General features: G+C 45.1%; 1 protein-coding gene across 2 annotated transcripts; it reads right to left on the bottom strand.

Annotated features, from left to right (window-relative positions):
• Positions 1 to 224479: 224479 nt before the first annotated feature.
• OLFM3 (olfactomedin 3) lies at positions 224480 to 1111121 on the bottom strand. Of its 2 annotated transcripts, none has more exons than XM_069641559.1 (6): positions 1110625 to 1111121; positions 643656 to 643802; positions 502296 to 502451; positions 320618 to 320837; positions 229893 to 229999; positions 224480 to 225823 (listed from the first exon to the last, which is right to left on the bottom strand). In XM_069641559.1, the coding sequence occupies exons 1-6, from the start codon at positions 1110685 to 1110687 to the stop codon at positions 225146 to 225148; spliced, it is 1371 nt and encodes a 456-aa protein (XP_069497660.1). In that variant the 5' UTR covers positions 1110688 to 1111121; the 3' UTR covers positions 224480 to 225145. The 2 variants fall into 2 exon arrangements, with proteins under 2 accessions (XP_069497660.1, XP_069497659.1); XM_069641558.1 differs by lacking the exon at positions 1110625 to 1111121 and adding an exon at positions 715889 to 716066.
• Between the last annotated feature and the right edge of the window lie 42312 nt (positions 1111122 to 1153433).

The raw sequence follows: 1153433 nt of genomic DNA, 5'->3' as shown, positions 1-1153433 counted from the left end.
GCTCCCATGGCTAGGCTGGATGCGTCAGTCTCGACGACATAAGGGAGATCTTGACGCGGGTGTTTCAATATAGGTGCGGAGGTGAACTTAGCTTTTAAATCCTGAAAGGCCTGCTCGGCTTCTTCAGACCATTCAAAACGTTTATTTTTCCTCAAGAGTGCAGTAATGGGTTGTACCACGCGTGAAAATTCCGGGATAAACCTGCGATAGAAATTGGCAAAGCGGAGCATACTTTGAACCCCTTTTACAGAGTTAGGTGATGGCCATTTGAGGATGGCATCCACTTTTCTTGAGTCCATTCGGACTCCTTTGGGTGTCAGGATGAAACCTAGAAACTCGACTTCTGTGGTATGGAAAACACATTTCTCCAATTTAGCAAATAGTTTGTGTTGGCGCAGTTTTTCAAGTACTGCCCTGACGTGTTTTCTGTGATCAGATTCCGAAGAGGAGTACACCAGAATGTCATCGATATATACGACAACACAAACATCGATGAGTTCCCGAAGGACATCATTCATGAAGTATTGGAAGGCAGCCGGCGCGTTACACAATCCGAAAGGCATCATCTGGTACTCGAATATTCCGTATTTAGTACGCAAGGCAGTTTTCCATTCGTCGCCTTCTTTAACTCATACCAGATGATAAGCCCCCCGGAGATCTAACTTGGTGTATATGCAAGCGTCCTTCACCTGGTCAAGGAGTTCAAGGATCAGAGGCAGAGGATAACGGTTTTTAACCGTTATCTGGTTCAATGCGCGTTAATCAATACAAGTTCTAAGGTCGCCTTCTTTTTTGGGCACGAAGAACAAAGCCGAGGATGCCGGGGACTTTGATGGGCGAATAAAACCATTAGCTAGGTATTTATCCAAATATTGTCTCAAATGCAGGTTCTCAGGTTCGGTAAGGGCATAAATCCTGCTACAAGGGGGTTGTGCACCGGGCACCAGATCGATTTGGCAATCGTACGATCTGTGAGGAGGTAACGTGTTGGCCTGTTCCTTTTGGAAGACGTCCTGAAAGTCTTGGTATTCCGGAGGTAGTTGCATGGAGGCAGAGGCTACAGATGCTAGATTAATCTTCAGGTTTTCTGGGTAGCAGGTTTGTGTACAATCCGGGAAGGTTATTCTCTTAGCTCGCCAATCAATTCGAGGATTATGTGTCCCTAACCAAGGGATTCCAAGGATAACCTGAAACTGTGGAGCCTTGATTACATCAAACACAACACCCTCCCGATGGCCGTCGGGACCAACAAGAGTCACCTCAGTAGTGGAATGTGTTACCGGTCCAGAGGCAATTTCAGTTCCATCGACTGTGGTGATGACATCTTTGCTGGTTTTAGGACGGAGAGGGAGGTTAATCCTAGAGACCAATTCACGATCCACATAGTTTCCAATAGCCCCACTATCGATGTATGCCTTTATTGCATGCAACCGCTTAGGCTGTTCTGGATCTACGAGAACCATTGGCACAATGAAATGCAAGGTCTGAGAGTTAGTTTTCAAGCTCGGCAAGCGGACCCCTACGCTTGTCGGGCAGAGTCGTTTCCCGAAACAGAGTCTTCATGGTTTTTATCAGCGGCTCCTATCGCCTTTCGGGGCGGTTTTGCCGGGCAATCTCGTAGAAAGTGTCCAGAATTCCCACAATAAAGACATAATTTTAACTGCCGCCTCCTTTCTCGTTCCTTTTGAGTTAAGGGTCCTTTAACCCCTCCAATTTGCATAGGCTCAGAGACATCAACTCCCTTGGGATTAGCATGGGTCTTGACCAACACCCGGGTCTCAAACCTGGACCGATCTGCTTTTCTGTTTTGAAGTCTGTGATCCAATTGGACCACTAAGTCTATATACTCTGTGCATTCTTGGGGCGGATTTACAACTTGGGCCAAGACATCTTTAAGTTCTCCGCGTAGGCCTCGATAAAACAACATGACTCTTTTATCCTCTGGCCATCCCGTTTCCACAACTAGTCTATTAAAGGTTGCAATATAGGATAGGAGGTCCCGATTGCCCTGTCGCAGGGATAGAAGTTCGTCATCCAGAGCCTGCCCCTGAGAGTGTCGAGCAAATAACCTTTCCATGCTTGCTTGAAACCCTTGAAAATCACGGAGAATCGGGTCATCTTGAGTAACCAGTGGAACTGACCAATCGGCGGCGCAGCTGCTAAAATATGACAATACAAAGGCTACCTTGGTCTGATCATTAGGGGAGGCCCCAGGTCTGCATGGTAAGTGCAAACAACACTGATTCATGAATACGGCGAATCGTTTGGGGTCCCCAGCAAAGCGTTTGGGTGGGGCCAGCGGCATGTTTCCAGGTAGATTAATCTGTACAGGGTTACTGGAAACCACAGGAACGGGGTTCCCTCCGGAACCGGGTAGAGGAGTTTGCCCAGCTTGACCTTGCAAAAGCTGTCTGGCCAGGTCATCAGTTCTTTCCTTTGATGATATTATTAATTCCCTCCTGAGGGCATTAGTCTCTTGACAAGCGGCATGTACTTCGGCCCGTAATTCCCCCAGTAATTGGGCCAACTGATCAGTCTCATAACTTTCCATAGCGCCTGGGTGGGAATTTGTAGGAAGGCTTCGCGTTCTGTTACGCTCACCTGACTCCCACGGAGGGGCTGGCCGGGTTCGCGCTGCTGTGACCTCTTCTAAGGTGATGCGCAGGGTTCGGAAGACGGACTGGACCGGGCCCCCAAATCTGGCTTGTCTGGCTCGCAGAAGTATCCTTCTGCAGGCAAAAATAGGGGATTAACTGTCTGCGGGGTAATGCAATCGGCCTCCCGCTTTTCCCTCTCACCCTCCTCGAAACCCTTCTGTGATTCCCCATAGCGTCTCACCTTAGGGTCTGGAAGGACGAGCTCTCCATCCTGCTTCTGATGCAGGGGCGCGTTGGTATCCAGTTACTTCACTGGATTTTCTGATTGGTGAGAACCAAACTTGCTTGGCTTCCAGGTAAGTTTTTTGATAAGAGGTTCCCCTTGTGTCCATGCATTAATGTACTAATGCTAGTGTCTTTTTCCCCATAGGGGCCGGGGTACGGAATGCCGGGGAACAGGCACCGACCCGAGATGAGAGGTGAAATCCTTGTAGAAATCAGGTAAGTCTTTAATGAGCGTTTTTTGGTAATGTCTTTTCATTCGCTCATTAACGCTGATGTCTTTTTTCCCCTTAGGGGCCGGGGTCCGGAAATGCCAGGATGCGGCACGGACCCGAAATGAAGAGGAAATGAATCAACAGGTACGTCTTTAACATGGAGATTTAGCTTCCCTTATTCCCTTCTCTCTCTCACCTTTTGTTCTTGTCTTTTTCTCCCTAGGTGCTAGGGCGTGACTGTGAATCCGGATGATCGCTGCTGAACATGGAGGCGCCCTGTAAAGGTGAGCGGAATGCGGCGCTGCAGCGATCGACGCGATGAGCTTTTAAATAAAAGTCTTCCTTTTCAGGATTGTCGGCGAGATGTCTCCGGGATGCGGATTTAGCAGGTAAGGACTTTTCCTTCTTCTGTTCTCTTCTTCTCTTCCTTTGCAGGTGATCCAGGATGATGGCAGGCATGGCAGAAGTCAGGATGCAGGAGCAGACACGGTGAGCGTCCAGCTGCTAGATGCAGATCAACGCGAAGCACGTGTGGCTGTTCGGGTGGGGTTTAAATAGCCTTGGAAGAAGTTCCAGGTATGTATCCTTCCTCCAATCAGGTATGTAGCCTTCCCCGACCACGCCTGGATGGTAAATTAGTCCCACAGGTAAAGTAGTTCCTTTCAGGCCTTAAGGAGGCCGGGATCCTGCAGCATGGTCTGCATCAGGTAAGTGCACCCAAGCACTCCCATAATGAGCCTGGCGCCTATGGCGCCAGGACTGATGTCTTTTATGAGCCTTGCGCCATAGGCGCCAGGACACTGTCCAAAGGGCCCCTATATGGGGTTGCTGGGTCCATCCTTGGGGACTGGATGTCCGCTTTAGGGCACGCAGGGCTTGAACCGGCTCTCCGGGAGCGGGCATCATGACAGGTCCCACCCAACCCTCTTTTTTTTTCTAAAAACCCCCTTTTTTTAAAAAACGAAAACCCGAAATATATATATATATAAATAAATAAATAAATTCGACCATTTGGTTTTCGACCAAATTGCGTTGACCAAATGTCTTTCGAGCAGTTTTCAGTCGACCAAATGTCTAGACACCATGATGGACATCTTCGACAACTATGACACCTTCAAACATCTATTCTAGTAACAATTTGCAATTTGTGAGTGCGGAGGTATCTCTCAGTTGTTGAATAGAACATAGCGCTTCTGTTCTTGGAAGTGAGCTACATACTGGGGGAAGAGTTGCATTCCAGACCTTGCTATCTATTAGGTGCTTTTTGTGTCCTGGGAGCCGACACGCTCTAGCGGGGCTCAGCAAAGGGGGGCCATAAGAAAAGCATAATTCAAGCCTTTAGCTGTATTATTCTAATATATTCTACCATATAACGAGACTGGCTGGCAGCTGTGAAATGATTAAATGCCCTGCAGCTCTGCTTCAAGGCTACATTTGGGAGGGAGCCAGGCATTCTTCCTGGCGCTGCCTATGTTATGTTTCTACAAACTCTTGTTATCCTCACGTCCCTGCGGCCTTGTCCTTTTTATGTGCAGACAACAATGTTTTACAGTCGAGCAGTGTAAGCAGAAAATATACTGCGAAGCAATAGGAACAGAAAGCAATGAGCAATGGTTAGAAAACAAAATGGCGATTCTTGTTACATCAAAATGGCCGTTCATTGGCAAACTCGAAAACCTATATTCTGTCATATTGTGCATGAGACGGTTGGCCCACGGCCACCAAAATACGTTTGTGGTCACAAAGTAGAGGTATCCATTTTTCTAGACTGACAAGCTAGTGCCTTCCCACTGATTGGTGCCTATTACTGCCATTATCTGCCTCACTTAGCCAATGTTTACCTATGCACTGATTGATTGCCTACCTCTTGCCCGTACTGATTGTCTGCCTACTCTGCCAAGTTTGCTCTGAAGAAGCACGGCTAGTGCCTTCCCACTGATTGGTGCCTATTACTGCCATTATTTGCCTTACTAAGCCTATGACTGACTGTCAGTCCCTGCCCTCGCTTGGTGGCTTGACTTTAACTATCACTATCACAATCTGCAAATGTACTATATTGACACCTTAACTACAGCCACTTACCATCACTTACTCCCTAGTAAGTGTTCCGTCACTATATTCTAGCATGCTCCCTCTAGCTGCCAGCCAGACTGCCTTCATCACAGCCATTATACAAAGCATTACGCTCTACACTATCCTACTACACCTACCGACCTTGACACATACTTCTAACCCACATAATACTACAACTACTAGACCACTACTAGACATGAATGACTCCAAATCCCCACTACCTAGTAATCCTTGCCCAACTATAGCTAGGAACCTACGTCTTAGAGCTAGACTAGCCAACATTTATAAGCCTCCCATCAGCTCTAGTCCTACCACAACAGGACAAAGGACCACATCAACTCAGCCTTGCCAAACTAACATAAATCTGAACCTAGCTTGCATCTCTGACCCCATGCCTATAAATAGTCTAGCCAAGCATAGCAAACCTAAAACGTCACAAGTTTACCATTCGACTACCACAACTACTTTGAATCCTCAGATCAAGGGAGCTCTAATTAACTCCAGGTCTCTAGGAGCACATGCTACAGAAATTGATGACCTGATCTTAAGAGAGTACTTACATTTCCTCGCCATCACTGAGACTTGGCTACACCCTGCAGCAGGCCCCATGCTCATGCTAGCAGTCCAGGGCGGCTATTCCATATTGAGACAAGTCAGATTAAATTCTAGAGGAGATGGTCTCGCTATAATCTACAAGTGTAGCCTCTCTATGAGATTAGCCACTCCTATTGATGTCTTCTCATGTGAACTTCTATCTGTTAAAGTTCCACTCACCAATGCCCAAACCTTTAATATCCACCTTATCTACCGCCACCCGGGCCCTCCCAGAACATTCTAGGATGCCATTAACACCATTTTGTCCAGTAACCTCAAAAGCTCTACACAAGTACTTGTACTTGGGGACCTCAATATGGGCTTTAATGACTCATCAGACCAGCCCGCCCTTACTACATTCAACACCCTTTCAGAAATAGGCTTCACCCAAAGAAGTAACGCACCTACCCACAATAAAGGTAGAATACTTGACTGGGTGGCAGATTACAACTGTCAAGCCAACATTCTCTCTATCTCACACTAGCTTGGACTGACCACCATCTTGTGTCATTAATGCTTTCTACCAATAGACCCCCAGCTTCAACAGCCATCAGGGCTCCACCTTTGCTAACCAGAAATAAAAAGAGTATTACCGTGGATAGGCGTATTCCGTCCCTACTGCCTACCCTCAACATGCTCCCAGACAACTTGGATCCTGAGATCCTGGTCGAAGAATATAATAAAATTATGACCACCCCCTTGGACTTGATTGCCCCGCTCAAACTTAGACCAAGTAAGTCCAAATCCCATCTGAATAAATGGTTTACGCCTTTCCTAAAAACTTAAAACAACAAAAAAGAAACTGCGAGGCTGCCTGGAAAAAACTACCCTCAGCAGCCAACAAACGCAAACTATCTAATCTTTCATCCCTCTATAAAAAATAAATATTTCTAGCAAAACGAACCTCCTTCGACACGCGCATATTCCAAGCTAAATCCAATATGAAGGAACTATTCTCCATCCTCAAAGAAATAGAGACCCCCATGCACCACCTGACATATGCATTAAAGATAAAAAATGGTGCTCAGAGACCCAAAACGCACTAGCCAATAAAATATCCACCTTACAAAAAAAAGAGATTCCAGTAAAAGAGCTTCCTTAAATGACTCTCCCCCGTCTAAAATAACTGAGAGTATTATTGCTAATGAATCCACCCGATTCAACTTTACCAAAGTTTCTATTCTCGAAGTGGAAAGAATCATCTTGTCCTTGAAACCGTCTAACTGTCAGGGCGATCTCTGCCCCGCACAGCTTATCAAGGATGCAGCTCGAGACCTCTCTCCCTTCTTTACAAAGCTTATCAACACGTCCTTTTCCACTGGTACCATCACTACCAATCTTAAACAATCTTGGGTACGTCCACTTTTAAAAAAACCTACTCTCGACCCTGCCATGCCAACCAACTATAGGCCAATTATGATAGTACCTTTCCTTCTAAAAATTATGGATAAGGTTGCGTATGTACAAATCCAAAAACACCTGGAACTAAAACACCTACTAGGAGCCAGACAATCAGTCTTCCGTCCTCAGCACGGAACGGAGACAGCACTCATCGATCTTAAGACCCAAGTTGATGAGCTTAGAGACAATGACAAAGCTGCCCTACTCCTCCTCCTAGACCTCTCGGCTGCATTCCACTTGGTCGATCATACTGTTCTATGCAACCACCTTAACACAGCTGCACACTTTTATGATAAAGGAATTACCTGGATTAGATCCTTCATAAATGGAGAACCATGAGGGTTTGTTCGCCTACAGCAGTGACCGACCCTATACCAATCACCTGTGGCATTCCCCAGGGCTCTTGTGTCTTGCCTACACTCTACAATATTTTTACCAAGCCCCTTTTTGATGATCTGGATCATCTCGGTATCACCTACACTAATTATGCAGATGATACCCAGATCCTCCTCCCACTTTCTGGGGATTATGAAATGTATTTGGCTTTGGTGAATAGAGTGTACACCATGGACTGTGCCTGAATGATGATAAAACCGAACGCATCAGCCTAAAAAAACTAGGACCTGTCAACTCCTCATTTATAATTGATGGTAACAGCATCAAAGTAGGACATGAGGTAAAAACGCTAGGCATTTACCTCTCATTCGCCAAACAGTTTAATTCTCTAGCGTCCTCCACGGCCTATACGTGTAAACTTATCTGCAGAGCTAAGCCATTTCTCTCTGACACTAGCTGCACCACTCTGGCTAGAGCCCTCATCATGTCTCGCCTGGACTACTGCAACGCCCTCTATCTAGGGTCATCCAAAGCCACTATTAGAAAAATCCAAACCCTACAAAATAATGCCCTTAGAGCGGCAATAGGCATCCCCAGAAGAGACCACATCTCTGAAATTAGCAGGCAGAATAACTGTCTCCCAACCAATGAAAAAATCCTCCTAAAAACCTTGTCTCACTTACAAATCCCTTAATAACGCAGCACCCATTTACCTGGTCGACAGATTCCATAGACAGATCTCCCCGAGACCTTCTAGAACAGCTTATAAAGATTGCCTCTCTATCCTCATTTCAATCGTTCCACAATCGGTGGCAACAGCTTCCCGGAGAAAGCAGCAAAATTGTGGAACTCCCTACCTCCCTCATTGAGAACTGACCTTCCCTACCAAAAATTCAGGACCAACACTATCCTGTGGCTGAAAGCGAAAGATCATTAAATGCAGCAATGCAGCCAGGATTCATTGTGTGGAACCATAACTACAGCTCCACCCAATTGTATACCTGTACACACTCACCCCACTTTCACCCATACCTGTATATATTGCTGATGTAAGCAAGATGTATGTATCACTTGTATTTTTGTTCCTCCACCATCCACCTGTAAATAGGCTCTATCTGCATATACCTTGAATTTAATATCTGTATGTAAATATTGACGCTGTTGTAAATAAGCTTCACATATTCATGTAACTGCTGCGCCCTGTTACCTTAGGGTATGTTGCACATTATAAATAATAAACCAAACAAACAAACAAACAAACAACCAACCTGCAAATCTAACTTCGACACAAAACTCACTGATGCCATAGCCAACCTAGCCACAAACCATGCCAACTTCATTGTTCTGCGATACTTCAACATTTGGGTTGAAAGGGAAAACAAAAGCACAACTAACTCCTTCAGCACCTTTCTGGAAACTCTCCATCTCAAAGAAATAGTGAACGGACTCACAGACCTGGATACAACCTCGATGCAATCTTCTACATGGACGTACTCTAGACTACAGTCCCACTGATACAAATAATCTGCAGCGACCATCATATAATGACATTCACTGTCAAAACCCCAAGATGCATAAAGCATCCGATAACAAACAAAAGAAACTGGAAAAAACTTGATCTAGAAACACAAACACAACTATTAGAAACAACCAATACCAATACCTCCCAACTAAATTAAATGATACCAAACACTGTTGATGAGAACCTTCACACCTGGATCACACATGCATTAGACAAACTGTCACCCTTAAAGATGTAGAAAGATAATCCACATAGGAGCAGAGAGGATTCAAGAAAACAAACCATAAACTATAAAAGACATGGAGGATAAACTACAACCAAAAGGACAAAAATAACTACCAACAACGAATTCTGATATACAAATCAAAAGTTTTGAAAGCCAAGAAAACTCACTTCGCCGCAAGAATCCAATCGGCAACAAGCCCAACAAAAAACTATGCACCGAATCAGCAAGGAATTAAAAACCCAATATCATGCAGCAACAACACCCTACCCTCGTAAATACTGTGTGACAGCATGGCAGACTAGCTTAGATCAAAATACACTAAATCCAACAGACCATATATGCATCCAGTCTGACCATAAATAATACTCTCCCAGAGACCATAACCACAATAGCCAGCACAACATTTAACCAATTTGAACCAAAAAGTGAAGAAACTTTCAACAACCTACTAAAAGAAACCAGCACGTACGAATCCCCAGCAACCAATGCCCACCAGATATCTACAAACAGGTACTTGCCCATAAAACACAAGCCCTCTACACACGACTACTAATGAACCTGTCCATTCAAACAGTAATAATACCAAAAACAAACCAGCCTATATTAAACCATTCTTAAAAACCGAGAGAGGAAAAACAGATGACAGTGCAAACTACAGACCTATATCAAACCTACCCTACCCAGCACACATCTTGGAGAACCATGTGTACAAAGAACTGTTTAACCATGTGGAAGCCAACAGACTACTTGACCAATCCCAGGTTGGTTTAAGACCCATGGGAGGAAATGAATCAGCACTCCTCTGAATATGTGGTGTCCTAAAGATGAACGCAGACAACATCCAATCTGCCCTCATACTACTGGACATATCATATCCCTTTAATACGATCAAACACACAACATTAATCGAGAAACTGGAAGAATCCGGTATCCAAAACTCTGCACAACAATGGCTGAAATCTTTCCTCACCAACAGAACTGAAAGGACCTACCTACCATCCTTCACAACAAATACAAATATCATAAGCTGCAGCGTACCACATGGATCTGTCCTCTCCCTCTTCTCTTCATGATTTAAATGGTCCCCCTAATGAAGCTCATACATACATATGAACTGGTATCGTACAGCTACACATACAAAACCCATTTTATTTTCAAGATTACTAACAACACCCCTGACAATGTCCTCAATAAATGCCTCACTGATATAAACACCTGGATTGCAAATAACCACAAACTAAATCCAACCGAAATAGATGTAATGATAACCCCACAAGATGACAACTTAACAAAGACATCTCTCACCTAGCCCTGAGTATGGGAACACAACTTGAATCCTCAACAGTGATTACAAACCTTCCAATACTCATGGACAGTGGCCTCAACCTGGAACCAGAGGTCAATGCAATAGCAAAATAACATTTCTACCATCTTCGGATGATATGAGTAATCCTGCATTAACTCAACTTTGGGATGGGGCCAAGCCCGATTTGCATATGGTCTTTCCCACTTCTATAATGACTTGGCAGGCAAGGAACAATGCTCTGGAGGGTTGCCCAGAGTGATTGCAGAGGCTAAGATGAATTATAAACCTTCCAGCCATCACCTGTTTTGAGTTAGTCACACTGAGTGGGACGGATGTGCCCAGACGTAGGCTGGGCCTAGAGACCCAAGCTACTCCTCACTGATGAGGATCTATGAGGCCAACACATGTCTGGGATGTTTGTGGTCTCGTATAGAATGGAGGTGACCTAGCAGTTCAGGCTGGACACCCTCTTTTGGGGTGGTGCCAAGCCTGATGTTTATATGGTCTTTCCCCCTTCTGTAATGGCTTGGCAGGTGAAGAATAATGTTCTTGAGGGAAGAACAGAGAGATGCCAGAGGTTAAGATTAATTCTAAACTTTCTAGCAATCACCTCTTTTGTTTTGCCAACCTCACTGAACCCTCATTATCATGTCCTTGGTATTATCACAAATAGACTACGCCTCTACCTAGGATGCCCAAATGCCTCACTGAAAAAACTACAATACACCCAAAACATAGCAGCAAGACTACTCCTGAAACCAAATAGAAGGGACCACATCACCCCAGACCTAAAAATTCTCCATTGGCTATCAGTCAAGAAACTAATCAAATTCAAAGCCAGCTGCATTGCCCATAGATCAATACACAGACAAGGAGCCACATTTCTCCATGCAAAATTCACCCAACACGTACCGAGGAGAACCTTAAGATCTAGCACCAACCTCCAAATAGAAACAAGACACTATGAGAGAAACACCCTGAGAGGAAATTCCTTCTCCATTCTCAATAACCAAAGTATGGAACTCGATTACAAAGGAAATCAGGATGACAGAAGACCATCTAACCGTGCGGAAATGGCTAAAACCTGGTTATTCAACTTGCCAGGATAAAAACAGATCAATAACTACTACACAACAATCTACCTTATGGGCAGGCCACTTCAGTTTCAACCCCATCCATTACCCAAACTGCACCCAGGATCCAGAAGCATAGGTGCACATCTGAGAAAAAGAAGCCAATAGCACAGTTGCACAATATCCAGAAGCTGACCCAAAAATCGACTAACAATTTCTATTTTGCTACCACCCTCCCCCACCACACACCTACCACACACAGAGATGACTACTGAACCAACCCATTAAAACACCCAAACCACACATCACTTTCTAACCAGCTCACAAACACAAGTAGCCACCAATATCCAACAAACACTACCTGGACGCAGTCCATCCAGAAACAATCATACAGTGTACAAAACAACGAATACCCAGAAAGCACACACCACAGATGCCAGTTACTCCTGGTTCTACACACATCAATAGATGAGCACCAAACCGGTCTGATCCCTCTTTTCCTCCATAACCAACCCACCTCAATTTACCATACACAGAAACAATAGCACCTGGAGAGCATGGAAATGAAACAGGTGAACGGTATGAATCATTTTTACATAGTACAATATAACTTAACTTATAAGGTTTATTTCCATAGAGCTGTGCAACAATGAACTGTAGAAATATGTCTTTTACCAAATAAATAAATATATTAATGAATGTCGGGCAAACTTATGAAAAGAGGCAGCGGGTTTCTTTTAAGGAGGGATCGGTTTAAACCCCATATGTATTGCATCAACATACACCCCACCTCAACAAAAACGTGCCACCATTATGACCCTAGTTTCTTTCTCTACAGACATGTATTAGGCTACATTCCTACATTTTTAGTAGTTCCCCATCAGACTGAAGAACACATGCATAAAGGATGAGGACTACATGCTCCAGGCCCTCCACAGTTACTGGAGTAAGGCCGCAGGCCTGAACCTAGTGGAAAAATCTGTCAAGAACTGAACTAAACAATGAGCTGTTTTAAGTAAGCAAATGTTGTCAGGGGGTGGAGGACCTATTTCCCTTGGCTGAGGAGGTGAGACCGGAAGCACTCTTATGGGAAGAAGTATTCACCCCCTGCCAGGCCATGCTTGATTGTAGGAAGAATCAAACTCTGAATGAAAGGGGTGATTATATGGCAGAATGCAGGACAAACATGCTGAAAGGGTTAGCAAGCAGTTTCACAAACATTTATGGTCAGGTGACAGGTGATCTATAAAGGAAATGGATCTGGAGGGCAGGTCAAGGCACTTAGGTGGGTCTCAGCTAGAGCCAGGCTGCAGTGCTCCTTGACTTGCAAGCCAATTAATAAATCACCTTTGTTTACCAACAACCTAAATTGAAGTGTGAGCCTGGTTTGTCTGACAGTTGGTGATCGCGCGTCAGACCTGTCACGCAACAAAGGTGCACTGCCCAGTTTTTGAACGGCCTCCTGCTTTAAAAATCTCCCACGGGTAGTTGGGACGAGCTGGTGCGCTTGCATGGGCCACTCATGGGTTTCAAGGATTTTGTATCATGTTTAAAAGGGATAATGATTTGTTTCAGGGTTATTTGAATTTGTGGTGGAAGATTTGGGTTGGGTAATTCATGCTACACTTGGCTTATTTTAATGATTTTGGGAATTATTTATTTGCTATGTCTATACATCTGGCAAAATACTTGACGTTTTAGGATAGATAGGCCTGGTGTGGTGAGGGCTGAAAAGCTCGCTGGTGTATTTTGGTCTGGTAAATGCTTGTGGATCCCAAATAAATTCTGATATCCTGGTATATTTATTTTGTAATGGGAATGGAAAATGTACAAAATGGGATAATGAATTGGAGTACTTTAAGAATGGAGAAACAATATTGCTCAAATTAAATGGAGCCAGTTGGGGTGAGCACTGGGAGAGTGTCCCAGACAGATTTTCCAGACCACTTTGCAGTCTTATTACATGCACATCACTTCTCAGCAGAGCACAAGAGTGGAGTAAAAGTGTGAGTCACAAAGCAGCAAGTGGTACTAAAATGAGGGACAGATATGCACAAAGAACAATCTAAGCGGGCTGAAGTCCTACCTAAGGGTACACCTTCCCATTGTATGTAGGCCAATTGCAGTAGTGCTGCATGCACATTTCTGGCATATCTTAACACAAGACAATAGACATACTGACTTTCTGATATAGGTACTTTTAATCTGGGCAAGTCAGTGGGTTTGAGATGCTCATTGGTGGTGTAGAAAGGCAAGGCAAGCCAAAGACCATGGTGTGTGTTTGCTATACGGCTAGAAGAGGCAACAGTGAGACAGAAATCCTCAAAGAAAAGAGGCCTGAAGAAAGCAAATGAGTAACCTAAGGGGCAGATTCAATTTCTGGAATGAAAAGGAGCTGCCAGCAGGGACGTCATTTCACCAAATTTCCAGGGGTAGCGGAAGTGACACCACACGACATGATCACAAGACATGCTGACCCACCCCAAAGTGACATCACGGAAGCGATGGAACACAACCTTTCATCCCTTGACAAAACTAGAATGGCATAACGTAGCATTGTTTCTAAGTACACTATGAAAAATATGGTTACGGTATCACTGTAATGTGATATACATGGCATACAAGAATGGATCACCATATGTATCGTTAATATCAGTGTGTATCGGCCCATATTGCCAAATTACTGTGAATGCAACCAGATGTCCAAGGCCAAATGATAATGATGTGTTATTATATAGAATTTATGGTTAAGCGCTTCATATATAACCAATATACATACAATATCACCCAACTGTGTTGGTACTCGTTTATCAACCTCAGCAGGAAGAAAGGCTAAATTGACCTGGCTGGGAGTCAAACCTGATCCTGCAGATCACACGTACATTGCAGTAGTGAGAGTTCTACCCACTGAGCTATCTTTCCGGCTATAGCTACCAGAAAACCAGCCACTCCAGAATCAAAGAGGTGCATGCTGCTGGCCACAGCCGAGGAGCCTCAATAATAAAAAAAGAATTAAACATTTCTTTTAAAAAAAAATATTTTTCTTAGGGGTAGCATGGAAGACCACAGCGGTAACAAGGGAGATGTCAGGGGTCACAGTTGTGACCCCTGGCAGCCCCTAAATGACATCCCTGGCTGCCAGATCATGAACTTTGATATGTCCTCAGAAAATAGACAAAAGGGCAGAAGATGAGCAAGATGAGGAGTCTGTTAAAGACATTATTGATTTTTTCACTAGTGTCTGCCTGAGGCCACCAGGGGTGGGGGACAGGCGGACAGTCTGAATGCCCCAGCACTGTGTGTCACACAGGCACCTTCTTCAGGGCCACAACAAATGCTGGCATCAATTAATCATGTCCAGCCAGGACCTAGAACCTCAGATGCCTCTGGATTCTTGTTCATGTCAAGTGCACCTCCCTCTTACACCCTGTCGCTGATGAGGGGAGGTACACCATATGAGATGGATTATATTCTCCTACAAGCACCACTAAGCCAGATGCCGGGAGCTCCAGCGGTGGACAGGGAGAAACCTAATTTTCTTACTGTCCATGTTCCGTGCTCTTGCGTAACTTAGCTTAGGAGTCTCCCAACATTAGCGAACACCCTCAGCATTTTGTCGAGGAGCTACTTACTGTCATACAGTGTTACGACCCAGCCCGGCCTGACAGGAATACGCTCATTAGGGTGATAATGTCTCCGGACATTAGGCATAGATTGATTCAGCATGCTAATTGACAAGTGGCAGATCTAGAACAAGCCAGGAACAGGTGGATCACTGCTAATCTGGAGATCTGCAGCTGAAAAAACGATTGGGGAACAATTGGCAACTGTAAATAGATGAAGGGTGAATCACCTGCAGATTATTGAGGCTGGTTGAAAATCGTGTTCACACATCATTCAGGTATTACCAAAGCTGATAAGACAGTTTAGGAAGCAATAGCTAATTTGTTTGTCTCTCATTTGCTACCCAAAATACAAGCCCAATTGAAGTAATCTGTAGGGATGGCAAAATAGACCATTGTCAGAACTGGTTTTGGTTAGGAATTATTGTGCAGCATGTCAATACAAAAAGAAAGAAAAACTATTAAGAATAAGTTAATGGGCCTCATTACAACCCTGGCGTTGGACCATGTGCTATTAGCACCATGGTCCATGCCGGATTCCCTCATGGCGGATGGTGGATTTACCGCCCCATTCCAAGGTTGGCGGGGCGGTAAACCCCCATTCACCATGGCCCCTTCCCCATTCCCATTTTTGGCCCATAGGGCTCAATGGGAATGGGGAAGGCGCTAATTACGGTGCCGTAATTAGCACCAAGGTCCCTTAGCGGGTTGGACTTTAATGCCTGCAAAAAGCAGGCGTTAAAGTGTGAATCTGGCGTTAAGGGTTTAACGGCGCCGCAGCCTTTTACGGCGCCATTAACCCCTTAACACCAGGGTTGTAATGCGGCCCAATGACCTTGCGATTACAACATCTACAGAGGCCTGTACTGGCAACCTCTTCCAAGGAGGGCTTAGGGGGCTGGACCAGAGGCAGAGGAGCCCCACATCCATCACATGCGGGATATCAGGGAGAGCATAGATATCAAGGTCTGCATAAATATTAGGGGTAACAGGGACACTCTTGATCTATCAGTGTATAATTTCTGCAAGCAGCCTGGTCACTGTAAAAATGAATGACCATATAGGCCCCAGTGAGTTTCAGAGCTCCCAAGAACAGAGTTCCACTCCAAACCCTGCAATGGGTACCTCTAGCACTTTTCCCAATCACAATGTAAATTAACTTGGTCCCTTTCTGAACCTTAATGCATCAAACGTTACCCCAAGCTAGCCTTTTCTACTGCCAATAGATCTGTTCTGACTCAGATCAGAAGATAACTTCACAGTTAGTCCTTTGATATATGTAGATCAAGAAGGGACAAATGTGCAATGTAAGGTAGAAGGAATATCTATAACCTGCTTAGTTGACACTGGTGACAGCATACCTGCCCTATGCTCTTAATATTTCCTGATGTACCAGTATCCACAGATATAGTGAAGGCAGTAGGAATTTCTAATATTCCCATAGTACACAGGCCATAGAGCGCCTCACAGTCTCCCCAGGTCCAACATCATATACACACACACATTTCGTCTTAGACCCTCAGCCCCCATTAATCTATTAGGTAGAGATGTGCTATGTAAGCTCAGATGCACTATCTACTGTACCCCAGAAGGGGTGCTTCTGGGTGTTCTTTCTCAGAATACTGAAGCAGTTCTAGCATCACTCCAAGTCTCACCAGACAAGACCACAGTCAGAGGTAGGAGATTAACCAGCTCACTTGCAGGATTGTATAGATTCTATATCGCAGCTGCTGTGGCCAGTTCACGACTATGAAGGGGTTTACATCCATAATGTTGAACCTGTTAAGATTAGGAAGGGCATCCCTAAGAGGTTTCCCCACATTTCCCAGTATCCATTGAAACCAGAGGCAGAATAAGGTAATACTCCAGTTATTGAATCACTTCTGAAACAGGGTAGAATTATCCCCACCACTAGTCTTTGTAACACTCCTATACTGCTGGTAAAGAAGCTGGGTAGGAATACTTATAGATGTGTGCAAGACACGAGGGCAGCTAATTCAATGGTCATTCCAAATGTTCCTGTTGTCCCCAAACCTACTACTTTTTTGTTTATATACCCCTGACAGCAACCCATTTTACAGTAGTGGTTTGTGTTCTCATTTCTTCTATGTTTCTCCCCATAAAGATAGTCAACATGTATTTGCTTTGTCCCAAAGGAGAATCTAGTACCCCAGGTATCGACTGCCTAGGCACATACTGAATCCCCTATTTTGTTTTTTGTATGACATCAGGTTGCCAGGAAATTCAGGGGTTACATGTATAATTTATTGCAAGCACCCGTTTCATATAAGGCTTGTAAAATGGGCACTTAAGTGCTGTTGACTCTGCTGACTGGTAAAAGGCACAGGGCCCCTAAACAGAAATTAAACTTTGTAGGGAAAATATACACTATTTACGACATGCTATTGTGATGGATAATCAAGTCATAACCTCCTCCAAAAAGAGGCTGTGCACAAAATTCCAAAGCCACTAACCATTACACAGATGAGAGCCTTTCTAGGTATTGCAGGCTGCTGTATATAATGGATTTGGATTATACAGAAATGGTAAAGCCCTTACAACACTATACAAAGTTTAATACTGTAGAGCCTTTTCAATGGTCATCTCAAGCCTAAGAGGCAGTCACAAATATAGAAAGGAAACCTGTTGAATCACCTGCCTTGGGTCTACCTGATTAGAAGGAGACACTTGGGGCCTGATTCACAGAAGCATTTTATAATGGCACAAGCCCATTGGAAAGCGCTCTATGAATCAGGCCCTTCGTTTTCATTGTCATGAAAGGAATGGGTTTGTTCCCACCGTACTGACACAGAAGCATGGTTTCCATCAAAGGTCTATTACATATTATAGAAAGGAATTAGGTACAGTAGCCGCTGTTATGCTGCCTTGCTTGTGCAACAACAATAGCGTCCCAACGTGGGAGCACTCCCATGCCCTCCACGCTGTCAAAGCCTAAACTCCAAGAAGTTTAATGTAGTTCACTATTGTTTTTCAGATGTCAGCAAATATACTTTAACAATAAGTGAAAGATTGTAAAGTCCAGTCTCTAATGTCTTCATTCAGAAATGTCATTCTTAAGAAACAGTACGATCCAGCTCAATGCGTTTTGGGACTGAACTGTCCCTTCTTTAGGATACTAATACAAATTAGATCTGCAAGTTAACAAAAGAGAAAGAGATGGAATACCATCAGTAATCATTCCTCAATGATATTTATACAACAAAATAAGGAGTAGGTGAAGGACATTTACCTTGTACTTCTTATGGAACTCCTGTACTATTCGCACTAAAGATTTTAGAAAAAGTAGAAAAATGTTTCCCACTGTAGTCCTCCAAATTTGAAACTTACTGCCTGTGTCCATGGGAAGTTTGAGGGTGCTACCGAGTTCTTTAATCGGTTCAAACAGGTGTTCTCAGATTTCAGTGGACAAGATTTAGGCACAGAATCTGGGAAAGGATTATTCGTGGACAAATTTGTGCGTGGATTGCTGCCTGAAATCCAGTCGCAAATGATGTCCTCCGAGAGCGCTTGGCAAGCGAAGTCTCAGTCAGAAGTATTGCACATGGCTCAGTACTATGAGAATCGTGTCAATAACGAAAAAGAAAAGAGAGACTTAAGGACGAAAGTTCTATTGCAGCGAATTGTTAGAGCCCCTAGAGGGGGTAATTCGCAATTTAGAGGTCAGTACGTTACGCAGGGAAATGTGCCCTTGGGTCCTGTAAACATTAACCAGTGTGCATATTGTAGACAAGAGGGTCATTGGCGTGCACATTGCCCAATCCTCCAGCAGAGGTCAAATAACACATTTGGAAATATGGGTAGACAATCCAGAGGTCGCCCAGGTGTAGGGGGTCCTGGTAGAGGTCAGTTTTTGCAGGATTCACAGCAACTTTTTTCGCAGGACAATCAGGCATCGAGTGTGGATAATAGAAACATTTTTGATCAACCTTCTGCTGCTTACCTCTCTGAAGAACTTCCTTTTGACAACATTCTGTTTCGCTAGGATTGCCCGAAACAGGGTTTGGAACCAACGCCTATTCCCATTAATCAGAAAGGTCCCTATGTTGAGATGTTAATGGGAAATAGGAAACATCTATTCTTGATAGATACAGGGGCACAGAAATGTTCCATTGATCGTTCACGGGTTCCAAACATTTCACTGTCAGGGCAAACCAATGTTTCTGTAGGGTTTTCTGGCACACCAGTTGTCTGTCCAGTTTCTTCGCTGGTATCAATTACCTTGGGTCAATTTTAGGACCACTGTCCATTTCTTTTGACTACGAATTGTGGAGAGAATTTGTTGGGGTTGAATCTGTTGAAGGAATTAAATGCTGTAATTCATTGTTCTTCTGATGGAGTGCATTTGACGATTTCACCACAGCAACTTTGTGTCTCTCAATTCTTGACCAGACCTTTGCCGCCGGAATTCAGTGATGTTCCGGAGTGTTTGTGGGCTACTGATGATAATGATGTCGGTGTCTTGCAAATTGAACCTGTTAAGATTATCTTGAAACATGGAGTAAAGCTGCCACGTATTCCACAGTATAAGATTTCGGTCGATGTTGAGCAAGCTTTGAAATGCATCGTCTCCAATTTTGTGCATCGAGAGGTGATTGAGGAAATTGCAGGTAGTTTGTGCAATAGTCCGATTTTCCAAGGCGATAATGCAATTCCTTTTCGTTTCATAATTGATCTACGTGCCATCAATAAGATCGTTGCTCCACAATTTCCAATTGTGCCTGATGTGACGACAATATTAACCATGATCCTGGCTTCAGCTACTCATTTTAGTGTTGTGGATCTAAAGAATGCTTTCTTTAGTATTCCTATACACAAAGACAGTAGATACCTGTTTGCATTCACCTTAGGGGGACGTTCGTTTACCTTCACTCGTGCACCACAAGGTTACACGGAAAGTCCTAGTATCTATAGTAGGGCTTTGAAAGAGCAGCTCGATACCCTTGAGTTGCCCTCTACTTGTACACTGCTTCAATATGTTGATGACTTGCTTTTAGCTGCTGACTCAGAGAGCGCTTGTAAGGAGGGCACTCTGTTGTTGCTTATTCATTTGGCTAAATATGGACATAAAGCTTTGCTTTAAAAAATTTCAATACTGTTGTCAGGAGGTCGCCTATTTAGTCTATCTCCTGTCAAAGGAGGGAAGAAGGTTGATGCCTGAACGGATAAGACTCATTTCTGGCATGTCTGTCCCAAATACGCAGAAGGAAGTTAGAGCCTGATAGGTATGGCTTCTTACTGTAGGCAGTGGATCCCCAATTTCTCACTAGTGATTAAACCAATGTTGGCTTTGACGAAGAAGGGCATTTCTTCGCCATTACCGTGGAACATGGAACACCAGCAAGCATTTGATTTGCTCAAGACTGCATTGTGCTCGGCACCAGTTTTGGGCACACCAAACTATGAAAAGGCCTTTGTGTTGTATATGTGCATGAATGTGATGGATGTGCTTTAGCTGTATTAACGCAAGAACATGGAGGGAGGAATAGGCCGTGCGGCTACTTTTCTTCCGCCCTTGATCCTGTAGCATGCGCTTTGCCAAGATGTTTGTGAGCTGTTGCTGCTGCGTCCGTAAAACAGAGCGAGGAAATGGTCCTAGCCCATGCTTTAACCCTGATGGTACCTCACTCTGTAGATGTTCTATTAAACAGAACACAAACGCAACACCTCACCTCCGCACGACTAATGAGATATGAATGGATCTTGTTTGCACCGCAAATACAAATTAAGAGGTGTTGCGTTCTTAATCCGGCTGAACTTTTACCTTTCCAGCAAGGTACTGCTTGCAGTGACGAAGAGTCACATGACTACCTTTACACTACCAAACAAGAGACAAAGGGTAGAATCGATTTGAAAGATACTCCTTTGAACAATCCACAAGGGGAGCTATTTTGTGATGGCTCCTGTTTCAAACTTCCGGATGGTACATCCACAGCTGCTTATGCAATCACTACATTGAGCACGATCGTGGAAACCAAGAGAATCACGCATAATGCCGCGCAGGCCGCAGAGATTATAGCATTGATCCGGGCTTGTGACCTTTCCAAAGGGCTTACAGTAAACATATATACTGACAGTCAGTACGCCTTTGGGATGGTTCACAACTTCGGTAGACTTTGGGCAGAAAAAAGTTTCTTGACTTCACATGCTACAAAAATCCACCAGGGCTTCTTGATATTACGGTTACTCTCAGCACTTGCACTCCATACTCAGCTAGCTATCATAAAATGCGCAGCACATCAGAAGATTGTAGATCATGTAGGAAAAGGGAACGCTTTTGCTGACCAGATAGTCAAACAGACTGCCACTGATCTCTCTTCAGAAATTTATACTTCAAGGAAAGCCACAAATGCCTGTACTTTGGATGAGGGTATTGATTCCGTAAGGGATATCCAAGCCGATGCCACGTTAGAAGAATCTAAGAAATGGGCTGAGGTTTTGGGGAAACTGGATGATGATGCGTGTTGGGTGGACAAAGTTGAAGGGAAGTGGTTACTGCCTGATATTTATATATATATATATTATGATGATGGTTGTTATGACACATGGTCCCACTCATATATGTGCTCGTAAAATCACTAAAATGTTGCAAAATGTGTGGGGTAAATGACAAAATCCCTAAAGTAGCTGAACGCTTCGTTCAGGGGTGCATGATTTGTTTCAGCATAATTGGGAAAGGGCACATTAACTCAACTCCTAGGGGTAGCTTTGGTCCACCTTTGAGGTTATTCATTTTGATTGTATTGAGATGGAGCTTTGCAGCAATTTCAAGTATGTATTAGTTGTCATCTGTGCCTTTAGCAAATGGGTTGAAGCCTATCCTGTCAAATATGCCACAGCTCTGACCACGGCAAAGACTATGTTAAAGGAATATTTTCCAAGATTTGGGTTGCCAAGAGTCATCTGGTCGGACAATGGTCCACACTTTTTCACTGCTGTAAATCTGCAGATATGCGCGGGGTTACAGATCGATAAACGGTTCCATTCAGCTAGACATGCTCAGAGTGCTGGACTAGTAGAAAGACACAACGGCATCATCAAGAACAAGCTCGCTAAAACGTGTGCCGGCACCAAACTAAAATGGCCAGACGCCTTACCGATCGTGTTGTTATCTATGAGAACAACCCCGCAAACTAAGACTGGGCTCTCTCCCTTTGTGGTGGTTATGGGTAGGCCAGCTAATATTTGGAATGTTCCGAAGTCTCGTTCTTTACGAGATGTCAAAAATGTACTTCTCTCTGACTATTGTGGCCAGTTAACTAAAAATCAGTATTTGATTTATCATCAGGTGCGAGAGGCTTTACATGTACGGTACGAGGGCCCCGGTCACAGCATACGACCGGGAGAGTGGATCTTCACCAAATCATTTGAGCGATCTTCTTGCCTCGCACTTCGTTTGCGGGGCCCCTTCTAAGTTTTGCTGGTCACCCAGACTGCGGTGCGGGTAGCAGGACGGAAGAATTGGATACATGCGTCGCACACCAAGAGGATTCCACACCCAGTGCCATACTATACAGAAGATACAGAACCCCTCACCAATGCAGTAACCAACAATCACGAAGCAGCAACCAGCATCAAGAGTGCATCGGAGACTCTCCCTGAGCCCATGAGGCCTGGGGAAATAGCCATTTCCTCTCCACACTCTCCAACAGTTTTGCTTCCATAAGTTGCTCTTGTATCTGATCTTGCTTCCGTTCATTTGTCGCTTCCAACGGGAAGTGACGACACGTTGTTCGCAGATCACTCAGTACCAGGAATCGCAAGGTACGATCTGCGTCCGAGGGAATAGACTTACTGCACGGTTCGGCTGTGCCATCAAGAAAAAAATCATCAAAGGGCTTGCCTCTTCGGCCCGATCATTTGTATATAAGGGGATTCTGTTGGCTAGGGTTTGTGGAAGGACTAAGAAACGCTCAGCCTGAAGGTCGCCAGCAAATAACATTGGTGTATTCGTTTGAAGAATACAATGCCTGCAATTGCTTCCGCTTGTACAGAACTGATAAGTGAACGTGTGACCAGCTGTGAGAATGGACAATCCACTGTGTGGGCCCCAAAAACGTATTGCTGTCTTGTGATAATGTTAATTGGTTTCTCAATAGTTATTGTTTTAGGTTTCTGGTATTTAGAAGAAGTACATCAGTTTGAGAATTTGTTGCCTTCTGAACATGTTCCTACCTTTTCTACTCTTTTTGTGCATCTGCATACTCTATCTCCTAGAGACTCTCAGCACAGACAGAATTGTCACAATAATACACTATTACTTATCATGAATGCTACACATGACATTTTTAACAAATCTAATTGTTGGGTCTGTTCACATTTACCTCAACACAGAGATAAGGGGTTAGTTTGGTATATTCATCCTTTACCTTTGACAACTGCTTGCTATGCTTCTCTTAGGGCACTATTCTTTGTTCGATGGGGAATTTCGATGGGACTAACTTGAACAAGTTTGAAAAAAGTGTTCTGACGCCCCTGGGATGCTTGCTTTTTGCAAATAGGAGTAAGCTTAATGTTGCTTCCATTAGGCCTTCTGATAGACTGTCCAGTCCTTTTCAATCTTTGATCTCTTTCAATATGGCTCCTATAGGCAATAAGGATGCCACGCCTCCTTCCTACACTGTTAACCATAGCCTCGATTCAGTTTCTTTCTGCATATAATGGAATGGTACTCAGTCAATGGGTGATTTTAAAGGTTGCGCCAACGTTTTGAATTTGACTAGCAAGGACAGACCCTTGTATGTAGGCAAACCTGTCTATTTCGTTTGTGTTAATGTAGCATTTCCGTGGTTACCCAGGGATTGGCAGGGAACTTGTTATTTAGGGATCCTATTACCCGGGGTATTCATTGCAAGTACTGTAGAGATTTCAAAGGCTTGTCCGCGGCGAGACGAGAATGGTGACACTTCAGCGCAAATTCTAGGAGATGTAGCTAAATCCTTTGTGCCATTTTGGGGGCAAATAATGAACTCTGAAGCTATCAGGAGACTAGTGAAAGTACTGGAGAGGACCATCAACCGGACCACCGACATACTCTATAATATGACTCTAGAACAGAAAGCAATAAGGTTAGTAGCACTTCGGAACCGGATGGCATTAGATGTCATCCTGGCTGAGCGTGGTGGGGTATGTAAATTAGTGGGGTCCGCTTGCTGTGTTTTCGTACCAGATTCCTCCCCAGCTATCTTCACGGCAATACAGAATCTGCATGTCCTAAGTTCAGAAGTGCACGTTCCCGAGGGAAACTGGGATATTAGCGCTTGGTTCTGGGACGTCTTGCGATCTTGGGGATGGAAACTACTTTCGGTCTTGCTGATTATTTTAGGTATTCTGTTGTTTCTTTGTTGTTGTGTACAATGCCTTCCTGGTATGTGTTCGATGTTTGGAGGATGTTGCGCGCAAGCGATGGGTACATTAGGGCATAAAGTATACGCCCCAGACAAGAACTCCAATGAATATCTGCTGAAAGAAATCTTAGTAACTGATCTTATGGCAATTGATATCTCCGATAGTGATTTAGGATGTATGGACAATGAGACGTGGAGTTACTCGTAAAGTGACTAGAAGTAGTTTAGCGCTTGGCTTATGCCAAAAGGAGTGTTTGTTGAATGGGATATTACATTGTGGCTCCTTTATTGTATATATTGGCCTAAGCCCAGTCGCTCTACGAAGAAATCTGCGTTGCAAAGTTCTGACCTGAGACCGATTTAGCCACCATTTTAGGTTCATCCGCCATTTTGATTCTTACTCCAAAGTCACCCTGTGTTCTAAAATGGTGGACAGTGTTCTTCTGTTTGTAACTTGGCCATCTTGACCTCTACATGAAGTTAATGCCTAAACTGCCCGCAGGCCAAATGTTAGGGTCATGTAAGGAGACCTTGTCCTTCATTGACCTGTAGATCGAGGATTACCTGTGCCAACGAAACTGATCCGCATGCATATATTAAGCACAATGTTGTTCAAATACAGAATGGGAACACTTGTTGAACTACATTGTATAAAACATGTACGAAGTCTTAATGTTAAATCCGAAGATACACTGTTGCCATTGTGACTTATTTGTATATAAACTGTGAATAATCCATATGCATATAGATGAATAAATTAGAAGTGAACGCGGCACAAACCCCTAGCCCTAGGAATGATTAACCTGTAGATGGGCTGGACATCATGTTACAATTTGTATAAAAGAGTGAATGTTCTGATGTACAGTCCCACTCACTTCTCACACCGACAGGGCTGGTATTCGCTGTGATGTACTGAGGGCCAGATAGCTATCTGATACTTTGTTCCTTTGAAAACTGTTCAGTTGTAGAATAAAGATCTGTGTATCTTTATAAGCCTGTGTTTGGTGTCTTCCTTTTGTGGTACTCAGCCTCGATATTCTCTTTTTGCTTTTACAAGTGGTGCCAGAATTGAAAAATAAAAAATGGAGGGTGCCTTCGGAATTCTTTTTCCACCCCATCGCAGACCCAGAAATAGTGCCAGGCTCAATAGTATCCTTAGATATACATGCAGTATAGGTGTCGTCACAAAGAATAGCAATAATTGCAATGGACATGCAGGGATGCCAGTGGAGAACAGTGCTGTGCATTGACGCCAATATGGCCCTGCAGGAGTTAACAGACGAAGAACTCTTTAGTGACACAGAAGATGACAGGGAGATTGTGATGGAAATAGCAATCCCTTGTGATGTAATGATTCAAAGAAGGGAGGTACCACTACCTCTCGTAGCAGTCATCAAAGCACCATCAGAATACCTTGAGGCAGACATATTCCAAGTAATGCAGCAGTTGTGGACCACAGGCCCACATGATGTAGGGTTGCTGCGTGAAGTTACACCTGTAAAGATAAAACTCAAGCCCAGAGCTATTCTACCGTGAGTGAAACAATACCTCATATCTAGAGAAGCCGAAGAGGGTATAAAAGACACGATATGTGCATTGATAAAACAGGGAATAATAGTGCCATCCAAGTCGCCCTATAACACGTGCATTTACCCGATCAAGAAAGAGAAGGGAGGGGCGTGGAGGATGATCCAGGACCTATGCCTCCTCAATGACGTAGTACAGAAAGAGTTCCCGCTTGTTCCAAATCCTGCTTCAATATTATGCAGCATCCCAACAGAAGCTACCCATTTTACAGTAGTGAATCTGAAGAATGCCTTCTTTTCAATTCCTCTCGACCCAGGTTCCTACTACTTGACAGCATTCACGCTAGGGGGGAAAGATATGAGCACTGCAGATTTCCCCAAGGGTACTGCGAATGTCCCAGTATTTTTAATAGGATATTGCATGAAGATCTTGGAAAAATACATATAAAGAGTCCAATAATACAGTACATGGATGATTTGTTGGTGTGCGGAAAAGATGAAAAAGAGTACAGAGAGGATTATATTACCCTGTTAACACATCTGGAACAGAAAGGATACAAGGTAGACAGACAACAAATACTGCTTGACAGAAGTGCTGTACTTAGGCCAGCTGATATCTAAAGATGGTAAGAGAATAATACCTGACAGAGCAGCTGCAATAAAAGTGGTAAAACAGCCTAACACAATAGAAGAGATGCAGAAATTCCTTGGCATGTGTAATATTGCAGAGCGTGGATACTAGATTATGCAGCATACACAAAACCCCTGCTGCAAGCACTCAAAGAGGTGCAGCAAGAGAACACCAAGAGAACAGTAATATATCAGATATTACAATAAACTATCGTCTTTTGGGTCGTTGTAGTAAGACGAACAATAGGTCAGATTACCGTCCTCTACTTATCCCTTATAGAACGGAAACGGGTCGACAACAGACAAACAAGGAACCAGGCCTTCACAAATACGACAAGATCTTGGTAGCCGAAAGAAGAACAGTGATACAAGCTAAAAGAGCTTTAGTTCGTGACAACAACCCACTGACTAGAAAGGCCTTCTTACTAGCATCTAAAATTTACAAATCATGGCTAAAGAGCTACCGACTGACTCTCTACCAAAATGACTCTGAAGAGATGCTAAAGCAGATTTGTGGGAATAACACCCGAAAATTTTGGTCCTTGATTCGAACAACTGACCGCCACCAAAACAATGCATTAACCACCACCATAACAGAAGACGTTTGTATAACTCACTTCAAGCACCTATTCCAAGGAGTCCCTCAAGATCTTGCCTCCCAGAGAGAAGAAGAGGAACCCGTACTTGCAGAAAAGAGATACCATGGATAGAGCTCCATGACAGGGGGGACATTCCTGAGAAAATCCAAAAACTTAAAAATTCTAGAGCACCAGGACCAGACGGCCTATCAAATACGGAATTGAAAAAACATCCTGAGGAATGGTCGTCCTTTGTCAGCCTGGTATACAAACGATGTGCCGAAACAAAATGCCTTCCGGTTTCCTGGACGTCCTCGGTAGTCGTCCCGATATACAAAAAGGGAAACCGTGAAGACCCCTCAAACTTCCGTCCAATCGCTTTATTGGACGTGATTGGTAAAGTGTACGGCTCTCTGTTACTAAACCGATTTCAAAATTGGGCAGGAAAATCTGAATGTAACGACCCTCTGCAGTCTGGTTTTAAAAAGAACATGGGCACAACCATAAACACACTGACCCTCAGCATCTTAAAGGGAAAGGCAATGGCGCAAGGAAACCGACTCTACATGGCCTTTATTGATTTGAGCCAGGCTTTCGACCAAGTGGATCGATCAACTTTGTGGAAAAAACTACGTGCCTATAAATGCCCGGAGGCGATCCTGCAACCAATTATCCAACTGCACAAAAATACCACGATCCAAATACGACTCAATAACCAAGGGCTACTATCAGTAGCGATACCCACAAATCGGGGAGTGAAACAGGGCTGCCCACTGGCGCCAGCTCTTTTCCTGTCATATCTGGGCGACTACAAAGACTTCGAGTATGAAGTACGTTCGTTCCCTCCACAGTTAGGAGAGAGCAAAATCCCTAGACTGCTTTATGCAGATGACGTCATTTTACTGGACCAGACACCCATCGGTCTTCAGAGGAAATTAACGAACTTTGGGAATTACATCAAAACCAACCACCTGGCGATCAACAAATCCAAAACCAAAATTCTGATCTTGGGAAAAAACTGTAAATCGCTGGAAAACTTTAAATGGTATGTGGAAAATGAGCAGATCGAAAATGTGTCGGAATTCAAGTACCTGGGGGTTACGCTAGACAATTCAAAACAGGAAAAGGCAATGCAAGTAGCCTTACGATCAAAAATAAGAAGTCTAAGTGTGCAGGCGAAAGCTGTCGACAGAAAATTTGGTCGCTTTTCCCTTATTCCAGTCTTAAATTTCTACAAAGCAAATGTTGTCCCTGCCATCTCCTACGGAGCAGAAGCCATTCTATTCCTGCCACACTCAATATGGATCGAACTGGAAAGCTACTTTTGGCGAAGGGTTCTCAACCTCCCGATCTCCACTCCGATGCCACTTATAAGACGCAAACTAAGTTTGCTGTCACTGATGGGAGTACTAGAGCGAAACACCTTAATGCTCTACAGAAAGACTCTTCTAGAAACCCGCCCCAAACTTCTAAATGCTATACACGAAGAACTAACAAGAGCAAAATGTCCCCGCCTAACCGGCTGGATTAAATCACAGGAAGGAAAGCTGACAGAGATTCAAAGCACATCAAAGGAACTAATAGAAAATCCTCTAAAAACACAAAAAAGACTATACGAACAAGACTGGATCCAAACCCTGGACGCGGCAGCTTCATATAAACTGCAGGCCCACTTACCACCACAGGCATGGAAGTTGAACGATCGACAGCCTTTTCTGGCAAAATATCCAAACAAGAAACTTTGTAACCTATTTTTGAGGGCCCGATTAAATTTGCTCCCCACCAATGAAATCTTAAGGATTAGAACCCAGTCGGAATCAAATCTTTGTAGATTTTGTAACAACCAATCGTCGGTGGAAACCATTCGCCACCTTTTACTAACATGTCAAGCCACTGCCCATATCAGAAGACCATATCTGGAAACTATTTTAGCTTCGTCATATATACACGACGAAGAGCTCTGGTGGTTTCGTCTGATAGGAGGAACGAAAACCAGCTGGGTAACGGCAACAGCAAAAATCTTGGAGAGTATTTTGCAATCCCTCAAATGACAGATGGACCTTAGAGACTTACGCTGTCTTTTCTGAAAAAAACCTTTTAGGTTAAAAATCAGTAAATAAAAAAAAATAAAAAATAAAAAAAATTACAGTGGACACAAGAAATACACACAACTTTTGACACACTCAAAACATTGATATGCACTGCCCCAGTTCTTGCAATGCCTAATTATGAGCAGGAATTTCATTTGTTCTCACATTGCAACGGCACACTCATGACAGCTGTACTGGCAAAAAAGACATTCCTGGGTCACAAGCCCCTTGCATTGTACAGCGGGACACTATATGCCATAATGCAAGGACATTTCGCTTGCGAACAGGCTCTCACAGCCGCTGCATTCGCAATCGTGAATAGTTCTACAATCGTGATGGGATGCTCCGTCACGCAATATGTGGAATATTCTTTTTTGCCATCCTAGAAAGATCAAAAAGGACATTAACTACGCAAAGGGCCACACCATATGAGTTGATCATATCCAGCGCGAACGTTCATATTGTACGGTGCAAAAGCGTAAACCCTGCGACGTTTAACACAGAAGCATGCACAGTAGAAGACATGCAGCTGCAGGACTGCGCCACATACACAGGAGATGATGACGACACTCCCAAAGCACATGGAAACGCATTGTCAGAAGGAGAATTTTATTATGTCGATGGGTCCACCTCTATAGATTGTGACACAGGTGAAAAACACACAGGAGCTGCGCTAGTACGGGTGGAAGATGGGGAATTTGAAGTGATTGAACAGAAAAGATTACATCACACTTCTCGCCCAAGCAGCAGAACTAGTGGCGCTCATAGAAGCATTGCATACAGCAAAGGGGTGCGCGGTCACCATCTACACAGACTCTGACTACATGGCAACAACAGTGCATGGAGGATTAGCAAGATGGGGGAAGAAAGGATTCCGGAGGGCTGACGGATCCCCAGTACAACATGCAACGTTACTAGGGGAATTAATTGACGTGCTAAAAGAACCTACACCTGTAGCAGTCGTGAAATGTCAAGCCCACAATCAAGGTGATGATGTCATCTCATTGGGAAACACGGCAGCGGATGCTGCCGCCAAGGAAGCCTCCTATTTATTAAGACCTGCAACAGGTGAGTACATATTACAAAAGGTGGTAGAGGAGATACAGCCAGAAGGATTTAACTCATTACCAGGCTCCCAAATCATTAAGCTTCAGCAAGATGCACCCACGGAGGAAAAGGAGACATTGGTGAAAAGTGGTTGTAGCCAGTCATCCACTGATCTATTATGGAGACAGAATAACACTGGTAAGGTAGTAATGCCTGCAAAATTACTAGAGGTGGCATTCAAGCAGTTGCATTTCCCAGCCCACAATGCAAAGCAGCATATTATTGCAGACATACAAGTAGATTGGTTCGCCCCAGGACTACAGGAACACGTGACAAAGTTGATAATAGAATGTATCACATGCCAGATGTGCAACTCCGGCATGACACTACGAACACTCAGAGGAACATTACCGAAGCATGAAGGGCCATTCAGGAAACTGCACATAGATTATAAAGACATGGGAAAGAGGTGTAATGGGGCCAGATATTTGATTTTTGTGGTATGCCCCTTTCCCGATGGGTGGAAGCAGGCCCCTGTGCTCATCCAGATGCATGGTTTGCCATCAAGTTCTTGGTCAGGGAAGTGTTCCCCCGTTGGGGTATCTGTGATGTCATACATTCCGACAACTCGTCCCACTTTGTGAATGACATGTTCAAGCACATCACTGCGATGCTAGGGATAACTCATAAGCTCTGCACAATTTATCACCTGCAATCATACAGAATTGTTGAGAAAATGAACGCATTGCTCAAGAGTAGATTGTCAAAATTGTGTCATGCACTCAAGAAAAACTGGTTATATTGGTTACCCTTAGCACTTTTGGAAATGAGGAATCAGCCCAGCAAGGACCACCACCTGTCACCCCATGAGATTGTGACAGGTAGGAGGATGCACACAGCCCACTCACTCCTGCGCAGACAATCAGATGCACACCAGAGTGCCACAGTCCTAGGAGAGGAATTTCATGAGTATTTTAGAAACTTGACAAGAGCAGCAGGAGCCATAGCCAAACAAATAGCGCCACCCTTTACACAGGAACATGCCACAGATACAACTACCATAGCCCAGACTGCCAGTTGATGACAGGTGACATGGTATACGTGAGGAGTTTTGTGCGACAGTGGAACGGGCCAAGGTTCCATGGTCCATATAAAGTAATATACTGCACGCCAACAGCAGTATAAGTGCAGGGCCTAAGGTATTGGGTGCACTTGACAGATGTTCCCAAAGCTCATGGGAGTACAGATTGTGCAGATTATGAAGATAACAGAAATGAGCAAAGCGCACAAACATAGAAAGGGCAGAAGCAGAAGTACAAGAATAAATAGTAGGTGCATAACAGGGACAAAAAAAGAGTAAACTGGAATATTTAAAAGGATGCGTAATATTGATGAATAATGATAAAAAGTGTGACAGGATGACACAAAACCAACTGTTAAAGTGTAAATAAATGAGAATAGATGTACCTCCATGCTCTTTCTTCTCTTCTTTCTTTCTCTCTCTATCTTTTCCTTTTTTTTGGTATGTACATATGTACCCATATGAGCAGGTTTTCTTTATTGCTGATCCTGCACTGACAGCGAATCGCCTCACTTGGTTCCTCATTCCCAGATGCAAGGTGTGGGGAAGGGGAAGGAAGTGATGTGAAAATATTTACTCATATTATGAAACGAGAAGCAAATGCAAAAAAAAATACAATTGAGATAATTTACGAGTGAGTGGTGTACATATTGAAAGCTTAATATGCATGATTAACAAAAGCTTGTATCTCGTTTATTAGGAGCTACAATGGGCATGGAAGAGGCCCCAGTGGCAGCAAATGAAAACAATCAAAAAAGGAACCAATTTAATTTGGGATGGTGTAAAATTAATTTGGGCCCACGGGAGTGATGGGAATTACTACAAAGGTACTTCAAATGCCACACCTGAACAGGCCACTCAAAAGCCCCAATATGTAAATGAATCTGACTTTAGCATTTATACAATGAATGACAAACCACCTCTGAGCTCACATGCGTAAGAAATCACTCCTACCCAACCACAATGCCAGTGCCAGGGAATGTAACCACCAGTGAAGAGAACAGTCATAAGAAACATATGACCATCAGCTACTGTAATGTGTACACAGAGTGGGAGGGAAAAGAGGATGGCAAAACTGCCCAGGGGAATGAGGGAGGCGGACTTAGGAGGAAAAAGAGAGAAACACAACAGGAAAAGTGGGAAGAGCATTATAAATTCAGCCTAGACACAGTCGATGATCCTCATTACCCACACCATACAAACAATTGGTATGCTGACATGAGCAACACAGCAAAGCAAACAACTAACAAGAGTTGCTACATTTGCTCACTTATACCCCATGCTTCAGGCACCCCAAAGATTCTATTGCCACAAGAAATCCCATTTGCAGAGGCTCAGTGTCTCCTACATCTTGCACTATGTCAAATCAAAAATAATTTTCAAGCACACAAACTCTCATTTCAATTGTTGCAAAGCTAACAGACATGTTACTCTCGGCCGCAAGGAGTAATGTGTATAATGGAGGCTTTTTTGGTGATAAAAGGAACATTGCACTCGGACAGTAAGTGGCAGACTGAAGAAATACTATGCAAAGCAGAAGCACTGCGAGGGTTGTCAGAAGAAAAACTTTCATGGGTACAAAGAACATGCGCTCCCATATGGAATGAACATATAGTGAAACTCACTTGGGTTACTGCCATCGAGAAACCCTTCAATCTGCAAAAAGACATTTCTTACAAACTCTGCTTCCGTGGGGAAGGTATAAAGAACATGGGGGAACACAAAAATTGCAGCAAAACTCTCATAATACCTGACATGAAGAAAGGCACAGCCGCAATGATGAACACATATTGGGTTTGCGGCAACATGGCATATCTGCACCTCCCGTAATCATGGAGGGGCACATGCTCATTGGCAACGCTGCACTCCACGTTGATGGTAATTCCAAAAAGCCACATCCAAGGTGGAAGCACGCTAACAGCGGCGTCAACCAAACTCTCCCCAACGCCGCCTGAATGAGTTCCTGTGTATACAATGGACGAAGAAGGATTGCAGAGCACAATGCGGAGGAAGAAAGGAGCATCAAACTATATCTCCGCCAAATCTTCAGAGCTTTTGGCACAGATCATCAATTGATTCCGGTTGTTCATCTCTGTTGAAACGTTCTTCGCGTCCCTCATTCCCAGTATCCAAGCAAGAGCGAATGCAAAGTGGCTTCAGATCACCAGGTGGGAGCTCATCCAACTGGCCAATGACACTGAAGAGGGGTTCAACGTTATCAAAGTGGAACCTAGATCCCTGCGACTAATGACCATGCAGAACAGGTATGTGCTAGACCTGTTAACAGCAATCGATGGAGTTGATTGCTGAAAAAAAATCGGGAGCGCATGTTGCACTTTCGTACCCTATGCAGACGCGGAGAATGGCTCCCTCTCACATGTGATAGCAGCAGTACATGACCTTGGGGAATTTATGAAGGACGAAGGAGGAGCCCAGTCTAGCACCTGGTTTGACAATCTTTTTTCTTGGGTACCATCATGGCTTGGGATGACAGTGAAGCTCTTCATACCGCTCATTGTCTTTTTGCTTCTCATTTTTTGTGTGTGCCAATTAGGACTCAGGTGCTACGCCAATGCAGTTCCTAATGGTGCGCTGATGATGGTAGCAATGGGCCGTGCAAATGGAATGGCGCAAATCAAACACGAGGCAGAAGTGCAAACAGGAATTACCCCAAATACAGGACGACTGCTGTATACAATACGGGGCATAGGGTGGATAATGTATATCACACAACCATTAAGGAGCGCAGGGAGTTACAGTGGTACAAGGAGGTATGGGTGGATCTGGAGGGAGATGGAGGGTGTATTTATATGATCTGTACTCCGGATGAGTATGCCAGAAAGGGGGGGGGGGTCTTAGAGCCATATGCAGAGCATGGATACCAATAAAAGGGAACACCAGCATGGGATGAAGCAGTAGCTGAGGAGGAAGAGCATAAGAGGTTTGCACAGTTACAATATTTGTTACTTAAGTAAAGAAAGGGGGGAATGTGAGGAAGGAGAGGGTCTCAGAACCCCACCTTCCATTGTACACACTTCCTGGGTAGGCTCAGCAGCAGCTGCTGTGGGTCTAGGGCCCCGGCCCCAGAGCACTCGTGCGGGAACACCCCTAGGAACTGTGACCCCCCTCAAGACAGCATGAAACCAGAGTTGAACGAGACTCCATTTTGTAAGTTACTGACTCCATTTTGTAATGGCGAGACAGTCGTGAAATTGAAATGCAGGCCCGAAGTTCTTCCAGGCAGACACGCACAATGAGCATGCTACTTCCCCCACCTCCTCCCCTCTGCCGTCTCTGCAGTTGTTCGTTCTCATGAGAGACGCCACGAGAATGCAACAAACTTTACACTGTATCTTCTGCCTTCCGTCTTACTTCATTGACCCTGACATGGACGTGCACAAGGGCCAGCACAAAAGTCATTAATCTCTATGAACCTGCCCCCCACCTAGCAGACCCTAGTCATAAAGAATACTGTCCCCGCATTCCTTAAAACAAAGATCAAACAGTTGAAGCAACACCCAAGTATATTTGATTGTTTGCGCCTTAGTGAAAAGAGAGCCAAAGTGTCTTTCTCCATGAAGTCAGGAAATGTTACTCATGGGCCGGTTTTTATTGCATGCAAAATGGTATAAGGATTGTAGTATAATTATAGGTATGGTAACACACTATATAATATGTGTGTGGTAGAAAGCCCTAATGTTAGAATTCAACTATAAAAGTGTGATGTATAGTAACGCATCGTATGATGCTGCAAATGGAAATGGATTGCCGTAACGACATGCATAGCCAACATAACCCTGTACATGCCAGGATAAAGCTACCTCATTTTTTTTGTTTAACTGTGAATTCGTGAATGATATTGTGTGAAATAAATACCGCAACCAATTGCCCTAACTAGAATGTTTGTATTATGACGATATGTGTTAAGGCCACATGTGCAGAACCTGAACCATGAACTGTTTAGTGCAAGAATGGACACTAACCCTGGCATACGTCTACTTTCTTAGTGAGATTTGTAACAATGAGGATATTAAGCTCAATAGAATTATAGTATGCTTTAAACAAATGTAACCAGAATGTAGAGTAATAGGCCATATGCAAAGAGCCCATATGTTAAACTTGTTTCTGAAGGCCCTGTCTCTTTATGCAACATGGAATTGTACCCCAAAGGTGTTTTGATTCCCCTCGTGGTGTCAAAGGAGATTAGCAGAGATTTAATGATGTTTGAACAACCGGCCACTAACCCCCCACAATTAGATTTATGCCCATAGTGGTATGTGCCTCTTGTGACCTGTCTCAAAGTGTAATTCCAGTCTCAGATGTAAAGCCCCCTTTTTTGTTTATCTGATGGGCATTCCAGACCATGCAGTGATCTCAAAGGCCTCACCTTTTTAGCCAATACATCTTGCATTGTATCAACATACGGTTAAGATGACTACTAACAGATCAAGTGCTGCATTTAATGATTATACTCTGACCTGTGCCCACAGATAAATGAACCTGTACTTGCAAGTCTTTGAGTTCACTGGACAAGCAGATCATGGTAGTGAATGAATGGGAATGTGCAGCCACAGGGCAAATGTCAAATTGTTATTGAATGCATACCTAGCACAACATGTTGCCGATTCTACCTGCTAACTCGATGAGCCTAGATGACCGATCGACCCGAGAAGTGTCATCAACACACCATGTGTCCTAAAGCCAACCAAGCGTCTCCAACCCTATGGCACCTATAGGTGTTCGCCCCTAGTGACCAATCCCAATCGATTCTGTGCCCCTTAGGTGTTCCCCCTTGTTCAATGATGATATTGTCGTACAAAAACAATTTGTAACATGTTTTCTGCAGAGCTCTCTCGGCATGAGCAGAGTAGATTCTGCTTGCCCTATTTAGATAAAAGCCTTTTCTTAACACCAGCACTTGGTCTTGGTCTCATTCCCTCCAGGGATATGTCCTGATTGACTCTAATCAGTGGATTGACTGTATTCTTGGGGGCTTCTCACTTTCAATTTCCAAGAAGTCGGTATTTCCTTTGAGATGGATATGAGGAAAAAAAGCTCCACAATAAATTCAGCCCATAATTCTTTTTTTGCCTTTAGCATTATGTTGGTCAGCCCATCTGGACCAGCAGCACAGGAGTTTTTTAGTTGTTGAATCATTCCTACAATGTTCACTTGGATTTCACAGACGTCCCAGGGCTCTGAACTGACTGTAATCACTGACTCTGCACGATCATGGCTGTCGTTAAAGATACCTTTAAAATGATCTTCCCAAACTGACATAATGATCCCGTTTACCAATCTTACCACTTGGCTACAATTTCTGTTCAAAATTTTCCAGATTTCTCTAGAATTTTGTTGGACAATCACATTCAAGACCAGTTCTGCACGTTCTTGATCTCTTTTTATTTTAAAATATTTAAGCCAATTATGATATTTCATTTTGCACTTTTTTATGGCTAAGTAAATATCGCTTCCACGCCTTGTCTTTTTAAAATTTCTGATATTTGTTAGGGAGAATTCTCTGTTTAGGCTGAATTTCCTAACCTAGTGAGTCCCCCAGCAGCTTTGCTGGATTTCTGGAGTTTGTTTTTTCCATCCTGCCAAGAGTGAGACTCTTTTTCTCCCACTCTTGGACGTGAATGTGTGTAATTCCTTTGAATGTCAATGTGTTCTATGGGCTATGGGGTCTTTTACTCCATAGGGTCTCATATGTTTTTCTATGTGTGTTACACCGCACCCTACATGCCGTTACACTGGGGTCGTCCTAGCGGATCTCCGTCATAGACTCCATACCCGGGGACCGACTACTGTCTCCCCGGGCATGTAAAGTCACCATTGGCTTTACTAGACCTAAATTTACTAACATAACTAGTACAAACCATCCTATTGTGGATGTACTAGTAGGGGTAATTCGATTACTCCTGGGTCTGTTATTCGAGGGGGCACTGTCCCGTCCCCCCTCGTCGAGTTTTGGCTGGTGGCAGTGGAAACTACTTGTTATATTCGACCCTGAATATAACCCTATGGGATTCTTCGGAATTGTTGGAGATTGATACTTTTTCTCGTTAGTCTCTAACATACCACCGGTCTACTTATCTTAAATAAGTCTATCAGATGGTATTTTCTGCCAGAACTCAGTTTTTAAAATGGCGTCTGTGTTCGTCTCTGGGACTCCTAAACCAAAGGTTGAGCCCTTTGTTCCACTTTTGGCGGGCCTCTGTACAGAGACCCTCCAAAGTGGTGCCATTCTGTCTGGGTTACCACAGGGGTGTGGGAGGGGGTTTAGGCACCCTGGACCGAGTTGCCTTGCCAACTCCGGTCGCACTCTGGTGTGATTGGCCCAAGTGGTGAGCCTCCCCGCTCACCGCTTAGCGTGTGTTGATTGACAGCTAGGCTGAATGAAGGGGGTTTTCTGCATAAAAGCAGGGCTTTTGGGACTGCATCTTCAGAAGTCGCCACAGGACCTAAGAATCCGACGAGGGTAAAGCTGAGCCGACCTGCAACGACGACACCTCTGGTGGAGCCCTGCTGAACCGACTCACCACTTCCCAACGACAGAGGAGATCTCCCTGCCGGAGAGTCTCTTCCCCTGACTGGTGGGAACAACCAGTCCCCTTTGCTTTTTCGCCTCAGGACGCAGTGGTCGAATTGCCTGTTCAGAGCACCTCAGCAACCGGATAGCCACTACCCCTGTACCCTGACCAAAAGGTGGTGCCTTGTGACGGAGCACTCAGCGGCTGATCTCTTCCCTGGTGGTGCACCGGACTTCACTTTTCTTCGACGACGAGATCATCTCTACTCTTGGCAAAGACCCGACGTGCATCCACCACCAGGAACAACTGCCCCCGCCGGAGCTGTCTCTCCACAATCAAGGTACTGTGTCCGCCTGGCTTCCCTTGTTGCCGGATAGAGTGAGGTGTCTTAATCCTCGCCTCTCCATAGGGTCGCCTACAAGCTTTCTCTAGCGTATTGTTCTGAACTGGTTCAATCTTCCAATAACAATTTGCTACACAGACTTGAACGCATTTCCACAAAGAGACTTTGGGACATATCGCCTTGCCTCTCTCCGAGTGGGCCTGGCCTCTGAACTTTATGATCTATTGTGGTTCTTGTCTTCTTGCCTTGCATTTTTTACCGTGAAGTATTGAACTGTGTTGATTTCGTAACCTACTTATTTTTCTCTCCCGTCCTAACGAATACTAGAGTGCTATCTAGGTGGCAGCATACACCTCTGTCTGCAAATAAGTGATGCTGGTAAAACCTAGACTTGTCAAACTATTGTTAGGGGGATTGATCTTTTGCTTCGTAGAGTAATTGTAATTGAATTATTTGCCGTGATAGTGCCAGAGTGTTTTCCATAGATGTTCTGTTATAAATAAATACCTTTATATCTTTACACTGAAGCCTTGTACGTGTTTACTTGTCTTACTGTGAAGAATTGCCCTATATTGTATACTCCACATACTGCTTAACTTTTCTTGAGAGAAGTCTGACTGCTCAGCCACAGCTACCAAGTGAATCTGTGTGGTACAGACTGCTACCAAGTGGGTTTACTGCCAAACATCTGTAGTCCTAAATCTTTTGCAGTGGTCCCAGAGGGAACTGCACAGGTTTCCGCCTAACAATATTGTATTTCATTTTTTTCTTCTCAAGATTTACTTGAGCGCTGAAGACAAATTTCTTTGGTTGTGAATGAAACTTTGTGGTGGGCATTTTTGAGCAAAATTGAATGAGAAAGGGTGAATAATTTATTCTAGAGGATGATGAACTCGAGTCGTCATTTAACCTTTTTCTCAATGAGATTATATGGGACTCATTAATTCTTAGTCTGTTGCCCCTTTATTTATTTCCACCGGCCAAATGTACTCCTTCGGGTTGACTACCCGATGCAAAGTGCAGGTTAATTCTAGTAGATGATGATCACTATTAGATGTCTCGTGGATTTTCAGGCTGTCAATTTTTGACCAAGAAGATGAAGACAGCCAAATATAGTCCAACGTTTTCTGGCTTGGATTTCTTTGCCAGGTAAAACCTGCAGGCATATCGCCTTTCACAGAGCCATTTAGCATCTCACAAATGTTATAGCTTTCAGGGCTTGCATCCACATTGCGCCTCTTGAGGTGACGGTAAAGGCATTGGATGACCTTATTGGCTGTGATTCACACCAAGAGAAATTTAGATCTCCACAAATTATAATTACAAGTTCTAGACAAGATGTCAAACAAGGGTCAATTATGGAAATCACTGCTTTAATGAAAGCAGCTGTCGAGATCATAGCTGGATTCCAGTATGTGTTGATCAATAGTAGATGTTTCAATTGATCATTGTGAGAGGTTGTCAGATTCAATAGGGTCCCTTGAACTAAAATATTTGGGTCAACGATTTGCTTTACTGTCCACCCATATGCGTTGTTCACCATTGTTAGGCGACCGGAGAAAGGACGACCCTGGAAATTGTTCCCTGCCTTATTTAGCAGAATAGTGTAGCCATCCTTAACTGGAGTATCCCACAACCAGGTTTCTTGAAGACAGATTGCAAAGTTATTAGACAAAGGAAGTGGGAAGTCTTGGAACAAGTGAAGAAAACCTCTAGTGTTCCAGGATATTATCCCACATAGTTCTTCTCCAATTGCTGGTACTAGTTATGCTCAATTATCATTCAAATGACCTGGCCTCTTGGCATTTATGACAATATCCCTTCGATGAAATTCAGTTGGAGACGTTGGCGATATCAAATTGAATTGATGCATTAATGCCTCACGTCACAATTCATTGGATGATTTTGATCCATTTACCTGCAATAAAGTATCAACCAATGGTTTAGCCTGATCCCTCTCAACCTGAATGTCAAAGCCATATGATAAGATCTCATCCTTTGCAGCTAACAATGTTTTTTCCACTGCTGTTGATCTTATATGTAAGAACACTTTGTCTGCTGAATCTTCTGAGATGTATTTGACAATCACTATGTTGTCTGAAGTGATTGTACGTAATGATGGTATGTTATGTAAAAAGCCACATCACATTTCTTCTGTTAAGATTAACTTCTTTGTCTTCAGAAAACAGATTCCCTACCCGGATCTTCCAGGCCAAGCTGCTTTGTTTTTCTGGAAGCCTTCCAAAGGTTCTTGATTTTGATGTCTTGTGATTGTTCAATTGAGCAGACGTCATTTTGAGGTTGAAATTTGTTGTTGATTTTCTAGTCACCTGCGGAGCAGCAACTTGAGAAGTTGATGCAACTACCCTAAGGGGCAAATTAGCATCTTTAGTAGACACTACTTCCGGAACATTGGGCTTCTGCTTGTTAGCAATTGCTGCCTTAATCAAGTGATCATTGTTGCCTTGGCCATGATTTTGTCTTACATCATGTTTATTGGTGGCTCTTTGTTCGATTGTTAGAGTCTTCTGTGCTCTTTGAATCATTTGAATCAAAAGAGTAAGTAGAGAATTCACATATCTCCAAAGAGCCATCATGTGCCTCACTTGTTTGTGCCTCGTACTCTAGCCGAGCCCGCTTGTTTGGATTTTGTTTTTTGGCTTTTATCTGATGTTCTCCAATATATGGATCTTCGGTTGGTTTTGAGTTTACAACTACATGATCGCCAGATTTTTTCTTCTCTTGTTTTCGTTCAAAGAGGCCACATTTTTGTGGTGTTGACACATTTCTGACAAATTGCTTCACATTTGCGGAGGTCTTTCTTCATACATTTTTTACATTTTTGGTATGATCAACCTTTGGATTTTTTAAATTCACACATGTTTTCAATGATTTTGTCAAAGATTGTGTTTTTGCAGAGCTGGAAAAAATTTCAAAAGTCGCTTTTCATTGCTTAAAACTTCATTTAAAGCAATGTCCATATTTGACTGTGCGGGAGAATGGGAGTCTTTATACACCTCAGGGATATTAGACCTGTTGCTGTCAGCGATTGTTTCTTTTGGAATCAATTTCAGACCAGTCGCTCCAAGAATGCAAGCAGCTCTACCAACCAGTTATGTAGCTTTTGAGATATCTGGAATCAACTCCTGAGCATTTTGTTGCTGAAACTCAGACATCTTTGTAATTGGTGGAATGAGTGATCCCTGTGGGACTTTCAACATGTCGATTTTCTGGGAGCCAACATCAGCCATTGTAGGATGCAGAGAATGAGGATCGGACTTCCTATGCTCATTGTGCCTTAGCCATTTCATACACTCAAGTATCCCATTCATTAAGGAAGACTTGTCCTCATGTTGCCTAGCTGCCAAATCACGCAAATAATATTGCCATTGAGCAGATATTTCAGCTTCTCTTTCTAGTCTTTTTTGTAGGGCAACATTTATGAGCTACATATTTCCCAATTTTGAGATTAAGTTGTTTAGTTGTGTGCCCTGATCTTTCAATGGATCATTTAGGGAATCGTACAACATTACAAAAGGAGTAAGTGCTAGTGATGTGGCTGCTAGCATGTTGTTATGAATTTGTATCCCCGCTGCCACTGACAAGTTCTTTTTAATATATGAATCTTGGGCCAGCTACAAAGGAGATGTATGTTGCGGCGGTTCTTGCATTTGTGCCGCTACAGGCAGCTGAGATTTGTTGTTTAGTGTTGTGTACTCAGTGGTATCCACCATTGTCTTTCTGGAGTGACCAGACATTTTTACCTCGGGAGGATATGATGACTTATCGGTTAAAGTCAGTCGTTTGCTGTTAAGAGTTCTGCAATGCTCCAGGCTCCTAGGAGTAGTCAAAGTAGAATTAGACGGCAAGTGGCAATCACACTCCTTTGATGTGCGATTGCATGGCGTTGAAGACTTTTCCGCAGTGGTGTTAGTAAAGCTGTTAATCAGTTTTTCTTTAATTACATGGAAATCAGCAGTCAGTCTCTCGGTCAGACGTGCCTCACGCCCAACATGGTCTATTTCATAAGATCTGTATGGCGAAGGCACGTACGTTGGCCGTTTTGTCAGCTGAACAGACATTGCCGTTGACGTTGAAACTTGCATTCTCTGTGAATTTTCAATCGTTTGGTCCAGAGTCACAACTGCATGCTTCCAGTGCTGATTCAAACTACCTACATTGATTTCTGCCTGCGGGCATTGCACCATGTCAATACACAAATTTCCATTTATTGCTTCAGGTGCATCAACAAAAGCTGGCGAAATGACTTGCATGTGTGAGCTAGAGCTTTTAGCTTCAGATACACCTGGTCTTGATTGGTTGCCAATGGTGTAGAAAGGCCTTTAGTTGTTGAGAGTTCATTGTTGGTGTGATGTACATCATACAAATGTTTCAGTTCTGTGTTACTCTCAGCCTGCTCAATCGCAGGAACAAAAACAAAATTGGTTTGACTGGCAGCTTCTGATATTTGCATTTGCAACAGTTCAGTGTCCGTAACTTCAAACGGCGACTGAAACAAAGCTGTGTTCACCTCAATAACGTTAATGTCAGGAACCTCTCTAATCGAAGCCCTGTATTTTCGTACTTGGGCAAGTGAGCGTTCCCCATTTGTCTCGTTGCCAACCACAGGACCTCGAGCGTCAGCTGTTGGGAGATTTACGAAGTCAAGCAGTTGCTTTGCTGCTGCAACAACAACAGGCATTTTTATGAGATTACTTTCCACCTCACTCACGGTCCCATGTGATAATACCGAGGCTTTTGACAATGATGCCAATGATAGTAGCTCGAGAGGACAAGGCGACACACTTCGAGAATGTTTTTGTAAAGTGTGGCACTGAGAGACAGAGGCATTCGTATCATTGCTTACCTCACCAAGGACTGCAGAGATTTTAATCATTTCCAAGAACAGAGAACACAAGTCGCTGCAGCTCCTCTCTTGCATCCACCTCTTGGGTAGACTGGGACTCTCCTCAGGACTCCATCCCCCTATAACTCCAACCCTGGCTTCCAGCAAAGCTCCATAGAGGCGTGAGATGAGGCCTTTCATGTCTGCGTACCCATCAAGAACTCTCTTGACTGGGGTGAGATCCCTCTGGATGCACTCCTTCCATTTTCCTGACATAAATATCTGTTTTAACCTGAGGTATAACAACACTGATATTGATCCTATGCCCAGCGCCTCCTCCAGCTTCTGTATACATATGAACTCCCCTTTTTGTACTAGTTGACCCACCCTGGGCAATCACCCCTCGAACCAGGCCTGGTAGCGCTCAACCTCTGGAATTTCATTTCTAACCGGCGATGCCCAAATATATCTCCTGGGGGAGGGCCAGGTAGTAATTCTCTCCCCTTTTCCCCCAGTTCCCAGGACTTCCAAGTGAATCCCCAGGATAGGATAGTCTCTAATCCATCTCGGGAGATTATTCATTGGGACCCAGAGCCACTACCCTACAGTAGCTGGAGTTATATGTTGGTTTTTGAGGAACACACATTGTTTGTCTGGGTCTTCCCTTAGGTGCAGAACCAATGCCCTGACTTGTGCTGCCCTATAATACATTGTCAGGTCTGGCAGACCTACCCCTCCCCTCTCCTTTGGCAGAATGAGTGTCCCATATCCTACCCTGGGCTTCCGACCCTGCCAAATGAACCTCATAATATGTTGCTTGGCTTCTTTCAGGTGTGCGTCTGGCGTCTGGATTGTGAGAATTTGAAACAGGTACAGCACCCTCAGGAGGAGGTTCATTTTTACCGCATTAAGCCTCCCCATCCAAGACAGGTGCCCTTTCCCCCATGTTTCCTTCTCAGAAAATAACCTTTCAAACAGAAGAGGGTAATTAGCTTAGCCCAGGTCATGACAAAGTTGAACAATATTGATCCGTAGGTACTTCACCCCTTCCAGCTGTGTCTGCAACCCCAGGGGTTCCAGTTCTTCTACCTTCCTTGCGGCATCGCAAGCAAATGGGAAGACAACAGATTTCCTAACGTTTACCTTAAACCCCAAGAACCTTCCATATTCTTTGATTACCTTCATGGCTGCAGGGATGGAGTGGGCCAGATTTTTCAGGTGCAGCATGACGTTGTATCCATACAACCCGAGTTTAAATTCTCTGTTACCAACTCTTATGCACTCTACCTGTGGGGTTCTTCTCAGATGCTCTGCTAGTATTTCCATCGTCAAACCAAAGAGCAAGGGTGACAGAGAGCACCCCTGCCTCATCCCCCTTTGTAGCGGGAAGGTCTGGGACAGCCACCCTTTGAGTGTAACCCTGGCCATCGGGGTTGTGTATAATGCCTGAATGCCCTGTTGAATCCCCTTACCCAATCCAAATTTCTGGATCACCCCATAAAGAAATCCCCAGTTCACCCGATCAAAGGCCTCCTCAGCATCTATGGCCACCAGTACTGGGTTCCCCTCCTCCCCGCGGCAGCTCGCATGAGGTGGAGTGTCTTGTGCAGGGTGTCGGCCACCTGTTTACCCTGAATAAATCCCACTTGATCTGAGTGGATGAGTCTCGGCATGAGGGACTTCATCTGCATGGCCAGTATTCTCGTGAAGAGTTTAGCATCCACATCAAGTAGAGAGATGGGCCGATAGGATTTTCAATTCTCGGGGGACTTTGTACGTCTTTGGTATGACTGTGATCAGTGCCTTGCCAAAAGACGGCAGGCCCTCCCAGTGGCCATGATGTTGGAACATAGTCGTGCCAGGTGTCTCGTCAGGGATCTCGCAATGGTCTTATTGAACCCTGCGTATAGCCATTTTCCCCCGGTGCCTTCCCCAACTTTAAACCCTCCATAGCTTTCAAAACCTCTTCCTCTGTAATGGGATTGTCTCGTTCAAGGCTTTCCCCTGTACATACACTCAGGAGGGGCACTCCCTGAGATATGCACCCAGTGTTTCCTCATCAGAGACCTCCTCTTTTCCCGTACAGGTTTTAGTAGAATGTGGCTAACTAGCCGGCCACTCCCCCTGCTTCTGAGCACCTCTTCCCCGCCTTCTCCCTTCATCATAGACACCCATCTCTCTGCTCCCTGGCCTCAGAATCTCGTCGCCAAAAATGTGTCCACCTTGTCCCCCTTCTCATAGTATTTTGTTTTAAGTATTGTAAGCTAGAGAGCACCTTTCCCATCTCTTCGCCCCTTAGCTCCTGAAGTTTTCCGCTCACCAACTTACGATCCTCCTTGCTCGTCCTTTCCCCCTTGCCTTCCACCCTTTCCAAAAGGCGGATCTCACCCCTGAGGTTTCATTACAGTAAAGTCCTGAACCTCTTTATGGAGGCACCCTCCCTGATGAGGAGACCCTTCCACTTTGCCTCCGCTGCATCCCAAACCATGCCCCTTTCAACTTCCCCCGTATTATTTAGTCGGAAGAATTCTTATATAGCCTCTTTAATTTCTTCCACAAAAACGGTGTCCCTAAGGTGGAGGTCATTACATCGCTAAAGGGATTCCTGGGATTTCAAACCTGACAGGGGCACGTCCATCTATACCATATCGCGATCCTACCAATTGATTGAGAAATATTCACAGCTACCTTATTAATGTGCTGTTGTTGCATGAACAAGTAGTTTTTCCTTTGTCTAGAACCATGGACTGGTGAGAAGAAGGTGTAGACCCTCACCATTGGGTGGGTGTCCCTCCAGACATTGATTAGTCCCGGGTCCCACATGTAGTCCAACAGACCCTTGTTTGTGTCTCCCCCCTACTCCCTGAGGGGATTTGCCCACCACTATGATCCAGCTCTCTGTCTGCCCACATATTAAAATCTCTCCCCATAATGAGAAGGCCCTCCACCCTGTCTAGGATCTCCCCTGAGGCTTCTCTCAAAAACTGCATCTGGTCAACATTTGGCCAGTAAACGGAGTCTAGGTTACTCTGGAATTTTCTATTGTCCCTGAAATCACTAGTGCCCTCCCATCAGTTTGACCCCAAACCACCAGGTCTACTAGTCTAATCCTCCAATTCAGTATGATCCCCACTCATCCCTTTTTAAGGGGCCCGATGCCCAGAAAACGTGCTTGATGTGCACCCGGGGGGGGGGTGGAGCCTTTCTTCCCCTTGTACCGTATGGGTTTATTGTACCAGAAGCAAATCTAGGTCATAATTCTGTATTTCTTTTTCCAGCAAAGAGTGTTTCGTGGAGGAATTAAGCCCTTTCACATTAAGAGAGCCTATCTTGAGGACTTAGACCCGGCCTCCAATCTCAGGGAGCGCCATCTGGTCCTCTCCATGCATAGATCACTTTATTCACCCAGCCTCCTCTCCCCTTCTCCTCCTTGAACATTGTGGTGCCCAAGACACGCACCCTAATGTGTGCCATTAAGGATGAAGACTCAACTCCTCTGTTTTCCCCATTACCACCTCAAGTCCCCCCAGTGGGGATTCTGCACCTTTAGGTGCTCCCCCTGTGCTTAATCGTGGTCCCATGACCTTCATTTCTTTTCCCCCCTTCCCTCTGAAGGAGGAGTGTTTAACTTTTTGAATTTTCTGCCGCCCTGCATCTTCTTCTTTGTGTCCTGTGGGCCCCTGGGCTCCCGCTGTTCCAACGGAGTTGCTACGGCCCCTCCTTATCGCCAACCTCTTCCTCGCTCTTGATGACCTGGAGTTCCTGAAGTGCTTCTTGTCTGCTGGTTACTCGATACTCTACTGCTCTACGTCTGAAAGTCAAGGCAAAGGGAAAGGACCACCGATATCTGATGTCCTTGTCAGCGAGCCATTGCGTGAGTGAACGGCAGACTCTGCGGTGGGCCAGGGTCAGGGTCGACAAGTCCTAGAACACCTTAATCATGACACCCTCATAGAGGAAGCACCCAAGGCGCTTTGCTTTCTCCAACACTTCCATCTTTTCCCTTTATCTAAGGAAGCGGAACACTATGGACCTGGGTCCTCTCCCGCCACCGCCTCCGCCTCCGCCTCTGTGGGCTCTTTCCAGCTGTACATCCTTGCCCCCTTCCAGGGTGAACAATTGGTTTATCAGCCCTTGAACCTTCCATCCTACTTCAGCTGGAGACTCCCCTTTCTGTTCTTTCACTTCCAGAATTCGCAGGTTGTTGCGCCTCTCTCTGTTTTCTAGGTCATCCAACAATGTCTCTTTCTCCCTCATTTCAAGGTCTGCTAAGCAAGCTTCATATTTCATGTCGAGGACATCCATTTGCAGATGATTGTTCTCCATCCCCTCCATTTTGCCCTCTAATTTATCCACTCTGCCCACTAGGTCACAAATGGATACCTGAATGTCCGTTCTAATAGCTTTAATCTCATGGAATATGTCCTTCAGATCTTCTCTGGTGAGAACGGGGGCGGGGGTGTCCTCTCCGTTTGCCATCTGGTGAGAGTTAGGAGGGCTCTCTCTCTGGTTCTTCCCTGATTGTCTCTGAAAGCGTTGCAGTGATCATATCCCTGTGGGGAATCTCCGCGTGGTTACCGACTGCTCTCGTGACTCCTCCAAGGCAACTCCCTGGTCTCTTAGCGGGGCACGAGGCCCCATTGTTCTGTGTCAATAAGCTGTATAGGATCAAGTGCTCGGTATGCTATTCTCGCCTTACGAGCGGTATCTGGGCTTCTGTACCCGGCCCTGTGCGTCTGTCTCCAAAACCCAGCTGTGGTCCTGGGTCAGTCTATGGGTTCTTGCACAAGCTATTCTGAATATTTTACATTTATTAGTTTAATATGGATTTCATTCATGTTTTGTTAGGATTTCACTTTTTACTTGTTTTAATCTAAATTTTGAAGGATGTGCTTCTTTTCAATTATCGATTCAAATTCGACTTTGTTAACTGCATAATACATTTACAAATATATGTATATTACACAGCCACATTAGTGGCTGTTTAGCTATGGTTAAGTTGCTGTTTCCATAGGAAGAGCACTTTTTGGGTGGCCTATAACTTCGCTCCCCCTGGACAAATCCTCACCAAACTTTGGAAAGAAAGTATATGGCCTACTCTGGATTTTTGTTTGCAAAGTTTGGTGAGGTTTGGTCCAGGGGGGGCAAAGTTATAGTGGGGGTCCCAAAATGTCTTTTTTCCCATAGATTGAATGGGGAAAAAACTTTGCTCACGCCTACAGCCTAAACCGCTGGACAGATTTTCACCAAATGTGTGGCAGGAACAGCGGCTTGGTCTCGAAAGTGTGCTTTTGTAAATTTGGTGAAAATCCGTCCATTAGTTTGTTTAAAAATGACCAAAAAGTAGGTTAAGAAAAAATAGTGGTATCTATGTTCGGTCTGCGGACACACTTCCCTGTTCGCTCCGCCGACAGTGTCTTGATTGGCCAATCGACTTGCTTCATGTCCGCGGACATGCAGCGTGTTCGCCCATTGGATGGTGGAGAGTGTGGCGTGCGTTAGATTTTTGGAAACGCCCACCATCTTGTATCCGCAGACGTCCACGGACAGCGCGGTGACAAATGGTGGGGAAATACAATGTTGGCAAGTTTGTTGGTCTGTAAGACTGTTTGGGGATGGTGGGGGGGTAAGAGATGGTTCAAATATTGTATCTATTTAGGTGGTAGGCACTGCTGTTGTGTTTGTTGTGTCTGCAGACAGTCACGTTGTCCTTGATGTCCGCAATCGATCCATATGGGGATGTCCCAAGGACACTACACCTGTCCGTGCTGTTCGCAAGTTGAAACTGTTCTAAGAACACATGCGGTGTCCGGGATGTCTGCAAATAAATGAAAATTGAGGTGTCCTGAGGACATTATACCTGTCCGTATTGTTCGCTGGCAAGTAGAAACTATTCTAAGAAAAACATGCAGTGTCCGGGACTTAAAAAATGCCATGAGGCCTGGTTAAAAATGTTTGATTTTATGGGTGTGATCATAGTTAAACATGTTTGATTCTATGGGTGTGATCTATGCGTGTGATATGCTGTGGTGGTTGCGGCCAGGGCCTAGAGTCTTGGGTGCATGGCCACCACAGCATATCACACCCATAGATCACACCCATAGAATCAACCATGAGTGTGATGTATGGGTGTGATATGTTTCGGAGTTGTGGCCAGAGTCTACCCAAGACTGAAGTTATAAGTACTGAAGTTATAAGCTACTATGGGTGTGATATGTTGTAGTGGTTGTGGCAGGGCCTACCCAAGACCGAAGTTATAAGTACTGAAGTTATAAGCCTCAATGGGTGTGATATGTTGCGTTGGTTGGGGCCAGGACCTAGTGTCTTGGGTGCATGGCCAAAGGCCATTCACCCAAGACCAAAGTTATAAGCACTGAAGTTATAAGCCACCATGGGTTTCATATAGTGTGCTGGTTGTGGGCAGGACGTAGAGTGTTGAGTGCATGGTTGAAGGCTGTAGGCTGTAAACTATATACCCAAGACTTTAGGCCCTGACCACAAGCACTGCACCATATCACAGCCATAGATCACACCTATAGATTTGAATATCTGTCAAATGTGCACCCAAGAACAAAGTTATAAGCACTGAAGTTATAAGCCACCATGGGTTTCATATAGTGTGATGGTTGTGAGCAGGACATAGAGTGTTGAGTGCATGGGTGAAGGCTGTAGGCTGTAGGCTATACACCCAAGACTTTAGGCCCTGACCACAAGCACTGCACCATATCACAGCAATAGATCACACCTATACATTTGAATATCTGTCAAATGGTTGCAATTATACTTACTGTCTGATTTGTTGAAATTCGATATATTTTTTACATGAGTTTGGTACCTGGAGGAAATATTCTTTTTCAATTTCTGTGATAAAAAAAGAGCAGATTAGTGTATGTATTCTATAAAGACTTATTACATTGCATAATAGATATTTCAGCTTTTTTTTACCCTCCTATTTGGTTTACAAACCAGTGTACTGTGTATTTTGTTCAGTTTCTGTGTTTGTTTTTCAAATCATTGGGTCTGGGGGAAAAAAATCCTTGTCAGATTAAAAAAAAACTTTTTTTGTTATGCTACAGTCTATTTGTTTGTTTCCTTTCAGTGTTCACTTTTTGTTTCTGGTTAATGTTCTATCTGTTGGATTGTTGCAGATTTCTGAAGCAGATAGATACCTGTTGGCATATTCTAACTGTCTATTTTTTGTTACAGTTTAGTGGTATTCATTTATCTGTTTTGGTTGTTCTAGTTACATACCTGTTGGCGTATTCTAACTATTTATATTTTTTTCATTGAATTTTTGTTAATGCTGAAGTACAGATTAGTTATAAAATTTTGGTTTTAAGAAGATTAAAGAAGCGTTTGTAAGATTTGCTGGTAATCCTGTTGCATATTTTTGAAGCAGTTAGATACAAGTTGGCATATTCTAACTATCTATTTGTGGTTACAATTTAGTGGTATTCATTTATTTGTTTGGTTGTTATAGAATCTTGGACAGTTAGATACCTGTTGGCGTATTCTAACTGTTTATAGTTTTTTATTTGAATTTTTGTTAATGTTGAAGTACAGATTAGTTATTAAAATTTTGGTTTTAAGAAGATTAAATAAGCGTTTGTAAGATTTGCTAATAATCTCTGCTTTACAGTAATGGTACTATCATTACATTCGAACCATCCACATTTCTTTTTAACATATGCAGTGTAGTCACCTGCATTGGTTGTGGCTCCTGCGTGGTAGAATATACCTATTGTTGTGAAGGTATTCTTACCAAGTGATACTTGACCATGTGTGAATCCAGTCAGCTTGCAGTTGTTTTTGGTACCATCTGCATTGTAACATAGAAGCATTAGTATTACATATTTACTATGTGTTTGTATTAGTAAGGTGGAGCGATTATCTGAATTGCAGGTAGTACATAATCTGCCATGGTTTGCATGTTGTACAAGTTGCTGAAATGAAATGGATTCACAATTTGGTATGGATACATACACGAAGCGCTAGTTAGGGATTTCTTCTTGTGTAACATTGTTGCAGAGAGTGCAGGTATGTTTCCACATGTATGAAATCTGGAAGATTTCATTTATAGGTATGTTTTTGTTTTCCAATACTTGTAGTAAGTACATTAGAAATTCTTGTGGATCTTCTTGTGAGTTTATAGTGAATTTCACCATTCCAGCACAGTATTCCAATTCTTGTCTTGTTCTGTGAAAACTATGCGTGTTGTCAGGATTGTTTGTTGCATTTCTATGAAGGACTAACATTTGCAAACACAATTGGTCTGTACTGTGTAAGTAAATGTTGTCAATTGGTGGCAATTGAAATAGAATATTCATTGCTACATTTGCGTAACAACTTACACCAGTTAAATTTTAAAATTTGAATGGACCAGATAGTTCTGTGTCCAACTTATTTTTTCGGAGTGTGTGTTGCTTCTCTGAAGAAGTACCTGAGTTACTTTGACTAATAGGTTCTTCTTTACTTATGATAAATGATGAAGTATTAGCTTCTTTTACTCTCTTTGGAGGATTTGCAGTCAGATTCTGTTGCATTTCAGTTTGAATTAGTTTTCTTTTACAACCTTTTCCTTTTTGTGGAACAGGATATGCTTTTAGATGGGGATGTATAGTGTACGTAGTCTATTGTATTCTAGAATGCAAGGAATATCAGTGTTGACTTTACCTGCATCAAAGTTGATTAGAAATAGACCGTCAAGTGTACGTAAGCGTGATAGTGCTATGTAGCTCATGCCTTCTTTAAAGACTGTGATACCAATATCTATCAATGCTTTGTCTAGGGTAAGACCTTGGGATTTATGAATGGTGACTGCATAGGCAAGAGTTAGAGAAAATTATTCTCTGCGTACATACATGTCTTTGAAGAGAAGGAATCAAGCTGTTGAGCGCGCAATGCTTTTTACTTCTGAAAGTTTGTTAAAGAGAATATTGACAAACTGAATGTTGTTGTCACGTGGGTATGTTTGAAAGCCAACATCTGTACCCAGTGCTCCATTTACTATTCCTTGCTCCACGTCAAGGTTACGTTTAAGCATTACTCTACAGTTTAAGGATAATTTTAATATTTTCTCCAAGCCAGCTGTGTTGGAGATATAATTTTCTAAGGTATTTAGTCTTGTTGTGGCCTGTTGACACATTGGTAGTGTAATACCATGTACGTCCAGTTTGTCTGTGGAGCAAATTTCAATTATTGGTTGCATTTCTTTTTTTAACATTGTTTCATTGAATTTGGAACAGCTTGCAAGAGTTGGCATTAAGGCCATACAATTGACATTTTTCTGTGCTAATTGTTCCATAACATCAGTAGCACATGAGCTATCGCCATAAAGTGCATGGATGTGCCGGGTTTTTAATATTGTTTGTGCTTCTTGAGATAGTACACCAACTCTAATACTTTTTAAATTGTTGGCGTAGGTGAGGTCTGCAGATTGGCGCATGTTTTCTGTTAATTCTCTGTATTGGAAATGTTGCCAAAGGTTGACATTTCCTATGCTGCCAATAATTATACGGCAGAGTTTGTGTCCTAAGGTTTTAAAAATAGGTTCATGTTTCACTTGTGTCAATTGAAGAAGATCTCCGAAAACAATAATGTGTTTTCCTCCAAAGAGTTCTTTGTAGTTTGTTTTAAGTACTTCTTGCAATCTGAGATGAATCAAAGCCAACATTAGGTTGGAGACCATGCTCACTTCATCTATTAGTAGCATTTTCATTTGTTTCAAAACTCTGCGTAGTTCCATTGCAGATTCTGTAGAAAGTTTGTAATAATCTAATTTGTTTTGGTGTTCTACTGTAAGGAGTAGTAATCGGTGTAAAGTGACACCGCCTATGTGTAGGCAGCTAAACCTGTGGGGGCAGTTGCAACAGCTGACAGTTTGTTGTTTGTCAATTGTTGAAGGAACTTGCTGATGATTTTGATTAAGAATGTTTTGCCTGAACCAGCTTCACAACTGACGTATAGTAGTATAGGTTTGTAATTTTGGCAGGTGCATTCTTTATTTTCATGTTGTACACATGTGCAATTTCTTTTGTTACTTCGTTAAAAATGGTGTGCTGCTCTTTGTTTAGTTTTGATTGTAGTGCAGTTAAGTCTTCTGTATCTTCTTTATAGTGACACATGGTGTTTTCTACTTCTGTCATAGCTAATTCTGCCTCATTTGCTATTAGTGGCTGTCCCAGTGGTTCTTGGCTTCCTGTTACAGAAAGTTGACTACTGTCGGGAGTGTCATTATCTAGTTGGTTCTGGAGTTCTTCTTCATGTTGCTGTTCATTTTGCCACATTGTTTTGTACTGCATAATGTTCACATCGGTGATAGTGCTTTCATTTGCTTTAAAAGCGTCTTCATAGCAGTCATAGTATTCTAGTATCTCTTCTTCTTTTCTCCATGCTTTAAAAAGTTGTAGCAGGGACATGTAATATAGTTCTTTCTGTTGAGGAGTTTTTAATGACAATTTTCTATGATTAATTAAGCTTCGTTTGGTAATTTTCACTAAGCTGCCTTCACAATCTGTCACTCTATATTTACCTTTGTTTTCATCGGGTTTTATATTATTTTTGTATTCAATGTTTTGCACTATATGGTATAGACACATGTTTTTCAAAGTGGTACTCCTGTTCGGGTAGTATGTGTCTAGTAAATTGTTTTTCAAAATGTCTTGGCTGTTGGGATAATGTTTGGCTATTTTTTCTATGTCATCATATGATTTGAGAACTCTTTTTCTAGATTTAGCAGGACCAAGATTTAGCCATACTATATTTTCAGATTTTCCATACAAAGCAGTACCGGTTAAACGATCTGCAGCTTCGTAGGCAACACATTTTCTATGAGAGAGCATTTTTATGCCTAAGCTGTACAATTTCTGAGATAGTGTTTTGTCTGATGATAGGTTGTTCCAGAGGTCTTAAAGCTCTGTTTTTTCTGCTTTTGTAAAGTAGGCTGTCACATATCGTGCAACTGCTGTGGAATTGTCTGCAATGTACTGCACATCTATGTTTGCATTCCATAAGTGGGAAATGATTTAATTGTAATCATTGATATATTTTGATTCTTCTGTTCTTTTTATGTAATACGTGTTCTTATCTGATTTACCTTTAACACTATGTCGAACTGAAGACATGAAGTTGTTTACCTCACCTGTTTCTGTAACTGGTCTAGGGAAACCAAAGTGGCATTTGGTGTAGTATTTCCCTTTCTTTTTGTATTTGCGATGACAATATTGGCCAAATTTGTGTCTTTGAAATTGTAGAATGTGTGCATGAAGGTCACTATGTGTCATCGGGGAAGGGATTTCACAAGTGACATATTTTTGGATGAACTGCAAAACAGTGGCATCACTGTCCTGACCAAATTTAGGAGCATCTTTAATTCATAAAAGCATGTGCATATGTGGTGCTCCTCTGGCTTGGTATTCTTTTCTCCAAAAGAAGTGTTGCACTTCGCCGAGTGGAGGAATAGTTTTATTACAAATAAAGTGTAGCATAGCAATGAAACGATGGTGGAAATATCTTGAAACATGAACAGGATCTAGAGAGCAAAGTTCTCCAGGTGTCTGTATATCTATGTTTGTTTTATTTTTGTTTGATATGCATAGGAAATCATGTAAATCTTCCCATGCATATTTTGGACAACTTAATGTAACAAAACAAGTGGGTGGTTCAAGTTTTCTGATCATACAACGTACATCTCTGTGACGTCGGAACCAGTATTCTTTTGCACCACGCATGTTTGCAAACAGATTTGTAATACTTGGTTGTAAAACCTCATCTTTTTCTTGCACTTTTTGTATTAATTGCGTAGCTGACATATTTTGAAAGTGGGTTCCCGATTTCAATATGTGTGCAACTCCATAACATAGTGTTGCTAGTTCACTTTCAAAGAGTAGGTGGAATATGAATTCCACATTTTGTCTAAATCTGGGATCTTTAGAATACATTCGTAATGAGTGGTATTCTGATGCTGTTATCTGAGTGGGTCTATCATTGTATCTTCCTCCTTTGCCAGTAGGAAATAGTAGAAGAAAAGCACGTGCTTCTATACTTTTTCCCCATATGCTCATTGGTGATCCTTTGGTTTGTCGCATTTGGAACGTTTCTAGTGCATCATCTATGCTGTCTTTAGAGTGCAATGGATGAATTGTATAATGGTCTAAAATATTGGATACTGCAGCTGGATCCAGGAGTTCAAATTTACCAGTTTCTCGAGACTCTTGCATTATTTCAGTTGTTCCCCTTAAGTTTTCATCAATATTTATTTCTTTGTAGTACTCATTATTGTCTTTTAGATATTACAAGGCTTGTCTAACTTTATGTAAGTCGACAAGTTGTTGCCAAATTATTTTGTCTTTTGTTGGTACACCATTTACTTAGATAATTAAAGATTGTTCTATTGGACGTTGCACTCCTAGAGTGTGCACATTTTCTGTCAGATCTAATGGTAAATAAACCCCCTTGCCATGAATGCCTTTCACCAATTCAGAGGGAGGTAATTTTGCTGTTTTTGGTTTAAGGAGTATTATTGCTTGAAATGGGTGCACTGTTTGAATTATGGTGCTCTCACATAAATTGTGTTGTTGTAGGGGTTTTGGTAGTCGGAATAATTCCAAGTTATTTGTGATAGCACGTGAAGGAGTTTGGTTGTTGTCAAGTTTTGTAGTGCAGTAACTGCAAAGTATTAAGGGGTCAGTTATTTCGTATTTGTTTTCTGCAATAAGGTAGAGAGCTAATTCAGACCATTTAGAATCTTCATTGTCCTCTATTTTGTATGTTATATCTATAGTTTTTGTGTTAGTTTTATACAAAGTTCTGCGGCAACACACACACACATGGTTTGTTACTTCAGCGGATGTACTTTTAAATTTTAGTATTTCTTTTTTGTATGTGTGTAGTAGAAGGTTGCCATGTGTACAATTGTTGCGAGTCTGTTGTAAAGGTATTGCATTTTGTAAGTGGCTTTCACTTCCAAAATATTTTTTCTGGATATGGTCAATTTCTTCAAGTAGTTCTTTGGCTGTACCATATAGAAGATTGTTATTTAAATTGGCTAGTGCAAAAGCAGGACTTTTAGCATATTACAGTTTATAGACTAGATTTCTTATAGTTGGATGATGTGTTGATATCATTTTGATATGATGGAAGGTGCTTTTGCAAATAGGTCCTGAAATGCAGGCTAATTAATGTCCTTGTTGTCCTGTGTATTTACGCACTGGACAGGTATCCATATTTTGCAGCAGTTTCATTTTGATTTTGTCTTTGCCTTTCACATGCTGATTGAGGAATTGGCATAAAGATTTGAAAGATATTTTGGGAATGTTACACATTGACGTGCATGGCCATTTGTATACTGGATGTTTTGGTCCAGTCAAATGGAGAGGTAATTCTGAGTTTCCTAGGGATATTTTTGTAAGCAGTATTTCTTGTTCCATTATGGTATTATTAAGTTTTTCATAACCTTGTCCACTGCTATGTATAGCAATTGTATTTGTTTGCTTTTGTTTGTATGCTTCCTCATTAAAATATGGTTCTGTGTTTGTGGTGTGACTCCATTCACCTCCACAGATATTTAAGAAGTTATTTTTGTTGATAGTTTGTTTATTGAGAAGTCTTTTTTGTAATTTAGTAATTTGTTTTGTTAGTGGTTTCATTCTATTTAACACTAAAATAAATAACTTTCTTTTGAGAAGGATTGCACTGTCTATCAAAGCTTCTAAAATTAATTTTCTATGGTAGGTTTTAAGGGTTGTGTATGATTTATCTCCTGTTTTTATAAGATTCTGAAGGACTCTGTGTCAGAACATTTTTGCTAAAATACTTTTTTTGGTATGCTTACTTGCCATTTTATCAAGATTTATAGGAGCAATTTTAGCAGTAGTGGTAGCTGAATTCTTGATAATCGTTTTCTGTTTCGTTATACAATTTGATAGAGGAGGCAAAGTTTCTGTACTTGAAGCATGTTTTGTTTTGCTGAATGACTGTATTAGCTCTTTTGTTTGAACTTTTTGTACAAATTCTGCCAGAGATGGATGCTTATTTTGGACACTTCTTTTTTCATTTGCTCTACTTCTACATTGTTTTCTACGGACATGCTTTTTGATAGGCATTCTTTGGGGTCTGTTGAAAAGAATAAAGAAGGTATGGGTTGGGGTGTTCTGCAATGCATGTGTGCTGTGTGCATGAGTGTCTGAGTATGATGGTAGAGATGTATGCGATGGTGTGTGATTGTGCATTGGGCAGCTACAACTAGTTGGGAAGGCTATTCTTGTATTTGTGTGTTACTATAATGGGGTTCAGATGACAGTAGAAAGTAGGCTAGTGGTGAGGAGAAGCACAAATACTAAATCTAATGGTATAGAATTAAAACAGTTCTTTGTTCTGCAATACTAACATTCTAGAGGCTGAGACTGAGTTATGTCATTTGTGTGCCGAAAAACAGGGATTTGTGCGGCATTCTGCCTGCAAATCCCTGTTTAACAAATGGGGATTTGTGGGCGGAATGGTGCACCAATCTTTTTTTTTTTTGGTGCACAAATACCATGAATCAACCGCACAGTGTGTTTGAGTAACAGTAAGAATATGCCTGTCACTGTCTGCTCACTGGCCACTGGCCAGGAACTCTGCCCGTGAGCCTTCCCACCGGCAACCAAAGGTACTGTACAAACTGTCTCCTGATCGCCTGATCTGTCTACCCCCACCTCTTTGGCTTACACACCTCCTTATATAGCTACAACTATGAGTATATGCAAATGCTGCCCTGATTACATGCAGCCTGCTAAATATCTCGCACTATATACTCACTCAGACGCTCAAGCACAGAGCAATCTGCCCTCTAAGCGCGGTGCTAGCGCCTACGTATCTGCATTCCTTGCTTTAGCCATCCCCCGTCATAACCAACTCTGCCCACTCTGCAACATGGCATCACTGTATTGTGCCTTATGGTCGCCCAGAGACCACTGCATTGTTGTGTAGTGCCTTATGGTCGCCCAGAGACCACTGCATTGTTGTGTAGTGCCTTATGGTCGCCCAGAGACCACTGCATTATTGTGTAGTGCCTTATGGTCGCCCAGAGACCACTGTATTATTGTGTTGTGCCTTATGGTCGCCCAGAGACCACTGTAGTATTGTGTTGTGCCTTATGGTCGCCCAGAGACCACTGCATTGTTGTGTAGTGCCTTATGGTCGCCCAGAGAGCACTGCATTATTGTGTAGCGCCTTATGGTCGCCCAGAGACCACTGTATTATTGTGTAGTGCCTTATGGTCGCCCAGAGACCACTGCATTATTGTGTAGCACCTTATGGTCGCCCAGAGACCACTGTATTATTGTGTAGTGCCTTATGGTCGCCCAGAGACCACTGTAGTATTGTGTAGTGCCTTATGGTCGCCCAGAGACCACTGTAGTATTGTGTAGTGCCTTATGGTCACCCAGAGACCACTGTAGAATTGTGTAGTGCCTTATGGTCGCCCAGAGACCACTGTACTATCACTCTCAGCCCAGTATTTGACCTCGGTTTTTAGACTTACATCTGACTGTCGCACTTAGCCCAGTATCTGACTGCTACTCTTAGACTAGTACGTCACTGCTGCATTAATCTCGCCAAATATTTGAGAACTGTACTCTGCCTACTCTGCCCCGTATCCACCCACGGCAACTAATTCCAGCCCACCTAGCTCAGCTGGTAGTAACAGTATGTACTTCCACATGCCTAACCCAGTTCACCTTGCACAGTTCACCAAACTGACAATTATCCTTACCATCATCTACATGACCATGCCTACAGTTCTGCCTACAGAGGGCCTTGGTGCCCACATACAACTCATCTCTAAACCTTGCCACTTAGAACAAAGGAAGCTTAGACTCCGGGCTCGACTACCTAAAATATTCGAACCTTTTACTAAATATAACATTAACCTAGAACACCTTCGACCCAAAATATCCCGACCACTGGTAACCACCGCCCCTTTCAGACGCCAACCATACCTTAAAATCAATAAACTTATAGCCAACCCCCCGCTCACAGCGCAGCTAGAACCTGAACTAAAAGCTGCTCTAATCAATGCCAGATCATTAGTCGCCCATGCCACTGACATAGCAGATATCATACAGGATAATAGCCTTGACTTCATTGCCATTACTGAATCTTGGCTCCACGATGCAGCAGGTCCGGCTCTCACTCTGGCAGTCCCAGAGAATTATACCATTCTCAGAGCTGACAGACCAGACTTGCGTGGTGGAGGAATTGCAATTATCGCCAAATCTGATCTCTCTATGAGAATCACACCCACACCCTCCCTCAAATCCTGTGAGCTTCTCTCTATCAAACTACCGACTGCGAACTCCCAAACACTAAACATCCACCTTATCTATAGACCCCCTGGCCCCGTCAGCACCTTCACTGAAGATATCACCACTGTTATCTCTGAGTCCTCCCAAACACTAGTACTAGGAGATTTCAATCTAGGGCTCAACGATAGCAACGACCATCATGCTACTGCCACAGGCAATACTCTGTCAGTGCTAGGCTTCACGCAGCTCGTGAATACTCGCACACATATCAAGGGAAGAACACTAGACTGGATTGCCAGTCACAACTGCTACCCTTCTATAACAGCCATCACCCCCCAAATATGGTCTGACCATTACCTTATCTCTTTTACCCTCAACACCAAAAGACCCATAGTCTTAACACCCACGCCAGCCACACCCACCTTAACGAGAAACAAGAAAAATATTACAGCCGACAATATTCTGCCCCACATCCTACCCAAACTAAATTCCCTACCTGACCACTCTGACCCAGGCATCCTAGTGGATGCATTCAACGCAGCCATGTGCTCTGCTCTTGACAGTATTGCTCCATTTAAACTTCGGATTAGTAAACCTAAAAAGCATTTGAACTCATGGTTTACACCCCACCTAAAAAACCTAAGACTGCAGAAGAGAAAATGCGAAACAGCTTGGAACCGGCATCCGACCGCTGAAAATAAAACTAACCTAATTAACATCTCATCGCAATACAAAAAAGATATCATCCTGGCCAAACAAGAAACCTATAATAATAGGATCACCCAATCCAACTCCAGCATGAAGGAGCTATTCTCTATCCTAAACTCCTATCACAGTACAGGATGACTCCATTAAAGACAAAACTTGGTGCACAGACATACAACTGGCACTAACCAACAAAGTATCCAACCTCCAAACAAAAATTGCCCTAAAGAAAGCCTCACTGCCTACTCAACCTCTGCTAGTCAAAATTCCCACATCCAAACCTAAAGAATCCACCCAATTCCGTTTCTCCAAGGTCTCAGTAATTGAGGTGGAGAAGACCATTTTGACTCTCAAACCTTCTAATTGCAAAGGCGACCAATGCCCCGCACAACTGATCAAGGATGCGGCTAGGGACTTAGCCCCCTTTATTACAAAACTTATCAATGCCTCCTTCACTACGGGCACCATCCCCCGCAATCTAAAGGAATCTTGGGTACTCCCCCTACTAAAAAAGCAAACATTGGACCCCAACATTCCCACTAACTACAGGCCTATCACCACGGTTCCCTTCCTACTAAAAATATTAGACAAGGTAGCATACACCCAAATCCAGAACTTCCTTGAGATGAACCATCTCCTTGGCACCCGCCAATCCGGTTTCCGTCCGCAACACGGCACAGAGACTGCCCTTATCGACCTAAAAGCCCAAATAGACTCACTCAGAGACGAGGGAAAACTAGCTCTCCTCCTCCTTCTAGACCTCTCAGCCGCCTTTGATCTGGTGGACCACAAAGTCCTATGTAATCACTTGGACTCGGCTGCCCACTTCTCAGAGGAGGCTATAGTCTGGATTCAATCATTTCTTAGTGACAGGACTATGAGGGTGTTCTTCCCCGTAGCGGCAGCAGACCCTATCCCAATCACTTGCGGTGTGCCCCAGGGATCCTGCGTCTCGCCGACACTCTATAACATCTTCACCAAGCCACTCTTTGACGATCTTGATAATCTGGGTATCACCTACACTAACTATGCAGATGATACTCAGATTCTCTTACCACTTACTGGGGATTACATCGAAGATCTGGCTCTGGTGAATAGAGTCTATAGCATCGTTCAAGCATGGATGGCCAACCATGGCCTATGCTTGAACGATGACAAAACAGAGATCATCATCCTGGGCACGGCAGCCCGCATCTCCAAACTTAACCAAAACTACTCCGCCTTCATCATCGATGGTAACACTATCAAGGTCGCCAAAGAAGTAAAAACCCTAGGTTTTTACCTTGATGCGACACTATCTTTCACCAAACAGGTGAACTCACTGTCATCATCCACTGCCTATACATGCAAGTTAATACGAGCTGGGAAACCATTCCTTTCAGAGGACAGCTGTCTTATTCTAGCTAGAGCCCTCATTCTATCGAAATTAGATTATTGTAACGCCCTCTACATAGGGACTACCAAACAAATCATCTACAGAATCCAAGTGCTCCAAAACAATGCACTTAGAGTGGCCCTAAGTATCCCCAGAAGTGCACACATTTCAGAAATAAGTCAAAAACACAAATGGCTTTCCACCCAAGAAAAAATCAACCTTAAATCTGCTTCCGTTATCCACAAATGCCTAAACAACAAAGCTCCCCGATACCTCTCAGAACGCTTCAACAGGAAAAATCCAACGAGACTCACAAGGACAGCCAGCCCCAACTGCCTCCTAGTGCCCAGATTCAAACTAGCCACCATTGGAGGTTCCAGCTTCCCAGTTAAGGCAGCACAGTTATGGAACTCCCTACCCCTTGCACTCAGATCTGACCAAACCTTCAATAACTTCAGAAAGAACACCATAAAATGGCTTATTGAGAATGCGACATAGCGTATGTCACTTTATACGTAACGTCTTTTATAATGCTTGTGCTGACCTGCTTTTACTGTTCGATCGCCATAGATTTGACTGTTTAGCTACGCCTTATCTGCACGTGCACTTGCCCTACCCTGCAGATTCGAAATTTCCACTATGCCTGTAACCTGTAACTTGTAACGTTAACTTATCTGTAACCTGTAAACGTTAACTAAGCTGTAAACCTCCTTGTTCTCTTGCGCCCTGCTACCCAAGGGTCTGGTGCGCACAATAAATAAACAAAACAAACAAACAAACAAACATTATGGTAGTATTGTACTTACTTTTTTTGTGTGGAATGATTAGGTTTCTTCTGAGTTGTTGTTTGTACTTCAGATTCTGCTGCTTTTCAGGAGAGTGGTCTTCACTGTAATTGTAAAGGAAAGAAGTTAGTAATTTTGTGTGTATATAGCATGAAGTTTCCTTTGACTATGTGCAGTCTTTATATTTTATTTTAAATATGTTAGTTTAACATGATTTGCAAATGAGTGGAATAAGAAGTGTATGAAACGCGCTTGGTTTTTAAAGGCTGTGTTATTGAATGTTAGGAGAAAGAAGAAATAATGATATACTTATTTTGCAATCTTTATGAGGTAAATGGCAGATACTGTATAGAAATGCATGGAATGTATGCATTTGTGAAGGTGTGGGTAATAAATCAGAAGGATGTGATTTACAGGCAGTGGTGTTATTGCAGTTGGGAGTTTTTAATGATAGTGCCTATCTGTGTGAGTGTATGAAGGTGCATGACCTTATCCTGGCTGTGTGTAATTTTATAATACACTACTTAGTGTTTTTCTACAATTATACTGTTGTGTGTAAAAACATGTTTAGATAGTAGATAGGTTTGGAAGTGACAGTTGATTATAGTAGATGGAAAAAATGACAATACGTTCATTTATAGGCATTTATAGGCTATACAGGTTAAGTGGCACTTACTTTGTTTATATTCTTTTGTACATGTACTGTGCAGAAAATATGCATACCTGTAGTTTGTATTCATGCATGTGGATATGCATGCAGCTGCACGTAGAAATCTTGGAGACTTGTACAGTAGTTTTTGTAGTATGATATGAGACTTGTACTCAGAGTAATCTACAGTACATTTCAAGTGCTGAACTCTGATGATGCAGTTAGATGTGGAGGTCTTGGATGTGATTGGTGGATGGTTGTGTGACTGTTTAGCTGTATACAATGAGGGAATGGCACAGAGAGTGAAGTGGAAATGGTAGAAGGGCTGTCCATGTTACGATATGTCCGCGGACATGGCGGTAATCTGCGGACACTGCGTAATATAAAAAGGGATTTTGGGGTGGAGAGGCATGCAAATGAGAATGAGCAGAGCAATTGATTGGTCAGTAAAGTTTGGTGGGTGTGTTTTGTAAAGAGAGAGTTTGTCAGAAGGTATTTTTCCTGAGAGAGGAACAGTTAGCTATAGCTTTGTGTTTCAGAAAACAGATTGTGTGGATTTTGGGTGACTCATGGATACATTGGTTGGAGGTGCATGCACAAGGCTGTGGAGCAGCTGCAGATCTTGGATTCCCTCATGTGGAAGTGCACTGGCATGGAGTGCGTGGAATGAAGTGGCTAGACTTGGTACCTCTCTGTGCTAGTTTGGAGACAGAACTTCATCCAGACATAATTATAATTCATTGCAGAGGGAACAGTTTAGGACATGTATCAGGAATTTCTTTGCAATTTGCGATGAAAGAAGGACTTGGGATTGTCATGGAAATGTTTCCACATTCTCAAGTAATATTTTCTCGTATTGCGCAGAGACAAATGTGGCTGCGTTCCTCTTCATTTGGTCCACAAATGGAGAAAGAAAGGCGGAATGTTAATAAGGTTGTTTGTGCCTTTCTAGGAGATGTTGGCATGTCCTCTTTTCACAATGAAAATATAATTTTTCTTAGTACATACATTTTTCGCAGAGATGGAGTCCATCTTACTTATGCTGGTAATCAAATTATTTTGAGAAATGTACAAAATGCATTGTGTCCTTTTGTGGAATTACAGCTATCCATTTTTTCAGTAGGTGTTCACTATTTCAATTTTTTAAATACAACAAAAATCACCAAAAGGCTCTTTTCAGAGCCACCTCTTCCTCCCAGATAAAAGTGCAATGATTTTGATAGGGCAGCACCCCAACATTTTATATGTTCGTGAACTGTCCGCGGACTTCTAAAAAAAATCACAGGGCTCTGCACCATTTATTTGCCACTTCTATTTTTAGACTGTGAAAGGCAGCTCTGAAAAGAGCCTTTTTTTGGGATTTTTGTTGTTTTATATTTTTTGTTTTTTTTTTACACATGACACACTAGGAGAGGAGGGGAAAGGAAGGTAAGGGGGGACACCAACCACGGGGATAAGAAAGGGCGGATGGAGAGAGGAAGATGTAGGGTGGGCCTTACTTAGGAAGTGGGCAGGTCTTCTCATGCTCTGAGATCAGAGTCTCAAGAGCACTTCGAAGTCTCTCCCCCCTGCAGAGTACTGCGTCGCAGTACATACACAAAACTGTGACCCAGAAAGGTAAGGGTCATCAGCATTGTGATTGGACTGTGAGGCAGCTGGAGGGATGCGCTCTCCCACAGGAGTGCCTCTTCTGGTGAGAGGAGTGGAAACAGAGGATGAAGTAGAGGAACTCAACCTACTACGCTCCTTGCAAGGTACAACCTTGCGAACAGCCACACTGTGGAACGACCTTAGGTGTCGCTTCATATTAGTGGTGCCAAAGCTGTTGAACCAAGCTTCCCACGACTCAGCACCATTTTGCACTCGTTGCAGGTAACTTTGTTCGCACGTGCCTTGGATACATTACCATGAATGGTAAATAACCGCCACACCCAAGATTCACAGTGAGTGCTGGTAGTTGGGACTTCCACTACCTCATCCTCGTCATCCTCTTCATCCTCCTCTACATCCTCACGCATGTTCCCCTCTTCAGGCCCTTGGGGAGGTGATGGTGGTGGAGGGGGTGAGGGTGGTGCTGAGTCAGATCTAGCACCAGGTGGCAGTAGAGGAGCCATGGATGCCATCAGGTTTCAGAATAAAACCTGGAAAATTGGCAGCAAAATACACTGTGTTCTGTAAGGTAGCCAGAAACACAATGAGGATGAGCTCTGGGGTGTGGCCTTTTATAGGGGTGCTAGGGCGAAGTTCGCAGACAGCCGCGCTGTCCGCGGACTGAATGAACACCGCAAAAGGGCTCAAAAAGTTCTAAAAAGTATATAGAAAGTCAGGGTTATTGTCTAGGAGATGTGCTATGGTGCATTTTTAGCATAAAATACTGTGGATTGACAAAAAGGTACATTTAAAATGTTTGGGGACCCGGACAGTGTCCGCAATTCAGGACACACGATCAGCGTGGGTGCGGTTACATGATGGCGTCGCGAACATGTCTGCGAAGGGAACGGATGTCCGCAGGACATCAAATGCACGGGAACGGTTGTGCACATGCGCGCAGGTGTTCTACGGACAGTGTTCGGGTCCTGAAATCAATTAAAAGTGCGACACAAGCGACGCAAACAGTAACGGACAGACGCGATGTTCGGAGAACTTACGGGTGTGGTGTGCATTCTCGTAGATGTTCTTTAGGCAGTACGGACAGGTATAGTGTCCCTAGAACACCTACATTTTGGTTAATTGGACATCCCGGACACCGAGTGTGTTCTTAGAACAGTTTCAACTTGCCTGCGAACAATAGGTACAGGTATAGTGTCCTTAGGACACCTCCATTCTGGTTAATTGCGGACATCCCGGACACCAAGTGTGTTCTTAGAACAGTTTCAACTTGCCTGCGAACAATACGGACAGGTATAGTGTCCTTAGGACACCTCCATTTTGGTTAATTGCGGCCATCCCGGACACCGAGTGTGTTCTTAGAACAGTTTCAACTTGCCTGCGAACAATACAGACAGGTATAGTGTCCTTAGGACACCTCTATTTTGGTTAATTGCGGACATCCCGGACACCTCATGTGTCCTTAGAACAGTTTCAACTTGCCTGCAAACATTACAGACAGGTATAGTGTCCTTAGGACACCTCCATTTTGGTTAATTGCGGCCATCCCGGACACCGAGTGTGTTCTTAGAACAGTTTCAACTTGCCTGCGAACAATACAGACAGGTATAGTGTCCTTAGGACACCTCTATTTTGGTTAATTGCGGACATCCCGGACACCTCATGTGTCCTTAGAACAGTTTCAACTTGCCTGCAAACATTACAGACAGGTATAGTGTCCTTAGTACACCTCCATTTTGGTTAATTGCGGACATCCCGGACACCTCTTGTGTTCTTAGAACAGTTTCAACTTGCCTGCGAACAGTACCGACAGGTATAGTGTTCTTAGGACACCTCCATTTTGGTTAATTGTGAACATCCCGGACACGTCTTGTGTTCTTAGAACAGTTTCAACTTGCCTGCGAACAGTACGGACAGGGATAGTGTCCTTAGGGCGTCCCCATTTTCGTTTCATTACCGACATTCAGGTCACCCGCGCTGTCCACAGACACCTCAACTGCTTTTTTTTTTAAAAAACACAAAAAAGAACTGAATTAGGACACATATAATATTTTTGCTTTATTATATATAGATGTAAAATTCATGAAAGAGAAGGGGAAGCAGAAACTGAGACAAACACAGGCAATTGGGGCTTTCAAGAGGATTGATAGGAGGACATGAAGGGATGTAAGTCTCATCAAAATGTTTTTCTTTGTGGAGAGGGTTTGGGGATAATTGACTGGGATATGGAGAGGGGGGACAGGTACATGTGGGACAATGGTATCTATTTTTTTCTTTTATGTGGCCCTCCACAAAGTTTTTCAAATTCTTGAAATTTGCCATGAGCATGTCCATTTTTTCTTCCATGTGCTGGAGAGTCTTATCCAATATATCTTTTGGTGTACTATTTTCAATGTTGTATGGTCTGTAAAAAAATAGATATATATGTTAAGTGTACATAAAGTAATGCTTATTAATTGGCTTATATAGAGAAGTGTCTACCATTAGGCTCACTATCTTCAGACATGTCCTCACGTGGAAAATTCTCCTCAAGCCACTCCAAAGTACTGGATATTTCTGTGAGAAAAGAAAAATATATCACTTTTATTGTATCTAATACAGAAATTTTAGAACTATATAAGAAAAATGAAGTACACTTACTAGCTTCTGGTAAATTGCGTTCTTACTGGTTTGTAGCTCTGCTGTTGCTCCTAGTTGTGCAGTTTGTATTTAAATGGATGGTTGATGTGTTACATATATAGGTTACACTTCTTATTTATTACTACATATAATGTGTTTGTGTGCTGGTTTTTAAACTTGTGCAGTGTACATGTGGCAGGATATAACAATTTAAAATACCCCTGAGTTTTTGGGTAATGTTGCTGTTGTCCGCGACTGTCCGCGGACATAAACAGAGTACACGGACATCAAAATCACTAGCTGGGGGTTCAGTATGTTCTATGTTACATGTATATAAATTCAGGGATATTATGGTTAAGTTGTGCTACTAAAAACCTATGAAATTCAGTAAAAAACGTTATTTATGGGATGTTATGGTTAAGTTGCGCTAATAAAAACCTATGAAATTCAATGAAAAAACTTTGTTAACGGGACGTTATGGTTAAGTTGAGCTACTAAAAACCTATGAAATTCAGTAAAAAAACTTTGTTAAAGGGATGTTATGGTTCCAAGTAAAACCGAAAAACCCCTGAAATTCACTAGTTATGGTAAGCTAAGCAACCATAACTCGCGCCACCACCGTGCACTGCTAAGACTAACACCTAGGACATCAAAGATGACATCATCTTGCAAAATACAGTTTCCTTGAGCAAGGTATGGAATTGGAGGCAGGCTCTGTGTATCTGACATGTGAACCCCTACAAGCGTGCAGGTAGCTTGCAGCTATGGCTAAAAGGCCATGGTTGACTCCCTTTCATTGTCTGGATGGTCTTGAGAGTTCTATCTGCTTATTGGGATGTGGTTAGGATTCTGACTTTGCCACAATAGTAAATATAGTAGCATGATTCCACTTAACTCCATGTCTAGGTCTGCCTCACAGAATCATGTAGTATTTTCTTAAGCTGCTTCTTCAGCTGAATGAATTAGAAGGGAATTATGCCTTTTGTCAGTGTTTACATTTTCAATTTAAGGTAGCAAGCATTTAATCTCAGAATAGATCCTGCTCATTTTGTGGAAAGGTTGCATTCAGCCCTACCCGAGGCACATTACATATATCCCGCTGCTAAGACATTTTGTGGCTGAACAGGAGATGTTCTGAAACATAGGCCCCAGTCACTGTGAATATGGTCAAAAGCACCATATTGGAAAAGGTGTGAGTGTTATGGATTGACATGTGTACTTATATGATCCACATCAGTCCTGCCTGTCAAATGCTGACAATGGGCCTCATTACGAGTTTGGCGGCAGCCATGGGGCTATTGGCTCCATGGCTGCCGCCAAACAGCGCTCCTTTACCGGGTTCCCAGAATGGGGAATTACCGGGCCATTCCGAGCTCGGAGGGTCTGGTAATTCCTCCCTCTGGGAACCCGGACCTGGACTTTCCCCATTCCAATCTGAGCCCCCATAGGGCTCAATGGGAATGGGAGAGGGAGCTAATAACGGGCCGATTACGACCGGACCGTTGTTAGCTCCCTATTCCCCCTGTGGGACACGGTAACGACGCCTGGTTATACCAGGCGTCCTTACCGGGTCCCGCGAGTGGACCTCGTAATTTCGCGGAACGAGTTTGACGGGTCCGCCTCCATTAGAGGAGCCCGTTAACCCATTCCACAAAGTTCGTAATGAGGCCCCATGACTTGAACATAGGTCACATTTCGGTGAAAGTTTAATTGATGTGATATTGTTTTATGACCCTACTCTGAAAACATTACCTAAATAAGTGCAGGAAGTCGTGATGTGCAGTTTTAAACTTGAAATACTTACTAAGAAAGTCATGCAGTAGGGTACAGAATTAGTCAAATTGTTAAGAGGATTGACATTTAATAATTGGGGTGGGTGTTACAGCAACCCAGACTTAGAAATGTCACATTTTTGTATCCCCCAAATTTTAAAGAATGGGCAAAGTGATGTTGGGTCAGTAACTCTTTAAATATAACCAAACTAACCAATGCTGCTTATACGAGGTACTGAGACAAAGCACTAATAAGAACAATTTCACATAAGAGAGGAATTCAATCTAGAATGTAAACATGTGTGGCATATATTCCATAGTTACAGTCAACTGGTGGTAGCCTGGCAAGGTGGACGGGATGTGAGAAGGCGCGTATGTTGGATCATGTGAGTGTGTATGTACATTCAAAGTATTGTCCTCAATATTTAGGATCTCATTATGACTTCATAAGAAGGTAAATGATCAATGTTTCATCAATATATTGTGTCATTGTGCAACTAAATTGGTGCATGTTGATGGATATAATGTAGGTTTGGTGGACATCGCTTGTACAGACTTCGATTACATTTAGTCTAATGATAGAATATACAATATTTGTGATTGTGATTTGTAATATTGACTGATGTCTGTTGCACCCTATGCCCGGATGCTATACCCCATGTCTTGTTGGAGAAACTCTGGTTGATTTTTTTCTTTTTCTCACAAAAGGTGATTGGCCTAAACAGAAGCTAATGGCTGTCCCTCAAGGTGTGGCCCTAGATCGAATCTGCAGTGCCCATGTACACAATTTTCACAGAGCTGTGTGTGGTGTAATGTATGAAGATGTCCCAGCGTGTTAAAACACTGCCACGTACTTTGAAGTTACATGTTGGTACTGAAGTGTTTGAATGCTCACCTCCAAAAAGTGAGCGGCAATGGGAGTTGAGTTGGGAGCTCATGTGATAATTGAAATTGCTCTTTTTTTATTTTATTTTGTTGTATTTGTTTAGCCAGTTCCACTTTGGGGTCCAAATTTACGTGCATGTGGGGCAACAATTATCCTCATTACTTGGTGGTTGAGGGGATGTGGCACGCCCTTTGCAATGATGGCGATTCAGATTATTTAAAACGTTCCATCCATCACTTCTTTTGTTTGCAGAGAAGAGGTTAATATAGATCACCCAGCAAGCAAACCCCCCAACATCCAATGCCATTTTTCAGCATCCCTACAGTCACACTTTTAATTGCTTTAATAGGTAAGAATAATTCTGAACCTTCCAGCCATCTCCCCTTTTGTTTTACTATAGTAGCCCCAAGTGGGACAGGTATGCCCTTACATGTGTCCTGTGCCTGCTGGGCCTAGAGACCCAAACTACTCCTTGCTGATGAGGCCCAAAGAGGGTGAAAGATGTTTGGGGATGCTTGTGGTCTTGTGCAGAAGGGATGTGACCAAGCAGTTTGGGCTGGACTGCCCCTTTTTGGGTTGGTCCAAGCCTGATTTGCATGTTGTCCTTCCCCTTTTGTAATGGCTTGGAATGCGAAGAACAATGGTCTGGATGGTTGCCCAGAGCAATGCCAGGGGTTAAGATTAATTCCAAACCTTCCAGCCATTAGCTCTTTTGTTGTGTTACGGTCAATATTGTCATCCTCATATTAAGAGACTGGCGGTCTTGTTATATGATCCATCCAAGTTGAATTTCTATACCATTTCCAATGCTGTTTAAAGGTGATAAGGTGTTTGCAAACCACTCACCCAGGGAATGTTTTCAGATGCTAATGATGAGATTCTTATGCTTAACAGTATATTGCAAATCTATCATAGACAGTGCTCCCTGTATCAGCTACAGCTGAGAAGATAGCATCTGCATGCTCTTTCTTCATCGCCCTCTTTAGCAAGCACACATTGTTTACAAACAGGCACATGTGTGCTTTCAAAGGGCACAGTTCTGAGCAAATCGTCTGCATCCCAGAGGGCAGGAGCAGACAGCCTTGGAGGTGGGTGGCTTTTTTGAAGTCCCCCAAAAGTCCATATTCATATGACTGACCTTCCTAAAGTTGCTAAACAGCATCCTGATTGTCAAGATCGGCTCCTCACATCTTCATTGCTGAAATGACCGTCAGGTTGGTATGGCCCCTTATCTGTCTCCCACTCTATGGAGCTTTTCCTTGGTAAATTGTCTGCATATTAACAACAAAGGGCCTTCACAAATGGGAAGAGCATAACAGACAGTCCCCCAGTACAGTAGCAACCCCTTCAATTCAAATAAAGAATAAATGAGGCACTTGAAATGGAAAGGACTGTAATGGGGTGTGATGGAAAAAGACAACAGGCACTGTGCCACCACACAATATTGAAGCCTTCTGCTGCAAATACTGAAATGGAAAATATAACGTTTGGCAAGACGGGGAAAAGACACAACATACAGAAGAGTGATGTGGAGAAACTACCACGTGCTGTGAAAAGGACCCTGCTCTCCACTGGAGTTAATCATATTTTCTGGTCTCAGACAACTTCTGCAGGCTCTTCCATTTAATGGTAGGCTGCTGATCTACTGATGAAGGTGAGCCTTGTCTGCTGGCTTGACAGCTTCATGTGTAGAACCTGTGGACACCATTTAGAGATTGATTGCATCAGATCAGAGTGGATTTTAGCAAATACTGGGTTCAGAACTGAACCAGCAACACAGGTGTACTTTGCAACCTCTCCCACACGCTCGCTTAAGCAGTGCAGAGGTCATTGCGACATCATTAGAAATTCTACAATGCAAATGTCTTATTTTGTTCTATCTGTAGTGCTGGCATGCTATGTGAGGCGGTCAATTCAAAAACATCAATCCGACTCCCCAGGGAGGTCATTCCATTGGCACTATGCCAGGAACTCTTCATGGTCCTGATGGGCTGAACACTGTAGGCCTTCACACACAGCAAGGGGTTGGGGCAGGAGTGGGGGTGTAAAGAGGAGTGAGGTGAGCTCAGCTTAGTAACTTTGAAGAAGTCTCTGTGGAGAAGGGGAGTTCATCAAGAAATTCAGATTCTTTCCTTGTATTGTATGGTATGGCATGCCTTTCCATTGCCTTGAAAACACTAAATACGGCACTAAGAGTCACATTCTAAAATGCAAATACAAATGGCTCACAAACATTTCTTTGTACTTGGCCCAGAAGGAAATTTCAATATGCACTATGCACTCTAACTTGTTATGTTAGTTGGATGACTCTTACAATGCAGGGGTTGGTGTGGTTTCTGTTTTCATAGAAATCTACAATATGTGTGTCTTGTATGTAGTATATGCCAATATACCCTATGCATTCGGACACCCTCATTGTCCTGTACGTCCCACTGGCAGAATGATTTTCAAACAAGCATGTACAGTAACTCCTATGTGGATAAGGTGGATCTCTATCTTACTTTTACGTTTACTTTACAGACGGTAGCTACTGTGCAGTGCATATAATGAACATTTACAATATTAACCAACACATGATGCACACTCGGTCACGAAATGAGACGTCTTGATGGGCAGCCTATATGAATATAGTATAGTCGATATGCAAGTGCCGGAAGGTCCCCTTTGGGCAACGTTCCCCGCATCACTCTTAAAGTGTGACCTGGCAGGAAATTCCAGCATATCATGCCGCTATGTACAAATTCAGAAACATTCTCATATTAATATGGTACTACCCAGTCTTCACTTATCCCCGCAGCCACATGCTCTTTCAATATGTGGACAGGGTAGTGGAGCTGTTCTAGTGCCACTTTGAACAACATTTTCGGCATCACCACCTTTCCTGTGCTATCATGGTGCCAAATTAACAGGGTAATTCATAGAATTTCGCACAAAAGTGGCGGCAGCCACGTGCGCTAAAATTGATTTCCGCGCACAGCGTATTCATGGATTTTAGCATCCAAAACCAGCCGTGGAACAGAGTGGTGTAGCCACCCTGCAACAGCGCCAGTTAGGCCCCAAGAACGCCCTCGCGCAAGGAAAAGCCATCAAAATTCCTAATTCAGCACAAAGGGCTGCGCTAAACCTGGACCAGTTTACAGGGCTGCCAAACAGCAAATGCCAAGCGGGGAACGTGTATTACTGGTGTGCATGTGAAGTTTAACACGCGAAAGGGCCTGTGCGAGTGGGGTACGTGTATTACGGGGGTGCGCGGGAAGTTTCACACGCGATTGGGCTGGGTACGTGTATTTCAGGGGTGCGCGGGAAGTTTCACATGCGAATGGCCTGGTTACGTGTATTTCAGGGATGTGCGGGAAGTTTCACACGTGATTGGCCTGTGTACGTGTATTTCAGGGGTGCGCGGGAAGTTTCACACGCGATTGGCCTGGGTACGTGTATTTCGGGGGTGCGCGGGAAGTTTCACATGCGATTGGGCCTGGGTACGTGTATTTCAGGGGTGCGCAGGAAGTTTCACACGCGATTGGAGTAGGGTACGTGTATTACCGGGCTGCGCATGAAGTTTCACACGTGATTTTGCTGTCAGAGCGGGGAACGCATATTTCGTGGGTGCGCGGGGAGTCCTACACGTGAATTGGCAGTGTGGGTCCTCCCAGGTGTCCCCTCTACCCCCTCCACGGCCCCTGCAGGCAGCCCACACCACAGGGGACTACCCTGCACCCCTGGTCATGTCCCGCAGGCAGCACATCCACCATGGGCATGCCCCCGAGCCAAGCCACATGTCACGTTGCAATATGATCACTAACTCATGTCTCCCAGCACCCCCACCCCCAGCAGTGCAGGGCACCTGCCAGCAGGCCCCCACTCATGTCCCACTCATCTCCCCTTGCACCCCCACCCCCCAGCAGTGCAGGGCACCTGCCAGCAGGCCGCCACTCATGTCCCCTTGCACCCCCACCCCCCAGAAGTGCAGGGCACCTGCCAGCAGGCCCCCACACATGTCCCCCAGCACCCCCACCCCACAGCAGTTTAGGGCACCTGCCAGCAGGCCCCCACTCATGTCCAACTCATGTCCTCTTGCACCCCACCCCCCAGCAGTGCAGGGCACCTGCCAGAAGGCCACCACTCATGTCCCACTCATGTCCCCTTGCACCCCCACCCCCTAGCAGTGCAGGGCACCTGCCAGCAGGCCCCCACTCATGTCCCCTTGCACCCCCAACCCCCAGCAGTGCAGGGCACCTGCCAGCAGGCCCCCACTCATTTCCCCTTGCACCCCCACCCCCCAGCAGTGCAGGGCACCTGCCGGCAGGCCCCCACTCATGTCCTCTTGCACCCCCACCCCTCAGCACTGAGGGGCACCTGCCAGCAGGCCCCCACTCATGTCCCACTCATGTCCCCTTGCACCCCCACCCCCCAGCAGTGCAGTGCACCTGCCAGCAGGCCCCCACTCATGTCCCCTTGAACCCCAACCCCCCAGCAGTGCAGGGCACCTGCCAGCAGGCCCCCACTCATGTCCCACTCATGTCCCCTTGCATCCCCACCCCCAGCAGTGCAGGGCACCTGCCAGCAGGCCCCCACTCATGTCCCACTCATGTCCCCTTGCACCCCCACCCTCCAGCAGTGCAGGGCACCTGCCAGCAGGCCCCCACTCATGCCCCCTTGCACCCCCACCCCCCAGCAGTGCAGGGCACCTGCCAGCAGGCCCCCATGCATGTCCCCCTGCCCCCAGGTCATGATGATCCTCAATCATGGCCCTTATGGCCAGCCTCCCCAGCCCAAAGACCCAACCAAGTATTGCATCCACCCACATAGAAGAGGCAATTACATGATACAACCCCAATGGCAAGTATCTAAATGAACACATGTCCGTCACACACACACAATGGTTGCAAGTGAATGTGAAAACCCATATCATGACATGCATGAAACCAATGAGATAATACCACACATCGAAGTATGAAGAAAAAAATGTACTAAAAGCAACATGAATGGAATTAAAATCAAACAAACAACAATGGGAATAAAAAAAGAAAAGCTGCATGTCCGTAAAATAATGAAAATCGAGAAATCATAATCCAAAGGAAAGGTGTCCAAAGTCACAGTCCAACAAAGCAAATCCAAGGGAAAAACCAATGCTCCATGGGGAAATCCAAAAAAAGAGATGAATCCAATAGTGAACTATATACAGATGAACAATCCAGGGTCCATGATCCCAGCTGAAGAAATGAAACCTATCAAAAATACTACCTAATGAAAAACTATATACAGAAATGTGGTGCATTGTCCAAGCGCAACCAAAATAAAGAAAAAACCAAAGCAAACCTAACACTAACTATTTACAAGGGCAGCGGGCTAGTCCGACGGCTCACTTTTGGATGTCCCGGGCCAGGGCATCATCGAACTCCTGTTCAATGTCCCTGAGGCGGTCCTCTTCCATGGCCCCGAGGGTTCGCAGGGCCGACGACATGTTCTCCTCCAGCTCCCTGCGAATTGCCTCGAGGCACTCGGCCCGCCTCAGGGCCCTCCGCATGGAGTTCTCCGCCCTGACCATCGTGAGCTGTGCCTCTTCTGCCCGCTGCCGCTCCGCATCTATGGCATGGCCTAACCGCTGCCACATGGAAGACACTTCCCGTCCTGGGTCCTCCTGCCCTCTGGCCGATGCCTGCCCCTCCGATGACGAAGGCCCCGAGCCATCATGGCTCCCACCTTGTTGCTGCTGCTGCTGTGGCTCTGCCCGTGCCCTGGCTCTTGCTGCCTGCACATCCCCCTCCGGCTGGGGTGCAGTTGTTGAGATGGCCACCCCTGCTGGACGTCCGACTCCCGACTGGGGCAGGGATGTGTCCTCCACCAGCCTGGCCGCAGGGTCAGAGGCAGCTCCACAGGGCACCCAGGTGACACATGGGTGGGAAGATGGCAAGGAGTACGACTGGCGCATAGGGGGTTCAGTTGAGGAGGGGGTCGGAACAAGGCCCAGCAAACGGAGGAATCCGGCCCTGGTGACCTGTCCCAGAAGGTCGACGTGCTCAACGAGCCATTCGAGACGAATTGCAGTCTCCCCATGAAAAGACTGCATTTCGCCTCGCATGGCCCATTGACCACCCATGACAAGCTCAACCCGGTCCCGGATAGCCACGTCCACAGGCAGAGGAAGGCCAGTTGTTGTAAGCTCATCCCCTGCCAGAAAAGGGTCTGGACGTAGGTATCCCTGCTGGTGCAAGATGATGCAGTCACAGGATCGGGGACAGGATTACACACAGGCACCTCCGCGGTGGCCTGTGCTGCCTCCTGTCCCTGCCCCTGCACTGCACCACTAGCACCAGTGGAATCCCCACCTCCAGACCCCGTCTCTGTCCCTTGCACGGCCTCCTCCTCCACCAAAACCCCCCACCAACCTGGATGACTCCGTGCCATCTTCCTCCGTTGGGCCCTGTGGGGTCTCAGCTGCCCCTTCTGCTGCCGAGGAGTCCAACTCCGACCTCCGCCTCTTGGACCTCCCCTCGGCAGCTATGACCTGGGACACAGCACCAGACTCCTCACTCCCCGACGAGATGACAACCTGAGAGGGGAGCCAGGCCTTGCGTCTCCGGCTGGCGGTGCGATCCCTGCCGCTGTTCTCCACAGCACCGTATCCGCCCTCTTCATCAGTCGACACTGCAGACAGGGAGAGATAGGACACAGGCATCAGGGCACTGTACAATGGACTCATACACACATGACAGTTGCACACGAGTGTCATTGTCAAATTTCAGACATGGCATCACAATCCCCAACACACATGTCATTTCAAATCACACACATGAGCTATTCCACAGCCATATTGCAACAGCCAGCACCATCCATACACATACAACAGCATGAGCAGGCAAAGGTGAGCCAGACATCACATGAGACACGGAGTGCACTAGACATGCACACACGCCACCACACTTACATGCATGTGTACACCTCCACCAAGTGTTGCAGTGATGAGATCGGCATCCATGTCACATCTGGCAATCAGTCTTCTACATATCAGTCTCACATGCATCCATGTTGCATGACAGTTGCACACCTGTCAGATACACATACATGCACATGTACACAGTGCAGATACATGCAGCTGGAACCAACATCCATGTATGACACCACAACCTTGACAACTGATATACACAGTCATTCAAACATGTGTGCTCACACATCTGCATTTGGCCTGCATGCTTACCCACAAATACAACATCCATGTGTCTCACACATGAAAGGACTTTCATGTGTCAGCCTCACGGCCCTGTACATACACATCCATACATAGCCCTACAAAACCACATGTGCAACCTGCACACTACTGGCACACGCACAGCTTCCAATCAGTATGCATGTACACTTACTGCTCGACTCCAGACGGGTGTGCCTCTCAAGGACCTGGACGTGGAGCGCTGGGCATACGCGTTCCAGGACCCTCATTTGGTCTTCCGACAGGTGGCGCCGGCGCCCCTAAGCAACTGCTTCCTTCAAGAGGCGCCGGGCCTTCAAGAGGGTCCTGGACCTGAAGTCCTCCCAGAGCTTCTTGACATGATGGAATTTGCGGACTGCCACCCCCTCCGCATTGATGGCAGTCACGATGTCCGTCCAGATCCTGGTCTGTCCTTCCTTTTCGGCGCGCGACCTTCCGAAGAGGGCATCATACTGCCCCAGGACTTGCTCCACCAGGACACAAACTTCGGTGGCAGTGAAGCTGGTGGCCCTCTGCCTCTCTGGCTGGGGGTTGACAGTGCTGCCAGATGGTGTAGTGCTGGACATGGCAACCCCAGAGGCAGGAGTGGGTGGGCAACTGGGTCCTGGGGCTGGGCTGTGGAGCGATGGAATCCCAGTCGGGAGTCTTCGGTTCCAGCAGGGGTGGTCACAGCAACAGCACCCCTGGCTGACGTGCAGGCAGCAAATGGCAGGGCACGTGGGCAGCTGGCAATCAGGCAGCAGCAGATGGCAGGTGGGAGCGTGCTCGGGGCTCTGGGGGGCAGTCATTCGGCCTTCTGTGCAGGAGCGTGGTCTTCCGTGTGTTAATGCGTGGCCAGCTTGATACGGAGTGATTTGGCACGTGGAAATCTTGCACGTAAGCGTGTAATTTGAGGAAAGGCCCTTAGCGCGTAAGCGCGTCAGCGCACGTACGCGATTTCATTGGACCAAAGGCCCTTAGCGCGTAAGCGCGTCTGTAATGTGACGCGCGCGGGTCTTTCCCTCATAGCACGTGATGACAGAGCACACGTGGAAAAGCTGCACGTCCGAGTGTCAGCGCGTGTAATTGGAGGAAAGGGCGCGTACATGCGTAAGTGACGTGTACGTGTGGGCCGGTTTAAAAGGTACGTGTAGGACGCCATTTCCTTGTACGTGATTTTTGTGGAGAGCGAGTGGGTGGATTCTGTACTTCTTGTCGGTTCACACGCGATTACTTCACAGCGTTTCAATTTCGTGCTCCCTGTTACCTCTGACAGCTTTCATTTTTCTACTTTTTTTGGGCCTGTTTCCAGAAAACAGTGTTCACTTCTCCTTTTGTCCTGTCTCCTCAGTCAGGGTACAATTCTTCTTTTGGCAGGGGTGTTGTCAACGCGCACACGCGCGTATTTTTCACGTTCTTTTTCCAGGCAGACGGTGAGTTCCGCACGTACTTAGCAACTGTGATTGCCCCGTGTGTTGCATACCCCTTCAGAGGTCATTGTAGGCTGCATGTATCACGCGTACTATTATTTTTGTGTTTCTGGGTGCCACAGCGTAGTGCGGGTTCATTTTTCCACGCAACTGGTCTACGAGGGGTTGCGTGTACGTTTATTTTTGTTTTTGGGCTGCCTGTGCGTTGCGTGACCCGTCATCTTCCCCCAGGGGTCACAGACAGCCTTGTTAGAGCACTAGGGTATGAATTCCATCTAGTACCCTACACCTTTGACCCCCAATTGCCCAGGACAGTAGTTTAATGGTCCTCCCATACGCACAACAACATCAGTGCCATGGTTGGGAGGCGACCAAGCGGTAAGGGAGGCAAAGGTGCCCTACCTTCAAAAGGTGGACGTGGTGGGCGCGGTAGGGGACGTGGCCAAGATTTGCAGGGTGCCCCTATACCCCCATGTGTGGAGGACCAATCAGGGACACCCCTTGACCTCCCTTCCCCATGGTTGAGGGAAACATGGCTGAGACCATCCCAGCTCAGCCCTTGTTGGACCAGCCCATTGTGGCACATGACCTGGCACAGGATGACTCCCTGGCTGACTTCCAGGTCAGCAAGTCTAAGCCACGTGTGGCGGTGAAAGTTGTCACCAAGCCACGTGGACCTGGGGCAGCTATGTCATCTGCTGCCCCAAGTATGCAGGGTGGTGAGGCTGCAGGGGCAGCTGCAGCTCCATCCGCCCCTGCTCTGACTCTCCCAGCCAGGACAGTGTCGGTCCTGGTCCATCATACTGATGTTCCCCCTGCCAACATTACACTTCAGACAATGCCTGCACCAAGTCCTATGGTCAATGTGCATTTGCACACTCCAACAACCCAGTCCACCGGTGATTCTGCCCCTACTGACCAGAGCGGCGTTAGCCACTCTGGCTCCGCTCCACCTTCTAAAAAGAGGGAGAAGGGTGCTCTGCCACGACATGCTGAGACCCCAGGCACGGCTACACACTCCGGTACCTCAAGGAAGCCTTGCTTCAATGATTCGGAACTTAATGCACTTGTGAGCTATGTGTTGCAACATAGCCATGAAATGGTGGTGACTGCAGGGTCCAAGACCACACCTGGTCAACGTAAGGCACACTGGCAGACCATCGCCAACCACATAAGTGCCCTTGGATTTGTGAGGCGCTGAGCTGATGATTGCTACAAGCGGTGGAACGACCTGAAACGCAGAGCAAAGAACAAGCTGACCTCAAGTCATGCCGCTACTCTGGTGACTGGCGGTGGGTCTCCACAAGAGGACAACAAACTCACTGAACATGAGTCTGTTGCTGGGACCTTCGTCACAGAGGAACAGATCCGAGGTGTGAGAGAACTACCCGATTATGACACATTGGGCCTCATTACAGGGTAGGCGGTAACCATGGTGCTATTAGCGGCATGGTTGCCGCCGGTATTTTACCATGTCCGCCTTGGTGGATGGTGGAATTACCGCCCTACTCCAAGGTGAGCGGGGGCGGTAAATCCCCATTCACCAAGGCCCTTCCCCATTCCCATTTTTGCCCCCATAGGGCATAATGGGAATGGGTAAGGTGCTAATTACGGTACCGCAAATTGCGGTACCGTAATTAGCTCCGAGGTCCCTTTGCGGGACCCAACTTTAACGGCTGGTAAAACCAGCCGTTAAAGTCGGGTCCCACAAAGGGAACACGTAGTAAGGCGGTAGGGGTTTACCGGTACCGGTGCCCTTACCGGTACTGGTAAACCCCCACCGCCTACCATGTAATGAGGCCCATTGTCCGGTGAGTGCCCATGCGTGAGTGTGTAATGCATGTGTATGTTGTTTGGGTGACGGGTTTTGATTGAGTGCCAGGTGAGGGTGTGTGTGACTGAGTAGTATGGGTCACCCATGTGCTTCATCCAAAACATTCTGCGGCCTTGAATTTGGGTGTGACACTATCCCTTCTGCCCACAGTAGTAATTTAGCGCAACATTACGGCAGTTGCCCTTGAGGTGGCATCATGCAACAACATTGTTTGTATTTTTCAGTGTTCTTTCAGGCTGATTGTTTCAATTCTCCCACTTTTGCAACACATTCCTCAGCCCTATTGTGACATATGTGACATGCTTCTGTCATTGAAGAACCCCACATTGGCCCACATGTGTCACCTTGGTAGTTGAATGATTTGACCATTCAGGCTGAATGAGTATTGTCCTGATCACATGATGTTTTTGGGCCTGTTTGAATGTGTAACATGCTAGTTGTTTCCTGTCATGTTGAAGTGCACAACCATTGATGTGTACATGGCCCTGCAATCACTGTATTTTTGTACACTGGATGCGTTGCAGTGTGTGGCACATGGCGTATCTTTTCACACTATGTGGCATTTTTCATCTCTTCATGTCCATCTCACATGGATGGGTGACAGTACTCATTCACTGACATATGGATGTACTTGTGGAATGTACCATGGCTATGGTACATGCCATCTGTGTGATGGCATGTGTCATGTATGTGTATAGGACATGCCACTCACAGGCAAATGCGTGATGGCAGTGCTACCCAGCATGCAGCAAATGTGTTGCTCTTCCATCTTGGTATCATCAGTGTCAGACTTTTGCCTCCCCTTCCAACTCTGTGCCAGTGCATGCATAGGAGGGTTATAGTCATGTGGGACATGTGTAAATGATGTACTGGTTCTGTAGCTTGTCAGGCCTATTTGTGTGCTATGGGGCTAATGCCTGTTTCCATTTTTTGTCTTTCATGTTTTTGCAGGGGATGACGCACTTGATGCTGTTGAGGTTGAGGAGATGGTGCAGACCCAGGAGGAACCTGAGGCACAACCGGCCACCAGTGGGGAACATGGTGTGGTGGTGGGTGAGAACCCACTCTTGCTGCAGACGATTCTGTCCCGGGGTGTCGCTGGGTGCACCTCCCCAGACCTCTATTCAGGTGTTGATTCGGATGATGAGACCTATGTGGCATCGCAAGTAAGTGTTTCTGGAAGGGGTTCTGTTCTGTCCAACCCACCTGCACCATTGGTAGAACCATCTATGGGGATGTCAGTGTTGGTTAGTCAGACTTTGGCGGTTACGGGTGCAGGGTAACACTCCACAACATTTGATCCTGTTCGTGGGCCAGCAGATCAGAGGGGGAATGCAGTCCTGCAGCCTCAGGCAGTGCCGGCACAGCAAGGCGCTGATCGCCTTGCCCCAAACAGGTGTGGTTCCCCCCCGACGCGGTGGCCGTACGCCACCAGGCACTACCACATGGGAACAATCCATTTACGGTATGACAACCCAACAGGCAGCATCAGTTGAGATGATGGCTCAAGAAATGGAGAGGGTGGCCACTTCCATTGTCCCCCCTGAAAGGCAGATGGAGCTACTACAGCAGGCAACAGACTCTATTTGCCAATCACACAGGGAGGACATGTTGGCGTCCAACAGGGACAGACGGGCTGCACTGGAGACTCTACGCCAATCGATATCAATAGAGTCCCAGGGCCACAGGGAAGCCCTGAGGGTAGAACTCCATCACCTCAGGGAGACTCTTGTTGACCTTGAGACTTCCACTAACTTGAGGACAGAACAGTAGCTGGAGCAGCTCACACGTTCGCTCTCAGCTGAGATGCAGGCAACTCGGGAGGAGATCTGGGCATCACATCAGGTGCTGCATGGGGATATCCGCACTATAATCCTCCAGAACGAGACCTTCCATACCCGCATGCTTGCTGCCATGGAGGACCATACCAGGGCTTTGCGTGGGCTGCCTCCCATAGCACCACCACCTCCTGTGGCAGCAGCAGAGGGTAATGAGAGCGACAGCAGCAGTTCTCCCACATTGGCATAGCCGTGCAGGCCATGAGCCCATGGAGGTGTTTTTTTTCCCAACATCCACACAGGCGGCTGTTGGTGCGCACCCTGTCCTTGGACCTCCTGGGTGGCCTCCCCCACCCCCGGCCCCCACATGGCCATTTTTTATTTTTTATTTTTTATTTTTTATTATTTTTCAACAGTGTGTTGCCTTGTGTGGCTCCCGTGGGCATCCACTGTATTCCGGCTGGGCACATGCAGGCTTGTCCTGAGTTTGGGTTCGATGCTTGGGTACGTGAGACACACACCCTTTCTGCTTCCCGTTTCCATGGGCTTGCAAAGGATGTGACCAAGTGACAGTGATGTACACAGTGATGTTGGGCTCCCATGAGCTGTGTGGGCAGTCTGTAGTCAATACTGTGTAGACATTCCTTGTGTATATTGTTGTTGTATTGTACACTGCATGTTGGAATTATGTATGCTTCTGCTTCCATGTCTCCCTCTGAATTTGCAGGTTCATTCCTCATGTCTTCACAAGGCCATCTACTTTGGAGATGGAGTTCATGTTATATGCAGTAAACAGACAGGTTTTGAAGCCTGCAAGACTACAGTTGGAAGGGGGTGATGTGGTGGCATATTCAGGTTGTAAGACTACGACTACTTTAACTTAGTACTGTCATGTTTTAGTTATGTTTGAGCTTCTGTAGCTGCATTGTATTGTTGGTAAGTATTTGGTCATGTGTGTTGTTAGTTTAACATTACTCGGAGCATATTGTGTGTGGCCAGTTTCCATTAGGGACACTGTACTTTGTGACACTTGTGTCAGGTTTTCGGGATTGCTTGTTTGCTCTCATATATTATGACATGCCATGGTGTGTTGGGTGGTGGTGCTGGGGAGGGGTTGGGTGACATGGCACTGTTCTCATGTTGTATTTTGCAAGGGTGTAATGCATTTAGCAGCATATGTGTCTGTTGATGACACAGCATTGGTGGTGTTTCTGTAGGTAGGGATGCACACATTTTGACACTTCCAGGTGACCAATCTCAGGCTGGTATGGTTGTGACAGTTCACTGTCCCTTGTGTCATCTTCGATTGTCAGCTGGTAAGTGGCAGGGCTGTGTGCACTCCACAGGGGTGTGATTCTAAGTGAAGTAATTTGCCACCAGATGCGTTCGGGCTGCCTCACCCCGTGCCCTTTCCCCTCCCATGCGCAGCGGGCGTGCATGTGGTTGGGGATGTGGGGGCACCACCATGTCCACCGGCAGGCCCCGGCGTGTTGCAACGTTGTGCAGGACACATGCTGCCACTATGATCCTGCACACTACTGGGGGAGCGTATAACATCTGCCCGCCAGAACGGTCAAGGGAGCGAAAGCGTGACTTGAGCACTCCGAATGTGCGCTCTACTATGCCCCGGGTTGCAATATGGGCTGTGTTGGTGGGGTTCCGAATTGGCGTCATCATGTGGGTGCTCAGAGGGTAGGCACTGTCCCCTGGGGAGGTGGTGATGAGTATCATTAGTATTGTTGTGACATTACTCAGTATCTGGCATGCATGCATGTGCTGTGGCATTTATACTCACCGAGCAGCCATGTATCGCCATGCCGCCCAGCTTCTAGGTCACGATTTAGGGTTGACATTCTGTAAATGAAACTGTCGTGGGTGGACCCTGGATAGTTGGCATATACTAAGGTGATGATTCCATTGGCATCACATACTACCTGGACATTGATGGAATGCCAGTGCTTGCGGTTTCTATAGATGTTCTCTGATGCCCTGGGGGGACGTAGAGCCACATGGGTGCAATCAATGGCACCCAGGACTTTGGGGAATTGTGCCACCCCATAGAAATCCTGGACGGCAGCCTGCCTTTCTGCAGGTGTTCTGGGCAGGTATATGTGCCTGCAGACTGATGGGCATGTAGTCATGATGGCCAAGACCTGGTGTAGGCAGCGTGACTGCGTGGCCTGTGACACCCCCCCCCCCACTATGGCACTTGTCCGCTGAAATGATCCGGTGGCCAAAAAGTGCAGTACATTGAGGACCTTCTCCAGGGGGCTGAGTGTTTGGGAGCAGAGGGTGGGTGATGTGAGGTCATCCTCCCACTCACTGACCAGGTCGAGAAACCTGTAACTCCCATGTACCTGGTCATCAGGCATGCCAAAAAGGCTACTTCTGGGTGTGATAATTCTGGACCTGACTATCCTCCTCCTCCTCCTGCGATATCCCACGACCACTGCTGCCAGGAACGGTATGTTTATCCTGGCGCCTGAGCTTGCTTGTTGTTTGCGCGCTCTTTTATGCTGCGCGGGTCCACGTACGCCTGCTTCCTGCTGGCGTACTTGTTTCCGGATTAGCACATCTTTTTTGGCGCGTGTGTGTGGGCGTTCCGCGCATTTGCCTCCTGTACTTCCCCGCCCACCCTAGTAATACACGTACCCCGCTCGCCCAGGCCCAATCGCATGTAAAACTTCCCACGAGCCCCTGAAGTACACGTACCCCGCTCGCCCAGGCACAATCGCGTGTAAAACTTCCCACGAGCCCCTGAAGTACACGTACCCCGCTCACCCAGGCACAATCACGTGTAAAACTTCCCGCAAGCCGCTGAAGTACACGTAACCCGCTCGCCGAGGCACAATCGCGTGTGAACCTTCCTGCGCACCCCCGAAATACACGCTATTTTTGACACAGGTGTTGTCCGTGTTTGTCGCGTACCCCTTTGCACGTCATTTGTCCTAGAGGGCCACAGTATGGGACATTCATCAGAGCTGTATATACGGGCTTTTTGTTAGCGCACATTTTTTTAATGCGCGGGGACGCTACCGCCTGCCTTCGTGTGGCGGACATGTGTTGATGTACATAGTTGACTTTTGGTTTGTGTCATGAGATCGCCATTTCACTGCTGGGGGGTGGGGGTGCAAGGGGACATGAGTGGGGGCCTGCTGACAGGTGCCCTGCACTGCTGGGGGTTGGGGGTGCAAGGGGACATGAGTGGGACATGAGTGGGGGCCTGCTGGCAGGTGCCCTGCACTGCTGGTGGGTGGGGGTGCAAGGGGACATGAGTGGGGGCCTGCTGGCAGGTGCCCTGCACTGCTGGGGGGTGGGGGTGCAAGGGGACATGAGTGGGACATGAGCGGGGGCCTGCTGGCAGGTGCCCTGCACTGCTGGGGGGTGGGGGTGCAAGGGGACATCAGTGGGACATGAGTGGGGGCCTGCTGACAGGTGCGCCTCAGTGCTGGGGTTGGGTGTGCAAGGGGACATGAGTGCGGGCCTGCTGACAGGTGCCCTGCACTGCTGGGGGTTGGGGGTGCAAGGGGACATGAGTGGGACATGAGTGGGGGCCTGCTGGCAGGTGCCCTGCACTGCTGGTGGGTGGGGGTGCAAGGGGACATGAGTGGGGGCCTGCTGGCAGGTGCCCTGCACTGCTGGGGTGGGGGTGCATGGGGACATGAGTGGGACATGAGCAGGGGCCTGCTGGCAGGTGCCCTGCACTGCTGGGGTTGGGTGTGCAAGGGGACATGAGTGGGGGCCTGCTGGTAGGTGCCCCTCAGTGCTGGGGGGTGGGTGTGCAAGGGGACATGAATGGGGGCCTGCTGGCAGGTGCCCCTCAGTGCTGGGGGGTGGGTGTGCAAGGGGACATGAGTGGGGGCCTGCTGGCAGGTGCCCTGCACTGCTGGGGGGTGGGGTTGCAAGGGGACATGAGTGGGGGCCTGCTGGCAGGTGTCCTGCACTGCTGGGGGGTCGGGTGCAAGGGGACATGAGTGGGGGCCTGCTGGCAGGTGCCCCTCAGTGCTGGGGGGTGGGTGTGCAAGGGGACATGAGTGGGGGCCTGCTGGCAGGTGCCCTGCACTGATGGGGGGTGGGGGTGCAAGGGGACATGAGTGAGACATGAGTGGGGGCCTGCTGGCAGGTGCCCCTCAGTGCCGGGGGATGGGGGTACAAGGGGACATGAGTGGGGGCCTGCTGTCAGGTGCCCTGTACTGCTGGGGGGTGGGGGTGCAAGGGGACATGAGTGGGACATGAGTGGGGGCCTGCTGGCAGGTGCCCTGCACTGCTAGGGGGTGGGGGTACAAGGGGACATGAGTGGTGGCCTGCTGGCAGGTGCCCCTCAGTGCTGGGGGGTGGGTGTGCAAGGGGACATGAGTGGGGGCCTGCTGGCAGGTGCCCCTCTGTGCTGGGGGGTGGGTGTGCAAGGGGACATGAGTGGGGGCCTGCTGGCAGGTGCCCTGCACTGCTGGGGGGTGGGGGTGAAAGGGGACATGAGTGGGACATGAGTGGGGGCCTGCTGGCAGGTGCCCTGCACTGCCGGAGGGCGGGGGTGGAGGGGGTCATGCATTGGTGATCAGTAGTGCAAGCTGACATGTGGCTTGGCTGGGGGGCATGCCCATGGTGGATGGGCTGCCTGTGGGACATGACCAGGGGTGCAGGGTAGTCCCCTATGGTGGGGGCTGCCTGCAGGGGCCGTGGAGGGTGTAGAGGGAACACCTGGGAGGACCCACACTGCCAATTCACGTGTAGGACTCCCCTGCACCCCAGACATACACGTACCCCACTCGCACACGGCCTGTCTCGTGCGAAACTTCCCGCGCACACCCGAAATACACGTACCCTACTCGCTCAAGGCCAATCGCGTGTGAAACTTCCTGCGCACCCCCGAAATACACACACATGCTATTTTTGACACAGCGGGTGTCTGTGTTTGTCGCGTACCCCTCTGCACGTCTTTTGTCCTAGAGAGCCACAGTATGGGACAATCATCAGAGCAGTATATACGTGCTTTTTGTTAGTGCACATTTTGGCGCACATTTTTTTCATGCGCAGGGACGCTACCGGCTGCCTTCGTGTGGCGGACGTGTTTAGGCCTGTGCGCGTCTTCGCCCGTGCGCTGGTATGCCCTATTCGATTTCATGAATACGTGTTGTAGGCGAGCGTGTGGGCGTTCCGTGCACTTGCCTCCTGTACTTCCCCCGTGACGCCCACATTTTCACGCTTCGTTCCCCATTCCGCGTGTCACGCCCCGTGTTACGCCCACTTTTGTTATGTGCGCCGCGTTTCGCTGTGGCCGTAGCGCGCGCTGTTAGATGACCTGTGCTCCAGCGTGCGCCACGCAGGTTTTCAGCGCATATCCCAGATTTTACTCGCGCACGGACTTCCATGAATCAATGTGCGTGGGTTTTGCTGCGATTTTCGCACTTGCACTGCGATTTTCGCACTTGCACTGCGATTTGCACGGTTTTGCACGCTTGCGCTGGAATTTTCAGCGCACATTAATTCCATGAATCGGCCTCTAAATCTGTAGGGGACAAAGGACATCGGGCCTCATTCCGAGGCTGGAGGTAAGGGTTAACGGTCACCGTTAATGGCAACGGTGACCGTTAACACTTACCACCATATTCTGAGTTCCCTTTTGCGGGTTGGCATTTAACGCCTGCTTTTAGCAGGCGTTAAAAATCCAACCCGCAAAGGGACCTTGGAGTAAATTACGGCACCGTAATTTACGGTGCCGTAATTTACTCCTTCCCCATTCCCATTGAGCCCTATGGGGGCAGGAATGGGGATGGGGAACCGGTATGGTGAATGGGGAATTACCGGTCCCTCCAACCTTGGAATGGACCGGTAATTACTCCATTCACCATGCCGGATTTCCATGGAGTAAATAGCTCCATGGTTGCTTACCATGGTGCTATTTACTCCATTGTTAGCGCCAGCCTCGGAATGAGGCCCATCCTCTTCTATTCCACAACTCTTTTTCATTATATGGTGCTTCTCCCTCAAATTCTTTGTACTATTGGGGTTGCATTGAAATGATCTGGCAATGCATCTTTTTCCAAGCTGGTTTTCATCAATTCCTTAAAGGGTATTTTTTCTTCTTTACCAGGGTACAGCACGTGTTGCTTCTGGCAGATATTCTGTATGTATCTATATATATATGTATTTATGTGTTAAGCGCTATAGCCCGCAGGCATCATAGCGTAGTTGAGAGACAGCCTAAAAACAGAAGGATAATTGCGGCCTAGCCAGGGAAAATTTCCTTAGTAAAATAGTATGGCCTTTAATTTTCATTTAAAAAATAGATATATTCTCCTCAAGGCGCAAGTTTATCAGAAGTTTATTCCACGCCGAGGCTGTCTTTATTGGAAAAGAGTGATCTTTGCCCTTTATTCATTTACTTTTTGGACGTATCAGCCACCTGAAGTCTTTTAATCTAGTGACCCTTGCAGAATACTGTATGGTTATATGTTCTTTCAGATACCAAGAAGCATTTCCAAACAGGCACTTATGGGTCATAATGTTCATTTTTAAATGTATTCTAGCATCTATCGGGAGCCAGTGCAACTCCTCCTATGTGGTGGAAATATGATCGCATCTTGCAATAGTGTTTATAACTCTTGCAGCGTCATTTTGTAGAGTCTGTAGTTTCTTAATGCAAGCCCTACTGGCTCCACATAACAAGGCATTACAGTAATCCACCTTTGGCATAACCCAAGCTCTAACCAGTGTAACACAATTCGTGTTAGAGATGTAAGGGTTCACAAGATGTAGAAGCCTCAGGTAGTACTGAGTGTTCTTGAGTACACTCGCCACCTGTGCATCCGTATATCCATAGTTAGTAAAGCGTCAAGAGTAACGCCAAGTGTTTTACCTTTTGTTACTGATTTTATAGGATGTTGATCTTTGCTAAAGCTTAAGTAGGACATCCCTGGTTTTTCTCGTGCTTGGGCTGACCCAAACACCAGGAGTTCTGTCTTTACACTATTAAGACACAAACTGTTTTCTGCCATCCAGATTTGTATACATTTGCATATGGATGAAATAAATTCTGCATCCTTAGCGTAATCGCCACTTAGCTCAAAAATTAGCTGAGTGTCGTCTGCGAAGTTGGTGAAATACAGCCCAAGGAATCTAAGAGGTCACATAGCAGGCGGCAGAAAATGTTAAAGAGAGTTGATAAGAGTGAGAGATAAACAAGCCCCTTGGGGAACTCCAAGTTTGGTAACCACTTGCTTAGAGAAGACATTTCCGCAGACAATCTTTGCCATTCTGTTACTAAGGAATGCCCTAAACCACTCAACTATACCTGTGGAAAATAAAGCATTTTCAACCAGCCTTTGTACCAGTTTCTCATAATCAACAAGGTCAAAGGCTGCTGAGAGGTCTAAAAGCATCAGCAGCCCTGCCTTACTTTCTTCCATAATGTTTAACATTTCTATTTGCAAATCGAGTAGCGCACTCTCTGTGTTATGTTGTGTCCTAAAACCTGATTGTCGGGAATGTAGAAAAGGAACAGTTGTAATAGGTCTAGGCTTAGAGTAGATTCCAGGATCTAAGTTTGTTTTTTTAATTAGCGGAGCAACAGTAATTTATTTTATGAGGTCTGGTACATTAGTGTCAGAGAACGAGGCATTAATAAAACAAGTCAGAAAAGGAGCAAACATTTCTGAGTGTTCCAAAACTATTTTAGATGGAATAACATCTGTTTGACAAGATGTAGGATGCATCTATTTAAGGATTTTTAAGAGAGAGTCTACGGATATGGCTTTAAAAGAAAAAAAAAGTGCCTCTTGATAGGCCATGGTTCTGATAATGAGGTCTGAATGTCAGGTTTAATGTTGTCATCTGTATTATCGACAATACTAGACGGTGCTTTACAACCTTTATTGGCGAAAGCTTTTTGTACACCCGCACAATCTTCATTAGTTGGTGTAAATTGTTTTGTTTGTGCTTTAGGTTTTTCTAATGTACTAATAATTTCAAACAATTTCCTGGTGTTATACTTGGAACTTGAAATTTGAGTATGCTGCTTCTTTTGCTGCTTTGTCTACTTTTTTGTTACCTAATTAAATAAAGTCTTACCCTCCTTCTTGGTCCTTGCACTTTATGAAAACCAATTCTACTGGTAACTCCTCTAATAGCTTACTCATTAATACTGTACTGGTGCGCCAGGCCTTCATTTGACCCCTCTTCTTTCTCACCTTGTCAGCCCTGAATGCACAGTGGATGCTACGTATGCAGAGTCAGAAACAATGCTAGCTGCCTGACCCTCTGACATATTTAGCACCTCAATTAGCACCACTAATTCTGCTGCTGTGCAGAGTAGTGAGCTGGCAATTGTGTCTGTTAGCACGCTGTCAACTTCTCTTCCCTTGTGTATTCCGTGTTTGCATCCCGCCACTGCGGAACCAGAATGCCTTTGTCCCGTACCTTGGTCAATACTTGACCTTCCATCAATGAAAATCATATCACCCCCTTCAATCACTTGCTCTTTTACCAGGGGGTTACCTTAAGTCCTGTCTATGCATGCAATGCAATCATGTACATACTCCCCCTCCTCAATCAGTAGCACCTAATATGATCATGTATTTTCTTACTACTACTTCCTCTAGGTACAGCAGTGTCTATGTGCCTGAAGTAACAGTGGAGGGGCACTGTGGTCTGAAGTGAAATTCGTTGGACAATCATAACACCTTTCCTTCAATTCCTGGTATCCTTCCCAGCAGTACATGTACCCCATAATGAAACACCTGTGTGTGTGTGGTTATGCTTCTCATTGGGCTGTGGGGAACGTATGCCTGTATCAACACTGCCACCATGCTGGGTACATCCCAGGTGTGGTGCACACCGCACCCTTCTCTAAAAATGATATTGTAGCGTTCAGTTTGCTGAGCAAGTCTCTTCCTAGAATTTTGCTGGGTGTGTCTATTGAATGCCGTCTCATTCTGTATGTTTTTACGTGACCACTGTAACTAAGATATGAACTTCTACTGTAACCAGCACCACAATGCCCACGGGCTGCTGTGCGCTTAACAAATGTGAATAAATAAATAAATAAATAAATACAATAATGGCACAAAAATATGTTGCCTCCCTATTGTTAAGGGTACATCTTTAGTCAGAGGAACCTTCAAAATAATCCCTGAAAAGCCTTGTGTGTCCACTATTGTTGGATAATGGGAATCCCTCTCCTTTTATTCATGATCTGGTTGCTGCAATATCTATGAGAAAGGAAAATCTCCTCTGTCCTATTTGAAATGCTACCTCAGGCTCCTACAAGGGGTCTTCAGTTACTGCTAGGACAGGACACATTCATACTTCCTGTGGACACCCCTATTGGGCAAAAGTGGTTCGCTGAAGATGTGAATGTATTGCCGCCCACCACTATCACTACTGTGTATTGAGGCACAGTATTTTGTCCCAGCATCGTTACCTTTTCTTGTACTTGTGTCTGTGCTGGTGCCTGAAGTATTCTCACTGCACCTTGCTTTCCCAACATTTCCCCACCTTGCTCTTGTACTTGGCCATGGACTGGTATACCCTGTGACTGTGTGGGCAGCAATTATAGTTGCTGCTGTGGTATCACTTGCATCTGTTGAGGTGTCTGTATATATGCCTGCTGTTGCAGAACTCCCTGCTACCCTGTGTGTGCTATTAGTGGGTATGTTCAGGCAAAGTGACCAAAGTTGCTGCACACAAAACACTCTAATCCAAATTGTGGTCCCATACCCCTGTACGCTGCTCCCCTTCCTATTGTATAATAACCGCTCATTGTCTGAAACTGTGCTGTGCAATTGTTTACTCTGCCCGCATATGAAAACCCTGATGTGTTTGTAAATCCTGGTTATTGTTGCATCTTCTCCGCCCCCCACTAATGATTGTATGATGTGTGCGTGTATCCTTCTTGCTGTGTTACCCACTGCTACTGGGAGTTCCCCTTGTTGTGTGGGTGGGATGACAACCAGTCCAGTGAGCACTGCTCTGTCTGCTGCTTCCTTTTACAATAGTGCACAATAGTTGCCTGTATCTTGGCCCACCCTTTTGCTTCTATCCAATCTATTTTCTGTAGGGAAACCTGAAGATCCACGGGGAGCCCCCTCACTAAGATGTGATAAAACAGGAGTATTTTGTCATCCCAGGACTGTTTATTTTCCTGTGTCCTATCTCTTGTATGGATCATATATTTTCTGCAAGGCCCTCATCTGGCTTCATTTTATGTGCTAATATTGATCTCATATCTAATGTATCTGAATACAGTTCTCTCAGCGCTTTCCACACATATGCTCAATAATTATTAAAGGGTTCTCTATCATGTATGTTAGAACTTAATTTTACCCCTGCATATTGAAAGTAAGCGTCCCCAAAAATACAATACTAAACTCCCCAATGCGAGTCAATAACGGGCACACACCAGGAGGGAATGAGACCAGGACCAAGTGTGGGTGAAGATAAATGTAAAGTTTATCCAAAACCAAAATAGGGCAAGCAGTGGACTCTGCAAACTCTGAGAGCGTTCTGCCAAACATCAGAAAACATCTATGTTTTGTTACAAAACCATGTCACCTATGATGTGGGAACTAGGGGTTACATGAATCGATGAGATTTGGCAATGGGGAGTAGACAGTATGGAATATGTAGGGTCGAAGCTTAAGGATTGGTGAGGCTCCACATGGTGTCACAGTGATGCTTGTAGGTCAGCTGGACTCGTCGGGGTGGAGAGCAGGGTCAGGCGATGTCCAATTGATACATCTCGGCTGTACTAACATTTTCCCTTGTGGCCACGCATGCTCATTCAGTGTTGACTATAACTCATAATGCCCTGTAAATCCTACAAGTCGTTATTCTAACATCGCAAGAAAAATAACACAGAACTCTAGGTGTTCGTATTTCATCATCATAAAAATACTATACAATAAATGCACTGCTTCACGGGTTCAGGTGGCTTATCAGGGGGCACATTTCCGGGATACCTCTATCACTCTGCTACGTTAGATCTAGTGGGGGACATCTTTATAGTATCTTAGTACAAGAGTAAATATATTGCCACCATGGTCAGTCGGGGTTGGGGTGAGCTGGGATAATACCTGGTCAGAGGGCACATAGCTGGTACATCAAAAAGGCGGTGGGATGAGAGGCTTGTCGCCCATATTTCTTTAACCAGAGTCTGGTGGTGTGGCGCAAGTTTATGGTGTCATCCTGGGTCAGGGGGATTGGGGGAAGGTGGATACTTGGTGCTGGATCAGTGGAAGGGTGAGGGGGTACATTTGTAGCATTACATTGTTAGTGAAACAAGGGCCTTTAGCTGTCAGCCCGGTCTGAGGGTGAGGAAGGTGGGGTCTGAGTGCGCGGCACTGCAGGAGAAGGGAGAGAGGGCCCTGTGGCCTGTAGCCAGTCTACTTTGTGGGGTTGCATATGAATCATTATAATGTGAGGTAGAAATAGGCCGGTGTGGTTATGGCTACATTGGATAATATGTGAACTCTGATCTTAATCTAAGTTACATGTTTACATTTATCATGAGTATCGGGTTACAAAATTAATTCTATGTACAACAGCCTTGTGGCTTTACCGTTTTGCATTATATACATTCAGCACTGTATGCAAATTGAGCATGTTTGTGAACATACATATATTTGAAAAGCCAGTGAGTATCTAGATTGTGCACCTTGCATCATATCAAACAAGTAAATTAACATATCATACATTGGTGTGAGTGTTTTGTAAAGGACAAGATTCGTTCAACAATATGGGGCCTAGACATACAACTAATAGCTCTATATGCAGAAAGCTAGGCAAATATATTCTTGTTTTGTTTTCCTAGAATCAGCCCCTTCATACACACCTACAGGAGGGAATGTATAACCTTTACAAAGGGATTAGCAGTGTGGGTGAAACAGAGTGGAATACAGGCATAGGTTCGGTATCTGTTACTTCAAACGGAGGGCAAGGATGGGGGGTTATCCACAGTGTATGTCATAAATTTGGGGTCTGCAAAGGGATGGGTGATCATGTTTGTGGGGATGAATTGTTTTCCTCAAACCCAAGCCTTTGCCCGGTCATTCAAAGGTCAGCGATGAACTGCGGAAGGTAAAAGATACAGTGTTTGTCATGTAGCTTGTTTGCGCCTATTCTCCCGCGGGAACGAGACTGTTGGAACACATGCAGAGGGGAGGAGGGTAAGGGAGGTGACTGGCTCGATGTGTGTGATCTCGAGGGGAGAGCTGCAGCTCTGCAGGGGGCCTTTTTCCATGGGGCCTGTGTTACCATGTACAAAATTGAGTCTGGTTGTGGTACAAAATGGAGTCCGGGATCAGCCTTCTAGTCTAGGTATTCATCCGTATGGGTCGTCCCGCAACCATCTCGCATCCCTGTCCACAGGTGCAAGGGTGGCTGGTGGACGAATCATAATCTGCAAGTGGGTTGAAATGGAGGGGAGGGGGTCCTGAAGGCTTTTCCTCCCATACAATATGCTGCTTGTTTCAAAATGTTGTCACTTCGCTCCTCCGCCAATATCGCCAATAAAATCTTAATGTCTCCCATGGCCAGCGGAATCCCTACTGTCTTCTTCTCAAAAACATAAATCCACTTACTCGCTATGCATTGTCTGCCAAGGTACGTAATGCACCTCACCTTTTGCTTTCTGAAAAAGGGGCATCTGTGTTCGTGCTCTGGGTTTATTCCCTTGCTGTGGTCTTTAGACTACTGCTGTTCTAGTCTTCCTACTCTGAAGCCTATTTACCCAGTCCCCCAATGATTCCTCTCTTTCCTCTTCTTCCCTTTAATTTCTTCTCCTTCCACTGCTCATATTTGTTAGATCGCATGTGTTGGATTCGTCACCCCCATGGTCGCTGTTGCTACTGTCCTCCCGATCTGATACAGTGGGATCACCCTCTGTCGTATCTAGTTCGCCGTAGTCCAAGTCCATTCCCCAGTTATCAATTTTATATTCTATGCGCCCTGCTGTCCATCCCTGCGCTTCAGCTGTCTTTCCTTGTTCCTTTCCTTTTTTCTCTATCTCCCTTCCATGGATTTTTCTGCTTCTCTGAACATGGAGTCAAGTTGCTGTTGGGTGCTCCTTTTAATGTCCACTAAATATTTATTCCTCCCATTCTCATCCTTACTAACAGAGTTAGCTCCGCACTCATCTTCCCTTTTGTTTGCTCTCGTCATATCTTGAGATACTCGCCTAGGGTTTGGATATCCTGCAGCTGATTTTAAGAGTGGGTACATTCAATGAGGCAGGGGCGACGCACACTCCCCTTTTCCTCCTCCCCTTCTCCCTTCTCTCTCTCTTTTTTCTTTTCTTCATAGAGCTTCCAGAGCCCTACAATCTACTGCGTCTTTATGGGCTTGTCTCCTTTATAGGTAGCCGACAGGTATGAGTACATACTGTCTAAAATGTTTTTATAAAAGGTTCCCTCCCTGAGCCATTCCTGATAACACTTCCCTACTGTGTCGCCTGCCCACTGGAAGTGGTATTTTAGTATTTTATCATGATATTGAGCAACTATTCTTCCCTTTAATTTCTTCTCCTTCCACTGCTCATATTTGTTAGATCCCATGTGTTGGATTCGTCACCCCCATGGTCGCTGTTGCTACTGTCCTCCCGATCTGATATCGGATATTATCACAGGGTGCGTCCATCCAGTGGGACGACATTATCATACCTTCTTTCTAATTGTTAGAGTATTCTTCTCTACCCTTTTTCTTCTTATCCCTTTTTATTTAAACCTTAAACTCTTATCCGTGTTAACACACTTCCACTCACTCAATCGTATACTTACCGATTGACCCGCTCACCCTATTTCATTCGCACTGGCCCTCTCCACAGGCCCTGCCCTCTCACACCTCTCCTTCCACGTTTACACACAATGGCCTTCTCTACAGACTTATCTCATTCATTTTTATAAGTGCATGAATGGCCCTCTCCACAGGCCTACCACTTTAACAGCAATGCCCTATGTTAGTACACTGAGTGTGTGGTTGCTCCTCCCTTTGTTCGACCACACTACCTGCACATGCTACATAGATCTTCTGATATGTACATCTTCCGTAACCTCCATAGCCACAAAAACAAAAACTGTGACAACTTCCATGTGTTTTGCTACTACCTACGAAACACTAGCACATATGCTTCTTCCCCTTTTTCTTCTCTCGTTCAAACTCTTTAACTCAGAAAGAATACAAAAAAAATGATGCAACTATACCAATTGTCTGTACTACGCGCAACTCTCATCTGACAATGTCCACCACTTACTATGCAACCCTCTGCTCTAATGCAGATCTGCCACCACTCACTTATTTCCTATCAGATAAATGGACCTAAAATCTAAGACTCCTATGGCCAATCGCCCTCCACCTCTTGAGGGTGCATCCTACGCTCCATAAAAATACTCCCTCCCGCTCCCTGCGCGTTCATTTACAGGTACACTCACGTATCCTTTTAGGAGATTATCCACTCTTCTCAACCTCGCAGTCTCTCTTTAAAGGCCAGTACCCCGTCAGAGTGAATGCAGTGCCCTGAACAGATGAACCTTGGGGAATTTGGAATCCGTGGGCCTCCTCAATATTTGAGCTCTTAGGACTTGTCAGCAAGTGCTATCATGCACCCCTCTGGGAGTACGGCTGGAATCCCTATGCCTGGTCAAAAACTGGTGTATCTCCCTGGGGCCTCGAAAAATGTACAGGGGGTCGCCTTGGAACTCACCAGTAAAAAATTACAAAAGTAGACAAAAAAGGAGTGTATGTCAGCCAAGAAGTAACAGGTTTTATTTAGGGCCCCAGACACAGATGGGACAGCAATATTCAAACAGAACGCGGAACAGACCTGCATGAAAAGGTGCATTGCAACATAAAATGTCTCCCCACAAGATGCTGATTGGAGATTTCATATCAAACCCCTATAGAAGGGCATATATTACTTTCTATGATTGGGTCCCACAGAACTCACAACACCACCCCACCCCTAGTTCATCCTTGTGACTTCAAAATCCAATCCCCTATTCCCACATCATAGTGCCAAATCATTGAAACCTTTGAAATGACCAGCACAACTTTATGCATCTTTCTTGGTCATCTCATCTTCGATCTCATGCAAAAGCCTTCTACCATGACACTGTCAGAGTCTTGACCCAATAACAAGTTACTGTGTAAATGTGGCACATTAAGACTTTTTTTACCTTCTTCCGAAGCAGAAATGTATTCAGAGGCAATTTCAAAACTGCTATGGGCCCAGTAGATCAGCCTTCGTGAATTAAATATGCTGAAATATGCCAAATTATGAAATGGTTGTGCATTCATTACAATTGGTTGGGACCCGTAAACTCTGGTTACAAACGTTATTTGCTTCCTACCATGCGGTGCTGGGATTGTGGAATTTGCAATGTGCTACCAGCCACTGCGGCTTCCAAGCAAACCTATTTACTGCCCCTCAGCCTAATGCTAAATGCTGCTATACTTACCTGTGGCCCATCTTTATTATCTATGTTTCTTTAAATTTGAAACACTGTTACTTTAGGGCATTCTACAGCCTGGTTTAAATTACAGTGTGGCTATCAAGGAAGCCCCCTCTCTGTTCAGAGTGCTACTCCCGCAGTTGGTAAGTTTGTGCCTTTTTACAGTGATGAACTTGCATTTTACCATAGGGGAAATGCCCTCTTTACTGGGTTTCCATACACACACCTGTGCCGCCCAAAGCAGCACACCACACTTCAGCCTGCTTCATTACAGGTGCACCCAAATTCAATTAAATGATCGATATGCGAAAAATGTCACTCCAATGCGCCAACTCCTTAAACGATCAAATGAAACATTGCTGTTCGAAGAGTCAAATCAAATTTATTGACTTAGTGTTATCTTCACATTGATCAAATTATTTTCCAGAGTCAAATTATATTGATTTTCTCAATTTATTGACTTTGTGTTATTTTCACACTGAACACATTATAGCTTAAACCTCTTTTTCCAGAGTCAAATTGTGTTTATTTTCTCAACACGTGTTTCCCCATTGCCAGTTGCAATGGTTCATCAGGAGAAAAAGAAATTATATTGGTCTGTAGAAAAAAGGAAGACAAAAAGAAAAAGAAGGAAACAGATATGAGGTTCACGTTTCCCTCTCTTTTTTTGCTAAAGATGGTAAGAACACAATACTTAATACTTATGATTACCCAAATCTCTTAGAAGTTTGCTGACTCACCCTATTTGTGTGACTGTTTTCATTTGATTTCCTTGACCAGTATCCTTATCCAGGAAAGTGTAGTATAATCAAGTCACTTCTGATAAACAAAACTTGTATGAATAACCAATTTCTTATGACTGTAGGGAAGAGGAAAAATCAGATGAAAAAGAGAAAATTAAAAATTAAAAAAATGTTCCATCAGTTTCAATTGTGGTTCTAGGGAAAAAAGCCACCCACTTTGGTTTTGGAGAAAGATTAGTAAAGTTAACTAAAGTTAGAGGTTTATTATTTAAACATTATTGTATTATTGTCCTGTTTAACCATACCTTTGTGAAAATATGCTCTCTCTTCAAAAATGAGGTAGGTTGGCCTTGATAAACTGCTCCTATGTCCTCGGCTGCTTTCGCATTGTTAAGTTGCCGAAATGGGCTATTTGTAGCGTTCAAGCCAGCGCGATGATGTCACTATGCCACGAGCAACGTTTATATTTGCGTGATACGAAGACATAATCACGCTGGCACTTTTTTGACACTCCCAGTGGCCATTTTGGAGCACATAGAAACCCGCAACTTAAGCCTAAATGCTGTGGTGCTAATTGCTACACTAACTAATTTGCAAATCCTGTTTTAGAGCTCCATCCAGTATAATCTGTTGTTTAATTTAGACTACAGGTTGTTCTTACTAGCTGATTTGTAAGGAGAAGTCATTGATATGATTATTGACCTTTTAGTTAAATTAAAGATTAACAATTAAACTTAAGCTATGGTTATGAAATAACACTTGCAAATGATCTCATTGGTATAATGTGAGTCCAAAAATATATTTCCAAAAGATGATAGAAAGTGTTTGAAACAAGAAATGCCAGAAATAAATAATTTGTAAAGTGTAGAGAGAGCAACAGAAATGAAAGCAAAGAGTTACCTTGTTGATATTAAATAATATATCCTGACATGCATAATTTTCTGCATATTATTAAACAAACAAACAGTATGTATAACCAGTTATACATTTCTGAATCACAATTCAACCCAGAGGCGCATACGTCCATGATGCAAATCCATTTACTCTGTTGTTTTTGTAGTAGTCCCTCTTTGTTGCCTCCCCTCGGGGGGAGGGAATTTTCCCCAAACCAAAAATCTTTAATGTTGATACTTCAAAATATGGATGCTCATTAATAATATGTACCGATAACGGTGATCTAAGGTCCTTGTGTTTGATGGCTCTAATATATTCAAAGATTCTCACCTTCAATTTTCTTATTGGGCTCCCAATGTAAAGTTTTTTGCAAATACATTCGATTCCATATATCACGAAGGTCGAGTTGCAATTGATCAATTGGTTAATTTGTTTTGTTTTGCCATTCGGTAGATTCATTTCTTTCTTTCCTTGGTACATAAGTGAGCATAATTTACAGTGTCCACATTTATGAGTACCCCTAATTGAGGTTTGAAAAATAAATGTTGATTTTGGGAATCGTGCTCAGAAAGCTAGGACTAATCAAATTCCTAATTGTTGGTGCCCTCCGAAAGCAAATGCTTGGTGAAATATCTAAATGTTTTTGAAGGCTTGGGTCTGTGGGTAGAATGTTCCAATTCTCTGATAGTATATGCTTTATATTCTTTGCTTCGGTGCTATGTGTTGTAATGAACTGACAGGGTAATTCATAGAATTTCGCAGAAAAGTGTCGCAAGCGGCTGGCGCAGAGTGTCCGCGTGCGATTGACTGCGCCAGGCACGTGCGCTAAAACCGATTTCCGCGCACAGCGTATTCATGGATTTTAGGCTTCCAAACCAGCCGTGGTGCAGAGAATCGCAGCGACCCTGCAGCAGCGCCAGTAACGCCCCCAAGAACGCCCTCGCGCAAGGAAAAGCCATCAAAATCGCTAAATCATCGCAAAGGGCTGCGCTAACCCTGGACCAGTTCACCGGGCTGGCAAACAGCAAACGCCAAGCGGGGAACGTGTATTGCAGGGGTGCGCGGGAAGTTCCACACGCGATTGGCCCCGTGCAAGCAGGGTACGTGTATTTCAGGGGTGCGCGGGAAGTTCCACGCGCGATTTCAGCAGGGTACGTGTATTTCAGGGGTGCGCGGGAAGTTCCACACGCGATTTCAGCAGGGTACGTGCATTTCAGGGGTGCGCGGGAAGTTCCACACGCGAATGGGCCAGTGCGAGCAGGGTACGTGTATTCCATGGGTGCGCGGGAAGTTCCACACGCAATTTCAGCAGGGTACGTGTATTTCAGGGGTGCGCGGGAAGTTCCACACGCGAATGGGCCAGTGCGAGCAGGATATGTGTATTCCATGGGTGCGCGGGAAGTTCCACACGCGATTTCATCAGGGTAGGTGTATTTCAGGGGTGCGCGGGAAGTTCCACACGCGATTGTCCCAGTGCGAGCAGGGTACGTGTATTTCAGGGGTGCGCGGGAAGTTCCACACGCGATTGTCCCAGTGCGAGCAGGGTACGTGTATTTCAGGGGTGCGCGGGAAGTTCCACACGCGATTGTCCCAGTGCGAGCAGGGTACGTGTATTTCAGGGGTGCGCGGGAAGTTGCACACGCGATTTCAGCAGGGAATGTGTATTTCAGGGGTTCTGGGGAGTACTACACGTGAATTGGCCGTGTGGGTCCTCCCAGGTGTACGCTCCACAGCCTCCACGGCCCCTGCAGGCAGCCCACACCACGGGGGACTACCCTGCACCCCTGCTCATGTCCCGCAGGCAGCCCATCCACCATGGGCATGCCCCCCAGCCAACCCACATGTCACCTTGCACTACTGATCAACAATGCATGTCTCCCACCACCCCCACCCCCCAGCACTGTGGGGCACCTGCCAGCAGGCCCCCACTCATGTCCAACTCATGTTTCCCACCACCCCCACCCCCCTGCACTGTGGGGCACCTGCCAGCAGGCCCCCACCCATGTCCAACTCATGTACCCCTGCACCCCCACCCCCCAGCATTGTGGGGACCCTCCACCAGGCCCCCACTCATGTCTCCCACCACCCCCACCCCCCTGCCACCATGGGAAGCCCCCACCAGGCCCCCACACATGTCTCCCACCACCCCCACCCCCCAGCAGTGCAGGGGCAGCCTCCACCAGGCCCCCACTCATGTCTACCACCACCCCCACCCCCCAGCAGTGCAGGGGCAGCCTCCAACAGGCCCCCACTCATGTCTCTCACCACCCCCACCCCCCAGCCACCATGGCCACCCTCCACCAGGCCCCCACTCATGTCCCCCTGCACCCCCACCCCCCAGCATCCAGGGGCACCCTCCACCAGGCCCCCACTCATGTCTCCCACCACCCCCACCCCCCTGCCACCATGGGCAGCCTCCACCAGGCCCCCACCCATGTCTCCCACCACCTCCACCCCCCAGCAGTGCAGGGGCAGCCTCCACCAGGCCCCCACCCATGTCTCCCACCACCCCCACCCCCCAGCCACCAGGGGCACCTTCCACCAGGCCCCCACTCATGTCTCCCACTACCCCCACCCCCCAGCAGTGCAGGGGCAGCCTCCACCAGGCCCCCACTCATGTCTCCCACCACCCCCACCCCCCAGCCACCAGGGGCACCCTCCACCAGGCCCCCACTCATGTCTCCCACCACCCCCACCCCCCTGCCACCATGGGCAGCCCCCACCAGGCCCCCACTCATGTCTCCCACCACCCCCACCCCCCAGCAGTGCAGGGGCACCCTCCACCAGGCCCCCACTCATGTCTCCCACCACCCCCACCCCCCAGCAGTGCAGGGGCACCCTCCACCAGGCCCCCACCCATGTCTCCCACCACCCCAACCCCCCAGCCACCAGGGGCAGCCTCCACCAGGCCCCCACCCATGTCTCCCACCACCCCCACCCCCCAGCCACCAGGGGCACCCTCCACCAGGCCCCCACTCATGTCTCCCACCACCCCCACCCCCCTGCCACCATGGGCAGCCCCCACCAGGCCCCCACTCATGTCTCCCACCACCCCCACCCCCGAGCAGTGCAGGGGCAGCCTCCACCAGGCCCCCACCCATGTCTCGAACCACCCCACCCCCCAGCCACCAGGGGCACCCTCCACCAGGCCCCCACTCATGTCTCCCACCACCCCCACCCCCAAGCAGTGCAGGGGCAGCCTCCACCAGGCCCCCACCGATGTCTCCCACCACCCCCACCCACCAGCCAGAATGGGCACCCTCCACCAGGCCCCCACTCATGTCTCCCACCACCCCCACCCCCCAGCCACCAGGGGCACCCTCCACAAGGCCCCCACTCATGTCTCCCACCACCCCCACCCCCCAGCAGTGCAGGGGCACCCTCCACCAGGCCCCCACCCATGAATCTCCCTCCGCCCCACCACCAAGCCACCAGGGGCACCCTCCACCAGGCCCCCACTCATGTCTCCCACCACCCCCACCCCCCAGCCACCAGGGGCACCCTCCACCAGGCCCCCACTCATGTCTCCCACCACCCCCACACCCCTGCCACCATGGGCAGCCTCCACCAGGCTCCCACCCATGTCTCCCACCACCCCCACCCCCCAGCAGTGCAGGGGCACCCTCCACCAGGCCCCCACTCATGTCTCCCACCACCCCCACCCCCCTGCCACCATGGGCAGCCTCCACCAGGCCCCCACCCATGTCTCCCACCACCCCCACCCCCCAGCAGTGCAGGAGCACCCTCCACCAGGCCCCCACTCATGTCTCCCACCACCCCCACCCCCCAGCAGTGCAGGGGCACCCTCCACCAGGCCCCCACTCATGTCTCCCACCACCCCACCCCCCAGCAGTGCAGGGGCAGCCTCCACCAGGCCCCCACTCATGTCTCCCACCACCACCACCCCCCAGCCACCAGGGGCACCCTCCACCAGGCCCCCACTCATGTCTCCCACCACCCCCACCCCCCTGCCACCATGGGCAGCCCCCACCAGGCCCCCACTCATGTCTCCCACCACCCACACCCCCCAGCAGTGCAGGGGCACCCTCCACCAGGCCCCCACTCATGTCTCCCACCACCCCCACCCCCCAGCAGTGCAGGGGCACCCTCCACCAGGCCCCCACTCATGTCTCCCACCACCCCCACCCCCCTGCCACCATGGGCAGCCCCCACCAGGCCCCCACTCATGTCTCCCACCAACCCCACTCCCCAGCAGTGCAGGGGCAGCCTCCACCAGGCCCCCACCCATGTCTCCCACCACCCCCACCCCCCAGCAGTGCAGGGGCACCCTCCACCAGGCCCCCACTCATGTCTCCCACCACCCCCACCCCCCAGCAGTGCAGGGGCAGCCTCCACCAGGCCCCCACTCATGTCTACCACCACCCCCACCCCCCAGCAGTGCAGGGGCACCCTCCACCAGGCCCCCACTCATGTCTCCCACCACCCCACCCCCCTGCCACCATGGGCAACCCCCACCAGGCCCCCACTCATGTCTCCCACCACCCCCACCCCCCAGCAGTGCAGGGGCACCCTCCACCAGGCCCCCACTCATGTCTCCCACCACCCCCACCCCCCAGCAGTGCAGGGGCAGCCTCCACCAGGCCCCCATTAATGTCTCCCACCACCCCCACCACCCAGCCACCAGGGGCACCCTCCACCAGGCCCCCACTCATGTCTCCCACCACCCCCACCACCCTGCCACCATGGGCAGCCCCCACCAGGCCCCCACTCATGTCTCCCACCACACCCACCCCCCAGCAGTGCAGGGGCACCCTCCACCAGGCCCCCACTCATGTCTCCCACCACCCCCACCCCCCAGTAGTGCAGGGGCACACTCCACCAGGCCCCCACCAATGTCTCCCACCACCCCAACCCCCCAGCCACCAGGGGCAGCCTCCACCAGGCCCCCACTCATGTCTCCCACCACCCCACCCCCCTGCCACCATGGGCAGCCCCCACCAGGCCCCCACTCATGTCTCCCACCACCCCCACCCCCCAGCAGTGCAGGGGCAGCCTCCGCCAGGCCCCAACCCATGTCTCCCACCACCCCCACCCCCCAGCAGTGCAGGGGCACCCTCCACCAGGCCCCCACTCATGTCTCCCACCACCCCAAACCCCCAGCAGTGCAGGGGCAGCCTCCACCAGGCCCCCACCCATGTCTCCCACCACCCCCACCCCCCAGCCACCAGGGGCACCCTCCACCAGGCCCCCACTCATGTCTCCCATCCCCCCCACCCCCCTGCCACCATGGGCAGCCCCCACCAGGCCCCCACTCATGTCTCCCACCACCCCCACCCCCCAGCAGTGCAGGGGCAGCCTCCAGGGGCACCCTCCACCAGGCCCCCACTCATGTCTCCCACCACCCCCACCCCCCAGCAGTGCAGGGGCAGCCTCCACCAGGCCCCCACCCATGTCTCCCACCACCCCCACCCCCCAGCCACCAGGGGCACCCTCCACAAGGCCCCCACTCATGTCTCCCACCACCCCCACCCCCCAGCCACCAGGGGCACCCTCCACCAGGCCCCCACTCATGTCTCCCACCACCCCCACCCCCCAGCAGTGCAGGGGCACCCTCCACCAGGCCCCCACCCATGTCTCCCACCACCCCCAGCCACCAGGGGCACCCTCCACCAGGCCCCCACTCATGTCTCCCACCACCCCCATCCCCCAGCCACCAGGGGCACCCTCAACCAGGCCCCCACTCATGTCTCCCACCTCCCCCACCCCCCTGCCACCATGGGCAGCCTCCACCAGGCCCCCACCCATGTCTCCCAACACCCCCAGCAGTGCAGGGGCACCCTCCACCAGGCCCCCACTCATGTCTACCACCACCCCCACCCCTCAGCAGTGCAGGGGCACCCTCCACCAGGCCCCCACTCAAGTCTCCCACCACCCCCACCCCCCAGCAGTGCAGGGGTAGCCTCCACCAGGCCCCCACTCATGTCTCCCACCACCCCCACCCCCCAGCCACCAGGGGCACCCTCCACCAGGCCCCCACTCATGTCTCCCACCACCCCCACCCCCCAGCAGTGCAGGGGCACCCTCCACTAGGCCCCCACCCATGTCTCCCACCACCCCCACCCCCCAGCCACCAGGGGCACCTTCCACCAGGCCCCAGCCACCAGGGGCACCCTCAACCAGGCCCCCACTCATGTCTCCCACCACCCCCACCCCCCTGCCACCATGGGCAGCCTCCACCAGGCCCCCACCCATGTCTCCCACCACCCCCACCCCCCAGCAGTGCAGGGGCACCCTCCACCAGGCCCCCACTCATGTCTCCCACCCCCCCACCCCCCAGCAGTGCAGGGGCACCCTCCACCAGGCCCCTACTCATGTCTCCCACCACCCCCACCCCCCAGCCACCAGGGGCACCCTCCACCAGGCCCCCACTCATGTCTCCCACCACCCCCACCCCCCTGCCACCATGGGCAGACCCACCAGGCCCCCACTCATGTCTCTCACCACCCCCACCCCCCAGCAGTGCAGGGGCACCCTCCACCAGGCCCCCACTCATGTCTCCTACCACCCCCACCCCCCAGCAGTGCAGGGGCACCCTCCACCAGGCCCCCACTCATGTCTCCCACCACCCCCACCCCCCTGCCACCATGGGCAGCCCCCACCAGGCCCCCACTCATGTCTCCCACCACCCCCACCCCCCTGCCACCATGGGCAGCCCCCACCAGGCCCCCACTCATGTCTCCCACCACCCCCACCCCCCAGCCACCAGGGGCACCCTCCACCAGGCCCCCACTCATGTCCGCCACCACCCCCACCCCCCTGCCACCAGGGGCACCCTCCACCAGGCCCCCACTCATGTCCTCACAATCCCCAATCATGTGCGTAATGGTCAGCCTCCACAGCCAAAAAGCCCTACCAAGTAACCCATTCACCCACATGGAAATGGAAATTACATGTTACACCCCCAATGTTCATGAAGCTAATGAACCCATGTCCGTCACACACAATGGTTGCAATTGAATGTGAAAACTCCCAACATGACATGCATGAAACCAATGAGATGATACCACACAGTGAAGTATGAAAACAAAATTGTATTGAAAAAAATAAAGAATGCTAAAGAAAGGAAACAAACTACAATGGGAATGAAAAAAAATAAGCTGCATGTCCGTATAAAAAAAAAAAAAACTGCAAATCAGAATCCAAAAAAATGTCGTCCAAAGTCAAATGTAAAAAAATCTCTATGCAATAAAGAACTATGTAAAAAACTACCAAGGGTCCATGAGCCCAACTGAACAAAGGAAACCTACTAAAAAACCTAACTAAAAATCAACTATATACAAAAAGTGGAGCAGTGTCCGTCGACTCCAAATCATAATAAGAAACAAAGGAAACCTAAAACTAAAGAACTATATACAAAGGCGGCGGGCAAGTCCAGCGGCTCACTCCGTGGTGTTCCGGGCCAGGGCATCATCGAACTCCTGTTCGATGTCCCGGAGGCAGTCCAGTTCCATGGCTCCTAGGGTCCGCAGGGACGACGCCGTGTCCTCCTCCAACCCCCTGCGGATTGCCTCGAGGCACTCGGCCCGCCTCAGGGCCCTACGCATGGAGTTATCCGCCCTGATCATTGTGAGCCGCGCCTCTTCTGCCCGCCGCCGCTCCGCACCTATGGCGTGGCCCAACCGCTGCCACACGGAAGACACTCTCTGTCCTGGGTCCCCCTGCCCTCCGGCCGATGCCTGCCCCTCCGATGTCGAAAGCCCCGAGCCTTCATGTCTCCCACCATGTTGCTGCTGCTGCTCTGCCTCTGCCCGTGCACTGCCTCCTGCTGCCTGCACATCCTCCGCCGGCTGGGGTGCAGTTGTTGATGTGGCCACCCCTGCTGGACCTCCGACTCCTGACTGTGGCAGGGATGCCTCCTCCACCAGCCTGGCCGCACTGTCAGAGGCAGCTCCACAGGGCCCCCAGGTGACTGATGGGTGGGAAGATGGCACAGAGGACGACTGGCGCGTAGGGGGTCCAGTTGAGGAGGGGGTCGGAGCAAGCCCCATCAGACGGAGGAATCCGGCCTGGGTGACCTGTCCCAGCAGGCTGACGTGGTCAACGAGCCATTCGAGATGACGTGCAGTCTCTCCATGAAAAGACAGCAGGTCACCTCGCATGGCCCGTTGACGCAACGCCACACCAGCCAGGACAGGCTCAACCCGGACCTGGATGGCCACGTCCGCAGGCAGAGGAAGGCCAGTTGACGTTAGCTCATCCCCTGCCTGAAAACGGGTCTGGACGTAGGCATCCCTGCTGGTGCAAGATGATGCAGGGTCAGGATCGGGGACAGGATTGCACACAGGCACCTCCGCGGCGGCCTGTGCTGCCTCCTGTCCCTGGTCCTGCACTGCACCACTAGCACCAGTGGGATCCCCACCTCCAGACCCCGTCTCTGGCGCTTGCACGGCCTCCTCCTCCACCAAACCCCCCACCAACCTGGATGACTCCGTGCCATCTTCCCCTGTTGGGCCCTGTGGGGTCCCAGCTGCCCCTTCTGCTGCCGAGGAGTCCAACTGCAACCTCCGCCTCTTGGACCTCCCCCCGGCAGCTGCGGCCTGGGACGCGGCACCGGACTCCTCACTCCCCGACGAGATGACAACACGGGAGGGGAGCCGGGCCTTGCGTCTCCAGCTGGCGGTCGGATCCCCGCCGCTGTGCTCCACAGCACCTTCTCCGCCCTCTTCATCAGTTGACGCTGCAGACAGGGAGAAACAAAACACAGGCATCAGGGCACTGTACAATGGACACATACACACATGACAGTTGCACATGAGTGGCATTGGCAAACCTCAGACATGTCATCACAATCCCCAACACACATGTCATTGCAACTCGCACACATGAACCATACCACAGCCATATCGCAACTGCCAGCACCATCCCTACACATACAACAGCATCAGCAGCCAAAGGGGAGCCAGACATCACATGCAACACAGGAAGTGCACCACACATGTACACACACCACCACACTTGCATGCATGTGTACACCTCTGCCAAGTGTCGCACTGTTCAGACGGACATCCATGTCACATCTGCCAATCAGGCTTCCACATACCGCTGTCACATGCATCCATGTTGCATCACTGTTGCACCCTTGTCAAATACACACACATGCACATGTACACAGTGCTCATACATGCAGCCGAAAACAACATACATGCGTGACATCACGGACATGTCTACTTACATACACATTCATCCAAACATGTGTGCACGCACAACTGCATTTGCCATGCAAGCCTACACACACAAGCACCATACATGTCTCACACATTACAGCCCTCGCATGTGTCAGCCCCACGGCCCTGTACACCCCCACCCATACTCGACCCCATACAAACAGATGTGCAACCTGCACAATACCGAATAATCACCACACGCACTGCTCACAATCAGGATGCATGTACACTCACCGCTCGACTCCAGACGGGTCTGCTTGTCCAGGACCTGGACGTGGAGCGCTGGGGATATGCGTTCCAGGACCCCCATCTGTTCTTCCGACAAGTGGCCCCGGCGCCCCTTGGCATCCGCTGCCTTCAAGAGGCCACGGGCCTTGTTCAGGGTCCTGGACCTGAAGTCCTCCCAGCGCTTCCTGACATGTTGTAAGTCCCGGACTGCCACCCCCTCCGCGTTGATGGCAGTCACGATGTCAGTCCAGATCCGAGTCCGTCCTTCCTTGTCGGCGCGGGAACTTCCGAAGAGGGCATCATACTGCCCCAGGACTTGCTCCACCAGGACACCAACTTCGGTGGCACTGAAGCTGGTGCCCCTCTGCCTCTCTGGCCGGGGGTTGTCAGTGGTCACAGATGGTGTTTGCCCCGACATGACAACCCCAGAGGCAGGAGTGGGTGGGCAAGTGGGTCCTGGGGCTGGGCTGTGGAGCGATGGAATTCCAGTCGGGAGTCTTCGGTTCCAGCAGGGGTGGTCACAGCAACAGCACCCCTGGCTGATGTGCAGGCAGCAAATGGCAGTGCACGTGGGCAGCAGGCAATCAGGCAGCAGCAGATGGCAGGCGGGAGCATGCTCGGGGCTCTGGGGGGCAGTAGTTCGGCCTTCTGGGCAGGAGCGTGGTCTTCCGTGTGCTTACGCGTGGCCAGCTTGGTACGGAGTGATTTGACACGTGAAAATCCTGCACGTCAGCGTGAAAATCGAGGAAAGGCCCTTAGCGCGTAAGCGCGTCAGCACGCATACGCGATTCTATTGGACCAAAGGCCCTCAGCGCGTAAACGCGTCAGCACGCATACGCGATTCTATTGGACCAAAGGCCCTCAGCGCGTAAACGCGTCAGCACGCATACGCGATTCTATTGGACCAAAGGCCCTCAGCGCGTAATCGCGTCTGTGACGTGACCCGCACGGGTGTTTCCCACACAGCACGTGATGACAGAGCACACGTGGAAAGACTGCACGTCAGAGTGTCATCGCGTGTAATTGGACAGCACGTCAGAGTGTCATTGCGTGTAATTGGACAAAAGTGCGCGTACACGCGATTGGCCTATGTACGTGTATATCAGGGGTGCGCGGCCACTTACACACGCAAGTACGTCAGCGCACCTGTATCCCGGGGTGCGCGGGAATTTCCACACGCTATTGGACTGGGTACTGGATTTCAGGGGTGCGCGGGTCACACGCTCGCCTACAACACGCGCAACGCATTAATTTGCGCGCTAACAAAATAACAAGCTCAGACCCAGGATGAACATACCGTTCCTAGCAGCAGTGGGCGTGGCCTACCAAAGGAGGAGGAGGAGGATAGTCAGGGCCAGAATATTCACACCCAGAACCAGCCTTTTCGGGATGCCTGATGACCAGGTGCATGGGAGGTACATGTTTCCACCACACACTATACTGGACCTGGTGAGTGAGTGGGAGGATGACCTCACATCACCCACCCTGTGCTCCCAAGCACTCAGCCCCCTGGAGAAGGTCCTCAATGTACTGCACTTCTTAGCCACTGGATCATTTCAGCAGACAAGTGCCATTGTGGGTGGTGTATCACAGGCCACCCAGTCACGCTGCCTACACCAGGTCTTGAACATCATCACTGCACGCCCATCAGTCCGCAGGCACATATACCTGCCCAGAACACCTGCAGAAAGGCATGCTGCCGCCCTGGATTTTTACGCTGTGGCACGATTCCCCAAAGTGCTAGGTGCCATCGACTGCACCCATGTGGCTCTACGTCCACCAGGGCACCTGAGCACATCTATAGGAACCGCAAGCACTGGCATTCCATCAACGTGCAGGTAGTATGTAATGCCAAGGGAATCATCACCTCAGTATATGCCAACTATCCCGGGTCAACCCACGACAGCTTCATTTACCGAATGTCCACCCTAAGCCGGGACCTAGAAGCTGGGCGGCATGGCGATACATGGCTGCTTGGTGAGTATGAATGCCACTGCACATGCATGCATGTCAGATACTGAGCAAGGTCACAACCCCACCAATGATACCAATCACCACCTCCACAGGGGACAGTGCCTACCCTCTCAGCCCCCACATGATGATGCCAATTCGGAACCCCACCACGCCACCCCAGGTAAGATATAACACAGCCCACATTACAACCCGGGGCATAGTGGAGCGCACATTCGGAGTGCTAAAGTCACGCTTTCGCTCCCTTGACCGTTCTGGCGGGCAGCTGTTGTATACTCCCCCAGTAGTGTGCAGGATCATAGTGGCAGCATGTGTCCTGCACAACGTTGCAACAGGCCGGGGCCTGGCCGTGGACATGGTGGTGGCCCCACATCCCCAACCACATGCACAGCCGCTGCGCAATGGAGGGGAAAGGGCACGGGGGGAGGCAGCCCGTACACAGCTAGTGGCTAATTACTTCACATAGAAATCACACCCCTGTGGAGTGCACACTGCCCTGGCACATTCCATCTGACAATCAATGATGACTCAACCTGACACTGATCCTGAATGTCTGGAGAATGAACCGTGAAAACCATATCAGCCTGAGATTGTTCCTCCTGGAAGTGTCACAATGTGTGCATCCCTACCCACACAGACACCACCAATGCAGTTTTGTGAAGTAACACATTCAAGCAGCTAAAATGAATACCCACTTGCAAAATGCAACAAGAGGACAGTGCCATGTCAGCCAACCCATCCCCAGCACCGCCACACGACACACCGTGCCATGTCATGCTATTTGCAGGTAAACAAAGTAATCCCCACAACATGACACTAGTGTCACAATGTAGAGTGTCCCTAATTGAAACTTGCAACACCTGAAATGCTCACAGTAATGCAGGACCAACAACAAACTTGAGCAGGTACTACCATTAACATGACATCACAAATGTTATATATTAGTAGTCTCACCACCTGGAAATGCCTGCACTCCCACCACTACCAACTATGCAGTGTTGGCGCCATGTAGAGTTGTAGGTGCACTGCTGCCAACATGGACCCCATCTCCAGACTAGAGGGCCTTGTGTAGACATGAGGAAGGGACCTGCAAATTGGGAGGTAGACACAGATGATGAGTTACACATCAATGCAACATGCAGTGTACAACACAACAGCAATATGCACTAGGAATGTATACACAGTATTGACTAGACTACCCATACATGTAGTGGGAGTCCAATGTCACCATGTACGTCAATGTCACTTGGGCAAACCCTATGCAAGCCCATGGAAACGGGAAGCAGGAGGGGTGTGTGTGACTCAAACCCAAGCATCTGAACCAAATACATGACAAGCCTGCATGTGCCCAGCCACAATGCTGCGTATGCCCACAGGAACCACGGAAGGCAACAAATTGTCCCAAAAAAATTGGGAAAAATTATTTAGAAATTAAAAATAAAAATAAAAATAAAAATAAAAATAAAAATAAAAATCAAAAATAAAAATAAAAATCAAAAATAAAAATTAAAAATAAAAATAAAAATCAAAAATAAAAATCAAAAATAAAAATTAAAAATGGCCATTGATGGGCCCGGGGGGGTTTGGGAGGCCACCCAGGAGGTCCGAGGACAGGGTGCACACCAAAACCCACCTGTGTGGGTCCTGGGAAAAAAAAACACCTCCATGGGCTCATGGCCCACACGGCTACCCTATTGTGGGAGTATCACTGCTGTCGCTATTATCACCCTGTGCAGCTGCATCCGGAGGTGGTTGCACTATGGGAGGCAGCCCACGCAAGGCCCTAGTCTGCTCCTCCATGGCTGCAAGCATGCGGGTGTGGTAGGTCTGGTTCTGGAGGATGAGTGTGCGGAGGTCCCCATGCAACAACTCACGGGATGCCCGGACCTCCGCCCTCATTGCCTGCATCTCAGCTGAGAGCGTACGGGTGAGACGCTCCAGCTGCTGTTCTGTCCTTTGGTGTGTTGAAGCCTCAAGCTCAACAAGAGTCGTCCTGAGGTGAAGGAGCTCCTGCCTCAGGGCTTCCCTGTGGGCCTGGGACTCAATGGAGATGGCCTCCTGCAGAGTCGCCAGTGCCGCCCGCCTGTCCCTGTTGGACACCAACATGTCCTCCCTGTGTGACTGGCAGATGGAGTTGGTTGCCTGCTCTAGTCGCTCCAACAGCCTTTCAGGGGGGACAATGGAAGTGGCCACCCTATCCATGGCCTGAGCCATCATCTCGGATGATGCTGCCTGTTGTGTTGCCATACCGTAAATGGATTGCTCCCATGCGGTATTGCCAGGTGGCGTACGGCCACCACGTCGGCGGGCACCACACCTGTCTGGGGCAAGGCGAACTGCGCCTTGCTGTGCCGGCACTGCCTGAGGCTGCAGGACTGCATTCCCCCTCTGATCTGCTGGCCCAGGAACAGGATCAGATGTCGCGAAGTGTGACCCTGCATCCGCAACCACCAAAGGCGTAGCTGCCAACACTGACATCCCCATTGAGGGTTCTGACCCTGGTGCAGGTGGGTGGGACAGAACAGAATCCCTCCCTGGAACACTCACCTGCGACGGCACGTAGGTCTCATCCAAATCAACACCTGAGTACAGCTCGGGGGAGGTGCAGCCAGAGACACCCCTTGAGAGCATGACCTGCAGCACTTGTGGGTTCTCACCCACCACCACACCACGTCCCTCACTGGTGGTTGGTCGGCCCTCGGACCCCTCCTGGGTCTGCACCATCTCCACAACCCCAGCAGTATCAGGTGCGTCTTCCCCTGCAAAGACATAAAAACAAAGAAATGGAAACAGGCATTAGCACCATGGCACACAATGAGGGCTGAGAAGCAAGACAACCAGTACTTGATTGACACATGTCTCACATGACTAAAACCCTCCCATGCATGCACCCTCACTGCATATGAAGGGCAGGCAAATGGCACACACTGATGACACCAAGATGGAAGATGAACACATTTTCTGCATGCTGCCTGGCAGTGGCATCACACATTGGCCTGTGATTGCCAGGTGAAACACACATGCCATCACACAGATGGCATGTACCATTGCTATTGAGTGAAGATGGAGAGGAGGGCAGCACCTATTCATTCAGTCCAGTTCCCGCATGTAATAGCTTTTCTAATTCTAACAGGTCAGATTTTTCACCTGGAGCTGCCAGTCCGAAATGGTCCAATTGCACAGGGACATGTGTGAACAAATGATATCCAGGTAACAAAGTCACTCCACTTTACCATAGCCATGTCAGACATGTGACTAGTGGACTGCAACATGCCTAGTAAAAGTGGTGGAATGCAAACAATCTGACTGAATGAACAGTGAAAAATAAGCAACAATGTTGTGGCAAGGTGACACTTCAAGGGCAACTGGCGTGCAGTTGGGCTAGATGTCTACTGTTGGCAGAAGGGATACTGCTATGGCCAAATGCAGCTGCGCAGGATGTATTGCATGAAGCACATGGCTGACCCATACGACTCAGGCGCACACACTCTCACCTGGCACACAAACAGAAGCCCTCACACACACACCATGCACATGGATGACACACACATGCATGTGCACTCACCGGACAATGCCTCGTAATCAGCCAGATCTCCCACGCCTTGGATCTGTTCCTCCGTGACGTAGGTCCCAGCGACTGACTCATGTGGAGTGAGTTCCATGTCTACTACTGGAGACCCACCTCCAGTCACTAGAGTTGCGGCATGACTTGAGGCCAGCTTACTCTTTGCCCTGCGCTTTAGGTAATTCCAGCGCTTATAGCAATCATTGGCTGTGCGCCTCACGATTCCAAGGGCACTTACGATGTCCGCAACGGTCTGCCAGTGTGCCTGGCGTTGTGCAGGTGTGGTCTTGGATCCTGCAACAATGACCATCTCGTTGTCATGTGCGGACACATACTCGACAAGTGCATTCAGTTCGTCATCCGTGAAGCTGGGCTTCCTGGACGGGCCGGACTGTGTAGCCGTGTCTGGGGCATCAGCCTGTGCCGGACGAGCACTCTTCCTCTTCCGATTGGAAGGTGGTGGTGATCCTGAGTGTCCTGCGCCGCTCTGGACACTAGGGGCAGGAGCCCTGGTGGACTCTGTATGAGGAGTGTGGGATTGCACACTCAGCATGGGAGTTGGTGCAGGCATTGGCTCTAGTGTGATGGTGCCTGGGGAATGTCAGCAGCATGGACTAGGACCGACACTGTCCTGGCTGGGTGTGTGAGGGCTGGGGTGGATGGAGCCGCAGCTGCCCCTGCAGCCTCTCCGCCCTGCCTACTTGGTGCAGCAGATGACCTTGCTGCCCCAGATGCACGTGGCATGGTGACATCAACTTGCACCAGCGCACGTGTCATAGGCCTGCTGACCTGGAAGTCAGCCATGGAGTCAGCCAGGTCTGGTGCCACAATGGGCTGGTCCAACAAGGGCTGAGCATGGATGGTGTCAGCCACATCAGCCTCAACGGGAGGGGGGGGGATTATGGGTGCCCTTGACTGGTCCTCTACACATGGGGGGACAGTACAAAAAAGGTTCACCCTGCAAGTAACGACCACGTCCCCTACCGGATCCACCACGGCCACCACTTGTGGCTCTTCCACCTTTGCCACCCTTACGGAATCCTCGCCTCCCAGCCAAGGCACTGATGTAAATGTGCGTATGGGAGTGGCTGTAAACTATTGTCCTGGGCAATTGGGGGTCAAAGGGGTTGGGTACCAGATGGTAATTGTACCCTAGTGCTCTTGCAAGGCTGATTGTAACCCCTGGGGAAAGATGACGGGTCACGCTACGCAGAGGAGCCCCAAAAAAGGGAGATGACGTGCACGCAACCCCTCCTAGACCACGTGTGCAGAAAGAAAAACCTGCACTACGCTGTGGCACCCAGTAACACAAGAATGAACGTATGCGTGTCACACGCAGCCTAGAATGACCTCTGAAGGGGTAGGCTACACACGGGGCAAGCACAGATGTTAGATACGTGCGTGACTCACCGTCTGCCAAGTAAAAGAGCGTGAAAAAGGAGCGCGTTTGGTTGGCAACACCCCCGCCAAAAGAAGATTTGTACGCTGTCTGAGGAGACAGGACAACAGTAGAAGGGAACACTGTTTGAGGGAACAGGCCCAGGTAAACCAGTAAAAGAGAAAAAAGAGAAAAAGCTGTCAGAGGTAACAGGGAATACGAACTTGAAACGCCGTGAAGTAAATCGCGTGTGAAACGACAAGAAGTACAGAATTCACCCACTCGCTCTCCACGAAAAGCACGTACAAGGAAATGGTGTTCTACACGTACCTTTTATACAGGCCCACACGTCCAGCGTCACTTACGCGGCGTGTACGCGCTAGGGCCATTTCCACCAATTACACGCTTTGTCACTTATGCGTGTAGGGCCATTTCCACCAATTACACGCTTTGTCACTTCTGCGTGTAGGGCCATTTCCACCAATCACACGCGATGAGACTCTGACGTGCTGTCCAATTACACGCGATGACACTCTGACGTGCAGTCTTTCCACGTGTGCTCTGTCATCACGTGCTGTGTGGGAAACACCCGTGCGGGTCACGTCACAGACGCGCTTACGCGCTGAGGGCCTTTGGTCCACTGGAATCGCGTATGCGTGCTGACGCGCTTACGCGCTAAGGGCCTTTCCTCGATTTTCACGCTGACGTGCAGGATTTTCACGTGCCAAATCACTCCGTACCAAGCTGGCCACGCGTAAGCACACGGAAGACCACGCTCCTGCCCAGAAGGCCGAACTACTGCCCCCCAGAGCCCCGAGCACGCTCCCACCTGCCATCTGCTGCTGCCTGACTGCCTGCTGCCCACGTGCACTGCCATTTGCTGCCTGCACATCAGCCAGGGGTGCTGTTGCTGTGACCACCCCTGCTGGAACCGAAGACTCCCGACTGGGATTTCATCGCTCCACAGCCCAGCCCCAGGACCCAGTTGCCCACCCATTCCTGCCTCTGGGGTTGTCATGTCGGGGCAAACACCATCTGTGACCACTGACAACCCCCGGCCAGAGAGGCAGAGGGGCACCAGCTTCAGTGTTACCGAAGTTGGTGTCCTGGTGGAGCAAGTCCTGGGGCAGTATGATGCCCTCTCCGGAAGTTCCCGCGCCGACAAGGAAGGACGGACTCGGATCTGGACTGACATCGTGACTGCCATCGACGCGGAGGGGGTGGCAGTCTGGGACTTACAACATGTCAGGAAGCGCTGGGAGGACTTCAGGTCCAGGACCCTGAACAAGGCCCGGCGCCTCTTGAAGGCAGCGGATGCCAAGGGGCGCCGGGGCCACTTGTCGGAAGAACATATGAGGGTCCTGGAACGCATATCCCCAGCGCTCCACGTCCAGGTCCTGGAGAAGCAGACCCGTCTGGAGTCGAGCGGTGAGTGTACATGCATCCTGATTGTGAGCAGTGCGTGTGGTGATTATTCAGTATTGTGCAGGTTGCACATCTGTTTGTATGGGGTCGAGTATGGGTGGGGGTGTGCAGGGCCGTGGGGCTGACACATGCGAGGGCTGTAATGTGTGAGACATGGATGGTGCTTGTGTGTGTAGGCTTGCATGGCAAATGCAGTTGTGCGTGCACACATGTTTGGATGAATGTGTATGTAAGTAGACATGTCCGTGATGTCACGCATGTATGTTGTTTTCGGCTGCATGTATGAGCACTGTGTACATGTGCATGTGTGTGTATTTGACAAGGGTGCAACAGTGATGCAACATGGATGCATGTGACAGCGGTATGTGGAAGCCTGATTGGCAGATGTGACATGGATGCCCGTCTGAACAGTGCGACACTTGGCAGAGGTGTACACATGCATGCAAGTGTGGTGGTGTGTGTACATGTGTGGTGCACTTCCTGTGTTGCATGTGATGTCTGGCTCCCCTTTGGCTGCTGATGCTGTTGTATGTGTAGGGATGGTGCTGGCAGTTGCGATATGGCTGTGGTATGGCTCATGTGTGCGAGTTGCAATGACATGTGTGTTGGGGATTGTGATGACATGTCTGAGGTTTGCCAATGCCACTCATGTGCAACTGTCATGTGTGTATGTGTCCATTGTACAGTGCCCTGATGCCTGTGTTTTGTTTCTCCCTGTCTGCAGCGTCAACTGATGAAGAGGGCGGAGAAGGTGCTGTGGAGCACAGCGGCGGGGATCCGACCGCCAGCCGGAGACGCAAGGCCCGGCTCCCCTCCCGTGTTGTCATCTCGTCGGGGAGTGAGGAGTCCGGTGCCGCGTCCCTGGCCACAGCTGCCGGGGGGAGGTCCAAGAGGCGGAGGTTGCAGTTGGACTCCTCGGCAGCATAAGGGGCAGCTGGGACCCCACAGGGCCCAACAGGGGAAGATGGCATGGAGTCATGGTGGGGGGTTTGGTGGAGGAGGAGGCCGTGCAAGCACCAGAGACGGGGTCTGGAGGTAGGGATCCCACTGGTGCTAGTGGTGCAGTGCAGGACCAGGGACAGGAGGCAGCACAGGCCGCCGCGGAGGTGCCTGTGTGCAATCCTGTCCCTGATCCTGTCCCTGCATCATCTTGCACCAGCAGGGATGCCTACGTCCAGACCCGTTTTCAGGCAGGGGATGAGCTGACGTCAACTGTCCTTCCTCTGCCTGCGGACGTGGCCATCCAGGTCCGGGTTGAGCCTGTCCTGGCTGGTGTGGCGTTGCGTCAACGGGCCATGCGAGGTGACCTGCAGTCTTTTCATGGAGAGACTGCCGTCATCTCGAATGGCTCATTGACCACGTCAGCCTGCTGGGACAGGTCACCCAGGCCGGATTCGTCCGTATGATGGGGCTTGCTCCGACCCCCTCCTCAACTGGACCCCCTACGCGCCAGTCGTCCTCTGTGCCATCTTCCCACCCATCAGTCACCTGGGTGCCCTGTGGAGCTGCCTCTGACGGTGCGGCCAGGCTGGTGGAGGAGGCATCCCTGCCACAGTCGGGAGTCGAAGGTCCAGCAGGGGTGGCCACATCAACAACTGCACCCCAGCCAGCGGAGGATGTGCAGGCAGCAGGAGGCAGTGCACGGGCAGAGGCAGAGCAGCAGCAGCAACATGGTGGGAGACATGAAGGCTTGGGGCCTTCGACATCGGAGGGGCAGGCATCGGCCGGAGGGCAGGAGGACCCAGGACAAAGAGTGTCTTCCGTGTGGCAGCGGTTGGGCCACGCCATAGGTGCGGAGCGGCGGCGGGCGGAAGAGGCGCGGCTCACAATGGTCAGGGCGGAGAACTCCATGCGGAGGGCCCTGAGGCGGGCCGAGTGTCTCGAGGCAATCCGCAGGGGGTTGGAGGAGGACACAGCGTTGTCCCTGCGGACCCTCGGGGCCATGGAACTGGACCGCCTCCGGGACATCGAACAGGAGTTCGATGATGCCCTGGCCCGGAACACCACGGAGTGAGCCGCTGGACTTGCCCGCCGCCTTTGTATATAGTTCTTTAGTTTTAGGTTTCCTTTGTTTCTTATTATGATTTGGAGTCGACGGACACTGCTCCACTTTTTGTATATAGTTGATTTTTAGTAGTTTTTTAGTAGGTTTCCTTTGTTCAGTTGGGCTCATGGACCCTTGGTAGTTTTTTACATAGTTCTTTATTGCATAGAGATTTTTTTACATTTGAATTTGGATGACATTTTTTTGGATTCTGATTTGCAGTTTTTTTTTTTATACGGACATGCAGCTTATTTTTTCTCATTCCCATTGTAGTTTGTTTCGTTTCTTTAGCATTCTTTATTTTTTTCAATACATTTTTGTTTTCATACTTCACTGTGTGGTATCATCTCATTGGTTTCATGCATGTTATGTTGGGTGTTTTCCCATTCAATTGCAACCATTGTGTGTGACGGACATGGGTTCATTAGCTTCATGAACATTGGGGGTGTAACATGTAATTTCCATTTCCATGTAGGTGAATGGGTTACTTGGTAGGGCTTTTTGGCTGTGGAGGCTGACCATAACGCACATGATTGGGGATTGTGAGGATCTGGTGGAGGGTGCCCCTGGTGGCTGGGGGGTGGGGGTGGTGGGAGACATGAGTGGGGGCCTGGTGGAGGCTGCCCCTGCACTGCTGGGGGGTGGGGGTGGTGGTAGACATGAGTGGGGGCCTGGTGGAGGGTGCCCCTGCACTGCTGGGGGGTGGGGGTGGTGGTAGACATGAGTGGGGGCCTGGTGGAGGGTGCCCCTGCACTGTTGGGGGGTGGGGGTGGTGGTAGACATGAGTGGGGCCTGGTGGAGGCTGCCCCTGCACTGCTGGGGGGTGGGGGTGGTGGGAGACATGTGTGGGGGCCTGGTGGAGGGTGCCCCTGGTGGCTGGGGGTGGTGGTAGACATGAGTGGGGGCCTGGTGGAGGGTGCCCCTGCACTGCTGGGGTGTGGGGGTGGTTTTAGACATGAGTGGGGGCCTGGTGGAAGCTGCCCCTGCACTGCTGGGGGGGGTGGTGGGAGACATGAGTGGGGGCCTGGTGGAGGGTGCCCCTGGTGGCTGGGGGTGGTGGTAGACATGAGTGGGGGCCTGGTGGAGGGTGCCCCTGCACTGCTGGGGGGTGGGGGTGGTGGTAGACATGAGTGGGGGCCTGGTGGAGGCTTCCCCTGCACTGCTGGGGGGTGGGGGTGGTGGGAGACATGAGTGGGGGCCTGGTGGAGGGTGCCCCTGGTGGCTGGGGGGTGGGGGTGGTGGTAGACATGAGTGGGGGCCTGGTGGAGGGTGTCCCTGGTGGCTGGGGGGTGGGGGTGGTGGTAGACATGAGTGGGGGCCTGGTGGAGGCTGCCCCTGCACTGCTGGGGGGTGGGGGTGGTGGGAGACATGAGTGGGGGCCTGGTGGAGGGCGCCCCTGCACTGCTGGGTAGTGGGGGTGGTGGGAGACATGGGTGGGGGCCTGGTGGAGGCTGCACATGGTGGCAGGGGGGTGGGGGTGGTGGTAGACATGAGTGGGGGCCTGGTGGAGGCTGCCCCTGCACTGCTGGGGGGTGGGGGTGGTGGGAGACATGGGTGGGGGCCTGGTGGAGGGTGCCCATGGTGGCAGGGGGGTGGGGGTGGTGGGAGACATGAGTGGGGGCCTGGTGGAGGCTGCCCATGGTGGCAGGGGGATGGGGGTGGTGGGAGACATGAGTGCGGGCCTGGTGGAGGCTGCCCCTGCACTGCTGGGGTGGGGGTGTTGGGAGACATGAGTGGGGGCCTGGTGGAGGGTGCCCCTGGTGGCTGGGGGGTGGGGGTGGTGGGAGACATGGGTGGGGGCCTGGTGGAGGCTGCCCCTGCACTGCTGGGGGGTGGGGGTGGTGGGAGACATGAGTGGGGGCCTGGTGGAGGGTGCCCCTGGTGGCTGGGGGGTTGGGGTGGTGGTAGACATGAGTGGGGGCCTGGTGGAGGGTGCCCCTGCACTGCTGGGGGGTGGGGGTGGTGGTAGACATGAGTGGGGGCCTGGTGGAGGCTGCCCCTGCACTGCTGGGGGGTGGGGGTGGTGGGAGACATGAGTGGGGGCCTGGTGGAGGGTGCCCCTGCACTGCTGGGGGGTGGGGGTGGTGGGAGACATGGGTGGGGGCCTGGTGGAGGCTGCCCATGGTGACAGGGGGGTGGGGGTGGTGGGAGACATGAGTGGGGGCCTGGTGGAGGCTGCCCCTGCACTGCTGGGGGGTGGGGGTGGTGGGAGACATGAGTGGGGGCCTGGTGGGGGCTGCCCATGGTGGCAGGGGGGTGGGGGTGGTGGGAGACATGAGTGGGGGCCTGGTGGAGGGTGCCCCTGCACTGCTGGGGGGTGGGGGTGGTGGGAGACATGAGTGGGGGACTGGTGGGGGCTGCCCATGGTGGCAGGGGGGTGGGGGTGGTGGGAGACATGAGTGGGGGCCTGGTGGAGGGTGCCCCTGGTGGCTGGGGGGTGGGGGTGGTGGGAGACATGGGTGGGGGCCTGGTGGAGGCTGCCCCTGCACTGCTGGGGGGTGGGGGTGGTGGGAGACATGAGTGGGGGCCTGGTGGAGGGTGCCCCTGGTGGCTGGGGGGTGGGGGGGTGGGAGACATGGGTGGGGGCCTGGTGGAGGCTGCCCCTGGTGGCTGGGGGGTGGGGGTGGTGGGAGACATGAGTGGGGGCCTTGTGGAGGCTGCCCCTGCACTGCTGGGGGGTGAGGGTGGTGGTAGACATGAGTGGGGGCCTGGTGGAGGGTGCCCCTGCACTGCTGGGGGGTGGGGGTGGTGGTAGACATGAGTGGGGGCCTGGTGGAGGCTGCCCCTGCACTGCTGGGGGGTGGGGGTGGTGGGACACATTAGTGGGGGCCTGGTGGAGGGTGCCCCTGCACTGCTGGGGGGTGGGGGTGGTGGGAGACATGGGTGGGGGCCTGGTGGAGGCTGCCCATGGTGGCAGGGGGGTGGGGGTGGTGGGAGACATGAGTGGGGGCCTGGTGGAGGCTGCCCCTGCACTGCTGGGGGGTGGGGGTGGTGGGAGACATGAGTGGGGGCCTGGTGGGGGCTGCCCATGGTGGCAGGGGGTGGGGGTGGTGGGATCACATGAGTGGGGGCCTGGTGGAGGGTGCCCCTGCACTGCTGGGGGGTGGGGGTGGTGGGAGACATGAGTGGGGGCCTGGTGGAGGCTGCCCCTGCACTGCTGGGGGGTGGGGGTGGTGGGAGACATGAGTGGGGGCCTGGTGGAGGCTGCCCCTGCACTGCTGGGGGGTGGGGGTGGTGGGAGACATGAGTGGGGGCCTGGTGGAGGGTGCCCCTGCACTGCTGGGGGGTGGGGGTGGTGGGAGACATGAGTGGGGGCCTGGTGGAGGGTGCCCCTGGTGGCTGGGGGGTAGGGGTGGTGGGAGACATGAGTGGGGGCCTGGTGGAGGGTGCCCCTGTTGGCTGGGGGGTGGGGGTGGTGGGAGACATGAGTGGGGGCCTGGTGGAGGCTGCCCCTGCACTGCTGGGGGTGGGGCTGGTGGGAGACATGAGTGGGGGCCTGGTGGAGGGTGCCCCTGGTGGCTGGGGGGTGGGGGTGGTGGGAGACATGGGTGGAGGCCTGGTGGAGGCTGCCCCTGCAATGCTGGGGGGTGGGGGTGGTGGGAGACATGAGTGGGGGCCTGGTGGGGGCTGCCCATGTTGGCAGGTGGGTGGGGGTGGTGGGACACATGAGTGGGGGCCTGGTGGAGGGTGCCCCTGGTGGCTGGGGGGTGGGGGTGGTGGGAGACATGAGTGGGGGCCTGGTGGAGGCTGCCCCTGCACTGCTGGGGGGTGGGGGTGGTGGTAGACATGAGTGGGGGCCTGGTGGAGGGTGCCCCTGCACTGCTGGGGGGTGGGGGTGGTGGTAGACATGAGTGGGGGCCTGGTGGAGGGTGCCCCTGCACTGCTGGGGGGTGGGGGTGGTGGTAGACATGAGTGGGGGCCTGGTGGAGGGTGCCCCTGGTGGCTGGGGGGTGGGGGCGGTGGGAGACATGAGTGGGGGCCTGGTGGAGGGTGCCCCTGGATGCTGGGGGGTGGGGGTGGTGGGAGACATGAGTGGGGGCCTGGTGGAGGGTGCCCCTGGTGGCTTGGGGGTGGGGGTGGTGGGAGACATGAGTGGGGGCCTGGTGGAGGGAGCCCCTGGATGCTGGGGGGTGGGGGTGGTGGGAGACATGAGTGGGGCCCTGGTGGAGGCTGCCCCTGCACTGCTGGGGGGTGGGGGTGGTGGGAGACATGGGTGGGGGCCTGGTGGAGGCTGCCCATGGTGGCATTCGGGTGGGGGTGGTGGGAGACATGAGTGGGGGCCTGGTGGAGGCTGCCCCTGCACTGCTGGGGGGTGGGGGTGGTGGGAGACATGAGTGGGGGCCTGGTGGGGGCTGCCCATGGTGGCAGGGGGGTGGGGGTGGTGGGAGACATGAGTGGGGGCCTGGTGGAGGGTGCCCCTGCACTGCTGTGGGGTGGGGGTGGTGGGAGACATGAGTGGGGGCCTGGTGGAGGCTGCCCCTGCACTGCTGGGGGGTGGGGGTGGTGGGAGACATGAGTGGGGGCCTGGTGGAGGCTGCCCCTGCACTGCTAGGGGGTGGGGGGGTGGTGGGAGACATGAGTGGGGGCCTGGTGGAGGCTGCCCCTGCACTGCTGGGAGGTGGGGGTGGTGGGAGACATGAGTGGGGGCCTGGTGGAGGGTGCCCCTGGTGGCTGGGGGGTGGGGGTGGTGGGAGACATGAGTGGGGACCTGGTGGAGGGTGCCCCTGGTGGCTGGGGGGTGGGGGTGGTGGGAGACATGGGTGGGGGCCTGGTGGAGGCTGCCCCTGCACTGCTGGGGGGTGGGGGTGGTGGGAGACATGAGTGGGGGCCTGGTGGAGGGTGCCCCTGGTGGCTGGGGGGTGGGGTGGTGGGAGACATGGGTGGGGGCCTGGTGGAGGCTGCCCCTGCACTGCCGGGGGTGGGGGTGGTGGGAGATATGAGTGGGGGCCTGGTGGGGGCTGCCCATGGTGGCAGGGGGGTGGGGGTGGTGGGAGACATGAGTGGGGGCCTGGTGGAGGATGCCCCTGGTGGCTGGGGGGTGGGGGTGGTGGGAGACATGAGTGGGGGCCTGGTGGAGGCTGCCCCTGCACTGCTGGGGGGTGGGGGTGGTGGTAGACATGAGTGGGGGCCTGGTGGAGGGTGCCCCTGCACTGCTGGGGGGTGGTGGTAGACATGAGTGGGGGCCTGGTGGATGGTGCCCCTGCACTGCTGGGGGGTGGGGGTGGTGGTAGACATGAGTGGGGGCCTGGTGGAGGCTGCCCCTGCACTGCTGGGGGGTGGGGGTGGTGGGAGACATGAGTGGGGGCCTGGTGGAGGGTGCCCCTGGTGGCTGGGGGGTGGGGGTGGTGGGAGACATGGGTGGGGGCCTGGTGGAGGCTGCCCCTGCACTGCTGGGGGGTGGGGGTGGTGGGAGACATGAGTGGGGGCCTGGTGGGGGCTGCCCATGGTGGCAGGGTGGTGGGGGTGGTGGGAGACATGAGTGGGGGCCTGGTGGAGGGTGCCCCTGGTGGCTGGGGGGTGGGGGTGGTGGGAGACATGCATTGTTGATCAGTAGTGCAAGGTGACATGTGGGTTGGCTGGGGGGCATGCCCATGGTGGATGGGCTGCCTGCGGGACATGAGCAGGGGTGCAGGGTAGTCCCCCGTGGTGTGGGCTGCCTGCAGGGGCCGTGGAGGTTGTGGAGCGTACACCTGGGAGGACCCACACGGCCAATTCACGTGTGGTACTCCCCAGAACCCCTGAAATACACATACCCTGCTGAAATCGCGTGTGGAACTTCCCGCACACCCCTGAAATACACGTACCCTGATGAAATCGCGTGTGGAACTTCCCGCGCACCCCTGAAATACACATACCCTGCTGAAATCGCGTGTGGACATTCCCGCGCACCCCTGAAATACACGTACCCTGATGAAATCGCGTGTGGAACTTCCCGCGCACCCCTGAAATACACATACCCTGCTGAAATCGCGTGTGGACATACCCGCGCACCCCTGAAATACACGTACCCTGCTCGCACTGGGCCAATCGCGTGTGGAACTTCCCACGCACCCCTGCAATACACGTACCCTGATGAAATCGCGTGTGGAACTTCCCGCGCACCCCTGAAATACACATACCCTGCTGAAATCGTGTGTGGACATTCCCGCGCACCCCTGAAATACACGTACCCTGCTCGCACTGGGCCAATCGCGTGTGGAACTTCCCGCGCACCCCGGAAATACACGTACCCTGCTGAAATCGCGTGTGGAACTTCCCGTGCACCCCTGAAATACACATACCCTGCTGAAATCGCGTGTGGAACTTCCCGCGCACCCCTGAAATACACGTACCCTGCTTGCACGGGGCCAATCGCGTGTGGAACTTCCCGCGCACCCCTGAAATACACGTACCCTGCTTGCACGGGACCAATCGCGTGTGGAACTTCCCGCGCACCCCTGAAATACACGTACCCTGCTCGCACTGGGCCAATCGCGTGTGGAACTTCCCGCACACCCCTGAAATACACGTACCCTGATGAAATCGCGTGTGGAACTTCCCGCGCACCCATGAAATACACATACCCTGCTGAAATCGCGTGTGGAACTTCCCGCGCACACCTGAAATCCACGTACACGGCCACATCGCGTCTGGAACTTCCCGCGCACCCCTGAAATCCACGTACCCGGCCAAATCGTGTGTGAGACTTCCCGCGCACCCCGGTATACACACACACGTATTTTTTGTCAGTGGGTGTCCGTGTTTGTGGGTACCCCTTTGCATGTCATTTGTCCTGGAGGGCCACAGTATAGGACATTCATCATGGCAGTATATAGGTGCTATTTGTTGGCGCACCTTTTGGCACACATTTCTTACAGCCGCAGAGACGCTACCGCCTGCTTTCTTGTGGCGGTCGTGTTTGTGCCTGTGCGCTGGTTTGAGCGTGCGCTTTTTTGCCCTATTCTATTCCATGAATACGTGTTGTAGGCGAGCGTGTGGGCGTTCCGCGCACTTGTGCCCTGCACTTCCCCCGTGATGCCCACGTTTTGGCAAGTTGTTCCCCATTCCGAGTGTTACGCCCGTGTTCCGCCTACTTTTGTTGCGTGCGCCGCGCTATGTGCGATTTTCGCTGTGGCCTGTGCGATTTTCGCTGTGACCTGGCGCACGCAGTTAGATGGCCTGTGCGCCAATGTGCGCCGCACTTTTTTATCGCACATCCGCTGGTTTTCTCGCGCACGGCCTTCCATGAATCGATGTGCGCTGCTTTTCGTGCGATTTTCGCACTTGCACTGCAATTTTCGCTATTCCACTGCGATTCGCACGTTTTTGCCCACTTGCGCCGCGCTAATTATTCCATGAATCGGCCTCTGAATCTTTAGTTCCGGTGATCCAATCTTGGGTTTGTCAGTTAGTAGGGATTCTCTTGAGATTGCTTTAGCTTTATTGTAGCAGTTTTAATGTTGTTGGATCCATAACCTCTCTGTTTAAATTTTGAAACAGTTTTTTTTCACGTTTTCTTGGAAGGTGAGTTGTGTGCTGCAATTTCTTTTAATCCTTAAGATCTCCCCATAAGGAATATTGTAAATAGTGTGTCTTGAGTGATGAGATGAAGCAAAAGGGAGACTATTTCCAGCTGATGGTTTTGTAAATAGTTTAGATTGGATCTGGTCATCCTCCACAAATAATTCAAAATCCAAAAATTCAGTATTGGTTGAACAGGTTGTTTTTGTAAATGATAGGTTGAATATATTATTGTTCAAATGAGTAACATAAATCTCAAGTTGCTGAAGATCTCCTTCCCAGATCATTAGAATATCATCAATGAAACAACCCCAGAATCGTATGTAATTGGCAAAACTGGGGCATTTCCAAGCATGTTGTATCTCAAATAGTCCCATAAACAAGTGTGCATAAGATGGGGCAAACCTTCATGCAACCTTATCTCTCCAGCACTGCGTATGTCTCACTGGCTCCCCCTCCCCACCAGGATCATATTAAAAACTGCATGTATCACCTACAAATCAGTCTCAAATGAAAAACCAACATACTTGCTGATCAAACTCCACACCTCCGGAGGCTCTCAGACCTCACATAGCAAAAATGTCAAATGATTGGCGTCCAAGCTATCCAGCAAAGAGAGTACTCACAAGCAGTCCTTCTCCTGCCACGCCTTGACCATCTTGAACTCAATCCCGATAGAGGCTCACAATTCCCCTACCATTCTCCAGTTCTGTAAAACACTAAAAACGTGGCTCTTTCAACAATACCTGCAGGAGGAATAAAAATCCCTCTTTCCCTCCACCAACAGTACTGCATTACTGTATACAATGGTCCTTGTGTGTGCCCACTTGTTGCACATAAGACTGTATTGACTTCTGTAGGCTTGCAATGAATTCAAACATTTAGATTGATGCTCCTCATGTATAATTACAGATCAACAATGGAATTGGAGTGGAAATGAGTGTTAGTGTGATGCTTTACTCATTCATATTGAGCATGTTCACCAATTTATTTTGGCTGATTGACCCATTCTATATGACTAAAATGTCGTCCATGTATTATGGTTTTAAACACTACATGTTCCATATAAAACTCCAGTTTCCAACCATGAATGTTCAATTTCTTAGTAAGCTGGGAAGACCAGAGAAGGGCATATTTTTCTCCCATTGTTAGTCATCATATTTATCTTGAGAAACATTTGTTCAAAGTAAAAATGTTGTGTTTCATATTTAGTTCTAACATTGGTAAGGCTTGAATTTCTTTTGACAACATGCTTCTTTAGTGTTGGATTGCCACCCTATCATCCATGTTTATGGGATGTTGTTGTCATAGTGTACATGAGTGCATAATTGTGATTTTAAACTGAAACTAAATGTTACATTCTACTTATTTTGTATTTATTGTGCATTTGGTTTACAAAAAACCTTAAACACAGCAATCAACAAACATTAATCATATAATTCATCAAATATATAAATATATATCAGTGAAAAAAACTTTGTTAAAGGGATGTTATGTTTAAGTTGCGCTACTAAAAACCTTTGAATTTCAGTGAAAAAAACTTTGTTAAAGGGACGTTATGGTTCCAAGTAATACCGAAAAACCCCTGAAATTCACCAGTTATGGTAAGCTAAGCTACCATAACTCGCACCACCACCGTGCACTGCTAAGACTAACACCCAGGACATCAAAGATGACATCACAAATGTCACTTCATAGCAGCCGCATTCTCTGTGAGAGAGCATTTTTATGCCTAAAATGTACATTTGGGGTACAATTTCTGTGATAGTGTTTTGTCAGATGATATGTCATCCCAGAGGTCCTGAATTTCCGTTTTCTCTGCTTTGGTTAAGTAGGCTGTAACATATCGTGCAACTGCAGTAGAATTGTCTACAATGTACTGCACATCTATGTTTGCATTCCATAGGAGGGCAATGATTTAGCTTACCATAACTGGCGAATTTCTGGGGTTTTTCGATTTTACTTGAAACCATAATGTCCCTTTAACAAAGTTTATTCATTGAATATATATATATGTATATGTAAAAGAACACATACAAACATTTAAAGAAAAACACTTAAAAAGATACATGTAAATTCCAATATAATATCTAAAACAAATTCAACTCAATTAAAAGAAGATATATTTCATTTTGAAACTTTAAAAAGTACAATTATGTAACCTTCATGGCTTTTTCCCAAACATAAAGCGGTCGTCAAAATGGATTCTGCACAATATATTGTAGTTCACAATTGATTGGTGTATATAAAATCCATATTTGCTACCAGGGAACCATAGCCTTTCTAATATATATTAATTAGGTCCCCACAGGCAGCAAGAATATGTCTTGATGTTTCAATATCAATTTTGCAGAATCTGCAAAGTTGCTCCTTATTGTGAATGTCCGTCCAGCCACCAATATATTAATTTATGGGTAGAATATTAAATCTTAAATATACCATGAAACGTTTTAATTGTAGACTGCTTTAATTAGGTAGCTCCGAGGAGAGTTAAAATGGAAACCCTGTGTTGCAAATGTGGCATCATTTTTCTTTTGGTGCAGGTAGGAAAGGCTGGAATTATATCCCATGTAATGGTTTTTGGTTTCATGTCTTTAGCACTAGTGGGGGAGGTAACCAGATCTTGCAGGAAAGGTCCTATTGCCGAAAGGTAGTTAGCCATTGTTGTCTGAATATCTAGGAAAAGAGAACCCAGAGAATGTTTAAAATATTGATGAGCAATATGGCCTAACAATCTATTATGGTGACAATTGATCAGGTGGAAGGAAAGTACAAATCTGCCTTGCTGTAATAGCCATAACGATCTAAGAGATGACAGTCCAAACTCCATCCACAGCACCTGCACCTGCACCGGCACAGGCAAGGGTACGCTAATAATTGATCATAATAATTTACCCTCCAAGCACTCCAACCATTTCATTTGGGATACTTTTAAGGAATTGGTGCCTTATAATATACTAGGGACAATACTGGTTTTATATATGGTGATCAGCCCCTCAGTAGTTTGTCCTCCTTTATTATTAATGTATTGCTTGAGAACTTACTTCCTGAGGGCCTTCCCCATAACATAGGTACCATGATCAGATTGGTTCAAGCATGTCCTCATCCGGACCCCAAGATACATCTAGGAGTTTACAATTTCCAGTGGGACTTTGTTGAGTTTCCAGACAAATGTGTTCTTGTTACTAATAGTATGAGCAACAATTAAAACCTTGGTCTTGGCCACATTTTTAGATTGTTTTCTTTAGCATAGTTCCACAGCGCGCCAATGGAGCGCTGGAGGCTTATAGGGGTATGGTCATGTAACATGGTGTCGTCTGCGTATCCAAGCCAGGGCACACGTTTGCCCCCCAATTTAGGGGACCCCAAAGGAACCCTAACACTAAAGAACTATGTACAAAGGTGGCGGGCAAGTCCAACGGCTCACTTGTTGATGTTCCGGGCCAGGGCACCATCAAACTCCACGTCGATGTCCCGGAAGCGGGCCTCTTCCCTGGAATCGAGGTCTTGCAGGTATGCAGTCATGGCCTCTTCCAACTCCCTGCGAGTTGCCTCGAGGCACGCAGCCTGCCTCAATGCCCTGCGCATGGAGTTCTCCGCCCTGACCATAGTGAGCCGTGCCTCCCCCGCCCGCCGCCACTCTGCATCTATCCGCTGGCCCAACCGCTGCCACACGGAAGACACTCCCAATCCAGGGTCCTCCTGCCCTCCGGCTGATTCCTGCCCCTGTGATGTTGAAGGCCCCAAACCATCATCGATCCAAACCCTGATCCTGCTGCTGCCGTGCATGTGCCCTGATTGTCGATGCCTGCACGTCCTCCTCTTGCTGAGGTCCAGTTGTTGGAGTGCCCACCCCTGCAGAACCTCTGACTCCCGACTGTGGCAGGGATGTGTCCTCCACCAGCCAGGCCGCTGGGTCAGGGACAGCTCCACAGGGTGCCCAGGTGATACTTGGGCAGGAAGATGGCACGGAGGATGACTGGCTCATATGGGGTTCAGTTGAGGAGGGGGTCACTAGAAGATCCAGCACACGGAGGAACCCAGCGCCGGTGACCTGCCCTAGTAGGCTGACGCAGTCAATGAGGTATTCGAAATGACGTGCATTGTCCACACGAGAACTCTGCACTTCATCCTGAATACCACATTGACGCATCACCACCCCAGCTAGGACAGTCTCAATCCGGTCACGGATTGCCACGTCTGCAGGGAGAGGAAGGCCAGTTGTTCTTTGCGCATCCCCTCCCTGAAAACGGGTCTGGACGAAGGCATCCCTGCTGGTGCGGGATGATGCAGTCACACGATCAGGGACATGATTACACACAGGCACCTCGGCGGTGACCTGTGCTGCCACCTGTCCCTGCCCCTGGACTCCACCACTAGCACCAGTTGAATGCCCGCCTCAAGGCCCAGTGCGTGGGCCTTCCATGGCCTCCTCCTCAACCAAACCCTCCACCAACCTGGATGACTCTGTGCCATCTTCCTCCATAGGCCCCTGTGGGGGCTCAGCTACCCCTACTGCTGCCGAGGAGTCCACCTCCAACCTCTGCCTCTTGGACCTTCCCTCTGCAGCTGCGGCCATGGACGCGGAACCAGACTCCTCACTCCCAGAAGAGATGACAACGTGGGAGGAGAGCTGGGCCTTGCGTCTCCGGCTGGTGGTGGGATCACTGCCTCTGTGCTCCACAGCACCGTCTCCGCCCTCTTCATCAGTCAATGCTGCAGTCAGGGAGAGACAGAACACAGGCATCAGGGCACTGTACAATGTCGGATACACACGTGACAGTTGCACATGAGTGGCAGTGTCAAACTTCACAGATGGCATAACATTCCCCAACACTCATATCATTTGAACCCACACACATGCACAAATTGACAGGAATCGTGCAGCAGGCAGCAGCATCCATACACACACACCAGCATGAACATCCGAAGCTTGGCATGACGTCACAAGCAACATGGGGAGTGCTGAACACATGCACAGGCCAACAGACAGACATGCATCTGAACATCTCCACTACCTGTCACAGTGCAATCATTGGCAACTATGTCACATCTGCCAATCGGGTTCATGTATGTCCGTGTCACAGGCATCCATGCTGTATCACTTTTGCACACGTGCAACCCACACATGCACATGTATGCCATGCACATACATGAAGGTGGAACCAGCATCCATGTGTCACACCCCAACCATGCCATAGTACATACACAGAAATACCAACATGTGTGCATCTCCACATGCAGTTGTGCATCATGCTTTGGAACACAAACACCATTGATGTCCATCACTCATGACAGGACTCACATGCAGCACGGTCATATCCCTGCACATACACATCCATACCTGGAACTTTTCAGACATATGTCCAAGCTGCACACTCCTGGCACACCTCAACATGCACTGTGTCCAACAAGTACTCATGAACACTTACCGCTCGATTCCGGACCGGTCTCCCTCTCGAGGACCTGGCGGTGAAGCGCTGGGTTAATGCATTCCAGGACCCTCATGTCGTTGGTGGTAAGGTGAACCCGGCACCTCACTGCATCCGCTGCTTCCAAGAGACGCCGGGCCTTCCTGAGGGCCCTGGACCTGAAGTCCTCCTGGCGCTTACAGATGTGTTGTATGTCGCGGGTTGCCACCCCCTCTGCGTTGATGGCAACCACGATGTCCAGCCAGATCCTCTCCCGTCGATCCTTGTTGGCACATCTTATTCTGCAGAAGGCATCATAATGCACAGGGACTTGCTCCACCATGATGCCAACTTCTCCTGCTGTGAAGCTGGCAGCCCTCTGCCTCTCCGGCTGGGGGTTGCCAGTGGTGTCTGATGGTGTTCCCCCTGACATGGCAACCCCCGAGGCAGGTGTGGTTGGGCAACTGGGTCCTGGTTCTGGGCTGTGGAGTGATGGAACTTCAGTCGGGAATCTTCTGTTCCAGCAGAAGTGGTCACAGCAACTGGACCCCTGCAGGTGGCTGACGTGCAGGCACCAAATGGCAGGGCATGTGCCCAGCAGGCAGGCAGGCAGCAGCAGATGGCAGGTGGGAGCCTGCTTGGGGCTCTCAGGGCAGGGAAATGGCCTTTTAGGCAGGAGCGTGGTCTTCTGTGTGTTGTCGTGTGGCCAGCTTGATACGGAGTGATTTGGCATGTGAGAAAACAGCACAACAGCGTGTAATTGGAGGAAAGGCCATTAGCGTGTAAGAGCATCTGTGACGTAACACACGCAGGCATTTCCCTCAGCATGGGTGCATCCACATGTGAAAAAAATTCACGTGCGTGTGTGAATGCGTGTAAAGGCCTTAGCGTGTAATCGCGTATGTGACATAACATGCACGGGTGTTTCCCTCAGCACGGGTGCATCCGCATGTGCAAAAAAATCACATCCGTGTGTGAATGCGTGTAATTCGAGGAAAGGGCCTTAGCGCATAAGTGATGTTACGCATGCGGGTGTTGCCTTCAGCATTCCAGCAGACCCTCTATGTGCTGTTCATGGAGACCGACGCATGTGTTTACTCTGCTGGAATCACACGCGATTACTTCACAGTGTCTGAAGTCCGTACCTCTTCGTTTGGTGAGGTGTTGTCTACGCGCACAAGCGCGTGTGATTTCTTTTTCCACACAAGGCAGGCATTGAGTCGCTCATGCTATTTTTCTCACTGTGGTTCCCCATGTGCATCACGTACCATTTTCGAGGTCATAGTAGCCAGCGTGTTCCACGCGTATGTGTTTTTTGTGTTCCTGGGTGCCACACCGTACTGCTGGAGGTAAAATCCATGCACGTGGGTTACCGGGGTCGCATGCACAATTTTTTCTTTTTCTTTTTTTTTAAATATTTCTTTTTGGGGGTGCCTGAGCATTGCGTCCCCATGGGTCACAGACAGCCTTGCAGGGGCACTGGGATACCTATTCCATCAAGTACCCTGCCCCCTTCTAGCCAATTGCCCAGGACAATGGTTGAGTGAACCTCCCATAGCCTATTTTCTATCAGTGCCATGGTTGGGAGGCCACCAAAGGCTAAGGGCGGCAAAGCTGAGTGTCCACCGAGGGCTGGGTGTGGTCAGGCACGTGGGCACGGAGACCATGGAGGACGGGGAGTCCAGGGTGGCCAGGGTGGCTACAGTGGGGGGAAGAGGCAGGGGTGCCCCTCTGGGACAGAATGCCCAGCCATGTGCTGGTGCAGACATGCCACCACCCCCTGTGGCTCCTGGTGATGCAGCTGTTGCATCACCACCTGGCACCCATATCACCCAACAGCAATTTACATCTGCTGTCACAGGCCCACCTGTGGTGGTAGCTGCAGGTGCAGCTGTGGGCACCTCCACCCAGGCTCTGGGTCAGGCAGCGCATGTTGCGTTGTGTGACAAGGACTCCCAGGACAATTTCCATCTTGTCCGGAGGTTGGGGTCATGTGTGTCCACTGTAGCTGTGACTGTGGCGCACGTATCTGGGGCAGTTATGACATCTGCTGCCCCAAGCAGTTGGGTGGTGGTAACTACATGTGCAGATGCAGCCAACACCACCCTGGCAGTGAGTCAGACCCAAGCCAGACCTTCTGTCCACATACCAACACCAACTGCCTTGGACCAGTCCACCAGTGCCACTGCCCCCACTGATCAGGGCCACATTGCCCACTCAGGGTCAGTACCACCGCCCAAAAGGAGGAAGCGTGCTCTTGCACAAGAGGCTGGGACCCCAGACACGGCTCTGGCCTCTGGCACGTCAAGGAAGAAGCCTTTCTGCAAGCAGGAACTGGACTTCCTTGTGGACTACATCACGGACCACCAACGTGATATGCTTGTGGGCCCACAGTGCCATACAACGCATCACCAGCATTGGGTCCACTGGCAACATGTTGCAGATGGTGTGACAGCTTTGGGATTCCAGGTGCGCACGGCTCAGGACTGCTACAAGCGTTGGAATGACCTCTGACGCAGTGCAAAACAAAAGCGTGCCTCCAATTATTCCATGTCTCTGGTTACTGGTGGTGGGCCACCACCAGAGGAGGATGAACTCACTCAGCATGAGGAGATCGCTTCAGAGTTCATCCCGGAAGAACAAATCCATGGAGTGGGAGAGAGGATGGATTATGATGCATCATCTGGTGAAAATTGATGCGTGTGACTCAATGACACCAATGGGCCGCCACAAAGAGGGCACTTTTTTCAGTGGAGAGGGAACATAGGGAAGACCAGATAGTGGGGCAACCACGCGATGCATACACGTCAGTGGATGCCACCACCTCAGAATTGGTAAAGCCCATCTTCTACCTAAGATCATACAATCTCACAACAGCAGAACAAGCCGTCCTTGAGAAGGGACTATCTTTCGTCCCAGCAAATAAAGCTGATCTGTTCCAAACAGAGATTGAGATGCAGAACTTTTTCAGACTGATCAGACTCAAATATTTCTTCCATGATAAAGAGGAATCTTCCAGAAAAGATGATAATAAATCAGGAAACAAACAACATCCACCTTTGTACCTACTCAGACTATGGTATCTCCCGAGATTTTGGCTTTTGAAAATAAAATCATGAGAGGCTAGAAATGTATGCAAGAACAAAAACATGTATAAAAATAATCTCAGTAAGAAAGAAAAACAAGCCCTAAAAGCACTTGAGGACAATCCTCTTTTTATTATAAAACCAGCTGATAAAGGTGGAGGGATAGTCCTTTGGGACTCCACCCTCTATAAAACAGAAGTCAAAAAACAAGTCTTCGACATTCTAGTTTACAAACCTATCACACTGGATCCTACCTCTATGATCTTGGAAGAAATCACCAGTCTGATGACACATACTCTCCACGAGACCTGGATAAATGAAGACGAATTAGCTTTTCTTATCAATAAACATCCTGTCACCCCGGCCTTCTACTGCTTAACAGAAATACATAAAAATGCGAAGATGCCCCCTGGAAGACCTATTGTGTCAGCTATCGTCTCCCTCCTTGAACCACTTTCCATCTATGCGGATGTCTTTCTCAGACCCTTTGTTAATAAAATGAAGTCCTTTGTCCAGGACTCCACATCTATGGTAAACATACTTGACACCCTGGTTTTGGGGCAAGAAGACATCCTTGTCACTCTAGATATGGAGTCCCTATATACCAACATTCCCCAATCTGAATGTACCACTGTTAAGTTTCATGTCTTAGAAAAAAGACAGGAGAAACATCCTCCCTCGGAGTTTATAGTTGAATGTATTCATCTTGCATTAACAAAAAACGTTTTAATGTATAATGGAATGTTTTTTCAGCAACTGCATGGCACCAGTATGAGGGCGACTTTTGCCCCCGACTTGGCCAATCTATACATGGACCATTTTGAGAACAAATCTGTCCATGCGGAAAATAACCCCTACAGGGTAAACATAATTGCATGGTATCGTTATATTGATGATGTATTCATGATTTGGCGAGGGAATATGGAAAACCATCAATCTCTTCAACATATGGTTAAATAACCAAGAAAAAACAATAAACTTTACTTTAGAGACCAACACAGACAGAATTGCATTTCTGGACTTAGAGATCTTTCGCTTGGCAAACAACAAAATTGGTACCTGCCTGTATAAAAAAACAACAAAACAAAAAAAAATACTTTTTTAAAGTTTGAAAGTTTCCATCCCCTGAGCCTTAGGGAAAATCTTCCTGTGGGGCAACTTTTACGTATAAGACGAAATAGCTCGACAAAAGAGGACTTCAGAAACATAGTTTGGTCTTAAAAAATAACTTGAAAGCGAGAGGATACCCGTCACATACTATCCATCAAGCATACAAAAGAGCAGCCAATACTCAGAGAAGTGAGTGCTTGAGTAAACGCCCAAAAACTATTCTTGATAAAATTACTTGTGTCTCTACGTTCTCGCCGATCAGTAATGATCTCAGAAGAACTATTTTAAAGAATTGGACCATGATTAACACTGAAACCTTTAAAATTGCTACTCCACGGTTCGCGTTTAAACGGATGTCAAATTTACACGACAGACTTGTCCACACCTATCCGCTATCCAAGAATAATGTTCAAACTCAACGTACACTGTGGAACCTACCCCCAGTGACGGGTCACTATAAATGTGGCACCGGTTCGTTTTGTGAACTAACACAGAATTTAAAAACGATTGATCTACATGGGAATAAATGTCATCTAAATTCTTTTACGAGCTGTGGGACAAAATGGGCCATTTACTGTATAAAATGTCCATGTAACCTCGTGTACATTGGAAAAACAAAAAGACCCATAAGACAAAGAATTGGAGAACATAGATCATGTGTTAAAAATGAAATCCAAGACAAACTTTTGGTTGAACATTTAAAATAAGCTAAGCATACACACAAAGATATTTTCTGGAGTATCTTGCAAACTATAAATGCACACCCAAGAGGTGGAGACCGAGATCTGAAACTCTGTGAACTGGAACAAAAGTGGATTTACAAATTGGACTATGTTAATCATGGTCTAAATCTATACGTTGAGTGGAATCTGTTTATGCATAGATAGTTATTTATCCAAATGTGGCCCAACTTTTTTGTTTCCATAAAGCTCAATCATGGATAAGAATTTTTCCTCTGCTAAATTATTTGACAAACATACATTTAGCATATACAAAATCATCCCGATTCAAGATGGTGACTGATGACTCACAATTGTCGCTAATTTCTTCCAAAAAAGAAATAAAAATGTCTTTAAAAATGTTTTTCAAATATTTTCTTTAAAAAACTCACAATGTGCTTTAAAAGAAAATACCAACATTAAGTGCCCAATAATATTGGTTGAACACGGGTTCCCCGTGTTTGATACATACACTCTGTCACAACCGATATCAAACACACACTAGATGGTCCCAATTCAAGATGGCAACCTTGATGCATGACACCATCAATGACACCCATAGCATAAATAGATTACATGACCAGCAGTACGTTGTAATGATTACAACGCTACAGACTCCTTTTGAAACAACCGCAGAACACCAGCTATCTCACAAGTAAGTGAATGTATGCAAGCCGTTCTATATGCCACCGATTGCACGTGAAAAGACAGTTATAACAGAAGGCATCCTTGCTTTCGTTTTTCGTGTCCCTATTGTAGTCAAACTGACAGACGCGAACAGTGCCAGGGGTCTCCATTCACGCTATCCGCTCGCCGCGGTATGTGTTGCATGAGCTAGAAGATGGAAAAAGCAAATAAGAACAGAAGTACGACCAATTCTGAAATATCCCTCCTCACTATAAACAATAGAGGCATGATGGGAATACTAAACGAATACGTCTTTCACATATAGACGCTGTATGACGATTACGACTACAAAAAATAAAACGAGACTGGGTTTTCAGAGTAGAATTTCAAACCTCCCTTGAAAAACCAACGTTTCTGACGGTAATTGGATCTTGCATTGAGTAAATTTTTGGTACACATGTGTTTTCTCTCTCGTGTGTGTCTTTCATATATGGCAAAACAAAATAAGTAAATTCCTGTGTAATAATGAACCATATCGAATCAAATAACTAGCAAATAATAAAAAGATATGCTAGAAACAATGTTCTCTGGAAAACAATGATGAGACTAAAAAAGTAATAAGGATGCACAATCAAATGACATGTTGGGTGAATTTGTAAACTCCTAATGTGAATAGATATTTTTTATTTTTTTAAATAAGTATTTGAATGGAAATATAGTGGGTTTTAATTGTTTTTATTTATGTACTTTGTTGTAGAGAAATGTATGCGGTCTGATGAAAATCAAGATTGAATATTGCCCTGATATCGGGGCTCATGTGGCCTTGCACCACGTTCTATCTAGTGATTTGATAACTTGAAGGCTTTTCAACAACTAAGTAGCAAGGCTGTAAACAGTCTAAAACCTGTCGACACTTTTGTAGATGTAGGATTTGACAAAAATTGGACTGTGTCAACCACTGACTATGAATAGTACTGCATGATATGATCAACTGTGAAAAAATGAAAATAATGGATGTGTCCCTTGTATATTTGATTACACATGAAATATTTGTTTGATTTTCTTCGATTGATTCTTTTTTGAAGACCACCATTTGGTGGCTTTTTAGACTGTTTCTTAATAAATTGTATTTTTCTATATTTCTGCTTTCTACCATCCTTTGATATATGTTTAGAAAGATGGTTCTCCCCACAATACTGGTTTGATCACAAGTCCCCAACTATTGCTACATCTAAGGGTAGCCAACTGGGCCTCTGTTTTGTACTTACTTTTTTGTCCTCTCCCAGGTTGGCCCCCTACAAAAAAGAGGACCCCCTTATATATGCTTGTTTAAGCTATCTACCACCTTTGTAATGAGGCCCAAAGTATTTGTTTTGGCTTTCAAAAATTACGATAATACAGTTTTACACAGAGTGTACTTACAAAGTACAGAAATCACTTAAAACAAATTCCCATTTTGTAAAACCTTATAAAAATGTATTTAGGCAAATTAATTTTCAACCTCCGGAATGCAAACTTACTTTCATGTTAGACTAGTGGACCTCATGGGTTTAAACTGTTTTAACGAGTAGATTTATTTTATGACTACTTGCTTCTTTTGCCAGACACCTGAGGACTGCTGTGAATATGAGTTTTCCCCTGTCTACGCTTACTCTTCCAAGCACTTCTCTGATATGCAAGTATTGACATTCTGATTACTTAACTATGATTTGACTTCTTGGCATGGTTGTATATCTTTCAAACCTAAAATATTGGCACTTTGTTTAAAAATAAACCACCTCAAACTCACGTTGATTCTCTGGCAAAGAGGCACAGTTGTTTAGATAATTGCAGTTGTGTGGGGGATATCAGTTGGAAATGTTCCATCACGGTTTCAATTGACTTAAATATTTATGCATACCAAAAGCTGCTGCTAACAATGGCATATAGTGCAGAAGTAATTGTAAGGCCCTTGTTAACAGGTAGCCCCAAAGACACAGTTTATCATCTGCATCCTGACCTGCATAGAACAGCCCAGTAGGTGAGATAGGTACAGCCAGCAACTGTCCGAAATTGTGTGTGGAGGAGTGGGGGGTAAAACCCCAGTAGCCCAATGGTCGTTGCAAGACGTCCTGTGTGTGCTGTGCACACAGCACACTTATGTATGCTCTATTTCATTTAATCAAGTTGTTCCATTGTAGTGCTGTTTATCAATCAAGCACCTGCCCTGCGGGAAGCATGGCGGAGGGATAACACCAGGAACAGAGGAGAGGTCCAAAGGGAGTGAACATCCCTCTTGCCCCCCTGGATCGACCAGTGCACCTGTTTGGGGTTTGGAATTTGGAATGGCAGTCCTTAAAATTAGACGTATTCTGTTATGTGATACATTCTGCTTCCCTGCCGGCGGCAGTGCCACATTTGTCTAAAATGTAACTTCTGTAAGGGTTCTGTGGTCGATTGCCGGTATTACTAGTTCAGCGTTTTTCATCTTCCCCTTAGGCCCAGAGTGTAGGTCTCAGCTCAATGGTTAGGTTCCTCTGGTGCTTGTCAAGCAGCTGGTCTTAAATTCCTCCTCCTTACACTTGCTTTGAGAAGTGAGGTTGCCCTGGTTGCCCTGCATGATGCTGTACAAAGTCTAGTGGGTTCTGATGTGTTCATTTGTTCTGTCCCAATCGCAAGTCATTCAATCGCTTTTTCGGTTTTCATGTACACATGGGTTGCATGTTCAAAATGACATTGGCACACATTTGTAATTGCTTGGTGTAGGTTTGTCCCACATCGGTTAGAAAGTTCCGAAATTCAATTTTCCTAGAAATTGTGAACATTGTATGTGCAGAACTCTAAAGGCTCCTTTAAGATATGTATGCTGCATGGGCTTTTTCCATAACCTTTTATTTTGTATAGCATTTTTCCAATATCATACATGTATCTCAACGTTTATGGGTGCAAGCTGTTTGTGCTCCTTGCATTTAGATGCATCCTTTTGTGGAAAGAGAGCCTCCTTTTGATTAGTTATTTTGTTCCAGAAAGTATCAATTCATAGAAATTCAAGCGGGTGCTAGCAGACCGTGAAATAAATGTGATATAAAGGTTAGGATATGCCAGGCCGCTGATTCCATGCCATCAATCACATTTGCCGCGCACAACTGCAACCGGAAAAAGGTTGCCTGCTTTAGCCTAGGGCAGATCAGTACAAGTGGAGTGGACACAGTGTGAAGGGTGTTGCAGCACACACTTCTGGTTCTGATGGCTTGAGCCAATAAAGGGACTTTAGTACTTCAGTTAGGGTCACAACGATTTAGGCAAAACTACGGTTAGCATTCCCTCCTTGATAACGCTGGTGGGTAACAGGACAATTCGAAATCTCATGATCAACTCAAACTCTATAAATTATGAACCTGCCAAGCACAAATTCTGAATTGATCTTCCAAAATGATCTTGAATGTGCACTTACTGCAGCCACATGTGGTACCATGATTGGAGGTGTAGAAGTTTTTTGGGATGAGGATTTTGATTGTGCCAGTATTCTTAAGTGATGCAGTAATAAAGAGGGACAAAGCATTTTTTAGTTTGTGTCCATGTTTGGCACTATAGTTTTTTGGACATTGTATAATTTAGCTGGAGTGCACTATGCCACAGGAACCCAGGCTGATTTTCTAAACATTTGATGGAAGGCTTGACACGATGATGTGTGGTGCATTTCAAATTAAAAAAATGCTTATTTATGATGAAATGGTAAATTCTGGGCCATCATCTGCATAGAACAGACTAGTGGGTAGGGGCGGCAAATATGTAGGACATACGAATGCATATGAGCGAATGAGTGCATATGAAAAAGGGAACGTAGAAGGGACGTGTGCGTAGAGGGGACGAGTGCGTAGAGGGTATTACTAGTTCAGCGTTTTTCATCTTCCCCTTAGGCCCAGAGTGTAGGTCTCAGCTCAATGGTTAGGTTCCTCTGGTGCTTGTCAAGCAGCTGGTGCTTGTCAAGCAGCTGGTCTTAAATTCCTCCTCCTTACACTTGCTTTGAGAAGTGAGGTAGAACAGACTAGTGGGTAGGGCCGGCAAATATGTAGGACATACGAATGCATATGAGCGAATGAGTGCATATGAAAAAGGGAACATAGAAGGGACGAGTGCGTAGAGGGGACGAGTGCGTAGAGGGGACGATTGCGTAGAGAAGATGGGTGCGGAAATATAACCCTTCATATCACACCACCACGCTTACTCTCTCCTTTACACCATCACTCAGCTAGAACACAGAGATACTATGACACCATTCGGTATAACTGTTCCCATACCAACATCCACCGCACACTCCACATCATTCTAAGTAAACACTGCTGGTTACACACCCCCCTGCCAGGCGTTCTCCGCAGCCACATCCGGTCTGTATAAATCCTGCCAGAACTAACACATACTCCAGATCTCTCAACCACCACACCTACCGCTAAGAAGCAGCTATTACACAAATACCGCACCAGCTGCACACATACTGGTGCTCACACGCACATTAACTCTCTCTACTCTCTCTACTGACCTGAACTTCGGTTCCCAAGGGCGTTCAACCTACCAGCGCCTTCAGACCATACCAATGTTATATAAGGTGCTATATAAATGCAAAATAACATAACATAACATCATCTATACAATAGGAATAACCTTTTATTGTCTTATGATGCTGAATTAGGCTCTTGCAACTATGATGAAACCTATGTGTATTTAAATTTGTATATAATCGACTGGCTGCATGGTTTTGTCTATAATCGACTGGCTGCATGGTTTTGTGGTCCCCTGAGGTTATGAGGCCTACAATATCAAAATACGTGGATCGTTGTAGTAACATTTGTGAACTAGTTGCCGCTGAGTGCAGGAAGCTGTGCTGTTTTTCTTTATAAGTTAAATGAATAATTTCATATCCCGAGGCTGCACTTAAAAACTAACTTTCACTCCGGAGGACAGTCTCAGCACGAAAAACTAAGTTCAAGTCCTGAGTGAAACAAGGGCATTTAATGAGGGTTCCAGTCCATTTTGACATATGAAAGCATGACTGAAAGGGGTTCATAGTGAAAGTGCACACTTCCTGACACAATATCCCAAGATCAGAATCATGGACACACCCCAGTAGGGAGTGTGACCAAGATAGAGAGATTGCAAGTAGAACAAAGTTTTTATATGAGATAAATTGTGCACGCAGAGAACTCTGCTACCCGGAGAGCGCTCTGTCAACAGATACACGGGCAGCACATTAAAAAGGCATCCAGCGTCATAAATGACATCACATTACATTATACAATCCTGCAACTCCATTGGGTCAAATCATTGGCGCAGTATGGATGCATACGTTTTGAACTCATGGGATTGGTGGATGCTAAGAAGTCACTCCTGCAGGACGTGGGTCAGCAGGGCTCATTTTTGCGAGGTGAAGGTCAGGCTGGCAAAATGACACTTTCCCTGACTAACTGATCTTGCCAAACAGTATTTGAGAGCATGAGACAAATGACACTCGTAAAGTCAGGTAGTAATATGGGTGCTTCCCAGAGTTCATACACAAGTTATAGGCAGGCATTGTATCCTCTGTACCCTGTTACCTATAAACCTGGAATCCCCGTCCCAGGTCCTTGGAGGTTTTGATCTACCTAATGCCTCATGATACAAATAGACAAGTGTTATGGTTAGAAAGAAATATATGTTGGTCTGGGTTCGGGGCTCTCGAGAGAGTCTTCATGCGGTCACTAGAAGGGGCAAGATATGTATTTGTATCAAAGAACTGGTAGTTTACAGTTTAGTAGGGTGGGGGTCGAGAGGGATAAAAGCAGGTTAGTGGAGACGGGTGGGCTCTCAGGCGGGGGCCTGTTTTGGTCTCACACAGTGCTGTGAGCTCATCTGTTCAGGGACGGCACTAAAGGTTGCAACAATGAATAGCTGAACTTCCGTGAGAACAGGGTTTGTGCTAAGCTGGCAGGAGGCAGTGGAGTGGGGGCCTGGGCTTGTGGTGTGCGGTGTGGGACCAGGGGAGAGACAGGCTTTTAGAGATCATTTTCAGGCCTAGTAAAAGATGGCATCTGGTGAGTTACCTAAAATGAGGTCTTCGTGCTTTACCATGGCCTAATTGCATGATTTCCTTGTTAGTAATTAAGAATTAATTAACACAGTTGGGCGGAAGGGGGGACATCTCCCACCTTCAGCACAAGTGAGATCCGTGCATGTGGGAGTGGTGAGGGGGGTGGAATAAGCCATATCCCTCCCAACAATAGCCATTAGCACCTTGGCATGTAGTCCAGATAGCTGATGAAGTTCTTTGTATGTTGATCGGTCAAAAATAGAGAAAGAATGCGTTTGAGGAAATGGTGAATGACATCTGTCTGGGAGGTGAATCAGGTGGGCAGCAGAACAGTTGTGAGGGGAAAAAAATGTCTGCTGTCCTTTGTAGTGATGTTAGGTGGTGAAGAGGATGTAGTTAATTATTAGGGAGAAAGGAAAGTTGGGGAGGAAGTGTAGGGAAGACTTTGTGGAGCTATGTTGGGAAGCAGATGCTGTGATGTTCAAGAAGTTGTGGGTTATAGGTCAAATGTTAGAAAACAAAAGCCTTTTTTTCGACAGTAAAAGGATCGAAAAAAAGGATCACATTATGAGGGGTTACCCCCTAGCTCCCCGTTTTTCTTTTATAAAAAAGTTTTTTATACATGCTAAACTAAAAAAAATATATAAATAAATACATTTAAAACAAATCGATCCTTTTTTTCGGCCCTTTTACTGTCGATCAAAAGGTCATTCGATCCTTTTGATTCGAACATTTGACCCGACACCGAAGTTGTGTCAAGCCCATTAAAGTGTTGTGTTTGCACGGCCATACTAGGTGGGAAGACTTGTGCTTTGAGCTATCTGATTGACGTTGGGCTAATATGACGTCATAACCATGTTGCTAATTTGTATTCTTTGGCACACACATTCTACTCTTTAATTGATATAATACTACTAGGCAAAGCAATGACACGTGTGACTGAAATGTGATGCTTTTTTATGTCAAACAATGCCTTGAAGAGAAGAGGCTTCCAATATGTCTTTGGATTGTGAAAGCCCATAACGACTGAATTTAAAACCTTTGATCTTTTAGGGAACTTTGTGCCACTCCATGGCCTAATGGGAATTCATCTGTTAAGATGCCCTCACTGAATATGGCCTCCTTTTTAAGGGGATGATCGGTCACAATTTATGTGCATGGGTTTCTCTTTGTAGGAAGGATTTCCCTTCCTATGTGTCAAATCGCCACACTGAAAATAACCCTGGGTAGTTGAGTGTTAGGGTGCCTCATTGCAAGAGGTGCCTGCACTCTGCTTTCTGGTGGGAGCTGACCTGACATGGGTTTGGGACTTTTGGGGATCTTTCTTGGAAGAAATGTTGGAACCTTTGTTTTTACCTCTCATGCATGCATTTATCATAATCAGTTGTCATTGATGGGCTTATGCATGTTCCCTAGCCTTTTTGTGGACTTGGGGGTTCACTTACCTACCTGTACCCTTCTCAGGGTCAACAGGCTTGGCATCATTCATGTCTCATAAACACTGGTGTAATCCATCTCACACTTTTCAAGGATATTCTCACATGCATCCAAATTGGATATGCCCTGCATTTAAATCCTGGAAGGTGGCCTATACAGTAATCACACATCCGAGAAAAATATGGGCAAGCATTTTATTTGAGGGAATGATGGTTGTGGAAGAGGCACACATCTTAGGTCACCAATGGCTTTGAAGATGGAGGACATGGACCTGATTTACAAAAGCCTTTTCCTATGGGAAAACCATATTGGAAAACAATGTTAAAATCAGGCCTCATATATTCATTTGGGTTCTTTTGTTTGTAAATATTTTCTCACTATATCTAAAACAAGTGATTAATCAAAATGTAATTAAATCAATAGTAGAGGTATGTAAAAAAAACAACTGTGTTCCGATGGTTTAAGCAAGACACCATTCACCACTACACAGTTATGTCTCTGGAACCAATGGATCTGAACCCAAAGTAATGAGACATTTTCAACAAGTGGTACAATTTTCTGCATTGCTTAGACAAATCACTTCAATGGAGGCAAAGTGGTTTACTCATTTTATATGTGACCTAATGTTACTGATCTCCCAGTGAAACAAGGAAAATTATGAATGCAGTGCAGTGGTACGTACAATATACAACAGGAATTGGCATAACCAAGCATTTTGGCTTTTGTGTTTGCATGGCATCGACATTTGCCTATGACTGTGATAACTGTACAACCTGACCATAAGATGGCACCAGCTGGAAAATATTTGTGTACCTGGACACATCATGGTAGTGCCAGGAATAAAAGGCAAAACTGTTAGATTTGTACATTTCTGTTTTTAACAGGCCTTCAGGGCAAGCAACAGATGCAATTACAAACATACTATGCTTAAAAAACAAGTGGATGGAGGCACACTGGTTAAGATATGCGTATTGGTAGTGGCAGGAATAAAAGTCAAAACGATTAGATTTGTACATTTCTGTTTTTAACAGGACTTCAGGGCAAGCAACAGATGCAATTGCAAACATACTATGCTTATAAAACAAGTGGATGGAGGCACACTGGTTAAGATATACTTATTACACCAGGGGCACATTTACAGCAGGAATTAAGCTGCATGCTGATGGAAGACGGTTTAGTAATACAACTGGCATTCCTTGTATATCACAAAGTTTCATGTTACTTACATGATAGAGCAATGTCAAAGAGATCCAAGGGGGGAATGTTTTGGGTGAGTAGTAGATGGTGGGTGGGAATGGCCATATGGATAAACATTTCCCTGGGTATTACATGAGTGGCAAACAACGGCATAAGCTGTGTGAGCCTCCTCCATCTAACTCCTTTATGTACCGCAATATAATAGTTTAGAGCAATGCATGAGTTGCATTGTTCCATCAACTTAAAATGTTTCTAATGTGAAAAAACCAAGGGCCCCCTTAGTATCCTCTTCTAGGGTAGGTGGGGAAGGGTTGTTGTTGTTGAGTCCGGACCTGGGAAGTGGACCATAGAGGAAGGAGGAGTCCCAAGGCGAGACATGGTTCCCTCTTTCCTTAACACCTCCCTACCCAACATTCCCTCCACGGTCATACAGCATTATAAAATCCTGACCCGTCACCCCCTCCTCAATTCCAACATATACCAAGACAAAGGGAGGTGGAGGAGAACCATGAAAAGGAGAGCACATATATCACACCATGTTTTACAGCAGCAAGACTGGTCCCCTTCTCTTTGTTTATAATGTTTCGATAAACACTAAGAAACACTACAACTCCCATAATTCCTCCCTACTGTTTTTTCCCAAAACCAGTGAGGCGAAGAAGAGGCTAATTGGAGCCATGAAGATTACCCATAGGAAACAATATACCATATATTACTATGGGCAGTCTCCATCTTGTCCCATTAACAAGGTCAGGCAGAGTCAGGCAGGGCTGGGCAACCACTCACACCTGACTGCTGTTAATTCTCCCAGCAATTATAAAAGGTGGAGCACACAGGAACACTCTGCTTGAGCTGAAGGAAGCACAGAGTCCAGAAGGAGAAAACACCAACTAGAGGAACCCTGGAGAGCCTTCGAAGGACTACAAGGACATCGGGTCTGTGAGTACAGGTGGGGCTGCACTGTGGCGAGGGAGCTGTATCTCCAGGGACCCAATCAGGGGCAGCTGAGGTTACCTGGCAGTGCCCAAACCAGAGCTCCTCCCTGGGTAAAATACTGAAAACCAGGCCTCTAAGGCGCAGGTGGTGAGACACTGACCACAGATAAATTTCCTTGAGAAAGCCTACTGCTCCCGAAACTGCCTGGATGCTGTTTAGGGGAGCTGGCAACGTAGGAGCAAAATAAAAATGAGGCATTGTATGATTTGGAGTCCAGGATTATAGAATCAGACACATTTATGTGAGCACGAGAGCAAGGCGAGGTATGAGAAGGAGCAGCTCGGCCAGGGCTGTAGGGAACCAGGCTACTGAGAATGGAAGGCCAAGGGGCTGTTTGACTGCAAGAGAGAGCAAGAGAAAGCCAGGCGAGAGATCCGTGTTTCTTAAGGGCCTGAGAGGTTTGCTGTAAGAAGCTGAAGAGGATATTCCATTGATGTGCTTGAAAGTTGCCAGCTTCCATCCTATGACAACAGAAGTGTTGGTGAGGAACCGAAAGGCCGATGGTGGAGGCCCGACCTTGAAAAGACGAGAAGGAAAAGACACTAAAGCCGAACACAGCTGGTGTGTTCTTGAATATAGGGAGAACCCGGTTTGTGAAAGACGCGTGTCATAACAGTAACAAGCAAGGTTACGCATCTGAAGTAAAAGCGAGAAGAGAAAGAGAAGATTGTTCTGAAGTGATACAAGTTAGTAGAGTGGTCATGCAAAATGAAGCGCAATGCAGGAAGTCTCTGTGATTCATGAAATGTATCGCCCGTTGATGGGAAGTGTTTATGATCTTTAAAGTGAACGTGATAAATGTAAATCAAGCGGGAGGTTGCAAGAAAGTGAACCATGATCCCGAAAAGCTTGTTAAGTGTTTCTGAACTTTAATTTGCTTGTGAGAAAAGCAAAGCCAATCGGAAGGTTGAATACCCGAAAGGCATTTCACGAGACAGGCTTGAGTCCTGCAGAGGGAAGCCTACAGTGGAACTGGGTTGGTCGATGTGGTCATGCAGATGTCTAGGAAAATCCTCTGTAGTTTCAAAGTCTTCAACTGATGTGTTTAACTGAACAGACTTGGCCCCGACTGAGGGAAGTCTGATGGTGAACAGAATCGAGCCTGACGGAGGGAAGTATGATGATGTGTTTTGTGTAAAAGCTTGGGGAAGGGAACCCCAAGAGAAAGGACAGGTTCGAACATGGCAGAGGAACGCCTGTAATTGAACTGTGATATTTGAGACAGGTTCGAACCCAGCAGAGGGAAGCCTGGAATTGAACTGTATACCTGATTTGTGGAAAAACTTTGGGAAGAGAACCCCATGAAAGAGGATGCTCGAGCCCGATAGAGGGAAGCCTTCATTGTAAACTGTGATAGATGGGAACGACCTACAGACTGTGATATTTAAAAAAAGGACAGACTCAAGCCTGACTGAGGGAAGTCTGATTGTGAAAGAAGGAGGAGACCCGGACTTGGGTGAGGGGAAACCAGAGGGATCTAATTGAACTGTACGCTATTGAAATACCTGACACACGTTCCAAGGATGTACCTGCAAGCCAAAGTGTGGCACCCTGAACAAACTGGGTTGCTCACCTATCCTTAACACAAATCCCAAGACCCCGTGCTTTGAACGTGGGGAAGGGAGATGTAGCCAGTTCATAGAAAGCAGTCTGACATTTATTTTTGAAACACGATTTTCGTTTGCAAACATCCCTTTTCATATTTGTATATGATGATGACATGGTTAGGTTTCTTTGTATATGCCCCTTTTTGTTTTGACAAGACTGACTATGATTGTTTTCTTTTAGTTGATTGTCGAGATTACTCCCATTTTAGCTAGAGGGCCATGCAGGAAGTCTCCAACCCTTTCGGAAGATAAAGGTTTTTGAAATGTATATCACTTGTGTCTGTCTAACTGTTGATACCATACTCATCTCACACTAATCTCTTCAATTTGCTTTACTGTGCAATTGTAGAATCATTTGGTATTACAATGAAGCTATACAATTAGTTTCAGCATCTAAGACACACCAAAGCTGCAGGGAAGTTTGGTAAAGAATCTACCAGGACATCACATCTGCATTAATGCCCAATTACTGGAACAGAAAACATAAATGGGAAAGGTCTGGGTAAAATAATTATGAAGGACTTCATTTGCTTGGACATGTGCTGGGAAACCTACCCATCTTCAGATACAGAACATGTTTCATTATTCATATGCGATAGTTATAATGTCACTTCTGAGAAAAATCCAATTCAGTTTGCATCAATAATTGAAAACAATGCAGATACAATTATGAGTCAACGTGAACTCCAACTGACCCACAATTGTTTTTTGCATATGCCAATTGAAAATGGCCCACGGGTTGATCAGCACTGATTGGCAGACACTCTGTTACCACTCAGTGCATATGATTGGATTGATAAAGAAGAAAACCATTCACTGAAAAGTGCACATATTTTTGAGCCTATAATCATTTCACCTGCTTCATATCAAAACAAATGTTTTAAAGCTATTAATCAAGTATAAACACATGCATAACAACATAGTATGTGAAAATCTCAGCAAACATCATGTAATGTGTCTTTAATATGATATAATGAAAATCAGGGTGGCATGGAAAGAAAAGCACCGTTAATATACCATTAATATATCGAATTATGAATGAGTAGCTTTTAACTACATCCCAAAGGGATTCCGAGAAACATCTGATAGACAAAGAGATTAAAGGTTCAGAAACGCATCCCCTCATTAAAGTTGACCCCTGTATAATGTTATGTTGTCTATGACCCCAGAGCATCCTTTTTGTAACCCAGTGCTGGCCACAAGTGAATTTTAATGTTGATAGGTTTGGACCAGGAAGTTAGATCATGATGAACAAGTATACATACATAAGGGGGAAGTATGCAGGTGTGGGGTAGGCAGTAGAGAAGCGTGTATGGGCTGTGATGGAACCCTCATAAAATAAAAAACATAAATGGTAAAATAAGTCACGATCCAACTTATTCACCCAAATGCACTCTTTTAAAATGTATTTGTTGTATTTGTGTAGAGGGGTGGTAGGAGGGAACTTAATAAAACTCCTCTCCCCTCTGCTTAGATCAATAGCTGCCTAATGTAAGAATAATTTTGATATATGTTATCTTTTCACTAAGCGCCATCATTTAACAGCTCCTAGTATACAATCCAAAACTATAATGCTGGGACAATAAATAGGCTATTTGTGATCAAAACAGAAATGTATTTAAATTAAATAAAGCCAAAGGTTGTCACCTTATTTTGTGCTGGGGAAGTCACCACAAGATATCAAATGTACATTAAATTGACTTATTTACCCAGTTGAACGTGGCCTGGCTGTGACATATTGCTTAATGTAATGCATTAATTTGTTCACACAACAGAACTATTAAAAATATTCCTAACAATTCTTATCCAAACTAATACAAAGTAACCTCTAAACAACACTTAATTCCATGACCATAATGCCGCTTATCGGTTAATGTATTAAGGGCTCTTCAAATAACATTTACATAAACGCAACTTTCAACTAGAAATAGCAAATCTACCACATTTTATTTTCTCCAGTATCAAAAACAAGTATTCTACCAAAGAAACATTGCATAGAAAAAGGACATTTATATAGATGCATTTGCATCACAATGCCCACTGTGTGAATGCAGGATTATGAATTTCTGATCTATGCGTGTGCAATTTAAATGCGAGCTCAAACTATTTGCACCAGAATTCTGCAGGTTTAGGTCAGAAAACCAGTTCCATCAACTTAGAATGCACAGGATGTCAGTCCACGCACCCAAGATAGGAACATGGCTTTGAGATTTTCTAATGCAAGGATGAGTACCCCTCCCCCTTCACTTGGTCAATCAGGTCCCACTGGAACTGATCCCTTTCTCTATGGTGCATCCTCAAAAGAGAGAAGAGGGTGTCTTTTAGGGGTGTCACGGGATTAGTTTTATGACGGTACGATAACCTTCTTGCCAAATGACGGTAATTGACTTGTTCTTGGGTGGATGGCCCCTGGGAGAGCCTCAACCAAGTCTTTATCTTGGTTGAGGTTGCTCACTGCTCTTAGAGAGGCACAGCTTCACCCACTGATGATGCCCAACTAGGCTGAAACACGTGTATGGGGTTGCTGTGGAACTCTTGTTCAGAGGAGAATTGCCTAGCATTTCGGTGCTCGACTGCCCCTGGGCAGGAAAAAGACTGACATGCGGGGACATTTCTTCTCTGTGAAAAGAACAGTGAGCTAAGGACTTGGCTGAGACTCGCCCAGGGGCCATCCACCCAAGAACAAGTCAATGGGCTGTCTTCGTGCTGGTAGAGAGTTTCCCAGACCCCCCTCTGTTTTGCAAACCAAGTAACTTTGGGTCTCACCCTAAGTTACCAGGGAAATCTAGACGTGGACCCCTTGCTCACTGCTCTTAGAGAGGCACAGCTTCACCTCACTGATGATGCCCAACTAGGCTGAAACACGTGTATGGGGTTGCTGTTGAACTCTTGTTCAGAGGAGAATTGCCTAGCATTTTGGTTCTGGACTGCCCCTGGGCAGGACAAAGACTGATATGTGGAGAAATGCCTTCTCTGTGAAAAGAACAGTGAGCTAAATACTTGGTTGAGACTCTCCCAGGGGCCATCCACCCAAGAACAAGTCAATGGGCTGTGTTCGTGCTGGTAGAGAGTTTCCCAAACCCCCCTCTGTTTTGCATATCTGTTCTGTTAACTGGAATATCCTTAATAAGGCAAACTTGCCAAAGCTACATTGAAACCCTTATTGAGCTATGCAGATTTAAGACAATAATGGATTTCTCTATTTAAGGTATCATATGGCTATAATACAAAATCTGGTTGTTTTTGGAAAGGAATATACTGTTTTCATTTACCAGTTTCACTTGCTTTATAGAAAACCCTATATAAAGTAATGAATTTGCTTGAGGTGAAGGTGGAGGTTATCTTAATCTGGATTCTCCTGAGATACAGCAGGGAAACAGCATAAGCGCACTATTCAAAATGGATCTATGCTATTTGACTGAATTTATTTGTTTCAATATCAATTGGTTGCATTTATTCTACTGAATTCTTTACACAAATGCAGGAGAAGACCCTCCACACACCCCTCATCTAACATCTACAGCCCCTTTCTGTACACCTAACCCCAGCCACCATCTACCTATTTGTGCTAAATAAAATGGTGTGAAAAAAACAATCAATTTGTATTTGAGCAAAGCGGTGAATGCCTTTCAAAACATGGCAATAACATCTAAAATTGCACGATAATTCTCTCTACTTTTATATCGTTACAATAATTTTTTCAGCAGCACAGACCATGTCCTCTTGCTTGCTTAGTCACATTTCTGATTCTATTGGATTTTGTGGTTTTGGATGTGCAGTTCCGTAGTAGGGAATGAAGCAGCATCTTTTCAAATATAATTCTGCTCTGTATCTGACCACTATTGTGGGTGTGTATATTGCCATCATATGCACTGTTCCAGTGCAGCAGGAACAGTTCTCCATAAATACAGAGTCTTTTTACACTGGAACTTTCAACATTTCCTGCTGTCAATTAAAAATTGTTCTAGGCCCAATTCACACGTTCCTGGTAAGTGTGGGACTCTATGCCATTTGTGTGGTGATGTCTCTCATGGGAGTAGGTAACTACTTCTATCCCATAAGTGCACCCTTCTTGTGGTAGCCAGTGAGATGCGCAATCATAACTGAAGCAATACATTATTCTTGCGCCTCTCCACTTTAAAATTTAGGCAGTCTCAATTTGTCTTTGGTTTTCCCCTACACTAAAAAGAAAAACAAATAATAAGCAAGGAAAATGTAGTTTTACTCTGCTGTGATATCATAGTAGTTGATTATGAATTTCTCTCGCAAGTTCACAGAAGCGGATAGAGCATTCAGAAAGAGACTTCATTGCTAATGGCGAGAAGACATAGACACCTGTACCCTTGCATTCCTATTCTAACATAGAAAGCATGCCAGTGAGCCAGCATTGGGCCTCTGCAAATGCTCCTACATGATGAAAGTGAAGAGACATTGGCCCTCATTACGACCCTGGCGGATTTTTTCCGCCATCGGCGGACTTTTCCGCCATGGCGTAAAGTCCGTTTACGCCATGGCGGATGGTGGACTTACCGCCCCATTCCGAGGTCGGCGGGGCGGTAAGTCCCCATTGACCCATTTACCCTTCCCCATTCCCATTTCGGCCCCATAGGGTATAATGGGAGTGGGGAAGGAGTTAATTACGCCACCGTAAATTACGGTGGCGTAATTAACACCAAGGTCCCATAGCGCCATGGATTTTTACGCCCGCAAAAAGCGGGCGGAAAAATGACCATGGCGCTCTGGGAACTCGGGATTGGCGGTAAGGGGTCGGCGCAGCTAACGCTAGCGTAAACCCCTTACCGCCAGGGTCCTAATGAGGGCCATTGCATTTAACAGAGAAATAAGAAAAGCAATGAAGTTTGAAAGGAAGAGTGTAATGGTTGAACATGACAAAAGGATGAGAAGGAAAGGAATGAAAGGAGAGGCAGCACTAAGACAATCGAATTCATGTTTCACTATTACATGTAGTGCAGCATGCCCAAATGTTGTCTGCGTGCCTCACAGATGATTTCACATGTATACCATTGGTCGAGGTGCTTTGCTTTAGTTTCCTGTGCCCTTATGAAACAAGGCTATTGTAATGTTTTCTTTTCAGAGCAGTCACCATACTCCCTTTTTTGTAGAGGCTCACCCTCCACCGCCGAAAATCCTAGGGGGCCAGCACCACAGTAGACCACTGCCATCGATGTTTTGGGCAGGCAAACTGAACCAAAGCAATCGCCCAATAGCAGAGCAAGCCACCTTTGGGTGAATGCGTGTCCCCTATCAATTGAAGTACACTCTACAATTCACTGTCCTTCAGGCACTAGAGAAAATAACCCATCAGACTACACGCCAATCGGGACAGCCACCCAGCATGAGGACAGACTTCCAGGATGACGCCATCCACAAGGTGGACAAGTGCTTTGAAGTGGCCCCAAGGCACCATCTAAAGCACTACACAGATGCAAATAAATAAATCCATATTGAAAAGGCACACTTCTGATCACCATATGTAGACCTTTTTTCAAAATATCAAGGATTGCACTCAGGTTCCAAAGGATTGCGTGTTATTTTCCTCATTTCCATTTTTGGTCATGTATGAATGGCCATGCAAATAAGAGACTGAGGGTACTAAGAAGAGCTAAACACGATGCGTGCCGCTCCAAGGACGCCAGGGCTGTGTGAAATTGTAATAAGCTTAAAGTTGCTTTGCCAGTAGCTTTGTGAATATAATGAGGCTCATGAATACATTCATGAGTGTTTCCCTTTATGTTTTGCATAATACTTGACGATGTTCCTCTGGGCTTTCAGCAGCCCTTGCTCAGCAAGCATGCGGACAAGTCTGCTCATGTAACGTCGTCGCTATATATGTATCATTTCATACTCCCAACCGCACATGACATTTTAGATTTGATTGCAAGTCAACAGCTTTTGCGTTTACGTCCCTTGCAGCTTAAAATGGCTCGTATATTATACAGATTATTTCTCTGCCTCACAAGAAAACTAATCAGTAGAAATCACATGTTTCCGTGTCTCTTATTTGATTCTCTTTTCCTTCAAATATCAGTGTCTGGACAACTATTGATAAAAGCATTGAAATTAATCCAACCGCTTAATGCGCATTTTCAAAAAGCAACGAAAGGCCTCCACGAATTATAGATTTATGGTTGTGGGTTGGGGAATCAGGGTTTCTCTTGTTTGCGCGTATATGATGACTGAAAATACAATTAAAATGCATGTAATAAAAGGCACACAACCAGATGCATATTTCAGATGCAAACAATGCGCAAAGCGCAGTCGCCATGAAAGAAAGTATCTTTAAGCATTAGCCTTGGCACGTTCCCCTTCTAAACAAATATTCAATATATGAATGTGGAAGTGGACTATTTCGGATCTGGTCAGTGGTGCGATTTTTTGATAGTTGCATGTACAATATTTCAGTGTATGCACCCTGGGCCACATTAACCAAATCTGGGACTATGACTGCAACAGCGCAACCTGATGGCACCTGGAGTAGGAAAAGACTGACATGCGGGGACATTTCTTCTCTGTGAAAAGAACAGTGAGCTAAGGACTTGGTTGAGACTCACCCAGGGGCCATCCACCTATTCCCATTTTACAACCTATTCCCATTCCCAAGAGCATATTCAGTGATATGCTGCAGTACAGTAATGATCAATCTGCCAGAGGGGTCTACTTGACTCTGCTTTCCTGGGGTCACATTGAGAACATGTGCAGCTCCTATCTGTAACAGCCGAGGGACTAACCAGTGTCTCAAAATCATATTTATTTTTCACTTTAAGATTTATTTTGAACCGACAAAACTGGAACTTGGTTTTGACCGTGCCCCCGTGATGGGTTTAGATTTAAAAAATCAGTCTGCCCTCTTTAAGGACCATGGTCTTCAGTCCTTTCCTCTTCCCCTAGTTCACAGTGTCCATCTCAGTTGTAAACTAGTCTCTGACAGTTCCTGGGATTTATAGTACTGTGCAACTATGTTTTGGGCTTCTTTGTGTGTGTCTTTTTCATTGCTGAAGTCATCAGGCGTTGGTCTCTCTGGACGCTTCTACCAGCTACTTTCACCTCGTACCCTTAGGTCTTCCAATGCGGTCGCAGGTCCGGCAAATGAACAAATGGTAAGACTCTTCGGGTTATCTGGCAACATACCTTTTTGGTGGCAATTAACAACCTCACATTGCCGGTCGCCAAGTCTTTGACCTAGGAGGATGGGATGGTTGAGGGTGTCAAAAGGCATAGCCAGAAAACCAGGGTACCAAAACTGTCATCATCCACCATCATCCTGATATCATCCAACATTGCTGACACACATTTCCTGGTCTAGAATTGGAGAATGAATGGTCATTGAATGGCTGAAGTTAAGTTACTGCAGCATATTCAACACGTTTGTCAATAAATGAGAGACACACGATTGTTCTTTATTTTGCAGGATCAAAACAATCCAGATTTACTTTATTTAGCAGTGCCGCTGTGTCTCAGGCCTTTCGAGCAGAACGCTGTTAAATAGTCCTGCAGTGCTGATGTAGGGCTTTCTATTTGGGTACACAAGTGCAGGAGTCAAAGTGTTGGAGTGCATCCATGATAAGGTCCATGCCTATGAGCTCTACCAATTGTTCTTGGGTTTTATTTCAACAAACACACAGCCCTATGGTTTAATTTCTCGAGATCGGCTTCCATTTTGCCACCCGCCCAAACTCCAGCAGCCCTCCCCAAAGGCTGCATTGTCCTCTCTGCGCTTCAACATTTGTAGCTTCTTCCACATTAAAGCAGGACCTTTTCGAAGGAGAAGAGTTTGGGATGGACTCTATGAGCAGTGATTGCAAAATCCCAAGCTGTACCTCTCATGTCATTCTTTTACCACCATGGAACTGACAAAAGGTGGTAGTTTTAGTGCTACTTTTCCCTTGACCAGGATGACCATGTTTGTTAGGACACCAGTGTTATTTATGAAAACACGCATGCTCTAGCCCATATTGCCCATAGCGTCAGGCCCTCCCCCGCCTCAAATTTGTAGAGATAAAAGCGGTGCACCCTTTATGGAACCTGTCCCTTCTACACCACTGTATTGCAAGCACGGGAGACGGTACTCGCTGAGTCAACCCTACTGACCTTACTCCGGAACGACTGAAGCAGAGATGAATGTGCAAGCCCTAGTAGAAACAGACATCTTGTAACCAAAAAATGACAAGAGCAAAATGAATCTATCACCGAAACTGGCACACCTAGGCACATTAGACTTGAAGCAGATCGACACTCACCATGAAGCTACAAAAACATTAGGTCAAACTACATTTAGACATGAAGAACATTACCCACATAAGAATGTACATCATGCTTGCTCAACTCAGAAACATAATTACAAGTGGTGTGGGATGTTTTTACCCACGCATCCAAGTCCTACAACAGAACTGTGCATTACTGGCATTGAAAACATCATGATGGCCTGAAATCACCAGAAAATGCACAAGGAAAACATGAAAAATAGGTTGCCATCCACTTTTGCCTCTGCCAATGTTAATATAGGAGACCATTGCCAGACCCTATCCTTTGGATGCACACAGAGCAAAACCAGTGCAAAGGAATATGGTGCTGTTCAAAATCCGTTTTAATTGATGTCAAAAATTGCTAAAATCATGGGCACAAAACCACCAAACAAAAAATCCAACTTCTGGTGGGGTGTTCTATATTACTCTACTGCAGAATTCACATCAATACAATGTTAGCAAGGATCATATGCTATCAAGTAAAATCCCTTTTTTTTAAATGCATTAATTCAAGACAGCTGCCAAAAAATGGGTGCTGTACCGGTGCTTGACACTGACCGGTGCTAGCGATCTAAACACTGACAGGAGACCTGTATTTCAAGAGCTGAAAAGGAACCTGAGTCAGCTGGGACTTCAAAGCCTTGCTGGTCAATGAGAATTCTTCACACCTACTGTTCCCAGGCCCTATACCAGAAGGCAGTCTGATTTAATTAAAAGTTCAAGAGGCCTCTGTCCATGGGAAACCTTCTGCTGCCCCCACCAAAAGGAGATCACACCTCTCTGATTGAATCAGGGGAGGGGCACCTGGGACTGCAGGGAAACAGAACAATGAACTTCCCTTGGCTCAAAGCAATTGCTGAATCAGGGGGTCGTAAATGGCTTCCTCTGGGAAGGGGCACTACCTCCATGAGCCAGCTGAGCTTGGAGGCGGGGACGAACAAGGAATTCCCCCATGTGCTTTGCGACCTAAACACGCCCATCTGGGCCAGAGCATAATTGTAAGAAGATGGATAATTCACAGTACGAAATTGTCAAAAGTATATAAATAATATCATTATTCCTGTGATTTTTCTGTGCATATTTTAAGAGGTGTTAGGACTTTGTACAATGTTCTGAGACCGAACCCCACGATTTATTAATACTACAGACACTGGGCTTACACTAGAGAATTGAAAACTTATTTTAATGTGCTCAGGGAGGGGTTGCAGGTCTGTGTAAAATTTGATGCCGAACTGACCATGGCAAAACACACTAAAAGTGCAAAATGTTGTTGTTTCTAAACCCAAGCTCGCAGGAACATGGGGCTTGAACAGAGAACTGTCTTAAATTCATCTGTGATGTGTACATGTATTATGAACCACTTGTGTATCTGGGAAACATGTTTCATTATGAAAAATTGGGTTCTAAGTAAAAGCAAAGGGGCGTTTCTTCAATAGATTGTAAAAGGGTAGCATCACTTTGACTCACAACTCAGTTATCCAGTTAAAGGACAGAAAATCCTCTAACCTATCAGGATCCTTAGAGGGTTGGGCATAGAAAGTTAGCCTTCCCACCCACTTTCAAAAGACATAAAAAGAGCCACTGAGACGCAGGTAGACATTCACTTCCCACTTAAAACTGATTTCTTGCAAAGCACTTTGACGGACGACTCCAGATTCCAGAACTTTGAAGCAGAGGGCCTACTGCAAGCTGAACTTTTCTCACTTGGCCTTCCAATCTTGCAAACTGATTTTTCCCCAGACTTCCAAGGGGCACATCAGAATAAAACAGCCGGGCTGTGCTGTTTCTGCTTCTTTGCCAAGAACATTTGCCGGAAACAGAAACCCAGACCAGACCGCAGTGCCAGAACCAGACCCAGAAAGCAGAGCTGTATCCAGAACCGCAGACCAGACCAGAACGCCATGCAGTGCCAAGAACTTTGCCAGAACCAGAGATCCAGACCAGCAGAGCAGAGCTGACCCAGATAGTTGTGACTTCAGAACCACCCGCCAGAAGTCCAGTCTAAACCTGTTGACCAGATCTTGACGGCCTATTTCAAATCTATAGTGTGAGTATACAGCCAGAACTGTGCAGAACCAATCTCTTAGTCTAAAATAATCTCATCCCATTCATTTCAACCTATTTAGACTGCATAGAAATCATGTGTCCATTCTGTGATTTCAAACCTGTGAAAGTGTCATTTGTCATTTGAATCTTGCTTTATTTCTGAGAATCTACCTCCACTAAATCGTCCGTATCTTTTGAACCGCATGTCCTAGAAGATTTTCATTTTAAAGCTAAGAAACTAAGCTTTCCAACGAACCTAACACGACATCCCACCTCCTTATAGTCTTTGTGTAATCGCGATCGACGCACTCGGAAAAAGTGCCGCAAATTGCAAACTGGCTCAATTTCACCACTTGTAAAAATAGCTGCGTCTTGCTTTCCACTGCTGAACTCCGTTTTCAAGCTGATAATCATTCATGAATCACTGATAGTGTTTACCTGAACCAATCTTAAGTAGCTATTACCTACCCTGAATCTCCTATAGGGAATTAAAATCATTTTTAGCATATTTTTCACTTCATTGCAAATCACATTTAAAAGTATTTTTGACTGTTTAAAAGCATACCGGTTGCTCTAAGCTTGCTAGGGGGGAACCGGAATTTGTATTGCATTTGATTGTATTCCGGAAAACTGTGTGCTCTCCTTCCATCTCCTTATATTGCATAGGGGGCGAGTGAATTGTCAAAAGAAAAAGTGATCATCTTATCTCTTGTTGAAACCATATCAGTTTATTTCTGGGCTGCATTCTTTCCATCATTGCTTTTCCTTGAAACCATAAAAGTATTCTCTGCTACCTTATCCTTCCTATACCAACTCCTAAGTAATTAAAAAAAGTCTGCTAGTGTAATATTATCCATTGTTGATCACTGTCATATTCATAAGTGTGCTATCAAATATTAATTTATTTATAAAAGTGTGATATATATCTTGTTTAATTTTTCAATAAATCTTTTAATGTGCAAAACAAACCTACTTCTTGGAGGTCAGGGGGATTCAAAGAGGGGGCGTTATATAAGGGTTTATCATCCAGGTTTATGAACTTGTCATAGAAATATATAAATAAGGGCTTCCCTTGGGAATCCCAGACAAGGCATTGACTTAGTTGGAGTGCTGAATTGAAGTCACTTACAGAGGCCATTTTGGAGAAAAGGGACAGCGCAGCCACGTTAGAGTGAATAAAGTGCCTTTAAGTTGTTTACTACTATTTTTCCTCCCAGTTCAGTGCTTTGGTCGGATCACTTTATGGTACCTTTCTCTGTTTCCCAATCCGAACCTTCTTCTGCTGTAGCTAAACTCCCTATTCCTAAACGCAGATGGCATCGGGTTTCAAATCACAAGCTAGTGGTCTCTCTACAGTCTGCTCAGGATGCACCGTGCTCCATGCTAACATTAGATACATCTTTTACTGAAGTTGCTAACCAGTTAGCTCCACTTAGGCTCTGTAAGGTAACGAGCCGCCCCTCTGAGCCTTGGTTTCTGGAGAACTAAGGGCCTGTAAGCTTCACTGCAGACAAGCTGAGAGGAATTGGTTTGCTACTTACTCCTCTGATGACAAAATCTCCTTCCGCCTATTATTTGTATTTTTTCATTTGTATTTGTATTTATTGATTTATAAAGCTCCTTACACCAAAGCGCTGTACAATGGAACAACATAATACATAAAACAAAAACAATATAACGGTTGAAGCAATTACAATATGAATCAATCAACAAAACAGTGAGAAGAGCAATTAACTGAAGGGAATAGGGAGACATGGGGAGTGGGACTGGATAGGGGGGGAGTGGTGAAGAAGAGTAGGAGGAGGGAAAGGGAATGGTGAGAGAGGGGAGGCAGGTGAGAGAGGGGAGGCAGGAGAGGGGAGAGATAGTCGGGGGAAAGAATAAGGAGGGGGGAGCAGAAGGGGGAAGGGGTTTCAAGGAGGAGAACGGAGGAGGAGAGATTTAAGGGAAGTGTGGAATGAGGTGAAGGTGGGGGTAGAACGGATAGCAAGAGGAAGGAAGTTCCAGTGTAGAGGTGCTAGGAGTTGGAAGGAGCGGAAACGGGAGGAGGCACAAGGGGACGGAAGTACAGTGGGAAGGAAATGGTCAGCGGACCGAAGGAAACGGGAGGGGGAGTAGAAGGAGAGAAGGGAGGAGAGATAAGGGGGAGCGAGACCATGGAGAGATTTGAAGACAAGGCAGATCAATTGAAATTTAAGTTGGGAGTGAAATGGCAGCCAGCCAAGGTAAGAGAGTGAGGTAGAGATGGAGTCACAGGAGGTAAGGAGACAGAGGGTACGAACAGCAGAGTGGTAGATGGATTTAAGAGGGGCAAGATGAGAAGTAGGAAGTCCAAAGAGTAGGGAAGAGCAGTAGAAGAGGCGGGAGAAGATGAGGGAGGAGATTAAGAGTTTGGTAGTGTGGAAAGTGAGAGAGGGACGGATTTTGCGAATATTGAAGAGGTGTAGCAACAGGTGCGAGAAGTGAGGGAAATATGTTGGGAGAAGGAGAGAGAGGAGTCGAAGAGAACGCCTAAATTATGAGGAGAGAGATAGGGAGATTAGAGGGAGGAAAGTGAATGAATGGGGGAGGAAAAGAAGGGGGAAGAGAGTTAGAGGGAAAGAATACGACTTCGGTCTTGTCTGTGTTAACAGAGAGAAAGCGGAATGACATCCAGTTCTTAATGGCAGTAAGGCAGGAAGAGAGTTTTTGGTGAAGGTCAGTTGAGAAGGAGGAGAAAGAGACAAAGAGTTGAGTGTCGTCGGCCTAGAAGTGGTGGGAGATGCCAAACGAGGAGATAACAAGGGCAATGAGGGAGGTATAAAGAGAGAAGAGGAAAGGACCAAGTACCGAACCTTGGGGTACACCGTATACAAGAGGATAGGTAGGAGAGGACTGGCCACCCCAGGAGATAGTAAAGGAGTGGGAAGAGAGATAAGAGGATGACCAGTTGAGAACAGAGCCTTTGAAGCCAAAGGAGGAAAGAGTGTGAAGGAGGAGGGGATGATCAACAGTGGCAAAGGCTGCAGAGAGATCGAGGAGAATAAGGATAGAGGATTGCTTGGCATGGTGAGCAGAGAGAAGGGAGTTAAGGAGAGAGGTGAGAGGAGTTTCAGTGGAATGTTTGGGAAGGAAGCCTGATTGGGAGGGTGGTAGGAGAGAGAAATTAGTGACAAAGAATGAGAGCTGAGAGTAGGCAAGGTGCTCGAGAAGCTTGGAGAGGAATGGGAGAAGAGAGATAGGTCTGAAGTTAGAGGTGAGAAGTGGATCAGCAGAAGGTTTCATCAGAATAGGGATGATCGTAGCATGCTTGAAAGCAGAGGGAAAGGTAGCTGAGGAGAGACAGATGTTGAAGAAGGAGGTGAGGTAGGGGATAAGAAGAGGGTAAATCTTAGGGATGAGAAGGGAAGGGAGAGGGTCAGTTGGGGCAGACGTGGGGTGGGCTTTGGATAGGGGGGTGGAGACTTCGGGAGGGGAGACGGGAGAGAAGATGGTCATGCAGGATGAGGGAGGGGGAGAAGAAGAGAAATCTGAGGGGGTGTGGATTTTTTGCCGAAGGGTAAGAATCTTAGAGGAGAAGAAGTTAGCGAAATCAGAAGGAGAGATTGTAGAATTGGAGGAGGGATCAGGAGTGGGGGGAGAGAGAAGTTGAGAGAGAGTTTGGAAGATACAGCGAGGGTGAGTGGCTTGAGATTGGAGTAGGTTAGAGTAGTAAGAGTATTTAGCTGAGGCAAGACAAGAGTCGTAGATTGCGTGGTAAGAGAAGTAAGAGGTGTGGTTAGAAAGTAAGGGAGTTTTGAGGCAGAGTCTCTCGAGACATTGGAGAAGGCGCCGCATAGAGAGGAGATGAGGAGTAAGCCAAGGTTGAGAGGGTTTCCGGGTTGGGCGGAAGGGAGAAAGGGGGTAAAGTTGATCAAGGGAGGAGGAAATAGAAGAGGAAAGGGAGGATAGAGCATAATTTGCAGATAATAAGGAGAAGTCTTGGAGAGTTGGAAGAAAAGAAGAGCAAGTGTCAATAAAGAGGGAGGGGTCAAAGTTGCGGAAGTCAAGATGTGAGTAGATTGGAGGGGAGGGGTTAGGAGCGTAGGAGTGTGGGAGAGGAGAAAGGGAGAAAGAAAGTAAGGCATGATCAGAGAGATAGACAGGAAGAGTAGAGACTGGGGAAAAGGGGTAGGAAGATGAGGTCAAGGGTGGAGCCAGAGGAGTGAGTGGGAGAGGAAGGAAGAGGGGAAAGGAGGTAGGAGTTAAGGATAGAGAAGAGGGGAGAGGATTGTGGGGGAGAAGGGAGATGGAGATTAAAATCGCCAAGCACTGATAGAGGAGAGGGGGAGGGACAGATAAGCGAGAGGAGGTGATCCAGATCTTCATAGAAGGAAGAAAGAGGGCCAGGGGGGCGATAGATGATCAGGAAAGAAATAGAGTGGGGAGAGGAGAACGATTTGTAAAGGAATTCAAGGGAAGGAAAAGAAGGGAGAGATGGTGAGGAGGAAGAGGAGATGTACTTGGGGTGGTAGAGGAGGCCAACGGCTCCGCCACGGCCAGTGGCGTGAGGGGTATGAGAAAAGGAGGAGGAAAGGTTAAGGAAGCAGGGACAGAAGTGTTATGGGGGGGATCCAGGTTTCCGTTAGGCATAGGAAATGGAGGTTGAGACAAAAGAATAGGTCAAGAAATGCTGCGGTTTTGTTGCAGATGGATCTTGCGTTCCAGAGTGCCATGTTCATGTGGTGGGCGGTAGGGGGGTAAAGAAGTTAGGGCGGTGAGAGAGGGTAGGAGTGTGACAGGAGGAGTGTGGAGAGGAATAGAAGAGAGGGCTGGGCATTAGGAGGGTAATGGAGAATAGGAGGGAGAGGAGAAGGTAGGAGTAGCGAATGAGGGGGGAAGAAAGGGTGGTGAAAAGGAGATTTGGAAGATTGCATAACAGAGGGCTCAGAGATAGGACGAGGAAGGTAAGACCGTTGCTGTAGAGTCTTTTGATGGTGAGGACAGAGACCAGTGTAGCAGTTTCAAGTAGGGACGGTAATCAAATGACCGAATTAGGAGAGGGATGGGGAGAGGATAGCAGCAGACCAGGAGCAGAATGGAGCGGTGCCTGCCACTGTCAGATGAGGGTCAACGGGGGAGGCGCCAGGTCGGAGTGGAAGCGCCAGGCAGCAGGCACCAGCTGACGCCAATGGAAATCCAAGGCCCAGCGATGGCAGAAGGAGAACCAGAGCCAGAGTAGGGTCGTAGACAGCAGGCACCCGATACTGCAGGCAGTCCAGGGCTAGAAGGTGACCGCAGGCAGTTGAAGGCAGGCTGGTCAAGAATGGGGTCATAGACAGCAGGCACCCGATACTGCAGGTAGTCAAGGGCCAGGAGGTGATCACAGGCGGTCGAAGACAGGCTGGTCAAGGGGAACCAGAGTGACCACACCTAGACCTAAGCAGGTGTCAGTTCATCAAAAGGGGCATTGGTGGAGGGCCCAGGCGATTGGTGTAGGCAGATAGTGGTCACAAAGCTGGGCCGCAGCACCTAGTCTAGAATAGGGAGAGCAGGGGGTACCAGTTTTTAGAAAGGGTCACTAGTGGAAGGGGCCCAGGAGGTTGAGGCAGGCAGACTGATGTCAGGATGATGGGGTGCTGCCCTTGTTCTTGGGCGGGGAGGGCCGAAGGCACCTGGACTAGAGTGAGGGTGGGGGTCAGTGAGGGGTGGGGCTGTTGGGGCGGGCCGACTGATTCCGCAATGTGAGGCAGCTACAACTGGTCTAGAGCAGGGAAGGCCTCAGGCAGAGGTGCCAGGAGCAGTGTGGAGGCTCCAACAAAAGAACAGGGGCAATCAAGGAGGATGGGCAGGTACGGCAACCCTGTAAAGCTGCACCCGTTCCTGAGTGGGGAGGGCCTCAGGCGGCGGAGGCAGGAGCGGTATGGAGGCACCAGTAGAACTGAGTTGATGAGGTGGTTGAGTAGATACCGCGAACCTATTCAACTGCGCCCACACGTGAGAAGGGAGGGCCGCAGGTGGATGGATAGGGGTAGTAGGAGGTACTGGTGGGAGATCTCAGGCAGCCGTGGTGGTCAGGCTGATGCAGCGATTCTCCGAGACTACTCCCGCTCTTGTGTGGGGGGGTGCAGATGGCACCAAGCACGTTAGGAAGGCACCAGTGGGGGAATTCAAATAGTCAAAGTGGTGGTGCAAAGCAGAATCCTCCGTAACTGCACCCACACTTGAGCGGGGAGGGCCGCAGGAGGTGGGTCCAGGTATGGTGTGGGCGGGTTTATAGTCAAAAAAGTTGATTTTTTTATAACGTTTTTTATTCAAAATGGGGGGGTTCCCCCCAAACCACCTTGTTGTATATTTTTTTTTGTTTTTACCTTTTTTTTTACATACGAGAGCCAAAAAATAAATATAAAGAAAAAAATGTATTATTTGACTTTTTTTCAACTTTTTTTTTTCAACTTTTTTGTCTTTCGACATTTTTTTTCTCGATATTTTGACTGCACACCATGTGGGTTGGGGCACCAGAAGAAGAACAGAGTCAGTTAAGGTGGGTGGGCTGAAGCAGCGATGTTCCGTGGGTGAGCCCTCACTAGAGCAGGGAAGGTTGCTGGCGGCGGACTGGGGCTGGGATCCTGAGTAGCCAAACCGGGAGGACTTCAGACAGCAGAGGCGTTAGGACTGGGGCTGGGATCCTGAGCAGCCAGCCAGGAGGAGCCAGGCTGGTGAAGGCGATCCCACGCAGCCGCAATCGATCTCAGGTAGGGCGGGCCGGTGGCGGCGGTTCAAAGACAGCAAGGAGGCACCCCGAGCAGCCACGGCCCTGCCGGGACTCTGAGAGCCAGTGTGGAGGGTGGATGGCCCAGAAACAGAGCAGAGGCAGTCCGAGCAGCCACGACCCCGCTGAGACCCTGAGCAGCCACACTCGTCTCCGGGCGATTGAGGACCGCAAGCGAGGCACCAGGGCTGAATTCAGGTGCCGGGTGACCCGTAAGTGGCTGAGCCCGCTTTAGAGTGAGGAGGGCCGCTGGTGGCGGGACAGAGTCAAGATGGTGGCTCCCCGAGCAGGCATGACCCTGCGGCAAGGCAGGCACCAGGGTTGAGCTCAGGTGTCAGGTGACACGAGGAGTCGGAAATAACTCACCGCTGACTCACAGAGCACTGGAGGAGCCGGACTGGTGTCGACGACTGTAAGTGGCTGAGTCCTCTCTTGAACAAGGAGGGCCGCTGGCGGCAGGATGGAATCAAGATGGTGGCACCCTGAACAGCCATAACCCTGCCGGGACCTTGAGAGCTGGAATGGAGGCGGTATGGCACAGAAAGAATAAGGAGGTGTCCAAAGCAGCCACGACCCAGCCGAGACTCTGGGCGGTTGAATGCCGCAAGCGAGGCACCAGGAAGGTGCTGTCATTTCTGTCATAAGGTTGTCATTTCTGTTTTTCAGTCTGAAGGTGGAGATGGTGGTAAGTGAACCTAAGGCCTTGTTTTACCTGGTTCATTCTCTCTCGTCTCCAGCTAAAGCAAATTCTCAGGCAATGCCGTCTCAAGACCTTTGTGAGTCTCTCTCCTGCTTTTTTCAAAGCAAGATTGAGACCATTCATCAAAATATTGGTGATATGGCCAGACAGAAGGCTGTTCCTTCCCAGCTTTAGGAGGCCCCTGAATCTAACTTCACTTGGGTGGCTTTTCCCATCTTCTCCGACCAAGATGTTTTCACGGCTATCCACTGGCTCAAATCCGCTTCGCCCGCAGACTTGATTCCTCTTCCTCTTCTTAAAGAAATCTCTGCCTATATCATCTCTTTGATTACCACGGCAGTTAATTCCTCTTTTTGTGATGGCTGCATCCTGACTGCCCTAAAACATGCTCTTGTGATTCCCTTCCTTAAGAAACCTTCCTTATATCCAACTGTGCTTACTAATTTCTGTCCCATCTTTCCCCTTGTTAGAATCCCTGGTGTCACCCTTGCTTTCCTCTTTTCTGGAGTCTACTGGCTATTTTGATCCTGCCCTGTCGGGTTTTCGGCCAGAGATAGGCACTGAATCAGTTTTGACATCTGTTCTGGATGATCTCACTCGCCTGGTGGATCAGGGTGGTGTCGGAGCAGAGATACTGTTAGATCTGTCCGCTGCATTCAACATAGTTGATCAGCCCATCCTTAACTCCTGGTTATCGGCGGCGGGCCTTTCCGGACTAGTTCTTGCATGGTTCTCTGCTTTTCTGGCTGGTCGTTCTCAGTATGTGTCTCTCCCCCCTTTTTGCTCTAAATCGGTCTCACTATCTTGCAGCGTACCCTAGGGCTCTGCACTATCGCCAACATTGTTTAATATATATATCAGGCCACTTCTCCTTCTTATTCTGTCGCATGGGTTCAGGTTTTACTCCTATGCTGATGATACGCAGATTCTGATTCGTCTTGACCTTACCCGTGCTGACACTGCGGCTCGGCTTAAGTGTTGCCTGCAGGACCCGGGTACCTGGATGGCAGCAAATTGGCTGAAACTCACCTGTGACAAAAGAGAGGTGCTGGTTATTGGCACCACCAATCCTCTTCTCTTTTGGATGCCTGAATTTTGGCTTAGCTCCCTGGGTCATTTTCCTATGCCCGCTCCATCAGTAAAAAACCTGGGCGTAGAAATTGTTCCATCACTCTCCATGGAGGATCAGGTTGAATTGATCTGTAAGACTGGTCATTTTATGTTAAAAATCCTGCGGAAGGCCCCTAATTTACTCGCGGTTTATTCCCGGTTCAGCTTCAAGCTCTGGTTGTAGCAGCTCTTGTGCTTACTACAGTGTACTACTGTAACTCGCTCTACCATTGCCAATCTTGCTATCTCATGCACCGGCTCCAGATTCTTCAGAATATGTCTCCTTTACTTCGACATCTCCATTGGCTTCCTGTTGAAAAGCATGTGCCTTTATGTATTGTTCACTGTATCTTTTATAAGATGGGGGCTAAGTATCTTCAGGCAAAGTTTCTGATGTATGTTCCTTCTCGCCCCTTCTGTTCTCAGTCTGCTCTTCTGGTCTATGCCCCTCGGTTTAGGCTGTCCCGGGTGGGCGGACGTGCCTTTTCGGTTGTGGGAACTAAGGCATGGAATGTTCTTCCTTACCCCTTGCGAGCCAATTCCGACCATCTGGCTTTCCGTCGGTCTCTTCAAACTCATCTATTTTAGATTCTCATCTGTTGCTTTTTTCTTTCTCTGCCGGTTTTAGTGTCATGATTCTCTTGGGCGTAAGTGCTCTTTATAAATGTTTTTAACATAACATAAACGGTTCAAGGGGGTCTATGGCATTGCAGAGAAAGTCAGTGTGTTGAATCAGCTACAACAAAGACTTGCATGAACAAGACAAGAGCTACATAGTCCCCCTGCCCAAGAATATGCAGGAAAGGGACACTTGGCTAGCTATAAAGTAGAACAAATGACAACAAACCCAAGAGCCAGACATAATTCCCTTAGATTAGGTGAAAGAAAAAACAACCTTTGGGTGCCGGTGCCAGTTAATCAAAAGCTTGAAAACACATGAAGAGTAACTTGATCAAGTCTACAGGCCAGAGAAAGCAATAGAACCCATGGTAACAAGAGCTAAATTCATGGTAAAAGCTGAACAGGACAATTCAAAACGTGGTCTCCACATGTGATTCATATATAATGAACAGTGTCTATTAAATAGTGCAAGCTATGGAAACACACATGCTCGACTTTTTAGTTTTTTTTTCCTAAAGTCCACCTGAAGGTAAGACTCTATAAAATGATCCATTGGTATAAAGGTCCCCAACTCGTAGTGTAAGTCTGTACTACCCAAACGATTGGTAGAATGGCACAGCAGCCAGGCTTATCTTATGAGGAGGATGTGAGCTCTAGGTAAGTACAATTAACCCAGTCAATGCAATACAAAGAAATTCTTACACAGAATGTCATAATAAAATATACATGTATTTTATAGACAAGAAGGCAAGGTAGATAAATACTGATTTAGACTAAGCAACACACATAGGAAATGTCAACAATACTTTCATAGGCGACAGCTTCAATAGTAGTTGCTCACGCTTACAATTGTTACAGAAAATGACAGTAATGACATTTCCACTGTTTAAACAGTAATGTTGCACACCCCCATTTGTTATAGTGAAATTACAGATTCAGTAATTTACAAAGTCAATCAGACAAATTCTGTAGGAAGGAAAAAGGGGGTCATTCAATACTAGTACACGTGATTTACTTCTTAGCAAAACTCTTCAAGGCTCCTAATGCAAGAGTTCAGCAAAGTCAGTGTAGGATAGAAGCAAAAGTCTTCTGCAGCAGCAGAAAAGGCAAAGTTCCTCATGACACATTAGATACTTTAAATGATGCATTAGTAGAATAACACACTTAATGAGGAGCCTGCAACGGACTCTCTAGAAGCACACAAGCTGTTAAGCCTGGACAAGAGGTATGCGTGGGGTCCCAAACACCTGGTGTCACACTCCAGTCACACTGGAGCAACCATTCAGCTTGGGGTAAGTACTACCTTGAGCCTCACAGTACCTTAGAGTGATTGAAGAAAATGCAGCTGGCTCTTTTCCTGTGCACCAGCGATGGACCCGGTCTCCTGATTCCTTGGTCTGGTGACAAGTGGAAGGACTCTGAATGGGATGTCACAGCAGCAGTCGCAAGAAAGGGCCCACGGCAAGGATATCTTTGTTCTGTGTCAGTCTGCAGTTTTGGCAACTTTTGATCAGCTCCAACAGGGAACAATTACCGCCCGGTCGATCCTCCTTGATTCTGCAGTCCTGCACTCTAGTGAGGGGACTTGAATGAGTTGGACTGCTCCTCTGGAGGTCCAACTGGAGTTCAAGTTCTGGAATTATTTTTCCACACAAAGAAGACGGAACCAACCAAATATTGCTCTTGGATAAGTGCTATCTTACAACTGTTGCAGGAGCCTATTACTTACTGCTATGATTTATTCTCCTACCTTACCACCTTAAAGGATTGTCTGAGGTGGGGCTACCAGACTTATGTAACCAATGAAAACACTGACCATTATAGGTTATATATGTAGCCAAGTTTCCTTCACCAATCCCACTTTCATGGAGGTTTTAGCAAATGCAACGTCACTTTGACGTATCTTTTCATTATAAGCTATGTCGTGCATGAAATTTGATTATAAGAAAGTCATGCATGACATTCTATGAGAGCGCTGAGACAAATTGTGTTTGTTGCTCTCCCTGTTTTATGGTGATTGTTATTAAAACAGGCTTTTGTTATAGTCCTTGACTTCCATTTATTGGGCCCGGGATTTCCCAGCCTATCTGGCATGGTCAGGGCTGGGATTAGCCGCCCAACCATTACACATACAAAATGTGCTTGTTATTGACTTTCTGCCACCTCCGGTGGGTTTCAAGGGAAACAATAACCAGCATGGCAGACTGTAATGTCAGGAAATTGCTTTGCCAGTCATTAAAGGCTTCTACTTTTCACAGGAATACTGAAATAAATGCAGTGCTGATACTGCCAAGTTAGCCCATGATGGTCTAAATATCGTGAAAAAAGAGCAACTAGTATCATGGTGCTATCAGATACACACAACTACGTGAAGGGGATAACACCCATCATAGTGTTAGTTTAGTGGTATGTATGTATTATTGTCACCAATGTAATTGTGTTAGGTGTTGGTTTGAAGAGGAGGATCTTTACTTTGTTGGTGAATTTCCCAGTCCCAGTCTCAGTTCTTTAATTTTCTTATACTTTTCACCTTCACACAAAGAGGTTGGTTTAGGCATTCAATTTATTGAAAATCAAACTATTTCATGATTATGAAAGCCTTCAAAAATAAAATAAAGCTGTTATGTTGGTCTTTGGGGACATCTTACATTTGGGGTTGTCTTTTCCTACCTTGGGTAGTTATTTAGAGGACCTGTAAGAGGTTCATCATTCTTAAAGAGAAATGGTAGGGAAGGTCCACTTGTATGTCCTACTGGAAACATAGTGGACTATGCACTGGGTTTAAGAAAGAAAGAAACTTGCTAATTACATGAAAATTACATAAAGCCGGTATGAAGTCTTCAGCACACTTCTAGGACCATTAAAAAAAAAGTTGATGGCGTTGGGATGAATGGCCAATGTCCCACAAGTGCGAGGAAATATAAACTAAGAAAACCTACAAAACACTAGTCTGATGCCACACCGAAAGCCAGACGCCTAGACAGCAAGTCTGATACTCTGACATTTCCACCATATCCCTTTAATGAGAAATAAACAGTAGACAGCAAGACACATACATATGCACTTAGAATGCAGCTGTGTAGAAAGATGGCAGAAACATCCAGCCAATAATCACATATTAAGTATCAATGCAACATGGATACATACACATGCAAAAGCGTAGGCCCCAAGAGGTGGGGAGCATTTTAGGCAACAGAATGAGCACTTATTAGATGCAGCAAGTGGTAGCAGAGATAGAACACAACATAACACATAACTAATATCCCTCAACTGTGAACATATACAGCCTCATTACGTGTTGGCTGGTCTGGAAATAAAGTGCTGGTAACGATGTATACGGGCACCTTCCCGGACCGGCCAACTACAATTCTGCTGGTAAGGGGCTTTGATCTACCGGCAGGCACTGTTACTAAAGGTGTCAGTGATTCAGGCAACCCCATCCCGTGGAGTCCTCTGTGACTCCATGAAATGGGGAGTTACCGACGCCTCCACTGCCTGTAATATCCTGGTAATAACGGGATATCAGAGAACTCATAATGATCGCCATGGAGTAGGCCGCAAAATAGAGGCAGTTCATAGACCATTTAGACTTTAGTAGGCCTCAGAACCTCATGAATTATTCCTCACAGTAAAATGCATTCCTTTTCAGCTCATACATGAGAAATGCTCTGACAGGGTTAGCAGCCTTGAACATGGTGTAAAGTCGTGCTGTGATTGGTCAGGTTTAGTAGAAGAAATTCTCTCTCAGGCACAGAACAAGGAAGCATGACTTAATCAGATGTTGCAACTGTGAGCAGACCCCACGAGGGGAAGCTGTAAAATGCAACGCAAGGATTGGTTATGGTTGAAACGGTGAAGAAAGGTCACACACATCTAACAAATGAGGTTTCTGTCCATAGTGAGAAACCTGAAGGTGGCTCACCCGCTAGTACCCGGGGATCTGTCATCAAGGTGGCCAGGACACAGCCATTGCTATTGGATCCAGATCCAGTTCATGCGGTTGGACCAGCGCGGGAAGATCACCTGGATGGGGGGTCTTCAGGGAGTGGAAGTGGGACACTGAAGGGTGAGATATGCTATCCCTTTCCTTATAACACCTGTTCCCCATTCTACCAGGTACAATACCTAGAAACTCAACCCCCCCTTTCCCGACATGAACACTTTCTCACTGACAGTTCATTGTGGGTGACAAAAGACTAACACCAGAGCCGTATACCTGACATGTACAAATGCAAGGGTCTGATAATTACGCACACCTGCAGCTTTCTAACATGCCCCAGGTGTATAAAGGTAGGGGACTGCGAAAGAGGATAGAGAAGGCATCGAACGAGCAAGGAAAACCCACAAGGAAGCAGCAATTCCAAGATGGCAGTTTAAACTGAGGAGAAAGGCGGCAATACCAGAGAGGACGACAAGAAGGCAATTACCCTTGCCCTTTTCCACAGAGAAGTCTCAAGGAAAAGAATAAAAGACCGGGAATTGCAACTGCCGAACAGTGTAGTGTAGTGTGACTCAAAGTTACACAGGGCCCTCTCACATTGATATCCAATGCGGGGAGAAGCGATTGCCACTGTGTTACTGTCCTTGACTCCGAACGCCAGTGAGGTCAGCACAGCCAGTGAGTTGGAGAAACTGATAGCAGACAAGACTGTGTTATGCTCAAGGTTGCAAGCGGCAACATTGTATGAAGAAAGAGAACTTGTATAGGATTCAACTTTATGACACCAAGGTAGCAGATACAGCGGGGTCCGGCGCCACGTGGGTGCTCACTCAAAGGCCTCTGTTTGGTACCACCCTGAGCGTGTAAAAATTATTGAACTGTGAAATCAAAGTGATCCTGCAGCGGACTAAGTTGAATCCCTTGAACATTTAAAAGTCTTCGATTGTCTGCAAACTGAAATTGGTCTGAGCCCGGCTGAGGGGGACTCATTTTCGAAAAGGGGTCTGAGCCTGGAACAGGGGGAACCTGGGTAAACAGTAACTCACCTGAGAAGATATTGCTGTGGCAAGTGTGAACCTGACTGAGGGGTGCCTACGAATGAAATTGGTCTGAGCCCGGCTGAGGGGGAATAAATGTAGAAAAGAGGTCTGACCCTGGGTGAAGAGTAACACACCCGAGAAGATATTGCTGTCGCAACTCTGAACCTGACTGGATGATGCCTGCAAATGAAGTTGTCAGGAACCCAATTTAGAGAAGCTAATTGTGAAAATAGAATCTGAGACCAGCTGTTGGGGATCCGGGGTGAAGAGTGAATCACCCGACTTGAATATTTGGAAAGGAACTTTTTCTTTGTTGTTTCTGGTACATCAGGCCCTCTGAGGCAAGAGACTTTGAATAAAAGAGACTTGGGCACAGAAGGCCCTGATGTTGGTGAAAGGAACTGTGATCTTGTGCCAAAGAATCGCAATAGTGTGCTGTGCTCGAGTGACCCGCCTTGTCCTGTGCTAAAAACATGGGGAAGGGAGGCCAACGGCTTAAACATCCTGATTATATTTTGTGAACATTATCCCACACTATTTGTAGCATAGCAGTAAGGAATGGCAATCGTTTTCTTTTTGTATAGGCCCTTTTTATTTGACTAGACTTCACTAGGACTGTATTTTTATTATTTGATGGTCGTAGCTTGCTCCCATCTTAGATTTAGGTTTAGATGGGCAATTTTCACACCCCTGATAAAGTTCAGTAAACACCCTTTAACTGTGATCACTTGTGTCTGTCTTACTTTAATGCCATGCCTTCCTTAGACCATGTTCTTACAAATTAACACATACAAGGCCACAGTTTGATGGGAATGAGGCGATGTGCAGAGGCATGCACAGACCAAAATCAATCAGACAGAAGATGCACACTGCCACCTGTAGGAAGCTATTCACCAAGGAGTTAAGAAAAAGCATTAGGAAAAATACATATTTCTTAACAAGAACATTCGAAGGTAGGCAATTAAGATTGTTGAAACCAAGAAATATATTGAGTAAGGAAGGAGCAAAACACAGTAAGGTCTTGGCACTTATTAAAGTACTACTGCATGTATGTGTTCAGATCACACACACCTACCCATTCATTAAATACACAATTCAGTTGTGCACATGGTGTCTGAGCAAGAGGTCAAGAAACCTGCCCTATGAACTCATGTAATCACATCATATAAAAATAAATAGAAGGGATTTGTGTTTCGAATAAGAAGTCACAACAGTAACTGCCTGTTGAGCAGTCACAAGGGTGAGAATGGTAGGGTAGTGCCAACCTTTCTGCTCTCATGGGAAAGGATGTGAAGTATTCATTATTGTTGCCACACTGTTCACACCTCAGAATTCTTTTGGTCACCAATGACTGAAGCAGCCCTCCACTGGATAACCAGGGGGGCTGCACCAATCAGAAGACAAGCTGTATATGAAACATTTTAACATGTATACTGTCCAATTAAAAAAGATGTGAAACTAAATGGTCCCACCATAAAGTAATTACCCTGAGGCAGTCATTAGAATGATCACGAGGATAGGATATGCGTCTTGTTTTATCCAATTGTGGAATTGGATAAAATGAGGAGCCTTGTATTGTTATCATTATGATGAAATCATAGACTCTCTGTAGAGAATCATAACACCCATTTTTAAGACTCACTGTTAGAATCACCATTACCCATTCAGCCTTATCCAATCATTACTCTTTGGTATGGAATCATTCCATTATTGCATTCTGTTTAGCTATCCATAGTACATTGCTGTAGTAGACACCATTACCCAATCACATATTAGACTGATGCATTTGCAGTATGCTTTTAGAATGATTTTGTATGCATATAGTGCTTGCCATTTAGAATGATAAAGAAACATGCTGCCACTTTGCACTTTTGCCATTTGCAATAGAATGACACTTGCCATATATTTGAAGTGCCATGTAGTGTTTTAGAGACATGATATATACTCACCATGATATGCTATGTATTCATGCTTGCATTAGAAATAGCGCTTAGGCTGAGAGAAACATTAGGCCTGGAATGACGCACACAGTGGCATATTTGAAATGCCATGGAAAGCCATTTAGAATGCAACACATGTTATGCTTTGTAGAGACACATTAGAGATATGTTTAACACACTGTTGCACATGTATGTATGTATGTATGTTGAGGCACTTAGAATTAGCTTGCTTTATAGTACGAGAGATTTGTGGTAAACACTAGGAAGCATTTTAACACGAGGCCTGAGCCATTTGCTGATGGAGAAAGACAGAAGTTGCTCAGCACGAAATGTTATGGAACACTATTCGTAAACATTTGCTTTGCAGACACACAGATAGAGCGAAAGGAAGCTTATCAGCTTGGCTGGTGTGCTTCATGGAGAGAACTGCAAGGGTTGGGACCAATGGAGTGGGTAGACAGGAGAGAGGGAAGCTTTTTCACACAGAAGAGGTGCTTTAAGAACGGGGCCTAAAAGTGTTTTTGTAATGCAGAGTGATGCCTACAGTGGAGAGAATGGTATGAACAGTGAATAGATGATGTATTTCGCAACATACTCGAAAGGCAAAGGCAAAGAGATATGAGGTCACGCTGATAGCACACCACAGGACATGCCGTGCAAGTAACACACACGCAAACAGCAGACTGACAGGCATTTTGCTAAACGCTGAGGAAGAGACATTCTTAGACATTCTGTGCGTCATAGAACACTATAACCAGGAGGCTAGAATGGGCTGGAGTTGTTGGTTGCTGGAGGCTGCACGAGAGTGGGACTGCACTAGATTTGGGGAGAGCCACAGAGATCGAGAGTTGGCTGGAGATGGTGCTTGGTGCAGCAGACTGATGGGCCTTGATGAGATCGATGAGGCAGAGAGAGAGCTTGGGAGTTCGAGTGACCAGATCTTGAGAGGCAGATACTGACTGACCTGGCACATGCAGAATGGGAAGTAATGTTTGGCCTAGGCTTAAATTGATTGATAAGAACAGACACACACACACTCACACACACAGATCTAAGGGGAGAAGGGGAAACCAGACAGGGATTGTTTAGAGTGATGGTGTGGATTTGGGGTGGATTTGCCCATGGAGGAGATGGATGCTAGCGCTTGCATTAGATTGCATTAGAACCACACACTTGCAGCACAGGCTGACATTAGAAGCCTGAGAGGCTTACATAGTTAATGCATGGTAGTTTTGCACCAGAAGTATAAAAGGTGCAAATTAGACATAGCATTAGAACTGCCTGCATTGTTATGCAATATGCTTAGGTGTGTGATATAAATAAATGTATCCTAGTGTTATAAATTGAATCGATTCTTTGTGTTTTCTTTGTGTCTTAATGTTATTTGTTATTGCCCACGGTAGTAAGATAGGTGTATGTTATTAGAACACATTGCACATAGGGCCTGATATGAATGCAGTCAAAAGGGGGTGTATAGTGATCCACACCCCCAATATGAGGTTGTCAGATTGTCAAAGTTTGTCTGAAGACCGGAGCGTGCTTGCCCAAAGGGGGGGCAACACGACGGTGAGCTGGTTTGGTTTTTCAGACTGACAGGGTGAGGCATTGTATAGAATCACCTATAGAGCAACCAGAAACTGATCCATTAGCGAAGATGAACTCGGAAATATTCTGAAACAACGTTTGAAATGTCACTCCACTCTTCACTATACAATTTTTATGATGCATTTTGAATGATTTTGTGGTTGCATATAATAAACATTTTTTCTTGCTCCTATGAACTTTTTATTGGCTCATTCAATTACTTTTTATTATATTGATTTTGGGCCTTACCCTACATTTGATGGCCCAACCACTGTGATTGCAGGATTTTTCTAGGGACCTGGAAGCTACTCTGCCACATTCCATGGGTACGTGGCACCTGCCTGCAGGGAGCAGAAACTGTGCAGTGTATGAGGATGCCAGCAGGCACCAGAGTTATCCAATGGCTTGTCTGATGCTGAAGGCTGTGGTGCTGCCCCAAATGTGCTAGCCTTCTTGAGAGGAGAGACAGCATCAGAAGACCTCGGAAGAATGTAAAGAGCGAAGTGCACCTGACACAAGAACAAAATACGGGAGAGTGAGTATTGGAATGAGAGTGGAGTGCGTGACGAACAATTCACATGGTGTAAACCTTTGTATTAAGTTTTGATTTCTGTAGACGTAGAAGAGGGCCTCCATGGCCTCTGCGGGCAAGGTGGTTACATCATGTTAGTAGAAAATTGTGGATATTGAAGTGTAACGTCCATCAGAGAGGAGGGAGGGGAGTGCTGCTTAAATATGAGTGGGAAGTCCTGCACTAGCGAGGACTGTATCCCTCTGTTCCACAGGTAAGGGACAATTGCAGGAGATCTTATTTGTTGACTATTGGTGTTTTGTTTTATTGTGATAGTTAAGTTGTTGGCTAGTACATCAATGTGACATCATCATTATTCAAAATGTGTACACCAGTTGAACACATGTGCAAGGAGCTCCTGACATACAGGGATAAGATAATGAAATTCAATTTAGAATGATCAGAAGGGAACAAAGGGAAAATGTTCACTTCATGGCCAGATGAAGGCAAACACGATAAGGGCATTATCGAGCACATTTATACGCATTTGTTATCAACATACAAGGGGAAAAAGCTGAAAAGGAGACTAGAGGTCTGGAAGCTCTATGACTAGATAGACGGGGAGTCAGAAGGAGGGGAGGGAACAGAAGGGAAAACCCCTGTTGTAGGGTCCACCCCTCCATTACCCAGAGGCAGCATAAGCACAAGACGGGCTGTGACGCCTGAGCAGTTATCATACCTGCCCCCATTCAGAGCAAACACCAGTTTGGCACATGCTTCAGTACCTGCGCAGCCGACAAGGTCACCCACAGTTGGAACGTATCCCATGAAACCTGCCGTGGGATATACCAATACCCAGATAAACACAGAGCAGAACTAGAACCAACAGCCTCACGGGGAGCAGCTGTAAATACTAGAGACAGAGACCCTATTATACCAAAGCTAGAAATTAAAGTGTACAGGGTCCTAGAAGCAGCTATTGAGAAAACAGAGGAGGAGCTTCAGAGGGTATTGGAGAGACAAGAATGAGATGTACCATGTCCTGCCCTTAATGCTGATTAAGGATGTTAAACTAGAAACAGAGGATGAATTGCAGTCAGAAGGTAAAAGTGAGGAAAGCCCATCACGTAGAGGCCAGGATGGACAAAGCTTTGATTATGATCCAGCATAAACAGAAAGTGATGAGAATCAGGAGGAAGATGAGGAAGACTGGGAAAACAGAGGGTGTGCAGAGAGCAAGAACTCCATGTGGGGGCAGCGTAGACCCCGCCCTTCAGCCATAGCGGTGAAAAGAGGGAGGAAAAGGTCGAAAATATACAGCAAAGGGAAAAGGGGGACCCAATTCCCATTAATACAGAAGGGGATAGGAATGCCACAATAGGTGCCCTGGCCACATATGGACAAAAACAATTTAATACAAATGCTTCCCACTCTTACAGTGGGAGTGGTGAAATGATATATGCACTTGAAAAGCAAACAGGAGTCACATTAGCAGTAGGAGACATGAAAAGTGTACTTGCCAGCATGCTAGTTGAACAGACAAACACAATTCAGGGAAAAGCAGGGTACCCAGGAGTTTGATTGGAAAACAATGCACATGATGGCACTTCATTTAATGAATGTTGAGCCCATGCATGCGATGCTCTGAGAAGAGCGTACCCCGACAAACCTGACATAGGATCAATCATGACATGCACCATGTGAGCTGATGAAGACCCAGCATTATATGTTAATTTGATTCAGGAAATGTGGAGAGAAGAAACAGGTGAAGCATGGGATAACATCATACTAATATGTTACGCGGGGTTCAGCAGATATACAAATGGAGCAAAATAAAATAGTGGTATTTAAAGCGAAAACATGGGGCAAAACACAGGTACAAATAGTACATTATTGCAAGCACGAGAAAGCGAGAGAAAAGTAAGAACAGGCGCAGCGAGTGAAAGCAAAGTTAGTGCAGAAAAGCGAAACCAAAAGTTGATGTCTGGAGGTTTTACATAAAAATCATAACCATGGGCACAGCTCTGGGCAGCCCCCCAGACCATTGTTTTTCAGCCTGTCAAACCATTACAGAAGGTGAAAAACCATATGCAAAAAAGGCTTGGTCCAACCCAAAAAGGGGCCGTCCAGGCTGAATTGCTAGGTTGCATCCCTTCTGCACGAGACCACAAGCATCCCCAGAGATGTTTCAGCCTGGTTGGGTATCATCAGGGAGAAGTTGCTTGGGTCTCTAGTCCCAACAGGCTCGGGACCCACATCTGGGCACACCTGTCCCACTTGGGATGACTAAAGAAAAACCAAAAGTTGATGTATGGAATCTTTTTAATAAATCATAACCAAGGGCACAGCTCTGAGCAACCCCCCAGACCATTGTTTTTCAACCTGCCAAACCATTACAGAAAGCAAAAAAATATATGCAAATTAGCCTTTGTCCCACCCCAAAAGAGGCAGTCTAGCCCAAATTGCTAGGTCGCATCCCTTCTGCACGAGACCAAAAGCATCCCCAGACATGTTTCAGCCTTGTTGGTAATCATCAGGGAGGAGTAGCTTGGGTCTCTAGGCCCAGCAGGCTAAGGACCCATGTCAGGGCATACCCGTCCCACTCGGGGTGACTAAAGCAAAACCGAAAGTTGATGTCTGAAAGGTTTTGAATAAATCATAACCAAGGGCACAGCTCTGGGCGACCGTCCAGACCATCGTTTTTCAGCCTGGCAAGCCATTACAGAAGGGGAAAACAACATATGGAAATCAGGCTTGGCCTCACCTCAAAAGCTCCCTTCCAGCCAGGATTGCTAGGTCACATCCCTTCTGCACATCCCTTCGTGCAGAACAATCTAGCAACAGTAAGAATGGAAGGTGCAGCAGTCACAAATACCACAGATGAGCAACAAGGTCAGGAAACCCAACAAGGGACAACAGGTGATATGGCAAAGTATAGAAGGAACACGAAAGGGGTGCAGGGAGCAAGAGGTAACTCCCAGAGACGGTGAGGGGGAGTATTTTGAGGTTTGAGACCAAGATTTAGGGGGGCATGTTGCAGAAAAGTGGGAGATATATTGTGAGATTGCAGAAGAAGACAACCCATGAAACATCATCCTGGCACTCCCCCAAACCAGTATCCAGCCTATGAATTATCTTATAGAGCACCAGCATACAGAGAGTACGCCTCAAGGTCCACGCAGCCACAATATCCTGGCCTATAGCAGATAGAAGCCCCCACACAGGGACAGCCCTTATAGTACCCAACCAAGAATACTGCACAGCAGGGACCTTCCCAAGCAATCACACTGCCACTCGAGCAGAACATCCTGCCTCCGGGGACTGTAACACATTTTGCATGAACAACCAAGGGCACAGCTCTGGGCGACCGTCCAGACCATCGTTTTTCAGCCTGGCAAGCCATTACAGAAGGGGAAAACACATATAGAAATCAGTCTTGGCCTCACCTCAAAAGCACCCTTACAGCCAGGATTGCTAGGTCACATCCCTTCTGCACATCCCTTCGTGCAGAACAATCTAGCAACAGTAAGTATGGAAGGTGCAGCAGTCACACATACCACAGATGAGCAACAAGGTCAGGAAACCCAACAAGGGACAACAGGTGATATGGCAAAGTATAGAAGGAACACAAAAGGGGTGCAGGGAGCAACAGGTAACTCCCAGAGACGGTGAGGGGTAGTATTTGGAGGTTTGAGACCAAGATTTAGGGGGGGCATGTTGCAGAAAAGTGGGAGATATAACGTGAGATTGCAGAAGAAGACAACCCATGAAACATCATCCTGGCACTCCCCCAAACCAGTATCCAGCCTATGAATTACCTTATAGAGCAGCAGCATACAGAGGGTACGCCTCAAGGTCCACCCAGCTACAATATCCTGGCCTATAGCAGATAGTAGCCCCCACACAGGGACAGCCCTTATACTACCCAACCAAGAATACTGCACAGCAGTGACCTTCCCAAGCAATCACACTGCCACTCGAGCAGAACATCCTGCCTCCGGGGACTGTAACACATTTTGCATGAACAAGTGTCATGGGAGATAACACACAGGACAGCCCATAGCAAGCCCTGACATGTCCAGTCCTATTTGTCACCCCAAATGCAGAAAAGGAACATAAAGTGGTAGTAAAGATAGATATGATGCACACCTTCATGGTAGTTACAGGGGCTACCATGTCTTGTATAAAGGAAGGAAAGTTTTGTTTGACCAATAAATGCATGGACATGCAGGAAGTCTCTGGGGCTATAACAAAGGTTCCTTTCACAGAAGATGTACCCATTACTATAGGGACACACAGGATGTTAGCACCATTATTGTACCATACTGTTACGCTCACCTGGCTCCCACAGAGGCGTCAATCTGGACTGGACTGCTGCGGTCTCCACCAATGTGACACGTAGGGCCGAGATGACGGACTGGATTGGCCCACCTAGCTTCGTTTGCTTGGCCCGTAGGAATATTCTTCTGCAAATGGAGAAAGGGGATTAACCACCCGTGGAGTTGAGCGTAAATCCCCCCACCCTGCTGTTCTCCCCACTGATCACCTTGGATGTCCCCTCTTATAGTCTCACCTGATGATTTGAAAAGATGAGCTCTCCATCCTGCATTGAGCGCAGGGGCGCGTAGATAACCAGTTGCTTCACTGGCTCAAAGGAATTGGTGAGTTCCAGGACAATATTGACTCCGATATTCCCAGCAAGACTCCGTAAGTATGTAGTTCGTAAGAGTTCAAAGGCCTGACTTTCACTCTTGTCCGATTCCTTGCAGGTTGCAGCTTGACCCTACTGAAGAGTTCCTCGTGGCAACCGGTAATGTTCCGGAAGGATTTGTATTATCCAACACAGTTCGATAAAATAATGTCCATATGTAACCTGTTGCTTTCTCCCTTATTCAGGCGCTGAGAGAAAGTATGAAGTCTATAAGAATAATGCCTCCGGGGGAAAAATCAGGTAAGTCTTTTGTGGTGAGGAGGGTTCCCCTTGTTAGTCCCTTGTTTCACCTTGCTGCCCTTTTGTTTCCCCTTAGGGGCCGGGGTTCGGCTAGGATGCAGTGGAAGCTGCGCCGACCCGTGAAGAAGAATAGTACCGACGGTGGTAAAATTAGGTAGTCTATGGGGGGTATTCATCTGTGTATTCCCTTGGCTCACCTTGCTGTTCTTGTCTTCTCCTTAGGTGCCAGAGTGCGGCGGGAACATGCAGGAGGATGCAGTGAAATGTAAAGATATTGCGAAGGTGCTGCAGCAGGTGAGGCGACGCGCATAAAATAACTTCTTTCTTCCAGCTCAAAGGCACGATGGATCGGGAATTCAGGTAAGGATCAAAGGTATTGCTCTTGTTCTAACCTTTTCTCCTTCTTTCTCCCTTTTTCTAGGAGCTCCAAACTCGAGGCGGGCATGGCAGACAACTGGATGCAGACTTGCAGGCACGGTGAGCGTTACGCTGCTGGATGCAGAATAACGCGAAGCGTGTGCTGCTCTTCGGGCATGGTTTAAATAGCCTCCAAAGTAGTCCCAGGTAAGTATTCCTCCCCAGCCCCACCCGAGTAAAAAATAGTCCCTAGGTAAAATAGTCCCTTCCAAGCCTCGTTTGGCTTGGAGCTCTTGCAGCATGGTCTGCATCAGGTAAGTTTGCAGCATGGTCTGCATCAGGTAAGATTTAATCTATGAGCCTGGCACCTATGGCACCAGGACTGACTCTCCATATGAGCCGTGCACCATAGGCGCCAGGACTGCACCCAAATAGCCCCTAACAGGGGTTGTTGGGCTTGCTTGGGGTAACTTGATGCCTGCTTCCGGGGTTGCTGGACTTGGTCTGGGTCCCCGGGGGTAGGCATCGTGACAGCACTCCCCCCCAAGGCCCCTCCTAAAGTCGTTCTTACCTGTGGTTTCGGTTTGTCTGGGAAATTTCGGTGGAATTTCTTCTCCAATCGGGGTGCATGAACATAGTCACTAGGTTCCCATGACCTTTCCTGTGGTCCGTAACCTTTCCAGTCGATTAAATAAAAAAGTTGGGCCTTTATCAGCTTGGACTCCAGGATGTTCTTAACTTCAAATTCGGGTTCTCCGTCTACAAGGATGGGGTCTGGTGGCTTTGTTAGTCTTGTCCCTGGTTGTACTGGCTTCAAAAGTGACACATGAAAGACGGGATGAATTTGCATATTAGCAGGTAAGTCCAACTTGACAGCCACCGGGTTGATAATGGCCTTAATAGAGTAAGGTCCCAAATATCTGGGGTTAAAGGTCCGTGTCCCCTTTAGAGATATATGTTTTGTGGCTAACCATACTTGGTCCCCTATTTGGTATTGTGGAGAATCACTTCTATGCCGATCAGCATCTTTCTTGTATTTTTCTTTCGCCTGTTTTAAATGTGTAGTTGCTTCCTTAAAGGCTTGTGTAATCGTAGCGTGCAGATGGTCCACTGCGGGCATTTCTAAGTGTTGGGGTGAGTCAAGGTCTGAGGTTCGAGGATGGTGCCCATATAAGGTATAAAAGGGGCTTTGTCCAGTTCCAGAGTGTAATGAATTATTGTATGCATATTCGGCGATCCAAAGAATGTCTTTCCAATTACTCTCCATCTGATGTAACATACAACGCAGGCATTGTTTGAGAGTCTGTTTGGTCCTCTCCGTTTGACCATCGGTCTGGGGGTGGTGACTGGTCGATAACCTCACATCGATTTGTGCCAATTGACAGCATTTTTTCCAAAAATGTGAAATGAATTGACTGCCCCGGTCAGAGACCAATACGGACGGAAATCCGTGTATGCGAACAATGATTTCGAGGAACTCCTTGGCCAGGATTGAAGCAGAAGGTAATCCCTTTAAAGGAATAAAGTGGGCCATCTTGGAAAAAAGATCCACAATAACTAGAATGGTGTTAAATCCATTGCATGGGGGTAGATCAGTAATAAAGTCTAACAATAAGGTGTGCCATGGTGTAGGCGGAATGTCTAAAGGTTGTAAGAGTCCAGCTGGTTTTTTCTTTTGACTTTTGTTTTGGGCGCAAATGCCACAAGACATCACAAATGATTTAATATCCTTTTGCCAGGTGGGCCACCAGAATTGTCTTTAACATTAGCTTCAGTTTTTGCAATACCTGGGTGCCCTTTCATTAGGGTATTATGATAACGGGAAATTACTAGCTCTTGTAGTTCCTTGTGTGGCAGAAATAGCCGTCCTTGGTAATAAGGCAGATCATTGGTGACAGAGTAGTCCAGGCCTTTCTTTACCCAGTCCTGCAAGGCTGTAGAATCAAAGAGTTGCTGGATCTTTACCTGAATGTCCTCTAGAGTCTGTAGAGTAGTCATGCCAAGAATCCTTTGTTCGGGAATTATAGGTACTGGTTCAGGGTTCACTTCTGCCTCTCCCATCCCTATTCGGGATAAGGCGTCTGCTTTACCATTCTTACTACCTGGTCGATAGGTTATCGCGAAATCGAACTCAGCAAAGAACAATGCCCATCGGAGTTGACGTGACGATTGGGCCTTGGCTGTCTTTAAATACTGTAAGTTCCGGTGATCAGTGATCACAGTAATGGTATGCCTCCTGGCACCGAGAAGATAGTGCCGCCAAGCCTTGAAGGCGGATTTAATGGCTAATAACTCCTTATCGGTAACCGGATAGTTTAACTCAGGTGCCGAGAACTTTCTGGACCAAAACGCTACTGGGTGAAGCTGTCCAGTTTCAGGGTCCTTTTGAGACAGGACAGCTCCAATGGCTAGACTGGATGCATCAGTTTCCACTATGTATGGAAGTTCAGGGCACGGGTGCTTTAATACAGGTGCAGACGTGAATTTCGCTTTCAGCTCTTGGAAGGCATTTTCAGCTTCTTCAGTCCACATAAAGCGTTTATTTTTTCGTAAGAGTGCTGTGATGGGATGTACAACATGTGAAAAATCCGGGATGAATCTGCGGTAGAAATTGGCAAAGCCGAGCATATTTTGTACTCCTTTAACTGAACTTGGTGATGGCCACTTAAGGATTGCGTCCACCTTTCATGAGTCCATTCGGACTCCCTTTGGGGTCAGGATAAACCCAAGGAATTCAACTTCTGTGGCATGAAAAACGCATTTTTCCAGTTTTGCATAGAGTTTGTGCTGGCGCAATTTCTCAAGGACTGCTCGGATGTGCTTCACATGGTCAGATTCTGAAGAGGAGTATACTAGAATATCATCGATATATACGACAACACAAATGTCAATGAGTTCACGAAGGACATCGTTCATGAAGTATTGGAAGGCTGCAGGTGCATTGCACAACCCGAAAGGCATCACCTGGTATTCGAATAACCCATACTTAGTGCGGAAAGCAGTCTTTCATTCGTCGCCCTCTTTTACACGTACCAGATGATATGCCCCCCGGAGATCTAATTTAGTGTATATGCAAGCGTCCTTCACTTGGTCTAGTAGTTGAGGGATCAGAGGCTATGGGTATCGGTTCTTAACAGTTATCTGGTTCAATGCGCGGTAGTCTATGCATGTTCTGAGGTCACCTTCCTTTTTGGGCACGAAGAACAAAGCTGAAGATGCAGGGGACTTAGATGGGAGAATAAAGCCATTGGCAAGGTACTGGTGTAAGTATTGTCGTAGGTGAAGGTTCTCAGGTTCCGTAAGGGCATAGATCCTGCTACAAGGGGGTTGTGCACCGGGTATGAGATCGATTTGGCAATTGTACGATCTGTGAGGAGGTAAGGTGTTTGCCTGTTCTTTTTGGAAGACATCCTGGAATTCTTGGTATTCAGGAGGTAGTTGCATGACTGCTGTGGTTACTGTGGCCAGGCCTGCGCTCAGATTTTTCTTTGGGTAACAGGTTTGCGCACAATCCGGGAAGGTTATTCTCTTCTCTCGCCAATCAATACAAGGATTATGTGTTTCCAACCAAGGTATCCCCCGTATTATTTGGAACTGTGGGGCCTTGATTAGATCAAACACAATAGCCTCTTGATGCCCATCTGGACCCAATAATGTCATCTCTGCGGAGGAATGAGTTACAGGCCCAGAGACAATTTCAGTTCCATCAACTGTGGTGATGACATCTGAGGTGGTTTTTCGGCAGAGAGGCAGATTCATCCTGGAAGCCAATTCGTAGTGCACATAGTTTCCTATGGCCCCGCTATCAATGTATGCCCTTACTGCGTGCATACTCGATGGCTGCCCTGTATCTATGAGGACCATTGGTATGATGAAATGCGAGGTCTGAGTATCCTTCTGCAAGCTCAGCAAGCAGACCTCTACGCTTGTCGGGCGTGGTCGTTTCCCGAGTCTGACTCCATATGGCTTTTATCAGCAGCTCCTACCACTTTCTTGGGTGGTTTTACAGGGCAATCCCATAGAAAGTGCCCAGAAGTTCCACAATATAGACACAATTGCATTTGCCGTCTCCTTTCTGTTTCCTTCTGGGTTAAGGGTCCTTTAACCCCTCCGATTTGCATGGGTTCTGAAACCTCTGCTCCTTTGGGGTTCTCGTGGGTTTTGACCAACACCCTGTTCTCAAACTTGGCTCGATCAGCCTTTCTGTTCTGAAGTCTGTGATCTAACTGGACCACTAAGTCTATATATTCAGCACAGTCTTGAGATGGGTTCACGACTTGAGCCAAGACATCCTTGAGTTCTCCTCGAAGCCCTCGATGAAATAACGTGAGTCGTTTTACCTCAGGCCATCCAGTTTCCACTATCAACCTATTAAAGGTTGTGATGTACGATAGAAGGTCCTGGTTACCCTGTCGTAGTGACAAAAGTTTGTTATCCAGGGCCTGTCCTTGGGAGTGCCGGGCAAATAGTCTTTCCATGCTCGCTTGAAAGCACTGAAAATCGAGAAGAATTGGGTCATCCTTATTACCTAGTGGAATTGACCAATCAGCTGCCACTGAGATATGACAATACAAAGGCTATCTTGGCTTGATCATTTGGGAAGGCTCCATGTCTGCATAAAAAGTGCAAGCGGCATTGGTTCATAATCACGGCAAACCTTTTGGGATCTCCAGCAAAGCTTTCGGGGGGAGCTAATGGAATATTTCCAGGTAGGTTTAATTGCACAGGGTTACTCGATAACACAGGAGCTGGATTTCCCCCGGAACCAGGTAGGAGTGCTTGTCCAGCCTGGCTTTGCAATAGTTGCCTAGCAAGGTCGTCAGTTCGCTCCTTTGACAAAATCAGTTCCCTCCTAAGGGCATTGGTTTGTTGACGGGTGGAATGCACTTCGGCCCTCAGTTCCCCTAGATATTGGGCCAATTGGTCAGTCTCTGAGGAATCCATAACGCCCGGGTGGGAAATTGTAGGAAGGCTTTGCGTTCTGTTACGCTCACCTGGCTCCCACAGAGGCGTCGATCTGGACTGACTGCTGCGGTCTCCACCAATGTGATGCATAGGGCTGAGATGACGGACTGGACTGGCCCACCTAGCTTTGTTTGCTTGGCCCGTAGGAATATTCTTCTACAAATGGAGAAAGGGGATTAACCACCCGTGGAGTTGAGCGTAAATCCCCCCACACCGCTGTTCTCCCCACTGATCACCTTGGATGTCCCCTCTTATAGTCTCACCTGATGATCTGAAAAGATGAGCTCTCCATCCTGCATTGAGCACAGGGGCGCGTAGATAACCAGTTGCTTCACTGGCTCGAAGGAATTGGTGAGTTCCAGGACAATATTGACTCCGATATTCCCGGCAAGACGCCGTAGGTATGTAGTTCGTAAGAGTTCAAATGCCTGACTTTCACTCTTGTCCGATTCCTTGCAGGTTGCAGCTTGACCCTACTGAAGAGTTCCTCGTGGCAACCGGTAATGTTCTGGTAAGGATTTGTATTATCCAACACAGTTCGATAAAATAATGTCCATATGTAACCTGTTGCTTTCTCCCTTATTCAGGCGCTGAGAGGAAGTATGAAGTCTCGGGGAATAATGCCTCCGGGGGTAAAATCAGGTAAGTCTTTTGTGGTGAGGAGGGTTCCCCTTGTTAGTCCCTTGTTTCACCTTGCTGTCCTTTTGTTTCCCCTTAGGGGCTGGGGTTCGGCTAGGATGCAGTGGAAGCTGCGCCGACCTGTGAAGAAGAATAGTACCACCGGTGGTAAAATTAGGTAGTCTATGGGGGGTATTCCTCTGTGTATTCCCTTGGCTCACCTTGCTGTTCTTGTCTGCTCCTTAGGTGCCGGAGTGCGGTGGTGAAATGTGAAGGTACTGCGAAGGCCGGTGAGTTCAGTGCAGCGCTGCAGCAGGCGAGGCGACGCGCATAACATAACTTCTTTCTTCCAGCTCGAAGGCACGATGGATCGGGAATTCAGGTAAGGATCAAAGGTATTGCTCTTGTTCTAACCTTTTCTCCTTCTTTCTCCCTTTTTCTAGGAGCTCCAAACTCGAGGCGGGCGTGGCAGACGACTGGATGCAGACTTACAAACTACTGAGAAGGATTCATTGAACCACTTTTGGGAGAGTGGCACTTTCCAAATCTCTTAACCAATGAGCTGCAGGAGGAGCAGTCCAAGGCAGAGGAGAGCTCTGTCCCCTAACCCCTCCCAGGGAACATTGAGCATCACTACTGCTGTGGAACAGGACCTGCAACTCTGTACCAGAATCTCCTGAAACTGGGAAAGCAGACCCTGAACAGACTCATACTGTTCTCCAGCCCCGGAAGTGGGTCTAAAAGCATCTGGAGTACCAGATTAGTTGAGGCTTCCAGTTCTGCCAACACAACACCAGTTGAACTGACACTGAGCTGCATTAAATGAAGAAGGATCCCACCAGTGCTGCTTTTTGGCGCTCCTCTGAACCTTCAAACAAGTGCTTGCATCACCAGCCCACTCAATGCTGCATCGTGCCCTCCCTGAGATCGTCACCTGCTAGGCTGGAATCAACCACTCGACACCAGGAAACAACTCGAACATCTTTAGAGTCAATTTCTGACACAAACCAGTGGTTATGCCACGACTTGATCCTATTTGCCTTCAAACTGCTGCTATGCCGAACAACTCATTAAAGCAACTGGATCACCGTTTTGATCAAACTGCTGGAGCATCACTCATCGACCCCTCCCAGCAGTCACAACACATTTCGACCATGCTCAACAACAATGGGTATCTGATGAGTGCCCCAAGCTGCTTCACCAAACACGGCTTACAACCTACAAAGGGCTACAGCATTCCAATCTGCTTGACACCCGCTTGCTGCTTGGGCCCCCATGATCTACCGTACCGAAACTGAGCTTGATCAGCTCGCAACACTGCTCGAAGCTGGGTTCCACACCATTGAACGGCCAAGAACCCCATGAAGGTATGATTGACTAATAACTGTCCCCTGGGTCCAGATTTGGGCCCTATAGACTGTTTAGGTCACTAAATCCCTTTTAGCATCCAACAAACATATCCAAATTAAGAACATTGTGGTTTTTACTTGCCTTACATTCCTGTTTCATTATCCCAAGTGCTGCATTGTGCAATCTTGGCTAATTCTTGGTTCTTTCATCAGGGGTAGGTTTTATGTAGTGTTTTTCAATTTAGTCATTTCTGCAGATGGTTTGTTTGATTAAAGTATATTTATTTTCATAAAACCATTATTGGACATTCCCTTTATTTTGGACTGTTATGATTTGCTGGTTGGGTCAATACTGAACCACTCTTAAGGGCATAGCCTTCCCTCTGCCCACATTACCACAAATGGCAAAGGAGGTATATCACTTAACTGGTCTTGTTCTACCTGTATGATTGTGTTGGCTCTTGGCTTGTAGATGTGTGTGGGATGAGTGGGCATTTTCGTCCCTACTCACCCTTGTACTCGTGCAGAGCAGAATCCAATTTGTCACAGACACATACATACATACATGCCATATAAATATGCAGAAATACAATGCTTTATCAAAATAGAGGTTGTCTTTGTTTGATTTAAAGACCTGAGGGATCACATATTTGGTCACTGGGTGCCTGTATCTGAGGACTGGGGCAGTAGCCAGCTTCAATCTTGTTCTGACGTACATAGCAAATGCCTCTCTAGGATAATGTGGAATGCCCTTTGTTTGCATGTATCAGCCCTTCCTTAGTGCATAGGTGTGCTTGGAGGGATGGTCAACCATTGACCAATCACATTACTGTGTGGATGGTGCATGGCATGCAATGCAATTGGATGCTGTGTTCAGTCACTGACTCCAGGAGGGGATAAAAGCACCTCCCATTACCCACTCACCTTGTCTACTGCTGGAACTATGTACCTGCACAGTTGAAAGCCTTGCTGTCTTGAAGAGATAACATCTATTGCATAATCTACTTTTATTTAGTGCTAAAAAAACATGTGCAGAAGTAGAACTAGAAAGACACATGAGCAATGAACAAATATATAAGAAGGGCCTTGTGTGTGTGACCTTCCTGCCTACAAAGTGTCCCTACATGAACCAGTAATATTGATCAGTGACTTAAGAACCTCCCTTAGATCTTTGTTCAGCCTGCAGGTTCAAATCACAACAGGGACAATTCACCTCTTCCTTGGTCAATAAATTAAGCATTGTACAAACTGATCATAAATAACGCCTATTATCATAGTGCTCAGAAGCTTGACAAATATGGCACTAAGTGCTTTATAAACATAAAAATACTCATGCACATGTGGAGTTTACCTTCATCCCAGTGCCCACCCCATCGCCTATGTCTTGGGATACACCACTGCATTCCTGCTCCGCAAGGCATTTTGACCCATATGTCCATTGGTCACCTCTCCTTAACTTCCATACTGGCCACCAAACAGTGAACCCACAAAACAGAAAGGACGTTAAGCACATAGCTGGAATATGTGATTGTAAGTCATGGAATCTACAAAAGCAGATGAAGTGTTCAATGTTGAAGGGGTATCTGGTAATATTACCCCCGCACAAATGGTCGTCATACATCTAGTCACTGGGAAAATGCAGGGGCGACATTACGCATGGTGACCATTTGTAAGGGGAGCAGGGCTGTCCCCTGATCCCCTTGGAAGGGGAAAAATCATTTTAAAAACAGGAGTTGCGGGGGTGTCCCCCGGAGGTTAACAGTGATAATGTCTCCACAAACCACAGCCTTTATGCAGTGACTTTTTGCCACAGAGCCTTTCTGCGGGAGCATTATCGCATTGGAAGCGTTGAGGGGAGGATGCGAATGGGGAATCCTGATTCTAAAAAGGGATTGCAGTTCATTGTGGAGGCAAAGGCAGTGCAGTACATCTCACTAAGCTATTCAGGAATAATGTACTTGGTCTTTTTTACATTCTGCTACAGTTTGTGCTTGGTTCATAGCCATATCCAGACTATCCCAAATGGCTCATAGCCCACTCGTCCAAAATTCCACCCCGGCTAGACACCGAACGAAGAAATACAGTTAGAGGGGGTCAATGGCGAGAAGATGAGCCATAATACTGACACGTTCATTTTCGTGGCTGCATTGCATTTCAAGAGTAACACTTTTGTGGGTTAAACCAACTTTTCATCTGTTTTAAAAGCTGATGGAAATGGCATCACTGCTCAAGAAGCATCAGAGAGCCTTGTCCCCAGCAACCTGCCATACGTGGGAAATAAATTCAAGGGTTTATCATAGGCCGCCAAATGTGAGTAATGGGGAGGATTGGTTCACAAGGGAGGGAAATAGCAGATCCTACATGCCCAAAGGAGTCTGTTGGAATTGTGATAACTTCTACGACCACAAGAGGGGGTTGAGACCTGCTCTGGTAATCCCTAGACAGTGGATTACCTAGTTTGGAAATGTACTTAGCTAGTGGTCAAGTGAAAAGCGGAACTGTGGTTTCACTGTTTCTATGGAATGCTGGGAGGCAGATCTGGAATTCTAGGCTTGGACCCGATTATTATCAAAAATAAAAAGAGATTAATAGCAGATGGGATGCCTGAAATTGTGTTTAGGACTATGTAAAAGGTCAAACCTTTTGCATTGTGCCCTATGGTCGCCATATTTGACTTACACTGTACACTATGGTCACTAATATACCACATTTAATCTGCATTGTGCACCTTGGTCGCTAATAGACCACATTTGTCTTGCATTGTGCCCTATGGTCGCCATATTTGACTTACACTGTACCCTATGGTTACTAATAGACCACATTTAATCTGCATTGTGCACCTTGGTCGCTAATAGACCACATTTGTCTTGCATTGTGCCTTGTGGTCGCCATATTTGACTTACACTGTACCCTATGGTCACTAATAGACCACATTTGATCTGCATTGTGCCCCATGGTCGGTAATAGACCACACCTGCACTGCCTATGGTCGCTAATAGACCACACCTGACTTGCATTGTGCCATTGCGCTGATAGTTGCATTTAGCCTACCTAGTCTTAGCCACCTCAATTGCCATTTGAAACTTCACCTATCGGTCTATTATCCAGTCACTTAGCATGCACTCCCGGGGTCTTGCCTACAGGTCACCCTGGCTACTATTGCATATCGCCTTCCTTATCACATTAGGAATACAACCACCTAAAATAAGCACCAATGTTAACACTCTGAGTCTTCGCACCACGTCCTATTCCACCCATTGCACCTGCCATATCATGCTCAACACACAACATCCCAATACTGGACTTAAAATGACCCACTATCCAGATAGCACCACCCTACAAAGGCCATGCAACACTGTAGACAGAAACCTTAGACTACGTGCTCGCCTGTCCAAACTGCATGAGCTACCAGCCAAGAAGGCTGAACTATAAAAATCCCGAAACAAAATACAGTTACCCTTGAAGGGTATTGCGGAACCTACTAGGAAACAGGCTAAGCCCAACAGACCCAAACTAAACAACTCCAAACAGATAACTAAAGGTAGTCATAACACCACCAGCCCTAACTTAGCTGACCATAAACCATATCTCAAAGGTGCACTTATAAACGCCAGGTCGCTAGTCGCACACGCCACAGAGATCTCGGACATCATTGCCACAGACAACTTAGACTTTTTGGCCATCTCAGAATCCTGGCTACATGATGCGGCTGGCCCAGCCTTATCGCTAGCAGTCCCAGACAACTATACAATCCTACGTGCGGACAGACTTACCTCCCGAGGTGGAGGTCTAGCAATCATAGCTAAAACTAGCCTGGACATGAGGATCATCACTACTACCAATAATATGCAATCCTGTGAATGCCTCACGGCTAAAATAGCCATCGCCAACTCCCAAACCCTAAACATTATCCTCATCTACAGACCACCAGGTCCTATCGGAACCTTCTCTGAGGACATCTCGACATCCCTGTCCAATAACCTAAAAAATACATCCCAAACAATAGTGCTAGGAGACTTTAATCTAGGCTATAATGACAATAAGGACACCCAATCTTCAGTGATTGCTCTGACCTTGAAAGAGCTGGGATTCTCCCAAAAAGTTGAACTACCCACCCACAACAAAGGTCGCATCCTTGATTGGATAGCAGAACATAATTGCAAAGTAAATATTACGGATTCTGTACCGCAGTTCTGGACTGACCACCACCTGCTATTATTCTCAGTGACAACCCACCGGGTCACTGCCCCGTCCTCACTTGCCCCACCTCTGCAAACGAGAAATAAAAAACTAATGACAGTGGAAAATCTGATGCCCATTATAATACCTAAATTAAACTCACTACCTGACTACATGGACCCTAATCTGTTAGTCGAACATTATAATGCAGTCATGTCCTCAGCCCTGGATCACATAGCCCCGCTCAAACTAAGAAATAGCAAACCTAAAAAACACCTCAATTCTTGGTTCACGCCCCACCTAAAAAATCTTAGGCTGGCCAAAAGAAAACTTGAAACTATTTGGAGACTTTCCCCATCTGTCAAAAATAAACTCAACCTCTCCAAAGCCTCCTCCCAATACAAGAAAGAAATACTATTAGCCAAACAAGAAACCTACAATACTAGAATATCCAACTCAAAATCTAGTGTCAAAGAACTGTTCAGCATTCTGAAAGAACTGGAAACACCTGTTGTACCCCAAGAAAACTGTACCAAGGATAAAAAATGGTGCTCTAGCATACAACTTGCTTTAACAAACAAAGTAGCAAGCCTACAAACCAAAATTGCCATCAAGAAGGCATCACTTACACCACACATCCCTCAGAGCTCAGCGCCACCGCCAATGCCCAAGTTAGGAGCCCGATTCTGCTTCTCTAAGGTATCGACAATAGAGGTAGAAAAGGTCATCCTGGGACTCAAACCGTCCAACTGCAAAGGCGACCAATGCCCAGCACAACTCATCAAGGATGCTGCGAGAGAACTGTTGCCATTTATAACCAAACTAATCAACTCTTCCTTTACCTCAGGTTCAGTACCGATCAACCTAAAAGAGTCCTGGGTACTGCCACTACTAAAGAAGCAAACCCTTGACCCTGCCATCCCGACTAACTTCAGGCCCATCACGATTGTGCCCTTTCTTCTAAAAATTTTAGATAAAGTGGCTTACTTGCAAATGCAAAGCTTCCTAGAGTCTAACCACCTACTTGGAACCCGTCAATCAGGATTCCGCACCCAACATGGGACCGAAACAGCGTTAATAGACCTTAAGGCCCAAATAGACGATTGTAGAGACAATGGCCAAGCGGCCCTACTTCTCCTCCTGGACCTATCAGCGGCATTCGACTTAGTGGACCACACAGTCCTCTGTAGTCACCTCGACTCGGCAGCCCACTTTTCAAAAGAGGCCATAATTTGGATCCAGTCATTCCTGAGTAATCGGACCATGAGAGTCTTCGCTCCATCAGCCTCAGCAGACCCAATCCCTATAACATGCGGTGTTCCACAAGGATCTTGTGTGTCACCCACCCTCTATAATGTCTTCACGAAGCCTCTCTTTGATGAAATGGATCACCTGGGCATCGCTTATACTAACTACGCAGACGATACCCAGATCCTCCTCCCGCTCTCAGGAGACTACGCCAAGGACCTGGCCCTAGTGAACAGGATCTATAGCATCGTCCAGGCATGGATGGCCACACACGGCCTATGCCTGAACGATGATAAAACTGAGCTTATCATCCTGGGCACCACTACCTATATATCCAAACTCAGCCCTGATTACGACAACTTCATTATTGATGGGAACAACATAAAAGTAGCTCATGAAGTAAAAACCTTAGGATTTTACCTAGACGCCACCATGAACTTTACTAAACAAGTTAACTCCCTAGCTTCTGCCACAGCATATACATGCAAACTTATCAGAGCGAGCAAACAATTCCTCTCCACAGATAGTCGCATTACACTAGCCAGAGCCTTGATACTATCCAAATTATATTATTGTAATGGACTTTACATTGGAGCTAATAAACAGACCATCCACAAAATTCAAGTGCTCCAGAACAATGCTCTGAGAGCAGCACTCAAGATTAATAGAAACAAGCATATTTCCTCCACAAGAAGAGAACACAAATGGCTCGCCACCGCAGACAAAATTCATCTCAAAATCGCCTCCCTCACCCACAAATGTATCAACAACAAAGCTCCACCTTACCTCATGGATAGACTACGTAAAAGGACTTCTTCCAGACCTACCAGAACAGCCAACGCAAACTGCCTCCAAGTCCCGCGTTTCAAACTTGCCACTATAGGAGGAAATAGCTTCCCGGTCAAGGCTGCGCAGTTATGGAATTCCCTCCCCCATGACGTTAGAGAACCTCAGCCTTTCGCAAAATTTAGACAAAAACTCACCAGGTGGCTGAGAGCCAACGACAGCTAACTACTCCACCTGTCACATTGTACATTACTGTATATAATTATATATTACGCAAACAGGAGCAAACTCCTTGTTCCCCTGTCCTTGATCTCCCCTTGTTCATATCTGCTTGCTGTAATATTGCTGATGTCTGTCTACTCTTCCTGCCTCTTCCTGTACGTGCAATTAGCCGAGCATATCTGTAACCAAGCTCGGCGCATCTCTGTACCTTCATCTGATTTCTATGTACCTGTAACTAAGTTGAGCATATCCTTATCTGTTTGCGCCCTGATACTCCAGGGTTTGGCGCGCTATACAAATAAATAAACTAAACTAAACTAAACTAAACCTTAGCAGAATGAAGCAGGGGATCCCAAGGGGTTACTGAGATTTCCCCTGTCTGGTGTTACTTTACATTAATTATGGGTGTTTTCCCAGAAGACAGCTGCTTTGGCCAAAAATAACGTTCTGAAGAACCAAAGAATTTAAAAGGCTGCCACTTGGCTCGCCATCAGATAGCCTAATCGTGCTCAAATCACTTATGTAAGAAAAGAGCTCCATTTATTCTGAATTAAAGGGTGGCTACAGTGTAGCATTTTGTCCCTTATTTTCCAATCCTGCTTTATCATAAATTATAAACTGCGTGGTATCTTTGGTTGGCATCTGGATCTCTCTGCATAGTACCTGGGACATACTGGTTCTGGAGCAAGCTAGATGAGGAATCTGACAATTGAAATTAGGTTGTGCAATAATTGGACTACTTCCGAAAGGAAGATATACCATCAACTAGAACATTGCAGAAGCATGATAGAGTCCTACATTATTGTTTGCAAGGCATTGATTTTGTAGAGGTGCAAGATACATGTTCTCACTCTTTCCCTCACTTATTATGATCACTCTGAATGCATACATTCTCGTTCAAGCATGTGTCACGCTTCAAAAGATTTAAGGTCATCGGCAGCCCTTTAAATAAATAATTGACTACCATGGAAACACAGTCATTTAAAATATCACCAGCAAAGAAATCCACTGGCAAATATATATGCCCTCTTGAGGTGATATGGTGCTACACCAGCAGGTCAGTTTTACAGACTTTGAAACATACAAAACAACTACATTATTTTTCTTGAGAAGCTGCCATGAGTATATTGCTGGACACCACTCCTTCTCTAGTGACATTTGCATTCAATCAAGCAATGAAGGAGAATTCACTACGTTTCATGCATGTATCTTTGAGAATTTGCCATCAGGAAGGATGTAAAACCCGTGGCTTTGTTGATGTTTACTACTTAATAAAATGATGCAAATAATTGCATTTTTTAATAAAAGGTAATCTGCTGATGAGATTTCCCCTTTCAAGCTCCATGCCAAACGCATAGTGTGTATCTGTGCCCTTCTGAATCAGTCTCCTAATCTGCAGTGTATGCTCTACCAGTAGCAGAGAGCAGGTTCAGAGGTCGCAGTTGCCCATCTGACACGTGCAGTGACAGCCAAGTTTGTGCAGTGCAGAGGATGCATTTGAGATATGCACCCCTGTACCAAAACTATGATGATTATAGGTAGTCCATGATGGTGGCAGGTTAAACGCTAAGTATAAGCTATACCTGAGTTAAGGGATGGTGCATGGCACTACCCAGGATCATTGCAGCCACATCCAATTTAATATCACACATGTGTCAACTCTTGTGGCCCAGCTCGACTGTGGAAGGTGATATGCATTCTGGCCAGACATGCTACCCCTGACAGGATAGGAACCTGAATGACCAGGCTTCTTCTTTGATCTCTTTGTGAGGGTGGAGAACACCCTCATCCGGTGAAAGCCAGTCTACAGGAAGCTGGCCTGTGCCCAGGCATGAAAGAAGCATACTCATTCAAAGGGAGTAGCCTCACACATGGGTCCTGCATTTCTAAATGCCTTTAATCCAAACTTAGATCTTGATTCCTGAGAAGGGAAGAGGTGAGGTTAGTGTAGACATGGGAGCTCTGTGCATCTGTGCAGTGGGGGAAGACTTCGACCATGTTGTTTCTCTCTGACTACCTCTCTTTTTGCTGTCTCCTCCATATCCTTTTGAGCAAAGCACTTTGGGTGGTATGTCAAAAGGGCAAAGTGTACTTCTTTCAAGCGCAGGGATTGGACCCGTAAAGCAGAAAGACTAGTTTTAATCCAATCACAGACAGGCTTTTGCCTTTAAATGAAGGGGGCATCCCACCACTTCTTCAGTTCATCCTTTGGACTGCAATCCTGAAAGAAGATTTCATTGGACCTCTGTTGGGAGAGTTGATTTTCCAGAGCCCTCCACCAGAGTGGTGAAGACTTAGCTATTGGGGGTTGTGAGGAGGGCTTTGTATCCAAAGTAGAGAATGACATAATATGAACAGTTTCGAAAACCTTTATTTTTGGTAAAAGGGATGGAGAAACTCCTATCTGGCCCTAAACCTAAAATGGGAGCTCGCTCTACAATCTTAAGAAAAAAGAAAACAGTCCTAGTCAGTCATGTCACAAAATCATAATCAGTTAAACTAATAAACCTAATGCCTGCCCTCTCTCTAATACAAAAATGTGTGTAGGAAAATGTGCTTTTCAAAGGAAAATCAATGTGGAACAAAAATGTCAGAACGGAAAGTGTATGTATGGCTATGTCTCTCCTTCCCCACATTATGTAGCACATAGGTTTAAGGTGGAGCACCGACACTTGGACACACTCTGTCTGGTAAACACTTTGGCAGCTGGATCTATCTTTCAAAGTCTCTTGGTAATGCAGACAATGGGCCTCATTACACGGTAGGCGGTAGCGCCATGGCTACCTCCTTACCGCATTCCGGGTCCGTGTTCCCGAAATAGGGACTTACCGGGTCATTCCGACCTAGGAAGACCCAGTAAGTGCCCATTCTGGGAACCATTCCCCATTCTCATTTGAGCCCCCATAGGGTTTGCGGTACCGTTATTAACTCTGAAGTCCCTTAACAGGTCCCATCCTTAACACCAGGTCAGACCTGGTGTTAAGGAAGGGACCCGCTAAGGGACCTCGTAGTAGGGCGGTAAGGGATTACCGGCACCGGTGCCCTTACCGGTGCCGGTAATCCCTTACCGCCTACCGTGTAATGAGGCCCAATGTCTCTCAATAGTTCAGCAATGGCTCCCCTCACTCGGGTTCAAGCCTCTCCTCAAAACCAATAGTTCAACACAGTCTCTTTTTATTGTTCACTTTCTCAGGGTTTTCTTCCCCTATGGTTTTGCTAGCACTTGGTCAAGACCTCCCTCAGTCGGGCTGGAGCCTTTCTTTTTGCACATCAAAGTTCATAGAACATTTCACAGAGACCTTCGACTGGGATTTCATCCTTCGCCTGACCACGCGGTTACTCTGTATCCATATAATTCCTTTCAAATATGTTGTTTAATCTTCACTTGTGTTTCATTTATATCACGCGTAGCCTTCAGCTTCTGACACAATTGTTGCCAGCACTCCATGGCCCAAACAGGGCTTTCGTCCTCTCACTTGACTCATCGGTTGCGAAGGGAGGCTTGCTACTTTCGCAGCTTTTCAACTGAAGTCAAGGATGTGGCTCTCACAATTGGCTGGTACCTCTCTAACTCCACCGTTAAGGAGGGTAGCTGTTGCAGTCTTGTGGCACAAGATACAATAGTCTTTTTCCAACTGAGCTGGCTCTCCTAACCTTCTTGGCCTCTTGGAGTTCTCGCTTTCTGGCAAATAAGGAGCTTTCGCTTGCAGCCTCTCTCCCCTGCTTCTCTGATCTCTCGCTCTCATTCGCCCGGTCAGCCACCTCTCTGGACGAGCCGCTCCTTCGTGCATTTTCCCTTGCTCAATAGGTACAATTCACACTTCCACAGGTCTCCCTCGACCGGGTCTCGGACCTGTCTTTCATTTTAGTTTAGTAACCACAGTAGACCTAACGCAGCCGGGCACGAGCCTCTTGCTCAAAAGTTCACATATCGCCCTTAACTGGGCTCAGACCTGTTTAGGCATCCATCAGCCAGGTTCAGGCCTTTAGCTTACAGTTTCTCAAAAGAAATAGTTTTAGACTTCCAGTCCCAGAATTCATCCGTCTCTATTTTGCTCCTACTTCGCTCGCTCCACAAAATTCCATTCTCGCGGTTTAGGAGCAGCAGGAGCACAAGAGGATGTTTACCTGGGGTCAGGATCTTACCACCTGCCCCCCAAAGGCCTAGGATTCCCAATTTCACCCAGGGGAGGAGCTTTGATGTGGGTGCCGCAATGCAACCCCAGTTGCCCCTGTGTATAGTTTCCTGGAGGCACAGCTTCGACTCCACACCAAAGCCTCCCCTGCACACTCAGGCTCAGTGTCTGGGTAGTTCTCCTTCCTCCAGGCCTTCCAGGTTCCTTCCAGCCCCTCTCTCTATGGCATCTCTGCACCCTTCCGCATCCCCGCTCACTCAATGTGTCTCCCAGTGCTCCACCATTTATACTGGTGGGGAGGAGTAATAAGAGTCAGGTGTGAGCAATTGTCCAGCACTGCCTGACTCTACCTGACCTTGTTAATGGGACAAGATGGAGACCGCCCATAGGATCTCATGGTGTATAGGTCCCTATGGGTTATCTCCATCACTCTCGTCTGTCTCTTCCTCATCCCAGTGGTTTTGCAAAACAGCAGTGGGGAGGAATTATGGGAATTGTAGTTGTCGGGAAGGAATTTATCAATATCATGGGGGTTCTAATCAGGATGAAGGGGTGAATATACAAATTTGGTTTTATTTTCCTTTCATGTTGTTAAATAAGTATACTGGGGTTTGGTGGGATTTGATTGACAGTATCCCATAATGACTGAGGGGGTGTTGGGTAGGGGAGTGTTGGAAAGGGGGGAATACTGCATCTCTCCCAGGGGCATTCCTCCCATTATCTCCAAGGGGCCCCTTCCCAGGAGATCCTCCCTCGCTTGTCCACCCCCAGGGTTGGGATCCCAAAGCGAGGGCCCTTCCCTGGCCCCCTTAGTCAGGTGAACCCAAAAATAGCCTGGGAGAAATGCTCAGGTTTCTCACAGGATGTACCTGCTGCTGGAACAAGACTTGCCTCTTTGACAGCCATACTGCTGCCAGGACCTCAACTCAGTGAAGGGCACCAGAAGGTGTGCACAAGCTACCCTTGCTGAGGTCCAGAAAACAAGGACTGGACTTGACTCTGAGATCCCTGAGTGGGACTAACAGCATCCAGAGAGTGAAGACATCCCAGAGCCCTCTGCTTTCTCACATAAAACTGGTCAAACTATTGTTGGGCTAGTTTCACTACATTTCAGACCAGCAGGACCCTCCAGAGCTGCCATTGGCACTCACCAAGCTTTTCAAACTCTTACTGCTCATTCAAACATGTTTGCTGCTGCAACATACTAGCTCAGCACATCATTGCCTCAGCTCCAACTACAAGTATCTGCAACCACTGAACCGCTGCTTTGTCCACCAGTATCTTTGCTGCTCATAGTCATCACTAGTCAAACCAACCCTTGTGGATCTTCGAGCCCCAATCATCAGACGCTGCTTCAAACCCTTCGGACCGTACCTGCACATCCTGTTGCCAGTATCTTTACCGTCTATTTGACCATTGAACAGTGGCCCTCGTGATCTGTATCACCTTGAGCACTTCATTGAACCCGTCTGATTAACCAGCATATCCAGTAGCCAGCTTCTTTGAAGTGACCATCAAGCTGACTCTGGTAGCTCTTTACCCTCTACGCATCCTTGTCCTCCTGACCAACAGAAGTAAATTCATCACAGTATCTGTACTCCTGTGTTCAATTGCAACCATAAGGCAAACAAGCAACAGTACTGGGTTTGGCCGATATATGTAGACTAGCTTGGCCTGATGCAGAATCTCACAGCAAAGACCAAAAGCATTGCCAGAGCATCTTGCGTGTATTAATGTTGAGCACCTTTAAAATATTTTTGAACTGCCTGACGAGGAGGGACGGCCTTGACTGGGCTCTCAACCTGCTTGGAAAATAATTAAGGAAATTGCCTAAGCAGCCCGCGGTCCGTTTCACCTCTGCAAGATGGCCATAATCGTTGCTGAAGTTCTGATGAACATTTATTACAAGCAGTGCCGAAGCAGAGATAAATCCATGAAGCACTATTTCTGCAGACAATTTAAAATAAATATTTAAGAGCACTTGAAAAACTAATGTGTGGCCCGTGCAAGGGAAATAAAGTCCTGTAGTTCAATAGGCAGCATTTTAGTTTTCTTTAAAGTAACTTCTAAGGTCCCTTACACAGCTCACCTTCCAGAGATTCTGGCCTTCAACTCCCATACACCCCCACCACTGATTATGCTGGCTGGGTCTGATTGTCTGTAGTCCAAAATATCTGATTGGCGACAGGTTGGTTCCCCCTCGTGTAATGTAATGGACAAGGGTTATGGCATGAGCTATGCATGTAGATTGGTCTCTAGGGGAATGTAGTGGGAACGGAATGAGAGGAGTGGTCGTTGGAGAGGTCGATGAAGTGGGCTAGCATGGAGCACAGGATAGAAGTGAAGGTTCTCTGTTAATCTTAATGTAACTTAAATTTAATTAAAATAATTGAACACAAACCACTTCACTTAGGGCCTCATTACACGGTAGGCGGAGGACCCAGGTGCCATTAGCACCTTGGTCCATGCCGGTAAAATACCGCCACCTCCTTGGTGGAAAGGGGAACTACCGCCCTATTCCAAGTTTTGGCGGGGTGGTAATTCCCCCTTCCCCCATTGCCCTTCCCCATTTCCATTTTTGCCCAATAGAGCATAATGGGAATGGGTAAGGTGCTAATTACGGTACCGCAATTAGCACCCTGGTCCCTTTGCGGGTTGGTTTTTAACGCCTGCTAAACAGCAGGCATTAAAGTACCTACCCGCAAAGGGACCTCGTAGTAAGGCGGTAAGGGTTAACGGTCACCGGTACCATTACCGGTGACCGTTAACCCTTACCGCCTTCCGTGTAATGAGGCCCTTAGTCTTTAAAGGGATATTTTAAAAATGAAATGAGTGTACATAAATACAATTCACTTCTCAAATTATTTAGTGAGTCATTTAGGTGAAGGTAAACACCTGCAAGGCTCTGGGCCTTTTCCTTTGGCAGTTTATACTGACAGCTGCAGCCTTAACTCTTTAATTGAAAGATTGACAGCAGTAACTTTCAATAGAAAATGGGCAACTGAGTGCTCACAACGAATCAGCACTTTCAAGTGTGAGTAGGAGGTATCGGCAAAGGACAAGTGGATGTGTAGACATTCAAAAAGGCCCTCCTCCTCGGGGCGCTGTTGCGCTCGATGAAGATGGCCGCCTGATTCACTGCTCCGACCCGTGTGGCACTCTCTATCTGTAAAATCTCCTGTTTGCCCCGATACAGCGTATAGCCGACCCCCGGCGTGGGTCACTGACCGGACTGGGAGTCTACCAGGCGAGTTTCGCCCGCCGAGCCGCCTCTGCTGCGGAGTTACAGCCCGCCGCGGGAAGGGCGGAGGCGGTTGCCCTCCGGCCTCCGTGCTTGGCTCCCAGAGTTCCCGCCCGTGCTCCGCGGCCTGCGGCCTACTGTGTGGGGGAGGGGCGCCCCACTCGCCTTGCGCGGCTCGCTCTGGCTTGGCCCGTACTGCACAGCGGCCTCTTCCTCCTCACCACACTGGATTCCAGAGCGACCCGCTCCGCTGCCCCGTCCTGGGCGGTGTGCTGTCCGAGACCAGAGTGTGCATCGATCCTACCCCGGATGGTGAGTGGCCCTGGCCCGATATCCTCCGCGCCTACTACACAGCAGCGGACCATGCCCCCTTCCTCCCTGATTTTGGAAGCTTGCTTCCCCTTCCCTCCTTCAGCCATCTGGGGTTGGCAGTCGGTCTGACCACCTCCGTTACGGTCACGGACACAACCGATCCACCCGGCTGTTGGGCCTACTACTGCGACTGGTCCAGGGCCCTGGCCCCCTCCACTTGCTTCCAACGACCCGCACCGAGCGCCACCCGTCCTACTGCCTCAGACAGGGTTGTTTCCCTACACTACTTCAACACCGGCTTCTTGTATCTCTCTGGCTGCTCATTGTTTCTTGGGTCCGGACCCCCTGCGGAACTTCTTGAAAACTTCCTGGGCCCTCCTCCGGTTAACTTGCTCCTGCATGGTTTGACTACCCCGGCGTGCCTCCGACGGAGACGCCATATTTCTTCCGTCCTGGCGCTTGGCTCTACCTCCGCTCATACGCTGCCTGCTTGGTCCTGGAACCTGCTCTTGCCACCATATCCACTCTCCTGGTTGGTCTCCGGGGCTTAAGTTTATCCCCCCTCTGGCGACATGTCGACACGAACCGGCAAGAAGCAATCCTCCATCAATATTTTCACTAAACCCTCGGTGGGCCCCGGGGCGGAGGCATCTACACAGGACTCTTCCCCCTCACCTGCGCCGGAACCATCCGATTCCCAGAAGATGATGGAGTTTAACCGTGAGGGGTTCACCCCAATTCATAGCAAGCTGGATGATATGAATGGCACGATATCCTCCATTAAAGCGCATATGGAGAGAACTGATGGTCGTGTGACCGAGATTGAGGAGCGTGTGAGCACCGCCGAAGACGGCCTAGGTTCCCTCCGTGCGGAGGTCTCCATACTATCCACCCGTGTCACCGAGGTGGAGAAGAAGAACGAGGACCTTGAATCTCGCTCGAGGCGCAACAACCTTTGCATTGTCGGGGTGCCAGAAGACGGTATACAGGAACCCATGGAAGACTATTTGGAGGGTATGTTGCTCCAGCTCCTTGATTCCCCAAAACTCTCCCCGCAGTTTGCGATCGAGAGTGCCCACCGTTCACTCACGGCGAAACCCAAACCTGGTGCACCCCCACGCCCGATCATAGCCAGGGTCTTAAACTTTCGGGACCGTGATGCCCTCCTCAGGGCGGCGAGGGCCAAGGGGGACCTTCTCTTAGGCGCGGCCAGGATCCATCTATATCCGGACTTTTCGGTGGCTGTTCAGCGGGAACGTAAGACCTTCCTGGCGGTGAAGAGGTGACTACGCGATCTCCAGGTGAAATATTCCATGTTATACCCCGCTAAACTGCGCATCGAACATGCAAACCGCGTTTACTTCTTCACGCTGCCCGAGGAGGCCTCCAGGTTCATAGATGAACGCTTTCCCGGCTGAACTACTCTTGCAGCAGACGCCACTACTGGCTCACCACAGCTTAAGACATTTGTTCAACGGATGCCCTTACATCCTGCCCCAGTACTTACCTGTTCCTCTGGCATTCTGACATTACCTAATGTGGTTCCCAAGAGACCACCTGTTCGCACCTGTAACAAATAATGTTGTTATCTTTGATGTTTTTCACTACTGTTATTGCTCCCTGCTCATTGTCCTAACGCTACGTGACCGGGTTAACCCCGTTAAATTGGTTCATCATATGTTTACCATGCCTGCCCCTTCCCCCACGGGACCTCCCTTGGACGGGAATTGATATTAGCATTGGGCATTATGGTTATCCTAATATTGCCTCATGGTTCGGAGCATCGCCGCCAGGCCACCTTGCAGGCCCCCCAGGCGTTGATGCCACTGTTCTGGTTTTGGTTGTTGGACTATAGGGTGATCATCCCTCTGTTTGGGGGAGGGATGTGGGAGGGGGAGGGGGGAATGGGGTTATATGTTAAAAAAAGCTTAGTATTCGCAGAGAAGGTTGAGTCAGAAGCAATACAATCCCGTCGGCGATACAGATCTGCCCGCACTGGGCGCCGACCATGGTGGGCACATTTCCATCCACCCGTATTCCTTGATGGCTGCCCTTGGAGGGTTGAGTGAGGAAACTTTGACATTTATGAGCTGGAACGTACGGGGGCTGGGTAATTACAAGAAAATTAGGCTATTACAACTTCAGGCCGAGCGTCACGGGGCTAAAATCCTGTTCCTTCAGGAGACGCATGCATGCACAGAGTATTGTGACAAATTCGCTAAAACATGGGGCCCACAAAGGTACTTCACCACCTACTCTACCCAGAGCCGCGGGGTCATGACCCTTATCCACAGGAGCCTTAAATTTGTCCCCACTGCTACGATAATTGATCCCCTGGGCAGGTACGTGCTTCTCCATGGCAACCTACAAAATAGGAAAGTTATCCTGCTAAATATATATGGTCCCAATATTGACAACCCCGATTTTTACACACATCTTATAACTCTCCTGGATGGCTTCCCTCTGATACCGATTCTCTGGGGAGGCGATTTCAATACGATATTCGACGTGGATCTTGATAGATCTGGCTCCAGACCCCGTCAACTCTCCAGAGCTGCATACACCACACTTTCCTCCCTTCCTCGCTTGGTCCTGTTTGACGCTTGGAGGTTCCTCTACCCCAACTCCCGCTCTTATTCCTTTTATTCCTCGGTTCACAACTCCTTTTCCCGGATTGATAGATGGTTGTTATCCGACGATCTGATGAAAACCGTGTCTGGTATGGCAATCCTTCCTAGGACTTTATCGGATCACTCCCCAAGTGACTGTCACCCTATGTTGGGGTCTAGACCGAGACCAAACCAGATACTGGAGAATGAAACCACTTTCTCTCCTTGATCCGGTCTTTAGCTCGGAGATGGGGTCGGCGATCGAGGAGTTCTTCGAGATCAACACCAACTCCGTGTCTTCAAAGGCCATCCTATGGGAGTCCTTTAAGGTCTATATCAGAGGCATTGCCCTTTCCAAGGAAAACGGTATCCTCAAAACTATCCGTAGGGAAATCGCTGGAAGCGAGGCCACATTATCTGCGCTGGAGGCCCAGTACGCTCTAAACCCAACCCCGGAAATCCTTGCGTTAATTGGCACGGAATTGGACACCTTTCGCTCGCTTGCAGACCGCGAGCTGAGGTTTCTTGATAACCCCGGTCGGGCAAGGAGATATGGCGAGGGTGAACGTCCTAGCCATCTCCTAGCTAGACTTCTCCGCCGTGAGTTCGGTGCCCCACCTATTCCCGGAATTGAGAGACCTGACGGGTCCCTGGCCACCTCCCCTGGTGATGTCAATACCGAATTCCTTTCCTTCTATCAATCCCTATATGCACACTCAGACAACGCCACTACGGCGGAAATAGATGCTTACCTCGATAAACTCCCCCTCTCGGCCCTCTCTCCCGACACCATCGCGTCCTGTCAAAGCCACTTCCCAAAGTTCCTTCCCCTAGAGTCTCCTCACCTTGGTCTTCACTCTGACAGGTAGCCTTCTGTCTTCTCCTCCGGTCTTTCGGGGTCTTCTCCTCTTCAATATCTTTCTTAAGGAGTCCTTTACCCTTCTTGCGTTCGAAGAGATAGGGACGGTCTCCTCTGGAGGCCACCTTGACCGTTAACCGAATAAACCTTCAGGTGAACCCTGGGGAGTCCGCCCCTCCCAAATCAGGGAAAAAGCCCGTAAGGCAGAAAAAACCCTGTGAGGCTGCTGGCGAGGATGGATAGGAAGAATAGCGGATCCAGATGCTTTAAGAGTCTTGAGACTAATGTCCAGTTGAGAGCTCCAAAGTATAACAGATGGAGGACAGTGATTTCTTGGCAGGGATGAGAGAGTCTCGGAGGAGGCAATGGAGTGTGGGGCCACGAAGGATGACTTGTAGACTTCCGAGGGATCAAGCAAGGGCTCCGAAGACTGCTGACGGAGGTATGTTGGTTTGGAGAGAGAGAGAGAAACGCGTGAGAGAAGGAGAGCAATACAGAGTCAGTGAGAGTGAGAGAGAATGAATGCGAGAGAGACAGAAAAGAGAGCGAGTGAAAGGCTAGGGAGTCTGAATGAGAGAGATCGAGTGAATGCTAGTGAGCCTGAATGAGATAGAGCGAATGAATGGCAGGGGTGCGCGAATGAAGGAGAAGTGAATCTAAGAGAGCATGAATGAGAGAGCGATTGATTGTGAGAGTGCGCGAATGCGAAGTAGAGTGGATGCAAAAGTATGCGGAGAAAAGAGGGGAAAGGCGAGGGAAGGTAAGACCGAAGGAATGAGGGAAGGCAAAAAGGAACGGCCGTCGCCTGGCGAGAAGGCGATGGGCCGCGGAGTGTATCCAAGAAGGCAGAAAAGAACGGCCGTCGCCTGGCGAGAAGGCGAAGGACCGCGGAGTGTATCCGAGAAGGCAGAGATGAGCTTGAAAGGTCAGGAGCTATCGTAGGCACAGGTTCGAAAGTCAGCAGAGCGAGTTGCAACGCAACTCGCAGGGGGGGCGTGGCTTCTTTAAATGCAGCGGCGAAAAAAGACTAGACCGTTCACCGACAGATCATTGGGACCTAATAGCGCCTCCATCTTGCCCATAGCTTCCACGGTTTCCGTGGTGTGACAGTATGCCCTCTCCTTATCCCTTCTCCCCCAGGCTTCCCTGGGTGAAGGCGATGGAACGATCTGAGAAGGCGTGGGGCATGGATGTTGTGTCTGGGCTCCCAAGATCTTTCTGCAGCGGAGTATCCTTTCCAATGGACCAGGTATTGTACGGTGCCATGTCTGTAACGGGAATCTACCAGCCTCTCCACCTCATACTCGTCAGGGTCCGGTTCCTCGGTCCTTAAAGAAGAGGGTCTCCGATGACTCGCAGGATCGGGAATATAAGCCTTTAGGAGAGACATATGGAAAACAGGATGAATCTTCTTCATCTTGGGTGGTAATTGTAACCGAAAGGCCACAGGATTTACTTGGGACAGAATGGTGAATGGACCTATGAAGCGAGCCGAGAATTTTCCTGGGTGAACCCAACGTGGGAGATATTTGGTTGATAACCACACCTTGGTTCCTACAACCCAGTTAGGGTTAGGGGATCGCTTCTTATCCGCATACTTCTTGTAACGTATCCGGCTTGCCTCCAACTTATGTACAGCTTCCTTTTGGATGATACGGAGATCATAAAGATGTTGATCCACTGAGGGCACAGTAGTAGTAGGAATCCCGAAAAGAGGTATATGTCTCGGATGATACCCATAGGTAAAAAAAAAGGGACTGATGCCTGTAGAAGAATGTTGGGTATTGTTATATGTAAACTCTGCCAGTGTTAGATAGGACTGCCACTTATCCTGCTCCTGATTGCAGAAACAACGTAGATATTGTTCGATGGTGGCATTGAGGCGTTCGGTCTGGCCGTTACTCTGGGGATGGTAACCAGACGACAGTGCCCTCTGAATCCCCAGAGAGTTGCATAACGCTGACCAAAAACGGGAGGTAAATTGGGTACCCCTATCCGACACTATGGTCCGAGGCAAGCCATGTAGTCTCACTACGTCTCTCAGGAACACCTCGGCAGTTACAGGAGCGGAAGGCAAGCCATGTAAGGGAGAGAAGTGTGCCATCTTGCTCAGGGAGTCAATCGTCACCATAATTGCTGTATAACCCCCTGAAGGGGGAAGATCTACGATAAAATCAGTAGATACATGTATCCACGGCTGGGATGGTAGAGGCTCTTGTTGGAGCAGACCCAAAGTTCTGTGAGTGGTATTCTTATTGGCAGCACATACTGGACAAGTCATCACGTATGTCTTAATGTCCTTTATCATTGTCGGCCACCAGAAATATCTAGACGCCAGGCATAGGGTTGCCTTCTGCCCCTTGTGACCCGCAGACGGTAGGTCGTGACACCAATATAGGGCTTGGGTTTGCGACTCCTTAGACGGTAGAAATAGGGCGCCTTGATGAAAGTACAATCCACCCTTCTTCACCAGAAGCGGTTGGTACTCTGAAGACACCTCGATATGGTTAGTGGCAAGCTCTACTTCTTGTAGGAAAGAGCTGACCAACCCCAAGATTCTCTTGCCAGCAAGTATCCCATCCTGGCCCTGTTTCTCTTCCTCTTGGTACTCCAGGCTCGGAGAGAGAGCGTCCGCTAAGGCGTTCTCCTTTCCAGGAAGATATGTGATTTCAAAGTCATATTGGGAGAAGAAATAGGCCCATCGAGCGTGTCGGGAATTGCGACACTCCATTTGCTGCAATATCTTCAGATTCCGGTGGTCAGTGCGAACCAGAAAGGGATGGGCCGCTCCCTGTAACAAATGTCTCCATTCGATACAGGCCTGTCGGATCGCCAGTAACTCTCGTTCCAAAACCGAGTAATTCCTCTCACTAGGTGTAATTGTTCTAGAGTAATAAGCCACCGGATGTTCCACTCCATCTTTGCCGGCTTGTAGAAGAGCAGCTCCAATAGCCCCTCCAGAGGCATCTGTTTCTACCACAAAGGGGAGAGATTGGTTGGGTTGCACCAGAATGGGGGCAGTAGTAAAGGCTTTCTTGAGTACCAAGAAGGCTTGGTCGGCATCTTTATCCCATTCAAACCTCTGGCCCTTTTTTAGAAGACGAGTGATGGGTAAGACTATGTCAGAGAAGTTTGGGATGAATCTTCTGTAGAAGTTGGAAAGACCCAAAAATCTCTGTATGTCCTTAGGACTCTTCGGAACAGACCACCTAAGGACTGCCCTTACCTTCTCCGGATCCATCTGTACCCCTTCCTTTGAGACGATAAAACCTAAGTATGACACTGAGATAGCCTCAAATATGCACTTTTCTGGCTTGACCAGAAGCTGATTTTCCCTTAATCTTTGGAGGACCAGGGAGACATGTCTTCGGTGTTCCGAGAGGGAGGAGGAAAAGACCAAAATATCGTCTAAATAGACCACCACTGAGGCATACAGCAAGTCAGAAAAAATCTTGTCAACAAAGCGCTGGAACACTGCCGGGGCGTTCACCAGACCAAAAGGCATGACTCTGTATTCGAAGTGTCCCAGAGGGGTTCTAAAGGCCGTCTTCCACTCATCCCCTTTCCTTATTCTTAGCAGATGGTAGGCTCCCCGAAGGTCTAATTTGGTGAATATAGAAGCTCCTTCTACTGCTTCGAGTACCTCTTTTATGAGAGGCATAGGGTATCTGTCCCGAATAGTCAAGCTGTTCAATCCCCGGTAATCTATGCACGGTCTGAGTTCAGTAGAGCCCTTCTTTGGGATGAAGAACATTGAAGCCCCTGCGGGGGAGTGAGACTCCTGGATCAGGCCATTCTGTAGATTTGCATCCAGATACTCCTTCAAAGCCCTTCTTGCTGGTAGGGACATCGGATACATGCGTCCAAACGGTACCGATGCTTCAGGTTTCAAATTGATAGCACAATCCTCAGCTCGATGAGGAGGTAAAGTACGGGGTAGTTTGTCCTCAAACAACTCGGCATACTGCTGGTAACAAGGAGGGATCGTTTGAACCACTGCCGAGGAGGTTGAAATAGCGGCACCCTTCCCCCTGAAAGGAGATACCTGGGGAAGACACGAAGTGGAACAATATGAGGACTGAAAACTTACAGTATTCGTAGCCCAGTCTATCCTGGGGTTATGCTTGCGCAACCAGGGTATGCCCAGGATGACGGGAAAATGGGCAGCTCTGATGACATCAAAGGTAATTTGTTCCTGGTGTTGGAACAAAGCCATAGTAGCTGGAGAAGTCTCTTGAATGATAGGTCCAGAAGAGAGAGGAGCCCCGTCTACACCCTCTACCGGTAAAGGACAGTCCTTCTGAATTAGGGGAATGGCTTGTTCTTGAACCCACTGAATATCAATAAAATTTCCAGCCGCTCCGCAATCCAGCATAGCCAAGGTTTCTAGTGAAGCAAGAGAACCGAAAGTTAGATGGACGGTAAATACCATGAGTCTATGGTCCTCCTTCGGCTTATCCTGCTGCCTGGAATTGCAGGGATTAATCGATTCCGCCCGGTTCCTTTCCCTGCTTAAGACCGGGGAGACGCGTTTCCCGACCGTCTCGGGGGAACTTCGGGACAACTCCTAAGCAGATGCTTAGAGGATCCACAGTACATGCAAAGACCTTGTTCTCTGCGTCTCTTTCGTTCCTCGGGAGTCAACGGGCCCCTAGTTGATCCTATTTGCATAGGTTCCTCAGATGGCGATCGAGTAGAGGGAGTTGAGGCGGGTACTCCGGTGGTCTGGTGAGGTCTGAACCTCCTCCTTTCTACTTTTCGCTCTTGCAATCTATACTCCAATTGCAGGGACAGCGTAACCAACTCTGGGAAGGAAGCAGGACGTGTCATCCGGGCAAGTTCGTCCTTAAGTTCATCGTGTAATCCTCGTCGGAAGAGGGTCTGCTGGGCTGAATCTGGCCATCCTGCCTCCGTCGCCAACTTCATAAATGCGGAGGCGTATGTCTGTACCCCCTGATTCCCCTGACGGAGATCCAGAAGGGCTTCATACGAAGAATAATGGACCTCTGGTCGTTTAAATCTGTTCCGCATCAATTGAATGAACTGTGCGTAATCATTAACCGCAGGATTTGTTTGCGCTATCAATGGAGTAGCCCACGCCAAAGCATTACCCACTAGGTTGGAAACCAAAAACCCAACCTTGGCCCTATCGAGTTGGTAGGCCTTAGGTCGAAAGGTATAGTAAATCATACAGGCATCCAAAAATTCTTTCAGGAGTTGTGGACTGCCATCATACTTCCCGAAGGAAAACGTCAGGGGAGGCAGGTCGCCTCTGAAATCGTCTCGAGCTGCCACCTGCTGGCGTAAGTTGACGTTCTCTGTTCGAAGGCTCTGAACCTCCGCCTGGAGACCCTGAATCGCTGTTACCATCTCCTGGTATTGTTCCAAGGAGGCCATCGTACTTGTTGGGCGTTGCAAACTGTCAAAGCCACTTCCCAAAGTTCCTTCCCCTAGAGTCTCCTCACCTTGGTCTTCACTCTGACAGGTAGCCTTCTGTCTTCTCCTCCGGTCTTTCGGGGTCTTCTCCTCTTCAATATCCTTCTTAAGGAGTCCTTTACCCTTCTTGCGTTCGAAGAGATAGGGACGGTCTCCTCCGGAGGCCACCTTGACCGTTAACCGAATAAACCGTCAGGTGAACCCTGGGGAGTCCGCCCCTCCCAAATCAGGGAAAAAGCCCGTAAGGCAGAAAAAACCCTGTGAGGCTGCTGGCGAGGATGGATAGGAAGAATAGCGGATCCAGATGCTTTAAGAGTCTTGAGACTAATGTCCAGTTGAGAGCTCCAAAGTATAACAGATGGAGGACAGTGATTTCTTGGCAGGGATGAGAGAGTCTCGGAGGAGGCAATGGAGTGTGGGGCCACGAAGGATGACTTGTAGACTTCCGAGGGATCAAGCAAGGGCTCCGAAGACTGCTGACGGAGGTATGTTGGTTTGGAGAGAGAGAGAGAATCGCGTGAGAGAAGGAGAGCAATACAGAGTCAGTGAGAGTGAGAGAGAATGAATGCGAGAGAGACAGAAAAGAGAGCGAGTGAAAGGCTAGGGAGTCTGAATGAGAGAGATCGAGTGAATGCTAGTGAGCCTGAATGAGATAGAGCGAATGAATGGCAGGGGTGCGCGAATGAAGGAGAAGTGAATCTAAGAGAGCATGAATGAGAGAGCGATTGATTGTGAGAGTGCGCGAATGCGAAGTAGAGTGGATGCAAAAGTATGCGGAGGAAAGAGGGGAAAGGCGAGGGAAGGTAAGACCGAAGGAATGAGGGAAGGCAAAAAGGAACGGCCGTCGCCTGGCGAGAAGGCGATGGGCCGCGGAGTGTATCCAAGAAGGCAGAAAAGAACGGCCGTCGCCTGGCGAGAAGGCGAAGGACCGCGGAGTGTATCCGAGAAGGCAGAGATGAGCTCGAAAGGTCAGGAGCTATCGTAGGCACAGGTTCGAAAGTCAGCAGAGCGAGTTGCAACGCAACTCGCAGGGGGGGGGCGTGGCTTCTTTAAATGCAGCGGCGAAAAAAGACTAGACCGTTCACCGACAGATCATTGGGACCTAATAGCACCTCCATCTTGCCCATAGCTTCCACGGTTTCCGCGGTGTGACACGTCCCTTGAGAACCCACTCACCCCTGAGGAGTTCTCGGAGGCCATAGACTCCCTATCTTCGGGCAAATCCCCAGGCTCGGATGGTATACCAATCGAGTTTTATAAGCACTTCAAATCACTCCTACTCCCTCGTCTGGCAGCACTCTGGGAGGAGTCGGTGGAGGCGGGTCAGTTCCCCCCCTCACTCCGCGAAGCCACTATTACAGTCCTGCTAAAACCTAATAAATCCTCCACTCAATGCGGCTCTTACCGTCCGCTTTCATTGATCAACTGTGATGTCAAGATTTATGCCAAGTCACTCGCTCTACGGCTTATCCCCTTCATGCCACATATCATTCATCCGGACCAGTCGGGATTCATCCCGAGCCGCTCCACCTCCTTGAATTTGAGATGCCTTTTCAACATCATAAGTAGAGTAAGCCCAGGTGTACACGCGGTGGCCGCGACTCTTGATATGCAAAAGGCCTTTGATTCGGTCTCGTGGAGCTATATCTGGCGGGTACTTGACAAATGCAAATTTGGCCCCACCTTTGTCTCCTGGGCCAGGCTACTGTACTCCAACCCCGTGGCCAGGGTCCGTACCGAGGGCCGTTGTTCCCCCCTTTTTCACATTGCCAGGGGCACTAGACAGGGTTGCCCCTTCTCACCCCTAATCTTCGCGGTGGCAATGGAGCCGTTTGCTGACATGCTTCGCCAAAACCATTCGCATAGGGGTCTGCGTACAGCTGGCTCCTCAGATATATGCCCTCATTACAACTCAGGCGTTAAGGGTTTAATGGCGCCGTCGGCACCGTTAACCCTTAACGCCTGATTACCATTTTAATGCCTGCTTTTAACAGGCGTTAAAATGCAAGGCGCTAACCCGCCTTGGTGCTAATTACGGCACCGTAATTTACGGTGCCGTAATTAGCGCCTTCCCCACTCCCATTATGCCCTATGGGGCAAAAATGGGAATGGGGAAGGGTAAATGGGGAATGGCGATTTACCGCCCCACTCACCTTGGAATGGGGCGGTAAATCCGCCATCCACCATGGTGTAAACAGAGTTTACACCATGGTGGTAAAGTAGGGAACTTACCGCCTGGGTTATAATGAGGCCCATAGTCTCTCTATATGCTGACGATGCTCTCCTCTATATTCGTTCCCCTGAAGTTAACCTGGCCCCAATACTGGAAGATATTGCTCTATTTGGACGTATCTCTGGTCTCACGGTGAACTGTTCCAAATCAACCCTCTTTCCGCTCACTCCCAGTACACTCCCACCTCCCGATACCATGGGATTCGCATGGGCCCAATCTAAATTTACTTATTTAGGCGTAGTGGTGTCCAGGCACACCGAACGGGTCCTGGAGGAAAACTATCAGTCATACCTTGCAAATCTTGCAATAAAAATACAGGGCTGGAACAAACTTCCGATCTCACTGGCGGGCAGGATAGGGGTACTGAAGATGGTGGTACTTCCCCAACTACTGTATAGATTTGCCAATATTCCGCAATGGCCGGGAGCTGATTTTTTTCAGGCACTGACACGCACCCTAAACACCTTCCTCTGGCACTCGGGCACAGTCCGCCTTAAACTCAAGACCCTCTCCGCCCCCATGGTAGCTGGCGGCTTTGGGGCACCAGACTTCCTTAGGTACTGGCTGGCGGCACAACTCCAACATACTGCACACTGGTTCAATACTCTGGACCCCCCTCCCCACGTCAGGCTAGAGAGACTATCAGTCAGTGACCGTGACATTCGATCTCTCGTGATCACACCTATGCCAGTGATATCAGTCTCACTGGACCCAGCGGCATGCACATACCTGGCCTTATCCAAATCTTGGCAAATACTGGGCACCACCCATCCCTTCCACGGTAACCTCCCAATTTGGAATTTCCTCCCGGAAGTCCCATGAGTCCCACCCTCTGTAGTTCGTTCTTGGGCCGAGGCGGGTTATGAATTGCTGCGTGACATATTCGAACAGGGTAACTTCAATGAGTGGCCTGACCTCCTGGCTTCCCTCAGACGGAGACCCTCCATTTGGCTCCAATATTCGTCCCTCCGTAGAGTATTCAAGCACAAGTACACATGCTTCCCAGCACTGCCTCCCGATGAACCTGCAATCACCGAACTAACCTCACCCATCCCCTTGAGGGGAAAAATCTCGAGACTATACACTCTGCTTCAAACCAGATCGCCCCCTACATTCCCCAAACTGCGGCGCTCCTGGGAGACTGATCTCGGCCTCGAGGTGACCGATGAGCGCTGGGCCCATATGTGTTCACGTATCCAGGGTGGCTCCTTCAACTCCCGATTCAAATTAATTCAATTTAAGGTGCTTCACAGGTACCACTATACCCCGACCAGGCTACATCGCATCTCAGGCGTCTCCTCCCCTAGGTGCCCTAGGTGTGGATGTGATGATGCTGATTATATCCACATGATATGGTCTTGTCCCCGACTTGTTCAATTCTGGACCTCAGTATGCTCTACTATGTCGTCTATCCTTGAATCCCCCATTCCCCTATCCCTGATGAAATGCCTGTTTCATGATTTCCCCGAGCTCCACCGTGACTCCAGAAAACTTGCTGGCCTCTGTATGTTACTTGCTGTGCGCACAATCCTGCTTTGCTGGCTTAGACCTACCACCCCTACTCATGCACAGTGGCTCAGGGCAGTGACGTGGGCCTCCGACACAGAAGAGTCCTGGGCGATACAGCGGCCCGCCCACTCCAGACCTAGAGATATCTGGCTGAAGTTTCGCTCATTTAAGTCTCCCACTGACTCCGACTCGGATCCTGTATCCCCAGCCCCCTCACCTAGTTCATCCCCAGGCAGTCCTTGAAATTTTTTTTTTTTTTTCCCATCTGTTTATGTTCCGACTTCCCATGTGTCCCCCCATGTGCATATGTTGATTCTTTTTTCCTTTATGTGCTTCGTTTATACGAACTATGTGTATTTGTACCGATTGAACTGCTTTGATTTCATATGCCTTATTGTTACTCATCTGTACCTGTGTTACCAAGCTGAATAAATAAAAGTTAAAAAAAAAAAAAAAAAACAGCCCTCCTTCTGTCTCTTAACGCACATAGAAGTTGTTTTTCACTAGATGGTGCAGAACCAAAACCTAAAAAAGGACATGCTGTGCTTCTCAGTGGTAAATATACATACCTTTTCTAACCTCATGCATGCTTTCCAATTCATGCGATTCTCTTTTCAAAATGTAGATTTCATGTTATGAGAATTGGTTGTCAATGTTATAATATGTAATTCAATAATATAATCATCAGCAATGCCACTAATTTAGTACAAATCGCCATGTCATTTTATAATTTGTAGGTCAGGTGCCTGAATTGTACATGTGTGCAAGCTAGTAGTTGCTTTTTGAGTCATTTCTGAACCTGATCTCTTATGCTGGTAAACCTTTGCTATTCAGTAATAAACAAAAGGCAGAGCAGTAAAGGTGAGATTTCACAGTGTCCCACTTCTACATCTATGTGCAAGATTATGGTCATAAGAATACCTATTTTGACGCAAGCATTGGACAGGATCAGTAGTGGCTCATCCATAATGAGTGGGGGAACACCGAGCCACAAGTACCATTGTTGATTCTGGAGGAGCTGAGCCAGCCCGGGGTAAACAGTCAGCGCTTTCCCAGCTTCTTACTGAAGCTGAGGGAGTGCTCCTGGGCTGGCTTAAACTGTCAAAGGGAAATGTGGATTCCTTTTGCCAGCTTTGGTTCCCGAGCATGCATGTCAAATGGACCATGGAAGGCCAGGTGTGTTAGCTTTCCCAGTCTTGAATGGCCCATTGGGGATGCAGGCTACAGAACTTCACCTCTGAATGTGAGAGGGGGTGCTCTCACACCTCCCTACACATTCAGATAGTCTGGGCGGTCCAGCTCCTATGCGCATGTGCAGGAACCAGAAAGCGCTGTTTGACCTCTTGTTCCTGTGGCGTGGGAGCTTATGTTTTCATTGATAGGAGGCTGACACATGAAAGGAGCAGATTCTGGATCATGGCTGAAGGTAAGGATCTGTATAATTTGTGTATGCCATGAAATGGATGTCACGGTCTGTTTTAGATACAGAGTGAGCTGAGTTGCGATTATGCAATTGCAGATCTGAAGTACAGAAGACAAAATTATGCAATTTAATTCATGTATGTGAGTAGAATCTAGGGATCTTAGAAATACGAGAGAAAATGGTGGCGGTTAATTAAATACACGCATTGAAAAACAATATTTTCCCTATAAGGATGCACGGGTTGTCTGCGTGAATCAATTTTTGGCTGGAAAGAAATCTAGTGTCCTGATGAAAGCCTGTTTGAAATTGGAGAGAACACTGCTGGATGGATGAATGTCTACACAAGGGCCTAATCGCATAGTGTCGACCAGTATTTGAGCAATACATCCTGAGTTAAAATGGAGTTTGTGATGTAAACCATTCACAGGGTGAATTTATGTAATACTGAGACATGGGCTCAAGGGTAGGATTGATGAAATAGGAGATGATATACATAACCCATTAGGTATTGACACACCTGTACAAATAGGCACTCTAGGAGGGATGGCATTGTCCTGCTCTGTCATACTACGAGAAATATGAAATCTCAGACTGTTCTGTATTGCACAATTGGCACTTTGAACTAACCCCACAGACACTCTGTTGTATTCATGTGTATATTTTAAATGTTATCACTTTGTGTAATGTCTACAGTCAAGTTGCATAGGAATATTTGCTATATGTATCTTAGATTTTTGTATAATAAATTGTATTTGTAACTATGACAAGTGGGTGAAGAATATCTTGTAGTGAAGTTGTATACCTGCATTGTTTCCTCAGGTGCTGAATACCACTTTATGCGCGAGGAGTTGTCTGCCATCCGTTCTTGTTGTATATTTTGTATGCATACAAGTGTGAATGAATTAGTGTATCATGTATGGATTGGTCCTGGATGCATGCATGAATGAACACGTTTATGGTGTATGAGCACAACTGAATGCTGTGTGAATGAGCGAATGAATGTTACGGGTGGATGTGTGTGGTGGTGTCGACTTATGTGTTTATGCCAGGCTGGGCCACTGACTTTGCGGTGGGCAATTGGGGATGGAAAAATCAAGGATGCCCAGTACAGAATGATGCAGTGGTGGCATAATTTTCTACGGGGCATCTTTGATAAAGCTAGCATGATATATTATTATGTTTCCCAGGGCCTCATTTTGGTTCAGTCAGTGTAGCCATTGATTACTGTGGCATGAATGTTCTACTGTGTATCTTTGATAAAAACAAGCATGATATGTGTTATTATGTGGCTATATTGGCATTTTGGTACAGCCAGTTTAGCTATTTCTTTGGCATGGTATTTTCTTTCTCAAGCATCTATCGCAAAACAGGCATGCTAAGTGTTATTATGTTGCTAGACTTGCACTTTGGTGCAGTCAGTCTAGCCATTTCTCAGTGTGGCATGACATTCTTTACTGGGCATCTTTGATAAAAACAGGTATGATAAGTGCTATTGTGTGGCTAGACTGGCATTCTGGTGCTGCCAGTCTGGCCATTAATTATTTTGGCATGACATTTTTACTGCACATCTTTAATAAAGCAAGCATGATATTTGTCATTACCTGGCAAGACAAGCATTTTGATGCAGCCAGTTTAGCAATTTCTTTGGCATGGCATTTTTCTCTGGGCATCTTTCACAAATCAGGTGTTATTATGTGGCTACACTGGCATGTTGGTCCAGCCAGTGTAGCCATTTTTTGACTGTGGCATGACAATTTTTTGGTAGGTAACTTTGATACATGATAAGTGTTATTACCTGACAGACTTGCATTTTGGTGCAGCCAGTTTAGCTATTTCTTTGACTTGGCATTTGTTCTTGAGCATCTATGGTAAAGCAAGCAAGATGTGTTATTATGTGGCCTGACCACCATTTTGGTGGGTCAACCCTAGCAATTGCTTACCTTGGGATGGCACTTTATACTGGGCATCTATGATAAAAGAGTGTGTCTAGACTGGCGTTTTGTTATAGCCAGTCTAGCCATTTTTTATTTTTTATTTATTACAAACAAATCAAATCCTCTCAATTCATTTCATTTTTTCCAATATCTCTGAATACCATCAGTCACCTGCACGACTAGTTATTTCTTACTTATTACTAGTTGTGATTTCTTTTTAGTTTAGCCCATAATTGTAACTAAAAAGTTTATCACGGAACATGCTAGATGCACAGAGCTCCCACTTAATATGCGGCACCACCAATCATCCATATTTCTATTTATAGGTGCAAATATGCCGAGATGCAGAGTTCTCGAGTCTCTAAGTTTGGGACATTCAGCTATTAGGTGTCTTATTGTTTCTGTTTCAATCGTGCAGTATCTACATATGTTATCCTTTGTTTCATGATCATGTCTCATCAGCAGCATTTCCTTGGTTTTGATGGCGTTCAGTCGTAGGCGCAGAAAGCTGTCACGATGATAACGTGAGGGAAATTGTGACAGATATCTCAGCATTTTGTTCAATTTGTTCTTTGTTGGCCCGAGTTTGGGAGCTGTTGGTAGTCCTTCAAGCCTAGCCAAGTTTTGAATCCACGCCCATTCTTTCAGTTTTCTTTTTGCTATTTGGGGTTGCTCCGTCAGCATATTATTGTTTATGTCGGCAGCTTTCTATTGCGAATATTTCATACGCCAGTTCTGGATTCGGAATTATCATCTTTCTAAGGAGAGACAGCGACTTCCAGATCACATTTACGTACAGTTCGTCTAGTGCGAGTTCATGTCTGATGACAGTAATGGATATATATTTTGGTAGTTTTAACACTCGCTTCCAAAATAGCACTTCCAATTTCACCCAAATTCTATAATCCAAATGTCATCCTGCTTCAGAGCCAAAAGTAATCGTGAGTATTACTTTTTGCAGATAGAATTTTCATATTGGTATTAGGGAGAATTTTCCATATAGGTTATGGATTTGTGCGCCTTGTAAGGCCAAAGTTTTAGTATGTCGCACAATGTCTTGCACCCAGCTCCATTCCCGTATTGATTTGCTGACCATAACACCCAGATATCTAATTTCAGCAATCTCTTCAATGGTCGAATTTTCAATTTTCCAAAGATAATTTTAATTTTGTGATCCTTTTTGTAATCCAATTTTCATGATTTTTGTTTAGGTAACATTTATTTGTAGCTCATTGTGATTCATGTAGTGTTGGAGCTTCGTCAACAATCGTTGTATCGTTGTAACCCTATTTGTGTAGTGTCTGCCAAAACTATATCGTCAGTATAAGTTATGCAGTTGATCTGGTGGCCATTTATCTTTGGGGGAAAACATTTTACATCACTCAAGGCCTCGGGCACGTCGGCAATAAACAGTTTAAAGAGACATGCGGCGATCGAGCAGCCCTGTTTCACTCCTTTTTGCATCCTCATCTCTTCTGATAACTGACCCTTTTTGTTTATTCTTATTCGAATTGTAGTTGTTGTGTGTAGGGCTTTTATTGGTTGTAACAGACTTTCCGGACAGTCGCAATTTTTTTATTTTTGCCACAACTTTTCCCGGTTGATTGTATCGAATGCTTGGTGCATATCAACGAACGCTAGGAAGAGATTTGACCTTTTTTCCAACGCGTCCATTTTTAGCATATTTATCAGTGTCAGGTTAATTTCAGTCCTGACACTCTTAGTAAACCCAGTTTGGCGATTCCCTTCTTAGTTGCCCAGGTTGTTAGTTTCTGCTGAAGAAAATTTGCAAATATCAAGTATCAAGTAGGGCAATCGGGCGATAGTTGGCAGGATCAGCCCAATTGTCCTTTTTGAAAATTGGGACTATTATGGCCGTTGTCCATGAGAGTGGTATTTTTCTCTGCTCTGCAATTTTTGCGAATAGTTTTTCAATGAAATTTGACAATTTATGTTTATTTTTTTTCAACATCACTTTAGTGATGCCGTCTGGCCCATCCGCGTGCACATTTTTCAGTTTTGCAATTATGATGCTAATGTCTTCGGCTGTTTCAGTGCAGTCCCATCCAGCCACCACTTCCTCATGTGCTAGAGGTGCTGTTACAGTATTCTGTGAGAACACTTTGCTATAATATTTCTTCCACTTGCTTTCAGCTACTCCACTAGCCATTCTATCTGCTTGATTGTTAGTGCAGTTATTCAGGGTGCGCCAGATCTCTCTGCAATTGTTCGATTTTATTAGTCCCAACATTCACTCGCCTTGATCTTGATCGCACAGAAATGCAAAGGCTTTGACCCAATTACGGTATTTTTGCTTCCATTTTTTAATCATTGCAAGGGCACCAGTCCCTCCTTGCAATTTTAGATTACGTATTTCCTTATAGGCCTTCTTTGTTTCTTCCTTTACTTTCCTGCTCCATTCATGAGTATGTGCTTTAGTTGTTTGTTTTTGCCATAACGATCTCTCTTTTTGGCGAGGAAGCAATTGCAGATAATTTACTGTCATTCTGTCAGCCTTGTCCACATTTTGCAATTTGCTGGTCATCGTGGTTATTTGATTGTTGGTTATTCTGAGCCCGTTTTGCCCATTATTTACATTCAAATTTTGGGTCATTCTTACAATTTTAGTTTTACTAGGTAAGATCATCTCCATTGCCAATGCATCATGGTCACTGTTTTTTATCTGGATTGTTCTCATTCTCACAATTTTGTGCCAAGAATGTTTTGATAGCCAGATGTAATCCAAGGTTTTCTCGTAAGCCATATTGTGCCAGGGGTTTTTGGCGGTATATCGCCCGCTACCTGACCATTGACCATGTCACAGTCACGTGCCTCCATTTCGATATCCCATTTGGCTCTTCTTACATGGTGCAGGGGGCCTTTCATCCTGGTCTCTTTGATGCGTTCTCCATTCGCGTTGAACCAGGTTAAGTTCATATCGCCACATATAATTATAAGAAGGTCACAGTGGGATTGTTGGGGTTTGTCTATAATTGCTGTTACCGATGATACAAATTTTTCTGGGGTTATCTGAGCCGGGTTCCAGTACACATTGATTAGTAAAAGATGTTGCAATGTGGAGGTTGTTTCAGGGAGATGTTGCAGCAACATGCTTTGCACGAAGATGTTCGGAGTTTCGGATTCAAGCACTTCCCAGTTAACTCCAAGTTTTATCATTGTTATTAGGCCTGAAAACGGCCGACCTTGGACATTTTTCCCTGCAGGATTTAGCAGTCACATAAGTATCTTTCACCAGAGCAATCCTCAACCATGTTTCCTGGAGACATATTGCAAGGTTATTACTCAGATCCACATGAAACTCGTTATACAAGTGTCGAAAACCTCAAGTATTCCAGGATATCAAGGTCAACGATGTTTCTTCGGGGATTTGGACTAGCTAATGATTATTCTCGCCATGCTTCCCTTTACCGGATGACTGTTGTGTTTTTGGCACTGTAAACAGACTTTGCCTTAAATCGTCTCTGAGCTACTCCGGGTGGTCCCCTTCAGTTGATTATGGCTATTTGGGGAGTGACTTATTTCTGTTTCAGTTATCACTAGCCATTTTGTACTGTGCCATGAATTTTTCACTGGAATCTTTGATAGCGCAAGCATGTAAAGCAGTATTACATGGCTACACTGTCAATTTACTGCAGCTATTCTAGCCAGTTCTTTGGCATGACATTTTTCACTAGGCATCTTTGATAATGTAAGCATGACATGTGTTATTCCCTTGCTAGACAGGCATTTTGGTGCAGTCTTTCTAGCTAATTCTTTGACATGGCATTTTCTGCTGAGCAACAATGATGAATCTATCTTGATTGGTTTGGGATCCCTTGTTACACTCGGGGGCTCTGGCATATTTGTGGTAAATATTTACCCCCTACCAATGCTCACACCATGCACTCCTGTATTTGCTTTTTTCAAAAGGTTGTAGGTATTTTTTTAGCTAATATTGGTTAAATGAACTTCAGGTGCAGAGGAGATAAAGCTCAACCCTGGCATATGGGCTGTGAATCAAACAAAAACAGAAAAAGTTCCCAGTTAGGGATCTCCCGCACACTTTCAATGGCCCTATATATGAGCCAAAAAGTTAAGAGTAGGTCTTGATATCATGTATTAAAACATACAATTATTGGAATCAAATGAGCTGTACACAGATTATGACATAAAATACCAATAATTGTATGTTTTGAATTGTTTCTAGATATAATTTGAAAGTATAACTTGCCCATGAAGAAGAGAACTGCCTCGAAAAAAGTTGGGCTACATGAATATTAAACTTGTATGTTACACTTATAAGGAATAGTGATGTTTATTTATGATAACAAATTTGTCATTAAAATTTGAATTCTGAAAGATTTATATGAATGATGTGATACATAATATAAAGACCTACTCTTAACTGTTTGGCTCATATATAGGGCCATTGAAAGTGTGCAGGGGACTGGAGCCCCCTAACTGGGAACTTTTTCTGTTTTTAAATATTTACCCCCTGCAAGAATAAAAATCACCAGACCCACTGGACAGGATACACTGCGTTGTACACATCACATATCACAACCAAACACAAAACATGCTATATCTGTAAACATATTTTCTCAGTGGACATTGAATTTACGGCATGGTTTTCTTTTATCTTTTTCCAGCTCTACCCCAATCCTCTCCCTATATATTTTAAAAACATAAAATAATAAAAAATACTTTTGTATCAAACATTACAACTGTAATGTGTAATGTATTTCTCTACCCCATTAGAGCCTATGATGTGTATGCCTGAAGACCCTGCAAAGAACAGTAACACAATATCATCGCTACTCTGATTGAAAACACGTTGAAAGCCACTCACATAGATGAGTGAGATTTAATCTGTGATATATTTTATAAAAAATAGTAGTTGGTGTACTTCCATAGAAGTGAAGAGATACAATTGCACACTGGTGATTACAATGGTAGAAATACATATTTTTGATAACATATGGGCTCGAGATTTAAAAACATACAGTAATGTGCCCCTTTACAGAAGAGTGCATAGAATGATATTGACATATCTCACAGATATCAGAATGTTAACTGTTTCTTCTAAAAACAGAAAACATATGAAGCACAAAATGTGAAACTACCACAATTCATGTTTTCTCCCAAAAACTGACAAAAGGTAAAAAAGACATTCATGCATTTGGACTTTGTGAATCAGATTATTATATAAGGCAGTACATTGATCTTTATTTGCTATTGATTAGCCACTCAAGCCCTCAATAGTTTGTTTCTTGATCAGATTACGGCAGTCCTTGGAGATTAAAGAATGGTGAATGTGGGTGTAATCCCAACAGGCCCTAGCAGACATATATCCATCTCTATCAGGAAAACACTGGACAATGATTTTTTGACAAACAGACCTGAAAATAATGCAAATTTACAGAAACAAATCAAGGGATGCATCTCAGTTTTTTTTATCAACTCACTTTCTAGAATTAGAAAAGAGAGACCTATGAGTCGTCGTCAGTCTTAATAATGTGAAATAATGTTATGTTGAAGAGGACCTGATGCCCGTTGTTCCAGGCATAAAGGGCACGGTCTCTTGCGTTGTAGTCAAGCATTGATATATGGAAGTACTGGTTATGAAAGGGTATGTCTGTGTACTCATACGTTGACGATTTGGTAGAGTACGAGTAATAAACCTTTGCTCCAGTTAGATGCGAGTTGGTGACATACAAGGTGCCACAGATCATGAAGGATTCTCCCGCACTTCTTTTTGGGTATCCTGTGCTCCAGCTCTTAGTAACTTCAAGAGTATCTGGTTTCAGCTGGCTGATGACAATATTGCCAGCATTTTGGTTGGTAGCGTATACAGCCCAAAGCCCAATTTCATCAGCCATTAGATCAATATCTGAGAACCCACCCCAGGTATAAGGGTATACATTGTGAAATCCAGCATTCTCCAGACTACGCTGGGCAAGGACCCGTCCAGTGTCAAAGTTGTACTTGATAATGATGTTGCTCTGATACTTGTTGAAGTAGAGAGATCCATTGTAGACCACATGATTGGTTCCAGCCCACTTGAAAGGTAGATTGTATGTCCTGGACTCAGCCCCACTTACAAAATCTGCCATTGATTTGTATTCACGAACAATTTTATTGTTAGTATAGCTGTCCATGTACCATACCTGGAAAAAAGAACAAAATTACTCATAAGAATAAAGCATAATAAGAAACTTTGCACAATTCATTTAAACATGTATCATAATACAAATTCCCAAAAGCAATGTATTAGTAAAGAAAATTACAGTTAATTTGATGTACTGGGAGAAGTTGTAGGTAGACAGCATGTTTGCGCACCTTTAGCCACAAAGTAGTTAGTGCAGATATTCTGGCTCTGGAGCAGGTACTGCCCTCTCTGTATTACTCAAGTCTTTTTTTCATTTATTTGATATGTTTCCTACCTTTCTTTATGATGGACTGATCAAAATATTATTTTAACTCCAGTAAGCAAAAGCACCATGGGAGGGACGCCCATCTGATTAATAAAATATCATGATTCCCCATTGCACTATAGAAAGGTCAATGGGCCTCATTACGACCCCGGCGCTAAACCATGGAGCTATTAGCACCATGGTCCATGCCGGGGTCCGCCATGGTGAATGGCGGAATTACCGCCCCATTCCAAGGTTGGCGGGCCGGTAATTCCCCATTCACCATGGGCCCTTCCCCATTCCCATTTTTGCCCCATAGGGCTCAATGGAAATGGGGAAGGCGCTAAGTACGGTGCCGCAAATTGCGGCACCGTACTTAGCACCAAGGTCCCTTTGCGGCACCCTACTTTAACGCCTGCTTTTAGCAGGCGTTAAGGTCGGGTCCCGCAAAGGGACCTCCTAATCAGGCGTTAAGGATTTAACAGCGCCGACACCTTTTACGGCGCCGTTAAACCCTTAACGCCAGGGTCGTAATGAGGCCTAATGCGTTTACTACCCTATGCATGAATGCACATTTTTCATTTTAGCGCCTCGCCTCCAGTTTCATCAAGGACCTCTACTGAAGCAAAGTCTTCTCCTCTTACTTACACTGAGCTAACTAATCATTCTCTTTAGTAATCCTGCCATCTCGTCACACACTTCTTTTCATACATTCTATAGTTATTTAAATCTTTACCTTTTTTCTTTTGTAGCATGAAGTATTTTGGCTGCCTGTATTGCTATGGAATCTTGACCTCCTAAAGGTCTGTGTGACGTGTAGGGATGGCATGGTATGACAGACTCAAGTGATCACAGTTCAAGGGTGTTTATTGAACTTTTATCGAAAAACACCTATCTAACCCTAAATCGATGATGGGAGCAAGATACAACCACCAAATAATGATAATACAGTTGTTGTGGAGTCTAGTCAAAATAAAAAAGGGCCTATGTTAAGATAAAACTATTGCCAAACTGTACCGCTATGCTACAAAATATTGTGGGACAATGTTCTCAAAAAGAAAGAAGTGTTGACAAAATGATAAGTTAGGACGTGTAGACTGGGGCTTCACTTCCCCGGGTTTTTAGCACACGACAAGGCAGGTCACTTAAACACAGCACACTTCTGGGCTTCTCCGGTATGAGGTCACAGTTACTTTCTCCCATATAAGGGCCTTTCTGTGCCCTAGTCTCTTGGCTCAGAGGGCCTGATGTTCCATAAACAATACAGAAAAAAGCACGCCTCCTTGATATTCACGTCAGGCAATTTACTCTTCACCCTGGATCCCCCTCTTTCGGGTTCAGATTCTTAACCTTCACAATTAGTCCCCCTCTGCCGGGCTCAGAACAATTTATTCACCATTAGTCCTCCTCTTCTGGGCTCAGACCAATTCATTCACAATATCTTCCTGGGTGATTGTATTTATTCACCTCTGGATCCCCCCTCAGCTGGGCTCAGACCTCTTTATTCACCTCTGGATCCCCCCTCAGCTGGACTCAGACCAACTTCAACACTTAGACAAAGGCATTTGAAAGTACACAGCATTCCAGTTTCCAATATCTTCTTGTGTGATTTAGCTATTCACCCCAGACGGATCACCCTCTGCCAGGCTCAAATCCCCTTTTCCCACAATTAGTCCCCCTCAGCTGGGCTCAGACCAATGTTAACACATAGGCAATCAAAGTCTTTCGATTGTGCACGGGATTCAAGTCAAATTGTAGCAGGAATACTTCAATTCATGTTTCATTAATCTTCCATACTCTTTGGGGTACCAAACAGAGACCTTTGAGTGAGCACCCCTGTGGGCCGAGCCACTCTGGTTCTGGTAACTATCTTGGTTTCTTTAAAGTTCAATCGTACACAAGTTCTTCGTTCATACAATGCTGCTGCTTGCAATTGTGAGCATCACACAGCCCGGCTTCCTATCAGCTTCTCCCAACTCACCGGCTATGCTGCACTTGTTGTCTTCGCTTTGTTGTCAGGGTCAAGGATGGTACCACAGTGGCAATTTCTCCTCTCCTCCTTGGCTATCAACGCGGGAGGGCCCTGTGTACCTTTTACAAATGCTGCAATGGTCGTCAGCTGTTATTCCTGATCTTATGTTTCTTTTCTTTGAGATTTGTTGAAAGTCACAATACTTTCTTGAAAAGGGCAAAGGCAATTCCCTTCTTGTAGTCCTCTCTGGTTTCGCCACCTTTCACCTCGATGTATACTTCCATCCCAGAATAACTGCTTCCTTGTACGTTTGTCCTCACTCAGAGTGTGCTTTCATACTCCGCCTTTTATCTGTGAGGGGAAGTGCGATGAAGTCAGGTGTTCCTAATTAGCAGTAATGGCCTGACTCTGCCTGACATGAGTGTTGTGACATGTCAGGTATACGGCTCTAGTGTTAGTCCGTTGTTGCTCATGATGAGCTGCCCATGAGAAAGTGTTTGTGTTGCAAAAGGGGGAGGGGTTGAGTTTCTAGATATCCTACCTGGTAGGATGGGGAAAGGGTATTCTAAGAAAGAGGATACCAGGTCTTGCCCTTCGGTGTCCCACTTCCACTCCCCGAAGACCCCCCATCCAGGTGATCCTTAACAATCCTTAGCTTTCCCACTGCCTTGTAACACTGTTCATAATAACTGAGTTCATGAAATATCAAAACAATGGGCCTCATTACGAGGTTTCCACCAACCACGTAACATTGTTTCTGCCTCCTTATATCCCGCTGCCACCAGGACATTACAAGTCTCGGCGACCCAGGATCTCATGTGACGGAATTCGTAATTCCCATTCCCATAGAGTCCCATAGAAACTATACACCTGTTTTTGTTGGTGGATAAAGCCGATGGACTCCACAGAGATCCACAGCATTTGCGCCTGCCTGAAAGTCCATGGCAGTGCAAATGCTGCCTGATATGTATGGCAAATAGGACGGGAGGTTGCAGAAATGCAAGTTAAGTTCCACCACTCTAATCCACCATACAAATAATTGAAAAAGAACCCCCTATTGGCCTGATTTACAACAGCATTTCACAATGGCACAATCCCATTGGAAGACACTTTAAAAATCAGGCTGTTAGTGGTAGATAGTTAAAGATTGCTTAGATAGTAAACCACCATTTTAGACTATCAGTAGCAGAGCATGCCTAGCCTCTTGACCTAAGGAGGCATGCTCCATTAGCACCATATCTGGTGCTTTTAAAGACATGCTTTTGGTTTAAAGTGGATGATGTAATAACGTTTGAAAGTTTGGCTCCAATTGCAAAAATGAAAATGCTAGAACTATTTTCATATATATTAGTAGTGTAACATGTTCACTAAGCTTGAAGACTTGATGGACGCCATATTGTCATGTCTATCAATGTCGCTGGGTTGTAATGCACTGTTCAGAAGGAAGAAAACATGATACTCTTGTATTGTGGTATTCATCTACCTTTTTCATCCACTTCGTAAGAAAGCAGTGTGTGCCATCCCTTCTGCAGCAGGAAACTGCCAGGAAGTTTCACACAAACATGTCATGTGGAAACACCCTTGGAAAAAAATCTTCAAAAGCTCTACTGAGTCTTAACATTGAATTCAGATTTTGACAAGCAATGGACATTTTTAAAAACTTTGGATGGAAACTCATTAACGTATTGTTTATGAGAATAATTCCAGACAGGATGTTCCAAAATGAAGTGGCTACATCAAGGTTAGGGGCAAATAAAAAATAAAAAATAAAAACTCTTCTGATAAAATGGCCAATCTAGTATTCACTTAAAGTTAAAGCATCAGACAAAGACATTCAGTGCGTTAACATACTCGATTATTTTTTTCAGATGCTGCAGGATCCGTCATCCAAGCTCCGAAGCGGGTTCCAGATGTCTTGACGGTAATAGGACCTGTTATTTTCATTAATTTGCCACATGCTGAAATTACAAAAAAAAAAAGTTGTTGCATGACACCTACCATTGAGTTGACAACCTCCACTATTTTAATCATGTCAATTGATCAATATTTCCATACAGGGAATATGTCCTGGTTCCTTTATTAGCAAGGTTTTAAATTGATGATCCAAGTACATGTGAATGCCAGAAGCCAATTTAATAAGAAGTTACCTTTGAAGAGGGCTATTAGATTCACATTGTTCTTGACTTGATCCTAGTAAATCAGGAGAAAATCAGAATTACTTAAATTTACTCATAGGAGCTTCTTTGTGAATCAAGCAACCCACTCTAGCAATTGGTCAATGGTAGGTTAAAGTTAATAATAGTATCTTGTCTGTGAAACTAATAGCTCTCTCCAGGAGTAACTTTTTATTAACTTGGCTTCTGGCATTCACATGTACTTGTAACATAACTGGAAGTCGTAAAATCCTTGTGTAAGGCTTTTATGTTGCATTCTTCACATCGTGCACATTTTTTATTATTTGTATGGTGGAGAGGAGATGCTGAAGAGAACTTGCGTTTCCACCGCCTGCATTCTTCTCCACGATGCAAATGCCCCATCATTTGCGCCGGCATGCATTTCATTTTCAAAACCTTGAATGGACTTTGTATATGCATTTGAAGGATAACTAATTACAAACAGCATTTTACATTATTGGACTATTTGGCTGAGCACGTATTGCATCACACCAACTTCTAATTCTACAATTAAAAGCGGTGTACCATGCTTGCATGCAGCATTTAATTGTAAACGCTGCCTGCCGTGTGAGGTAGCATTTACTCATGTGCACAGCTGAATTCAAATGTGCAGGGCTCCACCATGCAAATGACCAACATTTGGCAGCAGGGAGCCACTTAGGTGTATGTCTTCAGGTAACGGCTCCTTGCACCAACTTACTCTTTGGAGTAAAGGGAGCTGCTTTGTGAGTTGTAATGTGGACAGATACAATTAATTTAGGTAAGAACAAGGTTTAATTGTCGCAAAATGCCCAACTCAAACTCTTGCCCCAACTGTCCATCTCTATCAGCAATCTCCATTCTGTCACGCTCCCCCAATTCTAAAATCACTAGCAGATAATCTCTAGTTCCATAGAATGCCCCACATCTCCCTACCTCACATTGCACAGTAAAACAAAAACTGGGCACTGTTAAAAGACTAAGATGTTTTTCAGAGGGGAAAGGTGATAACAGCTTCAGTGGTGTATTTTGTGTGGTGTAGGTAGTGGACAGAGCGTAGGGGGAGATGGCAGGGTAGATATTAGCGGTAAAGAATTAAATATGAGATATATTCGTGTTTTTTTAATATGTTTTGAATCTACTAAACTGAGGTTCCTCGATGCTTCCATTAACATGATCAATACGTGTGTGTTTTAAGCTCACATTGTAAGAGGATTCAATTCAACACTACAGCTAAGTCAACGCCTAGTCTAGAATACTGAATGAAAACCCTTATTGATATATCTTTATGTCCAGTTCATGCGTTCTGGATGACTACCCCTATATAACACCCCTCTCTTGGAATCCCCCTGACCCCACTGAGCCAAGACGTAGTTCTGTTTTGCAAGTTTAAAAGGTTTATTTGATAATTTAAACAATAGATATATATATCACACTTTATAATAATTAATAATTGGATATCACACTTAATCTGAGCAGTAATCAATAATGGATAGTCAGGCACTAGCACACTTGTGAATAGGAACAGAAGAATGAGGTAGTAGAGAATGCTTTATATAAGTTCAGATGGATGTAATGTTGAATGAAAATGCAATACAGAAAATACTCAATATGATTTCAACAAAACAATGTAATCACTTTTCTCTGGCAATCCCCTCCCCCCTTTATGCAATGCAAGGAAATGGAAGGAAAGCACACAGTTCTCAGAAATGCAATCAAATGTAATTCAGTTCACCCCAGCAAGCTTAGACTACAGAAGTTTGAAACACAGGCCCAAAATGCTTTTACATGTGCTGGCAATGAAGTGAAAAATATGCTAAAATGCTTTTAATTCCCTCTAGAGGTTCAGGGTGAGTGGTATCTAGTTAATATTAGTCCAGGCTCACTCTAGCAATGATCTAGGATGGTTCTTAAGAGGCAAACGAATTTTTAGCAAGGAAAGCAAAGAAGCTGCTGTTTTCACACGTGGAGAAATTTGCAAATCGCGGTAAAATTCGCGAGTGCGTTTTTCACGATTGCAAAAGTATAAAGAATAGGAATGTGGTTCTAGGTTCGTTGAAAAGCCAAGATTCCCAGCTTTCAGAGGAAAGTTACTGCAAGTCTCTAAGACAAACGGTCACGGAGATATGAGCGATATGGTAAAGGTCGTTTTTCAGATTTGAAATTTTAAAGTTCAAAAAGACAAGTGACAGCTAGCAACTAGAAAATGACAGGTGACAGCTTTGCAAATGACAGGTGACAGTTAGGAGACAGTTCTGGTTAGATTAAAATAGATTGAATTATATTATTTTAACTAAGAGATTGGTTCTGCACAGTTCTGCTAGGTACTCACAATATATTTTTGAAATAAATGGGCCTCGCCACGGATCTGGTAAGGTTTTCTTCACTCGCCACGGACGGTCTCTGCGCACAGCGTCTGGGTCAGCTCTACTCTGCTGGTCTGGGTCTCTGGTTCTGATCAGGTCTGTGGGTCCGGATACAGCGGTCTCCAGTTCAGCTGGTCTCTCTCTGGATACAACACTGCTCTCTGGCAAATGGCAAGGGTTCTTGCAAAGAATTCAAACAACTCGCCTGGCTGTGAATAGTGGCAATGATTTGAGGCCTGCTAAAGAGGGATTTAGCTTGTAGTTGACCTCTCTGCTACAAATTCTGAAGTAAAGTCTTGGTCTCTGAAGGTGGATAGATTGAAGTCTCTATGTTGGCTCTCTGGAGGTTGATGGAGGTAAAGTATGGATTTTCCCGGCAGAGCATCCCGCAGCAGATGGAATTGAATGTCTCTATCTGTCCTGACTGTCTGCTTTTATGTGTTTTGAAAATGGGTGGAGAGGCTAGCTTCCTAGGCCCTACCCCTCTCCACTTGTCATTGGCCACTTCATCCTCTTCCCCTTGATTGGGGGAATGAAATGAAGTGTCATCATGATGAGGTCTGTTTATGGTACAGAGAACCCACCCCTGTCAAATTACACACAATCTATATTTTGACCCAAAAGACATATTTGCACAGGTACACATTTGTTTAAAATTACATGCACCCATCACATATCACAGGAGGTATACCCTGTCCAAATCTGCTCTTCCTGGGAGCTTGCATTCAGAAATGGCAACATTTGCACTTTTTAACTGGTTTCGTAATATCGGACATTACCCCAAATTTATACACATGTGCGCAAGGAGTATGGACATTACTTGATGAAGTGTCATATTTTTAACATGCATACATTTTCAGTAATACCCTCTTAACTGCTAGCTTGCGCCCAGATCATACCACCGGTTCTAAAAACCTCTTAAAAAGTGGGCAGAAAAATCACAAGAATTATGGTATCATTTAAATAATTTTCACAAGTCCGCTCTATGAATGATCCATCTTTTTAGAGTTATGTTCTGGCCCCAAAGGGGTGTGGTTTCCCCCCAGCACAAGGTTGAATTTCTGGTTTTTCCAGTTCTGCCAAGCCAGCTTGCTCTCACAGGCAGTGCTCCTCCCCTTTCCTTCCAGGAGGAAGCCACTTTTACGGCCCCCATAATAAAACATGTGCCTGAGTCAGGACAGGGCTTTGTTCAATTTCCTGCAAAGCCCAGGTAATTCAATCAGAGAAGTGTCATATCCCTTTTGGTGGGAGCAGCAAAAGGCAGCTAGGCCTGGGAACACAGCTGTTGTGCAAGTCTCATCTCCTGTCGGGGTAGCTGGTGGGCAGAATTCAGTTCCTTAAGCCAGGCCCCAGCTAATGTCACTTTTAGTTACCCAGTTTTCTGCATTCAAATAAAACTAACCATTTTTACATTGTCATGATGCCTACCTCTAAGGAGCCAGGCCGGGCCCAGCAACCCCAGAGGCAGACATCATTTTCCCCAGGGAAGTCTCAGCGGGCCCAAGTCGGGGCCCTTTGGACTCAGTCCTGGCGCCTTAGGCGCCAGGCTCATAGCGGACCCCAGTCCTGGCGCCTTAGGCGCCAGGCTCATAGAAGAGGATATGTGTTTAAGTGCTTGGGTGCACACCTACCTGATGCAGCCAGGGAAGCCAGAATAGAGGGGCCCTTCCTGTCCATCTTCAGAGTTCTGCGCCTTCGACGCTGCGCCTCCGTGGGAACCAGGTGAGCGTTACAGAACGCGAAGCCTTACCACAATTTCCCACCTGGGCGCTATGGAGACTTCCGAGACAGATCAGCTAGCCCATCTTTTAGGGGAATTACGGGCAGAAGTGCACTCAGCCCGCCAGGAGACTAATGCTCTCAGAAGGGAACTAATCCTATCCAAGGAAAGAACTGATGATCTGGCCAAAAGGTTATTGCAGGGCCAGGCAGAGCACACTCCTTTACCTGTTTCCGGAGATATTTCTACAACAATGGGTTCGAATAACCCGGTACAAATCAATCTACCTGGACACATGCCTTTGGCCCCGCCGGAACGTTTTGCAGGGGATCCCAAGAAATATGCCGTTTTTATGAACCAATGCCGTTTACACTTTTTATGCAGGCCCGGGGCCTTCCCCAACAACCAGACCAAAGTAGCCTTTGTACTATCTTACCTCAGTGGCTGTGCTGCCGATTGGTCTATTCCATTGGTAAATCAGGATGATCCCATTCTCCGGGATTTCCAGGGCTTCCAGGCCAGCATGGAAAGATTGTTCGCTCGACACTCGCAGGGACAGGCCCTTGACAACGAACTGCTATCCTTACGACAAGGTAATCAGGATCTTTTGTCCTATATTGCCACCTTTAATAGACTAGTTGTGGAAACCGGATGGCCTGAAAACAAAAGGATCACATTGTTTCATCGAGGCCTGCGCGGAGAGCTTAAAGATGTTATAGTTCAGATAGTAGATCCACCCCAGGCCTGCGCAGACTACATAGACTTAGTGGTTCAACTTGATCACAGACTTCAAAATAGAAAAGCAGATCGGCTCAAGTATGAAACCAGAGTACCTATCAAGACCCACGTTAACTCCAAGAGTACTGACGTTTCCGAACCTATGCAAATTGGCAGTGTTAAAGGACCATTAACGCAGAAGGAACGAGAGAGAAGGCGACAAATGCAACTTTGTCTGTATTGCGGAACTTCCGGTCACTTTCTTCAAAGTTGTCCAGTTAAACCACCCAAGAAGGTGGTTGGAGCCACTGATAACGAGTTATTGACACCTGGTTCGGGAAACGACCTAGCCCGACAAGCGTAGGGGTCCGCTTGCCGAGCTTGAAAACAAACTCTTTGACCTCGCATTTTGTCATGCCAATGGTGCTTGTGAACCCAAAACAGCCTCAGCAGTTGCATGCTATAAAAGCATACATAGACAGTGGAGCTATTGGAAATTACATAGACCGTGAATTGGCTTCCAGGATTAAGCTTCCTCTCCGCCCGAAAGTAACCCAAGATGTAATTACTACAGTTGATGGAACCGAAATAGCCTCAGGGCCTGTAACGCATTCCACAGTTGAAATCACTCTGGTGGGTCAGGACGGACATCGGGAAGCAATCGTGTTTGATGTGATCAAGGCCCCACAATTTCAAGTACTTCTTGGAATCCCTTGGTTAGAAACACATAATCCGAGAATAGACTGGCGAGCAAAGAAGATAACTTTTCCTGATTGTGAACCAACCTGTTACCCAAGGAATCCAGCTATGGGTCTAGCCTCTGTAACTTCCACCCCTGTACAGCTACCATCTGAATACCAAGAATTCAAGACGTTTTTCAGAAAGAGCAGGCTAACACCTTACCTCCCCATCGATCTTACGATTGCCAAATCGACTTGGTACCCAATGCACAACTACCTTGTAGTAGGATTTATGCTCTTACTGAACCTGAGAACCTGCATTTGCGCCAGTATTTGGATCAATACCTGGCCAATGGTTTCATTCGCCCATCAAAGTCACCAGTCTCTTCCGCTTTGTTCTTCGTACCTAAAAAGGAAGGAGATCTTAGGGCCTGTATTGACTACCGCGCCCTAAATCAGATAACGATTAAGAATCGTTACCCTTTGCCCCTGATACCTGAGCTTATCGACCAAGTAAAAGATGCTCGTGTGTACACCAAGCTAGATCTCCGAGGAGCTTACCACCTGGTACGTATAAAAGAGGGCGACGAGTGGAAGACTGCATTCCGCACCAAATTTGGGATTTTCGAATATCAAGTAATGCCCTTCGGTTTGTGCAACGCACCTGCCGCCTTTCAGTACTTCATGAATGATGTTCTTCGGGAACTTATCGATGTTTGGGTCATCGTTTATATTGACGACATCCTGGTGTATTCCTCCTCAGAATCTGATCACAGAAACCATGTTAGGGCAGTTCTTGAGAAATTGCGCCAGCACAAATTATTTGCCAAGCTCGAAAAATGCGTTTTTCATACCACAGAAGTGGAGTTTCTCGGATTCATCCTGACACCTCAAGGAATCCGAATGGACTCGCGGAAAGTGGACGCCATTCTCAAATGGCCATCTCCTAGCTCTGTGAAGGGAGTGCAAAGCATGCTTGGCTTTGCCAATTTCTATCGAAGGTTCATCCCGGAATTTTCTCGAACTGTTCAACCCATCACAGCTCTCCTAAAGAAAAACAAACGCTTTGAATGGACTCTTGAGGCTGAACAAGCCTTTCAGGACCTGAAAACCAAATTCACCTCTGCACCTGTATTGAAGCACCCGCGCCCAGATCTCCCTTACATCGTGGAAACCGATGCATCCAGTTCGGCCATGGGAGCTGTCCTGTCGCAAAGAGACCCAGAAACTAACCAACTACACCCTGTAGCCTTTTGGTCCAGAAAATTCTCTCCACCTGAACTCAATTACGCAATTACAGACAAAGAACTACTGGCTATTAAATCAGCTTTCAAGGCTTGGCGTCACTATCTTCTCGGTGCAAGACACACCATCACCGTAATTACGGACCACAGAAATTTGCAGTATTTAAAGACGGCCAAAGCTCAATCTTCGCGACAACGATGGGCTTTATTCTTTGCGGAATTTGATTTTGTAATTACCTATCGCCCTGGCTGCAAGAATGGTAAGGAAGATGCCTTATCCCGGATAGGCATGGAAGAACCCAATTCGAGTTTAGAACCTGTGCCAATCATACCGGAACAAAGAATTCTGGGCTTGACACTGCAAACCATTGAGGACATCCAAGCTCAAGTAAAACAGCCTTTTGACTCTTCTGCCTTACTGGAATGGAGTCAAAAGGGTCCTCACTACACCGTTAAGGATGATTTACCCTACTTCCAAGAGCGGTTATTTCTGCCAAGTAAAGAATTGCAGGAACTTGTCATTACCCGTCATCATGAATCATTAATGGAAGGACCCCCCGGTATCGCGAAAACAGAAGAAAAGATCAAACGCCACTTCTGGTGGCCTTCTTGGAGAAAAGACATAAAGTCATTTGTGTTGTCTTGCGGAATCTGTTCCCAAAATAAGAGTCAAAAGAAAAGGCCAGCCGGCCTACTTCAACCTTTGGACATTCCACCAGCACCTTGGCACACCTTGTCAATGGACTTTATAACTGACCTGCCTCCTTGTGGTGGTTACAACACGATTCTCGTAATAGTGGATCTATTCTCCAAAATGGCCCATTTTATCCCTTTAAAAGGATTGCCGTCAGCTTCCACCTTGGCCAAGGAATTTATGGAAAATATAGTGCGGTTACATGGTTTCCCTTCCATATTAGTCTCAGACCGTGGAAGTCAATTTATCTCCCACTTTTGGAAGAAATGTTGCCAACTAGCACAAATAGACGTGCGGTTATCCACCAGCCACCACCCCCAGACCGACGGACAAACCGAGAGAACCAATCAGACTCTCGAGCAATATCTGCGGTGCATGTTACACCAATCCGAGTTGAATTGGAAGCACATCCTTTGGATTGCAGAATATGCATACAACAATTCAGTGCATTCTGGAACCGGACAGACTCCTTTTTATACCCTGTATGGTCACCATCCTCGGACCTCTGACCTAGATCCACCTCTGACCCTGGAGATGCCTGCAGTAAATCACCTACATTCCACAATAACCCAAGCCTTCAAAGAAGCTACAACCCACTTACAGCAAGCCAAGAAAAAGTATAAAGAAAACGCTGATTTGCACCGAAGTAAAACTCCTCCTTACCAAGTAGGAGATCAGGTATGGCTAGCAACTAAACATCTACCCCTCAAGGGTCAGCGAACTTTTAATCCCAGATTCATTGGGCCTTACCCCATCAAAGCTATTATCAACCCAGTGGCCTTTAAACTCGATTTACCATCCAACATGCGGATTCATCCCGTTTTTCACGCATCTCTTCTAAAACCAGTACAACCTGGAACCAGACTGTCTGAGCCCCCAGGCCCTGTCCAAATTGATGGAGAATTAGAATTCAAAGTGAAAGACATTTTAGATTCCAAGATAGTTAAGTCGAAATTCTTCTATCTTGTTGATTGGAAAGGATATGCCTACCTCTAAGGAGCCAGGCCGGGCCCAGCAACCCCAGAGGCAGACATCATTTTCCCCAGGGAAGTCTCAGCGGGCCCAAGTCGGGGCCCTTTGGACTCAGTCCTGGCGCCTCAGGCGCCAGGCTCATAGCGGACCCCAGTCCTGGCGCCTTAGGCGCCAGGCTCATAGAAGAGGATATGTGTTTAAGTGCTTGGGTGCACACCTACCTGATGCAGACCTTGCTGCTTCATCCAGGCCCTCTTGAGGCCTGAATGGGACTATTTAACCTGTAGGACTACTTCACCACCCGGGTGTGGTCGGGGAAGGATACATACCTGATTGGTGGAAGGATAAATACCAGGAACTTCTTCCAAGGCTATTTAAACCCCACCCGAACAGCCACACATGCTTCGCGTTGTTCTGCACCTAGCAGCTGGATGCTCACTGTGTCAGCTCCTGCATCCTGACTTCAGCCACGCCTGCCAGCACCCTGGAACACCTGCAAGGGGAGAAAGGAAGAGAATAGGAGAAGAAAAGCCCTTACCTGCTAAATCTGCATCCCAGAGTCATTTCTCCAACGGCCCTGAAAAGGAAGACATCATTTTAAAGGCATTTCGTTTCGATCGCTGCAGCGCTGCATTTTACTCACCTTTGCAAGGCGCTTCCATCTTCAGCAGCGATCTTCCGGATTCAGCTACGCCCCGGCGCCTAGAGGAAAAAAGACAAGAACAAAGGTGAGAGGGAGAAAAGGAATAAGGAAAGCTCAGTTTCCTTTTAAGTCTTACCTGTTGGATTATTCCCACTGCATTTCGGGTCCTGCCGCTTCCTGGCATCTCCGGACCCCGGCCCCTATGGGGAAAAAAGACAAAGACATTGAATGAGCGAATGCAAAGACATTACCTGAGCGCTCATCCAGAACTGTTTCACTTCGGGTCGGCGCCATATCTCCGGCACTCCGAACCCCAGCCCCTAAGGGGAAAAAGACATAAGCATTAGCGCTTGCTGCAATTAGACAACGAACATTATTATTAAGCTTGAACTTTTGAACAGAACTTTTACAGCGCCTTACCTGAACAGTCAAGCTTACCTGAACTCCCATCAATCCTCAATCCAGTGAAGTAACTGGGTTTCAACGCGCCCCTGCATCAGAAGCAGGATGGAGAGCTCATCCTTCCAAACCCTAAGGTGAGGCTTCACGGGGAATCGTGGAGGAGGTATCGTGGAGGGTTGGAAGGGAGTGGGAGGCTTGAGCATTGTTCCACAGTTGGTAATACTCCCTTTTCACGTACAGGAGGGTATCCAACGAGCCAGGGAAGCCAGAATAGAGGGGCCCTTCCTGTCCATCTTCAGAGTTCTGCGCCTTCGACGCCGCGCCTCCGTGGGAACCAGGTGAGCGTTACATACATATGCAGCTAGAATGCTGATTCTAAGTTTAAAACTATGACATTTAAACAATTGCAACCTATGTGACCCTCCAAAGTAGGTCACTCATTTCTTTTAAACATTTAGATTTTTAGTGTCTTTCAGTCCAAATTTACTTAAACTGCTGAAATCCACAGCTCAGCCAGTCTTGTTATAAACCTTCAAGTCACTTCAGAATATAACTTTACATTGTATCCACCCCTCAGTAAGTCTTTCTTTGGCATGCTTTGGGTTCATTTATTCAGTTTTACACAAAAAAGTCTGGTGTTGTTTTAAAACGCCAGCTTTCTGATAGTGGTGAGTACTGGTAATGCAACCATTTTGGGGATTTTTCTTGGATTAATGCATTCCAACAGGAATGGTTCTTACATGGTAGTAAATCCTTGCTTAACATTGTTTTGATGGGGCTCCTTACAGTAAAATGGTTATGTGGAACCCCACAAAAGGGTTGAATCTTTAAAGTGGTCCGGTGAGCCACGATTTCAGCAACTTTTTGACACCAGTAACAGTGGATTTTGTTAACAAAGATCTTTCTTTACACTGGTGGGTGGCAAGTTAGGTAACCATTTTGGTGTGCGCACAAACTGCGTGGTTCTCCTGGATTCTGGCGCACTTGTGGGCTTTTTGGCCATCTTGGATTTTCTAAGCCCACAGCACCAAATGTTGCAGCATGGTAGCTCAAACGTGGGTCAGGACACCCAACAACATCCAAATAGTCTCTCAAAAACCTCAGTCTACTTACACTCTAAGCCTTTTTTGTTCTAGGTTTGATGATCCAAGCCCCATTGTGGTTTTCCCTAAGCCTCTCTGGGCCTCCTTGTTTGCTTTCACATCTGCTCTCCATAAGGCTCTGTGCTGTAAATATCTTTCTATTAACCTCTGTGTTATGTTTTCCTTTGTTATTTCTCTCTGAGCCTCTTGCACTCTCCCTGAACCATGTTTCGCCCACCCTCACAGGACAAGACCAAATCTTGCCCTGTTTCTGTAATCCCAGTGGAAGCTTTATACAAATCCAATCCCCCGCTTTGCATTCACAATTTCTAATAGCTTTCCATTTATCAAATAGTTTTATTTTGCACTCCTCTTCCTCTTTGATTCTGTTGGGAACATCTTCTAAATGAACTTTTGTCTTCCCTTCCTATCTATGAGGGATATACTCTGGTGTTAGGTTTTCTTCCTCTTAATTTTTCAAAAAGCAATACCCCAGTGGTTAAATGAGGAGTACATCTGTGTGCTACTGCTGAGTCATTAAATGCCTTTCTCCAATCTTCTCTCATAGATATGGCTCCTTGTATGCTTCCCTTTGTGTCACGTTTGAACCTTTCAAACATGCCATTGGTTTCAGGGTGATACATAGGACTAGCATGGTGTTCTATACCATTCTTCCTGAGGAAGATTTCCATTTCACTGGAAATCAGTTGAACCTCATTATCTGTCACAGGGCCTGGAGGGTAAACCGCTCTTTTGAACATTCTCTAGAAATTCTATCACATTGCGTTGTGAAAAATGTTCTGCACCAATGTATTTCTACCCACCTGGATAGAAGGTATATTAAAACATACAATATGACTGTGTGCCAGAACTTCTAATCAGTCTACAATATTAAATCCCACACTTTCCCATGGAATGCTTAAGAATGCTCATTATTGTCATGGGGCCAATCCTACTAGAACATATCTTCTCATGACTTTCACATGTGGGACAATCTCTAACAACTCTGTCAATCTACAAGTCCATCTTGGACCATAAATAGTCTTGCCTGATTATATGCTTTGCTTTGTACATGCCCTCGTGACCATCATGCAAAAAATGTATTATCTTGGCATTAACACTTTCCGGTAGAATAATGTGGTAAACCCTAAACACAAAGCTCTGTTCCGTATGAAACCCATCTTGGACCATCCATAAGGCTTCACAATTGAGTTCTTGGGATAATCGTTTACTGATGTTATTTTACAAAGCTATTTTCAATTCACTTAAACTCTTCTCTTTTTAAATTGCAGTGCCCCATTCTTCCTTGGATATCACTTCCTGATCAATTATCGGCACCTGGTCATCATCTTCACTATCGTCACTTACTTTCTTGTTGTTAGTTCATCTGGACTGATAATCCACTGCTCTATTCTATTCTATGCTAATTTCAGGAATATAATTGATGTCCCACATATATTCTTATATGAATTGAGACTTTGCCCAAACCCTTTGTGTTTAATATCTCCTTCAAGTGTATGTGGTCAGAGAAAAGTCTGAAATGATTACCCCACAAGAATGGTCTAAACTTCTCTTCAGCCCCTTTGCCAGAAGCTCATTTTCAATTGTTAAATAATTACATTTTTACTTTCTTAATACCATAATGCAATTGTGTACTTATTTCTCCCATCTTTCTGTATTAGAACTGCACCCTGTCCTTCATAGCTGGTATCTGTTGTTACAATGCTTCTTCTAGATGACTCATATTTCCTTAGCAAAGGAGCCTGATCAGGAGCTTCCCTGACCTCCTGAAATTCCACCTTGCAAATTTCATCCCATGTGCACAACTCTCCGTTCTTAGCTAACTTCCTCATGTTGTACATTGAACTAGAAAACCTAGGTATGAATTGAGCATAGTATTTTGCCAGGGCCAAAATGATAGCTGTTCCTTTGTCACAGGCTTGGTGTGTTCCTGATTCTGTAAATGATATCCTCGATGGGATTCCTTTTCTTGAAATCTTGTGCCCCAGGTGCTGTATTTTATCTTTATAGAGCTGACATTTCAATGCTATGACGGTTTAACTTAATACATCCATTGCACACTGTAACCATTTCTCATGTTCTTCAGCATTACACCAATAAATCAGTACATAGTCCTGAAAACACACTTTGTCTTACTCTTTGTGGGACAAATAATAAATAACTCTTCAAAAGACTGCACCTGCCGATATCAGTACGAACAGCATTCTCACACATTGAAATAACCTTTCTCCTGTTATGAAGACTGAAGTGCCACAATGAGGGGTGTAATCTCAATATTGATGGAAAGCTGATGTAAGATCCAATGTGGAAAACACTTCTGCTTCTCCTTCGCACTTTGGAGTGCTGTGATATTGCGCAAAGGTTGTCTGTCTTCGCTTAGTGCCCACAAATCAATACACAACCTAAGATTTCTATTTGGTTTTCACACCACCACCAAAGGTGATACCTATTCACTGATTAAATTCTCTCTATCACTCCTCGATTTTATATCGAAAGCATTTCTCATTTAAGCTCACTTCGTAAGGCAAAGGGCATGGCCCTAATTCTACATACCAATGGAATGGATCCAGCATGTATTCTTATTTATTGTTTGTTTGTTTTATTACTTGTATTTCGCACCAGACCCGTGGGTATCAGGGCGCATTGCATAAGACAACTTGCAGCTTGGTTTCAGTTAAGTACATATACATAATACAAAATACAAAATACAGAGTAGAGTGATGGGCACGTATGCAAAATACAAAATAAAATACAAAATACAGTTTTAGTTACAAATGGAGAGCAAAATCAACCCTAAATAGGGGTTGTTCAAAGTGAAGGTGGTATATAACCTAGAGATGCAGATAATACGCAATAATATGTACAAAGGTGTAGCAGGAATGGAGCCAAAGGTGGTCTAACGAGAACTGACAAGATTACTTGTCAGAATCTTTGAACCATCTTATGAGGTTCTGCCGGAATTGTGGGTAGGATTGATCTGCTCGCTAAGGAGCGGGTAAGGAGTTCCAGAGTTAAGCTGCCTTAACCAGGAAGCTGCGTCCCCCAACTCTGGAGAGTTTAAATCTTGGAACCGAGAGGCAGTAATACTCGATAATCTGGTAGGTTTTATAGGGGTTTTTCTGGTGAGATAATCTCAGTGAGATAACAGGGTGCCGCGTTATTTAGGCATTTGTACATGAGAGAGGCCACTTTCAACTGGATTTTATCATGTGTTGAGAGCCAGTTGTTTGATCTTCTCGTTTGAGAAATATGATCTCTCCTAGCAATTCTGAGTGCAGCTCTAAGAGCATTGTTCTGGAGAAGTTGGATTTTCTTGATAGTTTCCTTGTTGGCCCCAATGTAAAGAGATTGCAGTAGTCCAACTTCGATAGAACAAGTGCTCTGGCCAAGGTAATGCAACTGTTATTAGACAGGAAAGGTTTACCTGCTCTGATCAATTTGCAGGTGTATGCTGTGGCGGATGCCATTGAATTAACCTGTTTACTGAATGAGAGGTTTGAGTCCAGGTAGAAACCCAAGGTTTTGACCTCACTAGAGACCGTGATAAGGTTATTATCAATGTTGAAAGTTGAATATTTGGTTCCCAATTTTTTGAGGGTTGAAGAGGTGCCCAGGATGATGATCTTGGTCTTGTCATCATTCAGGCATAGTCCATGGGTAGCCATCCATGCCTAAATGAGGAGATATACCTTGTTCACCAAGGCCAAATCCATGTCATAATCCCCAGTAAATGGTAAGAGAATCTGAGTATCATCTGCATAATGTAGGTGATACCAAGATGGCCCAGATCATCGAAAAGGGGCTTTGTGAAAATGTTGTACAATGTAGGAGAGGTGCATGAGCCCTGGGGCACTCCGCAAGTGATGGTGATGGGGTCTGCGGCCGCAGTGGGGAAGACTCTCATAGTCCTATTGTTAAGAAAGGATTCTATCCATACTATAGCTACTTTAGAAAAGTGAGCCGCCGAGTCCAGATGGCTGCAAAGGACCCAATGGTCCACAAGGTTGAATACAGCAGATAGGTTCAAGAGAAGGAGGAAGGCTGATTTGCCTTTATGCCTGAGCTTGTCAATCTGGGATTTTAAGTCTATTAAAGCTGTTTCAGTCCTATGCTGGGGCCGAAAGCCTGACTGGCGTACACCCAGCAATAGGTTGGATTCCAGATTTGTCTTTATTTGTAAATAGGCCATTTTACCATTTTATCTATAATTTTCAGAAGGAAGGGCACTGTTGTGATCGGTCAGTAGTTGGTAGGGATGGCAGGGTCTAACGTCTGTTTTTTAAGGTTACTTGGTATGGTACCAGATGAGAATGAAGCATTAATACGTTTTGAGATAAAGGGGAACACATCTCTGGCAGCGTCCTTTATCAATTGGGCAGGGCATTGCTCTCCCTGACAATTGGAGGTTTTGAGCGATAGAATAATTTTTCAGTCTCGATGATATAGACTTTGGAGAACTTAAAGCGGGGGGCAAACAGTATCTATAGATGGTGTGGTAGACATTTTGGGGGTAGTAGCTGGGATTAGTGACACTTTTTTTCTTAGCAATTTTGGCTGTAATGTTGTAACTTTGTTGGATAATGCTTGCTGTATGTTAGAGCACCAAGGTTTATCTTTTACGCAATTGTCAGGTACTGGGATAGGGGCTTCTAATTCCTTCAAGATAACAAAAAGATCCTTCATATTTGAGTTGGCTTGTGAAATTCTGGTGTTGTAGGTTTCGCGTTTGGCTGCGATTATTTTACTTTTGTAAAGAGCAGATATCGTACGGAGGTTCATTTTGTTTTCCGCGGAAGGTAGTAGTCTCCAAGATACCTTGCATTGTCTTCTTTTTGAGCATAGTGTTTTCAGGTGTGGTGTGTACCATGAGTTAAGGTGGGCTTTAGGCTTACTTAGTCTAATTTTGAGTAGCGCGACTGAGTCTAGTGAAGTGCACATGATTTTATTATACTCGTTCACCAAGGCCTCGGGCCAAAGTTTTCCGCAGAGAATTGATAGTAGGTAGAATCAAAGGGTGTAAATTGTCAGGGGTAATTTTCTTTTTGTTCCTTGTTGGTATAGGTGGGGCCAGCTGGGTGGGGGTAGAGGTTTGTCATTTAGTTGCTAGAGAGAATGTCACAAGGTGATGATCTGTCCAAATTTGAGGGGAGACCGACGAGAAGCATTGCAGTTATAGTCTGCCACCCAATTGAGTGCTCTCCCTTTATTATGGGTAGGCTGGTGCACTCTCTGGGTAAGGCCAAGGTCAGTCAGAATGTTGGCCACTCTCAAAGCATGTAGGTCTTTAGGGTCATTGAAGCCCAGGTTAATGTCCCCTAGTAAGATGACTTGGGAGGAGTTTTTTAGATTGTTGGAGATAGTAGAAATATCCTCCTCAAACGTTCCAATCGGAGCTGGGGGTCTGTAAATCAAGTGGATAGTGAGAGTCTGGGAGTTATTAATAGATAGTTTGGCTGTGAAACTTTCACATGATTTAATATCAAGGGGAGGGGCTAGTCTTATCAAAAGATTGGATTTGACAATGAGGGCTATACCTCCTCCGCGTGCTTCGTTTCTATCAGCTCTTAAGATGGTGTATCCATTGGGAATGGCCATCATGAGGGCAGGGTCTGCAGCAGCATGTAGCCAGGATTCAGTGATTGCCAGGAAATCATAATTTTCAGACTGGTTAAGGTTGGATATCTCAGTGGCGTGAGCAACCAAGGATCTGGCATTTATTAAGGCACCTGTAAGGTTGGGGGTAGTGGTGGTAACTGTACAGGGTATTCCTGTAGGTTGGGTCTTGGAGGTAGCGTGAGTATGTGGCCTATTGGAATGGAGTTGGTAATTGTGATTTTTTTTGGTTGATGTGGCAATCGGTTTTCTGATTGACTGGGGGCAGAGATCTAGTAGTGGGTTCATAAAGTTTTGTTAATCTAGAACATAGTCTAGAGTTCCTAATAACTATAATACATGGGTGATTTGGGATTGGGCCCGATGTAAGGGTGCTTGATTGTACCATAGTGGATACATTTCCTCCCTTTGTGTAGGTTGGATTTGGTAGGCCTCAGGGGTGAGGAGGGCAAAGCCAGGTGCAACATGCTAGGCTAATAAGTGAGAGTAGGAGGCCAAGGGCACTAAGGTAATGACTAGATGTCAGCATGCTGCAGTAGGGAGGACAGGTGCAGTCAATGAGCAAGGCAGAGCTAATGTGGTAGCACTTCTAGGTTAGCGAAGTAGGCTAGTCTGACAATAGCATGGCTAGGATAAATCAGTTGACTAAAGTGGCTTAGGCGAAGCAATACAAAACCATTGGGGTGCTAGTACATGTAACAGATAGGCTAGTCTGATAATAGCATGGCTAGGATAAATCAATAGACTAGGGTGGCTTGAGCAGAGCAAAGGGTGCTACTGTATATCAAGAGATGGGGTAGTCTGACATTAGCGAAACAAGTCATAAGGATAGATTGGCAAAAGGCAGTAAGGTACAAACTAGGCTAGTTTAATATTTGCATGTCTAGGGTGTACCAGTGGACCGAAAAAATAGTTGGCATGACCAGGCACTAGGGTCACAGCAGTGGTACAAATTCGATCGATAGTAAAGTTCTACAAAGAGTAACCTAATGGCCTAGTTTTATCTTGGCAGTCTAAAGTAGGATTATCTGTATTATAGGTAAATGATCTAACTTTCACCCTGATCAAACAGAACCTGAAACATTAGCAGTACATGAAGGCAGACATGCAGCTGAGCACAGTTAGGCAATCAACATATATAATCTCCAGATACGACAGCTGGAGGCCTGCAGGTGATATGATCTGAATTGTTATTAGATACTCACTAAGTGAAATAGATGCAATGTGGCGTTGCAGGGCTGGGCTGGAACGTATGGAGCAGTAAGGCAGTTTGCGGAGATCAGACGGTAGCAGAGTATGTTTGTAGAGGCTGCAACTGTTTGAATGTGAGGGAGTTTGCCTTCCGCTCACACAAGCGAATGCGTTGCAAAAGCGAGGATTAGCTTGAGGTAACTTTCCTGGTGGGGGTGAAAAGGGGTAGGCCACGCCACGCTACATGTGCGTAACAGGCGCAGGACAGGCATTTTCTTTGATGGCCGGCTACTGCCTGCCGGCGGTGGTCTTGTGGGTTGGTTAGGTAGAGAGGTTGCTTAGCAACAACTAATTCAGCCTCCTTTTCATGCAGAAGAAGTTGTCGGCCATTTTGTAATCAGGCATTCGTAATTCGTAACAAAAGGCTGCACAGCGGATCTATTGCTACAGGCATCGACTACGTTGTAGCTTTCCTTGATTCAGGAGAAAAACAATTGGCCGGCTCTGCATGCACTGCAAAGGCAGCCTGGCCTTCTGGTAATGGCAGCGGTGGACTCCTGACCTCCAGGTTATCGGGATGGGCAGGTGCGGAGACGCTAATGTGCACTGATGTGGCAGCTCCTAATGGTTTGGGCTGGGGAGGGGTTCCTGCCCGCTCCAAGGGTCCGATCGAAGTTTAGTGTTCAAAACCCTTAAGGCATCCAGAGCACCACACACCATGGGTAATAATAAGCAGCGTTCAGCTGCCTGAGGGTTTGTACGCTATATAAATGCTACAAAATAAATTTTAAAAAAGCTATTAGCTGAGAACATCATGTTTCTTTTCTGAGTCCTGCTGCACTACTGGAGACGTTCCCAACGTGTTTCCTTCTTCTCAAGCAAAAACAGATTATTCTGCATTAGGTTCTAGCTCATTACTTAATCATTTCTGGTGTAACCAGCTTAGCAGAGGAGAACTGCCTTTCTGGAATTCATATATATTCCCTTTAGCCATGCAATCCTTAAATTTCATAACAGCCCAGAACCAGCCTATCAATTAATTCAATGTGTTTTCCACAATATGCTATTGGTTTAATATCTGAATCCATGTGTAATCCTCTCTGAACATTGAGTAGAATATTCTTTTCAGCAGAAATGTATATTTCACAACTGAGCCGGCAGCATTTAGCAAAATGACTTCTCTGGTTGCATCTCCTGCACATTACTTTACTAGCGGGACAGTTTGTCCCGTTGGAAATGTGAAATGGGCTATAACAGTGGGACTAGCTTCTTATGTCCTCTTTGTCGACTCTTTCTGTATAAAAAGGGTTTCTTTCTAAATCCCTGTTTCCTTTTGTCGTGTTTTCTTGTTTGCACAGTGAGTATGTCCGAGTAGACCTGGACTTTGTGAGTATGTCACTCTTTTCCGCTCAAATTCCTGGATACACTTTTTATGTTTGTTCCACTTCCTTTGCTACCATGGCATGTATGTAGCAACCCTGAATTCTTGATTTTTATTAAATACAAAATATGATGCATGTAATTCTATCTTTGATAGGCAAATCTATTAATCAGATTGCCCTTTCATAAAGTCCATGCTAAAAGCATAGTGTGTACCTGTGCCCTGCTGCATCATTATGCTGACCTGTAGCACTTCTCTACCAGTGGCACAGAGCTGGTTCATAGGTGCCCATTTGGAAAGATGCAGTGACAGCCATGTCTGTGCAGTGCATGGACTGCTTTTATGACATGCACCGATGTACCCTCATATATGAACTATGTGTCTACCCTCCAAATGGTAGATACATCTGAGTTATGGTATAGTGGATGGTATTCTCATAATTATTACAACTACAACAATTTAATATCACATGTGCCAGCCCTCTGAGCCCAGTTCAGCTGTGGAAGGTGTATGTGTATTTGCCCCAGACATGCTGGATCTTGCCACCGCTGGCAAGAAGGTAGCCTTCAGGGATTGCCTCTCCTTATTACTTTGTGAGGGCAGGTAACATCCTCCCCAGAGAGACAGCTGTTTCACAGGAAGCTGCACTGGGAACAGGAACAAAGGGCACACTCAAAATGAGTAGCCTCATACTAGGGTGTTCCATATCTAACGGCCTTTGATTCTATTGAGAAGGGGAAAGGGTGGACAGAGGGTGCTCTTTACAGCTGGAGGAAGGCTCAACCATCTTGTTTCTCTCTGCCTCTATCTTTCCTGTTCCCTCCAATTCCTCTAGCACAAAGCACTTTGGCTGTGATGTCAGTATGCAACATCCCGTTGCTCCAAAAACAGGGATTGGACTCTTAAAGCAGGCTAGCTTTATTGAAATCACCTGGGGGATTTTGCCTTTAAACAGTGTTTCTCACCTCTTCTTCAAATCTTCTTTTGAACTTCAACCATTGAAAAACATTTAATTGGATCCTGTTGGGGCAGCACTTCTTTCAAAAGTCCTCCAGTTGTGATGTGAAAGCAGGTGTTTAAAGCTGTATCCCCTAACCATCCCCAGGGACCCTTGGGGGTGAACCTGCTGCTGGAATAAGACCTGCAACTCTGCCAGCCTCGCTGTTGCCCAGGAACTCATCATGGTCAAGGACCACTGGAAGGTGTGTGCTAGCCTCTCCCCTGTTGGCAGCCAAGAAAAGGACTAATCTTGTCCCCGAGACACTGGAGTGTGACTCAGAGCTCCTGAGAGCCAGGACACCCAGGATTCCTACAATTTCACTGTCGAATCACCATGACCCTCTGGAGTTCTCTTTGATATTTTCAACTCTAGTCAGCCCGTTCAAACAAAGTTTGCTGCAGCACCGTGCCAGCTAAAGGGTGTTGTTGCCTCGGCTCTAACAGGTAGGTGCCACTGCATCTGCATTTCTCATACTGCGATTCGTCCCACCAGCCTGTTCATCGCTGATCGAGTCAATGACCATACTGCTGCTGGTATTCTTCCCAAACCACATCCTTTGAGCTGCAATGAACTGCCTTGTTTGAGCATCCTGTCATCAGCTCATCCGCTGTTGAACCTTGAACGTCGCACCAAACAGGGTGACCTCCACGATCGTCACCGCACATGCTGCTGGGAACTGCAGCCTTCTTCCAGTTTGACCCCGATTCAACACCCGCTCACTGCTGGACAACCGCAACTGCCGCACCTCATACTGACTAAACTACCGAACATCGCTGAGAATCCTGGTTCATTATTGTCGAACTGCCAAGACATTTTATTGCCTTTGCTCCCTATCTCTTATTACTCAGAGTGCTTCATCTGCTAACTTTGCATATTCTGTGTTCATTGTACAAGTGTGAATTTTGTGCAGTGTCTTTGTTTCAGTTATTATTGTACATGGTGCATTTGATTCGAGCAGTTAGTGGGCTGAAAACGTGACCCAATGTCGACATTCCAGTCTGGGGTGTACTGGCGATAGTGACATTTAAAAATAGGAAGTAAGGACACAAGGTCAGCATACCAGTCTTGGATGTACTGGCGATGGTGAAATTTGACCATCCCCACCCATTCACCTTGCACAGGGGCAGAGCTGTGTCTGGCCCTGTGCTGTTAGTATAGGCAATTTCAGGAGATTGATGATTTTGCAATTTTTCATAAATACAAAGTTAGGACACAGTATACACAAGAAGACCCCCATGTGAATTTCAGCTACAGACCCAGGCAATGCCGGAGGGAACGTCCAGTTATATTATGAATACTACAGGAAATTGTGGGCTTGTTCATGCCTCCAGAGAAATGCTCTGGAATAAACTGTATACTAATGTGGCTTTGAAAATGGAGTGCTCTATCTCAGATTGTCCTGAATTAAGGGTTTACAATTGCTGTTTTGGGGGAAATAGCTACTACATTTCACATGCCAACAGTGAAGCTGCTGAGCCTTATGTTGTGATCCACACTCCCGTGGATGTGGAACACCTTCCAGCCATCGGATTCAATATGAAAATCGTAGCTCCCACTACATTCTGTTGATTCCATTGTGAGCAGGAAGTGTACTGGTAGAGGAGATGCAGGAAGAAGCTGATGTATGCCCATGACACACTTGTTCTGGGAATACAAGCAATTGCCCGCTCAGGTAGGCACAAGGATGGCGGTCTGTAGACCTAAAATCACTTGGAACAGTAAAGCACCAGGACTGTTACCACCAGAATGGCCACTACCCTTTGCAGCCCTAAACACTCAACAATGCAAAGCACAGAGTAGATGGTAGCCTGGTACAGCAGGCCTGGGAAATGGCCAAACCAAACATTGATTCTATTGTTAAGCAAGAGAGAGGTACAGCCATGCTTGGAGAAACAGAATTGAGCCCATACTAGACCGAGAGGTTCTTGGAGAACCAAAGCACCAAACCTCTATAATAGGGAACAAAAGTTAATTTGGCAGCCACAGGAAGGTAATCAGGAACAGGCAACCTATTCGAATTGTATGGATGTACGCACATACGTACAAATATGTTGACTCTCTCCTCCTACACACCAGCATGCACACCTCAACAATCTTTAGACCGCAGCTATCCCCAACGAAAGAATCGGCCTAGCTGCACACATGATCTCATATACAAACACCACCTCTGCTAGAATGCAGCTACCCAAGCCAATTCGGCCTGGTGAAAGGCGCTATACAAATGCCCAATAACATAACATAACATGTAGAGGTATGTAAAGTTCAGGGTGGTTGAGGGGACATAGGTGTCACATAATATGTATATATGCTGTTACATCAAAAATGCATACTGAAAAGTCTTCCATTCATCTCAGTGAACAGAAGTCTTGTTTATAATGTTTTTGCCGTAATGTAATCATTCTTTGCTTAATGTAATACTATGCAAATTACTTTGCCGTAATGTAATCATTCTTTGCTTAATGTAATACTATGCAAATCTTAAGTTGACCACATTTGTAAGCATTTGCTAGTATTTACTTTGTATATCAGCAGTCAAATAACAGTGTGTTTTGATATGTTTATGTTTATGGATTTGTAATGCGCTCCCGGTACAATAAGGCTTAAGAGAGCAAACAGAAAGACTGACAGGACAGGACACAAGACATATCATAAGACTAAAGGAGCTGATGAGAGAATAATGGAATAATAGAGCCTTCAGTTTTTTCTTAAAAACTTCTGTGGATTCGATAGTTCTAATATCTGGCGGCAAGGCATTCCAGGCTGCCGGGGCTGCAAAATTAAACGCTCCATTGCGAGTTTTATCTAACTTGCATCAGGGAATATTTAGGATGTTCGTGCTATTAGATCTTAATGATCTGATGTTTTGTTTCTTTCAATTGCTTCCATTAGATATAATGGCATTTGGCCTTTGAGGCACTTATGGTTGATGAGAATCATCCAAAAGTGCACTCCTGCCTGCACAGGCAACCAATGTAGGCTCCGTCTTGCATCTGAAATCTGGTCTCTGTGAGGTGTCACCATCTCAGAACATGCCGTCATTTGACAGAATCAATAAATAATGTTCATATACATAGTAAATACTTGTAAATGCTTACAAATGTGATCAATTTAGGATTTGCATGTACCCATTAAATACCTTTGAACACTAAGAAATGTGGGCAAAGTTAGGTTTTGTACATTATAACAATAGGCATAGACATAGGTAAAGGACTGCTGCCCACCATTACCAATGGATATCTTTCTACTTTGTCTTTGTTTAATGAACATTTCATAGCCATACATGGACTAATGCTGGAATGTTAGGTCATAGTCATCACAGGTACATGTTTAGTGGCAATGCTTGGATGCTGGGGAAAATATATCAAAGGTGAATCCTTAAAGAGACAACTAGGTGCTCAACTAGAGATGGCTTATGAGTTGAATCGAGCTGAGTCTGTAAATGTATGATTGGGCTTGAATTTGTTTGACCCAGTACAAGCCACATGTTAAAAAAAAGCTGTTCAAATATGTGAAGATTTTAAGGCAGGATGCAGCAGATTAACAGACTTTCTTTTGGCATAAATGTTGAGATGCACTTATGCATCTTACACTTGCATCAAGAAATGGTGCCCCCTATTCTCAAAGGGCTTCTAAATGTGTGCATCGCAGATGTATACATTCAGATGCACTATCTCATCCCCTTTGTGTATTTGCAAACATATGGGTGAGTTTCTGTGCATTTGAAAGTGCATCCAGAATTCACAAATGGAATGGTCTTTGAAATACACAAAAAATTGTCACATTCTCCTTTGCCTATTGGAAATAGATGCCAGGGGATGTGCAATGCACAGCAGGGTCTGTTACCTGTGCCTGTTTCACCTTCATGATTTTGACCCCTCCTGTTGTGTAGAAGTGTGAGGGGTGAGTAAGCGGTTCAGCCACTACACCTCCTTGTACTCCTGTGCAGTAGAAGTAATTTCATCACTGACAGCTTTTAATGAAAGGGATAATTAATAATCAGTGTCATTTTTGGGGCCAAGGTATGGACATATCTTTCCATGACATGAGAAAGAGTTGGGGCAAAGCGGGGAGGAAAAACTGCCCACCTTTAATTGTCTTACATACTACATTGATACTGGCCCAACAGCTTAAATCTGTTATTGAGGTCTATCTAATGGAGAACATGTTCTGGATCTAGAATATTGGTAATGTGTGCCCTCATTTCAACTATTTCCCCCAGAAATAAGTTACTAATATATTCACCAGGTCTTCGGCAGGCTGACTGAATTATGCGTGGTTGTAGAAAGTTATGAAAATAGCAGAGCTAGTTCTGTCAAGAGATTAAAATATCAGCGAGAAAGAGACCCTATAACACAGAACGAGATCTTTATAGCTCCCTTTGATGCACTCTACAGGCTTGCTTATCATCTTGTGTCCTGGAAGTCTTTCCCTCACCTGACCTCTAGTTTTCTGCAGAACCTGCTACTTTTCTAAATTGATGTCAAGGAAAAGGAGAGTCAATCGGTGGGGCACAAACAACATTTCAATTCGAGGATCCAACAATAAATAAAAAAGTGGTCTGCAGAGAGTAAATACATGGAGCAGTTCTGATGCTGGGAGTCTTTTTTTTATGTGGCAACTAAATGGAATGATCAATTTATTTTGAGAACAACATGGCCAATTCCTTGTATCATTAACTTAAGAACCAGAGGCAAGCATCATTAGTGTTTGCTTTGTTCTGCACTTTTAGAGATTGTGAAAATGCTCCCTACCATGTATCTTACTTCTACACATTCCTTCTCCTTTTCTAATATTGCACCTAATGGAATGATGTATGCACTGCCATCAAATTTAGTATTTGAGACTGACAAATGTAAGCATTCATTAGCAAATCCCCACAATATCAGGCCAATTCTTGCTTCAAGAACTTGTATGGGGGATATTCTGTCCATATCTACCTCCAGCACTATGTGCTTGTGCCACAAGTGCTTGTTCGTAATCACACGTGCCAGCTCTATAAGACTTCATTGTTCCAGGCTTGATTTTAGATAAGAAGCAAGCTCCTGCAACCATTTTTGGAGATCAGCGATGAAGCCAAGAATCCTGTGTAGAACGCTGACTGAATTTCTGAAGACTACGCCGGAAGAGCCCCATCACCCCTACCAACGTCTGGCCCGGTGAGGCCTTGTTGGACTACCTGATCGGCTAAGAACTTCTGAGGTGCTTCAAACCCTGGACTAGTGTGACCAACTAGTTCCAACATGTTCTCGAGGATCCAGCAATCTAGAGCCTTCAGAAGTGTCCTTGGACCACCCAGTGGACTGACCAGCTCTCCAGTGGGCTACCTCACTAGTCACCATTCTGCATTTTCAGCCGGAATTTCGGTTGTCGCCAGCTTGTGGTGTAAGTCGCCTTCCTGATGAATTTCAGCCTGCCAGCTTCAAGGAGTCCTTCTTTGGAAAGTAGTTTTTAACAGTGACTGGATGGACGCCTGCCGCCTGTCTGCTGGAACTCTCCTTACCCCATCTTGTGAAGTGTCTTTAAGAGGCCTGCAGCAGTGCTTCCTGCATTTCTCCATTGCAAATCTTGTGCACTCTGCTCCTGGACCCGACCTGAAGAATCCTTGCACCCACAGCTCCTGGGCACATCTCACCAGAACCAATGGTGGGAAATCTAACCACCGGCGATCCCCAGTCAACGCCTCAAGTCTTCTGGGAAAATCGGAGTTGGGAGGGAAGGTGTGTTTAAATGCAAAGCATTTGCCTCCCCCTGTACCCCACAGAGTAACATTGAGAACAAGTCTCTTTGTATCTTTCCATTCCACTGCTTTTTGGTCATTGCACCAGAGCAGTGACACCTTAAAGACTAGAACACATTTTTACTTACCAGTAACTTTGTTGCATCTCTTCTCTTGAACAATCACAAACACGAGTACTTTACCTGCATCAGATACATTCTGGGGAGACGCATTGTGACTTTTGGGTACAAGACCCCACTCTTGGGCATATTTCTTGTGACTTGGTTCTATCATACTTCATCACTTGGATACTTTGGAAGGTGTTTCTGCTGAAGAGCACATGATGACGGTAGAGACAGTGCACTGCAATTTGAATTGCAATGTTGAACGCTGATACAAAACGTTTAACCAGTTCATCTTGAACAGATTTCCTTTTTATGTGTGCATTTCCCCTTTGTCATAAATAAACACTTTGTTGCAGTCAATTCAGTTGTTTCCTGGCACAGCTCTACAAAATCTCCAGAACGTGTAATTTGTAAGTGCATTGAATATGGCTTGTCTGATGGTGCATTGTTCAATATGACGTGAGGCAAAAGTGGTTATGCTGGGATTAAAAATCATGTATTCTAGCCTGGTTATGTATGGCTACAACATGATCCTGGATTAAACCTGGATGGAACAGCAAGAACCATTCACTTTTTAAACACTTGTTTTTCAGTAACTTTGCCGAAGCATGCTTTTGGTCCATACAATACTCCTTTCAAATAAGGAATAGTGAATGACGGTTGGCCCGTTAAATGTCTGTTATACTGCAAACTTGCTGAGCTGTATGCATAATAAAGCAAGTCTATATATAATAGCAAGGAAAAACATTGGCTGTGAGAATCCAGCCTCTAAGCGCAGGACCCGATATCAAACTCACACTGCTCAGCATTGCCTTGCTTCCAAGACAAGAGCATTTCCCTTGAGCTATCCTGCCAGCCCAAACCCCTTTAGTTTGTTGAGTATGGTTTTAAAGGGGCAATTTAAGATCCAGTTCTGTTGTAATCTTGATGATCTAGAATTGCAAATATTAGCTACAGGGCATTCATGTATTCCTGTCTAGTAGAAATGACAAGTAAGGCCCACCTGGATGCAGTACTATAGTTTGACCAAAGCCTTAAATTTATCAATTTTAGGAGCCTGAAAGAAAAAAACGGTTAACTAGTTACCTCTCCCTGTTGATTTCCTTTGAATCTTCAGTTCAGTCCTTACATTCAGTCTATGAAACACATTGGCACTACTATATGCTATATGCATGGCACGTGGAGCCACCCCCTTTGGTGCCCTCAAAACCTGGTTATTCCCTCCAGCAACATGATGATCTTTCCCCATTGCATACTTACCTTCACAACACCTAGGCCTTGACACTATCAGTGGACAGAACATAAATCATGTATCAGGACTAAAAATTCAAGTTCACCAGTCTTCAGACACTTCCGAGACATGAGACATAACGTCTCCCAAATGAGATTAGTAATACTGGAAGTCATACATCCATTCAGTAGAGGGGGTAATTGACCTAAATTGTTGGAACAAAGGTAACTTTTTTGGATCAATAAACTAGATGCTATGACTCCCCTAGGACTAAATGAAGAATACTACTTAGGGCCATTCCTGTAGGCACACATTCAGATTTCACGCAAAAAGTAAACTTCATGTTTTCCCTGATTTTATTACTATGTGTTTGTAACTCTAATATAAATGTTCCAATTAGAGCAAGCAAACTTTGGAATGTTTAAAATATCTATTGAGGTCCATAAAAGATTGTACACCCATCTGTTTTGGGGTTAGACTACTTTGGAAAAAGACTTTTATAACTCTGCTCTAATGTTAATGGATCGAAAAGCTTGACTTAATTCTATTTTTCTATTTTTCTCTAAAGACCAGTCTACACAGGTTTTCATAAACTTCCTTCCTTTATACATATAAGATTTTCATAACATTACTGAACAGACTGGTAAGCCACCAATCACTTTCCCTATATGGGACACATTACATTTTCAACTGCCAATTTTTCCTTCTGTGAACATACTTAGACTTTGCGCTATATACCTTCACTCCACTTATATAACTGTTTAACAGGCTGACCTGATCACACAACACATTTTTATTTACTCTACTTTTTAATTTAACACATTTCCGCTATTTCTTTTCTAGCTTCATTCCAGCATAGGCACAACACTAACGTCGCTCGCGCGCGAGCGAGTGATATCATGACCTCTGATGCCGCTCGCGCATGCGCGAGTGGCGTCACCATCTCTGACGTCATAAGACTTAATTAACATATCTAAACAGAGCCCCGGAGCAAGCGGTCGGAAAGCTGTGCTTCCTGACTGCTTCTCCGCTACAGACCTCTGTACAAGTAAGTAATTTTTTTAAACAAAACCCCATTTTTTTTCCTGCACATCTCCATTTTCCTTTTTTAACATTATGTACTCCCTTCTCTGTTTTAATCCATTAGGAGATAGAAATTGGCTTTCATTTCATGAGACCTGGTTGTCTCTATTGAACAGAACCCTCCAGGGACCTTACTAGCTCCCAGCACTGGCACCAAGCTTACCTTTCAAGACTGTTGAAGAAGGGTGAGTTTCTCTCATTCTATCCTCCACCTCTTTTTTTAAAAAAAGGTCATCACAAGTTAGCCTTCCCATTTACAAACTCTAAGTGTGTTACTTCAGTTGAAACAAAGCCCAAAACACCATGCTTTTTTGCATATTTTGCGAATTTTAATAAGATGGGTTCTTGTACCCATATTACAATAACTTACATAAAAACGTATCTCTTACAAATGTTTGATCACTAGATGATTGAGATTTAGGCTTTTCCAGACAGCCAATGACATAAAGGACATGGTATCCATCCTAGACCATTTCTTGGTTTGAATACAGAATCAGTGTTGAAAATTAAGTTCTGCTTGAATAAGAAAAGCTATTTTATATAAAAAAGCTCTTTGATTATTAAGGTGTGATTTTCTTGAAAAATAGTATTGAATTTGATTTATTTTGTATATATGTTTCTTATATATGCTTGTGAAATCTAATTTTGAAACCTAAGCCCCTGATGAAGAGAGAAAAGAATCTCGAAACGCGTTGGGCAACTAGAAAAAATCAATAAAAAAAAGAGAACACCATCTTTCTCTAAAGAAAATGACCCTTGGAATTTCTCCTTTTTTTTTAATTCTTACACATTTGAACTTTGAACTTTGAGAGACACTAAATTACATTGTTGAAAACCTTTTGATCAACTCCCTTAGGCCTTTGGCCGTTTTGAAAGTGTGCAGGGGACGCAGTTATCCATAATTTGGATTTCTTCTTGTTCTCTTCACTATCAGTGCCTCCCCAATATATTCTCCAGAGCAAGGTAAAGTATAATCTAAGAGCAGACCGGACAATCTGATGACACAGCTCCATTAAAAGCAAAGCTCTTATGAGGCTCAAGGTACACATTTATGCACAACTTCAGTGGACACCAGCCACAGGCATGGTTGCCAGCATATCCGTACACCAGACTAAAAACACAAAGCACAACATTTCTGCCATAAACATGCAGCTACATCCTATGACAAGAAAATGTGGACTAGCTGGACACATAACGAGGCTCTCGTACTCGCGCATTCTCTCAACCACCTTTCAGCACCCATCCACATGCCTGACCATCATGGGTAGCTTACTGGGGCTTGGCTATCCCAGCCAAATCCCTAATTTGGACAAATGCACACACACATTCCAATCCTTCTAACAAACGTTCCCATACCTTGGAATCCGGTCCACACAAGGACGTTCCCCCTACAAGCGTGCTGAGGCCATACTAATGGAATAAAGGCACTATATAAATGACAAAAGAGTACTACTACTTGTGACTAAGGTCAATCTTAGTCATAGGTGAAAAAAAATAAGTATGTGCTTTATTCTCCCTCCCTTGAGAGTGTGGTAGGCAACTGAATTTCTCTCACAACATTTTTCTTCCCGATTTGCATCCTCTTGATTGCTAATGGAGTGTCATCCATGGGTTCATTCATTTCAGTGAAATATCAATCTAATGTTAGGTTGCCCAGAGGGAGAGTGCAGGTGAGAATGGTGACAAGTCAATACAATTGTGTTCTCTTGTATTACAATCATGTGGAAATGTAAGTTAGCCATTAAGACCCATAGCTCTCTGTGTAGTAACACACGTTCTCCTCATGGAATCCTGCAGAGGTGCTATTAAGAGTAGAGAGTGAAGATGATGGTGAGGAAGATGAAAGTGAATTTAATTACTCTGAAGATGTTGGTATAGTTGGTTACACCAGTGGTCTCCACTGCCCATTAATGCAACTACTGCCCCATTAAGACTTTCCTTAACACACCCCCACCACCTTCTCTCAATATTGAAACGATAACTGCCAGTGTTAAAGGAATAGTGTGCTTAGGAATATTATTGTCCCAAGGGTTCGGGCATGTGTTTTTAAGCATACATCGATCGATCATACAAACATTTCCTGTGCACCTTACCGTAGTTTTTCACTTTTGTACACATGCAAAATCAGGCAGCAGGGCGCAGCCAATTTGTGAAAATCTGATCCGTTGCCGCATCGCCCAAGTAGGACTGCCCTGGCGGCACTAAATCATATCCCCCGCCCCTGAGCCTGACATCACTAGATGCGTACCGCCCATTTCACAACGCCAAAGCACGTCTTGTGTCAACGTTCTCTGCGCTTCAGCTAATGACGTGTCACCATGGAAATGGCAGGACGCCTCTTTCCTCAATAAGTATAAACAGACTGCTTCACAACAGACAACATCAGATTTTCTTTTCCATTCCTCTCACTGTGTTTTTTTGAGTATTCTGTGCCTCGTTTCTGTGCTCTGGTCAGCTACCTTCTTTGCTTGTAGCCCGTGCAAACAGATACCAGTACCATTACTATAAATTATTTTCGTTTCCCCCACAATGGCAACAATACAGCCCTACCAGTACGAGCCGGAGTATTCTGAGGTGGAATTACTCGAAAGAGAAAGATGCAGAAACGATGGGGCTTTGGACGACAGTTGTGAGGACAATCAAACAGATCAAGAGCCTGAGCATAGTCGCTTGGACAGCGTTTCCACCTGGTGCACCTGCAATCGGTGCACGCTAATGCCAACCGAGGATGAGAACTGCTGCTGAATGCTTGTCCTACATATCGGAAGGCGAGACACGGCCGCAATGCATTACTGAAATGCCAGACTTCAGGGCAGCCTGCCTCACACGGTCCGTGTTGAGGATTATGATGGTGCTTATGCACGAACTTCGCACACCAGTTCACCCTTGGAATGCAAGTAACGAGTAAGTGTACTTTAGTTGTGATGTCACTTAGGCCACTACTATTTCATGGTTGTCTGGTTGTCTCCTATACTGTCGTTACTTTAATATATCAATGGTAAACGAATTTAGTCTTGCAATTCTCTAATAATAGTCGTATAATAGTCGTTCAATATCGTACAGTGTCTAGGTAGCATTTGTACTGGCAACAATGCCATTGGATACAAGAATTGTCATTGGCAACTAAGGTTTAATACACTTATCTTGGTCATTTAAAAAAAAGTTTGTATCTTTCTCTTTCACAGGTGGTACAGGCTGGTGGCCTATCGTTCGTACACATGGTGGCTTCATGGGAGGCTTGAACACCGTGTTCGACGAGTAATAACCGCCTGTGTTGTTGGTGCCATTAGAGATACTTTGCCCAGTGACAGCGGTCAGTACAGGGGATTTTCCCTCACTTTGCTGCAACCAGACCTTTACAATGTGTAGTACATTTGTGCCATCAAAATAAGAAACAAATTAAAGCACAACAGAACTCAATGGGTGATTCAGTTTTTCAGTGAATCAAGTGTGTCTCCATTCAGCAGTGTTCCGGGCCATTATCAAAGGCAGTTGGCACCAGTGGATGTGTGCTGCCAAAGGGGGCTGGCAGGGGTTGGAGCGGCCAATGTGCCAAACACCATGTACACTTCAAAGGTATCTTACGTGTAGGGGTCATTGTTCACATGCCCTCCCCAGACCCTGTGTCTCCAGGCAGGATCCCCTGAAGCAGGACGCGCCCCTGCAAGCTGCATAAATGTGTCTCCATTCAGCAGTGTTCCGGGTCTTGTCTGCACGCCTCATGCCCATCCATCCCCCCTCCATTATCAAAGGCAGTTTGCACCAGTGGATGTGCGCTGCCAAGGGGTGCTATCAGGGGTGGGAATGACTAAGGTGCCAAACACCATGTACACTTCAAAGGCATCTTCCGCACAGGGGCCATTGTACACATGGCCTCCTCAGACCAAGTGTCTCCAGGCATGCTCCTCTGAAGCAGGCCGCGCCCCTACAATCCACACAAGACCACGACATATACATGTCATTCATTCACATACATATCCTCTTTTCTAATTCTTTATAAACCACTTGATATTTATCATAAGAATATCTTTGAGCACTGCAAGTCAACTCGTGAACGTGCTACCGGAGAACTTTGGTGACCACTGTGAAAATGCTCATCGTCGTGCTACCTGGGAACCTCTGTGACCACTGCAAGTCTGCTCGTCGTTGTGCTACCTGTGAACATCTCCCTGTTCTCCTGCCACTAACTACCCTGCTTGCAGAATCTAACTATTTGTTGGTCAAGGTAAGGACAGGTCACCTAATCATATCTTCTTGATCTCTAAATTTCTATCTATTTCGAACGAAAGTGCCCAGTAGAGTTATGTTCATTCATCTCATTGCCATTGGCTTGATTTTAATTTGTTTTGTTATCAATGTATATCAACTGTCATCAGTATCAATTGGGATCGAATTGCATTCTTCGTGGACCGTGTCTATACACATGTTTCCTTTTGATGCACAATAGTACATTCAAGGGACGAGTAATATGGTCTGATTTTCATCACATCAATGAATTGTTTATGAAAGTTATCGTATAATACAGCTGGCCACGCTACAATGGTTTTGATGGGGTTACCAAACCATAGCTTGCATTGTAGAATGTACGGTATAATTCCTTCTTTCTCACGTTTTTATGCAAAGTAATTTTTGAATATTTTTGACCTTTTTTAGAGAGAATTTCCAACAATGGCTGCATGTACTGTTTTGTGTGCCCTTCTAAGACCCATGACAAATCTGAAGTTACTACAATGCATGTATTCCCGAGGAATATAGGATGAATAAGAGAATGGGTCAGATATTGCGGATTTGCGCCAGAAGAGCTTGAAAGTAGAACCCATAAAGTCTTGGAGAACGGAAGCAGTGATCGATACCACATCTGAAGCCTGCACTTTGCCACGAATATGTACGACCAATCCAAGTACACAAAGAAGAATCGACTCAGAATGACTCGTAAATTGCTCCCAAATGCAATTCCGACTCTATTGATGCACAGGCCACCTCAGGTGAGTCACGGTTCCGGAATTAGCTGTAGCTCTTGGGGTAGAGAACCGGTAACTAAATGGACGGATTGTTTTTTTAGGTGGAAATATCCCTTATAATACTTATTCATAAGATTGTATTGCTTTATAACTAAACCCCATTTTGCTAAACATCTGTCCTTGGTTTTAGGAGCATTATAGAAAACGATTTATGAGCACAGATAACTATGCTATATTGTCCTTTGAAATAAGCATAATGTTTTTGTAATCTGTCTCCTTAAATATCAATTTTTAAGATGAGCATTTCTAAATCAAATCAAATTTTCCCTTTACAACTCCATGACTATGCACTGAATATGAAGGAGCAAGATTCAGCATCCATATCTTGCCTGGAGTCAACAACCACTTCGAGTGCGATCAGGTAGTCTTACTTAGCTATTCAGTTCTGGAATTGTTTTATGCATGAAATTTGAGATAATCTGATCATATTTACGTATCGTGTCATTCTTTTACACAATGTTTCATTTGTGGTTTGCTATTGATATGTACCAATGTCTGCGTCACATTGTGTGTGTTCAATTTCATTTTTTTTCATCCATACTAATAGAAGTACTGTGTTACAGAGCGATGCTGAAGCTTCGACTACAATTACATCATCCCTCGTAGTTGATCCACAGACAAATGAATGCATACTGACAGTTCCCACGAATGAGATAATCTGATCATATTTACATACTGTGTCATTCGTTTACACAATGTTTAATTCGTGCTTTTTTATAGATATGTTTCATTGTCTCTGTCACATTGTGTGTGTTACATTTCAAATGTGTTCATCCATACTAAAACAAGTACTGTGTTACAGGGAGGTGTTGCAGCTTCAACAACATTTACATCATCCCTCGTAGTTGATCCAGAGCCAGAGGTATTTGTACTGATAGTTCCCTTGAATGAAAGAAAGTCGGTCCTAGATCAGATACTATTAGACAGTGACAATATTAGAAACAAGCAGTTTTTGCAAATTGCTTGAATGCAACATTTCGAACAGTGTGCTTCGCACGGTCAACTATGATCGAGTAAACTAGCCATCAATCAGGTGAAATTCGAAATGTATATTCTGACTCTGTGTAAACCATGTGTGCGAAGGAATAATTTGATTTCTAATACAAATTACGTATTTTTAATGGATACCCTTTTCTAGGGATGTATACAAGATCGGGATATAGAAGAGGAGGCACGTGGATCTGAGTTGGTGGACCACCTTGCTGTTGCTGACGTTACAGTAAAGAAGGTTTCAAAGAAAAGCAAGAAAGATCAGGTAATTTACAAACAATTTCATTTTTAAACAGTGCTTTGTGCTGGCGCCTTCATAACATGTTTTTTTTAATGTAAATTGTCCAATACTGTATGTTGGATATACATTGAACATCTTTTTTATAACCTGTCTTCTAGTTGCCTAATGGTGTACAAACTATGCAGACACAGACAGCGACAGAAATGAGAGATGCTGCTTGCCAAACTGATTTCACCATGGAGCAACTTTTATTTGAGACGCAGTGTGTTCAAATCAATAAGCAGACTCGAGATGGCCAGAAAATGAATTTAATGTGACCGGCGAAACCGGCAAAGTGTTTTTGGACCATTGGTACAATGCGTCTGCTCCACCAGATGAAGATGAAGCTGAATGTATTGAAGATGCTTTTGAATTAGTCGCAGACCACTTGACACAATCGACACCCGCCAAAAAAGGCCCACCAAAAAATCAATCGACATTGATGATTTCTCTGATTCATGTTCAAGTAACAGACGCTGAAATGACAGAGACTGAAGCATCAATACAATTAACCACGGAACTAGACAAAGATCTCGACTACAGTATGTCCAGTTTGGCTGATATGTTAACCACAGTTCAGTCAGAAACAACATTAATGCAGGATGACAGTCTAATAAAGAAGGCAAAATACATATTATTCAACAGAAGCTTGATGGAGATTATAATGATGCTGAAATGTGTGCATTCAGTGAGAGGGGAAATATGTGGGAAGCCATTGGTGAATGTGACTCGTGTATCACAAGGCAGTAATCTCAAAATACATGCCACCTGTGAAATGTTCCATGAAAAATGTTCATGGTCTGCTCCACCGATGCTGGGGAAACTTTCAGCTAGCAATCTACTGTGTGCAGCAGCTTTACTTTTCACTGGCTCTAGTTTAATTAAGTTGTCCAGTTTCTGTCAGTTTGTGGGACTCCATTTCATTTCTAAAACACAGTACTACAAACAGCTACGTCAATATCTATTCCCTGTCATTAGTGAAGCTTGGAAAATTGAACAATTGTCTATTCAAAGTACATTCTCCTTAAAACGGTTCAGGCTAGCTGGCGATGGACAGTGTGACAGCCCAGGATATTCAGCAAAGTACTGCACATACCACTTTCAGGACATGGAAAGTAAAAAAATCGTGAGATTGGTGGTCATGCAGATGTCCGAATGTAAATCCTCAGTGGCCATGGAGAAACTTGGTTTTATAAAATCAATGGAAGATCTACAATCGAGGGGAATGCAAATTGACCTAATAGCCACGGACAGACACGTTTCAATAGCCAAGACAATGAGAGAGCAGTTTCCAAATATTTGCCATCAATTTGATGTATGGCACATTGCCAAATCCATCAATAAAAAAATCTCAGCTGCAGGGAAAAAAAAGGTGCTGAAATCCAAGTATTTCACAGTGGTCCCCGTCTTTCAGCAACCATCTTTGGTGGAGCTCCAAAACTTGTAATGGGTCTATGTAAATTCTACTAGAAAAATGGCGGTCACTAATGCACCACTCTTGGACAGAAAACCAACATTTCCACCAATGTGAACATGGGCCTTTGTCGCCGGAGCAGGTACGGAAGAAGAAGTGGTTGATTCCATTTTCACCTCCACACAAAGCCCTTGAGATGATTGTGTTTGATAAAACTCTATCAAGAGATCTGAAAGGACTCAAAGAATTCTGTCACACAGGAGATTTGGAGGTGTTCCACAATATGTGCCTAAAGTACAGGCCAAAGAGATTGCATTTTGGCATAGAAGGGATGAAATATAGGACATTACTAGCGGTATTAGCGCATAACGAGAATGTAGGCCGTGAACAATAGAGGACTGCAGGAAACTTTGGGATGTTTCGCTACACTATGGCCTTTACGAAAAGAAGCAAAAAATGGGTGGTCAAGCCAGTATATGAGGAAATGGAATTCGATTTTGTGAAAGATCTTATTATTAATGTTTTGGAGACGCATAATCACGAAAATGCGCGTGATTTTGTTCCGAGTACACATACATTGCCACAAAACATTGCCAACATGCCCTGTCCACCTAAAGCAGAGCTCGTGGATCAGTTCACTTCTCGGTTCAAATGATTACCATCTGTTTTTTTTTATCAACAATGTTTTTATGAAGTGTCCAAATAAAGCATCCAATTTGTCTTTTAAAATGTATCCTCTTTGTCAATTTTTTTTTTCAACTAGTACCATTTTTACGATTGCCATACAATGTAACGCTGTGCTTTCACAGTTCACAGTTTCGTCGAGCTACTGTGGAACCTTCACTGATTGTGGGAGAGCCAGATGGAAATCAGTGTGAAAGAAATTTTGGGGTTCGTCAGTTGCCTTACCATACAGTTCCCCAAATAGCTGAATAACAACTCGTCACACAAAAAGGATGAGACCTAGGCTACATAAGGTTCTCGGCACGCAAGAGGTACTGACTGTGAACAAAACATTGCATCAAAGTGCGTTGTTGGTGAGAAATAGAAGCACTCTCATCAATATTACATGGGGGCATGTGTTGGGGGCTCATTTCTAATGTAGGGAAGGGGCGGGTCGGTTGAGCCTGTGGCCAACATACATTATATGTGAAAGTGGCATCCTGATCTTGCACTTGTGGTGGCCAATTTACTGCCATGGGGAAGGAGGCCCTGACATAAGCAGAGGTGAGGCTATTGCTAGACACACTTTGACTCCATTTTGTGTACCCTTGATTCCAATTTTGGAGTAGGGCGCATTCTGTCTTTGCAAAGTTTCCCCTACCCCTCAGCAGCGCCACGAACAGCGAGCAATGACAGCCCCCACATTTTTCCTCCTGTGCCTGTGCTTCACAATTCCAGTTTTCATAGATGCGGTGATGACAAGATGTTGCAAACTAAGAATGTATGAAGAACAACAAAGATGTTCCCAGTCTCACTGTGCCAAGAAATTATAATTAGTTGTTTGTGCAAAGAAAAGCCTTTATTGTTTGTGCGAAGAGAAGCCTGACACGTGTTTCAAGCTGTGTACAGCTTTTCATCAGAGGCTTAGGTTGCAGCAATTAGAACTCCACATTTAGAGTAGGACAATGCCAGATACAGTTCTCAAAATGCCTCGCAGTTGCGGAAAGCTCAATGACCGTTTGTTTCAGTCTACTCATGTTACCAATGTATCTTCATTCTGAGTGAAGGTCACCAGCTTTGAATTTTTGCTTGTGAACTGAAGAAGCCCAAGCATCGCACACAGTATAAGTTTCAATTGTTTTTTGACCTTGAGTGAAAGGGACCATTCCGAAAGGAATTGAATTAAAGGAGTGGTGTAATAAAGTAAAATATGATAAGGTTCTCCATTCCAAAACTGGACTAAGGAACATGTAAGCTCAGTTTGTGAAAAATTGTTGATCCGAACGGAGTCTGCGTTACCGTCTGCATTATGCCAAGAGAATGGAAATGCCAAATATAATGTAAGTTTGACTTTCGACGATTTTATACTCGAACGAGTCAACTTATGATTGGCTGACCGTGATCGCTGGGTTGCATTGTATTCGTTTGTTCTGTGTGGCATATTGCAATGAAACACAAGTACAACCTTTGTGTGTACTAGTCTTTCTACCGGGCACATGGGCAGTTCAGCATCAAGATGCATGTAGACCACCACTCGGTTCCCCCAGGTTCAACGCTAATATTTCATTAAAATGCCATCTATCCGCACCTCGAATTGTAGTGTCAGCTTCCGCATCCCGTTTAGAGCTGAACATACTCCATAGCACTATCCACCGAAGCAAATTGTGGAGTACTTTCCACTGTGTTTTCTCTCTGTTCACATTGTTTCACGTCTGTGCTAATCGTTAGTTTTAACACAATGCCAAAATGATAATTGTTAATAAAGATTGCCTACTGAGACACATTTCTGTTATGTTTTCCAAACAGGTACATCCTGCCATTCTGCGATTGTCATTGATTACAGATATCAACTGATGGCTTTTTCAACCGGCAGCTGCAGATACACGTCAATGGCTGGATATCTTTGAATTTTTTTGGGACAATCGTCAAGGGCTGATATGCCCTTATGCAGTACCAGCGATTAGGAGCAACATAACATCTTTTATGGTGGTCTAGCGCTAAATTGATGCACAAGCCTTGCAATTCACTGTGCGACCAAAGCGCTTCTTTTACCCAAAACGAACACCTCGTGTACCCAAAAGGAACACCACGTGACTCACGATAAACATTTGTGGACCGAGAAAAAAGAAGAAAATTACCCATTTGATTGAATATTGTAATCGCCGGATATTCTCGGAGCGTTTATTGTGAAATAAAAGTACTTTACAAATTTTACAGTCTTGCTATTTCATTTCAAAGTACAGTTTTATATTCCGAATTGTGACGCGCTGTGTTGTGAGAATATGTGTGTTGATTTCCAGGTTCTGTGTCACATCATGTAGGTGATGACTGGGCGCGTTTGGCTACGCTGCTCAGTAACGTCATGGAGAAAGGTGGAGAATATCACTAGGTTTGGTGATGTCAGGCTCAGGGGCGGGGGATATGATTTAGTGCCGCCAGGGCAGTGCTGCTTGGGCGATGCAGCAACAGATCAGATTATCACAAAATGGCCATGCCCTGCTGCCTGATTTTGCATCTGTACAAAAGTTAAAAACTACGGTAAGGTGCATAGGAAATGTTTGTACGATCGATCGACGTATACTTAAAAACACATGCCCGAACCCTCGGGACAATAATATTTCTGAGCGCACTATTCCTTTAACATTACTGAGGAAATGGCCACTGCAACTAATGATGGATTCTGTTGCTGCCCACCACTGTTAAAGGCACTTCTTGCGGCCAGCAGAACAGTTTCAGTGTGTGTGATAGGGCAAGAACCAAGGGCAATATACATTGATGTATCGCCAGAAGATTCCCACATGCTCTATGTGGACAACCAGGAGAAAGAAGAGGATGATGCCAATGAATGATCGCTGCACTGACACCTTTCTTTTGCACTGTCGTTCCCTGCTATCCTGCTCCCCTCCCAATCCAAGCTCATCTGCTACTCCAGCACTCTGCTTGTAACCCCTGGGTGCATCCGCTTTGTACAGTGCGTTATTGTTTTCCAGCTAGATCTTCACTATATAAATATCATACAGATACATACTTACATACAATGCTGTTCATGGTCATGCATGCACTACAAGAGAGGCAGGCTTGCCATTGGACCTGCCAGAGGATGATTGCAAGGATTGGATATGAGGAAGAAACATCTACCTCCGCTGTTACTCATCAAGTCATCCCTATACAGAGGTCCACCAGGTCGTACAGGAAGATCTTTATAGGGAGAAGTGCAAGTCATGGAGAGAGAAACTGACTTGACTGCGAGAAGCGTTGGTGGCTAAGATGGGGAGCTTGAGCTAGCACCTACCAGATGACTTCAGCCATCAAACTCAAAGCTGCCTTAAAATTGGTTCTGAGCCGTCAAATGCAGGAGACCGTGGAGGAGATCATATGAGCATTGCTGCCCTGGATGCACCCTGGAGAACATGGAATATTCCAATGTGTAGGTTATAATGGCTTTACCAGTGAGGCAAACACCTACTCCACCACCGGATCTGCACTATTCTGTGTAGAATATTCAGGGAAGGGCTGTCTGTGATGGAATTCATCCAGGGCGGCTTGAATCCATCCTCATGCCTGCAGATGGTGTGGCAAATAGGCCTGTAAAAATCATATTACGATATTTTGGGCCCTGTTGGGTTAGGATGCTTTAGGAAAGATTGATAATGGAGCAATTTCATGCTTCTTACTGCATACATACACAGTTGGAATGCATAGTGTCAGTCTGCATTTTTTATGTTCATTTATTTTGTACGATTATTTTGTAGGTGGTGCATTCTCATACAGCAAGTGTGAGTGTGAAAAAATGTGCTAGATGCATATTGCGTGTTTTTATTGTTGCCCTGCAACAATGGCAGCCACAGTGTGTTTTTCCACATAAATCTGTTTTGACGAATAAAAAATGTGCCCATCAAAGGCTGATATTAAATTCAAAAGCATAATGCACAAAAGAAGATAATGGTGTTACAGACCCCACCCTCAGGGTATATTTTCAATACCAGAGAAGTGTAGGTCCCTTTTTCGCTATCTCATACACCGGTTGGGCTGAAGGCATGCTATAGCAAACCTAGAACCGCAAGAGAATGACTATCTGAATTTGTGAAAAATGATCTTAAGGTTGGATATTTACTTGATTAATTCAGCCAATTTACTTCTAAAACAGCTTACACGGTAATTCATAGAATTTCGCAGAAAAGTGTCGCAAGCGGCTGGCGCAGAGTGTCCGCGTGCGATTGTCTGCGCCAGGCACGTGCGCTAAAACCGATTTCCGCGCACAGCGTATTCATGGATTTCAGGCTCCCAAACCAGCCGTGGCGCAGAGTATCGCAGCGACCCTGCAGCAGCGCCAGTAACGCCCCCAAGAACGCCCTCGCGCAAGGAAAAGCCATCAAAATCGCTAAATCATCGCAAAGGGCTGCGCTAACCCTGGACCAGTCTACAGGGCTGCCAAACAAGGAACGCAAAGCGGGTAACGTGCATATCAGGGGTACGCGTGAAGTTATACACGCAATTAGCCAGGGTACGTGTATTACAGGGGTACGGGAAGTTCTACACGCGATTGGCCAGGGTACGTGTATTACAGGGGTACGCGTGAAGTTTTACACGCGATTAGCCAGGGCACGTGTATCACAGGGGTACGCAGGAATTATCACACGCGATTTGGCTTGGTACGTGTATTACAGGGGTGCGCGGGAATTATCACACGCGATTTGGCTTGGTACGTGTATTACAGGGGTGCGTGGGAAGTTCTACACGCGATTCGGCTGGGTACGTGTATTACAGGGGTGCGCGGGAATTCTCACATGCGATTTGGCCAGGTACGTGAATTACAGGGGTGTGCGGGAATTATCACACGCGATTAGGCTGGGTGGGTCCTCACAGGTGTTCCCTGTACACCCTCCACGGCCCCTGCAGGCAGCCCACAAAACAGGGGACAACCCTGCACACCTGCTCATGTCCCCCTGCACCCCCACCCCCCAGCAGTGCAGGGGCAGCCTCCACCAGGCCCCCACCCATGTCTCCCAACACCCCCACCCCCCAGCAGTGCAGGGTCAGTCTCCACCAGGCCCCCACTCATGTCTCCAACCACCCCCAGCATCCAGGGGCACCCTCCACCAGGCCCCCACCAATGTCCCCTATCACCCCCACCCCCCAGCAGTGCAGGGGCACCCTCCATCAGGCCCCCACCCATGTCCCCTATCACCCCCACCCCCCTGCCACCAGGGGCACCCTCCACCAGGCCCCCATCCATTTCTCCCACCACCCCCACCCCCCAGCAGTGCAGGGGCACCCTCCACCAGGCCCCCACTCATGTCCCCTATCACCCCCACCCCCCAGCATCCAGGGGCACCCTCCACCAGGCCCCCACCCATGTCTCTCACCACCCCCACCCCCCAGCCACCAGGGGCAACCTCCACCAGGCCCCCATCCATGTCTCCCACCACCCCCACCCCCCAGCAGTGCAGGGGCACCCTCCACCAGGCCCCCACTCATGTCCCCCATCACCCCCACCCCCCTGCCACCAGGGGCACCCTCCACCAGGCCCCCACCCATGTCTCCCACCACCCCCACCCCCCAGCAGTGCAGGGGCACCCTCCACCAGGCCCCCACTCATGTCTCCCAGCGTGCTACGTGTATTTCAGGGGTGCGCGGGAAGTCCCACTCGCGAATAGCCTGTGCGCGTGTATTTCAGGGGTGCGCGGGAAGTTCCACACGCGAATAGCCTGGTCGCATGCATTTCAGGGGTGCGCGGGAAGTTTTACACGCGACTTCAGCAGGGTACGTGTATTTCAGGTATGCGCGGGAATTCTCACACGCGATTTGGCTTGGTACGTGTATTACAGGGGTGCGTGGGAAGTTACACACGCGATTAGGCTGGGTGGGTCCTCACAGGTGTTCCCTGTACACCCTCCATGGCCCCTGCAGGCAGCCCACAAAACAGGGGACTACCCTGCACACCTGCTCATGTCCCCCTGCACCCCCACCCCCCAGCCACCAGGGGCAGCCTCCACCAGGCCCCCACTCATGTCACCCTGCACCCCCATACCCCAGCCACCAGGGGCAGCCTCCACCAGGCCCCCACTCATGTCTCCCACCACCCCCACCCCCCAGCCACCAGGGGCAGCCTCCACCAGGCCCCCACTCATGTCACCCTGCACCCCCATACCCCAGCCACCAGGGGCAGCCTCCACCAGGCCCCCACTCATGTCTCCCACCACCCCCACACCCCAGCCACCAGGGGCACCCTCCACCAGGCCCCCACTCATGTCACCCTGCACCCCCATACCCCAGCCACCAGGGGCAGCCTCCACCAGGCCCCCACTCATGTCTCCCACCACCCCCACACCCCAGCCACCAGGGGCACCCTCCACCAGGCCCCCACTCATGTCTCCCACCACCCCCACCCCCCAGCAGTGCAGGGGCAGCAGGCAGTCGGGCAGCAGCAGGTGGGAGCGTGCTCGGGCTCTGGGGGGCAGTAGTTCGGCCTTCCGGGCAGGAGCGTGGTATTCCGTGTGCGTACGCGTGGCCAGCTTGGTACGGAGTGATTTTGCACGTGAAAATCCTGCACGTCAGCGTGAAAACTGAGGAAAGGCCCTCAGCGCGTAAGCGCGTCTGTGACGTGACCCGCACAGGTGTTTCCCACACAGCACGTGATGACAGAGCACACGTGGAAAGACTGCACGTCAGAGTGTAATCGCGTGTGATTGGTGGAAATGGCCCTACACGCAGAAGTGACAAAGCGTGTAATTGGTGGAAATGGCCCTAGCGCGTACACGCCGCGTAAGTGACGCTGGACGTGTGGGCCTGTATAAAAGGTACGTGTAGAACAGGTTTTCCTTGTACGTGCTTTTCGTGGAGAGCGAGTGGGTGAATTCTGTACTTCTTGTCGTTTCACACGCGATTTACTTCACGGCGTTTCTAGTTCGTATTCCCTGTTACCTCTGACAGCTTTTTCTCTGTTTTCTCCTTTACTGGTTTACCTGGGCCTGTTCCCTCAAACAGTGTTCCCTTCTACTGTGGTCCTGTCTCCTCAGACAGCGGACAAATCTTCTTTTGGCGGGGGTGTTGCCAACCAAACGTGCTCCTTTTACACGCTCGTGTACCTGGCAGGCGGTGAGTCACGCACGTATCTAACATCTGTGATAGCCCCGTGTGTAGCCTACCCCTTCAGAGGTCATTCTAGGCTGCGTGTGACACGCATACGTTCATTCTTGTGTTTCTGGGTGCCACAGCGTAGTGCAGGTTTTTCTTTCTGCACACGTGGTCTAGGAGGGGTTGCGTGCACGTCATCTCCCTTTTTTGGGCCTCCTGTGCGTTGCGTGACCCGTCATCTTTCCCCAGGGGTTACATTCAGCCTTGCTAGAGCACTAGGGTACAATTACCATCTGGTACCCAACCCCTTTGACCCCCAATTGCCCAGGACAATAGTCTACATCCACTCCCATACGCACATTAACATCAGTGCCATGGCTGGGAGGCGAGGATTCCGTAAGGGTGGCAAAGGTGGAAGAGCCACAAGTGGTGGCCGTGGTGGATCCGGTAGGGGACGTGGTCGTAACTTGCAGGGTGAGCCTGTCCCCCCATGTGTGGAGGACCAGTCACGGGCACCCATAATCCCCCCCCCCTCCCATTGAGGCTGATGTGGCTGACACCATCCATGCTCAGCCCTTGTTGGACCAGCCCATTGTGGCACCAGACCTGGCTGACTCCATGGCTGACTTCCAGGTCAGCAGGGCTACGACACGTGCGCTGGTGCACGTTGATGCCATCCTGCCACGTGGATCTGGGGCAGCAAGGTCATCTGCTGTACCAAGTAGGCAGGGCGGAGAGGCTGCAGGGGCAGCTGCGGCTCCATCCACCCCAGCCCCCACACACCCATCCAGGACAGTGTCGGTCCTAGTCCATGCTGCTGACATTCCCCCTGACACCATCACACTAGAGCTAATGCCTGCACCAACTCCCATGCTGAGTGTGCAATCCCACACTCCTGATACAGAGTCCACCAGGGCTCCTGCCCCTAGTGTCCAGAGCGGCGCAGGACACTCAGGATCACCACCACCTTCCAAGCGGAAGAGGAAGAGTGCTCGTCCGGCACAGGCTGATGCCCCAGACACGGCTACACAGTCCGGCCCGTCCAGGAAGCCCAGCTTCACGGATGACGAACTGAATGCACTTGTCGAGTATGTGTCCGGACATGACAACGAGATGGTCATTGTTGCAGGATCCAAGACCACACCTGCACAACGCCAGGCACACTGGCAGACCGTTGCGGACATCGTAAGTGCCCTTGGAATTGTGAGGCGCACAGCCAATGATTGCTATAAGCGCTGGAATGACCTAAAGCGCAGGGCAAAGAGTAAGCTGGCCTCAAGTCATGCCGCAACTCTAGTGACTGGAGGTGGGTCTCCAGTAGTAGACATGGAACTCACTCCACATGAGTCAGTCGCTGGGACCTACGTCACGGAGGAACAGATCCAAGGCGTGGGAGATCTGGCTGATTACGAGGCATTGTCCGGTGAGTGCACATGCATGTGTGTGTCATCCATGTGCATGGTGTGTGTGTGAGGGCTTCTGTTCGGGTGCCAGGTGAGAGTGTGTGCGCCTGAGTCGTATGGGTCAGCCATGTGCTTCATGCAATCCTTCCTGCGCAGCTGCAATCCTTCCTGCGCAGCTGCATTTGGCCATAGCAGTATCCCTTCTGCCAACAGTAGACATCTAGCCCAACTGCACGCCAGTTGCCCTTGAAGTGTCACCTTGCCACAACATATTTGCTTCTTCTTCACTGTTCATTCAGTCAGTTTGTTTGCATTCCACCACTTTCACTAGGCATGTCGCTGTCCACTAGTCACATGTCTGACATGGGTATGGTAAAGTGGAGTGACTTTGTTACCTGGATATCATTTGTACACACATGTCCCTGTGCAATTGGACCATTTCAGACTGGCAGCTCCAGGTGAAAAATCTGACCTGTTAGAAATAGAAAAGCTATTACATGCGGGAACTGGACTGAATGAATAGGTGCTGCCCTCCTCTCCATCTTCACTCAATAGCAATGGTACATGCCATCTGTGTGATGGCATGTGTGTTTCACCTGCCAATCACAGGCCAATGTGTGATGCCACTGCCAGGCAGCATGCAGAAAATGTGTTCATCTTCCATCTTGGTGTCATCAGTGTGTGCCATTTGCCTGCACTTCATACGCAGTGAGGGTGCATGCATGGGAGGGTTTTAGTCATGTGGGACATGTGCCAATCAAGTACTGGTTCTCTTGCTTCTCAGCCCTCAATGTGTGCCATGGTGCTAATGCCTGTTTCCATTTCTTTGTTTTCATGTCTTTGCAGGGGAAGACGCACCTGATACTGCTGGGGTTGTGGAGATGGTGCAGACCCAGGAGGTGTCCCAGGGCCGACCAACCACCAGTGAGGGACGTGGTGTGGTGGTGGGGGAGAACCCACAAGTGCTGCAGGTCGTGCTCTCAAGGGGTGTCTCTGGCTGCACCTCCCCCGAGCTGTACTCAGGTGTTGATTCGGATGAGACCTACGTGCCGTCGCAGGTGAGTGTTCCAGGGAGGGATTCTGTTCTGTCTCACCCACCTGCACCAGGGTCAGTACCCTCCATGGGGATGTCAGTGTTGGCAGCTACGCCTTCGGTGGTTACGGATGCAGGATCACACTCCGCGACATCTGATCCTGTTCCTGGGCCAGCAGATCAGAGGGGGAATGCAGTCCTGCAGCCTCAGGCAGTGCCGGCACAGCAAGGCGAAGTTCGCCTTGCCCCAGACAGGTGTGGTGCCCGCCGACGTGGTGGCCGTACGCCACCCGGCAATACCGCATGGGAGCAATCCATTTACGGTATGGCAACCCAACAGGCTGCATCATCCGAGATGATGGCTCAGGCCATGGATAGGGTGGCCACTTCCATTGTCCCCCCAGAAAGGCTGATGGAGCGACTAGAGCAGGCAACCGACTCCATCTGCCAGTCACACAGGGAGGACATGTTGGGGTCCAACAGGGACAGGCGGGCAGCACTGGCGACTCTGCAGGAGGCCATCTCCATTGAGTCCCAGGGCCACAGGGAAGCCCTGAGGCAGGAGCTCCTTCACCTCAGGACGACTCTTGTTGAGCTTGAGGCTTCAACACACCAAAGGACAGAACAGCAGCTGGAGCGTCTCACCCGTACGCTCTCAGCTGAGATGCAGGCAACGAGGGCGGAGGTCCGGGCATCCCGTGAGTTGTTGCATGGGGACCTCCGCACACTCATCCTCCAGAACCAGACCTACCACACCTGCATGCTTGCAGCCATGGAGGAGCAGACTAGGGCCTTGCGTGGGCTGCCTCCCATAGTGCAACCACCTCCGGATGCAGCTGCACAGGGTGATAATAGCGACAGCAGTGATACTCCCACAATAGGGTAGCCGTGTGGGCCATGAGCCCATGGAGGTGTTTTATCTTCCCAGGATCCACGCAGGTGGGTTCTGGTGTGCATCCTGTCCTCGGACCTCCTGGGTGGCCTCCCCAAACCCCCCGGGCCCATCAATGGCCATTTTTGATTGTTTCTAATTTTTATTTTTATTTTGATTTCTTTTATTCCCAATTTTTTTGGGACGATCTGTTGGCTTCGATCTGTTGGCTTCGATCTGTTGGCTTCCGTGGTTCCTGTGGGCATACGCTGCATTGTGGCTGGGCACATGCAGGCTTGTAATGTATTTGGTTCAGATGCTTGGGTTTGAGTCACACACACCCCTCCTGCTTCCCGTTTCCATGGGCTTGCAAAGGGTGTGCCCAAGTGACAGTGAATTACACAGTGACGTTGGACTCCCATGAGCTGTGTGGCCAGTCTGTAGTCAATACTGTGTATACATTCATAGTGCATATTGCTGTTGTGTTGTACACTGCATGTTGCATTGATGTGTAACTCTTCTTCTGTGTCTACCTCCCAATTTGCAGGTCCCTTCCTCATGTCCACACAAGGACCTCTAGTCTGGAGATGGGGACCATGTTGGCAGCAGTGCACCTACAACTCTACATGGCGACAACACTGCACAGTTGGTAGTGGTGGGAGTGCAGGCATTTCCAGGTGGTGAGACTACTAATATGTAACATTTGTGATGTCATGTTAATGGTACTACGTGCTCAAGTATGTTGTTGGTCCGGCATTGCTGTGAGCATTTCAGGTGTTGCAGGTTTCTAATAGTGCCACTGTACATAGTGAGACTGATGTCATGTTGTGGGGATTACTTTGTTTACCTGCAATTAGCATGACATGGCACAGTGTGTCGTGTGGCGGTGCTGGGGTTGGGTTGGCTGACATGGCACTGGCCTCTTGTTGCATTTTGCAAGTGGGTATTCATTTTAGCTGCTTCAATGTGTAACTTCACAAAACTGCATTGGTGGTGTCTGTGTGGGTAGGGATGCACACATTGTGACACTTCCAGGTGAACAATCTCAGGCTGACATGGTATTCCCGGTTCATTCTCCAGACATTCAGGATCAGTGTCAGGTTGAGTCATCATTGATTGTCAGATGGAATGTGCCAGGGCAGTGTGCACTCCACAGGGGTGTGATTTCTATGTGAAGTGGCGTGGTGGGGTTCCGAATTGGCGTCATCATGTGGGGGCTGAGAGGGTAGGCACTGTCCCCTGTGGAGGTGGTGATTGGTATCATTGGTGGGGTTGTGACCTTGCTCAGTATCCAACATGCATGCATGTGCAGTGGCATACATACTCACCAAGCAGCCATGTATCGCCATGCCGCCCAGCTTCTAGGTCCCGGCTTAGGGTGGACATTCGGTAAATGAAGCTGTCGTGGGTGGAGCCGGGATAGTTGGCATATACTGAGGTGATGATTCCCTTGGCATTACATGCTACCTGCACGTTGATGGAATGACAGTGCTTGCGGTTCCTATAGATGTGCTCAGATGCCCTGGGGGGACGTAGAGCCACATGGGTGCAGTCGATGGCACCTAGCACTTTGGGGAATCGTGCCACAGCGTAAAAATCCAGGGCGGCAGCATGCCTTTCTGCAGGTGTTCTGGGCAGGTATATGTGCCTGCGGACTGATGGCCGTGCAGTGATGATGTTCAAGACCTGGTGTAGGCAGCGTGACTGGGTGGCCTGTGACACCCCACCCACTATGGCACTTGTCCGCTGAAATGATCCAGTGGCTAAGAAGTGCAGTACATTGAGGACCTTCTCCAGGGGGCTGAGTGCTTGGGAGCACAGGGTGGGTGATGTGAGGTCATCCTCCCACTCACTCACCAGGTCCAGTATGATGTGTGGTGGAAACCTGTACCTCCCATACACCTGGTCATCAGGCATCCCGAAAAGGCTGGTTCTGGGTGTGAATATTCTGGCCCTGACTATCCTCCTCCTCCTCCTTTGGTAGCCCACTGCCACTGCTGCTAGGAACGGTATGTTCATCCTGGCGTCTGAGCTTGTTATTGTTAAAGTCCGCAATTTTATGCTTTGCGCGCGTTCTAGGCGACCGTGTGACCCGCGCACCCCTGGAATCCAGTTCCCAGTCCAATAGCGTGTGGAAATTCACACGCACCACGGGATACAGCGTGTGACCCGCGCACCCCTGGAATCCAGTTCCCAGTCTAATAGCGTGTGGAAATTCACACGCACCACGGGATACAGCGTGTGACCCGCGCACCCCTGGAATCCAGTTCCCAGTCCAATAGCGTGTGGAAATTCACACGCACCACGGGATACAGGTTCGCTGACGTACTTGCGTGTGTAAGTGGCCGCGCACCCATTAAATACACGTACATAGGCAAATCGCGTGTACGCGCACTTTTGTCCAATTACATGCAATGAAATACACGTACATAGGCCAATCACGCGATGACACTCTGACGTGCAGTATTTCCACGTGTGTTCCGTCATCACGTGCTGAGTGGGGAACGCCCGTGCGGGTCACGTCAGACGCGCTTACGCACTGAGGGACTCTGGTCCAATAGAATCGCGTATGCGTGCTGACGCGCTTACGCGCTAAGGGCCTTTCCTCGGATTTCACGCTGACGTGCAGGATTTTCACGTGCCAAATCACTCCGTATCAAGCTGGCCACCCGAAAACACACGGAACACCACGCTCCTGCCCAGAAGGCCGAGTTACTGCCCCCCAGTGCCCCGAGCAGCCTCCCACGTGCTATCTGCTGCTGCCTGCCTGCCTGCCTGCCTGCTGCCACCGTGCCCTGCCATTTGGTGCCTGCACATCAGCCATCTCCAGGGGTCCAGTTGCTGTGTCCACCCCTGCCGGAACTGAAGACTCCCAACTGGGATTACATCGCTCCACAGCCCAGCCCCAGGACCCAGTTGCCCACCCACACCTGCCTCTGGGGTTGCCATGTCGGGCACTTCCACATCTGGCACCAGTGGCAACCCCAGGCCAGAGGGGCAGAGGGGCACCAGCTTCACTGCCACCGAAGTTGGTGTCCTGGTGGAGCATGTCCTGGGGCAGTATGATGCCCTCTTTGGATCGTCCCGCGCCAGCAAGGAAGGACGGGAGAGGATCTGGGCCGACTGTGTGGTTGCCATCAACGCGGAGGGGGTGGCAACCCGCAACGTCCAGAAGATCAAGAAGCGCTGGGAGGACTTGAGGTCCAGGACCCTTGTGAAGGCCCGGCGCCTCGTGGAGGGGGGCCGGGGCCGCATGAGTTCCATCCAGAAGAGGGTCCTGGAACGCGTACGCCCAGCGCTCCACGCCCAGGTCCTTGAGAGGGAGGCCCGTCTGGAGTTGAGCGGTAAGTGTCCAAGCATTACTGTGTGAGACAGGGCATGTTGCGGTGTGCTGGTTCTATGATACTTGCCTGTATGTGTGCCATGGGCCATGTATGCATGTATGTGTGCAGGGACATCATGGTAATGCATGTGCGACCAGTGATGTGTGACCCACATGGTTGTTGCATGTGTTGAAATGCGGCATGGGGAGCCCTATGCAGATTTTGGACATGAGAGCATGCCAGTCTCTGTACCTGGACATGGATGGGGGTGAAGGATGGGTGCTGATGCCAGGTACATATATGGTAGCCATGTCTGTGTGCCTGACCTGCGTGTCTGTGACTTGTGCATGCCATGGATGCATGACACATGTGTGTGACAATGCACAGATTCAGTGACGCACCCAACTTACCCTTGTTTCGCCTGTGTTCGGTGTGTTTGGGGCCAGATGGATGTGACTGAGGTGAAGTGTGTGCATGTGATATGCATGAGCCATGATGCATGTGAGTTACATATCATTGAATGTTTCTAGAGTCCATTGGACATGCATGGAAATGTCCATGGCATGCACCATGCCTGTTACTGTGTGTGTTTTGCCTGGACTGACCCATGTGTTGTGGAGGGACATGATGGAAGTGTACTTTGACAGTGGTGCTCATCTGCTATTGCTTCCTGTCTAGGGGACCATTGTACAGTAGCCTGATGCTTGTGTCCTTTGTCTCCCTCTACGCAGCGGCTAGTGAAGAAGAGGGCGGAGACGGCGCTGTGGAGCAAGGCGGCGGGGATGCCCCCACGGCTGCAGCGGAAGGGGTGGGTGAGCCCCCACAGGGGCCTGCTACGGCGGGAGACGGTGAGGAGCCATCCAGGTTGGTGGTTTGCACAGAGGAGGAGGAGGCCGACACTGGTGCACACATGGGGCCTGGTGGGAGCATCCCTGCTGGTGCAAGTGGTGCAGTCCAGGGCCAGGGGCAGGAGGCAGCACAGGTCACCGTGGAGGGGCCTGTGCATGTCACTGTCCCTGACCCTGTGAGTGCACCACCATGCACCAGCAGGGATGCCCCGTCCCAGGCCCATCCGCAGTTAGAGGGGATGTCCATGTCACCTGACTCCCCTCCACCTGCGGACGTGGTAACCCCTGGCCGCGTGGAGAAGGTCCTGATTGGGGTCGCAATGCGCACGGCTGTGATTCGTGATGACGTGCGTGCTTCCCGGGAGGAGCACGCACGTCATCACGAAGTGCACCGTGCCGACGTGGCCCAATTGGGATCGGCCATGTTCGGGGGTTTCCTGCATGTGTTGGCCAATCTGACGGCCCTCTCCTCCTCTGTGCAGGCTATCCACCGGTCGTTCTCCTTGCCGTCTTCCAGCCCAGATGCCACCAGGGCCCCCTGTGGACCTGCCCCGACCAATGCATCCAGCTCGGTGGGGATCCCATCCCTGCCACAGTTGGGAGTCGGAGGTCCAGCAGGGGTGGACAACCCAGCAAGTGGACCCCAGCAGATGGAAGATGTGACGGCATCATCGGGCAGGGCACGTGCACGACGGCGTCGGTGGTTTCCATCAGCCTGGATGCCGTCGTGCTGGCAGAGGCAGTGGCGTCGGAGGCAGCAGCGGGCTCGACGTGGGAGGCATCATGGCTCGGGGCCATCAAGATCAGAGGGGCAGGCATCGGCCGGAGGGCAGGGCAACCCTGGGATGGTGGTGTGTTCCGTGTGGGAGGAGTTTGGCCAGCGGATAGGTGCGGAGCGGCAGCGGGCGGAAGAGGAGCGGCTCGCCATGGTCAGGGCGGAGTTCTCCATGCGTCGGGCATTGAGGCGGGCTGAGTGCCTCGAGGAAGCTCGCAGGGAGTTTGAGGTGGACATGGGGTTGTCCCTGCGAGACCTCGGGGCCAGGACAGAGTCCCGCCTCCAGGACATCGACATGGAGTTCGATGATGCCCTGGCCAGCAACATCACCAAGTGAGCCGCAGGACTTGCCCGCTGCCTTTGTATATAGTTATTTAGTTAGTTAGTGCTAGGTTTCCTTTATTTATTTTTATTATTTTGGACCGCTCGGACAATGGCCACTTTTTTGTACATATGTTTTACATTAGTTAGTGGTAGGTTTCATTTTTGGTGTTGGGCTCATGGACCCTGGAACATTCCTGTATATAGTTTGTTTTTTTGGGAGATACATTTTTTTAATTTCTTATTGTTTTCACCATGACGTAATGGTTTTTCATTAATTTCCTATGACATGATATTGCTTTGGACGAATTCATTTTAATTTTTTATTCCTTTGTTTTTTTGTTTATCACTTTTGTTCTCGGACATGGACCATTTATTTACTTAGCCACATCGTTGTATGTTAGAAAAGTTCACTTATTTTTGGTATTTAATACATTTTTTATATTTTCTTACACTTGTGTTATTTACTCATTGGTTTGTTACATGTCATGATATGGGTTTTGACATTCACTTGCACCCATTGTGTATGTGTGTGTGACGGACATGTGTTATTTTGCATACTTGGCATTGGGGTTGTGTCATGTGATTGCATTCACTATGTGGGTGGATGCAATCCTTGCCTGGGTGTTTGTGCTGGGTATGCTGGCCCTTACTGCCATGATTGTGTATCGTCAGGACCTGGGGCCAGGGGGACATGTGTGGGTGCCTGCTGGCAGGTTCCCCACAGTGCTGGGGGGTGGGGGTGATAGGGGACATGAGTGGGGGCCTGGTGGAGGGTGCCCCTGGTGACTGGGGGGGTGGGGGTGGTGGGAGACATGAGTGGGGGCCTGGTGGAGGGTGCCCCTGGTGACTGGGGGGGTGGGGGTGGTGGGTGACATGAGTGGGGGCCTGGTGGAGGGTGCCCCTGCACTGCTGGGGGGTGGGGGTGATAGGGGACATGAGTGGGGGCCTGGTGGAGGGTGCCCCTGCACTGCTGGGGGGTGGGGGTGATAGGGGACATGAGTGGGGGCCTGGTGGAGGGTGCCCCTGGTGACTGGGGGGGTGGGGGTGGTGGGTGACATGAGTGGGGGCCTGGTGGAGGGTGCCCCTGGTGGCGGGGGGGTGGGGGTGGTGGGTGACATGAGTGGGGGCCTGGTGGAGGGTGCCCCTGGTGGCGGGGGGGTGGGGGTGGTGGGAGGCATGGGTGGGGGCCTGGTGGAGGCTGCCCCTGGTGGCGGGAGGGTGGGGGTGGTGGGAGACATGGGTGGGGGCCTGGTGGAGGCTGCCCCTGGTGACTGGGGGGGTGGGGGTGGTGGGAGACATGAGTGGGGGCCTGGTGGAGGGTGCCCCTGGTGACTGGGGGGGTGGGGGTGGTGGGTGACATGAGTGGGGGCCTGGTGGAGGGTGCCCCTGGTGACTGGGGGGGTGGGGGTGGTGGGTGACATGAGTGGGGGCCTGGTGGAGGGTGCCCCTGGTGGCGGGGGGGTGGGGGTGGTGGGTGACATGAGTGGGGGCCTGGTGGAGGGTGCCCCTGGTGGCGGGGGGGTGGGGGTGGTGGGAGGCATGGGTGGGGGCCTGGTGGAGGCTGCCCCTGGTGGCGGGAGGGTGGGGGTGGTGGGAGACATGGGTGGGGGCCTGGTGGAGGGTGCCCCTGGTGGCGGGGGGGTGGGGGTGGTGGGTGACATGAGTGGGGGCCTGGTGGAGGGTGCCCCTGGTGGCGGGGGGGTGGGGGTGGTGGGAGGCATGGGTGGGGGACTGGTGGAGACTGCCCCTGGTGGCGGGAGGGTGGGGGTGGTGGGAGACATGGGTGGGGGCCTGGTGGAGGCTGCCCCTGCACTGCTGGGGGGTGGGGGTGATAGGGGACATGAGTGGGGGCCTGGTGGAGGGTGCCCCTGGTGACTGGGGGGGTGGGGGTGGTGGGTGACATGAGTGGGGGCCTGGTGGAGGGTGCCCCTGGTGGCGGGGGGGTGGGGGTGGTGGGAGGCATGGGTGGGGGCCTGGTGGAGGCTGCCCCTGGTGGCGGGAGGGTGGGGGTGGTGGGAGACATGGGTGGGGGCCTGGTGGAGGCTGCCCCTGCACTGCTGGGGGGTGGGGGTGGTGGGTGACATGAGTGGGGGCCTGGTGGAGGGTGCCCCTGGTGGTGGGGGGGTGGGGGTGGTGGGTGACATGAGTGGGGGCCTGGTGGAGGGTGCCCCTGGTGGCGGGGGGTGGGGGTGGTGGGAGGCATGGGTGGGGGCCTGGTGGAGGCTGCCCCTGGTGGCGGGAGGGTGGGGGTGGTGGGAGACATGGGTGGGGGCCTGGTGGAGGCTGCCCCTGGTGACTGGGGGGGTGGGGGTGGTGGGAGACATGAGTGGGGGCCTGGTGGAGGGTGCCCCTGGTGACTGGGGGGGTGGGGATGGTGGGTGACATGAGTGGGGGCCTGGTGGAAGGTGCCCCTGGTGACTGGTGGGGTGGGGGTGGTGGGTGACATGAGTGGGGGCCTGGTGGAGGGTGCCCCTGGTGGCGGGGGGGTGGGGGTGGTGGGTGACATGAGTGGGGGCCTGGTGGAGGGTGCCCCTGGTGGCGGGGGGGTGGGGGTGGTGGGAGGCATGGGTGGGGGCCTGGTGGAGGCTGCCCCTGGTGGCGGGAGGGTGGGGGTGGTGGGAGACATGGGTGGGGGCCTGGTGGAGGGTGCCCCTGGTGACTGGGGGGGTGGGGGTGGTGGGTGACATGAGTGGGGGCCTGGTGGAGGGTGCCCCTGGTGGCGGGGGGGTGGGGGTGGTGGGTGACATGAGTGGGGGCCTGGTGGAGGTGCCCCTGGTGGCGGGGGGGTGGGGGTGGTGGGAGGCATGGGTGGGGGCCTGGTGGAGGCTGCCCCTGGTGGCGGGAGGGTGGGGGTGGTGGGAGACATGGGTGGGGGCCTGGTGGAGGCTGCCCCTGGTGGCGGGAGGGTGGGGGTGGTGGGAGACATGGGTGGGGGCCTGGTGGAGGCTGCCCCTGCACTGCTGGGGGGTGGGGGTGATAGGGGACATGAGTGGGGGCCTGGTGGAGGGTGCCCCTGGTGACTGGGGGGGTGGGGGTGGTGGGTGACATGAGTGGGGGCCTGGTGGAGGGTGCCCCTGGTGGCGGGGGGGTGGGGGTGGTGGGTGACATGAGTGGGGGCCTGGTGGAGGGTGCCCCTGGTGGCGGGGGGGTGGGGGTGGTGGGAGGCATGGGTGGGGGCCTGGTGGAGGCTGCCCCTGGTGGCGGGAGGGTGGGGGTGGTGGGAGACATGGGTGGGGGCCTGGTGGAGGCTGCCCCTGCACTGCTGGGGGGTGGGGGTGATAGGGGACATGAGTGGGGGCCTGGTGGAGGGTGCCCCTGGTGACTGGGGGGGTGGGGGTGGTGGGTGACATGAGTGGGGGCCTGGTGGAGGGTGCCCCTGGTGACTGGGGGGGTGGGGGTGGTGGGTGACATGAGTGGGGGCCTGGTGGAGGGTGCCCCTGGTGACTGGGGGGGTGGGGGTGGTTGGTGACATGAGTGGGGGCCTGGTGGAGGGTGCCCCTGGTGACTGGGGGGTGGGGGTGGTGGGTGACATGAATGGGGGCCTGGTGGAGGGTGCCCCTGGTGACTGGGGGGGTGGGGGTGGTGGGTGACATGAGTGGGGGCCTGGTGGAGGGTGCCCCTGGTGACTGGGGGGGTGGTGGGTGACATGAGTGGGGGCCTGGTGGAGGGTGCCCCTGGTGACTGGGGGGGTGGGGGTGGTGGGTGACATGAGTGGGGGCCTGGTGGAGGGTGCCCCTGGTGACTGGGGGGGTGGGGGTGGTGGGTGACATGAGTGGGGGCCTGGTGGAGGGTGCCCCTGGTGACTGGGGGGGTGGGGGTGGTGGGTGACATGAGTGGGGGCCTGGTGGAGGGTGCCCCTGGTGGTGGGGGGGGTGGGGGTGGTGGGTGACATGAGTGGGGGCCTGGTGGAGGGTGCCCCTGGTGGCGGGGGGGTGGGGGTGGTGGGTGACATGAGTGGGGGCCTGGTGGAGGGTGCCCCTGGTGGTGGGGGGTGGGGGTGGTGGGAGGCATGGGTGGGGGCCTGGTGGAGGCTGCCCCTGGTGGCGGGAGGGTGGGGGTGGTGGGAGACATGGGTGGGGGCCTGGTGGAGGCTGCCCCTGCACTGCTGGGGGGTGGGGGTGATAGGGGACATGAGTGGGGGCCTGGTGGAGGGTGCCCCTGGTGACTGGGGGGGTGGGGGTGGTGGGTGACATGAGTGGGGGCCTGGTGGAGGGTGCCCCTGGTGACTGGGGGGGTGGGGGCGGTGGGTGACATGAGTGGGGGCCTGGTGGATGGTGCCCCTGGTGACTGGGGGGGTGGGGGTGGTGGGAGACATGGTTGGGGGCCTGGTGGAGGGTGCCCCTGGTGACTGGGGGGGTGGGGGTGGTGGGTGACATGAGTGGGGGCCTGGTGGAGGGTGCCCCTGGTGACTGGGGGGGTGGGGGTGGTGGGTGACATGAGTGGGGGCCTGGTGGAGGGTGCCCCTGGTGACTGGGGGGGTGGGGGTGGTGGGTGACATGAGTGGGGGCCTGGTGGAGGGTGCCCCTGGTGACTGGGGGGGTGGGGGTGGTGGGTGACATGAGTGGGGGCCTGGTGGAGGGTGCCCCTGGTGACTGGGGGGGTGGGGGTGGTGGGTGACATGAGTGGGGGCCTGGTGGAGGGTGCCCCTGGTGACTGGGGGGGTGGGGGTGGTGGGTGACATGAGTGGGGGCCTGGTGGAGGGTGCCCCTGGTGGTGGGGGGGTGGGGGTGGTGGGTGACATGAGTGGGGGCCTGGTGGAGGGTGCCCCTGGTGGCGGGGGGGTGGGGGTGGTGGGTGACATGAGTGGGGGCCTGGTGGAGGGTGCCCCTGGTGGCGGGGGGGTGGGGGTGGTGGGAGGCATGGGTGGGGGCCTGGTGGAGGCTGCCCCTGGTGGCGGGAGGGTGGGGGTGGTGGGAGACATGGGTGGGGGCCTGGTGGAGGCTGCCCCTGCACTGCTGGGGGGTGGGGGTGATAGGGGACATGAGTGGGGGCCTGGTGGAGGGTGCCCCTGGTGACTGGGGGGGTGGGGGTGGTGGGTGACATGAGTGGGGGCCTGGTGGAGGGTGCCCCTGGTGGCGGGGGGGTGGGGGTGGTGGGTGACATGAGTGGGGGCCTGGTGGAGGGTGCCCCTGGTGACTGGGGGGGTGGGGGTGGTGGGTGACATGAGTGGGGGCCTGGTGGAGGGTGCCCCTGGTGACTGGGGGGTGGGGGTGGTGGGAGACATGGTTGGGGGCCTGGTGGAGGGTGCCCCTGGTGACTGGGGGGGTGGGGGTGGTGGGAGACATGAGTGGGGGCCTGGTGGAGGGTACCCCTGGTGACTGGGGGGGTGGGGGTGGTGGGAGACATGAGCAGGTGTGCAGGGTAGTCCCCTGTTTTGTGGGCTGCCTGCAGGGGCCGTCGAGGGTGACAGGACCCACCCAGCCTAATCGCGTGTGTAACTTCGCACGCACCCCTGTAATACACGTACCAAGCCAAATCGCGTGTGGAAATTCCCGCGCACCCCTGAAATACACGTACCCTGCTGTAATCGCGTGTGGAACTTCCCGCGCACCCCTGAAATACACGCGGCCAGGCTATTCGCGTGTGGAAATTACCGCGCACCCCTGAAATGCACGTACCCTGCTGTAATCGCGTGTGGACCTTCCCGCGCACCCCTGAAATACACGCGGCCAGGCTATTCGCGTGTGGACCTTCCCGCGCACCCCTGAAATCCACGTACCCGGCCAAATCGCGTGTGAGACTTCCCGCGCACACGTATTTTTTGTCAGCGTGTCCGTGTTTGTGGGTACCCCTTTGCACCTCATTTGTCCTGGAGGGCCACAGTATAGGACATTCATCATGGCAGTATATGGGTGCTATTTGTTGGCGCACCTTTTGGCGCACATTTCTTACAGCCGCTGAGACGCTACCGCCTGCTTTCTTGTGGCGGTCGTGTTTGTGCCTGTGCGCTGGTTTGAGCGTGCGCTTTTTTGACCTATTCTATTCCATGAATACGTGTTGTAGGCGAGCGTGTGGGCGTTCTGCGCACTTTTACCCTGTGCTTCCCCCGTGACGCCCACATTTTGGCAAGTTGTTCCCCATTCCGAGTGTTACGCCCCGTGTTCCGCCTACTTTTGTTGCGTGCGCCGCGCTATGTGCGATTTTCGCTGTGGACTGTGCGATTTTCGCTGTGACCTGGCGCATGCCGTTAGATGGCCTGTGCGCCAACGTGCGCTGCGCACTTTCTTATCGCACGTCCGATGGTTTTCTCGCGCACGGCCTTCCATGAATCGATGTGCGCTGCTTTTCGTGCGATTTTCGCAATTCCACTGCGATTTTCGCTATTCCACTGCGAATCGCACGTTTTTTGCCACTTGCGCCGCGCTAATTATTCCATGAATCGGCCTATTAGTTTCTAAAAAGGGTTGAGTGCTCAGTGACAAGGGTCTTGAGCTAGAGTACTTGTGCCTCTCGGATCTGCCTTATTCCATGTTGTAAAACAATGGGCCACTACTCTGACGACTAAACTGCCAGCAATGCTTGGTTGTCCTCTGTGGCCACATGTGATGGCTGCATCTGCAATTTGACAGCCATACTAGGAAATATCACATCTCAACTTGCACATATGATGGTACAACGTTTGGTGCATGTCCGACACTACAAGTAGGCATGCTCAATACCCCCAAGTAACCCCACATATGTGTGAATCACCTCGTCAAAAATATGGTAAGCAATGAGAAGTGGGCGTACAAAAACTCCGAACCGTGTCTACCACTCCAATGGCCCAATAAAGCCCACACTTGTATTTAGCCAGAGCTAAGGCAGGCAGGTTTATATAGAAAATATGTTCTTCTTGGCAAGCCAGTCTATGTTCTTTATTCCATGTTTTTTGCAAACAGACTTGTTTTCTAGCTTTACTTGCAGCGGGCCCAATCCCACTAGGACTAGAACACATATTTTGCATACGTCCAGTGCAATTGTGCCATACGTCCTGGAATTTGACAAACAATAGACCATGCTTTTTCTAATTGCTGAGCAAGTACACTGGACTTAGAAAAAAGTTCAACATACACCTTTTCCCATGCAGCTGAGTAGGTTATAGGGCTCTGCAGGGGACGGCAAGCTGTCCTTTTTTTGTTGTCTTTTTGTGGGGTGTATCTGCTTGTTTTCCTCCTCTAGTTACTGCACAACTAAGCTAAAATAATCTCTAACTCCTGCAGTGCTTGTGAAATGTGTGTTGTGTATCATGTGTATTGATGGATTTCTTAAGATACACAATTTGCACCCGGTACAGGTGGCGCAGTCAATGAGGTTGCTTGGATCGCGGGCTGAATCTCATAATCCAAGTCCGTGTTCCGAGTAACCTGACGGTTGCTTCCCCCACCCCGCCATCGTCCCCTCTTTCCTTGATATAATTGTCCCTGTCCCTCACATCCCCACTTACCTGATTGCTGTGGCAGCAGCAGCCTACTCCCACTTCTCTGGCTTCATTCTTTCTGCCACCATGAAAATGAAAGAGGGGCATCGTTTGCAGCCCAGTCTTCCAGCTCTGTGGCAGCCATCTCTACACAGTCCATTCTATGAATAAACAGGATGCCGCGAGGTGTCCCGTTCATTCATAGAAAATACACCCCTATCAGCAGCCCGGAGTACCGGATTGGCAACCCCGGGGTGCTAATGGCGTTGGTAATCCGTTCCATGGGCTGTACCGGGGGCAAATGTCCTGATGCCCTCGTTAAAAGCCCTTGCTTTGCTCGGGCCTTTAACTCAGGCTGCTGTCTCATTACACCCCAGAATAGTCTGTGGAATGAGTTACTAACGCCATATTGTCACAGTGCCCCTCACTACATTCATTTTAGGTGCGATGCAGTAAATACACACACCCACACCACATACAACATGTTCCCAAAAACAATCCGACTTCTTGTTTTTAAAAGCAATTTTGCACATTTTACTAACAAAACCAGCGACCCTGGCTTGCTGCAATTCATGGTGTAATTGTGGAAGCCAATATCCATCTTTTTTATATGTTCTGGAAGGGCAGTTTCACAACCAATCAGCTTGATTACTTATATAAGTGGTCGGTCTATTGAATCAGCGCTGCTTTCTTGCCTTAGATAATATGCTGTTAAATTGAAGCTCATTTCAATTTCTGCAAATCTCATGCCAGCAAGAAATTATTTCTTTACAATCATTTAATACATGCGACGCTTTTTGTTTGGAGAAGACACCAGAAATAGAAATTACACCACTGCAGTATGTGTTATTAAGCAGAGAGCAAAATGGTTTTCCATGTGTAGTTCACCTCATATTTTTCGGCATATAATATATGTTTAGGCTGCCTGCTTTGATCGTTGGCTTTTGGCTAAGCAGAATTATTTTTCGAAAAGTAACAGTTGTGTCCCAAGTGCTGCTGTTATTTTTCCCGTGCAACATGACAGTATTCAAATTTGAACAAAAATACCTGCTAAAATTAAGAGCGTTGTGCTGTGGGGGAAAGGTTGTTTCCCTGTGGTTCGGCTGCAATTCGAATTCTGGAAATAAAATCTCCCTTCATACTTACAATCTGTAACTTCACAGGAATGGTCTCTTTGAATAGTCACTGATGACGAATCAGATCCACTTCAATACCCATTTGAAAAACATAAGCATTAGCAAGGACAAGCGTTTTGGCTTTTGCGGAGGCATGGGAAATGCATTTGCTAGGCATGGCTGTAATGGTATTAACGGGCCATCAATGGTAGCAGCTGCAAAATGTTGCAAGTACCTGGGGACACAATACCAGTGCCTGGCAAATGCCCAATACTTTATAGATAAACCAAAACTGTTGTCTCTGCCATGGTTTGTTTTTACCAGGACTTCAGGAACAACACGCATATAAAACGGGTGGCTGAAAAAAAAAAAAACACTGCCAGGCGATTCAAGCTCAAAGTTTGATGGTAAAGCTTGATACAGATAACTTAAAGTGATCCAAGGAGGATGTGTTTTGGATGGGGACGGGCAGGAAGTGGGTGGAAATGGTTATTTGTGATTTTAGCGAAAACGTTTTAGTAAAAGCATTTTTTACCAAAACATGTTTAACGAAAACATATCGAATTTTGTATTTATTTTTTATTGGGGAGCTGACCCCCCAAACCCCTTGTTTGCCCATGTTTTTAACCCTTCCCACCCCCTACCCACCCGTTTTAACCCCTTACCCCCCAAAATGTTTTGGTAAAAAATGTTTTCGCTAAAATCACTGGGTAGCGGTGGGAATGGCCATAGGGATTAGATTGGGCATGGGCAGTCAATGGTTTCGTAAATAGCCAAACACCTACAAGTTTTGAGCCTCTCTTAATATGCCATTTTTCCTTAGCTGCACTATAATGCAATAGTTTCGCTTCTAAGTGGTGTTTTAACATCTCCTAATGGCCAAAACTAAAAAGTTGTAATGTAGCCTAAACCACAAAGTAGTAATGACGTTTTTCAACTACAGGGACCAACAAACCATTCAGATCCCATTCTACATGGGCATTTAGAATGCACGTTAAAAGGAAACACCATAACATACTGAATGTGTCACAAGGTGGACAGCTCATTGAGTTTAGTGCCTACCTCAGACCTAGGGGAATCCTGCACTTGGCAAGGTTGAATTCCAACAGGTTGCCTCTGCCCTTCATCTTTCGGAGGATAAGCTGATTACCATTACATTGGGTAATAATAATTAACCCCTATTGTTGCCACGTGTAGAACTGTGTGGAATCCAACATGGAGCACTATATATAAAACAGATGATAAACTTGCGCAGCCACACATTTCTCATGCTTGTGATCAGTCCCAGGATAGAAGTGATCATTTTCCAGGAACTTGCCAGAGTATGGGATTCAGGAATGCAACAACATATAATCTTGGGGCGGTGAACCGTGAATTATGTTTTGTTTTCACAACTTCGATTTACTTATTGAACTCAGCAGCCACCTGATTCCTTCCACTCAATTCCTTTTGATTAAGATCACACATGGCAACCATGAAAGGGTTATGCGGAAATGAACAAAGAAATCAGATCCCTTTCATAAATGTCACACCTGACCATGATCAAAGGGAAGGCAGATCTAAGAAAAGTGACACTTCACCTGCAGTTTTTATAACCCGATTACCTAAAACCTTGTCTAGTCATTCCAATGCAGGGCAGGTACAGTAGGACGCAAGGACGTCCGCTTTGTCAGGGCTCGAGTCGAGGGTACACGCGGGTGTACAGCATCCATCCAAGAGTGTGTCTGCTGTCCCCCCAGGTATTTTATAGGCCTGTGTGCAAAATGAGAAACATAGACCGCGATTGTATCCTTTTTCCACCAACGTCAGGATTCGAACTGCAGTTGCCAGATTTGCAGACCGGGTACTTCACCTCTGCACCATATAACCTGAGGAATTCACGTTTTGGGACTGCATGTTTGAGGGAAATCATTGGTATTGCTTCTTGGAGTTTAACACTTGCACACCTTTTAGGAAGCTATTCTAATAGCTCTTTCCCTTTAGCATTGGTATAGCGTTTCTTATGGGTGTAATTAAACAGCAATGTAAGCCCGGTCTGTCGGTTCTGAAAGTAGATCACTGGAGTTGTTCCAATGTCAGTATCTACATGCAGTATTTGCATTTCCTGTGTCTTTCTGGGAGTTATGCTTCAGTTACGTATACAGTGCTGCGTTGATGATTGCGTTTTATTCGAGAACGCAGTAATCCTCCGAGGTGTCCCCCTCGATGTGTGGGATTTGGCTTTTGAATTTAAGCAAGACTGAGCTGGTTATCATGTTGGAAACAAGGACTGTGGTGGGTGGGGTACTAAGATCTGTATACATGGAAAGTTATTTGTTTAGAGGGTTGCCAGCATTCACGTGCTGTGTAAAATGAGAAACATTGGGCCTCATTCCAAGTATGTCGGTCCGTACACAAAGGTGCAGGTAAGCTTACCGGCACCCTTGTTTCTGGACCGCCACATTACGAGCCTGTCTGCAGGGGCCGTTGCGCTCGGCAGGGTCAGACCTTATGGGCGCAATGGCGCCTGCAGGCAGACATTTCACAGAAGCACCGGCACCGTTAGTAACAGCGCAGGTGCTTCCGTCTCCCCACTCCCATGGAGTCCTCGGGAATTGGGATTCACCAAATCTGTCGCCTGACTTCCCACGCCGCTGGGACTTGTAATGTCCCTTTGGCACTGGGACGTCAGACGATGGAATCTGGTGGCACCGGCAGGTTACAGCTGACCTCGGAATGAGGCCCATTGTCTTTTTTACACCAACCTCAGGACTCGAACCATAGTCGTCAGGTTTGCAGGCCGGGCACTTCACCAATGAACCATATATACTGATAAAATATAACACACCACTAAAGATGAAACGTCACATTCAGGACTGCATGTCCCTAGGAAACCATTAGTATTGTTTCTTGGAGTTTAAAACATGCACATCTTTTAACATTTTCAAAAGACTATTAGAAGAAAATATCGTTTCTTGTTTTTTTGTGTGTGCTCATTTTATGAAGGCATATGCCATTTGCCTTGTGCAATTTGCATACATAGGCAAAGCCAATTGAATTACATTTGCATATTTCACCTTGATATGCTAATTTCTAGTGACGTCACATCCAATTGTGTATGTTAATGAGTCCCCGCTGTTTTCTTTTTTGTCTAGCATAAAGCTTCATGGTTTGCTTAGCTAGCTGTGCACCCATTTCGTGTTCTGAATGGCAACCTTCCTGCTGACACAATTGAAAGTGAACTTATTGCAAAGTAGGTGCTTATTATGTTAACATAAGTAATTTTGAGCAAAGCGGAATAACATGTGCCTGAAACCTGCCAAGCTGTGTACTCCTTCTTTATATTTACAATCTATATTTCCTGTCTGTGTTTTTCTCTGTTTTTCTCAAAGCTCGAACTGTCCCCAGAGATCCGAAAAGATAAGGTACATGGAAGAAAAAACGAATGTAACGCGCACAAAGACAACTGGTGTGCCTTTTGTTTAACTCGAAAAGCAGATATTGCATTGTGAAGCACTAACATAAAGGAAGGACAGCTGCTGGCTGAGGAAAGCATCGGCCATTTCGGAACAGAAAAGCCCCCTTTCATGCCGGTATAAAATACGTTGTAAGCCTGCTGAGAGTAACGAATTGAAGTGCTCGTTTGAAATATCAAGCAACTCAGCATGGGGAAGAGGCACTGTAAACACATGGCTAGGCTATTTACAATTGACAATATAAATGAACAGCATCATTGTAACAATGATGTCCTTTTCAACATAAAAGTGTAAACAAAGGTTTGGCATCGCTGCCATTTCATTAACATATCCTGATATCTGCTTAAAGCGAGCTGGCAGTACAAATGGTGCAAAGGGCAATTGCAAAGAATTAAGTTAAGGAGAGCCGTGTGGGCATGGTGTTGGGCAGAAATGGGAGAGAATGGGTGGAAATAAAGGTTTCACCAATGGATGGACGTTAAATGGGTGAATACAAATAATCCCAAACGACAATGGCAGGCTGTGTATCCATCCTCATATATCATCTACATTAGAAAGCACACATTTTCATCTCCTGACGCTCTCATTCGCATCTATCTCTCATTACCATGACAACAGTTTCAACTTAAAAGGTAGTGCTTTCAGTTCCACCTAATAGCCAAGACTAAAAATGGTCCCCGGGGAAGGAAGTTATAGGTCTAAGGAATTGGGAGAGCTTCTATGGGAAAAAAAACAAGCTGTGAATTGTGGCTTTTAGTGATTCGAGGAGAGACAGGTACAACCTTTTCTCCAAGCTAAGGCAAGAGCAAGACAGAAACATTTCACTTACTGTTGGAAGAGGGTCAAGTGCATGACTTTGCTGGCTCCCTTAATGCTGAGTCCTCCCAGACAACAGTAGACGGACAGCAAATGGAGCAACAAGCGTCAACTACAGCATGACAGGAGAGGACAATATGTCAATACTGTCTTGTGGACCTTTCAGTCTTTGAGAGGTCTTATGGCCCTATTTTGTGTTGCATATGGGATTAGATTTTGATGTGTATACTTAAAAAAAATGTTTAATTTGTTTAATCAACAAGGGATTTTTTACAAAAGGAAGTGCGAAGTGCGTGACATAAGTTGCAAGTAAAGTTTGTTTGTTTTCAACATTTTCAACATTTATCACTCAGTCGTTAGTGTGTCAAAATACGACTTTATTTGTTGTTGGGGTTCATATCAATTGTTGATTTGGGTAAGGGATCTGTGCAATGTGCCTGTGCATGGGGGGTGACTGGGATGGGTACAAGGTTTATATAAAAGAGGCAGCATAATTGCTCTCTTTTCCTTTTGCCAAATTTATCCTGGGGACTCGGCAATGCTGGTCCTGTGGCTATGGCACCTCACTTTACAATCAACAGTTAACGAATATGGAGGATCTTGCATCTCAGAGATTTGCTTACCTTAGCGAGAGCTTGGTCCAACATGAAGATGAGGATATGTGGTATTGATGAGGAAGACAGAGTATTTGGCCTGTCTTCCTGAGGGAGTCCGGCAAGTGGCAACACATTTGGCAGCACTTCCAAAGTCTGCTGAAAGGTGGCTGGATAGATCAGGAATGATGGAGGTGTGACGGAGGATATCCAGGGCTGTACCTAAACCCTGCACTCTGTTCCCCTGGCTGGCAAATAGCCTGCAGATACGCTGGGGTGCAGACATAGATATACACTCTTGTGTCCAGGACACTGTGCTTTCTGAATTATGTTCACAACTGCACAGCAGCAAAGGTCAGTTAGACAGCAGAGGAGCCCACAAAGAGGAATCCTGTGCTTTGTAGACGGAGTACATGTGTTTTCCTTGCTGGCACCCAATGAGAGTTTCTGCAGCAGGATATTAATATGTTAAAAACGGGGGACACAGGCAAAGCGTGCTGGCTCAGGTGATTGTGGCATTTCACAACAATACAAATATTGTTACTGTTCCTGGTGCTGCCCCTTCTTCTTAAGCCCTGTGCTATGGAGCCCAATATCCTTTAAAGGTGTAGGGCATTTAATAAAGATGGAAGAAACAAAACACAATAGAGATCATTATCAATGAGCTGTAAAGTAAATCACAAGCGTACAAGTACTGCATACACATTTTACGTGTGTGATTTACTTCATGGTTCATGTTCAACCATTTGTATGGCAGAGAGGCAGGAGGAACGCAACTTAGTTTCCACCGACTTCCTTCCTCTCCACCATACAAATGATCCAGCATTTGTGCCGGCATGCATTTTCATGCTAGTAAAAAGGCTGGGGGTACTTCTGTGGTCTGCCAGCTTTATGCACCAGGAAAAAACAGGCATGTTGCATAGGGATCCACTGTAAATGCCACCTGCCATGCATACATGCCAGTCAGCATTTACTTCATTTGCATGTTGGAGTGAAAAAGTGCATAGCAAAAGGTGCCATACATGCCTGTACGCCACCTTTTGCCCTGCACTTACGCATTCTGTCATGCATATGACCAATATTTCGTGGAGGGGTCCCCTTACCCTGAAGTGTTAATGAAATGGTTCCCTGCCGTCAAATACACAGGGACTCAAAAATGAACCCCAATGTGTTTGCCTTCCACCTTTCTATTGTGAAAATGGGGAGGGACGTCTTTAAAAGCACATCTCCTTGCATCACAATGAAGAAAATTGAATCCCAACCTATCAGAAGTTTACCCCTGTTCTAATACGTTTAAATAAACTGTACATTTACAGGTTTTTCACTTCTGTAATGTGCACCTCATTCACAGTGGACCTCATTACTATGTGGGCAGTGCTGTAAAAATGTGGTACTAATATCGTGACCGCTGCATTACCGCACCACCCAACTATAAATTGGGTGGAAAGTTAGAGGATTCACCTCCAGCTCTGAGCTGGAGGTAAATCTTCTGATTTGCCACCCATTTATGGCAGAATTACCACGGTGGTTTTACCACTGCAGTAATTCTGCCAAAAATGCCCCATTGAGTCCTATGGACTCCAAAATATGGGGATTTACACTGCCACTTGTAATCCGGCGGTAATACCGCCAGACCAAGTGGCGGTTACATTGATTGCGTTGAGCGTTATTCCAGTGGATATACTGCCGGAATATCACCCAACTCATAATGACCCCAATATGTGGCAATCTATAGTCGATATGGATTGATGCTTCCTTGTATAACATCAAAATATTTACCAACTGCACTGTCAATTCCCAAGATAAATAGGGCTTTAAATGCACGTTGTTTGCATATAGTGATACAGTTAAACTGTGGAACCTTTAAAATTGGGCACTGAAACCAATTTATTTCTTCTCGATGCAGTAAATAGTTTTATGTTTAATAGACTTACATTTTACATTACAGTCGGCAGTAGGAGAAAATATTCACATTTGCAATTAAAGCAGATCTATTCTTGGAATACATCTTTTCGAAGCTTGGGAGTCCACTGGATTTGAATGTCATGAGTAACCCATCTGGCAGTTTAGGCCCTGTAATAACTGGGCTGCACCCACACAGACATGTGCTGATCTCAAGAAAAATACCAAAGAAATGTATCTAATACATTCTGAGAGAAAAGTAGGGGTAATCTACTTTTCTCAATACTGAGCTTCATTAATTGAATTTGACTCTACTTAGATTCAGGCCTTTGAAATTAGCTCCACCATAAAATAACATCTACCAGTTAATCAATGGTTTGGAAAACAACCCATCTTTGAATTAATGATTTAACTCAAATGAAATCTCCATGTGCAAAATAAACCGGAAATGAAACCACATCATTTTATATCTGCGCTATACTTTTCTTCTTATATTTGTGTAATGACTTGGTCTGTTACGAAGGCACAGACAGTTCCGGACTCAACAGAGCATGCCCCTCACACCATGACACTAATTCATATGTTTAAATAATTAATACATTTAATAACTTTATCATCTTTTATAATACAGGGATATATTGTATATGCCTGAATCCAGATGTTTGGCCATTCTGAAAATCCATATACCAATAATTGAATCTGTTCCTATCAAAAAAGAAACATTGATGTGGGTCCACAATTGTACAGAACCACCCCTGACACAGGTCTAAAATATTTTTGACATATCAAATAATGTTTTTATTTTCCTCTGGGACTAATTGGGATGACTCAGCCAATCAACTATGATTACGTCAGATAACACAGTGCAGGAACATATGGACTCTATTTAAGCCTAAACCCACAGAAGGTAGGGAAAGCTCTGGAATTCTGAGAAGAACTGAATTAGACATTGCTTACATAGGACCTGATTCCCTGAGAAGAATTGGTAAGCAGAGACTGGTGGGTATAGTTGAATGGACAAAAGTTGGTTGGAGCTGCGACATGCCACGCCAGTTCTGCACCTTAAAGGAAAACCCCCAGAAATGAGTATTTGTATTTGTTTATTTATAACGTGCAAGCCATCAGGCCCGGAGGCATCAGGGTGCAATATAAAAGTATAAAAGTGTCAGTGCAATTAGATATATTTCTTTAAGGGGGAAGGAATTTAAGGGAAGTCACCGGGGGCTGATGGAAAATGGAGTGCTATAGCATTTTTATGTGTGGCATGGCGCTTGCTCTCTGATAACAGCCACATCAAATGGAGAACCAGCACGATAATGTTTTCTGTGCGAAATGTACATCGACTTTGACAGTGGCCAAGCATTTTGAAACTGGTATTGTGAACTGCTATGCAATGCTTTATAGCTTTACAGTGGATTATTACATTTTTGACCCGTGGAAGCCATAATTATATAAACATGTGAAATTCCAAGTACAGCAATGCCATTCTAGTGGGATGAGAAGGAGTTCAGTGTGTCCATTTCCATCTCATACAATGCTGCTATTTAAAATTAGTATAGAAATCATACTAATGACATTGTGCAGAGGGGAGAGGGATATATCTTTGATAGCCTAGAGTTGTCAATAGAATTGGGGAATAGTTCCTGCCGTTGCAGAAAATCATAAATTATGTTCCTATGCTGTGTGCTACAGCTAATATTCTGTGTGTTCTGAAAACCCAAGCCTATAGCTTCTTAATGCAACACTCCATAGATTGTATTTTACATACATACACAAGAAGCCAATAGCATAATAGACATATATGATACTGTATACATGTTTTGAAGGCATATGTGTATGTTGGATGATGACTGTCATTTGAAATCTTTCTCTGATTCCAACACTTGTCATTGACATTGGAGAAAACATAATCTGTCATTCATCGGACAAGCAATTTGAAATGCATATGGTTTCTGGACATTTTTAGTGCACACTGGTCGACAAGGGGCGTTTATTTATTGGTGACTTGTCCTGTACAAAGTGAGGAGACAACCTTTGGTTCACTATTTTATTAAAATGTGAATACTAATCCCAAATACAGCTGGTCTCCTGTCCTAGAATGTTGGGGTGGGGCTGCATAGTAGGGGGTATTAGATTAGAACTGTTGACTCCATAAAATGCATGAATTTGGTAAGATATATTGTATAAACCAATTAAATTCCAGTTGTCAGACAAAGTAAGACTAATAACAAGATGTATCATTTGTTCTCACTAGTACCATGCTGATACAGCATTGGAAGGCACACCAATCCAATCCTGTGTTGTTATCCCGTCCCACACATCCTCAGTCAGCTGCAGGCAAAAGCTGTTGTCAGTCAGCTATTTTCTCATGTATTTATGTACAGCATATATAAAGTGAAAACCTATCTGGGAAGCAACAGAGCACTGCACATAGGGATGCATCCAAAGAATTATTGGAAGGCTGTGTGGCTAGGATAGGTAGCTGGAATTGGTTGGAGGAGTGGGGTAAATGGGGCTCTCTGGAGGTGGAAAAGTAAGATTGAGTGGAATGATCAGTGATTGAAGATATTGTGTTTGAAGAGTAGGGGTTTCAGCTCTTTCCTGGAACAAAGGCTGCTTTCGTAACTTGTTCCAGCGACATGGTGTGCAGCACAAAAAGGCTTGTTTTCTATTTGTTTCTGTCTTGCAGTTCTTTGCTTCTGCTGACAATCCCCAAAAGGTGCCGCTCCTTGGTGTTGGGGGTGATGTTCTTCGTCCAGTAGGTTTTCATTTATTTTAGCAGTTTTTTGAGGTTTAGTAAAGTATCACAATTACGGTCCCAAAGTGCTTTGGTGTACAGCATGGATACATATTAAAGAAGTAAGGGGTACAAACACATAATCTGTCAAAATGCAAGCACACCAGTATATTTATAATTCATTTGAGGTATTTATGATATAAAAGAACAGGAAGATAATGAACATGATATACAAAGTAGTAGAAGTCCACAGAAACGTTTCAAAGCTTGTTTGAAAGACCACTACTTTGTAAACCTTTTTAGCCTTTTGTTATTGGGGAACACCCTAAAATCCATCAGCAGGCTGATCCAGTTTCAGTTCAGCACCCACATACTGCAAAGGTATGGCTCATATGAAAGTTATTTCTCAACTTCAGGCTGGAGTTAAGGTAGAGGTTGGCATACATTACATTTCCTCCCAGTTGGTAGATGCATGCACTGGGTTCCAAGTAAGCCAACATTTAAATAGGCTTTGTCGACAGTGCATAGTGCCCTGAGAAGTATTTTCTTTTTCCATCTGGAGCCATTGTAGTGCCCTTAAAAGCCTGGGTCATAGGGCCTCATTTTTTCAAGGCAAAACTCAATTTAGCTGCCTTATTTATAATAGTTTCAGTTGATGAATGAGGTGTTTGAGGTACAATAATCAATCATGTTAAGTAGCAAGACTTGGATGTTCTCAATTGTTTGTTACATAATAAGGTTAGCAAAGATTTTCTTCATGCCATGTAATTGAACACCGTTCTGTACCATCATATTTTTTTGGTTGATGCACCTGAGTTGGCTGTCAAAGAAGATACCATAAAACTTAGCTTGCTGCTTGATGGTTTTCAAAGAGGCCAAGGAGGCATCTGGGACTTCTGCGAGTAGGGAGTTACATCCATTCTGGTGGGAGATGACCAGAAGATGAATAACTGTTTTGAGTGTTAAAAGGCATGTCTTTGCAGCAGAGTGCAATCTGGTACCATGATGTTTGGGTCATCCTGGCATTTTGTGTTTTGAATGAGATAACACAGTCAATGGTAAATCTTGAGAAGTTTTGCACTAGGTGAGAGTTGAGCTATGAATCATTTGAGCTTTATATCACTTAGCCAATTATGGACTTGGGCATGCTTGATGGGGCTTCTGAGGAGAATTAATTTGGGCTTTGTCAGGTTTTCATCCAGGGTTCAATATGACATTATTAAGCCATTCCATGTGCTATACCGGAGGTAACGGCTGAGTTAAAGGCCTGAGCAAAGCGAGGGCTTTTAATGAGGGCATCTGGACGTTATCCCCAGTATAGCAAGAGGAATGGGTAGATAATGCCATTAGCACCCTGTGTTACCAAAGTGGTAACCCAGGTGTTAAAAAAGAAAGCATGTAAGTTCAAAGAACCGAACGTCGTGCGCGGGACTCCCTCGGATGCAGGCCTTGGGTGCAGGCCATTAGAAGAAGATGGACGTGGAGTAGGAGTAGCATCATTAGAAGGTCTTTTTGTTACTAAATCTGAAGTGCAGAGGTGGCACGGCAGATAGAATGAAGGAAGACTGCTTTTACCCATGCAATCCTGATTGCCGAGATTGCGCAGCAGGAAGCATGCCGCAGACCGTCGCTGGAAGTTGGTGTGCAGCAGAGGATGACCAGGAGCGAGATGAGCTCCATGACTGCATTGCAGGAACATAATCACCTTCACCGTGGAAGAGTGTATGTTCAATGAAGCCAGCTGCAGTCATGCAGAACGCCAAGGGAGCGAAGACAGATGTTTTGCGTGTTACAGAGCATTCTGATTCCTTGCACGAACAAAGGCAGGCAACTGTAGCCAAGGAGAAGCACTTGCAGGTAAGTGAAAGCCTTGGGAACTCAACTGTTAATTGCCGGACAATTCAATGAAACAAGAGCAGCACTCACGTATGAGTAAAAGCAAGGCAAGCTCGATTGTTGATTGTTGAACAGTGAAGAAAACTGAAGTAGCACTCGCGTAGAAGTCAAATTGCTGGAATGCTTTTTTCATTGAATATAAAACTACTGAAAGACGTTTAAATACTAATTGAGTGTCCTAAAAGTGAAGGCTAACAAGAAGGATAATTTATAAGCACTGTACCAAAGTGACTGAACTTTAAATTGTGAGTTGCAGAGAACAAGCATTGCCCAGAGTCAAGACTGGCACATGCATTATCCCAAGCCAAAAGCCGTGCAAACCTTATCCCAAGCCAAGAGTGGTGCAATCATTATCTCAAGCCAAGAGTGGTGCAAGCATCATCCACTGACAAAGGAGACCAACAACAAGGCATACAATTAAGCTTCCCTGGTTGGCAGGAAGAGAAGGGGTGGATGCAAGATTCTAAAAGGGTGAAGCTTGTTGATTATAATTGTTCCCTAAGAGCTGCCATCCAAATTCAAATTGCCAAAGCCAAAAGGAGGAAAGGTAGACACACATCCTTAAAAACATTTTGGTTGTTGGTGTGGCAGAAAGTCAAGAGTAGCAACGAGACTGCCCTTCTGGAAGGTGAATGTCCAGAAGAAGAGTGCCTTTCTTACTTGGAAGTGTTGAGGGGTACTAAAGTTATTTTTTTTTAAAAGTTGATGAAAGTCACAAAGCTGTGGTAAAAATTGATGTGGCGGAAAGAGAAAAGTGGCAACGAGGATGTGCTTCTGGAAGGTGAATGTTCGTAAGAAGAGTGCCTTGCCTACATGAAGGTGTTGAGGAATGCTAAAAGGGAATAATGTCTTTTTCTGCTGCTGAGACTGCTGAAGCTGTGGTCAGACTTGTGGTTGTCAGTAGATTTAAGACTTCAAAAGCACTGTTGAGTGCCGAACAATATCGGGCAAGCGAGTAGACCCGCATGGTGACTCTGTGTATAAGTGAAACTGGGATAAGAGTCAACCAGTTGGAAGCTGAAGTGCTAAGAAGTCATCCTGACAAAGTCATAGACTATGATTTTAAGGTACTATAAAGGAGGCTGTGCTTCTTTATTTCCTGACAAGAAGCTGTGTTTCTTTAACCCCTGCCAGAAGCCGTGGTCCTTTGTATCTGACAAGAAGTTATGTTTTCTTTGACATTTGTAAAGTGTGGCAAAACACCTTGTCTAAGAATATCATTGGTGCTATTTGATGAAGTGGAAATGGTTATTCTAAGAGGAAGACGAAGAGTTGCTATTTTTGTTGAACACTAAACAGAACTTTCTTTTGACAAACTGAAGGAGCCAGGAACTGTTTTGGAACTTTGTTGCAAACCCGGATTTTCTTGTTTCTTTTTGTTGCCCACTGGAACTGAATCTAACCTAAAACTTGGGGAGTGGGAATTCACACAAGTTATAAAGAAAGACTGTGAATACATTATAAATGCAGTCGCTGATGTTTTTGTGAATTGACATCTATTTTCTTGTGTATTTTATGTATAAGTGTGGGGACCAGATCTCCTTTGTTAGACTGTTTCCTTTAGTATATGATAGGCAGGGCAATCCTCATTAGGGTAGGTATATTGACTCATTTATTGGAATGAATACTTTAATAAAATGGCATATTTTGAAAAATCATACAAAAGTTGTCCCCCTCACATTTCTGACCCCTCACATAAGCCTCAGAGAATATACTTGATAAACTGAAACTAGTCATCTTATAGCTTTGGCATACTATTATAGACTTCCTTTGTGATTTATAGCTGCTCAAGTACTTGTTATTGTACATCACCACTCGCAGCACTATGTCTTTAGATTTTTGTACTAAACTTGTAGTCATACTTGTAGGCAAACATGATGTATGTCAAGCATGATAGCAATGAAATGGTGCTATGCCAATTCATCTATGTGAAATACTTTCCTAACTTCTGACACTTTTTATTGGACAAACTTAAAAAATGATGCTGACATGGTAAAATGAATAAGCTTTTCAAGTCAAATAGACTTTTTCATCAATGAGTTCAGTAAGTGTTAAAACACATATGATACTATTGAGAAATCCCAAAATGCAACATTTAAAGAAATTCGAAAAAAAGACACACAGTCTAAAGTTGCACACGGGTACAGGAAGATTACTATTCCATTATTGTATCCATCCTCCAGTGTTTCCAAATACAATGTTTGTCTGCATCTATTTCGAATCCACACCCACGTCATTATCTGCAGTGAGTACAATGCCCAAACTGACACACAGCACAAGTGTGTTGAAACTAAAACATTGTCAGAGGCCAGAACATGTTTTTGCAGCCTCCATGCGGTGCCATGAATGTATAATATGTCATCCGGAGTTTCTTATGCCCAATGGCCTGCATATGAGGGAACCAATACAGAAACGTTCCCAAACTTTAAATGGTGCAATGCACACTTGTATCCTAGCGTACCTCACACATGAACGTGCTTTATGGCAGGGGAGTAACCACTGTTGAAATGTTGGGGAGACCAATCCAGCAAGATGTACATTTAGGATTCCAGCGTTTGAGTGGTTTAGCAGTAGTGGTTCACCAAATTATTACATAGTCACTGTTGCAAAGCAAATTAGCTGCATACAGGGACAATAAGGATGCAGCATGCAGGAAGGAACATATGACCTGTGGTCTATCAGAAGGATGATTTCAATGATCAATGAGCACTGCCTTTTACTTAGGAATCACGAGTTTTTAAGATCAGCTTTTACCTGTGAAAAGCATCTATAAACGGATACGTCATAGACTGTCAACTGAAAGCGTGGACTCCAAGAGTTTGCCTTTGGACAGAGAATTTCAACTGGCACAATGAACAAAACACATCATTCCAAATGTTAGATTCTGGGAATTATCTCACTCGTTAAAAGGAAGGGCAACACACATTTACCGATTGGAATAATGGGTTTAAGTGAATTGCCATGCCTATAGAACCATCCGTGGAGGATGGTTGGCCCTTCAGATTCATAAAGGAAAGACACTCTGTCCCCTGTAAGAAGGGTGGATTCTGGGACTTTGCTCAGGGCAGAAACAACATTTTCTGTGTGAAAGGTAGGGATTCTGGGAATTCACTCAAGGACAAAGGGCCTATCAGCTATGTGAAGGAAGAGTTTGGGGAATCCCCCAGGAAAAAAAACCCTGCTGAATGCAGAAAGAGTTACAATGTGAAACTGTGCCTGCAAGACCTATACAAACTCATTTGTGTTTGTTCTGCTGGATGGATGGGTTCTGATGTTTAGCAAAGAGATGGAAAGCCAGTTCTTGACATGAAGGATTAGTTCCAGGGACTTCCCAGGTTAATCATCAAATTACTTGTACGAGGGCTGGGTTTTGATTGCTTGCAGGAAGGATGGGTTCTGGGAATTTAGTCAGAAATCAAGAACCACTGAAGAACAAAGTGAAAGAGTGACAGTAAGCTTGATGCCTTACCTCTACAACATGTGCCTGGGATGAAGGGCGCACAATTGCATTGTAGTTAAGAATTATAAAATCACAGGGATCAAGAATGGATTAATAAGAAGAACAGAGAGAATACATTCAGCCACCCATAGGAAGTCAAGATTATTGGATTAACCCACCTAGTAATATAACACATCATTCAAGAGGAACAACATGTTCTCTTTCTTAAACTCCTGACAGACAGTATGTAACCTGTAGTAAGCAGTGCTTTAAGTGGGGTAAGAAATTGAGGGGGGGCCCTCGTTTGGGGGCGTGGCTTTCATTGTGGGCGTGGCCTAAAAGTCCACAAATCATAGTAAGGTGCGCAAACAAATATATAAATGTATGTGAGCATTTATATGTTTGTATGCGTACTACTATGGTGTGTGTACTTTTCAAGCCATATTTTATAAACATAGCAATGTTACATATTTGTATGTTTATAAAAGGTGGCTTGAAAAGTGCACAAACCATAGTAAATTACGCACACTTGTGTGCTTACCTTACTATGGTTTGTGTACTTTTCAAGCCACCTTTTATAAACATAGATATTTGTAACATGTTTCTATGTTTCTAAAAGATGGCTTGACACGTAAACAATTCAAGGCATCTTTTATAAAGCGTTGTTGACGGACAAAAACCGCAAGGTGGCTTTGTCCGTCGACAAAGCTTTATAAAAGATGCCTTGAATTGTGCACGTTTCAAGCCGTCTTTTATAAACATAGAAATATTTCTACCTTTATAAAAGATGGCTTGAAACGTACACATTTCAAGGCATCTTTTATAAAGCTTTGCCGACGGAGAAAGGCACCTCGGGCTCTGTGATCTATCTGCTATGAACAGATAGATCACTGAGCCCGAGGCACCTTTCACCCTCTGCGAACCGGCGGGCTCCGTGATTGAATCTGCATATTAGATCACGGAGCCCGTGGGGGTCAGTGACCTGGGGAGGGAAAACAAAGGGACAGTAACTTCCTCTGATGACCCTGATGAGGGGTCATCAGAGGGAGTTACACTAACTGACAGAAGTGCCGCCAGCCTCTGAGTCGCTGTGGCTGGCACTTCTGTCAGCTTGGCCGACATAATGACGGGCGCATCTCCCGTCGCGGCTGCAGCCGCGGCGGGATAATGCATCCCGCCAATGTTGTGTGGGACGGGGGGCCCCGGCTGGGCCCCGGCTCAGCCCCACTTTCTGGAGACTGCCGGGGCCCGGCCCCGGTAGGCCCCAGCCCACTTAAAGCACTGGTAGTAAGGTCAGGTTCCAGTGAGTTGCCCAGGGATAGAAAACAAGTAATCTGTACCAAAGGTGGGTTGACATGGTTGGGGCACTGTGGACCCTAGAATGTATGTGTTCATGCAAGGAAGGGGAGTCTTCTATATGCAGAATTAATGGGTCTGGACATTCTCTCCAGAGGCCGGGGGAAATGTCTATAGGAAATGAGGGACTTTGAGAATTCACCCAGGAGAAATAGGACTGTCACATGCAAAAAGCATTGTTTCTGCAGATTAAGTCCAGCTCTGTTCTTCACCTGTGTGGGATATTTAAATTGAGTACCATTTCAATGGTTACTAACAGCTACTATTACAGGGTTTAGAAGCATGAGGAGACCATCAGGAAGTATGGCACAAAAAATCATTATTTTTAATCAAGTGGCAGATAACCTGTCAAAACAGTTCAGACCTCTGAAATTATGAAATAAACCCATGGGTACAGAGCCTCCCATCTCTCAGGATGGAGTACTGTCACGTGGATAGAAAGGGTTCCCCTCCAAGGCACCAAACCAGGAAGGACTGAGAAGGTGAGCCTCAGGATACAAAGTCTTTAATCTGCAGTGCAGAATGAGCTCAGTGGATCAGAGTGGGTATACAAAATCAATCACCTCTAATATGGAATAGCCCCAAAACAGCTTGAAAGGGACAAGGGATTTAACGAAGAAACAGAACGTCCGCCCTCTAAAGGCTTGATTGATTCAAAGCTGTTCCTAGGAACATGTGGTTAAGGAACTGGCACAGGGATCAAGATGTTTATCAGCACCACCCTTTATTTGAGACTGGGTGCATTTATGAGAATTGCATGGGGATGCCTAATTCATGACACCATTCTTTGCAAGGTTCAAGTCAGGGAGTGATCAGTCATGTGCCCTTGGCCTCTTTCTGTGGTCTTGCATTGAGGTTGTTGAGATTACCTTTACATACGTTATTTGAATTCTCTCTAAGGGTGTGCACTCTCTGAGCGACCCTGGGTGTGTACTTGGACTATTACAGCAAACACTCCTTTAGAGTAGAGGTATTCTGCAGTCATGCCTATTCAGCCCTTCCTCTCTCTAGAGAGATCTCACCCAAAGGCTAGGCACACATTATACTTTTTCATGCATATCCCCTTGTATCAAAAGAAATTAAATAGTCATCTTAATTCGAATATAGGCAACAGCATACTGAAAGGAAGATGAGTGTATTTGGACAATTCCATCATCATGCATGTTGTATTGCCAGGGCAGCACAGGTACTTAATTAGTGTTAAAGTCTGGATAACAGTAACATAACACAAAATGAGGGACTGCTAGTCTATGCCATACCACAGACTCCTTGGCTCGCCTAGTGTGGCGAGTTCCCAGACCACAAGTCCTGGGAAGGGCACATGGTGCCACCCAAGAACCCCTTAGGGAGTCTCCGTGCCACCTAACACCAACAACAGACATGTTTACATGCTTTCAGCATTTGTGGACTTAGAATATGGGTGTCCATTAATTTTCATGTCCATGGACCCACTGAAAAGTCACTAAGTTTGCGGGTGAACTTAAAAACTACCAATATTTTATATATAGCTGACAAGTAGTGCTGGCGACCAGACAGCAGCTCATTTCACTATAGAAGCCAAAGAAGAAAACAAAATGGCCACCAGCTTCTGAATGGCCTTAGGCCAGCCTGCTGACACACCACATGACCCTGGGCACATGGGTCAATCAGGCAACAAACCAGCCCCTGTGACCATGTGCAACCAATACTGCCATAAAACAACAAATGGAATTATGGACTGACCTTTAAAAAAAAAAAGAACCCTAGCAGTGATTGAGAGTTCATGGAAGAGCTACCAGCAAGAAGACTGCCAACCTTAGGAGACCCTAAGATTTAAGACTTGGCACAAAAAAAGGCCAAAGAAAGAGACTTTTCAACAGTTACTGGTGTCTGGGAGAAGTATGGGGAATAGGGAACGTTTCAAGGGAAGTGTATTGCGTTTAAGGGGAAAGGAATGGGTTTTGTTCGAAATATGTTTTTGATGTGGGAAAATAAAGAACATTGCAATTGGGGATAGAAGGAGAAAGTCTTTCAGAAGCAGATTATGCTGAAAGGAAAACCCAGAGTTTGAATCGCAACATAAAGGTTTTCAGTGCTTTGAGGGAGAAAGGAAGTGTATACCTGGTTTGGTAGGGAGACATTGACTTTAGAGTTAAGGATACAGAGAGAAGTTTGTTTAATGCAGTGACAGACGATTACGATTATCTGTAAGAAATAGATTATGGGTGTCACATGGAAAAAGGGAGCAAGAACAGGGGTACAGAAGGGAAAGATTTTTTATGAGGGAGTCAGATCACAGCTCTAATGAGGGGGAAGGTAACAGCTTGGAGAGGGAGCAGAGCAACATTGTCTCGAGGAGGTGGAGGTATATGCTAGAGGGGGAGTCATAAGGGAGAGATTAGACGAGAGGCTAGAGACAAGGATACCATCTGGGACAAGAAAAGGCATGATATTCACAGATAATAGGGTTGTTGTGAGGTGAACAAAGAGGATGACAGGAAGATGGGATAGACAGATATCATCAATAGAGGAAATTACTGGTTGAAAGCCTAGAAAGGAGAAGAGGCTCAAGACATAAGAAGGATAAAGGGAAGAAGAGGGCAAGTACCAATACAGAGAAGATAGCAAGGTCCAAGGGATCCATGGTGAAACAAAGGAGAATGAACAGGGGAATGAAGGAACGAAGCAGCCTGTTTATGATGAGGGACAGGTAGAACAGACCAAGAGTAGACAGGGAAGGAAAGGCATTCATGGTGAACCCTTGGAGTAGCAGTGGAAGGCACAGGAGACTAGTGACACGCTTCTCCACTGAAACCCACCAGGGCCCAATAACACTCTGCTGAGGTTGCCAACCTGACAACCAGCCTGGCTGGAGGTCTTTGACAGTCTGTCGGAGGACTGCCCACCTAAACTGCTGAAAAGGCAGCTAGCAGGAGGGCCCACAGCATCTGGATGCCCAAGAGCCATTGGTCAACAAGGAGAAGAGTGTTTACAACCCCATCTAAGAGATGGAGGACTGGAAGAGCCCCAACCCTTCGACTATGGAAGAAGCAACACCACCCTCTGTGAATAATACATCTTGTGCTTAAACGTTTCTGTTTGTTAAGACTTCAAGGAACTTCAGTGCATTTTGTTTTGGTTTGCCTTTTCCATTTGTTTAGATTTTAAGGAATTTTGGAGTGTTATGTTTTGCAACCATCACTTGAGGGTGAACCATGCTTTGTTGTTAGGCTGGTCCCTCTTTTCTCCTGTTATTCTGGCATCTGGAGCATTTTATGCGGCCACTTGTACACCATACCATCCTGACATTTATAAATGCTGTTATCCTAAAACTCATACTAAGGCCGGTTTACCACACTGTGCCATCAGGCACGTGCAATCTGCTTGATGATTAGGGTGCCAGAGGTTGCCCCACATGTCATTCTTGTCACTAACTTCCAATTGCAAGTAGCACTGCAGGCCCTGCATTGACTGACATGTGACATTTGCTATTTGATAGTCCGGAAAGTTATTTAAATGTATGTGCACAGTGTGATTACATTTGAGAATATAACTCAATCCAACCGCACCATTTAGAATTCAGTGGAAATTCCTTCTGACTAAAATGAACATTCTCATTAAATAATCTACTGGAACTCCACTTAATAATGCCATATATTCATAGTAAACCCCTGACTGGACTTCAGCCCTACCTGAAACCCAAGATGGCTTCCTCTTCCGGCTGGTTGCTGAACTCGACACACACATATATATATTTAAGCACTAGAAAACAATGTGTCCAATCGTGCCCTTATTTTCTTCTCTTATGCTCACCATTCTCTAATCAGATAACTAATTCTGGCGTAATTATAGAACACATTGAGCCTGATTTACAGAAGCGTTGCTGTTGTATAATGTCACAAACCCATTGAAAAATGCTCTGTGAATCAGGCCCATAGTAAGTATTGAATTGATGGTTTATTTAGACTGTGGGCCTCATCACGAGTTGGGCGGTATCCTGACTGTAATACCGCCCAACTTTATTTGCGTTAGCACCCACCCGCCTGGCGTAATTTCCAGTATTACACAGAAACTGTGAAAATATGTGGAAATCACTGGTTCCCACTGCATCATCATTCCCTGAAATATCTAATTAGATTTCTGTCTTCCAAGAGTAAAAGATCGCTCTGTCAGTTCTCAACTGGATTACTATTGCTTATTTAACTGTAACCGTCCCTAATATAGTAGTTTCCAAAACATCAAGAGTTCTGCAGCCAGAATAGGTAGTGTCTGATCGCACAGACTGTGGGTGACTTATGCACATGAAGTAAATGGCTCCCAGCATCCACATAAGAGAGGGGCTGGAGCCTACTGATGTCAGTTGCCCTGGCCCTTTCATGCTCGTGCACAATTCAGCAGAATTGGCGTTCATGACTTTGCCAGGTTTAATTGATAAAAACGATATACGCTCATTAATGACAAAGGTTAGAAATGTATTAAGGCGTGAAGTAGCTCATGACATCTTTATACCCCTGTCGGCACTTTTTAGAAGGGTCGAGTTTGACACTTCGTTGCACTCTACATTAATGTGTGCTTGGCAGGGCATTTGCTAACATTTGTGAATATCGTGCCCTACTCAGTGCCCTCATTGCACACACACGGATCCCGATTTGTGAATTTTCATTTCGCCATCTTGGATATTTTTCTGTTTGTACACGTGGAAGTACATACGAACACTTTTGTGAATAACCAACTCGGTATGTTTTTTTAAGAGTTTCCTTCATTGTTCCTAGGGCAGTGTATATCGCTTCTTCTCAATATAAGGAACACATTCCTCGTACTTAGCGATTCTCATTTACTGCATTCGACATAAAAGACAGAAGCACTTTCGCAAGAGTACATTTCCATGGCAGATACAATATCTCTGATGTCTTATTCTGTAAAAGGCTTTTTAGAAATCAATATTTTCTTGATATAAGCATCAGTCACTGAATTCTGTTCAACACCTGTCTAGGGATAACGGATCAAGGCACCTGGGCAATTCCGATAAGGGTATTCTGTTGTTATGTACACTAAGAAAGGCTGCAGTCTCAATCAAATTAAGTGAAATGAAAAATGTGTAAATGCAATTTTGGATGGAAGCAAGGTACCTGAAGGAAGGAGAGCAGGAGAGAAAGGCATAAAGGCAAGTGCGTTTGTGACTGTGGGCCTCATCATGATTTGGGCAGTATCCCGACTGGGATACCGCCCAACTTTATTTGCGTTAGCACCAACCCGTCGGATCACGGGTTGGCACTAACCGTTACTCCCTTTTCCCCATTGGGTCCATTGGCCCCAATGGGGAATATTCAGTGCAATTACCAGGTGGTAATAGCGCCTACAGTAATTGTGCCTAAAATTGTGATTTTCCTGGCGTGTTTACCCCAGCTCTGAGCCGGGGATAAAAAAAAACAGACTTGTGATCGGGCGGCCCCTAAATCCAGAGGTAACACCATTACCACCGCATTTAAGGGCTACCGCCCAACTCGTGATGAGGCTCTTTGGTGTGTGCATTTGTGCATAAGAATATGTATAATATAGAAATAAACGAAAATTAATAAGCATTTGAAAAATGTGAAGGGGAATTAGAATACGAAACAAGAATAAAGTAAGAGAGGGAGCACTGGAGAGATCAGGGTTCATTTTGAGGCAATTCATAAAGAGCATCTGTAAAGAGCCTCATGCATAAAACCTTAACACCTGTTTTTGATGAACCGTTGAATTTCCCTGGCAGAGCGAAGTCACAAATAACACATTTTTGAAACTGCCACCCCAGTCTGCTAGGCTGTACACACCCGTAACTATCAGATTTTGAAGTGGGTATCCATGCTATCGACCAGATGTATGCAAAGGTTGGCAGCGTCCATACATACGATCCCTATACGTGATGGGGACACAATGACGTGTAAGCATGCATGGAAATCATGTACACTCAAATCTCTGCCCATTGTTTGAATTTTGTAGTGTATTGATTCCCATAACAACCTTTACAAAAGTTAATCAAATATGAATTCATCATTTACAATGTAAAAAGTTCATAAGCTTTAAACTTTTAGATACATTTAAAACACATATAAAACATTGAACATTTAACATTTAAAAACACATTTAAAACGTAAAAAATGTTTAAACATTCAAGACATATGGGATTATTAATACATCCAAAACACATCCCAGACATATCCACCATTTCCGAATAACAGTAACTTGGCTATCATCAATCAAGAATCAAATGGAATCTGCAATGTTGGGGGTACAACATATGCTTAACTGCAGTGAAATCAAATCCTCAGTGTATTCCACAGCGCATTCCAGATTTTGAATAGTGCCATATGAACCCCCTCGGAGTCTGTGTTCAGACATTAAGTCAAAAATTCATCGGACTTGAATGCGTCATAATGCCCTACAAACTGCCCAAGTGAAGTCCTGTAAAGGGACGCCCACCTTGGGCATGCTGTCAGAACATGCCTGGGGGTTTCCTTACACATCCGACATGTTCTCTTATTTACTGGAGTTTCTAAGGACACCCTGCAGTGCCAACAGAAAGAGCTGGTTAGTCCGTAGAAGTAATATGAAGCTTCGTAAGGCAGGGCTGGGGCATCATGATAGGTAATACTAAGTCTTGAGATATCGATGTGTAATATTCTTAAGGTGCTTGAAATTATACAATGATGATAAGTTTGTATTTTGGTTTATCCAATCCCATTGTTGTAGCTTATTTTTGAACAAACCTTTCAGTATTTCAAACCTTGTGCCACGGGAAAAGTCAGGGTACCAATTGATCATAGTAAAACATGGCTCAATAAGTTTGTTAAGATCATCCCCCTTACTAATACATATATGATTGGCCCCAGTTCTACTGCCCAAGATTTTCAAAAATGGGCATTTGGGGTTTGTTCTCATCTTAATAAAGAGTATCCCTCTTCTGATCAATACCTGGCTAGACAAGGACACCGGGCCCAGCTTCAGACGTAGAAAGGCCATTGGTGTCTATGGGAGTAGCCTCAAGAGCATCTTCCACAAGAAACTCTCAATAGTGTCCAGCCAAGTTAAATTATGCAGTGTCAGGGCTTCTAGTCCGTATAATATTGTGGGGGGGAAACTTTGTTTATAAAGCCTCAAGATGCCTTCCATAGAGTATCCTGCAGTGTGGTGTGCACATGTATTAATAGCGAGGGTGAGTTGCCTGGCTTTGCTCTGTTTACCAGCAATTAGAGGTTTATAATCGCCATCTGCCTGCAGGGTCATACCCAAGTACAAATAAGTTGGAACATATTGAATGGTTTTGATGTCTGTGGTGATGCTTACTTTACCAAATGTCCTACTGTTCACGACCATCATTTTTGTTTTTGTGGTATTGATAACTAGCCCGTTTTCTTTAGCATATTCTAAAAGGACTGTTTTTTACTCCACATATAGTACAATCCAACAGGATGAGGTCGTCAGCATAGAGTAAACTAGTAATGGCAGTGTCAACCATTTTTACAGAGCAACCTGGTATGCCAGGCAGAAATGCCAGGAGATCTGCCAGATATAAATTGAGCAACAGGGGGGCCAGGACACACCCTTGCCTGACGCCCTTGATGATTTCCACCACCACTGACAATACACCCCCACTTGTTACCTTTATTTGCATGAAGCTATTCTTATGGAGAGGTCTTAAGATAGAGACCAGCCATTCCGGGCATCCATATTTACAAATTTTCTGCCATAATTGTGAGTGGCATACAGTGTCAAATGCAGCGCTGAAGCCCATATATAGAATAAACAGACCCGGATTACCGTTAGTAGATGCTTCTCTAATAAGCAAATCCATGCCTCTGATATTAAGTGCTGTTGCCAAGCCTGGTCAGAAGCCTGCCTGGGTGCAATGTAATATACCATTTACGTCTATCCAGCGCTGCAGTGCATTTAATGCAAAGCTACAGAATAATTTCCCGGGGACATCAAGGAGAGAAAGGAGCCTATAATTCCCTGGGCACAGCCTATCACCCTTTATATATACAGGTCTGAGGATCACCTGCTGCCATAAGGCAGGAACTCTCCTCTCCACACACACTTTTCAAACAATAGATTAAGCACCGTAGCCCAAGCATCTGGGTCTTATTTTAACACTACATTCGACACACCACTACATGCTGGCATCCAGGATAACTTTAGACCCACTATTGCCTCACGTATGTCCACCAAACTAGGGTGAAGGGGCCATGGTGCAGATACTACTTCTCCTGTTTCTGATTCACCTGCAGAATCATATCTGGCCCATATAAAGGAGACCCATTCAGGCTCTGTTTTGGGGCTAACCACAGCATGTCTGTTATTGCCTCTTGCCTGCCACAGTATTTGCCAGATGGGTCCGATTTGCCCTGTGCAGAGAGCAGAAAATATTTGCTGCCATCTTGCATTTGTCTCTGAATGCCTCCTTCTCCAAAGTCATTTCTTACAATCCCTTTTAATAGCCTGACTTGTGCCTCACAAATTCCACACTCTTCCGGCCCTGCCTTGGCATATCTAAGCTGGCATCTAATATGTCAATTGGCATCTCTAATTTCTACATCAAAAGGTTTGCTTTTCGCAGCTCCATGAATGGCCACACAGTACGCCATGCCAGTACCAGGTTTTCTGATAGAACAGGATATAAAATTCTGATAAACAACTAAGCGAACGCATGGGATCTAGTAAATGTGTAAAGCCTCTGGTATACTAACTAATCGCCAGCAGGGGTCCTCTGGTCTCTGTCATTTGCCTGGTCAGAAATTTGTTGAACCAATCCCAGCCCTTGGCATCCTCTGTGGTCATGGCGCTGGTTGGCGTGCTAGCTTTCATAATGAGCATTGGGATGTGCTCAGCCTGCCCTTCTTCCTTACTAGCAACGTGAATAGTATCATCAACTATAAATTCAGCCTTTTTGATGGACCCCAAAGTGACATTGTGTTAATGCTGGCACATCAGTAGTGGAGCAGTGGACCCATACAAAATTGCCACCCGGGAGGTCCACAGCCTCAACAAAACTGAAGTCAACGGTAGACAATATGCGTAGTGCAGGAATGTTTTTACATACATTTAGAATATCTGATCTATTGGTCCATTTATTAGAAAAGTTAATAGGGCCGCGTTCAAAGGTAAATGACTTGGAATCATTTTCAATTTCGTTAGGACATCCAGACATGGCTTTGAGGTACTCTGCAGACATGACCACGTTCATTGTTCTGCATTTAGATAACTACATCCTATCTACATTAAAATTCTTTTGTATATATCATTCCTTACACCATGTCCACTTCCTTCTAGCCCCAATCTTCTTTCCTCATACCCCTTTCCCCTTTTTTTCTAATAAATTATCTCTTTCCTCTTTCCTTCATGTTCACAATATAGGGTCCTGCTACCTACTGCCCTGATGAAGGCGGAGCACTCAGATGTGAAGAGTAATTTTCCACTCATTTGGTACCGCTGAAACGCATTACTGCTAAGAAGGGATTGGAGGTCCACTATAGAATATTTCATCCAGCATGGACCTCTTTTTTTCTTGTATTTCTGTCCACTAGTTGGCAAGGATACTTCCTTCAGAAGCTCCTCTGACTTTCTGTTCTCTTTTTCCCCCTCATGCTTTGGCAGACCCAATCTCAATGTACAATAACTTTCACCTTGGGATTTCATTTCTATTGAATATGACCGTACATTATTGAATAAAAGTATTTGTTATTTTTTCATGTTTTCAATTTGATGTAACAACACTGTGAGAAATATTGAATTGATTTCCTATTTTGATTGTTTAAATAGGACAAATTGAGTACTTTAATGGTAAATAACCCTTTGTTGCGGTTTAGACTTGCTTTGTTTCTTTCATGCAGGTTTCTCTTCCTGCATCATTGTTTTCACACATGTTTTGAAGGATTTCACATTTATTTTTAAGAAGGTATACATTGCGTTATTGAATGTATATGCCCCCACATGTTGGGTTTTTACTTTATGCACAACTCTCTGATATAAAGCTGTGTTTCAATTTCAACAAGCTCTAATGTTTTCTTTGATGTATTGTTTTGAGATGTATACAATTATATGTAGAAGCATTAACCTTTATGATTATACAGGTTTGGACCATGAGTAGGGTCTTAATTAATTTACACCTCACATAGGCCAATCTGCAGACCTACCAGTACCTCTTTTCGTTAATATCATTTTTGTTACTACATCATGCGTCACAATGATGTCACAACCTGGACCCAGCTCCAGAAAACCTACCACCAACTGAGATTGGGTGTTGAGTGATAGTCCCCCTATAGCAGACCCTATACATGTTAGTCTACTGGCTCCCATATGTCATTTGGTTGGCCTGGTCCTTCCCTAAATTACTGCCGCATTTACCACTATGCACAATCTCGAGCCCAGCAAATTTACCCCCATTTCAGAGCTGGGGATAAACTCACTGGGAAAATGTCAATTTTTGGCGTATTTACCACCAACAGTACTACTGAGCAGCAATTGTGCCAAAAATTCCCCATTGTGTCAAATGGACCCAATGGGGAATGGGGAATAACGGATAGTGCCCCACCTGTGATCCAGCAGTAATACTGCAGGATGGGTGAGCGCTATCGCAAATAAAGTTTGGCGGTATCCCAGTCAGGATACCACCCAACTCATGATGAGCCCCATAATCTAAGTCATCTTTTCATAAAACAACCTTTACCTTTTGATCCCATGTTTTGGTCATGAATCTATATTTCCTGGAAGCAATACTTTAACAAAAGGACTGAATGAAAACATATGAAACACAAGAGTGATGTTTTCATTGTCAGTGACTTCCTATATTTTAGAGCAAACAAAATCATGTTTGTAACAAAACCCACTTCATATTAAGGGATCATTCACATTAGGTGTGTTTGTGCACATTATTCGTGCCAAGAAAGGTTCTGCACTGTTAGTCTAGTTTGAAAATACCTTTCATTGAACTAACTGGTACTATCATGCAGTTATGAAACAATGCATTAGCGTTCAAAGTCCCATAGGTATCTTCATTGGAGGTGCAGTTCTTTGTTTCATATCTGCATAATATTCCTAGTCCAAAAAAAGGCCTCAGAACCTGCATTGTTGCGTTATCTGAGAGCTGTCCTTCACATACCATATGTATGTTTGTATATACAATAATACAAGAATTTGCTATAATATTAAACATTAAATTGTAAAAAAAAATTGATAACATATCTGCACTCATTTCTCAATCTTCCTAACTATTTCTGTGTAAGATTAATTTACAATATCTATTTGAAATCTAAGAATAAATAGTACATTCTTCACAACACACACAAATCATCCAAGGAACCTAAAAAATGTTCTGTGCACACATATGATAATATTGCAAGACATAAGTAGATTTTATTTTTTGTTTTGTGAAAAAAAATTCTAATGTTGGAATATCTCTTCAAAAATGTCTGCAGATATATAAAATGCCTAAGAGACTAATAACTAGGATAGTTTTTGCTAAATTGGAAATTAAAACAACAGTAAAGTACATTGGAAAATGTATGTTTTTGGCAGAGGTTGAACAAATTAGAATTAATTAAATAGATCTTAGAGTTCAAATGCACACCAGCAAAGAAACACCATACCAGGCCTGTAACATTTAGCAGGTTTGTCACTTCCCACAGGCAGCCTCGACCTCTTCTATAATATTTACCTCCTCCACATATCTCTTTAAACTGGTATCCCAGTCACCTCGCCAACATCACCAAAACCTACAAACTCTAGACAGACTCCAATCTCTCTGACCATTGTCTGGTACACCTCCATAACCTGCCATCCCACAGTTGTGTCAATCTTCCTTTACTCTTGGCTCACCTCATCTGCCCTCCCAATGACCCATCTCCCCCTGAATGCTGCATTTTACTCCCTCCTCCATGTTCCCGTTCCACTTCTATTAAAATCACAAAACAAATATTGAAACCAGACTCTATGGCCCCCTATTGAGACTTTCATTCAAGTCGTTCATCCTTTCTTGCCAACACAAATAAAGTGGCTCCCATTTCACAACTCCTCTGTACTTAGCCATGCCCAACCATTACACTAACCTCATTCCTTCTCTTTACTTTCTTTCTCATAATCTGTCCATGCCTTTCCAGTCAATGCTTGACACACTTGACTCTGCTCTTTCCCTTCCCCACTTTGATGAGTTTGCTTTCTACTTCTCCAGAATCGTAAAGATACAGGAACCACTGTCTGCCAATGCCTCTACCCGTTCTCCTTCCTTCCCTCCACCACCCATACTCTCACACACTCTTTACCTTTCACCTTCCCACCAACAACCTGACTACGCTGGCAACTATTTTTAAGCCTTGTAACAAATCTGGTGTTCCAGCTGACCCGTTCACAGCACAAACGGTCAAAGAGCTGCCAGCATTATCTGCCCCAACTCTCTTCTACCTTTCGCTTCCCTCTGTTATCTTTCAAGGCTGCTTCAAGGTGGCTAGCATCATGCCGGCATTGAAGAAACTCAGAGCTGACGCTAACACCTAGACAACTATCAACCCATCTCTTTTTTCACACTATTTAATATTGTCTCAAATGAATGGTGTTTAACCACATCACTGACTACCTTTAGGCCAACACTCATTGAGCCCTTCCAATCATGATTCCAGAGCAGACTCTCTGCAAACACCAAACTTACCTAATTTTCTAAATTCATCAATGCCACGCTGCATTTAATACAGTTGACAAGCCTTTTCTTCTTCAAACTGTGACATCTAGGATTTAGGTAAACTACCATCACTTGGGCAGTCTCATAACTGACAATTTCTCCACTACCACCTCTGAGGGGGGTTCTTGCAAGGGTTCATCCTTTGCTTGCTCGTCTTTCAACTGAACAAATCATCTTTCTGCAAAATCAACTCCTCCTCTGGATTCTGATATCTATTTGCCATGTTTATCAAAGGTCTTAGTCCTTCCCGGCCTTCAACACAGAGCTTTTTCAGTCACATCACTAACTGCCTTACCACCATCTGTCACTTGATGACGCAACATTGCTTGATAAACAACACCTCTAAATCGTCAGTAACATTTACCCAGCCTTTATTGGCAAACACCTCACATCCTCTATTGTATGTGTTGCCCCTGATCTCTTATCCCATTTCCCAAGCCTTACAATATGGGTGGTCTCTTTGACAGCAACCTGAAATGTCAAAACAGCAACACAAACAATGCTACAGCTGCCAGGGCTACCATCTTAAAAAATCCATATAACCTGTCACCTTTTAACCTTTACCTTTACCAAATAATTCCCACCTTTGCCCTCTACAAATTGGATTACTGGACTACTGCGCAAGCCTTCTCATGAGACCACCCTCTACTTCTTGTCTCCTCTAAACAATGGATTAAACTTTGCTACCTTTACCTTCTACATGTTGTCCCTTCTCCCATTCCATGATGGCCATCTTGTTGTTTATAAAAAAATTTCAGTTTGGAAACGCTGAAGAAATTTCCCAACTTACCCAAAGACACTGTTAGTACCTCAGTCCAAATGGGGTATATTGCTATTAGTATCCCTTGAAAACATACTTTTTCATCAAACCTGTTCTTTGGAAGAAAACACAATACTCCAGAAAGCAAACTAGTAAAAGTTTTGTATCACAAATAAAAATCCATCCAAAAATGTATGTCTATATGATTTTCTTTTCAATTGGATGCCACTGTAAAGCATCTGGATAGTTATTTATTGCACTCTATTAATCCATCAAACACGCTGCAGACAAGTGCTTTTTCATTGCATTCAGATAGGATGTATTAATACACTGCTATAAATGAAGCATTAGGAAATTGGTTTCTTACTTAGCTTTTTCATGCAGTCCCTCAATCGGGTTTCTAAACCTAGAACCCTTTGATGAAGTTCCTCATAGTCATAAGCTCCAATTTCTTCCTGAATTGCAGTGAGAACAGCCGATAGATTTCGTATTTCCTCTTTGAACTGGGTGATTATTTTGGCATCGGTTTTGTACTGCTCAAGAACAGGGATGAGTGGCAGGAGTTCATCCATCTTGTCCTTTAGGTCCTATCAAGAAAAAACAAACATTACTCATAAAACTATGCATAGTTAGATTTCAGTCTTCATTCTACCAAGGCATCTGACTTTCAAACTTACTTCCTAATTTGTGTATGCATAAAATAATTGGGTTTAATAAACAAAATCAAATGCTACAATGTTTTATTTTAGGTTCCATGAATACAATGGGAAATAGAAGAAAATGAACACTTTGCACATAAACTGTAACACACCAATCAGATTCTCTGCTGTAGAAAGACAGGCATTCATTATGTTAGTAATGTTTTTTGTGAAACAAGATGGATACTTTTGCAGGTGTTAGCCCTGAGATTTCTAATTCATTTGAAAATGGTAACATTTCCATTAGCTCTCAAAAATAAGGGTGTTAACCAAGAGTGAAATCTCTCACCAGTGAGTATCCCTTGAGCACCCAGACATTGAAAGAGAAGAAAAGAGTGTCCAAGGAGTAATGATGGCTTCTTGCAAATGTACATCCAAAAAGCTGGTGGTGAACCTGGTAGCCAAATACATACATCTTGCCTAGTTGAGCAGAGATGGCCTGGTTAATGCCCTTAGTAAAACCATAGAACAAGTCAAGATGCTTGTGTAGTTAATGAACTAACCTACATAACTGCAATTAATATTGTACTTGTTCTCCTTTGCACAGAGAACTCGTGTATTGTTATTTTCTGTGTGATCTGTTTTCTAAAGAGGTTTTAGGCTATTTTGTTCTTGCTATCATATTATTTTTATTTATGATGAATTCCAATTGTATATCTGTAAACTTCTTTTTATTTAATGCATGGTTGTATGGCTTACGCCGAATAAAACATTTGATGATTATTATTATTTGTATGTATAAGATAGCAACTATTTTATAATGTGGGACTTGGCAATGCTGATTAGCATTTCAATGAAATCTCTGACAAACTAATTTCTTCTATTTTAGCACTGAATACATGATCACATTAAGGGGAAGCTTGATTCTCACAGAGATTGCCATGACCATTTGGAGTGGATATATTAATTTGGCTTTTAAAATGAAAACGCATTACATTTACAGAACAAAGGCCATAAACCCTACGTAAATGGAACATATTTAAGAGGATACTCTAGTAAATGTGTCTTTAAATTCCACCAAGGCTGAATCCACAGTGTCTTGTGCTAGTAACAATTAGAAATGTTCACATGACAACCTAACTTTTGAGAAGCCAGGTCCAAATTCAAAGGCTATATTCGAGGCTATAAAGGACTACGGATAGCCGAGGGTATGTGTAGTTCAGTACCTGTGGTTACAGTTTTCTTTTTTTAAAGATATTTTTACAGTTATAGTGATGTCGGGGGTGAAAACCAATTGCCATCCAGGTCTCCCATCCATGCAGTAACCAGGACAGACACTGCTTATTTTCAAAGTGAGGAAGTGGCCAGCCTCCTCAGGCCATGTTGCCCGATAAATGAGCCAAAGTTACAAGATTAGTTATAGAAACAGGCCGGACCTTTCTTTGCTTTGAAGCTAAGTAGGGTCAGTTTCGGTTACTGCATGGATGGGTGACTGAATGGGCATCAAATTATTATTCTATTAAACTGTGCATGTCCTTCAAAGATTTGCACTCAGAGACCATTTTTTGCCTTTTGCTGAATCGAATTCTGGTATTTGCAGTCTCCCAGTCAATAATAAAAAAATATATATTATTACAGCAACAGTGCTGTGTGTTTTCTTTGTTCCAAATATGTCATAATAGTGTCATGTTCCAAGAGCAGATGCTTACCCACAAGACCACAAGCACTTTATTTGTATTGGGCTTTTGTTTTCCAAAGATTATTTCACTACAGATTGCTGGGTTTAAAAGTTGAGCACCTTTTATACTTTGCTAGCATATTTATTGGAAAATTTCCTCTCTCAGGTTATTGTTCTGGTGTGTATTACTTTTTTTAAAAGTTCAATGCTATTTTTTCTTACGCACTTGCTTCTAAGGAGAAGGTCAATTGAACTACATTTGTATATTTCACTTTAAAATATAGGGTCACTTACTGTGCATATATTCATGGGTGCCATATTTTGATTTTTTCTATGGGTGCTGAAAGTACCTGGGCATATGTTATTCTTTCAGCTGGTCATAAACAAGGGGCCATAAACAAGGGGCTTGAAGCATGCTGCTTAACCATAGTGTGTGGTCCATAGCAAATAATTTAATCTCACTGCGTGTTGACTAAAAACACTGTGAGTTATCAAAGCCTGCAATCTTTTATACATACCAATACCTCTGTCAAAAAAGGACAAAATCATTTTTTGCAAATGATGAACGTCTTTGAGCGATAGGTTGAAAGTGTTTTAAAATATAGAGTGGTATGAAAGAGATCTAAAAATCTATGGAATAACAAAACCCTTAAAATTCAAGGAAACTGTAGTTACAGGAACGAACCATAGGTGTTGGTCTTTACCAGTGGATACAGCTTTCAACCATGTCCACTGTATATTATATACACTGATCAGGCACTAGCCATGGACTTTAGCACAATACTGGCCAGTGGCCACAATCTTTTTCCGTCCCCACTATATATCCTAACATATAAATGCATTGGGCCCCATTACGAGGTGGGCAGTAAGGGATTACCAGCCCCGGGAAGGGCACCGGTGCCGGTAATCCCTTACCACCCTACTATGAGTTCCCTTTGCGGGTCCTTCCTTAATGCCTGTTTTAAGGGTTTTGCCTGAATAACAAAACCCTTAAAATTCAAGGAAAATGTAGTTACAGGAACGAACCATAGGTGTTGGTCTTTACCAGTGGATACAGCTTTCAACCATGTCCACTGTATATTATATACACTGATCAGGCACTAGCCATGGACTTTAGCACAATACTGGCCAGTGGCCACAATCTTTTTCCGTGCCCACTATATATCCAAACATATAAATGCATTGGGCCTCATTACGAGGTGGGCAGTAAGGGATTACCAGCCCCGGTAAGGGCACCGGTGCTGGTAATCCCTTACCACCCTACTATGAGTTCCCTTTGCGGGTCCTTCCTTAATGCCTGTTTTTTCAGGCGTTAAGGACGGGACCCGCAAAGAGACTCTAGAGCTAATAACGGTACTGCAATTTGCGGTACTGTTATTAGCGCCATCCCCATTCCCATTGAGCCCTATGGGGGCTCAAATGGGAATGGCCCTGGTGAATGGGGAATTACCGGCCCCGCCAACCTTTGAATGGACCGGTAATTGCTCCATTCACCAGGGCGGAGACGGAATGAGTTTTAGTAATTAATAATTGGTGCCGGTATCCCTTACTGCCCACCTCGTAATGAGGCCCATTGTCTTTTACTCAGAAGCTCCTTTTCCTCGCACCCTCAAACCTTCTGTCCTTCCTCCTTCTCTCCCAATGTTATCTTCCCTCCTTTTCTGTGTTCCACCACCATCTTTCCTCACTTTTCACATCCCTGTCTGTATTTCAGGCAATATTCTCTTCTCTTTGCCATTCGGTACATTTGGAGACGTTCAACATACAATTTATTGCCCTTAATTAATAACTTCTCTCACTTCCCTGGCTGATGGTACATGTGGGGGCCTCTCTCTCACCTTTGGGGAATCCCTTCATCTTCATCCACTGGATGCTCTTCCTATTAGAGCCTCCTAATATAATTATTTCTTCATACTAACAGTGATTTTTTTAATCTTGGTAGACTCCTTTCACCTTTCCCTGTTTTCCAGACCTCAACACTGTTTTATCTTAAACTTCAAACAAAGGCTTCTGCTTTGTGCATGGAATTACTAAACCTTATTATTTACACTTTTCACTTGCTTCATTGCGAAGATTTGTGTATTATGCTGTTTGTATAGCCGTATCATCATTTTAACGGATGGTTCTGCAACTAGCTAAGTGTCTCATATGTGTCACATCTTAATTGGCACAGCAAACCTCAAACAATGTATTGCATGTTGGCTATGAAATTTAGCATGTCATCACTATCAGTTATGTATATCTTCACAACATGTTATAACTATGAACTTTGATTCAACTTCTGATTTCTGTATATCTGGGGTAATACATCACCTGGGATATAAGGATTGAGACCTATTTAGGCTGTATTTAGCACAGGAGATGAGTCTCTTAAAGGCACCAGTGCCCCAGGCAATCAGGACAGGAACGTACATGATTACGTGGGGTTCCTTAGAAACCTCTTAGAGTGGGCTATTATATGTGTATTTTATTAGTGCCACACTAATTCTGAAGAGAAATATAAAGCCATATATAGGCGCCAAATGTTGTTCTACATTCTCTTTTGATATTGGGAACTATCTAGTCATGTGAACAAAAATCGAGTTTAGCATGAAACTCAGAGAAAGCTCCCAATAGTAAGCACTTTAGATCAAAAAGACAGGCTTTTATCGTTATATTATTAGTTTGGCCATCTCATTCCTATATCTTCTGATAACAATAAAATTCATCTTTATACAGGACACATTCTTAGACTAGGGTATTCTTGACACACACTTTGCAGCACAGAATCAGCATTTGGGTATTTTATATGTGGTACTATGTTCTGAATATGCCTGGGCAAATAAACCACCAAACTCCCAGAAGCAAATTCTCGACCCCTCTCAAACATCCAACAGTACATATTCTATAAAATCCTCAAACTTGACTTTGAAAACACAATCCAGCTATGAGAGTAACTTAAGTACTACGATTAAAGCCTACCTCCAAGTGCAACACTTGGTATGTTTCTGACCTTGCCGTCCAGAAACACAAAAGCAGGGTGGCTGAGAGGAAGTGGAAAGCTTCAGGCACATCCTCTGACAAACAACCCTGCTGCCTGCTCCAAAGGCAATACAGACTCACTGTCCTGTCCATGAAGAAAGCACACATTCAAGCCTGCGTCTCTGTGGCTCCTAACAACAGGTGCCGAAATCTGCAAGGAACTGGCCAATCCTGTTGCATTCTCTACCTCTCCTGTTCCCTCCCAGAAGCTTTGTACAGCTCTGACCTCTCACTTCTCCACTAAAACACAGACCAGCCTGTCCTCTACCCCCTCTTCCTCTACCTCTTCCTCTCTCTCTGCCCCCCTTTAGCCATCTCTCCCTCTCCTCCTCCTCCTTTCTCCTCTTTGTCTCTGACAACACCTGATGAGGTTTCTAGACAAGTCTGATTTATGAAAGTGTTGTCCAAACAGGTGTTCCCTGCTCCTCCAGGACCATCAAGGACCTTATTGAACCCTCACTCCAGCCTTGGAGGATTTCTGTAAACAATCTTTCACCACTGGAACTTCCCCTCTCCACTTAAGCACTCCCTCGTGCACCCCCTCCTCATGAAGCTGCCTGCCAATCCTACCTGCCCATTCTCCATCACCCCTTTCTTGGGAAAACTCTAGGAAATAATTGCCATCTCCCAGCTTACTCTGCACACTGAATCTGTTGGTTGTCTCCATGACCATTAGTCTGGCTTCAGAGCTGCCAGAGACACGTTAACTGCTCTCCTGAACAACCGTGAATATCTGCTCTCTAACCTTGAGTCCAGCATTCCTTCTGCCTTCATCCTCCTTGATCTTTCCCGCTGTTTTCGACACAGTCAACCACACCACCCTGATCAATCGACTCTGTGAAAAATTGGGCATCATGGATCAGACCTTGGAGTGGTTGATCCCCTTCTTCTTGGACTGGCCCTCCCCAGTCCAACTTGGACTCTTTCTCTCTGCCAACTCTCTCTCTACCTATGGTGTTCCCCAGGGCTCTATCCTCTCTTCTGGGGTTTTCAACCTCTACTTGGCTCCTTTAGCCCACCTGATCCCTCCCTTCTCCTCTAACTTTCAGTGTTATGCAGATGACACGCAGGAATGAGTGAGAGAGGAGTGGAGCCTGAGGGGAACCTGAAGGAAAGCTGACTGTCTATCTGTGATGCAGGATTGGTGCACCTCCAACAATCTGTGCCTTAATGCCAGTAAGACGGGGATCCTTCACTTTGGGACCCCGGCTACTGCTTTCCATTTCCAACTCTGGCCACACGCCTTGGGCTCTCTTCCTTCGCCTTGCTATGAGGCAAAAAACCTTGGTGTCATCTTCGACTCCACTCTTTTTCTCTCCTCACATCTCGGACGCTGCCTAGAAATCCCGCTACCAGCTGTACCTCTTCAAAGGGACTCTTCCCTCTCTCACTTTCCACCAGAAGCTCACTGACTCCAGAGCCCTGTTTCTCTCTAGGCTGGACTACCCTCATAGCCTCACTGGGTACCAGGCTCTTTTTGATCAGACACCCTTGCACTGCCTCTGGGCCTACCATGTACTTAGGGGCTGTATCTGTAACCCTACAGTCCCTTGTCTCCTTGCACTACCCAGAGCTGAGCTGCCCTGGCTACACATACTCAGAGCATTGCTGCCCTGTGTCCTCTCTCCCTTGTACTTCCCCCCTCCCTTTCCCCTTGCACTTCTCATTCTTGCATTTGCACGTTGTCAATGAGACACGGCCTAGTAAGATTGTTTGCCTTTTCCACCCTCTGTCTTCCCTCCCTTGTCTTGCCGTGCCCAGAAACACTTGTGTACAGGCGCATTATAAATGACACATCATATCATATCATTACCCTCCTTTCTCACTTCAGAAGAACTATGGGCAACTTAATTGTACTGGTACACAAGGCTACCACAGAACATTCCCAACCTTCTGCATCCACCTGTTCTTTGGGACATTTGAATCCCACTTTCCTATCATCTTATCTTTCCCTGGTTTACTCCCTTTCCTCCAGTACACTGAGGTTTGGATTTGCTTTCTCAGGTCACAGTACGCCACTCTACAGACAAGCCTAGCCATTCTATAACTACTACAATAGTGATGTGAAAATATGAAAGCATAATAACATAACATAACTTACAAGAGTGTTGATTTCCAAAATTCAACATCTTGGTGTCTTCATAGCACACTCTTTACAGCAAAATATATGCATCAGAGTCCAGGCACAACAACCATCTTAAAAGCCTTCATAGATTAACACAAGGATCCATTCTCACATCACTTTATGTACATCAGCACAGATGACATTACAAAAATACCTGTACAATGCCAGTATAAGGACAATACTATTGTGTCTATTAAAGTTCAAAACCATGAAAGTAGGTCAAATGTTCATCAGCTTGATGCCAGCATATTGTATATGGAATAGTTTGGTGTTAGCACATGCTTTGGTAGCACACTAGAACGTTTTGCTTTTCTATCTACTGCAAAGAAAAGAGGAACATTTCGAGACAATAGCTCAGGGACAACATGCTCGCCTTGGAAGCAAGATGACGCAGAGCAACACAGGTTTGATTACCGGGTCTGCACGTATAAACCTCTTGGTATTAAGCACGTTATGAATAACCAAATAAAATCAAAATCATGTGCTTTGGACAACCCTTTAATTATAGCCTCCAACTACTACAAATTGAGTACAGGTTCCTGCTCTGCTTTAGGTGCAAGTGCCCCACTTATCGGAAAGACTGCCACAACTCCCATTTACAATGGCTCGCAGCATGATTATTAATATTATACCGTTGCTCCCTTGGAGGGACTAGGTACACTTTCACTATAGCCAAATCATGTTATTTAATCCGTGTTTCAATTTCAATTATGTTATATTAATCAAGACATTAGATGGCTTCTGCATTGGTGATCCAATTAGACACCTATCTGTAACTATGTGTCAGGATCAGGCAGTACAACTAAATCAGATGGATGGATGGGAGATTATACCAGCCACCTCCATAACATGTCAGGTACCTTAGACATTGTCAATTGGTGTGCGCTTATAATGGAACACATTGTTGCTATCTATAGTCAATTCCATTGTTTTGAGCGTTACTATAAACAGTAACAACTTCCTGGACAAGGATTCCCATTCTGAATACTTTTTCTTACAAAGACTTTCCAGAAATGATGTACATAAGATGTATAAATGGTAAGATGGTAAAGGACATCCCAAAGCAGGGCACCTTTAGAAAATGACACTGATTATGTGAATGAGAGAGTGCAAGTTGGTGAGGATGTTACCTAGCAGTACAAAAAGGGACACTTTGTGACTGGAGAACATAAAACATCTGGCAAGCATCTAGGCCATGCACTATTATTTACAAGTGCAATGTATATAGGCACATTTAAATCACAATTAGGTGGATGCAGCAAGGAGTTTAAAGATACCAATTTGGATTGACAACTAATATAGCTTGATCCTTCTCTTCAATAGATCTAAAGAATGCATATATTTGATGAATGGATTGGGGATTCCACAGATAGGGCTCCAGTAGTGTGAAGGAGCAGAAGCAGGAGGAGGCAGGTAGACAGGAAGGAGTGATGAAGAGTCATGATATGATATGGCATTTATAACGTGCCTATACACAAGTATTTCAAGGCGCGACAAGGCAAGGGAGAGTGAGGACGGAGACAACGATCTTATAGGCCTAGTGACATTGAGATTGCGCAAGTGCTGGGGAGAGGGGATGGGAAAAGTGCAGGGGGGAGTGGAGCAGGTCAAGTGCCGGACATGGGATCAAAAACAATAAGTACAGCGGCCAACAGGTGGCAAGTGCTAAAAGTGCAGACAACAGGTGTCTAATAAGTTCAAAAGGTAACCAGTGCATTATCAGACAGGAGATGAGCAGGGGAGAGGAAGAGAGAGGCTGAAGCAAAGAGGAAGGTCTTGAGGTGCTTCCAGAACCGGAGATGGTTCTGCTCAGGATTAAGAGAGACAGGGAGGATGTTCCAGAGGGAGCCGCCAGCCGAAGAAAGACCTGCCCCCAACTTCTTGCTTGGAGAAGCGACTGACCCTCAAGGAGCTGGAGGAGTGAAGAGCTCGAGCAGGAATATATTTCTGAAGAGAGAGTTGGAGATATTTTGGCCCCAGCCAAATTAAGACGCCACTTGGAAACAAAACATGGGGAGCTCATTGGCAAGAGCAGAGACTTCTTTGCTCGCAAGTTACAAGTCATCAGTCAGCAGAAAAGTACAGTGCAAAATATTGCTTCTACTCCAGCCAGTGCACTGAAGGCATCTTATGATGTTGCCTACCTCCTTGCCAAAAATAAAAAACCGTTCACCGATGCTGAGAAAGTCGTTCTACCAGCAGCCATCGCAATGTGCAGGAGAATGGGTGCTGAAAGTGTAGCGGACAAGCTAAAAATGATTCCTCTGTCAGACACCACCATCAGCCAACGTGTGTCTGAGATGGCAGACAATATCACTGCTCAGTTAATCACACAGCTGCAAACGAGTCTCTTTGCATTACAGTTGGATGAGGCAACAGATATATCCAGAGAGGCTCATTTAATAGCCTATGTAAGGTACTGTGGGGCAACTACAATATTGGAAGACTTTTTGTTTTGTAAGGCCATTAAAACCAGGGCAACAGCATCAGAACTGTTTGACATTTTAAATGATTTTATGAGCAGCCACTGTTTGAGATGGGAAGCCTGCGTAGGAATCTGCACAGATGGTGCCCCTTCAATGTGTGGAGATAGATCGGGATTGAAGGCCAAAGTGTTGGCAGTCGCTCCACATGTTGTATGGACACACTGCATAATTCACCGTGAAGCGCTTGCTGCTCGGAATATGGACAATGAACTTTCTGATGTACTCAGTTCAGCTGTAAAAATAGTTAATGCCATCAAAGCACAGCCAACAAGAGCACGTCTCTTTGCAATTCTGTGTGCAGAAATGGGGTCAGAACATGATGGTTTGCTCTTTCACACAGAAGTCAGATGGCTGTCCAGGGGAAGAGTGCTGCAACGTGTGTTTGAACTCCGAAATGAAGTGCGGCAATTCCTTTTGGATGTGGACACTGGCAAAGCAAACCATCTGTGTGATCCCCGCTGGCTTGTGCTCTTGGCATACCTTGCTGATATTTTCGATAAGCTAAATACCCTCAATATGTCTTTGCAAGGAGCAAATGCCAACTCATTTACAATGAATAAAAAAGTATTTGCCTTCAAGAGGAAGCTAGACCTCTGGAAACGAACAATTGGAGCTGGGGTAGCAGTTCAGTTCCCATTGCTTGCAGAAGCAATTGAGGAAACAGAGTAGAACCTGCTGCATGTCCTAGAACCAATCACAAGTCACCTAACAACATTAAGGTCCAGCTTTGATAAATACTTCCCTGAAGAAAATGCTGGCATTAATGACTGGGTGATGCAGCCTTTTCTGGCAGAGGAGGTGGTGCATCTTCCATTTGATGCCCTGGAGGAGCTGATTGAGGTTCAGTCGGACACTATTCTGCAATCTGAATTTAGGAACATTGCAGTGGGTGACTTTTGGCTGAAGGTAATCCTGGAGTATCCTACACTGGCAAGGTCTGCTATACAGTCTCTCTTACCCTTTGGGTCTTCCTACTTGTGCGAAATAGGCTTTTCAGCATTGGCTGTACTGAAAACTAAATACCGCACAAGGCTGGAAGTGGAGGACAACCTCAGAGTGGCGGTCTCAAAAATAAAGCCACACATTGACTCACTTTCTGCAGAGAGACAGGCCCACCCTTCCCATTAGTGCTTGCTCTGTAAAATCAAATTGCCTTCTGCTGAATATACTAATAGGAATGTATTTTGAGAAAATAAAAGCCCTACTGGAGAATTTTGTGTTTACTTGCACGGTTTCTATGTTTGGATTGGATGTGATTGTCCTAGTGTCTTGAAATGTCTCCCCAACAGCATATCCCTTCATAATTATGGCACCACGCATTCTGCAGCCCTCTATATAAAAAAAAAAAAAATAACACCAACACAGAGGGGCGGGGCAGGGGGGTCCCGAACAATTTATTTTCTGCTCAGGGGGGCCATGGCATAAAAAGTTTGAAGACCACTGCCCTAGAAGGACCTGTGGATAATGCAGAGGGTCTTGAACTTGATCCTTGCAGCCAATGGGAGCCAATGGAGAGATTTCAGGGCTGGAGAGATACAATCCCTGGGCTTGATCCAAAAGACAAGTCTCAGAGTCCTATTATGGATAGGTTGTAGAGGAAGAAGAGTAGAGGAAGGAAGATTTAGGAGGAGGTTGTTGCAGTAGTCCAGCCTAGAGAGAACCAGAGCTCTGGAGACAATGAGCTTCTGGGGGAAGGTGAGGAAAGGAAGAATACCTCGTAGCTGGTAGTTTGACTTCTTAGAGATGTCAGAGTTGTGAGAAGAGAAGGAAACCCCGAGGTTCTTAACCTCCCCGAGGTGGTAGCAGGAAGAGGACCAAGAGTGGCCAGCCAGAAAGTGAGAGGAAAGGAACGGGCAGGTGTGCCGATGAGAAGGATCTCTGTCTTACTGGCATTAAGGCAGAGCTCATTGGCAGCACACCACTCCTGGATGTTAAACAGACAGTCCGGGATGAGAGAGGGAGAAGAAGCGATAGAGGGGAGCCTAAAATCGAGCCAGATGTTATCCGCATAGCACTTTAAGTCAGCACAGAGAGCGGCATGTGGTGGGCTAGAGGTGCCAGGTATTGGTTGAACAGCGAGGGAAAAATGTTAGACCGCTGGGGAACACCACAGGTAGAGAGGGAGATAGAGGAGAGGAAGGACCCAATTTGGAACTGGGAAGGTTGGTCTGAGAGGAAAGATGTCAACCAGGCCAGGGCCTGATCAGTGATACCCAGGTTATCACGGAGCTGGTTGATCAGAATGGCATGGTTGACTGTGTCGAAGCAGAAGAGAGATCGCATTAGATGAGGACAGATGGGTGATTGCCATCAGGGGTAGAGAGAGGTCTTAATGGATGTTCAGGAGAGCAGTTTCTGTGCTTCCGGAAGGTCTGAAGCCAGACTGATGGTCATGGAGACAACCAACAGATTCAGTGTGAAGATTAAGCTGGAAGATGGCCAGCATTTCCAAGAGTTTGTACAGGAAAGGAGTAATGGAGATCGGGCGATAGTTAGCCAGACAGGAGGGGTCGTTTTGAGGGTTTCTTGAAAAGAGGGTGCACAAGAGAGTGCTTCAGGGGGGAATAGAAAGTTTGAGTGGCGAAAGAGTGATTGCAGAAGTCGGCCAAAACTGGAACAAGGATGTCAATATGGTCCTTGATGGTTTTGGATGAATAGGTAAGAACCTATTTTGACAAGACTTTCATAGATCGGACTAGTCTAAGAACCTTGTGAGGGGTGAAAAGAGGAAAGGCAGAGATGGTCAGAGGAGAGGTGGCCGCAGAGAGGCCGAAGGTAAAGGGAAAGTACAGGCAGAAGGAGGAGAGGATGAGTGGGTGGACAGGATATCCTGGGTTTTAGAGATGAAATGAGAAGCCAGGGCCATGCAGAGGGCCTGGGAGGGGACAGCAGAGGTAGAGACTGCAGCAGGATTGGCCAGCTACTTGTAGATTTTAAAGAGTTTGGCTAAGGCAGTGGTCTTCAAACTTTTTTGGCCAGGGCCCCCCTGAGCAAAATTTGGGCAGGTCGGGACCCCCCAGAAATGCCAAATGGACAGTATATATTGCGCGCCGTCACCTGCTCCCATCAAAGTCGCTGGGCTCCCTCATCCCACTCCTACCCAGTCGCTGGTCTCTCCCCACCCCATCACACACCCAGGGCTCTCCCCACTCTGCTCCCATCACTATCCCATGGTTCCCGCCCATTGTGCTCCCACCATAGTCCCTCGGTTCCCCCATCCCGTTCCCAACACAGTCTGAGGGCCAGTGGCGGCTGGTGAATCTTTTTTAAGTGGAGGGGCATTAAGGGGAGGTTCGGGGGGGTTTCCCCCTGTGAATTTTTTTTTAAATAATAGGTTAAAATGTTGCATTGTAGAGCATACTTTTAACAAAAAATGGGTAAATAGCCAAACAGTTTGCAATTGTTGCTGGGAGTCCAGGGGGCAGGCATTGATATTTTATTTCTATCGCGCTCGTACACAAGTGTTTCAGAGCGTGACAAGGCAAGGGAGGGGAACAGAGGAGAATAAAACAGCGATCTTACTAGGCCCAGTGACATTGAGAACGCGCAAGTGTGAGGGGAAAAGTGCATGGAAGGGGGGAGAAGTGGAAAGTGCGAAGCAGAGGAGAAACAGATAAATAACAATAAATAAATAATAAAGGCAACAAACAGTGGTAGTGCAGCCAGCAATTTGCAAGTGCTACGTTTAAGGCAGCAGACAGGGTAGGTCTAATAAGTGCAGGAAGAAAGATGGTTCTCCTCAAGTTTTAGAGTGGCAGGGCGCTGTTCCAGAGGGAGGCCCCAGCCGAAGACGGAGATCTACCCCCAGCTCGTTTCTTTGATAAACGACTGACCCTGAGGGAGTTGGAGGTAGAGGAGTGAAGAGCTCGAGAGGGGAGGTATTTGCGGAGGAATAGCTGAAGGTATTTTGGACCGAGGCCCCAGAAAGCCTTGTGGACAAGGCAGAGGGTTTTGAATGATAGATGTCCGGTAAAAAGATACCATCCCTGTCCCCTGGGCCCCACTGGTCCTAACACAATGAACATGATTATGTGTATATGCAAGGCGCTGCACATTCATACAGCAATCACTCTATCATTCACATGAGCATCCATCACCATACACTCACTCATAACGCATCCATACACATGTTTAAATAAAAACAATGAACATAAACGTACCTTCTGCATTGGCCTGTGTGTGGGTGCTGCTCCAGCTGCTCTGTCCGTATGTGCGAGGAGGCGCAGGAGCTCCCCCTCGGACATACAGACATGCAGTGCCCCAGCCAGCATTTCCAATGAGCTATGCAATGCTGGCGAAGCAAAACGCCCCAGCACTTGCATGGCTCAGTGAGCATGTGCGGCTGGGGAACTAAACTGAACTGTCAAAGGGAAACAGTGTTTCCCTTTGACAGTTCAGCCAGCCCAGGAGCACTCCATTAGCTGGATAAAGCAGCTGAGGGAGTGCTCACTGTTTCACTGGACTGGCTCCTTAGCTCCTCCATAATGGGTGAGGGGCCACTATGCAGTTAGTAATGTTGACCATTGTTGCTGAATATATCACAATTTACTTACATTTTAACACAAAGCACCCCTTTGGGTACTATTGAAACAGTGGGCTTCATAACTACTCTGGCGGTAGCTGTGCCGGTAAAACCGGCACGGCTGCCACTGGAGTTGCATCCGGGTCTGGCACCCGCGAATGGGCAATTACTAGGTCATGCCGAGTTAGGCGGACATGATAATTGCCCTTTCGAAGGTGCCGGTAGATCCCCATTCCCATTTGAGCCCCATATGGCTCAAATGGGAAGGGGGAGCTCGGATGCACCGGCACCGTTAATAACGGTGCCGGTGCATCCGACGAGCTGAGGTCAGACCTGGCGGGGGCTGTCAAGCACCCACGAGCACAACTCTTACTATGGCGGAACGGTAGCAACGGTGCCGGTAGCTTACCAGCACCGTTGTTACTGGTCCGCCATAGTAGTAATGAGGCCCAGTCTGTGACTAAAGGAATGAATATCCATTTACAACTGTGGGCCACTTTTTCATTGTTGCCTGAGACAGTTTCATGCTTCAGCCCGCCCATGTGGGCCACCCCTGCCCATTTCTTCCAATCTAAAAAAAAAAAAAAAAAAAAAAAAAAAAAATCTTTTTTCATGCTGAGCTCTCAGGGCCCCCCTGGGATGCACCCGCGGACCCCTAGGGGGTCGCGACCCACAGTTTGAATACCACTGGGCTAAGGTGTTAAATGCTGCAGAGATGCAGGCTTGGATGTGAGCTCTCTTCTTACTGAGGAGAGAGAGTCAGTATTGCCTTTGGAGCAGGCGGCAGGCCAGTTTGTCTTAGCCTTCCAGAGGTGGTAGCAGGAAGAGGACCAAGAGTGGCCAACCAGAAAGTGACAGGAAAGGAACGGGCAGGTGTGCCGATGAGGAGGATCTCTGTCTTACTGGCATTAAGGCAGAGCTCATTGGCATCACACCACTCCTGGATGTTAAACAGACAGTCCGGGATGAGAGAGGGGGAAGAGACGATAGAGGGGAGCCTAAAACCGAGCTAAATGTTATCCGCATAGCACTTTAAATCAGCGCAGAGAGCGGCATGTGGTGGGCTAGAGGTGCCAGGTATTGGTTGAACAGCGAGGGAAAAATGTTAGACCGCTGGGGAACACCACAGGTAGAGAGGGAGATAGAGGAGAGGAAGGATCCAATTTGGAACTGGGAAGGTCGGTCCAAGAGGAAAGAGGTCAGCCAGGCCACGACCTGATCAGTGATACCCAGGTTATCACGGAGCCGGTTGAGCAGAATGGCATGGTTGACTGTGTCGAAAGCAGAAGAGAGATCACATTAGATGAGGACAGAGGGGTGATTGCCATCAAGGGAATAGAGAAGGGCTTGACGGATGTTCAAGAGAGCAGTTTCCGTGCTTCTGGCAGCTCTGAAGGCAGACTGATGGTCATGGAGACAACCAACAGATTCAGTGTGAAGATTAAGCTGGAAGATGGGCAGCTTTTCCAAGAGTTTGCACAGGAAAGGAGTAATGGAGATCGGGTGATAGTTAGCCAGACAGAAGGGGTCATCTTGAGGGTTTCTTGAAAAGAGGGTGCACAAGATAGTGATTCAGGGGGAATAGAAGGTTTGAGTGGCGAAAGAGTGATTGCAGAAGTCGGCCAAAACTGGAACAAGGATGGCCATATGGTCCTTGATGGTTTTGGAAGAATAGGTAAGAAACTATTTTGAGAAGACTTTCATAGATCAGACTTGTCTAGAAACCTTGTGAGGGGTGAAAAGAGGAAAGGCAGAGATGGTCAGAGGAGAGGTGGCCGCAGAGAGGCCAAAGGTAGAGGAGAAAGCATAGGCAGAAGGAGGAGAGGATGGGTGGGTGGGCAGGATATCCTGGGTTTTAGAGATGAAATTAGAAGCCAGGGAGGGGACAGAAGAGGTAGAGACTGCAGCAGGATTGGCCAGCTCCTTGCAGATTTTAAAGAGTTCAGCTAAGTTGTTAAATGCTGCAGAGATGCAGGCTAGGATGTGAAATCTCTTCTTACTGAGGACAGAGAGTCAGTATTGCCTTTGGAGCAGGCGGCAGGCCAGTTTGTCAGAGGATGCACAAGGTGCCAGCCATTTTCTCTCAGCCACGCTACACTTGCGTTTAAGGATGACGAGGACTGAGTCGTACCAGGAGTTGCACTTGGCTTTGGGCTTCAAGTGGATCTTCATGACAGGGGCAAGTACATCAAGAGTATCAGAGATAGAAGAGCTGAGCTTGGAGAGGGCTTTGTCAGGATGTGAGTCAACCAGAGGTGCAGAAGGTGGAGAGAAAGTGGAAGTGAAAGCCTCAACTGACACAAGCTTCAAGGGTCAGATGACTGAGAAGGTGGGTGGCAGTGTGGGGGTTGGCTCAGCCTGAGTGGCAGAGAGAAATGAGAGCAGAGGCGAAAGTGGTCACTCCAGGAGAGAGGAGTGGTGAGAGGGTTGGAGGGGGGAGGTCTGAGAAGATCAGAACATCCAGAGTGCACCCTGAAGAGTGAGTCGGGCCAGAGGGAAGAATAGAGAGAGAGAGAGTCGCAGTGGTCGCGAAAGAGTCCAGAGGAGGGACAGGAAGCATCCATGTGGATGTTGAGGTCTCCAAGGAGCAGGAGTTGTGTGGTTGAGGCCAGGAGGGGGTAGAAGGAGCGGTCCGCCCACTCAGAGAGGAAGGAGGTTATCTGACCAGGTGGCTAGTAGATAGTAGCCACAGTGTTAGAGCGGCCATGAGAGAGAGAAAGCCTGCAGACAAGTCATTCAATGGAGGAGTAGGCCTGCATATGAATGATAGAAGTAGGAATGGTTGGATCTGGGCGCAGAGAGGATCTTGTAGCCATCAGGGAGGAGAGAGTAAAAAAATGTGACAGAACTGGCCGTGAACTATGTCTCTGTGAGACAGAGAACATCAAGGTCGAGTTCTTTCAGAAGACGGCACATATCAGAGGAGTGTTTGACAGCAGAGCGAGAATTGAGAGTGGCAAGTGCAGAAGGTTGTGTAGAGGAGGAGCCAAGTACCTCCATAGGAAGTTGCGCACCCGTTTTGCCTATATGTTGGCAGCCAGAGATTGCGACATGTGCAAGACCAGTGACAATGCAACAAAGAAATGATGATCTTCTAAAGGAAGTTCCAGAAGAAGTGTGACAATGAATGAAAGAAAGTACTGGTGACATCACATGAAGTAGAGGTGACGCACAGAGAGGAGATATAAATGAAGCAATGATATAGACCCTATAGACTTGATGTCAAAGTAATGAAGTAGGTAACATTTCGCCCCTGAAATGAAGAATGCATGTGCGGAGAGGCACCGAAGAAAATGCAAAACCAGTTTACAATTGTACAGATGCAGTAACGCAAGTAGACAGAGTAATCATATGGCTGGCAACGTAGTGAATAGATTGTGGCAATGCACCACATTGTATATATGTATATACATAGAAAGAATTTGGATGTTCCACAACACACTTTAGCAAACTTGCACCCCATGAATGGAAGAATTGGAAGTGTGGTGCAGCAGAATAATAGCTGATGGCAAAGGAAGATTAAAGAAAGGCTTGCCTGGCCCAGTGTCAACAGTTGGGGCCACCCAGAGCCTAGCCATGTACTCAAGAAGATATAAAAATGTGAGACGTGAGCTCTGCTTCCATTTGGGGTGTAATGCAAAACATTGAGGGTGCAAAGATTTCTTCATTTAATGGTATTCAAATACAACAAAGAGCTTGAAAATGTGGTCTGCAGTCACGTGATCAAATGAGAATAGAATTTGGTTCGAGCTACACCGAGACCAGAAGATAAGACCATGCTTCACTCCCTTTTATTCCCAATTGCAGTGAGCCTCTACAAGGCCGAGTTCAAAGGTATTAATTGAATGGCAGACCGTAGGAACGATGATGGATGTTTGGCTAATTGGGTGGAGAGGCATGACCAAGCCAAACCCCTCAGCACCTGGAGTCCCTGTTGCGTGCTACTAGCATGTGGAATCTTCCAGAAGCTTACAAGCGTGCCAACCAATTGTAGAGGGCCTTGTATTGAGGAACCCTATAGCTTTAGAAGCCAATAATATGTTGTATATTTTCAAGACACGGAAGATGACTTGCACTTGGGATTGGCTTAGTTGCCCACCTAACCTTAGAGATCCAATCACGTTCCTGTAGCCCATAGAAAGTATATGTAGATGTTCCCCATTGACCAACCACAATCCCTAGTAGGTTTTCTTATTTTGCCACGTATCCTGACATCACTCATGATGAATATTTAGAATAAAGGCAATGTTTTGTTATGATTATGTTGAGATAAGTCTGTGCGGTGTCCGTTGATGTCCGTTGTGCTCCCTGTTTTAAAGACTTGTTATTAAAACAGCTTCAACCTTTGCCTTGAGTTGGTCTGATTATTGATGTTGGCATAAGATCTGCATCCCCATCCATCTCAGATGCTGTTACCACATCTTAAAGGACCTGCACTCCGGGTACAGTTGCCACCCTTGAAAGACTTCTCGTGAGGGGTACAAATCAGAGGTACTCCCTGCGGAATTGTAGAAGGAGCCCAAGGGAGGGCAGAAGAGGAAGGAGGAGAAGGCAAGGTAGCCAAGAAGGAGGATAAGGGTGCCAGAGAGGTGGCAGAGGAAGGAGGCAAGGAAGCCGATGAAGGGACAGCAGGAGACGAAAGGAAATTGATAAGGTGCGGGAAGTGTCTATCAAAGAGGAGGAGGTTGGCCTGATGGCCTTGGACCAAGACAGTGCCATTCAGGTAAAAAATAATCATGACCTTGGAGGAGTGGAAGGGAGCCAGGAGGGCCTTCGAATGGGTGCCACCCAGGGGTGTTGTTGGGCCTGGAAAAGTTCAGGGGGTAAGTTAATGTCAGAATTGGCGGGACTACGGGCTAGCTACAGCCTTTTGGTTGTAGCCCCTGAGCTTCTATCCAGAGCTACACCCAAAAAACCTGGGGCTATAACTCTTCACCCCCCCCCCCCACTGCCAGCAATGCCTCTGGTACCACCATTAATGGGAGAGGAAGAGAAAGGAGAGGGCACACAGACCATATGAGGAGTCCATAGGTCTGGTGAAGGACCGATAAAGAGGATGTCCATGAGGGTATGTCTGGATTAACGCTGGTATAGGTGTCAGCGATATGGAGGCCTAGGTTGGAGACCAGAATATCCTTTTTGAACTCCGTCCTACCAGACTTAGTGAGAAGGGCAGGATAGTCAATAGAGAAGCAGTCAGAGAAGATAGAAGAAACAGAGAGCACCATAGAGGAAGAGTGGGGAGGTGAGAAGTGGGAGAATGCTAAGGGGGTACACTAGGGGAGATACAAGGGGGGGCGCAAGCAGATGAGACCGAACGAGACAAGAACAAGTTAGTAAATAAATAAACTAATTTAAACAAAGTGTTCGAAGGGACAAGATAAGAGTAATGAAGTAGAAGTGAACAAACCCAGTTAACAGAGTAAGAACAAGGGGACCTGAAAGGAAAAGGACACAGCAGTGGAGCACCCAGGCAGAGCAGGGGCTGGAAAAGAATGAAGATCAAGGGAACCTAAGGGGAAGCGCGAAGAAAAAAATACAGACGTAGGCAGTACTGTATATGGCAAGAACAAGGGAACCTGAAAGAAAAGGACATGACAGGGTACAACCAGGGAGAGCTAGGACTAGATAAATTATCAGTGATCAGGGAATCTACGGAGAAGAGTGAGAACACAAATGGAGGTAGGCCGTTCACATAACAGTAGTGAAGAAAGCAAAAACAACAGGAACAGTGAAATGAGCCAAGGGGTCCAGAAGAGGAAACACAGAAGAACACAGCGTAGCAACAGGGACTGGGAGGGAAAGTGTGCGGGGGTGTGAACCTGCTGGAGGGCAGGGATGCGCAGAGAGTGCGTGGGTGCTAGAAAGCCGAGATTAGAAGGGCACAAAGCACACACAATCAAGGATTAGACTGTCTAGTGTCAAATAGTATAGAGCTCCTGTGGGAGAGGTAAGAGAGATGCAGATAGCCAGGTAATTGAGAGCAAGGCTGTGAATTGATTTGAAGATAAGGAGTAAAAACCTTAGGAGAACGTGCTTTTGAATTTAGAGCCAAATGGAAGGGTGGTAGGACAGTGAGGTGTTAAGAGGATCAGGATAGATTGTAGAGGGTGCATGCAACAAAGTTCAGTTCTTAGTTTAGGACACCACTGCAGGGTCCATTGCACATAGATTCAGAACAAATTGGATTGGGGTTTGAGATGGCTCTCAGCCTGCCAGCCAGCATAGCAAGGATGGGGAAATGAGCACTTGTGGTATTCCTATCCTGGGCATATCTTTCTCTGCAACGAAAAGGGCATGCCTCAAAAAACCTTGAACACTTCACTGAGGCAAATAAGTGGAGTCTCCAGTCAGCCCCGTTTCCATTGCTGCTATGTCCCAATCCTTGTTGCACACAGCATACCATGCATTTATTTAAAAGGGAGAGGGAGTGGAGCTGAAGAGCAAGAATGAGATACAAGGAGACAGAGAGACAGCGAAGCATATTGAGAGAAAGGGAAATAGAGGGGTTTTGACTGTTCAAAGTAGGAACATTAAAATTAGACCATGTCTGCAGGAGCTAGTGGGGGTGGGGAGCTGGTTATCGTGTGCTTTGTGATGCCTTGTTTGTTATTTAATTCTCAGGTATGCCTGCTTTTTCTTTTTATGAAATTCCGGCACTCGTATGGCATGTTGCGCCTTGCGATACAAGTCTTGTTAATTGTTTGTGCCCCTCGCATACAAGCGCACCATTCTACTTTCCACCTCATACAACAACATGGACTAACTAACACACTACAGTTGATTGTCAGCTAGTACCCCCATTCAGACACTAATAGCATCCATATACGTTATAAACCTCCCCAACCAGGTTTTCACACACCACTCTCCAGCAACACCGAGCACATCTTACCTATCAGGGCACACCTCGTTAGTAAACAAATGAGCAGGATACCTACACATGGGGCTCCATCTTAGATACACACATCCCATGTGCCTTGATCACAACTCCTAAACTGACCAGCACGCAGAACACAGGTCCTTACACTCTGCACTAATCAACACTTTCGGAAGTGAATGGAACGGATAAAGTGAATGGAAAGGACAAAGTAAATAAAATAGATGGAATGGATGAAGCAGATGGAATGGACGAAGCAGATGGAACGGACGAAGCAGATGGAACGGACGAAGTAGATGGAACCCATGAAGTGGGTAGAACGCATGAAGTGGATGGAACGCATGAAGTGGGCGAAGCGGATGAAGTGGACGGAACAGATGAAGTGGGTAAAAGGATGAAGCGGATAGTACGGATGAAGCAAATAGTATGGATGAAGCAGAGGGAGCCCAATAAGTGATTGGAACGGATAAAATAAATGGAATGGACAAAGTAAATGGAACGGACAAAGTTGATAGAACAGATTGAACAGGTGAAGTGGATGAACGCATGAAGTGGATGGAACGCATGAAGTGGACGGAACGCATGAAGTGGACGGAATGCATGAAGTGGATGGAACGGATGAAGTGGATGGAGTGAATGAAGCGCATAGGACGGATAGAAAAGACGGAGTAGATAGATGGATAGATTTGATAGATGGATGGAGTAGATAGAGTGATGGACCGGTTAGATTGATGGAGCGGATAGATTGATGGAGCGGATAGACTGATGGAGCAGATAGACTGATGGAGCGGATAGATTGATGGAGTGGACAGATTGATGGAGTGGACAGATTGATGGAGTGGATAGATTGATGGAGTGAATAGATTGATGGAGTGGATAGATTGTTGGAGTGCCTGGTCACAGGCGCTTTTCTGACAACTACCATATCACACTACTACGCTTAATCTCTCCTATACACCATCACTCAACTAGAACACAGCTATACTATGACACATTCGGTACAGCAGTTCCCATACTAGCATGACCCCATGAACCGCCCATCACCCTAATATAACACAGCTAGTTGAGCACATACCGCTAGTTTAAGCGTCTCCTCAGGCCTAACTCAGACAGAACGCAGTCTGGGTGTCCACCCTCCAGAATGAACACATACAGATGATTTCCTCAGCACCACACCTACCGCTAAGAAGCAGCTATCATGCAACAACGCGCACCAGCTGCACACATATCCGGTGCGCCATGCACTATACCTCTCTATGACTGACTACTGACTTGAACTACGGTTCCAGAGGGTGTTCAACCTACCAGCGCTTTGAGGTCATACCAATGATACATAAGGCACTACATAAATGCCAAGTAACATAACATAAAAGAACATAACATAACATTTGCACTTTGATTCTCTCTTGTCTCCCAATATATTCCCCAGTCTCTTACAGAATCTAGTGCCAAGATGCCACCAAAATAACAGATGGAGTTCTGCTATACACGATCCATTTACATTAGATAACTCCCAGCCAGGGAACATCTCAGTGGCTCGTTGTGGTCCAGGCATCTGGTGTGTGAGCGCTTCTCCCTTTAAAACCTCTGATTTTCTCTCCTGGTTTCCATCTGCCGCCCTAGCTCCAGCTCACGGGCACTTAAACACTTACAACTCTGCAACTTGTCTGGTCTCATGGTCTCCTGAAATGCGTGTTTCATTGGTCCGATAGTCTTTGTTTACACTGCTAAGAGCCGCTCTATCTGAGAAGACAGGAGTGGACCTGTGTGTGCGTGTGTCTTTCTGTATGTGTGTGTATTGTTCTAGAAGAGTTAAGGATAGCATCACTGATCTTGGCTTTTCTCTTAACTTTGGGTATGTCTTCCAGACTCAAACTTCTATGTGAACCCTGTGGTGCCTGTTTCCAGGTTGCAAACATGTCAATCCAACCCTGAGCTGCTGTTATTTATTTATTTTTATTTATTTATTTGCATTTGTATAGCGCACTTGCAGCCCACAAGGCATCGAGGCGCTGTTACAAGAAGATGATGGACTTATGATTTGTATACAGGTGACCAGAGGTCTCATGGTTACACAGATACAGGCATAGATGCACGAAATGACTTATACAGATAGATAGTGATGCGAGATGCAGTGTATACAAAGAGCCTGTTAAACCTGGTACGTGAAGAAGAGATATAAACAATAGGTAACCCAGAGTTCATTTTTAGACTCACCACGGGGATACTTGATTACAATGAGAAACCCCTCCTTGACACGCTATATAGTATATCTAAGATGTGATATCCTGCCTATTATGGAGTATGTTGGGGCCTGGAAGGGCATACCATCGCCGTATGTGTGGGTCCACTGTTAAAACTGTTAAGAGACACTTTGATGGAATGCTCTGCTCTGGTAGAAGAATATTGGAGAGCATAGGAAAGGCTCTCAGATTCTGGCTCAGATCAGTTCTGGTCAGCAATATCCGGCGCAGGGTCGCTAGTCATTACAGAAGCGGCATATCATATATGGGAAAAGTTTCTGAAACAGATTAATGGATAGATTCCGTACCAATACGACTGTATTGGTGTTTATAATGTGTTATATGATCCTTAAACGTTTTTCTTTGTATTATTGTACATGGTTTTAGTGCATATTTGTGTGTTTAATGGTGTAAAAGGTGTGTAAGACAGGCAAGACACACTTAAATAAAAAAATTTAAAATATACCTGGTATGTTCTTCACCAGTCTCTGGATAGTTGACATCCAGAACCAGTACATGACTCGATCTATTTTTTTTTTGTTTACCAAAGAAAGTGTACTCTGAACATAGAGAGAGGCTATGCTACCTTTTTATCTTTAGTTCTCATATCTGTCCTTGAGTGCACCGAGCAACAAATATAAGATCTACATTTCTGGTATCTGCTGCATTGCCAGTCCTTCATCTATTATGTTCAGAGATGGCATCTGTATCTGCACTATTTCTATCAAAAGTGCTCTTGTCTTCTGATGGACCGTTTTTTCCATTTTAACAGTAAGGGTTCTCATAGCTGCTAAAGAATTTCTATGATCAAGTCTGGGACATAGTAGCACTATTTCCTCACGCTCTGTAGCAGCTCAGCTCCCACGCTGGATGGATGCAAGAAATACCTCTCAGCGCCAACCCCAAAGCGCAAAGTGAACTTCCCGCTACTAGGCTTGGCAACTGCCGCAGACAGAAAGAGGTCAGGCGGCGAGCGGCGTTCACCTGAACATCGCTTTTGGGGCCCTACCTAATGAGCCAGCATGACAGCTGCTTTCAAATCAAAAATATAAGTCAGGATGCTAAGAACATTTCTTGTATCAATTTGCAGGTGTTTCAAAAAGAAGAGTATCACTCACAAAATTCACAAATTCATGAAAATGAATAATAGGCATACAGTGCAACATTCATTTAAAGCCAAATGACAGAACTATCTTTTTGGATATGCATCAAGGTGTACCACAACATACATATGAGATGGACCCATGTATTGACTCATAAGGTACTTGAGCATATGACTCATAAGGTACTTGAGCATATGACTCATAAGGTATTAGAGCATATGACTCATAAGGTACTTGAGCATATGACTCATAAGGTACTTGAGAATATGACTCATGAGGTATTAGAGCATATGACTCACAAGGTACTTGAGCTTTTATAGGCATAACCACACGAATGTGGCCCTAGATATTTTAGCAGCATTGGCACACCAAGACCCCACTGTAATTACCCAGAAAAAGAAACAGTCCAACACCAAACCTAGCATATTCCTGAAAAAGGAACCGCTGGGTTCTAGTAAAAGGATGCAAGTGTGAGGGGGTAAAGCTAAACTACGTGGAAAGATACATGTGCTCGGGTCTGCCACTAGCGAAGAATGGCGATTCCTCGGTCCCATTTGCAATGAAACGCCTGCCACTTCATGATACCTTTGGCAGTCAAACAATACTTTGCAAAGTTTGACCAGTTGTTGGGCAAACAGCTACAGGGACAGACAGAGCGCAGCACTTTCTGAATTAGGGATGGTTTCAAGGATGTTTCTGGCAATGCCTGAAGCAACACATGTTGCACTAAATGTGCAAAAACAACGTACGAAGGCGATTATCCCTGATTTCTGCAATGTGTCATGGAAATGCGAACATAGGTGGTCCCCGCCATGCAATTTACAGGGGGTTTGAAAATTGACTCCAATGTGTTGTTCATTGCTAAGTGTGCATTTATGAAATTGCGATGCACCTGCCTCTGTCTTACTTGACCAGTTGTGGGCAATCTGTGTGTTGGCCTATGACTCCCATGATCCCTTACTCGTGACTCAGTTGGCTAGGACTGATGTGAGTTGTAGGCCAACACATCTGCAGGGCCTCCAGTTGACCACCACTGCCCACAGTGGAAGCAAATGACTCTGTGCTGCTTGTCAGGCTGTTGCTCAAGTCAGAATGTTTGGAATGAGGTCTGCACCAGAGAGCATATTCTGCAGTCTGTGCCTTCTGAATGTCTGAGAGTGGGCCTATAATGGATTGCATGTGCTACCTTACAGACCCAAGGAGGGTTCATCATCACGGGCACTGACGCCACCTGGATAATGCCTGAGTAGAAGCTGGGGAAAGGTAATTATAGCATGTAATCATGAATCCTTTCCCTGGTGTCTACAGTATTATGAACACAAAAGTGAATGATTTTAGGCTGCTGTTCAAATCTGATTGTATGGAATCAAGTCTACATTAGTGACTAAAGACTGCATTATGACTGGCTGAAAGACATTCTATATTTGAGCTTTATTGACCCCTTCCAAGGGCTGTAGAACAGGTTATAGGACCTGTCCTAAACACAGTTTTGAATACCAAGTGAATCTAACAAGGTTACGTTCTTGGGTGGGGTCTATAAAGCTATGATGATCTGGTATGGTGGACAGTGCACTTTTAGATTAATCAGAATGGGGGGTGTGGGCAATCTGCGGCAGCCTACCCTTCTATTTGCAAATCTGCCAGGGGGATCCATGGAATTGGCTGTAGCTCTCTCAGATGTCGCCAATGTCCACTGTCCAACTAGGCCTGTATGGAGGTGGCACAGAGAGGGAGTTGTAAGCCGGCGGACCTGGAGGAGGTCAAGAGCAGTAGATGGCAGTGGAAGAACAGGTAAGTCGTCCTGGGAGAGAGAGCTACATTGAAGTAGTGTGGGGGAGGTGGCAGCATGGAGAGTGAGGTGTGTGAGAGCATTGAACAATCTGTGGGCTATATGAGAATTTCCAGACTATACCAGCTTGCATAGATTGTCCAATGGGCAAGCCACCTCAATGTTCCAAGATTTTAAAGGAATCATTGTGCAAATATTAATCAATTTCTATATGCTTTCTGCCTTATATTTTTGGATTTTGAAATAGCTTTGTTGTAATATGGCCCGAATATAACACTTATCTCTGTCGTATATGTGACTGGAATTTATCGATTATCTATTTCACCTCAGCACAATTACTGGGGGAAAGAACACACGTTTCTATTTGCATTTGAATATGTTTTTTGTAGAAACATCACTATGTTACAACTTAATGAATTGAAAAGTATACATCTATGGTATTGAAGCATAGATGTTAAGGTGAGTACTAAATACAACAAAACCCCTCAAATTCAGCTAAAGGCATCTTAATTTTGCGCCCCCTCTTATGCAGCCTATGACCACAATGATGACATTACAGATCACATCACTGATGACGTCACAAATTACATTACAACAGTAACCAGCATTAAGCATGGCCTTCAGCAATGGTCAGTGTGCATGGCCAAATCTATTTTAACACATTAATGGGTAATAGTAATGTCCTTCAGTTATGGACAGTGGTCGCAACCTTCACCCATGTGCACTGAATATTTGAAAACACTAACAGGCTCCCAAGCATAGATTTTGGCCTTTACAAGTGGATGCAGCTTTCAACAGTGTCCACTGGATATTATTTACACTGAACAGGCACTAGCCATTGACTTTAGCACAATGCTGGCCAGTGTCCACAATCTTTGGCTGTGTCCACTATATATTCTAACATATAAACTGGCCACTAGCCATGGCCTTTGACCTTGAGCAGTGTGAACATATTTTGTTCATGTCCACTGTATATTTTAAAATAATAAAATGCAATAAGTAGATGGCCTTTGGCCGTGCCCAATGTATAATATATCCACTAACCAGCCACTGCCACAGTCTTCAACACAATACTAGCCAGTGGACACAGACTTTGGCTGTGCCATCTGAATATTCTAACATATTAATTGGCAGTAGCTATGGCCTTAAGCCTTTATCCAAGTTGAATTTCCTTTCCCCAATGACCCAATGATTAGTATTGCAAAGAGAACAACAGTGTTCTAGGCTTAAATGTTGTCTCTTATATAGTGCATGGGATGCACTGCATACAAGATATGAGGGTCATACAAACAGGTAGACGTATCACACAACATATATGTATCAAACTAAATACATATATACATTCACTTTGTTGTAGGGCATAATACACATCAAAAACCCCTGCAAAGGAAAGGTTAGACAAGTATTATGCATAAAAAAGATCCTTGAAGACGATCCCTGACTAAAATTGTCCAGCCCTATGTTGCCTGAGGCCTTGTGCCCAATAGTTCAGGTTATAGTTGCACAGAACTTAGGATTCAGGAAAAAAATGCAAGTAGGGTCTCTGGGGTCCAGTGAAGGGTTCCTAGGGTTAGGGTTCAATTTAGACTAATGTCTAAATGTAGCTGCAACAGTCAGATGCCTTGCAGAAGCAAGCAATAACAAAGCCAATAGTGTTATAATTAAGCTATATTATAAGCCCATTGATTTATAAAGGGGGTATAGGTGTAGGTTAGAAACTCAGTAATTTACCCCCATGCTATGATTCTTTATCAGACTTGGCAGGATAAAGGAAGAGGGTCAAACATTGTTTTTCCCATCAAAAGTCGCAGTCCTCGATTCCCTGAGGTTGCAGGTTCGAGCTGATCTCCTGTTGGTGTCTTTTTACTGTTGCAGTCCTCTCAGGACTGGACTCCTGTCAGGTAAGCAATTTTCAGACGGTGGTCACTGCGCACGGTGACGCAAAAGGACTTAGCAACCGTGGTCAGACTTTCCCTCCTATCTCGGGTCTCCTCGATGTAAGGATGCCGCAATTTCGCAGAAGGTAGCTTTGTAGGGCCATCTGAGGGTTCCCCAAGTTTCTAGCCGAAACTTGGTACGGTGACGCTGGCAGCATGGTAGCTCAAAAAAGAAGCTGGTCAGCCACAGGACGGTTCCAGGGCACTTCCAAAGGCTTCCTTTGGCAGGGCACGAGCAGACATCGGGAATGGATGGTCCCTCCACTCCAAGGGTTGTAGCTCCTTCGCAGGACTACTAAAGATCAAGAGCAAGACAGGGTTCCAACAGAGGCATAAGTTGGTTGCCAGGCCTACTTCAGTTGGGTCTCAGGTTTCTTCGTGGGTCTCACAGTTGGACAGGATACTTGGCTCCTTCAGGTTTCTCCAGGATCTCTGAAGAATGGGTGCAGGGGTCGTCTTGTTATCCTAAAAGCCAGGTAAGAGCTGAAACTCCAACTAGCCAATAGTAGCACTAGCCCACACACACACTCAAGTAGTGGTCCAATAAGGACCACTGGCGGAAACATTGATCCATACCACCCAGGCACACTGAAACCATATTGTGGATTGGAGTCAGACAGACCCAGCCCGCATCCTGCCAGCAAACACACACAGCCTTCCAGTAGCCTGCCAAAAGCTTCTGCTTTCCCAGGCACTGGTAGTGCTTATAAGGATTTTCCTGCCCTCTCTGGCCAGGAAGAAGGCTAAAAGACAAGACGGCAAGAGAACAGACGAAGAATCTCATGGCACGGCCATGTTTGACCAGAAGCCAGAGTTAGTAGCCAAATGCAGTAAACGCCTCAAAGCTAAAGCGAAAAACCCCAAAAAGTGGGGAAAAGTCAGTGCTGCCACCAGCCTATCCTTTTAGCACACCTTGAGTAACCAAAAACCCTCTGAGTGTTAGTTTAGGGATAAAACAAAAATTCACCCCTTTAAACTGCGGTGTAAGCTGCTGTGCACAATGATATAAAGTTACCACAAGTGATACAAAAGTAACCGAAGTAGTAACACACTAACATGACTATGGCAAACAAGGTTTGCCAGTACTGACAGCCTGAAGGACATATCAGTTTCCCCATAACATATGAGCAAGGGCCAGAGCAGTGAAGCTTATGGCTTAGGTGTACTGCAAAAAGTACAGGTCAGATTAAAAAAAAAAAGCAACATGTTTGGGGGTTCCATGAAGATGGAAGGAAAGTTGCAGTAAAGAGAAATCTTTCCTTACATGTTTCATCAAAGCATCTTTGAATAAAATATTCAGAATTTGATGGAGATGATTGCTGGGGAAAAGGGGTACAGGTGCAAGAAGGAAATGAATAGGGAACATTTTTAATTATATGATTTTTCACATACTTTAAAAGTTCCTTAAAAGCATTTCTCAGTTCATCCAATTTTTTAGAAAAGATCATGATTTGATTATTTACAGTTGGAGATGTGACTTCTGTTTGTGATTCTTGGGATTGTGTATAATTAAAATGGGGCATGGTTTCTTCATGAAAACTATGTATTGTAAGAAAAATAGAAATTAATATTTTAGTAATGCATGTAAAAAATACATTATTTGTTTACATTAAAATATGTATTGTATACTATTTGAGATGTCATCGTCGCTCACTTCTTCTTTTGGGAAGTTCTCCTCCAACCACTCAAGCGTGCTTGCCATTTCCGTGAGAAAAAAAGTGCTTCTTTCTTATAACACATGTTTATATAATGAAAGCTAATAACAGAGAAATTAATACAATGCTCTAACAGTTTATTAAGAATTTATTGTTCAATAAGCACCTGGTGTTTCTCAATCTGCATGCAAAGTTGTAGTGAAGAGATTATATGAAGTGTATTCCATTGTAATGTGTGCTAAATAAAATAAATCATATTTTTTTAATGTAAATGTTTGCACAAAAAGGTATATTTGCATGTTGTAAACATTAGCTGTGATTTTATGTACGTTTGTTGGTTGAGGGGTACATCCTTTTGGAGTCTCCCCTATGATTCTGAGCCTTGTAAATGCTGCCCGACGTCCGTGGACGACCGCGCTGTCCGCAGACTCCAAAGCTGCCACATTGGGGGGGGGTATAATATAAGGAACTTGTAGCAGATTAAAGGTGCACTAGTAAAAACCCATGAAATTCACTGAAAACACTGTGTTAAAGGGACGTTATGGTTACATTAAAACCAAAAACCCTTGAAACTCCCCAGTTATGGTATGTTAAGCACGATGTTGATGCCATCAATGACATTTGTGATGTAATCTTTGATGTCCTAGGTGTTAGTCTTAGCAGTGCAGTGCAGTCTCGAGTTATGGTTGCTTAGCATACCATAACTGGTGAAATTTCAAGGGTTTGTCGGTTTTGCTTGTAACCATAATGTCTCTCTAATAAAGTTTTTTCAGTGAATATATATATGTATATATGCATATATGCAGTAATTTTATTGGTAAAAAGCAAGACAGGTATATTGCAACATGCTCATTTACCAATGACGCTCTTTATTTTTTTTTATACTTAAACATAAAATTTAAATTCTTGTTTTCCCTGGGTTATTAGCTTATGAACACAAGGTTATCCCAGGTTACTCAGATGAGTGAAATGATTGCAATTATTGCTTGATACATGCATTATGTTCAAGGTACGTTGTCAGTGATTACACATGAATGAAAAACTGATTGCTGCAGCATCGGCTGGACCTCCATCTCTTGCACTGCAAAGTATTTCGGCTATTCCCAAGGCTCGTGTTATCTTAAAGCTGGCATTGTAGGGACCTGCTCGAGCTTTTTCTCAATAACAAACCATGTATTTTCATTTCAAAAGCCCCGATTTTAAATGACTGTTTTAATTGTATTATCAGTGTATGAGAATCCAATGCAGGGAACAGTTATATTTGCGTCTGATCTGAGAGTGTGCATCAAGGGTTTCTTTTGTCTTTGACTCGGTTAAGCGTTCTAATGGTTGCGATGCATATTTGTACATACAGCTTTCACATTGCACGGTGTATAAGCAATTCATTTTGAAACCATCTGTCTTCTTTTCTAGTATTAAAGCAATAAGGCCATTATTTCACGGTTAGTATTACACTGGCCAACTTTGTAAAAAACATTTGTCCCCCAATGAATAAAGACACTGATTGAACAATTCTTTCCTGGGGCGGTTTGTTAAATTCCCTTGTTGAACATTGCCCCATTAATAATGTTTGTATGTCATATGTTTCATTCACTTTCTATAGTCCATGTTTCCTTCGTCTCAAGCATAATGTGCAGTTGTTTATGGGTCTTGGCATTTGTAACTGGCTTTCCTATTGTCAGTTAAAGGGATGCTCTAGTAAAAATTTTGATTTAAAAAATAGATAGGCAACATAAAAAAAAAAATACTAGCATTCTCCGTTTTAAAACTTCCTATGTAAAATTTTGAGCTATTCAAGCTCAAAATTTGCAAAAGCAAGCACAGGGGCGCAGCCATTTTGTGAAATGGAGGCCCTCCTGTGCTGGCGTTTGTTTTTGCGGCACTAATGAAGGAAAAGCCAGCCAGTTGTAGTAAACAAAGGCTACCGCTGGGTGGCTTTCCCTTCATTAGTGCTGTAGGCGGAGGACGGGGACCGGAGACCAGAGCAGGAAAGCTGCAGCTCAATCTCGGTAAGTGCTATTTATTTTTTTTACAAAAAATAAGCACTAGCTGGAGGAGCCCGGAAAACTTAGAAATAAAACCGCAGCTTTAAAGACGTTGTATTTATGTTTGCGGTCGCTTTTGAAGCGACCGCAAACATAAATACAACGTTATTGTGTTGGAAAACGCTGCGGTTTTTCTTTCCAAGTTTCTCAGGCTCCTCGGAGGAGCCTGAGAAACTTGGAAAGAAAACCCGCAGCGTTTTCCAACACAACTGCGTTGTTTCTGCCTGAATCTGCTTTACCATTTGGGGCTTTCAGGCTCCACGGGGAGCCCGAGAGCCCCAAATGGAAAAGCAGATTCAGGCAGAAACAACGCAGCATTGCGGAAAACAACCACGTTGTTTCTGCCTGAATCTGCTTTTCCATTTGGGGCTCTCGGGCTCCCCACAGGGAGCCCGAGAGCCCTAAATGGAAAAGCAGATTCAGGCAGAAACAACGCGGCATTGCGGAAAACACCCGTGTTGTTTCTGCCTGAATCTGCTTTTCCATTTGGGGCTCTCGGGCTCCCCGTGGGGAGCCCGAGAGCCCCAAATGGAAAAGCAGATTCAGGCAGAAACAACGCGGCATTGCGGAAAACAACCGCGTTGTTTCTACCTGAATCTGCTTTCCCATTTGGGGCTCTCGGGGCTCCCGCAAAAACAAAATCCAGCACAGGAGAGCCTCCATTTCACAAACTGGCTGCGCCCATGTGCTTGCTTTTGCGAATTTTGTCCTTGAATAGCTCAAAATTTTACATAGGAAGTTTTAAAACGGAGAATGCTAGTATTTTTTTTTATGTTGCCTATCTTTTTTTTACATAACATTTTTTACTAGACCATCCCTTTAATTTATTCCAGAGTAGCAGTGAGGGGCGGAACACTGGATGCCAGGTGTGGGACATGATTTCAATCTTCCAACAGTTGGAAGATGCTTACATGTGTCTCTAGTTCTTGAGTCCAGGTTCCCTTGCTTGATAACCTGTGCTCCAAACTTGCAAACACATCAATGTTAAGATAGGTCACTATCAGGTGAACGGCATAGATCTTACACACATAGCTAGGGAGCAAGCTATTTGAATAGGTGGTTTAATCTTTCCTGTTATAATGTTCTAGTTTCTAACTGCCATTGATATGCAGAAGTCATCTCTAAAAGGCCAAGTCTGTCACCTCTCAGACAATTAAAGGTTAATGGATTGAGCCCAATGATTTTAACATGTAAATCATCCTTTTCCTTATTGCCTTTGGTATTGTTTTGTCTAGAGAAACAGATACAGTTGTATCCACACACCTCTCTGAATTTCCTTGAAGTCTTTTAGCAGCTATGTATTCACTACTGTGTTCTTGGCCAGTGCGTTGAAGTGGACCTTATTTGTTTTGCCTAACATGTTTCTATAAGGGAATCTTACATATTGTTAGCTTAATTTATCATGTGATTTGTTATGTTGCAAGCCAGCTCTATTAAATCTAGAGTACTGATTTAGAACGTAAAAGACAAATACAGACAAAACATGCTATGCTGGTGTAAAACCCAAAAGGTGAACCGTAGGCTTTACATTTGACCTGACTGCAGCTTGTTCAATTAACTGACAAGAATGGTGCTATGTGATTTGGTTTAATGTACACATATATACTTATGCAGGATGTATTAGACTATATATTTGCGGTATAGATGGTAGTAAAAATGACCATTTACACAGAGCACATCACAAACTTCACAGGTCCCTTAGTTCAATGCATCTTTGCATCTTTTAGCCATGGTTCATAAGTTCATAAATCACAGAAAAAAACGAAATACATTTTTTTAATAATCATTAATTCAGGGTGTATGCTAAACGTATGAAACGTACATATATACACATAAAATAGTTTTTGAACCGAAAAAAAGTGCCCCCAAAGACATTGGTTGCAGGAAACAGCAATACTATGCGCATCGTTACGAGTATGGTGGTAAGTGGTAAAACTGGCAGTAACTCAGTTACCACCCATTTTACCACCACACCAAATTATAAGGTCGGGTCTGGAGTGGAGGATTTACCTCCAGGAAAATCATGGAGATACATTCTACCACTTAGTGCTGAAAAATCTGCAGAATCAGCTGAAATGCTGCGGGGGAAATTCCGCTGTGGTAATTCTTCTAAAAAAGCCCCATTGAGTCCAATGGTCTCAAAAATAATAGGGAATTACACCGCCATTGCCACTTGTACTCTGGCGATAATTCCACCAGATCAAATGGTTGTAACGGTAATTCAGTTGGGCGGTATTCTGGCGGATTTACCACCGGGATACTGCCCAACACGTATTAAGGCCCATTTTTAGGTTATACTGCAATGCCGCATCCAACTTCTAAAATATAAGTCACAAATTTAGTGTGAACGTAAAACGAGATTTTCTTTGAATAATAATGAAACTGAGCATTAGTGTCATCTCTGCCCCTCGCAATCTGAAACTCTGGACATATTAATATTGGCATGGAAAAAAATGACATATTAGTTCTGAAAAGTGGTGGCCTATTCTAAGACCCCAATGTAATTGATTAAGTGGGACATTAAAATGAGAAAACATATTTTCACATCAGCAATCCTGTCAGCCACATTTTTAATCATGTGCCGTATCTATGACATGTAAAGTTAATCAATACAGCTTTTTTGAGTATTTATAACTCCTGTGGGTAATGGCCAGAGACTGATTTAACCAGCACATAAAGTATTCATTGAAAAACACTATGCATGGGAGATATAAAGCTCAAAAACACCACAGCACTGTACAGCCAGGGAGTGTTGTACTTTATTGCCATCATCACTTTTAGTCGTACCTCAGCTGGACTTGGTGAGGAGACTATGCTGCTGCGGAAAACATTTCAGATCATCAAAAACACAAACCCACATGTAGAAAATAAAAAAAACATAACAATATAAATGACACCATTGTTAAAACTAAGACAAACCTTATCTCTGCTCACACTTGGTAGCGTACCAATTAGGGGTGGCAAAATTGTGAAATTCTGTTCCACCATCTGCGGTAGCAAAATCTGTACGATTCGCCACTTTGCCACCGCCGCATATCGAAAAAAGTAGCACAAAGTTTCTCGTACTGTCTCGCAAACTGAAATGCCCCATGCAAAGTTTCTCATGCTGCTGTGCAAACCTAGCACGGATCCAAAAGAGCAGCATGAAGTTTCTGGTGCTGCTGTGCAAACCTAGTACGAATCGAAAAGAGCGGCACAAAGTTTCTTGTGGCACTATGTATATCTAGCACAAAGCAAGAAGAGCGGCACAAAGTTTCTTGTGCAACTGCGTGAACCAAGCACACATCAAAAAGAGCAGCAAGAAGTTGCTCATGCCGCCGCAAGAACCTAACACGAATCAAACAAAAAGTTGCGTGAAGTATCTTGTGCTGCTGCGCAAACCTTGTACATTTAAAAAAAACATGCAAAGTTTCTTGTGCCACAATGTGAAACTAGGACGGATCTAAAATAAGCCCATGCAAAATATCTCAAATCCCTGTGCAAAACTAGCACATATTGTGGAAAACCATGCAACATTTCTTGTGGCACTGTGCAAAACTTGCACAGTTACGAAAATCCTGCACAAAGGTTCTCGTGTTGCTGCACAAAACTAGCATGGATACAAAAAAAAGATCTGTGCAAATTTCTCATTGCACTACATGAAACTAACATCGGAACAATATACCACAGTCTACATGAAACTGCAAAAACCTGGGCAAAATTTCAGTTGCGGACGAGCCATAATGCTGATTTCACTGAACAGGCGAAAGAGGAGTCCAGTGTGTATTCCACACTTTTCTCTTTGTGGGTGAAAACTTTGCTCACCCCTGGTCCCAATCAAATGCCCCATATTGATACCCTTTCCTTCACTGACATACTGTTTGTCATTCTAGACTACACACACATTTTGACTTAATTCAGAAAATGCTGAAACATTACTGTGACAAATTGACTTGTGCCCTGCAGGAGTACAAGGATAAGTAGATGCTAACCTCCTACACCCAAATGCGTACTTAGCCCTCATACTTCTACACACCAAGAGTGAACCCAATCATAACGGTAAAACAGGCACAGTTAAGAGATATACCTCCTTTGCCTTTTTGTGGTAATGTGGGCGAGGAACGGCTATACTCTCAAGGAGGTGTGAATGTGATTCAGTAGCATCCCAATCAATGAAGTATGATAGTCCAAAATAAAGGAATGTCCAATCAAGGTTCTATAAAAATATATACTTTAATTAAACATACCATTTATGAAAGAACACAGAATATGCAAGTTAGTAAGAAGCAGCACTATGGGTAATGAGACGGGGAGAAAAGACAATAAAAACCGCAATGTCAAAAAGGAAATGGGCTTCAGTTGCAAAAAGGAATTAACGTGACCTAGCCAGTATCTAGGGCCAAGAAATTGACCAGATGAGCCATTATGAAGCAATAATACCTTTTTGGTCCTTGGAACACCTTCCTTAACCTCACAACTGGATGACTTTGGAAAGGACTGCTCTCTAAACAGGGCCCAATGAAATATTCTTGAAGGTTTGAAGTCCAGAGATGATTCAAAGAATAAGTGAGAGACCACTTCGTTTAAAGGCAACAGTTTATAGGAGATTGAACAAAAGCAAACCTGCGTTAAGTGTCAGTCCTAGGAACAAGTGGACTGTGCCTTCTTACAACACACCCAAAATGATTAGTGCTACACGACATCGAGGGGACAGGAAAGAAAGGTATTGACATAAAGAAACAAAATGGTGGCCGTTTCTACCAGCTGTAAGGAGCTCCCTTTGTTTACACTAAGCCCAACCCCTTCTCTTCTCACTAGAATCAAAGGCCCTTTTTGGTATGCAGCATCCTATTGTGGGGCTACTTTTGTGCATGGGAGTGCTCTTTGATTCCTGTTCACAGGACAGCTACCTTTGCACTGGCTGTCTCTCTGGGGAGAGTGTTAACTCCCCTCACAAAGGAACTAAGGGAGGCAACACCCAGGGCTGCAGTCTTGCTGGCAGTAGCAAGACAGTCTGACTGGGGAATACACATAACCTTTTCATGGCTGAACTGGGCTCACAGGGCTGGCACATGTTTGATGTCAATTAGCTGTGGCTTGGATAACTCAGAGATGCTGGCCACCATACCTCACACATCAAGTATGGCTTATATTTACAGTTTAACATGCCCTCTGGGACGCATACTCATAGTTATTTTGTTTTGGGACAGGGCTGCATATCTTAAAGACAGCCCTTGTGCTGTAGAGGCTTGGCTGTCACTGCTGCTGTCAAGAGGGCACCTGTAACCCCTGAACCCGCTTTGTGCCGTTGGAGAGCAAGCACTACAGATCAGGTTACTGATTCAGCATGGCACAGGCGCACACTATGTTTTTGGTATAGATCTTATGGAAGGAATATCTGAACAGTAGATTTCCTGTCCTGAAATGGAATTACCTGTATCATTTGATTAACTAAAGAAAATTAAAAAGGCAGGGCTTCTACACCCTATTCACAATTACAGGAGCTATTTTATAGATTTAAGCAATATTCCCTCTAAGCTGTGCGCATGTGCGCTTGCCCAGCTTCCTTCTGGGTGCCAATCAGAAGAATTTCAGCAGCGCACACAGACAATTCCCACCTATTCAAAAAGATCTAATAAGAGACAAGCCGCAGCAACTACCTAACATTTGCTTTCTCTCAAAATTAAGATAAATTATACTAACTATTCTTGATATTCTGGTCTAACCTTTTTACATTGCCCTACTATACAAGCTGGACCTTAAAAACCTTAAAACCCTAAAAACAGAATACACTGACAAGAGGTTAAAAACGAATATGAAAAAGTGGTTCCATGAAAGTGGTTCCATGAACAGAACATATAACTAAGATATGCCTGCACACATTAACCAAAATATCGTCCCTCCCCAATGATGAATCATATACTTGATTCTACCACATGACTCAAGCTCCGCCCATGGCCACATTCAGATATTACCAGACAACCTTAACTGTGCCTACCTTAACTCTGCAAAAGGTTACCAGACTTAGATACTAGTCTTGTTTTATGTTTCTTATAATCTGAATGACGTTTGAGCACAGAATTCCTGTTACTCATGGTGCCTTAGCAAAAGCATTACCCACACTATGTAAACCAGGTTTCAGCTTAAATATTGGATACTGACTGTAAGCAAGCAGGCTTCTAGGATGTGTAACCTCATCCCGTGCTTCCTATTTGTTGCACATATTGTTAGGGAGAATTCTCATAAATGGCTAATTTGCCTTACCTAATGAGTCCCTCAGCAGCTTTGCTGGATTTCTAGGGTTTATTTTTTTCACCTGGTAAGAGGAGTGTGAGCCTTTTTCCCACTCTTACATGTGTTTTGCTGTGTGTGTTTTTATCATTTGTGTGATCTTGGGCTCTGGAGCCTCACCTACTCCATGAGCATCATGTTTATGTGTGTTACACAGCACCTTCAGTGCAGTGACACAGGGTTGTCTTTTAGACTTCCCACTGACTCAATTTTTCTGGGACTGACTACTGTCAGAGACTACATAAAGTTGCCATTAACTTTATGTAGTCTCTTTAAATCACAGACCCAGTACAGCCCATCTTACATGGAGTATTGGAAAGGGTTCATTCTTATCCTCTTTTGTCTGTCTCTCTTGGAGCACTGTTTTGCTCCCTTTTCATCAAGACTTGGCTGGTGGAAGTGGTAACTACCCTATTTTTTCTACCGAGGTTACCTTACATAACCATGTAATGTTTTAGGCTATGTTGGTAGCCTCAAACATAAACCCACTTGACCAAATATATTTTATTTCGGCTTCGGCTGGGTTTATTCACCATTTCTTTTTGTTAAAGTCTTTTTTGTGTTTTACTCTGCGTGCCAAACCAGGTTTGGTCCCTTTGTTCGGCATCTTTCGCGGGGTTCTGCACAGAAGCCCTCCTTAAAGCGCCTGAAAGTTTGGGAGGTAGGATGTTAGGGAGGGGTTTTAGGACCCCTGCCATGGGTTCCCTTGGTAACCCAAGTGACACTCCTGTTTGATTGGCTGGGTGACTGTCTTTGCCAGGACAGCAACCCTGCTGTGTGATTGACAGCCAGGCTGTGTGAATGGGGGAAACTGCACAAAAAGCAGGCCTATGGGACTGGAAAGACAGAGTCGCCACTGGAACAAAAGAACCAATGAGGAGCTGACAGAAGAGAACCCCGACCATGACTGAACTGCCCGATGAAGCCCTGCTGCCGGTCCGAGTCTTCAGAATCCGACGACAGAGAAGATCCTCCCGGAATCTTCTTCCCATGAGCTGGTGGGACCAACCAGTTCACCCAAACTGCAAGACAGGACCCATCCTCTGGTCGAATTCACTGTATAGAGCTACAGTGGGCCAGATAGCCAGGAAGGTCAGACCCTGCTTGGGTTTTAAGGAGCGCACCTTTTATTCGTTGTTTCACTCTGCTGCTGGTTTCTTCCCTGGGTAGTGCAGGACCCTCCAGTCTTCCTACTTCGTGTCAGTCTGACAGTTGCTTCAGGAACTGTGAGCCTGCAGGAACTACCAGGAAGGTCCGCCTCAGCTACAGCTTCTTCTCCGTTTTAACTGTGCAAATCCGGTTGTTCGTTTCGTTTAGCTGTGGTGAAAGTGTTTGAAATCTTTCTGCAATCTGAGGGCTTGTCCTTCTCTTCTCTTTGAACTAACTTTTGTGCCAACCAACCTCGTCCGGAATCTGTGGCACAAACTTTCCCGCAAACTACCCTGAACTGTGTGATCTTGAACAAAAGACTTTTGACCCATTGACTTTGGCCCTAAGCCTTTTCTCCCTGATTCTATCACTGTAGTACCTCTTGCTCAATTGTCCTGAGTACTTACCTGTTGGTGTGGTTCAATTTCTATTAACTTTGTCTTTCCCTCCCTTTTAAATTGCTGGAGTGCCATTTTGCTCCCACTTCATTTTTTGAGCTTAACTTGTCTGGAACTTTTTGGGAGTGGTGTGGTGTATTAAGATTGTGATTTTTAAACTGCTTTATGATAGTGAAATGTTATATAACTAAAGAGTAAATACATGTATATCCTTTTACTTGGAAACCTTGAGTCAGTGTTTGCTTGAATCATAGTAATTGCTGTCCTTTGTGTAACTATTTGATACTGCTCACTTGCTCTTGAGATAAGTATGGCTGCTCGGCCATCACTACCACTTTACTGCGTAGTACAGGCTTGTACCAAAGGTGAATTTGTACTGTCACTTGTAGTCTTAATTGTGTGTGGTGTTCCCAAAGGGTACTGCATATAATTCTGCCCAACACTGGTGCACAACGGTGAGGAGTATAGTAATTACACTTAGAGTGCTGCTATTACCTTGGATCAACTAACCACAAGGCTAACATCACTAAAAATCAATATTAATCATGTTTGATATGGAAAGCCACAGTCAGGAGACCCTCCTGAGTTACACTGCAGATTATCTAAGAAATCTAAGTAAAGAAAGGAAACTCTCTGCCAAACGCAAAAAAACTGAATTGATTGAAAAGTTGTTAAAGAACCAAAGTCTGAGGAGTGGGTCTGAAATACCAGACTCCCTAGCAAATGTGGAAAGTATTGAGGATGATAATATGTCTGTTATTGATGAGTTCGAAGAGGCAGATATGTCTTCGAATGTAGGTCTCTCTGCTCCCTTGTCTGCTCAGCAACCTCAACCCTTGTCCTCTGGGACCCCCACAGGTTCTACACTCAGTCCTAAATTCATTGCTATAGCGAAAATGAGGCTTGAACTGGAATTCAAACGTTCAAATGCTCAAACTGAACAAAGACACCAAGAACTTAAACTCAGAAAAATTGAGTTGAATCATGAACTAGAAATGAAAACGTTATCTCTTGAAAATGCTTCTCTCCCAGAGTCTTCTAGGTCTTCCCGTCCTAAGTGACCCTGTATGCCTAAAGAAATTGTGGGTATGTATGAGGTTAAGCTTGATATTTTGGATTGGTAGTCAATGTTTGAATACAACCATGGTATTCAAGGTCTTACAGGGAATCAATTGCTTCCCTGGCTCTTCACTAGGCTACCCCTTGTTGCATCTGATGTTGTAATGGAGTTGGGGGAGATGATAGGATGGATTATGAGTGTGTGAAGCTAGCTTTAATTGCTAGATTTGGGAAGACCCCTTCCCAGTACCTTAAGAGGTTTAGGACCCTCAAAAAGCATGATGGTACCCCTTGAGATACCTGGGTATGTGAATGTTTGAAAAACTTAGATGGTTGGATTAAGGGTTACAGAGTAAACACTTATGAAGGGATGAGAAATCTTGTTATGGTGGAGTCTATTTTTGATGTCTGCTTTCCTGAGCTCAGCCAGCACTTGGCTTATTCTAAGACGAAAGATCCAAAGAAACTAGCTAAGGCTGCTGACTTGTGGGTTGCCAACAGGGGTACTCACAATGATTCTGGGGTGACTCAGAAAAAGGATGAGGGAAAACAGCCAAAGAAAGATAACAAAGAGAATTCTAATACCTCCAATCCAAAAGAGGGCCACAAATAACAACATAAGGGTAAACCACAGGAGAAACCGAATCAGGATAGTGCACCATCTGGACCCAAACCAGATGGAGGTCAGAACAAACCCCCATTCATCAAGACATTTGGGAAATGTTATGTTTGTGGGTCAGCTGACCATGTGAAAGCGGATCACAGATGCAAGGGTAAACCTTCAGGGGTCCACACTGTCTCCTTAGCCTTCTCCCCAGAGGAAGTACCAGCTATGGCCAGTGGAAACTTTCACCTACTAGCTGATGAACACATGAGAGTCTCAGCTAGTGTTTCTTTAGTGTCCCTGGGCTTGTGGAACCAACATAATTTAGATGTCTATAATTCCATCCCAGATAATACTAAAGAGTATTATAAAGATAGTGTTCTTGTGACTGGTCAGGAAACCCCTGCCATCAGAGACACTGGAGGCAGCATAACTGAGGTGGATGAATCATTTTCCAAGGTGGAGGATGTTGCTAAGGCACCCAAACACCTCACCAAGTTAGCTGGAGGCCCTGTGCAAATGCTTCCCTAGTTACCAGCTCTCATCCAGTGTAATGATATGACTATCAAAATACCTGTTAGTGTGCAGAGTGAAGTGTCTGGGAGAGTCATGTTGGGTAATGACCTTAAAACTCTTGGAGTTGTGTCAAGCACCCCCAGGCCTCCCAGTAAAAGGAAACAGGAGCTCACTTGGTCTGCAAGGGAGAGAACCTTGAGAGGCTCTCCAGAGGAGTTGATAGAGAAAACTATCACTCGCACTCCACAGGAGTTGCTCACTGCTATTTCTAAGAAGAATGAGGCAAAGGGGAAACCCAAGACCTCCAGGAAAAAGTCAGACAGCACCCCTGTGCTACCAACAAGGACATCCCCGAGATTGTCCAAAGTCACACCTGTGACTACTCCACCTGCTGAGGCAGAGTGTGAGGTGCAACCTTGTGTGGTTGAGCCAGTTTCTGAAGAATCATATCTGGAAAAAGACACTGTCTTAGTTGGAGATCTTGACCCTCTTGACCATCCTGAGCTGCAGTCTCTACTAGCAGAAGGTGGACCCAACAGGGCAGACTTCAGCAAGGGACAGAGAGAGTGTCCTACTCTTGAAGATCTTCGACAACAGGCTGCTAACCAACTTGATGGGCAAGAAGTTGGAAAGCACAGGTTAAGCTGGGAAGATGGCCTCTTCTACAGTGAACTAACTGAGTCTATCCCTGGGGACTGCAAAAGAATTGTAGTGCCGCTTGCCAACAGACTCCAGTTCCTACAGTTTGCACACGAGATACCTTTGGCTAGTCACTTGAGCTTCAAGAAGACCAAGGAAAGGCTCTCTCTCTACTTCTACCGGCCGAAGATGGATGCAAAAGTTGACAAATTCTGTAGGAGCTGTCACACTTGCCAAAACTCTGGCAAGAGTGGAGCCAAGAATGTGGCACCCTTGGTGCCTCTCCCAGTGGTGGGAGTTCCTTTTGAGAGGGTGGGCATTGACATTGTTGCTCCACTTGACCCTCCCACATCCATACCTATGAGACCTGTTACTGCACAGGCTGTGGCTAAAGCTCTACTTGGTATTATTACCAGGGTAGGGTTTCCCAAGGAAGTGATATCTGACAGGGGATCCAATTTTATGTCCCACCACATGCAAGCCATGTGGAAAAACTGTGGTGTCACTTACAAGTTCTCTACAGCCTATCTTCCACAAACAAATGGACTGGTAGAAAGGTTTAATCGTACTATGAAGAACATGATAGGTGCTTTAGAAGAAGCCCTTAAGAAAAAGTGGGAACTTCTACTGCCATGCCTTCTCTTTGCATATAGAGAAGTCCCTCGGGAGGGAGTTGGTTACAGTCCCTTTGAACTTCTCTATGGCCATCCAGTCAGAGGTCCAATGGCCCTGATCAAGGAGGGGTTGGAGAGTGCTCCTTCCCCCAAGCCAGTCAGAGTGACTGGCTATGTGATAGGTCTCCGGAGGAGAATGTCACACATGATGGCAGAAGCAAGTGATAACTTGAAAGCAGGTCAGGCTCTGGTCCAACATTGGCATGACCAGAAGGCCAGCATGGTTGAGTTTACTCAAGACCAGCTTGTATTAGTTATGGTGCCAACAAGGCAGAGGGCCTTGCAAGACAAATGGATAGGACCCTTTAAGGTTGTGGGGAAACTTGGAGAGGTGAACTATTTGGTGGATTTAGGCAGACCTAAGGAGGCTCCCAGAGTCTTTCACACCAACTGTTTAAAGGCTTATGTCTCGAGACCAGAAGTAGGAGCTTTGCTTCTAGCTTCAGCTCAAGAGGAAGAGGAGAGCGAACCTCTACCTGACCTCCTCAGAGGCCAACCTTTAGATGAAAAAATAGAAGAAGTTAATCTCTCTTCTCAGCTGACTTCTGAACAACAGGAGGAGTGCAAAGTTCTGTTGAATTTGTTTGCCTCCTTGTTGTTTTCACTATCACCAGGCTTGACCCCTTGGGGTCAACATGATATTCTCACTGGTGACTGTTTACCTGTGAAAAGCAGAGGTTACAGAATGTCAGAACATGTGAGATAACACATCAAAGGAGAGGTCAACAAGATGCTTGATCTCGGGGTTATAGAGCCATCTGCAAGTCCATGGTCTAGTCCAGTTGTTCTAGTACCAAAGGAAGGATCCAAGGAGTTGAGATTCTGTGTGGACTATATACCTCTAAATGCAGTCACTAAGATTGATGCCCATCCTTTGCCAGGGACAGATGAACTGGTGGATAGACTTGGTTCAGCCAAGTACCTCAGTACATTTGACCTAACCGCAGGCTATTGGCAAATAGCACTAACAGACCATGCCAAGGAGAAAACTGCATTTTCCACCCCAGCAGGCCTCTATCTACCAGTTTAAGGCTATGCCCTTTGGACCAAAAAAAATGCACCTGCTACATTTCAAAGGATGGTTAATCAAGTTCTGAATGGGATGGAGGACTTCTGCATGGCATACTTGGATGAAATTGCAGTGTTCAGCCCTACATGGAAATAACATATTGATCACCTGGGATATGTTTTGCAGGCTTTTGAGCAGGCCCATCTGACCATAAAGGCAAACAAATGTCAAATTGGTCAGAGTAAAGTAGTCTACCTTGCTCATGAGGTAGGAGGAGGTGAAATAAGGCCATTGCCCAGCAAAGTACAAGCTGTGCAAAACTGGGCCACCCCTACTCCTCAAACTCAAGTGAGAGCTTTCCTAGGTCTCACTGGGTACTAGAGGAATTTCATAGAGAACTATGGGTCCATAGCTTCTCCCTTGAATGGGATCTCCTCTCCAATATTCCCTAAAAAAGTTTAGCTGGAATGAGGAGTGCACTCAAGCCTTTAAAATCCAGAAGAAAGCCCTTTGTCAAGCTCCAGTCCTAAGAGCTCCTGATTATCACCAACCCTTCAGTGTGCAGACAGATGCCTCCAATATAGGTATAGGTGCTGTCCTTAGTCAACTGAATGAGAAAGGTAGGGAGCACCCCATGTGCTTCATCAGTAGGAAACTGACGGAACCAGAAACAAAGTGGGCAACCATAGAGCGTGAATGTTTTGCCATTGTTTGGGCTCTGAAGAGGTTTAGACCATACTTGTATGGGTCTACCTTTGTTATTCAGACAGACCACCAACCCTTCAGATGGTTAATGCAGATGAAAGGGGAGAACCCAAAACTTCTAAAATGGTCAAGCGGAGAGCTTCGAGGAGGTGCAGTCTGGCAGAGAGTCCTGAACTTTTCCTACCTGCTACCGGAAGTCTTTATTTGCCTTTCATTGAGGCACAGGGCTTAAAAAACCATTTTGGCCATGGAGCGGCCGCGCAGAGCTGCAAGGAGGTGCTGTCTGGCAGTCTGGATGCTGGCGTGCTGTGTGACTGCGCCCGGCAAAGTTCATCAAGCTCAAGTTGTGTGTTGAACTACGTATAAACAACTGCGGGTACAACACACAAACATTTCAATATTGACTGCTAATCCGGTGCTTATGGAGGGCCCCCCCCCGGGCTGAAAGGCCTTGGTCAACTGATTCTGAGGAAACTGGCTGTGTGCTAAGAAGTGGCCTCCAAACAACGAAAATGCCAGCTGAAACCCACACACGCATAAAACAAGACAATACGCAGCAACCAGGAAACCTCAAATTCTCACCCCCAATCCCCTCCTCAGATTCCTCCACCAGCACGGCCTGCCTTGGAGGGAAGCCGCGCCGTCGGATTTTGAGTCCGCCGGCGACAACGCACCACGGTTCTCTGGCGAGAGCGGCCCCTTCGGGGATGGCGTTTCGCTGCGGGCTCCTCGTCGGGAAATCGACTGTGGGGGAGGACACGAGACTCCGGAGGGGACAGGGATGATCTTGCCGCCATCAGAGCGGGATTTCATCGGGGTGGTTGGCGGCTTCCGAGCCGAGGACCCGCGTGAGGAGGTGATTGGGATGTGGGCTGGCCACGCCCAAATGCATCTGGGGCAGAGCTCGGAGTTCCAGGAAGGGAGAGAGGGAGAGGGAGAGACAGAATGCAGCGGTGGTTCGCCCCCTGGTGGCGCGATAGAGACGCCACGTGAAATGATTAACACAGCAAAAGTCAACGAGCAAAACTTAACTACTAAAAAAGGATTAAAAGAGTTTTTAGATAAAACTCTTCTAAATAAAGATAATGGGGAGAAACAAACGTATCACTACAAAAATTGAAATTTGTAAGTGAGTCCCATCCAGTGACAATAAGAGTTGATTTACCAAGCCCTGATTTGAACTTAACAGACATCAGAGACAACAACTGCTCTAACAGAACTCTATCATATTTGGAAGAACCTGACGAAGAAAAAATAGATGAACTAAATATTCTGAGAGAACACAACTGGGTTAAAACACAAACCTATTCAACAACAGAAACTCAAGGTGAGGATCAGCACAAAACAGAATTAAACCATTTTGAATTCAAACTAAACAAAACTTCACCTAATCAAAATATAAAAAGACAAGGAGTCAAAAAATCTAATCCAACTGGCTCATCGACACCTAACAATAGATTATCACCAAAGCTACAGACAAAAAAAACAGGCAAACTGACAGTTCCGACCAATAACCCGATTGGAAGGTTCTTTGAAAAATTAGGAAAGTTCCCCACGGCGAACCGATTTGAACTTTCTGATTTGGAAATCTTGGAAGGGATTCCACCGTCTCCCCAAAGAAACCTATCCAAACAACCAGTCCTAGCACATCCAACTGAAAGTGGCGGTCCTTCACCTCAAATACGCTGGCACTTCAACCAATCTATCCCTCAACAGAAAACGGAAATAACTAAACTTGGTACAGATTTCAGAACCATAGAGCAAAGATTGGAGAGCTACGATGAAGAGAGAAAAAACATACTGAATAAAACAGTTACACCTATAGTGGGGGAAGGAAAAAAACAAGAAATCGTACCAAAGTCTGATTTCACTGATGAGAGAAACCACAAAGAAGCAAAAATGGCAGAACCTATTTCAAACCAAAAACTACTGCCCATACAACCAGATGTGTCAGACGAAAAGAACAAAGACGAATCATCCAACGAAATTAAAATTGTGAAGGAGAAAAAAAGGGAAGACAGCTCAACGAAGCACCAACCAAATTATCTGAGGAATCAGGAAGGAATTAAATTGGCTGAGGCAATATTGAACTACAAAAATATGTTAAAACACAGAGAGACAATTCCAGGTTGGAAATCTACTCCTCAGCAAAAGAAGTCTGATGCTTCAGTGGATGCACTACGATCACTTCTCTCTACTCCACATAAAGTAAAGATGGAAAACAAAACTCAAAAGAAAAAAGAAAAAAACTCACCTGTTAAAAACATTGATATACTACCTGTCATGTCAGCCGTGACCATTGCTCTCGCACCATTTGGGAAGCTATACGAAACCATCAACGAAACACTGAGGGACCACACTTCATTATTAGCGGCATGTAACTCGAAGCTAACCCATCTGGAAGGATATATAACGCCCTTAGAAGCATGGAAGGCAAACACAAAAGATCAAGGCACCATGATTGATAAACCCGTGGTGTTTCAGTTAAAAAAAAAAAGCAGTGACCATCAGCTCTCAGACCGACCAGACTGAGAACAACGAAAAACAAGTACGAAGAAGATCAACCGGTGACACCAGCTAAAATTAGCGCGCAATTGATACTTACTTCCAACAAAGAAGAACTTGAGGAGTATTCACGGCAACTACGCATTACAATAAGCCAAAAGAGCTCAATTGCAAACTCATGCGAAACTGAAAAGAACTCAAAAGGCGAAAATGAAGAAGTTCAGTCTAAACTGCATAACAACAAGAGGAACCAACAACAACTGAGAAAAAAGACCACAAATTGTTCAACATTGAAAGAAAAACAAAGCACAAAAGTAAAACAGATGCAGAAGAAACAGACTACTGAAAGAAACACAAACAAGCTCATAACAAAGTGGATAACTGTGATTGATCAAAAATCAAAACCTATGAAGAACGATTCTCAACAGAATAACGAAACAAGAGAGTCGTGTCAATTCTTGGAGGACATTTCGCTTGACATATCTAACTTAAGTGTCTATTCGATCGAAAACTCAGAGTCAGAAATACCTCGACCGACGGAAAAAAAAAGAAAGGTGTCCTTTGTGGATAACAAATCTCCACAGCGAGACCCAAAGGACAAACAACACCAGAACCAAACAAAAACTTCAAAAAAAGAGAAAGGCAAAGTAGAAGATGTAAGTGATAGAAGATTTCAGATTGGAAAACGTTGTTCCGACTGGCCAACACAAGGATAAATAAAACAGAATTTAAACATGGAGGCAACGAAGATCGTCGTTCAAAGAGCTTTAAGGAAAAATCTGAGGTCGAAAGGCTCGAACATACGCCAAATAGCGAAACTCGTTACAGACAAAACCACCTGTTTAGCCAAAGAGCAAACCAAAAAAAGTCAGATACATCAGTGTACAGAAAGACCAGCCATTGGACAGAAGATAACAGACGAAGAGATAAATCTTCGGAAAAGACAATCAGATCAAACCGAAGACTTTCTGACTCGTCTTCACAGCAAAACCCTACTCGAACATCTGCAATCTTTACCCACAAGAGTAACTCGTCACGTACGTTGAAACTAGAAAGACGTGATAGTGCGGGAGAAAGAATTGTGCTAAACAGAAAAGCAACTATGAGGCTTTTAGAAAAAATCCACAAAGGAGATCAAATCAGAAGTGTGGACATAAACATAGTGGAGTTTGCACATAAAGCTCGGACGGACAGCATCTTTCTGCACATTACATCCCAAACAGTGAAAAAACTTCTGCTCTTGGTGGCAGGAGAACTGTCAAAAAGAGGATACCTCTTAAGAGAAACAACATCAGAAGAAAGAGGTCACAGGAGAGATAATTTAAACATAACAAAACAAGAACGTAACAACGAGATCAACGAAAAAGAAATACGGAAATTGACACAGAAAATGCCAAACACGAAAGACTCATTTAGAGTGAAGAGAAAATATAACCAAATATCAGAGAAAGATGAGCGAAAAGAAGAAGACGTAGACGAGCACCTCGGGAAACCATAGGCTCAAACTCGTCATATACAAGAAGAGATAAAGAAAGAGTAAAGACAAGAGAAAACTTTTCCACTAAAGGTCAGTGGAAAATAAACGAGGAGGATACAGAAAGAATGTCTACTAGAAAGCCAAAAGGTGTGATCCTTACGCAGTCCGCTAGAGGAAAAGAAACACACACTGAGCGAGAAAAGCCTTCGACTCAGAAACACGCAGATAAGGCTGACAAAGATTCCAAAAAATGGGCATGGATCCCCTCGGTATTGACACGCTATGTCAGAAAATAGCAACTAAATCGTCCCTTTGCCATTTTTGGAAGGGAGATATTAAAGGAGAAACATTGTGCACAAAAGCCGTAGCAAACCATCATCATCGGCTCATGGAACACCAGAGGCCACACTCACCTGACACAACCACGCGAGATAAACTTTGGCCTATTCGACTTAATAAGTTTGCAAGAGACTTGGCTGCTTCTTCCGCCTTGTCTGGATGGCTTTGAGGTTCTACTTTCTCCCGCTCAAAAAGGGGAAAGAGGTTGTCCTACATTAGGCCTTTTAACAGCTATTCGGACAGGTGGAACCATGCGCATAGCTCATAACCTGATATCATCTCTGGCAATCCAGGCAATATTGTTAGAATGGGATAAAGAAGAAACATCACAGAAAAAACTTAGCCACAATCTCATCCTCTTATTGAACATTTACCGGAACCCAACAGCAACCAAAACAAACGAATTTCTGAACAACGTAGAAAAAATACTAACAGACGTCTCTGAAACTTACGATGTGGACCACATTTTAATATGTGGCGACCTGAATGCTACTTGTCCTGCTTTCGATGCGAAAAAGAAATCTCGAAATAATGCCAGCTCGCAATCAATAGCAAGAGACCTAGCATGGTCTGAGCTGATGAAATCCCGTGATCTGCACAATCTAAATTCTTTAGAAACTGCCAAACCCAGGATCCCAACATGGGAAAGTGTAGGAAGCAAAAGTACAATTGATTACATTTTCGCTTCAAAAGACCTATACTTAATAATCAAGAGTTTTAAGGTAGTAAAAACCACCCACAGCGATCACAACTTATTAACCGCAATATGGTCTGCAACAAAACACTTGCCGGTGACAATGTCGCAAAAGATAGAAACAAACCCACAAGGGAATCGGCTGAAAATGACAACAGAAGCCCTAATTTCCATTACAGCAATGTACAATAGACAAACCAGTATGAATGATTCCATAGAAAAATTGGATTACCGCCCTCTTCTCATTCCTTACCTATGTCCAAGACACAAACGAAGACAGGAAAAAACTCACCTGCACGAACACAACGAAGAACTGAGGATAAAGAAATCCAACTTACGAAAAGTTACACGGCGGGCACAAATAAATCCAACACAAAAAAACCTTGAGTTGGCAATCACACAGAAAAAAGGTTATAAAGCATGGCTCCAAACAATTCGATGGAAATTCTATCAATATGATGCAGAGACGATGCTGAGAGCGGTGTGCAAAAAGAACTCGCAAGATTTCTAGACGATAATAAAGAACAAACTATCAGTCACAGATACGACAATCACCAATAGTGTTTCAGAAGAGAAATGGGGGGAACACTTCACCGACCTATTTAAAGAACCAATGCCAATAGAAGACACAATGGCCAAACGAGACATATCCAAATGGATAGTATGTTCTGAGCAGGCCATCCTGGAAAAGATCAAGAAATTAAACAATTCTCGTGCCCCAGGTCCAGATGGAATTTCCAACGCCCACCTGAAACAGGATGCAGAAACCTGGGCACCGTTAATAACGGAAATCTTCAGACGATGTAGGATCTCAAGATCTATTCCAGACACGTGGAAATCAGCGAATATCGTCCCAATTTATAAGAAGGTCCTGAGGGACGATCCGAAAAACTATAGGCGATCGCATTATTGGATGTGCTGGGCAAACTTTTCGGCTCTTTGGTGTTGGACGAATTTCAGGTATGTCAGAAGGAGGCAAAAATAGCAGATCCACTAAAATCAGGGTTCAAAAAGAACTTAGGTACCTCTGTCAATATTATGATGATTAGCATTTTAAAATTGAAAGTCTTTGAGGGTCAACCAACAATATTCATTGCCACGATTGATCTGGTCCAAGCTTTCGACTGCGTAAATAGAGGAAAACTATGGAGAAAACTGGAAAAACAAAAATGCCCATCATTTCTCCTAGAACCTGTGAAAGCCCTGTTTAGCGACACCTCAATCAGAGTCCGGCTTAACGAAGCTGGCTTGATGTCAAAAATCATAAAGACGGCCAGAGGGGTCAAACAAGGCTGTCACCTGGCCCCGGCGCTGTACAAGGCATACATGGCAGATATAGTGGACACAGAAAACGACACCGGTGCATTTCCTCCCCAAATAGGAGAGTCGAAAGTGACATGACTGCTCTACGTGGATGACATTCTACTGCTGGACCAAACGGCCATTGGACTTCAGAGACAATTAGATAGTCTCACAACCTCGATCTGGAATTGAACACTTCAAAGATCAAAATTATGATCTTGGAAAAATCATCAAGACCAAGCAAAAGACCCCAGTGGTTTGCAAACTCAGAAAAACTGGACACAGTAAAAACTTTTACATACTTAGGGGTTAAACTATCATTCAGTAAAATTGAAATGACGATGCAAGAGCATCTTTTTTCCAAGGCAAAAACACTGGCAGCCCAAGCATTGTCCTTGGAAAGAAAATTCGGAAAATTCTCAATTCTACCGATAATACATTTCTTCAGAGCAAAAGCAACTCCAGCTTTGACCTATGGGGCAGAGGCAATGCTATATTTGCTGAAGACGTTGTGGGCAAAACTGGAAGGTACATTTTGGTGTAGAGTGCTACGACTGCCGAACTCCACTCCCATAGCAACCATCCGACGTGAATTGAGCCTGCAATCACTAAAATCAGTGGTAGAGAGAAACAGTCTACCATTCTTAGGGAAAATCCTAAGGCACCCTCGACCGAAAATTTTGGACATCATCTTCAAAGAAATGAAGAGCGAAAAAAACCTTATGATAACAACTTGATACAACAGCCTTCTGGAACAAGCAGAAAAAATTGGATGTTTCGAATGGGACATAAAACGCATTCCTGGACTGGACTGGATCGAATCGCTAGGAAAAGCAGAAGAATATACAGCCTCGACTCATCACACAACTAATACACAAAAGATAGACGAAGAAAGAAATTTCTTAAAAAAGTTCCCAGATAAACGACTGCGAACAATTTTCCTGAGAGCACGTCTAAAAATATTGAAGACGAATGAGATCATTTCCTCAGAAAGCAGTCGAAGAACAAAAACTTTCGTTATTGCAAGACTTTGGAAACTGAAACATTACGACACCTACTTCTTCACTGCTCAGGAACAGGCAAACTCAGAAAAACATATCTCCGTCCACACAGACTAAAGCACTTGACCACAAGTGAAGAAGCTTGGTGGAATAATTTAATGTGCAGAGACTCCGCAACCTTAATGGTAGCAACAGCAAAATTCCTGGAAAGCTTGGAGTTGGAAGAAAAGAAAACCGAGAATAAATAGGAACGTTGTCAACTTCTAAGAAGAAAAGGTACACAATAGAAGGTTATTGGAGGACATAAACAAATAAATCAATCAAAGGAAACATGTCTGGAAGTAACGGAAAGACCTTGTAAAAACCGTAACCAATTAAATACAAATCTCTAGGATGTTTTTAACCGACTAGAGGTAGAGATTCATCCAGGAGTGGATTAAATCCTCCTGTCACTTAGTATGGGGGTGGGGGGACGAGTGTTAGGGAGAATTCTCATAAATGGATAAATGGCTAATTTCCCTTACCTAATGAGTCCCTCAGCAGCTTTGCTGGATTTCTAGGGTTTATTTTTTTTTCATCTGGTAAGAGTGTGAGCCTTTTTCCCACTCTTACATGTGTTTTGCTGTGTGTGATCTTGGGCTCTGGAGCCTCACCTACTCCATGAGCATCATTTTTTTGTGTGTTACACAGCACCTTCAGTGCAGTGACACAGGGTTGTCTTTTAGACTTCCCACTGACTCAATTTTTCTGGGATTGACTACTGTCTCCGAGAAACATGTAAAGTTGCCATTAACTTTATGTTATCTCTTTAAATCACAGACCCAGTACAACCCATTTTACATGGAGTATTGGAAAGGGTTAATTCTTATCCCTTTTTGTCTGTTTCTCTTGGAGCACTGTTTCACTCCCTTTTCATCAAGACTTGGCTGGTGGCAGTGGTAACTACCCTATGTTCTCTACCGCGTTTATCTTAAATAACCATGGTATTGTTTTAGGCTATGTTAGTAGCCTCGAACTTAAACCCGCCTGACCAAATATATTTTATTTAGGCTCCGGCTGGGTTTATTCGCCATTTCTTTTTGTTAAAGTCTCATGTTATACTCTGCGCGCCAAACCAGGTTTGGTCCCTTTGTTCGCCGTCTTTCACGGGCTACTGCACAGAAGCCCTCCTTAAGGTGCCTGAAAGTCTGGGTAGGCAGGATGTGAGGGAGGGGTCTTAGGACCCCTGCCATGGGTTCCATTGGTATCCCAAGTTGCACTCCTGTTTGAATGGCTGGGTGACTGTCCTTGTCAGGACAGCCACCCTGGTGTGTGATTGACAGCCAGGCTGTGTGAATGGGGGAAAACTGCATAAAATGCAGGTCTCTGGTACTGGAAAGGCAGAGTCACCAATGGAACGAAAGAGGCAATGAGGAGCAGACAGAAGAGGACCCCGACCACGACTGAAGAGCCCGGTGAAGCCCTGCGGCAGGCCGAAATCTTCAGAATCCGACGACAGAGAAGATCCTCCCAGAATCTGCTTCCCTTGAGCTGGTGGGACCAACCAGTTCGCCCAAACTGCAAGCCAGGACCCCTCCTCTGGTCGAATTTGCTGTACAGAGCTACAGTGGGCCAGATAGCCAGGAAGGTCGGACCCTGCTTGGGTTTTAAGGAGTGCACCTTTTATTTGTTGTTTCTCTCTGTGGCTGGTTTCCTGCCTGGGTAGTGCAGGACCCTCCATTCTTCCTACTTCGTGTCAGTCCGACAGTCGCTTCAAGAACTGTGAGCCTGCAGGAACTACCAGGAACGTCCGCCTCAGCCACAGCTTCTTCTCCGTTTTACGGTACTGTGCAAATCCAGTTGTTCATTTCGTTCAGCCGCAGTGAAAGTGTTTGCAATCTTTCTCCAATCCGAGGGCTTGTCCTTCTCTTCTCTTTGAACTAACTTTTCGGCCAACTAACCTCGTCCGGAATCCGTGGCACAAACTTTACCGCGAGCTACCCTGAACCGTGTGATCTTGAGCAAAAGACTTTTGACCCATTGACTTTGGCCCTAAGCCTTTTCTCCCTGATTCTATCACTGTAGTTCCTCTTGCTCAATAGCCCTGAGTACTTACCTGTTGATGTGGTTCAATTTCTATTAACTTGGTCTTTCCCTCCTTTTTAAAATGCTGGAGTGCCATTTTGCTCCCACTTCATTTTGTGAGCTTAACTTGTCTGGAACTTATAGGGAGTGGTGTGGTGTATTAAGATTGTGATTTTTAAACTGCTTTATGATAGTGAAATGCTATATAACTAAAGTGTAAATAAATGTATATTCTTTTACTTGGAAACCTTGAGTCAGTGTTTGCTTGAATCATAGTAATTGCTGTCCTTTGTGTAACTATTTGATACTGCTCACTTGCTCTTGAGATAAGTATGGCTGCTCAGCCATCGCTACCACTTTACTGTGTAGTACAGGCTTGTACCAAAGGTGAATTTGTACTGTCACTTGTAGTCTTAATTGTGTGTGGTGTTCCCAAAGGGTACTGCATATAATTTGGCCTAACACATATGTCACACAAACCCTTTAAAAAGCCCCCCTTGCAAGTTAACGGATTATAAAACTCAAATATTAATTTGCCCTGTAAGTATTTTGAGTACGCAAATGTCATGCTCAAAGTCTCCCACTTTAGCATTGCTGACATTACCTTGTAAGTGGAGAGCAACATTTCAATATCATTTACTTAGCCTGCAAGGGATAATTGGTATGGACTAGGCCCGGCATTATTCGTATAGAAAATTAGTGTAACAATATTCAGATAAATAGAATTTTTTTCACACAATCAGCAACCTTTCAAAATGTTCAGAGTTACATGGAGCATAGACCTTAACAAATGATATGTTTACTTGCTGCTATACAAGAATGGTTTCACCGAGCACTTTTATAATCCTACCCAACAATTGAAAGGTGGTGTATGTTGCAAACAATCTTTATGTACTTCATAGGAATTGTGCACATGCAGACTTATGACATTTTCCTAAACTCCACATAATATTATTGTGAGGCTTTCCATTGGATTTACAAATATCCCTGTTAGTGTTTTACTGCTACAATTCCTCACTTTTTAGAGTACTGTCAACTAATATTGGAGGCTAGTACAGGAGCCGGGGAGGGGAATGGGTGGAAGGGAACAGGAGACCACTCCCTTGGGGTGAAGAACAAATCAGCAACTTTCAACAACAAAATCAGATGTTGTGGCAGTACAGTACAGTGAAGGAAATGTTTGTTTGCTAAATAATAGGAAACTATAATAATAGTCTAGGAAACTGCACCTTCTCTTTCTGTCTATGCTCAGCTGCTGAAGGATTTTCAATATAATCATGGGTTTGCATTTATTGCCTCTAGCATCCTCATGCATCTTGTTCAACTGATAACAGTGCATTTAAGAGGAGTCCCTAGTTAAAGAAGAAGGTACTCAATATGTTGTACCTGTGAGCATTGCTACTGTTGACTTAAAGGGCAAATATATGTAATGTTCTTCAACGGGGCACCAGAAGAAACCTCAGTAAGGCTCTTGTTGATTTTTGCCTAGGCTGTGGTAAGCAAGGGTGGGCAAAACTATAAGCTGTATTATGTGCCCTGTAACTGCACTTCCTAAATCAGGGTTAGAAGCAGGGTTCGTATATGATTTTACTCCATACTTGGAGACAAAAGATTTTTCAGGGAGTAAGAAAGTAGTTGGCTTTTCCAGTAGGGATATTTCATGCTTATTAAAATATGTTCTTTCCCCTTAAAATTCCTCTTGAGATTGAGCAGTAATATTATTCGAGTTTCTACCTATGCCACTGCTCTGCTGGTCATTGATTCAGTGGAACTTTGCGGGTAGAAGCAGTGGTAGATTCCTATACGTTCATGACTTCCCGTTTTTTTTGGGCATATTGCACTGTTTTAGGGAGTAAAATAGAAGGTGTATATGCCTCCTAGCTGTAAGGCCACTTTTTAAGTAAATGTCACAACTCACATGCCAACATAATGTGGATAGTGAGAAGAGGCCCAGGAATTCTGATCATCATATTCTGTGGTGCAGTTATTCTGATGCAATTATTGTCCTTACAAAAATTATGAAAGGCATTTTCTCCTGGTGCTTGAATTATTCCATTAAAGTGGCACATGAACTCTTATTGGCATGTTTTCTGACACATTCCTTTCAGTTACAATTATTCAACTTGCAGAAATTGCATAATGTCTGATTTTTTAACAGCTCAGTTTTTAGCGGTACTTGTTTTTGTCATAAACCTCAGTTGTTTCCCAATGGCATTAAGCACTTTCTGTATTGTCTCTGAGCAGTGTTGACAATTTAATAGCCACGACTAAACCTATTCTATATCCTAAGCATGAAAAGCTTTTTTTGGCATACACGTATTTCTCTCTGTGCAGGAGTACTTTTGATATGTATTATGGCATATCTTGAAGTTTTGCACCGGTTGATAAGCTTTCCTTATAATCACATTTAAACATTTTTTTATTTAGCCTACATTTTCAGAAAAAGAGTTTTAAGATGCTCCCTTTACACTGATATGTAAAGAATTGTGGTGGTTGGGAAGGGGAAATTGTCTTCCAAACTCTTCAGATATGGTATCTCACTAACTATGCATGCTCAAAAAGTGGCTTACATCGTTATTCAGTTGCGCACAGGGAAAATAATGTGCGCTCAAAGAAAAATAATTTCCGCACTTAATTAGAGGTTACATTGGATGTAAGCCTAACGTTTGCCTGGATAAAGGTGTAATTTATTGAGGCACAGGTTACACTGATTCATGAACTGGCCTACACCTCATTCACAATTAATCATAGCAGTGCTCTGCAAGTGTATGACTTTGCAGTAATTCCACTAAGCCATAAAAACTCACGGCTGACAGTCTAGCAAACATGTCACGTACATCACCTGTAATGGAAGAGTTAAAAGGTGTGTCCTTGATTTTGTGGGCGTGTCAAAGCGTGTGTGAATTTAATTTAAAAAAGGTTTAAATTACATGCTATTTTTTTATGAAAACCAGCTGCCTAAATCTTTTAGGTCTTAAATTATTCCTAATAGTGAATGATGTAGGCATGGATTGGGGAGTTTAGACATGGAAAGGATTGGGTAGGAACAAAATAATTGACATATCATGTGATTGGGAACATTGTGCTCATAAAAGTATGTTGCCACTTTATATGAAAATAAAATTCTCACACATGTGAATATGCCAGCAGAATATACGCTGCGGATATCCCACTGGAGTTCTAAAATGTAAGTTTGCTTATTGGTGAATCAGTTATCACTCTGTCATTTATGGAATCTCATTTTAAGGTGCCAGGCAGAACTTCCACTAGAAAAAAAAAGGTTCATTAGTGAAACAGCCCCTCTGTCTTTCCTTGTGAGTGCTGTTGCCTGGCAATGAAAACATCCAAAAGTAATGTATGCTTAAAAATAGGCTTTTGCATTCCTTCCATTATGTTGTTATACTCGTATCATCAATAGTTATGTGAGTGGAGCTGCGAGCCTGAGGTGTGAGCCAGTCTGCAGCAGTCTGCATCGTTGTGTGAGACAAGCAGGAAATGTCTTTAAACTCCTCGTGATACCGCGGAGCGGTGAGCGGAGCTGCGAGCCTGAGGTGCGAGCCAGTCTGCAGCAGTCCGCTGCAGACGCGATGCCGAACCCAAATGGAGCCGGAGGTTCGACCGTTGAAAGTTACGAACAACTGTAACAGCGTCCCGAAGGACTTACAGCCGTTAAAAATGGCAAAGTCGGGGGGGAAAATGAGCCCTGGAAAAAGGAGGAGGAGGAGCAAACCAGACTCGGCATCAAGACCGTCGAAAACCCGTTAGATACGTGACCTCCTATCTGCCACCCCGGGGCCGGCCCGTTTACAAGTTCCAACACATGGCCTGGCAAATAATTTGAGAGCAGAAAACACTGCCAAACCTGAACTTCGAGGCCAACCGCGCGATGCCGTGTCCATGTCGGCAAAGGTGCCTCATTTCTTGGCCGCGCTCCCTACATCGATGGAGGAAGAAGCAGACGAGCAGCTGGAGCGTAGTGATCTGGAGGACCGAAGGACAGGAAGCCGCTGGAAGGTTCGCTCGCCTTCCTCCGTGCCTTCCTCCGCGCCCCAGGGCGGAAAAGCCAGTGTGGCCCCTCGAGATGGAGCTGTGACATGCGCGATCGCAGGACGGGACTCGCCCGACCCATACCACACGGCTGGCAGCGGGATCGCAAGGGCTCTTGATCCTGAGCGGGAGTGCGGCGAGGATAGGGTGGAAGTTTCTGACCTGCAGCACTCAGACCTGAATGTGGAAGTGAAGCTTAGCGAGGTCCAAAACAGTAACCCGGACAATGGGGGTGTTCGGGTGCCTAAAGAGACAGGTGAGGGCTATACGACAAATGTAATAACTGAAATAATTGATTTGTCGCCCCACCGACCATTCTGTGAGGGCGACAGAGGACCTTTTTCCATAGAAGGGGATTTGATGAAGAGACCTCTACCCTCAATTGAAAAGGGGGACCCTGACCCTAAGGTTTTTTGCGTGCAAGCAATGTTGCATGAATCAGACTACGAGCGTACCAATAACAGGAAAGGGCTGGGCAAGTGCGGTACAAGGCCCCCCCACCCTCGTAGAGAGTCTACCGACAGAGCAATTGTCGCAGATCCCGATAAAGACACGGAATCAGACGAAGACGGCTTGGAGAGTGAAAATCAAACAGAAGAAGAGCCGGAGGACTCGAATAAGGAAACGGATGGCGAGCAACTTAGAAATGGATCCGGTGCAAAAAGAAAAAAGAGAAATAAAATGAACACCCCGGCTAAAGCCAGGCTACAGGGCCCAAACAAAAGGGTGAACTCGAGACCGCTAAAATAAGCTATCCCGGAAGAACAAATAATAATAAAAAGTACCAGAAGAGGTGGAGCAAGGGCAAAAGGGCTCCCCAACCCACTGATGTCATGCTCACTAAAGACTTTTTTTACACAGCAGCATAAAAGAAAACAAAGCATAGAGACAGAAATATCAGACGCAGAAATGCTGGAAATAGCAGTGGATACACAGCCCGCCCAAAAACGAAGGAAAACTGATTCAGTTATAGCCGCAGGACCCAATCAAGGGCCGCTTCAAGACACCTCTCAGGAAAAAGTCTTTATACCCATAAAGGAACCAGTGACGCTCACGGATAAATCAAAGGCGGTGGGGACTCCAGCTTTTGGGCCACCGCACTTAAAGGGCCACCCCAGGGCCCAACTATTCCAAAAGGGGTGCCAGCTACCATAGAGGAGATACTCGTGCTGGAAGATGAGCAAGAAGAGGGAGGGGGAAGGGCCCAAGGATCTGAGGACCCTAATCGAATGGCACAGCCTCACCTGGACAAAGAAGATCGTCTGGCCTGGACAAAGCCGCACCTGTCCATGGGTCTTTCCACCTCTACCTCCACGACAAAAGGGGACTCTTCTAAATCAGACAAGGAAAACCCGTCCACGAATTTCGGCTCACCAAGAATGGTGGCTAATCCTGATAGGATTCGAAGACTATCAGGGGATTGCCCGATCTTGGATGCATCAGCTTCACTGAGGAGAGCAGAAAAGAACCAAGCATCATCAGTGACATTGCAGTGGCATTACAGAATGAGTCACCAAACTAGAAACCCAAAATGATTGCAATTATATCAGCTATGACCATCGTCTTAGCTCCATTCTGTAAACTGTATGAAGCGATTAAAGAAAACGTCCAAGATAATACTGCACTTCTATCGAACTTGATGGAGAAACTGGCCCAGATGGAAAGCCGTATACCAGCGACCATAGATAAAGCTTCAAATCAGAAAAGCCAGTGGGAATTTGCAATCCAAGCTTTGGAGAAAAAGATCAAGATGATCGAATCCTGGTCAGGAACTCCAACATTAAGAACAACATGCCCTGAGGTGGGACATAAAGCGTCCAACCAGAATACACAGTGGGAAAGAAAACTGGAAGTGTTGGAAAAAAAGATTGAATCCATTGAAACCCTGAACAGAGTTATGCCCACTAAAACGTTAGTGCCAGGAGGTGCGGTGGAAGAGGCACCAGCAAGGGCAAAGGGTAAAGAACAAACACTGTTGCAACTCGCACAAGAGAATACAGAAGGAGAGCACCCGACCAATGTCCAAAAGACGCAGCCACAAAAAATCGACCATATTGAAAGGAAATCAAACTTCAAGGTGGACCTCACCACGTCGGCAAAAGTGGCCGCGTGGGGGCCAAACCAGCATGGAGGTCAATCTAATGATAAAAGTTTAGACCCAAGGTCTCGACCAAAGGAGACCGGTTCACTGAGATCACCAAGAACAATAGATGAATTCCTAGACTGCACAGATTTAATGAACATCTCTACACACTCAGAAAAGGGTCTTAAGGAGACAAGGATCCCACTCATACAAGCAGATGAAACAGAAAAGTTTCTCACAGAAGGAGACAAAAGGCCTACTGTCAGGCCCAAAATGGATAAGGGGGGGTCGGTCCGGAGTGAGAAGATTGAAACAAACCGGACTGTCTCACTCAGAGTCTCTTCCCAGTCGAGTGTAGAGGACGAGAAGATCGGGAGTCAAGATTCCAGGACAAGAAGAAGTCTATCCATTTCCCGACGTCCAACTGATAAGGCCATCAATCAAAGAAACCAACGGAAATATGGTGTGGAAAAAGGCGATCATGCAAACAAAAAGAAAGCCATAGAAGAAACATGTGTTTTTAAGCTTGAACAAATGGAAGCAGACAAAAACTTCCTAATTTTAAAAAGACCGACAGTGCTCCAGATAACAAAGAAAATGAAAACTTTGAAAACATAACATTAAACATTAAACATATGGATGACTCTGCCTACGAAGAATTTGACCAACTGGGTTTCCACTTGTCGGAACAAAAAAAGAGGATGATCAGACATGAGCGGGAAGAGGAAGACGGGGCTAAGTCGAAACGCCACTACCACTATCGATCAAAAACGGAGGATTTATATCACCAAAGCCGAGGGGATAAGCGACAGGAGTGGCAGGAAAGACAAAGACGACCACATTGGCAAGGTGGGGTAGTGAAATGGCCCATGGAATCATGGGTGAACAGCAGCGCCAAACAGGCGCCCGTAGCCACTCAAGGTGAGAAAAGGCAGAGGACACGACAACCAAACAAGCTAAGCCCCGACCAATAACAGGAAATGAAAGACAACCAAGAGGCCCCTGGAAGTGGCTAACGGCAAGTTGGACCAACAACAAGGGCAAATAGCAACGAAAAGGGTCAGCTTGCCCCGAAGATCTCATCAGTGAAAAAAGATGCAAGCGACCCGTAAACGAAACATATATCTTGGGCTCATGGAACACGAGGGGCCACATCCACCTGACGACTCCTGGCGACGTCGACTTGGGCGCTATGATATCTTGTGCCTTCAAGAAACCTGGCTGGTGAAACAACCAGCTCTGGACGGTTTCTCAGTGATGATCTCTCCTGCAGTGAAAGGCCTCCTTGGCAGACCGTCGTCTGGTTTGCTAACCGCAATAAAAACTGGAACGGGGCTGAGCAAACCAAGAATGCGGAAGCAGTCGTATGAAATGTTGGTCATCCTGACTTCTCAAATCCACTCTAAGGAAAAGACGGAAAAAAGGTGCCTAATTTCTCTGGCCATAATGAATTGTTACTGGAACCCTCAGCAAATGTCGATAAAATCATTCTGCACCAATATGTGTGCTACAATTGACCAGCTGTACACGGAATTCGAGAAAATCGAGCTCATCATCTGTGGCGACTTTAATGCCAAATGTATGACAGGCCTGAGCAACCAACAACAATGCATCCAGAAATGGGGAGGGCCGGACCCCACTGTTGAAAGAGGAAAAGCCTTGAACGAATCCATCAGCTCACGGAATATCCAAAATGTTGCCGCCCTGTTCCCCAACCAAACGAACATTCCTACGTGGGAGCGCAATGTTTCCAAAGCGACGCTTGATTACATCTTTGTGTCAAATGGTCTCACCCATGATCTCATCGGCTTCAAGGTCCTAAAAACCGCAAACAGTGACCACAACCTACTGGCCTGCACGTGGCAAACAAAAAATCGGAAAGTCAAAATGTACGATTGGGTGATTGAAACAAATGTACAACAGACTCGTCTACGTCTAACTGAACATGACTTGGTAAAAATTAAACAGTCCTGGGCCAACAGAGTCAGTGAAAAGGTCCGGGAAGAAAAGAAAGAAAGACCAAATTACTTACCGCTATTATTAGATTTCCACGTAAAAGGCCCAAAGAAAAGAAACTCTCGTCCTCTTACCAACCACACGTATGATAAGGACTTGGTAGAAAAAAGAAAAATTGGCCGAAGATTACTAAGAATAGCAAAGAAATCTGATACAGTGGACGATTGGTTGGCCTGGCGCCATGAAGTGAAAATCTAAAACAATTGGCGCAGGCAGCACAGAGCTATTCAATATCAAAATGACGCTGAAGTCATGATGCTCAAACTCCACTCCAAAAAATCGAGCGAATTTAGGTATTTGATAAAAGAAGCAAATTGCCCGCAGAGCTCTTCCCCGTCCAATGCAGTGGCCAAAGAAAGTTGGTGTCGATATTTCACAACAGAATTCGAAGGTCCATTAACAGATACACAAACGGCAATCCAGTGCCCAGAAACACCTTGGGTTGATCTATCGAACGTAGAAGACATCGAAGCATCCATACGGAAACTGAAGACATCTCGAGCCCCGGGTCTGGATGGACTAACCGATATGGACCTAAAAATGTTTCCTAAGGAATGGGCTGAAATGATCAGCAAGGTCTATGCAGAATGTGGTAGAATGAAAATGGTGCCGGAATCATGGCAGAAAGCGGTAATAGTATCCATAAACAAAAAAGGGCCGAGAAATGAACCAGCGAGCTACAGGCCAATTGCCCTTTTGGACGTAATAGGCAAATTATTTGCCACCGGTCTGTTAGAACATCTACGAGCATGGGGAAAAGATAGCCAGTCCAAAGACGTACTCCAAACGGGATTTAAAAAAAAATGGCTCTACCGCAATCAACCTAATGTTACTAAACATCTTGAAGGCAAAGGTCAAAGAAGGGGCTCCTAAGGTTTACCTGGCCTTTGTGGACCTATCCAAGGCTTTTGATAAGATCGACCGGCAAATACTTTGGTCTAAACTCCAAGATTGGAATTGTCCATCCAAGTTATTGGAGCATTTAAAAGCCCTCCATTCACATACAAAAATTCGAGTCAACCTTAACCATCAAGGAGCGCTCTCGCAGGAAATCAGAGTGAATCGAGGTGTGAAGCAAGGCTGCCCTTTGGCGCCGGCTCTGTTTATAGCTTTCCTAGGCGACTATCAAACATCGGAAAGCAAAATTCGTTTGTTCCCTCCTAAAATCGGGAAAACTGAGATCCCTCGCCTCTTATATGCGGATGACGTCATCATAATCGATCAGACGAAAATGGGCCTACAAAGAAAACTACGGAATTTGGAGAACTACATTGCGGACAACCACCTGGAGATCAATAAATCAAAGACAAAAACTCTGATGATTCAGAAAGGCCAAAGTAAAACAACGAAATACCCAAATGTGTTCCTGGATAATACCAAAATCGAAGTAGTGAACACCTTCAAACACCTGGGGATACAAATGGACAGTTCCAGAACGGAGAAAAGCCTTCAAAACCAAGTATGGGAAAAAGCGAAACACCTGACAGCCCAAATGAGAGCAGTCGACCGCAAGTTCGGTAAATTTTCCCTGATACGGGCAATAACCTTTTACAAAGCCAAAGTGGTACCGGCACTGATCTATGAAATAGAGGCTTTGTTACACTTCCCACCTGGGGCTCGTGTCTTTGGCATCAACGATAGACCAAAGTGCCATGCGTCTATATAGAAGAATCGTCATGTCGGACACGCTACCCATCTATGATATCATACGGGACGAAATGGAAACAGGCAAATGTGTGGCTTTGAAAAATTGGGTACAAGCTAGAAAGGACGATTTGGCAAAAATGTAATGTTCTGAAAATGACCTGAAAGAACATCCCGATCGCATCAAAAGAAAAATGGAAGAAATGGATTGGATTTGGACCACTGAGAAAGCGGCGGGGTATAAACTCTTAAGCCATCTGCCCCCTACATTTAACAAGGCGAAACAACCCTTGAAGTACTGTGCTAAATTTCCGGATAAGAAACTGAGAAATTCTATCATGAGAGCAAGATTGAACTTGATACCAACAAGAGAGATCTTAACGATTAGAGGAGATTTACCTGGCAAGCGATGTCGCTCATGTAAAAATGACTCATCTATCGAAACGTTGAAGCACCTTGTGACAGAGTGTGAAATCACAAAGAAAAACAGAAACATCTACCTCGCCCTGCTGACGGAAAACCTCTGGATTTTTGAAACAGACGAGTTGTGGAAGAGACTGATATCTGGTGAGAACATGAGATGGACCCAAGCTCTGGCCAAATTTATTGAACTTGCATTTGAGCTGATAACCCGCACTCGGCCCGACGGTGAGAACGCTTTAAGATCTGAAGTACGTTAAAGCATAGAAGACGCAAGAAATTTGTTTTGGCCAGGTCAGCAGGGGTGAGGTCTTTGAACTTTGATGATTATTGTCTGTCGTTTCACGGCAGGACAAACTGGATGATGTAAATCTTTGACAAAACTCAGTCGTAACTGAGTAAAGTTCAAAATAAAAGAAATAAAAAAATAATAGTTATGGCCTTTGTGTAACTGAGATGTATTGCATTTTTTTGCTTCTTACTGATGTTAAAGTAATGGTCTCCTGTGGGCCTTAGGTTTTATGTGTGAAACTTTAAAAAGCATCCTTCTGTTCCTAGCTTCAAGCAGGAGTCATTAGAAGAAGCAAGTGGCAATTGGCATGTTGAATGCAAGACATTACTAACAGGTGAATCTCATGAACACAAATCAAGACTGTCAAAGCGGTTTACATCTGGTTTGGTAATGGGAAGACACACTGCTCTATGAAAGGTACCGCAAAAGGTAATCAGGCGTTGGATGATATTGGAAATGGTAAATCCTTAGGCAACTGAGGAGGAAGGTGTTAGAGAGAAATCTGGAATTAAAACGGTTAAATAAAGATATGTTGCTATTGTTTCCTTTTATTCTCAGTACTGTCAGTGGGGAGCCCTTTCTGCAAACCGGTAACAGTGTAGTGTAGGAGGCTACAAGGATGCTGTCAAGGATGTGTATCCAGCTCTAGCTATAAAGTGTTGCACCAGTTCTCTAAAGTTAGAGCTTCAATCTATTATAGGAAAGTGCACAATGAAAACGGCACCTGCTTTTGCCTGCCACGAGTATGCAGGCTGCTTAAAGGGATGCTTGTTTTATAGCTTATTGTGATCACTCCACTGATAACATCATGAACTAGTACAACTCATTCCTGTCTGGCTTGACCATGGTGTTTGTCCTTACCTTTCTCAGAGAGATTATGCACGCCAGGTCCATCTGGCATTGAAGACAATGGTGCCACTATGTGCTTCAAACTGGTATTGACACAGATACACGGCACTCCAACTAACTACCCAGAACACCCTCAGCAGGGTGTAACTGGTCCTTAGAAAAGTACATTTCACACTGTGAACTTAAACAGAAGTGAAATATATTTCGGCTTGCGACAAATTTGCGTGAGCCCCCCCCCCCCCCCCGCCAACCCCCCACTGTTCATAGGACGACAGGGTCATTCTGGTTGGCATGAATTTGATTGTAGCATTTAAGGTATGTATTATTGTATGTTATAGAGCAGCACAACAGTTACCCAATAGTTGTTTTACTTCCTCTGCAACCATCCATCCCTTCAAATCTGGGCCTATGCCTTTTAAAAGGATATGTTGTCTAAATATATAACATGCCTGCATATTTGCATATTAGCTTGGATTTATCTGGCTAACATCCCTATGAAAAAACATATATGTGTTCATTATTTCTCCTTACTTAAAAATCATAACCTCTATATCTTTAAAGCCATTCACTGCACCTATTCACTTGGTTACCTTAATTCAAGCGCAAACATGTGGACGTACTATCCCTAGTAGCACTGAAAGCAATATCAGCACCTCCCTTTGGGAAGGTTGGGGGGGTCATGCCTCTGGAGAGGGAGTTAAAAAAAATATTTCTAAGCAACAATAACGAAAATAAATCACATGCAATAATCCGGAGAATCTGAAGACCCCACTATTCCCTTGTCACATGAGGGAGGAGCCCGTTTATTGCAGCTTTAAAGGAGGTATTTTACTCTGTTAGTTAGCAATGTGTGTCTATAGGTGGGTCTGACTCAGAGACATTTAAATGGTTCTTTGATATTCTTGTCTCAACCCAAACCACATGTCATCACCCTACGTGTAGATGGCAGAATTAAGTGATTGTTTGAAAGAACCCCGCTGAAATGTTCAAGAAGGATTGATGCTTTTTCAGTAAACTGAATATCTGTCAAATCCTAACCTGTGTCAATCCAGGGTTATGCGTGTGACACAAGCTTCCCATTATTCCCACTGCAGATCATAAGAGATTAACTAGGACACCCGAACAACAATAACACACCCATAATGCAATGTATGTGAGCACTGTACTTAAGGAATAAACACAGAGACGGTATTTTCCCAAGCTCATGATGCAGTCCTCCAACCCCATATGGTAGCAATCAGTGAAACATAATATGTATTTTGTCATGATTCAGTACCCTTCTTCACAATAAACAGACTTCATACAGTATTTTAATTCTTTTTCAATATATTTGTGAATGAGCTAAAGACATGAATAAAACAACCTACTGCCTATTTCCATCCAGCATAATGTTTTAAGCATCATAACACTTACTTTTTCCAAACGAGAACTCGACAAGCATTGTATATTAATCAATGTGTGCCTTCAATAACATACATTGATGAAAGGAAAGATTTAAGTTGTGACAGAGATCTTTTATCATTTTATTGAAGGAGGGATGTGAAAGTACAGTATAGGTAAGTGAAGTGACTATTAGTGAAGAGAACTACACAATGCTTTGTGTTACTCATATTCAATACAGTACACCCCCCCCCAACCTCCTTCCCTCATAGTACATCATACAGCACCTACTCGCATATTCATCTTGATACTTAATTATCATCTTCTGTGGGTACACTTCACTGCAGTGGGGTAAGTGATTGAAGATAGTGAGGGAAATGTATAAAAGTATAACGAGCACCAACATCTATTTCACATTGACACTAATCTCTGGCCCTATCATTTTATTTATTGTGTAGTACTAGAACAAAAACTGAACTGTACAACAGGGTTAAGTAGCTCAAGTGTTGCAATGCACAACAAAATACAGTGGTTCTCAAAAGGCCCTTTAAAAGACCAATGGGGTAGGTCAGGGATCTGCAAACTGTGGCTCTTCAGTTGTTTTGGAATGCAAATCTGATGATCCTTCACCATTGACTATGATAGCTACGGCTGATGGGAGTTGTACAGAAAACATCTGGTGAGTAAAAATTTGCAGACGCCTGGTCTAGGTGGAGGAGGATCAAACGGTGCTCTAAATTCTGCAGTTAGTTTAATTGAGCACAGCATTATTCAAGGTTTAGTAACTCAATAATCAGGGGCAGTTGCCTAGTAACTCAATAATCAGGGGCAGTTGGCACGTGCATGCTGCATAGAGAAAGGTGTTTATGCATACCTGGCAAGAGGCTCATAGCCAGGGGTCAAACAACCTCAATGCTATAACATGCATGTAGGACACTAAGGAAGGTAACTCATAATTTCATATCAATGGTGCGGCCCAGTGAAGTCAAGTACTATATTTCTTTCAGTAACACACAAATTCAGTATGGGTTCTAAAGCACTACAGTAAACAACATATTTATTGATTATTTGAAGGAGTATCTGGAGAGCAAAACATGAGAAGGGGCCTGTAGTATGGGCATTGGTTTGCATATTCCTTTCAGTTAGTCAAGAAAATGACTCCAAGAAATGCCCCACAGAGACTCAGATTTGAGCTTCTCACAGGAATTGTAATAGGACAAATCAAAGGCCGAGAAAAAGAGTGGCTCCTGGGGTTTGGGGGGCAGTGCACAGACTCAAAAGAGGCAGCACGCATGGCCAAAATAAGCAGCAAACAGGCTCAAGGTGTACAGCACGCAGGTTCGTAGGCTCAGAGGGACAGCACACAGGCTTAGAGGGTGCCAGTCAGTATTACAACAGCATGAAAGAAAGACATAATTCCAAGGTTACCTAGTCCAGAGGCAACACATGACACAACCGATCATGTACAACACGGTATAAACAAAGGGGCCCTGGTCAAGTGATCTGGACCAAGCGATACAATAACAATGGCCTCACAATTAATATCTGATTAATGAAATCATTCACACTACTTAAGTTGCATGCTTCCAAAATAGTGAGAACAATTAAATGTACAATTAAAAAGGTATATTACAGAGAAGTACGGGACCTGATTCTAGATTTATCCCTTTTTCAAAGTCCGACCCATTTTTTTTGTACATTTTGGCCAATTTTATAGGCCAAATCGGCCATTTCACCAATGCATTTTACCACTATTTTGACCCAATTTAAAAAAAAAATTAAAAGTCGGACACAGCCTTCTGAGACACTTTTCATTATTTCACCGCTAGCTGGCACTTTTTAATTCAACTGGGGTCAAAACAGGTCCTGAGCACAAATGCATTGCAACGGGCTGGACAATGTGGTGTTAATTTCTTGAAGCACAGAAGCATGCAGGTACTTCTGGTGTATTGTATTGTAAATATGAGTCAGGATGCAAGTCTTGTGAACCCACTGGATCCGCTTGGCACCAGGTAACTATTGTTATTTGTCAGATACAGTGCACACCCAGACATTTGTTATTATTTAACTATTATATTGTTTGTATTTGTTATTTGCGTTTGTGGGTGTTTGTATTTATATGTAATACCATGCATTACATTTGCACAGGAACCACGTGAATGTGTTCTGCATTTTGTTCTTTATTCATTGCCTTTATTTTGGGTCAATGTACTGTACCGGTCATAGATGTGTAACGCCATGTCAAACATTATTCCACTCTGTGTGCTTTTCAAAACAGTGTTTTTTTAGTCAACTTGTGCAACCTAATGGAATATAACAGGGGATTTTAGTGAACGCCTTTAACACACTGTATACATTTAACACCTGAGCCATGTGAAATATACTCACTTTAAAGACCCGTGTTCGCATAGCACGTGTATATTTGTGGATAGGTCACACATTTGGGAAACCTTAAACACTGTGCTGCAACAATTTCTGTAGATACTAATATATGTTTTTTTTTAAATTTAGGCTTGGACATGACATGATATGATATGGCATTTATAACACGCCTATACACAAGTGATTCAAGGCGCGGCGAGGCAAGGGAGCGGAACAGAGGGAAGACCGAAAACAACAATCTTACTATGCCAGATAACATTGAGATCCCACAAGTGCGGGGGAGGGGAAGTGAGAAGGGGAAGTGCGGTACATAGGCTAAACAGTAAATAAATAAAAACAATAAATAAGAACAATAAATAAGAAGTGCGGCCAGCTGGTGGCAAGTGCAAGGGTAAGTGCAGACATCAGGTGTCAAGTGCTGGTAGGGGGCTGTAGGGATACAGAGTGCAAGGGTTGCCAGGGGGAAGTGCAGGGGTGCAACAGGCAGGGAGGGTACCTGGGCCCGAGCACACAAGGCAAACAGATGTTTTAAAGTTTTGTCCAGACAGATACAGATAAAGCTCTGCTTCATTCCTTTGAATATGTATTAACTCACCTCCTTGCCCGCTCCCTACGCCCCCCCTGGATTTTACAGTACATTAATAGTGGAAGTCAACTTCATGAATCCTATAAAAAAATAGCCACGGCCCCTGTACTAAAGTGTGTGCTAAGAATGAAAATGCATGGTAAGCTACAGCAGCACCTGCCTAAGGAAAGTGCTACAAGTTACAATGGAAAGCCATTTCGTCTATGGGCCTCATTACACGGAAGGCGGTAAGGGTTAATGGTCACTCGGTAAGGGTACCGGTGACCGTTAACCCTTACCGCCTTACTCCGAGGTCCCTTTGTGGGACCCGACCTTAACGGCTGGTGTAGACCAGCCATTAAAGTTGGGACCCGCAAAGGGACCTTGGTGCTAATTACGGTACCGCAATTTGCGGTACCGTAGTTAGCTCCTTCCCCCTTCCCATTATGCCCTATGGGGCAAAAATGGGAATGGGGAAGGGCCATGGAGAAAGGGGGAATTACCGCCCCGCCAACCTTGGAATGGGGTGGTGATTCCCCTTTCCTCCATGGTGGTACCGGTATGGTACCGGCGGCAACCATGGTGCTAATAGCACCATGGTTTACTGCATACCGTGTAATGAGGCCCTATGTATCACTGTCACAGTAAAAACTAAGGTTTGGACACAGATAACAAGACACAGGAAAGGTGATGATCTATCCCCTCTCCCTCCCTTGGAGGTGGCCCTTCTCCCACAGCCAGAACACACCTTCAGCTCTTTAAACCTTCTCCACCCACTCATTTGCAACAGGCTGCTGACATTTATACAGAAGGGTCCAGGCCACCCACAAAGGGTATATGTTGTGATGCCCATTCACCATGCTCATTTTCAATAGCCTTTTCAGCCAGAAACAATGTGCAACTTATAAGTCAAACTATTTCTTTATGTGTTTCTATGTTGACGTGTAGAGCAACTCCCACCAAATCCCGTTATTCAATCAATATTGCGGATTTAAAAACATATACCCAAGTCTCTCTCTCTTTCCATATTATAATATATTAGCTAGTATACGTCCCATCCCTTTTCTACAATATGGATCCTGCAAGAATGATATATGGGTTTGGAGTACTGTGTGTTGTGTCCTTGTTGCCTCTCATTTGTGAGGGTTCATGACATTAAAATAAACTATGATTATTTTATTTAGCACAAAGACCTTATAGAAACATGCAAATGAGTCTGACACATGCAGGCTGCTCTTCCGCTCCTCAGGCTGGAGCCGTCATTTTCAGTTGACTGTCCAGCCCAAACCATCATGAGCTCCTGCCAAGAACAAATGTCTGCCATTTAACAATGACACTCTCTCTCGCTCTCTCCATTTCTACACAGACTTATTTTAAGGGGAACTCAACTAATGAACCTTTTACAGCTAACCATCACCTTTCATACTCTTATGTCTTCCTTTCTCACCAGGACAGTTATAAAAAACTATGCATTGCCAAAAGCCCCAGTGCGGCTCCCTTCACTATATCCTGGACCATGCCCTTCCCCCCAAAATAGATCCATGAGAGAATGACACAGGATGCGCTGATAGAAGATCACATGTTTGTTTTAGGTAATAAATGTTGCAGACCAAGAGACATAATAAAATGCATAGAATGTATTGATGAACACACAACATATACACAGAACATATTTGTCACTGCAGCACTCCTTTTAATTACCCGATGTAGGACCTCTACTTTATTGCTTGTTGTCCACTGACAAAGATTTGTGAAAGTACTTCAAACCCAAAATTGCTGTCTTCATCAATTGGCCTAACTTTGTTCATGGGTTGATGAACCTGCTTCAAATATCCCACAGGGTGCAAACCACTGTTTCGACCAGATGTAAATAAGAAGACGGAGGCAAAGTCCAGACCTAAAAAGGCCCTAACTCTTTACACATACTGATACAGTGGGAATGTTTTGGTTTCGTTTTCTGTATTGTTCTTAGTTTGTGGTTGTCCTGGAGATAAAACCTTTGCACATAAGGTGATCAGCGCCCCATAGACACCAAGTTCTGTGACGAAGTCTGCATTCATTGTGCCTTTCCAGGGGACGATCACACCTGAGCCATTCTTGAAAATGTCGCTAGACATGACAATTCACTTGATTTTCTGGCTCTGGTTTACTAGAATGGTGCTCGGTCTCCCAATAACGCCATCTTTTTGAAGCAATAATGCGCATCAAATGTCTCTTCCTTAAACAGCATATTGTACGTTTTTTATTCTTTTTCTAATTTTTTGCATGCAGTACGTTCATCTCATTGCACAGCAGTGAGCCTAGAACATAACATAAAATAAGCTTTTCCTAAGTGTACAAACACAAACAATGCATAACAGCACTGCACGAAATGAAATGCTATTGTTTTACTGCTTCAAGCTACATCTCTATTGTCCCTTTTTGAGTCACAGCACCCCCAGTGCACCATGATCCGATTACTTACTTCCACTTAAACACACCATTTCTCTAGAAGAGTGTTTTTCTAGCCCTTCACACGCAATTATTTGGTGGTTTACACAATAAAGTCAGATCGGGTCATGTTCTTTTCTTTGCATTTTAGGACGTAAAGCTTTGTTTTCCCCATTTGGCATAAACACAGCAAAAACCGCCCCCACCAACCGCCTCTGCCCAGATCAACTGTAAAGTCTTACTCACAACACAGTCCGCCATTTTCAACCCACAGCTTGCTTAGCATGGCATATTACTTTCTTGCAACTTTAATCCAGTGACAAAAAGACAGGGAAGATTAGAGAGCTGAGTCACAGTTGGCTTGTCAAGGTTCTCAGACACGTGCCTTAAAGTATAACCACAGAGTCATGTACAGAAATCTAAGAGGCCGATTCATGGAATTAATGTGCGCTGAAATTTTCGGCACAAGCGTGCGAAAGCGTGCGAATCGCAGCGCAAGTGCGAAAATCGCAGCGAAACCTGTGCACAGCGATTCATGGAAGTCTGTGCGCGTGTAAATCCCTCGATGTGCGCTAAAAATCTGCGTCGCGCACGCTGGCGTACACATCTCCAAACAGCGTGCGCTAAGCGTACATAGCGCAGCAAACACAACAAAAGTAGGCGGAACAGGGGGCGTAACACGCGGAATGGGGAACAACGCGTGAAAATGTGGCCGTCACGGGGGAAGTACAGGAGGCAAATGCGCGGAACGCCCACACGCGCGTCTACAACACATATTCATGGAATCAAACGGGGCTAATGCGTGCGCCAAAAAAGACGTGCTAATCCGGAAACACGTATGCCAGCAGAAAGCAGGCGTACGTGGACCCGCGCAGCATAAAAGTGCGCGCAAACAACAAACAAGCTCAGACGCCAAGATGAATGTCGTGGGATACCGCAGGAGGAGGAGGAGGATAGTCAGGCCCAGAATTTTTACACCCAGAACCAGCCTTTTTGGGATGCCTGATGACCAGGTGTATGGGAGGTACAGGTTTCCACCTCACATAATACTCGACCTGGTGAGTGAATGGGAGGGTGACCTCACATCAACCACCCTGTGCTCCCAAGCACTCAGCCCCCTGGAGAAGGCCCTCAATGTAGTGCACTTCTTGGCCACTGGATCATTTCAGCGGACAAGTGCTATCGTGGGGGGGTGTCACAGGCCATGCAGTCACACTGCCTATACCAGGTGTTGGCCATCATTACTGTACGCTCATCAGTCCGCAGGCACATATACCTGCCCAGAACACCTGCAGAAAGGCAGGCTGCCCTCCAGGATTTCTATGGGGTGGCACAATTCCCCAAAGTGCTAGGTGTCATTGGTTGCACCCACATGGCTCTACGTCCCCCCAGGTCATCTGAGCACATCTATAGAAACCGCAAGCACTGGCTCACCTCAGTATATGCCAACTATCCAGGGTCCACCCACGACAGTTTCATTTACAGAATGTCAACCCTAAACCGGGACCTAGAAGCTGGGCGGCATGGTGATACATGGCTGCTTGGTGAGTATAAATGCCACTGCACATGCATGCATGTCAGATACTGAGTAATGTCACAAACCCACTAATGATACCCATCACCACCTCCCCAAGGGACAATGCCTACCCTCTGAGCACCCACATGATGACATCAATTCGGAACCCCACCAGGCCACCCGAGGTAAGATACAACACAGCCCATATTGCAACCCGGGGCATAGTGGAGCGCACATTCGGAGTGCTCAAGTAACGCTTTCGCTCCCTTGACCGCTCTGGTGGGCAGCTATTATATGCTCCCCCAGTAGTGTGCAGGATCATAGTGGCAGCATGTGTCCTGCACAACGTTGCAACACACCGGGGCCTGCCGGTGGACATGGTGGTGCCCTCACATCCCCAACCACATATGCCCGCTGCGAATGGGAGGGGAAAGGGCACGTGGTGAGGCAGCCCGTACGCAGCTGGTGGCTAATTACTTCACATAAAATCACACCCCTGTGGAGTGCACACAGCCCTGGCACATTCCAGCTGACAATCAATGATGATGACATAAGGGACACTCAACTGTCACAACCATACCATCCTTAGATTGGTCACCTGGAAGTGTTACATTGTGTGCATCCCTACCTACCCAAACACTGTTGTGTCATCAAAAGACATACATCTATGCTGCTAAATTCATTACCCCCTTGCTAAAAACAACATGAGAACAGCGCCATGTCACCCAACTCCTCCCCAGCTCCACCACCAAACACACCATGGCATGTCATGCAATGTGAAAGCAAACAAAGCAATGCACAAGACCTGATACAAGTGTCACAAAGTACACTGTCCCTAATGGAAACTGCCCACACACAATTTGCTCCCAGTAATGTATAACTAACAGCACACATTACCAAATACTTACCACCAACACAATGCTGCAACACACCATGAAAAAATGCAAAAACATGACAGTACTAAGTTCAAGTAGTGGTAGTCTTACAACCTGAATACGCCAGCACATCGACCCCTTACAACTGTAGAGTGTTGCTGCCACGCAAATGTCTCAGTGTACTGCATACAACATGAACTGCATCTGCAAAGTAGACGGCCTTGTGAAGACATGAGGAAGGAACCTGCAGATTAGGAGGAAGACATGGATGCACAAGCACATATCAATACACCATGCAGTGTACAATACAACAACAATATCCACTAGAGATGTCTACACAGTATTGACTACAGACTGCCCACACAGCTCATGGGAGCCCAACGTCCCTGTGTAATTCACTGTCACTTGGTCACACCCTTTGCAAGCCCATGGAAACGGGAAGCAGGAGCGGTGTGTGTCTCACAAACCCAAGCATCTAACCCAAACTCAGGACAAGCCTGCATGTGCCCAGCCGGAATACAGTGGATGCCCACGGGAGCCACACAAGGCAAAACACAGTAAAAAATCCTGCGTGGATGTTGCGAAAAAAAAAAATACCTCCTTGGGCTCATGGCCTGCACGGCTATGCCATTGTGGGAGAACTGCTGTCGCTCTGCTCATCCTCTGCTGCTACATCAGGAGGCGGTGGCACTATGGGAGGCAGCCCACGCAAAGCCCTGGTATGGTCCTCCATGGCAGCAAGCATGCGGGTCTGGAAGGTATGATTCTGGAGGATTAAAGTGCGGAGATCCCCATGCAGCACATCATGGGTTGCCTGCATTTCTGCACGCATGGCCTTGCGTGATGCCCGGATCTCCTGACGTGCTGCATGCAGCTCAGCTGAGAGCGAACGTGTGAGCTGCTCCAGCTGCTGTTCTGCCCTAACATTTCGGGAAGCCTCAAGTTCAAGCAGACTCTGCCTGAGGTTATGGAGTTCCACCCTCAGGGCTTCCCTGTGGCCCTGTGACTCTATTGATATGGATTTGCGCAGAGTCTCCAGTGCCGCCCATCTGTCCCTGTTGGACGCCAACACATCTTCCCTGTGTGATTGGCAAATGGAGTCTGTTGCCTGCTGTTGTTGCTCCATCTGCCTTTCAGGGGGGATAATGGAAGTGGTCACCCTCTCCATTGCCTGAGCCATCATTTCTGCTGATGCTGCCTGTTGGGTTGCCATACCGTACATGGAGTTTTCCCATACAGTATTGCCTTGGGTCGCACGGCGACCGCGTCGACGGGCACCACACCTGTTTGGGGCAAGGCGATCTGCACCATGCTGTGCTGGCACTGCCTGAGGCTGCAGGACTGCATTCCCCCTCTGATCTGCTGGCCCAGGAACAGGATCAGATGCTGTGGAGTATGACCCTGCATCTGTAACCGCCAAAGGTGGACCTACCAACACTGACATCCCCATAGAGGGTTCTACCCCTGGTCCAGGTGGGTTGGAACGAACATAATCCCTGGCAGAAACACTTACCTGCGATGGCACATAAGTCTCATCATCCGACTCAGCACCTGAATAGAGGTCTGGGGAGGTGCACTCAGAGACACCCCGGGACAGTATGGTCTGCAGTAACATTGGATTTTCACCCACCAACACACCACGTCCCCCACTGGTGCCCGGTCGTGCATGAGATTCCTCCTGGGTGTGCACCATCTCCTCAACCTCAACAGCACCAAGTGCATCATCACCTGCAAAAACATGAAAGACAACAAATGGAAACAGGCATGAGCACCATAGCACACACATAGGCCGTGACAAGACAGAGATCCAGTACATGATTTACACATGTCCCACATGACTATAACCCTGCCACGCATGCACTGTCAAAGAGTTGGAAGTGGAGTCAAAAAGGCAGACACTGGGGAGAGCAAGATGGAAAAGCAACACATTTGCAGCATGTTGGGTAGCACTGGCATCACACATCAGGCTGTGAGTGGCATGTCCAATACACATACATGACACATGCCACCACACAGATGTCATGTAGCATAGCCACGGTAAATTACAAAACTACAGCAATATGTCAGTGAATGAGTACTGTCACACATCCATGTCACATCGACATGATGCGAAGATTGATGCTGAATAGTGTTGCAGAATATGCATGTGCCACACACTGAAACACATCCAGTGTCCAATAACACAGTCATTGTGGGCTGATCAATGGTTGGTCACTTTAACATCACAGGAAACATCTGTCATCTTCCACATGCAAACAGGCCCTAACAAAAAATGTCTGCAGGCCAATGCTCCATCGGCCTGAATGGTGTAATCATTATCATAACCAGGTAAAAATAGTGGCCCAGTGTGGGCTGCAAACAATGACCGAAGCATATCACATATGTTGCAATAGGGCAGAAAAATGCGTAGCAAAAATGGGAGAGTGGAAACAATCAGCCTGAATGAACACTTACAAAATCAGAACAATGTAGGTGCAAGATGACAGTTCAAGGTAAAGTGCACTAATGTGGGCCTAATTGGCAACTGTGGGCAGAAGGGACATAGTCATACCCAAATCCAAGGCACGTGAATGTATGGGAGGAAGCAAATGGATGACCCATAACACTCAGGAGTACACACCCTCACCTGGCACTCAATCAGAACCCGTCACCCAAACAACATACACATGGATTACACACACACTCGCATGGGCACTCACCGGACAATGCCTCGTAATCAGGTAGATCTCCCACACCTTGGATCTGTTCCTCTGTGACGAAGGTCCCAGCAACAGACTCATGTTCAGTGAGTTCATTGTCCTCTTGTGGAGTCCCACCGCCAGTCACCGGAGTAGCGGCATGATTTGAGGCCAGCTTGTTCTTTGCTCTGCGTTTCAGATCATTCCACCGCTTGAAGCAATCATCAGCTGTGCGCCTCACAAATCCAAGGGCACTTATGCGGACCGCGATGGTCTGCCAGTGTGCCCTACGTTGACCAGGTGTGGTCTTGCACCTTGCGGTCACCAACATTTTGCAGCTTTGTGCCGACACATAGCTCACAAGTGCATCAAGTTCGGGGTCATTAAAGCTAGGCTTCCTTGACGTGCCAGACTGTGTAGCCGTGTCTCGGGTCTCAGCCTGTAGTTCCAGAGCAACCTTCTTCCTCTTCTTCCAAGGTGCTGCTCTGGTCAGTAGGGGCAGAAGCGCAGGTGGACTGGGTACTGGGAGTGTGCGAAGGCACAATAACCATAGGTCTTGGTGCAGGCATTGGCTGAAGTGTGATGTTGGCAGGGGCAACATCAGTTTGATGGACCAGGAACGACACTGTCCCGGCTGGGAGACTCAGAGCTGGGATGGATAGAGCTGCAGCTGCCCCTGCAGCCTTCCCACCCTGCCTACTTGGGGCAGCAGATGACATCGCTGCCCCAGATCCACGTGGCCTGGTGACACCAACTTGCACCGACACACGTGGCTTAGACTTGCTGACCTGGAAGTCAGCCTGGGAGTCATCCTGTGCCGGCTCAGGTGCCACAATCGGCTGGTCCAACAAGGGCTGAGCTGAGATGGTGTCAGCCACGTTTCCCTCAACCATGGGCGGGGGGCATTGGTGTCCCTGATTGGTCCTCCACACATGGGGGTCTAGGGGCACCCTGCAAATCCTGGCCATGTCCCCTACCGCGTCCACCACGCCCACCTTTTAGAGGTCAGCCACCTTTGCCTCCCTTACCGCTAGGTCGCCTCCCAACCATGGCACTGATGTTGTTGTGCTTATGGGAGTTGCAGTAAACAATTGTCCTGGGCAATTGGGGGTGAAAGGGGTAGGGTACTAGATGGAATTCGTACCCTAGTGCTCTAGCAAGGCTGTCTGTGACCCCTGGGGGAAGATGACGGGTCACGCAACGCACAGGCACACCAAAAACAAAAAGTGACGTGCATGCAACCCCTTGTAGACCACGTGCGTGGAAAAATGAACCCGCACTACGCTGTGGCACCCAGAAACACAAAAACAAGCGTACACGTGTTACACTCTGAAGGGGTACGAGACACACGGGGCAAGCACAGTTGGTAAATGCGTGCACGACACTCGGTCTACCTGGAAAAAGAACGTGAAAAAAAACCACGTGTGCACGTAAGCAACACCCCCGCCAAAAGAAGAACTGTACGCTGTCTGAGGAGACAGGACAAAAGAAGAAGTGAACGCTGATGGAGGAAACAGGCCCCAAAAAAATAAAGAACGCTGTCAGAGGTAACAGGGAGTATGAACTTGAAACGCTGTGAAGTAATCGCGTGTGAACCGACAAGAAGTACAGAATTCACCCACTTGCTCTCCACAAAAAGCACGTACAAGGGAATGGGGTCCTACACGTACCTTTTAAAGCAGCCCAAACGTACAGCGTCACTTACGCGTGTACGCGCTAAGGCCCTTTCCTCCAATTACACGAGCTGACACTTGGACGTGCAGTTTTTGGATGTGTACAATGAACATGCACCGGTGTTGATGGAAATACCCGGGCGCACCACGTCACTTACGCGCGTAGGCCCTTTCCTTAGATTACACGCATCCACATGAGGATGTGCAGTTTTTTCACACGGGCTGTACCACTATGCCCACATCACAAGGGAAATGCCTGCGCGAGTCACGTCACAGAAGCGCTTACGCGCTAAGGACCTTTGGTCCAATGAAACCGCGTACGTGTGCATATGCGCTTACGCGCGAAGGGCCTTTTCTCGAATTACATGCTGACGTGCAAGATTTTCACGTGCCAAATCACTCTGTATCAAGCTGGCCAGGCAACAACACACGGAAGACCACGCTCCTGCCCAGAAGGCCAAATTACTGCCCTCCAGAGCCCTGAGCATGCTACCAGCTGCCATCTGCTGCTGCCTGACTGCCTGCTGGCCACGTGCCCTGCTATTTGCTGCCTGCACGTCAGCCAGGGGTGCAGTTGCTGTGACCACCCCTGCTGGAACCGAAGACTCCCGACTGGGAGACCATCGCTCCACAGCCCAGCCCCAGGACCCAGTTGCCCACCCACTCCTGCCTCTGGGGTTGCCATGTCGGGCACAACACCATCTGGCACCACTGGCAACCCCCAGCCAGAGAGGCAGAGGGCCCCCAGCTTCAGTGCCAGGGAAGTTGGCGTCCTGGTTGAGCAAGTCCTGGGGCAGTATAATGCCCTCTTTGGAAATTTACAGGCCGACAATGAAGGACAGACTAGAATCTGGATGGACATCGTAGCTGCCATCAACGCAGAGGGGGTGGCAGTCCGCGACTTACACCATGTCAAGAAGTGCTGGGAGGACTTCAGGTCCAGGACCCTCAACAAGGCCCGGCGCCTCTTGAAGGCAGCGGATGCCAAGGGGTGCCAGGGCCACCTGTCCGACCACCAGATGAGGGTCCTGGAACACATATTCCCAGCGCTGCACGTCCAGGTCCTTGAGAGGCAGACTGGTAAGTGTACATGCATACTGATTGGACGCTGTCCGTGTGGTGGTGTGCCAGTAGTGTGCAGGTTGCACATGTGTTTTCATAGGGCCATGTAGGGATGTGTATGAACAGGGGCGTGAGGCTGCCACATGTGAGTCCTCTTAGGTGTGAGACACATGGATGGTGTATGTGTTGGTAAGCATGCTGTGCAAATGCAGGTGTGGTAGCACACATGTTGGAATTTCTGTGTATGTACGTTGAATTGGTTGTGGTGTCACACATGGATGGTGGTTCCTGCTGCATGTATCAGCACTGTGTACATGTGCATGTGTGTGTATTTGACAAGTGTGCAACTGTGATGCAAAATGGATGCACGTGACACTAATATGTAGAAGGCTGAATGCCAGATGTGACATGTATGGCGATCGCATCACTGTGACAGTTGGAGGAGATGTAGACATGCATGTAAGTGTGGTGGCGTGTGTGCATGTTTAGTGCACTCCCTGTGTTTCATGTGATGTCAGGCTCACCTTCAGCTGCTCATGCTGTTGTACATGTATGGATGTTGCTGCCTGGTGCAATATTGCTGTGGAAATGCTCATGTGTGTGAGTTGAAATGACATGTGTGTCGTGGAGTGTGATGCCATGTCTGAAGTTTGACACTGCCACTCATGTGCAACTGTCATGTGTGTATCAGTCCATTGTACAGTGCCCTGATGTCTGTGTTTTATCTCTCTCTGTCTGCAGCGTCAACTGATGAAGAGGGCGGAGAGGGTGCTGTGGAGCACAGCGGCAGGGATCGCACCACCAGCCGGAGACGCAAGGCCCGGCTCCCCTCCCAGATCTTGTCGGGGAATGAGGAGACTGGTGCCGCGTCCCAGGCCGCAGCTGCCGAGGGTAGGTCCAAGAGGCAGAGGTCGGAGGTGGACTCCTCTGCAGCAGAAGGGGCAGCTGAGACCCCACAGGGTCCAATGGAGGAAGATGGCACAGAGTCGTCCAGGTTGGTGGGGGGTTTGGTGGAGGAGGAGGCCGCGGAAGGGACACACACGGGGTCTGGAGGTGGAGATTCTACTGGTGCTAGTGGTGCAGTGCAGGGGCAGGGACAGGAGGCAGCACAGGCAGCCGCAGAGGTGCCTGTGTGTAATCCTGTCCCTGATCTTGTCACTGCATCATCTGGCACCAGCAGGGATGCCTACGTCCAGACCCGTTTTCAGGGAGGGGATGAGCGCACAACAACTGGCCTTCCTCTCCCTGCGGACGTGGCTATCCGGGACCGTGTTGCTGGGGGACATGAGTGGGGGCCTGCTGGCAGGTGCCCCTGACTTCTGGGGGGCGGGGGTGCTGGGGGACATAAGTGGGGGCCTGCTGGCAGGTGCCCCAGACTGCTTGGGGGTGGGGGTGGTGGGAGACATGAGTGGGACATGAGTGGGGGCCTGCTGGCAGGTGACCCTGATTGCTGGTGGGTGCGGGTGCTGGGGGACATGAGTGGGCGACTGCTGGCAGGTGCCCCTGATTGCTGGGGGGTGGGGGTGCTGGGGGACATGGGTGGGACATGAGTGGGGGCCTGCTGGCAGGTGCCCCTGACTGCTGGGGGGTGGGGGTGCTGGGGGACATGAGTGGGGGTCTGCTGGCAGGTGCCCCTGACTGCTGGGGGGTGCTGGGGGACATGAGTGGGGGCCTGCTGGCAGGTGCCCCAGATTGCTGGGAGGTGGGGGTGCTGGGGGACATGAGTGGGGGCCTGCTGGCAGGTGCCCCTGACTGCTGGGGGGTGGGGGTGCTGGGGGACATGAGTGGGGGCCTGCTGGCAGGTGCCCCGGACTGCTGGGGGGTGGGGGTGCTGGGGGACATGAGTGGGGGCCTGCTGGCAGGTGCCCCTGACTGCTGGGGGGTGGGGGTGCTGGGGGACATGAGTTGGTGATCACCAGTGCAAGGTGACATGTGGCTTGGCTGGGTGGCATGTCCATGGTGGATGGGCTGCCTGAGGGACATGACCAGGGGTGCAGGGTAGTCCCCTGTGGTGTGGGCTGCCTGCAGGGGCTGTGGAGGGTGTAGAGGGAACACCTGGGAGGACCCACACTGGCAATTCACATGTAGGACTCCCCGCACACCCCCGTAAAGCATGTACCCCGTTCTAATCGCGTGTGAAACTTCCCGCGCACCACAGGGATACACGTACCCCACTCGCACAGGGCATTTCGCGTGTGAAACTTCCCGCGCACCCCAGGAATACACGTACCTCACTCGCACAGGGCATTTCGCATGTGAAACTTCCCGCACACTCTCGAAATACACGTACCCCGCTCCAATCGCATGTGAAACTTCCCGTGCACCCCAGGAATACACGTACCCCATGCGAACAGGGCCTATCGCATGTGAAACTTCCCGCGCACCCCCGAAATTCACATACCCCACTCGCACAGGGCATTTCGCGTGTGAAACTTCCCTCAAACCCCTGTTATACACGTACCCCGCTCCAATCGCGTGTGACACTCCCCATGCAGCGGGGTACGTGTATTCAGAAGGGTGCGTGGGGAGTTTTACAGGCGTTTTCATGGTTGAAGGCCTGTGCGCCATGTACGGGATTTGTGCGCTGTGCATGGAGCCCGGGGAGTGGTTGGGGCGTAACTGGCGCTGCTGCAGAGTCGCTGCGCCACTCTGCACCACGGCTGGTTTTGGAAGCTAAAATCCATGAATACGCTGTGCGTGGAAATGGATTTTAGCGCACGCAGCTGGCGCAGAAATTTGCAAGCACACACTGTGCGCCAGCCGCGTGCGCCACTTGTGCGCTGAATTCTATGAATTGCCCTCTAAGTGTTCAGAACCACATAAACATTGTCAGATATTTTATTAAGGTAATTGTAGGTTCACTTGCATTGGAATTAGATTTTATCTTAAAAAATGATGATTGACATGTATGAATACCCCCTACCTCCTACAGTACACTAGTCCACACCACTAAGACTTGCTACAGTATGCAGTACAAAACATACCCATCTCCATGCTTAATGCTTTAAGTCTGGGTGCCCAACTATCACCGGATTTCTGTAAGGCGGAACCCAGCTCTGAAAGGCTCCTTCAGGTTTGCACTCATTTCTTGGCCAATGATTATAAGCTTTGTGCATAACAAGAAAAGTCCAAAGTGCGAGGGTATATCAGGTAGCCCGGATGTTGAAATGAACAATAAATAACCATACAATCATTTTCAAATCTGGGCCCTCTAAATGGGGTGGGACTGCTTGTGAAAGGGTCTCATATTAGAGCAAATGGGGCATGGCATGTCCAATGAGATTACAAGAGGCAATGACAAGTACTGCATCGGTTTAAAAACACTGTTGCAGATTTAAACAAAACAGTGTGTTTTAACTCAACATGTCCATTCCTATACTGTGGCAATGGCCTGGTTATGAAGCTTCTACAAGTGTGTATAGGTTTAAACATAGCACGCAACATAACTAGTTGATGGGGGACATCTTGAGGGTGGCAGTCAGGGCTTAAACTTCAATGCAGAAGATAATGTGGCATGTTGGGAATGACAAAGCTTTGCATATAGTGAAATGGTGTATATCTAGTGCCACGTTGCGGGGAGATGAATTTAGATATCATTTAGACAGATCTCTGATGGGGACAAACAAATCTGTGACAGGTAACTCAGTGAGATGCAGGATATTGTATTGCAACAAAGTGACATAGCGCTGTGCCGTGATTATAATTGGTTATGTTTATTACAAGTATTGCTTAAATCAATGTGAAAATCACATACAAAGAGTGGTGGCAGGTACATTAAAGCAGCAATCACAGAACAATCAAAGCCTCTTGCAGATGTATTTGGTGTTTGATTGTGGGATATTTTTACCCATGCCGATGTGCCCCACTGCACCCCTTTACCAATGAGGAAAGAAACAGCCAAAAATTGATGCGCTAACCCCTGTGTGCGCAAAAATCAGCAAAACTACACATGGGTCACAATCACAAAAGGCTGCACACCCCTGCCACACACAGTCAAAGTGGGGGGGAAACAGAACTAACTGCAGGAGCATGGCAGTGGGTGCTGTTACATTTAACATGAAGCAAGGCCACAGAATTGAGCTAAAAACCAAAAATGCCTTTTAAAATGCATATTTGCAACCTTTGAAGTGCTGTTCTGGTGCTAGATCCATTCCATTTTTCAGTGAATCATTGAGAGTAAAAGAATTACATATCATCCAGTGTGGCCAGAGAAACCAGGCCTCATTGACTGACAGCAGCTAAGAAATGTATCTCATGAAAAAGGAAGCCCAGCAACATTTCTTTCAGTTCCACAGGAAAAACGCGGCTAAAAATTGTAAAACATGTAACAATTTCACCTGTGCAGAGAGAACTCCAAGCAAAGGCTGGATACATACATCCATAATGCAGACAAATCCCAGCACTTAAATGAAGAACTGGTGCTGAATAAAATGTGTGTGCTGCAGAGGAAACTCTGATGTAAAGGATTCAGTTTAAATGTGCTTTTTCCATGAAGAAGGGCAAAATCGCCTGTTTAAAAGCATGTTTGTGAAAGGCCTAATTCTTTAAATGTCAAAATCCCCTTTAAACTGTGTTCATTTTTGAATGTTTTAAATGAAATATTTAGGTGAATCTTAAAGTCAAAACACAGTTTTGAATTAAATATTTAATTCTGACTTGACAGTGCCCAGCCTGGGAAAGATTGACACTTCAGGTTGAAATTCCACTGCTAGCAGGAAGGCTTAATTGCTGCTGGAGGTTTCCACATATTTAGTACAAAGAACTCATTAGACATTCTTCTGGGGACCAGCCAAGGGCAATGGCAGGCTGAACACTGATCCATTCAGGGGAGGGGCAGAAAACTTTCCTCTGAACCCCCACCCCGATCAAAGGAATTTGACAGCTGTTGTCAGTTGAAAGAAAAGAAAAAAACTGCTAAAAGACATTTGTTGTTTAAAATGCCTATTTGTGATTAAGTTTTGAAAACCTTTAACTTTGCCCCATGAAGGAGGACAAATCTAAAAATTGGTAGTTGTAAATCTAATTTTATGCTTTTTCTGTGAAGACGTGAGTGAACCCTGTGCTACATAATGAACCAAAGTTACACAAAAAGAATAATTGTGGCAAGACTATTGATGCTGCAGATATAATATTGTATACCCGTGTGCTAGGGGTAATGGCACAGATATGTACTGAATTATGAATTGTTAGGCCAAACCATTATGATTAAAATTGACAAAATTCCACAGAACAACGAAGCTAGCTCTCACTGAGATGAGAGTTAGATATAAGCATAACCCATAAAATATGTAATGTATGTGTCCAATTTTATTAGAGGTCATACCTATAGAAATGTGTATTTATGGGAAAGTTAAATTGTGGTTCAAATCACTGTGGGAGTTCCCAAATCACATCATAAAATATTACAGCTCTTTCTGACTTCCACTCAGAAAAAGGCAAGTGCCTTGGACCTATCACAACCGTGGGGGTGTGGATTGAAATCTGCCCCTACCTTAAACTTAGTGATGTCAATTGGCATGATAAATATAGGAACTTCACCACACACAGACACACACTGATTCCTGACTACATCCTGATTTCTGTGTGACGCTCTGGTCCTGACTTCTTCATCCTGTTACAGAATTCTTCATGTTGTCCTGTTCCAAATTTCTTTACCAAGCCAAGGCCTCAGCAATTGCTGAACTCTTTTCCGCTAGGTCCAAATCCTGAAACCATCCCAAAAGAACTTCAGGAAAATAATTCTGATCCAGTCTGGCTTGCTACCTTTCATGCTTGCCTGCTGAAACTCGCCATCCCGCTAATCTACAGTGTTCAGTGACCAGAAGGGCCATTCCAATCCAATCCACCCTGAGGTGCAGTCCAATTGACTAGAACCGCCCAGCTGATGCATTTCCACCGGAGGTGCCCTGCTGCCTGTAGAGCTGATCCGTGATGACCAGAACCTGATTGTCCAATCTTAATTTACAGTGGACTGTGAGTATCAATAGGAATCCTAGTGACCCATAGTATATTTGCCTTGTCCTATCCCAATCTCAACCTATCCCCTCTTTAACTTAAGAACCTCTAATATTGTCAGATCCATTTTTGCAACCATGTTGTAATCCCTAGTGTTAGCCATTAGTGATTTGCTTTAAATAAAGTAATTCCCATAACAAAAAACAGAGTATCTGCCACGTGAAGGGTTACAATCAGCCGTGTATAACTGTGGTGATTCACAGGTGGCATTATCTTTTTCTTAGTCATTAATATAGTTTAAATAAAACCAATCTGTCATTTTAAAACCATATTTTTGCTTTCTCTGTTCTGTTTTTTCCAAAAACGCCTCTCTTTAAACCGTGCATAACTTCTTCAATTTTATAACTAGATACTTAATTTCAACTCTCACTTAAACCTATGACCTTTAGCTACATCCACAACTGCATTGTGAAACAGTGTATTTCACCTGTTTTTATAAAAAATTGCATAGGGAAATGTAGGTGCAAATTTGCATTTTGCAAAAGCTTTACACATGTCTTTTACCATTCAAAGTGTTTCTTAACTTCCATTCTGATTCAAAATGCTTGCTGTTGCTCATATTGTAGCTCATGTTTGTTAGAACCTGTTCAGTATTCCTCCCATAGGAATTCATATAAATTTAAGCATTTATGCACACTTTTCATTGTTTCACAAAGCCATTTTCAACTGTCATTTTAAAAAGTGTAAATTTCCCAAAAACACTTTTCTCTCTTGTTTGGGGAGGGAAGATTGCATTCAAACCCTATACATTGTTCTTTTATTCATGAATACCTGCTGCTAACTTACATCTGTATAGAATTGCTCATGTGTGAATTAAGAACTCTGCAGGGGGGAATCTTAACTTAAACACCATTTTTCACCAACCAAAACTGTTCTTTTTCCTGTGTTTTATCTTCTGTAATTATTTTGTCACCACATTGGTGATTGCTGCCCCATATATATTAATTTGGGTTTGATTTGAATTTAAATAAATAAATAAATATATACCTTTACCAACCATAATAAGTAAATATTTACCTTTACCAACCAGCCTGATTCCTGGTCCTGTGTGGTCCAGTGTGACCTGGGGGGTATTTTGAGAAGGGTGTGATATGAGTGGTATATCACTCAGAATATTGAACCTATATACGCAATAAATAAGTATTTCATTTGCGCACTACATACTACGCTGAGAACAGGGTGTATTGCCGGATTGAAATACTTAACAGATTCTACAAACTGGAGGAATATTCAGTACATATGAAACAATTTGAATATAGTAAAGCCACATCTCCTTACAAGGTTATTCTATTCCTACAAAGTGGGTAGGCAGTGTACCATTATGTATAGGAGGACAATCTAGAATAGGCCTTGTTTGTTATCTTCATCAATTGAAACTATTCATCATTCATACATACAATATTCACTGGCTGAAATAGAATTCTTAGTAGTGTGGATGATGGCACATATATCACTGGTTTAGTGGAATTCAATATTCTGTATACAAAATAGCTTGTGGTCCCCTGGTAAAAAAGAAATCTGAGAGAAGAGAACAACAAACTTAAAACAGATATCTTTGGAACAGGATACCGAATCTGGATGCCCTGGAGTCGCACGATAAACATGTTAGGGAAACTTAGATTCATAAAGTGTGGATGCGGGATTCAGAATGAATCCATATTTTTAGATGATGAGATCCTTTAGGCAACACCAATGCCTCAGACTTCACAATGCAAACTGATACTAGACTAGCCCATCTTTTTGCCTCAGTGTTCTAATGGTTAATATAGGTGTCAATATGAATGCCCAAACAAATATGCCCGGGTCACAGACTGAAAACCTAAAGACTGCTCCTTGATCAATGGTGTTAATAAGGGTTTGCATATTTGTGGTATAAAAGGTGTGGGGGACGGTGGGTGCATGAAATTATATCAAAATAATTTACAATTAAACAATGCTCTAGTCAGCTAACCCACAGCCTCTATATGATCTACTAAACATTGTGCCCATGGTGTTCCAGTGTTGTTGCTCATTGTTGGGGGATGCCAAAGTCTAATCAATCCCTGCCTGTATCTGGGTATCTGCATAGCTCCCCTGCTTTGAGTTAGTGCCCCAAAATAATCTTCCACTTTCCTACTGATACTTCAGGGTAGCCCATTGGGATTCCAATGTGGTCTGACTATTCAGAAATTGCCTATCATAACCCTCCTGGAGCCTGACATATTCCTTTTGAATTTCCCAGCTGCAACTGTTACTATGTTGGATTCCTAATTTTCATGGATCAATCATTGCTTCAGCACTCTGTTCTCCTTTCTTTTCATTTGATTGGCTCTTCCTTGCAGGTGCCTTGATCTAGTCCCTTCTGATTGTGCTCATCCATGAACACAAGAAAATGGAAAGAAAAGCCAACAGGCATCAAATGCACACAGTTCCAGGCATACAGGCTTGACTTGGCAGCTTGAGGATGCCCTTTAACAAAGAGACCATGGTGCATGCTGATGATTTCTCCATGCCAGGGCTGAGACATCTCATCCATCAGGCGCACATACTCACAGCATGCTGTCCGGACATACCTTGTAAAGAATCACCATCGGAGGAGAACACATGGGCTCCTGGTCTGAGGCAGCCTTTCACCCAAAAAGACCCAGATCTCTAGAGGTCCACATGCACAGGGCGTTGTCTATATCTAGACACCCATCCAGTTTGAGACCATGTGCAGAGACTTGCTTGCTAACAACTATTGGAATCATCTCAACCACAAACACCCACAGTACCATGCTTTGTCAAAGGACCTGATTATTTCTACTTTGATTTGTGTGTAAGCCAATCATTTCTTAAGGGACTTTAATATCTGAGATGCAGGCCGTCTCTATCACAATACGCTCTGTGTGTTTGTTTCTTTATTTATATAGCGCACGAAACCCGAGGTAACCCACGTGGTTTGAATAGTTTGGATTGTGTGCCTATAAGTGTTTCAAATTAATTAACTTTTCTTATCTTTGAACGGCTTACATCAGAAGAATTGAGCAGAAAGTGGCATGATGAATGCAATACATTACCAAATGGTTACACATCACACTCCTAAGGGAACTCTGCTGCTCTTTGAAAGCTGAAGAGGAATACAATCCTGAAGTGGATGATTGTGTTGGTGATCATAGTAGAAATATGTAATTCTACAAAAATGCAGGCTGTTTTGGCCCTAACAGACAGCCTGAATTAATAGCCCCAAGAAAGGTGAGGACCTATGTCCAGGGTAGCATCAGCCATTTTGAACCATTATATCATTCCATGCTCTCAGCAGCCATGTGCTAAGGTTATTCTTTTTGGAGAAGGGGGTAGAGCATGGTGTGCCACTCATTGCAGCAAACGAGGTACGTGTATCATTTACTTGGTCATTGGGAGAATGTGCCCAGTAACAGGGAGAGGCCAACAGCTCTTCTCAATGCTAGTTGTTTATATAGGTTAGGGCTGGTTTCTGAAATTCAAAGCTATTGTCCTAAAGGTGCATTATAAGAATTCCAGGTATTAATGTATGGTAGTCACAGAAACTTAAAATAAGCAGATTACATTACAGACCTTTTGGAGACACTCCATTTGGTAATCACAGAATGTTATAGAAATGTGAGTTCTGAAGAGTAGGCTCTGATTCGTCATATCTTACCTTTTCACTTGCTTCCATGTATTTTGTCAAGGCAGTGCTCTCGTCCTTTATCTCAAGCTCTCTAGATCAATATTTCAGAGAGATGTTTCCACGCATACCAAGCATTCTCTTCACTTGTGTCTGAAAATGAAGCATGTTAGTTTAGCCATGGAACCATGTGTACACTGTTTGGCTAGTGAATGTGCCCAGCAATGATCTTTTAGTTCATACTCTCAAGGTATTTCCAGATATAGAAATGCATCTGACTTGGGAACATGAGATGGACTTCCATAAATTATCCGAAGCACTGCAGCGGTGGTGTCGAGAAGTCGAGGCATAGTGATTCATCATGGAAGCAGAAGCGGGAACACACTAGCTCACCCATTCAAGTCTGGAAATGATGTTGGGATCCATTTCATGAAACATAATGCATGTAATTCTGTAACGGCCCTGTGAAGTCAACTGAAGTCAATGTTTTTAAGGCTTTAGAACAGTTAAGCTACAAACAAAATTTCTGGTAGTCTGTTCGTCGAATTTGAAAAGAGGTCAATGCTTCCTGTTGCATACACAATGATTTCCATGGCGTGTTTGTCAAGCCATCTTTTTCTTTTTTTAATGGCAGCTGTAATTAGCGTAAACTCTACATTGTCAAAAGGAACATGATTTACTTGCATTTAAAATGAGTATTATGATAATCATGATGTATTAATTGATGTGACACAATGTAAGTTTAAAGATGTGTCTACAAATTGTTCCTCCTCTTTATTTTCCACAACAAATCTTCAGAAATTGAGCCATATATTGAAATATTTTGAAATGTAAACAAAGTGTTTTTTAACACAGTGCTGCACTTGTCAATGATTTGAAAACAGGTGGGATTCCTTAACTACTTGGTAGGTTTACATATTGAGCTTTTTAAATGGATATTGTTATAATTGACCTCCTGTACACCTGTGTGACCTTTTGTTTTTAATACCAGATTTGATATGCAAATGTGAGATATGTTATCAATTTAGGGAAAGTCAGACAGTACATTTGGATTATGGGACTATTAAAAGACTTTATTGCATAGCCTTTGGGATCTATCAGTGATGAAATATGGAGTCCAGACTTCGTGCAATTCTCGGATATCAACTGAACTATAGGCAGAGTCTTTAAATGTTGATATGTTTAGTATGCTGTAGGTCCACTAAGGGACTGACTGTACTTGTTTCATCTTTTTGAGGCCATCATGATATACACTTCCATTTTCAGTAAGTTGTTACTGATAACTTGTTAACTATATGGGCGGGAAACTATGAAAGAAAATCTAATTTCAAACAGTTTTGGGGAAATTGCATTGTTGGAATTGAAATGATATTATGCCTCCTATCGCAGTATTTGAATGTGTGTTGGCCTACGCCAAGTTGTCTAAAATATCATGTAAATAGACTCCGCGGTAAGGTCTTGACCTTAACGAAAAATTGTGTAAGTCGCCATCTTGGATTTAGCTGCCATTTTAGGTTCTCTTATAATGTAGAAGTCACCCTGAACATCAAAATGGAGGCCGAATGACATTCTGAGTGAGATTCTGGCCGTTGTGACCTCCGCACACATGAATAAGTAATATGCGTGCAGGCCACTTGTCGGGGTCGCGAACTGAGACCTTGTCCTATCCCTGACCTATGTGTAAATGAACAACTGTATCAGCGGAACTGATCAAAATGCATACATTATGGGATTGACCTGGCAAGGAACCCTAGGCCTGGTCCCAAGAATGGTTAACCCGCGAGGGGGGTTGGCCAGGGCTGGATAAAGAATATAAAAGCCCAAGTATTCCAATGTACGGTCTCTCTACTAATGCATCGAACCTTCGTTGAAGTTCGTTACGTTACTCTGAGAGCCGAATAGCTATCCGTTTGTCAATTGACTTTTTGGTAACTGTTGTAGCTTTAAAATAAAGCACTTGTATATCCTTTGTAACCTGTGTTGGTGTGTGTCCTTTGGGCTTCCCAGCCTCATATCAATTTCTTTGTTTCCACAGCATCAGTTTTCTGTTTCCTCTTTTCAGTTTTTATCTGTCATGTCCATGTTTATGTCATTTAGATACTGTTATATTTCATGGGATTCTGGTCTTGATGAGGCGCCTGAACATAATGATTTTACTGAAAAAATGCATGCCATTATATTGAGCTCAGTTGGTATAGATCATACCATCAATATACAAGTGAATGAGACACAGTTTGTATTGACAACCCACGTTTTGGGGTATTATTTAACATATTCTAAATTTAACATTCTTTGTTGACATTTCTATTAAAACAAAACATATTTTTGTCAGTTATGTTTTCACACACAGTGCAATGGATTCACTGTGACTTTTATTGTCAGGATTGGCTTTCTTATATGATGTATTGTACTCATTTTTTTCTGTTACATCATAACCTGATAAACAAAAAAAGTGCATTGTTCTTAGTTGTTGCTTTTTGAAGTTGTCGAATTACATTTGGGCACTGATGTATGACATTTAACAACATGTATTTAATGCTATTATTCAATTTAGATTTGTTCTGGCTGTACACCATAAAAGCAAACAAATCAATACATAAAAAATAAAAATACAATCTCAAAATAAACTAATTGGTCAGTTTCAGCAGCATTACACCCAATCTTGACTTATTGCACACATTGTCAATGACAATTATCACAGACTAGACGGACATAACAGTACATGGAGTTCTGGGCAAAGTAACAAATGCATAATCCAGTCAAATGGCTGGAGACGGACAAGCAAATATAATCTATCATTATTTGATACCAAATCCTTCCAGCACAAAACATTTGTCTACCACTGTTTAAGAAAGCTTTCCCTCTTTCTGAAAGCAGTCAATAGAAACATTAAGACCACATTAAAAAGCATGGCTAAACGGCATCATTCCAATATTGTAAGAGCCTCTCTCCTGGATTCATCACATACTGGCTTAGCAAAGGTTAAAGCTACGTGCGTCTCAAAGCTTCATATTGTGGATAAGACACCATAAAATGCATATCAACTTCCACTAATGTCACACAAAAAGGGCGAAAAGCAGACATTCCAGGCCCCAGTGTCTGGTAAATTTAGCAAGTGGAAGAATGCCCAATCAGAATAATAAACAGGGATTTCCTCTTCATTCCTACCTGGTAGCCTAAATAGGGCTCCATGGCCAAGGTAGATGTATTATTTAAATAACTTGCTGAAAGTTGGCCTGTATAGCTGATGTCTAATCTAGTTCCTAAACCGCAGTCATAGAATTTCCCCTTAAGACGTGTTTTGGACTGCAGGCCGATACTGGATGGGTCAGACCTGTGGTGAATCTGATGATGTCATCACTCCTTTCCTGGCAGTAGCCTCTCCCCATGTGGCCATGAGATGGCAGCCGCTACCTGATCCTGACCCTTGGGGCAGCTATATGAGGGAGGACCACCTACGGGGAGGGAACCTCAACGGAGTGACATGACATCATTGGATGAGACATGGTATCCCCCTTGTCCTTTTAGGGATACCCCCTCTATTCCTTAAGTCTTGATGGCATATTGTGATGGCTCCCTTCAACAATCCATGAAACCTACTGCTGACATTTTCCTATATTCTGTACGGAAAATACCAAGAAATGTCTGCTGTTCCCAGACATGTGAAAGTACTGGGACGAGGAGGCTGGGATGAGGAGGCTGAATGGAACAATGAGGATCAGTCAGAACGAGACACACAAAATGCGCTCTAGTGGTTGCGGACATATGATACATGCCGGGACATTTAAAAATCCCAAACATGCATGAAGGAGAGATATGCTGCCTGAGGAGGTTTCGCCCGCTCAATGCTGACCGAGGGACTGACAAGCAGCAGGGAGGACCGTGGAACCAGCTGGATCCAGGAGAAGGCCATAGAAGCAGAGCAGCATCCGTGCTGCCCGAACACAGAGAAGCATTTGGCAGGCAAGCAGGAACCGCAGAAGATGTGGAAGTCAGTCAGTGAAGCCGGCTGGGCTGTAAAGTGGAAGTGGGACACCGAAGCATTGCTTTCAGCTTACCACGAGGGAGCTGAAGAATACCACAGAAAGCCGGCGAGTCCTCAGCAGGGGTACTGGGATACTGGGGTGCTTTGGCAACACTACCAATCACAGATAAAAGCAAGTGAGTGAATGAAAAGGAATATGAGACCTGATTTTCTCAAAGGAAGAACAATAGAGTGAACAAAGCAAAGTAAAATCTGAAAGTGTGTAAAGTGAATCACATGACAAAGCCCTTGCAGGGGAGTTTACCAGGAAAAATCAAGTTTGCAAGTGTGTAAAGTGAACCACACGAGAAAGCCCTGACAGGAGATTATACCAGGCAAAGTCATGTTTGCAACTGTACAAAGTGAACGGCACAAAGAAGTCCTGGCATAAGTGAATACCAGGCAAAGTCAAGTTGGCAATTGTATAAAGTGAATCATATGAGAAAGCCCTGGCAGAAGAGTACACCAGTTAAAGCAAAGCTTGTGAGTGAAATTACGTTAAAGTGGAGAAAAACCTAGGAGGGGAGTATACTAGGTGTCCTAAAATGTTTTTTGTTGTTTTTGACCAGAAAAATCCAAGGAAGACTCATATCCTCTAGAGATTAAAGTATATTGAAGAGAAAACCACAGAAGGGAGTCATTCTCTGGAACTGTGAACTTTATCTATTGTGAACTTTTGTATTGGAGTTACATCTTTCTTTTGAAATTAAACATTTGTTCACTTTCAAGCCCAAAGTCATTACCCTTCACACCTTAGGGCTACTTTTAAAATTTGAAGACTATGCTAGGATTTCAGACACAGGATTTTTTTGTTTCGGACATCTTGTCCCAGGACAGACCCGCAGATTTGGTTGAGGTAGGGAAACACCCCTTAGAAAAGGGACAGCAAGGCAATTTCAATGTTATAGCCCAAACTATGAGCTCTCTGTGTCTGTGTCTCATTCCTGGCTCGTCACAGACCACAAGGACTCAAGGTCTAAAGTCAGAAGCAATTGTTTGACAGGTTTCAGCCAGGGTAAATATTTTGCACCATCCACCGATATAACATGAACAAGTCCACTTCTATAAGGGGAAAATTCATCCAAGGTCCAGCTCTTAAGCCAATATAACAGGCACTTGATCAAATTCGTATTTGATTTTGATGTGCCCCAGTTCGATGGCTACTGGTGCAGAAGGGGCACTACAAGGGAGCAGACACATAAAACACTTCAGGAATTTGTTTTCAGTCATCTGCAGAGGAATACATGGCACATGGCCCCACAATTCTGCCCCATAAACTATTGTCGGAATGGCCTAGGTTCTATATACCATCAAAGCTGAGGAAATTGATCTGCCTCTTAAGCAGGCTGAGAAACCAGCTACCCCACCTGTTTGTCTAGCGGCTGTTAGATTGCTCTTTTTAACCTGCTTTGCCCTGCTCAAATCTTTGGCACACATTATTCCCAGTTATTTAAAACCATCCACATTCAGCAGAAGATTGCTCATGTAGAATTTGGGCTGGAGATAACAAGGGCAGCATGTAGTATGACACATCATAACTTTGTCTTTGGATGTGTTTATAACCAGGCTTTTAGTCACAGATAGGGTGCCGAAGGTCATAAGTTGTAGGTGAAGAACCAACAGACTTTTGGACAACAGCACTGCATCATCTGCAAAAAGTAAACGTGTCTCTAATGATTCTGCTGTTCATGTATAACAGGAACAACAAGGGAGTCAAAATACAGCCCTGTTTTTCACCTATGTTAACAGGGAAAGAATGTGTTAGCTCGCCTGCTTAGTCCCATATGACGCGAGCATAGTTAGAGTCCACAGCCATAATTGGGTTATTGAGAGACGAGGGCACCTGTAAGTCAGACCAAACCCTCCATAGTTTCTCTCTTGGAACAGTGTCAAAAGTAATCTGCAGGTCAATGAAGGCCAGGTGAAAGGTTGGAATTGGGGAATAACACAATGTTGTAAAATTGATTCAGCCTAAATGCCTAGTCAATAGTTAACACTCCCTTCCTAAAGTCTGCCTGTGAGTAGGGCAGAGCCAAAGACCGCAATAAGATTTTCACATAAATGTTTCCTAGTGAGTCGATTAGGGATATGTGTCTATAGTTTAAAGCAAGATCCAAATCTCCTTTCTTGTGGATTGGAATTATACTTGCTCCCCTCCAAATGGCGGGAAGTGTAAGGGAACGTTTGATTTCATTGAACAAATTAATGAAGAAAGGTACCTGCATAAGTGGATCACTCTTAAAAATGTCAGCTTGAAAGGAGTCATAATGTTGGGAAAGGACAGATTGATTTTGGGGAGGGTCAAAACAGCAACCTCAGATGGATACTCAACAGGGTCTACCCCTTTAATCCTACTAACGTCAAAATACTCTACCTTTGTTGAAATGAAACTGCCTGTTAAGGAATACAGAGTCAAAACATGATTGACCCATGCATCAGGTGAAATATCACCTGGGCTTGATTTCTCAGCAAAGGTCGGTCCAGATCTCACTAGACACGAATAATCTTTGCTACTCCATGTCGGTATTGCCAATCACAATGCTGTCCATTGGGCGTCTTCATACCCTGCCTTTTATGTGCTTAGTACAGCTCTGTAATCATATCTCAAAAGACTCACTTCACCTTTGTTTCTTCCATCTTTTTTTCTTGTTTTTTAAGAGCATGCGCCAGGACAGTTTCAGCTCTTCTACAGTCGTGATCATGCCAACCCCGAACCTCATTAATTCTAGTCTGGTGCGCTATACACTAGGTAGGGCACAAACCTTTAAACCAATCAAAAGTGTGGATAAGATTTGCAATTAAATGGTCATGATTGCTTTCAAAACACTACAAAACATTGAATGAATCTATCATACCCCAAGAATTCACAGATAACAAGATGGAATTAAAACACTAGATTTATTCAGGCTGTAAAAAGTAGGATGGGCTGAGGAGTCTTCAGCCATTCGCCCATTGCAGGATTTCAGACCATAGGTGCCCCTGCAAAAGGGTAAGGGCATAATAGAGGTGGAGATTGCAGAGCCAAGATACCTCAAGCTTCGTCTTCAAGGGCCATATAAGCTAGGATCAGTCTAATGTCTTCAAACCGGCAATTTCTTTCACCCAGCATTAATAAAACACTATTTGGGGACTCTACAACATTTTGTAATTTTAAGAAGGGTTTCCTCAAATTGAAACAATGTTTGGTGGTTTTGCCTCAACTATGTATTCAAAATGTAGACTTTGAGACCCCCTTGAGACCAAGAACCATACATAGCAGGACCTCGGACTCTATATTAATCTGTTTACATGAGCTACCAAAACATCCATGGACCCACATCAGGAGACCACCTTTGCTTCTGCCCCTAATGGACTTAGTGGCTGGGCAGAAAAAAGTATGATAGTGAGTTTTATGATTAGGCTCGAGGGACCACATTACCTGAAGGCATATTAGCATGTTTTTAACGTTTAATCATAGCAATCAGGGTCTAAATATTTGGTGGATAGTCTGTTGACATTCCATGAAAGTATTCCCACAGGATCAATACTAGCTACCACAGAAGACAACACCCTTTCTGGAATAGTGTGGTAGTCATAATAAGGTCAAATCCTTATTTTTGTCAAGGAGTCAGGGTTCCATATGTGACTTATTTTGTGGTTTAAATTTCTATTTGTTGCTTTTTACAGGTTCAGTGGTTAAGTCAATAAGATACCCTGCGATTTCCCGTTAGGCTGTAGACATTCTTGCAATAGTTGGCAAAGGAGGATTTGGCCTTAAAGTAATAACAACATTAGCTTGTGGAAGTGTTCGATATTCTATGGACAGTAATCAATGTGTCAGATATTTAGAAGTTAAGTAACTCTAATATAATCATATTTATAATTAGTTGGGTCAATATGACTAGTAGCAGAGGTAATATTGGGGCGAATCACTGATTCCTATTTTTAAAAGGTTTAGTTAAGTTTGCTAGTGAATTATATAACTATAAACATAACAAACACTTTATTATTGATATTACATCTAGAATATTTTACGTTAAAGCAATTAAGGATTTCTAGATATTTTAGTTATAACAATTCTTTAATTATCACTAATCTATATTTCTTCATCCACAAAGGAAGCACTATGGTATACAGTGAGGCAACACAAAGCAACATTGTTTTAGTTTTGTTCTCAAGTGATGGTAGTTCTTTTCATTTAGTCAGAGTAATTTACATCCACAGACTCTGCTTTGGCTAGCTGGATATTCTGCAAAACAATCTGACTTATTACCGCCCACTCAATTCAGGAGCTACAAAAAGCAATATACACCTTTTTCTGGCAAAATAAAAAACCAAGGATTCAAAGACGAATCTTGGTACGTCCACCTCTCCTTGGGGCTTGGGAGTCCCAGATTTAAGGAGATACATTCTGGCAGCCCAGCCGGCTCTGATGCTCAAAAGGGGGGGACAGAACACCCTGAAAGGGTTGTGTGGGACAGAACAAATATCTACCACAATCCTGCTGCAGGTGTTACAGACCTTTAACATCGGAGCCCGTGGAAGCGGGGGTAACTTGTTGCAAGCCACTAGAGTGTTGTTACGCAGCTTGGACAAAGCACTGGGTATGAAGAACACTTAGCTGGAGTGAGGTCCATTCTCTCCTCTGGCGCATTAACGCAAACTTCACATCAGGCCTACAACAGCAGTTCTGTGAGGGGTGGATGAGGGAGGGGGGAAACACTGACCCTAAAAGATCTGTATCAAAAGGGATCCTCCTTGTCCTTTGCAGAATGTAAACAAACATTTGGACTTTTGGTGGGGGGGGAGAAAGATACAAGTACACACAAGTTAGACATTGGATCTCTCACCCAACAGTGAAAAGGACAGGAACTAGGCCCATGACTGGGCTGGAATTGACCATGCAAGAGGGCTCAAGTATGAAGCGGATAGCTAGGGTATACAGATTGATGAATAATGCTCAAACAGAAGACAAACTTCCGTACAAGAATAATTGGGAAAATGATTTAGGGGAATCAATCATGGAAGAACAATGGGACCAGATAAGGTTGAGAGCGCACAAATCATCCAAATGCACGGCAATCAAGGAGTCTGCGTACAAGTTATGCTATAGGTGGTAGATGTCCAACCATCTCCTACACAAAATTAACGCATGTTACGAGAAACATTATTTTTTAGCCAAACTATGAATGTATTTCTATATTGAATTGTAAATTGGTTCCTGAAATATGTTTTTCTGTTCTCTATTTCACATAGTTATATACACCTGCTGTGTGCATGTCATGGGTTCAATCTACTGGCCGACAATTTGTCAACAGTGTTTGGACAATAATTATCAACAACAGATTTGTCATAAACATTGTGTGGGATGATCGCCAGACAACAATTCATCCTTTTGCCATTGCAGTAGCAAGAAGCAACATGGTCGCATATAGGTTCTAAAAAAGTGCAGATGTGAAAGTATTGCATTTATTTCAATTTGAAATTGAAAGCATTAATTTGTCCTGCGTAATGGAGTGGCATGTGCACATATTATTCGTCGCTTCTGGAAAATAGGTTTTGGTGGAGAATGCAAAAACTTGGATTAATGTATCGATGGTTGCATTTGGCAGTAGAAGATTACAGTTGTTAATTTCAGTGAAAATGTAAATGCTGCAACGTTCGGTAACTATGAACTGTGTTAGAAAAATTTAACATTTTGTGGACTTAAGTGAATGTTCTCGTTGTGTCAAAATGAAAAGTATTTTTTATGGTACCCACTTTTGCTGTTTTCTTCAAAATAAAATGTTTCTATCATTCCTTAAGAAAAAAATGGTTTGCGTTTGTTGTGGATGTTGATGTTTAACTTCCTTGTTCTGCGTAACATAACTTTATGACGTTGGTGATGACTGTGTACGTTTGGCTACTCTAGCCATTAACGTCACTGAAGTAGGTGGAGCTCATTTTGAGCGTATAGTGATGTTAGCGTTATGGGTGGGCGAATGTAAGTTAGGCTGTTAGAATCGTATTGAATTTATATACTTTATTGAACATGCAGAGTAGATGAATTGTATAAGATTACTATTTTAGTTCTATTTTCTAACTGTATTTCTACCGGAACATTTCTTTTCTTTTTTTTCTTTTTTCACAAAAGGTCACAATGTAAGATGGGGCAGGAAATGCGAGAATAGGCACTAAGCACTCATATGGAGGGGTAGGTGGACAGGGGAAGATGTTGCATGTGTGTTACATCTAAGGTAGGGGGGCAGTATTTTTCATGCTCTTTGATTACAGCTTCAAAAGCACATCTAAATTGCCCCGCCCCCCTGCAGAGTGGTGCGTTGCAGTACATACAGAGGACTGTTGTCTTCGAAAGATATGTATTGACAGCCTCTTTGATAGCTTGCAAGGTAACTGATGGAATTTTGTGTCCTACAGAGCTAGGCTGTGTGGTTATAGTACTGGTTGACGAAGATGTGGTGGAGAAAGACAGGCTACTACTTGCTAAGAAAGGAACAGTCTTTCTGAGAGCATTGTGGTGGTTGGCTTGGGTATGGCGGAGCATGGATGTGGTCCTGTAGGAGAATTGTCTAGGTAAACCACGACTGAGAACAGCGCTGCGCTCAGTGCATTTCATTTTGGTAGCTTTAGCCTTTGGTACATTCCCAACTGTGGTAAAGAATTGCCACACCCATGATTGCCTCTTGGTGGTAAAGGTAGGCACTTCCTCTACCTCATTTTGTTGGTGCTCTTCTTTATCTTTGTTAGTGCAGGGTTATTTTTGTGCTCATCCTGCCGCTTGTAATGGTGATGGTGGCTCTTGGGGAGGAGGGATGGCAGTAAATGATGCCATTTATAAGATAAATAGCAGTTTTGCTATTATTCCTTCCAAGGATGTGCTGTGTGCTAGATTGTAAGTGGATAATAAGTAAACATAGGTGTAGGATCTGTGCGAGGGTACATTTTGAGGTTCAAAGTTGCCAGATCAGTAGAAAGTGCAGTTCCGAACTTTCTACAAAGCACAGACCTGTATGCGGACGCATCCGCGGACACATCATCATGCCATGCGAGCCTGTGGTCCGCGATGACGTTCGACATTCTCAAACATTTACGGATGCAGAAACAGTGGGAAAAGTTGCAAAAAGTGTGTAGAAGTGTTAAAAATGATGCTATAAGCTGGGAAATGTCATCATTGACATTTGTGATGTCATCTTTCATGTCCTGGGTGTTAGTCATAGAAGAACATGGTGGTGGGGCAAGTTACTGTTGCTTAGTTTACTATAACTGGCACATTTCTGAGGTTTTTTGTTTTGACTTTTAACCATAACGTCCCTTTAACCAGTTTTTCGGTGATTATTGTATATATTTCCAAATGGTCTGCGGGGTATATATTTAAGTCTCACAAATAGGATGTAACTCACAATTATTATCTATTTTAGTATTACTATAAATCAATGTCCGTCTGTAAAGAGAACTGAAAAGTAAGGAATTTTCAGATTTGCTCTTCTTAATGGAAAAGTGATTTTAGAAATAGAATCTCCTGCAGGCTTTCTTAGCTATTTAACATGTTCTGACATTTCCATATTGTGTTCCCACTAATGGTATGCATTGGTGGCAGGATACTTTCAATAGTGGTTTTGGAAGACATTAAGCTGTGCCAAAATGAGACCGGATTTCTCAGGGAAGTTATGGCTGTGACTTGCCAGGTGATGGTAAATATTTCGATAGTCAAAGTGCTGATGCTCTGGAGAGTTCTCTCAAACGTACTGTGATGATTTCAGGTCCCAGTGTCTCTGCTGTCAATTAGCCAAACATATGCTCTAGGAGGTGTTGTCCCTTGAAGTGGCTGTTGCACTTCTTTACAATACTTTTGACATGTTAATACCAATGCATTTTAAGGACTATTTTCCAGCAGGTCATGTCCTTACTGTTCTCTGAATGCCACCATAAAAAGCCATTTGCATTTGTCTATCACCTACTATTGATGCATAGGCATTTTTTCTATATGATGTCAAATGAAATCAATGTTTTGTAAATGAGAATAGACCAAGAAGTCCCGCTGGGATTTTGGACAGCTCTTTCCAGATGGCACAAAATTCATCTTATCACCATCTTATCTTGATGTTATCTAACTTTGCCTGCCATTGATCACTTCCGTCAGTTTCATTAGCAAAGGTATCATAGCTTCACAGCTATTTCAGAATCCATCAATATTCGTAGACATCAATACACGTAATGTCAATGGAAGGCTTAAAAGCCTTGTATAAAGCTTGTACTCCTTATATTGACACCAAAGCTCATTTCCGAGCATTTGTATGGAAGAGAGGAGGGGAGGGAACACAACTTGCATTTCCGCTGCCTCTCTTCCTATCCACCATGCAAATGCTCCAGTTTGTATTCTGGCATCAAAATCCATGCTGGAGATCCCTAGGGTCTCGGCCAGCTTTATTTACCAGCAGAAAGCAGGCAGGCCCACATAGGAATCCATTGTCTAGTAGGACATACAAGTAAAATACATAAAAGGTTCCAATTACATGTTACAAACCATGTCAAAACCCCAGTATAATATAAACAGCCCTTGCTTCCAAAATTCATTAAATTCATTAATGAATGCTGATTTAATCGGGTCCACACTACTAGCTAAGATAACATTTTTCTTCGACACAAATAGTGAAAGGTAAGCAACATTTTTTTGTTTCATGTGCCAAAATTTCATCAACGCTCTAATGTTTCTCTTCATGCATCTTTATTGCAAATTCAAAGATTTATAAGCTGAATAATTTTGAATAGGGTCTGCATAATGTATACATTTTACATGATGTAATTGATAAATGGAACAGTTGTAATCTGTTTTAATAGTAGTACTTTCTGATACATGCAGCCAACACTGCAGCACTGATGAGGAACGAGTTGGTGGAATCTAACAGAAAATCCATCGCATAATGACTGATTAATTGCTAATGCTACCAATGCCCTTCCCAAATGCAAAAAGCCAGTATGTATAATGTGGATCATGGTTGACGACCTAAGTGTGCTTTGTATGTCTAAACTGTCTCCACTCCCTGTGGCCCGTTTCTTTTCTTATCTGCAGGAGTGACAGGCTGGCAATGTTTTGTCAGTGCCTTCAAGGGCATTGTGGCCAATTCAGGAATTCCTGGAATGGTTGTGTTGTGAAATAGATGAGGCTTTCTGTTTTGTACAGGTCAGAGCAGGCAGGTGGCTGATGTCTCTCTGATTGATGTATAGACCTATTCACATGTATGTGCCTGTGCAATATCGAGATGTGACAATTGTGTCTTTTCCTCTTGAGCGGGTCATTACTTGTCTGCTGTAGGAGAGAGAGGGACCAGTGTTTGGTAAGTGCCCTCAAATACATGTATGCCCACTACACTTGTGTACTGGAATAGCCAAGGATTTCCTTTTTTTTGGCACCTGTGGCTAATATCTTTCAAGCTAACATATCTGCCCATTCCAATTTATGTTTCTGTGCAAGGTCAACTGACAACTGTGCCTTTGCCTCTTGGCCTATTAATTCTTGTCCATAGGAGGACACAGGGGTATCGAGTGTACTTTCTGTGCTCTCGAACATCACAGCCAATGCATGTATGCATTTCATGCTTGTGTCGTCCAATAGCACACATTTTCTTTTTGTATATCAGGGCAGGCAGGTTGCTTATACCTATCCAATTAATGTCTAGTCCTATTCCCATGAACCTGTCTGTACAATATGGAGATGTGACAACTATGTCCTTTCTTCTTGACCTATTCAATTTCTTATCCACAGAAGGAGATAGGAAAAGGCAGCATTCTGCCATTCTCTATTCTGAGACTGGCAATGGCAGAAGGTTTGTTGCACAGACCTCATGTCGCGAAAATCACGAGTGAGTGCCTAGGTACTGCATTGGTGCTATTGCTATGATACTTGAGTTGCCATGTTTATACCATTGCCTATTTTGCTCCACATGTTCTTCAAGTAGTGAATCCTCTATGTGCTTTAAGACTGCGTATAGTAAAAACAAAACTTTCAATAGGCATCAGACCTACATTTCACATTTTATACTTTTTCATAGAGACATAGGAAAATGACTGCAAAACACAAACCACACAAAAAACACGGGATGCAGTTGTCAAACAACATTTACTTGGTCGATTTGATCTTCCAACATCAACAACCATCAGCAATCATACCGATTAAAAATGCTTATGTCCAGTGGCCACAATTTGAACTAAACATCAGTGCAGAATCATGGAAGAATTTTAAAAATCATTGCTCCTCTCAAAAGTTTCTAAACCAGCAGACAGACATTTCAGAAAAAGTTGTTAAATTCAACATCTGTTCTGAAATCTACAACGTAAATGCCCACTATCATGGTGACATTGCTTTTTTTTCTCCAAACATCACTAATTCCATCACAAGCACACAAAATATCTCTTGTACAAGTGATTGAAAGTTGTTCTTACAAATAAATTGACCCTCGACTACAGTCTGCCTACTGTAGAGGAAACAACTACAATGTTTGAAGCAGACAATTTCCAAATGAGCACCTAGTGTGGAAGTCGAAATATATCGTTTTGAGAGCTACATGCTTGATATTTTTATTCTGTTGAAATGTAAATAATGGTACCTCTTTGGGGAAACCATTGGTTCATTTAAAAAAAAATGTAATTGGAACCAATTTAAAAATACATGGAATATAAGAAGACAGCCACTGCAGCCTTTTTTGGTCCGCTCATCCCATACTTAGCGAGTTTGCAACCGGCAGTTTGCCTCATTTGTATGTACCTTTGTTTAGTGGTTCAACCTTCTTCAAAATATCAACCTTTTTATGAATTATTTGAACTACAGTTCATGCCCAAGAAAGCCATCTACAAACACCAGAGGAAATAACTCTTCCCTGCAATAGATGAAGTATGGTGACAAGAACAGATAGCACTGGAGGATGGACTAGTTGGTAAAACACATTTGGTTGACTGGCGATGGTCAATGCAACAGTACACATTATATAAATTCATGCGATTGTCCAGATTACAAAATGGAATTCCTCTGTGAGAAGCATGCTTTTACAAAATCCAACAGCCTCAATTTAAAGGTTTAGAACTTCAACTGGCAGCAATCGATAGACATGCAAGCCTAACCAAAGGCATGTTTGGGAAGAATACTGCTGGGAAAGAAAAGGTTGCAAATAACTAATAAATTGTTCACAGTCAGTAAGCAATCATCTCTGGTGGGGTTCTTAAAATTGTGATCAATCTGAAAAAATACTTGTTGATGAACAGTCAATTACTTCGGCATCATACAGCTAACAAACATTTGTGGGAGGCAGACCGACAATAGCATGCTTGTACACACCCTCCACTGAGTGAGGAATAGAAGAGGAGGAACAAATGGCTGGAACTTCGGTCACCACCTTACGCAGCAATTGTGAAGAATGTATGGAACAAGGGATTGCCTAGAGATTTGGACAGCCATACTGAATTTTGCGACACTGGGGATTTATAGGTATTGCATGGTAGTTAATGGGATGGAAGTATGACCGGGTTGGCAGTCTTGGCTCACAATGGAAATGTGGGTAGGGGGACAGGTTGGAACTGGTGGAGGTGCAAAAGGAAAGCATGGTAGTGGTGAAATACAGTGCGGGTTAGCCTTCACAGAAAGAACAAAGAGCAGGATAACATGCAAATTTAAAAACAAATCACTTTAAATGCAATGGTTCTCCATTACCGTGGACATTTAAATAGAAAATTATATGTGTGCTGAAAATTTGCCAAATACAATTGTACACAAAAATATCCTCATAAATCTGACATTGTTGCCACACTTAGTAGCCAGTTTCGGTGAACATGTATGTGCTCTTCTTAAGATTATGCTTTTGCAAATGGTCAAAATTAAATTGCTATATGATCAGTCATGTCGTGCATTCTGCCTCCACTGCTAAAAGCCACATCTATGCAAGCTCTAAACCCATCTTGTGTTAGAGTTTTCACAAAGCCAATATAGACTATATCAATCACATGCTATAACCAAAAGTTGAAATGCATATTACTGATAAGTGAATAACAAGATGTTTCAGGAAGGTAGCTTGGATGGTCAACCACATTCTGAGGTGATGTGAGTTCATGTGCAATGCTAGTGGTGTAGATGGATTCTTAACAGGGCATGCCAGAAATATACTGGTGGGGTCCTAAGGATGTCCCCTTGCAAATTGATCTAGAAGAAGTATTTTATAGAAACCTTTTCTTTTGGCACACTCACATGAACCAGGCCAAAGTTGCGTAATCTACTTGATGGCTCTTACTCAAATTAAAAAATAAAATATTCAAAATGCCCCCTTAAACTGTTCCTAAAGACAATTTTCAATAAACATAACAAACGAAAATATGTGATAAAGGATCCAGTTTGCATCCACTATCTGTCTCGGGCATGTAAATTGTGTGATATGATATACAACTGATGGAAAAACAACAGTTATTGAATCTTATTGCATACATGTAGATATTAGGGAAATAAAATAAGCAGTTCAAAAAGAAAGTGTAATTAACAAGAAATTAGTGTGTTGTTTTGAAGGATAAGATTGCTAAGTGGTGCAGTGTGACATCTATGTGGGCATCACAACTTATTGAACACATAAGAATGACAAAGAAAATGTATGTATACTTAAATAGTTCACAAATCCTGCTCTTGCCTTACGAATGCACAATGTTCTGGATTTTAGAACACATTATAAATGTGTGACTTCATTTCCAATAATGCTATGTGTTACCCTAAAAGAGCACTGATTTTAGTTATGGACGCTTAACTATTGTTTTAACTAAATTGCGTGTTGTGCATTGAGGATAATGTACAAATAGCATAAACATTTACAAATATGTGAATGCTTGTTTTAAAAGACATTTCAAAGCATTCCCAGTCAGTGCAGCCTGCTTGTGTATGAGTTGGGAATATCTGCATCAGGCTGGCTGCTCCAGCGCTCCATGTGCGCACCTTATTCGGGATCAGCTGTGCCCTGCCATCCTCGCGCCAGTATGCACACGCACGTACTTCTGGAACTACCATCAGCTATTTCCAAGCGCCACGGCCCCTCGCCATCGGGCGCACCTTCTATCGGAAATCAGCAATTGTTTGCCATACCTCCTGCCTCGCGCCCACTGCGCGCTCCTGCCTTTGTGAAACCAGCTGTTTGTGATTCTCACGGACCTCGTCTCCTGCAACAACACCGCATTTTATGTTGGTAAGCCTCGTGGGCTCCCTCTCTTTCTGCCATTGGACCCCCTCTGCTTTCTTAGTCAAATAAATGGGCACAATTCAAACGAAATAATTTAAAGAAGATATGAAAGCCTGAAGGAACAATAAAAAGAAAAAAAGAATGAAAAGACATTGTTTTAAAAATCTAATCTGAAAGTGCATCTCATTAGCGCATGTTATTGCAACACATGTGCACAGAATCCACATGTTTTTCGTGCAGTTGATTACTGTAGTGCGCTCCTTTTTTTCTCTGTTGAAGGCCTTTTGGCTTCCATTTCTTCAGTAATACAGACACCCATTTTAAAATGGGTGCTTGATTTCTGCATTCTGCTCTGCCTGCTTCTTGGCCCTGATGATTGGCTGCTTCCACTTTATCTTCGGATTGGTGGCACTGGGAGGCGTGGAGCCGGCCTGTTGTTCCAAGGCCCTCTTTTAAGGACTCTGCCAGTTTCCCTGTCCGCTTTACTGGGACGCTTCATGACACCATTACAACACCCTGACCCTCTGGACCTGCCCTAGGGCTGCCAGCTCACTCAGCCATGTAACTGGACTACCAAGACTCCCTTACTTTCTTTTCCTTGGGTTTAAATCCCTCCTTCTTTTTACCCTTTCTCTTCCCTTCTTGATCCTTCACTTTCCCACCTCCCTATTCCAACTGTTTCTCTCTGACATGCTCTTTTTTCGCTCTCACTTCAACACTCACCTCTACTCTTACTTCATTATATTTACCTATGGTTCCCTATCATTTACCACCAAATGTCAAATTTGGTTGTGTTTTGGAAAGTCATATTTGGGTGGATTTTGGAAAGTCAAATTTGGGTGTGTTTTGGGAAAGTCAAATTTGGCCGAATTTTTAATTGCACTTGGCCCTCAATTGTAACCTACTAGCCCAGTGACTGTACCATACCGCTGCATTTGCTTAGTTCTCCCACTGCCCCCTCTCTCTACCTGCCCACGGCGCTATATGTTTCTCCAATCTACTCAAACTGCTTTACTATCAACTATCTTTCCCTTCTCACTAAGTCTGGTAAGAAGAAATTTAAAAAGGATATCTTGGCCTCCAACCCAGGTCTCCACGTTGCTGATACGTATTCCAGCGCTTCTGCCAGACAAACCTTCACTGACATCCTCTTTGTCGTTCCTTTGCCAGATCTCTGGACCCCCATATGATCTTTGTGCTCTGTCCTGTCTCTTCCTCTCCCATTAATGGTGGCACCCGCTGGGAAGTTTGTATGGATTCCTTTAACTCCTCCCGAGTCATCATTAATGTCTACCTAAATGGCACTGTCAGGGTGCAAGGTCCTCAAGCCAATCTTCTTCTCTTTGATAGGCGGTTCCCTCGCCTCATCAACTTCCTCTCATCTCCAGCTGTACCCTAATCCCCTCCCTTGGCTACCTTGCCTATTTCTCCTTCTTCATCTTCCCCATCTCATGCTCCCTCCACTCCTCCGCATGGTGTACCTCTGATTTGTACCCCTTCCCGCAAGGTCTTTAAGGCTGGCAACCTTCTTCATCTTGCCACCCTCAACTCCTGCTCTGCTGTCAAACATTCCTCTGACATCTGCCACCTCCTAAAACAACTTGACCTTGATGTCCTTGGTCTTACCGAGACATGGTTCACTGACAGCTCTGTCACAAGCTTTGACACTCTCCTCCCTGACAGCTACAAGATCCTCTGTCCCCTCAGATCCACCCGGCCCAGTGGGGGTGTAGCTTTGATCTTCCCTGAGTGGATTCCTGCCTCTATCATCCCCACTCAGACTTACTCCTCTTTCGAATGCCTTGTCTGTAGGCTCTGTCTCTCTACTAGTCACTCTATTACTGTTGCTACTCTCTACTGGCCCCCTGGTCAAATCACCTCTTTTGTTGGTGGAGTGCTGGGGAGATGTGGGCACCATAAGGGGTGCCCGTAGCAAGCCTAGCCACCAGATTTTGCATGTGCTGTAGCCGCTGTATTAAGCCAGAACGCTGTGACAAATACAGGGAGTTACAATAGTCTAAGCATGAGAGCACAAGCGCAGCCACCACAGAGGGGCAGAAGGCTTCCGGTATCATAGGTAGTGCCCTCTTAAGGAGCCTGATCTGGTGATGGGCGGATTGACAGACAGCCGTCACTTGATTAGACATGGAGAGGGTGGCAGAAAGTATGACGGCCAAATTTCTCACTTTATCAACTGTGCTCGGAAGCGGGCCCAGCGAGGTGGGCCAAAAAGTTGCGGTCCACAGTAAGGAGTCCGGAGGGCAGCCCACCACCATTACCTCTGTTTTGTCGCCATTCAGTTTAAGCCAATTCTGGTCCATCCAGTCCCCTACGGCTCTCAAGCAATCATGAAGGCACGACGATGCCCTATCCTGCTCTTGATCTAAGCGGATCAGGATTTGGGTATCGTCAGCATAAGAATAGCACTTGAGGCCATAGGAGCGGATAAGACAGACCAGTGCCCAGATGTATTTGTTAAACAGAATTGGCGAGAGTAAAGAACCCCACGGGACACCACAAGTAAGAGAGCAGGGAGAAGAAAGAAAAGGGGGCATGGCCAAAGTTTGGGTGCGATCTGAGAGAAAAGAAGCAAACCAAGCGAGAACTTGGCCAGATATACCAATCTGAGCCAAACGTGAAAGCAGAATTGGATGGACACCCGTATCGAAAGCGGCTGACAAGTCCAACAAAATCAGAGCACCTACTCCACCTGCGTCAACAAGTTTGGACCTATCTACTCCCCTTACCACTCCTCTCTCCTGGAGTGATCACTGCCTCCTCTCATCTCACCTTTCCATCTACTCCCTGCAAGCCAAGCGCACCGCAAGATTGCCACCCACCTTCTTGGACATCAGGCCCATGAAGCATGTGTCAATCGAGGTTTTCGCTGCCACCTTCTCACCCCCTCCTTCACCCCAGGCTGACTCACACCCTGACACAGCACTGGCTCTGCTCTACTCCTCTATCTCTGCCACTCTTGATGCTCTTGCCCCTGTCATGAGGATCCATTTGAAGCCCAAAGTCAAGTGCAATTCTTGGTATGACTCTGACTTAGATACACTTAAACGTAAGTGTAGGGCGGCTGGGAGGAAATGGAGGGCTTCTTGCTCATCCTCTGACAAACTGGCATGCCGCATGCTCCAAAGGCAATACCGACTCTATGTACGCACCAAGAAGTGAGTCCACATTCAAGCCTGTGTCTCTGCGGCATCTAACAACTCGGCTGAACTCTTTAAAATCTGCGAGGAATTGGCCAACTCTGCTGCAGTATTTGCAATGCCCTTGCCGCACATTTTTTCTTGAAAATCCAGGACATCTTGTCCACTCTCTCCTCCTCTCCCACTCCCCACCCCTCTCCTCTGCTTGCTGACCCACCCTCAGCTAACCCCCCTCCCTCTTTCTCGTCCTTTCCTCTCTTCTCCCCTGATGAGGTCACTAGTCAAGTCCGTTCTATGAAAGCTTCATCAAAACCGGTCCATGCCTGTTCCTCTAAAACCATTAAGGACCACATTGATAACCTTGCTCCAGCCCGTGCTGATTTCTGCAACCTCTCCTTTGCCTCTGTGTCTTCCCCTCCCCTCTGAAGCACACTTGTGCATCCTCTTCTCAAGAAGCCCACAGCTGATCCTTCTTGCCCGGCTAACTATCACCCAATTTCCATAACTCTATTTTTGGGTAAGCTCCTGGAAAAGCTTGCCATATCTCAGCTTAACCTTCATTCTGACTCTGTTGGCTCTCTCCACGACCACCAATCTGGCTTCAGATCTGCCAGAAGCATGGAAACTGCTCTCCTGAACATCCTTGAAGACCTGCTCTCCAATCTTCCCTCTAACATTCCCTCTGTCCTCATCCTACTTGATCTCTCCTCTGCTTTTGATACAGTCCACCATACCACCCTGCTCAATCGTCTCTGTGACAACCTGGGTATCACCGATCGGCTCTGGTCTGGCTGACCTCTTTTTGCTCTGATCGACCCTCACAGGTACAACTTGGGTCCTTCCTATCTTCTATCTCCCTTTCTACCTCTGGTGTTCCCCAGGGGTCTAACCTCTCGCCCTGACTTTTCAACCAATACCTGGCAACTCTCGCATACTGCATTTCCATTTTCTGCTCAAATTTCCAGTGCTATTCTGATGACACCCAACTCATTTTCAGGCTTCCTTCAGCCACCTCCTCTCCTTCCATCATCTCTGACTGTCTCATTGCCATTCAAAATTGGTGTGCCACCAACGATCTCTGTTTAAATGCCAACAAGACCGAGATCCTCCTCATTGGTACACCCTCCCCATTCTTTCACCTCACTCTCTGGCGGCCTCCTTTGGCCCTCCTCCTGCCCTACCTTCAAAGCTAAGAACCTCAGGGTCATCTTTGACTCCACACTTTCCTTCTCCCCACACATCTCTGATGTCTCTAAAAAGTCAAACTTCTTACTGCACCTCCTTAGAGGTACTCTTCATTTCCTCACCTTCCCTCAGAAGCTAACTTTCTCCCAAGCTTTGATTCTCTCTAGGTTGGACTACTGTAAGTACCTCTTTCTAAATCGACCTGCCTCCACTCTCTGCCCTTTACAACTAATCCAGAACAGGACTGCGATACTTGTCCTTGGCCTCAAGCCCTGGGATTGTATCTCTCCAGCTTTGAAATCCCTTCATTGGCTCCCAGAGGATGCAAGGATTAAATTTAAAACACTTTGCATTGTCCACAAGGCTTTCTGGGGCCTGGGTCCAAAATACCTTCAACTATCCCTCCATGAATACCTCACCTCTCAAGCCCTTCACTCCTCTACCTCTAACTCCCTCAGGGTCAGTCGTTTTTCAAAGAAATAAGCTGGAGGTAGATCTCTGTGTTCGGCTGGGGCCTTCCTTTGGAACTGCCTCCTTGGCACCTTGATACTTGAGGAGAACCATCTACGGTTCCGGAAGCTCCTCAAGACCTTCCTCTTCACTTCTGCCTTTGCCCCACTTCTCCCCTGCTGATCTGCCCTCTCCCTCAGCACTGTGCACCTGGCCATCCTCTGTCCTTTGGGCCCAGGTACCTGCTCACCCTGCCATCCTCCTACACTGCCTCCGGGCCACCCCTTGCACTGGGGCTTGTATCTGTACTCATACAGTTCCCCACCCACTTTTCTTCTGCACTTATCTGATACACCCTATCTGACTAACCTAGCACCTTTGCCTATTTCAGGCTACACTACCACCGCTAACACCCTATTTAATTATTTATTTACTTCTATTTATTTTGTTCTCTCCTATGCTCTGCACTTTCCCCCTTTTTCCCTTCCCCATGCACATTCCCCCTTTTCCCTTCCCCATGCACTTGCGTGTTCTCAATGTCATTGGGCCTAGTAAGATCGTTGTTTTTGTTCTCCTCTGTTCCCCTCCCTTCGCCAGGTCGTGCTCTGAAACACCTGTGAACGAGCACGATATAAATAAAATATCATATCATATCTAAGTATCAATTCACTGTTTTTGTATTTTCATCAGATGTAACTATTGATAGCCTTTACTGAAGAGTGATCTGTGTGGAAATGTGTAGGGTTTGCAGCTACTTCTGCAGGGTAGAAGTGTGTGGTTAAAAAAGGGATCTACTTCCCAATAACATGCATGTCTCTTTACTCCTGTGGGTGGCTTCATGTAACATCCATTGAAGACTCAGAAATAGACTATCATTTATTTTATGTAATGGAGCACCACATCTTGTGGACGATTTTGAGTATTATGTGTCTACTCTTGTGCGTTATTATGACTGAACATGTTTAAACTACCATGAACAGCAGCAAAATACCCCTCTTCTCTACAGTATATAAAGGTGATGGTTTGGCCACTGGTAAAAGGGGTAGCGCCTTGCTCCTCATGACTCACCCCATCTACTCCTGTGGTTCCAGATCACAGTTTTGAATCCTGGCAAGTCACACTCAGCATTTCATAACCCTGCAACATATACAGTTGTGCATATGAAAGAATGAAAGTATTCACCACTGGTATTTGAAAAGACACATATGTACATGACTGTGGAATTACCATATGACAAGGGTCTAGAAGCCCTGACATTTATTTTAGTAATGAATAGAACTATGTGGGTACTGTCACTTCAGAAAGGGTGACTTGCTAATCAGGTCCATCTTTCATAAGCCCCATGTCTAAAGGATAATGTACACCTATGACCTGTTGAATCAGCACCCTGATTTGCAGCACCTGCTCTCCAGTGGCACAGAGTATGTTCAGGTCACAGCTGCCCTCTTGATAGCTGCAGCAATCCTTTGAGAAGGCAGGTAACACCACCCCCAGTGAGACAGCCAATCCACATGAAGATGTTCTGTGATTATTCATTAGAAAATGGCTAGCCTCTCCGCAGGGGGCTGCATAGCAAAATAGTCCTTGATGCCATTAACAAGGGAAGTGGGTGGGACAATTGTAGACAGAATGAGCTCAGATCCACTGCAGGACATTTCCACCATCTTGTTTTCCCTCTTTCTGCTGTTCCTTAATATCTCATCAGTTTGGGTGTGATGTCAGAAGACAAAGTCTATTGGTTCAGGATCAGGCATTGGAACCTTAAAGCCAGGTTGCTTTTAGTCCAATAACCTGTTGATGATTGCCTTTAAAAGAATGGTCCTCCCACTCCTTCTGTGAATCATCTTTGTACTTCAACCTGTGACAAAGATTTTGTTTGGACCATGTTGGAAGAGCAGTCTTTTCCAAAGTCTTCCAGTTGTGAGGTGAAGGCAGGCAATACAAGGGTGAGGTACGCCCTGTCTCCTATCGGCAGTGCATGGGAGAGGTACGCCATGTCTCCTATCCATCCCCAGGCCACATTAGGAGTGACCTACTGCTGTAGAAAGTCTGCCTCTCTTCCAGCTATACTTTTACCATGGACCACACTGTGCTGAACAACTCTTGCAGGTGTGTGCCAGTTTGCACCCTATTTGGGAGACTGACCTATTTGGGAGACTGATAAAAGGACTACTCTTGCCCCTGAAACTCTCAAGTGGGACTTGCAGCACCGGATATCCAAAACAGCAAGGATTCCTGCAGTTTCCTCATTGAAACTCAGTGATTTGAGTGCAGGAGTGCTATCAAACCAATAGTACTCTGCAGGAGTTGCATTTGGCCATCACTGATTTTCAAACCACTGACCTGCATGTTCAAACCAGTTTGCCACTGCACATCGCCATCTGATACCACATTCTTGCATTGGCTCGAACAAAGAAACGTATCTGTACCTGCAACGCTCAAACCACCAGTCTTTTCAAGGCTGATTCAGTCAACAGTCGAACTGACCCTGGTGTTCTTGATGAAGCGTGACCTTCATGCACAGCATTAAACTGGCTCTCCTTAGCCATCTTGACATCAGCCTGCCCGCCGTCAAACGTTGACCATTGAACTGAACTTAGTTATCTCCATGACCTGCATTGCTCGAGTAACGCTCCAAACTGCAGCAAATTTCAGTTTAACTCAACTTGACATCTCCTTCACGCTGGAGTATGGCAACTGCCAGAAATTGAATGGAACCACCGACCATCACTGAGAATTCTGGTTCATCGTTGTCCGACAGCAACGACACTGCAGGTATTATTGCCTGAAAAAAGCCCCCTTTTTTTACAATAACATTTTTTTAAGAATATTGTGGGTTTGGTGACTTTTCTCCCACTATTTTAATACCCAGAGTGGTGCATCTTGTTTTTTCACACATTCTGTGTTCTTTCTACAGGGGTGGCTTTTTGTAGTGCTTTCTATGTATTACTGCATATGGTGCATTTAATTAAAGTATATATGTATATATATATATTGTTATATAACCTTGATTGGATATCCTGTTACTTTGGACTGCTGTACATTGCCGTTTGGATTGCTACTGCTTCACCTTCAAACCCCTCTTGAGAGTATAGCTTTCCCTCTGCCCACAATACAACAAAAGGCGAAAGAGATATATCTCTTAACCTTGTCTGTTTTAACTTTATGATTGGATTGGCTTTCAGTTTCTAAAAGGGTGAGGGCTGAAAAGGTGCTTTAGCCTCTACTCATCCGTGTACAACTGCAGGTCAGAAGTCAATTTGTCACAACATTGTGCTTCAAGAACATGTATGTTTGCGTTCTTGCCAGTGGGGTGCTGTGGCGAGAGTGACACTTAAAAGTCTAATAAAGACTTTTTTTTAAAAGCGCTAAGCTGTCTCTAGTGGTGGTGGATAGCAACAATCATGCCCGACATGGTTCACTCAGAATACATTGTTTTAGGGTTTGATCGTGGGGTTCACCCCATCAGAAAAGAATGCAAATAAATGTTTTAAAAGAATCCAATTATATATTCTGTTTTATGCTTTCCATTGGTTAAAAGTACTCTTTCTGCTGCTTTTCAATGTGAGGTCTTCACAAGTGTTCCTTTGTTTCAAAATATGACACTAAAGGGAGTAGAGTATTGCAGACCTTAAGGTTCCATCTGCCTCGCTGTCGGAAATCCAACGTTCTTCTGATGCATACAACTTGTAATATTCATCCGCTTCTGCTAAAATACTTAACTGATGGGTTTAATTTCTTCTCAAGAATATCTATAATGTGCTCAATATTTCAAATCCATTCAGAGCTGGACAAGAGGCCAGTAGGAAATACAGACAGAGTTAATTGTGTAAGTAAGCCAAATATTGCATTACAGTCAAATTGATGGCTGCAGTACAGGGCTTTTGTATTCACAAATGAGTATACCTTATGGTGATGCTCATGAAGTGAGTCAAGGGTAGTGGATAGCATGCACACTATGTATGAAATTGGTGGAAAACATCTGATTAAATGCAGCTTTTGATGTGTAAGCGAGGTGTTCCATTTTTGTAAGGTTTGGGGCAAGGTGAATGTCCTTTTTTTGAGGGCAATATATATGATGATTTATTCGTTTATCTATTTATCTATGAAGGTATTTCTGATCTGTGCAGCACCCACTGCAAAACTGTTACATCATGGCATGCGCTTATTGGTGTGGGGTGGATACGTGGTCTCTGATGCCAGTGGTGTCATAGACTTGTGAAGCTCTCTTTGGTGTTATTGAAAAGCTTTCATTACTGTCTATTTTCAATAGCTTCATCATTAAAAAGATTCTATTACCTTTGAGAAGTAAAGTCTGTGACTTTAACATAGGATAGGTTCTTTTGAAACCCACTTGTAACAGATCTCCAGAATGGCTAAATATTGAACATGATCACATAAACGCAGGTGTGAGAATCCTTAGAGAGAAAGAGTGCAGACATAGGATTGATGCTTCCAAGTTTCCCTTTTTCTAAATGGGAGTATTCTCAACCATTAAACCAAACAATACTTAAGTCATTGTCAGGAGGTCACAATAACCAAGTGTCTACCGTCCTGCATCAAAATAAAAACAACAATCTAATCTGGCCCTCACACTTAATATAAATGCCTCATCAGGATAGAATACGCAATAATTGGCTGCCTCTTTGCAACCTCCCGGGGCTATTTTGATGAAAGTAAATGTTCCTTGCCAGGAGGACACTTCACTTCCCTGGTCTTCTCCACATGTTCCAGGGGGACACTCCCCTTCCCTGGTCTTTTCCAGTTAGTCCTGTTATGTGGGTTTAACCACCACACCGTTGTGTAATACTTTAGTACTCAGTTCACCTTTTTCTTTAGTGCCCATCAAGTCTCCTTGGAAAGGTCGTTTCACTTCCCAAAATCTATTATCCCCATAGGTTCAAGCTGTCCCTTGGGCAGCTCCTAGTTTAGTCACGCATAAAGCAAAGTATACTTAACAATACTTTATGTTTTTGTAGTATTGGGTTACTTAAGGGGCAGGGGCACGGGGTTCTAACTACGCTCTTCAGACAAGCACTATCTTGCAGGCCACCCCTGTCCTCTGTCTCTGTACCTTTTGTTTGCACTGTAGCCTGCTCAGGTATGCTTGCAGCTACGTTTTCTCTGTGTTCTGTGTTCCGTGGTGTCTGCTTCTATCAGTGTGTCGCATTCCAAACTAGGCTTCAAAGCCTGCCTGCCACGCTGCAGGTGTGTCACAGCTTGTTATCTGTGAATGCTGGGGCCCTTGTCATGGCTGCGGTCCTGCTCCCTGTGGTCTGGTTTCCTGTGGGATGTTCACCGCAGGCTGGGGAACATTGCCCCTCCTTTTTTATGGTCCCAAGGTTCCCTACTCGCTTAATGCTAGCAATACTCAGAAGCTTGTGCTCCCCCTGCCACAGGGAGTAAGGTGCCCTACAATTCTCGCAGGTCCCCGAGCTGGTGCTAGAGGCAGTGTGAGTTCCTCCAGTCCACATATGGGTGCTTCCCAATGGCTCCTCCTCACTTCTTCCGTTTACTTGGTACTACTACTGCTGTTCCACACCTTCTTCTTAACACTTTGATCGACTCTGTTGCTAAAACTACTATTACTGCCTTATCTCTCTAGCATTTGGGAGGATAGCTCAGGGGCAATGCGCTCGCCTTGGAAGCAAGACGATACAGAGCAACCCAGGTGTAATCCCCAGTTCCATGCTTAGAAGCCTCTAGTTATTAAGTGTGTTATAAATAACCAATCATATCACCCACAGGTTTAGTCCTTTTTTACCTCTGTTTTTGGCATTGGTCAGTAAAACAAACAAAGGACTACGATGTTGGTTGGTAATCCTCACTCCTTTTCCCTCCATATGTGTCCTCCTCGTCCCAGTAGTCTTCTGTGGGCGTTTTGCTTGACAATAGTACATATGTCTCAGGAGGATAGCTCAGTGGCATCGTGCTCGCCTTGGAAGCAAAACGACACAGAGCAATACAGATTCAATCCCCAGGTCCACGCTTAGAAACTTCTGGGTATTAAGCGTGTTATAAATAACCTATCATATCATATACCCACAGGGTATATTAGATTCCTCTTGACCGGCTGGCCTCATATTTCTTGGTTTTGGAGTGGTTTATCCATTTCTGCATGGGATGAAATGTCCTGTTTCATCAACGCAGGTTTGACTGTTTGTTGTGCCAGTGGTTTTCAGCAGTAATGTATGACTCCAACTGTGGCATGATGATAATGAAGATGAATTGCTCAACATTCAAAGAGGAAACTGTGAAATACATCAGTTTCTGGTGTCACAGATCTCAGAGTAAGGATTACAATGATTCTGTATTGCTGCGTTTTAGAAACCACACATTATGTCCAGATTAAGAGGAGGCATCCCTCGAAGATTACCCTAATTTGAACCACCTTGAGCTCATTCACCCCATCACATAAAGGACAATTGTTTCCCTACATTTCAATACATTAGTCAGAAAAGTCACCAAAGGATTTATCACCATTTTAAGGTGGTCACTCACTAGAAATTAACAGATCTAACCTCCCATAGAAAACTGAAGAAGTTGATATTGTATCTCCTGTGATAATTTGTTATCGAATACCGGCTATTTAATAACAGTCTCAGATTTGCACACTGAAATGTTAGTATAGATACTTATATTACTGTGCTGACTACCTTTGATATTTCTTTAAGAAATTATTTGTTTGAGAACAAAAATATCTAAGGAAGTGGACAGGACGGTGTTCATATGCACTGCAGGCTAGAACGGTTAAATGTGATTTTAACGAATCACAAAACAACAGATCAATTTTTAGCAAACCAAAAATATCTGTACAAAAAATACCTTTGATTTTGGGAGGGTTTGTCCTCCAAGCCCCCTTTTTCATACTTGTCCCTCGCCCAAAAAAATACTTTTCCCATTCCCAACTACATATAGCCGGTCAAGTGGCACAGTGAGTAGAGCGCTCGCTTTAGCATCTGTGCAGAGCCTGCTAACGCAGGTTCGAATCCCGGCGGGGCCAAACTCAGCTTTTCATCCTTACGAGGTCGATAAATGAGCACCACACACCGTGGGCAGCGCTCATATACCTGAGGGTTCGTAGCACTATATACGTGCCTAATTATTATTTATATGTATAGTTTCAGGTTTTTTGGGTACGTTAAAATTTCCATTTGTTGTTTTGTATTCGTTAAAATCACTGCATACCGGCTGGAGATCTGCTGCATTTCCCTGGCAAATATGTGATTGCATAATGGTGATGAGATATTTTTTTTCTTCTCTGGTGCCCACACATCAACAGCAGGGGTGTTTTCTATGGTTAGTGCTGCAAGATCAGTCACACTTAACACCCCCTGGTGTGACTTTCAGTTACAACACGATGGCTGTGGTGAACAGGACTTGTACACAGTTATGAGGACATCCAAAACTAAGTAGTTTCTTCCTTTGGTACTATGTGCACTACTAGTCCAAACATCTACGAAGCTGTGTGGAGGGAAAGCGGGAGCTCAAGGTCTTGAGTGTCTGTTTCCTATTATTGTTCGGAGTATTTTTACTCCCTTTTTTATTTTATGGGAATATTTGCCTATTTTTAGCTTGTAAACGTGGCAGATACATCACTTATCTGTAGGGCTGGATGTGACCATTTATTTTCTGCCTGTAGAATAGTATAATAAACAGGGATATGAGGGGTGTACCACATGTTCACATTAATAATATTGTCCATATTACAAAAATGTGCACAGGTGCAAGTGCAATTAGAACATACATTGTCTCAATGTAAAAAACATATTTTAAATCCATTTTCGCACTGGAGCATAGGACTAAGATTTGCACAAACATTTCCCTTGAGCAACAATGCATTGAAATAATAGGCTTTACTGTGTCAAACTGTGGCTGCAGTGCTCAGTGTATGGGCACTGGTGCAAACTTTCTCTAAGGTGACAATATGCCCACACATGACAAACCATAGGTGAGAACATTTAGTAATACTGAATCAAGAAAAATGTAAGTTAAATGACGTTTTTCATTATGGAAGTCAGAACATATTGGGCAATACCTAGAATGTTTAATGCATGCTAGAAAATCACCTGAAAAAATGAATGCAAAATTATTAGTGGAATATTTTTAAAATAAGCATGGACAAATTTAAGAAGTGTCCAGGTAAAGAGATCATTCCGAATCAACACCTTAATGAGCATTAGACACACACAAGTTGAAAGCCATAGCGCTAACCACAACCCAAATAAGGAAAACAAGCGCTCAAAACATCTGAGATATCTCATCTGACCCTACTTTATTGTTAGGCAGAAACCTGTGCAGTTCCCTCTGGGACCACTGCAAAAGATTTAGGACTACAGGTGTTTGGCAGTAAACCCACTTGGTAGCAGTCTGTACCACACAGATTCACTTGGTAGCTGTGGCTGAGCAGTCAGACTTCCCTCAAGAAGAGTTAGGCAGTATACAGAGTATTCACAATAGGTCAAGAGCACACAATAGAACAAGTAAACACTGACCAGGGCTTGGTGTAAAAGAGATATAATTATTTATTTAAAAACACATCTAGAAAAACACACAGGCACTAATAATAAGCAATTCAAAAACACGGTCACTAAAAGATATACACTCCCTTAAAAGAATATTAGACAAGTCTTAAGTAAAGCCCCACTTATTTTCAGACAGCGGTGAGCGCTTAACGTAGATGGCACTCTAGTAGTTTGTTTTAAAAATGGAGAGAAAAGCAGAGAACAAATTGAAACAGATCCCAACACTTTTTCAAGAACACAACAAGGGAGGAAGGCAAAGTAAAACCGTGAAGTTAGAGTTCAAGAGGCCGGATCCACCTTCGGAGGATCCAAACAAAATGTGTCCAAGGTCACACGGTTGCAGTGCACAAAGGTCTTGTAAAGGTTCAAAAAAGGAGTTGGACCAAAGAAAGGGACCAGTTAGAGGGTCAAGGCAGCCAGCCCAGTCCAGAAGGTTAAGGAGTTATTATTACCTTGTAGCAATCTTTAGAAAGGGAGGCCTGGCGGACACGGTACCTTAAAGGGGTGAGAACGCTCCAGCGAGGGCAGTTGTCCCTGGCAGCGGTTGCAAGTCGGTGCTTCGTCCGGGGGAAAAGAGGATCTCGTTGTGGAGGAAGACAGGAGTCCGTTGCACTGCCAGGGAAGAAACCAGCCGTGGAGTTTCTCAGGTACAAGGAGCGGTCGGGTGATTCACGGTTCAGTGGTGAGTGGCTATCCGGCTGCCGGGGTGCTTGGCACGGGCAGTTCGACCACAAACCGGGCTGGGGTTTGAAGAAAGAAAGGAAAACTGGTTGTGCCCACCAGTCAGGGGAAGAAGCCTCTCCAGTCGGGAGATCTTCTCTGTCGTCGGGATTCTGCAGAGCTCCACCGGTGGTGTCGTCGTCGGATTCTCAGGTCCTGTGGCGACTTCTGAAGTTCCTGTCCCCAAAGCCCTGCTTTTATGCAGAAAACCCCCATTCACTCAGCCTGGCTGTCATTCAAACATGCTAAGTGGTGAGCCGGCCGGCTCACCACTTAGCATTTGAATTAATATTAAATAAATAAACCGGCGGTATGTTCGAGGCTATGAGAATTAAATAATTAAAGTTGGTAGCCTCGAACAATGGGAAAATCCCATAGGGATATATTCGCTGTCGAATATAAAAAGTAGTATCCACTGCCACCAGCCAAAACTCGATCAGGGGGGATGGAGACGTACTCCCTCGACTAACAGACTTCGGGTAATCGAATTTCCCTGACCAGTCCGTCCACAATATGATGGTTTGTACTGGTTTCTGTTCATAATTTGGGACTAGTAAAGCCAATGGTGACTTTACATGCCCTGGGAGACAGTACAGTCCCAGGGTATGGAGTCTATGGTGGGGTGTCACTGCACGGAGGGTGCTATGTAACACACATAGTAAAAAACACATGAGACCCTATGGAGTAAAGGACCCCATAGCCCATAAAACACATTAACAGTCAAAGGAACACCATGAATCATGTCCAAGAGTGGGAAAAAGAGTCTCACTCTTGGCAGGAGAGAAAAAAACAAACTCCAGAAATCTAGCAAAGCTGCTGGGGGACTCACTAGGTTAGGTTAGGAAATTCAGCCTAAACAGAGAATTCTCCCTAACATTTATCACCTGCCTGGGTTGCTTATGATTCCAAAAAGATTTGCTAATACATGAGTGTTCACTCTTAAAAATGTTTTCAATGCATATCTAAGCACTATGCGAAACAAATGAACAAATGTTGGCAAGACAATCAGAGTAATTTCATTAGAACAGACCATTATAGATAAATGCAATGCTCTCCATCGTTTCAGTATTTGAATAGGTTCAGGAATCACTAATATGTAAGATTATCCAAATAGATGAACTCCTAAATATGCAGCTGTATCTTTGATACATAATACATTTGTATGTCCTCAAGCTAAGAATGAACACGATTATCAACTTTAATTTTAAAAATGATCGGTTGTGATGACCAGTTATTTTTTGACTGCAACAAGAGTAGATAATGGCTACCATGTGTCATGTTTCTATTCACACAAACAAAGGGGACTGTTATATAGGGCATTGCTCCACTATTAAAATCTAAACACTTCATTCAGTATATTTCTACATTCATATCATAAACATAAGTTATTTTACTTAGTTTTTGTTCTGTTTCGTTACACATTCATTGATATTACATAAGTTATTTCACTTTGTGTATTCCTTTGTGACATTAGTAGTGACTTTAGTGCGAGATACGTTACTTCTTGTATACTGCATTCATGCTAGTGTAAATTGAGTAATTTAACAGTCCATGTGGTACCTTTGAAATCAGACATAATTCCAGCATAAACTAAAGAGATTTGGCCTACTGTATTCCTGAATGGAATTTAGATGTGTTTCCTTTGCTTTTAATTAAGAGACATCATAACACTGGCTTTATTGTATTCCTTCAGATGCCTGCAGGCACTGAGGCTTGAGATCCTTCATTGTATGCATGGGCATACTTCTGTGTTGCCTGCATGGTGTCTCTGGGGGCATGCTTCGTTTGGCCACTGTGAGACTACCTCCAATTTGCAACTTGCTCACTGGCTCACCCATGTGGGGATAGGAGGACACCAGAACCACCTAAGCAGTTTCTGGAGCAGTGTTAGTGGAGCAAAGCTGGAGCGCAAGCAGTGTGGCTGGTGGAGTTGGTGGCAAGTTTTTACTCAGACGAGCTTAAATCCATTTTGCAAATACATTGTTTCAACTTATTGCAGCATCTAGCATTCTACGGTGTTAGAAGGATTTACTTAAGTCCTTTTTTGCTGCTTACTGCTGGTTGGAGGCGGACTGTAAAGATGAGGAACCATAAATACCTTACACTGGCGAGGAGCGCGTCGCAGTGTGCGAAGCAGTTTATCTGGTGTCCGGTGCCCTCTGCACGCTTCGCTTAGTCCTGCTACTAAACTATTTTCCATGCTGCCAAAGTGGAACACTATATGTAATTCTTAGGAATTTGAGAAAGTGAATCTTTAAAATTGTTTTGACTATTCAGTGTCTCTGTTGGAAAGCTTGGTGGGCTCAGTGCTCGCCTGGTGTCTTGGCAATCATAAACCTACGTGAGCCTGCTTGTGCCTGCGGTAAAGGGGAAGCAGCAATTTGGTGGTGGGGAGTGACTGCGGGCAATGGCCTTGGAGCTCCCCCGCAAGCGCTCTAGTTACCCCAATCAGGGATACTGTGCCGTAGGGAAAAGACTTTCTGCACGTTCAATGGCATTAGTGTGGAGGTGATCCGACGGAGCTACATGACTGTGGATTAAGACCTCAAGTTACCGTTAGGTGGGTGCTTTGGTATTCAGGCCCCTGCGTAGTAGCTCTCTCACAGGATTGTTAATCTCAGACGCTGTAGTGATCTCTGTTGAATTTTTTGTTCTTTTGTTTATTCTTGATTACCTAAATTGATTTTGTCACCACAAACATACTTGCACGCCACAGGCCACATACTACAGTGAACTTAAACCAATTGGTTTAAAGCCCTGTTGTCTTGCTTCAGCAATTTTGTGTTGCAATACATTTTAGTAAATTGCTCCAAAAGAAGGGCCCAGTATATACAAAGAGAGTCTGGGAGCAGATTAAATGGAGGTAGCGCTAAGAAGTAGGGATTGTACTATTGAATCTGTGTGACCCCACCAAGGAAATGATGGTACTATGGGCCCACATAATCAAGGAATGGGCGCAAATTCAGAAAAAATAACCACTTCCCTTCTTACTCTGGGTATGGCAATTTTTCCACCAGTAGAGGGTATGGAAACTCATGATTTGCGACCGAAAATCCCTGTCGGACAAGGACGTCCTGGAACATGGGTCCCCTGAGTTTAACAAACAAGTGGATACAGTGGCAGGTGTGCTGAGTAAAATAAACCAGGTTTTGGCCAACATAGAAGGTAATTTAGGTTCAATGGTCAGTGATGGGTGATTTGGTCTTGGACTTCTCGATTTTGGCACTATCTATCTCTCAAGTGTTGGCCAAGTGAGTGCATTTGTTGTTGGACTTTAAAACCAAAGAATGGACTATCCCCGAATCCCTTGATCAGGAGGTTGCCATTACTGAAATAATGTTACATCAGCGTAAGGATAAACTATCAATTTTGGGTGAACCACGTCCCATACTACAGTCACCCATCATGTCTGACCTAAATGGTTATAATTGGGCAGCAGAATCTACCTAAGGTGATGTAAATAGGCGCAAAGGATCCAAGGAACATACAGTCGGGGTGGGGTTAATCCAGGAGGACGCAGCATCAGTTGTGGATGAGTTGTCCTTCCCTATCCTGGCCTGAATTCTTGATTCAATGGACAGAGGTTATGATTGCCTTAACTTGGGGATTCAGGATCTAAGACACTCTATTAAGGAACTGCTGGGTAAGGTACACTTCCTGGAGGGATATATAATTGTAGTAACAAATCAGAATGCTATCCTTAATAAAAGGGAAACACGTTAGCTGAAGCTAATGCTGAGGTGACTCAGGAAACATAAGTAGGGGTGGCATCGACCCCAGTGACCCAGGTAGTGGTGGAAGTAGATAAGCCTTGGCAAAGCATAGCGATAGCTGAGGAACCACTATTATCAGTCTCATTGCTAGGGACTGCCCGGAGCAGAGGGGCACTATATTAAGCAGTAGTCCAATGGTGAATCCCCAGGTAGTTAGTGGCCTGAGTGGTTTTGTAAATAAGAACAAAGTTCACCAGTTAGGGAAAAAACAAATAAACTGCAAATTGCCCACTAAACAAAATAATAGGGTCTTAAGAAAATTCCTTAGAACGTTAAGATCAGAGGTGGATAAGCAAATGCTAGTAGATAGGGGTAATTTGGAACAAAAGGAAAGAGATTTCTTTAAATTAAATAATGTACCAAAGACCCACCTACGGAGCGAGATTTATCTACCCCTGGTAATTGAGACAGTGGAGGTTAGTCCTTCTTTTGACTTAAGAAATATTTCAGTCTACCCAGTAGACGAGGAAGGCCAGGTAGCCTCAGGGAGGGAGGATTCTGTGGGGTGGAGAAATATAGAGAAAACAATTGGGCAAGGGGGAAGTGTTGCATATTGAGGGACTTTGGATCGGTTCCACTGGTGGGGCCTATTAACTCAAAACCAATAGTCAGGGATCCACTGACCCCATGCCCACAAGGAAATTAAGTAAAGGGAAAGTTGTATGACATTTTCTCAAAACAGCTGGAAGTGAAGGATCCTGCTGGGGGTCAGGCCAATGGCGTGGCCTATATGGAAATTCTGGCACCCTCATTGTGAATACTAGAAGAAACGTGCTTGGGTCTGCCTAAATATCAACGATTAAGGGTAGATGCTTTATCTGGCCCTGGCATAGCACAGGTGGGGGTGAGATTTAACGCCAGGGAGACATTACAACATAAATCACCCCAAAAAATGATAGTGCTGAAAGAGCAGATTTGTATCTACTTGAGGTGTTTATTTGAGAGCACTAATAGATATCATCTTAATAGGCAGTATACACTTTATCTCATGCACTAAATTAAGGTTAATAACTACAGGTAATATTACTGTTCAGTGTGTGCACGAGGATTGCCTGGACATATTAAAACTCCATTTGAGGTCCTACATTATTAAAGAGATCATTTTGGCAGAAAAAGAGCGCTTCCTAGCCCTGTTTTGAAGTGGCTGATGCAGGCCCATCAATAACCTCAAGACTTGCCCCAATCTATCCAGATAAGGGTAGGACGGAGCAAGGTTTATCCTATACGCAACACCCTGATATGTATGGTGCATGGGGTTATATGCAAAAGCTTGAAAATGCTGGATGGGCTCAAGGTTATAACAAGAGGTGGGAGGAAGAACCAAGGGACAGGCAGTATTCATGATTGTCCAATTGGACATTGGCCTCTTGGAATGCCAGAGGATTTAGAAACATACTAAACAATCAGGATTTGTTTGTTTTCTATGATATAGTGTGTTTGCAAGAAACTCTTTTCCTTGACTCACTAATTATCAAGGGCTTTGGCTTAGTATATATTAAGGCCTTGAGGGGTGAGAAAGGAAGGCCCTACGGTGGGCTTTTGACAGCAATTAAATGGTCCCATGGTATGTCCATCCACAGAATTGAATTGGATAGGAGTGATATGGTGGTGGCTATGTTGGTATGGCAGCATGGGGAGGGAGGAGCGTATAACACATGCCTCCCGGTAACTATTTATTTAAATCCAGATAAAAGTCAAATGGAGGAGGCTTTGGTGGCCCTATCCTTTAACTTCCATGGCAAATTATCCAAGGAGGGTGCCTCGGAGATTGCCGTAGGTGATTTTAATGTGGAATGTCTGGACAATCCCTGGTATTTGGTACGTAATAGAAGGGGTACCATCAAGGTATCATGGGCTAGGGCCAAGAGAATCCGCCAAGAACTGGAAGTATGGAACCTGTCTATTGTAAATGGAAATGTCCATGGTGACATCCCTCCTAATTTCACATGGCAGAATGGGCTATGGAAAACAATGCTAGATTATGTTTTTTTCTCCTCAGACTTGCTATTGAAGGGGGGAAGCATTGGCCATAAGTTTGGATTTAAGTGATTACTCCATAATGGTATACAAAATCATGCTCTTGGCAAAGAAGCAGGAGAACAATATGTACTTGGTGCTAGAAATAAATCCAAGAAATCACAAGGTCAGTCGGTCCCCAAAACTGGCAAGGGTATTTCATGACGAGATTGCCAGTCTGAGTGTAGAGAGGTTGGCTTTTTTATGCTCCCCTGAAGGATTTTCCTCTACCATCTTGGATGTCCTGGAAAGCCTCACCACAAAAAAACAATTTGAAGAGAGGGGTGCAAAAAGTGGGTGTCAGTCATGTATTTGATCTGGAAACAAAGGTTCGTAAAAAAACAAATGTGTAAGGCGGTAACGAGGTTAAAGAAGGATCTCCCAATAGGATGCAGCAAAGAGCTGCAGAGGGTAAAACAGGAGTATAGAAACTGGATTAAGGGTAAGCAATTTGTGATGTACATCAATGACGCTGAAAACATTTTGGCCTGTTTGTCGGAGAATAATTCAGGCAGATTTTGGCAATTAATGAAGCCCAAAGGCAGAGATCGATTCTTGCAAACCCATTAGATCTTGGAGGAAGTATGGGTCAAACATTTTAGCGACCTTTAAATGAAATTGGGGCTAAACGTGACTCCAGAGTGGTCGAGGCCAGGTAGAAGGGGGTTATTGAGTGGGATCTGGATGACATCGAAATATTGATAAAAAGGAGCAAGAAATCGAATGCTTTTAGGCGTGATGCTCTTTCAAATTTGACATTTAAAGCAAATCCTCTTGTTTGGTACAAATTACTGTCAGCCTTATTTGCAAGTATAATGACTAACAAAGAGTTGCCTGAAAGCTGGTCTGCCGCCACCATAATTCTTATTTTTAAAGGAGGTGATAGATCTTTCCCCCGTTTTATAGACCTATATCATTGTTGGATGCCTCAAATAAAATGTTTGCTAAATGCTGCTCAAGGAACTTCTAAACTGGGCATGCGAGCCTAAGTGCCTGGACCCCTTTCAGACAGGGTTCCAGCAGGGCATGGGTACAGCTTTAAACAGTTTTGTGCTGGACTTGCTTTCAGACCAGGCAAAAGCTAAAGGTAGACCTGTGTTTGTGGCATTTTTGGACATTAGCAAAGCCTTTGATCATGTAAATAGGGCCTTGCAATGGAAAAACCTGCAGGAAAAGGGCTGTCCATTTGCTTTGGTGAGGATTCTGGAGGCCATGAATGTGGGCACAAGGATTAGAGTTAGATCTGATGCCCACGGATCCTATACACCATGGATTGAGACACACAGAGGTCTATGTCAAGGGTGTGCATTGGCGCCTTTCCTTTTCTGTTTTTATATTTTAGGAATATTAAATTACCTATGCTATGTGACAACAAATCCTCCGAGGTTGGGAGAGTTCAAAATTCAACATTTATTGTATGCTGATGACATTGTGATTCGTGGTCTGATAGCTATTGGTCGCCAAAGAGCTTTAAGTGTAGTGGAAGAATTTTTGGGCAGCTTGGATTTGTTGGTAAACACAATGAAATCTAAAGTACTAGTGTTAAAGGGAGGACATAAATATGAAGAGTTGTACCTTGGAAGCTAAATAGCTGTAGCCTTGAGGTGGTGAATAAGTTTAAATAATTAGGGTCCCGTATTTATAACAAAATGGGAGGGCCCAACCTGCTGATTGACCTAAAGGCTTTGTTTTTGGAAGTACTACTGAAGCTCCAGCAGTTCAACTCTAAATAAATTTGGTTGATTTTCTGCCCTCCCCGTGCTAAAATTTTACAAGCAACAAATTGTCCATAAATTAATATATGGAGCACAGACAAGGAATGGACAAATTGAGTGGCCAAAACTTGAGGGAATCATTTGGCAAGGGCTCCTACATCTGCCATCAGTCCCATTAGTGGGGATACTTTATTAATTGGCACAGCTCCCCATCCAGACTATGATTGATTGGGGGAAGCTGAAGATATTTGCAAGTATACTGGTCCCACCGGTTGCCTACATCTATGAGAGTAATGTACTGTGGAAAAATTGATCATGCAAGGTGTTGTTGGAGTGGGGGTCTGAGTGTCTAAAGACATTACACATAATAGGGGCTACATTAGACGAATTGGGAGCAACAGTTTATTTGGTAAAGAAAAAACTATCCAGATACTTGTGGGTTGGTCTCAGAGAAAATCTAATGCAACATCAATGCTTCGGAGACCACTTTAACTGGTCAATTAAGAACTATAATAATGTTGCCTCCTATTTGAAAAAGCACCCGTCAAGGCACTTCAGGTCTTAAATTTTAAGATTGAAATAAAATGTACTCCTAACTCAAGAAGTTTTAGGAAGACGAAAGAAAGTTCAGAGGGACCAGAGACTTTGCCGGCATTGTCACAAGGAGACAGAGACATTAAAACATGTGTGTGTTCACTGTCCTAACCTGTGTATATTGAGGGGTCATATTTTCTCCATGAATTTTATACCCACAGACCAGGATCTGTGGAGGAGGATCTTAAATACAAATGAACGTTCCTTATCAATGTGTATTTTAAAGTGTTTAAAGGCATGTGCAGTGGACTTTTAATGTTGGTATTGTATATTAAGAGAGTATCTGAACATCTGAATAACGTTTTTGATGATAACCATTTGTAGATGGTGGATGGCATACATTTTAATTAATGAAATGTATTGAAATGGTAACTGTTAGCTGATGTGGAGGCTAGATGATGGGGGGTAAGGAGAAGGACTGAATAAATGAATGTAAGCAATTGTGCAGTCTGGTATCAACACTCAGTCCTCTTTGCTCCTTTACATTATTTCCTCAGCTCTAACCATCATCCTGGGGCAGGGATACATCAATATGTTTCCCTGCAGGTGGGCGCATTTCTGTCTTGTTACACCACATGATCCGTACTGAATGCATATGGCTTGGTGTTTCAGGCATTTTATGGAGTACTGAGGGTTCAATAGTTTTTATGTTAGTGAAGCCTTTGGGGCATTTGTTTACTTAAGAGGATATTTTCGAGTTGCAATTTTACTTCATCACAGTTGTAAGCCAGAAATAATTGGTTAACAAGATTTGGCAATGCCAATTATTTTGGCGTTTACTGCTGTCATTTGCATTTATGGGTACCAGGGTGCAAGGAGGATGTGATAAGGGGCTTGGGTGTGTGGGAAAATGAGAAGGAAAAAGAATAGGTCAAAGGAGGAAATGATTAAATGAGTGTGCCATTGATGAGCAAGAGGAAATATGAGTGAGAAAGGTTGATAGTGAGGGTAAGAAATAAAGCTAGTGTGTGAGTGGAAGGATGAGAGGGGGTAATGTGGGTGAGTGGTTTGCAGAGAGAGGCATGTGGTGGTAGAGAGAGTGGGGGGAAGGGAGGGTGGGTGATGGTAGAGAGTGTAGGAGGTTGGGTGGGGTAGAAATGTGAGGGCTTCCCTCCACGGTCTGCTACTGGAACTTTGGTCCCATCAATGCCCCAGGCAACCAAGACCATAGGTCTTTTACTGATGTGTCTAACTTTATTTTCTTAGGTATCACAACGTTTCTCTTGTTTTCAGGGTCTCCAATTATCAGGAACATCACCTGCAAATCCTGCCTGGTGTATTGGACATTTTCTTTTTCATCAGTAGACCCATTTGACCATAGGGGCCTCCTTAATTGAGCTGCACTACCATTTTGGACACCTTCAGAACCCTTGGGTTTTAGTTCTTCAAAACACATGTGTGGCTTAACCCAGGGCTGGGGTTGATCACACACTATTTCACAGCCACTTTCTATCAATAGTGTCAATAGACAAGGGGCTTGTAGCATGATGTTTAACCAAAGTGAGAGATTCTCGGGAGATCATTTAATCTCACTGCGCATTGTGAGTTCTCAAAGTTGGCAATATTTTATATATAACAATACCACTGTCAAAACAGGTCAAAATGAGTTTGTGATTGATGAGCGTCTGTGTGTGATTAGTTGCAAGTTTTTAAAAATATTGAGTGGCCATGCCCATCGGAAATGCAGGGACGTTTAAGGTGAGCAATACAGTGTATAACAACCTTTGAAATTCAAGGAAAAAACCTTAGTTGCAGGGATGTTAAGGTAGGAACCTAATGCAACAAAATCCCTGAAATTCAACTAAAGCCACCTTAACTTTGTGCCCCCTGTTGCACAGCCTATGGCCACAATGATGACATCACAGATCACATCACTAATTACGTGTTGTATGAGAACACTGATGACGTTACACATCACAACACTGATTCCATCACTAGGGACAAAACTAATTATATTGTATATAACTGATTATGATAATAATGGAATTAGACATAACATTATTCATAAGTTAGCTCATGAAAACATTGATATTCTTAATAACAATTTAGGCCATGGACTTGGTGATGATGAAGGCTGTGGTCACTGGCCATTACCAAACACAATAGCTAGTGTTCAATTGGTGGCAAAATACTAATGTACATGGTTAAAAGCCATGCCTAGTGTCCCGTCACTGTTTTAAAATATATATTGTGCAACATTGAAAGCTGCAGTCAGTGGCCATAGCTAAAGTCCATAGCAAGTGCCCATTAAAATGTTAGAATATACAGTCGGCATGGCCAAAGACTGTAGCCACTGGCTAGTATTGTGTTGAAGATCATGGCTAGAGGCTGGTTAGTGTATATAATACACAGTGGGCAAAGCCGAAAGCCATAGACAGGGGCTGATTAGTGTTCTATAATACACATTGGGCACATCCGAAGTCCATCGCTTATGGCATGTTAGTATTTTAAAATATACAATGGACATGGCCAAAAGATGTACAAACTGCTTATGGTCAAAAGCCATGTCTAGTGAGGCCCATTTATATATTAGAATATATAGTTGCCACAGCCAAAGATTGTGGCCACTGGCCAAGATTGTGCTAAAGCCCATGACCAGTGGCTGATTAGTGAATATAATATACAGTGGACACAACCGAAAGCTGTAGCCACTAGTGGAGGCCAAAGTCTATGGTTGGTGGCCTGTTAGTGTTTAAAATTATACAGTGAACATGGGTGAAGACTGTGGCAGTGTCCATAAGTGAAGGCCATGATTAGTACCAATTCATGCGTTATAATATATTTGGTCATGCACAGTGAGCATGGCTGAAGGCTGTTCTTAATGCTAGTTACTGTTGTAATGTGATTAGTGATATTAGCAGTGATGTGATCTGTGATGTCATCATTGTGATCATAGGCTGTGAAACAGGGAGCCCAAAGTTAAGGTGGCTTTTGCTGAATATATCGTCAAATATACCACTCTGCAGTGTTTACAAATCTTTGGAGAAGTGTGAAACCAAAATCTAGATATGTTCTAAAGTGTTTTTTTGCAAAAGAAAAAAGTATAAGTAATAATTCAAAAAGCTTTTCATATGAAAAGAAAATTGTTCATTTTTGTATTGAATAAACTTAATAAATTACTTAATGTAACTACACCATTCCATAGAAATATAGAAACAGTTCATGTACTTACACGTGACAACTTTTGTGACGTGTTTGGCGGAGAGCGGAAACACTTCTCATACAGAAATATGTTTTAATGAGAAGAGTTACATTAAAGGAAAGAATGTGCCTCTTTCTATTGTTGAGAGTGGGCGTAGCTATGACGTCCAATATGGAGTGATTTCTAAAAAAGAAGAAATGCTGAGGTCTGATAATACAGAAATCAAAAGTTTAGGTCAGTATAAAACCTAAAACGCAAAGTGAGATATGGACGTGCAAAGTTTTCTTGTAAAGTTTTAAAGAGACTTTTGCAAATTTTGCACTAAAATAATAACATTTAAAGACAGATCAAAATGCTACAGAGAATAGATGACTGTGACGTTCATGGAAAAACAGGACTTCTGGGTCACTCTCTAGCTTGTTTTGATCAAACTAGATGTAACAGTTTCATCATATACGGATACTTGCTGATCATGAGATAACTTCTAGTTAACTATATGAGTGCAAACCACCAAGTATGTCTCTTGCACTTTTAAATCAAACACTTTTCACTGGAACTGTAGAAGGTTTAGTTTCTACACTGTAAATGATAAATATAATGCAGTTAAAAGATTATGTGTAACCGATTATCCTATGCTTTCAAAATATCTGATTTTTCAACAGGATAAAGAAAGTATTGCAATGTTTAAGTTGTCTTCCACTGAAAGACCTTGCATTGTTTGCATATCTCGTCGACACACTTTTCATAAGTCTCAAGTGCAACTTGTGTACATTGAGGAGAACATTAATAAACAGAGTCTAGAAGATGCTTGGACAAAACGGTATCTGTATTTGTTTGTAGAAGAACAATTTGACACAAGTGAGGCACTTTATCTTTGTCTTTGTAGACAATGGGCCTCATTACACGGATGGCGCTAAGGGATTCCCTTAGCGCCATACTACGAGGTCCCTCAGTGGGTCCCGTCCTTAACGTGTGGCCAGACCACACGTTAAGGAAGGGACCCGCTGAGGGACTTCAGGGCAAAAAACAGTACCGCTAATAGCAGTACCGTTATTTGCTCCTTCCCCATTCCCATTGAGCCCTATGGGGGCTCAAATGGGAATGGGGAAGGGCCTTGGTGAATGGGGAATTACCCCCCCGCCAACCTTGGAATGGGGCAGTAAGTCCCCATTCACCAAGGCGGAATCGGTAAAATACCGTCCGTGTAATGAGACCCAATGTGTCGGGTTTTATAACCAAACATTTATTCCTGAACGACATGGTAGTGCCTGATATCCCTGTTGTGCGTCAAAAATTGAACAAGTTTGAAGGGATTGCATTGCAATCTGTTCATCCTTTTCAGCTTATTGTTAGATTGCAAACAAAGATGTCAAACTTGGCTAATAAATCATTAGTGCAATGTGTGAAAGGCAAAGATGCAAATTTACCTCTCAATTTGGAAGAAAATGTCAACACTATAGGGCTCAAATGGGAACGAAGAATGGTTCTCAGAATGGGGACTTACTGAGTCCTCCAAGGTTGGAAAGACCCTGTAAGTCCCTATTTTGAGAACCCGGACCCGAAATGTGGTAATGGGTTAGCCATGGTGCTACTAGCACCATGGCTACCTCCTACCTCGTAATGAGGCACAATAACATTTAAAGAAAGCAAATAATTGCGCATTCTGCCAGGATCAAAAGATGAGTCAAAAACATATGAATTTGAAAGGAGAAGCACATAAATCATATGGAGTTTGCAAATAAGTGAAGAAGGAGGGTTTCCCTCTATTTTGGTACATGGATGTACTGGTTGTCTAGTGAGACATGAGAAGGCAAGTCTCATAAACCACATTAAACTGTCTAGCCAAACTGCAGAGAAAAAGGAATGATTTCATATTTGTCTTTTGCATTGTTCTTCCCATGACGTGCAGAGACTGATTTGCTTGTATGTTGGGAACATTTCGAAGAATCATTTTTTGCTAAAAAAAAAAAGCCTAATGACATATCCAATATGTGAGCAGTACTTGGAGATACTGGAGAAAGAACTACGTCAAGAAGAACTTTTGGCAGCTGAATTGGCAAAAGAGACTTCTGGGGGAAGTTAAGATTCTGCAGCAGAAACTCAAAATGTGTTTGGTGAGCCAATTATTCAAACTGATATTATACTTGCCATGGAAGCAGTAGAAAGTGCAATGCAACAAACTAAAGTTGCAGATGCAAATTATGATGAAATAGTTGGCAAGCATATTATAGAGCAAAAAGAAGTTTATCATAAAATAAAAGATAGGTTCCTACATGGTTTACAGCATGACAAGCATGAATGTTCTTGTGTCCAATACAAAACTGTATTGTTGTATATTGGTGGACGAGCAGGAACAGGCAACTCTTTTTTAATTTCTGCAATAAAAGCTATGATCCAAAATGTAACTGATTGTATTGTAACCTCTCCAACAGGTTTAGCAGCATTCAATGTAGGAGGTGTTACTTTACATCAACTGTTGATGCAATCAGTGGAGCATGACAACAAATTAGAAAATCAAAAACGTGTATCAAGTACAGCACAAAAAGTAGGAAAAGTTAATAGAAAATTAAATACCTTGATTGTAGATGAAGTAAGCATGGTGTCTAACTTGATGTTTGTTTTCACTCACTTGCGAATACAAAATGTTTTGATAACTGACTAAAACGCTTTGTTTGGAGGCACACATGTACTTGTTTTTGGAGACCTGTTACAATTAACTGCTGTGAAAGAACAACTACTTTTTAAAAGCTGCAATCTAGGGGTAGTTAGAAAATGACAAAACAAGGGAAGAAACAGTATAAAAGTGGGTGAAAAAAGAAGGAAGAGTTAAAGGGTCACTAACAAGCACTACTAGCAATGATCAATATAAACTTTTTTTTCTGGATGTGTGATTATTCGCGTCTACGCATTGCTGCATGCTCCGAATGGTCACTTTCGCACGCACAGATTTCATCATACACCGCAATGTATGATTGGAACATTCGTTGATGCAGATAGGAATACAGTGTAGACGTGCAGCCGCAGCGTGTGATATTTTTGGCTGGTGTATGAGGCACGAAGAGGAGTAGGTGCGTTGAAGAAACTTGCTGTCCCATTGGGTGATTTCACACGTGAATTTTGTCACATGGCATGGGTGTAGCTGTGTTAATACTACGCAATGTGCATTTAGTCTGTTTTTTGACATGGCCAGGCGTCATGTGTAGATGCACAGCTGCAGCGTGTGATGTGATTAGGTGGCACTACAGGCAAGAAGAGAGGTAGCTGCATCAATAAAGTTCAATGTCCCATTGGTTGACGTCGAATGCAGGGATTTCATGGTATGGTGTGGCCATCTCAATATAGTGCAGTGTGTGAATGAACAGTTTGTAGATGCGGCTAAATGGGAGAGCGCAGCCTGTGATCCGACTGTCAGTTGAAAACAGGCGCAATGCCACGTAGCCACGTGAACATAGATTTCAAAGTGATTGGGCCTTCCCTCGACACGGCTACGGCCATGTGCAGGCACGTCTTCTCGTTGAGTTAGGCAATTGGTCAATGATGTAGGCTCGAACACGTGATTCTGCTTGGTCACATCCATGGTTAAACTTCTCTCCCAAGCATCTCTTTTTTGTTTTTAATCATTGCTTTTTGTCTCTTGGTGGGTGAACTTCTTTGTAAGCCTTCAGAAACTTTTAAAGTACCTTGATGTATCCATTCCTTTTTTACCTTACTTCTTCCTATACCTTTGCCCTTTGTCTTGTGCTTTGTAATTTTTCATTTTTTGTTATTTTAGATTGTTATTTTTAAGTTGTTTTGTATTAAGTAGCAGAGTCCTTTTTGTGTATTTTTACAGTTTTAAATTTTCCTCCATGGTCCTGCATTTCAAAATGACTACGACCAGCCCAGCAGTGATGATGAGGTGGTGTTGGTGGCTCCAGCTTTAACACCATGAAAGAAGCAATGTGCACAAAAAAACATTAATGATAGTTGGCAATATTTCTGTGTAAAGGACCAACACAGCAAAACGGAGATCGAGGAGGTCACGTGCAATTTCTGTGGTAAGGATTTGTGGAGGGGACCGTCACACAAGCCGTCGCAAAGCTTGGGGACATCCACGTTAATTCAAGAGTTTGTCCGTGTTCATTAGGAAGAAGTGGATAAATCATATAGGACTACAAATGCAATTACCAGCTATTTCCTACCAAATAACAACCAACCTCAGTCCATACTGCCTGCACCTGTTCTTTCTAATTTTATCATGATGTGCAAAACCCGTCATATCAGGATTGAGGTAGGAGGTGGTACCCTAGATGCTTGGGGCATGGCTTTCAGAACATACGGCCAATTGTCAATGCTAGGTATATTTTTAAGTGGCAATTTCTTGTTACCCCTTTCTTTAGAAAAAAAATCCAGAAAATAATGTCCAAAATATGTATTCTATATTTTTACCTTTTGTTATATGTATCTGTGATATCATCATTTTGGTCATAGGCTGCACAACATGGGGCATGAAGTTGAGGTGGCTTTAGCAGAATTTTAGGGGTTTTGTTGCATTAAATTCTTACCTTAACATCCCTGCAACTAAAAATGTTTCCTTGAATAAATATATATATATATATATATATATATATATATATATATATATATATATATATTCAATGAAACAACTTTGTTAAAGGGACATTATGGTCGGTCAAGTTGCACTAATAAAAACCCATGAAATTCAATGAAAAAACTTTGTTAAAGGGATGGTGTGGTTAAGTTGCAATAATAGAAACCTAACAAATTCAAAGAAAAAACTTTGTTAAAGGGACATTGTGGTTAAGTTGCACTAATAAAAACCTAAGACATTCAACTTTGTTAAAGGGACTATATGGTTACAAGTGAAACTGTAAAACCCCAGACATTTGCCAGTTATGTTAAGCTAAGGTAAGCTAAGCAACTTTAATAATGTTTTTTCATTGAATTTCATGGATTTCTATTAGTGCAACTTAACAATAAAATCCCTTAAACAAGGTTTTTTCAGTGAATTTTATAGGTTTTTACCAGTTTACCCTAATTTCCTACAACTTACTATTATGATACTTACCCCAATATACAATATTTTTCTCCAATTTAGAAAGTGTCACCTTTAAACCATCATTTCTAACACATCTATACATTTTTTGCAACTTTTTTCACTGTTTTTGAGTTCTCCGATGTTTGCGAACATCTGATGTCATTATGGACTTTTTGAACAGTGTCATGTGACGTGGCCCACGGCATGATGAATTGATCGCCAACGTGTCTGTGCTTTGCGAACAGTTTGGAACTGCATTTTCAGCTGATCTAGGAAATGTGAAGCTCAACATTTACCCTTGCTTAGGTCCTATACATATTCTTACACATTATCCATCAACAATCTAGCACACAGCACATACTAGATATTAGGAAACCTGCTATTTATCTTACAAATGGCAGCATCTATTCCCATCCCTCCTCCCCGAGAGCCACCATCACCACCAGCTGCAGGACCTACACAACGAAAGACGTGCAATACTTCAAAAGACAATAAAGAAGACCAGGATGATGAGGTAGAAAAGTGCCTACTTCTAGCACCCAGAGAGAATCATGGGTGTGGCAGTTCTTTACCACTGTTCGAAAATGTACCAAAGGCTAAAGCTACCAAAATGATATGCACTGAGTGTGTTGTACTCAGTCACAGACAACCAGGGCAGTACTCCTGTGGGACCACCTCTATGCGCCGCCACATCAAATCCAACTACCGCAATGCTCTCAGAAAGGCTGTTCCTTTCTTAGGAAGTAGTAGACTGTCTTTCTCTACCTCATCTTCACAACCAATGCTGTAACCACACAGCCTACTTCTGTGGGACACAAAATCCCATCAGCCTCCTTGCAGTCGATAAAAGTGGCTGTTGATCCATATCTTCTGAAAGCAACAGTACTCTGTATATACTGCAACACACCATTCTGCAGGTGAGAGCAGTTTCCAAGTGCTTTAGAAGCTGTAATCAAGGAACATGAGTAACACTGCCCTCTAACTTAGATTTAACACACGCGCACCATTTCCCCCTGTCCACCAGCACCTCCATATCTGTGGTTGGTGCCCCTTCCCTCATTTCCTTCCCCACCTTACTTTCTGGCCTCGCCGGACAAAAAATAAAAAATTAAAATAAAAAACCATAAAAAGGTTCCTTTAGGAACCACCTTTCAGAGTAAAAAAATAGTACTAAAAATAAGCTTATAGACTCCATCTACCTTGCATGTTTCAAAAAAGTGGTAAGATTCAAAAATATTCTCCAACATTCCCATTAGCATTTTCTACTATGCTGATGGAAATAATGATATGATATGATATGATATGGCATTTGTAACGTGCCTATAGACAAGTGTTTCAAGGCGTGACGAGGCAGGGAGGGCGGAACAAGGGGAAGACAGACAACAATCCTACTAGGCCAGGTCTCATTCAGATTGCGCAAGTTCAGGGGTAAGGGGAAGGGAAAAAGTGCAAGGGGAAGGGGAGGGGGGGAAGTGCAGTACAAGGTAAATAGTATAAAATAAATAAAATAGGGCCAGCTGGTGGCAAGTGCAAGGTAAGTGCAGAAAAGTGCTGGGAGGGGGGGCTGTAGGGATACAGAGACAGTCCCGCAGTGCAGGGGTTTCCAGGGAGGCAATGCAAGTGGAGAGTGGCTGGGCCCAGTACCGAGGTCCGTGAGAGTGGCCCAGTTGCAGATTCAGTGCAGTTTAGTGAAGAATTCAGCAGGGGAGAGGGAGAGAGAAAGCAGAAGCAAAGAGGAAGGTTTTGAGGTGCTTCCGGAACCGGAGATGGTTCTCCTCAAGTTTCAGGGAGGCAGGAAGGCTGTTCCAGAGGCAGGCCCCTGCCGCAGAGAGAGATCTACCCCCAGCTCGTTGCTTTGAGAAGCTGCTGACCCTGAGGGAGTTGGAGACGGATGAGCGAAGGGCTCGGGAAGGAAGATATTTAGGAAGAGAGAGTTGAAGGTATTCAGGCCCCAGGGCCCAGCAGGTCTTGTGGACAATGCAGAGGGTTTTGAACTTAATCCTCGCAGCCACTGGGAGCCAGTGTAGAGATTTCAGTCCTGGAGAGATACGGTCCCTGGGCTTGAGGCCAAGGACAGGTCTCGCAGTCCTGTTCTGGATGAGTTGCAGAGGGCGTAGAGTGGATGCAGGCAGATTAAGATAGATTGATGGTCATGAAGACTACCAACAGATTCAGCATGGTGGTTAAGCTGGGAGATGGCCAGTTTCTCCAGGAGCTTGCCCAGGAAGGGAGTGATGGAGATTGGGCGATAGTTAGCCGGGCAGGAGGGGTCGGAAGAGGGTTTCTTAAGAAGAGGGTGCACAAGGAGTGCTTAAGGGGGGATGGGAAGACTCCAGAGGCGAAGGAGTGGTTGCAAAAGTCAGCTAGGGCAGGTTCCAGGAAGTCAATGTGGTCCTTGATAGTTTTGGAGGAACAGGGGTGAACCTGTTTAGACGAGACTTTCATAGATCGGACTTGTCTGGAAACCTTGTCAGCAGAGAAAAGGGTAAAGGCAGAGCAGGAGGGAGGGGGGTGGCTGCAGAAGGGCCAGAGGAAGAGCAGGGAAGAGAGGGAGGGAGGTGATAGGAGGAGAGTGAGGACAGGATGTCCTGAGTTTTAGAGATGAAGTGAGAGGCCAGTGCAGTGCAGAGGGCCTGGGAGGGGACAGGAGAGGTAGATACTGCTGCAGGGTTGGCAAGCTCCTTGCAGATTTTAAAGAGTTTGGCCGAGTTGTTAGATGCCGCAGAGATGCGGGCTTAAATAAGGGCTCTCTTCTTGGTGAGAACTGAGAGACGGTATTGCCTTTGGAGCATGCGGCAGGCCAGTTTGTCAGAGGATGAACATGAAGCACGCCATTTCCTCTCTGCCACCCTGCACTTGCGTTTTAGGGTGACGAGATCCGAGTCATACCAGGAGTTGCATTTGGCTTTAGGCTTCAGGCGGATTCTCATGACGGGGGCAAGGATATCAAGAGTATCAGATATAGCAGAGTGGAGCATGGAGAGGGCTGTGTCAGGGTGGGAGTCAGCCGAAGGTGGAGGGGGGGCGAGAAGGTGGCAGCGAAAGCCTCAACTGACGCGCGTTTCATGGGTCGGATGACCGAGAAGGTGGGTGGCAGTGATGAGGGAGGCTTTGCCTGTGGGGTAGGGAGGGTGAGGTGGGGGGATAGGAGAAAGTGATCACTCCAGGAGAGAGGAGTGGAGAGAGGGACAGAGAGGGGAAGGTCAGAAGAGATCAGAGCATCAAGAGTGTGCCTTGCAGAATGAGTAGGCCCAGACGGGAGAATAGAGAGTGAGAGAGAGTCGCAGAGGTCACGAAAGAGTCCGGAGGGGGGACAGGAGACATCCAGGTGGATGTTGAAGTCACCAAGAAAGAGGAGTTGAGTGGTAGAGGACAGGAGCGAGGAGGAGAGGTCAGCCCACTCAGAGAGGAAGGAGGAAATTTGACCAGGTGGCCGATAGATAGTAGCCACGGTAAGGGAATGGCTAGGAGAGAGAGGGAGAGTCGGCAGACAAGACATTTAAAAGAGGAGTAGGTCTGCGTAGGAGTGACAGTGGCAGGAATCCACTCAGGGAAGATAAGGGCTACACCTCCCCCTGCACGGTTGGGCCTGGGCACGGCAAGGATCTTGTAACCGTCAAGTAGGAGTGTGTCAAAGCTGGTGGCAGAAATGGCCGTGAACCATGTCTCCGTAAAACAGAGGACGTCAAGGTCCAGTTCCTCAAGAAGGCGACAGATATTAGAGGAATGTTTGATGGCAGAGCGAGAGTTAAGAGTGGCAATGTGGAGAAGGTTGCCATCCTTGAAGGACTTCTGGGGAGGGGTACAGATCAGAGGTACGCCCTGCGGAGGTGAAGAAGAAGGAGGTGTAGAAGGAGCACAAGAGGGGGCAGGGTGGGAGGGTAGAGGCAAGGTAGCCGAGGACAGAGGAGGAGGGGGGACAGCAGGAGAGGAAAGGAAGTTGATAAGGCGTGGGAAGCGTCGATCAAAGAGGTGAAGGTTGGCCTGAGGGCCTTGGACCAAGATGGTCCCATTAGCGTAGACATTAATGATGGCCTTAGAGGAGTGGAAGGGGGCCAAGAGGACATCCCAACGGGTGCCACCATTAATGGGAGAAGAGGAGAAAGGAGAGAGCACAGAGACCATATGACGGGTCCATAGGTCAGGCGAAGGGACAAAAAAGAGGATAATGGACAATTGTGTACTAGAGAAAATGAAAAAAGCACAGAAAAAAAATTCTGTCTGAAATTCTTCTCTCTAGTATACAATAAACACCATAATTCATTGCTGTGTATAACTATCCACAGTCTCCCCATTCCCCTGTCTAGCCCATGCCTTACTAGAAAGCCCGGATTGCACATGCACACCATCACACAAAACAGCCCTTCTACTCGGTTTACTGTTATGTTTTTAACACTCCCACTCCCTCATTGCCTGCTTTAAACCATTCACACATATATCCACCAATCACTCTACATATACCATATCAACATATTAAACTTCAACCCACCAACTGCCACTTAACAATGTTCTACAAATATTTTGTATCTGCATTTCCTATTCTTATACCATAAAATTGTACATAGTGCTCCTATAAATGCACATATGCATTGTGCAATGACAGAAGTGCATAAATAAAAAGGGCTGTACCGATGGGCAAGTGCTCTTGATAGCCCAGGAGGGAAGTGCCAAGGGATGCCAAGGTGGGAGGCCACTAGCTCAAGGCTGGAGCAGAAGAGTCCCAAGGGTGGGGTACATCTTAACCATAACGGCCCGTTAACAAAGATGTTTCGGTCAATGGAATAGGGTTTCATAAGTGAAAATGTTTCATAATGTTACATCACTGTATATAAGTTATTAAGTTATTAATAATTCCTCTTTGAACATGTATGAAAGAACTATAAACCTCCTTTAACAAACTGTTTTTGCAACGCATATTTATGTGAGCAGTGCATACCCCAATTGACAAATCAGAGTAGACATATGTCACTGCCAAAGGCCAGCGCCTATGCCCATGGCAGAAAAGTGATATCAAATTTTTTTGAACTTATGTTTCGACAATTTCAAAAAAGTAAAACACACGACATATTTCCAAAAGCATCCTTACATGTTCTTGTGCAACTTTGTTGCAATCTCGTCCAGAACTCCGGCTGCAGCCACAAGCATTTTTTTCCTTTCCATTTAAACCTAGCTCTTCGCCCATGTCGCATGCCCTAATAAGTAAATCAGAGTAACATTCGTCCTTGCCGAGGGACAGGCCCATTGTCCATGCACCAAGCTTATATCACTATTTTTTGTGCCACTGCCCACAGAAGAAAAGTTTCATCACTATAGTTTGTACTTACGTTTTGACACTTTCAAAAAAATAAAAAGCAGGACAGATTTGCAAAAGCATCCTTTCAGGTCCTTGCTAATGCTCCTTGCGCCAAGTTTGCAGCAATCCCATCCAGCACTCTGGGCTGCATCCGCTAGCAGAAGTTATTTTCCTACGTCGAGGGCCAGGCCCATTGTCCATGCACCAAACTTATATCACTATTTTTGTGCTTACATTTGGACACTTTGGAAAGATAAAACAAAAAACATGCACAAAACCATGATTTCAAGACCTTGCTGATGCTCTTCGTACAGGTTTGTTGCAATTCAGTACAGCACTACAGGCTGTAGACACAAGCAGAATATTTCTTCCTATTCAAACCATTCTGCATAGCCCAGTAACCAAATTAGAGTATACGATTATCAAGTAATTGCAGGGTGGTAGAATGGGTCGATCACTGCACTTCATCTAGTACTTTAAAGAGATTACCCTGCTGCTGGAGTTATTTTCTGAAGGTGCCCTTCCTTCTTCAAGTGTCTGGTTTCGAACCAGAGGGTGTGCACTTTTCACCTCAGCGGTGGGCTATTCAATAAGCAACTGTTGTCGTAATGAAGCAGTCTTCAAAACCATTCTTCATGCTATATTTATTGTTAGCAGTCAGCTGACATGCGATTCGACTTTCTAGGGTTTTTCTCAAGGCATGTGCATTGTGGAACAGTCATTCCTATGAGGTTCTGGAAATGAGTCGAGCATCCAATCCCAATATCTTGTCCCACTATGGTCGCAAATAAGGGTGGTTAATGATTTCAAGGGTTGGCCTGCTGACCACGTGGGAACCTGCTTCGGTGTCCCAGAGTGTATACAGTGATAGTCACAGCTATCGGTTGATGCAATCCTGTGCAGCACTTCGGATGTAGCCACAGACAGAATTTTAGCCACAGGAAGAATTTTTTACCCCATTAAAACCAATCCCGATTTTCAAAAAAACTTCACCACATAGTCAGTCCCTGGTGGCCATGCCCACTTGAGCCCCATTGCCAGTCCTTCGTGGTCATGGCCAGTAGCCAGATGATCTGACCACTGCCTATGGCCACCGGCTATACCTCAGTCACCAAAGGTATATCACTATTTTGTGTAGCTAAATTATGATACTTTACAAAAAATAACACAATTTTCATCCATGGGAAAAACCATACATTTTGGGATCCCCCTATATCTTTGACCCCCCCCGGACGAAAAACCTCACCAAAATTCTCAAAATCAATCCGAGGGGTCCATATACGTTTTGTAAAGTTTGGTGAAGATTCATAATAAGCCGCCCAAAAGGGCTCTTCCTATGGGTTGAGGAACAGCATGCTGTGTAAAATATATATATATATATATATATGGTTCACTGAAAAAACGTTGTTAAAGGGACGTTATGGTTAAGTTGGACTAATAAAAACCTATGAAATTCAAAGAAAAAACTTTGTTAAATGGACATTATGGTTCCAAGTAAAACTGAAAAACCCCTGAAATTCGCACTGCTAAGACTAACACCCAGGACATCAAAGATGACATCACAAATGTCATTGATGACATCACTAATGACATGACACGTGAAATAACTTTACCACAAAGCCAGACGGCGGTGGACATGGCCACTTTAATCCTATGTTTTGTCCCTTGTGGTCATGGCCAGTAGCCAGATTGTCTGGATCATGACCTTATTCCATGACCCGGACAATCTGGCCACTGCCCATGGACACAGGCTACCCCTCAGTCACTAAAGGTATACTGCTATTTTTTGTAGCTATATTATGACACTTGTCAAATAATAAAACACTGGCACATTTGCAAAACCATGCTTGTAGGTCCTTGCCAATGCTCCTTACACAAGTTTGCTGGAAATCCCCCCATGTTTTATTTTTTCAAAAGTGTCAAATGTATGCACATACAATCATCATATAACCTAGTCTCCACTTGACAAAATCCATTCAGACTTTACGAAAACATCTAAATCTAGATCTATAATCTTTTTGCAAACCTTTGTGTAGATTTGTCAAATGGCACCACATTTACAAGCCTTTACAATATTTTGGGACCCCCAATTTTGCTCCCTCTCTACAGAATCCCACCAAACTTTGCAAAAACATGTATATCTTGATCTATTATCAGTTTGCCAAATGAAGTGTAGATTCATCAAATGGTACCTCATTTATAAGCCTTTACATTATTTTGGGACTCCCCCATCTAATTTTGCCCCCTCTTCACAAAATCCTACCAACCTTTGGAAAAACATTCATATCTAATTGTTTTATCAGTTTCCCAAATTAAGTGAGGATTCGTCAAATGGTACCTCATTTATAAGCATTTACATTATTTTGGGACCCCCCCTCTAATGTTGCCCCCTCAAGATAGGATCCCACCACACTTTGCACACTCACTCAGAGTCAGCCCAGGAATATACATAAACAATTTCATGCAGTTCCATTAAGTGGCACCGAAGTTATAAGCCATCCAAGAACTACATTTCACCAACCCTGTAATGCTGAGGTGTCCGCAAACTTTTCAGGAATATTCGCGAACATCCGACCTGTTCGTGGACTTTCACGGCAAAAAAACACCTGTTTTTTGCTTCTTGCAGCCATATCCCATCCTCATCACCCCTCACCTCCCCAGGGATTATTTGATAAGTGGAATTGTTTTTTCATATGTGTTTTTTCACATGTTTTTTCATATGTTTTTACTGCGATGTCCGTGGACATCGGCCGCTGTCTGCAAAACAAGGAGGGTTCTGGGAATCTCTCTACCAGCACGAACAAAGCCCAATGACCTGTTCTTGGGTGAGTAACCCCTGGGAGAGACTCTACCAAGTCTTTAGCTCACTGTCCCTTTCACAGAGAAGAGATTTCCCTGCATATCAGTCTTTGTCCTGCCCAGGGGCAGTCCAGCACCAAAATACTAGGCAATTCTCCTCTGAACAAGAGTACCAACAGCAACCCCATACACGTGTTTCAGCCTTGTTGGGCATCATCAGTGAGGTGAAGCTGCGCCTCTCTAAGAACAGTGAGCAAGGTGTCCACGTCTGGATTGCCCTTTTAACTTAGGGTGAGACCCAAAGTTAATTTATGCAAAACAAGGAGGAGTCTGGGAATCTCTCTACCAGCACGAACACAGCCCAATGGCCTGTTCTTGGGTGAGTAACCCCTGGGAGAGACTCTACCAAGTCTTTAGCTCACTGTCCCTTTCACAGAGAAGGCATTTTGCTGCATATCAGTCTTTATCCTGCCCAGGGACAGTCCAGCATCGAAATACTAGGCAATTCTCCTCTGAACAAGAGTACCAACAGCAACCCCATACACGTATTTCAGCCTTGTTGGGCATCATCAGTGAACAATGCGCCTCTCTAAGAACAAGATGGCGGGCGTTTCCAAAAATCAGACGCACTTTACGCTCCTCACCATCCAATCAGCGAACACATTGCATGTCCGCGGACATGACGCAAGCCGATTAGTCAATCAGAACACTGTCCGCAGAGCCAACAGGGAAGTGTGTCCGCGGAACGGACATAGATATCGCAAATTTTTTTGTGACCTACTTTTTGGTCATTTTAAAAAAAGAACTACTGGATGGATTTTCACCAAATTTACAAAAGCACGCTTTTGGGATGAAGCCGCTGCTCCTGCCGCAAATTTGGTGAAAATCCATCCAGCGGTTTGGGCTGTAGGCGTGAGCAAAGATTTTTCCCCATTCAGTCTATGGGAAAAAAAGAAGTGTGGGATCCCCCTATAACTTTTCCCCCCCTGGACCAAACCTCACCAAACTTTGCAAAAGAAAAATCAGAGTGGGCCATATACTTTTTTTTGCAAATTTTGGTGAACATTCGTCCAGGGAGAGCGAAGTTATAAGCCGCCCAAAAAAGTGCTCTTCCTATGGTATTAGCAACTTAACCATAACTACACGGCCCTCTGTAAAAATTGCAGAAGCTGATAATTTGTGTTAACAATCACCCACTCCCCCTGAATAATGGCAGAAATGTTGTAATTCCCAGACAGTGGTCAATAGTGCCTTTTCACATTCACTAAATATTTCTATCTACCTGTGACAATGCTTTGCTGGCATATGCAATGGTTTTGCTATTTGCATCATGTTTTTAGCATAGGACCACTGACATACATTGATCCGTAAATCCTATCTCTATGAATAAATCCTGGATCTTCACTGGATAAGCTAAACATGGGCTTTTATTACACACTTTTTAAACTTGCCTACCGCCTCCCATTTCCAGGGTACCCTTTGCTTCAGTATTTTAGTCAATGGCTGTGTAATTTTTGCATAATCCTCAATACATTTTCTGTTGTAAATTGTCATTCATAACAAACTCTTCATACCCTTCAGATTGGTCGTATCTTTTAATTTCTAAATAGCATCAACCTTTTTCTTTTGTGAGTTTAACCAATGCTCAGTTACTTCATGCCCCAGGAAGTTCACCCTTTTTCTACACCACTGCGCTTTCGATAATTATATCTTTACCCCAGCCTTTTGTAATTGACTCAGTACATGTCTAATTTCACTGAAGTGACTTTAAGTTGTCATTCTTGATTAGCACATATCCACATACATCACAATTCCCCTCTGAGCTGCTTCTGGTAGTGCTTTGCTCAGGAATAAGCCAAACTCACTCCCACTCTTGATGTACCCAGAAGGAGGACGATTCCATGCATACTGCCATCAATTAAAAGAGAAGGCAAATAGACTTTGAACATCTTTAGCTAGTTGCACCTGCTGTAAGATCAAAGGTGGTAAATAACCTTGACCCTTGAACGTTTGCGAGGCCTTGATAAATAAAACATGGATACTCTCCTATTTAATTCTCTGGAGTCTTCACACAAGCGCCATCGACCATTGGACTTTAGCACACCTGATATGGGAGTATTTGAAGTTCTGTGGATAGGCATAATGATTCCCTTGGATTCTGAATGTTGTATTATTTATGCTAGGGACTCCAGACAGGCCAAGGGTAGCCTATGTTGCTGCACAAATACCAGCTCCCTACCATATTCGTCTGGCAGTGTAGAAGCATGCAAATCAGTAAGTCCACAATCATAGGCATATTTGGCAAATACCTCTTTGAACTCTGTGAATATGTTCCTCAACTGATCTCTTTCATCTTCACTTGTGCAAGCATCTGCAGCTTGAATTTGCTCTTGCACCATCTTAGAGAAAGGAGGGACTTCTGAGCTTTCCTCTAGTTTTATGGGAGTGTCTCTTTGGAGAGCCGCCACCTTCAGATATTTTGGCACATTAACTTCTATTTCATCTTGCAGTTCTTCTCTTTCAGATTCACCCACTTCAAATAGGATGCAATTATCCTAATGACAGCAAATCACATATTTTGATTTGTACGGGTAAACGGATTGAATACTGAAATCCACTTTGGTTTAGAGTCTAACTGGCATAGGTTTCAGGGATGTTTCCAATAATTAGGTTATTTAGATCAGCAGTGTAGTGAGATTCCTGCACTGCCATCCCTAATGCTGTATTTTCTTCCAAATTGATGTCTTGGCACCCCTTATTATTCACTAGTATTGGAATGGGGTCACCACCAATTTCTACTAATGGTGTATATTCACATTCTAACCCTTGCTGTCTCATGGATACATTGAGGCACACAAATCCATCAGGCCCTTGTATCTGTTGTCCCTTCCTGTACTTTAATGCTATAGCAACTTGCCTTGTGAAAGCAGGGATACTGACATCCTTCTTTACTTGAAACTCAATTGAATATGGCATAATTGGGGCACAATGATAACTTTATCTTTTGTTCTCAAATGCAGGTGCTGCTCCACCCAGCCTAGCACAAACCTGTTGATTCAATAAATCTAATTCCATCCACATTCTGTGCATGATGTAATTTCCCAAATAGAATTTATTTTTGGCCCTGCTTGCAATCCATACATTGTGATGAATGCATTTGAAACCAACTGTGACTCTCAACATGTATCTTCCTACAATGCTTTGCCCCAATTCAGGGCCATCCAAACTACAGATTTGTTGATTTTTTTTATTTTAAAACTTGGTGTCACTTCTCTGTCAAGCATGATGTTTAAACACATTTTCATGAATGAAACTCTTTTCTTGCTCTAGGGCCAACACTGCTTCAATTATTTCTGGATGCCCATTCACATGCACGGGAATCCAGGCTGACCTTCTTTCATGTGTATTTCTGCAATTGTTGAAATATATTTTTCTTGATCTGATTCTTCAGCAATATTTGGTCTACAGTTTTCCTCATTTAGATAGAATCACAATGTGCTTTCATCTATATGTGTCTGTCACTTTTTCTTGGGGTCCAAATAAATCTCTAAAGATTGCTTTTCTTTTTCTCCTTGCATTTCATCCTTGCACATAAGAATGACAGTGACACTAGGCACACAGCCATTCTGAATATATACTTGCACTGCATCTTCTGATCTAGCAATAGTGTGGCATTCTTTTGCACTGTTACTCTGGCTCACTACCTTTTTAGGTTTCATTTATTTTTGCCAAGGACCGCAACACCCCATGTACTCCATCAATAAGAAGTGACAATATCTTAAAGCAATTTGTTCCTATAAGGAATGGTATCTCTTCAATGGGTGTGACGTACACTTCCTGTCTCGTTCTATGCTTCCTTATCTTGATCTCAGTGAGACCTTCCACTGGTATTTCTTCCCGAATTAAATTATGCACAGGGCCTTCACTCTGCCTCAACATCAGTATGTATTGTGGGGATCTCCCTTCATTTATTTTGTATTTATAATGCCCTGGGAACCCACAGGCATCTGGCGCACAAAAACACAAATGGACGGACATCTATGATGGGACTAAAGAGAATTAATTGAAGATTAAGCGACGAGTGAGAAGATGAAAACTATTTGAAAAGTAAGGTTTTCAATGATGCACGAAACGCTTTCACATTTTGGTCCAGATGAAGGGTAATAGACAGGGAGTTCCATACCTGAGCTGCCCGTGTGGGGAACTTGTGCGTGTTAATGATTCCAAGATTGGCGGATGGTAGGATATGTTTGGGTTTGTGTAAAGTAATATGCTGGCACCTTGCCATAGAGGCATGTATGCACTAAGGCCGTGGTTTTAAGCTGAATCCGAGTGTGGATGGGCAGCTAATATAAAGATACCTTCACAGATGATATATGCTCACGTCTCGGGATGCCCTTAATGATGCGGACAGCATCTTTTTTAAGGGTTTGTTTTTGCTGGCTCCTATCAATAATGAGTTGCAGTAATCGAGACGTGAAAGAATAATAGCTGGAGCAACTGAAGAGCAGTTAGCCTCAGAAATGCATGGCTTGATATTCTTAAGAAGTCTCAAGTACTAGTGGCAGTTCTTTGAGATGGTCTGAGTCTCAGCACTAAGTGATTAATTAAGGAAGACCACCAGTGTCTTAACATTTCTGGCAACTTAGATGGGACCGTCCTTAATGCTGATACATGAGTACTCATTCCCCAGTTTAGCTCTAGCCCCAGAGCTTCTGAATAACAATAATTTTTTTTAGCTCCATTAAGGCAGAGCCAATTGTCCATCATGCAATTCAAATTCCTGGTATTGATTTCATTATCACCACTGATTTCCAAGATCAGTTGGGTATCAGCTGCGTAGTTTGTAAAAGTGATCCCCTGTACATTAATTTCTTTGACATTACAGTTGCCTGCATACCTGTGTCAATCATTGTAAATGTATTACCAATCTCTTCAACAGTAATAGTGGTATAATGCCCATCCTGGTGTAAAAGCAAAAGGAAATACTGAGGCTGAGTACCACATAGGAAATACACCAAACATGGGCTATAAAGATTCACAGATCTTTTATTCTGCGCAGTTTAAAAAGAAACTAAGAAACAGATAGCTATCTGGCTCTCAACACCCCACAATGAGTACCAGCCCGTCAAAGAGAGGAGGGAGAACGCTGGACATCTAGACATTCAGACTTTTTATACACTTCTCTGAAGTATTTTCCAGCCCCTCTACATGTTAATAATCTGTGGTCTAGAGTTTGTGCCTAGTTCGCATACAGCTTACACAATAATGTGAATACGGATTACATGAGTTTGCATTTCCATCAAGTTACAATGGCGATGTGTATTCTCGGATCCCGCGGTAAGCCTTAGTCTATATCCCTTCACAATGTAGTTCAGCCTGTGTCCACGCTTGAGATTTATTTGGTATTGTCCCAATGTTTACACAGGGATGAATCTTATGTGCGCGGACAATACTTAGACGGCAGTTCATACGGAGCACAAGGTTTCTTTACTCAGTCTAAACAGTTGGCTCTGGGACAACCTAAACATTAACAGAACTCAAAGGTCGGGAGGCTTGGTTGCAAGTTGAAAACACAGTCCACCATTTTAGAACAGAGAATCATACGAACAAAATGGCAGATGACTCTAAAATGGCAGCAAAGTCGATCAAAAATCAGAACTTTGCAACACGGTTTTCTCCATAGAGTAACTAGGCTTAGGCCAATATTAATCAAAAGGAGGCACTATATGATTTTCATTCAATACTCACATTCTTCAAGTACACACAGGAAATGTGAATTTGTGCTGATTTCAGGGCTTATCTTCCTAAGATTGCCTGGCTTCTTGCTAGGCAAAGGGGCATATGAACTGACATTTTACCCTCCTTTTTGCCCATCTCTCTTTCAACTTCTTTGTTTATTTTTTTGTCTTGAGAATTCATTTGCGGTGCCCTTCTGTCTCAGAGTCACCAGTGTTCATCTCCCATTTCTCTTCTGTCTTATCCCCGTTGTCTGGATCTCTTCCACTTACCTCCAATCTGGAAACCAGTTGTTCTGTATTTTTATAGGTATCATGTGTCAGAATATCAGTTTCTGGTGTGTGATACTTACCCTTGTTTGTACTGTACCTGCATGTGTTTATAACATTGTCATTTAGTGGTTTTCTTGGTTTTAAATAGCTATTCACTTCATTTTGGTAAATCATTGTCATGTGCGCTTTTATTGTGGGAAGCCTGGCTAATTAGTCATTTATTATAATCCCATGCAAAGTCACTTTTGTGACATTCTGCACTCTCATTCAGTGGCTGTTTCTGTACTGCACACAGTTTCCCTATCTGCTAGAAAACATTTTCACCTTTCCTCCAAGCACCGGAATTTGTCCATATCCCTGAACTGATCCCTCTGTGCTCTAGGCTGGTACTGGTTGAATTCACCCTGATCAGACCTATTCTGGTACCTTTTAGGAGATTGACTGCTATTTGTATTTCCCTTGATGTGCTGTGATACAGGGGGTGGAGGGCATGGGGTGACCACCCTCTGACCATGGTCAGCTGTGGAGAGGACTGAGCATAATGATGAGGTACATAGTTTACATTCTATTTTTCACTTGGCTGAAAATGTTATGCCTGTTGGTCTCCATTTTAAATAAACCTATCTACATACCTTGGTCTTGCCTGATTGCCATATAGCAGTGTTACATGGTCAAATCTACTCAGGGCCCCCAAGGCCTGGTATGGTCCATTATACATCTGATTCTAGGTATTATTTGGCTCCACCATATCATAGCGCAATCCCACCTTTGGTGAAATACCAAGATCCTGAGGACTAATGTATGTGCTTCTATAACTAGGGCCTATGGATGGAATACAGGTGTTTGGGGTGTTGCTGCCTTCCCTTGCATGGCTAAGCCCCTCTGATTATGTAGTATGTTGTTCCTTATTTGAATTTGAGCTGTCTCCAATGGCATCATCCCAGATATTACCTCCAGAATTGTGCAAGTAGATTCTTTAGTGTTCTGTTTGGGTTCCTTACTCCTAACCTCTTCCTTCTCAAGAGAGATTATTTATAGATGTTAGTGGCTTGTTCAATGATCCATTCTAAGGTTTTATCTCGATTAAATTCCTGGGCAAGCTGAGAAACTATGTCCTGCTGCAATCCATAAAAGGAAGTGGTCTTGAATTCTACAGGATTTGAGACACTTGCCCCATCAAAACGTGAGAATGCTCTTTTCAAATTCTGCCAACATTGGCACAGCAACTTATTCAATTGAGGCATGCTATACACAGCCTTCTTGACATCTTGGATAGAAGGATATGGCGAACATTGCTTGCTGATCGCCCTTTCAAAGTCCTCTCAAGATAGAATTTTCTGCTCATTCAAACCTCAGATGAAGCTAGCAGAAGCAGGATCATTTTGTATCTTAGGCATCTCAAGCATCTGAAAAAGCTCAGTTACACTCTTGAGAGACTTAATTATCTTTAGTGCATTGCACAATGTATTGTACGATTGGTCACTTTGCCCCCTTTTGCTCTGAACTTGGTAGGTAGATTCAGTCTCAAGTACTGGAGAACGGCCTGCTCCTGCCAAGTGAACAGCTGGCACCTATCCTAGAATGTAGGCACATTTAGCCTCAACGAGAGTAATGCCCGGGTTCTCACAGGGATTTGAGAACAGCTCGGTACTATCACTGCTGACACATGAATTTTGCCGTCTTTTTTTAATTATATTTTATAGTGCATTTGTATGGCACTTATACATCAATAAATTGTGTTTCAAAGCACTCACATTGCAGTGAGGAGTTAACAGGGGAACAAAAGGCAAATAACATAAAACTGATGAACAAGATAGAAGCGGTCCTATTAGACCTTGTGAGCACTCGGAACGTGCAAGTGCATGGAGACAGAAGAGACCAGGGAAGGGGATAAGTGCTAGAGGTTTCACAGAGGGGTAAGTGCCAGAGAGTCCATTGCAGGCAACAGGTAAGTGCCTGGTAGAGATCACTTGGTAAAGGGTGGTTACATGCCAACACAATAAGTGCAGGTCTGTGGGACAATACAGGCCAATGGGTGCCCAAAGGAAAGCGCTAGGAGAGGGCTGAGGATGAGGCGATTGGACAGAGGGCCAGGACCCAGAAGGAGAGATAAAGGCCCAGGCCACCAATCTCAGTGAAGGTGGGGTTTAGCATGGGAGGGAGAGGGGGAAGGAGAAGTTGAAGAGAAACGTCTTGAGGATCTTCTGGAATTTGAGGAGATCCGGCTCAAGATTGAGAGGAAGGGGAGGCTGTTCCAGAGGAGGGAGCCAGCCAAGGAAAGAGATTGGCCACCAGCTCACTGTTTAGAGAACCGCTTGACACGCAGAGAGTTGGAACCAGAAGAGTGTAAAGATCTAGAGGGAGAATATTTGGTGAGAATAGTTGTAGATAGCATGGTGCCTGGCCCCAGACAGCATTATGGATGATGCAGTGAGATTTGAATTTGATCCTTGCAGCAACCGGGAGCCATGGTTGAGATTTTAGGGCTGAAGAGATACGGTCCCTGAGCTTGGGTACAAGGATAAGTCTTGCAGTCCTATTTTGGATAAGCTGGAGAGGGTGGAGAGAGGAAGAGGGTAGATTAAGGAATAGGTTGTTGCAGTAGCACACCTAGAGAGTACCAGAGCTCTGGTGACATTGAGCTTCGGGTGAAACTTGAGGAAAAGAAGGATACCTGGTGGAGTTGAAAATTGGCCTTCTTGGAAAGGTCCAGGATGTGAGGGAGGAAAGAGGGAGAGGAGTTGAAGATGACTCCAATGTTTCTGGCTTCAGATGAAGGAGAAGGGGGAGAGCCCATGCAGGGTGGCTAAAGTGAAGGGAGGAAAGGGGGAGAAGGAGTCCCAATAGCATTGAGGCAGACATCATCAGAGGCATGCCAGGACTGAATGGCAGATAGGCAGTCTGGAATGGTGGAGGAAGTAGAGAGAGGATGAGTGGACGGTTTGAAGAAGAGTTGGGTGTCATCTGCATAACACTGGAAGTGAGGGGAGAAAGTGGAAATAAGGTGAGCAACCAGGGCGAGACAGAAGTTAAAGAGCCAGGGTAAAAGGTTGGGGCCCTCGGGGATGCCACAGGTAGAGATATTAGTGGGGGAGGAGAAAGATCCCAGGATAACCTAGGACGGACGTTCAGTGAGGAAGGATGTCAGCCATTCCAGTGTCCACTCTGAGATACCAAGGGTATCATGGAGCCATTTTATGAGGATGGAGTGGTTGACCGCATCAAATGCAGAGGAGAGATCAAGTAGCATGAGAACAGCGGGTGAGTTATAGTCAAGAGATGCAAGCAGTTCTTCAGAGGTGTTCAGCAGAGCAGTTTCTATGCCTCTGGATGCTCAGAATCCAGATTGATGGTTGTGTAGGCAACCAATGAGCTCAGTATGCTGAGTCAGTTGGGGGAAGACCAGCTTCTCCAGAAGTTTCCCAGGGAAGGGAGTGATAGAGATGGGGCGGTACTTAGCTAGACACAAGGGGCGGTGCAAAAGGGAGTGTTTAAGGGTTGAGGGGAAAGACTTGGCAGCAAGAGAGTGATTGCCATGCTGTTGGATGCTCTTGAGACACAAGCTTGGATGTGGGTCTTCTTCTTGGAAGGAATGGAGAGACACTAATGTTTTTGGAGAATGCAACAGGCCAGTTTGTCAGAAGATGAGCTTGAGGTCTGCCACTTTCGTTCCTCAGCTCTGAAATTGCGTTTCAGGGCTGCTAGATCAGAATTGTACCAAGTGTTACATTCAGAGGCATGTTTCAGGCAGATCCTCATGACTGGGGCAAGAATGTCAAGAGTGTTCATGACGGTGAGATGGCGGTAGCTGAGAGCAGAGTCAGAAGTAGAGTCTGCAGTGGGAGGAGTGGGGTGGATGCAAAGGCAGCAATTGAAACTCATTTCATTGGGCAGATGTACGTGAAAGAGGTTGGCAGAGCTGGGGGAGGTGTGGTCAGAGGGCCAAGGACCCAGGTAAAAAGAGAGGAGGGAGTGGTTAGACAAGGAAAGCGGGATGGATGGGGTGGGTTTCAGAGCAGAATATCAGTGTGGATAATGGCATTAAGAGTGTGTCCAGCTGAGTGGGTAGGAATAGAGGGGAGAATGTAGAGGGAGAGCGAGGTGCAGAGGTCACGGAAGAGAGTGAATGCTGTGATAGAGGAGTCAAGGTGGATGTTGAAGTCACCCAGCAGGAGGGTAGATCCAGGTGGCGTATAGATCAGGGCAATGGTCAGGGAGGAAGGACAGATGACCAGCTTGTAGACCAGGCTCTCGAAGGAGGAGTATGGCTGGGTGGGTACAAGGGAAGAAGGCAACCACTCTGAGAAAATCAGGACTTCCCCAATGCCAGTATGGTTAGGGAGAAGCTTAGAGATGATCTTGAAGTCAACAGGGAGAAGGGAGTCAAAAGCAGTGACTGAGCTGGCATTGAACCACGTCTCGGTAAGAGCGAGGATATCAAGGTCAAGGTCTTCGAGAAGGAGGCAGATGTCAGAAGAATGTTTGATAACAGAGCGATAATTAAGTGTGGCTAGATGAAGCAGGTCTCTGCCTTTAAAGGTTTTCCGAGGAGGGGCACAGGGGCATGGTACACCTGTCAGAGTATGTAAGTGATTTCAATCCAGCACACACCCAAGTCAAAGCTTACCATGTAGTGCACAATTGAAATGCTTATTTATTTTTGTCTAAAAGTTCAATATTCGGAACGATATACCACTCATATCATACCCTTATCCTGAAACCCCCCGGTCACACTGAACCAGGAATCAGGTTGGTTTGCAAAGGTAAATATTTATTTATGTATTTAAAATTTTATCACAAGGTGTTTTAATAGGTACACAACAATCACCAATGGGGTGACAGAACACAGAATACTATCTTTAATACACTAAGAATAAATCATGAGCAAAACACATGCAGCACAGAAAATAATACTGTTCTGTTGGTTCAGATCAGATAGCACTGTGGTTAGCAGTTCCCCCTGCAACACCCCTCAACCCCCAATATGCAATGTATAGAGAACGGAGGAGAGAGCAGGTATTCAGGAATGGCAACAATCAAACAGAATATCAGTATCACTTTCCCCCAGCAAACACAAGAGACAAACGAAATTAACTGTCCAGCTGTCAGAATGGCTTTTAAAATTGTCTTTAGAATTGACTGGGCAAAACACTGAATATGGTCAAAAACACTTAAATTGCTCTGAATTCTTATGGGAGCCACTTTGAATAGTTGCACACAAACACAAGCAATGATTTAGTCCAAAGAAAACAATTGAAATCTTAAATTCCAAGTGTGTAAAATCTTTAAAATCTTTAAATTCACAGCAAACTTTTCATTGCGCGATATTCGAGATAACGGGAGAATTGTACTGAGTTGCATTCCGTTTTTGGGTTCTATGGATAGCTATAGATGTTGGCTACAAGTAGTAGGAGTTGAAATTTTGTTTCTATCACAAAAACTGAGGGAGTTACAGGCATTTTAGTAAAGGTTGTTTTTTGGAGATAGGCGCGAGAATGGAAAACAGGAATACACTTTGAATTGACGGATAGGTTTTCTTATGCTATATTAAAGACTACCAAAAAGTAGAATGCCACACAGGAAGGTCATTCACGGCTGCTCATAACAGTTCAGGTGTGATACTCTGCTTTCTGTTTGGTTTGGGAATTACTTTCCTAATCAATCAATAGGAAGTTAGGGTTTAGTAACACATATGAGAGAAGAGTCCACGCAAAGATAGTTCTAACAATACTGGTTCTGAAGGAAAGATAGGATGGGTTTGATAGGGATAATACAAGGCAAAGTACATACGCTATGGGACACAATTCTTCCTATTTATACTCACTGGATACGTTTTTAAAAGGGACCGTCAGCTCTGGTCAGGATTGGGACTGGTCTAGGAAAAACAGCACATCAGACATGGGACTGGATCCTCTAGGCCAGTCGGCAGATTGGCACAGGATTCACTCTCCTAGTATGTGGATATTTGGATCAGCTGGATGGAGATTTCCTCCGGCAAGCCTAGTGGTGGCAAGCCAGAGAATTTCTGGATACTGGTTCAAAATTGCCTTCTCACACCACAAAGCGCTTTACTGAGTGGGGATAAATTTGAGGATTTGAGGCCTTGCTGGAAATCAATAGTCTCTATTGCTGGCAAGAGATTTGGCATCTGGATCTCAAAGAATATTTAAAGCTGGATGTAGGAAGCTGGATCAGAGTGTTTCACCGGAATCAGGAAGATGGCTGTATCAGTGAGTCCCTATCTGCTGTCAGCTGTCTCTATGTATGCCTTAAACATGACATCACAAAGGGGTGTATGGGCCGGCTTAGCTAAGCTTGCCCCTGTGGAAGGTGAATGGGTCAGAGTCTAATCTCTGCCTTGATAGGAGGAGAGAAACAGAGTGTCATCTTTATGGTGTAATTTTATGATGCTGAGAATCCACCCCTAGCCACTGGAACACAAAGTCTAATTTTGGCAAAATACATATCTGCACATGTGCAACCTCTATAAAAATCACATAAAAAGATTGCATATTTTACATAGCAGCTATTCCTCAAACCCTGTAGCTGTGGGATCTTGTCTCTGCTTTCTACCGAATGTTGCTCTTTTCACTATGAACACACTTTCCAATTTTTCTCCAAATTTCCACAAGTGTGCGTGTTTAACATAGGGATATGCGTGTAGATTTTCACAATTCTAACAGTAATACGTAAAATCACATATCTTGCCATTCCTGTCCAGAACTTGTCACAAAGTTCTGACGCCACTTCACACGGTGCAGCTGTAACAATTAGGTACTCACGAATGTCCGGAAACAGCAGAGGTGTAGAATTGGCTCTGAAGTATATAGGTAATTCCCCCAAAGTGTTCAGAGGCCAGAAAACTGGACTCAGTGCACCCCGGGGGCAGTACCCTTGGGAAACCCTTGTGGGGAAGAAAACCCAATTGTGTCTTGTAGAGGATGGTGTCTCCAGAGTATTTGTGGAAGAATGGTAAGTACTGCAGGCTGAGGGAGGAACGGTTCCAGGAATCTGCTCGGTGAGAAGGAGTCGAGCAGCAACGTAGTGGTAGCCCGAGTACAGCAGGCTGAGGAAGGAATGGAGTAGGAATCCGCTCAGAGGGGAGGAATCGAGCAGCGACGAGGAAGGAAGACCGGTCGTGCTCAATGCTGTAGTAAGGAGTAAAGGTAAGGAAGGAAACGAGGTTAGAAGTAGCGTAGAAAAGAAACTGCACACGAGTGCACGGGGAAGGAAAGCAAAAAGAGTAACAGGGAAAACGGAAGGTATGGAAAAGGTAGAATAAGTCGAGACGGAGCTCAGATAGAGTGCGCAGAGCGCAGAATAGAGGAGAAGGGGCTTAGAAAAGTCTCAACGGTAGTACAGCAGAAAGTTTAGAAAAGCACCAGCGCAACAGCGAGGTGAAGCGAACCGAAGCGACGCGTCTTGCCCGACCATAGAGAGGAAGATATAGAATGGGCAGACGGGGTCGCCATGTTGGAAACAACTAGAACGGTAATCGTCGTGTGGCAATAGCGCTGATAAGCCGCCATCTTGAGTTCCATTGTTGGTATCTTGAATGACTCATTCTCCATTTCCGCCAAGCGTGTCGAGCTGAATTCCTGACAGTATGCCCTCCCCGTGGGGTGATTGGTCCAGGTTTCCAGGGGTGAGAGCGATGGAATTTGTTTACCAGTCTGGAGGCATGAACTGATGAAGCGTTTTCCCAAGTCCTGTCTGATGGGTTGTAGCCTTTCCAATTGATTAGGTATTGCAACTTTCCGTGATAGTATCTGGAGTCACATATTGCTGCTACTTCGTACTCAGGACCCTCTTGAGTATCCACTGGAGGGGGAGTATGATTGAAGCCCCTATTGAACCTATCCGGTATCTGTGTCTTGAGTTGAGAGACATGAAAAACATTATGAATCCGGTGCCAGGATGCTGGGAGACGGATTCTATATGCTACCTTCCCGATGGCTTCAAAAATGGGAAATGGTCCAAAATACTTGGGTGATAGTTTTGATGGTACCAAATGTTTAGGAAGGTATTTAGAGGAGAGCCATACTAGATCTTTAGTTTTGTAGGTTGGTTCCTGTGAGCGTTTCTTGTAAGCTTGTTGTTTTACCCGGTCTCTGGTTTCAGAAAGGGTAGCAAGGGCTGTAGTATGCCCTTTCTGGATGTCGGAGACTAATTCATCTACCGCTGGGATTTTGGTGGATCGAGGAGTTACGGTAGGGGAACTGGATGGATGGAATCCATATGTGCATAAAAAAGGTGTCATTTTGGTGGCTGTGTGAAAGGAATTATTATATGCGAATTCAGCATATGGTAGAAGAAGGCTCCAGTTGTCTTGAGCAGCTGACACAAAGCAACGCAGATATTGTTCTAAGGATTGATTTAATCTCTCCGTTTGCCCATTGGATTGTGGGTGATACCCAGAGGTGAGGTTTCTTTGTATACCTAAGGTTTTGCATACTATTTTCCAGAAAGAGGAAACATATTGTGAACCTCTGTCAGATATGATGTATTTTGGAAGTCCATGAAGACGGAAGATAGTTTGTAAAAAACAGGATGCCATCTGAGCTGCTGAAGGTAAACGGCTCATGGGAATGAAATGTGCTAGTTTGGTCAAAGTATCTATAGTCACCATGATGGTTGTATTGTTTAAAGAAGGTGGTAAATCTACAATAAAATCTGTAGATATGCACTCCCATGGTTGAGTGGGAAGCTTAGGTTGTACCAACCGCCCTGTAGGAAGATGTCTAGGAACCTTAGATTGCTGGCAGATGGAGCAAGAGGAAATATAATCCTTGATGTCTTGTGTAACTCCAGGCCACCAAAAGTGTCTATTGATGAGTTCCAGGGTGGTTTTGATTCCTCTATGTCCTGCGACTTTATGGTCATGGCACATATGTAATACTCTCTTTCTTGATATACCTTCAGGTATGTATAGTTGGTTAGCTCAAAAGTAAAGTCCATCTTCCATTCTCAGGTCATGATCACTGATTTCTTTCTGATTCAGTTCTTGGCATTGTTTTCGTATAGTTTGAAAATAAGAGGATACATAGTATAGAAAAGTGGCGTGTGACCACATCTTTTCCGGGAGGAATGACAAAGTATTGTGTGAACTTCTGGAAAGAGCATCAGCGATTTGATTATTGGTTCCCGGTATGTAAGTAAGGACGAAGTCATAGGATGAAAAAAAATATGCCCACCGAGCTTGTCGACTGTTTTGGCACTCCATGTTCTGTAACACTCTCAAGTTCCTGTGATCTGTACGAATTTGAACAGGATGTTGAGCCCCTAAAAGGAGGTGTCTCCATTCCTGGCAACTTCTTTTTATAGCTAAGAGTTCTTTTTCAAGTACCGTATAATTGTGTTCTGATTCTGTCAGGGATTTTGACATGTAGGCAATCGGATGTTCGATCCCTTCTTTCGAAACTTGCTTGAGTACTCCTCCTATGGCTGAATCCGAAGCATCGGTTTCCAATATAAAAGGTTTTGTCTGATCTGGTAACCGTAAAATCGGTGCTGTAGAGAAGGCTATTTTGAGACCTTCAAAGGCTTTCTGAGCGGTTGAATTCCACTCAAAAGATCTTCCTTTTTGAAGAAGAAGAGTGAAGGGTTTGATGATTCTAGAAAAATTTGGAATACATTTTCGGTAGAAGTTAGTGAACCCTAAGAACCGCTGTACCTCCTTTACGTTCTGAGGAGGTTTCCATTTGTAGATGGCTTCTACCTTCCTTGGATCCATGGCAGCTCCATCTGCAGATAAAATGAAACCCAAATAGGGGATACTGGGTAGATGGAATGAGCATTTTTCAATTTTGACAAACAATCGATTTTGATGAAGCCGTTCTAGAACTTCAGAGACATGGATAATATGTTCTTGCAGATTGTTAGAAAAAATGAGGATGTCGTCCAAGTATACGATTAGGGTATGAAGGAGTAAATCCGCAAATATGTGATCTACAAAACGTTGAAAGACTGAAGGGGCATTTGCTAGCCCAAAGGCATCACCCAATACTCGTAATATCCGAAAGGCGTGCGGAAAGCTGTTTTCCATTCGTTTCCACTTTTAATTCTGATCAGATGATATGCCCCTCTAAGGTCGAGTTTTGTAAAGATAGTTGCGCCTCGAACAGCTTCCAGAATGTCCTGGATAAGGGGCAGTGGGTATCGATCTTTGTATGTAACTTTATTTAGGCCTCTATAATCGATGCAAGGACGGAGCTCTTTACAATCTTTTTTGGGGATAAAGAAAAGTGAAGCACCTGCAGAACTTTTAGACTCTGTGATGAGACCATGACGCAAGTTAGTTTGTAGGTATTCCTTTAAGGCACATTTCTCGGGAATAGAGAGAGTGTACATGCGACCAAAGGGTACTTGCGCATCTGGTAGTAAATCTATAGAACAATCATCCTTTCTGTGGGGTGGTAATTCCTTGTAGTCATCATTTGAGAAAACAGAGCTGTACTTGTGGAAACATTCCGGCAGTAAATTCAGGTTGGATATGGTAGATAATACCGGGTTTTTGTCCGGGGATGCAGTTGTAGTATACAAGCCCACCACTCCTTTGGGTAGGCAAGAATGCAAGCAGTGTTCGGAACCCAAAAACAATGTTCCTGCAGTCCAATTGATGAATGGGTTATGTTTAACAAGCCATGGGAGACCTAGTATAAGTGGATAATGAGCGGCCTTTATCAAATCGAATGATAACTCTTCTTCATGTGTAGAAATCTTCATGGTGAGAAAAGTTGTGTTTTCTTTAATGGGTCCTGATGATAAAGGATTTCCATGTACTCCTTCCACTGGCAGACTCAGGGTTTTAGCCACCCGGGGTATGTTGTTTCTGAATGCCCATTCGGAATCCATAAACAATCCCGCTGCACCACAATTTATTTATTTATTCAAATTTGTTGAGCGCACATCAGCCCAGAAGCATCGTGGCGCTTGTTACAGACATCTTAGTTGCAAAGGAAACCGTAGTTACAATCAATACATAAATTACAGAGGAAATATATACAATAGCAAGGCAGTATATTTACATGGCTTCCTGAAATTTGCTAGTTATTTAGCAAGGAACGAGGTTTTCAGTTTCCTGCGAAAGATGGGAAGTGAGTTTTCCGTTCGGATGTCTGAAGGGAGAGCGTTCCATGTCTGTGCTGCAATGTAGGGAAAACCTAGACCTCCGGCTTTGGCTTTTTTGATGCGTGGGGTGCAGAGTAGGTTAGCGTATTGCGTCCTGGTGGGACGTGTGGAGGAAGGTTTGAGGATGGTATCTGAAAGATAGGACGGGGCGGAGAAGGAGAGGCATTTGTGAGTGAGGGTGAGGATTTTGAGGGTGATCCGTTCTTTGACTGGGAGCCATTGGGCTGAGAGCCTGGCCTGGGTGATATGTTCTCTTCTTGGGATACTAAGAGCGTTCCGGAGAGCGTTGTTCTGTGTGATTTGTAGTCTATTCATGTTTTTGGCTGATGTGCCTGCTAGGAGAGCATTGCAGTAGTCCAATTTGGCTCCAATGGTTGCCCTCGCTATGGAGAGGCAGTTAGGTTTAGAGAGGTAGGGCTTGATGGCGTTTATAAGTTTGGTGGTGTGTGCGGATGCGGAAGTGATAGCGCTGACTTGTCTAGTCATAGATAGCGAAGAGTCAAGGTATACTCCCAGTGTCTTGACGGCTGCGGACACGGGGATGATGGAGTTGTCAATTGAGAAGTTAGTGTACAGTTTGTCCAGTTTGTCTAAGGTGTTCTGTTGACCTAGTATCAAGATTTCGGTCTTGTCACCATTGAGGCAGAGGCCATTAATTGCCATCCATGCCTTGATGATGGAGTAGATAGTATGGAGTGCCTTTGCGTCTTCGTTGTATGAGCCTGAGAGGGGTAGAAGTACTTGTGTGTCGTCCGCGTAGTTCGTGTAGGTGATGCCGTATGAGTCAAGTTTGTCAAAGAGGGGCTTGGTGAACAAGTTATAGAGTGTGGGTGCAGTGCAGGAACCTTGAGGGACCCCGCAGTGGATTGTCGTGGGTGTGGCGTTAGCGATGTCCGAGAAGACTTTCATGGCCCTACCTTCGAGGAAGGAAGTGATCCAGGCGGCTGCTTTTTTGGAGAAGTTGGCTGAGTGCGTGAGGTGGGAGGTGAGAATCTTGTGATCAACCAGATCAAACGCGGCTGAGAGATCTAGAAGAAGCAGAAGAGCCGGCTTGCCTTTGTCCATGATTTGGGTGATCTGACTCTTCAGATCTACCAGGGCTGTTTCTGTGCCATGTCCTTTCCGGAAGCCCGATTGTCTCGTCCCGAGGATGGAGTGGGTTTCCAGAAAGTGTTGGATTTGGCGGTGTGCGGCTTTGTCCAGTAATTTCAGCAAGAATGGCACAGTGGTTATTGGTCTATAGTTGTTGGGTTGTGAGGGGTCAAGAGTCGGTTTTTTTTAGGAGAGGCCGGACCCAAGCCTCTTTGAGGTTGGCTGGGATGATGCCTGTTTTAAAGGACGCATTGATAAATGCCGTGAGGAGCGGCGCAAGGCAGTCTGCGCAGTCTTTGACTAGTTTAGGTGGGCAGATGTCGCCTTTGCATGGGGAGGGTTTGAGGTTTATTAGAAGGTTAATAACTTCTGTTTCAGTGACATCTCTGAAGGAGAAGTCAGGTGTGGTGGGCTTGGAGGAGGTGGGTGGGGTGTTGGTCGGTTTGGTTCCTGTCTGGTGAGGAAGTGCTTTGCAGTGGTCTTTGATCTTCTTTTGGAGAAGGTCAATTTTGTGAAGCATGGCAGCTTGAATGCTGGTACACCACGCTTCATCTTTGATTATTTCATCTGGAGTATTAGGGGGGGAGATGAGCTCATTAAAGATTGCGAAAATCTCTTTGGAGTGTGACTTGGCATTGGCGATACGAGTGTTGAAGGCGTTGGCTTTGGCATTGGAGATAGCTCTCTTGTATTGGTGGGAGATTAAATTGAATATGTTTTTGGTAATGGTGCAGGGGTCAGATGGCCAGTTTTTTAGAGCTGCTCTTTTGTGGGATCGCATTGAGTGCAGTTCTTCAGTAAACCAGGAGTTGGAGTGTAAGGATTTCTTATCTTTTTTCCATTCAAGTGGCGCTATTTCATCGATGGCTTTGGTGAGGACATCTTTGTATATGTCGGCTAGGATATTGGGATCGCTAGCGAATGGGGGGGCTAACACTGGGGTATTGAGGTATGGGCGTAGGTTCTCCTCTGTGAGTTTATTTTTGCTTCTGACTTGTGCAGCGCTGGCAGGGGTCAGAGTCTTAAGGTTTTTGGTGATAGGAATAGAGAACTCTATGCAATTGTGGTCAGTCCAAGGCAGTGAGGAGTTGGAGGTGATAGTGGAGAGGCAGTTATGGTCTGCGATCCAGTCAAGTATGCGGCCTTTGATGTGAGTAGGACTTTCTACTTTTTGGATGAAGCCCAGGTCATTGAGTTCCTTGGTGAGAGTGGCTGCAGATTTGTCCTTGGGATCATTAAATCCGAGGTTGAGGTCCCCTAGTAGAATGGTTTTGGTGGAGCTTTTGATATTGTTGCTAAGGATGTGCAAGATGTTGTCCTGGGAGTCTGGGGAGTTGCCTGGGGGGCGGTATAATAGGTGAATGTTGATGGTGCTGTTGGGAGACAATGAGAGTTTAGCCGATAAGAGGTCAGAGTTGTTGGTCGAGGGGTGACTGATAGGTCGGAGCTGTAGGTTCTCTTTGTAGATGAGGGCTACTCCGCCTCCTATTCGATCTGGCCTATCTTGTCTGAGTATGGAGAAGCCCGGTGGTAGCGCAAGTGTAACGGCAGGGCCTGATGCTTCATGTAACCATGTTTCGGTAATGGCTAAGAGGTCAATGTTATTACTGGTTATAATGTCATGGATATCAGAGGCATGAGCTGGGAGTGATCGGACATTGAGGAGGGCACATTTGATGTGAGGTGTGTGATGTTTGCTTGTGGAGGTGTGAGTGATGGTCGTGTCTGGTATGTTCTGTGAGGTGGTATTGCAGGGTGTGGCTAGGTTAGTGGGTGGTGGACTGTGGGTGTGTGGGTATTCCGTGCGGGGGCAGCGTGTGGAGGTGGTGCGGGAGCTCAGTCTGTAGTTTCTGAATTCCGTGGGAAGGGCTAGTGTGCTAAATTCTGGGGTCTGTGTGCACGCTCTAAGTCTTTCTAGTCTGTGCAGAGTTACTACACAGGGTGCACGATCTGTCATGGTAGGTGTGATATCCTTAATAGCGAAATGCTTAAGGCAGAAGAGTGGGCTGGGTGGTGTGTGGATGTGGGGATGGATGGGAGGATAGAGTTTGAGAGTGGTGAGTGTGGAGAGGAGGGTGAGCAGCGTGGTGGTAGCAGCTGTGAGCTTGCAGGACGCTAAGGGCATGATAGTGTACTTGGTAGTGCTGTGAGTGGGGGGACTCAACACAACTTCAAAAGTGGTCTGTAGGCGACCATAGGGCACAACACAACTTCAAAAAGTGGTCTGTAGGCGACCATAGGGCACAACAGAACTACAAAAGTGGTCTGTAGGCAACCATATGGCACAACACGACTTCAAAAGTGGTCTGTAGGCGACCATAGGGCACAACACAGCTTCAAAAGTGGTCTGTAGGCGACCATAGGGCACAACACAACTTTAAAAGTGGTCTGTAGGCGACCATAGGGCACAGCACAACTTCAAAAAGTGGTCTGTAGGCGACCATAGGGCACAGCACAACTTCAAAAAGTGGTCTGTAGGCGACCATAGGGCACAACACAACTTCAAAAAGTGGTCTGTAGGCGACCATAGGGCACAACACAACTTCAAAAAGTGGTCTGTAGGCGACCATAGGGCACAACACAGCTTCAAAAGTGGTCTGTAGGCGACCATAGGGCACAACACAACTTTAAAAGTGGTCTGTAGGCGACCATAGGGCACAGCACAACTTCAAAAAGTGGTCTGTAGGCGACCATAGGGCACAGCACAACTTCAAAAAGTGGTCTGTAGGCGACCATAGGGCACAACACAACTTCAAAAAGTGGTCTGTAGGCGACCATAGGGCACAACACAGCTTCAAAAGTGGTCTGTAGGCGACCATAGGGCACAACACAACTTTAAAAGTGGTCTGTAGGCGACCATAGGGCACAGCACAACTTCAAAAAGTGGTCTGTAGGCGACCATAGGGCACAGCACAACTTCAAAAAGTGGTCTGTAGGCGACCATAGGGCACAACACAACTTCAAAAAGTGGTCTGTAGGCGACCATAGGGCACAACACAGCTTCAAAAGTGGTCTGTAGGCGACCATAGGGCACAACACAACTTTAAAAGTGGTCTGTAGGCGACCATAGGGCACAGCACAACTTCAAAAAGTGGTCTGTAGGCGACCATAGGGCACAACACAACTTCAAAAGGCAAGCGGAAACAGGCTACTATGAACGCAAGTTGCTAATGTGACTGCTAATCAAGGCAGTTCAAGCGATCAAGATATAGTTAGGTAAGCAGGCAATTGAGGGCGATTAGCAAAACAGTTTTGAGATAGTCCAGCAATGAGTGTTTTTTGCACACTAAATGTCATTTCCTTGAGTGCCACAGGCGAATGTGGTAGTAGGCAGTCGTAGGTGCATGTGACTAGGCATTATATCATGGTGATAATGCAATATGAGCGTAGAAGTTACCTGGTGAGTGACAGACAGGGGGTCTGGCAGATGGCAGATACAGGCACAAACAGGCATAGAAACAGGAGACGGCCTTGTTGCAATGGGCCTTGGGAGAAATGGGCCGGCTTCGCCTGCCTGCGCCCAATGGGAGGATAAGTAGGTAAAGGCAGCCAATCAGGATGGCTTGCTGGGCCTCAGTGGGCATTGGAGGCAGACATCAGGAAGCAGACAGCCATTTTAAAGCTGTAAAGTACCTCGTGTACTTTAATGGCGATTTTCGTTTGGTTGCAGCAAATAACTATTATCAGGCAGCACATTGGCCTGCCCTTGCTTGGGAAATGAAGCGCTTTGCTTGATAATGCGGATGCAATATTTAGGGAATAAAAATTCGGTCGAGGCGCTATAGACTCAGCGCTTACCTAAATTCAGGCATTGGTAAGGTGGCCTTGGTGCTGGATGCCCGCTGCTCCTGCAGGTCGGGATCTGGTCCAGGGAGCTCCAGCTCCGGTGCTGTGATGAGGAAAGTGAATCCAGGCATAGAAGCAGGAGACGGCCTTGTTGCAATGGGCCTTGGGAGAAATGGGCCGGCTTCGCCTGCCGGCGCCCAATGGGAGGATAAGTAGGTAAAGGCAGCCAATCAGGATGGCTTGCTGGGCCTCAGTGGGCATTGGAGGCAGACATCAGGAAGCAGACAGCCATTTTAAAGCTGTAAAGTACCTCGTGTACTTTAATGGCGATTTTCGTTTGGTTGCAGCAAATAACTATTATCAGGCAGCACATTGGCCTGCCCTTGCTTGGGAAATGAAGCACTTTGGTTGATAATGCGGATGCAATATTTAGGGAATAAAAATTCGGTCGAGGCGCTATAGACTCAGCGCTTACCTAAATTCAGGCATTGGTAAGGTGGCCTTGGTGCGGGTATTTGTTGGATGTGCTTGTCTAGAAATTGTAGAGACACATTGATTACCACCTATGGTGAGTTGAGGTTGTTTCCTGGGAACTTTGTACCAAAGACCCACTCATGGTTTCCTTCATTGGTGGGAGTTGTCGTTTCCCTGACGTCTAGGAGTAGTCAGGTGACAATCTTTTAGAACATGTTTATCGGAACCACAATACATGCATAATCCTAATGTTCTTCTTCTTTGTCTTTCTTCCGGTGTTAATGGTCCACGAGCTACACCCAATTGCATAGGTTCCCCGGATTCTTGGTTCTTACTGGTCCTAGGAATATCCGACTTGTAAGGTCCTAGCGGTGGACGTGATTTCCCTTTCTTTCTTTCTAGATTTCTTTCTTGTATCCGGTAATCCAACTGGAGTACTAATGTAACCATTTCCGCAAAATTATGAGGTCTAGGAACTCTAGAGACTTCATCTTTAAGTTCTTCACATAGATTCCGGCGAAATATGGTCAGGAGGGCATCATCAGCCCATGCTGTCTCATTGGCAAATTGTTTAAACTGTGTGATGAAAGTTAGGATATTAGTGTTCCCTTGCTTCAGATCCAATAGATTTTCTTGTGCTGACACTACTAATTCTTTTCACCCAAACATGGCTTGCAGACTGTTGGTAAATCCTGCGCAGGAATCCATTAGCTGATTGTTGGTGGTGACTAGTGGTGTAGCCCAGGCCAGGGCGCTGCCGGCGAGATTAGATATTAGAAAACTTACTTTAGCTCTATCGTTTGGAAAAAACGAGGCTTTCAAAGTGATTTGCACCAAACAAGAGTCCAAGAATTCTTTTAGTCTTTTAGGGTTGCCATCGTATTTTCCCATGGGTAATGATCCTGGAGGGATCTCTGACATGTTTGCAACCATTTGTCTCAATGTAGCATTTTCGTTTCTTAACGTCTGTACTTCAGTATTGAGACTCTGCATGGCTGCCATTACTTGTTGCATCTGCTGTTCCATCTTTTGTTTCCTTTTTGGGCGTCGCTTCCTGTAACAATTAGGTACTCACGAATGTCCGGAAACAGCAGAGGTGTAGAATTGGCTCTGAAGTATATAGGTAATTCCCCCAAAGTGTTCAGAGGCCAGAAAACTGGACTCAGTGCACCCCGGGGGCAGTACCCTTGGGAAACCCTCGTGGGGAAGAAAACCCAATTGTGTCTCGTAGAGGATGGTGTCTCCAGAGTAGTTGTGGAAGAATGGTAAGTACTGCAGGCTGAGGGAGGAATGGTTCCAGGAATCCGCTCGGTGAGAAGGAGTCGAGCAGCAACGTAGTGGTAGCCCGAGTACAGCAGGCTGAGGAAGGAACGGAGTAGGAATCCGCACGGAGGGGAGGAATCGAGCAGCGACGAGGAAGGAAGACCGGTCGTGCTCAATGCTGTAGATAAGGAGTAAAGGTAAAGAAGGAAACGAGGTAAGAAGTAGCGTAGAAAAGAAACCGCACACGAGTGCACCGGGAAGGAAAGCAAAAAGAGTAACAGGGAAAAAGGAAGGTAAGGAAAAGGTAGAATAAGTCGGAATCGAACAGAAGCGACGCGTCTTGCCCGACCATAGAGAGGAAGATATAGAATGGGCAGACGCGGTCGCCATGTTGGAAACAACTAGAACGGTAATCGTCGTGTGACAATAGCGCTGATAAGCCGCCATCTTGAGTTCCATTGTTGGTATCTTGAATGACTCATTCTCCATTTCCGCCAAGCGTGTCGAGCTGAATTCCTGACAGCAGCCAGAAATTAAATGAACAACTCTGTCATTTTTATATTTTTCACCATTTTGAATAGCAAGTAATAAGTCTTTTAAAAAGTGTTCTTTGTTCATGTTCAGCAACAGATGGTCACTTGGCTCTGCCTCTTCTTGTCTCCCTGCAGTCCAGGGGCATGCTCCTCCTTGTTTGTGCCTTCCAGAGGCCATTTACGACCCTCTTCACACTTCTAGTTTCCTGAGCTGCAGCTTGTCATTGTTCCTTTGCTCTCCGTAGACAAGATTTTGTCCCAACCCTACAATTAACCCCATGAGTTTCTGCTGAGGGGAAGGCCCTCCTTCTGGGAAAAAACCTGCTTTCCCAATTTTTCAACTTCAGCCAAGCTAATTACTTCTTAAACCTAACAAAACCCACATTTGTTGCATCACATACAAATACATTTCTTTCTTGGCCTTAAAATCAGTAGAATCAAAACACAACTAAAATCTGTATTCCTTTTTGGCAACAATCCTGTTTATGTTTGCTAATTCAGCAGACTTTTGAGTTTTTGGTCATTTTAATGCTACCTTAGTACTCCTCTGACAGCTGTCATTCAGATCGCTCCGGGTGCTGCACCCAGATTTGGGCATAGAGGCTGTCAGTTTCCAGACTTTGTATGCTTCACAATGTTTCATTTGATGCATGGATTTTAACACCGGCAAGATTGTGAATGTTGAAAAGGGTTGTGTTATCGATTGCACCCATGTGGAATTGGTGGTCCCACATGCCATGGAGGTAGCGTACCGCAACCATAAGCTATACCACTCCATCAACGTGCAAATGGTATGTGACTCAAACAAGATCATCACATTGTTGTGCCCGATTTCCCGGATCAACCCATGATTCAATGGTTCTGCGGAACTCCATGATACCACCCTACATGGAGCAACATGCAGGACAACGTTCCTGGCTACTCGGTGAGTTGCATGGCAAGCACATGGCAGCGTGATGTGGGGAGATGATTGGGGGGAGAGATGCATACTTCACCTGGGTGAGATGGGGGGGGAGATGCATACTTCACCTGGCCGAGATGGAGGGGAGATGCATACTTCACCTGGCTGAGATGGGGGGGAGAGATGCATACTTCACCTGGCTGAGATGGGGCCAGGGGGAGATGCATACTTCACCAGGCTGAGATTAGGTGAGAGAATGGACTATGCCCATACTCCAAAGCAGGCCAGACTGGACCTGACACCTGACACCTAAATGCAAGATGTAAGCTGCATAACAATGACAATGAGGCAGTTCTGCAACCATTCCATAGCCATCCACATGTACACTGCACATAATCAGACTGTTCGCCCCTGCAACACAATGCATCGACATGCAGTTAGTATGGGCAATGCAAATGACCGAAGAAGAGCATCACAACAGAAATGTGTCCATTAGTGCGTACAAAGGAATCACATGAGGCCAAAATACAGAATTTCATTCGCACACTACCACAGAGGTGCAGCATACCAACATGGGGACATCAAGCGTGGAATGGCAGATCATCAAGAGTCTGGTTTCAACGGTGATAGGATCAAAGCATACGATTAACTACACATCACCTAGATCATGGAAAGAACTGCTGTTGGCAACCACAGTGCATGAACACCCACAAGGAATAGGACACCCCTGGGTCCACTAGACGATGCTACGCACACATGTCGATCATGTGAGTTTACAGATTGCAGTTACTTTGAGTAGCTAAATTCATGCAGGTATATGTGGATGAGAACAGGAAATCAATGCATGCTTTTGTATCATAGGTACAGGTTACATTTGATGAAATCACTTACACATAAACATTGTTGCACCCATGCACTACAATCGTGCACATACCCATACCCGTGTGGTGATCAAGCAGACATTTGGCCTTCTGAAGGCACGGTTTCGCTGCCTCAGCAGGTCGGGTGGGGCACTCCTGTACAGGCATGAGAAGATGGCAAGATCATCATGGCATGTGTCATGCTGCACAATATGAGCATCAGACGGAACGTGCCTCTGCCCCCTGATGTTGAACTGCAAAAGCCTGACGAGGGGGATGAGGAGGGGGGAGATGGGGCTGCACGCCAGGCAGGTGGCGATGCACAGGAGGGACGTGCTGTGTGCCAGAATTTGATTAACCAATGTTTCTAATACAAATGGATGCGGAGGGTGCCATGGAGGTGGCCCTCAGGGCACTGGTTTTGTGGGGGACATGGACACTGTGCACTGTTCACCAATAAATCACACGTACACAATAAGCAATGTCCAGTCATGTGAATTCTCTTGACACAACGGGTGTATTGAACATTAAGAATATTGAATGTGCCCAAACCCTCCACCCCACACACCCTATCCCCCCTCAGCTTCCCCCCACAACTCCCCCACTCAGCCTCTCTCCCCTCCCCCTCCCCCCACAACTCCCCCACTCACCCTCTCCCTCTCCCCCCTCAACTCCCCCAAACATGGTGTGCACTTCCATGCACCATTAGTCTGCAATAGTTCAGAATGGCAGGCTGCACCTACATCCCATGTCCGCTGCCAGCATCGGGTGGCCCCATGTCCGACCTGCGCAAGTTCCGCGCAGACCTACGCAGGGGGCTGGTCTGTGTGGAGCTGGCATTCGAGGAGGTGTCTGGTTGGTCAATCACCTGTGCAGGACGCAGGGCCTCCAAGGCACCCGCCATGCGGGTGAGGACCTGCCTCACAGCCACCAATTCATTGCATATGCATGTGGAACTTGGTTCAATAGCACCTTTGAGGGACGCTGCATATTCCCGGAACTCCTCCCTCACCTGGGCATCTTCACTGATGTGCTGGGTCACCAGTGCTGTCAGCTCCTCCTGGCACTGTTGGATGACTGTGATACCCTCTTGCCTGTCCCTGACACCGGTCGATGTCGAAGCAGCATGCGACAAGGGTGATGCATCATGCATGCTCCCCGTGGGGCTGAAGCTCCCTGGCCATGACTCAACAGCAGACAGCTCATGACTGCTGGCATTGTGTGTGCTGGATAGGGAGAGGTGGGGTGACTGCTGCAGGCTTGTTGAGGCAGGTGTTCCGGGTGTCAGACAGTGTGCATCATCATCCGACACGGGTGCCGTGGCAGCTGCTTCTACAACTGTACTGCTGGCAGTGGACACAGAGCCTTCAGCCACTGGCTCCTGTGTGGTGGTGGCTGTTGTGCATGCTGTGGTGGTGGCCCTTTTGCACATCGGTGCAGTAGCTTCTGGTGTTGGTTTGGGCTTGTGTGCAAGTCCAGGTTTGAGGGCCTGTTTGCTCCCTCCGTGCCCCTGGCCTTCTTCACTGGTGCTGTGGGCTGCTCCGTGGGGTCCTGAGCCTCACTGTCAGATTGTGTGCCTGTGGGGGACCAAGAGAGGGACAGCATCAGTGATGGGTCTACGTGCATCATGCATGTATTGGGGTTGCTGCAGTTCTATGGAATGGCAGGTATTTGCCGCTGGAGTTGTGACATACAGGTTGCTTGCCATATTGGTGGGTCATGCAGGGATACGTCTGGGAGACACATATGTGAGGTGCAGCATGCATGTGGATGTGATGGTACTGTGCACTGCCAGCAGGCAGGGTTGCATACATGTTTGTGGTGGCCCAGCATTGGATAATTTCACAGTCAGTTTTGGGGGACATCTTCATGCTTTGCATTACAGTGATTTCTTAGGACACTTACCTCCATCAGCCGATGACGGCGCTCCACGCTCCATATCCCCCACTCCCTCGATTGCCTCCATTCCAATTGTGCTCGCACATGTCTCCTCCCAGCAAGTCATCTGAATGGGTGAGGCACCTCCGCCACCTGTTGCCATGCCCTGGCTACGATTTGCTGCATGATGTTCTGGACGCGTAGGTGCAGGTCATCCCAGTGCTTCCGCACGTCCTTTACCATGCGTGGGGTGGTGCCAACTGCACTCACTTTGTGCGCCGCCGCTGCCCAAGATCTCTTTCTTAGGCAAGTGTCAGGCCGACGGAGATCAGCAGCAAACACAACCTCACCATTTTAGGCCAGGGTGTCCGCGAGCATGTTCAGCTCTTCTTCAGAGAAGCGCTCCTTGTGCAGGCGCGCAGCTCCTTTTTTCAGGGCCTTGGGCATTCTGATATGGTTTTGGGTGAAATTGGGGCAGCTGGAGTGCTGATGCAGGTCCTGGGTGCTGAGGTCGGCAATGGATTGTGTTTTTAAAGATGGCCGCCATGCTCTTTCCCGTTCCTGTGCAATGACGCTACTTTCCGGTTCCGCTTATTTACGGTCACCGCTAATGCCGGATCCATGGATGGCGATAGTGCTATCAGCGCTTCCCTTGATGCCGCTAAGGGCCATTTTTGGGTCTTTGGCGGCATGGCGGTTATGTCCTTACCGGCATGGTGCAAAGCTTGTGCCTGCGAACTCATAATTCCCCTCTATTAACGGGCTCTTTACTACACGGACATGGTAATTGCTCCATGCTGGTAAGGACCGTTACTTACCTCCAACCTCGTAATGAGGCCCACTGAGTTTGACCGTAAAGAGCAGAATTATCTCTCCTCAATTGAACAATTTCTCCCTGCATTTCAGCAATTTGCGTTTTGTAATCATCCACCGTTTTGACCCTTTTTTTGTCATTCTCATCCATAAGCCTAAAAATCTCATCCTCCATTGCCTGTAGTTCTTTGGCGGTTTGACTACCACTCTTTCTGAGCACTTGAACTTCTGCAAGTGCTAGCTCCCTATCTTTTTGAATACCATCTTCCTTACTCTCTGAAAATGGTTGCTCTTTCTTCGACAATTGTGCACTGACATCATCACATAGGCCTGCAGGCAGACTTCACTCTGTTTCAATTTCCCTTCCAACTGCAACATTTGCACATGCATCACAGTCAAGTCAAACTGTAATTCAGCAATCACATCAGAGTCTTTTCCCTGCAATTTAACTAGCTTATGTAATAAGGACCAAAGGTTGGCACCTAGACGAATGAGACATTCAATATGTTGTTTGTGATCACCTGCCTGCAAAAGCCAGGCAAGCCACGTCTGTAGAATGCTCACTTCAGCATATATCGTATTGTAACTTTCCTTCTCAATTTCAGAATTAATCCTCTCTCGCCAACCTGGCAATGTGTCAGATGACCACGTTACCAAGGTGATTTGTTTTGCATCTGCATAATTGCACAGGTGAGCAAATCCAACTTCAGTCTCTGTCATATTTGCACACTAATGATCACACAAAGTCACCAACGAAGTAAAGAGAAATCCAAAGTGCACCCAGTACAATCACTACCACTTTCTCATACAATGTAATTTAAAACGAGGGAGAACAAAATAAAATGAGTTCAAAGTGTACCTAGCACAACCCAATATGACTGTACTATGTAGAGCCACGCCCAGCAGCTGTACCTTAAGTCAAAAGCCTCACAGAGGGCACCAAAAATATGTCTGATATTTTATCTCCAGGCCTCTAAAGTCTCATGCACTGTCATACGTGTTTCTCTGATTCAAATTGTGGAAATCAATTCACTGTAAAATGTATCTTTTGTACAGGGCACTGACTAAGGGACAGCACCGGTACTAGTGTTATGTAGGGCATTCTAATCCTGTTTTTGCAGTTATGGTTGTACCAAATTCAACCCTCTACAAATTATCAAATAGATAGGCCAAACAGAAATCAGTCATGCACATCCTTGGTTATTTTATAAGACACTTTATATATGTTGTGCAGATCAGAATGAAAACACACAGAAATACACACGATGTGCGATCATTGTAACATTGAAGGCGCGTTGAGAAAAAATATATATATTCCCAGTTATCTGCACATGCTGGTTTCACAATCTGTCATAAATGATGCAACGCATTTATGCCCATAGCAATTTTAGAGCCAGTTCATGGCTTTTATTAGCCAAGGCGAATATTCCTCATCCATACTCCGCAAAGTGTGGCCTCCATCAACAATTGGCACAATACACACTTTATTTTTTAATAATAATAACCTTGAGATATAAAAGTTTGCTTTTAATGTTTTGTGAGCGGTAATTCTCTTCCCTTCTGCAGGCAGCTAGTTTTGCATATGACGAGTGAAGAACAACAAGCTTTTCTAGTCTAATTTGGCTTTTCGCTAATTAGTGCACATTTACCTACAGTATGTTAAATTCTCTTCATTTGTCACTTCATGCTTACCATAAATCCTAGAAGGGCTATGTCTTTGCCGACTGGCAGCAACACCTCTTGGAAGCACACAAGGTCTCTCTCTCTCTCCCTTCCTTCCAGCAAGGCATACAGGCAGTTTGGCTCAGAATAGCACCCCAAGCGAAAGGCTCTCGGACGTTAACAGAAATTCTGTACAGTCATAGTACACAATGGGTCAGATCTCTTGCTGCTCTAATCATTTTAGCAAGGCCAATGGAGTTTGGAAGGGGTGCTACATATAGAAAACCAGAAACTGTTTAACCTCCAGCGCTGAAATGAAAAACACAGTATGTCTTTGGTGTGTGTGTGTATGTGTGTCCATGTGTGTGCGTGTGCAATGGAAGTCACTTGATGAAATTGCCCACTGGGTCCCAATGGGATGCTACGCCCACACACCCATTGGAGAGAATGTAAACTGCAGGTCGCACATCCAGTTCCTGTTGAAATACTGAAATACTGATAAAGCGTTGCTTGCTAAGCTGGGCATCCTATCATCTGACTTAGTCTTCAAAAGGTGTCATGCTCAATTCCCATGACCAATGATGTATCAAGAACAACCACTATGCTTCATATTTGTTCCTAATTTATCTCAGTTTAGAAGGGAATATGGAGACAGCTGAAATACACCAGTGGTTACCCAGTCTAGCATTGTCAAATTCATTTAAACCTTTACTTGTGTATGCTAAGGCACAATTGGCAGTGAACACAGGTATTTGGAGGGGAATATGATTTACCAACATTTGATTAATGGATTGTTTTTTTTTCCCAGTGCGCCTCATGCTCAATAATAGGTGCCAAACATGTGAACTTAGACACTCAACACTGTGGTTGTTGATGCCATGTGTCCTCTCCCATTAGGTATGAACAGTCTTGGCCCACAGCTGGTGGTTAGAGGTGGTATCCACAGCAGACCCACATATCCCAGTTGCATTCTGGCACTATTGACCTGGTCGTCTTTTTAGTCCAGAGTTCATAGTAGACTAAATTGTTCCATACATCTTCTATCTAGTTCAAACCTATGTTTTTTAGGTTGCGCGTCTTTAATTGCGTGTGCTCCCATGTGCTCGCATCTTTCAGTACCATCACTAGCAAATCCAGTAATATGTCCCCCATCCTGTGTGAAGTCGTGACCTACTGGTGCTTTTATTTTGAGGTTTTTGGGATATCTATATAGGTTTATTTTTTCCCATGGTTCATGGCAAGTCTCATTTAGATGCTATCCTTGCAGGCATATTTTATTTATTTGATGAGGCCTACAAGGGTAATGATTTGCAGTTTTATGTGTCTTGGGTTTGAGAATTTCAGTTCCATCAGGTTGTTACAGTACAATCAGGGCAAATGGCAGGTTTGTCAACTCCTAACATTGCATGGAAACGTGTCACGTCTTAGGTGATCTTGAGATTTGCTTGTTTCTGTGACAATATCTTTCAGCTCATCCTCTCTGTCGTAGATGGTGGAAGAGCATGGCCATTCATTTTGTTGTCTTATGTTTTTGCAATTATTCCGTGCTGGGAGTTTTGCTATTGTTCAGCTTAAATAATTGTTTCACTTGGAGGGAGCTTCCTTTCTTCGCGTTCTGTAATTTTGATATGTCAGTGTTGCTTTTTACCTCACCATCTTCTTTAAACAGAGTACATATTGCTTGCTTGTTTATCCCATGTTTGTCCATTTTATTTGGAAGCGTGTATAAGTTCTCTGTTTTCTGCCGAATATTGTAGCATATCCTCCTTCCTTTGTCAACACTGACCTTACTTTTCATTAGTTTCTATGAATCTTTGCTTTCATTGTATACAGAAATGAATTGCTTCCCCGGTGGTGTCTACTTTTGAGATTACTCACTCGCTTCATATGTTGCCTGTAATGTTTTCTGTCCATGTTGCAAATAGGTGGTGTTATCTGGCTGAGGGCTCCTGGGTTTTGTTTTTAACAGCTGTAGAGTTCTGCTTAGTTATTAATTGCATCTTTCTTACAACTTATTGAATATGGAGTTCTATGATTCAGCTGTCAATATACCTTCTCTTTTTCCTATGTCTGGCTGTAGAGCAGCCAGAAGCATGGGAACTGCTCTCCTGAACACCCGTGAAGACTTGCTCTCAAATCTCAACTGTAACCTTCCTTCTGTCCTCATCCCCCTTGATCTTTCGTCTGCTTTCGAGATGGTCAACCACACCATCCTGATCAATCATCTCTGTGACAACCTGGGCACATGGATCAGACCCTAGCCTGGTTTACCTCCTTCCTCCGACTGACCCTCCCAGGTCCAACTGGGGTCCTTTCTCTCCACCACCTTTCTCTCCACATGTGATGTTCCCCAGTGCTCTACCTTCTCACTTTGGCTCTTCAACCTTTACGTGGCATCTCTGCCCTCTTCATCTCTACCTTCTCTCATAACTTCCAGTGTTATGCGGATGACACTCGGCTCTCCTTCAGGCTCTCTTCAGCCTCCTCTCCCCTTTCACACATTCCTGAATGACTATCCATGATTCAGGAATGATGTGCCTCCAACAATCTCCGTCTTAGTGCCAGTAAAATGGAGAACCTTCTCATTGGGACCCCTGCTCCCGCTTTCCCTGTCTCACTCTGGCAGCTCTCCTCGGGCCCTTCAGCTGTGCATTCCTGTGAGGCAAAAAACCTTTGTATCATCTTCGACTCCACTCTCTCCTTCTCTCCTCACACCACAGGCATCTCTAAGAAGTCACAATACCAGTTGCACCTCCTCACAGGTATTCTTCCTTTGCTCACTTTCCCCCAAAAGCTCACAGTCTCAAGAGCCCTGGTTCTCTAGAGGCTGTACTACTACAACAGCCTCTTTCTAAATCTGCCTGCCTCTACCCTTCACCTTGGCCACTAATCCAAAAGAGGACTGCATTACTTGTCCTTGGACTCAAGCCAGGCATTGTATCTCTCCAGCCCTGAAATCTCTCCACTGGCTCCCAGTGACTGCAAGGATCAAGTTCAAGACCCTCTGCATTGTCCACAAGACATTCTGGGGCCGGGGACCACATTACATCCAACTCTCTCTTCCTAAGCACTTTCATTCTCGAGCCATCTGCTCATCCACCTCCAACTCTCTGAGGGTCAGATGCTTCTCCAGGCAGAGAGTGGGGGGTAGATCTCTCTCTCCTCTCCTGGTGCCTCCCTCTGGAACATCCTCCCTACCTCTCTCAAATTTCAGTAGGACCACCTAAGGTTCTGGAAGCATCTCAAGAACTTCCTTTTCGCTTCTGCTTTTTCTCTCTCTCTCTCTCTCTCTCTCTCTCTCTCTCTCTCTCTCTCTCTCTCTCTCTCTCTCTCTCTCTCTCTATCTCTCTCCCTTTCTCTCTCTCTCTCTCTCTCTCTCTCTCTCTCTCCCCTGCTGATGTACTTGTCTGCTGCACTATCTGCTACCTGGCACCCGTATGAACCTAATGGGCACCAGGCTCCCTGATGACCAATAGCCCCATGCACGGCCTCAGGGCTTCTTGTGCACTTTAGGACTGTATCTGCAACTCAACAGTTCCTTGCCTCCTTCCACTTACTTAGAGCTGGCCTACCCGGCAGCACTTACTTTAGCTCTGCTTACTGCACTCTGCTCCCGCCCTCCCCTGGCACTTCTCCTCTCCCTTCCCCCTGCACTTGCATGATCTGAATGACACAAGGCCTAGTAAGATCGTTTGTTTTGGCCTCCCTTTGTCTCCCCTTACTTTTCTTGTTGCGCCTAAAACACTTGTGCATAGGCGAGTTATAAATGACATATCACATCTTTGTCCATGTAATAATGTTGTTCCTTGTTGGGGCATAGAACTCTTTGTGGAGAGTTTTATCCTGAATGTTGTTCTGCAGTCTATTTCGTCCGCAGTACTACTTTTTAGGCTACTGTTTCTCCTACAGCAATTTGCCCTGCTAGCTTCCCTCCCTATATTCTCCCATATCCCGATTGTCCTACACCTTTCAATGTTTTCCACCTGATGGTCCTACCACTTTCAATGTTCCCCCCCCACTCTTCGATATCCTGTTTCCACATTCCAATCTAGGTGGCCGGCAAGGTCTCAGCCTTGTATAACGTGGTTGTTTATTGCATTCTCATTCACATATGACAGAGGGGCATATTCTCAATGAACAGCAATGATAATTGCTCCATAGTATTATATTAAATCTCAAATACAAATAATCATCTAGACAAACATAACTTTCTATACATCAAGTTTGAATGAAAACTGATTGCATACCTGTTCCCAAAACACAGTTGTCAGTGTTTCATGCATTTCCTTGCTATTAGGCTCCATAACTACTACCCTTCATGGATATCATGCGTCGCAATAGCCTCTAAAATAACTTTTTAGAACAGAGTTCTTCTTTTCAAGGGCCTCAATCAGATGGGCCAAATTATTCAAAATGTATTCAACTCAAGTTGAGGCCTTGTTGTTGCGCTGCAGCTAACAAATCATAAATCTGTGCCAATTCAAACTTTAAAAAAGTGAAAAAAGAATCCAACCTTATTTCCCCCGCACAGTTTAAGTCCTTGTACTTCAGTCCTCTAGCACATAACAGGATATGATTTCACAGCAGAGCGGAGAGGGAAATCTTTAACTATGGTTGTTGCTCTTCAGAAATCATTCTCACTAAACTAAGAAACTGCCAACATATCCTGAAATTCCTTGAGAGGGTTATAACATGACTAATTGTACCACTGCAAAATCCCAAATTTCTGTCGGAAAGGTTCTGACAGCTGTAGTTCAAACTCTCAAGTTATGAACATACGCATTGCTTTTGTTAGTCACAAAACAAGGCATAGGCCATATTATATCAAGAACCTGCATCCCAAAGAATGTATTCAAAATAGCTCAACTAATAATAACACTGCATAGTAAAACAGCAAATTACTTAAGGGTACACAAGTACATAGGTAGAAAACCAATGTACATTTTTGGGCAGAGGGGATCTGTGATGATGTGAAAAAGTCTAACAAATATATGGTGGGATGGGGTGCTTAGAGTATGAGTTTTTTTAATGCCCTATTTTGATTTGAGCTCTTTTGAATATCAGCCTTTCAAACAAAGTGGCTAAAGGATTGTAAAGTGCCCTAATGTTTCTCGAAGCTATGTCCACGCTCAATAAATACCCTAATAATAATAATAATAATAAAAATAATAATAATAATGTCTCTTCTGGACTCATCTGTTCAAATATTCTGAATGTAGACCATGTATCAAAAATGTATGCTTATGAAAGAAACTTCAATTAGGAAAAATGGCCAAAACATTTTTGCACTTAGATTTAGCATAGGAAGGCCTACCAACAATGTCAACTACACAGATTTAAAATGTGCTACAAATTACATGCAGACTTTGAGGACAGCTGTACCACGCCCATGGCCTCAGCATAACCATGCAGAGTAAGAGTTGTACCTGTGTAAAGTACCATCTTTAAAAGTTTTAATATTGGCAACAAAAAGAGAACATAAAAGGATGCTCTCTTTTATCAAACATATCAATCTTATCATAAACATACACTTAGGTAATGCCAACGCCAGCACAGAACACAACATGTGTGGGTTGTGCAGTGAAAACAAATGAAACGTGATGGAACTGAATTTGTAATGAGTAAAGCCTCACTTTGAAAATTAGCTCTTGTTGACAGAAGACATTTTTCATAGAACATATTAATACAAATAGAAAAGAAAATCCCTAGAATGACAATTAAGGTAATTCACATTGGTGCTGATAATATGTAATTTTAAATGTTATGGTCAATTATTTATTTCACACCCCATATAAAGGCAGCATACCATGTAAATTCCCTCAGAATGCATGCATACTTAATTATCTGTTTATGTAAGGAGAGGGGACTCTGCCGCTGAACCAGGGCAGGCCTATGGGTGACATTTTTAAAACTCCCAGGCAGTGAATGGTTAAAACCAACTAAAAGTATTCTTAAACCAAACAAAACGTACTTGAAAGTGTTTTGTCATCAGTGTCTTGCGATCATCTTCAATCTGTCGGAACTTGGCTTTCAGCCCTTTCATTTGGGTTTCCATTTTTAAAACATACTGGAAATCTCTCTGCGTCCTTAGATTTAAAACTTCGATTGACTGAGACATATTCTGGACCTGTGAAAGAAGAAAAAAACTGTTACACATGTTTGCGTCAAATTGCACTTTTTAAACTGCAGGTACTTTATACAACGTCGACATTGTCTATTGGTTTCAATTCAGATATTGTCGTGATATGGTTATTAGGCAACATTCAATTTTCTTGGAAAAAGGGAACATCTACATTTCCAAAGGACTACTACATTATCAAACATCAAGAGCTCGGAGAGCATCAGCAGCAAAAACCTTCAAATTCTTCAAACAACAAAATAATCAAGGACACGCCCTATGTTATTCTTCTTAGCTAGGGAACAAGATGCCGCAGAAAGTTCATGAACAAAATACAAAAGACACTTTAAATGGCAATTGAAATTAACATTTTTGGAAGTATAACAAGAGACCTCGAAATCATCAAGACCAAGACCCTAAAGTTATATGGTGTCAATTCAACTGTAAGGGCAGGTTCTTTCAACTAGGTAGGTGGGTAAATGCTTTATTTCGGTTTCGTTGAACAATGAAAGCAAAATGTACAAAGTGATACAACATAAAGAAATACAAAAATTACATACATCATTAAAAAGCTGGAAGTGTGCTCATGGAAGTAGAAAAACAACATTATTTACAGAATTTAAAACAACACGTCTATGCCCTAGAGGTACCTTGGGATAGCAGAATCTCTTGGAATACATTTAGAGATTTTACAGACTTCCAACGCACCAAGCACAGTTTGATTTTAACATTGGTAAAAGCCATCTTCTCCTGACGTTCCTCAGAACCAGGCAAAAAAACATAAAATGAGTTGCATCCTCCTTTGCTGCCCCACACATACAGCATTGGATGGCATCAACTGACCAGTTCTTTGGTCAACTAATTTACCTGGAGAACACCTAGATGCAACTTAATGTATAAGTTCCTCTCTACAGGTTGAGTGATCCAGGAAAGATACTTTTCAAAACCGTGATCTTGTATTATTCTGAGATATTTATGGATCAAACTCTTTGACTCATTGTTGCGTAGAGAATCTGCTAATACTCATTCCCACTAAAAGATCTTTAACTTCGTAAGATAAGCTGAAACTAGTTGATCAGGTGCCAACCAGAAATTGGCCAGGCCAATCGTTAGCAGTATTTTCTTCACATGTGTGAATCAAGCCTATGGTTTAGCATGGTTGTTGCCTGGGAGGTTCATCATTGCTCCTTTATACACCTTCAGAATCAGGCATGTCCATAACTCAACTTAGAATAAAACTGGTCTTAATTGGACCTGGTAGTCACGGCCAGCCTGTCCTAACTTCAAGTTAACCACAATTCCCAAAGTTCCAAGGATTAACCTCAGTAACTTTTTAAAGAATGTATTTCCACTACCTTTCAATATAGTATTTCCCTGGTATCCACAGAGCCAGGAGGCTTATAAAGCTGCTGTTAGGGTTTGTGCTCTATACACTTTCAAGCTAGCTTTAATAGTAGTATTGCCCAACTTTTTGGAAAAATGTAACCATGCTCCTGTCTGCCTGTTGAAAGTGGGATTGTTTTTTTGTAACTGTGAGTCCCATACCCCTTTGTTATTAAAACAAACTCCCAGATAATCATAACATTCAACATTTTCAATACAATCCAGTTCTAATGATGGCCGTGTATTCTTAAAGCAGGTCATTATTTTGGTTTGGAAGCATTTACAATTAATTTCCTAGTGCTACCTACTGAAACACATTTAGAAAAGGCATTTCTTAGGCCCTGGGCTGACATCGACAGCAGGAGAGCATTGTCTGCAAACAAGAGGATATTATTATGATCACCATGTATTAATGGTGCATCTTTTTGAGTCCCCAATAAAGATTTGGTGAGGCCATCTATGAATGAAGTAAATACATAAGGGGCCATAACGCATCCTTGTCTCACTCCCTTTGTTACTGGGAATGACTCAGTTTGCTCGGCCGGTTGCTCCCATCTCACTGTAGCTGTATTAGAGGTACAAAGTGTCTACATGCAGGTAACTAGCTGTAATGGAAGTCCTAGGTCATGTAGGTGTAGTGAGGACATTATTGACTAAAGAGCATGTTCAAGCTCACCCTGCCTTCCACAAAAGAAACAAAATTATAGAAAGAAAGGTCTCATTTGAAATTGCACTTTAATCTTGGAAATGCAGCTGTTATAAAGAATAGTTATTTTGCACTACACTATTAGGGATCAGATAAGGCATTAGCTTGCAAAATTAGTGTGTTTAAAATAGAATAGATTAGGTGACAGGAAGGCTGGCACACAAGATAGGGACTCACTACACAAGTTGGGAAGATATAATTGTAGGTAGATAAGGTTGTTGCTACCCATAGGAAGGGAAATAATGTGACAGGCACGCACAAGGAAATCGGTAAATAGCAAAGCAAATGTGTCCTGCGGAGAATGAAATGTGACAGCAGTTGCCATTTTAAAACTGCACAAGCACCGCAGAGAACAAAGTTCTGTATCTTTAAGAGGGCCTCACAGCAATGCACGCTATTGAAACAAATACATTTAATTCAGGAAAAATGCTGCAATGGCTGGACATAGCTGCCTCAAATGAATATCCAAAGGCAGGACACTGGAGGGAAATTTTACACAGCGGAACAAGATATCAATGTCTAGGCAGTGAGCATTCAACCATTATGGTATATCAGTTACGACAACACAACAGACTATTTGAAGTCCGGAGACACAATCTTTGCACTACGAACAGAGCATCTCAGGAAAAATGTCGTAGTAGTTGACGGATTAATGTCTCAGCAATCGGCTAGGCGTGACAGAGACATGCAAGTGTGGCTAAAAAGATAAAAATAATCATTGCAACGAAAATACTAAACATGGTCAAGGTGAAATGACTCATAATAGTTCATTATAATGTGTCAAGAACAGGATGGTGTGTTTAATGTTGCAAGACAGGGAGGGCCAGAAAACTGAAATTTGGGCAAGGAAAAAGATCTTAGAAACTCAGAGATGACATAGCTGGGATAACATGGGCTGTTTAATTTAATTAAGAACAAGGCACGATACACTTGTCCTCTCCTACCATATACATGTCATCATGCCACCAGTTCAAGGATAGTGTGACCGCATGCTAACCGATATGCTAACCGATAAACATGTACCTGTTTCACTGCAGCAGCAGTTTTTGGGCCAACCAGTAATGTTCAAGAATGGAGATGTAGCACATGAAATGGGATGTTTAATAGGTGGGACCTTAGATAGAGAGTTAACCAATCAGTAGGGTGGGACATATATATACTATATGTTGCAGAGCAATGAGAACCACTGAGCAATAGAGATATCTTTCCATAACTCATTGATAATCATGACATCAGAATGAATCATTTGTATTATATAAGCTGTGTTTTCTGTTCAAATGTTGGAGAATTTGAGAGGGAGAGTGTGGCTGTTAATTTCATTTTTCCCCCAGCTTTGCATACTTTCAATAATGCTGGGTTACCTTGCATTTTGAATACCACCATCCACTGTGTGTTGTCTCTTTATTGGCAAATATCAGGTAGAGGGCTGTGCTGGATTTGGGTGCCCTGTTTTTATAGGGTATCCCATAAAAGACTGTTTTCCACATTGTTGAAGGCAGCTTTTAGGTCAATAAATGCCATAAATAGAGGAATGGCCTTTTGAACAACATATTTTTGAACAATCAAAGTTAATTGAAATGCTTCTTCAATAATTTTGATACACCTGCGAAAAAACCTGCTGTTGTGTGATGGAGGAGATTTTAATCATGGATTGATTGATTTGTTATTTATTATGCGCCTATACAAAAGTGTTTCGAGGCGCAACAAGGGAAGGAAGGGGAACAAGGGAAGACAAGACAAACGATCTTACTAGGCCTTACTGTGCAAAAGTAAACTATTAGACACAATCTTTGCATAGACTTTCCCCAAACAATGTAAAAGTGTAATTGGTCTGTAATTTGATGGACTGTTACTATCGCCCTTCTTGAAGATGGGGATGATGACAGCCTCTCGCCATGATGATGGTTGCTTTTGATGTTCTCTAACCAAGTTGAAGATCTTTACCAACAAAGGGACCCGAAAAGAAGATTCCACTTTAAAAAGGTTTATGGCGATACCATCTGGCCCCAGTGCTTTACAATTCTTTTGAGCATTATGTGCATGCAGGACCTCTTCCACCATAAATAGCCTTCTGTAGAAGTCAGTATAATGTTGCTCACTGAGGGTGCCTCATATAATTTCTTCAATTGTTCATATTAGAAGCTGGAATAGTCATGTTAGAACTAAGATCTACATTTGTGCTACCATACGAGATTATGGGTTACATTACAGGTCTGGCAGTAACCCTGGCGGTGCTACCGGTGGGTTGTCGCCGGAGCCGTAAAATTTTACCGGCGCCTGACTTCCCAGTGCCACTGGCTCATTACGAGTCCAGCGGCCTGGGAAGTCAGGCGCCGGCAAATTGTAAGTCTCCATTCCCATAGAATCCTATTGGACTCTATGGGAATGGGGATACTGAAACACTGTCACCGTTAGCAATGGTGCTGGTGCTTCCATGAACCTACCATGGCTGCAGTGCCCGGCAGGGTCAGACCTGTTGGGCACAGCTGCCACGGCAGGCAGACTCTGGTTTTGGCGATCTGGAAACAAGGGTGCCAGTGAGCTTACCGCACCTTTGTTTCTGATCCTGCCAACTCGTAATGAAGCCCTATGTTCCATACATTCTTTTGCCCATATTTTCCCTTAGCTTTCTTTAGGCTTTCCCGTAGTGCCTCTACTTCTACAAATAGTTTCTCTTGATCATGGTGTATATTCCATTCTCCTTTGCTTTACCAGGCTTATTTTATTATTGCTGTCAGGTTTAAAGACAGCTAAAAGTTCTATCTTGGCTTCTTTACAGTCCTCATCGATCCAGTTCCTAAGTTTATTCTCAGTTGGGACCCTATTGTTGATATATAAGAGGCATATTACTTGCACTAGGTTTCCATAAAAAGCGAGACCCTGAGGCTTGCTGGATATGACTCAGCTCATAAATGCAGTAAGCAATGGATCAACCACCCTGTGGATCTCTCCTCTCAATTCTTTAAACATAAAGGAATCCCATATCTGATTAGTACCATTGATTGACCTGGTGATGCCTGGTGCATGTGAATCCCTGTTATTACTTTGTATTTCATAGTTCAAAGTAATTGCCAGGGCATTATGGTTGCTCTCTGTGCGTTCTATAACAGACACATATTTAAGCAGATGCCAATGTACAATATCTAATCAATCAATATGACTAGTATTCAACCCAATGAAGCTCTAAGGCCTCTTTCTGCAAAAACGGTGGCCAGCCCTTGTGCATGCACATCGCAAGTTCTTGTGGTAGACACCATAGCCTTGGGGATGCTCCATACCTCGTGTTAATCCACCAATATATTCTCCAGCCATTTCTGTGGTTCAGTTAGGTCTCTCAATTAACAGATCCCTGTGAATAGAATCATTGCATTCCTACTGTTTTCCCTTACCTTTTCCTATTTTGCTATGTTCATTTTGTGTCTGTGCACATCCAGTAGCTTATTGTGTTTGCGTATAGCACATGTATGAGCCATATCAGATAAATAAATACATATATTAAAACAAATGATTAAGCAGCGTTTAAGAGTAGTGTACAGAATACAATATCACATTTAACTGTTCCGACTGTGCTGACCACTCAGTTCACCTTGATTGAGGGCATTAACTGGAAATAAGGCCCTTCTTTCCTATATGATAGGATTAGTATGGGGCTGTTATATTGAGGTAATGTACCTACACTATGACTATGTTCTCTCGTCTTTGAGATGTGTAACTAGGGTGGCAGCAGTTATCTCATGATTGTGACATAAAGAACATTAAGTGAAGCTATACTAGCACACAAGGCTTGAAATGTAATGTAAGTGGTCTTGTATAGTTCCCTTCTGCTACCAGTTAGAGAAATATAAAAGGATGACGTATCAAGCATCAAAATTGTTGATGAAGAGTGAGCATGGCAGTGCATAGCTACTGGGATTGAGGATACAATGCAGGGAAAGGGTAAATAAGCAGGGATGCGTCGATAGAGCAGTGTTGAGAAAGTGAATCAGGGAGAACGAGAAGACACAGATACAGAAAGAGCAGTGAGAGTGTCAGGTGGACAGATCAGGACTAACAAGACAGTTTGGGGTGCGGGAGGGAGAGACACTGAGAAGGTGGTGACAGAACATAGGTGAAGAAAAGTGTAGGCGTTGCCTGGGCATTATGGTTGCTCTCTGGGCATTCCATAACACACATGGATTTAAGCAAATGGCAATTTTCAATACTAATCAAAAAATAATCAATAGGACTAGTAGCGTTAATTGCCCTATGTGTGGGTTTGGCTGGGATATCCCCTACACTTCGACCTGTGAAGCTCTTGGGCCTCTTATGCAAAAATGGTGGACAGCTCTTGGGCATGTCCATAGCAAATTCTTGTGATGAGTACCATAGCCCTGGGGATGCCCCATACCTCATCCTAATCAACTGATATGTCCTCCAGCCATTTCTATGCTTTGGTTACGTCTGTGACCTAATAGAAAATCCCTGTGAATAGATCCATTGCATTCCTACTTTTCCCTTCCCCTTTACTGTGTTCTGTTTTTATCTTTACACAGCCAACAGCGTATTGTATTTGTGTATGTCACATCTATGAACCACATCAGATAAAATAATAGATATATTAAAACAAATCATAATGCAGCATTTAGGTTGTTGTGCAAAGAATAAAATATCACATTTAACTGTTCAGGCTGTGCTGGCCACTCAGTTCGCCTTGATTGAGGGCATTCACTGGAAATAAAGGCCTGCTTTCCTATATGAATGGATCAGTATGCAGCACTTTTACTGGTCCGGCGAAGTACAAATTTGCCAGAACACAGTTGCCGGAATTACTGGCACCGGTATCACCTGGTAATACCTGCATTAAAAATACCAGATGGGCTGGGAACCTGCACCAGTAATACCGGCCCAATGGGATCACCAGAACATTATGAGGTTGGATTTGCTGGTATTACCGGCAAAACCAAGGCAGAGATAACAACCCCTCAGAGCAGCCGCTAAATGGACACAGGTAAAGGAAATAAGGCCACAGGTGCACCAAATCCACCCAGGTGCACCTAATGCACACATGAATAGTACAAAAAGGCCACACCACAACTTCGACAAAGACATCTCCCACAACAACCATGCTGCCAGCCATTGTTGCAAACATGGAGCTGGGGGTGCTGCATACCAGTCCGCAGCTGCAGGGGCATGAGTACTGACAGATGTAACAGGAGGTCAGGGAGAGGGAGAGGAGGATGAGGATGAGAGGGCTGCAGATGGCCTGGTGGAGGTGTGCAGTGACCTCTCACACATGGCCACACCCTGGGCCCTCCCTGAGAGGCAGATACTAACAGCACGCTGCCGGCCTACATGGTGCATCACAGAGGACAACGGATCTGGTTGTTGGGTGTGTAGGTGTACAATCCCATCTTTCTTGCAGCATGAGAGACAGGCAAAGGTGGGAGGGGCAACAATGTCACAAATGTATGTCTGGAATGGTCCCTATACATGCAGGTCCTAGCAACACACCTCTCAAATGACAGGTCACAACACACAGGAGTAGGACATGACTAGGGATGCATCAGTCACTGGCCAGGCCCTTCCAACACCAGCAGGACAACCACATGCAATGCACTACAGGTACCAGAATGCAATCCCTCCTTACAATGGAATTGAATTGCTTGACATGGCCATCTAGGGGAATCATATATACGTCCAGGTGCACCCCCAAGAGCCCAATGTCAAACCTGGAGATGACTGAAAGCAACAACAAATAAAACCAAGCTATGTGTACAGTCACAGGGAACAACACATTACAGTGATGCACATTTATCTCTGCCTAGCCAATGACATGCATGACTGGAACAGGCTGTCTAGGCCCACACACACCTGGCATAAGCTCGGGTGTACATGTGAAGACTAGGTGCAGAGCAAACAAACAACAATGCTGCCCCTGGCAACACCATAAGTTGTGGCACCCAATGACACACCCATACATGGGATGAGACACTGCCAAACAACTACTGAGGGACACTAACCTGCCATCAGACCTTGCATGCACTGGGTTCACAAGTAATGACACACGCCATCATGGATGCCACACAGGCCACCTTAACAAGTGACCCAGACTCACGGTCAGATACTAAACTGCAATGTGTGTTAGCCATGTGCTGTGTGCAAGTATTACCATATCAGACTGCACAGCCCCCTTGGTATTGCAATATGCATTCAAGGACTAGAATGTGAAACAGTGTGGTACAATGTGAAAAGGGACATGCGCGCACAGATTAATCATTGAGATGACGCGTGACAGGCAATACCACTGCCGGGCATCGTCTTACCCTTTGTAGGTGAATCTGGATACCAACTGCTTCTGTGGCTGATGACCCCTCTGAGGAATCCCCAGATGGTGCAGGAAATAGCATATAACAGGGCCCACATGAGGACCAGTGTGGCCATTGAGTAGACCTTCGCTCTCTTGAAGGTCCGATTCAGATGTCTACACTGGTCTAAGGGTGGACTGATGTACAGGCCAGACAAGGTTGGACAGATAGTCCTGGTCTGTCCAATGTTGCACAACATTTGCATCATATACAACCTCTGCACCCAGATCCGGACATGCCTCCCCGGAGGACAATGATGCAACGCCAGTCGGTCCCATGCCTGTGCGTCATAGTGCATGGAGGTCAGGGATGGGTGCATGGCCTGGCAGGAACTGCTTGAGAACTTCTTTGAAGGCTTCTCTTCATTCTACACACCTCTTGCATCTTTATGAATATCATGCACCATCACAGAAGACACTTCTGTGAAAAAAGGAATGTTCACTTATTGCTTCAAGTGAGATTTTCTGTATTAACACGTGAACTATGGCAACCCCCAAATACCCGCTCTCCCCAAACATCCACCCTCTCCAAACACCTGCACTACCCCAAACACCCACCCTCCCTCCAGTGATGCACCCCGCCAGTGGTCTATAGTCACATGGGGTGCCACTTTGCCATGGGGCTCTTTTTCTGCTCCTTTGATGACTGGAGTCGCTGGGAGCAGTGCTGTGGTGCTCTAGACTGGAAGTCCTGGTGGTGACGGAGGATGGTGGGTCAGATCCCCGTTCCCACATGTGCTGCAGTGTTAAGTGTATGCTCGGGTTAATGGACTTGGTTGTGGAAGAGGCCACCTCATTTCCCTTATGCACCCTTTGGGCAAGGGAGATGTGGGAGGCAGTGCCATGTCCGAGGGACCTAGCACTCCTCCGGCTCAAAACCTGCATGCGCACCCACATCAGGTGTATCTTGTCAAGCTGCTGCATGCTATGACAGAGAGTTTGGACTGCCAGTCCTCAAAGGAACACAGCAGTGCATCCAGTGAATGAATGCTGGGCATTGGCATTAGTGGAGAGCTGTGTGATGGACCAGTACTCTAACAGGCGAGGGTAGGACGTAATCGTTTTCCTTGTCAGTGGTGGTGTTTCCTGCCAGCATGGACTTGTGGCTGCAGTGCCAGTGGTGGTTGCTGGGGGCACAGGAGGGACAGCAGCATGGAGTGCCCAGAATGTGGCCTGGTCAGACCTGCCAGAAGTGGACCACTGGTGTGGTGAGGGCAGCAGGCACAGGCACCACTGATGTGCCATTTGCAGCCATGGTTGAGGGAGCAGCTGGAGGTGGGGCGGCTGACGCAGCTGGGGGAGGCGCGGCTGACGCAGCCGGTGGTGGGGCGCCTGACACAGGCGTTGTGCCTGGAAAAAACCATTGGATGGGTAAACCCAATAACTCATAGACACCTGGGTCAATATCAGCTCATACAACCAAGAGGTATCTCACGGGAACAAAATCATTTGAACACATGTATTTATTTATTTATTACATTTGTAAAGCACCAAAGCCATAAGGCAATATGTAGCTGTTGCAACCAGTTACACTGAAAAACCATTGACATACCTGGGTAGGGGTGAGACAAAAATTAATATGGAGGCTAAAGATCCTACCGTCGTATCAAAATGTATAGTCCGATTGATTTATAGAGCAGTAACTCTCTTATTGTTCTGCATCAGAGAGACATCCGGGGAACTGCTAGGCAAAAAGCCAAGTTTTTAGGGCCTACAGAAGGTCCGGCAGGAGGTTTCAGTTTTAGGTTAGGAGGAAGGGCATTCCACTGGGTTGCAGCTACTGTAGGGAAGTTATTCCCAACTCCTCTTGCTCTTTTCACCTTAGGTAAGGCTAAGCGGTATGCATGTACAAATCTCACTGGTATGGTAGATTTGGATCTCTCCATTTTCTCGGTTAGGTATTGGGGGGCTGAGTCGACTAGGAAGTTGTACGCGATAGATAACGTTTTGAAGATGATTCTCGAATGGGGAGCCAGTGGACTTTTCTTCTGGTGGCCGAAATTTGGTATCTTTTAGAGATTTCCAAAGCTGAATGCAGGGCATTGTTTTGAATTATCTGCAGTTTAGCAATGTTCTGTGTGGATGTTTCTGCAAAGAGGTCCTTACAATAGTCCAGTCTTGCTCCAGGGGTTGCTCTCGTGATGGTTAAGCAGCTGGTCAGTGCCCCGTTGATATGTTTTGCTGTGTATGTGGAAGGCGAGGTGGTTGCATTTACTTGTTTGATGATTGAAGGGGTGGCATCCAGGTAGACAACCAGTGTTTTACCTTAGACGAGATGAGTATCTGGATTCCATCTATAGTAAAGAAGGAGAAGTCAGCACTGAGTTTCTTGAGCATGGCAGGGGATCCCACTAGTAGGATCTGTGTCATCGTCATTCAGGCATAGGTGTATGGATGCAATCAAGGTCTGGATGGTGGAATATATTGTGTTGATGGTAAGTAAGAGTCTTCCAGGAAGGAGCCGGTCAGTGAAAGGAAAATTCGGGTGTCATCTGTGTAATTGGTGTAGAAGATGCCTATTGTGTTCATGAGGTAGAATAAAGGTTTGGTAAAGATATTGTAGAGTGAGGGGGAGACACAAGAGCCTTGGGGGATGCCACAGGTTATGAGGATGGGTAGGCACTGGCAGAGTCTGAGAACACTCTCATGGACCTGTTTTCTAGGAAGAAAGCTATCCATTCTGTGGCTTTGTGGGAAAAGTTGGCTGAGGTTGTGATGTGGTGAAATAACGTATTGTGGTCTAGCAGGATTAAACACAGCAGATCGGTCTGGGAGGAGGAGGAGTGCTGGTTTGCCCTCATCTTTAAATGCATCTAACTGGAGTTGTGATTAGTTTCAAGATAGGATTGTATTTGGATGCAAGCTGCTCTGTCCAGGATCTTTAGGAGGAACAGAACTGTGGTCATGGTCCTATAGTTGTTGGGCATGAGTGGGTCCAAGGGTTTTTAACAGTGGGAGGACCCATGATTCTTTTATGCTGGCTGAGACCTGGTTAGATGTGAAGAAAGTGTTCATTAATCTTGTTATAAAAGGGACTAGTGTTTCAGTGCATTCTTTGATTATCATAGCTGGGTATATATCCCCTTTACATCTAGAGGGTTTTAGGTTTTTGAGAATATTTGCTGTTTCTCGTTCTGCTACTGTTCTGAACTTAAAGGCTTGATTGGAGTGAGTTCTTAATGAATTGGCAGGTAGGCTGGAGAGGCTGACTGCTGCAGGTTTCTTAGTGATATTCTGCTACAGGGAAATTATTTTTGCTCTCATACCATTCTGAATGCAAACACACCATGACTGTTCCTTAGTGAAGGTACAAGGTGTTGAGGAATGGGACCCCAGATCTCTGAGGATTTTGAATAACTCCCACGATTTGAAGTTGGCCTTGGCTATCCTTCAGTTGTAGATTGCTGCTTTATCTTCGATAACGCCCTGTTTGTATTCGTTAGCTATGCTGACGAAGTAGGATTTGATGAGGTGTGTGGGGTCTTTCTTCCAGATGGTTTCTGCCTGCCTTTTATTAGAGCATAGGGAAGAAAGTTTTGGAGAAATCCAGGAGTTAATTTAGCTTATCGGCTTAGCCTGTATAGGGAGGAGGGGCGCTACAAGATTTACTTCATTGTTGAACACAGTTGAGTGGAGGTGCGCTAGGATCTTAGGGTCTGATGATCTGAGGTATTCTCTGTTCAAGGGTAGGAGGAGGGGGAGATGGATTCTTTTGAAATGTTCCTGGAGCTACAGGCTAGTGTGGGGGGTAGGCTTGGGGTGGCCGACAGACATTGCTTCTGGAGGGGGAGAGTGAAGCATAGGGGGTCGTTGGATGTGATAGTAATTTGACTGTTCAGGTCCGCTATCCAATCCAGGGATATTCACAATTTTGGACATCAATTCTTAAGGAAGAGCATGGAGCAAATAACATTGACAATGGAATTGTGTCATTAAATCACATCAATTTCATTTATTATAAAATAAATATAGAAAAACACATCAATAAATAAAAGTAGTACCTGATCATCATACTACATACTCATACATGAAATATAGTGCTAAAAATGGCAACCTTTGTAAACATTGCACATGTGCAAAATATATCACAGACATCATATTACATGAACAATAAATATAGCATTTGTCACGCTAGACCATACACTACTGAACAAAGATTAATATCAGACCATTCGTAGTGAAAACTGGTCGACTAGTGGGTGGTAAGAGAAACACAACTCAATACATTCCTATTGGTGTCCCCAATACTGTATAAAATTCCTGCCCTATTACTAAGTTTGACAGGACAATAAACAAATACTACAAAATGATGCAGTCTTCTTCAGGACCTAAACAGCCAGCCAGCAGCCTCCCTTCACTGTTTAACCAGGCATGCATGCCTAATACGATTGCGCTAAAATATTCCTCACTGGCCATTAAAAGATTACATTTGTTGTATTTGATTTAGTCAGTTCATCTATGACTACACCTCTAATTTGCCCCAACTACTCCTTCCAAATCTTATTATTTAAGATGCAAATGAATTACCTGCCATTCAAATGTAAACATGGACTACTGCCATCATCAACTTTAATGTAGTCTGCAAGGTGAACATCTTCTGCAATGACACGACGAACAAGGCAGGTCAGATACCATCCAGCTTTTGTGCAATTTGTATTTGAAAGCATGTACCCCGAAGGTAATGTGTTCCTGTTCGATACGCTTCCCCCAACCTCATCACAGGCAGGTAAATGGTGTGAAGCTTCATGGGATCTTCAAAGCTTTCAATGAGTGAAAAATCACTCAGTGGCATCTGTGGTAAAACAAACCACCATCAAAATCAACAACAAACTAGCCGAATGTAAAGTTTCCTAAAGCCAAGACAGGGAACGGCACTTAGTGCTTCCTAAATGAACAAAGCTTCCCATAGTAGAAGCAACATTCGCATTCAGATCAGCCCCTTTACGAAAAAAACAATCACCATTTTCCTGCATGTAATGAGATTGGGGGAAGATTATTGAGGACCTGAGGACTTGTAATGTGCTGGAAGTTTCAACAATCACCTTACCGGAGATGGTAATACCGGCACAAAAGAATTATCAGCGTTTAATGGGCAACTCGTAATGACCTCATTGTACCTACACTATGACTATGCTCTGTCATCTTTGGGAGGCGTAACTAGGGTGGCAGCAGTTATCTTATGATAAGTGAAGCATTATTAGCACACATGGCATGAAATGTAATCTAAGTGGTCACATATAGTGCCCTTCTGCTACCTTTGGAAATGTTCAGATTTATAGAAATATAAAACCATGAAGTATCAAGTATCAAAAATGTTGGTGTAGAGTGAGTATGGAGTGGCATTGACACTGGGATTGAGGATACAATGTAGGGGATGGATAAATAAGCAGGGATGGGTAGTGTAAGAAATCTGAGGGAGTCCTCACTTTTTTCCCCCAATATATCCTCCTCCTAGGTGGCCAGGGAAAGGCTGTCGCTTTTGGATCCTGACCCTGGGGGGGATATGCAAGGGAGGACCACCTGGGTGGAGGAGACTTGTGGAGTGGGGATTAGGCACCTTTGGGCGAGACACGGTATCCCCCATTTCCCTTTTGTAATGAGTCCAAGATCCCCCAAGCCTTTGTAGGTCATTACCAGTCCCTTCCCTTTCTTCCCAGTAAATCATCTCCCAGTAAAGCTCAGTCAGGTACTGGGAAGAGGAAGAAACAAACCAGAGCCATTCATCATCTCTTTATTGACTCTTACACAAACAGACACCACTCTGGTACTAGGACGAGGAAGAGGGATGCTGAGTGCCACAATCACTATGTAATGAATGAACATTGCCTGCACCTGAAGCCAAGGGGATGGTATAAATGTCCCACTCAGGTGAGGCCAATAGAATCGTCAGTGGAATGCTTGCTGGAGAAGCTGGAGGTAAAGCCTGAGAGATGGATGTTCAAAGTGCCTATGAGCTGCAGAGTAGTTGCTGCGTAAGCTGGGTGTGGCGGGAGCATTCCAGAGGTCTCTGGTATCAGAGCTGGTTTGCATACCTCCCAGAGTCAGAGAGACTCCCTCTCCATACATCTGAGGTGGCGGAGTCCCTGGAGAAGAGCCGAGCCAGGAGCAGCAAGAGCCAAAGTGAGCCTGCTGCCGCGTAACCGAGCACCTTCATACAGCATACCCGGTGTGTCAGAGAAGCCTGAGTAACTCCAGGATGCTGAGGTGTAAACCGTGTGGTTGCTGCAGGTCAGGTCGATCACGAGTGAGTGAAGAAACCTTTTGGGCAAAATGAATGCCAGTCAAGTTTGAACGCAGATAATTTATTAAATACTTTTGATAAACACAATGAAACTAAACTGCTAACCAAACTGAAGGAAAGGTTTTGTGAATACTGAACTGTGAAAGAGATGAAAGGAAGGCTAACCTGGAGCCGAGCAAAATCCCAGGGTGAATTAAATGAAGGTGTGAGTTTCAGCAAGCTTTTCACAGGCCAAGAGAGGGCCAGAGAAAACTGTTGGCTTCTACAAAGTGACTGATTTGAATGAAAATAGCCTTTTGGAATATTGATCTGATTGTAAGCAGTTTTGTGCAATTCCCTGCTAAAAAAGGAACTGTGTAACCTGAGAGAACAAGCATTGGCAAGTGCCATAAGAATACAAAGATCTGTGTAAATTGAGAGAATAAGCAATGTCAAGAACACTGAGAATATGTGAAAGTGCAACCAAGAGAAGCGAACAATTGGAGTGTCAAGTGGTCTTACGTGGAAGTCTTATCTCTGTGTCTATCTTGTTGGAGGTGTGGCTGACTGCTGGAGCACTGCAGCATTTTCTACAAGGAGTCATTTCACAGTGGAATGCGGAGCAGACAAGTGGAGTGTCAAGTGGACTTACAGGGAAGTCTTTTCTCCGTGTATATATTGTTGGAGGTGTGGCCGACCACTGAAACACTGCAGCATTTATAGAGGGAGTCATTTCACCGCAGAACGTGGAGCGGACAAGTGGAGCAAAAAAGTGGAGTGTCAAGTGGTCTGATGGTTTGAGGAGTGAGAGGGGTCACACCCACATTATCCGCAGACCTTTCGCTCCATGACAACTGAGGTACCACAAACTGATATGGTAAGTGCAGAGTGATAGATTTGGCTTGCTTACTGGGAGGACTATCTTAGTCTCCCTTACAACCGGTGGTCCGCAGGTGTGGGATATGGCAGCTGCCAAATTGCACAGCGGCCGCATTTTGATTACTGAAAAGGGTTTGACAGCATTGAAAGAACTGGATGAGAGGGGCACCAAATGAATTGGGCTCACTGAGCCCCCAGGAGAACCAGACAATACACTAAGACCACTACTGGAATCGGGAGGAGAGGGGTATGTTGGAGCCATCAGACCACTCCCCCTTTCCAAAATAGTGGAGAGATCTTCCTCTTCTTCCTTTGGTACGGAATCCACAGAAACGCATGCCCCCCTAAATGCGCTTTGTTCATTGGTGCAAAGGAGAAGACAGGAGATGGCCTGGACTTACATCTGGCCCCCATGGGAAACCTCAGTGAATAAATTGTTCTGGACCATTCATTTGAGTGCTTATGTGAAAAAAGGTATGGCATAACAAACAGAACGTTCAGAACAACCCAAATAGGCGGGGCTCCACATTGAAACAAATGGATCTGTCTTCCAGTCTCCTTCTCTAACTTCATCACCAAACAAGCGGAGATCAATTCTAAAGCAATCATTGAATACAAACCTTTTTAGTCCCTGCAACACCACAATGAGACAAGCTTCTGCACTTGTATCACAGATAAGATTCTCTGGGGCCAGCATCCATCTCGGCATTACATCTTGTGCTAGAATCATTGCTCAGACTCTATGATAATATCAAGGACGCTGTACAGGGAAACGCAAACAAGTTGGTGATGCCTGATTCTAATGTTGCTCTACTGCTGGCAGTAACAAACAGTGCTCTGTTGGCTCCCACACTTTCAAACATCCAGCAAACTATTATGGACACCACTGTAGTGAAAACAAGAATCTCACAGGAGACTGCTCGCAATGCGGTTAGGGGCCCAGCTCAGAATATAAAAGGAAATTAGCTTGACATGTCCAAGTCTGACAATGGATACTCCAACGGCCCTTCTGGAGGTTCAGTTTGTGGAGACGATCAGGGCTTTGAGCTTGTCAAGGCCATTGATGCCCCTCAGCTGGAAGATCCCGATGCACTTCAGGACGAGATCATAGTTTCTTCCTCCCAGAACTAGTTATTTCAGCAACAAAATCATAGAAAGCATCAAAAGAAAAGGAAGGGACAAGACAAAAAGAAAAGAAAAAGCCTGCCAGCAATAAATCATAACAAGCGCAAAGGGTTGCAGAAATGTATTGCCACACTGTCTGACACTGACTCTATCAAAGAGTTAGCCCAAAACCAACCCTCCCCAAACAACTCTTGTGCCTCAATAAGCCAGGAGGGAAATACTGCTGAGGCTGTGGCCCCTAAAAAGAAAACTAAGACCAAATAGAGCAAAATCACCACTTTCTTGGGAAATCGTATAGTTACCCCTTCAACTGATGTGCTGGAACTCGTGGAGGTGCCAGTATTGGCACTACCAGTGGAGGACTTGTCGAGGCCACTGAGGCAGGTAACACCAAACATCCTCCATCCAGCCGAAGAGTATCCCACAAGCTCCCAGCAACAGCTGTTGGGTTTGACTGATCCAAGTGTGCAAAATAAGTAGGACACAATTCAAGGCACAACCATAGGCTGGGAGTTGGTAAAGCAGACCAAGGACCAATTATTCATGAACAGAAGCCTCATGATGAAAGGCTTTAGGCAATTCCATCACTGAGAACTTTGCGCTCTGACAACAAAGAACGGGTTCTCTTCCCAAAACAGGGGGGAATGAGATTGATGTGTCACTTTACATCTAATATGATAGCGCAAATAGTTTGGCAAGAAAGACACTTGCTGAAACCCTTGGGCAATGAATTACATGACCTGCAATCAACGCAGGCTATTACTGACATTTTGGCTCCTACAATTCCAACGTGCAGCACCACTTCTGCATTACTAAACCTAAAGTCATCTCTGGAGGACTTGTCTTGGCTGGATCGGCTGTTAAAATGTTCACTAAGGTACAGTCATCCAGTAAAACCCTCTAGGATGGAGAACTAACAGTTGTAACATGGAACGTGTGCGGGTACACAAATTTGACTAGGGTTGTCAAAAGCTGTGTAAATGACGCAAGCATAGTTTTTATTCAGGAGTCCGTGGCCACTAGTGCCTTTCAGTTGGAGTTTTTTTTTTAACTTACTGTAAAAATGTGTTCAGAGCAACAAGGGCTGACTTGGGGTCAGGGGGGGTTTGTGGTGTTCAAAAGACCTGAATCTGGCCTCCTCACAAAGGTGGCCACAAAATGTAATGATCTATTGGCTGTAAGAGTTTTGCTTGAGGGTAGGGCGGAAGAGGTGTTGCTTGTGAACATTTGTTGGGACCCTGTAAGATATACACTGACAGTCTTTCATAAGATCTTGGATGGCTTGTTGGAGGGGTGGCTACATGAAAGCACGCCAAAAACTATCATCTTGGGTGGTGCCGATTTCTTGTCCAATAAGGGTCATGACATAGAGGGTTTCAACACTTTTTTCATGGAAGGAGGTCCTGCCACTATATGGGACAACTACTTGAGGAACTGGGGTTTGGAAATATGCCTGCCCGGGGGAAGGGTCCTCGTTCAGGGGTTTGCACGCCTGGTGTATGGGGGTTGAGGCACTCATAGAATGACCACTTGTACATTTCCTCATCCTTGGCTTCCATGTATGGTCATCTGAAACCCTCAGTGAATCGCTCAACAAATGTCTTGCCCTATTGGTCAAAAAGGATAATTTTATCAGTACAAAAAACCACTTACATATGTATAACGACAAGGTGGTGCTGGCAAGGAGAAAGAAAATGCAAGATCCTAGGACCCTTAGGTGGTTGGTCCTGGCCATTTCACAGTACATTTACTTAAAGAACATTATTTTGTCTCGATACAAGGGAACTGTTAAACATCTAAAAGTGAACGCACATATTGAATAAAATCAGGATATTTGACCAGTCTTGGTAGGGAAAAACAATGCCAACTATTGGTCCCTAATCAAGGGTAAGAGAAAGGGCCATGGTACACGGGTGGGATGCTCTATAACGGAGCAGATATTGATACCCTACTTCAGGGAGAAATTCACATGCCCTGGGGGCGATGTTGACTGTCAATTCCCCTGACGGTTGTGGGTGACCTGGGGTTGTTGACTTGGGAGGAGGACAATATTCTTTGGGCAACAGGACACGGGCTGGGCCTAGGCGGAATCCCAACTATGCTCATAAACAAAGATCCTCAGGTCTGGGTGGGTCCCCTGTTGACACTTTTTAAGAGTGTCTATGAAACGCATAAAATCCCTGCTGCCTGGCACCAGTCCATAATCATACCTATTCATAAACAAGGTGACACTACTATCCTAGCAATTTTAGGCCAATTGCCTTGCTGGACTCAATTAGCGAGATCCTCGCCACACTTTTACTTACCTTTAGGCCTTCCCTAGTGTTACCAGGTGGGTTTCCGTTCTGGTATGGGGAACACCGTGAACACAACCGTACTTTTCCATGTGTTGGCAGCAGTAAAATAGAAGGTGGTGCATCTAGTTTACATTGCATCAGTAGATATGTCAAAAGCATTGGAAACTATGAGCCGGAACACACACTGGAGGAAACTCCTTGGGTGGAACATCATTTTGAAGACAGTCTAACTTTTGGCACTGTTACAGAACGATACAGTGCTGAGAGTAAGGCTGTCCATGGGCCCGGGGGGGGGGGCTTTCTGGCCCAGTTACCACATTTGTAGGTCTCAGGCACGGCTGTGTCATGCCCCCCAACCATCTTCAATCTGTACATGGTGGACTTTGAAAGCAGTGTGGGAGACTGGTGTTACATTTCCTGTGAAAATAGGCACCATTATATTAAACTAGCTAGCATTTGCCAATTACATTATTCTGTTTGACAAAACACCAACAGGCCTTCACAGGAAGCTGATTGTCTTGCATCAATATGCCGTCAGTAATAACTTGAAGGTAAATGATAAAAAATCCCAAATCACCATTTTCTTTCCAAAACCGTGCCCTAGGGGATTTACCTAGAAAGTGGGTGAAAAGCCCCTGGAGCAAGAACAGTCTATGAGAGACCTGGGCGTTAGTCTGACCAATAGCTACTCCAGGGAAGCCTGGAAAACATTCTTGAAGGGAGAGTTCACTCCACTGATCGCACAAATGAAAAGAGTGTATTCCCAATGGCACGGCTACTTCCTTCTTCCTTTGGTGAGCTTCTAACTGAAGATGGTTGAGCCGACCATTACTCTAAAGCAGAGATTACCAGCAAATCTTTCAAACACTTATTTACTGTTCTTAAAACCAAAATGTATTAACTAAACTGTACTTAAACCTTAAGTAAACTTGTAGTAAATAAATATAAACTGTTAGAATATTCCAAAAGGTATCTAACTGCCCAAAGATTCTACAACAACTAATCATATAAATGAATACCACTAAATTAGAGCAACAATAGATAGTTAGAATACACCAACTGGTATCTAACTAACCCAAAATTTTACAATATCCAAACTGATGAATCAATATCACTAAATTACATTAAAAAAAACAGTTAGAATATGCCAATTGTTATCTAACTGTCCCAAAATGTAACAATATCCAAACAGATAAATTAATACCACTAAAATATATAAAAAAAATAGACAGTTAGAATACGCCTAATGGTATCTAACTGCTCCAAAATTTTACAATATCCAAACAAATAAATGATATGTTACTGCTCCAAAAAACTGCAACAAGCCAATATATACAGCATTAGCCAGAAACAACAAGTGAACACTGAAAACAAACAAACAAATAAACTGTAGCATAACAGAAAAAGTTTTCTTTTTTTAATCCAACATGGATTTTTTTTTCCCCCAAAGACCCAATGATTTTAGCAACAAACACAGAAACTGAGCAAATTGCACAGTACTCTGGTTTGTAATTTACTAAATATGAGAGTCAAGACTCTATGCCCTGGCCACAACCACCGCAGCATATCACACCCATAGAGTCAAACATTTTAACTATGGCTTATGGGAACTTTTAATGTCCGCGGACATAATGAGTGTTCTTAGAACACTTTCAACTTGCCAGCAAACAATACGGACAGCGTCCTCAGGACACCACCATTTTGTTAATTTACGAACATTCCAGGACACGGCGAGTGTTCTTAGAACACATTCAACTTGCCAGCGAACAATACGGACTGTGTCCTCAGGACACCTGCATTTTGTTTATTTACAAACATTTCAGGACACCGCGAGTGTTCTTAGAACACATTCAACTTGCCAGCGAACAATACGGACAGCGTCCTCAGGACACCCCCATTTTTTTTATTTACGAACATTTCAGGACACCGCGACTGTTCTTAGAACACTTTCAAATTGCCAGCCAACAATACGGACAGCGTCCTCAGGACACCCCCATTTTGTTTATTTGCGAACATTTCAGGACACCACGAGTGTTCTTAGAACACATTCAACTTGCCATAGAACAATACGGACAGCGTCCTCAGGACACCCCCATTTTGTTTATTTGCGAACATTACAGGACACCGCAAGTGTTCTTAGAGCACATTCAACTTGACAAAGAACAATACGGACAGCGTCCTCAGGACACCCCCATTTTGTTTATTTGCGAACATTTCAGGACACCGCGAGAGTTCTTAGAAAACATTCAACTTGCCAGCCACAACCCCCCATTCATATTTGCGAACATTTCAGGACACAGAGAGTGTTTGACAACGTCTTCAGAACACCCCCATTTTGTGTATTTGCGAACATTTCAGGACACCGCGAGTGTTCTTAGAACACATTCAACTTGACAAAGAACAATACGGACAGCGTCCTCAGAACACCCCCATTTTGTTTATTTGCGAACATTTCAGGACCCGCGAGTGTTCTTAGAACACATTCAACTTGCCAGCCACAACCCCCCATTCATATTTGCGAACATTTCAGGACACAGCGAGTGTTTGACAACGTCTTCAGAACACCCCCATTTTGTTTATTTGCGAACATTTCAGGCCACTGCGAGTGTTATTAGAACACATTCAACTTGACAAAGAACAATATGAACAGCGTCCTCAGGACACCCCCATTTTGTTTATTTGCGAACATTTCAGGACACTGCGAGTGCTCTTAGAACACATTCAACTTGACAGAGAACAATATGGACAGCGTCCTCAGGACACCCCCTACGAACATTCCCCGGACACCGCGAGTGTTCTTAGAAACGTCTTCAGAACAACCCCATTTTGTTTATTTGCGAACATTTCAGGACACTGCAAGTGTTTTTAGAACACATTCAGCTTGCCAGCCACAACCCCCATTCATATTTGCGAACATTTCAGGACACAGCGAGTGTTCAACAACGTCTTCAGAACACCCCCATTTTGTGTATTTGCGAACATTTCAGGACACCGCAAGTGTTCTTAGAACACATTCAACTTGACAGAGAACAATACGGACAGCGTCCTCAGGACATCCCCTACGAACATTCCCCAGACACCGCGAGTGTTCTTAGAAGCATCTTCAGAACACCCCCATTTTGTTTATTTGCGAACATTTCAGGACACCGCGAGTGTTTGACAACGTCTTCAGAACACCCCCATTTTGTGTATTTGCGAACATTTCAGGACACTGCGAGTGCTCTTAGAACACATTCAACTTGACAGAGAACAATATGGACAGCGTCCTCAGGACACCCCCTACGAACATTCCCCGGACACCGCGAGTGTTCTTAGAAACGTCTTCAGAACAACCCCATTTTGTTTATTTGCGAACATTTCAGGACACTGCAAGTGTTTTTAGAACACATTCAGCTTGCCAGCCACAACCCCCATTCATATTTGTGAACATTTCAGGACACAGCGAGTGTTCGACAACGTCTTCAGAACACCCCCATTTTGTGTATTTGCGAACATTTCAGGACACCGCAAGTGTTCTTAGAACACATTCAACTTGACAGAGAACAATACGGACAGCGTCCTCAGGACACCCCCTACGAACATTCCCCAGACACCGCGAGTGTTCTTAGAAGCATCTTCAGAACACCCCCATTTTGTTTATTTGCGAACATTTCAGGACACCGCGAGTGTTCTTAGAACACATTCAACGTGACAGAGAACAATACGGACAGCGTCCTCAGAACACCCCCATTTTGTTTATTTGCGAACATTTCAGGACACCGGGAGTGTTCTTAGAACACATTCAACTTGTCAGCCACAACCCCCCATTCATATTTGCGAACATTTCAGGACACAGCGAGTGTTCGACAACGTCTTCAGAACACCCCCATTTTGTGTATTTTCGAACATTTCAGGACACTGCATGTGTTCTTAGAACACATTCAACTTGACAACGAACAATACGGACAGCGTCCTCAGGAAACCCCCATTTTGTTTATTTGAGAACATTTCAGGACACCGCAAGTGTTCTTAGAACAGTTTCAGCTTGCTTGCAAACAAAACGGACACATGTTGAGTCCTCAGAACACCCCCATTCAGTTTATTTAGAACATTTCAGAACACCCGTGATGTCCGCAGACAAGTCTAACACATAAAAAAACACAACTTTCATCCTATCTCATACACTCCCACCCTCCCCAAACACTCATACACACCAACACACTCTACTAAATACAAATTTTGAACAAAGTTTCACCGCTCCACGCCATCCAATCAGCGAACACGTTGCATGTCCGCTGACATCACGCAAGCCGATTGGCCAATCAGGACACTGTCCGCGGAGCGAACAGGGAAGTGTGTCCGCGGACCGAACACCGATATCACTAATTTGGGCTGTAGACGCGAGCAAAACATTTTTCCCATTCAGTCTATGGGAAAAAAAAGTTTTGGGACCCCCCATATAACTTTGCCCCCCTGGACGAATCCTCACCAAACTTTGCAAACAATTTCAGAGTGACTCGAATTCTTTTTTTGCAAAGTTTGGTGAGGATTCGTCCAGGGAGAGCGAAGTTATAAGCCACCTAAAAAGTGCTCTTCCTATGGAAACACCAACTTAACCATAACTACATGTAATATATAGGGAAGATATTGACTTGAGTGTGGCGGAGCAATATAAAGAGTTATCACGAGTGTGGCTGCGATAAGAGTATACGCCCAGTACTTAGGTTTTAAAGAAGGCTAGCAGAAGCCCTTATCTAAAGTCCTAATTAATAGGATGAAATAGGAGCCGAATTGATTAAAGGTGATCCAAAAGAGATAGGCTTAAATTCCATGTCGGAATAAACATAGGGGTAAGATGCGTTTGAGAGAATAGCAGCATAAGATGTATGTGGCCGGCCAGAGTTTGTCTGTTTGTTTTATGTGTTTGAATGAAATCGTGACATCATAGTCAAAAACAGTTTTATATGAAAAAGAGCATCAAAATTGAACGATTGTAGAAGGAAATTGTTGCATGACATGGATTGATGGCTGTTTTTTAGCAAGATTAAAGCAAAAAAATATTGGTGAAAAAACGGGATTGGAGCTTGCAACGATTGCTGCTTGCTCATATTGTTGATTTTTGAGATGCAATTGTAATAAAGTGTGAAATTAAAAAATAAGCAAGAGTTATATGAATAAGGGGTAAACGTGTTAAGCATGGAGGAAATCACTCCGTTAATACACATGTGCAAACAGTTGCCGAAACACACACCTAAGCTCGAACAGTACAGTGCGGAATGGGTTAACGGGACAGCAGACAAAATGTTTATGCCTTGGCCCCAAGGAGGATCGGTATCTAAAATGGTCCTACTGCACATGACAACATATTTACATGCCACGTATACTGGCAAAAAGTTAGACAAGCGCCTGGCTAGTTTAGAACTTTGAAAGATGTGCCAGGAAGAAAGGAAGGAGGAGCCGCCGTTAGATTGGATACTGAATATATGCAAAGAGGGGGGTGAAGAGCCTACTGCGCCACCCGCCCGTCTGAAAAACAAAATAAAGCTAGTTAAGACAAAGGACTGTACCCACTAAGGAAACTTAAAGCAGCAACGGGATATAGCAACCCGTCATACGAGTCACCTACGCAAAGTAGTGAGGAAAGCCCAGAGAAGTACAGGGAAAGCAATAATACCTCCAAAGTCCCAAAGGGCAAGGAGAGACGTGAAAAGAAAAAAGGTGATTGTAATGGAATACTCAGAACAGGCTTTGTTGGTTAACGAAGGATAGTCTTTATTGACTTAAAGAGGGAAAAAAACCAACAACAAAAAGAACTCAGGCAGGATTCAATTCTCCTTCTTTAGTCTAAAGCCAGCTAGGAGACCCTCCTTAAAGTATAGGGCAGGAAGAGTAGCATAGTCTTCATATGCCCAGCGAAACAGAGCTGCTTCTTCCTCTCCTCTGACTTGCCTTTGAAACAATCAGGAAAAGTATCCTTTCTGCCTTTCTGGCGTATGTAGGGGCTGGGAGATAACAGACCAATCAGGGCCCTTCCTTTGGTGTAGACTTGATAAGCCCCTCCAAGCCCCGTCCCCTTTGTTCGAGGATGCCGGCCACCATAACAGAACTCGTATTTGTTCCTCATGGAGGACGCTGGTTTTTATTCCGTCTGGCACAGAGCATATGGTAAGTTCAGGCTTAATTTAATTGACTCTTGAGTTCTGATGCATTTTCATGGCTCGTCTTTGTTTGCACTATGTCTTTTATGAGAACGCTTGTAAGGTGTCTTTCCCTTGTTTTTAGGGTTTACCAGGGTTCAGAGTTCCCCTTGATTACGTCCAGCAATACTTATAGGGTGACAGGTAATGCGTCATTGCTCTGCCACTGACTCCGCAATGAGGTATTCTGCCATACACAGTGGTCTTTGTTTGTCCATGTGTGTATATTTCCCTATTCCTGCAATGAGGAGTGTGGCGTACAGTGTACTGCTTGTTTGTCTGAGCGTTTACTGTATTCCCGCTGACTCTTATGGCTTCCCGTGAAAGTGCACGTTACTTCCTTCTGCCTTTGTTTTGTTGGTGTGACATAGTCTCTGCCCCACCATGTTTCTTTTGGATTTTCTCCCACCTGTTCGGCCTCAAGCAGGTCCCGTTCCCCTTTAACCAAGTGGTTACAGTGATAAAGCACAAGCAAGTACATCTCTAGGAACGAGAAGAGAGGTAAAGAGATGTAAAGGAGATGAAGATAGAACTGATGAGATGGCATTCACAGAGAATAAATGGATGGGAGGTCAGATTTTATTTAGACTCAATGGTAAAAGCATTGAAGACATGAGACAAAGGGGAGAACGAGACGAACGAGAGAGAAAGGATGAGAAAGGAGGATTGAGAGATGAAGGCACAAGAAAAAAAGGATAGGCAGAAACTAGAGCAGTTATACCATGATGAACAGGCCAGAAAACAGGAAAAGGTGGAAGAAGAAAGAAAATGCGATAATAAGTAGTGAACAGCTGATGATCAGGAAAGAATAGAACAAAGGAGAATAGAAGAAGAAGAGCAAAAGATATGAGAGAAGAGAATAAAAAGACAAAAGATGAGCAAATACAAAGGGCGAATGAACAAAGAGATACTAGGAAAAAGGAGGAAGACAGCGTTAGAGAGGAAGCGAGGAAGCATAGAGAATTTGATGATGATGTAGAATGCAAGTGAAGACCGAGAACGCGTGATCTTGAGTATCTGGAAAGGGAGGTTAGAAAACCTGATCCAGTGGTACAATGGGAAGATATACAAGAATTATTTCCTGGGTACAATTCAGTGCCAAGCACATCTAGAGTAAATCTAGAATATGACTTTGACACCAGAAGAATCGGAGGGACAATCAATAGAATATATGATGAGATGGGACTAGAAAAAAGTACCCCAAGGAAAGGGTAAAGATGAGTGCCTTGAAAGCACTCAGTTGCATGAAACTGAGGATGCTTCACGCAGCAGCAGACATAGAGAGCTGTTGTTAGATTGGCTGACTCTAAATGGAAATGAGGAGGATGAGAGAAGCTGCACAAGTTGGGCACAGGCAATATCAGACAAAGAAAAGGAAGCCTGTGAAAGAGAAGAAAGAGAAGAAAGAGACACAGAGCAAGGTCATGAGAGACGTTTTTCTAGGGGTAAGGGAGTAAGATGGTCAGATTCAACCGCGTCTACATCTAAAGTGCCGGAGTCAGTGACACAGTCAGATTGGCATGAAGGACTATCACACGGTCAGAGAGGGGTGTCTCCCCCGCTATATGTAAGCAGGCTAAGGACATTGCCAGGCAGACGGCGATGTGGGAATATTACCCCTGCAGTAGACAGACAAATGATGAGAGAGTTTAGTGTGTCACAGTTTCCCTTATTAGAGAAGAGAGGGACAAGGCCAAAGTATATTCCCAATGTTGACATCTGAAGCTGGGAAATGGATACACGAGTTAGAAAAAATGACGGGAGGAAATACGTTCTCTATAGGGGATATCAAGGGTCTTTTGATCGCCATACTTGGTGACAGAGCTGACGATGTGTGGACACATGCAAGTTACCCTGATGTGACTGCAGTCAATACTGCGCATGACACAGCGCTGTTTACCAATTGCAGAACCGTGGTATGGAAAGCGCTTCAATTGCTATGACCGGACAATTCTAACATGGGAGCTATAATGATGCGTAAGATGCAAGAGGGAGATGATCCTTTGCTTTACATTCAGATTTTTCAAGACACATGGGTACTGGAAACTCGTGCATCTTGGGGGAAATCTATACCAGTGTTTTACCATATATTATGTCAAGGGCTGCCAGAACAGGTGCAGAAGCAGCTCAAGAGGTTAGTAGTAATCAAAGCTAAGCCATGGTCAGAAATACAACTGACCATTGCACATTATTGCAGGCTGCTGCAAGAGAAACATCATAAGAAGAATGATGCAAGGAAAGGCGAAGAGGCCAAATTAGTGCATAAAAAAATGTCGAAATATGCCATCGACGGGGCAATGTTAACCATCACAGATGTATCCAATGCGCAGCAGGTCAATATTCCAAGGCAGTTCGATCAAAGCAATAATGGGTTTAACCCAAGAGGAAGAGGCTACTGAGGAAGGGGATCGCAAAATAATCAGGGAGGTTTTCAGAATATGCAAGGCAGAAATCAGAATATGCAAAATGGGCAAATGATCAGACCATCGCCAATGTGTTGGACATATGGGATGACAGGACATCCAGCGCATATGTGCAGGAATCAAGGGATGGTGAAAAATGATCAATTTACAAGAGGGGGGATGAGGAATCCACCTGCATTTCCACAGCACGGTGGAGATGGATGTGCGCAAAATCAAACTGTACAGCAGCAAGCGCCGAGAGTGCAGCAAAACTTACAGCCACAGCAGACTGTGACCAATTTCCCACAAGGGCAGTCTCAACAGTCCTGATGCAACTTCTATAGACTACAGGCACAGGACAGGTATTGAACTCTAGGGTAGGAAATGCCACTGGTGATGGAGGAAATCCATTCACAAACTGTGGGATGAAATTGTACATGGACTAGGACAGCTCACTGGGAGACCTGATGTGTTCCATCCTATCAGTGGCACCAAACCCTCACGACGAACCAAGGGCAGATGTCACTATAGGGGATAAAGAAAATGTGTTCCTAGTGGACACAGGTGCAACATGCTTGTGTATACGTGAAGGCAAGTTTTCTTTATCTGGCGACACCATGAATACCCAAGGTTTTACAGGAGCAACAAGCCGAGTTCACAAAAGAACTTCCAGTTTCTATAGGAGAATGTGATATGAAAGTACCACTATTGTATTTGAGACATATGCCTGTCAATATATTGGGATGAGATTTGATGACAAAGTTAAATATGACAATCCCGGTCATGGAAGAGGGCATAGTGTGTTCAACTCCAGGAAGGTACTAATTAAACGTGTGCAAAATTATCAGATAATACACAGGATGAATGGCTATGAGAGCCATTCCATTAGAACCCGAGATATTCGCATATGGAGTGCACATATTAATGTCATGGCTACCAGGCCTTGCAGACAGAACAATGAGAATATCAGATGAGTTTCTCTTCAGGCCAAGAATACCTATGCATGAGGAAAAGGGACGAGTGTTTCCCTTAAAAATGCAAGCAGCCATAGTGCGAGGAGAGATGGCTTTGCTTGATGGCTGTGATGATGAAGGCAGACAATGGTGTGCAATAATTGCCATTGGGGAAGGTTACAGATTGACTGACGTCACTGATGATGATCTGTTTGAAGAACAACTAGGTGAGGATGAGATGACATTTGAGGTAAACCTCATTTATTGGGTGAAAATGATTAAAAGAGAGGTGCCCCAGAGGATGATACAAAAACATCCTGAATATTTTGATGATGACATGGCAATGGTGCCTGTCTCAGTATGGACTACAGGCCCGTATGACGTAGGCCTACTGAAAGGAGTTGGACAAGTGAAGATTAAATTGAAACCAAGAGCACAACAATATCCCATTTTTAGGGAGGCAGATTAAGGGATTTTAAAGACAATTTCTGCCATGATGGATCAAAGCATCTTAGTGACGTCAGAGTCATCATACAGCACTTCGGTTTATCCAATCGAAAAATCAAAGGGAGTGTCTTAGTATTTAATACAAGATTTAAGGCTGATAAACCAGATAGTAGAGGCCAGTTTCCTATAGTCCCTAACCCGTCTACAATTCTATGTAACATACCTGTTGAGGCATGTTATTTCATGGTGATCGACTTGAAAAATGCATTTTTCTCAATCCCATTGCACAAAGACTCGCAAGATTTGACATCTTTCACGGTCAGACAAGTTAATCTGAAAAGCACAAGGTTGCCTCAAGGTTATTGTGAGTCTCCTTCGATTTTCAATAGATTCATGCAGATGGACTTGAGCAACATTGAATTAAAGGGTGTTGTCTTGCAATATGTGGATGATATTTTAGTCTGCAGCACAACAGAGAAAGAGTGCAGACACGATTCCATTGAGTTATTGACTATACTTGCTGAGAATATAAAGTTGACAAAGAGAAGTTACAGTATTGTCAACAAGAGGTGTTGTACATAGGCCATTGTACATAGGCCAATTGATTTCACATGAGGGAAAAAAGGTCACTCCTGAAAGAGCTGAAGCTATTTTGAAAACAGCTAAGCCACACACGGTAAAGCAAATGCAATGTTTTCTAGGATTATGTAATTACGTCAGGGCATGGTTCTTTGAACGAAAAGAAAATCATGTGGACTAAGGCCATGGAGGAAGGGTTTGCCGAACTAAAACAGGCCATTTGCATGGCACCAGTTTTAGGGATTCCCAATTATGCAGAGGAATTCTACCTGTTTCCACACACAGATGGTACTGTTATGACAGCAGTCCTTACACAGAAAACCACGTTGGGGTATAAGCTCCTGGCATACTACATTGGGATTTTAGACCCAGTGATGAGAGGCCATTTGCCGTGCGAACAAAGTTTGGCTGCCACTGCGTTTGCCATTGAGAAAGCTACAACCATTGTAATTGGGTGCCCAATGACGTTATACGGTGAGCATGCATTATTTGACATTTTAGAGAAACCGAAAGATACATTGATATCACAAAGAGTCTCTGCTTATGAAGTGGTCATATCAAATCCAGCGACTAAAATTGTTTGATGCAGAATAGTGAACCCAGCTATGTTTATAGCAGAGCCAGTTACTGAAGGAGAGCCAATACATGATTGTGTGAACTATGAAGAATTCTATGATGGGATTCCCAGAGTAAAAGAAAATGCTTTGGCAGAGGGTGAAATCATCTTCATTGACGGTTCTTCTAGGATTGATTAAAATTATGGAAAGAGATATACAGGTGCCGCTGTGGTGAAGCATACAGCAAATGGGGATTTCAAGTACTTATTAGTGCACGGCTACCCTCTCATTATTCAGCACAGGCTACAGAATTATTGGCTTTGATACTCGCGCTTGAGAATCACGCAGACCAGGAAGTAACGGTGTACAGTGACCATGCCTATGTTACGTTGACAGTACACGCAGGTTTAGCGTGCTGGAAAAGGAGGGGCTACCTCCGATCGGATGGCATGCCAGTGCAGCACGCCGCCTTCTTGGACAGGCTCATTAGGGCACTACAGCTCCCAGTGGGCATAGCAGTCATGAAATGCGCATCCCACACAAAAGGGACAGATTTTATCTCACGCGGAAATCAAGCAGCAGACGCTGAAGCCAAGCAACTGAAGATGAAATAATGATAGATGTGAGAATGCCTGATGTGCATGAGAAAATAATTGTTGTGAGGAGTGAGCCGGAAGGCTACAGTAACATGCCAAATACATAGTTAATGGAGCTCCAAGGGACAGCACCGCAGGAAGAAAAGAACCTTTGGAAGCAAAGAGGGTGTTCTTTAAACCCTTCTGAGGCTCAGTGGCGACAATACAGCACTGGTAAACCAGTAATGCCTATAGCCCTACTGAAAATAGCACTGGAACAGTTACACTATCCAGCGCATATAACAAGAGAGAATCTATCAGCAACCATTTCCGAAGACTGGTTTGTACCAAACCTAGCAGAGCATGTTGCATTTTTCATGATAAATTGCATAATCTGTCAGATATTTATGGCTGCACATACACTACGTGTGATTAGAGGAGTCATCCCAAGTCCTAATGGTCCTTTTCAGCACTTGCACATCGACTATGTCGATATGATTCAAGTATGTAACGGGTACAGGTATCTAATTGTTATGGTGTGTCCATTCTCTAGATGGATAGAAGCAGGTCCATGTACACACCCAGACTCTACCTGTGCGGCCAATTTCTTGGTGAGGGAAGTGTTTCCCAGATGGGGAGTTTGTGAAGTGATAATGGTCCTCATTTTGTTAACACAGTATTTGAACAGATCAGCTTGATGCTTGGTATAAAGCACACGTTTTCATTGGCGTATCATCCACAAGGGAATGGAATATGGGAGAAGCTCAATGGCTTGTTAAAGGAAAGGATAGCCAAGTTGAAACTTACTCTGGAGAAAGGATGGTTGCACTGCCTTCCACTGGCATTGTATGCACTCAGAAACCAGCCTGGTTCTGACCACCATCTTACGCCACATGAAATTGTGACAGGCAGAAGAATACGGACGCCGCTAATGACAAACTAGAGCTAGATGTGATGCTCAGCCAACTCGAGAAGTGCTAGGATTGGAAATGCAAAACTTCCTGAACTGTAAGACTTCCAGTTTTTCTGTAATCTCAGGACAGCTGCAGCAACGAGGAAGGTGTAAAGCAGTACAGAGCACAGAAGGAGATACTACAACAGACAAGGTTTTGGAGTTAGTTATACCTCAACTATACCCTGGGGACACCGTCCTAGTTCAGAATCACAAAAGGAAAAGATGGGACGAACCAAGGTTCCACGGCCCATTTATTGTGGAGGACATTACGCCATCTGCAGTCAAATTACAGGGAAGAAGAGCTTGGATCATCCTTGGTGATATCAAGCCATATATCGGAGAGACCCCTCTGCCGCACCCCAACCCGGAGAGACTACAGGCAACGGGGAATAACCACAGCACGCGCTGACGAGATCGATGACGAGGAAGAAGGACGCATGACCAGTCAAGTGAAAAAGCAAGAAACCTTTGTGATAAGGTTGTGGCTCAGTTTTAGACATTTCCTTTGAGCATAATAAGGGAAAAAGAACACAAATTCGAACACTCTGTGCATCCTAGTTGCAGAGTAGAAGAAGAAAATTGCATTTATTGAGCCACAAGTGGCTTGTTGACTTTGGACTGAGGCACATTGAAGCCTTGATAAGAAAAGCTATGCCAAATTTTGATCGAGGATAAATAAATTGGAAGAGAATACAGTATCCTGAGTCATTTAATAGAGTCTTTGTTTGGACTTACTTATGATGTCTCACAATAGTGACCTCACCAGGAACAGGGCCGGTCTTACACCAGATTGCACCCAAGGCGGAAAGCATCAATGGCGCCCCCCCCACCGCCCGACCCCTAAAAAATGACAACCAAAACATGTGTTACAAGTGTTGTAAATAGGGTACTTCATTAAGAACCAGATAGAAATACAAATGCAATAGAAAATGCATACACTAGAAACAAGGTGACAGTCTTAGAATGTTACCTGTATAATGTGTTCAAAAAGTAACTTTTCTTGACTTTGCCCCATAGAACACCCACCTGTATTCCATTTTCCTCCCACACGTATCCAATGACCATTGCCCCTTTCCAGCCATTTACAGGCCATTCCAATTATGTGAGTGGCAGCTGCATAGGAGAGTTGTCATGTTGTCATGTTGTCCGTTACACGGTGTCTGTTTCAGTGCACAGGGCTAGCCTTGCTTTTGTCGTGCTGTCACTTTGAGCACTTTAAGTGATTGCACTCCTGATAAACAAAATAGCTCCTTTCACACCTGTAAGGAGAGGTGGTATGCCCCTAAAGTTTCACTGCTCGGTTTTCGTCGACTAGTAATTTAAGAGCAGATCAATGACATTGGGTCATTAATGCACTGTATGTCATTTTGAATCTGTTAGAGTAGACGCCAACACTTCGAAGATAGCGTTTGTTCTGTGTTGAATAAAGACTTCCAAGTTCGCTAACAAAGGGGACTTTTGAAAAGGAGACCATGGGGTTACTTAAACATGCCATCGGGTATGCCCAGACGTGGGTCCCGAGTCTGCCGGGCCTAGAGACCCAAGCTACTCCTCACTGATGACGCCCAAAAAAAGGCTGAAACATGTCTGGGGATGCTTGTGGTCTCGTGCAGAAGGGATGTGACCTAGCAGTTCGGGCTGGACTGCCCCTTTTGGGGTAGGACCAAGCCTGATTTGCATATGGTTTTTCCCCTTCTGTAATGGCTTGGCAGGCTGAAAAACGATGGTCTGGAGGGTTGCCCAGAGCTTTGCCCGTGGTTATGATTAATTCAAAACCTTCCAGCCATCACCTTTCTGTTTTGCTAAAGTCACCCCGAGTGGGACGGGTATGCCCAGACGTGGGTCCCGAGTCTGCCGGGCCTAGAGACCCAAGCTACTCCTCACTGATGACGCCCAAAAAGGCTGAAACATGTCTGGGGATGCTTGTGGTCTCGTGCAGAAGGGATGTGACCTAGCAGTTCGGGCTGGACTGCCCCTTTTGGGGTAGGACCAAGCCTGATTTGCATATGGTTTTTCCCCTTCTGTAATGGCTTGGCAGGCTGAAAAACGATGGTCTGGAGGGTTGCCCAGAGCTTTGCCCGTGGTTATGATTAATTCAAAACCTTCCAGCCATCACCTTTCTGTTTTGCTAAAGTCACCCCGAGTGGGACGGGTATGCCCAGACGTGGGTCCCGAGTCTGCCGGGCCTAGAGACCCAAGCTACTCCTCACTGATGACGCCCAAAAAGGCTGAAACATGTCTGGGGATGCTTGTGGTCTCGTGCAGAAGGGATGTGACCTAGCAGTTCGGGCTGGACTGCCCCTTTTGGGGTAGGACCAAGCCTGATTTGCATATGGTTTTTCCCCTTCTGTAATGGCTTGGCAGGCTGAAAAACGATGGTCTGGAGGGTTGCCCAGAGCTTTGCCCGTGGTTATGATTAATTCAAAACCTTCCAGCCATCACCTTTCTGTTTTGCTAAAGTCACCCCGAGTGGGACGGGTATGCCCAGACGTGGGTCCCGAGTCTGCCGGGCCTAGAGACCCAAGCTACTCCTCACTGATGACGCCCAAAAAGGCTGAAACATGTCTGGGGATGCTTGTGGTCTCGTGCAGAAGGGATGTGACCTAGCAGTTCGGGCTGGACTGCCCCTTTTGGGGTAGGACCAAGCCTGATTTGCATATGGTTTTTCCCCTTCTGTAATGGCTTGGCAGGCTGAAAAACGATGGTCTGGAGGGTTGCCCAGAGCTTTGCCCGTGGTTATGATTAATTCAAAACCTTCCAGCCATCACCTTTCTGTTTTGCTAAAGTCACCCCGAGTGGGACGGGTATGCCCAGACGTGGGTCCCGAGTCTGCCGGGCCTAGAGACCCAAGCTACTCCTCACTGATGACGCCCAAAAAGGCTGAAACATGTCTGGGGATGCTTGTGGTCTCGTGCAGAAGGGATGTGACCTAGCAGTTCGGGCTGGACTGCCCCTTTTGGGGTAGGACCAAGCCTGATTTGCATATGGTTTTTCCCCTTCTGTAATGGCTTGGCAGGCTGAAAAACGATGGTCTGGAGGGTTGCCCAGAGCTTTGCCCGTGGTTATGATTAATTCAAAACCTTCCAGCCATCACCTTTCTGTTTTGCTAAAGTCACCCCGAGTGGGACGGGTATGCCCAGACGTGGGTCCCGAGTCTGCCGGGCCTAGAGACCCAAGCTACTCCTCACTGATGACGCCCAAAAAGGCTGAAACATGTCTGGGGATGCTTGTGGTCTCGTGCAGAAGGGATGTGACCTAGCAGTTCGGGCTGGACTGCCCCTTTTGGGGTAGGACCAAGCCTGATTTGCATATGGTTTTTCCCCTTCTGTAATGGCTTGGCAGGCTGAAAAACGATGGTCTGGAGGGTTGCCCAGAGCTTTGCCCGTGGTTATGATTAATTCAAAACCTTCCAGCCATCACCTTTCTGTTTTGCTAAAGTCACCCCGAGTGGGACGGGTATGCCCAGACGTGGGTCCCGAGTCTGCCGGGCCTAGAGACCCAAGCTACTCCTCACTGATGACGCCCAAAAAGGCTGAAACATGTCTGGGGATGCTTGTGGTCTCGTGCAGAAGGGATGTGACCTAGCAGTTCGGGCTGGACTGCCCCTTTTGGGGTAGGACCAAGCCTGATTTGCATATGGTTTTTCCCCTTCTGTAATGGCTTGGCAGGCTGAAAAACGATGGTCTGGAGGGTTGCCCAGAGCTTTGCCCGTGGTTATGATTAATTCAAAACCTTCCAGCCATCACCTTTCTGTTTTGCTAAAGTCACCCCGAGTGGGACGGGTATGCCCAGACGTGGGTCCCGAGTCTGCCGGGCCTAGAGACCCAAGCTACTCCTCACTGATGACGGCCAAAAAGGCTGAAACATGTCTGGGGATGCTTGTGGTCTCGTGCAGAAGGGATGTGACCTAGCAGTTCGGGCTGGACTGCCCCTTTTGGGGTAGGACCAAGCCTGATTTGCATATGGTTTTTCCCCTTCTGTAATGGCTTGGCAGGCTGAAAAACGATGGTCTGGAGGGTTGCCCAGAGCTTTGCCCGTGGTTATGATTAATTCAAAACCTTCCAGCCATCACCTTTCTGTTTTGCTAAAGTCACCCCGAGTGGGACGGGTATGCCCAGACGTGGGTCCCGAGTCTGCCGGGCCTAGAGACCCAAGCTACTCCTCACTGATGACGCCCAAAAAGGCTGAAACATGTCTGGGGATGCTTGTGGTCTCGTGCAGAAGGGATGTGACCTAGCAGTTCGGGCTGGACTGCCCCTTTTGGGGTAGGACCAAGCCTGATTTGCATATGGTTTTTCCCCTTCTGTAATGGCTTGGCAGGCTGAAAAACGATGGTCTGGAGGGTTGCCCAGAGCTTTGCCCGTGGTTATGATTAATTCAAAACCTTCCAGCCATCACCTTTCTGTTTTGCTAAAGTCACCCCGAGTGGGACGGGTATGCCCAGACGTGGGTCCCGAGTCTGCCGGGCCTAGAGACCCAAGCTACTCCTCACTGATGACGCCCAAAAAGGCTGAAACATGTCTGGGGATGCTTGTGGTCTCGTGCAGAAGGGATGTGACCTAGCAGTTCGGGCTGGACTGCCCCTTTTGGGGTAGGACCAAGCCTGATTTGCATATGGTTTTTCCCCTTCTGTAATGGCTTGGCAGGCTGAAAAACGATGGTCTGGAGGGTTGCCCAGAGCTTTGCCCGTGGTTATGATTAATTCAAAACCTTCCAGCCATCACCTTTCTGTTTTGCTAAAGTCACCCCGAGTGGGACGGGTATGCCCAGACGTGGGTCCCGAGTCTGCCGGGCCTAGAGACCCAAGCTACTCCTCACTGATGACGCCCAAAAAGGCTGAAACATGTCTGGGGATGCTTGTGGTCTCGTGCAGAAGGGATGTGACCTAGCAGTTCGGGCTGGACTGCCCCTTTTGGGGTAGGACCAAGCCTGATTTGCATATGGTTTTTCCCCTTCTGTAATGGCTTGGCAGGCTGAAAAACGATGGTCTGGAGGGTTGCCCAGAGCTTTGCCCGTGGTTATGATTAATTCAAAACCTTCCAGCCATCACCTTTCTGTTTTGCTAAAGTCACCCCGAGTGGGACGGGTATGCCCAGACGTGGGTCCCGAGTCTGCCGGGCCTAGAGACCCAAGCTACTCCTCACTGATGACGCCCAAAAAGGCTGAAACATGTCTGGGGATGCTTGTGGTCTCGTGCAGAAGGGATGTGACCTAGCAGTTCGGGCTGGACTGCCCCTTTTGGGGTAGGACCAAGCCTGATTTGCATATGGTTTTTCCCCTTCTGTAATGGCTTGGCAGGCTGAAAAACGATGGTCTGGAGGGTTGCCCAGAGCTTTGCCCGTGGTTATGATTAATTCAAAACCTTCCAGCCATCACCTTTCTGTTTTGCTAAAGTCACCCCGAGTGGGACGGGTATGCCCAGACGTGGGTCCCGAGTCTGCCGGGCCTAGAGACCCAAGCTACTCCTCACTGATGACGGCCAAAAAGGCTGAAACATGTCTGGGGATGCTTGTGGTCTCGTGCAGAAGGGATGTGACCTAGCAGTTCGGGCTGGACTGCCCCTTTTGGGGTAGGACCAAGCCTGATTTGCATATGGTTTTTCCCCTTCTGTAATGGCTTGGCAGGCTGAAAAACGATGGTCTGGAGGGTTGCCCAGAGCTTTGCCCGTGGTTATGATTAATTCAAAACCTTCCAGCCATCACCTTTCTGTTTTGCTAAAGTCACCCCGAGTGGGACGGGTATGCCCAGACGTGGGTCCCGAGTCTGCCAGGCCTAGAGACCCAAGCTACTCCTCACTGATGACGCCCAAAAAGGCTGAAACATGTCTGGGGATGCTTGTGGTCTCGTGCAGAAGGGATGTGACCTAGCAGTTCGGGCTGGACTGCCCCTTTTGGGGTAGGACCAAGCCTGATTTGCATATGGTTTTTCCCCTTCTGTAATGGCTTGGCAGGCTGAAAAACGATGGTCTGGAGGGTTGCCCAGAGCTTTGCCCGTGGTTATGATTAATTCAAAACCTTCCAGCCATCACCTTTCTGTTTTGCTAAAGTCACCCCGAGTGGGACGGGTATGCCCAGACGTGGGTCCCGAGTCTGCCGGGCCTAGAGACCCAAGCTACTCCTCACTGATGACGCCCAAAAAGGCTGAAACATGTCTGGGGATGCTTGTGGTCTCGTGCAGAAGGGATGTGACCTAGCAGTTCGGGCTGGACTGCCCCTTTTGGGGTAGGACCAAGCCTGATTTGCATATGGTTTTTCCCCTTCTGTAATGGCTTGGCAGGCTGAAAAACGATGGTCTGGAGGGTTGCCCAGAGCTTTGCCCGTGGTTATGATTAATTCAAAACCTTCCAGCCATCACCTTTCTGTTTTGCTAAAGTCACCCCGAGTGGGACGGGTATGCCCAGACGTGGGTCCCGAGTCTGCCGGGCCTAGAGACCCAAGCTACTCCTCACTGATGACGCCCAAAAAGGCTGAAACATGTCTGGGGATGCTTGTGGTCTCGTGCAGAAGGGATGTGACCTAGCAGTTCGGGCTGGACTGCCCCTTTTGGGGTAGGACCAAGCCTGATTTGCATATGGTTTTTCCCCTTCTGTAATGGCTTGGCAGGCTGAAAAACGATGGTCTGGAGGGTTGCCCAGAGCTTTGCCCGTGGTTATGATTAATTCAAAACCTTCCAGCCATCACCTTTCTGTTTTGCTAAAGTCACCCCGAGTGGGACGGGTATGCCCAGACGTGGGTCCCGAGTCTGCCGGGCCTAGAGACCCAAGCTACTCCTCACTGATGACGCCCAAAAAGGCTGAAACATGTCTGGGGGTGCTTGTGGTCTCGTGCAGAAGGGATGTGACCTAGCAGTTCGGGCTGGACTGCCCCTTTTGGGGTAGGACCAAGCCTGATTTGCATATGGTTTTTCCCCTTCTGTAATGGCTTGGCAGGCTGAAAAACGATGGTCTGGAGGGTTGCCCAGAGCTTTGCCCGTGGTTATGATTAATTCAAAGCCTTCCAGCCATCACCTTTCTGTTTTGCTAAAGTCACCCCGAGTGGGACGGGTATGCCCAGACGTGGGTCCCGAGTCTGCCGGGCCTAGAGACCCAAGCTACTCCTCACTGATGACGCCCAAAAAGGCTGAAACATGTCTGGGGATGCTTGTGGTCTCGTGCAGAAGGGATGTGACCTAGCAGTTCGGGCTGGACTGCCCCTTTTGGGGTAGGACCAAGCCTGATTTGCATATGGTTTTTCCCCTTCTGTAATGGCTTGGCAGGCTGAAAAACGATGGTCTGGAGGGTTGCCCAGAGCTTTGCCCGTGGTTATGATTAATTCAAAACCTTCCAGCCATCACCTTTCTGTTTTGCTAAAGTCACCCCGAGTGGGACGGGTATGCCCAGACGTGGGTCCCGAGTCTGCCGGGCCTAGAGACCCAAGCTACTCCTCACTGATGACGCCCAAAAAGGCTGAAACATGTCTGGGGATGCTTGTGGTCTCGTGCAGAAGGGATGTGACCTAGCAGTTCGGGCTGGACTGCCCCTTTTGGGGTAGGACCAAGCCTGATTTGCATATGGTTTTTCCCCTTCTGTAATGGCTTGGCAGGCTGAAAAACGATGGTCTGGAGGGTTGCCCAGAGCTTTGCCCGTGGTTATGATTAATTCAAAACCTTCCAGCCATCACCTTTCTGTTTTGCTAAAGTCACCCCGAGTGGGACGGGTATGCCCAGACGTGGGTCCCGAGTCTGCCGGGCCTAGAGACCCAAGCTACTCCTCACTGATGACGCCCAAAAAGGCTGAAACATGTCTGGGGATGCTTGTGGTCTCGTGCAGAAGGGATGTGACCTAGCAGTTCGGGCTGGACTGCCCCTTTTGGGGTAGGACCAAGCCTGATTTGCATATGGTTTTTCCCCTTCTGTAATGGCTTGGCAGGCTGAAAAACGATGGTCTGGAGGGTTGCCCAGAGCTTTGCCCGTGGTTATGATTAATTCAAAACCTTCCAGCCATCACCTTTCTGTTTTGCTAAAGTCACCCCGAGTGGGACGGGTATGCCCAGACGTGGGTCCCGAGTCTGCCGGGCCTAGAGACCCAAGCTACTCCTCACTGATGACGCCCAAAAAGGCTGAAACATGTCTGGGGATGCTTGTGGTCTCGTGCAGAAGGGATGTGACCTAGCAGTTCGGGCTGGACTGCCCCTTTTGGGTAGGACCAAGCCTGATTTGCATATGGTTTTTCCCCTTCTGTAATGGCTTGGCAGGCTGAAAAACGATGGTCTGGAGGGTTGCCCAGAGCTTTGCCCGTGGTTATGATTAATTCAAAACCTTCCAGCCATCACCTTTCTGTTTTGCTAAAGTCACCCCGAGTGGGACGGGTATGCCCAGACGTGGGTCCCGAGTCTGCCGGGCCTAGAGACCCAAGCTACTCCTCACTGATGACGCCCAAAAAGGCTGAAACATGTCTGGGGATGCTTGTGGTCTCGTGCAGAAGGGATGTGACCTAGCAGTTCGGGCTGGACTGCCCCTTTTGGGGTAGGACCAAGCCTGATTTGCATATGGTTTTTCCCCTTCTGTAATGGCTTGGCAGGCTGAAAAACGATGGTCTGGAGGGTTGCCCAGAGCTTTGCCCGTGGTTATGATTAATTCAAAACCTTCCAGCCATCACCTTTCTGTTTTGCTAAAGTCACCCCGAGTGGGACGGGTATGCCCAGACGTGGGTCCCGAGTCTGCCGGGCCTAGAGACCCAAGCTACTCCTCACTGATGACGCCCAAAAAGGCTGAAACATGTCTGGGGATGCTTGTGGTCTCGTGCAGAAGGGATGTGACCTAGCAGTTCGGGCTGGACTGCCCCTTTTGGGGTAGGACCAAGCCTGATTTGCATATGGTTTTTCCCCTTCTGTAATGGCTTGGCAGGCTGAAAAACGATGGTCTGGAGGGTTGCCCAGAGCTTTGCCCGTGGTTATGATTAATTCAAAACCTTCCAGCCATCACCTTTCTGTTTTGCTAAAGTCACCCCGAGTGGGACGGGTATGCCCAGACGTGGGTCCCGAGTCTGCCGGGCCTAGAGACCCAAGCTACTCCTCACTGATGACGCCCAAAAAGGCTGAAACATGTCTGGGGATGCTTGTGGTCTCGTGCAGAAGGGATGTGACCTAGCAGTTCGGGCTGGACTGCCCCTTTTGGGGTAGGACCAAGCCTGATTTGCATATGGTTTTTCCCCTTCTGTAATGGCTTGGCAGGCTGAAAAACGATGGTCTGGAGGGTTGCCCAGAGCTTTGCCCGTGGTTATGATTAATTCAAAACCTTCCAGCCATCACCTTTCTGTTTTGCTAAAGTCACCCCGAGTGGGACGGGTATGCCCAGACGTGGGTCCCGAGTCTGCCGGGCCTAGAGACCCAAGCTACTCCTCACTGAGGACGCCCAAAAAGGCTGAAACATGTCTGGGGATGCTTGTGGTCTCGTGCAGAAGGGATGTGACCTAGCAGTTCGGGCTGGACTGCCCCTTTTGGGGTAGGACCAAGCCTGATTTGCATATGGTTTTTCCCCTTCTGTAATGGCTTGGCAGGCTGAAAAACGATGGTCTGGAGGGTTGCCCAGAGCTTTGCCCGTGGTTATGATTAATTCAAAACCTTCCAGCCATCACCTTTCTGTTTTGCTAAAGTCACCCCGAGTGGGACGGGTATGCCCAGACGTGGGTCCCGAGTCTGCCGGGCCTAGAGACCCAAGCTACTCCTCACTGATGACGCCCAAAAAGGCTGAAACATGTCTGGGGATGCTTGTGGTCTCGTGCAGAAGGGATGTGACCTAGCAGTTCGGGCTGGACTGCCCCTTTTGGGGTAGGACCAAGCCTGATTTGCATATGGTTTTTCCCCTTCTGTAATGGCTTGGCAGGCTGAAAAACGATGGTCTGGAGGGTTGCCCAGAGCTTTGCCCGTGGTTATGATTAATTCAAAACCTTCCAGCCATCACCTTTCTGTTTTGCTAAAGTCACCCCGAGTGGGACGGGTATGCCCAGACGTGGGTCCCGAGTCTGCCGGGCCTAGAGACCCAAGCTACTCCTCACTGATGACGCCCAAAAAGGCTGAAACATGTCTGGGGGTGCTTGTGGTCTCGTGCAGAAGGGATGTGACCTAGCAGTTCGGGCTGGACTGCCCCTTTTGGGGTAGGACCAAGCCTGATTTGCATATGGTTTTTCCCCTTCTGTAATGGCTTGGCAGGCTGAAAAACGATGGTCTGGAGGGTTGCCCAGAGCTTTGCCCGTGGTTATGATTAATTCAAAACCTTCCAGCCATCACCTTTCTGTTTTGCTAAAGTCACCCCGAGTGGGACGGGTATGCCCAGACGTGGGTCCCGAGTCTGCCGGGCCTAGAGACCCAAGCTACTCCTCACTGATGACGCCCAAAAAGGCTGAAACATGTCTGGGGATGCTTGTGGTCTCGTGCAGAAGGGATGTGACCTAGCAGTTCGGGCTGGACTGCCCCTTTTGGGGTAGGACCAAGCCTGATTTGCATATGGTTTTTCCCCTCCTGTAATGGCTTGGCAGGCTGAAAAACGATGGTCTGGAGGGTTGCCCAGAGCTTTGCCCGTGGTTATGATTAATTCAAAACCTTCCAGCCATCACCTTTCTGTTTTGCTAAAGTCACCCCGAGTGGGACGGGTATGCCCAGACGTGGGTCCCGAGTCTGCCGGGCCTAGAGACCCAAGCTACTCCTCACTGATGACGCCCAAAAAGGCTGAAACATGTCTGGGGATGCTTGTGGTCTCGTGCAGAAGGGATGTGACCTAGCAGTTCGGGCTGGACTGCCCCTTTTGGGGTAGGACCAAGCCTGATTTGCATATGGTTTTTCCCCTTCTGTAATGGCTTGGCAGGCTGAAAAACGATGGTCTGGAGGGTTGCCCAGAGCTTTGCCCGTGGTTATGATTAATTCAAAACCTTCCAGTCATCACCTTTCTGTTTTGCTAAAGTCACCCCGAGTGAGACGGGTATGCCCAGACGTGGGTCCCGAGTCTGCCGGGCCTAGAGACCCAAGCTACTCCTCACTGATGACGCTCAAAAAGGCTGAAACATGTCTGGGGATGCTTGTGGTCTCGTGCAGAAGGGATGTGACCTAGCAGTTTGGGCTGGACTGCCCCTTTTGGGGTAGGACCAAGCCTGATTTGCATATGGTTTTTCCCCTTCTGTAATGGCTTGGCAGGCTGAAAAACGATGGTCTGGAGGGTTGCCCAGAGCTTTGCCCGTGGTTATGATTAATTCAAAACCTTCCAGCCATCACCTTTCTGTTTTGCTAAAGTCACCCCGAGTGGGACGGGTATGCCCAGACGTGGGTCCCGAGTCTGCCGGGCCTAGAGACCCAAGCTACTCCTCACTGATGACGCCCAAAAAGGCTGAAACATGTCTGGGGATGCTTGTGGTCTCGTGCAGAAGGGATGTGACCTAGCAGTTCGGGCTGGACTGCCCCTTTTGGGGTAGGACCAAGCCTGATTTGCATATGGTTTTTCCCCTTCTGTAATGGCTTGGCAGGCTGAAAAACGATGGTCTGGAGGGTTGCCCAGAGCTTTGCCCGTGGTTATGATTAATTCAAAACCTTCCAGCCATCACCTTTCTGTTTTGCTAAAGTCACCCCGAGTGGGACGGGTATGCCCAGACGTGGGTCCCGAGTCTGCCGGGCCTAGAGACCCAAGCTACTCCTCACTGATGACGCCCAAAAAGGCTGAAACATGTCTGGGGATGCTTGTGGTCTCGTGCAGAAGGGATGTGACCTAGCAGTTCGGGCTGGACTGCCCCTTTTGGGGTAGGACCAAGCCTGATTTGCATATGGTTTTTCCCCTTCTGTAATGGCTTGGCAGGCTGAAAAACGATGGTCTGGAGGGTTGCCCAGAGCTTTGCCCGTGGTTATGATTAATTCAAAACCTTCCAGCCATCACCTTTCTGTTTTGCTAAAGTCACCCCGAGTGGGACGGGTATGCCCAGACGTGGGTCCCGAGTCTGCCGGGCCTAGAGACCCAAGCTACTCCTCACTGATGACGCCCAAAAAGGCTGAAACATGTCTGGGGATGCTTGTGGTCTCGTGCAGAAGGGATGTGACCTAGCAGTTCGGGCTGGACTGCCCCTTTTGGGGTAGGACCAAGCCTGATTTGCATATGGTTTTTCCCCTTCTGTAATGGCTTGGCAGGCTGAAAAACGATTGTCTGGAGGGTTGCCCAGAGCTTTGCCCGTGGTTATGATTAATTCAAAACCTTCCAGCCATCACCTTTCTGTTTTGCTAAAGTCACCCCGAGTGGGACGGGTATGCCCAGACGTGGGTCCCGAGTCTGCCGGGCCTAGAGACCCAAGCTACTCCTCACTGATGACGCCCAAAAAGGCTGAAACATGTCTGGGGATGCTTGTGGTCTCGTGCAGAAGGGATGTGACTTAGCAGTTCGGGCTGGACTGCCCCTTTTGGGGTAGGACCAAGCCTGATTTGCATATGGTTTTTCCCCTTCTGTAATGGCTTGGCAGGCTGAAAAACGATGGTCTGGAGGGTTGCCCAGAGCTTTGCCCGTGGTTATGATTAATTCAAAACCTTCCAGCCATCACCTTTCTGTTTTGCTAAAGTCACCCCGAGTGGGACGGGTATGCCCAGACGTGGGTCCCGAGTCTGCCGGGCCTAGAGACCCAAGCTACTCCTCACTGATGACGCCCAAAAAGGCTGAAACATGTCTGGGGATGCTTGTGGTCTCGTGCAGAAGGGATGTGACCTAGCAGTTCGGGCTGGACTGCCCCTTTTGGGGTAGGACCAAGCCTGATTTGCATATGGTTTTTCCCCTTCTGTAATGGCTTGGCAGGCTGAAAAACGATGGTCTGGAGGGTTGCCCAGAGCTTTGCCCGTGGTTATGATTAATTCAAAACCTTCCAGCCATCACCTTTCTGTTTTGCTAAAGTCACCCCGAGTGGGACGGGTATGCCCAGACGTGGGTCCCGAGTCTGCCGGGCCTAGAGACCCAAGCTACTCCTCACTGATGACGCCCAAAAAGGCTGAAACATGTCTGGGGATGCTTGTGGTCTCGTGCAGAAGGGATGTGACCTAGCAGTTCGGGCTGGACTGCCCCTTTTGGGGTAGGACCAAGCCTGATTTGCATATGGTTTTTCCCCTTCTGTAATGGCTTGGCAGGCTGAAAAACGATGGTCTGGAGGGTTGCCCAGAGCTTTGCCCGTGGTTATGATTAATTCAAAACCTTCCAGCCATCACCTTTCTGTTTTGCTAAAGTCACCCCGAGTGGGACGGGTATGCCCAGACGTGGGTCCCGAGTCTGCCGGGCCTAGAGACCCAAGCTACTCCTCACTGATGACGCCCAAAAAGGCTGAAACATGTCTGGGGATGCTTGTGGTCTCGTGCAGAAGGGATGTGACCTAGCAGTTCGGGCTGGACTGCCCCTTTTGGGGTAGGACCAAGCCTGATTTGCATATGGTTTTTCCCCTTCTGTAATGGCTTGGCAGGCTGAAAAACGATGGTCTGCAGGGTTGCCCAGAGCTTTGCCCGTGGTTATGATTAATTCAAAACCTTCCAGCCATCACCTTTCTGTTTTGCTAAAGTCACCCCGAGTGGGACGGGTATGCCCAGACGTGGGTCCCGAGTCTGCCGGGCCTAGAGACCCAAGCTACTCCTCACTGATGACGCCCAAAAAGGCTGAAACATGTCTGGGGATGCTTGTGGTCTCGTGCAGAAGGGATGTGACCTAGCAGTTCGGGCTGGACTGCCCCTTTTGGGGTAGGACCAAGCCTGATTTGCATATGGTTTTTCCCCTTCTGTAATGGCTTGGCAGGCTGAAAAACGATGGTCTGGAGGGTTGCCCAGAGCTTTGCCCGTGGTTATGATTAATTCAAAACCTTCCAGCCATCACCTTTCTGTTTTGCGCATGTTTCCAGAGTTTCCTAATCAAGCATTGCGTACAAGCTCTGAGTTATTGCACCATGCAAGTGTCTTACCCTATAGTTCTCTCTGAAGATGTCCGTGGATGTTTCCGGTAGATTGCTCACGCACATGAAACCGTAAGACTTCATCCAATGTGAATAAAGTCAGTTTAGGTGCAGGTTCATTTGTTGTTCACAGACCTGGAAATTCCACGCAACAGTTCTGCACAGGGAATTAAAGCACCTGCACTGCCCTCTACCACTTTATCAGAAGAGTTACTAATGCACTGAAAGAAAAGCGGGCATTTAAAAAATATATATAATAAACATACACATTGGTAAATGCCCTGTAGGAATTGACCCGGAATCATAAAGGGGTGGATGTTTGGGACTACTCTATAAGCACTACAGTCAAAGCTATAACCCACTGCAGGGAAAAATGAACTTTCTAGGCAGACATAAGCAGAAGTAGGCCCTGTAGGGTTACCTCCGTGTCCGTCACAGGCAGCTTTCCAGACATGTGATCGACCCGTTCCTAACACGACCAGCATTTCAGAGGCAGGATCTGTCTAAAGATCTCCCAGTTTTCCAGTTGACAGTGCACAAATCAGCACTGGTTTTAGCAGTGTTAGTGCAAACAAATTATGATTTTGTGCTAAGCAGTACTACATCATTACAGTGAAGGCAGTGCTCAATAACTAGCCAGTTAGGACATCAACATGATGTAAACTGTGTGGAAATAGTTATTTCATTCTGTGAACAAAGGAATAAGAAATGCCCTTTGGCAGAAAAGTCCGCGTTGATTAAGTGTTTGGTCAGGTTCAAGGTCTCCACTCCATCAATGAAAGCCCTTCCTCTGACTTAAGCCCTGTCAAGTTCTTGGAGGCCACCAGCCCATTTATCACCACGGGTGTTTTTCAAAGAGCTTGCTGCATATCTAAAATGTGATATATGATATGATATGATAGGTTATTTATAACGCGCACAATACCCAGAGGTTTCTAGCGCAGGCCCGGGGATCGAACCTGTGTTGCTCCATGTCGCCTTGCTTCCAAGGCAAGCATGTGGCCCCCGAGCTATCCTCCCAAATCCACTCAATAAGAGCAATTGGAGTGGTACTAGAACGCATACTAACGTTAACACTTTCCTTGCATTACACCGCAGTGGCCTTGCTGTGCAAGCGCCTAGCAAGTGAACAATAAATCAATATCAGAAAGGAAGACGCTGCAGTGCTATTGGAATTCAATATTGCTGTTTTTTGGGGTCTGGGGAGGTTAAGCACCCACATCACCTCCCAAATACTCCAGCCAAGGAGTAAGAATGTCAGGTGGTCTGCTTCGGGCAGGGGCAAGTCACCCGACAGTGGCACAAATGACAGCTCTCAACAGGCACACAAAGGACTGAATATCGCTGGCTGCTGGCTAGCTGCCACTGCACCTTCTGTGACCTGTACAGAAGGGCCTGTTGCAATGTTTCCTCAATGGGTGAAAGGCGTAACCGCTTGGAAGCATGAAGCACGGAGCTCTTCAACACACACACGCTCAGTGTCCAATGGGGTTCATGCGCATCTTTATAACCAATCAGATGTTTAATTAACTTGGCATGCTCCTCACAGCGCTGTTTCCCCCATGCTTTGCATACTGCTAACCCCACGCAGTACACCGAAAAGAGGTTCTGGTGAAGAACCCGACCAAATCCACATTTCACTTGTTCTTAATATCTTGTGTATGATCAATAATAAAGCATTATGCCAGAGGCCAGCTAGCTTCGGTTAGCCAGATGTTTTGGACTGTGACTCCCATGAATGCTCACCATTTGAATATTCTGACTAGGACTGATGGGAGCTGTAGTGCAAAACATCTTGCTTGGCAGATCTTACATTCTCCAAAAGGAATATCTAACTTTTGAACTTGCAAGGTTCAAAATAAGGATTTGATGAGCAGGAGATAAAATTGCCTTCTGGGTTTCCGGCATCACCAAGTGTGCAGGCCCTATTTTTGGGGAGCAGCAGCTAATAACTGGCGTGCCACAAATCTAACCCCCATGTGAGATCCAAGCCATTACATTTGTATAGTCATCCCCAGGCACAAGGGGTTAATGTCAAGTAGATATGTTCGCATGGCAGCAGTTGTCTTGGGGAGCTAAACGTAGCTTTTGGTAGCTGTTGGGCATCAAGCTAAAAGTAGCAGCCCTGGCGCATGGCTAGGGTTGCGGTTTGAGGGCGGACCAAAAGGGGGAAGACACCAGGGGGCTGGAAGAGCATCTGGGCACTGGGCGGCGTGAGGATGCCTTTTTCAGGCATCACTGCCCGGCACCGGAAGCATGGGGGATGGGGGTCTCGGTGGGGTATTAAGAGCGAGGGCAGATTTTGTGCTCCCTCTTTTGCCTAAGACCAGACCACTAGATCTGCAGAGGCAGCGTGGATTTCTAATTCCCCCCTCTCACTCCCCTGTAGACTGGGATTCTGAGGGGTGCTGTTGTGGTAGATTGGGGCACATTGCAATGAATTGAGGTATGGATCGAGAATTGGGGTCACTGAAAGAGAGATTTATTGCTGAGTTATGTTATGGTCCAAGGTACAGCACGGAGCGGGGTCATGCCATGCGCTCATTGAGTGGTACACACCGTTCCGGGCAACGGGGGAACAGAACTATGGGTCTGATCAGTTTTCGGCACCACCTATTACCCCCTGGCCCGTGCCCTGGAACATGGGGGGCGATGGCCATGGCCACTCACCCACATTCAAGTTGGTGATTGATGACGTAGCAATTGATATGATGTTGTTCATGTATGGTTGTGTCACGTTTTGGAGAAAAAGATAATAAATGTGGCCCATGCCTTACATATGCCTACGTGTGGCGTCTCTCTCTGGCCCTGCCACCTACACCGCCCACCAGGCTCCCCTAGGGTGTAACTAGCAACTCAACAGCTCCTAGCATTTTCAAGCCCTGCACATGCACATAAACCATTTGATGTTACACAAAACAACTGTGGAAAGTGAACCTGTGTGTTTTTTCACACATTTGTGTGTACGTTTTATCACCATCAATTCTGGGTTACTCAGATGGGCCCCACTGAAATCAAATATTATACCAGCACAAATCAGACTATAAACAGGTTCTGACAAGAAAATCAGCCAAGCCCCAGGAAAGAAAAATCAGATGGCCAACAGGTCTTGAGAGGGGAAAATCATTTGAACAAGTGCCATGGGATGGAATTCCACCTTTCCACAAGTAAGAGGCAAATCCGGCCATCAGTGTATTCCTTTCTCCGACACCTGATCAAATGCGATTTTGGAGCAATTGTCATCATAAGTTGACAGCTGCAATCACACGCATATCACTTCAAGTGCACACTTGAAGTGATATGCGTGATTGAGGCCGTCAGACTCTCGCGGGCATGCTGTTCTATTAATGCAGCACCCTGGCCGTGTGTCTCGTGGCTCGGCCCGGGTGCTGTATTCATGATGGAACAACAACATACCCAGAGTCACTATAATACATTTTTATTTAGCTAATATGCAAGTTACAGCGGCGCTGCGCACGGCCCGGGTGCTGTATACAGCACCCGGGCCGTGCACAGCGCCGCCTGTAACTTGCATATTATTAGCTAAATAAAAATGTATTATAGTCACCCACCCCAACTCCCCAAGCCCCCAAACATACACAGTCGCGGCGGGCATGTTGTTCCATTAATGCAGCACCCTGGCCATGTGTCTCGTGGCTCGGCCCGGGTGCTGTATTCAGAATGGAACAACAACATGCCCGAGAGTCACTGTAATACATACCGGGCCGTGCGCAGCACCGCCTGTAACTTGCATATTAGCTAAATAAAAAGCACCCGGGCCGTACGCAGCGCCGCCTGTAACTTGCATATTAGCTAAATAAAAATGTATTATAGTGACTCTGGGTATGTTGTTGTTCCATCATGAATACAGCACCCGGGCCGAGCCACGAGCTAAATAAAAATGTATCATAGTCACCCGCCCGGCCCCAACTCCCCAAGCCCCCAAACATACACAGTAGTACTGTACTTACCTGATAGTGCATCCACACTCGCTCGAGTCACTCCTGTTTTCGGAATGGCGGGGCTATGGGAGGCTGACATCAACGCCAGCCAGCCAGCCCCAAGCTATCAGTGCGCAGACGTGCACATAGCCTGAGGGGCACGCTGCACGTGCGCACATGGGCCTGGTTGGCGGCCTGGCGCCAGCGCCAGCGGGGCCCTGAAGTGAAAAAGCAACAAACAAATGTTGCTAATTGCATATCAATTGCACTTTGCTGCTGACCTGAGGGCAAAGGCCAGACTGTAGCAGTGCTCACTGCTCGCCTAGCTCCAAATTACACAAACACACATCAAAATCAGGATGCCGTGCGGCACCCCCTAGAGGCTGACTGAGGTCAGGCAGCCGCCTGAGCTGCCTGACACAAAGACCGGCCCTGACCAGGAACATACTGATCTATTTCGAATTGGTATTGAAGTCCTACCCATCGTTGGTGGGGGCACTTACAAGTATAACAGAGTTTTTGCAAGATCCTGATAATGAAAAAATAGTAAGAAGACTGCTCACAGTGATCACAGAACAGTTTCTTTTACTTCCAGAGTACAGCGAGGACAAGACAAATGTCCCTATCACCAGAGAATCATAGACTGGCAAATGCTCTATTTTTTTTTTAATTGAAGACTTTGCAGAACTTGTTGGCAGACATGCTAATGTTGATGTGCTCACATTCATCCATGATCCAGCTAACACTACAAACGTGAGCATGCTTGTACATAGCATAATAATACAGGTTGCACTTTCTTCTCATCAAAATCACAGAAGAGTGTAGAAACTTTCATTCGAGGGACAGACCAAGGAAGTGTTGACAAGAAATATACTTTTGCTGACAGAGAAGCAATATGTCTTCTGGAGTGAAGCAAATTTGAGGTATAGACTAGAAACTAGTCTATATGGAACACGTATTATAGACGTGCCGAGGTCATTGTTCAGTGTTGGAACATTACATTGCAAACATAACTGTTTCCAGAGACAAGAGACAGTCCATTATCTAGAGTCACAGGACAAATGGTCCAGAACTATTAATCTGTGAAGCAGAGACAGCAGAACCCAGAGAGAAGTGATAATAATGAAAATGTATTAAAGAACCAGTTTTTGCTTCCTTAGATGATCGAGATGGGAAGCCGGAGCAGCAACATTGTTCTCCCTCAGAAGGAGAGGGATTCATATTGCCCAAGAAACAAATGCTGTAAAATGACAAACAAATGCATTATCTATGCATGCATTATATTCATAATCATATTACTGTCATTAATGATCAGAACTGCATTTTGTATAGGTGCACAAAGTGTTGTTCCCGTGCACCCACCTGAGGATGTACGCCTGATACCCACAAGAGCACCCAGACCTTATATAGTCATTCTTGTTCCAAGAAAGAATGATAGAGTGACTGAGCTTGAAAGGGATGTGGTAAGCAATGACACACAAACCCTTGTTTTAGCAAATGAGTTGAAATGCCGGAGACAGGGACGGCAATGTAAACCAGACAAGGGATTGATGAAAGTTACACCTACACAGATAATGAGTACAAACACACCTGGTCTAGTGTCAATGATTTCAGAATCACATTCCAGAGAATGGGGGAAGTTTGGACAAACAACGATGAGAGGTTTCATTCCAAGAGAAGTTGAGAGACAAATGGAGAAAGCTGAACTTTTAAAGAGACAAAAGGCTTTAAACAATAAGCAAATGGAGAGCACAGCTGCAAGCACACCTGATCCTGTGAGATATAATATCAGGGAAGTGCTTGGAGGGAAGACACGTATAGAACAAAAATGGGGGCTCCAACCACAAATACAGTTCTTGGCATTACACTTAGTTTAGAATGCCTAGATTATTTTGTTAGCTCTATTTCAATATATAGCTCATAAATCAATAAACCAAGTATCCTTGAAAATAAGAAAACAAAATTTCAAGATAGAACCAGTATCTTGAAACACCGCTTTTTTAGTATTAGCAGTTACTTTATTCAATTTTTAGATTTGTTCCTTCTTTTTAAATACAGGTCATAATCTGCGGTTATAATTGTACAGAGTATCAACACAATGCAGCATGGTAAAGAAGTATAAAAAAGTATAATATCCAATTACAACATCATTGGTGGGTTAGTACTATTCATGTGTTGCAAAATCACAGCAAAGCATATAGAAAGAAAAAATGGAAAAAACTAAATATTAAAATGTGTGAAATGAACAGGTAAATTCCAGCAATCAAACAAAATCCCTAAATATGTGGTATAGGCAAAATAGGACAGTGAAATGAATTCAACAGGGGACCAAAACCATTGATCCAAAAACACCATATAAATTGGTAAAAGCAGGTGAAGGAAGTGAAATGAATTCAACAGAGGACCAAAAGAATGGAGGGAAGACACGGAAATAAAATATAAGAGACATTTTCATGCCTAGTTGGTACATTGAAAGGATGAAGCAAATTGCACAATCTCCTACTCGAACAGTACAAGTGTAAACACCTGGATCATTGATGGAGAAGCCTGATAATCCTCCAGCAAGAAGGAGCTACACATAAGTACTATGTGACATTCTTGTGGAAGCTCATATCAAAATAATATGAGCCAGAAGAAAAACACAAGAAGACAATAATGAATTGAATGATTACCTGGATAGCACAGCACATTTGGGAAACAACATATGGTACCAACATATGAAAGAAGTTGGAAGACTAACTTCGGATGAGGAATGCTTTGTATGTGCACTTCTGCCCTACAACATGAGAAAGTCAAAAATCTTTGTAGCTATCAAGATAGATGTGCAGACAGCACACTGTCTGTCACATATAGCAATGTGCAAAACCAGAGGTCAGTTTATGGGAAGTGATGCTTCTCTCAAATGGGCAACTGAAAAAACAGATCCAGATGAATATGATTATGTTCAAGACATAAAGACAAGAAACAATGCCAAAACGAAGAATATTGTGATCTAGAGTGAAAAACCTGGAGTGAAAGGAGCAGAAATCAGAAGAGAAGTGAACAAGAAATTGGAGACTACAGGAACAACTCTAGAATAATCTAGCAGATGGAAGAACAGAGGTCAAATGCAAATCTGCTTTCACCAGACAGATGGTAGAAAGGAGTAGTGATCTGCAGAGCACGGGTAGTCATCAGTCGTTACCAGGCTACCATTGACATAGTGCAGAATGGATGCAAGCCATTATGACCGAAGCTTGCTAAACTACTGACATGGGTCGAGAACAGAGGAGGACCCTTGCAGATTATATCATTGGAGAGCCCAGAATTTTGTTTCAGAAATAATGGCATGAGGAAAATGGGAGAGAATCACAATTGTAGCTGAGTGTTTGATGCTCCAGGAATGATGCATGGTACTGCAGTGATCATGGATCACTATTGGGCTTGTGGATCCCAGGCATACATGAGATTGCCAAAGAATTTGGGGATGTATATGTACATTGGTGAATGTCCATGTTCCAGCGTTGGTAATTCCAAAAAGTGATGTTAACCTTGAAAGTTTCCTGAAAGCAGATGCTCAGCTGAGGAAGAAGTGAGCTTTGGAGCTTATGAAGAGAACGAAGAGGGACAATTATTTCTCTGCAAAATCCATATAAGCTTTTGATGCTATTCCATATGAACACAGATTGTTCAGTCAGACTTCTTCAGTATTCACCTTGATCCTGATGCCAAGAATTCAGGTTGGAGTGAATACTAAATGTTTGCAGATAACCAGATGGGAGTTACTGCAGACCATCAACATGACCATAAAAGGATTCAATTGAATCAGAGAAGAACTGAGAGCAATCAGACTGATGACACTCCAGAACAGATATGTCTTAGACATGATCACAGCTATGGATGGAGGTGTTTGTGCAAAAATCGGAGAATCATGTTGCACATTTATACCTTCACATGACGAGAATGGAACATTAACAGAGGCCGTAGACATGTTGAAAAATGACAGAATCAAATGATGAAGTTGACCAAGTTGATGATCCCAGTTGGTTCGGAGCACTGTTTTCATGGATTCCACAATGGATGGTAGATGCATTCAAGTTCCTAGGAGCCCTGTTGGTGATGATATTACATGGATTCTGTGTGATCAAATTAATAATCTCACAGTGCCAGAAGACTGCAAAGAAAGCCATAGGGATGAGGATAATGAATGATGTTAAATCAGGATGGAAGACCAAAGACCTAACTGATGAAGAAATAAGAGACTTTGTGAAGGCCAGCATACATGCACCAGAGGGAACACAGTTCCTGTATCCAAGGGATCATAGAAAATATGTGGGAAGATGGATCTATTGCAGTCCAAGTGGAGAATGTCAACAGAACAAGGATAAGCACATGGGAACAGCAGGATGTTTGAAAGGAGTCATAAAGATATGGACCCCAAGGAAGCATCTCTTCAGACCAAAATGTCTGGATCCAGAGACGAAATAAAAATGAATGATGAAGAAAAAGTGGATGCAAAGAAAGAAGTGAGAGTGGTCGATAAATCGCCCAGTGGGGGGAGTAAAGAGGAAGTGTTGAGTATCATCCCCACTCCAGTGACCCCCCCTCTCATTACCTATTGAGTTCACACCAAAGTATGTGACGTATGAAGAACAGTTACATCAGCAGAGAACAGCACATGGGCTCTGCACAGTACCTAATAGTGTAACAGCTCCTGTTAATATACCGTACCGACACCTAAGAAAGCCTGGACAGTAAGGTATCCATTAAAAAAGCCATACCTACATTCTAAACAATATGACAGTTGTTTAAACAAAATACCTGAAGAAGCAAAGAAGATTAGGAAGGAAGATGATTGGTGATGTCATAATAAATTGGACTGATGCACATATAGAAGATATAATGACCTGAGATCACTGACACGAGATGAAATAAAGAGCCGATATTATGGATAAGTGAAATCTTGAGCCCAAGGTGAAGAAGTTGAGGTCAAGATGAAGAAACGTATGCCACATACATGATGAAGATATCCAGTTAGTTTAAACATGTACAGATGCAAGTATCTGCAAGAGGCAAAGAAATTGTGAAGCTTGTTTATGCTTAATAGTCGATAGATTGTGGCAAGCGCCAACGTTTACAAGTATAAACCTCAAGAAGCACTTTATGTATGAATGAAAATCCACTACGCATATGAGCAGAATTGAGCAAAGGTTAAAAAAGGCCTCAAATGGAGTGTGTCGCAGGAAGAAAATTGAGAATCAAGACAGAGCAAAACTCAGCTAAGAATGACCATGTCAAGAAGCCAAGGTCTTATCTGGCTGGAATAAGCTAACATTGGATACAATTATGGAGAGAAGAGAACAGAGGATCCTGTTTAGAAAGGTCAAGATAAGCCACAGACATCAGAAAACTGGTAGAATTAAATCAAATATACGAAATGACACATAGAAAAGACGATTTTACAGTGTCCAGTCACGTGACAAAGGCAGGCTGGAAGAAGGAGACTTCCACACCTATGCATGGATCCCTGCCATGCACATACTCCTTGAAGGTTCTCAGAGCACAGAACAGACACAAGGTCAAACTACAAAGCAGTAATTGACACATGACCACTGAGGTGATGATTGATTGTTGCATAATTGGTGGGAAGCTGGGGTGCAGATGAGCTTCTCTGCACATGGATGTTCTTACTGCATGCTGCTAGACGTAGGTGGAAAAGTGTGAGTGGGGTTGATGCCAACCCAAGCATAGTGGACCATGTAATCTAGGGTCCTATAGTGAGTAGAACCAATGGGACGTCAAACTTTTTGTGACGTTCATAGTGGCCATTTTGAAGGGAGGGCTTAGTTGCCTCCACCTGACATTGATTATCCAATCTGCTCTCCCTGTTACCATATACAGATATAGTACCTATGTTAAGTTACCTTCCTATAACCAATCATGTTGCATGTTAGGTTTTTAAGATTGCCACGTAGAATGGCGTTAGTAGGTGCGCAGGTTGTACGTCAGCAATGATGAGTTTTTGCTGTATATATTTTGTTTTTTCTAAAAGTAAACAGAGCGAGAAGATCGAGCGATTGTTGATGTTCGTTGTACTCCATATTTTATGAACTTTTCCTTTAATTGACTCACTTTGCCAAACTATTGAGTTGCCTTAATTATTTGATGCAGGAGTATGAATCTGCATCCCCATCTATCTCGAGGGTACTGCTTTTCATCTTAAAGTGCTCTTTGGAGATCATCCAGTTCAGGTTCTTATTTATTCACTAGATTCATACTGGTTGCACCTCTTCATAGACCAAGGAGGACCTCCTCAGGGACCTGGAACGGAAAGATGAAAGAAAATCTTGGGGTGGCGCTCCACACCACAAAGAAAGACATAAGGAAAAGCTGTGGGTGTTGCTCCACATTCCAATGAGAGACAACAAGAGAATTGTGGTGTACAGCTCTCTGATGGAAGAATGACTCCACCTGACGAACCCCACTTTGCCATGCTGATGAACCCCACTTTGGCCTACTCTCCCACGACAAGAAGTTTCAAAAGGATCAGGGGAGGATTTGTGGGATACATTGACCCACTCAGCAGAATTTCCATCCATAACCAAGCTGCACTTCAGCAGTTAACAACAAAAGGGCTGCGCTGGCTCCTTTGATCACCATTGCCTTGCATCAAAGCAGCGTTTTGCAGCTACACAATTATGGCTTCCCTGTCTTGCTAAGCACCTATTGGGCAAGTTGGAACAGGGAGAAGATAGAGAAAGGCTGCCATTGTGTGTTCGTGTGTGTACCAAAGAAGCAAATTGAAAAGCAGCGCTGCTCTGCTGTATGCTAAAAAGTTCCCATTGAAAAGGGAACATTTTACATTGAAAAGGATGTTGTCCTGACGCTCTTTTCATCTGTCCAACATCACACTGCTTTTATCAGTGAGACCCTGCCCTGCCCATTCATATTCAGATTGTGCTCCAGCAGAAAAGAGCATTATCCCTGAATGACAGGCTGTGTCAGACCAGATCGACAAAATCCACAGAAACTTGGCTTTCAGCCGCATGGAAAATGCTTGACTTTTGGGCTACAAAATGTCAAAAATCAATGCTTCAAAAGAAACCCTAGCTCTATGGGCATATATCAATTTCAGTGGACCTGTGTCTTGAACAGACTGCTGCATAAGAGAAACTGACTAGGGCTGCAAAACAATGTTGGGAATTCAGATGGAAGAGAAAACCTTTTGAATCAGACATCCCAGCAGACTTCACCATGTGTTAAAATGTTCTTTTACAAATGAGAAAAATACCTGTTTTAAAAGTTTAATGTTGAATAAGGCCCTGTCCTTGCCTAGCAAAGTAAACAGGGTTTTGCTGGGAAACATATATGGGATGTTTCATTTATTTCAACAGGCTTGCTTCTGCTTTACACACTGGTTGAGGGTTCAATTACATCCAGATCCAACATCTTGGCGACCTTAGCCTGGATGTGGTTCATAACCGTGTCTGACATTCGTTAGCGCCTGCTTTTGACCGGCACACTGTCAACAGTGTCAATTTCGTGGCTGTACCTCGGGGTGAGGCCTGGTGTCAGTGAGAACAGAGGGGCATACTGCTGGAGCTAAACCCTGCAGGCCCTCTGCTGCTCTAGTGACAGATCTGGAGAGAGATTCACTCCCTACACTGAGCCGTCCTGAGGGTTGCTATGCAGCAAATCAGGAAGGGGCTCACTCTCATCCTCTTCTTGCTCTGAAGCTAGCAAGAGACATGAGACTTCTGCTCGCCTATGAAAGGCTTGAGCCTGTTGACATGGAATACTTGAGGGGCTACCCCAGGGACTCCAATGTCGACCAGATTTGTATTTGTATTTATTTTATTTATATAGCGCAAACCAGGCCCTGAGGCTACCGGGCGCATATCTTCAAACAATGGTTACAACAGTGCAAGAGCATAGTACAGTCATGAATACAAGAGCAGTACAGGTTAGTCAGGCATACATGACAAAATAGTCGGCTATTCCGTAGGACAGTAGCACAGTGTTCCAGAGGTTGGCTGCCAAAACTGGGAAGCTAGCTCCTCCAGCTGTTTGGAGCTTGAATCTGGGGATTGAGAGGCTCTGAGTGTGGACTGACCTCAGTGACCGTGGAGGGGTATATTGAGTGAATCACGAAGCTAGGTAGATAGGGGCCTGGTTGTGAATGCATGTGTAAGTGAGGGCGAGTGATTTTAGTGAGATCCTTTGGGTGACAGAGTGCCAGTGCAAGTTCTTGCTAGTTACGGAGATGTGTGCTGATCTCTGGATTTTAAGGGCTGCTCTAATGGCGTTGTTTTGAGTGATTTGGGGTTTGCGTAGGTTGCCCTGGTTAGTGCCTTGGTACAATAAATTACAGTAGTCCAGTTTGGACATAATCAGTGTCCTGGCGAGGGAGATGCAGTTCTGCGTGGAGAGGAAAGGGTGACAGGCTGTGATCAGCTTACATGTGTAAGCTGATGCGGCCGCAACTGCATTGGTTTGTCTGTGAAGGGAAAGTGTGGAATCTAGGTAGATTCCCAAGGTTTTTGTGTCTTTGGCAACTTTGATGGTGTTGCCATCGACGTTGAAGGAGCTGAACAGAGGGTTCAGCTTGTTGAGTCTTTGTTGTGTACCTAGAATGAGGAGCTCAGTCTTGTCATTGTTAAGACGGAGCTCATGTTGTGCAATCCAGGCTTGGATGACATGGTAGATGTCATTGAGAGATTTAGAGTCTACATAGTAATCACCTGTCATGGGGATGAGTATCTGGGCGTCATCGGCGTAGTTTGTGTAGGTGACACCCAGATAGTCAAGCACGTCAAACAGAGGATTAGTGAACACAATGTAGAGGTTAGGGGATACACATGACCCTTGCAGGACCCCACAGGGGACTGGCTCTGGGTCAGCTGATGAGCTAGGGGACAATACTCTCATGTGTCTGTTGTCGAGGAATGACCTGATCCAGTTGGTGGCGTTGTCGGAAAAGTGGGCTGCAGATTTCAGGTATTGACAGAGGATTTGATGGTTGACCAGATAGAAGTAGTAGTGCCAGTTTGCCATTATCTTTTAGGTGCTCAATTTGGGTTTTGAGGTCTAAGGGGGCTGTTTCAGTCCCGTGTTTAGTTCTAAAACCAGATTGACTTGTGCCTAGAAGATTGTTTGTTTCCAGATAGTTCTGTATCTGTAGGTAGGCAGCTCTGTCTAATATTTTTAGAAGAAATGGGACCCTAGTAATAGGCCTGTAGTTGGTTGGAGACTCTGGGTCTAAAGTCGTTTTTTTTAGTAGGGGGATGACCCAGGCATCCTTCAGATTGTTAGGCACCACTCCAGATTGGAATGAGGAGTTGATGAACGTGGTTATAAATGGGGCGAGGTTCTGGGCCGATTCCTTGATGATCGGTGCCGGACAGGCGTCACCTTGGCAGTTCGAAGGTTTTAGGGTACTGAGGATTTTTTCAACCTCAGGGATAGTAAGTGGTGTAAAACTAAAAGGCTTGTGGGCAAATGTAGGGTATTTTTAGGTGGCATAGTTTTAGTTAGGGGGGAGGTGAGCAGGGTGTTTTGTTTAGCATTAATTTTGGATTGCAGGGTGTTTATTTTGTTGAGAAGTGCGTTTTGGATGTTGTTGCGCCAGGTGCTGTCTTTGATGCAGGAGTCAGGGACAAGTGTAGGGGATTCTAGTTCTTTAAGGATTTTAAATAATTCGTTAGTATTGGACTCAGCTTGAGATATACGTTGGTTGTATGTATCTTTTTTAGCTTGGAAGATGGCTTCCTTATAGTTAAGTGAAGTAATGATAAGGGAATCTTTGTTGGACGTGCGAGGATTGCTTTTCCACAAGGCTTCGGCCTTCTGCTTTTCTTTGCGCAGAACTCTAAACTGCGGGGTGAACCAAGAGATCAGATGGGATCGTTGTTTGGCTTTGCGTATTTTAAGAGGGGCTATAGTATCAATGGCTTTTAGTAGAGTAAGGTTGTAGGTATCTACTAGGGCAGTAAGGTCCTTGTGCCGTGAGGCGCATTTGTTAAGGATGGGGAGGGTGAAGGGAAGCAATTTGTCCCTGGTAATGTCCTTTTTGTTCCTGGTGGGTATAGCAGGGGCTATGGTGGGTTTGGGCTGGGTGTTAGTAGCTGGTAGGTGGAAGGAGATGATATGATGGTCAGACCAGGCGCAAGCAGAGTTAGAGGTGATTGTGGTATTACAGTTAAGGTCAGATATCCAGTCGAGCGTTCTGCCCTTGTTGTGGGTAGGTGCAAGAATGCATTGTTGGAAGTCTAAATTGCCAAGGGTGGTAGCAACCTCGATGGCCATATGGTCCTTGGGGTCGGAGAGGCCGAGATTAAGGTCGCCTAGTAGCAGCACCTGAGAGTTGGGCTTGGTATTAGTGGTCAAGATAGATGTGATATCATCAGTGAATGTACCAAGTGGACCTGGGGGTCTGTAGATGAGGTGTAATGTTGCTGTGTTGGTCGGTGAGAGAGATAGTTTCACAGAAAGGGATTCTGCAGAGTTGAATTGGGAGTTGGTAGTGGTTCTCATAGTGATATTGTCTTTGTGTATAAATTGTATAAATGCGACTCCTCCTCCCTTGGACAGGTGGGAGTGACGGTCATTTTTAATGATGGTGTAACCATTTGGAATGGCTAGGGCGAGGAGAGGGCCAGAGGCTGCATGTAGCCAGGTTTCAGTGATGGCTAAAAAAATCAAGGTTTTGGACGGTGATGAGGTCGGCAATGTCAAGGGCGTGGGCTGTGAGGGATCTGGCATTGATGAGAGCTCCCTTGAGTACTGTGATAGGGGTGGGAGAAAGGGGGTGGTTGGCTGTAAATGGTGTTATCAGGTTGTGTATGGGCGATTTGGCTGCGTTGGTTGCAGGGTGGTCGAGGCAATCTGGAGCTGAGTCTGGCGTTCCTAGCTTGTAGTGAACACGGTAGGTAAGGTGCAGGTTTAGGGGCGAAGTGTTTAAGCCACAGAGTTGGGTCGTTAAGATAGGGGTTAGTTGGGTGGTCTATGCAGTGGTGCATGGTAAGGGCGTGTAGGGAGGGGAAAAAGTGGGCACAAAAATGGAGTGTCTTAGCAGTGCTAGTGTAGGGAATGGTGTGGGTAGAGATAGAGTATCCTGCGATGAGCAGATAGGTAAGGTAAAGGCAGGCAGTGGACCACAGCATGGCCTGGCCGGTGAGTTCCAGGTACTGTGAGGTGGCAAGGCGCTTAGTGGCTGTTATGGAGCCTTTCAAGGAGATAGGTCACATAAGGGGAGCCCGTCACAAGAGGCAGCCAATAGAAGGCAATGGGGTACACCTCGAGTCAAAATCACAGGATAGGCGGAATGCACTAAGCTAACACACCTAGGTTAAAAAAGTACAGCAAGAGTTACCAGCAATCACAGTACTCCCACAATCTAGTAATTATGCACTAGCACTAGGGTAGCGTGGTTGAGTAACGAACAATAAGAGGCATCTGAATTTAAAAGGTGATACAAAAGGCGCAAAAGGGACAATAGTATGTAATCTTTCTCGAGCGTTTGTTCCCCAGGAACTTAGTATTGTGCTGCAGAAGTAGGTAATAGCGTACAGCGTCTTAGTCAATATGTACTAGATACAGGCATCAGTGGATTGAACAGATACTAGATACGCTTGAGGCTAAGTTGCAGACAAGGATGCAGGATTACTACAAATTATTTACAATCATAATCATGCAAGTGACGTTTTGGTGAGAAAGTATGACATGCAGTCTAGTGGTTGGGAGTGTGTTCAGTGAAGGTAACTGACTATTGGGACCGAAAACGGAGGCAGTCATTCAGGAAATAGCAAGTAATGCAGGGTGCAGGATGTATATCATGTGGGTGCAGATTACTCACAGGTATTTCCATAGTCCATTGGAAATGGGCATTACGACTGGCCGAGGCTCGGGACAATCCGGACAGGCGTGGGACAGGCGAAGACCTTGTTTCCTCCGGCCTTAGTTCCGGAAGGCCGGCTTACGCCTGCCGGCAGTGATAGGTGCTTCAAGTGCACCTGCCAGCCAATCCAGACGCAGTACAGGCACAGTCAGGCTGAAGATGAGGACGCCGAAATCGGGGCGGCCATTTTGGACGAGTCGCCGGCCTCGTGGAGGACAATGGTGCTGGCTATGAAGTGCGGGTCTCAGCACCTGCATGGGCAGCTGAATGCAGCGAAAATGCTGCGGTTCGCAAATTATTCAATTAGTAGTGCAGAAAATGCTGCATGTAGGCAATCGAGTGTGATAGGATTCACGCTGCCTAATAAAGCTGGTATCTCACCATCTGTGAGGGGAGCCACTCAGGGGCTCGGGCATCTCCTGGGGTTGAGCCTGCTGCTCCAGCAGCAGACTTGGTGCACCTGCTCCTCCAGTGGGACCGTGTAGATAATTGACTTTGCCCATCTTGAGAATATCCTTAAGGTTCCAGTCCACTTATCTGCCAAAGCACAAGGCTTGGTAGGCTCCATCACAAGGATCTCCTGTCCTGGAGTCCAATCTACTTGTGATGCTTAAAGGTCATGCCAGTATTTGTTCAATTCCTGGCTTGCGTTAAGGTTTGCAGTCACCTGGCCCATCATCTGTGTCATCCTCTGTCTGCGGCCTAACACATAGTCCCCCACTTGCCTGGCAGGACCTGGAGGGATGGCTTCCAAACCTTCTCTGATTAAGGCAAGGGGCCCCCTCACGGAATGTCCAAAGAGCAACTGAAAGGGGCTGAAACCAACGCCCTCTTGAGGTACCACTCTGTAAGCGAACAGCAGGCATGGCAGGAGGAGATCCCATTTCCTCCTTAGGGGCTCTTCCAAAGCACCCAGCATGTCCATGAGTGTTTTATTAAATCTCTCAACCAGATCATTGGTCTGGAGATGTTAGGAGGTGGAGAACTTGTAGGTTACTCCGCATTCTTTCCACATTGCTTTCATGTAACTCAACATGAAGTTGGATCCTCTGTCAGAAACCACCTCGTTATGGAATCCAACCCTGGTAAAAAGGCCCAGGAAAGCCCTGCCAACCACCTTGGCGGTAATGGTCCGAAGGAGTATAGCCTCAGGGTACCTGGTGGCATGATCAACCAGGACCAGGATGAACCGATGTCCCCCTGAAGTTGGAGGTTCAAGGGGACCAGCAATGTTGCTGCCAACGCTCTCAAATGGTGTTTGAACAACTGGCAATGGCTGCAGTGGGGCAATGACACTACCTCCAGTCTTGCCAGACAACTGACAAGTGGGACAAGTCCGGCAGTGGGACTCCACTTCTACTCCCATCCAGGGCCAGTAGAAATGCGCACAGAACCTCTGCTTAGTCCTCTTGGTACCAAGATGACCAGCTATGGGCACCTCATGTGCCAACTGCACAAAACCTGGGGTACCCCCAACGTCTTAAGGGCAGCAGGTTCAGGCTTAGTGGGCTCACTACAAAAGGAACTCATCCTCCCAATAAATTCGGAATGACCTAGGCACTTCACGTTGTGCCTGGGCCAGGGCCTGTTTACTCAGACAGTCGAAAGAGTGGCACTCTCTCTGACCCTTACAGATGTTGCCCCTAGAGGGCCCCCCTTCAGCCAGCAGGCATTGAAGGTCAGGGTGATCCTCCGGGTTGAGCACCTCTCCCGCAGGAGGGGCTTTTGGCTCTTCTCCCTCAGGAGTTGGGTCTCGGGTTAGCAATGGATCCAGCCCGTTATGCGTTTGAATGCCTGTGGGAGCTGCTGAAGCAGCAGGAAGAGAATGAGCCCCATTCACAGAGGTGGCCTTCTTACTCTTCTGTCTTGCCTTGGGTTTCCCCTTCGGCTTGGGCCCTTGACTCACAGTCAGACCCGGTGTTACCTGTGACCTAGTGACTGCAGCAGCAGTCAGGGGGAGATGATCAGAGAACAACCCCAACTCCACTAGATCATTCCTCAACAAAATGTTAGCAGGTACTTTGTCCTGAACCAGCACAGGAAGCTTTGCTGTCTTGTCTGCAATTGTGAAGATGACTAGGGCAACAGGAGACAAATTGGGAGGCCCACCGGGTAACCTGGTGGAGGAGCACCTACATAGTCCTCTGGAATGAGCAGGGTCCTGTCCACCACTGTCATGCTTGCCCCAGTGTCTCTCCAACCACAACCAGTAGAAGGCTGGCCATTCAGTAGTACACTTCTCAAAAATCAACGGGTGTTTTGTGGGATTGTAGCCAGTACTTCTGCATACTGGTCCCATGCCCAAATGGACACTAGTGAAATCTCTACAGGAGCACTGAAGGTGATTCCTGTAGAGGAGGGGAGGACAGTGGGCTCCACCTCGGAAATTAAGACAGGGAAGGTCAGGCTGACAGCCTGGACTCCAAGTGCCTTACCTTTACACTTTGGGTCACTCTTCTTGTGGTCCAGAGTTCCACAGTCCCAACAAGTGCCAGGAATGGAGGGTACGTTACTTGAGCCACTGAGATCCTTTTTTACAGCAGTAGGACCACTACTCTTACCCCCACCCACATAGGACTTATCCCCACTAGACTTTTGGGTCATAGGAGAGGAATGTTTAGATTTACCTAACTGTTACTGCTTTTGAGACTCCTCATACTTCCGAGAAGCCCCCTCTTCTTTGTCCTTGTCCTTCCCACTGGGTTGCTTAGGGGATACCCGGTGGGAAACCCACTGCTCAGCTGTGCCTGGCCAGCTTAAATGGATATAAAATGTTCTCGTCAGCAACATACTGACACAGCTCTGGTGAACAAACTTCAGAAAAATGCTCAAAAAAAAAAAAGGTGGGACAATTCAAACAGGTTTTCACCTTGTAACCATCAATCTGCCCAATCATGTTCATATGTGCAGCACTCACCCAGTCGACCCAAGACACATTCTCTCTTTTCTTAAATTCCCTGAACGGTTTAAGGTATTGGGTAGGTGTCTTACCAAACTTGGCAATCAAAGCAGATTTTTTCATGCGGTCATACTGACCCCTTTCTTTCACACTCAGTTTCAGAATACAGTCATAACCAGTCTGAGGCACTTTACTTAACAAACACTTAGCCAAATCTCTTTTATCAACATTATGGATTTCACAAGCCATTTCAAACACATCAATCCATTGGAGGATATCAGAACACTCCATATACACACCAACCAAATCTTTCATAAACTTGGTGGCAGGGGACGTGACACTCTCAACTGGTTTGGCTAAAGTTTCCACTCCAGCTTTCTCCAGCTGGATTCTTTGACATTCAGTGTCCCTATCTTTGAGTATCACTTGCTGTGCCAACTCCACTTTCTTAAGTTCAGCTTCAGTTTCCAACTTTTTATATTCAAAGGCCAATTTCATCCTCAATAATTCAAGTTCCAAAGAATTCCCTGAAGAAACATTTCTGGGTTTCGGAATAGAGGCAGCAGGAGTGGTGGCACTCCCAGAAACAGATTCAATAACAACCCCAGGGGTAGGGTCATCAATGATTGCATCACCCCCGTCATCAAGAGTTTCACAATCAGGCTGTTAGTCCACCAGGGCAGCTATCAGCTCAGCCCTAGACTTATTCCCTAGCTTCACAAGCCCTCTGGAGAGCCTCTAAGCTCACCCTAGTCAATTTGCCATTTGCAAAAGATTCCATTGCTTGTAATGTAGTCATCTTAGTACACAACTAAACCTCAAATTCACAAGGTGTGAATATTTTGTAAGTGGCAAGGTTACACATTGATTCTTAAAACCAACCATAAGCATCCCACCGCTGCCACTAGTGTAAAGACTGGAGGGGGGTTATCTGTATTCCTGCCCTCCATATGGCAGAGTAGAAGCACAGAGCACCCCAGCCAAGAATCTCTATAGGGTAGCAATGGATCTCAGGAGGTGATGCAGGCTGGTTCTTAAGTACAGTGTAGTCCCCAAGCCCCCACAAATGAATGTATATATATATATATACACACACACAAACAATAACACACTTTGTGCTCAGGCAATACTAAAATGATAAATATGTACAATATCTATGTGGTACCAAATTCATTCTTGACAGTTGCAATGACATACAAGTCTAATAGCAATATGAACCAACACCAGTCATAGGACGGAAACAAGTGGTTAAACAATTGGCAGAATATTTGTCCCTACCAAAGACACAGTTCTGTGTGAGGATCCCCCCACCTGGGCAACCTGTCATTTAAATATATTAACAAGCCCAGTCCATATGTTGTTTAGCAGAGTCTTGTTCTCTGCTAAAAATGTTCTACTACCCCAATGTACCTGGGTTAGCAGAGTTCGACATCGGGTCGTCGACAGACCCTTCTTGAGTGCACACCCTTTAAGGCAGGAGCCACAAATCGTCGAGATTCCATGAAGAAAGGTGAACCTGGTCGTCGAGGGTGCAGATTCGTCCTTCACGGTGCTCGTCGAGGGTCGTCGTGGACGTCCTTTGAAGATGAGGAGTGCGGTGCACCTCGATGACGAGAGTTTGTTGCCACAAAGAGTCAATGAAGAACGTAGGCCCAGCAAGTGCGTTGGGTTGTCAGCATTTGGTGTCAGCGACCAGGACTCGGCCACGGCTGACTTTCAGATCTTCGTCGATGTCTTTGTGGACTTCGGGTGGTGGGAAAACCACTGGCAGATTCTCCTCGGTTCATCAGCGACTTTGACTTTCTCCGGCAGGACAAAGCGGTCGACGGTTATGAGCAAGGGAGTCCTTGATTTCGAAGTGCCTTAGCAAATGGAGCATTGCGGCTCCGGTCGACAAGGTTACAGCGGTCCTCAGAACCTCAGTCAACGGCAATGGTCATCGACAGCCTCGACGTCCTGGCGCTTCACTTCAGATTCCTCGGCAGTCCCCATCTCCGGTCGGCAGCATTTAAATAACTTACTTCCAGAGAGCCCTGGTGAAGGTTAGCTGGTGCACAATGTTCCCTCGTAGCTTGGGAAGAAGTCTCTTAGCCAGGTCCTCTCTTGGATCAGTTCTTGGAAACATGACAGCTTTCGGATTGCCTCGAAGGAAAGCAGCAGAGCCTTCTTCTTCCAGCTGGGCTTCAAGATTAAGCATCAAGTTTCGACTTCAGCTTCTGAACAATTCCAGTAAGTGAGAGGTCCTGTCTCTCATTCTCACTGCTGAGCCAGGCTCAGGCAGCCAATCATTCAGAAGGGCATTTAGCAGGCAGGCAGCCAATCAGGCTCACAGAGCATTCAGGACATTCTTCTCCACCCAGACACTTGCAACAAGGAATGTGGATTGGGACAAGCACCCAGCCATTCTGCAGTCCACACTGCATTCATACCAGTTTCGGGCAGGGCTGTCTCAGTCATTGTGTCACACACCAGAAACCAGACACCCATAATATGAAATGCACATTGGTCACACACTCCATTCACCCAGGTCCTACTCCAGGGCAGGGCCTTGGTATCCCAAAAATGGAGGATACTCAGAGCACCTGTCAAATTCAGCATGGAGCTGCCACATACCCTGCTCTGTAGGCCACATACAAGTATCCAAAAACATACACTAGACGCACAGGGTTGTCATTGGTGGTTTTCACTTGCCTGGTATACTTCCCGGCATGGATTTATTATGCATTTCAATTGCCTGGTGTCTTGCTCTGCTAGGGATTCTCATGTGTTTCAATTTGTCTGGTTTTGGTCTTCCAGGGCTTCTTATATGTTTCACTGTCCCTCTGAATTACCAATACTGTATATATTGCTCTTTGTTTGGTATATAGTTTTGCAGTAATGTTTTTCATGCATTCAGCATTCATTGGGGATTGTACTCTTCCTTTACTGCATCCAAACAATCTTCTTGTAGTGTTAAAAATGGTATCACATTTAAATTGCTGTTGCCACAGACTGGGGTCCCCACTGGCTTTGGGTAGACTCAATGTTTGTCTCCAGCGGCTTCGGTTTGCACTTCTGAAGCATGTCGTTTTCATACGCTTTCCACAATGGCGTGTGCTAACATCCTTCTGGCTTCCTTCGCATGTCTATGGTCAAATGTCTGCTTTCCTGCAGGCCCCGGAATGGAGAATGCTGCCTTTTCAAACTGCTGAGTAACCAGGACCTCTCTCGCAGCTCCCAGCATTTCTACGGCCGGCACTTCTGTATCTGGCACAGCGTTTCTCCATCTGATTTGGGGACCTTCTCTGCTCCACAACACTGTTACGTGATCTTCACGTTGCTGAGCTTTCTCGCAGGAGCCACCGTCTTCTCCTGCACTGCCTCGTTCAGAAGTGCACTGGCCATGTTTAAAAGTCCCATGGGTCCATGGATGTTTGACCAGTGAAATAGGAAGACATGGTTTATGTTCTTCTTCTACAATGGGGGGCAAGCAGTTGACAATAGGCCATTGGGATCTTGGGTATTAGAGGGTCTTTCTCATGGGGAAGGGGGAGATACCACGTCTTGTCCAATGACGTCATGACATCCTCCCGGTAGTTGTCTCCTCCCATGTGATCCTCCATCATAAAGCCACTGCCAGGGTCAGGATCAGACAGCAGCTGTCTTCCCCATGCCACATGGGAGGAGGTCACCGATGGGGAATCTGTGATCACTCCATTGGATTCATCACACTACTGTCAAGGCGGATGTGCCAGTGTGTCAAGCAACAGGCCATGACCCATTCTCCCTTATGCATTTGATATGATTATTATGGCCAGGGCCTTCTATGATATGGAAATGTTTGTTTTTATGTGTAACTTTTTGTTTTTTATACGAATAAAGTATTTGAACTGAACATATTATTATGGCAGGATGAAGATCTTATTTATAAACCTTTTATCAATCTATGACTCATTCTGTATATCTCGCAATTTAACTATTAATATAGCAAAGCTAAATATTCTGAAGGTGATGTGCTGAAAATTGCCTTGTGACAGATTAATGGATGGTGGATTATTCTTGGAAGTCATTAAACTCTACTACTACCTGGAAATCCACACTTCCTCGTATTGTGTATTAATTTATTTATTGTGCATTTTTAACTCGCTTATTCATTAAATATATTGTGTGTCAAAGGCCCCACAGGGCAACAGGGAGGAGAGATGGGGATGAAGAACAAATACAACAATTAAAGATATAGACGGACCTACTAGACTTTGTGAGCATTCCGAACGTGCAAGTGCAGAGAGAGAGAAGGGATGTGGGCGTGGGGGAGAGGGGTGCCAGCACAACAAACATGAATTGGTTGCATTTGGTCATGCCAGCGCAGACACCTCCAGGTACCATAAGAAACTTGAACAATGTTCATCCACCCTTAAAGTCTGTGCCTCTATAACACTCTGCATAGTTTCTCATTGAAGAGAACCTTGGGGTCCGTTTTTCAATCTCTATTTAAATTGTTTTAAAAATGTTTAAATGATTAACAGCCCTTTGATGAACTCCATTGATCCAGCTGCAATTATGAAATGGACATTGTAGTCTGGGACACAAAGCTAGTAGCCCTTTGACCCATCCTCCAATGGATATGCACATAGGCCAGGACGGTGGAAGAACCATATAGAGTCTTATTGATGGAGGTTGCTGTACTAGCAGAGACAATCAGTATTGCTCGACTCCTGTTGATTAAATCAAGTAGCGACTATAATAGACTTCACTTTTCTATGCCAAATTATAGCAATATTGGCCAATATTGGTGGTTGCTGATACTAAACTCTAAATGCAGTAGAAACCTGCAAATAGCATATGATATATGCGAATGAACAGATATAGTCCTGATTACATATGTATTAAATATATTTGTGGATCCTGGTGCTTCCATCATGGAGCGTCTTGGACAATTCCTTAAATTTTATTTTATAACATATTAGCCCCATGTGACTGCATTCATCTGCAAGAATGCTTCTGCCCTAGCTCACTGATGGTGCAGGGCATGATAACAATGGCACCTACACCATGAAATTGCTTATTATATATGTTGTTCTTTTTAGGAACTGATGTCAGTACTAATGATCTATGCTTTGTGGTGGCATGTTTCCTTATGAATGGGGTTACCATGTTTGATAGTTTTTATATTTTATTGTATATTCAATTATGTAAGGGAATTAACTAATGATTAGCACCTGGGGAGGGGGGCACAGCCAAACAGGTTCCGCGGATTGCAGGCTGAAACCTCTGATAGCCCGTATTCCAAAGAACATGCAGGCTGCCTTCCCCACCCTGCTCTGCCATCTTCCCCCCACAATCCCTTTTATTTATATTCCCAACCCCCCTTCACTGCCCACTTACCTTCCAGTGCCCTCGTTAAACGCCCTCACTTCGCTCAGGCCTTTAACTTAGGCTGCAGGGCCGTTTAACCTCAGTATAGCCCTTGGAACACGTTACTAATGCTATATTATATTTGTTGTAAATGAGTTGCAGAGATCAATTCAGATTTTTCAAAATGTTCAATTAACAATTTGAAAGGAGCAGTTCATGTGGCAATTTTATTTCATGACAATATGTTAGGCACATTGTATTGTTACATTGACTATGAAAGGCAATTGAGTTAAAATATAAACTGTGCTGTACAGACTAGAGCACATGTTTCACCAGATCCTTTTTTACTGCCTTTTGCAATGATATTTTCAGTGGTTTTATCAAAATACAACATAACAGTCCTCTATAAAAAAGAAATGAATGCCACCAGAAAGGTATTCTCTGCTGTGAATACATGGCTACCCATGTGGTGTGGTTGCTGGGGAAGTCATTACAGAACACTGTCAGAGGTAAAGTATTACTTCTAGCTGAAAAAAGATTTTGGTACAAAGTGAGCAAGGAAGAAATGCTACATGTTGTGCACAGAAAACATTAAAGTTGGTGAAAAGGAACTCCCGTACATTGCTTCCTACATTATTTTACATCTCCTCTGCTATTGTTTTCATGAATGTCTGAGTGCGTGTATGTGTATTCATACCTTTTTAATGAACTAAAGTAAACTAAACGTGTGGTAAAATTGCTGACCAGTTGAACAAATGTATTCATCCAAACAGTCAAGATATTGACATGCTGGACCACTAAAAAATACAGAGCGCAAATGTATGAGAGCAAGTGCTCATATTTACATTTGAAGTTTATTGACAGTTGTTAAAAGGTCCAAACTGAAACCATACAACAAATTATGCAAATCCATTGTGATCAAATATCATTACTGTAGACACACAAACATACATCACTTTCAACCATTAAACAGATTAACTAACAAAGACTAAGAGCAAAGACCGATACAATGAACAAGTAAATATTCAACAATTTCACCCAATACATAAACCAGCACACAATAGTTTGTCTAAACCTTCACAAAATATCCATACCTTACAACATATTACATTTTCTGGAATGAATATACTGAATCAAGACCATCTTGAATTGTTGTCCATATATGTAAAAAAATGGGTTTCAAAAATGTTTTTGTCAATATTACAACTCTATTACAAACAAAATGTAAGTGGATGACATATTGAACCCCAAAACCACAAAGGGAGCCAATTATATGCTTAAAATGCACATTGCCAAAGGCACCCAACTTCGCTTCCCTTTTTTCTTATGTTGCTCAAGCTTGAAACATAGACAAAAATCTATGGACGTCACCATCATTAAGCCTACCAAAAATTGCTGTATTCCCTGAGGCATTACAAGATACCAAATACCATACAGGAGCATACAAGCAATGCAAAGCTCAAGATCGAATTAAAGATAGTTTATTTGATGTTTAAATTATAGGTTTGACCTGACTTTTCTCTTGTCCTCGATCAAAGTCCAACCCCAATATTTTGGGTACGAAAATCAGACAGTGGTTTCTCAACATTAAGTCAATCTGAACAAAGATGATCTCCAGCTGTATGCTAAGGAAATTATTACAATTGTATATACTCAAACAATTAGTTTGAGTATATACAAACAAAGGAAAACAAAAATGACCCTGCCCAAATGAATCTTACTAATATCAATTCACACAACAATTAATTTCCATAATCAAATCAGGGACAACATGCTCGCCTTGGAAGCAAGACGACACGGAGCACCACAGGTTCGATCCCCGGGTCGGTGCTTAGAAACCTCTGGGTATTAAGTGCGTTATAAATAACCTACCCTATCATATCATATCATATTTCAATGACCAGGCATGGGAAAGCTTCAGTGCAGGTGTGTACAGCTTTCAATGAAAATATTTGTAGTTTTTAATTCATATGTGTGTGTGCAATTTCCAATGTACTTCTATTCATTCGCCTTCAGATGTCCAGATTTTGGGCTGGAGATGTTACCTTACCAAATAAAATGTACCATGCTAAAGCGCCCTGGCTATTTTACATTACACATAGGTCTGCCTGCACATTTCAGAACAAGGGAATGTAGGGTTTTAACACTTTGCATGATTTTGTATGAATAGAATACATTTTCTGTGCTCATTTATGTTGCAGAAACATCAAATGCATGACTAAATTCTCCTCAACCTGCGCATTTGCATGATTTTACATTAGATAATAATATTTAATGAGGACACTATGGCCTGCGTGAAATTCTACTTTTATAAAACTTTGCTTCAATCCAATGTTCTTTAAGGCAATGCCATCTCACATAGTACTCAGTTTAGATGGGCGACACAGTGCACCATATGCAAAACTTCATTTGAATCTTTTTCAGATTAGCATTCTTCTTGGCTCGCAGCTCTCTGTTTATCAGATTTACCATGGACAGTACTTATGGGCAATTAGGATTTATGTTAGTGGTTTATATACTTACATTTTAAATGTGGCTTCTTATTTATGGAAAATCAGCTGGGACCCAGTCAGTACGGATTTCTCCATTAGCAATGTCTCTTATCAGCTGCCAGTCTGGAAGCCAGTATAGGTTTCAATCTCCATCCTTCCTGGGAACCAGTCATCTAGATGGCTTTATCTCCTCAGCCATCCCTTTCCAATTGCACCTAGAACGATTCTTAAAAAATAATCTCCCAATATATATATAACCCAATTATGTGTGCCAGATATTTTATAATCATCTATTCCTCCCTCTTATCATTTGGACGAGATTGCTTTTCCCTCCAAGGGTCATGACTGAAAACATGAGAGGGAATTTCACTCCTAGTGTTATGGAGTGGCATTTTGTTTAATTGCAATAACTTTTGATTAATATGTGCAAGTTTAATGAAATACAGACAACCATAATCTATATATTTAAAGACACAGAAGTCCAGACATGGAACGTCCCTGTGCAATGTGTATCTCCAGAGATAATATGTGCTCCTATTTATCTTCTTTTTTTACCATTATGCCCCAAGCACATTTTATGTTGGGTGAAACACACATATATGTTTTTTAATCTCTGATTTGAAATTAGTGTCATGTTTCTAAAAGCTTCCCTTATGATTTTTCATGATTACATTTTAGGGTTAAAATGCAAGATGTGCGACTGTCTCATTCAGTCTAGGAAAGAAATTGTGATTTCAGCACAGGTCTCTGTTGGTGCATCCCACATACATTTTTCTTCATGATGGACTTCTGATAAGCTGTTCTAATGACCTTGGCTCAATGCATTTTAATAGAGGCCTGAATTTGATGTATGTGACAGGTATCTTTCCACTTCATGAGTCCAGGCCCAATAGCCATCTGATAGTGCTTTAGTAATAAAGTGCAAGAGCTGGTAGGATAGCTCAGCAGTTTGAGCGCTCTTGACTTGCCATCTGTGTGTGATTCTGTTTGAATCCTGCCAAGGCCAACTCCACCTTTCATCCTACCAATATGGGTAAATGAGTACCAACTCTGGTTGGGTGAAAAATGTATGTAAAAAACAAAGAAAATAATGAAACACTATGTAAATGACAACTCATAATTTATAAGGCCTGAGCTTGGAATAAGTTTGAACATGATGAATTAGGGCCGTTCTGTGGCTTCATATCTTGTTATATGGCTGGGGTGAATGAGGTGAATCTTAGGTTAACTCAAGTCAGCATCATGATACATCCAGCTATTTGCTCGGGCATATCGTATTTCGAGTTAAACAAAATGCAGTATTATTAATGTCAAATGAACTGCATGGCAAAATGCAATGGAACGTTGATTTATGCCTCATTTCTACACTATACATTGCATATTACTTAAAAGGAAAAAATTGCAAAATGCAATCATCAAAAAAGTTTCTTATAATACAAATGTGGATTTTCCTTTTGTGCTTGGTATCTAGTTACATAACACTGTGATGAAATCCAGACTAATTCCTTTATAACTGCAAAAATTCTAAGACCTGCCAAATTCTTTTGGAGGCTCATACACTCCAAAGTTCTGCACCTTGACCTTTTTTACATGTGACACAGTTCCAATCTGTATTTTTCTGCATGTTGTTAATACTGATCAGGCAGTAGTTAAAAATACCCGATATACATATGTCTTTGAAGTTCAAATAAGGCCTTTTTCATTTTCACATGTAGAAAGCTCCTGTTTATCAGCCTGATTCATGGAATTATATGTGTGAAAAACGCTGATTTGCGCGCATTTCTGCCCGAAAATACCCATGCTTTAAAAAGGGATTTTCGGGCAGAAAGGTGCGCAAATCTGCGTTTTTCCGTAAATAATTCCATGAATCAGGCTGTAAATATATTCAATACTCTGCATGTCTTTAGCACTACCAACCCAGTATCTGAAATTATATCTAAAGTCCTCAGAAACGGTTGCAGTTTGTGGTGTTCACGTTTACTCTCTTGAAAACTGTCCTCGGGTGCACACACAGTTATTTTCTTTTTGGAAGTGCACCCCATTTATCATGGCAATGAGCAAGAGGAGAAATCCAAAAAGCAAACTCTTTTGAACAATGCCTCCCTCGCTCCTTCAGAAATGTTCCATATTCCCAGTTAACTGTAGGGAATTATCCTTTGGGTCTAAAGTTATGACAATTTGCATTGAATTTCATAGTTCACATACGCTACTTGAGCAACATGTTGAGCAATAGAGGAACATTTACTATTACGGAAACACCAAATTAGATCAGTAATTGCAGGGAAGTTCAGTTGAAAAGTTCAATATTTTTTTAACAGGCTGAGGTATTTGAACTGAGCTCCTCAGTGTTGTAGGGACCAAGAATACGATAAACCAATCCAAGTATTGATGATATATGAATATGCCACCACTGTCTAGAGACTGATCAGCTCCCAATTTTATTTTAAAAAACCAAAGCTTTGTGAAATGAGAGACATTACTTTCAGACTTTGTCCCAACTTTAATACTTTTTTTGAATGGAGGCACTCAGCCCCATTTTGCAGAAGCAGATGGTATGTATGCCTCATATACTGTTTTATGTTTAGAACCCTGGACCCTTATACATTGCTAGATAACATTTCTCACAAGTTAAGTGGACACATTACTTTTACAGGTCAAACTATGCTGGAAGGAAATGCCCAAATATTTATAGTCTGATCTATTCTACCTGTTGACAATGAGCTGCTGCCAGAAGGGCATCAAATGGACTTCAATATCTTTGATTTAAAAAGTTTAATAAAATAAAATGATTTTGCAGTATTTTCCAAACATGAATTTGGACCACTGAAGATTGGTAGGTGTTGGGTCTACCATATCCATGTCATCGGAGTGCCTCAATACATGGTTCAGTTTATTAACTACCATAGGGAGTAAACATCTTCCAATTTTTAGAGCCTAAGGAACATCAGCTAATTAATTGGAACAAACTAACAGTATCAGAAAGCACCCTTGGTTTAGGGTTTTATTAGTGGCAATTCTCTTAGAATGTTGGCCAGATCCTCCTATTTGGCTCTTTATGTCATTTTCTCCAGAGGTACTGCAATTATGCAGGCATAACCCCATTAACACACATACAAAACTGCACACTCCACATTTTTTCATAATCCAGTTGCTGATGGCATTGATATAGCACTAAAATAGAGCTATTGCCTACAGAAGACCTGCAAACAAGCTTGGACGCATAGAGTGGGACATCAGCAGTAAACTAAGAAATGGATATCAGACATCTAGAATATGCCACACTTCATCTGCATCACCACTATCCACATCAGATTTACCAAGAATAAATGCCACATAATCATAGACAAACTGGCCGGAAGGAACATCAACTGATGACAATCTTGATTTTAGTGGAGGAAGAGGGCAGTGGAAGGCCTTCATTGCAGTGCAGGATTACCAAGAGTGAATCTGGGTTAGGAGAAATTAAATACTATGCACCATGATAAGCACCATGATCAGTTGCAAGAGGACCAGTTTTCCAAAACCTCATAGGGAGACGATGTGGCAGAGCAAGTCCATTGACCTGAGTGAGGCTTATATTCAAGTTCCCCGTAATTTGGTGCAGGGACCAGTTACGTGTGCATCATCACGTACAGGCCCCCTCCACCAAATGTTCATAATTTGCAGGACAAAGTGCAAAAGGGAAGGGCAAAAGGTGGTGCACAAGGCTGTACGCTGACTGTGGCCCTCCCTTTTGTATTCTGACATGCATAGGGAGTAAATGCCACCTGCCATCTACGCATGGCAGGCAGCATTTACAATTGATTCCCATTGAGTCTAGCTGCATTTTGCTAGTGGAAAGAAATCCAGTGGACTCCATAGGAATACCCAGCATTTGCAGGACAAAGTGCAAAAGGGGAGGGCAAAAGGTGGTGTACAAGCCTGTACGCTGACTATGGCCCTCCCTTTTGCATTCTGACATGCATATGGAGTAAATGCCACCTGCCATGTACACATGGCAGGCAGCATTTACAATGGATTCCTATTGAGTCTAGCTGCATTTTGTAAGTGGAAAAATCCATTGGACTCCATAGGAATACCCAGCATTTGCGTCAGCATGAAGATCCACGTTGGCACAGATGCTGGATTAAGGAAGGGAGTGGTGGAAATGGAATTTACGTTCCATTCCGCCCCTCCTCTCCACTATACAAATCCATGAAAATGGGCTGCAATGCTTTTATGTTATGTTATGTTACTTTGCATTTATATAGCGCCTTATATACCATTGGTATGGTCTGAAGGCGCTGGTAGGTTGAACGCCCTTGGGAACTGAAGTTCAGGTCAATAGAGAGAGTAAAGAGATTCGAGGTGCGTGTGAGCACTGGATGTGTGTGCAGCTGGTGCGGTATTAGTGTAATAGCTGCTTCTTCGCGGTAGGTGTGGTGGTTGAGAGGTCAGGAGTATGTGTTCGTTCAGGCAGGATTTATCCAGATCGATTGTGGCTGCGTTAGGCCTGAAGAGAACACCGGGCTGGGGGGTGGGTAACCAGCAGTGTTTATTTAGAGTGATGGGGAATATGAGGCAGAATGTTGATATGAGAACAGATATACCGAATGGTGTCATAGTATCTCTGTGTTCTAGTTGAGTGGCGGTGTAAGGAGAGAGTAAGCGTGGTGGTGTGTTATGATGTGATATAAGCTCTTTTGAACGTTCTATGCATTCCAGACCGTACTATATATGTCACGCATTTCTATCACTTTCGTGCACCCCAGATGACTCCATACCCACGGCCCACTCGATGCGCTCATGCACTCGAATTTAGCTCCACTCACTCCAGCCAGCCCCACGCATGCACACTTGTCTGCTCAATGCATGCACTCCTGTCTGTCTCATGTATGCACTCACGTATAACCTTTGTTCTAGCCATATAGACTCCATCTATATTCTTCATTCATTCCGTCTGCTTTATGCATTCAGCATCTCTACGCACTCATCCCCTCTTCCGCACTCATCCCCTCTTCCGCACTCATCCCCTCTTCCGCATTCATCTGCTTTATGCACTCTTGATTTCCACTCATTCAACAGCAATAAGGTAATTCGCTGATATGCAGTAATCCTGTTCTATATATCCGCCCTATACACTCATCCGCCCTATACATTCGCCGGAGCTGTACATTTATCTGCACCAGCGATAATTTTGATCATCTATTCTGTACCCTCATCTGATCTGTTTACTCATTCGATTTATACACTCGTTTGAACTATATAGTTATCTGTTCTTGCCAGGAAGCAGCTAGCTTAACAGCATTCCTTTTCTCCCAAGACACCAGACCGAACCCTGCGCAGCTCCTGCATCTGCCCACCAACACCAAGCAGCAAACCCAGATGTACACACAGGGCCCGGATGTAAGTGCCAGCCTCGCAGCTAACCCAGAAGACACCCAATCTCTGCTTACACTGTAGATTCCCGCCCACCACTGCCCATTTATGATTGGTTTAAGATTAGCTCCTGCATTTGTGTTGTGTCTACAATGTCAGGAATAGGTGAGTGACTGGCTACATTTGCATAGTACATGAAAACTGCTTAACCCTGTCTAGGCACTGTTTACCTATTACTTGAGAGATTTAAAAAAAATCTATGAAACAATGCTCAGAAAGCATTGGGGAGTTGCAGCTTTTGTAATCGTGAACCATACAGCACATCATGTGTACTCCAGCACTTTTAAGTAGGAAGTACCATACGATAATCTTGACCATCAGACCATATCTAAAAGTTATACAAGTACACTGTTTTCCTTGCCGCAAGCTTGGGAATGAATGCTAGAAACATTTAAATGCCAAGTATGCTAACCTGAAATGGGCACATTCCTTATCGGGTAGTCAGTCAAGATTGAACACTAAATCAATACGAGGACATGTCTCTTGAATCCCCTTACCAACTTTAGTACAGCAATCTGTAATCAAATGGTGCAACGGTCCGATAGTCTGCAATGCCATCTTAAAATGAGGTCTATTTAATAATGCTTCCATGACTGTGGTTGGGCTCTTTAAGCTAAAAAAGCACAGCATTCTTTTCAATAGTCTTGTATTGCAGATGTAACATTTTATATGGTGGGAGATTTGAGAGCCCAGATGCTTGCACTCATCTATTGGAATACATGCATTCTACGCTTCATTTTTGAGGCATCCCAGTCTTCCCACAAAATAGGAAGCTTTTCAGAGAAAACAAATGGGAGCATTTAGCTTTAGGTCCAGATGGGATCATCTTCAAAGCAGTCGGCTGGAGAAAGCCGTTTTTCCTGCAACTGCCATGCTTCCAATGTAATTAAATATTTGGTATCATGCACCATTTTCTTTCTGAAATATGAAAGCAATCATCATCGACTGTGATAGGAATGCAATGCGACGGGGTGCAGGAAAGCATGATGTGGTGAGAGGACTTCTAACTAAAGTCTTTATAAATATAAACACAGCATGACAACACACTATACACCAGGGGTAGCATTAAGGGCCTAACCTGCAGGTCAGAAGATAATGTTACATATTGGGTGTTGTAAAATCCGAGTGCTTGGAAAGTACAGTTAGCATCTAGTGCCAGACCTTGCAGTGCAGAGGCGGAATTAATTTGATTTTATTCTTATCGCCAATTGCAAAAATGAAATAAATTATTGGGAGGCGGAACACCAATTTGCAGGATATCATATTGAAGCAAAGTTTACAAATGTTGAGACGAAGCCTCTTTGGAAAATGGTATCCTGGAGAGTCCTAATGTAGGAGAAGGATCAGTTTAAATGGTTTGCATCCCTCTATGCACTAGAGACATTATTATATATATATTCAGTGAAAAAAACTTTGTTAAAGAAACGTTATGGTTAAGTTGCGCTACTAAAAACCTATGAAATTCACTGAAAAAACGTTGTTAAAGGGAAGTTATGGTTCCAAGTAAAACCGAAAAACCCCTAATAATTCGCCAGTTATGGTAAGATAAGCAACCATAACTTGCGCCACCACCGTGCACTGCTAAGACTAACACCCAGGACATCAAAGATGACATCACAAATTCCAATGATGACATCACTGATGACATCACATGTCTGGATCCCTCTTTTTTCCTTTACTGGCATATCTAGGCCACATGGTTTTCTTCAATAATAGTCAGGAACTAAACATTCAAAAAGGTACTATATTTGTAGACTTATCCTTCAAACATGTTCTTACAGTAATTCCTTTAGGGTCCAGTCACATCATATGAAACATATACATCGGGGAAGACACAGGCTTGAAAGAGAGCAATCATTTCTGTGCATGAAGATAATCAGTAAGGTTATCAACACTTTCTGATAGTTCTGCTGTTTTTTTATTACTGTACTTTCCCTGTATATGCTCATATTTGTATACATTGTACTCACACTACTTTCCTTAGGGTCCAGTCACATCATGTGATACATATACATAGGGGAAGTAGCAGCTTTGAAGCAGAACAATCATTTCTGTGCATGAAGATAATCAGTTAGGTTATAAACACTGTCTGGTAGTACTGCTGCTTATTTTTCTTACTTCACTTTCCCTCTATATGCTCATATTTGTATGTGTTCTTGTCTCTTTGTTTTTTGTCTGTAATAATGCAATTATGTAGTAAGTGGGTTTTATTAGCTACTTACTACATGTTTCATAGTACGCAAAACTCTAATAAGAAAGCATTGATCATTTCACTATTCAACATTGCAAGATTATTAATATTGCACCGCCATCACTTATGCTGCACACAATGCCTATGTTTCTACATGAGTAGCTTAGTTTACTGGAAAGAACTTCAAAATAGAATGCTATTTCTATTAATGCATTGCTTAATGCTCTACGTACCTCATTATATTTATTCTAATGTTCCTTGACACTTTTTTGTCAACATTCCAATAAGAATCTCTTGTACAGACTGCTCATGAAAAGTAAATGCACATATTATGTCATCAGTGATGTCATCAATGACATTTGTGATGTCATCTTTGATGTCCTGGGTGTTAGTCTTAGCAGTGCACGGTGGTGGCGCGAGTTATGGTTGCTTAGCTTACCATAACTGGCGAATTGCAGGTTTTTTTGGCTTTACTTGGAACCATAACGTCCCTTTAACAAAGTTTTTTCACTGAATTTCATAGGTTTTTAGTAGCGCAACTTAACCATAACGTCCCTTTAACAAAGTTTTTTCACTGAATATATATATATATATATATATATATATATATATATATATATATATATACATATATATAATGCAATGTGTGTGAAATAGTGATTGCATGATGTATGGTGCTGGGTGAGCATGTGTAAATTATCAAGTCAATGACGTGTGATGTCGTGTGCTTGTGTTCAATGCCTGGATTATTTAGCGGTAATCTTCATTACTCCTAGAGACATGGAGGGAATGCTGGGCCAAGGAGCTGATTTTGGGAGTTGAAGGAGGAGAGCAGGAGGGAGAGTGGATGTGTGGGAAGGGTGGAACTGTAGGGATGTGTGCAAAAACATAATGGGTATCAATGATAAACCAGGCATGATATCTGTTGTTAGTGGCTAGACTGGCATTTTGCCAGTCTAGCCACTAACAGCCAGCCAGTCTAGTAATTTCTTACTGTGGCATGACCTTTTTAATGGACATCAATAATAAAGTAAGCATGATAAGTGTTATTACCTGTCTAGACTGTCATCTGGGTGCCGCCCGTCTAGCTATTTCTTACTGTTATGGCATATTTTTCTAAGCATCTATAATGTTTACATCATCATTGTTATCCAGTGGCTAGACTAGCATTTATGTGCAGCTAGTCAAGCCATTTCATACTGTGGCATGGGATTTTGTACCGCGCATCTCTGGTAAAGCAATCATGATAAGTGTAATTACTTGGGTAGACTAACATTTGGGTGTAGCCAGTCTAACCATTTCCTTACTGTGGCATTGTATATTTCGGGGCATCTATGATAAAGTAAGCATGCTGCATTATTACGTGGTTAGATTGGTATTTTGGTGCAACCAATCTAGGTATGTCTTACTGTGGAATGGCATTTTTTTTACTGTTCATCATCAAGGCTACAGCAAAGATCATAAGTGTTATGACGTGTCTGGCCTACATTGTACAGCCAGTTTTGACATGTTTTCTTATTGTGGCATTGCATTTTTAATAGCAAAGTAGTAAGATGGCTTGGTGGGTTGAACACTTGCTGCTGCAATCTATGTGTGATCTGCATGTCGCACGTTCGAATCCCGGCAAGCCCAACTCAGCCTTTCATTCCCGAGGCTGATAAATTAGTACCAACTTCGGTTGGGAAGATAATTGTATGCAAATATTTGCTATGTGTAGTGCTTTGGCAAAGGCGCTACATAAATAACAAATCCTTATCATTAATCAAAGCATTAATGCTGCTGTGCACTCTTGGTGACTTGCATCTATTGCATTTTCGTATACTGTTTTATCGCAGCAAGTGAAAATGTAGGGGCTCTACTTATAATATAATGACAATACCTACCTGACATGCAGCTATAATTGGCATAATATGGAAGTTCTTGGCCATAAAATGCTGAAGTGGCATATTGTGATGCTGGAAATGCATCGGAGGGACAGGGCCTATGTATCCTTGTCCTTTACTGCTTTTGATCATGTGTTCTGTCGTGTTTTCCGTGCAGGGGTTCATGTGGGACTCCTGGCGGTGCAGCTCTCTCTCTTTTGGTTTGGTGAACAGACCCATGGGACACCCTTATGGCACCCATGGGTAGGGGTACAACCCTGTGCCCCTAGTGTATGTTTTTGGGCACCTGTGTGTGACCCAAAGAGCAGGGTACGGGCTGGTGGCAGCTCTGTGCTGAAATGACTGGTGCCCTGAGCGTCCTCCATTTTGGGATGCCCAGGCCCTGTCATTGGAATCGGTAGATTCCGGATGGAGACAAAATGGCCCCCATGGCCTCTTGATCTTCCTGAAGTCCCGGGAAGACCTGCCTCTGTCCCTTCCCCCTGACTGGCTTTTGGGTTGAAGTTCCGTATATGGTAGTGTGGGGAAGTGCCGACCAGACTGGCTGGAGCCTTCTCAACGACCGTATGTTGTGGGTACGCCTGTGGGTGGGACCTGGGTGAATGAAGTGTGTGACGAATATACATTCTATGTTGTGACTGTCTAGTATCTGGTGTTTGACACAATGGTTGAGACAGCCCTGCCCGAAACCGGTATGAATGCAGCTTGGAGTGTTGAATGGCTCGGTACTTGACCCAATACACATAACTTGTTGTGAGTGTCTGGAAAGAAGTGAATGGCCTGAATACCTTGTGTGCCTGATTGGCTGCCTACCTGCATGAATGCCTGTAGTCGTGATTGGATGCTTGAGTTGACCCAGCGGAATGAATGGGAGATCAACAGCATATCTGGGGACCTCTCACTGCTAGGAATCTTGTTCAGAAGCTGAAGTCCACTACGACGAGTAACTGGAGTGAAACTTAACCTTGAGCCCTGCTGGACGAGAAGAATTGCTGTTGCTCTCCTTCGCAATCTGAAAGCTGCTGTGCTTCGAGAACTGACCCAGAGAGGACCTGGTAAGGCGCCCTCTTCCCGAGCTACGAGGGACCATCGTGCACAGCTGATCTTTGCCTAAGCTCCCTGGTAGACAGACCTTCGACAGGCTGCCGACCCAATACGGGGACTGCTGCAAAAGTCCAAGGAGAAGTGCCCGGACTGTTGTCCGTCACTGTCGTCGGCCACCGTCGCCGACTGGAGCCGCCATGCTCCCGTTGCCTAAGAAACTTCATTGATCCAAGGATGCTCTCGTCCGCATCATCGCCGCTGTATCCTGCTGGAGAAGGCCTGACCGTCGACACGCCGAGGAGCATCCTCCGGTGGGTTTCCGGCCACCCAAAGACCACAAAGACGCCGACGACTCGACGCCTTTGCGAGGCCACAATTCTTCAACTCTTTGCGGTCCAGAACTATCGACACCGAGGTGCCCCGCATGCCTCTTCCTTGCAGGACGTTTATGCTTCCCCGTCAACGAGCACCGCTAGGAATGACGCAGCCACTTCACCGTCGTAGCTCGACCTATTCTCCGTTGGATGTTCGACGACCCGTGACTCCTGCCTGAAAGGGAGGACTCTCAAGAAGGGTTGTCGATTTCCCCGACGCGGGACGCTACAACACCAAGGTACTTTGGTGTTGCAGAACTCTTGGGAAGTCTAGGGGTGAAGTCTAGTTAGTGCACGGTGGTGGCGCGAGTTATGGTTGCTTAGCTTACCATAACTGGTGAATTTCAAGGGTTTTTCGGTTTTACTTGGAACCATAACGTCCCTTTAACAAAGTTTTTTCACTGAATTTCATAGGTTTTTAGTAGCGCAACTTAACCATAACGTCCCTTTAACAAAGTTTTTTCACTGAATTTCATAGGTTTTTAGTAGCGCAACTTAACCATAATGTCCTTTTAACAAAGTTTTTTCATTGAATTTCATAGGTTTTTATTAGTGCAACTTAACCATAACGTCCCTGTAACATTTATTTTTTACTAAATTTTAAAGATTTTTATTAGTGCAACGTCACCATAACATCCTTTTCAACAGATGAAGACCACTAACATCTTATGTCCTCAAAGTGGGAACGCCGGGTGGCGTCCCGGTGTAGGAAGGAAAATCTTTTACCAAGATGGCCACCATGGAAAGGGAAGGCGGGGTGTATAAAGAACACAACAGGGCATGAGCGGGGGGTGGGGAGGAAAAGGAAGGAAACACGGGGCATGAGCGGTGGTGGGGGGAACACGAGAGAGACACGGGGCATGAGCAGCGGGTGGGGAGGAACATGAGGGAGACACGGGGTATGAGCAGGGGGTGGGGAGGAACACGGGGCATGAGCGGGGGGGTACAGGGCACACACGGGACATGAGCGGGGGTGGGGGGAAAGGAGAGAGACAACGGGCATGAGCGGGGGGTGGGGGGAACACGAGGGAGACACGGGGCATGAGCGGGGGGTGGGGGGTAACACGGGGCATGAGCGGGGGGTGGGGGGAACACGAGGGAGACACGGGGCATGAGCGGGGGGTGGGGGGCAACAGGAGACAGACACGGGGCATGAGCGGGGGGTGGGGCCAACAGGAGAGAGACACGGGACATGAGCGGGGGGTGGGGAGAACAGGAGACAGACACAGGGCATGAGCGGGGGGTGGGGAGAACAGGAGACAGACATGGGGCATGAGCGGGGGATGGGGGGAACAGGAGACAGATACGGGGCATGAGCGGGGGTGGGGAATACAGGAGACAGACACGGGGCATGAGCAGGGGGATGGGGGCAACAGGAGACAGACACGGGGCATGAGCGGGGGGGTGGGGGGCAACAGGAGAGAGACACAGGACATGAGCGCGGAGTGGGGGGGTACAGGAGACAGACACGGGGCATGGGTGGGGGCAACAGGAGACAGACACGGGGCATGAGCGGGGGGTGGGGGAACAGGCGACAGACACGGGGCATGAGCAGGGGGTGGGGGGAACAGAAGACAGACACGGGCATGAGCCGGGGAGTGGGGGGCAACTGGAGAGAGACACAGGGCATGAGCGGGGGATGGGGGGTACAGGAGACAGACACGGGGCATGAGCAGGGGGTGGGGGGCAACAGGAGAGAGACACGGGGCATGAGCGGAGGGGCGGCGGGTACAGGAGACAGACATGGGGCATGAGCGGGGTTGGGGGCAACAGGAGACAGACACGGGGCATGAGCGGGGGGTGGGGGGCAACAGGAGAGACACGGGGCATGAGCGGGGGGTGGGGGCAACAGGAGAGATACAGGGCATGAGCGGGGGGTGGGGGGAGCAGGAGAAAGACATGGGGCATGAGCGAGGGGTGGGGCCAACAGGAGAGAGCCACGGGGCATGAGCGGGGGGTGGGGGGCAACAGGAGAGAGACACGGGGCATGAGCGGGGGGTGGGGGGAACAGGAGACAGACACGGGGCATGAGCAGGGGTGGGGGAACAACAGAGACAGACACGGGGCATGAGCGAGGGGTGGGAGCAACAGGAGACAGACACGGGGCATGAGCAGGGGGTGGGGGGCAACAGGAGACAGACACGGGGCATGAGCGGGGGGTGGGGGGAACAGGAGACAGACACGGAGCATGAGCGGGGGGTGGGGAGAACAGGAGACAGACATGGGGCATGAGCGGGGGTGGGGGGCAACAGGAGACAGACACGGGGCATGGGCGGGGGGTGGGGGGCAACAGGAGAGACACGGGGCATGAGCAGGGGGTGGGGGCAACAGGAGAGACACGGGGCATGAGCGGGGGGTGGGGGGAACAGGAGACAGACACGGGGCATGAGCGGGGGTTGGGGGGAACAACAGACACGGGGCATGAGCGGGGGGTGGGGAGAACAGACACGGGGCATGAGAGATGGGGGTGGGGGCCAACAGGAGACAGACACGGGGCATGAGTGGGGGGTGGGGAGAACAGGAGACAGACATGGGGCATGAGCGGGCGGTGGGGAGCAACAAGAGAGAGACACTGGGCATGAGCGGGTGGGGGAACAGGAGACAGACACGGGGCATGAGCGGGTGGGGGGAACAGGAGACAGACACGGGGCATGAGCGGGGGGGTGGGGGGCAACAGGAGATAGACACAGGGCATGAGCGGGGGGTGGGGGTAACAGGACACAGACACGGGGCATGAGCGGGGGGTGGGGAGAACAGGAGACAGACATGGGGCATGAGCAGGGGGCATGGGGGGCAACAGGAGACAGGCACAGCACATGAGGGGAACAGGAGACAGATACGGGGCATGAGCGGGGGGTGGGGAGAACAGGAGACAGACACGGGGCATGAGCGGGGGGAACAGAAGACAGACACGGGGCATGAGCGGGGGGTGGGGGGAAGGGGAGAGAGACACACGGGGCATGAGCGGGGGTGGGGGGAGGGAGAGAGACACACGGGGCATTAGCGGGGGTGGGGGTAGGGAGAGAGACACACGGGGCATGAGCGGGGGGTGGGCGGGAGGGAGAGAGACACACGGGGCATGAGCGGGGGGTGGGCAGGAGGAAGAGAGACACACGGGGCATGAGCAGGGGTGGGGGGAGGGAGAGAGACACACAGGGCATGAGCGGGGGGTGGGGGGAAGGGGAGAGAGACACACAGGGCATGAGCGGGGGGTGGGGGGGATGGAGAGAGACACACTGGCATGAGCGGGTGGGTGGGCGGGTTTTGAGAGACACACGAGGCATGAGCGGGTGGGTGGGGGTGAGGGAGAGAGACACACGGGGCATGAGCGGGGGGTGGGGGGGAGAGACACACGGGGCATGTGCGGGAGGGGGAGAGACTCACGGGACATGAGCGGGGGTGGGCCGGAGGGGGAGAGACACACAGAGCATGAGCGGGGGTGGGCAGGAGGGGGAAAGACACGGGGCAAGAGCGGGGGTGGGCGGGAGGGGGAAAGACACGGGGCAAGAGCAGGGGTGGACGGGAGGAGGACAGAGACACGGGGCAAGAGCGGGGGTGTGCGGGAGAGGGAAAGAGACATGGGGCAAGAGCGGGGGTGGGCGGGAGGGGGAAAGAGACACACGGGGCAAGAGCGGGGGTGGGCGGGAGGGGGAAAGTGACACCGGGCAAGAGCGGGGGTGGGCGGGAGGGGGAAAGAGACACAGGGCAAGAACGGGGTGGGCAGGAGGGGGAAAGAGACACGGGGCAAGAGCGGGGGTGGGCAGGAGGGGGAAAGAGACATGGGGCAAGAGCGGGGGTGGTGGGAGGGGGAAAGAGACACGGGGCAAGAGCGGGGGTGGGCGGGAGGGGGAAAGACATGGGGCAAGAGCGGGGGTGGTGGGTAGGGAGAGAGACACACGGGGCAAGAGCGGGGGTGGGGGGTAGGGAGAGAGACACACGAGGCATGAGCGGGGGTGGGGGTAGGGGTAGGGAGAGAGACACACGAGGCATGAGCGGGGGGTGGAGGGAAGGGGAGAGAGACACACAGCATGAGCGGGGGTGGATGGGAGGGAGAGAGACACACGGGGCATGAGCGGGGGTGGGGGGGAGTTAGAGAGACACACGGGGCTTGAGCGGGGGGTGGGTGGGAGGGGGAGAGACACATGGGGCATGAGTGGGGGTGGGGGGAGGGGGAGAGACACACGGGGCATGAGCAGGGGTGTGGGAGAGGGAGAGAGACACACGGGGCATGAGCGGGGGGTGGGGGAAGGGGAGAGAGACACACGGGGCATGAGTGGGGGAGTGGGCGGGAGGGGGAGAGACAGACACGGGGCATGAGCGGGTGGGGGGAACAGGAGACAGACACGGGGCATGAGCGGGGGGTGGGGGCCAACAGGAGATAGACACAGCACATGAGGGGAACAGGAGACAGATACGGGGCATGAGCGGGGGGGTGGGGAGAACAGGAGACAGACACGGGGCATGAGCGGGGGGAACAGAAGACAGACACGGGGCATGAGCGGGGGGTGGGGGGAAGGGGAGAGAGACACACGGGGCATGAGCGGGGGGTGGGGGGAACAGGACACAGACACGGGGCATGAGCGGGGGGTGGGGAGAACAGGAGACAGACATGGGGCATGAGCAGGGGGCATGGGGGGCAACAGGAGACAGGCACAGCACATGAGGGGAACAGGAGACAGATACGGGGCATGAGCGGGGGGTGGGGAGAACAGGAGACAGACACGGGGCATGAGCGGGGGGAACAGAAGACAGACACGGGGCATGAGCGGGGGGTGGGGGGAAGGGGAGAGAGACACACGGGGCATGAGCGGGGGTGGGGGGAGGGAGAGAGACACACGGGGCATTAGCGGGGCTGGGGGTAGGGAGAGAGACACACGGGGCATGAGCGGGGGGTGGGCGGGAGGGAGAGAGACACACGGGGCATGAGCGGGGGGTGGGCAGGAGGAAGAGAGACACACGGGGCATGAGCAGGGGTGGGGGGAGGGAGAGAGACACACAGGGCATGAGCGGGGGGTGGGGGGAAGGGGAGAGAGACACACGGGGCATGAGCGGGGGGCGGGGGGGATGGAGAGAGACACACTGGCATGAGCGGGTGGGTGGGCGGGTTTTGAGAGACACACGAGGCATGAGCGGGTGGGTGGGGGGGAAGGAGGGAGACACACGGGGCATGAGCGGGGGGTGGGGGGGAGAGACACACGGGGCATGTGCGGGAGGGGGAGAGACTCACGGGACATGAGCGGGGGGTGGGCCGGAGGGGGAGAGACACACAGAGCATGAGCGGGTGTGGGCAGGAGGGGGAAAGACACGGGGCAAGAGCGGGGGTGGGCAGGAGGGGGAAAGACACGGGGCAAGAGCAGGGGTGGGCGGGAGGGGGACAGAGACACGGGGCAAGAGCGGGGGTGGGCGGGAGAGACACACGAGGCATGAGCGGGGGTGGGGGTAGGGAGAGAGACACACGAGGCATGAGCGGGGGGTGGAGGGAAGGGGAGAGAGACACACAGCATGAGCGGGGGTGGATGGGAGGGAGAGAGACACACGGGGCATGAGCGGGGGTGGGGGGAGTTAGAGAGACACACGGGGCTTGAGCGGGGGGTGGGCGGGTGGGGGAGAGACACATGGGGCATGAGTGGGGGTGGGGGGGAGGGGGAGAGACACACGGGGCATGAGCAGGGGTGTGGGAGAGGGAGAGAGACACACGGGGCATGAGCGGGGGGTGGGGGAAGGGGAGAGAGACACACGGGGCATGAGTGGGGGAGTGGGCGGGAGGGGGAGAGACACACAGGGCATGAGCGGGGGTGGGCGGGAGGTCGAGAGACACAGGGGACATGAGCGGGGGGTGGGCGGCGGGTGGGGAGAGACACACGGACATGAGCGGGGGTGGGCGGCGGGTTGGGAGAGACACGGACATGAGGGGGGTGGGCGGCGGGTGGGGAGATACACACGGACATGAGCGGGGGGTGGGCGGTGGGTGGGGAGAGACACACAGACATGAGCGGGGGGTGGGCGAGTGGGGAGAGACACACGGACATGAGCGGGGGGGCGGGTGGGGAGAGACACACAGACATGAGCGGGGGTGGGCGGGAGGGGAGAGACACACGGACATGAGCGGGGGCTGGGAGAGACACGGGGGGTGGGAGAGATACACGCGGCATGAGCGGGGGGTGGGCGGGTGGGAGAGACGAGCGGGGCATGAGCGGGGGGTGGGCAGGATGGAGAAAGACACACGGACATGAGCGGGGGTGGACATGAGCGGGGGTGGGCGGGAGGGAGAAAGATACACGGACATGAGCAGGGGGTGGGCGGGAGGGAGAAAGATACACGGACATGAGCGGGGGGTGGGCGGGAGGGAGAAAGACACACGGCGTACGTGTGCAGGCGGCAGATCCCGCTCCTCGGCCCTCCGCTGGCCACCGTGTGCCGATGGCGTGAGCGGGGGGCTGGAGGAAAAGGGAAGGCACGGAGCATGAGTGGGGGTGACAAGAAGACACGGGGCATGAGCAGGGGGGGTGGGAGGAACAGGAGACAGACACGGGCATGAGCGGGGGTGGGGGACTTACTGTGCAGGCGGGATAGAAAGCCTCTCATGCGAGGAACAAAGATGGCGGGCGTCCCTGAGCCAGACGCACTGCACGCTTTCACTGCATCCAATGAGAGAGCACGTCAGATGTCCGCGGACATCATGCAAGCTGCTTGCCCAATCACCGTCCTGTCCGCGGAGCGAACAGGGGAGTGTGTCCGTGAAGCGAACACAGATATCACTAACTTTTTTCACTTACATTTTTGTCATTTTTTTAAAAAACTACTGGACGGATTTACACCAAATAAAGCAAAGCACGCTTTCGGGACCAAGCCGCCACCCCTGCCGCAAATTTGGTGTAAATCCGTCCAGCGGTTTGGGCTGTAGGCGTGAGCAAAGTTTTTTCCCATTATGTCTATGGTGATGTCATCTTTGATGTCCTAGGTGTTAGTCTTAGCAGTGCACGGTGGTGGCGCGAGTTATGGTTGCTTAGCTTACCATTACTGGCGAATTTCAAGGGTTTTTCGGTTTTACTTGGAACCATAACGTCCCTTTAACAAAGTTTTTTCACTGAATTTCATAGGTTTTTAGTAGCGCAACTTAACCATAACGTCCCTTTAACAAAGTTTTTTTCACTGAATTTCATAGGTTTTTAGTAGCGCAACTTAACCATAACGTCCCTTTAACAAAGTTTTTTCACTGAATTTCATAGTTTTTTAGTAGCACAACTTAACAATAATGACTTTGACTTTATATACATGCCATATGGAACTGACTAGATCTCTTCTTATGAACCTGATGTCCGCGAACTTATTTAATGTTCGCGGACATGTTCGGAGAACAGTACCACTACCTAAAAACTGTGGGGGGGGGGAGGTGGGGTATGTTTGATTGTTATATCATAATATAGGAACATTTAACAAATTCAAAAAGCAGCACACAAACACATTATATATAGTAATACATAAGAAATGTAACCCATATATGTAACACACTAACCATTCATTTAAATACAATATGTTCTGAAATGGAATATACCACAAGAAGATAAATTGGCTTCCAACATAATTACCTCACAGACACAACAGAACTGAGAACAAGACCAGACCCACTGAATACATAGGACTTATCTTACCAGAAATAGTAAGTGTACTTCATTTTACTCATATATCTATAAACTTTCTGTATTAGATTAAAAAATATATTATCTTTTTTTTTTCTCACAGAAATGTCTAGTACTCTGGAATGGCTAGAGGACAATTTCCCACATGAAGAAATGTCACAAGATAGTGAAACTAATCGTAAACACTTTATAATATAAACCATTTATTTATTATTTTTTTTATATACATTTAACATATATATTATTTTTTTGTACAGAGCATACCAAAATAGAAAAAACTTTAGAAAACCCTGTTATGGATAACAGTCTTCACAATATAGAAGATAAAATGGATGTATTGTTGGCTAATTTTAATAATTGAAAAACTTTTGTAGAAAATCATTTCAAACCAAAAACCTCGTACCATTGCCCCACATGTACTTGTCCCTCCTCACCATATCCCAGTCAATTATCCCCAAACCCTCCCCATAATCCAAAACGTTTTGATGAGATTTCCATCCCTTCTTCACCTAATACCAATCATGTTGAAACCCCAAATTCTCCTGTTTTTGTTTCTGTTTCTGCCTCACCTTCTCTGTCATAAATTATTAATATATGTTAAATAAAGTTTAATTTTTATATTGTATTGTGAATAGTTTCCGTTTTTTTTTTTTATAAAAACAATAAAAGTGTCCGCGGACAGTGCGATTGTTCTGAAATGTTCGTACATAAACGAAAATGGAGGTGTCCTGAAGAACACCACACCTGTTCGTACTGTTCGCTAGCAAGTTGAAACTGTTCTGAGAACACACGTGGTGTCCTGAAATGTTCGTAAAGAAACAAAAAATAAAGTGTTCTAAAGAACACTATATCTGTCCGTAATGTTCGCTATCAACTTAAAACTGTCCTAAGAACACAATTGGTGTCCTGAAATGTTCGTAAATAAACGAAAATGATGTGTCCTGAACAACAGTACAACTGTTCGTACTGTTCGCTAGCAAGTTGAAACTGTTCTAAGAACACACGAGGTGTCCTGAATTGTTCGTAAACAAACAAAAATTAAAGTGTCCTAAAGAACACTATACCTGTCCGGTACTGTTCGCTAGCAAGTTCAAACTGTTCTAAGAACGCTATTGGTGTCCTGAAATGTTCCTACGTAAACGAAAATGGAGGTGTCCTGAAGAACACTATACCTGTTCGTAGTGTTCGCTACCCAATTGAAACTGTTCTAAGAACACAATTGGTGTCCTGAAATGTTCGTACATAAACTAAATTACACGTGTCCTGAAGAACACTATATCTGTCCTTACTGTTCGCTACCAAGTTTAAACTGTTCTAAGAACACACGCGGTGTCCTGAAATGTTCGTTTCACGTGTGACGCACTTTTAATTACTTCAGAACCCGAACAGTGTCCGTAGGACATCAATGCGCATGCGCTAACCAATCTCTGTGCACTTGGTGTCCTGCGGACAGGCGCTTCCTTCGCGGACTAGTTCGCAAACGGATCATATGACCGCGCCCACGCTCATCGTGTGTCCTGAAATGCGGACACTGTTCGTGTCCCCGAACAATTTAAAAGTACATTTTCAGTTAATCCATAATATTTTTCAATAAAATCTCACCATGGCACAAGTCCCACATAGCAATCTTGAGTTTCTATATACCTTTTGAAACTTTCCGATCCTTTTTTTGTGTTCGATCTGTCCGCGGACAGTGCGCATGTCCACGAACCGCACACAAGCACCCCTATAAAAGACCACGCCCAAGAGCTTATTCCCATTGTGTTTCTGGCTATTCTTCAGAACACAGTGATTTTTGCTGCCACCTGCAGACTACACCATCATCGAGATGGCATCCTTGGCTGCTGAACTGCCACTTGGTGCTGCACCTGCCTCAGCACCACCCCAACACCCTCCACCACCACCACCTCCCCAAGGGCCTGAAGAGGGGAACAGGAGTGAGGATGCGGAGGAGGAAGAAGAGGATGATGAGAATGAGGTAGAGGAAAACCCTACTACCCGCACTAGGCGTGAGTCTTGGGTGTGGCGGTTATTTACCATTCATGGTAATGTTCCTAAGGCTCGTGCGAACCGTGTTACCTGCAATGAGTGCAAAATGATACTCAGTCGCGGGAAGCACGGTAAGTACAGCTTTGGGACCACTACTATGAAGCAACACCTGAGGTCATTTCACTCTGGGGCTATTCGCAGGGTTGTACCCTGCGAAGAACGTAGCAGGTTGATTTCCTCTACTTCATCCTCTGTTTCTGATCCTGTCACCACAAGGACCACCTCTGTGGGACAGCGTCTTCCTCAAGCTGCCTCACAGGCCATACAGAATGCTGATGACCCTTACCTTTCGAGGGTCACAGTTGTATGTATGTACTGTGACACAGTACTCTGCAGGGGGGAGCGACTTCGGAGTGCTTTTGAGACTATCGTCTCAGAGCACGAGAAGACCTGCTCACTACCCAAATAAAACCCACTCTACATCTTCCTCTCTCAGCTCGCCCTTTCTTATCCCGGTGGTTGGTGTCCCCCCCTTTACCCTCCCTTACCCTCCTCTCCTAGTGTGTCGTGTCTGAAAAACCAAAAAAAAATACAAAATTACAAAAATCAAAAAAAAATAAGGCTCTTTTCAGAGCCGCCTTTCCCAGTTAAAAAATAGAAGTGAAAATAAATGAAGCAGGGCTCTTTGTATTTTTTAGAAGTCCGCGGACAGTTCGCGAACATTAAAAAAATTGGGTTGCTACTCCATCACAAACATTGTAATTTTCTCTGGAAAGAAGTGGTGGCTCTGAAAAGAGCCTTTGGGTGGTGTTTGTAAGTCAAAAATTGTAAATGCTTAACATCTACTTCAAAATCGTTGTTGTAATTCCAAAAAAGGTCGCAATGCATTTTGTACATTTCTCAGAAAAATCTGATTGCCAGCATAAGTAAGATGGACTCCATCTCTGCGAAAAATGTATGTACTACAAAACATAATATTTTCATTGTGAAAAGAAGACATGCCAAAATCTCTTAGAAAGGCACAAACAGCCTTATTAACATTGCGCCTTGCTTTTTCCATTTGTGGACGAAATGAAGAAGAACGAAGCCACATTTGTCTCTGCGCAATCCGTGAAAATATCACTTGAGAATTAGGAAACATGTCGATAACCTTCCTAAGTCCTTCTTTCATAGCAAATTGCAAAAAAATTCCAGTCACATGTCCTAAACTGTTCCCTCCACAATGAATTACAATTATGTCTGGATGTTGCTCTGTCTCCAAAGTAGCACAGAGAGGTAGGAAGTCCAACCACTTCATTCCACGTACTCCATGCCAGTGTACTTCCAAATGTGGGAATCCAAGATCTACAGCTACTCCACAGCTTTCTGCATGCACCTTCAACCAATGTATCCACGAATCTCCTAAAATCCAAACAATCTGTTTTCTGAAACACACAGCCATAGCTATCTTTTGTTCTCTCAGCAAAAAGAGTATCTGAGAAAATCTCTCCTGGCACATCACACCCACCAAACTTTCCTGACCAATCCCTTTCAGTGCTTATTCTCATTTGCATGACTTCTGAACCCAAAAATCCCCGGATGTAACTCCCGATGTCCGCGAACTACCGCCATGTCCGCGGACATATCGTAACATGAACAGCCCTTCTACCATTTCCACTACACTCTCTCTGCCATTCCCTCATTGGATGTACCTCAAAAATCACATGACCATGCACCAATCACATTCAAGACCTCTACATCTAACTGCATCATCATAGATCAGCACTCTTCAAGTACAAATGTACTCTGAATCTCTCTGAGTACAAGTGTCATTTCATTGGCAAGCACCATCTACCAGAAATACTGTACAAGTCTTCAAGATTTCTACTTGCAGCTCCATGCATATCTACATGCATGAACACAAACTTCAGGTATGCATATTTTCTGTATAGTAGATGAACACATTTTCAAACAGACTTTTACCTTGTAAAATCTGTAAAATGAATTTACTGTACTTTTTTCAATTTCCTAAAATCAACTATCACTTATAAATCTTTATACTATTTACTTTCTTTATACACACACACTCAAATCATGTTAAACTAACATTTTTTAAATGAAATATATAGACTACATATATTCAAACAAAATTGCATGCAAACACAATCTATGTTTAAACCTTTATAAAAATACTTATACAATTTCATATTTTTTGTTTTTATTTATTTATTTACTTAATTACTTTAAATTAGACATGACATTGAGGCGCTATAACCTAGAACAGTTTACTTACAGAAATAGTGGTATTCACTAATATATTATAAATTTCACAAGACATAGTAAAGATATTTTTTTTTGCTACAGTTAGTCATTCAATACAATTTGTTCATTAAGAACATATCATATGTACTGAACTGATGCAATGTATCTTATGTAAATAAATTAGTTTAATGGTTTTACAGAAGGCACTGAGGATTTCAATTAAAAAAATCAATATCTAAATTAAAAACAGTTACTAATTTGAAGCTTTTACAATTGCAGTGAAGACCAGTTTCCTGAAAAGAAGCAGCCGAATTCGAAGAAGAAAGAAAAACTAAGAAGTAACCTGTTAATTTAAAAAAAAAGTAAGTATAATATCACCATAATATTTGTATTATTAATCAAATATACTATAACATTAATACGAGCTATTTTGGTTTCTAAAAATAGAAATTTTGTACCATTTTGTCCAAAAATGTCCATGTCTTAAACAGCGATTTACAGCCAGAATGGCCCACAAATTTCTATTTTTGGACACACAAATTACCCAACTGAACCACTACAATTTTCATATTATAGAACAAACAACTGTTTTAATTGTATACATTAGATTTACTATTTGTACTTTTCCACACCACTAGCTTACTTTTTTTTGTCATCTGAACCCCAGTTTAGTAACACATAAATTCAAGAATACCTATCCCTACTAGTTTTAGTTCCCAATGCACAATCACACACCATTACATACATCTTTATCATCTTACTCAAACACTCATGCACACAGCACACATACATTCCAGAACACCCCAACCCATATCTTCTTTATTTTTTTCAACAGACCCTAAAGAATGCCTACCAAAAGTCAAGTCCGTAGAAAGCAACGCAAAAGTAGAGCAAATGAAAATAAAGGTGTCCTACATAAGCATCCATCTCTAGCAGAATTTGTAAAAAAAAGTTGAAACAAAACAGCTAAAACAATCATTTAGTGAAACACAAGAAGTTTCAACTACAACAACTTCGCTTCCTCTATCAAAATGTAAAACAAACCAAAAAACAATTAACAGAAAATCAGCTATCAGTACAGATAAAACTACTTCTTCAAATTTTAATATAGTGCAAAGTAAGCATACCAAGAAAAGTATTTTAGCCAAAATATACCATCACAAAGTCCTTCAAAATCTTATAAAAACAGGAGAGAAATCAGGTTCAAAGCTTAAAACCTATCGTAGGAAATTAATCTTAGAAGCATTGATGGACAGTGCAATTCTTCTCAAAAGAAATGTATTTATTTTACTGTTAAACAAAATGAAACCACTAACAAAACTAATAACTAAATTACAAAAAAGACTTCTCAATAAGCGAAATGTCAACAGAAAGAACTTCTTAAGTATCTGCGGAGGTGAATGGAATCACACTACGAGCACAGAACCATATTTTAATGAAGAAGCGTACAAACAAAAGCAAACAAATACAATTTCCATAAATAGCAGTGGTCGAGGTTATGAAAAAGTGAATAATACCATAATGGAACAAGAAGTACTCCTCACAAAAATATGCCCTGAAAACTTAGAATTACCCCTCCATTCAACTGAATCAGAACGTCTAGTGTACAAATGGCCATGCACGTCAATGTGTAACATTCCCAAACAATGTTTCAAATCTTTACGCCAATTCCTCAATAAATATGTAAAAAGCAAAGACAAAATCAAAATTAAATTACTGCAAAATATAGATACCTGTCCAGTGCGCAAGTACACAGGACTACAAGGACATTCATTGGCCTGCATTACAGGACCTACTTGTAAAACCACTTTCCATGATATCAAAAGGATATCAACACATCATTCAACTATAAGAAATCTAGTCTATAAACTGTACTATGCTAAAAGTCCTGCTTTAGCACTAGCAAAGTTAAATAACATCCTTCTACATGGTACAGCAAAAGATCTACTTGAAGAAATTCACTATATCCAGAAAAAATATTTTGGAAGTGAAAGCCATTTACAGAATGAAATAGCTTTAAACCAATTAAGCAACAATTCTACACATGGCAACCTTTTGCTAAACACATACAAAAAAGAAATACTAAAATTTAAAAGTACATCAGCTGAAGTACCAAACCATGTATGTGTATGTTGCCGTAGAATTTTTTTATAAAAGTAACACAAAAACTGTGGACCTATCATACAAAATAGAAGACAATGAAGATTCTAAATGGTTTGAATTAGCTCTCTACCTTGTAGCAGAAAACAAATATGAAATAACTGATCCCTTAATACTTTGCAGTTATTGCACTACAAAACTTGACAACAACCAAACTCCTTCACGTTCTATCACAAATAATTTGGAATTATACCCAGTACCAAAACCTCTACAACAACTTAATTTATATGAGAGTATCATAATTCAAACAGTACACCCATTTCAAGCAATAATACGCCTTCAACCAAAAACAGCAAAATTACCTCCCTCTGAATTGGTAAAAGGCATTCGTGGAAATGTAGTTTATTTACCATTAAATCTAAAAGAAAATGTGCATACTCTAGGAGTGCAACGTCCAATGCAGCAATCTTTAATTATATTAGTAAATGGAGTACCTACAAAAGACAAAGAAATATGGCAACAGCTGGTAGATTTATATAAAGTTAGACAAGCCTTCCAATATCTTAAAGAGAATAATGAATATTACAAAGAAATTAATATTGAAGAAAACTTGAAAGATACAACTGAAATAATTCAAGAAACACAAGAAGCTGGTCAATTTGAGCTACTAGATACTGCTACAATATCAAATACTTTAGACCATTATACAATTCATCCTTTGCACTGTAATGACACCGTACAAGATGTACTGGAAACTTACCAAATGCGACAAACAAAAGGATCGCCAATCAGTATATGGGAAAAAAGTATAGAAGCACGTGCTTTTCCTCTACTCTTTCCTACTGGCAAAGGAGGAAGGTATGATGATAGACCTATTCAAATATCAGCTTCAGAATACCGCTCATTACGGATGTATTCTGAAGATCCCAGATTTAGACAAAATGTGGAATACATATTCCACCTACTCTTTGAAAGTGAACAAGCAACTTTATGTTACGGAGTTGCACACATATTAAAATCAGGATCACACTTTCAAAATATGACAGCTACACAATTATTAGAGAAAGTGCAACAAAAGGATGAGGTTTTACAATCAAATATTACAAATCTATTAGCAAATATGCGTGGTACTAAAGAGTACTGGTTTCGACGTCATGGAGATGTACGTTGTATGATCAGAAACCTTGGCCCACCCACTTGATTTGTTACATTAAGTTGTGCAGAATATGCATGGGAAGATTTACATGATTTCCTACGCATATCAAATAAAAACAAAACAAACATAGATATTCTAACACCTGGAGAAATGTGTTCTTTGGATCCTGTTAATGTTTCAAGATATTTTCACCATCGCTTCATTGCTATGCTACATTTTATTTGTAATAAAACTGTTCCTCCCCTTGGAGAAGTGCAACACTTCTTTTGGCGAAAAGAATACCAAGCCAGAGGAGCACCACATATCCACATGCTTTTATAGATTAAAGATGCTCCTAAATTTGGTCAAGACAGTGATGCCACTGTTTTACAGTTTATTGAAAAATATGTCACTTGTGAAATTCCATCAGAAGCCACAAATAGTGATCTTCATGCACAAATTTTACAATTTCAAAGACACAAATGTGGAAAATATTGTTGTCGCAAATACAAAAACAAAGGCAAATACTACACCAAATGCCGATTTGGTTTCCCTAGACCAGTTACAAATACAGGTCAAGTAAACAACCTCATGTCTTCAGTTAGACATAGTGTTAAAGGTAAGTCACCTAAAAATACATATTACATAAAAAGAAAAGAAGAAGAAAAATATATCAATGATTATAATGCAATCATTGCCCACGTACGGAATGCAAACATAGATGTGCAGTACATTGCAGACAATTCTACTGCAGTTGCACGATATGTCACAGCATACTTAACTAAAGCAGAAAAGACAGAGCTCCAAGACCTCTGGAATGACCTGTCATCAGATAAAACAGTATCTCAGAAATTATACAGCCTGGGCATAAAAATGCTCACCCATAGAGAATGTGGATCTTATGAAGCAGCTGATCGTTTAACTGGTACTTCATTGTATGGTAAATCTGAAAATATAGTATGGCTAAGTCTTGGTCCAGATAAATCTAGAAAAAGAGTTCTAAAATCATATGAAGATATAGAAACAATAGCCAAACATGATCCCAACAGCCAAGACATTTTAAAAAACAATTTATTGGACACATACTACCCAAACAGAAGTAATACTTTGGAAAACATGTGTCTATACCAAATAGCCCAAAACTACACCAACAAAAATAATATGAAACCTGATGAAAAAAAAGGTAAATATAGAGTGACAGACTGTGAAGGCAGCTTAGTTAAACTCACTAAACCAAATGTAATTAATCATATCAAATTGTCATTGAAGACTCCTCAACATAAAGAAGTATATTACATGTCCCTGCTACAACTCTTCAAACCATGGAGAAAAGAAGAAGAATTACTACATAACTATGACTCATATGAGGATGCTTTCAAAGCAAATGAAAGCACTATAACTGATGTAAACTTTACACAGTACAAAACAATGTTGCACAATGAACAGCAACACGAAGAAGAACTCCAAGCCCAACTAGATAAGGATACTCCTGACAGTAGTCAACCTTCTGTAACAGGAAGCCAAGAACCACTGGGAGAACCACTAATAACAAATGAGGCAGAATTAGCTATGATAGAAGTAGAAAACACCATGTGTCAGTATGAAGATAAGGAAGACTTAACTATACTACAATCAAAACTAAACAATGAGCAAAGTAGCATTTTTCAAGAAGTAACAAAACAAATTGCACATGGTGTAAAACATGAAAATAAAGAATGTTCCTGCCATAATTATAAACCTATACTACTGTACGTCAGTGGTGAAGCTGGTTCTGGCAAAACATTCCTAATCAAAATCATTAGTAAGTTCCTTCAACAACTGACAAACAACAAACTGTCAGCTGTTGTCACTGCCCCCACAGGTTTAGCTGCCTACAACATATGTGGTGTTACATTACACCGATTACTACTATTACCAGTAGAACACCAGAACAAATTAGACTATTACAAACTTTCTGCAGAAGCTGCAATGGAATTACGCAGAGTATTGAAACAAATGAAAATGCTACTAATAGATGAAGTGAGCATGGTCTCCAACCTGATGTTAGCTTTGATTCACCTCAGATTACAAGAGGTACTCAAAACAGACTACGAAGAGCTCTTTGCAGGAAAACACATTATTGTTTTTGGAGATCTGCTTCAATTAACACCAGTAAAAGGTGAACCTATTTTTAAAACATTAGGGCACAAACTCTGTAAAACTGTTGGCAGCATTGGAAATGTCAACCTTTGGCAACATTTCCAATACAGAGAATTAACAGAAAACATGCGCCAATCTGCAGATCTAACTTATGCCAACATGTTAAAAAGTTTGAGAGTTGGTATACTTTCTAAAGAAGCAGAAGCAACATTGAAAACCCGGCACATTAATGCACTTTATGGCGATAATGCATGTGCTACAGATGTTATGGAGCAATTAGCCCACAAAAATGTCAATTGTATGGCCTTAATGCCAACTCTTGCAAGCTGTCTCAAATTCAATGAAATAATGTTAAGTAAAGAAATGCAACCAATAATGGAAATTAGCGCCACAGACAAACTACATGTACATGGTATGACACTACCCATGTGTGACCAAGCCACAACAAGACTAAATCATTTAGAAAAATCAATCTCAAACACAGCAGGCTTAGAAAAGATGTTAAAATTATCCTTAAATTGCAGAGTAATGCTTAAACGTAACCTTGACGTGGACCAAGGACTATTTAATGGAGCACTGGGTACAGTTGTTGGCTTTCAAACATACCCACGTGACAACAAAATTCAGTTTGTCAATATACTCTTTGACAAACTTTCAGAAGTAAAACGGATAGGGCGCTCAACAGCTAGATTCCTTCTCTTCAAAGATATGTATGTACGCAGAGAACAATTTTCTCTAACTCTTGCATACGCAGTCACGATTCATAAATCACAAGGTCTTACCCTAGACAAAGCAATGATAGATATTGGTAACACAGTCTTTAAAGAAGGCATGAGCTACGTAGCACTATCACGCTTACGTACACTTGACGGTCTATTTCTAATCAACTTTGATGCAAGTAAAGTAAACGCTGATATTCCTTGCATTTTAGAATATGATAGAGTTCGCGCACTATACACTCCCCATCTAAACACATATTCTGTTCCACAAAAACTAAAACGTTGTGAAAGAAAACTAAATCAAACAGAAATGCAACAGGACGGCACTGCAAATCCTCCAAAGAGAGTAAAAGAAACTAATACTTCATCAAGTACCACAAACAAAAAAGAATCAATTAGAGAAAGTAAACCAGGTACTTCTTTAAAGAAGGAAGACAAACTCCAAAAAAAGCACTTAGATACAGAACTACCTGGACCATTTAAATTCTCAAATATAGTTGGTGTAAGTTGCTATGCAAATGTAGCAATGAATATTCTATTTCAATTACCACCAATTGTTGACAACATTTACTTACACAGTACAGACCCTTTGTGTTTGCAAATGTTAGTACTTCACAGAAATGCAGCAAACAATCCTGACAACACATATAGTGTTTTTGGAATAAGACGACAATTGGACTACTGTGCTGGAATGGTGAAATTCACTATAAACTCACAGGAAGATCCACAAGAATTTCTAATGTACTTACTATTAGTACTGGAAAACAAAAACATACCTATAAATGAAATCTTCCAGATTTCATACATGTGGAAACATACATGCACTCTGTGCAACAATGTGACACAAGAAGAAATTCCCAATGAACGCTTCATATATGTATCAATACCAAATTGTGAATCCATTCCATTTCAGCAACTTGTACAAAATGCAAACCATGGTAGATTATGCTCTACCTGCAATTCAGATAATCGCTCCACGTTAGTAATACAAACACATAGTAAATATGTAATACTAATGCTCCTACGTTACAATGCAGATGGTACCAAAAACAACTGCAAGCTGACTGGATTCACACATAGTCAAATATCACTTGGTAAGAAAACCTTCACAACAATAGGTATAATTTACCACGCAGGAGCCACAGCCAATTCAGGGCACTACACGGCAAATATAAAAAAGAAATGTGGATGGTTTGAATGTAATGATGGTACCATTACTCTAAAGCAGAGATTACCAGCAAATCTTACAAACGCTTATTTGATGTTCTTAAAACCAAAATTTGATAAATAAACTGTATTTAAACCTTTAAGTAAATGTGTGTTAAAAAAATATAAACTGTTAGAATACTCCAAAAGCTATCTAACTGCTCAAAGATTCTACAACAACTAATCAGATAAATGAATACCACTAAATTAGACCAAAAAATACACAGTTAGAATACGCCAATTGGTATCTAACTGTCCCAAAATTATAAATTTGTGTTAAAATAATATAAACTGTTAGAATACTCCAAAAGCTATCTAACAGCTCAAAGATTCTACAACAACTAATCAGATAAATGAATACCACTAAATTAGGCCAAAAAATACACAGTTAGAATACGCCAATTGGTATCTAACTGTCCCAAAATTTAACAATATCCAAATAGATAAATCAAAACCACTAAAATATATTAAAAAAAATAGACAGTTAGAATACGCCAATTGGTATGTAACTGCTCCAAAATTTTATAATATCAAAACAAATGAAGAATCTGTTACTGCTCCAAAAAAATACAACAAAGCAAAGTATAAAGCATTAGCCAGAAACAATAAGTGAACATTGAAAACAAACAAACAAATAAACTGTAGCATAACAGAAAAAGGTTTTTTTTTTAATCCAACATGGATTTTTTTTTCTCCCACAGACCCAATGATTTTAGCAACAAATACAGAAACTGAGCAAATTGCACAGTACTCTGATTTGTACTCTACTAAATATGAGGGTCGAAAAAAAAAATAAAAGTATATTGCTTATACAATGTAATAAGTCATTACAAAATACTAATACTAACATGCTATTTTCTTTTATCACAGAAATGAAGAAGAAAAACATGGACTCCCATTACTAGACCAAACAGTAAGTATACAATAATAAGGACAACCATAGCAGCATATCGCATCCATAGTATCTAATACCTTTGTTCCTTATACATTTGTTTTTCACCCAAAGTTATAAGCAAATATGAATGTGATATGCTGCGGTGGTTGTTGCCAGTGCATAGAGTCTTGGGTGCATGGCCAAATGGCCATGCACCCAAGACTCTATGCCCTGGCAACAACCACCGCAGCATATCCCATCCATAGAGTCAAACATTTCAACTATGATCTATGGGAAACTTTTAATGTCCGCGAACAATGTGAGTGTTCTTAGAAGACTTTGAACTTGCCAGCGAACAATACGGACACCGTTTTCAGGACACCCCCTACGAACATTTCAGAACAACGCGATAGTTCTTAGAACACTTTCAATTTAACAACGAACAATACGGACAGCGTCCTAAAGACACCCCCTACGAACATTCCAGGACACCGGGAGTGTTCTCAAAAACGTCTTCAGAACACCCCCATTTTGTTTATTTGCGAACATTTCAGGACACCGCGGGTGTTCTTAGAACACATTCAACTTGACAGAGAACAATACGGACAGCGTCCTCAGGACACCCCCTACGAACACTCCCCGGACACCACGAGTGTTCTTAGAAGCGTCTTCAGAACACCACCAACTTGTTTATTTGCGAACATTTCAGGACACCGCGAGTGTTCTTAGGACACATTCAACTTGACAGAGAACAATACGGACAGCGTCCTCAGGACACCCCCTACGAACATTCCAGGACACCGGGAGTGTTCTTAGAAGCTTCTTCAGAACACCACCATCTTGTTTATTTGCGAACATTTCAGGACACCGCGAGTGTTCTTAGGACACATTCAACTTGACAGAGAACAATACGGACAGCGTCCTCAGGACACCCCTTACGAACACTCCCCGGACACCGCGAGTGTTCTTAGAAGCGTCTTCAGAACACCACCATCTTGTTTATTTGCAAACATTTCAGGACACCGCAAGTGTTCTTAGGACACATGCAACTTGACAGAGAACAATACAGACAGCGTCCTCAGGACACCCCCTACGAACACTCCCCGGACACCGCGAGTGTTCTTAGAAGCATCTTCAGAACACCCCCATTTTGTTTATTTGCGAACATTTCAGGACACCGCGCGTGCTCTTGGGACACATTCAACTTGACAGAGAACAATACGGACAGCGTCCTCAGGACACCCCCTACGAGTACTCCCCGGACACCGCGAGTGTTCTTAGAAGCGTCTTCAGAACACCCCCGTTTTGTTTATTTGCGAACATTTCAGGACACCGTGGGTGTTCTTAGAACACATTCAACTTGACAGAGAACAATACGGACAGCGTTCTCAGGACACCCCCTACGAACATTCCAGGACACCGGGAGTGTTCTTAGAAGCGTCTTCAGAACACCACCAACTTGTTTATTTGCAAACATTTCAGGACACCGCGCGTGTTCTTAGAACACATTCAACTTGACAGAGAACAATACGGACAGCGTCCTCAGGACACCCCCTACGAACATTTCAGGACACGGGAGTGTTCTCAAAAACGTCTTCAGAACACCCCCATTTTGTTTATTTGCCAACATTTCAGGACACAGCGGGTGTTCTTAGAACACATTCAACTTGACAGAGAACAATATGGACAGCGTCCTCAGGACACCCACTACGAACATTTCAGGACACCGGGAGTGTTCTCAAAAACATCTTCAGAACACCCCCATTTTGTTTATTTGCGAACATTTCAGGACACCGCGGGTGTTCTTAGAACACATTCAACTTGACAGAGAACAATACGGATAGCGTCCTCAGGACACCCCCTACGAACACTCCCCGGACACCGCGAGTGTTCTTAGAACAGTTTCACTTTGCTTGCAAACAAAACGGACACATTCTGAGTCCTTAGAACACCCCCCAGTCAGTTTATTTAGAATATTTCAGAACACCCGTGATGTCCGCAAACAAATCGAACACAAAAAGAACGTCTAACACATAAAAAACACAACTTTCATCCTATCTCATACACTCCCACCCTCCCCAAACACTCCTACACACCAACACACTCTACAAAATACACATATTGAACAAAGTTTCACCGCGCTGTCCGCGAATCCAAGGTGGCGGGCGCTACCGAAAAATCTGACGCGCTTCACGCTCCACGCCGTCCAATCAGCGAACACGTTGCATGTCCGCGAACATCACGCAAGACGATTGGCCAATCAGGACACTGTCCGCAGAGCGAACAGGGAAGTGTGTCAGCGAACCGAACATAGATATCACTAATTTTTTTTTACCTACTTTTTGGTCATTTTAAAAAAGACTACTGGACGGATTTTCACCAAATTTGCAAAAGCACGCTTTCGGGACCAAGCCGCTGCTCCTGGTCCAAATTTGGTGGAAATCCGTCCAGCAGTTTGGGCTGTAGGCGCGAGCAAAATTTCTTTCCCATTCAGTCGATGGGAAAAAAAAAAAGTTTTGGGACCCCCCCTATAGCTTTGCCCCCCTGGACGAATCCTCACCAAACTTTGCAAAATAATCCAGAGTGACCCAAATACTTTTTTTGCAAAGTTTGGTGAGGATCCGTCCAGGGAGAGCGAAGTTATAAGCCACCCAAAAAGTGCTCTTCCTATGGAAACAGCAACTTAACCATAACTACATGGCCACTACTGTGGCCATGTAATACTCGGAACACACACCCACACACACACACACTTAAAAACCTTTTCCACGAATCTGTTGCTCAAAGCAACTTCTCAGCAGGCAGGGTTCCTGTCATACACAGAGAAGAGGAGCCGGAGGCCTCCATGTCCTGGAAGGGGGTGGCTGGTGCTTGGGTTTCATAAAGAAATCATTTCCTTTTGAAGTCACTCTCACCAGGGGTTGCAGAGGCAGTGCCAGGGGTCGCACAGTAGTTGCCAACCCCCAAATGACATCCCTGGGTGCCAACCTACCTAAAGTTTGTCTTGTGACAATCCCAGAGCACAGTGCGAGTGGGATGACATTTACTTGTCTTAAAATAGAAGTATCACTGTAGCAAATAAAGGAAGACTATCATTCTAAAGTTAAAGCTACTGAGATAGTAGTGAATGGTTTATAAAATACCCCATGCTCCAGAAGAAATATCATATCCTGCTTGTATTTGTGTAATGCTGTGAAGTACAGTAAGAAAAGGACGAGGAATTGCACTACATTGATTCGAGCATTGCTTCCATCACTGCTGTCACTGCCAAAGCACTGCATTCTTGTAAGCGTGTGGGCATCTGGCGAGACAGCGTGGAGCATAACACCATGACGAGGCTCACATTCGTGAAAGGGAGACGTCTTGGGGGAAGTAATGAGAGAAACCATGGAAAATTCCGCTTCCAGATCGATGAGAAGAACCAACAGAATCCTGCTGTGAGACTATCTGTCGCCGCGGCATTAGCCATGGACTTCTTACACCTCTGGGGGCACGAGGGATTTGGAATTAAGAATGAATGAGAAATATTCTCCCAGCAAACCCTTCGTGGGATATCACATTCACACCCTCCTTCACATTTATGGAGCCATTACGGCTAGGACTGTAAGTAGTTGCGACATAAAGGCCCTCATTACAACTCAGGCGTTAAGGGTTTAATGGCGCTGTCGGCGCCGTTAACCCTTAACGCCTGATTACAAGTGTCCCTTTGCGGGTTGGTGTTTAACGCCTGCTTTTAGCAGGCGTTAAAAATCCAACCCGCAAAGGGACTTTGGAGCTAATTACGGCACCGTAATTTACGGTGCCATAATTAGCGCCTTCCCCATACCCATTATGCCCTATGGGGGCAAAAATGGGAATGGGGAAGGGCAATTGGTGAATGGGGACTTACCGCCCAACTCACCTTGGAATGGGGCGGTAATTCCGCCATCCACCATGGCGGAATCGTAACCTTAGCGGCATGGACCATGGTGCTAATAGCACCATGGTCCTCCGCCAAGGTTGTAATGAGGGCCAAAATCAAGTGTATTCGAAAAACTGCCTCTTGCGGATTGAAACCTTTGGGGAATAATTCTAGCAAGATAATATCAATACGCATTGCCATTGAGTGTACAATAATGCTGCATTTTCAACGTGTTCTGCTACCGGTTCTTACTGAACCAATAGCTTAAATGGACCCTACCTACACTTAACAAATGAGCCCGAGGGTGACGGCCATCCACAGAAACCATTTATCATGACATCCGCTTTCACACTGAAAAGACCTTGAATTAACGACCATTGCTTTGTAAGTATTCAATTTCACTAATGTGTTTTTTTGCCATTATTTCATAATTAGTGTTATCTATCACTCGTCAAAACATGAATATGTGTAGGCTAGTCAGCTATGGCATGAACGTCACACACGCTCGCATGCTACCTCTCTTAGTACTCAATTTCAAAGTCATCTTAAAGGTCATACGATAGGCACCCAGACGACATTGTCATCCTATGATGCGTGGCCACGACATACCATGTAGAGTGTGACGGCAATCAGGTAAATGTGCTCTGTCACTAACAAAAGGTTGTATCGTTTCAATCCCAAGGCACAGTGTGAACAGCATGACGAGTACTGGAGGCAGAAAGAAGCACATACAGGATGGCTAGCACTGCATTTTTAAAGCCACTGAGATAGATTTTCAAAATACTACAATGTTCGACCCATGTTGCAGATGAAATACATAATATGTGAGTCGCATGTTTACAATTGGAATCTCACTTTTATGCATCACATTTTTGTTTTGTTGTGTCTGTGGAAAGAACGGTTGCATATATATGGGATAATGTAACCCGTACTGTACACTATGAGGATATTGCAAGTCACTGTGGAGTTTTGTGACCAAATAGAGTTCCTTTAAAAGTGCAAGGAACTGCAAGGTGACTTGCAATATTCTTTTTACGCGTGGTAGGGGTATTTTATTCCTTATAATACTTGGCCACACACTGTCATTCCTTTTAATACGTTGTCTATTGCTTAATATTATGTAACAGATCTTCCATTTGCTGATTCATATAATCAATATAGAATTCTTTAGATATAAAAAATGCTAAAAAAGCAAAAATGCAGATCCTTATGTGCTGCAGAAAAACAGTTTAGGCAGTTTAATAAAATGTATTTAAACATTTTTAATGTGCTTTAAAATAAATAATGACATTCAGATTCTTGCTCACAGGAGAAACTCTGGCAAGATAGTACACAAATTTACTATCCGTACACTCTTCCACCTTCCCTGCCTCACCTCCACCTCCCAAGCACTGGTCATCTATGAGACAGAGGGCAAAGTATAAACTCATTCTCATGATCTTCAAAACTATACACAGACTTGCCGCACCCTACCTATTGGCCCATCTCACTCCCTACTCTCCCCCTCCCTCTCTAAAATCATCCTTGGCTCATCTCCTTGTCATTTTTCATGCACCTTGCACTCCCTCTCGTTTCTTCGCTCAACCCCTCCCCGCCCCATTACTCTGGAATTATCTTCCTCTCCCTCTCTCCACTACTGCCACTCTTTCTCCATTCAAGGCCAACCTCCTAGCTCTCCTCTGTTTTAAAGAACTACTTGGACAGCATTCTATGCCACCACATCTCCCTGTTCTCCTCTCCGCCTACATCTCTATGACAACCCCTCTACGTCCCCTTCCTATATCATGCTCTACTGTCCTTGTCCCTGGTTCATGTTTCTACCTTCCCTGCATCATCTGGTCTTATATCTACATCCTCTCACCCATTGTCAAGAGCACTGGTCCGCCATTCTGTAACCAATGTTAAAAGGTTTTGTAACCATTTGTGTGCAGAAAATGCATTGTTTTCCTGTAATTTTCATCAAATCAATAAATAATTGTTTTTTTATGGTTCGTATCTAAAATAGAATCCGATTTCTGGTTCAGTCTTTTGAGACAGACCAAGCAGTTGAGCAGATAGGTGTTAGTTGATGGGCGAGACATACAAAATAAAAGTCTGCTTTAGTTGTGGTACAGGTGCTACAGGTACAAAATAAAAATAAGATGTAGTTGAGGGACAGGATGAACATGCAAATAGAATTCAGCTCTGGAAGAAGTAGGACATTGAAACAGGGTGTGTCATCTTTTTGTCATTACTACTAAATCTACTACTTCCCAGTGACCCCCTTACCTGACAGAAATGCATATGCCAGTTCTTGTCAGTGTGGGGTGAAGAACACGAGTGTTTGGAGGCATGCAGGACAAATACATCAATGTGCCATATATTAGTGGCCAGACCAATTAGATATTACTCAACAAATACATCAACTTTGAATTCTTTTAGGTGAGGGATTGCAACTGAATGTGTCATCTTTTTGTTGAAAGACAGAACACTTGTTGCATAAAAGAGTCTTATATTTCTTGGTAGGGAGAAAGGTAGAAGGAACTTGCATTAAGTGGCTATAAATCAGCATGGTAACTTTTAGTAAAAAGACACAATACTATTGACAGACTTAATGGCCCTGATTCACAAAGCATTTTTCACTGTGAAAATCCCATTCAAAATCGCATTGTGAATCATGCACACTATTGTATATACCTTACTACACTACTTACTACACTACTAGATGTTGAGATACAAAGTGTGGTATTACTTGGTAGGCAGACAGGGAATACATTCAGTGACTGTAACTGTGTCATCTTATATTTCTTTGAAGGCAGGAGGAGACTGTATACAGTTCTGGAATCACGTGTATTGTGATGTAAAGTGGTCTTGCACAGAGCACTTGCGTCAGCTTTGTGGGTCGTGCTACAGATGGCCTTGTCAAAAATTCGGGTGGTTGGGATCATTACTAGAATGATGGAAGAGTCCGATACAGAAACACATGTGTTGCTAATGGGTGCCAGTCAGAAGTAACTCAGCCTTAAGATTTCTCCTGCTTTCAATGGGTTTGGCTATTTCGGGTTATGTTATCTGATTTAGTGCTCTGGGACTGGTAAGGTTCAGATTTGGGGGGGGGAGGGTGTTAATAGAGCTAAAGAGAAGAGCTTAATCTTAGTTCGATTAGTGTTGATGTGTGATAAGATGGGAGCTTCTGCATGAAGAAGTGTGCCGAGCCACACGTCGGGAAAACAAGACTTTACTGGGTTCGTTGGTCAGCAGTACACGCAGTAAGTACAAAAGGTATGGTAAGTTAACATATATACAGGGAAACATCCACCGGCCCCCTATCCATTACATATCAGCACCACCTGACTCTCTCTGGAACGTACAACATTACAATCAAACATTCCACGTCAACATTCTGTCAAGCATTGCACACACTCATCAACCAAAGGGAAGTAAGACATCAAACATAAAATATCTCACCTGTTCACACATAAGTACATTCAAGGAAAAGACAAGAGGTAAATGCTAATAAGTACGATCGGAAATGAATTCCCATCACAGACCGTGATACAACACCACCAAAATCCTTTCCATACTAAGCTCTACGCTCTGAGCCAATAATGCTCACCCCACGAAACCTTACACTAGCTTACATATTACAGTAGCTAACCTCCAAACAATTACATGCAACCAGTCTGAAGTGGGCCCACTTCCAGATGCCTATCTAAGGGAACCAGCCCTCACTCAACACAACCAACACAACCAACACAGCCAAACTAACCACACACAATACCACCATCATCCATCCACCATAACCAAAGTGTACAAGGACAATAAAACTGAGGCTGCAAAAACCCCCCCAAAACGACCCCAAAAAATAGGGATAAGCACCCCCGAACCAAATATTACACCAGGTGTCAGCACTCCAAAACCACTTAATCATAACACCTAATGCCATGACTCCAAATGCCGCTAAACCTTGGCACCATGTGAACCTTGGCACCCCCGTGCTGGGACTCCCAGTCCCGCCAAACCTTGCCACCACATTGTGCCGGGACCCCTAGTCCCACCAAACCTTGGCACCTAGTGCCAGGACCCTTAGTCCCACCAAACCTTGGCACCACCTTGTGCCGGGACCCATAGTCCCACTATACCTTGACCTCCCATGCTCACCACAACCAAATCTCACCACACACGAGTCACAGTCTCACCACACTAGCATAGGCAAATTGTGCAGTAAAGCCTGGTAAACGAGAGTTATAAAGAACTTCTACCAAGTCCAAAACTTCATGCCACAAAGTCCTTCAGCATAGGTGTCCTTGTGGAAGCAAAATTTCATTAAATACAATGAGGCGCACATAGCACAACTATTCCAATAATCATATTACTCCAACACTCAACATACAGGTCTCACACAACAGCATAAGCAATTTGAGCATATAAGCACGATAACAGGAGTAAATATTCCAACCGAGTTCATAACTTTACACAGCAAAGTCCTTTAACATAGATGAACCTGTGGAGAAAAAAAATGTAATTACAAAACATAGCACACATCACCCCCACCTTTTGTGCAACCATTCCTCCAGGAACATTCCATTAAACCAATAACTTAAACATTATAATTCCATTCACGCCTGCTTCACATCACCAAAGTACACATTCTTAAAAGTCATGCGTGTCTTGAAACCCTCCTAAAACTTCATCCAAAAACATGAAGTGCTTCATTCCTCCAGGTGATTGGCCATCCGGTTCCCTGGACAGCATTCTTGTATACACCTTCTCCTCAGATTTGCAAAAATTGCCCATCACATTGTCTAACCAGTCAAATATTGAAGAAGAACCTTGATATCTCACAACCGGAAGACACTTTGAGGCAGTACTTTGATATTCCCAAACCGGATCACACATTGAAGCTGTACCTTGAAATTTCCAAACCGGAATACATGTTGAAGAAATACTCTGATATTTCAAAACCGGATCATATGCCTGGTCTTTGCCTTCCATGGCTCCGATGAAAGTTTCTGATACATTTTCCAGCAAACTCTCTTCCAAACGCACACACTGTCCAGCCTTGTCGTCATTTCCATGGGCCAACGCAACAGTAGGTGATCGATGCGCATGGTCTCTACTGCTGACAACACTTCCAGGAAGCCAACAGATGTCCACATGACCCTTAGACTCCTCCTCAACAATCTGTGATGTCATCATTCCTCTGCAGATCTCCAAAGTATGCAGCTCACTAGCCTGCTCCTCCAGGCCCCACAACGAACAGCAAGGCGTCCAAAGCCGTCGGTTAGATTGCGCCACCCACAACTGTTTGACCATGCCCCATCTGTGGCGCTGCTCTTTGGGTGATCTTTCTTTTCCACTTCCCAGGCGGAACACCAATATTTCCCCTTCCACATCCGCACTATGCAGTTCACTGCCAGACATTGCCAGCTCTTCTGAAGCAATGTGTGGCCTTTCTGAGCCGATGTATTGGCCCGCGTGGCCCAACAGTTAGAGAAACACAGGGCAGAACCTTAAGGAAAGCAGACCCCTCACTCTGGGCCTCTCTCTGGGGCCCGGTGGATGTCTCCCGGTGTCTGTCACGTACACAATCACGTACACAATCGTAGGGCAGCCTGCCGATGCTGACCGTATCACAGCGCACCCTCTCTTAACACACTGGAGTGCTGCACTCTCTCTGCCGGGCACTTCGCCTCACCTCTGAAGGCTGTCATCCACCGACTTACACATGCTGGCCACTTTCACTTGACTGACACCATCTTGTTCACGAACGGCAAATCTTCTATCTTGAAGCCCTCCGGACTTCAAAGTTCCTCGTCGCCAATCATAAGACGGGAGGGAGCTTTTGCATGAAGTGCACCGAGCCTCACGTGGGGAAAGTAAGACTTTACTGGGTTCATAGGTCAGCATTACACGTGGTAAGTTAACATATATACAGGGATACATCCACCGGCCCCCTATCCGTTACATCCCACCCCCAACAGACTCTCTGTGGAACATATAACAACATTACACTCAAACATTCCATGTCAACATTCTGTCAAGCAGTGCACGCACTCACATCAACCAAAGGGAAGTAAGACATCAAACATAACATCAAACATAACAATGTGCTAAAATCTTGGCATGTGGCAGTAGTCTGTGGGATATTTGTGTGTGTAATGCAAGGGGGTAGGAGAAATTACAGGGGAGTTGATTAGCCAGGTAGACCAGGAGGCGAGCAGACTTTATAAGGCAGATCAACCTTTCATCCCTGCATTACTATCACTGGCCTCTTGCTCTTGGAATCTACCTAACAACTTTTGTTCCTTCTACAGGGCTCTTAAATACCTGTTCCATCTGCAACAAATCTCATCTATTTCTAGATACTTTCTTTGAATTTAATTTTGTTAAAGACTCCAATCAAGCAGTCCCACTAAGTCAGTGTCTTGTCTGGGATTGCTCAAGGGAAGCCCTTATTTATATATTTTTATGTCCAGTTTGTGTACTCTGGATCACAACCCTTATATAACACCCCTCTCTTAGAATCCCCCTGACCCCACTGAGCCAAGAAGTAAGTTTGTTTTGCAAATTTAAAAGGTTTATTTGAGAATTAAACAATAAATATATATATATATATCACACATTTATAATAAATTAATAATTGATATCACACTTGTGAATATGAGCAGTAATCAGCAATGGATGAGGTGATACTAGCGCGCTGGTTTAATTACTTAGGAGTAGTATATAGGATAAGGTAGCTGAGAATGCTTTATATGGTACAAGGAAATGCAAGGTGGAAAAGAAGCAACACAGGAATAAACTTGATATGATTTCAGCAAAACATAATATAATCACTTTTGCCCTTTTGGCAATTCACCCCCCCTCTATGCAATGTAAGGAGGTGTAAGTTACACACACAGTCTTCAGGAATACAATCACAGTACAATCCCAATTCAGTTCCCCCCTAACAAGCTTAGATCAACAGGGATGATTTTAAACACAGGCAAAGTACTTTAAAGGTGGTATGCAAAGAAGTGAAAAATATGCTAAAATGATTTTAATTCCCTCTAGAGGTTCAAGGTGGGTGATAGCTACTTTAAATTAGTTCAGGATCACTTTAGCAATGCTCTATGAATGATTGTCAGGTTGCAAACGAATTTCAGCAAAGGAAAGCAAGGACAAATATTTTTACACGTGGCTGAAATGAAGTAAAATGTCAAATTGTGGCAATTTAGTCACGTGCGCCTAGCGCGATTACGGAAAAAGTATAATGAATTGAAAGTCGGTTCTGGGTTCGTTGGAAATCCCAGAATCTTAGCTTTAAGATAAAAGTATTTCGTTCCTAGGACAAACGGTTCCGGAGATACGGACGATTTCGTGAAGGTAGATTCTCAAAAGAAAAGTCAAGCTCAGAATGACAGATGGCAGTTTTCAGGTTTGAGATCACAGAAGGAACACAAGATTTCTAGGATGCAGTTCTCAATAGGTTAAAATAGTTTGAATTAGATTATTTTAAACTAAGAGATTGGGTTTTGCACAGTTCTGGCGCTACTCACACTATATTTTGGACAGGAATACGACTTCGCCACGGATCGGGTCAGGATTGGACTGCGGTTCCCTCGCCACGGACGGTCTCTGCCTGGTTCTGCTTACAGCGATCTGGGTCAGCTCTGCTAGCGGCACTGCACAGCGGTCTGGATCTCTGGTTCTGGCAAAAGTTCTTGGCACTGCACGGCGGTCTGGTCTCTGGTTCTGGGTACAGCTCTGCTTTCTGGGTGTTTCTGGCACAGGGTTTTAGGCCAGAATCAAACAGCTCAGCCTGGCTGTTTTACTCTGATGTGCCCCTTGGAAGTCTGGGGTGAATCAGTTTGCAAAAGATTTTGAGGCCTGCTGACAAATTCTGAAGTCTGAATTCAAAGTTCTGGTCTCTGTCTGGATTTGAAGTCTCAGTGCTGGATCTGGTGTCTTCTGGCAAAACGCTCCGCAAGAAATCAGCTTGAAGTGGGAAGTGAATCTCCCTACCTGTCCTGCACAGTCTCCTTTTATGTGTTTAGAAAGTGGGAGGGTCGGCTCATCTTCTATGCCCAACCCTTTCAACTTATCATTGGCCAGTTCCTCCTCTCTCCCTTGATTGGGGGAACTGGGTTGTGAGTCAGAGTGATGAGGTAGGTTTATGGTCAGAGGATCCTCCCCTTGTCAAATTGCACACAAATCTATTTCTGATCCAAATACATATTTATCTATGTACCATTTTTCTAATATTATATCTCCAGTTAACATATTTTCTGTAGCACCAAACCATCCGATCCCTGTCTTTGTAAAATGTTGTGTCCACTTATGACAGAATTCTCCCCTTTTCATCCAGATAACGACCTCTAAACCTTTCCAGATTTTACACAAATGTGCACCAGGGATATGGGTTTCAGATGATAAAGTGTCAGAATTTTAACATGCATACATTTGGAGTAGCAACCTTTTTTCCGCCTCTATCCCCAAGAACATACCACAGGGTCCTAACACCTCTTAAAATGTGCACAGAAAAATCACAAGAATGATGATGTTATTTATATAATTTTTACAAGTCCGCACTATGAATTATCCATCTTTTTAAAATTATGCTCTGCCCCCAAAGGGGTGTGGTTTTCCAAAGCACATGGTGGAATTTCTGGTTTATCCACTTCCCCCAGGCTCAGCTGGCTCACAGATGCAGTGCCCCTCCCCGATTCCTTCCAAGAGGAAGCCATTTACGACCCCCCTAATTTAACATTTGCCTGGGCCAAGGACAGTGCTTTGTTTAGTTTCCTGTAGTCCCCAGGTGCTCCTCCCCTCATTCAATCAGAGAGGTGTCATCTCCTTTTGGCAGGGGCAGCCGAATGCAGCCAGCCTGGGAACACAGCTGCTGATCAAGTTTCAACTCCTGTCGGGGGTGGTTGTCAGGCAGATTTCAATCTCTTTAAACCGGCTTCAGCTAAATGTCACTTTGGTACCCAGTTTTCTACATTCAAATCAAACTGACAATTTTTACACATGCAGCTAGAACGCTGATTCTAAGTTCAAACTATGATATTTCAACAGTTGCAAACTATGTGACACTCAACAGTAGGTCACTCATTTATTTTAAACATTTAGATTTTAGTGTCTTTCAGTCCAATTTCACTTAAGCTGCTGACATCCACAGCTCAGCCAGTTTTGTTATGAACATTGTTTTGGGCTCTTTCTCTTTCCAGATTTAGTATGCACACAAGAATACATTCTGCCAAATGCCTGCTGGTGTTCATTGAGATTTTTGAATATCTTGCAATGTTTAAAATAGGCATTTTTAGCTTGCATTTCAGAGAAACAAAGGTGATTTCAAAGCGCTTTTTTTTTTTAGCCACCGGCACTGCTGTTTTTCCTTTGGCACACATTTCACTCATGGCACTCCTGGCCCCTCACGCTCGCACTGGTGGGTGGCAGGTCGGGGGACCATTTTGCTGTGTGCAAAACTGCGTGGTTCTCCAGGATTCTGGCGCAAATGTGGGCTTTTCCACCCTCTTGGATTTCCTAAGCCCATAGCACCAATTGTTGCAGCATAATAGTCCAAACGTGGGTCAGGACACCCAACAATTTGCAATTTCTTTGTTTCACCAAAATGTTTCCCACTGACACTATTTCACCCACACCCCATGCCAGACCAGTGGAGATGGCGGTACTGATATTTGCTTTTATTTTCATTTTTCATTAGTACTAAATTCATTTTCTCTCCCTTCCTTCTCATTTTTGGAATATTATTCTCCAAATCATATTCCCATTTTTTTGATTGCCTACCTTTCCCCAGTCCTTTTTCTTCTTTCTGTGAAGTTCTAGATTCCTTTCTTTGCTTTGTTCTTCCTTCTCTTTTCTTTCTACTCAGTGACTTACATCTTCATCTACTGACTTCTCATGTGCCCTTCCCTTTCTTCCACTGCTTGATGCATTCAATCGTATTCTGTATGGTTAATCTCCCTCTCATACGTCTGCTTCTTCTCTGGACTTAATCTTCACATCTGTTTCTGCTATCTCACCCGTTACTGCTACTGATTTCCTTTCTTCTGACCATCATCTTCTCTCCTTTTTGTATTCTCCTTCTACTCTTACAGATTTTCCCAAATCTTCTACTTACACCGAGTGACTTTCTCTCTGATTTTCCCTTTGTTGTGCAGAGTAACACTGGACACAAGCTCTTTCTTCCTCTCATCTTAGTCTTCTTTTTAAGAATGGACGATGCTCCTCTCTGCACTTTAGTCACCACCTTGTCTTATAATAGTAAACCTGTATAATGACAATACCTTGCAAATTGTTGGATTACCTAGGTTTGCAATCAAGGCCATATGGTTGATCTTACATATAGGACATGGCACATATTGGGAAGTGTCTTGCGATCATGACATGCATTTGAGGCTTACAGAAGACCTGCAAATATGTGGTCTGGACTGTTAGGATAGATTGCTGATATCATATGTAGGTAATTGATTTAGTTATTTGTAATGTTATCTATACGTGAGCTGTCAAAAATTCGGAGGGGTTTACACTGTCTGCGCTCCCAATCAATAGGAATAGTTATGGCTTATCCGAGTCACAGCAAATATTGAGACCAATAGACTGTTGAGTAGTCACTTTTAGATTTTATGTGTGTTTTTTTTAATTATCAAACATATATCATAAACTGTGTTCCTATGAACATAAACTTCACAGCTAGTGATTGTTAGGAATGGTGAGGACATGGGTTCCCCGTAGGAAGGGTAAATGTATGCATTGGAATGGTAAAAAAATAATATTTAGACCCAGAGGGTGCCAGTAAAAAACGCCAAACAGCGTATTTACACAAGTAGTGATTTCAAAAAGGTAATTCAGAGCAAAGAAATGCCTACAAAAAACGGCGGTTTAATTTGCATTTTCTTTGTTTCACCAAAATTCTTCCCACTGACACTATTTCACCCACACCCCATGCCAGACCAGTGGAGATGGCGGCACTGATATTTGCTTTTATTTTGATTTTCATTAGTACTAAATTCATTTTCTCTCCCTTCCTTCTCATTTTTGGAATATTATTCTCCAAATCATATTCCCATTTTTTTGATTGCCTACCTTTCCCCAGTCCTTTTTCTTCTTTCTGTGAAGTTCTAGATTCCTTTCTTTGCTTTGTTCTCCCTTCTCTTTTCTTTCTACTCAGTGATTTACATCTTCATCTACTGACTTCTCATGTGCCCTTCCCTTTCTTCGACTGCTTAATGCATTCAATCGTATCCTGTATGGTTAATCTCCCTCTCATACGTCTGCTTCTTCTCTGGACTTAATCTTCACATCTGTTTCTGCTATCTCACCCGTTACTGCTACTGATTTCCTTTCCTCTGACCATCATCTTCTCTCCTTTTCGTATTCTCCTTCTACTCTTACAGATTTTCCCAAATCTTCTACTTACTCATAGTATATCTGTTCCTTCGATACTTCTATGCTGATTTCTACTCTCTTCATTACCCTGCCTTCTTTTACTGAATTTGCTTTTCTTTCAGTGAATCTGCTTCATCTTACCCCTCAACCCATGTCTTCTTTGCACACTACATTCTCTTCATCCTGCTCAATCTTTCCATCCTACTCTCAAATACTCTCAACCTTGGCTTACACGGAATGACTTTCTCTCTGATTTTCCCTTTGTCGTGCAGAGTAACACTGGACACAAGCTCTTTCTTCCTCTCATTTTAGTCTTCTTTTTAAGAAGGGATGATGCTCCTCTCTGAACTTTAGTCACCACCTTGTCTTATAATAATAAACCTGTATAATGACAATACCTTGCAAATTGTTGGATTACCTAGGTTTGCAATCAAGGCCATATGGTTGATCTTACATATAGGACATTGCTCATGTTGGGAAGTGTCTTGCGATCATGTCATGCATTTGAGGCTTACAGAAGACCTGCAAATATGTGGGCTGGACTGTTAGAATAGATTGCTGATATCATATGTAGGTAATTGATTTAGTTATTTGTAATGTTATCTATACGTGAGCTGTAAAAAGTTCTGAGAGGTTTACACTGTCTGCGCTCCCAATCAATAGGAATATTTACGGCTTATTCGAGTCACAGCAAATATTGAGACCAAAAGACTGGTTGGTAGTCACTTTTAGATTTTATGTGTTTTTTTTTATTATCAAACATATATCATAAACTGTGTTCCTATGAACATAAACTTCACAGCTAGTGATTGTTAGGAATGGTGAGGACAAGGGTGCCAGTAAACAGCTACGCTGTTTGGCGTTTTTTACTGGCACACCTTGGTTCTAATTATAATTGTTTTGGCATTGCAATGCGTACATTTACCCTTCCTATGGGGAACCCATGTCCTCACCATTCCTAACAATCACTAGCTGTGAAGTTTATGTTCATAGGAACACAGTTTATGATATATGTTTGATAATAAAAAAAACCACACATAAAATCTAAAAGTGACTACTCAACAATCTTTTGGTCTCAATATTTGCTGTGACTCGAATAAGCTGTAACTATTCCTATTGATTGGGAGCGCAGACAGTGTAAACCCCTCCGAATTTTTGATACCTTATCTAAGGGTTTTTTGAGAAATTACCCCATTGGTTTACCACTGCTGCCGCATACCTCTTAATATACCTAATAACTCTTTCCTTAGGCAGTATTTTGTGGGTCACGCACACATCCAATTACAGGATCATTTCTCACACTTACTAATATACGTGAGCTGTGTATGACAGTGGGGAGTTATTTTTGCATGCCAAACTATAACTGGTGGACTTCACTGTTAGGTTTTATTTCATCATACAAACTGAATATTCGTATATATACATACATTGAATCATAGAGTGAAACAGTGAGAGAGAAGGAGAGAGAGAGAGAGTCTGACCTGGGTTCAAAGAACATACAATACACCTTCTCGTACACAGAAGATGTGGCATCTTCTGATAGTATAAACGACTCACACTTATGTGTGAGAATGTGAGAGATATAGGGCTTAGAGTGGGAGAGGTCTGGGTGGCAGGATGAGGAGTGCAAGTCTGTCATAATACATACAGGTTATGTTTGTGCATTTCATTACCTACAAAACAGTCTTCGCCGCTATGTGTGACTGACTAGGGCAGAAGGGTTAACTGTGAATCACACATGCGAGAGTTGGTTTCAATGCATTATGCATGAGATTGACATGCACGGAAGAGGCATGTAAAACTAAAGCAACGTCCATTCTGTAGTGCATTTCAGCAGTAATAAAGTCTATGAAATGTCAAGTATGACAAATGTGCCTTTTTGGCAGAATACCAAGATGCAAAAGCATGCTATTCAGATATTGCTGTTGTTCTCTCGGCCAAATAATAATATTACTCTAACATCACATCTCGGTACTAATGCCCCACTTGACATTTTTAATTTCTAAAGTTCTAAGAGTTTTTTCCATAACAGATTCTACCTTCGATAAAGAGGACTCGTATGTCTAAGGCAGACAATCTTATCTGTAGTCGGGATGCCGCTTGCTGGCCTAATTTCAAAGACGCATAGCTCTCGAATTTTCCATGGCTTTGTATTCCATTCGTAATTCAGTTTGTACAATGTAGAATCAGATTTCCAATTCGAAAGCGCTTGCTTGCATTACCAGAATGATGCATGATGATTGGCTGCTTGCCAATCATTATCCGGCGTGGAGTTTAGAAGCACTCACACATAAATGCAGACACATCACTCCTGCATTATATCTGTCACTAAGGCTAGTTTACTTTAAAACATTCCCTCAGAATAAAAACAAACTGTAATGGGATAGAGACGTGTTTTCTCTCAGGATGATGCATGCTGGGATTGAAGTAACATGCTCAGCACTGGATATTGTGAGCGCCAGCAGATTGGCAATTTTGGAATGGTTGTCCATCTCATTCGCTGTACTGGAAGTTAATGAAAATAACACACACATAGAGGGAATCCAATATTAACATTGATATGAAACAGTAATAATTATTTAAATTGTTATTTATTTTTAGAAAAAAAAGTCCAAATTCAGTAGAAAAGAGTCAGATGTGGAGTCCTGAGCTACAGCTGCACTAGACGCCTGTTTCCCAAATGTCTGGCGTTGGTGGTAAGTGGCTCCATGCTTTTGCATATCCCTCTCTATTGTAAAGAAAGTAGAAAGAAATGTGCTTCTACAAGCGGGAGAGAAAACCCCTAGAATGTCTTTTGCTCATTTTATTTTTCAGTCATACGTGCAAATCTTTAACACATACATATTTAGTTCCAGCTTTAAGGGGGTAATCGTAGAGCTAGATAGACTTTATTGTGGGTGGGATGGTGACTTTAACTGCAATTGTGTGCATGATTTGAATATATTAGACTTGTCTTCTACTCAAAGTGAGACATCCATAAAGAGAGGAAAGAGCTTGCTTAATTTGTTTGATGACATGGGATTATTTAGATAAAGGGGGTGGGTTAGGGTAGTTAATTATGTAAGGGAAGTTTGGTATAATTGCGCAAAGAGAAAAAAAACAGTATTATTTTATTCAATATTTTTGTTCCTGAGTGATCACACAGATTCATGTTCTGTAAATTAGTGGAGTCTCAACTTAGGAACTGTGCTACAGACGCCCGTATTTGGGATATCTTCCAATCTGGATTTGTGAGTGGGGCTGAAACAACTTGAAATGGATTTCTGATTAATTTAATACAAGCAAAAGCCACCAGCACTAATGTGTGCTTGTAGATATGTTTCATCGACTTTACAATGGAGTTCGATTCAGTTAGGCGTCCCCTCATATGGGCTAAGCTAAAAAATTGGGGATGCAAATCGTATTTGATAGCAATCATCCAAGAGTTGTACACTGGTGCATTTATAAAGTTAAGGCTGAACGCTGAGAGACGTCTCTCTGCACCAATAAAAACGACCAAGGGATTAAGACAAGGGTGTGTCTTTGCTCTTATTGTTTAAAATCTATTTATATTGGATTTGAGAGAAACATGATCTTTTCCACCAAAATTGGATTCACTAAGTATAAATTTGCCACTATAAGTGGACAATTTGGCACTTTATGATGAAACCCCTATAGAGTTGCAGCATAAAATCTCAGCCAGAAAATTAACTTACAATTAATATTAATAAGACAAAGGTGATGATTTTGAAACCCCGTAAAAGAATTGTATACTCCAATTCAGATGGCTGCTAATGAATAGAAATGTAAAGTATGTCTCTGAGTTTGTATATTTGGGGGTTGGGATATTTCAGATTCCCAATCCCCTTAATCACTATGCTTATTTGAGGAATAAGCTTAAAGTGTTAATAACGCAAGTGAAAATTAGACAGTTGTTATGGAAGTTTGTCAGTGTTCCTGTTAGTACATTTTTATAAAGCTAAGATTATACCAATCGTAATGTATGGATCAGATGCACTCCTTTGATGGGATGAGATCAAATGGGAACTATTGAAGGGCTTCTTAGAGAAGCAAGTACTGGGGCTTCCCTTAAGTGTTGCCATGGCGTTAATTCACTTTGAACTTGGCCTGCTTTTTATACGTGCATTGGTCTCTTGGAAGGTACTCTCTTTCTTCTGAAAGATTTTCGCAGCTAATGAACAATCATCATTTTATCTTCTGCAGAAATGTTTTTAAAATAGAAAACTATCTTTGCTGAATGAGTGGGAATGAACATGTATAAAACTGTTGATTGACACTGGGTCTACGATAGATATGTTAAACGAAAAACCAGACAAGGTGAACAAAAGGAATCTGGGAATCAGACTAGATTTTGACGATTGACATATGCAAAAGAGATGCTTTTCACCGTTATATCAGTCTGGATGGAAAGTCAGTCAACAAATAATGCAGATGTACACTAATCCGTAACCTGTATACACAGTACAAAGTGAGTCTCTCTCTAGATGGCAATATGTATGTATGTTATTTTTTCTATGTTTGTATTGAGTAAAACATGATAAAAGAATAAATTCATAAAACAATTCACCAGCCCGACTAATAAAAGCTGTGTAATTTGACATAAAAGAACGGTCAGTACATTTGCAGAGCTGCAACAGCAGAGAGAAGGTAACCTTGTTCAGGATGTGAATGGGCAAACTAATGCAAGCCCTTTAGAGAGAAATGGCTAGTAAACTCTCACCTGGGCGGAGCCAGCGGCTGCAGCCTCATTTCCTTGATTGTCCTGCATCTTGTCTGTTCAAATGGGTGGAAATGTGTACTCAGCGCACAGGCAACCCTCTTGTCACAGGGGCCGCAATCCAGAGAAACACGTGTCCATCACCAGGGAGCCGCCTGGGTGATGGAACCCTCCTCCTTGTGAAAAGAAGAGAGAAATGAAAATCCTTCCACCCCCTTTCTTTCCTTTATTTAAGGATATGCAATGGGAAAGAATGTTTCTTTTTTTTAGAAAATCCTAATGCATCCGTTGATGCTCCAGAAATTGTCCATGGAGGCACACGTGCACTCCCCTAGGGAGCAGCATCCTATGTCAGCTGACAGAATATAATATCTCTCCCTGTGACGCACGAGTCAGCTCTGCAGCCGGGGAACGTCTTTTCCTTGAGTGCTGCCCCACGTGGTAATGCTCGGGATTACCGCCGCCTAGACAGCCTTCACCCCATTGATGACCCCCTCGTCGCCAGTGATGTATGCTCCCCCAATGGGCCTTGTGTGCGGTAAGCCCGCAGTCCCACAGACAACACAAGGACATGTTGCTCACCATCCGTGCACCGCACATGCACTGGATCGCATCGCAGGAATGCCCCCTTTATTGCACGCGATGGAGTTGCATCACTCTGTTGCGTGTGTTCTTAAAGTAACACGCCACAACTCATAGACGACAAAATAATGTTACGTACCACTGATGGCAGTATTGTGTGTCAAATGGTAATGCAGAATAGGCTAATTTTCGTAAAACAATTGGAACTCAATGTTAGAGAAATCATGAAAGGGTGAATTCATATTAACAGGAACTAAGGGACAGGGAAGTGGATTTCTCTATGACATAAGGGGAAGAACAAGCAAAGTGAGTGTGTTTAGATTAAACCACATCTGTAACAGGAGAGGTATATCAGAAGTATGTAGGAGATGGTTATTACAGTGTGAAAGCAGTAGGTGTTATAACATTAGGAGCATGGGGTTCTAAATTACAGTCTGTGTTGCATGGATATCTCATGATATTCCATAAAGAAATGTGGTCCTCCTTCATGACGATTAGGATCTCTAAGACGTTCTTACCATTACTATTCACAAGTCAACTTCCAACCATCTCTAACTCTGTCTATTGACATTGGAAATGCTAACAAGATGCAGCTGTGCAGGAACACTCCTGCCCCATCTTCACCAGACATAATGAATTAGCTACGTACACATTTGATACATATTCCAGCTTGCATTTCCTACTTCTTAAAAGGCAATACAATCAATTAGAATGAAGATGGAATACCTCAACTAAGCTAAAAGTTAAACCTCCTCATTGTCAGGAAAAATATCAGATTTCAATCCATAGAGCTAAGAACCATTCTTGTCCACAGAGATCATATTTGACAACAACATTGCATAGTTTCTGAATCCTTCCCACTAATCACACATCTTAAAGACATCCATATAGCACATGCAGGAAACAGAATAACTTCTTAGCACAATATTAAACAAGTTTCTTCTCAAGTTAGGAGTACACATTTCATTGAGATTCGGTGGGTGAAAATCCTCTCTTTTTTTTGGGCAACAACTTTGCCCTGTTGTGATGGCCTCAGATCAATTAAAGTGAAAAGCCTGAAAGTCGATGCAAATGGGCGCTGCCCTCAGATTCAGATCTATCTTCACATAGATAGATCATAGATTCAAGGATCAAAAACATTTTTGGTAAAAGGTAACAGAACCTCTGATCATCTCGGGTTCCTGAGTCTTCGACTGCACACATGAGATGAATCCTTGGCGTCATGTGCCAAGTACACACGTGCACAGCCTAAATATGCAGTGGAAGACTCCACAGTAAACTTAGTAGCCATAACAATTACATTTAGTAGTCTCATCTGTGAAATATACTGCAATCTGATATGAGACTTTCAAACATGAAGAGGACTGATCTGTACAGGACAAGCATTGCATTGCTGACCCAAGAATTTACCTGGAGCCCTGTAACTATGTGGAAATCTCTTTAATAAATTCATTTAGTAATCCAATGGCACAAAGCAGTAGAGATTGTTAGAATTATTTACTTCTCATTGATATTGCCAATTATTGTCGGATTGGCTTTTTAATGGAGGCACATGAAATTCAGTTAACTGCCAATAAATTCAAACAATAAGAACGTGTGCTTTGATATTAAAAATGTGCTTGCACATGATTTATTTTCAAAATGGCGTGATCTCCTGTAGTTCAAGACATGCCAACATCAAGATCAAGAACAAGCATTGTTGAAATTAAACATCACGATGTACGCGATATTCAATCAACACTACAGCTAAGTCAATGCCTAGTCTGGGATGCTGAGGAAAACCCTTATTGATGTTTTTGTATATCCAGGTCAGTACTCTGGATGACAACCCTTGTATAACACCCCCCTCTTAGAATCCCCCTGGCCCCACTGAGGCAAGAAGTAGGTTTGTTTTGCAAATTAAAAGGTGTATTTGAAAATTTAAACAATATATATATCACACTTCTATAAATAAATTGATAATGGATATTACACTTGTGAATATGAGCAGTAATCAGCAAGAGGTAACTATGAATAGGAACAGAAGAACAAGGTGGGAAAGAATGCTTTATATGGTTCAAGGAAACGCAAGGTGGAATAAAATGCAGTACAGAAATAACTTGTTATGATTTTAGCAAAAGGTAATATGATCACTTTTTCTTTTGACAATTCACTCCCCCCCTATACAATACCAGAATGGAAGGAGAGCACACAGTCTTCAAGAATCCCAACAAATCACACTTTATAATGCAATACACAGTTCCAGTTCTCCCAGCAAGCTTAGGGAAAAAAGGGATGTGTTTTAAACACAGGCGAATTACTTTAATGTGGTTTGCAAGGAAGTGAAAAGGTGCTAAAATTGCTTTTAATTCCCTCTAGAGGTTCAGGGTAGGTGATGGCTACTTTATATTAGTTCAGGCTCACTTTACCGATGCTCTATGAGTTATTACCAAGTTGCAAACGGATTTTAACAAAAGAAAGAATGGAGTGCTATTTTGACAAGTGGAGAAATTGAGCCAAAATCGCAAATCGCGGTAAATTTTGCTAGTGCGTAAATCATGATTGCGGAAAAAGTATAAGGAGTAGGAAGTCGGTTCTAGGTTCATTGGAAAGCCTAGAACTTTTCCAGAGATACGGACGATTAAATAAAGGTAGTTTTTCAGATTTAAAGTAAACTCAAAATGACAGGTGACAGCTTGCAGCTGCAGAATTAACAAGTGACAGTTGTGCAGCTTTAAAATTGACAGATGACACGATTTCTAGGAGGCAGTTCTACTTAGGTTAAAATAGTTTGGATTAGATTATTTTAATTAAGAGATGGGTTCTGCACAGTTCTGCTAGGTACTCACAATATAAATTTGAACTAGGCCTCGTCACGGATCTGGTCAACACGTCCGGCTGCGGTTCTGTCTGCTTGGCGGGTCAATCAGGCACCGGTTCTGCTCACAGCGATCGGGTCAGCTCTGCTCTGCTGGTCTAGCCTCTCTGGATTCTGGATGTAACACTGCTTTCTGGGTAATGCTACAGGTTCTTGCAAAAATTCTCGGCAAAACTTCAAACAGCTCGCCCGGCTGTTGAATAGTTTGGTTAGTTTTGAGGCCTGCTGAAGAGGATTCAGCTGGTGGATTCAGGCCTCTCTGCTACAAATTCTGGAGTTAATTTCTGCTACAGGTTCTGGAGATTGATGGATTTGAAGTCTGGATCTCTGGATGTGAAGTCGTCGGTCAGCATGCTCCGCACCAAATGGAATTGAATGTCTCTACCTGTCCCAGCAGTCTCTTTTTATGTGATTTGGAAAGTGGGTGTGTGCGTTGGTCATAACTAAACCTGCCCCTCTCACTTATCATTGGCCAATTCCTCCTCTCTCCCTTGATTGGGGGAAGGAAATGTGAGTCAGAGTGATGCTGTAGGTTTTATGGTCAGAGGAACCTCCCCTTGTCAGATTGCACACAAATCTATTTCTGACACAAATACATATTTATCTATGTACCATTTTTCTAATATTATAGGTCCAGTTAACATATTGTCTGTAGCACCAAACCATCCGATCCCTATCTTTGTACGATGTCGTGTCCACTGATGACATAATTCTCCCCTTTTCATCCAGATAACGACCTCTAAACCTTTCCAGATTTTACACAAATGTGCACCAGGGATATGGGTTACAGATGATAAAGTGTCAGATTTTTAACATGCATACATTTGGAGTGAGACCCTATTTTCCGCTAGCAACCCCCCAGAATACACCACAGGCTCCTAACGCCTCTTAAAATGTTCACAGAAAAATCACAAAAATAATGATATTACTCATATAATTCTGACAAGTCCGCACTATGAGTTATCTATCTTTTTTAAAAAAGGGGTGTTGCTTCCCACATCACAGGGTGGAATAACTGGTTTATCCACTTCCCCCAAGCCAGCTTGTTCACAGAGGCACAGCTGCCCCCCAGTTTCTCCCAAGAGGAAGCTATTTTACGACGCCCCCAATATAACATTTGCCTGAGTCCAGGACAGGCCTTTGTTCAACTCCCTGTAGTCCCCAGCTGCCACTCCCCTTTCAATCAACATGGCCATGTGAACTCAGGATGCAGCAAGGCCTGGCAGCCAGGCCTGGGAACTCAGCTGTTGATCCAGTTTCAACTCCTGTCGGGGGTAGTTGTCAGGCTGAATTCAGTTTCATTAAGCCAGGTTTCAGCTAAATGTCACTTTTTGTTCCCAGTTTTCTACATTCAAATCAAACTGACAATTTTTACATATACATTAAATAATTACTTCCTTCAAGTCATTTCAGAATATAGTTTTACATTGTATCCATCTCTTAGCAAGTCTTTCCTTGGCCTCGTTTTATTTCATTTGTTCAGTTTTACACAAAGGTCTGGTGGTTTTAAAACGCCGGCTTTCTGATAGTGGTGAGTACTGGTAATGCAACCATTTTTGGGATTAAGAAAATGAATTCCCCACAGTTCTGAGTTGCTTTTTGGCAATCAGCATTGCCATTCCCAATGGTTTCAGGCTACTGTGTGTGTAGCCCAATGGTGGTTTTAGGCAGTGCCCTCCTGTGCTCACAACATAGGCAAAAATGGGTGGCAGCCTATTCTTCATGTTTTCCCTGTGCACTCTCTGGGGAGTTCTGGCCATCATGATGTTTTCCATGCCAGTACTGCACAGATTTATGGTAGGGCTTGGATGCATGGGTAAAAACATCCCACAAGCCCCCCCTCTTGCGATGGTCATTCTGCCCTTTCGCTGATGGAACTCGCAAGATCTGGGATGTTCGCCTCCTCTTCTTCCAATTCCATGGTTGGCACAGTTCAGCATCTTTTCCTCCCTCCAGTCGATCAATCAGTTCTCCTTGCTGGTCCTGATGGGAGGATTGGGCGGTACCCCGGGCCCCTCGGGTCTCTGCTCCCGGTCCCCGGTCGTCCTCCTTGGTCAGTCTCCATGGTTTCATCTCTCCTAGGATGATAAAGCAAAGCGGCAATACCTATTCGTAGACATTTCTTCACCACTATTAATGGTGTGGCGAACATATACATTTTATGAATCAGAAGATATGAACATATACATTTTCTTTTTTAAATTAGGAGACAAGAACATATATATATACAAGGATCACATAATTTTATATGCTATATGTGGAATATTTTAGGGTTGGAACTGAATTACTCTGGAGCGGCCCCCTCTGAGATTCCAGTGGATTCCTCCAGTTGTTGCAGAGTGTGCCTGGGATGGCAACACTTTAGCTGATTTATATGTACCCACTTGTCTTCCCCTTCCGCCAGAGTGCCTTTGGGGATGCAGATCTTATAGGCAACAGGGGAGATCTTGTCTATAATTTCAAAGGGTCCCTTCCATGTAGGCAAGAATTTTTGCTGTTTGGCCTAGTTCCTTTGGAAATTGTATAGATAGACCCGGTCCCCCACAGTATATTCCTTCCTAGTGGTCTTCAGGTCGTAGTGGGTTTTCATGCTATCAGCTGATCTTTCTAGATTCCGCTGAGCATAGGCAAAAGCATGTTGGAGGTGTTTCCTTAAATTCTCCACATACTCATGAGTTGTGGAGGCATTTATCAACGTTTGCTCTTGGGTTCTGTAGAGCAAATGCTGGGGAAGCACCATCTTGCGTCCGGTCATCAACTCAAATGGTGACATTTTAGTTGCAGATGAAGGGGTAAATCTGATGGCCATTAGGACCAGAGGTAATCGGACATCCCAACTTGGCCCAGAATCTGCCACAAACTTTTTTAATATGCTCACAATGGTTCGGTTGTATCTCTCCACTGTTCCAGAAGAAGCTGGCCTGTAAGGAATGTGTAGCTTCCTCTTAACCCCCAGTATCTCCCACATCTTTGTCATTACTTCACTGGTGAAGTGGCTACCTCTGTCTGACTCAATCCTTTGAGGTAGACCAAAACGGGAAAAGATGTGGTTAATCATCAGGTCAGCTGCTGTTTCTGCCTTGCAGTTTGGGGCTGGGAGACATTCCACCCACTTGGTAAACAAGCATGTAACGGTCAACATGTACTTGTTTCCTCTAGACGAGCGAATCACAGGGCCTACAAAGTCGATTTGCAAATCTGACCATGGCAGTGTCATCCCCCTCTTTTGGAGAGACGCATGGTGTGTGAGGGATGATGGCTGAAATTGTGCACACACAAGACACCCCTTCAAGTATTGGTCGAGGTCCTGCCGCATGTGTGGCCAGTATGCAACCTCTCTTAATATTTCCAGTGTTGTGTGAAACCCCCTATGACCGGCGGTGGCCGCATCATGGGCGTGACTTAACATCAGGCTTCAGAATGAGGTAGGAACCACCCACTGATCATGGCCAGCTTGGGATTTCCTTACCAACAAACCGTCTTGGATTCGGAACATTTTTGGACATTTCATCAACACTCTTAGGTCCTCTTTCCCAATGTAATCGGTATCCGTCAGGGGAAAGTTCTCAGAGTCCTCAAGGTGTTGGTAAAACTAACCAATAATTGGATCCCCCTTCTGAGCTGTAATTAAATCAGCATCCGGGGTCTCCTTACTCCATTGTGCAGTTGAAAGATCATTGTGAGCCTTTGTCTGGGACCTAGTGATGGCAGTGACCTGGATTTCCCCCAACAGGGACTCTATTTCAATTAGATCCCCTTGGATGGCCCCGGTTTTGGCCAGCTGATCAGCTAAGTCATTTCCAGTTTTGTCTGGTCCCTCTACTTTGGAATGACCCTTGATCTTTTTCCCGTAGATTTTCATCCCATTCGATGTGACCAGATCATCGATATTTTGGATTAACTTCCCATGTTTCAGGGGTTTGTTATTAGCGCATAACATGCCTCTGGTTTTCCAGTTGACCAGGTGCTCCACGAACCCATTCCGTACATAATCCGAATCTGTGATTATGACCAGTTCGTGGAGTTGATGCTGTACAGCAGTGAGGATGGCCTGATTCACAGCCATCAATTCTGCCACCTGACTACTTCGGGGACCAATTTTGTATCCAGCGGAGGGTTCTGGGAACTCCTTCAACCATGCATTCCCTACGCCAGCCACCAGTTCTTTCTCCCCGTCGTTGTCAACATGGTAAGAGCATCCATCCACATAGACAGTGGGCATTCCCTCACACTTGTCTTCTTCAAAGACTTTGTGTGGGGAATTAAGGTATGCCTCCATGTTGTCCTTGATTTTTAGACTTTCGTCCTCGAGACAGTTTTCTCTGGCACAATCATGCAAGTCAGCCAGACCTTGCGCGAGGGGACTCTTCTTGTTTTGGCCATATCTGACCTCCACAGGAAAGCCTTGCATTGACAGAATCCAGGAAGTAATTTGGGAATTACTCACATTTCCGGCCTGGATTCTATCACTTTGGAGATATTGCAGAGGCTGGTGTGGAGTCTCCACTATGATGTGTTCCACCTGGATAAACGGGCGGTAATTCTTCAATGCCCACACCGTTGCCAGGAGTGCCTTCTCACAATCGTTGAATTTTTCCTCCACAGAGGATAAAGTTTTGCTCGCATAGGAGATTACTTTATTGACCTTGTCATGTTTTTGGTATAATACTGCCGTCAAGCACGTATTAGAGAACCCCGTCTCGAGGAAGAACTCCTTGTTTCTTACAGGGTAAGCTAGGCAAGGCGCTTGTGGGAGGCTTCTTTTGAGTTGTCTTACTGCCTCGGATTGTTCTGGACCCCATTCCCACTTGACCCCCCCCTTCAAGAGATGAATCAGGGATCTAGTGATCTCTGCGTAGCCTTCAATGAACTTTCTGCTGTAATTAGTCAGTCCAAGGAGGCTCCTTAGTTCCCGCAGAGTTGTGGGGTCTTTCAGTTTCTGGAGTGCTTCCACTTTCTTTTCTTGGGGACAGAGACCCTGAGGAGTAATCTCATGCCCCAAGAAATTAACACGGGTTCTACACCACTGTGCTTTCTGAAAGGAAAGTTTTGCTCCGGCGGCCCTCAACTGTGTCAGAACATAACGGATCTCCGCTATGTGTTCCTCCATAGATGAACTTTTGATGAGGACATCATCTACATAAGCCAGGTTACCCCTCGCACCCAGGTCGGGCATGGCCTTATGTAGCAAAATGTTGAATTCATTGCCGGAGTTGAGGTATCCGAAGGGCTGCCGGGTCATGTGTACTGCTGGCCCCCAAAGGTAAAAGCCAGTTTGTACTGGTCCTCCCTACTGACAGGCACGGTCCAGTATCCATTGGTCAGGTCTATTGCTGTGAATACCTGTGACCCCTGAATCTGGGCCAGCCCTTGGTCAATGTAGGGCAGAGGCCATCGAGAAGTATGGACCCGTTTGTTGAGCTCCCTAAGGTCGGCGCAGAGTCTCCACTGGCCGTTTGGCTTCCATATTCCCAGCACCGGATTATTGAAAGTGCTGTGGACTGGACGGATTATTCCCCGGGACTCAAGGTTCTTAATTATTTCAGTAAGGGACTCCATGGATGCGAGGGGCAAGCGATATTTCTTCAAAAACACTGGAGTCATTCCAGGGTCCGTGGGAATTGTTGTGGTGTGGATGTCGGTGCGACCACAGTCATATGAGTCTACCGCGAAGAGATCTTGGAAATCCAAGAAAACTTGTTTCAACTTTTGCTTCTGTTCCAGAGTCACACAGGCGTCAGCTAGGTTGACCCTCTCTTCCACCATCTGCCTGAAGCCGGGAAAGACTTCTGGTTTGGCTATCTCAGCTGCCTCATCCAGCTGGGTGGAGAAGTCCCTGGTCAGAGTGCTGATTTGGACTGGAGGCTTCTGGTGGGAAAGGCAGCCCTCATGGACCTGGAAAATCACCTCATCCCTCCTGAAGTCACAAGTCACATCTTCCTTACCATAAGGGCAGGAAGTGTACACCAGGAAGTTCCCCCCATGCCGGGTGAAAATACTGTCTGGTGTTGTATTGTCATCACTGTCACTGTCAAAACAGTCCTTGGGGATTGGTCCTAACAGTTAATTTCCTAGATCAATGGAAAAATGTCGGTCATCAACCGCCATTCCAATAATGATGCCTGCGGCTAGAGTAATACTCTTTAAGTCGCTGTTATCCACCTCTATTGGAATGGTGTCATGTTCTATGTTGACGAATGGAGTTGGGTTTACCCCCAACCCTTGCTGTTGGAGAGAAGCATTTAGATGTATATAAGCATCAGGGTTTTTCAATTTTTGTCCTCTTTTAACTTTCACTTCCAGGGAGAATTGTCGGGTCCTTTCTGGGATGGTGACTTCCTCTTTGATCTGAATTTCAACTGCATAAGGTAGCAATTGAGCTGACCTAAATGCTTTTTCTGGATCATGAAAGCCCATGGGATTATCCGCTGATCGGGACCAAGCTTTGAAGTTTATTAGGTCCAAACTAATGGCAAAGCGATTGAGAATGTCACTGCCTAAGTAAAAGGCGGCAGTGACGTCTCGCACGACCCAACAATTATGGACTATGCTCTTGTTGCCAATGGAGATTTTGAGCATACACCTGCTTGGCAGGAGATGTTTGGAATTAGGTGCTTCCAGGTCCATTTCCCATTTGTCTATCAGTTTGAATGTGGGAATGGCTGGACCTTTTGGGAGTTGGCGGAACATGGCTTCGCTGATGAAGCTCTTACCGTTGTTCACACACACTCGAGCGAGAACAGAGTCCTTCCCATCATTTAACTGAACAGGGATGAACAACTGCTCTCCAATTTGCTGAATATCAGCCATGCTCTGAGCTGATTTCACATCTTTCTGGACAATATGAGTGGGAGTTTCTGATTGTGGATTAGTAAAGAATTTCAGGGTGTTTCCTTCCAGTGTGGAATACCACCTTAAACTGGAAGGAACGTTGATTTTCAGAAATAGAGAGGACCCCCCATCACCAGTCTGTTGTCCTACTGCTATTACTGTCACGTCTGGAGTTTGGTTGTTCTGGAAGTGAAATTCTACTTGGTCAGATTTTTGTTCAACCATGTGGCAGGTGCCGTTTAAACTAACATGGTTGACACTCTGTTTTAATTTTATTGGTCGGCTAGTCTGGGTCCAGAGGACCTTGTTTACACAATCTATTAGGAGTGACAACCTTCTCAGGAGGTCATTCCCTATTAAACAAGGGGTGCCCTCTGGAGTCACTACTATGACCGGGTGTTTCACCTTGTGTCGCCCAATTTTGATGTCCAAATCTGCAGTCCCCTCGACAGGAATTTCCTTCCCGTCAAAGTTCTGCAGTTGTCCAGGAAGAGAGGTGAGAGGAATACGGTAATTCTCCCCCCTTCCTGCATTTAGTTCACCAAAGGCCCTTTTGGACCGAAGGGTAGCTTGGGATCCAGTGTCCACCAGTGCCAAAATTGTACCCTGCCCCTGTACTTGTACCGGGGCATAATATCTTCCCTCCTTTTCCTCAAGGGGGCACAGATAATGCACATTTTTGGACAACTGGTGGGCTAACTTTCTGGTTTTGGACATTGCTAGCGAAGAGATTTGGGCAGAATTCTGTAGAGAGCCTGGGGAATCTGAAAGAAAAAGTTGGCAACTGGAAATGGTTTTGGGTTCTTGGCCACCCCCCCCTTTTTGGTGGCAGTCCTCAGGATCGGTTTGACCCACTGGATTTTGGTATTGTCGGTTTTGGGATGAGATGATGGGTGGCGGTAGCTCAGTCTCCACATCTCCCCAGTCTGAATTGGCATCCCTTGGGACCCATTTTTCCTTGGGAGGAGTTCCCCCATCTCTGAAGGAGAAGATCCTTTTCCCAGGATCTTCTGAGGATCCCTCTCCCTCAAATTGGAAGACCTGTACCTCCTCCACAAAGTGGGTCTGTTTGGGTCCTTTGTTTCTCCTACCTCCTCTCTGCTCCTTGGGTGGCAGACTTTCAGGGGTAGGAGATTTTGTTTACGGTTCCTGGTTTTCCAGGGGCTTTTTACAAGTTGGGAAGGAAGCTTCCTCCAAGGCTTTACACCCCCCTTCCCCTTGTGCCTCCTCCCTGGGAACCGGTGGGTTATCGGGGTACTGCCCCCGTCATTGTTCTGGAGCACCAGGTCCAGAGTTTGGGGCATTCTGCGGTGGCATGCTCATCTGAGGGTTCTGTTGAGCCCTCAGTATGTGACCCAGATCCCGTGCCATATTTTGGACCTGCCGCTCAAGTTGTGAAACCCGCTCAGGCTGATACGGGGCTTTATTTTCTCCCCTGGGCTGATCCCGGGAAGGGTAGCTATCCCTCCTCTGGTAGTACCCCTGGTTGGGAAGATTTTGGTACCCCTCCACCCTTGGCCTCCCCTCTCTCGGATTAGGTTGTCTGGGCTCAGGGAATTGGGGAAAGAAGGATGGATGATTTTGGGGGTGGAAATTGGGTGGATACCTGGGGAAAAAGTTCTGCCCAGGATTTGGAGAATTTCTGCCCTCCTGTGGGAAGTTGGGAGGGAAGTTCCCTGGGTTAGGTGCTTGGCTGGATCCCCCCCCTTGGGCTGGAGGAGTCCACACATAACCCAGGATTGGTCGGTTTCCCTTGTACCGGGTACTTACATAGTCAGGGAAGCGGGGGACCCCATTTGTGGGACTACCTCCTCGACTCCCTGTCTGTGACTGGCCCGAGGGCCTTCTGGGCTGTGAATTATTTGGTGCAGGCAGGTTTTTAGGCCCCCCCATCTCCAAATCTAAAACGGGGGCAACCTTTACCTCTGCCACCTTGGCAGCAGCAGGGGTGCTGTTGGTTTTGGGGTTTTTCGGCGCGTTATTTTTATTTTCGATTGGCTTCTGCACCTCATAGATCCGGGTAGCCTGTTCAATGACCCAGTCTAAAGATCTTTTCTCATGAAAATCTCTCACGAGCTGGGTCATTATGTATTTGGGTAAGGCATGGAAAAACGTATTGATAAATTCTCTGCTATCCGTGCGCACCCTTCTGGTGGTCTGCGCAAAAGCACGCTTTAATTCTTGCACAAACTCTTGTGGGGCCTGATCCTCCCACCATTGCAAATTGTAGGCTGCCTTGCTCGCCTCTTGAGGATTTCTGTGCACAGAAAAATGTTTCAAGATGGCCGCCCTGTATGTGGACCACCTTGAATGGTTTTGATCCTCCAGCCCCGCAAAGAAACTGGAGTATTCTGGTGAGAAGGTCCACTTTACATATTGAATACAGCTTTGGCTGTCCTTCAAATGGAAAGTCTCCATCATTTGCTCATAGAGCTCCAAGTGTTCCCAAACAGAATACTTGGCGTTCTTATGATAAGGCGTGATGACACTCCTTATTGCCTTTATTTGTTTCAATGGGTCCTTAAGCAAGGCCCTTTTTGCCTTATTGGCATTTTTGGTTCGGGTAACCCTGGTCCATTCATCCTCCGACTCAGAAGCGCTACTCCCAGAGGTGCCCGTCTGATCTTCCAGGTTTTCCCGGATTCTGCGAGCCTGGGAATGGCTGGCAGAATGTTGGGACCTGGTCTCCTGTGTCCTGTGACACTTAGAGGAGTCTTCAGATCCCTCCTTGCTACCAGGATTTGCTGGGTATTCCCCCCACTGACCTAACTGGGCAGAGGTTTTCAGGATGCCCTTAATGGGCCTACTCTCCTGGGGTTCCCCACTAAATTGCACTGTGCTTGGGTGCCCATACCCGGATGCCCGCCCATCCATTCCTGGAAGGTACTGGCCTATGAGCCCCATACTTCTAGCTGGATAGTAATCTGCCATCTCTGTGGCCCTGGGCTCATGTGCGCGAGGGGACATGGGGGTGGCAGAGTCCAGGGACTGGGAGAGATGAAGGCCTCTGGTACTAAGGCTCCTGAGGTTATGCTCAGGAGTTTCTCTTTCCCAGCGAACCTCATCTCTATCCGCCCCTGCTTCCTGTTGCAATGCAAGAGCCTGCGCTTTCAGTTCCTCAGTTAAGGCCTTACTAGACTCTATCAGTCTCTCCTGCCTGGCTACCTGTTGCTGGAGCCTATCATTGTGCTGACAGAGAGCCTCATTTTCTCTCTGTGCCTCCTGATTGATCCTGGAGTACTGGGCCAGTCTCTGCTGCAGGAGGGTTACCTCCTCAGTCCCATCCCTTCCGGCCTGCTCCTTTCTTGCCAGAGCATCCTCCACCCTCCTGGTGTGCTCTAACAAGTTCTGGTGTTCTATTTGGAGGTCACCCAGTCCCTGGAGGGCCAGGTGATTTTCTTCCATTTCCCTTTTTAAGTGGCAGACTTCCTGGCCTAAGGTATCCCTTTCCTGACTAAGAGCCTGCATCTGTGCCCCCAAGTCGCCCCTTTGCCTTTGGAAGGCACCAGCTTTCTGGCGCTCCTGGTCAAACTCTGCCTGGGTATCCAGGTCTTTCACAATCAGTTTATTGCTCTCTGCCTTCTCCCTATCTAGGTGGCTTTGCAGGGTGACTACCTGCTCGGCACATGCCCTATTGAAATCTAATTGTTGCTCCAGCTTTTTCTGGCTCTGCAGTAGGGAGTCCAAACCTTCTTGGTACTCCTTCTGCAAGGCCAGAAATCTGGTATCCTGGTCCGCCTTTTCCTGTTGCAGCACATCCATATCCTCCTTTATTTTAGTGATGTACTGTCTGCTGTCCTTTTCTGACTCCTGGCTCCTGAGCAGCCTCTGCTCAATGAGTCCAGAACGGATTGGGCCTTCTCTAACGCCATCTGTTGCCTATTTGCCAGATCTTGGCCTTCAGCACATTTGTCCTGCATGGCTCCCATATATAGATATAAATATGCCGCTATCCTGGCAATCTTATTATGTTCATCTTTGGCTTTAGGGGCCATATATAGTTCACTCAGTGCCACATGTAGGGGACCCTGATCTCCCCATATATCTGACCCTGTTTCAGTGACCTGTTGCGCGATTGCCTGCAACCAGACTGTTTGGTCCTGATGAGTCCACTCACCTCTCACAAATAGCTTATGTAAGAAGTGCTCTCTGGCTATTTTCATATCTACCAAGGTCGTCATTCTGGAATTTGAGTTCCTTCCTGACTTACAGAAGTTTGTATTTTATTTTGCAAAACAGACCGTTTCCTTAGAGCGTTCCTTTGAGGGATGGTTTCACAGTGTAAAACAGCGTGGTGATCTAACCGGATGTGTGTATCTGGTCAGTTGGCACACTGTATTAATCTGCACAAGTGGTAAATCTAACCCAGAATATCCCGGCTCCGAACCCCCACTTTTGTAAGCGATATTCAATCAACACTACAGCTAAGTCAATGCCTAGTCTGGGATGCTGAGGAAAACCCTTATTGATGTATTTTTATATCCAGTTTAGTACTCTGAATGACAACCCTTGTATAACACCCCCCTCTTAGAATCCCCCTGGCCCCACTGAGCCAAGAAGTAGGTTTGTTTTGCAAATTAAAAGGTTTATTTGAAAATTTAAACAATATATATATCACACTTCTATAAATAAATTGATAATGGATATTACACTTGTGAATATGAGCAGTAATCAGCAAGAGGTAACTATGAATAGGAACAGAAGAACAAGGTGGGAAAGAATGCTTTATATGGTTCAAGGAAACGCAAGGTGGAATAAAATGCAGTACAGAAATAACTTGTTATGATTTTAGCAAAAGGTAATATGATCACTTTTTCTTTTGACAATTCACTCCCCCCCTATGCAATACCAGAATGGAAGGAGAGCACACAGTCTTTAAGAATCCCAACAAATCACACTTTATAATGCAATACACAGTTCCAGTTCTCCCAGCAAGCTTAGGGAAAACAGGGATGAGTTTTAAACACAGGCGAATTACTTTAATGTGGTTTGCAAGGAAGTGAAAAGGTGCTAAAATTGCTTTTAATTCCCTCTAGAGGTTCAGGGTAGGTGATGGCTACTTTATATTAGTTCAGGCTCACTTTAGCGATGCTCTATGAGTTATTACCAAGTTGCAAACGGATTTTAACAAAAGAAAGAATGGAGCTGCTATTTTGACAAGTGGAGAAATTGAGCCAAAATCGCAAATCGCGGTAAATTTTGCGAGTGCGTAAATCGTGATTGCGCAATAATTATAAGGAGTAGGAAGTCGGTTCTAGGTTCGTTGGAAATCCTAGATTTTAGGCTTTCAGATGAAAGTTAAATGTCGTTCCTAGCCCAACCGGTTCCAGAGATACGGACGATTAAATAAAGGTAGTTTTTCAGATTTAAAGTAAACTCAAAATGACAGGTGACAGCTTGCAGCTGCAGAATTGACAGGTGACAGTTGTGCAGCTTTAAAATTGACAGATGACACGATTTCTCGGAGGCAGTTCTACTTAGGTTAAAATAGTTTGGATTAGATTATTTTAACTAAGAGATTGGTTCTGCACAGTTCTGCTAGGTACTCACAATATAAATTTGAACTAGGCCTCGTCACGGATCTGGTCAACACGTCCGGCTGCGGTTCTGTCTGCTCGGCGGGTCAATCAGGCACCGGTTCTGCTCACAGCGATCTGGGTCAGCTCTGCTCTGCTGGTCTAGCCTCTCTGGACTCTGGATGTAACACTGCTTTCTGGGTACTGCTACAGGTTCTTGCAAAAATGCTCGGCAAAACTTCAAACAGCTCGCCCGGCTGTTGAATAGTTTGGTTAGTTTTGAGGCCTGCTGAAGAGGATTCAGCTGGTGGATTCAGGCCTCTCTGCTACAAATTCTGGAGTTAATTTCTGCTACAGGTTCTGGAGATTGATGGATTTGAAGTCTGGATCTCTGGATTTGAAGTCGTTGGTCAGCATGCTCTGCAGCAAATGGAATTGAATGTCTCTACCTGTCCCAGCAGTCTCTTTTTATGTGTTTTGGAAAGTGGGTGTGTGCGTTGGTCATACCTAAACCTGCCCCTCTCACTTATCATTGGCCAATTCCTCCTCTCTCCCTTGATTGGGGGAAGGAAATGTGAGTTAGGGTGATGCTGTAGGTTTTATGGTCAGAGGAACCTCCCCTTGTCAGATTGCACACAAATCTATTTCTGACCCAAATACATAGTTATCTATGTACCATTTTTCTAATATTATAGGTCCAGTTAACATATTTTCTGTAGCACCAAACCATCCGATCCGTGTCTTTGTACGATGTCGTGTCCACTGATGACAGAATTCTCCCCTTTTCATCCAGATAACGACCTCTAAACCTTTCCAGATTTTACACAAATGTGCACCAGGGATATGGGTTATAGATTTTTAACATGCATACATTTGGAGTGAGACCCTATTTTCCGCTAGCAACCCCCCAGAATACACCACAGGGTCCTAACGCCTCTTAAAATGTTCACAGAAAAATCCCAAAAATAATGACATTACTTATATAATTCTGACAAGTCCGCACTATGAGTTATCTATCTTTTTAAAATTATGCTCTGGTCAAAAAGGGGTGTGGCTTCCCACATCACAGGGTGGAATAACTGGTTTATCCACTTCCCCCAAGCCAGCTTGTTCACAGAGGCACAGCTGCCCCCAGTTTCTCCCAAGAGGAAGCTATTTTACGACGCCCCCAATATAACCTTTGCCTGAGTCCAGGACAGGCCTTTGTTCAACTCCCTGTAGTCCCCAGCTGCCACTCCCCTTTCAATCAACAGGGCCATGTGACCTCAGGATGCAGCCAGGCCTGGCAGCCAGGCCTGGGAACACAGCTGTTGATCCAGTTTCAACTCCTGTCGGGGGTAGTTGTCAGGCAGAATTCAGTTTCATTAAGCCAGGTTTCAGCTAAATGTCACTTTTTGTTCCCAGTTTTCTACATTCAAATCAAACTGACAATTTTTACATATACAATAAATAATTACTTCCTTCAAGTCATTTCAGAATATAGTTTTACATTGTATCCACCTCTTAGCAAGTCTTTCCTTGGCCTGGTTTTGTTTCATTTGTTCAGTTTTACACAAAGGTCTGGTGGTTTTAAAACGCCGGCTTTCTGATAGTGGTGAGTACTGGTAATGCAACCATTTTTGGGATTAAGAAAATGAATTCCCCACAGTTCTGAGTTGCTTTTTGGCAATCAGCATTGCCATTCCCAATGGTTTCAGGCAACTGTGTGTGTAGCCCAATGGTGGTTTTAGGCAGTGCCCTCCTGTGCTCACAACATAGGCAAAAATGGGTGGCAGTCTATTCTTCATGTTTTCCCTGTGCACTCTCTGGGGAGTTCTGGCCATCATGATGTTTTCCATGCCAGTACTGCACAGTTTTATGGTAGGGCTTGGATGCATGGGTAAAAACATCCCACAACGATCAAGAAACAACATTGTTGAAATTAAAATTCGATCATGGCGTGCATTAGCAAGTATACATTATAAATTCATACATTCATAATTCATATTTCATACATTCTAAATTCATGCTGGTAAGATAGCTCAGCAGGTTGAGCGCTCACTGCTGTGATCTGAGCGTGATCTGCAGGTCGCAGGTTCGAATCCCGGCAAGGCCAACTCAGCCTTTCATCCTTCCGAGGTCGATAAATGAGTACCAATTTCGGTTCGGTGATATTGTATGCAAATATGTGCTCTGTAAAGCGCTTTGGATTAAGGCACTATTTAAATAACACATCATTAAGATTAAATTGTTTGACTGCCATCCAAAAATGTTCCCCTGTTTTGAACGCCACCACTTTGAAATTTCTACTTAGAAAAGCAGGACAGAGCACAAACATGCCCCATGCAGCAGTAGCAGAACAAATCAAATAAGTGCACAAATGTAGTTAATATGTAACCACTAAACAATGATACATGAGTCTACATATGAGGAACTCACCTTCTCGAGTAATTGTTTCAGCTGTTTGCTTTTGGCATCTCTGGAACACAGATTTTGCTCCGGTGCCACAACAGTGCAAATACATCTGCCATCGGAATCCTGAGCTGAACTGTACACTTGCCAACCTTCCTTTGGGCTTACCTGCGTCTGTGTAAGGAGATAAAAACAAAATGATCAAAGATGTGGAGCAGACATTACTTGAACTTCTATTCCAAACGTTTCTCCACTAAACATTATTTTAGTAGTTTTGAAACTCATTAACTATGGGACAAGGAGGATAGCTCAGGGGCAACATGCTCGCCTTGGAAGCAAGACAACATGGAGCAACACATGTTCGATCCCTGGGTCTGCGCTTAGAAACCTCTGGGTATTAAGTGTGTTATAAATAACCTATCATATCATATCATATCACCTCATGCTTGTGATAAAGGGTGCTGCAGAACACTGGCATCCACTGTTCACATGCTCTTTATTACAAGCAAGCAGTGATTCCGTGATCCATCTCTACATGTTCAGAGTTGGATCCAGACTGGCCGACAACTTCTCAGATACATGCAGCCCTATCAGGTGGGGACATTAGGCCTCCATTGGAATCATGTCCCAAATATCAGAAGAGAGAGGTAAAAAATGCATTTAACTTAACTAACACTAGGGAAATGGAGTGAGTGTGAAAGTTACTAATATACCTATACTTTCAGTTCTAGGCCCCTACTGCATTCACTGGGTGGCCTCATAATATGGTAAATGGCAATATAAAATATCTCCCATTTTGCTGCTTCTTTGTCACAATTATTCATGAAAGTTAGACTGGGAAGTCAATCAGAATGTTAGAATTTCTGTAACATGGAAATGGGCTTTGAGGACTGGGCAAGTGTCAAAATGCCTGGGGTAGGTGTGCCAAGACTGGAGCCTGGTCAGGTCAGAGAGTTTTCAGGGTTCCAGCAGTGAAGGGGTTCCAGTTTCTAGTTTGGTGATGTAGGGACAGTCATGAGTTTCAGAGAGACAAGGCCTTCGATTAGGAGCTGTGATCTAGTTGGCCTCACTGGATCAGGGGAAAAGAGTGTTGCAGTCAGTTCCTTCTGGGTTCCTGGAGAGACAGAGCTTTGCTGTCTGAATCAATGGAGCATCAAAGCTTCAGTCCTTCCTCGAGTAGCAAGCCTTCTAGGCTGCAGGTGCAGGTTTCCAAATGTAGAGCAGGTGAGTGGGTGAGGGACTCTGCTTTTATCCCCCTGGGGAGTCAGTGAATGAACACAGTAACCAATCACACACCATGCATTATTCAAACGAAGGATGGGCTTCCAATTGAAGGCCATGCCTTCAAGCACACCCAGGAACTGAGGAAAGCCTCTCACACAAGGGAAATTAATCCACCCTATGCCAGGCAGGCAGTAACATATACTAGTCAGAACGGATGCCAAGATGACTACACCCCCAGCTCTGGGATACAGAACCACAGTGGCCACTTCCTCTAACAATAGTTTTAACCCAAGCATCTAAACCAAGGTCCTATCTAATTTCTAGATTGTACTTGCTTGTTTTTTTGTCACCTGCTTTTGTAGCCTAAGGGCTTAGTGTGCGATACAAATGCTAAATAAATAAAAATAAATACATAAATAAATAACACACACAAAGAGGAACATTGGTCAGTCCTGTGACCCCATCAGGGCTTTGAGGTAAAGAAAGAGAATCTCCATTTTGTGAAATGGAGCAGTCAAAAAGGACACACCCATATAAAATGTTTTCCTCTAAGTGGGACCATTGTACGCAATCGTAAAAGCAACCACCAGCCTACCCACATTACTAGCAGAGAGAAAGTACCATCTCTGGTACACTATGGGCTACCTTTGCAGTACCTCTAACTTACAACAGGTATCAGAGGACACAAGACCAGAGCCACACGCTTAGTCAGGCATGGGATTAAACCTCAGTCGGAGGAAAAAAGAAATGGGAAAACCCATTAAAGCAACCAAAAAGTACATGAGTCTAATAAAAAGAGGCATTCTACCCATCACAGATGAATTAAATAAGTCTTGCCTACCATAGAGAAAGGTACTTCTGAATTAATGACTTTGAATGTGTAAATCAGCACCCGGGAAAAGGTTGGTGACTTATTATCATTACTGTGTGAAATCCAGGATTGTTTTAGGGGTGGTTTCATCCAGTGTTACCACCAAGTTTTAAACATTCTACATTGTACCTGTAATTGTCATTTTCTGTCATTGGGATCATCATAGCAGCCAAGGGAAATTGATGGCCTTAATAGCTATGGTAGAACAAGGTCAGCTCAATGTCCTGGCTAAAGTTGGCCCAACTCCATTGTCTGAGCCTCCTGTATCACTGCTGATGGAAATGATTGCAAAGTGTCCCCTTGACTGAGACTTGGATATGGAATCTGGTTTTGAAGGTTTTGATTACATTATCATTTGTACAAAGTAGAGATGAGCCATGTTTGGATTCTGCCTTTGTTCGTATGCTGCTTCTATTATCACTTGCTCAGAGTAGCGGTATGCCTTGCACTGTGTTTTTATTATGACTGTACTTTTAATGAAATTCACACAAAGTAGGTATGTGCTGAATTGCATCACATAAGGGAATTGTGCTGGAACATTGCGCTTTGCTGTAATGGTGTGCCTGTGTTGGCTTTCCAAAGTGCAGCTAATAACCGGGTTCTATGCTACTCTGCGTTTGCGCTTTGCTTTAATGGCGTGCCTGTGTTGGCTTTCCAAAGTGCAGCTAATAACCGGGTTCTATGCTACTCTGCGTTTTCACCCTTGCCTTCATAGGGCAATAATGTATATTTACACGGCTACTTAGTATTCAATAAATGCCTTTCTTTGAAGGTGTGGCTTTAAGGTTCATCAGCAGAAGGCACACGTATAGAGTGCTGTGGGTGGGTGGCAGCAGTTTTTCAGCTGGATACGCACAAAGACGAGTTTACACTCTCAGGTTCGTCAGAATACAGATGGGTCCTCTTTGCAAGTGTTGCGCCAGACCAGTTGATAGAGGCAATGAACCAGAGGCAATAATAAAAACATAGAAAAGTAGAATTCTGGATTTGAAAATCGTGATTAGGGTTACCCCTCTCCTTCCCGCTCTTATGGTATGGAATGGTTCAAACAAGTGTTGTCATAATTAGTATAATGTAAAGATGGTAAAAATGAATAGGGCTGCATTTTGCACTATGGTTGTATTCCTGGGATCTTTCAAAATTGAGTTGTGTCAATTAGCTCAAAGCTAATAATAGCTCAATGGGTTCTCTGACAAGCTATTTCCTGCTCAGCTGTGACGAAAGCTTGGTGCCTTGCAATGCACACACATATTCCACTGCCTCTTTATCTTCTTCTGGGAAACCCTTTTGCCTCACATTACCTCAGCCACAGAGTTTGCTTGTGGCCACCGCCACCAGAACGACTGACACATTCTCTCTCATATCACCACTGTGACATAAGGATACATCTAGGGGGAAAAGGCTGTATAGGTTTTGTAAAGTATTGCCATCTGTTGACTACTTGCTGCAGCTCATGTCAAATTTGGGTGACGCCTTCATGGCCTACGTAGATACTGCACACAATGTGACCCTTATTTCCAGACTACAACCAAAACTTATTTCTTATCCATCTCACCTTCTCCTCACCAGAAAGGCAGGTCTTAATGCACCCTTGACAGGCATTTCAGGTTCCTTCGCATCTTTGCCCTATCAAACATGGCCGAGATTTGAATCTTGTAATTTCTATTGCCATACAATCGAATCAATTTTTGTCCTAGTGCAAATGTTTTAAGATAATACTGAATGAACAAAACCTATTTTCTCAATTCTGTATTACCAAAAAAGGAAGAATTGAGGAAATACTCTTATCACGAGAGGTCCGGTTATCTATTGGTAAATAAGCAGAGCACACTGACAATAGCATGTGACCATGCATAGCTTGGCTATACTTGAGTCACTGGCATCTGTATTATATAGTCTTTTGTACAGTTTGCACACACGCTGGTAACATGACTGATTAATCCTACGCACCCAAAATCATGAAAAGCGCTCGCTCCCTCCGAGCATCCTTAGAGTGCCAAATCCTCCCTCCACTCGTTTCCCTTGAAGCTGTACGTCACTGCCAGAATTACATAGTCCGTAAACAGCTTGTTTACACTCATAACAGTCCTTAAAACGATTTGACCCCTTTTTGTTTTGTTTTGAGTTACGCCGTGCAAAACAAGTTCTGTACAAAGCATAAACCAGTTCTGAGGTTTCCTCAGACCTGGATGAGCACTGGAACACATTACATTGGTAATGAACTGTCTGCATACACAACTGCTGTGACACCTCAGTATAGTCGTCAACCCATTTTAACTGGCCAACGGCCATATTGTTCAATGCATCTGGTGGATTTACTCTCCGTCCTTCCCAAATAAATTAGCCTTTGGTATCATGAGGAGGAATATGCTTTGCTTACATTTTTTCACAGTATACATTTCTGTGATTGTATTTCACTGTACGTTGTGCTGATGATATTTTCTTTTGTTATTCCCCTACAAGATTTGCAAAGGCCCTCATTAGGACCCCGGCGTTAACCAATGGTGCTATTTGCGCCATGGTTAACGCCAGTAACTTACCGACTCTGTCATGGTTAAATGGGGAATTACCACCCCATTCCAAGGTTGGCGGGGCGGTAATTCCCCATTTACCACTGGCCCTTCCCCATTCACATTTTTGCCCCATAGGGCTCAATGGGAATGGGGAAGGCGGTAATTACGGTACTGCAAATTGCGGTACCATAATTACCTTCAAAATCCCTCTGCGGGTCCCTACTTTAACGGCTGGTCCAGACCAGCCGTTAAGGTCGGGAGCCGCAAAGGGACCTCGTAGTAAGGCGTTAAGGGGTTAACGGTGCCGCAACCTTTTACGGCGCCGTTAATCCCGTAACGCCAGGGTCCTAATGAGGGCCAAAGTCTTCATATTTGCTTAAGTGAATCCATTTTGAGGATAATATAGATTGGGACAAAAACTGTTTTCATAATTTAACATTATACAACCAGCAACATTAGCACTAAATGAATTTGCTGCATTCTTTTGCACCAGATATAAGTTCGATAACTCGGCCCCAGTTTTACTGCTTGGGTATTAACACAGAAGGGAGCAAACAGGTTTTGTCCCAATCCATAATATTCAAAAGAGTTTACACTATGTTACGCGTGCATCAGACAGTTTGTTATGTTGTGTTTGCTGCATGACATAAAAAGGAATATGTTCACTTAATGTCTTTTTGTGTTATGCAGCAAACCTTGTTAAAACATCAATCAGTTTCATTTTGGCCCTAGTGAAAACATCCCTAAATAAAACGATTCAGGGCAAAACCTATTGCTCTATTCCCTATTATACAAGCAGCAACATGGGTGCTAAATTTATTTGCTCCATTTGTTGTACCAGAGTGAACTTAAGACATTACGGCTGCTGGTGCTAAATACATTTGTTTGATATTTAGCACTGGTGGAATGTAAGATAACTGGCACCTGTTGATTACAATAAGGCAGGTTCTTGGAATGAGTGATGCTTTCAAAGGAAGTTGGAAAACATGGGAATTTACAATCAGAACACACAGAGAAGTCCTTCACATTCACATTGATCACACACAATGGCCCTCATTACGAACCTGGCGTTAAGGGGTTAACAGCGCCGTAAAATATGTTGGCGCCGTTAAACCCTTAACGCCTGATTACGAGGTCCCTTTGCAGCTCCCGACCTTAACGGCTGGTCTGGACCAGCCGTTAAAGTAGGGACCCGCAAAGGGACTTTCGAGGTAATTATGGTACCACAATTTGCGGTACCATAACTATTGCCTTCCCGAGTCCCATTTAGCCCTATGGGGCAAAAAGGGGGATGGGGAAGGGCCAATGGTAAATGGGGAATTACCACCCCGCCAACCTTGGAATGGGGTGGTAATTCCCCATTTACCATTGGCGGAATTGGTAAATTACCGGCGTTAACCATGGCGCTATTAGCGCCATTGGTTAACGCCGGAGTCGTAATGAGGGCCAATGCCTTGCACAACTCTACCAGCGCACTTTCCGTCGTCCTTATACTTTCATAGGGTATCCAGTGCAAAACAAATCGAGAAAAACAATCAAATATGAGAAAATAACAAATTCAGCACTGTAAAAAAGAATGAAAAAAACATTTCGAGTAAGGGGGGCCGGAGTTGCAGGAGTATCCATCCATAAAAAGGAAAGTGGGTGACAAATAACAGATTCTTTTAAAAAGAAGGAAAAAAAGCACCCTGCGGCAGAAGTTCTGCCTCTCAATAGGGAAAGAGCCATGCAGAGGAACAGCAGGTAAGTGAGCCAAAGAGGTAAGTTTGGATTGTAGGGGTTTGAGGGATGGTGATAGCTGGCGGGGGTGACGTATGGGATTATTTCATTAGGGTATTTCGAATTCGTCATTTTCGAATTTGACATTTTCGTATAAGAAATAATCACCTACATCCCTTTCATTTCACATACATATCTCTCTGGCCTCCTCAACCAAGGCTTTGTTAACAACTCTCTAACTTTATCCAACCTGGATTAAACTTAAATACACCAGGCCTAGCCTATATAACAATGATCTCCAAATAGTTCACTTGCATTATCCAATGTCACAATATTCCCTTATTCATAATGGGACACCCATCCATTTTTTGTCAGGTCAGAGTTGTCTATTTTGAGTATTACCCTTTTGCATTGATGTGCACATGGACTTGTGAGTTGACCATATATTGAGGTCACAGTAACCGACATAAACTTTCCTGCCACAAGTGGAAAAGGGTCCTTTCTGAGTGGTTTGATACATTTTTGACTGTCCAATAGATGTATTACTTCTGAACATATCAGTAAATCTCTAATGATTGTTTCAAGTTAGTGCACGCATAATGTTTTCTATTCTGGAAATAATCTGTATAATTCCCCATCATTTCAAAAGATAGATCATTAGTACCCGGCGAGAGACAATCAGAATGCAACAAGCATTCTAATTGGCTCTCGCCGGGTCATTACCCGGCCGAGAATCCTTTGATTCTCGGCCGGGATTCCAGCCGCCTTGTCCCTGGTGGGGGGCGTGGCAGCCCCTCAGCCAATGAGGAGGCTTGAAGCAGGGCCATCCCCGCTCCGAGCCTCCCCACGGCTCAGAGGCTGCCTTCGCCCCCCGCTGGGGACTCGGGTAAGCTTTTTTTATTTATTTTTTTTTTTTTTCCCTCCCTCCCTCTCACCCCACTTACCTTTTTGCTCCTGCGTCCCCGCTGGGGAACGATAGCAGGGTCCAGCAGTGTGGAGACTCGGAGCGGGCCATCCCAGCTCCGTGCCTCCACACGGCTGGAGGCTTCCATCGTCCCCCAGTGGGGACGCAGGTACGTTTTATTTTTTTTCTTCCCCTCCCTCCCTTCCGCCCTCCCAACCCCACTTACCTTCTGCTTCTTTTTTTTCGGGAGCGGATGCGCTGGGAACACTTGTGTTCCCAGCGCGTCCGCTCCCGATGGCCGCCATGGAAAGGGAAAACGGACTCCGTTTTCCCTTTCCATGGTGGTGGCCATTTTTTTGCCATTTTTTTTTCTGTTCTGAAAAAAAAGCAATTAGTACCCCGGTCTAACGGGCCTGGGTACTAATGGCAATAAGCCACTCGGTGGCGGGCCAATACCGCCCGAGGTAATGCCCCCGGCCCGCCACCTCGTGGTTTATTGCCACAATATTTTCAGAATGTTGATGTTGCTCTGATCTACTGAATCAGGTGTACTTTCTTCCATACAAACAGACTGGTATTGAATTGTCTTTGGCAATTCTGTTGGCTTAACACTGTTGCTTTTTTAGTAGTGCCTTTTGGATAGTGGTATTGTTCAAAGGAGGCATTTCATTTCACAGCATTCCTGGCCATCAGTGCAAGAGGACTGGTTTCAGGAGATGTCCAGTATAGAATGGACAATGTCCCCTGTACTCTTTGTCGCGCCTTGAAACACTTGTGTATAGGCGCGTTATAAATGCCATATCATTCCATATCATAAGAGAGTCTCGACCCAGAGCAGTGAGGGGGAATCTGGACCTGCGATTTCCAGAGATCAGCGACGGACATCCTTTTGCTCTCAAGAGAAGCTCAAGACCTGGGTCTCAGTTATGAGTGTCAGAACCGGGTAGGATCTAGTGGTGCAGAGAAGCCCTTGCTACGAGGTAGAGAAAAACATGTAAAGAGACATGTATGCCAGATTTACCTGACATTATGGGCCCCATCAAGGTGAGAATGGGCTTCAAATGTGAGGGAGACATTGGCGTGTGCCAAGGAAAAGAAGTGTTTCGAAGGAAAGGCAAACTCTGCCACTATTTCACCCAATTCGAGTGGAAGTTTGGGGAGTGTAATACTAAATGGATCACCAAGATGGGTGGTCCAGCTCCGAAGAGAGACACAGACATAGGTGCATGCTTGTAAAGTCACATTATAATCAAATATCATCCAGAGACACTTAATCATAACCAGCTCTACAGATATATTGTGTATTGGCTACTTTTACTCCCTAAAAATAGGCAAATAATCCCAAAACATAAAATAGGTAGTAAAAATACTCCCAACAAATAAATAGGGAACAGACATGTGCTGCTTTCACTCGTAAAGCTATATGGACATTTTTGGATCTTTAGTTCACATAGTACTACAGGAAGAAACTACTGTTATAATTGCCTGATCAAAAGAAGTAAACATGTATCTTTTGATGTGTATAAATAACTAGGTGTATTTTCCGTTTTTCAGTTAAAACATTTTATTCGCTTATTAAATACTCCCATTGGGAATTGAACTTACCTTTTTACTCCCTAAAAAAACATTTTAGCAGTTTTAAAAAATAGGATGTAAAATACTCCCACTTCCAACTCTTATCTGGAGCGCTGATTGTAACAAAAAGTATTGGCAGCTAATAATAATAGCCACACTTTGGATGATGTAAAATTATAGGGGAAAAAGATGGCCATGATCAAGGAAGGCTGCAAACATTTTGGCAGATATTGAAGGTGCAGAAGGAGGAACACCAGCTAAACCACATGTAGCTTACCAACTCGCTCATTATTAAAAGTGAGTAGTGTGGTGAAGATAGGGAAGAGACAAGACAAATGAAAGACAAATTAAATAAGCTTGAAGACGATTTCACAGAATAGAGGTGGAGACATTCCAATAAGAAGTATAAGGCAGCAGGTGGTAGTATTTGAGAAACATGGTTCCCATTTCTTAGGAGTCTTAGGAGTCTCATAGTGAGATAGGGTACCCAGTAGCGGCTCCATTATAACCGTCAGCTTCCTTCCAGGTGCAGTAACATGTCTGTACATTTCCAAAAGCTATGCGACAACATTTCAGAAGCAAAATAAAAGGCAATCTAAAGGGCAACAACTACCACAAACACAATCAACAACATACCAGACTCAGGAAACCCAACACTGCCACCAGAACTCAACTACTTCAGGACAATTTCACAAGAAACCTTCATCAAACTAAGGAGAATAATTAGGCAGATTCACCCAATAACCCATGACCACCTGACGTGTGCAAAAACCCACTCACTAAAGAGGCCCCAGCACTCTACTTTCAAAGATGGATGAATCTTTTGCTAATAATAGGAATGTTGCCATGCCTTGTAAAGCTGCATTTGATAAACTGCTTTTAGACCATGAGGAGGAAAAATCAGATGATCAAATTAACTACAGGCCCATATCCAACCAACCCTATCCTAGCAAAATCCTGGAAAGCTATATATGCAAAGAATTCCTCCACCATATTGATACAAATTGACAAATGGAACAATCAACAAGTAGGTTTCAGACCAACGAGGGCAACAGAATCAGCAATGCTGTATATATTGGACAGCCTTAACATGAATACTGACAACAACATATGTAGTAGAATAATGGCTTATGGTATATCAGCAGCTTTCAGTACCATCAACCACACAGTCTCGGGAGGATAGCTCAGGGGCACCATGCTCGTCTTGGAAGCAAGGCGACGCAGAGAAACACAGGCTCGATCCCTGGGTCCGCGCTTAGAAAGCTCTGGGTATTAAGCTTGTTATAAATAACCTATCATATCATGTCATAACCTTAATCAAGAGACTCCAAGAATCTGGTATTCACAACTCTGCACTGCAATGGTTAAAATCATTTTTCACAAACAGACCAAAAACAACCTACTTACTACCACCTTTCACCTCAAAATGGCCACCCTCACTTCATTGCTGCGCTCCGACCTGCGCTCCCTCTTTCAAACCGTGCTGCAAGCAAAGACACCTGGGTGAAAGAGACCCCAGCAGCAAAGTCCAGACTGCCGACTGCACTTGCCATCCCCACTTCGACGTTTATAGTTTATAATTTCCATCATGTCATTGATCGGGAAAAAAGGATTTCCCTTTGGATTTATATTTGGGCCACTCTACTACTCATCACTCCCTCAAATAACCTTTCTATGCGTCTTTCTCTTGGCATTGCAAATTCTACACATGGCAAATAATGTTGCTGCTGTTTGCATATTGATCAGAATCATGATATCAAATGCAGCACACTTTCTGTTGTGGGCTACATTAACAGTGTACATTTGCAACTACTTCGCTTGGTAGAAAATGCAAAACAGCACCTTCTCCCCATGCTATCACTTTAGAATATTAAACAGCATGCTGTTGTGGGTGAATGAAGAGCGAGCCCTTTAAGAAAAGAGAGCACGCCAGGTCGGGAGGGAGTGGGAAGAGGGAGGAGGGAGGAAGGGGAAGGGAAATGGAGGAAGGGGCATTCATGTAAGAGTAAGAATAAAGAGAGGTTGAAGTTGGCACTGGCTCCGTGTGTTTGTGTTATTAAATTGCGTGCCAGGCCCACAGGCAGGGGCCAACACATTGGGCCTCATTACGAGTCCGGCAGTAACCGTGCCGGAAATTCCAGCAGATTACCGCCGGACTCGTTTTACCATTCCGCCTCCATGATTGCCGGAATCACCGGGACATTACAACCCCGGTGACCCCGTAATTCCGGAGGCGAATTCTGTTAATCCCCAATGGGGAAGTGGAAACACCAGCATCATCTGATGGTGCCGGTGTTTCCACGTCCACCTGCAGGCGGGTGGTGTTAAACCCGCCAGGTCAGACCTGGCGGGAATGACACCTCCCGCCTGCAGAACTCGAGATCAGTCGGTCCGGAAACAACGGTGGCGGCGGGTTTACCACCACCATCGTTATTTTCGGACCGACTGACTCGTAATGAGGCCCATTCTCTCAAACGTAGACACTTGCCAGTGTATGCTGACCAGATTGCCACATAGATTAACGCAAACACAGCAAGTTATGCCAACACTTCGAACAGCACAGTTTGCAAACTAGCTTTTTCCAAAAGGACACCACCTCCTACGCCCTTCAGCTATGGAAGGGGAGGTTAGTTGTCCGAGCGGAAGCTGCACAATCTGTTTATGCTGATAACAGCTGGAGTCTTTAGCAGTGACTCAGGACAGCACGTGAAAAGGAATAGGCCCATCACACCTGCCTGCCACCACTGGTCGAAGTGTATGAAAAGAAGAGGTGGAACTATGCTCCCTGCTGGCCTGTCCCCACCCCCTTACAAACCCCATCGCCACCACTCCTCAACCCCCACACGCCAGACAAACACCTAAACAAATTTAAGGCAGCGTTCAGTGCAGTGCACTGAAGTGCAAATTTCAACTTCTTCCTACACTTTTATTTTAAAACGAAACCAAACCGGAACATTTTATTTTTTTTAAATAAAAGTATACGAACAGTACAACTTCATTTAGAAAAAAAAGTAGTGGCGCACCGCTCCCAACCGCTCCGTCCCCCTTCGACCACTGCCTGCCATCTATACCCAATGCATCTTCCCCTTCCACAGGGCGGATTAAGTCGGATGGTATTCCCCTGCAGAAGAGTGAAAGGGGGACAAACCCCTTCGCCCCTCCCCACATCGTTGCTATGCCCCTGTTGATAATTAAAAATATGATTGAATAGAACATCAAGTATTCAACATAATTTTTTTTTTTTTTTTTTTTTATTTATTGACTTTAGTTTTGTAAAGAAAAACAAACTTTTTTGTCACATTCAGTTCATTTATACTCCCTAGCCCACGTCAGGCCATTATTCCATTTTTCCTTTAAGTTAGGCGAGCGTGGGCATAATGGATCAACTGAAGTAAACCATGTTTTTGGCGAGCTAATGATTTGCAGTAGTTTATGTCAGTAGCATGTCCATAAAGTTAATCACATTGCAGGTTAGTTGTGCATTTTTTCCTGTTATCAGATACGACCACCATTCTTTCATGTTGCCGTTTTTAGGGGCATAGCGTTCGAGATGAAGAGTGCGCTGTTCAGTGATTTGTGTACATTCGATTATGAGATGTTTAATAGATTCAGGTTCCTGCTTACAGAAGCGACAGTTTGCATCAGTTGTCGTGGGATCTTTTATTCTTCTTTTATATAGCTTGGTGTTGGACAAGTTAAGGCGAAGCCTTAAAAATTGATTCCGATGATATTGAGAGGGAAACTTGGCCAGATATTTCGGTAGGTTACCTCTTTCCTGTGCGCACAATCCAAAGTCTAGTCCAGTGGATAGTGCTGCTCGCCTTTCCGCGTTTTTAATCCACTTGGCTTGCATGAATTTTGTTTTAGCCTGTTTTGGCATCTGTAGCACCAGAGGCATTTTTATGTTTGCGTCTTCCAGGATGTTTAATAGATTTTCTTCCCAGCTTTTTAGCATAGATGCAGATGCGTCAGGTTTTTTGTTAGCCAAGATTGTGTAGGTGGTTGCTACCGGCATCATTCTGAATTTTCTTAGCAATAATATGGATTTCCATTGTATGGTAGAGTGCAGGGAGTCAAGGCCAAGTTCGTGTCTCACAGCCACCATTGAGACACAGTGTGGTAATTGGAGGACTTTGCGCCAAAAGCAACCTTCAACTTGTGCCCATAGGCTTTTCCTGATATTCCACCCTGTTTCGCTCCCAAAACATATTGCTGGTATCACTTTCTGTAAGTAAAAGGTCATTATGGGTTGGAGTGAGAATTTCCCGTAGTTTAAATGTAGTTTACGACCTTGCAGGGCAAACATTTTCATGCGCTGGATGATGTCATTTGTCCAGCTCCACTCTCTTATTGAATCATTAAATGAAACACCCAGATATCGGATGGCTTCTGTTTTTGCTAATATTTCTTTGTCGATATGCCAGTTAAACCTCGGTTTTCTTAACTTGTTTCCTGTTCCAAGAACCATCACTTGCGTTTTGTTTGCATTTATCCTTAGATGGTTTTCTGTTAGGTAGGTTTGCAAAGCTGTTAGTGATCGTTGTAGGCCTATTTCGGTGCAATCAAGCAGCACTATGTCATCCGCATAGATTATATGTGTTACGTGTGTGCCGTTGATTTTTGGGGGAAAGCACCTCGTTAGAGCAAAAGCTTCTGGTAGATCTGAGATAAAAAGTTTAAACAGAGTGGCTGCTAGTGGGCATCCTTGCTTCACCCCCTGTGTGGTTTTTATTTCATCGGTTAGTTCTCCTTCAGCATTTAGACGCACGCGGATACTGGTTTTGGTATGTAGTGCCACTAATGGGGCTAGTAGTTCGTTGGGACATCCCCATTTTTTTAGTTTGTGCCACAGCAGATTCCGGTTTATGCAATCAAAGGCCTGTTTTAGATCGATGAACGCTAAATACAACCCTTTTTTCTGTTTTATTGCATTTAGTTTAGCTAGATTTAGTAGAACTAAATTAAGTTCCACTCCGACTCCTTTGGTGAATCCAGTTTGTCTCTCATCGTAGATCTTATTCAGTTTTGCCCACCTTTCAATTTTTTCTTGGAGGAATGTGGCAAATATCTTCCCCATAGTGTCAAGCAAGGCTATGGGGCGATAGTTTGCAGGATCGTCTTTGTTTCCTCTTTTAAACACTGGAACGATTATTGCTTTTGTCCATGAACAAGGAATTTTAGATGTTCGGGCAATCTGGTCGAATAGCACCTTGATGAACTTTGTCCAGCTTGCTATATTTGTTTTGAGCATGATGTTAGATACTCCATCAGGGCCAGCGGCACGTGAAGATTTTAGCTTTTGAATTGCGTGTGAGATGTTCTCGAGTGATTCTTTTACATCCCAGATATATTGATCTGTTTTTAGATTTGAGGTTTTAACATCGCCAATATTATTAAAAACAGTATCATAATGAGTTATCCAGGAGGATGCATTCACGCCATTTGCTAAGTAATTGGGTTGAGTCAGGCAACCATTGTTTATTATTTTCCAAATATTGGAGCTGTCTTTTTGAATTAAAAGACGCAGCATTAGTTCAGCTTGTTCTTGTCTTCGAATGATTTTGAACGATTTCAGCCAATTTCGATATTTTTGACGCCTGGTGGCTAAATGTTGTGATAGGTTTGTCCCTCCGTTAGCTTTTAATTTTTTTTAAGTCACTGGCGAGTAGCTTTTTTGCTTCACTTAGTGCTGGGCTAAATGGATGGGTGTGGTCTCTCGTCGTTTTCTTGTTTGTATTTCTATGCGGATCCAGGAAAGGAGTATATTCTATGTGTGAATTTGTGGAGCATGCCTCCGTAAAGGCTAAGGTTATTTTGTCAATTTGCTTATTGTTTATTTTTAAGCGGTTTAGTGAGGAGTTGATGTCTAATTCCGTGGGGTAACATTGTAGCGTTGTTGTTAAGCTCGTAAACCATGATAGAATAAGTGGGTTATGATCACTATTGGGCTGTTGCCTTACTTGTAAATCAGAGATCAAGGCATGCAAGTTATCCGATACCCATATGTAGTGTAAGGTTTTAAATAGGCCACCACGTTGCCATGTTGCTGCAGCAGGGATATCTCCTTTTGTACTCCCATTTAGCAACACACAATTACGAGCAGATATTTCGTGTGTCCATTTTGTGCTCCGATCCGACCTTTCAGATGGGATCACTTGTGTAGTGTCCATATCGGATTGGTTAGGTGTTTTGAACCAAGAAAAGTTTAGATCTCCGCAGATTAGTATGAATGGTGCGACAAATGCTGCATGGCAATTATCTATTTGGGTAGTTATTGACCTCAAATAGTCATCATCTGTAATCATTGCGGGATTCCAGTAAGTGTTTACCAGCATCAGATGTTGTTTTCCTTTTAGTCCGTGTATAGTGTGGGGCAACGCTTCAAGCGTGATTGCTTGAACAAATAAATTTGGGTTCTGGATGTCGATTACTTTCCATCCTGATGAATTTTTTATCATGGCAAGAAGGCCGGAGAAAGGCCTTCCCAGTGCGTTTTTGCCTGCTTCGTTTAAGTATGTTGTATATCCGTCGCAGGAGGGTGTCTTTCTGAGCCAAGTTTCCTGGAAACAAATAAACAGGCTTCTGATGTCTAGCTCTCTTCCTTCACGGAATAGGTGAGCAAATCCTCTGGTGTTCCAAGTTGTTAATAGTTGGGTCACTTGTCTGGACCCTCCGTCATCCTATACATTGTTTTTTCGTCTATTTGTTTCGGAGGCCTGAGATGAGTGTTGTTTAAGTTGGTTTCTCAGGTCTTCTCTTTTTGTAGTAAGTGTCTTTATGTGATGGTCTTTTCCCTGTGTCGATTTGTTTGAAACTGGAGAATCGATTGCTGTGGTTAGATTAAATCCATAGAACAGTAGGTCTTCTTTTGCGTCAAGAATAGGGCGTGCTACTGTTTTGGATTGCATATGCAGGATTACCCAATCTGATCTGGATTCTTTTTTGTATTCAACGATATTAATATCGTCAGATCGGATATTCCTCAAGGCAGGTATACTATGTAACAGCTTCATCACATTTGTTCTGTTGAGGTTTATTTCGTTTTTTTCCTCTAGAATATTTTCGAGCTCCAGTTTGTCTAGACTACCTGTATAATGAATCGGGTTGTTGCTTCTGCGTAGTGTGCCAGATTGATTTAGATTTTTGGTTTGGGCCTTTGTAAGTTTCGGGTTTAGATTTAGTAATGAATTTCCAGGTGAGCTTTGGGAGCGTCTGTTTGTTTCTGTCTTTTTCGTTCCAAGAGTTTCTCGCCGTTTTTCAACTTCTTTTGGCAGTCGCCCAGCTGGGCCTAAAGGATAGCGATCTGAGTGTACATCTCTTTCTTCTCTTCTAGATGGTATTAAAGTGATCTGTTCTTTTTCTGACGGGTCGTGTGCCTTGGAAACATCATTGCGATCTTGTTCGTCGTTGACAGAGTAGGTTGATAGATCGCAAAGATCAATTTCCTCTTCTGTGGATCGATCTTCCGACGGACTGATGTCGTCTCTTCTACGTTTGATGGGTGGTTCTTTGTTATTTATGCGGTAAACAGTATCCGGCCTAACATTTTCATGCGCGTCATTTTTTTCCCCCACAACCTTAGATTTTTGTATCACTGGTCGCGGCGGTGTGTTCAAGTTTCTTATACATTTTTTTGCCTCGTTTGTTCGTGGACGTTTTATAGCCGAACTACTCTTTTGAGTTTTCGAGGTAGTGGATTGAGTTGTTTTCAATTTCTCTACTGGTTTTGCTGTTTGTATGGTTTTTGCTGTGCCCGAAAAAATGTCAAAAGAGATTTTCTTCTCCGTTGGTGCTGCTTGGTTCACCAGTGTGATCAGTGATATAGGTGGCATTTCATTCTGCTTTACGCCAACTGTCACCTCAGCAGCTTCTTTTTGAATGGTAGATCTTCTTTGGGCTTCAGTTGAAGTAGCAGAGCTTATTCTATTGTTTATTTTGGTCCCAGATTCAACGCTAGGGAGCATTGTTTTCTTGAATTGGTTGTTTTCCTTATTTTTGTTTGCTATTTTGTCACCGCTAGTCGCAATGTCTGTGAGTTTTTCCTCCAGGTTGATTTGTTGTTTATGTGGGGAATCATGATTCTCTTGTTGTTTAGGCATCTTCTCATGATCAACATGACTCAGTTTGCCTACGATAGGCGCTCTCATTAATTTGGTGAGTGGTTGTACTGTAACATTATGTCTAAGCCACTTGGTGCACTCTACTAAGGCTTCAGCAAGATCTAATTTTTCGTGTGCCTCCCGTCGTGTGATTTCATTTAGACGAGAGTGCCATTGGTGGGTCGACGCAGCCTCAAGGTCCAGACGATTGCATAGATGTTGGTTTCCCTTTTCTAAAGTCAACAGTTTGTTGTTTAACATTGTTAGAATGGCGTTTTGGTCCTGTACCGATTCTTTTATTGACTCATATAATTTCATGAATGGCATGAGTGCTATTGAAGTGGCCGCTAGGACATTGTTATGGATCTGAATTCCGGCTGCGATGGAGATGTTTCCTTTGCTGATCATGTGATTTTCAGGGCTTTTAGTTTCGTTTTGGTCCGATGGCCCATTTTCGGTCGAGTTGTTTTCTATCTGATTTTCATTGTGTTCATCGTGTTTTTTGCGTTCCATTTTTTCCTGTCGGTTGATTTGTTGATGGGCGTCTAGAGCATCTAGGTTCAGTTGGCTTACTGTGGAACCGAGATATGGTGAGGAAGGTGTTTTTTTTTTTAAAGTATGTTTTGCTTCTTTACGTAGAGTGCTTGCCATGCAACCAGGTGTTTGATCATTGGCATTGTTGGCTGAAAAGCTTTCATTTAAGCGCTCGCGCATTAGATTGAAATCTGATTTGAGACGGGCAGTTAGCCGTGCTTCTCGCGCAGCAATGTCGAAGGACATGGATGTATTCACGTTTGGTGTCAACTGTGATTTTAACTTGTTGTTTCCACACCTTGCCCCGGCAGCAGGTGCAGCATTGCTATTTGCGTCCGTGGATGTGCGTCTAACTACTTTTTCCGCAGTGCATGTTGTTTCTTGCGTAGTTATATGCAATTGAGAAGCTTCTTTTTGAATGGGAGGCCTCAAGTCAGATAATTTTGCTGATCCTTGAAACTCTCGTAAACTAGAGTGACCATGCAACGCCACTGTGTTATTTGATATATCATCAGATTGTTTTTCGGGAGATTTTAGACTTCCAACTGATGGGGACCGCATTGCCAATAGATCTGCATCAGTGATATCAAATGAGAAGGACTCAGAGGCGTCTAGGTATACTGTTGGAGGATGTTCTGGCAAATCGATTCGCACAATTGTAGGGAGAGCAGGCGGGCATGTTGAATATTCAATCTTACTGTGTTCATTGTGCTCTTTTTGACGTTCTGCAGACATTGGACCTTTAATCTCGGATACCGGGAGCATTACCGGTTGCCCATTAAAGTTTGCTCTTTGCTGATGGGCCATTTCAGAGTTTGTGTCTGTGTAGGCGTAGTGAGTTTTGTTATTCGCCTCAGGTAGCGCCAATACAGGCGAGATGTCAGTTCCAGCTCCCACTTCCTCTCCCACTCTTCCCGCTCTTCCCTCTGTTGCGACTACAACCTCTGCTATCGCAGCTGTCGTTGAGGGTGGTGATGTAATAGATGATGGCAATAATAGACAGACTGGAGATTCAGTTTGTAAAGTGCTAGGAGAACCATCATTCAGAGTCTCTGAAGATGTCTCCACTGGGCGATCAAAGGCACGCAGCTCTGCCTTTTGGGGCAACGTATTTAACGTGAGATTGAGTGCGTTTGTCTTACCTTGCTCCTTTTTAGAAATCTGCTTCCGCAGCCGATTTCGCGTGTGTGCTCCCACGCCTGATGTCTCCTCGCCTGGAGATGGATCCATCTGAACCGAGCCCCTTACGCTTATTAGTCAACCCCAGATATCTCAGACGCTCAGCTGTTCAGAAGCGTAGTAGGGCGGACTGGGCAGATTCGATCTTTACTGCCGGGCTCCGCGACGATTACTTTCCGATGCCTTCCAGAGCCAAACAGCAGCAAAACAGCGTAGATTCAAAAACGAAGCACCGCCCTTGACTCGCACCGGGCTTCACGCCGCAAGGGCTCAGGGCTCTTCGTTTTACTTCCTGGCTCCAGGGGGCGTGGCTTGCCGCTCAGGAAACCTTAAAGGAGAAAGACTCCTTTTCTGTCCTGCAAGCGCAAGCTTCGAGTTTTTCGAGTTTTCCAAAAGTCGCCAAGTAAGAGGAAAACGCTGTGGAAACGCTGTGGCTCACACTCCACTCCACTCCAATGGTCTATAGTCCAGACCAGACAGAGCCACAGCAGCAAAACAGCGTAGATTCAAAAACGAAGCACCGCCCTTGACTCGCACCGGGCTTCACCATAATTCCAAACTCAGCACTGTTTTTCTTTCACTGCAGTGTATGAGCTCAGCGTGAATGCTCATCATTCACAGCAATGTCACAAGTTACTTTGGAAGAATCTCTTGTTCATGCCCGTGTGTTGCTACCCATAGCGAATTACTGGTGTTATTTAGATGCTATATCATGCATTAAATATATGCAATAGCACTCCAAGTCTTGCCAGAAAGCATGGCCAAGTACATAATAGATGAAGCATGGAGCTTCAATTAAACATAAATGTGCCATCATTTATATTCATAAACATTGGATTTCTATTAATAATGCTCAAGATATAAGCAACCTTTGGCCCTTTCAAGAGTAATAATTACTGTCTGCAAGCCATCCCAGGCTCCCATATGCTAATGACTACCACTGTGGTGATTTTATTCTGGCATTGTAAGGGAATTGGTGATCATGTTTTAAATACACAAATAACAGAAGCATACATATCACGGACAGAGAGGCGTGTAGGTCAGTTATTGAGACAGTACGGTCAAAACGCTGCTGGACGCGAACACCTGTCCATACGTGTATGGCACGAGGAGATGCACTGCAACTTCCAATTTCGAACACTTTTATTCCAATAGTCGCTGCATGTTCTTCCAATGTTTCTCACATGGGTCATTTTAATGTGTGTGAAAAGCATTGGGTGCATTTGTTTGTTACTTTATTAAAGGAAATGAAAACGCACCGAAGCAACCAAGGGCCACGTCCAATAATAATAGTTCTATTTTCATATAATGCCTGAAACCACTATTGTCTCTGTTTTCCATCACTTTCACCAACTCGGAAGGATGAATGGCTAAGTAAGACCAGTGGTGGCTGGTGAACTTTTACAGTGGTGGGGCATTTCTTTCCCAGCGAAGCGGGAGCGAGTGAGCGCAGTGAGAGAGCCCCACTCAAGAAAGGGGGCACTTAGGAGGTTCTGCGCCCGGCAAAACGCTTTTTTGAAATGAGGAGTGGAAATGGTGCATTTTCCGCCACAATTTTCAATAAAAGTTCTAAAAAAAGACCTAAGATACAAGCAGTTCTCTGGTAATTGACTAGGCTGCCAACACTACACAGAACCATTTTGCAGCAGTAAATCATGTATGTGCCCATTTCCCACTAGGGCACAATAAACTTCGACCATTAATGCAGGTGCTGGGTACTACCATCACTTAAATATATTGTTACTTTTATAATTTTCCGGCAGGAATTACACCTGTCTTAAATAATGTGACAGAAGATGTATGAAGTGGCACAGTTACTAATCATGGTGCAGAAAAATGCTTTCAGCGCCTGGTATTCCCAGGCAGTCTCCCATCCAGGTAATAATCAGGCCCTACACTGCTTCGCTTTACGATCACACAAGATTTGGCACATTCTGTATGGTGTGGCCATAGGCTTTAGAAGTGGTAGGATTAATAGCCACTGACAACATGATACCATGCTCATCACCCAATCAGGCAAGATATACAAGACCTGTGGGTCCTTTCAGGACTCATTTGTCTGGTAGGATAACTTCACTCCATCCATCCTATGTCTGTTGCACGGAGGTGGGGAGAATGTCGACGACCAACACAAAAATGCCTTTCTTTTAAGCCTCAAATGTGCTTATGAATCATAATAAAATTTGAAAAACTATTGAGAAGTTGCACAGGTACTAATTATGGAGCACAACAAGGTCTACAGTACCTGGTATTCCCAGGCAGTCTCTGTGTGCTGTGCTGCATGTGTTGGTCATTGACCGCCTCCCTGCAAAAGATCTGTTCTATGTTGTATGACGAGGTAGATGTCATTAAGTGCTTTAGAGTCCGCTTTGTGGTCTCCGGTGATAGGGATGAGTATTAGGGCATCATCCGCATAATTGGTGGAGGTGACACCCAAATAGTCGAGGTAATCGAAGAGAGGATTCGTAAACACATTATATAGGGTTGGAGACACAGAAGTGGTCAACGACCAACAGAGGCAGACCAGCGGCCCTACCAGTGCAGGGTGCTGCCCTCATAAATATTTGTTGTCACTGCTATCTACATAAGCATCTTAAACCAATTGGTATTGCATAGATGATAGCTCATGCTGAATGGTTTAAAAATGGCTTATGGTAGAAGGTATATAAAGGAGGAGAATGGGGTAAGAGGAAAATGAGGGGTCTGATGGGAGTATAGCTCAAAGGATTACTCACTTATCTTAACCACAATTGGATTGCAAGGCCACCAAAAGCATGCACGAAAATAGAATAAAAGCTGAGCCAATAAAAGCTGGCCATGGCTATCAGGTAGTGACAGATAACTACATTCCCTGGACCTTGAATATAACAATGTATGGGTAATACCATCGAAATATCTGGAGGCATGGGCTGTTCATCAATAACAAGTATCGCCCTTTTCTTCTGATCAATGTTGATGACCCCCTGTGTTACAGACCTAACAAGATGTTAGATGAAATTGATTACTGCAACATTGTGTGATTGGCGTGTTGAAAATCACTGTGCTATTACAATTATTGCCAAGGATTTAAATATTCATTGCCCTGAAAGCATATGGAGTTGAAATGTGCTAGTAATACTCACTTTCAATTTAACACTGTGTATTTGAAGCAAAACCATGGAAACAAGTCAATTGTAAAATGGCTGGAAATTATGACAATATGCGATCCGTTAGTGCTTAGTAATAGGACAAAGTGAGAATTATAAGTGTTCTCTGAGTAATAAATCAACTGTCTTGGATAATAGCTTACAATTATGCTTGAAATCCCAAAAACATCCAATACACCAATGATAGATGAGACAACAGGAAGAAACTAAGGGAACAGCCGACATTGGTTGGATCACAATATAAGAGCAATTAGTAAATACATAGAAAATGCTACATGGCATGTCCATATCAAATATGGCTTCTATTTCTTTATTTATTTGTTTGTTTGTATAGTGCATCAAGCCCTAGGCATCTGGGCGCATTTCTTATATTCACATATGTTGCACAGTTACATATAGGTTACACATTGGCATACAGGTTAAATGGATACAGCATGTTTGCAATGTGAGCAGGTGTTGGGGGAAAAAGAACAAATCTAGAGCTCTTGCGCTAGGAGCCAGTTTTTTACATTACTCCTGAATGAATGGTAGGAAGGTTCTATTCTTAAATATTTAGGTAGGGTGTTCCACAATTTAGCAACTAGCACGGGAAAGCTACTACCTCCTGCCTTCTGTAGCTTGAACCAAGGGATCTTGAAGCATTGTGCTTGGGTAGATCTGGAGGGGCGATCTGAGATGTTGCTTGGAAAATTGTTGGTCAGGTATCTCGGTGTGAGGTTCGCAAGGCACTTATGTGTAAGTGATAGGGATTTAAATGCAATCCTTTGATTGACAGATTGGCAATTCAAATTCCTTCTGATTTCAGAGATGTGTTGGAATCTGGGGCTATTCAGCGCTGCCCTGATGCCGTTATTTTGTAGAACCTGCAACTTTTTTATGTTTCGTTGGCTGGTCCCTAGGTAAAGCGCATTTCAATAGTCTTGTTTTGATAAAACTAGAGCTCTAGCTGTACATGTGCAATTGGCTGTGGTTAGGAACTGCCTGCATGCAGTAATTCATTTGCAAGCATAGGCCGTCGAGGAGGTTGTCACATTGATTTGTCTAGATAAGGTTAAGGTGGCGTCAATATAGATGCCAAGGGTTTTCACGTCCTTAGAAACCCTAATGGTGTTACCGTCTATTTTGAAGGAGTCAAACTTTTCATCTAACCTGTTGAGTTTTGGTTGGGATCCTAGGAGGAGGACCTCTGTCTTATCATCATTAAGACAGAGTCTGTGCTTAGCTGTCCAGGCTTGTATGACGAGGTAGATGTCATTAAGTGCTTTAGAGTCCACTTTGTGGTCTCCAGTAATAGGGATGAGTATTAGGGCATCATCCGCATAATTGGTGGAGGTGACACCCAAATAGTCGAGGTCATCGAAGAGGCTTCGTAAACACATTATATAGGGTTGGAGACACACGAGCCTTGGATGACTCTGCACGTGACTGGTGCGTGCTGAGCAGAGGCTGAGGGTGCAAAAACCCTCATTGATCTGTTATCTAGGAATGACTGGATCCATGTGGTAGCTTTATCGGAGAAGTGTGCTGCTGAAGTTAAGTGATTACATAGGACTTTGTGATTTACTAAGTCGAATGCCACCGACAAAACTAGAAGTAAAAGGAGGACAAGTTTGCCTTTGTCTTTTAATTTTTCTATTTGTGTTTTAAGGTCAATCAAGGCAGTTTCTGTGCCATGTCTCAGTCTAAAGCCTGATTGTCTGACGCCAGAGAGGTTGTTTATTTCTAAATGCTCTTGAGTCTGCACGTAGGCTGCTCTATCCAAGATTATCAATAGAAAGGGAACCATGGTGATTGGTCTGTAATTGGTAGGGACATTAGGGTCTAGGGTCAGTTTCTTTAGTAATGGGAGGACCCAGGCATCTTTTAAGTTGTTTGGGACGATGCTTGTTTCAAATGAAGCGTTGATTAGGGCGGTGATAAAAGGAGCTAGTTCCTTGGCTGCCTCTTTGATGATGGGGGCAGGGCAGATGTCTCCCTGACATCTTAACGGTTTTAGTTTAGAGATTATGTCCTCTACATCTTTGGTAGAAAGTTGAGAGAAGTTGAATAGATTGTGGGTATTCGGGTGTGGAGCTAATGGGGTAGGTTGGGATCTGACAGCGGAGAGACATGTTTTTTTGGATTCTATGTTGTCTTTTGGCATAAGTATTTTATCCAGTAATACTTTCTGAATGTTGGGCACCAGGTGGTGTCTTTAGTGCAAGCAGCCGGGGATTCTAACTCTCTGAGTTCTTTGGTACTAGATTTGGCTTGTGTGATGCGGTTGTTGTATGTGTCTTTTTTAGTCTGTAAGATCGCCTCTTTATAGTTGAGGGATGCTATTAGGAAATTGGCCTTATTAGATGCCATTGGAAGGCTCTTCCAGAGGGCTCTGCATTACTTTTGGTTTTACGTAGGTGTGGAGTAAACCATGAGTTTAAGTGTGCGCTGGGTTTTGCCTTGTGCAATTTTAGAGGTCCGATTGTATTAATGACATTGAGTAAGGTATGGATGCAGAGGTCCACTAAAACAGTAAGGTCTTTGTGTGTGTTGGTAGTGTTGTTAGTGATAGGTTGTATCAAAGGAAGTAGTTTCTCCATTGTTATGTCACAATTGTTCCTCATGCATACGGGTGAGGAGAGGTTCTGATGGATGCACTAGTTGCCTTTCTTTATGGTGAATGATATCAGGAGATAAACTAACCAGGTGCAGGGTGTGTTATAGAGGATGTTGATGTTGCAATTCAATTCGGCGTGACAATGTTATGTCCTTCCATTGTTATGGGTAGGTTCAGAGATACAAAGAATAAAGCCAAGTTCTGTGATCATATTAGCGATGGCCAACGCCTGAGCATCCTTCAGGTCTTGATAACCAAGGTTTAAGTCACCCAGTAGGATGATTTGTGATCCTGGCTTAGTGTTTGTGGTGAGGAGGAGAGTAATATCTTCTCCCAAGGTGGATATGGGCCCAGGTGGTCGGTATAGGAGGTGGATGGTGTTCGTTTGGGAAGCTGAGATGGGTAGCTTGACAGACAGTAGTTCTGCTGAGGGAAGACATTGGCTGGGTTTTTGCCTGAGGCCTAGGAGTAATCATTTGGGATGGCAAAGGAGAGTGAGGGCCCTGCTGCAGCATGGAGCCAGGTCTCTGTGATTGCTAGGAAGTCAAGGTCTTGAGTCGTTATGAAATCAGCGATATCTAGGGCATTGGCTGGTAGGGATCTGGCATTGATGAGTGCGCTCTAATTGGATGTAGTGGCCTTGTTCCAAATGCTTCATGTGTGGGTGGCATTTTCCCTGGGTGAGGTGACATTATTCGCTATGTTTTTAGGGATGTCAGCTGTATTAATTTTTGTAGTAAGATCTTTGGTAATGGTGGTGGCTTTAGAGTTAGATGAGGAGTGAACTGGTGAGAATCTAGAGCCTCGTCTTACATTTCTATATTTCAGTGAGCAAGGTTGGTTGGGTGTGGGTCTTGTGGCAAATTGTTTGATCCATAAAGGCCGGTGTGTTGAGATAAGAATTATTTGGTGATGTTCCTCTGGTAAGTGTAAGTTTGGAGGCTGGATGAAGGCAAGAAGGTAAGAAGGCTGAAGGGGGTACACTATCAGATGAGGGAAGCCTCAAGATCATGGAGAGAGAAATGCTGGGAGTTCTGTGTGTAATGTTTGAATTACTGATAGGCAATGAGAGGTGATTGCTAGTATCACTGGTGGCCATGAAAGGCCAAACCATAGGGCTAAGCAGTATTGTCAGGTAACTGGAGATTAAGGTATATAAGTGCATGGTTTGGTGCATAGAATAATAGGCTTGGGTCAGTATTGAGACTTGATAGCTATTACAATTTTAAACATGTTGGTATTTTAAGAAAGCTACTGCAGGTGGGGATAAGGCAATATAACAGTCTACCTAAGAATAGGAATATCCAGAGTGCTCATGCATACATGTGATGATTGAATTACTGTAAAGGCCTACAGTATCCAGTGGAACTGTTCTCCAGAAGCTATCACCAACTGGTTCTATTGGTTCAGGGAACTGATATCTGAATGTGGACTTCACTCCACTTATTATAGCTCCAGCATTCATATTAATAATGCACATTTCTACAACACAATTAATGCCCAAAAATGTGTGAATTCAGATATACCATTAGGCAGGTGAAATCAAATAAAGAGATTGTGAAGGTTTAGGCGGATTTCCAAAATCAACCCCTGAGTGTGAAGATTCTTTGGTGCACCCTATTTATGGTAAACAGGGAAGACACTGAGAGGTTGCCAAAAACCCAATTAAGGTAGGTGAGCGTGCAGTTACAGTTTAGTTTCAGGAAAAGTATGAGAGAGTCTAGGGCTATAATGAGTCCACACAGAGCACAACTTAATAATTCTAGTTAGACATTAAGTATATCAAAATACACTTATGTATTAGGCCTCTAAGTACACATTATGCATATGAAAATCACACGGAAGTATTGTCAATCAAAACCATATAAACGTTAGTTAGCAGTGCCATACTGGTAAGCAAGGAAAATAGGTACCACCAACAGCTTCCCCCAAATATGACAAGTCCAACCCTAAATTGATGTTTGACTTTGTGCCCAAAAGTCAGGAGTTCCAGAATATAACTTCTTCAGTGGGCTGATGGTGGTGCTTAATAAACATTTAGAAAGTTAGATAAGTATTTTTCCCAAATCAGTCAAGTACCACACTCTATCCTATTCACTAGGAGAGACCTAGGCCAGGCCAGAGGGATTTAGGGACAATAATTGGTTTATACATTGACTATACATTGACTTTGACTCCAAAACGTCGCCAGGGACTAAAACTGCACCTTTACACAGTACAAAAATGCTTACCCCCATTACTGTGACTAATCGAAGCAGGGGTTTCCCCTGCTCCTCTTAGTTGGAGTAACAGGGGTTGACAGTGGCAGGGGTTGAAGGGTTGCTGTGTTGTGTCCCACTTCTGTTAAATAGAGAGCGGGGGACAAGAAAAATTTAGGGAAAGAAAAAGAAAAAAGAAAAAGGGACCTTGCGGTGCCAGTGCCAACCCATGTAAGTGGGTGGAACTGATGCCACAGGCTCGAGGGAAGTCAGCAGAACACTTCTGTGTGTCCCGCGGTTAAGGTATGTGGCTAGGGAGGGTGGGGTACGGAATGTGGCCACAGTGAGCTATCTGATCACTGCGCCGTGCCGTAATGTTCGTCGACATTTTCGTCGGCGGAATTACAGGCGGCACAATGAACACATAGATTATAATTATTGAATGAAAAGAAACATTCCCATAAAGGATGATTTGGCCAACATTTGTACAGAAGAAAACAACCTGGAGCCTATCATATTATAAATATGTTTAGAAAGAGAAGACAGAGCACATTACCTTCACCATAGAAATAATCATTACTAATCGTTGTATACAAAAAAAGGTTATATATCAAAAATCTCTATCAATTGCTTACTGGCTATGTCAGACATCTCAAACAAAATATTTGCCTCAATATTACTCAAGAAACTGATTAACGGGGTCAAGAAAAGGAAATTAATATTGGCTCTTCAGAATGGGTTAAATAAGGGCACATTTACATCAGATAATATCTTAGCCCTGAGTCTTCTGTTAAGGCATTCAATGACCTCTGGCAATTGCCATCTTTATGTTGGACTACACATTTTTTTATTTATATAGACCACAAATTATTGTGGGGGTAATTTGGAAATGGAGAATTGACCATGACCATCTCAATATGCTTTTATAATTCCACATGTACACTATGGTTAGTATGTGATTAGATAGATAGGAGATATGTTCTTACAAGATCAGTACATCTCATGGCAGGGCTGTACTCATGCACATAACCTGTACTTGCCAGACATGTCTGAAGCCCTGATGAATGTTAATAACTTAGATCCTTATTAAGGCAACATGTGTGTATGGTTTATGCTGAGGATGTGTTCCTTATGGACAACACCCCTTTTTGATTACGTAGAGCAGTTGAAATCATTAGTCAGACCTTTAGTACAAATGAACCTTGTAGAGATGACAATTCGATGATTTTACACCAGAAGCCACATATTGCACAGGCAATGGTGCTTGGGAAAGCACATAGATTCAAGAAGTATGATAATATATTAAATGCTTAGGAGTCTTATTCAAAATAATAAAAGTCAAGAATGAGCAAATAAGCGAATTCTGAGAAAGGCAACCCCAGTGATTTCATCAATACAGGGTTTAAGTAATACATTCAAACAATCACCACTACTGTATGATATGGCAAGGAAACAAAACTAATATAAATTATGTGTGGTTCAATCTCATGGCAGTGGCCAACTGCTAATCCTCATGATGATAGACCTGCTAACACTAGTTTGTCCATCAATTGTTCCAGTGAGTTTCAGCAACACAAATGCAACTACATTTAGGGTACATTATTCTCAGGCAACGGCGGATATCTTCAGAAAAGCGCTTTGCTTTGTTTTGTGCTGTTAGAGCAGTTAACTTGTCCATGTGTGACTGCCCTCAAACACAAACTGGCCTTGGTGATCAAGGGTGAGTCACAGTGGTAAGTGTATAGTTATTTCACCAGCTATGTATTAATCCATTGTTTCCACTGGAAAACGGAAGGTGGGCAGGTAGCGAGATATTTCACAGGTTTACAGTGGGACACACAAATCTCATTCGAACAAGGCAATTAAAACCCCAAGTTAGCGGAAGGCTGAAAAGAAGATAAAGAAATGGAAGCGGGAGGCCAGCTATACTCGGTCCCAGATTCTCCAAGCCACAAACTTATTTATTCACAAGCTGATAACAGCATAAGACTCCCTGGGCTTGATTTACAGTGTTTTCCAATGGACTTGCACCACTGTAAAAACACGTTTGTAAATCGGGCCCCCTATGATTTTCTTTGCCCATGAGTATTTAGGCTGAGCTAGAGCCCAGCCAGCTTAGGAATTGGGAGAAAGGAATTGACCAGTAAGTGGATAGTTCATCTCTATCTGCATATATATGACTGTCGCCTTATAGTTAAGGTAAAACGGAGTTACATAGGAAATTAAAAAAATGAATAGCTAACGACTTTTGACTCGCAAGCGGATTTGGCTGGAAGTTTGCAAAAAATAAGTATGTCGTGGGACCCCTCCCCCACAGCCCACCCCCCCACCGCACCACCCAGATGTAGAGTTTCAGAAAGATTATTTGAATAATAAAAAGGTTATTAAGAAAACAAAACAGCGTCATTTTGGCCTAGCCCCCGTTCGTTTTCCCATAGGCAAAAAAGTCACTTTTTCCAGACTGCACGCCCAAAACACTGGACAAATTTGGGACGGGTTTGAAAGAACTTGGGCACAAAGCACTGTTTCACGATCCTTTTGTGAATTGGGGTTATTCCATCCAGTACCTTTTAAAATATTTGAAAGAGAAGGGGGTGACCCCTTCTCCAAAACAGATGGCTATACCTCGGGTAAATTGCCAAGAAACCGTGTGTTTATAAATGAAACAGCGACCATTGTATTTCTCAATGTGCAAGATAGCCATAGCTATATCCTCGGTTTGCTGAGTAGTAAAAAGAAAGACAATGCCATTTCCAGGTGAAAAATCAGGGAAATGCTTTTAGGGTACAGGTGGGGGGTGGAGGGGTAGGAACTGAATTTGGAACCGAAAGCTTTTCTGTAACCTCGGCTCTCAGACAGGATAGCTGCGGCTACCCGACATCTCAACTGAAACAGCATCAAAGAAAGAACAAGTGATGTGGGGGAATGGGACAGGGTAGGGGAGCTGAATAGGCCATTGGGGGAGTGAGGGGAGCTGTCACAGATGTGGGGGTCTCTTGGTTATGGCATAGGAGGACAGAGAAGCACTCCTTTTATTGTCGTTTTTGATAATCATAGGTATAAGGACTACAAAATAATAACTGAGGGTATAACCTAGGTTATTTGCAGTTCATAGATGAGGCTGTAAAAGAAAAGTGTAAAATATACATGTACATTTCTTAATTATTTTTTACAGCTACAGTGATGTCAGGGGTGTTAAATCACTGTCCAGACACGATAGGCATCCGGGACTCCGATCCAAGCAATAACCGAGACCAACCATGCTAAACTTCAAAGCAAGGAAGGAGCCGGACCCCTCAGGCCATGTTGTCTAATAAATTGGCACAAGTTACAAAACCACTTAGAGCAACATGGCCTAAGGGGGCTTTGAAGCTAAGCAGGGTTGGTCCTGGTTACTCCACGGATGGGAGACAGTCCACAGTCCCGGACGCCTTCTTAGATTTAAATATCTCATAACACACTAAGAAGACAAATGGCATCTGCATTATTTCTTTTACTGTGCATATATCATGGGAGCCAGCATTTGATTTTCGCTATGGGGACAAAGGTACCTTGGCATATGTTATTTTTACAGCCGGTTTTGCGATGATTCACAACACTCACCAAGAGACCGCCCATAAAGCAAGGGGCTTGTAGCATGCTGCTTAGCTAACGTGTGTTTTCCTTGGCAAATAATCTAATCTTACTATGCATTGCCTAAAACAATCCCTCAAGTTCTCAAAGCCTGCCATCTTTTATACATAGCAATACCACTGTCAAAACAAGTCAGAATCAGTCTGTGATGGATGCTACAAACAAGCTATGAAAAGAACATTCTAGAGGCAAAACACTATTTTTACAATAAAGAAATAGAAGAAGCAGAGAATAAATCCAAGAAACTGTTTGAAATATATTGCAATTTAGAAAAAACACTACTTCAACCAAAGGCCCATATACCATCTAGCGAAGAGTGCATCAAAGTACAACAGGTGTTTGCCAAAGAAATCACCTAAGCTATGTCTAACATGTCGGAGATGCCACAGGATGAAAGACAATAATCCCAAGCCGGAAATTAGAGAGGAATCTATGGACGCATTCCATTTCCATCCTATAACAATCACTGACATGTGCACTCTTCTTCGAACTATGCGCTCTACCGACTGTCATAGTGACATCTGCCCTCCAAATTCATCTTAAGCAAACCTAACATCTTTGCCTCTTTTTCATTCGATTTGTAAACTCCTCTTTTCATCACGGTGTGGTTCCCGAGTCAATTAAATAGGTAGCAATTACACGCCTGTTAAAAAAACAACCTTAACTCAAAGGATCCTAACAATCTTTGTCCCATTACTAACTCACTCTTTCTCCTACAGGTGGTTGACAAGGTGGCTTCTGCCCAATTCCAACAACATCTGGAACTAATGAGCTTCCTACACCCCATGCAATCGGGTGTTTGTCCTCATCACTGTATGGAAAGCGCTCTATTAGCCCTGCAGTCTGACATGCTCAATTTCCTGGCAAAAAGGTAAAGTGTGCCTCGTAGTACTTTTAGACTTATCAGCTGCATTTGATTTGCCTGATCATGATCGATTACTAGACGTCTTGATCACAACTGGGAAATGCTCTAAAAAGGACAGAGATTGGATCCACTCCTTTCTGAGCAATAGGCGATCTCGATTAAGTTGGGGCGGAGAATGCTCGGGCTCCGATAAAATACTATTTAGTGTCTCACAGGGAGTGTGTCTATCACCTGCTCTCTTCAATCTATACATGAAGTCATTCTGTGACTTATTATCCAGCTTGGGTGTGCATTTTTCTAACTATGCTGACGACACCCAGCTATTGATAGAGCTATGTGAGGATCAGAAGAGCAATTCAGATTGGCTCAACTCCATCCACAAATCAATAAAAGAGTGGATGTGTAGGAATTGGATGTGTCTTAACCCAGCAAAGACAGAACTGAAGATCTTTGGATCTGCGCAAGAAAGGGCTAAACTAAGCCATAAATACAAATCCATGAATCTGTATGAAAACTGTAGGACACCATCGAGAAAGTCAAAACATTGTGCGTCTACACTGAAGCCTCCTTCCGTTCCATGGGACATGTGGATGGAGCAGTTAGCAACTCACATTACCACCTTAGAGTGTTAAGACTCCTCATATCACAAAATAACGTGAAGTAGTAGTCCGAGCCATCATCATGCCTCGGCTGGACCACTGTAACTTGCTTCTTCTAGGCGCAAATTAACAATGTAACACTAAGCTACAGATGATCCAAAAAAAAAGCAGCACGGCACATTTTTGATATTCCTAAAAGGGAGTGTATCTTTGGAGCAAGAAGGAAACTGCACTGGCTACCAGTGTCAGCCAGAGCAAGTTTCCAGGCTCTCTCCATGGCACACCAATTCCTTCACGGAAAAGCTCCATGTTATTTTAGGAAACGCATATTCCCATATATTCTTTCCAAGTACTTGCAATCAGGTACTCAAGGACAATTGGAAGTTCCACGAGCAAATAAAGCCAGGGATGTGGGCGCTCTTTCGACGTCCCTCTGGTGCTGTGCCTAGAGAAATGTCACTTAGCATTTAGGAAGCAACTGAAAAGTTGGCTGTTCGAATAACTCCCCCCGTAGCCTATTTTACCCCTTTCTTGTCTTGTCCTTTCTTGTCCTAGTTTCCATGTCCACATGTGTATGTTGACTGTGCCCTGATGGCTGCAGGTTGGCGCTATATAAACACATTTTAAAAAGTATCTTTCAATGATGGGTAGCAAGTGTTTCAAAATATAGAGTGGGTGCGTCCGAAGGCTTTGTCCACTGGCCATGGCCAAAGTGTTTTAAAATGGACAGTGTTTTACAATGGCATGGTAGTGTTTTAAAATGGACAGTTCGCACTGTCGAAGGTCATGGCTGGTGACCAGGTAGTGATTTAAAATATAGAGTGGGCACGGTTGAAGACCATGGCCACTGGGCATGGATGAAGGCCGTGGCCATTTGTGGCAAAAATAATCTATGGAATAACAAAACCCTTGAAATTCAACAAAAAAAACATTAGTTAATGATCAGTTAGGGTACAAAACAGTATTACAACAAAACCATGGAAATTCAGCTAAAAGCCAACTTAACTTCACATCTCCTGTTTCGCAGCCTAGGACCACAACTATGACATCACTGGTGATATCAGCTTTCCAGTCATCAGTGGCCAGAGTACAGCTCCTGCACAAGGACACAGTTTTCTTCCGGTTTATCGGTGGTCCTTCAATCGCAGGCCCTGTCCTTGGACAGCTGGTGCTGACTCTATGCTGGAATCTATGCTCTCCATGACGCCGCTGCATCCTGCTTCTTCCCCTGCTGTAGGAATCACCATGACACCGCTGAACCCTGCTTCTTCCCTTGCTGTGGGAATCACTTTGTCCGATATTGCCGCTTAACTCTCCTACTCCCTTGAATCTCTCCCTGGGTGGAGGGATACGATTATGTCTGATACCATCAGTTAAATAATCATTGTTGTCATATATGATGTTATTTGTGATGGCACCAGTGATATCCTCAGTTATGTCATCAGTGATGTCATCAGTCAAGTCATACATGATGGTGTTAGGATGTCATCAGTGAAGTCATCTGTGATGTTCTCATTGTGGTCAGAGGCTGTGCAACAGGGGGTGTTAAGTTAAGGTGGCTTTAGCAGAATTTCCAGTGTTTCGTTGCAATACATTTTTTTCCTTAACTGATCATTCACTAAAATTGTTTCATTTAATATATATTTGCCACCTAGTAGCCATCGCTGGTAGTTCACCTCCATTTCTGAGCCGCAACAGCAAGGCATTGTGGGTATGCAAATTAGCTCAAATTCAAACCTTTGTCTCCAGGAAATTGTCTTTGTCTAAGAGGGCATAGATTAATCGACCAAAGACAGACATTTACAAGGCTGTAAGGGACAGCTACATACCTGGTTTCACCCTGATTAGAGTTCATCAGTGCAGTATATTCCTGACAGCCTGGTGGTTGGAGCATTTGGCCATGTTTTCACAACACCAAGAAACTGATGGTGGGTTTAAAAAGGTTTAAAAGAAAACCTTTCACCTGAAATGTGAAAATCGGAAAGTCCATTTGAGCCAAGTCACACATTCCACAACGCCATTCCGTCTATGGGGAAAAAACACACATGTTGGGACCCCCTGTAACTTTTCGCCCCCTCATTCATGAAACCTCACCACACATTTGCAGAATCAATCTGAAGGGGCCATATACTTCTTTTGCAAAGTTTTGTGAGTATTCGTCAATTAGGGGTGACGTTATAAACTGCCCGAAATGTGCTCTTCCTATGGGTTCAGCAACTTAACCATAACTATAGAGCCGCTTCTGCAGGCCCTGTAATATAGTTTAGTTTGTTTATTTCTATAGTGCAGCCAAACCCTAGGGTAACTGGGCACATTCAACTTATAGAGCAACATAGGTTACAGAGGTTACAAACGCCATGAACATCAAAGGACAACAATAAATACAATAAATAGCATGTGGGACCAGGTTATATATATATACAAATATAGTTTTGAGACTTCAAAGGATATTGAGCCGGGGCTCACCAACACCCACAAGTAGCTTGCTATATTCCCTCACCCTGTACGATTCATTTGGTCTCTTGATCTAGTGCTAGTACATCACAAACACCCCGGAAGGAATGGCATATATACCCCCTGTCCAGCAAGCATCTGGCATCATGGAATGCTCTAGTGGGAAGAATTGCTGATATCCTGGAATAATCTGTCAGGACTGTTAATTACATGCTGTGACATGTCTCCATAAATGGATACATTGTCTGTGGAAACTGTCGTGCACTGCACCACCCCATGCAAACTTATATTCTACTGCATGCCCTTGCAGGCATTCTGAAGGTCTGTACTTGCAGTTTTGCTGACATGTTATGACACTGCATTCAGTTATTGTCGAGTACTTACAGAATAGCTGTGTTTAATTAAAGACTTCCTTAAAGAATACGCACTGGCAGGGATTGCAGACATGTCACCACACAGAGAAACTCTTCAAGGTGATTAATTCTTACACACAGAGGCACTCAATCTTGATTCCTGTAGACCTCACACATCCTAAAGTCGCCACTTGACACAATGTCTCACTGATAAATGATGTCCACATGTAGTGTTGCAAGAAAAGTCATTTTCTATACAAAAATGCAAATAGGTTTGCATTGCTGGCAGATGAGCGTTTTGCATTTTCTCGACTGAGACACATATTACAATTATCAGAAATGAAGCTAGCTTCAAGGCAAGATTAAAATATCATTGTGTATTGTTCCAGGGCACTTCGCTTATAGTCCTGTATATATATGAACCTGTGGATAAGCATACAGCTTTCTGGAAACTCATAATAATATCCATAATGAGCAAGCACCCTACATGACTCTACTATTGCATGAGTTGAATTCCATATGATGCTGTAATTCTGTAATATTATACATCCACAATTTCATCTCTATAATCCCAGAGCTGTGCGGAAGGCACATCTATCAAGCATTCTTGGAAAGCTTTCCCTTTGTTCATGCCCAGGGGACAGGGATGGTATTTTTTTACTGGACATCTATAACAGATGTCCAGTAGAAAATACCAAACCTGCCCCCCTGGGCCCCATACAGCCTCACAATCACACATAATCACATTCATAATTAATGTGAATTCTGTCTGAGCGCAAGGCGCTGGGGCACCATGGAGCAGGTACAGCATGTTTTACTGGGCATGGTTGATAAAGCAAGCATGACAAGTATTATTGTGTAGCTAGACTGGCATTTTAATTCAGCCAGTCTATCCATTCCCTATTGTGGTATGACATTTTATATTAGGCAGCTCTGATAAAGCAAGCATGATCTGTGGCATTATTGTTTCTGTGTCGTGACATTTTGTATTGGGCATCTTTGATAAAGCAAGCATGTCAAGTGTTAATATGTAGCTAGACTGGCATTTCAATGCAGCCAGTCTAGTCATTTCTTATTGTGGTATGACATTTTGTATTGGGTATCTTTGATAAAGCAAGCATGGTAAGTCTTATGATGTAGCTCGACTGGTATGTTAGTGCAGCCAATTTGGACATGTTTACACACTTTGGCATGCATTTTTAATGGTAAAGCCAACTGGAGTATGTTCTTACGTGGGATTACTGCCTTATATTGGCAGAACAAACATGGAGATGTTTTCTTATGGTACCATTACGGGCAGTATGCGCAAAGCAACGTGCAGTCAGCATGGAAATGTATGGTCACAGACAGAGTTAAAATGTTTTATACTGGCATATATCGTGGGAAAAGGCATCATGAAAATGTGTTGGAGAAATGCTCCTATGCACTGTTTGTGATTTGCATCTATTGGATTTTTTCATGAGTTACCCTACAAAACCAATTACAAACTGTTTGACTTTTTACCCAATTTTTCTAAACATGGTGCTCTAAAATGCACCCTTTTAACCCATTATTTAAAAAGATTCTCGGGAGAGAAACCCCACGCTCCATTTTATTGGTGTGGGGTCCCTCGCTACGCTCGGTCGCTGCTGCATATCTGGGACAAATATTTACACCCCTTCAGCCGCCACTGTTACTCAGGCTGTTTTCCACTTCACAAGACCTTTCTCACCCCACTACACTCAATTAAGGGGCTCTGACAACTTTTATTTTGGCCATGCTGATACATAGATTTGCAATGGCATAATCTAAGCATTATCCATTACTGTATGTGGGATCAAAGGCTAACGAGCCTAAGGTTTTCCGAAAGACACATCATGGTTGGGTTCTCCATGGACAGATGGGCTAGATCATATGGATCATGTTGTTTCAAGATCCAGTACAGTCTTGCCTGTCATTTCACTATCCATGTGAAATTGAATGAGGTCATGATGTGACCTAGAGAAAGGTTGAAGGCCAATCATTTGAAGATCTGGGATTAGCAATAACATGAGGTTGAACATGAGTCATCCTGAGGGGATTAATTTGTTTGCTAGCAGGTTGTCCTGATCTTTGGTTTGGATACAGGCATTTGGTCTGTCTTCAGACAAGATGTTTAAATCACTGAAGACAATGGCTATGATAAAGCATTGAGAAAATGCTGGGGCGAGATCCCCACTGTCTCCTCCCATGGTTGCTCGTACATCCTTGCTGCCATTTTCCCATCCTCGCCCATCATAAGCTCCCTGCTCCCTTTTTCTCTGCTTCCATCACTGTGTTTCCCCCCTATGATTGTAAAATGTTCCACTGTCCCCAAAGTTAGGTCCGTGCCCAATTATACCCTAATAATAATAACACTTATAACAGTATGCCATTTGGGAAGGAAATGTGATATTTATTTAGTGTGTGACGTATCAAGGCACATAGCATTAGTCAGATTGGCAATGCATTTCAATAAAGGTGCTCAATGGAAACCTATTTCAAGCTGTGGGAATTCTTAAATGAGAATGGAGTAGCGAGTATTATGACACTGAAACTCCAGAGGATGTCTACTTTGTGTATCCAGGGTGAATGACAACCACTGGTCACGTAGGTACTTCAAGCTAGTCAACAAAGTGTGCTGATCCATTTTAAACAGCATTTCAAAGCACAATCAAATGCAGTCCACGTTGCTATGTAACGGAAAGAGGGTAGGTTGGCAAATAGGCAGAGAGTCAGAGTAAACATAGAAAAAATAAGCAATATTTAAACTACTGAGTAGTCTTTCACTGCATATCAGATTAGATGAAGCAGAAGTATCAGAGATTATGTTGTTTTATTCATTTGGGATATAGGTAGGAATTCCCGTGCATTAACACTCTTTGCCAGTTCAGCGGTTGTTATATCATGGTGAATGACAGGGAGGTCGCCATCCATCATAGCTGAATAATCATTTTGTACCAGTGGGCATGGCATGTTTAAAATTTATTGATGCCAAATGTTTCCTAAAAGATGGTTACCGACTTTTCAAGCTATATTTTCCGGTATTGCAGTGCTTTCCATTGTTAGGTATTGAATTTAGCATGCAGCCTTGTGGACTTTGCATAAACATAGAAACAAAGAAGCAAGCTCTGAGCCTTGAGGGGGTGGGGGAGAGGGAGAAATGTGCCTGGCCCAGCAAACAGAATACATTCGATCCGAGAGATAGGAATACAATCCCTTTAGAACAGAACCAGATAAACCAGATGAGGAAAGGAGGATAGGGTGATCAACAGTATCAAAGGCTGCAGGTAGGTCAAGGAGAATTAAGATAGAGGAGAGTTGTGTGTAATGAGCTGAAAGGAGGGCACGTGCAAAAGAGTAGTTTCAGTTGAACTGGAGGCATGGAAATTAGACTGGAGTGGAAGTAGGAGTGCTTGCATATTCAAAGCAAAAGGGGGCTTGGGGATAAACAGGACACTAATAGATTAGAAAGAAATGGAGGAAGAGAGATGGGGCAAAACCTTAAGGGAATAGTGGGGTCAAGGATGGATTTACTAAGTATGGGAATGAACACAGTATGCTTGAAAAAAAAATGGACGCATGAGGTAGTGAAGGAAATGTTGAGAATACAGGCAAAATAAACTATACTTAAGAAGGTTAAGAGGAGAAGCCGTGGGGTGCACTCGAGTTAAGAGTGAGTCAGTATCATAATTGGTCAGTGCAGAGAAGGATAATAGCGGACAGAAGGGGATATCAGAAGGAGGGAAGAGGAGCGTAGGGGGGAAACATTGGGAGTAAAGACGCCAGTGAATTTAGAGGAAGAAAGGGGGAGAACAGGGAAGGGTAAGGAGGGAGTGGAGTAAGAATATTGCAAAGAGTTTCAAATAGATGACGAGGGTGATGAGAAAGAAGTGGTGAGTTCAGAGAAAGTGTTTCCTGGTCATCAATAGAGAAGAATTATAGGATGAGTGAAAAAATGAAAGAGCAGAAAGATCAGGCGGAGAATGGGATTTTTTGCAGCAAAATTCTGCTTTGTTTATTTTTTTAAATGTATTGGATATTTATAATGCACCTATACAGCAAAATGTGTTTCAAAGCGCAACAAGACAAAAGAGGGGGGGGACTGGGATGAAGAAAAATCATAAACGGTCCTACTAGGCCTGTGTCATTCAGATTGTTTTGAAGTGCAGTAAAAAGAACTGTGGGGGAGGGAAGAGAGACATGCTAGTCAGGAAAGAAAAGGGCCCATGGGTTAGGCAAGTGCTAAGGGGATGCCAGGTGGAGGTATCCAGTTAATATGTCTAAAATAAGAATTTGAATGACAAAAATCTTGAAAAAATGTTACTGAATATTTTTTTTTTCGATTGTATTATTTTTTAATGTACATCTTTTATTTTGTTTTGCGAGTACAAAAAAGGGTTTAAAAAAGGGGCGGGGGTTGGGGGGAACCCCCCATTTCAAACAAAAAATAATTAAAAAAAGACATTCGACATTTTTTTTTCGGTAACATGTTTTAGAAATTTTTGCATTAGAAATAATGTAATTCGAAATAATCACTATAAATCCCAGGTGGACAAGTGCCAGGAAACAGAAGAGAGTGCAAGGGAAGAAGGTCTAAATGCTAAGTGTGGGGACAGGGCTGGATGGGCTCAAATCGGTGCAGCCTGAGCCAGGCTAGTGCAGGGGGCGGGAGCCCAGAAGGGCAAGTGCAGGTTAGGGGGGGCAGCGGAGACCAAGCACAGGGGTAGACTAGTCGAGTAAATCCTGGCACCATGTAAGAATCAGAAGGAACCAGACAGCCAGTCAAAAAGAGGCGGAAGGGGACATTAGCGGGGCCAGGGGAGAGGGAGGGAGAGAAAAGGAGGGTCTTGAGAAGCTTCTATAATTTAAGGAGATCTGGCTCAAGTCTGAGAGTGGCAGGGAAGACATTCCAGAGGGAGGCACCTGTAGAAGAGAGAGGGAGATCTGCTCCCCACTCTCTGCTTGGAAAAGCGTCCGATCTGCAGAGTGTTTGAGCTGGAAGAATGAAGGGCTCTAGCGGGGAGGTATTTAGGGAGAGAGAGTTGGATGTAGCGGGGTCCCAGGACTCAGAAAGCCCTGTGGATGATGCAGATGGTCTTGAACTTGATCCTCACAGCAACCAGGGGCCAGTGGAGAGATTGTAGGGCTGCAGAGATGCAGTCCCTGGGCTTGAGGTCAAGGACAAGTCTCACAGTCCTATTCTGGATTAGTTGAAGGGGGCAAAGGGAGGATTTAGGCAGCTTGAGAAAGAAGCTGTTGCAGTAGTCAAGCCTAGAGAGGACCAGAGCTCTGGAGACATTGAGTTTCTGGGGGAAGTGGGGAAAGGGGAATGTATCTGATGAGGTGCAGCTGGAGTGGGTCTTCTTGGCAAGGTCTGCGATGTGAGGAGAGAAGCAGAGAGAGGAGTCGAAGAAGACACCAAGATTTTTTTGCCTCACAAGTGGGTGAGGGGGTGGGGCCCATTGAGGGCGGCCAGAGAGTAGGAGGGAAGGAGGGAGCTGGGGTTACAATGAGAAGGATCTCAGGCTTACTGGCATTAATACAGAGTTAGCAGCACATCATGCCTGAATAGCAGTCAGACAGTCAGGAATGAGAGAGGAAGAAGAGGGAAGCTTGAAGGAGAGCTGCGTGTCATCCGCATAATACTGGAAGTGAGGAGAGAAGACGGAGATCAAATGGGCTAGAAGGGGCAAGGTAGCTGTTGAAGAGTCAGGGTGAGAGTAAAGAGCCCTGAGGCACGGCGCAGGTTGAGAGTGAGATGGGGAGAGAAAAGGGCCCAGTTAAACCTAGGATGGTCGGTCATAGAGGAAGGAGGTCAACCAGTCCAGTGCCAGGTCCGTGATGCCAAGGCTATCATGGAGCCAGTTTATAAGGGTGGCATGATTTACTGTATCAAAGGCAGAGGAAAGGCCAAGTAGGATGAGAACAGAGGGAGAGTTGGAATCATGTTTTGAGAGCAAAGTAGTGAATTTTCCATGCCTGTGGATGCTCTGAAGCCAGACTGGTGGTCGTGGAGGCAACTAACAGATTCAGTGTCGTGGATCAGCTGGGAGATGACCAGTTTCTCCAAGTTTCTCCAAGAGTGTGCCCAGGAAGAGGGCAATGGAGATAGGGTGGTAGTTAGCCAGGCGGGAGCTGTCGGCTGAAGGTTTTTTAAGCAGAGGGTGCACAAGGGAGTGCTTGAAGAAATCAGCCAAAGCTGGAGCAAGGAGGCAATGTTGTCCTTGATAGTTCTGGAGGAGCAGGGGAACACATGTTTGGAGGAGATTTCAAAGAGAGGACTTGTCTAAAGACCTCAACTGGTGATATTAGGCCAGCAGAGGAGGCCTGAGAGTGGGTGAGGGAGAAAGGAGGGATGTAGAGGAGAGTGAGGACAGGAGGTCCTGCATTTTAGTTATGAATTGAGAGGCCAGTGAAGTGCAGAGGGTCCGTGATGGCAGAGGAGAAGTGGAGAATGCAGTATGATTGGTGAGTTCCTTGCAGATTTAATTTATTTAATGAGATATAGTTTCAGCATAAACTTTACACATATACAATAAATAACACAAATATTACAAACTTCATTACATCATCGAATTACACTCATATAAACACTATAATCAAGCAGTTAAAAAGTAAGATTATTAAAACTAGAAATATGGATGTGGATAAACTTGAGGAAAAAGGAAGAACAAGATAAGATGAGTTAAAATCCCAAAACAAGTTCACAATTGGGTTGTATGATTGAATAAATTCATAAATTCCCCTCGTCATCCCGGGGAGCCACTAGTTTGTTTATGTGCCTCTTTATCTTGTGAAGGTGTTACAAGCTTGGCCACCACCATCCCAATTCTGAACAGGGCCTTACGGAGCCCCCTATTGTAGGTGTTAATACACATTTCAATATCCAATACAATTAGCCTAGGTCTGGCTATGCGCTTTGCAGAGAATAGCATGATCTGTGTCTCATCCCTGTTGATGGCCATGCCATTATTGCCCGCATACTGCCATATAGCATTAGCTATATGGCAGTATGCCATTAAAGTATGGTCTAGGAGCACCAGAACATCTGGTTTATAGTCATAATTTCGAAAAATGTTGAATTCAAAAATGTCGAAAACACATACATATAATAGAAAAATTCATTAATTCGAAAATAAAATGTCGAAAAAAAAATCGAAAAACCAATGTTAAAATAACTATGTAAAATGTCACAAATACTAACGTTTTTTATGGGGGGTCCCCCCCAACCCCCCCATCCCAAACCCCTACCCCAACCCCCCCCTCCTCCCCATCCCCCCAACACCCCCCATGGATATACCTTTAAGTTTTTTAAAAAAATATTTAATAAAACATTAATTAAATAATTAATTATTAAAAAACCCCTACCCCAACCCCCCCTCCTCCCCATCCCCCCACCCACCATGGATATACCTTTAATTATTTAAAAAATTATGTTTAATAAACTATTATTAATTAATTATTTATTTAAACATTAATTCGAAAAAAAATTCGACATTTTTGGAATTCGACATTTTTATTTTCGAATAAATATTTTCGACATTTTGACTTTCGAAAATATTGTATTCGAAAATATGACTGGACACCGAACATCTGCGTAGGCCAGTACCATACAATGACTTGCAGATTTTGAAAAGTTCAGTCATGTTGTAAGTGGCACCAGAGATGCAGGCTTGGATATAGGCTGCCTTCTTTGAGTGGACATAGAGTCTGTATTGCCTTTGGAGCAGGTGGCAGGCCAGTTTGTCAGATGATGTGCTCAAAGACTGCCACTTCTGCTCAGCAGCTCTGCACTTACGTTTCAGAGAGGCTAGGCCAGAATCATAACAAGTGTTGCGCAGGCTTCATGCGTATGCTCATGACAAGGGCAAGGATGTCCAGAGTGTCGGAGATGGAGAGGTGAAGGTTAGCAAGGGCTGTGTCAGTGTGAGAATCAGTGGCCGAAGTGGGAAGGGGAATGAAAGTGGTGGCAAAAGCAGCAACTGACACTCGCTTCATTGGTTGAATGACGGGCGTAACAGGGGCCCCCGCAGCCCCTGCGGTGCGGGGGGCCCCGTCAGCACATGTTGTGTGGGGGGCCCCCTGGATAAAAAAAAATGTTTCCAAATTTTTTTTTTTTCAATTTACTCTGCATTCATAAAGAAATGATTTCTGTAACATAAATCATTTCTAATGAAGGCAGTGACTACAAAAAGAAATGTTCTTTTTGAAGTCTGAGGTCTCTGCCCCCCCATGGCATGGTTGACCCTAGGCTGGAGGCCTCCATGTCATGGGGTGGGGGGAGCCCTATGACTTTAGTCACTCTGCCTTCCCAAAGAAATTACTGCCGTTATGGTTCGGTCCTTAATGGAAATAATTTCTTTATGAAGTCAGAGTGACTTCAAAAAGAAACAATGGGTCTCATTACGGGTTTGGCGGTAACTGCGCCGGTGCTACCGGCAGGTTTCCGCCAGACCCGTAATGATTTACCGGTGCCCGACTTCCCTGAAAACTCTGCGGGTGGGTGTCATTCCGCCTGGCAGGTCTGGTCTAACGTGCCGGGCGGGATAGCAACCGCCCGCAGAGCTGTAATATGTCGGTCCGGAAACAACAGTGCCGGTAAGCTTACCGGCACCGTTGTTTCCAGACCGGCATAGTGTAATGAGGCCCAATTGTTTGGGAAGTATTAGGGCTCCCCTCAACCCCATGACGTGTGTGTGTGTTTGAGTGTATGGTGAAAGACTGCATAATTAAATGTATAGGTGGCTGCCTGTGTGAGTGTACGGTGAAAGGGTGCACACTTTAATGTGCGGGTGGCTGCCTGGGTGTGCCTGTATGGTAAAAGGGTGCACACTTAAATGTATAGGTGGCGGCCTGTGTGCGCATATGGTGAAAGGGTGCACACTTAAATGTATGGGTGGCTGCATGGGTGTGCCTGTATGGTGAAATGGTGCACATTTAAATGTATGGATAGCTGCTTGGGTGTCCCTGTATGGTGAAAGAATGCACATTTAAATATATGGATTGCTGGGTGCGCGTGTGTGTATATGGTGAACGGTGTGTGTGCTTGCGTTCAGAGGCTCAACAAATCTACATTTCAGGGGGGCTAACCCTTCAAATGTTGAGAGAGGCGCTAACTTCATGGGCGGTGAGGGAGGGGCAAACTTATTTGTTTGGCGCATCTCATTTCTTTACGCATTTTAATGAGACTATTCTAGTGCAGCTTCAATGTTACAAGCAGTTAACTCTCTCCTTTAAGTTTGAAAGCACCCACTTATGGACTGCTGTGAGAATGAGCGGTCTCCTGCTGCCTTCATACCCTTCCAATCACTCCGCTGGCATGCAAGTATTAAACCCACATCACGATTTCAATTGCCTAAAAAATGTGGCATTTGAATGCAGGTGCTAACAGTCAAATGCTTTATGTTAGTAATTGCTGGGCTCTTGTTAACAGCAAAACCCAGGTGCCATTTAAGATCTGTGTCCTGTTCTGTCTGGCAACTGCTGTGAAGGTCGACCAGGTTGAGTCATCATAGCCCAAATTTTCAGGGGGAAGGGGGAGGGAGTGCTGAATCCCAGTCAACTCACTGGTGTTTCACCAATACTTGCGTTTAATGCCTTGAATTCTCATTACTCCTAGCCCTATTCTTCCTCGTCCCAGTGTGTATGAGACAGCACTTGTGTAAGAGGAAGAGTGCCTTATACACAAGTACTGGGATGAGGTAGAAATACATGGAGGTAATGCCTGACTTAACTACTTGTAATCATCATTACTCCTAGTCCCACTTTTCCTCATCCCAATACTTACCTATGAGGCAAAGAGCCTCATCCATAAGCTCTGGGACAAGGAAGAGGGACGTGGAGGTAATTCTGGGCACAGAAGCTGAGTTTAGAGGTTGGGGTAGGGTTGGGAGGGAGAAGGGGTGTGTGGGAGGTGCAGGCTTGTGCAACCAATCATAAAGGCTGTCCATGTCCAGGCTAATCAGGCATGATATGTGGTATTAGTGGCTAGAGAGGCATTTTGGTGTAGCCAGTCCAGTCATTCCTCAGTTTGGTATGACATTTTCTTTACTGGGCATTTCTAATAAAGCAGTCCTGCTAAGTGAATTACCTGGCTAGACTGCCATTTGGGTGCTGCCAGTCTAGCCGCTTCTTACTGTGGCTTTGTATATTTTTCTGGGCATCTGTGATCAAATGATATGATATGTCATTTATAACGCGCCTGTACACAAGTGTTTCCAGGTGCAACAAGAAAAGGGCGGGAAAATAGAGGGAGGACAAGACAAACAATCTTACTAGGACTTGTGTCATTCTGACAGTGCAAGTGCAAGAATGAGAAGTGCAAGGGGAAAGCGAGGGAGGAAGCAAAAGGGAGAGGAGAGGGAAAAACAGGGCAGCAATGCTCTGAGTAAGTGCAGCGTGGCTCTGGGTAGTGCAAGGAGAACAAGGGACTGTAGGGTTACAGTTACAATCCCTAAGTTCGTGGTAGGCCCAGAGGCAAGTGCAAGGGTGACTGTCAAGAAAGAGTCTGGACTCAGCGAGACTCTGAGGGTAGCCAAGCAACCAGTCGGTACAGCAGACAGGTAGGTCAGGTAGGCCAGCAGGGGAGGGAGAGAGAGAAAGCAGAAGAGAAAAGAAAAGGTTTGAGCTGCTTCCGGAACTTCAGGTGGTTCGGCTCAAGTTTGAGAGGGGCAGGGAGGCTATTCCAGAGGGAGGTGCCTGCAGAGGAGAGAGATCTACCACCCACTCTCTGCCTGGAAAAGCGTTTAACCCTTAGAGAGTTGTAGGTAACAGAGGAAAGGGCTTGAGAAGGAAGATATTTTGGAAGAGAGCGTTGGGTGTAGTGTGGGCCCCAGGCCCAGAAAGCCTTGTGGACAATGCAAAGGGTCTTGAACTTGATCCTTGCAGCAACTGGGAGCCCGTGGAGAGATTTCAGGGTTTCAGAGATATGATTCCCTGGGCTTGAGTCCTGCTCTGGATTAGTTGCAGAGGGTGGGGAGTAGAGGAAGTCAGATTAAGAAAGAGGCTGTTGCAGTAGTCCAGCCTAGAGAGAACCAAGGCTCTGGAGACAGTGAGCTTCTGGGGGAAAGTGAGAAAGGGAAGAGTACCTTTGAGGAGGAGCAGCTGGTAGTGGGACTTCCTGGCGACATCCGAGATGTGAGGAGAGAATGAGAGAGTGGAGTCAAAGATGACACCAAGGTTGTTTGCCTCACAGAATGTTGAAGGAAGAGGGCTCAAGTCGGGCGGCCAGAGTGAGAGAGGGAAAGCAGGGGCAGGAGTCCAAATGAGAAAGATCTCCATCTTACTGACATTAAAGCAGAGATCATTAGAGGCACACCAATCCTGAATCGCAGATAGACAGTCAGGAATGAGCGAGAGAGGAGAGGAGTCTTAGGGGAGCCTGAAAGAAAGCGGAGTGTCATCCGCATAACACTGAAAGTTAAAGGCGAAGGTAGAGATCAGGTGGGCCAAAGGGGCCAAGTAGAGGTTGAAAAACCAGGGAGAGAGGATGGAGCAGAGAGAAAGGGACCAAGTTGGACCTGGGAGGGGCTGTCCAAGAGGAAGAAGGGCAGCCACTCAAGGGCCTGATCCGTGATGCCCATGTTCTCATTGAGTCGATTTATCAAGATTGATCAGGATGGCATGGTTGACCGTGTCGAAAGCAGAGGAAAGATCAAGGAGGATAAGGACAGAAGGAATGCTGTAATCAAGGTTAGAGAGCAGATCTTCACAGGTATTCAGGAGAGCAGTTTCCGTGACTCTGGCAGCTCTGAAGCCAGACTGAAGGTCATGCAGCACAACCAACAGATTCCGTGTGGAGAGTAAGCTGGGAGATGGACAGCTTTTCCAACAGTTTGCCCAGGAAAGGGGTGATGGAGATTGGGCGATAGATTGCCAGGCAGGCAGGATCGGCAGACAGCTTCTTGAGGAGTGGATGCATAAGGGAGTGCTTAAGGGGAGAGGGGAACGTGCCAGTGGTGAAAGTGTGATTACAGAAATCGGCCAAGGTTGGAGTGAGGGTGTGTGCATTAAAACACATATTTATATCGTTCTGCTAGTGCAGTGTGCAGCATATACTTTCAGCAGCACATTCGTGGATATTGCACAAGCGTGATGATTTATGGCGGCCCAGAGTGTGGCGTGACCAGTGATTTGTTACTGAGTTGGGGGGGCCCCCTCAGCATGGCTCGCAGAGGGGCCCCCACATTTTGTGTTACGCCACTGCGGAGAAGGAGACTGGAAGTGCAGGAAGAGGCTTAGCCGGGGGACCTAAGATATCAAGGTGAGAGGACAGGAGAGAATGATCAGACCAGGAGAGAGTAGCAGCAAGAAGGTTGGAGATGCGGATGCCTACTGAGATGAGAGCATCCAAGGTTTGTCCGGCAGAGTGCGTCGGACCAGAGGGAAGAATGGTAGGGGGAAAAGAGTTCAGAGGCCACATCAGGGGAGTAAAGCTGAATGTTGATGTGTCCGAGGAGGAGAAGCTTGGAGGTAGAGGCCAGGAGAGAGAGGTGAGGTCAGGAGACTCAGAGAGGAAGAGGGAGACCAGACCAAGGTCCTGTAGATGGTGGCAAAAGTCAATGAGAGGATAGGAGAGACACCAAGCCTGCATACGAGGCATACACAGGAAGAGTAGGACTGAGTAGGTATGATAGTAGTGGGGACCCATTCAGGGAAGATCAGGGCCACTCCGCCACCAGACCAGCTCGGCCTGGGTTTAGAGAGGATCTTGTAGCCATCTGGGAGGAGGGCGTCAAACGTAGTGACAGATTGGGTTGTGAACCACATCTCGGTGGGAGCGAGGACGTCCAGGTTGAAGTCTTCAATGATGTGACAGATGTCAGAGGAGTGTTTAACTGCATAGAGAGAGTTGATGGTTGCTACGTGGAGCTGGTTGACACCTTTACCATTATGGAGCACAGTACAGAGGGATATAAAAATAGCTGATACCCATGTTTGCTAGAGGTAGAGAAAGGACGGGCAGGATGGAGGGAGTCAAGTGTCGTAAGGAGAGAAGTGTGACGGGAAGAAGCAGCTTGATCAGAGGAAAGTAAAGAAAAGGTATGAAGGGGAGAAGAGAAAAGAGGGAAATAAAAGGGGAGCATTAAATGAATGTAACTTTAATGAGAAAAGAGATGTAGGGGGTGGTGGAATAAGGCAAAAAGGAGGGGGTGGGGAAAGCAGAAAGTGCCCGGAGGATTTGCTACGAGACGTTGTTTTAGTGGTATTAGTAGAATAGCAGGAAACTATATTATGGGAGGAGCCTGGAGGTATGAGATGGAGGACAGAGAACTTAAGTTAAGTGGTAAGAGTGGAGAAGAGGATTATCACGATTATCAGTCTGCTATCCCTGATAACAGTATAATTCATCACTCAATCTTATCCAATATTAAATTGGCATCATCCTTCTTAGCAGCCAGAGCATTTCTTTGGTTTTGATCCCTTGCTCTTCTAGACTTCTTGCAAAGCATTATCACATACATTCTAGTTTGAACACTTGTAGATCTCTGAACAGTATAATCCAACACATATGATTGCTATGTTCCAGGCATACATTATCAGGCAAAATCTCAGACCATTGAAGACACTCATTGGTAAATTGTTATTATTCTTATAATTAATATGTCATCTTCTTTAACCATGATCCATTTGTTCATCTATTATCTCCAGATGAGGGTTACAGTATGGGACAGTCCTGAGTGCACAACACATATGTGCCACTCATTCAAAGATATTAAAATGTAACTTAGTGGGGGTTCTCACTGACCACTGCATAAGCCAAGATGTATCAGGTGTTGGGAGCTACCATCGCTGAAAACAGCCTGCAAGTAGATCTGCTCAATGCCCCACCAGAGGGGAAGAGGTGCGAGGGGTCCTTTAGAGCACGTGGGTATGATCTATGTTGCTGTTGTCCTACCCCCAATCTTTGGAAACAGATTCAGTATTAGAAAGCCCAAAGACCCAGGGTGAAAGCCACCCAGTTTGGCATATGGTATGTATTGGTCTAAAAGTGTATAATAATTCCAGGGGTTCTATTGAACCTCACCCAGACTTACAGAGTGTAGGGCTACCTAAGAAGATTCCACCAGCAGGCAGACATTTTTAAAACCAGCAGGACTATTTACTGTCTGGTGAAGTGGACAGTCAGTGCTCTGGAAAGTGTTCTAAGTCTTGCCCAGAGATAAGTAGGGCGTTTGTGATTGAAAACATAACTATTATAACTGACACATGTTTCACTGCAGGCAAGAATTCCAACCACTGGAATCCTTGTCTTTCAAGGGGACAAGCAGTGCAAATCCAATATGTTTTGGCTGTCATATGCCAGGTGCAGACTCAAATACCCCAATAGACTTCTTGCCATAACCTAAGGGCAGCAATACAAAAAAACAGGCAGGTGCCTCAGAATAAAATAAAGTAACACAAAGACTTTTATGTCAGGCATTGGGCAACCAGAGCTCTTTCCATATATTTGGTAGCACGGGACAACTAATGCAACTAAGGCACACACAAAGATTCACCTTGAAGCAAATCACAATGCCACTAATATACCAAAGGAGGAAATATTGAGACATCACGAAGATGGTTGTATTCATATAAATTTACCATATGTTCTTATTCATATGAATAGTTTTTACTCCATTAGATCCTCATATATGCAAAAACCTGTCAACACATTGTTTGGAAAATATGCTTTTAGAGTAAATATAAACTTTTTCTAAATGGGGGGGTGGCTACAAGGCCACGGAATAGGACATGGTTCCAATGAGCTCCTGCTGATCCTCCGATGATCCTGTGGAATACAGTGGCTTCGAGTCAGCTGTGAAATATACATAAGCCTACACCAAAGCATGAAGATATGGTGCACTTCACGGCCAAACTCTGAGGTAAATCGCAGCACGGGAAGTAAACTGTGAGCCGGAGGAGTTTGCTGTATCTAAGCCGCGGACATAAACAACATGTCGGCGGATGCAGAACAAAGGAATTTGCAGCGAGGTAGCTATTCCGAACAAGCAGAAGAAAAGGAGCCGGCAACTCCCCAACAAGAACGGACCACGTAAGGCACGTATTTAATGATCGGACAGTAAATTACTCAGACAGCAGCTTTGTACAAAGCGGCCCAGCACTGGAGTTACTGTAGAAAAGGAGCGGTAAACTGATCAAACGCTACAAAGTAAGCGACGTGCATACGAGAGGTACAAACGATAAGGACAGTACACTCAGGGACCGGACGAAGTGAGCATTGCAGATAAACAAGGAAACAGAGCTACAGAAGGGGCGCAAAGCCCGAGATATAAAATGGCAGGCAGCGGGAGTACATTGTGACAAAGGCGTTGGAATGTGATAATGTAGTAAGCACGGGTAGGCAATGAATAATCCTGTCAAAGTGAAAGGAAAACAATATGAAAGCTTGCATATAGCAGAGGGATAGCGGCTGCACAATATAGTGCAAGGATCACATAGAGGAGTCACTAAGTGAACTAAGAAGACGCTGAGCGCTAGCTGGGGGGCAGAGGCACCAGAGTGCTACTGCACAATATATTAAAAGTAAATAACAATTGGATTAAGGAGCATGGAAAAAGGAATCAGAGGAACACAGAAGGACAATATAAGTGAAGTAGAGACTGTACCAGCCAACGAGGACACTGGAGTACAGAATAAATTGCACAATACGGTCCTCCGCAGTATAAACAACACAGAAACTGGTGCAGGCAAGTGTAATTGCGCCAAAGAAGAGCTGGAAGGACACAGTGGGCCTTGGGCAATCACAAGCTGGAATGGTACCGTTGGATCACAGAAGCCACAGATCGAGCCCTGAAGGGAGTAACATTACTAGGCACTATTGCACAAGCCCACCTACTACCACAGCGCCCCGAGCTGCCTCATGGACCTGCAACTACTATATCAGCAAGCGAACAGACATACTGGTGGAGGCTGGCTTCACAGGGTACTGGAAGACAGTGACTGGGGCGAAACGTAGCTGTGCTGAGAGAGAAGGTGTGCAAACTTGGAGCAGTCGGCCCAGCACGGGCCTCCCCTGAAGCAGGTCAGGCCGGATCCGACAGAGCACGAACCAGGCAGCATCAAACACAACAGGCCAGATATAAGCAGGGACAAAAACAGAAGGGGAGTACCTGTCGGAACAGGGCTGAACACACTGCAAGGAGTGTAAGGAGAGGTTCCCAGAGGCACTATAAGATCGGCAACTCGGGGAAGACAGGCCTAACTGTGAACCCACTGTGAGACCTAGCAGTGCCTACTGCAAAAACTGGAGACAGAAGAGGAGGCTAGATGCACGAGAAACACAGAGCCATATTAAAGCCCCAACCACAAAGGTAACCGGCAGGTGACGCCGATGTGGGAGAAAGGCGCGAGTGCAGAAGCGTGACCCTACAAGATAATACTCTGAACATGCTTCTGTGCAGACAGCAGAAACATCCCATAACAAGTGCATTGGCACAGAAACGTGCAGTAAAGTACACAGGGGCAACACAATGGCGACTAAATCCAATACGAGCAAATTGAAACAGTTATCAATTGACTCATTCAGCAAAACGGCACAGCTGACAGAGAGCGCGAAAGCAAGCTGTGCAAGAGGCACGAGAAGGGGAAGCACCTGGGCGAATAGATCAGCAAATATTGGAAGCCATAGCGGAGCTGAAGGCATTGCTGGAATTCAAGATTGATGCAATTAGTATGGATGTGAATCTCTTGAGACAGGATGTCAAAGCACTGGCAGAACGCACAGGTGTGTTAGAGAAAGAAGTGAAGGCAAACACAAGCAGCTACAATGAAAACTCCCAAGAAGTCTCTATACTGAACCAACAGGTGTGGAATCTTGAAAACAGGCCTGAAGAGGCAGAAGGACGGGCACGAAGGAATAACATTAGGATAATAGGACACCCAGAGGACGAGGAAGGCCTGAATCCTACCAACTATATAGAAGACATGCTAATGCAGGAAATAGGAGCTGGAACCCTCACCCAAGGGTTTACAGTGGAGAGGGTGCATAGTGCCCTGACAAGGAAGCCGCTGCCAGGAGTCTCACCCCGGCCAATAATTGCATAGATACTAAATTACAAGGACAGGGAGAAGATCCTGGAGTTCCTCCGAAAAGGGGGCATGATCAGCCGAGCGTCAGCATCCATCACAGCATAACCAGATTATACTTATTTGGTGCAAAATCAAAGAATGGACTACAGGGCTGTCAAGAGGAGGTTACGGGCCGCCAATCTTAAATACATGCTGTTGTAGCCGGTGAAGATGAAGATCCTGCACAAAAATTGCACTGTTTTTTTTTTAGACCCCGGAAGAAGTAAGCAAGTGGATGGACATGCAGAACAAGCCGATGGAGAAACAAAATCAGATGGGAGAAGAAAGTGATAAGTGACTCTGCTTTTTGTGATTGACGCACTTCACGTATTGTGACTCTAACATAATGGTCTGACAGAGACGTTTAAGTAGCTAAGTAAATTTGTTTCATACTGTTAGCTAAACGCAGGAGACACAGGTGCTGCTCACTTGTAAGCAGCGCTAGGAATCACACTATCACCCTCATTAGTTAGTTTAGTTAGGATACTGGTAGTGCAGTATCCTCCTGCTGCGCTCCAAGTACCGGCATCAGACCGAGAAAGGAGCGAGATGCAGGGATGCCTGAGATCCAGGGTTGGAGCTGGGCAAAAATTGGTAACGGTTAGGGAAAAGGGAGGGGAGGGAGTTGGGATAGTTAAAAGGAAGTTGGCCTACAGAGATTAACGGGAAAATAAGAGGGGTGGGGTGAAGGGTGGGAGGGAAGCTGAACGGTTGATGAATATGGGTGAACTCAAAATAGCAACCTGGAATGTGAGAGAGTTGAACAACTATATCAAAAGGAACCTGGTTATGACATATCTAAGAAGCCAGAAGAAAGAAATAGCACTCCTGCAGGAAACACACCTGACCAAAGATAAACTGGATACGCTAGCACGGAAATGGAGTGGGACGACTCTGGTTTTGTCCTACTCGGTATATGCTAGAGGCATCCTAATGTGGGTGGCACTGACTATCCCATTCAAGTTTCTGCAGACTGTGGTAGACAAAGATGGTAGGATGGTCATAATTAGGGGATTGGTTGAATGTAAAGAAATATGTGTTATCAATATGTATGCCCCGAATCAGGATACAACTCATTTTAAATCGTTATATCCTAAGATTAGCCCATATAGTGATTGTGCAGTGATATGGGGAGGATATTTTAATTGTACTTTGGACCCGACAAAAGATAGGTCAGATGATAATTTTGCTTACACGACCCCTGCAGCTAAGGTGTTGAATACGCTATTGCGTACGCTAAAATTAGCGGATGTATGGAGAATAATGTATCCACGAAACCGAGTCTACTCGCATAATACTGCCCTGCAGAACTTACATACGAGGCTAGACTATGTGTTCGTTGGGGAGAAGGCTCTGAACAAGTTCACACAAGTCGAGTATAAAGCGAGGGTCCTGTCAGATCATGCTCCTCTGGTTATCACATGTCAGGTGTTCCCCCCCTGGCCAAAATCCCGACCTGGAGACTCGAGTTGAAGCACTGAAAGATACGGGGTTCCACGAACATATAAGGGCCGAGGTGCAAGAAAGTTTTAATGACTATACCAGCAGTATAGACTCAGCCGGTACACTTTGGGAGGCCTTTAAAGTGGTAGTGAGAGGAGCAGCGATAGCCAAGTCGAAGGGGATGCAAGAGGTTATAGAGGTTATACTGCGGGATCTACAAAAGGCAGAAAGTAAATTGGAAACTATAATGCAGGCAGGTAATAGATGGCTAGAAGAGGCGAAGGAAGTGTCCTGCCTACAACAGGAATGTAGAGAACACTGGGAAAGGTTAGGTAAACTAAGCTACAAGAAATACATAGAGATACAACATGCAGAGGGAGACAAGCCGGGCAGACTGTTGGCCTGGTTGTATAAAAAGTGAGACCACACGGCAGATTATCAGAGTAGGGAAGGAGACGGATGGGAAGTTGTGGGAAACCCAGGAAGTGTTGTTATGATTATTATACGCACATGTACAGAGAGTCCACGGAAGGAGAAAAGGTGGATATACAAGAGGCGCTGATGAAGATTAAGCTCCCCAAATTAAGTAAAGAAGAGAGTGATAGTTTAGAGATACCCATCACGATTGAAGAACTAGAAAATGCGATAAAAGAACTACCAACTAATAAAGTCCAAGGGGCGGATGGGCTCCCCAGCGAATTTTATAAAAAATATAGGGCGGATATCCTTCCCCTACTACTAGCAATGTTAAATGATGGGCTAGAAACTGGTATATTACCTGGGTCCCTGCGGGAGTCGATAATTATCCCCCTCCTCAAACCTAATAAGCCAGATACCGAATGCAGATCTTATAGGCCCCTGTCGTTGCTGAACCAAGATGAGAAGATTCTTACAGCAGTTACGGCAATGAAGATCATTCATCCAGATCAGAAAGGATATGTCCAATACAGGAATATTACCAACAACCTGATAAGATTACATCACATAATAGATCATACGAGTAGGGAGACACAAGAAGTAGCAGTGGTATCACTTGATGCAGTAAAAGCGTTCGACTCAGTCAAATGGCCTTGGTTGCTGGCAGTCCTGGAAAACTTCGGGATTGGGCACACATACATTAAATGGGTGCAGCTATTGTATAATGCACCGATAGCAAGAGTCAAAACGGGCTCCACTATCTTGGAGCAGTGGCAAGGATGTCCATGATCCCCAATGCTTTTCATATTAGCGTTGGAACCATTAGCAGTTTATTTAAGAACAGAGTATGGAGAGGTGAGTATAAATACATGGGACGAAGGCATTTGATCTCGCTATATGCAAATGACATGCTCCTATACCTGCAGTAGCCAGAAGAGAACTTACAAAATGTCCTGGATGTGATGGCACGTTATGCTATACTGTCGGGCAAAACGGTTAACCCCCAGAAATCGAGTCTGTATCCCATAGGAGAATACAGCGGGAAGCACATACACAAATTACCGGTGTTACCAATTAAGTGGGAGATAAAGATGTTTAGGGATTTGGGGGTGGACATATACCATGACCCCAAGTCGCAACACAGGCATAACACTGTGAAGGCGGTTGACAAAATCAAAAAGAGCATCTCATTCCGGACGAGGCTACCACTGTCCATGATGGTGTGCGTGGCATTACTGAAGATGGTGGCGCTGCCGAGAATCCTACAATATTTTGCTAATATCCCGTTTGCGATACCTTAAGTGTTTTTCAGGAAACTACATAGCATATGTAGTAGTTTCATACGGCATAATCCGAGGAACAGAGTGGTGTTGTGGAAGCTCCAGAATTCACACGAACAAGGGGGAATAAAACTGCCTAATTTCGAGGTATATTTTATGGCTAGCCAGCTACAATTTTTGGCCAAATAGCTGTCAGATGCACAAACACCGGAATCGAGGCTACTACGAGCGGAAAGTACTCAGTTCTTTCTAAACAAAGTTATATGGCTACCTGATTCGATAGCACCAGTGAGCGCCTCCTGTTGCGCCTTGGGTGCACAATGTGGCGCAGGGCACAGCAGTTGATGGGGAACACAGCACCGTATTCTCTGCAGATACCACTAGTGACGCTGGCAGGGGTGGATGAACAGGTTAGACGGAACGTGTGAAGGAGTTGAGAACCCATTGGAGTAGCAACGGTTGGGGACGTACTTAAAGAAGGGAGGCCCACGGATTTTGAAGAGTTGATTGTAGACATTGGGGTGCGCAGAGGGCAGTACATCACATATTCCTGACTTTTGAGGAGCCTTAGACAGAGATGGCCAGAGACTGAAACGTCCTTACAGCCGGACAAGATTATAGAGTCATTTTACGATGGGTCCCCCAAGGCTTGCCTGTTAGGTGGTCTGTCGAGACCCAAGCGAGCTAAACATGTGAGCAAGCTCAAAGACTTGCCATATATCTTGGAGAAATGTATGAATTGCAATAGGGTGGAAAGCACAAGCGAGACCTGTGGTACTAGTATGGTGGAGGGATCTGTGAAAATGGGCCCACGCAGAAACCGCGGTGTGGCAGGAAGCGACAAGCAGGGACATGGAACAAGGGGAAGGAGGGGCGGAGACCATTGATTGCTGATTTGGCAGCCTCAGAACAAAGTACCCAAGACTTGGTAGGGATCTCAGGACACGATGAAACCATAGCTAGGTGAAGGGAAGCAAGAAAGAAGAGTGGTGGAATGATGAGTGTGGTGAAGGTCTCGGATGGATGGGGGCAGTTGTTGGGGCGGGGGGAGGACGTAGTTATACCATGGAATGTGTAATGTTTGATGATTAACAGTTGGTATGTTATGATTAAGTGTAAAAACCAATAAACATTGATTTTTGAAAACAATCTTTTCCTAAACGTCTCATATCAACACAACCAGACTAATGCATGCAAATTCCAGTATTCATGTAATGCTTACGAAGGATGTTTTACCTTGGTGGAAGCATTCATAATGTTTGCACATTGATGAATTTAGACACATGAGTATATAGAGGTCAATTCACAAAACGTGTTCTCAACTTGCAAGTGCGAATTGCATTGAAAAGTGGAGAAACATCTGCATATTGGTGGATTTACAGAGGTAAACATCCACTTGAATATGGCTTTGCATTGACAGACTCTCCTCAGCCATAGAATGTGCAGGTACGGTAGGAGCAGCTTCCACGTCCAAGAGTAGATCCATGTTTTGTAAAGGAATGCCCTCTAATATGCAGCAATCTCTGAGCCTAATACCCTGCTCCTGGGGTCCGCTACAGCACAGCAGGTAAAGAGTAAAGTGCAATGTTGACAGCAATCTTCCCAGTCCTTACATACATTGATCTGCCCGGACAGAAAGGATCAAGCTACCAGTGGTTGCGGGTGAATTCTTAATTTAAGGGTCATACATATTTGGCAGAACTTTTCTAGAGCGCCCGGGCATAGCAAGCCCAAACCAATCAAGGGGGGATCAGGGTGGTTTCCCCCCAAGAACATTGCTGGATTAATGGATTAGAATGGTGCATTATACAGCACATGCTCTCTGAAAAAAATAGGTTAAAAAAACACTTTTCAATCCCTTGTGTTGGGTACAATCCAATAGCTGCCAGTCCCCAACAGTGCACAGGATCATTTTCCAATGAGTTTTCATGATGCCTTACCCCACAATATATGACAGTATAAAATAAAATGTTCACACTGGCTGTACACACATATGTCAATGCTGTCTGCACAGATATATGTCAGTATTCCCATGTGTAATGTAATGTAACTGTTATTTGTATAGTCTCAAAGTGCTGTAGGTGAACCCCCTCGGAGGATCGAAGTCCAAGGTATGTGAAATTCGTCAGGGGTGTTAAAATGTGTGTGTACATTTTAGCCAGTACGAAGGAGGCTAGGGGTGGCCATGTCCCGATTAATTACTCATATTTAGGTGACATGTGGATCGGTGCTACGAAGATATCAGTAGAGTATGTGAGCACAGGAGACTCATATGTGTCCAGCTAGACCACCTTTCTGTCGTGGGGGACAGCAGTATTTGAATGACAGAGGTGTTCTTTGATGTGTCTGAAATGGTATATGATGCATACAGGTGGGTGGCCTTGCCTTCAGCTATCTTCCATAAGCATGGAGTGTGATACACATACGTGTGTTCTGGATTGTTTCTTGGTTTCATAGATGTGGTGTGGATTCTGTCCTGTGGTCTGCTGGAGTTTATTCTCTCCAGCTCTCTGTAAATGTAATGGTGGGTTCATGTTTACCTGGAAGGAGGCTAACTTATGCGAAGAAGATGCAAGGGTTAGTTGGGATGCAGGGGGGAATAGCCAGATCTTGAAGGCCCTCCAGAAGGCAAGGTGGTACTCTATGGGTCGGATGCTAAGGGGAATTGAGTTCCAGATGGTTACAGATAGCGGGGGCTTGGATGGCGACTGTGAGAAACCTGAAGGTGTCTCACCCACTAGTCCCTGGGGATCTGTCATCCAGGTGGCCAGGACATGGCCATCGCTTTTGGATCCAGTTCCTGGGGGTGGACCAGTGCGGGAGGATCACTTGGACGAGGGGTCCTCGGGAGTGGAAGTGGGACACCGAAGGGTGGCACGCAGTATCCAGTTCCCAAAAATACCTTTTCCCTATCCTACCAAGTAGGATATCTTGCAACTCAACCTCCTATTCCCCTTTTCCTGACACAATGGACAGCTCACTGTGAGAGAAAACAGACAAACACCTGAGCCGTACACCTGACGTGTCCCAACACAAGGGTCAGGCAGAGTCAGGCAAATACTGATAATTACACACACCTGACTTCCATCACACTTCTCCACATGCATAAAAGGTGGAGCATGAAAGTACACTCTGAGCAAGGTAAAGCAAACAAGGAAGCATCTCCGAAATGGCAGTTTAATATGAGGCAAAAGACAGCAAGACCAGAAAGGGTTGCAAGGAGGGAATTGCCCTTGGCCTTTTCAGAGGAAGGAAACTGCTACTTTCACGAGTCCTCGAAAATAAGAAACATAAGACCGGGAATTAAAGCTGAAGAAAGGTGCATTGTGAGTCGAATGTACCCATGGCTCTCCTGCATCAATAACTGATTCGGCGAGGAGCGATTGCCGCTGTGGTACTGTCCTTGGCTCCGACAACAAAGCCGCTCCAGTAAAGTCAGCACAGCTGGTGAGTTGGGAAGACTGTGTCAGGCCGGTCTGTGTTAGAACCAAGGTTGCAAGCAGCAGAATTGTATGAAGGAATCTGCAAACAACAGAGTGGAAGGCGTATGTGTTGAGCAATGCAAATATAATTAAATATCCAAGGAGTGATTGAACTTTTGAAACCAAGGCAGATGCCGTATAAAAAGGGGGCCCGTGCCACGTGGGTGCTCATTCAATGGTCTCTGTAAGGTATCCAACTGAGAGTGTAAAATTGTGAACTGGGAAATCGAAATTGGTCCTGCAACGGGTCAAGCCAAATCCTGTGCACATTTGAAAGTCTTTGATAGCTGATATGAACTGTAATTCGTCTGAGCCCGGCTGAGGGAGCCTAATTTTGAAAAAGGGTTGTGAGCCCGACTGAGGGTATCCGGGCTGAACCGTGAGTCACCCGAGAAAAGGTATACAAACTGTAATTGGTCCGAGCCTAGCTGAGGGAGACTAATTGTGTGAAAGGATCCGAGTCTGACTGAGGGGGATCTGGGGTGAACTGTGAGTCACCCAAGAAAAGATTGTGGTACAAAAGAGATCTGAGCCTGGGATCCAGGTTGAAGAGTGAATCAGCCTACTTGAATACTTGGAAAGACACTTTTTTGTTTCTTTGATACATCAGGGCCTCTGGATCAAGAGACTTTTGATAGCTTAAGAGACTTGGGCATTGAAGGCCCTGATACTTGTAATAGAACTGTGTCCTCATGCCAAAAAACCTCAAGAGTGTGCTATGATCAAGTGAACCGCCTTGTCCAGTGCCGAAAACATGGGGAAGGGAGGCCAATGGCCTGAACATCCTGATTTATCATTTTGTGAACACTTCTTTCTTTTTTATGAACATTTACCCACACTATTTGTAAATAAGCGGTATGGATTGGTCATAGTTTGTTTAGTATAGGACCTTTTATTTTGATGAGACTCCACTAGGACTGTGTTATTATTTGATGGTCATAGCTTGCTCCCATCTTTATATTTAGGTTTAGATAGGCGTTTATCACACCCTTGATTTAGTTCAATAAACACCCTTGAACTGTGGTCACTTGTGTCCATCTTACTTTGATACCATGCCGTTCTTACTAGACTGAGGACCCCCATAATCTTGATTATTTAATGGGAAGGATCAAAAGGAAGAGTGCAGTGCCAGAGTGCAGGTTTCTGTTGGGCTGGTAATGGGTAAGTTTCTGTTGACGATATTCTGACCCTGTCTTGTGGAGGACATGGTGTGTGATGCAGATGGCTTTGAAAGTGGCTCATGACAGCAAGCCAGTGGAGGATACGGAGGGCAGGTGCGATGTGCCCTCTGGGGCTAACGGACAGGAGGAGCTTGACTGCTGTGTTTTGAAACCGTTGGAGCTTTCTGAATTGACATGTTGGGATGCTCATTTAAAGGGAATTGGCGTAGTCTAGACAGGAGAGGGCGATAACCATGATTGCAGAGACTTTATATAAAGAACACACTTTTACACATGTCCAAGCTGGCTCTGCCAATATATGCCAGTACCTACACAATAAGAACATACTGCTATTGGCTTTGCCAATAAAAATGCCATGCCACAATGAGAAACTATGCCCAAATCCAGACATGTAATATCACTTCTCATGCATGCTTTATCATAGATGCCCAGTCACAAATGTCATGTCACAGTCTGAAATGACTTACATGCTGCACCAAAAAGCTATTATAGCCACATAATAACATGTATCATGTTACCTTTACAAAGATGCCCAGTAAAAAATTATCTCACCCCAGAATCAGCACATTGGCGGGACACATACATTTGCTAGCTCATTCAAACATGCATGACTGAGCATTTACTTTCACATTCACACAGCACTCAATTGCTCATTCACATGCGCACCCATACACCATATTCATGCTCAGTCACACACGCACCCAACCACCCATACATCATACAACTCCTCATTCACACACACATACATCTACACATAAATGCATACAGAATTGCACATACAAAACACACCTTCAGCTTGGTCCAGATTCTGCTCCTCGCTGCTATGCTGCAGCCTCCCATGTCAAAGGTCCCTGGCTCCAGCGCACAAGATTAGGAACCAGGAAGCAGAGAGCGAATCCTTGCTCCTCCACATATGCACAGGAGGTGGAAAGCTCTTTCAACAATGTGCAGAAGTGCCCCTATGCACATTCAGAGCTGTGGTTTCCTTGCCTTTATGTCCAATGGCCATGCAAGGTTGGGGGAATACAACACCCACAGCCCTGCATGGTCCACTGTACATGTGCACTGGGGAACAGAACTGTGCAGGGCTAACTATGTTTCCCTTTCACAGAGCCAGCCCAGCAGTGCTCCCTCAGCTGCACCAAGCAGCGGATGGAGTGCTCAATGTTTACACTGGGCTGGCGCAGCTCCGCCATGATGTGTGACAGTACGGGCAAGTCAGCACCCCGTCACCCAAAATGGATGAGCCGCCCCTCCATGCCAGGCTTTTTTTTAAAAAAAATATGTAGGCCCCTGTACATGTCTGAAATGCCAACAACTCTTACATATGTATGGTGGAATTGGCATCATGTCTCTTGCACTTACAGACAACCTCTTCACATCCTGCCTGTTAACAAAAGTATTTGCATGGTGCAGAGTGTGAAGCATAGTGCCCCCTGCATTCTTTTCCCACATCATTTTGTGAATTAGGCCCACGTTAGGTACACGTACAATGTTCACCTTTCAGAAAATCACAATGCCAGGAGACACTGTTTTTTTTCCAGTTGATATTTAGCATAATGTAAAGTGAATGACAATATATGTATGCCATACAAATGTGTATTATTCATGACACTTTGTCCTAATGACCACTTTCCTCACTTCCCTTTATCTTCCCTCACTGAATCCTTTCTCCTCCTCCCCACACACGTCAGCCTTGTTTTCCTTAACTATCCGAAACGATTAATCATTTGCACAGGACACACTACAAGCAGCCATTAACTAAATGAATACAATAATGATATGTCTGCTTCATTAAGCATGTACTCTTCTCCTGTGGTGCTGTAATGGCAGGGTGGTAAGCTGAAGCCCTTAAGAAGACCAGATAGGCCCAGAAGTCCTGGGCTCAATAAACAGAAGTGTCAAAGTAAGTGACAAAGGTCTGTTTTATTATCAATCATTTAAAACAGGGACAGCAATAAGTTGATTCTCAGAACTCTCAACTTTTTCAGTGCAGGTAAAAGATTATAAACGCCAACTGCGTCCTCATTACCATTATATGGCAAACATAGGGACAAAAACCTATGAGGGAAGAGGATTGGTTATGGGAATTATCTACATATATGATATTTACGGGTTAGTATTCTCATTGGTAATGCCATATCTGATGGCTCCACCTGGAACCACCACTAAATTGATAACAGTGTCTACATGGCATTTCTTTACCACTGGATTAGCCAGTCTATTAATTATAAGGTAGCGTTAATTGAGGATGGGGATTGGTTGGCATTGACTTCACCAACCTTGGTCACTTGGAAGGTCATCAGCACATAAGTGAAGATAGTGGTGGGGGGGACGACATCGAGAGGCAGTTTTCCCAATTAAAACATATCATCTCCAATTCTCTAGGGCGTGAGCCAGGACTTTTAGCTTTGAACTTAACCTTGTCCCACGTCTTAGTTCCAAGACCTTTTTAGGGAGTTACTGGCAAGTGCTTCTCTGTATCTAGCGTTAATTAATAGGTACTGTCTTCAATTCTAGATCGGTTGTGATGAGACAGCATTTTGAGCCTGCTTGTCTTTAACTGGGATTTTAATCTATTTGGACGTGGTTGTCCTTACCCTTTCTGTCGGCTAGAGACTTGGTTGAGCTACCTTTCTTCAATATTGTGCCTTAATTACCTGGCCTTCAATTAGTTTGTTGAATGAATCTACGAGAAATGTGTTTTGCTCCTGCGCATTATCTTTTTCTGTGCTCCTCGGCGCAGGCACAAGCCTCCCCTTCCTACTATAACCTTGGAGGGTATTGGGCAGCTGACTTCTGTGTTGCTTGGCCCTGTGATGTCACTAAATTTCAGCAGGCCTTTTTCAGCTTGCAGGCTTTGCATCTTCACTGATGCCTTCCACTTACTCAACTGTCATTGCGTCGTCCATCTTATTCTACATGGCCACTCATCCTTGTTCCTATTTTGCATTAAGTAGGCTTCATGTGTATTCTCATGTGTTTGGTGTTTCAGTCTATATAGAGTATGGACTATGGCATTGCACTATTATAAAACACTTCCATGAATCAGGCCCTATATGTTTTCTGACCTATTGGATGCAAGCATATTCTTCATGTCTAAGTGCAGTTTGACCTATTGTTTGTGTAGCGTCCTGGTGGATGTGTATCTGCTTCGTGTCTGATGGATCTAGGTGTGTCAGTTCCAACAGTGATGTCATTTGCTTCGGCAACTTTGTCACAACAGGTCACAACAGGTTTAGTTCTTCTTGATCTTGCACACTCACCTCCTCTTCGATTACTTCAGCATAAGGCTGGTGCGGTTGTCAGAATGTATACTGTCTTTTACTTCCACCATATGGCAGCCGAGAAGGGTCAGACTCCATGAATGGTGCCCTCCAGTCGATTCTTTGGTATGGAGGAGAGGGAGGGGCCGACATGACCAGCATCCCACTCAATAATGTCTTCCTCAATCTGGCCACAGTCCTTAAGAAGAAAAGAAGCTTTGAAGGCGCAAAAGGTGGAGGTGTACAGAGCAACTGAGTGGCAGAGCCTGGTCACATGACCAGCAGCTGTCTGCCAGAAGCTGGTCTACAGTCCTTCAGTAGAGGCTTGGAAGGCACAAAACCTGAATGTTTTACTTCATAGTTTCAAGGGAGACAACTCCTCCCTTGTTACTTCCTTAAGCACAAAGTTCTTTTGAATGTTTTGATCTCTCACTCTCTGGATCTCAGTTATCATAAAAAGGGGTATGGTTCTTCCCTTTTCCATTGATTGTCACTGTTCCACAATTTCAAGGAGGGTTTCTGACCCCTAGGCTTTCTCAATTATTTTCCTACAACTGGTGTACACTCCTGCCAGGGTACTTCTAGATATATTACTTCTCTTGTGTTATGGGTATTAATTATCTTTCCTTTTTGTATTGATGTCCACTGTTTCACAATTTCAGGAAGGGGTTATTCACCCAAGCTTTCTCACTTCTCTTATTACCAATTCTTACCACTGGTTTACTCTCCTGCCACATTATCGCACTTGGGCACAGGTCCCAGACTTGCCCACTACCTGGTTTACTTTCCTGCAAGGGCTTTTTATGTACTGTCATGGGACACATCTCCCCGTTTGCCTGGTTCACTATCCTGCCAGGGATTTTCTGTTCTCCACTCACTCTCTCTTGCATCCAGGAAATAATGTTTTCAAGTATTGGGTCACCAACCCTTTCTTAACAGTGTTTATATTCTTATTAACTAATAACTTTCCTTTAATTAGGCGATCTCGCGCTGTCAATGAAATGCAGAATTTGCCATGATGTGCCCTAGTGTCCCAGTTGCTCTCATTGGGCTTTCCGGTCTTTACTTGCAGCTTCAGCCTTCTTCGCATCTTACTGTTTTCTTTGCTCTGCGTGCGGTTAACCACTTGGTTTCTGCCTTCCTCTCCTTTTGGCAGCTCCAGTTGGCAATTTGGCAATAATGCAGCGAACATCTCTCGGCTCAGTTTCTCTGCATGCCATTTTCATTGGCTTACATGCTGCGGCCTGCCGTCTGCTCACCTCGTGTGTCCCAACCAGCGTCAAAGCAAGTTGGATTCAGTAGCAGTCTTTGTCTCTTTTTCTCGTTCTGTTCAACAGTGTCAGTTTTAAATATCTCGGCATTGGTTAGCATTTTCCAAAGACTACTGCTTCTAGTCATCCTCATTACTCCATCCCGCTTCCTCGTCTCAGTAGTATATGAAGGAGAGTGTGGGGTAAATAATGTCCTTGGTCATGAAATCCCACATCACAATAAGCCATACAGGAATATTGCAAAGGCACGGGAGTCATTAAGAATGATAGTTGGATGATTATTCGGATTCAGTATTCTTTTGTCTCCATGGAGTTTGAACTCCTCTACGTGGTCCTCCCACAGATAGCCACACCCAGGTTCAGAGTCAGGGAGCATCTGCCTTTCCCTGGCTATGTAAGAGAAGCTTCCTTCCAGGGAATCAGTGATGATGTTGCTAGATTCGTCACAGTAGGCAAGTCACAAAATAAACATCTTGTTAACGGAAGAGCCTGAAAAAAAAGATATTTTTTATCAGACACAGTTGTAAAATTCCAGACTCCAAGACTAAAGAAGCAAGAAGAAAGACAATGATGAATATGTGTATAGACAACAGAGGCAATGGGTTTGCCTGTAATAGGGATTTTATTCTGCTTTCTTTAAGTTTTACGCAGCTTTATGCTCACTGTGAGTGGAACAGATACTTTTCTGGAGGTTCTTTTCCATCACTGAAATACCCACATTTTGAATGAATTGCTCGTCAAATTTAGAGTCCAACGTGCATGTAGAAGAATTGATTACACTGAATAAATGTCCTGAGATGGACAGTATCAACTTTGAAATATTTATTAATATTTTGGAACTCATTTTGCTCTGGATTTAGCGGGTAATGGAACAGCAAAAGCAAGACATTTTGCTTTTACATCTGCATTTTCTGCTCTGCCCTATTTCTGTGCAGAAACACAGTGGTGGAGGCTCAAAGAACAGAATGAACGTCTTAGCCATGTTTTTCTCCTCTGTATTTTGTGATCATTTCATTGTATGCCTGAATAAGATCTTCATTCGCTCATAATAAAAAATGTATTCGCCTGGAATCCACCTTGAATTAGCACCTGCTAACGTGCAGGAGGATTCCATAGGAATCCAGCAGTGGATGCCACCTGTAAAGCAAAATTTGCAGGCAGGTTTGCTTTTTTTCTTAAATGGAGAGTAAATGTAAAAAATAAAGACAATTTTGCCTTGCTTCACTCTTTACTCCACCTTGTAAAAGTTGCTTGCAGGGTTGCTTGTAAGTGCTGATGGTGGTTGCCCCCTAAATACAATTTGAATTTTTTAAATGACCCCTCAGGTACAATCTTTTGCAAGCTATTCAGTCGGATTCCTCTTTGGTGTGAAATCCCCCAGTCTATGTCTTATATGCTCAATGCTCAAGTTCATTGATTTCATTTATTCTCCCTTATCAGGTTGGTTTTATTAACAGGCACCATGGATACAATAACAATGGGGAACTTCTGCACATGATTAATGTACACAAGGATGATCTGTTTCAATGTAAATTAATTGGTATTTGTGCTAAGAGTCTTTATGATGTATATGTTTGATATATTTACCTTACACCATAAATACATTTGATTTTGGTTCACATGCCATAGCTCTCTTTAGTGCACATCACTTGTGCCCGAGTATTAGTAAATGGCATCAATTTCAATGAATTTCAGATCTAACGAGGAACAAGGCAAGGCTGTCCTTTGTCTCGATATTGATGTCTCTCACGACACTTCAAGCATTATCAAATCACTCAGGCATCAATGGACTTTCCAGCCACATCGGAACATCTAGAAGATCTTTGTGTTCTGTAATCAAATGATACCATTTCACCAGATCACTTGTTCAATCTTCTAGACGGGTTTGGAACACTCTTGTCCTTCTAGGTCAATTGACTGAAAACTGAGGGTGTTTTTCAATAATGAAACTTGAAGGATCATGGTAATCCTGTGTCCCTTCTCCTCCTCCATTTCTATTTCTACCAGTGGTATTCCCCAGGGAACAATCCTCTCGCCCTGGCTCTTTAACACCTATCTTGCTCCTCTTGACCACCTGATCTCTACCTTTTCCCCAAACTTTCAGTGTTAAGCAGATGACACTCAATCTTTCTTCAAACTTCCTGCCACCTCTCTTCCTACTTTCTCTGTTATGCCTGAATGCATTTCTGCTAACTCTTGGTGCACCTCCAACAATCTCTGACTCAATGCCAGCAAAACTGAGATCTTCCCATAGGGACTCCTGTTCCCCCGCTTTCTCTTTTCACTCTGGCCCCCTCTATGGGTCCTCCCCCCTCATTCCTCTGAAGCTAGAATTCTTGGTGTCATCTTTGACATCGTTCCCTCTTTTATTACTCACATCTTGGACATTGCCAAAGATGACCATTCCAACTTCACCTCTTTAGAGGCATCCTCCCTTTCCTCACCTTTCCCCAGAAGCTTAATGTCTCTAGAGCTCTGGTTCTCTCCAGGCTGGACTAGTGCAACAACCTCTTCCTTAATCTACCTTCCTCCTCGCTCCGCCCCCTCCAACTAATTCAGAATAGGGCTGCGAGACGTATCCTTGGCCTCAAGCCCAGGAACTACATCTCTCCAGCCCTAAAATCTCTCCACTGGCTCCCGGTTGCTGCAAGGATCAAATCTAAATCCCTCTGTATCATCCACAAGGCTATCTGGGGCCGGGGATCATGCTATCTGCAACTCGCTCTCACTAAATACTCTCCTTTCAGATCTCTCAAATTATCTGGCACCAACTCTCTGCTGGTCAAGAGCTTCTCCCTTTCCTTGGCTGGCTCCCTCCTTTGGAACCACCTCCCTCTATCTTTCCATCTTGAGCCGAATCTCCTCAGGTTCTGCAAGCATCTCAAGACTTTCCTTTTCTCCTCTCCCCCTCCTGTGTAAGTCCCCCCCCAGTCGCTGAGATTAACAGTTTAGGCCCTCAATAGTTTAATTGGGTCCTGGCATTCTGCCCAATCATCCACAGCACCCGCCCCCTTGCACTTGCCTTCAGACCCTTACTGGCCTGTGGTGTCCCTCAGGTCAGAGCGCTTACTTGTGTGGCAGCTGACCTTCCTGTCACCAGGTAATCTCTGCCTTGTACTTACCTGTTGCCTCAGAAATGGGCACACTGGCACCACCCCTCCTTGGGGGCCCCCTAGCACTTAGCCCCTTACCCTCTCCCCGCTCTCTCTCCACACTTGCATGCTCCGAATGTCACAAGGCCTAGTAGGATCGCTGTTGTCATTTGCTTTTTTCATTGTCTTTTTTCACAGTTTGGTTCTGCTCCTTGTTCCCTCTCCTGTTCTTGCAGCGATTTGAAACACTAATCCTGCTGTATAAGCACCTTATAAAGGACCAATAAAATAAAAAAATAAAAAACTCTAATCCTTGTGGCCTATTAACACTATCTTGGGTACTTGTTAATACCATACTATGGGGATAGGCACTTTAAAAATGGATGTAGACCCCTGTATGTAGTTTAGACAAATTCTTATTAATTGACTCTTACCAATTAAGCAATGTTATCACTCAATTGGATTATTTCAATTTTTCTGGGTAAACCAACATTTGATTAACAGGCACATGCACTTTAAAATAGGATGTTGGCTTTAGTACCCATTCCAAAGATTTTCTGTATCAATCCAATGTAAAATATTTAAAAGTTTTCCTTTCTTGTACTAGAGTTATTTTTAGTATGGTTAATAGTTTTGTAATTTACATGATGTTTCTTTTTCTTTTGTAAAGGTTTGAACAAAACATATACAATAAAAAAGTATATCAAATCAAAATAATCAACCGTGGCCCGCTAACTTCGAATGCTGTGGTGTGCGACCAAAAAAATCACTTCTAAATAAAGGCAACTTGTCTACAGAAATAAATCACAACCTGAATGCCAATATCTCACTAATTTTACATTCATAATAACCAAAAACATCCCTATTCTAGACAGAAATAAGCAAACATCTCCAATATGAACATTAAAGTTATCAGTGATGGTTGGCAACACATTTCAAAGAAAGCAAAAAATATTCTCATCATATATCTATAATATATATTTCTGTTATTTTTCTCGGATGCGATATACAAGTGTTTGCTTCATAGAAAAACATTCCATTCAGTTGTAACTTTCTTATTTTAGGGCTGAGTCTTCTCTAGATGCAAGGCATCGTCGGTTTCTTGTTTGGACATGTACATTCAAATAAATGGTATGGTATGTTTGGCTACTTTGTCTACTGACCTGGGTTTCAGATAGAACCTTTGATTTTTGGAGAGCCAAACATTTTGATTTGATACAATAAAGGGGCACACAAGAATGAGGGTATACATTTGAGATAGAAAAGAAATCAACACTCAGCGTTAGGAGTCCACTTATGTAGGAAAATGACATACATATTTAAATTAATAACATTTCCTTGGAAGAAAGGGGGTAAAATAGCCACCTTGCCATTTCAATTTAAGGGGTATACAACTCTGTTCAAGATTTCTCTTTTTATGTAAACTATGGTTTTCACATGTCAAGAGGTCTATCAATTTCTGCCAATCTGTGAATCCCATTATGCACCATGTCAGAAATCCATATTTAAATTACCTTTGTGAAAACTCAATAACTAATTTGGCTTTTATCAGAGAATAATATTCCCTGCACAATCATAAATTCTGAGACATACGACTTCCCTTCCAGTTCCCATTTAGTGGCATAGCATGTAAATGCTACCCCTAAAACACCGCCCATGTTTGGCTTTTTTTGGGGTTTTTTTTTGGGTCCAAGTATTTTGTATTTGTATTTGTTTTATTTATAACGTGCAAACCATCAGGCCCGGAGGCATCAAGTGTGTAAATTGTTTATATGTCGCACATTTCTGTTACTTTTTGTGTATATTTTTTATATAAATTTAAGCTTTTTTAACTACTGGGGCGCTTGAGGGGTCATCAAGAGTTTGTCCCATACCTTCCCCATCCCCCGATTAGGATATGTATCTACTTCCTTAAGGCAAAATTGGCCACATGTTTTAAGAAGTTAGATATAAATGTCCCGGGAGGATAGCTCAGCGGCAACGTGCTCACCTTGGAAACAAGACAACACGAAGCACCACAGGTTCGATCCCCGGGTCCGCGCTTAGAAACATCTGGGTATTAAGCGCGTTATAAATACACAACTAAGACATATTCCTGTAACAGCGCCTCGATGCCCGCTGGGTGAGTGCTTTGAAAAAAATGCAAAAATGTGCAAATGCAAGGAAAGGTGCAAAATTCAAATTCCAAGTACTACTGTTAAATAAAACGCAAATACAGTTTCCCATTTTCAGAACCAAGCACACCTTCTACTGACATATTGAGGTCTGTATTACCGCAGCTTGCGCTCATCCATTAATCATCAATTTGAACTAACAACGATCCATGTAACAGGGAGTAATAACAAAAGTTCGTTCTGATTTGGTATTTTCGGCTTTGTCATGCACTGATCCTCGCCCGAACAACGCCACGGGCAGATTGGCTGGCTTTCTTGTAGATTAAGACACGCCGGCAACCGAATCAGTTCATACAATGTATGCGCTCTCTATGCGACAGTAATTCTAACTTTTCCGTTCATATAATACAGTCCATGTGCTAAAGCACTAGGCGTGTGAAGTCTGACTGTGCGTACAGATATAAGGAGACCTGTGGAAAGAGCATAAACGGTTGCTGTGACTTATTGAGCCTCGGGTGACAGCACTTGTATAAGCACTTGCAAGTCTGGCGCAAACTGGTGTTTAAAAAACAAAACCTCGAAGAGGTAAAACATGTATCCACTGTTGCACTGATTACCAAGGGGGTTCAAATCTGCCCTATAAGAACCCACCAACATTACCAGATTGTCACCAGAACCACCGTCTATGTAAATAACTCCAATTCAGATTCAGTGTATTCAGATATATTTTGTGCGGATTTTGTTAAAACATGGAGTGGATTTTATACACGGGGACCCCATTTACTGACCAATCAGAAACGTGTTATTTTTTTTATTTTTTTTTACTTGATTCAATCAAAATAAATGATTTTTACAAGAAAGAAGAGAAAATCAACAGTTGTAGAAGAAAACGTGTTATCCAGTCAGCTGTACTCTTACTGGCAATAAAGCCACATATGTTCAGTGCGGGTAGACGTGTAACCATCACACACATACAGCAAGTTCAAGTTGCAGGTTCACATCTCATTAAATATATCCTCGGCTAGCCAGCTTTCCATTGTCAGCAAACAAGTAAACATCTTCTTGTACTTTATCAACTCTCCTCATCGACCGCTTTGATCGCTGTTTTGTGACACACCCCTAAAAACACAGACGGTAAAATAAAACAGAGAGAAAAGCAGAATAAATAACTATCCCATACAATACCCCACTCTAATCAATACTTTGGAAACAGGACCCCCAGACACAGACAGGTGGACCATCAACCAATACTGCCAACACAAAAGGGCTCAGGGCACAGACCCCAAGAAGTTAGGGATCCTGCACTAGAAACCCAGGGAGGCACCCAAAACCCCTAACCTAATCATATCTAGCCAATGTTGTGATGGGTTGAGGCCATCACAACCTCTCAGACCCACAAACTGCAAGAAAGATGCAGAGGAAAACCACCACCCTATGTAGTGCCAGTCGATTAAACTGCCACATAATACCCAACACACAGGACGGACAGAGAAGAGTAGCACAGTACTCCACAGCAACACGGTAAGAACAATTCCCAATAACCCAACTCTAAATATCTCAATTTCTGCATACACTTCTCTAACACAAACACACACAGCCACAAGTCTGCACACACTTCACCACACTGCAACAACAAAACAAACAACACATAGTCATGCACAACAGCACATGGGAATTGTACCGATCCAAAAATCGCACCGAAGCTCAGCGAACAGTGCAAACCAAACTGAGGCTGTCAACAGGACATAACACATGTCACTCTACCAGACAGTTCAGCCAGCCCAGGAGCACTCCCTCAGCTGGAAAAATCAGCTGGGGGGGTGCTCAGTGTTTCACTGGGCTGGCTCCTCGGCTCCTGCACAATGGGTGAGGGGGCGACTGGGCCGACGCCCTCTTGCCCAATAAGGATGAGCCACCAGGCACGGTCTGGCCTACAGGGCAATAGGGCAATGCCCAAACCAAAAATGCAAAATGCTAGCATGGGCCAGTTTTGTTGGTCTAAATGGGCCACTGTTTTGACAATGTGAGCCAGTTTGATGAATTTCTTCACTACACTATACAGCTAGTAGTTCCGACCATTGTTGCTGAATAAATATTTGTTAAATATCACAATTTGCTTATATTTTAACAAAAAACACTGCCTATTTCCTCCATTTTAGAAAAATGTCAAGCTGGGGACTGACGCCTCCCCTCTCCCCCCGGGAATGTGGCCGCGCCCCCCGCGGGGGGGGGGTGCCCTGCACAGTTTGAAGACCCCTGCTCTACCTAGTGCAGCTATACCCTTCTAACCCCCTCCTTCTCCTCCCTGGACACTCTGCTTTCAGAACCGCCAGAGAGCCAGGGGACCATTCGAATGGTGATAGTGCGCTGTACAAGTGCCCGTTAACATTAACACCTTTGGAAGTGTGCATGGTCCTATGTGGATTCTGCAGGGCTGCCCCAATTCACGTAGGACCGTGCTGCTCAGTCGTACTAGTAAGGAGAAAGGGGACGACGTTGTTCCAAAGAGCGTTATTTGCAGACCAAAAACACAGCTAACCAAATGCTATTATTAGAATATGAGAAATGCCTCTGCATTCACCAATGTGTCTGTCTGCTGGTGAAGTGGTATGGTGCAGCTAGTTGCAAAGCTGGCATCTGCCCACAGGATGGCATTGCCATGGGCACGGAATGTTAAACAACCACCTCAATAAATAAGTAAGCACATACATAAGCGCATTCATTAAGCACAGCAATTCGTGGGAAAACCAACCACCTCTTTAAAATGCGACCAAAAGTTGCCCGACGTCACGTGTGCAGCAAGAATGCAAACGTAAACACACATACACCTGGCAAGTACGGGTACCGCATCCCAAAAGTTTTACATGCGGTAGATGTTGCAGAAGAAAACGGCAGTATCGTCAATTAAATGTACCTTCGTCAGGCGAAGACAATCTTTCCAAAGCAATACACCTGTCAGCAACATATATTGGGTATTTCTGTAAACTCCTGAAAATCTGCCCCGGGTGCATTCTAAATCTCTCCTCTACTCCCCGGCATCTGCATCCTGGCACCTGGCAGCCTCATTGTTAAAAGAGAAACATGCAATCGGAAAGTTTGCACACGTGCCTCGGGAACCAACAGGCCCCGCTGAGTAATGGGTCCAGCGCTGGCAGCGATGGAACAGACGATGGCAGACTTACCAGAGGGTCGGAGGAAGGCAGCCGGGTGGCGTTCAGCCCCACCAGAGAAGGCAGAGTCTGGGACATCCAGTTGGAAATCATGGCCATGGTACTTAGGACCGCGCCCAGCTTGAGAAGGGCACTCATCGCTGTGGAGCTGATGAGCCTTCCTTCCTCATGAGTGATTATCGTCCTGGCAGCGGGAGGCGTGACTGCAGCCCACACCATCACAGCAGGAGCCGCCGAGCTGCCCCCCTCTCCCGAGTCCAAGACGCGCAGCCGGCCCGTCTTCCACCGTAAAGTGCACTACACTGCTGCCCGCAGAATATGCGATCTGTTTTACCGCCGTAATTGTAACCATTTCCTTGCAAATGAAATGTTACGACATGTTTCAGGAATTGCACGGAAGGGTAATTTGACATCCATCCGAGGAATTCCCCGTGGCCACGAAAGTAGCTCCAGTCAAGTGTTTCCTATTATGTAAAATCAGATTTGTTAGAAATAAATGTAAGTGTGTCTGTGTAAGACTTTATGGCCTAATTACATTCCGTAAACGAGAAGAGGGATTATCAGGCAGGGCATAAAAAATGTAACGCGACTGGTATTTTCCTGGACTGTGCCCAACTTCTGACTAAGTATTGATTTGTGCCCAGGAAGACAGGCACCACGATGGGGAATCAAAGCAATCTCCTTTTCTGTGAAGAGCAGTTCCTATAGCTGAGGCGGGGGCACTGCGCTGGCGGCGGACATCTCGTGCTGGCAGCAGCGCAGAGCAGCACGTCGCCTCTCCAGTTGCCAAATGGATTCCTCTACTTTTACGTTATTTCGGATCAAGGTGTCAATGCTACCACAAGCTAGGCAGATGTAGCCACCTGATAACACCGGAAGACACTTGAAATAGTAATTAGAAGAAATGTGCTCGTTTCAACAGTGTCGAAAACGAATTCATTTTATGTGCAATTACGCTCCGTCTGCAACAGCACCTCTGCCCCCATGTTGCATTGAAAAAATATCGAAGATAGGGGCCGATTCACAAAGGGTTAATGTGCTCTGTAAACTCAATGGTATATCCAGCCAAACATGAATTGATTAAGCACAGAAGCACAGATAAACAATGTGGGACTGACTAAAAGCAACAAAAGGACAAAGCGCGTGAAAAAACCATTGCTACGCCATGACAGTAACTCACGCACACATTGCAATGAGCTTGGACGATGTGTGTCTTTCCATCGCCTGCATTCTCGTCGCCACACATTCACTTTGGCACTTTTACTTCTCCATACCTTTACTTCTCCAATCTTTCATTTCTTGTGGCATTCACGTTATTACTACCCCACATCTTTCTAACCCCATATTCTTCCCCATGCCGTCCCTTGACCCCAAACCTAACCTTAAGCTAACCTTAGCCATGTCCATTGCCACCATCACAATGTGAAAATGCAGACAAAGTAAAGGCGTGAAGAAGTAAATGTCTGTTGAAGACAAGGTAGATGAGGTGCTGACAAAGTGTTCTGGGCGAAGTAAAGGGGGGACAATTATTTTTATTATTGAATTTATTGAGCGCGGACCTAGCTTTGAGAAGCACTTTACAGAGGTATACAACAATTCACATACATAAGTTTAGCACTTTACCAAGGTAACAACAGAACAGATATCCTGCAGGAGGTAGGACACAGAGGGGCACAGAGGCGGGGTACAGTTGTACGAGTTGGCAGTGAGGAGAGTGGTGGGTGGCGTCTAGCGAGTCATGTGGCACGAAGGGCAACGTGATGGCCTAGGTGTTGAGGAGGAGAGATTCGTTGAAGAGGTGAGTTTTGAGTTTTTCTCAAGGTGTCAAAATGGTTACTCGAGTGGCTCTCCAGTTTGGACTACAACTCTCATGAATGGTCGGTCACCACTGGCTAATGTTGAGGGAAGTTTAAATCCAAAACATTTGGAGGACCACATAATCATTAACCATTGGGGGACTATGAAAAGGGCCCAAATCTGACATGCAGAATGGTAGCTACACGGAAGTGTCCAATGAATTCTCAATGCCAGCAAATTCAAATGAGGAATGACAACGAAGAAGGACGTGCCTCCAGAGAGTAGAGGCTCGAAAAACAGGTGCTATTGCCTTTTTCCACATGCCCCTTTGATATGATATGATTGGTTATTTATAACACGCTTAATACCCAGAGGTTTCTAAGCGTGGACCCGGGAATCGAACCTGTGTTGCTTTGTGTCGTCTTGTTTCCAAGGTGAGCATGTTGCCCCTGAGCTATCCTCCCGACCTGCGCTCACCAGATATATCCGACTACAACTCACATGCTCTCTCATCATTGAATGTTCTGGCTGAGGTCGATGAGAGTACTAGTCTAAAACGGTTTATAGTGACTTTTTCGATTGCCACATTTTCGAATGCGTTTTTCTCGACACAAATATGCCGAAAAAAAAAATCTGAATGTTTTTTTTATTTTATTTTTTTATTTGGGGGGTCCCCCAACCCCTCATTTTTTTTATTTTCGCTTTTTTTTACTAACTAAACCGAAAAAAAAAATCTAAAATAAAAAAAAAAACATTCAGAATTTTTTTTTTTGGCTAATTTGTTTTCGACAAAAAGGCATTCGAAAATGTGCATTCGACAATTTAACTGGATACCGTCTAAAACATCTCACAGGACAAAGTGTGGTGGACGACACGATGTATGTGGCCAATTTAGGTGTTGTCTTTCAGCCAGACCTCAAAACGAAAATGTCCTCCACATTCCAAGCATTTCTCGCATTGGTGGCATTAAACCAATGGGCAATTCATTCACCATGCTAGAGGTTAAAGCATGTGCATGTTGTTCATGTGCCTGGTGCAACAAAACATGACTAGTAGCTCGCTGACATGCAGGCGGCTACTCAAGTGGGGGATAGATGGGTATCTTGCAAAGTCATTATTACTACACTTGTGAACTACTCATGCCGTTAACGTGCCTGGGTGCTACATAATTATGGCATGAACACAAAAAAAGTGTTGAGCAAAACATTTTAAAGATGGACACATAAAATGTACATGAGCGGTGGATGTACCTTGCCTATACATATCCCATAAAAGCATGTCTTCTGATACCCTTACACTACCCAACTTTCGGGCTTCGGCAGAGGTAATGCTGAACATGCATCCACCACGTGCATCCATGAGCAACGAGCATATTGTTAGACCCTTTAAATACATCCATCCATTGACTAGAGTGTATATATAGGGTGCTCTTTCATAGCGGGGCCAACCCCTACTTTGACCCTCCCCACATCCCAGCATAGATGCCATGATTACTTTCCCAGTCAAAATAACCACAGACACATCATTACGAGGTGGGAGGTAGTCATACCCTTAATAAGGGCATGGCTACCCCAAACTCAGGTCCGACTCCGGGTCCCACGAAAGGGGAATTACTGGGTCATTCCGACCTGGGCGGGCCCAGTAATTCCCCTTTCGCGGGACCCGGAGCCGGTATGTCCCCATTCCCATTTGAGCCCCCATAGGGCTCAATGGGCATGGGGAGGATGGTGGCAGCGGTACCGTTCATAATGGTACCGTTGCTACCATCCTGTTCTGCTTGCTATTGCCGCACTGCACGCCTGGTCTGACCAGGCGTGAAGAGCGGCACCCACGAGTAGAACTCGTAATGTGGCAGTACAGTGATAACGGCACCAGCAACACTACCGCCGCCATTATCACTGTACCACCACTGTTGTAATAAGGCCTAATGTATATTTTTGGAAACACAAGAGCACATTTATTGGAGTCAAGCAACAAATCTTCTGGGTCCCAGCCTCCTAAGCAACACAATGTCCTGAAGCCCCTTTTAAGGTGGCCATTTTGGATCTCCTGGGCTTGAAACAAGATTTATTGTCCTCCGGTGACACTTCTCACTTCCAGTTTACAAGGTTGTGGACTTACGCCTCTTCCTCGGGTGACACTTCTCACTTCCGGTTTACAAGGTTGTGGACTTACGCCTCTTCCTCGGGTGACACTTATCACTTCCGGTTTGCAATGTAGCAAACTTCCACCTCCAGTTAGCAACTGCCGGGCCTTACATTTCAAAGAAACATCTCACCAATTGCTAATCGCTTCAATCAGCCCTATTTCTCACCTCTAGAGTTTGCCCCCACCCTGCTCGTTCTACCCAAACCCAGCTCCTCTGCTACCCATGAACTTTGCTGCTAACCCCCTGGCTATGTTCTCTTGGTATAGCGCTCCCTTGCTTCTCAGCTGTATGTGCGCTTCATAGATTCCATGCATACGAATGGATCATTAGGTATTGCTCCGACTCCTGGTATCTGAACACAGCCACGTGTGCATCATGCTGCCATTACGGACCAATGGAACCAGGTTGCAGGCGGGAGTAACCAGGTCAGTGACACATACTCAACATATGTTTCAAAGCGATTTGGTCGGGAATAACATTTAGAAAACATGGATAAATAATGAGAACATATTTACACCTGTGTCCCAGATACTCCACTTTAAGATGATACGCGGCTGCAGGTGTAAACAATCGGACATGGTGCTTGCGGGGCACATCACAAGTATACTTAGATTCGAAGTGATCCGATTTCCACTTCACCCTCCCCAGGTCTTTTCAGTGCATGCTCTACTTTGTCCGTCAGTGCACATACAATGCCACTGTACAACATGGGTATGCTGTTGTGAGTTCAATCAATAACTTCTGTGGTACGGGTCAGAAAAAAACCTCCCTCATGACGTTTCGATTTGCATGGTTGATGTGTCACCCATTCGGTTCCCTTATTTGTACTACAATATGCACGATCAACATCATGTAAGCACATTGCATACTGTATACAAGCACAATGTCACATATATCATTGTACTACGCATGTTAGTTTACCGTATGCACAAGCATAATTACCGGAAGACCTGTGTGCCTGATCGGGTAGAAGGTGGTGTACATCACTATATATCTGGATTGTGCATGCCCACCTACCACTGTTTGTTACCTTCGGTGCATGTGCACATCATATTGACATGTGTATGTGTATATCCTGCATGCAGTGTTGATGCTCCGATGGCTTGTCTGCAAATATGTAAGGCCACATTGTCTGCAAGGTGATGTAAGAGTATGAATCGTCGATGGATCCTACGCAACCTGTGTGGGACGACATCACTACTACTCTGTAGGAGTACAGGAATGAGTAGTGGTTTCTAAACTCCTGCTCAGCCCCCACTACTACTAAACCAGCATTGATCCCAAATAGGAAGATGCCACTTTAAAAGAAACCAGATTGCTGGATTGGACTCAATTTGCATATTATCACGATTCAGCTGGTAACAGTGTTTTTTGGGAAAGATGTGTGCGAGGGTACCAGGTTTCAGTTTCGGTTGTAATGTGCACATTTTTAAATGGAGGTGTGGAAAATGGTTTATTGTAATGATTTTTTAGTGTTAATGTTTGGATATGATGTTTTGAAATATGTTTGAATTCATTTTATGCATACTTAAGGTGGTTTGAAAGCCCAAAAGCATTTGTAACAAATAAAAAAAAACAGACAAATTAATAACAAAGGCGAAACAGGCACAGCATGAATGGAACACCTCTTTCGGCTCTTTAAGGCATCCTGGCCCCATAGCAGGCTGTACTCATTAGGGGAGGAGAGGGGGCATGGGTGTCGGGAGGTGGACAAAAGGGCAAATCTAAAATAAAAATAATACAGTGGTAGCAACATAAAATAAATGTCAATCAAGGATCTATATAAAAATACAATAATTTAATCACACTAATTGAGCTTGTATGATCAGTAAAATAATGCAATTCAATATGTGGCACCAGCACTTGGCTCAAAGAAGCATGGGACAGGCAGGCAATGATCAGGTTGGCATAGCTCGCAAGTGCTCAAAGGGGTTCAAAATTGCAGAGAGAACCACAGGCAGCTACTTTTGTTCTTGGAGTGTTGTGGGGCCCTGTCCAGGGTCTCTGAGTAAACGTGAGTCCTTTGTCTACCAGTGGGTGATGGCGAATTATTTAATTGGAGGTGCTTAAATATTAGCTACAAAGATATCTGAGGGACTGCATGTAGGGAGGGAGCCCTGACCAACTAGGGGGACTTAGAGGGGTTGTGCCCCCTAGAAGAGAATTTTTGAATAATGGATTAAAATGGTGCAACATTTGGCAAAAAGACAGCCATTTTGCAATTGATTTTGTAGGGTAAATAATGAAACAATCAAATAGATGCAAGTCACCAACAGTGCCCAGGAGCATTTCCAACAATATAATCATGATGCTTTCCCCCACAATATTTGCCATTATAAAACCATTTTCACGTTGGATGCGCCCATACATTTCTGTGCTGACTGCACCTATACATGCCAGTACTCCTATATAAGAACATACTCATGTTTGCTGTGTGCTCAATGACAGTAATGACACTGAAAGAAATCATGTCCAAGGTGGCTCTGCCAACATATAACAGTACCTACACATAAGAATATAGTCCTTAAAACATGTCTGACATGTAAAAACACTTAACACGCTTGCCTTATCATAAATGATGAGTAAAACATGCCATGCCACAGTAATACACAAAAACAATGGACCGAGACCCAAGGTGGTGAACAGAACTATTTGTAAGAACTTGTGACCCGGATTAATAAAAAAATACACATTTATTTAAGTCCACAATTCATGAGAAACGTGGTGATGTCACAATTATACAAACAGCTGCAGCTCGAGTCAACCTATTTGATTAGGCGTACTCAATGATACACTCATTCATACTTCTTGTTAGGGAGAATTCTCAGAAATGTGCTAATCCCTCTCTACCTTGGAGACCCCCAGCACTTTTGCTGGACTCTAGGACTTTTTAATTTTCAACCTGGAGAGAGTGATACCTTTTTCCCACTCTCTCATGTTTTGTTCTGTGATTTAAAACACTGTGTTTCTTTTGGTTTTGGAGTCTGACAAACTCCATAGGCATCCTCTTTGCATTGTGACACACAGCACCTTCAGTGCAGCGACACAGGGAAGTCTCTTAGGATCCCAAAGGTTTAAATACCTTCTCTTGGTGAAACTACTGTTTCCAAGAGCAGCAAAGTGCAATTGACTTTACTTACAGTTTGTAACATTCTAGATCCAGCACACACTATTTTACCAGAGGGTGCTGGAACTTAGTATCCCCTTTGTCTAGTTTCTCATGTAACATTTTTATGTTAGCCTTTCTAAAATTAATGACTGGTGGCAGTGGTTTACTTTTAACTACCATTGGGAGTTTGTACAGTGGGCTGCGTTTGCAGATGCAGTAAAGCACCCATGGGTGCCCATTTTGTCAAAATGGCCCTGGTCTTCTTTTTTCACCATTTCTTGCTGGAAAGGCCCTTCTTGAGATTTACTCTGCGTGCCAAACCAGGTTTGGGCCCTTTGTTTGCTTTGTTTTTGGCGGGATTAACAAGTGAAGCCCGCCTCTGCCTCCAGTATGGAGGGGGCAAGAAGTGAGGGAGTTGCCCGAAACTCCCTGTGCTTAATCCCCTTGGTTACAGGAATGCACCCAAAGGTGATTGGCTGGCTGGCTGTTTGGCAAGTACAGCAACCCTGCTTTGTGATTGACAGCTAGGCTGGAACGAATGGGAGAAACCTGCATAAAAGTCAAGGCTCTTTGGCTTGGAAGGCAGAGTCAACCACTGGACGAAGGAATCTGATGAAGAACTTGGAAGAGACGCCTGCTGCAACTCATGGACCGTTGGTTTGCCTGGTGAAGCCCTGCTGCTGTGCTGAAGCTTCGAAATTCGCCTCAACTTGAAAAGTCCTGCAAGGACGACTTCTCCCCTTGAGTTGGTGCGACCAATCAACTCCAAAGTGAACTTGTTTGGACATCCACTCAGAGCTGGCTGTACTTTCACGGCTGCTGCTGGAACTGAAGTGCCAGGGAGAGGAACACCAAATGGAGTGTATCACTTTTAAGTCAGACCCGAGCTTGTGGAAGATACTTCAGACTCCCAGTAAACAGGACTGACCAAGCGTGAGCCACCTCAACAGAGTGCTGGACCCCAGATGCGAGGAAAGTCCTGAGTGTTATCTGAGAGTCTGCAGTGGTGTTATTTGCTGAGACGCGGAGACGCGAGGAGCTGAAACCGCGAAGTGCAGGTGAATTGAAGTTTGTCCTTTTCGGCTGCTGACCATCCCATTGCAGTGCAGGAGTCCCCAAAAGTCCTCCCTCTTGTCCCGACCTGAGGCCCAGGAACAAAAGGATCTGCAGAGATGCACAGGAACAGAAGCCAGCTGGAACCATTCCTTCTTACCAAAGGTACTGTAAAGTTTTTTGTAGACTTACTTGATATCAGTTGAGACGTTTCTTGGTTGCTTCTGTAGAGTTGCTTGCATCTTCTACCACTCACAAGCCTCCCAGCCTGTGGCCCTACATTTTCTCAGCTTTTTCTACAAAGACTTCTAAAACATTGTGCAAGACGTTTACTTACCTGCAAGAAGTGCTTCAGCTCACCTAGACTTTTGCCCAATTGACATTGGCTGGCCTGGCTCCCCAAATGACTCTTCTCACCTCTGCTTGTCTCTTACCTTCCCTCCAGGAAAAGGTTAACTTACTTTGCATTGGGGGTTTCAAAAGTACTTGCCTGCTTCAGATTATTTGTGTAATCTCTTATTCTGAAACGTCTTTACTTTAACATTCATCTCAGTATTGCTCTAAATGTACCAGTGATATATTAAACTAAGAGTGTGCATTATGGAGTGTATTTGTGTGTTACTATTATATTGCCCCTTCTGAAGGAGGCTTACTCAAACTGACTGTTAAATAAATTCATAATTGTCAAGAAATTTTGAGTGTAAGTGTTTATTTGGATAATTGTCATTGTGAATCTCTGTGTAACCACCCTACTGCTCACATTGACCCCTCTTGAGATAAGCCTGGCTGCTCAGCTACACTACCAACCTATGTAGTACAGACCCATACCAAAGGTTGGATTCCTATTGCCAGGAGGTGAAGGTTTGCTGTAGTGCACCTAAAAGGGTACTGCACCAAATCTTGCCTAACACTTCTCATTCAATGCATGTTTTCTAAGCTGACCTGTATGTATACAGGACTTCATATCAATAATTCATCAATTCTAATACACCCCATATGTCTACAGATGTGTCTTTCTATTACACAACAAATGTTGTCGACACGTGTTTATGTCGGATTGTGCGGGCCTTTGTGCTGTGGCCCTCAGATGTCTCAAACCTTCTCCAGCACAAAAATGGGTGCCTTGCTGTGCCCCACTACTACGCCTTATTGTGTTGGTGCCTCATCTACAATAAATGATAATATAAAAGTCCTATTACCAACATTATTCTGTCCACCCCTGTTTATTCTATACTAGAGCATGTTATGCTCATGCTTGTAGTCACTAAATAATTACATGTCCCAAGCTTACCTCCAGCAATACATTCTGGGTGCGTGCTGAAGACTGTGGGATTTCTCCAGGATATTCAGGTGAATGGATCAATTCAGATAATGCCTGGATATGGGCAACAACATGCAGAACAAGCAGCAATGAATGTTCTGTACACTATAATGTGCTAGTTAGATCTATCTCTACTCTAACTGCAGTTAGAGTAGAGACTGGCTGCCACTAATTATGACTCACCAGTCCTATCCCGCAAAACTGGTGTGGCTCTTACCTGACTCTTACTGCTCTCGGCAGCGTGATTTTCAGCGCTCTCTCTGGACATCTCATCAGAATGCGCGTCTCAGCGCATTGAAATATCTGCTCGTGGGCGTCCATGGACAAAGAAATAGGACTGCATTCTCACTCGTGCTGGGAATGGACCACTGTTACAGCTACTCCAGATCTCCTGCTGCTTGTGCAGCCATTGTGGTAACCCTACATAGCCTCTACAATGTGCACCCGTTACAAGATCATGACACATGCCCCCATTGGCAGTGTTCATACTGATGAGCTGAAAGGCCAATACTCATGGAGCAAGGTCCCGTCCAGCACACCTTCCCCCCTCACTACATGCATGATTGTAGGAGACAAGTTCAAATTTACACACTGGCAAATGTAGACCTGCCACATGGCCATTGTAGGTGCCTGCATAGACAATCTCTGTGGAGGAGACAAGTGGCCAATATTCACACATTGAAGTCCCATATGGCCCACCCACCCCCATGGTTACATACATGGTTATAGGAGACATGTCCCCATGGCAGCTAGTACATGTCTACGTCCCCCTTATGGTGGGTATGAGGAAATGCCAAACACTGAACAGAGAGTGAAGGATGTACTCATTACAATGGTCATAGATAGAGTCACAGGATGTATACCAGCAATTCCTGATCACTGTAGCGTACATCTTAACCACTTAAGATAACCCATCTTCATGTGCAGATATCACTTGTTCCGTTCCAAGGCAATGTTTATTCCTTGATTAACCGTGTTCAGTCGATAAATCCATTTCTGCTCGATTCTGTGGAGCTGTGCTGCCAGATTACCACCTTGTGACTGTGGTTTCAGAAATTGCAAAATGAACCACTAAAGATCTTGGTGTGTGTGTGGCCCATTAGGAATAATGTTCCACAAGGGGTTTATCACATACCTTGTGTCGGATAAAAGACCTATGTTCAAATATCTGCTGCTTAACAGGACGAATAGATCAAATGAGATGGACACTTGATGACACCCACGTGCCTGTCGTTTCTTTGGGCTGCTTAATCGAGCCTAGCCAGCCACCTAATTCCTAGATCGGCAAAATGCGCACACCCATCCCCTGAACTAAACCCCTTAGAATTTATTTTCAGCACATTGACTACGGTCACCGAGGGCGTTCCTACCAGAAAGCGCATTGAGGCCACACTAATGGGCAAAGAGCGCTATATAAATAACCAAATACAATACAATACAATAAAATATAGATGGCATTTTTTGGTTGGTGTGATGTCTCAACTCCGACTTAATGTGTCCATGTTCAAACAAGTGTGTGGTCTCTGTATATCTACAGGCTACACATTTGCCACATTTATGGGGACCTATAATGGCGGGGGAATCCTCATTGATTGAGAACAGTTTGATCCATTGGTATGTCCGTGTATGTATGTACAAGTTTCCATCGCAGATTACTATTTCTCTTGAATGCAAAAATGGGTTTGAAAGCTAGTGATCCCTGCTGTTTGACTGGGTGCCAGTTCGTGTTGACTATTTTCTTAATAGCATTGGTTATAGGGTGAATGTAGTCACACAAATCAATCTTTTATTTTCTGGTTTTGATTGTTTAGTAAGACAGACATCTCGATTAGTATTCACTGCCCTCTTATTGTAATCTCTGACCATTACTTTGTGGTAGACTCTTCCAGTAAGTCTTGTCTTCAGCTGGTCCACATGATGTTCAAAATCCTGTTTGTACAGTTCCGGCGAATACGGAGGAACTGACCATATAGCAAATTTAGTTTCAAGCTGGCAGGATGGAAACTGGTAAAATGCAAGAGAATATTCTGGTCCGTCTGTTTCCTATAGAGTGTCATTTGAAGTTTGTCTCCTGCTTTGAACATTTTCAGATTCAGGAAACTGACAGAGGAAAAGCTCCATTCCAAGGTGAACTTGACATTGGGATCGCACCCATTCACCCATTCATGCCACAGTAAGAAATAGCCAGCCTGGCTGCACCAAAATACCACGTTAGCCACTCAATAACACTTATCATGCTTGCTTTATCAAAGATAATCTGTGATAAAGCAAGCATCACCATAAGTGTTGTTATGTAGCTATACTGGCTTTTTGGTGTAGTCAGTCTAACACTTTCTTACAATGGCATGACATGTCACAGTAAGAAAAGGCTAGACTGACGGCATCCAAATGCCAGTCTAGCCATATGATAACACTTATCATGCTTACTTTATTGTAAATGTTCAGAAAAAACTGTCATGCCACAGTAAGAAATGGCTACGCTAGCTGCACAAGAAATGCCTGTCTTGACACATAATAACACTTAAAATGCTTGCTTTATCATACATTTCTGGCACAAAATGGCCTGACAGAGGCAGAAAATGTAACCAGACTGGCTGTAGCAATGCAGTCCAGTCTGGGCACGTAACACCACTTATCATGCAAACATGGTAGGTGTTGTTAGTTTGGTAGACTCGACTGTATTGTAGTAGTCAATCTGGTTATGTTTGATATCCCTAGCATGGCATTTATTTATTTGGCATCATGGTTAAAGCATGGTTAAAGCATGATATCATGTTTGCTTTAACATTGATGCCCAGTAAAAAATAACCCTTTTCCCCTGCACACCCAAATCAGAGGCCTGCACACTAGAGGAAAAGCCAACTGATAATATTTTATTGTATTTATTTTATTTGAATTTTTGTTGAAGCGCTGACCCCACTCACAGTGTCTTGGAGCGCCTTATATGATTCATAGTTTGAAAAGGTGGGAGTTGAAAAAAGTTACAAAAGGTTTTCAGGAAAGGAGAAGGGGATTAGGATAGACATGTGATAGCAGTAGAGGAGGACAGAGTTATGTGTGGGGAAACAGGTATCTTTGAAGCTCTTTCTAAAAGTGGTGAAGGAGGATGCAGTGCGTATGTGAAGAGGTTGGGCGTTCCATGCCCTGGGTGGTCAGTGGGTAAATGGTTGTTTTGTTTGCACGTAAGTCCGCAGAGTGGAAAGTGATGAAGGTGTTGGCTGGCTTGTCTCGTGTTTGTGTAGGTGATGGGCTTGAGTTTGTCATTAATTTAAGATGGAGGTCTGAGGTGGATGGCTTTGAGTATAATGCAGAGTTCTTTGAAGGTAATTCTCTGGGGTATGGGGCACCGGTGGAGCTGGGCAGGATCAGGTATGATGTGTGAATGTTTGGGTAGGTGAAAGATGAGTATGGCTGCTGTATCTTGTATGGCTTGAAGGGCGCAAGTGTGTTGTTGGTGAGTCCAGTGAGGAGAGCATTTCCATAATCTAGCTAAGAGATAACCAGTGCTTGGACTGCGGTGCCAAAGTCATCAGGAGGAAGAATAGGTCTGATTTGGTATGGGAGGTGTAGTTGTAGATTGCATGTTTTGGTTACTGTGGCTATGTAGTGTGTGAAGGAATGCTGGGGTTTGATGGCTAGGCCTAGGGATTTGACAGGTATGACAAGGGATATGTGTGGGTTGTTCATGGCGAGTTCTTGGAGCCAGGGGCTGAGGTCGGTTTTGTGCCTTGGGGGCGGATGAGGAGGTCTTCTGTTTTGGAAGGGTTCAGTTTGAGGAAGTGGCTGGCCATCCAGTGGGGGTGGTCGAGAGACAGGTTCTGAAGGTGTGCAGTTGTTAAGTGGATGAAATTTGGAAGTATATTTGTGTGTCATCTGCGTATTGGTGGACATGTATGTTGTGTTTGCTAAGGGCCAGTACACAGGATTCAACATATAGGTTGAATAGAAGTGGAGGTAGCTTTGCCAGACCCCATACCTGACAGGTGTGGAGTCTGATCGATAAGGGGCATGGAGATAAAGTGTGTCCTGTCAGTGAGAAAGCAGGTGAACCAGTTGAGGATGGTGCTAGAGATATTCATCCTGTGGGCTAGGATGTCAAGTAGAATAGTGTGGTTGATGGTTTTGAAGGCTGCAGAGAGGTCGAGGAGAATGAGCAGCACTGTGTGTCCTTTGTCTGTGATGCTGTGGAGTCATTGTTTATCTGAAGAGTCGCAGCCTAAGTGCTAATTGGAAGGGGTTGAGTAGGTTATTTGTGGTTATGTGTTGATGCATTTGGGTAGTTGCAAAGCATTGTATGATTCTGGCGAGTTAATACAAAGAGTGTAATAACAGAGATTCTGTTATGCGCTTACCTGGTTTCATCTGCGAGAACAACTTCACCCACCACTACCTCCACTAGGTCGCTCGAGAACTGGATAAATGTACAGTTCTGGGAAGCTTTGAAAAAAGGGAAAGGGGTAAATTTGGTAATGTTGACCCTTACTGCATCCTCTTCCTTCCCAGACATGTGAGGAATGAGTGTAATGATGGAACCTGCACCAGAAATGGAGCTAGTGAGCTGCATCCTTCTGCTAATCCACCACCCTTGATTCCCCAGTCTTCCCAGTTCACCCCTTCTTAAGTGAGTCGCACAATTTTGATTATATAGTGATGCTGTGAATCTTTGCAGTGGAAGCTCCTCCAATCAGTTAGTTTTCACTGGTTGGACCAAATGTAGTCCTGCTACCTTAGACTTCAGGGACTTAGTTAGGTTTTTCATATATTGTACTCTGTTTATTTCTATGTCCTTAGATCTTGCTGCTTGAAATGTCCTTTTGTTTTCAGTGTCCTTCAGTATCCTTAGATCTGTGTTTAGTACTGTGTTATGGTTAATCTGGGTATCTTCTGTTAATCAGATACTGTGAGGAAGAAGCTGCTGCAGAAGGCAGAAGCTGCAAGGCTCCTGGTACTGTACCAAGGAAGCTACTATGAGTGATGTAGCCGTGCAGTAAGTAGTGTAGAAGGCACAGTTAGCTAACCACTTCTTCCATGTCACTTTCAGGTGCAACGGCTGGTGAATATAGAGTCCTTCTCTGCAATGACATGCCATCAAAATGACAGCTAGCAGCTGCGAGGCAAAGGTTAAACCGGAATCAGGTAAGCTTGAATGAGGTCACTGTAGATGATGCTTCCTCCGTGACAAACATAACGCCAAGCACAGGCGTATTGAAGGCATGGTTTAAATTGCCTTGGAGCCCAAGATGTCTTCTAATAACAGGTGGAGTATGCTGGGAGTTGTGGTGCAGAGACTCCAGAATGCCTACGCGCTCCTCTTCCTTCCGTCACAGTCTCCGGGCCTGTATGCACTGTTGCATTTCCTTCCCCAGGAAAATGCCTGATCTCTTGTTCCCTGCAACACCCTCAAGGGGGGAGCCCTGAGAGGTTCTGACCCTTATTCCATGAAAGCCCCCCCAATACATGAAGGGAGTTCCCAGACCCATGGCCTGTCAATACCCACAGAAAAGAAGGGGCAGGGCTCCGCTAGCACTAAGGTGCCTGCACCTGTAACACCCATAGGTAGTTTCTTGTTTGGTGATCTGACAGGTACCAAGGGAGAGCCTTAGTATCTGTCAGTTTCCCTCACGGTGAAGGCCACAGAAAGTGTGGGCATCTAAGCAGATGATGTCTTCCCTTAATCTGGGAGGGAACTGCACCATATCCTATGAGGGGACCCCACATCCAACACTCATATTTTTGCTCTCCATAAATGGCCTAAAATAACCTGCTCTGCACGACACTGCTCATAGAGTGACCATTTTCAGGCAACAGCGGATGAAGGCTGGACAGTATTTCCCAAGAAGAAACTCGCCAGTAAGGGGATTTGATGGTCTTACATACTGTCCCATGGCAATGGTAGGGCATAGTTGGAAGAGTGAAAACATCCTGCAATCTATTCCAGTAGGTTGTCTGTAGGGTAATGACCTCCCTGACCTTAACATAGTTAAGGCATGAGCTTTAAGAAACAGCACAAGAGTAAGCACTTAAGTCCTTAGGCTCTGAGGCTTTCTCTTCTGGCGTAAGAGACTGATGTTACCAGTAACTGGCCTGAAGTCCCCTGAGGTGCATAGATCTTTGGAAGAGGGATCAGAGGCCACTGATATGTCTACAGATATAGCACTAGTTTTAGTGACCTCAGTGTTACCTACTGGCATAGAAAAGGAAGCTTAAATGGTGGACAGTGTAGTTTCAGACCTGAAGGGCATGCCAGAACTGAGTGAGTTGTCGGCAGCTGGAGTACCAGATCAGGTTGACTTTTGCCAAGAACAAAGACACTGTCCCATCTGACAAGTCTGTGGATGCAGACATGGGACCAGGTGCATGGTTAACGCCCTGGCCTACTCCAACAAGGAGAACAGGCACAGAGTGAGAACCATGGCTTTTTCCAAAACAAGGAGCAGGAGCAAGGTGAAAGCCCTAACCTGTTCACATACAGTGTGGCCAAGAATTCAGAGGCATGATAGAGCCAGGAGTTGATTGCACAGCCAGGCCTCAAGAGTTGCCTACTGAACTTTGCACCCGACACCTGCTGGTTACATAGAGGTGACTGGGACATCTGACAGTGTGTCAAGTAATTTTGACTAGCCCCACTTGGATGCAAAAAGGATGAAACAGTGGGCTCCATCCAGTCTTGCCAAATTCTTTAGGAAAAATATGGTAGATGAAGCTTGAAATTAGCACTTCACACCAACATCTATATTAAAGTACAGGAAATAGCAACAGGAATACGTATCTTCCCTGGGCATGACAGGCATTTTGGAGCTCTCATATAATACAAAAAGAAATAGATCTCTACTATTGTAGCTAAAACAAAGCAAACTGCTGGGAACAGGCTAATTGGTGAAGCAGACCTGTAAAATGTCCAACAGGGGCCGATATATAGTTGGTGGACTTCTGTCAACAATCTTATTTAAAAACATTGACAAAACCCTACAAAATACTTCTGTTTTCCATGGCAAGAGGGGATGCCTTAACTCATGGCAGCAACATGAAACAATTTAATTGTTCTGAAGTGTCTGCGTGCAAAGTCTGCTATTTACAGGAGACTTTAAAAAAGGAAGGATTGCTAGAAAATGAGGATGCAGCAATGACTCTTGTTTTAGGAGATTTGCAGATGAATATCACCAAAATGACAGCAACCTTGTTGTCTAATGTATGGCAAATACAGTGGAAATCTTTAGTGTGAGATTGTACCTGGGCTGGGCTGCGAGGGATGATTGACCAATACAGTACCTTTCCGCTGACATAACGATCTGCCTCACTATATTTTAAATAGGGCAAGTGGTTACTTATATGTCATCTATGACAATTACTTGTTCAGTAAATAATTAGCATGCATTTTAATTTGAGTATGACAATGGGCAGATTTCCATCATATTGGACAGATTTGAATCACCTTTACCTATGTTTTACCGTGTTTTACCTTGTTTTTGATTGATCTATTTTTAGTCACATGTTGTTACCAATCTGAATCAGAAAAGGCTCAAGTAGCCGTAAGTGTAATACATACATCTAGATCTAAATCTGGTAAACCAGGAGAGGCAACCTAGACCACTTTAATCCCACTACCTATAGTTAGGTGGTCTTGTGGGAGGAATGGTAAATCTTTTCAGGTGGTACCCCCCACAAAAAGTTATATCCAACAGGGGACACCCATGTCATGTCTGTGACTATGCAGATAGCCTGCCAAATAAAGTTTCAAATCTATGAAGATGGTTTACACGGAACTTCAGTACTAGAACTCCTAGAATTTGGTAAGGAAATTAAATGCCAGATAGGCACCTACAAATTCGGAATTGGAGCAGACTCAGAACAAGCAGAGCTCAGTACGAGTTGATCATCACATTGCCTACCTCAACTGCTTGCTGATGCATAAAGAACAAACATGGGCCACAGCTGAGGAGCTCCAGAGATTGGGCAATGGTCCATATCTCTACAGTGATTCCAAATGGACATAACAGGTAAGCCTGTATCTCAACATTATAGTACAGATGGCATCAGTATATTTTATCACCTTGAGGAAGAGCCTGACCCTCAGAAGGGTGGTTCCCATCCCTTTTGGTTGGGAGATGTGAGTAATTGCCATATTGTGAGCATGAAATCCCTCGATGTTTTAATTTTAATTAAACAACAACATGATGCAGGTAAATCTGTATCGGAAAGGGTGGTGTACTAATTAGACCCCCCACACACATTTAGACAGATCCATGCAGAAAGCATACTGCTGCATCAGACTCCCGATTTGCTGCTCCTGCTCTTTGGTGGCACAGAGCAGGTTCAAGGGTTGCAGGTGACCTGTTTGATAGCTGCTTTGATCTTTGGCACCAAAGTCACTGCAGACAGAGATTGCACTCAAATCTGCTCCTCTGATCCGAAACCATATACATGGTGAGAAACTATCCATCTAGTGGCAGGGTAATTTATAATAATAAGCCATACCTGGGCTCTGGTATGGTGACTGATAGCCCACACACATATTAAAGCCACATGAGATTTGTTTCATACTCATGTCAACCCTGCGAACTCATGCCACCTATGGAAAGGCAATGTTGATTCTAGCAAGACAGCCTGCCTGTGCCTCAGCCAGCAGGACAATGGGAAGGTAACCTGTCTCTCTTTGATCTCATGAGAGGCTGAGTAACACCTGTGCAGATCAGGAAACTCTTGCAAGAGCTCTTCTGGAAACCATACATAAAAGAGGCAACCCCATAACTAAAGGTCTTTCCTCACACCAATGTAGTTGCATACTGAAGGGCCTTTGAAGTTGCAAGCTTGGCAAATGGGTGGAGTTACAACAGACAGACAGAGCAGAAGGGACTGTAGAAAGAGTTCCTCCAACAAGGTTTTCTGCAAACTTCTCTTTTTATCCTGTGTCCTACATTTCACGCAGAGCAGACCTATGATGAATCGAGTTCTGGGGTACCAGAGGTCCAGGGTTGAATATCGATTTCTAAACAATCAGCCCCACACCTGTGATACATCAGAATTAATCTGAACAGATTGGATTAAACAAGCATACAATTAAAATTATAAACCTCCTTGTCCAATTTTGATAAGGTGGATGGAACAGCAGGCTTATCTCCTCTAAAGGTCATGGATCATTAGTTATTTGCAAAAAAGCAAAAATACAGTTATTAGCCAATGATAAAAGGAGTGTCAAGTCCAGGTTGTATAAAAATATCAACTTTATCATTATCACAACAGACAATCTAATAACACTACTAAATGCAACCCGCCCTGTAGAGGAATGCAGAGCAGATGGTTTCTAAGAAGGCTGTATTTTCAGCCAGGGTCCGAAGATGAGTTCTTCTTTCAAATTTCTTGTGAAGTCTTCAGATGACCTCCTTAAAGAGAGGCTCCTGCCCTCTTTTGAAGCCAAGTGGGCCACAGTGACTGGTGTAGGCTGAGCCTACCTTAGTGAACCAATCCTGGGTTTCCTACCAACAATTTACTATAGGCATGACGTCATAAAAAGGAAGGATTGCTAGAAAATGAGGATGCAGAAATGACTCTTGTTTTAGGAGATTTGCAGATGAATATCACCAAAATGACAGCAACCTTGTTGTCTAATGTATGGCAAATACAGTGGAAATCCTTAGTGTGAGATTGTACCTGGGCTGGGCTGCGAGGGATGATTGACCAATACAGTACCTTTCCGCTGACATAACAATCTGCCTCACTATATTTTAAATAGGGCAAGTGGTTACTTATATGTCATCTATGACAATTACTTGTTCAGTAAATAATTAGCATGCATTTTAATTTGAGTATGACAATGGGCAGATTTCAATCATATTGGACAGATTTGAATCACCTTTACCTATGTTTTACCGTGTTTTACCTTGTTTTTGATTGATCTATTTTTAGTCACATGTTGTTACCAATCTGAATCAGAAAAGGCTCAAGTAGCCATAAGTGTAATACATACATCTAGATCTAAATCTGGTAAACCAGGAGAGGCAACCTAGACCACTTTAATCCCACTACCTATAGTTAGGTGGTCTTGTGGGAGGAATGGTAAATCTTTTCAGGTGGTACCCCCCACAAAAAGTCATATCCAACAGGGGACACCCATGTCATGTCTGTGACTATGCAGATAGCCTGCCAAATAAAGTTTCAAATCTGTGAAGATGGTTTACACGGAACTTCAGTACTAGAACTCCTAGAATTTGGTAAGGAAATTAAATGCCAGATAGGCACCTACAAATTCGGAATTGGAGCAGACTCAGAACAAGCAGAGCTCAGTACGAGTTGATCATCACATTGCCTACCTCAACTGCTTGCTGATGCATAAAGAACAAACATGGGCCACAGCTGAGGAGCTCCAGAGATTGGGCAATGGTCCATATCTCTACAGTGATTCCAAATGGACATAACAGGTAAGCCTGTATCTCAACATTATAGTACAGATGGCATCAGTATATTTTATCACCTTGAGGAAGAGCCTGACCCTCAGAAGGGTGGTTCCCATCCCTTTTGGTTGGGAGATGTGAGTAATTGCCATTTTGTGAGCATGAAATCCCTCGATGTTTTAATTTTAATTAAACAACAACATGATGCAGGTAAATCTGTATCGGAAAGGGTGGTGTACTAATTAGACCCCCCACACACATTTAGACAGATCCATGCAGAAAGCATACTGCTGCATCAGACTCCCGATTTGCTGCTCCTGCTCTTTGGTGGCACAGAGCAGGTTCAAGGGTTGCAGGTGACCTGTTTGATAGCTGCTTTGATCTTTGGCACCAAAGTCACTGCAGACAGAGATTGCACTCAAATCTGCTCCTCTGATCCGAAACCATATACATGGTGAGAAACTATCCATCTAGTGGCAGGGTAATTTATAATAATAAGCCATACCTGGGCTCTGGTATGGTGACTGATAGCCCACACACATATTAAAGCCACATGAGATTTGTTTCATACTCATGTCAACCCTGCGAGCTCATGCCACCTATGGAAAGGCAATGTTGATTCTAGCAAGACAGCCTGCCTGTGCCTCAGCCAGCAGGACAATGGGAAGGTAACCTGTCTCTCTTTGATCTCATGAGAGGCTGAGTAACACCTGTGCAGATCAGGAAACTCTTGCAAGAGCTCTTCTGGAAACCATACATAAAAGAGGCAACCCCATAACTAAAGGTCTTTCCTCACACCAATGTAGTTGCATACTCAAGGGCCTTTGAAGTTGCAAGCTTGGCAAAGGGGTGGAGTTACAACAGACAGACAGAGCAGAAGGGACTGTAGAAAGAGTTCCTCCAACAAGGTTTTCTGCATACTTCTCTTTTTATCCTGTGTCCTACATTTCACGCAGAGCAGACCTATGATGAATCGAATTCTGGGGTACCAGAGGTCCAGGGTTGAATATCGATTTCTAAACAATCAATCAGCGCCACACCTGTGATTCATCAGAATTAATCTGAACAGATTATATTAAACAAGCATACAATTAAAATGATAAACCTCCTTGTCCAATTTTGGTAAGGTGGATGGAACAGCAGGCTTATCTCCTCTAAAGGTCATGGATCATTAGTTATTTGCAAAAAAGCAAAAATACAGTTATTAGCCAATGATAAAAGGAGTGTCAAGTCCAGGTTGTATAAAAATACCAACTTTATCATTATCACAACAGACAATCTAATAACACTACTAAATGCAACCCGCCCTGTAGAGGAATGCAGAGCAGATGGTTTCTAAGAAGGCTGTATTTTCAGCCAGGGTCCGAAGATGAGTTCTTCTTTCAAATTTCTTGTGAAGTCTTCAGATGACCTCCTTAAAGAGAGGCTCCTGCCCTCTTTTGAAGCCAAGTGGGCCACAGTGATTGGTGTAGGCTGAGCCTACCTTAGTGAACCAATACTGGGTTTCCTACCAACAATTTACTATAGGCATGACGTCATAACCAGAGTGCTTTGCAACAGGAAAATGTAAAGATGTGAAGCAGGAACAAGGCATATCCCAGAACTAATATGGCACATCCCTTTCCTCTACAGAAAGAGCTCTGGTCTCACTCCCCTGGTCCCACCCATCTTCTTGTCTGTTGTGATCAAATAATCTCTCTAATGAATGGGCCTCCCTGTGTGTTTCTGTTAAAAGTGTCAGGTCTCCCTTGAAGCAGGGGGGAGACCAGACTTTCTGGCTTCTGCAAAAACTGAACGGCAGGTACTGGCTTCTTTTTGACACAGTTACATGTGAAAGATTGTTGGGTTTCCTGTCTCCTCTGTTATCCTCTGCAGGCCGCTCCCCTGGGTGGCTGTTAGAAGTACCTTCTACTTGTATGATAATCGCTACCACCAGCTGCAGGGCCTAACAAAAGAGCAGAGAGGTTCCATGGAACCTTTGTCAGTTAATCAGACTGACCATGGCAGGCGGATATTTGTCCTCCCTCGTCGTGGAATGACATTGTGCCCTCCTGGGCTGTCACGTTCCAACTAAATATGAAAGGGGCAGACTGTGCCTGTAGGCAGTGTCCAGCCTGGAGTGAATAGGTCTATGCTTTAGTTGTGGTGTGAGCATAGGAAAATATGTGTGAATTAGACCCACACATTTTCTTGAAGTTGGTCTACCAGCATTCCATTTATTTAAACATTTCAAAAAAAGCCCAGGCGAGCCCACGGCCACCATGTGGATGGTCGAATTCCTCACAAGAGCACTTTGGACAAGATGCAAGAAGGCAAATGTCACTTGTTACCTTGACAGGGATTGGACCCCTTAAAGCAGACTTGTTTTTTTCAATCCCCATTGGCCTTTTACCTTTATAATGAAGGGGTCTCCTTCTCTGATTCCTTTTGGACGTATAAGACAAGAAGAATTTGTTTGGATCCTCTTGGGAGAGCATTCCTTTCCAAAGTCCTCCAGTTGTGCAGTACAGGCAAGTGTTCCAAGGTCAAGGCAAGCCCTGTCACCTACTTGTCCACAAGGAACATTGGGGTTGACTGTTGTTGGACCAAGACCTGAATTCATTGTCAGCTACCCCGGTACCCAGGCTATTCACTGCAGGAGAAGAACTCCTGCAGGTGCCTGCTTGCCTCCACAGACTGGCAGTGAAGAGGAGAAGGACTAATCTTTCCTTTGAGCCCCTGGATTCAGTCTCAAAGCACCAGTGAAGCCAAAGCAGCTGATTTCCTATGTTCTGCCACATTGAACCAAAGCCAATTGCATTTGAATGCCTTCAAACCATCCATGACCTGTAGTGGGAATTGATATAGAATGTTCGTACAGCTTAGACTTCAGAAGTAAAACATGTGAACAGTTAACATTAGAAACACCAAAAGGCTCACTCTGAACCTTGAACGGATGTGTTTCTGCATCAAACCTGTTTGCCATCACATTGCACCAGCAGAGCATATCATCTGCTCTGGCTCGAACAAGAAGCTCAAGACTGCCGACTCCTTTGAACTGCCACATCTCGAGCAATGCATGAAACCACCAGCATCTTCCCCATTAACTCCAGCTCAACTTTCAAACTAACCCCGGCAACCTCATCAAATTGGACTGAATGCTGTATTGAAATGCATGGAGCTCCACTGCGAACCCAACATGATGCTGACTCGCAGTGGGATCATGGGTACTTGCTGCATCCGAACCCGGCTCAATCTGCTCACACAGCACTGAGAAATCTGGTTTGAAATCATTGCACCACCGAAGAACAGTTTAAGGGACTTTTGTAGGGTACAGCCAACTGGTTCACTGTTTGGACCCTGCAACTGCCAAGCCAACCATGGGCACTTTTTTCAGCAAAGACATTTGCATTTAAGTGACAGTGTTCCATTGCATTGCCTTTAATCCCTGCTACAGTACCAAGAGTGCTTGCTATATCTACATTCTGCAGTTTCTGTGTTCTTTCCACAGTGGTGGGTTTTTGCTAGCGTTTTTATATTCAGTTATGTTGCATATTGGTGTTTTTAGTTAAAGTATATATATTGGCCTAGATCAGAACTTTGATTGGATATTCCCTCATGTTGGAAATCTTGCAATATTGCTGTTCGAGCTGCTAGTATGTCACATTCATACCCTTGTAATATAGCCTGCCCTCACCCCATATTACCACAAAAGGCAAAGCAGGTATATCTCTTAATGTGTCCGATTCACCTTTATGAATGGGCAAACTGTTGGTTTGTAGTAGTGTGAGAGCAGAGTATGCGGTCTATCCACCACTACCCTTGCACTCCTGAAGTGCAGTAGTAATGTTGTCACAGTAAGGTACATCTGTTACCTTTGAACCAACTCAAAGTGAAATGAATACATTGGTGTGGGTGGCATAGATTGCCATTTCCTTGCTACAATCGCAGCAGAAAATTTTATGTGACATTGATTTAGAATGTTGGGTGTCTTGACCCACGTTCAAGTTATTAGGCTACAAAATGTGTGCTGTGGGCTTAGGAAATCCAAGAGGGCGGAAAAGCCCACATTTGCACCAGAATCCTGGAGAACCGCGCAGTCTTTGCGCACAGCAAAATGGTTGCCTGTCCTGCCACCCACCAGTGTGAGCGTGAGGGGCCAGAAGCGCCATGAGCGAAATCAGTGCTAAGGAATATGGTGCTGTTCAAAATCTGTTGTTATTAATGTCAAAAAGGGATGCAATACTGGTGCTCACCACTACCAGAAAGCCGGCGTTTTAAAACCACCAGACACTTGTGTAAAACTGAACAAATGAACCAAACCAGGCAAAAGAAAAACTTACTAAGAGGTGGATACAATGTAAAACTATATTCTGAAATGACTTGAAGGAAGTAATTGTCAAATGTATGTATTGAAAATAGCTGGGGATGTCAGCAGCTTAAGTGAGCTTGGGTTTAAAGCCACTAAAATCAAAATGTTTAGAATAAATGAGTGACCTACTTTTGAGTGTCACATAGTTTGCAACTGTTAAATGTCATAGTTTTGAACTTAGAATCAGTGTTCAAGCTGCATGTCAAACATTGCAAGTTTGGTTTGAATGTATAAAACTGGGAACCAAAGTGACATTTAGCTGAAGCCTGGCTTAAAGAGATTGAATTCTGCCTGACAACTACCCCCGACAGGACTTGAAACTTGATCAGCAGCTGTGTTCCCAGGCCTGGCTGCATTCTGCTGCCCCTGCCAAAAGGAGATGACACCTCTCTGATTGAATTAGGGGAGTGGCACCTCGGGACTGCAGGAAACTAAACAATGAGCCTTCCTTGGCCCAGGCAAATGTTAAATTAGGGGGGTCGTAAATGGCTTCCTCTTGGAAGGAAACGGGGAGGGGCACTGCATCTATGAGCAACTTGAGTTGGAGGAAGTGGACAAACCAGAAATTCCACCATGGGAAACCACACCCCTCTGGGCCAGAGCATAATTTTAAAAAGATGGATAATTCATAGTACGGACTTGTCAAAATTATATAATTAATATCATTATTTTCGTGATTTTTCTGTGCACATTTTAAGAGGTGTTAGGAATCTGTGGTATGTTCTTGGGGGTAGTAGTGGAAAATAAGATATTACTCCAAATGTCTGTATGTTAAAAATCTGACACTTTATCATCTGATGCCCATATTCCTTGTGCATGTTTGTGTAAAATCTGGAAAAGTTTGGAGGTCGTTATCTGGATGAAAAGGGCAGAATTCTGTAAAAAGTTGACATAACACCTTACAAAGACAGGGATAGAATGGTTTGGTGCTACAGAAAATATGTTAACTGGACAGATAATATTACAAAAATGGTACATAGATAAATGGGTATTTGGATCAGAAATAGATTTGTGTGCAATTTGACAAGGGGAGGATCCTCTGACCATAAACCTACTTCATCACTCTGACTCACTGTTCCCTTCTCAAATCAGGTCACAGAGAAATCCTTGACCTATCAAATCGTGAGTGGGTTGGGCAAAGAAAGTTATCATCCACACCCATTTTCAAAAGACATAAAAAGAGCCACTGGAACCCAGGCAGGAACATTCACTTTCCACTTTCATTCGGGATGCTTTGCAGGGAGACTCCAGACTTCAAATCCACCAATCTCCAGAGACCAGAGATCCAGAGAGACCAGAGATCCAGAGAGACCAGAACTGTGCAGTGCTGAGAGCTGACCCAGATCGCTGTGCGCAGAACCAGTACCAAGTGGCGAGAGAACCGCAGCCAATCCTGACCCGATCCGTGACGAAGTCGCATTCCTGTCCAAAATATAGTGTGAGTACTCAGCCAGAACTGTGCAAAACCAATCTCTTAGTTTAAAATAATCTAATTCAAACTATTTTAACCTATCTAGAACTACATCATAGAATTGTGTGTCCTTCTGTGACTTTAAAGCTGCAAAACTGTCATCTGACATTCTGAGCTTTACTTTTATTTTGAGAATCTAACTTCACAAAATCGTCCGTATCTCTGGAACCGTTTGTGATAGAAGCGTGATTTAACTTTTATTTTAAAGCTCTAAACCGACTTGCTACTCCTTATACCTCCTCCGTAATTGCGCTCGATGCACGCGACTAAATTGCTACGATTTGACATTTTGCTTCATTCCAGCCACATGTAAAAATATTTGTCTTTGGCTTCCATTACGGAATTCCTTTTTCAACCTGGTAACCATCCCTGAATCATTGATAGGGCTGGCCTGAACTGATTTAAAGTATCTCTCACTCACCCTGAACCTCTAGAGGGAATTAAAATCATTTTTAGCCTATTTTTCCCCTCTTTGCTTACCACATTTAAAGTACTTTGCCTGTGTTTAAAATCATCCTTGTGATCTAAGCTTGCTAGGGGGGAACTGAATTCGGATTGTACTGTGGTTGTATTCCTGAAGACTGTGTGTGTTACTTCCACCCCCTTACATTGCATAGAGGGGGGGGGGGTGAATTGCCAAAAGGGGAAACGTGATTATATTATGTTTTGCTGAAATCATATCAAGTTTATTCCTGTGTTGCTTCTTTTCCACCTTGCATTTCCTTGTACCATATAAAGCATTCTCAGCTACCTTATCCTCTATACTACTCCTAAGTAATTAAACCAGTGTGCTAGTATAACATCATCCATTGTTGATCACTCACTTTCATATGTCTAAGTGTGATATCAAATATTAATTTATTATAAAAGTGTGATATATATGTATTGCTTAATCTTTCAAATAAACCTTTTTAATTTGCAAAACAAACCTACTTCTTGGCTCAGTGGGGTCAGGGGGATTCTAAGAGAGGGGCGTTATATAAGGGTTTATCATCCAGAGTATAACTTGTCATAAAAATATATAAATAAGGGCTTCCCTTGAGCAATCCCAGACAAGGCACTGACCTAGTGGGAATTCTTGATTGGAGTCATTAACAAGAAGGATATGAAGAATTTGGAAGATGCAGTAACAGATGCCCATCACAAACATTGAGTAATCCATTGAAACCACCTTATCTCTTTGGACATCATTGCACTTATCTGGAATAACTTGATTTGATGAAAAGACTGTTACTATGCAGAAGTCGAGGGATGACTAGTGGTTTCTAAACTCCTATGCAATGCCACACTACTACTTGACCTGCAGCGATCTCAAACAAAAAGGTGAAAGAAGTACAACATGAAAGGTACATCTCCTTCACTGCTGCAAGGTAGCATGGGCCGAGGGCAGGCTACAATCTTCAAGAGCTTGAGAGCCAGCTTGCAGGCATCCAAAACAGCAGTAATAGAGTAAGTACTGAAAAAAAGAAATGTTCAATCAAATTTCTATAAAAATAAGAAATTAATTATGCTAAAGGGACAAACTATTAAAAATAACAAAAGCCCACCATGTTAAGAAATACAGGGTGAATGAATACTTTCTGAGAAAGAGGCAGGCACTCGAGGTATTGAAGAACAGGAATGTGCAGGTAAACAGTCAAACACGTTCTAGAACAGGTCTTTAAGGGATAAGGTTGGGTCTTACATGCCACTAGGAACCACAGAACAAGTCTAAGGATGCAGAACCAGTATTAGATAACTTTTTGTCTTCTTTCAAGTCCTCAAAACAGTTGGGCCGGGTTGTAGGTTTCTTTCCCAGATATCAAATCTGATAATGGAAGGGATTCAGTCACATGATGCAATTCAACAAGTGTCAACAGCTCGGCTGGAGAAGCTTGGACAAGTGGCGATGTACAAAATCATGTGGTTTGAAGGTATGAGTGGGTCCAAGTGAGTGTCTACTGACATCTCCAGCAATTTCCCTGTGGTGCAAGGTTCTTACAGGCAGAGGTGGCATTTTAATCAACTACACCTCTAATTCACATCCTGATAATTGTGTACCCTAGTCAGCCTGATGGCATGTCACACTCTGAATATCAGTCAGATGGTAGCTACTGGCATCACATAATTATATGGCTACAGCATTTGAATGTCATATTAGTGCCAGCTTGGTGAGGATTGCTTCAGTGCTGACAGGGATGGTGTGCACTAGCTGTCTGACCTGAGTGTCTCCACAATAGCCCTCTAGGTCCTGGCCCAGGAATATGCACTTTCAATCCATCTGAGGACGGCAACACCTTCTGCCACAGGAACAAGAACCTTCCATGGGAACTGGTCCTTCAAAGTCAGTCCTGACACAACAAATACACTCTCACCCTAGTGTGTTGATCACTGGAGTCCTCTTAAACTAGACAGAAGTGGCAAGAGCATGCCGTTAGAATAGCCAAAGGGGAAGGTAGGCAAAGAGAGGGGAGTCATTTTGAAGAAGGCAGATGTCAGAAGTTGGTGAGTTATAGTAGCCAGAGGGGGTTAGGCCAAGAGAGTGGTTCCAATATCTTGGATCCTGCTAGTCTCCCTAAGCATCCTGCAGACAAAAAACGTTTGGTGTGACATCAGAGGGCAAAAGGAAACTTGTGACAGCAGCCTGGATTGAACATATGCGAAGAGGCTTGGCTTGCACTAGCACATTGTATCAGTTTGCCTTTAAAAGTGTGCGAAACCGTGACTTTGGGAGAGGAGGAGAGGAAGAAAATAAGAAGAAAGAAGAAGAAGAAGAAGTTGTTGTTACTGGAATTATGTTGGGAATACTGTCTATCACAGCATCCTCTTCCATAGAGGTGTATTGCGAAGGCTCCAAGGCAGAGGCAAGCTCTGCTCCAAACCCATTCCAAGGGCACATTCCTGGAGTCGAAATGCTGGTCAAAAGGGCTCAACTTGTCCCTGGCAATCATGCACCACTCACGTTGAGTGGCTACATGACTCACAATGCTGCTTTTGGCAATCTATGATATTCTAACAACTTATCTGCACTTCGAGCCATACAGACACTCACTTGACCCATAGAAGCAGTAATCACTGGCTTGACTCCATTGAAGCCATCAACTTGAATGCTGACTTCACCTGTTGGAAAGTATTGACTCACTCTTCTCGAATACTGACTCAACCCAACAGAATCATTGTCTCACCACCGACTCGACCACTGGCAGACATTGACTCAGCTGGTCACAAATGCTTACTCCATCCAGCAGGAGCACGTGTCTCGAATTTACTCGACACTGACTCAACATTAGGAAAGCATGTCCCGACAATCTCGACAACAGCTTGACTTGAGTAAAGTGCCTACAAACCTGGTGTGATGCTGTTGAGCCCCAAAGACAAGCACCCTCCTGTCCACCTTAGGCGACTTTTGTCATTTTCAATTCTCCTTTTCAAATTTTAAGCCATATCCTCAATCGGTGTCATTGTTGCTGATATTGTTTGCCTAAACACCCCTGCCTACCAAACAAGAGTGCTCTTCATTCTCAAAGACTACAATGTCTGGGGGCCTCATTACGACCCTGGCGGAGTGGGTTTACGCCAGCGTTATTCGCGGCGGACCCGTCCGCCCTACTACGAGTTTCCGTAGCGCCATGGAGCGTTTTCCGCCTGGTTTTTCCGGGCGGAGAAATCCATGGTGCTACGGGTCCTTGTCGTTAATTACGCCACCGTATTTTGAGGTGGCGTAATTAACGCCTTCCCCACTCCCATTATACCCTATGGGGCAAAAATGGGAATGGGGAAGGGTAAAATGGGGAATGGGGATTTACCGCCCCGCCAAGGTCGGAATGGGGCGGAAAATCCGCCAACCCCCATGGCGCTATCGGCAGCTTTCCGCCGTGCTCCATGGTGCATTTTGCACCGCGATTTCCGCCAGGGTCGTAATGAGGGCCTGGGTCTTTAGTGTTTTAAATGAGTTGTGTGTATTGCTTGTTTTATTGTAGTTCCAATCTTTCTAGAATCTTGTTTCAACATTCTTTTCACACCCATCCTCCCTCAAGGTATAGCCTGCCCTCAGCCTGCACTACCAGAACCTTAGAAGAGGCCTGTCCTGTTTTCCAGGGAAAGGTGTAACAGCGCCCAACGGAGGGCAACACATCCTGGACAAGGTCTGCCATGTATTGTGGGTGAAATCCACACTGGATGCATTCCAGAAATGGATCTGCCCTGCAGGGCAAGTAGAAACCAAGTTAAAATAATAAATTACATCAGATTGGGTTTTGGCAGTTTTAACTGTATTTCCTCATCTGCCATTTTAGGATGCAGGGTACAATGCCCTATACATGACGGAAAGTACATGCTGCAGAAATTTTATTAACATGAAGATATGATAATTTTTAGTGTCAGTGTTTTGTCATTTGTCGCAGCATTTCAGGCCATTTCATACTGGATTTACCAAATTCTAGAGAACACTAGGCTACCGAGTATGTAGCGGAATGATGGGCAGCAAAAGATATTGGGTCTCATTCCAAGTCTGATGGTGTCCAGCCGGTAAATCCAGCGGGATACCGCAAGACAGTAGCTTACTGTCACCTGTAATCTGCTGGTGATTCCGGAAGGCCGGTGCCCGAATCACCAGCAGATTACAGGTGACAGTAAGCGTATGTTAAGCCCCCATTCCATGGAATCCCATAGAATTCCATGGGGGTATTGCCAGAATTGCCGGCACCGGTAATAATGGTGTTGGTAATACCAGCTGTTTGCCAGTGGGGTGCCTGACTTACCTCCAGCTCTTGGCTGGTGGTTAATCAGGCCACTCCACTGGCAAACTTGTAGTTTGCCGGTCCGGAAATGTGCCAGTAAACGGAATTACTGGCATGTTAATTTCCGATTGGCAAATTTAGAATGAGCACCATTGTTACTGATTTCCATGAGCATAAGGGCCTCTTGTCACATTAGCCAGAGTCCTGCCCGTATGAACTAGTCCCGGTCAAAGTTGTAGATTTCTGTCATTTAGGGCACAAAGCCGCATTTCTTAACCTCTGTCCTTCCATTTCATTAAACTTTTTTCCTGCTTCCACAGCGAGTGTTCAGTAGGCCAAGGTCCTTGAAGGATGGGTGAAGGGCAGCACACATATTAGTTATTTTTGGAAGGCCTAGCTCTTCTCAGGAGCTGTGAGTGAAATGTCGAATAACTGTTTGTGTTCTTGACGATAGAGAAGTGCAATAGTTGTGAAGGACACATTGTGCTGTGAAAGAAGCTTTGAGTGGAGACATTGCCAAAGCGTCAAACTAGATTGTGGTTATACGTCCCCCTAAGGAGTGTTGGGGCAACTGGGTCTGCCTTGGTAGTACAAATAAATATGAGTAATTAATTTCCAAAGAAAGCAGCCTCAGTTACATTTTTTATGAAGCCACCTGGTAGCCAAGAGATAGCCAGAAGAATGTGTGCCAAGGATAGCAACATGTTTCAAAACGGGAGTTGCAAAAAGTGTTGCAGAGTAAACTGCTATAAGGCTTGAGACTGTCTGAATTGCCAGGTTGGCTGAGCTCATGGAAGATGATATCACTGTGTCTAATTTGCTGACTTCACTGTTCACCCTCACTACATGATTCGTTTTTTTTTTTTGTGGAATAGTACATCAGAAGTTACATGAACTTGTTTTGACCAATGAGGGTATGCCATTTTAGTAAATGTTATATGTATAACTTGAGCCAGTCACAATTGAGTATGTGCTACTGACTGCACACTTTGATCATTCGTAGGGGGCTGCACGTAGGATGGTCCTGGGAAATGTACTAACCATTCGAGTGTGCTAATGTATATTGTGTTTATATTTCTATACAGGTGGGAGCTAATAGGAAAGGTAGGATTAACATGTACTTTATACGTGTGATATATTCAAATTTTGTGGTTTTTGTCTTTAAATACTGTATCTTAATGTGGGCGGGTCGAGTGCATTTTCAGTTTTCAGTTCCAAGGAGCTGACTGACCCTCCCAGCCTCAATTTGCATGTATTAAAGTAGTTTTTCTTGCTAATTGTGCACTCTATTATTGCTTCCTTGGACTGATTTTTCCATTCGGGTTTTGGGCCTACCGTCCAGCCACTATTTCAAACCAGATATAGCATCATATATATATTTTTACCCAAAGCTCTGCTAACAAACAAATGAGGTTAATCAGTTCAAGTTATTTTGAACATGGATGCCAGTACGTTTAAAGGTAGCCCGTGGCTTTTGGAACGAACATGGTTACAGCAGGTTTTTTTTAGGAAGGCACACCGTACTCTCAGCTGCGATTTTGCCAACATACTCTGCGGCTGCTGGTGTGTCATTGACATGGCACGGCAAATACATACTTTTCAGATTGGTACATTTTGAAAGTAGAGCCAGTTTAGCATAGCCCACTTTAAGACATAAAAGCTCAGAATTACAAACCCTCACATGTGGCATTGTCTCACTCTGGGTCTGCAGGAAAAATATATACGAGCGCACACCAGCATCAATGCAGCTGTTCTAGATGGCAAATATACTTCCAAGCTATGGAGACAGTGTGTGTAGGTTTTTTCACCCACGAGCTCTTCAGTCACTAAGAGTCCCGAAGCTCCTTCCCAGAAAAGTGAGGCTGAGGGGTCAGTGGTAGTGTAGAACTCTGCTGGGGATATAAACACTGGCTAGGAGGATGGGACAATAGTGCCTACTAGGGAGCGTTGCAATCAATGGTTGCATAATGTAGATTATGTTTACATAGAATTTAGATATATCTTGAAGTTTTAAAAATACATATACAGCACCAATGTACATTCTCACGTCAGTGTAGTTAGTGTGTAGTCACAACCTTTCAGATCTGGAGAAGGCGTGGGCCTAACATGCCAACATTACCCAACAGCACTTATTTCATAAAGGGATGAGGTGTAATGTGACCAGTTGATTAATTGATTACACAGACCTGTATAGCACACCACTATATAGAAAGGCCACTGCACACTGGACACAGATTGCCTTGTGAAGTAAAAAAGTTAGTCTAAGCTGTACATGGGGGGGAAAAGGGGAGCTTGCATTCTGAATCTCAGAAGGCAAAGCATTCCATGTAATAGAAACAGCAGCTCAATTTGAAGGAAATTGTACAGTTCGGATTGGAGAAGGCTGACAGAAGAAAAGTTCAGAAATGCAGTCACAGCACAACACAGAGAGGATGCAAACAGAGAGCTAGCATGGGATATGCTTGATTAGTGTATGTTATACATCCCCAATTTGTATTGTTAAATTGGCCATAGCACATCTTAAATTACTAAACTGTTTGGTGAAAATTCACCAACATTGTAGAGAAAAACATAACTGCTATCACAGTTTCAAGAGGCAGAAATGAATAGAAATGTGGAATATTTTTCCTGAACTTAAATCTGATGGAATTCAGATTTTCCTAGCAACGTTTATGAAAACCTATAACATCCTGCCATGGAAAATTAAAAGCCACCAGACAGAAGGCATCATAAACCAATCCAGTAATCTTGGCAGTTGATCGTATGGCACTGTAGAACAGTCCTGGCAACCCATCCCAACATATGCATACCCATACGACCAGTCTTTGATTCCCCCTTGCCAAGGGAAATATTCCATTATGCTTACCCAGCCGCTAACCCCCATGACCAGAGGTGAGCTGACAGCTCTAACCACCTCCCCTGGCAGGCTGAGGTACTGACCATCACAAGTAGACTAGCCTCTGGATAACCCAGATTGGGCCATCGATATAAGCAAGCCCGTAGTTCAGTATACACCAATGATGTATAACGACATCCAGCGCAGGTTACACTTCCACACTGCCATTCTGGCATGATCAGATTGCCATACATCTGCCAATCCCAGTTCTAGAAATGACCAGGATGCCAGGACATACACTGCGAGTCCTTCCTTTACCTCAAGTGCACACACACACAGAAGTACACAGAGGTCCAAAGTATGCACGCCCAGTGCACATTCCACTGGGCGACGCTACACACTACAAATTGATATACAACATGCCTCATGGTCCTCCCACATCAGTACCATATGAGAAGAGGAGGCTTTAAAAGAAAATGTCCCCGACCTTCTAGGCTAACTAACTCACTCACTCCGTGGACAGCTTTTAATTACAGTAATCCTTGAGGAAATTTAGAGTGGCCAGGCTTTGAAGAGCTAATTATACAATCTTAAACATTTCTACAGAGAAGCATTACAAAAGGATGACAGGCCCCACACCCCGCCTCAAAACGCATTGCTACATACCCTCTTGTACCTCCACAGCCACTGATCCAGACACAAAAGCATAGACAGTGCCTAGTTGAAGTAGAGAGCTCTTCCCCTCTGGTAGGTTCAAATTCATGAGGGGCCCAGTCACCCTGTCCAAAGCAGCCACAGATCCTACCTCTGCCAACTAATTGCAACAACCCACAGTACACTCATCTTGATCATTCCAAGCTCAGCCTTACTATCACAAAAGCTTAGGGCTTTTAAGAGGTGCTATTGTTGTAGAATTATGTAATGATCAACACAAATACAGTGTATGCAGGCAGGCTCAGACATCTACCACCAGCTAAATTAGGGCCCTGTCATGCCTTTTCTATCTGTTGCTATATGTAATTCAGGTCACTGGCTCCTAGAGATCACACCCGGCACTGTAGCATTCTGAGTTGTTCCTAGGGACCTAACCAGCACTCTGCCCTTGCTGGACTCCCTGCTGCGAACTCCTTAGGAACGAATCTCACTTACTGATTTCTTTGTAAATATTGCTGCACCCTCTCTATGTCTTCCACTCCATCCTGTGAAACCCCATGTTCCCCCACTCTCACAAAAGGCCAGTCACTGCACACTGTCCACTGCCAAAGAAACACTCTCACTCCAGGGTGCCTTAGGACATCTCCCAGATACCTTTCCTGAAGGGCACCACTACCGAGACTTTGCTCAAGGGGCAATCCTACCGAGACATTGTCATGGCCACACTGGATGAAAGCTCCAAATTGCCCACTGGGCACTCCACTTATTTTCACAAAATCCTTCTCAACCTCAATACTCAAACATCCTAAATGCATACCAAATGATCCATTCACACATGGAAATTGAATAACCCTTCAATGGAAATCAAAGAACAGTATACTACAGCCCTACATTCGACTTACATATCAGAGTCCTGTCGACTGTATCCTAGCACCATGGGTATACAAGGATCCCCAGTGGACACTAATGCCTCTTTGCACTCCAAACAGGACTTATAAAAACAGAATTGAATGCAGATCTCAGGGTACTTCTGGTAGGCATGCATGCATTAACTCAACAGCAAAGCTATCTTGAAGTTTCCCTCCGCGCCTACTAATATAACCCACTGTCCTCTCTTTCAAATCCACTACTGTAACTGGCGGGCATACAAATGGCAGTGGTATGTAGTATCATTACCAATAACACAACATAGAATGATCTTAATGAGCAAAACCAACAGGAAAACCCTAAATAGCAATTCCTCAAAGAGTTTCCTAATCAGTATTTTTTCTGACAGCTACATGTGTATGACATTAATCGGAATGACAACATACATCCTATTTCATTTCCACACCTCAGAGACAGTATTGTCAAGATACGATCAATGAGGGCATGCAGGCGCTGGGGAAATGTCCCTCATGCTATACAACCAACTATACTGTCACTTTATATGATAAAGGCCTGGTTATGATAGAAGCAAATTCAGCCTTCTAATGAACTTGAAACTCTTCAGCCATACTCCCTCCTATCAACAAGTGTTCCAAACCAATCAAATCTGAGGCAATACCTTGGAAGCCTTTTGCATCCCAATCAGGCCATCAGCAAAGAGAAATAAATTACCCAAAAGCCTTAAAAGAGTGTTGCAATGCATTGATAACTGAAAGGGTAGAAAACCAACCCACTATCACTCAGGCTAAAGCCCCATCAGCCAACAGCAGAGTGCAGATGAACCTAGGAAGCCTAAACTCATCTTTGGATGAATCGTGGACACCAGGGGTGAAAGTGAGAGACCCCCAAAATACAATTAAATCTCCCAATGGAGTCAATAAGGACACCTCCCGCGAGGGAATGAGACCAAGTGCTGGTGGTAAAGAAAACTGATCTAAAATAGGGCAAGCAGAATCTACTCTGCTCACGCCGAAAGCACTCTGCAGAAGACATGTTACATTGTGGTTTTATACACAGAAAGCGTCATCCTTGGGGGAAGGCCTAAGGGGCACAAGAAAGATTGGGATTGGACACTAAGGGTAGGCACCTATGGGTGCTATAAGGTCGGCGTTGGCTGATTGGTCTGAGGGCAGGTGATGAGGCAACGTGGTATCCGGAGTCAATCGGTCAGCTGGGCTCATCAGCCTGGCGTGATGGATCGAGGTTTATATTCTTTGTATCGTTAGACTCAAATAACATTTTGCCCTTGTGGTCACACATTCTCATCCATTCACTACCATGATTTGTTCATCCGGTGACCTCAGAGGCCTGTATGCTAATACTTGCAAAACATGGTTCAAAGATACATTATTACTGGTCACAGACTCGATTTCACTTGTCAAACACTGTGCATGGTCTGTTTAAACAGTTCAGAATATACCGACTCAAGGGTAAAGTCCTTGGGGTCATTGCAGGGTTTAGGTTGTCCACCTGATAGTACTAAAAGGAATGTCAAATGTATGACTGAAAAAGGGCTTGGTCACAAAAGGCACATATCATTGTGGAATCACATGTTCACTGCCGATTCATTGATCAAGTGTCCAAATACCTATAACTCGTTTGCCAACCTCATTTATCACCCTGATGGCATGGGAGAGTCGAGGCTTTCTTGTGAACTGGTTTTATGATACATTATGTAACATGGCTCTTTAAAACGCAATTGCACATTCAGACTTTTTAAATGTGGCTTGCTAAATTGCACTTAACTCATAATACGTTTAAAGCATACTATGTCACTTGTTTGGCTCAACATACTTATCATTGCGCAAAGAAACATCTAATTTTAAAAACACATACTTAATTCAATATTCATCTTCTGTACGTACAAGAAAACAGAATGGCTTGCTACTTGCAGCCTATGATTATACCTCTTACACAGGCTACGGCTTATTAGAAAAGACTTGCCAATACATTATTCTTGCAGACTATGACGCACATATATTTAAACTTAAAACTCATAGGTTACTGGACACGGGGTAGCTCTGTGCTGGCATGCATAAAATCATATTGGTGCGCATTGCATTGTCGTACATTATTTCCATGAGTAACCTTATATCCTGTATTAGTGTATGTTATACACTCGTTATTAAGGTTTAACACAAACTTTTCTAGTTATACACACATATTGTGTTAATTACTCATATACATGTTGGCCCATGCTAGATTAACATACTTATGTTCGCTGAAGGTGTACTGGCTCTGTTCATGTTATAATTGCAATGGATCAAAGCCTCAGGAGTCACTGTTGTCTGTTGACTCTATCCAGGGGCATCATGTTTTTATGGCCAGGGTCTATGGGGATGTCAGTCAGGTTTATGGAGACAAATAACCTCTGCCCTGGCCCCTGCTCAGGGTTGTATCTGGGCTAGTGAACTAAGACGGAAGGCAGGAGATACAGTGTGTATTTTGTTGCATTCTTGCAGACAGTCCTCTCATGGGAACTGAACGATTGCAGGGATGGCGAACAGGGGGAGGAGGTGGGGCACAGCGCTTGCTCGCAGTCTGCCTGACTGGGAGTTCTGCAGGCATGCATTGGAAGCACACAAGTGTTTTAGAATTACAAAATGGAGTTGGTGCTTTACAAAATGGAGTCCTGTCCAACACTTAGTTCTACGTTACTTGAGGGAACGTCACAAGGGGGAAGACTGTTCCAAGGGTATTCTCATGCGAGTGCCCCGGGGCCGGGGCCCTGGACCTAGAGCAGCCGCTACTGGGCCTACCGAGGAAGAGCAGGAATAGGGGAGAAGGGGGTCTAAAATATCCCCTCCTTCCACTCAGGTGCCGGATAGTCATTCTTCTCTGCTCCTAAGCAGCATTTGATATGGCTGATTATGAGTTCTTGATTAACATCATTTCCTCCCGCAAGAGCGTGGCTGGTCTGTCCTGGCCATGTTCTCCTCCTTTATGCACAAATAGTTGCCGTTTGTGCAGAAGGGATCAACCAGGTTGCGCCCATTGACCATGAGCTTCAGAATCCCTCAATGTCCAATGTTTTCACCCATGCTGTTTAACATTGACCTGAAACTGCTAGGAGATGTGGTTTCCCAGGTGCATCGGTACCCCGTTGGCACCAACATCTATCACATGATGTTGTCTCCCGCTGATGTTCTCTGCCTGTGTGACTGTCTCAGTGCCATCAAGGTAACAGATGTCCTTACCCTCTTTCAAACGTAATCTCTCTAGAAGTGGATTTATTTTGGTCTATTCTTCCATCCCCAATGCTTATGACATCGGGCCTCATTATAATTTTGCCGGTCCGGTAACAACAGTACTGGTAAGCTACTGGTACCGTTGTTACCGGACCGGCAAACTACGAGTTCTGCTCGCGGGAGCCTTCCCGCCCGCCAGGTCTGACCTGGCAGGCGTACCGGCACCTGCGAGCAGAGCATGTCGGATGTCCGGCACCATTCAGAATGGTGCTGGTACATCCGACCTCCCCATTCCCATTGAGCCCTATTGGGCTCAATGGGAATGGGGAACATTTTTTTCCTGCGACCGCGAATGGGCAATTACTGGGTCCAGCAAGGCCGTAATGACCCGGTAATTGCCCATTCGCGGGTGTCGGAAAAAAAACGATACCAGCGGCAGCCGTGCCTGTTTTACAGGCACGGCTACCGCCAGTATCGTAATGAGGCCCACTCTCTTTACCTTTTTCCATCTGTACCTTGGTGTGTTTTGTCATGTCTCTAGGGTTCATTCTGAATTCAAATCTTAATTTAAAACTCAGGTATCTAGTTTGCTTTATTCCCGTTTTTCAGTTGTCTCTTCGTCAGAAGATAAAGTTATATATTCCTGCTTCTGATTTCAATATATCCATCGAGGTTCTTGTTCTGTCTTGCTAGGACGGTGGTAATTCAGCCTTCCTGCTTAATAAATAGGCATTTTGAAAAACATTTTATATTATGCCACCTCCCTGATTTCAGGCTTATAGACACTTAAGCAAAGCAGCCCCAATTGAATGCGCCTTCATTGGCTTCCAATTCACTTTCAAGCACTGTTCAGGATCTGGTGCATTATATCGAAGGCTGTGGTCCTGGGCCATCTTGCCTATCGAAGCTGAACATCTTCGGAGGGTCAAGGCTTAAAGGGAGCTGAAACATTTTAAGGCTGTCCATCCCAGGATCAGACACGCTCACTATTCTGCTCAGGCATTCTCGCGTGTGCCACCTCGTGCCTGGAATGCATTCCCCCCTTCTTTCTCGTCAACTGCCCACTGTGTTAGCTTTTTTAAAAGCTCTTAAAAACCATTTGTTTTCTTTCTCTGGTCACAGTAGTTTTCATGTTCATGCTTAGATATTTCCCTTTTTAAATAGTTTTGCTGGTATTATTTTCATTTGATGTTGTTTCCTTTTAAATTACTTGTTTAAGATTTAAAATATTTGTCTTTTTTGTTTGCTACTGCCTTATGTCTCTGCTGCCCTAGGATTAGGAATCTATTGAAATAAATAAGTAAATGGATTTTTAAAAATGATTTCAGACCTTTGGAAATAGTATTTTACTCATTCTTGACTGGGTTCTGGGCATTTTTGGTTGGAAAACGACTTGACAGGAGGATGGAAAATAGTGTAAGGAACAAAACTGAATGGAGATGCACTGGGCTAAAACGAGGCAATCTCTGCATCACAGAGCAGCTAATTGATTCCAAAGCCCTTCGAATGTACACTTAAAGGAGCTCTGGGAGAGAGCTAATGATTTGTCCAGCAGACCTAAAACGCCAGAAATGACAGTAGAGACGCAGAGACATCATTATGGGAGGGCAAAATGGGCACTTGTTCCGGCCACCATTCTGGAGGGGCAGGGGGACCCGCACCGCTGCTTGATCTAAATAAGTTGGGTCCTACTCTTTTTAATCAAACTTAAACAGCACATACCAGGATATATTATGGAGTGCTGCTGAGGCTCTACACCTATTCAGTGGCTGTTGTTTACAAGTGCATTCAGCTTCGATCAATTCATCCTGTAATGCTTTCTGCGTTCACTGTGGTATATGTAGGCTGTGTGTTCTCTACGACACAATTCCTGTAGTATTCTCTCTTTTTTGTGGGAATAATCTAGCTCACGTGCAATAGAGTTGAAATCTTATTGACACATGTGAGTGCCACAATGGTTCAGAAGATAGCGCCATGTTTAAAGCACTCACCACAGAGATCTCTGTTAATATCAAAGATTACAATACCAAATTCCAGAAAGGTCAACTCAGCCTTTCTTGTGTCTTAAGTTGATAAACCTACATGTATATACACTTTGTTTTGTAGCACAAAAGGTGTTATTATCAGCAATGTACCTGTACCAGATAGTGTTTGTTATAAAAACGATCATAGCATCACCATAGCGAAGGACTAGTAATCGGTTTGTTCAGATGTAGAATTCTAAAACCTAGGCAGCCACCTTCAATGATGAGAATAAACTGTTAGTCTGAGTGGTGATTAGGTATCCAAATTCAAGACTATGGGCCTCATTACACGGAAGGCGGTGAGCCATGGCGCTATTAGCGCCATGGCTCATGCCGGTAAAATACCGGCACCGCCTTGGCGGAAAGGGGATTTACCGCCCCATTCCAAGGTTGGAGGGGCGGTAAATCCCCCTTCCGCCATTGCCCTTCCCCATTCCCATTTCTGCCCCATAGGGCTCTATGGGAATGGGGAAGGCGCTAATTACGGCACCGCAATTTTGCGGTGCCGTAATTAGCTCCGAGGTCTCTTAGCGGGTTGGTTTTTAACGCCTGCAAAAAGCAGGCGTTAAAGCACCAACCCGCTAAGGGACCTCGTAGTAAGGCGGTAATGGTTAACGGTCACCGTTACCATTAACGGTGGCCGTTAACCATTACCGCCTTCCGTGTAATGAGGCCCTGTGGAATCAAAGCATGTATGCCTGAATCCTAGCTTTGCCATCATATGATATAGTGACCCTGGACAAGTCATCTTATATCTCTGACATTAGTGTGCTGTCTTCTGTGAAAAGGTGCGCCTTCACATGCTGCTGGCATTGTTTAGCCTATAACCTGATCTTTCTTTTTATGCAGGCCACTTAATTGGAAGCGGTTCTAGATAGGCCTCTGGCAAGCATATTTTACGGTCTGCTCATTTGACACAAACATTGTTTGATTTTGTGTACAACTTGGAGGTTGTTCTGCATGTTTATGAATAACAATTTCACAAGCCTGAATTTTGGCCCTATTTAAGATTTACAATACAAAAGAAAAACCCAGATGAAATATTTTATGATCACATCACTTAGTATGGTAGTACTTACATACTTTGCTTGATGATGGAAAAAAAAGAAAGCTAGGATCATTCTCATTTTAAATAGTACACCTCAATAACATTTTGTTAATAAAGATTGTCATGTTAGGTTATGTGATTTGTCTAATCTCCAAGCCACTGCTATACAATGGACTTATTTTAGTTCATTAAGTGCTAGAAAGGAAAGTGGTAATGTGCTGAAATTGCAGAATGTGAACAATTCCAAGCTTCACCACTTTACTGATGTGTGATCCTGGAAATCTCAGTTAATCTTTTATTGCCTAACCATCCAACATTGCCAGTCCCTAAACCTTTCACAATTGTCGTCCACCAGAGTGATCTAGTTCTCATGGTATGTGCTTCAAAAAAGCCTTGCTTCAGGTTTCACTGGCTATAGTGTTGCTTCCTCTATATGCATAGTGGACATTAATATACTGCACACCACAGCCACTTGTTTCTTTTCTCTCTCGTGGCAACACTTTGTGAGTACCATGTCCCTCTTCTAATCACCGTCTGTCTGGATAAGGACACCTTCCTCGTAGCTTCTAATCTTCCTCCACGATCTATTCTATGGTAGGTGTAGCTTTCACCTTGCTTCCAATTGGTCCCACCATCTAAATTTGAGCACTTTTGCATTCTGTGAGGCAGCTAATCTGAGACGTCTTTCTATTCTGGATTTATGTGCACTTTTTTCATGCAATCTGTGTCCTGCATTTACACAATGGCTGGCACCTTCCCCGTAGCTGCTATTGATGAAACGTGTCCTGTACCTATGCTAGAACACAATCACTGCCACCATGGGCTGCTAATATTGCCCTTACAATGCTATGTGTTTATTATTCGGATTACAGCAAGAATGAAGATGGCAAGGGGATTGAAAGGGAACACCCTTGCCTATTGTGATCGCTGTGAGGCAGAGTATCAAGCTATGTGTTGATATTCTGGATACCTTCATTGCTTTGGTCCGGGAGAGGGAGGGGAAAGTGTACTTGCCCTGTGCCCCAAACGTGCTAAAGATTGCCCTGCAGAGACAGGAGAAAGGTACAGGAATACATTTGTTGTGCATTGCTGAAGCAACATGCATGATGTAGTCTTACTGTCTTGACTCATTGTGCACTCTTGAAAACACACAAACATATGTCACGCTTGCTTAAGCCTACCATGTGTGCTTAGTATACGAAGGACATGTTTTCATTTTTTTTGTTAAACTCATTTATTCATTATACCTTTATACAAACAAATAGCAATAAATGCAGATAGAAAACAAAAAATCACAACCATGAAACAATTTTAAAATTCTGCAAAACAGATATGAAAGAAAGTTCTGCCCCCTCCTTCTAAACTCCTTAATACATAGTAGATATCTAAATTAATGAGAAATTCATGGAAGCGAAAACAAAATAACATTTAAAATTGGGTGGGGAAGGGAGAAAAATGCAAATAGGTCAAACTTTTCATCGGTACATTTCAATTTGTGTTACGCAGAATGATAGCATCAGAGAAGCATTTAAAACGACTTATTTTATTTAGCGCCTCAACTTGCTTCCAGACTTTTCCCGATCAAAAAGCCAGGAAGCGTACCCAAATTTTATTAAAAAGCCTCTCGTTTTCTTGCAATGACCTCGCCATTCTTGCCATGCCACACAATGAATACATTTCCTCCATCCACATTTCTACCGCTGGGAATGCAGCTGATTTCCAATGACGAAGAGTTATTTTCTTTGCCAGGAATGAACCTCTTAAAATCCAAGTCACATAGTGTGAGTTTAAATCATCCAAATCCACATCTTCGCCCAAAATCAAGGTGGCAGAGTTAAATTCTCTATCTTCGTTCAAGACTCTGTTCATGACTTCCGTTACACCTTTCCAAAGCGATCTTACTTCCTGCCATTCGCAGAACACAGATATGTGAAGACATGTTGTCAATTGCTCTGGCAGGGTTAGCTATCAGCATAGGTGGTGAATTCGGGTTTCACCGAATACTGGCATTCCAAAATAAAGAAATCCGAGTGAAATATTCCAGAAAACCATTTATTTAAACATTTCAATTTCAATGGGTAGTTAATGCAATCGAGCCCAGAAACAACTTTAGCGTGACATTTTAGGGGAACCGCAGAGTGGTTCTTGTTTTGAAATGCGCCTGCATGTCCTTGCTTGAAGTATTACTCAGATTGTTCAGAACCAACCTTGGGAGGAGAGACAATTTCAATGTTCAGATCTTGGAGGCGAGACGAATATGAAAGGTGGTAACCTGTTAAAGTAGGACAATGGATCGAAAGAACAGACGCAGGCTCAGACACTGGCAGCGTGCATTATAAATATTTCATGGCTGCAGGTCTATTTTCACACAGTATGAATAGCCACATCAATCATCATTTTCCAAGCAAGTGAAGTGACAAATCAGTCACTGTCTTCAGTGCACTCCAAACTGCAGCGGAAATGCATTCTGTGTGCATCTATTTAAATACATGCAATAGAACATTTCAAAATGCAACATATCTGACAGACATTATCAGATTTTTGTATTCACATGGATTTAATTTACATGCCTGTGCAAGGCTTATTTTAAAACTGATATGCGTTACCGATTTAATACGTGACTTAAAAGGTAAAACCAATGTATCCCTTGCACTTGATGTCTTATTACATAAACCTTGCTCTGGTCAAACTGCAATTAACACAAGAGCACACACTGACTCCTGAAAAAACATCCTTTTGATTCACGGTGCGTCACCCTTTCTCAACTCGCATGCTGGACTTCCTTTGCATTTTATAGCCATGGTGGCCCTGAATCATGCTGTTCCCATCTTCAGCCTGTATCCTGGCTTGCAACATTATGGGCTTGATTTATGGAAGTGTTTTATAAGTGTTTTATAATAGAAAACGTTTCATGAATCAGGCCCTATGTGTTACTACTGACTTTGGCAATTGTATTCGCTCTCCCCTCTTGCTTCTTCACTCTTTTTGACTGCTTACTCTCTGTTATTGACTCTCTGTTATCGCCTCCCTTTCTCCCTTTTCCTATCTCCTCCCCTTAATTTCTTTTATGCACTTACTCTATCAGAATTGTCCCTGGAACTAGTATGACAGCAAACTGGTCTGTCTCCTACCCCCTCCCCTTACATTGCTCCCTCCCCAGGTTCCACCTGCCCTCCAGCACTATCTGAAATGTCGTCAAGCCTAGTACGATAGTCACTAGTTTTGTTTCTCCCCTCCCTTTCTGCACCCCTCTCCCTCACCTTTTGTTTTCTGCGGCTCTACCAGAAATGTCAGGCCTAGTATGTTAGTTGCCTGTCTGTTTCCATTTCCTTCCCACTCCCCCACTCCCTTCCTTATCTATGTCTTAGCTCCTGCACTATCTGAAATGTTGTCAGGCCAAGTAGGATAGTTAATTTCACATCCTTACTGTTCATGGCCTGTAAGCATGTCATTGTGTTTTCCCTTGTTCTCTCCCTTGCCTTCAAGCGCTTTGAAACACATTGTGTATAGGCGCTTTATAAATAAACTATCATATATCATATCATGCATGTTTGCAGAGGGGCAAAGGACTAGGGGCTAGGGCAAACATTGCCCTAGTGTTAATTGCACATGCACCAGTGAACATTGTCTATAATATTGCCATTTTTGCACAAAAGCAATACTTTTTTTAGATGTACACCTGATACATGATGCTTATAGATATGTTTCCAGTGATAACTTAATGCAGAGTTAAGTACCTGGTTGCGGGTTTAGGGGGACCTGGCTGGTAATGGCCCTGAATGAAGCAAGGGCCCCAATGAGCGCTTAGGACATTACTGGCCAGGTCTGAATTCTCAACCGGTTACTGAATGTTATTACAACCCCTGGCCTCCCTCAGAGGTGCTAATAGACTTTTTTTTTATAGAGGAAATGGGGTGCGCAATAACAGTGCAAGCCTGACTTCCTTTCAATATACACACGCTGCTTTGGTCTCTTGTCTTCTCAATGGTAAGTCACCAACTGCTGTTATTATTTTATCTTGTTGGAAACATTAATAAAAGATGTTAAATAAAGCACACAAAAAAGCTAGATGGGCACCACATAAAATAGTAAAAGATGTAACTCCCGTTTCTATGGTAAAGGTGGCAGTCGCAGGAGGGACTAAGGTGGTGTAATGGCTGGTAAGTGGGTGAGGGGGAAGGGGGAGAAGGTAGATGTAGTGGTGGAGGTGGGGGGAGCAGAGACAGGGGGAGCGCCACGAGTGGGATGGCCCACAGAAGGAAATACATTATTTCATGAAGAGTAGCGCGAGAGGCCGCAGAGAAGAATTGGCTTATACCATTGGTCCAAGCCTGAATTCCTAACGTACTGATTGGCTGTTACTATCCCCCCCTTCGCGATTGTATAATTATTTAATTAGGGCAACTGTTGCCTAACAGTGATTGCTAAAAGCCTGTCGCCTTACTGGGAGAGGGGCAAGTGGTGGGATAGAAGATTTGTGTCCTGTCCCCAGCACCAATGAAGAAAAGATGTAGTTGAGAGGAAGAGCTCATGAAATTTTGCAACACTTCGGGGTCTACCAGAGTAATTAGGGCCACACCCTCTAGTCACCAGCAAATCCATAATGCTGTTTACCAGAAAACTGTGAAGTTGAGTGCCGTATCTGCCAGAAAACGCAAGTCCATTGACATGTTGACATTATATACTTTGCTTTTGCCATCGTGTGCTGGCGTGCTCTCAACATATGGCTGGCAGCTGTTCAAATATGGATGGTCGCTCTTAATAATATGATGCTCACTGTCCAGATCCAATAACGAGCAGCTCAGGGTGCCAGGATCAGTGCAAGTTCAAAATGGTGTCACTTAATATATAGTTAACATTTGTGTGGCAGAAAATAAAGTGTGGTCTGGAACCGTTAGAGCTCACCAACAATTTGGAGCTCTAAAATACAGGGGCCCTCATTACGACCCTGGCGGAGAACCATGGTGCAATTTGCACCATGGTCCATGGCGCAAAGCTGCCAACTCCGCCATGGGGGTTGGCGGATTTACCGCCCCATTCTGACCTTGGCGGGGCGGTAAGTCCCCAATCCCCATTTACCCTTCCCCATTCTCATTTTTGCCCCATAGGGTATAATGGGAGTGGGGAAGGCGTTAATTACGCCACCGTAAATTACGGTGGCGTAATTAACGACAAGTCCCGTAGCGCCATGGATTTTTCCGCCTGCAAAAAGCAGGCGTAAAAATCACCATGGCGCTACGGGAACTCGTAGTCGGGCGGAAAGGTACGCCATGGTTTACGCTGGCGTAAACCCCTTTCCGCCAGGGTCGTAATGAGGGCCAGTATCATCTACAGTAGTTCGGGCTCATAAACATTTCTGGCCCAGAGAAAAATAGCACATCTATGACAGTTCGAGCTCACCAACGTTTACGGGCAAAAAAAAAAAAAGACTCAATATTGCTCAGCCAATAAAATAACATCTATGGTGTAAGATCTCCACAATTCTGGGCCAGAAAATAAAATAGATGTTGCAGTTAGAGCTCTTCTGCATTTCTTGACCCCAAAAAGTTGTTCTACGAGTTATAAGTCATCCATTTTAACAACTAGACATTATCAACTTTTCTAGGCTATTAAACACGTTTCTGGACCAGAAAAGAAAATCTGCACATGGGGTGGCGTTTGGCTGCATATTAATATCAAACAACTATTTCAAACAGAGTGCAGATGTTTGTAGACAGAGTAGGAGCGGCACACAAGAACATTGACAAGAGGGCAAAGGGAGGAGGAGCGGAGTAGGTGAAGGAGAACAAGGCAGTGGAAAGGTGGATTTTCAGGAGAGGTGAGAAGGGGTGAAGGAGAACAAGCAAGCAGGGAGGTGGAGAGGAGGACTATCAGGTGGAGTGCACAAGAGGTGAAGGAGCACAAGAAAGTGCAAAGGCGGAGAAATAGGAGAGGTGAGAAGGGGTGAAGGAGAACAAGCAAGCAGGGAGGTTGAGAGGAGGACTATCATGTGGAATGGACATGAGGTGAAGGAGAACAAGGCAGTGGAAAGGTGGATTTTCAGGAGAGGTGAGAAGGGGTGAAGGGGAACAAGAAAGCAGGGAGGTGGAGAGGAGGACTATCAGGTGGAGTGCACATGAGGTGAAGGAGAACAAGAAAGTGCAAAGGCAGAGAAATAGGAGAGGTGAGAAGGGGTGAAGGAGAACAAGCAAGCAGGGAGGTTGAGAGGAGGACTATCAGGTGGAGTGCACAAGAGGTGAAGGAGCACAAGAAAGTGCAAAGGCGGAGAAATAGGAGAGGTGAGAAGGGGTGAAGGAGAACAAGCAAGCAGGGAGGTGGAGAGGAGGACTATCATGTGGAATGGACATGAGGTGAAGGAGAACAAGGCAGTGGAAAGGTGGATTTTCAGGAGAGATGAGAAGGGGTGAAGGGGAACAAGAAAGCAGGGAGGTGGAGAGGAGGACTATCAGGTGGAGTGCACATGAGGTGAAGGAGAACAAGAAAGTGCAACGGTGGAGTATTGGGAGAGGTGAGAAGGGGTGAAGGGGAACAAGCAAGCAGGGAGGTGGAGACGAGAGGACTATCAGGTGGAGTGCACATGAGGTGAAGGAGAACAAGAAAGTGCAACGGTGGAGTATTAGGAGAGGTGAGAAGGGGTGAAGGGGAACACGCAAGCAGGGAGGTGGAGAGGAGGACTATCAGGTGGAGTGAGGAGGAGATGAGGAGAACATGGAGGTTAACACGAGTTTCAATAGGAGTGCACATGAGGTGAAGGAGAACACGGAGAAGGAGAAAGTGAACCATCAGTAGCAACCATTACACAGCGCAGAAGAGGTCATAGAAAATCACACAGGGGAAAAGAGCGATGACACCCCAGAGGTGAAGGGTGGTATTGGGTGAGGAGGAGGAGACCCAAGGTGAAGTGAGGAAGGAGCAGACACCCCAATCTCTCTGACCTGGTGACCCAGTGCAGATTCAGTTTTGATAACAACTGCGCCTTGATGTGATTTGGTGGTTCGCCAATAGTGGTGATATACATATCCCTCAATCTATCAACCCTAATACTGAGACGTGTCTGGGGTATGGATGGAAATACAAGCATATCATGAGGCTTCAAGGAGGAAAGGGATAGAGAGAGAGAAAGGAGATTCAGGGTGTGCGGGAGAGGACCCCTAAACTAGGAGACAGTTTGACTCACCAAGGATGTACATGCAGACAGGGTGTAGGGGACTTCGGCCAAAACACCAAGACAGGAAGGCAGAGAAAGCAACTTAGCCCTCATTTAGGGAAGCTAAAGTGACCAATCTTATGGTGGAAGGTCTGACCCTCAGCCAGCACTAGTCACTGCCGTTATCCAAACCTAACATGCAGGCACACGCAGGTATCAAAGACCTCGCCCTAGGGGTCACCCAGGACTCGAGGAGGAGGAGGAGGATACCAATCTGCAGACCACAGAGCCAAGAAAGAAGTCTAGGGGCACTCACATTCCCAACCACTGTAAAAGGCTGAAAGAGAGAATATAGCCCAGGAAGGGATCACTGGAATCACGTGCGTGAAACGCAGAGGTTTCTGTTGAGCACAGGGACCTCACTGTTTGAAATTCAAGATGAGGAGATCGGGAGGTTTTCAGTTTATATTTCTTCAGTTGGTCCATTTGTGATAGGATCCCTCATCTCTTGGTCTAATAATTACTATTCTGTCCCTATGTGCACTGTTCCAAATGTAATACCATGTTAACCACATTGACATACTGAACGTTTTAATATTTATAGACAATACCACAGTTGCCCCAATCAGTGTTGGACCCTACACTGGGATGTGTCTCGGAAGGGGCATTGAGGCCACTGGACACTTGTAGTGAGTGGGTGAAAAAGGAGGGGCATGAAAACCTGGCCAAAATCCCAATGATTTTGCAGAGGTGCAACAGGTTCAGAAAGAGCAGGAGGCTATATAAATTGGGTGGCGGTGTGCATTCAAAGCAGAGGATGGTCTTTTGGGGGTCTGAAAGCGAGTGTGGCAACTGTAGGCTGCCCCTTACGCACACATCTAGGCAGACACTGCATTTCAGTATTCCGAATTACAACATGGCTCCTAAACAAGTTAAAAAGGGTATGGGAGCTTGCTTTGCAGTCCAAGGTGCGTAGTGAAACTCAGGGCTGCGAGTCAGGGTCGGACTGGGTTATACAATTGTCTCGGGCACCAATGAAAAAGTGGCCCACAGTTACACATGGGTATTCATTCCTTTTGTGCCACTGTTTGAATAGTACCCAAGGGGGAGTTTTAAAGATTATTTATTCAGCAACACTAGTCAAAACAATTAACCGCGTAGTGAAGTAGCTCATCAACCTGACCCACTTTGCCCAAATAAGTGGCCCACACCAGCATTTTGTGTTTTTGGTTTGGCCATGGGCCTATTGCCCTATTGGCCAGTCCGAGCCTGGTCAGAGTGACCTGCTTTGAAATCCACAGTATCATCGAGGAAGAACCTCAGAAACAACTAACGTGTAGGACAGCACCCTTCAATTCCTTCAACACTAGGTCACAGCAGCCAGAAGATCACTTCCATAGCATCTCAGGATGTCTTCTCTGCCACATCTTTTACCACCTCGTTCATCAGCTAGGACAATAACATCACAGTACCATGCAACGTAGCATGGACGCTGATCTCGTTAGAACAAATGAAACAACTCCATGAGTGCCCTGCTCTTGATGTCATCGAATATGACAGCTCCACTCAGCCACCATTGCCTGTGTCCTCGACGTGAGCAGACACTCTGACCCCCCCGCCCCTTGCATGCACTGGCCTAGTTACTGGTCATGTTAGCACATGCCTCATGCTCCTGCCCTGTGGTACCTCCAATGCCATGGTCAGGGAAGAAGAGCTATTTCTCAAATACCCACTGGGAGCCATTACTCAGGAGGTCACAGAGGTAATTGCTAGCTGCTTCAAAGCATATGAACATGAAATGGGCCACATTCTGTCCAAGTATTTGGTAAGTTTGAAACAGATTGACAAATCCTTACATCTATTTTATGTCAATGAATTCGCCAATAAATCATCCCTGCTTCTTAATCTGAGGGCGACAATCTGTCCTTTGTGCACTCAATCGTCATAGATAACAGCACCTCCCCCACATTAAACATCCAGAATGACAGCGACAAGCCTATATCAACATCACAGCAAGAAGACACATAGAGAGGACTCCACTTCTCCCCCAAAGCACAGGAAGACCTGAGGAAAGAGAACATCATCTTTAGCCTAGAGCTGAAACCCCTGTAGAAAGATAGCCTCTGTCAGCCAACACATCCATTACAATTGATGGGGTAAAATACCCACACAACACAGAATACATAAGAAATTATTTTCCAAACCCAAAGTCAAATAAAGGGATTTTATCGCACAAAAACGAACCTACTGTTATGTTATGTGTAGGACTTTATAAATCATAGCCCGTTATCCAAGCGTGTCCTGGTGCTAAGAGGGCCCACCAGAGAAAGAGGGCCATACAACCGGTAGAAAGAAAGACAGGAGAAAAACAAACTCAATGATTAAAAGACAGATGTTCCTCAATGCTCCTAACATCCAAAGGGAAAGAATTCCACTAAGAAGGAGCAGCAACCGAAAAAGCTCTGCCACCTTTTGTGGCTTTGCTGCCTGGACTTGATTGAGATCGATACGCAGAATCAGTTACGTATCGGCATAGCAATAAAACCTACAGCCGTGTGCATGGACTAATTTGTCCAGAGGGAGCAAACAGATGTTAAACAACAAAGGAGGAATCACTGACACTTGGGGAACTCCACATGTGAGAGAAGAAGGGGCAGAATTGAAAGGAGGCAGAGAAAGAGACAGAGTCATATCGAACAGAAAAGACTGGAGCCAATCCAGAGCCACGCCACTGATTCCAATCTCCATCAAAGCACCCACAGGGCAACAGGGAGGGAACATGGGATATAAAATAATTAATACACTGGAGGATAAAGACAAACCTGCTAAGCCTTGTGAGCATTCAGCGCAAGTGTAGGGGGAGGAGGGTGGGAGAGGGGTAAGTGCTGGATTGCCAGTGCTTGTGATTGAGCAGCAGTTATAAGTGCCCAATGTAGGAAGTGCTATGGAAATTTCATCTGTAAAAAAAAATGAGTAAGTGCAGGCCTACAGTGGAGAAGGCCAGTAAGTGCCAAGGCAAGTGCTATGTGTAGGTAAAGGCTGAGGCGATTTGCTGTGGCAGGCCAGGGCTCCGAAAGACACATAAGGGCCCTGGTCACCAATCACAGCAACTGTGAGATTAGCAGAGGAGGGAAGAAGGGAAGAAGGAGGTGAAAAGGAAAGTCTTGAGGAGCTTGTTTACTTTGAGGAGGTCCAGCTCAAGAGGAAGGGGGAGGCTGTTCTATAAGAGGGGGCCAGCTGAGGAAAGAGATTGAAATGCTTGGCACACAGGGAGTTGGTACCAGAGGAACGTAGATGTCTAGAGGGAGAATACTTAGTAAGAGCAAGTTTCAGATAACGTGGTCCCCAGCCCCAGCCAGCCTTATGGATGATGCAGAGGGATTTGCAGCAATTGGCAGCCAGTGTTCAGTTTTTAGGCCATGAGAGATGCAATCCATGGGCTTGAGGCCAAGGATAAATTGTGCTGGCCTATTCTGGATTAGCTGGAGGGGTTGTAGAGAGGAAGAGTGTAGATTCAAGAGAAGGCTATTGCAGTAGTCTATGATAGACTGTCTAGCCTAAAGAGAACCACAACTCTGGTAACATTGAGCTTCTGGGGGAAGTAAGAAACGTGAGAATTCCTTTGAGACGGAAGAGTTGGAAGTTTGACTTCTTGGCAATGTCCTGAATGTGAGGGAGGGGGAGAGAGGAGTCAAAGGTGACATTGAGTTTTCTGGCTGATGAAGGATAAAGGAGTAGGGGGAGCCCATAGACAATAGCCAGAGTGAGGGGAAGAAAGAGGGACCAGGGGTCCCTATAGGATGGATCTCAGTGTTGCTGGCATTGAGGCAAGTATCATTGGAAGTGCATCAGGATTGGATGGCAGATAGGCAGTCCAGACTGATGGAAGATGCAAGAGGGTCAGCAGGAAGTTTGAAAAAGAATTGTGTGCCATATGCATAGCACTGGAAATTGGGGTAGAAGGAGGAAATTAGGAGTGCCAGCCGAGCAGAGCAAGGTAAGTGTTAAAGTGCCAGAGGGAGAGGTTGGAGCCCTGGGGGAGCCCACAGGTGGAGAAAGAGGTAGATGAGGAGAAGGTGCCCAGAATAACCTGGGAATAATGTTCAGTTAGAAAGGAGGTCCGTCAGTCCAGTGCCCGCTCTGAGATATCCAGGGTATCATGGAGCCGTTTTGGGAGGATGGAGTGGTTGACTGTGTCAAAGGCAGAGGAGAGATCGAGTAGAAGGAGGACAGCTGGAGAGTTAGAGTCCAGAGATGTAAGCAGTTCTTCATGGGTGTTCAGAAGAGCAGTTTCCGTGCCTCTGGATGCTCAGAATCCAGATTGCTGGTCATGGAGACCACCAACAAGTTCAGTGTGTGAGGTAAATTGGGGAAGGCCAGCTTCTCCAGGCTTTTCCCAACAATGTGTGTGATAGAAATAGGGCGGTAGCTGGCTGGACAGGTAGGGTCTGCTGAAGATGTTTCAGGAGGCGACACACAAGGGAGTGCTTGAGGGAGAAGGGCAAAGAACCAGTAGCAAATGAGTGGTTGCAGAAGTCAGCAAGTGCAGGAGCAAGAGAGACAATGTTGTCCTTGATGGTTCTGGAGGAGCAAGGGGAAACATGTTTGGACGAGACCTTCATAGAGCAGACAACTCTGGTGACCTCATCAGTTGTGACAGAGGAGAAGGAGGAGAGAGAGAGGAAGAAGGCGGGTGGGAGGCCATAGGATGCAAGGGAGTGTGGAAGGAGTTGGGGGAGAAGGTAGTAAGGTTGCACAGGATGTCCAGAGTTTTAGTGGCGAAGTGTGTGGCCAGTGTGTTGCAGAGGGCCTGGGATGGAAGAGGGGGGGGGACTGCGGAAGGGTTGGCTAGTTCCCTGCAGATGTTAAAAAGTTCAGTCATGTTGTTGGATGCACCAGATACCCGTGTCTGAACGTGAGCCCTTTTTCTGGCATGGATGGAGAGTCTGTATTGCCTTTAGAGAAGGCGGCAGGGCAGTTTGTCAGTGGGTTAGGCTGAGGTGTGCCACTTCTGTCTCATTGCTCTGCACTTGAGTTTCAGGGCTGCATGTTTGGATTCGTACCAGGTATTACGCTTGAAGGCAGTTTTCAGGCGGATCCTCATGACTGGGGCAAGAATGTCCAGAGTGTTAGTAATAGCCAGATGGAGGTTGCTGAGAGCACAGTCACAGGTAGAGTCTGGGGTGGGGGGATAGGGTGAGGTGAAGGTGGATGTGAAGGCAGCAGCTGACACTCGTTTCATCGGACGGATGTTTATGAACAAGGTTGGCGGGGCTAGAGGAATAGACACATGTCTATTCCATACTCAGGTCTACAAAGCCTCTTTGTCACTGAGCAAGCACAGACTTGATACCTTACATTTCCAGACACTTACTGACATCTATTTAATCCATTCCCTTTATTTAATTCAGCTCACAAGAGAGCAGGAAAGGGGAGTTTTAAAGTGCAGAATTGGCTTTTGATATGGAGCGATAGACATCTGTTTCGTAGAAAGACAAGGCCAGTGTATGGAAGAGGGGACCTGCAGAGGAGGTAGCCTGTAATCTGAGAGAGAGATAAGGAGGATAGTTTAAAAGAGAAAACCAGTAGAGAGGAACATGATGGAGTGAAAGAGAAAACCTAGAGAGTGGAGGAAATTGGCATGAAAGAGAAAACACAGTGACTGAAGGTAGAAGGCAGGAAAGAGAAAAACTGGAGAGGGGAGAAAAGTAGAGTGAGAGAAAAACAACAGAGTGAATGAAGGTGCAAATGCAAAAAGTAAAATATCCTGATAATGGAGGATGGAGGAAAAGGAAATCACCAAGAAGGAGGAGCAGAAAGTGAGTGGGGCATCTTATGCCCAGGAAAAAAGAAAGACTCTGACCCATTAACAGACAGAGGCCATGTTACAAGGAAAACCAGAGGAGAATAAAGTGAGCAAGACACCTTATCTCCAGAAAAGAAAGACACAATCTGTGGACCATGAAAAGACAGAGGTGTTGGCCCGTAAAATGGCAGCCAAGAAGAAGGTGATTTGGGTATCCCTTCCTCAGAAGAAGGAAGACAGACACAGTCAGTGGCCCATGAAAACGTAGTTGTGAAAAAAGCTAGCAGAACACTGTAGAGGAGCGTATCCCTCCCCCTTTCACCTGCAGACAGGTGACTAAGGTATTCAGGGTTAAAGCCCCAATCTCTTGTCCAACATTGTAAAAAGCAGGAGTATTGTCTGTTTAGGTAGTTAAACTGTCCTTATTCAAGGCAAAATACATTGGGAATAGGTAACACTGGATACACTTATTTAGGGTAGCATATGACATAAAAAGTATGCCTACATTTCGTACAACATAGATAACACAGACAATAGGCCAAACTATGTTTAGATATGAAGGATATTATACACACTCAATATAAACTAGACATTATGAAATGTGCTCAAATAAATACAGAGGATAGCTCCCTGGCATAAGAAATATTACATTTGCAGATACTCCATTCTTTTAAAATGGATACTCAGTATAAATTGCTGTAGGCATCAGAATCTCAAAACGTGTTAAAAAAATGCTGCAAACACAGAAATTAAGGCAGAGCAGGACGTTGAGTAGCTGTAGTCTGTGCAGTGAGGGCAGTCTCTCCACTGCGTTTGCTGAGGAAGAGGAGGAGGAGCTTTTCCTCAAATACCGCACTTTACCACGGAGTGGCCGCAGAGTAGGATGTTGAGTAGCTGCAGTGAGGGCAGTCTGTCCACTGTATTTGCTGAGAAAGAGGAAGAGGAGCTTTACCTCAGAGTGGCTGCAAAGTACGACATTGAATAGTGTGAGAAACATGAGGAGGATATTCTACCAAGTAGACCTTGGGAATCCCTTATTCAGGTGGTCAGGAGAGGGCTGGCACTCTCAAATCCCAACCGGGGTGGGGGGTGAATGAGCGGGGGAGGATCAAGTGGGTAGGGGAGCCCAGGGTTGTGCTCGGGAGAAACCCCCAGGTGAGGCACGGTATTACAGCGAGGAAGAAGGAGAGGAGAATAAGATCCTCAAATCCTTTATAGGTTGCTCCACATCTACATCTCTTCCACCCAAAGAATTTTCCCTACCCAAATCCAACAACCCCTCCATATCTGGTAAATTCCCTAGAAGCCCAAACCCTGTCACCCTTAAAAACCACACTCCCACAATTCCCCCTGTTTATTTTCCGACAATAATCCTGGTTATTCCAGTTTTTTCCACATGCCCTACAAATCTCACCCTTCCGAATTTACCCAAACCCCTAGCACAAGAACTATAATCCCATACAACACCTGTTCCTCTCTATACCCCGTAGGATACTCAAACACTCTAACTTCCTCACTTTCCGACACAAACCCCTTTGCACTTCATGAATGACAACAGACTAATTCTAGAGCTGTTCACCTGAAATGTCCCAATTTAAGGATCAGGCAAAGTCAGGCAATTGACCAAAATCACACACACCTGACAGCACTTTTCTTTGCCCACAGGGATAAAAGGTGGAGCGGGAGAGCACAATACTAGCAAGGCAGACCACACAACATGAGAGCTAACTCAGCTCAGCAGTTCAAAAGGAGACGAAAGACGGAGCATACAGAGGGAGTAACGAGGAGAGAAGCAACCTTACCCTTTCCGACGAAGGCCCATGAAACCTTCGCAAATGGAAATAAAAGGCTGAGAACAATAGCCGGCGTATATTGTAGCAGATGTCAACGGTACATGAGACCGTCTTCTGCTGATTACCATGCCTGGGAGAGACGCTTGTCATCACACCCGGTGAGTCGAGGGGAGAATTGATAAGAAACCGAACTGTGTTGAACAAAAATAAGCAAGCAGCTAATTTGAACTTTGACAATTTTAAAGGAAATAATTGAGAAAATAGGTGGGAAACCAGCAAAAGAGAAGGCGGGCACCACATGGGTGCTCACGCAGGAAACTCTGGTCGATTTACTAGATGGTAGAGCCTACCATAACCAAAAGGCCCTGGGAAAAGGCGAGAAGAGGTCAAAGTGGTCATACAGGGGTCTTGTGAAATCCTCTGTACCGTTGAATGTCTTTGACAGACAAATGATGGTGAAGGAAAGGGACATGAGCCCTGCTTGGTGAAACTAGCATATGAACTGTGTTTCGTAAAGGTTAGCAAGAGTGAACACAGTGGAGGGATGCTAACAAAAAGGAGCAAAGTCTAAAGTCCTGAAATACAGTGAACATTTTGTAGAAGTTGGTGAGAGTGAACCTGGCAGAGGGAAGCCGACAACAAACAAAATTAACCCGACCAAGGGGTGTCCACAGTGAACAGTGTGTAAAAGTTGGCAAGAGTGAACCCGGTAGAGGGAAGCTGACAATAGGGACAAAGCCAGAAGAACTGTTTAAAAAGACATTAAAATGTATGAATGCACGAAGTATTGGGAGACCAGGGGAAGCAAATTATCCCCCTTGTCAGTTGGGTCTGAGCCTGTCCGAGGGAGATCCAGAGGTCAAAAATCACCACTCAAAATCCAGTGAGAAAATAACGATTTATTTGATTTGTGGAATACAATTCATGAGTGGTCTGCACCCGGAAAAGGGGGGTGCAGGGGGCAAGCCATCACCTACCGTATATGTTGAATACATCAGGCCCTCAAAGGCAAGAGGCTTATATTTTATTGACTTTTATTGAAAAGAGACTTAACCATCAAAGAACCTGATAGTTGGAACAGAACTGTCGTCTCGTGCTGGAAAAGCTTGAGTGTGTGCTGTGCTCAGAAGATCCGTCTTGTCCCGTGCTCAGAAAGTGGGAAGGGAGACCCCTGGCAATCACATCCTGACTTATTATTTGTGAACACTTCTGTCTTTATTGAGAAAATTATCCAACACTTCTTTTTGTATTTAGAGTAAGGATTGGCAATATGTTTTGCTTAGTATAGGTCCTTTTATTTTGACACAACACCACAATGACTGCCTTATTTTCATTTGATGGTCAAAGTTTGCTCCCATCTTAGATTTAGGTTCAGAATAGGTGTTTTTCCACCTTGCATTTATAGTTTAATAAACACCATTGAACTGTGATCACTTGTGTCTGTCTTTACTGTTGCCACCAAAAGTTCCTTACAGTAGCTGCAGTCTGTGCATTAAGAACAGTCTGTCCACTGTGTTTGCTGAGGAAGAGGAGGAGGAGCTTTACCTTAAATAACCCACTTTATCGCAGAGCAGTGGTGGAGTAGGACGATGAGTAGCTGCAGTCTGTGCAGCGATAGCAGTCTGTCCACTGTGTTTGCTGAGGAAGAGGAGGAGGAGCTTTACCTCAAATACCCCACTTTACCATGGAGCAGCCACGGTGTAGGACTTTGAGTAGCTGCAGTCTGCAGTCCGTGAAGGAAGTGATACCACGGAGCTCTTCATAAAGGTACTTTGCTGCTGAGAACCACTATTCTTATCTAAATATTGCCCTCTCTATCACTGCTTTGCTGTAGGTTGCATATACTTCTCATACTAGATCTGTCAGCCAGAAACAGCATGCCCTACTTACTCCAGTACAGCTGATGGCCTCTAATCTCATCTGTTCGACCGAGAGTTACTGAGAGTGACTGCTGGCTTATACTAGCCTTTGAGCGCTCTGGGTTACAACGGTCCTTTATTTTTTTTATTATAATTTTTTCTATCTGCACCGTGACTTCATTAGAGTGACTGCGGGCTAGCCCAGCCTTTGAGCTCTTGTGAAGTGCAACAGTCCCTGCTGCTCTGAACCGCTAACTTTGTGGATTACTTATTGCCCTGGAGGTACTTTCTATCTTTGAATACATTTGTTCACACTGTCTACTATTGGATTCGATCTTGGATGGAGCATGCTGATACTAAGGAGTGTGGTTGGCTCGGGTTTGATTGTGTACAAAATGGCAGTGACCAATGTAACTGCCAAAGCAGATGGTATACAGTAGGCTTGTGTGGATGATATTGATGAGGGCAAAAACAGTGGCTACTCATCTAAGTTTGGTGAAATGTGTGAGGGAGGAAATGGGGTTGTTCATGACATGGCCAAGTGCCGCTCAGGACCAGCCTTCCTTACCTCAAAGAAGATTCTTTGGTTCCACGTTACGACTCCGCAAAGTTTACTAGGGATTGCTAATGGGAAGCAACCAATCCCCTTGAGGGAGAGGGTTTCTCTTTCCACAATTTGCCCCGTTCAGCGGAGAACTTTGTGTTTGTGGCAGACGAGTAACCCAATGACCATGATTCCCCCTGCACCTAGTTTGATCATGCCTCGCTTGCAACAAGATGGGGGTAATATTCAGAGAAGTCTGGCTTTACAGAATCAGGATCCTGTGCCTAATGACTTTGCAACTATGGGCCCTGTAAATGACTCTATCCATGTCCTGGTGACTACTTGTGACTCTATCCATGCTTTTGCAACTGCCTGTGAATCCCTACTGGGCGACATCACCGTCTTGGAGATGGACTCTGTACATGAAACCTTTGCGCATCCAAAGAGGCTTCATGTTCTTTTCGAGAACAAAGTAGAGTGTGAGAGACGCTCAGTCAGTCAAAGTGTTTATCAGGAGGGATCGAGACTCAATGCATCAGCAATGGCCGATGAGCCTAAAGGGGGCTTAGAGTGTGGTATTGTGCCTAAAGGGGAGGGTGAGTCCCCTTAGGGCAGGGCTATCTTAAGCATTTTTGGGGCCGTGGTCATTGACATCTTTGGGGCCCCCCTACACCAAACCAAAGGAATTAAGTGATCAAGAATATCTGGTGGCACCCTCCCCCTCACCTTGATCATAACCTACAGGTTGATATGCTGCCTCACAGCATTCAAAATAAGCATGTTTACTCCCCTTACCTTCTTCATTCTTGCTCTAATCATAAAGATAAACAAGTAGCATTTGAAGGGCAACATTAGCAATCTACATAGAGGTTACTTCTCTTCTAGTATAGAAACAGGATGCTTTTTATCAATAGCATCTGAGAAGGTATGCAGCCTGTAGCAATAATGCAGGACTGTTTGTAAAAGGTACATGTAACCCAGAATAGGCAGAGAACTCACATTAGCTGACTCAGAGAATGCAAAACTGCTCAAGCATGGAAAGAGGAGACCAATTGTAATGAAGCAGAAAGCTACACATAGCATAACATGGATAGCGAATGCAGATTAGAAGCTACCAGGAAGGTGTCTCTATGCACACAGACTGAGATTAGAAGTGGGACATGGTTTTCAAATAGTTTTCCCAATAGAGATCAAGGGAACAAAGGCCTGTGATATGATATATGATATGATAATTTGTTTATATAGCGCCTATACACAAGGTGTTTCAAAGCGCTTCAAGGTAAGGGAGAGAATAAGGGAAAATACAATGACATTCTTACAGGCCATGAACAGTAATGATGTGAACTTAACTATCGTACTCAGCCCAAAGACATGTCAGATAGTGCAAGAGCTAAGACATAGATAAGGAAGGGAGTGGAGAGTGGGAAGGAAATGGAAACATACAGGTGACTACTGTACTAGGCCTGGCGACATTGCAGTGTGGTGTGCAGTATATCCATGCACACTCTTATAGTGGAAGCAACCCTATAGTCAGTGAAACCATGAGTGAGGCTGTTATGAAGATCATACTCTGAGAAGGAAATCACTCTGAAGGGCTGACAATTTTGAAAGGTTTAGGGATTGGCAATTCTGAGAGGTTAGGCAATACAAGATTAAATGAGGTTCCCAGGATAACAAATTGCTTAACGGGTGAAGCTGGGATTTGTGCCAACTCTGCAATTTCTGCATTTGAACACTTTCTTCTCCAGCTCTTACCATGTACTAAAACAATCACATTTTATAAAGCGGACTTGCAAAGTACAAAAATCACATTTCCAAACCTGACAATTTTTAAAACCAAAATATTACAGAAGGGCGTTACACAAAATGGGAATGATTTTAGCTTCATTCTCTCCATCATCAAGGGAAGTATATAAGTACCAGCATACCAGTAGATGTGATTTAACAGATATAATCTAGGCATGTCTTTTGTACTTTTAAGCTTTAAATACTTCCAAAACAATGACTTGTGAAATTGTCATTCATAAACGTGCAGAAAAACCTTTGACTTTTATACAAAAAGCAAAATGCTTTTTGTGTTAAGCGAGCACATCTTAAAATATGCTTTCCCATGGCCTACAACACCTGGTCCGCTCTCTCCCGTCTACCACCCCTGCCACTAAAATGCCCTACATAAGAAGAAAGATCAAGTAATGAGCTAAACGATGCCACCAGCATACAAGAAGGGAAACCTCACAGAAGACAGCACAGTAATGCAAGAGATATTATATGATTTAGCCAGGATCACTGTATCGTCTGCTGGCAAAGCCAGGATACAAGCATGAACACTTTGGTTCTACAGTCTTGAATTTTGTTACTTATTCACCTCTTGGACTAATAGTTTATCCTCATCTTTGGAGGGTATTGCCTAGGTTTTAGAACGCCCCATTTGAACAAACCAATTTCTGGACTTTCTCCATACGAATGACATGTTAGTTTTTATAGCAACCCCTACCTGGTGCAGGAACAGTGCTGATAATAGCACCTCTTATGCTGCAAAACCAAGTACATATGCAGGTAGGTTTATAAACTTCAGACATAGGAAGGGTTCCGCCAGCCTTGCTGGAATGTGCTCTTCTAATCTTTCATATCAACACATATCTCAGCAATGAGTGCTTAACAAACTGAGCTAACTTCAGAACCATTATGGCACTCAATTTATCAATAGGGATTTCAACTTTGGCTATTGCACATGATCAACATAATTCTGACAGGAAGGAAAGAATGCTACAGAAGTTGTGCCATCTGGAAAACACAAACTATATATTCCACAGTGAACACAGAATGCATTTGATTAATTGATCAAGGCAAAATGTACTTGTCAAAACAGACAGGCAATAGGTTTAGTGCCTCAGCAGCATGCCATAAAATCTCCTGTCATGTGCTATTTAAGTCTGGTGAACAATGGATTCTTACTTTAAATCAGACAGCCTTGTTGGTGCCCCCTTTAAGGTAGGGGCCCTTTGCAAGTGTCCCTTTTGCCCTCCCATAAAAACGTCTCGGCCCGAGGGCACTGGTAATGGGGATAATTCCCAGAAAATAGGTGCAATTGAAGTCTGCCTCCAACCCATCCTTCCAGGAAATTGGGCTATTTTGTTGCCTATGGGGGGTACGTGGCATGTAATCATCATCTGGTCTGCGAGCCCTTCAACACGGGTCGCTCTGATGATTTGGGTGTGAGTGGGACGGGCGGAGCTTCCCCTCCACTGGGCCCTCTCCCTCACATGGCTGAGGCGGTTTCTGGACAGCTACTATCTAATGAGTATCCATCCCTATTTCTGTCCAGTCTGCATACGAGCTTAAATCGTGCTCTGAAAATGCTGGCTGAAAAACCAGACTTGATTGGTGGAGTGCTTGCAGGCCAACAATCGGCCTTTAATGACTTGACCACCCAGCGTGTCTATTTGGAGGGCTTTTTCTGGAGCTCTTCGATCTGCTTTGATGAGTGGGGAGGAATGGCCAAAATGGTGGGTGCAAACGAAAAAAGACTGGCCAAGATGGACTAAAAGATCTCTAATCTCTTTGAATTGTTTACAACTAACTCTAGGGAAAATATGGCTGACAGAAAGGTGATAATCACTCATTCTGTCCTGACGTTGGTGGTGGCCATCAATAACACAGCTATAATGCCTCTTGAACAGATTGACATACCCGACATCCCCTTCTGTCATCTGGAAGCCATGGCCTGTCTTGAGGCTATGGCCTGTCTAGAAACTAATGGACTCCCGGGTCAGTCACAAGGGGTTGATGATGAGTCCCTTGTGACTATGGAAAGTTGGGTGAAGGGGAAGAAAAAGGGCAATCCTAGAGGGTTTATAAATACTGCTAAAGGAAAGATTCAGTCTAAGAAAATCTAAAAATAAGCCTAATAATAAAATAAAAGGGCACAATACCAATCTAAGGGGCATCATGCATTTGTTTACTGTGAATGGAATGAATAACTTGAGCAATGAGAAGGCCACATGTGTCGACAATCTAGACAAGAGTACCAACAGAAACCCCAGACACGTGTTTCGGTCTGGTTGGACCTCATCAGTAGGGTGGATCTGTGCCTCTCTAAAAATAGTGAGCAAGGTGTCCACGTCTGTTAATTTGCATATTTAAGTAACTTTGGGTCTCACCCTAAGTTACTAGGGGAATCCAGACGTGGACACCTTGCTCACTATTCTTAGAGAGGCACAGATCCACCCTACTGATGAGGTCCAACCAGACCGAAACACGTGTCTGGGGTTTCTGTTGGTACTCTTGTTCAGAGGAGAATTGCCTAGCATTTCGGTGCTGGATTGCCCCAGGGCAGGAAAAAGACTGATATGTTTGGGACATTTCTTCTCTGTGAAAGATAGTGAGCTAAAGACTCTGGTTAAGTTTCTCATAACCAGGACTAATGTCTGGCAGAGGGACTCCCAGGACCCCCCTTGTTAATTTGCATATTTAAGTAACTTTGGGTCTCACCCTAGGTTACTAGGGGAATCCAGACGTGGACCCCTTGCTCACTATTCTTAGAGAGGCACAGATCCATCCTACTGATGAGGTCCAACCAGACCGAAACACGTGTCTGGGGTTTCTGTTGGTACTCTTGTTCAGAGGAGAATTGCCTAGCATTTCGGTGCTGGGCTGCCCCAGGGCAGGACAAAGACTGATATGTTTGGGACATTTCTTCTCTGTGAAAGATAGTGAGCTAAAGACTCTGGGTAAGTTTTTCGTAACCAGGACTAATGTCTGGCAGAGGGACTCCCAGGACCCCCCTTGTTAATTTGCATATTTAAGTAACTTTGGGTCTCACCCTAAGTTACTAGGGGAATCCAGACGTGGACCCCTTGCTCACTATTCTTAGAGAGGCACAGATCCACCCTACTGATGAGGTCCAACCAGCCTGAAACACGTGTCTCGGGTTTCTGTTGGTACTCTTGTTCAGAGGAGAATTGCCTAGCATTTCGGTGCTGGTCTGCCCCAGGGCAGGACAAAGACTGATATGTTTGGGTCATTTCTTCTCTGTGAAAGATAGTGAGCTAAAGACTCTGGGTAAGTTTCTCGTAACCAGGACTAATGTCTGGCAGAGGCACTCCCAGGACCCCCCTTGTTAATTTGCATATTTAAGTAACTTTGGGTCTCACCCTAAGTTACTAGGGGAATCCAGACGTGGACCCCTTGCTCACTATTCTTAGAGAGGCACAGATCCACCCTACTGATGAGGTCCAACCAGACCGAAACAAATGTTTGGGGTTTCTGTTGGTACTCTTGTTCAGAGGAGAATTGCCTAGCATTTCGGTGCTGGACTGCCCCAGGGCAGGACAAAGACTGATATGTTTGGGACATTTCTTCTCTGTGAAAGATTGTGAGCTAAAGACTCTGGGTAAGTTTCTCATAACCAGGACTAATGTCTGGCAGAGGGACTCCCAGGACCCCCCTTGTTAATTTGCATATTTAAGTACCTTTGGGTCTCACCCTAAGTTACTAGCGGAATCCAGACGTGGACCCCTTGCTCACTATTCTCAGAGAGGCACAGATCCACCCTACTGATGAGGTCCAACCAGACCGAAACACGTGTCTGGGGTTTCTGTTGGTACTCTTGTTCAGAGGAGAATTGCCTAGCATTTCGGTGCTGGTCTGCCCCAGGGCAGGACAAAGACTGATATGTTTGGGACATTTCTTCTCTGTGAAAGATAGTGAGCTAAAGATTCTGGGTAAGTTTCTCGTAACCAGGACTAATGTCTAGCACAGGGACTCCCAGGAGCCCCCTTGTTAATTTGCATATTTAAGTAACTTTGGGTCTCACCCTAAGTTACTAGGGGAATCCAGACGTGGACCCCTTGCTCACTATTCTTAGAGCGAGAGCGGCACAGATCCACCCTACTGATGAGGTCCAACCAGACCGAAACACCTGTCTGGGGTTTCTGTTGGTACTCTTGTTCAGAGGAGAATTGCCTAGTATTACGGTGCTGGACTGCCCCAGGGCAGGACAAAGACTAATATGTTTGGGACATTTCTTCTCTGTGAAAGATAGTGAGCTAAAGACTCTGGGTAAGTTTCTTGTAACCAGGACTAATGTCTGGCAGAGGGACTCCCAGGACCTCCCTTGTTAATTTGCATATTTAAGTAACTTTGGGTCTCACCCTAAGTTACTAGGGGAATCCAGACGTGGACCCCTTGCTCACTATTATTAGAGAGGCACAGATCCATCCTACTGATGAGGTCCAACCAGACCGAAACACGTGTCTGGGGTTTCTGTTGGTACTCTTGTTCAGAGGAGAATTGCCTAGCATTTCAGTGCTGGACTGGCCCAGGGCAGGACAAAGACTGATATGTTTGGGACATTTCTTCTCTGTGAAAAATAGTGAGCTAAAGACTCTGGGTAAGTTTCTTGTAACCAGGACTAATGTCTGGCGGAGGGACTCCCAGGACCCCCCTTGTTACTTTGCATATTTAAGTAACTTTGGGTCTCACCCTAAGTTACTAGGGGAATCCAGACGTGGACCCCTTGCTCACTATTCTTAGAGAGGCACAGATCCACCCTACTCATGAGGTCCAACCAGACCGAAACACGTGTCTGGGGTTTCTGTTGTTTTTCTTGTTCAGAGGAGAATTGCCTAGCATTTCGGTGCTGGACTGCCCCAGGGCAGGACAAAGACTGATATGTTTGGGACATTTCTTCTCTGTGAAAGATTGTGAGCTAAAGACTCTGGGTTAAGTTTCTCATAACCAGGACTAATGTCTGGCAGAGGGACTCCCAGGACCCCCCTTGTTAATTTGCATATTTAAGTAACTTTGGGTCTCACCCTAAGTTACTAGGGGAATCCAGACGTGGACCCCTTGCTCACTATTCTTAGAGATGCACAGATGCACCATACTGATGAGGTCCAACCAGACCGAAACACGTGTCTGGGGTTTCTGTTGGTACTCTTGTTCAGAGGAGAATTGCCTAGCATTTCGGTGCTGGACTGCCCCAGGGCAGGACAAAGACTAATATGTTTGGGATATTTCTTCTCTGTGAAAGATAGTGAGCTAAAGACTATGGGTAAGTTTCTCGGTAAGTTTCTCGTAACCAGGACTAATGTCTGGCAGAGGGACTCCCGGGACCCCCTTGTTAATTTGCATATTTAAGTAACTTTGGGTCTCACTGTAAATTACTAGGGGAATCCAGACGTGGACCCCTTGCTCACTATTCTTAGAGAGGCACAGATCCACCCTACTGATGAGGTCCAACCAGACCGAAACACGTGTCTGGGGTTTCTGTTGGTACTCTTGTTCAGAGGAGAATTGCCTAGCATTTCGGTGCTGGACTGCCCCAGGGCAGGACAAAGACTGATATGTTTGGGAAATTTCTTCTCTGTGAAAGATAGTGAGCTAAAGACTCTGGGAAAGTTTCTTGTAACCAGGACTAATGTCTAGCACAGGGACTCCCAGGAGCCCCCTTGTTAATTTGCATATTTAAGTAACTTTGGGTCTCACCCTAAGTTACTAGGGGAATCCAGACGTGGACCCCTTGCTCACTATTCTTAGAGATGCACAGATGCACCCTACTGATGAGGTCCAACCAGACCGAAACACGTGTCTGGGGTTTCTGTTGGTACTCTTGTTCAGAGGAGAATTGCCTAGCATTTCGGTGCTGGGCTGCTCCTGGGCAGGACAAAGACTGATATGTTTGGGACATTTCTTCTCTGTGAAAGATAGTGAGCTAAAGATTCTGGGTAAGTTTCTTGTAACCAGGACTAATGTCTGGCAGAGGGACTCCCAGGACCACCCTTGTTAATTTGCATATTTAAGTAACTTTGGGTCTCACCCTAAGTTACTAGGGGAATCGAGACGTGGACCCCTTGCTCACTATTCTTAGAGAGGCACAGATCCATCCTACTGATGAGGTCCAACCAGACGAAACACGTGTCTGGGGTTTCTGTTGGTAATCTTGTTCAGAGGAGAATTGCCTAGCATTTCAGTGCTGGACTGCCCCAGGGCAGGACAAAGACTGATATGTTTGGGACATTTCTTCTCTGTGAAAAATAGTGAGCTAAAGACTCTGGGTAAGTTTCTCGTAACCAGGACTAATGTCTGGCAGAGGGACTCCCAGGACCCCCCTTGTTACTTTGCATATTTAAGTAACTTTGGGTCTCACCCTAAGTTACTAGGGGAATCCAGACGTGGACCCCTTGCTCACTATTCTTAGAGAGGCACAGATCCACCCTACTCATGAGGTCCAACCAGACCAAAACACGTGTCTGGGGTTTCTGTTGTTACTCTTGTTCAGAGGAGAATTGCCTAGCATTTCGGTGCTGGACTGCCCCAGGGCAGGACAAAGACTGATATGTTTGGGACATTTCTTCTCTGTGAAAGATTGTGAGCTAAAGACTCTGGGTTAAGTTTCTCATAACCAGGACTAATGTCTGGCAGAGGGACTCCCAGGACCCCCCTTGTTAATTTGCATATTTAAGTAACTTTGGGTCTCACCCTAAGTTACTAGGGGAATCCAGACGTGGACCCCTTGCTCACTATTCTTAGAGATGCACAGATGCACCCTACTGATGAGGTCCAACCAGACCGAAACACGTGTCTGGGGTTTCTGTTGGTACTCTTGTTCAGAGGAGAATTGCCTAGCATTTTGGTGCTGGACTGCCCCAGGGCAGGACAAAGACTAATATGTTTGGGATATTTCTTCTCTGTTAAAGATAGTGAGCTAAAGACTATGGGTAAGTTTCTCGTAACCAGGACTAATGTCTGGCAGAGGGACTCCCGGGACCCCCCTTGTTAATTTGCATATTTAAGTAACTTTGGGTCTCACTGTAAATTACTAGGGGAATCCAGACGCGGACCCCTTGCTCACTATTCTTAGAGAGGCACTGATCCACCCTACTGATGAGGTCCAACCAGACCGAAACACGTGTCTGGGGTTTCTGTTGGTACTCTTGTTCAGAGGAGGATTGCCTAGCATTTCGGTTCTGGACTGCCCCAGGGCAGGACAAACACTGATATGTTTGGGACATTTCTTCTCTGTGAAAGATAGTGAGCTAAAGACTCTGGGTAAGTTTCTCGTAACCAGGACTAAAGTCTGGCAGAGGGACTCCCAGGACCCCCCCTTGTTAATTTGCATATTTAAGTAACTTTGGCTCTCACCCTAAGTTACTAGGGGAATCCAGACGTGGACCCCTTGCTCACTATTCTTAGAGAGGCACAGATCCACCCTACTGATGAGGTCCAACCAGACCGAAACACTTGTCTGGGGTTTCTGTTGGTACTCTTGTTCAGAGGAGAATTGCCTAGCATTTCGGTGCTGGACTGCCCCAGGGCAGGACAAAGACTGATATGTTTGGGACATTTCTTCTCTGTGAAAGATAGTGAGCTAAAGACTCTGGGTAAGTTTCTCGTAACCAGGACTAATGTCTGGCAGAGGGACTCCCAGGACCCCCCTTGTTAATTTGCATATTTAAGTAACTTTGGGTCTCACCCTAAGTTACTAGGGGAATCCAGACGTGGACCCCTTGCTCACTATTCTCAGAGAGGCACAGATCCACCCTACTGATGAGGTCCAACCAGACCGAAACACGTGTCTGGGGTTTCTGTTGGTACTCTTGTTCAGAGGAGAATTGCCTAGCATTTCGGTGCTGGGCTGCTCCTGGGCAGGACAAAGGGCCTCATTACGACCCAGGCGGTAAGTTACCGCCTGGGCCGTGACTTTACCACCATGGCGTAAACTACGTTTACGCCATGGTGGTTGGCGGACTTACCGCCCCATTCCGAGGTCGGCGGGGCGGTAAGTCCCCAATCCCCATTTACCCTTCCCCATTCCCATTTTTGCCCCATAGGGCATAATGGGAGTGGGGAAGGCGTTAATTACGCCACCGTAAATTACGGTGGCGTAATTAACTCCATGGTCCCTTAGCGCCATGGATTTTAACACCTGCTAAAAGCAGGTGTTAAAAGCGCCATGGCGCTAAGGGACCTCGTAGTTGGCGGTAAGGGGTCGGCGCAGCTAACGCTGGCGTTAACCCCTTACCGCCAGGGTCGTAATGAGGCCCAAAGACTGATATGTTTGGGACATTTCTTCTCTGTGAAAGATAGTGAGCTAAAGATTCTGGGTAAGTTTCTTGTAACCAGGACTACTGTCTGGCAGAGGGACTCCCAGGACCTCCCTTGTTAATTTGCATATTTAAGTAACTTTGGGTCTCACCCTAAGTTACTAGGGGAATCCAGACGTGGACCCCTTGCTCACTATTCTTAGAGAGGCACAGATCCATCCTACTGATGAGGTCCAACCAGACCGAAACATGTGTCTGGGGTTTCTGTTGGTACTCTTGTTCAGAGGAGAATTGCCTAGCATTTCAGTGCTGGACTGCCCCAGGGCAGGACCAAGACTGATATGTTTGGGACATTTCTTCTCTGTGAAAAATAGTGAGCTAAAGACTCTGGGTAAGTTTCTCGTAACCAGGACTAATGTCTGGCAGAGGGACTCCCAGGACCCCCCTTGTTACTTTGCATATTTAAGTAACTTTGGGTCTCACCCTAAGTTACTAGGGGAATCCAGACGTGGACCCCTTGCTCACTATTCTTAGAGAGGCACAGATCCACCCTACTCATGAGATCCAACCAGACCGAAACACGTGTCTGGGGTTTCTGTTGTTACTCTTGTTCAGAGGAGAATTGCCTAGCATTTCGGTGCTGGACTGCCCCAGGGCAGGACAAAGACTGATATGTTTGGGACATTTCTTCTCTGTGAAAGATTGTGAGCTAAAGACTCTGGGTTAAGTTTCTCATAACCAGGACTAATGTCTGGCAGAGGGACTCCCAGGACCCCCCTTGTTAATTTGCATATTTAAGTAACTTTGGGTCTCACCCTAAGTTACTAGGGGAATCCAGACGTGGACCCCTTGCTCACTATTCTTAGAGATGCACAGATGCACCCTACTGATGAGGTCCAACCAGACCGAAACACGTGTCTGGGGTTTCTGTTGGTACTCTTGTTCAAAGGAGAATTGCCTAGCATTTTGGTGCTGGACTGCCCCAGGGCAGGACAAAGACTAATATGTTTGGGATATTTCTTCTCTGTGAAAGATAGTGAGCTAAAGACTATGGGTAAGTTTCTCGTAACCAGGACTAATGTCTGGCAGAGGGACTCCCGGGACCCCCCTTGTTAATTTGCATATTTAAGTAACTTTGGGTCTCACTGTAAATTACTAGGGGAATCCAGACGTGGACCCCTTGCTCACTATTCTTAGAGAGGCACAGATCCACCCTACTGATGAGGTCCAACCAGACCGAAACACGTGTCTGGGATTTCTGTTGGTACTCTTGTTCAGAGGAGGATTGCCTAGCATTTCGGTTCTGGACTGCCCCAGGGCAGGACAAACACTGATATGTTTGGGACATTTCTTCTCTGTGAAAGATAGTGAGCTAAAGACTCTGGGTAAGTTTCTCGTAACCAGGACTAATGTCTGGCAGAGGGACTCCCAGGACCCCCCTTGTTAATTTACATATTTAAGTAACTTTGGGTCTCACCCTAAGTTACTAGGGGAATCCAGACGTGGCCCCCTTGCTCACTATTCTTAGAGAGGCACAGATCCACCCTACTGATGAGGTCCAACCAGACCGAAACACGTGTCTGGGGTTTCTGTTGGTACTCTTGTTCAGAGGAGAATTGCCTAGCATTTCGGTGCTGGACTGCCCCAGGGCAGGACAAAGACTGATATGTTGGGGGAATTTCTTCTCTGTGAAAGATAATGAGCTAAAGACTCTGGGTAAGTTTCTCATAACCAGGAATAATGTCTGGCAGAGGACTCCCAGGACCTCCCTTATTAATTTGCATATTTAAGTAACTTTGGGTCTCACCCTAAGTTACTAGGGGAATCCAGACGTGGACACCTTGCTCACTATTCTTAGAGAGGCACAGATCCACCCTACTGATGAGGTCTAACCAGCCGGAACACGTGTCTGGGGTTTCTGTTGGTACTCTTGTTCAGAGGAGAATTGCCTAGCATTTCGGTGCTGGACTGCCCCAGGGCAGGACAAAGACTGATATGTTTGGGACATTTCTACTCTGTGAAAGATAGTGAGCTAAAGACTCTGGGTAAGTTTCTCGTAACCAGGACTAATTCTGGCAGAGGGACTCCCAGGACCCCCCTTGTTAATTTGCATATTTAAGTAACTTTGGGTCTCACCCTAAGTTACTAGGGGAATCCAGACGTGGACCCCTTGCTCACTATTCTTAGAGAGGCACAGATCCACCCTACTGATGAGGTCAAACCAGACCGAAACACGTGTCTGGGGTTTCTCTTGGTACTCTTGTTCAGAGGAGAATTGCTTAGCATTTCGGTGCTGGACTGCCCCAGGGCAGGACAAAGACTGATATGTTTGGGACATTTCTACTCTGTGAAAGATAGTGAGCTAAAGACTCTGGGTAAGTTTCTCGTAACCAGGACTAATGTCTGGCAGAGGGACTCCCAGGACCCCCCCTTGTTAATTTGTATATTTAAGTAACTTTGGGTCTCACCCTAAGTTACTAGGGGAATCCAGACGTGGACCCCTTGCTCACTATTCTTAGAGAGGCACAGATCCACCCTACTGATGAGGTCAAACCAGACTGAAACACGTGTCTGGGGTTTCTCTTGGTACTCTTGTTCAGAGGAGAATTGCCTAGCATTTCGGTGCTGGACTGCCCCAGGGCAGGACAAAGACTGATGTGTTTGGGACATTTCTACTCTGTGAAAGATAGTGAGCTAAAGACTCTGGGTAAGTTTCTCGTAACCAGGACTAATGTCTGGCAGAGGGACTCCCAGGACCCCCTTGTTAATTTGCATATTTAAGTAACTTTGGGTCTCACCCTAAGTTACTAGGGGAATCCAGACGTGGACCCCTTGCTCACTATTCTTAGAGCGGCACAGATCCACCCTACTGATGAGGTCCAACCAGACCGAAACACGTGTCTGGGGTTTCTGTTGGTACTCTTGTTCAGAGGAGAATTGCCTAGCATTTCGGTGCTGGACTGCCCCAGGGCAGGAAAAGACTGATATGTTTGGGACATTTCTTCTCTGTGAAAGATAGTGAGCTAAAGACTCTGGGTAAGTTTCTCGTAACCAGGACTAATGTCTGGCAGAGGGACTCCCAGGACCCCCCTTGTTAATTTGCATAGTTAAGTAACTTTGGGTCTAACCCTAAGTTACTAGAGGAATCCAGACGTGGACCCCTTGCTCACTATTCTTAGAGAGGCACAGAGCCACCCCAACTGATGAGGTCCAACCAGACCGAAACACGTGTCTGGGGTTTCTGTTGGTACTCTTGTTCAGAGGAGAATTGCCTAGCATTTCGGTGCTGGTCTGCCCCAGGGCAGGACAAAGACTGATATGTTTGGGACATTTCTTCTCTGTGAAAGATAGTGAGCTAAAGACTCTGGGTAAGTTTCTCGTAACCAGGACTAATGTCTGGAGAGGGACTCCCAGGACCCCCCTTGTTAATTTGCATATTTAAGTAACTTTGGGTCTCACCCTAAATTACTAGGGGAATCCAGACGTGGACCCCTTGCTCACTATTCTTAGAGCGGCACAGATCCACCCTACTGATGAGGTCCAACCAGACCGAAACACGTGTATGGGGTTTCTGTTGGTACTCTTGTTCAGAGGAGAATTGCCTAGCATTTCGGTGCTGGACTGCCCCAGGGCAGGACAAAGACTGATATGTTTGGGACATTTCTTCTCTGTGAAAGATAGTGAGCTAAAGACTCTGGGTAAGTTTCTTGTAACCAGGACTAATGTCTGGCAGAGGGACTCCCAGGACCCCCCTTGTTAATTTGCATATTTAAGTAACTTTGGGTCTCACCCTAGGTTACTAGGGGAATCCAGACGTGGACCCCTTGCTCACTATTCTTAGAGAGGCACAGATCCACCCTACTTATGAGGTCCAACCAGACCGAAACACGTGTCTGGGGTTTCTGTTGGTACTCTTGTTCAGAGGAGAATTGCCTAGCATTTCGGTGCTGGACTGCCCCAGGGCAGGACAAAGACTGATATGTTTGGGACATTTCTTCTCTGTGAAAGATAGTGAGCTAAAGACTCTGGGTAAGTTTCTCGTAACCAGGACTAATGTCTGGCAGAGGGACTCCCAGGACCCCCCTTGTTATTTTGCATATTTAAGTAACTTTGGGTCTCACCCTAAGTTACTAGGGGAATCCAGACGTGGACCCCTTGCTCACTAGTCTTAGAGAGGCACAGATCCACCCTACTGATGAGGTCCAACCAGACCGAAACACGTGTCTGGGGTTTCTGTTGGTACTCTTGTTCAGAGGAGAATTGCCTAGCATTTCGGTGCTGGACTGCAGGACAAAGACTGATATGTTTGGGACATTTCTTCTCTGTGAAAGATAGTGAGCTAAAGACTCTAGGCAAGTTTCTCGTAACCAGGACTAATGTCTGGCAGAGGGACTCCCGGGACCCCCCTTGTTAATTTGCTCTTCTGCTTGATGACAAGCCAGAGTGACATGGGGCAACAATGTGTGTACATCTGAGAACACATGTCAGTCAGTATGCAGCACCCGATTTTTCTGAAAATGAATATGTTATCCGACATGCAATGATGTGACTTTATTGTTATTCTAAGACATTGGTACAATAGGAGTCTGAAGGAAAGACATCATAAATCTTCAATATGACAAATACATATATCATGTTTGTGGTTTTGTTCCCCTTGTATTCATTTTTCATATAAACATTGTTCGTGGTATTTTAAAGTGAGTCTAAATGGGTCTTCTTAAAGGACACTGTAACACCCCACTCTTTTTTTTACAGGGAATAATGTTGTGTTCATGGCAAACACTAAAAATGGTTTATTACTACCAATGGACAACTTTGCACCATTTCTGGATTCATGACCACGAAGTCTGAATTATTAGTAATGATATATGAAGTGAATGGTGGTAGAATGTCAATAATTCTGCCTCAACCACTTTCCTGCACAACCAAATTACAATTTTGAAAGGCAAGTGGAGGGGATACCTCTAGCACCTTAATAAATTATTACAATGGGCAGAAGAACCACACACTCTACTTCCTCCAAAATCCCATTTAAGTCCAAAGGACTCCAAAAATGGGGATTAATAGTGTCATTTTGCCACTTTTAATTGGGGAGATTTAGCCCAATTATAAGTGGTGGTAAAGTTGAACAAATTCCTCAGGAATCACTGGCATACTCATAATAAGGTCCACTATGCTTTCCAAAGACTGCAGTTCAGCAAATGTTCCTAAATTAGCTCTGTATGCTCTTTCCCACATGTCAGCCAATCAAGCACCTATGGTCTAACTTTTACTACCATATAGTTATACAGCCTGCCTGGTACAAATGGAACAGGAAAGATCAACCGATATTCAACCCATCAACCACTAATCTTTGCAACTCCATTCAAGACCAGAATAAGGTAAAGCACACTCATTCAAAAACGTCTCCTTACTGAAGACCAGTGAGAAAGATCAAAGCCCATCATAGCAAACTTCACAAACCAAAAGTAAAGAACATAACCCACTAACCAGCTAATGTTTTAACCACCCTCACTCACCAAAAGGTCACTAATTATCCAACACAAACAGCACAACCTAAAATAGTCACAACTCTAGCCACTAGCCAAACATCCTGATAATCCAGACATTTGAGGTCTCTCATCTGGAGACAAAACATAGCTGGTGTATAAATCACTATCCACCTAGAAAACACAGATACATGTTGCGCTCCAGGATCTACATGCACCAACAGTGCAATAACAGCTTGAGCCTCATCAAAGGTTCAGCGATAAAGGCCTCACTAATTCTGCTCGACGGAATAACCATTAATGCCATGGGGTCTGGCGGAATTACAGCTCAATTTAGGTGCCAAGTGTGTGTGTGTGTGTGTGTGTCAAAAATCAGTGCCAGTCTGTAAAATGCCATTTGTTGGCAGAATTAGCATTACCTCCCGAAACGTGGCGGAATAAAAATAAATTCTGCTGGTGAGAAATTACTTCAACAAACAAATGGGCAGATGCGTGGTGTCCATCTTTAAAAATCGGATCAACCTGAAATCACCCTTTGGAAGTGCCATTCGAAATTGGAAAGACATGTAAAACTTGTCAGTAGACAAATACAAATCGAAAGTGCCAGAAATACGGCTAAGAAAGCGAAAATTCACAGAGGAAGACCTCACTTTGATTTCAGACTAGGTGGTTGTGGCACTTGCAGATGAGGTCTGTGTGGCACAGAACCGGAAGACCACTGATCAAAGTCAAAATGCCACATAGAGTGATATATATGACATGATGGTGGTTATGGGGACAATTCCACGAGAGTGTGAGGCCCGAAGAGAAAGTTGGAATTACCTGAAGGCCAGGGCCTGCACCCTAGTAGCCCACCACCATAAAGAGGCACCAGCTACCAAAGGAGGGACAGTGGCCCATAGGCTCCTAAGCAATGGACCGACCCGAAGAGCTTGGGACAGACAATGCACAATAAATACATCCAACACTGTTGGACTGTATATTAGGAGGCACAGTACGCACATTCCTGGAAAATGGCCTTCTACAAAAAAGGAGTTCCGTAATGTAGGACATTCAACAGCAACAGTGAACAGCAAGAATCCTGGAGTGACTGTGCATCACAAACTGTAAAATTAAACACTGTTGGAAGTAGGCACCACACCCATGTACCCACAACACATCCCAGTCAAAGAGCTCCCACCCAGAATATGCACAACACAAATCCAACACACGCTGGCCTACACAGAGTGGACAAGCCCCATAGACATCGTCATTACACAAACAAATGACATAGGCAAAAGATCATTAGCAGTAAGCTGTGCATATATGTTGTGATCCTCGAAATTTAGTCATTACATTATGACTGATTCTACCACACCTAAGAGGTGAGAGGACACAAACATGTGTCCAGGTGTAGATGGTTACCCATGAGCATGGTCAAAGTGAAATCTCCATAAAACCAGTAGGTAACCAAGGTTTATAGTCATAATTTCGAAAACATAATTTCGAATTACAAAAATGTCGAATTCAAAAATGTCGAATTCAAAAATGTCGAAAACACATACATATAATAGAAAAAGTCATTAATTCGAAAATAAAATGTCGAAAAAAAAATCGAAAAACCAATGTTAAAATAACTATGTAAAATGTCACAAATATTAACGTTTTTTATGGGGGGTCCCCCCCAACCCCCCCATCCCAAACCCCTACACCAACTCCCCCCTCCTCCCCATCCCCCCCAACACCACCCATGGATATACCTTTAATTTTTTAAAAAAAATATTTAATAAAACATTAATTAAATAATTAATTATTAAAAAACCCCAAACCCCTACCCCAACCACCCCCTCCTCCCCATCCCCCCCACCCACCATGGATATACCTTTAATTATTTAAAAAAATTATGTTTAATAAACTATTATTAATTAATTATTTATTTAAACATTAATTCGAAAAAAAAAAACCAAAAAAATTCGACATTTTTGTAATTCGACATTTTTATTTTCGAATAAATATTTTCGACATTTTGACTTTCGAAAATATTGTATTCGAAAATATGACTGGACACCGGTAACCAAGCTACACATTCCAAACACATTCTATTCCAAAAAGCATTAGAAATATCACCTGGGAATTCTGCTTGCCATTACAGCATGCCCCATGTGTAATGTTCCAACCTGCCCAACCATGACTTGCATGTAGCTTACTCCAAAATGGTTCAAAGTGTTGCACACCCAACAACAATACAAATCATACCATGTTCCATGTCTCCCAACAGGTACACAAGACAGCCAGGAGGCCTTGGAAACCCCAGAACAAATTCCCTAAAAGGGTACTATGGCACCCAATACTGCTGACTGTCCAGTGAAGCAGCACCTAGGAAGGCAAGTAGTTGGGGGACAAAACACAAGCCAACATTAAGTACATAATTATCTGAGAGCAGCATTGCAGCCACCATTTGGGTCACCTTTACAACTCTCATTGGTGTGGCAAGCACTGCGGGCATAGGTCAGAATGCAGAATAACTATCCACCCCCCACCACTGTGTGAAGGGTTAGGAATTAAAGTTGGACAAAATGAAAGGGGTTGGGAAAATGCCTCACTGTCCTTTTAATAGAGGTGTTTCCCTACCTTGACTCAAAACTAAGGATCTGTTAGTGTCAGCATGTCCAAAACAAAACCGTCCTGTTTTCAAATTACTACTCGCCCCCCACATTCTAAGGAAATAAATGTTAAGGTGAAAAGGATAATGTCTTTGGCCTTCAATGTTTCAAAAGAGTTCAAAAAGGAATAAAGAGCTCCAACATAAAGTCTCTTAATCATTTAGATCCTTAATCAAGAGGGTGTCTGCCTTTCCCTGGATTCCTCCTCCCAGTTTATTGACAATAACAGTTCTTGCCTTTCCTCTTGATCAATAGCAGTAGTGTATATTTATCTTTGGCCTTTCGGTTGTTATGATACCTGGTATACTCCCCTGCCAGGGTTTCTCTGTTCCCTTTTATTCACACACTTGTTATTGCCTCTTAGACTCTCCTTCCAGGACTTGTTGTAGTTGCCTGTCTCTGCAACTCCACCTTTGATAATTTGCTAAATTAGCCCTTTTGGCTAATTCCTTTAGTCCACAATATATTGCCTCATTAGTGTTTTTCTCACACTTCCAATCATTCACCACCTTAACATTGGGCCTCATTACGACCCAGGCGGTAAGGGGTTTACGGCAGCGTAAACAGCGCCGACCCTTACCGCCTGATTCCGAGGTCCCTTAGCGCCATGGAGGTTTTAACACCCAGGTGTTAAAATCCATGGCGCTAAGGGACCATGGAGTTAATTACGCCACCGTAATTTACGGTGGCGTAATTAACGCCTTCCCCACTCCCATTATGCCCTATGGGGCAAAATGGGAATGGGGAAGGGAAAATGGGAAAATGGGGATTTACCGCCCCGCCAAGGTTGGAATGGGGCGGTAAATCCGCCAAACACCATGGCATAAACGTAGTTTACGCCATGCTGGTAAAGTCACGGCCCAGGCGGTAACTTACCGCCTGGGTCGTAATGAGGCCCATTGTGAGTTAATTCACATTGGGCCTCATTACGACCCTGGCGGAAAGGGGTTTACGCCAGCGTTAACAGCGCCGACCCCTTCCGCCTGATTACGAGGTCCCTTAGCGCCATGGTGAGTTTAACGCCTGCTTTTTGCAGGCGTTAAAATCCATGGCGCTAAGGGACCATGGAGTTAATTACGCCACCGTAATTTACGGTGGCGTAATTAACGCCTTCCCCACTCCCATTATGCCCTATGGGGCAAGAATGGGAATGGGGAAGGGTAAAATGGGGATTGGGGACTTACCGCCCCGCCAAGGTCGGAATGGGGCGGTAAGTCCGCCAACCACCATGGCGGAGTTGGCAGCTTAGCGCCATGGACCATGGTGCTTATAGCGCCATGGTCCTCCGCCATGGTCGTAATGAGGCCCATTGTCTGTTAAAGATTCCCTTATGAGGAAAATAGGTTTTTAACTTCTTACTGTTAAGATTAACACACATCTTCCTCTCTTTGTCAGATATGGCTTGTTCAGATTTTAACATATGGGGCCTCATTACAACACCGGCGGTAACCAATGGCGCTATTAGCACCATGGTTGCTGCCGGTATTGTAACAAGTCCGCCATGGTGCAATGGGGAATTACCACCCCATTCCAAGGTTGGCGGAGCAGTAATTCCCCATGCACCATTGGCCCTTCCCCATTCCCATTTTTGCCCCATAGGGCTAAATGGGAATGGGGAAGGCGGTAATTACGGTACCGCAAATTGCGGTACTGTAATTACCTTCAAGGTCCCTTTGCGGGTCCCTACTTTAACAGCTGGTCCAGACCAGCCGTTAAGGTCGGGAGCCGCAAAGGGACCTCGTAATTAGGCGCTAAGGGGTTAACTTTTACGGCGCCGTTAACCCCTTAGCGCCAGGGTCGTAATGAGGCCCATGCTGTGTTCGCAAAATGCCCTAGAGTTCCCGTCTTCACTGCGTGGACTCACCGGCTCTTCGAGGCATTTCCTGTTCTGTTTGCAGCCTGTCAATGACAGATACTCGTTTCTCTCTCCTTTGTGCTGCTACGCTGTCAGCTTCCTGGCTTCTCGTGCTTCTGGCTGGGCTTCTCCTCTGCGGGTCTCCAATATGTTTCTTCTTGCATCTTTCCACCGGCAAATGCCCAGGAGGAGACTTGTACCTGGTTCTGGCATTCCTGATTGGAATACTTTCCATGCAGACCTCTTCTGCTCACCGTATGAGCCAGTTGGCTCCAACGTCTTTCACTTTACTCTTCAGAAACGCGAGGAGCTGCAGCCCGCTCCCATCAGCAGTCAGCTATTTCTTCCTGTGATCTTCTTTTAAATATCCCTGGCACAGGTGTATGCTCACAACAACCAAAGCATTGCCGGTGTTTCCACTGCTCTGCATTCCTCCATTCCTCTTTCTCATTGCAATATTAAAGTTTTCCTAGAAATAGTAGTTTCCTTTTATTACTTGCATGAAAACAACATGTTGTGAGGTTGAATCAATGTTTGAAAGTTGGCCATGTTGAGAAATGTTTGAGTGAAATTTAGCGTTCTCCTTTGAGGGAGCAGAGCAAGAGCCACAATATGCCATTAGGACGTTATGAAATGGAGTATCATCCTGCAAGGGGAAATGTGGTCTAAGAACATCTGAGCTACTCCCAGGTGATACGAGACACTCTGCAGGGCACCTCCAGGAGGGTAGCAACCACCTCGGACTGTCTGAGCTGGAGTACAGCAGATAGCACTGCCAGCATACACTCATGAGCCAAAGTGTGCAGAAGTTGGCAGACTAGATGTCAGCCAACAATGAAATGTCATGCTGGCAATAACTCTCAAACTTCATCCATCCAGTATTGAGGAGGGAGTGAAAGGGACAATTTGAAAAGGCCAGTTCTTTGTCTGCCATCCACACACAAGGTTTTGTGTCAAGCACACCACAGAGACACTCAGCAGCACACCCCTTCTTCAAACACTTCAACTCTGGATGGTGGCAAGAGGAGGAAGAAATTCATAATGACATTTTTGAGTACATAAAAAGAGAGTGAGGGGAGAGCAGGGTAGCTCAAGGGCCACGTGCTCGCCTTGGAAGCAAGACGATGTGTAGCAACACAGGTTCGATCCCCGTTTCCGCACTTAGAAACCTCTGGGTATTAAGCACTTTTATAAATAACCAATTACAATTACAATTACAATGATGGCAGGGTTGTTGGGGATGAGGACAGGGGTGTTGGGGCGGAGGGTGCAGGGAAGTCACAGGTGTTTAGGATGAGGATGTGGAGAGGACAAGAGTGAGTACAAGTTAAATAAAGCACATAGCAATACAGACAAGGAATCCCATGATCATTTAGTATCAATGGTCGATGTGATTGTACAGTTACAGGCTCATATATGTGCAATTCAAAAAGGTTGTTCATTAGTTCCTGTCTGGCAGTGTTTTGTTCGCTCACTTCCGCAAATCTATCACAATATGACCTGTTTTCTCCTGCACCTTTTCAATCCTCAGAATCAGAAGATATGCTGTCCTCATCTGGTGGCATGGAAATATTCATCAATAGACTCATGTTGGGCAGAGTTGCACAGTCAATGACAGGTTTTTCTACTTTGACAGGGCTGTATATACCTCTCTGATGTGGGCACCTGAACCCTCCCTTCCTCAGTCCAAATTTGCACTCAGTGCATGCTCTGGTCCTCATGTGTGCCTCATTACAGGCCACCTCCTGTGGTGCACCCGGGTTCCTCATAGGTGTCATCAAGCACACTAACTGTGGTTAGCATGGGTCACCTGCAACAGGTAGAAAGGAAAGTGTTGAATGTTACTGTTGGTTGTCGAAGTGCTCAATACTGTTAATATTCTGCTGGTGGCCTGTGTGTGTTGAGATGTATTTGTAGTTCACTCCCATTCTGACATCATGGTGATTGCCCATTTACTGTCCTTTCAATGATTATATGTGCTGTTTGTTCTGAGCATTAGTGGGCTGTATTGGCTGAGAATTACTTGCAGGATGTGACAGCGATCTTGATAAACACAAGCAATAAGTAATTACTTTCATGCATACCTGACTACCCTACTATGATGTTCCCTCAGGTAACACTGTGCCTGGAGGAAGGTGAGTAATGGACCATGGCCTGTTTCATGCATCTTGGACTGGGCATTATAGGACTTCTAGTTAAGCCACATTTGTTTTCATCTCTGCCTCCTTCTCTGATCCCCATGCCTGTTCATTGGCAGCTTGACTACTTACCCATAATCCAGGTACCCTGCCCTCTGTGGGTGTTTATGTATCTTGGCAGGGTGCCATTACTTAGGACCATGTCATTATGGGTGGAAACCAGAACATGGGCATGGCAGTGGCTGATGGTCAAATCAGTGTCATAAGTTATCTGAATGTTCCAGGAATTATTTGGTTTCCGGTGCCAACACACCCGCTCCACTCCCTGGGGAAGGTCTGTCTCAACCCAGAATCAGTCATCTGGGATGGTGTTACAGTTCAGGCAGTACCATGTGGCTTATTGTTTGTCAGTCAGTGATCAGGGAAAGAACAGACACATGGTTGGGGTCACCTCTGCAATTCCCATCTCCTCTGCCTTTGTGGTGCCTGTACAGTTCCCTATTGTGGCCTTGCATGCTGCATGCGCTCAATGGACAGTATCTGGTTGTGAATGCAATAGAAGCTATACAACAATGTATCCCTGTTAAATCGAAGGTAATTGGCTTATCCAGAATGCTCTGCAGCTGCGTACAGAAAAGCCTTCCAAAACAAAATCGGTAACTACCGAATGCAGAAGGCACCAGACTTTTTTTTTTCCGCACAACTTTAGTTGTCTAGGTCCCCCACCCAACTCCCTTGATCTCTGGTCTGGGCCCCCACCCCACCCAACTACCTTGCTCCCTGGGCTGGGTCCCAACCCGACCCTCTTGCTCCCTGATCTGGGTCACTGCCCAACTTGCAACCACTGTGGACTGGTGCCCACCCGACTCTCAACCACCCTGAGCTGTATCCCCACCCGACTCGCAACCACCCTGTGTTTGGTCCCCACCCGACTCACAACCACCCTGGGTTGGGTCCTCACCCAAATCCCTTGCTCCCTTGGCTGGGTCCCCACTGACTTCCTTGCTCCCTGGGCTGTGGCCCCATTGACTCCCTTTCTCCCAGGGCTGGGTCCCCACCTTACTCCCTTTCTCCCTGGGCCGGGTTCCCACCCGACTCCATTGCTCCCTGGGCTGGGTCCCCATCCGACTCCCTAGCTCCCTGGGATTGGGTCCCCAATTGACTCCCTGACTGGTACTTGGTCCCCACTTGACTGCATTGCTTCCTGGACTGGGTCACACACAACTCCCTTGTTCCATGGGCTGGGTCTCCACCCGACTCCCTTGCGCTATAGGCTTGGCTGGGTCCCCATTTGACTCCCTGGCTGGTATTGTTTTTTTAATCCATGCATGTCCACAAATTGTAAAGCACCCAGTTCTGGGACTGCTACAGCCATGCTTGTGTTCTACGTACACAGTTTCAGGGTGAACCTCATTGTGCCTCTTTTAATAAATGAAGATTAGCAACACGTCACACTTAGATTATGAAATCAACCATGCGTATCACTAGATAGGATTGTGAAGATTAATCATGCATCACATTAAATATAATTGTGTAGATTAGCCACCTAGAAGAACTTGGAGAGTAGCCAATGTATTAACCACACTGCTCTTGCTCCCCTCCAACACACCACTTAAGTACTATACAGGCCCACTGTGCTGGTCAATTCATACACAAACACATACCCGCCATTAGCAAGACTTGCATACAACAAACAATCCTGAAACTGGAGCATATCCATACGGATAAAACAGGCCAGTGCGCACAATCTTAAATACCAACCAATCTACACACAAAACACACAGACACTCCAAGACAACAAGCACTCACATACAAAACAGCGCAGGGCCTTAGCTGTACGGATACAAAAAGCCAGGGCACACATCCACAACCTCAAATAGAAGCCAATCTACACATAAAAGCCACATACACACCCAACATAACAAGAATTGACATGGAAAACCACCCAGGTATTGGGCCTCACCCGAACGGATACAAAACAGTGCACACAATTATTCCATCTGCAAGCCAACACACAAAGATGCCTTTTTCTCCTGGTTCAGGACCTATCATTTCACTCTACCCTCATTAACCAATCCTGTCCCCTTTCTTGCAGACCCAAGTGAGCACCTGGAGACTGCCCCTGGGTGGTAGTGGTGCACGGTATAAACCAACATAATATATCATAGTTCATGTCTGCTTGTGGCTGCATATTGCTTGGCAAATGTTTTTAAGGAAGTTGTGGGCCTCATATACCCTTTTGGTACCAATTGTTGAACCTTCTGGAACATCACCTGGATGCTTTTACTTAAACTTGTGAAGGAGACTTTACAGTGCTTGTGAAGGAATTACCACCTGTTTTTGGCAGTATTTTGGACCTCATTACGAAGTTGGCAGTGTGGGAAAAAATGGTGGTCTTTCCATTACTGCCCCTTTTTCTGCACCACCAAATTACAAATATGGCAGTATTACCACCAATGAAATTACAGAGTTGTAGGTCCAGTGATTTTTGAAGGAAAAGTGGAGAATTTACCTCCAGATTGATGCCTGTGGTAATTCTGCCAAAAATCCCCAATGGAAATGGGGAGTAACACTGGTTTACCACCAATTGTAATCCTGTCGTAAACCCACGCGACCAAGTGGCGGCAACGGTAATTCCGTTTGTAGGTATTAGGCAGATTTACCACCAGAATACCTCCAAACTCGTAATGAGGCCCTTTGTCTTGTAATACTTTGGAAATAATGCTGTCTTTTTTTAGGCTAATTCTGCTGACGGAATTAGCACTGGAGGAATTTCCACCATTTATTGGAGCTAATTCCTCTAGTGCTCGTTCATCAAGCAGAATTACCGCTGATGGAATTACTGCCGGGTCTATGTAACCTATAATTTGGTTGAATGGTAAAAGTGATGGGAATTCTAATACCTCCACTTTTTTCCATTACTGCCAAAGTCGCAATGAGTCCCCGTGTCTTTTCTCCTTCCTTTCCCAAAACATGCCATATTCAGATCCATGCAACCACGTTGACCATAAAAATGGCAGTAGAGCTCGATTTAAATGCCAATAATGCAACATAACATTCAAGGCTCCACCTCTATTTTTCTCCACCTCGAATGACTTTGTGCAGTTCAGAAACATACTAAAAGCTCTATTCTTGTAATCTGTCAACCCCCAAACGTAATGATGACTGATCTTTCAGCCATTTACATGATTGGCCCGTGGCATCTGCAAGCATTATACCCTGAATTTTGGTTATGCCTCATACAACCAACACTTACCAGAAAACCTGTAAAGTTGCATGAGGTACAACTTTATGAACACCATTCTTGTCTTCCCTTTCAACTCCACCCGATGTGCCCTGAAGTGCCGTCATCATGTGACACATGCATTATGCAAAAACCCTTATTTAATGGCAAATAAATATATAAATACATGTAGAAATATGTTCACTTAGCAAGTGCGTTTTTAGATTATCTCATCCTAAATCCTTAAAGAACTTTATAATGGGAACTACATATGGAAAACGTTTATTTTTATATGTCTTTAACCGAAGGGACTCTTCTGACTAAAAGCTGATAACAGTTGGCATGATCCATCATGATTCCATCATCGAATTACAAAAGTAAACACAAAAGACACATGTATCCAAAAGAATTATATATTAAGGGATTATTCCCTATTAAGAGAAATACTGGCACAACCACACCCGATATTTTCGAAACTGGTCTAGACATGCTTCACTGAGTTACTTTGATTAGCCTCCAATGATATTCTCCAACCCAAGGCTTCCCTGACAAAACCGATCATGATAAAAGTAGCCTTCACTCTTCAACCAAAAAGAAGCCCTGTTTGTTCTATTTATGGAAGGAATTTGTGAAGTAATCTGAGAAATCATGACCCCAACCTATGACCATTTCTCGTGGGGAAAAGGTGATTGTAAATTGAAAATTCAGGCAATTGTTGAAACGAACAAAGAGAATGCCGTTTTTAAAATAATCTATAATATAATGATAATAAAAGGACGTCAGCACGGTCTATATAACGACTTGCCTGTATATTCCTAATTAGAATCTAGTTGGGACATCACAACTTACCACCTGTATGGAAATGTACTACTTAATCATGTGCATATTGAATTCAATTTCTGAAGTCGTCTTGGAGACAATTACAAGTCTTACCTACTTGGGTTTTCAGATATATTCTAAGAAGACGGACGAGTTCTGCTACTCGAACCTTGGCAATAAATGCATGAGCACAGAGGATAAATAACCGTTTTGGAAGTTATTCGCTACTACCATTATTTAATCAAGTTGATCTTGACATGTGGGACCAGCTAGAAGGCCTATTTATGAGGCGGGTGCTGTATTTGCCAAATGGCATCCCGATGGCAATGATGCGATTCGATTTGGGACTATTATCCCTGAATGGTTAGTGGTGTGGTACTATCTGGCCTTATAGAGGAACATATTGGTGGCCACTGCTGACTGCTGTTTAAGTTCTTCATCATGCAGTGATGAGGGAAACAGATGGGAAATAAAATCACTGGGTTACCAATGGGAATAATTTCTTGGAGGTGGGACGTCATACACAAGTTCATCTAGCAGACCGAAGAGCAGTCAAAATAGAAACTTTTGAAAGCAGATTAGAATGCGGCTAAAGAGAACATTGCACATCACAAAACTGAATGATATATATGAGAATATATTAAATTAGAAAAGCTGCTGAATGTTGTTCACCTCTGTATGGGTACATTCCTTCATAGAGGGCTTAGGGCGCGGTTCTTGAGATTGAGGATACATTGGTTATGATCCCATGAAATAACAGATGCTCGTCTAAAGATTCCTAGAGAGCTAAGAATCTGTAGAATCTGTAGATATTGCAGAGCTTCACAGGTGGTAGAAACCTTGCACCACTTGATAGGGGACTGTAAGATGTTACCTGGTAAACGCCTGCTATTCTTTGGGCATCACTTTCATGACATTGGCCAGGTCCCAGAATGTGAATTCTGGAATAGTATTATTGCTGGGGATAATATCTCATTGGCTCTTGCAACAACTAGATTTTTAATGGAGATTTTTTAAAATTGTAAATATGTTTAATTTTTTAAGATTATTCACGTAAGGTGCTGTTAGACCGATGTTTTATTGGTCATCGTTATAATGTGTATACTTTGTGATTTATGCTGTGTTTTCGTTTGTTTTGTTTGAAATGGTCATTTGTACGGTGAAAAGTTTGAATTTCACACTGTAACAATAAAAAATAAAAAAAATAAAACATTAAGAAATCACGATGTCTGCTGCGAGAGCCAGCACTGAGTGTGAAGGCAGTAACATATTACTGTCCTACTTCCTTTCGAAAACATTCTAAAAAGTAATCTATTCACTCTATATTCCCACCCACTTTATTAAGAAAAACAAACTGCATGAGAAATGCCTGAAGAAGCGTTCTGGTTGTCTACAAAGTTTGCCAAGCAAAATATGTATTAGTCTGACAAACAAATACAATTTTTCGAATACTGCTTCCTGCATTTTGTATTTATTAGGAGAAACAAACTGCGTTTTACCTCTGGCCTGCATGGCACTTCGCTTCTCTTCCAGAGAACAGTGATTTCAGACTGTGGATATCAAGACAATGTAAAAGAGATTAATGTTACTTTGATTTATTTAATTTCATTCAGGCAAGCGTCCAGTGAGGGGAGGTGTAAATGCGCCAACCATCATCGAAGGTCTCAAGCACAGGAGGACCTTCGTGGGTAACTACATTATGACACATGGATAACGGCCTAATGGAAAAGGCAACATAGTCAGAGACAATTCCTAATACATTACATTGTCCTTACATTCAATGGGCGGACCTCTCAAACTCGACCTAAGACGATTCCTGTGTGGACATATGTAATACCCATACTCAGGGCCTACAGGCACAACAGAACCAACTGGAATTGGGGTTTTATCAAGCCAAACACTACTGGCGAGTTGACCATGGGGCAATGTAGTCCCATAAACATCTGACCAGAGAGCGCAGAGAGCGTGCAACACATTTATTATGAGAACTTCTCCCTGATTGACACTGTGCTATGTGATTGATAGTTCCCCTATCCTCATTGCCCAAAGAACGCTATCCCATCTACATTGTCGCACCCTTCCTTCTAGGACTCGAAAATGCGTCATGTTCTTCTTTTTCTAGCAAACACACACAACCCCATTCACATCAATTCTCAACAGAAGGTGTGGCTCCCTGCCTGTGATCTCTAAACTAATTCTGGGCCTCTTATTAATTCTTCCCCCTCCTTTCAAGTACAGTCTTTGAGACAGCACCCCACTTGAACACACAGGCCCTCATTACGACCCTGGCGGAGGTCCATGGTGCAATTTGCACCATGGACCATGGCGCAGAGCTGCCAACTCCGCCATGGGGGTTGGTGGATTTACCGCCCCATTCCGACCTTGGCGGGGCGGTTAGTCCCCAATCCCCATTTACCCTTCCCCATTCCCATTTTTGCCCCATAGGGTATAATGGGAGTGGGGAAGGCGTCAATTACGCCACCGTAGATTACGGTGGCGTAATTAACAAGAGGTCCCGTAGCGCCATGGATTTTTCCGCCCGGAAAATCCGGGCGGAAAAATCACCATGGCGCTGCGGAAAGTCTTAATCTGGCGGAGAGGTACGCCATGCATTACGCTGGCGTATACCCCTCTCCGCCAGGGTCGTAATGAGGGCCACAGTCTTGTCTCAAACCCAAATTTTACACAGTTCGGTGCAGGGCAGGCAGCCTGGCATTAGCTCAAATGGAGCCACGTCCGTGGTTCTCTTTCTTGAAATCCCCATTGTTCTGCAAGCACATTTGCACTGGCTCCTTGAGACCTCAATTAAATTGATCAACCACCCTGTTGTACTGAAGATGCTGCAACGATGTACACTTGCGTTTTAAGTCATGCCATGCTAAGAACTCACACATTTCACGAGATGTGAAATGAACCCCATTGTCTGAAACAATGACTTTGGGTATCCCCTCACTCACAAACACTCTTTCCAAGAGGCCAAACACATCATCAGTTTTTACTTCCGTCATAGGCTGGACAATCATCTATCTAGAATAGTAATCCACCATGCACACCAGGAACCTGCAATCTTTAGGAAGTACCTGGTATGGTCCTGAAATTTCTATTGCTACTTTTTGCCATGGCCTGGAATATGGGTGGCATGGAGCATGCCGGGGAAAAGATGATTTATTGCTAGATTGGCACTGTCCACACATTTGTACTCTATTGTTCACATCAGCATCAATTGCTGTCGGCCTTCAACTTCCTATGTGTATCATTTATGTCCAGGTGGCTTTGGTAAGGTAGGTCAATTCACAAGTTTGGACTTTAATGAATAGTATGGCACCAACACCTCACCATATTTAATGCACTTGCCGTGCACACTTAACTCCACAAAAACATTACAGAATGTATGAAGACCCCCTCTCCTTGAGGTTCTGCTCATGTGGCTGACCTTTAATTCAAAAAGTCCTTACCTTAACCAAAACATCATCTACTTCACATAATGAAATTGCTGATTCCTCAAGCCAAGAAACCTCAGAATACAGGTATCCACTCTCCACTCATGGCACTTCACATTCTGTGTCAACATGGTCAAGTTCACCATCCACTGGAAGTGTAGATTGGTGGATTGCCATTTGGCATGGGTGTAGAAGTCCTGTTTTCTTATTGTTATTAATTAATACAATAATGCATGCAGTTCCATCCCTGAAAGAAATCTGCTGATCAGTTTCCCCTTTCATAAACTCCATGCCATAAGCATAGTGTGAACTTGTGCCTTGCTGCATCAGTATCTTGATCTGCAGCACCTACTCTACCAGTAGCACATAGTAGGTTTAGGGGACACACCTGCCCATTTGACAGCTTCATTGACAGCCAAGTCTCTGTAGCAATGGGGATTAATTTAATACATGCAACCCTGTACCATAACCCTATAGTTATGAGTTTACTACCGTGCCAGCAGATACATCTTTAAATCTAAGCCATACCCGTGTTATGGTATGGTGGAGGGTATTTCCTATAATTATTACAGCCACAGCAATTTGATATCACACATTTGTCAGCCGTACAAGCTCTGATATGAACGGATTGTCTTTATTTTCCCCCAGACAGACTGGCCCTGCCACTGCTGGGAGGACAGTAGCCTTGGGGATCGCCTCTCTTTGTACCTTTTGTAAGAGCAGGTAATACCCTCCCCAACAGAATGCCACCCCACAGGAAGCTGTCCTGGAAAAGGAATCAATGGGAATACCAGTTCACAACAGGAGCAGCCTCACACCAGGGAGCTGCATATCTAAAGTTCTTTGATTCTATTGAGAAGAGAAGGGGTCAAAGAGACGAAGGAAGCTCTTCACAGCTTGCGGAAGGTTTCATCATCTTGTTTCTCTCTAGCTCTATCTTTCCTACCTGTCCCTCTCCAATTCCTCTAGCACAAAGAACTTTGGGGGATGATGTCAGAAGGGCAGGTCCAACTGATCTAAGAGCAGGGACTGGACCCCTAAAGAAGGATACCTTTAGTCCAATCACCTGTGGGCCTTTGCCTTTAAGAGAAGGGGTCTCTCACTCCTTATTTGATTCACATTTGGGCAAACACTTTAGAATTCATTGGACCTCTATTAGATGGTTGATCACACCAAAGTCCTCCACCAGTGAGGTGAAGACCGGGTGTCGAAAGCTGATGCCAGCTCTGTCCCCTAATCATCCCCATGGACCATTGGGGGTGAACTGCTGTTGGGCCAAGACCTGCCTCTTTGCCAGCCACAACAGTACAGAAGACCTCACCATGTTGGGAGACACCTGCATTTGTGAGTCAGTCTCTCCAGTGTGTGGGTGCACGAGAACAAACATTGACACTTATCCTGGAGCCTCTGAATTGGGATTCACAGCAACCAGAGGCCAGGAAAGACAGGAAATATGTGTTTCTCCAGTCAAAATACTTTGAACCATGATTCGAGCCTGATCAATACCTTCAAACCTACAGGTCCCTCTGTAGTGGCTTTTGGTATTTTACCCTCTCGAACCACTGTACTGCATCATCAAACATGTGTGCTGCCTCACTGCCCAAGCAGAGCACATCATTGACTCTGTTTAAACCAAAAGATCTTTATTGCATCTTCTGCCTTCGAAACACCACTCATACCTCCAGCATATTCACTGTCAGTCGAACTAACCCTGGTGGACCATGAAGCCCAAGCCATTAAACACTGCATAAAACCACTCAAATTGAGCTGTGCATCCAGTCTTCAGTCTCTTCACCATCAACCTGACTGTCGAACTGACATTGGTGGCCCTTACTATCCGCAGCCCCTCAAGTGCTCAGATGAACCAATCCAGCAGAACCACACATCCAGTCCCAAGTGTCCTTGCTGTCACACCTACTGTTGTACCAACTTTGATGGGACTCATGATTTACACTTGTCAAGCATTGCTATCGAACCGCAACAAGCTCCTGTTTGATCCCTGCTCAACACTGCTCCGCTCCCCATGTAGAATAACATGACTGCTGCACTTGAACCACTCAACTGTCCATTCAAACCAGTTTGCTGCCATACCATGCCAGCTGAGTGAATCATTCCCCCAGCTCTAACCTGAAACTCATTGTTGCAACCACTGCCTTTGAACTGCCTCTTTGAACTGCCAGTATCTTCATTGCCGATCATCATCGAGAGTCTACTGGGCCCTGGGCATATTTCAAACCATGATATCTGAATGCCACACAGGTGCTCTCTGACTCGAACTGTGCATTCAGTCATCATCATCTTCCCCATCAAACTGACAGGAAAACTGACCTTGTTGGCCTTCAAAATCCGCACTTCTATGAACTGCAATGAAGTTCAGCTGGCCCCTGGCTCAATAACTGTTCCCCATCTGGAACAACTTGACCGACACAGTCAAGCATGTTTTGAACTGCCCAAACAGAACCCAAAAAAGCATGGTTCGACCCTGACAAACTGACAAGAACTACAAGAAGATATGATTAACTTATAACTGCTCCCATGCTCTAGCTTTTGGCCTTTTAGACGGGTAAGGTCATTAATGCCCTTTCTACATCCAAGAACATATCCTGTTACAAACATTGTGGTTTATTCTTCCCTTGCACCCCTGATTCATGACCCAGAATGCTAAATCTTTCAAGTTCCATGCTTTTTACTCGGGGTGGGTTTTGTATAGTGTTTTCCAATTTTGTTATTTTTGCAGATGGTGTGTTTTATTATATTGGCCCTCATTACGACCCTTGCGGAAATCAACCGACCGGACCGCCATAGCGTGAATAGCGTTTCCGCCATTGCACAATGGAGCAAAGTGCGGCTCATTCCGACCCATCGGGCACGAGCACCACGCCATGGCGGAAGTGCAAAGTCCGCGATGGCGGAAATGACCCCAAAACGGCCCACACCGCCGCCGTACGGCGCCCTAGGTGCAATACCGCCACCCATCACAGCGGACACCGCAGTGAGCGCCAACCGGAAAGTACGGTGACCGTAAATATACGGAAACGGAAGTAAAAGCATGGTCCCGGAACGGGAAACATCCCGCCGTACACCTATAAAACCACAAAATCCACACAACCATAAAAAATACTACCCTGAGACACATCCCAACCCGTCATCCACCCTAGTGAAACCAAGAAAAATGGGAAAAGTAGCAAAGAAAGCGTGCGACCGCAAGCGGCAGGTCCACTTCTCCCGTGAGGAACTCACCGTGCTCACAGAGACCCTCCAGGAGAATGCTGCCGTCGTCTTCTCCACGCAAATGACCAGGACGGCACTTGCGAACAAGAAGGCCATATGGGCCCTGGTGGCACAGCGTGTAAGTGCGGTGGGGACCGCACCCCGCAACCCACAGCAATGCAGAAAGCGATGGGACGACCTGCGGATACGCGTCCGTAGCATACTTTCTGCCAACCGCAACATTGCCACAGCTACCGGGGGAGGATCGGAATCACCCATCAAGTTGACCCCCTGGGAAGAAATCTGTGCCTCCACCATTGGAATGGAGAGCATAGAGGGAGTCGGAGGGATGGAGAAAGGAGTGCAGACATCCGAAGATTCAGGTAGGTGCCCCAAATAAAACAATGCCAAAACCACAATGTCCAATCATGTGAAGTACCACGTGCCCACACAGTGCAACAGGAACACATGTCCAGGAGAACGTCCACATACATAGGCCTGATAGCACACTTTAAAACTCACATCAAATACATAAATAATTAAAAATCCTAAAAACACCCTCTACACGTGCAGCAGGCACACCCTAACTGCAGGCTGCCAAACAACTGCACCCTCACTCCACACACAAATGAAACCACCTCCAAGGCCCCGACCCAAATCACCCTCAGGTACCACCCCAATGCATGTGATACATTGCCATTCCAATTCCCACAGACCCATTAATAACGCTCGCCCTCCTTTACTCCACCACAGGGTCCGATCCAAACGACGAGCTCCAGGACACCCCTACCAGCACACCTGCAAAGAGGGCCAAGAACAACGGCCAAAGACCCTCCACCTCAGCTGCACGCATCAAGACACGGCAGCAGCACAAATCAAGTGACAGCACACAGGAGGGAACTCCAACAGGCACCCCAGCAGCCAGCATGCCCACAACACCACCACCACAGGTCCCCCCAATGGATGCCACAGTAGGCATTGCTTCTGGTGGCAGCAGCACCATAGGTGATACTGCATTAATGGCAGCATGCTCCGACACAGAAAACGGGGATGTCGAAGTTAGATCCATCCATGACCTGTCTCAATCCCCCTGTCTGTTCCATCCCGTACACCATGAGGATACCACGCAGGGGCACCCACAAGACGACGACTGGCCATCCCCCACAAGCCCTGTGGCAAGGCAACATGAGGTGATCAGCCCCTCTGTGACACCACCGCAAATGGCCATGGCCCAGCAGAGGCAACAGTCCCTCGACCAGTTAATCGTGCAACAGCAGCAACTGGCCACGCTCCTCAAGGACCATGCCGATGAATGTGGGGGCACTAAGGCAGACATAGAAACATCAACTGAGACACTGAGGGCAGAAATGGAGAGAAGTACAGAGACACTAAGGGCACAAATGGAGAGTAGCACCGAGAGCCTGAGAGTACAAATGGAGAGTAGCACCGAGAGCCTGAGAGTACAAATGGAGAGAAGCACCGAGAGCCTGAGGGGGGAACTGCATGCGACGTCCAAAGAGGTATGTGCCGAACTTGCCGCAGTGCGCCGTGTGCTCACTGAGCTCTCACAAACCCTTAGGGACATGCATGGACGTGAGCAGGCAGAGACATCATCCGTTGCAAGTTCCGTCCAGGGCAGCCCCCAACGTAGATCTGGGAGGAACCTGCGCTCCACAGGCAGGGGTGCCCCTGATACCCGCAGAGGGGGCTTGCAATAGCGACAGCCCACTGACAATGAGCATCTTTGGACACTGGTGTTCGGGGGGGAGGTAGGAGGGTGGAGGGGGTGTGTTGGGCTCACTTGGGTGGCGGGTCGATAGGGTGTTCAACATGATATCACATATGCCATAAACAATGCACGATCATCCAATGAGATGTGTGGACATTGATCTTTGTGTACGAGGCCATTATAGGCGTACAGTCCATATTGTGCATGTCCCAGACACACACAGTGCCACGAGTCCCGTGTCCATGTATCAGCCACCAGGCGTCAGTGCTAGAAGCATGCATCTATGAGATGCTGACGAATGTCACGGCCCTCCTGTGCCTCGCAGACTCCTTGAGGTGCTGCCACATCCCCACCCTCATCATGACCATCATCAGGTGCTTGCAGTTCTGCGTCAGGGGGCATGGGCACATTTCTACGTACGCACATGTTGTGGAGCATGGCACATGCCATGACCATCTTTGCAACCTTCACATGGCGGTACAGGAGTGCCCCGCCAGACCTGCTGAGGCAGCGGAAACGAGTCTTCAGTAGGCCGAATGCCTGTTCTATGACTACACGGGTACGTGAGTGGGCATGGTTGTAGTCCTCCTCATGCTGGTCCTGTGGGTTCCGGACTGGTGTGAGGAGCCATCTCTTCAGTGGATACCCGGCATCACCTGTATGTGGACAAGAAAGGAATATTGAGGAATGCCATTGCTACGTACGCACCCCCCCCCTTCCTGCCAGGTCATTGCTGCATCACATACCCCACATCATCATGCATGAAATGAGACTCACCGAGTAGCCAGGATCTGTTCCCTGCGTGTCGCTCCATGTAGCGTGGTATAGTGGAGTTCCTCAAGACCATAGAATCATGGGTAGATCCAGGGAATCTGGCACAACAATGTGTAATGATCCTGTTGGAGTCACACACCATTTGTACATTCAGGGAATGAAATTGTTTTCGGTTGCGGTACTGGGCCTCCATGGCATGTGGGACGACCAATTCCACATGGGTGCAGTCGATGGCACCAATGCAACCCGGTATGCCGGCAAGTGCATGGAATCCCACTTTTGTGTTCGTAATTTCCTGCTCCGAGCGTGGTAGAGAGATGAAGTCGTCTGCGTGCTTCAGGAGGGCATCGAGCACTTGCAATAGTGTCCGTGAGAACAGTGGCTGTGAAATGCCATGCAACTGTCCGACTGTGTGCTGGTAGGTGCCTGTGGCCAGGAAGTGTAGTACAGACACCACCTTCAGTAGGGGTGGGATGGCGGTTGGGATATCTATCATGCTGACAAGGTCAGCCTGTGTCATGTCCACAATGGCGGTTATGGTGTCCCGGTCCAAACGGTAGAGGGTGTGGATCTGCTCATCAGTGAGGTTGAACGGATGTGCTCGGAGGCGTGGGATTGCGGGCTGCCTGCGTGGTGGTAGTGGCTGTGCTGGCGGCCCTTGCTGGCCCTGCCTTGGCCTCCTCCGGTAGTAGTTGGTGTTCGTCTTCTTCTTGAAGTTGGAGTACTTGCAGTGCTATCAGGTCCCCCAGGGCCAACATGGCTAGTCCTGCCGGTAGCATTTCGGAGTGGGTGTGGTTGTGGGAGGAGACTGGGTGTGCAATTTATGTGTTTTCAGGCTGTATGGCCTCCACCTGTGGTGATTCATTCCACCTGTGCAAGCTGCACTCCCCTTTGGGCGAGCACGTCCCGCACACAACGCTGCAATTCGACGAATGGCATCTTGCTATTGCAATCATGTATTTGTACCCGATGGCAGTGTAACATTGGTTGATATGTTCATTCGGCTATGGTCCCATTGTTTCACATACAATCTTTGCAGTCGCGAACAGACTTGTGAAGGGTCAGTGGAACGTAGTACTCGAGTAACGGTGGACCCTCATGCAACACTGTACCGAGCTTCACCGACGGGCGGGGCGTTCCATTTGTGAGTGAAGGCAGTTGCCATTTTCACACACAGCCGCACTAGATGGATTAATTTGTGGTTTCAAGCGGCCACAGATGCCTTTTCGACGTGATGTTGCAAATGAGGAATTCGAAGGGCGGCGCTTTCGGTTTTCAGCTAGCGGCGAGGAGATGCCCACAGGTCTGACTGCAAATATAACGTTCTATTGTTCAATGTCCTTGGGACAGGGGCCATGGCGAGGATGCAATGATTGATATGAATAGTATGGGATGCGCAATAGCGACGTGGGCGATGAGGCCGGACGTTCCCAAATACATGTTACTTCACAACACTTGAATAACGGGCTGGGGCACGGTGGATTTTGCAGGCTGCATAACGCACAGACTCAATGGAAATTTCACATGTTATGTGAGTATGGAAACAGGCGTTTTCATTACGGGATGAGGGAATGATGTATGGATGCATGGACAGATGATTTGATACAGAGTTTGCCATGTACAGGGCTTCTTGGAATCTATCCGCCTCCCCTGCGCTATGTGATGCAGGGCTGCCATAGTGGGGCCATCGTCTATCTGGCCTTGTTGAGCCCTCCCTGTCTCGACGCGCCTTCAGACACTTGTGTCTATGCACGTTACCAATCCCATCAGATGGATTCTGTTGTAACAGACGCATGCACAGGTACACTCGTTTGTGATGGTGTTTTCACCTCGATATAGATAGTTATGATTCGCAAGTGGTTTGTGGGTGGTGATGATCCTTTGGAGTGGGCTAGCATGCATATGGCTGTGGATTTGGTGTGATCATTGAAGTGGTTAATTCAAATGTAGTTCTGATGGCCATACTATTCTTTTTCATTTCATTTGGTTGACAGGTATCTCCTCCCCTTTTGCCACTGCCATCTGTATGCCACTCCTGCAGATGGATTTTACTCCCGACACCTGCTGCTTCGTGTTAATCAGTGGAGCAGCATTACGATCTTATGGGACGATCGCCAATGGGCCACATGCCCTTACGCAGTACTAGTGGCTAGGAGCAACATTTCGGCCTTTCAGCTGGACTAGTGCCTCCCTATTGGGACGGCCCTGCGGTTCTAGGCGCTTCCATGTTGCCTTTTCGTACGGGAATGTAGCCCCTGTGTACCATGAAGGAACAGGGCGTCACACAAGAAGTAGCTGGTCATTTAATGCGGATGCAGCCCACGATAATGAAATATATTTTGGAGTTCATGGCCTAATGGCTGTATGGGCTTGGTGAATTTGTTGTGCATTAAATTTCTATTCTGATATGAACTGTGTAGCGTTCTTCTTTGCGAGTGATGTGGCATATTCCTATTTGGGGAGCGATGTATTGTGAGGAGATCTGCATTGGGTTCCAGCTTCGGAGTATAGTTGCGTGGTACTGTGCTGGGCGCGTTTGCCTACGGAGCCCAGTGAGGTCAGGGATAAGGGCTGCCATTATGACTGTTTTGATGATGTCATGCTCAGGGGCGGGGGATTAGCTTTTGTGTAACAGATGCCGGTCAGCCAGTTGGATTGGTGGAATGATGTGATTATCGGAATTTTGCTGGTCACAGGTGCCTGTGTTTGCGTGCGTTTCTTGGTGGGAGACTGAGGTCATGTCCATTTGTATAGCTTCTGTATTCGTGCCATCTGTGCCCTGCAGCTCCCATTGGGCACTCTTGAGATTCATTTGTTCGTTGGCAGGCATGGATGACTAGTACATTTCACTGGTTGCATTGTGTGACTTCATTGCACCTACGGGGGGTTGTACAATGTGGCCAGGGAGCGGTGTACAAGCACTCAGTAGGGCCGTTTACGGTTGGTTCGCGATGCCGTACTTCTCACCATGGCGGAATGGTACTTTCCGCCGTGCTTGATGGCGTTAGGTGCATGTACGCTAGGGTCGGAATTCGCGTACCGTTGCGCCATGGTGGTAATTACGGTTTGGCATGGCGCGTGCGCGCGTGCTTGGTGCAGTTAGCGTTGGCGTTCACTACGGTGTCGCTAATGGCATCGTACTTTGCGGTGACGGGTCATGATCGCACCGAGCGCTATTCGATGGCGGTATTGCATTTCCGCCATCGTTTTTCGATTTCCGCCAGGGTCGTAATGAGGCCCATTGTGTCTGTTTTTATATAGAACCTTGATTGGGCATTCCTTTTATTTTGGACTTTTGGACTATTTGACTTGCTGCTGAATCACATTAACACTGCACTTCAGAGTGTAGTGTTCTCTCTTTCCACTTTACCCCAAAAGGTGGAGGAAATATCCCTTATCTGCACCTGTTTTACCTTTATGATTGAGATCACTCTTGGTTTGTAGCAGTTTGAGGATGGAGTAGGTGCTTTAGCCACTATTTACCATGTTACTTCTGCAGGGCAGAACTCGTTTCACCGAAAGACAATTGGCTTCGACATTGCTTCTTCCGGACATGTACACAACCGTGAATGTATATTGCTGGAGTTTCATCACAATCCTAAGCAACCTGGATGACAACTCTCCCCTCCTCATGGAAACAATAGGTACATTAGGGGTTTGTGATCAGTTTGTATTGTAAAAAGGGTACCCATAAAAACATCTTAAATGTTCAACCACACATACACACACTCCAGGGTTTTCTGCTCTATCACAGAGTTTTAACGCTCATTTTGTGGTAGTGTATAGGATGCATAATCCTCTGTACTAAGTCGCCCCCTACTCTCTGAGACAGGATAGACCCCAATTCATAGGTGCTTGTATCCATATGTAATATACATTCCTTGGCAAGCTCACACCTCTTAGGAGGCTGTGCTTTAAGAAGGTATTATTGACTTATAACTACTCCCATGGTCCAGTTTGGGCCTTAGAGACCGGATAGGTCATTAATTTCCATTTTGCGTCCAAGAACATCCTGTTACAAACAATGTGGTTCATACTTGCCCTACACCCCTAACCAAGAGTGCTGCATCTTTCTATCTGTATACAGTCCTTGCCAGGCTCAACACCATTAGGAGGCTGTGATTTTCTGATTTCTGCCTTCACAAATTGGAAACACTCTTCCGCCTCTTTGGATATTTCCAACTTCTAACCCTTCCTCAGTAGCCATCACAATGGGTCTGTCTTATGAGCAAAAGATTCTATAAGTCTGGAGGAAACCTAAGCAAGACCAAAGAAAGAGCACACCTGCTCTACATCAAATGAACCTAGTGCTCTCTCAATGTCATCTGTATGATCAGTCTTGGGTTTCATCCCTTCTCCTGTAATAGAATGACCAAGATAGTCGACATCTTCTACGCAGAGCTTACATTTGTCTGCTCTTAACATCATACCACTATCCCTATTTGCTCCCGACACATGTTTCAATGCGTTAACATGCTTCCCTCCTTTCTGCCCATGCAGTAAAATGTCATCTTGGAATTCAACTACACCCAGAATATCCTTAAACAGATGAAACATAATATGCTGGAACACAGATGAGGTGCTGGCCAACCCAAAGGATCATTTCGTGAATGGATACAGACCATTAGGAGTGATGAATGCTCTTAAAGCCTTAGATAAATCATGGAGTCATACCTGGTGCAAATCACTAGTCATATCAAAAGTGCTGAAGATTTTAGCTTCACCCAGTAACTCAAGCAACTCCTGTACATTTGGCAAAGGATGGCAATCTGCTGCCACAAACTCATGAAGACTACACAAGTCCACATCCAAACTTAGATTGCCATCTGACCTCTTTGTTGATGCCAAGGGAAGACATCACCAGCCTACACACTAGAAGTGCCCATTCAAAATCTACTATTCGATCAATTCCATTTTGATTAACTTATTAGAGGCCTCTTATGGCATGTTTCAGAATGAGGGTCAAAGAATGATTTATCATTTCCTGAAAAGGGACTGTAAAAAAACGTATCTATCTGATTAGTTTTATTTCAGAAATAATTCACTGTTAAAAGCATGACAAGAAAACATTACTATGCAATCATAATATCTCCTGCTACATAAATTCCCATAAAGTGATTTAGATTGCTTATTTAAAATATTGCATTAAAGAAAACCATGCACAATCAAGATGATTTGAAACAGCAACTCTGCCACTGGGCAAGATGCCCAATGTAAGAAACACCATAGCTTCAGTGGAGATTAACATCCCCTAATGAATGATATAGTGTGGAAATAAACATTTTCCACACATTAGGGAGCGCAATCTTATAGGAAATGCTTCTCATTCTCTTTTGATGGAAACACGTAAGCAAAGATGTGGGTAAATATGGGTAGATATGGGTATGTTACGTTACGCTGTAGTGAGTCTACTGGTTCTCAGATACTGTATGCATATTTGAGTGGCACATGCCAGCTCAGAAAGGATGATCACGCCCCTGCTGTGCTGATTCTCCAAGACAACTGTGTGGCCACCAGTGCTTGTACATGTCACTGTCGAATTCCTAAGCTGCCCCCAAACTAATATGCGATCTGAACATGATTTGAGTGCGGTTGGGGCAATTGCTTCTGGAAATAAGAGATGGAAGAACTGGCATTCATCATAATGCATGAACACCCTATCCCAACATACTAGAACAATGTCTCTGAGATTTACAAGCAAGACAAGAGCATCTTCATAACCAGCAGCCAATTATGTTTGATTCAGAGGGTAATCTCGAAGTGGAAGGTCAGTTCCCCAGGGCTATGGGGTCCCTGGGGTGGAACCTACTGTTGTCATGCCTACTACTAGGTGAGGGTATAAAGGATGAATGACGCTGTAGTGATGGTGGTGAGAGAGACTGACGGTGATGAGGATACACATGTTGTTGATGCAATAGAGTGTAACATAGCAAGCATGCTACTACTCTTTGTATGTCTATAATCAGAAGGTTGCACAGGGGTAAACGAGAGATTTCCTAGCCTCGACATGTCAACATGCTGAGTGAACTGACTTAATCACTCACACACCTTATTGTGCTTCTTTCCTGCACAGTAGGGGACACACATTCAATGTTTGCTGGAAGGCCACGGACGAGGCGGATCTTAAACAACTTTGCTGCACCCCAAAAGGGAACTTGATGTACACTTCACGTTTAATGACTTGTCAGGGAAAGGAGCACAGACACATTGTTTGCCACACATCCAGAAGGGAGAGGGTTCAATGCACACATTTTGTATGTCTCCCTCATGGACATGAGCCGATATTTTGACAGGAGTTTCTTGATGAACCAACTCTGAAGTCTGAGGTGAGAATCATTGAAGAACATCATTATCATATTATATTGTTGCTAGAGGTTTGAGTTGCATGCATAGCAACACCATTTCAAAAACACGAACTGCTGCTCTTGTTTCTCCCTCGCTCTCCTTGGCTGATGATGGGCAACGTTGCTACTGTCTTGTCTCTCTGTGACACTGACACTGGGATCAACATCTCCTGGTTTGGAATGGAATGAATGGAATGGAAGAGGTAGAGGTAAAGCTGCCATACAGCTCTCTGAGCTAGCATATCCGGAGGAACACAGGTTATGATGTAGACATTACTTCCCATGATCCTTGCAAGTCTCTGTAAAAACAACCTCCTCATCTTCTCTGTCAATGGTGATGGGCCAAAACGACCAGGGCCTGGGTTCGGGAGGATCATGCTGCATGACTAGAAGACAGGCCAATGGCATCCAGTGAATGCTCCTCTTCACTGACTCAGCATTACCTGCATTACTGCCCCACACAGGAATCAGATGTATTGCTTCGTTTCTGGAAAGATATCTGTCTCATCAAATGTTTACCCTCAATTGAATCTTTATTCTTCAACATCCAAAACATTATACCAAACCAAATTACATGAACGAAAGTTTAATACAGGTCAATTCCCCCTACCTAGGCAGCAAGTTCAGAGCCTCGGGGCAATGCAGTCCTTGTCTTGCTTCCTGGGATAAGGACTATGAAATAGGTCACCATCACTAGGGGAACATGATTGATTCACTGGAGTGACATGCTTTCCCTTACGATAGTCACACCTTTCCCAGATGCCCTGTGCGTGGTCAGCCTCCTCCTCCACACTTTTTTCAGTTTGGGGATAACAGGTTCCATTTGTCAGCAGCTCGGGTGGCTCTGGAAGTCAGTTGCACCCAATGAATGGCTGACCACGTTTTATTCCCCTGAATGGACACCTGGCACAGGGTGCACTCGATTGTAGCCTCTTCTGGGAAAACCTGCTACGCACCTTCAGATATTTTCAGGCCCTGGAGGATGACGTCAAACTGGGGACATACATCCAGCTGTCCATACACCACTGAAGAATCTTCTTAGCTTAGTGCCTTCTCCACTTGACATCTGAACTACTGGCTGTACCACCCTCTCCACCGGCCTCTCGCCTGCATGCTCCTCCTCCCTGTCTTCCTCCTCCATCCCGGCATGCTAGCCTCCCTTTCATCCTCCAACATCCCTGCATGTTTCTCCGTTTCCCTTACCTCACCTCCTCCTGCCGCTCGTCATTGCCATCATGACTAACAGCACTCTCGGCCGCATCATCTAAACAAGTGCTACCAGTAGTCCCATCTAAAACCCCAGCAGCAACAACATTTTCTGGAGGAGCGGGAGGCTGATTGTCCGTGTGCAACACCATACCAAATTGTTATACAACTCTTTCCCCTTTTCAAATTTGTGTTGGGAGGACAAATGTGACACATCCACATCTGCATCATGATGGCTCTTGTGACTGATGAAAAGCGCAGCAACTTAATTTTCTTCGAATAATTCAAACTAATAAAATAATGTTCTCGAACAGTAGTTTTCCTTAGGAAAATATAAAAAAGAATTATATTCCCAAAACAAACGTGATTCACAAAATAAAATAGCTTCCGGAGCCAAGGGAACCAAATTTCCCTACAAAAATAACAAAGGTTTTATACACATCTACACACAAGCCTGCTCCCTGGCAAGTAAACACATTGCTGCCTATTGTCCCTTTAAAAACTACAGCTCCTCCCACCTAGAGACGAACTCAACCCACAAAGGAAACAGGACATCTGGACATTGTGTGTTCCTTTGGAGCAATGCAAACTGGCTTACGGGCTAAAGCCCTACCAAATCTCTAATGTGAGTACCCAAATAAAAACAAACTTCCCAGAACTCTTATTTGAGTACCCATATAAAAAACAAACTTCCTGAAGTAGCCTGAATCCTCAGTCGAGTACCTGAATTCCACAGCAACATCACAATCTTGTCTCCAATCTGCCTGCAGGCTCCAGCGCATGCACCCCAATTCAGCAATGTAGCCTATATATATTAAAATGTGGGTTCACAGAAGATGCCTGTTGCAGAATCTACTCCAGACATGTATTTCAGTCTGGGAACTCTGCGACTTCAAAAAGAATCTCCTTCATTTGCATCAGTCAGGCAGAGAGTACATCAGAAACTGTGCCTGTATATTGAACTCTGTGAAAGGGCAACAGACTGGTTAGCAATTTTAACCTAAGAATGCCCCTTTAAAACGGAATAAACAAGAGAACACCTCGCAACCCTGCCTTACTACCCTAAGAATCATCAAGCCGCTGTCTGGTTTCAAATATCTTTTAGGGACGATTATGATAATATGAGGCGTATACGGCATACGCTTGCATAACTGGCATGCAGGGGGAAGGGAGGGCTCGGAGAAGAAAGCATGTTCTCCCTTCAGCCCCTTTATTGTGACCTCAGCGCATGATGCACCCCGTTGCTGGCTGATGAGGAGCAGTGGCTTGGACGTGCAAACTGCTAAAACCATCCAAATGTACCCAACTTTAATGGGTTGGATTGGGTTTGCTTGGCTGACACTAGGGTTATAGGTTCTCTCTTAAAAATAATCCATAATAAATACATTTCAAGTCATGCATTCAGTAAAAAGGACACAACAAAGTGAAAAAAGCTGATTACCCTACACTTCAGTTACAAAATTGATATCTGTGCAAGGTTTTCTGTTTAAAAAAAATATGCATATATGTATTAATGTTGTAAAATGGCATGTTAAAATGGGGGATCCCGTTTACGCCAAGCACTCTACAGCTGTGTATAAAGTAAAACAGCTCAGTGTCAAACACATACTGTTTCTATGAATATGTGGAGAGCCGCCGTGCCCCTGATTATTCGGTTATTATCTCCTTTAAAAACGGGCCATGTCCACTGTTGTCTCCGTTTTTAATGAAGTTACACTGGTTGTACTTCTTTTGTACTGCTCCCTTCGTATTGTAGAGGAGCAAGTAAGCGCATGCCTTTATCATTGGGCCTGTCTGATGTATTCTCTTGACACGTTTTCAAATGCCAAATTGCAATCTACGACCTTTGAGGGCGTATTGCCTTCATTAAAGTGTCCTTAATTTGAATAAAACAACACCATGTTAAATCTGTATCCCTCATTATTGTTTTCTGAGTTTTAACCGAACATTATAATCAATTTCATTGAGGTCTTTTTTTTAATATGTTTCATGGCTATTCAAACTGCATACCTCAAATATGTGCGGGGTATGGGAGGGACGTTCTAAGCCCTTTCTGTCAAATTCACCAGACATCAACCACTACTGCAAAGGAATGATTGAGATTATTCCTTGGCTCCATTCCTAAGAGGCATCCAACTTCCCAGCGTTGCTACTTGGCCCTCTACTTGCTGCTCAGCCAGGGCTGATAGTGATGAAGAGGTAGGGCGTGTGCAGTCCCTCAACTCCTCCCAAACACAGGGAGGGATGCTGGCCAACAGAAGGCAAGCTCCAGTATAAGATGAGCGAAAAGCCGCGCCATTAGAAAGTTAACAGTAAAAACGTGAGCAATTTTAAAATACCACAAGAGCATGGGTTGGAAAATCCCGGGATTGTTTTGAATATTTAGGGCATGGGCTAAAAAGAAATTACCGCATTTGGCAAATATGCATTGCTTATTCCATGTTTTAACTTCCTGGTGCCCGATGCTGTACATTCCCATGCTATCCCAACTCATAAGAAGGTTTTAGTTTAACAATAAGTAGTATTTAAAATACCACATGTTTTTACCATTACCATCATACTCATAATGTGTATCTAGCTTCTCCCTGGCCCCCTCTCCCCATCTCTCTACTACTTCAGGATCCTCAGGCGTTTTTCTCCCCTGACACTGTAGGTAGGCTAAAATAAATACACTTATTTCTAAACCCGAGTCCCATGCAGTCATACTGGCCGCAAAGTGGAAGGCAAAGGGGCAAGATTGCAAGCCATGAAACCAGTCAGGCTTCCTTTCACGTTCCCCTACCTCTTTTGTTAGCAAATAACAAAAATGCTCCATGCCTGACAACATCAAAGTACTGTCCCTTCGTTGCATGGACTCTGCACATCAGATACAGTCACATTCAGTCTTGGCTACCTAGACTTTTTTTCTCCACATTTGACTCATGTGACCAAGTATTATTGAGGTTGGGAAATTGGGTGAAATGGATCCTGGTGCTGGGGGAAAGCTTCAGTTCCAGCATGCTTAGGTAGAAGTAGGTAAATGGAGTTTCCGAAAGGCCAAGGCATCACCCCCACTGCTGTCATCCGTAGATATGTCACAGAAAGGGCCCCTGAAATGGTATTTACAGTGGTGTCACATAGTATAGTGTTTTCCCCGTTGGTGTGGTGTTTTAATTCCACTCACCAGTAAAGAACAGCACATGTGGGGAGAGACTGGCATGCATGTGCAATCACCAATGGACTCACGAACGCGAACTCAAATTTACTAGTGTGGTGCAACCTCTCATCACACAGAAGGAATGGTAAGCACCCAGAAGGCAGAAGAACAGAGTGGTCATATATGTTTCAACCACTAAGAACAACACCAAGACTAATAAACCGGCAAAGATGTCCTTCCTAGAACTCTTATTTTCTCAACAGCAGATGGAGCCTGGGTATTAAAGGTGGCTGAGAGTAAGGCAGAACGAGGGGGTTTGAACAAGATTGAACAAGATTGGCAGGGCAGAGGTTGGAAGGAGTGAGTTAGAGATGGATGGAAGCAAGTGGAGGGAAAGGAAGGAGATGGAGAAGTGGCAGAGGAGTCTGAAGAGGATCATGGAAGAGGGAGACAGAGATAGAGAGAGAGAAGAAACTATCCAGGTTAAGGAAAAGGAAGGCCTTGGAGGAGGTACAGAGTCTTCTAAATTGGAGTTTGGAAAAAAAAACAAGAGAAAAGAGGGAGGCAGTTGAAGGGAAAGAAAGGCGATGGAGGAGGGACAGAAGAACATGAGGGAGGTTGGATCAGAGAAAGCGAGAGAGGAAGGAGGAGATCATCTGAGGCAGAGGAATGAGGAATTTAAAGTAAGGAGCCAACAGTGGACAGCTAGTCTACAATGAGAAACCAGCCCTGGCCAAGAGGAACAGAGATTGGAATACATACTGAGAAGCAAAAGGCGAGACCAGTGGGGTCTGAAAAAGGGTACAGACAGGGTACCAGGGCTAGTAGATTGAAAGTATTGTGGACCTGGCCCTCAGGGTAGGTAGGACCCAATCTAGCAACCAGAGATACAGTAACTGGCATTGCCCTTGGCTCGGGACTTTACACTTATTGCAACCTGACAATCAAAGAGGAAAGGGAAAGCCACTTGAAAATCTACCTGCAGTTTTAGATACCTTTCTGTGTAGGATCATTTATGAATACCTTGGTCTGTGACACACACCTTTAAAAAAAATCGGCTAACTTCCTCTGCTGAAGAGTTAGTTTGTCAGGCATTGTAGGAAATCTGACCTACTACCATATAACTAGAAAGAAGAATCCAAGGGTATGATGGGCAATACCTGAATGCACCCCAATTTATACTGTATAAAAGAAACACTTCACTAATTGAAACATGTATGACGACTTATAGTTCTAAAAGATGAAACAAAATCTATTTTGTTAACACATAGGGCCTCATCACGACTTTGGCGGTAACACAGCGGTTTTCCCGTCGGACGTAAATAGCGCTAACGCCAAGGCCCCCGGTGGATAATCCGCCAAATCGTGAGTTATCGTGCACGTGCCCCGGTCCATGGCGTTAATCCAAATAGCTCGAACCCTTAAAATCGACGGACCGTGCGCTACCGCTCTATTGCGCTAATAGGATATCACAGCCCCTGGAAGCCATCCACGCCATCTGACACCAAAACATGTCACAGGAGCGCACTAGGGGCAAGACTGCCCTGGACAGGGTGAGAAAGCCCAAATTCAGCGACCAGGAGCTAGCTGTACTGGTGAAGGAGGCTGAGACCCATCATGAGGAGCTGCAGCAGCGCAAAACCAGTGGGCAGCGCAGAGCACAAAGTTGGCGCACCATTAGCCAAAGGGTCACTGCTGTGCGGTGCGTGCCCCGGGATGGGGAGGATTGCCGCAAGCACCTGAACAACCTGCACGTGTGAGTCCGCAGCATCCTGTCACAGCACAGGAGCACTGGAGGAGGGCCACCACCACCCCCACCCGAACTCACACCTTGGGAGGAGAAAATGACTGCCCTGATAGATGTTGGCACCATCGAGGGAATTGGTGGAGCAGAGGCAGGCACTGGCATCAATCCAACTGCAGGTGAGTCCCACCCCTGAATGCATGCAACTGAAAGTAACACACATGCCGACCCTGAGTGAATGAATGTGAAGAAATGTGTGTGAGGAACTGCATACACCCATAAGTGAGGCCTACATCCATTGAACCGTAGTGCTGCCTAGGCGACCCTGCACATGCAGTGCATGAATGACAGGGGCAGGGGATAGACATCATAGCCATGGGACAACTAAGTTTGAGTGTGCATGAATACACTCCCAAAACCCTGAGTGCAGTGAACCCCAACCACGCATGCAATCTTGTCACTCCGACATTCCCATGCAGTGTACCTCCATACCCACTCACAACAAGCACCCCATGGCGACTGAACAGAATGCAAGTTGAATGCGTGATTGATACTGTCTTCAATGCCACTTGTTGGCATGGACTGCATTACACAAATGTAGGTAGCATTGAACTCAGACCACACCCTATGTACCCCGCAGGCACACGTCAAACCCAACAGGACGAAGATGATGGGGAGGAGGCCACACCAACACAGCGCCCACGGCAGCAAGCCTCCACCAGCACCACCACCCACGAAGAGGCCGCACGGAAGGGAGACGACCCAGGCCACCCCCCACTTCACCCCAACGCAGCCCTACCAGATGGCAGCAGCACCCACATGGCCGCAGGGAGGCCACCACCAGCTCGCCCCAAGCCACCAGACACAGCCCCCATGCAGAGGGACTGAGCTGTGGATCGGAGCCCGATGTGGGAGTAACGCCTCCACATGCTCACCATGCAGGAGGACAGCATTCACCCAGAAGCAGTGACACAGAAGGGATGCTCACACCACAGGGAACCTCAAGGCCTGGCACACAGCAAGCACAAAGCCCACACGTGCCTGTGAGTCGTGTCCGCACACCACAGCCGGACGAGGACACGCCATCATATGGCAGCCCAGAAAACCGGCACTCAGAGCCTGGCAGCCCAATCCAAGCCGACGCCATGTCCCCATCCAGCTCCCCCCCGACAGCGCACAAGTCGCAGGCCAACACATGACACAGCAGGGGTGCCCTTCATCACAGGGGCAGCAGTGTTGGGCCGACTCGACGTGATTGAGGCCAAACAGACCAGGGTGGAATCAATGGCCAAGGTGCAGAGCCGGCACATCAAGGCTGTCAGTGCATCTATACGGCATGGATGCAAATACATAGCGCGTGACAATGCGCGCACACGCAGTCGTAGAACAATGTACCACTGCCCTGACAGGGTTTGGACAACGAGCGAGGGAGTTGAGCGAGGGAGTGTCAGCACTTGCTGAGCAAACAAGGGAGGGAAACAACCTCATGTGACAGCACATGCAGGCTGCCGCTTCAGTCCCTTCTACATCAACCACACCCACGGAGGGTTCCCTTGAGCCATCTCCTAGGCGCCGGTCTATGCGACACCTGAGGGCACGCACACCAGAGGGGCCTGGAAAAGGAAAGCGCCCACGACTATCCTAGTCATGCATGGCATCTTTTTTGGTGCCCTGATAAGACACATGCACCTATCTGCACAGTTGAGGGTAGTTCACTGGGGGGAGGGGGGATTGTGTGCTGGGTGTTCACTGGGGGGAGGGGGGATTGTGTGCTGGGTGTTCACTGGGGGAGGGGGGTTTGTTTTTTTTTTTGACTGAAAATAAATCACATTTGAAAAATCACAAGGCATGGACAGTAGTGATTGTTGACAAATCCAATTTAATGTTGAAGTGACATCTGTTCAATTTACCCATCACCCGTGTTAGAAAAATGCATCAATCAATCCCTGTCTGGCCAACCTCCCCTCCCTCAGCCCAAACCTTTGTGCATGTGCAACACCTTCTGGCACGTCATCACCCTCACTCCCATGGCTGCACATGAGCATCAGGGGGCAGTGGCACATTTCTGCAACAGCAGATGTTGTGCAGCATGCACATGTCAGTACAATTTTTCCAACTTTTTCTGGTGCTTACATCGTTGCCCCTCCCGTGCGTTCGAGGCACCAAAAGCGTGCCTTTAGCAGTCCAAATGCCCTCTCCACGCAGATCCGTGTACGAGCATGGGCAAGGTTGTATGCCCGCTCCGCTGCCGTGTGTGGATGATGCACAGGGGTCATGAGCCACGTGTACTGGGGATATCCAGAATCACCTGCAGGGGAGAGAAAGCCGGTATGGGGACAAGGTAAGTCCAGTGGGTGTACAGAGCCCTGTCATCAGTGTCATTTTGCCATACTTGTCATTAGGTCTACAACATTGTGGAGTGTGCTGTTCTACAGGCACAATTGAATCAATGAGGTACTCGCAACTTGGTACGCCTATGTTTCTGGATGTAACAGTACTCATTCACTTGTCGCTGGGTAAGGGGGCCCTTCCTTCTACTTCTGCATGACAGAAGTGGCTGCCTCATGTATCATTGCAATTCCATTTGGTTGCAGTTGCATTAGCTGGTTGTGACTATTCTGTACTGTTCTCCATGCATTTGCTTGGCCATTCTGGGGATTAGTGTTTGTGGGATGTACATTGCCATTACTCAGGCTACTTATGTGTGGTGCATTTGTGGATGTGCCAGCTTATGGCTTAGATTTTCATTACTGTCGGGTGGGGAGGGTGGTATTTCTGTACTGTGTCAGTGTTGTGTGCCATGGTGCTACTCACACAGGAGGCTTTATGGTGGTGGGGCTTCCATATGTCACTGTGCTACCACATGTCTTTTACATCCTGAATGGGTGTGTTCTGCTGTGCTGGATATGTCCAAGGTTTGTCATGCAAGCTGCTTGAATGTGAATGCTGCAGTAATGGTGCTGCCTAAAGGGAATCATGGATTTCGTGACAAGCACCATCAGTTGTGGATTGACATGCATTATGGTGTACATTTGTACTCACCCAGCAGCCATGTGTTTTGGCCTCGGTGCCTTTCCATGTATGCCGGCAGGGTACTGTTGAGCAGGACCATGGAGTCGTGGGTGGATCCTGGGTTGCGGGCACAGCAGTGCCTGAAGGTGAGGCCAGGACCACATGTCATCTACACATTGAGGGAATGGTACTGTTTCCGGTTTCTGTAGGCTGCCTCATGTGCCTGGGGTGGTACGAGTGCCACATGTGTGCAGTCCAGGGCTGCTATTACATTCGGGACTTGGGCAATGGCATAGAATTAACCCTTCAGATGGTGCACCTGTGCCTGTGTGGCTGGCAATGCAATGTGCTGGTTCAACAGTGCATCGAGCACCTGTCCCAGCATGGCACTGAATGTGGACTGGGCCATTCCATGCATCGTGGCAACGGTATGTTGGTAGCTGCCAGTCCCAAGGAATTGAAGCACAGACACAAGCTTCACTAGAGGAGGTACTGCTGTGCTGGTGGCTATGCAGCTGCCGATGTGGCCCTGGATTGTGTCCAGCAACTGGGTGATGGTTGCCCTGTCCAGCCGATATTCCGTCACCAACTGGCCATCAGTCAGGGCCCAGGGTGTTGGCCTGACCCTGGGGATGGCTGGCCGCCTTACTGGTGCTGCTCTCCTCCTCCTTCTACCCACCCCCACTACCCCCTGCACTCCCAGGGCCCTGGCCTGGTTGGCTGGCCTCTGTAGCTCCAGGCGCAGCAGGTAGAAGTCAACATCAAGGCTCCCGGCTCCAAATGGCAGCATGGTGTTGGTGAGGGTGTGTTGTGCATGGGTGGGTCCTTTGTAGGCCTCTGATTTGCATTGGTTTCACCTGGGCCCTTATTGCTGTCTCCTCCCTGCTCCTGCTGCTGCAATGGTGTTGGGGAGGGTGTGTTGTGCATGGGTGGGTCCTTAGTAGGCCTCTGATTTGCATTGGTTTCACGTGGGCCTTTATTGCTGTCTCCTCCCTGCTCCTGCTGGTGTAATGGTGTTGGGGAGGGTGTGTTGTGCATGGGTGGGTCCTTTGTAGGCCTCTGATTTGCATTGGTTTCACCTGGGCCCTTATTGCTGTCTCCTCCCTGGTCCTGCTGGTGTAATGGTGTTGGGGAGGGTGTGTTGTGCATGGGTGGGTCCTTTGTCGGCCTCTGATTTGCATTGGTTTCACCTGAGCCCTTATTGCTGTGGCCTGTGTTCTGTTACCTCTAGTTTTTTGCTGGAGGTATTTTCAGTGGATTATCCACTGCTTTTCTGGCGCTAATTGCGCCTACGCCGGACTCGTGATTGCTGATGTTTTAGCGCGAATGGTTACTGGCGCTTTTACAGCCGACACTTGTACAGCCGGCTGTACTTGCGCTGGCTGTAATGGCACTGGCGGTATTTGGACTCGTGATCCGACGGACCCTTAAAATCGGCCCTGATAGCGTTACCGCTGATTTTAAGGGTTACCGCCAAAGTCGTGATGAGGCCCATAATGTTTTATTTGCCATGTGGAATGATTGCATGGTTGTTATGTTTACTAGTGTTTAATTTCGATTACACCACACAAACATCTGCTGACTATCTAACGCCACCCGGCAATGTACTAAAATCTGTCATCACAGAAAATACTTTTTACTATAGTGTCGTTTGTGATGAGCACTCCATCACCAGTGACTACAGACACATTCTCATTATCACAACCATATTCCCTTTACCCCATCCCCATTGTCTTGTATTGTTCCTTTTCTCTGACCATTGGTACCCTACTCCCTCCTCTCCCTTTCTACCACATCTGATCCTCCTTTATTCCACAAAACACAGGCGTGTTCACCCTGGACAGGGCACATTATGCCTCCTATATAGGGAGGGTTCAGCTCCTTAAAACCACTACTGTGATAATGGGTACAATATAAATGATGTTTAACAATGTATAAGAAAATGCAGCAAAGATAGATTTCTTAAAGTGAACTGACGACAAAAAATCTTTCTGAAAGAGCAAGAGGCACCATTCATAAAAGTATTCATCCTGTTGGATTGCAAATCTAACTCGCTGCCAAGATTAATGCAAGGTACAAATGATGTATGCACACCCAAGAAGCAAACTGTAACCATTTTGTAGGAATCCAGAAACTGTCTGTAAATGGGAAGGACATTCAGAGTACTGTACCAAATTAAATTGAACCTTTCTATAGAGATGTAAAAGTGCTAAAGGCCTGATTTCAGGATTTAATTACACAAATGCAATTGAAGTATGTATTCAAATATTGCCTGGTCAGTATGTAAGGATATGCAGAAAAAGGCTCAGACAAGTTGGAACTGGACACATGTAAAAGCATGTGTTTACCATATAGTAATGTATCAGGCCTCAAGAACATCCAATCAGAGTTGTATTACCTAGATGAACAATTCCAAGATTTAATGACAGTGTAATATTCCTGTTTCCCAAGCATAAAGAAGAAAAATGCAATTGGGCATTATGACAATCTAAAAGTGCTAAAATAATGTGAAGTTTAATGTAGGTAGGGGTGTATCATTCAAGGTTACATTGTATCTTTCCATGCAATGCATTTAACATTGAACAACACTGAGTGCTATCTAATTTGAAACATGTCTGAACATTTAACTGGATGTAGCTAGGTGTTAGCTGGATTCACCTAGTATTCACCAACTGCAACCCCAGCCATATCACAAGACATGTGTCCACTGAAAGAATCTCCTGATTTATTATGTTCAAACTGGTTCTGAAAGCGCAGGCATAAGCATTGCCAGATTCTGGCTAATGTATAATGTACAAAGAGAGTTGTCCCATCCTTCATGACAGGCACCTCATAAAAAATCAATTTAGACAAAGTCATGGGACTGTTATCTGATATGCTGTGAACAGGAAAAGAGACTAGCTTTGTTGTTCAATAATGGCACGAAAGAGAATTCATGTGTGAGGCATCGCAAGCGAAACCTGTAGGCTGAAATTGGCATTTACATGCTATCAAAGCGAATGGAAAGTTTAGGTAGGGTATTTTAAATAAAACATGTAATCATTTGAATATCTATATCTCTACCAAGGAAGGTCCTGCAAACTTAAAACACATTGTAATTTGTAATTAAAAATGTCTTGCCCCAACCAAAAAGATGCATAATGAGAAAACAATATTAACAGTAGGACGGAAAATAGTCATCTTTTCAAATACACATTGACCAGGGGCATTCTACATCTTGAATTGTGAATTCTGATATGCAGAATAAAATGTTCTTTAAATTAATTAAACTCACACATTCACATCCAAACTTACACTAGTAAAAAGAAATGCCACTTCATACATTTCAAAGTGAAAACCCCTCCCGTTTGTTTCTTGCGACTGGTGGAAGCCACACCATAAGTTACAAGATGAGGGGAGGAGTAGATGATTATAAAATAGCTTGCATAGATGATAATAAAATAGCTTGCACATGGAATTATGCGTATTGAAGAATATTTGTGGATACAACTGGAAGGAGACTATTGGGGAGCAGAGACCAATTGGAGACTGGCTTCTATGATAGTGGGAGAAAGAAGTTATTTGAGGAAGTGAGGAGTAAGCCACATTGGAGACTGTGTTCCGGACAGTCTGCTGAAAAGGACCATGCTGAGGCAGTAACTCCAGATTGAGGGTCCAAGCTGGTTCCCCAGAAATGAGAAGTCACATTTAAAATGTAAGTAGAGCCCTGAGATAACTCCAAATTGTCCTGATAAAGTATTCTTCGTAAACTCACAGTAATCAAAGGGGCTGCTAGCCGAGAGGGGATGCTAATGTGACAAACAAACTGGTGCACTGTTACATATGGTGCCCTGTCTCCCGAATAAATTGAGTATGAAGTGAGATGTCATTTCTTGTAGCACAATGCATTTTTTGTACTGAGACGCACAGTTTACACCTGACAGCATTGTACACATCTTTAATGCAGATCGTGTTTTGTAGACTTATACCAAGATGAAATAACAGTGATGGCTCATGCCAACATAGAATCATGTAGACCTTTTATTGTCATGAAATTATATTGTTTGATGAGATACCCTGTAAATTAGCGGCCAGTGGGAGCATAGTCATAAAGTAGATGTTTGTGCAACAGAAATTCATTCTATTCTCAGAAAATCATGCAAAGTGTTGAATGTCTGCAATCTGTAGTGGGTCGCAAGAAAGATTCAGACACAACACAGACATTTTTAAGGGCTTTATTTTAAATAATAGAAAAGACCTAGCTTGACCTATTGCTATAGGGAAATTTCCCACGTACCTCACTAAATTAAATGAAGGTGCTCGTCTGTCATCAGGAAGTCGAAAATCAAAAATGTTCTCAGTCCAAAACTAACCATAACTGACCCTACCATTAACAGGGCCGTCACGAGGGGGGTTCAGGTGGGGCAAACTGCCCCGGGCCTCGTACTTGCGGGGGGCCTCGCAGCCCCCTCTTCTAAGTGATAGGCAGCACAGTCTCCCGTGTCATTTATTCACAGGGGGACTGTGCTGTCTGCTCTCTGCCCCTGCAATGATTTTGCTGTTTGTTGCGCAGCTGTTTGGCTCCGCAACAAACAGCAAAAAATTGGGAGACAGCAGGGCTCAGAAGTGGGCTCTGCTGCCTCCCGTCACAGCTGAAAACGTGGACATGCTGAATGACAAGAGAGGACTCCTCTCCTGTCAGTCAGTGTGTTCACGTTGCTCAGCATGACCACGCTGACTGATGGGAGAGGAGTTCTCCCTTGTCAGTCAGTGTGTTCATGTTGCTCAGCATGACCACACTGAGTGATGGGAGAGGAGTTCTCTTTTGTCAGTCAGTGTGTTCATGTTGTCAGTGTGACCACGCTGACTGGTGGGAGAGGAGTTCTCTCTTGTCAGTCAGTGTGTTCACGTTGCTCAGCGTGACCAAACTGACTGATGGGAGAGGAGTTCTCTCTTGTCAGTCAGTGTGTTCATGTTGTCAATGTTACCACGGTGACTGATGGGAGAGGAGTTCTCTCTTGTCAGTCAGTGTGTTCACGTTGCTCAGCGTGGCCACGCTGACTGATGGGAGAGGAGTTCTCTCTTGTCAATCAGTGTGTTCACGTTGCTCAGCATGACCACGCTGACTGACAGGAGAGGAGTTCTCTCTTGTCAGTCAGTGTGTTCATGTTGTCAGTGTAACCACGCTGACTGATGGGAGAGGAGTTCTCTCTTGTCAGTCAGTGTGTTCACGTTGCTCAGCGTGACCACGCTGACTGATGGCAGAGGAGTTCTCTCTTGTCAGTCAGTGTGTTCATGTTGCTCAGCATGACCACACTGACTGACAGGAGAGGGCTCCTCTCCTGCCAGTCAGTGTGTTCATGTTGTCAGCATGATCACGCTGACTGATGGGAGAGGAGTTCTCTCTTGTCAGCCAGTGTGTTCACGTTGCTCAGCGTGACCACGCTGACTGACAGGAGAGTGCTCCTCTCCTGTCAGTCAGTGTGTTCATGTTGTCAGCGTGATCACGCTGACTGATTGGAGAGGAGTTCTCGCTTGTCAGTCAGTGTGTTCACATTGCTCAGCGTGACCATGCTGACTGATGGGAGAAGAGTTCTCTATTGTCAGTCAGTGTGTTCACGTTGCTCAGCATGACCACGCTGACTGATGGGAGAGGAGTTCTCTCTTGTCAGGCAGCATGTCTACGTGTCGGCTGCATGGATGCTTTTTTAGGGTGCATGGAGGTAAAGTAAGTGTTTTTTATTTTAAATGAAAAGTGTATATGTGTATTTAAATTAAATTAGTATGTATATGTGTATGTATGAATGCATGCATGCCTGTTGGTGTTTGTGTCAATGCTGTGTTTGGTTTTATGTATACATGCATGTATGGAGTTGCGTAACGGGTGGATGAATGCATGGGTGAAAGTGGTTTTTGTGAGTGTGTGTTCAGCACCAACCCTAAATGTAGCCGCCCTGGGGGCCACTTCATTAAGGGGTGGGTTCATGGCATCAGAGGTGCACCTAGGCTAAAATGTCAGGGGGGAAAGGGGAGTAACACTTCAAATGTTGGGAGAGGCGCTAATGTCAGAGGCTGTGAGGAAGGGGCAAACGTCCTTGTGTGGGGGCACCTAACATCTTTCCATCATTCCACATTTCAAATGAGACTATTCTGGTAAAGCTTCAATGTTACAAGCAGCTACCTTTTGCCTTCATTTCTCAAACGTCACACTTAAGGACTGCTGTGAGAATGAGATGTCTCATGTCACCACTTCCCTTCTAATCACCCCCCTAGCATGCAAGTGCTAACCCCACATCACAATTTCAATTACCTAAAAATGTATGGATACGAATGCAGGTGCTAACAGTGAAATTACGTCTCATGGCCCTGCTAATCCTTATGGCAATTCTCACCAAGTTCCTGCACTCTCCACCCAAAACACCTCCTCACTGGAACTCTTTGAGCTAGCTTTAAACATGCCTTGCCATCAAACTTTGCCCTCAATGTGCCTGCAAGTGTATCCTCAAAGGAGTCTTCTGAGAGTTCATGACTTCATTGGAGTTGTAAACACGTAACTGGTGTAATAAAAATGTCTTAATCAGGTCTGCCTTTGGCCACTCAATTTAAAAACACCCTGCATGTCTTTCGCTGAAGTTCTTTTAAAAATAAGCATTGGCAAGGCCAACAGTTTTCGCTTGCGTATAAGTATCAGGCATTTACCAGACACTGCAATTGGCTGCTCAGGTACTCAAACCATTTTGCACTGGCACTATCAATGGCCAGCTAATACCAATACAGAAGTGCCTTTCCCATGCCTACACGAATGCCCAAACTGTTAGCATTGCCAGTGCTCTTTTTGCTTTACCCTTGATGCACAGGACTATGCATCAAGGTTGAAGAAAACATACTACTTGGCTAAATTGGTCCACATTGAATGTAGGCCAATCTAGCCAGTAATAACACTTATGGTACACAGTCAGCCTGGATATACTTTCTGTGGCATGGCATTTTTACTGGCTGGGAGTCCGTACATGGTAATAATGGCATATATTGATACAGCCTGCATGGACATAATTAGAACAACCAGCATGAATATATTTTTATACTAGCATATCCCGCGTGGAAAGGGTGCATGAAATGTATTGGAAAATGTTCCTATGCACAATTTGTGATTTGCAACTATTGGGAATTTCCATGTGCTTCCATACAAAACTAATTGCAAACTGTATGGATTTCTACCCAATTTTGCAAAGAAAGTGCTGTAAAATGCATACTTTTAACCCAATGATTCAAACATTTTCTTGGGAGTGAGAACCCCCCTCAAGCAACCCTTGTTTGGTTTGGGCTCCGTCACTGTGCTCTGTTGATCCTGCCTAATTGGCACAAACATTTAAGCCTCTTAAGTTCACAAATGTACCAGCCTCCACTGTACATCATTTGTCACTGTGTATGATATGTGTTTTAATGCGCACACAGGGGCAGGGTGCTCCTTAATGATATGATATGGCATTTATAACGTGCCTGTACACAATTGTTTCTAGGCGCGACAAGGCAAGGAGGGAGAAACAAAAGACTAGGGCAAAAAACACATATCTTACTAGGCCTTGTGTCATTCAGATTGCGCAAGAGCAGGGAAGGGGGAGGGGAGATGTGCCGAGGATGGGGTAGGATGCAGAAGTGCAGGAACAAAGGAGAAACAAGAGTGCAGCCAACGGGTGGCAAGTGTGGGTACTCAAAAGTGCAGCCAACGGGTGGAGAATAAAAGCAAGAGTGGGGACTGTAGGGTTACAGATACAGACCACAAGTGCAGGGGAGCCAAGAGGCAGTGCGGGATTGCAACAGGACAGGCAGGGACCTGGGCCCGAATTCAGAGCTTGACCAGGTGACCAGTGCATAGATTTCTCGAGTCTCCTGTTTGCGGATGTGCTGCCGCTGGCTGAGTGCAAACAATTGTAAGGGGGCCTCACCAAATGTTTTGCCCCGGGCCTCAACACATCTTCTGACAGCCCTGACCATTAATAATACTAAATAAACTGGACCTAAAATAATCTCTCTCTTCTGGTGGTCTCCCCTTTGCCTTTTCATCTTGTGGCTTCTACAAGGGTTTTCTGCTTTCATACAAGTCTATAATATCTGAATGTCTCTTGAATGACAACAATACTTGTGATGATCTCCTCTGGCATTGAAATGCTTCTGTTGGTGGATCATGTTTTCCTGAGAAAATTACATTTAATATTCTTCTCCTGAATATAGTCTCTTAAACACTTTCATTTCACTCTGGGTTGTTGCTCTGACTCATTAGTTTTGAAAGTTCCCCACCTCTCAGATGGCTTTACTAAGTTCCTTCTTTTTTGGTGTACTCCCTTTGTACCCCTAATTCACAATATGTTTCACAACTTTCCTTACAGGGGTCTCCTCACTCTTTAAAAATGTTCTCTATTAAAGTCACTTCTTATAGTCTTCTCTCTCTTCCCCACGATAGTTGTTTCCACTTTCTTAAAACTTCACAACCTTTTTCCTACTTTAGGCTTTTGAATATCGCCTCTGATATTTTTTTCTGCTCACTCATTTTTCCGTTAATGCATGTATCACAATCCTACTCTCTTTGCTTTATAATTCATCCTTCCAGCAGCCTTATGCTCCTCCAGCACACCCCTGTACCTGCATCAACCTCGGGTGACTTCACAGGAGTCGGCTCAGGCTCGTGTGGTCAGTTTCCTCTCTTTGATTTTGCTTCTCGGTTTATCGGTTACTCTGGTCCCGGCGTCTCTGTGGCTTGCTGTGGTCCCTGAACAGTTGTGGGTGGATGCTTTCCTCGCTTCCTATCATCCAGGTCTTGGCATAGTTAGGAGGGCTCCAAGCCCACCACAGCACCTCATGGCCAGGATTTCTCTGATTCCGTCCTGACAACGGTTCTCCCGCTGCCTGCTATGCTGGTCCTTTGGTATCTCCAAATTGCTGTCCCTACTTCTCGTAACACCACTTGTTCTGTGGCTGCACTCAGATCTGCCTCTCTTTTGCATTCTAATGTCAGGGGGGATTCCCCCTGCGTACCACTCTCTCTCCTCTGTTAGCCATTTGTTCTTAAAGTGATATCATCTTTATTTTCAGATAGCTTGTTGGTTCCACATTACCTACAGCCAAAAAGAAGGAGGGCACTTTTTTTGGATGCAAGGCAGTCTCATCTAAGCAGATGAAGTGTTCTGCATAGGGAGTTCCCTTCAGGAATGGAAGTCCTTGTCCCCAGAGAGGGAGTCACTCCAAGTGAGGTCACACTTGGCCAGACCCATAGGGAGGGTCTTGAGGAGCGGGATCATTTCACTAGTCTCAAAGGAGGACGTTTCCCCTTGGGGGGAAGGGATGAATACTCCTAATTCGTCACAAATCCCTTATCTTGAAATGCACAGGCATGTCTGTGTGTAATATAAAAGTGCAAGGGTGCTTTCAGAGTATAACATCTCCAGCCCAAAGCCTGTAAAGCAGAAGGCAAATGAATAGGAATAGATAGAAAACTAATAATAATAATGAAATTTATATAGTGCTTTGATCAAAGCACATATTTATACACATTATTATTACCCAATCGAAATTAGAACTCACAAAACTACACACATGTTCATTGAAAACTGCCCACACATATTCTGAGATACATACACCTGTAAAAATCCACTACACCACATTTAACATATAGAAAGTATTTTGATATGTAAATATTAGGTGTTGTTGGGTCAAATGAAGAATGTATTTTGATGTAGTTAAACCACATGTTGAAAATCTTTTGTGTAGGTATATATAACAGGAAGTACAAGTGTTTAGAATGCCTACTGTCTTAGTCGATAATATATATATACCCAGAAGTGATTATATTAATGAATGCTTACATGTGAATTAGTAAGAATCATGTAGGCAGGGAGAATTTTGTATATCAAACACATTGTTTTTGTATCTATAACATTGAAGGGATTTCCTTGGTATAAAGCTGATCACCTGCGTTTGAATTGGACTTTAATTCTTTACAATACATTTCACATTTTGAGAAATCACCATCTGTTTTCTTGCACAGAATTGTGGGGTGGGACTGTATATCAGTCACATGAAATTTGTGAGCCTATAATTTAAATGTAAAAGACAAATATTTCTACAACATACCATAATACAACATCATAACAAGAAATAAACAATGCTCTTCACCATGAACGCACATGACAGAATGCATTTACTTAGATTTCTATGGAATCTGCCAGATGTTTGCAGGTTAAAAAAAACAGTGGATTCCATACGAATCAGAAAAATGGTTGGTAAGAGGTAAGAACCACAGACACTTAGGCACTGGATATCGGATATTGTGACCAATTGAGTTGCATGTATGTAGCAAGAAAATGAAAAGTCTTGTCAGTTCAGTTGAATTCAAGTGATGGTTTATTATCATACAAAGTGCTGACACGTGTTTCGGCCCTGAAGGTTTTTTTATCAAGGCTGTGGTTGTTAAAAAGAAGGTGAAGGTGTACATTGTTGCATTGATCGTGGTGTGTCGTGAGTAGTGGTGGTCAGTGATCACTAATTGTTCATGATGATGAGGGCAATGGTGTCATGTGACATAAATGCATTGATGTACCATGTGACATGTGATTGATGGTGATGTAAGGTGGGTATAGTAGTGAGTACAGTCACATAAATGATATTGTTGACACTTGCATATTACGTAATAGTTCAGTCAATAACGGAGGGATAGATAAAATGTACCATGGGGCGAAAGAAGAGAGAAGGCAAAGAGTTAGTAGTATCTTGCAACTGGATAGGTTGTGTCCTGTGTGAGGTTCATGCAGTGTGGGGCTCTGGGTTGTTTCTTACCGGGTGTTTTAGGGTTCAGAGCCTTAGTGCTTGTTGGGAAGGTCCAGTTTGGTAGTTCTGCTGAATAGCAAGCTGTGGGAGAGGAAACACTTATTATAACATTTCAGGGGTTTATGGGTGGCCCATGATCATGTGATAGAGTAAAGAGGGTCGTTGCAGTTGTTTAACAGGGGCTACGGTCTGGAGAACGAAAACCTTGGGGTGTCTGCGACCGAGTGCCAAGGTGCCCTGTCGTGGAAGGTACTTGGGGGCCCAGGCTGTGCTTGCCAGTTTGTATGTGACATGAAGAGTTGGGTGGGAGCGTCAGGGCCCCATGAATCTAGCGTGTTGTGGAGAGTCACCGGGCGGTAGTTACTATTAAGCATGTGCACCGAGCACTCCATGGTGACCAAAATCATTGGGAAGGAAAGCAGAGTTCGGAAGAGTCGCTGCCTGGCAGGCGGTAGTTACTGTTAAGTGTGCCAGGCACTCCATTGCGACCAAGAGTATCAGTAAGGGAGGCTGTGGTAGGATGGAGTGCAGGGGGTAAGTGACGTATGTCTGGGTGAGAATTTACTCTGTTGAAGGTGAGATCGACTCAGCTTGTAGGGCGTGATGCATGTGTGGCGCTTCTGGTTCAGCGTTAATGGTGGTGTGGTTCGGAGTGGTGTAGAGGGTGGAGGTTAGGGCAGTAGTGTCAGGTTGTGAGGATAAAGGAGCTGCAGTGGAGAGAACAGAAAGGTGATAAGCCGCTTGTGGGTGTGAAGTGTATTGGAGCCTAAATGGGATCTGAGAACCAAAGGCAGGGCAGAGAGGATGGGTGTCCCAGTTGCTGTACACACTTACAAAGAAGGCCAGCGTGACCTCTGCAATCAAGATGAGTGGCCACAGTGATCTTTTGATCCCGGCTGCCATCTTGGATTGCTGGTTATGTAATCAAAATGGGGTGTTGTAATAGGACATAGAGAACTCTGCTGTGATTGGGAGAACTCTGCTGTGATTGGGTGTGCAATCAGAGAGCCCCTGAACAAGCTTGTGAAGTGTAATGGGTCGGGTTGGAGGTGCCTGATCTCGACTGATCAGAGAATTGGAGGCAATTGCTGATGGGAAGCTGTTAGGAGACATGAAGAATGCATGGGTATGAATTCTGGAGATTTTTAGCAAATACAGTGAGGGAGCACAGAATAGGACATAAGTCACTGGGGGAGATGAAGAGGGATGATCTAGTATAATGAGTTATACACCATGGCCGTTAGGGTCCTTCTTGCCACGTGCTTGTTTTATTGACTGGAATAGCATGTCTATGCACTGTTGAGCCCATATGGTGTGCGGTGCATGGAAGAGAAGCAGGAGGAGGGGGTTTCTTATTGTTAGGAATGAATGAGTATTTCTTTCAAAGTTGAAATGCCCAAAGTGTGGAGAGTGACTTAGATTCAGAGAAACTGTGAATAAACAATTATATAAAGGCTGCTAGCATCAGAGAAGACATTCATTTCATGTTCAGTGTTGAGGCATTGGATCACACTTCTGTATTTGCAGATGAGTTGTGCTTCTCTTTGTCAGAGTCTGAGCTCCCGGTCTCCTCCTCTTGAGTCACATTTGATAATTTCCAGGCCATCAAATTGAATTTCTTCTTTCTTGTCAAATTGGTGGTTCTCTTGCCAATGTAAGGGCAGTGGGTATCTTGTGTCTTGGGAGTTAAGGAGGCTCAGCTGTTCTTGTGTCCTTATTCTGAGTTCTTTGATCGTGCTACCAATGTACTTCTGTTTGCAAGTGCAAATGATCACATAGATGACAAATTTGGATTTACAATTAATACATTGGTTGATTTTATGACAGTGAGTGTCATTGAAGTTAACAGACTTTGCAGTTAACGCATGAGGACACATGGAACATGTTCACATTTGTGGAAACATGAGACTTTCAGCAAGGTGAGCTAATTGAGGTTTGCTGACTCAAGGGGTGCCATGTATGATGAACTAAGCATATTTCTGAGGGTAGGTGCTTTGGTGAATGTCAGTTGAGGTCTGGGAGGTATCCATTTCTGGATTTCTGCCCCGATCCTTAGTAGGTGACTGTTCCTGTTGAGGATTCTCTGTAGCATGTGACTGTCTTGGTGAAACTGCATTACGTATTTTACTGTCTCTTCATTCCCTTTAGCCTTTACTTTCGGGGTAAGTAGTGTGTCCCTGGACCTTGTAGTGGCCATTGTGATTACGGTTTTGATTGTCTTCTGTTGGTATCAGCACTACTCGTGACACACCATGATCAATGCAATAATGCACATCAACACCTAGATTTTAACAACCACAGCCTTGAAAAAGACCCTTTTGGGGTCAAAACACATGTCAGCACTTTGTATGCTAATAAAGCATCACTTAAATCCAACCAAAGTGACAACACGTTTCATTTTCTTGCTACATACACGCAACTCAATTGGTCACAATATCCTATATACAGCACCTGAGTGTACGTGGTTCTTACCAACCATTTTTCCTATTACAAAACGGGACAGAAGAGCACTGTCCCCTAAGAACCTAACAACCGGCAGCAGGATCAACACCTTATAAACACCATGATCGGCGCAATGATCTGGCTTGCCTAGTTCTCTCCACTTCACTCCTATTCCATAGGAATCAACGGCATCTCTGCCTGCATAAAAGATGTTCAGGGAGAGAAGCCCACCTATTGGGAGGTAGGGTGGATGGGATTGGCTGACTCAGAAATTATAATCTGTGCCTCACAAATCTTTCAAAGTCGCAATGAGAGTAAAAATCATGCAGTTTTGTGCATGCTCTTTATACATCGTTTGACTGCAGTGTCTAACATGATACAGATGTTCACAGTTGTGGTAAAATGGTACCCCTTCACTGTTTATTTCCTCTTCAGATCTCAAAGCCTGGGTTACTTGGTAGATGGCAACATGGACACTTGCCATTACAATTTACAAATGTCTTCACCTCCATTTTACGAACAGGTGTGTGTTTGTGCGTATATGCTTAGATATTAGCAAAAGCAGTAACGTGTTGGAAACCATGGACACAGGCACACAATGCTGGTGGTAAAATTCAAAGCATATGGTCATTGCAAAGTTATTTGCGCAGTGTGGTAAACAGCTGAGAATAATAAAGGGATACCCCCTGTGGGGGCATTCTGATTATTTTAACCCGTGCCTCGATTTCCTTGATGGGAGTCGTGTCATCTTTAGTACTCGAGTCAAAAGAAACAGTGACAAGATTGGATCTGTCAGCTTTTTCCCAGAGTTTAAATGCTGTCAGTTTCAAATTCGAAGGTTTAATTCCTTTTTTGTAGCCAATTCTAATGGACATCAGTGCCTAATCAGGGCTCTGTGTGAACGCTTAAGCCACTTCACCAGCTAGAGAACATCCAGTCTGAGTTGTCCTGCCCTGTTGTGGATGCAAGCAGCAGAGTTATCTGAGAGCACCGCAAACATAATTGAAAGAGAACATCTTTCCGCTAATGGAAACATAATTCAAAAGAGTGCATAGAAAATTGCCTGCACTGACCTGCACGAAGCGAAATAAAGCCTTTAGTTTCAATTAATTCTAGCAGTTTCATGTTCTAAGTTCACATCTAAAGTCACTCCAGATTCCAGATGAACCCTTTAATTATATTATCCTTTCCCAGAAAGCGGACAAAATCAAATGAGAGCAGGCTGAAAAATAGTTTTAATTGGAAAATGTACTCGGTGGTATTACACCCTTCATTATCATCAAAACCCCGAAGTACATTATGCCTGTTCTAGGTGAAATATATTTGCATGCAACTGACATTGCTAACCCCCCAGAAACACACGAGAGGTAGAATAGGTGGCTATTGTGGTATAGATACCAAGATATTTTCCAGGGTGGCCTATGCTATAACTGCCCAAAAAAGTTTAGTTGAGAGGGAAACTGTCAAAATGGGCTTTGTAATAGAACAAAACTTTGCATCGACAGTTGTACTTTCGGCAGACGCGCCATTATATTCCCTTCCTGCGAAACGGGGCCCTTCTTCGCTGCAAGCGTCTTGTGGGGTGCATTTCTTTTTTCCCCACCACCGATAGGGCTGAGGCTAAAGTAACACTATTTGTCTGCTGGTTCCACAGTGTGGCGCAAGATGAAAACTGCACTGCCAAGGCGCAGGACATGGTGACGTGTCCATAACCTGCTCTGCTTATGCCTATGTGGCTTTGTATGGACTTCAAGGTCACAGCATTGTGGCTGTAGCTTAGGGGAGTGAGAGCTTCTCTCCTAAAAGGGAACAGCCTGGAAGCCGTGTCTTAAAATGGCTTACAATTAGAATGTGTGATCGTTGTGAATTAAAAGAAATACTAAAACTTTATTTGGAAGAAATTAGCCTCACCGCTCGGTAGCTGCGGTGATTTGTCTGTGTGCTTGGTTGCTTTAGGTGGTCTGTTCCAGGAAACATCACATTTTAGAACCCACTTAACTATACTAGAGATCTTTTTATTTCCCTCTCAGCGCCACACTTAAATAATGCAAACATTTAAAAAGAACACATAAAATGTGCACCATTGCATAGGCAGATGTATGGCTTGGGGATCTGGGGGAGTAACAGTCTTGTGTGCCAGTAGCAGCTACAGATGGACATACAGTAGGGACTTGCCACACTTCAGCATAGAGAACTCTTGTTTGAGCTGAATGATTATGGCATACTGTGCATTGTGCTGAGATTTGAGTGCATGACTTCACAACATGAGCAGCCTTTTAAACTGTGTTTTCTTCCAACTGACTGTGGCTCCCCACTGATATGGCATCATGTGTTAACCTCCTGCCGAACGCCTGGTTCCACTGCAGGCCCCTTACAAGGAGCTTGCACTTTTTCAGATGAGCAATCTGGGTGTACCAGCGTGCATATGCCAATAGGTCCCGCTTAAGGTGGGAAGCATTGATGGGTGTGCTCAACAAGGAATTCTATGAAACAATCAAACTCAAGACTTTAGCACATTTTGTGTCCATCTCTTCCTTCTCATTCTGTCCTCGTCAATGGACTGTTTTGAAGACAACCATACTTGTATCCTTTGTGCATTGCAACACACGCGCTAGTTGACCTAATGTACTTTTCTGACACTACATAATGCCTGAACTCATTGACACAGGCAGGAACACCACGATTAATGTTTTCTGTGCTGTGTATTCCATTGATAAAATCAAGCAATGGCTTGTACCTCTCAGAATGTATTTCTATAATACAGGCTGACCTCTACTACCACACCAGTGGGAAAGCACACACAAAAAGAGAAGGATGTATCATCAGGACAAGAAAGTGCAGTGAGCTGCCCTGGGCTATTGTATGTACAGTAAGTATACTGTAGGAGGTGCTCGTGCTGATTCTGTATGGGAGGTCCAACGTCTTGAGTGATTTTTGAATGGTTCTGAACACTACAGAAAAGCTGCTGTTTCTTTACTATATACCTTTGGGCACACATGTGAGATCATTGGCTCCCTGACTGAGGGTGATGATGATGACAGTGCCAGCTAAGATATCTTCTGTCCGCTCTCATTGGGATTCAAGTTACTCTCGGAGTAGTCGACCGTGCTCAGAGAGGTTTGCGTTAGAAATGAGGGATTGTGATTAAGTCAGAAATTACAATTTGTCATGAACTGGGTATGTGGGGATAACACTTAACTTTGGTAGTGTGCTTTGTTTATAACACATATTCATCTGCAGTAAGGCAAAGGTATGCTTCTTTGGGAAGGCATAGTGTCCTTGGACACTTACAGGTGTGGGGCCGCAATGGGGATGCACTCTGAGGTGGTAAAAAAGCAACATTATGTTTTGATCAGGTTTTGTTTTTTATTATTCATGTACACTTATTAATGTGTTTAATGTTATTGGCTGTCCTTCGAAAGAGGGGAATTCCAGAGCAGGCCTTATCTAGTTCAATTTGTAATTATTTGATATAACAAACCATGAACTCTTTAAAGTTGGCATAATTTGCTGAAACGGTTTCTAAAGAATGTTTAGCATTATTTATTCTAAAACATCCAACCTGGGGACTGACGTTGGTTTTACAAGAACATTTCTCATGCAATCCATATGTGTCTCAGTCTTACAAAAATATAACAGACATACTCAAAATGTATCATAAAGCAAAATGTATCATAAAACAAATTACACTTCGAGACAATAGTGGCCAAGTGTGCTCTTGCTTGGTCAATCGCCTACTCAGCTAGCACTGGACCAATTACAAATTCACAGGTGTCTGTCTGAATGATGAATTCCTGTCCATAATCCAGGATCTTTCGAAGTGGGAATTTACACATAACATCCTGCAAACAAACTATGGGAAGATGTCTGATAGGCAAGGGTCTAGGTGACTTTCTTTGGCAACCTTCTGATGTGATAACATTCAGGGTTAGGGTGAGTGTCCCATACTTCTTGATACATGGCATGTAGGAACCCGTGAGGCACAGGAAGGTTCTCACTTGAGTCTGTGTAGTAGGGATACACCAAGTCACCACTGCCTGAATTTTGGCCTGTTGGGGCTGTTCAATACTGCCTCCCACTTGGTGTCCTATTTAAATTACAGTACCTCTGTGCTATCTGGCTCTTAAACACATTGATAGTCAAGCCAGCCCTCTATATGACTTGATGCACCTTCTTCAGATGAGATAAATGGGATAGATTGTCTTCCCAGGTATGATTAAATACAGCAACGTCATGTAAGTACACAATGCTGAAGTCAACTAGTCTTGACCGTAACTGGGTTACCATCCTCCTAAAAGGTGGCAAGGCCATTCTTTAACCCAAAGGAAAAAACAGTAAACTGATACTACCCTTCTGAAGTGGAAAATGCTATACTCTCATTGCTCGGTCCGTTCAGCTAACCTGCTGGTAACCTGCCAGGAGGTCTAAGGTACTCATGAACTTGGCAGTGTTTAACCTGTCAATCAGTTTGTCTACCCTAGGTGTGGGGTAAGCATTGATATTGGTGACAGAGTTGAAATACCTGTAGTCCACACAACGCATACTCAGTTTTCCCGCTACTGGACCTTTTCAGGACCAGTACCACTGGGCTAGCCCAGGGCTGTGTGATGACTCAATAACCCCTCCAAGTCCAATATTTAGGAGGCTTCCTTCTTGATGGAGTCCTTCACCTTGTCAGACATCCAGTGAATCCTACTCTTCACCGACGTATTGTTTCCAGTATTGATATCATGGATACACCAATAAATATTTCCTGGAATCAGCAAGAATAGACCTGCAAACCTGCCTAGCCACTGCTGGCATTCTGACAATTGCTGTTCAGTTAGACCTGGGGAGATCTGGACTCCCTGTAGAGACATGTCAGCGGACTCGGTATGTATGTAGCAAGTCTGGGAGGGGATCTGTCTCCTCCTCAGTTTCATCATCAGTGACCAGAGCCATCACTAAGTCACCCAGCCTTAATGGGCCTTATTTATTTATTTATTTATTGGGATTCTGGTTGAAATCAGTCAACTTTACACAAACAATAAAAAAACATTCACAACAATCAATACAATATATACCACCCAATGTATGAACTTTAAGCATACGCAAGACAGGGGCCTTCGGCTGGCTGATGTGAAAGATCCCTTTCAGAAATAACTTCTTTAGGAAATCCCACATGACAGAATATCCGTATGAGGGCCTCCTCCACCACAGGGTCTTTTATTCTCCTCAAAGGGACAACCTCTTGGTACCGGTAGTGTAGACTAGTCTACCACTACCCGGATGTAACAGTTCCCTGATTTGGACTGGGGAACCAAAGGATTCACAATACCCATACCTATTCTCTAACAATGCCTCCCAATCATTGGCAGTGGCAGTAAGGGGGGTCTGTGAGGCTCACGCAGACTTACCAAAGGCTTGGCAAGAGTGGCTGAACCTGAGAAGCTCTTTTATTTTCATTCCCTTCTGGAACAAATAAAAATAGTCAGACAGCCTGTAAGCTGTCTTGGTCATTCATGGATGATCCGCCAAAGGAATATTATGAGCCAAATCCAGTAGGAACCTCCTGTGCTATTGGGACACAAGAAAACTCTGGTTAGCCACTGCTTCAGAGGCCATTTTCATAGAACAACTTTAACATCCCAAGGGCTTCCTCCTAAGACTCTTTCTCTGCCTATTCATGGCGATCTTCCAGAGTGCGAAAGTTGGGCTGTGTTTGGGAAAAGAAGCCTGACTGGGATCTCCAGTTAATGACAAGTCACTCAGTTCTAGGCCCTTAATGTCTGTAACCAAAGTGTACTCCATCCCAGGTTGTGGTTCTAGGCCTGTAGTCAAACCTGGGATCACAGTTTCCGGTGCCACCTGTGAGAAACCAGACGGTATTCTCACACCTATTCCCCATGGATCCTCTGCGCAGGTGGCCAGGGAAAGGCCTTTGCTTTTGAATCCTGGCCCTGGGGGTGGACAAGCGAGGGAGGATCACCTGGGTGGAGTGTCTTTGGGGACTGACATTGGGATGCTCTTCGGAGAGACATGGTATCCCCTTTTCCTACTGACGACCAACCCAACCCTTCCCCCACCTTCATTGGTTATTGTGAGTCACCTTCCCTGACTTTCTCGTTTATAACTACTAACAGTACTGGGACAAATAAGAGGTAACCAGGAATAATGGAGTCTAGGTGCTTTTACCACTCTGGTACTGGGAACGAGGAAGAGGCCTACTGAGAGTTATAGAGGTCAGGCAGGCCCCCTTAATGAGGGTCAGGGAGGGCTGAATGCACTTTAACCCCTGGAGACTGTCAAAGGCTGCAGGTGTACACATGAAAGCCCAATCAAATGATAGAAGGAGAGGCAGTGACGGTGAGGGTAAAACAGCAGCAGAAAGGCCAAGAGAAGCAGCAGGGAGTTGTACGTGTGCAATACACGCACAGTTCATGGGAGTGCGGCCTGGGAGCTGAGGCTCCGTGGTGCTGAACAAACACTGAAAGGGGAGCTGAGCAGGAAGGCTGACCCTTTTCCTGGTGTTCACAGTGCTCATTCTTCTGGGGTCAAAAGCTGACCCAGATGTGACTGAGGGGCAGAAGATGGAGCCCTGAGGCAGAGAACAAAAGGGTGAGAGATCTGCACTGTGGAACTTCAAAAGAAGCAACCAGTGAGTTTCTATGAGAGAGGAAACCCGGTTTGCAAATGTTTGAACTTACTTGGAGGATTACTTTTTATCGGAGTGGTCACATGCATGACAAAACACGTTTTCGAAGGTCTCCGATCTTATTCCTCATTAACTATTGAACTATTGAGAATACACTGTAGTGGGAGTGGTCGCGTGTACATGAAAAGAATGTTTTTGTAAAGTCCCATAGTGCTGGGCACGTTATAAAAGGTAATCTACAAAGATATATCAATGAGATGGGTGGAATGAAACCTTTAACAACTATTGAATTCTGAACTGAATGAAAAGCTTAACAAACACATCTTCATACTTGTAATAAACAAACAGAGCTATTGCTTATGAAGATTACAAATGAATGAAGCTTTAAAATGCACATGTGCCAAGTTCAAATACTAATGCAACTTCAAATGCAAGTAAAATTCATATATGCTGAACCTACAAGTCCATAAAACTTTGAACTAAAGACAATAATGCACACTAACTGTAAAGTGAGCAGAACTTTAGCAATACAAATGAACCCAATATAAATGGAACTCCAAGCTCAATGGAACTTTGGAAATTAACTGTACCAAGTGAATCAGAGAAAAGAATATCAAACAACAGAGTGGGAGAAATTGTAAATAGTAAAATTTACTTGGAAACCTAAATGAACTGCAACTTTCAATCAAGATATTTTTGTACAATAGGATGTTGAAGGTTAGCAAGTGCCACACTCAGTTAGAATTAGGAAGGCTAGCAAGTACCACATTTAGATAGAATCATGCACATTAGCCTATGCGAGAACGAGACAGAATTATGAATGATAGCAAATACCTCACCTAGACATAATTGTGAATGTTTCATGTACCACACTTAGATAAGATTGTAAACAATAAACAACGCCACAACTAGATAGAAATGTGAATGTTGGCTAGTGCCAAAGTTAGATAGAATAGCGATGGTTAGCCTGTGCCAAGACTAGACTGCATCTGGATTACTATCAAGGCCGGATTTAGATAGAACTGTGTATACTAGCCTGCCGCCCATATAAACAGGAGTTTGAAGATGGGCCAGTGCCACATTTGGGTACAGTGGTTGAATAGTAATGGGCGTCATATATAGAAAGAATTGTGAATATTAGCCAGTACTGAATCTAGATAGAAACGCAGGGATACTCACTCGCCACATCTAGAAAGAACATGGAAACTTAGCACATCACTTATAGACAGCAATGCCAATAACCAACCCACTAACAATTTCACCCCTCTGCATACACCTTTCAAATTCTAACCAAACACAACCACAACCCTATAGCACAACAAACCGCACAAACATCACTACACTGCAACAACAAAACAAACCACACATAGACTTGCACAACAGCACACAAAGGCATCCGACCAGAAAGCACCCCAAGCCCAGCCAACAGGTGTTAACCGGGCTGAGGCTGCCAACAGTCCATCACCACTCTCTTGCACTTTTCCCGCTCGTTCCCACTAACTCACCCCCCCACCTCCCTTTTTCAGAGCCGCCAGAGCGCCAGGGGACCACTCTGGTGGTGATAGTGCGCGGTACAAATATCCTTTAACAGTAACATTAACATTAATATTAACAAACACTGACCATATACAGAGGGCGCGCAGGTGGCGCAGAACTTTAAAAAAACAAAATACCAATAAGACATTGAAAGTAAATCTTGGGGAAGGGAACCTGAGGTTTAACCTGCTTATTGACTTGAGGACATAGTCTCAAGATATTTCATGTTTGGAACTGTGGTTTTGAACTTGGGGAAGGGATCCCTGAGTATTGGTTAACTGTAAATCATCCTGAATTTAAGGCAATCCTGAGACTTTCTATTGGAACTGTTTTATACTTGGTTAAGGGAGCTAAAAGAAAGCTGCAAGCTAAACAGATCTCCGAACTTTGTGTTGAACACTGTTTTGACGGTTTCTGTCATCCCTACACACTGTATAAATTAGTTGTGAGGGCAAGTATAGGTTTTGGACACAGACAGAGTCCTAAATTCAACTCTTTGACTTTCCTTAATTTTGTTTTGGGAGGGAAATCCCACCATAGCATAGGGCAAGATAGGCCTCTTTCCATCCTGACTTTTAAGTTAAGTATTTTTGTTAATTCAGTATTTTGTCTGTGTCTTACTCCAATATGCCTTCTCAAACCACAGTAGGCACCTCAGTGGCCACTAAACCCTCTGCAGTAGGTGCCTTTGAGGACTCTAGATCTGGACTGGGTAGTACTGGCAGTGCAGATATTTCAACATCTGTAGATGGAAGTCCCCATGGTGGTTTGGCCGCAAATGCTGATTTACCTACAGCTTTTTTGGCCCTATAACTAATGACCGTGGCAATGATTTCTTTTTCAAGAACGTCATTCGCTAGCAGACAGTCCACTTGAATTTTGTCCTTGAAATGGACGCAAAGCTGAGATGTGTTACCTCTCCAACTGAACTCTACAATTGCGAGTGGGTATTGGGTAAAGCAATCAAACCCCCTAACTAGTTTGTAAGACATGGGATGATATGCAGCTACCATCGAACAGCAGTGATACTCAGAGCAGAATCACCTGGTGCTCAGCCCCCATTAATAAATATGTGATATTATCAAAAGAGAAATTATATCGTGCCTCCTATTGCAATAAATATATGTATATTGGCCTACGCCAAGCTGCTCGAAAGTCGCTTGTGAAAGAATCCGTGTTGCAAGGTCCTGACCTCTAGCTCAATGTAAGCCGCCATTTTTAGGTCGATCCACCATTTTAGGTTTGCTTTATAAAGTCACCCTTTGAGTTAAAATGGTGGACGATGTCATTCCAAAATACAACATGGCCGTCTTGACCTCTGTGCGTAGCTAATATATAACTTGCCTGCAGGCCACTTGTTGAGGTCGTGAACTGAGACCTTGTCCTTCGTTGACCTGTGTGTAAGGGATTACTTGTGCAATGAAACAAATCCACAAGTATACGATAAAGACAATGAATTCAAATACTAAACGTAGAACTTTTGTTTAACTACATTGTATTAATGTTTAAGAAGACTTACATGGAAAATCCTAGAATACACAGTTGCCGTATAGGCTTGTTGATATGTGTATTAAAAGCAAACGAGTTATAAGTGGAGGTGCGAGACTTGGCATGAACCCTAGATCGGTGATGTATTAGCGGAATATTAACCCGAAGTGGGGCTGGACATCGTGCTCACAAAAGGTATAAAAAGCCAATGTATTCTAATGTACAGCGTCTCTCACTGAACACATTGAACCACACCGGACTTCGTTGTTTTGCACTGAGGGCCGATAGCTATCTGATTTTGCTCTGTTTTTGTAACTGGCTTCAGTATAAAATAAAGTACTTTGTATGTTTCTTTGGAACCCCTGTTCGGTGTATTTCCTTTTGGGGTACTCAGCCTCGATATTTTGATTTTGTTTTCATAATACAAAAATATCCAAGTATTAGCAGAAACCGGGCCCTCTGTTGGAGACCCAGTAGCTGTTCCAGTCTCTTCCTCCTCCATGTCTATGCACAAAGTACATTTTCTGAAGGAAATGTGTGGTGGAAAAGGTTTCCCACCTACCTGTGGCAATGAGCGTAATTAGTGCAGAGAATATTAAACACCAGACATCTAGGAAAAGTGCCTTGTCTGAGTCTACTAATGTTGATGCTGGTGTTAAGACCCAGTTGCAGTTGGCCTACAAATGTCACTAATAATGCTGATAATGCAGGTTAACATTTTTATACAAAGGTCTTAAGCAAATTTTTCTACTGCATACCATTGATGCTGAAAGATTGTTCAATCTTGAGTGAGAGAAACTTGGAATCAAAGAAATGGATTTGAAGTACAGGTTAGGTAAGATGGAGTATGATCAAATAGAAAAAGAGGACAGGGTTTTTCAGCTGGAGTTTGCAAGAGTGAATGACGGTAGCCACTCCTCCAGAGGGTCTGGAAGTGACATTAGGCCCTCCTCTCATCCGAGGTTCACCTAGGATCTGCTGGGTGTGTATGCAGTAGAGGATGGCATTATAGAATGGTGCAAGAAGTTGTTGAGTCTGATAACATTTTGTGGATGCTTAGCAGGCTGCCCTGGAGTGGATACAGTACTATTATAGAATTGCCAAATGATGAGACAAAGGATTTTAACATATTACAGCAGGCTCTGCTCTTAAAGTGTGGGAAGACTTCTGTCCAATACTTAAAGGGGTTTAAAGACCACAGAAAGAAGGAGAATTTCACTTGGGTTACCTATGTGAGTGACTCCTTCAAAAACATGTGGATGGGTTGAAGGTTATAAAGTAACTACTTTTCACTTTTGAAGGTATGATGAATCTGATCACGCTTAAAAATATTTTTGCCTCTTGTTTTTCAGATCTTAAGAGGCACAGATTCTTGGGAATTAGAGCCTAGGAAAGATGCTGCTGCTGACCTATGGGTTTCCCATAGGGTGTACCAAAAGAATTGTCTGATGAAAATTTCACCAGACCTGATGACGCCAGTGGTAGTAGTAAACACTACTAGAGGTAACTTATATCACATCTAATTAGGTACATATTCAATGTGAAACAATGCTATTCAAACAACATATTCAGCAAGGAAATATTCCTTTTAATCTTCATTTGTTAAGTTTGTTGTGCAGAGGCCAACGTCACCGATGCATTTCGGACCTCAGTCCTTCATTAAGGTGATCTCTGGTCTCTATTGGAAGATTTGGAGAAATCTCTGATTCTTTAACTTCTTTTTGGGCTGAACTCCTGAGAAGTTGCCACAATTCAACTGCGTGTGGCTTATAACTGGGGGCACAAAGATTCTTAATCTTAACAGTCCTTGTCTCACGCACTTAATACAGATTCTAGCTGACATGTTCGAGGAGCTGTGACCTTCGTGTAGCTGTAATCAATGCTGGGACACGGTTTGCTACAGTCTGCAACTGTCCAGGTGATAAGCAATTCGTTTGTAAAGCAAGTATTGGTGGAGGTCAGTCAGTAGGCTGTCTCCATATTAGGAACTGGTGTAGGCATAAGTGCAAATGCTGGTCATGGTGGAATGGTTATATGGGTAACCATGGGGTGTCCCATAAGGACAAAGCAGCTCCTCATAAGACTGAGGAGGGGTAAAGCAAAATGAGGGTGTTGATAAAAGTGGACCCCATAAGGCCCATAAATAAGGGGGGTAAACGACCTAAGGATTATCACAACAAGGGTAGTTGGATGTTTCATCCCAAACAAGAGACCAGTCACAGTATGCCTCCCTACTTTCCCAGATACACAGGAACATGTGCCTCCTGTGGAGTAAGTGACCATGTGTAGGGGGACCCCATATATAAGGTTAGGACCTTGGGGGGGTCTATTCTGTGAATCTGGGCTTCCTTTAAGATTAGGGAAGTAGTCTCAAAGATGCCTTCTTCTCCACAGATTCTTTACCCTTATGGATAATTGCTGAGTTTACACTAGTGTCCCGTGGGCCCTGCGAGCCAATAGTGGCTGAAGAATAGGCTGCCATAACATAAAATACTAAATGCTATTTTAAGGATAATGTATTCATAGATGGATATTCCTCTACTATGAGGGACATTGGGGCAGGTTGAACTTTAGTGGTTTCCACATTGGTAAATCAAGATGAGCTAGCCAAATTACCTCTTAGGGCCATCATTTCTAGCTGATGGTTTACTTCAGATGTTCTCAGTAATGCTGGTTACTTTAGCTGTCAATGGAGGAGTTTTCAGGATTCCTGTGAGTGGTCAGAGGCTGGCTCCATGTTGATTTATACTGGAAAATGGCCCAAAGGACTTTGAGTGTGTAGGGGATACAGCAGATTGACCCAGTACTACGTCTCTGACCACGAACGCTGCCTCTGCCAAGTCAAAGGCCCATCCTAAGCCCATGGAGAAACCCAATGCTAAGGGGTTGAAAAATCAAGAAGCATAGGAACACTTCTGTCCCTAAAGTACCTGCAACTGCTGTTGAGGTACATGATCAGCACCTGAACCTGATGAGGAAGAGGTGCTGCTTGAGACTCTACACCCTCATGATCGCCCTAAATTTAATAGTTTATTTTCAGAAGGGGGTCCCTCAAGGGAAAAGCTCAAGGACCAACATGAATGTTCATCATTGGAAAGCCTCAGGAGACAGGGATGCTCCCATTTGGAGGGAGAGCCATCATAGGAAAAATTGGATCTATTGGGAAGATGGTTGGTATATAGTAAGCCCATAGAATCCTCAGATGAAGACCATAAGTAGTTGGTGGTTCCCCAGGTTGCGAGACCCTTCCCAATTATTTGTCACATGAATTCCCCCTTGCTGGTCATCCTGGAACAAAGATGACAGATCATAAGCTATCCATACATTTCTACAGGCCTAAAATGGGGGAAAAGTTAGATGACCACTGCAGGACTTTCCCCATTTGTGAGTCGTCTGGCAAAAGTGGAGCAAAGATCCAAGCTCCTTTGGTACAGATCTCAGTAGTGGGTGTACCATTAGAGAGTGTAGGGATATAAGATTCCTTCTGTTTTCCTATGTCCTGTGGCAAGAGGATTTTCTTGGTGGTTATTGCTCATGCTACCAGAGATCTAGAAGCCATTCCGCTCAAGATAGAGACTGCCAAGTCAATTGCTAAAGACCGCTAGGTATATTTTTACCAGTTTGTTTTCTAAAATAATTTCTCTCAGACAGAGGCCCTAACTTCATGTCCAACTACATGCAGGCAACGTGGAAGGAATGTGGGGTTCCCTACAGGTATTCCTCAGCACACCATCGACACACTAATGGACTGGTAGAGAAATTCAACAGGACATTAAAAGCATGATTGGAACCTTTGAGAGTAGCCAGAGAAGGAAATAGGACCTTCTCGACCATGCATTTTATTCACGTAGAGAGAGGTTCCTCAAAAAGAGGTTGGCTTGGTCTCTTGGGCCACCCAATCAGAGGCCCTGGTGAAGGAAGGTTGGGAACCCCTTTAAACCTTACCCACCTTAAATGTGGAGGACTATGTGTTGGGCCTCAAGAAAGAGAACGGTTCTCCTGATGGTGCAGGTCATTGACGAGATACAAGCAGTTCAGGCTTTGGTAAAAGTTTGGTATGAACAAAAGGGCTTGCTTCGTCACTTCCCCACCCCTAGAAGTACTGATCACATCCCCTACAAGGCCTAGAGCTTTACAGAACCAGTAGTCAGGATCTTATAGAGTTGTAGACCAATTAGGTAAAGTGAACTATTTAGTGGACCTGGGATCCCCAGAGAGGCTCCTAAAGTATTACATATAAATAGATTGAAGCCTTTCATCCCTAGGGTGGAAATGAGAACCCTACCTTTGGCTGCAGATAGGGAAGAAGATGAATTAGAGCCTCTCTCTCTGATTTGATGCAAAGCAGCCCTTCAGATGGCTCCATTAAGAGTGTCAAACTGTCCTATCAATTGAACCTGAAACAACAAGTTGAGGACCAACCTTTGTTTAGGCAATTCACTTCCTGTTGTGACTGTCTCCAGGACTGACACCTTAGTCCCAGCATGACAGATACTGGAAACAGTGTGCTTACCAAGTCTAGGAGTTTGAAGATGCTAAATAAAGTGAGATCCCACATCAATCTGGGGTCAGCAAAAAGTTGGAACCTAGGGTGATAGAGCACTTTGGTAGTTCTTCCTCCAGCTCAGTGGCTTTGTTACCAAAAGCGGTCTTGTTACCAAAAGCAGGTACCTCAGATTTGGGATTCTGTATGGATTACTGAGTTCTTAATTCTGTCACCATGGCAGATGATCATCCCTTACCACAAACTGATGAGTAAGTGGACAAGCTAGGTGCTGCCAAGTAATTCAGCACTTTTGAACTTACTTCAGGCTATCGGCAAATAGCTCTCACAGAAAATGGCAAGTAAAATACTGTTGTATTTTCTACACCCGGGGGCTTTTACCAGTTCCTGGTAATCCCGTTTGGGTTAAAAAATGCACCTACTGACTATGCCTATAGCTCTAGAACACCCTTCTAGTTGGCCCTTGCGGCCCTCAGCAAACCTGATCTAGAGCTATGTTATGAATCTTGTACATAATGTATATGTCCTCATCTTGTATATATTTTTTATTTATTTTTTATTTTTATTCGGTTTATTACAAACCTTAAAAAATTTAAGAATGCAAATATGAAAAAGAAAAGAGAAGAGAAACGAGAAACAAAGGACTCATAACTATTTTACATATGCATATCTGTATATTACTATATATAACTATATAATACTATATTTATGCTTGTACATATTTTCTGTATCATTATTGTAACCTATGCTGTAACCCAAGAAAAAGTACCAAGATACCCTTGGGTTTGGTGCGCTATACAAGCAAATAAAACAAACAAACCTGCTATTTTCCAAAGGTTGGTCGATCATTTCCTAAATGGACTTGATGAAATCTGCACTGTATATCTTAACGATATTGAAGTTCTCAGTCCCACTTGGGAAGGACATAGAAGACACCTCTAGGTTGCATTTAAGGCCGTTCAACAGCCCCACTTTAGCATAAAGGCAACCAAATGTTTGTAGTATAAACAGATGCCTCTGACACTAGAATAGGAGTTTTCCTCTCACAGCTAAATTACACAAGCAGGGAACAACCTATTTGTTTCATCACTCACCAGTTTAAGGACAGAGAAATGAGGTGGACCACTATGTAAAATTAGTTTGTTGCCATTATGTGGTCCTTAGGAAGATGAGACTGTACCTCTTTGGTACTCACTTCAGCATTCAGACTGACCATAAGCCCTTAAAGTGGCTGATGAATCTGAAGGGTGAGAATCCTAAAACCTACAAGCCTTTGATATAACTATTGAGCAGAGGACAGGACAACAAAATAGTAATGTTGATAGTCCTTCCAAGATGTATAACTGATTGGAACAATAAATCCATCTGGGGTAGATTAGATCTCCCTGTGCCTATTCTGGGGGGCGAGCGCTAGGAAAGATTGCTCTTTTTTACGCTTTCCCTCTTAGACATTGATGAGGCACCCTACTTTCTGCTATTGTGTTGAAGCGTTCCTGAATTTTGGAGTTAAGTGCAGCAGTTTGTCACCACTTACCTTGCTAAGCTCAGTGCAGAAGAACTCAGTAAAGTTCTCTGTCAATTTTTCCCGCTAACCTCACCTTCATTGTGTGTCTGTGACACTTTGTGTCCATGTAATTTTCTTTTGAGCAACTTTGTGGTTACTTGCATGCATGCAGGATGGCCTGGTGGCAGCTGATACTTTTATAGAGTTTTCATTTTAATAGTCCTGTACACTTTTGCATTTTACTGCTTAATGCCATGCAATTTTCACCTTTCCTTTGGCCATCTCATCTTTTGACCTTCTTCCTTCCATGCAATGGCTGGATTTTTCATGTGAGGTAAACCTTTTCCAGGAGAACAGCTCCAGCTTTCATGAGCTTTGTGGCGGTCTATGTACGCAGCCAGATGTTGGGTGCTGGGTCTGTCTGGACCCAGTCCACATCCATGCCAGGTGTGTCTATTGCTAGGCAGATGCAGTGGACAGAGGCTGTCCAGGTTTGGACAGCCCATGACAGTTTGAATGGCACATTGGTGGGCTTGGAGCAACTCCAGCCTGGATCCTGGATGAAAGGAAGACTCCTGCAGCCGTTATTAACATCCTCAATGGAGGCAAGACACCTATGAAAGAGAGCAGCCAACTCAACACCCAGAAATCATCACTGTAAGATTGCCAGCAGCCCTTTCTTTACTTTTCCGGTGAGCCCTGTCTCTCTGCAGATCTCCTGAAGACTTTAATTGGTGCTTAGACTCCTGGACCAGTGGGAACAACCAGTTCTGGCCTTTGCTGAAGATATAGCTGCTGGAAGTGCTCGGAACAGTCCTGGATCCATCCTGTGGGCTAGTCAGATGTCCTCCTGTGCTACTTCTCTGCAACAGTCGCTGTCGCAACAGTCCACTGATCCTCAGCCTATGGAACAAGAAGCATTTCCCTGTGGCTGCAGCTCTCCACCACGAACAGAGGCCCTGCAGGACTATTTTCTTTATTCTAGCTACAGAGTAACCTTCCACCATTCTCTTCAAGTGGCCATCGCTGCTCGCATCCTGCATCATATCCTGAAAGTCCTCTCTGGCTTTCACTGGCATAGTGGTTCCAAAATCGGTGTGTCCAGAGTGTCCAACTGTCCAGAATGAAATCCATCAGAGCATGGAACCTTGAACTAGCCAGACCCAAGAACAGGACATCTGAAGTCACCTCTCTAACCATGACCACTGGGTTTCCTCCAACAGAACCAAGGCAAAAATCCAGAAGGCCCAGCTATGTAAAGAAACTCCTATGGTAGTCCTTGAGTGAATCCGAGTACAGAGGCGAGTAAACATACCTGTTTTGCCCATATCTCGCCGTTGCCTAGCCAGGAATGGCGATGATCTGACCTGGTGTGCTCACATGAGACTCCCCAAAGGTGGTCGGATTGGGAGAGGGTCTTTTAAAGACGTGTTTCTTGCTTTTATTGAACTTTGAAGCAGAACTACTTGTTTGCTCCAGTCAACATTTGTTTAATCTTCTTAAAGTGATTCCTAACCTCCTGAAAATACTTTAATTGGGAACTGTGACCCTTCTTAGGTTTTAATGATATTGCTGACTTCTTTATTCCCAACCTTTTAGTTTAGTTCTCAAATTCTTGATTACATACCGATTCTATTTCTTTATTCAATTCCTTCTCTACACTTATAGAACTCTGAAAAGAAATTTGAACTCTAAACGTGAAGTGTTAATGCCCTTAGCAGAGCACACCAGGGTGATTGTGTATATATTAGTAGTGAATGTTTTAGTGTGTTACTTAGCTGTGGTTTTTCAGTGATCAGAGTTCTCCAAGGCCTACATGAATAACTGTATTTGTATACATGCTGGCTAACTTGCATTATTAACAGTGGTCTGTATGTGCTTAACTGAACCCTTCACTATCTTATGTCCCACTAAGACTAAGCTTTGCTGTTCAGTGACACTACCCAGGTAGAGTTTGGCTAGGAATTAGTATTTGTCACTGTTCATCATAATAAAGTGGCCTCTCAGAATCTGTACAAAGGCTCATTTTGAAAATCCATTTTAACAGATGGGAAGCCAGTGCTGCTCCCTTAGGATGGGAGGAATGAGGTTCACCTACTTGTTTTCCATTATGCTTCATAGCGAGGTATGTTGAGCATCTCTAAGAGGGGCCAGGTGCATTGCCAGAACGCTTGTGAGGAGGGCATTTCTTCCATAAATGTAGGAGATCGCTAAGGCAGGCTTGAGCTGTGTTTCTGACGTTCTCAGGTGAAGGGAAGGTTTCACAGACTAAATCTCTGAGCTAATCCAACATAGCGATTGGACTGAGAATCTGGCACTTGGCATCTTAAGGTACAGAGAATGTTCTGCCATGTCCTCATTTCTAAGTTGGTCAGTATCCTTTCTAGTGTTTGAATAAAAGACTGAGGGTTGTTTTATCCAATATGACAGATTAAGCTTCATGCACATTTACTTTGGCAAATGTGATCCTCAAGTTTGAATTTTCCATGTTGCAAAAATAGAGGTTTCATGGTTGGCTATTTTTCATGGTATCCATCACTCTGCTAATCTCCTTCAGCAAGAGGTCCAGTGTTGCACGATCCCCCAATACTGGCTTAGACATGGACAAGTTGGAAGTGGGAAAGTTGTCTGTTTCATGTCTCTTATCAGATCCCTGGTATGAAGTACTATCAATGAGTGATGTCATACCACCCCAGTTGTGTTTCTAATAAGCTGCTGTCAGGACAGAACCTACTAGGAAGTAATCCATGCCCATTGGACTTTTACAGTGCTAAGAGGGACAGATGCACATTCTTAGAGATCACTACCAATCTCATAAAAAGCCATACATTAAAAAATCACATAATGTTAACTTTTGTGAAGTAAAATGGCCCACTCAGGAGTAACATTTTTAAAAAGAATTCTAATATTAATAGGAACATTAGTAAAACGTATAACTTTACATCTTAACCAGGGAACACTCAACCATTTGTTTTACTGTACTGACACTCTAGGCCAGCCTACAATTAAAGCATATTAATTTAGTTGTGCTTCCAACTATGCATCCACCACCATTGTGTACTGCTACCCAGTGCTTTTGGCTGAAAATCGAGTTTAGGTGTTCTTCCAACTGTGCAGCCACCACTTTTCTATACTGCTTTTGAGTGATTTTGGCTAAATTCAAATTCAGGTGTGCTACCAATTTGTTAGTGATCTATATATCTGGGAATTTCCAGCGTGCTCACTGATCTCTGTCTGCTTGGCCGCCTGGTGTGATTCTACTGTTGCATAGTGCTTGACCCTCTCCCCTGCTATATGCTGGCTCCCACCCCCCATGCCCCTCTTGTCTCTGCCCCATGGTGCTCTCTGTCTCCCCTATCCTTTCTGACTGCTTCTCCATCTCCTATCCTCCCTCTCTCACAAAGTCTGGAAGGTTGAAACTAAAAAAGGCACTCCTGAGTTCAACCCCTGGTCTGCCCATCACAAATACCTACATCAATGTTTCCTCTAGACAGACTATCACTGACATTCTGTTTGCTGTTCCTTCTTCTAACCTATTGACCCCCCATATGGTCTCTGTCCACTCCCATTTCTCCTCCACACCCATTACGGGCGGCACAGATGGGAAGTGCTCTTGGCTTACTTCACATCTTCCAAATGCACCATTAATGTCTATCATAAAGGCACTATCATGGCCCAGGGCTCTCATCCAAAATTCCTCTTTCTTGACAGGCATCTTCCTTCTCTCTTCAACTTGCCGCCTCTCCTTCCACCCCTCCTTCCCTCCTTCCCCTGTCCCCTCCCCACTGTAAAGGTGCCCCAGCCCTGTGCCACCCCTAGCAAATCTGTTAAAGGGGGCAACCAGCTTCACTTAGCTACCCTCACTTTTCGCTCTGCTATCACACACTCCTCTGCCATCTGTACACCTCCTTGAAGACCCGGTCCTTGTTCTCACTGAGAAGTGGCTCAAGGCCAGCTCTGTCACTGCTTTTGAAACTCTTCACCCTGAGGGCTACAAGATCCTGTCCAATTCCAGGCTCGCCTGGACTGGTGGCGGTGTGACTCTGATCCTCCCTGAGTGGGTTCCTGCCTCCATCATCCCCACTCAAACCTACTCATCTTTCGAAAGCTTACCCTGTAGGCTGTCTGTCTCACCTACTTTCTCTCTAACTTATGCTACCATCTACAGAACCCCCAGACCTTCCACTGTCCTCCTCTCAGAATGGGCAGACCTGTTCTCGTCTCTTCTTGTCTCCTCCCCCAAAACTTATTTTCCTGGGGTACTTCAACACCCTCCCTGACTCTCTCAATGGGGCCACTGTTCTCTTCCACGCCCTCTGCGACACTCTCTCCCTCTGTATCCTTCCCTATGACACAACCCACGTCATAAGCCTGCATATCTGAAGCCACCAATAATATGGGTGAACTCTGCAAGGAACTTGCCAATCCTACCGCAGTTTCTTCCTCTTCTTCCCCTTCCCAAGCCCTTTTCTCTGCACTGGCCACCCACTTTTCCTCCAAAGCTCTGGACATCCTGTCCACCCCGCCCCTTCTCTCACCTCCCTTGCCCCCCAGCCCTCCCTTTACTCTCCTCTTTCTCTCCCATTGCACCAGATGAGATCTCTAGGGTTGTCCCCTCCATGAAAGTCTCCTCTAAATAGGTGCTCCCCTGCTCCTCCAGAACCTTCAAGGACAACATCACCTCTCTTGCTCCAAACTTGGCTGACCTCTGCAAGCACACATTTGCCACTGGCTCCTTCCCTCAACCCTTCAAGCACTCTCTTGTGCACCCTTTCCTAAAAAAGCCATCTGCTGACCCTTCTTGCCCAGCTACCTATTGCCCTTTCTTGGGCAAACTCATGGAGAAGCTGGTCATCCCCCAACTGACCCTCCACACCGAAATGGCCGGCTGCCTCCATGACCACCAGTCTGGTTTTAGGGCTGCCAGAGGCATGGAAACTGCTATCCTGAACACCCGTTAACACCTACTCTCCAACCAGGACTCTAACACTCCCTCTGTTCAGATCCTCCTCGATCTCTCTTCTGCCTTCGACACAGTCAACCACTCCATCCTCATAAACCATCTCCATGATACCCTACGCATCACAGACTGGGCAATGGCGTGGATGACCTTCTTCCTTTCAAACAGACCTTCACAAGTGCAAATAGGCCCTTTTCTCTCCTCCACCTCACTCTCTACCTGTGACGCCCCTTAGAGCTCTATCCTATTGCCTTGGCTCTTCAATATCTACCTGGCCCCTCTGATCTCTACTTTATCTCCTCATTTCCAGTGTTACGCAGATGACACACAGCTCTCCTCCAAGCTGCTTTCTTCTGCATCCTCCCTGGGTCCCCTCCCCTGACCCACATGTGAGGCATAAAACCATGGGATTATCTTCAACTCCTTTCTCTCTTTCTCTCCCCACATCATGGACCTTGCCAAGAAGTCCAACTTTCAGTTGCATCTCCTCAGGGGCATTCTACCTTTCCTCACCTTCCCCCATAAGCTCAACGTCTCCAGCGCCCTCTTTCTCTCTAGGCTGGACTAAGGCAACAGCCTCTTCCTGAATCTGCCTCTTTTGTCCCTTTGTCTCCTTCAACTACTCCAGAATAGGACTGCAAGACTTATCTTTGTCCTCAAGCCAAGAGACTGCATCTCTCCAGCCCTAAAATCTCTCCACTAGCTCCTGGTGACAGCAAAGAACAACTTCAAGACCCTATGAATCATCCACAAGGCAGTCTGGAGCCTGGGACCAATTTACATCCAGCTTTCCCTCCCTAAATACCTCCCAGCCAGAGACCTTCAGTATTCTGGCTCCATTTATCTGCAGGTCCAATGCTTCTCCAAGCAGAGAGTGGGAGGTAGATCTCCTTCCTCGCCTGGCTGCTCCCTCTGGAATGGCCCACCTGCCCCCTCAGACTTGAGCCGGATCTTCTTAAATTCTGGAAACTTAACAAGACTTTCCTTTACTCCTCTTCCTTCGCCCTCCCTTGCTAACTCTTCATCTGCTGTTACGACTGAGGCCTAGTCCCTTCAGAGTCATACAGGGGCCAGACCACCCCCTAGCAGTCCCCCCAGCATCCTTTGCCAGCACTTGCCCCAGGGCTCCCTTGCCCGCACTAGCCCAAGTTGGTCCTCCCTGTCCACATCACTCATCCTCCTTGCCCCCTTGCCCTGGCACTTGGTGCCTTGGCCCGCCCAGCACTTGCTCGCACCTACCCTTGGGGGTGACGCACTCTCGCACTTCTCCCTTTTCCCCCCTCCCCTTGCACTTACCACCGTGTCATGCACTTGCACAGTAGGATTGTCACAGGACTAATATAAATGGTTTTGCTTTCTTGTTCTACTTTTTTGAGCACCAGGGGACCACTCCGGTGGTGATAGTGGGCGGTACAAATATCCTTTAACATTAACATTCCCATGTCCTGCCTCTCCCCCGCCTTGTCTTGATGCACCTGGGAACACCTATGTATAGGCGCCATACACATGTCCAATAAATACATAAATAAATAAATAAATGGATGGAAAACTATTCGTAAATGGAATGGCCGGTAACAAAGTAAAACAAAATAGGTTTTAATTCATAGGCTCTGAAAGGGATGGGTGCATTGGACTGGTGGGGAGGGACTTATGGAATGTGAATGGGGAACAATGCACCTAAAACATTTGATTTGATATGACATGGCTTTTTGTGGGATGGAATGAGCAAAAGGCAGAAATTTAAAATAAAACAATAATAAACTGCTGTATAAAACACTAGTGGGAGTTGCCAGGAGAGGGTCTTAACCTCTGGTCTTTACCAATGCTTTCAATGGTTAATGACTGAAGACTTATTTGCCTGGGCCTCCTCCTACATGTTAAGGTCACCACTGCCTGCACCTGCAAATGCAAAGACACCTTTATGGGTAGGGATCACTGACTTTTTATAGAGGTCACTGATATCCAACATCTGATCCTACCACACAATGAAAGGCCCACATTAAAACACTCATGAATTAAGGAAAGGCCTCACGTATGGAGCGCCTGGAGACTGCCCTTGGGTGGTAGCAGTGCACCGTATAAATCAACATAACATACCATAACATAGCATGTAGGGGAGAGGAGTCTAAGGTCATGTTATGCTTCGTGTATGTAGGAGAGTGGAGTCGAAGGTGTTGTTAAGCAAGATGGCCATAGAACTGTCGCATGCCATGGGAGATTTACCGTGAAGCCATGAATAAACACAGCTCAATGCCACGGGATGGCAGGGAGCAAGTGCTGGTGGTAAAGACACACATACAATGAAGATATTGGGGGAGTTAATGCACAGGGGGCAGTCGACATATTGTTGAATAGATGCATGTTTTACATTTATATTGTTCAATGTAACCTCTTTGATTTTGATGGTGGCAGTAGACCATGGGAGTTTTGTATCAGGTTTATGAATAAGATAAATAAAATGGTTGATGTTCATGTTACATACTGTATTCACTTGATGTGGCCAAAGACTAGTAGATGAATAATGCATTTGGAATCAAAGCACAGTACGGGTGTGCTACTACTAGCAGTGGCTAGCCACACCAGAGTGCCTGCATAGTATTTGTGTGTACAGAATCAACTGACCATGGAGAACTAAAGTTTTAGGCTGATTGCTTCCCAAAAGTAAACATTGGGTAAATCACCAGTGCTTGGCCAGCGGATCTAAACTGTTCCAATATATGCATATTTCATCCAATGATGGTGCACTCGAGTTTCATACCAGCATGGGCTGTCTAGGAGGGATTCAACTGAGGAGATATTTGAGATATGTTACTTCAACTAATGATGTCATTTTTGTGAATCAACTTATGTGCCTAGGTTAATTGTGCCTGAATACACATACCATTTGTGAGTGCCTTCTGTATACTACTGCACATTATGTTTTACTAAGGATGACAAGCCAAACTGGCAGAACCAGTAAATTACTAGGTTGAAAGGTAGGGGATAAAGAAATATAAAAATATCAACTGTATATGTACAGTAGAGTTTATACTTAGGAACATCATTGGTTTGGAAAATAAAACTCACAGCTTCTGGTGATCTCAGGTGAGGGCTCTGAGCTATGGTTTGCCAATGCTCTGGCAATGATTTGTGCCTGAATCTCAGTTGCCCAAGTCTTCCTTACGTTTTGGTCTTCATTGCCACACTGAGGAGAACGCCTCAGGTGGGGTCTCTGAGATCTAATCATACCAATCTATTGATGGTACATTAGCCATGGTTAGTAAAAAAGCCTTTTTTGTAGCAGCACCCATGTCATGGAAGGCTATTTTGCCAGACCTCAGGGGGACTGAATGAAGAGAAATGATTAAAAAGAAACTAAAGACCTACTTGTTTAGGTAGGTGCCTTTGGGCCCGGCTGTACACGTGGCTGTCTGACCAGAAGTGTTATTCCCTTCTTTGTTATATCTATATCATTTGTAATTTGCGTCTTTATGTTCTGTTGATTGTGCGCCGTATGCCTCCAGGCCCTTGGTGCATGTTATAAATTAAATAACATAACATAACATAATGCTCCCACCTTCAATACAAGGAAACCTTACTGGCTTTTATGGAGGCTAGGCCTTTGAGAATGCTAATCATCAACAATTGACCCTCTTGATTTGCAAATGCAGATAATACAGTGTAGGGGTGGGGCCAGATGATAGCAAAACATTTAGGGAGAGTGTTGATATCTGATCACATACCATAAATTGAGTGATCCAAAAAATAAAGTCACCACAGCTGTAGAAGTCATTTTGTGTATATGGATTCAACTGAGTCCCACACCAGCATTGGTCATCTAGACTGGGGTCATACTTGAATTATTCGAATTCTGATTAATGATGACGTTACTGGGATCCACCGAGTGCATGGAATAAAAAAATCATTCCACTTTTTAAAATGAGTACATCGTAGTATGGGGTACTTGAAATGTTCTTTCCCGCCATCTTATTATTTTTTTTATTGATCATGTGTGGCGCCTATACAGCAAAAGTGTTTCCAGGCACCACAAGACAAAGGGGGTCGGGGTGGTGGCAGAGGAGAGAAAACAACAATAATGCTCCTACTAGACCTTGTGATATTTGGATCGTGCAAGTGCAGTGTTAGAAGTGCAGGGGGAAGGGAGAGATCAGGACGATGGGGAGAGGGTGGTGAGGGTGAAGTGCTGGAGTGTGGGGGCCCAGGGATGGGCAAGTGCTAAAGGATGCCCAGGAGGGAACACAGGGAAACAAGGGCGGAGGGGTCAAGTGCGAGGAGGGTTTTGGTCCAGCCTCTGAAGGCTAGTCTGGGAAGGGTACCCAAGGGCAAGTGCTGGTTAGAAGGGGTGCAGGGAGACTGGTCGGGGGAGGACCTGACCCTAGTACGACTCATAAGGGAGACCAGGCAACCAGTCGCAGCGGCAGAAGACTAGCAGGGGAGGGTGAGAGAGAAGGATGAGGAGAAAAGGAAAGTCTTGAGAAGCTTCCGGAACTTAAGGAGATCTAGCTCAAGTCGGAGAGGGGCAGGGAGGCCATTCTAGAGGGAGGCTCCTGCCGAAGAGAGAGATCTACCCCTCCACTCTCTGTTTGGAGAATCGTCTGACCTGCAGAGAGTTGGAGCTAGAGGACGGAAGGACCGTAGCAGGGAGGTGTTTAGAGAGAGAGAGGTCTCAGGCCCTGGAAAGCCTTGGGGACGATGCAAAGTGTCTTGAATTTGATCCTTGTAACGCCCCGGAGCCAGTGGAGAGATTTTAGTGCTGAAGAGAAGAGGTCCCTGGGCTTTATGCCCAGGGACCACATCTAAATCACTGGTGCTTAGCTTTAATTATATTTTGAGGTCTGTTCAAATAACTGGTTTAGCCTGCATAAACTCTTATCATCATTTAACTGGTGCCATTGTTAAATGACTGAAATAAAAATAAAACAAAAAGTAGAGCATCTGTGATGAGGCACAAACACAGTATTCTTGGCTACTCGCTTCCTCCTCTGCTAGTGTTCTGCACTTAAGTCCACCAATGTTCTGGCTAAGAGTGCCACATGCATTCTGATCCCTGTTGACCGACCAGGAGACACCTACTGGCAAAAGGATAAATTACATCTGAAACAGCTTTCTTAAGTGTGTAACAGGAATAATGTAGATTACCCCTGCTAGCTGCGCAGGGAGTATTAATTCTATTAAAGACTAGGAGGCGAGCATTATGCTTCATCTTCCTTTATTCTACTCTTCACAGCAGTTCAACAAACACAATAAAACTCTTGAAAAGTGACCAACAACAAAACTTTTCTTTTAAAACTACAAAGTCCATGAACTTCTGTAGTCCAGGCTCCTTCCGACAGCCACAACCCACTTCCTGTACATGGGCTCCTCCTCTGCTTTTACTCGCTCTGAATGTCCATATAACTCTCATAACTGTTCCTCGCTAACGGCGCGAAGCCTCCATCAACTTGGTAACTCAACTGCCGAACTCGGCCTTCTAGACTCTTTTGTCTTCAGTTACTCTTCTGGTCTTCCCCTAATAATTAAAACAAATAGAAAGTCTTTAGGGTGGTGTCTACGTGTTGTATTTACTAACATAAGAGCAATACAAATGTAAATCGACAGTACAATACTCGGGTGGGAATTTAATGCTCGCCTCCTAGTCTTTAATAGAATTAATACTCCCTGCGCAGCTAGCAGGGGTAATCTACATTCTATGACAAGACTGGAGGCGAGCATTATGCTTGTTCAAAGCTCCCCCAACACCGTAACTGCTACATTCTCTGTTGGTTTAAAATAAAACTCTTTGAACGTGCGTTCACACGACCAGTCTGCTGCTAACATTATTTCCTTTAAAGATACACCAGCCCTTACGGCTCTCGAGGCCATTGCCCCTCTCACAGAATGAGCTCCATACATGCTCACATTCACTCCTGCAGCCTGCATAATCTCTTTTACCCATCTCGCGATAGTTGCAGCAGTTACTGCGTGAAAAGGCTTCCTACGAGCTATCAGAAGCTGCGTGGTACCTACTGCTCTATATTCCGCCGTCCTGCTCTCGTATTCCTTAATGCAACGTGCAACGCACCATTTCCCATTACTCGGAAAATAGGGATAATGTACCGACGTGGTCCCTGTCTTAGTTCTCTTCACTATCGAGAAAGTCACTCCCTCCGGCCCGAACGACCTCCTGGACACCTCCAATGCTCTCACGTCCGACACTCGTTTACAGGATACCAGGCCCAATAGCATAGCCAGTTTGCCTGATAACTGCTTGAGAGAGAGGTACCTATCTGATGGCCAATCTGCTAGTAATCGTAGCACTATCGCTACGTCCCACGTCGAGCTATATCTGGGCTCCGGTGGCACTTTAAACTTTGCTCCTCTAATGAGCCTTACTACTGCGGGGTGTTCTCCTGCCGGCCCTCCTTCAATCGGCAAATGACCTGCTGAAATGGCCGATCTGTATACTCCTATAGTACGGAAGGCTCTTCCGTCCTGCAACAAATGCGCCAAGAAGTTCAAAATTTCCACTACAGGCGCTGAAATGGGATGAACACCTCTGTTCCTACACCAGCTGGACCACCTAGCCCAAGCTGCGTCATAGCTCCTCCTAGTGGATGGCGCCCAGGATTCAGCGATAAGCTCCGCAGCTTGCTTCGAAATTCCTGGCAGCGCCCAGCGTCTCCTGATATCCTGCACGCGACTAACGGGAGTGTCCCTCTCACTCTCAGAGGATGAGATGACCCAACTGGGTCCGTGAGTAGTCGCTCTCCATCTGGTAGTACCCTGGGTAAGTCCGTCACTAACTCCATGAGCGTCGGAAACCATACCTGGGACTTCCACCCGGGCACAACTATCACCAGCTCCGCCTTCTCCCTCCGACATTTCGCTAGAACTCTGTCCAGCATCACAAAGGGAGGGAAGGCGTAGTGTGTGCCTCCGGACCACTCCTGCAGGAAAGCATCTGTTCCTTGTGCCCCTGGGTCTAACCTCCAGCTGAAGTAATTCCTTGTCTGGGTGTTGAGACGGGAGGCAAATAGGTCTATGTGCACCGGGCCCCATCTCGCGTTCAATTCTCGAAAGACTACCGGATCTAGTCTCCAGTCGCTGGAGTCCGTCAGATACCGCGAGTTCCAGTCCGCCACTGCATTCAGGGCGCCTGGTAGATATTCTGCTGTCACTGACGTCTTCGATGCTAGGCAGAAGTGCCATAAATCCTTTGCTAGTTCCGCTAACATCTTGGACCTTGTCCCCCCTAGGTGGTTGATATACCGTACCGCCGATATGTTGTCCATCTTCAACAGGACACAAGATTTTACTCTGTCTCTCGTGAATGCCTTGATCGCAAACGAACCCGCCAAGAGCTCCAGACAGTTTATATGAAGGCGGAGTTCCTCTTCGCTCCACTTGCCTCCGGTCTGTAAAGACCCGCATCTGGCTCCCCAGCCCTTCCGGCTGGCGTCCGATTCTATGATCAGATCTGGCCTGTCTCCGAATATGGCACGCCCATTCCAGGCGTCCATATTCCTCAACCACCATTCTAGTTCCGTAATGGATTCCGAATCTAGGGGTACCGACTGATGATACTTCAACCCTTGCTGAAGGTGTCTGATCTTCAACCGCTGCAGCGCTCTGTAATGCAGCGGGCCCGGAAATATGGCTTGGATAGATGCCGCTAGCAATCCCACTATCCGCGCCAAAGTCCTGAGCGATACTTGCTGCTTCTCTAAACATGTCCTGATCTCCCTCTTGATATCTTTTATCTTTCGAGGTGGGAGTTCTAGAGTCGCTTTCCTGGTATCTAGCACAAACCCCAGGAAATCTAACCTTTGTGCTGGCGTGGTGTCGGACTTCTCTGTATTCACCAGAAACCCTAGTGATCCTAGAAGGTCCTGCACCCACTGTGTCTGGTACACCAGCACCGCCCGATCCTCTGCTAAGAGTAAGAGATCGTCCAGATAAATGATCATCCTCACTCCCTTCTCTCTGATTGCCGCTGCTACCGGCTTCATCAGCTTCGTGAAAGCCCAAGGCGCTGATGCAAGACCGAATGGCATCGTTTTGAATTGCCAGAACTGCCCCTGCCAGTGAAAAGCTAGGAATGATCTGTATTCCTCGAGAACTGGGATTGTCAGGTATGCGTCCTTCAAGTCGAGACGCGTCAACCAGTCTCCCTCTCTCAGGGAGTCTCTTAGCTGATGGATACCCTCCATCTTGAAATGTCGGTATATAATCCATCCGTTGAGCTCTTTGAGATTTATAACTGGCCGCACTTTCTCCTTCCTGCGGACCAGGAACATGTTGCTCACAAACCTTGGCGCTGCCTCGCATTTCTCTATCGCTTGCTTGCGCACTAATTGCGCTAACTCGCTGTCTAAGCATGCTTGCTCTGCTAGCGCTAGCTTCTGCCTCTGAGGCCTGCTGGACTGTACTGGGTCTTCTACAAAATCTAGGAGCAAACCTCTGACGGTCTGCAATACCCAGGAATCGCTTGAAAGCGCGCGCCAATTTTCCAAAAACCTGCGCGTCCTCCCCCCTACGGGGGGATAAACCTTCGCTCTCACCTGGTGTACAACCTTGGCCTCGCCCCGATCCTCTGGATCTGCGTCCTCTCGGGAACCTCCCTCTGGACGGGAAAAAGGTGTCCTGGCCCTTGTTCTCCCAGTACTGGGCTCTGGATGTATGGGATCTTCTTCCCCCTTGGCCGCGACCGGCTGCTCGACCCCTGAAACGGCCGGTCCCGCCAAAAACTCTACTTGGGAAGATCCTGCGGATCGATGCCTGTGCCTTCTCTAAGGATGCATACGTTCCGACAAAGCGTCCCATCTCCTTCCCAAATGTCTCACCAAACAGGAGACCCTGAGCTCCTTCTCCCGCTTCATAAGAAGCCAAATCACTAAGCTTAGGGTCAATCTTCAGAAGGAGACCTCTACGCCGCTCTGACGCAATGGCGCTGTTAGCGTTCCCAAGAAGGCAGACTGCCCTCTGGGCCCAGCCGGCGAGAGCCTCGGGGTCCACCTCTTCCCCGGTATCCTTTGCCCTCTCTGCGAGGTCCATAATCTTCGCCAGCGGGCCGGCTAGGTCCAAAACTTTTTCCTGGCAGCTCCTCCAGGATCTATCGATGCCCTTGCGCGGGTCCTTGACTGATTTTGACACAAAGGTCAACATCTTTGGGTCGAGTTCGGGTGCCTCAGCTACCTTTCCCGGAAGGTCTGGGCGTGGACACTCAGCCCGAAGGCGCTGTCTTACTTCCTTGTCTAGCGCCTTGCGCAACCTTGCTGCCATATATTGCGTCACCCGGGGACATGGCTGCCATTCCGAGGACCTTGGGTTGCGGATACTGTCTGGGTCGAACATATCGTCCTGGGGCTCCAGGAGATGTTTCTCCTTTCGCACCTTCTTTCCTCCGCTTGGGATGGCCCAGTCGTCTTCCGCGACTTCCTCGTCTCCCTGCGAGGTCCGATCCTCTACCAGCTCTTCTTCCGAGCTAGGGTCTTCTCCAGCTATTTCTTCCCCTGGAGATGGGGTCAAGAGGTGCGGCACTGTCTGACGCTGCAAATAAGCCTCCTTCAACTTCGCAAACGCGTCAACCACCTCTGGGGCCTTGTCTTCTGCCCCTTCCAAAGAGCCCCGGGGGTCGTCAGAGAATTTTCTCTTAAGGGCTGTCTTACTCCCCTTACTCCCCTCTTCCGAGGGTTCTGCGGGCGTGCTTTTCCAGGTCTTGGTGCTTGTACTGGGTTGGGATAGCCATGCTTCCAATGACTCCAGTCTCCTCTGCAGGGGCCTGACCCCTTCCGCCACTGCATCTACTAGGGAGGTACCCAGCACTTTCTTGAAGCTGGCAGCGAGGTCCTCATTCTGTTCCTCCTCGCTCCACTCGAACTCCGACATTATGCCGATGTGCTCTGTGCCTAAAATACCTGCCACAGGTGTCTTAGCACGCCCCTGCTCCCTTAGATGCACTGCTATACGAATATTCACTTTTTTTTTTTTTTTTTTTTTTATTTTCGTGGCTGCACCGACCTCTTTTGCCTTCTGGCCAGCTGCGAGACACCTCGCTTCAAGCGCTGTCTTTCCTCTGCACTGGGCTTCTCACTGCCCCTTTCCTCCAGCTGATCTCCCTCAGCTGTTGATCTGCAGCGCTGCGACCGAGGGATCGCGTGATGAATTACAGCTGAAGCTGTAGTAACTATCTCTCGAAGCCTTTCCTTCTTTAAAGTCGCTTCCGACTACGATCGGCTTCTGCGCGAGGCAGAACTCGCTATTGGCTCCTCCCACCCGCGGGTGGGGGCTCGCTCGCGAGAGCGCTATTCGCTCGTTTCTTCCCGATCGTAGCTCCGCCCACCCGCGGGTGGGGGCTCCCTGAGATCGGCGCTTCCCACGCTCGCGTGTGCCGGCTCCACCCCTCCAAAGGAGGGGGCCGTTGCGCGAGCAGCGATGAGCTCTGCGCCGCTCGCGAGGCCGGCCGCACCCCCGAAGTGCCGGTAATGCGACACGGGGTCGCCGCCTCGCGAGCCTACTCCACTGCGTCCCCGCGGGAACGCTACTCACCTGTGGGCTCCTGCGACGAGGTCGCCGCCTAGTATAAAACACCTACTGTGCCTGCCGCGCCGCGCCGTGCCGCCCGCGCGCCCTGTGAACACTGCCTATAGAGGCAGAAACAACCTCTGCTCGCCTATTAGTGCATAGCCCTGCACTGATAAAGCTGTTTGCTACCCCAATAACCACTCTCTCCAGTCAATCCCCCCAGACACACGGAGAGGAAAAATGAGGTACTTATCTGCTTGAAGAGCAGTAAAAGAAGAGGAGGAGCCCATGTACAGGAAGTGGGTTGTGGCTGTCGGAAGGAGCCTGGACTACAGAAGTTCATGGACTTTGTAGTTTTAAAAGAAAAGTTTTGTTGTTGGTCACTTTTCAAGAGTTTTATTGTGTTTGTTGAACTGCTGTGAAGAGTAGAATAAAGGAAGATGAAGCATAATGCTCGCCTCCAGTCTTGTCATAGAATTTATAGCCGAATGCATGGGAAAATCTGTCAATGGCTATTTCAGGTGACCAAAAAGAGTGTTTTTTTAAAAAGATCCTCACAAGTAAGGTATTTAACGTTTACCTGAATTGTGAGTGTTCACACATTAAATTTAAATGTCGTAAGAACAAGACTACAAGCATTATTTCCATAAAATAGAGTTTGTAACAGTATTTCTAATGAAATAATGCAATCTTTAGTGAGTGCTAATGTTTCAGTTATCACGCACTGAAAAAATAATGCATGTGCTCTTTGAAAAGCAAAACATAAATAATTGGCTTTGGAAATGCACATTTTGTAATTAGTTTAATTTACAAATAAACATTTGCTGAAATAATCAGAGACGTGAGCAAAAGTGTAGCAGAAGCCTGGAAACGGTAATGTCATTTCCTCATTAGGAATCCCTATTTCCCAGAGAGATGTTAATCACATCCACAATTAGTGTTATTTAGGAAGAAGAAGTGCACCGTGGTACAAAGACAATTTCCCGAGGGTGCACGATTAGCGGCTTTTGAGAGATAAGAAATAGATCTTCTTTGCTCCAAACGATTGCTATTATGGCAGCACAGTTGGGACCAGGAACTGATGTGATTATCATTGGGGAGCCCCGCCACACTGCAGCCTAATCTCGGATTCCACAGGCAGCTTTAATAGAGGTATGCCAACCTTCCTTATCACAGTAAACTGCTCCGATTTTGAATGATCGATGGGTAAGCATTTTCAACTGTTAAATGTGAAACAACCGGGAGAGGTTAGTGAACCTCTCATCATATTGCAGCCCTGCAAGTTAAAATGTCACAACCAGGAGGAAAGACTGGAATGTGTTAGCCACCATAGAAATGCACGTTGGAAAATAAAATAATGTTCAATGCAGCTGTAAATGTAAAACCTATAAGAAGATTAGTTCACCCTGAAATAATATGCGTTTTAAAACGTTTAAAAATAGCACGTTTCAAGGACATGGTTTGCTTATGTTTTCCCTTCTTTTAATGGGGATGTGGGTTCCATACTAATTCCCACTTCCCGTTCCATCAATGTACACTAATCTGGACTACCCTCAGCCCACTTCCTTTGTTTCGATCACAACTTGTTTTCCCGTTCTTTTAATGGGGATGCACGTTTCTCCCTCAAATACATGTAATGCCACTTAAACCCCCTGTCATCTAAACTAAAACGCACGAATCCCTGCCCACTCTCTTTTTCTGATCAAGATTTTATATGCCTCAAATCAGTAGGCCACAATCCATTAAAACACATGCTACTTCAATTACAACCAACTGCCTCATTACAAGGTGCAGGAAAAAAGGGACGGTAATTCCATTACTGCCACCTTTCCCACACTATCAAGTTATAATTTGTGGCGGATTTACCGCCTGTGGCATCTCTGTGTGTAAAATCTGCGATTTTCCAAACAAAAATGGAGGAATAACCTTCTGCTTGTTGCTGGAGGTAAATCCTCCCCTTTACCGCCAGAAATCCCCATGGTGTCCTGTGGAAGCCAAAAACAAGGAATTACCAACAATTTTACTCATGTGGTAACTCCACAGGACCAAGTGACAGTAATGGTAACTGAGTTTGGCAGTAATTCAGCAAATGTACCGCCAAATTACCATCAAATTCGTAATGAGGTCCATTGTCTTAAAATCGGACTACAGTGACTCTGTATGAAAAAATGTGTCCTTATTTCATGTAACAAGTCTTTATTTCTATACAAAGGAACATTGAAACTCCATGAAATGTGTGTTGAGTATCAATTGTATGCCCTATATGTCAATTATCAAATGGTGGCGGAGGAGCCAACCAATCAGGTTGCTCGGAACAGGGGCTGAATACCACAATCCAAGCCCACGTTCTACGCAATCTGATGGCTGCTTCACCCGCCCTGCTAACCCCCACCCCACCTAGCCTCCCTTCCATTTGGGTCTCCAGTCCCCTCCAACACCCACACACCTGATTTATTTCAGCGACAAATGCACTACTGCCGCCGCCACCGATCCAGACTCCTGGGCCACCATGGAAATAGAAGAGGGGCTCCGTATGGATCACGGCCTTACAGATGAATGGCGGAAATCTTAACTAAGTATTTTGTTTCAATGAACAGGATGCCACGAGTCATCCCGTTCATTGAAACAAAATACATTGCTCTTCACACCCCGATTTTCCGGATTTAAAACCTAATATCAATAACAACTGACCTGGCGGGCTGCATTGGGTGTTATTGCTTAAGTGTTTCTGAAAATTAATATAGAACTACAAGTACCTCACAAATGGAAAATTATGTTTTTGTAATACATTGATCAATGATATATTGGTAGGTTGTCGAACTTCCGAATAGGTTTAATAGAGTACATCTTGAATTAATTCTGAAGGTGCGATGCAAGTTATTTACTCTAGATCCCAGAACCACCTGCAAGAAATGGGGAGGGTTAATTAAGATTTTATTTCCTAGCAAATGGGCAAGCATCAGCTCTTTGGTCACATTCCAATGACCCACTCAATGTATGTCTGTGAGGAATTGCCATCTGGCAAATGTTTAGAAGCGCTACCTTTTTTGATTTTTTTTTAATTAATACAATGATGGGGGTAATTCCATTTCTGAAAGGGAAATATGGTCATCAGATTCCACTTCCGTAGCCTGATCTACAATGCCTGCTCTCCAGTGGCAGAGAGCAGGTTCAGAGGTCAAAGGTGCCCATTTGACAGCTGCACTGACAGCCAAGACACTGAAGGGCAGGGGCCGCATTTAAGACATGCATCCCACTACCAAAACCCACAAAACGCTTTGTAGGGAAGGAAGTAGCTCATTCGGTTGGCACCCAAGGACAGCCTAGGTGACACATCCCATAGTCCACCACCTGAGGTGGGGAGTAAACCCTTTGAAGCATTTACAAATCAGCCCTTAGAATAACTCAGGGTATATAAAATTAGAAAGCTGTGAAATTACTCCTTGAACGGTGTGAGATCGAGTTACACCAGTGTTTAGGGACACCAAGCCTGTGGAGCCTGAGAAGGCTGCAGGCAGGCATAAGAACACTCAAGACAACAAAAGGCTAAGGGCTCTGTCTTGGGTCAGCTACTCCTTACACTCTATACCTCTGCTATTGGACAGTATTCTCCTCCTTTGGGATCTCGTACCAAATCAACGCAGACAACACCGAAATCATCTTTTCCTGAACTCTCCTCTGATCAATCTATCAAAATGTCAAGCTGTCCCTTTGCCATTAAATATTGGATGACTTCCCACTCTCTGATGTTAAACTCTATCAAAACAGAACTGCTTTTCTTCTCCGCCAAAAGCTTTATCTCATCTCTTCCTCTGCCTATCCATCTTCCAGATGACACTCTTCCAGACCCTTCTTCACCTAGACACCCCGGTGTCTATCTATTACCCTTCCCACACCTTCTCTTCATTCATCTCCAAAATTGGAAGCAGCTTACCTCACCCTCCTAAATATTCAGAAAATCCGGCACCTCCTTCCTTTTAACACTGTCAAGAATCTCATAAACACTCTTCTCTAAACTGGACTACTGTGCCAGCATCCTCTTTGGTATCCCCAACTATGATTTCTGTTTCATGGACAAGAACATTAACTTCACTATCAAGATTCTCTTTCAACTCCCTCACTTCACACCAACTTCCTCATAGCGTCACCAGGCTGTATTGCTGAAGATGCAAAACAGTGCCAGATTTAAATATCTTCTCCTGGTTCACAAACCCATCCACGGTAAGGCACCATTGTGTCCATCCTCCTCTATTCAACTCTACAAGCCTTCTCTTAAGCTCTGCACTGCCTCCACGACTACCCTTGTGGTGCCTCACCCTCCCTGTGCTTCCTCTCGCTTCCACTCTTTCTCTCTTCTCGCCCCACTTGCATGGAATTCTCTTTCCCCGGACACCCGAGAAACAGTCCACACGGATTTATTCAAAACCAAGCTAAAAGCCCACCTCCTCACCTCTCTTAAGCAACCTCTTTTCTGCCTGATAGCTAACAATTTATCCCACGCTGCTAACCTTGCTCTATCCCTCACTTCCTCTGCCTCGACTCTATCACTTCACCCTTCATGATCACATCCCGAGCACAGCTGGCCATACCACGTACCTGCAATTAAAAGTGTCTGTAGTTGGTTGTCCTTATTTATGTATGCCAACTCATGTAATGTCCCTGTGACTGTTCCATTTACTCCCCTCCACAACCTGGCCAGAATGTCCCTCAAATTCACCCCATTGTAAGAAGCTCACTGCTTCCTGTCAAATCTGATTTCTTATCTGTTGTACGTTCTTTGATGATCAAAAGAGCACGGTTCCTTCTGTACATATATAAAAAACGTAAATACAGTGCATGCCCTCAATTCAGTGGCAACTGATCAGGGTAAAACAGGGGCAGGTTCTGACCCTTTATTCAAGAAAGGTCCCCTACAACCCAAAGTGAAATCCCTGACCTGTGGTAGGTTATCTCCCAGCATCCAGCTGAGAGCATCGTGTGGGCACGTACAGCACTGAGGCATTTGCCCACTCTATAAGCAAGGGTTGTTTTTGGTCTGGAGATTTTACATATGGGGTGGGTAATTCAGCCTGCAAGGGGAAGTCCAAGCACGCTATTGTGACTGTTGGTCACCTGGAAGAAGAGACGAAAGTCAGTTTGGGCATCTTGACAGATGAAGTACCATTAGATTAGGGAGTGGCAAAAGTGCCAATATTCAGATATTTCTGGACTGTGTGTCCATAAATGGGCAATAGTGTCCCACTTTGCTGGATACTGCTGCAAATATCACAGCTGTCAGGTGATACTGCTGCAAGTATCACAGCTTTCAGATGACAATGGGTAAAAGAAGGGCAGTACATGCAAGTACCATAGCAGCAGGTAAGAGGGTTTGATGGTCTGGCATACTGTCCCTTGGCAATGGTAGAGCTTAGTTGGAAGAGTAACAACTGCCTGAAACGTGTTGCTTTCAAGGCTCCATTACATTTGGGTGTTTGTTGGGTAATCACCTCCCTGATCCAGACATACTTGAGGCAATCAATAGAGAAAGATCTCTGAGAGCAGCACAGGAGGAAACACTTGAGGGCTGAGGCCCTTAGGTTTCCTCAGCTGGAGAGTGTGAGAGACCGGTCTCACAAGTAACTCCCATTGCAGGCCGGAAGACCCCTAAGGTTCCTAAACTTGCGAGAGAGAACAAAGAGGCCAATGCAGTGACTATAGAGTTAGCACCCGATTCAGTGATCTCAGTGTTGCCTGGAGGCAGAGGAGAAACCGGAGATGGCTGAAAGGGGCGTATCAGACCTGAAGAGCCTGCCAAAACTGGAAGAGATGTCTTCAACTGGAATCCCAAGTCAGTTTGATTTTTGCCAGGAACAGAAGGACTATCCCATTCTGGCGAGTATGTTGGCACAGACAAAGGAGCAGGTGCAAGGTGGAGGTCCTGAACCCCTCCTAAAATGGGAACACACAGACAGCAAAATCCCTGGCCTATTCCAAAACCAGGAGCTGGTGCCAGGGAAAGGCCTAACCAGATCAAAGACAAGGAGCCTGAGAATTCTGGGCCAGGGCACAGTAAGGATTGTTTGTCCACCCAGCCCCCAGGTGATTCCTGCTGGATTTAGCTCGTGGCATGCATGCTGGTCACTTAGATGGAAAAACGGAAACCGTGTGCCCCGTCCAAGCACTGACAGGAAAGTGGAGGCAGACTAGACAACTTTAAATCCACTACCTGTAGTTGGGTGGTCTTGCAAGAGGAAAGGTAACTTCTCTCAGGTTGGATCCCACCAAGATATCATAGCTGAGAGGGAATCCCATGTCATATCTGTGGCTGTGCAGACACCACTGAAACATCAGCAGACCTCTGCCTGCCAAACCACATTCAAGTGCTGGAAAGTTGCCTTAAGAAGGACAACCATTCTAGAGCTCCGAGACTAATGGTAGGGAAATAAAAGCCAAACAGGCACCTGTAAAACCTGATCATACCTTCAAATCTGGGATTGTTCCTGGAGCAGTAGTCTGATAACAAGCAGAACTTCTGAGTGGTTTTGGCTCCAATAATTCAGAATGAGCTACCCAGTGCCAGTTGCAGTCTACCCATGGAGCTGGCTTGTGGCGACCCAAACCCCTTTGACATGGCCCTTATCTTCAAAGGTGCACAGCAGTCCTCCACATCTCCAACTGATATACTTCCACATCAACCTCCATGTCCAAAGATGTTCTGGGACATTGGAGTCTTCACTAAGTTCCCGTGGCCAGGTTTGATGTCTTGTCTCTAAAGTTCACAAGCTGTTCATAAAATCATGCACCTCTGTACAAGCAAAATCCCATTCCAGTGCTGTTCCAGAATTCGTTATATTCCAAAGTAACGGTGTCTGAAATTTTCGGGGAGCTGAGCTCAGGGTAGATATGATGGGGAATTCATCTTAGTTAGCATCAGTGTTCATGTGGTGTGCCCCAGTAATTAGCCTTGTTGCTATTTTGAGAGAACCACAGTGGTCACTGAGAGACCAGCCCCTATACCCTCTCCATGTTGTAAGGACTTTATTTGCCAAATACCATCCTTTATCAGCAATGTCTCTCTTACTGCTTCAGGACAATATTACTTGCTACTAATGAGCCAACATCATTGCAATTTGGGAATCAGGATGTTACCTGAATGGCAAATAAATTATGAAAATAAGACAATATCTAATGTGGCACAACAATATATCTACATCCCAACCTATATAGCTCACTAACAGCATCATACCACAGGGATTAGGCAGTTATTCGTGATCATGTTCAAACTATCTGAGAATGACACCAAGAACCTGCGTTAAACACCTGGGATAATGAGTGAACGGGAGTTGCAGTTTAAGCTGGTACTAGACGCTTCCCAAACATCTACCAAGACATTTCAGAACAACAAACATTCATCCAATTTCATAGCGCGCCTCACATTCAAATTACTTTGAAAAAAAGGAAATTTAAACACTGATTTGTAAAACACACAGAAATGTATTTGTTTCTATTTCAGAAAAAAATGTCAAATTGTTGTGATGTGTTTCGAGCACTGCTCTTCATCAGGGCTATAATGTGATGTTCGTGTGCTAGTTTCTAATACTGAGACTTCTAAGCACTATAATTCAAACAAAGTAGAGTATCTGAGACAGAGTTTAAAAATTGCAAGGTAACATTTATTTTGCACATAGCATACACTAAAGTGGACTTTAGGTTCAACCACGACCAGTATTTCAGGGAGAGTTGAGAAGTGAAGTGCCTGAATAGTACATGGCATCTCCTTTTATACAGAAAATATAGCCTGCATCAGCATAGGCCATTTGTTATTCATTTGCAAGCAATAACAACACAAATATGTTCAGACTACATGCACAATATGACACCCAATACCCTAAAAGCAGAACAAATTACATTTTCAAAAGGTATTAGTGTTATGTCAAGTGTTATGTCAAGAGTCTCCACTTTGCTTATGGCTTTAATTACAAACTCTTTCAGCCAGATCACGGACAGTGACTTATGTTTGAGGCCTTAAACACAGAATCCACTTGCCCAATCCAACAATGGTCACCCTATTTGCACAACCTTAAAAAGATACCTTTTCGTGCATTTAACAAAGTGGAAGGGCTGAACTCTATGACTCATTGTGTAACTAACCTCTGCTTAGTGTGGCCAGTCTTTACCTAACATTTAGTTAAGAGAATAGAGCCATATTGGAACAGCTTTACCTACTTCGCGGAATAGGAGGACCTGTCCTTAATGTTATTTAACCTAGGTTTATCAGTGAATGCCAGGTGGCTGATACATGCCCTCTACATGGACCCAGCCTTTTCTTGTAATGACTGACAGAGGAAGCCATGAACAGATTTTTGTTTTTACTCAATGACTGACAAATACAACCCTATTTTGAATATTACTAAAAGTACAGGATTCTGGTCACGGAAAAGTGATTAGGTTCGGGTTAAGACAGATACATATCATTATTATATTCTAACAAACACTCCTTTTAGCTTAAGCTAAATCCTTTTCACAAAAATCTGTTAGACTTTCAATATCTATTTCCATTAGATTCTGAATTTGCATTTCTTCCATCAGCATAGTATTCAATCTATGACTACTTTTAGAAAGGGGCTTAATTTTATTTACTACCCTAACACAACTCTGAGATATAAAGTAACAACATACAGGACTATACTGAAGACAACAACAGCAACCTAACATTAACTCAAAAACCACTAACAATATAGACAGTAATTTCCATCCCCAATCCTTTATTAAACTCCAAAACCATTGGGATCAGCTGTTCTCCTGTCCCACCTCACAATGCCCTGCTTCTCCCAATACATTTAATCGGTCAATAGCATCAAAGATTTCTCTAGCACCATCAGATATATAGGTACAGCAAGAAGAGCTCACTAATTTGCAAACCCCTCCTTTCCCAGCCGTGAGAATGTCCAACACCATCCTATTCTGAAGGGGTACCAATCTAATAGCGTTTTGGTTCAGGTGTTAAATTCACAAATGTATTTGCAATCTCCTTCAACATACTTCCTACCACTCTACTGAGTCTATGAATGCTTCTAGAGTTGAGAGCAACCCCTAACAATGGTATTATTCTGTTCCCAAATCTGCTGCTACCTGGGCATCAGTATCAATCTGGTCCACTTCTCTTTTCCCTCTTTGTAATTTTACACGCTGATATATATAATCTGTGGAGGCCACATACACTCCAGGGAATATATTAGCAAGATAACATATGCCTGTCTAACCCTTCTTCAACCACTTATATACTTTCTCGTCCTCACAAACATAATACCAATTCCCATTAGGAAGAATGGAATTAGTATAGTCAACAATAGTATCAAAGGATTGCATATTATATGTGAGGACATCCCCGAAATCTGATTTTGTCGGAAGCGGCCAGTGTGTGCTAGTGGCTGGTGCAGCTTGCCAATCTGAGTAGTGCAATACAAGGAGGAGCCAGTGAAGCGCAGGGGACGTTGCTACGACGCTGCAAGGTCCTTTCCTCCAGTTCATTGATCGGACTGGCATCCAAACGAAGTGTGTTGGTCCCTGCTCCCTTCATATGGAGGCTCCACAAGCATTTCTCTCAGGGCTTTGCAGTGCGGAGGACACCGCGGACTGGTGCCTGCAGGTTCCTACACATATCGGGATGACCCAGAGGCAAAGTACGAAACATGCTGGGAAAAGATGCCCGGCAGAGTGGAGACCACAAGTCTCTATGTGCTGTTGGTGGTAAGGTGAGAGGTGGATTTAGCGATTAGACAGGATTGTTTTAATTCTCACTGCGGCCTCAGCCCCCACCAAAAACCTCCTTGTGCCCATCTAAATAGTGTCCATCTGGGTGCTGTGACCCGAGCTGAGCTGTATTGCTATATTGGACAGCTCTGAATTTGGGCTGTGGGAGGTAGTGGTGGAGGTAGCGGGGGGTTACGTGCCTCTACTGGTGACCCTTGGTGAATGCATGAAACCCCCTGAGTAGCCTTTAATAGCCCCCCCCCTACCTAACAAGCTTCCTATCCTTAGCCAGGCTGGTGATTGTGGGTGTGGTGCCTTCGAGCTGGTCTTGGTTAAGCATGCTCAATAATGCTGCATGCCTCAGGCCTCTCTTCCCCTTCCGTCCTCCCCCTGCCCCCACTCCCCTGCCACCTCCCTGCTTTCGGAATGACGAAACCGAACTTCCAGTACAGATAAGTACTGAGGAGTGGGGCTAAGAAAAGGGAAAAATGCACACAGAGCATGGTGTGCACCATTGCGGATTTACTAGATGCACCCTTGATCAAGAAGAATAGAAAAGGGGATGCACCACCCCTGCTAGAGAAGCCCCCTCCCTCCCTCCAGGTGGCTAATCAACCTATGCTAATGGGCTTTTTTGAAGTGGTCAGTAAACGCAGGATTTCCCTCCCATCCACCTGTCTTGCTTTGGATTTACATAGGGAATATTCCAACAGTGCCCCGCAGAATACAAAGGCATGAAGAGAAGAGGGCCGGGCTCCAAAATACCAATAGGTGGAACTACATCTCAAGTGACAGAAGAGTTTGACAAACCTTTTTTTGAGCCCCATATCTTCTATTGATAATAATGGCTCACTCCTACAGCTGTGCCAAATGCTGAAACAGAACTCTTCTGGCCTTAACGCAGCCTGCATAAAAAATGCTCCTATGGTAAACTTGTCCAGTAGCCCTAACCTACCTGCTTTGGCATGCTACTCAGATTCTGAGGAGGAAGAATACTCACCTGAGGCTTATGTGCCATTCCCCCTGAGAGAAGAATTGCAAGCAGGGATGAAAGCAGTTATCCAGCGACTTGACATAACAACTAAAATTGTCAATTTACAGACATTGTGCTCAGACATGGCTGCTGACCAATTACAAATGAAGTCTATAATTGCTAACATTGCTGACATTATCCTTTATTCCCACTCACTGCTTTTCTGCTCAGTGAATGAAGACATCTTGGACGGAGGTACTGTACCCGATCTAAGGGCCGTACCTGGCTCAAGGGCCCACCAGACTACCAACCACAAATCTACACTGCGATTGGCACCTGGGGAACTTGGTTTATGGGTTAGACTGTAGCCTATTGATTCTAATACCAATTGCCTAGACACCCATTTAACCTGTCAGGATTCCCTGAACATCGTGGCTCATGATGAAGCTGATACCCTAGAAGCGTTATTTAACAAAATATCCATGATGGCCAATGAATCTCTCATTAGCAATGGTCCACTTCCTCAGGTGGTCTGTAAGTAACCTATGCAGGCTCCTAATAAACAGGTATCCCTTTCAAATAAGATTATTACATGAGCCCCAGAAAGCGCTCCATTGAGTGTTCTACGGGGCAAAAACGGGTCAGTAATATCAAAGACGATGGTTCCCTTCGCCAAGTAATACTACATGGCCCATTGGATAAATGGGCCTACCCAAAACCTGCCCCAGGCATCCCCTGGCGCTTGGAAGTGAACAAATTACCCTGGTTCCAAATGATGGTGCAGCTGACCAAAGGAGAAGGATGGTAGACCATTGTATAACTTTAAATCATCTGTCGCAGAGGACTAATTACGATGCAGAAAGAGTTGGTTTAAACCATGACTACATCCATCAGCAAACAGTAAGCAAAGGGCACGGAGGGTTGGAAAAAGAGGCCCCTGAACATATCAAGGAGGGGCTCTAGAATTCCCCGTATACATAAGTGTCCCCAGACTCACATTGGGTTGCCTACACCCCGGCTGAGAGATCCGTACTGGGAACTATGGTAAAGCTGGAGTAACTGTACCCAATCGCTGTCAGCCCATTTTTTAATCCACCTTTCTGCATATCTGAAGGAGTGTCCCCTGCCTTTCAACGATTACCAGCAGAGACATGCCCCAAATCGAACTCCCAACATGGGACAGGCAGACAAATTGGGCTTTACTCAACTTTGTATCCCCTGAGACTGTCTCTTTATTATGTATGGGCTCTGATTCCCTTCGAGGTATGGGATACAAGTTGACAGTATGTTATGGTCGGCATCCACATATGATTGAAAACCCTGGGGTATTACGACCAAGGAGAGTGGAGGGTTTGGCTAGCCACTATGGGGATCCCCCGGGGCCAAGACTAGGGGATCCCTACCGGGTGGTCTTCCACCCTATATCAAACGATTTGGAAACAATCTGGCTGGCAACCCCACCAAGTAGACAAGGTGGAACAGAGGATCTTAAGGGAGAGAGGGGCGGGCAGACTGTTATCATATGATGACCCCTGCTCCCCAGGGACCTACCGGTCACCTGACCCCTGAAGGTGCACTGTGGCAAGTTGGAATACCAGTGGGCAAAGGCACCTAATGGGCAATGACGGGTCTGCCCCCATAGTTGAATAATAAGATATCTTCCTATTAGAGGAAACTTGGTTAGAGGCTTCTATGCATTTTGAGGGGTTCTGTGTCTATCAAACTAAGACCAATCGGGGCTCTAAGGAGAGACCCTTTGGGGGGTTGGTAATAGGTGTAACCCAAGCCTTTACATTGCAACAAATAGTCCTTACACCTGTTAGTAATGCATTAATGGCAGTAGAGGTAAACTGGGAGAGCAGAGGTTTGCGAGTAAAAATGCTAATAGTTAATGTCTACATCCCTCCTAATACTGCCAGCATGAACAAATCCTTTGACCTACTGGGTGAGATTCTGGCTGATTGGGCTGGAACTGGTGATAATGAGTTCATTTTAATAAGAGGGGATCTCAATGCCCATTGTATTGATGTGCAAGAGTGCCTCCCCTATACCAATGTTCTCAAAGAAAGCCTAATGCTGCAAAGTAAGGGTAACAACAAAGGTGATCAATGAGTGCTGTTTTTGGGTAACTGGGGTTCACTCTGTTGAATGGTAGAGCAAGGGGTGATGTACCAGGCATATACACCTGGGGCACAGATAAGAGCAGAGCAACACTAGACTATTTCTTTGTTAATAATGCTACTCTGCTAAAAACAAAAGAACTAAAAACTATACTGCATAGTTTTAGTGACCATATTATACTGGCTCTAAGCTTGGAATGTCATAAACTCGATGCCAATGCACAAGTCCTTAGGGGGGCTATCCCAAAACATGTGGGAAATCGTTTTGTTGGACAAGAAATGTTCACAATGCTAACCAATTATTTACACGTATCCTTTCCAGAGACTACAGTGATCTCGTTCAGTGGAAAGGAAACAAAATAGAAGACTGGCTAAAATCATTAACACTAATTACTGGGGTGGTACAAGGTGGAGACTTGGCTGTGTTTGATACATACACACACACACAAATTCGACACACCTAGCGATTCACAATGCAAAAATAATTTTGAGGAGTACGCTGAGGATAATTAAGGGGTCAGGCTCCATACTCCTAATGTCCCCCTAAGACAGCAAAAGGCAGAGGCAGAGGACTGAATAGTGTGATAGACAAGTTTGCCCGGAAAACAGCAGGCTACTCATTGGAGGGCATAATAACCCTATATCGCCAATGTTTTTGCCCAATTATATTACATGGCTTGGAGACCCGCCAAATGACTAACCTGCACTGGTTATGCAGAGTTGAGGGTTACTTTTGGAGGCGGGTCCTAAACCTCACAATCACAGTACCAGTTGAATGAGTGGGTCTGGAATTGGGGTTGGTCTCCTTGAGGGGCCAACTATTACTTAGACAAGGAGGGTTCCAGTTGAACTTGTGGGTTCAGAGAAGGGGTGTGAAAGGAAATATGGAGGTGGAGGATATGCCCCTCTGATTTACCAGCAGTATGAGAGCCTCGATTTGACCCCCAACTTTAGATGGGGTACTGATTATGTCATTCTAAAAACATTATTTAAAAGAAAGCTGGAACGTTGGGACTGGTGTAATAATTATACACGATTATCAATACTGAGATCATATCAATACGTGGCCAACGTGTCCCATAGCTACTTATGCCTGCACCCCTATCTCCGAAAATGCCCCAGCATGGTGGTCCGCACGCTGATGCTCAGACTGCATACCAACCAACTTCCTCTAATATCTTCTAGGGTGGTTGGTTAAAAATAGCATTGGATCAATGAATGTGTCATATAAGTAAATTGACAGGCTGTATCGAGACACCCAAACATGTGTTTACAGAAGTCTCCCGGGAATTACCTATATGACTATTGTTAGGGGCTATGTCTACAGCTATGATTCAATCAAAAGTGAGGCATTTTGGACCCATTGCCTAAACTCGGAATTGGAAGCTCTCTGTGACTCATTATATTGGCTTTGGCGTAGCATTGAAAAACTACTCCAGGTAACAAAGCCTTGAATTAAAGCACTCTAATTGATTAAGCCTCCATGACTAATTTTGTTTCCCTGTGTCGCTAAAACTCTCTGCATTAAAATAGGGCTATTATCCTCGATTAGTGGCTAGGTTGTGCGCTTATACCCTATAAAGAATGTACAATACATGTGATTATTTGTGTAAGTCGACGTAAACTATGTAAATTATGAAAACTATAGAATTTTATTTTATGAAATCTTTAGGACATTTTAGGTAACCATAGACGCTTATGATCTTATGAAACCCATTGCAAGATGAAGTTGATAGAAGTACTGTGAATATTGTGAATATCATTTTATTTCATGAATCTTATTCTACAAGTTTTAAGATCTGCCTGAATAATGAATGAATATGTGATTTTTTTAATTTTGAATGTTAGGTTTAAACATCAAATTGAGTTCATCTGTATGTCATGCAATTAGAAATTGAAACTGTTTAATACGTTACTTTGTAAAGATTCTTTGTAATCATAAACAAACAAATATTAATAACAATAATGTTATATTTATCCCTTCCTATAGCAAACAGAGGTTCTCCTATCCTATGAGTTACCTGGAATAAAGAATATATAACATTCATGCAAGAAGTATAGGATCTCCATGAAAGGTTAGACACCATTTTAAGATTTTAACGATTGCTATTAAGGGTGTTATTACATATTTCAGGGTTTTTAATGGTAGTGTTAAGCACTAACCTTCCAGGAGGAGCTCGTTCTCTATCCCAATCATTTATCAACCTACTATGAGATGAAGAAAGTAGAGCACACAATATTCATCTATTAACTGGACTGCATAATAGGGTATCCCTGTGCCATCTCCACTCTGCGCAACATGTGAACAAAGCCATTTATTTATTTATTGTTCTATTAATAGCTTTTTGAACATTATCCAACACCTGTACATATGAATTATTTCGGTAACCTTATCTTTGAAACACATCCAAGGGGTGATGAGTATGGGTTATGACATAAGGGGGCTTGGTAGTAACTTCAATGTTATTGGGAAGAAGTGCATTTAAAAGATGCACAGAGCCGCGTTCAAGGAACCAGAAAAAGGCAGAAAGTCTGACCACTAATATTGTACAAAATGTCAATATTACTATTCGATCTTCCTTTGCCCATAGTTATTGTGAGTCAGAAGGTAAGGTCACCATTATTTTGCATTCAGATTTTAGCACCAAGTGGATGCAACTCCATAATGCAGGTTTTCTTCATCTTTAGATACCCCATTACCTCCTGGTGTGCACAGGGATGAGTACACGCTGATTTTGTGTAGGTGCAAGGCTGACCTAAATATTAAACCACACTTGTAGGTTTCCAATGGGCACAGATTGTACAAGATCTGCACTATGTTTGTGTTCAATGGGCACTCCAATACCATCCAAGGCCTTAAATCATATCTGATTGATTGATTGCGGGAAAGTATGATCTTCGAACAAGATTGATGTCTGTATTGCAGACTTTAACTCTGATTTTGACAAACTTATAGGAGTGCAAGAATCCTTTATTTCAGATGAAGGAGGATGATGTTCATAAGAGGGTAAGGGCAGAGGAACCAATTTGATGTAAGAAGTGTGGATCCAATGCCGCTTCCCCTCTAAGCGAACTGCAGTTTGGGCGGACAATAACACCTCGTATGGTCCTAACCAAGAGGGTTACAGTGCAGTGCTTCGCTGAAGGTTTTTAACCATCACCCACCATGTTACCAGGATTCACCCGATGTCCTTCTCGCAAATTTGTGTCCGGCAAGCTATCCTTCAGCTGCTGGTGGATAGAATGCAATTGTTCAGTCAGTTTTTTACAGTAATCAACAAGCAGTGGGTGCTCAATGTCTTTCAATGATCATGGAGCAATCTTAGCATTAGCTGGTCTGCCCATGACAATTTCATAAGGGGGTAGCCCTGATTTAGACGCAACTGTAGTCCTCATAGAGAGTAATGCTAAAGGTAAAGCATCTGACCATTTAAGTCCTGTATGAGCACATACTTTAGCTAATTTGTTCTTTACAATTCTATTGTGGTGCTCAATTAACTCTGCACTTTGAGGATGGTTTGATAGGTGGAATTTAATTTTGATCTGCAATCCATTACACATATTTTGTATTACTTCTGCAATAAAGTGAGGGCCATTATCAGACCAAATTACCCTGGGTAATCCAAACCTGTGAAAATACTCTTTTCAACATCACTTTTGCAGTGGAGACTGTGGTCATATCTTTCAAGGGAAAAGCCTCTACCCATTTGCTAAAGGCACAGATTACTACTAGCACATATTTCAAAGTATTACATCTTTCTAATTCAATAAAGTCAAAATGCAACATTTCAAATGGAAAGGTAGGAGGAGTCTATCGTGCTATATTATGGCTTAGTCATATTACACAGTTCCTACCCACTTTCTCAGCTGTAATCAATGAATTACACAAAACATGTTCCAATTGTTTACAAATAGCTTTAGCATGTTTGTGGGTGGGTCCGTGGGTCATACGCACAACCAGAGGTACATAGGCATTAGGTAACACCCATTGTTTTTTAGACCCTGTGACCCAACACCCCTCTTCATCCTGTAATGCAAAGCTGTCTTCCCACCCCCGTATTGCCTCTTCAGAAGCCATTGCTTGTTGCTAACAGGGGTTTTCTCCATACATTCTAAATCCTGAGCCCTTCTAATAGTCTCAGCATTATACATCCCTAAGGTACAATCTAATGCTGTTTGCTTAGCTATGGAGTCAGAAAAATCATTACCTTTATGAATTTCAGTCACTATTTTCTGATGGGCAGCACATTTAAATATTGCTATTTTCTTTGGTAGCGTTAGAGTTGACAGTAATCGTAATATTAAGCAACCATGTTGTATCTTAGTTCCATGTGACGTCAAAAATCCCCTTTCCACCCATAGGTTTCTGAAATTATGTGCTACTCCAAAGGCGTACTGGCTGTCAGTAAAAATATTTACAGAGAGGTTTTACGATAATTCACAAGCACGAGTCAAAGCTATGATTTCTGCTGTTTGTGTTGAATTAAAGGGTATTCGTTTAGTTTCTAGTATAGTAGTAACCGCGTAAACTGTGGTTGTAGTTCCATCAGGCATTTTAAAACATGACCCGTCACAATATAATTCATCTTCCACCTGCGGAAGGTGAGTATCTCACAAATCAATTCGACCATTGGTGTCTTCTTCAGTTGCAAAGATACAATTAGGATTAGCTGCCTTATTGTCCCCGATAGCCTGATTTGGTATGGGTAATAGTTCAGCAGGGTTGAGTGTGTTGCAGTGCTTAATTTTAATATGTGGTGCAAACAATATCAATTCATATCTGGTAAATCAGGTTGTAGTCATATATTGGATCAGAGTCCTATTTAAAAGGAAATCGACCGAGTGAGGTACCATCATGGTTAAAGAGTGACCTAAAAACATACCTTCACAAAGCTGCAGCTGCTACTGCGCGGCAAACATTAGGGCAAAGAACATGCAACAGGATCTAATGTGAAGGAAAAATAGCAGCAATGTCTATTCCTGCCTCCATGTTCCTGTGTCAAAACAGCCAACGCACATCCATCAACTTCATGCATAAAACAAAACAAATTCCTTATTATAACCCAAAGTCCCTAAAACAGGAGCAGAACAAAGCGATGTGCTCAACAAAACAAATGCCTCTTGATGTTCAACAGTCCATGGCACAGGATCCTGTACATGTTTAGTCGCAAGTTGTATCAAAGGTTTGACAATACGCGAGATATTGGGTATCCATTGTCTACAATAGGAGGCAGCGCCTATAAGCGCTCTAACTTGAAATTGCTTGCATTCTATCAGGTGCTAGTTTCCTACCCTCCTTAGACAGGAGGTACCCAAGATCTGCTACCTCCTGTCTACAATACTGACATTTCTTCGAACAAGCTTTATGACCATGACAGGCTGGATATGACAGTAACAATATAGTTGCATGCTTACAGAGGTCCTCAGTGGGAGCTGCTATAAGCAAATCATCAATATATTGAATCAATGTAACAGATTTAGGAAATTTCAACGAATCCAACTGCTTCTTAAGTGCCCTACTGTACATACTTGGACTTTCTGTATAACCTTGTGGTATTCTAGTGAAAGTATACACTCTCCCACCAAGTGAGAAAGCAAATAAAAATCTGCTCTCTGGATGTAATGGTATACTAAAAAATGCATTTTGTATGTCAATTACTGAAAATTATTCTGCAAATTGCATTATCATGGTAATAATGGGTGTAATGTTTGGAACTATTGGAAACTGAGGTACTACATTCTTATTAATTGCTCTTAAATCAATAACAAGACGATATGCTAGACCTGTGTCCCCTTTTTTTAAAACAGGTAAAATGGGACTATTGCACACACTCCCTGTTATTTCCTCTGTGATCTCTTTATTCTTAATAAGTCTGAGACAATTGTTTCAAGGGCTGAATAACCTTCAGGTAATACCTTGTACTGAGGAATACGCAGATAAATTACTCCCTGTCGTATTTGTATTTTTACTGGGGGAATGTCCATAAAACCGACGTCATTATCCGATACTGCCCATAAGGTATCAAACTCGGGTGGCAAAGGTTTTGCTAAGAACTGATTAATGTTTGACGGAATATACTGTAATGTGTACTCCGTCTGGTGTACAATTAAGAGTAGCACACAAGTCTTTCAACAAATATCACCCCAACACATTTTCTCCGCACTGTGTAGTTAATAAGAATGGTATCTCACTGGATGCGGGTCCTAATATGACTGGCACCACAGCTGATACGTTATTAACTACAGGTGTTCCAGAAAACCCTACTGAAATATTAGTATGCCCATTCAAAGGAATATCTGGAACCTTAGCATGATCTATGGCGCTCATTTGCACCCCTGTGTCTACTAGAAATTGATGCTCCTGTATCCCAACTCTCATGTGAACTTAGTGTCCTGAATGATCCACGGGGATGGGGATTGGTTCCATTTTCATTTGAGGGCTGTCCTATTCTAAGAAATCCCAAGAGATATCCTCAATATTGTATTGATTAATGACAAAAGACATGCTTGGATTATCAAAAACATTGGAGTTAATAGGGACTGTAGTAGTTGGCGCAGGGCTAATTGTCGGCTGGTGTTGTACCCATCCACCCCTACTTCCTACCTGTCCTCCCTGACGTCCTCTTCCCCTTCTTTAATACAATCTACTTCCCCTATTCAACAAGGCTGGACAATGTGCCCTCCAGTGGCTCTCCTGTCTGCAATATGCACAATGATTAGGCCCTGGTGGTGAAAATGGTACAAATGGACCAGCACCTCTTCCTCTTGAGCTAATAAGTGGCCCTCCCCTAGTTCTCTGTTGTACTTGCTGTATTAACAATCTTGTTTTAAGATCCACTCTCTTCTTTTCTGCTTTCTCTTTCTCCACATTTACTCTGTTATAGAGTGCCAAGCACTCTCTGATTGCATTTTATATGAACTCTAATTTCAGGTAACAATTGTCGGACAAATTTATCTACGAATAATTGTTTCCCTGCTGGCGTAGTCATTTCTTGTCCTGAAAAATCAATAAATACTTGCTCAAACTTATTAAAATATTCTGTTACGCCTTCAGTTTTATTCTGGACACATGCGGCAAGCTTATCCCAATTTATATTTTTCTCGGGTACCACCCTTTTGAGTTGTGCAACTATCATAGTGGGAAGATTAAGTACTGCTGGAGGGGACTTTCGCCAGATTTCCTGTTAGCATCAAGCTGAAAAAGTGCCTTCTATGTCCTCTCCCAAGTTGCAGGGTCAGTGACATTCCTGAATGGTGTCCAAATAACTGATGGCAAAATTACTGAGAACAGAGTTTCAAAATCCCTAATCGTGAAGACAGAAGTATTTAAAATGGCCTCTAATTCTTTGTAGAACACCATAGGATTGTTCCTAATGTCAGGGATTGTCTATTTTAGTGCATTTAATTCTTGCATGGAAAAGGGTACGTGAACAAATTGGGTATCATATTTAGCATGCTGCATAATTGGGTTCCCTTGATTATCAAGGACAGGACTTCCTTGAGCATCAAGCGTAGCCTGCTGTGGAATATAAACAGGCGGCACCTCTCACATAGGGAGCTGGCTACTAGGTAGTTTTCATAATTTTAAAAGTGCTGTTAAGTGGATACGTTTCTCTGGGATACTCATTATAGATACATTATCTATTATAGGTTTCAATTGTTGCAACGTTGCAGAATTCTCTAACTCGCCATCCTCATTCTGTCGCACAATTGCATCCAACATTACTTTCATAGCATGCATCTGCATCTGAGGGACATACCGACAAATAGTACTGAAAATGACTGAAAGAGGGGTCAAAGCAGTGGCCCATTTAAGAGCGGTACGTGTTATTAACTGTAATTCTTCATAAAACACACAAGATTGTTTACATGCTGTAATGATAACAGGTTGTTGGACATATCCAGAAGTATTAGTTTCAATTTTTAATTCCAATCTGGCTTTTTCTAGTCCCTTCATTTCATCAAATGTCTCCCAAAGTCCTTTCGCATGTGAACAGGCATCCTTCTCTGTATGACAAGAGAAGGCATCTAAATTCAAATATTGTAATTCCCTAGGAACTGCCGAAGGCAATTTTTGTTCCCATTGGATTCAAATCTCATCACCCAAACAATCTAACAAAATTAGTTGCTCAGGACCTTGGGTTTCAAGTACCTCCTTAACCACATTCTGTCTGACTCCACTCGATATTAATGGAATAGCCTGCAACCTCAATTTGTTGAGTAGGCATTAAAGTGGCTTGTGTATTCCTAATAAAAGGTTCTAATTATCGTGCCTTTTCTTTAGTCAATAGGCCATGTATATATTCACTGGGAGGATCTATGTTGGCATCTGATACATAATCTTCTTCTATTGAGGGGGGCACATTTTGGGGATCAGGGAAAGTGGGAGAAAGTTTAAGGCCTGGGAGCCCCACTACGAATAGGCTCTGTGGTTGACCATACGGAGGTTGCGGCGCAGAAGGAAGGAGATGTTGGCAAGGGTTATTAAGAATCTGTTCTATCACTGGATCTTGGGTAGGAGTAGGTATAAGGGGTAAATTCCTGTTCTTTTGTTTCTATTGTGTTAAATACAATCGCCCCTAACCTGTATTTGACATACATCTCATATGCTGGGGTACCTTCTGGGGGTGCAGGCTGACCAAATTCTAAATTGTTCACAGAGCGAATGCAGCAAAGTCCGGACCAACATTTACGGTCTACTGGGACCAAACATCATAAAACGTAATGATTTTTCCTGGCGAAAGACCGTATCTGCAAATATGTTCGGTTTAACCTCAGCAACCAAGTCTTACCTGCCAAGCATCTATACTTACTGACAAAGTTCTGTCTCAGTTCCTCTGGGTGAAATATTACATGCAATTCGAGGGGCCGCAGCCGGGAGAGGGCGTCTATGGAGAGAAGGCCGCCGATGGAGGCTAGTGTCAGCTGCAAGTAAATATGATGGCAGGGATCCCCGAAACCAAGCAGTCCATTTGCCAGGTTCCTTTCTGTCAGGTCTAGTCAAAGTGCCCTCATCCTCGGTGGGGCCCCATTTTGGGTGCCATTTTGTGACTTCTACGCGATATAATTCAAACAAAGTAGAGTTTCAAAATTATAAGGTAAGATTTATTTTGTGCATATCATACACTTGAGCGGACTTCAGGTTCAACCACAACCAGTATTTCCTGGAGAGTGGAGAAGTGAAGTGCCTGAATAGTACTCAGCATCTCCTATTATACAGAAAATGAAGCCTGCATCACGATAGGCCATTTGTTATTCATTTGCAAGAGATAACAACACAAGTTTGTTCAGACTACATACACACTACATATGAGACCTAATCCCCTAAAAGCAGGTCATTTACAAATGCAACAGCTGTTATTGTTATTTCAAGAGTCTCCACTTCGCTTATGGCTTTAATTACAAGCTCTTCCCACCAGTTCATGGACAGTGACTTATGTTTGAGGCCTTAAACACTGAATACATTTGCCCTCCGTTTCAACAATGGTCACCCTATTTGCGCAACCTTTAAAAGATACCTTTCGTGCAATTAATAAAGTGGAAGGGCTGAACACTATGACTCATTGTGTAACTAACCTCTGCTTAGTGAGGCCAGTCTTTAAATAACATTTAGTTAAGAGAATAGAGACATATTGGAACAGCATTACCTACTCCCTTATTGTTATTTAATCTAGGTGAATCAGTGAAGGCCAGGTAGCTGATACATGCACTTTACATGGACCCAGCCTTTTGGATATTACTAAAAGTAGCTGATTTTGATCGTGAAAAAGGGATTAGCTTAGGGCTAAGAGAAATGCATAATATTATTATATTCTAACAATATGAACTAACCAACTCATTCGAGCTAAGACACTGGTCGTTTGCTAGTGCTGTACTTGATTATGAAAAATCACATAGGCATATATTGAAGCCAAACAGTCACATCCCTTTGTTAGGGGACCTGCTGACCTAGAGTTGTACCTCAGGTATGTTGAACAGTACGATTGCCTGATTCGGATCATACTGTGGAACTCTGATTGTCACACCACTTACCTTGTTTTGGAGAAGGGGTTGCCAGGTACAGTGGACCCGACATGGAGGATGTATGCTTGTTGGTGCTTTTCTCAGGTGCATTATGCCCCGGCCTCAGGCTCCCTGGGCGCTGTCATGATTACGGGTCTGCACATGCACAGACGTCTGTGTTCAACACTCTGCACATGTGCAGTTCTCTAGGTCCTGCGGCAGTGTCTGCTTGTGGTGCAGGCCTCGTTCTGGTCCCAGATGCTTATCTGGGCACCAGCATACCGAGTCTCAATGCATCTTGTCCCTGATCATGTTTTCACTTGGCACTTGTGTCTAGTAGCTGTATTACTGTGCTTCTTGTGGGCTTTCTATTTTTCCTTCCCCTCTATCCTGCTGTTCTTGCCCTCCTGGACCTAACTTCCAGCTCCTTGGTTCCCTCCTGCCTGATAGGTCCTGGTTCTCTGTCTGTTAGGCCCTGGATCATTGCCTGCCAGCTCCTGGTTCCCTGTCTACTAAGTCCTTGTTCTGTACCTTCTTCCTCTTTCCTACCTGTCTAGTTTCCTCCTCTTGTCATTGCCCCAGCCTCATGCCTCTGCTTGGTATCCAATTTTGTACAATTCAAACATTTGGTGGCACGCTTGCCAGAATACCTCAGGGTGCCCAGCTGCTTTGGGCAGACTCACTGGTTCCTTCCAGCATCTCCGATTCTGCTTGCGCCTCTGCGGTGTGGTTCCTTCACCTGTTTTCCATTTTGGAGTGTGAGGATGTTCTTCAGCATCCTGTGCTGCTGCGTGGTCACAAGCAGGCTTTCCTTTTTGGCCTGGAGAACGCTGCCTCTTCGAGCAGCCCAACTTCCATGAGATTCTGCATGGCTCCCAGCGGCTCCACGGCCCTTCTTGCTCACACGTGGCATTTCTCTTCCTGTCCCGACAGCCTTCTCCCTTCCACCAAACCTGTTCATGAGCCTCAGCATGGGGTTCAAAGTCTTCTCCTGCACTGCTCAATCCAATAGTGTGTTTGCCATCACATTTCCTGCATACTGAAGACTTGGAAAAACAACTAGCCTGCAGATTGTACTTGGAGCTTCAGTCACTTTGCACAAACTCCCTCATCCTCCTCCTTGTCTCAGTACCTGGGTGGTTATGGGAGTTGGAGTCCATGGATGTCATTGGACCTTTAACTCTTACATGTTTTTTCTCAGAGATTTCACATAAAGGCACATCAGAAACAAAAGGCATTATGTGTGTGTTGTGGGTGTTTGTGTCAAAGGTGGGGGCCTGACCAGATTCACAATAGGCCATTGAGAACTCGGGTATCAGAGGGTCTTCCTCATGGGAAAGGGAGGAATACTGCATCTTGTCCACTGAAGTCAAAACATCTCCCCCGTAGTTGTCTCCACTTATGTGATCCGCCCTCATATAACTACCCTGAGGGTCAGGATCAGGAGCCGCTGCCATCCTGTGGCAACTTGGGAGGAGGTCACCGCCGGGGAATCTATGATGACTCTATTGGTTTTATTACAGCACCCATGCAGATATAGTATGCTTTCTCAGTGAGAGCATTATAGCAAAACCATTCATAACCACCACTTCGAATTTTACACTGTTGTCTGTTTTTTTGGCAAGTTTGCTGATAGTTGTAGCAGGTGTAGGAAAACCAGAAACACTATAAATATTGTTGGCTCCAGACCGCATGAAGTTTTTAATAATCAGGTTTTCTATTCTGCATGATGATAACATTTCTGAAGTTAATGAGCTACATTAAAAAAAATGCCCTGATGAGAATTGAAATTTAGATTGCAATTTAGGGCCAAATAAAAACCTGTCCACACAGGCCTGGTTCTCACGAAACCTTCATTATCCTAACAGGGTGAGGGACAAGTTCTAAGAGATTGCAGTGTAACAAATTAAGTGTTCACTTTCTAAAGTCCACAGTAGGTTGTACAAGAGAGCAACCTCGGAGGAGTAGGTCCAAAATAAAAAATGAAACAAAATAAAGACGAATTAATAAAGCGATGACATGTACAAAACCCAAATGAAAATAACCCTCCCTAGTGATATTACTTTGCTGAAGCCCTTACATAATTTCCCCTTCAGTGGACATTCTGGGATCCTGATGCACTACTAGAATTTTTTATGTCATTCCCTGTTTTGCAGTACACTCTTTGGCATGTGAGGATGGTAAGACTGGAAAAGAGCTGTTGAGCAGGAATCAGAACAGGGTCTTTTCAGCCCATGACTGAGTGAACGGGTTAAGTCGGATAAGAACAATGGAATACTCGCAGAGTAAAGATGTCATTGTGGGCGAGGTACTTACAACCCTCAGGTGGAAGCTCAAGATCAGAAGTCATAATATGATATGGAGAGCAAAGCTGGATATCGAGAAAGGACTATATACTAATGAAATAATGCATTATGCAGGGGGGAGGTTTGATGTTTCTGCCAGGAGATCTATTGATGTTTCCCAGAATAGTCTCTTAGGTTTCGGTTAGGTCAGGTGAGGGGAGGTGTCTGGAGGGCAGGTTAGGTTAGTGTAATCAGTGTTCCGGCTAAATGTAGATGGCAGTGTTTCTTGTCTTGAAACACAATAAAGCGGTCTCTATCATAACCCGAAATTGATGTGTGAGCCTGGTTTCTCCAACACATGTAAGCCGTGGAGTCTTAATGAGGAGATATGCCCAAAGGCAGCGAGCCGACCATGGCGAGAATGGCCCGCCACCCAAATTAACAGCCCAAGCAAAGTGGAGGTCCTTTAACGAGAGCGGCAGTGCCGTTACTGGCTGGGTCGGCCTGCCACTGAGGGACATATCGCCATTATCACCCATGTAGTCCCCTACACGAGTGCTAATGGTGTTTTTTTTATCATTAAAAAAAGAAAGATACCTTTCCTGCGCAGCCTGCTGCCATACAGTGCTGCTGTAAGCCTCAATCTGGTTTCCATGTTGATGACTGTGACATCAACATGAAAATGGACTGAGGGACAGCAGCACTGCATGGTGCTGGGCCATGAAGGAAAGGTGCATTTTTTTTTTTTAAATGAAAATAATAACACCATTAGCACTCGTGTAGGAAACTAGGGTGAGGGGGAGCGGGGAAGGGAAGGGGTGCTGGCAACCAAGGCTGCTCAGAATGCGGGCTAGTACCATAGAATATAGCCCACCTTCTGAGCATCCTGATTAGACATCGCCCCCTCCAAGGGTGCTAATTGTCATTAGGGACCAGAGAACAAGGTCAGGGGGACTGAACCACTGTAGATACCCTAATATCTTGCCAGTAAGGTATGTGCTTATCAGCAACAGCGGCACTTGAGCAACTCTGTCTATGGCTACTGTACTCCCATTGCATTCTTCTGTTGCACCGGTCCTGCAATATGCCACAGCCCCATACCCAGTTATGACCGGAAATGCACATCTAGCATCTCGTTCTCCTTACCCTGTTGCAGACTGCATTATCCCTATGTTCACCTCAGCCCACAATGGGCGCCTGCACTCGAGGCAGTTGTACCTGACCATGATTTGGCCAATTGGGCACTCCATGCCTAACCCAAGTGGGAAACACTTTTCAGCACTACCAGCCACACTCAAGCAGCCCCCAGCCACTCCCACATCATCTAAGGGGTGTTTCTATGCATCCCCCCGGCACGACCCTTATTCACAAGACAACTAGTGCAACACATGCAACACTGGGCACCAAGTCCCCACTTAATGCCAATTGCCAGACATGCAGCCCTACCATCAGAAGTCCAATCAAACCCAACCGACTTCACCACCCCCTAGTGACTTGCTCTCTCAACAGCACGAATGCCAATAACAGCCCTTCTAACATCATCGTCATGGCCTCGAACCCCTGCAACGGCCTTGTCAGTGCTGTGAACACCATACCTCACCTCCCAGGGAATGTGAACTTGGAAATATGTACTGCTAGCATACTGCCGGCACCCAATAACCCTGCACAATTCAACTCTCTGGCCTCACCTTTAAAGGGAGCCCTTATCAATGTCAGATATTTCCCAGCCCACCCACTTGAAATCTTCGACCTCATCACTTCCAAAGGCTCTGACCTAATAGCCATCACTGAAACATGGCTGCATGCTGCCTCAGGCCCTAATCTCTCCATCGCCATCCCACCCAAATTCAATCTTTCGCAAGACAGACTGGATCATAGAGGTGGAGGAGTGGCACTCATAGCAAGAGACTCACTACCCATCAGGGAAATATGTAGCATGGCCCTCCCAAACTCAGAACTACTCACCACTAAACTAAGCCTTTCCCACACCACCATAAACATTCACATGGTGTACCATGCCACTGGCCCAGCTGGCCCTTTCGAAGAGGACATTTTGCATCTCCTATCCATGAACATCAAACCCTCTTCCCAAACCCTACTCCTTGGCGACCTTAACCTAGGTCTCAAGGAAAAGTCTGATGAAAAGGCCTTTCATTAGCTAGGTCCCTCGCAGCACTAGACTTCAAGCAACATATACTCAGCCCTACTCACTCTAAAGGCTGGATCTTGGAGTGGCTAGCTGACCTTAACTGCAACATCACAGTAACCTCTAAATTGCCATGCCCTTGGACAGACCACTATGGTATCCTTTTCTCAATACCTATGACAAATCCTGTTCTAACTACAGTATCACTCCTACAATCCACACTCACCTGAAGCTCTCACAAATTAACTAAAGAGCACATCCTACCCCTGTTTGGAGAAGCTTCTCCCATCCCAACCCCTGTGTAGCGACCCTGCCCATCCAGATCCTCACATTGGCGATCAACATTGTAGCACCTTTCGCACCCCGCAAATCCAAGCCGGAATCTTATCTCAATACATGGTTCATGACTGATATCGAAGCCCTCTGTCAGAAAAAAGGGAGGCTGAAATGAAATGAAGAAACATGACCTTTGAGACCAACAAACTAGACTTAAGCATTCTACCCAAAGAATATAAACTGGACACATTACAAGCCAAGAGCTCCACCTTCAACACCAGAATTGCAAGCGCTAATTCTAGCAATCATGACCTCTTCCTAATACTGCAAGAGCTGGAATCCCCAGCTCCTCCTTCAACTAGCTGTACCAAGGATAACACCTGGTGCCTAAACATTCAAAATGTCCTCTTGAACAAAATGGTCTCTCTCCAGCATAAGATTCTAAGTAAAACAAACAACATTTCCAGCATCACCAGGGGTCCTCCAGACACATTGCCTAAAGCCTCATGGCATAACCCATCCTTTCTCACCTTCAAACCTGTCTAAGGTGCTGAGGTCACCTTGATCATGTAAGACCTCAAACCCTCCTTATGCCAAGGGGATATCTGCCTGGCTTCAGTCATTAAGGTATTTTATGGTATTTTATGTTATCCATTTGTGTTCAAAGTACAGTGCAACGTATGCCAAAAGACAACTTGGCGCTAACAGCTTTCCAGAACAGAGCACAGCAGCTAGGCAGAAGCTCAAAATAGCAGGGTTTTAAAAGATCAACAGAACTGCAAATGATCGGCAGTAGACCTCAAAACCAGCTGAAGGGCATTCCAAAGACAAGGAATTTGTCCCTAGACCGTAAAAGACGATCTGGGTATCATCAGTGTATGAGGGGCTGAATACAGATGTCAAAAAGAGTGGGGGATAGGGAATAGCCTTGTCGAACACCGCACACCAAGGAAGAGGGTGCAGAGCAGAATAGGGGAACAGATAAGGACTGAAGACAGAACAGAATACCAGAAATTCCGGCCACAGAAAGACGGCTGAGCAGAATGGAGTGGTTGCTGGCATCAAATACAGCCGACAGATCTAGAAGAATCAGTGCGGCCACTCCACATCGATCAAAAATACATACCAAATCATCCAGCACAGACACAAGCACCATTTCGGTTTACCACACTGGCCAGAAGCCCGATTGGAATGTGTCAAATAAACAGGAATCTTCACAAAACTTACCTAGCAGCGGGGCAATCAGAGACTCTAGAAGTTTCATAAGGAAAGGAAGTAAGGATATTGGGCGAAAATTCAATGTAATGGATAGATCAAGGGAGGGCCTCTTAAGCAGGGGAATGACCAAAGCATGTTTGTGTTCAGGTGGAATCCCGACCGGGATACAGATGGAGAGTCCTTAGACTTGAATGGAAAAGGTATAATAAAATGATCGGACCAAGTAACCCTGCGCTGAAGCCCTTTCTCCTTTCATCGCTACTCTCATCAATGCCTCTTTCTCTAGCTGTTGCGTCGCAGCCAGCTTGAAGGCTGCCTGGGCCAGTCCGCTACTGAAAAAACCTTCCCTTGACCCAGCCATCCCACCTAATTACCGCCCCATTACCACTGTCCCCTTCCTTCTTAAAATCCTAGATCAGGCGGCTTAACTCCAGATCCAGGCTCACCTCGAATCCAATAACATATTAGGGTTATGTCAACTAGGCTTCCTACCAGGCCACGGCAAAGAAAAAGCGCTGCTGGACTAGATGAGATTAAAGACGCCAGCAACTCTACCCTCATCCTTCTGCTTGACTTGTCCACAGCCTTTGACCTCAAAAATTCTATGCTAGCACCTTGCATCAGTCACTCATTTCTCCACCAAAGTCATTGCATGGATCATATCCTTTCAGTCAGATCGCTTCATGAGAGTCTTCCTCGATAATGCCTAGGCCTCCCCAGCCTCGTCACCTGTGGTATGCCACAAGGTTCCTGTGTCTGCCCTACCCAATACAACATATTCATGAAACCTTTATTTGACCTACTTTTTGATTTTGGCATCTCCTACACAAACTATGTTGATATGCACATCCTCCTACTATTAACTGGAAAATACGCTACTGAGTCCAGCACCCTGCAGTCGGTCTACCAAACTATCCAAACATGGATGGCTTCCCATCTCCTCTGTCTGAACAATGACAAAACAGAAATGATTCTGTTTGGTTCACAGCCAGTACAATGCATCATTGGCCCTGAATACAAAACCTTCATCATAGATGGCATCACCATTCCAGTCTCCAGTGCAGTCAAGACCTTGGGGGGTCACCTATATGCCATCACATCCACCACAGCATAAACCTCCAAGTTAATTAATGCCAGCAGACCCTTCCTGTCGGCTGACAGCTGCATCACTATTGCCTGAGCGCTTATTAGCTCCAAACTGGATTACTGTCATGTTTTCTTTGCTGGCACCTCCACGAGAAACATCCATAAACTACAGATCATTGAGAGCAATGCACTTAGGGCCACTGTGAACATCCCTAAGAAAGAGCACATCTCGGAGGCAAGAAGAAATGCCCATTGGCTACCAATTCATGAGCATATACTCTTCAAAACGCTAGCCATTACTCACAAATGCCTATCTAACTCTGCCCTGCCTACCTATTAAGTTCAAAAAAGCTCATTCCCCAAGACCCACCTGCTCTGCTCACGCCCATCTTACCAATCCTAGATTCTGCCTAAAGAGAACGGGAGTGCTACGTTTCCCAGTCATCGCCTTCAAGAACTGAAACTCACTACACCCAACACTAAGACCTCAACAATCTTACTGGACCTTCCGTAAACAACTTAAGACAATGTTATTCACTCAAGGATAATCGACACTCACCAGGCAATGTGTTCTTTCTAATCTGTAACTGCTTTTTACTGCAACCAGCGCCTTGATACCCATTGGCTTAGAGTGCTTTATAAATGGAAAAATAAATAAATAAAATAAATACATTGTGCCTCATTATGAGTTTGCCAGTAACCCGCCAGTGCTAGCAGCGGTTTGCTGCCGAACTCGTAACAGCATTCTGCTGTCTGATATCCCGGTGCCACCAGGACATTACAAGTCTCGGCAGTCCGGTATGTCAGGCAGTAGAAAGTGTAAATCCCCATTCCCATGGAGTCCCATAGGACTCCACGGAATCAATGGCACTGTTGCTAATGGTGCCAGTGCTTCTGTGAAAACCATGTCTACAGGGGCCGGTGCCCCCGGCTGGTCAGACCTGCTGCGAGCAACGGCCCCTGCAGGCTTGTTCCTGGAGTGCTGTGAGGGCCTGTTCAAGTATTCTAAGGAACAGGGAATTATTTTACTATCCTTCGCAGATAGGAAGGTGGTCAAGGACACTTGTAGGATTATCTACAGCAGCAATGTCTAAGAAGTGTCCAGGCCTTTTTTCAGGAACTGGCTCTTGGTGTGCTGCAAAGCCTTATCATTTATTTCTGAGGAAAGGTGAATCCTTATTCTACGATTCCCAGGCAGGAACGTTGACAGGGAAACTTGAAGGGTTTGTCACTTCAGCAGAGTCCTGGGTATCAGTGTCTTAGAAGCAGGCAGTCCTTTTCCAAAAGTTGTTAATTTCAAAAGTGCCACTGACGTTTTTGAGGGAAGTGTCTGACTCCCTCCTTGGAAAACCTTATTGTCACCCCAATGTTCGAGGACTTTGATCAAACTGTACCCTACTATAGTTTCAGATACATTTGTATTTAGTCCAAAGATTATTCAAATGGGGGGGTGGTAGGGTCTCACCACTTAGATAGTCATTTTGCAACAGCAAATTGGTCAGTTACAAGACTTCTATGAGGGGCATATTGTTGCTACCTTGAAAAGTGTCTCAATAGCTCATAGGGTGCTTTGTCTTTAGAAAGTTGGGAGGAGGCACAGAAGCTGGTTTTGGCCAAAGCATTGAAGAACCCTTCCACTAGGTACCTCTCCTTTGCACGGCTACAATAAACGTTCCCATCTCTCTGCCTTAGATCAAAACATCTTTAATTTCCTCCTGCTGTGATGACTAACAAGATTTAGGTGGTTATATACAAATAAATAAGACTCACTTTATACTCCGGAAACTCTGCTCCAACATTTAACACAATATAAACAGTTCTTTGTGGTACCACAGTTATTCTTAGATTTAGTAATAATGCACCAAATGTTCATTGTAATAAAATACACCAAAATTAGTAAACACTGTTTTAATTTCCAAACACAAATGTATAAATGCAGGCAAATTACTTTAGAACGCTGGCAAAATATTTTCATGGTAAAATGCAATTCTGTGTGACAGGTCTCCCCGCCTGAGCAACCTGCAATAAAAAGGTAAGTTATATGTTGATTTTAAATTAAAGCAAAGTCTGTAAATGTGCACTAATTCTCTGCATTTTTCTTTACAGGTCCCACCACCCCAAAGTGCCTGGGAAGCAACAGAAGAGCCGGGCCCAAGATGAATCTGAGACACCTGCATGGATCCTGATGGAGGGAACTCCTCTTTCTAGTCACCTTCTGTAAAGACCAGCAATAGAGAGAGGAGAGAAAATAAGATGGTTTGAGCAATAGGCAGAATACTGGCCCCTACCACTAGACACCGTTCTGTGTGGAGATCCCCCCACCTGGGCAACCTGTAAAATAAAGATATAGCACAAGCCCAGTCCATATATTGTTCTGCAAGTCTTATTCCCTCTTATAATGTTTTTACCCCCCCAATGTAACTGGTGGAGTTGAGTTCTTCGAAGAGGCGTCGACAGATCCTTCTTGAGCGACCCCCTTTCAAGCGGGAGTCACGGATCGTCGAGAGGCGTCGAGAAGTGTTGAGGAACTCGGCGTTCGGCGGCGGGGAATCGACGGCCCTTCTTGAATGCCTTCCCTTTCAAGCGGGAGACACGGGGCGTCGAACGTCCGTTGAGGAACTCGGCATTCGGCGTCGGGGAATCGACGGCCCTTCTTGAATGTCTTCCCTTTCAAGCGGGAGACACGGGGCGTCGAACGTCCGACAACAAACAGGGTAGAACGGCGTCGATGAGGCGGCAGCTTTGATGCAAGCGGTGCTCGTCGACGACGGAGCGTTGGCGTCCTGCAAGGCAGAGGCGTGCGGGGCACCTCGATGACAATTGTTCTGGACCGCAAAGATTGTGAAGACGGGGGCCAAGCAAGGGCGTCGAGTCGTTCGAGTCTTTGTGGTCTTCGGGTGGCGGGAAACCCACCGGCAGGTTTCTCCTCGGCGCGTTGGTCGTCCTTGACTTTCTCCGGCAGGATTAAGCGGTCGACGGTGCGGACGGGGGAGTCGTTCGATTCAAATGTTCTTAGGCAAGGAGCGGACGGCTCCGGTCGTTGGCGGCACGGCGTCAAGTGGCTCCCACGGCTGGGCAACACAACTTCGACGGGCCTCCAGCGGTTACACAGACCTGCGAACCCTGGTCGATGGCAATGGACTTCGACGGCGGCGATGTCCGAGTGCTTCACTTCGATCTCCTCGGCGGTCCCGTCTCGGGTCGGCAGCCTTTCGAGGGTCTGACTTCCAGGGCGCTTCGGCGAAGATGTAGCGGTGCTCGATGATCCCTCGGAGCACGGGAAGAGGGCGCCTTACCAGGGCCTCTCTCGGGTCAGTCCTCCACGAATTCGGCAGCTTTCAGATCGGTCGAAGCAAGTGCAACAGCAAGTCTTCTTCTTCCAGCTTGGCGTCGAGGATCAGCAGTTCCAGTTACTCTTAGAGTGGAGACTCAGCTTCTGAACGCTTCTGAACAATTACTAGTGGTGAGAGGACCCCAGATATACTATTCTGTCTCTCATCCACACTGCTGGCACACACTCAGCAGCCAATCATACAGAAGGGCATTCATGCAGTCAGTCAGCCAATCAGGCACACAGTGCATTCAGGCCACACTCCTCCCTTTCAGACACTCACAACAAGGAATGTGGATTGGGACAAGTACCCAGCCATTCAACACTACACACTGCATTCAGGCCAGTTTCGGGCAGGGCTGTCTCAGTCTTTGTCTCTCATGCCAGAAACCAGACAACCACAACAAGGAGTGTATATTGGTCACACACTCCATTCACCCAGGTCCCACCCACAGGAGGTACCCACAACATACAGTCACTGGGAAGGCTCCAGTCAGTCTAGCTGGGCCTTCACAACAACACCATATATGGAACTTCCACCCAACAGCCAGTTAGGGGGAAGGGACAGAGTCAGGGCTTCCCAGGACTTTGGGAAAACAAGGTAACAGGCAATAGAAAGCAAGAGGCCAAAGGGGCCATCTTGTTTCCTATCAGGAATCAAATGATCCCAATGGCAGGGCCTGGGTATCCCAAAATGGAGGACACCCAGAGCACCTGTCAAATTCAGCATGGAGCTGCCACCAGCCCATGCCCTGCTCTGTGGGCCACCCACAGGTGCCCAAAAACATACACTAGGGGCACAGGGTTGTACCCCTACCCATGGGTGCCATAAGGGTATCCCATGGGTCTGTTCACCAAACCAAAAGAGAGAGCTGCACTGCCAGGAGTCCCACATGGACTCCTGGGCAGAAAACACGACAGAACACACGATAAAAAGCAGTAAAGGACAAGGATTCAGAGGCCCTGTCCCTTTGATGCATTTCCAGCATCACACCTTCCTAGGGTGCCTTGGAAGGTGAAGTGGTGGCGTCTCTCAGCTTTACTCAATGATGCCCCACAATGATGGACCCACTCTGGAAGAAGTTGTCACTGGGTTGTCTCTGCCAAGAAGGAGACAGGAACCAAGCAATATCGGCAAGGCAGCAGTGAAGGTATGTCCCACAAAGCTGAATCTCAATGAGGACCTCAACAAGACTTCGGAGTTGAGGATGAGTCCTTTGGCTTTCATAGGTGAACTTCGGTGGCGACGGGTGCAGAGACAAAATTAGGTGTCGGATTTCGGTGATTTCGGGTTGGCCACTGTTTGGTTAATCAGTGCTGCAGCCGCAGCATGGCTGATATGATGGCTTCTGGCAACTAGAACTCAAGCATTGGACTTCTCTGTAGGCCACCACCAAGTTTGGAGCCTCGGGACTCTGGGTGGGAACGGTGAGAAACAAACTGTCATGCACTTCTCTGCAGGCAGCGACACTGGACTTCCTCAGCCGTGGAAAAGTGTACAGAGGTACATACTGCAGTGCCACTTGAAGATGTCTTCAGTCGGTTGGAACTTGTCAAGCTCCAGGCTTTGAGCAGCACTATGCCATTGAACCTCCCTCTTCCAGGCGATACACAGCAGTCTGGCTTTCTTCTGGTCATGGACAGCCTCTGGACAGAGAACAATGCTGGTGGACTTCTTGGGCTCAGAATGTCTGGTCACTCTTCTTCAGGACCCATGAAGATACCCAGGCAGGACAGCAGGCCCTCGGGAGTGGCTTCCAGGACACTTCAGGTGAAGGACAGCAGTTGCACGATGTCCCCTTGTAGCTATGGGAAGAGGTTGCTTGTCCAGGTCCTTTCTTGATCAGTCCTTGAATCAACACAACAGTCTTTGGATCTTGTGAAGAGTTGCAGTAGCAGAACTTCTTCCTCCTGCTGTATTCAGAATATGCCTCCAGTAATACTCCAGGCTTCTGACACAGGGATAAGTGAGGGGTCTTCTGTTATACACAAATCCCTCCATTCACTCAGGCTGAGCTAGGCTCAGTCAGCCAACCACACACGAGTGCATTGATAATTCAGCACCCAATCATGCTCTCAGGCATTCAGGCCATTCTCCCCAAACCAGACACTCAACACAGGGAATATATATTGGGGGCAACTCCCAGCCTTTCATAGCACAACCTGCATTCACTCCATTTTCAGACAGGGTTGGCTCAGGCAGACCACAGGCACTGTGACACACAACCAAAACCATACACCCACAACACAGAATGTGGTTTGACTTCTCTCTCCATTCATTCACGTCCCACCCATAGGGTGTACCCAAAACAAGCAGTCTCTGGAAAGGCTCCTACCAGTCTAGCAGGGGCAGCTTCAGAGCCATATATGGCCCTTCCATACAAAATACAATCAGGGGAAAGAGGACAGAGGAAGCGCTTCCCAGGACTTTGGGAAACAGGCGTAAAAGGCAGGAAGCAACAAGGCCTTCGGTAGCCATCTTGCCTTTGTTCAGGAATCCATGCATTCTTATGGTAAAATGGGGCATACCCAGAGCCACTGCAGAGTTAGCATCTAGCTGCCACCAGCCCATTCCCTGCACTGTGGGGAAACACACATGTGCCTTAAAAACACACACTCTAGGGGTACTAAGGTATACGGAGGGGTAGCCCATGGGTATTTTTCACCAAAAATAAAGCTGAAGAGCTGCACTGCCAAAGGTCCAGACTGGACTCCTGTGGCAGAAAACATACCAAAAAACACACACAGGGAAGTAGTGTGACAAGGACGAGGAGGCCCTATCCCTCCAAAGCATTACCAGCATCACACTAACAGAGCATCCTTTTAAGTAGTGGTTCTTAACCAGCCCTCTGGATCATGTCCTACTCCTCTGGGTGTCAAGATTGAAGGTGTCAAGCCTTCCCAGGAAGACAAGGGGAGCCTTCAACACTCCGCCTAGCACCTTGATGTGGCTGAATCCCTGACAGTGATACACAACGGTTATGACAGTTGCAAGAGTCACTGGAAAACCGGTTGAATAAAAGTACATCAGATGGATTTGGCAATGTCTAATTGAGTCCCCTATACCCTGTGGCATGTCAGAAGAAGCACAAGAACTCTGGTAAGACATTTGCACTATGTTCTTTTATTAAAGAAAAGATAAATGCCTACCTTTCCCTACTTCTATGGGGAGTTCCCTGCTTAACAAAACTAGCAATGGTGCTAATTAGTCGTCAGTGAAAATGTCTCAAAAGAATACATCCAGTGTCCAAACTGACCCTAAATGACCCTACCACTATCGTAACAACTAAAGTCAGGAGAATGACTGCGTACTCCTGCGTTTTGCCTGCAGCAATCTTTTGTTCAATAGCTGATCTTCAAAGAGTCTTTTGTGACTTCCTTGAGTTCTCTCAAGACCTTGGCTTCTTCTCATTATAGAATTCTTTTGTCTCTATGTTGATAATTTCCCATTGACAGTGTGTTCCTTTCTCTTAAGGATTTCCTCTTTGTGTAAGGAAGTGCAGACCACTGAATGCTTTGCAGAAGTATTGTTTTATTTTTTAAAAGGAAAATTGAGCCTTTAAGAAAAAAAAACTCAAGCAGGAAAACTCCTGAAAAAAAAATCAGAGTCTCTTCTGGAACTTCCCAGTATGAGGATGCACTCAAGGTCTTCTCTTCTTCCTAGTCCTCGTAAGGCCAACACGACGCAGGTGCTCTCTATCCAGATTCCTCTCTTCTCTGGAAAGGTAGGGAAAAGAACACGTTAGTCCTTCCTCGCTTTTGCTCATAAATAGGGGCTGGTGTATTATCAGCCAATCAGGATCATGTATGCCACCAAAGTTATAAATACTTTCCCAAGCCTTGATTTGAATGCCTGTGTTCCCTTCCTTAATGTCATCACCGTCTTGACTGTAGGTTTGTTTTGTTATGTGGAATTGTGAATGTGATTCTAGTGGCGCGGGTGCTGGTTCCTGCAAAGGCGACTCTGAGTTGTTGTGTAATGGCAAAAAGAAAAAAGACTGCTTGCCAACGTGTTTGAGACCACACAGGGTACGCTGCAATACTGGTCATAGCGGTAACCCAGCTGGTCTCCACAGTTGCGACAACCCGTCATGTCCAAAAGCTATTCTTTGCAGTTGCAGCAACCCGGCTGGTCTTCGGCGTTCCCTGAGTATTGCTCCGATTGGCGGCTGTGGTTGACCACAGATCCCCAGGTTCCCACGTTGAGTATGTCATCTGTTCTCCGATCTCTTTTTGCTGCGGAACTCCTTGTGCCCCTGGCTGGGATACGTCCGACTCTTCTTTTGTGTTTCTTTCTTTTGTTACCTCGAGCGTGGTGGCTCCTCCTTTAATGTCAGCCCATATTAGCAATACGGTTTCTACACCTCTTCCAGCTGCTCTGGTTTCCACTAAACTAGTCCCTTTGTATGAGCTAGCACAGTCCTAAATTCCACTGCTGTACCTGTTACCTAACAACGGGTTGTTCCCCCTTCTCTGTATTCTGCAACCGCGTTCCATGCAATGTACCATGCTCTATGTCTGTATGTAACCTTGTACTATGAATTGTACCTTTATCTAAGTTTATCTACCTGGGCGGCTTCACTGTAACCCTTAATCAAGCCTTCTTAAGCACTGCTATAGCGCCTCGATGCCTGTGGGCTGTAGTGCGCTCTACAAATACAAATAAATAAATGAACTGTGGGGGCCCCACCATTTCCCTTCGGATGACTCCTGCTCTCTGTCCTTTCCTATACCAGAGGACTTACAGTCTGTTATTAAGCTTTATCCTCTCCTTTCCCAGGGTAAGTTTATACAACTTTGGGCACTAGGCTTTGACTCAGCTTGTGCTTTTATTCAGGGTTTTTCTTGGTTACTTTCAGTTTGGGTTTGAGCTGCGAGGTTGCTGGTTGTTGAGGTGTTGCCCACACCTCATGTCTTTGCTAGAATTGCTATTTTTCCGGTTTACCTTGCGCTTCAATTCCTTAAAGACACTAGATATTTTTAAGGTTTGAAAAATTATGTTTTAATCTTTTGTGTGATGGTTATTGTTTTGTCAGCGACACGTGTTTCAACCCCTCCGGGTCTTTATCAAGGCTGAGAGTATTAAACATTACCATTTGTGCAGTGAAATTGACAGCATTAGTGACATTGTTGATCATAATTGATATTGCATGGTAATATCAAATGAAGGTGATCAATTATTATTCGTGCAACATAGAGTGTACATCATTTGATGACAGTTGGATATACATACAGGTAGAGGATGGAGAGGAAGAATGGAGAAAAAGTGGAGGTCGAGCATTAGTATCTGAGTATGAGGCAAGTATTGCTGATCAAAGGGTTTAGCCTTGCTTAAGAGCTCAGGGATATATGGTTCAATTGCCATTTCTTACCTAGTGTTCCTTAGTTTGTTTCCATGTTTGTGGGTTGCACAGGCTCAGTTTCCTATCATCGCCTGTGGGTGGCCCTTTATGGGGTCTATCTGTGGGGAATTGAGAATAGCCATCTTGGTTTAGTCTAATGTTGGTCCCAGCCCTAGCAAACAGCTTCTTGCATTTGCATGAAAGAAGACATGCACTGGCCAATGACCAGTTTAATATCAAGCACTGGTATCAATACATTGATGACATTACACTAATCTGGCAAGGCTCTTAACAACACCTGAACAACTTCTTAACCTATCTTAATGCTAATAACTTTGCCATTGGACTCACAGGCAACGCAAGTGCAATGCAGATCTACAACCAAAAACCTTTCACCGAAACATTTGGCATAACCATGCAATATCAATTATGATCACCAATGTCACTAATTCTGTCCATTTCACTGCACAAATGGTAATGTGTAATACTCTCAGCATTGATAAAGACACAGAGGGGTCGAAATGCGTGTCGGCTGACAAAACAATAACCATGATACAAAAGATTAAAACATAATTTCTCAAACCTTAAACATATCTAGTGTCTTTAATGATTTGAAGCGCAAGGTAAACTGGACAAATATATGTTTATACAACCATTCTTTTCCTTTTTATACAGTTCACTCTCTTTTTCCTCTGTATTATATCTTTCCTTGAACATATATTGCACTTTGTTTCTCTTGTGCTCTCCTCTTCCTTTTTACTGATGTTCTTTTTACTTGGACTTTTCAGAGTATGAATGCATTTGCAGCAATTCTGATTCAGGCTCTGCAGCTCAATGTTCACACACAGACCATGTGTGGAGCCTCAGCTATAATTCCAGAAAGCTCTATTGTACATATTTACATGTGTGCAGCTCTAGTTACTCTTGGCTATGGTAGAGGTATGTGGACACGCAGACACCCACAGCCCATCCTCACATCACCAGCTCAGGCCCCCAACTGACACACATGGAACACTCAAATACAATTCCCACCCAATATTCTCCTGAGCTGTCAATCATAACACTCACCAACATTCTACCAGCATGCAACTATGGCCAGCAGGACAGGACAAGAATAGACTTACATTACAACAGTGCCCTATCTTCTACTATGCTGAGCAGCCATTTTGACGTGTGGGGCACTTGGGAGGCCAATGGTGTCACCAAGCAAAAAATGAGAATATCACTGGATGCACTTCAGTGATTTTGATTTTTTTCACTTGATCTTGCCAAGTGGTAGGCCAGAAACGACCTGCTACTTTGCTAACATTCCTTTTTGCTGCTTTTAGGGCGTGCACAGCAGGTTGATGTAAGCCACCACGGCCAGCCTCCAATTCAGATTTATTAAGAATGTATTTGCATATTTCTAAAGTATCTCAATATTTATATGACAGGGGTCAGGTTTTGGTGTGTCACACAATGAGAATGGCCTTTCTTTAAATGAAAAATAAATCTAAAATGCTAATGAAACCTTTGTAATGAGGGTCACTTGAGAGCTATCAGCTATGTGACCCTCGTTAGATGTTCTCCCATCCGACCTTCATTTTGCTCAAGTGATAGTGACCTTCCAGCAGTGGCACGCCAACAGTACATTTTCAGTCCAATGCATTGTAATGCCTGGCAGCAATCTGCACGAGTCCCCGTACAATGGAAGGTTTATGGCCGGTGCACCAAGCAACCTCTTGCAAACCCATCTGCAGAGCATGAAAGCCCAAAAATGTTTACCATGATGTCCTTTAAAGAGAGTGTGTGCATTTATAGGGCTTAAGGCAATGCACAATAAAATGTACAACAATCGGTATTGTGCATGAGCAGCAACACACGCATTTGTTGCTCTATTTACCTAAACCAGTGGTCTTCAAACTGTGGGGCTGCCCCCCTAGGGGGGGCAAAAAGGAAGGATAGGAGGGACGCAAGGCTTTTCAAAAAGGGAGTATGGTGTCTGCTCTCTATAGAAAATATAAGCAGATATGTGACCGGAGGGTGCCTAGCAACACTATGTTTATTCAGCAGTGTGGGGTGCATTAAGAGACCCTGAACTGAAGTTCCCTTTCACCTAAAAAACAAGATTTGTCAACACTAACACCAAAACTGGCTTTGCATGTGTGGCTGCAAAGGAAAACTGAAGGTCCCTTTCACATGAAAAGCAGGATTCTTCAACACTGACACAAAAATGGCTTTCCATGTGTGATTGCAAATGAAAACTGAAGGGTCATGTGAAAAAGGCCTACCTGTCACTACCCAAAGAAAAGCAGCATTTTAATTCACAAAGCAAGAAGAAAAATCAAAGATCCCTTTCACATTTAAAACAGGATTTTTAAACACGGTCACAAAAACGGCTAGGCATGTGTATTTGCAGTTTAAATGTGAAAATTTTACCACTCCTAACAGGAAAATTATCAGGGAAAAAGACATGGTGCAGGTTGACAAAATGTAATGTAAATAATGTTTTGCATATAAAATACCAGTGACATTTAAAAAGTCACTTTGTTTTCCATGTGAAAGGTTCTGTAAGCCAGAGGCAAACCCTTTTGGTGGCTGTTGGACACATCTCATAAGGAACTTCAAAACTGGAAGTGGGGCATCCTAGTGTTTACAACTGCAATAAAATGTGGCTGGCTCTGGAAGGTGAGGAAAGCCAAGTGTCCTTTAGACTTTGCTGTCTCTGTAGGACCATTTTGCCTGGATAATGCATGACCACAATGTAGACAGTATGTGTGAAGAGGGGAGCTGTGAAGACAATTCAATTAAGAGAGCCTAAAACTCCAACTTCAAACAGGTAACCATGCTTCAAAGAGACTGATGAAGAAAAGACAGGTGAGCCCAGTGAGACCATATGACCTGGAGGAAGGAGAATAAGCATTTGTCTCACATGAAGATTATAAAAGGACTATCATCATTTAGGCATTTTACCCAGCAACTATAAGTAGGATTTTCTTAATTTTTGTACCATTTTGTAGGTAATTTCCAGTCCATTTGGGAGATATAAAATTCATGCAGCTATGAGTTAGGGAACTGTAATGGCCAGTTAAACTAGGTTCCTGGCTGATCTCAAAATGTGCTAATTGTAAGAGTTGGTGAACGGGTGGAGGGTACAATTAGGAATATGGGTAATAAATGACATATTCATATCTGTTATGCTTTTTACGGAAATGGCAGAAAATTGCCACATGACCGTGCAAAATGGTGCAATCCTGGCTGTCGTCTTATTTAATTCTCCATGATTAACTGAAAAGGAAAATATATATGTTATGGCAGTTGCTAGCAAAATTAGGAAGTTTTGGCACAAAACTACACATGTTAACAAATGGGGCTTGTAAATTAAGCTGCTGTATGTCTGTGCCATCCTATTGGTGTGACCTCTTGCAGGGTACTCCCCCAATATTGCAAAATTCTTGGTGTTATCGCTGCTGTAGAAGGGGGACTGCACTAGGAGTAAAGACAGAGCTGTTTAAATGTACTATCAAAAGAGTGCTGCTGCAATCTACAATCTGACAGCTGCAAGGAAATACCGGAGGATATTGCTGAGAGTGCATTTGGGTGGAGCTGTCTATTGCTAGGAAGGCCTAAACATTGACTGGGTCCTATGGTGAAGAGCGGGATTACATCCATGAGAGTGGAGTGACCAGACCCATGCACTTTCTTTCCAGAGGGTCCTGACATGCAAGGCTGTCCTGAACTTTAAACAGATGCTTTCTACGCAAGTAGAACTGAGCCCTGTGAAACCAAAAGGTGGAGAGTCGGCTTGCTTTAAATCATCTCCCTTTATAGGGACGGGGCAAAACTGTGTAGATCCTTAGCCTACTTTACTAAAAAGATTCTTTTAATTAATTCCCCATTTGGTGGAACACTACGGGGTTATTTTTGTTAAAATTCAAATTAACAAAGTTCACTTCCCAGTGTGCACTGAAAAACGATAGCCTATAATTTCATTTGGCAATCTTTTTTATCCTTTTGACCCTGATTTCTTTAAGGAAAGGGGTGTCTTTGCTCTTAAATCAGTCCAATTGCCATATGTATTTGTACCAATCGTGAAACTCTACTGCTTGCTTTTTAAGCGTGCAGGAAACTTGAAATTGTGCAGCACTCCATCTATAAATGCGTTCACTGAGAAGCGCAAATTATTTTTTTTAAGTGAAATTTGTAGAAAGTAAAGAATTGTGATTTGTGATCTTTTCAACTCACTTTTCTGATTTATTATTGTGGAGAGGAGTTTATTGTGTTGTGCCACGGTTAAATTGGTGTTTGACATTTCTGTGCACATTTCTATTACTTTTAATTTAAATAAAATACAAATATATTTCCTGGACACCGGCCTGGATCTTGGCTCATTGTTAGCTCAAGGGCGGAATCCAAGGGGCAGGATATGTGTCTGAAACAGTTTGTTGCCTGACACCTTGAGTAGGGAGGGATGGGAATCCCCATGTTGAGGGTGGTCTCTCAATAAATCGTTAAAGGGGGAGATCAAAAACAATATTTTTACTTAAGGGGTGCTCAGCATCAATAAAGTTTGAATATTACCAGTCTAAATTCGGGGTAAATATCGGCTTGTCTGAGCACACATGTCAAAGAGTGCAAATGACATCTTATGGTGCCCTGGATGAAAACTTTACATAACACTGCTCTAGAACAGCATGAATATAGATCCAAGAAACCCAGTAGCATTACAAGAATTGTTTTTAGCATTAAATACACTCTCACCAAGACAGCTCATTATTTTGATGAATGGTTATGTTTCCGTGTGTTTTAAAGAATATAAACAGAAACGAATATTTAGGAACTACATTCTATTTCCAATGTTAAGTATATTAGTAATTCCTTTTAGACACAAATGATGTCAACAAATGTTAAGAGTCATATTCAAAAACATGCAGTATCCTTTTTCGACATGGACAGACGTTATAATGGGATGGTAACGGCGTCCCGAATTGAGCCCCGCCTCATACCCAGGGCTGGACTGGGAACTAAAAGAGGCCCTGGAAATAATTACTGGGGACCAAAAGAGGCCCTGGAAATAAAGTTCAAAGTGGCCCTGTATGACACCTTTTCAGCAAGCCCAATGCTTTTCCTATGAGAACATTTGGAAATACCACAGAAAAGAGGCCCAGAGTGCAGAGGCCCACCGGGAAATCTCCAGAGTTCCCTATGGGCCAGTCCACCCCTGCTCATACCGCCTGCTGGAGTGATATGGGCCTATGGCTCACAGCAAGGACAGGCACCGTGGATAGAAAATCACGTGTTCACTGGATTGTTTAGCACGCTGCTGCCTTTCCTGAACTGGAACTAGGGAATAGAGTGGTCTCTCTGCATAGATAGAAGTTGGTCCACAGTGATTCTTACTTAGTTTTAAGTCAAGTCTTAGGTGAGCACACGCCCTGATGTTTCATGTAAAGGCACACACGTTAATCGGGCAAGATGACGCGCCGTAGGTTGAACTGTATCTTCCTCTGTGCAGGCAGATGGCGTCCTTCCATAAGACTTTAATTAGCGCACCTCGCTCCTCGCACTGGTTCACTTAGAAGCCTCTTCCTTCTGCATCAGATAATTAAAGCTGCATTATTCTCGGTTGGAAAGCTGATAGCAAGCAATAAAAGCAAGACACTCCGGCCACTGGGCCGCCCAATTAAAGGCTCACTTATGGAAGGAAAGGAAATAGGGTTCGGGCTTTGGCTATACAGCTAATCGATTTCCCTGATTGGCATGGGCGCCATTTCCTGTGCGCCCCTGCGCTGTGAGCACCACGCACTTTCCACTTTCCATCAGTGGTACTTCAGCAGGGTTAAATGTGCAGTCACTAAGGTGGATGCAAGTTAGACACCTCGAGAACGCCTCACCCCTAAATACCGTTCCTGCTAATAATTGAACACAGTCCTCCTGTAACCTGTGTCATCTTACTCGTAGTCCTATTAACCCATTGTTGCACAGCACTCCTCTATTTCTGGAAGCTATTTCTGTGAACAAAATACATGTATAAATGTATGTTTATTGATGACCAGAGCCCCACATTTAACACCTCGCCCGTAGTCCAGAGGGAGGAAACACTCACCAGAGGGAAGTAAGGTGGTTGCTTTGCAATGCATCTGTGTGATCTTGGGCAAACACTGCATATAATAATAATTATTATTATTATTATTTATATAGCGCTATGAACCCTCAGACATCTGAGCACTGCTTTTTACCCACAGTGTGTGGTGCTCATTTATCGACCTCGGAAGGATGAAAGGCTGAGTTTGGCCCTGCTAGGATTCGAATCTTCGTCAGCTTGCTCTGCACAGATGTCAAAGTGAGCGCTCTACTCGCTGTGCTATCGGACCGGCAAATGATCTATGTTTTAGAGAAAGGGATGCCAGAGATATGAAAGCCTAGGTGCTCATTTCACCTTCCTGGGAGCGGCCTTGAACCACACTCTAACTTGAAAGGTGCTGTGATCAGTGGACCTGTTGGAGCATTTGGCAACCAGGGCAGTGGCCAAAACGATGTCCATTGATCCCAGAAGTGGATCCAATGTTTTAAACAAGCCTTGCGTCCCTCGCACACAGTGCACACAGCCACATGCCACTCATGATTTCCCCACCGCCCAGACCGTTCATCTGGTGTCGAGGCTTCAGAAAGATGCTGAAACCCTGGAAGAGGCCATTCACATAACATACAATAAATACCAAGTTCCATTTCCACACCCTCCAGGAAAATAAAAATAAAACTGGCACGGAAAATGCGCTAGCGCCTTGCTGTGAAAACCTGGCAGATGATTATTAATTACATAATCACCTGACATGACGTCACAGTACGAAGAAACTGCGTTTGGACTGGAAAGTAATTGCCAATGACTTATCGAGTCATATGTAACCGAGATTTACTTTCTAAAATAATCAAATACGGGCAAAATGAAAGGCTAAGGTAGCAGCAGTGGAGACCTAGTACTTATTACAAGCCATTTTACAGCATGATTCATTACTTCCGGTCTTGGTATGAACTGAAGCACACAAGCCCCACATCTCTTCCGAGCTCAATCTCCATGTCGTTGAACTCGGAATTGACATTTCTACCAAATCTGTTCTTGACCTCTGATCAATATAACATACAACTGCAGCACATGCCTTGCCTTCCAACTCAATGTGACAGTCAGTTTGCGCCTCTTTTCACTCGGGTTTCCATAACTTTGTCTTACCTGTAAAATCTGGGGACCATGTACTAAGGATGGAAAGCATTGATGATGTGACTAAAGGATTTTTTTATTGTGACATCACCAAAACGTCCAAAACAATTCACTACAACAGTTGAAGAAACTGAGACACGACTAACAGCACACCTAGTCTTGGCATTGATCCCATTAGGGCAGCAGTGAAGACATCCTGCCAATGTTACAGCACAACAGTAGGACCTGGACTCGTTCTCACCTGCTTGCAGGATGCACACCTTTTGACTAATCAATGTGTATATTCCTCTAGAGACAGTCTAAACTAAAGGCACGCACTTGTTATTGTTTTCCAAAGAAAAGTACGAGACACACACAAAGACACAACCATTTGTATTGTGCGTTTATCTGCTCATGAAGCACCTCAGTTAATGCACTAATCAAGATCAAATAACATGGTGCACATGTCTGAAATAAACAACAATGCAAAAAGAAAGTGTGAACGGCATGAACAAGGGGAAAAGAGGATGAAGACCTAATGGAGAGTGCAGTCGATTGCAATGTTTACAAGCAAGAAGGGCACAAGATAAAAATCGAGATCGAGTTCAAGGAAGATGAGAAACATTGAGACGAAATAATGTAATTGAGATCTAGGAGTACGATTTGCACAGTAGGGTATAGTAAGAGAAGAAAGATTGGGTGGAGCTAACCGAGGGACACATTTAAAAACAATACGAGTAGCGTGGAATAAAAGGCAAATCAAACATGCAGAAAGAATAGAATGCAATAGAATGCAGCCAATCAGAAAAGTACGTAAATGAAAATTTAAAAAACCTGGGAATTATCACCAGCATAGAAATGACGGGAAAGACGAACATGAGTAACTATTAGCAGAATGGGAATAATGTAGAGCGAACAACGGAGAGGACTAAGAGCAGAACCTTGGGGAACAACCTGCTGAAGAGAAAATACAGAAGAAGAGTGGTCAGGTCAAGAAAAAAGAATAAGTACAGTTGGCAAGATAGTTCCAAAACCATTTGTGGCAGACCATGAAACAGCTAAAGAAGAGATAGTGGTAGAAAGGATACAGTGATTGACAGCTTCGTAAACAGCAAAGAGGACAGATAAAACAGGAAGAGTAGAGTACTTAGCATAGGCGGTGATAAGTAAAGATTTCGACATGTATAAGAAAGCAGTATCTGTGGAATGTCAAGGACTAAACCCAGATTGATGAAGAGTAAAAAGAGTATTGATTGAGATAAGACGACACCTGCTTATTGTAAGGAAGGCATGGTATCAAACAGCGAAGACACAAGTGATCACAGTTCAAGGGTGTTTACTGAACTTCAAATGGGTTGGTTCAATACCTATCTAAACCTAAATCTAAAGATGGCATCAAGCAACGACCAACAAATAATACATAACGCAGTCCTGGTGGAGTCTCCATCAAAATAAAAGGGCCTGTACTAATACACCTATTGCCAATCCTTACTTCTAAACACAAATGGTGTGGGATAACAATGTATGCAAGTGCTCAAGAAAGAATATGTCAGGATGGTTAAGAAATTGGTTTCCCTTCCTCACATTTTCAGCACGGGGCAAGGTGGCAAACGTGCGAGCTACGCACACACTATGGCTTCATGGTAACATTTCAAAATATAGGCATCAGGACCGTCAGGCAAAGACTCTCCCCCAATGACAGTGGGCCTAATCACGAGGTTGGTGGTTGCTGCCAATCGCGAAACACCAAATCCGCTGCCTGACTTCCCGGTGCCACCGGGACATTTCAAGTCCCAGCAGAGTGGGAAGTCAGGCGGCAGATTCAGTAACTCCACATTCCTGTGGAGTACCATAGGACTCCATGGGAGTGGGGAGATGGAAGCCCCGGCTTCTGGGGCCGATGCGCCCAGCAGGGTCAGACCTGCCTGGTGCTAAGACCCCTGCAGGCAAACTCGTAGTGTGGTGGTCCAGAAACAATGGTGCCGGTAAGATTAACAGCACCCTTGTTTCTGGAAAGACACACTCGGAATGAGGACCAGTCTCTTTTCGCAGAGGGTCTGATGTAGCAAACAAAACAAAAAAGTTCCTTTCCTTTGTCAGGGTTTTCACATTCACAAGTTCACAACTGGCCTCCCTCGTCCGGGCTCGGACCACGGGTACCTCTTGTTCGGGTTCAGCCCCCTTTTCCACAATGTTCACAATTAGTCTCCCTCATTCGAGTTCGGACCATGAATCTCCTCGTTCGGGCTCAGGTCCCTTTTTCCACAATGTTCATAATTGGTCTCCCTCATTCGGGATCGGACCATGGATCCCTCGTTTGGGCTCAGATCCCTTGATATCAGAATCAAAAACTTTCGAATGTTTGATGGGTTTTGCTTAAACCGTCACAGGACCACTTTGATTAACTTCACACAATTGTTCTCATCAATCTTCTACTTTTGTTTCTCTTGGTGGGATACCTTACAGAGACTTGATTGAGCACATTCATAGGGCCGGACCACTCGGTCAATGGTACCGTATCTTTCCTTCTCAAGTTCAACATTCATCAGCAGTTTAGCTTTCCTCGCGTCTTTTATCACATGCGTTTAAAAATGATTCCAGCGCTCGTTATGCAATGTTGCCGCTTACAACCTTGACTGCAACACAGACCGGTCTTGCATCCGTCTCCTCTACTCACCGGCTGTGTTGATCTCTCTTTGCTTCTTTGTTCATGGAGCCACGGATAATACCACAGCATCTACTGCTCCTACCTGCCTTGGACAGTTATGCGGGAGGGCCCTCAATATCTCCGACACACAATGCAGGATTCTTTAGTCTGATTTCCCAGCTTTACGCATTCTGCCTTGAAGGATTCTTGAAAGTAACTGCATCTTGGCGAAAAGGTCAAGGGTGCTTCCCCTCTTACAAACCCTCCTTGGTTTGCCGTCTTTCTCCCCTCGTTCAGCTGCCGACTCGAAACTGCTGTATGTTCGTGTGCTTTGCCTCGCTCAGAGTGTACTCTCGTGCTTGGCCTTTTATCTGTGGGGAGAAGTTTAATGGCAGTCAGGTGTGAGTGATTGTTTGTAATTGCCTGACCTTGCCCGACTATAGTAGTGGGACATGTCAGGTAAACGGCTCGGGTGTGAGTCTGTTTTCTCCCAGAGTGGGCTGTCTGTGTGAAAGTGTTAATGCATGAAAAGGGATGGGGTAGAGTTTCCATATATCCTACTAGGTAGGATGAGGTAAAGATGTTACCGGGAAGAGATGGATACCGCGTCTCACCATCAGGCATCTCAATCTTACTCCCCGAAGATCCTCACCCAGGTGATCCTCCTGCATTGCTCCACCCCCAGGGCCTGGATCTAAAGGCGATGGGCGTGCCCTGGCCACCTAAGAGAGAGATTTGCGGGAATTAGCGGTGAGAAACCTTCTGGTTTCTCACATTATATACCACATGCTCAAGGACATTAGGGATAAAGGGAAGACAAGAAATGTGATGAAAATTAGAAAGAGAAGAATAGGAATAATGATGGCATGTTTCAAGTCAGAAGGAAAGATGGTAGTAGTCAAGGAGATATTACTGTTATGAGAACAGTAAGGGTAAAACCCTGGGAATAACTGAAGAATGTAGAGTGTCAGAAGAGGAAATTGTGGGATGGCAAAATCTGACTGGAAGCAGAAGTACATGGGAAATGGGGAATTACTGTAGTCAGAGTTAAAGTCGGAAGAAAAGGAAGAACTGGGAAGAACTATTTTAGAAGTGAAAGGAGATGCAATAACTACCTCCTAGTTAGAGGAAGAAAGAGAGGAATCCAGCGAAGGAGCATAAAGGAGGCTATTAAGTAGTTAAAATACCTGATGAGAGTGAGGAGAAAGAGCGGTAAGAAGATCATCATCATATTGTTTTGTGGTCCAGAAAAAGAGAAGAATTATAGAATAAATTCACAGAAGATAGGGTTTCAATATGAGTAGGGAGTAGGTATTTTTCCAACAATACTCTGCTAGATGAATAAAGCTATGGAGGGTGCAAAATGAGGAGCGTGTAAAGGCTGAGAGGGATTTTGTGAAAGAAGAACATATTTAGCAGGACAAAGAGAATTAAGAGTGGAACAAACACCAGCGTTACAAATCGATGTAGCTGAGCTCTCTGCAAGAGCAGAGAACCCAGTAGATGTCGGTAAAGAGGAAATGAGAGTAGACACTTCAGGGGAGGGCAAGAAGACCATTGTTTACTGCTACGAAAAGCAGCTATTGAAGGACACATTGAAACAAGAAGAGACAGAGTTAGCAAAAAGTAAAATAGTAAATGATCCAAAGAACAAATAAGGGGAGCAGAAACACAAGACAATTTATTTATTTATTTTTACATTTGTTAGGTGCACAAAACCATTGGGCATTAGGGCGTTGTTATAACCAGGTACATTGAACTTGGGGGGAGGGGATGGTGGGAGAGGAAGGAGATGAGGAGATAGCATACAGTAATCAGGGGGCTCTAAGTGAAGAGCCACATTTCAGTGCCTTTCTTAAGGACCAGTAAGATTGTTCAGCTCTTAGGTGTGAGGGGAGAGCATTCCATTGAGAGGGAGCCACTGAGGGGAAGCAGGTCCCTCCACATTCTGCTCGCTTTCACTTGGGCATGATTAGTCTGTGAGTGTAGGCCCTGCTGATAGGCCTGTCAGACTGAGCTTTCACAAAGCTTTTTGTTAGGTAAATTGGGGCAGAGTCGGATAGGCATCGATGCGTGGTTGATAACATTTTAAAGATGATTATTTCCTTGACCAGCAGCCAGTGCACATTTCTTATTGCCTCTGAAATGTGCTCTCTTTTGGAGATGTTGAAAGCCGATTTGATGGCATTGTTTTGTATCACTTGGAGTTTGTGGATTTGTGCGAGCAAGTGCCTGCAAAAAGGGCATTGCAATAGTCAATCCTGGCTCCGATATTGGCCCTAGCAATGGTGAGGCTGGTGCTAAGAATGGTCTGGCCGCATTGAGGAGTTTTGCACTGTAGGAAGCAGAGGTAGCTATGGCGTTAACCTGATGTGTCAGGTAGAGCGAGAAGTCAAGATATACGACAAGAGTCTTCACTGAAGATGAGACGAGTATTAGGAGCCCTTCTATGCTGGCATTTGAATATTGGGGGCCTAGGTTCTTGTGGACTGAAGGGGGCCCAAGCAACAAGATCTCTGTCTTCTCATCATTCTGGCAGAGGCTGTTGGCTGCCATTCACGCTTGGATCGCTAGCTAGATTAGGGTTACGGCGAGAGAGTCTTCTGTGTGGTTGCCAGTGAGGTTAGCAAGATTTGCTTATCATTGGCACAGTTGTTGTAGGAGATGCCGAAGGTGTCCAGGAGATTGCAAAGGGGCTTAGTGAAGATGTTGTAGAGGGTAGCGGAAACACAAGAGCCCTGGGGCACTCCACAAGTGATGGGGCGGGATACAGGCACCCTCAAAGAATACTTTCATAGATCTGTCAGCTAAGAATGAGTCTAACCAAGTTGTGGCCTCGGGGGAGATGTTGGCTGCGGAGGTGAGGTGGTGACAAAGGAGTTGGTGGTTGTCCAAGTCGTAGGCAGCCAAGAGGTCTACTAGGAGGAGGAGGGCAAGCTTGCCTGCATCTCTGAATGAGTCAAGTTGGTTTTTGAGGTCCAACAAGGCTGTTTCATTTCCATAGCCTGGTTGGAATCCAGATTGGTGTTTACCTAGCACTTGGTTAGATTCCAGATGGTGTTGGATTTGGATGTATGCAGCCATTTCAAAGATCTTTAGCAGAAAAGGGACTGTCGTAATGGGGCGGTAGTTGCTTGGGATAGCCACGTCTATAGTAGGTTTCTTCAGGAGAGGAAGGACCCACGCTTCCTTCAGTGATGTAGGGACTACACTTACTGAAAAGAAGACATTGATGAATCTGGTTATGAATGGGATGAGGGCTTCAACGCAATCTGTGATGGGAGCAGGGCAAGTGTTCCCTTTGCATCTGGATGGCTTGAGGCTTTTGAGAAGGGTTTTGACTTCTGATTCTGAGACAGAGTAGAAGTGGAAAGAGGCTGGTTTGTGGATGGTGGGGTTGGGCTTGGAGTCTTTATCAGTGCTTGCTTGGAAATAATTATTTCTTGTAGGCTGGCTATTTTCAACAGCAGGGCCTTTTGGAAATTCACACACCAGGATTCATCCTTGACAATGCCTGGGGGCGTATGGCTGGGGCTTCCAGTTCCTTGGGGATAGTGAATAGCTCCTTTGTATTGGAGTTGGCATTGGTGATTCTATTTTTGTATGAGGATGCTGTAGCCTGGGTGATGGCTGGTTTGTAGGACTTGGCAGTGGCCTTGAACAAGGCTGTGAGGGCATCTGTTTGGGATTTTGTCCAGGCCGCTTCCGCCTAGTGCTTCTTTGCTCTTAGGTCTAGAAGATCCTGGGTGAACCATGAGAAGGCATGGGACAGAGCTTTGGTCTTGCAAGGTGCCAAGGGGGGCAACTGTGTCCACAGCTGTTTCCAGTGTCTTGAGGTACATATCTGGCACTCCCTCTGGGTTATCAGAAATGTGGGATAAGTGGGCTAGCTGGAGATCTGAGAGGAGTGGTGCGATACCTTCTTGAGTGATTTTATGGGAGCTCCTAGTCTAGGTGGGAGGCATATGGGGGTTGGCGTGTGGTATGTTTTGGGGGTGCAGGATGGCAAAGGTCACTTCAAAGTAGTCTGACCAGGGGCATGGGGAGATTGCATGGATATCCACCTTGCAGTTCAGGTCCTCTACCCAGTCAAGGGTACGACCCTTAACATCGGTGGGAGAGTTCATGCAGGGGGTGTAGCCTGGGACTTTCAGTTTCTATCAGCTTGTTGTGTATCGTTGCCATCTGTGGGGTCGTTTAGGACTAGATTAAGGTTTGCCTTGAGGATGTGTAGGAGATCATCCTTGAAAGGGCCCAGCGGTCCCAGAGGCCTGTAGATTAGGTTGAGGAGAATGGAGCTAGTGTGGGAGGTGGAGAGTTTTAGGGAGAGCAGATCACAGTTTGTCTCCATCTTGGCGGGCATTGCCTGACTTTTAGAGTTTGTAAATCATGGCAACACTGCCTCCTCTGACGTCCTGTCTGTCCAGGCCCAGAGACTGAGTGAAGCCATGACTCAGTGATGACCAGGAGGTCTAGGGCGAGCAAAGTGATGAGCTTGTGGATATCCAGGGCATGGGCCGGGATAGAACAAGCATTAATTACAACTCCTTTAATGTTTGTGGGGGGTGTGTGAGCTGGGCAGGTGAGCCTTAGTGGAAGTGCTGTTGGATGTGGGCTGGTGAAGGTGGGCCTGCATGGTATCTGTCGAGGGCCGGCAGAGTAGCTGGGTGTTTTAGAAGTGATGGCTGAGGTGCGGTTGGTGAGCTCCGAATTCCTAGTACAGATAGGTGGTGTGAAGGTAGGGAGACTGGGATAGTCCATTCTAGCATGGAGGCGTTTGTTCCTGGTGTTAGTGAGGGAGCATTGTGAGGTCCTGGTGTCAGGGGCAATGTAGCAGCGTGTGTGATGAGGGCTGTGTTTGAACATGGGATGATGTTGCGGGGCTCACTTAGTGGCGAGGAGGTTGCTGTGGGAGGGGCACACATCTCTGGTGAGTTGGTACAGTAAGGGAATCCCGGGTTCGGTAGGTGAGCTCGCATTGGTGCCTGGGGGCTGCGGAATTACCATAGTGTGAGTATCCAGTGTGGCAATTATCAGACAGTCTGATTGATCCAGTGTGGCAGGGGTCAGCGGGCCGAGGGGGTGCATAGATGCACTCAGGCACATGGAATAATGAAGGCTTAAGAAGGCTTGCAGCGTGACTCACGCAACAGTAGGGCATGGTGCAGTAACATTGTCAGATGAGTAGCTGCGCACATTGCCAACAAGTACAAGCTCATCAACTGGCTTGCATACGAGAGCAGCAGCATTTTGGTCGGGGCAAGATGCATGGTTACCTTTCTGTCCCGGCTCGGCGAATTGCTTGATGGTGATCGCAGTTGGGTGTGTTCGGTCGTCGCACGTCATGCTGCAGGGAGCTGCCGAGAGGTACGAAGGCCTTATGAACATGCCTTGCGAAATGGTCGGCATCTGCATCCAGCTCGGTGTGGGGCTTCCAATTTGATCGGTAGTGGCCCAATTAGAATGCTTTTTTCTCATTTTAATGTTGCTTTTCTCAGCAGTTTTGCCGGGGAGGTCTCAGAAGATCAGCATCTGCTGGTATATTCATGTGGTCGTGAACCTGGTGGGGCCAAGGGGGGCCCATTGGGTGCTGTGGCTCAAATGAAGCTGCAGAGAGGTACGAAGGCCTTAGGAAACAGCCTGGTGAAGCGGCTTGCACTGCCATCCAGCTCGGTGTGGGGCTTCCCATTTGATCAGTGGTGGCCCAATCTTTTTGCTCACTTCGATACTGCTTTTCTCTGCGGTCTCAGCAGCAAACATCTTAAAAGATGCAGCATCTGCTGGTATCTTCGTGTGCTTGTGACCCTGGTGGGAGCATTCATAGTAGGTCTGTTCATTGTTAAACGTGATGGTACAACACACCTGAAACCTCAACTAATTACCATAAATGTTGAAATATAGCCAGGAAGCAATGTGTTTCCACATACATTACTCTAACCTCGGATTTTCTAAAATGCCTTCCAAAAGATAGTACCAAATGATGAAGTACTACTCTGGCGGTTCACATACTATCACTTGCATATGAAGTTGTCCTACTGAATGGCCTTTCAACAGCAAAAGCAGTATGAGTGTGACTACAACTAGCATGCCGCACCACCATAAAAGTGAACATACAGGCATTTCAAAGCTGTGCATATATGTTCTTTGAATGCTGACACCATGTATTAATCAAGGTGTTGGTCACAACGAAGCCTCAGAAAACATGCCTTAACATAAAACAACTCATCTCAATATTGTGCATTTTTTGTGAATCTGAATATTATCAGTGGTGTGGGTAAAGTAATTTGGGTGGCTTGCATTAAATGAGTATAAATGGAGCAGGCATTTTTCAAATTTGACATCCTTCATGTCTGGCAGAGGATACAGAAGGAGTTTGCTAGAGCAGTTGGGGGAACAGGCTTTAGATGTGGGAATGGTAGGAAAAGAATAATATTGAATTGAGGGCAACGGAGGACGCAGAAAGAGGCTTTAGTGAGAAACAGGTAGAATATAAAAAATGCTCTAGTTGAGAGAAAGCAAGGAAAGCGAAATTGGACAGGCAATCTTTATCACTTCACTACTACTGAGCAAACCACCTTGTATGATATAAATGAACATTCCAGTGTGAGGAAATGAACATGCCAGTGTGAGGAAAACACCACAGAATTCTTTGGCGGCAGACAGGAAATTAAATTACTTTCTATTTCTATGGTTGAACGTGATTGAACCATCTGTAAGTGGCTTTTAGTGCCTATACAACATATTAGTTATCAGATGCAAATGTTTCATATTTCTTGGTATGAAGGATGAGAATATCTCGAATTGAGCGACCCGAGTATAATGTTCGAAAGATGCCATACCAAATGCTATTTGCCGAGAAAAAGTCTTACATTTCTTGGTAGGCAGGTTAAGATTATATTCAGTGGCTGTAAATCAGTGTGTCATTGTTCTGTTGACAGACCAAATACTAGTTATAAGTAGTAGCAGAGAAAGGGGCATTTCTTTGCAGGTAGGGGCCTGAACAACCGGCAAGTCTGGCCTGCCGGTCCGGGAAATATGCCAGATCCGGTATTACCAGCCATTTTACCAGTATTTTTCCCAGCCCGGCACATTCGTAATGAGGGCCTAGATCTTCTGCTGCCCCTGTTTCCTCTCTTATTTGCTTTTAGATCCCTTGGTGGCAAATTGTGCACCCTAAACTCACTTGTTTGCTCCCTGCTTCTTTGTATCTCTGCTTCCCTCACTGTATCCTCCACTCCATGACTTGCAAAGTGCTCTGTTGCTTCCTGAAGCTGGGTCCGCACTCAATAATTACCATAAAAATAATATTATAATAATACAATCTCTGAATAACAAAATTTGAAATAAATCAGAAATGTATACAATGGTCCAAATCGCCCAGCACCTGGTGGGAAACTCACAACCACTTTTTGAAAACCTAGGATAGATCAAATTATATAAACAAAAAAAATCAAAAAGCTGAATACAAAAAGTCTTTCTTTTTTATTGTTAATAAATATAAACACATACAAGAATTGAACAAGTAAAGAATGCCCCAATTAGTGGTACATTGTAAAAGCATATTAAAGTATACATACATGCATGATAAGAAAACATAGACAAAGAAAATAAAACATACATGGAAAACATAATATATGTATATAGTTGTTAGGGAGAATTCTCAAAATGTGCTAATTTTCCTTACCTTCTGAGACCCCCAGCAACTTTGCTGGATTTCTAGGATTTGATTTTTTACCTGGGAAGAGTGTGAGCCTTTTTTCCCACTCTTCCATGTATTTGGATGTGCGTTTTACTTTTGTGTTCTTTGGTTATGGAGTTTTAAAACGGTTTAGGACGATTTTCCTGAAAACAAATGTTCGCAATTACCATTTGTTCTAAAAATGCTACCACCAAAGGTTCAAACACCAAAAGTTCGAACCTTTGGTGGTAGCATTGTAAAAAAGAAACGGGGCTGCGGGGGTGTCCCCCGCATCGCCCGCTCACTTTACTTTATAGTATAGTGAGCGGGGGATGGGGGGGACACCCCCGCAGCCTTCTTTTAAAAAAAAAATAAAAAAGGAAAAGGACCCTGCAGCGCTGGTTCCCGATCACGGAAGTGAAAGGGAAATGGCGCTGCAGGGAACCAGCGTGAAGATGAAGGTAAGTGGGGTTTGTTTATGTTGGTGGTGTGGGTGGGGGTGTGCTGAGGGTGTGGGTGGGGGTGTCTTATGGGTGTGTTATGTGTGTGTGTGGGTGTGAGAATGTATGTGTGTTTGCATGAGAAAGGTGAAAACCTTTGGTAGTTTGCACCTTTCTCATGCGAACGATTTGCCTGTGGTACTTTCAGCCGCGGGCAGATCAATTGAATTCTTTAAAACAACTCCAGAGGCATCATCTTTTTCTATGTGTCACACAGCACCTTCTCTGGGACTGACTACCGTCTCCCAGAGCATGTAAAGTTAAATTGACTTTACTAGTCTCTTTAAATTTACAGAACCAGCACACACTATCCTCCAATAGACTGCTGAAGAGGTTGCCTAGCTTCCCCTTAGTCAAAACACTCATGTAACAGTCAAATGTTACCCTTTCCTACTTTAAATGGCTGGTGGCAGTGGTTTAGATCAAACTACCATGATTTTTCCCGACCGCTAACAATGGTAGCTAAATATCGGGTCAGCCATGTTTTTCAATATGACGCCCAAAACCTATCTGTAAAAACAGATTCTGGTCATCTTTTTTCGCCATGTCTTTTAGCAAAGGTCCTTCTTGTGTTTGTCTCTGCGCGCCAAACCAGGTTTGGTCCCTTTGTTCATTGGCCTTTGGCGGGCTTCAGTGCTGAAGCCCTCCACTGGCGCCTGAGTGTCTGGGATGGACAGGATGCGAGGGAGGCGCCTGAAACTCTGTGTGCTTAGTCTCCTAGGAGACCTGAATGCACTCTGGTGTGATTGGCCGGCTGACTGTCCAGCAAGGAGAGCCACCATGCTGTGTGAGTGACAGCCAGGCTGGAATGAATGGGGGAAAACTGTTTAAAAGCAGGTCTCTGGGACTTGGAAAGCAGAGTCGACCACTGGAACAAAAGAACCGAAGACGAGCTGAAGGAAGAAAACTGGTGCAACTCCTGGATGACCGGTGAAGCCCTGCTGCAGGTCCGAATTGCTTGAAACTCCATCGACAGAGAAGCTCTCCAAGGTTAACTTCTTCCCTTGAGTTTGGTGGGAACAACCAACTCGCAAGCCACCTGGACACTGTCCCCATCTAGTCGAATTTTCATCAGAGTGCAGTTGAAAACCGGATGGCAACGTTTTGCCAAGCTTGTGGCCTCATCCCTGGACAGTGCAGGAACCTCCCGACGTCCTCCTTCTTGTCCCCACGACTGAAGCTCAGGAACAGCGAGATCTGCTCAAACTGCCAGGAATAACTGCCTCAGCTACAGCTTTTCTTCACTTACAAGGTACTGTGCACGTTTGCACGGTCCGGAAATCTTTTCGGCCACGGAGAAAGTTTGTAAAACTTTCTCAACTTTGAAGGCTTGTCCTTCCCTAAACATTCATCAAACTTTTCGCCTAGCCAAATTCTTCTAAAAACCGTGGCAAAGTCTTAACCGTTTACTACCAGAACTGTGCTATCCTATACAAAGACTCTGAACCATTGACTTTGGCCCAGGCCTATGAACTGAATTGCTGGTTGTACTTTACTGAAACCCTTTAGAGTATTTGTGCTGTTAATTCTGAAAACCCTGTCTTTTTTCCCCTTTTTAAAGGATCTGAAGTGCCATTTTGCTCCCACTTAAAGGGAGCGGAACTTGTTCATTTACTTATCAGTTGTGTATTTGTGGTTTATTAGTGTGTGATATTGAGCTGCTCTTGCTAGTGTAATGTTTTCAAACTGACTGTGTAAATAAATGTATATTATTTTACCAAGAAAACTTGAGTAAGTGTTTGAACCACTGTATGTGTTGGTCCTTTGTGTAACTTCCTCTACTGCTCACTCAACACTTGAGGTAAGTCTGGCTGCTCAACCATCACGACCACTTTACTGTGTAGTACAGGCGTGTACCAAAGGTGAATTGTACTTACACTTGTAGTCGTCTTAATTGCATGTAGTGTTCCCAAAGGGTACTGCATGTGATTCTGTGTAACAATAGTCAATTAACAAGGAAGGGGGAGGGGACCTTGAACTACAAAGATTACTTAATCCACACACAAAATCAATCAGTTTCGAAGGAACGCCTATTATGTTAATGCCATGCCTTTTGTAAGGATAATAGGCAATGCAGAGGTCCTTTTTAATCTTTTATGAAATACAGAGGAGTTCATTACTCACAAACAGCCAATAGATGGAACAGGGTGCGAATATAGAGGCTATGAACTGTGAAAGATGGAACCTGCACTACAGTTAAAATGGAAGTCATCAGACAGGATGCCTGTCACAGTTAATCCTTAATGCGGAAATCAAAAGGAATACATAAGAAGCAATTGAGTCCCAAAGCATCTGAATCATTACTAGGGATTCCACACATAACCCTACAGATCGGATTCTTTTGCGGGTCTCGCCCCATAGCCAGGCAAATAAATACAGAGCATGAGCCTAAATAAACCGGGAGAAAATGCCCAGACCCCATAGCTTTTGCCCACGTTGTTGGCCGGGATTTGAATATATAAAAAAGACTCACTGACATAAGAAATACTCGAGTAATAAGGTTATTCTGCAAGATATTATGGTTGCCTATCATCTTGAAACCTTAAGAAGTAGGAGACTCCTATACATACATTAAGCACTTTATTTAATTCGCTCTGTCGATTTTCTCTGGAAATTGTATTCCAGGTCATAGTAAAACCTAATGCCCAGCCATAAGGGTTTTCTTAGTTTAGTCACTGTATACTAGAATTATTTATCATGAGACTTACAATTACGTTTCCTAGCACACACTGTTTCAGGAGATGAGCTTGATCACTTTGTTCTGGCTTTGAGGCTTACTTTCGCAGGATACAGTGTTTTAGGGAATGAATAACCAGTCGGTCACTTCCCTCTGGGCTTCGAGATTCACCTTCTCTAGCATGCAGCCTTTTAGGCAATTAACACTTTTTAATCAGGCAAGGGTTATTCGACTCAGTTTCACAATATGAAGTGTTTCAGGCAATTAATACTTTGCTGCATGCAGTTTTTTTAACTTATCTCAAGTATCTTAATCTGGTCAAAGTACTTTGGATCTTGCATGGATGCCCTGCTATTCTTTTTTATTGCGTGGCTTTGTATGGCTTGTTTGCCTCTCGTATTAAGGTTTGGTTTGAGGATGTGCAGCTATTCTTCCTAATTAATGCACTACCTTCCTTGCTTATATTTTTGAGCGTTAAGTTACTATATGGTTCACTGTTTTACATAGTGGAATAGTGTGTCTTCCTTCCCCTATCACCACTTGCAAGGTGAACACATTTAGCTGAGTAATGCTGCCAGAAGGGTAAGCTAGGAAGGTTTAGTTCTACTCTATGAGTTAATATCATGTGTTCATTTGTGGTCATGGCGTTGACTTATTGACTTGAGACAGTCAGTGGATTACACAGTTGGAGAGCTAGAGTGCTAGACCATCTTACTGTTATGCTATTTTGAAGAAATAAAGGTTAGCAGTTAGGGTTGATAATGTTTATTATTCGGGAAGCCCTGAGTGCAAACGCATTAGGGCAGTTCGAGAGAGATTATTTAGGAAGGTTAATGAGAGAGCATGTTATGGCTTTTTGGGCTTGGCACACTGAGGTCTTGGTTCTAATTATGTGTTGTCAAGGGTTGTTGTTGAGGAATGTTTGATTATGAGAGGTTATTTGGATAAAGCTGAGTATTCTGCCGTGCAATACTGGAAAAAGGTTTATGGAATAGAGCTGTTTGGGTGTATGCTTTTTTCCATTTATTGGGCGTAGTGCTAGTATTTGGAGAGCACTTCATAATGCAATAAAACATTTAACTTTATCATGTTGCCAGCCAATGCACTGCTATTGTTGTAAGGACTGAATATTATTTTGTCAGCATGGTTTGTCGTGCTCACACATGGTGGATGCCATCATCCATTCCAACCTCCCACTCTCATCTCCTCTGGTCACCCCTCTCTCTTGGTTTGACCACTCTCTTCTCCCACCTGGGTCCCTATGGCCCTTTGACAACTCCTCCAAAAGCCCGTCCAACCTCGTTCACGAACATCCGTCTGATGAAACAAGTATCCGATGCTGCCTTCACGTCATACTTCATTCCGCCTTTGCCCACCCAACTCAGACTATACCTCTGAATCTGCGCTCAGCAACCTCTATCTTTCCATTACCAACACCCTTGACATCCCTGCCCCAGTCATGAGGATCCACCAGAAACCTGCTTCCAAGCATAACACCTGGCATGACTCTGAACTTGCAGACCTAAAATGTAATTGCAGGGCTGCAGAAAGGAAGTGGCAAACTTCAGGTTCACCCTCTGACAAACTGGCCTGCTGCCATCTCCAGATGCATAACAGATTTGTTGTCCGTGCCAAAAAAAGGGCCCACATTCAGGCACGAGTATTTGGCGCTTCCAACAATACGGCTGAACTCTTAGAAATCTACAGGGAACTTGCCAACCCGTCCGCAGAATCCTCTGCCCCTTCTCCTTCCCAGGCCCTTTGCAATGCACTCACCACTCACTTCATCTCCAAAACCCAGGATATATTGAAGAGCCTTGTCACACACTCTTCCAACCCATCCCTCCCCCCTTGCTTCCCCTGACCACTCACCCTCCTCCACCCTCCTTTGCCTCTGTCTCTCTGGAAGTAGTCACCAGAGTTGTCAACTCAATGAAGGTCTCTTCCAAACAGGTTGACTCTTACTCATCCATAACCATCAAGGACAACATGTCCTCTCTCGCCCCTGCTCTCACTGATCTTTGTAACCACTCCTTTGCTAATGGTTCTTTTACATCCTTCCTCAAGCACTCCCTTGTGCGCCCCATTCTTAAAAAAACATCAGCAGACCCTCTTGCCTGGCCAACTATCGCCCCATCTCCATCATCCCTTTCCTGTGCAAACTGCTTGAGAAGTTGGCCCTCCTCCAACTTAACTTCCACACTGAACTTGTTGGCAGTCTTCACGACCATCAGTCTGGATTCCAAGCAGCAAGAGGTATGGAAAAAGTGCTCTTCTGGACACCTGGTAAGAACTGCTCACATCCCTTGATTTCATCTCCCCTGTTGTCCTCATCCTCCATGATATTTCTTCTGCATTTGACACAGCAAACCCCTCCTTCCTCATAAAAAAAGGCTCAAACACAGCCTTGGTATCTTGGAGCGGGCAATGGACTGGCTTACCTCCTTCCTAACTGACCGCTCTTTCAAAGTCATACTGGGCACATTCTCCTCCCCTACTTCCTCCACCACCTGTGGCGTCCCCAGCGCTCCATTCTTTGGCCTTGGCTCTTTAATAACTACCTTACTCTGCAGGCATGCCTCATTTCCTCCTACTCCACCAACCTCCAGTGCTATGATGATGACACTCAACCCTTCTTCAAACTTCCTACAGATGCCCGTGCACCCTTCTTAATCACTGACTGCCTCTCAGCCATCCAGGCCTGGTATACTTCTAATGATCTTTGCCTTAATGCCGGCAAAACAGAGATCCTCCTTATTGGGACCCTGGCATCTGACTTCATCCCTTCACTCTGGCGTTTTTCCATGGGCTCTCAGCCTACTCCTTTTTTGGATGCCAGAAGTCTTGGAGTCATCTTCGACTCCTCTCTCTCATTCCTCCCTCATACTTAGGACATTGCTAAGAATTCTACCTTTCCTCACCTTCCCCCACAGACTCAATGTTACCCGGGATCTGGTTCCCACTAGGCTTGACTATTGCAATAGCCTCCGCCTTAATCTACCTTTGTCCACTCTGCAGCCCCTCCAGCTAATCCAGAATACGGCAGCAAAGCTATCTTACCCTTGGCTTCAAGCCCAGGGTCTGCATATATCCTGCCCTAAAAAGACTTCACTGGCTCCCGATCGCAGCACAGATTCAATTCAAATCCCTCTGCATCATCCACAAGGTTGTCTGGCAACCCTCTATCTGTAAATCTTTCTGACCAAATAGTCCCTCTCTAGACACTTGCGTTCCTCTGACACCAACTCCTTGCATGTTAAGCATCCCCTACCCCCTTCATCTTGAGCAGGACCGCCTTAAATTCCGGAAAAGCCTCAGGACCTTCCTCTTTGCCTCTTCCTTCACTCTGCTAATCACACAGTAACTTGACTGGTGTGCAGGGCCCTTGTTCATCCTCTGGGCCCTAATCTCCCACATCTTATCATCCCAGCTGCTGTCTATCCTCTGCACTTGCTTCATCTCACCATCCAACACTGGAGGTTGCACTTACCTTTCTTCATAGCACTTCACCTGCTGCTCTCCATGAGCACAACATCACTTATCCCATACCCATCTCCCCTCTGCACTTGAACATTCTGGACACTCACAAGGCATAGTAGGTTTGTCTTCCCCTCCCCATTGTCTCTTCTTATTTTGCTGTATTTGAATATTTAACTTCTTGTAATTACATTGTCCATCATCCCCTGTCCCCACCTTGTGGCACTGCGGGTGCTTTGAAACAGTATGTGCTTCCTGTGTAAGTTCCTAATAAGTGAACGATAAATAAATAGAGTAGTTTCTTGTCTACATCCCGGCTTGCCTGCACACTTCCATATTTGCAATGGCATCAAATTAATTTGTCAGCTTGTCAATATTTTTTTTCATAAAATCCTTTGTTGTATGTTCATGATGCAGATGGTGCAGTAAAACTAGATGTCACCGTCAATTACTGGCTTGTACAGCAAGTCATTCAAACAAATTTGTAGGCATTTTCAGAATTAATGATCCACAAACATTCCAATTCAACTATATTACAGGCATGGCCGTAGAGGGATTAAAACATATCACTACTCTCATTATTTTCTGTAATACAGGTGCCATTAAGTAGGCAATGCTACATTGAAAGACAAACAATAGTTTGGAATATGCTACAACGGCATATATATGCATACCAACACGTGCAAATCAGCTTATGTACAACAGGGCCTATGTGCATGCTATATTTTCTGCTGTGTGCCTCAGCTTTATGTAGTTTAGCATCACCCAATGTTTGACCATGAATCACAATGGTAATAATAGCCACAACAGTGTTTGGCATCCAATCATGTGACAACCCTTCCTTTTTATTAACGGTATGCTGTCTTCACCTCTGGCAGAGGGCTTTGGAGAGGATTGTTCTACGAACAGGGTCCAAATTAATTATTTCTGATGACCTTAAAGGTAAAAAAAAAGAATCAATTAGAGACCTGCAGCCTACTCCTTATAAATGCAAAAGGATATCTAGTATTGGACAAAAGCAAGTTTGCTTTGAGGGGTCTAATCCAAGATTAGGTAACAAATTACTTTTGCCTTCTGGAAAAATACTGAAAGTGCTTTGCAGGAAGTGTAGGAGACAGGAAAAGAGAAGCCAGCAAACACCAAGATGGAGGATTCCTTCCTCCCGTCTGTTCTACTCTGTCTTACCTGTCTAACCGTGCCCCGTACCAAACCTGCAGCTTCAAAGGTTCTTTCGTATACAACAACCTGGTGTGAGGCTGGTAGTTTTGTTTAGGGTGTGCCCTTTGAAACTCAGTTCACAGGAATCCACTGCTGGGTGGTTCCCGAGCTGGAGAGGGGTTACCCATCCTCACAAAGGATCAAAGCGAGGCGTAGTCGTCCTGTCAGTGTCCTGCTGGCAGAACAGAGACGGCAGTCTGGCAAAAATACAGACCCCTTCCACAGTTGCCCTAGTGTTGCCATGTGTATGCTAAAAATCAGATATTGCTGTAATAATTGTGTGAACTTCCGGCTACCATATCAAAACATAGGTATGGCTTATATTTCAAGATTATCATGCCAGGAGACAGTTGTTTATTATAACTATTATGGTTTCGGATCAGGGGTGCAGATTTAAATACAACCTATGTCTGTGGGGAATTTGCTGTCAGCTGTAGCTCTCAAAAAGGGCACTTGTGACCTCTGAACCTGATCTGTGGCACTGGAGAGCAAGAGCTGCAGATCAGGCAACTCATGCAGATGGGCAGAGGTGTAACTATGCATTTGGCATGGAGTTTCATAAAAGGTGGTCTTTTTTAGCAGTCCACATTTTCTGATATGGAGTTGCCTGCTCATTTTATTTAAAAACAATCAAAAAAGATAGGGCTTTCGTACCCTTTCCAGATGGCTTTTCCTCACAATGGCTAGTCCCATGAAGGGAACCTTCTAATCTTCCTCCTGGGATTTTATAATGAGCTGGAAAAACATCCCACATTAACGAACACTTTCATGCGTGAGTGACCAAGAATAGACTCAAATAATGTTTGTACTAATTTGCTAGACGAGATTAACTATGTAGTTCCACCTTAACTAAAATACACATTTGTAAAACTTCTGTTGGGCTGAGTCGAATAAGTAACCAGAAAGCAATAACCAATTGGTGTTGCTTGGCTGATGAGACATTACTAAATACATTTTTGGGACCAAGAGATTTGTTTTTGCATTGGTGTGTGAAATAAGTGAAACGCTGCATACGAAACAGTAAGGGTACCAGAGTATTCAAAAGCCGTTGTGAGAAAAATATAAACTGGGCAATGCATTCTGGGAATAATAGTAAATGTACTAGAGTATTAAAAAGCATTAGTGAGAGAAAAAAACGATGGTGCTGCATTCTGGGAAAAATATTAAATGCAACAATTATCCAAAATATGCATTAACACCCAGCATGGGGAGGCAGTCAACCTCCCAGCCAATCAGGGAGGAACTGGGTGGCATTCCAAACATCATGGTAAAACGTGTTCATGCCCCTGGGCAGCAGGAGGCTATCATTTTCCCGCAGGAATCAGTTAAGTGCTCCCACCTCTTTTCTCCCCAACTTGTCCCAATTTCACACTCCTCCACCCCAATTACGACAGACTGTCTGGTAATTGCCAGCGCCCAGAACACTCTGTGTTGTTCCAGTGCTTCTCCATCGTGACAATGGCTCCATGTAGTTCTCTTCTCGCTTGACCATGGCAGCCATCTTGGTTTGTAGTTTTTTTAAAGCCGAGGAACGGCAAGTGCCATTTCTCACCTTAAAAACAACAACTATTAGCATCTGGGCAAGTATGCTAGGATGCTAACAGCAATAAACCTCTCCAGGCAGTGGCTTTCACCCAGACAGGTAATGTCTGGTCTCTAGCCTTTCCCATCAGGATTTATTGTGCAATGAATGAAGAATATGTGAATTTGTGATGAATTGCAATCTGGTAATGGTGTGAAAGCTTGGGCTTGTTTGATTTGTATTTATTACTCAAATGATGCAGGGAATTAATTCTCTGAAAGGATAATCTGATGCTTAGATTTCCCTTTCATAAGTGCCATGCCAAAAGCATAGTGTGTACTTCTGCCCTGCTGAATCAGTAACCTGATCTGCAGTGCCTGCTCTACCAGTGGCACAGAACAGGTTCAGAGGTCACAGTTGCCCATTTGACAGCAGCAGTGGTATTCAAGTCTCTGCAGCGTAGGGGATGCACCTAAGATATGCACCCCTGTACCACAACTATGATGGTTGGGACATAATGGTAGCAAGGTAAACTCCAAGTATAAGCTACGCCTGACTTAAGGCATGGTTTATGGCACTACTTATGATCATTGCAGAAACATCCAATTTGAAATCACATATATGTCAGCCTTGTAGGCCAGATACAGCTGTGTAAGGGTTTTGTGTATTCGCCCCCGACATGATTGACCTTGCCCTACTGGTAGTTATGTAGTCTGGGGGGATTGACTCTCTTATTTCCTTAGTAATGGCAGGTGACACCCTTTCCCAGGGACAGCCACTCCACAGGAAGCTGGGCTGAACACAGGAATCAAAGGGTACACACATTCACAAAAGGCTTGTCCTAACATTGGGGTGCTGCATATCTAAAGGTCTGTGATTCTAATGAGCAGGGGAGGGGCAGTTTGGTGTAGACAATATTCCTCTGTACAGTGAGGGGAAGACTTCCACCATCTTGTTTCTCTCTGCCTCTCTCTCTACTTCCTGTCCCCTTTACTTCTTCTAGAGCAAAGGACTTAGGGTGTGATGTCAGATGGAGTAGGTCCTCTCATTTCAAGAGCAGGGACTGTAACACTAAGGCAGCTATGGTTTAGACACATCACCAGTGGGCTTTTACTTTTTAGAAGAAGGAGTCTTGCAACACTTATCTGAATCATCTTTGAATCATCTTTTGGATTCCAACCCTTGAAGAAGATTTCATTTGGACCCTGCTTGGAGAACAGTCCTTTCCAGAGTCTTCAACTTATACTGTGAAGGCTAGGTGTTCCAAACTCTGTCCCGTAACCTGCTAATGAAGCAAGACCTGCCTCTTTTCCGGCCGCAGCGGTACCCACAATCTCACTTTTATGAAGGACCACTGAAGTTGTGCGTTAGCCTCCCCATGTTTGGAAGCACAAAGAAATCACTCATCTTGTCCCTGAGAATCTGACTTGGACCCTGAGAAGCAAGACAGCTGGGATCCTAGTGTTTTTGCCATTGAACTGCTTGGAGCTGTTTTCAAGAACCGTTTGACACATTCGAACCACCAGGGCCCGGCGGTGCTGCCTTTTGCACTCCCCCAATCTGCTAATTGCTCGCGCAGCCCCAAGAAGTCTTATTCAACGCTGCCAGACCACCAAGAACCGCAGAAAAGGTACTATTGGAAGCTAACCGCCACGCTTGGCCCATTTCCAGGCACTAGAAAATAGTTTATCCCTTTTGCACCCAAGAAAATATTCTTTTTGAACATTGTGGTCTATAATTGTCTTTTCTTCCCCTGTCTAATTGCCTCGAGTGTGGTATTTGCTATCTTTGCATATTCTGTGTTCTTTCTACAAGCATGGGTTTTTTTGTGGTGTTTTCTAGGTAGTTAATACTGTACATAGTGGTTTGTTTCATTGAAGTATATATATTTTATTGAACCCTTATTGGACTTTCCTTTATTTTTGACTGCCATACTTCGCTGTATGGGTTGCTATTGAACCACATTCACACCCCTCTTGAGAGTATAGCCTTCCCTCCACCCATGTTACCACAAAAGGCAAAGGAGGCATCTCTCTTGACTGTGCCTGTTTTACTTTTATGACTGTGTTGGGTTTAGGTTTGTAGAAGTGTGACGACTGAGTAGGCGCTTTTTCTGCTCATCCTTGTACTCCTGCAGGACAGAAGTCAATTCTTCATAGAATTAAAGAGTGGAATAATAGAATCTGTGTGGGGAGTCAATTGAGGACCATATTATGTAGACGAGGGGAAGAGACATCGTGAGAGAAGGAAAGCCAAGCATGGAAGACAGTGAAGAACAAAGTTGTTTTATCTTGAAATAGAGTACCACAGACTAGACAAATATCCTACCAACAGCCTAGAAATCATCATACAATATAAGGAAAGTTCAGGTGTATGTTTGTCCGATGCAGTCCTGTGCAGTAGAGACTGCCCGCTTCGCCTGTTGTCACCGCTAGAGGGAGCTGTTGCCTTAGGATTTATTGTGGTCCTACTGTGTGAATGAAAACCTACTGTATCTTCTGTATGCTACTGATAACGTCCTAAAACAATGAAAATATGATACTAATAAAATATATACACTTAAAAAACCATATAAACAGAAATTCATTTCATTAAGAACTATTTCTCTAACAAAATAAACTACTTGTTTTCCCAATACAGAGGGCTTTCAGTAATTACAAGAATTTTCAGCATATAACTCCTCCACAATGCTTCCGAAGAGAATTGTAACACATAGATGCAGAAAACGGTAAACACCGAAGAAATGAGACTCAACGTACATGTCGGACAAATATTAGGATGCATACATTTTGGCCGTGGCACAATTGTTTGCGGCCAAATTGACCGTGATCAATTTGGCTGCAAAACCAATTTTACTGCGGCCAAAACCTCCTGATTAAAAGACCCCACACAACCCCCCACCAACCCCTATACTTACCTTTTCATCGTCCGTGCAAGTTGTGACCCTGTATCGTCGGATCCATCCCTCCTACGTGGGTCAGATCCTACGCCTGCGGGGTCCGCATTTCTTTGTTATTTTTTTCTTTGTCCCACACCTCCAGACCACCGGAAGCAGGGGACACTGCCGCTACCCCCAAGGGCAATCACTACCAAACATGGGGTGTGGGGGACACCCCCACAAACCCCGCTCCCCATGTTTGGTAGTGATTGTCCAAATTGGTCATTTCTAATTCAGCCAGTTGTACCATACGGTGAGTTAAAAACTACCAATTTGGGTAATACCCAAATATAAATGCGCAATAAAGAGCAAGTCAACATGAAAAAACACTGCAAGCAAATGAAAAAATAGGGCCAATATGACAGCTTCGGGAAACATGCAACGATCACGTCCTGCAGCTGGTAGAATAAATATGACAGATGCAGAAACAACCCTTGAAAGGGAAAACAATTGTGAATGCAACACAAATGTTCATGCCAGAGACGTTTTTATGGGAGGGCAAAAGGGGCACTTGCCCAGGGCCCTCACCTAGGAGGGGGCCCCACAAGGCTAGCTGATCTGAAGAAGTAAGATTCCATTGTTCACCAGTCTTAAATAGCACACGTCAGGATATTTTATGGGGTGCTGCTGAGGCTCTAAACCCATTGCCTTCCTGTTTTGGCAAGTACATTCTGCCTTGATCAATTCATCATGTATTGCTTTCTGTGTTCACTGTGTTATACATAGTTTGTGTGTTCCTTACGGCACAACCTCTGTAGCATTCTTTCCTTCCTGTGGGAATTATGTTGATCATGTGCAATAGGCAACAGTGGAATGCATATTGATAAATTGAGTGCCACAATGGTTCAGAAGTTAGCTCAGTGTGTGACGCAGCCATTGCAGAGATATGTGTTCATATGAAAAATTAGAAAATCACATTCCAGCAAGGCTGGCTGAGCCTTTCCTATGTCTAAAGTTTATAAACCTGCCTGCATATGTACTTGGTTTTGCAGAACAACATCTGCTATTATCAGCAATGTACCTGCACCAGATCAGGGTTGCTATAAAAACTAACATATCATCCGTATGGTGAATGTCTTGAAATTGGTTTGTTCAGATGGGGTGTTGTAAAACCTAGGCAATCGCCTCTAATGATGGCATAAACTGTTAGTCCAAGAGGTGAATAAGTATCCAAATTCAAGACTATGGCACGAAAGTGTTCATGCTTGTATCCTGGATTTGCCAACAGTCGATACAGTGATCCTGGACTAATATATCTTACATTACTGTGCTGTCTTCTGTGAGGTTTGCCTTCTTGCGTGATGCTGGTATCATTTAGCCCATTACTTGATCTTTCTTCTTATGTCAGCCATTTGGGTGGAAGGGTTGGTAGACAGAAGAGAGCGGACCAGATGTTGCAGGCCTCAGGCAAGCATATTTTAAGATCTTCTTGTTTGACACAAAAAACAGTTTCCTTTTTGGTAAAAGTGAAAGGTTTTATGCACGTTTATAAATAAAAAAGTCACAAGCTATTGTTTTGGAAATATTTAAAGCTTTGTAATATAAAAGACAAACCCAGATTAAATTTGTTAAATCACATCGATTGGTATGCTGGTACTTATATACTTCCCTTGACGATGGAGAGAATGAAGCTATGACCATTCCCATTCTGCATAACACCCTTCTACAATATTTTGTTTAAAAATGGTCATGTTTGGTAATGTGATTTGTGTATTTTCTAAGTCCGTTTTTATAAAATAAGACTGTTTTAGTTCATGGTAAGAACTGGAAAAGCAAGTGTTCAAATGCAGAAATTGCAGAGTTGGCACAAATCCCAGCTTCACCCCTTCAGACTTTGACCAATGTGTGATCCCGGGCATCACATTTAATCTTGTATTGCCTAACCTCTCAATATTGCCACTCCCTAAACCTTTCAAAATTGTCAGCCGTCAGAGTGATTTCCTTCTCATCGTATGATCTTCATAAAAGCCTTATTCATGGTTTCAATGGCTATAGGGTTGCTTCCTCTTTAATAGTCAGCATATTTATATCGCACACCACAGGCATTTGTTCCTTTGATATCTAATGGCAACACTATTTGAAAACCATATCCCACTTCTAATCTCAGTCTGTCTGGATAAAGACACTTTCCTTGTAGCTTTTAATCTGCCTCCACTATCCATGCTACGGTATGTGTAGCGTTCTCCTTCCTTCCAATTGGTGGTCTATATCCGTGCATGAGCACTTTTGCATTCTGTGAGGCAGCTAATGTGAGTTTTCTATCTATTATGGGTTACATGTACCTTTTACATACGGTCCTGCATTAATACTACAGGCTGCATATACCTTCCTGGATGCTATTGATAAAAATTATCCTGTATGTGCTAGAACAGTAACCTCTTCATAGCCTTCTAATGTTGGTCTTCAAATGGTACTTGTTTATCATTCTGAAAGAAGAGGGTTAGGGGACTTAAAGGGAGTAAACGTGCTTATTATGCTGCGAGACAGCATATCAACCTATAGGTTGTGAGCGCGATGGGTGGGGGACGGGTGGCACGACCAGTATTCTTGTCCCCTTAATTATTTTGGTTTGGTGGAGGGGGGTCCCAAAGATGTCCGTGCCCAGGGCCTCAAAAGTGCTTAAGATGGCCCTGGTTCATGCCAACATCACTGATTAAGAAAACGCAGCTTGCTCAAAGGAAATTTAACAAAAACAAAACAATGATGGGAAGCAGAGTTGGATTGGCCCCTTGGCCTTTCGGTCCGTGGCCGGGCCGAAATAGTCCCTATGGAGTGGGGGCCGGTTTCTGGCAGTGCCTGGGCCGGTTTGAAAAAACAAATGTGACAAAAAAAGTTATGTTTTTCAACTTTTTTTTTTCAAAAAGCCTTTGATATTATTGGGTCGATAAATGAGTACCACCACAGGTTTGGTGATATTGTATGCATATTTGTTCTATAAAAAAGAGCTTACGAGTAAGTGCTATACAATAACATATTATCATTTGGCATTGGACGTGTACTTGGATTCACAGTGATTTAGTGTACTTGGGAACAATGCTATTTGATGCCACTTCCTGTTTTGTCAAGGGGTGAAAGGTTGTGTTTCATCGCTTCCCTGGACATCACTTCTGGTGACGCCATCAGAGGTCAAGGGTCGTGAGCCGAGGGGTGGGCCACTTTTTTGAGGCGACGGGTGGGCCACTTTGTTTTGGGTGACCGAGCCTATTTCTTGTCCCAGTCCGACCCTGATGGGAAGCCTCCACCCAACACAACTTTGGCCTTATACAAGCCTAATATAAGGTGATAGAAATATACTTTTGTTTCTTGGGATTTGTATGACCGTTTGCAAAATGCAATAAATGCAGCTGAACTAGATATAGTTTAATTAGCAGTTTATACTAAAGTGGTTGACATGATTTCTGGTTTCTTAATGAATTCACATATTACGTGGGATAAAACACACAATTCCATTATTTGAAAAGAAATATGTCTTGTATGTTATTAGTCTACATTATAATAATAACACAGAAGGTTAAACTAATAGACTATACACTTTTTTCTTTTTATTAAGTTTGCATTTGGCAAATTAAAGTGGTAACACCTACGCTCTTCAGGTTTTCAAAGAAGAATTAAAGACATAATAAGAGTAAGATTGAGCAGCCATGGATTGTTCTCTTTCCAATGTAATACTGATATGTTATGGAATTGTTTGCCTAACAGTGTACATGCCTCTCGAATGACGCCCTGTTGGAGAATATGTGTTATGCAAGTGGTTTCCCCCACATCGCCCGTGTTCTCTACAGAAATGCACTATGGCAGTAAGCCTGAGACATTGTCATTGGCTGACCTTTGCCATTCTCGAATAGGACAGAAAGTCATATTGTGCCATCTGCTGCTTTATGACCGAGTACCGCATTCTGTTTATTAGCCACAAACTTCACATTCACAATGTATTCACTTTCAAAAGTCACCAATAAAAGAACGCAAAGCCAGTGAACAGCATTATTTTCCTCCACTGGGCTGTTTTCCGCCCGCGTAAAACGTTGCAGTGCATGGCATTCCCTGTGCCAAGAGCTAGGACTTAATGCAGCATGACACGAATGGTCACGAAGGCCACGTCCGTTCCTGTTTTCGCCGAGCCTGGTACTTGGCACACACTAGTCTCCAAGGGGCCCCGTGACATTTCTTCTGCGCTCTAAAGTGCCCCTCGGAATAGCTGCTGGCCAGCTTCAGCAAAACCGCGAACGTTAAAGCGAGTTGCATAGCGCCCACAGCGGCCACTGGGAAGAGAGCAGTACCCTTCCACAGCAACACAATCACTGTGTGTTCTTTTCTGCACCCGTAACCTAAGTGGGGACTTGCATCTGATATTTGTACTTGTGCAATGCATTTCTACTACATATCTAAAGTAAGGGTAAATATTTTGCACTATGCACATGCCCATGACATGGAGTAATTAATGTGCAGTGGACAGGATCCTTAGGCAAGCTCCATATGCTCGCCCTGCAAATAAAATGATAGTGGCATTCTGCTTAAAATGCGGTAACGCCAATACCACATCAGAGGTCTACACCGTTGCATACTTTTTTTTCTCCATTCCTTATGCCCAGGTGAATAGCTCAAGAAGTACCCCTTTGGGGTCAATACGTCGATTACACTTAATTGGGCTAATAATAACACCTGTTATTACATGATTTAGAAGCAGTATACTAATAAGCACTATATAAGCACATGTATTGTGAGCACAAGAGACCAAATGCACTGGGTGATAGTGAAACATGGCTAACTAGATACTGGTAGTGTATATATGTAAATCAGGCTTCCAAAATATATTTAGAAATTGCCCACGGAAGAATGAGAAAACTATTTGTAGTTGTGAATATTACTAGAAGTTCAAAACGAGGGATTGCTCACATTTCTACTCGAAGGGTCTAGTACACAAATATCTGCATGGACGCACATTAGAAGATGCAGTGAGCATTTCAGAATCGTCAGATATGAATATGCTACCTTGCACACAATGTACAAAGCCCAACACCAGAACAAACTTGGAGAGCCCCTTGTGCCTAGAAAGGCGTGTGCGTGTGTCCATATCATAGGGTGGCCGCCGCCCCATAGTTAAGGTGAGTGACATGATTCATAGGAAATGCAACAATTCTACTGCTAATAACTTTTTACTTGCAGGACGGATCTGGCTGATATTTACCAAACAAAATGTTTGTAACGTGCCCCGCAAGACTGGACATTTTGGGAACGATTTGTTAAGAAATGAAAAAGTTAATAAGAAAGCAAAAATTGCTGTCTTCAGCCTACTCCTCTTCATTTTTCCATAAAGCAAAAGTCACAATTTTGCCAAGCCGAAGCGCAAAAACTGCTGGACGGAAGTGGACAAAATGAAAAACAACTTGGGCACAAAGCGTTCACTCGATTTCCGAGACAGATTTGAGGTAAATCCATCCATGAGGAAATGAGGTGCCCCCTGCTCCCAACAAATGTATCTCCCATTGTGCTTTGCATCAGAGAGGCTGACAGTCTTTTCAGAAACGAAAAAGCAGCCATTTTTTTCCCAAAATTCTGTTCCTAATAACATTTAACTTGCAGGACGGATTTGGCTGATATTTTCCAAACAAAACGTTTGTCATGGCCCGTCCAGACTGGAAATTCTGGGAAAGATTTGTTAAGAAATTAAGAAGTTATTAAGAAAGCAAAAACTGCTGTTTTCAGCCTACTCCCATCATTTTTCCATCGGAAAAAGGCAAAATATTGTCGAGCCGAAGAGCAAAAACTGCTGAATGGAATTGGACCAATTGAGAAACAACTTGGGCACGAAGAGTTGACTTGATTTCACAGACAGGCTTGGTCAGACCCCAAAAAGGGCAGTCCAGCCCAAACTGGTAGGTCACATCCCTTCTGCATGAGACCACAAGCATCTCCAGACATGTTTCAGCATTATCAGTGAGGAGTCGTTTGGGTTTCTAGGCCCAGCAGGCAGGGCACCCAAAGTGCAGTCATGGCAAGGGATTAATTTGCTCCCAGTTGATCAAATGAAAAATGAAATATTCTCCTGGGAATGCAACAGTATTTTTCTGTTTGCACGTGCCCTCTGCATAACTACCGGTGTAGGCAGAATGACAAAGCATTACTCTACATGCTCGACACATCACTGCGTTCACGCTCACAAGATCATCAATTAAGAAAGCAGAACTCCCTGCATCCAGCTTCTCACTGTATCCCCAGGCAACCACGGAACGCATTGCTGCCATGCAATCGGGCTCCAGCAAATGGGCTCACTCTAATACAAAAATAAATATGCGACATAAGGAGTCTGTAAGACCAAAGCACTCATTTATTGCCCAGATTTTCACTCCAGATGAGGAAAATGCTTTTAAATAGTCCTGCCATTTTCTTTTATTTTTATTTACTGTCCCCTCTCCTAATAGATACCCTGAAAGTATCTGCTGCCAAGAATAAATAGAGCCTCCTCACACACCACTGAGGAGCTGATTACTTAATCAAGGGCATGCAGACCCCCAACAAGCTTTGGCACCATAAGTGTTTAATAACTTTTACCTTACTCTCCTCCCTCCGTATGATTAAACCATTCTTCTCTGCTGCAGTCATCTACTGCATATGAGGACTCTAAAAAGACCCATCTCCAATTCTTCTATCAACTAGTACCAATATAATTGGACCCTATAGTTGACTTTCGCACCTGTATGTCTAAAAGAGAAAGAATCTTGAGAAAGATCTTGAGAATCTTTATGCAATCACATGTTGAGATGTCGGAGGCAGCGGTAACTCTAGTTTGCCGAGCGGCTTGATGCTTGTGTAGGTCCTTTTCTCTAATTTTCTATGCTTGTTCTGGCGTGCTGGTCATAGGTCAGCGATCCGGCATTGCCAGCGGCGTTTCCAGCAGCTGCTCAGCATTGTGAAGCAGAGACTCTGCGGAGCTCCGGTACCGGATCCCCCTGCCTTTGCCGGCTCTCCAGCTGCCTCACAGTCGTTCAAGGCAGGTGTAAGGCACCCTGGCCGGATATTTGTGATGTCATACAAAAGGACAGCTTAACGCGACATACTCTGATGTGGTAAGCGTTCTCACTTATGCTGTAGATACTGGTCTGCTAGCCCCTCCCCTTGTAGGAGGTGTAGCTCATTGGTTTAATGTGTCTTACCCTCAGCTTGTTCTATGCTCATTGATTATTCTCCTTATCCTGGTCAATATTATGGCTGCACGTAAGAAGGCTAGTGCTCGCAACCTATTGACTGGGAACCAGGAGCACTTAGACCTGACCCTTAGGCTTGGTGATAAATCGAATGCAGAGGAGGGTGTAGCAGGTTTAGTGGCTCCCACTCCTCCGACTAATAGAGACCGCATTTCGGAAGTCTTGGCTCTAAATTCTCGAAGGAGACTGAGATCACAAGGCTGCCACCTTGCTTCGGAGGCTGATAAAACTGAGAACCCTGAGAATCCTGCCTCCTCTTGTAAATGCCTAATTCAGGAATTGGACAGCCCAGTACTGAAGTCTAATTCTACAGGACTTGTAGCCCAGGATAGTGTACATAAATCTAGAGTTATTTCTACGGTTCTGGCCCCAACCCCAGCTGTATTATCATTTCTGGACTGTTTTGAGAAGTACGCCAGGGGGCACTCGACACACCTAATCTCACAACCCCCTGCTTTGTAAGGGGGGGTCAGGTCCAACCTATCTCAATCTGAGCATACTGGTCATTTTCAGTGGCCTGCTCTTATGGCTAGTATTGCCAAAGAGCTACTTTTTTGTAGTAGTCCCTTTGATCTTGGCTTACTTGCAGATGCATTAAATGATTGGGTCTCAGATTTACGGCCGCCAAGAATGAACTCAGCATTGCAGACAGATGGGCCATTTAGTCCAGTCGCCTTGTTACAGGCACCTAAATCGGATAATGCCTGCCAACTCAACATACAAAGGGTTATGACAGACCAAGCATTGCAAACTGACTTTTGCAGTAAGGAGTCTTTGGTGCCTATTATGCCAATGCTGGTTAGTAACGAGTCGGCTAAAATCCCGAATGCAGATGTTAAAGGGCCAACACATGAAACACCTCTGTCTTCTCCAGTATCCGAGTTGAAATCTGTCGATAAAGTGATTAAACAACATGTAGCTGTGAAGTCTAAATTTAAGATGTCATCCTCGCGGATCTTGAAATTGAGTAAATCACAAATGCCAAAAATAAACAACTTGAGTACTCATGACTTTGTTAAGGATCAGAGAAATGTTGTCATCATTAATATTCAGAAAAGTGAAGGAAAAGAGTCAAGAGAAGCCTTACGCAACAAGGTTCTTGTCTGGCTACAGCAGAGAACAGAACCGAGTGTGGTCAGACTCTCGGACTTAAAGATTCTTCGTAGGATGGACATAAGTCACTGGTGCTCTCAACCAAATAGTGATTGTGTCTTAGTGGGCTGTGGGGTCAGCACTCTACCTGCGTTTTTAAGATGGTGTAAATACCTCCCCAGAGGTTCCTCGAACTGCAATTTGATCCTCCGAGATGTACTTCTTTAGGGAGTACTTTTCCTGGCCTTTCCTCATTCATTGTGAACTGTTATTAGTCATTTGTTATCTGCGTCTGACTAGGTTTATTTTATTTGCTATTTATTCCTGATTGTGCCTTATATACCCATGCTGATCGATTCTTTGTTATATGTAACCGTGTTGGTATTTATGTTTGTTCGGGTTTATGGTTGCGCAATATAAGTACAGTAAAGTAAAGTAAAGCAAAGTAAAAAGAACAAAGAAAACTCAATCTGCTGTACCACAATGGTTACTTGCACTACCAATCTACTAGTTATGTGTACCCTTCTCTACATTCTTGATCCAGCCAAGCATTAATAGATTGGTCACTTATATAGAAACAGGGATCCTCACCCTGTTTCTTTGATAATCTCTCCTCTTCCTAGAATCGATACTAGAGAGATACCAAGAACTAATTGGCGAGCCATTAATTGACTAGAGCCATGGAAACTGAGACGGTTGGATTCAGTATTTGCCTTATCAATTTGATTACCCTGCAGCCAGGTGGTAGCCCAGTAGGTAATTCATCTATTCCCCCATTTCCTTTGTGTGATTGCCTCCAGGGTACTTGGTCCTGTAGAAGGCGATACATTTATCTCACCCGAAATGCTGTCTATGCGTCGACTTTGGAAAAATCCTGCAGCTCAACTGCACTGTTTTTTGGAACACCTTGTCTAGATGTGTTACAATTGATAGTCATGTTCTATCTGTTGGTCAATCATTGTCTTATGTCTCATCACAAATGGGTGATTGATATTTACTCATTATATTCTGTTAATCTGTTAACGAGACAACACATCCACTTGGGATGTGACCACATTTGGGATTTTCATTAATATGAATTCAAAAATTAATTGAATAAACATTTGATTAAATCATAACGTGAAGGTGTAGAAATATAACCTTTGCTATTATTCCCTGAGAAATATAGAAATGATTCATGCATAAAAACAGATCCAGACTAGTAGTCAAAATAATAAGTGGATCTCTGTTTTCTGGTAGGATCACCATATTGTGCCGATCTCTTACTGTCCCCAAATCCTACCATACTAGGAGCAATCTTTCCTTTTTGTTATACTACCAAGGGATGTGACCTAGCAGTTCAGGCTGGACCAACCCTTTTGGCGTGGGACCAAGCCCAATTTTCATGTGGTCTTTCCGCTTCCCCTTTAACAATATTTTTTTTAATTCATTTCATAGTTTTGTATTAGTGCAACTTAACCCTAACGTCCCATTAACAACATTTTTTCAGTGAATTTCTTAGGTTTGCATTAGTGCAACTTAACCATAACGCCCCTTAAACAAGGTTTCTTCACTGAATTTCAATGTTTTTTCTAAGTGAAAATATTTCATGATGTTAAAGCACTGTATAGAAGTTATTAATAATTCCTTTTAACATATATGAAAGGACTATAATCCTCCTTTAACAAACACATTTTTTGCAGTGCTTACCGATGTGTGTCATTTTTAGCAGCAGGGCTGACATTCATGGCTTAATTTCCTTGGGTATGAGGTTGGACCATCAAACCACCCTCTTTATCCACTGAACCAATCCTGCATCCTAGACTAGTGTCCAATATACCCTCATGATGTCACCAATGTCCAGTGTTCATGGCTTGCAGCCATGGCCAGTGTCAACATACCCATGGGACATGAGCTTCAGCCATGCTGCAGGGCCCAATAAGCAAATCAGAGTAGAATTGTGTCCTTTCCGGGGGCCAGGCCCACTGCCCAGGCACCAAAGTTATATCACTATTTTTTGTACCTACATTTTGACACTTTGGAAAAAATAAAACACAGGACATATTTGCAAACTCATGCTTTCAGGTCCTTGCTGATGCTTCCTGTCCAGGTTTTCTGCAAACCCATCCAGCAATTTGGGCTGTAGCCGCAAGCAGAATTTATTTTCCCATTCAAGCCTATTCTGATTTTGAAAATGTTACCACATAGCTGGCCCCTAGCTGCCATGTCTGCTTTAACCCCATTGCCATCCCTGATGGTCATGAACAGTGGCCAGATAGTCCGGACAATCTGGCCACAGGCGCAAAATTGACATCACTTTTTTGTACCTGTCCTTGCAAGGGACCAGGCCCACTGTCCACTTTAACCACATAGCTGATCCTGATGGCAATGCTCACTTTAACCCCATAGCCGGTACCTGGTGGCCATGGACTAGCCACAGACTGTGCCTCAAACACCACAATTATATCACAATTCTTTGTACCTACATTTTGACACTTTTCAAAAAATAAAACACAGGACTCATTTGCAAAAGCATGCTTTTGGGCCCTTGCCAATGCTTTTCGCACAGGTTTGCTGCAAATCCGTCCGGCACTTTGGGGTGTAGCCACAAGCAGAATACTTTCCCCCCATTCAAGCCTATTCCGATTTCAAACATTGTAGGCTCTATATTACAGAGCAGAGTCAGCTGCAGAGTCTTTTGGACTGCAACAGAGAAGGTTCTCTTTTTGTCACTGATGAAGACTTCATTCGTTAGGGACTGCTCCAGTGAATCTCCACCAGCACCTGCCCACTCCTCCTGCACTGGGCCTCCCTTCACCACGTGTGCTCCTCACTGTCCCTCCATCTCCAAAGCCCACTGAGGAAGCTGCGACCCTTCCCACAAGAAACCCCACACTAGACCTCACAGCTCCTTTCCAGGCAGCTGTCCAATGAACATCGGAAGGGCTGCGACCGGCTCGAGTAGCTCGCCCAAGATCGAGGAGCCACAGCTGATCGCTCGAGGCTGCCCGCCGGCGCCTCCACCGCTCCTGCAGCACCTGCGAGAGAGGCGTGTCACCACGGCGCTGCCTACCATCACACCCACACCAACACCCGCCCTGCTCAGGAGAGCACCCATCGCGAGTTGCGCAGCGCCCCGCCTCACCAACGCAACAACACAGAATGCACAGCTGATCTCCTGAGGCTGCTCGCCGGTGCCTCCATCACTCCTGCAGCACCTCCGGGAGTAGTGTGTTATCGCGGCGCTGCCCACCATCAACCCCACACAGCTCATTTTCTGGGGCTGCTCGTCGGTGCCTCCAATGCTCCTGCAGCACCTGAGAGAGAGGCGTGTCACCGCGGCGCTGCCTACCGTCACACCAGCACCCGCCCCGCTCAGGAGAGCACCCATCACGAGTCGCGCAGCAGCCCCATCACCAACGCAACAACACATAACTCATGGACTGACAGGGACGCTACCCGCCCAGAGGAGGAAACCAAAGACCAATTATTCAGCCCTCATCACCCGCACTGTGCCGTCTGCCTCCCCCCACTAAACCTTGAACAAAACCCGAACACACCCGGGACCCCCCATGCCCGTACAGACACTGTGACTCCTGCAACAACCCATCTGATCACTCAACAGAACGAATACTGATAACATCAGCCCAGCCGAAAACCTGATCTGCTGGACAGGAGATCACATGGGCTCATCCCACAGAATCCTCCAAAACGGGACCCCTCCTCCCGTACAGATATGGTGCCCCGCGCAACAACCCATCTGATCCTGTCAAGACAAACCCAACTGCGGCAATACTGCATATTTGGCCAGGAGACTGAAGGGGCCTGATTCCTGGATCCTGTATCAAATAAGCAACCCAGTGAAATCCCTACTCTTGGTAGGAGACCGAAAAGGCCTGTCCCTTGGATCCTACCCACCACATCTTAAAAGAACCGGCAGGAGACTGAAATGATCAGCCCCCCAGATACATCCGAGACGACTCCAACAGACATAGCTCTTCACTTTTTGAGAGCAAAAAGAATCCAAATAAACATCGAAAGGACCAGATCACAAAACACCAGAGGTAACTCAAAGAATAGAGAAAACATCGACAATACTTGGCATCACGCCGCCTCAAATTAAGAACAAATCAACAAACCTTCACAACAAATCAGGAAGAATGTCTATAAATCAAATCACCAAACAACAAACCCTCGGACATCCGAAAACAAGACTACGAACCAAACTTAGCATTGCTGCTACCTCTGATCTAGACTCCTCACAACTAACTATGGAACAATCACTTCTAAGGGCATCTAACTCCAAAGGAACCGCAAAACACTTACCACAGAAGCTTGAGCTGTACCACCCACTTCTCGAAGACCACAACAATACCGTAGACCCTCTCATCACCAACATCACACTCCAGGGAAACCCCGAATCAGAGCCTGAATAATCAATCGCTGGTGTCACTCACCACCCCAAACCTGAAGAAAGAAATCTTAACCAAATCAACATACAATCACAAATTCACAGCCTTAGCAATCTGAACAAGCAACACGACCTCCAACTACCAAAAACCCATAAACTGGTGGATTCCACCACTCAACAGGCGAGCAATAGCATTAACCAGCCCTGTGACACTGTTCAAACCCCAAAGAAAACCCTACAAACCATTGTGGAACCAGAAGAATCAGCAGTACCTACACCTGATAACCAAGACACCCCTCAGACACAAACTACTCCTAATCTGCTAGAAAACAGAAAACTGGCAAACACCATTAGCAACCCTCCAAGTGACACCATCAACCACCTCAATTCCAACGTCCAGATCGCAAAGACATGTACACAAACCTCAACAGATCCAGGAAACTCAGCAGCCCTCAAAACTGCTGAACCGACACATGCAGGAGTTAATGCTACAGCAAAGGATCTCAACAACCATGTATCTGAAAAAGACACTCCAAGACGCCAACCAAATGAATCTAGGCCAAACAACAACCTCCACAAGCTACACAAGTACGGCAACCCTACAAACAAACAAAGAAAAAGCAAGACTAGCCAAACTCTCGTGGCTACAAACACACAATTCACTTAAACTCGCAAGACCATTAGAAAGTGCCCCTAACGAAGATGTAACCAGGGCAGCAAGATAATCGATGGACATCACTGAAATCGAATCAATTATGACAAGCATAGACAAACGAAAGGAAATATTTAGCACTCTGCCCGTAAACAACCATCTGCACTTAACCTCAGCCCCATGTATTATACAAGAAAGTCACCAACTGCCTGTTAAAACAGAATCCGAAGCGAGCGCTGCTGACAAACAATATCCACCAAACCGTTTCAATTACGACTCAGATGACTCCTACTACACGCCCGATCCAACGACCAAGAACCAACAACCCACTCCCCCACTGTAAAGTTCCACAGGATAAAAACACCAAAACAACACCGAAAGACCCCGACCTTTTTGTTGTGATGAACACAACAACCCCAGGATTCCTACTACCATGCTGGATCTACGAAACATGCTCATCGCAATACTATCCCAATCAATGATCCTGTTTCTCAAACGACACAAAACCATGAAAGACAGCATCAGAGACCAAGCAACCTTCTTAGCCATGATACATTCTAAACAAACGTATATGGAGAACTTCATCTCCACCATCGAAACCCATCTGAACATTGAAGCAGAACAATCAAATCGCTGGCAACAAAGATTATCCGAAATAGCAAGAGGCGACCGCCAAGAAAAAGCAAAACTAACATCAGAAGTATTATCCTTGCTGAAAGCACATCACCAACAACAAACAGCTCCTTAACTGAACCAACCAATTGACCAATTTACACCCACCCCCTTCTACCGCACCTACTGCAACAACCAAACCCTGTAGCTTTGACCACTGACCAATGCCTCCGAAAAGAAACAACTGGAAACACCATTACCCCACAATTGACTACTCAGGAACCTATCCTGTTAAACAAGAACCCCACAGATCCATATCAGACCTTCTCAAAAGGGAAAGAAATACCTGATCAGAAACCAATACAAACTAAAAATAACAAAAAAGGACAATCAGGATCAAGAGCGTTCCTGAGAACAGTGAAAGTAACCGACTTTACACACACACACCGCCGAAATGCAAGACACAAATTCCCTCTACACCACCCATCATGCCACCTCAAGAAAAACAAAGAACCACAACTCAGCCACAGCTTTTTGCACCACAAACAATGCCCGATAACATACATACTGATGAAGTGATACTCAACCTATCCACCTATGGAGATCAAACATCAGATGATACACCACCATTCGTACAACCCACAGCTCCCTCGAGCTTCATAATAATAGATGAATAAGCCCCTGAATCTGAAGAAGCAATAGCAGACAAGATCTAAGAAATTTCAGAGGCGTCTTTGAAAAATGATACAACTGATGTAACAACGGAGACAACATATGACCTAATCTCATCTGACTCATTCAGATCATGATCGCTAGACTACACCAAGGATAGCTGCACATTCCTATCATTTGTAAATCCGCTACAACAAAAACAAATGTATGCAATTCGCATTGAAAATGAAATCATTAGACCTGAACCACTAATCCTCAATAGAACCAACGTTCTGCGCCTTTTTGGAGCAATACCGCAGCTAGACAAAATAGCAACAAGAGACATCGACCTGATAACATTTGAGGATGACCTGCATCTAGACAAAATCAATGTTGAGCTATGCGACCCCACTAATCAAGAACTGATTCTATCAAGGGGCTCCCAATTCAAAAAGTTCGGATTCACATGCTGGGCCACCACAATAACAAGAACAACCAATATACAAAATCACAGACCAAAGAAAGACAGAGATGCTTACTGGCAACATCAATCCAGGACACAAACGAACAACTACAACAACCATCATTCGGGAGCAGCCAGGAAACAGAGCCGAACACCACAATCAGAACAATCTAGTAGATCCGAACGACCATTCAAAAGAAACTACGACTTGGAAAACTCGTACACAGAAACTGCATCCCCGGGAAATTCAACAGCCTCTAGATCATAACAACTAACAAAACTGGAAAACACGTGGTCACACTGTTCGTGGAATACCAGAGGAAACTTGCATCTTTTCAATAATCCCTCACAGGACCTAGAAAACTACCAAATCATATGCCTGCAAGAAACCTGGCTCAGCGAAACACAAGCCTGCAATGGCTTTATGACTTTTCTTAATCCCGCAATAGTCAAAAAATAAGGAAGACCAGCATCAGGCCTCCTCACCCTAATCAAGATAAATCCTCAATGGACTGTATTGAGCACCGAAAACAACTCCTGGACCCAAATCACAAGAATAACGAGCATAGAGCAACATCCAAGAAAAAAAATCATGAACTAACAATTGCAAAACTAAACCTATACTGGAACTCTGCAGCAATAACAACTGAAGCCTTCATCAATGGAGTTTTCATACCAATCGACAGAATTGTCGCAAACCAACAATCTGTAGAAATAATAATTTGTGGAGACCTGAACATCAACCTATTTACCGAGAACGGCACTCTCCGAACGCAAACACAACTCTCACCAAAAGCGAGTAGATGGATGAACGAAATCACCACCCGCAACTTCATCCTCCTCGACCATGCAATGAACAACTCTGCATCCTACATGCCAACATGGTCCAGAGGATCTTCAACTGCAATCATTGATTATATATTCTTATCACACAACTTGCATGCATCTGTTATGACAGCTCAAAAGATAACATCAGACAAAAAAGTGACCACAATCAATTAACTGCACACTCTCGCCCGTTAACTGAACAGAAATAAAACGTACCATCATGCCCATTAGAACTCGATGGAACATCATCCAGACTACGCATCCCACAACCAGCTATGGTATATCTACCAAAGAGGCTCCACGCTTCCACCCTGAGAGATGCCGACAAATTGAACTATGAATGGATCCTACTACCCTTCTGACAAACAGTCTAAAACCGACCACATAAAAACCACCACCAACATACAACCAGGAAATATTTGACAAGAGAAAATGTTTGGCAAAATCGATACACCACCTGAAGAAAACAAAATCCGTAGAAAATACAACACGGATAAAAAACCTGAAACAAGCATACTCCAACTGGAGAAAATCTCAACAAAAAATCCTCCAACAGGCCGACGCAGAAAACATAATGAAAACATACAATTCACACAACACAAGAGACCTCTGGAATCTCCTCAACGACAACTCACAAAAACAACACAAATTGACAGCCAACGTCTCACAAGAAAAATGGATCACACATTTTTCAACCATCTATGGAGCCCGACCATCGCAGTATCAAGACGAAACGACCCAGAACAAACCAAAATGGCAAGTAAAGGTTGAATATGACAAACTCATATGAATGATCAAAAACCTAAACACCTCTAGAGCACCTGGGCCTGACGGCATATCCAACTCTGTCATCAAACAGGACACGCCAGCCTGAGCAAATTTCATGTGTCAGATCATAGCTCTGATAAACATACTCAACCAAAATCCAAACTCTTGGAGATCTGCTATAATTGTCCGCATCTACAAGCAAGGCCCTTGAGATGAACTGCAGAAATTTCGCCCAATCGCCCTACTGGACCCGCTTGGAAAACTCTTTGCGTCAACACTGCTAAAGAAATTAACCGCTTGGGCAATTGACAATGGCAGGTTCTCGGCTAGACGAACGGGTTTCACCGCCAACGTGGGAACCAACATCAACTTGATACTACTCCACCTAATAAAACATGAAGCCATCAACAACCGCACCACTGTACATGCCGCTTTCATAGACCTTAAAATGGCCTTTGATGCCATATCACAACACAAACTCGGGTCCAAACTCAAAGCATGAAAGTGCCCATCGAATATATCGGAGCCAATCATCCTATTATACTCAGAAACTTCTATAAAAGTGAGATTATCAAAACAAGGCGCTACCACCAACGCAATCGCCACGGTAAACGGACTAAAACAAGGGTGCCCTCTGGCGGCAACCCTATACAACATGTTCACAGCAGACATTGAGGAATACCTGATCAGCAACCAAACCAACCCCCCAAAAATAAACTCAATACCAGTCCCCGTTATGGCATATGCAGATGACATCATCTTTCTTGACAAAACGACCTCTGGAATACAAGCAGCCCTGAACAGAAATGAACTAGCAATCAACATTACAAAAACCAAGATAATGACATTAACTAAAGCACAAACAAAAACAATTAAAACAACCAATATTCAACATCTATGGAAACCAACTGGAAAATGTGACAACCTTCAAATATCTTGGTATACTAATAAATCAATCCAAAACGGAAGAACAATGGTTGGACAAAATAGAACAAACATCACAAACTCTGGCACGACAAGGATGTCTTCTCCATAGGATATATGGTAAATTTGCTTTCAGACCTATCATGGCTTACTATAGACAAAAATACATCCCTATAGTAACTTACGGAACAGAAGCAATGATGAATGCTGGCACAGTAAACCGGATGAAATACGAAGCAATTTTTTGGCGTAAAATCCTCCATCTTCCGCAGTCATATCCCATGCCAAGAATAAGACACAAAATGGCAAACCAATCACTTGAATCCATCGTACTCTGGAAGAGACTAGACATATTCCAAAAAAGCCATTCTGACCAGAAAACCCCAGCGATACAAATTTTGAGAGCACATGCAAACACCTTCAACAACACGGTGCTACAAAAATGGAAACAGACTTTAATCAAGGAAATGGAAAACAAAGAGATATCAAAAGAATTATTAACTCTTCGCCCGCAACATGCTAAAATCAAACTCCTACGAAACGATTGGATAAAAACGATCCAAACCAAAAATGCTTATCAACAGAACCTCCAGTGCAACAAATATAACAGAAAAATCCACGAGCTATCATTATATCTTCAATTGTTTCCAGACCAAACCATCAGAACATCGTTTTTAAGAATACACCTGAACATCCTAACCACAAACTCATACCTGGCTACAACTAGGCAGATTTCCATCACAAATAACCACTGCCGGGTCTGCAAGGTTGAAACAATTCCTGAAACTCTATTTCACCTGGTGATGGAATGCCAGTCACTTTCAAGCCAACGCAAACAATTTGGGGCCTTTTTTGAACTCTCATCACAGCAAATGGACACAGAAGAAAGATGGGCTGCCTTACTCAGTGGGCAAAACAACAAATACACATACACAATCACTGTCTTTCTCAGCACTATACTAGAACTCAGCAAAATAACTCCCTGAGACACACTTCACTTATTACCCTATCACAGTCTAACACACAGATGAAAAAGTGTATAAACAAACTAAACCATCTAAAAAAATAGAATATTACAGTTTTGCCGCCTCTTGACAAAATTCCTTCATACTCTGTACAACCTTTCAAAGTTGGGTCTAAAATCTTTTTGCAGACTGTTGTGTCAAATTGTGCCATTGTTATAAGTTGTCCAGAAAATTGTGGAACCCCCCCTCTTGTGTTGCCCCACCTCGACAAGGTTACATCAAACTTTGCAACAACACTCAAAGTTGGATGTTTATTGTTATTACAAACATTTGTGCAGTTTCTTTGAACGGCAACCAAGTTATAAGCTGTCTAATTTTAATGAACTCATATGCATGGATGTCCTTGAACATTTGTCAAGTTCGCGAACATCACAGCAATGTCCCCAAACATCCAATTTCTGGATTTTTCTGGACATATCCCATTCCATCCTCCTCATCACTCCTCACCTCTGCAGAGATAGTTCAATTTGTTTAACAATGCTAATGCTGTGTTTTTGAATTTGTTTTTACTGTGATGTCCGGTGAATACATTTCTGAATCCAATATGGCGTCAGTTTTAACATGCTTGACGGACCTCATGTTTTTAATTGACCAATTAGTGGGCATGTACGATGTCCACGAATATTACGCAGCTCCCTGCTTGCCTCAGAGGCGTCCACTGACACTGAACCAGGAAGTGAGTCTGCAGACCGTGTCTGCAGGACAGTGATATCACAAATTCTTTATTTTACCTACAATTTTTGGCATTTTAAAACAAACTACTGGACGGATGAACACCCAATTTGCAAAAGCACGTTTTTTGGACCAGACCAGCCAGCCCACTGCTCCTCATGCAAGATTGGTGGAAATCCATCCAGCAGTAGGGGCGTAGACGCATGCACAATTGTTTTCCTTCATATCTATCCGTATTTAAAAATTGTTGAGTCTCCCCTACAACTTTTCCCCCCTCCTGAAAGAAATGCACCAAAGTTAGTTCTATACTTTTTTTGCAATCTTCTCTGTCTATTCATCAAATGGCGCCAAAGTTATTAGACACCCAAAAACTGCTCTTGCTACAGGAAGTGCAACTTAACAATAACTACAGGGTCACTACTGCAGACCTTGTAAAAAAAGAAATATATATATATTCAGTGAAAAGAGAGTTAACGTTATTCAATTTAACACAAAAAAGTTTGAAATTCAGGGGGTGTGGGAAGTGATAACTCACTTCCCACATTCACTGAATTTAAAGGGTTTTGTTGTGTTAAATTGGATCACCTTCACTCTCTCTTAAGTAAGGTGTTTTCACTGAATTTCAATTGTTTTTTAATACTATAGTTTCTTGAGGGCCCACTAGACAAAGGCAGATTGTAGATACAATTTGTTGCAATCTGATGTTTCTATCGTGAAAATATATAGACTATTAGCTGATCTCTGGCAGTGGTTAATAGGTACAGGTTGTGACTGCGTAAGCAGAGAGCAGGGGATATGAAAGCATAACACATTTGTGTTTTTTGCATTTAGTTCCCTTGTGTGCACTTTCCTAGTTTCCGATTCGTCCATCTAGACTAGAAATAGAAGATCGAATCCAGGAAGTGTTGTCAAGCCTTCTTTGGAGGAGCAGAGAGCAGGAATCCTGTGCTGGAACAGAAGGGGCTGTGGACTATTGCACTACCCAGAGAGAGGGGGGAATTCTTGAACCCCAGCAGCCTGTTGGGAACTGAGGTGAGCTGCAGTCTCCCTCACTGGGGGAACCAAGAATACCATTGTGCCTCCCGGAAAGGTAACCTTAAATCCCAGCAGCCTATGGGGAAATTAAGGAAGCTGGCGTCTCCCTCACTGCATCAATCAAGAAGTCCAGTGTGCCTCCCAGAAAGGTGGGAACTCTTGAGCACCAGCAGTGTGCAAGGGACTAAGGAAAACAGGAGACTCACTCATTGGAAGAGATCAGCTTGGGAACTGCCAGGAGAAGACCATGAGAGCCCAGTGGAAGCAGCAGAGTCATACAGTGTTTGCCGAGGACTGTCACCCTAGCAGGCTATGTGTAAAGATATGTGGAGGGGGACCCGGATGCCACAGAGAAATCTCAGAGGCTGTGGTTGGGAGGGGGTAAAAGAGCACCCCAAAGAGACTGAAAGAGAGGCCTGGCAGGATAGTGAAACATGTCTTGTCAAGAGACATTACAATGCACAGAGTTAAACTGACACCAAACTCAGTGGCGCTGATCTCAAAAATTTAAATTTATTTAGATCTATGTAAACGTTCCATAATGGTGAAATAATCCAGTACTAACAAAACCATAGTATCCCCTATCTTACCCAACACCTGTTTTGACCTTGAGAGGTCTTTTTCTAGGCTGTTATAGGCATACAAAAAAGAAATACATAAATAATTCATGATAGATCCCGAAATCAGTAATTTGATCATTACTCCATCATGAATTTATCATTATTCCAATAGTCACATATATTAGGGCATTGATGATGTAATTTACACCAGTTTAGTCAGAAAGTAGGGGTTGCTAACATACAGACGATGAGCATCATTCACAAATACAATATAGTATCAAAATCAACCATTTCAGTTTTTAAGCATTTCGTTGAGATTTTACAAATGTTGTAATTTCCAAAATTAATGCAATGAGATGAGTAAATTGGAGGAGAAAAGAAAAGGAAAATATGAAAGAAAATTAAATATAATTATGAGGCATTGCAATTCATTGTTATTGTCACAAGTGAATTGATTAGTCATGCGCCAGCATGTGCCAGCCAGGGCTATAGTACCCATATGCCTTTCCAATTAACCTAGTCTTGCCTACCAATGTTGTATCCATAAGAAATGTCTGCGAATGAAATTAACCTTGTGATTTAGTAGTGATTTAAATGATTAGTGTGGGTGTATAATGTAATTGTCTTATCTTTCTTGTATAAACCTGCTTAAAACCATATAACAGCCAATATGGTGACTAATGATAATGCAACCTTACTAAATTGCTGCTTCAGTGGTAATAAACTAAGTGAACTCACCAACAATCTTCTAAATGATGGTCTCGTTTTCCAAGGGCTGAAACAGTACTATCTATTATAGTCTCTCAAAACTGTAGATGTGAGATACTATCCATCATTCAACGAAGCTTGCTAAATTTGGCTTGCCTGTACTCCTTAATGTGGTGATTGGCTTACCAATCCAAATCATCTCGGTTGATTCTCAGAGTAAGTTTCTTAAATATCCAATAACCTCAATACATATATGAAAGATATTTGCAGATTATCACTGTGGTTTAAGAATTTATTTTATTAGTATTTATTTATATGAATAATATTGTTTAAACTTCCAGTGCAGTTGTTTAATCTTGATGAATTTAAAAGTGCTCAAATCTTTATGATATGCTCACCCAAATCGCATGTCTTGTGGGTGACAGTCTGATATTTCCTGCATGTGTTTATCGTACCAGTGGCTTCATATGGCTGTGAATTAAACTAGCATATCAAACAGCTTCAATATATAATCTATACATTTAACTGACTCTAGCTGAGAATGGTTCATGTGACACTGTCATTGTTATCATACCTACTTCTTCTGTTTAGTAAAGGGAGCCTTGTAAGGAGATCCCTGCCGCATCTGGTGACCTGTGTGGTTACACAGCGGACGCCATTATGGTTTTGCTGTTTATGTATGTCTCGGTGACGTCACGTGCATACGACGCATGGCGTTATTGCTACACTGCCTAGAGTGCACTACCATTTGTAAACGACGTAATACTGGCCTTCATGGGAACTTCAGCACTTGTAGCCCATGATTGCTCATCACCATATAAAGTGACAATAAGTTTCAACAGTACCAATTCTTTCTTGTTGCATTTGGTTACTCTGATCATTTTACAAAAAGTAAAGCATCATGCCGAACCCATCTTGATTTAACATGTACCTTTAGTCACCTATTGACCAATTTTTGGCTAAAAATTCTGCACAATCAAATCCAATTGTAGTAAGTTATATATACAGTTGGACCCTATACCATTGGTGAAATATTCAGCACTCGCATGGGACTGAGCTAAATTGAGTATTTCATGGCATTTTAGCTCTTTGATATTCACAACTACGGTTTACGTATCAAGTAAACATTGCATTTAGCACATTCTTTTAGATCATTATAAACATACATTTGTACATCAATTCAATTCATTATTCATCTCTTTCCGTTATTTACATTTAATGTCAAGTTTTATCTAGTCATCATAACAAAAAATACACAATGTGTTCTTTGTTCAGTCCATTATGTGTACTTCTCAATCTACAGATACGTTTTTATTCCATTTGTTTTAGCAGAAGCTTGCGATCACCTCCTCTTTTCCGGCAGTTGGCTTGCTGCAGGCCCATTAATCTAATATTCTTTTTATAGTGAAGCTTGCAGTTCTCTTGCTAGTGGTTGGCCAGTGGCAGTCTCGGGTCTTGTTGACAAATGTTCCCGGATATGTATCCTGAGCTCTCAGATAGTACTTCCCATGTAGAGCTTCTGACAGACACAGACACAGATGATTGCATAATATGAGGACCCTGAGGGCGTACTCACTTCTTTTTCCCCAGGATCCTCCTCACAGATGGCCAGGGAAAGGCCATCACTTTTGGAATCCGACCCTGGGGCTGGATATGCAAGGGAGGATCACCTGGGTGGAGGGAACTTGGGGAGTGGGGTGAGAAGGTCCTTAGGTGGGACATGGTATTCCACATTCCCATTTCAGAATGAACCATCTACCCCTCAAGCCTTTGTAGGCTACTCAGCAATTTCCATTTTCTTCCCTCCAAAATGTCCCCTAAAAGCACAACCTTAACACTGGGATGAGGAAGAGACCAACTATGAGGATACATCCTCATTTGGGTGAGATAAACACATGTCAACCTTATATTGCAAATTTAAACGCATATCAGTCAAGCACCAAGACGAGGAAGAATCAACACAGAGTTATGCACACTCCCTTTAATTTAGATAGCCCCAAACACCACTCTGGTACTGAGACGAAGAAGAGGGCTATGGAGTTGTACTAATGGAACAGCCAGGCATGTCCAGCTAATGAGTTTCACTATGGTCAAGCAATTGAACTTGACAACTCACACCTGTGGTCATTTTACAATTCCAAAAAGTATAAAAAGCCTTTCCGCCCAGCAGGAGAGGGAACACAGAAGCAGGATGCTGAATCAGGTTGGAAAAAAGCTGGCTGGAGAAAGGGGATCTGGAGACACGGCAACCAGGAGCCATGTCCATCGAGAGAGAGGGTCGCCTTGGCAGATGCCATCTGTAAGAGGGGCTGGAGACCCTGCAAGCCCTCCTTGCTGGGTTTTCGCAGCGTGAGCTGTGTGGCGCTGAAGCACTCCAGTTGACGCAAGAGCCAGGAGAGCGAGACGAGCCAGGAGAGCGAGCAGTGCTCTCTATTACATCCACGAAGGGAGAGCAGAGTCACGGGAAGCCGTAAATCAATGCGAAGAGCAGAGGGAAGCTGAAGGGAGCCGCTGTGTGGAGCTGGTGAGTGAAAACAGGGAAACTCTCTTACCAGGGCACTCTGGGAGCCTGAAACACACCCTCTTGAATATCGAATGAACTGAAAATGGTTAAAAACACATTTGAATACTGAAACAAGTGCTTTAGAAAATCGAATGAAATGAAAGTTTTTAGCAATTTTGATGGCTCAAACAGACACTTTTGAATACTTAACAAATGGGGAAACATTATACGCACTTTTCAATGCTGCACAGAGCAAAAGCAAGTTATGAGTACTTGGGAATAGAATGGAAGCAGCGTGGTGCAAGTAGCAGATACCACGGTTTGAATTGTTTGGGACACAAGTGTTGGCAAACCCAAAAGAATACCAAGAAGGGTATGAGAGAAGAAACCAAGTATTGGGCAAAGCTAATACAATTCAAGGAACTGCAGGTTAAGGGAAAACCTGTGTTGGCAAGAGCCAGAAGAATACAGATGGTGTAGCGCATGATGGCCAACCAAGCCATGGTAAAGTGTTGGAAGAGTGTGTCACTTATGAAAGAAAAAAGCTTCACTCACGGGGAAAACAGTGGATAATTGTTCATGAAAAGCAGATAAGAAGGGGTATTGGTCGTGTGGCCTGTAATGGGTGGAACGGGTGGTACGACAACTGCCCCTAGACCGAGTGCCCCTCTTTAAGGAAAACACCTATGAAAGTATCCATAAAGAAGCTTGTGTTTTGCAACAGCCACTTGTGTGATTTTGGAGCCAAGAAACTGACTATTTTTGTGAACCACTGAAAAGTATTGATGACAAGAGAGCTGGGAAATTCCCCAAGGAATTGTACTGTTTTGAAAAGCTGGAAAATGTGAACTCCTTGTGAAGGGAACTCCGACATCTTGTGAATTGTGTTGAACTTCGGGAACGGGATGCTGATTATAAGCCGAGAGCTTCAAGAAGCTCTGAACTTTCTTTTAAACACTATCATTTTGATGCTGACATCCCTACACATTGTATACAGTTAGTTGTGAGGGCAAGTATGGGATTTGGACACAGACTGTTATTTGATTTGGATATTCTGACACAGACTATCCTTAGTTTTCTTTAAATAGGGAAGTCCCACCTTAGCATAGGGCAAGTTAGGCCTTAGTCCATCCTATTTATAAGTTAAATAAAACCTTTGAGTACAAATTTGAATCTGTTGTCTGTGTCTACTTCATGATGCCTTCACAATACACAACATATTTTGTGTTGCAATTATTAAACGTGTTAATTTATACCTGTTCCCCAGTTGAGTTATTGAATGAAACATCACAAGGTTGTACGAGAGGTCCTGGACCCTACGATTAAGGAACAAAGAGAAGTATGCATACTACAGAATGCCAGGCAGGATAGTGAGCCAGGCCTAAAAGAAGTAGGCTACAAACCTGAGAAAGGAGTCTGGTACCGAATATGTGAAGATCCAAAGTAAAGGGGTCTGGGACCCAAGGAGTATACCAGTGCTGCCAGCAGAACTGTGTGGCAGTCTTCCAGGACACAGTACCTGGGCGAAGGGCGAACCAGGTTGGCTGTGCTAGGAAAAGAATATAAGGAGAAGATCAAATATTACCCTTGACCAAGTTGGCGGAACAAAGACAGACCTAGAGCCTGACAGGAGAGTATACCAGGCAAGTTGGGGGTGATAAGAAGCTGATGAACTGTATGTTGCAAATACTGTGACCAGCAGAAGACAGTCATTCCGCTTGGTGTTGTTTATAAGAATCCTAAGAAGCCAAGAGAGGAGAGGTGTCCTCTTGGTGCTGTGAACATTGTAACCAGGGGAAGGGAATAATTTGCCTCTGGTCTTTGTGAGAAACTGGAGAAGGCAAGGGAGAAGAGGTGACCCGTTCGTACTGTGAACATTGTGAAGAGCTAGGAGTGGAGAAACCTCCTGGCATTGTAACTGCTGTGACATGGGGAAGGGAGTCATTCCCCCTGGTGTTTCCTAGAGATATTTTTGTTACAACTTTAAACTTTTACTTTGATTGAACCTTTCACTTTATGTTGGCCTTTTTGAGGGGAACTGAAACCTGGAGAAGGGAGCCATTCTCGCAGGTGTTGTTCCCACATATAATTGGAAATTGCCCAGAGGAAGGGAGTCATTCCTGTGGATCAGGAAGTCCCTTTATCCCTTTGTTATTGGTTGTAAGTGTGAGGGTTTTGACACATGAAAGTGAACTATTTTGATTTCAACTGGACATCCTGACAGAGTCTTTAGTCTTTTTGTTGAGGTAGAGCAACCCCTCTTAGTCATAGAGACAAGGGGGGTATTTCCTTATTTTCTTTATAATAAAATTATTTATCAACCAAAATGCCACTACTGTATCAGTGCCCTACTTCTGCACTCTTACAGTGACCAATAGGGTAATGGACTATAAGGGATTAGAATTGTATATAGGTGTTAGCCAATGGGGAGTGTGGGATCATGTTGTAATCTTACTATGCATAGTTCTGTTAATTTGCGGCTTTCCACTATAAAAGCTGTAACTTCTTGGCGTGGGGCGAGCTCTGTGTTTGTTCGGTTCTATGGGACTGTCAGATACTTTTTGCATGTAATAAAATGTTGTTTTCCTTACAAACGGTGCATCAATTATTTGGCCTACTTGGAATAATTTTTTATTTTTTCAGGTTTTGTGTCATTCACCTACAAATATGGTGACCCCGGCATGATCCTAGACTCTGCAAGAGGCTCAGAGTCCCCCACGGCATATCCTGGGTCGCAGTGCCCTTCTGCAGTAACCTGTCACACGTGCATGACTTGAGGAGGTTTGCAGGCGCTATGTTGCCAGAAAGCCTGCCTGTTCCTTGGAGCTGGGTGCTGTGCTCGGCTGTGCAGGTGAGTTGACAGGGGCCCAGCATCAGAGTTTCTCAAGAGAGTGAACCTTTGAGGGAGAAAAGAATGCCTTAAAAGCAATATGAAGTTGAGTGTGTGTGAAGAGAGAAGACCACATGGCAGTAGATTTGTTTTATAATGGTGGCCAGAGGTATCTCTGACAAGAGGAAAGAGGACATTCTGTGTAGTTTAAAAGAAAAGGGAAGAATTTCCCCTACTCACGCCCCCTCATGCAAGAGGGAAGGCAGCACTGCAAGTAGAGTGGTGTTCCATTATATAGGGGGCCACAAATCTCTCTGCGCAGCACAATGTGGCGTGAGGAGGGGAAATTCCTTCGTCCTCAGGCAAGGAGACAGAGGAAGGGTCTACACTATTGCGAAAATAAGTATTTCTTGGTTATTAATTGTGCTTTAGTGTGTATATAGAATTATTGTGGTGTGGGGCGATGCTTTCCCAGTTTTATAATTGTGTGTGTGTGGTGGTGGGTGTGTGTGAGTTGAAAGGGACAAGGGGGTGTGGGTTGGTTTGAGGGAGGGGATGCAGAGAGCGTGCATAGAGTTGTGAGAGTGGGTTAGAACGGTGCTGCTGGATCGGATATCTGAGAAATATGTATATAGGTGGGGTGGGAGGAGGGATGAGTACCCCACTTGAATATATGTGTGCCACGGTACCAGCAAAAGATACTCAAAAAGGGGGAAAGTACAAGCTGTGGCCCGAAGAGGGTTCAAATAACAAGGATTTGTTGGATTATATGCATACATATCTGGCCGCAAAGTGTAAAGGGAGAATGTTGGAAAATAGGCAGGGTGTCCTTGAACTCTGGAGCATGGTCAAGGATTTAGAAGATGCCCCAGAGGAATCAAAGGAACAAAAGGTGGTCATACCTACACCTAGTATTGCCCTCAAAGCCCTGCCTCCATATGGGTGTTTCCCCTTACAACCTGCAGCAGGTTATACCAACCCCAGCATGTACCTCAACCCGCACCAAGAGTTACACAAAGCCCTTGTTGCAAGGGCTTAAAGAAGCGCTGAAAGTGAAAGCATCACTCAAATGCACAGGAGAAATTATTACATCTTTCCAAGAAGTTAAGGCTGCTAGAAGTAAAGCTCCAGTGTTAGCAACCCCATATTACACAACATCATTTTACTTGTTCTCACATTCTAATGGGGAAGTAATTACATCGGTGTTGGTTTAGGTAACATCTATTGGACACAAGCCAGTGGCCTATTACAGCGGGATCTTAGACTCAGCAACACAAGGTCATTTTCCTTGGGAACAAGCATTAGCAGCAGCAGATAATGCAATTGAAAAATAATTGTCAATAAGAATGGGATGCTCAGCAACATTATATCTGGAACAGGTGGTTTTAGCCATTATAGAGAGGTGCAAATTAACCTTCACTACACAGAAAGCATTGGGCTATGAGGTTGTATTATCAAAAGCTTCTATTGACTTTGCACATTGAACATTCCTTGCTGTTCAGCCTGGGGAGGGGGTCCAGGCCTGTGTCACATACAAAGGTTCCAAGGATTACTTAATTCATACAAGGGAGGATGCACTCAAAGAAAGGGAGGTGCTCTTTGTTGATGGGTCACTCACAATTGGTCAGGAGACTTGCCAAAGGCATACAGGTTCTGTGGTAGTGCGCCTCGTAGACGGGGAGTATGAAGTAGCAGTTAAAAAGAACTTACCGACACATTATTCCGCACAAGCAGCAGAACTCCTTGCACCACTGATTGAAACACTAGAAGCATCACAAGGGTGTTTAGTAACAATATTTTCTGCTTGAGCTTCCGTTACATTCACAGTACATTAAGGGTTGTCCAGATGGTGAAGTAGAGGGTTCAATAGTGCCGATGGAATGCCTGTGCAGCATGCAGCATTACTAGAAGGATTCATGTATGCCTTATCATGCCCATGAGTAATAGCAGTATTTAAAGGAGCCGCCCACACACAAAGACACAGACTTTGTTTCACTCGGCAAAGAAGTGACAAAGAAGTGACAAAGAAGTGGCATATTTAGAAGTGCCGGATATTATGGCATATCCTCAGGTAGCTATATAACAATTGCAGCTAGCGGTACCTTACACAGCAGTCCCGCTCACTCAGATAATTGAATTACAAGGTCAGGCACCCTAAGAGGAAAAGGATTTGTTAGGGAAACAGGGTTGCTCACTGTCACTGATGGATCTTACCTCGAGACAAATCATTACAGGAAAGTAGTAATGCGATGGGAATTGCTTATGGCTGCTCTTGATCAACTGCATTACCCAATGCATATATCTGAACAGCATATTGCAGCAAATATCCTTGAGGACTGCTTTGTCCCCAACATTTAACAACATGTTGATAAATTCAGGGCAAATTGCACCACCTGTTGCCTCTACAGCATCGGACACACTCTCGTTAGCAACAGTGCCGGTGCTTCTGTGTCCCCGCTCCCATAAGGTCCTATGGGACTCTATAGGAATGGAGTCTACAACCACATTAGGGAGGTGGGAAGAGCGAAGTCAAATCAGAGGGGCTAGAGTTGCACCCTCATTCCTCATGCAACAGGCATGCCCAAATAGTTTATCCCGTAGGAAATGCCACCTCTTATAGCCCAATGTCTAGTGCACATGACACTATGCAGAATTCGAAGCCTATTTCAAGTACACATGGTCCAGGCACTAATATTGGGCAGTGATGATGCGAACGTGCCAAGAATAAAGAGCAAGCACAATGTCAAATAAGACCATTACTGAAAGTGGAAGGTGTGCTGTTTTGCAACAACAGATGGGTGGAAGGACTAGTGAGCTGTGCGCCAGGGGTCTACTGGGGTTCTCAGAGGATATAGTGGCACGTGTCAACAAGAATTGTTCTAAAACTTGGAGCACCTGTGTGTCAAAATCCACCTATGAATGAAAAGCCAACTAAGGCACAAATGAAAGATGCAATAAGACTTTGTCTAATCCCGACCAGACAAATGGCATATCAGCATTGATAGACTTCTATGGGGTGTTCAGAAAATACGCTTATCTCAACCTTCTCCCATCCTGGTGAGGCGCCTGTTCGCTCACAACCTTGCATTCAGCTGTTCTCATAGTGCCTGACTTGCATTTGACTGTGATAAACATGCCACCCCCAGTCACAACTCAACCCCCTCCTCACCAGCATGCTCACTAAGAGCTTGAAAACAAAAGAGATCCAATTACTGGTCTACAAATCTCCCCTGTCAAGGTTAAAGTGATCCCAGAACAATTCTGCCTTTTCACAAAGACCAAAGCCTTTTTCACCTACCTCCTTGCGCCTGGTATCCAAACTGCAGCCAAAGCAAAGTGGTTGCAGATAACCAGGTGGGAGATTCCCCAGATAGCGAACCAGACAGAATAGGGTCTCAATTCATTAAAAACAGAATGTCAGGCTATTTGTCTCATGACCCTCCAGAACTGGTATAATCTGGATTTGCTTACGGCAATGGAAGGAGGCATGTGCAAAAAGGTAGGAGCTTCATGCTGCACACACACACATATGGATTGCCATGGAAACGGAAGTTGGAGTGAGTGCTGAAGAATGGTTCAATTTAGTGTTTTCATGGGCCCCTTCTTGGTTGCTGGCTGCTGGTTCCTATTGTGGTATTCTGTCTTGTAAATTTTGTTCCTGCCAAATGATTCTATGGTGCTGATCCAAGACACTGCCTAAGAATCCGATGATGATGTCGGGGTATATAACAGGAGGTAAAGCTGAACCACTCACAAAACACGCGCACACACAGACTTATAAGTGGATTTATAAGTGGAATAGTGAAATAGAGCATGGGATCTTAAGAGTAAAACGCTAGTTGGTCCCCCGGGGTTACTGTTGTACACCCCAACTGATCCAGAAAAATATGTGGGGCATTGGGTAGATTTGGCAAGAGATGGGGGATGATTTCAGGACGTGTACCCCAGAAGAATATACTTGGGAAAGTTTACATCAGTGTGGGTGTCCAAGGATGATGATTATAGAAGGAGGGAAGCTGCTTCGTTAGTTAATGAAATATTCACTAAAGGGGGTAGTTTTAGAATGTAGGTGCAACATCGTAGGCAAAGAGACTTACTCTATACAAAACATATTAGCAGGCGTCCTAGTGCTAGCAGCTCTAGTTGGGCATGATAGAATGCACATGTATCCCTTTATACTTAGCTTTGAAACATATTAGAAGCACCATATAGCAATATAGAAATAGCAAAAATGTATTCACGTTGCGGATGCAAAGGTTAAAGATAGGGTGATGTATTTTGTATTTAGGTGTAGTGTACAGTTTCATGTTTTCAAAGATGTATTACTAGGTAGTTGACATAGGTAGGCATGCAAGATGTTGACAGAGAGATTTTGTGACAAAGGCGAGGTCCAGGGGCAAAGGTAGCTGGAGTTCCACCATGTTGGATTTTAGGGCACGTTACAAGATTTGTTTGAGAAAGTAAGAGAAACAGGCTTAATGTGGAGTTGTTTCTCTGTCCAGGTGATCCAGAGACAAGTTCCCCTTCCATCCCCCAGAGAGAAGTTATGTTACCAAGGCGACAGGCAGTCGTGCTGTGTCAATAACAGTTAATTGAGTGCAGCTGCAGAAGAGCTCGGAGGAGCTGGAAAAGGAATGTTAGGTCCAGGGAGGATGGGTAGGGATGCTCCTTTAGAAGATTGAATTTGTGTGACTGGGGCATGGGGTTCTGTGATGGTAAGAGGCCTGGTGAAGCTTTAGAGCACTACTGTCCTCACCTGAAGAGTGGAGTGTAACAAAGGGGGGTAGCCGCTAATATTCAATTAGTCATACTTCTGGTTTTGTATGATTTTCTATTTTTTTTAAAACGAAAAACTGAATTGGCGTAGGGAAATCGCCATGTGGACCCATCCTATAGTCTGAGGTAGAATTAGGAAGGCAAGGTTGCAGGTAACATTGAAATAGACTGCAACACATGGAACCAGGGAATAGCCTTATTAAATCTGGCTATGCCAATGGCTTTATTTCTTATATTTCAGTAAAGTTTGTGTGACATTAAGGAAGTACAAACCAATTATAAGTATCAAAAACATAAGTCTTGTGAGTACAGTGAGCAACATATTTAGACAAACGAAAATTCACAGTTGAGTGTGTAGCTGTTCAAGCAAAGGCAGGTGCATAGCATGATGTCACACCATTGTAAACATGGACAATTTAAATATTGGTAGTAATACAAATAGCAAATTAAATATTAACAACGAGAAGAAAATGCGTATCCTCAAGTGTGACCCAAAACCTGGGTCTCGCTGCAGTCAAATGGTGACCAATCCTAGGTCAACATCGGGAACAAGTTCCCTTGGTGTGGAGTGGACTAGCTGGAAGTGAGCAAAGTCCTTGGACATTTTGGCTCCAATTTTGGTGCCTTCTTCCGGGCCATGGATTGTGTCTTCCTTGTGAACTGGTCCTGTGAATGGGGAGGACTGTAGGAGGGTAGCAGCAGACTGCAACAAGTGGTGATCTTGTAGCCGGGTCAGTTGGGCTGGGCACGGCACAGAAAGTGCACCAAGTTGTCAGGATAAATCTTCAACAATATGTGGCTGGCTCGTGTCATGGCAGAATAGTTCCAGTTGTCTGTCATGGGAGTGCCATGGTGAAAAAGTGTCACAGCGCCTTGGAATTACAAGACAGTTGCACTGAAGTAAGTATGCTTTTCCCAGAGTAATGGATCGATCTGGAGAGCGGCGGGCTGATCTGCAAGCATGGAGGGTGCAGAGGCAACTCCCAGGAAGAGCGGTCATCTTATTTGAACTGCAGCAGCTGCGCTCCAGGGACCAATAAATAAGCGAAATTCAAACATACAGTGGTGCCCTGATCATGTAATTCATGGGCACCTAGGTTCCCAAAGAGATAAGGGGGGGAGAGGTGCTAAGGTTGTACCATGATATGGGATGGGAGGAGCAGAGGTGATGCCAATACATGTATTCACAAGGGCAGGGAGCTGTCTGTGCATGCCACAGTGTCTGGTATAATGAGGAGGCCCACTGTATTATCCAAGCAGAGTTGAACTTGTTATTCAAACTTTGATTAGGCTCCAACGGTGTGGTGCACATCATTCGATGGTCAGGAATATTTACTTGTTCCAGAAATGTATTATGGTAACAATGTGCCTGGTAATTTATACACTCCTACATTTCACAATGCTAATGTAGTAGGTTATGTATTTAGGGAAATGCATTGTAGATAATGGGCCTCATTACGACCCAGGCGTTAAGGGTTAACAGTCGTTAAAATCCATGGCGCTAACCTGCCATGATGCTAATTACGCCACCGTAATTTACGGTGGCGTAATTAGCGCCTTCCCCACTCCCATTATGCCCTATGGGGCAAAAATGGGAATGGGGAAGGGAAAATGGGAAATGGGGATTTACCACCCCACTCACCTTGGAATGGGGCGGTAAATCCGCCATCCACCATGGTGTAAACGTAGTTTACACCATGGTGGTAAAGTTGGTAAAGTTGGCGCAATTAGCGCCTGGGTTGTAATGACCCCCAATGTGTGATGTGACGAATCCCAGGGTATTGTCACTACTTCCATGGGGGAGGCCCCTTTCCATGAGAGCAGGATGGTGAGGCTACTAACCGATATTCCCCTTGGATGTGGTACCCAGCGGGTGGATATCATGGGGAGGGGAACTCTTCATGGGACCAGTTATGATGGCCCTGGGAGAGCATGGTATTTCCGCCAATCACCGGACCATAGAACCACAACCTTAACAACTGTCCCTTCCCACATAGAGCTATGAGATATTTCCACACTAGCATTTCCCTAATAAGTACTGGGATGAGGAAGATTAGGAGTTATCCAAGCGAAGATCCACTTCTGGTATCAGGTAATATAATTGCGGCAAAAATATTGCGGCAAAAATGCGCCGTTTGACACGGTAAAAGTGTGCCCCATTATACCATTTAAAGGGAGTGGGGGTTGCCGGGGTGTCCCTCGCTCCCCTTAAATGGTATAATGGGGCTGGGGGTTTCAGGGGAAAACGGCAGCATTTTTGCCGCGATATTTTGTTACCATAGCAATTTTTGCTGCGATTATATCACATGGAACCCCACTTCCTAGTACTGGGACGAGGAGGCACTCCATTGACCCACAAGAAAGCCAGATGATCAGTACTGTGACGAAGGAGAAGCACAGAAGCATGAGGATCACCAAGCATTATTGTATATTCCAAGCATAGTTGCCCTTGCTATTCACACTTTGATCAGGCTCCACCAGAGGGGTGTACATCACGTGATGGTCTAGAATATTTACTCATTACAGAACTATATTGTGGTAACAATGTACCTGGTAGGTAATCAACTTCTATGTTTTACAATGATGATGTAGTAGGTCACAAGGTTAGGGGAATGTGTTTTAGATAATGTGTGACCAGTAAGCTAATGGACTATAGGTGACCAATAGAATTGTTTATAGGTGTTAGCCAATGGGGAGTGTGGGATCATGTTGTAATTTTTATTATGCATAGTTGTTTGTGGATTTCTGCTATACAAGCTGTAACTTCTTTGGATGGAGTGAGCTCTGTATTGGTTCGGTTGTAAGGGACAGTCTGATACTTTTTGCATGTAAAAAACAATGTTTTCCTTCTAAAAGGTGCACGGATTATTTGGTATACTTGGAATAGTTTTTTATCGTATGTGTTTTGGGTCATTCACCTACAAAGGAAATACAGGAACATAATACCTCCTGCTGCAGAACAACTATGAGGAATATCAGGGAGTTCACCAGAAAGCATGCAATTGTGGAAGACCACGGGTGTGACCACCACACTATCTGCCTACCCGGACGCTGTGCCCAGCAGGTCTGACCCTGCGGGCGTAACGGTGCCAGTGTTTCCCTCTCCCCACTCTCATAGAGTCCTATGGGACTCTAGGAGAATGGGGACTTATAAAATCCGGCGCCTGACTTCCTGCGGCACCGGGACTTGTAATGTCCTGGTAGCAAAGGAAAGTCATGTGCCAGATTGGTGTTACACGGTTGGCGGCAAACCGCTGGTCGCACCGGTGGGTTACCATTAACCTCGTAATGAAGCCTCGTCTTGTGAAGATGTGAAGTCCTAAACTATCAATATCGCCATGCGTGTCAGGTGATGAGAAGTCCGAGTGTTCCCTCTACAGGTGCCAGGAGCCAGCTCTCTATTCTGCAACATGCACAGCTCTGAAGGAGTTTGACGGTGGCAGAAAATACAATCAGTGTCCATTAGACGGGCCTAGAGCAAAAACAAAATAGGTGCTTTAATAAGCCTTTACCATTCATATGCAATCTGAATCTCACAACGGGACTCCAAATGTACTGGTTTTATTTCTATCTAAAATGCAGGTTGACGAGTGCTGTTTCAAACAAGGTGCTGTTGTATGGAAGTACATAGTTAATGATGTATAATATCTATTTTGCCAACATTCGTTAATGAGACTCAAAGCAAAAGTGACCTCATTATCGAATAAGCTATAATGTGCAACTAACCTTATCTTCAGAGCAAAGTATTTTGTTTCAGGCTAAATGTGTCTCTGGACTTCAGATAAGGCAAGTGTGGCAATACGTTGGTGGGTAAAGATGCGTTTTACATTTACTTCTGTCACCATAGTTGTTCATAGCAATAATGCGCTCCTTAAACTTTTAAGATTGATGAGATAGCCATGCTATTTCCTGCCTGACAATTGGGTGTGTTGGGGATGGCTTTCCAGTTAGCTAAGACCACTTCCTAGCACATACACTTAATTAGTAGTTGTGTTAATTTCTGTAGCATGTAGGGAGCTTGTCATTATGATGAATGTGCTCGAGTCCATGCTGTCCGTGAAAAGGGATTACCCTAGCCTAGAGTTATGGTTCAGCTATCAACCAATATGAACTTTTATTGGTTTTGTTAATATGAATTAGCTCTTCTCCTTAGGTTCTTCAATTGCCAACTGAGAGGAATTGTATGTGCATTTTTCATATGCCCCACTTATCCTCCTCTCTAGGTGCGACGAGTACCATCATAGAGTGGCTTTTTTCACACTATTGCTTTATTGGCTTGTGTCAACTAGGATCCTACTGGATATGTGTGTCTGTGTGTGTGCAGAGCCAGAGATCTGATGCTGTTTTTCCGCAGGCATATACTACAGTAGATATGCAATACTTATTCTTTACATGGTCTGGCCGGGCTACTGTTGCATATTGCATTATTACATGTATCAACATTTAAGTCATACTCATATAATCTACTCTTTGGGCCTCATTACGACCCAGGCGGTAAGGGGTTTACGGCGCCGTAAACAGCGCCGACCCTTACCGCCTGAGTACGAGGTCCCTTAGCGCCATGGCGAATTTAACACCTGCTTTTAGCAGGTGTTAAAATCCATGGCGCTAAGGGACCATGGAGTTAATTACGCCACCGTAATTTACGGTGGCGTAATTAACGCCTTCCCCACTCCCATTATGCCCTATGGGGCAATAATGGGAATGGGGAAGGGTAAATGGGGATTGGGGACTTACCGCCCCGCCAAGGACCGAATGGGGTGGTAAGTCCGCCAACCACCATGGCGTAAACGTAGTTTACGCCATGGTGGTAAAGTCACGGCCCAGGCGGTAACTTACCGCCTGGGTCGTGATGAGGCCCTTTGACAAGTTGTTCATAACTGCTTTACTGAGGTATTAGCAAGCCTTCTTCCACACTAGTCTGTGTGTATGTGGATAAAACGGTTTATGTAAAACACAGTGTTTGTGTATGGGTGTGTGCATGCATTGTGTACATGTGAACGAATGGCAGTGTGTAGTATCCTTGGTGCATGTCTATTCGACAGGCTGTATGATATCGCTTAATGTATGATGCAAGGAATCGTGGGCATTTGAGTGTGAATGTTGCGAGAGTGTCAGTTGACCCTGTTTGCCTGTCCTGGGTGATGGTACACTAGGTGCTCTCTTTCATCGCTTATTTGCTGTGACCCAAAAATTAAATTAATTAAGAAGACCTTATTGCATGATGCCTCATCCGTGCTCTGCATAGAACTTTAGTTCCTTGAGATGATAGGAGATCCCACAAATGCAGGGTCCTAGAGGTTTCTGCCTTTTCTCATGTGTCATGTTATGTTATGTTATTTTGCATTTATATAGCGCCTTATATACCATTGGTATGGTCTGAAGGCGCTGGTAGGTTGAACGCCCTTGGGAACCGAAGTTCAGGTCAGTAGAGAGAGTAGGGAGAGTCAACGGTGCGTGTGGGCACCGGGTATGTGTGCAGCTGGTGCGGTATTCGTGAAATAGCTACTTCTTAGCGGTAGGTGTGGTGGTTGAGATCAGGGGTATGTGTTCGTTCTGGCAGGATTTATCCAGACCGACTGTGGCTGCGTTAGGCCTGAGGAGAACGCCTGGCTGGGGGGGTGTAACCAGCAGTGTTTACTTAGAATGATGGGGAGTGAGCGGGAGATGTTAGTATGAGAACAGATATACCGAATGGTGTCATAGTATCTCTGTGATCTAGTTGATTGGTGGTGTAAAGAAGAGGGTAAGCGTGGGATGTGATATGATGGGTTACATGCTCTTTCAAACGTTCCCTGCATTCCAGACCATACTATGTACGTCGCGCAGTTCTATGCACTCCAGTCCGTTCTATGTACTTTTATTAATTCCATGCGTCCCCGTCTGTGCTACAGAAGCCGGTCTGCTCGACGCACTCATGCATTCCAGTCCGCCCCACGCGCTCAAGTCCTGTCTGCCCCTGTATTTCGTATTCACCCACCCTACGCAGTCACCTGCTCCCTGCATTCACCCGCTCCCGCACTCACGCTTTCCCAGCACTCATCTGCTCCCCGCACTCATCCGCTCCCCGCACTCACCAGCTCCCCGCACTCACCAGCTCCCGGCATTCAAGAGCTCCCTGCACCCATCCGCTCCCCTGCACTCATCTGTTCCCTCAGTCATCAGCTCTCCTCACTTCTCCACTCTATGCACTCATCCGCTCTATGTACTCATCTGCTCAATGCACTCATACTTTCCACGCATTCAACTCATCCGCTCCCACACTCATTCTCTTACTTCGTTCGTCCACTCCCAGCGCTCATCGGTTCCCCATATTCATCCACTCCCGGTACTCATCCGCTCCCCGTACTCATCCATTCCCATACTCATTCACTCTCCGTACTCATCCACTCTCCGTACTCATCGACTCCCCATACTCATCCACTCCCCATACTCATCCGCTCAATGCATTCGTGCTTTCCCCGCGTTCAACATTAATATGCACTCATCAGCCCCGAGTCATTCGGTAATACGCAGTAATCCTGGTCTATAAATTCATTTGCTCTGTAACCTCGTCCGCTCTGTAACCTCGTCCGCTCTGTAACCTTGTCCGTTCTGTAGCCTCGTCCGTTCTATTCCCCGATCTGTTCTATACCCCCATCTGTTCTATACCCCCATCCGTTCTATGTACTCATCGGCTTTATACACTCGTCATCCACGCTATACACTCATCCGTTCTATACACTCATTCGCTCTATACACTAATGCGTTCTACACACTCATCCGCTCTATACACTCATCCGCTCTATACACTCATCCGCTCTACACACTCTTCCGCTCTACATACTCTTCCACTCTACACGCTCATCTCTGTATTCATGCACTCATCCGCCATACACGCTTGTCCGGTCTACACGCCCAACCACCCCAGACGCTCATCCGCTTAACATGTTTATCCACTCTATACCTTCATCCGATCTACATACTCATTTAATTTACACACTCATTTGCACTATGTAGTCATCTGTTCTTCCACGCATGCATTCTTCCACTCAGTGCATTCCACCGTTTATACTCAACCACTCTACACACTCAAACGCTTAACAAGTTTATCCATTCTATACACTTATCAGATGTACATACTCATTCAATTTACACACTTATTCAGTCTATATAGTCATTAGTTCTTCCACTAATGCATTCTTTCACTCATTGCATTCATCTGTTCAACGTGCTTCATCTATTCTAACTATTTCATCGACGCCATTAATTTCGTTCCCTCCTCATGCATTATGTGCGTTTCAGCAGTTTACATCTCATTACAGTTTCCCTATGATTTATTTTTATTATCCGCTTCACTATTTTGATCTACTTTACTCATTTAATTCTGTTTTTCTTGCTAGTTTATATTTGGGGTCATTAGCTGTCAATTTCTCGCCTCAGGTAGTTTGTTGGGTTGGTGTCGTTGAGATGCTGATGTCTGTTTGGGTTAAAAACAAAAAGGTTGTGGGAGTAGAGCCCTAATCAGGAGAGCGCACACCTAGAAATCTCAATATGTGATTAGATCAGGTATTGGTTGAGCTGCTGTCGTGTGGATGGTAAGGTGATCTACCACTATCACCTAAACTGAAACAAATTGTGAGGGGTAACCATCTGCACAGGCTGCGCTAATAACCTGTTGTATACTCACTAAATGTGGTAAGTTTAAGCAGGATAGAAGAGGAGTATTCACAAAAAGTCACAACTGATTTGTGGTTCAATTGATTTATAGTTCAAAAAGCCCAGTTATTTTCATTCAAGTAAGTGATAGTACAAACTGATTCAAAGTTACAAAAGAAAAGAGGTACATTCTAGGTACAAATAGGTACACATTTCATGTAGGGTACTTGATAACAGATGATGCCAGTCAATGCCAAGAAATACAGAAAAAGCCAACACGTGTTTCAACCTATGAGGTCGTCATCAGGGCATATAGATATATGTAGTACATTGGACTATGATGCTAATGCTAAACCTGAACTGTGTTCCTTCTGGAAACCTGTCAGGGTAGGGGGAAGAGTGTCAAAGCAAGGAGCAATTGGAAATGGGAGAGAAAAAAAAAAAAAGAAAAACATGGTATTAAATTACTACGTACACACCATGACTCAAAGGGTAAGTATGTAGGCTATGAAAAATAAAGCATACCTTATTGTAATTGTTCTCAGAATGGTCAAAGTCATACTATTGAAAAAATAATAAAGCAACGGTTGATTTCCAAAACGTGTTACTGGTCAGTTCGGTAGGCTGTGAAATACGAAACAAAATAGAGCATGTTTAGACTATTGTAGAGTCCTTACTAAAGTATTCATAATATAATTAACGATTTTGTGTAACATGTAAAATAAAGGAGAGGCAAAAATTACCTTAGCTCGGGGCAGGTCATGATGTATTGCTTGGCCGAGGTACCGTGGCTGTAGCACTAATGCAGTATAAAAGTGCGTGTTTGGTGTGATTATTCCGGATATCTAGCCGTGTTCTGTAAAATGATTGGAAAACCGTGTTTGTAGAAAATGAAATTAAAAGCAAGCAATGTAATGAGCCTAATGCGATAGCAAGTGCTTACCGGCTTGGGGATTTGGCGTGCTCAGTGGCGGGTAGTTTCTCAAACACTGAAAGCAATCGCAGTTCTGAGGGGTTACTATAGTAACCTCGACAGGGTCAGTCAGGTGGCGCAATCACCTGACCTTGTTGCTAGGACACATGAACCAAGCCGGAAGACAGGGAAATGCTAGTTCAAACGTAAAATGCTAATTCAAAGTAATGAATGAGTCGTCTGATGGGACAGAAAAAATAACATGTGTTCCTACTAGAGGAAACCTGTGATTGGTTTATAAGCAAGTATTGATTAAGATATGGAATATTTTGAAACAAATGCATAAATCGTTGGGGGGGGGGGGTTTACGAGGATGTTGGATATGCAGTTGATAGCTGGAAAAAGATTGTGACAAGTAAATAATAGCTGTTGCAGTAAAAGATCAACAGATAAATCTGTGATAGTATATAACTTGGGCTCGGAAGCTGTAAGTAAGTTATTTGAAGAGTTGCCATAACACAAATGTCTGGTTGTGTCGAATTAGTTCGCAAGAATAATTCTAATACTGTTGTTGTGAAAAATATAAGGACATGTCATAATTTGCAAAGTGGAAAGGTGATAATCAAGTATGATCCTGTAAGGAAGTACGTTTGCATTTTCAAGAACTTTAAAGTCAACAAACAAAGATGGTAAACATTTGAATCTAAAAGTTCACAGCATTGAAAAAATATATGCATGTAATGCAGGGCATACCAGTAATCTAAAGGAATCCACAAAGTTAGGTCACTGGACCACCAGGTCGACTAATAATTTATATGAACACATTCAGTTCGGAGTCTTGGTTCAAACCAAGCGATATGCAGCGTAATTTGCAGATCATTCTTGCTTCCTGCTGCCGTAGGGTCAATTCTCTGTTGCCACCTCTCTGATGTTGTTTGATGTGTTGTAATCCAATACATTTTATATCTTTAGTATTGTCCAATTGATGATGTTTCTGCCAGTGGGAGGCCAAGGGAAGTCTCGTGTCCTGACTACTAAGGTGGTTGAGATGTTCCCGAATCCTGAAGCGTACTTCTCTAATCGTACTGCCAATATACACTTTCTGACAAACGCATATAATACCATAAACAACATATTTCGTTCGGCAATTAATGAAGTCAAATATTTTGGTTTGAAGGCCATTGTGACAAATAAAAATTTTGGTTGGTGATAAGGCGTGGTGACAAAAATTGCAAGAGCCACATTTATAGAAGCCTACTGGTTTAGACTTAATAGAGAGCAAGCTATCCTGTCCAATGGGATCAGGTTTGAGGAAAGAGGGACTCAGGATATTACGCAAAGTGGTAGCTTTGGTGAAAATGATATTAGGTCGGTCCGTGATATATGGTGTCAGATCAGAGTCTAGGTGCAAAATATGCCAGTGTTTTTGTAGTATATATTGAATGAATTTGTGATCACTGGAAAATTTGGTAATAAAGTGGACATGTATCGGGTATTGTTCTTGAGTCGACTTTGTCTTTTCTGTCAATAACTGCGATCTGGTTACTTGCTTAACTGCATTAGTTGTATTCCTGATTAGTTGTATTGGGTACCCTCTTTCCCGAAATCTGTGTCCGATAGACTTACATTCTGTTAGAAACATTTCATCTTGACTGCAGTTTCTCTTGGCTCTAAGCATTTCACCTCTAGGAACATTGTGAATAACACTGTGTCTATGGCTGCTGCTGGCATGTAATATGGAGTTAACCGCTGTAGCTTTCCTGAACGTACAGGTTTCAATGGTATCAGAGACAATTTTGATTTTTAAATCTAGAAAAGTAATTTCCAGCGGGTCAATGTGGCCTGTAAACTTGATGTGAAAGGTGTCACTTCTAACCCTACCACTCAAACTCTTAAAGAACTACAAACCTTACTCCAATTTTGGTATAACCAAGGCTTGTTATCAGATGAGGAAAAAATGTTTTTGTCGACTGCTAAACCTCTTATGCCAACGATTTACTTCTTACCGAAGGTTCACAAACCATTCCTGACTCTCCCACAAGTCAGACCAATTATGAGTGGACAAGGAGGCGTTACGGAACCACTTGCAGATTATATAGACAGCAGTATTAAACATTTGGTACCTGAGATTCCAGCATACCTCAAGGATACAACACACACGTTGCAAATATTACAAGGGATTATTTGGAAACCATCATATTATTTAGTGACCTTGGATGTGGCATCCTTATACACCTCTATCCAACACAAACTGGCCTTGGACACGATTGACTTTACTTTCAGAACGGCTTCTGCTTCTCATTATACACATGTCCAGATGATTAAAAGCTTCTTAGAATTTACTCTCTCACACAACCAGTTTCTCTTCAATTGTAACTATTATTCACAAAGTAGGGGGATTGCAATGGGGGCTAAATATGCGCCCTCTTTGGCCAATTTATTCATGGCCTTTTTTGAGGAAAGTTATATCTTTCAGAATAACCCCTACAAACATCATATTATCAGTTGGAAAAGGTACATTGATGATGTACTGGCCATTTGGGAAGGCAGTAGAGAAGCTTTTGAAGCATTCATGCTTTACCTCAATGATAACACCTTTCACATCAAGTTTACAGGCCACATTGACCCGCTGGAAATTACTTTTCTAGATTTAAAAATCAAAATTGTCTCTGATACCATTGAAACCTGTACGTTCAGGAAAGCTACAGCGGTTAACTCCATATTACATGCCAGCAGCAGCCATAGACACAGTGTTATTCACAATGTTCCTAGAGGTGAAATGCTTAGAGCCAAGAGAAACTGCAGTCAAGATGAAATGTTTCTAACAGAATGTAAGTTTACAGGCCACATTGACCCGCTGGAAATTACTTTTCTAGATTTAAAAATCAAAATTGTCTCTGATACCATTGAAACCTGTACGTTCAGGAAAGCTACAGCGGTTAACTCCATATTACATGCCAGCAGCAGCCATAGACACAGTGTTATTCACAATGTTCCTAGAGGTGAAATGCTTAGAGCCAAGAGAAACTGCAGTCAAGATGAAATGTTTCTAACAGAATGTAAGTCTATCGGACACAGATTTCGGGAAAGAGGGTACCCAATACAACTAATCAGGAATACAACTAATGCAGTTAAGCAAGTACCCAGATCGCAGTTATTGACAGAAAAGACAAAGTCGACTCAAGAACAATACCCGATACATGTCCACTTTATTACCAAATTTTCAAGTGATCACAAATTCATTCAATATATACTACAAAAACACTGGCATATTTTGCACCTAGACTCTGATCTGACACCATATATCACGGACCGACCTAATATCATTTTCACCAAAGCTACCACTTTGCGTAATATCCTGAGTCCCTCTTTCCTCAAACCTGATCCCATTGGACAGGATAGCTGGCTCTCTATTAAGTCTAAACCAGTAGGCTTCTATAAATGTGGCTCTTGCAATTTTTGTCACCACGCCTTAGCACCAACCAAAATTTTTAGTTGTCACAATGGCCTTCAAACCAAAATATTTGACTTCATTAATTGCCGAACGAAATATGTTGTTTATGGTATTATATGCGTTTGTCAGAAAGTGTATATTGGCAGTACGATTAGAGAAGTACGCTTCAGGATTCGGGAACATCTCAACCACCTTAGTAGTCAGGACACGAGACTTCCCTTGGCCTCCCACTGGCAGAAACATCATCAATTGGACAATACTAAAGATATAAAATTTATTGGATTACAACACATCAAACAACATCAGAGAGGTGGCAACAGAGAATTGACCCTACGGCAGCAGGAAGCAAGAATGATCTGCAAATTACGCTGCATATCGCTTGGTTTGAACCAAGACTCCGAACTGAATGTGTTCATATAAATTATTAGTCGACCTGGTGGTCCAGTGACCTAACTTTGTGGATTCCTTTAGATTACTGGTATGCCCTGCATTACATGCATATATTTTTTCAATGCTGTGAACTTTTAGATTCAAATGTTTACCATCTTTGTTTGTTGACTTTAAAGTTCTTGAAAATGCAAACGTACTTCCTTACAGGATCATACTTGATTATCACCTTTCCACTTTGCAAATTATGACATGTCCTTATATTTTTCACAACAACAGTATTAGAATTATTCTTGCGAACTAATTCAACACAACCAGACATTTGTGTTATGGCAACTCTTCAAATAACTTACTTACAGCTTCCGAGCCCAAGTTATATACTATCACAGATTTATCTGTTGATCTTTTACTGCAACAGCTATTATTTACTTGTCACAATCTTTTTCCAGCTATCAACTGCATATCCAACATCCTCGTAAACCCCCCCCCAACGATCGATGCATTTGTTTCAAAATATTCCATATCTTAATCAATACTTGCTTATAAACCAATCACAGGTTTCCTCTAGTAGGAACACATGTTATTTTTTCTGTCCCATCAGACGACTCATTCATTACTTTGAATTAGCATTTTACGTTTGAACTAGCATTTCCCTGTCTTCCGGCTTGGTTCATGTGTCCTAGCAACAAGGTCAGGTGATTGCGCCACCTGACTGACCCTGTCGAGGTTACTATAGTAACCCCTCAGAACTGCGATTGCTTTCAGTGTTTGAGAAACTACCCGCCACTGAGCACGCCAAATCCCCAAGCCGGTAAGCATTTGCTATCGCATTAGGCTCATTACATTGCTTGCTTTTAATTTCATTTTCTACAAACACGGTTTTCCAATCATTTTACAGAACACGGCTAGATATCCGGAATAATCACACCAAACACGCACTTTTATACTGCATTAGTGCTACAGCCACGGTACCTCGGCCAAGCAATACATCATGACCTGCCCCGAGCTAAGGTAATTTTTGCCTCTCCTTTATTTTACATGTTACACAAAATCGTTAATTATATTATGAATACTTTAGTAAGGACTCTACAATAGTCTAAACATGCTCTATTTTGTTTCGTATTTCACAGCCTACCGAACTGACCAGTAACACGTTTTGGAAATCAACCGTTGCTTTATTATTTTTTCAATAGTATGACTTTGACCATTCTGAGAACAATTACAATAAGGTATGCTTTATTTTTCATAGCCTACATACTTACCCTTTGAGTCATGGTGTGTACGTAGTAATTTAATACCATGTTTTTCTTTTTTTTTTTTCTCTCCCATTTCCAATTGCTCCTTGCTTTGACACTCTTCCCCCTACCCTGACAGGTTTCCAGAAGGAACACAGTTCAGGTTTAGCATTAGCATCATAGTCCAATGTACTACATATATCTATATGCCCTGATGACGACCTCATAGGTTGAAACACGTGTTGGCTTTTTCTGTATTTCTTGGCATTGACTGGCATCATCTGTTATCAAGTACCCTACATGAAATGTGTACCTATGTGTACCTAGAATGTACCTCTTTTCTTTTGTAACTTTGAATCAGTTTGTACTATCACTTACTTGAATGAAAATAACTGGGCTTTTTGAACTATAAATCAATTGAACCACAAATCAGTTGTGACTTTTTGTGAATACTCCTCTTCTATCCTGCTTAAACTTACCACATTTAGTGAGTATACAACAGGTTATTAGCGCAGCCTGTGCAGATGGTTACCCCTCACAATTTGTTTCAGTTTAGGTGATAGTGGTAGATCACCTTACCATCCACACGACAGCAGCTCAACCAATACCTGATCTAATCACATATTGAGATTTCTAGGTGTGCGCTCTCCTGATTAGGGCTCTACTCCCACAACCTTTTTGTTTTACGACTTGCCCTGTGGACTGCTGCACTGCTCTGAACACAGCTATAAGTATTCATTTTTATAATGACAGTAATGACAGATTACCTTAAGAATAGAGAAGAGGACAGTGCTGCCCTCTTTGCACCCAGGGGCTCTGATACTAACCCCTTCAAATCCAGACCCAATATATCTGAAACTCTTATACAAATATTCATCAAACTTGAAAGGTTATGTAAAAAAGAAATTAACAAGTATTGGGAACAGGTATCTCTTAAAAACTATATTCAACAAGATATCATACCAAGAGGTTTGAGAATATTAATCTTTCCAGACTTTGTTCACAAAGACGACCAGGACCTGGCAGCTGACTGGGAATCAAACGTTACAGTCAGCTCGGAGAATATGATGAAAATCTTAGTTAAACACGCTGAACGCGAACATGCTCGAGTTGTCAAAGAGATAGACAAACTCAAAACCGAGATTAAAGAAATGAATAACCCGTCCAGTTCGAAAGAAAAAAACTTCGCTAAAATGAATGAGATCCTGGTTGAATACCAGGACGAGATCAAGTTGCGTAAATTCAGAAAATTTTATAGAGATGAAAAAGATTACCTGAATGATAGAGTCTATACCTATCAACCTAAATATGATGGGGATTTTTCACAAATAGCCACACCAACAGCGTCTCCTGTCACATCTGATACAGACTCAGAAACTGACACTACTACTAATCCTAACCAAGAGGGAGAACAGGCGAACGCCGAAGGGTCTCGCCATTACCGACGAGGATTCCTAGCTGAAATTAAAAGGAATAAGAAAGGCAATCAATCGACATACAACCTACAAAGTAAACAAGTTCGTTTTCAGAAAAATGTCCCTTTAGGACGCAAAAACCCTCCTACTCCAACAACCTCAGAGGAGGAAGAGGAAGAGGAGCAAGGAGGAGAGGAAGGGAGAGATACAAACAAAAGACTCACCAGATCCAGTTTCAGGAAATCGATACCCAAGTCTATACTAAAAGCCTAGTGGTCAATCTATCTGATAAACACCTCTCACCTCAACAACTTTCTGTCCTCAACCATGGTCTTTCTTTTGCTCCGGTTGCCACATCCGATATGACTGAACTTCAAATTGACCTGTACAAATTTTCAAGAAAACTTAAACTGAACATTTTTTTTCATAACAAGGATGAAACATACAGACCGTTGGTACAACTCCCCCACACCAGTTCCAGAAGTATACAAGAAATTGAGAATATCCATCTACTGCATAACCTTATGGGAGAAGACTCTAAAAGTATGAGCGATATACAGGCAGAACTAGGTATCCATCAACGAAATATGGACATCAAGGAACACAAAAATAGATCTAAATTTTTGCCACCTACCACGGGAGATAATGTTACTGATACATTTTACAAGACAATTACCAAAGAATTTCATAAACACATTGATGGTCTCCAACAAAATTGCAGCAGCAAAAAACAGAACTTAACCAAATTGGAACGACAAGCATTACAAGATATCTGTGAAGACAGTACCATCATTATCAAGGAAGCAGATAAGGGTGGCAATATTGTCATCCTCAACAAATCAGATTATATCAAAATGGCAATGGAACATCTTGCAACACCAGGATGCTATGAGACACTCACTTCTAACCCTACCACTCAAACTCTTAAAGAACTACAAACCTTACTCCAATTTTGGTATAACCAAGGCTTGTTATCAGATGAGGAAAAAATGTTTTTGTCGACTGCTAAACCTCTTATGCCAACGATTTACTTCTTACCGAAGGTTCACAAACCATTCCTGACTCTCCCACAAGTCAGACCAATTATGAGTGGACAAGGAGGCGTTACGGAACCACTTGCAGATTATATAGACAGCAGTATTAAACATTTGGTACCTGAGATTCCAGCATACCTCAAGGATACAACACACACGTTGCAAATATTACAAGGGATTATTTGGAAACCATCATATTATTTAGTGACCTTGGATGTGGCATCCTTATACACCTCTATCCAACACAAACTGGCCTTGGACACGATTGACTTTACTTTCAGAACGGCTTCTGCTTCTCATTATACACATGTCCAGATGATTAAAAGCTTCTTAGAATTTACTCTCTCACACAACCAGTTTCTCTTCAATGGTAACTATTATTCACAAAGTAGGGGGATTGCAATGGGGGCTAAATATGCGCCCTCTTTGGCCAATTTATTCATGGCCTTTTTTGAGGAAAGTTATATCTTTCAGAATAACCCCTACAAACATCATATTATCAGTTGGAAAAGGTACATTGATGATGTACTGGCCATTTGGGAAGGCAGTAGAGAAGCTTTTGAAGCATTCATGCTTTACCTCAATGATAACACCTTTCACATCAAGTTTACAGGCCACATTGACCCGCTGGAAATTACTTTTCTAGATTTAAAAATCAAAATTGTCTCTGATACCATTGAAACCTGTACGTTCAGGAAAGCTACAGCGGTTAACTCCATATTACATGCCAGCAGCAGCCATAGACACAGTGTTATTCACAATGTTCCTAGAGGTGAAATGCTTAGAGCCAAGAGAAACTGCAGTCAAGATGAAATGTTTCTAACAGAATGTAAGTCTATCGGACACAGATTTCGGGAAAGAGGGTACCCAATACAACTAATCAGGAATACAACTAATGCAGTTAAGCAAGTACCCAGATCGCAGTTATTGACAGAAAAGACAAAGTCGACTCAAGAACAATACCCGATACATGTCCACTTTATTACCAAATTTTCCAGTGATCACAAATTCATTCAATATATACTACAAAAACACTGGCATATTTTGCACCTAGACTCTGATCTGACACCATATATCACGGACCGACCTAATATCATTTTCACCAAAGCTACCACTTTGCGTAATATCCTGAGTCCCTCTTTCCTCAAACCTGATCCCATTGGACAGGATAGCTGGCTCTCTATTAAGTCTAAACCAGTAGGCTTCTCTAAATGTGGCTCTTGCAATTTTTGTCACCACGCCTTAGCACCAACCAAAATTTTTAGTTGTCACAATGGCCTTCAAACCAAAATATTTGACTTCATTAATTGCCGAACGAAATATGTTGTTTATGGTATTATATGCGTTTGTCAGAAAGTGTATATTGGCAGTACGATTAGAGAAGTACGCTTCAGGATTCGGGAACATCTCAACCACCTTAGTAGTCAGGACACGAGACTTCCCTTGGCCTCCCACTGGCAGAAACATCATCAATTGGACAATACTAAAGATATAAAATTTATTGGATTACAACACATCAAACAACATCAGAGAGGTGGCAACAGAGAATTGACCCTACGGCAGCAGGAAGCAAGAATGATCTGCAAATTACGCTGCATATCGCTTGGTTTGAACCAAGACTCCGAACTGAATGTGTTCATATAAATTATTAGTCGACCTGGTGGTCCAGTGACCTAACTTTGTGGATTCCTTTAGATTACTGGTATGCCCTGCATTACATGCATATATTTTTTCAATGCTGTGAACTTTTAGATTCAAATGTTTACCATTCTTTGTTTGTTGACTTTAAAGTTCTTGAAAATGCAAACGTACTTCCTTACAGGATCATACTTGATTATCACCTTTCCACTTCGCAAATTATGACATGTCCTTATATTTTTCACAACAACAGTATTAGAATTATTCTTGCGAACTAATTCAACACAACCAGACATTTGTGTTATGGCAACTCTTCAAATAACTTACTTACAGCTTCCGAGCCCAAGTTATATACTATCACAGATTTATCTGTTGATCTTTTACTGCAACAGCTATTATTTACTTGTCACAACCTTTTTCCAGCTATCAACTGCATATCCAACATCCTCGTAAACCCCCCCCCCAACGATCGATGCATTCGTTTCAAAATATTCCATATCTTAATCAATACTTGCTTATAAACCAATCACAGGTTTCCTCTAGTAGGAACACATGTTATTTTTTCTGTCCCATCAGACGACTCATTCATTACTTTGAATTAGCATTTTACGTTTGAACTAGCATTTCCCTGTCTTCCGGCTTGGTTCATGTGTCCTAGCAACAAGGTCAGGTGATTGCGCCACCTGACTGACCCTGTCGAGGTTACTATAGTAACCCCTCAGAACTGCGATTGCTTTCAGTGTTTGAGAAACTACCCGCCACTGAGCACGCCAAATCCCCAAGCCGGTAAGCACTTGCTATCGCATTAGGCTCATTACATTGCTTGCTTTTAATTTCATTTTCTACAAGCACGGTTTTCCAATCATTTTAGAGAACACGGCTAGATATCCGGAATAATCACACCAAACACGCACTTTTATACTGCATTAGTGCTACAGCCACGGTACCTCGGCCAAGCAATACATCATGACCTGCCCCGAGCTAAGGTAATTTTTGCCTCTCCTTTATTTTACATGTTACACAAAATCGTTAATTATATTATGAATACTTTAGCAAGGACTCTACAATAGTCTAAACATGCTCTATTTTGTTTCGTATTTCACAGCCTACCGAACTGACCAGTAACACGTTTTGGAAATCAACCGTTGCTTTATTATTTTTTCAATAGTATGACTTTGACCATTCTGAGAACAATTACAATAAGGTATGCTTTATTTTTCATAGCCTACATACTTACCCTTTGAGTCATGGTGTGTACGTAGTAATTTAATACCATGTTTTTCTTTTTTTTTTCTCTCCCATTTCCAATTGCTCCTTGCTTTGACACTCTTCCCCCTACCCTGACAGGTTTCCAGAAGGAACACAGTTCAGGTTTAGCATTAGCATCATAGTCCAATGTACTACATATATCTATATGCCCTGATGACGACCTCATAGGTTGAAACACGTGTTGGCTTTTTCTGTATTTCTTGGCATTGACTGGCATCATCTGTTATCAAGTACCCTACATGAAATGTGTACCTATGTGTACCTAGAATGTACCTCTTTTCTTTTGAAACTTTGAATCAGTTTGTACTATCACTTACTTGAATGAAAATAACTGGGCTTTTTGAACTATAAATCAATTGAACCACAAATCAGTTGTGACTTTTTGTGAATACTCCTCTTCTATCCTGCTTAAACTTACCACATTTAGTGAGTATACAACAGGTTATTAGCGCAGCCTGTGCAGATGGTTACCCCTCACAATTTGTGTCTGTTTGGGTTAGTTTGGTTACCGGTTGGTTTTAGGGGAAGAGCCAGGTTTTCAGCAGTTTGCGGAAAGATGTTAAATCCTCAGTTTGGCGGATGTGGGGTAGGAGTGAGTTCCACAGGGTGGAGGCCAAGGCTGAGAATGCTGATCCGCCTAATCTGACTGAGTTTGTTTTAGGAATGACTAAGACCCGGCTGAGCTTGATCTTGGGGTGGGGTTTTATGCAGTGCTCGATGGGAGATGCATAAGGTTTTGAAAGTCACCCTTCGGGCTACTGGAAGCCAGTGCAGCGTCTTAAGGGCTGGGGAGATGTGGTCTCTTGGGCCGAGCACAAGTAGCAATTTGGCTGCCGCGTTTTGTGCCCTTTGGAGTTTATTCAGTTGGTACGCCTGGATTCCGAGGTATAGGGGGTTTGCATAGTCCAGTCTTGACATAACGATTGATTGGACCGCAGAGAGTCTGTTAGGAAAGGAGAGATATGGAAAGATGCACCTAAGGGTTTTAAGGTGGTAGTGGCAGGATCTTGAGTCACTGTTGACTTGTGTATTCAATGTATGCATTAGAACACTAATTAGGCGTATATAATACCGTGATTTCACAGTGCATAACTATGCTGATGAGGTCCAAATAATGATAACTAAAGATAGTATTGTTTTTATTTTCAATCAATTAATATAACTTTATTTGGGTGTTAGCCAACCATAAAAGTTACACACATAATTACACATGACTAAGAACAGCATGGGAATAAATACATTGGCCCTCATTACAACTTTGCCACTGTGGAATTAGCGTTCCAGTATTACTGTATACCGGCACGTTTCCGCTGTTGCAAAGTGTAAATTTGCCAGTGAGGTGGCCAGAATGACCTCCAGCAAAAAAGCTGGAGGTCATTCCACCACCTTAATGGCAAACAATAGCTTGTATTACCAGCACTGGTACTACCGGTGCCGTTAATATTGGCAATCTCCCATGGAGTCCTATGGGACTTCATGGAATGAGGATTTACCACTGTTACCGGCACTTGGAATACAGTGGACCTTCCACCAGACTGGGTGCCAGTAACAGTATTACCATTTGCCGGTATCCTGGCGATATTACCACCAGCATACCGGCAAACTCATAATGAGGGCCATTATCCCTTGACTGCTATCACGTTACAACATTTTGTCCAGGCAAATCATCTACTCTAAATTTTCATCCACAGCTAATGACAAATATAGAAAAATTATAAATAAAATAAAAACAATTAATCATACTACATTATAAATTGCCAGTGCAAAAGAATCATTAGAGCAAGTAATGGCTTATTAAACAGTCCTTTTCTAATAGCCAATGCAGGCTCAATATAGCTAGATAATCCATAGACAGCATCATTATATGGTGAGTTTATGCATAGGTCTTCTGCCTCGAATAAAGAAGACAGGGTTTCATAATTCCTTATAGTATTATCTCATACATTGGGTACAAAAAAAGAAATGTTGTACAGTTTATTTCACGTCAGGGTAAAAGGGCAGCTATCAGTCATTGTTTTCCAGCATGCTTTATAAGCAGCAATGAAGAATAGACCCAGTCTTAGTTGCAGATATGGGGTTTTATGAAATGGCTTGGTTAACATTTTCAGGTATTTCCCCAGGTCATGTATTTGCTTTTCAAATATGCAAGATTGTCCTGTTAAAAGACTCAAACATTTATCACTATTCCTAACGAAGGCCCCTTCACGATGAGTCCTAATTAAAGGCTTTATAGTACCCTCAGTGATTCTAGATGGTCACACCGACAGATCACCCAACTGCAACGTCATCATGGAACTCTTATCCTACGTACCCAGAGAAGTGAACTAACTCCTTGGTATCCTAATAAATCTATCAAAACCTGGTTGTACTTAACCAGAGACTGGCAAGACCATAATCGTACCCATAATAATAGAGGTTTCAATGTCATTTGGTCCTCAATAGATGCTTTCACAAGCTCAAATTCTAATGTCCGTGTTAGGTGTACGTGCTATTAGGGATAGCGATTTTTTGAGAAATACTTTTTCAGTCACAGACGAATTGGATAGGTTTGAATATGCCCAAAGCTCTGCTCCGTAAGTGACTGCTACAAGGGCTTGTGCTCTGTACACCTTCAATGCTAGTGAAAGATTGTTACTCCTGTACAAATTCGAGAACGCCTCTATGACATTGCTTTTCCTACTCCAAGCTAAATTAACTTTTCCAATGTGTGGTTCCAATTTTCCATTGTGATAAAGCTTAAGATAATCAAAAAAATATGACCTCCTCAATATTTGTATATTGTATAAATAGATGTAGAGGTACACGAGACCTATGTTTTTTTGCCCTGTGCATGCCTTTGGTTTTGTTGGCATTTATTGTTAAACAACCAGTGTTGCAAAATTTCACAAAGCTGACGTTAAGCTTTGTTAAGCCATTCAGGGTACAAGACTAGTATGTTGTCTGCAAAAACCTCAATAGGCACATTTTTTCTCCTCCCAATGATGGTCCATCAGAGGATAACGATGGTAACCAGTCTACAACCTCATCAAAAAAAGGTTAAACAGCATGGAGACTGAAGTGCAACCCAATCTAACAACCCTTTTCATAGAGAATTGAGTTGTTTGTTCACTTCCTGCTTACCCCCTTACTGAAGCCATGCTGTTGTCCAAAAATTCAAGGATTGCCTTAAGTAAGAGTAGAACAATGTGTTTCTTCATTAAATATTGCCATTGAATGCAATGCGCAGGAAAGTGCATGCGCGCACAGGGGATTCTTGAGTCCCAGCAACCCCCACCCCCCCCCCGATCTCCAATAGGCTGGTCAGCTTTGAAGGGAAGGCAGTGGCAATGACTGAAGACACCAGGCCACAATCTGTTTTTAAATGGGTTTTTTTAGAGACACTAGGGAGCCAGCAATTAATTAGACAATCTGTTTTCTGCACCATGTAAATGGGTTTTTACTTTATTAGGACAATTGTTATGGGACAGCTCACAAAGTTTCTTCGTGTAGCTTAGACTAGACACAAATAGGACTTCAGAACAGACTAGCTAGCACACCATAGAAAACTCAATTTTAGTACATTCAACATATGAAAAAATAAATAAAAAGGGAATGCAATTTCAAATCCCTTATCAGAGTACAGTAGTAGAAGAGGGATAGACTAGGAAAAATGGTTTTAAACAGGTTAAACGAAATGTCCAGGAAAACGAAAATGCGTGACACTAGTTTTTCTAAGTCTGTGAATGACAGGCAAGCTCTACGCAATGGAAAGGGAAGGAAATACAATTCGAAATCTGCACTCAGAATAGGGTAGGGGAAGAGGGATAGACTAGGGAAAACCATTTTTAAAAGGTTAAGTGAAATTTTTAGAGAAAATAAAATGGAAATCACACTCGTTTTTATGAGGCTGCAAATGACACTGCTGTTAAGCCCTGGGGACCTCACATAGGAAAAACTGTTTTCAGTAGAAATGACAGAGGCACATACAGGTAGACTTTGGGCAAAGGGACTACTCACAATAACAACATCAGTTTAAGTTTAAAATGACAGATGCAAATAGAACTTCAATTTGTAAAATACCATTTAAATGCACGGACACGATCGGTTTTTATCTCACAGTGACTTTAATTCTTTGGAGAATACTTTATACTTATAATGGCTCGCAAGACACTCGGAAGAAATAGTTAGTTTTGAATGCCAACTATTCCAATCCCGTGCAATAATGTGAAAATTAATTGATTAACTGAGACAAAATATACTAGGGATCTACACAAGCAACTAGTATTCTTTCAATGGGAAGTGACAGCAATGCGCAGGAAAACAACGGATTTTAAATGGAAACAATTAGTATAATGCAAAGACAAGTGACATATTTTTCAAGGGGAAAATTACTCTATGGCAATGCTGAAAAAGATAGGCTTATTTAATCTATTGCTGGGGATGTATATACTTAAAAGGAAAAAGGGGTTTATGGTATCCATGGGGCTTCACTGCAGGGACAATTAAGGGTCAGTCAAGGCCTCTCTCTGTCATCCAAGTGGGTCCCCCTCCAGCTACTCTAGCTCCAGGCTTCACTCCAAGATTAGGCCCAATACTGCAAGGATGGTTTCAAATTTGGTCAGCTGCACACAACATGATCTGGTAGGGAGAGTACTCATTTGAGGCGGAGTGACCTATTTATAACGCAAATTACATCACTAATTTGTCATAGTTTCTCGACAAATTGATAGGGCAGTGGTCAAAGGTCCCCTCCTATTGGCAGGCCGATAGGTGCACAGAAAATGGGAGTGTTCTGGGAGGCCAAGGTAGGATACCCCAGCCATCATCTAACTGTGACAGGGGATTAAATCTGGATTTTGTACATGGAAATCTCACATTATGACAAATGCCCTTTCTCATCATGTTATGCCACATATGGCAGCATTTTTGGATACTATATTTTACAGTGACTCTCATGAACCTTGTTTCATGACTATGCGACCTATTGGTGCGAAGCTACAGTATTTTCTCATTTGTGCCCAAACTATATAACTGAAAAATCTGGCATTCGGTGGGCAGACTATTTATCACCTGTTACACCTTTTCTCAAATTGTTATGGTTGTCACATTTATGCAGGGGTCACAATCAATTTTTCATCCATAACTTTTGGTATGTTGGTGTTACCACAATCTTTTCAGAAATCCGACCACGACTAGAGTATGATGAATATTTCCCAAGTTATCCCCTAAACAGCATATCTCATATTCTGTGCAATGGGTGTTTAGCTCTGCCTTCACTCTGCCCCCTCTCATAAAAGAGATCTGGTTTGTAGCTCTGACATCAAAAGGGAGGCTTATGTTTAGGTTAGCCTAAAGCTTCAAAGGATGATGGGCAGCTTTGTGATGGCTTCAGTGGTTTTGGTCATATAAGCCTTTGGAATTTAGTTTCACACTTGAGGAAATGAAACTACAACTACAATTTAGTCTTTTCCCCCCCGCTGCTGAACCGCATTTTACATTTACTCCACCCTTAGCAAATGCAGACAATCTGAGCATGTAACCCTTGCACAAGTAATTTCATGCAAACAGTGATTACAGAAGGGCAACATAATGTATATTTCAAGACTTTAGCTGAACATGTGGAAGCTCCAAGTGTTGATGTTTAAAAGCATAATTAAAATGTTACTGAAGAAAGTTCCAGCTGTGAAACCCTTCATTTTGTTGCAGTTTCAAAATTTCAATGAAGGTTCTGTGAATTATTTTGTCTTTTCATGATGGGCTCATGATGAACAAACCAACAATTCCGTTATTGCATTTTTGCACACATTTTGAAGAGCATGTCTTTAATATAAAGGAAAAAGCAGACTTAGAAGGCAATGATTTCGGTCATAGTGAAAAGCTCCATTCTGCTGTGCAGGCTTGCATACAATCTGGTCATTTTTATTTACATGCTGGATGCCGCTATTTCTGACAACAGTATGTTAGCTGTTTGAAACATTTTGCAAATGTTCCTTGAGTCTTTCCCTTCTGTGATGCCATGAGCAATTTTAGGCACCTCCAAGTTTGAATGTCAAATTTCGCTCCTTTCCGTTTTTGACCTCACATGGCCTTATTTCCATGTTAACTCAAAACAGGCCTTTTAGTGCGGGGCATATTCCCACACTGCCTCTGGCCTTTAGCTATGTTGTTTTAAGGCTATTACACCCCACACTCCATTTTGGTGGTGAGTTGCCATCCAGCACTGTTGTGCTTATTTGTTTTCTACCTCTGATGCCGCTTTCCGATCATCGGTGGCTTGCAGGGTCTTCTTTGGTCCATTTGATCATGTGGCCCTAAAGAAATGCCCTGGGCATCCACAATACAGGCACAGTAGCAGGAAAAGTGTTTTCTCTCATTCTTCACAGGTCAGTGGTCCCCTAAAACCTACTATTTGCATGAGTTCAGGAGCTGAGCTGGAAACTTTGGACGAGAATCCCCTTTAAGGTAACTCTTATAGATAATATGCCATGTCTGGAGCATGTTAACAACTAAGGATAATAAGGTTCTGACCTTAGACCCTAGTAAAAACATGGACATGCACAAATGTTGTGATGTAAGGGAGAAGATCCTGATCCCGTTGGCTTAATCCCAGGTGTTCATTATCAAGGGCGTGAACATGAGACTTCTGGGCAAATATTTTCACTGGGTCATCTTTTAAACTCTTATTGCCCCGTGATATCTCGTGTTAGCTTTTCTCTAACGGGATTGACCATGTGGCTGTGTTGTCCCATAAATAAGGGCATGAAAGACACTTTTGTGGTGTCATTCAAAAATGCTTGGAGCCTGCACAAAGTGCAGGCCACATTGGTTATCAAATTCAGCATACCTCTGTGATCCCCAATTAAGTATTGGGAGGGGCCAAATGAACCAGGATTTGTGTCCCTACTTCTATAGGGTTTGGAACTGGCCTGAGTTGTGTGGGGGGCCTTCCATGCACGGTTGAAGGGGTGTGAATTGTGCTTGTAGGGTGGTCACTCAAGCACATCATTTGTGACATCACTGTTTGCTATGAAAGCCTTCCTGAGAGCATTGATTCTGGCTCTACTAGCCTGTAAATATGTGTTTAAATCTCACACCAAGCCAGCCAAACCATTCCCTGAGTCTACATCCATGTCACACAAGGACACTAAGGGTTGCCAGTTGTTCTGTAAATACCTAACAAGAGTTAGCTTGATCTGGAGGCAGCACAGAACCCCTGCACTGATGTCCTTCTAGAACACCCCTCCAGGGCTCCCTATCAGCAGGAATAGGCACAGCCCAGGGGATGGGAGCACATTGGGTGGGAGGCTTGATACTGGAAGGTGTCTTCTACCATAGCACATGTGTGCCGTATACCCTGAGTCCCTGCAATGACAAGATAAGGATTCAGGACCTGACCTACCACTTCTTTCACCCTCACATGTAATACCCAGGGCTGCACACCTGAAATATGGAAGATCCCACAGATGACAAGACTCTTGTCTTCCTCCTAGTTGTATAGTGCCCTAGCCAGGGTCTTCTCCTCAGTGGCCTCAGGGGTGACCTATCCCTTGACTTGTGGTGCAGGTCATATCTGCAGACCTTGTGGTAGTACGTTTCTCTCCACTTTCTTGTCCTTGAGAGTTTAAGCTAGGCAAATTGTATTTGGTTGTTAATTTCTAATCTTTCCCATTCTCTTTCCGTCACATATGTATATCCGTGAATTTTCCAAAGTCCAGAGGTGAGCATGGACAGAAAGAAAGAGACTCTGAGGGTAAGTATCTGCTGTCCTTTCAGTTACGTCCCAAGTCACTATTATCTTAATCTAAGTTGTTTGTTTCTTTTCTCCTCCCTGTAGGTATGAGTCAGTGAATAGTCCATACATGGCTAAAGATGAGGGCTGATCTGAGGCAAGTGCTGTTTGTGTCTTGAATCAATCATCTTGTTGCAGGAGCTGAGAGGTTCTGAAGACTGGGACGCATGAAGCACAAGCCAGGCATTCCACAGAAGGGCTGGTATGTATCTTGTGAGGGTTGGCCCTTATATTGGCTGACTACTCCATAGAAGGCAGCTAATCACATGAGATGTCAGTATCCGACGTGAATTTGTGGCACTTTGTGTCTATGCGAGATCTGAATATCCTTGTAAGGCAGACCCAGCAGAGCCATAGGAATGTAATCTTGAGAGGCCCTCTCCCTGTAATGTTGTACCCTGTGAGGCTACTGCGCCCTGGCAGGAACGGACCCTCCTATCCCTCATCCTCTGTGAGAGTGGCATGTTTGTGAGCTAGAGATCAGCGAAGGGCCAATAATACGGGCAGAATTCAAACATATATGCAGGTCTATTTGACAAAGATCTCTCGAAATCTACATATAAATGAACCCACTAAATTGGCAGAAGAAAACGTTTTCTCTTTTTGTTGACACAGCAGCTATTTACATTCAGGTAGCTGATGAATATGACAATTATAAAGCCTGCTAAGCTAGTAATGTAAAAGCCAAGCCGGTCCGATGTTCTCCTCGAATAACACTACTTCATGCACACTCTTGTTTCTAACAAAATGCTGAGCATCACATTCAAATCACGTTCTATAACTCCTGGCTTAAGTAATACAGGCCATTCCTCCGCATGTTATAGATGTAGGACTACTTGTTCCAGAAAGGTGTGTGATGTGAGCTTGAAAATCAGGACTGGCTTATTTATTTAGACCTGACATGGCTCAACTTAAGATCTCTTCAAACTAAGCTTTAGGATGTTATTCTTTCAGACGTGAAAAAATATTCAAAACAGCAGGTATAGTAGCCACTTGCTTGTAGTCATTGCTTGTTACATGCAAGTGCCCTGGCACAATGGTGTATGGTGAGCCTCATAATAGTAAATCTAAATATAAAGATGTTAAAAGCCCCTTCCACATATTCCCAATTATACCCTCAAACCTGGATGTGAGTTGGGACTCTTCAGTTCTTGCAGGGTTTTATTTGCGTATGTACTTAGTAGCAGGGACTTTCTTCCAGTGCCTTCCTTTAGTGCTAAGTGTTGCATGTGTGAAAAAGCTCCTATCATGGATGTACGGCTCTTCTGTGCACTTGTACAATGTAAAAGGCACATTGAGCATCCTGCAAGCGGAGAAGGGAATGCTGCAGCAAGTTGTCTCTTCAATCCTGTGCCCAGTCCCAATTTCCATCCAGGGAAGACTCTGGGACTAATGGGACTCTTTGGGCTTATTTCCCTCCAATATTGTCTACTGTTCCTGTGAGATAGTTTCTGTACCTTTTTCAGTGCTTTACTTCATCTACACACTGATTGATCCTGAGCAGCTGCCTCCTCTACATTACCCTTCTTTACTGCATTTAAAAGTGCATGTTGGGCCCAGGTGAAAAGAAGGAAGGCATTACCCCTCAGGACACAGCCTTCCTATGCCGCTGAGTGCGCATTACCATTTTAGCTATTTTTTGTTTATGTTCGCTTGATTTTCCTAGCCTAGTTGCGTTTTAATACACGTTTTGTTCTGCTTTGTTTTCTTAACTAAGAATACACTTGTGGTGTGGGTGTTTCTTCTTTGCACATTACTGTAGGGTTCCCGCGGCCATCCCTCTGTCACATTACCTCGATGTCCGGGACGTTTGAAATCTGCAGTGCAAACATGACTAGTTAACTTCAATGACACAATACGACAATGTTCTTCTTCTTACTACAGTGCTTCAATGCTTCTGGTATTCTCTTGAAGACAGAGGAAAACATTTCTTCTAAACACATTCACACAAAGAAGCAAGAACAGTTGGATTCATTTAATCATAGACATTATGGCAAATGCTTTATTGCGACTAGCAACTTGGAGAATTGTGGATTGAAACCTCTGAAGTGTTGTTCCGCGTGTTACGCTCTTGTCACTTGTCCCTCCCAACTCCGAGGACTGCTTTGTTATACGTACATTTTTCTGTCTGTCACCTGAAAGGCAGGCAGGAAATGCATTACATGTGGGCCAAGCGCAGCAGCAATTTCTTGTACGAGAGCAGCCTGACCTGTAGATTTTTATTATAAAACGTGGGTGATATAAAAAAGCTTAATCACAGGCCATACGCGTTTCAGTTTTTCAACGCTGTGCTCAGTTTGTACACTGGTAATTGAGATGTGCCCTGCTCTGCTTTCGAATTAGTTCTGCAGTAAACTGTTCTCTATTCTTCGTTTCCTATCAGCAAGGCAACATTCCTCTCGCAGATACATCACCTCTTATTTTTTGCCAACAGTCTAATAGAAGTTTCTTTTTGTTAGAGTTACTTGCATTTAGGAATTACACAAGGTACCTGTTAGTGGGGGCTGCTCCGGATCACCGGGCAGCCCCAAACACAGGTCGGGATCACCCGACGTATACTCAAGGTGGCGATCACGCCGCGGGAAGGCAGTGGGGATCACCCCACTGCGCTCCAGGTCACTAGAGCCCACATTGGGCTGGGGCACCCAGCACACGACGGCCCCTGCTCTGGGGGCACCCAGGCCGGGTTCGTCCCCAATTGTCATGAACACATGGCCCGTAGATGGTGGAGTTCGGCGTTGCCCAGCAGGGGCTCCGGCCTCGTGGTGGGCCCGGGTTGCGCCAGGCAGGCGCAAGAAAGATCCACACCGGAGCCAGAGTATGGTGTGACTGCCGAGCTGGAAGCGGCTCGGTACCTTTATTATGTTGGTCACGTGGCTACAACAAAACAAAACTTATGCCACTACACACTACTGCTCCTATAACCACTCTACTAATTGTTCACCACTTTATTAAGCTGGGTGAGTGGTTTTACTATTACACAACACTAACACCACACAAAGACTGCCACATCTGTGGGTGTGCACGTCATCACATTGCGCACCCACTGGGCCATTCTCAGCGAGTCCGTTTCCGCAGTTGTGTATCTGAAAACAGTCTGTGTCCTCACCACCATTCAACAGAGACCAAAAAGGCCAGCAAAGCTGCACTCGGGGAGGCCCGGGGGCCACATCAGCCACGTCCATAGTCTGGGGGCGCCGATGGTGAGATGCTGGCACGTTGGTGGCAGGCCCCTCTTTCCACTTCCTTTCCTTGGTGGGAAGGTGTCAGGACAACATCGGTGGCAGGATGATGGGTTGCTCCCCTGAGGGACGCCACTGCCCGGCTCTGGGTGGTGATACCTTATCTGGGCCTGGCAGCCCGGGGCAGTCTGCACCCCTCCTCAGCATGGCCCCCTTGGCTGGTCTTGAGTTGAGGGCGCACGAGCACTCCCTTGGGGAGCCGCTACCGTGTGGCTGGTTGATAACTGCAGCCTCTTCCAAATGGGATGCACGGCCCTCTCTGCATGTTGGGCATGGGGACCTTCCATGCTCGTCCCTCTTGGTGGGCTTAGCGGGGGGTTGCCCTTCTCACCCTGCACCCCCCTTAGTTGATCACTGGGGCACAGGCCGGTGCTCCATGGGCCACACAGGGTGCAGGCCCTCACAGCTGCCCCTTTCTGCCATGGGGAGACAGGATACGCTGGCGTTCCAGGGTTCTTCACCCCCGCTCTCCTTGCCTTGGGGCTGGGACACTCCAGGCCCCGTTGAGGGATGTTGGTGGGCTGGGGGAAGTGGCCCATGTGGCTGGAAAGAAAGCAACCAGTGTTGTTGCTTCCCGTGGGCCGCAGGCCTCACTGTCTTTTTTTTTGTTTTTGTTTTTTTACCGCCCCAGGCCCGGATGTCTGAGGCCACACCCCTTCCTTGTTCTTATTGGGGCCCACCGCAGGGCTCTGCTGTCCTCCGCTTCCGCGCCCAGCTGGCTTTGGGCCCATCTCATCTTTCCTCCTTGCGAGCCCTGTTGGATTTGGGCCCGCCACCTACTTCTTGTTTTCTTCTCGGCACCCCTCGCCCCGTCCTATGGGTGGGGGAGGGGCAGCGCCGCCTCTCCATGCAGCGGATGCCGCATATATGGCTGTGGGGAGGGCCGCTCCCCCTTTGTTGCCGCTCGCAGGGGGGGGCAGCGCCCTATTCTTTTATTCGCTCCACTCTGGTGATCCCTCTGTTCTTGCGGGCCCAGTTGGGGGTGGGCCCGCCTCGTATTGGGGATGGGGCAAAAGGCTTCTGCCTGCCCCATCCACGGCAACCACCGCCTGGCAGCCGCTCTGGTGGGGGAGGGGCCGCTCTGTTGCTGAGGCAGCCTCTATGGTGGGGGAAGGGCAGCTCCTCCACGCTGCAGGGCAGCCGCCTGCATGTTCCCTTTCCCCCAGCGCCAAAAGGGCCAGTGCTCCACACTCCCTGGGGGCCGCCTCAGCTGTTTGGCGGCCCCAGCACATCCCCAGTGCGGCGGCCGGCGCCGCTCGATGTTCGAGGATGCCTCAGCTGTTCGGCGGCCCCCATTCACAGTTTTTCATCATTGCCCGCTCCTCAGAGCGGGCTCTGGCGCTGCGGGCTCCGGCGCTGCGGCCTGACCCGCATGGAGTGCGGCCGAGGCCTCCACCATTTTGGGGCAACAGGCGACCCTGAACCACCCCTCCAGCAGCCGACGCCGCGTCCACACCACGGGCACCAGGCGGGCCGTGCCCTTCAGCGGCACGGGCCCTGGACAGCCCTCAGAGTGGCCGACGCGCCACATGCATAGGGCTCCATCCCTCGTCGCCATTGTTAGGGGGGGTGCCGGCCTCGTGGTGGGCCCGGTCCTTGGGCCTACACCAAGCAGTGTTGCGCCAGGCAGGCGCACGAAAGAACCACACCGGAGCCAGAGTTTGGTATGACTGCCGAGCCGGAAGCGGCTCAGTACCTTTATTATGTTGGTCACGTGGCTACAGCCACGTGACCCATGACAACATCCTGGGAGCTACCATTCTCCCAGGAGGGGCAGTATGCAACAGTACCCACATGATATTCTACTTCTTATTACAAGACAAATACAAGATTTGTTTTCCCAATAATATAATAGATGAATTAACAGTTCACCTTCATGACTCTGATGAATGTGAACATAACCTAAAACATTCTTGATTTATGGAAATGGCATATTTCATTGTTTTGAATAACATATGATCATTGTGTATGCATGTGTTAATACAGTGCTCTTGTTTCCATCAAGAGAACATAGATTGTTGCAATAAACATTTAACACAAAGCTTTCAATTAAGATCCATAGGGGTGTCTCTTAAATATCAGGAAGGAGATCATGGTTGTCTGTGCAAGACATTGGCAGCTATTTCCTTGTTTGAATGCTGTATTTGCCTGTTGTGATGCAATGGCCGAGGATATTTGTTATCCACTGCAAATGTGTCGCTGCAGAGCAATACCAATTGTCATTACTATGTGTGTGTTTTTTTTTCCTTTTTGGGTTGCTGGGGGAACCTGGTATACTTTATGTTATATATATGGTCAATGTACGCCCAATCTGAGGCCCCTGCAATTCTGAAGCAAAAAGAACAATGCAGGGGGCGAAACAGTGATGTGGGGGGGAGGGGTCATGCAAAACATACAGATATGTGTGGGCCACGGGGGCATACCACCTCGCAGTTCCAAGTGATATCGACAACTTAAGGTTCACTATTGTTGTCTATCAGGTGTCACTCGAAACCCCTGTTGTTCATAGTTACCCAGTTGCTCAGGTGCTTTTACTGGTAGATGGTATGTGAATGAAAAGACAAAAACTCTTGCTTTTTAAGCCAATGATCGACCCGTCACTACAACTGCTGAGGGAAGATTCACAGAGTTAACCCTTGCAGAAATATTAGAATTCGGGGAGCGGGTTCACCCTCTGCTCTCCACCACTCATTTTAGTTTGATTTTATTTCATTGTAGCCAGCGCCCTGCCGAGGTGTTGCCGGCTCCCAGTTCCATTTGTTTTCCTTTAGCTCCTTCAACATCGCAAATGTTTCTGGACTCGCCTGTTATCTTTAAACTTTTATTTTAGCAACAATCCAAGATCGCCCTTAAGGCACACACAGCTTCTCTTCTCTCATAGTCTCAGCCAGCAGTCAAGTCCTAAAAATTTAGGTGGGGGGACTCATCAACAAACGCAATGGGATGTGACGTCGCCAGAAATGTGCATATAAAGGAGAAATATTCACATTTCATTTAATTGGCTTTGCATAACCACCCAAATCGAACAGGACGAATGGCATAAAATAAACAGAAACACAAAACCAAGAGAGGATATTTTCATCTAATTGTTTTTTTGAAAAGGTTAAAAGGTGTCCGTGTTTTAAACTCCAAGAACCAATACAAATGTTTTCCCTGGCACTTGCAGTACCGAAATGGGATATTTCCCCTTTAGTTTTTTGTTATTTTTTATCAGGTAATGTAGTGCAAGTGTCCGGGCTACAAACCTGATGACTGCGGTTTGATCCCTGAGGGCGGTTTTAATTCATAAATTCAAAGAGGGCAATCAATATTTCTCTTTTAGCTAGCCTCTGAATAAAGTGGGTGGACTCCGCCCACCCGCGTGTACCCTCGACTTGAGCCCTGGCCTCAGCTTCACACCAAATGCAGACATCGCCATGTTCCCCCTTGCTTGGATTATACACTCCTAAAGGGTAAACATCACGGGCAGCGCCGATCTATGTCTTGAGGGGGCTAAGACTCTCTCACTTTGAGGCAGCAGAACTCACTCTGCTGCGACACCCAACCTGGCTCAGAGAGCAATAACCTGTCAAATTTCTCAACTCCAAGAGAATATTATTTACTTTTACACTTGAAAAGTAAGCAAATCGGGGGTGAGAAAGGGTAACGTGACTGCTGCAGCAGAAACCGTACGGAGGCAGAGGACAAAAGCCTACCTAGGCAATATCAATAAAACCCCTGATGTTGAAGCTAAAGGCCTAACTGCTGGAATCAGACTTTAGGCGGCCCACCCCGCCATTAACTAGCATTAACAAAATACCTTTGAGTTGCAGAGGCGCAGACATGGCAGGACCTTAGCGGTCCAGAGGAAAAAGGTAAGAACATAAAAGGGTTTTCTTTGTGTCTATGTAAGGTTCTATACATGTATGGGAATGTGCATGTGACAGAAGGTATAAGTGCGTATGTGTGTATGCGAGGGGGTGTCTGCAAGTGCATGCAAATGAATGAATGCAGTGTGAATAGTGTACATGGGTTTAAGTGCATGTGTGAATGAGAGTGCAGTGTAAATGTTCTGGGTGGTCGTGTGGATGACACACACACATATACACAAATTCATACACATTCATCTACCAGTCACACACCCATACATGTTGTCTATCTGTTTGTTCATTTATTTATTCATATAGAGGACGATTCTCTTTTGAACACAAAAGAACTTACAATAGATAAGAAATCAGATTTGACGGGAAGCAGTGAACTTCTTACAATGGGGTGAGTTTGAGGGACATTCTGACCAGATTGTGGCGGGGAGTAAATGGAGCAGTCGGGGACAATACATAAGTGGTCATACATAGATTAAGGACAATCAACGTTGGACAATTTTAAGTGCAGGTAGGCAGTACGGCCAGCTGAGCTCGGGACGGGACCATGATGGGCCAAGTGCTAGAATGGAGGCAGAGGAAGTGAGAGACAGAGGCAGGTTAGAGGCGAGGGAAAAATGTTAGCTAGCAGACAGTAGAGAGATAGGTTAAGAGGGTAAATCAGAGGCAAGGAGACAGGTTTTTAGTATGGTTTTGAACAAATCTGGGTCGACTGTTTCTCGGATGTCCGTGTAAGAGAATTCCATGCAAGTGGAGCAAGAACAGCGAAAAAGCAGAAGCGAGAACAAGCACAGGGAGGACGAGAAGCCACAGGGGTAGTCAAGGAGGTAGAGCAGAGATTACGAGAAGGCTTATAGAGTTGGATAGAGGAGAATAAATACAGTGGTGCCTTAACGTGGATAGATTTCAGAACCAGGAGAAGAAATTTAAATCTGGCCCTGTTTTGCATCATCAGCTATCCAGCCTGGTGATGGTACGAGGACATAGGTGTGAAATGAGGGAGTTCAAAGACAGTCCTGGTAACAAAATTCATCATCTTTTGTCGAGAGGACAGAAACCATAGTTGGGGAGACCAAAGAGGATGCTGGCACAGTAGTCCAGTTTAGAGATGACAAGATTGGTTAAGAGAGGCTTGGCAGTGTTGAAAGGAAGGAGGTGCCTGATTTTCCTAATATTTAGGATGTTGATGTGTGCTGCTGTTCCAGTTTTAGAGATGAAATTAGAGAAGGTGTGAGAAGAATCATTAATGACCAACGGTTTCTAGCTGAAGAAGAGGAGAGGGTCGGGTGGGAACTGGATAGGCACAGGAAGAGATATGAGAGAGGTTTTGGCAGGGAAGAATAGTATCTCTGTTTTGGTGGAGTTTAACATCAGAGAGTACAAAGCCATCCAATATTTAATGGCAGAGACAGTTGGAAATTTTGATAGAAAGGTCCGAGTAGAGTTCAGTAACAAAGAAGAACCCAAAGGAGGAGATTAGTGCCCCAAGAGCAGAATGCCACGTACAACCAAATTCACCTCTGGATGTTGCTTAGTGGCCCAGCCCTGAACAACTCTAAAGCAAAGATCATAATCCTGGGCACTGGCCCTAAGTTGTGCCATCTTGATCAAGCCTACTCCTCCTTCTAAATTGCAGAATGTCTTCTCCCTACCCTCAAGAAAGTGAAAGCCTTGGGTGTTACCACTGATCAAGAGCTCTCAATGAGTGCCCCAATTAGCTGCCTAGTGTCAAACACAACGTATTACATCAAACTACTGGCACAAGTCAGACCGTACCTTGATGTGGCCAGCTGTGCTACTATAGCCAGGGCTATCATCGGGAGCCGCCTGGACTATTGTGCCAGTACCTTACTGGGCATTGGTAACTGGGAACTAAATCATCTGCAAGTTGTTCAGAGCAATGCAGTGAGCATTGTAATGGGTCTGCGTAAAACTGATCATGTGTCAACACCGTGGAGAGCATTACATTGGCTCCCTGTAGCAAAAGAGAGTCCTGTTTTGCACACTTTGCATCTCACACTCCTGCGTGTATGGCAGGAGTCCATCCAACCTAGTAGCTCAGCTTAAATGGCTACCGGATAGATGCAGCCTTAGATCCAACAACCCTGGTCTACTCCATAAACCCAAGGCAAAACTGACATTGTTAAAAAGTGGATGTTTTCCATTTTCAGCCCCACACCTTTGGAATATGCTTCCCCTCGACCTGAGATTATGCCCTAGTCTGTCCAGTATGAATCTTAAACTAAACACTTCCTTTTTTAATTAAATTGACAGCTGCCCTGCCTTACCTCCCACTGGTTCCCCCCACTGATTCATTACTTTTCATGTTTTGTGTTGTATGTTATTCCTAGCACTCCCATGCCTAAAAGCCTTTGTTCTAGCACTTTAGAAATAAAATAAATACATAAATAAATGTATATAGCACATTCACCAAAGAACTGTACAGAGAACATATTTGTTATACCGAAAAAGTAATCACATAGCCCGAATGGTACGAATAGTTTGTTGGCCAGAAGCAACAACTTCGCAAACTAAGAAACCTGAATGTAACCATAGGGAGTCCTTAACCATAGGGAGTCCATTTTGTAAGTGCCGGCCATTTTCTTTTTTGTAATGCTTTGTAAATATATTCTATGCTTTAGATCCACACACGGTGCAAGGCCACAGCTTGAACTCTGAAATACTAACGTAGGCAGGAATGTAGAGCCGTGCAGAAATACATTGTTTTCCCTCTGATTGAGGCCTTGAAGCTGTGCAGATGCTGTGCCTATTCAGTAGACTAGGTGCTGGTTTGTCTTGCAAGAGCTGTTGTAAAAGGCAGTTATATGCAGCTAGCAGTGCTCCTTCACGAAGGATGGTATTTTCTGCCTCAGAACTGTCTGACCCTTAGCTCACGAGCCGCAGCGAACCGATAACGTTGTATGGAATGTCTCTCTGCTAAGAACAAGATATCTTTCCTGTGCCAGTGCTTCATGTTCCTCATAACAGAAAAGTGTCTCTGCAGCCTTTGCTAGAATAACTAATGTTTAGACTAAATGAAGACGGTCATAACTGTCAAATACCGAACCCTAGCCTGTATGACATGTATAAGCGTGGGACGAATAGCATTAGCAAATGTTGATGTATGATGTATATATATGACTGCTTGAGCACTGTTCACTCTCTCTCGCATCTCACAGTGTCTGGGAACACATGTCGTGAGGCGTTGAGACCCAGTCGGCCGACTGAGATACTTTGCAATAAAACTAGACTTGTTTGGAAATCGAACCTCACGATTGATGTGTGAATGGGTATATGGTTACTGTGCCTATTTCCATGAATGGACTAGCAAAGATGGCGCCCGATTAGGGACCCTCCCTGTGATGCTCCAGCACAAATGTTGAAGCCAAGGACGAGTCGAGGATGAAGCTGTCGGACCGGGATCGGAAGGTGTTCGGGCACTCCTGCAGAAGTGATTAGAGACTCCTCCGCAGATCTGTACACAGCCGATCCCTGATTGACGAGCCACGGCCAGAGAGCATCAAGACGAGGGTCCAGGAAGCGAGGCAAATTGTGCCAGACACGTGGTCGTGACGATTCTTGGTTGCGCCTGTATACGGGCGAATTACACCGTGAGACAAATTGATTGATCAGGTGAGTCATGCCCCGATTCCTAAATATCCTGATATTGGTTGAGAGTTGCACTTGCAAGTACAAACGCCCAGGGTAAGGAAGGGGTAAGCATTAACCATGCCTGGGAAATTGTCTTCCTGTTTAGTGAGATTTTTTCACTGCGGTAGACAATCCTTGGAAACTGGCTAGGCTGCGCCTCCCGAGGGGTCGCCGGCACATGATATGTACATTAAGTACGGAATAGGAGCAATATTGTTCAATGCGGTTTGGCATAGGCAGACCAGACGTGTATCAGACCTTCAGTGGCCGACTAATGGGAGCTTTGAACTAGCACGTATAGAACATTTAGAATCAGTTTTGTTACGAAAAATGGCCAGACCTGCAGCATTTGATGTTGTAAGAGACTGGAGGAAGGAAGCAAATCTACGCTTGAAAAGTAGAGAAAAACACGCACGTAGACATAAATCAAATACAGAGAAAGCACTAGAGCATGATCAGTAGAAGCAGAAAGAAGCCATTAGGAGTATGGATAGGGCCTTCCAATTAGACATACAGAAAATATATCCTTCACAAGATCTGCATACATCAGACGAACTGATAAATCAGATACTAAATGAGCGAAAAAATGAACATTCAAGCACTGATCCAGTTGCACCACCTCCTTATGTACCTCCTCCGGTTGCTATTCCCGCAATTCCATCCGCACCTGCAGTAACCGTCCCATCTACACCCATGAAATCATTTCCTCCACCTCCTTCAGAACATGAGTTATACGCTTTAGTTGGCAGTTCTGCATCAATGGGACCTGAAAGAGGAAGTGTTAGGCTGACTTGTAATACGATTAGCAAGGGACGGAAAGATGAACTGAAACAATGGGCTGAGACGTATATTGATGATGAAGATGAAGTGGCTGTGCAAAGTTCTATGTCTGATTATTGAGGCCTTGGAGAACAGGAGGTATTGTTAGAATGTATGGGAGATTATCTTGTTAGAATATGGAGTGATTTGACTAATAGAGTGGTACCGCAAGAGTTGCATGATTTGATTGTCCTTTCCAATTTGCGAGATAATGCGGCAAAAATACGATAACATGTAGGGTGAATATTTGTGTTTAAGCGAGAACTTGATCGATTGCATAAAGAGATAATGAATAAAGGTGAACCGTATATGTCATATGTCCAGAAACAGTTTCTTCCGCCGTTGAAACCTGTTAGTGAAGAGATGCAAATTTGTACGTGAGATGCGCTTAGATGGATTGCAGATGCCGCCATTTCCCCGATTGAAGTGCATGATACGTTTAGTCAGTATACACCCGAAATGCAGAGAAAGGTGTTACAGGTTGTGGTGGAGTACTTGCAGGATTAATGTATGAAGAAAAGGGTGTGTTGTCCTGCTGATTTAATGATGATTTATAAAAGAGCATGTTCACCTGACACTGGAACAGCTGCTTTTGCACTTGATTTGGCTTTGTTGCTTAATAGACGAACAGATGTAGAATCCCCTACTTTGCAATTACCCATGAGAGAGGTGCCTCCCACATTTGTCCCGAAAGTAGAGGTTGCTGCCGATGGAGCGACTCCAGCGCGAACGATAGAAGCCCATTATATCGCACAGTTTGTACATGTTCCCTTTTCTAGGCCAGAAGTGAACACTATAAAGCAGACAGTCCCTGACATTAGGAAAAATCTGGCAAGGTTCTATAAGGAAATTGAATCCATTTTAAATTCATCTGTTTTTACACTGAGTGACATTACCCTGTTTTTACCCTGTGATTCCTCCTGCGGACATATGGAAGCAGATTAGAAGTATAAATGATGTGCCGATGCTAGGCGATACATGGGAAACTTTGATTAGAGTTGATAGTAAGCGAAAGGCTGGGGAGAACCCTCCGCAAGTAATTTTAACATTGCCTTTGCGGATAGTAGAGAACTTGAAAACTTTAGTCCCTGAGAAGAGAATAGTTTGGGATAAATGGACTGCTTGCTTACGAGGCAAATCGGAGGGAGCAACCGATTATTTTAACCGGTTTGAAAATGTATTTGCAGAATTTTGTGGTCAAGATCCAAGTACCAAACCTGGGAAGAGATTATTTGTTGATAAGTTTGTGTGAGGATTGTTACCGAAAATCTAGACATTAATAATGACATCTGAAAGTGCATGGCAAGCAAAATCACAAAGCAAGTATTACATATGGCCCAATATTATGAGAATCAAGTAAATTCAGAAAAGCATAAGGAAATAAGGGAGAAAGGAGATTTGAAAACCAGAGTGTTACTGCAACAGGTAGCAAACAATAATAGAGGTGGCGGGAACGCACCGTTTAGAGTCCAATTTGCATTATCATCTAACCTGCAAGGGGTCCAATAGGTATAAATCAATATGCTTATTGGAGACAAGAAGGCCATTGGTGAGCACAGTGCCCGCATTTACAGAATAGAAATGAGACTATTTCGAGAAGACCGTTTAGAGGTCATCCGGGAATAGCAGGTCAGAATAGAAATCAGATGAAGCCAAAATTTCAGGATAATCAGGTTAGTCAAAATAAACAACGGAACACCATGAATGGTGGAAATGTTTTTGATAATCCCTCCAATGCATAATACTCTGGAGACTTTACATCTGATGATGTACTGTTCCACTAGGACAGCCCGAAACAGGGGTTGGAAGCAGTGCCTATTCCCATTGACCAGAAAGAGCCCTACATAGAAATGAAGGTTGGGAAATGGGAACACATTTTTTTAGTGGACACAGGTGCACAAAAATGTTTGATCGACCATCAGCGGGTTCCAAATATACCACTGTCAGGGCATAACATGTGTCAGTAGGGTTTCGCAGGTACACCAGTAATTAGTCCAGTTTCACAACCAGTGCCAATCACACAAGGTCTATTTACTGAATCTTGCCCATTTCTTTTAACAACAAATTGCGGCAAAAATTTGTTGGGATTGAATCTATTGAAGAATTTGAATGCGGTAATTTATTGTTCTCCTGATGGAGTGTACTTGATGATTTCGTCCCGTATCGCAATTTGTATCCATGCCATTGCCGACTGAATTGTGTGAAGTGCCGGCTTGCATATGGGCAGTGAACGATAATGATGTTGGATTTTTGAAAGTAGAACCAGTAAAAATTGTTTTGAAGGAAGGAATTACATTACTGCGTATTCCGCAATACACAATTTTGAGTGAGGGTGAAAGAGCATTGAAATATATTGTGTCAGATTTAATTGCTGGACTTGAAGAACGCGTTTTTCAGTATTCCTGTACATCCAGACGGTAGATATTTGTTTGCTTTTACATTAGGAGGGCGCTCATTTACATTCACACGTATTCCACAAGGCTACACTGAAAGTCCAAGTATTTACAGTAGATCATTGAAGGAACAACTAGACATGCTTGAATTACTGTTAGGGTGTATATTGTTACAGTACATTGATGATCTTCTTATAGCAGCAGACTCAGAAGACATTTGTAAAGAAAGCACTGTCGCTTTGTTGACACATTTGGCAGCACACGGTCACAAGGCATCATTGAAGAAATTCCAGTATTGTCGACAGGAGGTGGCTTATTTGGGCTACCTCCTATCGAAGGAGGGAAGAAGATTGACACTAGAACGCATAGAAAGCATCTCTGATATGCCTATTCCAAACACGCAGAAGGAAGTCAGGGCTTGAATTGGCATGGCTTCATATTGTAGGCAGTGGATTGCTAATTTTTCAATGATTGTGAAACCCATAGTGGCATTGAAAAGGAAGGATGTTACCTTACCTTTGCCATGGAACATGGAGTGTCAAGAAGCTTTTGACCTGCTCAGAGCTGCATTATGTTCAGCTCCAGTTTTGGGCACGGCAAATTATGAGAAGTGTTTTATGTTATTTGTGCATGGAAAGGATGGATGTGCTTTAGCTGTCTTGACTCAGGAACACGGGGGCAGAAATAGACCATGTGGTTATTTCTCTTCCACGTTGGATCCTGTTATATGTGCTTTGCCACATTGCTTGCAAGTTGTTGCCTCAGCTGCAGTGTCAGTAAAACAAACCGAGGGGATGGTTTTAGGTCACTCTTTAACCATGATGGTACCCCATTCAGTAGACGTTCTTCTAAATAGAACGCAAACGCAACATTTCACACCCGTCCGACTAACAAGGTATGAAATTATCCTATTTGCACTGCATATTCAAATTAAGAGATGTTGCACTTTAAATCTGTCCGAGTTACTGCCCCCTCCCGGTGAAAAAGGGAGTGAGAAACAATTAGCGCATAATTGCTTAATTATTACTGAGCAAGAGACAAAAGGAATGATTGATTTAACTGATACTCCCCTGAAAGAGCCAGATGGAGAACTGTTTCATGACGGCTCTTGTTTTAAATTACCGAATGGCACATCAACTGCTGCTTATGCCATTGCTACACTGAAGACTATTATAGAGAGCAAACAAATCCCATATAACTCAGCACAAGCTGCAGAAATAATAGCGCTAGCCATAGCATGTGAAATTTCTGCAAACCTTAGTGTAAACATATACACTGACAGCTAGTATGCTTTTGGGGTGGTCCACAATTTTGGCCGATTATGGGCTGAAAGGGGCTTCCTGACGTCACATGAAACTAAGATTCAACATGGCACTTTAATAGTAAGACTGTTGTCGGCACTTGCGCTTCCCAAGTGGTTAGCAATAATGAAATGAGATGCTCATAAGAAAATAACGTGTAATGTAGGAACGGGAAACCATTTGCAGACCAAATCTCGAAACAAACTGCCATTGATTTGCACACAGAAATGTATGTCGAAACAGCAGAAAAAGTGTCCTGCATGATAGAGGATGGAATTGAGACAGTTAAGGAGATACAAGCAGAAGCCACTCCAGATGAAATAAAACAATGGTCCGAGGGTTCAGCAGAATAAGATCCCGAGGGTTGTTGGGTGGACAAAGAAAATAATAGATGGATGTTGCCAAATGCATATGTTATGGCAATGGTTACCATGGCCCATAGTCCAACACATATATGTGCGAAAAAGATGTCCCAGCATCTTGATTCTGTATGGTACAATACCAACATTAAGAAAACTGCTGAGAGATTGGTCACAATTGCATGACTGGTTTACAACATAACATTGGGAAGGGAACAGTGATACCAGTAGGAAGTTTTGGTTCCCCCTATATGCCCTTTGAGGTCATCCATTTTGACTTCATAGAAATGGAAAGATGCTAGAATTATAAATATGTCCTTGTAGTGGTCTGTGCATTTAGCCAATGGGTGGAGGCCTATCCCCTGAAAGATTGTTCAGCTATGTCAACAGCAAAATCCATGTTAAAAGAATACTTTCCCAGATTAGGGCTACTCCGTGTCATATGGTCAGACAATGGTCCGCATTTTATAGCGGATGTGATATTACAGATTTGTGCAGGCCTCTGAATCGATAAGCGATTCCATTCAGCTAGACACCCGATGAGTTGTTGGGTGTCCTGACCCATGTTTGGACTATTATGCTGTTCAAAACCCGTTTTTATTAATGTCAAAAATTGCCAAGATCATGGGCCTGGAACCACCAAACTAAAATCCAACTATGGTTGAGTGTTTTACTTTACTCTACTACAGATCCACATCAATGCCATGTCAAGCAAGGATCATATACTATCAAGTAAAATCATTTCTTTTGGAAATGTATTAATTCAAGACAGATCCCAAAAATAGGTGCAGTACCGGCATTGGACACAAGCCGGCGCTAGCGGTCTGAACTCTGACTGGGGACCTGTGTTGCAGAAGATAAACAGCATCCTGAGCTAGCTGGGACTTCAAAGGTGTGTTCCCAGGAGGCAGTCTGATTCAATTAAAACAGTTCAAAGGGCCTCTTTCCATGGGAAGCATTCACACCAGCCCTTACCAGCAACAGCCCAGGAGATCACATGGTCATGCTAACCAAATGCAGAGTGGCCCCCTGGTCTGCTGACCTCAGTCAACACAGTAGACTCTTTCAATTGAATAGGGTATGCAGATTTTAGGTGTTTACTGTCAACACACTGCTCTGGGAGAAGCCAGACATGTGATCTCTGACTCACCAAGCTTCTGGGGGCGGACCCAGACACTTTTTGTGAATTGAATTGAAGGCAAATATATGTTTTATAAAAACACTGATAACTAATTGTAACCAGATGACAGGAATGTACAATTTGTAGATCCTTAAAATGGGAAATGTACCTACAATTTGAGTCTAAACTCAATTCCGTACGATGTTCTGGGACCGAACCCCACAATTTATTCATGTTGCAGACACCTGGTTTAAGCTAGAGACATGGAAATTTACTGGAATATGTGTAGAAAGGCGGTGTACATTTGTGCCATTTTTGGTAAACGTCTGTTATTGGTAAACCAACTAAAAACAAAAATAAGTTGTCATTTTTGAATGCAAGCTCTTAGGAAGATCAGAGTTGAACAAGAATGTATCTTAAGTCATCTGCAATCTGTACATGTAATGTGAACCACTCATGTATCTGGGAAATGTGTTTAGTTATGAAAATGATTTTCTAAGGTAAAAGCAAAGGGGAGTGTTCTTTCTGTATGCCATAAAGATGACTCACTCTGACTCACTACTACCTTCTCAAATCAGGTCAAAGAGAAATCCTTGACCTATCAAATCGTGAGTGGGTTGGGCAAAGAAAGTTAGCATCCACACCCATTTTCAAAAGACATAAAAAGAGCCACTGGAAGCCAGACGGAGATTCACTTTCCACTTACTTGTGGGACGCTTTGCCGGGAGACTCCAGACTTCAAATCCATCAATCTCCAGAGACTACAGAACTTTCAACCAAGAAGGCCCACTGCAAGCAAAAGTATTCTCAGCAGGCCTCAAAATCATTTGCAAACTATTCAACAGCCGGGCGAGCTGTTTGAATTCTTTGCCAAGAACTTTTGCCAGAACCGGTAGCAGACCCAGAAAGCAGTGCTGTATCCAGAGAGACCAGAGATCCAGAGAGACCAGACCCAGACCAGATCGCTGAGAGCTGACCCAGATCGCTGTGCGCAGAACCAGTACCCAGTGGCGAGAGAACCGCAGCCAATCCTGACCCGTTCCGTGACGAAGTCGCATTCCTGTCCAAAATATAGTGTGAGCACTCAGCCAGAACTGTGCAAAGCCAATCTCTTAGTTTAAAATAATCTGATTCAAATTATTTTAACCTATTGAGAACTGCATCATAGAAATTGTGTCCCTCCTGTTGATTCAAAGCTGCAAAACTGTCATCTGTCATTCTGAGCTTTACTTTTATTTTGAGAATCTACCTTCACGAAATTGTCTGTATCTCTTGAACCGTTTGTGCTAGAAGTGAGATTTACCTTTCATTTTAAAGCTAAGATTCTGGGATTTCCAACGAACCCAGATCTGACTTTCTATTTATTATACTTTTTCTGTAATCGCCCTCGACGCACTCGGAAAAAGTGCCACGATTTGCGATTTGGCTCAAATGTCTTCACATGTCAAAATAGCAGCTTCTTGCTTTCCTTTGCTGAAATTCGTTTGCAACCTGACAATCATTCATAGAGCATTGCTAAAGTGATCCTGGACTAATTTAAAGTAGCTCTCACTCACCCTGAACCTCTAGAGGGAATTAAAAGCATTTTAAGCATATTTTCCCTTCTTTGCATACCACCTTTAAAGTACTTTGCCTGTGTTTAAAATCATCCCAGTTTCTCTAAGCTTGCTAGGGGGGAACTGAATTCATATTGTACTGTGATTGTATTCCTGAAGACTGTGTGTGTTACTTCCATCTCCTTACATTGCATAGGGGGGGAGTGAATTGTCAGAGAAAAAGTGATTCTATTATCTTTTGCTGAAATCATATCAAGTTTATCCCTGTGTTGCTTCTTTTCCACCTTGCATTTCCTTGTACCATATAAAGCATTCTCAGCTACCTTATCCTCTATACTACTCCTAAGTAATTAAACCAGTCTGCTAGTATAACATCATCCATTGTTGATCACTGTCATATGTCTAAGTGTGATATCAAACATTAATTTATTATAAAATTGTGATATATATCTATTGTTTAATTTTTCAAATAAACCTTTTCAATTTGCAAAACAAACCTACTTCTTGGCTCAGTGGGGTCAGGGGATTCTCAGAGAGGGTCGTGATACAAGGGTTCATCATCTGGATTATAACTTGTCATAAAAATATATAAATAAGGGCTTCCCTTGAGCAATCCCAGACAAGGCACTGACTTAGTGGGAATGCTTGATTGGAGTCATTAACAGAGTGCCGGGTTGGTAGAACGCCAAAACGGTATCTTGAAAAACAAACTGGCCAAGATATGCACCAAAGGCAATCTGAAATGGCCCGATGCATTACCACTAGCTTTACTGTACATGTGCATGTCTGTGCAGGCAAGGACTGGCCTCTCCCCATATGAAATAATCATGGGGAGACCAGCGAATGTCTGGAATGTGCCACGTCCAAAGAGATTGAAGGATGTTGAATACCGATTGCTCATTGACTATTGTAAACAGTTGACTAAAAACTTGCGTTTGTTTCATCAGCAGGTGCAGGAAGCTCTTCCTGTCAGATATGCAGGCCCAGGACATAGTCTGCAGCCAGGAGACTGGACCCTTGTAAAAAACTTTGAAAGAAAATCTTCGCTTGTACCACGCTGGAAGGGACCTTATCAGGTGTTACTGGTCACACAGACTGCAGTCCGAGTGAATGGTCGAAAGCATTGGATGCACGCAACACACACACAAAGAATCCTGTTTCCTTTGCCACATGACAAAGAGATCGATAGTCCTGACGTCGAAAGTAAGACAGCTATGATTGATTGCAAAGACATTGCCGAATTTCAGCCAAACGTCCTTCCTGAGCCCGAGAAGGGGCCTGGGGAGATTGCAACGAAAATTGAAACATCAGTGTTACCTCAACATTGTTCGACTGCTGCCTCATCATCATGAATTGCATCACCGATTGGCACTTTTTCTGCATCCGCTGCAAACACCGACAGTGCATTACTGATCGACCACACTGTACCTGGAGCTTTAAGGTACAATCTGCGTTCACGAAATCGGAAGTAATCAGCAGATTTTGTTTCGCCTTTGTTTCTAGCTCACGGCCAGAGCTGGGAACCAAGGCCTAGGCAAAGGGAGCGTATGACCTGTATCGGATGAGAGCTCAGACACGCGGTTTCCCAGTGCTACCATTGAAAGTGAAGCCCTTTGCAACCTAGCGTGAACAAGCGGGGGCAAAATGTACCAATACTATAAAATTGATATTGATACTTGCTCCTGCCTTTTTGGAGCTGTCGAGGTTAACATCAGCTTGCTGGCATCTTAAGCAGGCTGAACTGAACTTGTTTGAACTTTGCTGCCACCATGTGTTCTCGTGGATAACTTTTTCGATGGACGCTGAGAAACTTTACTTGAAATAAGCTTCATAGATCATGCCTGTATCCACTCCTGCTGCCGCCTGCACTGATGCTGCCGTTGATAGACATATAGACATTGACATTAAGTCTGCCTCAAGAAAGACTTGGTCTACAAAGACTAACCTGCTCCTGATTACCATACTTATCTGTATTGTATTTACATTGATCCCAATGTTTTGGTACTTGGAAACTATGCATCCCTTGAACACTCTATTGCCAACTGTCAATGCTCCCACTATAAGCACCCCAGCTCACGCGCTTTCTTACACTCTCTCGTCACGAGATGTGAAACACAGAAAAGGTTATGATAATAACACTTTATCACTGATAATGAATATGACTCATGCTATCTTGAATAGATCGAATTGCTGGGTTTGTTCACATTTACCCCAGCACGGGGAAAGTGGAATGGGTTGGTATATACATCCTCTACCGCTTAGTACTGCTTGTTATGCCTCATTAAGAGCTTTATTTTTTGGAAGATGGAATAATAGTGTCACTGGAAATTTTGACGGAACAAACATAAATGAATTTGAAAGATTGGTATTAGCACTGCTAGGTTGTTCCGTGTTCATAAATAGGAGCAAAATGAATACTGCATCGACCAGTCCCATAGAAAGATTCTCTAGTCCCTACCAGTCTCTAATTACTTTCAAAATGGCTGCGGTTGGAAACAAGGATGACATGCCTCCCTCCTATACTATTAATCCTAGTCCACATTCTGTTCCATTTTGCTTACAGAAAAAAGGTTCCCACTCAGTGGGAACATTTACTAGATGCATGAATACTGCTGTACTTGAGCAAGAAGAGAAACCATTATATATAGGAGGTTCTGTCTATTTTGTGTGTGGAGACCAAGCTTATCCATGGTTACCTAGAAGCTGGGAAGGTACCTGTAATTAGGGATACTTTTACCTGGTGTATTTCTTGACAAAATTTCTGAAATAGTAAAAATATCTAGATCTCGGCCACAACGAGATGATACTGCTGGGCAAATTTTTGGGGACATAGCAAAATCATTTATACCTTTTTGGGCACAGGCAATACACTCATGGAATATAAGAAAACTATCCAGGGTATTAGAGAAAACATTAAATGGAACGACTGACATACTTTGCAATATGACATTGGAACAAAAAGCAATCAGACTAGTTGCACTTCAGAATAGAATGGTGCTTGATATTATTTTGGCTGATTGTGGAGGTGTATGCAAATCAGTGGGATCAGTGTGCTGTGTATTGGTAAGTGACTCCTCCCCTACAATATTTAAAGCAATTAAGAAATTGCATGTCCTAAATTCTGAAATTCATATCCCCACAGGTGGCTGGAATGTAAATATAAGTTCATGGTTCTGGGAGCTGTTACGATCCTGGGGATGGAAAATAATTGCAATTTGTGTTATGATATTCGGTATCCTCATATTCTGCTGTTGTTGCATACAATGCTTGCCAGCTATTTGCTCCATAATTTTGAATGAATGTGTACAGACAATTAGTACAACGATTGTGAAGCCTCCTCCTCGTATGATAAATGATGGGCGAAACACGAAAATGAAATAATTAAGGACTTTATGGCAATCAATATTTCTGATGATGATGATAGCAACCTGGGTAGTTCAGAAAATTACACCTGGTCTGATGAGGACGCAATGTTTGGATGATAATGCTGTTTGCTTAAGGGCAAAAGGAGGGTTTGTTATACCGAAAAAGTAATCACATAGCCCGAATGGTACGATTAGTATGTTGGCCAGAAGCAAATCGCATCATGTGACAAACTTCACAAACTAAGAAACCTGAATGTAACCATAGGGAGTCCATTTTGTAAATGCCGACCATTTTCTTTCTTGTAATGCTTTGGAAATATATTCTAGGCTTTAGATCTACACACGGTGCAAGGCAACAGCTTGAACTCTGAAATACTAATGTAGGCAGGAATGTAGAGCCGTGCAGAAATACATTGTTTTCCCTCTCATTGAGGCCTTGAAGATGAGCAGAAGGTGTGCCTAACCAGTAGCGCAGGTGCCGGTTTGTCTTGCAAGTGCTGTTGTAAAAGGCGGTTAAACTTGAATTATATGCAGCTAGCGGTGCTCCTTCACAAAGGATAGTATTTTCTGCCTCAGAACTGTCTGACCCTTAGCTCACAAGCCTCAGAGAACAGATAACTTTGTATGGAATGCCTCTCTGCTAAGAACAAGATATCCTTCCTGTGCCAGTGCTTCATGTTCCTCATAACAGAAAAGTGTCTCTGCATCCTTTGCTAGAATAACTAATGTTGAGACTAAATGAAGATGTGTCATAACTGTCAATTACCAAACCCTAGCCTGTATGACATGTATAAGGGGGGATGAATAGCATTAGGAAATGTTGATGTATGATGTGTATATATATATATATATATATATATATATATATATATATATATATATATGACTGTTTGAGCGCTGTTCGCTCTCGATCGTATCTCACAGTGTCTGGGAAAATACGTCGTGAGGCATTGAGACCCAGTCGGCCGACTGAGATTCTTTGCAATAAAACCAGACTTGTTTGGAAATTGAACCTCACGACTGACGTGTCATTGGGTATATGGTTATTGTGCCTTATTTCCATGTACAGACTAGCATATTTACATCGAATTATCACTAAATTCAAATTGGTACTCATTTATCAGCCTCAGCAGGATGAAGGGCTGAGTTGACCTTGCTGGGATTTTATCCTGCGACCTGCAGATCACACTCATATCAGAACAGCGAGTGCTCAACCCACTGTGCTAGCTAACTGGCTAGCCAGCAAGGACATGGTCCCTTACTGTGGCATGGCTTTTATTTGTTGCTGCCATTAAGGCAATAGTTATAGTTTACTAGAGGAACAGTATTCTCTCTTTTCCTCTTAGAGAGGCAGCAAAGCACTGTTGGCCTAAGAACAGTGTTTCCAGCCAGGGACAGTTTTGTGCTTCCATCCAGGGATAGCACTAGTTTTAGTTTGCAGAGGATTACAACCAATAGATTTTTCCCTTATCTCTAGACACTCTCAGGGTAATTCATAGAATTCAGCGCACAAGTAGCGCACGCGGCTGGCGCACAGCGTGCGCGTGCGATAGTCTGCGCCAGCCGCGTGCGCCAAAACCGAATCCGGCGCACAGCGTATTCATGGATTTTAGGCTCCCAAACCAGCCGTGGCGCAGAGTATCGCAGCGACCCTGCAGCAGCGCCAGTAACGCCCCCAAGAACGCCCTCGCGCAAGGAAAAGCCATCAAAATCGCTAAATCATCGCAAAGGGCTGCGCCAACCCTGGACCAGTTTACAGGGCTGCCAAACAAGGAACGCAAAGCGGGTAACGTGCATATCAGGGGTACGCGTGAAGTTATACACGCGATTAGCCAGGGTACGTGTATTACAGGGGTATGCGGGAAGTTTAACATGCGATTAGCCAGGGTACGTGTATTACAGGGGTACGCGGGAAGTTCAACACGTGATTAGCCAGGGAACGTGTATTACAGGGGTACGCGTGAAGTAGAACACGCGATAGGCCAGGGAACGTGTATTACAGGGGTACGAGGGAATCATCACACGCGAACAGCCAGGGTGCGTGTATTACAGGGGTAGCGGGAAGTTCAACACGCGATTGGCCAGGGTACGTGTATTACAGGGGTACGCGTGAAGTAGAACACGCGATAGGCCAGGGAGCGTGTATTACAGGGGTACGCGGGAATTATCACACGCGAACAGCCAGGGTGCGTGTATTACAGGGGTAGCGGGAAGTTCAACACGCGATTGGCCAGGGAACGTGTATTACAGGGGTACGCGTGAAGTAGAACACGCGATAGGCCAGGGAACGTGTATCACAGGGGTACGCGGGAATTATCACACGCGAACAGCCAGGGTGCGTGTATTACAGGGGTAGCGGGAAGTTCAACACGCGATTGGCCAGGGTACGTGTATCACAGGGGTGCGTGGGAATTATCACACGCGAATAGGCTGGGTGGGCCCTCACAGGTGTACCCTGTACACCCTCCACGGCCCCTGCAGGCAGCCCACAAAACAGGGGACTACCCTGCACACCTGATCATGTCCCCCTGCACCCCCATCCACCAGGGGCACCCTCCACCAGGCCCCCACCCATGTCTCCCACCACCCCCACCCCCCAGCAGTGCAGGGGCACCTGCCATCAGGCCCCCACCCATGTCTCCCACCACCCCCACCCCCCATCCACCAGGGGCACCCTCCACCAGGCCCCCACCCATGTCTCCCACCACCCCCACCCACCAGCACTGTGGGGCACGTGGCCAGCAGGCAGTCAGGCAGCAGCAGATGGCAGGTGGGAGCGTGCTCAGGGCTCTGGGGGACTGTAATTCGGCCTCCTGGCCAGGAGCGTGGTCTTTCGTGTTTGGACGCGTGGACAGCCTGATAGGGAGTGATTTTGCACGTGAAAACCCCACACTCAGCGAATCGCGCGAAAACCCGTCACCAGCATATGTGCGTCTATAGTTACCTGCACGTGCAGTGTCAAAGCGTGTGATTGGTGAAAATGGATCTACACGCAGGAGTGACAAAGCGTGTGATTGGTGAAAATTGATCTACACGCAGGAGTGACAAAGCGTGTGATTGGTGAAAAGTGAGCTACATGCAGGAGTGTCAAAGCGTGTGATTGGTGAAAAAGGATCCACACGCAGAAGTGACAAAGCGTGTGATTGGTGAACATGGGCCAAGCACGTACACGCCGTAAGTGACGCTGTACGTGTGGGCCTGTATATAAGGTAGTGTTGAACACCATTTCCTTGTACGTGCTTTTCGTGGAGAGCGAGTGGGTGAATTCTGTACTTCTTGTCGTTTCACACGCGATATACTTCACGGCGTTTCCAGTTCGTACTCCCTGTTACCTCTGACAGCTTTTTCTCTTTTTCCTCTTGTACTGGTTTACCTGGGCCTGTTCCCTCAAACAGTGTCCCCTTCTACTGTTGTCCTGTCTCCTCAGACAGCGTACACATCTTCTTTTGGCGGGGGTGTTGCCAACCAAACGCGCTCATTTTTCACGCTCTTTTACCTGGCAGACGGTGAGTCACGCACGTATCTAACTTCTGTGCTTGCCCCGTGTGTAGCCTACCCCTTCAGAGGTCATTCTAGGCTGCGTGTGACACGCATACGTTCATTGTGTTACTGGATGCCACAGCGTAGTGCAGGGTTTTCCATCAGCACACGTGGTCTAGGAGGGGTATTGTGCACGTTCCTTAACTTTTCTGGGGTGCCTGTGCGTTGCGTGACCCGTCATCTTTCCCCAGGGGTGTCATATAGCCTTGCCACTGCACTAGGGTACGAATACCATCTGGTACCCAACCCCTTTGACACCCAATCGCCCAGGACAATTGTGCACACCGACTCCCATACGCACAATAACATCAGTGCCATGGTTGGGAGGCGTGCAAGCCGTAAGGGTGGCAAAGGTGGCCGAGCCACACGTGGTGGCCATGGAGGATCCACTAGGGGACGTGGTTGTGACTTGCAGGGTGCCCCTGTCCCCCCCAGTCTGGAGGACCAGTCAGGGACACCCATCCCCCCCCCCCCAGTTGAGGGTCATGTGGCTGATACCAACCCTGATCAGCCCTTGTTGGACCAGCCCATTGTGGCAGCAGACCTGTCCGAGGGTGATCCCATCGCTGACATCCAGGTCAGCAGGTCCACTGCACGTGCACCGGTGCACATTGGTGTCATCAGGGCACGCGCATCTATGCCAGATAGGTCATCTGCTGGCCCCCGTATCCAGGGTGTGGCTCCATCCACCCCACCTCTCATACACCCTGCCAAGACTGTGTCGGTCCTAGTTCATGCACCTCAGATCAGGCCTGACCCCATCCCACTACCCCCAATGCCTGCACCTACTCCCATGCTGAGTGTGCAATCCCACACACCCAGTACTGAGTCCATCACGGCTCCTGCCCCTAGTGTCCACAGCGGCGTAGGACACTCTGGATCCCCACCCCCTTCCAAGCGCAAGAGGAAGAGTGCACGTCCGGCACAGGCTGATTCCCCAGGCACGGCTGCACAGTCCGGCCCATCAAGGAAGCCAAGCTTCACAGACGCCGAACTGAATGCACTTGTTCAGTATGTGTCAGACCATGATAGGGAAATGGTCATCGTTGCAGGGTCCAAGACCACACATGCCAGACGCCAGGCACACTGGCAGACCATTGCTGACAGAATAAGTGCCCTTGGAGTAGTGAGGCGCACAGCTAGTGATTGCCAGAAGCGCTGGAATGACCTTAAGCGCAGGGCAAAGGATAAGCTGGCCTCAAGTCATGCCGCAACCTTGGTGACTGGAGGTGGGTCCCCAGCACAGGAAATAGAACTCACACCACACGAGTCCGTAGCTGGATCCTACGTCACCGAGGGACAACTCCAAGGTGTGGGAGATCTCCCTGATTACGAGGCATCATCCGGTGAGTGCACATGCATGTGTGTATTATCCATGTGCATGGTGTGTGTGTGAAGCATCCATGTTGGGTGCCTGTCAAGGGGGTGTGTGGCAGAGTAGATAGTGGCACCCATGTGCCTCATCCAGTATGTTCAGTGCAACACCATCTTCCCACAGCACTATCCCAACTGGCAACAGTGCACATATGGCCCTACACCATGGAAGTTGCCCTTGAATTGTCATTTTGTCACTACATTGTTGCTCATACTCCCCTGTCTATTCATCTGATGTCTTACATACCATTCCTATACTTTCCCCCAGCCAATCAAGTTTCATCTTCACATGCCTGACATGCAATGATACCACATGCTAATGCGTCCTCTGTATATAAATGCCAACCAACATGCTGTCATACTGTGGATGTTGCCTTGACATCCACCTCCTACCTGTGTGCTTTGGTACCGTCTGGTTTCGAGCCCCATTCCCTCACACTCCATGCTGCTCTTCATGGTCTATCTTCCCTGACTTCTACAGTTCAGACCATCGTGCCCTACTCACGACACCTGCTTGCTAACAGTCAAATGAGGGCACCCTGCCCTCCAATGCGACCCACCCTATTGCTGACAAGTGCATCTGAGCCTACTCAAAGCCAACTCTCACTGACATCTGCTCATACATGCCTTTGCCTGTCCCATAGACCCTTCACATGGTCCCTGTCCTCTCTCCTTGCTCCTCTTCCACCATCAATGGTGGGACCCGTTGGGGTGTACTCCTGGCCTCCTTCCAATCCTCAGAGGCCACAATTGATGTGCATGGTAATGGGAGCATCTCAGTCCAAGGCCCTTAGGCCAACCTCATTCTCCTTGAGAAATGCTAGCCACATCTCATCAACTTCCTTACCTCTCCTGCTGTCCCCCCTCCTCTCTCCTCATCAATCCTGCACTGCCTCCCTGCACCCTCCCATGATCCTTCTCCGCCTCCCACTCCAACTCCTACACATGCTGCACCTCTGATCTCTAGCACTCCCCGTAAGTCCTCCAAGGCTGTCAACCTCCTCCACAATTACACTCCTTTCACTGCGGCTGCATCAGGCATTCCTCCGATATCTGTCACTTACATGAGGTTATGCACCTTGACATCCTTGGTCTCATGGAAACATGTCTGACGGCCAGCTCTGTCTGCATCCTTCACACACTCCTACCTGATGTTCAGGAGACCCTCTCCTTTGCCCGCCACTACTGTGCAGGGGGGGTGTGCCCTTGGCTTCCCTGAGGGTATTCCTGCCACTGTCACTCCTACTTAGACCTACTCCACTCTGGAATGGCTTGTGTGACGTCTCTCTCTACCACACCTTGACATTCACAAACTGTGCGTACTGTGTCTGGGAAAACTGGTCAAATGTACTACTTCCTTTCTGAGTGTCCTCACCTCTCCTCCTCACTCATGTCCCCAGACACAGAAATCCTCTTCCTTGTTGCTGTACGCATCCACCTGCATGCTTGTTGACCCCCCCACGTGACCTTTCTGTGACCTCAGCAACTCCCTCTCACCCTCTAGACTCCCGTCTGTCCCTACTCATTCTGCAGGGCACACTCTTGATGCTCTGATCTCATCTGACTTTCCCCTCTCCGTCCATCTCTGCACTCCTCTCTCCTGGAGTGATCACATTCTCCTCTCCTCCCAGCTCACCCTCACCACACCACAGGCAAAGCCACCCTCACCACTGTCACACACCTTCTTGGTATTCCAACCCATGAAGTGTGTGTCAGTCGAGGCTCATGCTGCCAAAATCTCCCCCCCATCCAGCTCCCCCTTAGGCTCACTCCCATCCTGACAGGGCCCACTCCATGCTCCACTCTATGTCAGGTACACTGGATGTCTTTGCCACGGTCATGACCACCTGTCTGAAGCCCCATGCCAATGCAGAGTCCTGGCATGACTCGGATCATGTGAACCCAGACCACAGGTGCCGGGTGGCAGAGAGGGAATGTCCTGCATCATGCTCATCCTCTGGCAAACTGGCCTGCCACATGCTCCAAAGGCAATAGCGCCTCACCCTTTTCACCAAGATGAGATCCCCAATCCAAGGGCACATATCTGCGGCATGTGACAACTCTGCAGGACACATAGAAATCTGCAAGGACCTTGCCGAGCCAGATGCAGTGTGTACCTCCCTTGTCCCCTCCGAGCCCACAGCACTGCATGATTGTCTCTGTACCCCTATAGGCCACCCCCCCCAGCACTTGTCTGCGCCTAACACCATCTGCCCTTGACGTTAAGTCCTACTTACCTTGTACAGCACTTCCAGCCGCCACTTCCCCTTGCACATCATTGTGCCACCCACCCCTGCACTTGCGTGACATGAATGACACCAGCACCAGTAGGATTGTTGACTGGCATCCCCTACTGCCCCACCACCCCTCAGTGCTCCGCTGTACCTTCATACATTTCTGGACCGGTGCTTCACGAATGCTATATGATTCCTTTACAGGTGATGGGGAGGTGGAATCTCATTGTTTACTGCATTTTGTTGATGTAGACAAGGCACTGTGCATCGTGGCCAATTTGGACTAGCAGATCCATGTACAACATGTCAACTTATTGATGTGATGATGCAATGTCAGGACCAGAGTGGTAGAAATCCAAAAAAGTTGCCCTCCTCTCCCTCTTCACTTGGTGGCTATGTCACATGCCATGTGTGTGATGGCATGTGCCTTTGACATGGCAATCACCGGCCAATGTGTGATGGCAGTGCTAGGCAGCATGGTGAGCAGGCGTTGCTCTCCAATCTGTACATTGTATGCCCTGAGCCTCCCCTACAGACCCAGTGATGGTGAATGCATAGGAGGTCTCCCAGTCATGTGGGACATGTGTCGTAGAACTACTGCCTCTGTTGTTCATCAGCCCTTGTTGCATGCCATGGTGCTAATGCCTGTTTCCATTTTTCTCTTTCATGTCTTTGCAGGGGACGAAGCACTTGTTGATGCTGGGGATGTGGTGGTTGAGCCGTCCCAGGAGGGCAACCCGGGCCGACCTTCCACAAGTGAGGGACGTGGTGTGTTTGTGGGTGAAAACCCACAAGTGCTGCAGGTCGTGCTGTCGAGGGGTGTCTCTGGGGGTTCCTCCCCCGAGCAGTATTCAGGTGTAGACTCGGAGGATGACACCTATGTGCAGTCGCAGGTGAGTGTTCTTGGGAGAGAATCTCCTCTGTCCGACCCACCTGCAGCCGGGCCATTGCCCTCAATGGGGATGTCAGTGTCGGCAGCTCAGCCTCCGGTGGTTACGGATGCAGGGCCACACCACACAATCTCTGATCCTGTTCCTGGGGCTGCAGATCAGAGAGGGAATGCAGTCCTGCAGCCTGAGGCCTTGCCGGCACAGCAAGGCGCAGTCCGCCTTGCCCCAGGCAGGTGTGGTGCCCGTCAACGTGGTGGCCGTATGCCACCTGGCAATACCGCTTGGGAGCAATCCATCTACGGTATGGCCAACCAACAGGCAGCATCATCCGAGATGATTGCACAGGCCATGGATAGGGTGGCCACTTCCATTGTCCCCCCAGAAAGGCTGATGGAGCGACTGGAGCAGGCTACAGAGTCCATCAGCCAGGCACACAGGGAGGATATGTTGGCGTCCAACAAGGACAGGCGGGCGGCACTGGCGACTCTGCGGGAATCACTTTCCATGGAGTCCCAGCGCCACAGGGAAGGCCTGAGGGAAGAATTCCGTCACCTCAGGTCGACCCTGTTAGAGCTTGAGGCTTCATCCCATAGAAGGACAGAGGAGCAGCTGGAGCGTCTGACACGGACGCTCTCGGCCGAGATGCAGGCAACTCGTGCGGAGGTCAGGTCATCCCGGGAGTTACTGCATGGGGACCTCCGCATGATTATAACCCAGAACCAGAACTACCAGACCCGCCTGCTTGCAGCCATGGAGGAGCAAACTCGTGCTTTGCGTGGGCTGCCTCCCATTGTCACACCATCTTCTGAGGCAGCTCCCCCACCTCCTGAGTCAGCTGCAGGGTCTGGCCAGAGCGATAGCGACTCATCTCCCACAACAGAGTAGCCGTGTGGGCCACGAGCCTATGGGGTGTTTTAGTTTCCCATGATCCACACAGGTGGATTGTGGCGTGCATCCTGTCCTCGGACCTCATAGGTGGCCCCCACCCCCCCCGCCGGCCCTTTCATGGCCATTTTTTCTCAATTTTCTTTTTTCTTTTCCAAGAGTGTTGCCTTGTGTGGGTACCTGGGCATACACTGTATTGTGGCTGGGCACATGCAGGCTTGTCCTGAGTTTGGTTTAGATGCTTGGGTAGCAGACATCCACACCCCTCCTGCTTCCGTTTCCATGGGCTTGCAAAGGGTGTGCCCAAGTGACAGCAAATTACACGGTGACATTGGACTCCCATGAGCTGTTGGCCAGTCCATAGTCAATACTGTGTAGACATTCATAGTGTACATTGTTGTTGCACCTAACTATGCATGATGGTTTGATATGTGCCTCTACTTACATATGTTGCTCATGTTTTGCAGGTATTTCACACAGTTCTTCACACGGGCATACTCTCTGGAGTCAAACTACATGTCGGTAGATGTGCACTGACACTTTTGCGTGGCGCCATCACTGTACATCTGGACGGTGAGGACATACCAGCAGAATCAGGTAATGAGACTACCATTGATTACATGCATTGTGTCTTGTTTGGGTGGGCTTCAGGGTGGGTTGGTGTGTAATTTGATTGAAATTACTCTTACACAGGTGTGTAGTAGTGGCTCCAGCGCGGTTAGCTGTTCAAGTGCGGCTATGTTCCATTTGGGGCACTGCTATTTGTGACACCGGTGTCATGTTGTGATGGCCAGTTTGTTTGCTCTCACATACCATGACATGGTGTCCTCAGTGGCGGGACTGTGAAGGGAATGGGTGACATGGCAATGTTGTCATGTAGTGAATCGCCTGTGGCAATGCATATTTGATTGATGGAGTTGTGTCTTCTCGTTGTGATGCATTGCTGGTGTATGTGTAGGTAGGGGTGCACACATAGTGACACTTCCATGTTAACAATCTCAGGCTGATGTGTATCTGACAGTTTATTGTCGAGTAATTTTGTGACATTGTCAGGTAGTGTCATCATTGATTGTCAGATGGTATGTGCCAGAGCAGTGTGCACTAGCCAGCACTGTGATTCCTAGGTGAAGAAGTTGGCCACCAGTTGCGTACGGGCTGCCACCCCCCGTGCCCTTTCCCCTCCCATGCGCAGCGGGCGTGCATGTGGTTGTGGATGTGGGGGCACCACCATGTCCACGGGCAGGCCCCGGCGTGTTGCAACGTTGTGCAGGACACATGCTGCCACTATGATCCTGCACACTATTCGGGGAGCATATAACAGCTGCCCGCCAGAACGGTCAAGGGAGCGAAAGCGTGACTTCAGCACTCCGAATGTGCGCTCCACTATGCCCCGTGTTGCAATGTGGGCTGTGTTGTACCTTACCTCGGGTGGCGTGGTGGGGTTCCGGATTGGGGTCATCATGTGGGGGCTGATAGGGTAGGCACTGTCCCCTGCGGAGGTGGTGATGGGTATCATTAGTGGTGTTGTGTCATGACCCAGTATCTGACATGCATGCATGTGCAGTGGCATTCATGCTCACCAAGCAGCCATGTATCTCCATGCTGGCCAGCCTCCAGGTCCCGGCATAGTGTAGACATTCTGTAGATGAAGCTGTCGTGGGTGGACCCGGGATAGTTGGCATATACTGATGTGATTATTCCCTTGGCATTGCATACAACTTGCACGTTGATGGAATGCCAGTGCTTGCGGTTTCTATAGATGTGCTCTGTTGCCCTGGGTGGACGTAGAGCCACATGTGTGCAGTCAATTGCACCAAGCACTTTGGGGAATTGAGCCACACCATAGAATTCCTGGATGCACGTCCGCCTTTCTGCATGAGTCCTGGGGAGATATATGTGCCTGCGGACTGATGGCCGTGCAGTGATGATGTTCAAGACCTGGTGTAGGCAGCGTGACTGCGTGGCCTGTGACACACCACCCACTATGGCACTTGTCCGCTGAAAGGATCCAGTGGCCAAAAAGTGCAGTACATTCAGGACCTTCTGCAGGGGGCTGAGTGCTTGGGAGCACAGGGTGGGTGATGTGAGGTCATCCTCCCACTCACTGACCAGGTCCAGTATGATGTGTGCTGGAAACCTGTACCTCCCATACACCTGGTCATCAGGCATCCCGAATAGGCTGGTTCTGGGTGTGAATATTCTGGCCCTGACTCTCCTCCTCCTCCTCCTTTGGTAGCCCACTGCCACTGCTGCTAGGAACGGTATGTTCATCCTGGCATCTGGCTTGTTTATTGATAAGTGCGCAAATTAATGCCTTGCGCGTGTTCTAGGCGAGCGTGTGACCCTCGCACCCCTGGAATCTAGTTCCCACTCCAATAGCGTGTGGAAATTCCCACGCAGCAGGCATACAGGTGCGCTGACGTACTTGCGTGTGTAAGTGCCCGCGCACCCCTGTAATACACGTACATAGGCCAATGGCGTGTACGCGCACTTTTGGCCAATTACACGCGATGACACTCTGACGTGCAGTATTTCCACGTGTGCTCCGTCATCACGTGCTGAGTGGGGAACGCCCGTGCGGATCACGTCAGACGCGCTTACGCGGTGAGGGACTCTGGTCCAATAGAATCGCGTATGCATGCTGATGCACTTACGCGCTAAGGCCCTTTCCTCGGATTTCACGCTGACGTGCAGGAATTTCACGTGCCAAATCACTCCGTATCAAGCTGGCCACCCGAAAACACACGGAACACCACGCTCCTGCCCAGAAGGCCGAGTTACTGCCCCCCCAGTGCCCTGAGCAGCCTCCCACGTGCTATCTGCTGCTGCCTGCCTGCCTGCCTGCCTGCTGCCACCGTGCCCTGCCATTTGGTGCCTGCACATCAGCCATCTGCAGGGGTCCAGTTGCTGTGTCCACCCCTGCTGGAACTGAAGACTCCCAACTGGGATTACATCGCTCCACAGCCCAGCCCCAGGACCCAGTAGCCCACCCACACCTGCCTCTGGGGTTGCCATGTCGGGCACTTCGACATCTGGCACCAGTGGCAACCCCAGGCCAGAGGGGCAGAGGGGCACCAGCTTCACTGCCACCGAAGTTGGTGTCCTGGTGGAGCATGTCCTGGGGCAGTATGATGCCCTCTTTGGATCGTCCCGCGCCAGCAAGGAAGGACGGGAGAGGATCTGGGCCGACTGTGTGGTTGCCATCAACGCGGAGGGGGTGGCAACCCGCAACGTCCAGAAGATCAAGAAGCGCTGGGAGGACTTGAGGTCCAGGACCCTTGTGAAGGCCCGGCGCCTCGTGGAGGGGGGCCTGGGCCGCATGAGCTCCATCCAGAAGAGGGTCCTGGAACGCGTACGCCCAGCGCTCCACGCCCAGGTCCTTGAGAGGGAGGCCCGTCTGGAGTTGAGCGGTAAGTGTGCAAGCATTACTGTGTGAGACAGGGCATGTTGCGGTGTGCTGGTTCTATGATACTTGCCTGTATGTGGGCCATGTATGCATGTATGTGTGCAGGGACATCATGGTAATGCATGTGCGACCAGTGATGTGTGACCCACATGGTTGTTGCATGTGTTGAAATGTGGCATGGGGAGCCCTATGCAGATTTAGGACATGAAAGCATGCCAGTCTCTGTACCTGGACATGGATGGGGGTGAAGGATGGGTGCTGATGCCAGGTACATATATGGTAGCCATGTCTGTGTGCCTGACCTGCGTGTCTGTGACTTGTGCATGCCATGGATGCATGACACATGTGTGTGACAATGCACAGATTCTGTGACGCACCCAACTAACCCTTGTTTCGCCTGTGTTCGTTGTGTTTGGGGCCAGATGGATGTGACTGAGGTGAAGTGTGTGCATGTGATATGCATGAGCCATGATGCATGTGAGTCACATATCATTGAATGTTTCAAGAGTCAATTGGACATGCATGGAAATGTGCATGGCATGCACCATGCCTGTTACTGTGTGTGTTTTGCCTGGACTGACCCATGTGTTGTGGAGGGACATGATGGAAGTGTACTTTGACAGGGGTGCTCATCTGCTATTGCTTCCTGTCTAGGGGACCATTTTACAGTAGCCTGATGCTTGTGTCCTTTGTCTCCCTCTACGCAGCGGCTAGTGAAGAAGAGGGCGGAGACGGCGCTGTGGAGCAAGGCGGCGGGGATGCCCCCACGGCTGCAGCAGAAGGGGTGGGTGAGCCCCCACAGGGGCCTGCTACGGCGGGAGACGGTGAGGAGCCATCCAGGTTGGTGGTTTGCACAGAGGAGGAGGAGGCCGACACTGGTGCACACATGGGGCCTGGTGGGAGCATCCCTGCTGGTGCAAGTGGTGCAGTCCAGGGCCAGGGGCAGGAGGCAGCACAGGTCACCGTGGAGGTGCCTGTGCATGTCGCTGTCCCTGACCCTGTGAGTGCACCACCATGCACCAGCAGGGATGCCCCGTCCCAGGCCCGTCCGCAGGTAGTGGGGATGTCCATGTCAACTGACTCCCCTCCACCTGCGGCCGTGGGAACCCCTGGCCGCGTGGAGCAGGTCCTGATTGGGGTCGCGATGCGCACGGCTGTGATTCGTGATGACGTGCGTGCTTCCCGGGAGGAGCACGCACGTCATCACGGAGTGCACCGTGCCGACGTGGCCCAATTGGGATCGGCCATGTTCGGGGGGTTCCTGCATGTGTTGGCCAATCTGACGGCCCTCTCCTCCTCTGTGCAGGCTATCCAACGGTCGTTCTCCTTGCCGTCTTCCGGCCCAGATGCCACCATGGCCCCCTGTGGACCTGCCCCGACCAATGCAGCCAGCTCGGTGGGGATCCCATCCCTGCCACAGTTGGGAGTCGGAGGTCCAGCAGGGGTGGACGACACAGCAAGTGGACCCCAGCAGATGGAAGATGTGCCGGCATCATCGGGCAGGGCACGTGCACGACGGCGTCGGTGGTTACCATCAGCCTGGATGCCGTCGTGCTGGCAGAGGCAGTGGCGTCGGAGGCAGCAGCGGGCTCGACGTGGGAGGCATCATGGCTCAGGGCCATCAAGATCAGAGGGGCAGGCATCGGCCGGAGGGCAGGGCAACCCTGGCATGGCGGTGTGTTCCGTGTGGGAGGAGTTTGGCCAGCGGATAGGTGCGGAGCGGCAGCGGGCGGAAGAGGAGCGGCTCGCCATGGCCAGGGCGGAGATCTCCATGCATCGGGCATTGAGGCGGGCTGAGTGCCTCGAGGAGGCTCGCAGGGATTTTGGTGAGCACATGGGGTTGTCCCTGCGAGACCTCGGGGCCAGGACAGAGTCCCGCCTCCAGGACATTGACATGGAGTTCGAGGATGCCCTGGCCAGCATCACCAAGTGAGCCGCAGGACTAGCCCGCTGCCTTTGTATATAGTTTTTTAGTTAGTTAGTGCTAGGTTTCCTTTATTTATTTTTATTATTTTGGACCGCTCGGACAATGGCCACTTTTTTGTACATATTTATTTTATTAGTTAGTATTAGGTTTCATTTGTGCTGTTGGGCTCATGGACCCTGGAACATTCCTGTATATATTGATATATTTTGGGAGATACATTTTTTAAATTTTTTATTGTTTACACCATGACGTAATGGTTTTTCTTTGATTTCCTACTACATGGTTTTGCTTTGGACAAATTATATTGATTTTTTAATCCTTTGTTTTTTGGTTTATCATTTTTGTTCTCGGACATGGACCTTTTATTTACTTTGCCACATAGTTGTATGTTTTATTGGTTTACTTGATTTGTGTTTTTAATACATTTTTATATTATCTTACACTTGTGTTATTTTCTCTTTGGTTTCTTACATGTCATGATATGGGTTTTGACATTCACTTGCACCCATTGTGTATGTGTGTGTGTCAGACATGTGTTCTTTTGCATACTTGCCTTTGGGGTTGTGTCATGTGATTGCATTCACTATGTGGGTGCATGCAATCCTTGCCTGGGTGTTTGTGCTGGGTATGCTGGCCATTACTGCCATGATTGTGTATCGTCAGGACCTGGGGCCAGGGGGACATGGGTGGGGGCCTGCTGGCAGGTTCCCCACAGTGCTGGGGGTGGTGGGAGACATGGGTGGGGGCCTGGTGGAGGGTGTCCCTGGTGGATGGGGGGTGGGGGTGGTGGGAGACATGGGTTGGACATGGGTGGGGGCCTGCTGGCAGGTTCCCCACAGTGCTGGGGGTGGTGGGAGACATGGGTGGGGGCCTGGTGGAGGGTGTCCCTGGTGGATGGGGGGTGGGGGTGGTGGGAGACATGGGTTGGACATGGGTGGGGGCCTGCTGGCAGGTTCCCCACAGTGCTGGGGGTGGTGGGAGACATGGGTTGGACATGGGTGGGGGCCTGCTGGCAGGTTCCCCACAGTGCTGGGGGTGGTGGGAGACATGGGTGGGGGCCTGGTGGAGGGTGTCCCTGGTGGATGGGGGGTGGGGGTGGTGGGAGACATGGGTGGGGGCCTGGTGGAGGGTGTCCCTGGTGGATGGGGGGTGGGGGTGGTGGGAGACATGAGCAGGTGTGCAGGGTAGTTCCCTGTGGTGTGTGCTGCCTGCAGGGGCCGTGGAGGGTGTACAGGTAATGCCTGGGAGCACACAGCCATATCGCGTGTGGGACTTCCCGCGCACCCCTGAAATCAACGTACCCGGCCATATCGCGTGTGGGACTTCCCGCGCACCCCTGAAATCCACGTACCCTGCCATATCGCGTGTGGAACTTCCCGCGCACCCCTGAAATCCACGTACCCTGCCATATCGCGTGTGGTACTTCCCGCGCACCCCTGAAATCCACGTACCCTGCCATATCGCGTGTGGAACTTCCCGCGCACCCCTGCAATCCACGTACCCGGCCATATCGCGTGTGGTACTTCCCGCGCACCCCTGAAATCCACGTACCCTGACTAATCGCGTGTGGAACTTCCCGCGCACCCCTGCAATCCACGTACCCGGCCATATCGCGTGTGGAACTTCCCGCGCACCCCTGAAATCCACGTACACGGCCATATCGCGTGTGGAACTTCCCGCGCACCCCTGAAATCCACGTACCCGGCCATATCGCGTGTGGAACTTCCCGCGCACCCCTGCAATCCACGTACCCGGCCATATCGCGTGTGGAACTTCCCGCGCACCCCTGAAATCCACGTACACGGCCATATCGCGTGTGGAACTTCCCGCGCACCCCTGAAATCCACGTACACAGCCATATCGCGTGTGGAACTTCCCGCGCACCCCTGAAATCCACGTACCCGGCCATATCGCGTGTGGGACTTCCCGCGCACCCCTGAAATCCACGTACACGGCCATATCGCGTGTGGAACTTCCCGCGCACCCCTGAAATCAACGTACCCGGCCATATCGCGTGTGGGACTTCCCGCGCACCCCTGAAATCCACGTACCCTGACTAATCGCGTGTGGAACTTCCCGCGCACCCCTGCAATCCACGTACCCGGCCATATCGCGTGTGGAACTTCCCGCGCACCCCTGAAATCCACGTACCCGGCCATATCGCGTGTGGAACTTCCCGCGCACCCCTGCAATCCACGTACCCGGCCATATCGCGTGTGGAACTTCCCGCGCACCCCTGCAATCCACGTACCCGGCCATATCGCGTGTGGAACTTCCCGCGCACCCCTGAAATCCACGTACACGGCCATATCGCGTGTGGAACTTCCCGCGCACCCCTGAAATCCACGTACCCGGCCATATCGCGTGTGGAACTTCCCGCGCACCCCTGCAATCCACGTACCCGGCCATATCGCGTGTGGAACTTCCCGCGCACCCCTGAAATCCACGTACCCGGCCATATCGCGTGTGGAACTTCCCGCGCACCCCTGCAATCCACGTACCCGGCCATATCGCGTGTGGAACTTCCCGCGCACCCCTGCAATCCACGTACCCGGCCATATCGCGTGTGGGACTTCCCGCGCACCCCTGAAATCCACGTACACGGCCATATCGCGTGTGGAACTTCCCGCGCACCCCTGAAATCCACGTACCCGGCCATATCGCGTGTGGAACTTCCCGCGCACCCCTGAAATCAACGTACCCGGCCATATCGCGTGTGGGACTTCCCGCGCACCCCTGCAATCCACGTACCCGGCCATATCGCGTGTGGAACTTCCCGCGCACCCCTGAAATCCACGTACACGGCCATATCGCGTGTGGAACTTCCCGCGCACCCCTGAAATCCACGTACCCGGCCATATCGCGTGTGGAACTTCCCGCGCACCCCTGCAATCCACGTACCCGGCCATATCGCGTGTGGAACTTCCCGCGCACCCCTGCAATCCACGTACCCGGCCATATCGCGTGTGGAACTTCCCGCGCACCCCTGAAATCCACGTACCCGGCCATATCGCGTGTGGGACTTCCCGCGCACCCCTGAAATCCACGTACACGGCCATATCGCGTGTGGAACTTCCCGCGCACCCCTGAAATCAACGTACCCGGCCATATCGCGTGTGGGACTTCCCGCGCACCCCTGAAATCCACGTACCCTGACTAATCGCGTGTGGAACTTCCCGCGCACCCCTGCAATCCACGTACCCGGCCATATCGCGTGTGGAACTTCCCGCGCACCCCTGAAATCCACGTACACGGCCATATCGCGTGTGGAACTTCCCGCGCACCCCTGAAATCCACGTACCCGGCCATATCGCGTGTGGAACTTCCCGCGCACCCCTGCAATCCACGTACCCGGCCATATCGCGTGTGGAACTTCCCGCGCACCCCTGAAATCCACGTACCCGGCCATATCGCGTGTGGAACTTCCCGCGCACCCCTGCAATCCACGTACCCGGCCATATCGCGTGTGGAACTTCCCGCGCACCCCTGCAATCCACGTACCCGGCCATATCGCGTGTGGGACTTCCCGCGCACCCCTGAAATCCACGTACACGGCCATATCGCGTGTGGAACTTCCCGCGCACCCCTGAAATCCACGTACCCGGCCATATCGCGTGTGGAACTTCCCGCGCACCCCTGAAATCAACGTACCCGGCCATATCGCGTGTGGGACTTCCCGCGCACCCCTGCAATCCACGTACCCGGCCATATCGCGTGTGGAACTTCCCGCGCACCCCTGAAATCCACGTACACGGCCATATCGCGTGTGGAACTTCCCGCGCACCCCTGAAATCCACGTACCCGGCCATATCGCGTGTGGAACTTCCCGCGCACCCCTGCAATCCACGTACCCGGCCATATCGCGTGTGGAACTTCCCGCGCACCCCTGCAATCCACATACCCGGCCATATCGCGTGTGGAACTTCCCGCGCACCCCTGAAATCCACGTACCCGGCCATATCGCGTGTGGAACTTCCCGCGCACCCCTGAAATCCACGTACCCGGCCATATCGCGTGTGGAACTTCCCGCGCACCCCTGCAATCCACGTACCCTGACTAATCGCGTGTGGTACTTCCCGCGCACCCCTGTAATCCATGTTTATTTTTTCTCTCAGCGCGTGTCTGTGTTTTTGGGTACCCCTTTGTACGTCATTTGTCCTGGAGGGCCACAGTATTGGACATTGATCATGTCTGTATATAGGTGCTATTTGTTGGCGCACCTTTTAGTGCACATTTCTTGCAGGCGCAGAGACGCTACCGCCTGCTTTCTTGTGGCGGTCGTGTTTGTGCCTGTTTGTGCCTGTGCGCTGCTTTGAGCGTGCGCTTTTTTGCCCTATTCTATTCCATGAATACGTGTTGTATGCGAGTGTGTGGGCGTTCCGCGCACTTGCCTCCTATACTTTCCCGTGCCGCCCACATTCTTCCCCATTCCGAGTGTTGTGCCCCATTTTATTCCCCATTCCGAGTGTCCCGCCCTGTGTTCCGCCTACTTTAGAGCTGTGCGCTGCGCTCGGAGTGATAGCGCAGTGGCCGTGGCGCACGACGTTGGTTGACCTGTGCGCCGGCCTGCGCCGCACGCTTTTTCGGCGCACGTCCTCTGCTTTTCTTGCGCACGGACTTCCATGAATCGACGTGCGCTGGTTTCCCTGCGCTTTTCGCTAATTTTCGGCGCAGCGCACGTATTGGCCCCTCTGCGCCGGGATTTTCGGCGCACATTTATTCCATGAATCGGCCTGTGTGTGTGTTGTCTCTTGATGTTTTTTCGGTGGCATTTGCACTTTTTCTTCAGTAATTTTCCCTGAATGTATTTTTGATTAAGTCAAAGCCAACATGAATATGTTTTTATGTGGGGATACTGGCATATATTAGCAGAGCCAGGATGAACATGTTTTGTTATAGAAGTATTACTAGGATTATGGGCAAAGCAAACATGAGTATTTTCTTATGAGAGAATGCTGGCATATAATGGTGTACCAGAATGGACATGTGTGTGCAAAAACCAATATGAAAATGTCTTTTTACATTTGCAGAGTACTGGCATACAATGGGCAAATGCACTATGAAAATGCTTTTTAAATGATCCTGTGCATTGTTGGTAACTTGGCATTTACTGGACTTTTTTCATGTCTTGCCCTACAAAACTGATTGTAAACTGTGTGGCTTGTAATCTAATTTATTGCAAAAGTGTACTGTGAAATGCACATTTTTAAAAATTAATTATAAACAAACTGCAGGGAAGAGCCCCTTCCAGTCCCCTTAAGTGGTTAGTGCTCCCTCACTATGGAGGCAAATCCTGCACATTTGGCCGGGGGGAGAACAAGCCCCCTTCCCTCTGCGGGCTTACCTTAGGATGACCCCTACTACATTAGATGCAGACCCCACTTGTTACACAATCCTGGCTATGCCTGTGGTGAGTTGGGAGTGGGGGGGTGCATCTATTGGGCCAAAGAAAGGTGCAATATCTACTCAGCCTCCTAGACTCTGGGGGTTAGGGGGTGAGAGTCAATAGCACAATAGGTTTCATGACCCCTCTCCCTACAAGCTTTCAATACTGTCACCCACCTCCAATCCCCTCACTGCCCGGCCCACCAACATTTTCAGCTGGCTCTGCCCCGATGAAAAGCTATTGGGAAATCTTTTGAATTAACTAAAAGACATTTCTCTAATTTCAGGGCCCACAGCTGCAATACGCTGAACTGGAATATCTAGACGCATAATGACCTGACAAAACATGCATTATATCCCAAGAAAAGCACCAGAAGGTTGTCTGAATGGGCCAAACACATGTTTGTCTCTACATACATTGTATGCACATTTCTGCTTGATTGTGTCACACAATGGTAACCATCCTGCCTCTCATCCTTTGAGGCAATACCAATTGCAGTTAATCATTTCACATATGTAATGTCCTGTTCGGAAGTCAATTATTTTGCAGCAAATCCATTTGTGTTTTGGTATGTTTCATATGGAATTCTGTCTGGATTATGAAAGGGTTTGTGAAGGGTGTCTAAGTAAATCAGCTACCCAGATCGCCATGTTTCATGCTGCAGGAAAGGAACCTGACCTGGGAGTCTGTTTTGGAGCAAATTAATTTGTGTTGAAATCCCACTTGCTCTTTGGCCCTTAAGATTGGTCAGTTTCGTTATCCATTCCCATCATATTTGAAAGGTCTGCCACATACCGAGATCTGATTCAGTCCTATATAAAGTGCAGGCTGCCAGTAAACAGAGCACTTTTTACCAAGGAAATATAGCGCCTTCCTACTGCCAATTAATAACCTTACTCAGCAACTGCAGCTCTGGGAACAAGTGGAAGAGGATTGTTACATATGCAGATTATTCCCAGATGAGCCTAGCAGCCAACTGAGATGGGTCCCGTCTCCGCAATGCCCCAACAATTCGCATAGGTTGAATGCAGGACCCAGCGACTGCTCAGGCAAGACACTCATGGATGTAGCTCAGCGGGTAAGCTACATATTGAAGGCCACCCATACATGAAAGTGGCTTTAGCGTCACACACCGATGCCTATAGTTTAGGATATTTTGGTGCAATGATGTGTACATTGTTATCTGTAGCCTCAAAGACCTTTTCCATGCTACTTGTCTACAACACTTTGAGGTGGCCTTCTGTTGCATAAAACACTATACAATGACAATGGTGGCAGGCAATTTAAATGTTAAAAGGATATTCTACTCCCCATATTGCTACACATATTTACATTATCTAAAGCACTTGGGGGGTGGAGGGGGGTCTTACTTTTTTCCCTGTAAAACAATTTAAATGGTCTTTACATCAAGTCTCCACATCAACCTATCCCTCATTTACTGCATTCTAAAAGGTGTTCTTTGTGTATTTTATTTAGCTAAACCTTACTGACCAAAGCATTTAACAAAATAGTGTGCCAGCGGATAACACATCACTTTACTAAAGTGCCACGCTTTCACTGCATTCCGAAGAATGGCCATAACCGATATATCACTCTCTTCATCCCTCTATATTTCATTTGACTTCATGTATGGCATGATGTAGCTAACCATTCTGTCCTTCCATTGACATATCCTGATGGCAACTACTGTTTTCTGTTCCAACTAAACTATCCCTAAATGTGTCCCAATCTGTGCCTAGGCTGTCCACTGCACTATACTCTTTAGCCTGCATTTGATTTCAAGAGTGGCACAGATACCAAATAACAGTATCAATTGCAACAGAAAAAAAAACTATTTGCCAATGACATTTTGAACAACTAAAACAAATAGAGGAGTGGTGTAAATCAAGCTTAGAGGGCATGTGCTTTTTCTGAAAGTCAACTGTTCAATGATCTACAATACCAATGTTGTGGTTATGAAGTTTGTACAAGCGTATTTAAGCACTACACACATTGCAACCTCTCTTTCGCATCAGGAGTCTTTCCCTCTCCCCTGAATCACTCTTTTGTGCACTCCATTCTCAAGAAACCCACAGCCAACCCTTCTTGCCCGGAAAACTATCGCCCGATCTCCATCACACCTTCTCTTGGCAAACTCTTGGAAAAGCTGGTCATCTCTCAGCTTAACCTCCACTCTGGTTCAGTTGGTTGTCTCCATGATCATCAATCTGGCTTTAGAGCCGCCAGAAATACGGAAACTGCTCTCCTGAACGTCAGTGAAGACCTACTCTCCAACCTTGACTCTAATATCCCTTCTGTCCAACCGTCTTCATGACAACCTGGGTATCACTGATCAGGCTCTGTCCTGGCTGACTTCTTTCCTCTCTGATTGACCTTCCCAGGCCCAACTTGGGTCCTTCCTTTCCTCTATCTCCCTCTCTACCTGCAGTGTTCCTCAGTGGTTAACCTCTCTCCCTGGCTTTTCAACCAATACCTGCCATCTCTTGCCCATCGCATTGCCTCTTTCTGCCTGCTCCAATTGTCAGTGCTATGCGGATGGCACTTAACCCATTTTCAGGCTTCCCCCTGCCACCTCTTCTTCTTCTCTCATCTAAGATTGCCTGTCTTCCATTCAGGAGTGGTTTGCGATCCTCATTGACACACCTTCACCCTCCTTTCCTGTCGCTCTCTGGCCAGCCTCCCTTGGCCCTCTTCCTACCCCACTTGCAAGGCTAAGAACCCCAGGGTCATCTTCGATCCCCGCTTTCCTTTTCTGCCTACATCTCTGATGTCTGTAAAAAGTCAAACTGTCATGAACCATCAGACGCATCCCTTCTGGACGTCCTGGTCCCTGGCACATAGGGGCTTGCACTCAGCAGTACTCTCAACATGGCCACCAAACACGGAACGCTGTTTACCAGTTTCCGCGTCAGACGCATCACGTTCTATAAAGCAGACACGCCCCTGCGGCTCTGCGCGTCTCAACGCTACCGCTTACAGTGGCTAGACGTGTGTTGCCGTAGTTCGCTCTCGTCATCTCTGATTCCTGGTTCCCGGTCCCCTATTGTTACCTCCTAATCCATTCCTTCCCTTGTACCCACTTGCATCCCGGATCTCCCTATGCTCGCTTTCCGAGTACACGCTTGCTGTTTCCTGGACTTCCCGGAATTCTGAACGATCCAGGACTTGGAACGCTAAATGCACGCTGGAACCCGAGGACATTCGCACAGGGTTATATAAGACCCGCCCTGTGCGCAACAAGACTCTGTCAAAGAACTCCAATAAAGAATGCCGACAGGTGAGAAGGGGGGAAACCTGTGACAGATTGAGACGCCCACAAACTAATACGGACATGGAGGCGGCAGTCCAAGACCTCATGCGCGGCATGCAGGAGTTGACAACAGAAGTTCAGAATCTCAAGGCTGAGAATGCCACATTAAAACAATTAAACCTGTCACGTGATTCTGCGACCAAGGAAAGTGTATTGCTGGGCGGATTAGTGGATAAATATGATGCTTCATCATACAACCTTTGCGGATTCCTTGATTCATGTTTAGTCCACTTTACCTTTAAGCCCTATTATTTCTCTACCCCCAGGGCAAAGGTGGGCTTTATGATTTCGCATCTTTCCGGGAATGCATTAACTTGGGCTACGCCCTTGGTTAATTCTGGAGATACCCTCCTGAATGACTATGATGGGTTCGTACAGGCTCTAAAGACCATGTTTGACCGCCCAGAACAGGTCTACAGTGCCCAGGAATGCCTACTGGATTTCCAACAATGTTCCCAGGATATGCTGACCTATGTGACACGCTTTAAGCAACTGGCCAAGGAAGCAGATTGGTCTTCAGAGGCCTGCTTTACCCTTTTCCGAAGAGCACTGAATGAGGAAATAAAAGATGAGCTAGCCAGGGTAGCTCGCCTAGGCTCTTTCCAGGCTCTTATGGATCTCTCTTTACAAATAGACTTCCGTATCCAGGAAAGGAAGGCGGAAAAGAAGAAGACTAAAGTGCCTTACCAAAAAACCTCCATAGAACCTTCCTCTAAACCTGAGCCCATTCCAGCCCCCACTACAGACCCAGAACCCATGCAACTAGGGGCATTCCGTGGACCCATATCCCCGCAAAAAAGAATGTGACAGATTCATACTGGGCTATGTATGTATTGTGCCTCAGACAAACATCTTGTAAGAGAATGGGCCTCATTACACGGTAGGCGGTGAGCCATGGCGCTATTAGCGCCATGGCTCATGCCGGTAAAATACCGGCACCGCCTTGGCGGAAAGGGGATTTACCGCCCCATTCCAAGGTTGGAGGGGCGGTAAATCCCCTTTCCGCCATTGCCCTTCCCCATTCCCATTTCTGCCCCATAGGGCTCTATGGAAATGGGGAAGGCGCTAATTACGCCACCGCAATTTTGCGGTGCCGTAATTAGCTCCGAGGTCCCTTAGCGGGTTGGATTTTAACGCCTGCAAGAAGCAGGCGTTAAATCCTCCAACCCGCAAAGGGACCTCGTAGTACGGCGGTAAGGGTTAACGGTCACCGTTGCCATTAACGGTGACCGTTAACCCTTACCGCCGTCCGTGTAATGAGGCCCAATGTCCCTTAGCTCGTCCACAGCTTTCGGGAAACACCAGCTCCCGATCCTAGATGGAGCACAGCTTCGGGAGAGAGATGTTTTCTCCACATCTATTCCATCCTTGAACTCTCCTGGACAAAGCAAACTTGTGCTCTTGCAGGCCTTTCTATCGCCATCCAAGAAAGAAACTTACCCCATTTTGGCATTGGTGGATTGTGGGGCCATGGGGATATTTATAGATCAAGATTGGGTCACTACCCACCATATTCCATATGAAACTCAAGGCATCATGTAATCTGTAGAGGCTATCGATGGAAGAACCCTCTCTTCAGGACCCATAACCTTACAAACCAAAGAGATCCAGCTCTCCATTAACCATCATCGAGAGGTGATCAAATTTGACATCATTAAGTCTGCCCATTATCCAACGGTATTGGGTATGCCCTGGTTACAGAAGCACAACCCATACATCAACTGGGCAGCAGGATCCTTGTTTCTTGGTTCCGAGCATTGTATGTCTCACTGTCTATCCCTGGATTCTTCTTCGACATCCTCTGAAGGCACGCTGACAGACCAACAGGGCCCATTCACGGTCTCAAATATTATCCAGGTTCCCAGTGCCTATCAGGATTACACTGATGTGTTTTCAACTGCCATAGTTCAAGTCCTGCCTCCTCATAGACCTGAGGTTTACGCTATTGATACTGACCTCTCAGCAGTGATTCCCTTTGGAAGGATGTTCATTCTATCCGAATCCGAAAAAAGAGCCCTTCGAGAATACTTGGATACCAACCTTGAAAATGGCACCATACGGCCATCCAAATCTCCGGCAGGAGCTTTGTTGTTCTTTGTTCCAAAGAAAGATACAAAAGGAAGCCAAAGAACACCTAGAAAGGGCTCGAACTAACACCAAGCTTTATGCGGACTCTAAGAGAAGACAAGGGCCTTCCTATACAGTGGGTGATAAGGTCTGGCTATCCTCGAAACTATTGCCTTGACACTTACGACCGAATAAACGGGCTCCCCGGTACTATGGCCCTTCTTCCATGAAGGAAATTATTAACCCAGTGGCCTTCCGACTCAAACTACCAGACTCCTGGAAGAGGATCCACCCAGTGTTTCACCCGTCTCAAATGAAACCATACGTCCAGTCCTCCCGGACTGCTCCAAGGTCTACCCCTGTACTTGTCGATGACCAGCTAGAATACGAAGTGTCCAGAATATGTGACTCCAGGTACAGACGTGGTCAGCTACAGTATCTGGTTGAGTGGAAAGGATACCCTCCCAGTGAACGCACCTGGGAACCAATCTCAAACATAAATGCCCCCAGATTGCTCAAAAGGTATCATCTTATGCACCCGCTTACAGTGGCTAGACGTGTGTTGCTGTAGTTCGCTCTTGTCATCCCTGATTCCTGGTTCCCGGTCCCCTATTATTACCTCCTAATCCATTCCTTCCCTTGTACCCACTTGCATCCCGGATCTCCGTGTACTCGCTTTCCGAGTACACGCTTGCTGTTTCCTGGACTTCCCGGACTTCTGAACGATCCAGGACTCGGAACGCTAAACGCACGCTGGAACCCGAGGACATTCGCACGGGGTTATGTAAGACCCGCACTGTGCGCAAGAAGACTCTGTCGAAGAACTCCAATAAAGAACACCGACAGGTGAGAAGGGGGGAAACCTGTGACACAAACTTCTACTTCACCTCCTCAGAGGTATTCTGCCTCTCCTGTCCTTCCCTCCAGAAGCTCACTGTATCTCATGCCCTGGTTCTCTCTAGGCTGGATTACTGCAACAGCCTTTTTCTAAATCTACCTGCTTCTACTCTCTGCCCTTTGAAACTCATCCAGAACAGGACTGCAAGACTTGTCCTGGGCCTCAAGCCTTGGGATTGTATCTCTCCAGCCCTGAAATCTCTTAATTGGCTCCCTGTGGCTGCAAGGATTAAATTCAAGACCCTTTGCATTGTCCACAAAGCTTTCTGGGGCCTGGGTCCAAAATACCTTCAGGGTCAGTCGTTTCTCAAAGAAAAGTGCTGGGGGTAGATCTCTGTCTTCGTCTGGGTCCTCCCTCTGGAAGAGCCTCCTTGTTCGCTCCATGTCTCTCTGTATGCCCCTATCTCACTCTATACCTACAACACTTTCTATGTGGGCAAGAGTCACATTGGCAGGTGAGCATTTACGAGAGGCATCTCAGCTGTTGCTGGCAGTTGAACTAGCAGAGCGGGGACCAACAAGTATCTTGAGGTGCGTGGAGAAGTCTGTGCGTTTAAAAAAATAATTGAAACAAAAAAGAAAATTATTGGTTTTACCGATTTTGTAAACTACCACTTTTTAAAATGTAACAGTGTTTATTTTTAACTATAAAACTATCAATATATATGTTAGTTTTAATAAGAGTGTTTCTCCCCACTTATCCCAATGTAGATAATCATATGAATTACTCGGATAGGTTGTTTTTGCAAAATTGACTGGAAATATTGTACTCTTTTGAAATACTCCTATTTGGAAGGGGAAGGGAACAACACTAGTGAGGGTTCCAGTCTACTTTGCACAAAATAAGAACAAAAGAATGACCACAGTGCCTGAAAGCCAAGATGTGAGATTGTCTAAAGGAATGATCAACTTAGCCAAAAGGCAGCAGATAAGGAGAATGAGGATAGATGACAGATCATTGTGGTGAGATGGCTGGAGAATTGTTTAAAGGACGGGGCATACAGATTGTCTGCGTGAGTGAGCGAGTGGAACAACCAATCGCAAACAAACTAATGGGCTACTGTGGGCTTCACCCGAAGAAAATGTTAGTAATTATGAGGCAAGAAGGTGCATTTTACTGTATGCATTTCTAAAATAAATGGGTACAAAGCCAGCTATTTTTACAATCAGTTCTGTACGGGAACATATGAACTACTCCAATAGATGTTTGGTTGCTAATAGAGTGAAGAAGTATTTTTCAAAGAATGTCAAAAAAGTGTGAGCCCTACTGAGAACGAATATGGGTAAAAAAGGCTGTCCTGTTAGGAGGTGCCCATTTTTGAGGGTGCAGACACGTTTCAGCCCATTGCGTTTCATCATTTGCATATCAGTGTTGTCATGCACACAAAGACAGTTGAGGCTGAAAATGTTCAGCACTTTTCATCTAAACAAGAGTTCTAGCCGTGCTTTTTCGGGCATCATCAGTGAAGTATGGCTCTGATTCTGTATCTCTCTATGCACAGAGAACCCTGGGAAAATGTGTGGACTACCTTAAAAACCCTATCGTGAAACAGCTTTTCAAAATTTGCCAAACTGTTACAGTCGCTTTGGTGCACATATGTCTCCATGCTGGCTTGGTCCAATAACAGCCATAAGGTCGATCACAATATATGTCACATTAAATGACAGAATGGTTATTGTAAAAAAAATATTTCCGTACAGATTGTGACCAAAGAAATTCAACAAATCTGTCCCAACAATATGTGCCAGTTCTGGTCCCCTTTTCAGGATGTTAGTTCTCAAAAGACATCATGAGGCCTGTTACAATTATATTTTCCAGCATTAGGTTTGGGAAGCGCATAAAAACTTGGATCAGCCGTTAAAGTGTAGTGGTATGAATCATATTGTACCCGCATTGGAGACCATAAAGCAAACGTTATGGCAAAAACCAACAGGCCAATTTAAGATAATAGTTAGACATCAAACAAACACGGGGGCGTGAGCCAAACATCATTGCATTACCGAGTACATCGAATAGTGGTGCCTTCTTAGAATATTATTGTGGTCGTAGTGAGATCCCTGAATATTTAAAATGTTATGTTCATAGTTATACGATAAGGAAGTATTTGGCAATCAAATTCAATACCTTGCCTAGTTTGGAGATACTTGGCTCACGTCTTGGTATCCCAAGACAAATTAGCTATTGCTTGGCCTGTTGTGAAGGAGCCTCAGGTCCACAGCGGACCTTCTTCCTGCCTTCTTCCTTCTCCGGACTTCCTCGATTGGCAATTTCAGGGTAAGCCCTGCCTTTGTTCCTGCACATCGCGCCCGTTGCGCTTTTATTTTTGATTTTTATTTTTACAAAAACCACACATGTGTATGTGCAGGCGGCAGGGTGGCCATTTCACAAATTTTGTGCTGGCCTAAACTCCATCGGGTGGGTCTTGCCACTGTTTTTGTCACCAGCAACCATTGGGCCTCATTTCCAGGCCCTTCCAAGATGGCTTTATTCTTCTTTGACTTCCTGATGTGGCTCTGATTCGCCTGACCCCCACGCCCCATTGGCTGTCTGGGCCTTCATTGCCCAAGCAGAACAGCCAGGAGGTGGGTGCCGGCACCACCTTCGAAGGCCCACAACAAATGCCCCTGCCAGCTTCCCTGTCCGGTGACAGTCCGCCACATGAATCCTCTACCACAGCCCAACCCTCCTTTAGGTTGCTTTCCATAGACTACTGGACTACTATGACTCTGCTACTTCACCTTGCATGTTTAGTTAGAAACCTCCTCCTGACTGCCCCGTACCCTAATCTCTACCTGTACTGTCAGCTCTCCTTATTATGTACTAAATTAAGTCATTTCTGTACTCACCTTGACCATCTTACTCTCACTCCATTTCCTTAACAACAGTGCCTTGTAACCTGAAAGTCAAACTTGGGTGTATTCTGCATTTAACTTCCATTGATTGTAATCTGCTAGCCCAGTGACTGTTACTTATCACTGTACTTGCATACTTCTCCCTCTGCCTCCTCTTTCTTCCCACCATGGCGCTTTCTGTTTCTCCCATCTATTCCAACTGCTTCTCCATCAACTATCCATCAACCATCCTTCCCTTCTCACCAAGTCTGGAAAGAGGAAGTTTAAAAAGGATATCTTGGCCTCTAACCCGGGTCTCCCTATCGCTGATACCTATTCCAGAGCCTCCGCCAGACAGACCCTCACTGACATCCTCTTTGTCGTTCCTTCGTCTGATCTATGGACTCCGCATATGATCTCTGTGCTCTGTCCTGTCTCCTCCTTTCGCATTAATGGTGGCACTCGCTGGAAAGTTCTCATGGCTTCCTTCGACTCTGGTCCTCCAGAGTCATTTCAATGGCATTGTCATGGTCCAAGGTCCACAGGCCAATCTCCTCCTCTTCGATAGGCGTTTCCCTTGCCTCATCAACTTCCTTTCATCTCTGACTGTCCCTTCCTCTCATTCCTTGGCTACCTTGCCCACTTCCCCTCCTCCTCTGCCCCAGTTCTGGCTACCTCCACTCCTCCGTAGGGCATACCTCTGATCTGTACCCCTCCTGGAAGGTCTTTAAGGTTGGCAACCTTCATCTTGCCACTCTCAACTCTAGCTCTGCTGTCAAACACTCCTCTGGCATCTGCCTCCTCCTTGATTGTCCTTGGTCTTACTGAGACATGGCTCTGTCACAAGCTTTGACACTCTCCTCCCTGATGGCTACAAGATCCTCTGCACATCCAGATCCACCCGGCCCAGAGGTGGTGTTGCCCTGATCTTTCCTAAGTGGATTCCTGTCACCATCATTCCTACTCAGATCTACCCCTCTTCCGAATGCCTCATCTGCAGGCTCTCAATCTCTCCTAGCCACTCTCTTACTGTTGCTACTCTCTATCAGCCCCCCTGGTCAAATTACCTCTTTTCTCTCTGAGTGGGCTGACCTCTCCTCCTTCCTCCTGGCCTCAACCACTCAACTCCTCGTCCTTGGTGACCTCAACATCCATCTCGATTCTCCCTGTCCCTCATCTTTGCTCTTTCGCGAACTCTGCGATTCCCTCTCTCTATCCCCCCTTCTGGCACTATGCATTCTGCAGGTCACACACTCAATGTCTTGATCTCCTCTGGCCTCCCCCTCTCGATTCCTCTGACCACTCCTCTCTCCTGGAGTGACCACTACCTCCTCTCCTCTCATCTCTCATTCTCTTCCCCCCAAACCAAGCCTACCCCAACACTGCCACCTACCTTCTTGGACATCTGGCCCATGAAGTGCGTGTCAGTTGAGGCTTTCCCTGCCACCTTCACTCCCCCTCCTCCTCTGGCTGACTCACACCCTGACACAGTCCTATCTCTTCTCTATTCTTCTATTTCTGATACTCTTGATACTCTGGCCCTTGTCATGAGAATCCACTTGTAGTCCAAACCAAGTGCAATTCCTGGTCTGACTCCAACCTAGCCACACTCAAACGTAAGTGTAGAGTGGCTGAGAGGAAATGGAGGGCTTCTTGTTCATTCCCTGACAAACTAACATGTTGCCTGCTTCAAAGGCAATATCGACTCTCTGTCCTCACCAAGAAGCAAGTCCACATTCAAGCCCATGCCTCAGTGGCATCTAATAATTTGGTCAAACTTTAAAATCTGCAAGGAGCTGGCCAACCCAGCTGCAGTCTCTACCCCTCCTGTTGCCTCCTAGGCTCTGTGCCATGCCCTTGCCTCTCACTTTATCTAAAAAACCCAGGACATCCTGTCCACCATCTCCTCCCCTTCCCCTTCTCTCCCCTCTCCACCTGTGCTTGCTGACCCTCCCTCAGCCACCCCCAGACCCCGCTTCTCATCCTTTCCTCTTTTCTCCCCGATGAGGTTGCTAGACAAGTCCGATCTATGAAAGCCTCATCAAAACAGGTTAATCCTGGTTCCTCTTAAATATCAAGGACCACATTGACACCATTGCTTTGGCCCTTGCTGATTTTTGCAAGCACTCCTTTCCCTCAGGATCCTTCCCCTCCCCTCCGAAGCACTCCCTTGTGCATCTTCTTCTCAAGAAACCCACAGCTCATCCTTTCTGTCCAGCTAACTATTGCCCAATTTCCATTACTCCCTTTCTGGGCAAACTTCTGGAAAAGCCGGCCATCTCCCAGCTTAACCTACATTCTGATTCTGTTTTCTGTCTCCACGAACACCAGTCTGGCTTCAGAGCTGCCAGAAGCATGGAAACTGCTCTCCTGAAAATCTGTGAAGATCTGCTCTCCAACCTCGACTCTAACATTCCCTCTGTCCTCATCCTACTTGATCTCTCTTCTGCCTTTGACACAGTCAACCATACCATCCTGCTCAACCGTCTCTGTGATAACCTGGGTATCACCGATCAGGCTCTGGCCTGGCTGACCTCTTGCCTCTCTGATCGACCCTCCCAGGTCATACTGGGGTTCTTCCTGTCTTCTATCTCCCTTTCTACCTGTGGTGATCCCAAGTGATCTGGCTTTTCAACCAATACCTGGTGTTCAACCAATATCTAGCAACCCTCGCCCGCTGCATTGCCATTTTCTGCTCACATTTCCAGTGTTAGGCTGATGAGACACAACTCATTTTCAGGTTGCCATGGCCACCTCCTCTCCCTCTCTCATCTCCAAATGCCTTACTGCCAATCAAGATTGGTGTTCCGCCAATGATCTTTGTCTGAATGCCAGCAAGACTGAGATCCTCCTCATCGGCACACATTCTCCATCCTTTCCCCTTACTCTCTGGCTGACTGCCCTTAGCCCACCTCCTACCCCCCGCCTGTGAGGCTAAGAACCGCAGGGTTATCTTTGACGCCACACTTTCCTTCTCTGCCCACATCTATGATGTCTCTAAAAAGTCAAACTTCCTACTGCAACTCCTCAGAGGTGTGTTGCCTTTCCTCTCCTTCCCCCAGAAGCTCACTGTCTCCCAAGCTCTGGTTCTCTCTAGGTTGGACTATTGTAACACTAAATCTACCTGCCTCCACTCTCCGCCCTCTGCAACTAATCCAGAACAGGACTGCGAGACTGGTCTATGGCCTCAAGCCCTAGGATCGTATATCTCCAGCTTTGAAATCTCTCCATTGGCTCCCTGTGGATGCAAGCATTAAATACAAAATCCTCTGCATTGTCCACAAGGCTTTCTGGGGCCTGGGTCCAAAATACCTTCAGCTATCCCTCCGCAAATACCTCCCCTCTCGAGCTCTTCACTCCTCTACCTCTAACTCCCTCAGGGTCAGTCGTTTCTCAAGGAAACTAGCAGGGGAAGATCTCTGTCTTTGGCTGGGGCCTCCCTCTAGAACAGCCTCCCTGTCACTCTAAAACTTGAGGAGAACCATCCCCAGTTCCAGAAGCACCTAAAGACCTTCCTCTTTGCTTCTGCCTTTGCCCGTCCCTATCCCCTGCTGATCCATTCTCTCTTGGCACTATGCACCTGGTAACTCTGTCCTCCGGGCCCAGGTTCCTGCTCACCCTGCTACTCTCCTGCACTGCCTCCGGGCCACCCCTTGCACTGGGGTCTGTATCTGTACTCATGCAGTCCCCCCCTTTGTTCTCCCTGCACTTGACCTACCCTGTCTGCTGTCTTAAACTCAACACTTGCCACTTGCTGGCTGCATTACCTTTTTGTTGTTTTTTTTATTATTTATTTATTATTTATTCTGTTCTCCTTTTGGTCCACACTTTCCACTTTTCCCCCCTTGCACTTTTTCCCTCTGCCTCCACCATGCACTTGTGCGTTCTCAATGTCACTGGGCCTAGTAACATCGTTGTTTTGTTCTCCATTGTTTCCCTCCCTTCCCTTCCCTTGTCGCGCTCTGACACACTTTGTATTAGCGCGATAGAAAAAAAATATCAATTCAATTCCATTGTCAGCTGTGTGGGGAATTAGTCCTAGAAACATTAAACCATCTTCTAATAGAATGTGACTCCCTAAATAAATTGAGGTCGCAATTCTTAATCAGTATGAGAATAATATTGGCTGTCTTAAGATACGACTGATATGGGAGATACTTTTTAGAGGTCATGATTTTAACCTGATGTTTTATGTGGCCAAACTTTGTGATATGATTTTTTATATTCTTAATGACTTGTATGATGTATGGGCTGTTATACGGTTTCAAGAGTTTATTCACTTTATGATGTTATCTATCATTTATTTGTGAAACGTTGGTAAGGATGCATTTATTATGTATTTGTGAAATATTTGTAAGGATTGTATTTAAGGCCTTTTATACAGGCTATATGTAAGTTTTAAATTTTAAAAAATATATATTTGAAAGCACTATCCCCGATGCCATCCTGGTAGCATTGAAAGAATAAGATAGGGCCTGTCATAACAATATATCACAGCATTGGCCCTGTGTCTTCCTAGCAGTAACCAAAGAATATCATGAGGAGTTCCTCAACAATATATGCCAATGCCTTAATAATAATTTAGCATTTATATAGCACTATGAACCCTCAGGTATCGGAGCGCTGCTTATTACCCACGGTGTGTGGTGCTCATTTATCGACTCGGACTGATGAAATGCGGAGCGACCAAATACCTATATTAACATTATTTCACACTTTTATTTAGTATTTTGGAGCATATTTATTCTTGTTTAGAGATAATACTATGCACGGAAAATGGTATAGTCAAACTATAAACCCCAATATTAACAATGCACTGGGCACAGTCATCGCATCTATTGAAATAAAGCCAAGACTAAAAAATAATGCTGAATAACGGTGAACTGTGCTGAAAAATTCAAATTGCTGGATGCTCCATCGCCACACTCTCTTGGGATTATACTGCACCAAGAACAAAAAATGAAGGTGCATGTCAATAGTCTGGTTTCATCCATCTGTAATCATCTTAAACTATAAGCCAGCTCAGACCTTTTCTTAACCACAGTAATTGTGGCATAATTTCAAGAGCCATAATTGGCAAAAACTGGATTATCGTTCCAGTATTCTGCAAGGCTTTGGCAAAGGAGAGCTGGTCCGCTTACAGGCTGTTCACAATAATGCAGTCAGGCCTGTGGAGAGCCTATGCAAGAAAAATCACATCTCAGAGGCTAGAAAGCATTGCACTGGCTTCCGGTGGCTGCTAGAATCACCTTCCACTTGATTTTGATCACACACAAGCATCTGCATGGTGCAAGCCCACTATACTTGTCCAATAGGCATGCCTGGTAACAGGCACTTAGAGTGCTAAATTGACTGGTTCACTCAAGGGTCTTTTCGCTATGCTGCACCCAAATTTTGGAACGCCCTCTCACCTTATCTGAGGTCCTGCCTTTCCATTATCAGGTTCAAATATGATTTCAAGACAGTGCTGTTCCATAAATATTTGGTTATTCTCTGCCCTGCTCATGGTGCCATAGGTAATTTTTTTGTAGTTTATAATGTTAGAGCTCCTATACCTATGCGCATTGTCTCAGCGCTATATAAATAAAATAAATAAGTGTGTGGCCAATGAAACTGTGTATGGAGAATCAAAGAGCTATGGAGACTGTTTTAAGTTTAAGTGAGAGAGTCACCAAAAAGATGTAATGTTTGAGTTACGATTTCTGCCTCTTGCCTGCTACCATGACCAGGGTGCACACCTGTGCACCCGAGAGACAGCACTCGACACATTGGGCTTTAAGTACATTCCATCCCAAGAGTTTACCCTTATCAAGGAAAACAGGAGCCGCAGAATGCATCAGTTGAAAAAAGAACTCTATTTCCAAAAGTGTGAAGAATTCTGAATCTGCCAACATTTTAATCCCTTTAACCCAAGTACATGACTGTGATACATAAAGTTTAAAAAGATAACATTTCAGTGATATACTGTTGTCAAGAATTCTGATCAGTGTACTCATGTATTTCTTGCTGTACATCAAATGAATGAAAGGAATCTGAATTCCTTCAGTCTTTTGATGTCATGTTTTGTTTTTGCACAACTGTCAGATTATTGTATGAAACGTACAACAACATAGTGCACTTAAATAATGTTATACAGTATGATATGCAGAAAAGCAACAATACTGCAATGTTGGTTTGAATACAATTGTTTGATTCAGCTTGAAATATTGCTGGCTGCGAGTTGACCCAGTTTTCAATTCAGACCAAAAACCCCCTCCCACCTTTGGAAGTCTTCTAGAATGCAGTGTCAGGAAAATAATCTAACATTACAGGGAAATCGATTTTGCAGAGTGTGTAGTGATTAATATCTGCTGGTAAAGGTCTGTTTGGATTTACAAGCCAGGTTCAAAAGTTTCCATTGCTTTTAGTGTGAGATGTTGAAGCATGTTGAATCATCAACAACCATAAAACCTAGCATGTCCTTAGGACTAAATACAATGCGAACAATGAACCCTGTCCACTGACTTACATACATCGTCAATCAAGGTCTCACTTAAATCATGACATTGATCTGTTTACTAGGAATCATGTGCTGATCACAAATCCATAAGGTACATTACAGGCAAGTTTGGGCAGGTCAAATCTAATAGTGTAAATAATACCAGTAGATGGTATGAGAATCACTCCAGAGAGCGCAGAAGTGATACACATTACACCATAGCCGCGCAAGGTTAAGCAGATGTAGCAGTTCTTAGGTCAGTGCAATTATTGCAGAGCCTGGGTCTTTCACTATTCCACATTCATTAAGCCTTTCCTTCAGGGACTAAAAGAAGCACAGAAGGTTAAAGGCCCCCTAAAATGGACATCTGAAATGAATGTCTCATTTGCCGAACTGAAGGAAGCTCTAACACACGCACCAGTTTTAGCAACCCCAAACTATAAATAAACATTCTTTATGTTTTCACATTTTGATGGCAAAGTGATGATGGTTCTCCTCATTCAAAAGAATCCACAAGGACACAAGCCCCATACAGTGGTCTTCTAGCCCTATTAATGCAATGCCAATTACCATGCGAACAGGCACTCACCACAGTGCATTTTCCATAAAGAAATCAGCAACAATAACAATGGGCTGTGCAGTCACGCTCTATGTGGAGCATTTACTTTTTGCGATGCTAGAAAAATCAAAGTCCATGTTAACAACTCAGAGAGCATCAGAGCATGAGGTAATTTTGCCCAATCCAGCAACTGAGGTACCAAAGTGTCAGGTTGTCAACTCAGTGACATTCATAGCACAGCCAGTGGAGGTAGGGGAGTATGTGCACGACCATGCCTCATATATGGACAGGATGGGGGTTACTCCAAGGTACACAAAGAGCCCATAGAAGAAGGAGACATGCTCTTTATTGATGGGACATCAACAATAGATTCAAGCATGGGTTATCGACATATGGGTGTGGCAGAGGTTTGCTATCATGAAGGAGAATTTAAGGTGTGGGCTCAGATGAGGTTGCCACTACATTATTCAGCAAAGGCAGCTGAGCTGACAGCTCAGATTATGGCTGTGGATATGTTGGAGGGGCCTGCCATAATAAAGAAATGTAAGCTTCAGTGTACGTCACATCCACAGTGCATTCAGGATTATCCCGATGGAAAAGGAGAATGTTCCAAAGGAGTGATGTCTCCCCCATACAACATGCAGAGATATTGTCCCAGCTAATAGACATACTGCCCCTCCCAGGAGAATTGGCGATAATAAAATGTGCCGCCCATACCAACGGCACAGATGTAATTTCACAAGACAACAATAGGGCCGAATCTGCAGCGAATGAAGCAGCATATTTGCCACTACACACAACACTGTTGAAGTCTTTTTGAAAGGATCAAAAACCCTTGATGGCATTGCTGCAAAGGCAGCACCCCACACTCACAGAGCCATTTAACACGTTGCCTGTTGTCCGAGTGATAGAGTTAGAGGGGGGAGCACCCCAACAAGAACAGAAGTTATGGAAAAAGAGGAGTTGTTCACTGGCACCCACGTACCTGGTGTGGAGACAAAACAATATAGGGAAACTGGTGATGCCCCAGGGGCTGCTCCAAACAGCCCTGGATCAGCTGCATTACCCAGCACGTGTGTCAAAAGAGAATGTAGCTGCCGAGATTAACAAACAATGGTTCATACCTAATGTTCAAGAATGGTAACTGGGTTTGTAAATAGCAGTATAGCATGAAAGAAATGTACAGCAGGGCACCCACTTAAAACTGATGAAGGCAACAATACCATACCCGGAGAGGCCCTTCTGGTATTTGCATATGGATTATGTTGATATGCAGGATCTATGTAGCTCCTACAGGTACATGATTGATGTTGCACGTCCTTTTTCACATTGGCTTGTGGATGAACCATGCCCTCATAATGATGCAAAATCTGCAGCCAAATATTTAGTATGTAAAATGTTCCCAAGATAGGGGGTATCTGACGTGTTGAGGACAACATTTGCCAACTATCTTTTTAAGGAGGTAACGTCCTTATTGGGCATCAAGCACAAACTGTGTTATGCATATCATCCTCAAGCCAACAAACTTGTTGAGTGCCTTAATGGACTGCTTAGAGAGCACCTTGCGAAGCTGTCTGCGACACTTGGCAATAATTGTCTCTATTGACTCTTGCTCATTTTACTTGCACTATGTAATTCCCCTGGCGCAGATCATCATTTGACTCCACACAAAATTGTCACTGGCAGGTGAATGCATGCACCTCTCACTCTTAAATGTACGATTTTGGATGTGAATAGCACTGCCCAACTCCTGAAGATTAATGTAAATTATAATGTAAATTAAATCACTCACCTACATTTTGCACCATATTCAACCATGTCAAGGCAGGCCTGTTGACCCTGCATCAAGCACAGACACACCATCAGCACAACAAACAGAGATGTTCACAACACAGCCTCTACTTTATCCAGGCAACAAGGTATTCATGCGCAACTTCACAAGATCTTGGAAGGAACCGTGCTTCACAGGACGCCTCATCATGACGTACTACACCCCAACAGCAGTGAAGGTAGCAGAGAGGCGCCCATCGATTCATCTTTCAGATGTCTGATGGGACAAGGATGTAACTCCCCTCGCAGGGGTAGAGAGGGGGGCTGACTAATGGGAAGCATATATGAGTTAACCATGACATTTGTATCTTCCTTCCACTTACAGATGACTAGTAAGTGGTCTGAAGGAGTTGCAGCAAGTTAAATGAGCAGGAGGGGGAAGGACATTGTACAAGCTTGATTGTTGTTTTTTGTTTTTTTCTTTTTGTTGAAAGAGGACGGTGTGCCCCTGCTAGGATTAATAATCCGGCACTGTTCAAAGATGGCATATGGGGCAGTCATGGGATGGCCAAGCTCTTTCTCTCTCACAAAGTGTCATTTGAAGCATTGGTGTATGTTTGATGCATTTGTCATTATGTAAAACAAGGAGTTCTTTGACATTCGGTCACTGTCCAATGGTTTGATTAGGGGGCTGGAAGTATAGGTTGACAATTATATGAAACTCACAAAAATGAAGAACAAAGAGGCCACAAAACACATTATATCAGAATTTGCGACAGAAGAGGTGAGAAGGGGAGAGTAACTGTTCACAATGCACAGCAAAATATAGTGTCACAATTACACAGGGAACAGTATTCTGCGGTGCCATAAAAGATCAATGATGTGCATTGAGGGGTCTGTTTTCCATGGTTGGGCATGGGAGGGGGAATGTTGCAATGTAGGGTGGAAGGATTGGTAGGGTTCGAAGAAAATGTAGTGAGAAAAATGAACTACAGCTGTCGTATAATTTGGAATAAGAATGTTCACGCCCTAACGTGGATTGATGAGAAAAAACAACCTTTGCACAAAAAGGATCTCACACACTTTTCTTGTGTTTTAGATCCACCAGTTTGGACAAACACTGGTTGCACCAAAGTGATTACTATTTCATCACTGAGGAACGGGACTGCAGTTATTATGGATAAGTAGTGGGCATGCAGGACCCAGGAATATTCCAAGTTTCCTCCAGACTGGGATGGGGCATTTCCTACTTAGTGAGTCTACACAGCCCCACCCTGTTGGTGCCCCATTCAGAACGCATTCCGTTTACTGATCATCCCGAACTATTGAATAAAGATTTACACACTAATAAAGATTTGAGCAGGAGGTGCATACAAGAGCAGCCCGACCCTTGAACTTGAAGAGAATTTGCAGGGACAGCAATTATTGGTCCCAAAAATCATCGGCCAGACTGGCTGCTATTCCACCAGAATATCCAAGGCGTCTATCTTTTTTGCATCATTATTACTTCCAGGGGTCCTGGCAGCGGCAAATGCCAAATGGCTGCAGATCACCCACTACCAAGTATTACAGTTTGTGAATTCAACGGAAAAGGTCTTGAACACTGTGAGGTAGGAGCTACATCAGCTGGTGATAGGAACGTATCAATGTATAGGAGACATTTTATGTGCGCTCTCTCATTCCAGACATTACATGGATTCCCAAGCTCTTTCTCTCTCAAGAAGTGTCAGTTGAAGAATGGGTGTGTGTTTGATGCATTTGTCATTATGTAAAACAAAGAGTTCGTTGACACTTGGTTACTGTCCAATGGTTAGATTAGGGGGCTGGAAGTATAGGTTGACAGTTATATGAAAATCACAAAAATGGAGAACAAAGAGGCCACAAAACACATTATATCAGAATTTGCGACAGAAGAGATGAGAAGGGGGTAGTAACTGTTCACAATGCACAGCAAAATATAGTGTCACAATTACAAAGGGCACAGTATTCTGTGGTGCCATAAAAGATCATTGATATGCATTGAGGGGTCTGTTTTCCATGGTTGGGCATGGGAGTGGGGAATGTTGCAATGTAGGGTGGAAGGATTGGTAGGGTTCAAAGAAAATGTAGTGAGAAAAATGAACTACAGCTGTCGTATAATTTGGAATAAGAATGTTCACACCCTAACGTGGATTGATGAGAATAAACAACCTTTGCACAAAAAGGACCTCACACACTTTTCTTGTGTTTTAGATCCACCAGTTTGGACAAACACTGGTTGCACCAAAGTGATTACTATTTCATCACTGAGGAACGGGACTGCAGTTATTATGGATAAGTAGTGGGCATGCAGGACCCAGGAATATTCCAAGTTTCCTCCAGACTGGGATGGGGCATTTCCTACTTAGTGAGTCTACACAGCCCCACCCTGTTGGTGCCCCATTCAGAACGCATTCCGTTTACTGATCATCCCGAACTATTGAATAAAGATTTACACACTAATAAAGATTTGAGCAGGAGGTGCATACAAGAGCAGCCCGACCCTTGAACTTGAAGAGAATTTGCAGGGACAGCAATTATTGGTCCCAAAAATCATCGGCCAGACTGGCTGCTATTCCACCAGAATATCCAAGGCGTCTATCTTTTTTGCATCATTATTACTTCCAGGTGTCCTGGCAGCGGCAAATGCCAAATGGCTGCAGATCACCCACTACCAAGTATTACAGTTTGTGAATTCAACGGAAAAGGTCTTGAACACTGTGAGGTAGGAGCTACATCAGCTGGTGATAGGAACGTATCAATGTATAGGAGACATTTTATGTGCGCTCTCTCATTCCAGACATTACATGGATTCCCAAGCTCTTTCTCTCTCAAGAAGTGTCAGTTGAAGAATGGGTGTGTGTTTGATGCATTTGTCATTATGTAAAACAAAGAGTTCGTTGACACTTGGTTACTGTCCAATGGTTAGATTAGGGGGCTGGAAGTATAGGTTGACAGTTATATGAAAATAACAAAAATGGAGAACAAAGAGGCCACAAAACACATTATATCAGAATTTGCGACAGAAGAGATGAGAAGGGGGTAGTAACTGTTCACAATGCACAGCAAAATATAGTGTAACAATTACAAAGGGCACAGTATTCTGTGGTGCCATAAAAGATCATTGATATGCATTGAGGGGTCTGTTTTCCATGGTTGGGCATGGGAGTGGGGAATGTTGCAATGTAGGGTGGAAGGATTGGTAGGGTTCAAAGAAAATGTAGTGAGAAAAATGAACTACAGCTGTCGTATAATTTGGAATAAGAATGTTCACACCCTAACGTGGATTGATGAGAATAAACAACCTTTGCACAAAAAAGACCTCACACACTTTTCTTGTGTTTTAGATCCACCAGTTCGGACAAACACTGGTTGCACCAAAGTGATTACTATTTCATCACTGAGGAACGGGACTGCAGTTATTATGGATACGTAGTGGGCATGCAGGACACAGGCATATACCAAGTTTCCTCCAGACTGGGATGGGGCATTTCCTACTTAGTGAGTGTACACAGCCCCACCCTGTTGGTGCCCCATTCAGAACGCATTCCGTTTACTGATCATCCCGCACTATTGAATAAAGATTTACACACTAATAAAGATTTGAGCAGGAGGTGCATACAAGAGCAGCCCGACCCTTGAACTTGAAGAGAATTTGCAGGGACAGCAATTATTGGTCCCAAAAATCATCTGACAGACTGGCTGCTATTCTTTATTTAGCAAAGTATTACAGTTTGTGAATTCAACGGAAAAGGGCTTGAACACTGTGAGGGAGGAGCTACATCAGCTGGTGATAGGAACGTATCAATGTATAGGAGACATGGAAACGTATAAAGGGTATGCAAACAGCATGTCAGAGGGCACTCACGTTATGCTTGTAATGCTTCCTCATGGCACCTTGCAGGTTGCACAGGAGAATCAATTCATTAATTGGCTTCCTACTGCTTGTTTCTTCCTGTGCTGTGCACTTTCTAATATTGAAATCTTTCCTTACAGATTTTGTGTGGGGCAACTTGTTGAAGGGTGACATGTGAATATCAATGGGATTCCCCATATACTGGGTCATCCCGTGATTATTCAGAGAGCTCATAGTTAAGGGCAGTCTTCTGTAGTGCTGCAATGTATTTGTAATTATAGGCACTCAGTAGCTGACAAACTGACACCTCCCAGCGAATCATGGAGCTTGGAAAGCAGGCTTTGCCTGATGTTGTTGCCTTCCTTCAAAGGCCCCCAAACCGTGGGATGCTGCTATCTTGTCTCATGGCATATGTTCAACCATCCCCCTTACCGCACTCTAAATTGCCACCAGATGCCCCCACCACTCCCTCACATACCTGTGCCTGTAACGGCCAGGATCTTCTCTATAACATTCCCAACATTTTCCCTCTGTCGTAATGGCGATCATGGAAATGAAGAAGGGACTATGTGATGTTCCATTATCCTTGCATCCATGGTGGACATTTTGCTTAGAAATTTTTTTTACAAGTTAGAAATGGCAACCATTCCTTTTTTCAATGTAAAGAAAGGGATTAAAACCCTGGAAATCATGCTGGGGTTCTAGTAACTATAAACGTTGCAGTGTCAGGGGCATTACCAGTGAAGTAATGGCACTGGTTCCCAGGTTAAGCAACTCGGGCACCAGGCCATACCTTACCAGTAATGCCCCCACCTCGGGTCTATTTCGTGATTAAAGGCAGCAAAGGGGGGTGGAGGCTCTGCATGGCCTGTAGCATCCTTTTTTTGATTAATCTATCCAACCCACCCACTCTTAAAAAAGGAAAGACTAATCATTCTACCACAGTCATTCTTCTACTGAAGCAGCATGTAGAATTGTTTTATTTTACCATCAAAGTATTGCTGCCTTCCATTATCTATGTGTCAATGTAGACTGAAGTCTACCGTCTGTTATCCATTATGCTTAAGCACATCAGAAATGTGGTTAGGTTGCAAGTTATGCTTTAAGAATTAAAATATACTGCACTACCCTGCAGGTACCTTTCCTACCCTTCAGTGCCGTACAAAGTCCAATACGCTCCTACACTGCCCTGGACAAACGTTTTGATAGAACAACAAAAAGGTACCTGTGTTTCGGGAGCATCCAATTTGGGTGATTCCGCTTAGTTCAGAAAAAGCTGGGGAAAAGGATATTCTGGCACACTTCAGATGATCACAATTGTGTTGCTCATTTGCCTCGTTTGTTTTTGTAGTGTGTTTAATGTAATGTATTTTTGTAATTACCAAGTTTATTTGGATAACAGCAGAAAACCAAGTGTCACACCATGTAAACTAAATGCACTGCTCCTTTGCACTTCATAAGGACTTCGATAGCTCTTAGTTTAATTGCTGTATTTCACAGAACGACTCTCTGGGAACACACACACTTTTACAGTGACTTTCCTATTTTGTGTTTAGGTAAAATCTATACAATATAGCCCGCATAACCTGCAGAGTTTACATTATTTGTTTGCAGGTGTCTGATATAGATGCACACGCTGTACACATTCTCTGGGCGGTGCACACACCATCAATTCCAGGATAAGAATGAAAAAGGGACGCATGGAATGTCTGGGGATGACGCACATGCTGATGCAGGCACTGACCCTTTATGAATAAGTGCAGCCATTTTCCCTTTGCTGCGGCTAAAAAAAATGCATTTTGTAATATAACTGTCCTATTCCACAAAACACGCTCCTCCTTGTACGTTCTCCTTTCTATACAACAATAATATGTTCACTTCTACCTGAAGTACCGGAGTGAAAGTCAATAATCCAAGAAAAAAAAAGGTGAGCAAGCCAGCAGGTCCATTACCAACAAGATTAGATTGCTGGTGTTTTGTAAAATGTCCTGGTGGTGTATACAATTCACCTCTACATAGCGGCATAAGGTAAAACACTTACATGTACAGCATACAATCTAATTTAGCCTCAAACAAAGAATCCATAAGGTTATGGGGGAGGAGGGGCAGTTTAGCAAGGTGCATTGTAAATCTTTTTCATAATGCTTTAGGGGGTACATTTATTTATTTGAGAAGACTGTACCTTGTATGAAAATGTACTACAATGCAGTATTTCTCCAGAGTAATCTCTTTTCTTGTGGGTCTAGTACCTTTAATAAAGGAAAACGAAAGTGCTGCAATGCAATTAAGATTTGCTTGATTGCCCACTGGAGAGTTACACTTCAAGAAACATGTTTCATTTCTTTTTAATTTTTCAAACATTTGGTGCAAGTGCAGTTTGGGACAGATGCTGTACCCACTTTACCTACAAAACACTGCATATCAGAAAATATGATTTTAGTTATGAACATGAATAAAATGCAAGAAACATGTAGTGATAACTTTATTTGGAGGCACAAAGAATCCAATAAAATATTTAAATGCTGAAATGAAGCCCTATGCTTACATTTATGCTTGAGTGAACAAGATTGGCCAGAACACGAAAATGTTTGTGGCATTCAGAGTATGACAAATCGTGTATACCTTAAAGTCATGTTATGTAGTAGGATAATTAAACAGCAGATTGGTATGCCCTTAAGCCAGCCTTGGCACGAGATGCTAGTGGAATATTAAGGATCCTCCTGAAACCCGAACCCTTAGAATGCTCACAGGTTCACCAAGATAGAACTTTGCAGGTTTCCCACAGGCTACCTGATCTGTAGTTTGGAGACAGATAGTGTACTAGAGTGTTGAGAAGAGTCATGATAGCAACTTATTGCGTTTTTTATGGTATTTTGTCAATAAGGTGTTTTTGTATTTGAATTTTATAATTGTTTTAGCCATTATGTATGTATGATGAATTGATATTATTAATGTGATTATTTAATACATTGAAGAATATTTTTTTTATCACAGTAGGGTTGTAAGTGAACAGCACCTCCACCCTGATACCTTAGCATTAATACTATTTTCCTGATACACTGTAGCAGATGCCACTTTTAGTCAAACCCTCTTTTTCTTTGTAATATAGCTTGTCCGGGAACAGGTTTGGCTATTCCAATTTGTACTAATTAGAAGTTAGTCCAGCGTTTTTTTATTTTATAAATAGATCAATATTTCTCCCATCGTCATGCCTCTCTCTCACCAGTTGACTGTTCTCTTTCAACCCTCTTAAAGTCTCGGTAAGCTGTGACTATGCTAGAACACTCTTAGACACATGTGCATTTTGTGAGAGTGTCCCAAAGCATTCTTATTAATTTTGTAGATTGGTGAGTAAACAATAGTACTGACAGACACATGAAATTTGTAGGCATGGGAATATGTGAAAGGAGTCTCAAGCATAGGTTAATTTGACCACCAGATGCCCCCACCACTGGCGGGGAGTATGCTATAGCAGTCTGAGGCAGTTGTGAATGTTCTAAGTGTGGCAGTATGCAAAGGACACCATAGGCACAAAAGGATTGTATAGGTTTGGCAGAATGCCAAAGCAGTCTTGGATAAGTCTATTTTGTAGGTGTTGGAGCATGCCAAAGCAGTCTTCAAGCATACATAAATTTATTTTGTGTGGGCATGTGCTAAAGCATATTGGGCAGGCATGAATTTGAAGTATGCCAGACCAATTTTAGGCAGAAATATTTTTAGACAGTAGCGTGCATCAAACCATTAATTTTTTAGGTGAGGGAGTATGCTAAAGCATGCTTAGACGGTCACATATTTCATAAGCAGGAGTAAAGTGCCAAAGCAAGCTTATCAAATGTGAATTGTGTCGGTAAGTTATGTCGGTAATTGTTTCTAGGGGTTTTCTCTGCTCCTGTCATGTTTCTCCTCTTTTTTCATTTTTGGAATGTTGAAGGTGAATAGTCTCTGCAGCTTTTTTATGTTTTTCCTCCTGTTGATTTCTCAATGTTGACATTTGTAAGTGAATTTGTATATTTTATCATTACAAGAGGCTCACATTTCTTGAGTGATTAGGGAACAAGGAATGCCCACTGCTAAAGGCGACTTTTGTATGATTTGTTTTATTTTTCTCCTTGTGGTTTTTCAGTTTGTACTTGTGTAGGTGAATATGTTCTATGGAACACTTACGTTTCTCTTCTTGTTCATTTTTCAGTTTCACTTCAGTGTCTTTGCTTTGCCAAATCGTTGCACAAGCAATTAATTAAGGTCTTTTTTATGTTTGTGCATTTAAGAATAACACCATGCACAAAGGTTTCTTGTGAACTAGCTGAGTTGCTTTTTGTCCTAGGACTTTAAGGATAGATATGATGGCCCAAACTATTTTTACTTTTCTACTGCAGTCGAATTTCTCTGTTGCTTTTTATGTTTCTCTGCTTTCTTTTATTCAGTTTTGACTTTTATAGCTGAATTTTCTCTCGTGCTTCTTATATTTCCCATTCTGTAATTTGTTCAGTTTTGGCCTTTGTAGTTGCCTTTACCTGCTACTTTTTAACTATCCCCTCTCATCTCCATGACTACTCTCTCCTTTTGCACTCCATAACTACTCTTCCCCATTGCTCTCCATGACTAATCTCCCCTCTCTACTCCACCCCACTTTCTACTTAGTCACCCTTCTTTCACTCTCGTAATCATCTTCCATTCACCCTGTTCACTTACCTAACACTCCCACTCACCCACCTTAGCCACACACGTATAACATTGTATCACTTGCTCTCACCAAACAATACCACACCTTCTCTGCAAAATGCCTCCACACTTCAGTTCACTGCCCTTGCTCCATCTGATTACTTGGTCTGCCACCTCTTCCTCCTAGAACCTCACCTGAACAACCCATACCCTTCCTATTTACTGTACCCCCTTTTATCCTCCCCACATTATCCCACTGGTCTTCTCCACAAACCTCACCTGAACAACCCATACCCTTCTTATTTACTGTACCCCATTTTATCCTCCCCACCTTATCCCATTGGTCTTCTCCCCATAGCCAATCTCACCTTATCTTCCCCGCCTGAGAGGTGTTAAATAATCCAGATACATAAGCCCCACCTCTTTTTACCACATGAGACCACCATTCAAGAACAGTAGTGGCTGAGAGTAAGTTTGGAATTGTGCCTGTTGTGAAGCTCCATTATGTCTTCTGGAGCTCAGCATGTGCTAGTGTCAGCTGGTGGTGTGCAGCCTTTCTTGTTGCTGCGGTGGCTATATGCTGCACCACTGACTCACTCTCTATCTTCCCACTGCTCAAAGTGATCTGATGACAGGAGACATCTGCCAGGAGGCTCTGGTGAGTTGTTTGCTTGTGGACAGTACACCCAGATGTTGGCTGTTTGTTGTTGCTGAAATGAAGAGAGAAATTGGACAGCAATGTCTTGAAGCCATACGGGCTAATTCTATGACACATTCATTCTAACAGAAGTGGGTACTACACTATTTGTTTTATGAGTACCTTTTGTGTTTACTTGTTTTTTCTGTGACACCGTTTTAACTGGCTATCTTAGCTTGCTACGCATTCCTTGTTGTTGTTTTATACATTGGATGTTTAAGTTTTGTACTGTGGACCATTATATTTAATTACATGTTTTAACCTCCATGATTCACTATTAAAATTGGGTATTCACCTTTTTAACTCTGATTGGACCCCTTTTTCGAATCACTGTTGAACCTTTGTGTTCTGGTATTTCTAGCATCTGTATTTTAGCTTTGTCTCCCTATTTTATGAGCATTATGGGTTGAGCCACAGTGGTACTATACAAACATATTCAGACTCTTTGGGAGAGGACAGGAACTGGGGCACTACTTGTGATGCAATGACTTCTGCCCCACAGGAGCATAAATATGAGTAGTGGCTAAACCGTATACTGAGTCTTCATACCTCTACAAAACAAGAGTGATCCAAATCATAGAGGTGAAACAGGCGCAGGTAAGAGATATCTCTCCTTTTCCTTTTGTAGTAACATGGGCTGAGGGCAGGCTATACTTTTAAGAGGGGTGTGACTGTGATCCAGTAGAAACTGAAACAGCAAAGAACAACAGTCCAAAATAAGGAATGTCCAGTGAAGCAGGCGTAAATGTTTTCCGTCAATATGTGTAGCGAGGGAGCCTGAATGAACCATGGGATGTTCTGGAGGGGGAGGGGTTTCCCATGAGAACAACTTTAACAATATTTTCAGCACACTTTCTGTGACAATATGGTTTAAAAAGCCACAGTTTGCAATGGTCTTTGTAGGGTAACAATGTAACTATCCAGTAGATACAACAATGCACTGGAGCAATTTCCAACTCCTTTTCGTGATGATTTCACAACCCTTCTAGTTTCCCACCCTTTGAGCACCTCCATCTCGCCACCTCACTGCACAAGAGCACCCAATCACATATTCTGATCGGAATTACCCAGCCTCCATACCCAATGGACCATGTAAGGCCGGGGAAGAAAAAAGTCCACTAAGTTTCCCTTTGACAGTTTAAACCAGCTCAAGAACACACCTTCATCTACAAAATGCTGAAGGAGTGCTCACTGTTTACACTGGGCTGGTTTGGCTCCTCCATAATCTGTGAGTGCACTGGCGGGTCAGTGCTCCTTCTCTCATTGTGGATGAGCGGCCACTATAAATCAAAGTTATATAAAAATATATACACTTTAATTAAACCCACAATATGCACAAATGACTAAATAGAATAGGACCTATGTTGTTAATGCGATGCCGAAAATGTTGCCTTTTAAAATGTCGAGGACATTCACGGCGATGCAGTAACAACATAGATGTTATGCATGAAGAATACAGATAAAGAAAACATACCTCACAATAGGCAGGATGTAGACAATTGTAAGAAGGGATGATCATTTTAATATTTACCTAAAGGAATGACAAAAAATGTACGTTGTTGGTAGATACGAAGGGATCTTAGTAGATGAGAAGGACGCAAGAGTTGTTTTCGTTCTGTCATTAAGCCATAACAAATGGGTTTATTATTTTTTTTCTTTGTTTTACATGCCCGCATGAGCATGAATAAAAAATGGAAACAGCGATGTGCATGCATATTGTAATGTAAAAAACAAAGGTTAAGCGTTTTTGTGAACCATGATATTAAAGGTAGATGAATCATTTTTAATAAAAACAAAGACAACAACATAACGGTCACATCTACTGTTGAGGTGATAAGAAGAAAGTTAAGTGAACATTACAAAGGACAGAAGAGCAGATTTTAGTCATAATAAAGAATGTCTAAGGATGAAAATGGTAAGTCCTTTTGAAATTATGGAGGATCAAACATTAATAATGACTTAATTCAGAGATAAGATTTATAATTTGCTTTTAATTGTACTTTTTGTTGTAATAGGTGAAGGTAGCATAATGGATAAAGCTCAGTACATTTATTCAAATAAAGGAAATACATAGCTGAGTCTACAGGGATATATGTATTCAAAGGAAAAAGTTAAAAGTGCTGTAATTCTGTGGAAATGTACTCAGTATGCAATCAATAATTGCCATGGATGAGCATGCACTTATAATGAATCTGAAACAATCACATATATCAGAGAACATAACCACAAACCAAACATTAGTGGGATACAAGTAAGGGAGAAAATACACGAAATGAAAACATAAATGTTACCATGAACAAATGACAAGTGGTGAAGTGGTGAGACAGGTGCTAAGTGAGGCACCATATAGCAAAACACTAAAAAGGAGGCTTTTGTACAAACATTCAAAAAAGGAAAATCCACCAAAACTGTCCAAAGGTAGTGAGGAAGTTGAAATACCACCACAATACACATTCACAAGTAAGAAAGAGACATTTTTAGTAGAGGATGGTAATGAAGAGGAAAGAGATTTTTACATATTTGCAACAAATAAAAATCTAGAAAGAATGGCAGAAAGCGAACACTGGCTAGTGGATGGAACTTTCAAAAGTTGTCCTAGACCGTTCACACAACTTTATAGTATACATGCAAAAATGTGTAATTACTTCTTCCCTGTGGTATATATTCTAATGAACTACCGTTTGGAAAAAGCATACATTAAAATTCTCGAAAAAATTAAAGGAAAACTTCCAAAACAGATTTTGCTTACAATCCGATGTGGAATGGACAATGAATTGGCAGCTATGAAAGCAATACAGCAAGTTTTCCCAAATATTCAGATCCAGGGGTGCTTCTTTCATTACAGCCAAAATATATGGAAGAATATTCAGAGACATGGTTTGCAAACAAAATATGCATCTGACAGTGAATTTCAATTCTAGATGAAAAAGTTGTGTGCATTAGCATATGTGCCAAAAGAATCTGTAATCAAAGACTACAAAGAAATATTAACAAGTGAATACTATAGAGGAAAATATGAATTACTTGCACAATTTCTGAATTACTATGAAGAGACATGGTTGGGTAAAGAAACATGCTATTGTAGACGCCATCCAAGAATCTCAGTGGAATACTGGAGCTGCTATGAAGCAATAATCACAGAGACATCCAAAACAAATAATAAACTAGAAGGTTGGCATCACAGCCTGAATGTAGTAATTGGAAGAGGCAAACCAACATTATGGACATTTTTACACTCATTACAAATTGCAGAAAGCGTCCAAGAAATAAAAATAATGCAGCACATACGTGGCCTGGCTGTAGCAAGGCATTAAAAAAAAAACAGAACCAAAAGCTACAAGAAATAGGCCTAAAGTTTGCCAAAATGAATTTACAAGACTACATTACAAGTGTCGCATTTAATGTGCCATTTTTCATTCAATAATTGAACGTATACATGGTCTGAGATCATTGCAAAAATGTGAAAAAACAGTTGGCATAGCACAATACATTTGCAAAAGTGTTTGCTTCTTTTTAAGAATTTTGTCAGATTTGTATAGTTTAATAAAATATTTGCCGTTTCAGTAATGCTTACAATTTGTTTTGTAATTGTTCACAACAGATATAAATTACATAATAAAGACATTGTTTGAAAACATGCTATTTGTCAGACAATAGATAACTTTATAATACAGCCAAACCAACCGCACTGTACATAAAAACAATTTGCCCCGAAGATCCAAGTTAATAGCACAAAAAAGCATGGAAACAAACGGACCGTTCTTAGTTTGAAAGCCAATGAAGCAGGGGAAATGTACACAGAGTGCAGTGAATACTGGTGAAAGCACACACAATTAAATAATAAAGACATTCAATAATAAAGACGTTGTAAATATATAATAACCAAACGGACCGCATTGTACATAAAACCAATTTGCCCGTCCACATTGAATAGCACAGCGAAACATGGAAACAAACGGACCTCTCTGATTTGAAAGCAAGTGAAGCAGGAAATGCGCCGAGTGCAGTGATTACTTGTGAAGGCACACACAGTTATAAGCACAAAACTTGAAAGTTACAGAGTGAAAGTCACAGTAATTCGTCATTGGGAAGCAAACAGAGTGAAAGTCGCTGGGGGAAGTCGCAGTAGTCGTAGTAAATCCTCATTTTGGCACATGGGAAAAACGCAAATTTGTGTATGCCGTACTTTTGGATGCAACATTTTTGTGCACTTCCAATAGAATACACTACAAAAACCCACCTAAGTGGAAAGAACGTAGAATGAAAGAAAGAAGCAGAACTCTGGGTAATGAAGTAGGGCTGAAAGGCAATCAAATATGACAATGTTTATCAAAATAGTGCATTCTTGTGTGAAAAGGGGATTAAAGGAGATATTACCAGTCTCTAAGGCCCAAAGATGGACCAGTGAGGCAGCTAGAAGTCAATGATACCTTTCTGCTGTTCTTAGAAGTTCAACAGCATTGTACCAGGCTTCTTGGCACAGTGGGAGTGGTTCAAATCAGTGAGTCACAGTGATCAAGACAGAAAGCAGGAGTCGAGTTATGTTCGAAGTGAGGCATGTGGCATTTTGAATGCTTCCACATCAGCAAGCTTCTGGTCTGAGCCGAGGCAACAACACACTCAGCTGTAGCGGTACAGCAGTGAACTGGTTTGAAGATGCAGCAACACTAGTTTGAAGAGTTTGAAGAAGTACAAATGGCATTACCACAGGTTCCATTGGTTTGAATGCAGTTGAGTGTGGTTGAAATGCAGGAGAGAAGCTGGGTGACTTCTTCAGTTGCTGTGAGGCATAATCCAGGGTCTCAGAGACAAGATGGCATGTTGCTGTCACTCTCCCAAACACGGGTGAAGCTGGCAAACACCTGCAGGGGTCCTTCACCTCCAGTGAGGTCCTGGGTACTGGTGTAGCTAGTGGGGAGGCACGTCTTGTTCTAGCAGCAGGTCACCCTAATGTGTCCTAGGGGTGGTTACAGAGCAGAGGTTGCCTTTGCCATGGATCACCTGCCTTCACCTCGCAAATGGAGGACTTTGGAAAGGAATGGTCGCACAGCGGGATCCAGCAAGTTCTTCTTGAAGGGTTGAAGTCCAGAGATACATAAAAGGAGTGGAGGGCCCCCTCTTTTATAGGCAAACGTCCACAGGTGCTTGGACCAAAGCAAACCTGCCTTAAAGGGTCCAATGACTGTCCTTTAGACAAGCGGTCTTTGCCTTCTGAAATTGTACACAAAGTGCTTAGTGATAAAGGAAGTGGAGAGGGGGAAGACAGGTAGAAAGAGAAACAAGATAGTGGAACCCTCTTCTAACTATTCTGGGCTCCCTATTTCTATAATGCGTCCACCCACTTCACTGGCCCATAGCATCAAAGGCCCTTCCAGTATGCAACTCCTTGGCTTGAGGATAGACACTCTTTGGGGTTTGCTCTTTGATAATTTTTTCTCAGGCCAATGCCTGCCGAGGGCTTCCTTGGCTGGAGGGATGCGTTATCTGATCTCACAAAGGACCAAAGAAGAGGCATAGCTATTCAGTCTCTGGTCCTGTAAGGCCAGCACAGACAGCGTGTCTGACCAGACTAAACATAAATATTCCACAGCTGAGCTGGGCTCACAGTGTTGAAACAGGTATGATATAAGTCGGATGTGGATCTTAACAATTATGAATACCCTTCACTACCATACCCCACAGCCCTTCCACCATGTGAAGGGTTTATCATAATAATATTTTTGGGAACTTTGGAAGCAAAGGATGAGGACCTAAAATAAACTGATGACAAAATATTTCCTTTCAGAGTGAGAGGCATTGCCTACAGGAGTTTGTTCTATGTTGATTGTGTATTTAGCTCACAGCTACGGTGATAATTTGTATTACAAATATGTTCTGTGTACAGTAAATGTGCCCACAATTTAAATGTGATTTGTATTCAAGGACCATCCTTATTATGTGGTTTAGAGTACACACATTTGTAAATTATAAGGCATATTGCAGTATTAAGTAGAGAAGATCTAAATGACACTTGTGTGGCATTGAAAACTGTATACACTCTCTTTCACATACAGTACTAGCAGGTGTTTTAATTTACTTTAAATTAGATATAGAGCAATGCATGAACCAATACAAAAGTTCCTATTCATTCTACAATACATGTATTTCCTTTGTAGTCCTAGAATTTTAAATTCGAAGGGAAATGCCTGATTCTGCTGATTGAAAAGGAGAGCTTAAAGAGGGAATTAAAATCCCTTAATAGATTAATTTCCCTTCCTGCCCAGGTCAGGAAGGCACAATAGCAAAACATGAAGAGTCTAACACAAAGGGCCTTGTTCTGTCCAAACACATTCTGGAGGCCAGCCCGAGCCTCAGTAGATGGTCAAGCTGATAAACAGAAGTTCAAAGGTCTTCTCATAGTTTGCCAAAGATAAGGCCTGCCATAAAAAGTAAATTAGCAAAGAAGTCAAGGAAAGTTATGAACTCGATATACAGCAAAACACAACTGCTATCACACACATTAAAATATCATGCAAAAGGAGCATGTAGGTGATACCACTGCCACGTATGGGAAAACATCAGCAACTCCACACAAGAAAACCTGATTCATATTGACATGAGGGAAATCTAATATTATATGTTTACTCAATACATTTGTTACTGCATCCAAATGGAAGCTCACATCAATATGAAATTTTGACATAATGTAATCAGAAGTAATATCTATAAGACTAAATAAAATAATATACACTGTGCCATATTTTGAATAGTTAACAAAAGGCAGAACCTTGCAACCACTCCAAATGTCATCATAGCACAATCATTCAAGCATCTAGTTGTGCGCACTGACACAGGGAATCTGATATTAGGTTTTATGAAGCTAGAACATTTTAATCAGAAATAAGAGTTCAAAAAATGAAATAGGCTTTTCTTCAATAGGCGTGGTTTTGGCCCATGCCCTCCTGAATCATGATATAAAAACTAAGGGGTGCCCACGCTGCATAACAACTTGATATGTTGTATATTATTACAGTTACTTAAAAAGTTCATTTTGTGGAAATAAAGTCACAAAGAGTATCTCAAACATAAATAGAAATGTTATATATATATATGCTAAAAACGGGAAACCATTGTTGGTATACATATCAGACACAAAAAGCATATTTACAAAAATTGAATAATGAGACAGTAAGCTGATTCAAAACATTGTTATAAATTGAATTTACCAGATATAATACAATAAGACAATTAACATAAAAAAACAGAAACCAAAATTATACAGATCCTACATTGATTATTTGCAATCCTATACGTAAAGTACTAAAAGGTATAATTAATGATTCCCTGAAGGTTGAGGCATGATTAAATCATAATCATGCCTTAAATGTGTCATCATGGGACTGGGAAAACTACACCTCTGTCACAAGGCAGAGGTGGAGCCTTAATGATATAATTGCATACACACAGGACATATGAAGGAGATGTTTATGGAATATAAGGAGATGAACATGGAGTATTGACCCCCGGCAAATGGCGACCAGTCCATGGGAAGAAGGATGACTAGTCTATGTTTGAATTTGGGGTTCAGATAAGCCACCAGAAGGGAGGGTTTGTTGAAGGAATTATTCCAGTCCATGCCGACTGTGTTCCCTGCCGACTCCCCAAAATAATGAGACACATTCAAAAGATGAATGGCATCCTAATCAACCCTAAACCGACAAGAAAGATTGACCATGGTAAACTCGGGGATGGTAATGAAAAGAGACCTGCAGGGAATGTAATTTAAAATCAGGAACAAAGGTGCTGATATTTCAATGCTGTGTTCCCCCATTTAAAGGTAACATAAAGTGAGACGTTTCTTTAAAGCCCAATATATTTTGTATTGAGAAATTCAATTTAAAACTGAATGCATTTTGGTGTCATTTTAATGAGGAATTGCCTTTAAAAATTAAGCACTATTTCAAATATAATATATATATTTATATAATTAGTGGCTTAAGCTGGTGTAGAGTCACCTTGGGATGTAGTATCAGTGCAAAATACTATTGCCTAGGGTGGGTGATAGCATGTATTAAGGGGAGGAGGGGTCATAGACATAGATGAGCTGTTAGTGAAACAATTGTGTATATGAATAACGACTTCTATTTTTTGAAGAATTGCACAAAGGGCAAAACCCTGCTTTCCCTTATTTTTAAATGCACAAAAAGACCTATTTGCAATGTGGAAGGGCGGGGTAAGGTGGGGGCTTGACATTGTACATATTTCTGGAGAATTATTACAAATCCAGCCCAAAAACACATGCAGGTTGCAAATTACATGCAGACATACTAAAGCTATGCATTCATCTATAGATTGAAAACAGTATACACGCAAGTGAATGTAAAGCTGCACACAGTCACACATGCATACACACACACACGTATAGAGTTCAAGTTTAGTGAAAGTCACACATGCATAATTAGTGAAAATGGTCCCCATGTATTTTGAGAACACAGCATACATGTGTGTTCAGAACAGGGTAAACACATCCATGAGAGTATTTTCTAATTTAAGCAAGCAGGTGCCAAATTAAGTTGCCCATTGGCTACACTGGATGGACTATACATAGCCAATATATTCACTATCTCACACCTACAGCGGAGAGTTAACATGACTGAAAATGTAATCTAATGTTTAATTATTCAAACCATTTTCTTTGATAGCATGCTTGTCTTGAGAAAATTGAATGTTTGAAACACATTTGCATCATCTTGAACTGCTATCATTGTGTAAAATATGATATTTAGACTAAATCCAATGTAGAATCGAAATGTTTAGAATTTGTGGAATCAGTTAGGATTCAACATATATTTAAATTAAGAGTGAATGTGTGTATGGACTGATAACAGTAAGATTCTTATAGGCAGCTAATTTATTTTTTTTTACTATTGGTGTTGTTATAGCTTTGTTTTGCTCTCCATGGTGTAAAGCTGTAGACCAATTTGGTTGAAGTTACATTATTCTTTTAAATACATTTCGATTTCTAACTACCTCATTGTCTGTTCCTTTCCCAGACCGTGTGTGTGATTGAATAAATGGAATAAATGGATCGGCATGTTAGAACAGCATGAGCAAGATTTTCAAACACAAATATTCCTACAACATGAACAGAGGGGTACACTTTAATCCAACCTTTGCACTGCAGGGAGTTGGCAGTCACAGAAGCTGTTAAAGAGGGCATCCCTGACATCTGAATCAGCTTATTGCCACTGTAGAGCAGGAGCTGCAGATCAGCAGACGAATGCAGAAAGTCACAGGTGCATGTTGTGCTTTTGGCATGGAGGATATTAAATGAGGGGCTGGTTAGCAGGCCACCCTTTCTGAGATGGAATTACCCACATCATGTTATTAGTTAATACAAATCAAAAAGCCTGGCAGATGGTATCAATCAAAGGAAGAATAGAGGTTTCAATGTGGCTGGCTAGAATTCTCATAAGGTTTGGCACCAGGTTGCGGGTATTTACCCTATTTTGGAATCAATATTAAAAGGAATTGGTCAGTGTTTCTAAAATGGTAAAACAACTTCTTTACATTGGGGCAAGTGGAGAAGCTAAATTCTTGTAGGAATGGGGCAATAAAACCATTGGGCCTGGACTTGCGTCATTATTTTGGCCTTGAGATTGCCCCTAAAACCTCTTCTTTTTAATGAAGAGATCCAGTATGTCTTTCTATGTTTCTGTCAATCTCTGCAGCAGCACATCCTGAAAATATTGATCTTGCAACACTGGAGAGCATGTTCTTTAGACTGCAGGGGTGTAGAATACTTCTCAAATTCCTTAATGATGCCCCCCTCTTTCTGAGCCTGTAATCAACCCTTCCAATTTTCTAATAAATATATAGGTTTTAACTTGTGAGTGCAGAAATTGCAGTCACACACAAGGCAATCAGTTGAATTGTTTGGGGAACAGAAAGAAAAGTGGTGGTGTTAGTGGCCGGGTTTACAGGTGGTAGGCACACAGCAATGCATCACTTTGTAAGAGATGCTGCAGGTGTTTGTGCTGTTTGATGCAAAGGGCACCACAATTTAAGATGTCCTCTGAGCCATTGGCCAAGCATGGGATGGGGAGGCCGAGGGACTTTAGAAATGTTGCACTATTCACTTCAACAGCAGTGCAATTGCTGGGGATACACAAATCTTGGGTAGTAGAATAATACAGCAGTCAAAAACCACAAACTGTAAATCCTCCACTGCAACAAGTGTTGCAAGCATTCAAACTCCAGTTAAGAAGGTGGCTACTAGTCCTTCCAATGTCATTTCTACTTTAGCAGTTTTGTCCACTTCAGTGCAGCTAGCCCACGCCCCAAATGTCCTCCCTTGTTGCAATATAAGAGTGTACATGTACACGATCGAGTCCTGCAGGGGCCTGCTAAGGTGCCATTTGAAGAGACTGCCAATGAATCTGTGCAGAAGAATAAGATGTTCTCCAAGGGGTAGTGGTTCCATTTTCAGCTCTCGGCGGCAGGTCAGGGTAGAAGAGGTATATTAAATTTCCCATGTTAGAGGAGGCAATTGTTTCTTAGCCTAGCACACAAACCTGCATCTACCAACCTTGCCCTCCTTCGGCCTCTTATTTTGATGATTTCGATGATGGTAATGATGTTGATGAGGATGATTATGCCAATACATTGACTATAACCCTCTTCTCATAAAAAAACACTGGGAGATGTTTTTTATGGCTACATGACAAACAAAGCCTGCACGGGCATGAACTACCAACACAACTCCTGCATGGGTTCAGAATGAAGAAATACAACCACAATGCACTTGTTCTGTGCACACTCTCTTTGTGACACCTCAGAGATCCTGAGTTGGCAATGGTGTATATCAATCAATAACAGGCCCTACCAGATCATTACAGCAACCAGAACCACTTCTTGCTCATATGTTTCATGAGGATCATGTGGATCCGCATAATCTCTCTTCTTCTGCCTCTGCTCAACAGGAAACAACAGGTACTGTGAGGCCACAGTGCATATCTATGGTGTGGAATTTCTTTGTATTTCTTTGTATTTGTATTTATTTGAAATGTACTTAAACCAATGTGCTGTGCATAGCGTCCAAACAATACAAGTATAAAGTTTAACAAGTCAGTTATGTCAACCGTGCTGGAGTAGATGAGATTTCAATGATTTACAGAAGAAAGAATGGACTGAGATAGAACGTAGAGGAAGAGCATTACAGTGCAGAGGGGCAGGAATAGAAAATGTGCGAAAGTATGACTGCGCACATGGAAGATGAGGAACTACAAGGAGAAATTGAGAAGTAGATCGGAGAGAACGAGATGAGGTATAGAATGAAACCAGAGAGGAGAGATAGTCAGGTGCAAGACCATAAAGAGATTTGTAGACAAGACACAAGAAATTGAATTTGAGTTGAGCTTGAAAGAGCACCAGCCAAGAGTGAGAAGAGCAGAAAAAATAGAATCACATAGCATCGTGCCACCTGCACTCTGTGTAGAAAAGCTGTGTCATTCGGGAAGACAGGGACAAATCTGGGAGTGCCATAATTGTTGTGGAACAGGAAGCAACATCATGCATATAGGTGGGACCAACATACCCTGTAAGGAAGGCATGGTATCAAAGCAAGACAGATACAAGTGATCACAGTTCAGAAGTGTTTATTAAACTGTAGAAATGGGGGAGATAAATGCCTAACCAAAACCTAAATCTAAGATGGGAGCAAGCTATGACCATCAAATAATAACAATACCGTCCAAGTGGAGTCTAGTCAAATAAAAACGGGCCTTTACTAAGAAAACATATTGCCAATCCTTACCAGTATGCTACAAAATAGTGTGGGATAGTGTCCACAAGAAAAGAAAGACATGTTCTCAAAATGATAAGTCAGGATGTTATGGCTGAGGTCTCCCTTCCCAACGTTTTTTAGCACGGGACAAGGCAGGGCTCTTGAGCACAACACACTCCTGGGATTCCTGTTCTAACTATCAGGACCTTCTGTGTCCAAGTCTCTTTCATGCAAAGTCCCTTGCTTTAGACAAAAAGAAGGTTCCTTCTACTAATCTTCATGTCAGGTGATTACTCTTTACCCTTGGATCCCCCTCAGCTGGCTCCGATCCTTCTCTCAATGTTAGTCTCCCTCAGTCGGGCTCAGACCAACAACTCACTGTAGACATCCCTTAGTCGGGTTCACGTTTGTCATCACAGTGTTCATGGGTGTACTACTCCTCACCCTAATTTGCAGGCATCCCTCAGCCGGGTTCACATTTGTCAAAATAACACTGTTCACTTAGTTTTCTCACAATGTGGGATTCACTTCCCTTAGTGTAGCTTTTTCACAAGGTGGGATTCACTTCCCTTAGCTTTTCGCTTGACGACCATCAGTCTGGTTTACTACCGGCTTTCAAATAAACTCTCTTCATTTGTAATTTTCAAAAGTGTCAATGTCTTTAAAACAACCTTCTAGTTTAGCTAGGTCCCCCTCATTCGGGCTCAGACGTTCCTTCACCATCTTCCTAAAGCACTTGCTAGTTCAAACAAAGACTTCCGAGAGCAATCACATCTCGCCGGGTCATTCTGTCATTCTCTGGCAAGTACATACTTCAAAATATCACAGTTCACACAGCATTCCCCTCATCCGGGCTCAAGCACCAGTTTCACATTTCCCTTAGTGGGGTTTACACTTTCATATTCCTTAAAGAGTACTTCAACGTGCCAAGGAGTTTCGATTGTACAAGTGCTTCGGCTTGACCCTTGTATGACCACCTCAAGCCGGCCTCCCCTAGGGCTGCTTGATACTTGTTGTTTCAACAACAACTGAAGACTTTCGACTGTACAAGGGGTTTGGCTTGACCCTCGTATGACCACTTTGATTTCTTAGTTCAACACATTTTCCTTTTTCAGGAGCCGGGTATCAATCAGAGTCCTTTGATTGAGCGCCCACGTGACGCCGGACCACTCAAATGGATACCTATTTTGCTTACAAAAGACCTTTGTGCTTTAGTCTTCTTTCTTCATACAATGTTGCTCTTCACAACCTTGAGCCCAACACAGTCCGATCTATTATCAGCTCTTTCTGACTCACTCTGTTGGCATCTTCTGCCTCTGGAGTCAAGGACAGGAGTCAAGGACAGTACCACGATGGCAACCGCTTCTCCCAGACCTGGCTATCACGTGCATGAGGGTCTCATGTACCACTGACATCCTTTTCACAATTCGTCAGCTGCAATTCCTGTTCTTACATTTCCCTTCTCGGAGGCTCCGTGGGTCTCGACTGAACAGGGCAAGGGAAATTCCCTTCTCATTGTCCTTTCAAGTCTCACCACCTTTCGTCTCAGTTTGAACTGCTGTCCTGGAATAGCTGCTTACTCATGCATTTGGCCTTGCTTCCCATGTGCTTTTGTGCTTTGCCTTTTATCCCTATGGGAAAGGGAAGGGAAGTCAGGTGAGTGTAATTCTCTTCAACTGCCTGACTCTGCCTGACCCTTGTGTTGGGACATGTCCGGTGTACGGCTCTGGTGTTAGTCTATCATTGTGATGCTGGAAATGCATTGGAGGGACAGGGCCTCCATATCCTTGTCCTTTATTGTTTTTTATCATGTGTTCTGACTTGTTTTCTAACAGGAGTTCAAGTGGGACTCCTGGCAGTGCAGCTCTTCCTGTATTTGATTTGGTGAAAAGACCCTTGGGATACCCTTATGACACCCATGGGTGGGAGTACGACCCTGTACTCGTAGTGTATGTTTGCGGGCACTTGTGTGTGGCCCGCAGAGCAGGGTACAGGCTGGTGGCAGATCTATCCTGAATTGACATGTGCCCTGCGCATCCTCCATTTTGGGATGCCCAGGCCCTGTCATTGGAATTGGTGGATTCCTGATAGGAAATAAGATGGCCCCTGTGGCTTCTTGCTTTCTATTGCCTGTTACCTTACTCTTCCCAAAGTCCTGGGAAGCCCAGAGTCTGTCCCTTCCCCCTGACTGATGTTGGGTGGAAGTTCCATATATGGTGTTGTGGGGAAGTCCAGGCCAGACTGGCTGGAGCCCTCCCAATGACTGTATGTTGTGGGGACGCCCGTGGCGTGGGACCTGGGTGAATGGAGTGTGTGACGAATACACATTCTGTGTTATGGTTGTCTAGTATCTGGTGGTTGACACAATGACTGAGACAGCCCTGCCCGAAACTGGTATGAATCCAGTGTGTAGTGCTGAATGGGGTGGTACGTGTCCGAATCCACATTCTGTGTTGTGAGTGTCTGGATGGAGAAGAATGGCTTGATTGCACTGTGTGCCAGATTGGTTGCCTGACTGCATGAATGCCCTTCTGAATGATTGTCTGCCTGAGAGAGACCCAGCAGAGTGAATGGGAGATCAACTAGTATATCTGGGGGCCTCTCACTGCTAGGAATCGTTCAGAAGCTGAAGTTGAAACTGATCTTGAAACTGATGCTTAACTTTGAAGCCCACTGGAAGAAGGAGAACTGCTGCTTCTGTCCTTCGCTAATCTGAAAGCTGCTGTGACTTCAAGGAACTGATCCAAGAGAGGGCCTGGCTAGGAGGCTTCTTCCCGAGCTACGAGGGACCATCGTGCACCAGCTGATATTTGCCAAAGCTCCCTGGTAGACAGACTTACGAAAGGCTGCCGACCAGAGAAGGGGAATCACTGAGGAGAATGAAGAGAAGCACCAGACAGCTGTCCACCATCGACAAGGACTACCTTGTTCATCATTGTCAACCACTTTGGTCCTGCCGGAGAAATTCAAGGCCGTCGACGACCGAGGAGAATCCGCTGGTGGGTTTCCCGCCACCTGAAGACCTCAGAGACGCTGACGAAGCTACTGAAGCCAGCCGTGGTGACTTCCCATTCACTGACGCCAGATGCTGATGACCCAACGCCCTTGCTGGGCCAAAGTTCTTCACTAACTTCTCTAACAGTCACCATCGAGGTGTACCGCACGCCTCTTCTTCACAGGACGTTCACAAGCTTTCGTCAACGAGCACCACCGAGTTCGAAGCTGCTCCCTCAACGGCCACCGTTCACCTTTTTCTTAATCTCGGAAGTTTGACGACCCGTGGCTCCCGTTTGAAAGGGAGTGCACTCAAGAAGGGCCCGTTGTTTCCCAGACGAAGAACTCTGCAACAGAAGGTACATTTGGGTTGCAGCACTATAGAAGAAGATAAAGACTTTAATAGACATACATATATGGACTGTGTTTGTAGTGCATCTTCATTTCCAGGTTGCCTAGGTGGGAGATCCTCATACAGAACTGTGCCTAGTGGTAGGGGCTCAGTATTCTGGTAATTGTCTAACCTACTTGTCTTCCTCCTATATCTATGGTTGATACTGTTTTGCTGTGTTGATTTGTATGCTATTTGAACGGAGTACAGTTGATGCATTTTAATGAAATCAGAGTAATAGTGGTACCACCTAGAACGGTATATATTTGCCATTTTAGAATTGTCAGAGCACAAAGTGTATTATCGTGATTGTTTATATAAAGACTGTGTTTTAACTAACAGTGTGTAGACATTCCTTTGTGGTTGCTTGGGTACTGCACTTTACTTATGAACCAGCCTGCATCACCTCCTGAGAAGCTAGGCCCTGATTGCTCGCCCATTGCTACCGTAATTGAGAATCTTGGATGAGGTCCTCTGTGCCTCTACGCTACCATATAGAGAGCAGGTGTACAGACACCCCCCTCCGGTCCTTCACAATCATCTTTTGTGGTAATCGGTCTGTGAGAAGTGTTTGTGTCAAGAAAGGAGGGGGTTGCGTTTCTAGATATCCTATGGGGTAGGATGGCGAAAGGGTGTCATAAGGAATTGGGAACCATGTCTCACCCTTCGGCGTCCCACTTCCACTCCCTGAAGACCCCTCACCCAAGTGATCCTCCCGCACTAGTCCACCCCCAAGAGCTGGATCCAATAGCGACAGCTGTGTCCTGGCAACCAGGAAGTCAGATCCCTGGGGACTAATAAGTGAGATACCTTCAGGTTTCTCACAACCCCTACGAGTCAATGAAAACTCAGCAGCCTGCTGGCTATTCCCTGTGAAGCGAACCCAGACCTGGAAGATGTATCAGGACAGAAAGTAATTATGTTTTTCTAAGGGGACAATGCACCAGCAAGTCATTTTTGTGCAGTCAGAAATATAATTGTACGTGTCCGTGAGAATTGATGCTCAATGCTAATTTGGAATAATGCTGACAGCCAACCTTCTGCCATACACCTTTGGTGAAAGTATAGGTCTCAAGGAGCTGAGAGGAAGTCCTGATGGCGACTGGTGAATTCCCTGTGGAATTAATTTGCATGCAAGGCTGTACCTGTGCTCCAAGATGCAGTAGTTCTTGTAGTGAGAAAGCCCTTGGACAAGTCAGAATGTGGCAAAGTTCACTTCACTATGGATATGTGGACAAGCAGGCAAAGCACTGATTACATGGCTGTAACAGTGCTCTGGGTCACCTTCCATTTTGCTGACAAGCAATACATTATACAGCAGCTGTATGCTGTCCACTCAAGCCACTTGGCGTGCACAAGGTTTTGATAGCAGGATCCATACAGTATCATACATCTGGGATAAAAAGGAGCATGTGGTGGCAGAGTGGCTAACTCCACGGCAACTAGCATTTGATTAAAAAGGCAGCAGGCAATGTCTCCAATATCTTTGCTACACCAAGGCTCTGGAACACAATGAAACTTCTATACCTTACCCATTTTTTTCCACTTCTGCAGACATGTTTTATTTGTGACTGTTCCCCCATCAGTGATATGCTTATTTTGGTCCACAATAGCTGCTTTCACTTCACACGGTCAAAAAGGTCAGAAATTAATTGAGTGCAATGCGGGTCCTGCACAGACTACCACACCACCTAATATGTTTAAAATATCTGTTCAAAACTGGTGGATTTGTTGACCGGCTGTCTGAGCGAAGCAATGATGCAAACGACTGCAGCTACAGTCACAGTCAAACACTGGATGGGGCCTTCTTCACCCCGACGCAGTGGCAGCTCAGGCAAAATATCTGTTTGCTTTGCCCTCTGTGGAAGTGACACAATATATGAGACAAAGCACTATGCCACTGAATGAGGTAACTCTACTGATCTGGACAGGTTCATTTAAAGCAAGTGGAAGAGCAAAAGGACATTGTAACATGAGTCAGACATTGGGCCTCATTACAAGTGAGACGGAATGGGTTAACGGGACCCGCTGAAGGAGGCGGACCTGTTAAACCCGTTCCGCCTCATTACAAGCTCCCCTCGCGGGACCCGGTAAGTAACACCTGGTCAAACCAGGTGTGCTTACCGGTCCCGCGAGGGGAAGAGGGAGCAAACAACGGGCCGCTCGTAATCGGCCCATTCTTTGCTCCCTCCCCCATTCCCATTCAGCCCTATGGGGGCTGAAATGGGAATGAGGAAGGTCCGGGTCCCGGTTCCTGGAGGGAGGAATTACCGGGCCCTCCGAACTCGGAATGGCCCGGTAATTCCCCATTCTGGGAACCCAGACCCAGACCCGATTTCGGCAGCAAAATCGTAATGAGGCCCATTGTGCAGCTGGTGAAGGAACTGCTGGCAATCTTTCAGAATGACCCATGGATTAAATACATGAAAGAAACCATTGAGTATATTTAAGAGTCATACGTAAACCCACGTTTTAAGGTTAGCATGGCTGTATTTGAGACTGTGGATAGTAGGAGGTCGCATACAGAAGACCGAGTTGGAATGTTCTTGACTACACTTTGGAGGGGTTTGCAATATTACTACCTTCATAGCAGAGGTGTATAGGACAGGCAAGAACAACTTCAAAAACAACTGAACATCCTCAACAGACAGTAAGAGGTCTGTCTTCCCTGGTAGCACCCTCTGCTCTGCAACTGTTGCAGGTACAGGGACACTCCATAAAGGGAGCACACTGCTCACACACATATAAACTCCTGTGGGACTCACTTCCAGATTCTGTATTCTTCAATGTGTATGGACCTAGCAGAGCAATAGGTAGCGCTTTTGGGACTACAGCAAAAAAGATGGTGACTGCATATGTGTGCAATACATTCCATCTGGGAAAGGATAATGACTGACTGCACTATTTCCAGGTAGACTGTGTGGCACTATAATTATAGCCATTGACATTCTATGATGCCCCCCTCACCCCCAGCTAGTATACTGGCAGAGCGTGTTTCTGTGCTACTGACACTGCTGTCTCTGGCCAAAGGAGACACCTCTCGGAAGTTCATATAGAACAAGCAACGTTCATTAAAAGAAATGTGCACTGTTTATTAGTCAACTATAAGAAGATACTGTTGCTTTTGCATGCACAGGGGCAGGAGTGGGGACACAGACTTAATTTGTAAGCTGTAAAGAAACTGTGCTATCTAAGAATTTTCTGGGAAATGCAGGACTACTGGTGTATCTGTGGTTACTTAAAATCGTTGGGTCTAGTGTCCATTTCTTGAGCAAATGGAGAGAGCAAACCCAACTTCAAATGATCAGGGAGGACACCTTTTGAAAAAGGAGAGATTCAAGATTTCCAATCGAGTGAACAGAACTTAAATAGGGAAATATTCACAAACACATGAGGTAATGCATTTTTCAGGTAAATAAAGGGTTTAAGGGATCACAAGAGAGATCCAAAATCGAACATAGAAATAGGGGCAAACGTGTTCCATGGCAACATTTCTCGCTGTTCAAAAAGGGGAGATGGGATGGATTGCTTTGGATCAGCAATATCTTTTTTACTGTAATCATTTTCTATAAAGGAATAGCAGTACAACATCCAACCAATAATCAACCATAGGCAGGACCTGGGTTAAAACAGTGATACTACACCTAAAGCAGGGCCCTAAACTTGGTAGTAGCATAGTTAACTTGGTAAGACTAGTAATTGTTTTTCTCTCATCAATGCACACCCTGCAATTGCAACATATAGAGTGTCTTTTAGAATTATCGGTGCACTGAAAGCACTGAAGCTATTCTAATTTGCAAAAATTATGTTTGATTTACTTAACATCTTATAATACCAGGGAACCATTCTAGGTTTCTTTTTCACATTTCAGAGGGCCAGGAACTATAGATTCACAAAATTGGAGATTGATGGTTGAGAAACCTGAAATGCGGCATGAACACCAATTCTATTGTCCTCAAGAGGGGAAGACCCAAATGTGAAACTTCAAATAACAGATTTAGAGTCCAATATGCATCTAGTATGCTAGTGTGAGTCCAGTCATATTAGTACACCTATTGCAAGTGGAGTCTGCAAATCCCTTGTCGGTCTCTACTAGCTGAACCAAAATGTGATGGTATCCCCGTTTACCATTTTATGCAATCGTTTAGATTGTTATAGGTTTAGTGTTGGCATTGTAGAGTATCTTCAATTGAAATTTTAGTAAAGGAAAGCATTAAATGACAGAGGCACATGATGATTTCCAGGAGTATTTCATATACTATACTATTGTTCTTGCTAGGTGTCATTTTATAAATAAAGTAAAGAGTCAGTGATAAGACTCACATGATCCCCACTCTGTTAATCCATCTTGGAATGGTATTAATGGATTTCCCATGACCACACTTCAAGCTAAAATTGATCCCCTTACAGCTATATGTATTTTAGGAGAACCAAACCAAGCTCTTCCCTTAGCGACAGTAATAACATGGTTCCAAGTGTTCCAAACGGCCAACTAGAGAATGCTAGATTACTTATAAGCAAATGCTTACACTGTGTAAATGCACATTTCTACCAGCTGGGCCTAGGCCATAAGCATATGGCAATGGCAGAAAGGATGGGGTGAGTAGAGCCAAATCATCTATGGTGTTAACCTTTGCTGATGTAAAATAACACATGTTGGGATTCATAGAGCATCATAAAGATAATTTCCTCTCATTTGGGGGAAAACATGCAGGCAGATGTTTTACAATCCAAAGGGGAATTTGTATTAGGGAACACGAACACTCCCCAAGTTCGTTTTCTCTTTGACAATGCTTCTTTGAACAAACCTACCTCTGGTGGGAATTTATATGAGAGACTGTGCATCCAGCATCTAATGAAATAGCCTTGGCAGAAATGGTTGATGTTTTTCATATTACACAGGATAAGAGCTAATTTGACTAACAAATTAACTTGTCCCCCCTTCACTTATACTATGCCAACTGTGCCCAAACAGGATTCTCCAGTAGAGAATGAGAATATAATGTGTTTATATTATCATGGAATATTGCAGGTCTTAAACCCAAGTTCAATGATGAAGCTGGGGTATCCTTTAGAGGTTTTTATCCTATTATACTGCTGGTGCAGTAATTAGCATTTGGGCATTGGTTTGTTACTATACGTCAACTAGTGACTATTAGTAAACGTGGTCACAATTCGGTGGACTTTTATGCCTGGATATTGAAGTTACTTGATCTGAAGTTTGAAACATGTTTTAATTTTACAATTAACATATTGGTGATGGATCAAAGGTACAGGGAGAGAATAGTGGTTGGTTAATTTCTAATCCAGTTCCCCCAGTCTGCTGGCCCATCCCAAAATGAATATTTCTGATTCTATCAGAAGATTATGTTAGGACTTCCAATGATACGGTTTATAAACAATTAAACAATAAACATAATGTAAAATAAAATCAACATTGCTGAGAACTTAACTTGTCATTGTTTCTGGTTTGTTAATGCCTTCATGTGTTCTCAGTGTTTTGTGTTTAGTTTATAAACTGATTTTCTATGTATGTTGGTTTGTGTTTCAAATGTGAATATTGGTAGATGTTTGGTGTGAAATGTGAAATTAAGATGGTACTTGGAGTAGATGTTATTGTAATGTAGGTGTAGTATGTGTGGGTGTATGATTTGAGGGGATTTCGTTTTCAGTGCATATTACTATTATGTACTGAAATGGAAATATGTTGTGTTTTTAGAATGTCATGTAGCCATGCTTGATGTTTATAGAGTCTAAATATATGTCTTATTCGTTTTTTAGATATTGGCTCCACCCCCTTCCCAGAAGGCAACAAAAGGTGTGGTCCGCGCGCTCCTGTGCGTGCACTCAGGGCAAGTGGCTCTATAGGTGGCTGTTCGGTCAATTGTTTACGTCACATTCTTTTTAGGCTGAGAGATGACTTATATTGACTTACACTTATATTTATCATGCTAGTTCCATGCTTGAAGAGTATGACATTGAATTTATGGGCAACAACAAAGAGATGTCATTTGTAGATGCTGTATCAACGCCTTACATGCTGTTACTGCATGCTTTTAGCAAAGGGCCGAACAATAATGTTGTGATGCAAATTCTGGTGTTTAAGTTTGAGCCTAAAACAAATCCCACCGGAACCCCACATGTAAGTTCGATCCCCGAAGAAGTGTAACTACCATGTCAAGGGGTGATGGTAATAGCACCAGGGCAGAGACACAATTAAAAACCATAAATGCATCAGATGAGAATCTTGATATTAGTCGAGATGAGGTGAGCATGTCCTCTGACGACATGTTTAATGCGTTTGAGAATCTGCTCACGTCATTTCTCACCAAATGTGAACGGTTGGAAACAAAACTTGATATACAATCACTGCTGATACACCAGAGTTTGAGGTTGAAGAATGTTACTGTGTGCCATTGTAGCACGAGTATGTCATCAGAATGCATGGATACCCCACAAAATGCTAAGCCTAACAGTTATTGTAGAACACTTTAAAAAAATGGAGTCGATTACCCCCTGTACACCATGCATTTATGTACAGCAAAAAAACTTTACTGCGCAAAAATAGACTACCTCCAAAAAAGAAATGTGCTGCAGAAAAGTTGGTTGCTGCAGGTGTGTCGGGTGAGGCTAGTATTGACAAATTAGAAAAACCTATGTATGATAAACCAGTATAATCGATAGACATCTCCAAGACGAATGGGTTAACGGCAGGCAATCCCATAGTACCTTTGGTAGAACAAACCTTGCCTCCAACACAGATAACGGCCGATATGGATGGCAAAAATCGGAGGTTTTTAAAGCCTGTTCAACATGCCCAATCCACTAGAACTGAGTTATGGAAGCCGTCAAATAACAGCGTTAAGGAACAGGGTCATTCTATAGATAACACACCTGAAGCTAAAGGGAGTCATCTGAGAGCTCTGCAATTTCAACACATTTTTTGCTAGGGCAAACAGATACCCCTTAATCGCAGGGCGGTCATGAGCATTTTTCAGGCTATCGTCCCTTTTACGGGTAATCTTACGCCAAGATATACAGCTTGTGGACCAAGTTGAACTCACAAATCAATACATCACAAATGTGTGTTTTCACTCAGATATTGCTCTTAATTTCATCATGGGCTATCAAGTCGATATACTAAGGTTGGGATACACCATAACAATAGTCGCTATGCCATTAACTAAAACCCACCCCCACCATGTTGGGTAATAACTGCCTAAATAAATCTCCATCTGCCCCTATAATTGTGTAGTTGGTAATGAAGGGGGACAACCTAGGAAGAATCTGGTCAATAATGGCTCTATTGTAAACAAAATACAAGGCACTGAAATAGTTCCTATAGATACAAACCCTGCGGCTGTACCAAGAACAAACTCTGTCCCTGATGGGTATTGGCAATGGCTCCCTGCTGTGTTTAAACCTTACTTCACTGAGGAACATCGATGACAATCGATAAATGGGACATAATGTAGTCTTGGAATACAAGGGGACATGTCCGCTTGTTTGAATCGAAGGGGCTATCATCAATCTTAGATGTTTTTTCGATCATAGCCCTACAAGAAACATGGTTAACGGCTGAAGTTCAATTCGATGGCCGTAGCACTGTTCACCAGGTAGCGACTAAAGGCCATAAAGGGAGACCAAAAGTGGGACTGTTGGCAACAGTGAAACCCGCATGGAAAATAACTAGGCTAAAACAATCTTCGTCCAATGTATTGGTCACAGAGCTAACCCTTTGTGGTGATATTGATGAATATATATGACCCTCCGAAAATGGTTGGTACCAGAGAGAATCTAAAAGTCGTCAGAGACATATTACAGCAGGTTAATCACTGCTATCCTATTTGGTTAGCAGGAGATTTCAATGCAAAGATCAGTTTACTTTCAGTCCAAGATCCCTGTAGTAACAGGAACCTATTATCTACAGCCATTGAGACTAAACCCAATAAACAAGGGTTAACGTGGTATTAACTGCTGGCCTCTCATGAACTCACTAAACTCAATGGGTCCACTCCAAGTGATATAGGCTCAGTGCCCACTAGAATAGACGGTAGGTCCGCTGCCACCTTAGATAATGTCTTAACTAACAATGGTGGGCTAGCATATATTAAAGACATGAGTATCGTTAGTCGCGAGGAAAGTGATCATCTCCTGTTGTATACCTTATTAGCTATCCCAAATGTCTGTTTGAAAAGTGTCGACCATGATCGTAAAGGCCAATTGTATTTAAGTGAGGGTAGTAACGTATACAATGGCATCAACAAATTGTAGATTCTGCCAATCAGGTAGCTAAAGATCTGGTCCTACAATTCATATCAGAGCACCACAATGGGGAAAATGCTAACGAGATGATTATAACAAACTTCACAACCATGATGGGCACAATCCGCAAGCAAGTGCTGTTAGAACGATGTTATAAAACCACCATAGAACGAACAAACAAATTGGGATCCAAAAGACAAGGTAACGATAAGTTGATAAGGGCGGTTAAAAAGACTATGCGTAGTGAGATATTGCATATAATAGCCTTACGCAAGAACATAAGAGAGGCTAAGTTTGTACCCACTTGGATCCGCGAAGTTAAAAAGATCTATAGACAATAGTTAAAACATCACAGGCAACAGTGCGAAATTGAGCAGTGGCAAAACATTGCCATTCTAGCACTCACTAACAGTTGGGATTTGGGAATTATTGTGAAATGGAAAACAATGTGATATCTCAATAAACTGCATCCCAGAAGCTCGGTGGAGTGCCCACATTAATGCTCCTCTAGGCCGTGCTGAAGATGCAATAGAAATTTTTCCTCTACCGATAGAAAGCTGGGAATGTCAAGTCTCTGTGTTAGATATCATATTGATAACAGAAAAGCTCAATAATTTTCGGACAGCAGGTCCTGATGGTCTATGTAACCTACTGCTGAAAATGGAGCCTGAATTATGGGCAGCGGATCACCATTTATTATTCACTCAAATTGATAGGTTCAGTATGATCCCTAAATCATGGAATATAAGTCACATACTCACAGTATATAAGAAAGGCACCTGGTATAACCCAGCCAATTGCTGTATGTTAGATATTTCCTCAAAAATGTTGCTCGTGTACTGCTTCTTGAATTAAATGCATGGATAACTGAAAATCAAATGTTACCAGTGAACCAAATTTGATTCAGAGCAAAGCAAGTACTGCCCATAACCTTTTTATTTTAACATCAGCGATGGAACAGGCCTAGCAGAGCAGAGAGCTCAATGTTTATTGTGCATTCATTGACTTCTCTGCGGCGTTTGATACAGTGTTGAGGAACCCGTCTGTGGAAGAACTAAATGCATGGAACACCCCTAAAGGCCTGTTAAAAATGTTAATGTTACTCTACTCTGATGCAAATGTCATTTTGAGACTGAATGCCTCAGGGAGGCTATCAGCAATGTTGTCCAATAGTAGTGGTGTCAAACAGGGATGTGTTGTGGCAGCAACCCTTTTTAATCTGTATTTGGCAGATATGGTAGAAATGTTTGGTAATATTGGTGCTAATCCAGTGAAGGTGGGAGCCACTGTGATAGGCTGGTTGGCTTATGCCAACGATTTGCTACTGTTAGATTGTACGCCTTGCCTTAGGGCCTGCAGCAAATGTTAGCTGCTCTTGCTGGATACTCCTTGGCTTACGGGCTGACCATTAACATCGAGAAGAGCAAGATGATGGTGTTTTCAGCAAAGAAAATACCCAAGGACTAAGCAACAAAGTTATAAGCCATCTACAAATGTTGAAACCCCCTTCTAAGTTTGCCCCCTCTTCACAAAATCCAATCAAACTTTGCAAAATAAGATAAGAGACTCGAACAAGTCCACACATATAAATATTTGGGTGTATTAATTGATGACAAAATTGGAGTGTGATTGCCATTGGGATTCAGTAAAACCTTGCTGCCTCGTATCAACATATGCATTAAGTGTATTCATTGGGAGAAATGTGGGGTACTCTACACATGCCATACTGGCAATATACACAGTTAAAATCAGGGCCATTCTGCAGTATGCAGTAGCAATATGGGACCATAAATACTGCAGACAATTTGTAGCCTATAAAGCATTGTTACTTTGTAAATGAATGCGGCTCCCTAGGAACATCTCTGTAGAATATCTCTAGTTAGAGTTTGAACTGCAAAGTATTAGGATGTGTTATATTAGCCAAAATGCAATTTACTTAGTGGAGTAGTGAAAAATATACATAGGACTATGTCCTCAATCTGGATTGTTTGTTATGCGAAAACTATTTATTCCAGGTCTGCTCTTTTTATTCTGCTACAATGAGCGAGTATCATCTTTCAATGTATAGTGTATTATATTCTGTCACTACAGGAACTGATTTATTCATGGAGGTTGTCAAGTTTGTAATTCAGTTTGTCCAGAATGACACCTTATTTAACAGGAAAACTTTCAATATTTGCCAGTTGCATTTCTAGATATTTCTATAATTTATATAACGTTAGTACAACAATACAGTTGTTATGATGAGACAGTTATGTTGTGCTATGTTCTGTAGATATGAAAGTGAGTTAACATCTTATGTATTCATTTTAGATCGAAATGTATGTTTTTGGTTGCATACTATTTCAATTATGTTACTGATGTCTGCGTTGGCAGATGTCTGTTTGGTGCTCATGTTTTCTGAAATTTGGCTGCAGCTTCAGCCAAAAGTCGGTGATCTTTTGTGTTCATGGTTTGCAACAGAAAGGAGGGAGGATTATGGTTTGTGTGGTCTGATAGGAATGTGTTGTCCTAGACTTGACATATTATGGGTTTTTTTGTGTTCATGTTTACAGGAGGTGTGCATGTGACTAAATGGTTGCTTTGAATGTTCTGGAAGTTTGTGAAAGTGAATGTGATGCAGTTATGTGTTGACTGTCTGCTGAGTGCATAATTGCCATTGTTCTACTTTGTGTTTCTGAGAACGAACACATGTGCCGATACTGCAGTGTCACACTCACATAGTAAGTGCATGTATAATGTGCTTGATTGTTTGTTCAGAATAATAATGGCTGCATTTTATGATTGTGTGTGATTTATCTGTTTTAAGGAGACATTTTTGGGGAATTTATTTTGTTTCCAATTTGTGAATGATGTTGCAGATAGTACTGATTATTTAATAATATAGTGCTCAATATGTTGTGTCCCTATGCCCATATGTTGCACAGTACACTTCAGTTTGTGTAGAGTACACTTCAGTTTGTGTAGTGGTGTTTATGTGTGTGTGTGTGGGTGTGTGTGTGCGCATGTGTTACTTTTCTGGAATTTATTTCATTTTCCAGTATATGTTCATTGTTGTTTTGTCCCCCTGTTGTGTGTTGAAGATACCGATGTTTTTGTGTGTTTTGTGGTTTCTTTTTAATTGCTGTTCCCCTCCACACCCACTGCACATGTAGAGACATATTTACATGGTTTATGGCCTTAAAAATGAATGAATGTCTCCAGTTTATCTGATCCAGTTTGCAAATTATTTTGTGACCTGCACTACTTCAGCTTAAGGCCGAGTTATGTGCCAAAAAACGCAAGCACACTATTCTGAGACATTGTGGGCTGAATAGTGCCTTTCAGCCTCTATGAAAAGCCCAATACAAAAATACATTTCTTCACATCCTTTTTTCAAAAACAAAAACTTGCACATTTGGTAGGGTTGTTTGTATTTGTAGAGAGCAGTGGCCCGAAACATGTTGTGAATCTTCATGGACAGAAACAAAAGTTAGATGGCCATTTTTTTTAAACAAGCTAGGTCAGAGGTGCAGACATACTTCATCATAGTGTTATTAGATGATATAATCGCCTCTGCCTCCAGGAGACCTGTGGTCTTGAGGCTAAGTTTAAACAGGTGTTCACCACTTTCTGAATCTCTGCTTAGAAATCAGCTTGAGATTGTTCTTCTGGGAGCTTTACAGTATGACATTCTGGACCATCTCTTGTTAATTTCTAGTTAAAGGGCTGGTTGATGACTCACATTATATATGCTATTGGGTTTATCAGAGAGGTGGATAGTAGTGACAGTTATTTTTAATGTAGATCACTGCTATGTGACCTGGACAATTCCATTTGCGTTTTGAAGAGTGTTTTGGAAACATTCCAGGTGTCCTAATTCTTCTTCATTTACATACCAAAACACCCACAGTTAATGTCAAATATGCATGGGGAGCCAAACGTAGCTCCTGGTAACTGTTGATTTTAAGCTAACCGGGCTTTCCTATGGTAGAGGCAGGAGCTAAATATCTCCCACAAAACTATAGATCAAACCTTGCCACCTACTAGAAAATCATGCATGCCTCATTGGTTCTTCTCCTCCTAATGACCACACTATAAGATCACTTCATAAATACAAGTGGTGGTGTAATAATGAGAGGTGAGTGGCAAAAAGAGAACTTTTAGCTTCATTCGCGAATATCTGGAGGGGAATATGCTGGGATTATTGATCAATACTGTGTCAAATATAAGAGATTAATTCGAAATAGGTACAGGAAGAGCAAAGGACCTAGTTGGATATTTCACAATTCCAGGCCATCAGCATTTGGGGATCGTAACCTGATGGTCACGGTGGGGGGGGGGGCGAGGGCAATCCTTCACATGACCATTTATTTCAGAGACTGTTTGGGGATAATCACTTCACATCTTCCTATTCTGTTTTGAAAACATATGACATTCTTTGTCAGCACTTCCCTCTGTGAAGGTGCTCTGAGGCCCTATGGGTGGGATCAGAGCTGTATACATTAAAATTAAATTAAATATCTAATCAGCCCAGCACTCAACATACTCTTAGGATTTGTGAATGCCTTCCTCAGCAAAGGTGCCCAGATGTGTTTAAGAGGTCTCTCATACGAGCCCTTCTCTAAAATATTTGATTAACTCAGAGGACCTAGTCATCTAGAGACCAAACGTAAGCCTCTCGCTCATTAGAAAGCTTTTAAAAAAAATACTTGCAACCGTGCTTTGAAACACTTGTGTATAGGCGTGTTATAAATGCCATATCATATCAACAACTTTGACAAAATTGACCAGTTCAGCCTCCTCCATGATTCCCGGTCCAGCTTCCCCCCAAATGCAGACTCTAACCAACCAAGTGTTGGATGATGTGCTGCAAATCAGTGACAGAGAGTACTCGTGCCTCGAAGTCCTCCTAGGCCTCTGGGCTACCTTCCACACAGTTAACCACCTAACACTCCTCTTACTCTTCTCCAACAGGATGGGCATCTCTGGAATCTCCTAAAATGGTTCTGGCCTTGCCTATCTGGCACACACCAGGCCCATTCAGATCCAACTGACTCCCAGTCACATGTGGCGTCATCCAAGATTCCACCCTTCCCCCAATCATCTTAAGTCTATACGTAGAACTCTTGAGATGTCTCCTAAATGACCTCAGCATAGCCAATCATCAGCATGATGACGACACTCATCTGTAGTGTCGAAATGTATTGGCTTCATGTCATCGGCCTTCGTTGTGTTTGTGAATAAGAGGCTGGTCTCATCATTAAGAACATTATTTTAATTGGATTAAACTATTGTGGACAATATTGTATTGTATTTTATTTATATAGCATGCCGAGCCCTGAGGCAACTGGGCACATTTCTTAGGTACATATAGGGGCATATTTATATTTACAAATACAGGCATAGTAAATCACATCAATTACAATAACAGGCATAGTAAATCACATTGTTTACAGGCCTAGATAGACAAGTACAGACATAGATAGTACACACCAGGAAATATATACAGTGTAGATAATTAGTGACTAGAATATTTGGCTACTAGGACTGGGAAGCTTTTGCCCCCTGCCTTTTGCAGTTTGAACTTTGGTATGATGAGATAGTTTGTGTTGGAAGATCTCGTTTGTCTTAATGAAGTTTAGAGTTTGAATTTGTCGCAGAGGTATTTGGGTGCTTGATTATGTATGCATGTGTGTAAGAGGGAGAGAGTTTTGAATTTTATTCTTTGGTTGATTGAGAGCCAGTGAACACTCTGTCTGAACTCTGAGATATGTAGTTTTCTGGGGGAGTTGGTGGCTGCTCTTAGGGCGATGTTTTGATATATCTGTAATTTATTTAGATTGTGCTGACTAGTATGTAGGTACAGAGCATTGCAGTAGTCTAGTTTAGTTAGTACTAGCGCCCTGGCCAAGGTGATACAACTTGCATCATTTATTTTGAATATCATTGTGCCTTGAAGGCATGAAATCCCATAATGAGGCCAGTGACTCAAGATGCCCGGGTGGCCCTCGGGTAGATCAGCACTTGGGTAATATGGGTGACTTGTCTGCCTATAAAGAGTATAAAGGTGATCAGGTATACAAGATGTTACTGGAGAGTGTGTTGCCAGACAGTAAACATATTGGGCCTCATTACGAGATGGGCAGTAGCCATGGTGCTATTAGCACCATGGCTGCCTCCCATACCGTGACCGAGTCCGGTCTTGTTCAATGGGGACTCACCGGTGTAGTCCAACCCTGGCGGGACCGGTAAGTCCCCATTGAACAAACCATTCCCCATTCCCATTTGAGCCCCCATAGGGCTCGATGGGAATGGGGAGGGTGCTAATGACAGGCTCGCGACTTGCAAGCCCGTTATTAGCGCCCTGGTCCCTTAACAGGACCCATAAGGGACGTGTGGTCAGACCACATGTTCCTTACGGTCCCCACCAAGGGACCTTGGAATAGGGCGGTAAGGGATTACTGGCACCGGTCTCCTTACCGGTGCCCAGTATCCCTTACTGCCCAGCTCGTAATGAGACCTGTTGTCTTAAATCATTCTAATACCTTGCAGCTCTTGGGTGAGATCCAAACTTACATGCAAATGCTTCGAGAGATCTTGAAAAAGCTGATTCCAGAGACTTATACAGGACGGATCAAGTAGTAATCCATATTAAATCTTAAATCATCATGGAATCCATTATGAAAGCACTACAATCTGTAAGAGTGTTTGTCTTTGACTTAACTGTTTATGCTGAGAGGGAGCAAAATCAAATGTTAACGAATGTTGGAAGGTATGGTTTCCCTGATGCCAAACGGGATTGTGGTTTCTCTGGAGCCAGGTAGGTATCTGGCCCATCAGTTTCATGTTTTAAAGAGTGGATCTAATCCCACAGAACAAATAAAAGATTGGTTGTGGATTACGTGATGCATTGTGTGCGGCTAATCATGGGCAAGTCTCTTACTCTCCCTAGCACAGAGCGCCCAGATCGGATCTTAACACTACTTTCTTGGAACTCTCGTGGCCACAAGCACCTATTGACTAATCCTAAAAGTTGGGTCTTTTAATAAAAGTAAATTTTATCTTATGCCTGCAGGAAACTTGGCTTCTTAAGTGTCCCTCGATGGATGGTTTTGTGTCCAATTTTTAATCAGCTAAAAGGGGCGATCAGGGTCTTCCATTTGGTGGCCTTTGAACCTTGGTGAGATTGTGCAAGGAACTGTCTGTTATTGAATGTAAAAATCACTGCTGGGGTGTATTGGCTACCCATGTCAGGATGGGGGTTGAGTACATCCTGGATCTCCTCATTTTCAATGCATATTGGTATGCCGGCAGTAGTAATTTGGAATCTTTTGTAGAGCTATTTCTATTTTGTGCCAACAAGTGAAATTATACATTTTTTGCGAGGCCAAATCATTTTTTCTGGTGACCTTAATGCTAGTTGTATACATCTGGATTCCAATTTAGGACGGATACCGGATGCCCTTAGGATGCCGGGAAAGCAATACCATGGTTACGTGTGGTGGTTTAGGTCTTTCTCTATTGAATGATTCTACTGCAGGAGACATTCTAAGTAACCATACATGGTCTAATGGTTCTTCCTTTAACACAATAGATCGCATCTTCATGGGTAAAAGCCTCTTTGAGAAATGCAAATTGCTTCAGGTTACTCTAAAAGAATTTAGTGATCATTGCGCCATGTCAGCAAGGTTCGAGATCAGAACAGAGAAACATTGTGTGGATGAGCATGCTCCTAGTGACTTATGGGTGAATGTGGCACGGAATAGGAATCCTGGCACGGTAGGTCAGGTAAATTAGATACTTACCACTTATCTTAGTCTAACTTCACCTGACTGGCAATACAACAAACTGTCTGTGGAGAACTATGATAGGTTCCTTGAAGTTGTTATAGATTACAGCTCGATTATTGATAAATCGTGAACCATTAATGTAGCAAAGAAGCATTTACATGTCTTTGATGCTCAAGTGGCTATGAAGAAAAAAGAGAAGAGAGTGCAGATTAAATCTTTAGAAATTCTAAGGGTGTCATTTTCCTATGAAATGTGTTTAAAAATTAAAAAGGTGAAGCAGGTGCATAAAAATTGGCTACGTGAAAATCGGGTGTTACGGGCCCAATGGAACGCAGAATGAATGTTGTAGGTTTTGTGAAATAAAAACTTGCAGGCATTCTGGAGATTGATGAACAACATTGATATTGCGCAGCCAGTTCAACAGATGAATCCTGTAGCTAAACAGCACTGGGTATCCCATCATTTTAAGGGTTTATTTGCAACACCGAAGCATTGGGAGGGATTGAATGCGAGGTAGTTGACCTACAAGAGAAGGGTAAGAAATCGTTAGGGGACAGAGGACACGTGGGGGAAAAGATTAGTTCTTCCCAAGCTTCATGGCTGAATAAACTATCCACATTTTTATTTAAAGGGAACCCAGCAGTTTGGGCAGCGATCCTGATCTTTTTGAGCATGTGGCAGACTTTTTCTCACTCCCAAAATCTTGGTCAATGGCATACTTTGTGCCAATATACAAAAAAGCTGCCCAGTGGGAGCCTAAAAATGATCCACCAATTGCCATACTCGATGCTGACAGCAAGGTTTTTGCGTCCTTGCTGTTGGAGCATCTGGAAGTATGGCAGCAGGAATAAGGTAGGATTAGGAAATGGAAGACTGGGTTCCGTAAGACCTTAGGTACATAGCTGAATGGATTTATTTTAAAATGTGTCCAAAGTCAGGCATGGTACAAAAAATGTGATTCCATCCTTTTGTCCACAATCGATGTATCAGTTGCATTTGATGCAGTCAATCGTTGTCTACTGTGGACTAAGTTGGAAAAATGAGTTATTCCCCATTGGCCCCTTCGCTTAATAATTGGGTTGCAGGAAGAATGCAATGTCCAGTTTAGGATGAACCAAAGTGGGGCCTTGTCACATAATATTGCAACTTTTAGAGATGTCAGGCAGGGTTGCATCTTGGCACCCTGCCTGTTCAATTTCTATATCATAGACTATCTGAAACTGGCAGCGTTTACCACTCTACAATTCAGGCCAATATTGAAGGCATACGCTGACGTCTTCTTGATACTCGGCTGAACAGTGATTGGTTTGCAGCATCTGCTTAATGCCTGCACTAAATGTGCATCTTATCACTCCCTTAAGGTAAATGCCACCAAGACTAAAGTAATGCACTGCACAGAAAAAAAGGAAACAACATCTATATTTCAATTGCGAATCGGTCAATATCAATTAGAGAGGGTACATAGCTTTGTCCATCTCGGGTTTCATATAACCGCTAAACCACAGAAACTACAAATTAAGCAATAGTTAAAAACATGTGTAATTGCACCCTCGAACAATCAGAGTAGGATTGATTCAAGATATGGTAAATTATCTGTCATTCCCATCCTGAAGTTTTATGAGGGGGAAATAGTCCCAAAATGTGTATATGCTATTGTGCTGGTGTCGTGGTTCTTGGATTTTTTACCTTATCTTGAAGGACTGATTTGGAGGAGAGCCCTCAGGGTGCCAAGTTCTATACCATTGGCAGCTATTTAATATGATCTTGGCATCTATTCTTTAACATGTAGGGCTCATTGGAAAAGTGCATCTTTCTATTATACGATTTTAAGTCCAATGAAAGAATCCTTGTTTTATGTTTTTAAGACTATTTTCAATGGGAGCAGTGACAGATTTGTAACCATGTTTTGCATCAACCTTCTAAAAAAATGGTTCTGATTTCGATCTGATGACAAATCCAGAGACAGTAAAACAGATGCTATATACATTTGACTGTATAGCTACTGTGAAAGAAATAAACAGGTATGAATCTTTCAGCCATCTAAGTTTGGATCACAAGCGAGTGGGAGTTTTAGCACCATACCTTGCGATATATCCGGACAGGATGATCAGGCGCTCCTTTTTAAGATTTAGATGGAATTTGGTTCTGACCAAGGAAGTTCTGGTAAGATGTGGTTTGATGAAGCCTGAGCTTGTGGATTGCAGGTTTTGTAAGAGCAATGGTCAAAGTGAGACTCTGAAACACCTAGTGACATCATATATTGCAGCGCAACGGAAACATATGATATATTTAAAAAAGTTTGAAAATCTAAGTTTGGGGGAGTGGGAAGTTGTGTGAAACTATTGCTTGGCAAGATGCACAACTTCATCTGTGTTGGCTATAAGGTGATATTTCAATTCTGTGCAGTTGGAGTTATTTGACAGCAGGATGGTACCATAGGGAGTGTGCTTCACATATGTATTATAGCTTCTCTTGTATAATTACTGTAGCTATTCACTCGTGCAATCCCAATGACATTTATTTCATCTTAAATGTTTTTATGAATTGACTTTTTAAAGAAAGGGCTTATGAATTATGAATCTTTTTTATTGAAAGTTATGCATTTAGCTGGAATTGTAGTTGTGTTTAATGAGATTCGCTATGTTTGTATTTTCTTCTAATATTTTATCATGTGTGAAATTTTGAAGTATGTTAAAGGTTATTGGCTAACCATATAACAAAAATGTACAAAAAAATAACTTTTTGATGAAATAGATTAGCAATTATCACGATGTGGGTGCATTCCAAACAAGGGAAGGTTTCCCTGAGAAAATTCAGACCATCTCGAGTATAGAAATGGTAAACATCTAAGACTATTCTCAAGTGGCTTTAATTGTAGCATTGCTTTGTCCTTCCTGTTAGTAGGCAGTAGCCACAAGCAATCAAAGATACGTTCTCACAGCTTTGTGGAAAAAGCACAAACTCCATAAGCCAAGTATGGAACTAACATATTGATTCAGATTTCTGGCTGCCAGATGCCCTAATTGTACTGCCTTCTGTACTGCAAGGTTCCTAATACAGGAAAGATGGTCCTGTTTTACGGTCACAGGAGATGATGATGGCTGCCATTGATTCAGATGATAATCAAAAGTGTGGGTAATTGCTTAGCTCTACCAATGTAAAGTAACATCAAAAGCCGTGAAGGTATGAAACTGACTTTCAAGCAAGATGGGGTTTCATCAGCACTTGGAAAAAAACAAGTAGCCACCTGTGTGCTGGCTCACACTTAACAGATGAAGAGTACTGCTTTGCATTTAGCTGCATTAAACTCACTCTTGACTGGAGCACCACTGCACCCCTATAGCACGTAATTTAAATGGCCGACACAGACTGTGAGAACTTCATAGAAGAGATCTTCCTAACACAACTTCCTAACGCAACTATGTCTCAAATCCTTGGCAGTTTGGGTAGTGCCTTGCTTTCGATTCACATGGCCTTGCAATGTGCGTATGGTTGCTACGCACATTGTATGAAAAGAGGACTGTATTACAAAAAGAGAACTACTTCATCATGAGCCTCACTAACACAGAAAATAATTCATAATTGTCCTCTTCTGCTCAGAAGACTGATCCACTTTCTCCCACTCCTCAAATTCTCACTTGTCCCTAACATGCTGCTCTGAACTGTTCACCCCTTGCTCACACACCCGCCTAAAACACACTCCTCTCCCCCACATATGCATCTCTCGTTTTTTCTTTGATTCACACACTCTATTCTCTCTCAGACAGAAGGATCACTATTCCTCCTCACTTACTTTGGATAAGTAAGTGAAGTACTGCAAATACATCCTCATACTGCATATGGATCCCTGTACCTCTTGTGCACCAATGTATTGCACATGCATCCACACACTTCACATGTTTACACCTAACATACATTGACACAATGTACATGCTAGCTCCCACTGCATGTATACACTCAAACAGCACATACTGTGGGTGTGGAGTGCATGTAAAGGCCCCAAACAGACATCTCTTTCACATGAATGGCAGGATTGTAAACACTGAAACTAAAATGGCCAGGTCCTTGTTTATGTTTTTCAAGCAAATTTAAAGAGCCATGTTGAAAGGGGTCTACCTGCCATTGTCAATGGAAAAGCACCATTCTAATTTACAAAAGAAGGAGGATTCAAAATCCTGGTCATGTGGAAAACAGGATTTTAAACATTGAAAATAGAAATGGCCTGCAGAGATGTGTGTAAATAAAATCAGTTTTAAAATGAGAAGAAAAAGTGTCACTGCTCTCAGACAAATGTCAGGAAAACAAAACATGATATGCAGATTGACAAACAGCAATGTGTATTATGTTTCACCTACAAATCTCCAGTGACATTTAGAAAAGCCACTTTGTCTTCACGGAAAATGTCAGCCCCAGGCAGATCCTTTTGCTGGCTGTGGGACAATCTTCACAAGGAGATATCCTACTCTCAGCCTGGATGTCACATCTCCCATCTAATGAACAACTGCAATAAAATGTCCTGCTAAAGGTGTCGTAATGCAGTGTTCTCCAGACCTGCTGGCTCTCAAAGCATTGACTTCAAGAAAAGTTACCCTTGGCTATAGATTGACTAATATATGTGAAATTGGGGGCACCCACTTCAAAGAGCAAGCTTCTAACACAAAGGAGACTGATAAAAAAAAAAGAAAACTCTGGGTACAGGCTGACCCAGTGAAAACAAATGGCGGGAATTATTGCAGGGTACTTCCCCAAGATTATAAAAATTGGTGGTGCCATTGCTGATATATAAGGGGTACTGCACGAGGACAAAAGGATAAAAGCCACACAAAAACAGGCAGACAGAAAAAGGAGAAGGAGCGGAACAGACAGACAAGAGACAAACCATCAGGAAGGCTGCTGAAAGCTGCCATCTGACAGCTGTAAGGAGACATCGGAGGAGATTACAGAGTGTATCTCGGTGGAGCTGTCTATTTCTAGGAAGGCCTCAAAGCTACTGGGTCCTATGTGGAGTGACCAGGCCCCTGCCCTACCTCTCCAGGGTGTCCTGAGATGCAGCAGGCTTTCCTGAACCTTAAACAGGGGCTTGCTATGTAAGTAGAACTGAGCCCTGTGAAACCAAAAGGTGGGGGAGTCGGCTTGCCTTGAATCCATTCCCTTTATAGTGGGTTGGGGGGCATAACTATGTAGATCCTTAGCCTATTTAACCAAAAATATTAATTTAATTAATTTCCCATTTGGCAGAACACTACGGGGTGAATTTTGTTAAAACTCAAAATGAACAAAGCTCACTTCCTAGTATGTGCTGACAACTATAGCCTGTAAATCAATTGGGTAATCCTTGTTGTCCAGCTGCCCCCGACTTCTTTAAGAGGGGTGTCTTTGTTCTTAAATCAGTCCAACCTTTTGATCCAGCTTCCCCAACAGAGGCCTTCCAGTAAGGGGTGTCTGAAATCCAAAATTCCCCAAAGCATTCCATATTCTGTCTGACTTCCCAGCCTAGACCAAAGCAAGGGGGTGGGGTCTGAAAAACAAACCAATAAACCACCCTGTGTTTATTTTAAACCAAAATTGTGGGTAAAATCATAATTACCAATCTTGAAATCCTATTGCTAGCCTTTTAAGCCTGCAGGAAAATCCCAATTGGACAACATTACATAATAAGTACCTTTGTGTGAAATTTGAAGAAACTTTTGATTGTGTTATGCCACGGATAAAGTGGTGTTTGACATTTTTGTGCTATGTTGTATTACTTTTATTTAAATAAATACCAATATATTTCCCGTACGGCGGCCTGGCTCTTGGCTCATTGTTAGCTATGGGGAGAGGGATGCAAGGGGCATGACGTGTCTGAGATAGGGCTGAAAAAGAATCGGTTAAACAGTTTTTTGCATAACGTCTTGAATGGGGAGGAAGAAACTCCCTGTGTTGAGTTTGGCTTCTCAATAAACCATTAGAATACAACCTCACATGACACTCCCATCTGCACAATGCAATGCATCCACACAGTCCACGTGCATGCTCACACAGCATGTATATGCTCAAACAAAACATGCAGCCACACACTGCACATTTATTTATTGAGCATTTGTTAGGCGCCTATACAACAAAATTGTGTTTTCAGGCGCTACATACTGAACATATGCATAGAACCCATTAGAAAATGCCTATGCCAATCACTGCACATACACCGCAACATGCATATACACCAGCACACTCAACATGCATGTGGACAGTGCTCATACACTCTCACACTTTGTATGCACCCACAAATTTCAAACATTACACTCACACTGTGCATACATCCACACACCTCACATGTGCCCACAGACTTTGTTTACACATACACACACTGCACAAACACCCACAAAATGCCCTTAAACCAACATCTGCACATTATGCAATGTCTATGCAAAGCCAACTATTGGCTTTCCCAAGGCTTGCTATATAATTGTGCGGATGAGAGCTTGAAGTCTATGAATGCAGATACTCCAATATTAAATGTTGCCACAGTTCTACTGCTTTTTACACTGAGAACATAGTTCTTTTTGTGTGCATTCAAGTGGCCCTTGTGCGTCTATTTAAAGCATTAAAGTGGCCCTTTGGTTTCCTATGTAATGTGTTTGACATATGTTGCATAGGCCTCCTGATAAATGTGTTGAGCCTTACGGTTGTATGTACAAAGAAGCTCCTTAAACTGATACATTTGCTTGTTAAAACAAAAACAAAAAACAAAAAAATACTATCTACATGTTTCATTTTCCTGACATTAGGTTACATTTTAAAGGGACATGGGGACTCATTACGACCCAGGCGCTAATGGGTTAACGGCGCTGTAAAAGGCTGCGGCGCCGTTAACCTATTAGCGCCTAATTACGAGGTCCCTTTGCGGGACCTGACCTTAACGGCTGGTGTAGACCAGCCGTTAAAGTAGGGTGCCGCAAAGGGACCTTGGTGCTAATTACGGTGCCGCAATTTGCGGCACCGTACTTAGCGCCTTCCCCATTCCCATTGAGCCCTATGGGGCAAAAATGGGAATGGGGAAGGGCCATGGAGGAAGGGGGAATTACCGCCCTGCCAACCTTGTAATGGGGTGGTAATTCCCCCTTTCTCCATGGCGGAGTCGGCAACTTACCGGCATGGACCATGGTGCTAGTAGCACCATGGTCTTCCGCCAGTGTCGTAATGAGGCCCATGGTGTGGCAATGAGATGAAGAGTACATTTACACTGGCCAGAGAAATAGTACACTAAGCCTGTGCAACGGTATATGTGCAGAATGTGCTGCAGCAACTCCAATAGAGGCAGGCACATTGTGCCAAAAGCATGTCAACACTCCTATAAGAATCAGATCCGTTTTTTCATTATTTATTTTAGCATGTACACTCTCATCACATCCCCTTCTTAGGATTCCGTCGGAAAAGACATGTTATTGACATCTGCTAAACCATCCTCCTCGTGCCTGAACGTCACGCTGAGAATATGAACTCCCTGTCAGATATATTTTCCATGATGGCCACTGTTGTTTTCTATCAGCTTATGTAGCAACAATAAAGACACCATCTCTACGGACGCTTCATTGCATATCCTAGCATATCATGATGTGATCTGACCTCACTGGGTTGCCGTGGCACCTAAACTTCGGTTAAGTCATGAACCCTACTTGGGTCTGGTCCAGCCGGCTTATGTCAGGGCAATGAATGACACATGTAGTTGGGTGTGCTTGCTTAGACCCAACAGTGCTTACTTAGTAGGGGTGTTTTCCAGGGCTCAGCCCTGGCACTTATTTTTGAGCCCCGGCACTTATTGTCTCAGACGCACTTTAATTATGAAGTGGGGATAGTCATTCCATCCATCAACCACGATAAGCAGGGGCGAGCTGCAGTGTAACCCCAAAAATGTTGCTGTTCACCCGCAGTGTCACAGGAGTGCTGGAAAATATTTGGGCCCTGGCACTTATTGTTTGTACAAATTAAACACTGGACCCAACCATGGCAGGGGTGCCACGAGCCACGCTTGGGCGGTGCGATTGACACCCTTACTGAAAACACTGTAGGTAAGAGCCGAGAGAGGGGCCCTTACTGTCTGTCCCTTTACTAGCCTGGAGTGTGCACATAAATTGCGAGTCATCACACTCTGAACTTGCATGATAGCTGACTACCCCTGCCATCTTATTTGACTTCTTATACTCATTTTAAGATATGATGTGATATTATAAACTTCAAATGGATTTGTCGGACTTTTGGAAATGCTGTGTGCTTTGTGTTTGCAGACCCTCCAGCTTATAGCGATTTTGCGATCCCGCAAAATGCCGCAAAAACGGCCGTTTTGTGCAAAATGCAGCAAAAACGGCCGTTTTGTGCAAAAATTGCATCTTAAAAAAAAAAAAATGTTTACTTTTTTTTTTTAAGTAATCTGCAAAAATTACTGTTTTAAAAAAAATAATACTCAGGGTGACAGGTTCTCAACTTTTTTTTACACAAGTAATGAAATGCGCTAACACATCTCATCACTTGCGCACCAAAAAAGTGCAGCCCAATTCACAAGGGACACATGAATGGGCACATTCTATATGCGCGCCCATTCAGATGGCCTTTTTCACCTCCTTGATCAAATAAAGTGGCGTTTTTGTCAATTTAAAAGCGCATCCCTCATTTCCAAGCAAGATGCACTTTTAAATGTGCAGAAATTGTAGGCAACCCTACGCGCACGGGATGTGGGGCTGCCACTGCATGGCAGGGTCTTTCCTGACCCTGTCATGCATTTCTTTTAAGGTATGAACCGCTGCTGTGCCGCTTGCATTTCTGTTCCTCAAACAGGATAAAAATGCATTTTTTGGGCTGCATTTTACAGTGGCAAGCACCTGGAGGGCCTGTCCCTGTGAAAGGCGCTAGGAGCTTGCAGAACACTGTCGGGAGAGCGATTCTATTCAAAGTACTGCCCATTTTGATGACAAAAATCTATCGAATGTTACAATTTGACCTATTTTGTCCAGTACTATTCGATCAATTTTTATAAATACTGAACATGTGTTGCGTGGGTGTCACCCGCTCCCCATGTTCCGCATTTTTGGTCTAGGGTGGTTGCATAAGTGTTTTCCCCTTTTTCCTCAAAATTGGAGCCGGGGACAAAAAAAAAAAGAAAATAACAAAAAATAACAAAAAAGGGACGGATCTGGCACCGCAGGGTTGCAGGGGAAGTGGCAGCGACCAAGCAGTTAAGTAGGGGAGGGGATGGGGTGGTGGTGAAAGGTACATTTTGGGTTGTTTGGCTAAAGTGCAAATCAATTTGCAGCGAAATCTACTACGGTCAATTCTGCCGCAAATAATTACACTTCGGTCAAACAACCCAGAACACCATTCAAGGCAGCTGGCCAGCGCACAATTTGCGCTACAGCTCAAGCCTGTGGAAATGCGCCGGTCACCTTTGAGAATAAGGTGACCTGCTCATTTCCAAAAATGGGTTGTCTAAGAATAGCATATCCTCCGTTCTTTTTTTAAATGCCCCACTATTTGAGGAACTGGGTCAAAATCTACATTTTAAAAAAATGGTTACACTATGAAAGAGGGAGAGTGATGGGTGAGATGTGAAGTGATAGGCAAGAAAGCAAACGGAGAGCAGTGGGTCAGAGGAGGAAGCGCAGCACAAGAGAGCAGAGGAAGCAGTGATGCGGTGGGCCAGAAATCTAAGAGCGAGCAGAGGTACAGAAAGTAGAGGGAGCGTGTGGTCAGTGAGCCAGAAAGCAGAGAGGAAGCGGTTGGCCAGAAAGAGGCAGTGAGCTGCAGATTGGGAAAAAGTATGAGGGAAGAGTGTGATAGAATGGGAGAAAGGATGCAAGATGCAGAAGCAGCACAAAAGAATGAAACTGTATATTGCGGGAGGAATTGTAGAGTGTAAGGTGTGAGTTGGGAGTATGATTTGGAGTGTGGCAGGGGCTGGGCAGTGCAAATTGTGACTTGACAGTGTGACATAGCACGTGAGTATTTGTATGACAGAGTGAGAGGTTAAGGAATGTAAGTTGGGATGGAGAGTTGGTGAGATGTGTGTTGGTGAGAGAGGTGTGTGGGTGTTTGGGGGATTGGAGAACATAGAAGGGGAATATTTTCAGCATTACAATTTATAATGATCAATTTAGTTAATATTATTAAATAGTTCAAAGAAGGTAGCAGGCGCTCCTCTCCAGAAAGAACATGGCATGATAACACGTGTATGGGGTTGCTTTTGGTACTCTTGTGGGCGGACAAAGACTGATATGCAAATGGACATTTCCCATCTGTGAAAGGTACAGTGAGCAAAAAGCATGTGCTGCAAACTCTCATCTCAGAACAGGTAATCATGCCATGTTCTTTCTGGAGAGGAATGCCTGCTACCTTTTTTGAAATACTATTAAATAGGCTTGAACATTAAACCAGAAATGTAGCCAAATCAAACACTGTTCTGCCAAGCCAGAGACATCTGGGACTCTTCCTATTAAATTAATACAAAAGATACATAATAATGATACCCTAGCTCTCTTGTAGCCTTGCACTCTGCCTATTTCCTGCAATGTGGCAATCTTACACCCTCCAGTTAATACAAAATGTCCCGCAAAAATGCCGCAATAAATAAAGGTTTGTGCCGCAAAATTTGCCATTTCATGCCGCAAAATTTGCCATTTCATGCCGCAAAATCCTGGAAGGTCTGAATTATTCTTTGGGCACAGAGAAGTGATTTTCTGACATGTTTTATGGATGTAGCAGACGCAATCCAGCATGTACCAGAATGCCCGAATGTGGCATGTGCCATGGTACCCGACTGAGGCATAAAGTGTGCTCATCCGAAATAAATAACAGGTTGATATATTAATTGGGCTAAATCGGTTATTGAAAGGGTTTGCAGTCACACGACCATTTCTTTATGTGAGTTTCAGCACCATAGCGTTCCCTTCTGAAATTATATATGCTTCAGTCTCACTGTGCCTTTGATTTGCAGAGAGGGAAGCATACTGTAATGTTGCATTGCACAGATGAGATTGTGTCCTTTATAAAAGATGCAATACACGTAGTCTGTGCACTGTGTTCACGAAGGTGTGCATTCTTCGTATGTTGGGGCGGGGTGAGCCAGAGAGACAGATTCACACTGAGGCCCTAGTGGCCATTTCTTTTTATTAAATTATTAACATTTAGAAAGCATGCAGCAGCCTCGAGGCATCGTGGCGCTGTTATACAGAAGGTTGCTGGTTACAAAACAAAATACTTAGTTACATGACAGTGAGGAATGGGAGCGACAAACAGAGGAAGCAAGGAAAAGAAAGCACGCTGAAGAAAGGTTGGCCGTGAGGTGGAGGGATGCAGGGGGAGAGTTAGTTGAACAGTGTTGTTTTGAGGGTTTTGGGGAAAGCTGTGAGAGAGGTTTCTGCTCTGAGAGCAGTGGGTAGGGCATTTCTCTGGAAGGCTGAATGGGGTAGTTAGTGTCAGGCAGATGCCTCCTGCCTGTGAAAGGCCCTCGAGTGGGCAGGGGGAAGGGGTACATGTCTCTTTGGGACGGATGCATGCAAGGCCCACATGTGAGGGGTATGTGTGCTAGCAAGAGAGACAGTTTTGTGTTGGCATGTCTCAGCAAGACCAGTTTGGTTATGGAAAGGTCTGCCCTGTGTTATTTTGGGTGTGCAGGGAAATAAGAGCTAGACCAATCTCATGTTAAGTGGTTGCCACTCCAAGGACAGCAGGGTGGGGCTATAGTGTTGGATGCAAACAACCTAATAATAAACCCAGCAAAATCTAGGGTAATGGTGTTTGGTGAGGATGATCGATGCAGAAGAGTCAAAAATGTAATATGGTCCTCCAAAAAAGAATCGATCAAAGTGGTAAAAGAACTTGTATACTTGGGAGTAAATATCAACACCAGTAGAAGCAAATTACCCCATATAGCTGCAGGGAGTAAAAAAGCCACAAATCTTGCAGCGCAAGGAAAAATTCTACTAAAAAAGTTCTGTAACTTTTCACTCCTGCCACTAATTTCTTTTTACAGAGCTAAAGTGGTGCCCATTTTGACATAAGGAGCGGAAACCTCGCTTATGTTGACGGAAGACATCTGGCCACTTCTGGAGGGTATCTTTTGGAAAAAGGTACTGGATTTACCAAAACGTATTCCAATTCAGATTGTATGATGGGAATTGGCGCTGACATCTTTAAAATCGATTGCTAGATGGAACTCAATTTGCTTCTACAGAAAATGCCTGGAAGACAATCCGAAGAGAGGCTTTAGAATCCTAAAAAAAGCTATGACAGACCCTAAAGAACTGATACTGAATGAGTGGAGACACATCTAGCAGAAATTAATTGAAAATTTAAACGAATCAGAGAAATCATTGCTCCAAAACCCTGATAATTTCAAGAGGAAGCTTGATCGTAAAGATTGGATTGACACCATGGAAGATATATGTAGATATAAAAATCAAGATGAATTTTGGTATACTCCGAGAAAACTTAATGACCCACCACGGTATCTCCCAATCTTCCCAAAATGGTTCCTGCGTCAGCAATACTTGAGATTTCGTTTAAACATATGAGGTACAAGAGTTGCCAGATCCTCCATATAGAGTGCTGAATCAAATTTAATTTGCGATCTCTATAAAAAACAATTTTCCACTCTGTCAATTAAACACCTAGTTATGAACTGTTCGCTTCTGAAAACAGAAAGACTCACTACTTTGGAACATATCATTACCAAATATGGGGCCGCCTCGGAAAAGCTTTGGTGGTCTATCTTGTTTTAAGGAGAGAAATCAAAAATAATAATTGCTCTGACAAAATTTTTGCTACTGATATTTAAGAAACTAGCAATTGCACAGTAGAACTATAAATTGGAAGAGCTCAGTTAGACAGCGATGATCGAGAATGAACTATGAAAAGAAGATCTGTACTTCACTTGATACCTTATGAATCTAGTGTATTCTAGAACAAACTATTTATTTTACTTCTTTTTTTCTTTTTGGTACATGTCCCTTTTTTGCTTCTCTTTCTGCTTCCTTCTTGTCTTGTATATAGGAAGTTCACTTGATTTTTTTATGCAAACAGTTGTATGGATATTTATATTTGGTATGGGCTAAAGGTTTTCAAAGAGGAAACCAAGTAAGCCAATAATAAAAAAATGTTTTTTTAAAAAAAATGTGTTGGACGCATGCTGGCAAGGTTCCTGTTAGAGGCTGGAAGGTTTGGGGTGGCGCCAGTAACTTGCAGGGCACCGCTTCTGAAAAGCGTGCGTCATCAGGATCTAGTGAGTGCCATGTTGGGAACATTGGTGTGTCTAGAGCAGAGCCAGTCAGGTGCCAGGCTGCGACTTACATGTGGTTGGTGGAGCCTCAGTGCAGTCCGTCGAATGTTTGGGAACGGCCTCTGGGTGGCCAGTGGTGTTGGGAGAACATCAATCGCACGGCCGCTCCTTTTCTCCAAGAGGCTGGAGTGGTTGAGGCACAGGGTGTCATGTATCCGTTTGATGCCTCTGGGAAGGGGGAGTGGGCACTGTCACTCAGGTCAAGTTCCAGTAATGGTTACATATATACACATCATGTATGGACTGCAGTACTGTGATAAACACGTGGCTGCATGAAGCGATTGCTTCTAGTGTATAGAAACATACATGGTTTATAGAGACAGCCCTGCTATCAGAGAACAACGCTGTATTCTTCCTGGTGCACCATCGCAGGACCACACACTCCCAAATCAACACACTGTTGCGTCTCCCACACGGCTGAGTAGCTTCAGATAAACACAACGTGCCCTGCCACACGCTTCCAAGCTACTAAAACCGACGGTGCTCCAGAAATGTCGCACATTCATATTTGCACTCAGCAAAAGAGATTTGGTAATCTATGTTGACCACACCTCGCTTACAATGGACAGTGGTGTCCACGCGTGCTGCCTGGACCACTTTAGACATCACACACTATCTGCGGCGAGACAGACAGCCGACCCAACCCTCCGTGCGCTGGCGTCGCCTTCTCTGGTCGAGATGAACGGTCGTGTGTGTGCGTGTGTGCGTCTTCCCGCGCTCGGGAGCACATTCGATGAGATTCCGAGTTCCACGTACGCTCTCCTTCCCGCGAGCGCAGGCGAGGGAGGGTTCGAGCAGGGGCTTCATTTTGCGGATATGCCCAGGGCACAAGTGAACCCACTACGGGAGCTGAGCAATTACGGTGCACCCGGGGCGACGCCAGGTAAACGTGCACACTGCTCGCCATCGCCCGCGCAGATGAAGCCGTCAGCGCCCACACCACCGCTATACAACTTTTTTGTATTTACCTAAGGTGTAAACGCCTGCGAGTAATGAACGGCTGGGCACTATGTAGCGTGTCAAGTTGCAAACGTTAAACCGCTTTCCTTCATAGCACCCTACAGTAGAGGCAATCGGTCATCTCTCAGCGTCGTTCCCAGATCACAGACAGAGTGCGTCCTTTGACTGATGGAGAGCCCAACCCCGGTGCTCTGTTCTGCATTGTTTTTGAAAACAGGAAAACAGTGCACCCACCCTTTCACCGCCGGTTCCACACACATTACAAATCACGTACGTATCTAGAACCAACACCACCCCCACCCAGCCTTGCATCTGGAAGCCTGCATCCCTGTGTTACACTCACTATGTTGATCTGAGAAACACCAGAAGGGCTGGACCGGGCAACAGGACACGCTTATACGTTGCTTGGCAGTCAACAATCACCCCCAATGTCTGCCCGACACACTGAGGCTATTTTGCATGAACAGCTGACATAAATCCCGAACACTGATAGATAGAAAAACGCCGCGAGAGCCGCATTGCCCACGGAACCTGGCATCCGTGCCAGGGGCAGGCTGACCACTGTACCGGGATTTTTTTTTTTTAACAATGCGGTAGAATTAATGGGAACTGTGCGCTCATCCTTTGCCAGACAAGGGAGGGCACCCATGGGAAGGTACAAAAAATCGGACGCGTGCCCTCAAACAGTTGTGCCTACCTTGGAATGGTCCAGCGCAGCCAGCAGGAGCAGAAGGCTGATTGCTCCGGGGCTCGCCCGCATCCTTAGGCCGGTCTCTTTCACTCCAGGGTCTGCTCGTGCATCCCGCCCCTCCTCTGCAAGTGCAGGGACCTGGGTAACTTCACACGGCACGGCCGCCGGTCGTGCAGGGGCGGCTGGCTGTCGGGGAAGGCGACGCACTGCAGCCCGAAGCAGTCCGTGCGGGCATCCTAGGGCTGGGAGCACGGCCCGGCTCTGAAGCGAACACGCAGACTCAGCCCAGCAAAAGTTTTCCCCCAGAAAAGGACCGAAATGAAGAGAAATCTGTCAGGGAGACCGCACTGAGAGATGTGCAGAGACAGGGCAGCGGATGTGACATCACACACGAGATGCGAGGGGCTTTGGGAGCTGCCTTGCTGGGAAGGTGTTAACCAGGCAAGGGCTGGCGGGGTCTCCCCAACGCGCACGCAGCGGCGGCCAGTGACAGCGGCGGCCAAGGGACCGTGCCTGATATCCGAATTAACCGTTTATATCCCTACACAAACGGCCGCAGAGAATTTAGCTTGAAACGCCGCGAATACCCTAGGGTCATTTTCACGTGGAGAATGTCGCGTTAGCCCTGATGACCCCTGTATGGAATGTAACATCTGTGCTTTGGTCGCACATGTATGCATTGTCGAAATAAGAGGTGTGCATGCCTACTTGCACTCGTGCACACCGACGATGTATGCCCATCCAGGACATTTGCCAGTTCCCCTGGTACTCCGGTGGCCTGGCATTCTGGAGAGGGTGAGCTACGGTGTTCATTAAAATATATACGGGCGTGGCGTCTGCCCTAGCCTGGCATCCAGTGCGTGCTTTCTCGTGGTACCCGTGTTCATGCTGGGTGGGTGCCCGCGTGCGCCGCAGGGCGGTGTGTAATTGGATTTTCTCACCGCCAGACCAGTGGCACTTCCCATCACTTGGGAGGAGAATGGAGCCCGTCACAACTAATTGGCCTGTGATGCAGACTAAAAGCTAAAAGGGCAGGCGCAGGTGGGGGTCAGAGGACGGGTCAAGGCCCATGGGGAAGGAGTGTGCCAATGATTCGGGTGTGCGTGTCAGGTAGTGAGCTGTGTGTGCGTGTATGTGTGCTAGGAACTCGGAAGTCTTCGAGACGGCGAACGACAGCGAAATGCCAGTAAGAGAAAGTCGGAGAAACGCCTGCTCCTGAGAATACTGCGCGCATGATTTCTTATGGTCTGTCAAGCCAAGAGCCACCCAGGCGGCTACGTCTGGTGCAGCCGCCGCCTCTAGCATTAGGCTGTGTAGTGTGGGCTTCTCCTTGCTCTTGTTTCCTACCTCCTATACTATGGAATGACTTACAGACAGATTTGTTGTGGAAAAATGATTGGCCGTAGGCATTTATTTTCTACAGAAAATAACACAAACAAGAATCATGATAACAACATGTGTCTGTGCTTTTGGGCACACCGTGTCCAGGGTTAGCGATGCCAGCCTTCTCCTTGGTCAGTCTCGGTTACCCTCGGGAATCCGTTCCTGGACACGTGCCGCCTATGACTTTCTTCTACCGTGTACCGAAGAAAGTACTCGGCGTTCCTGCTCCTCTCTCCGCTCGTTTCCTTCTTCCTGAAGTTTTGCAGGGTGGGTTGGGTGGCAAAACGCTTCCTTCTCCTTTGCCCAGGTCCCAAGACGCCTACCCTTACGAGGTGAGCGTCTTGCCTGGTTTGTTTTTCTACCTTGTCCTTTGGCCATACTTATACCCCCTCTGTCCTTTTGTTATTCTCCTGGGGGCCGGGCCCTGCCCAGCCCCCTGCAGGTTTCCCCTCACACCTTGCCTGTTGTTGGGGGCCGTTGCCTGGCAACGCTGGGGCAGTGGCGCCAACTGGCTGCCCCTCCCCATGTTTCTTCGCGCCATCTCGCCCCCACCCCGCGCCTAACCCCCCAGGCCCTCTATCGGGCCGTACTTTGCACGGCCCGGGGCCTGGGGCAATTGCGTAGGTCTGCGAGAACTGCCGGCTGAAGGAGGATGCCCCAGAGAGGACATGTTAAACTAGCACGCTAGCCGGAAGATCCTACCCTTGAACATTGCTCATAAAATCGAATGCCGCTGACAGTGCTCAAGGAATGTGGAGCAGCCGTGGTTCTATTGTAGCACTAGTCACTAACACACAATTTAGAGATTTCGAAAGATGGCGAACTAGTGCCTAATTTACGGGGAGGGTTGTTGGCTGTTGGCCGAGAGGAGAGGCCGCGTACATGTGCTGTTGAAAAAGTCACAAATATTTCGAATAACAAAAACAATGCAAGTATAATTGTGTGAAGAAACACTGCACACAGTGGTCAAACGGGAATGGTCGGGAGCGGAGTTCCACTACTTTTATTGTTTACTGTTAACCAGTGGCGTCTCAAGGAATCAAATTTAGGGGGTGGGGGCACAGAGGGGGCCACCTATAAAAGGCCAATGTATATGCTTTTGTCAAATTGACGTGTGCAAAGTAGTCCAAAGTGGCCCGGGGCAAAATTGGAATACTTCTGAAGCCAGGGCATCAACTGTAAGCCGCATGCCATTAATCATAGGTCAGTAGAAATGACACTAGTTTTAATATTGGCCGAGGAGTACATGCAGTGCACAGCATTGAGTTCCGATGTTCCAGAATATAAAAACATATCTGGTAAGTCACCATGTACAAGGTGTAGCCTTGGCTACAGGGGCTTAGCCCTGTGGGCATGCAGTGGGGTTCAGGAGTACTCAGTCCTACTGACGTGCTACCCTAGTGAACGCAGAGTGGAGAGGTTAGCTGGGTGCTTCCAATACTCAGTGGCTACAGGGCATGCAGTGGGGTTCAGGAGTATTCAGATCTACTGACATGCTAACCTAGTGAATGCAGAGTGGAGAGGTTAGTTGGGTGCTTCCAATACTCAGTGGCTACAGGGCATGCAGTGGGGTTCAGGAGTATTCAGATCTACTGACATGCTAACCTAGTGAACGCAGAGTGGAGAGGTTAGCTGGGTGCTTCCAATACTCAGTGGCTACAGGGACCTCGCACTGTGGGCATGCAGTGTGCAAGATGGGGTGTACACCCACAGCCGACATGCATAGGGTGCGGTTGGGGGGACCTCTGTGCCACCAACGGCATCTCTCGCGTATCTGATCACCTTGTGGTAATGTATATTACAGGCAAATAAGTGTCACAAAAACATTTTGCGCAACTATATTAACCAAGTTGGAGGTAGCCTAACTCATTGAGGGCGGGGCCTTCCTGCACATTTCCCATCCTGTGCAAGCTTTTAAAAAGAAAATCCACTGTTTACGTTCTATCACACAATTACATTCTCGTTTTGGTGTAAATCCCAGCCCCACATTACAGAAATGGTGCACCGATGCAAGTGCAATTTTGCACAATATTAGCACTCGGCCAAAGATTGGCCAACTGCAAAAAAAGTATTCTTTCAATGCATTTTTGCACTAGGGCAAATAGTGCTAATATGATGGCAAGCTTTGTCGTGGTGCAAAAGGAACTGAAAGAATACATTTTTTCACTAAGACAATAACATTGTTTATTAGAACATGTACAAACTTTGCCCTGGTGCAAAAATTAATTCAATGAATACTTGTTTTGCTCTAGAGCCATGCTTGCCCTAGTGCTAATATCATGCAAAATTGCACATGCACTGGGGCAAAAGTTCTGTAATCTGACCACACCACGTGCGTTTACTTTCTCCAACTCCATGTTGCCCTCTTTAGCGATGTCGGAGGGATGAAAGGACGAATTGACTTTTCTGGGATTTGAACCCGTACCAAGGACCTCGTGTAAGGATCTCAACACGAGAAAATGCTGTGCTCTCCTAAAAAAAGGAGTGAACCCAGGATCAGACTGGAGCCTTGGTTTGGACCACAATGAAAAGGTTTCCCATAATCAATAGTAATTTTGATCCTTTTTTGAGAGACTGTTGGAGTGTTGCAGTGTATATTTTAAAGTATATTTGATCCACAACAATGGACGAAACCTCTAGCTGCACAGCGTAGTAACTCATAAACCTGGCTCACTTTCACCAAAAAAAAAAAACATGTCCCCAATAGCATGTTGAGCCTGCACATCTGACATTGCCCTGCACACAAATACAAGCCTGAGGAGGAGAAATATTTTCCTCACTGTTTGCTAATGTACCACAGTAGATTGACTTGTTGAGCTATCTTACCCAAGCTAGATTCTATCCTTTGTCTTGTAGGCTGCCCACACATCAGCTGGAGCCTGCAATGCAGCCACCGCCCAACTCACCGAGCTATCCCACAAGCAAAGGTGGAATCCGTAGTTTTCAGGTCGTACACAAATCGCAGCAGCCTAAACCGCTAAGCCATGACAGCAAAGCAGTATTCAAATCTGTGACTCACAGGTGCACAGAACGAATTTCTGCTGCAGTACAATGTAACCTATTGAGCTAACTCACTGAAGCTATTTAAATTGGAGGCATGCACATTTAAATGCAGATCCTTGCAGCAGGCGCAATAAACACACAGAATGGCCTCTTGGCACTGCCAGCCACTCAATGAATGCCTGTGTGTCATTCGCAGCGTGTTCAGGTGGGGAGTTGAAGCAAAGCAGTAGGGACGTGCCTGGCAGGTAAGCCGGGGGATTGTGTTTCGGCCCCCAGACCTTATGGCCCACACATGACTTGTGTGAATCGCCCCGGGCTGAATGCCTGAGTGGCCAGCCCACCCCTGATTCACACACTGTGCCTAGTATTACGATCACAAGTCCACGGTGCCATTATTCATAAGGTTTTGCCAGGAAAACATTATTATAAAACCTGTTACAGGTATTGTCCTCCTACAGTAAGGAACTCACATGGTTGCCAGGTACCCAAACCAGCAAAAGCAGCATTTCAGAGGTAAAAGATTGATATGAGATGGACTTTCAGAGGTACTGGTCTAATATGGAATGGATTTTCAGAGGTACTGGTCTGATATTGGAGGGCTCTGTCCTGTACTTTCAGAGGTAGTGTCTAATATGGAATGGATTTTCAGAGGTACTGGTCTAATATGGAATAGATTTTCAGGAGGTGCTGGTCTGATATTGGAGGGCTCTGTCCTGTACTTTCAGAGGTACTGGTCTAATATGGAATGGATTTTCAGAGGTACTGGTCTAATATGGAATAGATTTTCAGGAGGTGCTGGTCTGATATTGGAGGGCTCTGTCCTGTACTTTCAGAGGTACTGGTCTAATATGGAATGGATTTTCAGAGGTACTGGTCTGATATTGGAGGGATCTGTCCTGTACTTTCAGAGGTCGTGTCTAATAAGGAATGGATTTTCAGAGGTACTGGTCTAATATGGGATGGACTTTCAGAGGTACTGGTCTGATATTGGAGGGCTCTGTCGTGTACTTTCAGAGGTACTGGTCTAATATGGAATGGATTTTCAGATGTACTGGTCTAATACAGGATAACACTGTCCTCAACTTTCAGAGATACTGGTCTAGTGTGTGACTGACACCGTCCCAGCCCTCCCGGCCTCTCATATGGAACCGGCCTGTCTGGAAATTGCTCAAACAACCACTACCGGCCGGGGTGTCAATCTGGAAAAGTGAATACCCTTCATTTAAATGATGGACGTATCTTGATGGCCGAAGGCCAACCTTTTTATGCACAGAATTATATAAATACAGACTGCTATGCTTGACCAACAAGCGGCCATTTTAAACGTAGCAAGAATCGCCATTTTGCTTGTTAACCATTGCTCATTGCTTTCTGTCTAAACTGCTTTGCAGCTTGCAATTCTTGCGAATTCTGCTTACTCTGCTCAACTGTTAACATAGTTGTCTGAATATGAAAGGGCAAGGTCGCGGGACTGAGGAGTTTGTTGAAACTCCTCATGAGTAGCCCAGAAAGGAATATCCACGCTCCCTCTCTGTAGCCTTGAGGGAGAGCTGCAGGGCATTTAATCATTTCACAGCTGCCAGCCAGTCTCGTACTGTGGTAGAATATGTTAGAATAAAGCAGCTAAAAGCTTAAATTATGCTCTTCTTACGGCCCCCCTTCGCAAAACCCTTTAGAGCATGTCGGCTCCCAGGACACGAATAGCACCTCATAGATAGCAAAGCTTGGAATGTGGCTCTTCCCCCGTGTGCAGCTTGCTTCCAAGAACAGAACCACCGTGTTCTGTTCAACAACTAGAAGATGCCTCTGCACTTTCTAATTGCACATTGTTACTAGAATAGACATCGAAAGTGTCATAAATGTCATACTCGTCGGAAATGTCCATCGTCATCCTGAGTTCAAAGAAACTTAATAAAAGGAGGTGTTAAACATGACATAGCTGATTGTATGATATGCATTTTGTATATATGTAACTGATGTACGTAATTCGCTCTCTTGCGTCCCTCGAGGTCTAGAAAATACACGTTGCGGGGCGTGAGACCACAGTTGGCCAATTGGGACTATTTTGCTTGCAATAAACCCTAGCATTGGGAATTTGAACCTCGTGTCTGGCGCATCCTTTCGTGTATGGTTATTGCCTTGTTTCCATATCGCGAGGGACCCCTCGGGGCCCCTTTCAAGATGGCGCCCGAATAGGGACACTCCCCCACTTGCCCCATCGTATACGTTGTAACGGAGTAAAGGCGGAAGAACGGCGAGGACGGGACGATCGAGCCGGGATCAAGAGGTGTACAGGGCGCCCTGTAGAAGTGAGGAGAGATTCCTTCTGCAGATCTGCACACATCTGATCCCTGATCGACGTACCGGGCCAGAGGGCAAAGGAGGCGAGGGTCCCGAAACAAGGCAGAAGCCAGAGAAGCGCAGGCACGACGTTGGGAGAGGTTGCGTCAGGACAGGCGACTTGTTTTATCAGGTGAGTCATTCCCCGATTCAAACAAAACGCTGATTTTTGGTAGAGTTTTGATTTTGCAAATTCAAACATCCAGGTTAAGGATAGTAACCAAGGGGAAGGTTAAAAACATGCCTGGAGTACTGTCCACTTTAGCGGGGCTTTTCCGCTGCGGTAGACAGTCGTTGGAAAATGGCCAAAGTGCACCGCCTGGGGGAACGCCGGCATATGACATGTATGCAAAATATGGTGTGGGTGCGATAATATTTTGTGAAATTTGGCATAGGCAAACTAGAAAGCAACAGGACCATCAGTGGCCAATTAATGGTAGCTTTGAGATTGCGAGGATAGATAACCTAGAAAGGGTGCTGATTAGGAAAAAAAGCGCGATCCGCAACTTTTGAGACTGTCAAAGATTGGAGGAGGGAAGCAATGCTCCGACTTAGGAGTAGAGAGAAGCATGCGCGTAGGCACAAATCGAAGCTTGAGGTAGCAGAAGAAAAGGAGGAGGAGGAGTGGACGGCAAGTCTAAGACGAGAAGGGAGACGTGAGCAAATGAACATAGAAGGAATATACCCGCAGCGGGAACTACACATAGCAGACGAATTAATGGAACATTTGTTAACTAATACGGGTCGAGGCCCAAAACCAGGATCGAAACCAAACACGCCAGTAGTGACTGCGCAGGCCCAACCAGTAGCTCTCATACCCCCTCCCGTAGCCCAAGCACTTCCCCTCAGGCAAGCATTAGCCCAATCCCCACCCACAGCCCGAGCCCTCCCACAAGCGCAGACCACAGACGCGCAATTTCCCAGCACCCAGCAAGGCCCTTCACAGATGCCACCTGTGTCACTTGTCCCATCCGCACCGCCTGTTCCAGAGACAGATTCAGCACCATCCGCCCCTCCTGAAGTCGAAATTGAGACCGGGGAGGCGAGAGGCGGGGCTGAAGGAACAGGATTCGTACGGATAACTCGAAGCGCGATCAGCAAAGAAAGAAAGATTGAATAACAGCAAGAGGCAGAAATGTACATAGAAGGAAATGATGGGACGCCAGCATTGGCCTCATTGTATGGGTACCGAAGAAGTAATGAGAGACAGGTAGTGTTGGAATACATGGGAACATTTTTGGTGGGAGAATGGAAAAAGTTACTTGAGAAATTACCGCCACAACGATTGATAGATTTAAACCAATTAGCATGTTGTAGAATAAAAGATGAAGAAGTAAAGGACCATGTGAATGGACTTTTTGATCTTAAAAATGAGTTGGATAATGATTATGCTGAAATGTTTGCTGCACCTGGATACAGGGGTTGGGATATTAGAAGAGATGGGAGAGGGACGGTAGAACCATACATACAGCGGAGACATTCAATGTCATCTGTACAGAGGGGCGACAAGCTGAAAGTATGTATACGGGAAGCGATAAAGTGGATGTTGAATCCTAGTATCCCAACAATGGTCATACATGACATATTTGACGAATATTCCATGCCAATGAAAAGAAAGGCACTGCAATCGATGGCTGAACATTTAATAGACAAGGATATAAAAAACAATAAGGCTAGCCCACCTGAGATACTAGCAGTATACAAGAGAGCATTCGAGCGAAGTACAGGAGAAACGGGCCTATCACTGGACTTAGGAATACTGTTGAACCTAAGAGAAGGGGGAGGGATCGTGAGTGTGGCATTTCCAATGAGAGAGGTTCCGGCCACGTTTGTACCAAAAGTAGAGGTCCCTGCGACGGGAACAGAAAGAGCGCAGGTAACACCAGCCCATTTCACCGCCCAGTATGTGCATGTCCCCTTTTCCAGGCAAGAGGTGAATACTATAAAACAGATGATTCCCGATATAAGAAAGAATCCAGCAGGTTTCTACAAGGAAGTAGAGTCAACCCTGAGATCAGCAGTGCTTACTATGAGTGATATAGATTTGATTTTCCCAGTCATTTTGCCAGCAGATATATGGAAACAGATAAGGGCGGTAGATGACGTGGGGGCTTTTGGTGCCACATGGGCGGAGTTACTATTGGAGGACAAAAATAAAAAAGTAGGGGAAAATCCGGGAACCCGCACGGCAGATCTACCAGAACGGATAATGCGGAGATTCAGAGAAATAATTCCAGAAAAAAGGATTTAGTGGGACAAATTAACTACATGTGTACAGGGCAAGGATGAGCCAGTAACGGATTATTTCAATAGATTTGAAGGAGTATTCACAGACTTCAGTGGGCAGGGTGTGAGCACAGAGTCGGGGAAAAGGCTATTTGTTGATAAATATGTGAGGGGACTAATATTACCAATTCAAGATATGTTAATGGCATCGTAAAGTGCCTGGGCAGCAAAACCGGTGAGTGAGATATTACACATATCCCAATATTACGAGAACAGGGTAAATGTGGCGAAAGAAAGAGAGATGAAGGATAGAGTAAATTTAAAAACGAGGGTGTTAATGCAGCAGGTAATTGGATGCAATAGAGGTAGAGGGAACGCGCAAGTCAGAGGAAATTTGAATAATATGCACGGGGTGTCATTGGGATTAAATCAATGTGCGTACTGTAAAGAGGAAGGACACCCGCGAGCGCAATGCCCACACCTACAGAATAGAGGTGGGTTTGGCCAGAGTAGGCCTCATAGTGGACATCAGGGGTCAAATGGCCCAAGCAGAAATAGCATGCAGCAGCAGCAGGGATATACCAATGAAGGTACTCAAAACCAATCCTATGGTCAAAACCAAGCTCAACAGAACCAGGCATTGAACCAAAGTGTTCCGAACCAAAATCAGGGCGGGCAGGGCCAACAGAGAAATTATCAGAGTGGAGGACACCGAGGGGGAAATGGGAATATTTTTGATACACAGCCAAACACGTATTATAGCAACACCAGTGACTACACGTCGGACGATGTGTTATTTTCGCAATAGGACAGCCCACGGCAGGGGTCGGAACCAGTGTCTATTCCCGTGAATCAGAGAGGACCCTATGTAGAAATGAGAGTCGGGAATAAGGAGCACCGTTTCCTTGTAGATACAGGGGCACAGAAGTGTTCGCTAGACCACCACTTGGTTCCGGAGATCCCACTGTCAGGGCAAAAGAATGTTTCTGTAGGGTTCGCAGGTACACCAGTAATTAACCCCATGTCCGAAGCTGTCCCAATTACAATAGGACCATTTACGGAACAGTGTCCATTTTTCTGACAGAAAATTGTGGGGAGAACTTGCTAGGATTAAATTTGTTGAGAAAATTGGGGGCAGTTATACATTGTACGGCAGATGGGGTGTTCCTCACGATTTGGCCTCACGATGCACCAGTGACGGAATTTATGTCAAAAGCCTTACCAGAAGAGCTAAGTAGAGTACCAACCTGTCTGTGGGCAATGCATGATAACGATGTAGGATGCTTGAAGATAGAGCCAGCAAAAATAACTTTGAAAGAAGGTGTTACATTACCACGAATTCCCCAGTATAAAATTTCTGTTGAAGGTGAGAAGGGATTAAAGAGTATTGTTACTGACCTGGTGAGATTGGGGGTGGTTGAAGAAATTGCAGGTAGCACGTGCAACAGCCCGATTCTTCCTGTTTACAAGAAAGGCGGCAATGAAGTACCATATCGTTTCATAATTGATCTGCGCGAATTGAACAAAGCGGTAGACCCACAATTCCCTTTGGTCCCAGACGTCACAACAATACTGACAATGATACCGGTCACTGCAGAATACTTTAGTGTAGTTGATTTGAAGAACGCGTTCTTTAGCATTCCAGTGGATAAAAGCAGTAGATATCTGTTCGCGTTCACTCTAGGAGGTCGATCATTCACATTCACACGCATTCCACAAGGATACACAGAAAGCCCGAGTATTTACAGCAGAGCGCTAAAAGAGCAGCTAGACATGTTAGAATTACCCGAAGGTTGCGTACTCTTCCAGTACATAGATGACTTATTACTAGCTGCTGACACAAAAGAGATCTGCAAAGAAAGTACTATATTACTATTGAACACACCTAGCGACCCATGGTCACAAGGCAAGTTTGAAGAAATTCCAGTATAATCAAAAGGAGGTGTCTTATTTGGGTTACCTACTTTCGAAAGAAGGGAGAAGATTAACACCAGAACGCATAGAAAGTATTTCTAGTATGCCTATTCCAAAAACTCAAAAAGGAGTGAGAGCTGTAATAGGCATGGCCTCTTATTGTCGGCAGTGGATCAGTTATTTTGCGTTGATTGTGAAGCCGATGATAAAATTAACTAAAAAGGATGCAGTGATGCCTTTACAGTGGGATGAGGAATGTCAGAAAGCGTTTGAGCAATTGAAAGCTGCATTCTGTGCTGTGCCAGTTTTAGGCACTCCTAACTATAAAAAGATATTTAGACTATTTGTGAGCGAGAGTGAAGGATGTGCATTGGCGGTTTTGACACAGGAACAAGGTGGAAGAAATAGGCCGTGCAACTATTATTCTTCCGCGCTGGACCCTGTAGCGCGCGCACTACCACGATGTTTGCGATCCGTCGCAGCGGCTGCTGCGTCAGTGAAACAAACGGAAGGAATGGTATTGGGGCACACTTTAATTCTGATGGTGCCACATGCTATAGACGTTCTATTAAATAGAACACAGACACAACACCTCACTTCTGCCAGACTAACAAGATATGAGCTCATCTTGTTTGCACCCCACATCCAAATTATGAGGTGTAGCGCATTGAATCCTGCAGAATTAATGCCACTGCCCATAGCAGAAATTGGTGTCAACGAATCACCACCCCATGATGTTTAATGGTCACTGAAGAAGAAACAAAGAGAAGAGTTGACTTGAGCGACATCCCGCAGAAAGAGCCATATGGGGAGTTGTTTTGTGACGGCTCTTGTTTTAAATTGCCTGATGGCACATCAACGGCTGCATATGTAATTACTACCCTAGAGAGTGTTGTAGAAAGCAGAAGAATCCCCTACAATTTGGAACAAGCCGCAGAAATAATAGCACTGACCCGAGCCTGTGAACTCTCTGAGAATTTGAACGTGAATATTTATACTGACAGCCAGTACGCCTTTGGCGTGGTTCATAACTTTGGCCGACTCTGGGCTAAGAGGGGCTTCTTGACATCACATGGGGCCAGGATTCAGCATGGCCCTTTGATTGTACGATTGTTGTCTGCACTCACGTTTCCAAAGCGTCTAGCTATAGTGAAATGCGAGGCGCATAAAAAAGTAACATGTAAAGTGGGAGATGGAAACGCATTTGCAGACAGGATTGCGAAACAAACAGCCGCTGATTTGGGAAATAAAATGATGACAGTACAGACTGAGGAAGTACCTTGTATGATAGAGAATGGAGTTGCCACAGTCAAAGAAATGCAGGCTGAGGCCACGACCAAAGAGATTCAGGGGTGGCCTGAGGGCTCTGCTGAGTTAGATTTGGAAGGATGTTGGGTGGACAAAGAGACCAAGAACTGGATGTTGCCAAATTGTTACGTAACCGCAATGGTTACAATGGCGCATAGCCCTACCCACATTTGCGCGAAGAAGATGGTACAGCATTTATCCACAGTATGGAAAAATGAGCACATAAAAAAGAATGCAGAAAGGTTAGTGCAGAATTGTATTACATGCCTGCAACACAATGTAGGGAAGGGAACCGTGACTCCAGTAGGTAGTTTTGGCCCACCCTCTATGCCATTCGAGGTGGTCCATTTTGATTTCATAGAAATGGAAAGGTGCCAGAACTACAAATATGTGTTAGTGGTGATTTGTGCATTTAGCAAGTGGGTGGAGGCATATCCTTTAAAAGACTGTACTGCCATGTCAACGGCAAAAGTAATGTTGAATGAGTATTTCTCCCGGTTCGGGTTGCCCCGTGTCCTGTGGTCAGACAACGGCCCACACTTTGTGGGCGCAGTAGCACTACAGATCTGTGCAGGTCTACAGATAGAGAAACGATTCCACAGTTCCAGGCATCCCAGTTCTGCCGGGCTTGTTGAGAGACATAACAGTATCTCAAAGTCGAAGATAGCTAAAATCTGTGCTGGGAGCAAGTTGAGTTGGGTGGATGCATTATCCCTAGCGCTATTATGCATGCGCACGTCTGTGCAGGCTAAAACTGGGCTCTCCCTCTATGAAATTATAATGGGGAGACCGGCAAATGTATGGTGCGCACCGCAGCCCAAAAGATTATGTGAGGTTGAGCATCCTGTGTTAAGCACGTACTATGGCCTTTTAATGCAGAAGTTGCGTTTGATTCATCAGCAGGTGCAGGAGGCTTTACCAGTGCGATACACCGGACCGGGGCACTCGCTGGAGCCTGGAAGCTGGGTCCTGATTAAGAACTTTGAGCGGAAGACAGCATTAGCACCCAGGTGGCGCGGCCCCTACCAAGTACCGTGGCGACACAAACGGCTATTTGAGTGAACGGTCGGAAGGCATGGATCCATGCGACACATGCCAAAAGATTCCCAGGACTGCTGACAACTTCCAACGACCAGAGAAAGGAAACGGTCTCGGAATTGAAAGAAACTGTTGCCAGTCCACTGCCACAGCATCAGCCTGAGCGAGAATTGAAAGTTGAAACAAAGCCCAAGCGAGAAGTGAAACTCGAAACAGAGCCTGAGGAGGCTGCCAGTAAGGGGAAAGGGCGAAAAGTGCCCCAACGTTGCTCAGCAGAAACAACATCACTGCCGAGCGACACAAACTCTGCATTTCAAACACGAGCAGAAACAACGCGTGTACCCCTTTGGCGCCCACCAGTTTCTGCAAATGCACCAAAGCCAAAGAAAGAAACTACATCATTGCCACTGCGCTCATCGCTACCCATCATTGTGCCGCAGGCTGACACTGAGCCTGATACTGGAAGTGCAACGGCACTTTTCACGGATCATACAATACCAGGAGTGAAACGATATAATTTGCGGCCTCGACAGGTAAAGTGAGCCACAGATCTTTGGTGCTTTTCTTTTGCCTTTGGTTCCACTCACGGACCGAGTAGGAGCCAGGGGCATAGAGGAAAGAAGTGTGAGAGTTGTGCAAGTCGGACAATTCAAGACTCACGGCTCCTCGGTGCGCTTATAAAAAAAAGTACATGTGTCAGGAGCCAGAGCAGGACAAGCTGGACGCACATAAGTACTAAGGCTGATAGAGTACATGTGTCCTAAGCCAGAGCGGGACAAGCTGGATGCACATAGTACTCTATCAATAAAGAACTGTTTATAAATCGTCTGAACAGTGGGAGAAAGAACAACTAATCTTGCTCGGAGTGGATAAGTGATCTAGGCTGTGAAAGGGCTGTCAGAATTGAACTGTGACATTTTCGTTGAACTTTTCTGGCATCAAGAACGAGAGACATTTGCGACGAACTTTGCCAGCAAGAAGAAGGACGATGAAGAACAAATCAAGACCGGTTTCAGCCTCCTCCTGCACCCCTGCTGAAAAGATGATAGTTTTAGAGACTGTAAATTTAGGGAAAAAGCATGGTAAAAGGAATAAGTGTAACGCTCACCTGACTCCCACGGAGGCGCTGGCCTGGTTTGCGCTGCTGTGACCTCTTCTAAGGTGATGCGCAGGGTTCGGAAGACGGACTGGACCGGGCCCCCAAATCTGGCTTGTCTGGCTCGCAGAAGTATCCTTCTGTAGGCGAAAATAGGGGATTAACTGTTTGCGGGGTAATGCAATCAGCCTCCCACTTTCCCCTCTCACCCTCCTCGAAACCCTTCTGTGATTCCTCATAGCGTCTCACCTTAGGGTCTGGAAGGACGAGCTCTCCATCCTGCTTCTGATGCAGGGGCGCGTTGGTATCCAGTTACTTCACTGGATTTTCGGATTGGTGAGAACCAAACTTGCTTGGCTTCCAGGTAAGTTTTTTGATAAGAGATTCCCCTTGTGTCCATGCATTAATGTACTAATGCTAGTGTCTTTTTCCCCATAGGGGCCGGGGTACAGAATGCCGGGGAACAGGCACCGACCCGAGATGAGAGGAGAAATCCTTGTAGAAATCAGGTAAGTCTTTAATGAGCGTTTTTTGGTAATGTCTTTTCATTCGCTCATTAACGCTGATGTCTCTTTTTCCCCATAGGAGCCAGGGTCCGGAAATGCCAGGATGCGGCGCGGATCCGAAATGAAGAGGGAATGAATCAACAGGTAAGTCTTAACATGGAGATTTAGCTTTCCTTATTCCCTTCTCTCTCTCACCTTTTTTTCTGGTCTTTTTCTCCCTAGGCGCTGGGGCGTGACTGCGAATCCGGATGATCGCTGCTGAACATGGAGGCGCCCTGTAAAGGTGAGTGGAATGCAGCGCTGCAGCCATCGACGCGATGAGCTTTTAAATAAAAGTCTTCCTTTTCAGGATTGTCGGCGAGATGTCTCCGGGATGCGGATTTAGCAGGTAAGGACTTTTCCTTCTTCTGTTCTCTTCTTCTCTTCCTTTGCAGGTGATCCAGGATGCTGGCAGGCGTGGCAGAAGTCAGGATGCAGGAGCAGACACGGTGAGCGTCCAGCTGCTAGATGCAGAACAACGCGAAATACGTGTGGCTGTTTGGGTGGGGTTTAAATAGCCTTGGAAGAAGTTCCAGGTAGGTATGTATCCTTCCTCCAATCAGGTATGTATCCTTCCCCGACCACGCCCGGATGGTAAATTAGTCCCACAGGTAAAGTAGTTCCTTTCAGGCCTCAAGGTGGCCGGGATCCTGCAGCATGGTCTGCATCAGGTAGGTGCACCCAAGCACTTCCATTATGAGCCTGGTACCTATGGCACCAGGACTGATGTCTTTTATGAGCCTGGCACCATAGGCGCCAGGACACTGTCCAAAGGGCCCCTATATGGGGTTGCTGGGTCCTTCCTTGGGGACTGGATGTCCGCTTTCGGGGACGCAGGGCTTGAACCGACTCCCCGGGAGCGGGCATCATGACAGCACTCCCCCCCAAGGCCCCTCCCAAGGTTGTTCCCTCCTGGGGTTTTGGTTTGTCTGGGAAGAGTCGGTGGAATTTCCTGACTAATCGAGGTGCATGCACATGGTCGCTGGGTTCCCACGACCTCTCCTGAGGTCCGTACCCCTTCCAATCAATTAGGTAGAACAGTTTTGACCTAAACATTTTTGAGTCTAAAATGTTCTTCACTTCGAATTCAGGCTCCCCATCTATTAGAATAGGTTCTGTAGGTTTGAGTAGTCGGGTTCCGGGTACCACTGGTTTCAGAAGTGACACATGAAAAACAGGGTGAATTTGCATACTAGCTGGTAAATCAAGTTTAACAGCCACTGGGTTAATTATTGCCGTAATAGAATAAGGTCCCAGATATTTTGGGTTAAAAGTTCGAGGCCCTTTGAGTGGTAAATGTCTGGTAGCTAACCACACTTGATCCCCAATCTGATACGGAGGTGCTTCACTCCTATGTAGATCAGCATTCTCCTTGTATTTTCTCTTGGCTTGTAAATGCGTAGTTGCCTCTTTGAAGGCTTGGGTAATTGTAGAATGCAGATGTTCTACTGCAGGCATTCCGAGGTTCTGAGGTGAGTCAAGGTTTGAGGTTCGAGGGTGATGCCCAAACAAAGTATAAAAAGGACTGTGGCCAGTTCCAGAGTGTACCGAATTATTATATGCGTATTCGGCTATACAAAGAATGTCTTTCCAGTTGCTTTCAGATTGCTGTAACATACACCGTAAGTATTGCTCAAGGGTCTGATTTGTCCTCTCGGTCTGACCATCGGTCTGAGGGTGGTGACTGGTCGATAATCTTACGTCGATCTGTGCCATTTGACAACATTTACGCCAGAAGTGGGAAATGAATTGGCTTCCCCGGTCAGAGATTAGTATAGATGGGAATCCATGTAGCCGAACAATATTTTCGAGGAATTCTTTGGCTAGGACAGAAGCTGAAGGTAAACCTTTCAAAGGAATAAAGTGGGCCATTTTGGAAAACAAAGCCACAATTACCAGAATAGTATTATACCCTGAACAAGGAGGCAGGTCCGTAATAAAATCCATTGATAGGGTGTGCCAGGGTGCTGGCGGTATGTCTAGAGGTTGAAGGAGACCGGCTGGTCTTTTCTTTTGACTTTTATTTTGGGCGCAAACACCACAGGACATCACAAAAGATTTAACATCTTTTCGCCAAGAGGGCCACCAAAATTGTCGTTTCACCTTTTCCTCTGTCTTGGCAATACCGGGGTGTCCCTCTATTAATGCATCATGATAACCGGAAATAACTAGTTCGTGTAATTCCTTATGTGGCAGGAATAAGCGTCCTTGGAAATAAGGTAAACCATTATCTATGGTAAAGTCTGATCCCTTTTGTATCCAATCCTGTAAGGTTGTAGGGTCCAGGAGTTGTTTCACTCTGGCTTGAATGTCTTCAAGCGTCTGTAACAAAGTCATGCCTAGAATCCTCTGTTCGGGAATTATTGGTACTGGTTCTGAGTTTGTATCAGATTCTCCCATTCCAATTTGGGATAAGGCGTCTGCTTTTCCATTCTTGCAGCCAGGTCGATAGGTAATCACAAAATCAAATTCAACAAAAAACAAAGTCCATCGGAGCTGCCTTGATGACTGAGCCTTGGGGGTTTTCAAATACTGTAAATTCCGGTGATCAGTGATCACTGTGATGGTATGTCGAGCGCCAAGCAGATAATGCCGCCAGGCTTTAAAGGCGGACTTAATGGCTAACAGTTCTTTGTCCGTGATTGCATAATTAACCTCGGGTGCTGAGAATTTTCTGGACCAAAATGCTACGGGATGCAGTTGGTTGGTTTCGGGATCTCTTTGGGACAGGACAGCTCCCATGGCTAGGCTGGATGCGTCAGTTTCGACGACATAAGGGAGATCTGGACGCGGGTGTTTCAATATAGGTGCGGAGGTAAACTTAGCTTTTAAATCCTGAAAGGCCTGCTCGGCTTCTTCAGACCATTCAAAACGTTTATTTTTCCTCAAGAGTGCAGTAATGGTTTGTACCACGTGTGAAAATTCCGGTATAAACCTGCGATAGAAATTGGCAAAGCCGAGCATGCTTTGAACCCCTTTTACAGAGCTAGGTGATGGCCATTTGAGGATGGCATCCACTTTTCTTGAGTCCATTCGGACTCCTTTGTGTGTCAGGATGAAACCTAGAAACTCGACTTCTGTGGTATGGAAAACACATTTCTCCAATTTAGCAAATAGTTTGTGTTGGCGCAGTTTTTCAAGTACTGCCCTGACGTGTTTTCTGTGATCAGATTCCGAAGAGGAGTACACCAGAATGTCATCGATATATACGACAACACAAACATCGATGAGTTCCCGAAGGACATCATTCATGAAGGATTGGAAGGCAGCCGGCGCGTTACACAATCAGAAAGGCATCACCTGGTACTCGAATAATCCGTATTTAGTACGAAAGGCAGTTTTCCATTCGTCGCCTTCTTTAACTCGTACCAGATGATAAGCCCCCCGGAGATCTAACTTGGTGTATATGCAAGCGTCCTTCACCTTGTCAAGGAGTTCAGGGATCAGAGGCAGAGGATAACGGTTTTTAACCGTTATCTGGTTCAATGCGCGGTAATCGATACAAGTTCTAAGGTTGCCTTCTTTTTTGGGCATGAAGAACAAAGCCAAGGATGCCGGGGACTTTGACGGGCGAATAAAACCATTAGCTAGGTATTGATCCAAAGATTGTCTCAAATGCCGATTCTCAGGTTCGGTAAGGGCATAAATCCTGCTACAAGGGGGTTGTGCACCGGGCACCAGATCGATTTGGCAATCGTACGATCTGTGAGGAGGTAACGTGTTGGCCTGTTCCTTTTGGAAGACGTCCTGAAAGTCTTGGTATTACGGAGGTAGTTGCATGGAGGCAGAGGTTACAGATGCTAGATTAATCTTCAGGTTTTCTGGGTAGCAGGTTTGTGTACAATCCGGGAAGGTTATTCTCTTAGCTCGCCAATCAATTCGAGGATTATGTGTCTCTAACCAAGGGATTCCAAGAGTAACCTGAAACTGTGGAGCCTTGATTACATCAAACACAACACCCTCCCGATGGCCGTCGGGACCAACAAGAGTCACCTCAGTAGTGGAATGTGTTACCGGTCCAGAGGCAATTTCAGTTCCATCGACTGTGGTGATGACATCTTTGCTGGTTTTAGGACGGAGAGGGAGGTTAATCCTAGAGACCAATTCACGATCCACATAGTTGCCAATAGCCCCACTATCGATGTATGCCTTTATTGCATGCAACCGCTTAGGCTGTTCTGGATCTACGAGAACCATTGGCACAATGAAATGCGAGGTCTGAGAGTTAGATTTCAAGCTCGGCAAGCGGACCCCTACACTTGTCGGGCGGAGTCGTTTCCCGAAACAGAGTCTTCATGGTTTTTATCAGCGGCTCCTACCGCCTTTCGGGGCGGTTTTGCCGGGCAATCTCGTAGAAAGTGTCCAGAATTCCCACAATAAAGACATAATTTTAACTGCCGCCTCCTTTCACGTTCCTTTTGAGTTAAGGGTCCTTTAACCCCTCCAATTTGCATAGGCTCAGAGACATCAACTCCCTTGGGATTAGCATGGGTCTCGACCAACACCCGGGTCTCAAACCTGGACTGATCTGCTTTTCTGTTTTGAAGTCTGTGATCCAATTGGACCACTAAGTCTATATACTCTGTGCATTCTTGGGGCGGATTTACAACTTGGGCCAAGACATCTTTAAGTTCTCCGCGTAGGCCTCGATAAAACAACGTGACTCTTTTATCCTCTGGCCATCCCGTTTCCACAATTAGTCTATTAAAGGTTGCAATATAGGATAGGAGGTCCTGATTGCCCTGTCGCAGGGATAGAAGTTCGTCATCCAGAGCCTGCCCCTGAGAGTGTCGAGCAAATAACCTTTCCATGCTTGCTTGAAACCTTTGAAAATCACGGAGAATCGGGTCATCTTGAGTAACCAGTGGAACGGACCAATCGGCATACCGCAGCCGCTGAGATATGACAATACAAAGGCTACCTTGGTCTGATCATTAGGGAAGGCCCCAGGTCTGCATAGGAAGTGCAAACGACACTGATTCATGAATACGGCGAATCGTTTGGGGTCCCCAGCAAAGCGTTCGGGTGGGGCCAGCGGCACGTTTCCAGGTAAATTAATCTGCACAGGGTTACTGGAAACCACAGGAGCGGGGTTCCCTCCGGAACTGGGTAGAGGAGTTTGCCCAGCTTGACCTTGCAAAAGCTGTCTGGCTAGGTCATCAGTTCTTTCCTTTGATATTATTAATTCCCTCCTGAGGGCATTAGTCTCTTGACGAGCGGCATGTACTTCGGCCCGTAATTCCCCCAGTAATTGGGCCAACTGATCAGTCTCAGAACTTTCCATAGCGCCTGGGTGGGAATTTGTAGGAAGGCTTCACGTTCTGTAACGCTCACCTGACTCCCACGGAGGCGCTGGCCTGGTTCGCGCTGCTGTGACCTCTTCTAAGGTAATGCGCAGGGTTTGGAAGACGGACTGGACCGGGCCCCCAAATCTGGCTTGTCTGGCTCGCAGAAGTATCCTTCTGTAGGCGAAAATAGGGGATTAACTGTCTGCGGGGTAATGCAATCAGCCTCCCACTTTCCCCTCTCACCCTCCTCGAAACCCTTCTGTGATTCCTCGTAGCGTCTCACCTTAGGGTCTGGAAGGACGAGCTCTCCATCCTGCTTCTGATGCAGGGGCGCGTTGGTATCCAGTTACTTCACTGGATTTTCGGATTGGTGAGAACCAAACTTGCTTGGCTTCCAGGTAAGTTTTTTGATAAGAGATTCCCCTTGTGTCCATGCATTAATGTACTAATGCTAGTGTCTTTTTCCCCATAGGGGCCGGGGTACGGAATGCCGGGGAACAGGCACCGACCCGAGATGAGAGGTGAAATCCTTGTAGAAATCAGGTAAGTCTTTAATGAGCGTTTTTTGGTAATGTCTTTTCATTCGCTCATTAACGCTGATGTCTCTTTTTCCCCATAGGGGCCGGGGTCCGGAAATGCCAGGATGCGGCGCGGACCCGAAATGAAGAGGGAATGAATCAACAGGTAAGTCTTTACATGGAGATTTAGCTTTCCTTATTCCCTTCTCTCTCTCACCTTTTGTTCTGGTCTTTTCCTCCCTAGGTGCTGGGGCGTGACTGCGAATCCGGATGATCGCTGCTGAACATGGAGGCGCCCTGTAAAGGTGAGTGGAATGCGGCGCTGCAGCGATCGACGCGATGAGCTTTTAAATAAAAGTCTTCCTTTTCAGGATTGTCGGCGAGATGTCTCCGGGATGCGGTTTTAGCAGGTAAGGACTTTTCCTTCTTCTGTTCTCTTCTTCTCTTCCTTTGCAGGTGATCCAGGATGCTGGCAGGCGTGGCAGAAGTCAGGATGCAGGAGCAGACACAGTGAGCGTCCAGCTGCTAGATGCAGAACAACGCGAAGCACGTGTGGCTGTTCGGGTGGGGTTGAAATAGCCTTGGAAGAAGTTCCAGGTATGTATCCTTCCTCCAATCAGGTATGTATCCTTCCCCGACCACGCCCGGATGGTAAATTAGTCCCACAGGTAAAGTAGTTCCTTTCAGGCCTCAAGGAGGCCGGGATCCTGCAGCATGGTCTGCATCAGGTAAGTGCACCCAAGCACTTCCATAATGAGCCTGGCGCCTATGGCGCCAGGACTGATGTCTTTTATGAGCCTGGCGCCATAGGCGCCAGGACACTGTCCAAAGGGCCCCTATATGGGGTTGCTGGGTCCTTCCTTGGGGACTGGATGTCCGCTTTCGGGAACGCAGGGCTTGAACCGGCTCCCCGGGAGCGGGCATCATGACAATAAGGTACTGATTCGGACATTGGTCTTGTGTTCTCTAAGTATGGTAGTACCAACAATAATAGCTATTACACTATGGTTCCAGGAGTCCGCACACCCATTAGAAACACTTTTGCCTAAAGCAGCTACTGAAAGCCCGGTTCATGTAATCACTGGTACTTTGCCCCCAATGGAAGAAAGACATAGAGAAGGATATGGCAACAATACATTGTTGCTCATCATGAACATGACCCATGCGGTTTTAAAGAAAAAAGATTGCTGGGTTTGTGCCCATTTACCACAGCATGGTGGGAAAGGGATAGGCTGGTATGTACAACCGTTACCATTGGTTTATTCATGTGAAGTATCGTTGAGTGTAATGTTCTTTGGGAAATGGAACAAGAGTAATACGGGTCAGCTAGATGAGACCAATATGAATGAATTTGAGGAAATGATCGTGAGACCTGTGGGTTGTTCCATATTCCGCAAAGCTTGCTTGTTTTCACCAGATCCCATGAGGAAGAATACACGAAAGACAACAAGACTAGATATATTACATAGGCAGAATAGACCGACCCCGCCAGCAGAAGAAACATCAGTAATGACATTTCGAATGAGGGATGAATGGAATAAAGATGCTGTGCCCCCTGCCTATACAGTGGATCACAGCCCCAAAACTGCTCCCCTATGTTTACAGAAAAAAGGTTCCTATAAAGTAGGAACGTTTAGCAGCTGCCTGAACACAGTGGTTTTAAAGCACAAAATAGAACCCGTGTACGTAGGGGACCCTGTTTACTTTAAATGTGGGGAAAAAGCATGTCCATGGTTACCTAGGAACTGGGGAGGTACATGCTACCTAGGTCTTCTGTTTCCAGGAATGTTCCTCTTGGAAACAGCAGAAGTAGCCAGACGAACAAAAGGTAGAACTCAAAGGAGTAGTGAAGATGGAATGATAGCACTGAATGTAGCCAAATCGTTTATACCATTCTTGGCCCAAATAGAAAATTCCTATAAGATAAGGAAACTGTCTAGAATATTAAAAAAAAATACAATAGATTCAACAACAGATATTTTATTCAATATGACGTTAGAAGAAAAATGAATAAGACTAATGGCACTACAAAACAGGATGGCTCTCGATATAATATTAGTTGATCGTGGGGGAGTTTGCAAAATCGTAAAAACTGCATGCTGTGTGTATATAGATGATTACTCCCCTACGATATTTAAAGCAATCCGGAAATTACATGTCCTAAGTTCCACACTCTCCACTGAAGAACGGGGTTGGGGGATAGGATCCTGGTTTTGGGGACTATTGCGGTCCTGGGGATGGAAGTTAATTTCGATACTAATGGTGGTACTTGGTATATTCATAACATGTTGCTGTTGCATACAATGCCTACCAATAGTTTGCACTGAGATAACTGAGGGATGTACTAAGGGATGTATGCACATGGTGTTGAGAGGAAAACAAACGCATGGCCGAAATAACAGAGACACTGATGAAACAAAAACAGTAAAACAATTCATGGCTATAGACATTAATGATAAAGATGATGCTTATGATAGTATGGAAGGTCCAGACATATCCTCATCAAAGGAGGATACAATGAATGAATAAGACGTTTGGCATACGGCCAAAAGGAGGGTTTGTCAATCTGGAAAAGTGAATACCCTTCATTTAAATGATGGACGTATCTTGATGGCCGAAGGCCAACCGTCTTATGCACAGAATTATAGAAATACAGACTGCTATCCTTGACCAACAAGCGGCCATTTTAAACGTAGCAAGAATCGCCATTTTGCTTGTTAACCATTGCTCATTGCTCATTGCTTTCTGTCCAAACTGCTTTGCAGCTTGCAATTCTTGCGAATTCTGCTTACTCTGCTCAACTGTTAACATTGTTGTCTGAATATGAAAGGGCAAGGTCGCGGGACTGAGGAGTTTGTTGAAATTCCTCATGAGTAGCCCAGAAAGGAATGCCCATGCTCCCTCTCTGTAGCCTTGAGGGAGAGCTTCAGGACTTTTAATCATTTCACAGCTGCCAGCCAGTCTCGTACTGTCGTAGAATATGTTAGAATACAGCAGCTAAAGGCTTGAATTATGCTCTTCTTACGGCCCAACTTCGCAAAACCCTTTAGAGCGTGTCGGCTCCCAGGACACGAATAGCACCTCATAGATAGCAAAGCTTGGAATGTGGCTCTTCCCCCGTGTGCAGCTTGCTTCCAAGAACAAAACCACCGTGTTCTGTTCAACAACTAGAAGATGCCTCTGCACTTTCTAATTGCACATTGTTACTAGAATAGACATCGAAAGTGTCATAATTGTCATACTCGTCGGAAATGTCCACCGTCATCCTGAGTTCAAAGAAACTTAATAAAAGGGGGTGTTAAACATGACATAGCTGATTGTATGATATGCATTTTGTATATAGTTAACTGATGTACGTAAATTCGTTCTCTTGCGTCCCTCGAGGTCTAGAAAATACACGTTGCGGGGCGTGAGACCACAGTAGGCCAATTGGGACTACTTGCAATAAAACCTAGCATTGGGAATTTGAACCTCAGCTCTGGTGCATCCTTTCGTGTATGGTTATTGCCTTGTTTCCATATCGCGAGGGACCCCTAGGGGCCCCTTTCAGGGGCAGTGGCCCTTGAGCCCATGAAATAGTCTGCATCTAATTCGAGTTGTCTCTTTTAACATGCCTACAGAGCCAGAGGCCCTGCACAGTTTTAATTTGTTGGCACCCCAACTGCACTGGAGCGCGCACCAGCGTGTAGGAAGATGTTATGGTTCTCTTTAATGATACCCTGCTACTGACAGACTTTGGAGCTCCACATGGCCTGGCAGGGGGCTCTTTGAGATAGTCCAGATTTCTTTAGGGAGAGTTCCCCTCCCCTCGCCTCCACCTCCACACTTCCTGGAGCAGAATCGGCAGTGACATCCTAACAAGAAGGAAAGTAGCATGAGTCAGTCCGGGCCTGTGAGACTCCTGCTGCCCTCCATGATCCCAAATGTGACGGCGGTAAGGTGTCAGGGCCTATCAACTTTTTCAAATGAAAGGGACCTCGAGCCACATGAGTGCCACCAGCAACTGCTCCCATGTTGCCAGTTAGCAGTCTATAATTCGGCAATAGATTCCTTTCTTTATATATATTTTTTTCTCGGGCTTTACATGTGTGTGCTTTCACGCTCGTGTTACAAGCTACATTTGCTGGAGCCCTTCATCAGGCATGGCGTCAGGGACTTTCTACTTTTTCAGATGAAAGGGGCTTCAAGCAACTGCCCCCATGTTGCCGTTCAGCAGTCTTGTAACACGCCAATGTATTAATTTCATTCTGGGGGTTAAAATGTGCCCTTTGAAGCACCAGCATTACATACTGTGATTCTCTTCCAGCTGCTTGAGGGACTGCCTCAAGGCTGCAACCACACCCCTCCACCCCCCAACCGTTTGATGCTGTAAACAGTGTGTGCAAGACCAACAAAGCGATCTCTATTTAAATGAAATTGGGCTGCTCAGTGTTCAGTGCACACGTACCTTCAATCCGATTCCGTTTGGGTTGGTGCTGCAGCTTGTCGAGCTTGATGGTCAGTGGTCAGTGAGTGTCACTACACTCAGTGTGCTGCTGCCTGCTGCTATGCACTGTGTGCAGTGCACAAGTGTGTGTGTCCAGTGTCCACAGTCAGACATCCGCCAGTACAGCACTCATCACTGTAGATCAAGTGACTGTCTGTCCGTCGGTCGGATTTGAATGAGCAACAGACAGTCCCTAGCACAATCAATCATTATATCGCCCCAAAGCAGAGGAGGAGGCATATGAGGTCGCTGAGGTCGGGCCTAGCCTGCCCTGGCCGGACGGGAATTGGAATTTAACAACAAATGTTGCTTTTACTAGTAGATGATCATAACACCAAGCATCCAGGACTGCAATGCAGAACCCAGGTGCACAGCTAGCCTGGGTTTTGCCGCGTGCCATTGCTGCTAAAAGGCTGGCTGGCATCTGAGAGTTGAGGTAGCGGGGGCACATGGGGGGCACATGATTTCAGAGGGGGGCACTGGCCCCCCCAGACCCCCCCTATAGCGACGCTACTGCTGTTAACAGTTCCACTACTTTTTGCAATTCACCATTCCGGAAATGTGAAGTGAAAGCACACTTCTCCCCTTTCCCACCCCATAGCAGTTAAAGCTAAACTGAAATCAGTTTAATCTCAATTGGCTGTCACCCTGCATGGCTACAACCAGGGCTTTAAGTGTGCCGTGGGTCAGCCGTTGCCAGGCCCCGGCAGACTCCAAAAAGTGGGGCTGAGCCGAAGGCCCTGCCGGGACCCCCTGGTCCCCCACAACATTGGCGGGACACATTATCCTGCCTTGGCCGCAGCCACGACAGGAGAGGCACCCACCATTAGGTCAAGCAGACAGCAGTGCCAGCCAGCCACAGTGTCGCTGTAGCTAGCTGGATCTTCTGTCAGTCACTGTAACTTCCTTTGGTGACCCACCAGAGGCCGTTACTGTCCCTTTGTTTCCCCAGATCTCCGAGGCGTCTTTAACCCTGGGGATTCCTTGACATATTTCAAGGTTTATAAAAGATGGCTTCAAAAGTACACAATTCAAGCCATCTTTCATAAATCTTTGCCGATGGGCAGACGCCTCAGGCTTTGTTCGTCGGGAAAGCTTTATAAAAGATGGATTAACAAGCATAGAAATGTTTTAAAAAGATGGCTTGAAAAGTACGTAAACCATAAGGTATACACACAAATATAGATAAATGTTATATATTTGTGTGCGTACCTTACTATGGTTTGTGTACTTTTCAAGCCATCTTTTGTAAACATAGAAATACATTTCTATGTTTAAAAAAGATGGCTTGCATAGTACACTAACCATAGCAAGGTACACACATACATATATAAATGCTTACATTAATAGATTTGTCTGTGTGCCTTACTATGGTTTGTGTACATCAAGAAGGCTTGAAAAGTACACAAACCATAATAAGGTACACACACAAATATATAACATTTATATATATTTGTGTACATACCTTATGGTTTGAGGTACTTTCTCAGGCCACGCCCATCCCACAAGCCATGCCCCCAAATGAGGGCCCCCGTTTGATTTCTTACCCCACTTAAAGCCCTGGCTACAACCCTTGAAAAATGTGTTGCACTTGCACCGCTCCTGCCTATCCTGTCTCCCACCCGGGTCACAGTTCCACTACTATTGTTGGTACACTTCTACCACTGGCTATATAATAATTGTGTGCTCGAATCCACAAGCAGCAGTGGGCAGGGAGAACGTGCTTAGTCTCCTTCATGCCCTGCTGCTCAGATTTCCGTTTAACAAGACAGGACAGGCGCAAAGTTCAGCATTCAATGTTGCCCAATTCACACAGAATACGGCTATCGTGGATAATAGTTTATGCAACTAGTTCATTGTAATTGAGTAGAAGTTCCTGCTTTGTCTTCTCTTCAGTCTGACACGGAAATCATTTCCACTTATGCTGTAGTAAATATTTTTGTTTGAAGCAAAATCTTTCACAGAATTTTACTTCGTAGTACAGAAGTGCCAAATTAGGACACACTTATTGTGCACAGGCTGTCTTGCTTGAATATCTTTTCAATGTGCTGTTTCTGTGTACATAATTACAATAAAAGACATGCAGTTGACCAGGCGCAAAATGAAATGACAGGATTCACTCATGCCGGAGTGCAAGGACGAGTAGAGGTTAAAGCACCCACTCATCCCTCACACTTCTAGAAGATGCATCACAATCATAGGTAAAACAGGCACAGTTAAGAGATATACCACCTTTGCCTTTTGTGGTAACGTGGGCCAAAGGAAGGCTGGTCTCTCAAGATGGGTGTGAATGTCTTCAGTAGCAGCCCAAACAGCAAAGTACAACAGTCCAAAATAAAGGAATGTCCAAGCAAGGTGCTATAAAAATATGTGTACTTTAATTAAAAACACCATGTACAACAGTAACTGACTCGGAAATACTACAAACCAACAACCCTGCAGGTAGAACGAACACATAATATGCTGTAAGAATATCCCCATTGAATACAAGTGCAAACTGAAAAGACAACATGTGTAAAAGGGGGTCTGCCCGGTGCTGGTGTGAATAGAGTTGTTGTATGCAAATTCGTTTAGCCAGAGAATGTTTTTCCAGGACTCTCCTGTTTGTTACAACATACATCTCATGTATTGTTCCAGCGTCTGGTTCTTCCTTTCCGTTTGACCATCGGTTTGGGGGTGATGACTCGTGGAAAGCCGGAGGTCAATTTGGGCTATCTTACAACATCTTTTCCAAAAGGCCAAAACAAACTGAGGTCCCCGGTCAGAAACCAGTACAGATGGGAAACCATGTAGTCTAATGATTTGTTCCAGAAATACTGTGGCTAGAGTAGCAGGGTTGAGAAGTCCCTTCAGTGGGATAAAATGCGCCATCTTTGAGAATAGGTCGACCACTACTAATATCGTATTAAACCCATCACAGGGTGGCAGGTCGGTAATGAAGTCCAGTGACAAAGTATGCCATGGTGTCAGTGGTACTCCTAATCATCTCAATAGCCCTGCAGGGTTATGTTTTTGGGCTTTGCTTTGTGCGCAGACACCGCAAGTGGTAACAAACTTGTTTACATCCTTCCTCCAAGAGGTCCACCAATAATTGGCATGGATTTTGGCTCTAGTCTTGGCAATTCCAGGGTGTCCTTCCACCAGTGACTCGTGATAGTTCGCTATTATTTTGGTGCGTGTTTCCTTGTCTTGAACATATAGTCTTCCCTGGAAGTATGGCAGATTGTCTTTGACAGAATATTGATCCCCCTTACTCAACCATTCCTTCTGGGCAGTTTGGTCCATCTGACTTTGGGAATCAATTTTTAAGTCTTCCCAGCAGGTAGTTATGGCGATCTGGTGTTGAATCTGTTCTTTGGGGATAATGGCAATGGGGTTGACTGGATTGAAGGCATTTTGGTCCTCTCCCATTCTCGATAGGGTGTCTGCCTTTCCATTACACACTCCTGGTCGATACTCAGCAAAGAATAAAGCCCAGCGGAGTTGACGTGAGGACTGAGCTTTAGCTGTTTTTAAATATTGTTGATTACGGTGATCAGTAATAACAGTGACTGTGTGTTTGGCCCCTAACAGGTTTGGGGGCCAGGTCTTGAAGACTCCTTTGATTGCCAAGAGTTCTTTGTCAGTAATTGCATAGTTCTTTTCGGGTGCTGAAAATTTGCGAGACCAAAATGCTATGGGATGGAGTTGCCCCTTCTCAGGGTCCTTTTGCGATAGCACGGCTCCCATGGCAATGCTGGAGGTGTCCGTTTCAACCACATAGGGTAGATCCGGTCGAGGATGTCGAAGTACAGACGCCGAGGTGAAGGCTTGTTTCAATTCCTGAAAAGCGCTCTCTGCTTCGGCGGACCATAAGAATTTCGTATTCTTCTTTAGAAGGGATGTGATCGGATGGACTATCTGAGAGAATTGTGGTATAAACCGTCTGTAAAAATTAGCAAATTCCAACACGCTTTGTACCCCTTTGACAGAGGTCGAGGAAGGCCATTTGAGGATAGCCTCAACCTTGCGTGTGTCCATTCGAACACCCTGTGGAGTAAGCATAAATCCCAAAAATTCGACCTCCGTGACATGGAAGGAGCATTTTTCCAGTTTGGCAAACAATCGGTGCTGACGGAGCTTTTCCAGCACAGCTCTTACATTGCCCACATGATCTTCCTTGGACTGTGAATAGACGAGGATATTGTCGATGTAAACAAGAACACAGACATCCAATAGTTCGTGGAGTACATCGTTCATAAAGAACTGAAATGCTGCTGGTGCATTGCATAACCCGACTTTTTGCATACACAAAAGTCCATATTTGGTCCGAAATGCTGTTTTCCACTCAATGCCACTTTTAACTCGTACGAGGTGATAAGCCCCCTGGAGGTTTAGATTTGTGTAGATCCGAGCCCTCTTTACTTGGTCGAGTAGTTCTGGGATGAGTGGTAGAGGATACATATTTTTAAATGTAATTTGGTTCAAAGCCCTGTAATCGATGCACCTTCTGAGTGAAGAAGAGTGCTGAGGATTCAGGGGACTTAGATGGACGAATAAATCAGTTCGCCAGGTACTGATCTTGGTAGGTCCGTAGGTGTTGATTTTCTTGCTCAGTCAAGGCATATATCCGACTGCACAGGATTTGGGCCCCGGGTATCAGGTCGATCTGGCAGTCGTAGGGTCTATGCGGGGGCAACGTATTTGCTTGTTCCTTTTGGAATACGTCCTAAAAGTCTAGATATTCCAGGGGTAAGGTGCTCGCAAAAGCCAGAAGTGCCTTTGCTTTGGATTTGGGTTTCTGCAAGTTCTTAGGATAACAGGTTTTGGCACATTTTTGCGGAAAGTTCAGCACTCCTGTTTTCCAGTCTATTGTGGGATTATGGGTCTCCAGCCACGGCATTCCTAGGATCATCTGGAACTGTGGTGCTCCAATAAGATCAAAAGAGATGTCTTCTCGATGACCGTCCTGACATATCAGCATAACTTTTTTGGTGTGTTGAGTTACTGGTCCTGAGGATAGCTGCATCCACTGCAGTTACGTTTTTCGCCTGCAGTTTATGCTGAAGAGGAAGGCCTATTTGTGCCGCTAGATCCTGATCAATATAGTTACCAACTGCTCCACTGTCTATGTACGCCTCCAAGGCGTGTACCCTTGATGGTTGCTGAGAGTGGACTATAAGTACCGGAATGACTAGGTGTGAGGTCTGAACTGCTTTCTTTATCTCCCTCAACAAGGGGACCCCTACCCTTGTCGGGCGTTGGAGTTTTCCAGAGCCAAAGCCTGGTCTTGCTCGTTATCGTTATCATCCGTTGCACCTACAGTTTTCCTGGGAGGTTTCATTGGGCAATCTCTCAGAAAGTGTCCAGCTTTGCCACAATATAAACAAAGCTGTTGTTGCCTCCTTTTTTCCCCCTCTGCCTTAGATATGGGGGCCCGTAACCCCCTGATTTGCATGGGTTTGGCCGTTTCATGGGCCTTGATGTGGTTATCTCTGGTTCGCATATAGACTGTTCTCCCTTCAGTTCTTGTGCAATCTAATTTCCGGTCTTGGAATCTAACGTCCAGTTGCAGCGTCATATTATTGTACTCTGTACAACCTTCGGGAGGATTGACCACTTGGGCTAGCACATCCTTTAATTCCCCACGCAACCCTCGATGGAATAATGTGGTCCATTTTTCTTCAGGCCAGTTGGTTTGTGCAATGAGGCAATTAAAGGTGGATATATATGTCAATAATTCCTGATTTCCCTGTCTTAGAGACAATAGTTCGTTATTCAGAGCTTGTCCTTGGGAGTGTCTCGCAAACAACTTTTCCATTTACTGCTGGATCCCCCAAAGTTGTGGAGTACTGGGTCACCCTGATCGACCAATGGTATTGACCAGTCTGCAGCACTGCCTCCTAAATATGAAAGTACGAAGGCCACTCTGGAACTGTCATTCGGAAAAGCCCCAGGACGGCACACAAAATGCAGGCGACACTGATACATAAATATCACATATTTTTTGGGGTTGCTGGTAACTCGTTCGGGTGGAGCCAATGGTACAGCCCCTGGGAGCACCACTTACACTGCTGGTGATGGTGGCAAAGGGGTTGGGGTGAACCCAGGTATTGGAACTTCCCTGCATGTGTTTGAAGTACCTGCTTTGCCAGTTTGTCGGTTCTTTCTCGTGCAACAATAAGATCCCTTCATAACTAATTAGTCTCTTGTCTGGAGGCATGTACTTCAGCTCTTAGTTCCCCCAACAATTGAGCCAACTGGTCAGTCTCTGAAGCATACATAACGGCCAGGCAGAGATTCAGAGAGGCTTTGCGTTCTGTTACGCTCACCTGGTCTCTGCTGGGGCGTTGGGGCGTGGTTGGAGCCCTCCCTGGACCTGGCTCATGTGGATCAGCTCTCTCCCCCAGCCACTGCGTTGTCGAGGACCCAGGACACTGCTTCTGCTCCTGTTTTGATTGAAAGATGAGCTTGCTGTCCTGCTTTCTTCCAGCAGGGGCTCTATAGATGGACCTAGTTGCATCACTATCCTTGGCGTGAAGGTCCAGACCAGCTGCAACCATGCCATCTTGAAGGTAAGTTTTGGAACTATGATTATTGTTCGTATTGATAGTGTTAATCTTCTTCCATGATTATTGTCCGTAACCCTATATTGTCCTTTCTCTGTCCCATGGGTATGAAGATGACCCAGGAACGTGTGATGACAAAGTCTATTGCGGAGGAGCTACCAGAGGTAAATGGCCTCTACCTGAAGCTCGCTGCTTAGAGTATGAAAGTCTATGCAAGTGCTAACCTTGTGTTTCCTTTCCCTTTGCAGGTGCAGCTGATCGGTGCTTGATGGGCGGTTTCCGAACTCCAACAGGCAGCCAGAGATGAAGATCCTCGAGAATGGTGCATCGGAATGTTAGGCAGAATCCTGTGCAGTGCCCTTAGGGACCACTACACACAATTAAGACTACAGGTGGCAATACAAGTTTTACCTTTGGTACAAGCCTGTACTACTATGTTAAAGTGGTAGCAGTAGTGGAGCAGCCAGGCTTATCTCAAGAGTATATGAGCAGTAGCAGAGATTACACAAAGGGACCACAATTACTGTGACTCAAGCAAACACTGACTCAAGGTTTCAGGTAAAAAATATAAGTACGTTTATTTTTAAACCATTTGTTATAAACACAACACTTCTATTCATTAAAAATCACACGTAAAATACACTACAACCAACCAATTCACTTTGGTACACTCTAACTCAAGGTAAGTACCCTATGTTTTAACGAACCAGTGTTGTGAAACAAAAAACATTAACGGGAATACACTTGCGATCACTTTTTGACAGTAATGACAGTTCGGTCTTACTAAAGAAATGCGTATCCGCGGCAAGAAATGTTACCAGGGCAAAAACACACTTAGCACCTGAGTTAACCAGAGAGAGTTCTAGGCAAAAATCATAGGCAATACTTTTGTCAAGGCAGACAGAATCAGAGAACACTCATAGACAGAAATTCAAGAGTCAATAGGCCGGAGCCAGTGTCAAGTGGAACCGGGCTCCTGTTGTCGAAGATCACACAGTCGGACAGTTCGAGATTCAACATTGCCAGGAGTACTTAGATATTGTCAACAGAGGAAGCAAACGTTATAAGAAGGAGGGAAAACAAAGGCAAGCCTTGGAGGCAAAGAAAAGGGGTTCACCCTAATTCTTCAAGCAGAACACAGTACCTTATTCAATGAAGAGGCTGGTGCCACGGCAGTTGTTCCTGGTAGTTTCCTGCAGACCCATGGTTCCTGGAGCTTCGGTGCGAAGGAGGACATCTGGAGGGGTCTGCACCACACAGGGATGAGGCCGGCAGCAGCGTCGGTGAATAAAAGGTGCGCTCCTTAAAAACAGGAGAGGCGCTTCAGATGGCTATCCGGACCACTACAGCTGTGGGCAGCAATTTCGACCAAGAAGAGGATCCTCTGGCTGTGGAAGATGAGCTGGTTATCCCCACCAGGCTCAACGGAAGAAGATCCGGACTGGATATTCTCTGGTCGTTGAAGGGTAGATGGCTCAGGACTGCAGCAGGGCTTCACGGGGACGGGGTAGTTGCAGCAGCCGTCGTCTTCTCCGCTTCTCTTCAGTTCCTTGCAGTTCCAGTGGCGACTCTGACTTCTAGCCCAAGAGACCTGCCTTTTATGTGAAAATCCCCCATTCACACAGCCTGGCTGTCAATCACGCAACAGGGGGGTTGTCCAGCCCGGACAACCACCTCAGCCAATCATGGCAAAGTGCGACTTGGGTTTCCTAGGATACCCTGTGCAGGGGGTGACTACACCCCTCCCTCACATTCAGCCCACCTAGACACACAGGTGCCTGGAGGAGGGCTTCTTGGCAGAAGCCTGCAAAAAGACAGTGAACAAAAGAGGCAAACCTGGTTTGCCGCGCAAAGTAAAACACAAGAAGGACTTTAACAAAAAGAAATGGCGAATTAACCCAACTGGAGCCAAAAGAAAAAGTATTTGGTCAAGTGGGTTTAAGTTCGAGGCTAATATAATAGCCTAAAACAATACCACGTTTATATAGTATAATCGCGGTAGAAAAGTTAGGGTAGATACCACTGCCTCCAGCCAAGTCTAAACGTTAAAAGAGCAAAACAATTCTCTAGGAGGTACAGATAAAAAGGGCTAAGGATTAACCCTTTCCAGCACTCCATGTAAGATGGGGTGTACTGGATCTGTGGTTAAATGACTAAGGAAAGTTAATGGCAACTTCACCCTTTTCTGGGGGACAGTAGTCAGCCTCAGAAATGGAGTCGGTGGGAAGTCTAAAAGACAACCCTGTGTTACTGCACTGAAGGTGCTGTGTAACACACACAAGAAGGGGGCTACTGAAGTGGTATACTCCAGAGTCCACAGTCACAAAAGCAGATGAAATACACATGTCAAAAACACAGGTAAGAGTGGGAAAAAGAGGCACACTCTTACCAAGTGAAAAAAATAACTACAGAAATCCAGCAAAGCTGCTGGGGGACTCACTAGGTGAGGGAAATTAGCCATAACATGAGAATTCTCCCTAACACGGAAGAATATCCCGTGTTGATGGTAGTTTTGGGACTGGTAAGGATGCCAGGTTGCACCTGCGAGGATCTGCAGATCCAGGTATGATATGCGCGTGGCTGCAGAAGGGGAAGCGATAGCAGTGGTTCAAGCGATGGTGCGGCTGACTCGGGTAAGATGTGCGCGTAGCTGCATAAGTGAAGCGCTGGTGTGGCTGACCTCAAGGTAAGATGCTGGAGTAGCTGCAGAAGTGAGGCGATGTTGTGGCTGACCTCAAGGTAAGATGCTGGAGTAGCTGCAGAAGTGAGGCGATGGTGTGGCTGACCTCAAGGTAAGATGCTGGAGGGTTCCGGAGACCAAGGATACACGTGCTGAAACAGGTAAGGTCTTCTGAACGGTGATAAGCGTTACGCTGCACTAGCAGACTAACGCGAAGCGCCAGCATGCGGGTGGGGCCGGCTTATATAGCCTGGCCCCAGCCACTCACTTTAGGCCCTGCCCTGAGGCCCCACCTTGCCACTCCTCCTGCCTTCTGCACGTGCCTTCCATCCATTGCTACGGCCCCGCCCTGCCCAGATGCACGTGCCCTCAACAGTCTGTGTGCAAAGCACGCTTTATCATGAGCTTGGTGCCAAAGGCGCCAAGACTGGCTCCATTGGGACCCTGCAGGATGTGAAGTGACTGGCCAATGACCAGTGGCCATGACATCTTGCATCAATTTATATGTGCCAGAGAGAAGAATCTGGTGAGCAAATGATTAAAGTAGTCACATGGGTGGAATATATTTCGACATGTGATACATTTTAATGCAAGAAACCTCTGAGATGACATCATATTAAATGGGAGGGAAACCGCCTATAGAAGTTACTCCGATTGACTACTCTCTTCAGTAATATGCCTTATGACTACCGAGGGCCAGGGCAATTGTAATGTCACCTTGGGAGCATTATCCAATCATATACATTGACCAATTAGATTGGGGAAATCATACAGACCTCAAAAGGGTGTTGTTTCTGATCTATAAAAGATCAAACTCACCAATAAGACAGGCAAATATTTTCTCCATGTGCACTCGCTGAAGAAACTCACTCACCCACAGAATGATGGAGAAAGAGGAGAGAAAGGAGGATTGATAATAACCAGGAGATGGAATAGATTGCTCTTCTTTTGGACCCATTTTGGATTATGATCAGAGCCCCGGAACCTAGCAGGATCAGATTTCAGAAGTGTATGTTCTTCTGGAAAAACATATGCAATTGATAGACAAGGTCGATGAGATAGTGAGATCCCCTGACTCCATCTCTGCACATTGCACAAGCACGGAAAAGCCCAGGACCTCTCACTGTGTGCATACCTAGACAAATAAAGTAATTAAAGTCACTTCCTGGATGTACCATTGAGAAGAATATTGTTGTTAAAGCTAAGTTGCTCAATGTAAAACTGAGAGGTTGGTTATTCACTGTCCATTTCTTTCTGCTATTCAAGGTGCCCGTCGAAAGAGAGAAAGGTACATATTATACAGAAACTGAAAAGAAGCATCACTGAACAGAATTTTGCCAACGTACTGCTAAAGATACATCTTCTTTTCTACAATCCATTCATATACCCAAAGGTCCTGTAACGATATATTGAGAGACCACCCTTAACATGGGGAGTTTCTTCACCACCAATCAAGGTGCCACACAATAAATCATTATATTGTTCAAACTAGCCCTATCAATGATTCATATAGATCCACGTAGATCCCTCCCCTGTGCCAACAATGAGCCAAGAACCAGGTACAGAAAGAATATATTTTTATTTAAATTATATGTGCACCAAATAATTACATACACTACCTTCTTGCTGGCACAAAATAAAGCTTCAATACAAAACGCCCTTTTTCTTTGAATGTTGCTGTAGTCTCATGTCCATGGAACACAGTCCAAATAACAGTTTCGTCCTCTTGTCCCATTAACCCCTTTTATCTCAAAATTAAATAATATCTTGGCACCTTACTAGAGCATGATCATTAGCATTTCCTGATTTATTTATTTACTTATTGGATATGTATAAGGCGCTTATACAACAAGACAGTGGCCCTGATTACAACCCCGGCGCTAAACCATGGCGCTATTAGCACCATGGTTGGTGCCGGTGTTGTAACGAGTCCGCCATGGTGGAATGGGGAAATACCGCCCCATTCCAAGGTTGGTGGGGCGGTATTTCCCCATTTCACCCTGGCCCTTCCCCATTCCCATTTTCGCCCCATAGGGCTCAATGGGACTGGGGAAGGCGCTAAGTACGGTACCGCAAATTGCGGTAGCGTAATTAGCACTGAGGTCCCTTTGCGGCACCCTACTTTAACGGCTGGTAAAACCAGCCGTTAAGGTCGGGTCCCCGCAAAGGGACCTCGTAATCAGGCGTTAAGGGTTTAACGGCACCGACACCTTTTACGGCGCCGTTAAACCCTTAACGCCAGGGTCGTAATGACCCCCAGTGTTTCAAAGCACCACAAGGCAAAAGGGAAGGGAACAAGGGAGCAAATAAACATTGACAATTGACAGTGAATAAAAAGAAAGAAACAATGGTCCTACTAGGCCATGTGACATTCAGAGTATGCAAGTGCAGTGAAGAGAAAGAAAAAGGGGGTTTGGGGTAAGTGCTATTAGGGTCCTCCAACGGTGGGATTTTGAAATCACAAAGACTTTTTAGAATAGGTTGGATTGTTATTACCCTCCTTCCTACCTCACCCCAAAGCAATACAAAATCTTTATTCAATCATGGTCACTTTCTCACTCTTAGGAAAGAGTGTGCATTTTTCAATTGGAGATTACACTTGGTTTCACTTGGCAAAGCACTTCTCTAGCGAAAACCAAAAACCCAGGCTTCAGTTATATCCAGCACCCCTCTGTTTAAAGGCCAGGTCTGGGGAGTGGTGAAAGTTAGGAATTTAGATTCTGGACAAGGCCACCCCTTTGCCCCTTAGGAAAGTCTGGGTTTGACAAGTAAAATAGGAATACACAATTACTTCAAATTACTATAACTTAAATTACTGCTAGGAAAGAGGGCAGAGGTTTCAAACTCCCCCAAGACCCCCCTGTGTCTATCTATAGGGGAGTTAATTACATTATTATTCATCAAAATATGCTAAGGATTGTAAAGACCGGAGGGGGGTGTCTGTACTACTGCTCTCTATAGGGTAGAGGAGAGGCACAGAGGACCACAGCCAAGATTCTCTATAAGGTAGCAATGGATGAGCAATCAAGGCCTACTTTCTCAGGAGGTGATGCAGGCTGGTTCTTAAGTACAGTGTAGTCCTAAAGCACCCACAAATGAATGTCCACACACTGTATTATTTAAAACACAGTCTTTATATAATTAATATTCAAGGTTATGTACAATATCACAATAACTCACTTTGTACTCGTTATCTATAATGGCAAATATACAGTTCTATGTGGTACCACTATTACTATTAGATCTCATTAAAGTGCATCAACTGTATGCTTAAATGTCACACAAATCAGTTTGTAAAGGAAACCTACAATAGTTATAAGAGGAAAACAGTTGGTTAGAACAATAGGCAGAATACTGGCCCCGTTTACTTAGACACAGTTATGTGTGGAGAACCTGTAAAATAAAAATATATCACAAGCCCATTCCATATATTGTTCACATAAATCTTAAAATAGTTCATCAACCCCTAGTTCCTAGTCGGGAAATTGACGGCCTTTTTTGAGTGCACTCCCTTTAAGGCAGGAGCCACGGGTCGTTGAACGTCCGGCGATGAACAGGGTGAACTACAGCGATGAGTGGCAGCTTTGTTCCTAGTGGTGCTCGGCGACGACAGAGCGTTGACGTCCTGCAAGGGTGAGGCGTGCGGGGCACTTCGATGTCGATAGTTCAGGACCGCAAAGAGTTTGAAAAACTGTGGCCCAGCAAGGGCGTTGATTCGACGGCATCTTGGTGGTCTTTAGGTGGCTGTAAACCCACCGATGGATGCTCCTCGACACGTCAGTGGCCTGGCCTTCTCCGATGGGATAAGGCGGGTGACGGTGCAGGCGAGAGCGTCCTTGGATCAAATGAAGTTCTTAGGCAACGGGAGCACGGCAGCTCCGGTCGGCGATGGCGGTCATCGACGGTGATGGACAACAGTTCGGGTGCTTCTCTTTGGGATTCTGTGTCAGTCTCCGGTCGGCAGCCTGTCGTAGGTCTGTCTACCAGGGAGCTTTGGCAAAGATCAGCTGGTGCACGATGGTCCCTCGTAGCTCAGGAAGAGGACACCTTACCAGGTCCTCTCTGGGTCAGTCCTTGGAGACACAGCAACTTTCAGATTGATGAAGAAGGGCAACAGCAATTCTTCTCTTCCAGCAGGGCTTCAAGGTCAAGCTTCAGTTTCAAATCCAGTTTCCCTTCAGCTTCTGAACACGAATTCTAGCAGTGAGAGGCCCCCAGATATACAAGTTGATCTCCCATTCATTCTGCTGGGTCACACTCAGGCAACTAATCGGTCAGAAGGGCATTCATGCAGGCAGGTATCCAATCAGGCGCATAGTGCATTCAGGCCATTCACTTCTCTCCAGACACTCACTACAATTTATGTGTATTGGGACAAGTACCCAGCCATTCAACACTACACACTGCATTCATACCAGTTTCGGGCAGAGCTGTCTCAGTCATTGTGTCAAACACCAGATACTAGACGTCCGTAACCCAGAATGCGTATTTGTCACACATTCCATTCACCCAGGTCCCACCCACAGGGTGTACACACAACATAAAGTCACTGGGAAGGCTCCAGCCAGTCTGGCCTGGACTTCCCAAAAACACCATATATGGAACTTCCACCCAACAGCCAGTCAGGGGTTAGGGAGAGAGTCAGGGCTTCCCAGGACTTTGGGAAAACAAGGTAACAGGCAATAGAAAGCAAGAGGCCACACGGGCAATCTTGTTTCCTATCAGGAATCAACTAATTCCAATGGCAGGGTCTGGGTTTCCCAAAATGGAGGATACTCAGAGCACCTGTCAAATTCAGCATGGAGCTGCCACCAGCCCATACCCTGCTCTGTGGGCCACACACAGGTGCCCAAAAACACACACTATGGGCACAGGGTCGTACCCCTACCCAAGGGTGCCATAAGGGTATCCCATGGGTCTGTACACCAAACCAAAAGAGAGAGCTGCACCACCAGCAGTCCCACATGAACTCCTGCACGGAACGTACAACAGAACACACGATAAAAGGGAGTAAAGGACAAGGATACGGAGGCCATGTCCCTCCGATGCATTTCCAGCATCACAGTCGCCCCCTCAGACTGAGGTTAGGGTGCCTAATCTCCCACGAGATAGACACCCTCATCCAGACGATCAACATACCTTCTGGAAAGGCCATCTGCATTATCGTGACTCTTCCCTGGTCTATGCTTTATGGTGAAGTCTAGCCCTTGCAGGCTAATGGACCACCTGAGCAGTTTCGGGTTCTCACCATTCATCTGCATAAGCCACTTCAGGGGCTTATGATCTGTTTGGGACTTTGAAGGTAGACCCTGTAAGGTAGGGCCCACAACGCCTAAGGCTCCAAACTATGCTAAAACATTTCTTTTCAACAGTAGCCCACCTAAGTTCTTTACCCTTGAGTTGTCTACTGATTAATATGATAGGATCTCCCCTCCCTTTGTCATCTAAGTGGGACAAGACAGCTCCAATTCCAGTGTCGCAGGCGTCAGTTTGAACAATAAAGGGCTTGCTGTAATCGGCACCCACAACACAGGTGCCCTACACAGACTTTATTTCAAGCCATCAAAGCCCTCTGACAGTCTTCAGTCCAATTAACCTTCCTAGGCTGCTTGGGTGAAGTCAGAGCTGTCAGGGGTGCAGCTATGGTTCCATAGTCTGCCATGAAATTGCGATAATACCCAGTGAGGCCCAAAAAGGCTCTCACCTGGGTTTGAGTAGTGGGAGTCTCCCAGTCCTGTACATCATGTACTTAACTGGGGAGAGGTTGGATTTGGCCCCCTCCTACCTCATGACCAAGATATGTGACTTTCCCCTGAGCTATCTGGCACTTGGTGGCCTTGATAGTGAGGTTAGCCCTCTTCAAGGCCTGCAACACCTTATCCAGATGTGTCAAATGCTCTTCCCAGGTGGAACTGTAGATGGCAATGTCGTCTAAGTAGGCCACACAAAAGGCCTCCAGCCCACTGAGCGCATGATTGACCAATCTCTGGAAGGTGGCTGGGGCACTCTTCAACCCAAAAGGCATGACCCTAAACTGGTAGAGTCCCTCTGGTGTTGAGAACGCCGTCTTATCCTTGGCATGGTCTGCGGGCTATTTGCCAATAGCCTGAGTTAAGGTCAAAGGTGCTCACAAATTTGGCAGCACCTATGGTGTCCACAAGCTCATCAGCCCTGGGCAATGGGTGTGCGTCGGTTTTGGTGACGGCATTGATTCCTCGGTAGTCCACACAGAACCTCCAATCCTTGGTACCTGCCTGGGAACTTGCCTTGGGGACAAGGACCACTGGACTGGACCAGGGACTCGTTTGAGGGTTCAATAACTCCCAGATCCAACATCTTGGCGACCTCAGCCTTGATGTGGTTCTTAACTATAACTGGCATACGGTAGCACCTGCTTTTGACAGGCACACTGTCACCAGTGTCAATTTCGTGCCTACACCATGGTGTAACACCTGGAGTCAGTGAAAACAGAGAGGCATACTGCCGGAGCAAAGCCCTGCAGGCCCTCTGCTGCTCTGTCGTCAGATCGGGAGAGAGATGTACTCCCTCCACTGAGCCATCCTGAGGGTTGCTATGCAGCAAATCAGGAAGGGGCTCACTCTCATCCTCTTCTTGTTCTGAAGCTAGCGAGAGACATGAGACTTCTGCTCGCCTGTGGAAAGGCTTGAGCCTGTTAACATGGAATACCTGAGGGTCCACCCCAGAGGCTCCCATGTCAACCAGATAATTGACTTCGCCCATCTTGGAGATGATCCTGAAGGGTCCAGTCCACTTGTCTGCCAAAGCTCTAGTCTTGGTAGGCTCCATCACAAGGATTTCCTGTCCTGGAGTACAATCCACTTGCGAGGCTTTAAGGTCATGCCAGTACTTATTCAATTCCTGGATGGCCTTGAGATTTGTTGTTGCCTGACCCATCATCTGTGTCATCCTCTGTCTGAGGCCTAACACATAGTCCTCCACTTGCTTCGCGGGACCTGGAGGGGTGGCCTCCCAACCTTCTCTGATCAAGGCTAGGGGCCCCCTCACGGAATGTCCAAAGAGTAACTCAAAGGGGCTGAAACCAACACCCTCTTGAGGTACCTCTCTGTAAGCAAACAGCAGGCATGGCAGGAGGAGATCCCATTTCCTCCTTAGAGGCTCTTCCAAAGCCCCTAGCATGCCCTTGATAGTTTTATTAAATCTCTCAACTAGACAATCGGTCTGGGGATGGTAAGAGGTGGAGAACTTGTAGGTTACCCCGCACTCTTTCCACATGGTTTTCATGTAACTAGACATGAAGTTGGATCCTCTGTCAGAGACAACCTCCTTAGGGAATCCAACATGGATGAAAATGCCCAGGAGAGCCCTAGCAACCACCTTGACAGTAACAGTCCGAAGGGGTATAGCCTCAGGGTACCTGGTGGCATGATCGACCAAGACCAGGATGAACCGATGTCCACCTTAAGTGAGAGGGTCAAGGGGACCGACAATGTCGATGCCCACCCTCTCAAACGGTGTGCCAACCACTGGCAATGGCTGCAGTGGGGCAATGACCCTGCCTCCAGTCTTGCCAGACAACTGACAAGTTGGGCAGGTCCTGCAGTGGGACTCCACTTTCACTCCCCAGGGCCTGTAGAAATGGGCAGAGAGCCTCTGCTTAGTCTTCTTGGTACCAAGATGACCAGCTAAGTGCACCTCATGCGCCAACTGCAGCAGGAAGGGCCTGTAAACCTGGGGTACCACCAACCTCTGGAAGGCATTAGGTTCAGGCGTACTGGGCTCACTAGCAAGAAGCTCACCCTCCCAATAGATCCGGAATGTCCTAGGCCCTTCTCCTTGTGCCTGGGACAGGCCTGTTTCCTCAGACCCTCGAGAGAGTGGCACTCTTTCTGTCCCTTACAGGAGTCCGCCCGGGAGGGTCCCCCTTCAGCCAGCAGGCGTTGAAGATCAGGGTGGTCCTCCGGGTTGAGAACCCTTTCCCACAGGAGAGTCTTCTGTCTCTTCTCCCTCAGGAATTGAGTTTGGGGTTTCCACTGGACCCAGCCCATCCGGAGCATGGATCCCAATGGGTGCTGTCAGAACAGCAGGAAGAGCAGGAGTCCCCTCCACATAGGTGACCTTCTTACTCTTCCATTTCGTTTGTGCCTTGGGTCTCGCCTTTGTCTCGGGTACCTGACTCACAGCCAGACCCTGTGCCACATGTGACCTAATGACTACAGCAGTAGTCATGGGGAGACCATCAGAAATCAACCCCAACTCTACTAGATTGTTGCCTAACAAAATGTTAGCAGGGACATTGTCCTAAACCAGGACAGGAAGCTTTGCTGTCTTGTCTCCAATCATGATTGTGATTAAGGCTACAGGCGATAATTTGGGAGGCCCACCAGCTAACCTGGTGGTTCTCAGAGGAGCACCTACATAGTCCTCTGGCTTGATCAGGGTCCTGTCCACCACTGTCATGCT

Source organism: Ambystoma mexicanum, chromosome 1q (assembly GCF_040938575.1).
Source record: "Ambystoma mexicanum isolate Mex_15411 chromosome 1q, UKY_AmexF1_1, whole genome shotgun sequence".
Classification (NCBI taxonomy): domain Eukaryota; kingdom Metazoa; phylum Chordata; class Amphibia; order Caudata; family Ambystomatidae; genus Ambystoma; species Ambystoma mexicanum.
This window is presented reverse-complemented; position numbering and strand designations above follow the sequence as displayed.

Coding starts and splice junctions, on each gene's coding strand:
- OLFM3 (XM_069641558.1), bottom strand. CDS start 716,014: ATGAGTGCCCTTCTCAAGCTGGGCGCGGTCCTAAGTACCATGGCCATG. Junction 502,452..643,655: donor TGAAACAATTACTCGAGAAG/GTGAGTTCCTCA, acceptor CTTCTTTCACAG/GTCCAGAATATGTCTCAGTC. Junction 230,000..320,617: donor GGACTGCATGAAAAAGCTAA/GTAAGAAACCAA, acceptor TTGTAATTTCAG/CATGTGGCAAATTAATGAAA.